This window comes from Macaca thibetana, chromosome 17 (genome assembly GCF_024542745.1).
Source record: "Macaca thibetana thibetana isolate TM-01 chromosome 17, ASM2454274v1, whole genome shotgun sequence".
In the NCBI taxonomy this organism is placed as follows: Eukaryota; Metazoa; Chordata; class Mammalia; order Primates; family Cercopithecidae; genus Macaca; species Macaca thibetana.
The window spans coordinates 10,773,813-11,927,245 of record NC_065594.1 but is presented as its reverse complement, the minus strand read 5'-3'; the positions used below and the strand labels follow the sequence as shown (position 1 = coordinate 11,927,245).

Below are 1,153,433 nucleotides of genomic sequence, written 5' to 3'. Positions count from 1 at the left end.
AAAATGGCCGTGGGGGGGACACGCTTGACTTTGACCCCTGACGGTCAGCACGGCATCCTCACAGGCAAGGTACGGGAGGAGAATGATGCCTCGGCAGAAGGAGCCCGACCCAAGGGCACAAAAATGAAAGAGAATCTCATTTGGAATTACCAAGGTCACCGACATCAACAAATAACTCCCAGCTGCCTCCCACTCTTTTCAAAATCTCATCTAGTTTTTCTTAAGCTTTGATGAAAAAGTTGTCTCCCTAGCAGCTCTGCATGACTGATGGGCAAACCTCATCCTTTATACCTGCAGCGGAATAAAATTGGCTCTCCTCGACAAAAGACAGCCTGGGGTGTGGGCAGACCCTTGTCTTGCCACCCCTCCCCGTGTTCTGGAGGGGCACACAGGCTGGCACAGAGTCTGATGTGAAAAATTGCTCAAAGTAATTGCTGAATTGAATTTGAATAAGTTCCACCGTTTTCTTCTAAAGTCACCAAAGATGGTCCAATTCAAAGACAAACCTCGAGACTCCAGGACTCCTAAGCTAGTGCTCCCAAACACTGCTGCTCAAATTGTGGCCCACAGACCTGATGCTTCCCCTGGGACTTCATTAGACATCCAACAGCTCAGGTACCATCCCAGACCTTGAAAACCAGAAATCCCACTTCTAACAAGAGCCCCAGGTGGTCTGCAGCCATTCAAAGTGCAAGAAGAAGTACTTTAGGAAGGCTGCCCTCGACCTCCGGGGCACAGGTCCACAGCCTCAGCATTGGGTCACTTCCTTGGTGTCTACACGGCACTGCCTTCCTCAGCTCAGGCTGCCGTGAGCAAATACCACAGACTGGGCGGCTTCAACAATAGGAATGTATTTTCTGATGGCTCTGGAGGCTGGAAGTCCAAGAGCAAGCTGCAGCAGGATTGCTTTCTTCTGAGACTCCGCCCCTTAGCTTGTGGCGGCCTCCTCTGGCTACCATTCACCTGGGCTTTCCTCTGGGCATGCACCTATGGTGTCTCTGTGTGTCCAAATCTCTTCATCAGGAAACCAGTCAGACTGGATCAAGGACCCCACTAAGAGCCTCATTTTAACTTCATCACCTCTTTAAGGCCCTATCTCCAAATACAGTTACATTCTGAGGTACTGAGGGTTGAGGCTTCCATATGTGAATTTAGGGGGAGACATGCCCATAACAAGCATTTACCACACCAGATACTGTGCTAGACCTGAGGTTACAACCATGACAGAGACAAATGTGGGCCCTGCCCTCATGTGGCCTGTAACTCCTCACTGGCCATGACTGCTCCTCGTCTTGGCTGCCCTGACCATGGCGTCCAACTGGCCTCTCACTCATTGTTATTTCCTGCAGGTCTGACGGGCCTGAGCGGTCTACACCAACCACTTCCCCAGCCCAGAGGAGAAACAGCTAGTCCCCTCACTCCTTGGCCAGGGAGAGTGTGTAAGCCTGTGTAGACATCACGCAAGAGGAAGATCTCCTCCCCTATGAACAATGGCTTTCCCAGCTTTCCAGCTTGGCCAATTCTGTCCTACAAAGCCAAGCGTAGACCAGGTTGAGTCTTGCTTATCATATCCACGTGCCCAGCACACACCTGGTGTTCACTTATTCATGCATCTCGCACTCCTGAGCACCAACTCTGGCCAGGCCCTGAGGGTGAGCAAAGCCAAGCCCCTGCCTCCTGAAGCTTACAGACTATTAGAGAGTCATTAATAAAAAACCCATGTGCTCTCACACATTTACCCAACAGATATTACCCAGAGTCTACCCTGTGCCGGGCATGATTCCAGTCACTGAAGACACAGTGGAGAAGAAAACCAAACCTCTGCCCTCAGAGCTTATGTTCTAGAAGGATGTAAATGTGCCTGCTGGTTCATAAAGGAAAAAGCCCAGTGCCACAAGAGCACCTAATGAGAATCTGACTCCCTCAGGAGTCAGGAAAGGCTTCCCTGGAGAAGTAAGCATCTTCCTATCTGCCCCCCGCCTGTTTTTTTTTTTTTTTTTTTTTTTTGACATTTTAAAATAACTTTTATTTTAGAATAGTTTTAGATTTATTTTAAAAGATACAAAGATCATAATAGAGGGTTCCCATACACCCCACACCCAGTATCTCTATTGCTACCATTAACTTATACATTTATTATAATCAATAAAACATATTGATACATCATTAACTAGCTAAAGTTCATGCTCTACTACATCATATTGAGGCCATGTAATGGCAACATGAGTCACGACTGTTGATGTTGACCTCATCAGCTGGTTGAGGTAGTGTCCATCAGCCTCCTTCACTGTAAAGTTACTCTTTCCCCACCTTTCCAAACTGTATTTTTTGGAAGGAGGTCACTCTGGGAATCCCACACTTAAAAACTTAAAGAGTGTGAGGAGTTATACTCCACCTTCTTGAGGGTGAAATAGCTACACAAATTACTTGGAAGTTGTCTGCACGGGAGATATATCTGTTCTCTCTCCTCAGCATTTAACTATATAAATATTTATTCACTATGGACTCATGGATATCTATTTTATGCTTTGGGTTATACATTGATTTTGTTGCTCAAGTTGTCCCAGCTTTGGTTATTGGGAACTCTTTCAGTCACCTCCTGTAGTACCTTGACACCTTCACCCACCCACCATTGGGAGATTCCTTTTTTTTTTCTTTACTTTCTACCCCAGTCACAGAATCAACTGTTTTTCCAAAGAACCCTGGTTCTTTTACTGGTGAATGCTAGTGGAAACCAAGACCTGGACTGCAGTCCTTCACTGCATCGTTCCTTCTGTTCATACTATGGATTCAGCTACACATACATTACTGTCCTTTAGCATAACTGCCTAATTGACTATGAAATTTATTTTACTTGTTTTTTTCCCTTGATGAGAAGAATAAACATCTTTTTGATAATTTTAGAAGCTACTTATTTAGTTGGAAAGAACAGTGAAACTATGAAAATGAACCTCCTATACTAGTCTGGAAGTTTCAGATCTTAATATAGTCAATTAAAATAGATGGTTTTGTACATAAAAGTATGCGTAGGTCACTTAGAAAGATATGAAAATGAATAATAACTTCAAACTCCATGAAAGATTTTATAACCAAAAGAGGAAAAATGTTGAAGTTGTTTTAGATTTCAATTAAATGATGACATTTGGAAAAGGGGGAAGAAAAAGAAAGAAAGAAGGAAGGGAGGGAGGGAAGGAGGGAAGGAGGGAAGGGAGGAAGGGAGGAAGGGAGGAAGGGAAGAAGGGAGGGAGGGAGGGAGGGAGGGAGGAAGGAAGGAAGGAAGGAAGGAAGGAAGGAAGGAAGGAAGGAAGGAAGGAAGGAAGGAAGGAAGGAAGGAAGGAACGAACCAAGACCGGAGGCTAGCTATGCTCATTGCTACTGGGGTGTCATTGTTTCTAGGTCTTCCCAGATGACACAGCAAGCGGGGGATGCGTGTGTTCATAATAACCCTTGCTTATACACACAACTATAACTATTTCTATATGTATCCATTTGTACCTATATTAAGCTAAACATGAGTTTATAATTGTGTCTCTAACTCTAATCCTACACCACAAAAATCCTTCTAGCCGTCCCTATGTTTCCCTAACTTTTTATTTTAAAAATTACAAGCCTACAGAGAAGTCGCAAAAATAGTACAATGAACAGGAAGAATATAGGATATACTATTCACCTAGATTCATCAACTATTTTCCTATGTTTGGTTTGCTAAAAGAGAGAATTTTTTTTCTTTTGGCTGAAATATTTAAAAATAAGTTGTAGATCCCATGACGGTTTACCCTTAACACTTCAGCATGTATTTAATAAGAACAAACGCACTCTCCTACATAACCTCTATTCCACTAACATCCCTGAGAAAATCAGCAATCATTCTATAATATCATCTACTATAAAGTTCATATTCAAATCTCCCCAATTTTCCTAAATATTTTTATTTGTTATACTCATATCTGAGATACTCATATACTTATATGAGGATATAGAGTTCATGTTCAAATTTCCGATTGTCCTAAATATTTTGTATCTCCTTGGATTTTGTTTGTTTGTTTTATAATCCAATGCGAGTGCACATTTGCATTGGGTTAAATCATTTTAATCTCTTTTAATCACTTGAGTCTTTAGTCTCCCGTCTTTTTTGTTGTTGTTACTTTATTTTTCATAACATTGACTCTTTTGAAGAGTTCAGCCAGTTATCTTGTAAAAAAATCTCATATCCTAGATTTACCTAATATTTCATTATTATTCAATTCAGGTTAAACATTTTTGGCAAGAGGACTTCATTGGTGAAGTTATGTCCTTCTTATTCATCTCAATGGGAGGCACACCATATCAGGCTGTCTCTATTAGGAAGGCTAAATGAAATCACTTGGTTAAGTTGGTGTCTACCAAGCCTCTCCATGTAGCAACATATCTTTCTCTGGTAATATGAGATGGTCTGTGGGGAGATACCTGCAGACAATGTATAGTGTTGTATATATGTGTGTGTGTATATATATGAATTCATAATTATGACTCCAACTATAATCCTATACCACAGAAACCCTTCTTGCCTTCCCTATTTTTCCGTAATTTTTTATTTTGAAAACTTACAAACAGGGATATATATATATATTTTTTTCTCAGTAACCTTTCCCCATATATATATATGTTATATATGTTTATATATATATATATGTTTCCCCCAATATATATATATGTTTCTCAATAACCTTTCCCCCGCAATGGTTTCAGCATCCATTGAGGATCCATGGGTTGAATCAATGACTACTATATCAGCAGTTGCAGAATGGTCTTTGACTAATTCTATCATTCCTTAGAATTAATTCAATTATTCATATATCATTAGCTGGTCCTCTTCTAGGAAGTAAACTCTGAGGTAAAAGCTAAAAGATCAGTAGGTGACATGTGCCTGCAGTCCCAGCTACTCAGGAGGCTGGGAAGAGAGTATTATGTAAGCCCAGGAGTTTGAAAACAGCCTGGGCGACATAGCAAGACTCCATCTCTTTAAAAAAAAAAAAAAAAAAATTAAAGATGGGTAGGCCTTGACCAAGTAGATGGTCAAGAAGTGATGCATATGCAAATGCTAATGCACTTGCAAGAGAAAAATGGTGAATTTGAAAGACTGGGGAAAAAGACCAGTGTGCTGCCATGCAAGAAGCAAAGAGTGGTATGTAAAAATGAGGCTGGAGTCCTAGGCAACAGAGCTTGTGGGGTCTCCTAAGCCATTTTAGGACATTTGATCATTATATTAAGAGCAATCGTGAACCATTACATACTTTTGAGCACTAGCGTAACCTGATCACATTTGAATTTTTTTAATATTATTCTGTCTGGAGGGTGGAGAACTAATTTGAGTGAATGAGGAAAGAGGAGAAATCAATTAGGAAGCCACTGTAGTAATCCATGCAAGAGGTAAGGTAGCTTGAAGTGTAGTAAAAGAATTAAGAGACAACCAAGAAAGCAAGTTAACAGGCTGGATAATGAATTACATATGAGAGGAGAGAGAATGATTTCATGGAAGCCCAGGGAAGAGGTTGTTGAAGAAGTGGGGGTGTCAACTGGGTTGAACGCTATTGAAAGCCAGTAAGATGAAAATAAAGACGTTCTGTTGGATTTAATGATGCGGTGATCTTAATGAGAGCTGTTCAGGTTGATTAAAGAGGACTGGCTCATGAATAAGAGGTAAGAAAATGGAGATTTCAGTGTAAGTCTTTCTTTGAAAAAGTTTGGCTTTTAAGAAACTTTCAAGTTTCTCTGTAAAGAAAGAGAAGCAGTTGGAATGAATGTGGAATCAAGGCACTGATGGGAAAGTGTTTAGTAAATATTTGTGCAATTCCAGAAATAAATATGTAAAAAGAGAGAACCTGAGTAATAGCACTTTGTGTAACTATAAAACAACAAATATAAATGCACTGGTTTGCTCTTAACGTTGGGAAGACAATGCAGAACAATCTGTTACTGAAGTGGAGAAACAGAGTCCTACTGTTTGCTGGTGAATCACACACAGAGTCAAGAAAGCATTCTGAGCAATAGAGTAACCTGGTCATGTTTGAATTTTTAAAATGTTATTAATTAATTAATTTAATATTTAAAATATTTAGATAATATTTAAAATTATACACAGCAGCTCTTTCCTGCATGCACAAGTTCCCTCCAGGACATTTTTGCATTCATTCCTGCAGAGTCCTAGCTATATCTCCAATCTAGGACCAGATTTTATGGAAAAAAAAAATTGGTTTGGCTGCTGGGTAGTGGTAGTTTGGTTTGGACTACATGGGTAGTGTCAATTCACTACCCAAAACTTGGATGAAACGTGGTCTTGTGGTTATGGATGTGGGGGAAGCAGGGTCTCTTTTTCTCTACTCAAAGACAAACTAGCTTCCTTTATCTTTCTGTGCCAGTGCACAGATTTTCCTACTCAAACCTTTTGCTGAGGGTATAGCCATTTAAGCATCTGGATTAAAGGAAGGGTTTGGCTCATTTGAAGCTCTTTTTCATCAGCTCATGGCCTCAAGTCCTGTCGCCAAATGGACATTAAAATCCAAGTTCCTGGACTACAGAGACTGACGGCCTTCTTTGCCCTCTGCTTTCCTAACCCAGGTAATAAACAAGAGCTTACCATTCTGGTTTTCAGTCTTCTCTGTTTCTAAAACCAAGAGATTTCTTCTCTTTCACAAAAAGCTAGCTAGTCATTCAAAAAACAAGGATTATTTGCTATATTTTTTCCAGAATTTCTGGGTATTTGCAGAAGGATTTGAGATTTTCTAGCTCTACGTAGTTGTAGAACCAGCATGTTTATTGAAACAGGCCTGTTCACTCCCTGCCTCCACTTCTTCCCGTTCCTTTCAGTTCCCAAGTGTGACAATCTGTCTTTGGCTTTGCTCTCTCTGAAGCACTCCGTTCTAATAACACCAAACCATACACACCAAACTGATCTCCCGGTCTGAAAAGCACTTGCACCCCTCTTGACTTGTTTACTGAATTCTTAGCTATCCTTTAACCCACAGGGCCTATTTCATCTTCTCTAAGAAGCCTTTCCTTTGAACCTCTATCATCCCACAAATCCTGGTGGTTTTCCTATCTCACTTACTATATTATAATATAATGATCTCTTAGTGGTTCTCTCCTCACTGTTAGGTACTTGAGGTCTGGGACCATAATTTACTTGTCGTATCCCTGAAGCTAACATAGTATCTGACCCACAGCAGGTGTTTCATACATTAGTTAACCAAATAAATACAAATCAGTTCCATAATGATTGCCTTTAAAAAGTTTAACAATACCCCCAGACACAGGAAAACTCCCGTTCCCTGGAAAACGTTTATGCCAAACCATCATATGGGGGAAAAGAAGGTAGTATTCAGAGCTCAGAACACTACACCCCCGGGGTAGATGATACATTGTGCTCCCTCTCCCTCACAGTGGACAGCCTGAGATAAGAAAGACATGAAATCCGACTCAACCGAGTGTTCAAAGCCCTGCGATGAATTACCATAAGAATGACTACAAAGCCTCAGCCTGTCATTCAAGGTCATCCAAGATCTAACAGCTAGTCTATCTTTCCAGTACTGTCTTCTGCTATACAGACCCTTAGTCACTTCCCCGTAATTATTATGCATCTCCTATCATCCTACACCACCCCGGACCCTACCTCCCTAGTCACGTTATGTAAAAGAGCTCAAAAAGACGTGATATCGTTGCAAGCATACTGTTTATTCATTTTACTACTTTCTTACTTTATGAATTTTAGGTACATATCAAAGGAAATAGAATGTATTTAATTTTGTTACTCTTGGCTGTAATAAAATCTCTTGCTCCTTTTGCCTACGCGACCATAAACTTTATATTAGAGTTGGCTCTCCGTCTGAGTCACCTCCCACACCCCACTCCCACGGCTCAGCTCTAAAGGAGAGAAGAGTGGGGAGGAAAAGGAGGCTGATTTTCAGGTCTAGCATGGCTCAAATGGCAGGGTCATCTCCGCCTTTCCTCCACACCCCCACCAAAGTCAAGGACACTCACTGGTAAGCTCCCTGATTTATGGTACCCCAGAGTAACTCTGTTCCTGAGATGTCACCTTTCCCAGGGAAATTTGCTATCCTGTTGAAAAGGTTTGGGATGAACTGATTACTTCAGAATAAGTATGTAATCATTTCTGTGGTCGACTGAGACAACTTCGCATGGGAAATAAAAGCAGATGTTACCCCAAAAAAGAACTCAGTTTGGCAGATGCGGAAGTATGGCGGGGAGAGAACATACCCTGCCTGGCTAAGTAATTGCAAACAGCTGCTGGGTTGCATAGAGCTCAGACTGAGAAAATGTCACCGCAGAAAGGAATATCTGTGCCTCATTGGTCCCACCTCCTCTTGGTACAGATGAGGAAACTGAGGCCAGAGAGGAAGTAGGCTCAGAACCGTCATCTGCTTCTTTCATTCCAGGATTGCTTTTTCTGAAAAATGCCGAAAGCACTTACAGCCCAAAGAATTGTTTTCTTTGGATTTCCCTACAAGAAGAGTGGAAGTTATAATTGTCATACATACTTAAAGCTATTGAGAAGCCTATGAATTCCATTAAACCATTAATGTCCCAGAGTGTCTTCTGTCCTCCATATGACTATGGAGTGCTGAACACTGAGCCCCGAGCACTGAATACTCAGCATCAAGCACTGAGTACTGAGCACCATATCAGACTCCCAGGCTCCGCAGCTTATCAGCCTCCCTGTGGAAGGAAAGCGATCGGTCAATGGATCCTGCCAAGTGCTCCAGCTTGAGTGGAACATGCCTCGATGCTGCCAAAGATTATAGATTTCCTCTACATTCTGAATACATTTTCTGGTCTCTATTTATAGTTGGTGACAGTCTCCATATGCCAATAGTATCCTGAGTTTATTTCAAGTCCCTGTAGTATTCCAAAAAGAATTCTGTTCCTCCCGGTCTCCCCCGGCTTTTCATCCGAGAGGAGAACCCAGGCTTAGGTAACAGTCTCCTGCAAGAACTCAGCTTCCTTCTCCTCCACGAAGGCTTTCCCTCTGGCCCGAGATACAATGACTGTCTCCTTCCTGCGGGTTCCCAGAGTGCTTATGAAACCTCTATCATAATACAGTGTTCCATGCACTCAAAGAGTTGCAGTCCTCACTCCACTCCTCCACTAGACTCTGAGAAGCAGGTGGGAGGGGCTGAGTCACGGCATCGTTGGACCCCACGGAACCAGCACATCGCCCAGAACATTCAAGGTGCTCAGTAGCAAAAGGTCTGGAGACAACAGTGGAGGTGACCCCATGAGTCACTGCGTCTCCTCTCCCCACTCTTCTCCTGGTCCAGCTTTCCACACTGTTCCCTGGGTCCCAGGCTTCTTCCACCTCTGCACATCTTCCTCCCAAGACTCTGAATCAAGGGTTTGATGAGCATGTGCTCCTATGGGATCGTCTAAGCCTGTGTTTTGGGCAGCCATTGCTTTTCCCACGTTGGCCATGACCCTGACCCACCAGAGATATTTCAGAAATTGTTTTCACAGATGAGACAAATCATCTTCATATTCCATCCTGTTTTAAATATTTCTAGGCTCACTGATAGACTTCTAGGCCCTTGAGAAAGCTCTTTGAAATTCAAATCTAGGGGATCTGGAAGGTTCCTAGAAAGCAAACTCTGGGGTGAGCAGGGTCTCACAGCTGAGTAGAGCAAGAGTTTTGTGTAAGGACCAATTTAGGGCTGAACATCTTAGACGTATCTGCTTTTTTTTTTTAGACGGAATCTCACTCTGTTGCCCAGGCTGTAGTGCAGTGGTACGATCTCAGCTCACTGCAACCTCCACCTCCTGGGTTCAAGCAATTCTCCTGCCTCAACCTCCCGAGTAGCTGGGATTACAGGCATCCACCACCACACCCAGGTAATTTTTTATATTTTTGGTAGAGACGGGCTTTCACCACATTGGCCAGGCTGGTCTGAAACTCCTGATCTCAAGTGATCCACCCGCCTCAGCCTCCCTAAGTGCTGGAATTACAGGCTTGAACCACTGCGCCCAGCCTGTATCTGCTTTATTAATTAGAGGAATGCCCAGGAAGAAATCGTCATCATTTTTCTGCCACACGTACCTACACACAAAGTGCATATCTGGGCCAGTTTGAGGAATGACACCACAGACTTGGCTTTCTCACTTTCCTGTCATTTCTCCCCAGACTGCGGAGTAAGCTGTGTGCAGCCGGCCTATAGGCCACTCAGCCCTGCTGTAACAGAGTTTCTAACCCCAGCCAGACTCACTCGCATCTGAAAACTGGTCTTCCCTGTGCTTTGTGTTCCAGCTGCTGTTTTTTCTTTACTTACTGGTAGTTGGGACTCTAGAATTCTGCTAAAAGCAGAATCCTGCAGTCTTTTTGGTAGGTTTTAGAGAATACAGTGAATTAAAAACAGGTTGTTAGGAAAAATGGTCAAAGATGGGAACAGAAACTGGAACACCCATTTCCCTTGATGTGCTAACCCTTTATCACCAAGTTATCTCAGAGTTAGAGGCTCCGCGGCTCAAATGGTGCCCAGAGTGCCCACGTTTTATAAATAGCCTCTGCTACTGTTGGCACTGCAAAGGGACAGAGACTGCTCCTGTCTGGTTTGGAAAAGAATTAGGGGCCAGACGTGGTGGCTCACGCCTGTAATCCCAGCATTTTGGGAGGCCAAGGCAGGTGGATCAGCTGAGGTCAGGAGTTTAAAACCAGCCTGGCCAACATGGTGAAACCCTGTCTCTACTAAAAACATAAAAAAAGTTAGCCGACTTGGTGCTGGGTGCCTGTAATCCCAGCTACTCAGGTGGCTGAGGCACGAGAATCGTTTGAACCCGTGAGGCAGAGGTTGCAGTGAGCCAAGATCGCGTCATTGCACTCCAGCCTGGGTGACAGAGAGACTCCATCTCAAATAAATAAATAAATAAATAAATAAATAAAATAAATAAAGAATTAGGCTCCTTTTGAAGAGTAGGCTGTTAGTTCTGGTGATAGTCAAGTCCAAAACGTTCTAAACAAATGGACTCAACGTTAATCTCTCCCGCTCCCTCCTTTGCACGTGCATGCGCACACACACATCCCATCACAGACAAGACTATAGTCTTTTAACTGGAAGAGCTACCAGAAGTTTTTTTTAAAAAAAGCAGGCATAAGCAGGTGCTGGAGAGGATGTGGAGAAATAGGAAGACTTTTACACTGTTGGTGGGACTGTAAACTAGTTCAACCATTGTGAAAGACAGTGTGGTGATTCCTCAAGGATCTAGAACTAGAAATACCATTTGACTCAGTGATCCTATTACTGGGTATATACCCAAAGGATTATAAATCACGCTGCTATAAAGACACATGCACACGTATGTTTATTGGGGCACTATTCACAATAGCAAATACTTGAAACCAACCCAAATGTCCATCAGTGATAGATTGGATTAAGGAAATGTGGCACATATACACCATGGAATACTATGCAGCCATAAAAAAGGATGAGTTCATGTCTTTTGTAGGGACATGCATGAAGTTGGAAACCATCATTCTGAGCAAACTATCGCAAGGACAGAAAACCAAATACCGCATGTTCTCACTCATAGGTGGGAATTGAACAATGTGGACACTTGGACACAGGAAGGGGAACAGCACACACTGGGGCCTGTCGTGGGGTAGGGGGAGGGGGGAGGGATACATTAGGAGAAATACCTAATGTAAATGATGAGTTAATGGGTGCAGCACACCAACATGGCACATGTATACACAGGTAACAAACTTGCACGTTGTGCACATGTACCCTAGAACTTAAAGTAAAATAAAAATAAATAAATAGAAAATAAAAATAAATAAAAATCAGGCGAAAGAGGCACTATGGAGAGCAAATCATTTGTCAAAGTAAACCCTGCAAGTTAAGCAATGATTACATTATGCGCACATTACACAAGGACACTTGCCTGGCAAACTCCGTCCTGGTGTCCAAGCACTGAGCAGCACCAGAATTAAGAATAACAGTGGCCAGGCCCAGTGACTCACACCTGTAATCCCAGCATTTTGGGAGGCCAAGGCAGGCAGATCACAAGGTCAAGAGATAGAGAGCATCTGACCAACATGGTGAAACCCCATCTGTACTAAAAATACAAAAATTAGCTGGACGTGGTGGCACGTGCCTGTAGTCCCAGCTGCGCTCGGGAGGCTGAGGCAGGAGAATTGCTTGAATCCAGAAGGCGGAGGTTTCAGTGAGCCGCGATCGCTCCACTGCACTCCAGCCTGGCAACAGAGCGAGACTCCATCTCAAAAAATAAATAAATAAAAACTCGGTGAAGTGAAGAGGCAGAAGAAGATGAAGGAAGATTGTACTTATTCCAGGAGTACAGTCCTTAATCAAAGCCTGATCTGCCTATGGAGCTGGAGTTATGAAGCCCTGAGTACCTGTTTCTTCTTAGTGTCCTGGTGTTCCTCTCTCCAAACACTACTGACAACATGAATGTGGTCTTATCCTTCCCTATTGCCCTCACCTAATTGTCACACTCTTATTTGCATGGTGAAATATGCACAGAATACAATGCTATAAAATGTTATTCTCCTGCTTTCTCCTGGTCTCCAATATGCTAGGCTCTTCTAGAAGGCTTCTGCTTCTGCTCCTGCCTCATGGTCTCCCCGTAGGGCACCCCACTGAGCTCTAGTTTGCCTGTGAAAAGCCAGAAGCATGGAATACAGCAGAGCTGAGGTCACTCTTGCCGTGGATCAGAAGGTAACATGTGTCTCTTGTTCCCCGGAGACCTGCCTGTCCATACCTGGGAAGTTAAGTTTAATGACAAAAGAATCACCCCTGCCCACTTTCCCCTTCATTTTTAAATCTCAGCCCTCCCAGATGTGTGTCTATGGTAAGTGCTCCACAGATATTTCTGGCTCAGGCTGCTAACAAATTCTTGAAAGAGGAAATAAATCAGGTCGTTCCTACAGCGCTGCTTGGTTCGCTGCAAATATGACTAATTAGTTCATGAGTCAGGCAGAGCCAAAGGTGAGAGCACCTTGAATTTGGATCTGAAATGTTTGCACAAACAGGAGGAGGTGGACATTTTCTGCCCACTCTGATGCCACAGCACATTTCCCCCTGAGCCGTGAGCCTCCTGTCATTGAATCAATGTCACAGACGATTTAAGTCACACTCAGCAAAAGGCTGCAAGGAAACTGTGAATCAACAGTTCGGCGATGGAATTACAAAAAGAGTCAGATTGTCAGCAAGGTCATATCTGCTTGATACACACTGTTCCGTGAGTGGGAACAAGCCTGCTGCACAGGAGGGCCTCACAGAATCACGTGGGCCAAAACTGAAGGTTCCCCACCTGCACCCCAGTGGGGTAGCTCACTCGTGAAGGTAGAAATGCTCTGTTCTGTGTATTTGGACGTCCGCCTGCAGCTGGCTGGCGCCCACACGCAGTGGCTCTTCAACCCCATCACCGAATTAAGACCCACACTGGGAGCTCCAGGGGACATGCACCATTGGGCCTCAGGCCAAGCAGCTGATGCCTTTTTATTTTAATCCACTCTGTCCTTCTCATTGTGCTTCAGGGCCCTAAAGAAAAAATAATGATGAGATATGGTTGCAGCTTCCAGTTTAATTGGGAAGACAAGGCTAATCCATGAAATGTCAGAGAGAGAAAGACATGAGGCTAATTGCTAAGTGTTGCCGCACAGAGTTGATTGTTTGTGGGGAATCAGAGGAGATGGAGAGAAGTGAGAGACTCACTCACTTATGCTTCAGAGTCTTCGCATGTGCTGTTCCCTTTGCCTGGCATGCTTTTCCCATCTCTTCATCTAGTTAACTCTTATCCTCCTCAGGGGTTGCTTTCACTGCCTGCTTCCTCAAGGTGCCTTTTCTGATCTTCTATTGAGTCTTTTCCCCCAGAGACTTTGACACAGTTTGCAGTGTTGATTTGCTTTGTGTATTTGCTACTTTCTCTCTCTTCCTGCTGGACTGGGATACATCCGTTTTGCTCATCACTGAATTTCAGACCCTCAGCACAGAGCCTGCACACAGCAGGTGCTCCAGTGAGCTCTGCCACTGAGCACAGGTGATGGAGCTTGAGCTGGGCTTCCAAGAAAGTATAGGATTTGTATCCCCTCAGGTGAGATTTCAACATGAACAAACATCTATTTTTTTTATTTTTAAAGATAGGGTCTCACTCTATCATCCAGGCTGGATTGCAGTGGCAAAATCATAGCTCACTGCAGCCTTGAACTTCTGAGTTCAAGCAATTTTCCTGCCTCAGTCTCTTTAGTATCTGGGACTACAGGTGCCCACCACCACACCTGGCTTTTTTTATTTTTAAATTTTTTTGCAGAGATGAGGTCTTGCTATGTTTCCCAGGTTGGTCTCAAACTCCTGGCCTCAAGCAATCCTATTGCCACAGCCTCTCAAAATGCTGACGACAGGCATGAGCGACCACACCCAGGTGAGCAGAGACCTAAATGTCGGCATCAATGAGGCACATGTGTGAGTGGTGAGGAGAGCACCCTACAGGGTAGAAGAGGCAGTGGGGGAAGGTGGGACTGTGAAAGGGGGTGGATCTCGAAGTGTGGTCTCCAGACCAGCAGCACTGGCATGCCTACGAAGCTTGTTAAAAAGGCAGACTTTCAGGCCCCATCCCAGACCTGTGGAATCAGATCCTGTGTTGAAATAAGACCCACCCCACCAAGTGATTTATACACACCCTAAGGTGCTCTCATTTATTTGTAGGAATAAATGAATTTATCCCAAGGAAGTAATCAGATGCATGCACACCTTGCAGGTACCCATGGGCTGAATGCATCATTGCTTAAAAAGACAAAAACTTTGGCCAAGCCTGATGGCTCATGCCTATAATCCCAGCATTTAAGGAGACCAAGGTGGTGGATCAGTTGAGGCTGGGAGTTCAAGACCAGGCTGGCCAACATGGAGAAATGCCATCTCTACTAAAAATATAAAAATTAACCAGGCATTATAGAACACACTTGTAGTCTCAGCTACTCAGGAGGCCAAGGCAGGAGAATGGCTTGAACCCAGGAGGTAGAGGTTGCAGTGAGCCAAGATGGCACCACTGTACCCTAGCCTGGGGAACAGGGTGAGACTCCGTCTCAAAACAAAAAAAGGCAAACACTGGAAACAAACCAAATGTATTGAAGCAATATTTATTTGAGGGCCTTTTATGTGACACTGAGAAAATAAGAGCTACAAAACAGAGAAAGTCTTAAAAAATGGTTCACTTTGGGGAGATGGAAAATTGCACAGCCATTTTTTTAAATACCTCTTTAAATAAAGAAACCAAAACCTACTCTTAGAGCCCTATTTCCTGCCTTCCAGGTTGGCTCAATTATTGTGACTGTCTCTAGGCAAACAGTTCGTGCAGTCTGCTAGGCTAGGGACATTTCCCTTTGCTAAATAAACAAGCAAATGCAGACAGGGCTCAGCTGCTGTAGCACACTGGAATTGCATGTGAAATGAATTAAGATCCATTTCCAGGGCTGTGCTATCTGAACATAACTGCTGGCTTTCACCCCACCCCCACTTTTCCCATCCCCCAATAGTCCACTCAATCTCAGGGGCACGTGACCCTCTGGTTCTGACTTCCGAGGTGCTCAGTGGATTTGCACATCATTGTATCCGTTATTTTTCCTAAAAGGAAGACAGCTTAGATAAACACCTTCCTTTAAGTCAAATGTAAGTTTATTCAACTATAGCCACAAGAAGGATAGTAAACTCTGGAGAGGAACCTTCTGGAGAACACAGCAATATTATCTTGCTGGCCCGGGGATGGGTTTACAACTGCTCTCATTGGTTGTCATACATCATCGCTTCACTGAGTGTTGTCTAAGCAAAGCAAAGTCACTCAAGCAATATTTCTTATAATCAAGGCAAGTGGTCAGTGGCTGCCTTAAAAAAAAAAAAAAAAAGCCTGGAAATAGAGTCCCCAGCCGGAACAAAGATCCTCCTCTGCGTCCTCAAAGCCCAGCTGGATTGGACCCTGCAGGGCTCTCACCTCTCTGCCCAGGAAAACGTGGCTGCTGCACGTCTCAGCCCAGCTGCATTTGATCTTGTGGATTTCACGTCTAATCCCGGCCTTGATTACTCTGGCTTGTTTGGCCTGCTCTAGCACACCTAGTCTCTCTATTCTCTCTTGATTCTCTCCCATCCTTATTCATCCCTCAGTCATTGATTGATTAATTCAAAAGCCAAGCCCCCTGCTGTGCTGGATGTCAGATGTTTTAGATGTGCTCAAATGAAGGCCCTTTTCTTTTCCAGAGTTCACTTCCCATGTTGGCAGACAGTAACAGGAACAAATCAGGCTGCCTAGGTGTTCACAATGTCACCAATACTGGGAAGTTACATTTTGTAATATTTTAATAAAAACAGCCTTTCTGAGCTCAACACCCTCCCATCGCCTACTCATCTTTGGTTCTTAGTTTCTGCACCTTCCAAATTCCCTCCTCCATAGCTCACCTGGCCTTGTCACTTTTACAAACCGCTCTGGCCTGCATCCTGGATCTCACTCTAGAAACCACTCTGCTGGGGTCATTCCAGCAGAGCACCCAGCTTCCCCTCTCTCCCTGGCAGAGAAACCTGATTCTCTCCGACTTTGTCATGAAAAGTTCTTTCCCTGCCCACGTACCTCTCCAGATCTTGCCTTATAAATGAGAAGGCTCACTGGGTTAACTGCTAACCAAGAGCCATCTAGTAGAAGACTCCAGGTGTTGGCAGTGCAAATTACAGTCTTTTAATGGGATCAGATTCTCAGGCCCCTCCCTCTCTTAATAGCACCTCTGAGCAGAAAGATGCAGTTGAGATTTATCTCATTTATGCTTTGACTCATGACACACATGTGCATGCACACTCACACATCTTCATACACTCATTTACACATGCACTTACATACACAGATACATAAACACCTACATACATACACACTCACACTCATACACACACACGCACTCATGCATATGAAGATCTTCTAGAGGGAGGAAGCAAATTGTGTTAGGTTTCTAGTCTTTCCCTTCCTGCTATAGACAATTGCAATGCAAATATGACAAATGATACAGTCAGAAGCAGATTTATCCTGAAGATAATGAAGCTTAAGCATCTGGGCTCTTTACTTGCACTAGACTGGTTCCTGGGGTGGTCTATGTGGGGAGTGGAAGTCAGGTTGCAAACAGGAGGCATTTCTGAAAATGTCCCTAAAAATATCTCTAAAGAATGAGACCTGGATATCTAAAACTCCAGTAGTTTGTTGTGATTTCTTTTCTTATGCTAGATAAACATTTGCATTCCTAGCTGCTATGTGTGAATGTCTGTACCCCAGTCCTCCACACGTCACATTCATATGGTGAAATCTAATCCCCAAAGTAATGGTACTTGGAGATGGGGACTTTGGGAGGTGGTTAGATCATGAAGGCTGAGCCCTCACAAATAGGATTATTACCCTTATAAAAGAGACCCCAGAGAGCTCTCTTGTCCCTTCCACCTGTGGGGACACGGTGAAGAGACAGCCATTTATGAACCAGGAAGCAGACCCCCAACACCAGACACCAAAGCTGCCAGCACCTCCATCTCGGACTCCCCAGCCTCCAGAACTATGAGAGATAATTTTTTTGTTTGTTTGTTTATAAGCCGCACAGTTTGTGGTCATTTGTTATAGCAGCCCAAACAAAGAATCTAGTCAATTTTCAGCTGGGCGCTGAAGCTCAGGCCTGTAATCCCAGCACTTTGGGAGGCCGAGGCGGGTGGATCACTTGAGGTCAGGAGTTTGAGACCAGCACGGCCAACATAGTGACACCCCATCTCAACTAAAAATACAAAAATTAGCCAGGTGTGGTGTCACGTGCCTGTAGTCCCAGCTACTCAGGAGGCTGAGGCAGGAGGATTGCTTGAACCCGGGAGGCGGAGGTTGCAGAGAGCTGAGATTACACTACTGCACTCCAGCCTGGGACAGAGTGAGAATCCATCTCAAAAAAAAAAAAAAAAGAATCTAGCCAGTTTTCTATTTGTGATTTTATATTTTTGCTTAAAGAGGCCCCCCAAATTATATTTGTTCAGCTGCTACAAAATCTGAACTTGTTCCTTTTTGCATTAAAACAGGAATTCTCAGTCTTGCCACTGTTGACATTTGGAGTTGGATAATTCTTTGCTGCGGGGGCTGCCCTATGCATTGTAGGATGTTTAGTAGCATCATTGGCCTCTACCCACTAAATGCCAGTAGTACTTTCCCCTACCCCTTGCCAGTTGTGACAACCAAAATCTTCAGACATTGCCAAATGTCCCCAGTTGAGAGCCACTGTAGTAAAAGTTCACACAAATGGCTGTAAAAGCAGAGGAAGAGATCAAGATGGAGAGGTGAGTATGAAAGGAGGGACAGGAGCTTCACGGAGATGTTGTGAAGAACACAGTGAGCACTGGGTCTAGGGAAGACAAGGAAGAAAAGCAATAAAGGAATATGTGTAGATATGTAGTCTGGGATGGATGGGGGAATCCCATGGCATAAATTTTAAAATTAGGAAAGGTAATGAATTTGGTTTGACATTTTGTGTTAGGTACCCTATGGGGAGGGATATGTAGGAGGAGCTATATAGTAAGTTGATGGATATGGGGATCAAAAGAGAAATAAAGACTGAAGATTAATACACAAATTTGGTCCTTGTCAACTACGTGGAAATTGAAGCCATGAGAAAACAAATTTTTGCTCAAAGGCAGTGAAGAAAGTCAAAGACTAAATCCTAGAGAACATGAACTCTGGGTGGGCAGAGGAGAATCAACCAGTGAAAGATACTAAAAAAAAAAAAAGTGGACAGATTTGGGCTGAAAGCAAGTGACCCGAGGCAGTAATTCAAATCTGCAAGAAAATAACAAAGAGCAACAGTGAAGATAATTATGCCATTATAAAAGACAGTTTAACAATTTTTTTCTCCTTTCTTCTCTTCACTGATTTTAAAAGCAATTGTATAAAATAATATGTATATAATATACAAAGGACCTTCAGAAAGTTTATGGAAAAATGTAATTAAAAGATAAAAATGAAAAGTATAAACTTTACCTTTCAACATATGCTCCATCGAGCTCAAGATACCTTTGTAAGTGATGACACAAATCATTTAGTCCAATCCTAAAGAACTGTAGTCCCTGGTTAGTTAAACATGTCCCCACTTAGGAGCCACTTTTTTACACTATAGCTGAAGAAAAATAGTTGCCCTTTAAAGATTTTTTTAAGATTAGGAAACAAAAAGAAATCAGAAGAAGCCAAATCAGAACTGTAAGGTGGAGCTGCCTTATGACTTCCCATCAAAACTCTCTCCCCAGACTGCCCTTGTGTTATGAGAGGAATGAACAAAAGCATTCATAGTAGTTGAGCAGGACTCTGGTGAAGCTTTCTGGGCACTTTTCTGCTAAAACTTTGGCTAGCTTTCTCAAACCATTCTCACAACAAGCAGGTGTTATTGTTCTTTAGCCCTTCAGAAAGTCAACAAGCAAAATATCTTGAGCATTTCAAAAAACTGTTGCCATGACCTTTGCTCTTGATTGGTCTGCTTTTACTTTAACTAGGTCACTTCCAACTCTTGGTAGCCATTGCTTTGATTGTGCTTTGTCTTCAGGATAGTACTGGCAAAGCCATGTTCCATCTCCTATTACAATTCTTCAAAGAAATGCTTCAGGATCTTGATACCTCTTGCTTAAAATTTCCATCGAAAGCTCTGTTGTCTGCAGCTGATGTGGGCACAACAGTTTTGGCACCCACCAATGGGAAACTTTGCTCAACATCAATTCTTCAGAATTGTGTAAGCTGAACCAATTGAGAGGTCTGTGGCGTTGGCATTATTTGTAGTATTATTGTTAGTTCTCTTCAATTGGTACATTAATCAGGACACCAAAAATTGATGTGGATAGTCTGCACCATGGTCTCCATCTTCAACATCAACTCAAACTACATACTATTCAGACATTAATAAAACATTAGTACAAGTTTATTTTGCTACAAAAAAGGTTTGAAATCTATACAGTTTTTCATAATATTCATTTTCCATGAACTTTGTGAAGACTCCTCATATTATTGAACCCATAACATACAGAAATGTGATATCTACATTAAATCTCCATAATGTAATGTATTTCTGTGTAACATATTTGTCAAAGATAGAAAAAAGGAGGTGGGTGGAAGCAAAGCTGTATAAAAATGATTACAAATGACAAAGTTTTTATAGCAATGTATTGTTGGGTTTCTAACATGAATAAATGTAACATGTATAATAATAGTACCACAAAAGAAGGGGAAGAGAATAAATCTATACAGAAGTAATGCTTCTATATCTCACTAGAATCGGCTAGTGTAAATCAGAAGTTGATTCTGATAAACCAAGGTGAATATGGTAAGTGTTAGAGATACCACTGTAAAGAAATTTTTTAAACATAGTGAAAACATAATTAAAGAAACTTAAATATATCACTGGACAATATTTAAATAATGCAAAAGAAAGCAGTAAAGAAGGAACTGAAGAACAAAAGACATGAGACACATAGAAAAAAAGTACAATGGCAGATGTGAATCCAACTAGAAACATTAAATGTGAATGAATTAAACAATATAATCAAAAGGCAGAGATTGTCAGATTGGATTTTTAAAAATCCTACTATGTGTTAGCTACGTACCTGAGACATATTTTAGATTAAAATATACAAATAGGTTGAAAGTAAAAAGATGGAAAACGATATATCATATAAACAGAAACCACAAGAAAACTAGAATGACTATGCCAATATCAGACAAAACAGACATGAATATTTTATAACGATAAAAAGTTTCATCCATCAGGTAGATATAACAATTATAAATACATACGTACCTAATATCACAGCACCAAAATATATGAAGCAAAAACTGTCAGAAATCAAAGAAAAAATAGACAATTCAACAATAATAGTGGGAGTGTTCAACACCTCGTTTTCAATAGATAGTGTTATATCTATTTCCTAGATATAACAACTAGGAAACAAATGAGAAAAGAGATAGAAATTTGGACAACACTATAAATCAGTTAGGTCCAACAGACATCTATAGAATCCTATACCCAAAAACAATGGAATATACATTGTTCACACGGAACATTCTCCTGTATACACCATATACTAGACCATGAATCAAATCTTAATACATTTAAATGAATAAAAATAATATAAGGTATATTATCTGACCATGATTCAATGAAATTAGAAATCAGTAACAGAAAGAAATTCAGGAAATTCAGAAATATGTAGAAATAATATAATACACTTCTCAATTAAAAAAGGATCAAATAAGAAATCAAAACAAATTAGAAAATATTTTGAGCTAAATGAAAATGAAGACACAACATACCAAAACTCATGGGATGGAGTGAAGGCAGTGATTTGAGGAAATTTTTAACTCTAAATGCCTATATTAAGAAAGAAAAAGAATCTAAAATCAATAACCTAACCTAAACCTCTATCTAAAGACACAGAAAAAGAAGCGAAATAAACCAAAATCAAGCAAAAGTAAGGACATAATAAAGATGAGAGCAGAAATTAATGAAAGAAAATAACAGAAAAATAAGACAAAATTAATGAAACCAAAACCTGGTTCTTCAAAAACATCAAATAAATTGATAAACCTTTAGCTATATTGATCAAGAAAAAAAGAGACAGAAGACTCCATTTACTAGAATCAGAAATAAAAGAGGGGACATTTTTCTTACATTCTTTCTTACATTATTTTCTTACATTTTCTTACATTATTTCTGTAAGACTAGCAGTCTTACAGAAATAAAAAGGATTATAAAGGAATACTACAAATAATTGTATGCCAATAAATTGGATAACTTAGATGATAAAATGGACAAATTCCTAGAAAGACACAAACTACTATAATTGACTTGAAAAGAAATACAAAATCTGAATAGATCTATAAGAAGTGAATAGATTAAATTAGTAATCAATAAACTATACACAAAGAAAAAAAGCTCAAACTTGGATGGCCTCACCACTGAAATTATACCAAACATTTGAAGAATTCAAACCAATTCTTAACAAACTCTTAAAAAACAGAGCAGAGTGCAGTGGCTCACGCCTATAATCCCAGCACTTTGAGAGGCTAAGGCAGGTGGATCACTTGAGGTCAGGAGTGTGAGACCAGCCTGGCCAACATGGCTAAACCCCGTCTCTACTAAAAAATACAAAAATTAGCCGAGCGTGGTGGTGCACACCTGTAGTCTCAGCTGCTCAGGAGGCTGTGGAGGGAGGATCGCTTGAACCCGGGAGATGGAGGTTGCAGTGAACCGAGATTGAGCCACTGCACTCCAGCCTGGGCAATAGAGTAAGATTCCATCTCAAAAAAAAAAAAAAAAAAACATAGAAGATGAGGGAATACTTCCCAACTCACTTATGAGGCCAGTATTACCCTGTAACTTACTTATGAGGCCTATCATCAAAACCTATGTGCTATGTTAAAATCAAAAAAGTTTCCCCTAAAAGATATCGTTAAGAGATGAAAATGCAAACCACAGAGTGGGAGAAGTTCCTTGAAATATGAATATCCAGTCAAGGACTTGTGTCCAGCATACACAAAGAATTCCTATAAACTGTTTTTTAAAAGACAGTCAATTAACAGAAATAAACCTGAGCAAAAGATTTGAACAGGTACTTCACAAAAGTAGATTTCCTAATTATGGCCTACAAACATATGAAAAGGTGCTTAACTTCATGAGTTATCAGGGAAATGCAAATTCAGATCACAATGCGATACTACTACATATACATCAAAATGGCTAAAACGATACGAATTATTCCAAGTGGTGACAAGAATATGGAGCAACGGGAACTTTTATTTAATGTTTATGGGAGTGAACTGATACAAGCGCTATGGAAATATTTGGCAATATTTACTAAGTTGAACACATATATGGCCCACCAACCAGCAATTCCACTTCTAGGTTTATTGTACTTGACAGAAACACACATATATATATATTGACCAAAAGACACATAGATGAATGCTCCTAGCAGCTGTGTTTGTAATAGCCCAAAATTGGAAACAACCCTAATGGATAGACAAATAAACTGCGGAATGTTCATACAATAGAAAATAGCAACAAGAATGAAGAGTTATAACCCACAACATGAAAGAATCTCACAACCATAACACTGAATGAATGAAACCAAATATAAAAGAGTACATACTGTATGATTCCACTTACATAAAGTTCAGACTCAGTCTATTTTTCTAGAAATCAGGTAGTGGCTCTCCGTGGGGAGGGGAGGGTGACTGAGACAGGCCACTAGGGTGGGAGCAGTGGTGAAATTCAATTTCTCACTGAGTACTGATTACACAAGTATAACAGAGACACAAGTGCTGTGTCTATGCATTGAGGATTTTGTATGTTTCTGTGTTGGTTATGCTTCAGTAAAATGCTTTACTTTTCAAAGTCCCATATGCTAAAAAAAAGAATAAAAAACCCAAATGCAAAATTTAAAATGAAACGACATAAAATCCAGGTCCAGAAGTGGCCCCTAACCCTTGCACCCTCTGGCCTGGCTCTCTGACCTTCACGGCCGGCAGAGCCCCCCTTGCTCCCTAAGCTTGGCGACACTGCCTCCTCATTGTTCCTCAGACACAACAGACAGGTTCCCACCTCAGGGCCTCTGCCCTCACTTAGGGGCTTCCTCCCCCAGGTAACCCACACTCACTCACTGATGTGTTCAAAATTGTACCCAAATGCCGCCTCTTCAGAAGTCTTTTGGGCCACCCTGCTTCCTGTGACGTATCACTACCTGCTATGAGACTGATTCCTGCCCCTGCTATACTAAAACAACATTGTAGGCGGGAACATTTTCTATTTTATTCCCTGTGGTGTCACCAGTGCCTAGAACAGGGATTTGTTGAATAAAGAAATGAATGAAACTCACAGTGAACCATGGTTTCTTATTCATTATTGCACTCCCCCCGCCCCACCCCGTGACTACCCATAACAGATGCTCAATATGTTTAATTGCTTTGGAGCTGAATTAAGAAAATTGCATTGCCAATAAACCGTTCCGTGGGGAGACCACAAGGCCTTCTGTGGACAGTATATGCTTGTTACCATTGCCATGCAGTGCTCTGAAAAACAAGGCAAAGCTCTTAAAATGTGCGGTTAGACTGTGTATCCCCTTCTCACTTAAAAGACACAAAGCCAGCCCTAAGAAGACAGATCAATGCAATGATTCAATATTGCTATCACCTAAGGGAGTAAGAAAACAACCCTTTTGTTTGGTTGCGAGTTTCCTGCAGGGAAGAATCTTGAGTGATGGGGGAGTGAGAACACACTGGAATACTTATTTGCCGGATGACATCGGCTGCCTCACCGCCCGTGCAATATTAACTCTCGGTGTCTCCAGGAGAAATGACAGAAAGTCCATTTCTCACCACAGCGCTTAGTGACTCACCCAGCTTTCTTTATGTGCTGCATCACAGGTATAAATAAGACTTGTGGAAAGAGGGCTGATGAAGGTGCGTGCAAGGCGTGTGCTGCAAAGGCCACCTTATTAGCGCGTTCAGACCCAGCAGAGGCTGACAGTGGCTGATTCACTGCATGTCCTCCAAGGGAGGTGCTGGAGATGGAACTCAGCTTCTCAGGGACCTGCAGGTCACCCGGCAAGCACAGCCCTTGCCCAGAGGAAAATAGGAGCAGGCCTGGCCCCTGACTCTTCCTCCAGGACAGCTTTGGGCTCATGGGGAAGGAGCCTCCTCCCCAGCCACCCTTTCCCTACACCAGTGATGCAGAGAGCTCCTCACCCCTGCTGTTCTAAAACCTACTCTGTGGAAACTGAAACTCATTCACACTGAGGCGGACACGCTGATAACAACTTAAAGAAGTTTTTCATCTAAGGCTGAGACTGTAAACCAAAAGTAAAATTCTAAGGGGCCCAGTTAGCTGAATGGACCTCTCTTCCTGGCCAAGGGCATTCCAGAGTTAACCTGAAAATCTAGCTCAGGCCATGATGAAAGAGGGGGGTGGACATGCCTCATTAGATACCCCCCAGCGTTAACATCAACACAGACCTTAGGTCTGATGGGAAACATTTATGATCTAGTTTCTCTAGAGCCTGCGACCTAGAGGCTTCATCTGCATGATAAAACCTTGGTCTCCACAACCCCTTGCCATAACCCAGACATTCCTTTCTACTGATAATAACTCTTCCCTGCCAACCTCGAGTTGTCCCACACTTCCAGATCGGATCGAACCAATGTACATCTTACACGTATTGACTGATGTCTCATGTCTCCCTAAAATGTATAAAAGCAAAGCTGTACCCCGACCACCAAGGGTACATGTTGTCAGGACCTCCTGAGGATAAACTTTCTAAATTGATTGAGACCTGACTCAGATATTTTGGGGTTCACAAGACAGTACAGATTTCCTTGGGGAGCCTAACTGAACTCCTCATTTAGTCTCTTAAAATCATGTCTCTATCTTATTTATCTACTTTTACTGTGTTCCCATCCTTCGGTTCATTCAGACTCAACATTTGACACTTTTAACCTAGGGCATGTCAAAAGCTTTACTCATTTTTACATACAGTATGGAAAGCCCAGTGCCAGCTATGCATTCCGCACAAACACGTGCGTTCCTTCTCTCTCTGACACACAGTCAAAGCGCTAACTGTGGGCTGACTGGGTGTGGAGGACCTTGCTGCCATGCTCATCTTCCCGTGGCCATGACAGGGAAAAATACAGTCACCACCCAACTGGTGTCACTCTCAGCCACCTCCCTCACTTCAAAACCTTCCATGGCTTCTCAGAGCTAAGGAGAATTGAACCCAAACATTCATCCTGGCATTTAAGGCAAATCCCCCAGAATATGGGCTAGTTCCCTAGCCCCATCAATGCCAAAAATGAAAGGCTTAGAACTGGAGAAGGAAGAACAAAAAATTCAGATTAAAACCATTTTTTGTTTTGTTTTGTTTTAGACAGAGTTTCACTCTTGTCACCCAGGCTGGAGTGCAATGGCGTGATCTTGGCAACCACAACCTCCACCTCCCGGGTTCAAGTGATTGAACTTGAACTCCCCAGTAGCTGGGATTACAGGTGCCTGCCACCACACCCGGCTAATTTTTGTATTTTTAGTAGAGAAGGGGTTTTACTACGTTGACCAGGCTGGTCTCAAACTCCTGACCTCAGGTGATCTGCCCATCTCAGCCTCCCAAAGTGCTGGGATTAGAGCCATGAGTCACTGCGCCTGGCCTAAAATCTTTTAATTTCTGTACTTCCCCTGAAATTTTTTAACTTGAAAAAATATATCTGGAATTTTTAGAAAAATTAATAAGATATTTAGGGTAAAATATTCTGAATTACTTATATTTTCATATCTTCCAATTGAGCCTTAAATGGAAAGATTCACATTAAAATAACAATAGAGTAAGAGGCAACTTTTGAAGGAGGTTTATAGCATTGGCTGTGGCGATGGTTTCACAGATATATGGTGTACTGCCTTTGCAAAAATTGTAACTGAGGAAATTATGACAGTGAAAGAGATCAGACCTAACGGACTCCATCTTGCTTCTAACCTTTAAGCTGTCCTTGTTCATTCCCGGGCATAGACTGAACTAACTTTGGGAAGAAATTCAGTTCATGGTTTGACTCTGAAACAAAATTGATAATAACCCTTTCCCAAAAAGGCTCCCTTCTTGCCTGGGGACCAGTCTGCATTTGCAGAGGAGACAAACAGTGTTGTTTACTGTTCGCACTCAAGCACACACACACACATAGAGAGACAGAGAGACTGAGAGAGAGAGAGAGAGAGAGAGAGAGAAATACCAGAAACTTGTCCGGTAAGAAATTCTTACCCTTTTTGCTGGCATACTAGGTTTCCAGGTTCCCTTTCTCTGCAGCTTCCAGAAGAACGAAGCGGCTTTTGATGACCCAGCTCCCTGTGCCATGGCTGTGGGGGTCAAGCCACTTTACAAAAGAAAATCACCCTTTTCTGTTTTACAGAACCACAGGCAAGAGATTCTTATTTTTGCAAGATGCTGCCCAGCAGGTTGCATGGGGAACGGAATTAACATTTTTCATCCCAGCCGAGGCAAAATACAAGTCAACCAGACAGTCGTCACCTGGTTCAGCACCCAATATCGACCTGGCAAGGCTCAAACCTTCTCCTGTTGGTCCCCGTTGTCTTTAATCCACTCACAGGGGGGAGAGAGAACCTCCCATAGGCACAATGGAAGAGCAGTCACCCTGAGTTAGGCCTGCCGGGCGTTCGTTCGTCAGCAATTCCTTCAAGGTTCCCCTCCGCACATACGCGCACGCACGCGCACGCACGTACACGCACGCGCACGCACACACACAAGTAAAAGGAACAGAAGGCCTTCAAGACACAGATTCCAGCCCCAGTTTCAAACCAAGAGGGTTCCTCCAAACAAGTCCCCTATTCTCCATCCAATTAGACACCTGTAACAGGGCTACAGCTATGGACATCTGTAATGGGACTACGAATAGACACCTCATGATGGGACTGCAGACAGACACCCCAAGAGGCTACCAAGAGAAAACAGCACCTCCAGAGAGGCCAACATCGGGAGAAGAAAGGGGCTGTGGACAGCACCTACAATACTCACCAAATCAGACACCCCACCATGGGGCCACAGACAGACACACCCTGCAATGGGGCTACAGACAGACACCCCACCATGGGGCTACAGACAAACACCCTGCAATGGGGCTACAGACAGACACACCTGTGATAGGGCTACAGACAGACACACCCTGTGATAGGGCTACAGACAGACACCCTGCAATGGGGCTACAGACAGACACCTGCAATGGGGCTACAGACAGACACCCTGCAAATGGAGCTACAGACAGACACACCCTGCAATGGGGCTACAGACAGACACCCCACCATGGGGCTACAGACAGACACCTGCAATGGAGCTACAGACAGACACCCTGCAATGGGGCTACAGACACCCCACCATGGGGCTACAGACAGACACCTGCAATGGGGCTACAGACAGACACCCTGCAATGGGGCTACAGACAGACACCCTGCAATGGAGCTACAGACAGACACCCTGCAATGGGGCTACAGACAGACACCTGCAATGGAGCTACAGACAGACACCCTGCAATGGGGCTACAGACAGACACCTGCAATGGAGCTACAGACAGACACCCTGCAATGGGGCTACAGACAGACACCTGCAATGGAGCTACAGACAGACACCCTGCAATGGGGCTACAGACAGACACCCTGCAATGGGGCTACAGACAGACACCCTGCAATGGGGCTACAGACAGACACACCCTGTGATAGGGCTACAGTTATGGGATGTTTCCCCAGGACTATTTCTCCATTGCAATTAAATCCATATACATTGGGTCGGCAGTGCGCCATGGGTAGAGATGGTAATAGAGTCAGCCCCCAGTCCAAGAGAACTAGGCAGCCACTTGGGCTGGCCTCTGGATCTATTGCCAGAGGGGGGCTACCAAACCATGGTCAGGTAACCACAAGGGCAATCCCAGGAAAGCCCCCAAATGTGTAACCACCCAATGGGTTCACCTTGCCCGCTGCCTAGACAGAGCTAATTTATCAAGACAGGGGAATTTCAATGAAGAAATAGTAATTCACACAGAGCCGGCTGTGTGGGAGACCAGAGTTTTATTATTACTCAACTCAGTCTCCCTGAGCATTTGGGGAGGGACCAGAGTTTTTCTTTTTTGTTTTTTGTTTTCTTGAGACAAAGTCTCCCTCTGTCACCCAGGCTGCAGGGCAGTGGCTCAATCACAGCTCACTGCAACCTCCACCTCCCAGGTTCAAGCAAGTCTTGTGTCTCAGCCCCCTGAGTAGCTGAGACTACAGGCATGCACCACCACACTTGGCTAACTTTTGTGTTTTTAGCAGAGATGGGGTTTCGTCATATTGGCCAGGCTGGTCTTGAACTCCTGACCTCAAATGATCCACCCACTTCGGCCTCCCAAAGTGCTGAGATTACAGGCATGAGCCACCAGGCCTCGTGTAGGGTTTTAAAAAATAATTTGGCGGGGAGGGGTCGAAGTGAGGTTTTCTTGCTGTCTTCTGTTCCTGAGTGGGGTCGCAGAACTGGTTGAGCCAAATTACCGGTCTTGATGGTGTCAGCTAATCCATCCAGTGCAGGGGCTGCAAAATATCTCAAGCATTGCTCTTAGGTTTAACAGTAATGATGTTATCCCCAGGAGCAAGTTGGGGATGTTCAGACTCTTGGAACCAGAGGCTGCATGACTCCTAAACTGTAATTTCTAATCTTGTAGCTGATTTGTTAGTCCTGCAAAGGCAAACTGGTCCCCAGGCCGGAAAGAGGTCTTTTCAAGAAAAGGCGATTATCCAGGCGTGGTGGCTCACGCCTGTAATCCCAGCACTTTGAGAGGCCAAGGTGGGCAGATCACAAGGTCAGGAAATCGAGGCCACGGTGAAACCCCGTTTCTACTAAAAAGACAAAAAAAAAAAAAATTAGCCTGGCCAGGTGGCCAGAGCCTATAGTCCCAGCTACTTGTGAGGCTGAGCCAGGAGAATGGTGTGAACCTGGGAGGCGGAGCTTGCAGTGAGCCGAGATCACACCACTGCACTCCAGCCTGGGGGACAGAGCAAGACTGTGCCTCAAAAAAAAAAGGGGGGGTATTATCCATTTTGTTTCAGAACAAAAGCAGTTAAGGAATCCATAAACTGAACTCCTTCCCAAAGTCAATTCAGCCTATGCCCAGCAATGAACAAGGACAGCTTAAAGGTTAGAACAACACGGAGTCAGTTAGGTCTGATCTCTTTCACTGTCATAATTTCCTTAGTTATAATTTTTGCAAAGGCAGTTTCAGTCGTCCCTCAATATCTGAGGGGGGATTGGTTCCAAGACCCCCAGAGATACCAAAACCTGTAGATGCTCAAGTCCCTGATATAAAATGATATAGTATTTGCATATAACCTAAGCACATCCTCCTATACTCTTTAAATCATCTCTAGATTACTTATAATACCAAATGCTATGTAGTTACTATACAGCATTGTTTTTATTTGTATTATTTGTATATTTTTTTCCAAATATTTTTGATTCGAGTTAGTTAAATCCCCAGATGCAGAAACCGTAGATCTGGAAGGCTGATGGTACTCATCTCCAAACTCATCCAATTGTATACATTAAGTATGTACAGGTTTTTATATCTCAATCATACCTCAAAAAGTGTTTTAAAAAAATAGAAAGGTTTTGCATAAAATTGACTGCAGATATTTCATCTGAATTGGAGTTGAGTTTTGCCCAACATTCCTTACCACATTGCCCACGAAAAATCAACTGTTTGAGAATAAAAATGTATCTTTGCTTCCAAATACCAAGAAAGATAAGAATAAGAATTTATTAAGAAAGAGAAATAATTTGATTATTAGTTTTTAAAAGGCCTCTAAATGCCACGAGGAAGCACGAGCAAATCCCTGTAAGATTTGAGGGCAGGAAGGGATGATTTCCGGATGGGATCACCGGGGGAGGCTCCAGGTGGTGATAAGCCTTTGAGCTGGCCCTGAAGAAGACGGATTTCCATAGGCAGAGACGAAGCTATAATAGAAAGCGTCAGAGGCAGAGAAAAACTAGAGCAAAGATCGCCCGGGAAGAAAGTGCGTTCCAGGGACATAAGTCAGCACAAAACATCCTTCGGGACAGGGTTTGTGTGAAGCAGTAGCATATGACAAGGCTGGAAAGGGAGGCAGTTTTGCAAAGCCCATAGAGATGCTGTCATAGTTCATCAGACCTAGGGCACCGCAGATTATAAAGCATACCATTATGTTATTTCCCACGCTACCAATTAAACTATGACCAGCATTGACTGTAAGAGGCATCCCCATGTCAAAGATGCTCAAATGTACCCAAAACGTGTCTTAGAATTGACAAAATTCAGGAAGTGAAGAGACTGGAGCACTGCAGTGGGGACAAGAAGGCATGAAGGATATTTTCATAAGGCAAGCTTGGTTGGCTTAGGATAAGGAGAACGTGGTCTGATATCACAGGCATGGGCGAGGCAAACGTCTGTGGGAAATGCGACCCAAACATTTCAGCATCCCACTCACAGTCTGTTGGCGCCACGGAGAATGGCGCCGCTGCCCTGGGGCTGTGCAGCTTGACCCTGCCTTCTCCCCCCTGCCCCAGCTGTAGCAAACGTTTCACAAGCGCTCTGCCGAGGAGGGAGAGGGCGAACGCTCCGAAGCACAGTCTGCTGCTTCCCCCGGAGCCGACAGCCCAGGCCGCCGGAGCGCGCCGGCTCCCAGGCCTCTGCGCCCTTGTCTCGCTGTGCACGGCTTACGAAAACTGACGAGGACAACGGGCCGTTCCTCAATCATGCATTTCCTAAGAGAACCAAAGGGGCTTTCTTCTATTTTCGTTCTTATAATTTAAAAAAGGACCTTAGAGTTCCAGCTTTGTAGCCCAGAGAAACGTATAGATTAAATCATCAAGAATTATCAGTAGACAGAAAGGGGGAGCTGTGGACCTTAAGGTTTAACCAGAAAAAACCCTGTCTGAGCCCCCACTGCCCCACTCACCTCCCCCCAACACACACATATACATACACGTAACATACACACATACAAGCTCACCCACCCACTCCCATACACACAGACACATACACAGACACATACACACACACATACACACACCCACACACCCACATACACACCCGAAACACACACACATACACATACAGACTCACCCCCACACACACATACGCACACACACACACTCACATACAAACTCACATACGCACATACACATACATACACATACACATTCACCCACCCACACATACACATACATATACATACATGTACGCAATACATGTCACATGCAAATACACATGTAAACATATACATATCGCATATACACACAAACACATACTTGCACACACACATGTAAACATACATATTACATACACATACACACACATACACACAGTGAGACACTTGCAGGTGAAAAACAGGTATTCTTTTTGATTCTGAGTTGTTAGGTGTCATGAGATTTTTAGTCATAATCTAGAAATGGGTGATTTTCAATTTACTTTATGTGAATTTTCTCCTGGCTACACATTTGTCTACAGTGACATTAGAAGCAGCAAAGCAAGGACTTACATGCATATTTCATTAGTAGATAATTACATTCCTTATAATTGGTTTCTAAATCAGACCATTTCACACAATTATGGTGTTTCCTTTGCCTATTCAGTCAATCGAAAAGATAGTAAGAAAGTTCTTTGTTATCAAAATGGCATACTCTTAACCTCGATTATGGAGTGCAGGAGATAAACAAAAATAAAAAGACAACAGTTTTGCATACATAGAATACTCCTTGTTAAAATGCATCCTAGATACAAAAGAAAGAAGGAGAACACTACAAAGATGCTTCTAAATATATCCAGAGTAACAAAATGCCAAGAGGGGAATTTGATAGTAGGGACAGATTTTTTTTTTTTAAATCAATAATGAAGTCATGCTGTTTAAATGCCAAAATCATTTTTCACCCAAATGAAAAAAGAAAATTGGGCCATAATGACAGCCACAAAATAACTCCTAACAAAGGAGCTACAGGAGCCTGTACTTAGAAAAATCTAAGTGTATTTATTCCTGCATCGATTCCACAAACATTTCCTGAGCACTGTGCTAGGTGCTGAGGACAAAGCAGTGAGCAAAACAGTCTCAGCACCACCGGCACTTAGAGCTCACCCCTGGCTCACACACTCATATGCACACACACACTCATACCCTCACGCACACAAACACACGACTTAATGAACCAGCATACTGGTGGTATGTGGAGAAGTTCTCAGCAAGATGGTGTAAGGCAGCAGTGAAAAAGCATAATTTGTGTAAATCCCACCTTTACTAGGTAACCTTGGGCAACTAACTCTTTGTGCCTCAGTTTTCCTGTCTGTAAAATGGAGATAATTCAAATACACCTACTGGCACGGTGTTGCAAGGATTCCACAAATTAATATATGTAAGCACCTAAAACAGTGCTTGGTGTAACAGAAGCAGTATTATAAGTGTTAGCTCTTACAATATTTTCCAGCTTCTTCTCAGCTCTCCTCTAGAGCATAAAAATGGAGGTTCCTATTAGTTAGAAATGGAGGTTCCATTTCTGACTCTCTGCAGTCCTCTGGGCCCACCTGCAATGACTCCTGGGTGAAAACTGTAAGGCCCCAGCCTTGGCCAATAGCAGGTGCTCAATCCATGTTATTCTCACCCTCTTTCTACTTCTTCCTTAAGATATTGCCTCCTCCCAACAGCAGCCCGAGGAGCTCCATTGTCAGGATTTCATCATTCCTCCATCTCCATTTGGGGAGGGGGGACTACGTTCATTGATAGAATTTTCTTAATTTAAAATTGCCCCCACTCACGCCTGTAATCCCAGCACTTTGGTATTATATAAATGATTTATAAATTATATAGTTCAGATGTCATCGTTTTCCAGACAGGTTTGAGGGCCACTGTTGAAAGGGTGGTGACGGATGTCAGGGGTGTGATTCCCATGGGCATTTTGTGCTGCAAAAGAAAGAAGGAGAGGGAGAGTTAGGAAAAATCCCCGATTACGAAAAGCAGCAACATTTGGGGGTTGTTTGAAGAAGTGAGGAAAATTTTAGGGCTCAAAATTTTAGGGACAGGTGAAGCTGGTGGGTGTAATATGGACTTCCAAAAACGCCTTTACCAGCCACAGCAGCGGCCAGTGCTCGGAACAGGCAACCAACAGGGAGCAAGGTTGCTGCCGAGCCCCCAGGGACGAACCGCTGGCGAAGGTGAAATGGCCTCGAACAGCCAGGGGAACTTGTCTATGTTCCAAGCTCCCTCAAGGGCTCCAGGGAGACTCCTTGGCCGGTCCTCATCCCCGTGCCTCCACCACCCAGAGAGGACACACAGACACAGCGAGAGCGCCCTGCCCGAAGGATGAAGGAAGAAAAGAATGAAGTTGCAACTTCACGGCATTTTGCTCTCAGGATCCAGTGTAGACAATAGTCCAGCTTGTTCAAAGACAAAGCTTGAGGTACAGAGAGAGTAAAAGAGCCCATAGGAAACACATACAGCCATGCTTTGAGGGCTCCCTGCAGAGGCTTCCCGAGATCAGGACACTGCTGTGGATATGGAGAATGTCCGGTATTGGCACACCGGCTCCCAGTGCCTGCCTTGGGGCATTCACTTTATCCTTCACCTTGGCACAAGGCACTCTGGCCACTTTCCTGCCACCAAAGTTTCATTGTCCCTTTAAGTAGCACCCAGCTTTCTCTAGTCCTCAAGGTTGCTGGCTTCATTTAGCCCACCATGCCCCACTCTTGCCACTCTTTTCCCTACACTACCCCCAATCCTGACCCATGCTTCATTTGTTTCTCAGCTCCTGTTTTAGTCAAGGAATGAAATTGAGATTCTTTTTTTTTTTTTTGAGACGGAGTTTTGCTCTTGTTGCCCAGGCTGGGGTGCAGTGGCACAATCTCAGCTCACTGCAACCTACACCTCCTGGGTTCAAGCAATTCTCCTGCCTCAGCCTCCTGAGTAGCTGGGATTAAAGGCATTCGCCACCACGCCTGGCTAATTTTTGTGTTTTTAGTAGAGACGAGGTTTCACCATGTTAGCCAGGCTGGTCTTGAACTCCTGACCTCATGATCCGCCCACCTCAGCCTCCCAAAGTGTTGGGATTACAGGCGTGAGTCACCGCGCCTGGCTGAGAATCTTGATTCAAAACAAATGAGCCAAAAATCCCATGTCTTTGTACACCTAAGTGGGTCTTCCCCCCAGCCCTTTTGCAGTGACGCTGTTATTCCAGTGATGCTGCACTTGCCTAAAGCAATGTCAGCTGTCCTCTGTGGATTCGCCTTCAAATGTGCATCAGCCACAAAAAAAACATGCATCTCTGCCGGGCGCAGTGGCTCACACCCTCAATCCCAGCACTCTGGGAGGCCAAGGTGAGTTGATCACCTGAGGTCAGGAGTTCGAGACCAGCCTGGCCAACGTGGCAAAACCCCGTCTCTACTAAAAATACAAAAATTAGCCAGTGTGGTGGCAGGTGCCTGTAATCCCAGCTACTTGGGAGGCTGAGGCAGGAGAATCTCTTAAACCTGGGAGGCGGAGGTTGCAGTGAGCCGAGACCACGCCATTGTACTCCAGCCTGGGCAACAAGAGTGAAACTCTGTCTCAAAAAAAAAAAAAAAAAAAAGAGAACATCCATCTCATTGCGTTGTATCAGAAACACACACACCGTAGATGGATGCAAAAGGCACTGCCCTTGGAATCCAATAACCTGGCTTTTGTCTTAGATTCACTACCTGCTAACTTTGTCAGTCCAGACTCAAACTCACGAGGCCTCTGGCCCTTCATTTCTGGAGGGAAATAGTATTATCTGCTCCCATTTGTGGGATTTTGTGAGGATCAAATCAGTAATTATATAAGGAAGCACATGTAATGCCACAGAGCATCATATTAGATTTTTTAAATATTTTAAAAATATTTTTCTCTCCTCCCAATTCACTTGCCAACTCTCTGCTCACTTCTGCTCTCTGGAGAAAACATACATTCATTCATTCATTCATTCATTCATTCAAGAAAGATGTATTACATCCCCACTATGTGCTTGGAACACAAAGATAAAGCGCATTCACTCTGTCCTCAAGGAGCCCATAGAAGAAAGAAGTAGGCAGATAGGTTTGTGAATGGATGAATGAATAACGTAGTAAATCAATGAGTGAGGATTGAATGAGAGTCTTAAGAAACGTATCTACATGTGCTAGGAAGTGTCTAGTTGTACAAATGTGTGTACGAGGGCAGGAGAGTCAGTGAAAATTTTAAAAAGAAGAGAGATGATAGAATTGAATTTATTCTTTTTTGCCAGCTTTATTGAGGTATGATTGAGAAACACTGTGTGTATTTACGGCGTACAATGTGATGTTCTGATATATGTATACATGGTAAGATGATGGCCACAGTCCAATCCATCATTTCTGGCTGAGTGTGGTGGCTCACACCTGTAATCCCAGCACTTTGGGAGCAGAGGCAGGTGGATCACTTGAGGTCGGGAGTTCAAGACCAGCCTGACCAACATTGTGAAACCCTGTCTCTACTAAAAACGCAAAAATTAGCCGGGCGTGGTGGCGGGCGCCTGTCATCTCAGCTACTCAGAAGACTGAGGCAGCAGAATCGCTTGAACCTGGGAGGCGGAAGTTGCAGTGAGCCGAGATCATGCCATCGTTGCACTCTAGCCTGGGTAACATGAGCAAAACTCTGTCTCAGAAAAAAAATAAAAAATAAATAAACTAAAATAAAATAAATCCATCACTTCACATAGTGTCCTTTTTGTGTGTGCCTGGTAACACAAGGTTACTCCCTGAGAGAATTTCAAGTGTACAATACACTGTTGTTAGCTACAGTCATTGTGCTGTGGTTCAGGTATCCAGAGCTGATTCCTCTTAGGACACAAAGTTTGTACCCTTTATCCCTACCCTACCTGGTAACCACCCAGCCCCGGTAACCACCATTCTAGTCTCTGTTACCATGAGTTCAATTTTTTTTTTTTCTAAATTTCACATGTAAGTGAAATCCTGCAATATTTGTCTTCTGGGTCTGACTTATTTCACTTAACATAACATCCTCATGTTGTCACAAATGTCAGGGTAGCTTTTTGTTGGCTGAATAATATTTCATTTTATATACAATGTATGTGTATATATAAAATGAAATATATATATATATACACACATACACACACACATACTACATTTTCTTTATCCATTCATCCACTAATATTTATGTTGTTTCCAAATCTTGGCCTCTGTGAATAATGCTGAGATGAACACGAGGGTGCAGATATTTCTTCAAGGTAGTAATTTCATTTCCTTTGGATATATACTCAGACTTGAGATTGTTGGATCACAGAGTAGTTCTTTTTTTTTTTTTTTTTTTTTTTTTTTTTTTTAATGGAGTCTTGCTCTTGTTGCCCAGGCTGGTGTGCAGTGGCATGATCTCAGCTCACTGCAACCTCCGCCTCCCGGGTTCAAGCGATTCTCCTGCCTCAGCCTCCCGAGTAGCTGGGATTACAGGCACCCACTACCACACCCAGCTAATTTTTGTATTTTCAGTAGAGACGAGGTTTCACCATGTTGGCCAGGCTGGCCTCGACCTCGTGACCTTTTGATCCACCTGCCCTGGCCTCCCAAAGTGCTGGGATTACAGGCGTGAGCCACAGCGCCTGGCCAGGGTAGTTCTATTTTTAAGTTTCTGCAATATCTCCATGCTGTTTTTCATAATGGCTGCACCAATTTACGTTCCCACCAACAGTGTATAAGTGATCGTTTTCTTCCACGTCCTCACCAACACTTAACTTTTAACGTTTTTGTAATAGCCACCCTACAGGTATGAAGTGACATGTCGTTGTGGTTTTGATTTCTATTTCCCTGATGATTAATGACATCTTTACATATACCTCTTTGCTATTTATATGTCTTCTTTGGAAAAATGTCTACTCGGGTCCTTTGCACATTTTTTTATTGGGTGATCTGGCTTTTGTTACTGCTGAGTTGTATGAGTCTTCATGGATCTTAAGATATTAATTCCTTATTGGAAACATGGTTTGCAAATATTTTTCCCATTCTATAGGCTGCTTTTCATTTTGTTGATTGCTTCCTTTGCTGTGCTTTATATGCCCTTTGTGACTTCGTAGTTTAATGTAGTTCTCTCTGTTTAGTTTAATGTAGTTCTATCTGTTTAGTTTAATGTAGTTCTATCTGTTTAGTTTTGCTTTTGTTGCCTGTGCTTTTGGTGTCAAATCAAAAAAATTCATTACTGAGACTATTGTCAAGGAACTGTTCCCATATGTTTTCTTCCCGGAGTTTTACAGTTTCAGTTCTTACCTTCAAATCCTTATTCCATTTTGAGTTGATTTTTGGGTGTGGTATAAGATAAGGGCTTGCCTGGGCTCAGCGGCTCACACCTGTAATCCCAGCACTTTGGGAGGCCGAGGCAGGCGGATCACAAGGTCACGAGATCAAGACCATCCTGGCCAACATGGTGAAACCCCATTTCTACTAAAAATACAAAAATTAGCTGGGCGTGGTGGTACATGCCTGTAGCTCCAGCAACTCGAGAGGCTGAGGCAGGAGAAACGCTTGAACCCACCAGGCAGAGGTGCCACTGCACTCTAGCCTGGCGACAGAGAGAGACTGTCTCCAAAAAAAAAAAAAAAAAAAAAAAAAGGTTTGATTTCATTCTTTTTGAATGTGGATATTCCATTTTCCCAGCACCAAAATTTATGGAAGAGATTATCCTCTCTCATTGTGTATTCTTTGTGCCTTTATTGATAATTACTTTACTGCATATTTATGGGTTTGTTTCTGGGTTCTCTGTTCTACTGGTCTATATGTCTGAGGTTTTTTGGGGGGTGTAGCAGTAGCATATTGTCTTGATTACTATAGCTTCATAATATAATTTAAAATCTAGCTTTGTTCTTTTTGTCAAATTTGTTTTGGTTATTTGGGATCTTTTGTGGTTCTGTATCAATTTAAGAATTTTTTTTCTATTCCTATGAAAAATGTCATTGGAATTTTGATGGAAATTGCATTGAATCTGTAGATAGCTTTCAGTAGTATGGCCATTTTAACAATATTAATTATTTCAATCCATGAACATGATATCTTTCCATTTATTTGTATCTTCTTCAATTTCCTTCATCAATGTTTTATAGGTCTCAGTGTACAGATCTTTTGCCTCTTTCATTAAATTTACTCCTAATTATTTTACTCGTTTTAATGTTATCATGAATGGGATTGTTTTCTTAATTTCCTTGTTGGATACTTTCTTGTTAGTGTACAGAAACACCACTGATTTTTATATGTTGATTTTTGTATCCTGCAACTTTACTGAATTTGTTTACTAGTTTAACAGTTTTTTGATGGAGTCTTTTTATTACTGTCTATTACTAGTTGATCTCATCACTTGTTATTGGTCTGTTCAGATTTTTTATTTCTTCAGATTGCTGTATGTTATATGTACCTATGTGGGTACATATAGAAATATACCTGAAGAAATCTATCCATTTCTTCTAGGTTATCAAATTTGTTGGCATATAATTGCTCAGAGTAGTCTCTTATAATCTTCTGTATTTCTGTGGTGCCAGTTGTAATGTCGCCTTTTCCATTTCTGATTTTATTTATTTGAGTCTTCTCTTTCTTTCTTAGTCTAGCTAAAGTTTTGTCAATTTCATCTTTTCAAAAGCCCCACCCTTGGTTTCCTTGATCTTTTTTATTGTTTTTCTAGCCTCTATTTCATGTATTTGTATTCAGGTCTTTATTATTTCCTTCCTTCTGCTGACTTCGGGCTTCTTTTTCTCTTCTATTTCTAGTTTCTTGAAATGTAAAGTTAAATTGTTTGAGGTTTTTCTTTTTTTGTAACGTAGGCATTTGTCACTATAAACTTCCTTTGTAGAACTGTTTTGCTGTATTTCATATGTTTTGGTGTGTTGTATTTTCATTTTTATTTATTTCAAAAATTTTTTTTAATTTCCCTTTTGATTTCTTCTTTGACCCATTGGTTATTCAGAAGTGTTTTTACTTTCCATGTATTTGTGAATTTTCAAATTTTCTTCCTGTTGTTGATTTTTAGTTTTATAGCATTGTGGTCAGAAAAGATATTTGATAAAACATATGATCTATACTAGGAAAATTCCATGCGAGCTTGAGAAGAATGGGTATTCTGCTGTTTTTGAATGGCATGTTCTGCATGTATCTGTTAAGTACATTTGTTCTAAAGCAAGCTTGTCCAACCCACAGCCTGCAGGCCACATGTAGCCCAGGACGGCTCTGAATGTGGCCCAACAGAAATTCACAAACTTTCTTAAAACATTATGAGATTTTTTTGTGTGATTTTTTTTTTTAACTCATCAGTTATCATTAGTGTTAGTGTATTTTATGTGTGGCCCAACACAATTCTTCTTTTTCCAATGTGGCCCAGGAAAGCCAAAAGATTGGACACCCCTGGTCTAAAGCGTAGTTCAAGTCCAATGTGTCCTTATTAGTATTCTGCCTAGATGATCTATCCACTGTTGAAAGTGGTGTATTAAAGTCATCTACCATTATTTCATTGCTCTCCATTTCTCCCTGCAGATCTCTTAATATTCACTTTATATATTTAGGTGCTCCAGTGTTGGGTGTATATATGTTTATAATTATTATGTCTTCTTTATAAATTGACCTTTTGTCATTACATATTGACATTTTTGTCTCCTCTTACAGTTATTGACTAAAAGTCTGTTTTGTCTGATATAACTACCTCTTCCCTCTCTTGCTTTCCAGTTGCAGAGAAGATCTTTTTCAGCCTATTTCTATCCTTAAAGCTAAGATGAAACTCTTGTAGACAGCATATTGTTGGATCCTATTTTTTAAATCCTATGTCTACTGATTAGAGAATTTAATCCATTCACATTTAAAGTAATTATTGATAGGCAAGAACTAACTATTGCCTTTTATTGTGCCAGGAGATCCCTTTGGCCAGGACCTTCCCTATAATCTTCACTAATGTTCACCTCAGCTGACAGAACTGCACAGAGGCAGGGGTCCTCAGTGGCCAAGGCTGCAAGGGTCTACAAAGACAGCAAGGGCTTATGGGGTGGTGAAGGATGCTGGAGTCTTCCTGATCTCTTCTTCTCCCACAGGTGAAGTTGTAACAGATCCCTCTTGAAGCCAGATCCAGCTCTCAGGCGTGTTCATGGTGGCAGTGGCACTACTGTCTGGTGTGCAGCAACCGCGAGGTAGCCACAGAGCCAGCGTTGGGAATTCAGGTACTTGTGGAAGACCCATGACCCCTGGGTTTGAGACAGCAGCAGCCCTGGTGCCTGGGATGCAGGCACCGCCCTCCCTCTCCACTGCAGTGCTGGCGATGGTGTGCCAGGAGTGGGTGTTAGTACAGCAGCTGGGGAGCCAGGGTCCGGGGCATGGGCTACAGGAGCTCCAGGGTCTGGAATGCAGTCTATAGCCCACTATGACAGCAGTTCTGTTGTCTGAAGCACAGGAACACATAAAGCGCCCAAAACTCTGGGTGGGACCCAGGGCATGCATGGGGTTTGGTGGGGGAGCAGCCCCAGTTCAGGAGGGTGCAACACCAGTTTCTTTGGGGGGATGGTCCAACACCAGTTTCTTTTCCTCTTTTGGAGTAGGGGGTGGTCCACTGTACCAACGGCTGTTGGGCTACTTCAGTGGCAAAAGCTGTCGGTGTCCTCTTCAAAGCAGGCTGCTGGGGTCTATGCAACAAGCACTTTCCCTCTGCTGGGAAAACTTTAGGGTATTCACAGCTGCTGCAGGGGCTGTTGAGGTTCGCAGTGGCGAAAGCTGTCAGTGTCCTCCACAGAGCACAAAGCATGAGACCACAGTGGCACCCACGGGGGAGCTGATACCCATAGCCCCTGCCCTTCTTCTTTGTCCCTCGTAATCTCCAGCTGTCTCCAGCGTATTGATCTCCCCAGCAATCTTTTCTGTGTGGTTATTCTCCATTTTTTGCTCCACTATGTTGCTGCAGGTTTTTAATTGGACTCTTGAGCCCTGCTGGTGCTATTTTTGTTCAAGGATAGCTCTCTAATTCTTGTTGGAGGACAAAGGCTAGTATTGCCTACTCCACCATCTTCCTGATATCACCTCCTATTTAATTTTTCAACTAATATTTGTTGAACACTGACCACATGTCAAGACTTCCCAAGGCACTGAAGACATGAAAGCAAGACAGGCAAGATGCCTGGCCTCATTGAGTTTACTTCTTGGGGAGGGAAACAGAAAACAAATATGTAAACAAATAGCTCAGAGAACTTCTGATTGTGACAAGAGATAAGATGTAAATAAAAGGAAAATATGGTAGAGAGTGACTGCAACTGGGGGTGTGGGCCCACAGTAAATAGGGTGGTCAACAATGACTTCTGAGAAATGCAAATCAAAACCACAAAGAGACACCATCTCATACCAGTCAGAATGGCTATTACTAAAAAGTCAAAAAACAACAGCTGCTGGTAAGGCTGTGGAGAAAAGAGAATGCTAATACACTGTTGCTGGGAACATGAATTACTTCAGCCAATGTGTAAAGCAGTGTAGAGATTTCTCAAGGAACTTAGACCAAGCCCATGACTGGGTATATATCCAAAAATAAATAAATTGTTCTACCAAAAAGACACATGCGCTTGTTATGTTCATTGCTGCACTATTCACAATAGCGAAGACACGGAATCAACCTGGGTGCCCATCAGCGGTGGACTGGATGACGAAAATGAAGTACATATACACCAGGGAATACTATGCAGCCATCAAAAGAATGAATTCATGTCCTTTGCAGCAACATGGATGCAGCTGGAGGCCATTATCAATGCAGGAGCAAAAAAACAAATACCACATATTCTCACTTATGAGTAGGAGCTAAGTATTGGGTACTCACAGACAGAAAGATGGCAACAATTGACACTGGGGACTAATACAGGGGGAGGGAGAAGAAGGACAGTGGTTGTAAAACTAATTATTGGGGACTATGCTCACTACTTGGTGGATAGAGTCAATTATGAACCCCAAACATCAGCATCATGCAATATACACAGGTAACAAACCTGCACATGTATGCCCTGAACCTAAAATAAAAGTTGACTTAAAAAAAAAAAAAGTATCACCTCTGAAAAGGTGCTACTTTCATGTGAGCTAGATATTTGAATTTTGGTGAGGGAATGGGATTGGTTTTTTTGGTTTGTTTGTTTGTTTTTCTGAGAGTCTTGCTCTGTCACCCTGGCTGGTGTGCAGTGGCTCACTGCTGCCTCGACCTCCCAGGCTCAAGTGATCCTCCTATCTCAGCCTCCCAAGAAGCTAGGACCACAGGTGCACGCCACCATACCCAGATAATTTTGTAGTGAGGGGGGTGCTCCTTATGTTGTCCAGGCTGGTCTCAAACTCCTGGTCTCAAGCAATCCTCTTGCCTTGGCCTCCCAAAACACAGGGACACTGGGATTCCAGTGTGAGCCACTGCACCCAGCTGAGCTGATATCTGAAGGGTGAGAGGCAGGCAAATGAAGAGCTGAAGCTCTAGGGAAAGAGAGTTCCGAGCAAAGGGAATCACAAGTGCAATGGCCCCGAGGCAGAGCAAGCCTGGGGTGTTCTAGGAAAGAGAGAGACTATAACTGGAGCTGGGGGCCAGGGAAAGGAGGTATCAAGTGAGGTCTGAGAGTAGAAAGTGCCAGGTTGCGCAGGGCCGTTAGGCCATGGCAAAGAGTGTGAATTTATTCCAAGTGCAGTGGGACGCCACTGAGGAAATCAGGGTGGGGGTGACAGTGACAGAATCAGATCTGCGTTTTAAAAATATTAAATCTTTTCAATCTTCCCCATTTCTGTGGATTTATTAGTAAAGCCAGGAAACACATTAAAAGGCTATGGCTGTGCTTGCCTTGGCAGTACACGAACTAAAACTGGAACAGTACGGAGATTAGTATGGCCACCTGTGTTAAGAGCCTGCAGCTAAACCTGTTTTTTCTGATTCCAGAGCCAATGCCCTTTCCACCTGTTCTGGAAGATGGAGCTCCTTGCAGGTCATTCCAAAGTAAAAATATTACCGCCCATTTATAAGTATGCCAGAGAACCATTCTTCAGAGAGGGCCATTTTCAAAGTGTTGGCCAAAAAATGTGACTCTTATTCAAAATCAAAAGAATAAAAACTGCTACACCGGCAGGAACAGGTTCTTTTTGCCTCTACCTTTCAACATGATCAATGCAATATGCTCAAAAGTCCGCAAGTCTCGCAGGTACTTTCTGGTGAGTTCGAAGACGGTTGACTGTGCTGCACAGAGCGATGTTGCTTGGCGTTTACAGTGCTGGCTCCTCTATGCAAACAAATCGACACTGCAGTTGAGTTGAAGTGTCCGTGACATGGTTGTCTGCATGGTGTTGGGCTGTCTAGGCTGACTCTGATCCTCTGGGTGTAAGCACACGAGTTGTACATGGGACCAGAAGATCAAGATAGGTAAGTCCTGCCAACTCACGAGAGGCCATCAGTCCACAAGAAAGGGCAGAGGGCAGGGTAGGAGTTCAGGAGAAAGGCGATCTTTAAAGTGTCCTTCGTTCCTGGACCAGCCCAAACTATTTTGGGTATTTCTTTTTCTTTTCTTTTCTTTTTTTTTTTTTCAGTAGATGGTACAGCTTTGCAATGCAATCTTCGCTGCTACAAAAGCATACTTGTGTGTTGTTGAGCCTGAGTGATGTACTATATGGAAAAACCACCAGTACAAAGAGGGTGTTAATTCATGTACACCCTATGAAGCAATTTCCTGCTTTTATAAGTTTAATGTTCTTACAACTGGGTCCAGCTTTTGCTGTAATTCCTTTCTCAGAAGGGGAATTATAATGTGCTGTCTAGCAGCCTATTTTCTCCCGTAGCCGTTATAAGCTGACTTAACTACATTATGATCCTGTTAAGAATGTATCTAGTAACATAAAAGAAAATCAAAACCAATAGCAGAAAATGTCTGCTCTGGATACTGAAAGTTACCATTAAATACATTGCCACCTCCTTCAGCAAACATAGACACACACACACACACACGCACACATACACACACACGCGCGCACACATACACACACACACACGTGCACACACACACGCTGCAGGGGACTGTTGCTTCCATTTCTTCAGTAAACTGAATAATAAATTTAGTATTTCCAATCAATTGCAAAGTGAATTGTAATGAAACTGGCTATCTGTTCCCCCAAAGGTTGATGAGTACTCACTTAGAAAAGGCCACTTAGTTCGTCCTCTGCCACTAGAGAGAGTTACTCCATTTCTAAGGATCTCAGTTTCCATCATGAACCTGTACTCATTCAGTCAGCCTTTGCTGAAGACCTACTACGTGACTCTCAGGCCCTGTGGGGTCCTCGTCCCACCTGTGCACAGTAGACATACCACAATGAGTGAGCACCGCGAGGTACAGGAGCTGCAGAGATGCCCACTGGGGTGCCCCCAGGAATGACAGACATTGCGTTTCCCTACAAGAGAAGATCCAATTTGGAAGTTTTTGTTTTTGTTGAATTAAAGAAAAAAGATGCTGAATAGAAAGCACCCTTCCTGTGGCTAAAGCAGGGATGCAATGGAGAGGCAGCTGAATGCAGGTCAGAGACTAGAAAGGAACCACGGGTCCCAGGAACGGGTGTTGTTTTGTTTGTAAAGCCATTCCCAGGTTATGTGACACTAGCAACAGCCCTGGGCAGTTGATTCAGTGAACACAGATTGAGAGTAAGTGGAGGCCAAGACTTTAATACACATGACAACAAAGGCTCAAAAGGAGGAAGCAACTTGCTGGGTGAGATCAGTACAGAACAGGACTGCTCCCAAGTCAGGGAGCTCGCAGAGGAGCAGGCTGAACAGGATCCAACCAGAAACCATGCCCAGCCACACTGACGAAGGCGCCCTCCAGCTCCCTCATGAGAGAGACGGAAGGTGACATGCGAGCCCCGCTGTGTCTTATTTATGGTTTGCTGTGTCTAATTATGGTTGAGAGAGTACCTGTGTGTGTGTAACATAAACTGCAAAGAGATCTTATTTCCTAGTTTGGGTTCTGTCATATTGAAGTAATTTTTCTGTGATTTTATAGAGTTCTGAGGTTAAAAGCCATCCAAGTACTGCAATAAAGAACTGCCTGACCTGGGGGACCTGCAGGGGACCCTGGTGATGGCCAGCCATGTTTTTGTTTGTTTGTTTGTTTGTTTTTTTGAGACAGAGTCTCGCTCTGTCTCCAGGTTGGAGTGCAGTGGCACGATCTTGGCTCACTGCAACCTCCACCTTCCAGGTTCAAGCAATCATCCTGCCTCAGCCTCCTGAGAAGCTGGGACTACAGGTGCACGCCACCACACCCAGCTAAGTTTTTGTATTTTTAGTAGAGATGGGGTTTTACCATGTTGGCCAGGATGGTCTTGATCTCTCGACCTCATGATCTGATGGCCCTAGCCTCCCAAAGTGCTGGGATTACAGGCGTAACCCACCACGCCTGTTCTAGCCCTGCTTTTCTAAGATAACCCACACAGCTATATGTGTCAAAAGGGGTGGTTCCCATTGGTCTGAACCATAGTAGGTCACCATGGTACTAGATAGGATGCCAAAAGCACAAATGATAGGTAAATTTCATTAAAACTAACAACTTTTGTGCTTCAAAGGACAACATGAAGAAATTGAAAACACAATGTACAAAACAGTAGAAAATATCTGAAGATGCTATATCTAATAAGGGACTTCTAACTAGAATATAAAAAGAACTGTTACAACTCAACAAAATAACCTAATTTTAGAATAGGCAGAGGACCTGAATAGATATTTCTTGAAAGACAGATAAATAAGCCAATGAAAAGATGCTCAACATCGTTAGTCATCAGGGAAATGCAAATCAAAGCCACACCGAGACATCACTTCATGTCCACTGAAATAGCTATAATCAAAAAGACAGACAATAACAAATGTTGGTAAGGATGTGGAAAAATTGAAACCCTCTTACATTGATAGTGGAAATCGAAAATGGTGCAGCCAGCATTTTGGGAGGCCGAGGTGGGTGGATCACGAGGTCAAGAGACCGAGACTATCCTGGCCAACATGGTGAAACCCTGTCTCTACTAAAAAATACAAAAAATTAGCCGGGCGTGGTGGCGGGTGCCTGTAGTCCCAGCTACTCGGGAGGCTGAGGCAGGAGAATGGCGTGAACCCGGAGCCGGAGGTTGCAGTAAGCCGAGATTGCGCCAGTGCACTCCAGCCTGGGCAACAGAGCTAGACTCTGTCTAAATAGATAAATAAATAAATAGTTTGGCAATTCCTCAAAAAGTTAAACATAAAGTTTCCATGTGACACAACATTTCTACTCTTAGGTATACACCCAAGATAACTGAAGACACTTGTCCACACAAAGCTTGTAAATGAATGTTTAGAGCAGCCTTATTCATAACAGCAACAATGTAGACAAACCACATGCTTGTTAATTGATGATGGATAAACAAACCGTGGTTCTGATAGACTGAATAGTGGCCTCCAGTGGCCCTAATCCCTGTGGTTCTTATCTTATATGGCAAAAGCACTCTGCAAATGTGATCACGTTAAGAATTTTTTTTCAGGCAAGGTCTTATTCTGCCACCCAAGGCTGGAGTGTAGTGGCACCATCTTGGCTCACTGCAGCCTCAACCTCTTGGGCTCAAGCAATCCTTCCACCTTGGCCTCCCAAGTTGCTGGGACTACAGTTGCATGCCACCACACCTGGCTTTTTTTTTTTTTTTTTCCCTTGTAGAGATGTTTCCCAGTCTGGTCTTGAATTCCTGGGCTCAAGCGACCCCCCTGCCACAGCCTCCCAAAGTTCTGGGATTACAGGCATGAGCCACCATGCCTGGCTACCTTAAGGACCTTAAAATAGGGAGCAGATTCTGAATTATCCAGGTGGACCCAATGTAATCCAAAGGGTCCCCATATGAGGGAGGTAGAGGAGGATTTGACTACAGAACAGAAGGCAATGTGACAACTGAAGCAAAATGCTACATGCTGGCTTGGAGGACAGAGGAAGGAGCCGTAAGCCAAGGAATGCCAGCAGTCACCAGGAGCTGAAAAAGGTGAAGAAATGGACTCTCCCCGAGTCTGTAGATGAAGTATGGCCGTACTGACCCTTGATCTCAGCCAAGAGAAATTGATTTCAGACTTCTACCTCCAGAACTGTAAAACAATAAATGTGTGTTGTTTTAAGCAACCGATTTTGTGGTAATTTGTCATAGCAGCCATGGGAAACTAATTCAGTGGCACATCCATACAATGGAAGTATTGATAAAGGCTATACAATACAGATGAATCTTAAAAGTATTGTGCTAAGTGAGAGAAGACAGGCACAAAAAGACATGAATTTTATGATTCTGTTTATGTGCTATATTCGGAATAGGCAAATACATAGAGACAGAAAGTAAATTAGTACTTGCCACGGGCTGAGGGAAGGGAAAAGTGAGTAGAGGTTTCTTCTAGAGGTGATAAAAATGTTTTGAAATAAAACTGTGGTGATTAATGCAGCATTTTGTGAATATACTAAAATCCACTGAACTGTACATTTTTAAAAAGCTGAACTTCATGGTATTAAACTGCTATTAAAAAATCAAAAGCTCAAGCTCAGCATAACAAAAATTACCTAGGACTTATTGGACTAAATGAACTGTTTGCATTATGATTAATATTTTATTTGAATCTACATTAGAAAAAGTTATTTTTAATCTATCCTTCACCCTTAGTTTAACAGATTATACCTACTCACACACTAGAATAAAGCAGTCTTTACCTGGTATTTTGTCCCAAAGGAACTGTCAAAATTCAAAAGAAAAAAATCCCATGAGCGATCTTCTCCCATGAGATATAAATTATAAGCTAATATGTCATCAAGACAATTTTAAAATAACAATTTTGTAGAGTAGGACATGCAAATTGGCCTCGTCAACAAAACAATAACAAAGATTAAATAATGTGGATAGTGGACTTTATAATTTCTTTATTTTTCACAATGAAATTTTCTATTTCCTAAATTTTTAAAAATAACTAAAGAAATTGATATAGCTTATTCACCACTGGAGGGAATTAATACTTATGATCATTTCCCTTTCTTACCAGAATATAATTGGGTATTGCCTATGCCAACAGTTCCTTTTAATTAGATATGATAAGCTCACTATTAAAGAACAAAGACTATATTTTACATGTGGGAATGACATCTACAAAGTCTTCCTAGGAAACTCATCTACTAGATGACTTGTGACATTAGGCCTCACAGACAGTAAATTCACTTCCTAGCAGGCCAGAAATATTAACAAATATGAGTATCTCAGAGAAAATAGTGCTAATAACAATGATAAAAATTCTTCTCACACATATAAGAAATTTACCCCTCTAGGGACTGTGCGAAGCCTCCAGAAAAAAAGTTCATTCTAAAGCTTCAATATCATATGGCTCTAGCTTTGTTAGCCATACCCCAAAAAAAGGTATTGATGTGTTAGTTAACACCTCTTATTATGCCTATATGAATAAACTTGTGAAATAAAACAAGACAGCAATTAAATAGGAGCCACGATAAAAAAAAATTAAAAAATAAAAAATAAATAGGAGTCACGATAGTTTTATTCCTCTTACCAGTAACTGGTGAGGGCATGGGCATACAACTCTGGCCATTGAAATACTAATAAAAATCTGGTGGTTGGGGAGGGCAATACAAAAAGGGTATTTTTTTTTAACAGCAAGAAACACACACACACACAGGAAAATCCCCTTCCTTCTGCTGACATGATCACAATGACATGTGATGACTGAGCTGCTGCAGCCATTTTGCAACGATGAGGACAAGCGAGGATGCTGAGAGGTTTGAACTTGGATTATTACTTTACCTACCCCAGGTTCTCAATGATGTGTTTAGCTCATGAGTCAGTCAACACTGGAGTCAGACTTCTTGTTACATGTGGTACATCTTCTTTTTGTTTAAGCCGATTGAGTTGGGAGTTTTCTTTTTCTTGCAACCAAACCAGACTTTCTATTAAAGACCCCAGTAACTATTCTATTACCCTCAAGATTCTGGTGCTCAGAGCATGCAAACCAGGTAAACAGTACCAATAATATAAAGTGTCCTGGACATTTATACATGCTCTTGGAGATTTTACAAAAGATAGATATGGATATAGATATAGACTTAAAAGGAGAGCATGCTTCAGGGTACATATATGGTGTTACAATACTGTGGCCCAAAAGACAGCCCCTGGATCCAGGTAGAAAAGATTCCCAGCATCTCCAGGGAACAGGGAAGAGGAAAGGTGAACTAACAAATGATCCCAAGGGTCATGGTTAGAGGAAAAGTTCTGATGAGAGAAGTCATGCTCTGGAGAGGCATGTTCAGAAACATATAGCACTTCAACCTTTGCCGGGGTCATGGGTGACATGAAGCTGCACTTCTGTAATGCATGACAGCATTTGGTACAGCCCAAAGCCTGAGGTTCCTACATAGTATAACTATTGCACTCCTCAAAATAGTTGACTGCATGCTGAGTGCCCAATGAATGGTAAGACGGTGAAATGCAGACGTGCTCAGCAGCAGTTGGAGACATTGACCTATGTCATTTTTCATCCACAGGGTTGAAGAGCAGAGAGTGATTCAGAGGGACACAAGTGAGCGTCTAATGAAGAGAGATGCTGTAGGGCTGCCTCTCAGCACAAGAACAATCTTCTTTTATATGACATGGTCATCTCATCTACCACTAGGAACCCTAGCAATTCTTCTGTATTTGTATGTAATGAATCCCTTCTCAGTTTTGTTTCAGGGAAATATATTTTTTCTTGCTGGGAAGATACATTACAGACTACCAGGTCTCAGCCATTTCACACATAAGGAAACTGAGGCCAAGAAAGGTTTAGTGAATTTTTCAGGATCTCAAGCCAGTGCTAGAACCTACATCTTTTCACTCTTTGTTGTTGTTGTTGTTGTTGTTGTTGTTGTTGAGACGGAGTCTCGCTCTGTTGCCCAGGCTGGAGTGCAGTGGTGCGATCTCAGCTCACTGCAAGCTCCACCTCCCGGGTTCACGCCATTCTCTTGCCTCAGCCTCCCGAGTAGCTGGGACCACAGGCACCCGCCACCACGCCCGGCTAGTTTTTTGTATTTTTAGTCGAGACGGGGTTTCACGGTGTTAGCCAGGATGGCATCTTTTCGCTCTTAATCCATGGCTCTTTTCACTCCCTTAGGCTTGCCACTGAAATATAATCTTGTTCCCAATAAACATACTTTTACTTGTTTTGCCAACAATTCATCTTCTTGATATTTTGAATTTGAATTCTAATTTTATATTCAAATATGCTAACAAGTCTACTTCTAAGCCACTGGGAATTGGTTTGGTTCCAGATCTTCTTTCTTTTTTCTTTCTCCTTCCTTCCTTCCTTCCTTTTCTTCTTTTTCTTTCTTTCTTCTTTCTTTCTTTCTTTTTTTTTTGTTCAGCAATAGAGCAAAGAATAAAAACCTGATAAGTAAACACAAGGCAGCTAAACCTAACAAAAGCTCTAACTAGAAAGAAATGTGTATTCTCTTTGCTATCCTTTCATGTTGAGGTCTTTAAAACTGATCTTGAAGGTTCAAAACCAGTTTTACCATCAAAAATATTCACAGCAATTATTCCTATTAACAGCAGGGTTGTTCTTACCACACATGTACTATTTGTAATCAGAACATTAATTCTCCAGATCCACAGAGATTAGATAGCAATCAATGTTTATATCATGTTGACACAAACCTAATAGGATTCTAATAAGTAGCCCAACAGAGTTCATGTAATTAACCAAGCTGTTGCTTTCTGCTAAAATCTAAGGATGTCTCCAGACTTCCCGTGGTAAAAAGTTTACCTTACAAAATGCAAGTTTTAAACAGCCAGCTATAATCGTTTGAATGGTGAGATTACCATTTCAGAGTTTCAATGTATTGATCTGACAATCTCATTTCAAACTGATCTAAGAAAACTGAACTCTGAAAGGCCATGTTGCCTGTTGAAGAACAGTAGTACATCCTTACATTATAGGACAACTGATTGCAATGATCTCTAAGAAGTGCTTCAAAACTTTCATATTTAGATTATTGTCTGACCTAAGTGACTATTGTTAAGGCTTGTCAACCATTAGCTGTGTAGAGATTTGCATTATTGAATTAAATTGGATCTGCCTAGTTTGAATGAAATGATACACTTAAGCTCTTGCCATCAGCATCAATTAATATGTGCTCAGTCTCTCTTGGGGTCTGGCATCACATTTTGTTCTCTTTATGTGTAAATATATTTAGGAGCAAATAAAATACCACTTTCAATTTTCAAATAAGCTTACTCAGTTTATGATTAAATTTCTCAGAGCAGTTTGTTAACCTTGGCATTTACACATAAAACACTAACAATTGTGTAGAAATTCTTAAGAGATTTGTTTAGAATATATTGAGTTCAGAAGCACAATACCAGAGAAAGGGCAAAATTAAAACACTAAAGCAGTCACATTCACATCACAGCTCTGAGAACAAAAGCAGTTCAGCACACCCCAGCAGAAGTGATTCACGCTCGCTCAGGCCAAGGCAGAGTGAGGGAGCCATAGGGGAGAGAGAGAGCGTGGAAACCAAGACCAGCACAACATTCCTACTTAAAGGATAGAGGGAGATGGGAAGAGAGGGAAGCAGAGCTAGACACAGAGAGAGAGAGAGAGAGAGAGAGAAAGTTATGACCAATGCTGACACTGTATAATCCAGTAAACAAAAATACAACCTCATTCTTTTAAACAGAAATGTAACCTGGGTTGTGGATACAGACGAGGTCAGAAGATTGACCGTCACCAAGTACCTCAAGGCATTTCCAAGGGTCTTTCTCTTTTTTATTATTTTTTTCTCCAGCTTTATTGAGGTATACTTGACAAATAAAAATGTATACATTTGAAGTGTACAATGTGATATTTTGATATATGTATATATTGTGAAATGGTTGCCACCAACATATCCACACCTCACCTTGTTACTCGTGTGTGTGTGGTGACAGTTCATCTCTGCTCTCTTAGCAAATTTCAGTATATATAATAACACAGTATTATTAACTGTAGTCACCATGCTGTACAATAGCTCTTTAGAAGGTATCCATCCCACATAACTGAAACTGTACCCTTTGACCAGCGTCTCCCTACTCCCCTCTCACCCATCCCCCGGCAACCATCATTCTACTCTCTGCTTCTCTCAGTTTGACCTCCTAGATTCCACATATAAGTGAGATCATACAGTATTTTTTTTCTGGGTCTGGCTTATTTCATTTAACATGATGTCCTCCAGCTTCATCCATGTTGTTGCAAATGGCAGGATTTCTTTCTCTTTTGTGGCTGATGTGTATATATGCACATATATATTAGGAATAATATATACATATATACACACACAATAGAGTATTAATTGCATATATATATGTGTGTGTGTGTATATATCTCACATTTTCTTTATCCATTCATCCATCAACAGACACTTGGGTTGTTTCCATATCTTGGTGGTTGTGAATAGTGCTGCAATGGGAGTACAGATATCACTTTGAGAAATCACACTGATTTCATCTCCTTTGAATATATGCCCAGAAGTGGAATTGCTGGATTATATGCTGGGTCTGTTTTTAATTTTTTGAGAAACCTTTATACTGTTTTCCACAGTGGCTGTGCTAATTTACATTCCGACCAACAGTGTATATTCCCTTTGCTACACATCCTCACCAACACCTGTTATTGTTTGTCCTTTTGATAACAGGCATTCTAACAGGTGGAAGGTGCTGGCTCATTGTGGTTTTGATTTGCATTCCCTGATGAATAGTGATGTTGAGAACCTTTTAATACACCTGTTGGCTATTTGTATGTCTTCTTCAGATAAATGTCTAATCAGGTCTTTACCCATTTTTTTAGTTGGGTTATTTGGTTTGTTCGTTTTGTTTGTTTGTTTTTGCTACTGAGTAGTTTTAAGTTTCTTATATATTTTGAATATTGACCCCTTATCAGCTCTATGGTTTACAAATATTTTCTCCCATTACCTAGGTTGCCTTTTTGTTTTGTTGGTTATTCTCTTTCCTGTGCAGAAGCTTTTTAGTTTGATGTTGTCCCACTTGCTTATTTTTGCCTGTGTTGCCCATGCTTTTGGTGTCACATCCAAAAAATCACTGCCCAGGTCAATATCAAGAATGTTTATTCGTATGTTTTCTTCTAGTAGTTTAGTTTCAGGTCTTATGTTTACATCTTTAATCCATTTGAATTGATACTTTTATGTGCTGCAAGATAAGGACCCAATTTCATTCTTCTGCATGTGAATATATGGTTTTCCTAGCACCATTTATTGAAGAGACTGTCCTTTCTCCATCGTGTGTTCTTGGCACCCTTGTCAAAGATCAGTTGGGCATATATAAGTGAGTTTATTTCAGGGCTCTCTACTCTGTTCCAATGGTCTACATGTCTGTTTTTTATGCCAGTATCACACTGTTTTGATTAGTGTAGCTTTAAAATCAGAAAGTGATGCTGCTAGTTTTGTTTTTCTTGCTCCAGACTGCTTTGGCTAACATTCTCTTACTTGCTCTTGTGGATACACAGGATCTGGTCTCACTTGACACTCCCTGGGCATTGAGCCTCTACCCAGCAGAGTCCTGTTGGCACCTAAAGTGTCCTAGGGGCACTGTCACATGAAAGAGGCATGAGGGCCACTTCCCCAGACCTGCACTCTCCTGAGAAGGCATCCTGGGCCATCACTTTCACCTCGGACACCTCACAGTGCACCTGGAGCTCTGCAAAGAGGGAGAAATGGCTGCCTTTCCTTTTTACATGCTATTCAGTTACAGGTGTTCCAAATCAGGGCAGATTTTACCCCAGAGACTTGTGAGGTTTTTGATAACGGACCTTTTTCTGTTTACTTACAGGCCTCTCTCTCTTTAGGACACAGACATGGCCTAAGAGCAGATCAAGTGAGAGAAAAACTACAAGCCTTACTGAAAATGCCTCTTTGCTTTAGGAATCCTAGACCCTGATGTGGGGGTGGAGGAGCTGGCTCCTTCTTTGGGTGGAGGGGCCTCAGGCCCTCATGTACTGATGAGCTCTTGTAGGCTGCCCTCCCCGTTCTACCCACCAAAGCCACCTGATGTGCACAGTAATATCTGAGTCCAGAATTAAAGCAAGCATTTGTCATCTGTATCTTATCTAATGCATTTAATATATAAAGAAGAATATATGTAATGTGTCACACAGCATAATAATAAATGAAGTGTCCATTATTAAGCCATGAAATTTAAGCAGCAGAACAGAAACACTACCGTTGCTTCTATCTATGTACTCCTTTTATATCCCAACCTTGTGATCTCACCAGATATAACCTCTTTCTTGAATGTTAGGTTTTATCATTTCCTTACCTTTTTATATATACAGATACAGAGTCATATACATATACACTTGTATATATAGTTTCATAACATATGTATCACTAAACAACATAGGGTTTCATTTTGCTTGTTGAACTTCATAAAAATGTCTCATTAGGTATGTAGTCTTCTGAGATTAGCTTTTCTCACTCAACATTCTGGTACTAAGACTCATCCATGCTCACTCATTTTCACTATTTCATCAACAGGGTTGTACTAAACATTCTTTTACGTTTCATGACGCTCATGTACAAGAGCTTCTCTAGAGAATATACTAGGAGTCGAACTGTTCTGTCATAGGATATACAAACGTACAGCTTTACAAAATGATGTCAAGTTGTTTTCCAATGTACCAATTTATATTCTTACTGGTCGTGCGAGTTTCTTTCATTTACATCATTTCCGAAACTCAGATTGGCAAACTTCTTAATTTTTCCAATCTGCTGGGTATAAAATGATTTCTAGTTGAGAGCTAGATTTCCCTGATTAGTGATGAGGTTGAGCGTGATTATTTACCATCTGTGTTTCCTCTTTGTGAAAAGTCTGCGCAAGTGTTTTGCCTGTTCTTATACCGGCTTGTCTTGTCTTTGCTGTACAGAAGTTCTTGCTAACTCTGGATGTTAATATTTTGTCAGTTATATGTGTTGCAGTTGTATCCCAGATTGGGGCTTGATTCTTCCCTTTCTTTATGATGTCCTTTAATAAACAGAAAATTTTCAACATTAATGTAGTCAAATTTAATATTTTCCTTTATGTCTTAGTTAAGAAATCCTTGTCTATGCCAAGGTAATAAAGATATTGCCCTCCATTTTCTTCTAAAAATTTTTTCTTTTCTTTTTTGAGACAGGATCTTGCTCTGTCACCCAGGCTGGAGTGCAGTGACACAATCACAGCTCACTGCAGCCCTGACCTCCTGGGCTCAAGCAACCCTCCCACCCCAGCCTCCCATGTAGCTGTGACTACAGGCGCACACCAGCTGGCTAATTGTTTAATTTTTTTTTTTGTGGAGAGACACGCTCTCACAGTGTTTGCCCAGGCTGAAAGTTTTAAAATATTTATTTTCACACTTAAACCCTTAATCCATTGGGTATCTATATTGATATATAGTGTGAAACAGAGATACAATTTCATATTTTTCTAAGTGGATAGACAATTGCCCCAGCACCACTTACTGAACAGTTCCTTCTCCACCACTGATCTGCATTGTCCTCTCCACCATAAATCAAATTTCCGAAGATTGACAGGTCCATTTCTAGGCTCATTAATCTGTTCCATTAGTCAACTTTCTATCCCTGCACTACAACATATTGTCTTAATTAGCAAAGTTTCATCCTAAGTCTTGATAGGGGAATCATTCCCATCTTTTTCTTCTTCTAGATTGTCTTGGTTATTTCTATTTTTTCTACCTAAATCTTAGAATTGTCAAGTTTCCTGAAAATACAAATGAGATTTGTATTCAAATTGTTTTGAATTTGAGGACAACTGACATTTTTTGTTACATGATTCTTCCTATCTATTAATATGGCATATTTCTAGCTTACCTTTTAAGTGTTTTTAAATGAACCATATTATTTTCTCCATTATTTGGCAATTTTTCTTGGATTGATTGCTTGGTTCCTTAGAATTTCTGTTGTGTGTATATATAAACACACACACACACAGAGTATATATACAGCTTTGTTGATGTATAATTCCTATACCATACAATTCACCCATTTAGTGTGCAATTCAATGGCATTTAGTGTATTCACTAGTTAATCGCCTTAACTAGAAACTAGATGTCCTTTTGGGAGCCTTCTTTGGTGGTGACCAGAAATGACAGGACAGGATGATGAGCTACTCCTGGACAAGAACGCTGATGGATGCGTTCGTCCTCCCACTGCACAGCTATTTCTCCTAGGCCTGGGTAGAGCAGGCATTCGTCTTGGTGGAGTTCTTCCTGGAGATTTCTGCCTTCTAGATAGGATCTTGATTGGGATCTCTGGCGCCATCTAAGTTGAAGATGAGAAAGCGAGCGAGATGTGTGAGGGATCTTGATTTGGAATATGACTGAGATCTTGGTGGGGTATTTTCCTTTTTCTTTTCTTTTTTGAGAATTTTTTTCATTTAATCATCTCCTAGCTGTGGCTCCATGTTCTTGAGCTCAAAACAGCTCTACTACTCATTGACTGATCTTTAAACACATACATACATCTATGAAGGAAGTTCCCTATTTGAAACCCTTCTGCCAAGTACAAACCATTTCTTTCTTTTTTTTTTTTTTTTTTTTTTGAGACAGAGTCTCACTCTGTTACCCAGGCTGGAGTGTAGTGGCACAATCTCGGCTCACCACAATCTCTGCCTCCTGGGTTCAAGCAATTCTCCTGCCTCAGCCTCCCGAGTAGCTGAGATTACAGGCATGCGCCACCACACCCAGCTAATTTTTGTATTTTTAATAGAGATGGGGTTTCACCATGTTGGCCAGGCTGGTCTCAAACTCCTGACCTCAGGTGATCCGCCCACCTTGGCCTCCCAAAGTGCTGGGATTACAGGCGTGAGTCACCCTGCCTGGCCTCAAACCATTTCCCTTTTAATTAATCTGTCATATGAATAAACTCCGATTTACTCAGTTCTATTCTCTGTTCTATACATTTAGGTTGTTCTAAATTTTTATGGTTTTCTACAGGTTTCTAACTAGAACATATGTCATTTAATGAGATCTAAAATAATGTGCTGTGTAGTGTATTCATCATAGAACTTTCCGGAAGTGCTAATGAATATTTTCTTTCTAACCCACATGGCCCCTATCAGTCTGCCCTCTCCCCTGTTGGCCCCGGCCCACCACCGCGCAGAGCACTGGACTGCCCTTCCCTCTGCTTCTCTCCAGCTTCATTGAGTCTTTCCTGAGAACTATGGGAAGTGGGGCTGGAGGAGCCCAAGGCTTTGGGTGTAGCCATAAAAGAATCTTGCCAAAGCTCTTGTTACAAGTACATTGATGTGGCATAATCACTGAGGTGCACTCAAACTCCATGTTTCTTCTTCTTCTGTTTTCCACTCTGCCTTATAACCTAGACAGTGGCGGGGCGGGGGGAGTTATTCATAACCTCAGAATGAGAGCAAGCCCACGCCCTTTCTCACCACTACTAAATATACAAAACTCTATGGTTACTTGAAACCATTCATCTTCAGTTCAAACTTGAAATGTTTGGTCCAATATATTAATGAATTCTTCACTCACCTCCCTTCCCTCTGCCCTCCTCTATCAAGCTAAGGCTGGCAGGTGGGTGGCCTGCTTTGTGGGGAAGATGTGCTGTTTTTCTCCCTTCCTGCCCACGTCCACAATGGCTGAAAGCCATTTCTGAAGGCTACATGGCAAATCCAGAGGGTGCGACAAGGAAGGAATAGAGATCAGGGAAAGCAAGCTCCTACTTGTGTCTTGGTGGTGGGCAAGCTCTCTGGGCTGGGCAGATGCTTCTGGCAGATTCTTTCCCTCTTACGCTTTTTTTTCTTCCTGCTGAGCCACCTACCCCCCACGGCCCTTCAGGGTGGCTCTCCTTCAGTCACCCACTCTAGAATTCCCTCTTAATTTTGGAATCCCCCACAATTCTGAGCAGTCCTCATCTTAGGCCACCCTCTTGGACAAAATCTCTTTTCAGTGACCCCAGGCCTTCCGCTTACCCAGATTCTACATCCACTGCCCAGGATCCTGGACTGTAGAGCAGCCAGGCCAGCAGAGGGGAGGGGAGTGCTTCCCAGGCACTGCCCAGACCGGCTGCTCTCCCTCCACCTTCACGCCCACCCCACCCCCTCCCCCCCCCGCCGCTCCTCTCCCCCGACCCCTCAGATCTTGCTAGGTAGGCCGGCAGCAGGACGCTCAGCACATTACGCAGGGGCAGTGGGGAGCTCACAGCGCAGCATTTTTCCAATATATCCTCTCTCCCTCCATACAGTCAGCTACTTTACATCTTCCCTTATATGGAAGATCCCTCATATCTTCTCTAACCAGTTCTCAAACCCATTCACACTTTCCCATGCACAATCATACCATGTTTGGGTGATCTGCCTTTCATTTCGTCTTCTGCTGGCTGTGGCTCCACCTCCTTGAGCTCTGAACAGCTCTGCCACTCACTCACGCACTCACCTCTAAACACATAAATCTATGGAGGAAGCCCCTTATTTGAAATAATCCTTCTGCCAACTAAATAAATCTCTTCAAACGCAAACCATTTCCACTTAAGTTCATTGCGCTTTGTATTAGAATTCTCCAGCTTTAAATTTTTTTTTTGAGCAGTAGCAGGGGAAAGTTGTCTGCCTGTAGACAACTTTACAGGCAGAGGGATTGATTACTTCTGTTGTACTTTCCTTTTTATTAAATTGTAATTGCAGCAACACTTTTCCTTCCTAAGATCTTTGAGTGTATTAAAGTGTCCGTGACGCATGAACTGAACTGAGGGTAGCAGTGAAGTTCAAGAAAGAAAGCCACAGGGAAGACAGCTGCCACTGGGATGGGACAGAAGCCAAGAGTCAGGGGTCAGAAAGGCTGTCATTTCCAGGCCGGGCGCAGTGGCTCACGCCTGTAATCCTAGCACTTTGGGAGGCCAAGGTGGGCAGATCATGAGGTCAGGAGATGGAGACCATCTTGGCTAACACGGTGAAACCCCATCTCCACTAAAAATACAAAAAATCAGCCGGGCGTGGTGGCGGGCGCCTGTAGTCCCAGTTACTTGGGAAGCTGAGGCAGGAGAATGGCGTGAACCCGGGAGGCAGAGCTTGCAGTGAGCCGAGATCGTGCCACTGCACTACAGCCTGGGTGACAGAGCAAGACTCCATCTTAAAAAAAAGAAAGAAAGAAAGAAAGAAAGGCCAACATTTCCAAAGGCTACGGAGAGCACACAGGACAGAGGGAGTGAGGAATCAGAGGTCAGGCAGGGAAGGAGGGACATGCAGCTGAAGGAGGCAAGCCCATCTATTTCCAGTCACTCACCTGTGGCCAACTGAGTCCTCCAGGGAGCCACACCACTGCCACTGGCACTTCTTAGAGAGGTGGGGTCTGTGCTCCCAGGCAAATGACAATCAAGCATCAATGTAGAATAAATTTATTTTCAAACATTCAAGTACTCACAAAATTTACTTCCCATAACCCTTTCTCAAGAACTTACTTGAGGATGAGCTCCAGCAAAATAAGGAAATAATCTAAGAGGAAGATGTGAGATCTAGGAAACAAACAGTAGAATCTACCCAAAAGAAGGAAGGTCACAGAATGAGAGCTGTGCATCGGTCCTGGAACAGAAAGACAGAAAGCTCCAGAGAGCCAGGTTCAGGGAAAAGCATGGGCGGGGTTGGGGTGGGGGTAAGGATTCAAGAATATACTATCCTTGAGAGTTTGGGACATTTCATTACAGGACTTTCCATGTTTTATTTTTTCAATCATGTTTATGTATTACTTTATATAAATTATAATTATCTTAATAAAAGAACACTATTGGTGTCACTTAACAGTCCAGATGCAGCCACTGAGTCAACAGAGAAAGGCTTTGTATTTGGGAGCCTTGTTAACGATACTTGCAATGCGGGTTAGGGTTAGACTAATTAGAGTGACGATGCAATGATCTAAATTGGCTATTAAGATAGAAACAGGCCAGGCGCGTGGCTCATACCTGTAATCCCAGCACTTTAGGAGGCCGAGGCAGGCGGATCACCTGAGGTCGGGAGTTCGAGACCAGCCTGACCAACATGGAGAAACCCCATTTCTATTTTAAAAACACAAAAAATTAGCCTGGCGTGGTGGCACGTGCCTAATCCCAGCTACTCGGGAGGCTGAGGCAGGAGAATCACTTGAACTCGGGAGGCAGAGGTTGTGGTGAGCCGAGATCATGCCACTGCACTCCAGGCAGGGTAACAAGAGCGACACACCGTTTCAAAGAATAAAACAGCTTGCAAGCAGGAGACAGACTTTAAAATAAAAATTAAAACCTGTATTTTAAGCTTTAATTAGCATATATATTGATGTCATTATAGCAAAGAAAATATTTATGGTCTGGTTATGACACAAAGAGCTTTGAACCAAGAGGCCTCCAAGGTTCTACTCCAAGCTCTGTCACTAACTTATTGTGTAACCTGGAAAAATGCCTAACTTCTCTGTCCTCCAGTTCCAACATTTCTAAAACAGGATTCTTTTATTTAGCCCATGTATTGACTGTCTGCTAGTTGACAGTGTGCTGGACCCTGGGATTGCAACAGAGAGCAAACCCCGCTGAGCCATATTCTAACGGAAGGGGCAGACAATAAGCAAAATGTGAGCGTCTATTACAATACACCAGAAGGGGGTGAGTGCCATGCAGAAAAGTAAAGCATAAGAGAGTAGTAAGGAGGGTTGGGGCAGGGGATGACATTTTAAATTAGGAAGTCAGGAAGGCTGTGTTGAGTCAGAAACATCTGAGTAGATTTGATGGAGATGAGAACAAGACTCACCTATACCTGGATGACGAATATTCCAGGAAGAGGAAATACAACATACAAGTGCTATGACATGGAAGGAAACTTGCCTGGTACATTAGAGGGGCAGCAAGAAAGCCTGGGGGCTGAAGCACAGCCTGTGAGGGGAGAGCAGGAGGTGATAAAGTCAGATGTGTGATAGGGACGAGGTCATAGGGCCTGTGAGGCCATTGTAAGGACCTTGGCTTTCACTCCAATGTTGATGCATTGGGGAATTTTAAGCAAAAGAGACATATGACCTGAATTCCATTTTAAAAGGGTAACTCTGGCTGCTGTGTGGAGAATGGGCTCTGGGAGACAAGAGAAGCAGCAGAGAAACCAGGTAAGAAGCTTCCGCAACAGTCCTGATGTTATGGGTTGAATGTGCCCCTACCCACTCAAATTGATATATTGAAGTTTTAACCCCCACTACCTCAGAATGTGACTTTTTTGGACTTATTTAGTCTTTACAGAGGTTTTAAGACGAGGTCATTAGGGTGGGCCTAATCCAATATGACTGATGTCCTTATAAAATGGGGAAATTTAAACAACAGATACATACATAAGATGATATAAGCAGACACATGGAGGAAACAGCCATCTACAAGCCAGAGAAAAACCTGGAATAAACCCTCAGAAGGAACCAACCCTACCAACACCTTAATTTTGGTCTCCAGAATTTCTGGCTTCCAGAATTGTGAGATAATAAATTTCTGTTAAGATACCCAGTTTGTAGTAGTTTTAATGGCAGCCCTAGCAAACTGATAAACCAGGTAAGATATAATAGTGGCTTGGATGGAAGTAGCAGTGGAAGTGATTAGATCCTGGATATATTTTGCAAGAAGAGTCAATGGGATTTCCTGACAGACTAGAAAGGATGTGTGAGGGAAACGGAGTCGACTTCAGGGTTTGGGCATGAATAACTAAAAGAATGAAATTGCTACAGACAGAGCTGGGGAAAGCTGAGGCTGGACTGGGTTTAGAGGTAGGCATGGGTGGAAAGCCCAGGAATTCAGTTTTGGATGTGTTATTAGAGATTGAATCAGGGATGATTATGAGACAATTAATTGTGAGAATCAAATGAATTCAGTACATATTTGTTACATGTTTATTATGTGCAACGCACTGTGGCAGTTTTATGTAGTATTTTTTAAACGTTTAAAAGTCTCTGTTTTATAGAAGCACAGACGACAAATTGTACGATGTTCCACCTCAAAATGGTGAAAACACTAAAATTAAGAAGTGGCAGAAGCTATGCATGGGTTGGCCATAAAGTAATCAGTTTCTTTAATGGATTGTTAATTTCCTCTACAGATAATTTCACAGCTGTAAGTTAGCAAGATGATAATGACAAGTCATTACAGTTAATACTCTGAGGTATTCATTCAGAGTCATATGCTCTAGTATGACTGGTTTTCTCAGTCTTGATACTATAAAGATATGTATGCTTTGTGGGCTCAAGAATCAGAAAGATCTAAATCCAAATTCTGGCTCTGACCCGAGCTGTTTGAACATGGCAAGTTACTCTCCAAGTCTTGGTTCCTTTATCCATAAAATGGTGATAAACATACCTCACAGGATTGTTGTGAGGAGTAATTGACACATACAAAGAGCTTACTCTAGTGATCAGTTCACAGCAAGTACTCAAACTATTACTATTCGTTTCTCGTGCTATAGGAATTCAGGTTGAGGCGAACCACTATCACTATACAGTCAGAAAAAAAATATAATGGGACAAACAACCCCTAGGCTAGGACTTAAAGCAGAAGAGATATTTGCACCGGCAGCAGAGACCAATTCTTCTCAAGTTTTAAGGTGAATTTCAATTATCCAGGGATCTTATTGAAAAGCAGATTCTCAGGAGGTCTGGGGTGGGCCCTGAGATTCTGCATTCTTAACAAGCTCCCAGGTGATGTCTGTGCTGCTGCTTGACCCACACTTTGAATACAAAAGGCCTAGATCACTGGCAAGTAGAATGATGTAAGCCAGGCCTAAGGGTGTAGATATACAGTATGTTGAATGCCAGGGACAGACAGTCTGGCAGAAGTAAAGTTAACAGAAAATATGATGAAAAAGTTTAGAAAGTAGGATGAAGCAGGATGTGAAAGGCTTGTTGATTTTACACTTCACTGTGTAGTAGACAGCTGTGAGCGGGAGAACAATAGCTTGATGGAGGTCAGGCAGGGTGGCTCACACCTGTAATCCCAACAACTTGGGAAGCTGAGGCAGGAGGATTGCTTGACTCTGGGAGTTCGAGAACAGCCTGAGCAACATAGTGAGACGCAGTCTCTACAAAATATACTGAAAAATTAGCCAGGTATGGTGGCACACACCTGTAGTCCCAGCTACTTGGGAGACGGAGGTGGGAGGACTGCTCAAGCCCAGGAGTACAAGGCTGCAGTGAGCTGTGATCGTGCCTCTGCACTCCAGCCTGGGCAACAGAGCAAGAACGTGTCTCTAAAAAGAGAAAAGAATAACGTGGTGAAGACAGCACCTTCACACACTCTGGTATTTATCTGTACAACACATCTGAGCAAAAAGGGGCTGAAGATGAAGAGGTCCAAGAAGACTGCTCCAGTCAGGGTCCTTTCATCTGCAGAAAGTGAAATCCCTTCAAACCAGTTTGAACAACAGGAAGTGGGGAGGTGGTTACTGCAAGGCCACAGGGCTCAGAAGGTGCAGGGGTGGATTCAGATCGAGGCCACCTCTCTCTCACGGAATCTCTAGGGACTTCTCTTCTTCTTTCCACACATCTGCTCGCCCACCTTTGTCCTGCAGCAGGCTTTCCCTCAACTTCCTCTCCATATGGCCCAGAGTAGCCCATGGATTTTTTATTTACTGTCCATGACTCACTGAAAACTGTGTCTGTGTCTTCTAATTCATACAGAAAATCCAAACAAGTCAAACAGTGCATAGATAGGCCATTGTGGACAGCCAACTCTTCCCTGTGAGGTAGCATCAGATGGAGGACAAGATCATCCAACTCAGTAGAAGCAATGTGCCAGGGCGGACTAAAAAGGCTGTGGGCAGGTACCCCAATATATGTATGTTTAATGGGAAAAAATGTTCTGGTTTATCCTTAAAAAAAAAAAAAAAGGGCATCTCCTTGTTCCTCCTCATCCAGACTTCTCCAAATCAGCCTCCACTATCTCCACTTCCTGAACTCACATTTGCTCACCCCTGCAGTCTGGCTTCTGTCTTCTTTTCCCCCACTCCAATAGTGCCCCAAGTCTGCTCTATCAAAAGTCACCTGTGATTTCGCAACTCACTAAATACCAAAAACAGTAATGCCAGTGTCTCTGTGGCTCCAATTCTGCCTTGTGTCAATTTGTACAGGGAATCTAGTTTCTCCACCAATATGCCCAAACAAATCCAATCACATCAAATATATCATTGTTTGAATGAGGTAGTAAAAAGGTGAGATTACACAATGAACATAATTTCATTTGACAAATTCCTTCCTCCGACATTTGCCTTTACTCAGTTTGCTCCTCTCCATATTCACCAAGGACAGCTCCTAGCCCCTCTTTGAAAGCTGGAAGCCAGCTGATCCCCAGAAGCAAGGCTCAGTATTCCCCAACTTGAATGGTGATCTCACAAGAGAGAGTTCTCATCCCATACTCCTATCAGTGGAGAAAGCGTCACTTCGCAGTTTCTTCCTGCACCATCTGCCAGATGTGCATGACTGTCCACTGTCCAATCATCCGAAGGTTCCCACAGGCTGGGGGCTATCGTCCCATGAACAAAGTGAACAGAAGTCCCCAGGAGTCAGCTTAGGCTCCAATCCCACTCAGATCTGGGTGCAGGCTGACTCCCACAGAGGTCAGCTATGAGTTAAGTACAGCTCATAACTCCTTGGAGAATTCAGAGCCCAACCATATTTTGGGAAGACTATTTATTCTCTTCTTATGGTTTAGCCTTGTTTTTTGGTAATAACAAGTATTCCTCAGTTAATGGTAACTCCTCTCTCCAGTGCTTGGGCCAGGTACTTTCTCTCACAGTTCATACCCAATATATCAGCAAATTCTGTTCGCTCTACCTTCAGTATATATCCAGAACCCAAGCACTTTTCACTGCATCCATTACTACCATCTCATCCATCAAGGCCGTTCCAGTCACAGACAACCCAGATTAGCACAACCGCTTCCTTAACTAGTCTTTCTGCCTCAGCTCTCCCCTCTCACACTAGCCAGAGGATCGTTTTAAAATGGAAGTCAGAGTATATGACTCCTCTCTTCAAAACCTCGGGTGGCTTCCCATCTCACTCAAAAGCCCTATGGCTTTTGCTTATAGTCCTTCTAATAGTCCACAAGGTCCTATATCTGTGCTTCCATGCCCCTGACTTCATATAAAACTCCCATCTTTACTCCATTTAGCCACACTCGCCATCTTGGAAAATACTAGCAATGGCTAATATTTTTTGATCACTTACTATGTGCCATGTACTTCTTTACATTTATTAAATCCATCAGAACTGAGACTCTGAGAGGTTATACAACTTGCTCAAGGTTACACAACTGGTAAGCAGCAAAACTGAGGATGAAACCGAGTATGGCTGCAAAGCCAGTCTCAGCTATATATATAGTATAGCAATATTCTGCCTTTAGTACATATTTTTATTAGAGCCACCTTATAAATATTTGTCATTTTTTTCCTTGACCTGAGAATATATTTTTTTTTTTTTTTTTTTTTTTTTTTGAGACGGAGTCTCGCTCTGTCACCCAGGCTGGAGTGCAGTGGCCGGATCTCAGCTCACTGCAAGCTCCGCCTCCCAGGTTCACGCCATTCTCCTGCCTCAGCCTCCCAAGTAGCTGGGACTACAGGCGCCCGCCACCTCGCCCGGCTAATTTTTTGTATTTTTTAGTAAAGACGGGGTTTCACCGTGTTAGCCAGGATGGTCTCGATCTCCTGACCTCGTGATCCGCCCGTCTCGGCCTCCCAAAGTGCTGGGATTACAGGCTTGAGCCACTGCGACGAGCCTGACCTGAGAATATTTTTTAAAAATTCCAGGTAATTAGATATTTCATTTTAATTCATTTTTAATTTTGTAATTTGAGATTCTTTTGGCTTGATAGCCAATTTCCATACATGACTCAGAGTTTCTTGAAAAGGTGTATTGTTTCAAAATTACCATATGTAACATCTCTATTAGATCTACCTTATTTTGACCCCTTATACACTTTGATATGTAACTTTTTGCACAGTTTTCATTTTTATCTCATCATGAGTTATTTGAGCTCTTTTTCAGAATTCAAGTTCTCTAATTTATTTGCTTGTATGGAGAATGTCTGAAGTCTTTCCTGGGATATCCTTTTGATAGCTATTGTTTTTTTCTTTTGTAGGGGGACAGAGGTGAGTAGGAAGGCAGAGATGTTGGATTGTGGTAACTATTCATAGTTCTCCTGCTGGGTCCTTTTTGCCATTAGTCACTTTCTGAGAAGGGCAGGTACTATCCAGGCCCTCTGTTTACAAAATCCATAGCATTGTAAGAGATTGGCCACCTGAAACAGTTGGTAGCTTCAACTTGAGTTTCATGATAGCACCTCTCTGAGTAGGGGGCAGATCCCATCCTTAGTTTTTGCCTTGCCTCGTAGAGCATGAGGTAGGCATGGCTGACAGTGAAGCCTGTCATGTGTTCTCTAGAGACCCATCTGTTGTTTCTCTCAGCTGAATTCAGTCTCCACCTGCAAGTGGGTTGTGCAGCTGTATTTTCCTTGGTGATTTCTCACTTCAAGATATATTCGAAGGCTAGAATGCAGAAAGTGCAGTGTTTCAATGAGATTTATCAATTCCACACCCCTTGTCACTTAGGATAAATGAACTGAGTTACTGCAGGGGTGTCCAAAATGTGTCCTGGGCCCAGTGGAAGCCCTTTAATCATCTTTGTCACACCTACCAGCGAATCTTCGAGTGGGTTTTTCAGAGTGGTGACGCTTTCAGAGAATTCATTCTCGAGCTTGAAAAGTCTACCCCAATTGATTTTGGTTTTAGTCCAAAAATATCTGGTGGATATTCTTCCTACTTCGTGGTATAAACTTAGGCTTTCCCCCAACTTTCCCTTAACTGAAGTTTCCTAGTTATTTAAATCCTCCTGTTTTCAACAGTTGCAACAGCATGGAAAGTAAAATGTCTTCTGTTTAAAAAGTGAAAAACTCAGGACTCCTTGACACTCTATATCCCAGGTAATTGAAAAAATAAGATATCACAATGACGATGGTGGGCAGAAGGGCTGTGGTGGGAAGAGAAAAAGGAAGATGAAGTCACAGGAAATCCAAATCATCAGTAATTAGTCCAGGCACAGTGGCTCATGTCTGTAATCCCCGCATTTTGGGAGGCCGAGGCAGGAGGATGGCTCAAAGCCAGGAGTTTGAGACCTGCCTGGGAAACACAGGGAGACCCTGTCTCTATGAAAAATATTTTAAAAAATTAGTTGGGCATGGTGGTATGCGCCTGCAGTTCTAGTTACTCGGGAGGGTGAGGCAGGAAGATCGCTTGAACCTAGGCATTCGACATCGCAGTGAGGTATGATCACTTACCACTGTACTCAAGCCTTGGTGACAGAGCAAGACTCTGTCTCTAAAAAATAAAAATAAGTAAAACAAATAACCAGTCATTAGAGATCATAAAGTCCAGAAGTCAGCAAGGGACAAAGACTGAGAATTACTCATCAGAGCTGAAGCTGCCAATAATTTGTAGCACAAATAAAGTTTACTTTTTCTCAGAGTCACAGTATTTAGTTTTATCTACAGTGTAATCAAGTTGGGCCATTTAAAATAAGCTCTAGTTTAAGAGGTCAAAAGCAAAGGGTAAGGCAAGAAGACACAGAACTTGGTCTCAGAATCAGGTTTGGATGAGATTACAGCCTGAGACATAATAATAGGAATCAAAACAAAACCAGTTGGCAAGATGAACTGCAGGCAATGGGCAACTGTCCGGTATTTGAGAGCCCATGAGAAGTGGATACTGGAAGACAGTAACATGGCTTGGATATTCTCCAGCTCTGACTCATATAAATCTCAGTGAGATATCTATAGCTACATATCTGTATCATATCTCTGCAGTTGTTTTCTTTAAATACCAACTCTTACCCTCTTATTCACAAGTGAGCAAGGATCCCCGTGAACTGAATTCATGACATATGCTTTGATAACTAAAGGCTAACAATTTTAACTATTATTTGTAGTGTCCTTTATCCTTTACAAAGATTTTTCACACACACCATATTTGATTGATGACACTTTAGTTTTTAAGAGCTATTTTTTGCCTATTTGACAGATGAGGAAACCGTAGTGGAGACAGATAAAAATGACTTGCCTGTGATCACACATCTATTACGTTTGCAGAGCCAGTAGAATGAAGGCTCCATTGGCTATTGACCCTTTCCTTTACACCTGGAGTTAACACAAGTAATAAACACATCTACACCAATATGAAGTGTCAAATATTTTCCCCATAAATGTAGTATCATTCAAATGTACGTGGAGAGAAGTAAAAACTTACAGAGCATGGCAAATCTAAAGTTACTGCCTAAGTTTAGGTATAGTCAAAAGTACCCTTGAGGCCGGGCACAGGGGCTCAAACCTGTAATCCCCGCACTTTGGGGGGCCGAGGTGTGCAGATCACTTGAGGTCAGGAGTTCGAGACCAGCTGGCCAAAATGGTGAAACCCCATCTCTACTAAATATACAAAAATTAGCTGGGCATGGTGGTGCACGCCTGTAGTCCCAGCTATTCCGGAGGCTGAGGCACGAGAATCGCTTGAATGCAAAAGGTGGAAGCTGCAGTGAGCAGAGATCACGCCACAGCACTCCAGCAGTGATAGAGCAAGAGTCCATTTCAAAAAAAAAAAAAAAAGTACCCTTGAGAATAGGTAAATTTATGAAATGTTATTGCTTCCTTGCAAGATTTACTTCATTTATCTGCCTTATACTTATCCAAGCATATATATGTTGTTGTGATGATTAAAGAAGGTAGTAGAGTGAGATCTTTCAAAGCAAGTGCTTTTAAAATCAGTGTATATTAATGATATGGCTCTACCAAAGTAGTATGTCTGTTATCTATATACATATATATTTTCTCAAGGGATAATAGAAGTACAACTACTATTGTATAAAAGTCAGTACAAGTATTTTTTATCTTTAAAAACAAGACAAAAAGCTGATGACTCTTACATTAAGTTGCAATGCCAATTAAGTAATAAGTGAAGAAAAACCACCAGTGAAAATAAGGGGGATAGAGAAAGGCAGGAAGAAAACCCTGTTAGAATAGTGTCACAGGGGCCAGTAAAAAGGAAGGGATATACAGAAGTCATGAACAGGACCTAAAAAAAGGACGGGTTATAGTCACTGATATGCTCCAATAATAGCTCCAAAAAAATGAGCCGCTCTCCAACTGGGGTGGCTAGCAGAAGCCCTGAGGAACTGAAGTGACTCCAACTTATGAGATGAACAGTAGTAGCATAATGACACGCTATAAGATAACAGCCTTTTAAGAAGCAGCTGAGGAAGACTCAAAGATGATGGATTGAATACAGGTTTATGAAACTCTTGTGCCCCCCAAAAAACAGGTAAGAATAAAACCTAAGTGCTGGAATCAGGGAGGGACACCATAGGATCAAGACAGAACAATGATTACTGGCAACTACCCTCCCTCATAAAACGATGGGAGATAATATAAAAACACAGACATATACTAGATAAATCTGCAATGATGAGAAAAAGAAATGTAGAAATCTTGACAAATTCTGGGGAAAAAAGTATATCCTGAGAAAGAACTATAGCCTGAAGCACATGCTGGAAAAAAATGTTGCCAGGGTAAAGCTGAGATGTGGAAGACAGCCGGCTCTAAAATGTCAAAAACTCTAAGACCTCCAGAAGAAGAACAGAGAAAATGGAGGAAAAAAATAAATAATAAAAATAGCTAAATGCTGTTTTTTAATCAGATGGAACACAAAATGACACAGGGAAGTTGATAAAAAGGAGAATCAAATACTAATAAAAAGCACAGCAAGATTAAGACCATACAATTCAATCAAAAAGCATTAAAGAGAAGAAAACAGGTATTTAATACTGCTGACATGATACAATGCATCAAGAATAAAGTATCAGTCACAGGACTCCTCACATCAAAACTTTGAAATATATAAAGTAAAAACTGATACAAATACAAGGAGAAATATTCATAATCTTTGTGGGAGACATTAACAAAACCATCTCCCCTAAACCAGAAAGTTTGACAGACAATAAAAACAAGATATAAAAATTTAAGTAACCTAAATAAACAAGCTCAATCTAAAATACAGATACACACAAACTGATACAAGGCACTGTGAATAAGCCTTCTTTTTGGCATACATAAAACCACAGAAAAATCTCTCAGTAATACAGACAACAAAATTATACAAGTGACATTCTTGGCCCATAAATTTAGCTATATCGGAATAACAAAAGGATAATAAAATAAAAAATACGCCCCTCCCTTCAAGCCTTTCCCCAAATTTTTTTCCTCCTTCGAGAGGAAAAAACAAAAACAAAAACAAATAAAAAAACAAAAAACACTAGGCTTAATAATCAAAACTAAAATGGCAAATTATTTAGTAATGAGCAAAAGGGGGAACACCACCAAACAAGACCTATGTGATATAATCAAGAAATACTTAGAAGAGGAATGCATATATTAGAAAACAAGAAAGACCAAGATGTAAGTGAACTAAGCATTCAACCCAAGAGACTAAAAGAACTACTAAGTGCAAGTGAAGTTGAAAAAAGAAACCAAGATCACTGCAAAAATTATAGAAATAAATGCTCAAACAATAAAACTAAAAGCTGCTTCTTGGAAGTTTTTAATGATTCCAATGACAAAGGAAAAAATGTTGACAAAAAACTTAGACTCAAGAAAACAAAATATAGAGAGATGCTGCAGAGGTTGACAAAACAAAACAGCCTGTGTTAAAACTTTTCCTAACAAATTTTCAAACCTAGAAATGCATGATTTCCAAGGAAAAGATGATTACCAAAATTGAGCCAGGTAGAAGGAACAATCTGGCTTAACCAACCATAAAAGCAGCTAAAAGGCAATAAAAGTTTCAGCTCCTAAAAAAATCTACTAAGCACCAAAGGAGTCACACAGTTTTTAGTAAGATGATATGGAGACTAAACTAGTGTTCTTATCCACCACCAACAATTAGAAAGCCACTTTTAAAGAAAGTTACAATGTGCAAGACTGTTATGAAGAAAATTGTAAAACTTTATTGATAGAAAAAAAAGCAAGATCGATACAAAGAGACTGACCAACTAACCAGCCATATTCATAAATGGGAAGATTCAATATCATAAAGATGGCCATTTTCTCCAAATATGTATTTTTAAAGTAGTTCTAATAAAAATCCTAAAGATTTTTTCCCCAGAATCTGGCAACATGATCTAAAGATTCTTGTAGAGGCATAAAAATACAATAGCCAGGACAATTTTGAAGAGTATTAATAAAGAAATGCCTTACTATGAAACTACAGTAAATATACTACATACATAAGCTAATGCAATAGAAAAGGAAGCCTAGAAACAGATCTCAACCTCTAACTGCCTGCATTTAGTATACGGCAGACAGAGCATTGTAAGTCAAGTAGAAAGAATAAACTATTCAATAACTAATGGTACTGAGGCAAACAGCTATCCATTTGAAAAAGAGAAAGTAAGATCCTTAGCTCACAACACAAATACAGTTTCAAACTGATACCAAACTAAAAATGAAAAGCAAACAGAAGCTCTTATACATTGTTGGCGGAAGCATAAAGTAATATAACTACTTAGGAATGCGATTTGACAATACCTAGAAAGCAGAATGCCCGTATTTACTAAATTCAACATTTCCATTCAGAATAATTGTTTATGAGACAGGAAGATGTTTACTTTCGAACTGCTTATAAAAGTGAAAGTGCAAACCACCTGATTATCTACCAATAAGAAAAAGGATTAACTGTGATAGAAAAATGGATTAACTGTCGTATATTCCAACAACAGAATGCTTTACAGTAATTATGAGGAATTAACTACTGGATGTAATCAAATCCAAGATAACATCAATTATAAGGTACAGCATTATTCCGTCATTAAGCAAATGCTGCCAATTTTAAGACACCACTGATTTAGGAAGCATCCCATTTTAAAAGATGTTATACTGTGAAGAAATGGAGACCAACGAATGTCAACATGGCTATATTTCAAAGACACGGTGTTGGGTGAAAAACAGGTTTCAAAATGATAACTATGATGTCTTTTTTCCAAAAAAATCTAAAAAGACTAAATAGTCCTAGCTATTTTAAATGCACATAAGTAAAATGAAGATGAACACATGCATGAAAATGATACACATTATTAGGATAAAACAAAAAAGGGACTGCAGCTTGTGCACAGCTTTTTTATATGTTATAAGTGAGCTTATCTTCTCCACCAAGGGGACAGAGACAAATCAATCACTCCACAGCGTCTGTGACACACACAATTATAGAATATCCTTCAAACCCAAGAAACACAGCTTGCTAAACGTTTCTGAGATCTTATTCCTCACTCACAGGAAGTGGGTAGGGTGTGCATCTGTGTGCGCCTGTGTGTGTGTGTTGAGGGGGAGAAGTTAATGCAAACTGAAACACAGCATCGTTAGCATCTTTTAAACTTGGGAAATTAGATCATGAATATCTATTAATGAGATAATCAATGTCTGCTGTATTATTTCCTGCATGTCTGAAACACTTTTTTACTTAAAATTTTAGAAAGCACCAAATAAAACTTTTTAAAATTCTATGAAAATTTCAGGAAGCAAATAACTCCTACACTACATAAACGTTTATGGAAAAACACAAACAACTTTCCAACTCATTCTAGAAGGCTAACAAAAACTCCTCACATCAATACTGGAATAATGCTAGTATGACAAATTATAAAGCAATCTCAGACGGACATGAGAATACTAAGTAAAATGTTAGCAAACTGAATCTAGTAGCATGACCAAGCTGAGTTAGTCCTACCAAAGTGAGGATTATTCTATATATGATGTATATTAATATAATTCATTAAATTATATTTTTAAAAACATAAACTTCCATACAAACATGGAATTAAACATATATTCCAGATTTTATTTTTTAATAACCTGATTAGAAATAGAAACTGTCTTAAATTAGAAAAGGCAGAATGCTTTCTATTTAACAATGCTCTGGAGGAACCAACCAATGCTAATTAGACCAGAAAGACATTTTGTATACATATCAGAACAACATGAAACAATACTGACAAAACCATTTGCAGACTGTATTATCTATCTAAGAAATCTAAGATAATTAACTGAAAAGCTGTTAGAATTAGAGTTCAACAAAGCAGCTAAAAACAAAATAGCAGCTGGGTTCAGTGGCTCACATCTGTAATCCCAGCACTTTGGGAGGCCAAGGTGGGTGGATCGGCTTGAGGCCACAAGTTCAAGACCAGCCTGGCTAATATGGTGAAAGCCCATCTCTGCTAAAAGTACAAAACATTGGCTGGGTGTGGTGGCACACGCCTGTAGTCCCAGCTACTCGGGAGGCTGACACACAAGAATTGCTTGAGCCTGGGAGGCAGAGGTTGCAGTGAGCTGAGATTGCTCTATTGCACAAAGCAAGACTGTCTCAAAAGAAGAAAAAAAAAAAAAAAGCATAGCAGTTATACCAATTAGAAAATAATGGAAATAGCAAGTAATAATAATACAACCCATAAAACATTTTAAAAGGTGCAAAGCCTATTCCTAAGAAGAAAATAAAAACTGTATTGAAAGGAGGGCCTTAAAAAAATCTATCTCAGTGGGAAGACTCAATACTGAATAAGCAAAAATAACAAGAATAGCCAAGGAATGACCAAGACGTTTTTAAAATTAAGACTTGGAGAATTTTTGGACCAAATATAAAAACTTATCGGTATAGTGAATTAGATATTGGTACAGGCAAAAGATAAAAATTAGAAAAAGAAATCAATGAAATAAAACACAAAATATGATGGAAGAATTAGCTAAATAGGAGTGACCCATGATGTAGAGCTTTGTAGGGCACATTATCCTAAAAGCGATTTATATTAAAAGTATATAAATTTAGGCACATTATCCTAAAATCAGTGGTGTCTTAAAATTTTATCCCATTGAAAGGATAAAAGGTTTATATTATTTGCTACTGTGCTGCTGCTGCTGCTGCTGGAGGGTAGATGAAATCATGGTACTTCACAATCTGGCTACATTATGAAAATGAATTTGAGGCGGGGCAAGAGTAAATGTGAGACCAACAAAGAGGCAAAGAAATGATGAGAACTTAAAGGAGATTGGTGGAAAAAAGTAGAAAAACTCAAGGAATAATCAGGAGGTAAACTCAACAGGACTTGATGACAGTCTGTATACAGGTGTAAGGGACAGGAATTAAAGCAAATTTATAGATTTGCATTACTAGTTAGACACTAATTCCATTTTCAGACATACAAAGATGATCAGATTTGTGAAGGAAAGGTTATTCATTTAGTTTCAGAAATGCTGAATTGGAGGTATTATAATAAATTCTTAATAGTTACATGCTTTCAGATTTTAGAAATGCCAGATGATGTAAAATGCCTACATTTTTTTTTTTAGAAGCTGTTTCCACCTTCAAACAGAAATTCACATAAAGGACTGGAATCCAAATATCCAAAGCACCCAAAGACTATGTAAATACTAATAAATCACATGCTGAAACTGATGAACCCTGACACCAAATATTTTATCCAGAAGAATATGTCCCACCCAGCTTCCCTCATATCAGTAAATGACACCACTCACTCAGTTTCTCTAGCTCAAAGCTTAGGAGTCATCTTTGATTCATCTCCCTCACACTTCCATATCCGTCAGCAAGGGCTACTAACTGTAACTTCAAAATACCTCACGAATCCAAGTACTTCTCACAATTTCTATCACTCTCATTGTGAAATGAATGAACAAATTGTCTAGACTACTAATATAACTTAATAAAACTGGGGGGCTTCTAATCTTACACTCTATTAGCCATTCTCAACAATAGCCAGAGTAGCATTTTTAAAAATTAAAACAAAGAAATCCTGCCACTCTCCTACTGAAAGCCTACAATGGATTCTCATCAACCTTTGAACAAAATTGCCAAGAGACATCACAGGTCTACCCCTTCATCTTTTGTTCAATTCAACTCCAGAAACATCAGCCTTCTTGAAATCCTTGATGCACAAAGTTCATCCTTGACTAAGGACTTTTGTACTTACTCTTCCCTATGCCTGGAATACTCTTCTTTCAGATATTCATAAGGCTTGCTGCCTCACTTAATTGAAATCCATGCTCAGATGTCACCTTCTCAAAGAAGCCGCCTTTGACTACCCTGTGTCAAATAGCATTCCTGCTGAGAAGCTGGGCGGAATAGCTTGAACGAAATCTCCTGCAGGTTTGCTGTGCTAGTCTGTCACATAATGCACATCTTACCATTAAGACATTTGAAACAACCAGATTGAATCTAACTAAAGTTGCAACCCAGGCTCAACTCTTGAGGTGATCAATCTCTATAATGCCTAAAAGAAAAAAGGGAAAATCTCTTGGGAGAAAAATCACATCAACTTCAATCCTTTAGTACTTTTAATTCAATGTCCTCAAATAAGAAAAAAGTTACAAGATCCATAAGAGGAAGGAAAAAATGTGACCAGGAAAATTTTTATTGATGTTCAATAGAAAAAACAGTTAAAAGAACGAGATCCACAAAGGACTGAGATGTTGTAGTTAATTCGCACAGATTTGGACTATAAAATTAAGAGAAAAGAGGAAAAGATGAGTAAAAAGAGACTTTCAACAGAGAACTGAAATCTATAAAATATTATTAACTGGACATTCTAGAACTGAAAAATACTTTTTTTTTTTTTAAAGACAGAGTCTCACTCTGTCCCCCAGGCTGGAGTGCAGTGCACTGTGTGATGATCTCAGCTCATTGCAACCTCTGGCTCCCAGGTTCAAGCAATTCTTCCGCCTCAGCCTCCTGAGTATCTAGGATTATAGGCACCCACCACCACACCTGGCTAATTTTTTATTTTTAGTAGAGACAGGGTTTCACCACATTGGCCAGGCTTGTCTTGAACTCCTGACCTCAAGTGGTCCACCCACCTTAGCCTCCCAAAGTGCTGGGATGACAGGTGCGAGCCACCACACTGGCCTAAAAAATACAATATTTGAAATTAATAACTAATTGAAAAGCTAACAGGAAGAACAGACATAGCAAAAGAAATCTGAAGATGGATCAACAGAAATATACAAAATGAAGCACAGAGAGAAAAAGAGAGTGGAAAGAACAGAAAACACACTTAAAGGCAGATGGGATACAAGCAGTCTAACACATTTATAACTGGAATGTCAGAAAGAGAAAATAGTGTAGAATATGTGAAGAGGTAACAGCCAAAAATGTTTCAAAACTGATGAAAGACATCAACCTGCAGATACAACTGGTCAGTAAACCCCAAGCAAATTAAATAAAATGAAAAGCATACCTAGGCATACCATAGTCAAACTGCTGAAAACAAGAAATTAAAAAAAAAAAAAAAAGAAAGAAAAATGAACTAACATGATAGCACAAAACGATTCTTAAAAAAAGAACAGAGCGAAAACAGAAAATCTATGAGTAAATATGAGAACATGGACTATTCAACAAAGATATTGTGGCATTTTTATACTGAAAATAGACAACTTTAGCACAAAGAAGCGAGAGGCAGATACAGCTGAATTGTTTTAAACTTTTTGCATTGTTCTGATGGTAGCAAAAGCATTAATCACAGACTATAATAAGTCAAACATAAAAACTGTAATTCTAAAATAACACAATCAGGTTTAACTAAAAAGCTAATGGAAGAGATGGAATAATAAAAAGCACTTAACTGAGCCAGAAAAAGGCAGGAAAGGAGAAAATAAAGGAGAGACTGGCATAAAAGAAAATAAATAGCAAAATGGTAGATTTAAAATCAACTATATAAGTAACTACACTAGAGCTTAAACACTATTAAAGAACAAAGACTCTCAGATGAAAGAACAAAATCCAAGTATGTTTACATGATACACATTTTAACCATGAGAACATAAATATGTTGAAAATAAAAGGAAAAATTTTATCATGCAAACAATAGCTAAAACAAAACTGATATGGCTACATTCATATCAAGCAAAGTAGATTAAAAATATTCATAAAGATACCAAGTGACATTTTAAATTACAAACCATATCACTTCATCATAAACATATAACAATCCTAAACTGTATGTTTCAAAGTATATAAAATAACTTCTCCATCTATCATTAGTACTTTCTATCCTGCTTTTCCTTTTTTTCACTGCATTGTTCACAATCTGACATTATATATTAATTTTTTTTCTTTTTTTTTGCTTATTCACCCACCTCTAATATAATGAAAGTACCACAAAAGCAAGGACTTATTCTATCTTGATCACACCTTATCCTCCGCAAAACTGAGTAAAATTTTTGAGTGCCTGGCACATAGTAGGCACTTAATAAATGTTTGCCAAATGAATAAAACTGCGACTGGCAACTTATTTATTTAGTGCTTATTTTTAAAGTTTATATTATACATTTATTTGGTTCAGTTACGCAATTATTTAACTTAATACTTAAAAAACCTCTGTCCGCCAACATTTTGCATGAGAAGTTTAAACAAAAGGTTTGGAAAAAGTTACTGAGACGTGTTTCCACTTCATGAAACAAAGGCTCCAAAATTAAAAATCATCAAATGTGCCTTTCTCCATTTAGTATTTAAATATATATGTTGATTTACATAAACAAAATAATACACTCATATTAACTTTCATGTTTATTCAACTTCACAGAAATCTAAAAATGTGTCTGAAAATTGGTTATCTATTTAAATATCAATTGTTCATTATAGTGACATAATACTATGTGGTGGCAGAGATATGCCTAATTTAAACAAATTCTTAAATTCCTGACATTCTTACAAGTGGACAAAATGAAATCTTAAAAATCAAACTTACAAGTTATAAGAAGATACAGAAAGTAATTTAACCTTTAATACCTGGAATAAGTTTTACAGCCACATATGTAATTTACATATACAGTGGAGATCACTGAAAAAGCTTCCTGTTGCACTGCAGCAAGACATTTTATTATAATGTGGATTAAACAAATTTGCTACAGAGTGCAGCAAGATAACCTCACTGAGGAATAAGATTTTCATAATGGAGCTTGTTACAGGGAGTTAAATATTTTCTTAATGTTATACAGTACATATTTTCAAAACGAACATTATCACTGAATAGTCTGCTAACAATTGTTAGCAATTAATGTTTTATACACAATTTTATTGTAAAGTATGTGGCTTCTATAAATGTTAGTACATGAAATGTTAATACATGAAATGTTAAGTTTAAACGTAAGATAATCCCCTAAGATGGAGACTCGAGACATCAAAACTGTGATTATTGCACCTATTTCTCTACCAAAAAAAAGAAAAAGAAAAATTTACATCGTAATCCACCCAAAAAAGAACAGACAGGTTGTAAAATTACAGACTCATTGGCATTGAACATAACAAAATCTACAATGAACATTTTTTTGTGAACTGCTGTACAGCATTACAAAAATGTGCAACGAAATTTGGTTAACTATGATCATGCAAATAAAAATCCTTCACAATCATTTTTTCGTATGTTTTATAAAATGTTCTTAATGATATATTTCCATAAACATTTCCGGTGCAATTTAATCAATGACAAAAATACAAAGCTATTCCTTATTCTTTATGTTATAGATTTTAAAACATGCCTTTGTACTGCTGAAACAGAAATTATGTGTTTGGGAAAACCGAGCTAAGGAACCATTTCAAAACCAATGTATCTTGATCCAACCTGAGCTGCTTTTGATATATGACAGCCTCTCATAATTACTGGTGTCAGTATTGTTGTAAATGAAGAATAGTTAAATATGGAGAGATTAAGACACAATTCAAAACACTTTTTAAAAAATAAATGGCTGTTTCATAAACACGAACAAATCTTTAAAAGAAAAATAATCATATCAACTGCAGTATACATTGGCAAATAGTAAAATGTCATTTTCCAAAATAGTAGCTTCTTTATTATATGCCCCATCTATTATAACCAATCTTGGAAATATACCTTAAACATAATGGTGTATCATATGAAAATGTTCCACTATTCAATGTGATAAATTTAATAAGTTAGAATATGATTTTTATTTTCCTCTGGTGTTAACCATGAAAAAACATAACAGCACCTAAAATACTAAAATGAATTTAGGTAAGCATTAAGTAGTAACCTACATGTTTTGGTTCAAAATACAGTTTATACAACTGTACAAAGGATACCGCCTTAAGTAATTTATTTCTGTATTTTGCAGATTACAATGAAGGAAAAAAAAGACCTGCTCTAAATCCAAATAAATTTCCACTTCTCCCAATCTGGACAAAGTGGAATTTCATTCAAAGTTCACAAGACTGTGACAACTACAGTAGCTGATATAGTTGGATATACCACTTCTACCCTGCCCCACCCCCCAGAATCAATTTTTTGGCTCCAAAATAAAGTACAATAATAAACTCTTGATGAAAAACTATGTTATGGGGCAATCTATCATAGACTATGGCTAAATATGAATTTACAGAAAAGAGCACATCCCATTTTCAGCACTTTTTTTCATAAACATGCAACTCACTATAAAATACAAAACACTTGGCTTTCAAGAACAGCTTTATAAAGACACACTGCATCAATAAAATTTTTTCTTTCTGATTAACTTTACACTGTTATGGAGAACTGGAATTTTTCTAATGTGTATATATCAGGTTTTATATTATAGTGTAATTTGCATTTTTTGAACATAATGTTCAAGAGGAAATATCTATACACAATAACATTCTAGACTATTAAAAACTCATTCAAATTACAGAATTTTATTGATACAGTAGATTAATAAAAACTGAAAGGATGATAAAATGGGATAAAGAATTCAGTACATTATTTTATAACACACTCTTTAAAATTAAAATACTTTAAATCTTTCTTCTTAAAATTTTCATTGCCATGAAAGGCCAGAAAATTCTGGGACCAATCAATACTGAGGTGTACAGTAATCCAAGAACTTCAGGACTATTTCACAATTTGCATGGTTGTCCTCCTATCAGAGGCATCGTTCCGGTGTAATGGCAAACAATTAGCACCTCTGAAGATTAAGGGTGCCCAGGAGTAAACACTAGGTAAGATACACAAGGGGAAGAGACCATTTAACTCTCCAACAAATAGTGACATCAAGAAAATGACACCAATTGTTGAAAAAAAATTTTTTCACAGTAAAATTGCAGAGAATACAAATACAAACACTGACAGATTACTGCTTAAGATCTATCCTAACAAATTCTTTTCAAATCAATAGATCCAATAAACAGTTGGGTACTGTCAGTTTAAAGCCGCAGATAAAAGCTATACAAGCACTTCAGAAGTCAGAAACATTAAAAAAAGAAAAAAGATATTTACAAGTTTCTTCTTTATGTCTACACAGCCATCGCACATTACACTTTCACAAGACTCCATAGTCAAGGTTATCATGCGTATGGCTAAAGCATGTGACCACAAATTGTATGGGGTCACCAAAGTAAGGTCCAACTGTCCACTCTTCAGCAGTCCCATTTTGTGCATCAAAGGCTTTATTCAGCCTCAAGTTTGACCAAAAAAAAAAAAAAAAAAAAAAAAAAAAAAAAAAAAAAAGATTTTTCCAAAGCTTTCACAGAGAAAGTTATTAATTACATTTGTTCATCGTCGTTCCCTTTTAGCACTTCGCCGCCGTACCTTAAAAGGAAAGTCACCAGATGCTTAATTAAAATGGGTATATGTGCATAAGATATGCAGTAATCATTTTTAACCAATCTTTATTCTCGTTTGTTCCTGATTTTCTTTGCTTTCCTTTCCCTGAAACTTTTTTATCCTTACTTTCTGCTCTGGCATCACATATTCAGAGGGTTCTATAATATTTGAACCCTTACGTGCTCACAGACTTTCCCAGAACAGTAGAAGAAAAAAACTATTTTACTTTTCTATCACAGAAGTCAATGTCTACAGAAAGAAAAATAACTCAAACAGATTAATCATCTTTCTACTTATGTTTCCTGTGGTAAATGAAAACATTTCACATTTATGAACTTACATTATCTTTCTGGGAAAGTAGTTACTGAGTTTGAATCTTAACAATTATCAATACAGTAAAATAACCTAAAATTCAAACATATTATCATTTACTGGCAGGCACTAATGAAAGCATAAAACTTTAGTTCAAAAAATGTCAATATTAACAATAGGAATATAAAACAGGGTTTTAATTTACTATGTAGTTTTCTCTGGTGAAGACATCAATCGTTACTGACTCTTCAGCCTTCCTTACTTTGATGTCCCCCCAAAACCCTTTAAGAAACAAGCCAAATTAATTTGAGACCACAATTAAGCATATTTTCCTGTGTACTTAACTCACTTATTCACAAACATGAATCCTGGTACAGATAGGAGTTCTGATTCCATTAAATACGACAGAACAGTAGAGACCAATTCTGAGACTTGATTACAGAACTTGGGTTTCTCAAACAAAGATGGGAGAAGAGCTTCTACTTAAATGTATTATATTTTTTCATAAAAGAAATATCTGAGTTGTATTAACTGGTAAAGTTATTTATTTATTACTTTGAAAGTCAAGAAGTGCTGGGTGCAGCAGCTCATGCCTGTAATCCCAGCACTTTGGAGGCCGAGGCAGGAAGATCACTTGAGGTCAGGAGTTCGAGACCAGTCTGACCAACATGGTAAAATTCTGTCTCTACTAAAAATACAAAAACTAGTCAGGCATGGTAGCACTGGCCTGTAATCTCAACTACTTTGGAGGCTGAGGCAGGAGAATTGCTTGAATCTGGGAGGCGGAGGTTGCAGTGAGCCCAAATCGTGTGCCACTGTACTCCAGCCTGGGCCACAGAGTGAGACTCTGTCTCAAAAACAAAAACAAAAAAGTCAGGAAGTAACACATCCCTACTTTGCAAAATAAGTATGTATTACCAATTTTATGAATTCTCATTCAGCTCAAACTTCAATTTCAAAGGCTGATTTTATTCTGTGTAACTAACTTCTAATTTCTATTATGAAACCCAAATAGAAATACCAAACAGAGAGTTGTAAAATATAAACAGTAGTATACTTAATGTGTATCAGTGCCCTAAAATCAAGGTACAACTTAAACGCTTAAAGTGTCAATATCAGAATGCTATACATTCAGTTCAGACTTGACATTTACATTCTCACTAAGCTACACCTATTTGCTTAGTTTCGGGTTTCCATAAGAGATGTTCTCCATTATCCAACCTGGTAGATGAAACGATGCTATAAACTAATGAAGAAAAATATATAAATACTTAGAATTAGACAAGTACTAAATGATCTAACCAAACATTTACTGTTTTTATATACCACACCACTCAAAGAAACTTTGAACACATACATTTACTGTAGAAACTTCCTCCTCCTCTGTTTCTTCCTGTGGAATATCATCATTGACAGGAGAGCTACCCTGAAACACATCTACTTCTTCACTTGAATCATTTTCCTTAGTAGCTGCTTGTTTGGAGCGTCCTACACGGCTAGAGTAAAACACATGTAAAATACAATGAACGTTCCAATCTTTCAGTAGATTACCTCGTTAGAAGAAATGCTTCAAGTATTTCATCAATTGTCATATCATGTTTACCCTCAATTACTTTATGAGACAAGAACATTTCTTTAATATTCTGAATCCTACACTAGCATTTAATCACAGAATCTTACAAATTATCTACCAAGTAACAACAAAAAAAGTGACTGAAAACATACGATAAAGGAATTCAAAACATAACTCAAAGTCTTTTCCTTTCATCTTTCCTAATGCAGTAAAAGGCATCTATGTCTACTGAGCTGCTCAAAGCAGAAAGGGATTTTGCTTTGAATATAGTGTACCGGTCTTTGGCCTTACAGATTCTTACAGAGATCTCAAATTCATTCACTTCTCTCCACATCTCCATTGCTACCACCTAACTCAAACCATTCCCATCTCTTATCTCTTTACAAAGTTATCTTTTAAAAGTACAAGACAGATGATGTCACTGCCACTACAGAGCTCCCCACTGAGCTGAGAATAATTTGTAAACCTCCTTAACACAGTATACAAGGAACAGTAGATGGTCCATGCCTACCTGTTCGTTCTCATCTCTTTCTGCTCCCCAACTCCCCACAACTACAATTCAGCAAACCCTTGCCTTCCTTTAGCTTTCTGATTTTGCCAAGATTTTTCTCACTTCAGAAACTTCAAATACAGTGTTCTTGCCACCTGTTCTCTGCCTGTCTAGCCCCTACTATTCTCAAGATATCAACTCATTGTTACTTTTAAAGAAAAAGCTTTATCACTCCATTAGATGGTAGAAGACAAGAACCACGAACCCATGAAAACAAGAACCATGTCCGTTTTGTGTCCCTAGCACCTAGTACTCTCTGAAACACAGGAGGCATCAAAAAATATGTAATAGAACCATCTAATCAAATGGATCCGTCTTGATAAATATTTACTTTTTAAAATTAGTAACATAACTTATCACTTCTATAAGCAATCCAAAATGTGCATTTTTTAACTCATGCTCAAACCAAACAATTTTTCTACTTGGTTTGGTTTTTCGGGATTAATGAAACTATAGAAATTACATGAAACATAATGACAATCTTTTTCAATTTCATTGATGTCAGAACAAGAAAAAGAAACAAATCCTGACATACGTTATTATGTTATATCTAGCTCTAGAAAGAGCTTCCCAGTGAAAGGAAGATAGGCTTCCAAGACAGACTACAGAATCTTTTTCTGTATCAATTTTTTTTTTTAAAGAAATACTTATTTGGTTTAGAATATTCACAGGACTTGTGTAATTTTAGGAGAGCACAATAATCATTTAAACCCTGAATTTCATGATGTCCAAATATAAACAAACTAAAATTATGAGGTTTGTTATTTCCTTGTTATATCATTCATGTGAATTTTATTAAATAAAGGATTCCTTAAGAATCCTTTGTTTAGAAATACTGATTTCCTTTGGTTGAATCCAAACACATTTATAAAGCTGCCACAAAAAATGTACTTACCTTTACTTTTAACCTGATAGAAAAATTACATGGAAGATGGCATGAAGTACTGGCTAGACACCCAGGCAACTTTTCCTCTTCCTGTGGAATACACAGGAATAGGAAAATCTCTAAGATAATTGAGTATTTAACGACAGTATGTTGGCAACTCTGAAAAGTCAAGCCACTGATGTAATTATGTATGGGTAGGATTGCTCTCAGAAAAAGTGTGCTAAATTTCCGACTAATAGAAGACATGCTACTTTATTTCCACTCACATAACTGAGGAGAAAAAATACTGTCAAATCTACAAATTATAGCACTGATATTCTTATGACACTAAAATTTGGGGTACACATTGTTACTATACCTCTCTTATAAATGTGTTTGTGTGAACATCTAAAACTATATACATGTTGATGTAGATACACGAACTGGATTAGAAAACAAACAAAACCAAGATATCAAACACTTGAGACCAACATGTGATAATTTGTATGGATATAATTTTTAAAAAACAGTACCTGTTACTTTCCTACTACAAGTTCAAAGAATAAAAACAGAAGCATAGACCTGTTTTCTTTCATTTAAAAGAAAAGGTGCTAATGAGAAACATTAAAAAAAATGGTTTTGTGGAATGACGAGGCAACCTGGTCAATGTGTGGTGATTATTTAAAAATATCTTATCATTTCCTTAGATATCATAAAGTCTGTATAGGAAATAATATGCTATTTGGTATCCACTTATAAAGATTTGCCTACACCTGTAAAAATGTACAAGATAGTTTATTGAGATATCAGTCACTCAGGTAAGTTTATAAAAATTTTATCTTACCTAGTGTAATGGGGCTAAATATATGGAATTTAAATATAGCAATATGTATGTTTACAAATTTAGGAACTTTTGAAATTGGTTTGAAATTTAATATTCACAACTTACACATTTTTTTTTGGTTGTGATGGTGATGGCGTTTTTGATGGTCTTCCTCGTCCTTTCTGTGGTGTGGATTGTGTGGATTCAATTGCACTAGATTCAGGAGATTCTGCTCTGCTTTGGGAAGACCCAAATGTGGATAGCATCAAATTATGATTTATAATATAGTAACGAAATAGATGCAGTTTAGAGTTACACATGCTTACCTCTGCTGTGCTCTCCTTGACACTCGGTGCTGTTTGCTTTTGGACTTCTGTTCTGTATTTCCACTTTGTCTTTCTTCTTCTTCCTCCTCCTCTGGTGCTGGAAGTCCAGATTTTTTTTTGCTTCCTTTTTTAGAAGTTTTCAATGTTGGCTCTTCTTTTGGTGTACTTCCACCAAGAGGTTTTGGTGGTCGGCCTCTCTTACCCTTTTTTGGTGGACTATTCTGTTCATCTTCATTTTCTAATATATCTTCTTTGAGCCTCTTTTCCTCAGGCCACTGCTGTTCATCAGATTCTGAAGCCGTATGGCCTCTTTTCCGACCTCGCTGACTGCCTTTAGGTTTCTGTTCCTGTACCAACTTAGTCAAGTCATCCATACCTAATTTCTCCTCCTGTTCTGTGACGGGTGTTTTTTTCCTGCCTCTAGGCTTCTCCAATTCAGACTAGAGGAAAAAAAAAAATTCACAATTTATGGTTATGAAATTGTGAGTATATATATTTTGAGGAAACAAAAAAATGTTATCTACTGTTGTCCCAAACATGTACCTAAAATATACAGCTCTTAAATACACCAGAACTGTATTTATTTGCTTTTATTAGTTTTTAATTTGAAAAACTTACCTGAGGTAAAAGGGTACATTTTCACTCTTACTTTTAAGTTGGAGTGTCTTCAAAGGAAACCTCTCAAGATCAGTATCTTATTATATTATAAATTTTAGTGAAGAGCTATCTCATTAAAAAGAGCATTATAAATTCAGTGCTTGGTCCTAAATGACAACTATACTAAAGTATCTGTTTTGATAGTCAATTTAAGTAATTCTAATTTTACCACACAGTGCATAAGACATAAAATATTAACTATATGACATGCTTACAACATCATAAAAGAAGTATTATTTTACAAATGGAGGTTGCAAGATATAAAAGGTAAACATATTCATCATTTATTATAAATTTTGGAAACACTTCTGAATTACAGATACTGCTTCTTTCTAGGTTTAACTAACAACAGAAACAACAAAAAACCAATGGCTTTCACATTTAAAATAAAATCCTAGTCTATATTCAGAGAATCTATATGTGAACCAGCGTGAAGGCTGAAGAAATTCTCCGAAGACCCAACAATAATTTGTATGTATGAACACTTACAATACAAAGTTGATTTCCAAAAATCTGCAGCAATTTATATTTTCAAACATCACTGAAAAGAAAACAACAAAAACTATCAAATTATCTGTAACTTTTTCTAACTTTAAATTGAGTTTCCTGTGTGTGAACTGCATAATTACATCCTTGGTATTGTGTCCTTTGCCAACTTTGATTACTGGGGTGTTAGTGGGTTTTCTCTATATTCTTCTGTGCTTTTGTGTATGCCTCTATGCTTACTTTTAAGTGTTATTTCTTTATTATTATTATTATTTTATTTTTGAGACGAAGTCTCGCTCTGTTGCCCAGGTTGGAGTGCGATGGCGTGATCTTTGCTCACTGCAAGCTCCACCTTCCAGGTTCACGCCATTCTCCTGTCTCAGCCTCCTCCCAAGTAGCTGGGACTACAGGTATCCGCCTCCATGCCTGGCTTTTCTTTTTTCTTTTTTTTTTTTTTTTTGAGACGGAGACTCGCTCTGTCACCCAGGCTGGAGTGCAGTGGGGCAATTTCGGCTCACTGCAACCTCTGCCTCCCAGGATCAAGCGATTCTCCTGCCTCAGCCTCCTGAGTAGCTGGGACTAGAGGGCATGTGCCACCATCCGCAGCTAATTTTTGTATTTTTAGCAGAGATGGCGTTTCGCTGTGCTGGCCAGGCTGGTCTCAAACTCTTAACCCGAAGTGATCCACCTGCCTCAGCCTCCCAAAGTTTGCTGGCATTACAGGCGTCACTGCACCTGGCCTTTAAGTGTTATTTCTTATTTGCTTTGGACTGAATTGTGACCCCCATAACAACAACAAAAAAAAGTATGTTGAAGCTCTAATCCCAATGTGACCCTATTTGGAGACAAGGCCTTTGGGAGTATTTGGTTGAGATGAGGTCATGAGGTGGGACCCGCAGGATGAGATTAGTGTCCTTAGAAGAAAAAATACCAGTGAGTGAGCTTGGGTGCCTTTCTTCTTCCCCCCGCCCCACACCTCTCATGTGAGGACACAGGAGAAGGTGGCATCTGTGACCCAGGAAGACAGCCCTCATCAGGAACCAAATCTGTTGGCACCTTGATCTTGTACTTCCAGCCTCCAGAACTGTAAGAAAATACATTTCTGTTGTTTAAGCTACCCAGTCTGTGGTATTTTATAATGGCAGCTTGAGCTGACTAAGACACTATTGTATATTGTTTTAGAATAGAATGTGAGGTGGGATTCTAAACTGGATTCTCCACTCCCAAAGACACATTCAACCATTTCAGAATCAATGATTTGTAGTGCTTCCTTTATTTTGTATGTTTTGAACAAGAAGAATATTTACGGGCTATCATAACAGAAGCACAGTATTTTACTAAGTATAATTATGTGTCTGGTAGGGCTGAACCTACCTATATTTCTCCTCCTTTTATATCTATTTATTCCTCCACATAGACTTGAAACAAAATCAAGCTGGAATTTTACAATTATATATTCACTTGGAAAAAACTGTCATCCTTTTTTACTCCTATTTCCTAAACAGGAACATGGCCTATCTTCTCTCTCTTCAAGTCTTCCAGTTTTGAGATTTTCTACATATAGGTCCTCCCTATCTCAGTTTTGAGATTTTCTACATGTAGGTACCCCCTATTTCTTTTTAAGGTTATATTTAAATCTATGAATCTGTCAATCAATCAATCAATCAAAGTTTGTTGTTGCAGTGGTTCTTGTGATAAAGAAAATAATCCCTTTTCCCCTAAATGTACATCTGATACAAAGCAAAATTATCAGAGTAATGTTAGTTACAAACAAAAATATATACACAGGTAAGGATAGATTTTCAATTGCTTGTTTTATTTTTCTAAGATTACAAAACTAACAATTCGTCAAACATTCTAGAGCAATTCTAAAAAACAGTGGTGACAGCAGGTTGTTTTGTTTCTGATTTTTAAAAAGAATGCTTCAAGTATTTTGCCTTTAGGAAGAACGGCATTGACTACTGATTTAAAATAGACAAAACTTTTAGTACATTAAAGATGTATCCTTCTGGTACTAGTTTACTAAAAGTTCGTATTTGTCAAGAACGGATTTTAAGTTTTATTTATGTCCTCTAGGCATGATCTGAAATTATTTGTTTTTGGTTTTCCCTTTGGTTTATTTAATATATTATTATATTAAAAGATTTGGTAACATTAAGCTATCCTCATATTCTAAGGAGACGGGAAGATCTATACATGACTGGATTTAGTTTGTTTTTTTTATTTAGAGTTTTGTGCACAAATTAAAAATTAACTGTTACTCAAAGATGAGAAGGTAAAAGAAATGTTAAATCAGAACTAAATTTAAAATGTTACTTCTTGTTTTAATTGCTACAATTCTTTTTGATGTCCAAAGATGTAAAAAGGAAGATGATTTCCTTTATGCTTTGGAAAAGGTTGGTGGTAAAAAGAAAACCCAATGTCTACTTTCTTGAGAATACTAATCTAGTTTCCTAAAGCACCACTACTTCTCATTTCTTTTTCATTTTGCATTGCACTGTTTTAAGAACAGAGGGAGTACAAAATTGAGGTTAGAAGCAAAAGATAGGGAAAATATGTTATTTATAAAGCTAAATATTTAAATACAAACGTATATGGAAAATAATTCCTTTGCCATAAAATTTCAATGTGAAGCTGGTAACAAGCAAATGAGACCATGCTCTTTGATTATAATCCACTGGTCTTTAAATTCAATTTGTGTCTCATAATGCTCATCTGAGGGCACTTCAGTCAAAACTAGCTTATTAATAAGATTCTCCTAGCACCTCTAAAACTGGACCTAACGTTACACATTATCCATGCCACAACAAATAGCAAAAGGCCTCCACTGCAATCATACTAATAGATCTCAAGAGCTCAAAAATTCAAAACTGTTCTATGAAAAATAGAGTAGACTTTGCTCTGTACTATCCCAAAAGGTAAAAGTATACGTAAAATTTATAGGGTAACAGAATATTAAGAATTAATAAAAACCATGTTTCCCAACTTTTAGGGGATGGGAACACTAAGGGTATAAGTGTAGTACACTATAGGTGTGGGTATGAGTGGCCTAGATGACTTTTCCAACAAATGAAATACATCATGAGCTCTCTGCTTAAAGCATTCTCAACATGGTGACCAGCTCTCATCACTAATAAAGGAATTTCTGCACTAAGTGAGAACTAAGAAGACATAATACCTTGTCCAATTCAAGGATTTTCTTCTGTAAATCCAGATAACAAGACTCTTTTCAAACTAAATGATCAATTCTTAATTTTGCTCATGTGAAATTTTTAAAGCACCAATAAACATCATAACTTACAGTAAATATAGTGAGAATTCAGTAAAATTTTAGATAATTCTTTCTCGGCCGGGTGGTGTGGCTCAAGCCTGTAATCCCAGCACTTTGGGAGGCCAAGGCGGGTGGATCACCTGACGTCAGGTGTTTGCGACCAGCCTGGCCAACATGGTGAAAGCCCGCCTTTAAAAATACAAAAATTGGCCATGCATGCTGGCACACAACTGTGGTCCCAGTTACCCAGGAGGCCGAGGAAAGAGAATAACCTGAACCCGGGAGGCGGAGGTTGCAGTGAGCCCAGATCGCGCCACTTCACTCCAGCCTGGGCGACAAAGTGAGACTGCATCTCAAAAAAAAAAAAAAAAAAAAAAAAAAAGAATAATTCTTTCCAAATAGAAAAACACTCTGCCAAAATAAGTTACTGGAGAAACATGAAAATAGACTTCTTGGCATGTGTAATGTTGGACCAGTAGAAGACAAGATGGACAGTAATATTTTAGAGAAAGCAAAAGTAATTATTTTTCGGATAACCTCTCACCTCTATTAATCAAGTAGATTCAAACATTTTAACTTTTATTATTATGATAACCATAATCAAAAGTCGTAACAATGAAACAGCAGCAACAATTCATTTGGGCTAAGTCACTTACTCTGATAAAGTTTACCAGCTAAGTATCCATAATTTACATACAGATAAGAAAATTGATTCTTATAGCCTAATCAGTTATTAAGAAAATGATCTGAAGCTGAACTGTAAAGTCAAAACATACCCAGTTAAGTCCAGAGTTGTGTTAGAAGACATAACTGTATTTTGTGTCTATACTAAAAATTCAGCAAATTTGTCTTAAAATAACACAACTATCATACAAGTTATCATTTTATTATTTCTATTAAGATTTAAAAACTGAACAAGAACTTGAGAACTATAGCATTTTCTACCTTTAATAGCAGCTCAATTAGTAAAAGGCTCAAGAAATAAATTAAACGAAAGAACCTTTAAGGATCCTCATTCCATTCCCTTTCTCTAAGGCTAAGTCTAAATATCCTATGTTAACACCACCACCACCACCAACAAAACCCCAAGCAAATGAGGAAAACAAAACAATACAAAAACCAAACAGTTGAGTATGCAACTGGCAAGTCTAATACCAAAAACCTGAACAATTGAGATTACTCATCACATTCATAAGGAGCACAGATTCTATATACTTAAATTACATAGAGGATAATTATAAACTCAGGTTTGTGATTAAAGCCACTAAAATAAAATGAAAATATAAATTTGATAGTCATGTTAACTGGTTTCAGTGTAAACATTACTATTTACTAAGTAAAATTATTATTAATATTATTATAAAATCAATGCAAATATCTCACCCTTACAAGATCAGAGTCGTCTCGTTTGTCACTTTTTTTCCCCGGCAAAGGTGAAGACATTGTGTAATCTTCATTTTCACTGTGATCCATTTCAGAACTATCAAGCCTTTTAATACAGATATTTGTAATTGTTATTACAATCAAATAACCTTAAAAGCTTTTTCTGTTCCTAGTATAGCTTTACAGATTCATGGGAAAAAATTTCATTCTTTTCAAAAATGAACCAGTTTTATTCTACCATATTTGATACTAACTCAACAAGCAATGAAGCTCATTTAATTCAATATAGTGAAGAAATTTAAAAAATCAAAAATTTAAATCTAGTTTTTTCTTTTTAAAACCTAAATTCTATTTTGGGGTCAGATCATAGAACCAATTAAAACTTTTCTTGTTGGCAGGTTAGCTTGGTCTACACACTGCAACCTGCCCCAGTTCCTTACCCTATTCTATTTTTTCTTCTCTCTGTAGCATTTAACACCCTCTAACACACCATAATTATTACATCTATTACTTACTGACTACCTTCCTCTGCTAGAATATAAGCATGAATCTTTTGTCAATCAATTTTACTTACCAATGTATGCCAAGCACTTAAATCAGCGCCAAGCATAGAGTAGGCATTCATATAAAGGTCCAGGCTTCTGTCCTGGGTGGTCTCATCTTTATCTAGTTTTTAAAACTATTTATACGTTGTTGAACCCTAAATCTCAATCTCTGATCCAGCTGCACTGAGTTCTAAACTCACATATCCAATTGTCTACTCAACACTTCACTTGAAACTCTAATAGGCACCTGATCTTTAATGTAACCTAAACAGTCATTTGAACACTCTTCTTATTCCCACTTCCCCAAAACACACACATACAAACAGAGCCTGTTCTTCCTCAAGGCTTCTGTATCTCAGTAAATGGTACCACCATCTTTCCAGTTATTCAGGTAAAAAGCCCAGGATACACCCTTAAATCCTCCCTTTCCCTAGCTGTTCACATCCAATCCATCAGAAAGAGCATCTGCATCTAACATCTAAATAAATCTTAGAGTGGTCTAAAGGTAGTGAGTTATTCTCAACTGATTGTTCATAGTTAATTACACATCAAACTCCTTGTTTTAACTCACTCCTCCCTTCTCACTACTGCACTTGACTACTCTTTAAAAAAACAAAAAAATCTGAAATTTGACTATTTACCATCTTCTTCCCTCTTCATCCCTGCCATAGATTATGATTCGCTGACTCCTGACTGGTTTTTCTACCTCAATTCTAGCTCCTCTATAGTACATCCTGCACAAATCATCAAGGCAATTTAAAAAAAAAACACACACACACACAAAAATTAGATTGCTAGACTCCCTGGCCACCCTTTCAGTTGCACTTAAAATCAAATCCAGATTCCTTACCGTGGTTCACAAAGTCCAAACATAATCAGGCTACCTCTTAACTTCCTCTCATAATTTTTCCCTCATTCCTACTCTCCAACCAAACAGGTTTCTCAAATATACCTACTCCATTCCCCTGGAAACAGTCCCACTAAACAGATGGAATTTGGAAGAAAAAAAATAACAAAACAGATTGGTCACAAGTTGAAAGAAAGTTTAAAGAAAACTATATTGAAAAAATATAAATTACGACACTTTTGTGTTGAGTAACAAATGGATGATAAGGAGAGGGTGAAATTATACTTATCTTGAAAGTAAACAAGGGAAGTCAATTAAGATCTCTGAGCAATGAAATAACATCACAACAGCAGTATTTTTAAAGGATTATCTAGCAGTGATACAACATACACAGTTGAGAGGAATAAGGAAGTAAACTAGTCAAATACAACAATAATTAAAGAAAGAAAATGAACTAAATGATGACAGTAAAAAGAGAAGTACAAAACATTGCTTAGAAAAAAGTTAGTAAAACTTAGCAACTGAACAAATATAGAGGTGGGAAGAGTCAAACACAATTTTGAGGCTTTTTGCCTAGATGACTAAGTGAATTAGATCATCTTTGATTATAACGAGGAATTCAAGGAGAAAAACCAGTAATTTAGAAAATGAGTTGATGGAAATGTTTCTGGTCATGTTAAATATGAGGCCACTTGGTAGAAAATGTCCAACTGATATAACTAAACGGTCACTTAGGTATCAGCCACTAACATGCATTAATACAGGAATCTAGAACAAACAAAAGCTATAAATGCAATTTCTTTCATTTCTATCATACTACATATCATTCAAAAATTTATTCACTGTAAGAAATGTGGTGGTAAGATTTTTAGAATGTCATCTACCTTCTTTACTGATTGGTTATCAACAATGAAAAATACAGTATAGTCTTTTAATAATAACTTGGCAAAAATCAATAAATAGTGGCAGGTTAGCCCTATACAATGCTCTGTGCTAACAAATGGTGCCCTAAGCACTTATGCTAAAACTAGTGAAAGGATGAATTAATTTTCCTTTTATTTTTCTCAAAACAAGAATCATTTTTAAAACATTTTTTAATGAGCAAAGGACATGAACAGACACTTCTCAAAAGAAGACAAATGGCCAACCATAAAAAAATGCTCATCATCACTAATCATCAGAGAAATGCAAATCAAAACTACAATGAGATACCATCTCACATCAGTCAGAATGGCTATTACTAAAAAGTTAAAAAACAACAGATGCTGGTGAGGCAGAAGAGAAAATAGAACACTTATAGGTTGTTGGTGGGAATGTGAATTAGTTCAGCCACTATGGAAAACAGTTTGGAGCTTTCTCAAAGAACCTAAAACAGAACTACCATTTGATCTAGCAATCCTATTACTGGTTGTATATCCAAATGCAAATAGATCATTATAACAGAAAGGAACATGCACTCATTTGTTTAATGCAGCACTATTCACAATATCAAAGATATGGAATCAACCTAGATGCCCATCAATAATGAACTGGATAAAGAAAATGAAGTTCATATATACCATGGAATACTACACAGCCGTAAAAAAGGATGAAATCATGTACTTCACAGCAAGGAGGCCATAGTCCTGAGCAAATTAACACAGGAACAGCAAATCAAATACTACATGTTCTCGCTTATAAATAGGAGGGAACATCGAGCACACATGGGCATACACATGGAACAACAGACGATGCAGACTACTGGGGGAGCTGGAGAAAGGAGGATATGGGCTGAAAAACTACCTATTGGGTACTCTACTCACTACCTGGATGCAATATACCCATGTAACAAACCTGCACATGTACCCAACGTATCTAAAAGTTGAATTTTAAAAACCCAAAAAGCAAAAACACACTTTTAAAACAAACAAAAAAGTTTATACATGTACATGGTACTAAACAAAGATATTCAAATGATACCAAAAAGTATAAAATAGCCTCCCTTCTATACTAACATAAACACTGTTAAGATTTTGTATATTCTTCAAAAAAATTTCTATGCATATAAAAACAAATGTGAACATAAATCTGCTTTCAATACTTAAAGATTCCATAATGCTGTTTTATATACTTGGCCTTTTTCACTCAATAATGTATTGTGGAAACTCTTCCATACTAACTCAGACCTCATCATGTTTAATGACTATGTATCCCATTGTATGATACACCATAATGTAACAGTTTTAGAATTGCTACACACTGAGGTTGGAAACTAGTTTATGTGTACTAACACAGATTACCCCCAACAAACTAAACAATGAAAGCCTAAGATGGAGCACCCATCCAAAATGAGAAAGCAAGTAAGTATGAACTTGTGACTACCAATGTTAAATGGAAAAAGTAAGTAATACATTACTTTCCATTTACTGACATGAAACATTTTGGATTATATTATTTCAGATCTCATAGCCTTGCTGGAATCCTTAAATGTAAATTGTGGCATTTCTTCTGCACTTACCTCCCCTTTATTCTTCCAGGAGAGCTTGGATTTGAGCTGCTGCTTGCATTGCTTACAGTTTCCATTCGTGATGATTTGGTCTGAGATTGTTTGCCTGCTGATGAAAGCGGCTTGTTAACAGCTCCTAGAACATTGGTTGTTTTAGGCTGAAATGAGAAATGCACATCTTTTTATTTGATTAAAGCCAAAAGAAAGTTACATGTAAAGAACCATAAATAACATCTCTGTCAAGGTATTTACTTACAAATCATGAAAAATGTGTCTATCCTTAAGCAAAATAAGTATAAACTAAATATTACTTGAACAAATTAAAAACTATACAGACAGCATAACAGTTGAATTTCTTAGTTATTTGGAGAAAATGGCTTACATAAAAAGTGAGAACAAATGAAATGAATAATCAACAATGAAAATAGATAATTAGACCCTTGCCATGGAAAGACATAAGAATATGTTTTTTTGAAGATTTTTTATCTTGATATTAATCTAAGAAGTCTAAGAATCAGGTCTCCTGGGACTTAATTACAAGCTAAAAAGTAAGTCTGTGTATTTCAGCTTGCATATATTTAGTAAATATAATTATTTCTTACTAGTAAATGGAAGACAGTTAATACTTATATTTTTCTAGCTTGAAAATACAAATTTTTGAAGCAATACAATATAACACAATTTTGCCAATAATCACACTAAAATAAGCTGCCACATAAAAATTAAAATGATTCTCAAAACATACTTTTCCAGGAGTGAAAAATGATTTCATTTCAGGAGGCAGATAATTTTTGGTGTTACTGAAATTCTACAACCAAGAGAAAAAGAAGTTGTCAGTGAATATTAAAACACTATCTACGAGGTGGTTCAAAAGCCAACAAAGCAAACAGCAGTTTTTTTATTTAAACTAAATTATCATATGAAACACAAAATTTCAGTCACTGATTTTAACTACTGTCATAAGCTTAAACCAACCTCATGCCAACTCTAATATTAACAAAACATATTTGAGCTCTAACATGTTAGAGCTCTCAGAGTGCATCAGAAAACACATGCTTCTTTAATAACACCCTTCAGGAGAAAGATCACATATACATCTATTACTCTGCTCACCTCAACGTGACAGCCCTTTTAGCTACTAAGCACTCCTATAGGGCTGTTCCAAATCTCTATACCCTGGTAAGGTCTTAACTGGCACTTTGCTTTAAAAGCAAAAGGAGGATAGTGGTCATTTCCATACTCTGTTACTCAATATGTTCAGCTAAATTATGAGGAATTAAATAAATTATGAGGGAGTAAGAGGGATTGTGGGAAATACTTTTTACATCTCATATCACACTCAAGTTTTTTGGAGAGTGGTTTGGTAACACTCTTGTAGTATTCCCAGGGTCTTAGGCATGTTCCAGTGTCCGTTCTCTGTTTGTTTCCTCATACCAATTACAAATCCCAATAAAGGGCTTTAACTTCAGACTGTATCTCTATCAGCACTCTCCTTCCCATTTTGAACAATGGCCATTAATTCACAAATTCACATGCTTTGATCACATTTCTGCCTGTGCTCTAAGACTGTCTTAAAACTGAACATAAACACCAGATCGTCCTAATATCTGAACCTTACGTGTGTCCTCCAGTTTGACTCATATTCTGGTTCTGATCTTAAATCACATTCTTAAGACTCATAGCAATCTTTCCATGATGATTCCTATCTTCCTACAACCCAGTGCTCAGAATACATTTTATTTCAACTTACACAAATTGTAAAGCAACTACCTTGTCAGGTTGAGTGAAGAAACGAGCTGGTAGTACTGGGTCTTTAGGAGATTCCAAACTGTATGTAGTACTCTTTGACATGATGATATTCATGGCAACATCACACACGGTATACAGTTTCTGCAATAGTATATTTTTAAAAAACAGATACTTAAGCTGGCAATCTAGACTCTGTAAACTAGCAATAATATCAGAACATGAATCCAGTCTGAACAGTAAACTAATGAAAGCAATAGTCTGTGTAAGCATTTTAGTTTACACTACTGGTTTTGCTCATTTACTTGTAATAAAATTACTGCTAATTGCATGTCAGTAATTCTAATTACTAATAGAAAAAATTATTTGATGCTGTCTATAAATACTACAAAAGTTTCATACCTTACACCTAAATTTTTAAATCAATATGGAACCATAATTATTTACAAAGAATTACATACTTCATTCATTTTTGCATCATCTGGTCCTTGGGCATCTTTTGTTTGTTTAATATTTTCTACCATCTTTCTGATAAATGCATGACTGTTATTTTCATTTTTAGCCATTAATATTTCCAGAACAAACCAAAGACATCTAAAAAAAAAAAAAAAAAGGAAAAAAGAAATACAGAAGAAAATAATCCTTTGTTAAATATAGATACAATAATTCTAAATATAAATATAACAAACCTAGATTATGTAACTCCAGGAAGAAAAAAGAAAGAAACAGTTACAAATCAGCAAGAAAAAAGAATATGTCACACAAACATATAAACAGGTCAACAATGCAGACATAAGCTTATAAGATCCCTTCTTAAAATCTCACTAGATTTCCAAGGAGGCAGGTTAAAGAGGAAACATAAATGGCAGAAAGGATGAAGTCATCTTAACCCTCAGCTATGGCAGGGAGTTAAAGACTGTCAAAGGAATAGTGGGGCCATGGATCAAGTGAGGCCTCAGATACTCAAGACTGACTACAGTCCTGATGGGAACTCTTCAAGAGAATATAACTGCCTTATTAAATATAAAAACAGTTAAGAATACTCATTAATAGAGAGAACAAGTCACAATAGACAACTATAAGCATTGTCTTTACTTAAAAAGGGAAAAATTAAAAGAAAGCTTCAGTAGCTCAGTTTTAAAGTTAATTACATAAAACTCCATTCAATAAAAAATGAAAGTGTTTTGCCTATGTATTATACAGAGAGAAAGGAACAAAGTTATAGTTGATACATAGAGGAGAAAAGTAATGGGAAAAGGAAGAGAGAAATGTGAAGCAAGGTATTATACTAGAACAGAAAAAAATAACCTTTAGGAACTTAGGTATAGGATAAGTTCTTCTGAAGTGGCTCCCTGATAGAACGGAGATCACACATGGCTACACTGAGGCAACTTAGAAATACAACCGTTAAGTGTCTAGTAAATTCCAAAGGATGTTTTATTTATTTTTAAAAACCCAGTGTTCTCAGAAAGAGGTGGCTAGATGTTTTCAACAGTTTTAATCACTCTAACATAGAACTAATTTTGATAGAACTAATTTTTTTTTTTTTTTAAATAGAGACGGAGTCTCACTGTGTTGCCCAGGCTGGAGTGCAGTGGCACGATCTTGGCTCACTGCCAACCTCCACTGCCCAGGTTCAAGTAGTTCTCCTGCCTCAGCCTCCCAAGTAGCTGGGACTACAGGCATGCACCACCACATCTGGCTAATTTTGTTGTATTTTTAGTAGAGATGGGGTTTTGCCATGTTGCCCAGGCTGTTCTGGAACTCCTGACCTCAGCTGATCCACCCACCTCAGCCTCCCAAAGTGCTGAGACCTGTTTACACGCATGAGCCACCATGACCAGCCAACCTAATTTCTTATTTTTTAAAAAAGAAAACTGCAGTGGGAAAAAAGGGCATTTTTTCCTTTGCCATGAGAATGTATCAGTAATTTGATTTTATTCTCCTGAAGCTTCTCAAATTATTTAACTATGAAATATTTCCATACATTAAGACATTAAGAATTATTTTAACATAACAGGAAACTAAAGGCATCATAAATTAGTTGATTAAAAATCCCAATGGTAATCTTTTATTGTAACTGAAAGAGGACTAGGGTCTCGAGCTTATTTAAAGAATTATGCTGGTCTTAAAAAGACTTCTCTAAATATCATTATATTCCTATTCCCCATCTAGGCACGTACAGTGTTTTCAGTCTTCAAGCAATAATCTTTGAAAGAATTACAAATATTTTAAACTCTAGTTAGAGAATTACCAATTAAGTAATAACTGGAAGTAGTTCCCCAGTTATGAATCTGGCCCATTGTTAAATCAGACCATTCTCTTTCTACAGAGGAAGATAGTTATTGCACAGAAAAATGTGCTTACTACATGAATAAAAGAGAGATTATTAACTGACCTCACATGAAAATCTACACAGTTTCAGAAAGAAGGAAAAGAAAAGAAATGGAATGGAAATTTTAATGAATTACTTCAATAGAAAAGGAACACCAGACTGGTAAAGAAACATAACTATAATAATTATGATTAAGTTTTGGGAAACTACATTAAAAATGTAATATAAAGAGATGGTATGAAAAAAGAAAGACAAGAGAGCAAATAAAGAACCTTAAACGCCTAATAAATGAAATACATCAATAAACTAATTACAATTGAGATCCAATTATCAGCATTAAGGAGAAAAAAATAACTTTCAGAAAATATGAAAATGGGATGGAAAAAGTCTTACTCTTTAACATCTTTAAGTTGTTCAATATCCTGTACTTTGACATAATCTGGGTCATGTGCCAAAAGGTGAATTGTATATGGAACAACATATTCTGGTAGAAGAGACAATAATTTTTCTGAAAAAGAAAAAAAAAAAGAAAAGAAAAGAAAAAAGAAAAAGAAAAAGAAACAAACAAACAAACAAAAAAATATCCAGGTTAGAAAACCAAATCTTACACACTCTTTCTTTCGTACTACATTTTCTGCATCCCAACAGTTTACCACAATGACTTGAAGAAAAATATATTGAAATACCCTGTGTTGAGGTACACGATAAACAGTCTATTCATTCACCTACCATGTTCAATACTGAAACGGCCTACTAAATAAATCGTGGGCTGAGGCTACAGAAACAAATATTTCAATTTTAAAATACGTAAGGAAAAAGTGACCCAAACAAACTATATTCAAGAGTGAGAGACAAAACATCTATTTTTCCTATTAGAAGTGCCCCTATGTTTAACACTCTCTTTAAGCTGCTGAGCAAAATGAGTAACATCTAGTATTTTTCAGAGTCAGTATGGAACAACAAGAGGCTGACACTACTTGTAACAGAAGAACAGAATGAAGGAACAGACTTAAGAGTTTCAACAGCTATTTAGTTTAAATTCAATTATTTTTGTATGTTGGCTGAGATAAGCACATTCTGTTAGAGAGGTCAGAATGGTAAACCTAATTGTTGTTTAACAAAGGGTACGCACAGACTGGGACTCATATTCTGGACAATTTCCATTTATTTATATTTCCTATTTTCCAAATAAAAATATAAATTAGATGTTTTAACCTCGTGTATATGTGTCAATAAAGCATCAAATTTCCTTTATTTCTATTGCTAAATCTACAGAGAATAGTTTGTATGTAACATCATTCATTTCAAGGCCAATGTGGAAAGAAAAAAGTAACACAGTTTAAAATCTGGTGAAATTAAAATTAAATTCTATCAAATATTTATTCAGTGTTTACTATGTTCCAGGCCTATATTAGAATCTAAAAATATAAAGATGAGTAAGACTAGGTAAAGAGCTCACACTAAAGCATAATCAGAGACGGAAGCTACACTTCAATGTGAAAGGTGCACCAAAAGAAGAATGGCTAACATACTGAGCACTTCTTTGGGCCATATATTATGCCAGGCACTGCATGTAATTTTTTAATTCTCATAACAACCATAAGCAATCAGTATAATTATATCAATTTTGCAAATAAGGAAACTAGGGCACGAATGATTAAGCAATCTGCCAAAATACGACCAGTAAATGGCAGAGGTGGGCTGTGATTGCAGAACCCTCACATTTTCCAACGTAAGGAACGAAGAAAAAGAAAGAGGGTCACAGTGATGTGGTAGCCACAAAACTCTATTTTGAAGCATTCAAAAGGTGTCAACCATGTTCCTTGGTTTTGTTCACTGTTTGTCTGGAAATGGGAGGCAATTTCCAGATAGAGTTAACAAGAGAGAAAAAAGACTGTTACACAAATTTCAAGTAATCGAAAGTAAATGAAACAGAGAGTTCATAATAGGGAGCAGAAAGAAAGCTTGAAACTCAGGCTGAGAGCAAACTATAAAGGGCTATGATAAGGTGTTTCAACTTTATCCCACGAGCAACAGAGAATCAACAGAAATTTCAAGTAAGGGACTGATGTGATCTAATCTGTTTTAGAAGGATAATTTTGATAACAATGTGATACAGCAGGCAGTGGGTCAGAGGCACAGGAACAATTACTACAGGGAGGCAATGTATACAACAATCCAAGTGAAAATATAGCAAGGTAGGAGAGTAGAAGATAAATGTTCAAGACATTTGGAGAAAGAATTAACAGAACTTGCTCACGGATGAGAGGAGGGAAAAACGGTATGAATAATGCCTCTCATTTCTAACTGAGATAACGGGATGGATTTTAATGCTGATTGTTAAACAAATCATAGAAGTCAAGAGGCACACCAACTAACCTCAATGGGGTAAAGTGAGCAGATGAAAAGTAGGCACGCAAACACCTGATATTAATGTCAGCTACAGGTGAGAACAAACAACAAAGATCAAAGACTTGTACTTTTTTTCAACTAAAATAAGATAATGTTTAGACAATCTATATAAATGTACAAATTTTACTATTCTGTTAAAAGTACCTCTAATGTCATTGTTTATTTTCCTTGGCCATTTAGTCCTTCACATAAAGAGATAAAGGTTGATATTTAAGTACCATGCATTTATATTTTTTAAATGACCTTTATATTAAATGAAAAGCAGTTATCGAAAAATGGTAATATCTTAATGAGTGTCAATTACAAATAATAAATAACAGTAATATCATGTTGTATTCTATAAAACTGAAACTAGTAGGCTGAAAAAGTATCCTTTTCATTTTCTTATATGCTTACCACTAACAGCTGCATGCTGCTTCAAATACTCCCGCCTTACATTTATATTTTTCACCAAACATTGCCTAGCATGAGCTCTTCTCTCCTTTACAGGATCTTTTGCACAAAGGGCACAGATTGCCATATACTCAAGTGGAAGCCGTAAACGGGAAAGGCCTTTGTGAAGTTTCTGGGCAAACACTTGTCTTACTTGATAGCATTCATCCTGTAAAGACACAATTATTCCAGATATTATTCAAATGGCAGCAAAGAGTAACGACTTCAGATATAAAATTTGCTATTTTAAGTAAAGAGTAAATAGTAGCAAGTTTATCTACGATAATTGCTTCACTGCTCACAAGAGTGAGATGTTGTGACTAAAGTTCATTTCAAAGCTGCACTATTCATCTGGACCTTAATAAGTACCAGTTAGATGTGTTAGAAAAAAAACATACCTTTAAAACAGAAAAAAACTAGTAAATATAAATCTGCCCTAACTTAAGTAAGATACAAAAATTAAGGTTTAAACACAATCTCATATGTCTCTCTTTCATTTACTGGGCAAGATAAAACTGTCCAATTTATACATTTTAGTTCTATCACTGAAAAAAACTATTCATATTAAAATGCACAACTCTAGCTGGGCACGGTGGTAGACACCTGTAGTCCCAACTACTCAGGAGGCTAAGACAGACATAGCAAGATCTTGTCTTTTAATAAAGAATTAAAAAGCACAACTCTGAAGGTAAGAATTACTAATCCATTTCAGAAACACCAAATTACTTTGACTTCTATACTTAAACCAGGCTGATTATTACCCATGTGCCTGCTTAACTCATACTACTCCCCTCTCCTAAACTACCCACCCCTAATCTCCTAGCTAACTCCTACTTACCCTTAAAGACAGCTTATACATCAGACAGAAAGCAGTGTGTAATCTGTATCCAGCACCCACCTCTGTGCTCTTAGCATTCTGTACTTATCTCCAGCACAGCATTTAGTATAAAGTATTAAAATGACTGGTTTAAATGTTTGTCTTACCCATCGGTACTTGTTCCTTGCAGAAAAGAATTACCTTTACCTCTCTAAGCCTAACACAAACCCTGGCACACAGATGACCAGAAGTTTTTCTGAAAGACAGGAGTTTCCCCTTATCAGTGAAGGATACATTCCAAGACCCACAGTGGATGCCTGAAACTGAGGATAGCACCAAATCCTATATATGTGTTTTTCTATACATATATACCTATGATAAAGTTTAATTTATAAATTAGGCACAGCAATAAATTAACAATAACTAATAATAAGATAGAACAAGTATAACAATATACTATAATAAATGTTATGTGAATGTGGTCTCCCTTGTTCTTAAAATATCTTATTCTGGAAAAGCTAAACCACAGATAGGAGAGACTACTGCATAGGGAAAAGTTCAAACTTTTCTATATGACCTACAAAGACCTTCATGATTACACCTTATGCTCCACCAGTTAAATACAGTATGGTGTGTTTCTTACTGTTGTTAACAATTTCTTCATCTAGAATGATCATTTACTTTGTTTATCTTCCCCAAAAATCTTGGTCATAACGTCTTGCTCTTATCTTTAAATCCTTATTTTATATATCTTCTTTCATTTCATTTAAATTTCAGTTTATCAAAATACCAAACATCTACTTTTAGAGAAGTAGTCTAAACTAAAGAGCTTCTGTACAGCAAAAGAAACAAACGATCAACAGAATAAACAGACAAACAACAGAATGGGAGAAAATTTTTGCAAACTATGCATCCAACAAAAGTCTAATATCCAGAATCTATAAGAAACTTAAATAAATTAACAAACAAAAACCAAACAACTCCATTAAAAAGTGGGCAAAGGACATAAACAGACAGTTTTCAAAAGAAGATATACACACAGCCAAAAAGCATATGAAAAAATGTTCAACATCATTAATCATTAGGGAAATGCAAATCAAAACCATGAGATACCATCTCATATCAGTCAGAATGGCTATTAATAGAAAGCCAAAAAATAACAGATGCTGGTGAGACTGTGGAGAAAGGGTAACACTAATACACTGTTGGTGGGAACGTAAATTAGTTTAGCCATTGTGGAAAGCAGTTTGGTGATTTCTCAAAAAACTGAAAACAGGACTACCATTTGACATAGCAATCCTGTTACTGGGTATATACCCAAAGGACTATAAATCATTTCTACCATGAAGGTACATGTATGTATGTATATGTTCACTGCAGCCCTATTCACAACAGCAAAGACACAGAATCAATATAAACGTCCATCAACCATAGACTGGATAAAGAAACTGTGATACGGATACACCATGGAATACTACATGTGCTTTTTGCAGCAACATGGATGGAGCTGGAGGCCATTATCTTTAGCGAATAAAGGAACAGAAAACCAACTACTGCTGTTCTCACTTGTAAGTGGGAGCTAAACATTGAGTACACATGAACACAAAGAAAAGAACAACAGACACCAAAGCCTTCTTGAGGGTGGAGGGTAGGAGGAGGGTGAAGATGGAAAAACTACCTTTTGGGTACTACGCTTATTACCTGGATGATGAAATAATCTGTACACCAAACCCCTGTGACTCAACAATTTACCTATATAACAAACCTGTACATATACCCCTGAACCTAAAGTTTAAAACACACACAGACACACACACACACACACACACACACACAGAGGCCGGGCGCAGTGGCTCACGCCTCAGCCATTTTGGGAGGCCAAGGCAAGTGGATCACCTGAGGTCAGGAGTTTGAGACCAGCCTGGCCAACATGGTGAAGCCCTGTCTCTACTGAAAATACAAAAATTAGCCAGGTGTGGTGGCGGTTGCCTGTAATACCAGCTACTTGGGAGGCTGAAGCAGGAGAAATGCTTGAACCCGGGAGGCGGAGGTTACACTGAGCTGACATTGCGCCACTGTACTCCAGCCTGGGCGACAGAGCAAGACTCCATCTTGGGGCGGGGGGTAAAAACTAGCTGTGGGGAGGGAAGGGGAAAAAGCAGTCTAGTTTTCACAGAAACAATTATCTACCCTCGTATTCAACAAAACAAAGTTAATGTTAACTCACCCTGCCCTCAGTCCCACAGAGAAGAGTCTCTGTTATAGAATTATTTATTATGAAAATACCCAATTACAAACTGGGTAAGTAAAAATCCACATATCACAAGCGTATTCACAAATGAGCAGGTCATTCATTAAAATCCCAATCAAGTACAGGTTTTTGTCCCTCTCTGACTAATCATTCAGGATGCAACAATACAAGTTAACTGCAGTGTCAACCCTTGAATCATCACACAAGTAGCAGGTTTTCAAAAAGTCATCAAAGTGATGTTAGATAACTGGGAAATCATAGGCAACTCCACTAACACAAATAATAACTGAAGAAGAGAAAACTGGCAGGAATGATGACACACACACACGAACTTCAAGAGAATCATGTGAATAATTAAGTATAAAAAGCGCTACTGGGAACTGAGGAAGTCTTCAAATGTTTTTCTGCAAAGATGATTATCCTTTTGACCGGTATTACAAAAGTGAAATGGGAAATAAAGAATAGGGTAATACAATTTTATCTGAAAAAAATGTACCCCCAAAAAAGCAAATACTGTATATAATTGGTTAAACATAGGAAAAAAACAGATGGTGTCTAATACTACAAAGTTCCCCCCCAAGATAAAGTTCCAATCAAAGCTTTTATTCACTACTGACTATGAAATTAACTTTAGTCTGCAGCTTAAGTAAATTCACTTTTAGTAGCTTTTTTTTAGTACAAAGTATCCTCAAAACTACCATTAATTCCATGTAAATCGTTCAATTACTTTGTGTATCTCATTGTATTATTGATACAACTCTATTCTCTGTTCTCCTAAGAGATTGTTAGCTTCTTTGGGCTACAACCATGACTTACTCATCTTTGTATTTCCAGAACTTAGAACAATATACAACACACAGAAGTACAGAGTAAATTTTTCGTGAACTGAATTCCAAGTTCTAAAATATCTAAGCAATTATTGTTAAAATTCATAGTTTTATTAAATTTTTGCAAATGTACTTTCTGTTCAAGTACATAACAGCCGCCTCCCAGATACAATAGTGCATTTAAAGAGCCTCAACTCAAGAAATAAAGTACATGTAGCAAAGCACAAAGCATAGTCTTGTATGTATCAGAGGACTGCAGAAAAAATCCATAGGAAATCAAAGACTTCTTCCAGCTAAAAGAATCAGAGCGAGTTTTGTAAAGAAGGTTGTGTCTGAGCGCTGACTTGAAGGAAGGGTTAGGTTGGATGTGTGGAAATGGGAGTAAGGAGAAAATTAAAGGAAGCAAAGTACAAGGCACATAAAAGAAAAAAAGCTGTTCAGCTACATGAAATGAGGTTAAGTAAAGGAGAGTGTGCTCAACAAGATTTTTAAGTGTATATTCGGGTTAAAATATTAGAGGGACTCAAACACCAGGCTGTAAAATATGTGCAGTTATTTTTACAAGTATAAACCTCCTAAATATTTTTTGAACAGAGGAATGACATGATCATACCTGTAATTACGGAAATTTACCAACAATAAAAAAGATTCACAACAGTCTTGGTGAGAGCTAATGATGATTGCAGCAATAAGAATGGTCAAGAAAGTATGAATAAAAATTATATAATGGATATCAAAGGACAGAATTATCTGTACTTTGCAACAAGGTGTAAGGACAAGACAACAGTCAAATATAAACCATGCTTTTAGGTATAAGAAATGTCATTCAGATTTATTTAACACTTATATAGGCTCTACATGTCAAGAAAGACTAGATCTGGGAAATATTACAAATTTATCTCAAGATTATATTCACAGAACATAAAAGTATAAAACTTCTGTTTAGCATTTGAAGTAGGACCCGAGTCTTGAAAAAAACTCAGGTTGCTGATTTAAGAGTCACTTACACAGATGATGAGACGGCCAAAGAAGATTGAGTAAGTAAAGAAGTTGATCCTAGATAGATCCTCATAAAACACATACATTTAAAAAAAAAAAAAAAAAAAGAGGACGAGCCAGAAAATGTAATCAGATAAGTAAAGCAATAATCAAGAGACAGAAACCAAATAAGACAGTTTTAAGAATAAAGGAGTAATGAGTTGTGTCAAATAATATAAATAGGATAATGAAGCCCAGTATCATTGGACTTGAGGACTTCAACAGGACATTTTTGGAAAACAATGAAGGCAAATGACAAAATATGAGTAGAGAAGACAGGATAAGAGAGTAAGAGAGACAAAGAGAGATTATTCTTTCTTGAGGTTTGGAGGTTTAAAAAGAGGAGATGGGCAAGTGATGTAAAGGAAGAACATAATTAGAGAAAAGTTTTGTTTAAAATAGGGTAATTTGATATGTTTCTAAGTTGTGAGAAGATGCTAGTAACTCATTTTTAACCACTGACACATGTTCCATAGTCAAGAGAATTCCAAAACAATCTTAAAGTTTAGGCCATTTGAACTTTCACCTTGGGAATTTGGTGCTTGAGGTGGCAATATATAACAAATATTGTGCTGGAAAGGAAGTCCTTAGAAGTCAGTAACTGTGGATGCTTTTTACTCATAGTGGACATTTACCTAATGGCTGGCACATACTTCTTAAATACTGTAAGTTTCCAATAAAGTCCATTTCTTGTATTTCTATACTTTGTGTTTTTTAAATATTTCCACTTCAATAATGATAGCAGCAAATGCTCTAAGAAATATCATACCAAGAACCTGATAGACTGTAAGTCTTACCAATTTAACAAAATAATTACACATGTTGCTTTCTTCTAAGAAATGTAATAGATACTTTTTAAACAATTTTCAGGTTCTTATAAGATTATCTCCAACAATTAAGCAGGGAAACTAAACCAAGGAAGTTATGGGCTCCCCAAAATTCTTTTTTTTTTTTTTTTGAGATGGAGTCTCACTCTGTCGCCCAGGCTGGAGTGCAATGGCACGACCTCGACTCACTGCAACCTCTGCCTCCCCAGTTCAAGCGATTCTCCCGCCTCAGCCTCCTGAGTAGCTGGGATTACAGGTGCGTGCCACCATGCCCGGCTAATTTTTTGTATTATTAGTAGAGATGGGGTTTCACCATGTTGGTCAGGCTGGTCTCGAACCCCTGACCTCATGATCCACATGCCGCAGCCTCCCAAAGTGCTGGGATTACAGGTGTGAGCCACCGCACCCAGCCCCCAAATATTATTTCTTAAATGGTTTTGTCTGAACAATAAAACGAAAATCATTAACAGAATTTGAAATAGCTGCCTTTTTTTTTTTTTTTTTTTTTTTTTTTCCGAGACGGAGTCTCGCTCTGTCGCCCAGGCTGGAGTGCAGTGGCCGGATCTCAGCTCACTGCAAGCTCCGCCTCCCAGGTTTACGACATTCTCCTGCCTCAGTCTCCTGAGTAGCTGGGACTACAGGCGCCATCCACCTCGCCCGGCTAGTTTTTTGTATTTTTTAGTAGAGACAGGGTTTCACCGGGTTAGCCAGGATGGTCTCGATCTCTTGACCTCGTGATCCACCCGTCTCGGCCTCCCAAAGTGCTGGGATTACAGGCTTGAGCCACCGCGCCCGGCTGAAATAGCTGTTTTTAAAAGACTGAAGTACCAGTCTTGACAAATCATTTGACAAAAATGATTACAGTTTAAAAATAGATGATTGTTTGCATCTAGAGAGTTATACATAAGTGGCAATTTAAAAATATGTACTAGAATAAAGGGTGGGAATGAAGAATTACAATGATGACTGAAGTAAATTATTAAGACTGCTTGGAAAAGAACAGAAAAACTTAAGTGTAAAATAACCAAATTATTAATGAAAAACTCGTACTGAAATTATTTTATTTACTAATGTGAAAGCCCTTTTTACTTTTCTCAATGATGCTAAAGACTTCTAAAGTTGTACAGTCCAAATATAAAGTTACTCTAACAAGAAATCCATAAAACTGGAATAGGAATCTGAAAATTTTACTGCTCATAATCTGAAAACTTAACTCACCGAGTAATAAGGAATGCTTCTAACCTGAAATTAGTTCTATGTCATATAAACTATAAACTTCTATACTGTTGTTTCCTTTCAGGAACTGAATACATACAGTCAGTCTTCACTATTTGTGGATTCTATCTTTAGAAATTTGCATACTCATTAAAATTTATTTGTAACACCAAAATTAATACTTGAAGCAATTTTTTGGTCATTTGCAAAGTAAATACACAAAGCAGCAAAAAATGTAAGTAGCCAGATGTGTACATTCCCAGCTAATGTCAAAGAAGGCAACACCGTGCCTTCGTTTCAGCTTTCATATGTAAACTGTCCTTTTTGAGGTCACAGTTTTGTGGTTGATGTTTTTGTTAGTTCATGATGAAGTACTGTCTGGTGTTTCAAAGCACAAGCATAGTGATGAACTGCTGTCTGGCGTTCCAAAGCACAAGAAGGTTCTGATATTCCTTACAGAGAAAATGTGTGTACTAGATAAGCTTTGTTCAGGTATGAGTTACAGTGTTGTTGGCTATGAGTTCAGTGTTAATGAGACGACTATATATAATAAATAGTCTTTAAACAGAAACATACATAAAACAAGGTTGTACATTAACTGGATGATGAAAATGTTGTGGCCAGGGGCTTGAAGGAATCTATTCTGTGACTTCTCCTAAGAGCAATTGTTCAGTATCTGCTAACTGAATGCCTGTGATAACATTATAGAAAACTATTACAAATAAGAAGACCAACTGTACTATGTTAGCGACCCAAAACTCAAATGACAGTTTCAGAACTCTGAGATGTTTCTCATGCATAAATTTTTCAAAAACAAACCAACCATAAACATTCAAGATTTTAATCTATGTATGACAGTGGATTTTTTTCCTTCCTAAAAGTCAAAGACCTTCTAACGTAGTTGTACATAGCCATTTCCTTACATTGATAGCTAATGCGCATAGCTGATATTGTTCTAATGTGATGATTTCATGGTAACAGGGTTCTTGTGCCAGCTTCACAATAGCACTCCCAGCAGCAAGTCTCAGACGTGACATATCTGGTTTACTGAAAAATGAGTAGAATGAAAATAGATTAGAATTTAAAATGTTTGTACAAAATGTTCTGTACATCTAATTTTATTAAAAATTCTGGCCAAAAAAAAGTTTAAAAAAAATGCTGTGATCTGAATGTTTGCGTCCCCCAAAATTCCTATGTTGAAATGCAAGGACCTAGGAGATAGTATTAGGAGGTGGGGCCTTTGTGAAGGTGATTAGGTCATTGTGGGAAACCCTCATGAATGCGATTAGTGCCTTTAAAAAGTGGCCTGAGAGGGCTTGTTTACCACTTCTGCCATTTGAGGACACAGCAAGAAGTCAGCAGTCTGCAACCCTGGAGAGGGCCCTTACCAGAACCCAACCATGCTGGCACCCTGATCTTGGATTTCCCAGCCTCCAGAACTGTGAGATATAAATTTCTGTTGTTTATAAGCATGGTATTTTATTACAGTAGTCTGAGCAGACTAAGACAGAAAATAATTTAGTGATACTGAACACCATATTATGCTCATTTAACTTTGGAAGATGTTTTCTAATACTACAAAATTCTTCTTTTAAACATAAGTCAATGCTAGCGTCACTCAAGTCATTTAATTCCCTCATTCTAAATAAAACAGGTCTTAGTCAAGCACAGAAGAAATCTGTCTGTATGTTTAGTTGTTAGGTTTTATGTATTCTTCTATGGATTTTGTTGGAGATACATTTATGTATAGATGAGGCACCAAATATGTTCTAGCTTGCTAATAAATCAACCACAACTACTGTGCTAAGCACGAAAGAAGAAGAATGAAAGCAGGTGTGGTGAGGAAACATTACTATTCTTAGCTAGAATTCAACTTCTCAAATATTACCATGAGGCTCTTTTTAAGTTCAAGGAGAGAAAACTGCTAAAATGAAGCACAATTCATAGAATTCCAGACTAGTAAATACGTCTAAACAATCCTTCCTAATATAGTGATATATTAGCTGAAATAAAGGGGATCTTGAACAAATATAAGGAGGGAGAAGTTGTAACTCCTTAAATAGAATCCCCTTTGTAGCTCTATAGTAAAAGACTGTTATTCAACATCCATGCAACAAATCTATGTCTATTGTGTACATACAGCACTGCGGGGTATTTAAAATAAAAGACACAGTCTTAGTTTTCCAAGACTTAATAATCTAGTTGGCCATGTAAAAATATTGACTGGATGCTAGCCAACATTAGTAAGGTTCTAAAGTTGTAAGACTTTGTCTCAAACGTGTGTCTCATCTCATCAACAACAATATTCCAAGTAGCTAATAATCAGTAAATCATAGTTCTTAGTGCAGAGAGTATAAACCACCTGTTGGATGTTTTCCTCACAGATGTGGGTAACAGATGCTTCCTGTGTATCCATCCTTAAAATTTCCCATCTAGACCAGGGGTTTCTATTTAACCTAGTAAACTTTTTTTGTTTTGTTGTTTTCAGCTTTATTAAGCAGAGGAAACTTTTCTTCAAATCAAATCTTACATAAAAGTTTAAGGTGTAAACACAAAAAATCACTGTTGCTTAAACAGGAATGCAAGCTTCCTACTTAAGGAAAGGACAGAGACCCCCACCTACCAACTCCCAAGACTCCATCTGTTACGTCTCTACCAGAAATAATTCTTATTCCAACTCTATGCTGCCCCTAAATACTTCTGAATGTCATATGGGTTCCATAAAAACCAGCTTAAGTGACATTATATACTGGGTATTATTCCAATTACATTACATATTTTAATACATATACATGAACTCTATAAGGAGATACTATTGCTATCCTCATTTTACAGATGAAGAATCTAAGACACGTAGAAGTTAAATAACTTGCTGATAAATAAAAGCAGCTGATAAATGGTGGAACCTCAATTTGAACCTGTGTAGTGTGTCTTCAATCTGCCTGAATGTTGTAAATCACCAAAGTATTTTGCCTCTCTGATAAAAGTTTATATAGCTGAATATAATTGGCCAAATAAGAAGTATAAAATAATATAACTAATAAATTGATTTATAAGGCAAAATGTATTAACACTGAGAAAAATTTCTACCAGGCTGAGCTGATCAATACAAAATTATTTCAAATTCAGCAAAAATTTTAAATGAAAACATACTTATTTGTAACTCCTAAACATTGGCGTATATAAATTATGGGAATAGAGAAATGAAAACAGAATAGATTAATTAGAATAAAAGAAAGTAAACAGATCAATTGTATATGCAGAATGAATAGTTTACCAAGTTTTTTTATATGTTTTGTTTGAGAAGGACGTGCTTCTCTTAACATTCTATGCAAAGAATACAGTATAAGCAAAACATACAAAGATGGAAAGGCAGAAGGCAGCTGGCAGTCATCTTTCTATGTTTTCTTATTAAAGCATTTAGATATACCAAGGAGCACAGAGCTATTCTCCTATTTCGTATTACCAAGGAGGGGCACTAAATGGCATTTGATTTACACAGAGGATAAACCTGTAAATTTCAACTAACACTGACATAATAACTACTACTATCATCAATGCTTCTAATTATTATGTGCTAAGTAGTGTTTTAAATGCCTTAGGTATACTAACTTATTTAGTTATATCATAACAGCTAGATGAACCAGGTACACATAATTATTACCTCTACTTTATGGATAAGGAAACTGAGGGACCAAGAAGTTAAAGCAACTTACTGAAGTTCACCTGACTAGTAAGTGGTGGAGCCAGAATTTGAATCCAGGCTCCAGAGTCCAGCAGTTTTCAATCACTACTCTATACTACATCTTTCAAAGAAAATGAAACAAAATAAAATAACAAAAAAAAAAAGTGTTCATTTTCAATAATTTACTTCAAGTACATTTTTAAAGTATGCATTTACTTACACTTCTGGAAATAGATTCAGTAAGTTGCCTTCCACTCAGTCTGTTGTTTCCCCTTATATGTTTAACAAGAATGTAAAACACCAGTTATTGACTGGTACACACACACTTTCATATGAGATATTCTAAAATGTAAGAATCTATTGTTTAAAATATATACAACGTATAATAGAACCCTGCACCAGACATGTGACAGCCACTGTAAAATAACCACTATACAAAAGCACATTCCAGTAAAAATATGTGAACATGTACAAAGCAATTCTAATTATTTTTTTTAAAAAAGCAAACAGCACCATTCAACAGTTACACCAAGAGTTGAAATACTGTGCAATCCAAAGAACTGTGAAATAGTAAATGCATACCTAATTTTCCCCTGTTCTGTCAAGTCTCCATCACTATGCAATATTGTTGTCAGTAATCTTAAGGTAGAAGTTCCTGATTTACTGTGATTATTTTTCATTCCAAGTAGCCATCGAACCATCATTTTAATAGCCTGAATCTATTTAAGAGACAAGTCAACAAATAAAACATTGGTACATTTTGAAAGAATTTCTGTATCAACTTTTTAAAAAAATAAAATGTATTTAGTGGATGCTTCTTAAGAAAAGAAAAAAATTCTTTTCTGTATATATGAAGATAATCTTAAATGTTTTAAATTAAAGATGTTTCAGACCTCCAAGAAAATGGCAAAAGAATGATTTGACTAAAGACTAGTTCGTTATTTGCTGTTTTAAAATGTTTTCCCAACATGCATTTGATCCTTTGGAAAATACAGTAAAATCATGCTTAACCTCTCTAATCAGAAAAGTTAAGTTCCCAACTACTAATTACATTTAATCTCTTCTGTCTAAAAAATGATACCACTCATATTTGTTCTACATTTTATAATTATGAAGTACTTAAAGTATTTTTACACCATTACTTCCTTTAATGTTTCCAAGAATTCTTTTGAACAAGTACATCTCTTTTTAAAATGATGTACAAATTATCTTTCACATATTATCTCAGCTTTTTACAGAGCTAAGGCTCAGACGCTAAGAGGGTCTTCAATAGTGTCTGGCTCACGGCAAACACTGAAGATCTCTTTCCTGGCCAGTTGGTAAGTATGCCTACCAACCGGTAAGTTGGTAAGTGGCCTACTTTCTAGTCCAGTGTTGCTTTCAAGTATACAAAAACTGCAGCTTGAGACCAATGCCGAGAAAAACAGGTTTATACTGAGGCTCAAAGTATCAAGCATCATTCATTGATGTAAAGGTGGGGCTACTGTACGAGTCTGCAAAACTAGCATCATAACCTCAAGCCAGAACAATGTGAAAAGGTAGTTCGTAATACAAACTATAAATACACACACACACACACACACACACACACATACACGTGCGTGCGCGAAGGGTTTATAAGAAATTACAGCTAGAAAATAACAATATTTAATATATTTATTCTTGGCCTTCACATCTTGGTAGTGGATTGAGATGAGGTCTACATTACAGGCCATAGATGGTTTTAATAAATCAAGTCTATACCAATGATGAGCAATCTTATAAAACTCCTAATTCAATAAATTATAGGCTGAATTTTTTAGAAATAAAAAGTTTTATTAAATCCCATGGAAAAGATGAACAGGTTTAAAATCTGAATTATCATCTTTACAGAATGGAGGAAAGTCCACAAAAACTAGCACTGCCTTTTGCCATCAGGGAAGCAGCTTTCAAATCTTTTTTTCCCCTCAAATTAGATTATGTGCAGCTGTCCACAAAATCCCAGCTTTCTCATTATTACCCTATAGTCTCACAGCACATGAGATGTCATACAGTAAACATAAATACTTGAGTGATTTTAATATCTCTGCAATAGAAATTTTAATATCTCAAATATTACAATATGGTAACTATATTCAAATCAATAGATCTATGCATATTACTCACTTTGACCATTGTCTCAGGAGATACTTCTTCATCTGGAACCCAAAGTTTAGTTGTCTTTTTCCCTGGAAGCTTAAAAAAAAAAAAAGGACTTTAAAACATAAATATGAATCCTCCTTTTCAATTAGCACTTAGAAAATGAATGAAATCTGTACCTTCTGCAGTGACATTTGTTATATATGACTAAAGTACCTCATCTAACCCTATTTACTTTAAAAAAAAAAAAAAAGGTTGAAAGGCATACCTTCACCAGCACCGATGTACAGCACTTACAGATCCATCACGATTGGTTCTTTCTAGGTGTGTGGTGGGACTAACTCTAACTTCTTACACATCACTCCCTTATTTAGCCCCTTTTGAGATTCAATTATTTAATGCAGGTGGCAAAAACTAGGACTTAAAAGGAAAAAAAAAAAAAAAAGGAGCCAAAAGGTGTACCTCTTAAACAAGAGGAAAGGTATTTAAAAAAAAAAAAAAATCTTGAGCTGGAGGGGTTTGTTTTTGCTTTCAGCACAACCCCAAACTAATCCTGAGGTGATCATGTGTAAGTACTAGTAAATAGGTGTTTACAGTAGTAACCAGGAAATTAAAATCAGATGGCAAAAGAGCTGAACCAATCTTGGAACACTTGAGATCCCATTTTTACCCTCATGTCAAGGTACAGTAATTGAATATCACCTCAGGTAACCCTCTGGCAACAAAACAGGTAGCCCTAACATATAAAAGGCAAACTCCCTCAAACACAAAGAGCTACAGATTCACATACAGTTTAGGACTCATTTCTTCCGTTGAGAAGTGCCTTCAAAGTATGAAGTAAAAATAATGAAAAAGGAATCATATTAGGTACACTGTGACGAAATTTCTAACTAAGGATGTCAAGATCCCAAAAGTTTCCATAGAGAAACTACCAAAAGGAATAAAAAATAAACTTCAGATTTCTCAGCTGCAAGACCAGATGCCAAAAAAACGATGCTCTGATTTTTCAAGTGACTTGAAACACAGAATTCTAATATCCAAGAAACAGTACTGAAGAATGAACACTAGAATTCAAGACAGAAAGTTTCCAAATTATAATCCATGTTGAAAGAATTACTCAAAGATAACACTAAAATATTTAATTCACAAGAAAAAACTAAATTAATATAAACTACTACAAATACAAAGAAAAATGAAAACAAAAACCTTACATAAATAAGAAACTATCAGATACTACCAGAAACAACAGAGACTATCAGGTAGATTTATAAATAATAAAGCCACAAAATATACAACAAAAACAAATGACATATGAAATCTGAAAATTATGGGATGGAAAAATATACCAGTCAAGATGAAAAGCACTGAAGAGGATATGGACTTAAATGGGATACTGATATATTTTATCTTACAACACCAAATAAAATATAAAATTCATGAACGTTTATACAACTAGCAGAATAACAAAATAAACCAGAACAAACATGATTAAAAGCAGAAGATTGAAAACTTCATCACAGCAGAAGATGTGAATACACCTCTTTCAAAAACTGATAAGTTAGGATGAAAAAGGATAAATACCTAAAATGTAAGTAAATGTACAGAAATAAAATATGCAAGGATTAGAAAATAAAGCTGGCGCCGGGCGCGGTGGCTCAAGCCTGTAATCCCAGCACTTTGGGAGGCCGAGACGGGCGGATCACGAGGTCAGGAGATCGAGACCATCCTGGCTAACACGGTGAAACCCCGTCTCTACTAAAAATACAAGAAAATTAGCCGGGCGAGGTGGCGGGCGCCTGTAGTCCCAGCTACTTGGGAGGCTGAGGCAGGAGAATGGTGTGAAACCGGCGGGGCGGAGCTTGCAGTGAGCCGAGATCGCGCCACTGCACTCCAGCCTGGGGCACAGAGCAAGACTCCGTCTCAAAAAAAAAAAAAAAAAAAAAAGAAAATAAAGCTGGCATTCTTTATAATTGACATAATTAAAATAGAATTTAGCAAGAAAGATGGATATAAAATCAGAACTACCAAATAATTCACCTCATCAATCATAAACATAAAACATAATCCTAAAAACTTTATTTAGCGCCGAACGAAAGTTGTATGAGAGAAATTTAAAAAATTTTTTTTTAGAGAAAACTATAAGACTTTAAGGAAAGACATCTCGTGGAAGGGCAAACAAATCAATGGAAAAGAACAGAGGCACTATAGGAGACATGAGTGGTAGCACTGCAGATTACTAGGAGATGGTAAGATATTTAAAAAACAGTGCTGGGAAATTTGGTAACCCTAAGATGCAGCAAAAATGAAATCCTTATATCATAGCATACAAAAAACAAGTAAATCAATTCCAGACGGATTGATTTTTGTGTGTGTAAAAAAAGAAAACCTTCGAACTTTTAAAAGAACATATGGGAGGCTATTTTCATGACGTTAAAGTAGGAAAAGATTACTTAAACAAGATGTAAAAAGTATTAACTACAAAAGAATAATGATAAATACAGCTACATTAAAAGTAGTAACTTTTGTTCAGGCCGGGCACGGTGGCTCACGCCTATAATCCCAGCACTTTGGGAGGCTGAACTGGCTGGATCACGTGAGTTCAGGAGTTCGAGACCAGTCTGGCCAACATGGTGAAACCCCGTCTCTACTAAAAATACAAAAACTAGGCGGGCATGTTGGTGGGCGCCTGTAGTCCCAGCTACTCGGGAGGCTGAGGCAGGAGAATGGATTGAATATGGGAAGTGGAGGTTGCAGTGAGCCGAGATAGTATCACTGCACTCTAGCGTGGGTGAGTGAGACTCCATCTCAAAAAGAAAAAAAAAGCAATAACTTTTGTTCAAAGGATCAAAGGACACAATAAAGGAGTGAAAAGACACACATAAATGAGGTTTTACACATTTCATGATGATATTATAACGTGCACCAGATAGAAGATTAATGTAGGTAAAGATTACCTATGGGAAAAAAGCACCAAGGGGAATAAAAGGTAAAATACATCAAAAGGGAATTTCAGAAAGTAGGCAACATGAAGGGTGACTAGACATATAAACTTAATTAGTAACCACAGAAATGCATATTGGGACTATAATGAGCTATATTAGATTAGATACTGTATCTATTATTTTCTACCAACAGAGTATAACATTATTGCCAGATTTCTTAATAGAAAAATAAGTCTTAACAAATATTATAGAAAATGATTTGGAAAAAAGTGAAAAGTTCAATATGTCTATATACTATGATTCATCAACTTCACTCATAGGAATAAAACCTAGAGAAATTCTTGCTCATATGTAGCAGGGGGCTTCAACAGAAACATTCACAGCAGCACTGTCCAAGAGTAAAGAAATGGAAGTATTCCGCAATCTACCAGAAGAATAAATAAATAGTATTTTCCACAGTGAAATTATAGAGTAACAAATGAATGAACCACAGTTAGATATAGTAACAAAGATTATTCCTAAAAACAAATGTGGAGTGATAAAGGCAAATCCTCCAAGACTATATAGGGTGTGATATAATTCTTAGAAACCTCAAGAACAAGCAAAACTAAACAAGTATGTGGAAAATGTTGTTGTTGTCAGAGAATAACCCAAGATTCAAGAGAGTAGATACTAGGAACAGGGAGGAAACAGAAAGGATTGAAGAGTAATAAAACTCTAAGAACTCTAAGGAACTAAGAGTTCATAGGTGTTCACTGTATTACGAAACATGTTATACAAATGTTATATATATTCCTTTGTACATATCAAATATACAATAAAACAAGACAAATTAATGGATTAAAAATGGTGAGCAGTTCTGTTTCTGACAAGATGTGACTAGGTTGCTCTGAACCAATTTTCATACTAAAACAAATGGAAAGGCTAGACAAAATATTTTTTAAAAATCAGTTTGAAGGGAATAGACAACTACCAAAGCAGTGAGAATTTGCAGGGCAAAGTTTCAAATGAGGAGGGAAAGCAAAAGATTTGAGTCTGGCATGAGATTAGTTTTTTCACATAGACGATTAATGATTCTGAAAGTGAAAGAAAGGGGGATGAGAAGTTGAGCAAAGCTTTTCTGTCACAGAGCTGGAAGAACAAGATTAAGAATCCTGAGCCCATTAAAAAGTAAAGTCCTTGTTAAACAACCGGGACTTCTGGGTGGATCCCAGACAAATATACTCTAGACATAAGGTGACCAGAAAAAAAAAACAAGCTTGTGAAAAACTGAAGCCAAACTTTCATTTTCATTGGATGGAAGTGATGTTGACAATGGCTTAACTGCCTGATAGAAACAAAAGTAAAATTCTGGAAGAATATAAACTCATCTGAAGCCTCACATTATCTCAACAACTTTTCATACAAAAAGTCTATCAATCAAAAGCAATATATGTACAAGATAAAATTTGACCAGAAATTTACAGAAAAAAGTAGACAAAAGTTGTAAGAGATCAAGATGATAAGCCTAACAGATATAATCTTAACATAATTAAGATTTTTCAAGGATTTAATGACAAGCAAATTCTGCAGCAAAACAAAGAGCTATGTTTAAAAACTATAGAATTACAGAATTGAAGTATATGTGTACATATGTGAAATTAAGAATTCAATGCATAAGCTTTACATACGATTAGACAAAATTGAAGAGAGTGAACTCAAAGACAGGTCAGAAAAAAACAAAAACTGAAGCATGAGGAGGCTGGTAGAAAAGTACAGAAAAAGTGTGTCAGACAGCTAGACCACAGCAAAAAAAAAAAATGTACGTTTAAAGTGTGTTAACAGAACTGCAGTAAGAAAGAGAATATGAAACAGAAATCATATATGTAAAGATAATGCCTGAAAATTATTTAAAATTTGTAAAACACTTTAAGCTATACATACAAGAAGAGCTATAAGCCCCAAGTACAATAACCATAAAGGAAAGTATACCCAGACACATCATAGTAAAACTGGAAACCAATGGAAAATAGAAAAGACACATTCATTCTCAGCAAAAAGACAGAAGACCTTCAGAGGAACAAGACTGTCAATAAACCTCAAGAAAAAAGAAAATGGAAAATAGAATAATATATTCAAATCATTGATGGGGGAAAATATGCCAGTCTAGAATTCTTAACCCAAAGAAAGCATCCTTTAAAAAATTAAGGTAAAATAACGATTTTTCCAGACAAACAAAAACTGACAAAATTCATTAATGAAAATCCAAACTAAAAAAAAAGTACTAAAGTCGTTCTTTAGATAGAAAGAAAATCATTACATAGAAAGGAATGAAAAACAAAGGGAGAAAATATGTTAGCAAATCTAAATAAATATTAACTGCATAAAATAACAGCTGTAATACAACTGTGTGAACAAGAGCACAAAAAAGCACCAAGGAATAAAGGGGATTAAAGTATTTTGAGGTTCCTTGTGCTATACTGAAAGTTCAAAGCAGACCAGTTGACATTGGCCTTTAATAAGTCAAAAGTCCATGTTGTAATTTTTAGGAAAACTACTAAAATAATAGTAAAGTGCAAAACAGACTGGTAAAATGAAATAAAAATATTTAATCAAAAATAAGAAAAGAGAAAAATGAACACAACTGACAGGACAAACTGAAAATAAAAAATCAGGTGGCAGATTAACCCAAATATCACTACTTACATTATGTTTACTTTTGGGAGTAGAAACTTTATCTCATGTTTCTTTTAATTCTCCAGAGAACCTAGTACAGTGCTGTCACAGCAGATACAAAATAACTGAAGACTAACAAAACCATTATTTCCTCTCCCAATGTTTTTTCATTCTCTCCCAATGTAGGGAAAAGAACTTAATATAGAAAAAGGAACAACTATAATCATGACAACCATACTATGAGCTGGTTTACCAATCTGCATATTTTTAAAAATAGATGTCCTGTCAAAAATTAAACCCTTGAAATAGATAGCATCAGGCTATATTTTGTATTTATCAAGGAATGTATTTGAGGTCATAAACCTATTCTCAACTAAAAAGCTGTTTCAATGTGGTTTCACTTATAATGGAGACAAGGCTTATTTTTGTTAAATAGGAAAACCTAAAATCAAGGCAGTTAAATGGAAGTATTATTGATATCATTTCACTTCTTTCCTTGTTGAATAAAATTCCAAAAGTTAACATTACAAAGAACATGAATCTAAAAAATATAAATTACCCGATCATTCATGAGAAGATCCTTCACAATGAAAGTAGCTACCAAAGATTTCAAAGGAGCAGCAAATTGATCAGGTGCAAGGAGAGCAATATGACCAATAGTAACCAATGGTGTTATGAGATGTTCCAGGTTGCTTGGATCTAGGCTCTTATGCAGAGGCTGAAAATGAGGAGAGGAAAATATATTTCAACTCTACACATATGCAAATAAACTGTTTACATATTTCATTTTCAAATTACAAAACTGTAAATTACAAATTTTGTAATTTATTTTGTAATTCAAATTACAAAAATTTATTTTGTAATTCAAATTACAAAAATTTATTTTGTAATTCAAATTATAAAAATTATAAAAACTACAAAAATTTCAATAAATATACACAGTATAAGTATTAACTCAAGATTACATTTAGACTTCTATAGGTTATCTATGTCCAGAAGGCATCAGGTTCAAACATTTTCAGTTTTGCCCAATTCAGTTTAGAGGTAGGGTAAAGAAACATTTCAACATGGACTTCATAGCATATAGTTTATGACCATATACATGAAACTGTTAGAGACTGCTAGGGTTCACCAATATCCACTTCAATTTCCTGGGCATAGGGATGACTCCACTAGTAGCTTCCTGTGCAGTTGGTAAGGATATATGAATGAGTTCTGGTCAAGGGAGTGGGAGTAAAATGAAGTATGCCACATATGCACTGAGGTAGGTATGAGTAGTGTGTCTTCACAGGCTGTACTCACTGGCTGGCTTGATGCCAAGGATCCAGTGGGATTTAAAGAGAAGTCACTAATCAGAATGAGTCTGTGTCCCTAAGCCACTGATTAGTGAGGGTCATTCATACAACCACTGGGCTTTTCAGAAGCAAGAAATAAGCTTTTACTACATCTAGTCACTTGAATTTGGGGGTCTTCATTATAGCATCAAATATTAAATACCGTAACAAATAAAATGATTTTTGCTTTTCTGATAGGAAACCCAACCATTAATATGCATTTTACCATGACAAAAGAATGAAGAAGCTCTTCAAATACTCATATAAAATGATACCAGAAATAAACTATTGTTAAGGCTGGGCGCAGTGACTCACACCTGTAATCCCAGCACTTTGGGGGGCCAAGGCAGGTGGATCACCTGAGGTCAGATGTTCCACAGGAGTTCCAACATGGTGGAACCCCGTCTCCACTAAAAATACAAAAATTAGCCAGGCTTGGGGCATATGCCTGTAGTCCCAGCTACTCAGGAGGCTGAGGCAGGAAAATCGCTTGAACAAGAAAGGTGGAGGTTAAAGTGAGCAGAGATCACGCCACTGTACTCCAGCCTGGATGACAGAGCAAAACGCTACCTCAGGGAAAAAAAAAAAAAAGAAAGAAAACAAAACAAACAACGTGTGTGTGTGTGTGTGTGTTCTAGTTTTTGAAATCAGAAGGGTGACTAAAATATGCCATTGGCATAAAGAGAGAAAGGGGAAACAAAATATGTGTGTGCATGTGCATATTTATATGCCCTTACTTGTATATGAGTAAAATATATCTGGAAAAGTACATTTAGAAACTAGTAACAATGGCTCTGCCTCTGGGAAAGGAAACTAAGCGGCTGGGGATACATGGGTGGGGGAACTTTTCACTGTATATTCTTTTTTACATTCTTCTGATTTTGAAGCAGGTGAATATATTTTCTATTAGACATTTTAATGCCACATTTTAATGAAAAACTGGTGCTCTATTCTCCCACACAGAACACTAAGAATTGTAGGCTTGAAAGGCAATACAAAACTGTTCTTTCCCAACAACTTAGGGCAATATGAGGCTTCATTTAGTCAAAAAATACATTTAAAGGAGTCTACTTCTTGCTATTCAAGACTTCCCTCGGTACTTCCATTGCACATCTTGCAAGCCTATTGTCCATATTATAAACAAAAATATCACAGTATAGTTTTTTCAATTAGCTTACTATAAGTTTGATAATTTTCCATAACAAAACCATTTCTAAAAAGCAAAATTAATGGCCAGGCCCTAGATTAGTGGAACCTCAAAAATGCCAGATATTTCTCTCAAACCTTTTTTCAGGAAGCCAGCCAACCACGTTACATAGTAATAGGACTATAGAGGTTCTTGTAAAGATAAAACAGCAGATACAATATCAAAATGAAAACAAAACTACTCTGAAATTCAGCTTCTATCAGTGTTTCTCTCATCACCATTGAAAGGAAAAGGAGAGCAACCAACGACAACAAAAAAAAAAAAACTTTCCTATAAATTAACATCAATTTATTGAAGCCATTCTCATATACAAACACAGACTACAGAAAATATCTCCATCCCCAAATACACAAAAACTAAACTTTCTGCTATCTAAAGGAAAGATGGTGTTTGGAAGATAAACTACTTTTCTTTCTCCTTCAGGTCTTTAACATAATACATGAAAATATGACAAAAGTACCACAAGAGTTTCTAAAACAAAGATATTAAGTCGAAGTACTTATGGTAAGGAGCGTCAGAATAATTTCTAAATTGTTTTGACTTTACTCCAGGCTCTTGAACTAAAATTACAAAGTAGGATTTTATGAATTTTCTGCTTAGCTTTTATTTGCAATAGTAATGTTAGCATTAGGTCCTAATTACAATAGGCAGCAATAAAATTGCAATGCCTGGGTAAAGTAATGTGGTAAAATGTGGGTAAAATAATATAAAATATATATTGAAAAGACACTTTATATCTGACAAAATTAGGTCAGTTATAAAAGTATAAACTTACTTTACATTAACAATTAGTACTGATTTACTAGTTTCTCAAACAATTCAAATTTTTTGATCCTATAAATTGAGAGAATAATCCCCTGTTACCTACTATCTGTAACTATGATTTTATATGTAATTACCTGTTAACAAAAAAGTCTCCAAATACAAACATATAAACCAATGTACAAAAATATACAATGCTTGATTTCTGAATCTGAGTTTGAATACTGAGATATTTTCATATTTTAACACTTATCAATGTTGATTTTACTGATTCAAACTCTGAAAATATATTACAAAATGATGCATCACCAAATGGGAACATTCCATTAAATCATCAATATTTGTTTTGTAACTATGACATATGAAACAAACAAGAAAATTTTTTTCTCATTACCTCAAATATCTGTGCAAACTGGGTCTCTTTACTAGAAAATATCGCATGGATACAATGAATGGCATATTTGGCTTGACGGGGGGGTCCTTTTTTAGATTTGTGATGTAGAACAGGAAGCAAGGCTCTATAAAAAAAAAAAAATCAAAGAAAAACAATAAACCAGAAAAATCAACAAGACTTCTGCTAGATACTTTAATATTTGTATTTTTAAGTAATGATTTACAAGGACAGAAAAAGTCACCAAGATTTACTCAAACTCACTTTCAAAAGCCTATGATTTTGCTTTATAAATATTTATATTAAAAACATAATCCAAATACAAATGTGGTGTTTTTTACTTTTTATTTACCAATAGCAAACACTAACAAGGCTGGTGACCCACACTCTCCTGTTAATGTCGCTTCCAAAGGGCCTTTCTCTTTTTATTCTTACTGCTATCATTCCAACTAAGTTTCTGCCACCTTACACATGTACAAAACTGACAGTCTCTTCTTTCTCAAGTCTCTGCCTCTTCCAATTCACCTTTCATTTTGTGCCAGGGCAAGCCACAAAAAGGAAAATCTGATTACACAATGCTTATTAAGCAATATTACATGACAGGGACTAGTAAAAGGCTCCAATATTTAACCTAATGCTACTAGCATTTTAGGGATAAGATAAATTAACAAAATATATATTATATTAAACTGTGAGAACTGCTACAGAGAAAACTTTTTTTAAAGATGGAGGATAGAAATAGGAAACAGGGAGGGAGGTATAAGAGAATTACAATTTTAAACAGAAGATCTCCCTGATAAAGAAACATGTGAGCAGAGTTCTGAGGGAGGTACTGAATAAGTCATGCAGCCACCTGGAAGAACATTCATGCATCGTATTATTTTATAACTCAAACATTTAAAATGAAAAATGAATAAAGGAACTCTTAAACTATTAGACAAACATCTCAAGGCAAAAGAAACTTCCATATCTTCCTCATTGCCTAATACCAACCCAGTGCTTATCACACTAAGAGTAGAGTCTCACAAAAGATACTAAAGGTGAAGTATAATTAAAAGAAATACATTCCTAACATGTAAAGGCCTAAAAATGGAGAATGAAAAGACCAACAAAAACACAGAAAAACACGCTAGATAGAAAAAGGTAAAACGTTCTTTTTTTTTTTAATTTATTTATTATTATTATACTTTAAGTTGTAGGGTACATGTGCATAACGTGCAGGTTTGTTACATATGTATACTTGTGCCATGTTGGTGTGCTGCACCCATCAACTCGTCATTTACATCAGGTATAACTCCCAATGCAATCCCTCCCCCCTCCCCCTCCTCATGATAGGCCCCGGTGTGTGATGTTCCCCTTCCTGAGTCCAAGTGATCTCATTGTTCAGTTCCCACCTATGAGTGAGAACATGCGGTGTTTGGTTTTCTGTTCTTGTGATAGTTTGCTAAGAATGATGGTTTCCAGCTGCATCCATGTCCCTACAAAGGACACAAACTCATCCTTTTTGATGGCTGCACAGTATTCCATGGTGTATATGTGCCACATTTTCTTAATCCAATCTGTCACTGATGGACATTTGGGTTGATTCCAAGTCTTTGCTATTGTGAATAGTGCTGCAATAAACATACGTGTGCATGTGTCTTTATAGCAGCATAATTTATAATCCTTTGGGTATATACCCAGTAATGGGATGGCTGGGTCATATGGTACATCTAGTTCTAGATCCTTGAGGAATCGCCATACTGTTTTCCATAATGGTTGAACTAGTTTACAATCCCACCAACAGTGTAAAAGTGTTCCTATTTCTCCACATCCTCTCCAGCATCTGTTGTTTCCTGACTTTTTAATGATCGCCATTCTAACTGGTGTGAGATGGTATCTCATTGTGGTTTTGATTTGCATTTCTCTGATGGCCAGTGATAATGAGCATTTTTTCATGTGTCTGTTGGCTGTATGAATGTCTTCTTTTGAGAAATGTCTGTTCATATCCTTTGCCCACTTTTTGATGGGGTGGTTTTTTTCTTGTAAATTTGTTTGAGTTCCTTGTAGGTTCTGGATATTAGCCCTTTGTCAGATGAGTAGATTGCAAAAATTTTCTCCCATTCTGTAGGTTGCCTGTTCACTCTGATGGTAGTTCCTTTTGCTGTGCAGAAGATCTTTAGTTTAATAAGATCCCATTTGTCAATTTTGGCTTTTGCTGCCGTTGCTTTTGGTGTTTTGTCTTTGCCCATGCCTATGTCCTGAATGGTACTACCTAGGTTTTCCTCTAGGATTTTTATGGTATTAGGTCTAACATTTAAGTCTCTAATCCATCTTGAATTAATTTTCGTATAAGGAGTAAGGAAAGGATCCAGTTTCAGCTTTCTACTTATGGCTAGCCAATTTTCCCAGCACCATTTATTAAATAGGGAATCCTTTCCCCATTTCTTGTTTCTCTCAGGTTTGTCAAAGATCAGATGGCTGTAGATGTGTGGTATTATTTCTGAGGACTCTGTTCTGTTCCATTGGTCTATATCTCTTGTTTGGTACCAGTACCATGCTGTTTTGGTTACTGTAGCCTTGTAGTATAGTTTGAAGTCAGGTAGCGTGATGCCTCCAGCTTTGTTCTTTTGACTTAGGATTGTCTTGGAGATGCGGGCTCTTTTTTGGTTCCATATGAACTTTAAAGCAGTTTTTTCCAATTCTGTGAAGAAACTCATTGGTAGCTTGATGGGGATGGCATTGAATCTATAAATTACCTTGGGCAGTATGGCCATTTTCACGATATTGATTCTTCCTATCCATGAGCATGGAATGTTCTTCCATTTGTTTGTGTCCTCTTTGATTTCACTGAGCAGTGGTTTGTAGTTCTCCTTGAAGAGGTCCTTTACATCCCTTGTAAGTTGGATTCCTAGGTATTTTATTCTCTTTGAAGCAATAGTGAATGGAAGTTCATTCCTGATTTGGCTGTTTGTCTGTTACTGGTGTATAAGAATGCTTGTGATTTTTGCACATTAATTTTGTATCCTGAGACTTTGCTGAAGTTGCTTATCAGCTTAAGGAGATTTTGGGCTGAGACAATGGGGTTTTCTAAATATACAATCATGTCATCTGCAAACAGGGACAATTTGACTTCTTCTTTTCCTAACTGAATACCCTTGGTTTCTTTCTCTTGCCTAATTGCCCTAGCCAGAACTTCCAACACTATGTTGAATAGGAGTGGTGAGAGAGGGCATCCCTGTCTTGTGCCAGTTTTCAAAGGGAATTTTTCCAGTTTTTGCCCATTCAGTATGATATTGGCTGTGGGTTTGTCATAAATAGCTCTTATTATTTTGAGGTACGTTCCATCAATACCGAATTTATTGAGCGTTTTTAGCATGAAGGGCTGTTGAATTTTGTCAAAAGCTTTTTCTGCATCAATTGAGATAATCATGTGGTTCTTGTCTTTGGTTCTGTTTATATGCTGGATTATGTTTATTGATTTGCGAATGTTGAACCAGCCTTGCATCCCAGGGATGAAGCCCACTTGATCATGGTGGATAAGCTTTTTTTGATGTGTTGCTGAATCCGGTTTGCCAGTATTTTATTGAGGATTTTTGCATCGATGTTCATCAGGGATATTGGTCTAAAATTCTCTTTTTTTGTTGTGTCTCTGCCAGGCTTTGGTATCAGGATGATGTTGGCCTCATAAAATGAGTTAGGGAGGATTCCCTCTTTTTCTATTGATTGGAATAGTTTCAGAAGGAATGGTACCAACTCCTCCTTGTACCTCTGGTAGAATTCAGCTGTGAATCCATCTGGTCCTGTACTTTTTTTGGTTGGTAGGCTATTAATTATTGCCTCAATTTCAGAGCCTGCTATTGGTCTATTCAGGGATTCAACTTCTTCCTGGTTTAGTCTTGGAAGAGTGTAAGTATCCAGGAAATTATCCATTTCCTCTAGATTTTCCAGTTTATTTGCGTAGAGGTGTTTATAGTATTCTCTGATGGTAGTTTGTATTTCTGTGGGGTCGGTGGTGATATCCCCTTTATCATTTTTAATTGCGTCGATTTGATTCTTCTCTCTTTTCTTCTTTATTAGTCTTGCTAGTGGTCTGTCAATTTTGTTGATCTTTTCAAAAAACCAACTCCTGGATTCATTGATTTTTTGGAGGGTTTTTTGTGTCTCTATCTCCTTCAGTTCTGCTCTGATCTTAGTTATTTCTTGCCTTCTGCTAGCTTTCGAATGTGTTTGCTCTTGCTTCTCTAGTTCTTTTAATTGCGATGTTAGAGTGTCAATTTTAGATCTTTCCTGCTTTCTCTTGTGGGCATTTAGTGCTATAAATTTCCCTCTACACACTGCTTTAAATGTGTCCCAGAGATTCTGGTATGTTGTATCTTCGTTCTCATTGGTTTCAAAGAACATCTTTATTTCTGCCTTCATTTCGTTATGTACCCAGTAGTCATTCAGGAGCAGGTTGTTCAGTTTCCATGTAGTTGAGCGGTTTTGATTGAGTTTCTTAGTCCTGAGTTCTAGTTTGATTGCACTGTGGTCTGAGAGACAGTTTGTTATAATTTCTGTTCTTGTACATTTGCTGAGGAGTGATTTACTTCCAATTACGTGGTCAATTTTGGAGTAAGTACGATGTGGTGCTGAGAAGAATGTATATTCTGTTGATTTGGGGTGGAGAGTTCTATAGATGTCTATTAGGTCTGCTTGCTGCAGAGATGAGTTCAATTCCTGGATATCCTTGTTAACTTTCTGTCTCGTTGATCTGTCTAATGTTGACAGTGGAGTGTTGAAGTCTCCCATTATTATTGTATGGGAGTCTAAGTCTCTTTGGAAGTCTCTAAGGACTTGCTTGATGAATCTGGGTGCTCCTGTATTGGGTGCATATATATTTAGGATAGTTAGCTCTTCCTGTTGAATTGATCCCTTTACCATTATGTAATGGCCTTCTTTGTCTCTTTTGATCTTTGATGGTTTAAAGTCTGTTTTATCAGAGACTAGTATTGCAACCCCCGCTTTTTTTTGTTCTCCATTTGCTTGGTAAATCTTCCTCCATCCCTTTATTTTGAGCCTATGTATGTCTCTGCGTGTGAGATGGGTCTCCTGAATACAGCAGACTGATGGGTCTTGACTCTTGATCCAGTTTGCCAGTCTGTGTCTTTTAATTGGAGCATTTAGTCCATTTACATTTAAGGTTAAGATTGTTATGTGTGAACTTGATCCTGCCATTATGATATTAACTGGTTATTTTGCTCGTTAGTTGATGCAGTTTCTTCCTAGCCTCGATGGTCTTTACATTTTTGGCATGCTTTTGCAATGGCTGGTACCGGTTGTTCCTTTCCATGTTTAGTGCTTCCTTCAGGGTCTCTTGTAAGGCAGGCCTAGTGGTGACAAAATCTCTAAGCATTTGCTTATCTGTAAAGGATTTTATTTCTCCTTCACTTATGAAACTTAGTTTGGCTGGATATGAAATTCTGGGTTGAAAATTCTTTTCTTTAAGAATGTTGAATATTGGCCCCCACTCTCTTCTGGCTTGGAGAGTTTCTGCCGAGAGATCTGCTGTTAGTCTGATGGGCTTCCCTTTGTGGGTAACCCGACCTTTCTCTCTGGCTGCCCTTAAGATTTTTTCCTTCATTTCAACTTTGGTGAATCTGGCAATTATGTGTCTTGGAGTTGCTCTTCTCGAGGAGTATCTTTGTGGCGTTCTCTGTATTTCCTGGATTTGAATGTTGGCCTGCCCTACTAGGTTGGGGAAGTTCTCCTGGATGATATCCTGAAGAGTGTTTTCCAACTTGGTTCCATTCTCCCCCTCACTTTCAGGCACCCCAATCAGATGTAGATTTGGTCTTTTTACATAATCCCACACTTCTTGCAGGCTTTGTTCATTTCTTTTTCTTCTTTTTTCTTTTGGTTTCTCTTCTCGCTTCATTTCATTCATTTGATCCTCAATCGCAGATACTCTTTCTTCCAGTTGATCGAGTCGGTTACTGAAGCTTGTGCATTTGTCACGTATTTCTCGTGTCATGGTTTTCATCTCTTTCATTTCGTTTATGACCTTCTCTGCATTAATTACTCTAGCCATCAATTCTTCCACTTTTTTTTCAAGATTTTTAGTTTCTTTGCGCTGGGTACGTAATTCCTCCTTTAGCTCTGAGAAATTTGATGGACTGAAGCCTTCTTCTCTCATCTCGTCAAAGTCATTCTCCGTCCAGCTTTGATCCGTTGCTGGCGATGGAGCTGCGCTCCTTTGCCGGGGGAGATGCGCTCTTATTTTTTGAATTTCCAGCTTTTCTGCCCTGCTTTTTCCCCATCTTTGTGGTTTTATCTGCCTCTGGTCTTTGATGATGGTGATGTACTGACGGGGTTTTGGTGTAGGTGTCCTTCCTGTTTGATAGTTTTCCTTCTAACAGTCAGGACCCTCAGCTGTAGGTCTGTTGGAGATTGCTTGAGGTCCACTCCAGACCCTGTTTGCCTGGGTATCAGCAGCAGAGGCTGCAGAAGATAGAATATTTCTGAACAGCGAGTGTACCTGTCTGATTCTTGCTTTGGAAGCTTCCTCTCAGGGGTGTACTCCACCCTGTGAGGTGTGGGGTGTCAGACTGCCCCTAGTGGGGGATGTCTCCCAGTTAGGCTACTCAGGGGTCAGGGACCCACTTGAGCAGGGAGTCTGTCCCTTCTCAGATCTCAACCTCCGTGTTGGGAGATCCACTGCTCTCTTCAAAGCTGTCAGACAGAGTCGTTTGCCTCTGCAGAGGTTTCGGCTGCGTTTGTTATTGCTCTGTCCCCAGAGGTGGAGTCTACAGAGACAGGCAGGTTTCCTTGAGCTGCTGTGAGCTCCACCCAGTTCGAGCTTCCCAGAAGCTTTGTTTACATACTTAAGCCTCAGCAATGGCGGGCGCCCTTCCCCCAGCCTCGCTGCTGCCTTGCCGGTAGATCACAGACTGCTGTGCTAGCAATGAGGGAGGCTCCGTGGGTGTGGGACCCTCCTGGCCAGGTGTGGGATATGATCTCCTGGTGTGCCTGTTGGCTTAAAGCGCAGTATTGGGGTGGGGGTTACCCGATTTTCCAGGTGTTGTGTGTCTCAGGTCCCCTGGCTAGGAAAAGGGATTCCCTTCCCCCTTGCACTTCCCAGGTGAGGCAATGCCTCGCCCTGCTTCAGCTCTCGCTGGTCGGGCTGCAGCAGCTGACCAGCACCGATCGTCCGGCACTCCCCAGTGAGATGAACCCAGTACCTCAGTTGAAAATGCAGAAATCACCAGTCTTCTGTGTCGCTCGCGCTGGGAGTTGGAGACTGGAGCTGTTGCTATTGGGCCATCTTAAAACGTTCTTTAATATTATACTGAGTGGGCAAAAGTTGGAAGCGTTCCCTTTGCAAACCAGCACAAGACAAAGATGCCCTCTCTCACTACTCCTATTCAACACGGTATTGGAAGTTCTGGCCAGGGCAGTCAGGCAAGAGAAAGAAATAAAGGGTATTCAAGTAGGAAAACAGGAAGTCAAATAGTCACTCTTTGCAGATGACATGATTGTATATTTAGAAAACCCCATCGTCTCAGCCAAAAGACTCCTTAAGCTGAGAAACAACTTCAACAAAGTCTCAGGATACAAAATCAATGTGCAAAAATCACAAGCATTCCTATACACCAATAAAAGACAGAGAGCCAAATCATGAGTGACCTCCCATTCACAATTGCTACAAAGAGAATAAAATACCTAGGAATACAACTCACAAGGGACGTGAAGGACCTCTTCAAGGAGAACAACAAATCAGTGCTCAAGGAAATAAAAGATGACACAAACAAATGGAAGAACATTCCATGCTCATGAACAGGAAGAACCAGTATCATGAAAATGGCCATAATGCCCAAAATAATTTATAGATTCAATGCTATTCCCATCAAGCCACCATTGACTTTCTTCACAAAACTAGAAAAAACTACTTTAAATTTCATATGGAACCAAAAAAGAGCCCAGATAGCCAAGACAATCCTAAACCAAAAGAACAAAGCTGGAGGCATCACGCTACCTGACTTCAGACTATACTACAAGGCTACAGTAACCAAAAAAGCATGGTACTGGCACCAAAACAGATATACAGACCAATAGAACAGCACAGAGGCCTCAGAAATAACACCACACATCTACAACCATATGATCTTTGACAAACCTGACAAAAACAAGCAATGGGGAAAGGACTCCCTATTTAATAAAGGTTGCTGGGAAAACAGGCTAGCCGTATGAAGAAAACTGAACCTTGACTCGTTCCTTATACCTTACACAAAAATTAACTCAAGATGGATTAAAGACTTAAATGGAAAACCTAAAACCATAAAAACCCTAGAAGAAAACCTAGGTAAAACCATTCAGGTCACAGGCATGGGCAAAGACTTCATGACTAAAACACCAAAAGCAATGGCAACAAAAGCCAAAATTGACATATGGGATCTAATCAAACTAAAGAGCTTCTGCACAGCAAAAGAAACTTATCATCAGAGTGAACAGCAACCTACAGAATGGGAGAAAGTTTTTGCACTCTATCCATCTGACAAAGGGCTAATATCCAGAATCTACAAGGAATTAAACAAATTTACAAAGAAAAAAACAAACAACTCCATCAAAAAGTGGGTGAAGGATATGAATAGACACTTCTCAAAAGAAGATATTTATGTGGCCAACAAACACGAAAAAAAGCCCACCATCACTGGTCATTAGAGAAATGCACATCAAAACCACAATGAGATACCATTTCACATCAGTTAGAATTGCGATCATTAAAAAGTCAAGAAACAACAGATGCTGTTGGAGAGGATGTGGAGAAATAGGAACGCTTTTACACTGTTGGTGGGAGCATAAATTAATTCAACCATTGTGGAAGACAGTGTGGTGATTCCTCAAGGATCTGGAACTAGAAATACCAATTTGACCCAGCAATCCCATTACTGTGTATATACCCAAAGGATTATAAATCATTCTACTATAAAGACATATGCAGACATATGTTTACTGCAGCACTATTCACAATAGCAAAGACTTGGAATCAACCCAAATGCCCATCATTGAAAGACTGGATAAAGAAAATGTGGCACATATATACCATGGAATACTATGCAACCACAAAAAAGAATGAGTTCATGTCCTTTGCAGGGACATGGATGAAGCTGGAAACCATCATTCTCAGCAAACTAACACAGGAACAGAAAACCAAACAACACATGTTCTCACTCATAAGTGGGAGTTGAACAATGAGAACACATGGACATAGGGAAGGGAACATCACACACTGGGGCCTGCCATGGGGTCGGGGGCAAGAGGAGGGAGAGCATTAGGACAAATATCTAATGCATGTGGGGCTTAAAACCTAGATGACACGTTGATGGGTGCAGCAAACCATCATGGCACATGTATACCTATGTTACAAACCTCCACATGTATCTCCGAGTTCTGCACATGTATCTCAGAACTTAAAGCTTAACTGTTTTTTTTTTTTTTTTTTTTTTTTTTTTTTTTTGAGACAGAGTCTCGCTCTGCCGCCCAGGCTGGAGTGCAGTGGCCAGATCTCAGCTCACTGCAAGCTCCGCCTCCCGGGTTCACGCCATTCTCCTGCCTCAGCCTCCCGAGTAGTTGGGACTACAGGCGCCTGCCACCGCGCCCGGCTAGTTTTTTGTATTTTTTAGTAGAGACGGGGTTTCACCGTATTAGCCAGGATGGTCTCGATCTCCTGACCTCGTGATCCGCCCGTCTCGGCCTCCCAAAGTGCTGGGATTACAGGCTTGAGCCACCGCGCCCGGCGCTTAACTGTTTTTAAAAAGACATACAAATTACCCTAAAATGTATGAAAAACTGTTTACCGTCACACATTTTTTAAAAAATTGTAACAAGAGGACTTCCGCTTCAGATTACAATGGTGTAACTAAGACTATTTACTCTCCTGCCTTAAACGCCCAGAAGAGATAAATATGCCAAAGGTTTCAGACACTAGGGAACAGGCAGCAGAGAAATGTGATCCCTGATAAATGAGAAACAAACCAGAAGAGTTTTACACCTGCCCAGCTTATTGCATGGAAGTATTAAGTAGTTTCCAGGCTGTAGTACAAGTGACCCAAATAGAGCCTGGGTTGAGGGAGATAAAGATGAGAGTTCAGGGAAGCCAAGGAAGCTCTGATTTCTAGAGCACAATACCAGAAAGGAAGGAGTTACAAAGGGAAAGGCAGCATGAGCTCTGCTAATCTGCAGAGGCTATCCCTGAGTCTTTGGTTAGATAATGATCCTCACTCATGTTAGGAGGAAAAACTACCTGAGACCAGAAAAAGGACCATGGAAAACAGTAGAACAAAAAATTCCCTCAACACAAACAGGGCGGGTAATTACTCATTCCCACCAGTCATACTAGAAAGCCCTTATAATATACAAACAGGAGAAAAAGTACTCAATAGAAATAGACCCAGAAACGACCATAAGTGATGGAATTAGGGTAGACATTGAAACAGCTGTTACAAAAAAACACTATGCTACACAGACTCAAGAAGGTAGAGTAAACCAGGAACGCAGCGCTAGAAATGAAAAATAAAAAATATAAATATATATAAAAATATTTAAAAAGAACACAAATAGAATTACTAAATACAAGAAATACAATAGAAATGGAAAATAAACTGATGGAATTAAAAGCAGATTACACACTGCAAAAGAAAAGTATCTGTGAACTTGAAGACATAGCAATAGAAACTATCAAAATAAAATGAGAGAGAAAAAAGGGCAAGAAAAAAATAGTAACACAGCAGCTGTGATCTATAAGACAGTATCAAGCAGTCAAAAATACTTGTAACTGGAGTCCCAGAAAACAAGAAGGCAGATGGAGAGAATAGGAAAAAAAAAAAGTATTCAAAGTAATAATGGCCAATTTTTTTCCCAATCTGATTAAAATAAACTTAGAGATCCAAGAATCTCAATAAACCTAAAGCAGAAAAAAGATAAACCATTTCAAGGTACGTTATTATTCATGTGGTTAAAAATTAGTGAAAAATAGGAAAATCTTAAAAGCAGTGCAAAAAACAGAGAAACAAGGAGTGATATAACACTTTTCATCAGAATCTTCATTCCAGAAGATAATGGAGTGGCATCTTTTAAATACTAAATGAAAATAACTGTCAACCTAAAATTCTATTCCAAGTAAAATTATCTTTTAAAAACGAGGGAAAAATAAAGACTTTTTCAGACCAAAAAAATTCACTACAAGCAGAATTCACTACAAAATTCACTATGAAAAGAACTATACAACAAGAAATTAAAGAGTTCTTACAGAAGAAAAATGATACCAGATGAAAATATGAATAGACATCCAACAAATGAAAAGTGACAGAAATGGTTATTATGTGTGTAAAAGAAATTTGTCATTATTAATCTAAGATATACTAGAGTAAAAATATCAAAAACATTTTATGGGATTTATAACATATATAAAAACAAAACATAAGACAACAAAACTTAAAAGACTGGAGGAAATGGGCATGGAAGTATAGTGCTATAAAGTTTTTACACATTAGTATAATTCTATTGGATGTAGATAAACCAATAGTAAAGATAAAATCATAATACTTGATTAATCTCAAGAAAAGCAGACATAAAGAACACAGAAAAGAGGAAAACTATCAAGATGGTAGATTTAAACCCCACCATATCAATAATTACAGTAAGTGTAAATGCTCTAAGCACTCCCATTGAAACAGTTTGTCAAATTGGATTCAAAACAACCATAATAAAAGCAAACAAGGAAACAAAAAACAATAGAAAGACAACTAGGACATTTATTTAAAAATAAATAAATAAATAAACTTTTTTTTTAAAAGGGTCTTGCTCTATTGCCCAGGCTGGAATGCAGTGGTACAATCATAGCTCACTGCAGCCTGAAACTCCCGGGCTCAAGTGATCCTCCCATCTCAGATTCTCAAAGCACTGAGATTTACAAGCGTGAGCCACCACGGCCGGCCAAGAAACTCACTTTAAATATTAAGTCCCAGGAAGACTAAAAATGGAAAGAAAAAAAAAAAAAGGGAAAACATATGCCTTACAAACACTGGGACCAAAGAAAAGTACAAATGGCTACACTATTCTCAGACACAAAAGCCTGCAGAACAAGGAAGATAACCAGAGTTAGGAAGAGACGTATTTCATAACAACATTGTTTATTGGCAAGGCTGTAGGGAAGCAGACACTCTTATATACTGCTAGTGAGAATGCAAAGTGGTGTAACCATTATGGATAGGAACACAGGAACAGCTAGCAAAATTGTACATGCATTTACTCTTCTATTTCTAAGAATTGCTCCCAAAGACAACTGTCAAAAAACACAAAAGGCGCAAATACAAAGCTACTCACTGCAAGACTGTAATAACGAAAACAACCCAATGTCCATAAATTATGAACTGGTTAAATAAATTATGATACAGCCACATAATAAACGAGGACCTCTCTATATTTAAATGGGATAACTGCCAGTCCATGCCATTAAAGAGAAAAAAGGTGAAGAAAAGTGTATATAGTTTATCTTACTCATTTATCAAATGTGCGTACATATACATATGCAGACAGATATGTGCATGGAAGGGGGCTTTTTTTTTTTTTTAAATCTATGGGCAAGAAAGGCAATAGGTTAGAGGTTTGACGAACAGATGCTAGACTTCTGAAATTTACCTTGCTTCCTTTAGATATTTTTAAAGCCATTTAACATTTCATATAATTAAAAAATACATTAAATTTTAAAAGAGCAACCTTTCAAAAAGAATGAAACAAATGAACAAGGGTATGTATCCATGTGATAGCATAACCACCCAAAGAATAATTATTCCAAATAGCTTTAAAACAGGAATTTGACTGCAGATCTCTAATATGATACACACCAAATAAAAAAGAGAACTAGCTAAAAAAGTAAACGACTACTTTTAGGAATCATATTGGTGGTGCTACTGCTACTATGAGACTGCTATGGACATATTATGGGATAAAGCAATTGAGTTATTATGTAATATTACAGGGTTATTATCCTGTGCTATGAGGGGAAAAAAGAGATACAAATGTAAAATTGAAGTTCAGTAAAAACCATGTAATCCTAAATTTGAACTGGAAGAATCGGTATAAACAAACATGAATTTCATCTTTCAAAAAAGCCATGTCTACTGAATTATCATAGAGTCATGATTTATACATTAGCAATTAGTACCCACAGGACTTGTGTTGTGATTTCTTAATACCATTCCCATTAAAGGGAACCAGAGCCCCTCGGAGAATTGGCCAATTCCAGGTCTGGGGCAGAACAAGTACAAGATGGTCCTAGAATATCTTGTTATACAAGATAGCAAAGAAATTACAGAGATTATTGGGATTGTTCCAAAGGACTCATGGACTAACCTGAAGAGGCTTCCAAGATTTTACACAGGATAATCTGGGCATCAAAGCATGCGATCACTATAACTGACTGAAACACAAATACGTGTAAACTCATTATGATTTTTTTAAAAACAACACTCAACTGGTCACCTCTGGAGTACACTAGTCCTCTTTATTTTGAATATTACTAAATTACATTCAAAAAATCAAGCATTTATCCTGCCTTTCCTAAACAAATACAATACTGGGAAACCAAAGAATCGATAAGAATTTCCTTTTTACAAAAGCATTCAGCTAGGAAGTGAAGAAGAATGACAATAAGAATATCAAGACTGATTACTAATATCAACAGCTGCAAACATCATAGAGAGATGGCCAGCTATTATGAGCCTCCTGACAGGAAAGCATATCAATCTTATAAAATAGTCCTGTAAAAATAGAAAAGTTGAACCAGAATCCAATCAGGTCTCTGGATTCAATCACCATTTTAGAAAAAATAAAGAAATATGGCCAGGCACAGTGGCTCACATCTGTAATCCCAGAACTGTGGAAGGCTGAGGTGGACAGATTGCTGGAGCCCAAGAGTTTGAGACCAGACTGGGCAACAAGGTGAAACTCTGTCTCTACAAACCAACATAAAAATAAGGCAGGCATGGTAACATGTGCCTGTAGTCCCAGCTACTCATGAGGCTGGGTGGGAGGACTGCTTGAACCAGGAGGTCGAGGCTGCAGTGAGCTGTGATCGCACCACCGCACTCTAGCCTGGGCAACAGAGCAAGACCCTGTCGCAAAAAATCAAAACAAACAACAAAGAACAACCTATCAAATTATGTCTAAGGGATACAATTAGCAAAAATCAGTCTATGGATAACCCTTCAAGAGAAACAACCTGATTCCTACTGCAAGCAGAGTGAGAGCTGGAGAGAAAGCCCACAAGAAACAAGATACTTAAAAGACACAGCAACCAATCACAATGTATAAATCTTACTTGCATCCTGAATCAAACAAACCATTTTTGAGGAGGAAGGATGGCTTGAGCCCAGGAATTTGAGACCAGTCTGGGCAACATAATGAGAGACTCTATCTCTACAAAAAGTTAAAAAAAAAAAAAAAAAAAAAAAAAAGTAGCCGGGTGTGGTGTCTGTGGTTCCAACTACTAAGAGGCTGAGGTGGGAGGGTCACATGAGCCCAGTCACTTCAAGGCCACAGTGAGCTACAATCTCACTACTGCACTCCAGCCTAGGCAACAGCGCGAGACCCTGACACAAACAACAACAACAACAACAGAAACACATTTTTTGAGAAAACCAACTGGATATTAAGTTATTAGTGTTAACTGTGTTTGGGATAAAGATATTTAGATGAAATAACAATATCTGGGATTTGCCTTCAAATATAAGAGGAACAAGGGAGTGTGTGGAGGCACAGAAAAAATAAAGCTGGCTGTAAGTTTATTCATTGTTAAGGCTGGTTGGTGAATACATGGGGATTTGTGTTCTCTATTTCTGTGTATGCTTGAAATTTTCAATAATAAAACGTGGAGAAAAAAATAGTGTAACTAAAACACTAGTCTTTTAGTCTATGTTTTGTGGTTTCTTTGTGAAATAAAAGATTATTATTCTGTGGTTACTTCAGTAACTAAACTTCACAGACAAGATCTATCTTCTCACTTGATAATGCAAACACCTATAATCTTTCCCCAATAATCAAGAGAAAAATTATTGTTCACACTAGCAGCAACTTTAGCTGAGACTGTTAAAGATAGTTATGTGAAATTTTAGCTCATCCAATGTTTTACATACTCAGTTATTTTAACAGAAAACAAACTGAAACAATGAACACACACAAAAAAAAAATCTTAAGAATTCTGCAGTACTAAGTCAATGAAAATAAATAACCACCCATGCTGACTGCTTTTGCTATTAAAATGAATTTCTTATTCCCTCATTAAATTGACTTTCTTCCTTCAAGTTTTTTCCTTGATAACAATCATACCAACATAGAAAATGAAAAATACATTCAAACTGAAAAATACATGAAAACCCTGAAGAAAAAACTCAGCATTTCACTACCCTGAAACAATACTGTCAACATTTTGATGAACACTCCTAAAATTTCTCTAGACATATTATTATACAGACATTAATAAGTGAGGATATAAAATACACAGTACTTCGAAACACTGTTTTTTAAACCAACAATGTGTGTAGAACCTCATTTGTCAAATATTGCTAAGCACTATTCTTTTTAACAGTCACATAGCTCTTAGTGCATGTATAGTATATGGCTATACCAAAACTAATCTCATACTGATAAGCATTTTAGATTTAAAAGTTTTTATAAACACCTTAACCACCATACCATGAATATCCCTGTGCTGGCTGTTTACATACTGTCTCTGAGCTTTAAACCTACCCTTTCATAATCTGCTCAGAGATCCTGAAGCTGTAAATCTGCAAAGAGCTGGTTTCCTATTAATTTCTTCCACTACAAGGCACTAGAGCTTCTTAAGGCATTCTGAGCAGTAGTTTCACTGCTCCCCAGCAATAGCCAGGCCACACTATACTTTGGCAGTGTGTTGGGTGAAACTGGCAGGGTTCCTCCACCTCTTAACACTACTTCTTCCCAATTATCCCACCAGCTCTAGAGCTACTAGCTGCTTCCAGCAATTTGTATCTCTGGATTACCAATGCAACTTTTTTCTCTTTTGTCCTTTAAACATCTGTATTAATTTGTTTAAAATACAGTCATGCCTCACTTAACAATAGGGATACATTCTGAGAAACGCATCACTGGATGATTTCATTGTTGTGAGAACATCAATAGAGTATACTTACTAGATGGTATAGCCTACTACACACCTAGTCTATATGGTATGACCTATTGCTCCTAGACTACAAACTTGTACAACATGCTACTGTACTGAATACTATATGCAATTATAACACAGTGGTAAATATTTGTATATCTAAACATAGAAAAGGTACTGAAAAAATATGGTATCAAAGATAAAAGTTGTACCGCTGTATAGTGCAGTTCCATTATAATCTTACAAGACCACCATATGTATCTGGTCTATCATTAACCAACATACCATTACGCAGTACGTGACTTTATACCTAGTATAGTTTGTTTCTCTGACTGAACCCTGAACTATATGATAGATTATGTGCACATCTTTTCTAATTATCTCTGGGATAAGTTCCTGAAAGTGCAGAGTCAAAAACTATACACATTTTAAGTTTGCATATATTACCACATTACAAACCTAGAAGCATAGCATCATTTTATACTCCCAAGAGAGCATTGTTGGAATGCTAACACTGGTTGCATCACACAATTGCTTTTATTTGTATTTCCTTGATTACATAAGCATCTTTTCATGATTTCGAAGGCTGACAGGACTTCCTGCTTATAAACTTCCTGTTCATTCTCTTTGCTAGTATTCTATGAGGCTTATATTTGTTATTCCTTCATTAAGAATCTTTATATAATACATTGCAGCTGGGCACGGTGGCTCATGCCTGTAATCCCAACACTTTGGGAGGCCAACGCGGTCAGATCACTTAAGGCCAGGAGATCGAAACCAGCCCGGCCCACATGGCAAAATCTGGTCTCTACTAAAAATACAAACAAAAAAATTGCCAGGGATGGTGGCACATGCCTGTAATCCCAGCTATTCAGGTGGCTGAGGCACAAAAATTGCTTGAACCTGGGAGGCAGAGGTGCAGTGAGCCAAGAGATCATGCCACTACACTCCAGCCTGGGAGACAGAGTAAAACCCTGTCTCAAAAAAAAAAAAAAAAAAAAAAAGAGTCTTTATACATTTATACATTACAGGTATTAACCTTTTCTAATTAACATTTACTGAAAATAGTCCTCCAGTATATAATTTGTGTTTCCAACTTATTTCATGATTTTGGCTTTTATCTAAATAGTGGTTCCTCACCTCCACTAAAATATAAAGCAGAGACTTAGCCTGTCCTCTTTATTACAATATCCTCAACACCTAGAACAGTACCGTACACCTAGAACCATACCATACATGGTGGGGCAGGGGCTGGGGGTGGGGGGTAACCCATAGATATCTTTTGCAACAAATGAATTTTAACAAAATAATACAATCCAGGCCAGGCACGGTGGCTCATGCCTGTAATCCCAACACTTTGGGAGGCCAAGCTAGACAGATCACCTGAGCCCAGGAGATCAAGACCAGCGTGGGCAACATGGCAAAACCCTGTCTCAACGAAAAATACAAAATTTAGACATGCATGGTGGCATGTGTCTGTAGACACAAGTACTTGGGAGGCTGAGGTCGGGGGACTGATTGAGCCCCGGAAGCTGAGGCTGCAGTGAGCCATGATTGAGCCACTGCACTCCAGTCTGGGTGACAGAGCAAGACCCTTTCTCAACAAAACAATAATAGTAATAATAATGATAATCCAATCCCTCAGTATTTCATTCACGACTTTGGTATTAGTGTCCCTTCCTCTACAAACAAGGAAGTTATAAAAATATACCAGTTACCTAGTAATTTGATTAATCCATGTTATATACTTAAAGCAAATCCATGCTATATACTTAAAATAATGCAAGAATTTGTCTTTGATTCTTCTGGAATATATGTAAAATCAAAGTAAACAGTCTATTTTCCTTTCAAAACTGCTTGTTAATTATTTACTAGGTAACCTAACTTTTCCTGGCCAATTTATTTGCTAAACATTATATCCCCCCCCCATCCACCATTATTACAGCATTGCAAATTTCTTGTATACTTTACTTCTAGGTCTTCTGATGTTTACTCCCATAATAATGTAAATGACTGTTGGTTATATAAGAAAAATTTTGGATTTTTACATACTTATTTTGGCTACTCCATTTTGAGTAGTTTTTCGGTTGATTCTCCTGGATTTTCCAAGAAAAATGAAAGCCTCTTCCTTTCCCACACTTGTATTTCTTATTTTATATTCTTACATAATTACACCAGTTAATGCTTCCAAAACAATGTTAAACAATAGCAGAGACAGTGTGGTTTCTCATCTTGTTCCTGCTTTTACTGGGAATGCTACTGGTGTTTTACATGATGCTGCCTATTGGTTTGAGAGAGATTAATTATGTTATGAAGGTACTGATTCCTATCTTATTAGATTTAATTAGAAACAGACTGATTTTTTTGGCCAGGTGCAGTGGCTCATGCCTGTAATCCCAGTACTTTGAGAGGCCAAGGCAGGTGGATCACAAGATCAGATCGGGACCATCCTGGCTAACACAGTGAAACCGTATCTCTACTAAAAATACAAAAAATTAGCCGGGCATGGTGGTGAGCACCTGTAGTCACAGCTATTCAGGAGGCTGAGGCAGGAGAATGGCCTGAACCCAGGAGGCAGAGCTTGGAGTAAACCGAGATCGCGCCACTCCACTCCAGCCTGGGCAACAGAGCGAGACTCCGTCTCAAAAAAAAAAAAAAAAAAAAAAAAAAAAAAAAAGCCCTTTCAGCATCTATAAAAAATGATCTATTGTGTACCCTTTTCCCTACTTATATAATAAATTGTAAACATAAACAGTAGGCTTATTAATATTATACCAACCCTCTCTGTACACTCCTAAAATTAACCATGTCTGGCCACAATATATTCTCATTTTATTATTTAAATTATCTTTTTACTAATATCTTACTTATACAAAAATCACATATTAGTAAGATTTGTGTTAGGGTTTTCTTAGGGGGTGGGGGGATATCTTTTACTAGGTTTTAGTATTCATGTTAGTTATCCTGGCTGTAAAGAAAATAAGTGCTTTCTTTTCTATACTCTGAACAATTAAAAGAATTAGAATTCCTGGTTTCTTATACATTTGAAATATCTCCCTCAAGACACAACTTACACTGGTGCTTTTATTAGAGAATAACGTTTCAATTTCTTTTATACCTATAGTCTGTTTGGTTTTTGTCTTTTCTCGTCTTGAACTTACTTACATCATTCTTAAAAATCCAGGTTTTCAAATATATTTACATAGCCATATCCAAAAGTTAAATAATTAGAGTAAAATGATAGGCAAAGACAAATCAGAGATACACAAACAAAAAGGAAACAAAATCCAGATTTAGAGGGCATAAACAAAACTGAATTCCAGAGGGAAAAGCATACAACTATGTAGACAGGGTAACCACATGATTAAAAAAAGGGTGGTACGTTTACTGAGTCCTGTACACTTAAGAATATCCTTCATCTGCCCCTACTTAAAATTAACTAGGACTACCTAGGAAATTCTTTAGTTATACTGTTTCTTCCATCAGAGCTCTCCAGCTGTTGAATCATTAACTTCAGAAATTGTATGTGGTTTGCCGGGCGCGGTAGCTCAAGCCTGTAATCCCGGCACTTCGGGAGGCCGAGATAGGCGGATCACGAGGTCACGATATCGAGACCATCCTGGCTAACACTGTGAAACCCCATCTCTACTAAAAATACAAAAAAAAACTAGCCGGGCGAGGTGGCAGGCGCCTGTAGTCCCAGCTACACGGGAGGCTGAGGCAGGAGAATGGCGTGAACCCAGGAAACGGAGCTTGCAGTGAGTGGAGATCGCGCCACTGCACTCCAGCCTGGGCGACAGAGCAAGACTCCATCTCAAAAAAAAAAAGAAATTGTATGTGGTTTGAAAAGAAGTCAGCCAGCTTCATTATTTTCCACTGCACTGACCTAACTAGTTTTTCTTGATATTTGCAAGATCACCTTTGCAATCCCTGATAATTTAGCAAACTGCACCAGTATATTTTCCAAAAATGAGTCTTCATCTCCAGATTCATATTTTCAATCATTCAAAACAAATTTATTATTATTCTCTTTAATATTTTCCATTTCCCATTATTCTACTATCTTCTCCATAGACGTCAATTACGGTTTTTCACTATCTGCAATTCATTCTCTTTAACTCCATTTTTTCTGTCCAATTTCTCCATATTCTATGCAGATTTCCTCAAGCCAAATCTCTAGCTCACTGATTCCATCTTCCATATTGTTTATTCTGCTCCTTGCTACTTATATTAAATTATATTCTATAATCAATATCCTTAGCCCTTTTTCATGTATTATCTCATTTTTGTTATCTTTTTTCTCCTCATGTAATTTGCTGTTTACCTTCCTTGGCAGCTTAAATGACTAAGACTTTCTTTTGATACTAGAAAAATTCGATTCTAAATATTGCTTATCAGTTACTTTGGGATGCTAAGATCATTACATAGGTTTTGTGTTTGTTAACTTGCTTATCTGTATTCTGTTAATTCATCTTCAAGTAAGAAAAATTCTCTGGCTTTGCTATTTAAACAAACGTATAGTTAGCATCTCCCGGATGACTGAACACTTCTCTTAAAAAATTAACGTAAAAGCTCCCAACTCAGGCTACAGTTGCTTCATCACCTGGCTAACTAGCATAGGAATTAAAGTTAGGACTAAAGGTAGTAAGTCCTTTTTCTCTGTGTAATTTATCTCCAAATTTGTTAAAACTGTTACAAGGATAAGAACCAGTCACTGGAGCTATGGGTACATCACATGCTGTGATAGGATCCTCAGTTTTGGCACATCTAAATACTTTTAGGAAAGTCAGACTCCTGAGAGACAAGCTGAGTCACAATGGAACTCATATAACTCATCGTTATGGAACCCCATAACTCATCATCATTTTTCATTTAATGGGTCAAGCGTATAACTGTTTTCTGCTCCCGTAAAGTCGGTCAAAAGATATTTCCTTCATGATTTTCCTTAGTCTTACCTCATCACTAAACTTTGCTCTTCCTGGTAAACAGGTTGACCTAAAGAAAAATACTATGACCACAAAGCCTCTCCTTTAGTCCTAGTACAGCTAAAATCAGGTTCTCTTTCTTTCTCTTAAAGTGTGTCCATACAACAATATCCTCCCTCTAAATTAGCAAATAATAGGACACTTACAGTACACTGCCAATACATATCCCTTGTCAGTGTTCTCACATTCAGTACAGTCTTAATGGCACATCTGGTGCCAATTCTGTCCAGTTTGTGGTAGCTTTATTAGATACATTTTTCTTTAGGTTCTTTTTAATTATTTTGATGAATTCAAGGGAAGACAGTTTAATCAACAGTCTCTTAACTGTATTATTTTTCCTCAAAATCAACTCACCCAATTTAATAAAACATTAAATCTACATATATAGTTTATCTCCTGGAAGAAATTATTATGAGTTATTTCATCAAGAACAGTGTGTGCACACTGTAGGAATTCAGTATCAGCTGAGTTAATTCTCCTCATGAGAAGTATCTGAAATATATTCAGTATATAAATCAAATAATTTTAAATACTTCAGTTCCACAGTAAAGCAATACATTTTAAAATGTCCCATGTACATTTCAAAATGTCCACCTTTTGACCCTGTTCTTGTGGTTCTACAAATATATCAAACCATGTTTCTTTAAAATATAAAAGTTACTAGGAAAAACAATCTAGAATGAAAATAATAAAACCTCCAGGGAATAAGCCAAACTTGAACTCTGTCAATGCTCTAATTAGAAAAGAAACTGCGGTAATGGGTATCACACCATAGGCACTGGAGCCAAACAGGCCTAAATTCAAATCCTGGCTCTGTCACTTGCTAGCTATATGACCTGGGTCCATTTACCTCTGAACATTAGATTCCTAATTTGGAAAACCAGGATAATAACTGCACTTCTGGCCGGGCGCGGTGGCTCAAGCCTGTAATCCCAGCACTTTGGGAGGCCGAGACGGGCGGATCACGAGGTCAGGAGATCGAGACCATCCTGGCTAACCCGGTGAAACCCCGTCTCTAGTAAAAAATACAAAAAAATAGCCGGGCGAGGTGGCAGGTGCCTGTAGTCCCAGCTACTCGGGAGGCTGAGGCAGGAGAATGGCGTAAACCCGGGAGGCGGAGCTTGCAGTGAGCCGAGATCCGGCCACTGCACTCCAGTCTCGGCGACAGAGCAAGACTCCGTCTCAAAAAAAAAAAAAAAAAAAATAACTGCACTTCACTGAATTGTCACAATGTTTAAATGAGACAGTATAATAGGTGGACATTCAGCAAATGGTATACAGCTGTGTATAGTTTATACATAATGTGTATGTATAGGTATTACATATGTCTGTGCGAGAAATACACATACATAAAACCAAACTCATCTCTGATCCGACTAAGAGAGCCACAGCAGCATCCAAAGGGAAGCTTATGTTCTGGGATTACTTAAAAATTAGAAGTCAGGGCCGGGCGCGGAAGCTGATGCCTGTAATCCCAGCACTTTGGGAGGCCAAAGCAGACAGATCACTTGAGGCCAGGAGTTGGAGACCAGCCTGGCCAACATGGTGAAGCCCTGTCTCTATTAAAAATACAAAAATTAGCCAGGTGTGGTGGCGCATGCCTGTAATTCCAGCTACTCAGGAGGCTGAGGCAGGAGAATCACCTGAACCTGGGAGGTAGAAGCTGCAGTGAGCCAAGATTGCGCCACAGCACTCTAACCTAGGTAACAGAGTAAGATTCCGTCTCAAAAAACCAAACAAAAAAAAAATTAAGAAGTCAGTTCCAAACAATAAGGTTTCTTACTCTTGCCAGAGAGACTACTGTTATAAAATTTTAATATGTTTCTATTACCATTTAAATAATTGCCGGCCAGGCACAGTGGCTCACACCTGTAATCCCAGCACTTTGGGAGGCTGAGGCAGGCAGATCACCTGAGGTCAGGAGTTCAAGACCAACCTGGCCAAAATGGCAAAACCCCATCTCTACTTTACAAAAAATTAGCCGGGCGTTGTGGCGGGTGCCTGTAATCCCAGCTACTCAGGAGGCTGAGGCAGGAGAATCGCTTGAACCCAGGAGGCGAAGGTTGCAGTGAGCTGAGATCACACCACACTACACTCCCAGCGTGGGCAACAGAGTGAGGCTCCATGTCAAAAAAAAAGAAAATAATAATAATGCCTTTGTTCTATTTATCAGCAGTTTCTAGAATTAAGTACACATGAACAGAAAGGAATAACAAAAATTATACCTGAAACTCTTAATTGCAAGCTAGCTTTACTCCCAGTCTCTTTCTAAGGAAAAGACCCAGGGGCAATTCTTCTCCACAAAAACCATGGTACCCCAATCACAACTAACCGACTCACGGGTAAGCCAGAAGTGATGAGGTAGAGGTGAAAGCAACCACCTATGACTACGCCAGTATCAGAACCACCTATTCCATATTCTCTCCAAGAACTAGAAGAGATACACATAGAGAAGCAGTGACATGTAAGAAATGAAGATTTATTCTTCTGATTATAAAATCTTGAACTATGATTATCCCAGGATAACAGCTCAATTTGCAATTATGAGAAATACTGGAACACAGAAAAAATTGCGCTGCTGTTAAATATTCCATGCTTCTCTACTTCCTTGTGTCAATTAAAGCACTGCTTCTGAAATTTGTTTGTTTGTTTCAGTACCCTAAATCACAGAGGAAACTGAAGAATATTATAGACAGTCCTGATGAAATTCCTTTGAAATTTCCCATCATACCTTAAATTCATATGAATTGTTTATTCTATGCCATAATATACCAGGGATTATCAAACTGATATATCAGAAAGATATGCCATGTTTATCCCCCAAGTTCACGCATCTTCTAAAATACCAATCAATGCTTACTCCCATGAAAGGAGAATCTAAACTGAACATTACAGACTTAATATAACCTAGACAGTTTTTCCTCAAAACTTGAAAGATTCCAATTATTACATAAATCAAGAAATAATTACGTTTCTGATGTCCAGAATATTTATCAAAATAAACTCAACTCACGATCTGATGTGTGGAAAATCCTCTTCAATTCTGCTTCCTGTGTTTTTGAAAATTTGTAATGCAGCTTCTGCTACTTTTTCATCATCCATTTTCAGACAAGCCAGTAATGATTCAAATGTTTCAGCAGAATGAAATGAGATGGGATGTGTAAATGAAAGTACCTATAAAATGAATCATAAAAATGATTTGTAAAATTTTTTCTTTGTAATACAAATCCAAAATATTACATATTAGAAATACTATAAATCAAAGTCAATAAAAAAAAATTATGTTAACCAAAATCTGAGAGCACTATAAACAAAATTTAAAACATACTCAACTATGTAATGGAAATGTTCCTCTGTAGGAAGATTGTATGATATAATGAAGTAATTTCTTCCAAAATTAAATTACATATTAATATAATTTTAGTCAAAATAATTTGGATTTTGATTATTGTTCAGGTTTTTTGGTGGAGAATGAGAGGAGAAAAGGGGACATGAAGAGAGAATTTAACAAAACATCTCTCATCTTCCCAATAAACATCATTAGCAGAGACTGAGTAAGAAGAGAATAAACTAGGGAAAGGGGTAAAACACTGACAAGATAGTAAAGAAGTCTATAAAGTTCCAATAACCAAATCACAATGGTACGAACATTAGAATAATCATGAAACAAAAAATATAAGGCAGTAAGTAGACTCTAGAATATATAAAAAAAATAGATTACATAAATTGTAAGAGATTACAAAGAGGTCAACAGAAAATAAATAGTCCTGAGAAAACTGAATAGCTACTGGGAGAAAATCAAATTAGGCCCCCCGCCCCCACAACACACTTTCAAAATAAATTTCAGATGGGTTGTGTTTAAGATTTAAAAAAACAAAAACAACAAAAACCCTCTGGACAAGACAGGGTTTTTTTAAGCATAAAATAAACAAAAGGAATCAAATGTGGAATGTAAAAAAAAACAGCATGCAGCAGAAAAATATACTAAGTATAATGCCACATTTATGTTTCTAAAATAATCAAAATAAGCAACATGTTATTTAGAGATACATACATAGATGATAAAACCATAAAGAATATTGAAAGAATAATAAATCCAAAATTCAGGACAATGATACCTGGTGAGGGGACGTGAGTAGGCAAGAAAAAAGACTACTCAGGGAACTTGAACAATATTTTTAATATTCAATTTAATGTGACACTCTATCTACTTTTCACTTGTATTCACTTGGTTACTACATATTGACTTTTCACCTGTATTCACTTGGTTACTATATTTTACAATTTACATATAAGAGAATATATGTTTATACATATATCAAATATGTACCAAGAAAAAGCAAAGGAAATACAAAGCTCATTTAAATCAGCTAAAAAAAAAACACAAAAGACAGAGATGTCAGTAGATGTATGAACAAAGGATAAAAATGGTGAATTTACCATAGGGAAAACACAAATGATTAACATGTGGATAGTGGACCTCACTAGTATTAAATATGCAAATTAAAACATTATTTTTGCTTATCAGATTTGCAAATCTTTTAAAAATGTATTATATTCCATTTTGTGAAGGTTAAAAAGATGGGCACCTTCACATACTACTGATGGAATTATATATGGGTAAAATTTCCCTGTACAACAATTTAAATATACATTGCTCCAAGAATTTTGAAAGTGGTCACTCTCTTTAACTCAATAATGCTCTCCTAATTTTCTAAAAAATATGACATTACCAAGAGATCTTACATAGAAACACTCAGCTTAGTACTGTTTGTAAGAATGGAAGTAGAAAAATGAAAATATTCAACAATAGGAAAATACTAGTGATACAGAGAAAGGAGAGTCCCAAAGTGAGGCTTAGCCCGCAAGGGTTTTTGGCTTTGCCAAGGAAAGAATTCAGTGACATGGTAAAAGAAAACAGCTTTATTGAAGTAGTAGTGTTACAGTTCCAGAGGTGTTACATATACCTCTATGGCTGCTTCTGCAGAGCAGCACTACCCCACAGGTAGGGTGCAGAGAGCTGCAACTCAGGGCAGTTTCACAGTAATATTTATACCTACTTTTAATTATATACAGACTAAGGGGCAGTTTATGCAGAAATTCCTAGGGAAGAGGGAGTAGCTTTTGGGTCATGGTCATTGTCAAGGAAAGGGACTACTGTCTATATTTACTGTCTATATATACTGTCTATATTTCTAATATAGTATTTCTATATTACTATTATAGTATTTCTATATACGGGTATTGCCACAGCAATGGTAAACTAACAAGGCACATTGGTGGGCGTGTCTTGTGGAAAGCTGATTCTGTCTTGCCCTTGTTTTAGCTAGTCCTCAATTTGGTCCTGTGTCTGAGCCCCACCTCCGGAGTCCAGTCCTGCCTCCTACCTCAGTAGGATAGTATGATACCCCAAATAATGGACAAATCACCATTTCAAAAATGTTTATTATTATTTTTACCACAAGCTAGGAATGGTGCTAAGAAATTCACGTACATGATTTAATGTCCTTTGCGAGACAAGCACTTAATCATTATCTTTTTTTTTGAGATGGAGTCTCGCTCTGTCGCCCAGGCTGGAGTGCAGTGGCGCCATCTCGGCTCACTGCAAGCTCTGCCTCCCGGGTTCACGCCATTCTCCTGCCTTAGCCTCCCACGTAGCTGGGACTACAGGCGCCCGCCACCACGCCCAGCTAATTTTTTGTAATTTTTAGTAAAGACGGGTTTTCACCGTGTTAGCCAGGATGGTCTCGATCTCCTGACCTCGTGATCTGCCCATCTCGGCCTCCCAAAGTGCTGGGATTACAGGTGTCAGCCACCGCGCCCGGCCTTAATTATTATCTTGATTTCATATGAGGAAGTGAAGCAAGTAATGTGGTCAAAGGCAGACCTAAATGACAGCTACTAAATGACAGCCAAAAATCAGATCTGCTTTAGACACTCTTAAAAAAAAAAAACTCTTGAAAAACACCAAGAAAAATGCTTATTTTTAATAAGGGAAAATAGTTAAGGATACAAAATTGTATATTCAGCTTGATCTCAATGATCCCAACTATGCATTTGTTGAAGATTAAAAGGAAACAAAAGAAACTAATGTTTATGTATGATGAACCTATGTTTTTTATAATTTTATATATTCTAAGTTGTCAATAATGAACTAATATTTTTACAATCAGTAAAAGACAGAATATTTAATGAAACAAAAAAAAGTTTTACAAGAATTTGGCTCATTGTGCAGCAGAGCTGTACCTTCTTTGCTCACTAATGACACCTTGAATTATATTCCACTATTTTAATGTAATTAGTACTAGGCTAGATTATAGCATTTAAACCCCAAAATAATCAGATCACATGTAAGAATAAAAATACAATTTCTAAATCATCTAAAACAACTGAGAAAATTTTACTTTAGATTATATAAACTTAAGAAGAAAACATCAAGAACAAATAATATAAACTGTACATGTTAAACAGATATCTAATTAGGCACTTAATTTTAAATAGATACCTTAAGCAGTTCAAGACCAGCTCTGATGGCTTGATCAGTTGGAACACCCTCATCTTCATCATCTGCTGTTCCATCTATTGATTTGTTCACTTGCTTAATAAGAGCACTAAAATACGACCAAAAAAAGTCATTTTTTCAAATGTTCCTAGCAATGTCTAAGAAAAAAAATCCTGTGTTACATATATGTGCATATACATATATACATATCTGAACCGAATACAAATTTGATATAACTGGTTTTTAACACTACTGCAAAACAACTATAATAAAATATTTTCAGATGCTTCTTTTCAAAAACAGTTCTTTTTTTTTTTTTTTTTTTTTTTTTTTTTGAGACGGAGTCTTGCTCTGTCACCCAGGCTGGAATGCAGTGGCCGGATCTCAGCTCACTGCAAGCTCCTCCTCTCGGGTTCACGCCATTCTCCTGCCTCAGCCTCCCGAGTAGCTGGGACTACAGGCGCCCGCCACTTCGCCCGGCTAGTTTTTTGTATTTTTTAGTAGAGACGGGGTTTCACCGTATTAGCCAGGATGGTCTCGATCTCCTGACCTCATGATCCGCCCATTTCGGCCTCCCAAAGTGCTGGGATTACAGGCTTGAGCCACCGCGCCCGGCCTCAAAAACAGTTCTTTTCCCTTGCCCATTCAAATGAGGTCAAAATGTTATTCAATTTGTTCTTTATTAATGCTATCAATATCTTTATTATTATATTTTTCATGGCAGGTCTGAGCTCAAACACATAAATGACAATTATTTTTAATTATCTAAAACTGATTATTAGTCCAGCAAGTAGAACAATATACACAGAAATAAAAAAGGATAAAGGAAACATTAAGCCCTTCTAAACCATTTACCAAATATTACTGTGTGTCAGGCACAGCTGTCAGAGTCAGAAATATATCTAGGCCTCCTCCTAAAAGGTGAGGAATATCTAAGTAACAGACATACAATAAAACCTCATTAGAACATCAGAAAAGGAACAATAGATCAAAAGGAAACATTATGTTTTCAAACTTTCTTCTAATAAAAACAAGCTTATGTTATTTTATTTTATTTATTTTTGAGACAAAGTTTCACTTATTTATTTATTTATGAGACGAAGTTTCACTTTGTCACCCAGGCTGGAGTGCAGTGGCGTGATCTCGGCTCACTGCAACCTCCGCCTCTCGGGTTCAAACAATTCTCCTGCCTCAGCCTCCCAAGTAGCTGGGAATACAGAGGTGCACCAACAAACCTAGCTAATTTTTGTATTTATAGTAGAGACAGGGTTTCACCATGTTGGTCAGGCTAGTCTCAAACTCCTGACCTGAAGTGATCTGCCCGCCTTGGCCTCCCAAAGTGCTGAGATTACAGATGTGAGCCACCACGCCCAAATTTACTTAATAAATTTGTCTGATTCAGAGTCTTCCTCTTAAAAATACAGAGTCTTCTACTTCTTGTCTTGCTTTTTAAACCTCAGAACTACCTCTTCAAATGAAAACTGATATAAGAGGAGTCCAAAGTGACTGACAAGTAACCAAAATAGGGTTTCTCCATTTGTAAGGGGTCAATGACCATAAGCTATGCCCAATGCCCTCCTCAACAAAACATCCCCAAAAGGGTTTGAGTACAAGATGAAAAAATCATTAGTATTATTTATTTTAGATTATAACATATACCTCTCAAAGAACACTATTGATGACTAGTAAATCAGTATGCCCTATATATATTGTATAAGTACTTTATTTTTTCAACTGTGGAAAACATTTTAGGGAAAGTTTAAAAATAAAAAAACATCTCTTCCCACATTTCACAAAACGGAATGCAGAGAGAAAAAGAAATAAGTTTCCAACTTGTCACAGGTAGTATCAAAAGCTGAAACTTTAAATGAGGGCTGTTTTAAAAAGCAACATTTTCAGTTCTCAAATTATCTGTGAAAATGCATCACTTGTTCCTTTGCAACAGATTCACCTAGTTTCCCAAGGGTATAAATAAAATTTATTTATATTACCTAAACTATGCAAGTTAACAAAAAAGAAGAGTGTCTGGTATACTGTTAACAGATAAAATTAGGCTTAGATTGACAATTTCTCATACAATTTGAACCAATCCTTAAAATTAAGATAAATAACAAGAAAAACAACAAATATACAGGTACAGATGAGTGTATATATGTGTGTGTGTGTGTGTGTGTGTGCATATACAAATACAGATATATACAGAGGAGTACACAATACACACAGATGTGTAGCTAGTTTGGTGCCTTGTATATAGCAGGCACTCAACAATGACCGATTCCTGAATGCATGAATGAATGAACAGCAATGAGAATGTAGTATTTTATATACAAATACCTGATAGATTCGGTATCTATGTGCACAGGTGCTATCCTCTCCAAGAGAAACTTGATCATTTCCAGGAAAGGATTTGTAGGCTGTTTGGGGTTGCCCAACTTCTTAGTTATTTCACGCTGTAATACAGATTTTTTCAGTATTACAAAAGTACATTTAAACAAATCATTATATTATAATATTAAGAACCAACAATAATTAAAACCATGTAACACTGACGCTGGAATAAACAAATCAATAAGAACTGAACAAGTCCAGAAAAAAAGACTGAATTGAGGATTTAGCATATGAAAAAGGTAATATTTCAAGTAATCAGGGAAAGGTAGACTAGTCAATACACCGTATTGAAATAATTGGATAGACATTTGGAATAAAAACAAAGTAAGGCCCCTGTCTCATATATTACATCAAAAATATTCCAAAAGGATAAAAATACAAATGAATAAAACCAAGAGTCACTGGATGAACAAACTTGAGGAAGTAAAATTATCAGAAGAGCTTGTTAAAACTACAGATTCCTGAATTTAACTCTGAAGATTCTCATTTAGTTGATCTGGGGTGAAGTCAAGAATCATCTTTCTCTAAAAAGCATTTCAGAAGGTACATAGGTAACAGATTAAGAATCACTGACAAGAATAAATATTTTCATTCACTTAGAATAGGATTTCATAAGCAAGATAGCAAAGTCAAACACCATGAGGTAAATACTGACTTACTTAAAGATAGAAACTATGGTATGCAAAGAACATAATAAACAAAAAGGGTAAACTAAAACTGACAGAAAATAATCTGCAACTTAACAAATGCCATTATGACAAACTCACAAATCAATAAGATAAAGACAAATACCATTCTATAAAAATAGCAAATATTATAAACACAACCTACAAAATAAATATGAATGGCCAATAATCCCAAGGAGAAAAAACAGTCAGATGAATAGCGACTAACAAATATAAATACTATCAAAATAATTGTGTTTTTGTTTTCACTTGGGTTTTGTTTCCAGCAATGACACTGACCAATATTGTTATGTGTGAGAAAACGGTCACTGTCATTACTGGTGATTAGCATAAAATTAATTCAGTTCTGGAGAACAATTTGCCAAAGCATATTAAAGGCTTTAAAAATGAGCTGTCAACCTATGCAATTGTACTTCTTAGAATTTATCCTAAAGAAAGAATCAAGACTGTGTAAAAATATTAATTATATTCTTCTTCATAGTAACCAAAAAGTAGGAAAAAATGTGAATGTGTAACATAGTGGACTACTCAATAAATTATAGTACATGTATTCAATGGAGCTATTAAATACTAGAAAAGACTAATTAATGAAAAAGTAAAATGTACAAAACTGTATGTATAATATAATCTCACTTTATAGAAGGACATACACCACAATATTAACAGCAATTGTCTCTATAGAGAAATTACAGTTTATCTGCATTGTTATTTATGTGACATTTTTCAAATTATATGATGAATATACATTACTTTTATAAAAGAGAGACAATAAAGAAGATTTGGGGGCTTTTTCAAACATTAGCTCTTTACTGTCCTTACCACACAACCTTCAGCCTGCTTGCAGGAGCATGTTGGACTAACAAGTACTTCTAACTGCTTTCTTATTTTCTCATCATCTTCTAACACCTGTGTGAATTTCTTCATGAAATCCTGAGCCTTACCAGGATCAGGTAAATTTCCTTAAAATAAATTAAAGTTCAATTAAAATCAATTTTTTTAATTCTTAAAATAATAATAGGTCAATGTTTTCATTTCTTTTATTGCTTTAAAATCCTTACCTACAAATTCAGATTAGTTTAAGAAATTAAATTGTGAAACACCTTCAATAGTCAATTTTCACAAATAAAGATATATTTTCTAGAAATATAAAACAGGATCATTGTGAAGGGACATATACGCAAGGAAAGACTAAAATGGCTACTTCCAAGTAATCCCTTGTAATATTTAAAGGCATCAAATGTCAACCTGAATAATGCCAATTTTATTAATGTCCCCTTGAGCTTGCTGCACACACTGCTCTCTTATAATTTAAGAGATTAATCACTAAGTTTTACCTTTAAGAACTATTTTCCTGTATTTCCCTGTTTATTGTTAAACCAACCCAGAGAGTTTACATATACATTCTTGCTATCTAGCAGTGACATATACTGAGCAAACTATTCCAGGTGTTACTGCTGGGTAAGTCATTACTGCATGGGAAAGAATGAATCTTTGTAAAATCAAAAATGATTTTTATACTATTCTGCTAATGTGTCTATGTATCAAAATACTTATGAAAGCTAGTAAAATGTTGACTGTGGTATCTTTTTTTCCTGGCTTCTTAACTGTTATAGAGAGCCAGACTAGAATATGGCATCTCCAACAACAGAAATTGTAAAACAGAACTTCGGCACTTTGTGAGGCCGAGGCAGGTGGATCACAAGGTCAGGAGTTCAAGACCAGCCTGGCCAAGATGGTGAAACCCCGTCTCTACTAAAAGAATACAAAAATTAGCCCAGCGTGGTGGCAGGCGACTGTAATCCCAGCTACTTGGGAGGCTGAGGCAGAGAACTGCTTGAACCTGGGAGGTGGGGGTTGCAGTGAGCTGAGATATCGCCACTGCACTCCAGCCTAGGTGACAGAGCAAGACTCCGCCCCAAAAACAAAACAAAACAAAACAAAAACAAAAACAAAAACCCAACAACAGAACTTTGGACTATCAAAATAGTAGTAGAAATTCGAAGGAATCCCAAAATATGAATATAGTAAACATAGTCTTCAAGTTCACATACAATTCTGAAATCCCATTTTATGTCTTGGTGAGATATTTAAATGACTTAATGTAGTTAAGAATCTATTAATATATTAATCCTAAATACTTCTGTATGACCTTTTCATGTTTCTATAATAGAAAAAAGTCTGCAAAGAAAGAGAACCACATTATAGTACAACAGATAAACATGACCACTTATAGAAGATAAATGGAATGTTTTTATAAGTTTACATAATAAGCACCTGAGGGCAAGCTGGAAAACTGCTAGTTCAGCACTTCGCAATCTGTGTTCCAAAGATCACTAGTAGTTCAATGGAGTTTAACAGTGTTCAGGAAAAGGTATTTTTTCAAATAATTTTGGAAAGTGTTATTTTACAGCCCCTTCATAATGGATGGGCATCATAATAAAGGCTACAATAAGGCCTATTATTTCAGGAAAAAAAGGGGGGGAGGGAAAAGAAGGGAGAAAGAAAACTCCTTTAATTTAGCATTCTATAAACACATACGACAATGAAATCCCTTTTTCTCACAATACTAAGTTAACACCTGCAGGATACTAGCATTCCTTGAAACAGAATCTGGGAAATACTGAACTCACTGGAAGAAAACTGACAGGAAAAAAAAAAAAAGAACTTAGGGAATGACCTCTTTTAGGAGACAGAATCCATAGCCAAACTATAAAGAGGTGATAGGCCAGGCACCGTGGCTCACACCTGTAATCCCAGCACTTCAGGCCAGCAGTTCAGCACAAGCCTGGGCAACATAGGAAGACCTAGTGTCTAAAAATATGTATTTTTTAAATTAGCCGGGTGTGGTAATACATGCACGGGGTCCCAACTACTCAGGAGGCTGAGGCAGGAGGATGGCTTGAGCCTAGAAGGTCAAGATAGCTTTGAGTTATGATTGTGCCACTGCACTTCATCCCTGGGGAAAAGAGCAAGATCTCTTCTTTAAACATCAAATTTTTTTTTTTTAAGGAACAGCACAAAACAACTTGCTTTAGCAAGTTATCCGGGTGACTGGAAAGTAGTTTTCCCAGGACAGAAAGAGATTTTGGTCTTAAAGTTCTACTCATTCTAATACTCCCATTACTTAATCCAAAACCCAGTGAGTTAGGTTTACTATTATCTTCAGTGTCTTAACTTTACTTTCATACACATCTTGGAATATTTGGCGTCTCAGATTCATCTTAAGATATCTTTGGCCGGGCGCGGTGGCTCAAGCCTGTAATCCCAGCACTTTGGGAGGCCGAGACGGGCGGATCACGAGGTCAGAAGATCGAGACCATCCTGGCTAATACGGTGAAACCCCGTCTCTACTAAAAAATACAAAAAACTAGCCGGGCGAGGTGGAGGGCGCCTGTAGTCCCAGCTACTCGGGAGGCTGAGGCAGGAGAATGGTGTGAACCCGGGAGGCGGAGCTTGCAGTGAGCTGAGATCCAGCCACTGCACTCCAGCCTGGGCGACAGAGCAAGACTCCGTCTCAAAAAAAAAAAAAGATATCTTCATTATCACCAAGTGGAAGCTCAGTAGAAGCATTCCTCCAGGTGTTTCTGATTATCCCTCTGTCCATCTGCTATGCACAGTGACCTCTGAGGTGGGAGGAAAAGCAAATGACCCACAAAAACAGTGACTTTTCCCTACTTTTACACTGAACAAAGGAGATGTTCCACATAATCCTTTTGTATTTACTGTTAAATGAAATATCATTTTACTTAACATCACCTAAAGCAAAAAAGCAAATTAATATTTTTTCAAATAAGCTGTTATGTATGTAGTTATTAGGTATATCCTTTATATTTAGGCTTGGAGTGAATTAGCTTCAGTTAGTCACATTAGAACAAGCAATACCAAACAGATTCAGTTTTTATAAGTTTTTACATGATGATTTAAATAAACTCTTAAAAATAAATTTATGTACTAAATTCTCCAGCTCTAGCTCACATAAGAAACTAAAGAAAATTTAAAATTCCTATATTATCATAGCCTAGAACAAAACTGCATGAAACACTTTAAATTATAAAAATATTTCAATTAAAATTACATTTTATACAGATTTTAAAATAACTTACTTGTAATAACCATCACTTTCGAAAATATGGCCTTGACACTGGCATCTGTCTGTAAATCACACAAAAAAATGCAAAATTAAAATTCCCTGACAAAAAACTTCATCACACTCTGCAAAAAATTAGACAAGCATAACCCACTAAATGCTGCAGACCCGTGCTCTTACCACTACTGTTACCTTCTTTATCATTTTTATTAAACTCTAGATAAACTGGACAGGAGGTAAAAGTAAACTCTTTCTCCACTTTCATTACGTCTTATCTCACCCTGTTGTGTTAGCCTCCAAAGAGAAATCAGACAGCTGCACTACATGTTGGAACAGGTAGGGATTTTGGGAGTTTTTGTTGTTGCTGCTGTTGTTTTTAGAGCTGAAAGAACAGGGAAAACTCCTACAATGTTTAGACCTGAGAGCTGTAAGGCATAGTCATGAAGCTTATGGGGAAGACACTAAAGACAATTAAGATGTGACTGACATGTCAAAAAGTTGTTTCTAAGAGTGTTAGTTATGGGTTGCATCAGGGAAGTGTTATTTCAGTGAATTAATTCACTACATCATACTGTATGTAATACATTCATGTACTACGGCATGTAAAGTCACATGTATAAAAGACATCTCTTAGAGTGCTAATTATTCACTGCATCAGAATAGTGTTATTTTAAAAAACAGAAACAAAAAGTCATTGAGCAAGTTTATTTAAAGTACTGAGCTAAATAAACACTGAACTGAAAGCAATAAAATCAAATATATATACAAACAGACCATACCTATTGAGAATGAGCTTGCTAAGAGCAACTGAGCGTTAAAGCATAATAAAGTTCAAGAAATAATTCCCAAATATTTGGAATTTAAAGCATCAAACAGCTGTCTAGAAACATGTAAGATTTCTGTTGCCACTGTTTTATTTGGGGGGAATGAAGCGGTGGTGGGCTATCCTCCTCCATTCTGTTACTTTTTCAAACCCACCACACATGAATGAGAACTCCATCTTTAATGTGGATAACTGGATAATTATTTTAAAACAAGCAAAAAGAAAATTCCACACTGTAGAAGAGAACTAAACATTCCAGTTGAATTGAGACTGTATTTAGTGATTTCATGTATGACTCAGCAGGAAAGTCTAAGACCCTCCCAATTTTTAACAACAGGCAAAATGAAGACGCTCCATCTAAATACATAAATTTTAGAGGAACAGTGATAATCAAAAACAAAGTTGTATTTGATTACAATCTCACACATCATGCTGTTCAACATATGATTTATACACCTAATATACTACCTGGATGCTACTACGATTTCAATAATACCCAAACACAAATAATTTTTTATACATGTAAGTAAGAACACCTTATATTTTTAATTAACACTCTTACATCTTTGGCCATAAAGAGGTAAATACACAGAGCTCCAAGTAGCAGAGAGAGGCACTTTATCCAGAGATTATTAACGAAAACATACTAACTTACCCCATTATGACACTAACTGAAACATGCTTATTGGCTAAAACATACTAATTTAACAGGGTTTAAGAGAAAGGAAACAGCAAAATCACTAAATTAGTTTTAAGTCATTTATTTTAAGGGAAAACATATTTTAACAGGTTCAATATACTCAATAATCACAGAAAAAAGGTTATGTTCAATAAAACACAAAGAGATCACTGTTTGTCTATAACAAAAATATTACTCAAATGTAAGCTTCAATTAGGCAAAAAAGTGGTACAAAATGTCTTATTACTAGTGATCTGAAGGTTTAAAAAAATAGTGAGAGGGTCACTATAAACCACTCAAACAAATGGTGTGAGTTTTTTTTATTTGTAGAGCAACTGGTGAACTTATGCCTAGGGAAAAGGTGAAAATTTTCACCCCTTAGATGAAAACAACACTGCTCCACTGACCTCTATCCTGTGAAGTGTATGTGTGGAAGAGAGACTGAGAAAGAGCACTCTAAACTGAAAAAGAAAAAAAGAATATTCTTGCTTTCTCTGAAGGCAATTTAAAATGACCAGGCACACTGCTTTTTAGATGAATTATGCCTTTTACATGTCTATATACAGCATTTCAATTAAAAAAAAAAAAACCCTAGAATCATTCTAAATGATTGATAAAAGATAAAATATGATACACCCAATGGATGAATACGACCATTAAATTATAAATACTAGGTAGTACCATTAAAATCTCCATAAATATTAAGTAAAAATATCAAGATACCTAACTATAATTACATAATTATTGAAACTTTCTAAAACCACAAGCGTATACAAAAAAGTAGGGAACATCTTACAGTGGCAACACAAAGTGTAATTTCCTTCTATTTTCTATGCTTTCAATAATGCTGAGTTATTGTTTACATCTTTATTTTAAAGCTACCAAAAAACTTTAATTTTGAGTACAGAGACCCACACTCTGTTTTATGTTGGGTATTACCTTTTGCATGTAAACACTTACCACTTTCTATCTAATAAGTTTCTTAAAAATTAAGAGTTTTCTAAGCAAGGAATCCTAACTTCTACAGTCAGAACTTGTGCAAACAGAATTGTAGCAGCAATGGTAAATAGTAATTAAAATACATGTGTTTTAAAAAACACTGAAGAAAAAATTCTTACTTTGGGTTGCTTAATCAAGTCAAGCAAATCCTTTACTTGATGTCGGAGCAGATTTTGACATTTCCACATTTCATTCAATGCTCTGAAAAACACAAACATACACATTTAAATAACAAAACAGAATAAAAATCTTTCTAGAATATTACAACTATATAATTTAAGGTTCAAATTATAAAAGGAGATGACAGAGATGAGATGAAATTCACAGGACTAAGCAACTGATAATGTGTAGAGGGAAATAATGGAATCAAATATAACACAGCAGGATCAAAAGAAATAATCAGTGGTCGAATTAGGGTAGGAATTAAGCAGATAAATTACAAACTTGAGAAATAAAGGAATAACTGACATCATAAGGTGTTGTAGCAGGCAGGATGAAATGGAATCAAAGACATAAAAAGAAGAATTAGTTATAAGAGAATGGGGATACTTTTTCTTAAGACAAATCTTAATTAAATTTTAAACAGTCTGGAATTATTTATAAGTGAATATTCTTTTTATATGTCAAAAACTCTGATGTTCTCTTAATAGTTGTATTGTTCTCAGGCAGAAATTTAAATCTAAAAAAAAATTATACAGGTACAAAAGAAAATATATAAACAACAATATTGTATTAATATAGAGAGAATAATGTTAATGAAATACTTGATTACAGATTAGAAGCACAGAATTAAAAATTTTTAAGGAAATCTCCCAAAACAAGGAATACTTTTCATCAGTTTGTTTTCAATTATTCTACACTTCTATTAACCTCTATTACCATACATATGAAACACTGCCAAAAAGCAGTAACACAGATGCATATAAAAAAACTCTTTTTCTTGTAATAGACAAAGAACACTGTTTCATATTTTAATTCTCCCCTTTAACAATATGTTTGAAAAATGCCTTTTGATTTTTTAAAGGTGATAAACCAGTTCAAATTTGGGACACTTGAATTCCTTTATAGTAGTCACATCAACATGGTACTGGCAAAGCAACATGAGGACATTTTCATCTTAGAAGTTATATTTTAAATAGCTATACTTTACTAATTTCAAGTTACTAAGTTCTATAAATTTTCATAAGCACAGTTTAAGAATATAAACATTGAAAGCAAAATGTTCATACTCCAGAGGACTAAAAATCTAACAAGAGTTATATGATTAAAATAATTTTCAAAGAAATGTAGTAGTCATTTGTAAAATTACTTCTGAACTCCAAAGTCAATGTATTCTCTCTTTCCTATACACTTAATCATTCTAACTTCTGAAAGGCCTAGATTTTGAAGCTTGCTTTCACTTAAAATAAAAGGGAAATTACCTGTTATAGTTACTCATTAAAGATAAAATGTCAAGCTATTTTAAAGCCCATTATAAACTATTATGGTTATAGCTTAAAACAGAAAGTGACCATCTCTAAGAACTTGTATTGTAACATGTTTATAGGAACTGTCATTTCAAGTATTTTAATAAAATTGTATTAATTAGCAAGGCAATCTGTGCCTATTTATTGCCTTTCTAAATAATTGTCTAAAAAAGGGAAAAAAGTTATACTAGGAGAAGCAATATTACAACAGGAAGAAAAATCTCTATTTAATAATAGTCTGAATTGCAGTTCTGTTGCTAAGTAAATGTAAAAACTCCAGTTACAGCCTGGATATTCTTATATTTGTTACCTGACATTTTAAATATACAATTAGTTCCCACAGTTCTCCTTGTTACCAAACCACAAGTTTGCAGCAACTCAAAGAAAAAGACAGCTACCATCAGGCTTCAGTCAGTGGCCTGTCCAAATGTTGAAGAGGACCTGTCCTCCAACCTTTACCTCCCAACTGACAAATCACCCATGGAACTTAGAAGTACAAAACTATCTAGACGCAAACTTGTTTAATAAAAGAGAAGATCACAACGAAGACCCCGATACCATCTTCTACTACTGTCGCTAACAGGAGTGCTGGGGAACTTGTGAGAGGTGGAAGTACACACTGTTCTCTTTTTCAATAATCAAGATATTTCATTTACTTAGGAGCTTATTCAAAAACTGATTCACATAAAAAGTCTGAAATCTAAGAAATACTTTGTCTTCCCCAAAGAAAAGTAGTCAGAGAATAAAATATACGGCTCTTTCAACAAATAAGAGGAATCCTAACCAAACAAGTTCTCACTAGGAACATGCCCGACAAGCAGCTATTTTTAAGTCCCTTTCAAACTAAGTTGAAGTCATATATTCAAATGACTTCAGGGCTAGAATGTAATTTAAATGAATAAAGAGGAACAGGTGTTGTAATACAGAGTAGTGAGGTGTGTGGTGAAATCAGAACATTAATGGACCATAAAACTATAAAAGATCAGTATTATCTGTATTCAGGAAAATTAAAGATAAGAAAATTTGATACTCAAAAGATTAGGAAAAATGTAAATGTCTGATAATATACAGGAGGATGCAGAAATCCATAAACCACTGATAGGAGTATAAACTAGTATAATCATGTAGGAAAACAATTTGATACTAGTTTACAATGATGAAAAGGCACATAGTCAGAAACTCCACTCCCAGCTATATACTAGCGATTATGAACCTTGGTGGCCCATTAAAATCTCCTGAAAGGCTTTTCTAAAAATCAAAATGCTCAGATTACACTCCAGACAAATTAAGTAACTATTTCTGAAGGAGGGACTTAGTTTTCAATTGTTTAAACCTCCCAGGGTGATTTGAATAAGTAGCTAAATTTGAGAATAACTCATATTCATACCTTACAGAAACTCTTGCATGTGTATATCAAATTGAAAAGTATTTACAGTGGCACTATTTGAAATAGTAAAAATAAATAAATAAATAAAAATGGAATACAGACATCCATTTTCTGCAATGACTCAAATTTCTGATATCAAAATAATGGAATAAAATTATGGATTAATGACAGTGCAATTTTATAGCACAGTGAAATGAATGAGATACAGCTATGTATAATATTATGAATGAATCTTGGAAATAGAATAGAAAAAAGACACAAAACACTATATACACAGTTGTTTCACTTTCATAAAGTTCAAAAACAAGCAAAAATATATTACTGAGCGATACACATATATACACACACATATACATACATGTTAAAAATTTTTTTTAAAGGCAACAAGGGTAGAGGTTACCTCTGGGAGGAAGATGAATGGGAGAAAAGTTTACAAGTTGAGTAATAGATTCATAGGTATTTTTATTTTATTACTATGCTTCATAACATATATATGTGATTTATTATTATTACATAATAAAAAAGGTAATGGATTTTGGAGAAAACAACCACAGATAAAGTACTAAAATACTGGTAAGTATAACAGTTGGTCAACTAATCACAAAAAGTTGGTTAAAGTGAAAATCATCTAAAAAATGATATATATGTACCGTAAATGTTTTATCTTAAAACAGATAAATACCCATTCATTCACCAACCATTTTTGCAGAATCAAAGACTTTCCTTTTGAGTACTGGTCCAGATTGGAACTTACTTTCAACTTTTCAATGGCATTATTTTTCAAAGTATCGCTTGTGAATAGCACTGTTTCACTTTTGAATTCAATCAAATATACTTATTTAAGTGACGAGTGATATGTGACATGCTTAGTTTTATAACAACTATTTATACTTTGTATATTTACTGTTATTTTTCTTGTTTTCTATCTTGTTTCTGGTATTAAAGTTTTCATTAATTATTTTTTGTTCCTCTGTGCTTGGAAGCTATACATTTTAACTGCTTTCAGAGACAAATGTTAAATGCCCACTTATGACATACTTAGTCAACATGTCTGCCCTCACTAATATGATAAAAGAACCTTGGAACACCTTCATACTCATTACTTACCTATCACCTTACATGCTGTTATCTGACAGGACCCACCTGCAGTCAAAATTTTTCACAAAGGCATCAGGCATCAACCAGTCAGAACCATGGGCAGTGGAAGAAGGTCCTGGAGACATTCCAGCCTTGCCCAGGCATGGTAGGGCCATAGGACGGAGGATTGCAGGGACACTCAGGAAATCTCACATAGTACTGCAGTGGTGTATGGTACAGGCTAAATACTGGCCTACATGCTACCTACTTTTTAATCCACACTCCCACCCCTTGCAAATAAAACTGTATTATTACTGTTTTTACAGTCCTTTATTATTTATACTTATAGAAATGTTTCAAATTCTTGAATCTTATAACTTTATAGATTTAATTTCCTTTCTTACCAAAACAAGGCTATTCTTTAATAATTTTTTTCAAGTAGGACTGGCAAATTCTTCATTTTTGCTTAAAAGTGACATTTCATTTTTAGTCTTGAATGGTAGTTGGGGATTGAGTAGAGAAGTCTATATTTAGTATGATTTCCAATAGGTTGTTTTGAATATGATATAAATACCATATTTCATCCAATTTAAGAGGCCATCAATTGATTTTGCCATGAGAAAAAGAGCCACCAATTAGGCTATGACAAACCAACAATTTTAGGATATATTCCAATTCCACAGAAAAGTTTACAAGAAATAAAATTAAATATGAGAGTAATGTATCTTACTATGTGTAGTGGAAAAATAAGCTTTGGAACTAAGTAGGATTGAGTGCAAATTCTGACTCCCTCTTACTCTTTGTGTGATTGTGTGGAATGCAACATCTGTGTGATTCATTTCATCATATGTAAAACAGGAAAAATATCACTTAAGCCAGGGTTGCCAAGCTTTTTCTGTAAAAGGCTGGACAGTAAATATTTTAAGCTTTGTGGGCAATCAGATCTCTTTGCAACCTACTTTTCCACAGTAGCACAAAAGCAGTAATACATAATACAAATTCCAGTGCCTGAAATACAGCAGGTAGGGGGGAAAAAAAGGTGTATTTCTCCCCTCTACAACTTTTTCCTCAATATTTCTGTATAAAACATAAACAGAAAATAAAATTATTTCCATGGAAAAAAATGAAGTCAAAGTCTCATTAAACAGTGGTATAAATGAAAATTACATACAGTCCCTTAGATCTCTCCAATTTCTCAACATTTAATCCCCAATACTTGTAAACCACATTTGCTGGAATACTAAGGATCTACATTTCCTAAAACCTGAAGCAAATCTCTAAGACCTCAATTTCCTAACCCTTAGTATGATTCGATTAGACTAACAATGCCTTTTCCATGTCTAACATCCCAATGCCATCCTACCTAAACACCCAAAAGTATTTTCTTAACTACAAAAAATATATATATTTGTGCTTACTCTTATGTCAAACTATAACATGGTGCTGCTCAGGCTATGCAGCACAAAATTTGCAGCCTACTGCTCTACACCGTAACGCAAATCAGTACACCAAGTGAGAATAAAAAGGTAGTATCTTCATAACATGAATGTTTCTTAATGTCTTAAGGAAAACAAACAAAAAAGAATAGGTACATCAACATTTCTTGAGACACCAACAATATGAATAGAAAACTCATCCTAAAAGATTTCATGTCAATCAGCTTTATCTTTCAATTGCTTATGGCTTAATCTCATGTTTAAAGTGGTACTTTCTGAAAAAATAGCGAAGTATTATATTATGACATAACCCTTTAAATAATGTTTACACTACATAGATTACAATTTAAAATACAGGTGTTTGTAGTTTCTTTTTGATAAAATCCAATATATTGCAAAAGATGAAAAGAACAGAGTTTGATATATGAAACATACTTCACAGCATTTAAATCCAGTGTGGCATACAAGTAATATAAGCATTTCATCCGTTCTGTAGTTTCTAAATTGTGAGGAACCATGTATTGAGCAAAGATCCGTTCAACAAGTAACCTACAAAAAAGCAGAGAAGGCATTGCAATGATTTTTTTGTAATGTTCTAAAGTTATATATAAAATTCCAAAACTATGTAAAGAACATATATTAAAGAAGTTCCTGCTGCTCTGAGTGGAAATGAGATTTCCAAATCAAAACCTTCTAACTGTAGACAGAAGGGGACCAAAACAGGATTTAGCTGTATGTGCTGAAAACAGCCCTACACCCAGCTAAGACAACTACCAGCTCCAGGATGTTGGGCACATTATATATCAGGGATTTTTTCTTTATCTGTATAATGCAGAGTTTTAAAATATGACAGGTCCTTTCAAATTTCCAAGTTCTAAATTTCTAAGTCAAAACTAAAGAAACTCTTAAGATTCTTTTGCATTTTCATAGGCATCATCATGAAAACAGACCTGGCTAAAAGTACTAAAAAAACAGTCCTACAAAATCATAATGTAATTCTTTGTGCACTGATGCCATACCCTCAAAAAGTACAAAAACTTCAATTTTATAAAAACAACTATAAAGTTTCATAGATAATCCAGTTTTTAGTATCTACGCCTCTTAAAATTTTACTATGACCTGCTTCTTAATTTTCTCATTCTGATCTGCTACAGGCAAAATCATTTGGTTTCCACTAATCTATCAAATCATTTCAGACTATAAGTAGGATTTAGAGCTCTATTAACTAATAAATGACTGCAGTCCATACAAGATCTAATCTGAGCCTGGAATGGAAAAAATATTAAGATTATATTCAGATAACATGTTTTTTATATAAATTTATAAACTATTTTTTAGTCTTCAGTAGAAATTGTTTTTAAATGTGCAAAATCCAACAGGTTTTTAAAGTTTTATTTGAAAAAAATTAATGAAGATCCTTGTAACACAATTACCTATGAACTAAAATTATAACTATACACAAACCTATTTTTAGATATTCCTGTTCAAATATAGTAATATCTGTATTTGAATATGGTATTCAAATATGATATGTATTTGTATCAGAATATGGAACATAAAACCTGTACCCATCCCTAAAGTTATATGTACATTACTGCTTCATTTATGGCTTGGGTGGGAATGAGCCCAGTCACTCACTACCATTACCTTATACTAAAAACTGAGGGAAAAGTGTAAGGTCATAAAGAAAATACTTTGCATAAACCAATAAATCAAGTTATATAACATTCAAAGTCACCAAATATTTATAGTGTCCTTAACTTACCGATCATCAATACTATTTTGATAATATATATGTAGCAATTTGTCTTTGATCCATGCTATCTGTTTTGCGGCATCTTTTCCAGCTGCTGATTGTAAAGCATATTTCTTATAAATCTGGGCAAGTCCCATCATGGCTTCTTTGCGTACTCTCCACTTAAAAACAGAAAGTTTTATTTATAATGTAAAAAGTCTTCCATTATATAAACTAAGGAAAGTCTAGTTTCCTAGTTTTGTGTTTTCCTTCCCTTTACAGATTTTTTTCAAGTCTCAGATACTAAATATCAATTTATAATTACTATATTTATAAAAAAAAAGCACACAACTATCACATAAATATTTCTACTATGTAAAGTATGGGAGAAAAATCAACATGTGTAAAGAACTTTAACGCTTTAATGTCTTAAACCTATCATCTATGCCTCAAAACAAAAGCTAATCACACTCTATATATTGTGACTTAAAATTGGTGAGGAAAAACAAGCTACCAAAATTTTTGTTCATGCATTTTTAGAGACAGGGTCTCTGTTGCCCAGGTTGGAGAGAAGTGGTGCAATCACAGCTCACCAAAGCCTCGAACAACTGGGCTCAAGCAATCTTCCCACCTAAGCCTCCCAAGTAGCTGGGACTACAGGCATACAATGCCGCACCTAGCTAATTTTTTATTTTTGTTTTTTGTAGAAACAGGGTCTCGCTATGTTGCCCAGGCTAGTCTCGAAATCCTGGCCTCAAGCAAACTTCCCACCTCAGCTTCCTAAAATGCTGGGATTACAGGAATGAGCCACTGCAGCCAGCTCAAGAAAGTAAACATTAAAACACAAAGACAGAATTAAATAGATAAACTGTGACCCATCCCTCACAATTTTTTTCTTAATTAGGGTCTATATTGAGCATACTTACACTATTACAAATAATAGTAATTAAGATGTATTAAAGGCATATGATATTGGCTTTATCAAATGCTGAATGTAAAAATACTTATCAGTAGTCCATTCTGTACATCTGGGACTGAGCTGAAGTATAAGGGAAATGTATTCAACTTTTTCTTAAACAAGTGTATATTTGTTACAGTGCATCTGACATTCATTATCTTAGAATAAGTTCATTCTTTAATTTTACATAAACACAGCACTGTAATCAAAAGGAAGCTGGTAATGTTGAAAACATCATGAATCTGCAGAGATTATTAATTTTTTCCTTTATGGTCCTTTTTCCTTCACTATAGTCTGTCGTTCATAGCAACAAATTATTCCCTTGGTTTTTCTTTCACTTAATTACAGTATATTAAGAATATTTATTGTCTCATTCATCCACCAACTACATACTGAAATAAAAAACTTCTACAAATCTTAAAAAGATTTCAGGCCAGTCATGGTGGCTCATGCCTGTAATCCTAACACTTTGGGAGGCCAAGGTGGGAGGATGGCCTGAGACCAGGAATTCGAGACCAGCCTAGGCAACATAATGAGACCCTGTCTTTAAGTCAAAAAAAAAAAAAAAAAAAATTGGCCAGGCATTGTGGCACACGCCTGTAGTCCCACCTACTCAGGAGGCTGAGGTGGGAGGACTGTTGGAGCCCAGATCAAGGCTACAATGAGCTGTGATGGTACCACTGCACTCCAGCCTGGGTGACAAAAGGAGACTCTGTCTCAAAAAAATAAATACGATTTCAATTTGTTTATAAAAACTTTGTATCTCTAACTCCCTATGTTATCTCTAACTCTTAATTCCCTCTTCTTCGAAGAGAATTTAAAGATACATCATATTCTAATATTACCAAGAACATATATATAGTCAATTATTTTTCAGTGCTCAATTTTTATATGAATGAATCAAGCAACCATACAATGAACATAACATGATGATCAAAAATATACATTATGATTCCAACAATACACAAAAACAGCTCAAATTCTAAGTCTAGCTGAAAAAAAAGTCATTTAGAAGGCTATGAACAACGCAAATATCCTTTCCCTCCATGTCTTTTGGCCCTTTTCACTAATTAATACCACAATGAAATATTCAATAAAGTCTAAATTTATCAGTTAAAATAAATTGTTCTGGATACCTATAGATTTGAAAGGAAAACCATGTGCTTCTTGCCCATTTATCCTCCACGCACAACCAGCATTATCAAGGACAGTATTAAACAAGGGAGATGGCACAATCAACCTGTTACAATTTTTTTTTTTTTTTTTGAGAAAGAGTCTCGTTTTGCTGTCGCCCAGACTGGAGTGACACAATCTCAGCTCACTGGAAGCTCCGCCTCCCAGATTCATGCCATTCTGCCTCAGCCTCCCAAGTAGCTGGGACTACAGGCGCCCGCCACCACACCCGGCAAATTTTTTGTATTTTTAGTAGAGACGGGATTTCACCTAGTTAGCCAGGATGGTCTCAATCTCCTGACCTCATGATCCGCCCGCCTCAGCCTCCCAAAGTGCTAGGGTTACAGACGTGAGCCACCGCGCCCGGCCTACAATGTTTTAAAGAATTTACCTAGTCAAAGCTATTCCAACAACCAATAGGCAGGCCTCCCACTTTGTCTGCTAATTAGTACTTAAGTCAAAAAGTCTCATCCTTCACCAAAATTACTCTTATGCCTAAATGAGGCTTAGATACTATTATGGCCAATCAGGAGGGAACGAACATCCATTAAAGTATTTCCTGAGTGCCTAATATATTCCATGCAATATGAAACACAAACATAACAAGATACAGTCCTCTCAAGTTCACTGATTAATGAGTGGAGCTAGTGGGTACTCATTCAAAAAAGTTGGCTTGAGGTCACAGAAAATAGGCTAGAAGCATGGCACTCTATCGGGTTTAGCTTTTGTAAGTTGAAAACATCTTTCATTCTCTATTCCATGTTAATTATAATGCAACCAGCTAGACAACTACCAATTCATACCCATATAACAACAATAGCCCTGAAAGAAGAAAGAAAAAGAAGAGTCAACAACATAAGAGAAGTTGTATCTCAGGCCTTTACAAAAGTCCCTTATCATTAACACTGGTATACAGGCTAAACATCTGACTACCATTAAGAGCTGTCTTATTTTTAGGATTAGAATAAATATCTTTGATGAAGAAAAACTGATACATTTTAATATAACAAAAAGTAAAACTACATTCAGATAATTTTAAATATTAAAATGCCTCCACTCCCTAAAAAAGGCTAATTATATTGAAATATATATTTAAATATATTTTCAAATACTGTTAAACTTCAAGTATTAAAAATGAAAACTTAGTAATTATTTATTTGTACTTACTCGTTTGTCTAATGTTCTCTCTCTCACAAAATTAAGTAAGTGATCATTGACCAGAAGAATATCCTTTTTAGCAGCTGTAACTATTGACACAATAACATCATGTCTAATGGCTTCCTCAGGGTCATGTGACCTCACTTTAAGATACTCTGAAAGATAACATTTTATTACAATGGAAACTTTAATAACTAAAATGTTTTTAAAACACTGCATGATACCCTTGAAAATAAGCCTTAGCAAAACAATACCTAAGTAGAAGTTTCAAGAAAATTAAGAGCCCAGAAAGGAAGGGAAGGAATAAAGAAGGAAAATTAGTTCTTCAGTCAAAAAACAGTAGTGACATCCAATTGAGTAGTAAGAGCCTCCTCTCCATTTGGTAGATTGGGTACTTAAGAATTCACTAACCTGACTGGGCGCAGTGGCTCACGCCTGTAATCCCAGCACTTTGGGAGGCTGAGGCAGGCAGATCACTTGAGGTCAGGAGTTCGAGACCAGCCTGACCAACATGGAGAAACCCCATCTCTACTAAAAATACAAAATTATCTGGGCATGGTGGCGTATGCCTGTGATCCCAGCTACTTGGGAGGGTGAGGCAGGAGAATCACTTGAACCTGGAAGGGAGAGGCTGCGGTGAGTTGAGATCGTACCATTGCACGCCAGCCTGGGCAACAAGAGCGAAGCTCTGTCTCAAAAAAAAACAAACCAAAAAAAAAAAAAAAAATTAAAAGGTAGGGCGTGGTAGCTCACGCCTGTAATCCCAGCACTTTGGGAGGATGAGGTGGGTGGATCACCTGACACCAGGAGACCAGTCTGGTCAACATGGTGAAACACCATCTCTACTAAAAATACAAAAAAATTAGCCAGGCGTGGTGGCACACAGCTGTAGTCCCAGCTACTCGGGAGGCTGAGGCAGGAGAATCACCTGAATCCAGGAGATGGAGGTTGCTGTGAGCTGAGATTGTGCCACTGTACTCCAGGCCTGGGTGACAGGGCGAGACTCTGTCTCAAAAAACAAAAAAACAAAAAAAACAAAAGTTTTTTAAAGGGGACAAATAACAAGAGAAGAGATCACAACAAGAGATCACAGCAAGAGATGTGTCAACAAAATTTTGGCAGATGGACAACAAGTAAATGTCACAGGACAAAGGAAAAGGACGAAACCCAAACGGGAAAGAAAACAATAAATAAGCTTATTTCCAGAAAGAACACTGAAAACATTTAAAATAGTTTAAGAACCTATAAGAATGGCTAAAAACAAAAAGACTGAAAACGTAAAATGTTGTCAAGGATGCTAAATGACTGGAACTCTCATTCATTGCTGGGACAAATGTAAAACAGCATAACTAATACGGAGAACTGTTTTCACTATCTCTTATAAAGTTAAACATGTATCTACACTATGACCAGCAATTTCATTACTGTTTGCAAAAAGAAATAAAAACATAAGCCCACAGAAATCCTTGTATAAGGCTATTCACAGTAATCACTATTAACAGCCCCAAATCAGAAACAACCCAGATAACCATCAAAAGAAGGAGGAAACAAATTATGGTGTATTCATACAACAGAATAATAACAATAAGGAATAAACGATACAGGATAAATTTCAAAAACATGTTATATGAAAGCAGACAGATCTCTCTCTCCATTCCCCACCCTCAAAAAGAATAGTACACACTGTATGATTCAACATATATGAAACTCAAAAACAGGCAAAACTAACCTACAGAAATAGAAATCAGAAAATGATGACAGAACTAACCGGAAGGGGATATAGGGGGACTTTTTGGCATCATGGAAATTCACTGTCTCTTCAAACATCAAACTGAACACTTAGGATCTGTACATTTTAAGTTAATTACACTTCTTTTTTAAGTTAAAAAAAAAAAGAAACTGTAGAACAGACTCTGATATTTTCTCTAAAATACAGATAAATGTGAGTTAGGTGTTCAGGTAGTCATCCAAATACTTTACCAATTAGAATTCACAGAGCTTTCCATATCCCCCTGTGGCAGAGAATAATTGAGAAACTTGTGGAGGCATCTGTTATCTCTATGTCATATCCAAACATTTAAATATTAAAATATATACTACTTTATTATAAACTACTTCCCTTTGGTTTCTCCTGTATATTACAAATAGGGCAATTAATTTTTTAACTTTTTTAAGTGGATTGTTTTATCTATTCATTTTATTTAAGGGAGAATTACAAATTATTTGCTTAAAAAGGGAGGACTGGGTCTGCTGAGGTTGAGAAGCACTATAGTATAAGGTTCACATGTAGAAAGTGAAATGATCCTGCTAGTCAGGAATGAAGCTGGAGAAATTTAAAATGAAACAGGGTATATGGGGTTTAAAAGAAAATAACTGAAGATGTGACTGAAACTAACAAAAAAAAAAAAATCAAAACCTCACTTTTTTTTTTTTTTGAGACTGAGACTTGCTCTGTCGCCCAGGCTGGAGTGCAATGGCATCATCTCTCAGCTCACTGCAACCTCTGCCTCCCAGGTTCAAGCAATTCTCCTGCCTCAGCCTCCCGAGTAGCTGGGATTACAGGTGTGCACCACCACACCCGGCTAATTTTTGTATTTTTTAGTAGAAACGGGGTTTCACCATGTTGGCTGGGCTGGTCTCAAACTCCTGACCTCAAGTGATCCACCTGCCTTGGCCTCCCAAAGTGCTGGGATTACAGGCTTGAGCCTCCGCGCCCAGTCTCAAGCCTCACTCTTTCAAACAAAAGCAAGGATTGCTTTACTACTCTTACACTTTTATCACTTTCTCTAGCAGTAAAAACCTCTGAAACCTGCCATCATATTTCAGGTAGGGGAGAAAGAAAGAATCTTCTACAGAATGAGTTAAGAGAAGGATAAAGCAAGCCCTCATCTGTAGCAACAGCGAGTAGAAGTTAAAAAGCAAGAAACGACTGACTCTCTAAGGCTACTGGGAAAGAGGAGATGGGAAGCCAATATGAGCCTAAGAAGGAAAGGCATACATTGGCAGGATATTTCCAGCACTGCCTCTCTCCTGCTCAGTCAGTATAAATCCTCTGTGACCTATGTAACCTAACATGACAGCAAGTTCAATGAAAGAAAAATTCTATCTAGCCATGTACAAATCAATGGTGCACACTGTTACACGTTATCAATGGCAAAAAAGCAGGGGTCTGGTTTTAATAACTGAAAAACATGATTCAAATATTTCAATTAAAAAAATTCAAAATCAGCCTGGGCAACAGAGTAAGACCCTGTCTCTTAAAAAACAATTTAAAAATCACAACTAAGCAATAAAACTTACTTTTTAAAAATTCAAAATCTAAAATGAAGGCATGAAAATAATAATGTAGTATAAATAAGTATTAAAATTATCATTTTGATTATATATCACTAAAATTTTCGAGAAAAAAGATAAATTTTAAGAGAAATGTGAACAATTATTGCATACTGAATTATTTAAAATTATTTAAGCTCCTTAAAGATGAGTGATACAATTAAAAATATTTTGGAGATACAACACACCTAAATACTTCGGAGAACAAACCCAATGGAATGGCACGAACAAGTAAGAGACAACGGGAAAAAAAAAATAGGCTCTGAAAAACCAGATGAACAAATATAACCAACCTTGGATTCCCAAGAAAACAAAATCCTAAGCCACTAGAAGAAAAACATGTCAACCAACTCAATATATACTACACTCTTCAAAAGGCATAGGAACTAGCAACAAGTACTTCCGTATCTTAAAACAAGGAAGAGAAGGAAGGACTGGGTGAAGGCTGTTTGAGAAATCCATTTAGGATACTGACCCTATTCCACAACAAAAGAAGTCTGGAGATAAATTCTATAATAAAAATATAAAACAGTAGCGCTAAACTGGGGGACACCAAACAGTTGAGGGCATGGATACTATACCCCAAAAGAGGATTATGTGACAACTAATCTGAAATGTGAATGCAGAAACCCATCATTCTTTTCCCAAACACATTAGTAACTCACCTTTAACTTCTAGATAAGATACTCTTCTATTGGAAATTTGACAGGATGAAGAGGAAGTATCTAAACTAAGGGCTCCCCAGCAACTTACTCTGATCACTCAAAAGTGAAGTTCAGAGTTGACATGTACTCAGAGTGTTCCAAATATTACAGCTTTTTATTCAGCCCCCAACTCTCACTCATGAGCAGATATCCACAGATTGCCAATCATTTGAGGAAAGCATATACTCAGGGCTTTCCAAACAGCTTTTGATTTAGCGCCCCCACTCTTAATCATGAGCAGATGGCCTTGGATTGCCAATCATTTGAGCAAAGCCTTTAACATGGAAAACAAAGACAAAAGCAAATATAAGGTGAAAAAAACAAATTAGCAGAAACAGACATTTTGGAAGAAAAAGATAAATTCCTCAAAAAACTACTATTGACACTCTCAGTGAAAATACTGTATTAGCAACACAAGAAAAGGATGCTTAAAAAAAAGGAACATCCAGAGAAAAAGGGAAGGAGAAAGGGGAGGTGGAGAAACAGACACACACACAAACGAAGAGGAAAGGAGGGGAAAAAGAAGGGAGGAGGATGGAAGGGGAGAGCAAAGATAGGAGGAAGAATGGATGACACTAAAGTCAATGCTATATAGCAGAAGCTCAGAGCAAGCAGTCTAAGGAGTACAGATGTGAGTAGGAAACCAGAAAGCTCCAAGTGGTATGTCTCCCAAAAAGGATGAAACTGGTAAAATATCTGCTTTTTTAAAATTATTATTATTATTATTATTTTGAGACAGAGATTCGCACTTGTTGCCCATGGCACAATCTTGGCTCACTGCAACCTCTGCCTCCCAGGTTCAAGCGATTCTCCCGCCTCAGCCTCCTGAATAGCTGGAATTATAGGTGCACGCCACCACGCCCAGCTAATTTTTGTATTTTTAGTAGAGACAGGGTTTCATCATATTGGTGGGGCTGGTCTCGAACTCCTGACCTCAGGTGATCCACCCGCCTTGGCCTGTGCTCAGCCTGAAGCTAGAATTTCTACTGCATAGTTCTCACGTAGGCTGGAAGCATCTACGAAAATGTCTATCTCCAGGAACAATTATTAGTTTCTTAGTTTAAAGACAATTCTAAACTTATTTTAGACATTTGGATTTAAACAGGTCTTGACTTTGACTAGATTGTAAGACTAATGTTCTTTAATATTTTAAGAACTTAGGTGAGTCATGGTAAAGTAATTTAACCAAGGCAGAAGGAAAGCTTGAGTTCAGGAGTTCTAGGCAAGCTTGGTCAACATAGCAAGACCTTGTCTCTATTTAAAAAAAAAAAAAAAAAAAAAAAATCTAGCTTCAGAGAACAACTTCCATGACCTTAAACTAAAACAAAACTTTACCTACTGCCCCCCAAAAAAGGGATTTTTTTTCCCCTATGAAACTTTTTTCCACTGAAGAGCATGTAAGAATATTTGCTGTTACATATATATAGTACCTGTTAAGTCCTTTGCTAAATCAGGATGGTTCATGAGACAATGGCTGGCAAATTTCACACATTCCAGGCGGATCGGTACGTGGATATCATTAAACCTGATAAAATATAAAGGCACAGAGTGATCTTTAAAATAAGAGAAACAGACATGCATTAAATCTGTACCCAATTTATATTTTTCTAATGAAAGAAAAAAAAAGTTTATGAAGGAAAATGCAAAGTAGAACCAAACCATTTTACAAAGTTTCTGATATAAGATGTATGTCTGAATGCTCTGGAACCTCTATATAAACTAGGGCAATCTCCTGTGAGAGCTGTGTGATTTTAAAGAACCTGATTAAACCATATACATTAGGCTCAAATATAAGAATGACAAAAAATTTCCTATAAACATTATACTTTCAAATACATCTATTTATGCAAGTGTGCATATACAGTTCATAGAAATATCATAAATCCCAAACTACGTTTGAAAGAAAACTTTCCCTAAAGTATTCCTTTTAAAATATGGGGCATTCACTAATGTATGGCAGATCTCATACTAAACCCTATAGTATATTACATGACTCTAAAAGTGTACCCAAATTACTACTATCCAATTACTCATCACAATTATTACATTGCCACTAATGGCAAAACCACTTTTTACATTACATCTGTAAATATGTATGTATCCCTAAAAAGTTAAAATTCTTTGGTTGATATGTCACTTAAGCCTCTTTTAATCTTTTGTTTTCCCTCCAACTCTTTTTTTCCCCTGTAATTTGCTAGAGCAACTGCTGTGTGTGTGTATGGTTTTATTCCATAATTTAGATTTTGCTAATTGTATCATTCTGATATGAATTAACAGGCTCCTCTCTCTTCTAAATCCTGTAAACTGGTAGTTAGAGCTAAAGACTTGATCATATTCTGGTCAATTTATTTTTGTCAGACTACCAAAACACCATAGAAGGTATTGTGTTCCTCCATTAGGAAGCACATGATGTTGAGCTGTCTCTCAACCACTGATGTTCAGTCTGTATACGTTACTTTATCACAGAATGTAAAATAGTAATTAAGAAAAAAATTAAGTATCAAGAACATTAAAGTGAAGCCAAGATTTTTCCATTCGATATTTTCATATGTCTTAATTCTATGAAATCAAAAGGCTCCCAAATCTTACATCATTCAACACCTAAGAAACAAAATTTAGCATTATAAAGGAGAGGGAAAAAGTCTTCAAAATCAGCACCAAATTACTCATAAAAATTAGAAAAAAGCATATGTTCCATGAAGTATACCTCCCCTCCCAAAAGTTATAAAATCTAGCCTCTGGTCCCATACAGCTTCCTGAGTGTTTTGAATTCAGGTACTCAATCCTATATACTTTACCATTTCTCAGGTAAACATGCACCTTACAACAATTAAAAATAAATATACTAAGATGTCTTTTAAAAGACTAACTCCTTAAAGTTGGTGTTATTTAATACTGTGTAAGTTTCATGTCATTAATATTAAAAGGAAAAATTACAATAGGATAGAAAGGTGACATACACATTTACATTAGGATTTCTCCAGTTAAAAACCAAAAAAATACATCCCGGCTAATCCAAGTCTTAATTTAAAGATATAATAAATAACTATATAGTAAAAGTATTTTTGTTTTAAAATATTAAATAAAATAAACTTTAAATTGAGTTGCATAATTTAAACTGATATTCTTCCTTACTGTCTAAAAACTTTCCATTGTATTTAAAAGAAAAAAGTTGGCTTAATTTGACTCACTGAATATAATTATTGAGCTAAATTAGAATCAAGAAATCAGACTGGAGATTTGAAGCTTAACAAACACTTATCAAACATCTTATATCCTCATTTAACAAATCAGACAAATGAGACCAAAATATGAAATTTACTGTAATCACTGACAGTTTTTATTAAAATGAAAAGAAAGTGGTGATACCATTGCAAATATTTCAACACAAAGAAAATAAAATCAGAGTCTTTAAATCTTACTTTTTTTTTTTTTTTTTTTTTTGAGACAGTCTCGCTGTCGCCCAGGCTAGAGTGCAGTGGCAAGATCTTGGCTCACTGCAAGCTCCACCTCCCGCGTTCACGCCATCCTCCTGCCTCAGCCTCCCGAGTAGCTGGGACTACAGGCGCCGCCACCACGTTTGGCTAATTTTTTTCTATTTTTAGTAGAGACGGGGTTCACCCATGTTAGCCAGGATGGTCTCGATCTCCTGACCTCGTGATCCGCCAGCCTTGGCCTCCCAAAGTGCTAGGATTACAGGTGTGAGTCGCTGCGCCCAGCCAGATTGTACTTGTTTGTTTATAATTTAACTGCATTATTTGTTATGAGAATAATTTGAGGGGAAAAATTCTCTTTTTTTCTGAGTCAAAGCAGGTTTCAGCCAAGGCATTTGTCGGGCTTTTAATATTTCAAGGTCAGGGATCTCTTTAGAAAAGGTAATGAAATGAATACCTCTCACAGAACAGTGACATACACAAACATATGCAAAATTTTGCAACCATTTCAGGGATTTTGTGCATCATTCAAACCATGCAAGGAATCCAGGCCATCATTTCCTTTAACTGAGAAATACAGAAAGGAAGTTAGGAAGAGAAATACAAATAGTCATTTCTTTATTCACTCTGTGAATATTCTTATCCTGTCAATATCTCCAAACAATCTAATTAATTTTAATTAATTTGTGGAGGGGCTCTATCTCCCAAAGAGGTATTTTCAGTTGGAATTAATCACTGCCTTAAAGTAATAATATTAACTTCATGGTCATAATACCCTAAGAGATAGCTTTAAAATGTATTATCTTTTAAAAATTACTGAGGATAAAGACTAAAAGAGTAATTATAAATATAGCCAGTCATTAACAACTTTCAAAACTTCCAGAGAACACAGTTTAAACGTGGATAATGTTTTTTTAAAAAAACGGTCAGTAGAATCATGTATTACTTTTAAATGGGAAACCAAAATCATATACCTGCCCAAGTAGCACTGCCAAAGTGGCTTGTTTTGAGAAGCCAATTCCGAATCCTTTGCCCCAAACATTTTTGCCAGTAGTTTAACAACTTGTAGGCGCTCCTCATTATCATTGCTCTAAAATAAAACACAATCACAGCTTTAAAACCATGCAGTAGATATTCAGAATAAGGCTGCCCATTCTTTGCCACGATTTCCCTGATGCTCCAATTCCACAGAAAATCTTTCATGAACTCTAAATGAAAAATTACATAAAAATGCTCACTTTACTTCTCACAAAATTAAATGTCATCATAAATGCTCTAATTATCTCAAATTCCATTAAAGAAGTACCCTTTCATGAAAATACATCTTTAAAGTTTGTTCCAATGTTAGAAGCCCCTCCTACAATTAAGGTTTATTTCTATTCAGAGTCAAAATAAACTCTTATAAAACCTACCCAGGACCCTTGAAAAACTATGTGTGGTTTTTCAGAACAGACACTGACAGAGGCCAGGCCTACAGAAAATAGAAAACTCTGTGTGAATATACTTTTTAGCTCTATTAGTATGTGCTAAAGTCTCCCAGTAAGACACTTCATCTACATAGACCAGATTTCTAAAAGGAGCTCAACAGTAAAAAGAAGAGGACTTAAACCTGTGAAAACTCAAATCTGTTTTATATACTACACTGGGGGCACCCTAGGGACGTGAACTCAATTTTACTACTGATTTTGGCACTGCCAACAAATGACTCAATGGATAAGTGAATGAGCCAGTCACAATACTAGACTTGAACATAAAGTGTGGGAATCGGGTATATCAAAAGGCATTGATATTCAAGGTGCTATGGAAATGTCACTACACAAATTGTTTTTAAATTTTCAACCAATGCCACAACCTGCCATGCCAAGAGCCCCCACAATATGACCTAACTCATCTCTATTATTTCTCTCTTTATTCCTCTAAGTAATTATATCTCAAGCCTGGCTGTACATTAGAATCATCTCAAAACTTTAAAAAAAAAAAATTAAAACAAGAACAACAACAACAACAACAACAACAAAAAGCCTCAATTCCCCAAAACTCTGAATCAGCTAGTCTGGTTTAGTGCCTGGACAGCTATTTCTTTAAGTCTTAACAAGCAAAGATTCTAATATGCAGCCAGGAGTGATTTAAACTTACTTTATGCTATCTTCCAATTATAATTCTTTGTGTTCCACAAATTTACCCGGAACCTTCCTACCTCTATATGCTTCTGCATGCTGTTTCCTTTGCTTCAATTGTACGCTGTTTGTATCTCTTATGACACTTATAATATCTGGCCTCATATTAGATCTGGATTTTTTTCCTCTTCCTCTCATACTAGATGTTAAGTTTGCTGAAAGCAGGGATGATAATTTCCTTATTTTTGTATTTCTCATAGTGTGTAGGAACATGCATAGCATTTACTCAATATCTTTACTAGAGAAAATCATATAAACCAACAAATAATTAGAGGTGTGACTACCTGCTGCCTCACCCAAATCACTAACCACATTAAAAAGGGGACAGGAAGGCCAGTTAATTGAATGACTCATTTGAGAAACATACCGAAAACATACTCCAGAATATAAGAAGAATACTTATGTACTGGCTACTTGGGGTGTTCACATTACCAATGTGGACTGTTTTGTTTTTGAAAGAAAATCAAAATTTTTAGACGCAAAACTCATTTAAGAACTTTTCTGGGTCCACAAGGATAAATAATTATAACTAGCTTTACTTAATCTTACTGTAATGATTTGAAAAAGAAAAGTATATTCTCCAATTCTGCAAATAAAGCTCAATTTTACAGCATAATTTAATGTCAAAGCAGTTAGGAACATGCTACCAAAAAATTTCACTGGGTCGGGGGTGGTGGTTTCTGCCTGTAATGCCAACACTTCGGGAGGTCAAGGCAGGTGGATTACTTGAGGTCAGGAGTTTGAGACCAGCCTGGCCAACGTGGGGAAACCCTGACTCTACCCAAAAAATACAAAAATTAGCAGAGGTGGTGGCGCATGCCTGTAGTCCCAGCTACTTGGGAGGCTGAGGTGGAAGAATCGCTTGATCCTGACAGGCACAGGTTGCCGTGAGCAAAGATCACACCACTGCACTCCAGCCTGGGCAACAAAACAAAAAAAATCCTCTCAAAAAAGTAAAAAATTCACAGAACTATATAAAAAGCAAACAAACTTGCAACATAAGCAACATGAGATAATATGCATAAAGGGAAAGCATTTCACACTATGTGGATAACAAACTCTAAACTATTTTTATGGCCTAAGTGGTCAAGGGAACTACTATAAACTGCGCCTTGAAAACATAAGCATGATGTATAGCTAAGACTTCAAAAGTCAGTCAAATCCTAGAATTTATCTGGAAAATATCTGGAGGAAAATACCATCTTGCTAACCTTACTAATCATTTATTAAGCAGTTACTATTTGCTAGGCACCTGCCAGGCACTGAAGATTCACAGACAGACAAGGCACAAATATGTGAGGATATAATAGTAATACTCCCCCTTCATCTCTTACATTCAGTTAAAACTATTGTAAAAATTAAAAAGCTATAAATAATGCTCTTTGCTAATAACTTGGTTGGCAGAATCATATTATTTTTACAAGTTACCTTTAATTTAAATTCAAGCTGGGGTAAAACAGAGAGCAGCAAATGACTATCAATATTGTAGAGCTCCAAAATTAAGTCAAAGACATGCTCTGACAAATCGCTGATAGATGTTTTCCCAAGCATCAGAACCTGATTAAAAAACTTTTGAGAAAGAAAGCCTATCATTAGTAGAAAAACCAGAGACAAGATGAATGTTTTCAAAATCGTAATTATTTGACCAAATTCATCATTATTTTATACAAAATCAAATTAGGCATATCAAAATATTTTCTAACATTACATGGGAAACCAGTACAGGCTACAGGAAAAGATAAAACATGGAATCCATCTTGTATACAATAAAACAGACCGAAACATTTCAATAAACATTCTACTTTTCAAATATACTCTGCTCCCCATTATAATATTGACTATATTCTATCCTATATTATTATTTGTGTATATTTCTGGATGGTTAATTTTATGTGTCAACTTGACTGTATTAAGGAATACCTAGAGAGCTGGTAAAGCATTGTTTCTGGGTGTGTCTGCAATGATGTGTTTGCAGAGGAGATTGGCTTGTAGACTTAGTGGGAAAGATCTGCCCTCAGTATGGGCAGGCATCATCCAAATAGGCTTGAAGGCCCAATAAAGCAAAAGGAAGTGAATTCACTGTCTTCTGGATTGGGACATTCATCTCCTATCCTTGGACAGCAGCACTCCAGGTTTTCCTGCCTTCAGACTCCAGACACTGCACCAGCGGCCCAGTCCCCTGCTAGGTTCTCAGGCCTTGCCTTCTGCCTCTGAGAGTAACACCACTGGCTTCCCTGGTTCTCCAGCTTGCAGACAGCCTACTCTTGGACTTCTCAGACTCTGTAATCTCATAAGTTAATTCCCCTAATAAATTCCCTCTCATACATATACATGTGTCTCTCAGTGTGTGTATTTATACACTATGTGTGAATATACACACACATATATGTGTATGTGTGTCTGTATATACATACACTCACTCACTATTGGCTATTTCTCTAGAAAACCCTGACTAAAACAATGTCTTAATCTCCCCAAGGGTGAGGGAAAATAGCTTGTTCACCTTAGTACATACAGAAGAAAACACCATCCCATAGATACAGCCTTCTTACATTTTCATAGAAGGCAATTCTATGTTTGAAATATGTAATTTTTTACTTCTGATGAAAAACTACCTCTTTCTAATCCTTTGTCTTCTTTTACGTTCTGATGTGTACATATCCACAGGGTTTACAACACTAATTAAAATCCAATTAAAAGCACACACAAACACAACGAAAATCCAAATTTAAACAATTTTTCCCTACCATATAGCTCGCTCTAACTAGTTTCCACACTCAGATCATTTATCATATTACTACTGAAATTGGTAAAGACGCATGGCATAACTGTCAAGTTCCTTTCTATTTAAAACTTTCCAAAAACATAAAAAATTAACCAAAAGCATACCCCGCCATATCTCGTTCATGGTTTCCTGAGTCTCACGGGAGAAGGAGTCAAGGATTCTTTATACCATGCAAGCTGCCCTAATCTCTTCTGTGACAGTTAACACACAACTGGCTTAATTACACTTTAATTTTCTATACTGAGAGTACAAAGTGGAGGATTCCATATTTCTATGTCTTTTCTGCTTACTTTTACTTCTTGCGTTGTTTTTATGTGACTTTTGAAGAAAGAAGAACAAATTCTATTTTGCTATTCTTTATTAGTTTTAAAACGAACTTGTTTGTCCTTCCTATTTATCAATTTTACAGGAAGAGAATTTCATGACATCAAAGGTTAAATTCTTACTCAGGCTGAAAATAAAGTGGCTTTTTTGCTTCCATTCACAAATTTTCTCCTGCTTAACACACAGTAAAATAAATACTACCTATTTAATAAATAGTATTTTCCTTAATAAAGAACAAAAACCCTTCCCAATCTCACCACCAAAGTGGTCGAACCATCATCATCTTCTAACAGTCTGGGAAAAACTTATTTGAAAAATTAAGAAAAAAAAATCATTCCCTGGTTTAATTTCTCACAAATTCCATTAAAAAACATGTGTTGAACACTTTTATAATCTCCAAAAAGACAATGACCAAGCTGGTCTTCTCCAGTGTGTAAAAGCCTACCTAGCACAGTGCCTGATACAGAGGAGGCACAGAATATATGTTTGGTAAATGAATAAAAAATATGCAAAAGACAGTATGATACAAATATGGGTAAAACAATCCGAGCCCTTCCTAAGGGCTGAAAATTTAGTGGAGGCAGATTTAAAGTTGATTAAAATATTTCCTTCCTAAAATTCTTTCATTTACAAATGGGTAATTATATACTACAAATTAATTTTTTTGTACTGCAAATGCCTCCTAATGAAAGATGTCACCAGTCAGTAATAAATTCTACCTTAATTATAAATAAATTATAAAAAATTATTAATAAATTCTACCTTAAATATACATGGCTAATTTTAATTACAAAGTGCTTTCACATTAAATAACACATTCTCTACCACCACCCAAGCATTACAGGTGCAAAAACAGAGGCTCAGTGGAATTAAGCAATTTAACCAAATTTTACCTATTCCAACAAGGATTGGATGTACTTTTTTCAGTCCAACAAAATAATTTTTTGCCATATCCTAAAATTTGTGATAGAAAAAAGAACTGGTGAAAAATAATATCATTAAGAAGTGATGCATGTAGGAAATTTTTAGAATTATCACCATGTACTTTTTGTTCTTGATATTCCATTTTACCTTTTAAACAAATATATATGTGCTGCTCAGCTTCCTAGGTTGTTGTGTTACAACAAATTCTATTTTAAAAAAAATAACCTAGGCTGGGCATGGTGGCTCACGCCTATAATCCTAACACTTTGAGAGGCTGAGGCAGGAGGATTGCCTGAGCATAGCAATTCAAGAACAGCATGGGCAACATGGTGAATGAAACTCTGTCTCTACAAAAAATTTTTTAAAAAAGGAAAAATTTGCCAGACATGGTGGTTCATTCCTGTAGTCCCGGTTACTCAGGGGGCTGAAGTGGGAGGATCACTTGAGCTTCAGAAGCAGAGGTTGCAGTGTGCCAAGATCACACCACTGAACTCCAGCCAGGGTGCCAGAGCAAGACTCTGTCTCAAACAACAATAACAAAAAAATTTAATAAATAAATAACCTATACTACCACAGTGATTTCTTAAGTCTTGATATGTAAGAAACACTATCTATTAAAAAAAAAAAAAAGAAAAAAAAGAATGTGTCTGTATGTGTGAATGAAAACCAGAAAAGAGAGAGAAGTGGGGTTATTATCTCAGTATCTTACTCCTATTTTTACTTGCTAATTCTCTACTAGGAAGATCAGTAAATAATGGCTTTTTCAACTGTAAGTCCAAAAGGGCTAAGAATGATTTCTAACACTGAACTAATTTTACCCTACTACAAGACAATTAAGTTCACTAGAAAGTGATTTTATATGTAATTATAAAGGTTTGAAATGGAAACCTAAGCAGACATAAAGGAACTAAAGGGAGGGAAAAAGCAATTCTTATTTCTTAGCTAACCTTCAAATAAGGCAAAGAATAAGAAAACAGGGAGAAATAAGAAAATAGTGGACAAGGTACTGGAAGAAAGTATATATAATTCAATGTGTGCTCAGAACACTCTGCTTGGCCCCTGCTCCCCAGCTTTTGATATAGACAATATGAAAGTTTGGGGAGTTCACGGGGGAAGGATTCTATTTCTGCACGCAAGAATAACAGGAAATTAACACAAGGTATAAGTGATAAAGAAATGTTTTTACCTTGATGTATTCTGGGATTGTTAAAAATATTTCCTCAGCCTTTTTTTCTTTAACTTCTATTATAAATATTTTCAAACATACAAAATTTGAGAAAACCATATAACGAACCTAATCACCTAACTCTAATAAGTTTCATCATTTATTGTGGATTTGTTCTTTTAATTGCCCAATCAAATATTGATTTTCCCCAATCAGAGTAGAGATATCAATACGGTACAGTGATCTTTTCTTATTTTAATGCCAGAAAAAGAAACCAAAATAAGATGTGTTCCCCCCCAATTCGCCCAGAAAAAAAAGAAGAGGAAAAAAAGAAACGGGCTTGGCAATATGAGTTTAAATAAATGGCCACCAGGAGGAGCTCACCTAGTGTGCTCTAATGGCCCATGCAAATAGTCATTTAGAAGTACTTGAAGCAAGGGAAAAGGATAATTACAGAATGTTTAAGTCTAGGTCTACACACTTCAAGTGCCACTAAGCCAATGATGAAAAAACTCAATCCAACCAATTTATCTCAGCCAATACCCATAGCTTAAAAACTGCAGAAACCAATATTTGAAGTTCCCTGACAATCTTGGAGCAATTAAGATAGGTTACAGAATTTGATTCCACAGCTTCTGAAAGTTTACCCTTCAAAACAATTTCCTTACAAATTAAATTAACTTTTCCAAATCATCGTATGTTTAGGATTCTCTAAGGCTATAAGCCAGAAACAAAAGCTAGAATTTATTAAGTTACTGTTTTATGAAGTATGTTAGTTTTCAAAGTACATCTTTTCATGATATATTTCATACACTGACTTTAAATTTGTGTATACTACAAGAAAAACTCTCCCTCAATAAATTTTAGGAGAATGCATAAGTAATTACTAAAGGCTTTCTTTCTTACTTTACTCAGGAATGCAAATTTATATCCTTTACTTGTCTGGAGGTGAGTGAAACTGAAAAGCAGGTGGAAGGACTGTACTGTTACACAATTCCAAGCGGCACCATTAACACTGTACTCTACATTTGTATTCTAGGAGGCACCATTCACATAGAATATAATATGAATACTGCCACCTAAATCTGTACAACTCAAAAGAACTGTGGAGAGAAAATAAAACTTACCATAAACTTCTGTCAGTGAACCTAGCAGCTAAAAAATATTTCTTCTAAAAATAAATACAAGATAGTCAATCATAAGTAAGTAGATTTGGGGTGATGCTGAAAGGGCTCATTTTATTACAATTGTTCCTTTTTTTCAGAAAAGATAGATTTATATGGAATCTACCCCAGGAATAGCAATAGATAAGCAACTTTTACTAAATCACTACTGCCATTCATACTTGCCTTCAATTTCTAGGTCTTAATATTAGTTCATATCTTCTTCTTGTACAAATCAATTTAAGCTCCAAAAACCTGTAAGCAATGTCTCTGAATAATGAAAAGTTCCACATGTTTTATCTAATTACATTTAACTCTATTTCTATCAGTAGAAACAAACAGAATATCTTGCTAACCAAAATAAAACTGTTTAAGTTCTCAGGCAATTTGAAAGAAAATAAAGAACAAATAGGATGAAAGCAAGCCTTCCAAAAAATATTAAGCAAGAATAATTTTAAGAAGGAGAAAGAAAATATATTACTTAAGGGTTAAAACAACACAAATTTGTTGTTTTTAAAACTATATACTATCTGACGAAATTTTGCTTCTAGCAAGTCTTTAAATTTTCGGTTTAATCCTTCTGACAACCAATTATAAGTAAGACTTACATTGGTAATATATGGCTCAATAGCTTGAGCTGTCCTCTTCAGTAAAGCCTTTGCCAAATCATATGCTTGCTTGTTTAAATTCTGAAAAATATAAACAGTATCTATATTATATATCTCTAACATGAAAAGCAAAATATTACCTGTATTCAAAATGCTACTCTTGAGTAAATGAATGAAAAAACTAAGACTCAATTGGAATAAAAGAGAGAAGGCAAAACCACTTCTCTTTTTAAGGACTAACTGGCCTACTGGATCTAAGATTCCATCCATGTAAGGATAATTATATTCTCTTCCTATTTTGTTCATAACATAATGTAAACCACATAGAAATGGTCAATAAACGCTTATTAGATAGAGTCATTCTAGATCTAGTCCCAAAATCAAATCAGTTAATTACAAACACAGGTTGTTCCACTCCAGGTCCAAAAAAACCCAAAACATCCTGAGAGAATGAACGAACTATGTTCTAGTGTGGGCAGCGGTGGGGAACCATAGGCAGGGAAGGACAAAGGAGTGTTCAGCAGCTGTGGGAAAGCAGATTACTCAAACACATTTCAGAGCACAAGTAAGTAGAAGGATACAACAGAAAATACAACAAATAGTAAAGTATGGAGGGAAGACAACAAGAAAAAACATCATAAGAAGATATGTTTCTCAGAGACTTTAATAATGATACAAGGAAGTAAAGATAAAAAATGGAGTCACTACTCCAGTTTAAACATATTCCAGAGAACAGGAACACTGTATATATCCTTAAACTCACACTCTTTACTCAGCATATTTTTAGATTTACCTACCTTAATGCTTGTATTTTATTATTTCATTCATACTAACTGCTGTTTAGATATGATATACTACAGATTCTTTACTGATTCTCCTATTCACTGACATTATATGTCTTGTACAAGTCTCCTTATGTAAATGAGAAGTAATTTTCTGTAAATTCTATCTTGGCCAGTTTTCAATTAGGCTGTTTAGTCTTGCTCTTATTTATTTTTAGATTTTCTCCATAGACTCTACGGACTAAACTTTCGTCAATTACAGATGTTCCTCTACTTATGGTGAAGTCACATCTCAATAAACCCATAGTAAGTCAAAATGCATTCAATAACCCAATAAACCCATCATAAAGTAAGTCAAACCATTAAGTCAGGAACTGTCTGTACATGTATAACATACCTTGGTCTATATTTGTCTTTTCACAGTATTTATGGTGTCTTAAAGTATGGAGACATTTTTCTTTTTTTTTTAATTGATATGTATGTAACAACTGTGCTTATTCTGGGGGTACATGTGCTGTTTTGATACATGTATATACACTGAGTAATAATCAAATCAAGGTACCTGATATATCCATCACCTCAAATATTTATGTTTTCTTTGTCCTGGGAACATTAAAATCTTCTCTTTTAGCTATTTTGAAATGTAAATTATTGTTAACTATAATTTCCCTACCGTACTATCAAATACTAGAAAGAGGCCAGGCACCGTGGCTCACACCTGTAATCCCAGCACTTTGAGAGGCAGAGGCAGGTGGATCACCTGAGGTCAGGAGTTCGAGACCAAGGCTAACCAACATGGCGAAACCCTGTCTCCAATAAAAATAAAATGAGCCGGGCGTGGTGGCGGATGCCTATAATCCCAGCTACTTGGGAGGCTGAGGCAGAAGAATTGCTTGAACCCAGGAGGCAGAGGTTGCAGTGAGCCAAGATCGTGCCACTGCACTCCAGCCTGGGCAACATAGTGAGACTCCACCTCAAAAAAATAAATAAAATAAAATAAAATAAAAAACTAGAAAGAACTATGCCTTCTAAGTGTATTTTTGTACTCCTTAACTTCTCTTCATTCCTCCCCTCCCCAGTTCCTTTCCCAACCTCTGATAACCACCATTCTATTCTCTACTTCCATGAGACCTTTTTTTAGCCCCCACATGAGTGAAAACGTACTTGTCTTCCTGTTCTCATTTTATATCACTTTACAAAATAACCTCCAGTTCCATCCATGTTGCTGCAAATGACATAATTTCATTTTTTTATGGCTGGAATAATATTCCATTGTATACATATACCACATTTTCTTTATACACTCATCCATTGATAGACACAGGTCAATTCCACATATTGGGTACCACAAATAGCTTTTATTTTTAATGTAATCAAATATATCAATGCTGTTCTCATACGGAGTTGCTCTCTGTATCTTTAAGAAATTCATTCCTATCTTGAGGTTAAGATGTTTATTTTCAAACAAAATTTTTAAAATTATACTTTTCAGATTTAGACCTTTATTCCACCTGTAATTTATTCTTATGTATGGTCTGAAGTAAGTATCTAATTTTTATTGTTTTCCATATAAGTGCTAAACTGTCCTAAAACCATTCATTAAATAATTTCTTATTCCCTCTTTGATAACGTAATACCCACTCTCTCAGCTTCTATGTAAGGATGCTTCTATTAAGAAATTCTCCATTATTTCCATATGTCCCTTTGTCTATCACTGACTGATTATGGCCAAAGGGGCACATGAAAATAATGTCAAGATTAGGTCCCTGTTTTCTTATTCTTCTTTAAAACTGTTTGGCTATTATTGGTTATCTGCTCTTTCATGTCAATGTTAGATTCATCTTGTCAAATTACACACAAGTGCACATGTTATCAGTTTCTTTCTTTTTTTTTTTTTTTTGAGACAGAGTCTCACTTGGTTGCCCAGGCTGGAATGCAGTGGTGTGAACATGGCTCACTGCAGCCTTGACCTCCCTGCAAGCGATCCTCCCACTTCAGCCTCCCAAGTAGCTGGGACTACAGGCATGCGTCACTTCCCCAGCTAATTTTCATAGAGACAGGGTTTTGCCATGTTGTTCAGGCTGGTCTCAAACTCCTGAGCTCAAAGTGATTCCCCCGCCTTGGCTTCCCAAAGTGCTGGGATAACGAGAGAGAGCCACTGAGCCTGGCCTTGGTTTCTATTTTTGATTGAATTATTGATCAGTATGCAGAAGACTGACATCATTATGATACTGAGTCTCCCCTTCCATAAACAGTAAATCTCTCAACATATGTAGGTTTTCTATTACGCTTTTCAGTCAATTATAACAATTTTCAACATAAAGGTGATACCCATTACGGTTAAATTTCTAAGTACCTTACATCTTTGTTAAAGTTACAAATGAAAAATGTTTGAAATTATGTTTTTGTATCTTCTTATGTCTCACAACCTTCTAGAATGTTCTTATATTTTCTATAAATTTGTCTGTACACCATTTTGTGTTTTCTGCACAATCACATTTCGGTTTAGTTTCTTCTTTCTAATCCTTGTATACTGTATTTGTCTTGTCTTATTCCACTAATGTAATACACCTACTATAATGCGGATTAAAAATAGCATGCTTAAGATATGGAACCAATCTAACTGTCCACTGATGAGTGGATAAAGAAAATGTGGTATATATACACCATGAAACACTACTCAGCGATAAAAAGAATGAAATAATGTCTTTTGCAGCAACTTGGATGGAGCTGGAGGCCATTATTCCAAGCGAGGCAACTCAGGAATGGGAAACCAAATACTGTATGTTCTCACTTATAAGTGGGAGCTAAGCTATAGGTACACAAAGGCACACAGAGTGATATAATGGACTACAGGGAATCAGAAGGCGGAGAAGGGACAAGAGATAAACACTTTGTGTACACACTGGGTACAATGTACACTTCTCAGGTGACGGGCACTAAAAGCTCAGATTTCACCACTATACAATTCATCCATGTAACCAAAACTCACCTGTACCCCAAAAGCTACTGGTATTTCAAAATATATAAATATAAATAATACCAAATTTTTTTAAAGCATGTTTGCCTTTTTGCCTGAGTAGAGGCAATATTTTTACAATGTTCCTCACGTCAAAGAGAATGCTTCAACATTTCACCATTAAATACTGTAACATACATTATCTCCTTATCAGTTTAAGTTCTATTTCAAAGTTGCTAAGTTATAAATTATAATGAATTGTATCCATCTTTTTCTGTATCTATTAAAATTTGTCTTTCTCTTTGATCTATTAAACAAATATCTTAGTCTATCACTAACATTTTTAATGTCACTCCATCCTTGTATTCCTAAAATAAAGCCAATTTGGTGATTATCAATAGTATTTTAAATCATTCTGGAAATTACTATTTTATATTGGAAATCAATTAGCCTATTTTTTTTTTTCTTGCTTGGTTTGCACCTGGTTTCCCTAGGAAGATTATTCTCTGCTCATAAAATGAGTTATGGAGTAGTCCTTTCTTTCTATAATTTGGAAGTGTGCTGAAGGTTAGGAATATTTGCCACTTAAATGATCAATAGAAAAATCCTGGTAATGGGTTTACAGATCCTTTTGTTGTTGGTTTGAGTTCTGCTGCTGTTATTATTTTTGCTGCTGCTATCGTTGCTATTGTTGTTTGAAAAAAAGAGCTTTGTTTTATAGGCAGAGTTTTTAAAACCAACTAAAAGTATTGGTTGTAGGCTATTTGTCTTGATTTTCTCTCAAGACAAATTTCCCAGGTTATATTTTCTAGGAATTTATTCTAATTTCAAATATGTTAGCATAAAATATTCCTCATGGAATTGTCTTTTGATCTTTTTCATGTTCACTGTTTCTCATTTCATTCTAAAACTATACAGATACCATTTCCTTTTTTGTGATCGAGATTTCCAAGCATTTGCTTATTTAATACATTTTTCAAATTACTAACTTTGGGTTTTGAGGGAATGTCACTGTGTTTTCTATTTCACTAATTTCATTTCTTCACTATTTTCTTCCTTGTATAATTTATTATCATAACGTTTTTATTACTCCTTGAAATGGACATTTAGCCATGAGGTTACACTTAAAGTGTATCCTGCAAGTTTTAATATGTATCACTTATCCTTTCTAAATATTTTAACTGCCATTATGACAATGTTTTGTCAGATTATATATTTGCTATTAAATTACTGGTTTTGTGTTTCAAATCCTATTTTTATAAACTCAGTTTACCTGATTTATAATCACTAAAATACATGTTAAAATGGAACACAAATAGTGAATTTTCTTCTTGTTAATTATGCTTGTCATTAAATTAGCAGTTTTGTGTTTGAAATCCTCAATCTTTTTATAAACTCAGTTTACCTGATTTATAATCACTAAAACACATGTTAAAACGGAACACAGGTAGTGAATTTGCTTCTTTCTGTCCATAATTCTTTCACTTTGTGTTTTATATATTTTGAGCCTGTGTGCATAGAAGTTTAGAAATCTTCCTGAGTACTGAATCTTTTCTTATTATATAAAGCTCTTCTTTATCCATTAAAGACTACTAGGTCTAATATAAGCTATCTTGGTTTTCTTTTGGTTTACACTTGCCTGGCAAGTACTTTTTCCATCCTTTTATATTCGACCTTTTGTGAACGTATTTTGGTTTTATTTCTTAGTAAAAATAACCACCCAGATTATGTTCAATCTAGTCTGAGAACCTGTCTTACATGGTAAATATAGGCCACTTACATTTACTGTAACTCTTCCTTTTATTATAATCCTTAAAATTTTAACATAAATGGTTCATTTAAAGTTCAAATTTAATAGCTCCAAATGCTCCTGATTATCCCAGGATCATATCACTTATTAATTCCATTAAACCACTGTATTTTCCATAAGATTACATTTATTCTCTAACACTGCAAGTGAGAAGTCAGCAATCAGTTTAGCCTTCATTCCTTGGTAAGGGCCATGCCTTTACCTTCTGGGTGCTTTATACATGATTTCTCTTTCAGTATTCCATAATTTCAGGATGGGCCTGGACAGGGATTTCCTCTATTTTTTTTTTTTTTCACTCTAGTCATGGTACTTTTTCTCACTATTCCATAAATTAATGGCTTTAACCAATTCTGGAATATTTTAAGCTAACTTCTACTCGAATATCATCTCTTCTCAATTCTCTATTTGTTATTCTGAAATCACTATTAAATATGTCAGACCTTATCTTTCGTGTTTCATCTCACTGTGCCTGTATAATTTCCTCACATCTATCCCAGTTCTCTAAATATCTTTTACATACAATTCAATCAAGGTTTCTATTTCGGTGGTCATTTTTCCTTTTCTTTTTCTTTCTTTTTTTTTTTTTTGAGACGGAGTCTCACTGTGTCACCCAGGCTTGAGTGTGCAGTGGCACAATCTCGGTTCACTCTAACCTCCGCCTCTCAGGTTCAAGCAATTCTCCTGCCTCAGCCTCCTGAGTAGCTGGGATTATAGGCGCACACTGCCACGCCTGGCTAATTTTTGTAATTTCAGAAGAGACAGGGTTTCACCATGTTGGTTAGGCTGGTCTTGAACTCCTGGCCTCAGGTGATCCACTTGCCTTGGTCTCCCAAAGTGCTGGGATTACAGGTGTGAGCTACTGCACCCAGCCATTTTTCATTCCTAATGAGTTTTTCTACTAATTTTCTCCTTTAATATGTCTAGTTCTTTACCTCTTAAACATTTTATCATTAATCCTTTCAAGAGTATTTATAATTTTTTTAAAAATTTTGTCAGAATGTTTTATTCAGTGTCATTCACTAAATTGCAAGGAGCTATGCAAGTTATGCAAAGGGCTGCAAAATAGTAATTGCCTTGAGAAATTTCCACCCTAAGCTAAATGGACTAAGCAAAGATTGAATCCGTAAGTACTTGGTTTACTAGATCCTACGATTCTAGTTTCTGGAAGTACCTACAGGTCCTCTCCCCACAACAAGGCCAAAGAGAAAATGTGTAATCAGGAAGGGTGGGTTTATTTTCCCCAACAGTCTTCTCCATGACAATGGATGGATGGAGACCTCAGATGCCTCTGGTAGTCAGCTGCTCAGTGCAGAAAGCCAAGCTAGATACTGGATTTGTGTCTAGGAGGGTTTGTCTTGGCACAGTTGACAAGTGGATGAGGGTTCCAGAGAGCTAGGCTGAGAGTCCAGTCAGGCACAGCCCATTTGAAAGGCTCAGCAGGTCTCCCCCTGGGAATTCAGCCTTCCTCCCTAGGGCATTCTGTGGCTAGATTCATAACCTCTGTCTTCTCACCTGAGCACACAGGCAGTAGAGTTTGTGGCATCAGGACAGGTGTTCGTTTGTCCAGGGGAAGTCACTAGCTGGGCCCCAGGCTGATTTTTAAAAATGGATTAACAGGGATTATAACTAGATGTGGGCACCAAGGTGAAGGAGACAATGGGACAAGCCTCTGCAGATCTGCTTGCCAGCTTCCCCCTTCCTTCTTGTGGTCACCAGAGGCAGAAGTGAGGCTGGTCTGGGTAGAGTCAGCACATGGTGTGCTCCATTCAGAAGGTGCAACAGGAAGGAGTGAGGGGTGGGAAAAGGAGCAAGATGGCAGCTGACTAGGAACCCACAGCACACCAGGACCTGTGAATTTTATTTAATAAATATATTATCTGAATTTCTGAGCTCTAATCTTGCTATTAGTAGTGTCTGCTAAGTTTCAGGATTCAGACACTGTTTTCTTTAAGAGTTTGATTTTTGAATTATGAAATCATTTTCACTCAAGCATTATTTGTGTCAATCCTGCATAGCTCTACACTGAGACTATATCTTGCCAGAGAGGTCTTATATTTGCACAGATAATTACACTGGTGATTCCTGTCCTCCTCTCCTTAACCCACAGCCTTCTAAATTACAGAACCGTATTTCTAACTGGAGATTCAGTCATTTTCTAAAATCAAAACACAAACACACACACACAAACACAGAAACATAACATCTTAACATCACACAGGCAAAAAACACTGTCACCAACATATTACTCCTCTCCCATTTAGTAGAGACTTCCCTTTAAATTTCACCAGTCCTCTCTATCTACATTATCACCATCTTTTAGTTATGGCCCTACTCGGTTCCATCTTCTGACAAGTAAGTTATGTAACAGCATCTAAGTAGCTACTAACTCACTCCCTGAAATACACTCTATACACAACTGAATCAAAACAAATATGTTATTACATGAAATCTACAATTTCTTACTAGTGACTAAGTGTATCTTTTTATTACACATTAAACACAATAAATATGTATTAATATAACTAAACCAATAGATTCTCTAAAAGGGTAAAGCAGGATAAACCATATTTAGAACCTAAGCACAAATTTTAAGCCTTACTATTAACAGGCATTAGACACATTACAGTATATATTGTTACTCACCTTATGAGCAGGTACCAGATTTACTAAAACTGTATCCAAAAGCTCCTGAGACACTGTATCACCTTCACAAATAATAGAGCTCATAAGGTCTACCATGTGCATATGGACTTTCTGATTGTGGCCATTGCTGAAATTCAAAACAGATTTTGTTTCAATTACAACTGAGATATACAGGATTTACTCTCAAGATGATACTGACAAGCATTATGCTTCACAAAAATAATACTAAAATATTAAATAAAATTCTATGTATATTCATTTAAAGCTTCCCTCTCTCCCACATCATACAATAGTATACAAATTATATTTTTAAGCTACATTTCTTAAATTATTTTTCCCTAATTTTAACCAGTCTCACAATCAAAAGTAATTACATCAAAAGTAACTTCAGTTCTGCCTTAAATTCAGAAAATTGAATTGCTTTGAAGTTAATTCTAGTAAATAATTTTAAAGAATACACAAAAAGCTCAAATAGCCACATGCATTAAGAAGTCAGTATGTATTTTTTATAGACAAATAATGCAATCCAAAAAGTTTTACATTGGCCTTATGCCATTCCTCTAACCAATAATTACATATAAATACAAAATCAAGCTCTATTCATTTTTGAAACATGTATAAAAATAAATTTAAGTTGTGTTAAAAGTTACATCTCTTAGCCTTCTAATATTAATTATAACAGTTTATGCAGATTCACCTACATGTTCAAAATTTGTTATCTTTTTTTAATGTTACATACTTAATAAAATAAACTTACTTTATAACTGAAAATAAGGTTCTGTATAGCTGGGTGAAAATTTCATTGCTATCTTCTAACTCAAAGCATATGTTATATGACTTGACCCAAGCAATGTTCTAAAAATAAGAGGTAAAAAAGTGAAAGTCAAACATTTTGATTAGTAAAAATATATAAACAAAAAAATCAGTTTAAAATGTCATCTCGAGATACAAAATATTGCTTACCTCAAGTAAATAAAAATACCTATTGAATTGTGGGCTCTTTGTATCCTCTAGCCCCTTCAACTGTCTTGTTATAAACATAAATATATCCTTAAATAAAAAAAAGACAAAGTGCCATTCAGATTATGAACACTAAATGAAAATATCCATGAAATCCCTAGAGTTTATTCAGCACTCATGTGTACATATCATAATAAAGAGCCAGAAAAAATTTTTATTTGGCTAAAATTTTTTTAAAGTACATCTCTGTATGAACAACATTAAATATCTTACATTAAATATCTTACTATCCTTCATAGGAAAACAGTAAATCATTTACCATAATCTTAAAGTCAAAAAACTTCATCTTACAACAAAAGATAAACAAATAGACCTGAAAACTGAGACAGCTAAAATTTATGCTATTTTTAGAATAAAAAGTGTTGCAATGACTGAGAGCTGATCAGGTTTCCTGGAACAGCAAAATATATGGTAATTAAATAGCAAAAGCAGTTTAGGAAACAATTTTTGTAATTGCCAAATGACAATACAATAGATACCACAGAGAAGCTCAGACTCTTAGAAGTCAATTTGTCAAGCTTCCTACTAATCATTGTAATTACTTGCTTTTCCCTATCTTTCTAAATCTATTCCCATCTCATATTTTTGACTAATTTACTATATCTGCATTTGTATCTACATTTGTATACAGCAACCACACAATCAAGTCTGCATAATAACCAGCTAACAACACGATGACAAGACCAAATGAGCACATACCAATATTAACCTTGAATGTAAACACACTAAATGCCTCAATTAAAAGATGCACTGTGGTCAGTTGGTTAAAGAAGCAAGGCCCAACTGTATGCTGTCTACAAGAGACTCATTTCATATACAACAACACTGATAGGGTCAAAATAAAGCGATGGAGAAAAATCTAACAAGCAAACAGAAAACAGAAAAAAGCAGGGGTTGCTATTCTAATTTCAGACAAAACAGGCTTTAAACCAATAATGATAAAGAAGAGCATTACATATTGATAAAGGGTTCAATTAAACAAGAAAACCTAACTATCCTAAAAATATATGCATCCAACAAAGGAACACACAGATTCATAAAGCAAGTTCTTAGAGACTTAGGAAGAGACATAGATAATGACACAATAATAGTGGGAGGCTTTAATACTACACTGACGGAATTACATTATTGGGACAGACATCTAACAAAGATACTCAGGACCTAAACTCAGCATTTGACCAAACGGGCGTAACAGACATCCACAGAACTCTCCATTCAAAACAACAGAATATACATTCTTCTCATCTGCACATGGCACATACTCTAAAATTGACCACATAATAAGCCATAACAATCTTCGCAAACTTTTAAGATGTGATTCACCACATAATGATGACCACATATGTTGAAGTTGACAGCCAAATCAAGAACACAATACCAGCTGGGCACGGTGGCTCAGCCTATAATCCCAGCACTTTGGAAGGCCAAGGCGGGTGGATGGCTTGAGCCCAGGAGTTCAAGACCAGCCTGGCCAACAAGGTAAAACCCCATCTCTACTAAAAATACAAAAAATTAGCCAGGCATGGTGGCATGTGCTTGTAGTCCCAGTTACTCAGGAGGCTGAGACAAGAGAATTGCTTGTACCCAGGAGGCAAAGATTGCAGTGAGCCGAGATTGTGCTACTGCACTCCAGCCCGGGTGACACAGCCAGACTCTGTCTTAAAAAAAAAAAAAAAAAATACACACACACACACACACACACACACACACAAAACACAATTCCATTCACAATAGCCACAAAAAGAATACCTAGGAATACAGCAACCCAGGGTGCTGAAAGATCTCCACAAAAAGAATTACAAAACACTGCTCAAAGAAACCACAGATGACACAAACAAATGGAAAATAATTCCATGTTCATGGATAGGAAGAATCAATATTACTAAAAAGGCCAGGCTGTCCAAAGAGCAATTTACTAAATGAAAAGCTATTCCTATCAAACTACCAAGGACATTCTTCACAAAATTAGAAAAAAAACATTTTAAAATGTCTGTGGAACCAAAAAGGACCCCAAACAGCCAAGGCAATCCTAAGCAAAAAAAAAAAAAAAGGAAAAAAAAAGAAAGAAAAAAAAAACAAAGCTGGAGACATCACATTACCCAACTTTAAAGTATACTACAAGGCTATACTAACCAAAACAGCATGGTACTGGTACAAAAACAGACACACAGAACAATGGAACATAATAGAAAGTCCAGAAATAATGCTGCACACCTACAACCATCTGATCTTCAACAAAACCACAAAAACAAGCAATGAGGAAAGGACTCCCTATTCAATAAATGGTGCTGGGATAACTAGCTAGTCATATGCAGAAGACTGAAACTGGACCCTTTCCTCAAACCATATACAAAAATGAACTCATGATGGATTAAAGACTTAAATGTAAAACCTTAAACTATAAAAACCCTGGAAGATAACCTAGGAAACACCATTCTGGACATAAGACCTGGCAAAGATTCCATGATGAAGATGCCAAAATCAACTGCAACAAAAACAAAAATTGACAAATGAGACCTAATTAAACTAAAAAGCTTCTGTACAGCAAAACAGTTAAGAGACAACCTACAGAGTGGGAGAAAATATTTGCAAACCATACATCAAACAAAGGTCTAATATTAAGAATGTATAAAGAACTTAAACATTTAACAAGCAAAAAACAACCCCATTAAAAAGAAGGCAGGCCGGACGTGGTGGCTCACGCCCGTAATCCCAGTACTTTGGGAGGCCGAGGTGGGCAGATCACAAGGTCAGGAGTTTGAGACCAGCCCAGTCAACGTGGTAAAACCACTCTACTAATACAAAAATTAGCCGGGCGTGGTGATGGGCGCCTGTGATAAAAATTACTGGGGAGGCTGAGGTAGCAGAATCACTTGAACCTGAGAGACAGAGGTTGCAGTGAGCCAAGATTGCACCACTGCACTCCAGCCTGAGCAGCAGTGCAAAACTCCGTCAAAAAAAAAAAAAGAGGGAAAAGAACATGAAGAGACATTTTTCAAAAGAAGATATACGTATGGCCAACGTGCATATGAAAAACTGCTCAACATCACTGATTAGAGAAATGCAAATCAAAACCACAATGAGATATCATCTCACACCAGTCAGAATGACTATAGATAAAAAGTAAAAAAAAAAAAAAAAAACAGATGCTAACAAGGTTGCAGAGAAAAGGGAATGCTGATACATTACTGGTGGGAATATAAATTAGTTCAGCCATTGTGGAAAACAGTTTGGCAATTTCTCAAAGAACTGAAAACAGAACTACCATTTGACCCAGCAACCCCATTATTGGGTATATACCCAAAGGAATATAAATCATTCTACCATAAAGACACATGTATGCGTATGTTCATAGCAGCAGTATTCACAATAGTAAAGACATGGAATCAACCTAAATGCCAATCAACAGTAGAATAGATAAAGAAAATATTCCATATACACCATGGAATATTATACAGCCATAAAAAAGAATGAGATCATGTCCTGTGCAGCAACATGGATGCCACTGGAAGCCATTATCCTAAGCAAACAAACACAGGAAGAGAAAACCAAATAGCGCATGTTCTCATTTATCATTGGGAACTAAACATTGAGTACATATGAACACAAAGAAGAGAATAGACACCAGCATCTTCTTGAGGGTGGAGGGTGGGAGGAGGGTGAGGATCGGAAAACTACCTATGGGGAACCATACTTATACCTGGGTGACAAAATAATCTGTACACCAAACCCTCATGACATGCAATTTACCTACATAACAAACCTGCAAATGTACCCTTGAACCTAAAATAAAATTAAAAAAAAAAAAAAAAGATTACTTAAAACAAGTTACTTTAATAGCAATACTGTGGAAAATATGTTCTCTATGAATGAACCCTTGCTGGATTGCTGAAAGAGTATACATGCCATATGGACTCTATGTGGCGACGGAAAGACAACAGTCACTTATAACCTCACCAATTACTGCCTAAACATGAAGCCAACTGTATAAAAGGGGTTTGCTGATGACAACAACAAACTGAAAGTGGAAAAGTAAGGCTCAAATATCACAATTTTCTAACATGCATACAACACTACTATAGACAAAATACATACACATATATATGAACCTGACGCTGATCAAAACGAAGTGAAATCTCCTAAATATTTAGAAAGCACCCTCAAAGTCAATAATTTTTAAGTACTGTCCTCCAAAAAGAAAAAAGAAGCATTTAGAATAAGACTCAAAAATTCATAAGAAAAACCAAATACTTACAATTTTTCAGCTAGGGAATAATGCAAAAAGACCCTAATTTCAGCTCTTTTACAGTCTTTTCATAAATTGTCCCGTTACAAACAGAACAGATATGTAGCTATTCTTTAGGGAGAACTTTTCGTTACCCCCAAAGCCCTGAAATAGGTCCTTGATTATGCAAACTGAAAGATCCCCAAGAGAGGCAAGTTAGACTTCCTCCTCATGAGAATGCCAACAAGACATCTAGTACGGGAAAGCCACAGCCACCATCAAACAAATGGAATCATTCCTTAAACCAATTAAGCATCTCCATATGAGAAATTCACATTTAGAAATCAAGCTAGTACCTGGGTATACAATTACATGGACCAGCCAATCTTACAATTCAATTCCACCTTTAAATGACAAATATTGCCCTCTACCTCCCTCATCCTAAGATTCTTTTACCAATCAAAATTTAAAACAAGCATGCCCAAAACAGGTTGCACATTCTCTACCTGAATTTTGGTAGACTTGATCAAATAAGCACATTCCTCACTTCAATTATCAAGAACTCCATGAGTCTAAGAACCATGCCTGGGTTTTTTCACCACTGTAAATCCAGCTCCTGACACATAAGTAACAGCAAGACTTATTAAGTGAAATAAACATAAATTGTCTGCCATTTTTTCACACTGTGGATTAATAATCTTTCTATGGACTCATTTTCTAATCCATAGTTTCCACAATTTTTTTTTTTCTTTCTGAGAGTCTCGCTGTGTCGGCCAGACTGGAGTGCAGTGGCACAATCACTGCATCCTCCACCTCCCGGGTTCAAGTGATTCTCCTGTCTCAGCCTCCACAGCAGCTGGGGTTACACGCATGTGCCACCACACCTGGCTAATCTTTGTATTGTGAGTAGAGACGAGGTTTCACCATGTTGGTCAGGCTGGTTTCCAACTCCTGACCTCAGGTGATCCGCCTACTTCAGCTTCCCAAAGTACTGGGATTACAGGTGTGAGCCACCACACCCGGCCTCCACAATTATCTTTTATTGTTGCTGTTTTTAATTCCTACCTGACCTGACTTATAAACTTTCAGTATCTTTTGCACGATTCCAATTACTTCATGTTTTCTACCAGCATTTTCCTAAAAAGATTACTCGTGCTATTCCCCTTCTCATCTTTTAAAGATTTGCACTTACATAGTTTTACTTACAACTACTGTAACCAAGAAATACATGCCTTTTGTATCTTTCCATTAAAACTTTGTTCACTGATTTTTTTTTTTTTTTTTTAAATAGAGACAGGGTCTCACTCAGCTCAGACTGGAATGCAGTGGTGCTGTTTAGGCTCACTGCAATCTCCGCCCCCTGGGGGCTCAAGCACTCCTCCCACCTCAGCCTCCCAGGTAGTTAGGGGATTACAAGTGTACAGCACCACACAAGGCTTTTTGTTTGTTTGTTTTTTAAGTAGAGGCAAGGCCTTGCTATGTTGCCCAAGCTGGTCTCAAACCCATGAACTCAAGTATCTTCCCGCCTCAGCCTCCCAAAGTACTGGGATTACAGGCCTGAGTCACTGCGCCTGGCCTGCATTTTCTTCATAACAATTTATATCACACCTTCCATTAAATAAATTAGGATTATATATTACAAACTCATGTTTATACTAGGTATTGTCTTTTAAATAATGGCCATGGTCTTCAATATGGATTTTCGAAAGTAAAAAGGAATTGCCTCCAAAATTATAATGAAAGAAACAGAGCTAATGATAACATAATATAAAAAAAGTATACACTGTTTTAATCTACTTCTTAACCTCAAGACCAGAGAGTTTTTCAAAAATATGTTCTAAAAAAACCCATAAGTTTAGCAAAAGATTACTGTAGCTAATGTCAAAGTGTCCAAGGAAATCATCTAAATACCTTAACTCCTATTTTAGCTAGAAAGATAAATAAAAGTATCAGTCAATCTTGGAGTTATTTAAATCAGTACTTGCCTTTAGTTTATCAGGGGATGTGTAAGGAGCTTCAGGAGCATAAATCCTGAAAATATCAGCAAGGCAGCAGGCCACCAGTAAGCGAACATCTTTATCAGGATGCTTGAGAAAAAAATCTGAAGCAAGATGTAAAGCTAGGTTTAAATAAAGCTCCTTTTCTTCTTCAGAGTCCTGGTCCATATCCATAAAAGTTTTCACAACCATCTATACAAAAATAAAAAAATCAAATAATGAAATGTTCCATGTAAAACTACAGCCATGTGAAATAAAGGTCATATTAATTGCTAAGGTTAACTTCAAATGAATATACTTTCATTTTTCTGCAGAAAGTCTCTACTTGAGAGAACACAATCCTCCTAAAACTACAAAGTAAACTTTAAAATATTTACTAAAATATTTTTTCATTTACCCAAAATATCTGCTAACCAGATTTTTAAAGTTTAAATTGCCCTTATGTAGTAGTCATCATTGGAAGAATTCCAACAGAATATTTGTGGAAACTTCTGGTCTCACTTGTACAACTGGACTAAAAGGATAAGTCCTTAAGAATACCATCTTTTTTAAAAATAATATTTCTAATCCTTTCATGAGAAGAAAAAGTATATGCCTAAAGAAAACCCTAAGATGACAATTTAATTTTCCATTTAAGCCATTAAACCACTCCAGTCACATGGTTTTAAGAAAGGATGTCAAAGATGCATCCCTAAACACTGAAAAGTTACTATGAAGTATCTACCATAGCATCCAACAAAATATTTCTTGTGCAGCAGTAAAAGAGAATATGATATGGATAATTCATTAATTCAGTGGCACATGTGAGTTAAGCCAAAGGAAGCTAAAAGAAATGGTTCTTTTTTCAAAAAGACTTCTATAAAAGGTGAATAGAAAATAGAATGGTACACCATGAATTCTGAGAAGAGCTTTCTCTGATTTCAAAATTAGTAATTACAATGATGATCTCAGTCTGCACTATTCCTACTTCAGATGAAACAAAATTGCCTAACTTGATAGGAACTGACATTTAAATACAACTCCAACGGAAAGGTAAGCATCCAGCATCCACTAGGTGGTGCTGCAAATACTAGGCAACAAGTGTGGCTGGCCACAAGGTATCAATGCTAAATGTCTTGGTCCTTTATGCAGCAAGGATTTCCACTTGCCATCCAGCTAGACTTCTGAATAATAAATGGCTCAATTTCTACTGAATTCTCAGAGAAGCTGTGGAAAACACTGTTCCTCACAGAGCAAACTCTCAGTTCTATTATGCCAGATACCAGAACCAACCCCATCTCTACAAAAACCAACAGTAGACTAACGCTTCCAACCTTGTACTACATTTAGATTAAGGGTATGATGTCCAAGTCTTTTAACTTTTTTATTTTATCACTTTTAAGATTTATGCTTTGATTACCTATGTGTTTAGGAAAAACCACAAAGGGTAAAAAAGAACTGTGTGCATGGAACTGTTTATTTCTGTAGATCTCTTAACAAAAGATAAGAGATTAAACATATTTTGAATAAAATGTTACAGGAAAAAAATAAATTTTATAAACAGTGTCACCTTACATGTTAACAAATTGTTATATGTATAAAACTTACTTGGCTATTTGTATATATCATCCCACATAATTTTTTTATATTTTTCTAAGAAGGAGGACGCTAAAAATAGGAAGTATAAATTACGAAAATAAATGAGAAAAGTGGATTGCTGCCAGACATAAATGTCTACAAAATAATGAAAGCCTATTACAAACACTAAATATGAGTACTCAGGCAATCATTCCAACAACAATAACCACAAAGTTTTGTTCAAGGTTCAGAAAATGGGAATTCCTCTCTACTGTCTACAACTCAAATACTGTTATATAACTCATTAATAACTCATGAGTCCTCCAAATTAGAAAAGAAATCTGAGAAAATAACATCTCTAAAAGACACTAATGCTAATCAGTTTAAGTGCAGGCTCTGAGTTCAAGATTAGTTTTTCAACAAACAACAGGAATGCTCATTTATTCTTAGTATAAACAAATACAAGGTAATAAATGTATTAGTTTCTCAAAAAATGCAACAGGTCAAGAGAAGGTAAATATATAGAAAATAAAGCATGTCATATATAGAAGGGATTTATAGCTTGACTATTCTTAATAAAATATACACCGGTTCCCAACTAGATAAAATATCCACCTATTAGTAAATTTAATCTGCTCAAAGATGATTTTCCTTTGAATAAACATCTGATGTCTGACAATCTAATACTTTAGGTATAAATATATATGCACAATATTAAGACTTTATGTGAAATTTATGACAGCATTAGCATCTTTTTCTCCTTATAAAAATTGCTATACACCATGTAGCAATAAAGAAGAGTATTTGTTTTTAAGGCCCTGGATCTTCAATGATTAATTTAGGAACATTTTTCAGCCCTGACATCCAGGTAAATAACAATATATCAAGGAATATAAATATCTAGGTAGACACAACCTCGATCAGAAATGCTCAAAAATAAAAACCATCTAACTGATAGACCAACTTAACATTCTCCCTGGACACTATGCTCCTTTATCCATTTTAACAATTACAGAGATTACCGCCACCCTAAAGGAAAAGGTGAAAATATTATTCAAATACATATGAAGAGGCCCTAGCCTCATCCACAGAAGTTCACCAACAATCTTGATTCATTACTATATGTCAGAAGCAAAGGAAGAAGCTAAAAGTGAAGCCCTTTGACCTACTTTGAAAATAACTTATAAGTAGTACACAGCCTAATTACTCAGTATAAAGATTTAAAACTCCGTTAAAGTGGTTGTCTTTAGAAACCATATAGGAGAAAGGAGACAACTTTGTATAGACAATAAGGAATATGAGTATTGTAGACTTGTTCTTTATACCCAAATATAGAAGATCCTAGAAAATCTAAGCTTCACCTTTCTAACTGCTGTCCCATTAATCACAGCCAAATCCCCACTGTTCCTTATATACTCTATTCCCTTAGATCTTTTCTACGCCATTTGCTGCTTTGCTTTGCTTTTTCAAGTTACCCTAACAAGATCTATTATAGCCCCATGTGATTTCCACAAGGGACCTCTGCCCTACACAGATGTCCAAAAGAACATAATTTTACTTACCTTTAATCGTCTCACCATCTCCTCTTTAGATATTTTATCTGAGATTTCCTTGACCCCAGGCGGGTATGTAATTTTTCCATCATTGGTCCTAGTCTTTGAATGAGCCATGACAGAAATATTTCTACCCCTAAAACAAGAAAACTATTAGATGCAAACCAAAAAATAGATACAAACATTCTTAACAAACATAAATGGTAACCTTCCCCACCAACCAAAATTTATTGAACATTTCCCAAAATTATTTTTAGAAAACAAAACTTATTTTTACTTTCATTTCCTCAGTGGCAAGCTTTGTTATTTGCCCTAACCCTCCAACTAAAAATAATAATAGTAAGCTAGAGAAAAAGAATAAAAAATAAATACTTTTTAAAAGCACCACAAAGTACTCAAACTAAAACCTAAGAGAAAACAGGAATCCAGGGAAGTAAGTGGGAACAACTGGGACATTATAGCTACTTACACTCTGAAAGCATCTGTCAATTCTGACAAATGTGGGATTCAGTTTTGATGGTCTTATAGGGCCAGGGGAACAGAAGAGTATCTGCACCTATCAAGGCAGACAGTCAAAGAGGAAACTCTCCTGACATTAATGTAGGCCACCACCCTACCCAAAGAAGATATACCTGCAAAGGAGAAGGTAAACTAGAAATGAACACCTCCTTCCCCAGCCCCACCTGCCTAGAGGGAACCGCTGAGAAGGCTGCTTTGGTGCCAAACAGAGAAGGGCAACACGAATACAGGGAAGGAATAGGTAATTAGTTTTGGCCATGTGCCTGCACACTTGTTGGGGCTGACATGACCTAAGTGGCCCAGAGAATCTCAAAACATGCACCCAAGAGACTCCCGGTTAATACAGTCGCAAGCACCTAACATAAGTAAATCCAAGTCCTGCCTAGAGAAGGGTGCCTTCATCCTAAATATCAAAGAATCCCCACTATGATGTTTCTAGAACAATGAGCAGTATCAAGTCAAAAATAACCAAGCAACTATGAGGGAGAACCAGCAGAAATACCAGATAACAGAAACAGACTCACAATTTTTGATAGTATAACTATCAAAGATTGTAGAACTATTATAATCTTAAAGAAATAAAAGACAATTCCAAAAATATCTACAGGAAACAAAAAAAATTATAAAGACTAAACTAGAAGATTTTTTTAAAATAGAACTTCTAAAAATGAAAAAATACAATTACTGAAATTGAAAACTCAACAGGTCAATGTATTCGCAGATATGAAAAACCATTAACGGCCAGGTGGGACTGCTCACGCCTGTAATCCCAGCACTTTTGGAAGCTGAGGCAGGCAGATCACTTGAGCTCCAAAGTTTAAGACCAGCCTGGGCAACATGGCAAAACTCTATCTCTACAAAAAATACAAAAATCAGCCAGGCGTGGTGGCACACCCCTGTAGTCCCAGCTACTCAGGAGGCTGCAGTAGAACTGCTTGAACTCAGGAGGTGGTGGCTGCAGTGAGCTGAGATTGCGCCACTGCATTCCACCTGCATCAAAAAAAAAAAAAAAAAAAAAAAAAAAATGAAGTGAAAGAAAGGTCAGAAGAAATTATCCGGAGTGCAACACAGTGAAACATACAACGGAAATACCTAAGGATAGAAAGGCCTAAATGTAGCCTACAATTCATGGAAGTTATAGAGGGAGAAGAATGAGAGATTCATTCATGGGATTCATGAGAGTACCAGAAGGACTAGATTGAAGCAGAGGTCAAATACCTACAGAGAATATCATAAAATACCAACCTACAACATCACACACCGGGACCTATCATGGGGGGGGGGAGGGATTGCATTGGGAGTTATACCTGATGTAAATGACGGGTTGACGGGTGCTGACGAGTTGATGGCTGCAGCACACCAACATGGCACAAGTATACATATCTAACAAACCTGCACGTTATGCACATGTACCCTAGAACTTAAAGTATAATAATAATAAAAAAAAAAAGAAAAAAAGAAAAAAAATACCAACCTACAAATTCAATAAGCCCAACAGGATTAAATTTAAAATAATCATAACTCCAGAAAACAAATAAAATTTAGAGCACACACAGTACCTTGAAAGGAATAGCATATAAACTAACAGGTGACTTCTCAACATCAACAACATATGCCAGAAGACAGCAAAATGTTATCTTCAAAGCGGAGAAAGAATATAATTGCAAATCTAAAGTTTACAACCAAGGAGTATAATTTTTAAGTACAGAGTAAAACAAGGACAAATTAGCCAAATGAAAACTAAGAGGTGTATTTATATATAAAGTACCTACAACATTGTTTAGCACACACTAAGTACTATATGTGTATGTAATATACACAATCAGGTTAAAAGAAAAAGATTTTAAATTTCAATATAAACACCTTAAAAGACAATGAAAAATGTGGATACATGTTGAAAGTAAAAGGATGGAAAAATATGTCATGCAAACACTAAAACCAGTTAAGCTAAACATCAAGTTAAAAAAAAAAAAAAAAAGATAAATAGGCCCCAGATTCACTCTGTGGTATTTACTCAATAGAAACGTATAGTTTGTCCACCATAAGACATATAAAAAAATGTTCACAGCAATACCATTCAGTTGCCAAAACAGAAAACACAATGACCATCAACACTAGAATTAATAGCAACTTGTAGTATAGTCACACAATGGGAGCAAAAAAAAAAAAAAAAAAAAAACCAGCCATGAGAGTGAATAAACCATTGCCTCACACAATAATACGGATTAACATTACAAACATCTGGATGGGCATGATGGTTCACACCTGTAATCCCAGCATTTGGGAAGGCTAAGGCAGGTGGATCACTCGAGCCCAGGAGTTCAAGAACAGCCTGGGCAATACAGTGAGACCTCAACTTTACAAAAAATAAAGATAAATTAGCCAAGCCTGGTGGTGTGCACCTGTGGTCCCAGCTACCCGGGAAGCTGAGGTGAAAATCCTGCTTAAGCCCAGGAAGTCAAAGCCACAGTAAGCCAAGATCACACCACTGCACTCAAGCTTGAGTGACAGAGCAGACGCCGTCTCAACACACACCACACACCCACACACGCACCCACACACACACACACCAAAGTGAAAGAAGCCAGACAAAAAACACTACATAAGAGTATGATTACATTTTTATAAGCTCAAAAACAGAGAAACCTAATCTATGATGGTAAAAGTCAGGACAGTGATGTTTTGGGGGACAAACGTTAATGGAAGGAAGGGTGAAAAGACACTTCGGAGATGCCAGTTACACAAGTATTTTCACTTTGTGTAAAGTCATAGAGCTAAAGACATAGTTTTGCACTTTTCTGAATGTATGTTACACTTCAACAAAAAGTTTAACAAAACAGATAACAAGAAAAGCTCCAGACATTTAAATTTTTTAAAGCACTTCTTAATAATCAATGAATCAAAAGAAAACAAGCGTAGGATCAACAAAGTCAAAAAAATCACAGGCCAATCTTATAAATTTGATAATATAACATTTGAAAATGTAGATAAAACTGAGAAACTACACCTTATTACCAAAACTAACTCAAGAAAGAAAAAAAGAAGAAAGAAAAAAACAAAAAAGAAAAAAAGATTAAGAAAAAAAAATCAATCAACAGATCCTTCCACAAGGAAAAATATCCAAGTCTAGATGGCTTTACTAGTGAGTCCTGCCAAATAAAGGAAGAAATATTTCCCATGTCATACAAATAGTTCCAAGAAATGAAAAACAAGGGAATCCTTCCCAACTAATTTTAAGCAACTAATTAGCATAACTCTGACAACAAAACCCAACAAGAACAATCACAGGCCAGGCACAATGGCTCCTGTCTGTGATCCCATCACTTTGGGAGGCTGAGGCAGGAAGACTGCTTAAAGCCAGGAGTTCAATACCAGTCAGGGCAACAAAGCGAGACCTTGCCTCTACAAAAAAATTAAAATGAATAAAAAATTAGCCAAGCTGAGGTGACAGGATCACTCGAGCCCAGGAGTTCAAGGATGCAGTGAGCTATGAGTGTGCCACTGAACTCCAGCCTAGGCAACAGAGTGAGAGTCCATATCTGAAACAAGGAAAACAGAAAAGAACAATCACAGAAAATAAATCACAGACAAATCTTAATCATAAATGCAAAACTCCTAAACAAAACATTAGGAAACCAAATGCAGCAATATATTCTTAAGTGTTTATCCTGGGAAGGCAAGGTTAAATTCATCACAGCAACAGGCTTAAAAAGAAAATCACATTTAAATTATACACTAAACTGATTTTTTTCAAATCTCAATAAATTAAGAAAAATTTGGTAAAATTCAACAACTCATGACTGTAAAACAAAAACGAAACAAGAAACAAGTTTAGTAAACTAAGAACTGGGTGAAAGTTTCCTTTATCTGAGAAGAGTAGGGTGCTATAAACACCCTACAGCATAAATAATGTTTATTGACAATCCACTGAAAGCTTTGTGTTCAGGAACTACAGGAACATACCTACTATCGTCACTTTTTTAAAAATTTGACACTGCAATAAAGATGCTAATCAACAAAGAAGGTGAAGAAAAAGAAATAAAGAGTATAAGGATTTAAAATGAACCAGTCATTATTCACAGATGATATGTTTATGTACATAAAAACTTCAAAAGGATTTACAGATAAAACATGTGAATTATTAAGACTGAGTTTAGCAAGGATGAAAAGTAAAAACATCAATATATAGATGTTCCTCAACTTACAATAAGGTTAGGTCCCAATAAACCCACTGTAAATTTAAAATATCATTAAGCCAAAAGTGCATTTCTATCATATGTCAAGAAGCATACCAAATGTGTACTGCTTTCACACCATCATAAAGTCAAAAAATTGTAAGCCAAACCATCATAAGTCAGGGACATCCAGAACAAGCATAAGTCACCAACAGGTAACAACAGGTAACACAAATACTTAATGGTAAAAGACTAAATGCTTCCCCTTTAAGATCAGAAACAAAGAAAGGATGTCTACTCCCAGCACTTTTATTCAACATAATGCTAGAAGCCCTAGGCAGCACACAAAGAAACAGAAAATAAAAAGCATACATATTGGAAAAGAAACTGCCCCTACATCCAGACAACATGATTGTCTACACAGAAGATGCCAAAGGAATCTACAAAAAATAAACTACTAGTTAGTTCATCAAGGTTGCAGGATACAAGATTAACATCCAAAAATCTGTGTTCCTCCCGTACACAGTCATACATCACTTAATGATGGGGTACATTCTGATAAGTATGTTATTGGGAAATTTTATTGTTGTGCAAACATCATACAGTGTACTTACACAAACCTAAATGGAACAGACTACTACATACCTAGGCTATATGGTATGGCCTATTGCTCCAAGGCTACAAACCTGTACAGCATGTTACTGTACTGAACACTGTAAGCAACCATAACACAATGGTAAGTATTTGTGTATCTAAATATATCTAAACATAGAAAAGGTACAGTACAAATACAGTATTGTAAGTTTATGGAACCACCATTATATGCAGTCCGTCACTGACAGAAAAGTTGTGTGGTACGCAACTATACATGAAAAAAAGTGGTAGGGATGATGGTTAGGAAAGAACAGAGAGAATACAATAAAAAGTTCAGAAGACACTTCCATATCTATGTCTTTTAAAAAGGACACTGTGCCTATATTTCACACCATACGCAAAATGAATTCCAGGTACAGTAACAACCTAAATATAGAGGCAAAGTGTTAAAAGCTTTTAGAATATGATACAAGAGAATAGCTGCATGACTTCAGGTTAGGAAAAACACTATCTAGCAAGAACCAAGTTCATAGTTACATTCCTTCAACCAAAGAAGATACTCAGCAAATGCCTAGGACAAAGCACTCCAGGGAAAGATAGATAAATTTGATAGGCTTCTCTTCCACTGAGTCTGGAGTGGAAGAAAGTCTCTCTGCCTTATCTCAGAGACAAAAGCTGTTCATCATTCATAAAAACAAATACATGAATATGGCCACAGACCACAGAGTGACCCTGTAAAATATACTCATCCATGTAGTCAAAAATTCATCAAGCACCTCATATGCAGAACACAACAGCAGAAACTACAGAGCAAAACGAGTAAAATGGGTCTCAAAATCCATGAAGAGAAACAGACATTCCCCTAAATAAGTGAATCACAGTTGATTCTGAAATTATCCTAACAGAAATAAACAACAAGCTTGGGAAAAATAAGACTGAAAGAAACACCACTTCTGTTAAGTGGACAGGGGTAAAGTTGTAATAATATAGAGAATAAAAAGACAGAAAAAACATTCTGAATAAATCTCAGAGAGCAAATTTCAGTTACTGTCCCAGAAGTGTGACTGAAGGAGAAGGTGGAAGGAAGTAAAAGGAGCTAAGACGGAAAAAATAAGAGATAATAAAGAGGGAGGTTATTCAATTTGCACTTCAGTCTTATAAACAGCATTGTAAGGAAAGGTTTGAAACACCTCTGTGAATATACACAGGTTGTTTTTCCTCCAAGTAAAACATACTGGCCCTTGTCTACTAAGCAAACTCTATAGACCTTAAAGTCTCATTTTAACTTTTCCTGACCTCAATCAGGCAGGGCTAGGCTCCTCCCCTACAGCTAGTCACACTTTGAATCTACTACAATTAGCACTGATCACATTGTATCTATTGTACTTATTTCTGTCTTTGTCTCTCCCACTAGACTGTAAGCTCCTTAAGAAAAGTAGAGTATAACATTTAGGCTAGCATCTATCACATATAATAGCTACTATTAGTAGTAGGCACTCAGGAAATACTGAATGAATGACCAGAACTATTCAAAGAAATTACGGTTACAACAAAAAGTAGAGCTAGACATAGGAGAAATTAAAATTAGTTAGAAAACTACTGCAAAATTCCAAGAAAGAAGTAACGAGGAACTGACTGTAGGCAATGACTACAAAACAAGAAAATGATTCAAAGACTTATGAATGATTATACCAGAGAAGCAGAAGATGATTATAAGATTCAAAACCTTTGTTCCTAGAAAGCCATTTATTTAAATATTTATTGAGAATTTACTTGGTGCGATATACTAAGTACTAAGGACGCAATGATGAGCAAATGTACAAGAAAGAGCTCTGCCCTCATTGTAATGGAGATGGGGGAAACCCCAGAGAGAGATTGTCTTGAGAGAAATAAACTTTGCTCTAGAAGGCAACTGTAGATTATACATCTAAAGTTCCAGAAAAAAGGTCTAAAATGAGAAAATATTTTAGAACCATTTATTATTCATGCTTTATGGGTTTACAAGAGGAGTAAAGAAAATGGGTAGGGTGAGCTGAGATACCAACACTAAACCTTAATGAAATACCTATAGTGATTGGGGTGGTGGGAGCCCACAGGGGAGATAAAGAAGGAAAACAAAAGAAAGTCAAGAAAACGACTTTAGAAAAATTAGAGTAAATGTTACAAAAATCTAGGGAAAAAATGTTTGAAAATGAAGGGGTGATATATAGTGATACTACAAAAACCTAGGCAAAAAAAGTTTGAAGATGGAGGGGTGATATATAGTGATGATTACCCTTGGTGAAAACATACAAAATGACCTCAGCAAATACTCTCTTGAACTTGACAGGATGACCTTTGAGAAAAAAGTGTCCAGAAAATGATGGGAATGAATACCAAATTACGAGATAAGAAAAAGGTGAAAAGAAAAAAGAGGAAGCAGAAAAGGAGCAATGCAGAAGAAGAGGGTATCATTAAGTCAATGAAAAACAGGTATTGATACAGAGTTGCTCCTTAAACAGAAAGTCAAATAAATGATCTGACATATAATAGTTCCCTTCATCTTTGGGGAATCTCAACTATTCACCATTAAGGTAGAGTAAACAAAAAATGAAAAATAACTGCACTTCGAAAATAGTTATATAAAACTGACCTGTATCAGACTCCATTTTATAAACTATGGTACATTACAGAACAATGTGCTGATTTATCAATTTCTCCATTTAAAAAATACAAACTTTAAATTTACCACCATTTTACAGTAAAACTATAACCTAGAATTTCCCTTCTTTCAAAGGGTTATTTGAAACAAGCATTTTCAGAATACAGTTCAGTTCAAAAATTATATGTATATTATTATATTTACATTTTTATGTTCAGTATGAACAGTAAGCATAAGAAAATATTCTAATACTAGGCCACGCACAGTGGCTCACACCTGTAATCTCAGCACTTTGGGAGGCCAAAGTGGGCAGATCACCTGAGGTCAGGAGTTCGAGACCAGCCAGGACAACATGGCGAAACCCCGTCTCTACTAAATATACAAATATTAGCTGGGCATGGTGGCGCATGCCTGTAGTCCCAGAGATACTCAGGAGGCTGAGGCCGGAGACTCAATTGAACCCGGGAGGTGGAGGTTGCAGTGAGCTGAGATCATGCCATTGCACTCCAGCATGGGTGACAGAGCAAGATTCCATCTCAAAAAAAAAAAAGGCCGGGCGCGGTGGCTCAAGCCTGTAATCCCAGCACTTTGGGAGGCCGAGACGGGCGGATCACGAGGTCAGGAGATCGAGACCATCCTGGCTAATATGGTGAAACCCCGTCTCTACTAAAAATACAAAAAACTAGCCGGGCGAGGTGGTGGGCGCCTGTAGTCCCAGCTACTCGGGAGGCTGAGGCAGGAGAATGGCGTAAAACCCGGGAGGCGGAGCTTGCAGTGAGCTGAGATCCGGCCACTGCACTCCAGCCTGGGCGACAAAGCGAGACTCCGTCTCAAAAAAAAAAAAAAAAAAAAAAAAAAAAAGAAAAGAAAATATTCTAATACTAAAGATTTTTTTTAAAGTTCAAATAAAATGATCATTAAAGGAAATATATGAGAATCTTTTAATCACACTGAGTACCAGGAAGAAAAATCAATGAAATATTCATTCTTTAATATTATCAGACGTAAATCAATATTCATAAATGTAACGAAACAAGAGACTGTAGTAAAAAACATGTAAGATATTTTCACTGAATGGAAAAGGAAAACAAAGTACTGACTAAAGAGCAAGAGCAGCCATAAAAATAAGCAATCCTATTTTTTAGTTGATTTAGGCATCCAAATCAACAAATAAAGACCAGCATCTGCCAGTTTCATGTTGATTTTTCTTAAAAATTCAGTGTGACATTAAATTCACAGCCACAGAAATCAAATCAAATCACTACTAGAATCCGTACTTGGCCGTGTTAATTAAAAGCTGTTTTTCCTTCTGGGATTTTACTCCAGGTTTGAGGTGGAATTCAAAGGAAAACATAAGATTTTGTGAAGAGTCTGATATAACTGCAGAAGGCAGTCTTCTCCACAACTGCTACCTCTTACAACCAGCAGATGGTGCCCTCCATAAAGACAACTCTTTAGTACACAATAATTAAACAGTCTAAAAAGTTAGGCTTATTCTTGTTGAGGGACAACGAAAAATCTAAAGGGAGTTTTTCCTAAGAGACAAGAGACTAAGTAAATTATGCTATTCTCCCCTAAGCATATAACTTGAAGGCCATATTTACATATTTTCCAATTGTTTAAACAAAAAGCTGCTTTTTTCAACATACAATTTTTTGACTAATCTACCATGCAGCTTGAATTAATCTTTATTAATTCAAAATCAGTGTATTTATGTTATTCCTTATTTGTTCTGATAAAACAGAGTAACGGTGAATACTTTAGGAAGTTCTTTTAGAAACTGGACCCTTTCTCTGAATACATATTTTTCCTAATGTTTATTTGTAAAGGGCAAACATGGTCACTTGCCTATATCATTTTTTAAGAACCATCAATGTTATGGACAGTAAAGTTTAACTGGCTCAAACAGAAAAGGAGCCCCAGGCCCTGGAATATCTCAACCTGCATCAGTTTCTAACAGCACAGAAAGTGTTCTGTTAAATCTCTTTCAAGTAATTATTGTATATTAATAGTGATAATATCTCTCATTTATTGAATGATTAGTATTTCTCTGGTCAGTAGTCAACTCAATATCCCATTGTGGGGGGTGGGGGAACAGATAAAATTACAAATTTTTCTATTCACGTCAAATCTCCAAAACACATTCTTGCACAACGACCCCCCCCCCCGCCCCCACTTAGACTGCTGCTTCTTCATTGAGAAAACAGAAGTGCCATGAAACAGAAACTTCCTCAGCCTCTTATCACCCAATTTACATGCCTATGTACATTTGCACCCATTCCCTCCCTTCTCTCCTTCCCCCTTCCTTCCTTCCCTCCCTCTTTCCTAATACCAGAAAGGAAATAGCCCTCCTCACATCACAACACTAGCCCCTTCATAAGCACACACAATCCCATCCTCTACTGAGAGACTTTTATTTGATTAGTTATCTCCTTTTCCCCCTGTACCAGCATCCTCTATGTCTACTAGATACTTTCTCTCAGCATTCAACTATATTCTGTTATTGGATGGATGGAAGGCATTCAGGCAGAAAGGGAAAGAAAATACAACATACCTGCTTAGACTACAAATACCTCCCCGGCCTCAGCTATTGTCCTCTATCCCAAATTACCTTCACAGACAAGCTTCTCAAAGAGTAATCTATACTATCTACTTTCAATTCCCATTCACTATCCATACTAATCTAGTCTAGCTTCCAAACAGTTCCCCACCCCCACACTCCGCCCCATCAGCAAAATCCTTTTGCTGCAGTCACTGTAGCAGATTGCAAAAAATGACAACAAATTTTTCCATTCCTTGTATCTACATCCTTACAATCTGACTTTGTTGCTCCTCCCATCAAGAAATAAAAGTGTTTTTTCAGACCTAGAATCTGAGATGGTGTTATGACTCTTTGGGCAACGGGACATTGAGAAGTTTAGTGTTTGTGCTCTGGGTTAGCTTACCTACTGCTCTTGGAATTCTGCTATGGAGATGTCAGCAAGTCCAAGCTACCCCAATAGAATATTAGAACCTATATGCACAGAGGCACACTGTCCCAGCCGTGGTCATCATGAACAAGCCAGCCCTAGTCAAATCACCAGGTGACCAGAGGCACATCTGTAGATGCATAAGCAACCCCAGCTAAAATCAGCTAAGCCTCGCCCAGATCAGTAGAACCACCCAGATAAGCCAAACCCAAATTGCCAATATACACAATTGGGAACAGTTTTTTTCAGTAATTAAGTCTTTGGGTGATTTGTTATGCAGTAAAAGCTAACTAAAAGTCATCAGTTGACCTCTAGGTTGCCAATCAAGTGAACACTTTTCTAACCCTTATTTTATTCATCTCGGCAGTATGATATACAGTTGACCACAGCCTCCTCCTTGAAACATTACTTTCCTTTTGTTTCTACTAGTAACACTTTGCCTTTTCCTGATTTTTTTCCTACCTTACTGGTTATTCCTGTCTCCTTTGTAGACTTCTCTTCTACTCAACCTCCAAATATCAGTAACTTATCAGAGCCCAACTCTCTTTTTACTGTTTATGTTTTTCTCCCAAGGCTATTGCCCTAAGCTTTCTTTTAATACCTACCCCATAAAGACCTCTCTTTTCAACTCTAGTCCGCATATACAACTGTCTACTTAACATTTCCACTTGGGTATTCTCAAAGATACTGTGAACTCAAGATACTCTAAACAAAATGTCTCCCAATTTTTTTCTCCCTCCAAAAAAAATCCTCATTCTTCATTCCTCTCCCTCTCCAGTGTGTGTTGCCTTCATGTACCCATTTCTTCCTCACAGTTTTCTGGGAATGAAGCTTGGCAATTCCCTTTCAACATTTACAATCAACAATCAAGTCCTATAAATGCTACCTTGCAAAATGTAAATGAAATCAACCCTTATTTAGCCATTACTTCACCACAACATAAATCTATGCCACATCCAATTCATTCTTCAGAGAGCAACCAGAATGATCCTAAGAAACTAATCTCTTCATATCACTGCCTTACTTAGAATTCTTAAATAGGTTCCCACTGCCCTTCGAATAAGTTCCAAATATACTAATCTGACCATTTGCTCATTACACTCCAGTCACATCTCTATTCCTTGAAGACACTAACCAAGATCCTTCTGTCTCAGGGTGTGCTATTCCTTCTGCTTCAGGAAACTTTTTCTCCTCTCTAGCCCTCATGCCTGGCTAACACTACTCTTTCAAGTCTCACCTGTCAATCAGGGAAGCTGTCCCAAATCTACTTAGTCTAAATAAAATCCCTACTACATGCTGTCACACCACCCCTACACTTTTCCTTCAAAGAATTTATCATAAATGTAAATATAAATTCTCTAATGTGTTTCCCCTTCTGAACTGCACACTATATGAGAAAAGTTTAAGGATCCTAATTTGTTCATTGCTACACACCTAATGCATAACACAATGCTGGTTAAAAAGCAAAAGCTGAATAAATGTTCTTACTAAGATGAACTACATAATTGTGCCCATTTATAAATGAGAAAATTGAGGTTCAAAGAGGTTAAATAACTATGCTAAAGTTATCAACAACTAAACTTAAATTGAGCCACATCTGATTCCCAAAGCCTATGCCCTTAACCTAATGGTTTTCCATCTCTGGCACACTGTTGAATCCTCTAATAATCAGACCCAAACACTTCCATATGAAAAAAGCTCCATGAGGAAATTTACATACCAAGTTTAGTAACAAATGCCTTACCATTACAATATAGTGCCAATTCTGCCTACTATCCCTGTACACATTTCTGATACTTTATATACGTAAGCATGGCAGCTTTAATTTTTGAAAGACAGATCATGGTTTTCAAAGCTCTTTCATGCACACATTTTCCTTCAAAATTCTATGAAAGTGGGAATTATCCCTATTTTACAGAAATGAAGTTCAGAAAGCTGACGAACTTGCATACAGTCACCCTGTAGTAAGTGGCAGAGCAATGACAAGAGGTCAAGTTTTCTCGTTTTACTTCAGGCTCTTAAGGAACGCTGAATTGGAAATTAAGAGTCAGAATACTAGGCCAGGCGCCGTGGCTCACGCCTGTAATCCCAGCACTTTGGGAGGCCAAGGCAGGTGGATCACAAGGTCAGGAGATCTAAGACTATCCTAGCTAACACGGTGAAACCCTATCTCTACTAAAAATACAAAAAATTAGCCAGGCATGGTGGTGGGCGCCTGTAGCTACCTCCAGCTACTCTGGAGGCTGAGGCAGGAGAATGGCGTGAACCCAGGAGGCGGAGCTTTCAGTGAGCAGATATCACGCCACTGCACTCCAGCCTGGGCAACAGAGCGAGACTGTCTCCAAAAAAAAAAAAAAAAAAAAAAAAAAGAATCTGAATACTAGAAAATCTGAGCAAACTGAACAGAAACAAAAATGTTAGCCCATCCAGAAACTCAAGGGACAAAGATATTTTATAGCTGAGACGAGTACAATGGCACTAATTAATAAGACAGGCCAGGCAGGGCACAGTGGCTCACGCCTGTAATTCCAGCACTTTGGGAGGCCGAGGCAGGTGGGTCACGAGGTCAAGAAATCAAGACCATCCTGGCCAACATGGTGAAACCCCGTCTCTACTAAAAATACAAAAACTAGCTGGTGTGGTGGTGCATGCCTGTAATTCCAGCTACTTGGGAGGCTGAGGCAGGAGAATCACTTGAACCCGGAGGCAGAGGTTGCAGTGAGCCGAGATTGCACCACTGCACTCCAGCCTGGCACCAGAGCAAGACTCCGTCTTAAAAAAAAAAAAAAAAAAAGCCAGGCATAGTGGCTCACACCTGTAATCCCAGCACTTTGGGAGGCCAAGGCAGAAGGGTCACTTGAGGGCAGGATTTCTAGACCAGCCTGGGCAATACAGTGAGACCTCCCCGATCTCTACCAAAAAAAAAAAAAAATGTAATTGGCTGGACATGGTGGTGCGTGCCTGTAGTCCTAGCTTCTCAGGAGACTGAGGCAGGAGGATGGCTTGAGCCCAGGAGTTCAAAGCTACAGTGAGCTATGATCGAGTTACTGCACTCCAGCCTAGGTGACAGAGTAAGGCCTTGCCTCTTTTAAATAAATTTAAAAAAAAAAAAGGCAGTAAGAAGAATTGCTGAAGCTGTGAAGAAACTGGAACCCTCATATTTTGTGGGAATGTAAAATGCTGGAGCCATTTTTGGAAAACGTTTCACAGTATCTTAAAAGGTTAAATGTTGGCTGGGCGCGGTGGCTCACACCTGTAATCCCAACACTTTGGGAGGCTGAGGCGGGTGGATCACGAGTTGAGGAGTTAGAGACCAGCCTGGCCAAGATGGTGAAATCCCATCTCTACTAGAAATACAAAAATTAGCCAGGTGTGGTGGCCGGCGCCTGTAATCCCAGCTACTCAGGAGGCTGAGGCAAGACAATCCCTTGAACTCTGAAGGTGGAGGCTGTGGTAAGCCGAGATCGCATCACTACACTCTAGCCTGGGTGACAGAGTAAGACCCTGTTCTCAAAAAAAAAATAAAAAAATAAAAAAGTAAATGTAAATTTACCATATGACCCAGCAATTCCCCCTTCTAGGTGTCCATCCAAGAGAAAACCTATATCCACACAAAGACTTTTACCAGAATATTTATAGCAGTATTCATAATGCCCAAAAAGTATAAACAATCCAAATATCTATTAACTGGTGAATGGATAAACAAAATGATACTAATTGAAATAGAAAGGAAAAAAGTACTGAAACAAAAGTGAATCAACCAGATTCTGTGCATGTACATATACATGTGCACATATTGCTGAAGGTGTTATAAAAGAAATTGGGACCAGTTAATCTAAGGCTTTAAGTCTCTGATAAGGAGTTTGGTCATTATCATATAAGGCAGTTGTAATTTATTTTTCTTTCTTTTCTAAGAAATTTACAAAGAAATGAGATTTATATTTTAGAAAGAGAACTTCCAAAGACAAAGACATACCAGCAAGAACACAGGAAGACTGCGGGAATCTATGAGGGACTGAAAGAGGCTTGAAGCAGTAACAGGAAGCTCTGAACAACTGGAAGATAACACAAAAGTATTTGAAGAGAGGATATAGTAGAAAACAGGAGAGAAGTATATAGTTTAGTAGGAGAATGAGGTTGAGACAGAAATCCATGAGGCACTGCATAACACTACATTGTATCTTTTTAAGATGAAAATAAAATGGGCATAAAAGTATTGATACCTAAGGACCCAATGTACCATACTGTATACAGGGCAAATGAGAGTACAATTGTTAATTCTACCTAATTAAAGTAACATAGTATCCATAATGATAAATATTTAATAAATCTGCTTACAAAGTTATGTACCTTGTAGATAAAATAATAATGAGTAAACTGGGGGAGGGGTTATAAGAAAAATTAGGATGTCAAGTCGACCAAAAAGTTTAATTTGGTAAGTTTCTCAATAAATTTCCCTATAATGGGAAAAGCTTAACAAAATCATTATAGTACATAAACACTTGATATATTCCTCAAAGACATTAGTTTTGAGGGAATGCATATGGATTAATATTACTAAATCTAATCTAAATCTAGTCTCACTGATTACATCCACCTTATATGCTTCCTGGCTAAAATCAACAACTTTGTTTTGTGACACTGTTGTTCAAACACGGATAGCTGGTTGTGTTTTTGTTTCCTTAAATAGTTTTATTAAGATATAATTCACATATCAAATAATTCATCTTTTAGAGTGTACGATTCAATAGTTTTAGATCTAATACATTTATTTTTTGTGTAAAAATATATGTAACATAAAATCTACCATTTTTAAGTGTACAATTGAGTGACATTACTTATATTTACAATATTGTGCAACCACTACCATTTCCAAAACGTTTTCATCAACCAAAACAGAAAGAAACTTGTAACCATTAAGCAATAACATCCCATGCCCTCTTTTCCCCAGCCCCTAGTAATTCTAATATACTATCTGTCTCTATGAATTTGCCTATCCCTAAGTGCCTCATGTAGGTAGAATCACAGTATTTGTCCTTTTCCGTCAAATTTCACTGAGTATATTTTAAGGTTTATCCCTGTTACAGCACATGTCAGAGCTTAAATTCTTTTGAGTAGCTGGGACTACAGGCGTGCGCCAGCACGCCTGGCTAGTTTTTTGTATTTTAGTAGAGACGGGGTTTCACCATGCTGGGCAGGATGGTCTTTATCTCCGGAACTCAAGATCCGCCCGCCTCAGCCTCCCAAAGTGCTGGGATTGCAGGTATGAGCCACCACACCCGGCCCAAAGCTTCAATTATTTTTATGACTGAATATTATATGTATATACCACATTTTGTTTATCCACTCTTCTGCTGGTAGACACTTGGTTTCCATTCTTGGCTACTATGAACAATGCTGCAATAAACACGGCTGTACAAATACCCATTTAAGTCCCTGTTCAATTCTTTACAGTATACAGCTAGCAGTGGAATTGCTAAGTTTATGGTAACTTTATGTTTAGCTTTTTGAAGAACCACCAAACTTTTTCTCACAGCAGCAGTGAGCTACACCAGCAAATGAGGGCTCCAATTTTTCCACATCCTCTCCAACAGTTATTTATGGTTTTGTTTTGTTTCTTTATAGCCATCCTAGTAGGTGTGCAGTATAACCTCATTATGGTTTTGATTTTTATTTTCCTAATGATTAATGATGTTGAGTATCTTATGTGCTTACAGGTCATTTGTGTATCTTTGGAAAAATGTCTATTCAAGATCATTGCTCACTTTTAAATTAGGTTGTCTTTTTGTCATTGACTTGTAGGAGCTCTTTATATATTCTGGACATTAAATCCTTATTAGAGATATGACTTGCAAAAATTTTCTTCTGTAGGTTTTGTTTTCATTTTCTTGATAATGTCCTTTGATGCAGAAAAGTTTTTAATTTTTATAAAGTCCAATATATATTTTTTATTGTTTGTGCTAATAAATTCAAGGTCATAAAATTCTACTCCCATATTTTCTTCTAAAAGTATATACGCCTAAATCTTATATTTACATCATTGATCATTTTGAGCTCATTTTTATCCGCTGTGTGAAGGAGAGGTCCAACTTAATTCTTTTGCATGTGGAAATCCAGTTGTCCCAGTGTCATCTATTGAAGATTATTCTTTCCCTCTTTGTTTTTAATAAGGATATTCTGGTTCCTCCTCTAGAAATTTTGATTCAGCGGGTGGGGGGAGAAGTTTCAGAATCTGCCATTTTTAAGGAATGTCTCAGACAATTCCTATGGTCAGACAAGTTTAGAAAACAGTTTAGAATACAACTTCAGGTGCTCAATTCGTATTGCAAAGAAGCCAAATAACTTTTTTTTTTTTCTTAAATCCTGGCTTTGCCTTTAGATGCATATTCCTAGCCTATACTATATCCAACTGACAACTTAGGTAAGAACTCCTAATTTTCACAAAAAATTGTCAACTTTACTGCACCTTTGATCTCTAAAACATTGGGCTCTGCCAAAACAATACAATCAGACTTGCCACAATACAGACAGATCATTCATTCTTTCAACAACAAATATTTATTGAGCACCTATTATATCCCAGGTACTGCTGACTGGGGAATATAACAGTAGGAGAAAGCCAAAGATTATTGTTCTCATGGCATAGCTTATATTAAAGTTGAAGGAAAACAACAAATGTCAAGTGTGTGTTAGATAACGTAAAATGTTAAGAAAAATAGGGGCCAAGTGCCATGGCTCATGCCTGTAATCCTAACACTTTGGCAGGTCAAGGCGGGTGGACTGCTTGAGCCCAGGAGTTTGAGACCAGCCTGGGCAATACAATGAAATCCTACCACTACAAAAAATACGAAAAAAAATTAGTCCCAGATAATCGGGAGGCTGAGGTGAGAGGATCACCTGAGTCTAGGGATGTTGAGGTTACAGTGAGCCACGATCCCAACACTGCACCCCAGCCTGAGCAACAGAGTGAGACCCCATCTCAAAAAAACAAAAAAAGAGTCAATAGGGGTGGCCAGGTGTGGTGGCTCATGCCTGTAATCCCAACACTTTGGGAGGCCGAGGCAGCTGGATCACTTGAGACAGGAGTTCGAGACCAGCCTGGCCAACATGGTGAAACCATGTCTCCATAAAAACACTACAAAAATTAGCCGGCCATGGTGGCGCATGCCTGTAATCTCAGCTACTCGGGAGGCTGAGGCAGGAGAATGGCTTGAATCCAGGAGGCAGAGGTTACAGTGAGCCGAAATCGCACCACTGCACTCCAGCCTGGACAACAGAGTGAGACTCCGTCTGAGGAAAAAAACAAAAAAAAGACTAAGTAGGGGAGGGAGCTGTTTTACCTTGCAAAGACTGGAAAGGACTCTATGACCAGGTGACATTTGAGCGGAAACCTGAAAAAGAATGATGATAAACCATGCAAATACCTGAGGGAAGAATATTCAACACAGAGTGAGGCCCAGAGATTTTAACCCTGCACTATCTACTACCCAACTACTATCAAAGAAGGCCAGAGAACAATTACATTTCTGAAGGATTTTTTAAAGAAATCCCATTAATCACTTCCTCTAGATCAGGGCTTCTCAACTTCAGCACTCTCAGGTTTTTTGCCAAAAAGTATTTATTGCAGGTAGAGGTCAGGACGCACCTGTAGATTGTAGAATGTTCAGCAGCATCCCTGGGCTCTGCCACTAGACATGAGTAGCGCACACACACCATCACCATCCCCAGCTGTGACAACCAAAAATGTCTCCAGACATTGCCAAGTGTCCCCTGCAGGGCAAAATCACCCCACACTGAGAACTACTGCTCTAGGTCTGTTCTTACACTCAGGTTCTACATAGGAAACCCATAAATGGTCTTCAGGAGGTCTATGAACCATCTATAGTCATTTAAAAGTATACAGAGTTTGCATGCAAGTGATAATGTACATTTTTCTGGGAAGAAGGATCAGGGCTTGTGATGTATTCTCTAACGTCTACAGTCAAAAAAGAAAGTTAAGGAACACTGCTTCTAACATCTCAAGGACGTTAAGGAACACCACCTGGAAACTCCAGATCTGAGCTGTTTGTCTTGGCCCATACATTCACTTTCTGTTAGTTGAATGCAATTGGGTATCTTCTTTCTTTTCTTTTTGGCTTTCATTAAGTAACCCATTAAAAGCCTATAAACTAGTCACTGAATTTGCTGAAAGATGTTTTTGGAAAATCATCAACTCTGATTTTATTATCATCCATATTTAACAAATGAAGAAAACTGGGACAAGAGAAATTCACTGATTTTGCCCAAGATCAGAAAGTTCCCAAATGGCAGAATTAGAACTACATCATACCTGCTTACATGGTTATATGGCTGGAAATGGCCAGAGAGGCACACTTAACTTCTTGGTTTATTTCAAAAATAAACTATAAAAGCACTGTAAGTAAGGTACAAAACCAATAAATCAAAGGGCATAAGATGAATAAGAAATATCAACCATAAGTTTAACATTGTCTAAGAGCTACTGAGGAGAAGTGAAGCTGTATGTGACATCTACATCCTCGCTGAAACCTAATGGGTCAGTGGGTAATGTAATGGATAACTCTATCAAGAATAAGCACAGAAGTGAGTTTTAGTCACTCCTTTTTATTCTTCAATGCAAGCCAAAGTACAATTCAAAGTACTTAAAGTATGATTCAGTAGAAAAAATTCTACAAGAATTGTAGCCAACACAAGGTATCCAAAAAGCCAGTGATCTCAATGTCTGGTTTGACCTAGAAAAAAAGGAAAAGGTTAAAAAAAAAAAAAAATGAACAACTCAGAGCAATGATTCTTCAAACTTATTTTAATCATGAAACACACTCTTCTAACCAAAACATTATAACAATGTGCAATATATCAAATAGGTTAAAAAAGAGCTGCTCTGGCTGAACTAAGTGATGGATATTCCAATATCCCCAACTTCTCTTGTCAAGAAGTTTCACAGAGAAAAATCTGAAAACCAGTGTTCTGTTAGACGTTATTGGAAATGTGAATTATTACAGCCTTTTTGAAAAAAATTGTGTTAATATCTATTAAATTTTAATGATACATTCCCTTCAACCTAGCAATACTTCTCTTCCAATTCTCACAGGAATAAAAATGTCAATATAAATGTACTAGAATATGTATCTTAGCACTGTTTACAACAAGCAGAAAAAAATATCTGACATCGACAAGGGAACAGCTACATGAAGTGTGGTAAATCTTTACTGTGGAATATTATGCAGTCATTACAAAGAAAAAAAGTAACAGCATTAGCCAATAATACTAATGTACTAACGAGTGGGAAAAGCTCAAGTGTGTAGTATGTGCACACGTGTGGGTTTAATAGTATTTTTTGTAAAATAAACACTACTGTAACATACACCAAAACAGTACCTATTGGGCAATAAAAAACACCCCCAAAAATGTAGATAATTAAATTAATGGGAAGTATAGAGCATAATTTTTTCTTTTTTTTCTGAGACAGAGTCTCGCTGTGTCACCCAGGCTGGAGTGCAGTGGCACAATCTCAGCTCATGCCAACCTCCACCTCCCAGGTTCAAGCAATTCTCCTTCCTCAGCCTCCCAAGTAGCTGGGATTACAGGCACCTGCCACCACATCCAGAGCTTGTATTTTTTGTAGAGAAAGAGTTTCACCTTAGCCAGGCTGGTCTCGAACTCCTGACCTCAAGTGATCCACCTGCCTCAGCCTCCCAAAGTGCTAGGATTACAGGCCTGAGCCACCACACCAAGCTCAAAATTACTTGTATTATTACTGCAAATATGTAAAAATAGAACATAGAAATGATTTGAGCTTGGGATGGAAGAAAGGATACATCTCTTGTAGATACGTTATTTCAAAGTATTTGTAATAAAGTATTTTCTGAAAGCAATCCTAAAAGAAAGAAAACTAATAATCTATAGGTATTATGGATTGCCTATCCTTCAAAGCTGTTCTCTATTAACCTTTTTTTCCCTTAAAACTGAACTTTAAATGAAGTTTGGGCAACAGATCTATCTATTCTAGATTATATACTCTGGCAGGAGCCAAGAGAGTAAATATTCTGAAATGTCAAAAGTGCTTCTGCCTTTAACAAGAACACAATCATACAGTATCACCCTCTTTCCTCCTCCTCCTCCTCCCCACTAACCTCTCTCTCTCTCCCTTTTTACTTTCTCCTCCACCTCCCACTGTAACATCTTAAACGGTACGGAAGAATTCAATTAGATGACCCAACCCTCATCTCCATCCTCATCCCACCTTCCAGATCTAAAACTCTACAATTCTTTTATCTTACTGTATCATGTACTTGCAGTTTTTGGCAATCTTTAATACTTATCACTCCAACAATATTAAATATAATCTGTTCTTTACAGATTAATTAATGCAATTACTGCAACTGCTAATTTGCAAATTAATTTTTCTATTTTTTCCTTCATTTTCCCAGGAAAACAAACTCACAATGCAAAGAACTGCAATACAGAAAATGGTTCTGCTAGAAAAAAGATACTTCTTTTCAACCCCCTTGCAAACATAAAAAAAATTTAAAAACTTTCTTCCTCAAAAAGAGTAAAAAACAACCCAGGAAATGAACTACATATTTTTAAAGTACCAATCAGAAATAAACTATAAAGTATATACTGTCTTGTGAGAAGCAAATAACACAACAGAGCAGCTTTGCACAAATATCTATAACTAATTCTACAAAGTTGACTCCATTTTCTCTTCCATAAAATGTAGATAGCATCCATCTGCTTAATTACTGCACAGATTGTAAAGCACTGCACCTGCAGTTACCAAACTGTAAAACAAGACATCTCAGAGACCCCTAGATACCACAGCAAATTCACAGGCATTGGGGGATATTTTAAGTTCTCAAGGAAAATACAGCTATTCTCAAGATCTGTCAGACACCAGGTAAGCTTACCAGCTCAAGGTAGTTCCATTTGAACATGAGATCATTGTTCTACCTTCTTTTTGAAGGTAATATATCTTTGAGAAGCTAGGTTTTGGGGCAGCTGATGTGATAAAAAGTACTAGATAGAAATCAATGGAAAACAGGAAACAAAGGTGGCAGTATTCAGTCTGATTCCAAGACTTAAGAACTTTGCATATGCCCAACAGGCACACACATCAGATCAGTAAGCATATGTCATTATTTAAGGATAAAAAGGGAATGTTTTTATTTGATTGAACATATAATTCTTAAACCATAAATACTTATTAGGCTACTTGTATCTAACTAAAACAGAACTGTTACATATTCTATTTTGGCTCCATGAAAAAATGAGACGCTAAGGACACCATGAACAGAACATTTAGGAATGCCTCACTGTACATTTATAAGGGATTCTCATAGATGTCTGTAAGTTGCACAATTGTACAACACCTTTACTCTTTCTTCACTGCAGACAAGGCAAAGAAAATAAAAAAACCATCGAGACTGAAAACATGCCAAAAATGAGTAGGATGGTGACAGGAGGCTCCTCATTACATTTGTTCTAGAAAAGCAGGAGGCAAAACCAAAGACTGACTACAATAATTAAAGAAGAAAAAAATCCCAAATGTTGCCTATTTAATGGCTTATCTAAAGACAAGGTCGAATTCAGCCTTAAAGCCTTGATTATCTAACAATGGTTTTCCAATACACTTTAGCAAATGAGCCCTCTTTTCAAGCCAATCTCCCCTAAATTCTAAGTTACAAAACACAGAAAAAGCAAAGTTCTGTTTGTAGTTGAGGAAGAACATAGGACCACAGTCTGGCTTATCTCCCTCCACACCTGTAACTGCATTCACAGGGTCCTCTAGCCCTTCAACAATTCAGTAGGAAAGGGATTATGGGTGCCACAGACCTTCAAAGCAGCTCAGCTTTACAAAACATCTCACTTGAATACTGGTCTGGAGCTGGATGCAGTGGATCATGCCTGTAATCCCAGCACCTTGGGAGGCCCAGGCAGACAGATCACTTGGGGTCAGGAGCTCAAGACCAGACTGGCCAACATGGCAAAACCCCATCTCTACTAAAAATACAAAAATTAGCCAGGCGTTGGTGGTGCATGCCTGTGATCCCAGCTACTCTGGAGGCTGAAGCACAAGAATCACTTGAATCCAGGAAGCGGAGCCTGCGGTTGAGCCAAGATCTTCCCCACTGCACTCCAGCCTGGGCATCAGAGCAAGACCCTGTCTCATTTTAAAAAAAAAAAAAAAAAAAAGAATACTGGTCTGGGCTACAATTCACAGACTAAAAGCTAGGACAATGCATTTCAAACTTTTTTTTTTTTTTTTTTTTTTTTTTTTTTTTAACTGCAGCACAACACAGTACATAAACACACTGGGGAAAAAAATGTCTCATTAAGTAACATCCTTCTTGTGTATATTTCATTCTGAGGTTTTCTACTTTAATTAAAACCTGATTTACAAACTCTAGCCTAAGAAATTATCTCAATAACTTCTCAAAATACCTGAAACTAATTAAAATAAAATGAAATTCCACTTATACATAAAACCCCATCAGGATAAATCAACAAGTACATCAGGAGACTCAAATAGTTCAAAAGAGGGACACAAACTGAGAATCACAACAGGTACATAAAATTAAACATTAATACAGAAAAACACAAAAGAATTTTTTTAATTTTTAGTGCTGTCACAATGAAATGTGCAGAGATTTGTATACGTAAAACTAAAATAGGTTAGCCAGGCATGGTGGTGCACACCTGTAGTCCCAACTACTTGGGAGGCTGAGATGGGAGGATCAGGAGTTCAAGGCTGCAGACAGTTATGATCTCGTCACCTCACACCCTGTAGTCCCAAATACTCAGAAGGCTCAGGTGGGAGGATCGCTTGAGCCCAGGAGGTCAAGGCTGTGAGCTGCGAACACGCCACTGCACTCTAGCCTGGGCTACACAGTGAGATCTTGTCTCAAAATGAATGAATAAATGAATGAGCGAATGAATAAAAAGATACAGCTTAAAAATTGAACGTCCATTTCCAGTAACATATATATTAATACTATATATCCTGAAACGCCCAATAAATCCAGCAGAAAGCTGTTATTACATTGCTGAGCTCAAAGAAGTAAGGAAAATCTACAAGAACCTACCCACACCCAACCTTCATTTCCACACTCACCATCTGTCTCTCATCTGCACACATAAAAAAAGGGTAAACTGAAACCCAAACAGTAAGTAGTATGCACTTGGAGATGCAAAAGGGCAAATGTGCATATCAGCATTTGCCCTTTTGCCAATTAAGCTTGGACTGTAGAAAGTTCTCAGGTAGATGACAAATCCTATTTCTCAGTAGAAGCAAACACAAATCTTCTGTGGAGTTAAAAAATTCTCAATTTAGGCACCAAAATTTTCCACCTATCAAGCTCAACAAAACATGAGTCCTTTCCCAAGGACTAACAAACACATAAGAAAACTAAACACCAAGAGTGATTCATGCCCCCAATGAATTCAGATGTTGAGATTTCATTGTCAAAATATAAAATATGAATGTTTAAAGAAACTTTTAAAACTGAAATCACAAAATCAGCAAGCAACAAGAGGCTGCTGAAAATAACAAGAGAATGAACAGTAACAAATACTTTAATGAAAAGTAATTGTTGATTTCAAAACCTCAATGGACAGGTTAAGCAGATTAAACATGCCTAGAGTTTCATAAAAATTAGTAACTGAAGAAACTACCCAAAATGCAGGGCCAAGAGACAAACAGATGAAAAATTTTTAATGAAATTAGGAGATGCTGGAGGACAGAAAGACAACTTTGAAATCTTAGTAAGAGAAAATAAAGAAAAAGAAACTCTAAACATGAAAGCGAAATATAAACACATAATATCATGTATAACTTGGGGGATAAAAAGGAGAATAAAATGCTAGGCAACATCAACATGGAAGTTGGAAGGGGAGTACTGACCAGATTGGTAAAAGGGCCTTTGTGTCAATTTTGCAAAGAACTAAGGGAATTAAGCACACAAGGCAAAATTTCAAGTGTAACAATTTTTTTATAAAAATAAAAAATAAAGGAATAGCCTGGCCAACATGGTGAAACCCCATCTCTACTAAAAATACAAAAATTAGCTGGGCGTGGTGGCACACGTCTGTATTTCCAGCTACTTGGGAGGCTGAGGCAGGAGAATCACTTGAACCCGGGAGATGGAGGTCACAGTAAGCCAAGATCATGCCACTGCACTCCAGCCTGGAGAGAGAGCCAGACTCTGTCTCAACAACAACAACAAAAAAAGAAAAAAGGAAGAAATAGATTATAAACTGTAATTTCCCTAACAGAAAGAAAAAAGAAATGGATCGTGGAAGAATGAAAGTAACTAAACTTTTTTTAAAAATAAAAAATAAAAATAAAAATAAATGCAAGCAAAGAAAAGGGAAAAATAAGGCAAAAAGAAAATGAAATTTATAACAACAAGAAAGGTGGGTATAAGACCTCCCTTGCAAAATTATAACAGTGAGAGAATCTAACATAACTGACTCCATCTTGCTTCTAACCTCACAAGCTAATTGCCTTTGCTTATTCCTATACATAGGTCAGGCTAACAACGTTACTATGTTTATAGTTTATATATAGTTAAAGCAAGGAGGGTAATAGTCCCTTCCCAAGACTAATCCACCCCTCCCTGTTGAGGGACCAAAACCAACTTTGTATAACAAACACAAGGCCACAAGCTTAGAATTATGGTAGGGGCCTCAATTCTACTAAGATATAAGCATAAATAGTAACCAGTCATTGTTCCCTAACCCTCTTTTTTATAATTACTTGCTGATCAGGAATCATGTAGCCAGTGGTCCAAGATGTGTAACTTCTCCAATTGTTCTTTCATCACTACTATGAAACCTAAACCTAGTGTTTGAGATCTTTTTCAAACTTTGCATTCTGTTCTACCAACTGATGCCATGCAGACCAGCGACCCATACTAAGAAAATGACTCAACTGGTCCTGTCACCCTCACCAAGGAACTGATTCAGCACACGAAAACAGTTGACATCCCTGTGATTTCATTTCCAACTCAACCAGTCAGCAGACTCATTCCCAAGACCCCTGCCTGCCTGCCAGCCAAACCCCTAGTCTCCAAATTCTTGGCAAGGCAGATTTAAGAACTATCTCCCATTCTCCTCACTCAGCTGCCTTGCAACTAAATTCTTTCTCTGCTGCAATACCTGTTGGCTCAGTGTACTGGCTTTTTCTGTGCAGCAGGCAAGAACCTGAATGGGCTGTAACAGGCACCTACATTCTTATCACACCGAACAAATTTTTAAAAACAAAGAATTGTAACACACACAGAAGCCATCACAAAATGATTAAAAGATTCAAATTATCAGAAAAAAATTAATTTATATTAACTATTAAACAATATGAAAATAATAAAAACTGATAGATCTGGAGGGACAAACCAACAGGTCCACCGGCACAGTACAAGAGTTTTAACACACTTTTCCACTACTCATAGATTATATACTACAAAAACTAGTAAAGACATAGAAGACCTAAACAAGGTAATGAACAAGTAAGTTTTGTTGGTCATTTATAGAACTTTGTACCCTTACACAGTCTTTTCAAGCACATATATAACATCTACAAAAACTAATGACTATCTGGTACATAACGCATGTCTCAACAAATTCAAACTAATCCAAATCTCACCCACCACATATTCCTTACTAAAATGTAATTGTCAGTTTAAAAAAAAAAAAAAGTCATTTCCATGTGTTAGGAAATGTAAAAATATGCAAATAATTATAATTGAGTAGTAAAGAAAATAATACATACAAAACTTATAGGAATTAGGAAATGTGGTATAGTGAGGGAAATATATAGCCTTAAATGTTTATACTGAAAAGAAGAAAGTTTAATACAAATAAGCTAAGCACTAAACTTAAGCCAGGAAAAGAAATTAAGAATAAAATGAGACTGAATTCAAAGAACAGAGAAAGAAGATTTAAAAAGAGCAGAAATTAGTTAATTAAATAAGAGAATGCATCTAAATAGCCCAAAATTAGCAAGTCTCTAGTGAGGCTAATCAAGAATAGAAAAAAAAAAAAAAAAAAAAAAGATTAACATCAGGGGAAAAAAATGAGATGTTAAATACAGAGATTAAAAGAAATATTGAAAGAATGATAAAGTGTAGTTCAAACCAGAGATTGGCAAACTTTCTCTTAAAAGACCAGACAGTAAATGTTTTTGGCTTGGGGCTCATACCTTCTGTCATAACTAGTCATCTCTGCATTTATAACACTAAAGCAACCAGACAATATGATTAGGTGTGGCTATATTCCAGTAAGATTTTATTTAGAAAAAGAGGCAGGCAGCCTGTGACAGGCCATAGTTTACTGAGTCCTGCTTTATGCCAATAAATTTGCTATTTTAGATGATATTTCCTAGAAAAAATATAATTAACAAAAAATTATTCAAGAAGAAATTTGAAACCTGAATAGAGCAGTAATCATTAAAGAAACTAAGTTAAAATCTTCCCAAAAAGAAACATCAGGCTTGATGAGCTGTTTCAAATTTTGGAAGAACAGAACTGTCTCCATCTTATACAAATGATTCCAGAACACAGAAACAAAGAGAATACTTTCCACCTTCTCTTTTTTTTGAGACAAGGTTGCCCAGGCTGGAGCGCAGCAGCACAATATTGGCTCACTGCAACCTCCGCCTCCCAGGCTCAAGCAATCGTCCCACCTCAGCCTCCAGGGTAGCTGGGATTGCTACAGGAACACACCACCAGGCCCAGCTAATTTTTTTATGTTTTGTAGGGACGAAATTTTGCCATATTGCCCAGGCTGCTCTTGAACTCCTGAGCTCAAGTGATCTGCCTGCCTTGGCCTCCCAGAGTGCTGGGATTACAGGCGAGAGCCACCGCACCCAGCCATTCCATCTCTTGAAACAAGTATAAGTTTGACACGAAAACAGATAAACATACGTAATTAGCCAGATAACTTCAGCAATGTCTTTAAAAAGACAACTGTACCACAGCACTAACAGAATTTTCCACAATAATGGAAATGTTCTGTAATTTCTGTTTTTCCAGTATTACAGACATAACCACAATTAGCACTTGAAATGTGGCTAGTGGTTACTATGTTGGCCAGTGTAGCTATATCACAACCAAGCTTGGTTTATTCTAATAATGCAAGGTTGGTTTATCATCAGAAAAATTTATTATCATTCACCACACCACCAGAAAGAAGAAAACTATGTCAACAAATGTAGAAAACAGTACCCATTTGTTAAAAACAACAATAAAATAAAATGTTTACCTGACAAAGGTTATCTACCCAAAACTAACATCAAACATCATTCCTAATGTTGAAACACATCAAGTACTTCCTCTAAAGCCAGAAACAATCAGAATCCCGTCATCACTACCACTTTTTAGAAGTTACCAAAGGACAATGGTCAGCACACTAAGAAAAGAAAAAGAAATCAACGACATAAGGATTGGAAAGAAACTACAGTCTCATTACTTGCAGGAGATAGTACTTCTACACAAAAACTCAAAAAATTAGTATTGTGAAAATTAAAACTTAGCAAGGTGGACAAAAAAATCTGTTTCAGGCCGGGCGTAGTGGCTCAAGCCTGTAATCCCAGCACTTTGGGAGGCCGAGACGGGCAGATCACGAGGTCAGGAGATCGAGACCATCCTGGCTAACACAGTGAAATCCCGTCTCTATTAAAAAAATACAAAAAACTAGCCCGGCATGGTGGTGGGCGCCTGTAGTCCCAGCTACTTGGGAGGCTGAGGCAGAAGAATGGCGTAAACCTGGGAGGCGGAGCTTGCAGTGAGCTGGGATCCGGCCACTGCACTCCAGCCTGGGCGACAGAGCCAGACTCCGTCTCAAAAAAAAAAAAAAATTCTGTTTCATTTCCATACGTCAGCCAAAGTAGCTGAAAATGTAATTTTAAACCAAAAAGTTTATTATAAGATACATTTTAAAAATCTAACCAGGGTCAGGCACATTGGCTCATGACTGTAATCCCAGCACTTTGGGAGGCCAAGGCGGGTGGATCACCTGAGGTCAGAAGTTTAAAACCAGCCTTGCCAACATGATGAAACACTGTCTCTACTAAAAATACAAAAATTGGCTGGGTGTGGTTGCGGGCCCCTGTAATCCCAGCTACTAGGGAGGCTGAGGCAGGAGAATCACTTGAACTCAGGAGGCAGAGGTTGCAGTGAGCCAAGACCGCACCACTGCACTCCAGCCTAGACAACAAGAGCAAAACTCCATCTCAAAAAAAAAAAAAAAAAAAATTTAACCAAAGATGTCTCAGACCCATGTGGAGAAAATTATTATATTCTGGGGGCCACGTGATGATTTCAGTCAACAACAAACCATATATAATGGTGGTCTCATAAGATTATAATAGAGCTGGAAAATTCCTATCATCTTGTGACATCATAAATCATCATGATATCATACTTTTTTTGAAATAAATTTAACATAGCCTAATTGTACAGTGTTTATGAAATCTACAGTAGTGTACAGTAATGTCCTAGGCCTTCATATTCGCTCACCACTCACTCACTGACTCACCCAGAGAAATTTCTAGTCCTGCAAGTTCCATTCATAGTAAGTACTCTACATTTATCTTTTATATCATATTTTTACTGTACCTTTTGTATGTTTAGATATGCAAATACCACTGTGTTACAATTAATTGCCTATGGTATTCAGAACAGTAACATGCTGTACAGATTTGTGGCTTAGGTGCAACAGGCTACACCATATAGCCTATGTACACTCTACCATGTTCACATAGTGAATAAACTGCCTAACGAAGCATTTCTCAGAATGTACCCCTGTTGTTAAGTGACATGTAACTCTACTATGTTTATATCATAAAGATGCTCAATATCATAAAGATGTCAACTCTCCCCCAACAGGGTACCTCAAAGACCTTAGCACCAAATTTTTAAATCACTTGGACATGCGAAGAGCCAAACAACTTCTGAAATACAGGGTAGGGGGATTTGCCCTGCTAGACAGTGAGATTTGTATAAAGCTATAATAATTAAGGAAGTGTGGTATGACAGTGAAGACAATTAGGCTGCAAAACAGAATTGAGCCCAGAAACAGACTCACACGTATATGGAAGCTTGATTATGAGAGTTCATTCTGCACATCACTGCAGAAAAGATGGACTCTAAAGAATGAGGTTGTGAAAACTATCCATACGGCAAAAAATAAGTGTCAATCCCTGTTCCACTACTGGTGGGGAAAAAAGAAAAAAAACAACCCCAGTGGACTGAAACGAAAGACAAAGCTTTAAAACAGGAGACTATTTTAATTACCCAAGTCTGAAGAGATGACTTCTTAAACAAAAGTAAATATAAATAAATACATGAATGCTCATATAAACCAAAAAAGACCTCACTACATTAAGACTGTTTTTCACAAGACATCAAAAAAAGTAAAATTATTAACTTCAACAAGGGAGAAGGTACATGAGGGATGTGTTCCAAGACCACCAGTGGATGCCCGAAACATATAGTACTGAACCCTATATACGCAGTTGGTTTTTTATATATATACAGTAATGGGCCAGTAGTATTACACTGGACGGGTAACTGGACAAAGGAATAATTCACACCCTGGACAAGATGGAGCAGAATGGCATGTGATTTCATCATACCACTCAGAACAGTGGGCACCTTAAAACAAGAATTGTTTAATTGGCCGGGCGCGGTGGCTCACGCCTGTAATCCCAGCACTTTGGGAGGCCGAGAAGGGCGGATCACGAGGTCAGGAGATCGAGACCATCCTGGCTAACACAGTGAAATCCCGTCTCTACTAAAAAACACAAAAAACTAGCCGGGCGAGGTGGCGGGCGCCTGTAGTCCCAGCTACTCGGGAGGCTGAGACAGGAGAATGGCGTGAACCTGGGAGGCGGAGCTTGCAGTGAGCGGAGATCAGGCCACTGCACTCCAGCCTGGGTGACAGAGCAAGACTCTGTCTCAAAAAAAAAAAAAAAAAAAAAAAATTGTTTAATTATAACAATTTTCCACTAAGTATTTTCAGACCATGGTTGACCACGGGTAACTGAAATCACTGAAAACAAAATCTCAGGTAGGACTACTGTATCTGCAACTCACAAAACTGATTTTTTTTTAAAGTTAGTGAATTCAAGTTAGTAGAATATATCCCCTCCAAAATTCTGGTGTTGAAACTTAACAACCAATGTTGTAGTAGTATTGAGAGGCTGGGGCCTGAGTGCTTAGGCCACAAGGTCTCCTCCCTTACGAATGGGATCAGGTCCTTAAAAAAGCGGCTCCTGGCAGCCAGCGTTTGGCTATCTGGCCCTTCCACCTTCCTTCCACCATATGAGAACACAGAATTATTCACCTCTGAAGGATGCAGCCCTTTACCAGACTACACAATCTGCTGGTGCCTTCATCTTGGACTTCCCAGCCTCCAAACCTGTGAGAAATACATTTCTGCTCTTCATAAAAATTTTAACAAAATACCTAGCCTTAGGTATTTTGTTAAAGCAGCACCATGGGACTAAGTTAGTAACCAGAATATATAAAGAACATACATAACGATGAAAAACACAACCCAACAGTAAGAATGGCACACTGCAAAAGAAGAAATATCCAATAAACACTTGACATGTTTTACCCCTCTCATTTGTAATGAAAGGAATACAAATTAGGACCACAATGAGGATTTCACACCCACTGAATTAGCAAAAACTGAAACAGGTAATGCCATTATTAAGCCAGATACCAGCAAGGGAAGCAGAAAAGCCACAGCTGGTTTAAACTACTCTTATTTAACCCCAGCCTCCTCTGAAGCAAACTAGCCCTGAATACCTGTAAAAAATCTGAGTTATATTTGCAAGAAACAAGTGGGAGAAGAGCTATTAAAAAAAAAAAAAAAAAAAAAAAACAGGATTTGCCACAGTGGTCTCTTCCTTTCCAATATTTACATATCTTATTTATGTCATACTTTTCTATTCCCAAGATATCCAAAACAGTATGTCTGTGTTGTAGATACGTATGTGGCTACCGCTCCCACAACCATTACACCTCTCTCTGATAATGTAACTACAATAAATTTAGGGAAGTACTAACAAGCAACTCTGTAAGTAGGTGCTAACCAGTAGCCAAGACAGGATAATTTCATTGCCCTAAATTATATTAAATAAATGGCTTAGGATAAAACAGATTTAAGCTGATTGGGATAAGGCAATTCTTCTAGCCAGAGGTTATTTATTCAGAGGTGGTCTGACCGTAGCTCAGAAATTTGTTGTGGATGAGACACGTAATATGGACACAATTTCACTGTCTCACTACTGGGAGAGCTGTCTTTTGCACATGAGTTCACTACACAAAGACTGCCAACGTCAGAGAAACTATTAATAGATGAATTACAATAATAGGTAAAAGAAGAAAATGCACAGGATCATCTAAACTGTTTATTATTCCTGACTTTAATCCCTTAGAGAAAATCAGGAAAAGAAGGAAAATTCTTTATTATGATAAATAGTACTTTTCAGAAATAAAGAGTAAACTTACAAACACTATGGCATTTCCACTAGGACAACTGAAAAATGAGAGTGCTCGCAATGTTAGAATTCTTGAATTGTTAAGGAACAAAATTCTGCAGTTCAACTACCTTAAACAAAAATTTAAAAAAAAAAAAAAAAAAAAAAAGGCTATATTGTCTCCGGTAAATAAATAATCTCAAGGTAGAGAAGGCTTCAGCATGGTTCCAACAATGTTCCTGGCCCCATTTCTGTACAGTTCCCTTGGATCAGATTATCAGGCAATGGCAACTTGGCTACATTTTCTTGTATTTATATGCAGAGGTAGGCAAAACAGCAAAATACTGAAAATACCCACATGCCCTTCAATAGAAAAGTTACATATTTCTTGGTAACATCATAAAATGATGAAGCATTTTATGTGCTGGTTCAAAGTCCAAACTGCATCACTAAATTGAAAAGGCAAAATAGTATCCATAGTATGATCCCATTTTTGTTTTTAAAGTATAAAAAAATTTTAAAGAGAAGGGAGGGGCCAGGCACAGTGGCTCACGCCTGTAATCCCAGCACTTTGGGAGGTCAAGGCGGGTGGACTGCCTGAGGTCAGAAGTTCAAGACCAGCCTGGCCAACATAGTGAAACCCCACCTCTACTAAAAATACAAACAATTAGCTGGGTGTGGTGGTGGGCACCTGTAATCCCAGCTACTAGGGAGGCTGAGGCAGGAGAATCACTTGAACCCAGGAGGCAGAGTTGCCAGTGAGCCGAGATCACGTCATTGCACTCCAGCCTGGGCAACAAGAGAGAAACTCCATCTCAAAAAAAAAAAAAAGAGAGAGAGAGAGGAGGAAAAATATCACTTTTAGTTTAGCATCTTGATGTATTTCCAGAACCCAACATATATTTCATAGTATCAAAGAAGTCTCTGACTTTAGGCAAGAATTTGGACACTATAAAAAATACTTCAGTATTCTGAAAACAAAAGTCTACTCTGGATTGATGAATTATTGCACTAATCACATAATAAAGAATAAAACTAAAATTCACAGAGCACCTATTGCCAGGGATTATATAAGTTACTTTTATGTACTTTCTATGATTTATTATTTCCAGCAACCATGAAATATTTGATATGCATACTTACTAAGAGAAGCAACACGTCCAGAGCTCACATGGTCAAAACACTTGCATTTGATATAGCTGGAATTTAATTCCAGATATAATTCCAAAATTCACACCCTCTTCATTACACCATGATGACTAGAAGTTCAGTGAGTCTCTTCAAAGGGTACAGACCTTCTCATCACACTAATTATAAAAACATCACAACTAAAAATTACAGAAAAAGCAAAATGTAATAAAGTCCAATCAATCCCCATAGGAGCCATCTATTCTTGATGATTCAATACACACGCTTTATATAATAAATTATGATACCCCATTTCACTTTTGTATGCCAGGAATCTTCCTAATCACTCTTATCAAAATTCTGATTCCCACAAATCTCAATTCAGCTTTGGATAATATAATTTTGCAATTAATGAGACTATCTGATGAATAACTGAAAATAATGTATAGGAATTTAATGACAAAAGTACCAGGAATATCCCTGCTTATTCTACTACACACAAGATAGACAAACCTCATAAACATGACGTTGAACAAAATAAGTCAGATACAACAAACTATGTATAGATATGAGTCAATTTATATCAAGTTATAAAACAGACAAAACATGTTATCACAAAATCATGATAGTGGCTACCCTTGGGGTAATAATTGAAAGAGGACACAACGGAGGTGGTTCTGTGGTGTTGGTGATATTCTGTCTCTTGATCTGAATGCTGGTTACATAAGCATGTAAAAATTCACAAACCTGTCCACTTATAAACTTGTGTTTACTTTGTACACACATCAAGAAAAAGTTACAAAAGGGACAAACTCAACTAAGCTCAATCTCTATTGAAGAACTTTAAATAACAGTCTCAGAGAAACATTCACAAGACTTCCAACAGGATTAAGACGAAGATACAAGAAAATGAGTCATGTGAGTAGGTATAGTGGAAAGAACCTGACATTTGGAGTCAACAGCCAAAACGTTTTGACTTGAGCCACTGTCAACTTAGACAGCTCACTCAACCATTTTCAATGTTTTTATGTTTGTAAAATAAACCTGGCAATAAGTAATACCTACTTTTTATACTTTGAGTATAAAAAATTATTAGACAAATATTTGAGACAGATGAGTAAACTATTAAAAATCCAACGTGGACCGGGCCCAGTGGCTCACGCCTGTAATCCCAGCACTTTGGGAGGCCAAGGCGGGCAGATCACTTGAGGTCAGGAGTTCAAGGCCAGCCTGGTCAACATGGTGAAACTCCTTCTCTACTAAAAATACAAAAATTAGCCAGGCGTGGTTGCAGGTGCCTGTAATCCCAGCTACTCTAGAGGCTGAGGCATGAGAATTGCCTGAACCCGGGAGGCGGAGGTTGCAGTGAGCCGACATCACATCACTGCACTCCAGCCTGGGTGACAGAGTGAGACTCCGCCTCAAAAAAAAAAAAACTCCAATGTGAATCCCAGCTGATTTTCTTGCCGAAACGGACAAGCTCATCCTAAAATTCACATGGAAATTCAAGGAACCCAAAATAGCCAAATGAAACTTGAGAAAAAAATCAAAAGTTGGAGGGTTCACACTTCCGAATTTCATAACATACCCCAAAGCTACATTAACTAAGACAGTACAGTACTGGCACAATGAGATACACACCAACGGAACAAAACAGCCTAGAAATAAACTCTCATATTTACAATCAATTGATTTTCCAAGGATGCCAAGCCAATTTAATGGGAAAAGAACAGTCTTTTCAACAAATGGTGACAGAACAGGTTATCAACCTGCAAAAGAATGAATGAATGTGCACGCCTACTTCATACTATACACAAAAATTAACTCAAAACAGACCAAAGATCTAAATATAAGAGCTAAAACTATAAAATTCTTAGAGGAAAAAACAGACATTTAAATCCTTACAACCCTGGATTAGACAGTACTTCCTTAGATATGACACCAAAAGCATAAATAATAACAGCAAAAATAGGTTAAATAGACATGATTAAAACTTACAACTTTTGTGCTTCAGAAGCTACCATCAACAAAGTAAAAAGACAATTCACAGAATGAGAGAACATTCATACACGTCATATATACAAAGCACTTGTATCTAGAATATATAAAGCATTATTACAACTGAATAGTAAAAAGATTACCCAATTTAAAAATGGGCAAAGGATCTAAATAGTTTTCCAAAGCAGATATACAAATAGCCAATACACAAATAAAAAGATGCTCAGCATCGTTAATCATCAGGAAATGCAAATCAAAACCACAATGAGATACCAGTTTACACCCACCGCAATGGCAATGGCTATAATCAAACTGACAGATAAGAAGTATGGGCAAAAACATGGAAAAACTGAAACACTCATACATTGCTGGAGGTAATGTAAGATGATACAGCAGCTCTGGAAAATACTCTGGCTTTTCCTCAAACGGTTAAACGTGGAACTACCAAAGTGATCCAGCAATTCTACTCCTACATTTGTACCCAAGAGAAAGAACATATGTCCACACATAAACTTGTACACAAATGTTCATAACAGCATTATTTATAATAGCTGAAAAATGGAAATAACCCAAATGCCCATCAAACTGATTAATAGACAAGCAAAATGTAATATAGCCATAAAATGAAATACTTGGTAATAAGAAAAAATGAAGTACCAATGCATGCTGAAACATCGATGAACTTCAGAAAACTGTGCTAAATGAAAGCCACTAGTTACAAAACACCACGATTTCATTAAGAAACAATGGCCGGAATAGGCAAAACTATAAACAAAAAGTCAGTCAGTGGATGCCTAAGGTTGAGGGGTGTTTTAGTCGATTTTGTCCCGTTGTAACAGAATATCACAGTCTGGGTAATTTACACTGAATGGAAATTTATTTGCCTAACAATTATGGAGGCTGGAAAGTTCAAGATTGAGGGGCCAGCGTCTAATGAGGGCCTTCTTACTGCAACATAATACGGTGGAAGGCATCACATGGGCAAAAGAAAGAGAAAACGGGATTCCCTTTTATAATGAATCTACTCCTGTGATAACTAACCCATTTCCACAATAGCAGCATTAATCCATTCACTCAACCCTCATGATCTAATCATCTCAAATTAGGCCCCACCTCCCAACACTGCTGAATGAGGATCAAGTTCCCAACACGTGAACTTTGGCGAACTATTCAAACCATAGCAGAGGGCATTGCCTAAGAGGTGCATGGTTTCTTTTGAGGGTAATGAAAACATTCTAAAATTGATTGTGGTGATAAATGTACAAGTCTGTCAATATACTAAACCACTGAGCTGTATAGCTTTTAAATTAGCTAATTGTATGGTATGTAAATTATATCTAAATAAAATTGTTCTTAAAAAAACAATGTGGGCCGGGCACGGTGGCTCATGTCTACAATCCCAGCATTTTGGGAGGCTGAGGCAAGTGGATCACCTGAGGTCAGGAGTTCGAGACCAGCCTGACCAACATGGTGAAATCTCGTCTCTACTAAAAATACAAAAAAAAATTAGCTGGGCTTGGTGGCGGGCGCCTGTAATCCCAGCTACTAGGGAGGCTGAGGCAGGAGAATCGCTTGAACCCAGGAGTCAGAGGTTGCAGTGAGCCAAGATCACGCCATTGCACTACAGCTTAAGCGACAGAGTAAGACTGTCTCAAAAAAAAAAAAAAAGTGATAAATGCTATAAAGGCATGTACCAATACAGGTAAAGATTCCAGGTGTCTGAATACATGTGCACTGAAGTAAGGAAAACTCCCTGAGAAATCACGCCAGTTAAATCTTTAAAAAGATGCACAGTCTCCTAAAGGATAGCCTAGGTGAAGGAAAAAAAAAAAAAAAAAAAAAAGATGAACAGTCTGAAAGTCTGCCAATAGAACAAACCCAGGCAGATTTCATATGAAATTAAAAGTACTGAATATGAGAGTATTCAATAGTTTCATAAAGCCAGAACTCAGAAATTCTGTTAAAAAGTAAAGATTCTGCTGGAGAGGGAAGCAGAGACAGATCACAGACGTATCAGGAACCTTGAATGATCAAATTTATTTTTTCCTGCAAACAATGGGAAGTTAACAAAAATGCAGGTGGGGGCAGTGGGAGCCAGGCACAGTGGCTCAGGCTTGTAATACCAGCAGTTTGGGAGGCCGAGATGGAAGGATCGCTTGAGCCCAGGAGTTCAAGACCAGCCTGGGCAAGAAGGCAAAACCCCGTATCTACAAAAAATTAGCAGAGAGTGGTGGCACGCACCTGTAGTCCCAGCTACTCAGGAGGCTGAGGCAGGAAGATCACTAGAGCCCAGGAGGCAAAGGCTGCAGTGAGCCAAGATCATGCCACTGGACTCCAGCCTGGGTAACAGAACAAGATCCTGCCTCAAAAAAAAAAAAAAAAAAGTTTTAACCAAAGGAATAAAATAATCAAATGTCTTTCACAGAAACTGTTTTAACAATTACTGAAGGACGGAGTAGAAAAAGACAAGACTGAAATTGGGAGACCAGTTAGGAGGCTACTACACTAATGAATGAAAAAATAATAATAAGGACCTCAACTAAACCGAAAGCAACAGGCACGAGAAGAGAAGAGTTTGGGATAATATAAGAAATAAATTTAGTGACTAATTGAAGAAAGAAGAAAAGAAATCAGTGCACGAAAATGAGAAATGAGGTAAAATGTCAGATGCTGATTTGGAAGTAACATATAACGGAAGCCATGGAAATGAATGACTATGCAGAAAAGGCTTAGAAAGGAGGTGGAAAAACAAAAAAGACAAAATCCTGTGGGATAGTTTTTCTCCAAACTGAAATGCCCCTATTTGTAATCAATTCACATATGTAAAATCCATAATTATCATATTAGGGAATTTAAACCATAAATATTAATACTACTTCATGAAAAAAAAAGAGATGGCTCTAAAAAGGAAACAGTGATAATTCAGCCTCACTTAAACTTTTCAATAAGAAAGGTTTTAAAAGGTTTGAACTAAAGGCAGCATGATACAATACTAAGAAGAGACGAACAACACTGAGGACCTACCCTGTGCTCAAAATTCTAAGCACTTAATACGTATTAATTCATTTCATCTTCACCAACAACTCTGAGGTAAGCAATCTCTTTCCTAGCAAGTGAGGCACAAAGAGGTTAAATCATCCGCTTAAGGATGAACAACTAGTAAGGGGAGAGCCAGGACTCAAACACAGTGACCTTCCAGAATCCACATTTTTAACCACTATATATCTCTCAAAGGAAAAAATTAGATTTTTAAAGCAAAAAAAAAAAAAAATTTGGTTCAAATGTTGGATCTACTACCAACATTAGCACATTGGTAACTTTTAAGCAACTCTATCCATCTCCTCAAGTTTAAGAAGGAAAAGATCACATTATTACAGGATTATGATGAACATTTGGTTAGGAATGCAAAACACCAGAGTAACTGTTAGTGTTACTAATAATCATACTTAACATTTATTGAGTACTTCTTGGAATACATCAAGACATTACACCTTAAGCACCCTACGTAGGGTAAGTATTTTATCTAATCCTCAAAATTGTCTTTCAGAGAATATCATCAGAATTAGAATTAGAACTCAATCGCTAACAGCAACCTGTCCCTTAACTTATTATGCACTTTCTTGATGTATTTATACTTAACATTTTTGTATTGGGCTCCCTTAACTTCCCAAGTATTACCTATATGTACCTATATTGATTTGTATTAACTCACTGTCACTCTCAACTGATGATCTAATCCACTGATACATAAGACACACCACATTATCTACCAGCCTATATGCATCTATGCCCATATACTCTACCATCTCTTCATGTTACAAGAAATTCTCAGTGCTCCTAAATAAGCCAACTCTTACACTAGTCAATCTTTTCCTACTGTAGGACATTGCTCCAGCAATTCTATCATCTCTCTCCTGCCTCCATCAATTTTTTTCCTCTACTAAATTTTATTGCTATTAGCATAGAAAGGTGTTCTCATTTCTTTTGTGTGTGTGTTTTTTCTTTTTTTCTTCCCATCCCCACAATTTTAGCCTCTCCTAGAGATCTCAGTTCCCAAGGAAGGAATGTTTCCGCCAAGGGATGCAGCAATGGTTCCATTACTGTAAGCTGAAACTGCCACCCAGCCACTTTCGGCTCTTCATGACTATTAACCAACAAAAGATGAAGATTACAGAACTGACTAGAGTGACTGGTCTCACTATCAAGGGGAAACCGGGTTGCTGCTGCACAAGGGGGCTAAGAAAAAGTATGTCTGGAATGTAGGAGTTCCTCTGGGACACCACTTACTATTTCCATGGACTATAGTTAAAGTTAGTGGAAACAATCCAGGCAGGACTGCTAATGGTCCAGAATTATAGAATGAATGAATGAGAAAGCAAGCAAGCAAGCCTGGTTCACCCCACCAGGCAAGAAACCACAATTGAGTTGCTAGCCAGAGACAGAGGGAACATGGAATGGCAGTGGAAGAAAGTAATTACAGATAACAACTACAAGCACATAACTTGATGCAGAAGTAAGAACTCTAGTAAGTATTTTCCTCTTATTTTAATGTAAAAAAAAAAAAATCTGTGTATATAATTAACCAATTTATTATTTTCTTGCCTTTTCTACAACCATCTAATAGTAGTTAACCTCATATCTCAGCATTTAAATTAAATATAAAATGTGACTTAGATAAAAGAAAAATTAATCCAACAATGGATAACAGGACTTGGAGCCTCTCTTAAGGAGAGGATTTATGTGTTGTCTGAAACTAAGGATAGTTGCATTATGCACAGCAAAAGTATAATTTTCCAGCCGTCTTTATTTGCAAACTAAATATGATTAAAAGAGGTGTGCATAGGTTGACAAGGGCGTGAACTGAGATGGCTTTGTATTGTATCAACTTAGCTAGGTTGCAACTACCCTTCTCTAAATTCTGTTCCACGAATGGGTGTGAGTTAGGGTTCACCTCAAAAGAAATTTCCATGAAATTTAGAAGACAAAAGTGAAGCAGTAGCCATGTTTGTGTTCAGTAGGTCAACATAAGATAAGCACTGCCACTTTCTCACATGTTGTGATCTTTTGGCTCACTTTCAGTGGCATGGGGTAGCAACTGGGCTCACAGCTCCTCCAGTGCCTATCAAATTTCATTCTCCAACTTCTCCAAATAATCCTGGGATCAGTTTGCGTGCAGTTCCATGGTAAAGTATGCCATATCTACTGCCCACATCATCAAAGTTGCAGGTTTAGAAGCAGGGAGACAGCAATGCAGGTTCAAGTTTGAGCTTATGGGTCAACTTGAGCTTATTTCCATGACTTCCAAATCTCTGTAGGTTCCAGTTTAACCATGATCTCCCCCACTTCATGTCTATCATCCCTTCCCAACTGCCAGCCCTACCAGCTTCAAGTCTAGCACCAGACTCAGGAGCATACAAACAGTTCCTAGAATTGGTTAAATATATATTTATATATATACAATCACTATAATAAATTTCTTAAACACACAATAATTTTGCTTCTTTAATCAAACCCTAGCTGATAGAGATGGAAATGTAATTTAGGGTTAGACTACTGTAGAAAGGAGTGAATATGTCCACCTGTCTCCTCTCTACTTCATATAACCCCAACTAAATTTTTGCAACGTTTTTGTTTTTTTTTTGAAACGGAGTCTCGCTCTGTCACCCAAGCTGAAGTGTAGCGGCGCAATCTCGGCTCACTGCAAGCTCCACCTCCCAGGTTCACGCCATTCTCCTGCTTCAGCCTCCCGAGTAGCTGGGACTACAAGTGCCCACCACCAGCTAATTTCTTTTTGTATTTTTAGTAGAGATGGAGTTTCACCATGTTAGCCAGGGTAGTCTTGATTGGCTGACCTCATAATCCGACCACCTCGGCCTCCCAAAGTGCTGGGATTACAGGCTTGAGCCACCACACCCAGCCAATTTTTTGCAACTTTTAAAAGTCAGTTGGGGTTATATGAGGTAGAGAAGAGGCAGGTGAACATATTTAACCCTTTTGTGGTAATCATGCACCTGGATTTCCTTCCATCAGCAAAAATACTTAAGAATTTAACTGGAAGATCCCTCTCCAAGATGGCCAAATAGGAACAGCTCCAGTCTACAGTTTCCGACATGAGCGATGCAGAAGATGGGTGATTTCCGCATTTCCAACTGAGGTACCGGGTTCATCTCACTGGGGCTTGTCGGACAGTGGGTGCAGCCCACAGAGCAGGGTGCGGCATCACCTCACTTGGGAAGCGCAAGGGGTCAGGGAATTCCCTTTCCTAGCCAAGGGAAGCCATGACAGACAGTACCTGGAAAATCAGGACACTCCTACCCTAATACTGCACTTTTCCAACAGTCTTAGCAAATGGCACACCAGGAGATTATATCCCACGCCTGGCTCGGAGGGTCCCACGCCCACAGAGCCTCACTCCCTGCTAGCACAGCAGTCTGAGATCAAACTGCACAGTGGCAGCAAGGCTGGGGAAGGAGCTTCCGCCATTGCTGAGGCTTGAGTAGGTAAACAAAGCTGCCCGGAAGTTTGAACTGGGTGGAGCCCACTGCAGCTCAAGGAGGCCTTCCTGCCTGTGTAGACTCCACCTCTGGGGGCAGGGCATAGCTGAACAAAAGGCAGCAGAAACTTCGGCAGACTTAAACGTCCCTGTCTGACAGCTTCGAAGAGAGTAGTGGTTCTCCCAGCATGGAGTTTGAGTTCTGAGAATAGACAGACTGCCTCCTCAAGTGGGTCCCTGACCCCCAAGTAGCCTAACTAGGAGATACCTCCCAGTAGGGGCCAACTGACACCTCATACAGCTGGGTGCCCCTCCGAGACAAAGCTTCCAGAGGAAGGATCAGGCAGCAACATTTGCCTTTCTGCAATATTTGCTGTTCTGCAGGCTCCGCTGGTGATACCCAGGCAAACAGGGTCTGGTGTAGACCTCCACCAAACTCCAACAGACCTGCAGCTGAGGGTCCTGACTGTTAGAAGGAAAACTAACAAACAGAAAGGACATCTACACCAAAACCCCATCTGTACGTCACCATCATCAAAGACCAAAGGTAGATAAAACCACAAAGATGGGAAGAAACCAGAGCGGAAAAGCTAAAAATTCTAAAAATCATAGCACCTCTTCTCCTCCAAAGGAACACAGTGCCTCGCCAGCAACAGAACAAGCTGGATGGAGAATGACTTTGACGAGTTGAGAGAAGAAGGCTTCAGACAATCGGTAATATCAAACTTCTGTGAGTTAAAGGAGGATGTTCAAACCCATCACAAAGAAGCTAAAAACCTTGAAAAAACATTAGACAAATGGCTAACTAAACAGTGTAGAGAAGACCTTAAATGACCTGATGGAGCTGAAAACCATGGCACGAGAAATACGTAACACATGCACAAGCTTCAGTAGCCGATCTGATCAAGTGGAAGAAAGGGTATCAGCAATTGAAGATCAAATGAATGAAATGAAGCAATAAGAGAAGTTTAGAGAAAAAAGAGTAAAAAGAAACAAACCAACTTGGAAAACACTCTTCCGGATATTATCCAGGAGAACTTCCCCAACCTAGCAAGGCAGACCAACATTCAAATTCAGGAAATACAGAGAATGCCACAAAGATATTCCTCAAGAAGAGCAACTCCAAGACACATAATTGCCAGATTCACCAAAGTTGAAACGAAGGAAAAAATGTTAAGAGGAGCCAGAGACAAAGGTCGGGTTACCCACAAAGGGAAGCCCATAAGACTTAACAGCGGATCTCTCGGCAGAAATTCTACAAGCCAGAAGAGAGTAAGGGCCAATATTGAACATTCTTAAAGAAAAGAATTTTAAACCCAGAATTTCATATCCAGCCAAACTAAGCTTCATAAGTGAAGGAGAAATAAAATCCTTAACAAACAAACAAATGCTGAGAGATTCTGTCACCACTAGGCCTGCCCTACAAGAGCTCCTGAAGGAAGCAATAAACATGGAAAGGAACAACCAGTACCAGTCACTGCAAAAACATGCCAAATTGTAAAAACCATCAATGCTAGGAAGAAACTGCATTAACTCACAAGCAAAATAACCAGCTAACATCGTAATGACAGGATCAAATTCACACATAACCATATTAACCTTAAATGTAAATGGGCTAAATGAGCCAATTAAGACACAGATTGAACAATTGGATAAAGAGTCAAGACCCATCAGTGTGCTGTATTCAGGAGACCCATCTCATGTGCAGAGACACACATAGGGTAAAAATAAAGGGATGGAGGAAGATCTACCAAGCAAATGGAAAACAAAAAAAGGCAGGGGTTGCAATCCTAGTCTCTGATAAAACAGACTTTAAGCCAACAAGGATCAAAAGAGACAAAAAAGGCCATTACATAATGGTAAAGATTTCAATTCAACAAGAAGAGCTAACTATCCTAAATATATATGCACCCAATACAGGAGCGCCCAGATTCATAAAGCAAGTCCTTAGAGATCTACAAAGAGACTTAGACTCCCACACAATAATAATGGGAGACTTTAACACCTGACTGTCAACATTAGACAGATCAACGAGACAGAAAGTTAACAAGGATATCTAAGACTTGAACTCAGCTCTGCATCAAGCAGACCTAATAGACATCTACAGAACTCTCCACCCCAAATCAACAGAATATACATTCTCCTCAGCACCACATCACACTTATTCCAAAACTGACCACGTAGTTGGAAGTAAAGCACCCCTCAGCAAATGTAAAAGAACAGATACTATAACAAACTGTCTCTCAGACCACAGTGCAATCAAACTAGAACTCAGGATTAAGAAATTCACTCAGAACCACTCAACTACATGGAAACTGAACAACCTGCTCCTGAATGACTACTGGGTACATAACGAAATGAAGGCAGAAATAAAGATATTCTTTGAAACCAATGAGAACAAAGACACAACATACCAGAATCTCTGGGACACATTTAAAGCAGTGTGTAAAGGGAAATTTATAGCACTAAATACCCACAACAGAAAGCAGGAAAGATCTAAAATTGACACCCTAACATCACAATTAAAAGAACTAGAGAAGCATGAGCAAACACATTCAAAAGCCAGCAGAAAGCAAGAAATAACTAAGATCAGAGCAGAACTGAAGGAGATAGAGACATCAAAAAAACCCTTCAAAAAAAATCAATGAATCCAGGAGCTGGCTTTTTGAAAAGATTAACAAAATTCATAGACCACTAGCAAGACTAATGAAGAAGAAAAGAGAGAAGAATCAAATACGTACAAAAAAAAATGATAAAGGGGATATCACCACTGATCCCACAGAAATACAAACTACCATCAGAGGATACTATAAACACCTCCACACAAATAAACTAGAAAATCTAGAAGAAATGGATAAATTCCTGGACACATACACCCTCCCAAGACTAAACCAGGAAGAAGTTGAATCCCTGAATAGACCAATAACAGGCTCTGAAATTGAGGCAATAATTAATAGCCTATCAACCAAAAAATGTCCAGGACCAGATGGATTCACAGCCGAATTCTACCAGAGGTACAAAGAGAAGCTGATACCATTCCTTCTGAAACTATTCCAATCAATAGAAAAAGAGGACATCATCCCTAACTCATTTTATGAGGCCAGCATCATCCTGATACCAAAGCCTGGCAGAGACACACACAAAAAAAAGAGAATTTTAGATCAATATCCCTGATGAACATCGATGCAAAAATCCTCTATAAAATACTGGCCAAGTGAAAACTGCAGCACATCAAAAAGCTTGCCCACCACGATCAAGTTGGTTTCATCCCTGGGATGCAAGGCTGGTTCAACATACGCAAATCAATAAACGTAATCCATCATATAAACAGAACCAAAGACAAAAACCACATGATTATCTCAATAGATGCAGAAAAGGCCTTTGACAAAATTCAACAGCACTTCAAGCTAAAAACTCTCCATAAACTAGGTATCGATGGGACATATCTCAAAATAATAAGAGCGATTCAGGACAAACCCACAGCCAGTATCATACTGAATGGGCAAAAACTGGAAGCATTCCCTTTGAAAACTGGCACAAGACAGGGATGCCCTCTCTCACCACTCCTATTCAACAGTGTTGAAAGTTCTGGCCAGGGCAATCAGGCAGGAGAAAGAAATAAAGGGTATACAATTAGGAAAAGAGGAAGTCAAATTGTCCCTGTTTGTAGATGACATGATTGGATATTTAGAAAACCCCATCTCAGCCCAAAATCTCCTTAAGCTGATAAGCAACTTCAGCAGTTTCAGGATACAAAATCAATGTGCAAAAATCACAAGCATTCCTATACACCAATAACAGACAAACAGAGAGTCAAACCATGAGTGAACTCCCATTCAGAATTGCTTCAAAGAGAATAAAATACCTAGGAATCCAACTTACAAGGGATGCGAAGGACCTCTTCAAGGAGAACTACAAACCACTGCTCAACAAAATAAAAGAGGACACAAACAAATGGAAGAACATTCCATGCTCATGGATAGGAAGAATCAGTATCGTGAAAATGGACATAGTGCCCAAGGTAATTTATAGTTTCAATGCCATCCCCATCAAGCTACCAATGACTTTCTTCACAGAATTGGAAAAAACTAAAGTTCATGTGGAACCAAAAAAAGAGCCCGCATTGCCAAGACAATCCTAAGCCAAAAGAACAAAGCTGGAGGCATCGCGATACCTGACTTCAAACTATACTACAAGGCTACGGTAACCAAAACAGCATGGTACTGGTAACAAAACAGAGATATAGACCAATGGAAGAGAACAGAGCCCTCAGAAATAATAGCACACATCTACAACCATCTGATCTTTGACAAACCTGACAAAAACAAGAAATGGGGAAAGGATTCCCTATTTAATAAATGGTGCTGGGGAAACTGGCTAGCCATATGTAGAAAGCTGAAACTGGATCCCTTCCTTACACCTTATACAAAAATTAATTCAAGATGGATTAAAGACTTAAATGTTAGACCTACAACCATAAAAACCCTAGAAGAAAACCTAGGCAATACCATTTGGACTAGATTGAGTTGGTTATAGAGATGGCACATACATCTTTTAATAAGTTGGTTCTTTTGTATTGCCAGCACAAGTGTAAGGGTAACAGTGTAGTTTAAATGCATTTATTAAAATGTGTTGATTTTTCTTTTGAATTTGGACATTGCCCATTTTGTTTTAATGTAAATGCAACTGTAAGAAGTTAGGTTTTTAATATTTGATCTTCCTCCTTTAGGAAATGAATGCATTCAAAACAATGTTTTTCAGTTAAATTCTTTTTTTTATCCTTGTATTTATTTATTTTTTTTTAATTTTACTTTAAGTTCTAGGGTACATGTGCAGGTTTCTTACATATGTATACATGTGTCATGTTGGTGTGCTGCACCTGTTAACTCGTCATTTACATTAGGTATGTCTCCTAATGCTATCCCTCCCCCCTCCCCCCACCTCACTTCATGTCCACTGCAGAGGAGACATGAGCTTGAAGTATGGACAAGTGAGAAGGGCCTGGTGAACAACTCAAACTTTTTGTTTTGTTTTGAAGACCAGGTCTCACTCTGTTGCCCAGGCTGCAGTGCAGTGGCAAGATCTCGGCTCACTGCAACCTCTGCCTCCCGGGTTCAAGCGATTGTCCTGCCTCAGCCACCCAAGTAACTGGGATTACAGGTGCCTGCCATCACACCCAGATAATCTTTGTATTTTTGTAGAGACAGGGTTTTGCCATGTTGGCCAGGATGGTCTCAAACTCTTGACACCTCAAGTGATACACCCACTTCAGCCTCCCAGAAGTGCTGGGATTACAAGCACGAGCCACCGTGCCTGGCCAACACCTAAGACTTTCCTATAGACCCATCTTAAAACAGAAGATCAAGGTTCCACAAATTCAATATAATCAGCCACTAATTTTAACATTCATCAAGGGAAGCATAAAAAGAGTTTAGAGATATGATGTATCATATCCACTCTATAACAAAAATTTTCTATTCATGAAATGAAGCAGGAAAATGTGACCTACTATCAAGGGGGAAAAAAGAGTCAAAAGTCCATTAATACAGATAAAGGAATAAACAAGGACTTCGAAACAGCTATTATGAATACATTCAAAGACTTAAAGAAAAATACTGTTACAATGGAGAATCTCGGCAGATAAATGGAATTTTTTAAACAAAATACTGTAATTGAAGGGTGCATTCATTGAAAACAGGCTTCCCTACACATTAAACACAACATTTAAAAGAGTCTGAAAAACAGAGAAAGATTGAAAAAAATTAATACATATTCATGGACCAATTTTAAAGAAAATAACATGTAAGCAGAATCTCAGAAGGTAAAACAGAGGAATGGGGCAGAAAAGGCATTAAGTGAGGTCTGAAATGTACCAAATTCTGTGAAAAACATCAACTTACAAATCAAACAGGCCAGGTGCAGTGGCTCACGCCTGTAATCCCAGCACTTTGGGAGGCCAAGGTGGGCGAATCACGAGGTCAGGAGTTCAAGACCAGCCTGGTCAACCCAGTGAAACCCCATCTCTACTAAAAATACGAAAAATTAGCTGGGTATGGTGGCTTGCACCTGTAATCCCAGCTTACTCGGGAGGCTGAGGCAGAAGAATTGCTTGAATCCAGGAGGCGGAGGTTGCAGTGAGCCGAGATCACGGCACTGCACTCCAGCCTGGGCAACAGAGCAAGACTCAGTCTCGCAAAAAAAAAAAAAAATTAAATAAATGAAAAATAAGCTCACCAAAGTCCAAACAGAATACAAAAACAATTCATAAATACAATATAATTTTATCCTACTCAATATGTATGTTATATTTATATGACGATAACTTTCAACATCTTGAAAATTAAAGAAACGATGGAGACCAGAGAAGAATAAAATGACATCTTAAAAGTGATTAAAGAAAAAAAAATCAACTGAGAATTCTATATCCAGCAAAAATATCCTTGAAAAATGACAGTAAAATATAGATATATTTAAAGTAATGAAAACTGATGCTATTACTAGACCTGTACATTATGCAACATTAAAGGAAGTTCTTGGTGGCACATGCCTGTAGTCCTAGCTACTCAGGAGGCTAAAGCAGGAGGACTGCTTGAGCCCACGAATTTGAGGTTACAGTGAGCTATGAGTGCACCACTGCACTCCAGCCTGGGCAATACAGTGAGACCCTGTCTCTAAATAAGTTAATAAAATGGAATATTTAAAAACTACAATAATCTCAATAAATACCAAAAAGGGGAGAGGGCATCTGACAAAATTCAGCATCCATTCATAATTTAAAAATAAAAATCCTGGCCAGGCACGGTGGCTCACGCCTGTAATCTCAGCATTTTGGGAGGCCGAGGCAGATGGATCACAAAGTCAGGAGTTCGAGACCAGCCTGGCCAACATAGGGAAATCCCATCTCTACTAAAAATATAAAAAGACTTAGCTGGGTGTGATGGCAGGTGCCTGTAGTCCCAGCTACTTGGGAGGGGGAGTCAGGAGAACCGCTTGAACCCGGGAGGCGGCACTTGCAGTGAGCCGAGATTGCACCACTGCACTCCAGCCTGGGTGACAGGGTGAGACTCCATCTCAAAAAGTAAATTAATTAACTAAATTAAATTAAAATCCCAGTAAACTGGAAGGAAACATCTTGTCTGATTTTCTTTTCTTTAATCTACAAAATATCCACTGCTGACATACTACTTACTGGGGAAAGACTGAATGCCTTCCCCCTTAAGATCAGGAACAAGAGAAGGATGTTCACTCTCATTTAAAAAAAAAAAAAAGTCATTTTAAAACGTATTTTATGTTAACACAGAAATTAGTTTAATTTTCTTTCTTTGTTTTGAGATGGAGTCTCGCTCTGTCCCCAGACTGGAGTGCAGTGGCGCAATCTCCGCTCACTGCAACCTGCGCCTCCCAGGTTCAAGCGATTCTCCTGCCTCAGCCTCCTGAGTAGCTGGGAATACAGATGTGCGCCACCATGCCCAGATAATTTTTGTATTTTTTTAGTAGAGACGGGGTTTCACCACATTGGCCAGGATGGTCTCTATCTCTTGACCTCGCAACCTACCTCCCACCCCGCCGCCTCGGCCTCCCGAAGTGCTGGTATTACAGGCATGGGCCACCATGCCCAGCCGCTTTCATTTTTTAAAGAGACAGGGTCTCTCTACATTGCCCAGGCTGGACTTGAACTCCTGGGCTCAAGCAATCCTCTTGCCTCCCAAGTAGTTGGGACTACAGGACCATACCACTGCACCCAGCCATTCTCACCATTTATTTTCAATGTTGTATTGAAGATCCTAGATGCTGCAATAATATGTGAAAAAGAAATTAAAGGGCCAGGCATGCTGGCTCATGCCTGTAATCCCAGCACTTTGGGCGGCTGAGGTGGGAGGATCACTTGAGCCCAGGAGTTCAAGACCAGCCCAGGCAACATGATGAACTCCATCTCTACAAAAAATAAAAAAAAAAAAAAAAAAAAGAGCTGGCCATGGTGGCACGCATCTGTAGACCCAGCTACTCAGGAGGCTGAGGCAGGAGGGTGGCTTGAGCCCAGAAGTTCCAGGCTGCAGTGAGCTATGATGGAGCCACTGAACTCTAGCCTGGGAGCATGAGATGCTGTCTCAAAAAAATAAAAAATAAAAACTCAAAGCACAATCCCTAAAACAAAAAGTTGACTAGTCAGACTAGACTTCATCAAAATTTAAAACTTCCACTCATCGAAATACACTGTTAAAGAAAAGATAAGGCAAGTTACAAAACAGGAGAAAGTACTCTCAATACTCTGATCTGACAGAGTTTGTACTGTGAGTACATTAAGAATTCCTGCATATCAATAGGAAAAAGATAATTCATTTTTTAATGGGCAGAAAGCTTGAACAGGCATCCTACAAAAGAAAATACACTGTCAAAAACCATGCAAAAAGGTGCTCAACATCACTAGATATTAAGGAAATCCAAAATAAAACCACAATGAGATACCATTCCACACCCACTAGAATAGCTAAAATTAAAAAGGTTGACTACCCAAGTGTTGGTGAGGATGTAAAACAACTAGAACATTCATATATTCAGGTGGGAATATAAACAGGAAAACCACTTTGAAAAACTAGTTTCCTGTAAAGTTAAATACACATATGCCTATAAACCAGCAATTCCATTCCTAGGTATTTACTCAAGAGAAATGAAAACACATGCTTGCAAAAAGACCTTATAGGCCTTATTCGTAATAGTCAAAAACTGGATTCTACCCAAATGTCCATCAACAGAAGATAAACTGTGAAATATTCACCCAATGAAATATTACTCAGCAATAAAAACTACTGATATATCCAACCCCATGGATGAATCTCAAAATATGTTAAGCAAAAGAAGCCAGATACACAAGAGCACGCACTGTATGAAGACAGAACAAAACTAATCTACATTTAGAAATCAGTGTTTGGAGGCAAGAGAAAATGAATGGAGAGAGCAACAAGGGAACGTTGTGAGGTAATAAAAATGCTCTACATCTTCTTGTAGTTACTGGTTACATGTGTATAATCGCCACACCTCATCCAAGTGAACAGCTAACATCTGCACATTTTACTGTATTTTAATTACACCTCAATAAAAATAAAATTTTAAATTTCTAAATAAATCTGTGGGCTTAATATTGTATTAATTTTCCTTTTCTTGGGTTGTCACATGTATGTTTAGTGTGTGTATATATATATTCTTACATATATTCAATAAATATTCATCATCTACAATGTGCTGAAATCTTCACTAGATCCCAAAGTAACTGCAAGTCTATGCCCTCAGGAAGTCCACCTCAGCCTCCTAAAGTGTTGGAATTACAGACGTAAGCCACTGTGTGTGGCTGCCAGCATTTTCTTTTATTTCCAGACAGGTCCTCTGAACCCCCCAAACAATGAAATGTTCTAGCATCCTATTGTTAGACCCTTTGTCTCTGTGTCTAATTGATATTTCTCTGCTTATTAACAGTTCAGTTCGGCTTATTTATGTGTCCAAAGTTCTGCTTTTCATCTTCTATTCAGGACCTAATAGGAAGGTTTTTCCAATACCTAACTCTTCTTTTAGGGGATGCATGGTGGTTCTTTCTCCTTCTCACAGACCCTGTGTATACCTTTATTGTGGACATTCCATACTGTGTGTTATTATTTGTTTAAGCATGTGGTTCCTTCTATATGGTGGTTTTTAAATCCCCAGAAGGGTATAAGATAACACTAACATACATAAACATTTGAGACAGATGGGGAAGGAATGAGTTTTTTTATTGTATATCTTTTTTCTTTTCGCCCTCTTACTTTCAGAGTATATATGTGTGTATAATTTAAAATAATAATAACCTTTAAAAATACTATATCAGAATCAACAGGATTTGGTAACTTATTTAATGTGAAAGGTAGCGGAGATGGAGAAGTCGAGATGACTCCCAGGTTTCTGACATGATAAACCCAGTCATCCCCTACAACTTTAAAAAAAAAAAAAAAGAAAGAAAGAAATCTGTTATTAATCAAAGTACAAGTTGGAAAGATGTTAAAGAGTAAGAGAAGGTAGCTCAGTTTGAGACATGTTGTACTGGAGGTGCTGGGTCCAACAGTGCACTAGAAAAACAAGATGGGAAATTCAAGAGAATGGTCAGGGGACATAGTTGTTACCAGAAGCCTTGGAGAAGAAAACATGTATACAAGGCTAATTTTCTAGGAATTACTTATTCTATAAGGCCAATTAACAGGGATGAAACCAACACCCACAGAATAAACTAAAAAAGCAACTATATCAAAATGACAGTAAGACCATATATTGTTATCCTTTCCATACAGACATCAGGCTCTCAATAAAAGATTATTTAGTAATTTAGTCCCTCAGGTTCACAACAGATTAGAAACATCAAAAAAAAAAAAAAAAGGTGTAGGAATAGCTTCCAGAGGCAATCATCCGGCGGTGGCAGCAGCAGGAGGGTACAAAAACAAAAACAATTTAAGACTTCAAAAAGCATAGCATTCTTTACTCTTCATTAAAGCCAGAAATCCCATCTTTCCATCATCTAAGACTTGGTCAAAATGGTCACTCCTTCAAGAAGTTCTTCATAGTTCCTACACTCTCAGAGTAACATGATTAATCTCCATTTGTCAAGTTTCCAATTCCAAATATTGTATTGACACCTTCCTGAAGGCACTAACTATACTCTGGCTTATTTTATAATTATTTTTATACCAGCCTCTTTCCTCCCACTTGAATATACATCTCTTGATTGAATATCTTTCATCTTTATATCTCTATCCAGCACTGTGCACCACATCCTTGCACAGTATGCAAGTATGCAAACATCCATTCAGTAATTATCCCATTTTCGCATTCTCTAAAACTATGTAAATGGACTTTGCCACATATGGTCTCCCTGCAAAAAGTTAACTGCTTTTTTTACTGTGTACTTACATTTTGGCACCAACCTAACATTTGACCTGGCTTATCCCAAACACTAATGAAATAAGGAGTGATGGGAAGTGACAGCTAGTAAGTTTGGGGTTTTTTTTTTTATTTTTATGATTTTTAACCAGCATATAATTGTACATGTTTGTGGGTTACGTGGTGATACTTCAATACATACAATGCGTAATGATCAAATCCGGGTAATTAATATATCCATCACTTCAAACATTTATCATTTATTTGTGTTGGGACATTCAAAAGCCTATCTTCCAGCTAGCTGAAAATATGTAACAACAGCACAGGTCTGAACTGTGCAGTTTCACTTATACATGGATTTTGTTCAGTAAAAGTTACAGTGTGCCTGCCTCTCCTTCCTCCTCTTCCACCTCCTCCACCTCTTCCACCTTGTCACCCTTGAGACAACAAGACTAATCCTTCCTTTTCCTCCTCCTCCTCAACCTACTCAACAGGAAGACAAAAAGGCTAAAGACCTTTATGATGATCCACTTCCACTTAATGAATAGCAAATATATTTTCCTTCCTTATAATTTTCTTAATAACATTGCCTTCTCTCTAGCTTGCTTTAAGAATACAGTATGGAGGCCAGGCATGGTGGCTCACACCTGTAGTCCCAGCACTTTGGGAGGCCAAGGTAGGCGGATCACCTGAGGTCAGGAGTTCAAGACCAGGCTGGCCAACATGGCAAAACCCCATCTCCACTAAAAATACAAAAATTAGCTGGACGTGGTGGCGGGTGCCTGTATTTCCAGCTACTCTGGAGGCTGAGGCATGAGAGTCGCTTGAACCCAGGAGGCGGAGGTTGCAGTGAGCCAAGATCGCGCCACTGCACTCCATGTGTTAACTGACAGCTTGTGTTATCAGTAAGGCTTCCAATCAACAGTAGGCTATTACTAGCTAAGTTTGGAGAAATAAAAGTTATATGTGGAGTTTCAACTGCACAGGGGTTGGTGCCCCTAACCCCTTCGCTGTTCAAGGGTCAGCTATAGTTACCTGGTACAACACTAGAACTTATTCCTCCTATCTAGCTAAATTTTGTAGACTTTAGCCAACCTCTCTCTATCCCTTCTCACCTCTTGAGGAACCCCCATAATATTCTCCGTAATGGCTGTACTAATTTACATTTGGCTTGGCGTTTTTCACAGGAGACAAAAATGTTCCAAACTCAGACTGTGATGATGGTTGCACAAACCTATGAGTATCCTAGAAAACAATGAATTGTATATTTTCAATGGATTTTGGTATGTGAGTTATATCTCAATAAAGCTGTTTTTTAAAATGAGGTTTCTGCTATCAATCCCACTGTTCAGACTAAGAAGTTGAGATTTAGTAAGATTAGGTAATTGCTTGTTTAGCTAGAGCAGATAAAAACCCACGCTGTCTTGACTCTTAAGTCTATATGCTTAAATTAACCACCACGCTCTTCTGCATTCCTTAGAAAGGGACCTCACTTATCAAGCATCACATCATGATATATGCTCCTCGGGATGTTCAAGTCTTAAATGCCAGTGACCTTCCAAATTCCAACTACAGTTATAAAGACTTGACCTATTTATGCTACCCCAGAAGGCTAGGGAGAGTCGAAAGCTGAAAGGAATGGTACCAAAGAGACAGAGGGGGAAAAAGAGCGCAAGAGCTTCTACTTAGGCCAGGCGCAGTGGCTCATGCCTGTAATTCCAGCACTTTGAGAGGCCAAGGCGGGCAGATCACCTGAGGCCAGGAGTTCGTCGAGACCAGCCTGGCCAACATGGTGAAATCCTGTCTCTACTAAAAATACAAAAAATTAGCTGGATGTGGTGGCGTGCACCTGTCGTCCCAGCTACTCAGGAGGCTGAGGCAGGAGAATCGCTTGAACCCGCGAGGCGGAGGCTGCAGTGAGCCGAGATAGCACCACTGCCCTCTAGCCTGGGCAACAAGTGCGAAACTCCGTCTCAAAAAAAAAGAAAACCAAAAACTAAGCACCCCTCATCTCTGGGGCAACTGAAATACCCAGGTCCAGGCTGCCATGCCTGACAAGAAAGGAGAAGAAAACCAAATGACAATATGAATAAAAATGAAATGATAGTTGAAGGTGGTAGGGAGGAATGATGAGACAGGATAAGCAGATGGTACAAGGTGGGGCTGACTCTATGCAAAATTTATTTGCTCTGACTCTCAAATCTCCCTTCCTGTCTGTCGCTTCAGTTTCTCTTCTACCTTATGTTAACACCAAGTCAAGGGCTTTCAATACTCTCATACTGACCCAAAATTGTTCAAAGCTGGGTGCTGTAGCCTCTCCATTCCAAGCACTGCTCCCTGTCAAGGTGCCACGAGCCCCAAAATATTTTTCCTCTTCTGAAAGTCCCACCTCTCTCAGACCATCTTAGCTCTTAGGTAAGGGTGAAGGTAGGTGGTGGGGGCAGCAAATAAATTAAACTAGCATTAAACCACTTGATTAAAGAATATGTTGCAAATGACTTCCCCCTAATAAGCATATAAACAAATGGTTACCTTCACTCACAAAGAAGTAAAACCTAAAACAAGAGAAATTTCATATATCAAATTGGCAATATAGTTTTTAAAGTCCAATGTTGGTAAATACATGTCAAAGGTATTCTCACACAGTGCTGGTTAACGTAAACTATTACAACATAGTACTTACTCAACAGGAGTCAGAAAAAATAATTTATGTTATAAAATATTCTAATCATTTCATGATTATGTTGCTCTGTATGTGCCAGTATGAAAAGAGCTTGTGACTTAACCAGGAAAAAAGTAAATTACAGTTAAAAAATAAAATATTAGGCTGGGCGTGATGGCTAATGCCTGTAATCCCAGCACTTCAGGAGGCTGAGGCGGGCGGATCACGAGGTCAGGAGTTTGAGACTAGCCTGGCCAACATAGTCTCTACTAAAAATACAAAAATTATCCGGGCATGGTGGCACATGCCTGTAGTCCCAGCTACTCGGGAGGCTGAGGCAGGAGAATCGCTTGAACCCAGGAGATGGAGGTTGTGGTGAGCCGAGATCGCCCCACTGCACTCCAGCCTGGGCAATAGAGCGAGACTCCATCTCAAAAATAATAATAATAATAATAAAATAAATAAAATAGTAAATTTTATTAGTAAATTTTAATAAACAGTAAATTTTAATAGTACAGCAGTTTAACAATACTCTTTGTATAATTTTTTTTTTTAAGTAAACTTTTGAGAAACTGTTAACAGTGGGTTGCCTGTGGGGGGAGGAGAAAAGTAACATTTTTTACTTAAAATACACAATTCATTAAGTACTCTATTCCCCTAATAGAGTACTTAAGGCCTGCAACTCTCACCCCCGCAACTCTCACCCCTGTACCCAATCCAAGCCATCCCATATCTGAAAGCTACCTGGTAAAATTTCAGCTACTAAGGGACATATTTTGGAGATACAGAGCTTTCCTTTAAAATCTCCTAATTACTTCCCTAAAATCACCTCTGGGGAGAAAGAATCCTATCCTACCTAAGGAAACACAAACTCTCATTTCTTTCCAGGTCCCTAACCATTCTCTTCTAGAGAAAGACAACGGTCTTGGTTATAACAGCCCCTCCTTCTCCTTATGGGATCTAATCTTGGCTAATTTCACTCTCCCACATAAAAAGAGCAACCTCAACTCTTCACTGAAAAGGAAGGAGGGCCTGATCCTCTGGAACTAAGTAACAGCAGAGTTCCTACTCTCTGGTCTGTCTCAGTTCTCATCACCTTGCTGTGGATGGCCAACCACTACTCTACACTTCTATAGGACAGGGTGTCTTCTTCAGTCCTGTTTATTACACCATCCTTGGTACTGTATGTATACAGAAGTTTAGTGCCTGTTCATTTTAACTGAATCAGGTCATGATCTGTCAAAAGAGAGAGTGGCAGGCCTCAAAATAGTTTCTTGCTTTAATCAGTCTTTCCCCCACGCCTGTTAGCCTTCAAGTTTTACACAGCTAAACCAAGTATTTCTAATTACTACTTATTATTAATGTCTAATTATTAGAACACAATGATTATGGATACTTTTTAAATCTCAAATTAAAGGCTTTAAGATTTGAACAACCAAATTTTATTCACCTAAGATTTATTGTCATGATTTTCTCACTGTACATGATCACTCATGCCAGCTAAAACAATTACAGTCTCAACACAGCAGACTTATTCTTAACTCTGAACTAACCGATGAGAAAGGATTCTAAAACCTTTTTCAACTAATGGGGGGAAATGGTTAGAATCAGGTGGCTTATAACAGAACAGTGTGAGAAAAGGGCTCAACTGTACTCTCCAAGGAGTCAGAACTGCAAACCATTTGGCAGCTTCTTAACTAAGCTTAAAAAGTAAATACATTCTCAGAGAAATTACTGGGCTTATTTTTAAACTAAGTATTTTTGGAATCTTTAACATTCCCGAACAGAAATACGAAAATCAAATAAAATGCATATTGTAACTGGAAGTGACAGATGACTTGTGTGGCAAACTAAGTTTAAAAATTAAAAAAAACACACACTCATGTATGCACTGTATCTTGTAACAAAACAAAGGTCATACTAACTTTCCCAAATTACTCTTAGAAGTTTCACAAACAATAAATAAATGCCATGTCAAGTAATATTACATAATGAAAGAGCAGGCAGCTCCCGGAGACAGAGACCTACAAGAGGTTATCTTCTGAGACAACCTAAATGGACTGAATCCTAAACAGAAATTATTAAAAACCAGACGCTGAAACAGATGGCTAACCACAAAACTTTATTCTTGGTTAAATGAATAAAAAGGTGAGAAGGGGATGGAAGATAATGTGCTACCCTGAATTTTTATTAATAAATATTGCTAAATCCTGAATAGAACAAAAAAAAGACAATGGGGAAACTTCTCAGCTTCCAGGATATCTAAGAGCTGCCCCAATTCCACCACATGAATACGACTGTGACCTCAGATAAATCAATGAAATTAAAATCTGAACCGAATTTCTCATGTATAAGCGAGTTGGAGATCATCCTTAAGTTTTCTTGTTGCTCTCTAACACTAACGGAGGAAACATAAATAACTTTTCCAATATAAGTTATATACAGTCCATGTCATTCAAGAGTCCATAAGCCAAATCTTACTGAGCGCACTCCTGTTAGTTCTAAGGCAGTCTCTAAATTTCCCAAGAGGAATAAGCAGAAAGAATACAACTTCCCGAAATATTCCTTTCTCACAAAGTTTTGGGTATTTTCTACCATTGCATTCTTCTCCAGGGCAAGCCCTAACACAAAGTATTACTTTATCTTAGGCCTAAAAAATTATTGATAAAGCCTACTCCTCAAAATGTTACTTTGTTAAACAAAGCTGCAGAACAATTTAAACAACTTTCATCAAACAGCCAACTCGGTAGAATCTTACTACAAATAAGCTTAATACAAACATCTCACGACAAGAATCACTATCATCAGTACATGTGTCTCTAATACGGGGGTAAAAATGAGAGGGGAGAGACATAACACGAGAGAATAAAGGCGACAAGAGTAACAAAAGCTGCTGTAAAAGTTAATATAGGGAAAATCAGCCTTAACCAAAACAAGGAGAAAAGAAAAAAAGAAAAAGGGTGAACACAAACACTACCTTCCCATTTAAAATACACCTTTAAGTAAACGCCAGCTGAGAAGAGGACAATTTTTTAAACCATCAGAAAAAGGAGGAAAAAGTCACTATTTGGATAATTTTTATAAAGTCTAAAGTGTATCTTTTTACATATACTTGTAAACGTATATTAAGCACAAATCTTATTTCTAAGGAATAACGTTCTTAAAATGTTTTTAGTTTCTGACAATCAATCGATCTTAACATAAAAGGTCCCATGTAACTTTCACCTATTCACCACTACAAATTTTAATTCGGTTTTCTGCTATCACCATGAGATACAAGATTAACTGTTCCACGAACTGACCCACATACACCATTGAATACTCATTTCATTGTCCCTAAAGATGCGAACATCTCAGACATGTGTACTGCATAACGAGCTGTCTTTCAAGTCCATATTTGTGGCTTTTAACTAGTTTACCTGACCACTACATGAGTTAATATAAAAAACGTTCTGTCTGGGAACTCTGGATGGGTTAACTGAGAACAATGACTATATTGCCGTTCAAGTATTGGGTAATGACGATTTATTTACAGCTCGCCTCCTGCATGTAAACACAACGTGAGTTTTTGAAGTTTATTAGGAAGATGGTATAGGATTACCCAACTCTCTCCACACCGCAGCCCAACCCTCTAAATTAAAGCTATATCCAAAGTTTCCGAAACTATTTCATCGACAGGGTAGGATCAGTCGGGGCACCACTGCCCATCCATCACCTCTTATTAAAAGTACAAGAAGCACTTTCTTCGACATAAAAAAGGGTTAACCCTTGCTGGGGTAGAGAGGCTGTTGAAGACGCGCGCGGAATGGGTGGGTAGCTGCTCTTTCAACCCTTCCCGGAGCTCGCCCCGTCCGCGGCAAGGAACGCAGCAGCCTGCAGTTCCGAAGGCGAGGGGCGGCGTTTCTGGTTTCAGTCATTCCTCCAAAATAACTGTCGAGCTACTTCAGAGTTAGCTTTCACGTCTCTACCAAAAACCAACAGCAGTACCAGCAACAACAACAAACAAGGTTTTTCTCCGGACCGAAAACTTTTAAAGTAGCATTAAAATAACAGTGCAAAAACATTAACGAGTCACAATTGCACACCATTTTCCCCGCCGTTCCTTCCGAAAGGAAAGCTAGAACCCAGTTGTCGCCTGGGAGGAGTCCCTCCACGCCAGCGCTGGGCTCTTGCTCAACGGGGTCCTCAGGTTCCCCGAGCACCCACTCCGGGCGGCGCGGTGAGCGCGATTTCCCTCCGGCAAGCAGCGAGGAACAGCGCAAAAATGTCATGCTCAGCCCGTCCCCTGGCCCGAAGCGCAGGCCAGGCGGCGCGCGGGGACCCGGCGGCGAGGGCGAGGGCGAGGGCGCCCGCGGCCCCGACCCGCGGTCCCCGCCCGCCCCTCGCCCGGAAGGGGGAGAAGCCCGCCCGCGGGAGGATTCAACAGGAGCACCGCGCCGCCCGCCTGCCGCCCGGGAAACAGCCGCCGGCCGGCCGGGGCGCGGGGGGAGGGGCGCGGCGGCGGCGGTGGCGGCGGGAGGGCGCGGGCGGCCGGGCGGCCCCGGGACCCCAGCCCGCGCGCAAGGTCACCGCCCGCCGCCGCCGCCGCCCGGGCCGGGATCAGAGCGGCAAGTTTAATTTCCAGAGGCTGCGGCAGAGCCCGCGGCGTGGAGGCGCGCGTCGGCCGCGGGGCCCTCCCCACCCCCACCGCGCAGCCGGCCCGCGCCCCGCGACCCCCGCCCCGGGCCGCCGCCAGGCAGCCGCCCGCTGCAGCCCCCGATGCCGGGAGGCGAGTCGCGCCTGGCACCCGGGCGGGCGGCGCTTCAGCCCTGCCACACACACACACACACACACACACACACACACACACAGCGGCAGTGGCGGCCACCGAAAAATGGAGCGCCGCGGCCAGAGAAGAGAGACATTTTCTTTCCGTTAACTGAATTGTTTCCTACCTCCGGGTTTCCGACTCGCTACTCCTCTCACTCCGCGGCTCTCCGGGATCCGCCGCCGCCGCCGCATCCAATCGCCTTCTCTCCCCCCTCCCCTTCCGCAGCCAGCCCGGCCGTTCCTCCTCCTCTCCGCTTCAAAATGGCGCCAAGCGCTCTTCGGCGGCTGCTCCAATCGAACCGCCGCGGACAGCACCCGGGGGCAGGCAGAGCGCGGCATGGGTGCGCAGCGCCCCCTGCCGACCAGACGGCCCCGCGCGCGCCCGCCCTCCGAGCTCCGCCCCGCCCCGTCCGCGCGCGCGCACTCCCCTCCTCAGCCCCGCCCCGTCCGCGCGCACGCAGCCACACGGGCACGCCGCCGCGGAGGCCGCGAGACTGGCAGCTGTCAAGGCGTCCACTACCCTTGCAGCTTCCTAGACCTCCACCGACAAAAATCATTCCGATTGTTACGTAGCCCTATCTTTTTAGATAAAGATTGGGAGATTTTTTTAAACACTGACATTCAGCACAGGTGTTGTGCTAGGTTAACATAATTGGTATTATTAACTACTTTGCTCCTTGTTAATTCTGACGTAGTCGTCTCGGAATGCCATACAAATAGTTTTCCTACACTTTATGTGTTGTGTCTTTATTAAATCTCCCCGCTTTCCTAATTTGATGAATTGTTCATAGGTGGTAAGCTGGCGGAGACACAGAGTAATTGAGCCTGTGACGAAGCATTCTATTCCTTTGGCAGAATTGTCCTTATTAGAGGAAGACATCATCTGGAGACCACAGGGACACATTCCAGGAGGTGGGTCTCCTCCCCTCTTCACCTTTAGGGGATGCCAGTCCCTCAAGTGGGTTTAGCCTGGTCACAACAGATCACCTACCTTTGGGGAAGCTTTTCCTCCCCTGCCAGAACTGAAGAAGGGACTTCCTCCTCTTTTTACTTTAATATCATCCCTTCTGTAAGGAAGTTTCCCCCGATATGATGTATTTGGTTGCTAGAATTTTGTTCCAGGGAGAATTTGTTTCAACAATGAACAAGCAAAGGGTGAATGAATGGATTACAATAGGATACTTATCAACTGAAAGAAAAGATAGGTAATGCTGATCTGTAAACTAATGTTACTGTGCACCTAGAGATACTAGGTGCATTTTCCTCTGTCTGTCCTAATGGTAATTGCCTCATTCACCCTTACCATGTAGCTGTTTTGAAGGCTATCTCCTTTCTGCACCTAGAGATACTGAGACCTCTTCATTTCCATTTTTTGTGGGATTTCCTGGACAATTCCGCTTCAGTCTCCTACAGTGCTTGCTAGACCAATATGTTGTGTTACTGTATTCCTATGTCCAAGATTTTGCCGCTGAATACTCCAGGTTCTACCCATTTTACACATTCCTTGATGAAGTCCACTATGAGTTTTTTCTGCTCTCTTTTTAAAATTATCTCAGGAATTTTCTTATTTTACATTGTTGTTCCATCAGCATAAATCTTGTATGGAAGAAGAGAGTAGGATGTCTAGATCTAGAAAAACCTTTCCTCTTTGGTTGTTTTTATCTTTTTTACTTTATTTTCTTCAATTCCCAAACCTCCAAAGCCAGGAAGCAAGAAAGTTTCAGAAGAACGGCAGGATGAGAGCAAGAATTTTTTTTTTTCTTTTTTTTTTTTTTTTTTTTTTTTTTGAGACGGAGTCTCGATCTGTCGCCAAGCTGGAGTGCAGTGGCGCGATCTCAGCTCACTGCAACTTCCCCCTCCCGGGTTCCAGCGATTCCCCTGCCTCAGCCTCCCAAGTAGCTGGGACTACAGGCACGCGCCACCACTCCCAGCTAATTTTTTGTAATTTTTAGTAGAGACGGGATTTCACCATGTTGGCCAGGATGGTCTCGATCTCCTGCCCTCGTGATCAACCCGCCTCAGCCTCCCAAAGTGCTGGGATTACAGGCGTAAGCCACTGCGCCAAGCCAGGAATTTTTGTATAAATTATTCAGTGCTCTTATCCCCATCATTTGACACCTAGAAGCCTCAGTAAATATTTTGTTGAATGTATGAATTCTTTAAGAATGTCACTCTACATCTTGTATATGGCAGTGAGTCCTGAAAGGGATGAAGGTGTCATATCAGCTTTGTGAGCTGTTTTGCCAGTTTCACCATTAACCCGCTCTCTTATGAAACGATGCCTTGAGTTTCAATAATGAGGCCCAGAATACATATCGCCCACATTAGGCTGCTAACACCACAGGATTAAGCCCAAGAAAGAGAGGGCAGAAAGGAGATAGCCTTCAAAACAGCTACATGGTAAGGGTGAATGGGGCAATTACCATTAGGACAGACAGAGGAAAAACTCTAAAGCTTTAATGAAGCATAATTTCTAATGAAAGGGCATACTTTTATATGACTACAAGTGGCTTTACGGAAATCAGTAATATAAACCTTCATTTAAAACAATACTGTTTGGGAAAACTAAAATCTAAAATTGATATTTGAACAAAAATAATCTTCTGTGTTTGGGATTTTTAAAAATAGCCAAGTTGCAATTCATTAGCATCAACATAATTGGATGTGACATTATTTAAGACAGTTAAGAGTGTGAACCATTCAAAACTCAGTTGTGAATGCTTTCTACTCCAAGAAAGAGAAATTATGTGGGAATTATGTCCAAATGCTGGTTTTATACAGAAATGGTTAGGAGAATTGTCTTTGATTATGAATAACCACAAATGTAGTTCCCACTTCTACTAATTTTACATTGCCACTATAACAAATCATCACAAAGTTGGTGGCTTAAAAGAGCACAAACTTACTGTCTTACTGGAGTGCAGAAGTTTGACAGGTATCTCGCTGGGCTAAAATCAAGGTGTTGTCAGGGCTGTGTGCCTTTCTGGAGGCTCCAAAGGAGAATCCATTTTCTTACTATTTCCTTCTAGGGGCTGCCCAGATCCCTTGGCTCATGTCCTCCTTCCTCCATCCGCAAAGCGAGCTCCGTGGCGTCTCTCTGACCTGCTTTTGTCACCGCAGCTCTTCCTCTGACTCCCTTATCTACTTTTAATACCCTTGTGATTATATTGGGCCCACTTGGATAATCTGTAATTTAAGGTCCATTGGTTAGTGACCTTTATTCCCCTTTGCCATATAACATAACATATTCAAAGGTTTAGGGATTAGGACATGGATTTGTAGGGGGACCATTATTCAGCCTGCCACATCACTCATATTTGGGTTACCTGGGCTTTTTTAAATAGAGTCTAAAGTTGAGGTTCAAGAGGTCAGGAAGTTGGAAGACATCAGGAATGCACACAATTAACCTGGACAGTCCTAAATATACCCCCATGGCCCCTACTGCATTTTGAGTACAACCTTGCTGCACTACAGCATGGTTTCCAAAATGTGGTGAAATGTTTACCATATTATGCATAGTAGAGCACACTGGGCAGCTAGTTAGTAAATGATGAGACTGGGCCCTACCTAGACAAACATTACCTGTTCAGTGTAATTCAAGGTATGTCCCAAAGGCTAGTCAAGACAAAAATATGATCCCTGTTAGCCTGCAACTGTGCTGAAATTCCCACTCGACTAATTTATTGGGTTAAGGCATTGGATTCTCAGAAAACATCTTGGAATGTGGTTGTGTCACTTGAAAAAGTTAGGCCGGGCTTGGTGGCTCATGCCTGTAATCCAGCACTTTGGGAGGCCAAGGCGGATGGATCACAAGGTCAGGAGTTCAAGACCAGCCTGGCCAACATGGTGAAACCCCATCTCTACTAAAAATACAAAAATTAGCCAGGTGTGGTGGTGGGCACCTGTAATCCCAGCTACTCAGGAGGCTGAGGCAGAGAATTGCTTGAACCCAGGAAGGGGAGGTTGCAGTGAACGGAGATCACATCACTGCACTCCAGCCTGGGCAACAGAGCGAGACTCCACCTAAAAAATAAAAATAAAAATAAAAATAACACACTAACCCATTCATATCCATTTGGAGAGACTAAGCCCAACAGAAATTAGCTTTGTGATATTTTAGGCATTAGGCAAACAGGTGAGGCATTGTGATAAACTCCAAGCCCCTGAAGTTGATCCTTCAGGGATCATAATATCACTGCTGCTGAAAGATAGCGTACGGGCTCTTTTCCTTCACCCTCAGCCAAGACTCAGCCCCTGGTGCCTCAAATTTCTCCCTCCACAGTTAATCCCCTGCATGAGGCACTGTGCCCATCTTGTGATCCTCTTTACAATGCAAATATTCCTGAAAGGATGCCACATTCGTCTACGGTCCCAGGGCAGTGGTTCTTAACTGGAGTGGAGTGGAAGAATACCAAAATCATCTGGGAAACTTCTGTAAACTAGATCTTCAGAAACTATACTGGAATATGTTTGATACATCTAACTTTTTAAAAGAGTTTGAAAGATAGATGACAGAAATATTTACACAAAATATGGTAGCTTGCATTATCGTCCAAAGAGAGATTTGGGTTTAACAAAGCATTTATCATCAGTTCAACTTCTGGAAATAATAAAGAGATATGGAACCGAGAGCAATTTCACTTGATAAGTAATGAGAATGACAAAGGAGAATTTAGACTGCTGGTTTGAATATTTGTGCAAAGACATATAAATTCCTTCAATATAATACGTTTCACATATATTCATATATTCACATGCAATCAGTAATCAATGTTATTTAGTTTTGCACTGTTTGAAAAATCTACAGGCCAGGCACGGTGACTCATTCCTATAATCCCAGCACTTTAGGAGGCTGAGGTGGACAGACAGCTTGAGCCCAGGAATTTGAGACCAGCCTGGGCAACATAGCAAGACCCTGCCTCTATAAAAAGTAAACAGTTAGCTGGGCATGGTGGCACGCACCTGTAGTCCCAGTTACTCGGGAGGCTGAGGAGAGAGGATCACTTGAGCCCATGAGGGAGAGGTTCCAGTGAGCAGTGATTGCACCACGACACTCCAGCCTGGGCAACAGAACAAGATTCTGTCTCAAAGAAAAAAGAATTTTTTAATTTAAAAATCAGCATTCCAGTGCAAGATGGCCAAAAACTCCAAAACAATTTTTCAGTTTCACATTTCTGTTCTAGGCAACAGCCTGTTTTTGAGCATAGGGTAGTAGCTCACTCTATATGGAACCAAGTTTGTATCACTTATTATTCCAAGTAAATTAACTTGACTCCTAATACTTACTCTTCATGGATATGTAGGAAGCATCCTTTGTTCTAACACAGGAATTCTATTTCTTCTCCTGGCTGTCTCATTTAGTTAAAACGTGGTATTTAAAATTAGCTTTATTCAGTGGCCAGCAGATGGAGCTATTGAAAAATGTTGACATCTCCATTCTTTTTTATGAAATAAAACCAGTTTAGAGATACACTTTAATTTTTTGCTGTATAAATAATCTGCCCATTATAGAGAAATCTGGAACTGCAGTTAAGATTTAAAAGAATAAAATATCACTCATAATTATGCCACCAGAAAAAATTACTTTTAATGCTTTGGTATATATCAGTCCAGAATATATTATATTCACATATTTAGATTTAGATTGTTTTACAAAACATAATGTTTTATAATATAAAATTTGCTCCTAGAGGCATAGAAATCTCCAAGGATAATATTAAAATATTTGCAACTGTACAGGACAGGCAAGGACCAATGAGAACAGATACTGGCTGTAGCTTGAATAGGACCCCATATGCTTCCTGCTGTGTGAAGCATTAACTCTTCAATTGATGGATGATGGGCAAGGTCTTGGGGGCAGCAGGGAAGGGTTTCGGTGCCCAAGGAGGAAGGGGTGGGTTCAGAGAACCGACCGTATAACAACCTTATAGAAGTGTTTCATTATTTTTAACAACTAATACAGCCACAATAATAAATACCAGGTGAACTATCAGCTCTAGAAATCTCTGGAAGAATATACAAGGTTACACAAAAGTAGAGGACTCCTAGATGGGAATCTAGGTGACTTGGGAACAAAGGTGAGAGAAATCTGTCACTGTAATACCTTTGGTACTATGAGCATGCATTTAATATTTTAAAAATAAGTTTTAAATAAAATATCATAAATAACTTTCTGGTGAATAAATACACATTGATGTTATTATTTTAGTGGCTATGTAATACTATTTTATTGTGTAGTTATGCTATGATTTATTTAATGAACCCCTATTGTTAAGTAGTTTGATAATGAATTGTAACACAAAAAATATATTTAAATCCATGACTCATAATATATCTTAAAAATAAAAACAATCGGCCAGGCACAGTGGCTCATGCCTATAATCCCAGCACTTTGGAAGACCAAGGTGGGCAGATCACAAGGTCAGGAGACCCAGACCATCCTGGTCAACATGGTGAAACCCCATCTCTACTAAAAAAATACAACAATTAGCTGGGCGTGGTGGCACATGCCTGAAGTCCCAGCTACTCAGGAAGCTGAGGTAGGAGAATTGCTTGAACCTGGGAGGTGGAGGATGCAGTGAGCCAAGATCGCGCCACTGCACTCCAGCCTGGAGACAGAGCAAGACCTCGTCTCAATAAATAAATAAATAAATAAATAAATAAATAAATAAAAAGAAAGAAAAGAAAAAAAACCATCACTGTTGGAGGTTGCTAATGAATTATTTTTAAAACTGACAAATAAAGGAAAGAATCAATCATTTATCCTGCTTGCTCTATATAAACTGTACCAGTGGAAAATTAAATAGTAATCTGTAATCTGTGAACAGAAGTAGTCCAGCTAACAAAGGAAGAAGGAATGTAAAAAGTAGAATATTGTTATTTTAAAAACCCTAATGAAAATAACTGATCCAGACATTGAACATAAGTACCTGCTGGCATCACCAAGAGAGAGAATAAAGCATTAGATATTCACTGACAGAGGAATACACCAGCACCTATGTAATCATCGTGCCATACAAATCTAACCTGAATGTGAAAGAGCCTCTAGATACAAGTATCAATTTACAAGAAATATATAGGAACATGTTCTGGTCTTTCACCCAAATAAATTCCAAGGAAGAAATAAATGAGGGATTGGAGGAGAAACATGTTAAAAGAGTTCAACCAATCAGTCAGTTGCAATGTGTGTACCTATTTGGACCCTGATTCAAAAAAATAAACTGTAAAAAATAAATTGTGATTGGCCGGGCACGGTGGCTCACGCCTGTAATCCCAACACTTTGGGAGGCCAAGGCGGGCAGATCACAAGGTCAGGAGATCGAGACCATCCTGGCTAACATGGTGAAACCCCATCTCTACTAAAAAAAAAAACACAAAAAATTAGCCGGGCATGGTGGCGGGCGCCTGTAGTCCCAGCTACTTGGGAGGCTGAGGCAGGAGAATGGCGTGAACCCAGGAGGCAGAGCTTGCAGTGAGCCAAGATCAAACCTTGCACTTCAGCCTGGGCAACAGAGCAAAACTCTGTCTCAAAATAAAACTAAAAATAAAAATATAAAATAAATAAATAAATTGTGACATATATAAGACATTTGGAAATTTGAACACTGGATATTTAACGATATTAAAGAATTATTGTTAATTTGTTTTTTGCAATAGTAGTACAATAGCTATGCTGAAAAATTTACTGAATACAAAATCTTCTGTTTCTTGATCTAGCTATTACTTACCTAGTATGTTCAATCTGTGAAAGTTTAGAGAGCACCACATTTTTTGTATGCACATTATAGTTCAATATAAATTTGAAAATATAAATGCAAATGATAAACATGGCTTTTTTTTTTTTTAGAAAAAAGGAACGATATGATATAGTATCTAGGATTTACTTCAACGTAATATAGAAAGGGAAAAAAAAGCAGACAGAGTACATATGGAACAAGATTTACCATGAGTTGATAATTGTTGAAGCTGGGTGATTGTAGTAGTTCATTCTCATGCTACTAATAAAGAGACACCTGAGACTGGTTAGCTTATAAAGGAAAGAGTTTTAACTGACTAACAGCTCAGTATGGCTGGGGAGGCCTCAGGAAACTTACAATCATTATGGAAGGGGAAATAAACACATCCTTCTTCACATGGTAGCAGTAAGGAGAAGTGCCAAACAAAAGGGGGAAAACCCCTTATAAAACCATCAAATCTCATGAGAACTCACTTACTTTCAAGAGAATAGCAGCAAGGGGGTAACTGCCCCCATGATTGAATTATCACTCACCAGGTCCCTCCCACAACACATGGGGATTATGGGAACTACAATTCAAGATGAGATTTGGGTGGGGACACAGCCAAACCATATCATTCCATCCCTGGCCCCTGCTAAATCTCATGTCCTCACATTTCGAAACACAATCATGCCTTCCCAACAGTCCACCAAAGTCTTAACTCATTCTGGCATTAACCCAAAAGTCCAAGTCCAAAGACTCATCTGAGACATGGGAAGTCCCTTCTGCCTATAAGCCTGTAAAATCAAAAGCAAATTAGTTACTTTCCAGATACAACAGGGGTACAGACATTGGGTAAAATATGCCTGCTCCAAATTGAAGAAATTGGCCAAAACAAAGGGGCTACAGGCCCCATGCAAGTCCAAAATTCAAGAGGGAAGTCATTAAATTTTAAAGTTTTAAAATGATCTCCTTTGACTCCATGTCTCACATCCAGGTCATTCTGATGCAAGAAGTGGACTCCCATGGCCTTGGGCAGCTCTGCTCCTGTGGATTTTCAGGGTACAGCCCCCCTCCAGGCTGCTTTCACAGGCTGATATTGAGTGTCTGTGGCTTTTCCAAGCACAAGGTGCAAGCTGTCAGTGGATCTACCATTCTGGGGTCTGGAGGATAGTAGCCCTCTTCTCACAGCTCCACTAGGCAGTTCCCCAGTGGAGACTCTGTGTGGGGGCTCTGACCTCACATTTCCCTTCCACACTGCCCTAGCAGAGGTTCTCCTTGAGGGCCCCACCCCTGCAACAGACTTCTGCCTGGACATCCAGGTGCTTCCATACATCCTTTGTAATCTAGGCAGAGGTTCCCAAACCTCAATTCTGGTCTTCTGCATACCTGCAGGCCCAACACCATGTGGAAGCTGACAAGGCTTAGGGCTTGCACCCCCTGAAGCAATGGCCTGAGCTGTGTCTGGGCCCCTTTTAGCCATGGCTTGAGCTGGAGCAACTGGGACACAGGCTGCACAGAGCAGTGGGGCCCTGGACCCAGCCCAGGAAACTATTTTTCCCTCCTTGGCCTCCAGGCCTGTGATGGGAGGGGCTGCTTTGAAGTTCTCTGACATGCCCTGGAGACATTTTCCCCAATATCTTGGTGATTAACATTTGACTCCTTATTATTTATGCAAATTTCTACAACAGACTTGAATTTCTCCCCAGAAAATGGGTTTTTCTTTTCTATTGCATTGTCAGGCTGCAAATTTTCCAAACTTTTATGCTCTGCTTCCTTTTGAATGCTTTACCACTTAGAAATTCCTTCCACCAGATACCCTAAATCATCTCTCTCAAGTTCAAAGTTCCACGGTTCTCTAGGGCAGGGGCAAAATGCCAACAGTCTCTTTGCTAAAGCATAACAAGAGTCACCTTTGTTCCAGGTCCCAACAAATTCCTCATCTCCATCTGAGACCACCCCAACCTGGACTTTATTCTCTATGTCACTATCAGCATTTTGATCAAAGCCCTTTAACAAGTCTCTAGGAAGTTCCAAAGTTTCCCACATCTTCCCTGTCTTCCGAGCCCTCCAAATCTCTAGGAAGTTCCATACTTTCCCACATTTTCCTGGCTTCTCCTGAGCCCTCTAAACTGTTCCAACCTCTGCCTGTTACCACATTTTTGGGTACCTTTACAAAAGTCGCTTCCACATTTTTGGGTACCTTTACAGCAGCACCCCACTCCCAGTACAAATTTACTATATTAGTCCATTCTCACACTGCTAATAAAGACATACCTGAGACTGGGTAATTTATAAAGGAAAGAGGTTTAATTGACTCACTGGTCACCATAGCTGTGGCAGTCTCAGGAAACTTACAGTCATGGTAGAAAGAGAAGCAAACACGTCTTTCTTCACATGGCAGCAGCAGGGAGAAGTGCCAAGCAAAAGTGGGGAAAGCCCCTTATAAAACCATCAGATCTCATGAGAACTCACTCACTAGCATGAGAACAGCAACACAGGGGTAACTACCCCCATGATTCAATGACCTCCCACCAGGTCCCTCCCATGACATGTGGGAATTATGAGAGCTACAATTCAAGATGAGATTTGGGTGGGGACACAGCCAAACCATATCAGTGATAGGCACAAGAGGGTTTATTATAGTATTCTGTCTACTTTTGTATATGTTTGAAATAGTCTAAAGTAACTAGTTTTTTTTGTTGTTGTTGTTGTTTTTAAGTATATAGATTTTAAAGTTTTGGCACATCTTCCCAAACTGTTCTCTAGAAAATTTATCCCAAGTTTTACCATACGGACAGTGTAAATCAACAATCATACACAACCAGTATTAATGCAATTTTATGGAACCATAATTTGAGATAATGCCATCCCCAAGAATCTTAATTTGAAAACCAATTAGTTTGAGCTTTTGCATAGTACAATATTATAAAGTAAAATGTAAAGATTAAAAATTATCATATGATTATTTCATTAAAGAATATTGAGTGAGGCTGGGCACAGTAGCACACGCCTGTAATCCCAGCACTTTGGGAGGTTGAGGCAGGCAGATCACAAGGTCAAGAGATCGAGACCATCCTGGCCAACATGGTGAAACCCCGTCTCTACTAAAAATACAAAAATTAGTTGGGAGTGGTGATGCACACCTGTAATCCCAGCTACTTGGGAGGCTGAGGCAGGAGGATTGCTTGAACCTGGGTGGCGGAGGTTGTGGTGAGCTGAAATCTCACTACTGCACTCCAGCCTGGTGACAGGGCAAAACTCCATCTCAAAAAAAAAAAAAGGCAAAAAAAGCATGCTTAGTGAAATAAATCTAACATTTAGGGACAACCAGAAATAAATTAGAAAGAAGTATAATTACAATTATGAGTCAGCACCTCAAAGTGAGTAGACCTACCTAACATATGAGAACACAAACAGCACATCTACACACAAAGACATTGTAGGGTTGTGTAAAGAGAGTGGATTTTGACATAATATGAACTTACTGCAAATGCTACACTATGAAACCTTCAATTACTCAGTTTAATCATCTGTAAAATCTAAATGATAATATTAACCACTTTTCAAAGATGTTGTGATAATTGATATATTATATGTAAAGTTCCACGTACAATTCTTGATACATTATAGTCACTTAATAAATGGAAATTTATATTAAGTTTTATGAGTGAGTAATTTTGTCTTCTATAAGAAACCTCTTGAAAATAAATCCAGGGCCAGACACAGTGGCTCATGCCTGTAATCTCAGCACTTTGGGAGGCTGAGGCAGGAGGATCTCTTAAGGTCAGGAGTTCAGAACCAGTCTGGGTATTATAGCAAGACCCTGTCTCTACGAAAACTTTTTTTAATTAGTCAGACATGGTGGCATGCACCTGTAGTCTCAGCTACTCAGGAGGCAGAGGCAGGAGGATCCCTTGAGCCCAGGAGTTTCAGGCTGCAATGAATTATGATTGCAAGACTCTGTCTCTAAGGAAAATAAAAATAACAATAAACTAAGACTGGCCAGGTGTGGTGGCTCATGCCTGTACTCGCAGCACTTTGGGAGGCCAAGGTGGAAACATCATTTGAGTTCAGGAGTTCAAGACCAGCCTGGGAAACATAGTGAGACCCCATCTCATTAAAAATAAATAAATAAATAAACAAATAAGATTGGCATATCCTTATTATGTGCCTATTTTATGAACATGGTAAAAAAACAGAAGTTAGTAATCTTTCAAAGATGGTGTGGCAAATCCTCTTTCATTCAGGGAAGTTGCAGTTTTTTTTTATGACATGGGAGTAGCACCTCTTATCATACATCAAGGCTGCTGAAGGCATAGCTAGCATTTCCAAGGCATTCCCTTTGAAAATGCAAAGCTTGCAGTAGAGAGACTACTGGGGATGAGGAGACTATGTTTAAGTCAGCAAACAGGTTAAATTAGCTGCTGGGAAAAAAAGAAGGATGAATTGACTTCCAGTAGGAAGGAGGCAAGAGTGAGGCTGGGTACCGGCGGGGGACCCAAATGCCCAACCGACTTTACCCAACATAACCACCCATTTCCAAGGCTTTATCTCATAATGTCATCAATGCAATAGCCTCCTCTTTCCAGCCCCATACCCTTTCTAACCATACCCTCACAAGGGTCTAAAGAGCAATTCTAATCTTAACGTTTCCCTGCTTCCCTTCCTTTCAGGTCAAAGCCCAAAGTCCACTACATTTTGTAGAGTTCTTTATGACCCTCACCCCGTTTATCTTCCTAGTACAATATGCAGCCTATGCTCTGTCCTTATAGAATCATATGCAAGTTTCTCTCTCTTGCCTCCTTGACTTTGAATGTTTTGTGCCTTTCTTCTCCAGAAAAACTTCTAAATATCCTTCGAGACATAACTCAATTGTTTCCATCTCTGAGAAGCTCCTCATAATGCCCAGGCAGAGTTAGGCAGTCCTTTGACCATGCCCTCCCCAGTCACTGCTCAGCACAACTTTACTCTCACACTAATTACACTGTATTTCTATTATTTGTTAATTATTGGTTTAAATGTCTATATTCCCTACTGGCCCATAGCCTCCTTGAAAATAACCGTAATTTATTTATGTTTATATTCCCAACTGTTAGCCCAAGGAGGACTGCACAAATATTGCAGGAATGAATGAACATGAATGACTGTGGCATGTTAAGGATAACTGTGATGGCATTTGTATACTAGAAGATGATAGGAAGAACAACCATAGGCTGGACAGAGCTGGGTTAGAAATAGGACTCCAGACTTAGTAAGGATATAATCTTAGGAGATTTACTTAACCCTTTTAACCTCACATTCCTCATTTATAAAATATTGTTAACATTCTGCTACAGAACTCTCTCATTTCTCTACATCGAGTAAATTCCTAAATGAAAACCTGACCAAGTGATTTCCTGGCTTTAATGACATCCAACTGCCCTGGGGATAAAGTAGTCTCACTTAGAAACATTACAAGACCTGCTAACCATCAGGTCCTTGCTAACCAGCACAGCCTCAAATTTAATTTTCCTTCTTTTCACATGACATTCTTTCCCCCAATCCCTAATGTGGCTTCAAGTCCTTTCAAAGACCAGAGCACTAGACAGCCACTACCAAGTAATTCCAGTGGTATGTGAGATGAAATCTACTCGTGAACATGGTTTGAGGTATTGCCTTCTCTGACCCCACAAGTCTGGGTTAGGTGTCATTGGTACATACTCTGATGACACCCTATACTTCCTCCATCATAGGGAATTTGTATTAGTCAGGTTTTTCTAGAGAGACAGAATCAATAGGATGTATATACAGTCACCCTTCCACCAACTGCGTATCAAAAATATATGGAAAAAGAAAAAATACAATAACAATAATAGCAATGTTTAAAAATACAGTAGAACTATTTATACAACACTTACATTGTATTAGGTATTATAAGTTATCTAGATATGATTTAAAGTATATTATGTGGGTAGGTTATATGCAAATACCATATGATTTTATATAAGTGACAGAGCATCCTTGGATTTTGATATCTGCAGGAATCCTGAAACCAATTCCCCATGGACATCAAGCGATGAAAGAAATTTATTTTAAGGAATTGGCTTACCTAATAATAAAGGAGGGCAAGTCCCAAATCTGCAGGGTAGGTGAACAGGAGGGACATCCAGGGAAGGGCTTGTGTTGTTGCAGCCCTTTGGAGGCCGCCCACTGGCCGAAGTTTTCTTGCTGGGAGTGAGAGGTGGGATTTGGGGGTGGTCCATCTTTTGTTCTATTCAGGTCTTGATTTCATGAGGCTCACTTACATTATGTAGGGCAATCTGCTTTACTCAAAATCCACAGATTTGAAAGTTAATCTCATCCAAAAACGCTCTCATAGAAACATCCAGAATAATGTTTGACCAAATATCTGGGTACTGTGGTACATTTATAGTCAGATTTTAAGAAAATAACTTAAGTCACCTTGTGGAGAATGGGCTACAAAATAAAAGAATGGCAGCAGATCATCGATTTAGGAAGCTGTTCTAATAATCCAGCACAGAAATGATGAGGGCCTGTGTCCATGTTTCATCCTGGCTGAACACATAGCCAGAGTCACCCCAAAAACCACAGCAGGGCAGTACCCATAGGTGAGCACCCAAAACCATCCTGAGATGGGTCTGGTTGGAATTCTAAAGCAAGAAGCAGCTGGGCACAGTGGCTTACGCCTGTAATCCCAACACTTTGGGAGGCCAAGACGGGTGAATCACGTGAAGTCAGGAGTTCGAGACCAGCCTGACCAACATGGATAAACCCCCATCTCTACTAAAATTACAAAATTAGCCAGGTATGGTGGGGCATGCCTGTAATCCCAGCTACTCGGGAGGCTGAGGCAGGAGAATCTCTTGAACCCGGGAGGTGGAGTTTGCAGTGAGCCGAGATCACGCCATTGCACTCCAGCCTGGGCAACAAGAGCGAAACTCCATCTCAAACAAAAAAGTAAGAAGCACTAGATGCCAAGGTGATCGGTCCAAATAATTTATTAGGGGAACTTAGAAACAGAAGGGGTTGCAAGCTGTCCTCACCGGGACAGGGAGATAAGCGATGTTCTCCCGAGATATGTTTGCAACTAGGGCGTTGGGCTATGGAGTTTATGTGAGAGTTTAAGGAATGTGGCTCAGGGCTAGAGCTAGTTTTTTTCAGTGTTTTGGGCAAGAACTTAGATACCTTTCTCAGTGCCTGCAAATGTTCAAGGCCCCAGCTTGGGTTCAAGCCTACAGGGGAAAACATGCAGCTGTCCAGGTCACTTTGTGTTTCTCAGTCAGGACAGAAAAAGAAGTGAGGGAAACTGGGGGACTGTGCACCGTAATAGCAGAGAAGAAACAACAGAATTAGAAAGTGACAGATGAGATGTAAGGAGTAAGCAAAAGTCTAGATGTTAAGTTTGGGGGTTGGGGAATTAGATAGATGGTGATTGCTATGGTTTGGATATGGTTTGTTTTTCCCCCACCAAATCTCGTGTTGAAATTTGATTCCCAGCGTGACAGAGACAGGCGATGAGGCCTAGTGGGAGGTATTTGGATTATGGAGTGGATCCTTTATGAATTGCTTGGTGCCATTCTAGTGGTAGTGAGTGAGTTCTAGCTCTCACAAGACTAGATTGGTTCTCTGGGGAATGGATTAGTTCCCAGAAAGCAGGTTATTATAAAGCCAAGATGGGCTGGGCATGGTATTTCATGTCTATAATCCCAACATGTTGGAAGGCCGAAGCAGGAGAATCTCTTGAACCTGGGAGGCGGAGGTTGCAGTGAGCCGAGATCACACTATTACACTCTAGCCTGAGCAACAAGAGTGAAACTCTGTCTCAAAAAAAAAAAAAAAAAAAAAAAAAAAAAAAAGGTTAGCACCATGCCTCTGGTAGAGCCTGCAGAACCATGAGCCAAAATAAACATATTTTCTTTATAAATTACCCAGTCTCAGGTATTTCTTTATAACAACACAAGAACGGGCTAACACAAAATTGGTCTGTGCAATTATTTTCTTGGAAATGACTCCAAAACATAGACAACAAAAGCAAAAATAGACAAATGAGATTACATCAAACTAAAAAGCTTTTGCACATAAATGGAAATAAGTGGGTGAAGAAACAGCCTACAGAATGAGAGAAAATATTTGCAAACCATATATCTGATAAGGGGTTTTTTCTGAAATATGTAAAGAATTCAAACAACACCATTGTAAGAAAACAATCCAACTGAAAAATGGGCAAAGCTGTTTCATATAAATAGACTTTCTTAGAAGATGACATACAAATGGCCAACAGGTATAGGAAACAATGCTCAACATCACTAATGATCAGGAAAATGCAAATCAAAACAGCAATGAGATATCACCTAACACTTGTTGTAATGGCTGTCATCAAAAGATAAAAGATACAAGTGGCAAGGATGTGGAGAAAACAAAACCCTTGTATGCTGTTGGTAGGAATATAAATTAGTACAGCCATTATGGAAAACAGTACGGAGTTTTCTCAAAAAGGTAAAAATAAAGCTACCATATAATCCAGCAATTCCACTTCTGAGTATACACCCGAAGGATGTGAAATCAGTATGTCAAATTCTGAGTATACACCCGAAGGATGTGAAATCAGTATGTCAAATTCTGAGCACACACCCGAAGGATGTGAAATCAGTATGTCAAATTCTGAGCACACACCCGAAGGATGTGAAATCAGTATGTCAAAGAGATATCTGCACTCTCGTGTTCATTGCAGCATCATTCACAATAGCCCAGGCATGAAGCCAACTTAAGTGTCCATCAGCAGATGAATGACTAAAGAAAATATGGTATAGGTACACAGTGTAATAGTATTCAGCCTTTCCAAAGAAGGAAATCCAGGCTGGGCACGGTGGCTTACGCCTGTAATCCCAGAACTTTGGGAGGCTGAGGCAGGTGGATCACCTGAGGTCAAGAGTTTGAGAGCAGCCTGACCAACATGGTGAAACCCCATCTCTAATAACAATACAAAAATTAGCCTATAGGCCGGGCACGGTGGCTCAAGCCTGTAATCCCAGCACTTTGGGAGGCCGAGACGGGGGGATCACAGGTCAGGAGATCGAGACCATCCTGGCGAACACTGTGAAACCCCGTCTCTACTAAAAAATACAAAAAACTAGCCGGGCGAGGTGCTGGGCGCCTGTAGTCCCAGCTACTCGGGAGGCTGAGGCAGGAGAATGGTGTAAACCTGGGAGGCGGAGCTTGCAGTGAGCTGAGATCCGGCCACTGCTCTCCAGCCCGGGCTACAGAGTGAGACTCCGTCTCAAAAAAAAAAAAAAAAAAAAAAAAAAATTAGCCTATAGAAAATGATCCTATCAATTTTGAGTGTGTAACCACTAGGGATAAAATGGCTAAAGATAAGAACTGTATACATGATATAAAGTAAAGATGGCTTCAAAGTACTGGTAAACTTTAAAAAGTAATTTTAATTTGGCAAACATGAATCATTCCAAGGAAGGAAGAAAGCAGGAGGTCCCTAAAGAAACCGTATGTAGGCCAGGCACAATGGCTTATGCCTGTGATCCCAGCACTTTTGGAGGCCGAGGCGAACGGATCACAAGGTCAAGAGATCAAGACTATCCTGGCCAACATAGTGAAACCCTGTCTCTAATAAAAATAAAAAAATTAGCTGGGAGTGGTAGCAAGCCCCTGTAATCCCAGCTACTTGGGAGACTGAGGCAGGAGAATTGCTTGAACCCAGGAGGTGAAGGTTGCAGTGAGCCAAGATCACACCGTCGCACTCCAGCTCTGGGTGACAGAGCAAGACTCTGTCTTAGGGGAAAAAAAAAAAAAAGACGAGGTCTTGCTCCATCACCCATGCTAGAGTATAGCAGTGGAATCATGGCTCACTACAGTCTCTACCCGCCGGGCTCAAGCTATACTCTTGCCTCAGCCTCCTAAGTAGCTGGGTCTACAGGTGCACACCACCATGCTTGGCTAAGTTTTGTAAATTTTTTTAGAGGTGGGGTTTCACCACGTTGCACAGGCTGGTCTTAAACTCCTGGGCCCAAGCGATTCTCTCACTTGGCTTCCCAAAGTGCTGGGATTACAGGCGTGAACCACCGTGCCTGGCCCACATAGTTTCTTTTAAAAAAACATACATTTGGTCTCTAAAAAAAATAACATATGGTTTCTTTTTTTCTTTTTTTTTTTTTTAAATGGAGTCTCACTCTGTCAACAGGTTGGAGCACAGTGGCACAATCCTGGCTCACTGCAACCTCCACCTCCCGGTTTCAAGCGATTCTCCTGCCTCAGCCTCCCAAGTAGCTGGGATTACGGCACATGCCACCACACCCAGCTAATTTTTGTAGTTTTAGTAGAGACTGGGTTTCATCATGTTGGCCAGGATGTTCTCGATCTCTTGACCTTTGTGATCCACCCACCTCGGTCTCCCAAAGTGCTGGGATTATAGGTGTGAGCCACTGCACCTGACCTACATATGGCTTCTTTAGGGACCTCCTGCTTTCTTCCTCCTTGGAATGATTCATGTTTGCAAAATTGAAATTACACTTTTTAAAGTTTACCAATACTGGGCTAGGCACAGTGGCTCACTTCTGTAATCCCAGCACTTCGGGAGGCCGAGACAGATGGATCAACTGAGGTCGGGAGTTCGAGACCAGCTAGACCAAAATGGAGAAATCCCATCTCTACTAAACATACGAAGTTAGCCAGGTGTGGTGGCACATGCCTGTAATGCCAGCTACACAGGAGGTGGAGGCAAGGGAATCGCTTGAACATGAGAGGTGGAGGTTGCAGTGAGCTGAGATCGAGCCATTGCACTCCACCCTGGTCAACAAGAGAGAAACTCCATCTCAAAATAAACAAATAAATAAAAGTTTACCAATACTTTGAAACCATCTTTTCTTTATATCATATATGTAGTTCTTATCTTTAGCCATTCTACCCCTGGTGGTTACACACTCAAAATTGATAAGATCATTTTCTCCTGGGTTGTCATCACTTTCTGGTAATCATTTCCTCTTACTGATGACTTGGTTGTACCTTTGAAGCAAGGCCCGTGGTTAAAGTTCATGTCGTTTCTTCTAGCCCCGTTCCATTTTGATAGATAGGTATTAAGAATGGACCCAAGCAAGGCCGGGTGTGGTGGCTCACGCCTGTAATCCCAGCACTTTCAGAGGCCGAGACAGGCGGATCACAAGGTCAGGAGTTCAAGACCAGCCTGACCAACATGGTGAAACCCCATCTCTACTAGCATTTGGGTGAAACCTCAAATGCTAATTACAAAACTCTCATGTTGATCAGAGCTAAAGTGGGTGTTGTAGTCACCTTTGGAATGTGGCCTTTTTTTTTTTTTTTTTTTCCTGAGACAGGAATGTGGCCTTTCATTGAATGTTAGCTAACAATTGCTGAAACACATATTCCTAATTAGGGCACAAACCAGTCTTAGGGTGTAGATTTAAACAAACATACACACTGATATCACATTGCTTATGCTAGAAACTATTTGGAGAAAACAAAAAACTACAGTCAACTTAGAACGGGTCACAAGCAAAGCCCCAGTTCATGTGTCGGCCTGCATGACTTGCATTGCGCTGTTGCCAAGATGACACCAGGAGGCATTTTGTAAATAATGAAATGATACTTTTATATCCTTATTGTGCTTAGTGTATTTGTTTCTGAAAGTGACACTGTGAGAAAATCCTAAGCAGAGAAGTAAGAGAGAAGTGGGGTGGAATCCTAACCAGTGGTGACAGCAAAAAGTGATAATATCAGAGATGGATTGGGGCCCCCAAGGCAGAAGTCAGTTTCTCAACTTGGTCCAGGCGTTGGTCAGTCCAGGATTAGATGTCTTCAGAAGTATCCTTTCTGGTAATTGGCATCATTTCCCCCACTCATCTTTCAGTCCCTCTTCACAGGAAAATCAAGACTTCACAATGGACACGGAGTACCATAGTTCACACAAATAAACCTATGCTAAAAATATATGGAAGAAGACGGCTGGGCACAGTGGCTCATGCCTGTAATCCTAGCACTTTCGGAGGTCAAGGTGGGGAGATCACCTGAGGTCAGGAGTTTGAGACTAGCCTGGCCAAACCCCATCTCTACTAAAAATACAAAAATTAGCTGGGTGGGGTGGTGAGTGCCTGTCATCCCAGCTACACGGGAGGCTGAGGCAAGAGAATCGCTTGAACCCAGGAGACAGAGGTCACAGTGAGCCAAGATCATGCCACTGCACTCCAGCCTGGACAACAGAGTGAGACTTTATCTCAAAAAAAAAAAAAAAAAAAAAAAATATATATATATATATACACACACACACACACACACATATGCAATTATTTTCAGTGAAACCTAAGGGAGCTCTTTTTAAAACAAAACTGTCTTGATAACAAAGCCACACAAATTTTTATCTTATTAATAAAGCAAGTCTGCTTCTGGTAACTTCTGTACCTTGAACTTTCAGGTGGGGGGGGTTAGAAAATTAACTTATGCCATAAAACACTTTATAATTTTATTTCTTGGAATGGAATTAACTCCCACAAATTTTTATTGATTCTATGCATGAAACCGTTTATACTTCTAATTAGAAATTGGAGAAATAGCATATTTTTTGGCTGTTTAGTGTCAAGGTCATTCGAAATTACGTTTTGCAAGCAATTTTTCAGAAGAACTAGTCAACACATTTGCTTTGAAAATATATGTGTATTGGCCGGGCGCGGTGGCTCAAGCCTGTAATCCCAGCACTTTGGGAGGCTGAGGCGGGTGGATCACGAGGTCAGGAGATCGAGACTATCCTGGCTAACATGGTGAAACCCCGTCTCTACTAAAAATACAAAAAACTAGCCGGGCGTGGTGGCGGGCGCCTGTAGTATCAGCTACTTGGGAGGCTGAGGCGGGAGAATGGCGTGAACCCGGGAGGCGGAGCTTGCAATGAGCCGAGATCACACCACTGCACTCCAGCCTGGGAGACACAGCGAGACTCCGTCTCAAAAAAAAAAAAGAAAAAAAAAAAAAAGAAAATATATGTGTATGGCTTTAATAAAAACTCGTGTGACTTTAATGGTTTTATTAATTTTCCATCAGTGATGTGATCTATTGATTTTTCCATTATAAATATTTGTGCTTACCATGCTCTAAAATGTATTTTTAAAAATAATGTTTCATTACATAAAGATGACATTTATTTTTTACAGCCTAGAAATGCGAAGCTGATTTTATTTTTTTAACTAAATCGCTATCTAAAACAGCTGAGCAAAAAGTGATTTGGGGATGGTTTAGCAGTGTTTTTCCTGTTTAAAAACTTCCATTTGGCCGAGCACGGCGGCTCATGCCTGTAATCCCAACACTTTGGGAGGCCAAGGCGGGTGAATCACTTGAGGTCAGGAGTTCGAGACTAGCCTGGCCATCATGGTGAAACCCCATCTCCACTAAAAATATAAAAATTAGCTGGCGTGGTGGCAGGCACCTGTAATCCCAGCTACCTGGGAGACTGAGGCAGGAGAATCGCCTGAACCTGGGAGGTGGAGGTTGCATTGAGCCGAGATGGTGCCACTGCACTCCAGCCTGGGCAACAGAGTGAAACTCCGTCTCAAAAAACAAAACAAAACAAAACAAAAGTATATTTCATCAAAGTGACATGCTTTTATCAGAGAAAATGTGGAAATACAGAGAGAATCACTAAGTTATACTACTTGGAGTTAGCAATGAACACCAAATCTGAGTAGATTAAGCAGAAGGGAGCTTACGGGAAGGATATTAGAGGACATAGAACCCAGGATCTGCTGAGGACCCAAGGTGAGAGGGAACCGATGCCAGTGTTGTGCGGGAATGGCTGGCTACAAGAACCACAGCAACAGAAACTACATAATCAGAAAAACCCATTAGCAGTGCAATGAAGATTGCGTGCAGTAAATATCTTTGACCATACTCATAGCCTTGGGACGTTAGATCAAGATGCAAAATACTAGGAAAATACTTAATTATCCAAATCATGGGTCATGTGCTCATACACTGGCTGTACCAGAGAGAGGAAATGGTGGATCTGGCCCCTTCAGCTTTTGTTGTGGCACTGTTCCCACCAAGACTACCTACAACGGGTATTCTCCACCAGGAAGATGGGTATACTGACAAGAAATCTGGCATTGAATTGGATACTAGAAATTATCCAATTCCCACCCAAAAAAGACGAAATCCCCTAGAGAGATGTTAGAAAGTGTCATACCTAAGCTTACTACTCAAAGAAAACTTAATATTTTGGTATCTTTCCTTTTAAGACTTTTCTATGAATTTTTCTTCTATGTACATAGCTTAGATCATGGAATCCAAAAACAATTTTTAAAAATCCTACTTCCTTCAAACACCAATGTAGCATAAGCATTTATTTTTCATGGCATTAAAATCTCGATAGTCATTGCTAATGGTCAAATAATTATCCGTAACACATGTAATAGTGAACTTAAAGCATTTACCTACTGTTGGAAATTTAGATTGTTTCTTTTTTTCTTTTTTTTTTGTTTGTTGAGACAGAGTCTCATTCTGCCACCTAGGCTAGTGTGCAGTGGCGTGATCTTGGCTCACTGAAATCTCTGCCTCCCAGGTTCAAGCAATTCTTCTGCCTCTGCCTCCTGAGTAGCTGAGATTACAGGCACCTGCCACCATGCCCTGCTGATTTTTGTGTTTTTAGTAGAGACAGGGCTTCACCGTATTGGCCAGGCTGGTCTTGAACCCCTAACCTCAAGTGATTTGCCCACCTTGGCCTCCCAAAGTGCTGGGATAACAGGCATGAGACACTGAGCCCAGCTGGGAATTTAGATTGTTTCTAAGGAAAAATACCTCTGTAATTATTGGTACAGGAGTTGCAGATCAATTTTTTCAATTGACTATTCATTGTCTAGTGAATCAGATTCAGGTTGTATATCTCAGTTCGGGCTGCCATGACAAACATACCATAGACTTGCTGGGCTAAACAGCAAACATTTCTCACAGTGCTGCAAGCTGGAAGTCCAAGATCAGGGTGCCTGCAGACCTTCGTCTGGTGAGGACCCACTTCCTGGTTGGCAGATGGTGGTCTTCTCACTGTGTCCTCACAGGGTGGAGACAGAAATCACCTCTCTCATGTTTCTTCTTATAAGGGCACTAATTCCATTCATGAGGGCTCCACCCTCAAGACCTAATTACCTCCCAAAGGCCCCACCTCTTAATACCATCACCTCGAGGATTAGGATTTCAACATATTAATTTGGGGGGAACAAAAACATTCTGCTCATAACAGCATGCAACCAAAGCGCTTGCACAGGGCCTTGGATCAGTTAAATTGGGGCTTGTTAAATTAAATTTAGCCTAAAGCTGCCTCTTTACATATTTGAAAGGTTTCTCCCTACATAGCAGACTGTAACCTAACTGAATGTATAAACAGACTGTAACATATTCTTCTTCCAACTACTGAGTTTTGGCCAATCGAAGGTGGCCAACTGTTCAAACTGGGTTCACATAAGGCAAATGCCAAGCTGTAACCAGTCTGGCTATTTCTGTACCTCTCTTCCATTATCTGTGTATCACTTCTTTTTCTGTCCACAAGTTTTCTTTGACTATGAGGGAGCACTGGAGTCTCTTTAAATCTGCTGTGATTCTGGAGGCTGCCTGATTAATGAATCAATCTTTGCTCAATTAAACTTTGATAAATTAAATTTGCCTAAGGTTTTTCTTTTAACAGTTGGTGTCAGAAGTGGGATTCAAAGTAGGGCTTCTGTCAACCCCCAGGAGCACTGAGTGACCAAACAAGGTACCTGCTAGACTCATTTTGTCCTTCCTCTGGAAACACCTGGGTAAGTTCTCAGATTCTGAAGCTCCTTGGATTTGTGTTTTGAGCTATCTAAGTTTGAGCACAATTTTTTTTTTAATCTGAACTGGGTTCAGACGTCACAACAAAAATTGGGCCACGTCCAGGTGTTACCAGAAAGGGGTCCTCATCCAGACCCCAAGAGAGGGTTCTTGGATCTCACACAAGAAATAATTCGGGGTGAGTCTATAGAGTAAAGTGAAAGCAAGTTTATTAGGAAAGTAAAGGAATAAAGAACAGCTACTCCATAGACAGAGCAGTGGCATGGGCTGCTTGACTGAGGATACTTATAGTTATTTCTTGACTATATGCTAAACAAGGGGTGGATTATTCATGAGTTTTCTAGGAAAGAGGTAGGCAATCCCAGGAACTGAGGGTTCCTCCCCTTTTAGACCATATAGGGTAACTTCCAGACGTTGCCATGGCATTTGTAAACTGTCATGGTGCTGGTGGGAGTGTCTTTTAGCAAGCTAATGTATGATAATTAGCATATAATGAGCAGTGAGGATGACCAGAAGTCACTTTCATCATCATCTTGATTTTGCTGGGTTTTGGCCAGCTTCTTTACCACAATGTGTTTTATCAGCAATACGTTTTGCACCTGGGACAGTATGTACAAAGGCCGCAGAGCGACAGAAGTGAGGCCAATTCCATTAAATGAAGAAAGGTGAGTGTGAAGTTGAAGCACCAGGGTGGGAAGAGAGGCAGGAATTGAGCATGGAGAGGTTATACTATGTAAACAATTTTTTTTAGGATTTGGCAGTGCATCTTTTAAGCATTACATCTGTGAACATGTTTCCTGGAAAAGAAAAGAAAAGAAGAGAAAAGAAAAGAATAGAAAAGAAACAAAGTCTCGAATCAATGACCTCAGCCAGCCTCCACCTCACAAAAACTAGAAAAAAAGAGGGCAAATAAAACTTATACAGAAGAATGGAAATAATAAAGATCAGAGTGAATATTAATGAAAACAAAACAGAAGAAAATTAAAAATCAACGTAATAATAGCTAGTTCAGTAAAAAGAGTTCAATGCAATTGATAAAACTCTAGCAAGAGGTCCATTAGAGGTTCTGGTTAGTGCAATAAAGCAAGAGAAAGAAATTAAAAGGTCTCTAGCTGTAAAGAAAAAATCAAGACTATCTTTACTCACAGAGAACATGATTATCTATATGCAAAATCCTATGGAATCTACAAAAAGGAGCTACTAGCACTAATAAGTAAGCTTAGCAGAGTTGCAAGATAAAATAGAAATATAGAAAAACGCTGTGTGGCCCAGGCTGGAGTGCAGTGGTACGCTCTCAGCTCACTGCAACCTCCATTTCCTGAGTTCAAGCAATTCTCCTGCCTCAGCCTCCCGAATAGCTGTGACTACAGGTGCATACCACCATGCTGAGCTAATTTTTTTGTATTTTTAGTAGAGACAAAGTTTCACAATGTGGGCCAGGCTGGTCTTGAACTCCTGACCTCAAATGATCCTACCACCTCAGCCTCCCAAAGGGCTGGGATTACAGGGGTGAGCCACTGTGCCCAACCTCAAGTGTATTTCTTTATAGTAGCAACATTCAATTAGAAATTGAAATTTACGCCAGGTGCAGTGGCTCACACCTGGCCAGTACTTTGGGAGGCCGAGGTGGGCGGATCACAAGGTCAGGAGATTAAGACCATCTTGGCCAATATGGTGAAACCCTGTCCCTACTAAAATACAAAAAATTAGCCGGGTGTGGTGGTGCATGCTTGTAATCCCAGCTACTTGGGAGGCTAAGGCAGAGGAATTGCTTGAACCCGGGAGGTGGAAGTTGCAGTGAGCTGAGATCACGCCACTGTACTCCAGCCTGGCGACAGAGCAAGATTCCATCTCAAAAAATAAAAAAAAAGAATTGAAATTTAAAAACCAAACCATTTAAAATTACATGAAAATATAAAATAATTAGGAATAAATTGGACAAACAATATGTAAACTCTGAGTGCCTGAAGACTATAGAACATTCTTAAGAGAGATTTAAAAGGCCTTAGAACTCAAAGATATATACCATGTTAATAGATGAAAAGACTTGATATTTTTAAGATGTTACTTCTCCCCAAATTGATTTATAGATTTAATGCAGTCTGAACCCAAATCCCAGTGGATCTTTTTATAGAAATTGACAAACCGATTTTAAAATTCATATGGAAATGCAAAGGACTTAGAATAGCCTAAATGACGTGGAAAAGAATGATATAAAAGGATTCATATTACTTGACTTCCAGAGTTTATTATAAAGCTACAGTAGTCAAGAAAATGAGAAATTGTATATGATGGATAAATCAATAAAACAGATAGAGATTCCATAAAAAGGCCCATGCATATATGGTCAATTGGTTTTGGTGGTTTCAAGGGCAATTTAATGGAAAATAATCTTTTCAACAAGTGGTACTGAAACAGTTGGATATCCATATGCAAAAAAAGTAAAATCCATAATTTGCAACATATATCAAAAAAGCTCAAAATAGATTACAGACAAAATATAAGCCCTCCAAATACAAAACTTCTGAAAGAAAATATAGGAGAAAATTTTATTTTATTTTGGTATAGGCAAAACTTTTATAGATTCAACAGCAAAAGCATGATTCTAAAAGAAAACAATTGATAAATTAGATTTAACAAAAATTAAGAAATTAGTTTTTAGGCCGGGCACAGTGGCTCTCGCCTGCAATCCCAGCACTTTGGGAGGCCAAGGCAGGTGGATCACGAGGTCAGGAGATCTAGACCATCCTGGCTAACATGGTGAAATCCCGTCTCTACCAGAAATACAAAAAAATTAGCCAGGTGTGGTAGCAGGCGCCTGTAGTCCCAGCTACTAGGGAGGCTGAGGCAGGAGAATGGCGTGAACCCGGGAGGCGGACCTTGCAGTGACGGAGATCGCGCCACCGCACTCCAGCCTGGGCGACAGAGCAAAACTCCGTCTCAAAAAAAAAAAAAAAAAATTTGGTTTTTAAAAAATGGATACATAATAGATGTGCACACTTGCAGGGTACATATGATAATGTAATACATCCACATAACATGTAAAGATCAAATCAGGATATTTGGGACATCTATCACTTTAAATATTTGTAATGTATTTATTGGAGGCAGGGTCTCACTATGCCGCCCAGGCTGGACTCAAACCCTTGGGCTCAAATGATCCTCCCACTTTAGCTTTCCAAGTAGCTGGGGACTACAGGTGTGCACTCTGTGCCCAGCTCTGTCTTTTCTTTGTGTTAGAAATGTTTGAGTTATTTCTTCTTTTCTTAGTCTATGCTGGAGGAAATTTTTGACTTATTTGTTTTTAGATATTTTGAAATGTACAATAGATTATTGTAAACTATAGTCACTCTACTGATCTATTGAACACTAGGTCTTATTTTTTCTAACTGTGTATTTGTACCCATTAATCAACCTCTCTTCATCTGCCCTTTCCCCCTACAAGAAATTCTATTCTTTGAATTTCTTGACACTGTTAACAGAATGAAAAGGCAAGCTAAAGCCTGGCATAAAATATTTGCAAATCACATATTTGATCTAGAATGTGTATCCAGAATATATAAAGAACTCTCTGAACCCAATAATAAGAGAATAACCAATGTTTTTCTAATGGGCAAAAATTTCAAGGGACACTTCACCAAAGAAGTTATATGAATGGCAAATAAACACATGAAAAGATGCTTCACATCATTGGTTATGAGAAAAGTGAAATTTAAAGTCAACAAGTGCTGACGAGGATGTGGAGCCACTGGAATTCTCATATATTGCTGGTAGAAAGGTATATAATAAAATGGTAACAGTTTGATAGTTTCTGAATATTTTAAATATACACCACCTATGACCCAGCCATTTCACTCTTAGGTGTATGCCAAGAATAAATGAAAACTTATTAATATATACAAACAAATATTTATATACAAATAAAAAATGATTATAATGACTTTTTTTGTAATAGCCTCAACTTATAAACAACCAAAGTATCTATCAATAGATGGATGTATAAGTAAATTGGCATAGCCATACAATGGAAGACTATTCACCAATAAAAAGGACTACTGATGCGTACAAAACATAGATGAATCTCAAAATAATACTTATTTTAAAAATTTTCTTTCTTCCCCTTTTCAAAGGCATTGACAAAATAATATTGCGGAATGAAAGTCTGCACTCTAGCCTGGGCGACGAAGCAAGACTCCATCTCAAACTGCACCCCACCAAAACCAATAATAATAATAATAACCAGGCGTGGTGGTGTGCACCTGTAGTTTCAGCTACTCAGGAATCTGAGGTGGGAAGATCACTTGAGCCCAGGAATTTAAGGCTTCAATGAGCTATTATTGCACCACTGCACTCCAGCCTGGGTGACAGAGTGAGACCCTGTCTCTAAAATAAATAAAATAAAATAAATTGTGGACTTTAAAATACAGGCAGTTTATTGTACAGTTTTATTAGCTCTATGAAGTAAAGTTTGGTCCATCTTATCAGCTTCATACCTTCCAAAAAATTCCTCAAAGTGTCTGGTCCATTCATGGCACCTGATATGGTTAGGCTTTGTGTCCTGTGCTATTCTCCTGACAGTGAGTGAGTTCTCGCAAGAGCTGATGATTTTATACACGGCTCTTCCCCCTTTGCTGGGCACTTTTCCTTCCTGCCACCTTGTGAAGAAGGTGCCTTGCTTCCCCTTCACCTTCCACCATGATTTTAAGTTTCCTGAGGCCTCCCCAGACATACTGAACTGTGAGTCAATTTAACCTCTTTCCTTTCTAAATTACCCAGTCTCGGGCAGTTCTTTATAGCAGTGTGAGAATGGTTTAATACAGCATCATTCCTGTTTTCCATTTCAAACTGAAAGCCAGATGCTAGATTTTACATTCACCTGAGCTGTAGATATCCCTGTACAGGATTCTCCAGAAACTAAATTCTTCATGTAATATGTTTATATTCAGTTGTATATATGTAAAGTTAGATAACCATATGTGTGTGTGTATAAAATATATTTATTTATTTATTTTAACTTTAAGTTCAGGGGTATAGGTACAGATTTGTTATATAGGTAAACTTGTGTTGTGTGGGTTTGTTGCACAGATTATTTCATCACCCAGGTATTAAGCCTAGTACCCATTAGTTATTTTTCCTGATACTCTCTTTCTTCCTACCCTCTACCCTCCGATAGGCCCCAGTGTGTGTTGTTCCCCTCTATGTATCCATGTGTTCTCATTAGTTAGCTCCCACTTATAAGGGAGAACATGCTTATTTGGTTTTCTGTTCCTGCAATAGTTTGCTAAGGATAATGGCTCCAGCTTCATCATGGTCCCTGCAAAGAACATGATCTCATTCTTTTTTATGGCTGCATTAGTATTCCATGGTGTATATGTACCACATTTTCTTTATCATTGATGGGCATTTTGGTTGATTCCATATCTTTGCTATTGCAAATAGTGCTGCAATGAACATATGCATGCATGTGTCTTTATAATAAGACAATTTGTATTCCTTCAGGTATATACCCAGTAGTAGAATTGCTGGGTCAGACGATATTTCCGTTTTTAGGCCTTTGAGGAATCGACACATTGTTTTCCACAATGACAACCATATTTAAGATATATAAGCTCTAGAGCTTAAAAACCTAGAGCTAAGGTTTCTAGCTCTAGGCATCCAGCACTGGGTCTTTCTGCTTTCATGTGTGTTTTACGAAAAGGCTGTATAGGCAAAGAGACCCCCAAACATAGAAGGAGCTAGGAAAATTAAGAAGGAGGCAGACAAATCTCACTTTGTTATAAGGTGATTTTATTTGGGAACTTAGGGACAGAAGCTTGGTCTTAGGAAGCTGTGAAACAGATAGATCTCCACACCATTATCCCCCAGACTCAGGGATTATACACCATGAAGAAAGGCAGATGTATAATTTGATCAAAATGCAGGATTTATGGTAGGCATATGTTCTTACACAAAGAACAATAGATAAAATGGAAACCTTAGAGGCATTCCAGGGACCAGTGTTAATCAGAAGTCAACATTGTGGATGAGCTTCCAAGATGGAGTCACTTTAGCCTCCACACTATGTCTCCTCCATCTATATTTCCCTCCCTGTTTATTTTGGGAAATGTGTCTCTGCTGACTTAATGTGTCCCCTCAGGAGTATGCTGCAGATGCTTGAGCAGTGAGCAGTAGCCTCCCTGCCTTAGGGTTGTTGTTCTCATTTACTTTGTTATAACATTCTACTGTGGTGAACACTTCGTCTCTTAAACAAACTTTCTATTTCATGGGACTATAAGGAAGAGAAAAATCCTGCATCACTACATGCCACAGGTGTTAGGCCTTATACCTAAAGATTCATGGCCTTATACCTGAAGACTGCCTATGGAGGTGGTCTTATGCCACATTAACAGGATGTTTCAGTTTGAGAAACCTCACCCTTGTTATCAGTTGATTTTGATTTATTCCCTTAGCTTGGCTAGGTCTCTAAAACTGAAGGAAATGAAAGATGAGTGAATCTGTATGAAACATGCAAGAATATTTTTTGAAGGTTCTCAGTGATGTGATGGGTGTGAGGTGCTCAAATGGCATTTCAAGATGGGTGCTCATGCATGCAATCTGATGAGCTCTTAGTTATCTTCATCCATAACTATACAACTCTAGTTTTTTGTTTCTGGGATGGTAGGTGGTTATGGACTGTATATGGGGACATTGAAAACATGGCAACAGCAGCAGCATGAGTGAGTGTGAATAAGTGAGGGGAATTGTGCATAAGTGCTATGCACCTCAGATAAAATTAGCACAAGCAGGACAGAGTAGGAGGGGAGGATTGTTTTTTACTTTGGATATGCTTAGTCTAACGGAGTAGATTCTTCTATAGGCAGTTGAGAATGTGAGACTTGAGCTTACAAAAGAGAACAGAGCAGGAGATAAATTGGTTGTCAGTTGTCTAGTGCCTGGTGATCAGTAAAGCCATAATAGAATGAGTTGTTTGGTCAGTGGGGAGAGCGGGCAGGGAGATACGGAATGAGAAAAACAGGAATCTCAGAACTATATTTTGACGTATTTGTAAAAACAAAAGATTAGAAACAATTTAAATGATCATCGATAGAAGACTTACTAAACAATTATGATACATTCACACAATGGAATACTGTGCAGTGGAAAAGAAGAATGAGGAAGTTCTTTCTGCATGTATATAGGATTATCTTTGAGTGACATTGTGATTTAAGAAAAGTAAGATCCTTAACAGGATGTGCTGATGCTACTATGTGAAAAAAAGGGGAAAATAGCACATGCGTATTATACACATGAATGTGTATATATACAGACATACAATATGTAGGCATATACGTATATGTATATAAAATGTCTCTGGAAGGAGCACATAAGACATAACAGTTGCTTTCAGGAGAGACTGGGGTAAAAAGTGACTTATCACAGAATACCCTTTTGTACCTTTGAGTTTTAAATGACATGAATGTGTGTATGTATATTTAAATATTAAATAAATAAAACATTTTTAAAAGATTAAACTTGTGTGTGCCTCTTGTCTGTTTGGGCTACTATAACAAAACACTTTACACTGGGTAGTTTATAAATAATAGAAATTTACTTCCCATGGTTCCAGAGGCTGGGAAGTTCAAGATCAAGGTACCAGCAGATTTAGTGTCTAGCAAGAGCCTGTTTCCTCATTCATGTATGGTGCCATTTAGCTGTGTCCTCACATGGTAGAAGAGGTAAACAGCTCCCTTGCACGTGTTTTATAAGGGGACTAATACCATTCATGAGGGCTCTGCCCTCGGCTTAATCACTCCCTAAATGACCCACCTCTTGATATGATCACATTGATGATTAAGTTCCAACTTATAAGTTTGGGAGGGGACATATTCAGTCCATAGCACGTCTGTTCAAAGATGAGGGGCTCTAGAGATCCACTGCATGGAGTGAGAAATAGGAAGATAAGTTCAGGCAAGTGCCTTAGAAGGGAGCATCAGGGGCCAGGCGTGGTGGCTCATGCCTGTAATTCCAGCATTTTGGGAGGCCAAGGTGGGTGGATCATGAGATCAGGAGATCAAGACCATCCTGGCTAACATGGCGAAACCCCGCCTCTACTAAAAATACAAAGAATTAGCCAGGCGCGGTGGTGGGCGCCTGTAGTCCCAGCTACTTGGGAGGCTGAGGCAGGAGAATGGTGTGAACCTGGGAGGCGGAGCTTGCAGTGAGCTGAGATTGTGCCACTGCACTCCAGCCTGGGTGACATAGCAAGACTCTGTCTCAAAAAAAAAAAAAAAAGAAGAAGAAGAAGAGAGCATCAGGGAGGGGGGGCAGTGGCGGTTGACCCTGTTGTTTGGAGTGATAAATGTTGTAGAAAGATCAAGCATGGGGATGATGAAGGAAAGGTCATGGTGAAGAGGTGAGGGTGAAGAAGAGAAAAGTGGCTGGGCACAGTGGCTCACACCTGTAATCCCAGCACTTTGGGAGGCAGAGGTGGGTGGATCACTTGAGGTCAGGAGGTCGAGACCAGCCTGTTCAACATGGTGAAACCCCATCTCTACTAAAAAAAAAAAAAATTAGCCAGACATGGTGGCGGGCACCTGTAGTCCCAGCTACTCAGGAGACTGAGACAGGAGAATCACATAAACCAAGGAGCTGCAGGTTTCTGTGAGCCAAGATTGTGCCACTGCATTCCAGCCTGAGCAACAGAGCAAGATTCTGTCTCAAAAAAGAACAGAGAGAGACAGAGAAAAGCCATGTTCCTAAGGACATGATCTAAAAGGGAAAGAATAACCAACAAAAAATAATAATAAATAATTAATTAAAAATTTTAAAAATTAAAACAAAAAACACACAAAAATTGGGAACAAAGTTTAGGGGGGAAAGACCTGTTTACTTCACGCAGGAAAGAAAAGTCTATGAGCAATGTCTTTTGCCTGGTTGTGTTAAAAGCCTGTTTCCACCCTTATAGTTGTGGAGAAGAATGTGGTGAAGTGTTCTAGAAGGTAGCATCAAACCTACCCACTATTGCCTCCTCAGCACATCCACATCTCTGTACCCACCAGGATCCCCTACGGCTCATCCCATAGTAGCCAGAAAAGTGCTGGACACATTTATAATCCTTAAGCACCCATTGGTGTTTTCTTGTGACACAGTTTTGTTTTGTTTAATTTTTTTTTTTTTGAGATGGAGTCTCACTGCAATGCCCAGGCTGGAGTGGAGCACAATGGTGTGACCTCGGCTCACTGCAACCTTCACCTCCCAGGTTCAAGAGATTCTCCTGCCTCAGCCTCCTGAGTAGCTGGGATTATGAGCGCCTGCCCCCAAACCTGGCTAATTTTTTTGTATTTTTAGTAGAGACGGGGTTTCATCATATTGGCCAGGCTGGTCTTGAACTCCTGACCTCAAGTGATCTGCCCACTTCAGTGTCCCAAAGTGCTGGGATTACAGGTGTGAGCCACCGTGCCTGGCCTGTTTTATTTTTGAAGTAGGGTCTTGCTCTGTTGCCCAGGCTAGAGTGCACTGGTGCAATCACAGCTCACTGCAGTCCCTCCTGGGCTCAAGTGATCTCCCAACAAGCTTCTCAAGTAGCTGAGACTACAGGTGCATGCCACTGTGCCTCACGAGTTTTTAAATTTTTTGTAGAGACAGGGTCTCACTCTATTGCCCAGTCTGGTCTTGAACTCCTGGGCTCAAAGGATCCCCCCACTTTGACCTCCTAAAGTATTGGGATGACAGACATGAGCCATCTCATCCAGCCCTTGTGACAGCTTTGATTTTAATGTAAAGGTGTACTTGCTGTCTTCCTTTCTCCATATTTATTATACATGTACTATAATCTGAAAATCTTCTTTCATTATAATTTAAACATCCTAGTAAATATTCAAGCTTTTAGTATAATTGTTACTTAAAATTCATAGTACATAGCAGTTTTATGTGCATTTTGCACAAGTATATTACTACAGAGATTTTTAGCACCATGGCAATAACAAATATTGCAAAAGCCTCAGCTTCTATAATCTAGATTCATAAATGATAGGTTCTCCACACAGAAAACTTAAAAATAACTGACATACAGTTTGCCAGACACTATTCTAAATGCACTACATATCTGATTCATTAAATCTCCTGAGCAGTCCTGTGAAGTAGAACTATTATCATTTCCATTATACAAGCTAAAAAATCAAGGCTCACAAGGGTTTTGTACTTTGCTCAAGGTCATATAGCCAGTAGGAGGGAGGGCCCGAATTTGCAACCAGGAAATCTGCCTTTGGAATCCACACTGTTAGCCATAAATGATACTGATTCTAAGCTTAAAGTAGAAGTATGTCTTGCAGAGAATAAGTGAATAAATTTAACTTTAGGAGGATTTGCATGTGTTCATGTCAAAAATAGTTAAATAATTTTCATCCGATCACTATAAAACAATGCTACAGAATGGAATTGAACTTGTAAAAATGCATTTAATATATTCTTGTAACAAGTCAAAAATACAGAGATACATAAAGAAAAAGTTAATCACCTCCCTGCCAGTCCTCGTTGCACCAAACTCCTCTCAAGGCAAGCACTGTCTGCATCATAGATTGTCGACTTCTACATCACTTTTCAAGTTTCTACAAATATATACACACATATATGATGTTTCTTCTTTGCTTCTTCGTTTCCTTTTCCTCCTTCCTTTCACAAAACGAGATTACACCATACGTTTGCCCTTCCAGTCTTTTGGTGCTGGGAAGTACATTTCACCATGATTTGATGACCAACTTCTTTGTGGAAATTCCCTCTTCTGATACCTGTGTTGGGCAGAAGTCAAGGACAAATGAGGCCTGCCCACCTGACAACCTGGGCCTTCCAGGGAAAACTGACAGGGCTGAGATGATCCTGTGGCCATTGCTGTGGGGGCATTGTAACTGCACAGGAGAAGGAACATTGCTGTGACACTGTGGAAATGTGAAACCTCTGGAATTGTCCTCTTGGTACATTTTGTTTCCCTTATAATTGTTAACAGGAAAATCCATAAAGCAAAGACATTGTGTATTTACCCTTTGGAGCACGGGTCTCTGAGTTGAAAATCAGGTGCACGTTCAGGCAGCCAGCCCAACCTGTGGTGTCCAAGAGTGGGCTGGAAGAAAACCATCATTAGCTTGCCTTTTGATCAAATGAAAATAATTCTCATGTTTACTGATGATTGATAATTTTTCCGGGTTTTAAGATTCTCATTCTTATGACATGGAAGGAAAAGGGTGAAATTCGATTCTTAAGAGTAATTTATAACACATGCCTCAAGGCAAAGCCTCCTTGAACAGCATGTATCTTCTTTACTGCTAGGGCTTGGAGGCGGCTGGACTCTGAACCATCCTGCGAAGTAAAATATCAGAAGAGACACCAATATCACTGCCTTAAAGACAGTGGAACCCCAAGATTTCCTAGACTGGGCAGCCTCCTTATCCCCTTATCCAGGAAAGTTAACAGAAGAGACACATTAGGAGCAGAAAATGTTCTCTAATAATCTCTGCAGCAATTTTTCCCCAATGTTTTCAGTTAAAAAATTGTTAAGTGTAATCCTATTTTTTTTCATTTAGTTTCCTTCAAAGAATTTTCTTTTTATTCAAGTACTTGAAAATATCTATTTTTCTATTACTGGATCTCCCTGTCACTATGACTTTGCAAAAAAAAAAATTGGGTAAAATACACATAAAAATGTTAACACCTTGACCATTTTTAAGTATACAGTTCAGTAGTGTTAAATACATTTCACATTGCTGTGCAAAACAAATCTCCAGAATTTTTATCTTGCAAAGTTGAAACTCTGTGCGTATTAGATAACAACTTCCCACTTCCTCCTTCCCTCAGCCCCTGGCAACCACCATTCTACTTTCTGTTTCTGTAAGTTTGGCTATTTTAGGCAGCGTTTGCCTTTTTGTGACTGGCTTATTTTACTACAATGCCTTCAAGGTTCATCCATATTGTGGCATGTGACAAGATTTCCTTCCTTTTAATTTAATTTTTGATATAAGGTCTTGCTCCATTCCCCAGCCTAGTCTCCAACTCCTGGGCTCAAGTGATCCTTCAGCCACAGCCTCCCAAAGTGCTAAGATTCCAGCATGAGCCATAGCATCTGGCCTCCTTCCTTTTTAAGGCTGGGTAATATTCCATTGCATGTTAATAGCATGTTAGGTTTACACATTCATCTGTCAATGCGTCCTGGGGTTATTTCTATCTTTTGTCTATTGAGAACAATACTGCTATAAACATGGGTGTTCAGATATCTCTGTGAGACCCTGCTTTCTATTATTTTGGGTATATACCCAGAAGCGGAATTGGATCACATAGTAACTCTGTGTTTCATTTTTTTGACAATGCACCATGCTGTTTCCCACAGTAACTGCACCATTTCACATTCCCACCAATAATACACAAGGATTCCAATTTCTCTGCATCCTCACCAACACTTGTTATTTTCTGGGTTTTTTTTTTTTAATTTTATTTTGATAGCAGCCATCCTAATGGGTGTGAGGTGATATATCATTATAGTTGTGATGTCTGCTGAGCATCTTTTCATGTTCTTATTGGCCATTTGTATACCTTCTTTGGAGAAATGTCTACTCAAGACCTTGCCCATATAAAGACATATAAAGACCATGGGCAAGTATGAAGACATATTCAAGACCTTGCCCATTTGGAGACATTTCTCCAAAGAAGCTATAAAAATTCTATATATATAGTTTTTCTTTTTTTTTCCTGTCACCCAGGCTGGAATCCAGTGGCATGATCTCAGCTCACTGCAGCCTCCACAACCCAGGCTCAAGCAAATACTCCCACCTCCCACCTCAGCCTCCCAAGTTGCTGGGACTACAGACATGCACTACCACACCTGGCTAATTTTATTTTATTTATTTGTAGAGACAAAGTGTCTAAGTTTCACTATGTTGCCCAGGCTGATCTCAAACTCCTGGGCTCAAGAGATCCTCCTGCCTTCCCTCTGCAAGTGCTGGGATTACAAGTGTGAACCACCACGCCCAGCATTGTCCATGTCTTAATCAAATTGTTTGTGTTGTTGTTTTGTTGCTATTGTTAAGTTGTAGCAGTTCTTTATACATTCTAAATATTAACCCTTTATCAGATACATGATTTGCAAATATTTCTTCCCAAATTTCCATAGGTTGCCATTTCACTCTGTTGATTGTACTTCAATACACAGAAGTTTTAAATTTTGATGTAGTCTAATTTACCTATTTTTTCTTTTTCTTTTTGAGACGGGTTTCACTCTGTCACCCAATCAGGAGTGCAAAACAGGGTCTCATTCTGTCGCCCAGGCAGGAGTGCAGTGGCACGATCTCAGCTCACTGCAACCTCTGCCTTCAAGCGATTCTCATGTGTCAGTCTCTTCAGTAGCTGGGACTATAGGCGCCCGCCACCATGCCTGGCTAATTTTTGTATTTTTAGTAGGGACGGGGTTTCACCATGTTACCCAGACTGGTCTCGAGCTCCTGAACTCAGGTGATCCACCTGCCTCAACCTCCGAAAGTGCTGGGATTATAGGCGTGAGCCACCATGACCAGCCCGTTTTTTTTCTTTCGTTGACTGTGCTTTTAGTGTCTTATCTATGAAATCATTGGCAAAACCAACATCATGAAGCTTTTCACCCATATTTTCTAAGATTTTTGTAATTTTAGGTCTGATACTTAGGTCTTTGGTCCATCACTTTTTTATTGTAGTGAAATAAACATAACATCGTATTTATCGTTTCAACCAGCTGCGAAAGTGTAATTCAGCTGTTGCTATCACTTTTTAACTCCTGGGATCTCATCCTTGGGGGAATAAATTATAAAGTTTTGTTGTCTGTCATCTAAGCAATGATAAAATCAATCTTCTATCAAATGTGAACAGGGTATGCCTTTTAGGATGGTAAGGCCATGACACCTCAGATGAAGCAAAGCAGCCAATAGCACCGACAGATAGCCCTAAAATCTTCTGCCAAAGCCCCATCTCTCTTCGTTATTTTTATTGTGAGCTGACCTTGCAAATTTATTAACCCAACTTTTACGATTATTTTTTGATAGACAACAGTTGCCTTCAGTTGTTAGAATGAAGTAAAAAAACCTTCTCCTGCCAACCTTGAGAACAAGTTTCTGTCTCACAGATGCATTAAACATTTTTGTTTAGCAAGCAGGCACAGAGTAGCTTATAGAGCCTACGTAGTAAGCCTCATGACCGTTCTTTGTCCTTTTAGTGCTCTGACTACTACGCTGCATGAAAGGCTCTTTTCAGGCAGATGCTATAGTTTTCACAGTTGATATCAGACAACCAGAATTCCTACTGACTTATGGTTGAATGTCATCTCAACAGGTGTGGGCTACAGTCTTCATTCTCTTCTTATCATTTGTTCAGTAAAGGTAGGGAGTGTCTCCAAAATATTTTAACTTGAATACTTTTAATTTCGCCACTGAGAATCCATTTCTTATATCTTTCATGATATTTACAAGCCATTAGTTTTGAAAAGTCATTTATGACATTAACGAGCAAAGTAGTGTTGATGGAGGTATAAATAGCTAAAGGGGTGGTTGTACTCCCTCTGGAACACAGTCTTTTTGATATGAGGCTAGCTGACTCTCTCCCGCTCCCCATATAAACAACTGATTAGAATGCTAGCTGCACCTACCATGTGGCTTTAACACACATTTACATATGATATTGTCTATATAAAAAATTATGTATCTGTTATATTACAGACATCATAACAATCTCATAACCATGCTCTAAAAAAAACCACTTCTTATTCACAGTTAAACCTTTCTTTAATGAGGCTTCCAACTCCCACCATGCCATGGAAACTGCTTCACTAGTGCCTCCTGTGAGCTCCTCGCCTCCAGTTCCTTGGATTCCTAGTTGTCCCCCTCTCCCTGGGGCATTTAACGCTCTTGGTCATCACCTTCTTTTTGATACTTTCACCTCCCACCTCTCTGTTCTTTTTTGTAGCCTCCTCTTCTTGCCTGCTTGTTCAATATTGGTGATCTTGAGAATTTTTATCTCAGCCTTCTAGTTTTCTTACGTAATCTTCGTAGTCTCCTTGAATCAGTCTGGCTAAGCCCAAGGCTTCAACTAGTTCTTCCACGCTAAAAACTCCCAATACCTTCATCTCCAACTCCTCTCTTGAATCCAGACAAATCCCCAACACTACCATCTGGTGATCTTCCAGGCAAATAAAATGTACCATGGGCAAAACTGAATTCATCAATACTTATCCCCCTTTACTCACTACATGGCCCATTTCTCTTGCTAGCTTTTCTTTTCCTACTTAATGACACTATGGACTTAGTCCATTTTGTGTTGCTATCAGGGAATATCTGAGGCTGAGGCTGGGTAATTTATAGAGAAAGGAAGTTAATTTAGCTCACATTTCTGCAGTCTGTACAAGAAGCGTTGCACCAGCATCTGCACAACTTCTGGTGAGAGCTTTTGTACTGCATCAAAATACGGCAGGGAAGGTCAAAGGAGGAAGTGGGCGCATGCAAAGATAGACCAAACCTGAGGGGCGTCCTGGCTTTATTTTATTTAATTTATTTATTTCTTAGATGCAGGGTCGCTTTGTTGCCCTGGCTGGAGTACCATGGCTCAATCTGGGCTCACTGCAGCCTCTACCTCCCAGGTTCAAGTGATTATCCTGCCTTCGCCTCCTGAGTAGCTGGGATTACAGGCGCTTGCCATCATGCCTGGCTAATTTTTGTATTCTTAGTAGAGATGGGGTTTCACCATGTTGGCCAGGCTGGTCCTGAACTCCTGACCTCAGGTGATCCACCCACCTTAGCCTCCCAAGGTGCTGGGATTACAGGCATAAACCACGGTGCCTGGCGCCACCTCAGCCTCTTAAAGTGCTGGGATTACAGATACGAGCCATCACATCGGGCCTCCCAACAGCATTTATTGAAGAGACTGTCTTTTTCCCTATTAAGCATTGACTATTTGCACGTCTTCTTTTTTTTTTTTTTTTTTTTTTTTGAGACGGAGTCTCGCTCTGTAGCCCAGGCTGGAGTGCAGTGGCCGGATCTCAGCTCACTGCAAGCTCCGCCTCCCAGGTTCACGCCATTCTCCGGCCTCAGCCTCCCGAGTAGCTGGGACTACAGGCGCCTGCCACCTCGCCCGGCTAGTTTTTTGTATTTCTTAGTAGAGACGGGGTTTCACTTGTGCTAGCCAGGATGGTCTCGATCTCCTGACCTCGTGATCCGCCCGTCTCGGCCTCCCAAAGTGCTGGGATTACAGGCTTGAGCCACCGCGCCCGGCCTGCACGTCTTCTTTTAAGAAATGTCTGGGCGGGGCGCGGTGGCTCACGCCTGTAATCCCAGCACTTTGAGAAGCCAAAGCAGGAACATTACTTGAGGCCAGGAATTCAAGACCAGCCTGGGCAACAGAGTGAGACCCTGTCTTTACGAAAAGGACAAAAATTGTCTGGGCATGGTGGTACACACCCATAGTCCCAGCTACTCCTTGGGAGGCTGAGTGAGGAAAGGTCATTTGAGCCCGTGAGGTTGAGACTGCAGTGAGCTCTGATGGCACCACTGCACTCCAGGCTGGGTGACAAGAGTGAGATCCTGCCTCAAAACAAACACCCTAGTAGAAGTGGCAAAAAAGAAAAAAAAAAAAAGACAAAATAAAAGAAAAAGCAGAGACTGGGTAATTTAGAAGGAAGAAAAATTTAGCCTGCACAACATGATGAAAACCCATCCCTACAAAAAATGCAAAGATGAGCAGGGCATGGTGATGTATGCCTATGGTCCTAGCTACTCAAGAGACTGAGGTGGGAAAATTACCTGAGCCCAGGAGGCCAAGGCTGCAGTGAGCTGTGATTGTGCCACTACATTACAGCCTGGGTGACACAGTAAGACCTTGTCTTAATAAATAAATAAAAATAGTAACAAATAACAAACTTATTTCTCACAGTTCTGGAGGCTGCGAAAAACATCAGACAAATCCCAACATAAGAATATGCTACAAGATATCTGATCAGTTTTCAAAATTGTCAAGGACTGCCAGGCACTGTGGCTCACACCTGTAATCCCAGCACTTTGGGAGGTAGAGGTGGGTGGATCGCTTGAGTTCGGGAGTTTAAGACCAGCCTGATCAATATGGTGAAACCCCATCTCTAATAAAATACAAATATTAGCGAGGCTTGTTGGTGGGTACCTGTAGTCCCAGCTGCTCAGGAGGCTAAGGCAGGAGAATCTCTTGAATCTGGGAAGCAGAGGTTGCAGTCAGCCGAGATGGTGCCACTGCACTCTAGCCTGGGCGACAGAGCAAGATTCTGTCAAAAACAAAACAAAACAAAAAGCAAGGTCACCAAAAATAAGCTTAAGATACTAAAAAAATAAATTTAAGAAATTGTCGCAGCCAACTCCTTGCACTCTCCCCTCCGGTCTTCTTTCCGCCACCTTTCCGCGCCGCCGCAATGGTGCACATGAATGTCCTGGCTGATGCTCTCAAGAGCATCAACAATGCTGAAAAGAACAGGCAAATGCCAGGTGCTTATTAGGCCTTGCTCCAAAGTCATCGTCCGGTTTCTCACTGTGATGATGAAGCATGGTTACACTGGTGAATTTGAAATCATTGATGATCACAGAGCTGGGAAAATTGTTGTGAACCTCACAGGCAGGCTAAACAAGTGTGGAATGATCAGCCCCAGATTTGATGTGCAATTCAAAGATCTGGAAAAATGGCAGAATAATCTGCTTCCATCCCACCAGTTTGGTTTCATTGTACTGACAACCTCAGCTGGCATCATAGACCATGAAGAAACAAGATGAAAACACACCGGAGGGAAAATCCTGGGATTCTTTTTCTAGGGATGTAATACATATATTTACAAATAAAATGCCTCATGGACAAGAAATTGTCACAGCCAAAAGGAGCCTAAGGAAACATGATAACTAAATGTAAGGTGGTATCCTGGATGGAATCCTGGAACAGAGAGGGCATTTAGGTAAAAATGAAGGAAATTTGAATAATGAATAAGTTATATAACTAATATATAACTGATACATAATAATGTTACATATAATATGTTATAACTAATAAGTTATAACAAGTTAATGTTAATGTATCAATGTTAGGTCATTAGTTGTAACAATGTAAGAGGTTAGTAATAAGGGAAACTGTGTGTGTGTGTATGTGGTACATGGGAACTCTACCATTTGCTCAATTTTTATGTGCATTTAAAACCATCCTAAAAATAGTCTATTAATAGTAAACAAGTAAGGACAGCAATGGAGTATAACCGCCTGAACAAAAGAAATCCAAAAATTCATACTGATAGTGAATAAATAAACAAGTAGGGTTCTGCTCTATAGCAGCATCTGGATTGACAAATGTGGAAGACTTGAAGAAGGCGGGGAAAAAAAAATCCCAACATTTATGGAATCTGAATCATAAGGTAAAGTTTGATTAGGAGCAGGATATTTGCTTGGTCTCAAAGTATAACCTCACAGATTGATTGCTTATTAGTTTTTTTTTTTTTTTTTTTTTGAGATGGAGTCTCGCTCTTGTTCGCTCTTGTCACCCAGGCTGGAGCACAATGGCATGATCTCGGCTCACTGCAACCTCCACCTTCAAGTGATTCTCTTGCCTCAGCCTCCCAAGTAGCTGGGATTATAGGTGCCCGCCACCATGCTCGGTTAATTTTTGTATTTTTAGTACAGATGGGGTTTCACCATGTTGGCCAGGCTAGTCTCGAACTCCTGACCTCAGGTGATCCGCCCACCTCAGCCTCCCAAAGTGCTGAGATCACAGTCGTGAGCCACCGTGCCCGGCTGCTTATTAGTTTTAAGGGGGAAAATATGCCATGGAGAAACAGGGCAATACCTTGATGGGGTGACAAAGATTAATATTATTTTATAATGAGCATAGTGTGCCTGCGGATGTAACACACTGAGAACGCCACAACCTCATGTAAATGTGGCTGTTTCAAAGGAGGATGCATGACTTTAATTATGAGAAGACAAAGGTCATAGTACAAATCTGTATTTGAGATAGATTTCTTTCTAAGATGGGTTGCTTTGGTGAACTCCCTTGATCACAAGGCTGTTAAATAATCAAATGTAGATATTCCAGACTGTAATTTTAACAACAAATGAAATTGTTAACACGTTGGAGATGGAAAAAGGTACATATCCATAGAAATAATTACTTAAAGATGAAGAGATGATCAGTTTTCCTTGCAAGGACCTGAAATTATGGGGGATGGGGAACCAGTGGAGGAAGGACGGGTTGGAGAGGTGGTGGGAAGAGAAAAGAAGCCCTCAGTTGAGGACTGCCCGTTGTTTGATTTGTATTTATTTTTAATGTAACAAACACTTACATAACGCTTATTCTTACCAGGAGCTCGCTGTCCTACGTGCTTTGCATATACTGACTCTTAATGGGAAAGCTCAGTGATCGGTCTGTATTTCCTAAAACAAAACAGCGACATGACACTAAGCGATTTTGCTCATAAGTATTTTTATCTGTTATTGGGGACCTGCGCCGCAGTAATTCTTTCCTTCCACAGAAAAGCATGAACCTAAAATTACGTCAGGTGGTCTTTCGTAGAAACGGCCAGAATCCAAATTTGTGATACCACCTGTGGAGTTCCGTTGGAAAAGTCAGCTGGCTCTTTGTATTCTAGAAAGCCCTAAGAAGCATGCACTGAGAGCCGGTTACACATCTATTTCGGGCGCCAGGTTCTCATATTCCCTTTTCCTTCGGGGGCGAACGCCAGAGGAGGTCGCTGCTTTCTTTTAACTAAAGTTGGTGTTTTTCGATAACTTCCCTTCTCCAGGTCTAGGAACTAATTCCGGTCTCCTTTAGTTGCCAAATTAGTGCGTTTATCACGCCATGGATTCTGGGAGACCTAGTCTCCGCGCCGTGAGGTTTACGGAGCCGGTGTGAACGTCAGACTTCAATTCCCACAATGCCTGACGAAAAAGCCTAGTTTTGGCCTGGGTAACCGAGAGGTGGTCGCCATCTTGCGTACGGAGGTGCCGTTTGTTTCCGCGATTCTGAGAGCTGGGGTTTTAGTTCTTCCAGACCTCGGCTTTAGGGCTGTGTCTCCGCTTTTCTTTCACCTTCACAGAGGTTCGTGGCTTCACAAGAAGAAGGTTTTATTGGGAGGTAAAGGTCAATGCGTAGGGGTAGAGTAAGGTGAGTAGACACCCCGTTTTAGAAGTGAGGGTGGGGTGGTGGTGGCGTTTTTCGCTTTCACTTCTTGACCCTTTAGGTTAGCTGTAAACGTAGAAGCAAGCTCAGTGTGAACTTTTGCGCCTCAGAGACTTCCAGAATTCCTGGACAGGACCTGAGCATGTCTCCATTGGGACAAAAAACCTGGGTGACGCACTTCTGCCTGGGCCGCTCACTGGAAGTCTGGAGTCGTGGAGCTCGGATAGTGTATAGGCCACGCTCCGTGAACGCAACCCGGTTGCTCTTCTTCGGGACTTTTCCGACACATTTCGAATGGGGAAATGAGAAACCGAGAGGAGGCCTGTTGGCGTTCTCCGCAGTTGTCCTCCTCCAGCTCTGTGGCCTACTTCCATCATTCTCTAGTTCGCCTTTTTGTCCATTTCTTTTTCTCTCGTGTTAGGAACATCAGAGAGTGGCACAATGAAGAATTGGGTGGAATAGGCCTCTGGGCTGTACTTTGAGGTCCCTAAGGTGTTTCAATTTTTTTCTTTTCCCCCGAGAAGGGGTCTCGCTCTGTCGCCAGGCCGGAGTGCAGTGGAGCCATCTCGGCTCACCACGACCTCCCCCCCGCCGCCGCCCCTCCCCCTCGCCGCCGCCCCGGGCTCCAGCGGTCCTCCCACCGCAGCCTCCCGAGTAGGTGGGACCACAGGTGCGCGCCCCAATGCCCGGCTAATTTATTGTATTTTTGTTAAGAGACGGAGTTAGGCCGTGTTGCCAGACTGGTCTCGACCTCCTAAGCAGCAATCCGCCCGCCTCAGCCTCCCAAGTGCTGGCATTACAGGCTTGAGCCACTCTGCCAGGTCTAAAGGGAAGCAAATTTTGTCTTCATGATAGACTATTCGGAAAAGATGAACGCTTTGAACTTTGGGAGTTGCCAGATTTCTTTATTAAACGAATTTCCGTTATCGTCATTGCAACTTATCTCTTCCTTCCTTTTAAATTAACGCACTACACCTATTTGGGAACCTCTTTTACACTAACTACTCACAGTAAAGGGCCTCCAAAGACTGGCATTTCAGTTAATCTAACATTTGGATGCTAAGGAGATTGGTTGTCTGAGGTTTGGGAGGGAATTGGAGCTATTTACTCCCCAAAACACAGTGATTTTAAGTAAGGAAATGCTTAGGATGCAGTGTGTCAGCCAATTTGAGTATGTGTTAATTTGGTGTTGGCAGTTTCACTCTCCTTTTAAATACACAATTGTGTATCTGTATCATAAAAGTATATATTACTGACTCAACTTTTCAGACATATTTAAATCTTTTAGGTCCTCCAAATTCAGAAATGGATCGTTTGAAGTTGAGATCTGTCTATCTGTATATATTTTTTAAAGGATATTCAATGAGATCCCTCCCATAAACCACCCTGTTATGACTGTACTTAAATAATAAGTGGTTATAAAATTGACTCTGGTATTTTGGGAAATTGTTACCATTAAATATATCACAAATTTAAATGTCTAATTTCTTGTTTTTGAAGAAATTTTTATTTAGGTTTTTAATATATTAGCTAGTAATTGTATGATTTATTTATTTCTCAGATGTCTTATGGTGAAATTGAAGGTAAATTCTTGGGACCTAGAGAAGAAGTAACGAGTGAACCACGCTGTAAAAAATTGAAGTCAACTACAGAGGCATATGTTTTTCACAATCATAGTAATGCCGATTTTCACAGAATCCAAGAGAAAACTGGAAATGATTGGGTCCCTGTGACCGTCATTGATGTCAGAGGACAAAGTTATTTGCAGGAGAACAAAACTGAAACTACAGATTTACATAGACCTTTACATGATGAGATGCCTGGTAATCGACCAGATGTTATTGAATCCATTGATTCACAGGTTTTACAGGAAGTACGTCCTCCATTAGTATCCACAGACGATGAGATATATAGCACAAGTAAAGCATTTATAGGACCCATTTACAAACCCCCTGAGAAAAAGAAACGTAATGAAGGGAGGAATGAGGCAGACGCTCTAAATGGTATAAATGGCAGAGGAGGACAAAAAGAGAAACAGAAATTTAACTCTGAAAAATCAGAGATAGACAATGAATTATTCCAGTTTTACAAAGAAATTGAAGAGCTTGAAAAGGAAAAAGATGATTTTGAGAACAATTGTAAAGAATCTGAACCTTCTCAGGAACAGTTGATTCCATTTTATCAAGGCCATAATAATGGTCTCTTAAAACCTGACGAAGAAAAGAAAGATCTTAGTAATAATGTTTTTCCATCACATTGTGATTATCAACAGAATTTGGGGAATGAGACAGGCAAATATCCCTGTAATGGACAAATAATACCTACATTTTGTGACACTTCATTTACTTCTTTCAGGCCTGAATGGCAGGCAGTGCATCCTTTTATAGTGCCCCATGGTCCCCCTCTTCCCAGTTTGAACTATCATTTAAATATTCAAAGATTCAGTGCTCCACGAAATCTACCATCAAATATTTTCCAAGCGCAAGATGACTCTCAGATACAAAATGGATATTATGTAAATAATTGTCATGTTAACTGGAATTGTATGACTTTTGATCAGAGCAATGAATATACTGACTGTAGTGAGAATAGGAGTAGTGTTCATCCCTCTGGAAATGGCTGCAGTATGCAAGATGAGTATGTGAGTAATGGTTTCTGTGAAGTCAGAGAAAGATACTGGAAAGATCCTGGCATGGACAAGCATAATGGAACAGACAGGTTTGTGAACCAGCAGTTTCAAGAGGAAAAGTTAAATAAATTACAGAAGTTACTTATTCTTTTAAGAGGTCTGCCTGGTTCTGGGAAAACAACATTGTCTCGGTGAGTAGAGGATACCAACTGAATACTTGGTAATTCATTATTTAAAAATTATAAATGATACTTGTCACCGGCTGCAGTGACTCATGCATGTAATCCCAACACTTGTGAGGCCAAGGTGGGCTGGTCACTTGAGCTCAGAAGTTTGAGACCAGCCTGGGCAACATAGTGAGAGCCTGTCTCTAAAAAATAAAATAAAAATGTTAAAACTATAAATGATATTTGTAATCAGTGACAAATGCTTTCATGTTTCTAGTAGAAGAAAATCTTTAATTTGCTATATTTGAGAATAGCATCTGACAGTGTAACTATTTAAAAATCTTTTCTGATAGAAGAAAGGAGAATTGGCATATATGTTTATATTTAGATTCTGCTACGGGCTTTAAAAATAGATAACACTTTGTATAATTATGACAGTGATGAAAGCCAATGCTACTTGAGGACTGTCCTGGCCTGCCCTTTTGAGTCAGCTATTCAAGAAAAGTTGGACTCAGTGTTAGAAAATTTGGGTTTTTCAAGTTCAGCTGGAGGTGAGAAAAGAAAGAGAAAATTTGGGTATTGACTCAGTTATTTCACTTTTTCACCTTGGGCAAGTTTTGCTCTGTTAATGGAATAAATGATACTTAATTTTTCTGAAATTATTTTGGGAATCAAATGAGACAACCCAAGGAAAGGAATTTTGAATGTGTTGAGCACTGTGCCATGTTCATACCACTGATTGGCGGAAGGAACTCTTTTTTGATTTCTTAAAATTCAGGAGTTTGAAGTGAGCAGTATCTGAATTGGCATTAGAACTGGTGATGGTTTATTGTATTACAAGATATTTCAAATTCCTTTTTTTTGTTTACATTTTAAAACTATTGACGCACTTGAATATATTTATGCAATTGTGAAAAAATCGTGTAAAGTAAGCAGTACAAATTTTCTGCAGTTTATATAAGATGATTCAAGATTTGTGCCAGACAAGGGGAAAAAGAAAATTTTCTGGTATCTTTGGGTGAGGATGGAGAAGTCCAAGAAACCATTTTGCAAATGTTTTATATTTACTAACAAGACAATCTAAACAACCTAACTAAACTTTTTTTTTCAGAGAAAAGACTAAAGATTTAATTTGTGATATTTCAAGCTAGATTATAAACGGTGATCTTTGTGAATGAATTAGTTCATTCCAAAGTTAAATTTTGGTCTTTGTATTTTGATTCCTTTTATGTTAGTGAGGATTTTGTAGAGAAGATAAAATTTCACCTCTATAATAATAGAAGTTAGGAGTGAGGTCTCACAAACATGGGCAGTCTTCTAGATTTAGGATATACTATCAGAGAAAATAAATAATTGAAATTTGGAAATTGGATAAAAGAGTCTGCTAGTTGGGACCACTTGACTAAGAGGAGGTATAGAAGAAACCTAAGGAAGAAAAGTTAGACTTGAGACAACATATTGGAATATGTTGAAACTAAAGGTGAATAAAGTAGTGGAAATTCAATAGAATTTTTTTTTTTTTTTTGAGACGGAGTCTTGCTCTGTCGCCCAGGCTGGAGTGCAGTGGCCGGATCTCAGCTCACTGCAAGCTCCGCCTCCCGGGTTCACGCCTTTCTCCTGCCTCAGCCTCCCAAGTAGCTGGGACTACAGGCGCCCGCCACCACGCCTGGCTAGTTTTTTGTATTTTTTAGTAGAGACGGGGTTTCACCGTGTTAGCCAGGATGGTCTCAATCTCCTGACCTCGTGATCCACCCGTCTCGGCCTCCCAAAGTGCTGGGATTACAGGCTTGAGCCACCGCGCCCGGCCTAGAAATTCAATAGAATTTAAAGGAGACATTGTAGTGGGAGATGATAGAGTTGATTAGATATAATATGTATACTTATTTGAAGAATAGACATATAAGAATGGAAGTTATATGTAGCACCAACAAGTACTATTTGTATTGTAATTCACAATTTACAGTGTTTCCATACATAAAAATCTTGTGAGATGGGTTGTTTTTTCATTTTATAGAAGGAGCAGAGGCTAAAAGAAGTTGAGGTTAAGTGATTTAGAAGTTACAAAAGCTAGCAAGAGATCAAACTAGGAATAAAATGATAGTATGTTTTTTCCCTTGCCTTCACTTTAATGCTTAATGGATATGTCGTCTTATACATGACTCCTGACTTCAAGGAGCCTGGTCTGTAACTCTTTAGGTCAGCACTTTTTGAGTGAAGTGGTTTTGGTTATTTGGAATTAGATGTAAAGTCACATACTCTTTGGTGAGGAATGGCTTCATGTAGGAGTTCACATTCAAAACAAGCTTTGACAAAATAATAGAGTGAAAATTGATAGATCAGAATTGAGCTGATTTGGAGGACCAAATTAAAAGACCGGCTGGGCGCGATGGCTCACACCTGAAATCCCAGCACTTTGGGAGGCCAAGGCAGGCAGATTGCTTGAGCCCAGGAATTCAAGACCAGCCTGGATAACCTGGGTATCCCAGCTACTTGGAAGGCTGAGCCCCAGAGGCTACAGTGAGCCATGATCGCGCCATTGCAATCTAGCCTGGGTGACAGATTGAGACCCTGTCTCAAAAACAAGAAAAAAAAATTAGTAATGTTTACATTTGGTATGTGGTAATGAGTGTAGGCTGTTGGATAAAATTCAGATTATTTGGAGGTAATGTTCAAGTCCTCTTCTTATTTAATTTAGTCCTTGCCCACATCTCAATCAGCATGTCTCTAACATGGTAAGTATTCAAGATGTCTGATGATGATTCTGAGAGAGACAGTAGGCCATAATAGCCTTGGCCATAGCCTTGGCCCATAGGGTGTTTATGGGTAGGATAGCCCAATAAAGATGTCACTTTTCTCCCTAATTGATTTATAAATTCAGTGAAACTTTAACCAAAATCCCAAAGGAGTTTTTGTATGAATTTGAGAAGCCAATAAAGTTTGTTTGGTATGTAACTATAACAAGGACAGTTTGAAAAAAAATGAGACTTATCCCACCAGCTATCAAAATATACTTAGAAACTACTATAATCAAAACTTTGCAATAATTAGCAAAATAACAAGTAGATAAAATTAGAGAACCCAGAAACAGATTAGGTGTGGTGGCTTACACCTGTAATCCCAACACTTTGGGAGGCTGAGGTGGGGAGGCTGCCTCACTTGAGGCAGAAGTTTGAGATCAGTTTGAGCAACATAGACCCTGTCTCTATTTAAAAAAAAAAAAAAAAGGAAAAGAGAATCCAGAAACATACCTACATATAAGAGAATTTGATATTTGATGAAATGACATTTTATATTAGTAGGGCGAAATATTCAGTAAATGGTAATAGGATATTTGATTGTCAGTCTGGAAAAATATTTAAAGCCCCTGTCTTAAATCATTCACAAAAATAACTTCTAGATGGATAAAGGACTAAGAGGAAAAACAAAACAATAAGGAAACTGGAAGAATATAGAGAATGGGTAAACGCTGGGATCTTTCTTACCCCCTGAGAAATAAAAAGTGAGGGAATTTAAGAAATTAGTTTTTTGTTGTCATCTGTTTTACAGATTATTGTGGATATTTGCAATGGGAGGGTGAATAATGTCCCCCTCCGAAGATATCCATGCTTTAATTCCCTAAAAGCTGTGCATACGTTGCCTTACATGGTAAATTGGATTTTGCAAATTTGATTAAGTTAAGGATCTTGCAACGGGGAGGCTGTCCTGGATTATCTGGATTGGCCCAATGTAATAACAAAGGTTCTTAATAAGAGGGAGGCAGGAGTAATTAGTCAGAGAAAGGGTAAAACCAAAGCAAAGGTCAAGAGAGAAGATGCTACACTGCTGGCTTTGAAGATGGTGGAACATCCCATAAGCCCAGGTGTGCAGCTAACCTTTAGAAGCTGGAAAAGGCAAGGAAACAAATTCCGTAGAGCCTCCAGAAGGAACACAGGTCTGCACACACTTTGTTTTTAGCTCAGTGAAACTGATTTTGGACTACCAACCTTCAGAAATGTAAGATAAATTCCTGTTTTTAAGTTTGTGGTGTTATAGAAGTTACAGAAACTAATATATTTACCATAGTTTAGGGAGAGATGGGAAAAGCCTTTTTTTCCTCCTTTTGGAGGAAGCAAGTCTCCTTAATTCCAGAGAAAAGACTTACCTTTCTTAGTGTAGGTCCCTTTATTCTTAATTCAGGGAGTGTTTAGAGTACCCCAGTAAAGTTGTCTCAGGAAGTGTATAAAGGCACTCAGTAAATAAGGGGAAAAGTGTTCATGATGTGTCAGTTTTACTCAGATTTTGTATTTTTTTTTTTTTGAAAATCACTTGTAAATGCACTGAAAGTATTAAAATAATACGCAGATCTTAGAAATTTAAAAAACAAACCATGAAAATGGACTCTCTTTTAGGCCTTGTTTTGGGAACAGGTTCTCTTGGTTCACTTGTTTCTTAAATGAGAAATTGTAAGTATAGAGTACATTAGTTATTCAAGGCTGTATAACAGATTACCCTAAAACTTAGTTGTTTAAAACAACAAACATACTGCCTCATAGTTTCTGTAGGTTTGGACTCTGGCTATAGTTACCTGGGTGCCTTTGGTTCAGTGTCTCTAAGAATGCTGTGACCAAGATGTTAGCTAGGACTGTGTTCTGGTCTGAAGGCTTGATTTGGGAAGGATCTGGTTCTAAGAGCTCTCTCAAGATTGTTGACAGAACTGAGTTCCTTGTGAGCTATGTTGGATTGAAGACTTCAGTTCCTTGCTGGCTGGAGACTGGAGGCTTCTCTCATTTCTTTGCTGCTTGGCCTCTCTCCATTCACAAGACAGCTGATTTATTTCAGAGAGAGAGAAAGCATACAAGCTCAAGTCTTAAGACAGAAGCTACTTTTTTTTTTTTTTTTAAGTAATCTCCAAAGTGACATCCCATCACCTGTATCATATTCTATTCCTTAGAAGCTGGGGACTAAATCTAAGCCTACTGCAGGATAAGAGGATACAAGGTTGTGAGCACCAGGAGGCAGGGATCGTTGGAGGCCATTGGTTTTGGGGTCAAGGAGATGCCTTATCTTAGCTCTCCCAGTACCATCTAACTTGCCAAAATTATTTCTTCTCCTGAATTGGTTTATTATCAAATTGGCAGGCTTTTATGAGTTGGCAGGCTTTTATGAGGATTAAATGAGGTCATAGATTTATGTAAAGTGTTTGACATATAATAGATTCTCAAAAAGATAGCTATTGTTTTGAAAAAAAAAAAAAAAAATAGAAATCAAGTGGCCACTGAGCCCAGATTTGATTTTTTAAAATTAGATATTTGACTTACTCAAATCTCTAAATTTTGATATTCTATAAATCCATTTTAGTACCTGACTTGAGAGTTCTGACAGAGTCTAAGAATTTTGAAAATATGAATGTTCTTAAATAATTTATTTTTGCTTTAGAGGTTTGGTATGACATTGAGATATTCCTAGATTCATATGGGTGTGTTTTTAAGTCCATAAAATAAAGCTTCATGGTTTGAAGTAATTCAGGGAATTTGAAAAAGATGCATGAACAGTCTATGCTGCCTGGGAGGAAAAGTATTTTCAAGCTAAACTTATTTACTGTAGTTACGATTTATATATTTAAGAAAATGTTCTTCATTGAGATTTGTTCATGTGTAATGTTTACTTGTTTTAATGATATAAATTGGTTTATTACTCCTCCACCTTTTATTTTGAGAAATAATTTAAACCAGTTCTTAGATACAAAAACTATGATTGTCATGTAGAATGATATTATTAACATCTTAAAAATCACCCGTGCCAGGCACGGTGGCTCACGCCTATAACCCCAACACTTTGGGAGGCTGAGGTGGGAGGATCACCTGAGGTCAGGAGTTCAAGACCAGCCTGGCCAACATGGCAAAACCCCGTCTCTACTAAAAAGACAAAAATTAGCCAGGCGTGGTGGCATGCACCTGTGGTCCTGGCTACTCGGGAGGCTGAGGCAGGAGAAATGCTTGAACTTTGGAGGTGGAGGTGGAGGTTGCAGTGAGCCAAGATCATGCCACCACACTCCACCCTGGGCAATAGAGCGGGACTCTGTCTCCAAAAAAAAAAAAAAAAAAAAAAAAAAAAAAAAAAATCACCTGCTAATAAAGTAGTAGAATGGGGAAAAAAAAAAAGGAAGCATAGAGTATCTACAAAAGGTGTTATCTAGATTTCTGGTACTGTTGAACATAATTAGATATTATGTGATTACAACCAAAATCTCTTTTTGGGTGATTGAGTTTTGCTTTAGAATGCTAATATCATGGCATTTTCGTATTCTGGGTTATCTGTATAAGCAGTAAAATGCCAAATGTGTCATATAGACATGTTTTGGAAAAATCATGGCTGCCTGAAAAAGAAATCTAACTCCAGTCCCCCAAGGAAGCAGACACACAACCCAAACCATTAACTTTCATTTGGTTTGTCTGAAGTGATTTGAACTGTAATTCTGTAAGTGGGAATAGAGTTTTGTGCAAAAGTAATCGCAGTTTTTAATTGGCGTTTTAATTGCAAAAACTGCGATTACTTTCGCACCAACCTTTACACACTTAAGTTGCTTTATTTTGATATGAGTGATTTTATTTTTATAAAATATACCACTGGCCCTCCATTTTTGTTGATTCCACATCAGTGAATTCAACGAACCTTGGACTGAAAGTATTTGAGAAAAAATATTGTGTCTGAATTGAAATGTACAGACTTATTTCCTTGTCGTTATTCCTTCAACAATACAGTGTAAAAACTATTTACATAGTATTCACATTGTATTAGGTATTATAAGTAATACAGAGATGAGTTAAAGTGTATGGAAGGATGTGCATAGTTTATATGCAAATAGCTATTTCTATATCAAGGTCTTGAGCAGCAATTGTGGTCTTGGAACCAATCTCCCATGGATATTGAGGGAGAATTGTATATGATACCATTATAAGCTGAGGGATGGAGAGATGACACTTGTCATCTTAACAGTTGAAACCCTCCCTACTACTTTTTTAGTAGGAAATAAGTCAGTTTGAATCATTCCAGGCCAATATTCTTTTACTCTCAATTCCTTCCACCTTCCATCCCACCAATCCCCGCAGAAGTATACAGTGGTGTCCAATTGCCTAAAGGTTGAAGGAGAGGAGAGAAACAACAGAATACTTTCGTTGTTGCTCTCACCAAATCATTATCTTGCTGCATTTTCCCTATCACAGCACACTCCCAATTTCTTTCCTGAGTCATTGGTAATGTGAGTTCTCTCTGAGTACTTCTTAATCTTGCTGTGCTTGTCAATTTAAGGCAGTATCATTTTCAAAGCAAAGCTTGATTATCATTGACTTGAACTGAGAGTTTTTCATTTAGTGTTTAATAATTAATTTGATTTAGTGACGTAATTTCTTGAAAATTTAAAGTTTGATTATACTTTGGAGGATCACAGATTGTTCCATAACCTTAAGCCTCCAACTATTTCTTAGTAATAGGAGGATCATATATGTTTCATGGAAATGAGTTTATTAAAGCTGTCTAGAGTCACATATGGTTTTTTCCAAATGAATTGCTTGCTTAGGCTTACTTGCTTTTTGGGTTACCTGTTGCACTAGATTGAGGCAATTTTAGACAACAAATACAAAATTTACTGAAGTGAAAACATGGATAATAGTTGATATAATTTTGAGATTGGGTAAAGAACGTTTTAAAAAGTTACAATACAAATGCTGCTTTAAGAAGTTTTTGTTACGGCCAGGCACGGTGGCTCATGCCTATAATCCCAGTACTTTGGGAGGCCGAGGCATGTGGATCATGAGGTCAGGAGTTCAAGACCAGCCTGACCGACATAGTGAAACCCCGTCTCTACTAAAAATACACAAAATAGCCGGGCATAGTGGCGCATGCCTGTAATCCCGCTACTCAGTAGACTGAGGCAGGAGAATCACTTGAACCCAGGAAGTGGAGGTTGCAGTGAGCCAAAATTGTGCCACTGCGCTCCAGCCTGGGCAACAGAATGAGACTCCATCTTGGAAAAAAAAAAGTTTTGTTAGTGTCTGTAATTGTGTAGATTTAAGTGTGAAATGATTTGAAATCTGAAATCTTTGTAAGATTAGTCAGCTCTTAGGCTATTAAGTTCGTAATATACTTTCAGGTAAGTATCAGAAATTCATTTAATAACCTCTCCTGTGTGATTTATTTCAGTTATATTTATTTCTGATGGTTATAGATTTTGTAAATGGCACCTTTATGATTTCTTTCGTTAACAGAATTCTGCTTGGTCAGAATCGGGATGGCATTGTGTTCAGCACTGATGACTATTTTCACCATCAAGATGGGTACAGGTATAATGTTAATCAACTTGGTGATGCCCATGACTGGAACCAGAACAGAGGTTTGTTTGGGGCCAAATCTCCCGGGGTAGAATGTTTGGCTCAGAGTCAAAAGACCTAGATTTTATTCTCAACTTCGGTTTTTACCAGTTGAATGACTTTAGGCAAGCCGTTTCAATAGCTTTGAGACCTAATTTCTTCATCTGTTAGAGGTGGTAATTATACTTGCGCTACGTGATCAGGGTTTTTGTGGAAAGCAGAGAATTTAGATAAAATGCCTTATAAACTGTAAATAGTGTATCAGTATAAGCTGGTAAAATGATAGCAGTGTGGGATATTTTAAGAGGCTTTATTTTGTACTTGATGAGTAAATTCAGAGAACTGTGAATCTGTACCATTGTTATGTGGTCCCATAGTTATTTCCCTGAGAATAATGCTAATGTTTTCCAAGGCTTAATATACTGGTTGTGAATATTAAAAGTTTTTCTCAATATTGCTCTACAAGAAACCTACTTAAGGCTGGGCGCGGTGGCTCACGCCCGTAATCCCAGCACTTTGGGAGGCCAAGGTGAGCAGATCACCTGAGGTCAGGAGTTCAACACCAGCCTGACCAACAGGGTGAAACCTCTACTAAATATAAAAAAAATTAGCCGGGCGTGGTAGCACATGCCTGTAATCCCAGCTACTTGGGAGGCTGAGGCAGGAGAATCACGTGAACCCAGGAGGTAAAGGTTGCAGTGAGCCAAGATTGTGCCATTGCACTCTAGCCTGGGGGGCAACAAGAGCGAAACTCCATCTCAAAAAAAAAAAAAGAAAAGAAATCTACTTAATACATTTTTTTAGTGGACATGGGTCAGTTTCTGTTTATCATTAATAGGGATTCTTAACCTGGGCTACACTTTTGAATTTCTTGGGGACTTTAAAAAAAAGCAAAAAAAAAAAAAAAAAATAGACAAAAGTGTGCCTGACCTCAGCCCTAGATATTTTGGTTTAATTGATCTGGGGTGGGGCCTAAACATTGATATTTTTTGTTTTGAAAGTTCTCCAGATGATTCTGATATATAGTAAGAATTGAAAACTTCATCTGAACTATAAGTAAATATATATACAATGTTATTTTAAAAGAAGTGTAGATTGATGATTAAACAGATAGCTTTTATTATGAAAAATTTTAAAGAGATTAAAGAGACTGTAATGAACCTCATAGACCCATCACCCAGAATTATCGGTTACTAAGATTTTGGTATATGGGCTTTTATCTTTTTGTTTTTACCCCTTCCTCTGTTTAAAGCAAATTCTAGATATCATACTTTATACATTTCGAATTAACTTTTTTACTTAATCACATCTTTCACTTCATTGCCGTTATCACACATATTAAAAAATGCCAGTTCCTTCAGGTCACGTAACCTAGTGTGTAATTGAATTTCCTCTGTTGTCCTAAAAATCTCTTCAAAGTTATTTTGTTTGAATTGGGATCCAAACAAAGTCCTCAAAATGCATTTTGTTTTATTTTATTAAGTTAAACCATAACATTTTCCCTCTTTTAACCCTTATACTATCGTTACAGAAACTAGGTTGCTTATGCTGTAGTTGTCTATTTGCTTCTTGGTGTTAACCATTGATTGAACTTGCTCCTCTTCTTTGTTTTATGTGAATGGAAATTAGCTCTAGAATAGAGGCTTGATTAGGTTCAACCTTTTTTTTTTTTTTTTGGCAAGCAGATATTTGGTTGTCCTATTCTTAGTAATAGTGAGCTTAATCAGTAGCTTCACAGGGACAACCTTTTCCCTCTGTCTGTTATCAAGTTCCCTATTAACCTTATATATGATGGTTTTATCCAACAATAAATTGTTTCCTGAGTCAGTTATTTCATTCAGAATTGCAAAATGGTGATTTTTAGGTTAGTTATTCCTTCTATGTTTAATAGAATTATTCTGTAATGAAGAACTTATCTCAAAGCTACCAACTAGGGTTGCCCTAAAGTCTAATATATACAAGAAAAATAGTAATGCTTTTCTTTTTGTTTGTCAAATACAGTAAGGAATTTCAGTGAGGATGTTTGTGTGTGTGTTTTAGAGATGGGGTCTTGCTTTGTTGCCCAGGCTAGAGTGTAGTGACACAATCATAACTCAGTGTGGCCTTGAACTCCTGGGCTCAAGAGATCCTCTTGCCTCAGCCTCCTGAGTAACTAGGACTACAGGCAAGTAGCTGGGACTACATACACGTACCAGCACACCCAGCTATTTTTTAAAAAAACTTTGTAGAATTTTGAATGAGCCACAGTGCCTGGCTGAGGGTGTTTTCGAGTAAAAAGTTTTCACTCTGTTACAATTTATAGTTTCACAAGGATAAATTTGATCGTAAGACTGTTTCCTAGTATTGATTTTATAACTCTCTAGAATTTCTCCAATATATTGGAGAGTGGCATAGCAATCTCAAAACAACACTAATTTTTTAATTTTTTTAATGCCATAGAACATTGTTGCTCAAATCAAATAATGATGGGATTGCAATTCTGAAAATGTTTGGGGTTACTGGCCTAAAGTTAAGGGGAACAAGATTAGTTGATAAGTTGAATGAATAGACAGGGCAGAGCCAGTATACCTTTGGTGAACTAGTAAGTTTATTTGTGTGGGACTTTTTTTTCTCATTACAATACTAGCATAGCTGGGTGTGGTGGCTCATGCCTATAATCCCAGCACTTTGGGAGGCCGAGGCGGGCGGATCACTTGAGCCCAGGAGTTAGAGACCAGCCTGGGCGACATGATGAAACCCCATCTCTACAAAAAGTATAAAAATTAGCCAGGCGTGGTGGTGCACACCTGTAGTCCCAGCTACTTGGGAGGCTGAGATAGGAAGATGACTTGAGCCAGGGAGGTCAAGGCTGCAGTGAGCTGAGATTGTGCTACTGCACTCCACCCTGGGTGACAGGGCAAGATTCTGTCTCAAAAAACACAAACAAACTAGTACAGAATATTTCATTAAAATGTTTATGTCATTTGTATTATGTTAATTATATGTGTTAAATGGAGTAGTGGTTATCTTATTAAACTGGGACAATAAATATGGACTTGAATATCTTTAAATGCTAGGCACCATTCTATGAAAATCTGTCTGCTTCATATTTATTATTAAAATAATCTAAATTAATTTTAGAACACCTAAAAATGGAAAACATCTCCAAAGTGTAATTCTTCTCTTTCTTACAGTGTGATAGTTCATTTGTTTAAGAAAACTATTCCCATTATTTGGGTACTCAGACATGTTTTTACTTAGGAGCTCTTTTCTCGCGAAATGTACTAGACTATGGTATTGGATGATAATGGAAAGAAGATAATCTCCCCATTCCTACAAATCAGAAATTTATTTGGTCAATAAAAACTTACTTTCTAGAACACAACTCCTTGGATGTGTGAGCGTATCAGACATTAGGAGAATAATTTTAATAAGGTTTTGAATGGAAGATTTGATCATTATGATTAGAGACGGAGCAGTGGGAGATGGTAGTGTCTTGGTGCTAGCACCAAGCTAGCACTAATAGATGATGGCACCTATTTATGACCCAAATTCTAAATTTCTTTTGGTGTTTAGAGACATCTCCCAAATATGTATTTCCCCATAGTGATTATTCTAACTGACCTTTAGCATTCTGTCTGTCCTAGACATCTGTATAAATGTTTTCATTCTGTTGAACTTAGTGGTTTGAATTCTAACTCCTGAGAAAACTTCCATATCTTTGCATTTTGCTTCAGCCTTTTTTTCCCCATAGTGTATTGGGGAACAGGAGGTGTTTGGTTACATGAGTAGGTTCTTTAGTGGTGATTTGTGAGATTTTGGTGCACTCATCACCCAAGCAGTATACACTGCACCCTCTTTGTAGTCTTTTATCCCTCACCTCCTTCCCACCCTTTCCCCCTGAGTTTCCAGAGTTGCGTCATTCTTATGCCTGGGGATCCTCATAGCTTAGCTCCTGCTTGTGAGTGAGAACATATGATGTTTGGTTTTGCTTCAGCCTTTTTTTTTTTTTTTTTTTTTTTTTTTTTTTTTTTGAGGCAGAGTCTTGCTCTGTCACCCAGGCTGTAGTGCAGTGGTGTGATCTTGGCTCACTGCAACCTCTGCCTCCCGGGTTTAAGCAGTTCTCTTCCTCAGCCTACTGAGTAGCTGGGATTATTACAGGCGCCTGCCACCACACTCCACTAATTTTTGTATTTTGAGTAGAGATGGGGTTTCACCATCTTGGCCAGGCTGGTCTTGAACTCCTGACCTTGTGATCCACCCAGCTTGGCCTCCCAAAGTGCTAGGATTATAGGTGTGAGCCACCATGCCTGGCCTTTTTCTTTTCTTTCTTTTTTTTTTTTTCTTGAGACATAGTCTTACTCTCTTGCCCAAGCTGGAGTGCTGTGGCGCGATCTTGGCTCATGGCAACCTCCACTTCACAAGGTTCAAGCAATTCTTGTGACTCAGCCTCCCGAGTAGCTGGGACTACACGCGCACACCACCAAGTCTGGCTGATTTTTGTATTTTTAGTAGAGACGGGGTTTTACCATTTTGGCCAGGGTGGTCTTGAACTCCTGACCTCAGGTGATCCACCCCCCCCTTGGCCTTTCAAAGTGCTGGGATTGCAGACCTGAGCCACTGCACCTGGCCTTAGTTTTTTAAATTTATCAAGGGTTCTTAATTATTTTTCTTCTCTCGTATATCTCAGAGATATACATACTCCTGTCATTAACAGTGGCTTCTTGTGACAGTGATTCTTTTTTTTTTTTTTTGAGATGGAATCTTGCTCTGTCGCCCAGGTTGGAATGCAGTGGTACGATTTCGGCTCACTGCACCCTCTGCCTCCAGGGTTCAAGCGATTCTTCTGCCTCAGCCTCCTGAGTAGCTGGGACTACAGGCGCACACTACCACGCCCAGCTAATTTTTGTATTTTTAGTAGAGATGGGGTTTCACCATATTGGCCAGGTTGGTCTCGAACTCCTGACCTTGTGATCCTCCCGCCTTGGCCTCCCAAAGTGCTGGCATTACAGGTGTGAGCCACTGCGCCCAGCCTTGTGACAGTGATTCTTATCTCTTGGTAGAAAAGATGGCATTTGGATGGGAGATAATAGTTTAGAAAAGTTCCATTCTACCGCAACTCCCAATTTGAAGCCGTATTCTAAGAAATATCCACAAAGTCAGTTGAACTATGATTTTTAGCTACTTGGTATATAAAGTTTTGCTGGTAAGTAATGACTTAAATCTATAACTTTTCAAAAACATGAGCCTTATTTCAAAAGCATTATTTGTACATTGTAGAAAATTAGAAAATACAGATAATCATCTGCAGTAACTTTCTCAAAAAAGAGAATATACAGACAAAATATTAAATGAAAATATTCTTACCACCTACAGGTGACCACTTTTAATATCTCCATAACTCTTCCCCAATTCTTTTGACCTAAATAGGATTATATTTAACTATTGTCTTGTTACTTGCCATTTTCATTTAATAATCTCCATCCTTCCGTGTCAAAATAATTTTTCACCTCTTCTCTTAGTCTATATTCAGATGTAAATTGTTCCCATCTCTTATATTTCCCGTAAGTGAAAGTTAGTTCTAGACTTGAAAGCTTTATTAGCTGTAAGTTCAGCAAAATGCCCTTCAGAGCCAGTTTGTCAAAGCTAGCATCCAGTCTGGAGAATACACCTGGCGTATGGTTATGTCCTTTAATTCCCTTTCAATCTAGTGGAGTTCTTTTTTCATGACACTGACTGAAGAGATTGCATAGTTTCGGTTTTAAGTAAAGAGATGTAGTACATTTCTTAACAATAAATGTTTAACTTTTATTTTGTGTATTTTAACCTAATCTGTTTTTTTTATTTTTAAATTTATATTTTATTTCAGCAAAACAAGCTATCGATCAGGGAAGATCTCCAGTTATAATAGATAACACTAATATACAAGCTTGGGAAATGAAGCCATATGTGGAAGTGGTAAATATGAAATATGAGAAAGTTTTTATTTTTTATTGTCAATTTTTTCACATTCTAAAATTTGGGCTGGTTTGATCTTGATTATTAAAACATTTGTCCTTTGTTTTCTAAAAAGGTTTATTGGTTTGCTTAGTTTTTTAAAAAATTGTAAATGATGTTTTTTTAAGGAACATGTTCATCTTGTTAATTTTTTTTGTTTGTTTTTTTGAGATGGAGTCTTGCTCTGTCGCCCAGGCTGGAGTGCAGTGGCACCATCTTGACTCACTGCAACCTCCGCCTCCCCAGTTCAAGTGATTCTCCTGCCTCAGCCTCCTGAGTAGCTGGGATTACAGGCGCCTGCCCCTATGCCCAGCTAATTTTTATAGTTTTAGTAGAGAGAGGGTTTCACCATATTGGCCAGGCTGGTCTCGAACTCCTGAGCTCAGGCAATCTGCCGTCCTTGGCCTCCCAAAGTGCTGGGATTACAGGCGTGAGCCACCATGCCCAGCCTCATCTTGTTAGTTTTGAGTTTCCTTGAGAATAGTAATCAAAATTTATCCAGTTAAGTAGTCTTAACTTTTATAAACCGTATTATTTTATAAAGCATCATTTTTCTTGGTCGAGCAAGTTCATAGTATTGTTGAAATGAAATTTATCCATCTGCCTTCTTTTTACTTTAAGAAGTACTTCTCTGGGTTTTTTTCCTTTCCTTTGTGTAGGCCATAGGAAAAGGATACAGAGTAGAGTTTCATGAACCTGAAACTTGGTGGAAATTTGATCCTGAAGAATTAGAAAAGTAAGACACTCGAATTTTTATTGAATCCTTAACTTTTCTTCTTTCTTTTGTGATTTCCAACATCATTTCACAGTTTATTGAATACAAGTGTAGGTTCAGGAAACTGACGGTAAAATGTGAGGATCTTTTTTTCTCTGGTTTTTGGCTAGGCCACTTCTCTGCATTGTCCTTCCACCTTCATCTCCTACCCATTTTAGGTCCCATCAGCTTTTTACTTTGTGCTTTCATGTTGCTCCCACTTTTCTGTCTTTTCAACTGCGGGACCATAATGCTATACCAAGATCCTTGGAAACAATGTGTTTTGGAATTTAGGTTTTAGCGATTTTAGAAAGGTAGTGTAGTACATAGATACCTAATCTTAACTCCCTTTTCAGAGTTTGAGGGAGCATGTTATAATCAAACATCTTAATATTTCTGCAGCAAATCATGACTAGTCAATTCAAGTAAATGACAAAGAATCAGCATAATGTAAAGTCAGTTCTCATTAAGTTGTGCTGCCAAATGTGTATGATCTGGTTAGAGTTTGCTGCCAAATGAGTCAGTGGAGAACTGAGTTTTCACAGCTTACCAGATTTCAGTATTTGTGGTGAGAGATTGTGGACTTCTATTATTTTCAGTCCTACTCTTCCATTTGTACCTACGTTTACCTTTTCCCTTCATATCACAGCGTTTCCTGACTGTTATTCCTTTTTTTTTTTGAGATGGAATCTCGCTCTGTTGCCCAGGCTGGAGTGCAGTGGCGTGATCTTGGCTCACTGCAAGCGCCACCTCCTGGGTTCACGCCATTCTCCTGCCTCAGCCTCCCGAGTAGCTGGGACTACGGGCACCCGCTACCACGCCCAGCTAATTTTTTGTATTTTTAGTAGAGACGGAGTTTGACTGTGTTAGCCAGGATGGTCTAGATCTCCTGACCTCGTGAGCCACCATGCCTGGCCTTTTTTTTTTTTTTTTTTTTACTTCTAGTCTCTTCCTTGTCCCCACCTCCTGACATCTATTTTTAGGTAACAACTTTATTGTGATATAATTCACATACCCTTACAATTCACCTGTTTAATTGCATACAATTCAGTGTTTTTCTGTATATTCACAGAGATGTGCAGCCTTCACCCATCTTTTTTTTAAACCAGTTTTTCCCCACCTACCTCAGTTTGCTTCAAGCTGTTACTCTGTGTATGGGGTCAAACTAATTTATTTCCCTCTTGCCTTTCATTCCTTTGGCTACTTTCTCTTTCTCATTTGTATGCTGTGTGTTCGTGTATAGATAGATGAACAGATTTATTAGTGTTAATATCTGGTGTTTTTTGCCTGCCTAGGTGTGTGTGTATCACACCTGAAGTGAAAGAGACAGAAGCTTAAAAATTAAAAGTATTTGAGTAATGCTGAATAAATGAATGATAAAATGCTATGCAGTTATGGCTTCATTACATTTTTGAGGAATTGTTAAAATTTATTATTTTCTTATTATAAATTCACCTTTATATAACAAAGCCATGTTAGCTGATATCTGGTGTAGTTTAATTTTTTAGAAGAATTGATTGAATCATAAGTCTTCACATCTTACGGATTTAATCTTTTTTTTTTTTTTTTAAATATTTTTTGAGACAAGGTCCACTACTGTCACCCAGGCTGGAGTGCAGTAGTGATCTGTTTTTATTTTTTTCAGACAGAGTCTCATTTTGTTGCCCAGGCTGGAGTGCAGTGGGGCAATCTCAGCTTACTTCTGCCTCCCAGGTTCAAGCGATTCTCCTGCCTCAACCTCCCGAGTAGCTGGGCATACAGGCGCCTGCCACCATGCCTGGCTGTTTTTTGTATTTTTAGTAAAGATGGGGTTTCACCATGTTGGTTAGGCTGGTCTCGAACTCCTGACCTCAAGCAGTCCACCCGCCCTGGCCTCCCAAAAGTGCTGGGATTACGGGTGTGAGCCACTGCACCCGGCTTATAGTGATGATCTTGGCTCACTACAACCTCTGCCTCCTGGGCTCAAGCAATCTACCCACCTTGGGAGTAACTGGGACTACAAGTGTACACCACCATGCCCAGCTAATTTTTGTATTTATATGTATTTTTTTGTTAGAGAGAGGATTTCACCATATTGCCCATACTGGGCTCTTGAACTCCTGGGCTCAAGCGATCGGCCGGCCTCAGCCTCCCAAAGTGCTGGGATTACAGGTGTGAGTCCCTGCACCCAGCCAGATTTAGTCACATCTTGCCAATTTTCAACTTCATCTCATTTTTTTTCCTACCTTTTTTGCTTTTTCTTCTTATCTTGAATGTAGACATCAGCTTTGAAAAGTAAACATTTCTGGCCTTTTTTCGAGATAAGTAAATTGGCATTTGTACATATAGAATGATAAATGTAAAATATGTTTTCTGTATGTTTTGTCATGTCCAGGTCAAGTTACAGGAAACTATGAGGGTAAAATAAGTTGTCAGAAGTTCTTTGAGGGTCCAGAATAAATTTTAAACCACTTTTTAGTGTTATATAACCTCACATACAGAAAAATACATAAATATAAATATATAATTTAACAAAGTTCTTACAAGATCAACACACGTTTAGCTATCATTTACGTCATGGGAGCATTACCAGCACCTCAGAAGCTCTTTGCATTCCTCTTCCCAGTCACAGTTACCTTTTATTCTCTAAAGGTAACCATTGTTTTGCCTGGGTAATTGTAATCTTTCTTTTCTTTAAAGTTTTGCCATAATATCTTTGACCTTAATATCATAGTTTAGGGGGCAGGGGCAAGGTTAAAAAAAATACCATACCTTAGTTTTGCCTTTTATCAAACCTTTATATTACTTATGTATAAGACATATATATATATATATATATGGAATCATATAGTTTATATTCATTGTGTCTAATTTATTTCACTCAACATTATGTTTGTAAGAGATGTTCAAATTGTGTCTCTGATATTAATTTGGTGTTGATAATAAATTTTAAAAATGTGGTACGAACTGTCATTAATAAGTTCTTTTTTTTTTTTTTTTTTTTTTTTTTTTGAGACGGAGTCTCGCTCTGTCACCCAGGCTGGAGTGCAGTGGCGCAATCTCGGCTCACTGCAAGCTCCGCCTCCCGGGTTCACGCCATTCTCCGGCCTCAGCCTCCCGAGTAGCTGGGACTACAGGCGCCCGCCACTGCGCCCGGCTAATTTTTTTTCTATTTTTAGTAGAGACGGGGTTTCACCATGGTCTCGATCTCCTGACCTTGTGATCCGCCCGCCTCGGCCTTCCAAAGTGCTGGGATTACAGGCGTGAGCCACCGCGCCCGGCCAATAAGTTCTAAAAAGTGATGTTTTACTTCTACTTTCGTAAGTCCTAGAAGTCCACTCAATCTTTCTGTAATTCTTAAAACAGTATCTCATAATCTTTAATTTTGTTACTAACAAGGGGATATAGTCAGCAGGCTTAGTGCATAAATAGGTAGTTCTATGTGAAGAGGATGTAATTAATATTTTTCTGTGATATATGGAATCCTTTTACCTTTTTAAAGTATTGATAAAAGCATTGAGTTTTTAATCTTTTTACGTAAAATGTGGACAGATGAAACATATATTCTGTTTATTTGCAAAATATTGTTTAGAATTTGTATACTTTTTTTCTAAAACAGTTAATCTCTAAGCCTGTACATTCTGCAACAAAGATTTATAATCCTTTTCTTTTTTGTTAGGAGGAATAAACATGGTGTGTCTCGAAAGAAGATTGCTCAGATGTTGGATCGTTATGAATATCAAATGTCCATTTCTATTGTAATGAATTCAGTGGAACCATCACACAAAAGCACACAAAGACCTCCTCCTCCACAGGGGAGACAGAGGTGGGGAGGCTCTCTTGACTCACATAATCATGTCTGTGTCACAAATAATAATTAAATTAGCTATTTTCAGCTAACACATTTGTTGTTGCACTTGAAAGAGTTAGTGAGCCTGTCTTGGAGTTTAAATAGTTTCAAATAAAAAAAGGCTACATTGCCTCACAAAGGATTTTCCCAGCAAGTTGTTTAATTTCCCAGCAAATTGTTAAAGTGTAAATAAAAATTAAATGAAATTGTATTTTAAATGTTTTTATATTCTCTTGTTGTAATGCTTTTGACTGTTTTGAAAACCCCTGAGTAGTAGAATGGTGGGTAGGAGCTAGGATGTTTTTCTACAATCGAATTTTAAACTAACTTTATCTATTTTATAGATACTATTGAACAGTTTTTTAATAGTTCGTACCTAACTCTAACTTTTCATAAAACTTTAATGTTTTTCCTTCACTACCTTAAATATGCAAGAAATACTAACTTGTTATAGGGCATCTTAACTGTTTTCTCTATCATTAGGTAAAATTATATTTCAACTGATTGATCTGTGTGACAAAATTATTTCTTAGCTATAATCAGCACATCACTTACTTCAAACAAAATTCCCCAGCAATAGTAGTAGGTATATCAATCACCTGGGGAGTTTTCTTCATAATATACATATTCATCTTGTAACGCATACATAGTCATCATCCTCCTTCTCAACCCATCTTCCTAACCCCACATGCTTGCCAGTTCTTGAAGGGATAAAGTGATTCTAATAATGTTTCACTTCTCTCTGTTGAATTTAATGTGATATAATTCTAGTATAAAAATATTTTGGACAGTTGTTTAACATTGGTCCTAAGTGGATTTGTACTGTCGAATATCTTCTAGTGCTGATTTTTCTGTAGAGCAAACCATATTTCTTTCACTGGATAGCTTTCTTTATTAGATGTGTTTCTTCACTTAAGATTAAAAACTGAGATGGAATTCATTTCAGAGGTCTTGTCATTCATCCCCTGCCTTCAAACCAAGCTTTACCTCGACTAACCTAGATAATTAAGCATTTCTCTTTGCAACATGAGGGAAAAAACACTACTACCTCTCTTAATACCATTGTTCCCAATGTCTTATGAAAAATATTTCTTCAATAGTTTTGATTTACAAAACCGCCAGCTAATTAGAATGCTGTTTAAAAAAATTAAGCATTATAATTCTTTATATGTTTTACATAATATTTTGTGGCCTTTAAGCTTTCTCCTAAACCATCGCATCTTGAATCCCATAGTATTTCTTTGTTTTAAAACCTTTTACTATTCCTTTCAACTTTAAATATTCTCTCCATGTTTATATTACTTTTTAAGTTGTGAGGCCAAAAACTAGATTCAGTGCTATCAACAAGGTCTTTGTTAAATTGCCTTTAGTGAAATAAGAATATGGTTTTTATTTGTACTATTCAGTGCTGTTAATTGAATGAATATTACTTTTATCTTGTTTAATACGTGTTTGTATGTATTTGTTCATCTTAACTAAATACGATGTAAGAATATGCTAATTCATGTTTTGTGTGTAAATGTATATTATATACATATACACATCTTCATCTATGTTTTCATACTTTTATTTCAGAGTAATACTTGTTAGTATTTGCACTTGTGTTTCTAAGTATTTTATTCTATAGATTAGCGCAGTTTGAAAATTGTACAAAAGGATTTCATTTTGGGACAGGTGAAACAACTCTTAGGTAGACTATGTATCCCTTTCCCTCTGTCTTCATAAACTTAAGAGTAATAGTACTATAAATTTAGTTTTTTGGCCTGGCGCAGTGGCTAATGCCTGTAATCCAGCACTTTGGGAGGCCAAGGTGGGTAGATCATCTGAGGTTAGGAGTTTGAGACCAGCCTGTCCAACACAGTGAAACCCCGTCTCTACTAAAAATACAAAAAATAGCTGGGTGTGGTGGTGTGTGCCTGTAATCCCAGCTACTTGGGAGGCTGAGCGGAGAATCACTTGAACCTGGGAGGCAAAGTTTGTAGTGAGCTGAGATTGCGCCACTTGCCCTCTAGCCTGTGAGACAGAGTGAGACTCCATCTCAAAAACAAAAAAACAAATTAGTTTTTTAAAATAACTTTTAATCAAATTTATTTTCAGAAAGTAGAGGATTGCCTTTGGGAGAAACATTATGAGGAAATATGTTCATATTAAGTTTATTTATTTTAATAAATTTCCAGATTTTATTTTAGACTTCATCTTCTAGTTCCAACTACTAAATAATAATCATTTAGAGATCATATGTCATTACCAATTAATTTTTTTACACTATAATGTTAGTGAGACGGCTACTGTTGCATTACGAGGTCCAAATAAATAAATAAATCTTACTGAGGCAGGAAAACTAACATTCTTACTCAGAATTAAACAAACAAGGTCTTGTCCTGCTACATGTGCTGGATGCAGTGTGGTGGCATGACCATAGCTCGCTGTAACCTTGAACTCCTAGGCTCAAGGGGTCCTCCTTTCTCAGCATCCCAAGTAGCTGGGACTTCAAGCATGCACCGCCACACCTGGCTTGTTTTGCATTAAAAAAAAATTTTTTTTTTATGGAGATGGGGTCTTGCCATGTTGCCCAAACTGGTTTTGTACTCCTGGCCTCAAGTGATGCTCACAAAGTGCTGAGTTTACGGCGTGAGCTACTGCACTAGCTTTAGTGGGGGTTTTTTTTGTTTTTTTGTTTTTTTTTTTTGAGGCAGATTCTTGCTCTGTCTCCCAGACTGGAGTACAGTGGCACGATCTTGGCTCACTGCAACCTCCGCTTCCTGGGTTCAAGCGATTCTCCTGCCTCAGCCTCCCCAGTAGCTGGGATTACAGGCGCGTGCCACCATACCCAGATAATTTTTGTATTTTTAGTAGAGACGGTGTTTCACCATGTTGGCCAGGCTGGTCTGGAACTCCTGACCCCAAGTGGTCTGCCTGCCCCCCAAAGCAGTGGGTGGGATTACAGGCGTGAACCGCCACACCTGGCCTAGTTGGTTTTTTTAAGGTGAAAAAATAGTTGTTTTCCTAAACATTGTGGCTGATTTTAATTTAAAACAGAATGGAGGAATGAATATGTAGTGGAAATACTAAAATCACTATTTAAAGTCATTGCTTGGTATTTAAAAATCTATAAAAATGTGAAATTTACAATTTTTCATCAAAATTCTATTCAGCCAGTCTTTTTTGGGGGGCGGGGTTAAGAGAGGAGGTCTCTTTCTATTGTATAGACTGGACTTGAACTGGTCTCAAGTAATCCTCCTGCCTCAGCTTACCTAGTAGCTGGGATTACAGGCACCAGCCAGATACAGTGTTAGTGGAATAGACCCCTTCTGCTATACCCCATTCTAACCATCTCCATCACAAAGAATTAAAGTAGACATTAATCATATTTAACTTAGTTAAGTAGAATACAACTTCTAGTTTGGTTCAATAAGATTAAATTATATTTAGTTGTTCTTTCGTTCCATGGGTAGTGTAAAAGTTACTTTTTTGTGGTAAATGAATATATAGTTTTTTATGTTTCATAATTTTAGTAAAAATTCTTGTGTGGTATTTAAGTTGAACTTTTGGTACTGCTTTTTAACCAGGTAATCTTTATTTTCAGTATTTATCTTTGTAAAAGATAATGTTAGCTTTTTCGTATTTTTGTTTTAAAAGTACGATTATTTACAAAAGATTGAACTTTTTTAATTGTTGTAGTGAGTGATTTAAGTATTTGAACTTTGCTTATCTCTTGTCTAATTAATATAGATTCTGGAATTTTCCAGTTTTACATATAGATAAGTTTTGAAAGTTTATGATTTAAGAGGATATGAAATGTTTGTATTGGCTATACTTGAATATTTTTATTGCAAAAATGTCTGATTTTTGTGAGACTGGTTTTCTAATTATTTATAAAGAAAATTGCTGGTGGTCTCTTTGGAAAATGTAGAGGAAATGTAGTTGTGTGTTTTAGTGCCTTGACCAGATAGACTTGCCAGTCTTTATTGAAGTTTAATGTATTCTGATATGAATACAATAACTAATAAGGGCTAAAGTTGTATTTTTTTTTCTTAAGATTTGCAATCCACGTTGAACAGTGTCTTAGTCTATAATCATAACCAAGTCTTAGCTTATGATTCAGAATAAATAATTCAGAACATTCAGAATGAATAATTTGGTGGCAGCAGCAGGAGTAAGTTAAGTTGGTGATTTTTAGAGTTAAGTTTTAGGAGCTACAATTTTTATAAATTAAAATTTTTCCTATTAAAGTTGTCAGCTCTATCTTTGTAAATTTTCTGAGGAGAGATTGTATTAAGGGATTAATGGATGTTTGGTGATAAGATTGGCATGCAAATCTTTATTTTTAAAGTTAAGGTATCATTAAAACAGTTGGCTTCCCTGTATGTATACTGTATTTTCTTCTTACACTATCCTTAGGATGGTAAGAAGTAGTATTAAATTTCTTGAAATAGATCCTAAAAATATAGGGATTAGTGATTGTCTTATGTGTCGTTTTGATTCCTTTTTTACTTTGCAAAGCAGTATTTAGATTGATTCAATTTAGTTGATTCAAATTGCCAAATATGTTAAGCGTAAGTTTTCACTTTTGCATGGTTTGTAAGTTTCAGAGCAAACCTTGAAAAGCTAATAATTATGATTGTCTGCAACTAAGTTCAGAAAACATTGTAAAAGAATGGTTAAAATTTACTCTCAATAATTTAGACTACGTTGAGTGGTGTAATTTTTGTAATAGAATATACATGTGTGTAAGCAGTAATTTGGAATATCTCCTACAGAAATTCTTAATATATTATCACTCTTTATGCACAAGAACAAGAAGAAGGAGTAGCACAAATAACTGAAAAGAGAGTCTCAAGAGTAAATAGTTACTAATTCCAGTAGCTAAGCTGTGTGTGTTGAAAAGTTTTGACTTTTTATACATCCAATAGAAATTCATTTAATCATTCATAATCTTTTTCTTCCTTCTCCTTCTGACAAATTTTTGCTCTGTGAAAAATAACCCTGTCACATTCCAGTTGTGATAATTGTAATAATTACACATTATAATTCACTTCCTAAAATGGAATATGTTAACTTTAATAAGTTCTCTTAAATTTCAGTGTGAAAAAAAATAGATTATTTTTCTGTAGCACGGACACAGGCGTAGTCTGATTCCTAATCTCAAAACTAGACACAATTGCATTAGCAATTGGTGAGTAACTGAAGACTTCACATGGAAGTGTTGGTTTGGTTTTTAATATTTCCATTTCCTTTTTTTTTTTTTGTAATTGAACTACTTTTTGTAAATCAATGGGAAGATTGAAATATTTTGAGAGGAGCTGTTGGGTTTGCCTCTAAGTTTTGCTAGTAACTAAGGGAAAAAGAATAATGTGGTTATTTGTGGTTGAAATTGTGTTTTAGTAGAGTCCATTAAAATATACTTTATTATTTGGATGATTTTCTTATTTTTCAGTTGTAACTGTTTTCAGATGATACATGTAAAATTAAAGTTTTATTCTTGGTGTTAATTTACAATTTGTAATTATAATTATACAGCTTTCAGAATGTCTCTTCATTTTTTTTTTTTCGGTTTTTCTTAATCTTAAAAATCGTATTTCTTTTTCTTTCATAGTCTTGTATACATGTTTTCTTTCATTCTCTTCGTTTTTTGCTCAGCTATCCTCCTGTAACCTCATAATATTTTTATGAAGATGATGGGATGGTAAGTGACTGGCAAAGCTGGAGATAATATAATATCTTTTTCCCTCCTGTATTCTACTGAACTTGTTGTTCCTTCTGAGCCTTACTTAACCAAGTTAAACTTACAGACCACCAGCTCTGCATTTAGTTTCCTGACCCTGTGGGTTAGGTAGAATTTAGATACGAAAATGGCTGGAAAGATTTATAAAAATCTATTGTGTTAATCATTGGTGGGGAATCCATAACATGGCATGGAACTTGAATGTACAGATTTGAGGAAAAATATTTACATTAACTTAATTATATGATGATGGATGTTAATTGATAAGCACTAGGTTGAAATTCACTGTTACAGAATTCACTATTATGTCATGATTGCTGGTTGCCCTTAACTGAATGATTTTGAAGGAAAGCTGATAACTATTTTGCGTTAAATTTTTACAAGTGGTTCCTTATATGATGCAGTGCTGCTGCAACAAACAGTAGGAATTTTGTAGCAAAAAGTCTTAATATCCATTTAAAATAACTGCTGTTTATTTAATGCCCATCAGTGCTAGGGCCCCATCTAAATGTGATTGTTACAGTCTCTAAATTTTCACAATTCTACAATGGTTTTAGAAAGAGAAAACAAAAATTTAGGTTAAACAACTTATCCAAAATGATTTCTCTAGAAAGAGATAAAACTGTGATTCAAATCTATGTTAGACATTTATCTACTGTAATCCTGTATTATTTTTAAACCACATAGTTATCCCTTTTTTTGTTTTTTTTTTTTGATTTAGTGTTTTTCCAAGATTAAAAAGAAATTCCAGTGAAGAGTTGATTCCATCTTTATGGTATCTTTATTTTATAAGGTTATAAGGTATGTTGATTTATCACGGAAGTTGAATGAATAAATCTTTAAGTGGCCATTTAGAATTCTGTTTTTAAAAGTCAAAATTGAAAAGAGTTGGGCTGGGCACAATGGCTTACACCTGTAATTCCAGCACTTTGGGAGGCCAGGGCAGGTGAATCACCTGAGGTGAGGAGTTCGAGACCAGCCTGGCCAACATGGTGAAACCCTGTCTCTACTGGAAATAGAAAAATTAGCCGGGTGTGGTGGCATGTGCCTGTAATCCCAGCTACTTGGGAGGCTGAGGTAGGAGAATCGCTTGAACCTGGGTGGCGGAGGTTGCAGTGAGCTGAGATTGTGCCATGCACTCCAGCCTAAGTGGACAGAGTGAGACTCCTTCTCAAAAAAAAAAAAAAAAAAAAAAGGAAAGAGTTTATACTATTTGATGTTTAAATGTTTTCTTTAAATTAAACATCCATACACTTAATCATATTTCAGGAACTTTTTTTTCCATTGAATTATTTACATATACTGTTGTGCTTTAAGGTTTTAAATTAATTTTAATATTTGATTATTGTAATTAGCATTTGAAATGTATAGTGTTCAATAAATGGATTGTTACATTATGTAAGTTGGGTTTTTTTTACCCTAATTAATTTTCAGGTAGTATTTCCTAAAATAAGTCAATACTACTTGTAAGTGGTTTTACTTATTTTTCTTTTATGTCCACTTACTGCTTAAGTATGTTAGTAGTAGATATCTTGGAAGTTACATAAATTTTCTGAATATTTGAAGAATTAAAGGAGCTTTTTCTCTATAGGAACTTTTTTATTCTTTTATGATATTTTAAATTAATTTTCTAAAAACACTAAAAGAAACAATTACTTAAGTTTCCTTTGTAAATAATTTAAATTTTCCAAGGGAAATCTTGAAGTATAGAATTCTTACTGTTGTGTATTTGCTTTATTTTGTTTTAGTCAACTTAAAAAAATGGAAGAACTGGGTCTTGTTTGGTTTCTCTTAATTCCTTAAGAGTAGTTTGTGTTTTTTCTTCATTGTTCTAAATGTTAAACTAGAATTGGAGTTTTTGTTTAGAATAGAAAAGACTTCATGAAAGAAGAAATGTGCTTGGTTTTATGAATAGATTAACATAGTTTTCAGTTCAGGAAACTGGTAAGCAGTACTTAAGGGTATTGAGATTTTTGGTATATAGTTCAGTGTAACCCTTGGCAGAGATACAGTTAAGACATTTATCTAGAATATTAGTAAATTGAAGTGTTTATAGGAAATGTGATAGGAGATATGGGCTAGACATTTTGAAAATTAAAACCAGGGATCTTGTTATCTTGGGATCACTACTGTGTCCTAGGAGCTTTATCCTTTACTAAGAATCAGTAACTGTTTATTGGATATTAGGCACAGTCTTCTCCCGGAAACAGTCAACAAACTTTTGATTCAAAGGAAGCAGTAATCAAAGAAGAGCAACATTACAGGGCAGTTTGTAATAAAAGTTGAATATCCCTATCTGAAATGCTTGAGACCAGAAGTGTTTTGGAGTTCAGATTTTCTTTTGGATTTTGGAATATTTGCAGAATACATACTGATTGAGCATATCTAACCTGAAAATCTAACGTGCTCCAGTGAACATTTTCTTTGAGCATCATGTCAGTGCTCAAAAAGTTCAGGATTTTGGAGCTTCTTGGATTATGAGTGCTCAGCCTGTATAGGAAATGTGGACATGGAGCATGAGTTAGTTATATTTGATACTTGCTGAGGAAAGGATGTCCAGACCACCAAAGAAGAAGGATCACCCATTTAACTTGGTGTATCCAATGCCATATCAGAGCCTTTTCTTCCATTTTAACCTCACCAGTAGTCTTTATTTAGATTTGTGGTTTATGATCAATAAATTAAATCCTAGAATACAGATTAGTAGAGCAGAATTGAGCCTTTTCATTATTTCTTTTAAGGTTCTTTTCAGATTGTGTTCTAGTTTTTTGCTTTAACAGTTTACAGAAGAATTTCTAGACTATCTGAGAAGAATACTCCAGGTATTTGTCCCAGTCTTAAAGTGATTCAACAAAAAGTTCATAATCACTTTTTAGAACCCTTTTTCCAAAGAACTGTAATCCTATGTGTAACTTAAAAAAAGAAAACATACAAATGCTTGCATCTTTTTTCACATATTTATCTGTATTCAGCAATCAAGAATAGCTGGTACTAATGCATATCTTCACATGATTTTTCATTATTTATCTGAAAATAATATATATTGGGTTATTATTTGGCTTTTCAACCTCAGTAACTCAGTAACTTTCTTTTGGTTATTTTGTTGACCTGTTTTGGACGCTTTTCAAAATATTCATAGCATGATTTTAGTGGGAAGAACACATTATTATGAGAGTTAGGCAGTCTGAGTTCCACCTCCATTTGTGTCCATCCTCTCTTCCGTTTGTTTATTGAATGCCTTCACCTGTACTCTGAATTGCATCTCTTTCCTTCTCAGGAAATTTTATGCATTGTCAGTTATTCCTTCTCTCTGTAACTTCAACCTCGCCTTCTTTCCTGAGTCTGACCCATCAACAGTTAAACATGATCAAATCTTCCAATCTGACAGAGCTCATTTATAGCCAAACTTCTTTCTAAAGAGCAGTCTACATTCATTGTCTTTTTCTCCCTCACCTCTGATAATATTGAACCCACTCCATTTTAGGTTCTGTCCCTATCATTCCTCTAAATCGATTTTTAAGGTCTCTAGAATATTCCTCTGTATTCATGGGCATTATTCACTACTCATCTTATTTGACTACTCAGCAAACATGTAATTTTTGATCAGTTTTTCCTTAAAATACTTTACTTGACTTCCTTGACATATGATTTTTGTTCAGATCTCTGTGGCTATTTCTGTCTCCTTTGCTGCCTTCTTCTCCTCTTGGTTCTTGAATTTTAGAATTCTTCAAATTTCAGTTCTAGACAATGTTCTATTCTTACTCATAGCTTTCCCTGTGTGGTCTCATCGTTTCTCATGTGGACATAGTAGTCTCCCCACTTTTTTTTGCCACCCTACAATTTTATCCACAGAGCAGCTAGAGTAGTCTATAAGTTCTTTTTAAAATACATAAATAATATCATTCACTGCTTAAACGCAACATAATCTAGTCCTTGGCGGCTTCTCTGACCCTCTTATACCAGTCTTCATTTACTACAGTCCATCTATATCGGCTTCTTTGAACGGTTCTTCAGACATGATAAGCTTGTCCTTGCTAAAAGCTCTAGCTGTTATTTCTCCTTGGAATGCTATTCTTGTCTACTCTTCCTATGCCTAGCATTTTCTTAATGTTCAGGTCTCACCTGAGATGTCACTTTCACCGTAGTACTTGTAGTTGACGTTGCTACTGATCTGTTGACAGTATTCCTGAAATAGAATATAGAATCAATGTGGACATGTTTATTTTGTTCACAGCTGTGTCCACAAAATCTAAACCAGTGCCTATAGTACTGTAGGAGTTCATTAAATAGTTGGCTGATTGATTTTTGTACCTACTGGTTCTGTTAACAATCTTAACTCCCAAATGTATTTTCTTCTTAACCTTCTCCTCTGAACTCCAGTCTGTATATTTAACTGTCTATCTGACATTTCCACTTTTAAGCTTAAAAAGCCTGCTCCAGTTGAACCTGTGATCTCTAAATCTGGGACTCCAGGATTTCCTGCCCACGGTGAATGGATTTACGTTCATCTATTTCTGTAAGCTAGACAGTTGAGAGTCTTCTTCAATGCCTTCTTTCCCCCTCATGTTCAATCCATCAAATAGATTCTATGGACTTTGCCACCTGAATATCTCTTGGATCTCTTCCTACATTTTTAACTACCATCATTCAATGGATTTGCACACAGTGAGTGTATCTAGATAATTAATACCCAGGTCAGGAAATATTACTAGCACCTTAGAAGCTCCTTGTCGCCTCTCTCTGTCAGAGTGATCTTTTCGAGGGAAAATGTGATCATGTTTAACGCCTTTCAGTTGCTTCCCATTGCTCTTAGAATAAAGACCAGAAATCATAATGTGATGTTTAAGATCCTGGATTATGTGACTGTTTTTCCTATCCAACTTCATGTTTTTTTTTTTTTTTTTTTTTTTTTTTTGAGACGGAGTCTCGCTCTGTCGCCGGGGCTGGAGCGCAGTGGCCGGATCTCAGCTCACTGCAAGCTCCGCCTCCCGGGTTTACGCCATTCTCCTGCCTCAGCCTCCTGTGTAGCTGGGACTACAGGCGCCCGCCACCTCGCCCGGCTAGTTTTTTGTATTTTTTTAGTAGAGACGGGGTTTCACCGTGTTCGCCAGGATGGTCTCGATCTCCTGACCTCGTGATCCGCCCGTCTTGGCTTCCCAAAGTGCTGGGATTACAGGCTTGAGCCACCGCGCCCGGCCAACTTCATGTTTTTTTAGCTACTCTTCTCACTTTCTGTATTCCAGCCCTGATGGCCACCTCTCAATTCCTTGAATGTGCTATGCTGTTCCCTCTTGCTAAAAAGTATGTGCACATACTCCTCCCATTCTTGTCCTTCAGATTTGAGTTTTCTTGGACATAGCAAGCTTGATGAGGTCTCAAATGTTCTCATGTACTTTATTCATTTGTATATGATTATTTCCCTTCATTATTTTTAAGCTACATGAGTCAGGTATTATACCTGTTTTGCTCACTGTTGCATGGTCATCAGTTAGCATGGTGGCTGGAAAAGATTGGTATTCAGTATTCATACAATAAGTGAATATGAGTAGTTTCGGTTTGTTATGGGATGAATTATCCACCCCCACCCCCCACTACCACACACAGACACCCAGCTCATATATTGAAGATTAAAATTCTAACTGTAGAACCTAGAATGTAACTATATTTGGAGATAGGGCCTTTAAAAAGGTAATGAAGATAAAATGAAGTCATATGAGTGGACTTCAATCCCATATGAGTGGTTTCCATTAAGAAGAGGTGATTAGGAAGCAGACACACAGTAAGGTAAGACCATGTGAAGACACTGGAGGAAGATGGCCATCTACAAGCCAAAGAGATCTACAGGCTTTAGAAGAAACCAACACTGCTGACACCTTGATCTTGGACTTCTAGAAGTGTGAGAAAATAAATTTCTGTTCTTTAAACTGCCCAATCTGTGATACTTTGCTATGGAAGCCCTAGTAACTAATATGGATTTTGGTATTGGAAAGTGGGGTGCTGGTGTAATTAATACCTAAAAATGTGGAAGAGGCTTTAGAACTAGATAATGGGTAGAGGCCAGAAGTATTTGTTAGAAAAAGCATAGACTGCCTTGAGGAGATTGTTGGTAGAAATATGGATGTTGAAGGTGATTCTAGTGAAGCTTAGAAAAGAGAGCTGTAGAGAAAGCTTCTGTCATCTTAGAGGTACACATATGTCACCTTGAATAAATATTAGTAGAAATATGAATGTTAAAGGTGTTTCTGGTAGGATCTCAAACAAATGAGGAATATATTGTTGGAAACTGAGGGAAGGACAATGCTTATTGTAATGTGGCAAATAACCTAGCCAAATTGTGTTTTGTGGAAAGTGGATGAACTCATAAGTGATGACTTGAATGTTTAGCTGAGATTTCTAAGCAATGCATTAAAGATGTGGCGTGGTTTCTCCTTGCTGCTTAAAGTAAAATGCAAGAGGAGAGAGAGAAATTTAAGAAGGAATTATTAAGCCAAAATGAACCAGAACCTGAAGATTTGGAAAATTCTCAGTCTATCCATATTAAAAAATTTAGCATGTTCTGGAGATAACATCAAAGTTGTTGCAAGACAACCATTTCCTAAAGCAGTTAGGGGTGTGTGACTTGTGGATCCAATCAGCCATCTTGGCAGCAACTAACTAGCAGAAACCAGGATAGAGATGGGTTATACCATTGGAAATGCTGCTGACTGGTAGTGAAGGGAACAGAGGGATAAAAATGAAGGAAGTCTGTTGGATTTCTGGGATTCCATAAAATGGGTCAGTAGAGCTATCTAGCTGTGAACGTGTGTTCTCCTTCAAGAAAAGGGAAGAATGACCCTGAAGATGATTGAGAAGTCAAAGAGGCTACTGTTGCTACCACAAGACCAGAGGGCTCAGGCCTGAGGAGTCAAGGTGGGCTACTTAGGGCTGAGGGAGGTGGGCTACCACACTGGTGGGCTCAGAAAACAGGGCTGCCACCCCTGTCAGCTGGGAAGATGGAGAATGAAGCTGAAGAAGATTATTCTTGACCCTTAAAATCTAATGGGATTTGCCTTGATACGTTTCAGACCTGCTTGGGACCCATCACCCCTTCTTTCTGATTTATTTGGAATAGGAATGTTTATTGTATGCCTATCCCACCAGTGGTGTATTTTGGAAGCAAATAACTTGTCTAGTTTCACAGGTTCATGCTGGAGAAGAATTTTGCGTCAGGATGAAACCTTGAGTACGCCTGTACCTGATCTAAATGAGATTTAGATGAGATTTGGGCTTAGAGTTGATACTGAAATGTACCCAAAAAGTCAAGACTTTTGGGACTGATGGGACTGATGAGAAGGACATGAATTTTGAAGGGCCAGATGGCAGAATGTTAGGGGTTGAATTGTATGCTCTCCAAATTTATAAGTTAAAGTCATAACTCCTAGTACCTAGAATGCGAGCATATTTGGAGATGGAGCCTTTAAAAAGGTAATTAAGATAAAATGACGTTATACATATGGGCCCTAATCCAATATGCATAGTCTCTTTATAAGAAGAGGTTAGGACACGAACACAAAGGGAAGATCATGTGAAGACATTGGAGAAGGCCATCTACAAACTGAGGAGGGAGGTCTGAGAAGAGACAAACCCTGTGGACTTCTTAATCTTGGACATCTAGCCTTCAGAAGTGTGGGAAAATAAATTTCTATTGTTTAAGCCACTTAGTCTTTGGTACTTTGTCATGGGAACCCTAGCAAATAAATAATGTAGCTCTTAACACTGGTTAGTTGAGAGGCACTTAGGAGACATTTCCTTCTTTTCTGCAGTTCCTTTGTGTGTAAAGTTAGGGCATTTGCCTTAATCAGTGGTTCTTTTAAATTTCAGGTCCTAATTCATCTGCTGTATGTTCTTTCCAAAAATTTTTGGAGTTTTACATATCCCTGGAAGTCCATCAGAGGACCCCAGGTTCAGAATTCTTAGACAAGACTCTTTCTTACATATTTTTTAAGAGAGTCTTTCTTTCACCCAGGCTGCCAGGCTAGAGTGCAGTGGTGCAATCATAGTACACTGTAACCTTGAGCTCCTGGGCTCAAGCAGTCCTCCCAGCTAATTTTTAAATTTTTTTAGAGATAGGATCTTACTGTGTTTCCCAGGCTGGTCTCAAACTCCTGGGCTCAGGTGATCCTCCTGCCTTGGTCTCCCAAAGTGCTGGGATTACAGGTATGAGCCACTGTAGGTGGCCATGATTGCGTTCTAAGGAAGTTTTACCTTGGTTTTGTAGCTTATGATCTATTAATATAATTTGACTATTTGAAGTGAAAAAGTTGATTGTGTGAATTAATGATGGAAATAACTTGTTTGTCGTTTATACTGCTTAAAAATTTAGCTTTTTAAATTTTAAGGAATTGTTATCTAGACTTGCATTGAACATTTATTGCACCACTTTTACATGCTAGTGATGGAAATATAAAAGTAAATAAGGTAAGCCTTCTACTCTTGAATATATAGCTTGATGAAGCGAATAGATAGCTTGATGAAGATGGTGGGAACCCGATGGCTCTTACATAGAATATGGATTAGTACTAGTCTTGCTTTGTGGGATTAACAATTTTGAATGCAGGGACTGTGTTTTTATGTCCTTAGGGTCTGGCTCAGTATTAAGCACCTAAAAAAAAGCTTGATTTGTGTTTGAATACTCCCAGAAATTATTTCTGCTGGCACCTTTAAGAAGCAACACTGAGATGTTATAGTATTATACTTTAATTAAATCGTACTGTGTTCCATAGCTGTTTTGAGGCACTAATTAGTGCAATATAAATGCCTTTTTTTTTTTTTTTTTTGAGACAGAGTCTCTCTCTGTCACCTAGGCTAGACTGCAATGGCACGATCTCAGCTCACTGCAACCTCCACCTCCTGGGTTCAAGCGATTCTCCTGCCTCAGCCTCCGAAGTAGCTGGGATTACAGGCGCGTGCCACCATACCCGGCTAATATTTGTATTTTTAGTAGAGACGGGGTTTAGTAGAGCCAGGCTGGTATTGAACTTACGACCTCAGGTGATCTGCCTACCTCAGCCTCCCAAAGTGCTTGGATTACAGGTGTGAGAGACCATGCCTGTCCAAATATAAATGCTTTTAATGACTTCCAGTATTCAAAGCTTTCTGAAAATGGAATGTGTTTCATCAAGAAGTATATAGTAAGTTGCTTGACAGTGGTGTTCACGGAACAATGGAGTTCTGTAGTTTCAGACTGCTCCTTAGAAGTATCTCAGGGATTGTTGTAAAGGGCAGAGGGAGACAGAAACCACTAATTTAGTACAACACAGAGTTTGAAATTGCAGAATTCAAAGTTGCAGTTTTGACTGCAGCTTGATCAACTCATGTAATTTTCTGAAACTTTTCCTCATAATTAAATGATTAAGTCTTTTTAATCTACAGTGTAGGGTTATTGGATGGATTAAGCAACATGAATATTTTAGAGTTTCTGCTGAAATAGTTCTTATTTTAGTCTTGGAATTCTGTGATTTTTGTTTGCCTTTTGATGATTTTACCTCTTTTGATAATACACTGAAGATGAGCAGAGAAGGAAACAACCCATTTTTATAGTAGTTAGAAATGCTGTAATAGGCTGGACTCAGACTGTAATCCCAGCACTTTGGGAAGTTGAGGAGGGCGGATCACTTGAGGCCGGGTGTTCGAGACCAGCCTGGCCAACATGATGAAACCCCGTCTCTACCAAAAATGCAAATAAAAAATAAAAAGTTACCCTGCTGTGGTGGTGCATGCCTGTAATCCCAGCTACTTGGAAGGCTGAGGTAGGAGAATTCCTTGATCCAGGAGGGCAGAGGTTGCAGTGAGCTGAGATTGAGCCACTGTACTCCAACCTGGGAGACAGGGCAAGACTCTGTTTCAAAAAACAAACAAAAATGCTGTAGTAGGTCTAGAAGGATAGAGTTTGATTTTTTTCATTATCTAATTTATCAAAGATATATTCCTTATTAGCATTGATGGATTAGTCTGGAATTGCTCAAAACAATTTATGATGATGCAAATGCCTTTTTATCGTGAGTAATGGCAAAGTTTTCTCACCTATATTGCAAAGTCTGTTGGTATGATCTAATTACATTGATATTTCCTTTTGTTTTTGAGATGGAGTCTCGCTCTGTCACCCAGGCTGGAGTGCAGTAGAGCGATCTTGACTCACTGCAAGCTCCGCCTCCCGGGTTCATGCCATTCTCCTGCCTCAGCCTCCCGAGTAGTCCGGCTAATTTTTTGCATTTTTAGTAGAGACGGGGTTTCACTGTGTTAACCCGGATGGTCTCGAGCTCCTGACCTTGTGATCCACCTGCCTTGGCCTTCCAAAGTACTGGGATTAGAGGCATGAGCCACCACGCCCAGCCGATATTTTCATTTTTTTACTGGCAAATTTGGTATGATTAATTTCACACAGCAGTGTATTGGGCAGCCCACACAAACCCATTTCTTTAAAAGAAAAAAAAAGGTTTTCATTTTGTTTTAATGTCAAGTTAATGTGGCAAGTCTTTTTCTCCTATCTCTTCGTTTTCGTGGAGACATTTTCCCCCTTGTTTCTCATAAGTAACATTATGTGTAATGTTCATGTGACGGTGTGATATCAGCCTACCTGTAGTTACGTGAAACCGTTACTTGATTGCATCCTGGGCTCCTGTGAAATGACTCATTCAGAATGGGAGCATCATTTTGAGAGGATATCAGTTTTCTATTTTTACAATAGTTAGAAAAGTGGGCCAGGTGCAGTGGCTCACACCTGTAAGCCCAGCACTTTAGGAGACCGAGGTCAGCAGATCACTTGAGGTCAGGAGTTCAAGACCAGCCTGGGCAAAATGCTGAAACCTCATCTCTATTAAAAATAGAAAATTAGCTGGGTGTGGTGATGCATGCCTGTAATCCCAGCTACTGGGAGGCTGAGGCAGAAGAACTGCTAGAACCCAGGAGTTGGAGGTTGCAGTGAGCCGAGATCATGCTGCTTAACTCTAGCCTGGGCAACAGAGTGAGACTCCATCTCAAAAAAAATAGAAAAAAAAAAGTGATAGAGTTTTCCTAAGACTCAGTAGACAGAGAGGAAGAGGGCACAGTTTGGAAGGCACAAGAGGCAGTTTATAATATTTTAAGATACTGTTACCACATTTTTTATTTTTAAGAATAATAGTTTTTTTTTTTTTTTTTTTTGAGATGGAGTCTCGCTCTGTCACCCAGGCTGGAGTGCAGTGGCGTGATCTTGGCTCACGGCAACCTCCACCTCCCAGGTCCAAGCAATTATCCTGCCTCAGCCTCCCAAGTAGCTGGGATTACAGGTGCCTACGACCACACCCAGCTAATTTTGTGTATTTTTAGTAGAGACAGGGTTTCACCATGTTGGTCAGGCTGGTCTCGAACTTCTGACCTCAGATGATCCACCCGCCTCGGCCTCCCAAAGTGCTGGGATTACAGGCGTGAGCCACTGCGCCCGGCCTTTTTTGTTGTTGTTGTTGTGATACACAGTCTCTGTCACCCAGGCTAGAGTTCAGTGGTGTGATCACAGCTCACTGCAGCCTTGAACTCCTGGGTTCAAGCAGTCCTCCTATTTTGAGTGGCTAGGACTACAGGCACGTGCCACCCTGCCTGGTTTTTTTTTGTTTGTTTTTTAATTTTTTGTGGAGACAGGATCTCTACAGGCTAGTCTTGAACTCCTGCCCTCAAGTGATCCTCCCTAAGTGCTGGGATTATGGGTGTGAGCCACTGCACCTGGTGACGTATTCTGAATGTTTAATTGTATTGTTCTTTCTGACTTTTTATTTTCTACTTTTAAACTGAAGTAGAAGTTATTTAGAAACAATTTACTTATAGAGAAAGAATTTTATTTGTAGACAGGATAGATAGCATTCAGTAGAGAAAGGAAATGAGAAGCAGCCCGTCAGTAGTTAAATAATTGTTCAAGCAAGACGTGGATAAATTGCTATGGTATGACATTGATGTGGAATTTCTAAGAAATGTGTTTGGTCACGTGAATTGTTTTGGGACCTAGGTAGACCTGCTAAAGGCACAGAGCGCATAGTAGATCTCCAGGGCTGAAGCTCAGGTGGGCATCATACCCAAGGCAGCAAGCAGTGAAAAGAGCCACAGTAGAACCCGACTAAAAGTCTCAGAAAACACCAAAGGTTATGCTTGGGAAAAAAGTTCAGTCAGCAAATACTAGACAAGGGCATGGTAAACTGGTAGACAGAGTCAGGAGCCAAGAACTAAAATGGAACTGAGTAAGGTTAAGTGTAGAAGAATGATTCTAGAGCATTGCCATGAATGGTGTTGGGATGTTTGAGGCTTGTTTAGTGGCTGTTTGCTGTATGGTTTCTTGGTGAGAGATGGACTGATTTAAAGGTACAGAATTGGACTATAAGCTTCCTGCCTGCCTTCCCAGCCCTGAACAAGGGCTTTATCTGGATTGTCCTTGGTCATGATAGGGAGTGGGACAGGAAGAAGTAAGCTTGGGTAAATTTCTATAGTTTACTCTGACTCTTTATGCCCAGGTTGTCTGTGCTTAGCCAAGGTACAGAGCAGAGATTGGAGTCCGTGCAGGTCAAGAACAGTGTGAAGAACATGATAGATGTAAGTTGGAAATGAGAGTTCATGAGATTGACTTTGAATAGACCCAGAAGATGACTTCCAGCATTTGGCAGTCATGAGAACATTGTATAGAAAAAAAATGAGGCTTCCTCGTTGCACTGACTTTCCTGGTGTATATAGGAATGCTTTATTTTTTTTCCCTTAAGTTTTTAAGGTGTATCTTGAGCCTTGGGACAACGTACGCAGTTAATGTAAAGAAGTACTTAGTGTAGTAGGGAAGTAACAAGTGGAATCCGTAGTTACCAGGGATGGAATGGTGTTTTCTGGTTTCAGAAATATGAACCAGTAGTGAGGAGAAGAAGAAGTAAAATTCTGTTGTCTGCGTGAATGTGTAGCTGTGTAGTTACTTTTCACTGTTCAGTTTATGGATTGGTAGTCAGTGAGTGAAAAGTAGAGGGCCAGGTTCAAGGAAGGCTTCCTATAGGAGTTGGTGCCTAAGCCTAGTTTAAATCAGACTTAGCAAGAAGGAGAGAATATGAGAAAAGGGCCTGTAGTCAGTGGCAGCTGAATAATCAAAGGTTTAGAAGCAAGAAACAGTAATGTATTTATTCATACAACAATATTTCCTTTTTAATTTTAATTTTAATTTTTTTTTTTTTTTTTTTTTTTGAGGCAGAGTCTCTCTCTGTCACCCAGTCTGGAGTGCAATGGCACAATCTCTGCTCAGTGCAACCTCCACCTCCTGGGTTCAAACAATTCTTGTGCCTCAGCCTCCTGAGTAGCTGGGACTATAGGTGTGCGCCCCCCCGCTCAGCTAAATTTTTTGTAGAATTGGGGTTTCACCATGTTGCCCAGGCTGCCTCGAACTCCTGGGCTCAAGCGATCCACCTGCCTCAGCCTCCAAAAGTGCTGAGATTACAGGGGTGAGCCACCATGCCCAGCCAAAAGATAAATTTTTTTAAAATTCCAGTCCATCACAGTCTGATACTTTGGTAATGTGTAATAAAGAAATGATTACTAGGTCCGGGTGTGGTGGCTCACACCTGTAACCCCAGCACTTTGGGAGGCCGAGGTGGGTGGATCACTTGAGGTTAGGAGTTTAAGACCAGTCTGGCCAACATGGCAAAATGCCATCTCTACTAAAAATGCAAAAATTAGCTAGGCATGGTGGTTCACACCTGTAATCCCCCCTACTCAGCTGAGGCATGAGAATCGCTTGAACCCAGGAGGCGGAGATTGCAGTGAGCCAAGATCACACCACTGCACTCCAGCCTAGGCAATAGAATGAGATTCTGTCTTGAATGAATGAATGAATGAAGTGAATTACAAAAAATTTTAAAATACAAACCAAATATTTTGTTAAATTCAACAGACCATAATTACTGTGTCAGCTACATACAGTCGCTCACGCCTGTAATCCCAACACTTTGGTAGGAATTACAGGGACTGGGAGTTTGAGACCAGCTTGGCCAACATAATGAAACCCCATCTCTACCAAAAAATATAAAAATTAGCTAAGTATGGTGGCTCATGCCTATATCCTAGCTACTCAGGAGGCTGAGATGGGAGAGTCACTTAAACCCAGGAGGTGGAGGTTAAAATGAGCTGAGATCACGCCACTGCTCTGCAGCCTGGGTGACAGAGAGAGACTCTCTCAAAGAAAAAAAAAATTACTGTGTCAAATTTCTATACCCTTTTTTTTTTTTTTTTTTTTTTTTTTTGGTTATTCTCAATTTCTGTACTTGTGGATCAGTAGCAAACTTCATGGACTGGCATCAGTATAGATGACACTTGAATAGCACTGTTTGGTGTGGAGCATACTACAGTAGTGAGAGGAAACATCTGTGAACATTGTATCAGTTGGGAGGCCATGGAACATTTTGTCATGTTTGTTGAATAACTTGTGCAGCCTGAGGCAGCCTGTCAGGGCAGTGGTGTGGCAAAGCCATAATATTTGTGTGGGGCTCATTCTACTGAGGCACATCTGCCCATCTGATAGTGTAGTCTCCTCCATTTCTCCTCCAGCACTCTGCTCTTTGGAAGGCACTGCAGGGTGGCCATGACTTTGGTCAGGTGTAGCTTATGTTTGGCCATCTCTTGGTTGATCCAGTTTATTTGTCTTAGTTTCAGTGATGGCCAGAGGGTTTGGAGTGGAGCATCTCTCAGGGTGATGTGACCTCTGTTGTTGCCTGGATTTCCAGATCATGTGACAGAGAATCAGCTGGATCATTTCAGCTGTCCAGGTTATCGGTTAGAAGAAACTGAAAACTTGGGAGCAAGGAGACCTCTCTGATGTAAAGAAAGACGAGTAGACTGGTTTATCCCGTCTGTACAGTTAGTACATGAGACTACCCTGGTCCTTTTAGAGCCAGAGTTCTTTGGGGTTTTTGTTTGTTTTCCCCCATTAAAAAGCACTAGCATTTATTAGGGAAAGATGGGGTTCTCCTCAACTCGTGTTTTCCCTCTCTCTATTGTGGAAACTGAATCTCACTCTGAAAGTGAATACATCCATTTGAGAGGGATGGCAGGTTACCAAGAGTGTCATTTAGTGAAACCCCTCTTTTTCTTGACCAAAAGAGACTTGTTTTCTTTGAGAAGCAGGAGTTCACTTTAATTTGTATGAACACCTCACATCACTCCCATATAAGCCTACCTACCCTAATATGAGCTGGACTGTCAAGTCTTGGGCAAGAATGGTGACAAGGTGCTATCAGGTCAGAACCCATATTAGAGTAGCTGAAAGATTCAGGAGTTCTTACTTTGAACTTTTGCGTGTAGAATCATTACAAGATGTCTAGAGTGAGAGGAAAGCTGGAGCTGTGGGTGGGGAACATGTCAGAGGTGGAGCTGAGCAGGAAGTGGGACCAGTGCCTGCTGGATGTGGTAGATAGGTACTGGTTTTGGATTAGGGATTGTTTTCTCACCTTCTTTAAAAGAAGAATGTGGCCTTTGGTTCTGGCATGGGATTAGGAATGGTTTATTCCAACTGTCAGCGTGATTTCCAGGTTCCATATATTCTGCATGGAAAACATGTCAAAGGACAGGAGCAGTGACCACCTGACAACATCCCAGTGGGAGGAAAAGAGAAATCATGTTTATTCCTCAGGAATACTGAAGTACCCTGGAGTAAGCTGTCATTCTTCTGTAACAATGTTATTAGTAATGCTTTAAACTCCAGCACACTCTATGTATTTGAAACCAAGTCTGTTTCTTGTTTCGTATTTTCTCTCTGGAAATTGTAAGGAGGTGGTCTTAAATACATTAAGCAAAAATAGGGGAAAAAAATGCAGTTAAAATTTGATGGCCTATCAGCTAGCTGACCCAATTCTTGGCAATCAACAAGTGTCTTTGATTGTTTTTTCACCAGAGCTAAGTCATCAGATATGTCAGAAGGGGTAAAAAAACATAGGTAGCTTGGTTGCATATGCCTTTTTTTCAGAAGTAATATTTAAATTATGTAATAGTTGGTGTGGTGGCCCAGTCCGCCAGCTAGCACATTGCCCTTCCTGGCTGCCTCATTCAAAATTTTGGGCAGGCTGCAGTTCCCACAGGTAACCAGCCACATGAAGGCAACTGTGGGGAATCAGTGGTGAGTAGTCACAGCCTCGGAATCAAAAGGCACCGGCAGGGCAGGGTGGCTCATGCCTGTAATCCCAGCATTTTGGGAGGCTGAGGCAGGCGGATCATTTGAAGTCAGGAGTTAAGACCAGCCTGACCAACATGAAGAAACCCCATCTCTACTGAAAATACAAAAATTACCCGGGCATGGTAGCAGACACCCAGTAGCAGTAATCCCAGCTACTCAGGAGACTGAGGCAGGAGAATCGCTTGAACCCAGGAGGTGGAGGTTGCAATGAGCTGGGATCATGCCACTGCACTCCAGCCTGGGCAACAGAGCGAGACTCCATCTAAAAAAAAAAACAAGGCACCGGGCATTTGCCTGATGAGGTGCCAGTGCCACTGCCACTGGTATCATATCTCCTGCCAGGTACCAGGCCAGCTCTGGCAGAGGAGACATCAAAGAACTGGATTCAGTAATCTGGACTGGCTAGTGCTATATCTGTTACTTTGCAGACCCATTTGAGTTGCCCCGCATCTGGGTGGCAAAAGTAAGAAATGCACAGCCTAGTCCTTGGGAGTATCTAGAAGAATCCAAAGGCATTGTCCAGAAGGTACAACTTTGGGGGCCGGGAGTAGGGGTTGACTGCATGGCTACTAACCAGTCAAAATAGAGGCTGGTTACTATGCTAGAGAAGGGACCTATGGGCCCTTTAGGGTTCCCGTCCTTAGCCTGTTGATGGGTTAGTAAGGATCCTAGAGAGTATGCTGGGCTACAGGATTAGGCAGTGGCTCAGGACACTATTTGCCAAATGGTAAGAATTTCAGTATTTTAACAAACTTTGAGGCCGTAAGAGTATACTGGCTGAATGTTAGCCCTTTGAAGTCTGAGACTCATGGATTCTTGACTATCCATGGCAGCTTGTGCATAAGAAAGCTGTGCAGTTTATTCAGTTTTTTTCTGGGATAGGTAGAGTCCCAGAGAGACTATGAGACAAGAATGCCTAATGTGAGGTGCAATTCGCTGGAACTAGTTGGAAGCTAGAATTTACACCCTCCACCTTTCCTGGATACAGGGAATAGAGTGTGACCTCTCACTTGTACATGTCTGCCAGTTTTAGGGAGAAGTCTACAAACTTGTGCGGGGGAGGTGGGAGCAAAGGGACTTTGTTGAGGTTTTGGCCAGCCAGATTATTGATAGAACATACGTCTTGGAGAATACAGCTAGGGCAGGATATTCTGCTTGGGAAAGTTATGGAAAAATGCAGAAGAAATGTTCAAGCCAATGTCTTTAGAGAACCTGGGAAACCAATTTCATTCGTTGATATCAAGGACTAGGAGCCTGGGAGTCCTGAAAGAGCATAAGAGAACAATCACAGAGGAAGGAAGGTCCAAAACCATTGTAGCAAATAGTACAAAGAACCTCTGGTGTCTTTTTCAGCCACTTGATGCTTAGGTGTATTGGATCTGTTTAAAGGTACCGGCCTCGAGCAGATACTGATTAATATAGAGATAGTAGTGACAGAGTCTTTATGTGGTTAAAATTTATGTAGAAAGTTAATAATATAGAAAATGAGACAAATACTGTACCTGGAACTCTAATTTGTATCCTTAGGAAACGAGAAGGTATCATTGGTAATTATTCTAATGCTAGAACTGAAGGGGAAGGAGAATGTTTTGGATACCAAGCAGTAAAAAATTGAGCAGGGTAAGTTTGAGTCCATTAGAGAGCAAATCGGCTAATTGGGAGTGGGAGAGGTTACACACATTGCTAAGTATTGCCAAACAGCAACAAAGATAGTATAGTGAATAGAAAACTGCAATCGCAACCAAGATACTAGGATCAGCCTGGTGCCGTGGCTCACACCTACAATCCCAGTACTTTGGGAGGCTGAGGCATAAAGATCACTTGAGCCCAGGAGTTTGAGACCAGCCTGAGCAACATAGTGAGACCTCATCTCTACTAAAAAATTAGCTGGGCATGGTAGCATATGCCTTTAGTGCCAGCTACTTGGGAGGCTGAGGAGGGAGGATCCCTTGAGCCTTGTAGGTCGAGGCTGCATTGAGCTGTGATCATGCCTGGGCGACAGAGCAAGACCCTGCCTCTAAAAAAGGAAAAAAAAAGTAAAAAATTAGTGTAACTGTTCTCGGGATGCTACAGTTTTGTGACCTTTTACAAGTTGCTGTCCCAGTCCATGACTCATACTGCATACAAAGATAGTACTTTTTTTGCTTTCTCCTGTGAATACTGTGAATGAGGTGCTATTTATGGATATTCTAGATTCTGTCAAAAATAGTAAACATCTGATTGGTTTCTATTTGATGGTATTTAACATGCTAAAAAAAATGAGTGTTGGGGCTAAAAGGGATTTACAAGATATCTCCTTCAAATCTCACATTTTATTTTTTATTTTTTATTTTTCGAGACTGAGTCTCGCTCTGTTGCCCAGGTTGGAGTGGAGTAACACGATCTCGGCTCACTGCAACCTCCGCCTCCCAAGTTCAAGAGATTCTCATGCCTCATCTACCTGAGTAGCTGGGATTACAGGCATACACCACCCAGATAATTTTTTTTTGGTATTTTTAGTAGACAAGGTGTTTCACCATGTTAGCAGGCTGTTCTCAAAACTCCTGGCCTCAAGTGATCCGCCAACCTCAGCCTCCCAAAGTGCTGGGATTAAAGGTGTGAGCCACCACTCCTGGCCAAATCTCGTATTTTATAGATGAGGAAAGCAAAATCCAAAGAGAGAAAATAACTTACCACTTACAGTCAGTAGAAGGACTAGCATCCAGGACACCTGCCTTTTAGTCATTTCTTTGCTCTACCAGAAATCTAAGTAGTATAGTGAGTAACATTCGCTTGCGGTATTTAATAGTTCATCAATAAGTCTGAATCCTTGTCAGTTGCCACTCTGGCTACCCAGAAAATTTCAGGCAGTTATATGCCTAAGGCAGTTACATGAAGGTTGATTTCCTTCTTATACACTAAAAATAGTGTGAAACATGATTGAAAATACACTGTTTTAGTCTCTTGATTTTGTATCCACTTTCAACATTTTAATATGAAACCTTGACAGAGACTTTGCTGTAATTTTGGTCTTGAGAGGCAGGGGGACTTATCCAACTCACAGTACCCAGCAGTCTGAGTTCTTCAGATAGGCATAAAGAAATAAGAAGTTATATAATTTTTGTTGAATGAGTATGGTGATGTTGGCTAATGATAAAAGCCTAAGAAAAACTGTGTACCAATTTAAACCATGAATGTACTGTAAATAGGAATTTTTGTTGTTTGTTTTTTTTTTTTGCTTTTACACCACTGAAAGTCAACACTTAATTCTTGGACATGTGCAACATAATGATGCACAAATAGATAAAGGCATGAGAACTGAATCAAAGAACTCAAGCCTGAAGGACAGCCAGAAAATGGGTGTGAGCTATCTCTTAAAAAAAAAAAGAAAGAAAGAAAAAAGAAACAGGCCAGGTGCGGTGGCTTAAACCTGTAATCCCAGCACTTTGGGAGGCTGAGGCGGGTGGATCACCTGAGGTCAGGAGTTCGAGAGCAGCCTGGCCAACATGGTGAAACCCCATCTCTACTAAAAATACAAAAAATTAGCCGGGCGTGGTGGCGGTCACCTGTAATCCCAGCTACTCAGGTGGGTGAGGAGGATAATTGCTTGAACCTGGGAGGCGGAGGCTACGGTGAGCTGAGTTCATACCACAGCACTCCAGCCTGGGCGACAGAGTGAGTGAGACTCTGTCTAAAATTTAAAAAAAAAAAAAAAAGCTACAAAACGTTCACACATTTTGTTGTTTTCTATGTCCCTGTATAAATGATTAGCTCAAAAGTTAATCTGCCATTTTAAATATACAAAATTTTAAATGTGTACTTTTGAGACCATGTAGTTTTGGAAACTTTTTGAGAGCATGATACTTATTTCTTACTCTCATGTTTGAAAAGGTTTAGAAATGTGGTTGCAAAATTTGTTTTAAAACAACTGTGACTGTTTTACATGTGTCCAGCATGTTGAGAACTCAAAAAGTAGTAAATCGGGCTATCTTAATAGTGCGCCTGTTACTAATGGAATTTACTAAAAAGTAAGTTTGCCATATGAAAGGGTATTAATATCCTTTTCAAGCATAACATACAAATGAATTTTCATCTTAAATATATTAACTTCTGATAAAACAGATGCTAGGCCTAAAGATATTTGCTACATAGGAAAAATGATTTTTTAAAAACTTGTCTTGGGCGCCTGTAGTCCCAGCTGCTCGGGAGGCTGAGGCAGTGGAATGGCGTGAACTCGGGAGGCAGAGCTTGCAGTGAACCGAGATTGCACCACTGCACTCCAGCCTGGGCGACAAAGCGAGACTCTGTCTCAAAAAAAAAAAAAAAAAAAAAAAAAAAAAACTTGGTGTTTTGAGATGTGTAAAAAATAATGTATTTTAAAAGTCCTAAATCCTAAGTTTGTAAGAGTGATGCACATGTGAAATTATGCACAGATGTCATCTATCTCATTTCAGGCTTAGGACAAGAAGCAAAATTAAACAAGTTAACGTAATAAAACATTTTTCTTTTCCGATAGTTTTCAGAAAGTCATTTGTTGCTTTTCAAGTTGTCAGAGTTAGACCTTTGTGGGGAGTATATGAAAAGACTTTTCTTACAAAGTAAATCTTTTTTCTATGTATGCAGATTCCATAAGAACTCGCCAGTGCAATTAGGAAGAGCTTCTGGTGAATAAATATACTTTTTTCGGCCAGGTGCGGTGGCTCACGCCTGTAATCCCAGCACTTTGGGACACCGAGGCGGGTGGACCACGAAGTTAGGAGATTGAGACCATCCTGGCCAACATGGTGAAATCCTGTCCCTACTAAAATACAAAAAATTACCCAGGCGTGGTGGCATGTGCCTGTAGTCCCAGCTACTTGGGAGGCTGAGGCAGGGGAATTGCTTGAACCTGGGAGGCGGAGGTTGCAGTGAGCTGAGATCGCCCCACTGCACTCCAGCTTGGTGACAGAGAAAGACTCTGTCTCAAAACAAAACAAAACAAAACAAAACGTACATATATATATAGTTTTTCAGTTTTTCTTATTATAAAAACTGTTGATTATTGGCATAACTATTTTGTAGCCTAGAGTTCTTTTGGTGTGGCCAGCCCATCAAAAGGCATTATTTGTAATTTAAAATTACTAGAATTTATTCTACATCCACAGAAATTATTTTCCCTTTTTGTGTTTCATTTACTTAGTATAACAGGAGCATGATGAGTCAAAGTAATAATGGTAATGCTGGAATCTGTGAACCTTTGTAATTTATCATGAGCATGTAATATAGTTTTATAATGTATATAAAATATGTATGGTAAGTGTGATGAAAAACATTGCAATAACCATGCAAGAAGAGTCTTTTGAGACCTCCTCCCAGATAGCAAAAAATTACCACCCTGCCCCTTTTCTCTTCAGAATCTCAGAACTATGAATTTTCTTTGGGTTCTGTTTTGTTTTTTTCTTTTCAGGTTCAGAGCCACTGTATAAGTCTGTCTTAAACCTTGGAGGCATTAGTAGGTCTCAAGGCTCCTGAAAAAAGGTTTTTTTTGCTTTAATCTGGGTGAAAAATGAGGATTTACTCTAATTACAAAACTAACCATTACATTTCCACCCATTTGTATAAGTCAGGGATCCCTAACCCCTGGAACTTCGACCTGACCTGTTGGGAACTGGGCTGCACAGCAGGAGGTGAGCGGTGGGCAAGTGAGCATTACTGCCTGAGCTCAGCCTCCTCTCAGATCAGCAGTGGCGTTAGATTCTTATAGGAGCACGAACTCTATTGTGAACTGTGGATGTGAGGGATCTAGGTTGCTGCACTCCTTATGAGAATCTAACTAATGCCTGATCATCTGAGGTGGAACAGTTTCATCCCCGAAACCACCCCAAAAAATGTTGGGGACTGCTTGTGTAAGTCATCAAATACTCAGATAAAAACAATAGCTTCGGCCAGGCGCAGTGGCTCATGCCTGTAATCCTAGTGCTTTGGGAGGCTGGGGCGGGTGGATCACCTAAGGTCAGGAGTTCAAGACGAGCCTGGTCAACATGGTGAAACCCCATCTCTACTTACCGTACAAAAATTAGCCGGGCATGGTGACGGGTACCTGTAATCCCAGATACTTGGGAGGCGGAGGCAGAAGAATCGCTTGAACCCGGGAGATGGAGGTTGCAGTGAGCCAAGATTGCACCACTGTACTCCAGCCTAGGTGATGAGAGTGAAACTCCATCTCAAAAAGTAAGTAAATAAATACATAAAAAACAATAGCTTCCCCTGCCCACCTAGTGGGTAAAATTATTCATTCAACAGCACCTGCTATGTCACAGGCGCTGTCCTATGTACTAGTAGGCAGACAACTTCACAAGTGGAAGAAGAAAAGTAAATCATATGGATGTTAGAAGGTGATAAGGAGAAAAAGCAGGAGAAGGAGGAGAAAAGAGTGTTTTGCCCAGGGTAAGATTATGTGTGTAGGGGAGGGGGATGGAGGGGAACTGGTTGCAGTGTTAAACAAGGTAGGGGTCAATATGGGCTTTACCTGGGAAGGTGACATTTGAGCACCTTAGTTGTCCTAATTTTGGTTTAAACAATTATTAAGAGAATTATTGCACAGCATAAAATGTAAGCCTGATTTTTTTAGTGTTTATTATATGATAACATAAAATTATATTTAGCTGTACATTTTTCTTAGCAGTAGGTATTTGTGAAGCAATGTTGTCAATGTATTGTGTTATTTCTTAGCATTGGAAATGAACTGCAAGTTTTTTTTTTTTTTTTAATCAGGAGGGGAATTGACCAAATCTTGGTGATTAAACTAGATTTGTAATATCAGAGGATGAACATTTTGATAGAATTGGAGTTAATGTTAGAATATTGAACCAATTTACCTTGTTAATCATAGTTTATTTGCACACAGCAGTGTGATCTTGTCAAGGGGAAATAAAAAGTTTTTTTCTATATTTGAAGCACTCACATTGAAGTAATGAGAAGGTGTTAGAAGATTTGGAAATTAGTTCCTTTGAGGAATTTAACTTTCAGGGAAATTATGTTTTTATAATCTATATTCTTAAAATATATGCCGCTCGATCTCCATACATTTTTTTTTTAATTTGGCTAAGAATAAATATAATGAGGTCAGTTTATTTAAGGTTAAGGTAGATGTTAACTTGGAGGACTTAGCAGTTGCTATTGTTATTACTGGCAATAATAAACTTTAAAGCACTATTATCTTAAAGTAAAAACAGCGTACATGACAGAAACAGAAAAATTCAACACATCACACTATAGTTCAAATTGGAATTATTCCAATTCATAGCTGATGAGAATGTAATGAAGTCATCAAATAAAAAACTCACCAAATAAACTTTTTTAGAATCTGAGAGTTAACAATTACTGTTAAGCCTTATTAGCTAAGACTGAATTTGCACACAGGGTGTTTCTGTTACAGAGTAAGTTTTGTTTGTTTGTTTGTTTGTTTGTTTTGAGACAGAGTCTTGCTCTGTCACCCAGGCTGGAGTGCAGTGGCGCAATCTCAGCTCACTGCAACCTCCCAGGTTCAAGAGATTCTCCTGCCTCAGCCTCCTGAGTAGCTGAGATTGTAGGTGTGCACCACCACGAGTTTATGTTTGTTAATCAAAGTTTATACTCAATATATAAGTGGATTTATTATTCTAAAGTGGAGCTTAAATATTGAGAAAACTGTAAACACATTGATTTGTATATTTTCTTTTTTTGCCTAATTTCTTTATTGAAGAAAATATTTGGAGTGCATTTATTTATTTTTTCTATTACAAAAGTAGCTTATTTACCACACATAATCACAAAGAAACCAACCCCTAAAATTTACCACTATTAACATTTTGCATATTCCTGTCTTTCTAAAACATGTATATGCATATATGTTTAAATATATAAACAAACACATATACACACCTTTATTAAAATTGTGGGATGATAATTTACAATTTAAATATATAATTTTATTTTTATTTCAACTTATAGTTTAGTTACAGGGAGTACATGTGCAGATAGAGTACATGGGAATATTGTGTGATGCTGAGGTTAGGAGTATGGATTCCATCACCCAGGTAGTGAGCATTGTACTCACTACCCATCCTCATCCCTCCACTCTCTAGTAGTCCGCAGTATCTCTTGTTTCCATATTTATATCTATGTGTGCCCAATGTTTAGCTCCCATTTGTAAGTGAGAACATGCAGTATTTGGTTTTCTCTTCCTGCACTAATTTGTTTAGGATTATGGCCTCCAGCTCCATCCATGTTGCTGCAAAGGACATAATCTCATTCTTTTTATGGCTGCCTAGTATTCCATGTTGTATATATACCACATTTTCTGAATCCAACCTAACGTAGCTGTATAGTATAATGGTACAGAACATAACATTTGCAATCAGAGAAATTTGGGTTTAAGCCTTTGGTTCAATATATTTATTAATTATGCAAGCTAGGCAAGTTTGTCAGCCTTTATTTCTTTATTAAATGGGGATGATGATAGTACACCTCTTATTAGTCGGGCGTGGTGGCACACACCTGTAATCCTAGCTACTTGGGAGGCTGAGGCAGGAGAACCACTTGAACCTGGAAGGTGGAGGTTTCAATGAGCCAAGATTGCACTATTGTACTCTAGCCTGGGCAACAGGAGCGAAACTCTGTCAAAAAAAAAAAAATTTAGTTAATATAGTAAACATAATTATTCAGAAAAATAAAGAGCTTGTAAAAATGTTCACAACATAGTGAAATAAAAATAACAAATGATTCATATTTCCTGTATGCCTGTGATGGGAAAGATATTTGTTATATATAAAATCTCACCTAATCCTATGATAACCTCTTTCTTTTTTTCTTTCTTTTTCTTTTTTTTTTATTTTTGAGACAGAGTCTCACTCTGTTGCCCAGGCTGGAGTGCAGTGGCGCGATCTTGGCTCACTGCAACCTTTGCCTCCCGGGTTCAGGTGATTCTCCTGTCTCAGCCTCCCAAGTAGCTGGGATTACAGGCGCATGCCACCACACCTGGCCTGAATATTTTCTCTTTTACTTTTTTTTAATTTTATTTTTCCTTTAAAAAAAAAAAAAAAAAAAAAAAGACAGGGTCTCACTCTGGCTGGAGTGCAGTGGTGTGATCACGGCTCATTGCAGCCTCAACCTCCCCGGGCTCAGGTGATCCTTCTACCTCTGCCTCCCGAATAGCTGAGACCACAGGCACATGCCACCGTGCCCAGATAATTTTTATATTTTTTTGGTAGAGATGGGATTTCACTATGTTGCCCAGGCTGGTTTCAAACTTCTGGGCTCAAGCAATCCTCTTGCCTCAGCATCCTGAGTAACTGGGACAACAGGCATGTATCACCACACTGGCTGTAGTCTCTGGCTGATTTTTAAAATTGTTTTAGTGATGGGATCCCACCATGTTACCTAGGCTGGTCTAGAAATCCTGGCCTCGTGTGATCCTTCTTCCTCAGCCTACTGAGTAGCTGGGATTATGAGTGTGGGCCTCTGGAGGTGCCTGGCTTCTTTAATTTCTTGCTTTATTTATTTATTTATTTTTTTAGACAGAGTATCACTATGTCGCCCAGGCTGGAGTGTAGTGGTGCAATCTAGGCTCACTGCAACCTCCACCTCCTGGGTTCAAGTGATTCTCCCGCCTCAGCTTCTTGAGTAGCTGGGAGTACAGGGGTGTGCCACCATGCCTGGCTAATATTTAGTAGAGACGGGGTTTCACCATTTTGGCCACGCTGGTCTCAAACTCCTGACCTCAAATAATCTGTCCACCTTGGCCTCCCAGAGTGTGGGGATAACAGGTGTGAGCCACCACACATGGCCTTTTCAACATAGTTTGTAGTCTTTAGAGTAGTCTTTTTTTTGAGATGGTCTTGCTCTGTCATCCAGGCTGGAGTGCAGTGGTGCAATCTTGGTTCACTGCAACCACTGCCTTCCAGGCTCAAGTGATCCTCCCACTTCAGCCTCCTGAGTAGCTGGGACTATAGGTGTGCATCATGATGCCTGGGTGGTTTTTTGTAGAGACAGGGTTTTGCCATGTTGCCCAGGCTGGTCTCCAACTCCTGTACTCAAATCGATCCACCCACCCCGGCCTCCCAAAATGTCAGCATTATAGGCGTGAGCCACTGTGCCCAGCCCAGACTTTAATTCTTGTACTACTTTTTTTTTTTTTTTTTGAGATGGAGTGTCAGTCTGTCACCAGGCTGGAGTGATCTTGGCTCACTGCAACCTCCGCCTGCCAGGTTTGAGAGATTGTCTTGCCTCAGCCTCCCAAGTAGCTAGGACTACAGGCACGTGCCACCACACCCAGCTACATTTTTGTATTTTTAGTAGAGATGGGGTTTCACCATGTTGGCCAGGATGGTCTGGATCTCTTGACCTCAGGTGATCCGCCCACCTCGGCCTCCCACAGTGCTGGGATTACAGGCGTGAGCCACCATGCCTGGCCAAGTCTTGTACTTCTTTTATTAAATTTGTTCCTAAGAATTTTATTCTTTTTGATGATATTGTAAGTAGAATGTTCTTAATTTTTAGACTGTTAATTGCTAATGTATAGCAATACAATTGATTTTTATATGTTGATCTCATATCTTGAGATTTACTAGATTTTTTTATTTATTTACTTATTTTATTTATGTATTTTTTTGAGATGGAATCTTGCTTTGTCGCCCAGGCTGGAGTGCAGTGGCACAATCTCAGCTCACTGCAACCTCTGTCTTCCGAGTTCAAACAATTCTCCTGCCTCAGCCTCCTAAGCATCTGGAATTACAGGTGCAAGCTACCACGCCCAGCTAATTTTTGTATTTTTAGTAGAGATGGGATTTCACCATATTGGCCAGGCTGGTCTCAAACTCCTGACCTCAGGTGACCCACCTGCCTCGGCCTCCCAAAGTGCTGGGATTACAGGCGTGAGCCACCACACCTGGCCCAGTTTATTATTTTTAATAGTTTTTAATTACATTCCTATGAATTTTCTATGTATTAAGATCCTGTTATCTGCAAATAGGCATGTTTTACTTCTTTCTTTCCAATTTGTATTTTAGAATTTTTTTTCTTGCCTAATCGCCCCTGGTGTAATGTTGAATAGAAATGGTGAGAGTGTATATTCTTGTCTTTTTTCTGATCTTCAGGGTGAAATATTTAGCCTTTCACTGTTAAGTATGATGAATGTGGGGTTTCTGTACATGTTTTATATCAGATTGAGGAGGTTTGTTTCTGTTCCTAGTTTATTTTAGTTTTGGTTTTTTTTTTTTTTGAGATGACATCTCTGTTACCCAGGCTGGAGTGCAGTGGCATAATCTCGGTTTACCGCAACCTCTGCCTCCCAGGCTCAAGCAACACTTCCACTTTAGCCTCCTGAGTGGCTCGGAGTACAGGCCCACACCACCATACTCAGCTAACTTTTTAATATTTTTGTAGAGGCAAGGTCTCACTATATTGCCCAGACTGGTCTTGAACTCTTAGGCTCAATGGATCCTCCTACCTTGGCCTCCCAAAGTGCTGGGATTACAGGTGTGAGCCACCACGCCCAGCTCTTAGTTTTCTTCCTGTTTCTAGTTTGCTAAGGGTTTCTGTCATGACAGAATGTTAGATTTTGCCCATGTTTTTTCCTGCATCTTTTGAGATGATGATTGATGATGTGGTTTTTATCCTTTGTTCTACAGATATGGTTTATTACATTAATTGAATTTTGGATGTTAAACTAACCTTGCTTTCCCGAGATAACATAACATTTGGTCATGGAGTGTAATCATTTTTTTATGTAGCTAGATTTAGTCTGCTATTTTTTGAGGTTTTTGCATTCATATTCATAGGAAATATTGGTTTGTATTTTTCTGTTTTTGTGTGATGTTTTTGGTTTTGATATCAAAGTGATACTGGCCTCAGGCTAAATTGGGAAGTAATCCTTCCTCTTCTATTTTTAGAAGAGTTTCTTAAGAATTCATATTCTTCTTTAAATGTTTGATAGCATTCACCAACGAAGCCATCTGGGCCTGGGCTTTTTTGTGTGTGTGAAGTTCTGAACATCTTTTAAAATATAGTTTACCTTCTTTTCCAGCTGTTCTTCATTTACTTCAGGAACTCTTCTGATTTTGTGTGGGTAAAAATAAATGACTTTAATCTTATTTGACAAGAATAATAATCATGTTATACCATTTTCAATAACAAAGTAACAAGGAAGGTGAGAATAAAGGAAGGAAAGAAAACAACATATTTCTAGTGAAATTTTTTGAGGTTAGCCTGTGACTATAATAAAATTTTTTTGTAGCAGCATACCAATATGTCAGTTTGCACAACTCTGTAGAAAACAACTATTTTGTAAGCTGAAAATTTTCTGCTTTCTAAGTATTCTTTATAAATGTCGTGTTCTTATGCTTTTAATTTTATGGCTAAAGGCTATTCATATTGTGGCAATAATTTAGTTATGAGGTTATCTAAGTAGAAATAATTCAACATATTCTAACAGTATTTCATATACTTAAGATGAAGGCAAAATTGTATCTTCTAGCTGTTTTTTAAAAAGAATTACAGCCGGGCATGGTGGCTCACGCCTGTTTTCCCAGCACTTTGGGAGGCTGAGGCTGGTGGATCACTTGAGGTCAGGAGTTTGAGACCAGCCTGGCCAACATGGTGAAACCCCATCTCTACCAAAAATACAAAAATTAGCTGAGCATGGTGGCGCTGTTCCAGTAACCCCAGCTACTCAGGAAGCTGAGGCAGGAGGATCCTTTGAACCCCGGAGGTGGAGGTTGCAGTGGGCCGAGATCGCATCATTGCACTCCGGTCTGGGCAACAAGAGTGGAACTCTGCCTCAAAAAAAACAAAAACAAAAACAACAACAACAACAAAAACCTACCCTAGATCCATTTTTAAGAAGAAAATGACTTTATTAAAGATGAAAAACCTTTAGCTATGTTTTTTCAAGTTATATGTTTGCAGTTAAATGCAACTTATAGCACGTCAGACTGTTTTTTCTTATTCTTTTTAATTTATTTTTTATGTATTTATTTTTTGAGACAGAGTCTTGCTCTGTGGCCCAGCCTGCAGTGCAGTGGCACGATCTCAGCTCACTGCAGCCTTGACCTCCTAGGCTCAAGCAATCCTCCCATCTCAGTTCACCCCTCAGGAACTAGGACTACAGACGTGTGCCACCACACCTAGCTAATACTTGTATTTTTTGGAGAGCTGGGGTTTTGCCATAATGCCCAGTCTGGTCTCAAACTCTTGGACTCAAGTGCTCCTTCTGCCTTGGCCTCCCAAAGTGCTGGAATTACGTAAGTTGTGAACCACTGGGCCTGGCCCCGACTGGTTTTTCTTTTCTTTTCTTTTCTTTTCTTTTTTTTTCTTTTTGAGACAGAGTTTCATGAAACTCTTGTTGCCCAGGCTGGAGTGCAATGGCGTGATCTCGGCTCACTGCAACCTCCGCCTCCCAGATTCAAGCGATTCTCCTGCCTTAGCCTCCCCAGTAGCTGGAATTACAGGTGCGCCCCACCACACCTGGCTAATTTTGTATTGGTTTTCTTAGACTAAGACATACACAACTCCTGAAAGAGCCTGGTAGTATCATTCCCAGCTTGTAAATGTATTCCGTAATGGTGAGGGGTGTTAGCAAACAAAACAAAACAAAACAAAAAACTGTAGCATAAAATTACTAAATGGTTATTATTTTAGAAATTAATTTTTTAAAAGTAATCATGCAGTGCTGTTATCCATTCCTGCTCTACCCGCATACAGTAAGTATAAATAAAGATCATCTGCCATGTTCCTATCTTTCACTGTGTGCTAGTCTGGAGGCCAAGATGTACTGAAATTTAGTGATGTACAACCTACAAAAATTAATTGTATTTTTATATACTAACTTAGTCTTACTAAGTAGTTATAGCAGGAAATACTCTGAAGCTTACCTTAATAGCTTTAATGAGGAAATTTTAAATAAGAATATAGAGGTTAAAATAGGTTGAAGAAAAATATTTTGTTCATCAAAGGCCACCTGCATTTTTTATTTCTTTTTTGAAAATGAGATGACACTTCTCTGCCCTTATCTGTAGCATATGAACTTGACTTAGTTTTCCAGTTGCCCTGATAGATTTGCTTTGCCCATCTACATTTTCCCACAGTACTTGTCTTCAGTTGAACCCATTTGTGAAAATACTAGTGGTGAATTATAGCCTCTGGCTAAGTGTGAGAATAGGGTTTCCCAAGTTAAGATTTCATTTGACTAATAAACATTAGTGCTGGGCTGTAAGTAAACTAATGGACCAAATATAATGGCTACTGCTTCAGATATCAATGTTTAAGTTTACCACATAGTGAAATAATTGGATGAAAATTCATAGACATTGAAAAGTAATTGAATTTAGAGCACACTAGAGTTTAAAAAGTCTGAATAAGTATGTCTTAGTTTGAAATACAAACAAACTAGTAGTAGATGGAACCAAATACCAACCCAAAAGGTAATATTGTCATATGAAATTAGCGTAAGAGAAATTTAAATTTTGTAGCCAAAATAAAATATCTAAACGTTCTTAACAGATGAAATAACATGAAAACCTTTACAAAATGATGTCTTAGTTTTATAATCTTTCCTTTTATTCTCTGGGATTCAGAGTAGAAGCAGTCTTTTTCTCTTTCACCTACTGATGGGAAAACCGTATGAAATATGACTGTAAAGAGTCTAAGGCCAGGCACAGTGACTCACGCCTGTAATCCCAGCACTTGGGAGGCTGAGGTAGGAGGATCACTTGAGGTTAGGAGTTTGAAACCAGCCTGGCCAACATGGTGAAACTCTATCTGTACCAAAAATACACACACACACACACACACACACACAAAATTAGCTGGGCGTGTAGTCCCAGCTCCTTAGGAGGCTGAAGTAGGAGGATCACTGACTAGAACCCAGGAGGCAAAGATTGCAGTGAGCCAATATGGCACTACTGCACTCCAGCCTGGGTGACAAAGTGAGACTCTGTCTTAAACAAACAAGTCTAATTACAAGTAATCAATTTAATTATAATCACACTAGGTATGTAAACCCCACTATAACAACTCATTGTATATAGTCAGCTAAAATAAATATATTGTGTCATCTTAAGTATAATGATAACCTGATAAAACAACTAAACCTAGTATGAATAAAAATTTATTTAACAGATAACTATTGATCACCCATTATGAATCAGGCATTGGCTAGGATCCTGAAGGGTATTGCTTAAGTTTTGTATGTCTTTTATTGACATTTTACATGCAACATTTAAGACATACAAAAAAGATAAGCATAAGCCAATGGTGTTCATTTATTCGTAGGCCAGCTACAAATATAGTTGAAAGCCCCCATGTACCATATACCCTGGAAGATACAGGCAACAGAGCTCTGAAGGTTTAAAGTATAGGTTTAAATTAAAGGTTGAAATTATTTACAAGAGTATATACTTAAATTTTGAACTGTAGAATACTGTAAAATTCATTACACAAAACAAAGACAGTATAGGCAATATTTGCGTCTAGTTCCCAAGGCTAGAATATGACAGGGTCGCCATCTGCACTCAGATATAAAGTTCCAGAAACTGGACTAGACTGAGTCAAGTATTTACAGAATAAGAGTTTGAATAACAGTCAAGAAGCAAAGCTAAACAAAAACCAGGAAAACTGGCCCTGAATGTAAAATTTGAGGTGTGAATTAAAGCCATGATCTTATAAGCCACAACCAGAGGCTTACCCCTTTTTTGGATCATGGACTACTTTCAGAACCCAGTGAAACAGTTCCTCTGCCTATAAACAGTCCTTGTAATAGTCCCTCTTCCATTAAAATTACATACATGTACGTACATATACTATTCAATTTGGGGGAGTTCAAAGATCCTCTGAAGTCTTGAATATCTGTAAGTGAATACTGGTAGTCAGCTTGGGGTGGAGAGAAAGTGATTTGAGTTAGGAGACTAAGTAATGTGAATGAGTCTGAGACTATAAGGTGAAAGTAGGATGATAGTGTCAATCAGTGGACTTCAAACTAGTCCACAGAAGAGTTCAGGCAGATAGTGGGAGGCTGTATAAGTGGAGCTTTGAGCATGCTGTGTCTTCAACCAGAACACTTCCCTTCACTTTCACTTGTTTGTATGTGTGGCTTTCATTTAAAATTTTGATTAATAGATGTATTTTAATCCTAAAGATATTTAGGGGACTTTTAAAGGCAGAACACAATCTAAAAAGTGCAATCTTTTTTTTTTTTTTTTTTTTTTGAGATAGAGTCTTACTCTGTTGCTGAGGCTGGAGTGCAGTGATCTCAGCTCACTGCAACCTTTGCCTCCTGGGTTCAAGCGATTCTCCTGCCTTAGCCTCCCGAGTAGCTGGGGTTAAAGGTGTGCACCACCATTCCTGGCTAATGTTTGTATTTTTAGTAGAGAAGGAGTTTCACCATATTGGCCAGGCTGGTCTTGAACTCCTGACCTCAAGTGATCTGCCCTCCTCGGCCTCCCAAAGTGCTGGGATTACAGGCGTGAGTCACTGTGCCCGACCTAAAAAGTCCAATCTTTAGGTACAAAAAACCTTTTTGAGTTATATTAACTATACAATCTCGGAGAAATCATACTCTATGAGTTCTTCAGTCTATAAAATGAAAATAATAGTACCACAGTTGTGAATTTGAACAAGATGATGTTTATGAAAGCACCTTAAAAGTTGTGAAGCACCATCTAAATGTTATTTCCATTTTCAGGTGTGACTGAAGAAATATCAAATGTTTCCTAGTAAGACAGCAACTCAGGTGAGATGGAAACTCTAAGTAATGATATAATGGATCTAGCGTCTGACTTTCAAAGATTAAAACTTTGTCTAAAAAAGTCTCTTTATTGTTGAAGAGACGTTAAATATGATGCCATCCAACTAACTAGTAAGTGATTGAATTCTCACTAAAATTCCCTGTCAAGTGGACTTTTAATCTGGACTCTATCTGATACTACTTTCCTTCTGCCTGAATTTCACTCTTTACAATTGCTTTAAATAAGGTTCTCCAGGTCAAATCTCTGTTTTTGTTTCTTTGAAAATATATTTATTTTGCTCCCCTCCATGAACAATATTGTCAATAGATATAGAATAGTAGGTTGACAGTTCTTTTCTCTCATGACACTGAAATTATCATTTCACTGTCTTCTTCCTCAGTTGTTACTGATAAGAAGTCAGCTAGAAGTCTAATCGTTGTTCCTGTGAAGATAGCCTGTCATTTTCGGGCTGATTTTAAGGCCTTCCCTTTGACTTTAAATGTTTTGAAGCTTCATTATAATGTGTTTAAGTGAGGATTTTTTGTGTCTTTATCTTATTTCGGATTTGCTACTTTTTTTTTTTTAATCTGGGATGGTGTATTTCATCAGTTTTGGAAACTTACCAGTGATAAATCTCTTGAAACATTCACTCTGTCTTATTTTCTTCTCTCTCTCTGTCTCAGTCTGAGTCTCTGTCTCTCTCCGTGTCTCCCTGCACTCCCCTTTTCCTGAGACTCCAGTTGTATGTTGATCTTCTCATTCTCCCTTCTGTCTCTTAATCTTCATATTTTTTATCATTTTATTTCTTATTGCTGCTTTCTGGATATTTTCTGCAGATGTCTTTTTCCATTTACTAATTCTTCCATTAGCTGTCCTTAACTCATGACCTTGTTTGTTGACAAGGTTTTTTTCAGTAATTAATATTTTTTCATATTTATACATTTTGGGGATACTTTTACTTTTTCTTTTTTTTTTTTTTTACTTCTGAAGAAAAAACAAAATTTCATTGTTTTAATAATTACTGGCGGGGCGTGGTGGCTCACGCCTATAATCCTTAGCACTTTGGGAGGTCAAGGTGGGCGGATCATGAGGTCAGGAGATCGAGACCATCCTGGCTAACACAATGAAACCCCATCTCTACTAAAAATACAAAAAAAACCCAAAAAACAAAATTAGCCAGGTGTGGTGGCAGGTGCCTGTAGTCCCAGCTACTTGGGAGGCTGAGGTGGGAAAATGGCATGGACCTGGGAGGTGGAGCTTGCAGTGAGCCCAGATCATGCCACTGCACTCCAGCCTGGGCAACAGAGTCAGATTCCGTCTCAAAAAATAAATAAAAAATAAAAAATAAAAATTACTTCAAGATATGAAAACACTGATAACTAGATTTCCTTTACATATTTATCTTGGCATGTAGAGTAAATATGGCCTGTGTTACGTTTTCAATAATACAATGTTTTTTGTTTTTTGAGATAAAGTTTTGCTCTTGTTGCCCAGGCTGAAGTGCAGTGGCATGATCTTGGCTCACTGAAACCTCTGCCTCCTGAGTGTAAGTGATTCTGCTGCCTCAGCCTCCCGAGTAGCTGAGATTATAGGCGCCCGCCACCACACCCAACTAATTTCTCTTTTGTATTTTAGTAGAGGTGGGTTTCACCATGTTGGCCAGGCTGGTCTCAAACTCCTGACCTCAGGTGATCCACCCACCTCAGCCTCCCAAAGTGCTGAGATTACAGGTATGAACCACCGTGCCTGGCCAATAATATCGTAACACTTTTCCTACTCTTTGAATTCTGTCTTGTACAGTTGTACTTGCTTTTTTGTACTTCCGAAATCACCAATTATATTCTTTCTCAGTTAAATCTCTATACACAACAGACAGAATTCTCAGACCTTCTATGGCAAAATATTCCAGATGGGTTAATGTCTCCTGAACAAATAGAGAATCTTCTGAAAGTCTCTCATAAATCACTGTATCAGCCCCTTTGCAGTAGAGCCAGACCAGAGCCATCCCATAGGGGTCCAGACAATTATAGACATCCTTTTTCTATTACTAGAAAACTCCAGGACATTAAGAATTTCAAAAGTATTTTTCTCCCGTAGCTTCTATGGTGACAGTATGGTGTTCTTATACAAAGAACAAGCCATGTTCTTTTGCTCCTTTCACTAAAGCTGCTTTGGCTGGGGAGGAAGCCTGGTAGATTATATTATTTCCATCTGTCTTTGGAATAACAGTGTGGTACACAGATACAGTCTTTTGTGGGATGACCATTCTCAAAGTTCTCCAATAATTTGGAGTCATAAAATTCACAGGACTCTGGGATGGAAGATGTCTGACCATAAATTGCACCTGCAATGGTACACTTCTTAAATGTCCTAATATTCCTGTTTTATTAGGAAATGGATGTTTTACCTGCCCAAGTTCTTCATTGAGATTGAATGTTCTGGCCATGGTGTAGACATTATTTACTTTATAATGCATATCTTCATCCCAGTGTATAAACTGGGCCTGAATATATTTCACAATTTTCCCACAGCGACCAGCAGACTAATGGGGATGAGGTTCTGGTACAAGATGATGAACACCAGTATGTCAAACAATGACTTGGGAGCTGGAATCAAGGACATGACCAAGAGCAGCAGGGCAAAAGGGAGACTGGCACATTGGTCACTTTCTCAACCTTTGATCTCTTAAGAGGTGATTTGACAGAATTCTGCATGAATTTTGTCTCAAATCCAGCATAAACAACTATGCCAATAATCCACTGAGTATTTCTCAGCTGTGTACCTCTTAACAAGACCTGGTCAGGCCCAATTGGAACAGAGCTTTTATCACTTAGGCTCAAGGTTCCAGCAAAGCTATTGAAATGACGATTAGGTCTATTTTTCCAGATAGGCTGAACAATCGGTTTTCCGATTGCATTCAGCCTGTTTCTGGCAAAGCCTGCTCTAGCTTGAGATCTGTCTCTCCATCCAGATTAGGTGTTGCTATATAACAGTCGGCTGAGGTTCACTGGAAGACATCAGCAGTATGTCCGTAGGAAGGAACTCCCAGTTCTTTGTAATAACTGTTTTGTGTGCCGTATGTCATTTACAGTCTTCTGTAACCTCTTTGATCCCTGAAATCAGAGGCAAGAGAGTTGTATATTTTCCTGTTGGAGACACATCTGGAATTTGCTGCAATACATTAATGAACAAGAAAGCATTGGCAGCTTTGGTAAATTGCAGATACAGAAACTCAGGGAGAAATGACCACATGCTGTACTTGGCTGTGCTGATGTAGTTTTTGCAGAAAATAGTTCTTAAGGGGGTCATTGATGTAAATGGTGCAGTCTTTTGGCCCTTCTAAGCCTTGCATAGTTCATAGCCAGGGCATCCTCTCCTCCACTTTCTGACTGCCCAAGGAGAAATAAGTAGATCTCAGACTGCTCAGCTGGTGTATGATAGTGGCAAGAGTACTATTGGTTACACTTTTAAGTTCACTGGTAATCCCCTAAGGCAGAGCTCCCTAGCACAAGTGCTGGGGCTCAGTGTTCCTCTTCACTAAAGGCATGGCTCACAATCATATAATCGTTGACTGCGGGTTGCAGAAATTTCCCTCAAGTAGCATCACTACTTTGGCTCAGTTATCAGTAGTGGTAACAGCAATCAAAACTAAAATGGTCTGTGTTCCCGCTGGGGCTGCACTCGAGCTGCATGGTCCTGCCGCACCCACCTTGCACCACATTGCCGGGGGTACTTTTTCAACTTTATTTAGTTATTATTTAGAGTTTCTTATTCCCTACAGTCAGTTTAGATGTATCTTTATAAATAGTGAATGTAGTTATTGTACATGCTGTATATCCACAGTACCTCAGGTCTGTTTTTGCTGTTCCTTGTTCATGGTTATATGTTTCCAATGTATTCAGTTATTTTTTGCTTTGAGCTACTCATTTTTCTTGGAATTTTATTTGTATCAGTATTTTTGAGCCCTTGGATAAAAATAGATTTCTCCAGCAAGGATTATGTTTACTTCTCCCAGGTGCCGGGCAGCAGTACCAGCTGAGATCGTTCTAAATTACTGGTCTGCAGTTTTCTAGACTATACAGAGAGCAGCTTGTGAGGGATGGGTTGTGGTTCCAGATCCTTAGATGTGATGTTCCCTACCCTAATCCACTCAGCATCAGAATTCCACATAATTTATTTTTCCTTGCAGTTTTGTTTGGAGGCTAGAGATAAGTTTCTGTTCACTTTTAGACAAAAGCAAAGAAGCCCTTTGAGGTCTCAGCTTTATTAGAGAGGGAATTGTTATTGGCCTGCTCCCTTACCCTGTTACTTGTGCCCACAAAAAGCCCTAAGTCTGCAAAAACCCTGAAGATCCAGTTCATCTGGTTTATCAAATGTTTTCAAAGGCAGCTGAGGTCAGCTGACCCTTCTGGTTTCCTGCCTTCAGGAATCCTGGGAATTCTGTAATTTTTCAGAAGCTCATCAGTGCATTTAGAAAATATTTTGAAAAAATGCTTAATCCAGGATTTAGTTGTTTGATCCTGTTACCTACTTACTATATTCCTGGAATTCTCCTCAATACAATTTTAATGTATCCAGATAGACAGAATTGAACGAAATATTTCACCTCTAACAAGATATATCACGCCTTTTGTGTGAGAGATTCTTGTTCTATCTTTCCTGCCCTTCTCCCTTTGCCGTATTTTTCTTATCTGTCTTCAACTTATTTTCGTTGTAGTATATGTGACTTCATAATGATATAGGAGTTAAGAAATTACTTAGGCAGATAGTAGGGGTATGGGAGTCCTCAGTAAGGCTTTTCTTTTTAATGAAAAGCAGCCCCTAATTATTTTCCTTTCTAAGGAAGAGCTGCAGACATAGACACTGGCAGTTGTGCCAATCATGTTCAAGATGGAGGCTCCATCTTCCCTTCTCTTTGTCAGCCAGGTGTACAGAAAGAAGCAGACAAGGTGGCACCGATCAGCTGGAATGTCCATTTGCACAATAAGATAGTGTGGGGTAACCAGCCTTCCCTGGGCACTATGTGGATGTCATACCTGATTAAACCAATCTATGAGCCCTATGTGAATCATACACCACCTCCTCAAACTGGACTATAAAGCTTGGAATATATGTGCTAGCCAATCCTTTTTCTGTTTGGAGACCCTCTCTTGGATGACCTGCTTTCTCATTATGAGGAAGCTTTTTCTCTCTCTCCCTTTTTTTTTTTTTTTTTTTTTTTTTGGGACGGAGTCTTGCTATGTCGCCCAGGCTGGAGTGCAGTGGCGCGATCTCGGCTCACTGCAAGCTCCACCTCCCGGGTTCACGCTATTCTCCTGCCTCAGCCTCCCGAGTAGCTGGGACTACAGGTGCCCACCACCACGTCCGGCTAATTTTTTGTATTTTTAGTACAGACAGGGTTTCACTGTGTTAGCCAGGATGGTCTGAATCTCCTGACCTCATGATCCAACCGCCTCGGCCTCCCAAAGTGCTGGGATTATAGGCGTGAGCCACCGCGCCGGGCCTCTCTCGCTTTTCTTTTTCTGTTTAACTTTGTGCTCCTAAATCCGTTCCTCGTGTGTGCCCATGTCCTGAATTCTTTCTTGACCTTGACCAAAAATCAGGGTATATACCCCAGACAACGGAGCTGTTTCAGTAAGCCACTATAAATCATTTCTTGATTGAGTGTGCAGATAAATAATTTCTTTTTAATCTACATTTGCTCTGACCTGGGCAAGAACAGACTGAGGGAATTTATCTGTAGTGCTGATTCTCGGCACTTTTGAATATGAGAATGCTTTGTAATGACAAATTTTAACAGTTTCTGCATGGTGACAGTATAATTTTAGTGTCCAGTGATGAAAAATACATAACAGAATGCTAAGTGACACTTTTTAATTAATCATAACCTCATCTATATAGTTATGTATAATATTAACACAGGTATATGTGACAGGTATTAGACATTTTTGATGCACATATGGATGCATAGATAACGTACAGTACTCCATAGTCAGGGGCTCACAGGAAGAAGATACTCTTTCCCATAATCCTTTAAATGCTACTTAAGATTGTATTAACTTTTTGTTAGCCATGTGACTTTTTAAAGTCAAAGTAAATGTAACACCCCGAGCTCTTTTATCACATGGTCTATGGCTAAATCACATTTTTATTTTAGTGTGGGGGCTGGGTGGAGTCTCACTGTATCCCCCAGGCTGGAATGCAGTGGCATGATCTCAGTTCACTGCAACCTCTGCCCTCCCAGACTCAAGCAATTCTCCTGCCTCAGCCTCCCGAGTACCTGAGATTACAAGCACATGCCACCATGCCCAGCTAATTTTTTTGAGTTTTTTTTTGGTTTGTTTTTTCAGTAGAGATGGGGTTTCACCATGTCAGCCAGATTGATCTCAAACTCCTGACCTCAGGTGATCCACCCACCTCGGCCTCCCAAAGTGCTGGGATTACAGGCGTGAGCCACTGTGATAGGCTGCTAAGTACATTTCTATCATATATATTTGTATAATTGACCGTGATATTTTGTGGATTTGTTTGAATTTTTCCAACTTTTTATTAAGGAAAATTTGATATGTAAGGAAAAGTTAACATATATAATATAATAGTAATAAACTGTATATACCTTCTATCCACATTCAAAATCATTAATATTTTGCCATTTTTGCTTTATAGATATATGTATATATGAATATGTATGTAAGTTTACACATTTATTTACTTGCAGAACTATTTGAAAATAAGTTGCAGATTTGACCTTTCACTCCTAAGTGAAGGCATTCCTAAGAATAAAGGAATTTTCTTTCATAACCATGATACCCTTATTATACACAAGTAAATTAACAAAAATTCTATAATAATTCAAATTTCTGCCATTGTCACAAAACTATTTGTAGTAAGCAGAAAAATGCTTCCCCTGTACCCAAAGGTATCCATGTCCTAATCCTCTGAACCTCTGACTATGTTACCTTACATGGCAACTGGGGAATTAAGGTTGCTCATCAATTGAACTTAAAATAGTGAGATTATACTGGATTATTTGGTGGGCCCTTAATCCACTTCTAAGAGTCCTTAAAAGTGGATGATAGAGGCAGAAAAACAGAGTCAGAGGGAAATGTGACTATGGGAGAAAGGCACAGAGAGAGACAGTGTTGCTGGATTTGAAAATGGAAGAATACAAGCCAAGGAACGTCAGTGACCTCTGGAAAAGAGACTGGAAAGGACAAGGAAACGGACTCTCCCATACACCTTTCAGAAAGCAACCCATCCCTGCTGAAACCTCGATTTTAATCCAGTAAGACCTGTTTTGGACTTCTGACCTATAGAATTATAAGATAATAAGCGCGTATGATTTTAAGCCACCAAATTTGTGGTGACTTGTTACAGCAGCAATAGAAAATGAATACACTGTTTTTTGTAGCTTTATTTTTTTTCTCCCCAAACTAGGATCCAGTCAATGTTCACACCTTGTGTTTAGTTGCTCCTTATCTTTGGTTGTTTCTAAAAATAAATTTGATAATATATTTGATTTAACCTATCAAAATATTATTTCAACATATAATAAATAATTTTTTTTTTTTTTTTTTTTTTGAGATAGAGTCTCCTTCCATTGCCCAGGCTGGAGTGCAGTGGCGCAATCTTGGCTCACTGCAAGCTCCGCCCTCTGGGTTCAAGCGATTCTCCTGCCTCAGCCTTCTGAGTAGCTGGGATTACAGGTGCCCACTACCTTGCCCAGCTAATTTTTTGTATTTTTAGTAGAGATGGGGTTTCACCATGTTGTCCAGGCTGGTCTCGAACTCCTGACCTCAGGTGATCTGCCCACCTTGACCTCCAAAAGTGCTGGGATTACAGGCGTGAGCCACCACGCCTGACCAGTCTTTTAAAAATTGTTAATAAGTTGTTTTACTTTTTAAAAATCATACTCTTTGAAATCCAGTTTAGACTTACAACACATCCCAATTCAGACTAGCCACATTTCAAGTGCTTAGTAGCTACATATTAATTAATGACTATTGTATTTGTCGTGCTCTACATATTTGGAAATTGCTTTACTCTCTAAAAGGCAGTTCTAGCAGAGAGGGATGTCTTCCAGGCTGTTTTCACTTTCACTGAAAGTGCTGGGTAAGAGTGGCAGACCAGGAGTCAGGAGATGGATTCCTCGCTTAAGCTCAGCTAGCTTCATCTCACAGGTGTGACCTTTCTGGACCTTGATTTCTTCATCTTCAGAGTAAAAAACTTTGGAATAGGCCATATTTGAGGCAGAGCTCTAGGCCAGGTGGCATATCTGTTACTCTAGGGAGGAGCTTTTCAGGTGTTGTGGGTACCTTTGCTTTGATCAGTGCCAGCAGGTGATGAACGTGCCTTCATTGGTCAGCTCTTTAGACTTCCCTTGAGTGTGAGGGGAAAAAGAAGAAACTGTTCTTCGTCCTTACCAGTGGCATTATATATGAAGAAAAATCACCAGCACAGCAAAAAGGAAGTGTTGCACTTTCAGCCACTGATTCTGCAGCACCAAATGAGTAAGAACCAGAAAGTGGAATCTTCTTGGTATTGACGTTTCTTTCTCTGAGTGACTGACTCAGCATTTCTCTGTATTTTTTTAGATTATATTTTTAGGACAGTTTCAGGTTTATAAAAAACTTGAGCAGAGTACAGAGAGTTCCCATATGACCTCCTCTTGGTCACTTGTGATGTGAACAGTCCTCCACCTTTTCTTATTAATCCACTCATTGCGATGTTGTCTTTAAGAGTTAAGGCCAGTTGTCTTATAGACCATCCTATTTTCTGGATTTATCTGATTGTTTTCCCTACGGTGTCATTTAACATCTTCTGGCCTTTGCATTTCTTGTAAAGTGGAAGTTAGGCCTAGAGAGAGGCTTCATTAAATTCAGGTTAAATATTTTGGGCAAGAATTATTCATAGGTGATGTATTTTTATTCTTCTTAGATATCCTTTTGCGAGGGTGTGCTGTCACACCCAGTGTCAGGTTCTGGCCCATGCCGAGGTCCCAAGGGAGTGGGTGGATGGGCAACAAATAGCTGAAAGAACACTCAAGGGGCTGTAGGCAGGTGAATATGGTTTTATTCAGCACCTCTTTCATCAGCAGCTCACTTGCACTAGCTCCCTCATCAGCAACTCTCCTGCAGCAGCTGTCTGACACTGCTTTTATCTTGGCTGTCGGCTCCAGCTCTGCCTCTCCTGCCGCTCCCACACACAGCTGCATTCCCTGGCCTACAAGGCAGGCTCTCCCTTACAGGGTTAGCAGCTTAACTCTTTCTCTGGGTACAAGACGAGCTGGGCCCTGGCTCCCCCTTGTCTGCCTACAAGACGGACAACTCTGGCTCGCTCTCTCTCTTTCTCTGGGTGCGCCTGCACAAGCCCTGTGCACGGCGTCAGCAGGGCAGTTATACCTTTCTCAAACAATAGTGGCTCCGAGCCCAGTATGAGCTTACACAAACAGGTTATATAACAAGTGGAGTATGAGCCTGCGCCCTTAAAATCACTGAGTCATTCTGGCCCAGATGTCCATCTTGGCCTATTCGTTGACCAAAGCACATCCATATACCTTAAATTTCACCCTCTAGGCCAAGAGAGATAGGTTTTGGGCACAGAGGCCCAATAAACACACATAGGCTTCATACATAAGCCTGACACATAAGCTTTGGGCATGCAGGCCTGATATACACTTTTGGTACATAGGCCCCGACACAGGTCCAACACATACATAAGTTTCTGGACACATAGGCCCTTACATACATAAGCTTTGATAAACTGCCTAGCTATTAGTGCATTTACCATAGGTGTCACCTCCTTGGTCATCATCGTTCACATTGCTCTGAGTTCAGCCCATTGGCTACTTTGCCTGCACCTGTTTTCAAACCATATGGTGTCAGTACGAGGCTAGACTGTGAGAGCAATCCAGGCAGCAGTAGCACCCAAGCTAGACCTATCTGTGTACCCTGCCCTATTAAGAATGGGGGGATGTTCTTCCTAACGGTGAAGGCTCAGGGTCTAGGGGTGCTTCGGGCCCCATGGCTTTATCTTGCATTAGGATGCCAGGTCCCAAGACCTCTTGTAACACTGAGGCTAAGGGACTTGTACCCAGCATACTCCGCTGTTCTAAATAGGTGCTGCACTTTGCTAAAGTGGATATCTGCGCCATTCCAGTCTGGGGGCTTGTTACCTATGAATGCACCCATCCTGCTATTGGGAAAGTTGTCTGTCCTGCCACACTCTCGTTAGCCTGAAGGGAAGCCTATATAGCTGCTAACTGCTTCCCTATCAATGAGTATCGGAGCTCAGCTCCCTTCCATCGTTGGGACTAAAAGACTCCTGTCACTCCCAAGTGCCTCATGCATTGCTGTAGGCCCTAGCCAAAACTATCTGTGGTCACATCCACATCCAGCTTAAATGAGCACCCCTGGTCAACTTCCCATAGGGCTTGTGTCTACTGAATAGCCTGCTTGGCTATTGGAAAAGGCTGCCTCAGTTTCATTATCCCAATCCCAGGCAAAAAGGGCATTGCCACTTTTAAACGTGTAAAAGAATCAGAGGTTAGCATAACATCATTAATAAGACTGTAACACCACTGCACACTGTGAAAGTCCATTGTCGCCCTGCCGTGAAGACACACTGTTCCTGGCTGTCTGAAAAAGAAGTCCCAGTTTCATTGTCAAGTGGTCCATCAAGTCTGTGACAGACAGCACAGCTGCCAAGCTGTGCAAAACATCCACCCCCAGAATGCATTCAGGCATGGGAGAGACATACACAATGCATAAGCGGAGAGCCAGGCAGCTGATGCCAAGGTGCAAAGATACAGGTCTCACTTTCACTGACTGGCTTTCATAGCCATTAATTGATGTAGCCCTACCCAGAAACTTATCTGTGTTCAGGGACCAGGGGATTGCCAAGCCCACATGTGACTCTGGTGGTCCAGTGTCCCTCCAAGCCAGGCATCTCAGCCAGTTCCCTCATCAAACAGAAAAGGCTTTATACTTCCACCTGACTGCAGCAGGTACTCGCCGAACTGGAACACTTAGGCAGGACCGGGCTGCACAGTAACGTCCTTCTCCCAAATGACTTGTACCAACTCTGTACATGACTTCCATCGTCTGACAGTCTCTGGCATTTCTCTGGACCAGCCTCAGTTCACACGTTAAAGAAGCCAGCCTCTCCATCTTGGAGGCAGAGCAGGAAATGTGTCAGCTCCTTCATCCGAGACAGAACCTTCAGGCAGGGCGGGGATCCCCCAGACGCTGCCGATGTTACTTGCATAACTCCCACAACTCAGTGGGGGTGGGGGTCCCTAGGCCCACCTTTGGGATGCAACAGCTGCTTATGCCGTATTTTCTGGTGGACCACTGGGTGAGCCTGCAACCGAGGTTCTTCCCCCTGCACTGCATCCCACAGGGACTGGGTATGCACGTCCCGCAGCACAGTCATAAACACCCATCTGACTCTGCTGACAAAGTCATGTACCTTCTCGGTGCTGTGCACTACCAGATGCTTCGGTGCCACAATGGGTGTGTTGGCAGGTGCCTGTCGTCCCAGCTACTCGGGAGGCCGAGGCAGGAGAATGACATAAACCTGGGAGGCAGAGCTGACAGTGAGCCGAGATCATGCCACTGCACTCCAGCCTGGGCGACAGAGCAAAGACTCCATCTCAAAAGAAAAAAAAAAAAAATCAATTCAGCCAGTCTGTATCTTTTAAGTGGAAACTTTAATCCATTTACATTTGAGGTCATTATTGATATGTAAGGACTTATTCCTGTCATTTTGTTAGTTGTTTTCTGGTTGCTTTGTATATGCTTTGTTCTTTTGTTTCTCTTTTATTGTTTATATTTATGGTTTGGTGGTTTTCAATAGTAGTAACATTTGAATCCCTTCTCTTTTTCATTTTTGTGTTTGCTCTACCAGTGAGTTTTATACTTTCATGTGTTTTCATGATGGTAGATAATGTCCTTTCACTTCCATGTATAGGACTTATTTTAACGTTTCTTGTAGGGCCAGTCTAGTGGTGATAAATTGCTTCAGTTTTTGCTTTTCTGAGAAAGACTTTATTTATCCTTAATTTTTGAAGGATAACTTTGCTGGGTATAGTATTCTTGGTTGATAATTTTGTTTTTCTTTCAGCACTTTGAGTATATCATCCATTTTCTCCTGACCTGTAAGGTTTCTGCTGATAAATCCACTGTTAGTCTGATAGGAGTTCCCTTATATGTGACTAGATGCTTTCTTCTTGTCATTTTCAGAATTCTCTGACTTTTGACAGTTTGCCTATAGTATGCCATGGAGAGCTTTTTGAGTTACATCTATTTGGGTTTCCCTGAGCTTCCTATATCTAGATGTCTAATCTCTTGCTAGACTTGAGAAATTTTCAGGTACTATTTCATTAAGTATGTTTTCTGTTCCTTTACTCTTCTCTTTACCTTCTAGAACTCTCCAAATTTGTGTATTTAGTAATATCATGATGTCCTGTATGCCAAGTAGGTTTCATTCATTCTTTTTATGTATGTATTTATGTATTTATTTATTTAGTTGTTGGTTTGATTTGTTGTTGTTGCTGTTGCTGTTGTTTCTGAGATGGAATCTCGCTCTGTTCCCCAGGCTGGAGTGCAGTGGCATGATCTCAGCTCACTGCAACCTCCACCTCCCAGGCTCAAGCAATTCCCGTGCCTCAGCCTCCCAAGTAGCTGGGACTACAGGCACAAGCCACCATGCTGGGCTAAGTTTTTGTATTTTTAGTAGAGATATGATTTCACCATGCTTTGGCCAGGCTGGTCTTGAACTCCTGAGCTCAAGTGATCCACTCACCTTAGCCTCCCAAGGTGCTGGGATTGTGGGCATGAGCCCTCACACTCAGCCTATATATTTATTTTTTTATCTTTGTCTGACTGGGTTATTTAAAAAGACTTGTCTTTAAGTTCTGAGATTCTTTCTTCTGATAGCTCTAGTTTATTGTGGAAGTTCTCAAATGAATTTTTTGTTTCAGTCATTGAATTCTTCAGTTCCAGGATTTTTGTTTGGTTCTTTTTTATGATATCTATCTCTGGTGAATTTCTCATTCATATCTTGAATTGTGTTTCTGATTTCTTTGTATTATTTATCTATATTCTCTTGTATCTCACTGAGCTACTTTGATTATTATTATTTTGAGTTCTTTTTCTGGAATTCCATAAAATTATTTTCCACTGGAATCTATTGCTGAAGAATTATTATGTTCCTTTCGAGTTGTCATATTTCCTTGTGTTTTCATGTTTATTTTTTCCTTATGTTGATATCTGCATATCTGGTATAACAGTCACATCCAACTTTTTTTGGATAGGCTTTTATAGGGGAAGACTTCTTCCTAAGGATGTATCTATGGTGTTGGTTGGGTAGGACACTTTAGCTGTCATTCTGGGTGCATGGAGTCATGCAGTTTCCATATGATTTCTTCAACTGTAAACAGCATCTGTGGTGTTTGTGGTTTTCTCAGTGGCTTAGGCTGAGTTTGTTAGTGGAAATTGTGATGAGGTTTACTGTGGAAGGGGTTGCCAGTCCTCAGTCCTCAAGCTCAACTGGTGGCACTGGCAGGTTGAGTATGCCTTTCCTTGGGCCTCTGGGTGGCACAGATGAGCACCAGTGTTAGTGGGTCCCAATATGCTGATTCTTCAGCCTCTAGGCACTTGCTCAGGTACCAGGAGTAGCAGCAGTGAACCAGGTAGGGGGGTAGGTTCTCGGTCTCCTGGGCAGTGTGCTTGTTTGGGTGATGGCAGTTATGGTGATGGGACCACCATCAGGCTCTGAAGTAGCATATGTTTGTGTTAGCATTGGCTGTGACAAGCTGGGTGGGCCAGTCCCCAGACGTCCAGATGGCACATTTGAGTGGATGCTGCCTGTGCTGGTAGTGGCAGACAGGGTAAGCCTGTCCTCGGGTTCTGAAGAGGAGTGCAGAGATCCCACCAGTGGTGGATAGGGTGGGGCAATCCTCAGGCTTCAGGGTAGTGGGCTTGGGCACTGAGTGGGAGGCAGTGTTAGGCTGAGCAGGCCTGTCTTCAGTAGTTTCAGTAGTATGCTGAGGCACCACCTGTAGTGGGCAGGGCAGGGTGAGCCCCAGGCCGGGGTGGAGTGCTTAGGTGGTTGCAAAGTGTTGAGAGTGCAGGGGTTTGGGACAGCTGAGGGACCTGTCCTCAAGGCATGTGCAAGTGTGCTTTGACCTTGCTGCTGAAGAGGGTGTGGTTACTGCCTGAAGTGCGTGCTTCAGCCCCTGCAGCAGCAGTGGCAGCTGCAATGGGCAGCGGCAGAGTCTGTTCTCAGGGATTGTGCACATCAGCCCTGCTGCTGGGAGAATGGGGTCACTGTCTGTGGTGGCTGCCCCAGGTAGGCAGTCTCAGGTTCTAGAAAGCACACAGTTTAGTTCCCTTTGTCCTGGGGGCAGCCTCCCCAGTGTGGTACACTGCACATTCCCCAAGGTGCAGCACACTGTATGTGCTAGAGTGCTGAGTTCCCTGCTACTCCCCTGGGTTTAACCAGCATTGTACTGCTACAGCCCTCTGGATGGATGTGGGAGGATATCTCTAGTGATGTGAGCAGCATGCAGTCTGGCATGGACTAGGCTCTCAAAATAGTGCCGTGCTGCTGCTGCTTAGGAGTTGTAGGGCAGTGGGACCTGGTGTGAGCTTCCTTTCTGGAGCGATGCTATCATGTCATCTCTGGGCAGCTCCCTCCAGTAGTCTCAGGGCTTACAAGGGTCAAGGGGTTTTCTCCTGGCCCAGGTTACAAGAGTCTGTGGTCATTGACCTTTTCTCTGTACTGGGAAGCTTCTCTGGGCTCCCAGCTGATCCCAACTAAGCTGGTAGCCTTGCCTTCTGATCCCTCTGTGTCTTAGGTGTATTCCACTGTTCTCTCTTAAATGCTCTATTCAGAGTATGATTATCTACTTGTTATTTTGAGTCTTCTTTATGGAGGAGGTGAGTGCTGGATGCCTCTAGCCAGCTATCTCGAAGCCCCTCCTTCTAACTTCCATCTATTTATTGATATTAATTATTTGGTGAGTCATTGTTCTTATTTGTTTTTAGTTCTTTATCCATTGTTTCTTTTAGCATATTTAAAATAGTTAACATAAAGTCTTTGCCTGATAAGTCCAATGTCTAGGCTTTGTCAATGATTGTTCCTATTAATTTCTTTTTTTCCTGTGTATAGGCCACAGTTACTTCTTTGTATATCTCATAGGTTTTGTGAAAATTAGACATTTTAAATAATATAATGTGGGAAATCTGTAATCATATTTCACCCCTCCTGAAGGTTTGTTTCTGCTCCTTGTTGTAACTGTTGTTTTGTGACTTTTCTGTACTAATTTTGTAAAATCTATATTCTACTGAAGTCTTTGTTCCATTAGTTTAGTAGTCAGCCAGTGATTCAACATATGTTTCCTTAAACATCTGGAACAACAACATCATCATCATCAACAAAAATATTCCATCTTTGTGTATGTGTTGGGACACCTTCTACACTAAGGCTGTTTATAATTCTGCCCTTGTCTTTTCCTGCTTGTATAGAATCTGGGTGTCAGCCAGAAGCGACAGTTTTTTAGGTCTTTTCTGAGCATACAGCCTGACTTGGGTAAGTGCATGGCCTTCTAGATTCCCAGGAATATGTGGGAGCTTTTCAAAGCCCTTATTCCCTAAAATGCTTCACTTCTCATCTTTTCTTCTCAAGCTTTTTGGATTATCTGTTGTTTACCCCGAGTGGCAGTTATGCCTTACCCCAACTGACAGTGGCTAATTCATTTGCCTTTAAATGTATTCAATAAATGCCCCCTACACTGGGTGGTTGTGTTTGTCCTAGGAAAGTTTTGAGTTAGTTAAAATAGGCGCAAGCACTTTGAGCTCGGAGTCACCAGCAAGGTCAAAACAACAACAATTCTCTGAGAAGAAGGTCCTTTCTGCCACCCTTGGTAATAAACACCGGTGCTGGGAAAGTAGGTTGTTGTCTTCAGAGCCAGTATTAATCTGCAGAGCAGTAGATGGGGCCAGAGTAAGTTAAAACCACTAGAAAGAGCGGGGCACAGTGGCGTATGCCTATAGTCCCAGCCGCTTCGGAGGCTGAGGCGGGAGGATAACTTGAGGCCAGGAGTTTGAGACCGTAGTGTGCTGTGCTCAGTTCTGTGAATAGCCACTGCACTCCAGCCTAGGAAACAGCCATACCCTGCTTCATAAAAACTTTAAAAACTAACAAATATTTCCTACTGAGACTCAGCTTTCTTTTTTTTTCTCTTTATTAAACATTTTGCCCAGTTGCTGTAAACCCTTGATCTGTTTTCACAGTTCTGATAAAGTTGATTCTGACAGTTCTTTCCTGTTTAGTCACTTCCGTTGTGAAGGGATGAGCTTTTGGAGTTTGTTACTCCACCATTTTTGCTGACATCACTCATTAGTTGACTTTGTTTTTTTTTTTTTTTTTTTTAAGACAGAGTCTCCCTCTGTCACCCAGGCTGGAGTGCAGTGGCCAGATCTGGGCTTACTGCAACCTCTGCCTCCTCAGCTTAAGCAATTCTGCCTCAGCCTCCCAAGTAGCTGGGACTACAGGCGCCCGCCACCATGCTCGGCTAATTTTTTGTATTTTAGTAGCAGGGTTTCTCCATGTTGGTCAGGCTGGTCTCGAACTCCCAACCTCAGGTGATCCACCTGCCTCGGCTTCCCACAGTGCTGGGATTACAGATGTGAGCCATTGTGCCCTGCCAAGAATAATAATTTTTTTCTTCCTTTACAGTCCTTGTATCTCTTCGTTATTTTCCTTTTCTATTTTGTCTGATATATCTTTCATGAATACAGAGGGCCTATACAATGTTGAATGGAACTGGTGATAATAGGCTTTCTTGTCTTGTTTCTGATTTAAAGAAATGTTTTTAATATTTCTCATATTAGAAATTGTTTGTGATAGGATCATAGTACTCACTGTTAATTAAGGAAGTTCTCATCTATTCCTGGTTTACTAAGAGTTATGTGTGTTATTTTTAAATAGTAATGGATTTTGAGTGTTTTAAGTACACAGATAGAAAATAAATAAAACAATTTCTACCACTATTAAAAAGCTTTTAGATGTGTTTTCTCCTTTAACCTGCTGATGTGGTTAATTATATTAATGGATAGTCTAGTATAAATGAGTCTTGCAATCTTGAGATAAACCAGTTAAATCATAATGTATTATCTGTTTTACACATTACTGGAGGTAGTTTGGTGATATTTTATTTAGGGTTTTTGTATTTAACTGAGACTAGTCTGAAAGTTCTCATTTTTGTGTAACTTCCTGGCTCTATCAATCTATGTTAGCATTTTGAAACAAAAGCTGGAGGTATTCTTTCTTTTTCTTTTCTCTGGAAAATTGTGCATCTAATTGCAATGAACAATTCCTTGAATATTTGGTAGAACTTTTCTGAAAAGTCACCTGAACTTGGAATTCCCTTGCTGGGGGGAAAAACTTAACCTTTATTGTTTTACCATTCTAGGACTACCCAGGCTTTCTGTTTCTTTTTAGTCAATTTTAATAACTTGTGTTTTTGGCTGTGTGTGCTGGGCCTGTAATCCCAGCACTTTGGGAGGCCAAGGCAAGAGGATTGCTTGAGCCTAGGAGTTCAGGACCAGCCTGGGGAACATAGTGAGACCCTGTCTCTTAAAAAAAAAAAATAGCTGGGCAGCTGGGCATGGTGGCACATACCTGTGGTCCCAGCTACATGGGAAGCTGAGGTGAGGGGGATTGCTTGAGCTTGGGAGCTCAAGGTTGCAGTGAGCCATGATCACACCACTGCACTCCAGCCTGGGCAACAGAGTGAGACCCTGTCTCAAAAATAAATTAATTAAATAACTTGTATTTTCTAGCTAAATATATAAATAAATGCATAAATTACATTTCACTTAAATTTTCAAATTTGTTGTTATAAAGTTATTCATATAATTCATCTTTTATCTTTTAAAATTTCTCTGGATCTGTAATTGTGCCTTCTTTTCTATTTCTAATGCTCATTTCCTTTTTTTCTTCCTTAATCTCACCAGGAGGTTGTGTTTTTTATTATTCCCTTTCTTCTACTTCAAAGAATATGTGTGTGTAGATATATTGTTTTCTTTTTTTAAAATATGGACAGAATCTTGCTATGTTGCCCAGGCTGGTCTTAAAACTCCTGACCTCAAGCAATCCTCCCACCTCAGGTTTCCAAATTGCTAGGATTACAGGCGTGCACCACCATGGTTAGCCTCTTCTACTTTTTTGAAGTTTATTTTGCTCTTCTTTTCTGTAACTTCTTCAGTTGTGTGGTTGACTCATTAATTTTGTGTCTTTCCTTTTTAATGTGAATGTTCATGCACATATCCCTTTAAGTATCACTTTTTAGGCCAGGTGCAGTGGCTCACACCTGTATTCCCAGCACTTTGGGAGGCTGAGGCAGGCAGATCGTTTGAGTCCAGGAGTTTGAGACCAGCCTAGACAACATGGAGAACACGTCAGAAAGAAAGAGAGAGCAAGAGAGAGAGAAGCAGGGTTGGGTGGGAGGGAGGGAAGGAAGGAAAAGAAGGGAAAAAAGGGAAGGAAAGGAAGGAAAGAAAAAGAGCCAGGCATGGTGGCGCTCCTGTAGTCCCAGCTACTCTGGAGTCTGAGACAGGAGAATCACTTGAACCCTGGAGGTAGAGGCTACAGTGAGCTGTGATCATATCACTACACTCCAGCCTGGGTAACAGAGCAAGATTCTGTCTTAAAAAACAAACAAACAAAAATCACTTTTTATATATATATATTTTACTGTTATTCAGTTCTAAGTATTTCCATTATAATTTTTCTACCTATAAATTTTTCCATGTTTATAATTTTTTCCAAAAAAATTACTGTTACTAATTTCAAGGTTAACTATATTATGGTCCATACATTAGTAATTCTTTGAAATCTGTGGGGGTCTAGCTTTATGGCCTAGTTAATTTCTATAGATATTATATGTGAGTGTGAAAAGAATGTGTTTTCACCAATTGTTGGATGTGGTGTTCCATGTTAGTGTGCTCAATCATTATTATGCTAGTTAAACTTCTGTGTCTTTCTTTTGTCTCATTGTTCTATCAATTACTGAGAAAGGTGTTTTAATCTCTGAGAAAGATGGTGGATTTATCAGTTTGTCTATATATGCCACTTAGTTTAAAAAAGTTTTTTCCACTTCCAATCATTTGCAATTACATTAAGTAAATTACATTTTTGGAGAATTTTCCAGTTCTCCTAACTCAACTGTTTGTTTTAAGTAAAGCATAAGTATCACATTGCCACATTCTGCTCTTGAATTGCACCATAGGAGTCTCAGTGAAATTTATAAGATTGCTTTTGTTGTTGTTAATACATAATAAAAATAAGAGCTGCCATTTATGAAGTACCCACTATGTGTCAAGCATTGTAATAGGTGCTTTATTTATAATTAAAGCCCTCTTCTCTCACATGATTGGGACAGATAGCTGGTTAGTTCATTGAAAAAATTGTTTAAAGAATTATTATGAAATGATACATGCTTTAAACATTTTATTTGAACTTAAAATAAATGTTTTAAGTGTATTTATTCAGCAATTTTTATGTATAATTTTGTTCAGTGCAGTTTAACTTTTTTCATGCATAAACCACATCTGTAGTGTGTAGTCAGGAATTTCTAGTTTCTGTTGATATAAATTGGAAGTAGAACCCAAAGAAATATTCAAAGCAATATGAGTGCATAATCATAGGTCTTTATTGTTTTTAACCAAATTTCATAGTTATCCTGCCTATTTAACAGTTGTTTAACACTTCATGTTTAGTGAGACAAACTATATAATTATAGTAAAAATTATTATTGGCATAAACAGACTTGGGAATAAACCCATCTGACTTTTTATACATATACAGTTCTAAACAGTGACAGCAAAAGCATTCAGTTACACTGGAGAGCAGCCATCTAGCTGGGAGCATTTAGTGTGAGTCATTAATATCTGTCCTTATTGTACAGAGGCAATGGAGACAATCAATTGATCTGCTCTATCAGTTGAGTAGAGGTTATTTAAGAGTATCTATATTAGTAGTCCTTACAACAGCTTTGCAAGGAGGGGTATTTTCCTCATTTTAGAAAGACATGATTTGCCCAAGATCCCACTGCTAGCTGAGGGATCCCACTGCTAGCTAAGGCCTGGACTTGGCTATTACTGAAACAGGACCAGGACCTGGCCTCAGTTATTTCAACTGGTCATTCCACAAAGCCATGAGACCTTTTATAATCTGCATGTGATTTAATCTCAGATTTACTTCATTTATTGCCCATTATCATAAATTAGTATCTAGGATTCTGCATTGGGAAATGTTTTCTTCTGGCGCCCTTAATTATTTTTTTTTCCATGAAGGTTATTACTCACCATGCTTTCCAACCTCCCTTCCTGCTTTCTTCAGCTTTATCTGGATGCTCTCTCACCTTTGTCATCCGGTCACAGTTCACTTGGTTAGGTTAGCTTGTATCTGAACAAACACTTTCTAATTCTTGAGAGGTACACTCCATCGCTACCTAGCAGCTTGGATTCTAAGCTATCATCTAGAAAGCAAAATCTTACTCATCATAGATATGTTACCATTTGTTCATTTCTTAATTTCTTCGTTCTTTTCAAAGCTACATCCTGTGCCTCTAACTCTTTTGATTTCCTCTCCATGACTAACTTTTATTTAGTGATTTTTTTTCTTCTAATGGTGCCATTCATTCCTAAATGAATCAGCACCAGTGAGATCACATTTAATGATCCTTGACACAGCTTTGATGAGATTCTCACACTTTCTAGATAGATGTTTCTAAAGAAAATGCATCTACTGATTAGCCACATTCAAGCAGAAGTTATCACCACCACCATCACTACCAAGGCTCTTATTTCCCAGGGGATTCACAAGTCACTGTTATTGGTTTATGTTTCCTTTCCAGAAAGCCATGTCCACTGTTTCTGAAATAAGGACGGTAGCTATATAGAGCTCCAGTGGTGCAGAACTGGTATATGTCTCTGGCACTTCACTGTAGAGTCAGTCTGAGGATTTTCACACCTCTTGGCATTCTGTTGTATTTTCAGTTGGAATTCTAATCCTTAGAGATTTCTTTGATTAACTCTTAGCAAACTGCCTTAATAAACTGCCTGATCTACCAGACTCCAATAGTTTACTTTTTAAACCACCTTATTCTTTCATGGTCCAGTGTTTACTTCTCTGGGTTGTTAGCATTAGCAACCATAGTGGGTTGTTAGCATTAGCAGGTCCTTCCCTAGAAAGCAGACTCAGGAGGAAAAAACAACAAAAAAAGACATTAGCAGGGTCCCTAGTATCCTGTTCCTAACCAGCTGATTGTAATCTGCTTAGAAAGCAAAGGAACTCGGGGAGTATTAGAGAAGCCCTCTTCTTTTTCACTTTCTGACCTCTTTTTTAAGGACAGATTAGCCTACTCTGAGCTGGACTTTGAGGGAACTGATTTACCAACCCTCTCTCCAAACCCATATCTCGCAGACTTTTATGTTGCAGTAAGTAACCACTTCATCCCTCTAATTAGGCCAATCTCCTGGTACTCATACTTGATTCTTATCTTTTTCCTCATACCCTATATCTGATTTGTTTTCAAATCTTGCTTATTTTTCCTTCAAAACAGTATCCAGAATGTGATCCCTTCTCACTGCCTCCACCCCATGAGTGAATTAGCTCCAGGAGGAGGCACGTGTGCCCATCTGTTGATCTCAGTTATGGGCCATCTAGCCTGGCTTTTCCATTGCTCATATGGAGCCTTGACCTGAGGGCAGATTAGGGAGAGAGGCTCCTTCATGGTTAGTTCTACCTGATTCCAGTGAAAGTCCTAGTTGCAGTCCAAGGTACAATGTCAGTTATGAAATTCATCCTGCAGACTAGTATGTCATTCTGAAGACAAACTCCCCTGTCTTTACTCAAATGTGAACCATTCTGTTTCAGGGCAAGGAGAAAAGAAAACAAATAGAGTTTGTTGTTGCATTATTCATTTGATTACATGGTAATATGCTAAGGATGTAAGAGACTCACTGCAGCACTGGTGATTCTATGGAGCTTAATGCACTTAATGTGTGGTCACTGTCTCTCAGAACAGCTCTCTAGTGTACAAAGAAAGAGAGCCCTAATATAGGGAAATGCAGTTACTGAAATATGGCTCATCACCAAAATGTCTATAGTTCCGTATACCATCAGAAAGACTAAGGTCTACAACTGTACTTGGAAAACTGGCTTTAAAAAAAAGATGTTACCTTTATGTATTGGGACTGTTTAATTGCTTTACATGTACCAACTCACCTAATCTTCAAAACTATATCAAGTAAGGGCAAAGGCTAGACTTAACCCCATTTTACAAAGACAACTGATATACAGAGAAGCTGAAGAATGTGCTCAGGGTCACGTGGCTAGTGGCAGGTTCAGACCTAGTTTGATTCGCTCTAAAGTCCACGCTCTTTAACCATTATGCAACACTGCCTCTTGATTTAAAAAGAATATTGTACAAAACATTTCCTTCTCTCTTTTCTTCCTCCTCTCATCTTCAAACGCTCACATGTGCATAAACAGAAGATACTCAGCTGGCAAGGGTTGAGTCCTTTTCATGACAGCAGTTCTTGGGCCTTGACTCCTATTATCACTAACTTGTATCTTGAGACATTTCTCCTGTTGCATCTCCTTTCTCTGGATCAAATCAAACAAGAAACAACAGGAAGTGAGAGGAGATACTGGAGGCTGGTCTCGAACTCCTGACCTCAGGTGATCACCCACCTCAGCTTCCCAAAGTCCTGGATTACAGGCGTGAGCCACCGTGCCTGGCCTCTAGATATGTTGAGATACACAAATACTTACTAACGTTTTATGATTGCCTATAGTATGCAGTGTAGTAACAGGCTGTAGTTTTTCAGCCTAGGAGCAATAGGCTATATAATATAGCCTGGGTGTGGTGTAGACTACATCACGTAGATTTGTATAAGTACACTGTGATGTTCACACAGTGATAAAATTGCCTAACGATGCATTTCTCAGAAAATATCCCTGTTAATACATGCTTATATATGAACTATTTCCTTTAAGGAAAATATTAGGTTTTTTAAAAGTTATTTCTGAAATGATTGTATGCATATTTGCTTTAACTTTCTCAAAGTGTACCCATTTTTAATGTATAGGATTAAAGTATCTCTTTTTAAAAGTGATTTTAAATATAATATAAAGTATGGCCAGCGTGGTAGCACTTGCCTGTAATCCCAGCACTTTGGGAGGCTGAGGCGGGCGGATCACCTGAGGTCAGGAGCCTGGCCAACATGGTGAAACCCCGTCTCTACTAAAAAATTAACCGAGCGTGTTGGTGAGCACCTGTAATGCCAGCTACTTGCGAGGATGAGGCAGGAGAATCACCTGAACCCGGGAGGCGGAGGTTGCAGTTAGCCAAGATCGCACCACTGCACTCCAGCCTGGGCGATGAAACGAGACTCCGTCTCAAAAAACAAACAAACAAAAAAGTACATGCACACTTGAGATTCTCTTGTACTAAAGGTTTTTAAATCTGCACATGAAGAGTATGATGTTATAGTTTGCTTATGTTATACATGTAATTAAGTCATATATTTTCTTAATTCTTTGATATTTCAGAGGAAGAGTTTTGAAGAAAACTGGGCATAGGCTCAGCAAAACCAAACAGAAGAGGAACAGAAAAAGAAACAAAAAGCAGAACAGTCAGAATAAAATCATGGAGGAAAACTCATTAGAATTCTTAAGTGATCTTACACCAGGAGATCAGGACCCATCTCAGAGTGAAGAGGAAGACATTGCAAAGACCAGAAGAGAATCAGAATATCCTTTCATTGGTGGTGTACAAAATGAAGTCAGAGATTTTGTGACTGGGTATAAAGAAAAAAGATGGAAAAATAAAGATCCTAAACACAGTTTCCAAAATGTTATGTCTATAGTTGAATTGGACAGTACACCAAAGAATTACCTCTCTAAGGAAGGTGATAACTTGTTTGTAAGTTTGTCACTGATGCCAGATGAAACCTCTGTTACTAGTCCAATAGTGACTCAAAACCTTTCCTGTGTAACAACTGAAGACTGCTCTGGCATGAAGGTAGAAAAGCATATTAGAGATAGGCATACCATAGCGTTAGACACCCAGAACCTTGCTGGGGAAACTTCATGCTCATTTATGAAGAAGAGAGAAATAGTAGATAAAAGTCTCCCACGTGAACCCGTTCTGTGCCATCAACGTGGAATCAGAGTGTCAGATAAAGTTTTAAGAGAGGAACAAGTGTATGCAATTGAAATCAGTCACTGGGTTTTTTTCACAACCAGTTTATCTGATGAAGATTTACAGCTGGGCTCTGACAGACAGCCCTATTTTGGTAGCTGGCCTGCAGGACCTCATAAGTTTATATGTGAACAGAGACCAAAGAAAGATAGAGCACGTAAGTTGACTGGTCCTGACAGCAGGGGGCAATGGATTCAATTGATCTTCACTTCGGTGGCAGCATCCGGACCAGGAAGCAGTCCAGAAATATTGACAGATAAACTACTGATAGGAAATGAAGATTTTTCACCTCCACCTGAAACTATAGATTCATTCATAGAAACAAACCTCTTCAGAAGCTGCTTACCTGAACTGGATATACCAAAGAACGCTTTACAATCAACAAAAAATAAGAAAAGGATTTTCAATTTGGTACCAAATTTTAACTTATTAGGACAGAGTCATATCAGTGTAAAAGACAGGGAGAAATGTGACCTGTTAACAAAAAAACATGGACTAAAAATTACTTTGGGAGAAGAAAAAGATAGAATTTCAGAAAGGAACAGTGAAGAGGAGAATAAGCAAAAACTTATGACCTTTGATCATCATCCATTGTGGTTTTACCTTGATATTATCAAAGCTCCCCCTTTAAATATTGGTGGACAGCATTATTCTCATTGCCTGTCATTTAACAGACTAAGGTGCTCTGCATCTTTATACAAAAATTATATTCCTTCTTTTGTGCTGCATAATATGTCTAGTATTTGGAAGGCATCTTTTACAAACAAGAAACTGTTTTTGACTTTCGAATCTCAGACAAGAGTAGGTAATAAACTAAATGATGCAGGGTTTATTTCCCCAGAAATTTTACACAGTCATCCTGACACTTCGTGCTCTTTGGGAATCAGTTCTGATTTTCACTTTTTAAATGAAAGATTTGATGGAAAGCTGAAAAGATGGGAAGAACCTAAGCAATTACCAGCTGAGGACAACCAAGACTTAACAAGCACTCACTGTAGTTCCCTTGGGCTACCATTATCACAAGGGTTTGCCTTGCAACTAGTAAAGCTTTTTGGATCTCCAGGCGTTCCAATGGGTAAGTTGTTTTCTTTTGCTAAAAGTAAAAGATCCAGTTTAACATATGTAAGCAATTTTAGAGGTGTTTCTACCTGGGGGTTAGTGATCTCATGCAGCTTATTAATCTCGTGGTGCTTTTCAGCAGAGTGAGGACCCGTAGCAAACGGTGCTTGATCTTCAAAGTCCCCACATTTTGCTGTCGGTAGTCTTCATGTCTCCTTCAATGTCTTTGAGAACGTAGAATACTTGGGCTCTCAATTTCAATAGATACTGGGAAGAATGGAGGATGAAGCAGGCAAAAAGGGATTATGTAATCCAGTAGAGATAGGCTGCTTTATTAATTTATTTATGAGATGGAGTGTCACTCTGTCACCCAAGCTGGAATGCGGTGGCGCAATCTCGGCTCACTGCAAGCTCTGCCTCCCGGGTTCACGCCATTCTCCTGGCTTAGCCTCCCAAGTAGCTGGGACTACAGGGGCTGGCCACCATGCCCGGCTAATTTTTTTATATTTATAGTAGAGATGGTGTTTCACCGTGTTAGCCAGGATGGTCTCGATCTCCTGACCCCGTGATTCGCCCGCCTCGGCCTCCCAAAGTGCTAGGATTACAGGCATGAGCCACTGCGCCCAGCCAGAGATAGGCTGCTTAAAAAAAAAAAAAAAAGAAAGAAAGAAAACCTTTCTACTTTCTTTCTTTCTGTTTTTGAGGCGGAGTTTCGCTCTTGTTGCCTAAGCTGGAGTGCGGTGGTGCAATCTCGGCTCACTGCAACCTCCACCTCCCAGGTTCAAGCAATTCTCCTGCCTCAGCCTCCTGAGTAGCTGGGATTACAGGCGCCCGCCACCACGCCCGGCTAATTTTTGTGTTTTTAGTAGAGACGGGGTTTTACAATGTTGGCCAGGCTGGTCTGCAACTCCTGACCTCAGGTGATCCACCCACCTCAGCCTCCCAAAGTGCTGGGATTACAGGCCTGAACCACTGCTCCTGGCCGTAAAGAAACTTTCTACTTTCTGCGTTTATTTTGTTTAACACATGGCTCTTTCCTTTCTCATTCACAATTATGGCTCCCAAATACAACATTAGTAAATGGGAGATTGCAAAGATTACATGAAGGAAAGATATCTGAAATAGCTGAATTTACTTTTTAAAGGCAGTCTGTAAAGGATGCTGAAGGGATGAGGTGGAAGTCTGACTAGTTGACTTAAAAGGTTCCTTCAGGCTCTTAAGGTTGTTATTTTGGGGCTGGGTGTGGCGGCTCATACCTGTAATCCTAGCATTTTTGGAGGCCGAGGCGGGATGATCACTTGAGGTCAGGAGTTTGAGACCAGTCTGGCTAACATGGTAAAAACATGCTCTACTAAAAATACAAAAACTAGCTGGGCATGCTGGCATGTGCCTGTAATCCTAGCTACTTAGGAGGCTGAGGCAGGAGAACCACTTGAACCTGGGAGGCAGAGGTCACAATGAGCAGAGATCACACCACTGCAATCCAGCCTGGGCGACAGAGTGAGACTCCATGTCAAAAAAAAAAAAAATTGTTATTTTTGGAAATGAAAAAAATCTACATGTGAATAAAACAAGCAAAAATATGATTTTTTAATATTCCACCTAAATTTCTTTTTGGGCCAGCCACAGTGGCTCATGCCTGTAATCCCAGAACTTTGGGAAGCTGAGACGGGTGGATCACCTAAGGTCAGGAGTTCGAGACCAGCCTGGCCAACATGGTGAAACCCCATCTCTACTAAAAATACAAAAATTAGCCAGGAATTGTGGCATGTGCCTATAAACCTAGTTAGGAGGCTGAGGCAGGATAATTGCTTGAATCTGGGAGACGAGGTTACAGTGAGCTGAGATCGCACCACTGCACTCCAGCCTGGGCAATAGAGTAAGACTGTTTCAAAAAAAAAAAAATTTTGTCTTCAATCATGAGCATATTTAAGATAATGTCTTTATGATATTTATCCCAACTTTTCCTTATCTGTAACTCAATAGCTGATACTTTCTAGTGCTCTTCCTTGGGGACAGAAGCTGTAAGAGTCAAGAGGCCAAAGCTCCGATTTTTGTAGTTCTCCTGTATCTTCTATTGTTCTATACTTCTCAGGATTCCTTGGGGACCTGTTCCATCTCAAAGCTTGTCACCCTGAGTTTTTTTACTTGGCTCCTAAGCTTCTGATGCTCCAGATAAATTTGGTCCCGCAGCTGAGACCAAAGATTGACTAAGTCCTAGGGCCAAGGAGTCATAATTATCAACCTGCTCTTGGGGCTCTGGCATCATATTTATCATATTTGTAAATTTTGTGAATAATTACATCTTGACTATTTGCTGTAATTTTTCTTTTTTCTCTTTTTTCTTTTTTTTTTGAGACGGACGCTCTGCTGCCCAGGCTAGAGTGCAGTGGTGAGATCTTGGCTCAGTGCAACCTCTGCCTCCCAGGTTCAAGCGATTCTCCTGCCTCAGCCTTCCAACTAAGTGGGAGTACAGGCGCCTGCCACCACACCCAGCTAATTTTGTTTTTTCTTTTTGTATTCTTAATAGAGATGGGGTTTCACCATCTTGGCCAGGCTGGTCTCCAACGCCTGACCTTGTGATCCACCCACCTTGGCCTCCCAAAGTGCTGGGATTACAGGCATGAGCCACCTCACCCAGCCTATGTGCTGTAATTTTTCTACCCACCTACATACACCAAAGAAACATACCAATTTTTTCAAAGTAAATGCATTTGCTTTGGGGAGCTCTAAGTGATAACTGAAGATGTTTTAGATCTGGGATCTTAGTCAAGGTCCATATTCTGAAATTGTATGTAAAATTTTGGGGGTTATTTTGTGCCATTTTTTGGGGGGAGGTCCGTAGATTTTATCAGCTCCTCAGAGGGGTCTATTGATGCAAAAAGATTAACAATCACTGCTTTAGAGAGGCACCAGAATGCATGAAGACACTATTGTGAAAAGATTCTATGCCTCCTCTTACCTTGAATGCACGATATCATCATAATCAACAATGATCAAGCATCCGCTAATTAAACTTCCGAAAGCTTTTTAAAGGAAATAGACCTCATTCATCAAATAGCTTACCTTCTAAATGGGGAGACAAGACTAACATAAAACAAAATTACTGCACATAGAAAATATAAATGATAAGCTTATGAATATTTTATGAGTGACATTAGTAGTGCTAAAAGGATTGTAGAAGAGAATTTGAGGTTATAGTTTTGTCTGGAATGCCTTCCATGTGGAAGTGCATTATAAGTACTGTTTATACAAGGGAGAAAGAATGTATCTCAAAAGAAAAGCAGAGGGAAAGAATTTCATATTTGGAAATGGTATGTGCTTGAAAGGGATAAAGAGGAAACCATAAATAGAGGCTATGAAGCAATTTGTTTGGCTAGATTGGACGGGCCAAGCTCATGGTCAGTGGCCTTGTAAATAAGGCAAGAATGCAAATATATCCTAGTATTAGAGTCTGGTTAGTGTTTACTAATTGAGATCTGAGACAAACTCCAGCTTTAGACTTCACCGAAATATCTTTAAAACTAGACTTTTAACGGTATGGTGGTTAGATATCAGGTTTGCATGTCTTCACAGTTAGGGTAAAAATCTGTGTGACATTAGAGATGAGATTAGTTCTTTCTTTTTTTCACAGAATCCTTGTTGCCTGATGACTATGTGGTTCCTCTTGACTGGAAGACACTAAAGATGATCTATTTGCAATGGAAGATGTCAGTGGAGGTATATACGTATGCGTGTGTGTGTGTGTATATATATATATATATATATATATTTTTTTTTTTTTTTTTTTTTTTTTTTTTTTTTTTGAGACGGAGTCTTGCTCTATGCCCCAGGCTGGAGTGCAGTGGCGCGATCTCGGCTCACTGCAAGCTCCGCCCCCCCGGGTTCACGCCATTCTCCTGCCTCAGCCTCCCGAGTAGCTGGGACTACAGGTGCCCACCACCTCGCCCGGCTAATTTTCTTGTATTTTTAGTAGAGACGGGGTTTCACCGTGTTAGCCAGGATGGTCTCGATCTCCTGACCTCGTGATCCGCCCGTCTCGGCCTCCCAAAGTGCTGGGATTACAGGCTTGAGCCACCGCGCCCGGCCTTTTTTTTTTTTTTTTGAGATGGAGTTTCACTCGTTGCCCAGGCTGTAGTGCAATGGCGCGATCTGTGCTCACCACAACCTCTGCCTCCTGGATTCAAGTGATTCTCCTGCCTCAGCCTCTCTAGTAGCTGGGATTACAGGTATGTGCCACCATACCCAGCTAAGTTTTTGTATTTTTAGTAGACACGGGGTTTCTCCATGTTGGTCAGGCTGGTCTCAAACTCCTGACCTCAGGTGATTCTCTTGGCTTGGCCTCCCAAAGTACTGGCATTACAGGCATGAACCACCACACCTGGCCAGTGGAGGTATATTTTTATGGCTTTCAAATAGAAACTGCTATTCTATTCTCTACTTCTATGAGATTAACTTTTTAGATTTCACATGAGTGAAATCATGCAGTGTATATTTTTCTGTGTCTGGCTTATTTCAATTAACATAACTTCTTCCAGGTTCATCCATGTTGTTGCAAATGACAGAATTTCCTTCTTTTTTATGGCTGAATATTATTCCATTGTACAAGCTATGGTGTTCATTGCACAGCAGGGAGGGTGACTATAGTTAACTATAGTTAACAATAATGCATTCTATATTTCAAAATAACTAGAGGAGAGGATTTTGAATGTTCTGACTACAAAGAAATAATAAATATTTGAAGTCATATATATGCTGATTACCATGATTTGATCATTATACAATGTGCACATGTATCAAAACACATTGTGCTCATAAATATGTACAATTATTTTGTGTCAATAAAATTTTTAAAATTATGGAATAAAAAATAAAATTTATGAAACTTGAGAGAAGTGCTAGTTACCTTAAATTAGAAAAAGAATATATATGGATGGGGATGAGTGGATAATATAGGCATGTTTCCTTTCAATTAGTCCCAAAGAGAAAGTTGCATGTAATTCCCTAACTTTGTGGAAGAATATACAGGTATAAGGACTCACTGGGGATGACTAAGGCACCCACTGTAGGAGAGTCCTGTATTCTTCATTGCGTCTTTTCTCCTGTCCAGCCCTCAGTCTTATCCATTATGATAGAGTAACAGCTACCAATTAGATTTGTAGTTACTTGACTTGGAAGCACCTTCCTATTGTGATCTGTGGTCCACAGTGGCAGACATGACTATTCTGAGGGCTGTTCATTTTCCAGGTAGCTAGAGGAGGACTGGCTTGGAGGGTTAGAAGGATGATAGAGAAACTGGAAAAGCCAGTATTTCACCTAACCTAGTGGGGGTGCCTGGGGTTCTGTTCACATTAGTTGGTTATTATTTAAATGTGTCCAGAGGCAATGCTAATGGGTGCATTTTGAAATGAATAGTAAAATCAAAATTTAGTGAATCATTACAGAATAGTTCAGGACAGTAGGTATTTTTTAACTGTTCTCATAAACACTGTTATGGGAAAAGTAGACTCATTTTGTCTGTCCATTTAGTAAAACCAAATACATTTTTTCTCAACTTCTTGTTTCTCCTTTTTCCCCATGGAGACTTTATTGCTACTTAAAACACACATACACACACACACAGAACAATATTTTAAATGTTTAAATTGACATTTGTGGCCAGGCGTGGTGGCGCATGCCGATAATCCCAGCATTTTGGGAGGCCAAATTGGGTGGATCGCTTGAGGTCAGGAGTTCGAGACCAGCCTGGCCAGCATAGTGAAATCCTGTCTCTACTAAAAACAAAAATATTAGCTGTGTGTGATGGCACTTGTCTGTAATCACAGCTACTTGGGAGGCTGAGGCAGGAGAATCACTTGAACCCAGGAGGCGAAGGTTGCAGTGAGCCAACATTGTGCCACTGCACTCCATCCTGAGCGACAGAGCAAAACTCTGTCTCAAAATAAATAAGTAAATAAATAGATATTTATGGTTATTATATTTCTTTCTTTTTTTTTTTTTTGAGACAGTCTCACTCTCTCACCCAGGCTGGAGTGCAGTGGCATGATGTCAGCCGAATACAACCTCTGACTCCCAGGTTCAGGAGATTCTCCTGCCTCAGCCTCCCAAGAAGCTGGGACTACAGGCATGCGCCACCACACCCACCTAATTTTTGTATTTTTAGTAGAGATGGGGTTTTGCTCTGTTGGCCAGGCTGTTCTCAAACTCCTGACCTCAGGTGATCCACCCACCTCGGCCTCCAAAGTGCTGAGACTGAGCCACTGTTATATTTCTTCTGTCATTTTAGGAGTGTCCCTACATGAGTAAAATGACAGTGTAAACTTAACTCCAATGCCAAATATTAATATTTTATGTATTTTACTAATATGTTATGTATTTTAATTATAATTTCTAGAAAAGACAGAAGAAGATGGTTGAAAAATGAAAATTCCTTGAACCGTAAGTATGACCTATTCTAGAGACCTCTGTTTGATCATAGAATAGTTAATGTTGACGTTATTTGGTTGTAATAGCTCATATGTATTATAGCATGACTGGAGAGTAAAATATAAAAAATGAAGTTTGTTACCATAGCAACCTTGTGTGCTTATTGTACATGTGATGTTTTTGTTTCCTTTAAGTGTAGATCTTTTCTGAAATACAACAAAGCTTAGATTGTTGCTCCCAAATTTATTTTCCCACTTTACTGGTTAGAACATATTTTACAGCATTCTATCAATGCACAGTTTATGAGACATTTCCCCCCTTGGGTTGATACGTGACGAGGGCTGGGAATTAGGGGTGTAGGTTCTATTTAAATATTAGGTTATCTAGGAAAAGAGGTAAAACATATAGACAAGCTCATGTTATATTTTAAACTTGTCATCAAGCTGACATTAAAATAAACACATAGCCATTTTTTTCAAATGCCTAAATTATGAAATAAACACAGCTGCTACGATTTCAGTGCATATATGTCTGCATCTGATAAGAATTGAATGCACTATGCACTTACTATATGGTTTTTTCATTTTAACTTATTTCTAAGAGTATCCTACTTTCCATTTCTCAACTAGAAATACATGTATACCCTGTAAAAATGTTTTTTGTTTGTTTTAACCCTGCTTCCCCTGAAAGAAGAGGAAGAAGAACTGAAGATTTGGGAGAGGAGTTTAGAAATTTGCAGGGGTCACTAGAAAAATGTGGGATAAATATGGTACAGGAGGAGATAAGAGCCTATGAGGAATTCCAGAGCAAGGAAGTGAAGACCTTCATTCAATTATTCAGCAAATGTGGCTTGGTGTGGTGGCTCACACCTATAATCCCAGCACTTTGGGAGGCTGAGGCAGGCAGATCACCTGAAGTCAGGTGTTTGAGACCAGCCTAGCCAACATGGCAAAACCCCATTTCTACTAAAAATACAAAAATTAGCTGGGTGTGGTGGCAGGTGCTTGTAATCCTAGCTACTTGGGAGGCTGAGGTAAGAGAAATGCTTGAACCGGGGAGGCAGAGATTGTGGTGAGCTGAGATCGCCCCACTGCACTCCAGCCTAGGCGACAGAGCGAGACTCTGCCTCAAAAAAAAAAAAATTGTTTAGCAAATGTTTATGGAGCTGCCTCATGTCAGACACTGAAGATATAGCAGTAAAAACACCCTGCCCTCATGGAGTTTGTGTTGTAGGGATTAGAGTTGACGCCATAGCATGTTGGGCAAGGACTTGGCTGAGTGAGCCTCTAGCCTACCTCTGACCGAAGTTAGATTAGAGTGAGTGAAGTTCCCCTAGATGGCCCCAACATGAAGAGACACCAGTACAAGCAGCATGCAACAAGCGTGGATATATTTTGCTGTGGCCAATTTCAGGAGTCTTTTCCATCTGCTAAAATTGGTAGCTTTGTGTCAGGGACACTTTTGCGACCATAAGTTTGATTTTCATGTTGATCTCGCACATGTATTCTAAACCGTCACGACTTCTCACAGAGCATTCTGCCCTTAATTATTATTTTTTTTCTTTTTAGGGAATTTTATGAGTGCTGTAGCTATGTGCAGATTTTTTTACAATCTTATTGAGAAAGGGCATTCTGTTTTGTGTTTGGCATTAAGTACTGACTGACCAGTCTGTCTCAAGGGGTAAACAGAAATTTAGAACGAGGGAAATAGCAGGAGAATCTGGTTGGCTCTGGGAGCCACAAGTCAGTGCCCATTTACAAATATTCTCTCTGCTGGTTGCCACGGTGTTTAATGTCATGGTACTCCTTTATGGCAGTGGGGCAGGGTGCTAGGAAGAGGATGGGTCCCCATCTTAAGGCTCCTCCTAACTGTGTGTGACCCTAAGCAGAGGACCCTTCTCAGAGTCTCAGTTTCTTCATTTGTAAAATATTTATCTTTTAAATGAGGATTAAATGAAATAACTTTGCAAAGTTATTAAATGAAAAAACTGGCCAGGTGTGGTGGCTCACGCCTGTAATCCTAGCACTTTGGGAGGCCGAGGTGGGTGGATTGCCTGAGCTCAGGAGTTAGAGACCAGCCCAGGCAACACAGTGAAACCCTGTCTCTACTAAAATACAAAAAAAAAAAAAAAAAAAAAAAAAAAAAAGAAATTAGCTGGGCATGGTGGCATGACCTGTAATCCCAGCTACTCGGGAGGCTGAGGCAGGAGAATTGCTTGAACCCAGGAGGCGGAGGTTGCAGAGAGCCGAGATCGCACCACTGCATTCCAGCCTGGGTGACAGAGCAAGACTCCATCTCTACAAAAAAACAACAAAAAACAAAAAACTGTGCAAAGTATGGGGCCTAATGACGGAAAAATATTAGACTCTTAATAAGAGTTAATTTCCTTCCCCTAAATACTGCCTTGGATTAAAGCATTGCCTTTCTTTTTCCCTCCCTCCCTCCCTTCCTCCCTCCCTCCCTTCCTTCCTTCCTTTTTTGAGATGGGGTCTCACTCTTGTTGCCCAGGCTGGAGTGCAGTGGTGCAATCTCGGCTCACTGCAACCTCTGCCTTCCTGGGTTCAAGCGATTCTCCACCTCGGCCTCCCGAGTTGCTGGGATTTCAGGCGCCTGCCACCATGCCCAGCTAATTTTTTTTGTATTTTTAGTAGAGACGGGGTTTCATCATGTTGGTTAGGCTGGTCTCAAACTCTTGACCTCGTGATTTTCCTGCCTTGGCCTCCTAAAGTGCTGGGATTACAGGCATGAGCTACCATGCCCAGCCTTTATTATTATTATTATTGTTGTTGTTGTTGTTTTTGAGATGGAGTCTTGCTCTGTAGCCCAGGCTGGAGTACAGTGGCTCACTGCAACCTCCACCTCCCAGGTTCAAGCGATTTTCCTATCTCAGCCTCCTGAGCAGCTGGGATTATGGCCCGCCACCATACCCAGCTAATTTTTGTATTTTTATTATTTTAGAGACAGGGTTTTGCCATGTTGGCCAGGCTGGTCTTGAACTCCTGACCTCAAGTGATCTGCCCACCTCGGCCTCCCAAAATGCTGGGATTACAGGCATGAGCCACCATGCCCGGCCAAAACATTGCCTTTGAAATGCTCTCTGGCAAAATAGAAATTGTGTTCTTTAGGAGAGGAACATATTGGCCCAGTAAACATGTTAACACATTTGCATGAATTAGTGCATTTGTTTTTAATTTTTTGTAATGTACATAGCTGGATCCTCAGGGAATGGGATCTAGAACAAGTTTCAGCTGAAGGACAGGGAGTTGGGAAATATCAGGGAACAGGATCTTGAATGAGGCAGGACTAAGCAGTGTGGACTATGGGGAGAGTTGTGAAGTCCTGGATGCCAGGGGAGTGGCATAGCTCAGGAAGTAAAGACTGGGAACCTGAAAACAAACTCTGTTCATGTCACATGTTTTCTGGTCTTGTCTGGGCTTGTGTTTGCTTGTAGTTGACTTCTGCTGTCTTCATGGTACTGCTGAAGATCGTGATCATGGAGAAAAGTCAGAGTGCCCAGTGCCAACCCAAGGGATTCTTTCCAGAGACATACCCGTTGGATACCAAAATTAGTTTGGATAATCTGTCCAACCGTTCTCGATAAGTTATCTGAATAATAAAAAAAACTCAACAGAGGAGGTAACAATTTAAACATTTTATTGTCTAATTTGTAAATGTTTACCATACTTTATAATTTGATAGAAGAAAATAAGGCACAGAAAACTTGAGTACCTTATTTTAAAAACTGCATTAGGATTAAAAGGTTAGCCCCTATATCAAAGTATTGGTCTAGAAATGATCCCATTTCTAGAATTCTGAAATCTAAAAAGCTCTGAAAATTGAAAGTTATTTTTCCAAATGTATTCATTGTGGTAAAATACACAAATATAAAATTTACCATCTTAACTGCTTTTAAGTGTGTTATAAATACATTCGTGCTACCATCACTAGCATCCATCTCCAGAACTCTTTTCACTTTGCAAAACTGCAATTCTATATCCATTAAAAAATGACCCATTCCCGGCCGGGCGCGGTGGCTCAAGCCTGTAATCCCAGCACTTTGGGAGGCCGAGACGGGTGGATCACGAGGTCAGGAGATCGAGACCATCCTGGCTAACACGGTGAAACCCCGTCTCTACTAAAAAATACAAAAAACTAGCCAGGCGAGGTGGCGGGCGCCTGTAGTCCCAGCTACTCGGGAGGTTGAGGCAGGAGAATGGCGTGAACCCGGGAGGCGGAGCTTGCAGTGAGCTGAGATCCGGCCACTGCACTCCAGCCTGGGCGACAGAGTGAGACTCCGTCTCAAAAAAAAAAAAAAAAAAAAAAAAAGGCCCATTCCCTCAGCCCCTGGCAACCACTGTTTCTGTTTTTTAAATAAGTTTGACATTAAAACTAAGTTTACAGCCAAACCTGACCCAAATACGAGCTGGGCACAGTGGCTCATGCCTGTAATCCCAGCACTTTGGGAGGCTGAGGCAGGAGGATCACTTGAGCCCAGGAGTTTGAGACCAGCCTGGGCAACATGGTGAAACCCAATCTTTACAAAAAATACAAAAATTAGCCAGGTGTGGTGGCACAGCCTGTAGCCCCACCTACTCAGGAGGCTGAGGCAGGGATGATTGCTTGAGCACGAGAGGCAGAGATTGTAGTGAGCCAAGAGAAAAAAAAAACCTGACCCAAAAATGTAGGCAATTAATTTTACTCCTTATTTATCCCACTTGGAATGTATAAAGTATATTCATATATTTCATTGTAGACATATTAATGTGTTTAACTACCGAGGTCTGCACCACACCCCACTGGGAATATAGGATAATATACAGTACTATTACCTTTAAACAACAAACACTTTCTGAATTCTGAAGTGTATCTGACCTCTAGAATTTTGGTTAGGGATTGTGGGACTTGTACTATACTACAAGTTATTAATATTCTTTTTTATTCTGTTTTAGTTTAGTTGTACTTAATAAACTTAAAATATGAAAATTCATATTTACAAAATATAAATTAAGGAGTGACTACTCACTATTCAACATGTAGACATCAACTTAATCTCCATTTGCAGAAAGGGAGCCCGGGGTCTTATCTTACCCTACTTCTCCCAGATGTCTATCTAATCTTCTCAGAGGAGCAAACCTCTAGGCCTGGGGAGGGGCAGGCAACTGCTTAGGGTGTGGACATTTGTTTGTTAAACAGACTTTACACTGCCCTTCTGGTTTACAGCCCCGCCTCCAAACTTTCCAGTTTTGGAGATTTAGGGTTTATGCTGGGTAATTTGTGTTGTTTCTTGGCTGTCTATAAATCAGAGGATTTTTTTTTTTTTTTGGCCAAATCAATTAACACCTGGCCTTTTGCTCTCCAGTTTCCAAAATTTTGTTGCTGTGATCTCTCTCTCTTCTTTATGCTTAAAAGAAAAATAGTAACAAAACAACCACTCCACTAAAAAAATAAAATAAGCCAAACTAACCCCCTTTACATTCTAGCAGGGTTTCGAAGAAGAAGGAGAAATTGAATACTTGTGTTTAATCCGTCATCTTTATTGGGAATTTAGTGCTGCACTTAAGATATCTCAGTGTTTTCCTTATGTTCATTTTGTAGTTTTCTGTTTATGTTTCTTCACTAAACTTGCTCTGTTGCCTAGGCTGGAGTGCAGTGGTGCAATCATAGCTCACTACACCTGCTCAAGTGATCCTCCCATCTCAGCCTCCCCAGTCTGGGATCATAAATGTGTGCCACAATGCCTAATTTTTAACTTTTTAAAATAGAGATGGGGTTGTGATGGTTAATACGGAGTGTCAACTCGATTGGATTGAAGGATACAAAGAATTGATCCTGGGTGTATCTGTGAGAGTGATACCAAAGGAGATTAATGTTTGAGTCAGTGGGCTGGGAAAGGCAGACCCATCTTTAATCTGAGTGGGCACAATCTAATCAGCTACCAGTGTGGCCAGAATATAAAACAGGCAGAAAAATGTGTAAAAGCTAGACTAGCTTAGCCTCCCAGCCTACATCTTTCTCCCACACTGGATGCTTCCCGCCCTTGAACATTGGACCCAAGTTCTTCAGTTTTGGGACTCAGACTGGCTTCCTTGCTCCTCAGCTTGCAGATGGCCTGTTGTGGGACCTTGTGATCGTTTGAGTTAAATACTATCTAATAAACTCCCTATCTATCTATCATCTATGTATCTATCTATCTATGTATCTATCTATGTATCTATCTATCTATCTTTCTATCCATCTATCTATCTATCCATCCATCCATCCATCCATCCATCCATCCATCCATCCATCCATCCATCCTATCAGTTCTGTCTCTCTAGAGAACCCTGACTAATACAGTAATCTTGCTGTGTTGCCCTGGCAGGTCTCAAACTCCTGGCCTCAAGTGATCCTCCTGCCACAGCCTTCCAAGGTTCTGGGATTACAGACCTGAGGCACCATGCCCGGCCACTGATTGATTGCTAAGCATTCCAAGTCCAGGGTTATTTGGAGCTCTAGGTTTGAGGGTTATATTCCTGGTTTCCACTAGCTCTTCCTTCATACCTTCTTACTTTTCCACATCTTGTTAAACAGTGATAGTTAGAGAAAAATTTCAATGTTTCTTCATTGCCAAAAACGGTGTTTATGGCCGGGCGCGGTGGCTCACGACTGTAATCCCAGGACTTTGGGAGGCCGAGGCGGGCAGATCACAAGGTCAGGAGATTGAGACCATCCTTGCTAACACGGTGAAACTTTGTCTCTACTAAAAATACAAAAAAATTAGCTGGGTGTGGTAGCTGGCGCCTGTAGTCCTAGCTACTCAGGAGGCTAAGGCAGGAGAATGGCGTGAACCCAGGAGGTGGAGCTTGCAGTGAGCTGAGGTCGCACCACTGCACTCCACCCTGGGTGACAGAGCGAGACTCCATCTCAAAAAAACAAAAATAGTGTTTATAAGATTATTTTCTTTATGTCCATGATAGTATTGGTTTCTAGTGTAGCAAAGTGAGATCGTGCTGGCTCTGTTTATGTTACTCCTTTACATTATCACTATCTTGTTCAGCCATTTATTTTATTTAGAGGTGGAGTTTCACTCTTGTCCAGGCTGGAGGGCAATGGCATGATCTCGGCTCACCGCAACCTCTGCCTCCCGAGTTCAAGCAATTCTCCTGCCTCAGCCTCCTGAGTAGCTGGGATTACCGGCATGTGCCACCATGCCTGACTAATTTTGTATTTTTAGTAGAGACGGGGTTTCTCCATGTTGGTCAGGCTGGTCTGGAACTCCCGACCTCAGGTGATCAGCCTGCCTTGGCCTCCCAAAGTGCTGGGATTACAGGCACGAGCCACTGCACTCAGCCTGTTCAGCTTTAATTTTTAGTAAATCCCAAACTCAGGATTAGCTTTTAAGAAAATAGTTGAGGTTCATATACAATTATCAAGCACCTTCTGAATGTCAGGCCGATATTGTGGTACAGCCTGGGCTGACAAGGATAAATAAGACACTCTCCTTGCCCTCTCACTGCCTCTAGTGAGAGGAAACAGATACCCAAACAGTTTACTTTAAGCTGTGGTTTTGAGGAATACATTGGGGAAAATAAGAGTTTGTTGACTAGTTAAATGTCAACTAAAGAAAAGTGAAAGGAAAGTGTGTAGGATTGTCTCCAGGTACTGCTGACTCCCTCCCTGGGCTTCCCTGCATCTTTCAGTGTTCTGTTTACTTGCTGGTCATTCAATCATCCTCTCCTTTGCTAGATCCACTTGAGGGCACAGTCCTTAAATGCTGGTGTCCTCAGGACACTTTCCTCAGCTGTCTGCTCTCTTCTCTATCTCCTTCTCATAGGAGCAAGGATTTCCAAAGCTCTGAGCTCAGCCCCTCTCCTAAGGAGCACACTCATGTTTCCGGGCATGTTAGATAGCTCCATTTGCCACCAGCCCTGGGCTGAAACCCCTGCCCACAAAGCTGCGTGTCTTCCTGCGGCCGCTGCCTGGGACCTCTTAACAAAGAGGGAAACGGAAGTGGATGGACACTTACACAGCCCTGTCCAGTAGGAATACAATGCCAGCCACGCATGTAACTTAAACTTTCTAGTAGCCACAATAGAAGATAAAAATAAATGAAACTAATTCTCATAATCTATTAACCCAATATACCCAGCATACCATTTCAACATATAACCAATATAAAAAATTTTTAGTATTTCTGTTTTCATACTGAATCTTCAAAATTCAGTGTGTATTTTTAAAATTTTACTTTATGTTTTTTAGGAGACAGGGTCTTGCTCTGTTGCCCAGGCTCAAGTACAGTGGTACCATCATAGCTCACTGCAGTCTCAAACTCCCTGGCTCAACTGATGCTCCCACTTCAGCCCCCTGAGGAGGTAGGACTACAGGCACACACCACCATACCTGGCTAATTTTTGAATTTTTGGTAGAGACAGGGTCTCACTATATTGCCCAGGCTGGTCTCAAACTCCTGGTGATCCTCCTGCCTTGGCCTCCCAAAGTGCTGGGATTACGAGTGTGAGCCACTGCATCGGGCCCGGGCACAGCGTGTTTGCAGTAGCCACATTCCAAGTGCTCACTAGCCACATGTGACCAGTGGCCCCCATATTAGCCAGTGCAGGTTAAAATGAAAAAGGTAGCATGCCAGGCTGGGCAAAACATTCCTGTAAGAAGTATGATAGGATACAGAGATTGTGTCACTATTTTTGTGATTCATGTATATTTTCTGTTCCTTATGGGTTCCCTCCTAATATTTAGAGGTCTCTGAAATTCCATTGTTTCTTAGCAGTGCTGAGAAGAATGAAGAAAGTCTTCTTCTTCCGTGCTGGGAATGGATTTTCAAGGGAGAGCAGCTCATCTCCCACTCCACCCTACCCCACCCCTAGAAATCCCAAGGGGAAAGGGAAATGCTCAGCACAGAGCCCCTCCCCACTTGGACAGTCCCTTCCTAAAAGCTAACTGTGAAATCTCTGGATTTTGTTTTAGAAGGAAATCACACTTTTTTCATACTTTCTTTTCACAATTTTAGTATCTCAGCTGCCAGAAATAGAATTTATTACTTTACAATAATTATTATAGCCAAAGCCACCATATATTCTGGATTTGCCAGGATGGTGTCAATTTTGAATGTTGTTTCTTTCAGGCAGGCATGGTGAATTTTGGTTCAGAAAACAGGATCACTCTATCACGCTCTTGAGGGTGAACTATTGGAGAGTCACAGTGGTGATCAACCAATGGGTGCTCCCTAGTTCCTGGAACTGAGAACTTAAGTCTGGATACTTCTATAAATGGTTTTGGTAGACTCTGCCACTTTCCCCTGGGATCTGAAAGAGTTCTCCAAGAAGCCCCCCACTTCTCAGGTGGCAACAGGGCAGGTACCTGGGCGGTAGCCCTTATGCTACTGTTCATAAATCAATCTGAGTTTTATGGCTGCTTTTTCTGAGGAAGAAGAGATTCAAAGTTACGTAGAGGCAACAAAGCTTTCTAATAATATTTTTGGCAGGCTGCTAAAGATGAAACAAGAAAAGATACAGGCCCTGGGAGAGTGGTAGTAGCCCTTGGGACGCCAGCCAGATGTTGGTGCCCACAAATCGGGGAAGACAATGGCCTTTACTGTTGCCATTTACAATGCCGGGCAGCTCATTAATCATCAACTAAAATGATTTCACTTTCAGGGTTTAGGCAGGTCAGGGCTGGGGTTGGGGAGGGCTGTGGCAGGAGGCCTGGCTTCCAGGCCGGGAAAGTGTCCCAGAGACCCACTAGACGGGGCCCCTCCCCTCCCCTCCCCTCCCTCAGGGTGAAGGGCACCAGGAGTCGGAGCGGGGGTCGAGGTGGGGGTGGGTGCGTCACCCTTGTTTTCCGGGCTGTCAGTCTCCCAGCGTCCCCAGCTTTCCAGGTAGGGACGCCCCCTCCCACGCAGCGCGGTTCCGGCGGGTGGAAAGGAGGGGCTGGGCTCCCAGCGCCCGCCCCTCTATCCATCACATGGCCGGAGAGTCACAAAAACAACAGCTTTGGCCAAGACCGTGACTTCAGGAAAGGGAACCCGGGGCTCTCGCAGCCAGCCCTCCTGCTCATGGAGGACAGTTTCCTTCAATCTTTTGGGAGGCTGAGCCTCCAGCAGCAGCAACAGCAGCAGCAGCAGCAGCGGCAGCGGCCGCCCCGGCCGCCCCCGCGGGGGACACCTCCGCGCCGCCACAGCTTTAGGAAACACCTCTACCTCCTGCGAGGCCTCCCGGGCTCCGGGAAAACTACACTGGCCAGGTAATGACAGCGGTCTGGGCGCCAGTGCGCGGGCCCGGGGCCACCAAGCGCCCCGGCCGAGCGCGCCCCTGCCCCAAGCCGCTCCCGGGCGCCGCTTGCGCCCCCGCCGCGGGCGCCTGCCCCGGCCCCGGCCCCGGCCCCAGCCCCAGTCCGTGCCTGAGTCTCGCAGCGCGGGGAGCCCAAGCCGCCTCCTTCGACCCCTGAGGCCGCTGCCACCCCTGGCGCCTGGGGGCGCGGGCACGGAGAAGAGGGCGCTCGTCCTGTTTCCCGCCGCGCTGTCCCGGGGGGACGGATTCCCGGTACTGCGCCTCGCGCAAGCCCCGGCGGCCCCTTGCGCCCCGGCGGCCCCGGCCCCTTCCCCGCCGCCGTGCCCCGCCTGGGGCCAGCCGGGCCGAGGCAGCCTTCGCCGCCCCCAGCCCCGGGTCGGGAGGGACTCTTCTTCGGGAAAACCTGGTGACGACTGCAGAGAAAAACCACCGGGCCCCGCTGGCGCGCAGGCGGCTGCCACAGTGCGTCAACAGGCGCTGTAACCCGAGCGGATAAACGAGGGGTCCGGGGGCGGGGGCCCGGGGCGGCCGTGGCCGTGGCCCGGGGCTGGCGGCCCGCTTTGAAAATCTGGCGAAGTCGGGCAGCCTGCGTTTGCTTTGGCAGCTGCGAAGGCGCACAGGTGCACGGGGGATGGGGGGCTGGCGGCGCCACCACCGACCGTCATTGACAGAGCCTCGCCATGGGCACCCAAATTCGTTCACTTGCGAATTGCGTAAGCGGCCCTCCCTGTACCTAGCTGCTGGGAATTACGCGGGCTCGTGCCTGCGGCCACCTTGCTAGGCCCCACCGCTCCAGCCTGAACTCCCACCGCTCCCTGCCTTGCGCTTGATGTTCCAGCAACTTCGAACTGTTTTTTATCTCCTGTAAACAAAGCCGCTGCTCTCCTTGACGCTGGCCTTCCTGCCTGGCTTGCCCTCCCGCCTTCTTTTGGCTTTTAAGACCGGGCATCTACCCCACCCCTCCAGTAGATGCCCCCCTTCTGGGCTCCTTGGCTTCCTGTTTACATCTACGTGACTGCACTTACTTTTTTGCACATGGTTTTGCTTATCCTTCTGTAAGTTTCTTGAAGGTAGGAGCCATGTCTTACCCTGCCAAGCACATTGTCTGGCACGTAGTTGTTCAATAGAGGAAGTGGTCCCTTTCCCTCAAAGGGCTTCCCGTCTCACTGGAGAGACAAGGCTAGCCATGGGACCAAGGAACTGCCGAAGAATCAAGGTGATGGACAGTCACGTGCGGATTTCGATGGTGCCGAGATAGTGACCTTAGGAGGAGGGACAGCCTGGGGAGGTGCTCCTGGTTGCCTTGCGGAGTAGAAGCCTTTGGCCAGAGTATTGCTACATTTTCACAAACTGTAGGGCCACGTGACTTGTGGAGGACCATGGGCACCCTTTCCTACACCAGAGACACATTTCAATAGACCCCCTCTGGCTCACTGGGGAGGGGAGGTGGAGGACAGAGGCAGAATCGGGGAGCCTCCTTGGAACCCAGCAGAGGTTGGTTATTTTGTGATACAGTCATGGTGGGTAAATCCGTTACCAGCCAAATATCTTCTGAATGTCAAATCCTGTTTAATTTCACTTTCGCTTTGCTGATCTGTAGCCTGTCTCATACTGAGTGTCAAAGAGACACTGAGTGTCAAAGAAGGAAGTAAACATCTTTGGCCAGATTTAATTTCTGACTGTGTTGGGAAGGGAAGTAACATGATGGGTGCAAGATACACAGAATGGAACATCGGGGCTTGGACTCACGTTCCTCATCTGTGAAGCCAGGGCATTGCCTGAGTGGTCCGTAGGGTCCTTTCTGGCTCTAACATTCTACACTTTTAGGATTTTAATTCCTGATTGACATTTGGCTAAGCAGAAGACACCCGATTAGAGACCACCTATTACCATCTCTCTCTCTCTAGGGACGACCGGAGTGAGCACTGGCCTGGGAGTCTGAAGACTGTGCCTTCAGACCTACTTCGTCACTTACTAGCTGGCGACTTTGGTCAATCATCTAGTTTTTCCGGGCCTTATGTTCCTTATATGTGACTACTAAGAGGCTACTAGATTAGAGGATTACAGATCCTTCTGACTCTTAATTTCCAGTGGTCAGATTAAAAATTAGTTTGCTAATAATGGCTATGTTAAAGAGCTCTGACCTTGGAGTCAGTTTATGGCTCCACATCCAAGCTCAGCCACTCACTAGTTTTGCTTTTCACCCAACCCCTCTATGCCTTGGTTTCCTTTTCTGTTAAATGGGGATATCTGTTCTGTTTACCTCAGAGGGTTCTGTGAAGATTAAATGTGTGTGGGAGGACTTTTTAAACTTTAAAGTGCTATATACATTTTAAGAGGTATTACTTACTGCTTCCGTTGTTGGTCAGCTGAGATAAATCTTCGGTTTTTCCTGGAGCCTGGCTCTGGAGTGAAGAAGGTAGCTTGGCAGTTGACTTTGAGTCCTCCCGTTTTGCTGGGCATTGGCAGTTCGGGGGGCAGAGCAGCCTTGGCATGCCGTGGGGTGGATTGTGTGTTTATAGAAAAGTCTGGGACGTAAGCGAGGAAACGGGCCACAGCTCAGCAGAAGGGAGGCCGGTGGCGAGGATGGAATGGTGGAGAGGCAGGCTCAGGTGTGGCCTGCCAGGAGCTGCCTTCCCCACTTTTTTGGGGGGTAGCGTGGGGAAGAAGAAAAGAGCAAATTGTTTAAAAATACACGTGTATAGAAAATAGTAAAACTGTAAGGTTATCTGTGTATTGTTGGATTCTGAGAAATTCATGTTTTCTCTATTCTCTGTATTTTCCAAATTTTCTATAATGAATATGTATTTCTTAGAATAAAATTTTTTTCTTTAAAATTTGGAGGAAATCGCTTTCTACAAATGTGGGTTCATCTTTTTCTGCTTAACCTTTTTTTCTCATTTGATTAAAGAACTAATAAAAAATTGTTTGAAATTAGGATATGTCTTGTCTCCCAAATCAATGTTAGATTTCTGTGCTTTTTACATGCTTTCATAGTTTGAAGTAGATGGAATGTGGAAAAACATCTATTTAAATTCTTTGAATTTATTTTTTAAAAGTTGGAGTTTTAACTGGTTAAAATTTTTTTGAGCACATCAAAGTACTAAAAAATTAGCATGTACCCTAAATCTGTTTTATCACCCGTATTTCATTTAAAAAGCATCTTAAAAATAGGTTCTTACCATTGACCTGTAAGCTCCACTTCTAGGAATCCTAAGAAATAATTGGAGGGTGGAGTGGTGGCTCATGGCTGTAATCTCAGCACTTTGGGAGGCCGAGGTGGGTATCCACTGAGTACTTATAAGACCTTTAGCACTTGTTTAGGGAAGCTCCGTATGAGAAGGCGCCTGCCCAGGATTAACCAATGGAAAGCCGTAATCGGCCCACTGCTGTGGGTAAGGGCCAGTGGGGAGTGGCATCTCAAATGCCATTGGTGGTCAAGGCTGAGGAGGATGAAGGCTAATTAGGGAGAAAGGATCTTCTCCACATGGAGACGGTTCTTGAGCTGGCCTTGAAGATGGGGAGGAGGCGGCTGAACCAAGGAAAAGGAACAACAGCCCGACTAAGGAGATGGAGGTGGCAGAGAGCTGGGTGTGCTCCCGAGCTTGATTGAAGTGAAGGCTTCATCGTAGTGAGTGCGTTGGTGAAGTAAGCCCAGGACCAGATCATGGAGAACATTAAAGGCTGAACAAAGGAGTAGAGAGCTGTTGTCAGAAGAAATAAGATCTAATGCCAAGACCCTTTCATTCTCAGCAGATGAGCCAGAACTCTCTCTTTCACAGCTCAGCTGACAAACTCACCTGGAACTGCACCTGTCCTTTCTGCTACCTCAATGAAAGCATCCATGGGTGAACCTCTGTGCTTTCCACTGTGTGTATGAAAATGCCTTCCAGTTTTGACCATTTTAAACCATTTTTAGTATACAATCCACTGGCATTGTATTATGTGGAACTTCACTCACAATGTTATACAACCATCACCACTATCTATTTCAAAAATTTCTTACCACTCCAAACACACTCTGTGCCCATTAAGCAGTAACTTCCTATTCCCCACTCCCCCGACCCTGGGTAACCTCTCAGCTACTTCCTGTCTCTATGCATTTGCCTCCTTTACATGTGTCATGTAAGTGGATCATATGGTATTTGTCCTTTTGTGTCTGGCTAATTTCATGTAGCTTAATGTTCTCAAGGTTCATCCATGTTGTAGGATGTGTTAGAACTTTACTATTTTTATATCTCAATAAAATATTACATTGTATGGGCATACCACTAAAACATCCTTTTTAAATGAAATGGCCATAATAGAGGGTAGCCTTTCTTTGTTTTTTAATGATCTCATTTGAAAACTTAAAAGTTGTCAATCTTATTTCAGTGTTCCAGAATTTTTCTGAGTCTTTACATTTCAATCAAAGCAAAGTCAGGGGACCCACATTGTAGTGCATGTTGCATCCTTTGCAATGTTCTGGTTCCTTCTGGCACCATCACAAATGGTTTGTAACATGGATTCAGTTAGGCTCAAAGGATGCTCGCTGACAGCTGTCTTTTCTCCTTATTCATATCTCTGGATAACATGGAATTTTCCATCATGAGAAGTACCTTTCCATTATTTCTTTTAATTGTAGAGCCTTGCACAGAAGTGAAAGGATGCTTTTCTAATGTGATGCAATGGCAAGGCAGAGATGGGGAGAAAAGTACTTTACAACCAAATAAGCAGTGGAATGTGAGAAACAGTGAGAACAGGGGCCAGTTAGATTCGCTAAGTAGTGAACAGTTGGTCCCCAAAGAATACTCTGCTCCACAGTGCTCCTAGCCAGCAGGCCTGGACTCTGGTGTGTTTCTTTATGAGGCCAGGGCTCTCATTAATAAAAGCAAGATCAAAATAGAAAGTTGGCAGTATTCCAACTCTGTGAATATAAAAATGGAGGGTCAGACAGGTGATAAATCTTTAGTCATCTAGGTCTACTTGGAAAATGACTACTAGCTTTTTGTATTTTTCACAATTTTCCTAAGGCGGGTCCTAAATCTCCTCTCCTCACTACCAGGAGTCCTTGTCCTTACCCTCTCTCTGGAGGCTGGGATGAATGAGGACTTAAAAGCTGTATCTATTTAACAGAGTGCAAATATGCAGTGTGGTATGTGCTTGTCCTCACTCACTGGAGAGGCTGTATGAGGAAAGACTGCCCAGCTATACAGGAGATTCACCACAACCACATTCCTGGAGCTGTCGGAACAATGGAAGAAGACCCTGCTGAAATGGGCAATCCGATATTGCAGGTGTGGATTATGACCCGAGAGGAAGTAGAAATAGATGAAGGAAGGAAGAATAGGGGAAGAATACTTTCATAGGAAAAGTTCAGGAGATGTACAGGAACTCCCTTGGAGTTCATCTGGTCTGAGCCCAAGACACTGAGAAGCTGAACATCTTGATCAGGGTCAAAGGGATGTGTTCTCCTATTTCTAACAGAGAGCTTTTTTGTGTACACCAAAAGAAGAGGCCGCAGTGGGGGTGATCTGGTGAAAGCGTAATGAGTTTGGTTTTGACTTGTCTTATAATGAAAAAACAATTAAGAGCCTTATAAGGGGGCTAAGTTAACCTAGATTTCAACTGTCAGGGTAAGGAAGCTCTTGTCAATATTAATGTTTCTCATAATATAAAAAATATTACCAGGGAATTCATTTTCGTTATTAATATGGTAACATTGAGGGCAATGGGAGGAAATGAGATTTAGATTTTTTAATAAGTTTCCATATTTATCCTGGTTATGATGTGTTGGAGAGAGATGTGGTAGTCAACTTCCAACTCCCAAACATGTCTCATGTCTCTTTCTCATGTGCTCACATGTTAGGATATCTATAAGTCAATGCCTTAGTTCCTTCATGGCATTTTCATGAACCTTCCTCTACATAATAGCACCTGCCTAAGGCCATTCAGACTCTAGATGAACCCAAGAAGAAATTATTTTCTAGTCATGCCAAGTTATCTGAAGATATTGAGGCTCTATGGCATTAAGGAAATTTTATAATAAAGAAAAATGAGTCTGCCTTCTAATTGTTCCTTCATAAGGCTCTCTGTCAGATCATGTGTATGGCTTGGGGAGAAGGCTGTTTTTATCAAGGTAAGAGTCCGGGAAAGGGGAAGGGAGAAATGGGGAAAGAAAAGCCAGCACATGGTTACTGCTGACTGTCTGCCTGGCCATTTTTAGACACTGGCTTATTGAATCTTCACCATAGCCTTGGGATGTAGTCATTTTTATTTTATAGATGAGGGTTTTAGGATCTTAAAGTCACACATTTGAGAGACCCAGGGGATTTCATAATACACAGAGTGGTCTTATATTACTAGGGAAGTTCATGGACAAACATACCTACATCCCTTTCACAACTATTGGGGAGTCCTGCTGAAGTATGATTGTATAGCCAGGATTGTCCAGCACTCTTTCCCCATGTTTTAAGGATATGCTGAAGAAGAGGGCCTGAAAGGGGCTTTCTTGCCACCATTTGTTGCCTTGTACCTTGGCTTTCTTTTCTTCCTGGCATTGGTACCACCTGACGTATATTTATTTATTATCTATTTCTTTTACTAGAACATAAGCTTCATGAGATATGATGTAGGTTCCATGAGATCAGGAACTTTATTCTGTCCAGCTCCTAAAAGGCCAGGCACATCACAGGCCTTTACTTAACATTTGATGAATGGATTTGTTAATGAAACGCAATGTGAGATGCTTGCTAAGATATGGAAGCTTGGATGTCAGCATGGCTCTTGAGTAAAGAACGAAACCAAAGAGCAGATTATTCACATAAAGAGAAATGTAAAAGAATGAGGCTAGGCACAGGGGCTCATGCCTGTAATCCCAGCACTTTGGGAGGCTGAGGCAGGTGGAATCACCTGAGGTCAGGAGTTTGAGACCAGCATGGCCAACATGGTGAAACCCTATCTCTACTAAAAACACAAAAAATTAGCTTGGCATGGTGGCAGGTGCCTGTAATCCCAGCTACTTGGGAGGCTGAGGCAGGAGAATCACTTGAACCTGGGAGGCGGAGGTTGCAGTAAGCCCAGGCTGTGACATTGCACTCCAGTCTGGGCAACAAGAGCAAAACTCCATCTCAACAAAATAAAATAAATAGAATGAATGGGATGTGGAGAACAGACGAGGGGGGAAAAAAAAGAAAGAATAGAGCCACTCATTCCAAAGTTCTCAATTTGGTGCATAAGAAAATGATTCCTGGCCGGGCGTGGTGGCTCACGCCTGTAATCCCAGCACTTTGGGAGGCCGAGGCGGGCGGATCACAAGGTCAGGAGATTGAGACCATCCTGGCGAACACGGTGAAACCCTGTCTCTACTTAAAATACAAAAAAAATTAGCCAGGCTAGGTGGCGGGTGCCTGTAGTCCTAGCTACTTGGGAGGCTGAGGCAGGAGAATGGCGTGACCCCAGGAGGCGGAGCTTGCAGTCAGCTGAGATCCGGCCACTGCACTCCAGACTGGGCGACAGAGCGAGACTCCCCGCCTCAAAAAAAAAAAAAAAAAAAAAAAAAGATTCCTATTTGTTGCAGGTGAAAATGTTTGATGTGCCGGCTCCTTTACCTCATAGTTACAGTAAGAAGAAATTTAAAAATTGGGATCAAAGATTCAGCTGTCTTCCCATTTAAGCAGCACAGACAGCCCAAAGTGACAGTTTTCCTGTACAGTTACTCTTCTGTTATCTGTAACTGATCTATGACATTTTGGGAAAAGACAGCCAAAAAAAATTAGTACTGAGGTAGGTGTGCCTGATTCCTTCCCCAATTCTGCTTGTGACTGAACCAACAGAACACAAACATAGGTGAAACCTGCACAGCTGTAAGAGTCTACAAAAGGGGCTGTTCACATGCAAGATACTGAAAGGAATTTCTGCTCAGTAGAGTTTGTGAGACCACACTGACAAATGAGAATGAGGGCTCCTTGGGAATCTGGCTTTGGATCTCACGAACATGGTCTACTTTGGATGTATGAGGGGTAAAGGTAAGAGAAGTAGGGCAGACTGGGAACTGTTCCCTGAGTCCCCCTAGCCATGAAGTCCTCTGTCTCCATCACTGTGGCTTGGGGACACTTGAGGCTAGCAGTGATTGAGGCCCGACTCTCCAAGGACAGGACCTGGCCCTGGTGGAGTGGGTGGCAGCACTGCCCAGGTCCGGCCACACCTGGCCTCAGGGGAGACTGCCCATGTCATCTATAGCTTGGCTCCTGCCCTGCTCTCAGGCTGCTGAGCCATGCAATCTGTTTTCTATGTCCCAGTTTAAAGTCTTCAAGGAGAATGTCAGTAGCATTCAGAGGTGCTGGGATCCAAGAAGAATCCTCTCCGTCAGTCTCCTTTAAGGGCTGTATTAGTCTGTTCTCATTCTACTAATAAAGACATACCCAAAACTGAGTAATTTATAAAGGAAACAGGTTGAATTGACTCACAGTTCAGCATGGCTGGGGAGGCCTCAGGAAACTTACAATCGTGGTGGAAGGGGAAGCAAACATGTCCTTCTTCACATGGCGGCAGGAAGGAGAAGTGCTGAGCAAAGCCTCTTATAAAACCATCAGATCAGCCAGGTGCAGTGGCTCATGCCTATAATCCCAGCACTTTCGGAGGCCGAGGCGGGCAGATCACCTGAGGTCAGGAGTTCAAGACCAGCCTAGCCAACATGGTGAAACCCCATCTGTAAAAAAAAAAAAAAAAAAAAAAAAAAAAAAAAAAAAAAAAAAAAAAATTAGCCAAGCGTGGTGGCGAGCACCTGTAATTCCAGCTACTCAAGAGGCCGAGGCAGGAGAATCATGTGAACCCGGGAGATGGAGATTGCAGTGACCTGAGATTGTGCCACTGCACTCCAGCCTGGGCAATAGAGCAAGACTTCATCTAAAAAAAAAAAAAAAAAAATCAGATCTTGTGAGAACTCACTATCATGAGAACAGCATGAGGGTAACTGCTCCCATAATTCAATTATCTCCCATTGGGTCCTTCCCATGACACATGGGGATTATGGGTACTATAATTCAAGATGAGATTTGGGTGGGGACTGCCCCTGGCTCCTCCAAAATCTCATGTCCTCACATTTCAAAACACAATCATGTCTTCCTAACAGTCCCCCAAAGTCTTAATTCATTCCAGCATTAACTCAAAAGTCCAAATCCAAAGTCTCATCTGAGACAAGGCAAGTCCCTTCTGCTTATGAACCTGTAAAGTTAAAAGCAAGTTGGTTACTTCCTAGATACAATGGGGGTACAGGCATTGGGTGAATACACCTATTCCAAATGGAAGAAATTGGCCAAAACAAAGAGGCTATAGGCCCCATGCAAACCCAAAATCCAGCAGGGTAGCCAAATCTTAAAGCTCCAAAATGATCTCCTTTGATTCCATGTCTCATATCCAGGTCATGCTGATGCAAGAGGTGGGTTCCCATGGCCTTGGGCAGCTCCACCCCTGTGGCTTTGCAAGGTACAGCTCCACTCCTGGCTGCTTTCACAAGCTGGCGTTGAGTGTCTGTGACTTTTCCAGGCACAAGGTGCAAGCTGTCAGTGGATCTACCATTCTGGGGTCTGGTGGGCAGTGGCCCTCTTCTCACAGCTCCACTCGGCAGTGCCCCAGTGGGGACTCTGTGTGGGGGCTTTAGACTCCACATTTCCCTTCTGCACTGCACTAGCAGAGATTCCCCATGAGGGCTTCACCCCTGCAGTACACCTCTGCCTGGAAATCCAGGCATTTCCATTCATCTTCTGAAATCTAGGTGGAGATTCCCAAACTTCAGTTACTGACTTCTGTGCACCTGCAGGCCCAACACCATGTAGCAGCTGCCAAGGCCTGGGGCTTGCACCCCCTGAAGCAATGGTCTGAGCTGTACATTGACTGCTTTTAGCCATGGCCAGCCAGAGCTGCTGGGAAGCAGGGCACAAAGTTCCAAGGCTGCACACAGCTAGGGGGCCCAGGACCCATCCCATGAAACCATTTTTCCCTCTTGGGTCTCCAGGCCTGTGATGGGAGAGGTTGCCATGAAGTCCTCTGCCATGCCCTGGAGACATTTTCTCCATTGTCTTGGTGATTAACATTTGGCTTCTCGTTACTTATGCAAATTTCTGCAGCTGGCTTGAATTTCTCACCTGAAAAGGGGCTTTCTTTTCTATCACATCATCAGGCTGCAAATTTTCCAAACTTTTATGCTCTGCTTCCTCTTGAATGCTTTGCTGCTTAGAAATTTCTTCAACCAGATACCCTAAATTGTCAACCAGATACCCTAAATTGTCTCTCTCAAGTTCAAAGTTCCACAGATCTCTAGGGCAGAGGCAAAATGCCACCAGTCTCTTTGCATAGCAAGAGTGACCTTTACTCTAGTTCCCAATAAGTTCCTCATCTCCGAGACCACGTCAGCCTGGACTTCATTGTCCATAGCACTATCAGCATTTTGGTCAAAGCCATTCAACAAGTCTCTAGGAAGTTCCAAACTTAGCCACGTTTTCCTGTCTTCTGAGCCCTTCTATTAGTTCCAGTCTCTGCCTGTTACCCAGTTCCGAAGTTGCTTTCACATTTTCGGGTATCTTCACAGCAGCGCCCCACTCTCTGTGGTACCAGTTTGCTGTTCTCACACTGCTAATAAAGACATACCCGAAACTAGGTAATTTATAAAGGAGAGAGGTTTAATTAACTCACAGTTCAGCATGGCTGGGGAGGCCTCAGGAAACTTACAGTCATAGTGGAAGGGGAAGCAAACATGTCCTCACACGGTGGAAGCAGGAGAAGTGCTGAGCAAAAGGGGAAAAAGCCCCTTATAAAACCATCAGATCTTGTGAGAACTCACTATCACGAGAACAGCATGAGGGTAACCGCCTCCATGACTCAATTCCCTCCCACCAGGTCCCTCCCATGACACATGGGGATTATGGGAACTACAATTAAAGATGTGATTTGAGTGGGGACACAGCCAAAGCATATCAGGGGTGAACTGAATCTAAGGTTTGGATAAAATTCTCATTGTACAAAAATGAGTAAATAGAAATTCTCACACAGCTTGGGGCCTTACAAAAAAGTTTGCCAGCTGGGCGTGGTGGCTCACGCCTGTAATCCCAGCACTTTGGGAGGCCGAGATGGGTGGATCATGAGGTCAGGAGTATGAGACCAGCCTGGCCAAGATGGCGAAACCTCATCTCTACTAAAAATACAAAAATTAGCCAGGCGTGGTGGCGCATGCCTGTAATCCCAGCTACTAGGGGGCTGAGTCAGGAGAATTGCTTGAACCCAGTAGACAGAGTTGCAGTGAGCTGAGATCACACCATTGCACTTCAGCTGTGGGCGACAGAGCAAGACTCCGTCTTGGTGGGGGTGGGGGTGAATAAAAAGAGTTTGCATAATTAGGCCAAAAGAGCATTGTAGCCAAGAGCCATTAATATACTCACAGATATTTATTGAGCACCTCCCATGTGCCTGGCATTCTTCTAGATGGTCAGAATGGAGCAGTAGACAAAGGAGACAAAAATTCCTGTCTTCATGGAACATGTATTCTATCAGAGAGAAAAAAATTCTCAAGGAAAAAAGGCAATTTTAGCATCTGCTCTGCTCTGTTCTCTCAAAAAATAAGCAAAGGATTTCATAGGTATGCCACTGGAGCTATATATCCCCAATAAACGTCCATATACGCACAACAGGTAGGCATAAGGAAGTTCACTGAAATTGGAAAATTGCAAAAAAGTATCACTAGAGAAAATACATAAATAAATGTGGTTATTTTATAGCGCTCAAGCACAGCAGTTTAGTGTGCACCTCTGGGGCCAGACTCCTAGGTTTTAATCCAGCTGTACCACTCGTTGGCCTTAATTTCTTTGTCTGTAACACGGGGGTTGGGGATTAATAACAGTACTTATATCCCAGGTCTATTTGAGCATTACGTAAAAAATGTAAAGCCTCTAGAATAGTGGTTAGCACACAATAAGCACTTAATAAACACTGGCTATATTTATTATTTTGCTGATAATGGAGTACTATGTAGCAGTTAAAGAAAATGGACTAAGTCTATATATCAACATGAATAGATCTAAAAAATGTAATGCTCCTTCATTTTTTAATTCACCAAATATTTATTGAGTGTTTATATGTTCCACACAGTGTTCTAGGTACTTGGGAATCATCAGTGAACAAAACAAAGATCCTGCCCTTGTGGACCTTATGTGCCAGAGGTAGGGAAATGGATGTTAACCTCTAAGGAAACCGTATGTTAATGTAGGTAGTGATAAGTGCTGTTGAAAAAGGGAGAGAGAAGCGTGGTAAAGGTGTCTGGGAGTGCCAGAGTTAAGGTGGGGTGAATTTTAAGCCAACAAAACAAGTATGAGAAAATGTTCATGATTATGAGCTCTAGGTGGTAGGTATGCAGGTGTTTTATTATTTCTTTTGTCTTTCTCTATATTTACATTTTTTCTAAAAAATTCCTCTCTATGATATAAAAGATTAAAGAAAAACTCCTGATTAGGAGTCTGAAATATGAAGGAAGTTGATTAAGAAGCAGAAAATTAAAAAGGAGTTAAATGATATATAAAAGAATCTAAAGTAACTGTTGGAAGTTTGAAGTATATTAGAGATAAGCAGAGTCACAATGCAGAAAATCAAACAATGTAGAAGACAAATGTGAAAATAAATATGGCCAAAAATCACCAGAGTAAATACAACCAAAGCAACAAATAAAGATATCATAGAACATATTTGACTTGAAGACTCAGAAGTGATTAAAAAACAATTCAATATCTAGATATATCCTGGAAAGACTGTTGCAAAAGCTGTTAGTTAACTTCCCTTTCTTCTTTAGCAAGCACACTTTGTTGGGTGTGGCAGTGTGCCCAACTCTAAAACTAGTTTTCAAGGCCCCCTTGCCTCTTCGGCTGTGTGGAACATGGAGGTGCAGCCTGGCCCTGCTGTGGCCACTAGGAGGCCCTCTGAAGAATGGAAGCCTCATGCTAAAAAAAAATGCTAGACTCCTGGGTCCATGTTGATCATGGATTTGTGATACCAGCTCTGGATTCTACCTCTGGATTTTTACATGCAAGATATAGACATTTTAATTTTATTGAAGCCACCACTGTTAGAAATCCATTAACTGGGGTTTCTGTTCAATGCATGTGAACCCACGTTGAACTGGAACCTACATTTAAAATATTAATGCCTGTGGGAAAAAGATTGTAGTTCAGTAATTCTCATCTAGTCTGTTGTCTTTCATACAAAGACTTTCTCAGATCCCCAAGAGCTCACAAAGTCTGTAACACCCATGTGCCCTGACTGAGTAGACCTGAGGTCAGGTTCTGGTAGCCCCACATGCAAATGGTAGAAACCCAAGCCAGTTTTTAAGCTCTTGAAGCCCTGGTTTCTTTATTTGTAAACCAAGTAAAAGTAAAATGATTTACTTCATAAAATTAGATTATAAAGGTTAAAGAGAGAATATATGCGAAGCTCTTTGTTCACTGCTTAGTACTCTTTTAAAAAAAATAATAGAATTTATTGGAACAACCAATCTTAGCCAATCATGAGAGGAATCAAAGACAAGAAGAAAAGAAAGCCACTGAACCCAACTAAAATTTAGACTTTTAGAGATTATTATAAACAAAATTAAAAAGCAATTGCTGTACATAATAAAAAATTGATATTCAATAAGAAAGATGAACCTCCTAATAAGGAGGCTTTATTTACCAAAGGATGTGACAGTGCAGTTCACAAAAGAATATCTCTAAATGATCAATACACACACAAGCTAATCTTGCTGATAATTAAAGAAGTAGGGACAAACTAAATAAGTAACCACAGACCACTGGTTAAGCATTAAGTTACTGGTTAGGCATTACATTATGGCACATCTGTAGGAATAAGTATGCCGTATCATTAAAAATCATGTCATAGAAGAATATTTTATAAGGTGGGAAATAATTTGCTATGGAAAAAAGCTTGGTTAGCCCAGGCACAGTGGTTCACGCCTGTAATCCCAACACTTTGGGAGGCCTAGGAGGGTGGATCACCCGAGGTCAGGAGTTCGAGACCAGCCTGGCCAACATGGTGAAACCTCATCACTACTAAAAATACAAAAATTAGCTGGGCATGGTGGCACATGCCTGTAATCCCAACTACTCAGGAGGCTGAGGCAGGAGAATCGCTTGAACCCGGGAGGCGGAGGCTGCAGTGAGCTGAGATCGTACCACTGCACTCCAGCCTGGGTGACAGAGCAAGACTCTGTCTTCAAAAAAAAAAAAAAAAAAAAAAAAAAAAAAAGAAAGAGCTTGGTGAAACTTGGTCTACTCTACATGATGTTCCTCTGTTCCTCTTCATGTAACAAGGGATAAAATAAAAAAAGAAATTTTATATATATATTTCCAGTCCTGGAAAGAAGACAAAAATGTTAATAATTATTTGTAGATAGGAGAATAGAGGAACCTCCCTCCTTTTTTGCACTTTTTTTTGTTTTATGATCAGAGAAATAGATGTAAGGATTCCTGAGGGAAACAGAGAATTGGATCGGTACATGGGCTCACAGTTTTGTCCCAAAAAAATACAGAGTTTTGTATTAGTTAATATTACAAAGGAAGCGAGGTACCTTTCCAGTGAAGAGGTCTGGCTAACACCACCCTTTAGCCAAATGATGGAACTTAGCATTGAACTTAGCCTGGAGGGACAGACTGTCATTTTGTGCAATCAGAAGTACACAAACATCACCTTTGTACTTTGCTTCTAAAAAACATTTAATCTGGGTTTAATCACTACGAAACAACCACACAAACCCAGAATGCAGAACATTCTCATGCCAACTAGAGAAACGAAAAGAGCATGAGGACAGTTCTAGATTCAAAGATATTAACTGGACATAATAACCAAATGCAGTACTTGAAACTTATGAAAAATATTCTTTAGACCATTGGGGAAATTTTAAAAATTTAAATTTAAAAACCTTACATTAGGCCAGGAGCGTGGCTCACGCCTGTAATCCCAGCACTTGGGGAGGCCAAGGCAGGTGGATCACCTGAGGTCAGGAGTTGGAGACCAGCCTGACCAATATGGCAAAACCCCGTCTCTACTAAAAATACAAAAAAATTAGCCGGGCATGGTGGTGTGTGCCTATAATTCCACCTTCTTGGGAGGCTGAGGCAAGAGAATTGCTTGAACCCAGGAGGTGGAGGTTGCAGTAAGCTGAGATCTTGCCACTGCACTCCAGCCTGGGCAACAGAGTGGGACTCCATCTCTAAATAAATACATAAATACATAAAAATAAAATAAAATAAACACCTAACATTAGCTCTTATGAATTAATCACTCTTTCAGGCTCTTTCAGGATGACAGGCCCTGCGGAGTGAGAACCTGCACCACCAGACGTGTGAAGGACCCTGCTTAGGGCACTCTGCCTTAATTTGTTAGATGCAATAATGGTATTGTGGTTATGCAAGGAATTGTTCTTATTCTTAAGAGATACTTGACAAAGAATTTAGGAATAAAGTATCACGATGTATGGAGTTTACCTTCTTTTTTTTTTTGAGACAGTTGAGACAGAGTTTTGCTCTGTCACCCAGGCTGGAGCTGGAATGTAGTGGCACGGTCTTGGCTCACTGCAATTTCTGCCTCCCAGATTCAAGTGATTCTCATGCCTCAGCCTCCCGAGTAGCTGGAATTAAAGGTGTGCGCCACCAGCCTGGCTAATGTTTGTATTTTTAGTAGGGACGGGATTTTGCCATGTTGGCCAGGCTGGTCTCAAACTCCTGACCTTAAGTGATCGGTCCGCCTTGGCCTCCCAAAGTGCTGGGATTACAAGTGTGAGCCACCGCGCCCGGCCTGCAATTTACTTTCATATGGTTCTCCAAAAATATATATAGGAGAGACAAAAAATAAGGCAAAATGTGAACATCTGGTGACCATAGATGAAGGGTACGCAGTGTTCAGTATACTGTTTTTCAACTCATTTCCATAGATTTTTATATTTTCTAATTAAAAGGTTGTGGTGGGAGAAATTCAGGTGGAAATCAAGAGGAGAGGGTAAACTATAGGATAAATGAGACTTAAGGGACATGGCAACCAAATACAATGTGTGGATCTTGTTTGGTCCCTGATGCACACAAACCAACTGGAGGAAAACATTGATGGGACAAGCAGGGAGACTGAACACTGATGGAGTGACTGATGGAATGAAATAGGAAAGACATGAGAGAAGACTGGCCATATGATGCTAACTGGTCATGTGTATATGAGGATTGAGTATATTATGCCATCTAACTTTTGCAAGCTTGAAAATTTCCCTAGTAAAAAGCTGGGCATCAAGTTAAAATTACATGCAATGTCTGACTTTCTCAGTGAGTGACTGACTGGCTGAAGAGATATCTAAATATAGCTCTATGATTCTCCATTATTTAAATAAAGAATTACACAAAAGAATAAGTTGTGAAATCAAGATTAGTCCCTGAGTTTCTCTCATAATAGTGATTTTAAATGAATTTCAGGGGAGTTTGTAGCAGGTGGAGGTTATATGGAATTAATTGCCTTTCTATTTTTTCCCTTTTATTTTCATTCTCTCAATTTTCCTAACGCATGAGGCTCCTGACCACCATAAAGATAGAACTGGGGCTTAACCCTCATCACTTCTGAAGCTGATGGAATGGTATTTATTGCTTCCACTTAAGTTTCAGAATCTCAAGATTGTCTATTTAATCAGTTCTTTATTTAGCTAGTAGAGTTTTTATTGTCCTGCCTATTCAACATACTACTATGGCTGCTAGTGCTAATTTAACATTTAGGTGAAGATAAAACGAGTTTTGAAGTCATTCAGGAAGATCATACAGGCCAAAAAAAAAAAAAAAAAAAAAAAAATCCATGAGCGCCTTAAAGGTGGAAAAACACCCTTATTTTTGTCTGCCTGTTTGTTAGGAAGAGTATGGAGGCCACTGTCAGATATGTCTCAGGAAATGATGACATGGTGTTCTTGCCCCATAGTGATCCTGAACCATTTAGCTTTTACTCTAAGGTAAAATTTTGTAATTAAAAGGGCAGTAGTGTTATGTGCTGTTTTTGTTTTCTAGAAGGAAATAGGATTCAAATAAAACAAACATGAAACAGTGAATTGGATACTCATGCCTTAAAGTCTTTTTAAAGGAAATATTATAAAGTATTAACTTCCAATCAATAATACAAACCACAAAGAGGAAAACAAGAGCAGATAAGGGTATGTATATGAAAAGAAAAATTCAAATCTGAAAATGTTCAAACAACAAAACAAAACTGGTAAGTAGCAGACTTAATAGGAGAACAAATGAAACCAGGTGTAGAAGGGATATCAAATCTGGGACCAGAAAGAGAAAAAAATCTTGGATTCAGTTACCGTGGCTGCTTAACTGAGTATACAGAGGATAAAGGAAACACATTATACGCTATTACTTAATCTCTGAACACAACTTTCATTATTTAAATAATAATGATGAAAATCATTTTAAAACTGTACAGTGTTCACAAATATAAAATATACATACCTGAAAATACATCAGTGCTACCCTTAGGTGTTTTTCCTGTCTATAATTGTTTGCATCGGAGGTTAAGGTTTGGACTTCTCGATTTGCCTATCTTTAAAGTGGAATAACAGACATTCATATGGAAACTATGAGCATGGGTTCCTCAAGTCTTTATACTTACCCCTCCCTTTGTGTCACTGGCTTTATCTGTACTAGATTTAAAGTGGCCACGTTTTCTTTGCTCTTCCTTCCATCAAGAAGTCTGCTTTCCTCGCCCTGCAATGTGGGCCAGCAAAGTGACTCGCTTTGACCAACACAAGGTGCGGGAGCACTGGCAAGCAGCTTCTTGTCGTGCTCTCTTGAAATACCGCGGTCTGTGAAGAGGCCTGGGTGCGGCTCTTTCAGGATGACAGGCCCTGCGGAGTGACAGCCAGCACCACCACACGTGTGAAGGACCCTGTTTAGGGCACTCTGCCCAGCCCCACGTTGTCAGGTGACGCAGCTGCCGCAGGGACCCCAGGCAAGGCCTGCAGATCGGCCCACCTGAGCCCAGCCCAAACTGCCAACACAGAAGAAGTTCATTCCCGCATCCACACAACAGGCTTCCCAGCGTCTGAGAACTATCACCTTATCCCTTTTATTATCTGTTCTGCCTGAAACACTCCGCCTGTCTTCGATGATCTCTGCTCCTCCGACATGGTTTCTGGACCTTGTATGTACCTGGTCACTCTTCTCTGGACACCTTCAAGGTGGCCAAATTTCTCTTTAAATTGTGTGGCAGTCGGAATTGAAAACAGTGTTTCAAAGATGATTTGCTTCTTCTAACCCTTAGAGTCTTTCTGCTTTTCCCTACAGCCTCTTCTCCCCTAACAAGCCCTAGGGCACTCGCTTCCTCCTCTCTTTCCTGCCCGTGTCTCAGCCCCTCCCCCAAGAGGCAACAGTTTTCTCATCCCTCAGGGACTAAGTCAAACTTGCATCACTCCTTTGCATCCCTTTCCCCGGCTCCGGACCCTTTCTCTCAGCGCTTTGCTGGGCCAGCTTTTTCCTTTGTGCGCTGCGCTGGCTGACTCCTTTGGCTGGGCCATGAATTCCTTGAAAGCAGCTACTTTCTGTACCTTAACGCTTCACCTGGCACTTGGCACATGTCAGGTGCTCAATAAATGTTTAATGAGTTGGATAATTAACTAATATTCTTTTGGTATTAAAGTATATTATCTACTGGCCGCATTTCCCCCACAAGGCTATCAAGGGAGACTGTCAGATTCCTGTTTAAACAGAGATAGTATGTCCACTGAATTTCCTTGTTTGCCACTGTTTAGTTCATTAAAAAAGAAAATGCATTTGGTTTGGAATTACTTTTTCAGCGATCTGCGCTGCCTTCTTTTTAAATGCTATCAAGCTTCTGAAGAATTTTGACAGCTATTTAGTTACCATTTCTGGAATGTATATTCACTCATTTTTGAAAATGGAAGCATTTTACTTCTGTCTTTCATCTCTCTCTTAATTCACCGCAGTACCTCAAGGGCTACTTGACACGCGCTCTCTGATGTGTTTATTACCGTGGCAGATAAACAGTCTGGGTTGGTCAATGTGGCCTCATGGTTATTATAACACCACTTTACTTCTGTAAAGTGCCTTACTGGGTACAAAATGTTTTCTCATACCGGCCTCATTTCAGCCTGATTAGAAGCTCTGTTTAATAGGTAGGGATAATTATCTGTGTTTTACAGTTGAGAAAGAAGCTCCCAAGCCTGTCAGGGCACCTGAAGTGCTTACTCATCTGTGGCTCCAAGGCCTCATGTTTGTTCCATTCTTCCTGGATTAAAGATCATTCTGCTCCATGGAGAAGACCAACAACAAAAAAGACATTGAATAGCTTTGCTTTCTCTTTGCATTTCCTGCCCTTGTCATTCTCCAACGTTTTTTCCTCCGATTTTTAAAAATCTTCTTATTCTGAGCATGGCCACGTGACCATATTTTCTGTTTGTTGGCTGGGTTTGTTTGTCCTCAGTTTTTACAGATGAGGAAATGAAGCTCAGAGACGTCTCCAGTTCCTCCAGAGCATGACATCCACCTTCTGCCAAAAGATAGTACGAGCAAGGATTTCAAGTGGAAACATCTTCTCTTTGAAGTTCTTTTGTGCAGCACTGAATAAGCATCTTCATTTTGTTTTGGTTTTGCTTTAAAGGGGAGCTCCATGGTGGTGTTTCTTTTTGCTGTGCTATTTCCTACTTACGCTCAGAGTGGTGGAGGGTAGGAAGGTAGGGGACAGTGGCTCTGTCGCTTTCCTTCTCCCGTTTTGCTTTTCTCCCATTTAGTAGAGCACATGCATCACTTACCCACGTTTCATACTAGAACTAGCTTCTCAGATGGGTCCTTACAGAGAACAGAGCTCCAAGGAAATGGGCCAGCTCAGAGTTTAGGGGGCCGAGGGAAGGGCTGCAACATGGGGGTCTGGCATCCATGGGCAGGTCTTGGGCAGGGGCACTGGTGCCTCGGAGAGAAATGGGCACTGGGATTGGTGCTCAGGAGGAAAGACAGTCACCAGGCCCCCAGCTTAGCTTCAGTTTCTTCTTGAGTCAGTCCTTGCTGCTGCAGAAGGCAGCGGCAGTGACTGTACCTCTTAGTTTCAAGGACCAGCAGCACACACTGCCGCCTCTCAGCCCTCTCCCACCTCCTGCTAAGGAGTAATGCCTTCTAGACATCATAAACATCTCTCTTTTAAAGCTGCATTTTAACAACTCCAAACCTGGTGGTCTCAATATTACAACCGCTAAATGTTAGAGATGGAAGGAAATTATTTCTACTGAGACTATACATAATATTGAAAACATCTCTCTAATTTCTCCACTTTCCAGACAATTGCAGCATGACTTTCCCAGGGCCCTGATTTTCAGCACGGATGATTTTTTCTTCAGGGAAGATGGTGCCTATGAGTTCAATCCTGACTTCCTGGAGGAAGCTCATGAATGGAACCAAAAAAGAGGTGACAAATTCCTTTCCAAACTCCTAGGAAACCCTGATGTGCACATAGATTGTAGCTGCTGCAGAATGAATAAATTTAATGGAAGGAGTTTAACCGAAAGTTCTGCCGTTTTCTTCCCCAAAACAGAACACCAGAGCGTAACCTCCTTAGATTCCAGAGAAAGAAAATTATTGATAGTGGGCTCTGAAATAGGTGGCACTGAAGTTGTGTGATGAGGAGATGAGGGCATCCTGTAATAAAAATGACCAATAGAGATTACGCTCACCCTTCCCTCTGATTGTTGCATGTTGTTCACTGTTATGTAACATTGTGTTGCAGCAAGAAAAGCAATGAGGAATGGCATATCCCCCATTATTATTGATAATACCAACCTCCACGCCTGGGAAATGAAGCCCTATGCAGTCATGGTAGGAAGAAGTATCATTCTGAATTTTCAGTTATGGACATTTTGGGTGAAAGTTGAAGCATCTGTTCTTTCCTCTTTTTCTGATGTTCCATGATTTCATATTTGCTAACAGTAGTTCTCTCAGGGAGCAGGTAACGAGGTTTTATGTCAGTGTTTCTCTGCTGTTCAATGGCTGAAGTTTGCTGAGATGCTAATCTCACTTCAGGATACAATTTAAAAATAGTCCTTGGCAAATGGTCCTTGGTGTGAATTCTTGATAACTTTTCTGTCTTAATTACTTTCCTAAGGCGAGGCATACAGAGGAGCACCCACTGAAATGTGCAGAGCAATACTCAACTAGATGACGCTCCTAGTGGAGTTACAGGTCACAACAGGACCATTCTGCCTCTGGTGAGCCGGGGATTTCCACACCGTGTACTGTTGCTGCCTGGGAGTTCCAGGGCAACAGAATATTTTAGTTTAAAAACAGATTAGGGCCGGGCGTGGTGGCTCACGCCTGTAATCCCAGCACTCTGGGGGGCCGAGACAGGCGGATCACTTGAGTCCAGGAGTTCAAGACCAGCCTGGCCAACAAGGTGAAACCCCATCTCTACTAAAAATCAAAAAAAATAGCCGGGCGTGGTGACGGGCGCCTGTAATCCCAGTTACTTGGGAGGCTGAGGCAGGAGAATCGCTTGAACCTTGTAGGCAGAGGTTGCAGTGACCTGAGATCGCGCCACTGCACTCCAGCCTGGGCAACAAGAGTGAAACTCCATCTCAAAAAAAAAAAATTAAAAATTAAAAAATAAAAACAGAATTAGGATTAACACTGTAATCTTATTGAGATGACAGAATGCAAATATAAATATAAAACTCAGCTCTCCATTGTCAGAATAGCAAAGAACAGCATGATGCCTGTAACAGTGTGCACATTATCCTTTAATTGTGAAGTCTATTTGGTCTTTTTTCATACATATTCCATCTCTTGTGATAATGTTTTCATTCCCTATTGGGTCTAGAAAGGAGGAAGGATCCAGAACCATACAAATGGGGCAGGAAGCACAGTGGAGTATCCTCCTTGCATCACGCAGAATCCCTACCTGGTTAATTGTGAAGTGAATAGGTCCAGACTGGGGCTCACGATGTTAGGCTTCTTTTTACATTTGGGGCTAACTGGCATACCTACAGGTGTGCTTTTCTCTAACGATCATCATCAGTTCCACTTATGCCCAGATTGTGGGGCTTCGGTGAATGTAAAGAAGAATGAGCCGCACACTTGTGGTTACTTCAGTTCATGTCGAGTCTACCTGGGCGAGAAATGAACAGGCACGTGAAGAGTCAATTGAATGAAGGCCATCACTTAAAACCAAGACTTAAGGACTAACTGACCAGTAGCCTAAGGGAAGTCATTTTACTTTTTTGTTTTGTTTTGAGACAGAGTCTCACTCTGTCTCCCATGCTGGAGTGCAGTGGCATGATCTCAGCTCACTGAAGCCTCTGCCTCCCAGATTTAAGCAATTCTCATGTGTCAGCCACCCCAGCAGCTGGGATTACAGGCGCGTGCCACCACGCCCGGCTAGTATTTGTATTTTTAGTAGATACGGGGATTTGCCATGGTGGCCAGGCTGGTCTCGAACTCCTGAGCTAAAGTGATTCACCCGCCTCGGCCTCCCAAAGTGCTGGGGTTACAGGTGTGAGCCACCGTGCCCGGCCTCAGTTTACTTTTTATCTTCTGGATATGTATACTCTTTTTCAGGCATCCTCAGCTATTCATTAGACTTAAAAATGAGAGGTTTCCGGTTGTGTTATTTAAAAACTTCCCAACTGAGAAGTGCCCATGTAAAGAGTGAAAAGGAAACCTTTTTGCTTAGCTCTTTCCACTCTATGTTTTATAAACACAATAAATTATAGTGATAATAGAAAATTCAGTTTGAGATAAGGTAGTAGTCAATTTATGAATGCAAACAATATCTGGATGTTTATAAGGAAATTATAATAGTTCTCTGAACTCAAGGAAACGGGGCCCGGTGCATTGACCCAAATCGTATTGCATAATGGGGAGAGCTACTTTTGGAGGGAAGTTGATACAAAGTAAGTGACTATCACTTTTATTTCACCAGTTATGTTCCTATGGTACTCCCACTTTCTAAAGGAAGGCATGACGGATAGGACAAGGCATCTGACAAGTAAATCTACAAAAATCCTGTAAGTGACTTTGAGAAGTCACTGAGTTCACTGCTCATACCGGTGTTCAGGATGTTTTAAACTAGCTCAGTCATCTATTTTTAAAGATATCCAAAACAAAGAACCTTTACAAATTTCCTACATACTAGATAAAATTGAGCAAAATTTATCATGGAGAATTATGAGAGTGGCTAAGTATGGGAATGAAACAACTGCATTTATTATGATAAATTAAGGCATTGGATTACTGGTAAAACAAAAGGAATTCTAGAAAAGATCTGTAGTAAATGTTAAATGGCAGCATAAACATTCCCAAACATACATACTATGTCTTCAATGTTTTATGTACTTTTGAAAAATCAGGCACTTGAAAATAACTATGAAGTTATATTCCGAGAACCTGACACTCGCTGGAAATTCAACGTTCAAGAGTTAGCAAGGTACTTCTTTGTTTTTCTAGTTTCTCATTATGTATCCTGCTATTTTCAGGTATTTCAGACCGAACAAAAGAATCTTTTCAGGCTGGAAATGGACATGGTAGTTTTCAGGCCAGAAATGGTAAATCTTGGAAATTGATAACTTTGGAATTATTAATGTGAAGACTTTAGTTTTGGGTCAGTTTTCTAATATAATGCTAAATGCTAAATCTTGGCTTGGACTTGGTCCTTTAAAAGGATGCATTTAACATTCTGCTAAAATGCTTCTTCATCAAGGAACATTGAAAAGCACTTTCTCTGCATGGGACTGCACATGTCAGTGGTGTTTTTGCATTTAGGCTAAATAAAGATCTTCAGATGTTGAGCAGTCTGCGATTCATTTATGATCTAGATGCTGCTTCTAATTTATACAGCAATAAATGTTCAAATAATACTAACTTGTTGATTGAGTGCATGGGTTCGGATATTCTCTATCTATATTGTTTGATAATGTCATTGACTTACAATAGCCAGTGAGATAAGAATTTACTTCTTAGGAGTAAGGCTGGTTCCTCTTATGGTAATAGGCAGATAGTGTCTTCAAAGTGGATCTGTGGACTACTCCATCAGAATTGCCTCAGGTGGCTATTAAAATCCGAGTTCATGGACCCCATTCAGTAGTTGGAATCTCTGGTAATTATATTTCTAACTATATCCCCAGTTGATACTTCTGCCCACTAGAATTTAAGATTGTTTTAATAAGCATCTCCTAGTAGTATAAATCAGGGACTGATTAGCATAAATAGATGATAGATATATGTATGACATTAACAGGCAAATGTATGATTTTAAAAAAATCTCATGGTGTTCTTTTATGTCTTGAAGCACGTAATTGAGAGGACCAGAAACAAAGCATTTCTGAAGCTTTAGCTCCTTGCTAGCCTCAGGGTGGTTTGGGGTATGCAGGGCAGCATGAAAAACCTGAATGGAGGCTGAAAGAGAACTGCTGAACAAGATATTATGCTTTTGCCACAGCTAAGTCCTGAGAACAGGGACTGCAATATCTGCAATCCTAGAGGACTTGTGATATATAAGTAACTCATTGTGATATCCTGCCTTAACTAAATGCATTTCTTTTTTCCACGTAGAAGAAACATTCATGGTGTCTCAAGAGAAAAAATCCACCGAATGAAAGAACGGTATGAACACGATGTTACCTTTCACAGTGTGCTTCATGCAGAAAAACCAAGCAGAATGAACAGAAGCCAGGACAGGAATAATGCACTGCCTTCCAACAATGCCAGATACTGGAATTCCTACACAGAGTTTCCAAACCGGAGGGCCCACGGCGGATTTACAAATGAGAGCTCCTATAACAGAAGGGGCGGTTGTCACCATGGATATTAGAGGCCTATCTTACAGCCATGCAGAATTTTCCGAAGTCAGTTTCTACTTCAATTTTTGTTATTCTTTGTTGCATTTTAGTCAGAGCTCCAATTCCAGTGTTAAATAGCTGAACTCAAACGTTTCTGAGCAAAGTCATTATATTCATTATCTTCACCAAAATTTGTTAAAGTGCTTCTATATGCATGGTCTGATGCTGGGAATTCTGCAGATTTGAGTCAACAGGCTCTTTCTCTAGGGTAAGAATTTGAAACCAAAACTTGAGAACACACCCAAGAACATAATTATTTACATAGGTTCATAGATGAAATAAAGCGTTTATATTATATATAAGCTTCAGTACCATTTTCTCTGAAGTGATCTATTTATTTTTTCAGGAAATTCATCTCCATCAGGAAAGTTGGGAAGGTGGAGAAAAGTGGTGGGGGGGCAGGAAAAGTTTTAGCACCATTGCTATTTTGATAATCTATGTATCTAAAAATGTGAGATGTGCGACTCTATGATACTGATTTTCCTTTAATGTTAATATGCCAGAAAGTATACATCTGGGAACAACGTCCTTCAAAGTAGACACTTTGGGAAGTTATTCCTTTATTTTAATGATGTATCATTGTTAAAAATACTGTCAAATCCGTAATAGCTATAGGAGCTACTGAGGGAAATCAGTATCATTATTTAAAGTCACACCTTGTGTTTTTACTACTTTATTCAGCAGGATTAAACCTGAATAACTTTTGGCTGTTGTGCTAATAGTGTAAATAAAATAAGCCTGCCTTCATAAAACACTAACTTTTAAAAGGAATAGCTAAATGACTTCTAAAATTATGCCTATTAACATGTGTAATTAGTTGGCAGCTCAAATGTTTGGGAGTGCAAGAAATTAGGCACCCCAGGATATAGGTCATACAGGGATATATAAAAGCCATGCTCATTACAAAATGAGCAGTTGATGTTTTATGTGGCATTAAGACAATCAAGTCCTCATAACTCTGGAATGTCTTCTTATACTGATGCTGAATTTATGAATCCAAATCAATTTCCGACAGGTTGGAATCAGATTTAGCGTGAGATCACGATAGACAAGACCACAGAGGACGTATGCTCTACTTCTTGTTGGCCAACAGCTTCTTTCTAATGTTCTGTGAAAAATTATTTTAAGTGTCCTATATAATGGTGCTTTTTATGGTTATTAAAAATTGTAAATGGTATCACATTTATATGGATTTGTCATTGGATCTTTTTTTGATTCAACAATAAAAAAATTTAATTACCTAAATGCCAAGAAACTCAACAATATGCCAGTTTTTCTGTATCACAGGCTTATTTACCGGTCTTTTTTTTAATAAATAGGGATCATAAAGGTAATGACAAAAGCAACCTTATAATTTAGTTGCCTATATATTTGATCTGTGTACATGAGACTGTTTTAACATTATCTGACACTACTGAAACCTGCTCAACATCTCCCTGACTACCAGCAACACGTATGTAATGTTTTCTTCATTAACATTTTAAAAACTGGTATCTCCTTTAAGTTTGGCTGACAATAGTAAATAACAATGAATCTAAGGTGTTATCAGTTTTGCTAAATTCTGTATCTCCAAGCATAACATACAATAATCTCCTAATGATCCACTTAACAATGCTCCCATCTTCCAGGCCCAGGTGGTCCTGGGTATCTTGGTTGATAGGGTGGTGGCACAACCAGCTCAATATGGATGGCTTGACTCATCTGGGCTAGTAGAGGGGAGAAATGTCAGAGAGCCCAAAGTGGAAATTACCCTCCTTTGATTTCACAGGAGCGGTTCAAAGGACCAGATTCAAGCCCTCCTGACTTGGCTGGCTCCCTGCTTCAGGGTTTTGGGCTCACCTGGGCTAAGTGAGTGACCACTAGGGTTATATAACTTTTATAGAGCTCTAAAGAATAGTTTCCTGGCCTATTTAATGTCTCTTCTTCCCCTAGCTGACCCCTGAAATAGTTGGTCTGTAAACCATAAAAATTGATCAGTGCCATCAACGTTATCCCCTATAGAAGTGATCTGTTTTTCCTTTCAACTCCCATGGCTCCTGATTTGTATAACTCTTTGAACACCCAGTATTGACTTGTATTGTGTTCACTGTCTGCATCATTCATAAAGCTGGCAAATGCTCTTTATGTGCAATAGGATCTCATTAAATGATTGCTGAATAAATAACACAAATTTTTACCATTATCCCTGATAATGCAGTATGTTGACTCTGTAATCATTAAATTGTCACTTTTGAGGGGATAATATACACATATACTCAAGCTTCATATTTTGTTCATGTAATTTAGATTTTATAATTTATAAAAAAGTGTGCATTAAATATCTATCAATATAATGGGTGTTCTACATGAGAACAGACAATAGCAGTTTTACCAAGGATTCAAAAAAGAAAAGGTGAAATTCTTATAATTTTTTTCTGTTCTCCTGAAACCCAAGTTTTATTCCTTGTTCTAGAGTAGATCACTGCAAAATTAGGATGTGAAAACCAAACTGTTTTAGAAATAAAACTTAAGTCACATTAATAAGACTTGCAGAATACTTAAGTTACAAGGAGTAGCAAAACAGACACTTTTGTTAATGCTTTTTACAGAAGAGAAAAATCATGGATCACAGTTATGGAAGGAAACAAGTTAATTTTTTAAAAGATTTATTCTTGGCTTTAAACATATTTATAATTAGATTTGAAAACATGATATTATATATAAATTGAAGGCATTAAAACATCTGATTTAAGAACTTCTTCATGCTATTAACTCCTAGTTAGAACTGCTTTATCCCTTTTCTCTATTAAACATAAGAAAGTAACAAGTAAGGCTGCGCGCGGTGGCTCATGCCTATAATCCCAGCACTTTGGGAGGCTGAGGCGGGTGGATCACCTGAGGTCAGGAGTTTGAGACCAGCCTGGCGAACATGGTAAAATGCAATCTCTACTAAAAATGCAAAAATTAGCTGGGCATGGTGGTGTGTCCCTGTAATCCCAGCTACTCGGGAGGCTTGAGGTGGGAGAATTACTTGAACCCGGGAGGTGGAGGCTGCAGTGAGCCAAGATCATGCCACTGCACTCCAACACGGGCGACAAAGTGAGACTCCATCTCCAAAAAAAAAAAAAGAAATAACAAATGAGAATATCATCTTAAATTGAACTAATCTGCTTTTGTGGTAAGTTTAAAAGGGCATAGGCTCTGGGTCCTGTGATAGTGCTAAAAATAAAGCAGGCAGAATCAGTGCCAATTTGAAAGCAAGATATTTTCTCAGGTTTGAGTTTGGATGACCATTTTGTTGGGGGGAAAAAAAAACTATGAAATCTTCTGATTTAAAGTATTTGAATTTTTACTTTTAATTTCAGAGATCACACTGGAATAGTAAAAAGGAATTAGAGTTACATCGAAGGTTCTATTTTTCTTATAATCATGCTGACTTAGGGATGAGGAATTGCTCAAAAGGAAACACCACTCTATCACATTCATCCTGCCTTTTGAACAGGATGGAACTACAGCAGAACCAACACGTGCATTAAGGAAAACTATTTCATAGTGAGTTACCTTTATTTGCATAAAAATAACTGTACTAAGAGACCTCATTTCATTTAATGACAGAATCTAAAAGAAAATGGTGTTTATTTCACTTGTAAAATAATACTTGTAGTGATCAAATCCAAAGATTTAAAGATTTTTTTTCCCCACTCTTTTTTTTCTTTGTAAAGATGGGGGGTCTCCCTATGTTGCCCAAGCTGGTCTTGAACTCCTAGCCTCAAGCACTCCTCCCACCTCAGCTTCTCAAAGTGTTGGGATTACAGACATGAGCCACTGAGCTCGGCCAAAGATGGTTTTCTTGATTAGTTAATAAATTACATTTAGTTTGAAGATATGCAACTGAAGCAAAAGTATACCAATACAGAGTTGGGCCAAGAACATCTGATATACAAATGCTTAGGTAAATTTGAAACTAATTTCTTTTCTCATTGTGCAACGTACATACTAACGTGTGGTTTGAAATTATATCCAGTTTTACAAACTGGAAAGGTTAAGCGTCAATAATTTATTGTCACCTTTGCAAATGCTCATATTTTTTAGTTGTAATTGTGTCCTGCTTATTATTCTCACATTCTTCTTTACCGGAGTGGGAACTCTCCTGTTCTTTGATCAGAGATGTAGTACAACGTCTTTTCAGTCTGAGATAATCTTTTGAACTGGTGGGAGTAGTCCTAGTGGATTCACTGACAGATATAAATTGTTTTTCTCCTGTTGAACCAGACAAAAGAGCTTGGGTATTTATCAATGCAAGTTCTTCATCAGCTATTGAATTACTTTCCAAAAGAGAAATTTCATTGAATTTTTTAAATGGAGTCATCTGAGGAGAATTCAGTTCTTTTTTCTTTATGGGTGTTTCGTTTTTGGTGCCACAACTCCTTGGTGGCTGAAATGCCTTCTGTGCAGCTGGAGAAACAAATGTACAAATGGGACTAACAGGTGGAGGTAAAGGCAGTCTACTCAAGAAATCCAAGGCTCTTCTCCTTTTGCAGTTTTTTTGGTCATCAATCTCTTTCTCCCCTTTACAAGACTTTGAAGTTATCTGGGCTGATACAGGTGTGGAAACAGACTTCCTTTTGGCCATACAAAGTGATAAAGGACTTTGATAATATAGCTCACAATTAGGAGAAGATATCTGATAAAAAAATTAAAACGTAGCCTATCATAATTACGTACTAACATAAAAAACTAAATCGAAGTAACTTTTTCCATTGAAAATATTTAAGCACGCAAATATTACACACAATCTCCCTCCCCTAATTGCTAATAGGTTAGGTGATTTCAATTCACATTATTCCTATTCTAGATGGAAGTAATTTTGCATAAGAGCATATAAAATGACATTAAAAGAAAGGAAGAAGAGGAATAATCACAGTAAAAGATTAAAAGGAGGTAGGGGACACCACTTACGCTTCAATCTTTTCTTTTTTATTATTAACAGATTAAACAAACATAAACATTTTAAAGCCATCTTAAGAACACACACTACCTGGGTTCTAATATCTACTTTTCTAGCTTTATGACTTTATTAGGCAATTGCTTAACCTCTCTCTATGCTCTCTATAGATGAGTCTCCTCATCTATAAAATGAGGATAATACAGTAAAGTCCTCACTTAACATCATTGACAGGTTCTTGGAAACTGTGACTTTGAGTCAAACAATATATAGCAGGTCTTTGGGCAATGTCATTTCCTTCAACATCATTTTGTTAGAACACTGATGAGAAAAATAAATGGTTTTGTTATACATCACTTCCCTTAAAATCAGTTTCCAAAAACCTATTGACAATGTTAAGTGAGGATGTAGGTTATATCTCATGGGGTTGTTATGAGGATTAAATGAGTTAATATAGATACCCTTAGCAAGTATTAGCTATTTAAGAATCAGCCATTAGCCAATATTAAAGACTTTAGCTTGATTTGCATCTACTGTGATTTAACCACTTAAACAGCTTAGAAACAGCTTACAAACAGCTTAGAAACAACCCTAATTGTATGGAACAGTGAAATAAATAGGCAAAAACACTTCAATCACATGTATATGAAAGCACCTGGCCGGGTGCGGTGGCTCAAGCCTGTAATCCCAGCACTTTGGGAGGCCGAGACGGGCGGATCACGAGGTCAGGAGATCGAGACCATCCTGGCTAATACGGTGAAACCCCGTCTCTACTAAAAATACAAAAAACTAGCCGGGCGAGGTGGCGGGCGCCTGTGGTCCCAGCTACTCGGGAGGCTGAGGCAGGAGAATGGCGGGAACCCAGGAGGCGGAGCTTGCAGTGAGCTGAGATCCGGCCACTGCACTCCAGCCCGGGCGACAGAGCCAGACTCCGTCTCAAAAAAAAAAAAAAAAAAAAAAAAAAAAAAAAAAAGCAAGCACCTGTTTGGAAAGTTTGCACCCAAAGTTTCATATCTTGCTTCAATAAATAAAATTTCTAAATAACCTATATTTATAGGAACCACATAACACTTTCTAATTAAGTTTAATTACATTTTACCATGTTTACTAGGTATACAACAGAATATATGATGGCCTCCATATATAATACTTATAATATTCCTTGAGTTTACATTAACTTACCAGAAGCTTATTTCCTGTACTAGGAATGATTTGAGCAGTGTACGACTCTGAAGTCCAGTCTTTAATTGGGGTGGACCACTTGGGATCATTTGCATGCAGTATATGCATAAGCTTGTTTTCTGCTTCATTGCAAAGTATATCAATATTCTAAGAAAATAAGCGGAAAAGTTGCTTTATAAATTGCAAACCCACATGTTTGTTTCCGAAAGTATTTCCTTTAAAAGCAGAAATGAAAAGTTCAGACCAAAAAAGAATGAAAAACCAAAAAAATGTGATACCAATTGTCAAACATGCCAATGCAAAATTACAAAACCAGTATCAGTGATTTAGGGGAATCTAGCTGATAGGGAGAGGGGAAGAGAGAAAAAGTATGTGTGTCTGAAGGAAAGAGATCTCCTTAGTCATCTAGTTTAATCAGCAAGCTGTCATATGATCTGAATTGAAGCTAGAAGATTGGGGCTCAAGTCCCAGCTCTATTTACTACTTAATAGCTGGGAATCATCTCACATCTATAAAGGTACTTCGTAGGTTAGTAAAAAGAGAGAATTGCCTCACCTACCTCACGTCTGTTCCAAGAATTAATTGAAATAATGTATAGGTTAAACTACATGAAACTGTTGTTTGAAAAGTCACAGCTGGTCAAATATCAGCAATTTCATATGGTTTAACCTAATTCATGACAGTATTTTGTAAAACTTTAAAATGCTATGTAAATGACAGTTGTCTCTTCAGCAGGACTAGTAAACTGCCTTTGAAGATGGCTCAGAGAAAATGTGGGGTGTAGGCCGGGCTCAGTGGCTCATGCCTGTAATCCCAGCACTTTGGGAAGCCAAGGTGGGCAGATCACTTGAGGCCAGGAGTTCGAGACCAGACTGCCCAACATGGTGAAACCCTGTCTCTACTAAAAATACAAAAATTAGCTGGGCGTGGTGACACGCATTTGTAGTCCCAACTACTTGGGAGGGTGAGGCAAGAGAATCGCTTGAACCCAGGAGGTGCAGACTGCAGTGAGCTGAGATTGTGCTACTGCACTCCAGCCTGGGGATGACAAAGCAAGACTGTCTCCAAAAAAAAAAAAAAGAAAGAAAATCTGGGGTGTAAGTAGTAGATACACTGTATAGGAACTAAATAATGAATACAACTCAACATAGCTTTCTTTATACAGCTATTCTAATGCTTTAAAAAAAAATTTTTATATAAATTCTGAATAACACACATTTCAAATATTAAACTATAGAATTAGGAGGCTTATTTTTTGTGTATTCTTCACTAGTCACCAATTCATGAAATCTCAAATTTTACTGGGAAGCAGCATTGCATAGCAGTTCCTAGTTTGGGTTCTGCATTTGGTGGCCTAAGTATGAATCCTAGTTTTACTAACTTGGCATTTGACCTAAGGCAAGCCATTTACCCTGTTTCTCACTGATAAAATAGAAAAACAGTTCCCTACCTCATAGGGTTGTGGGAGAATGAAATGAGAAGGTTAGAACAAGGTCTGACACATAGTAAACACTCAATACACCAGCTAATATTATATAATGTATATACAGATTTAAGCAGAAAATGGATACATGATCTAGGGAAAATAATTTCAGTGTCTCTTATCTGGGATTAATTCAAATCAAAGAGATATAATCTGTATAAAACACTAGATATGGAGTTTAAATGTAAACCTGTAGTCTCCATATTATTAACTAACCACAATGCCAACTGCTGCAAACCACAGATAACTCATATTATTCTTGTAACCAATTTCCAGTTTTCTTACATAGTCTGCATTTCTGAACATCCTTCTCACAAATTCTCCTAACTCATTTCCCTTCAAGTCATTCTTCTCTTTCTAGTTGCTGTCATTTCCCCATTCCCCCATCTCCTGAGGTTCATGGGCAATAAATATATAATTAAACTTTACCTCACATACTACCTCAACTATCCAATTTGTGTAAAAGCTATTTCCTTGATACTTGACTGTCAAAATAGAAAAATACCAAAATGTGTGGTAATGCTGAAAAGTAAACTTACCTCAACAATATTTTTCATTTTGTTGAATGTCTCTTGAAAGTGGCCCTCTTTCGGACTAGCAGAAAACACAGAAAAATCTCCAGCAAATAAAGTAGGAAGACCTGATTTGGATTCTGGTCGCCACTGGAGGTTGCTTGCAGCAATTAACATATGAGGCTTAATAATGTCTTCATTAAGATCTATCCAAAACTTTATTGCCAGTAAATTATAACATTCGTCTGACAAATAGATGAAAGGAGCAAGTCCTAGAATGGAGAAAAAAAAATGTTATTATAGATGTGTTAGATGAATTTTAAGATGCAAGGAAGGAACCTCTAATATGCCTATTTATTTTGGTATATGCTAATAGTAAAAGCAAATCAAAATAACTGAATATGGTGAAAGCTCAGGTTTTCCAAAATGACCTGTTACTTACAGTGCTAAAATTTCAATACCAATATGACAACACATTCTTTTACTGAGGTCATGTGGAAGTAGGTATACACACACATTGCTGACAGGAGTGCGGATCTGTGCAAGCTTTCTGGAGATAAATTTGGCAACACCTAGCAAAGTCACATATGCATTTACCTTTCCATCCTGTAATCCCATTTCTTGTACTCCACTCTGAAGATAGACCTCTAATAACAGTAAAATACACATGAACATAAGATTCATGAAAACACCTGTGAACGAGGTTACTCACTGAAACACTATAATGATAAAATATTGGAAGCAGCTTTTATACATATACAGGATAGAGTTGGATAAACTATGGTACATCCAAACAATGGTGTACCACGTAGCTGTAAAAGGGTGAGGACGATTTCTATGAACTGATTTCCAGGATACAGTGTTGAGTTAAAAAAGAAAAGCACAAAAGAAAGGCTAGAGTATGTTCCCCTTCTTATAAGGAAGAAGGGATATAAGAAAATATACATGTATCTGTTCAGTTGAGCAAAAGAAATCAGGAAGGATAAACCAGAAACTAAAGGAACAGGGTGTGAGTGGGGGAAAAAGGAGGATTAGGATTGGGACTGCAGGGATGAGGAGGAAGTGACATTAAGTATATCTTTTTGTACAGGTCTGACTCCAAGAACCACAGTGATATTTCACATGCCCAACAAACCAATCAACAAACAAATCCAACTAGATAACGAGGGAATCCAAAATGGAAGACAAACATTTCCCACCTCTGTCTGCTGAGAGGGCCTGGCAGTACTGATGCCTACACAGTAAAGTAATGAGCATATCTAGCAACCAGATCTTGGATCTAAACACCATTTTCTACTAAAAAAAGGAGCCAAGAGAAATGGCTGATTCCAAGACTAGGGCAGGGAACATACAAGATGAACTTGGAACATCTTATGATGTCAAAAAATAGGGAAGTGTTCAAAAAGTGAAGAAAGCTTGTTGAAAAAACACAGGAGTCCATATGAAAAAGCTCCTAATGGTCAAAACTAAAAAAAAAGTTAAACAATAAAATAATGAAGGCATGAAATTTTAACCTGCAGAATAAAATAAATGTTCTTAAGTCCACACTGATATAAATAACCAAATAAGTACACTGGAGGAAAGCGCACAGCTTTTTCTTATAGAATTCCAATGAATTCCAATTAATGTAGAAGGAAAGAAAGGGGGAAAAATCATAATTAGGCAAATACCACAGTAACAATTGTTGCAAACAAAATCAACTGATGAATGCTAAAGTTTGATGTGAAATAGGATTCAGTCTCAAAGAATCTCCCCCAAGATATTTATTAACCACAAAGAAAAAGGAAGTTATTTTACAGAAGAGAAACCCAGCAGATACCACCTTAACCAAGTGATTAAGATCAACATCATTAACCCCTTGATATGATGCACTGAGAAAGACACATCATCACTTCAGTGGTAGTCTTGCCAGAAATGCATAACTTCATCCTAGTCATGAGAAAACATCAGACGAACTCAAATTGAGGGGAATGCTACAAAATAACTGATCAGTCCATTGAAAAGCATAATGATCATGAAAAAAAAGACAGGAAGTGTTAAAGATTGGTAGAAAATACAGGGGAAAAAAATGACTAAATGCAACGTGGGATCCTAGAACAAAAAAGGGGAAACAGGGTAAAATACTTTAAACTCAAATAATTTTTCAAATACATCTACACTATGGGTAATAATTATACCACTATTAACTTTCTGATTCTAACTGTACTACAGTTATGCAAGATGTTAACAGGGGAAGCTAGGTGAGGAATATTTGAAAATTCCATTATTTCTGCAACTTTTTTAAAGGTCTGAAATTAGTTCAAAATAAAAAGAGTTATAAATTTTTTTATTTTTTTTTTTTGAGACGGAGTATCGCTCTGTGGCCCAGGCTGGGGTGCAGTGGTGCAATCTTGGGTCACTGCAGCCTCCGCCTCCCGGGTTCAAGCCATGTTGGCCAGGCTGGTCTTGAACTCCTGGCCTCAAGTGATCCGCCTGCCTTGGCCTCCCAAAGTGCTGGGATTACAGGTGTGAGCCACCGCGCCTGGCCAAGAGTTATAAAATTCTAAAGTGAAAGATGGGTAGGTGCCATCCATTATTCTATCCTGGGATAAACCAGGATAGAACTGAGGCTAGGAAAGCTAGAGTTGGAAGAGGCACTAAGCATTTAATTCTACTATTTATACTTTCTTGCTTTTGTTACTCTGAGAATTATGTACCCCTTATAAATAACAGGGAATGGAAATGTCATTCTCAGATAAGGACTTGTTTATCCTATTGCAAGTGTTGGTTCATCTTTTCTTTCTTTTCATTTTACAAGTAAATGTATTTAATGGATCTTAATTTTAAACACTGCTTTTAAAGAACTTATAAGTTTCTCAAGCATGTTCCATTTTCTAATTTTGGAATTTGCCTCTAATTATATTCAAAACTTGATGATAGTACTGTCCTTCTCCCAAATGTCCTTTTAAAATATATCTTGTTGGCCGGGTGCGGTGGCTCACGCCTGTAATCCCAGCACTTTGGGAGGCCGAGGCGGGCAGATCACGAGGTCAGGAGATTGAGACCATCCTGGCTAACACGGTGAAACCCTGTCTCTACTTTAAAATACAAAAAACTAGCCGGGCGAGGTGGCGGCGCCTGTAGTCCCAGCTGCTAGGGAGGCTGAGGCAGGAGAATGGCGTGAACCCGGGAGGCGGAGCTTGCAGTGAGCTGAGATCTGGCCACTGCACTCCAGCCTGGGCGACAGAGCGAGACTCCGTCTCAAAAAAAAAAAAAAAAAAAAAAAAAAAAAAATATATATATATATATATATATATATATCTTGTTTTCCCCAATTATAAAATACATGTTTATTGAAAAACATTTAACATACAGAAAAATAAAACCTAAACAGTGTAGTTTCCTCATTTCACTTTTTCATAAGTGGAGGTTTCATGTCTGGATCAAATTCCATCAAAAGAAATGGAAGCCTTACTTATTTCTTCAATTATCATGCATCTTGTACAACTGATAACAACTGGAAGAATTTTTAGTGTAACACTTTTAGAATCCTACACTAGGTAAATCTTCACAAGGTAAAAGGATAAGAAGAAACTTGCAGCTTTGTGGTCTGGCCTACTATGAACTTGCATAGAATTCTTCAAATCTTTTAAATTCCTTTCAGAAAATTTCATTGAAACAATAAAGGACTTAGCAATTTATAAAACCACTGTCAGATTCCACCTGGAGTGGATGCCATGGTGCGGGTGCAGATCCCCTTCCGGACCAAGGCACGTGATCCTCCAGCTTCTGGGGAGTGCTAGCTATTGACAATTTACTTCTGAGTTCCCTCTTGGACTTGCCCTCTGTTGAAAGGCATTGTCTTGCTTAAGGCTACGCCCCTCCCTGGAGGAGCCAGTATGCAATGGCTGGCTCTTGCCTCAGGCTAGCATGACTCCCAAGTCCCAGCTCCAGAAGTCCCTGTGGGATTGACTGAACCTTTCTTCTCCTTCTGCCCAATCCTGCTGCATTTGCTTCCTCACAGGTGCTGTTCCTAAGGGCATTTTCTAATCTCCTACATGAAATCTGTAAGTCTGTTTCCCAGGGAAACAGGCTTTCCCCAAAACAAATCTTTCCCAACCTAAGAAATGTTCTCATTTAATTAACTCATTATATATCAAAGTGTTTCTGTAATACAGTAACAAAGCATTAAAAATATAGATGTCCCTGCTTTAAGCCCAACTCTCAAATGCTCATGTTGCTTTTGTATAACTGATATATGTCAGTATGAAGTATAAGAAAGAATGTAAGAGCTTTAGGGCCTGAAAGTATGAGTTCAAATCAATTTATAGCATTGTGACCCTGAGCAGGCTACTTAACCTCTCTGAGCTCCAGTTTACCCATCTGTCAAGTGGAATGATAACAGCAAATGAACAGTGTGACTATGAGAACTGTATGAGATGCTGTATACCTGGAGTTTTCAACAACTGACCCCTGCTTCAACCCATGACGTCCGAAGTGGAAGTAGAGATCCAAACTGACTCCCTGTCCTTGAAGAGATCATTGTATTACTGGGGCTAGCAGGCGGCTTATTTAGAAATGTACAGGTAGGATCATGGACCATGTGACAAGTGCTGAAACAGCCAAACAAAATGCTTCAAAAGCTGGAGAAAGGAGGATCTAACCCAGACTGTAAGCATCTGACTAGGGAGGTAATATTTGAGCTAAATAATGAATAGGACGAATTCATCAAAAGGGGGAGAACGAAAGAGCATTCTAAGGAAAACAAAGAACATTTTTAAAGGTAGGAAGCATTAAATGTTATTGTGCATAAGGAATATGAAATTGTAGTTTGTTTTATTATGTTTTAAAGTAGTTCTTTTTTTTAAATTTAGTTTTTATTTTTGTAGAGACAGAATCTCACTATGTTGCCCAGGCTTGTCTCAAACCCTTAGCCTTGTGAGCCTCCCGCCTCAGCCTCCCAAAGTCCTGGGATTACAGGCATTAGCTACTGTGCCCAGCCTAAAATTAAAGAGTTTAGCTGACGTGTGTATGGTGGTGGTTTAAGGCAGGAAGTTGAATGGTTTTGGGGGTATATGAAAGAGTCTGGGTTTCATTTTCTAAGGGACAGGGGACCACTGAAGATTTTAAGCTGGGAGGCATCATGACTAGATCTGGGTGTTAAAGAATTCTGGTTTAAGGTGGCTCCTTGGAACTTTCTAATAGAACTTTAACAACAAATTAAATTTTAAAAAGGAAACATTCACCTAAAACCTACAAACATGGCATATAATGATATAAAATTTAAAATCTGGTGATTAAGAAACAGAATATTGCCCGGGTGCGGTGGCTCAAGCCTGTAATCCCAGCACTTTGGGAGGCCGAGACGGGCGGATCACGAGGTCAGGAGATCGAGACCATCCTGGCTAACACAGTGAAACCCCGTCTCTACTAAAAAATACAAAAAACTAGCCGGGCGAGGTGGCGGGCGCCTGTAGTCCCAGCTACTTGGGAGGCTGAGGCAGGAGAATGGCGTGAACCCGGGAGGCGGAGCTTGCAGTGAGCTGAGATCTGGCCACTGCACTCCAGCCTGGGCGACAGAGCGAGACTCCGTCTCCAAAAAAAAAAAAAAAAAAAAGAAACAGAATATTATGCATAGAGCTAAGCACAGGAAGGCTCAGAGTCTAATCTCCTTCCCCAACTAAACTGGTAAAATGACATTTTTGAGAATTCTATTATTCCTAAATCTGAAGGAAAGCAACAGAAGAAGTATCTTTACCTTTTTCTTCTTCTGAACAGAAATGAGAAAAAAATGCAGGGGAACAAACAGGTGACCAGGACCGACTGACATAAGGAAAGGTTCCAGGATGTTACAGGATGCCTTGTGACTAATTCCCAGTACCTGTGGATGTAGCCTTATCTGGAAACACAGTTGAGGACGACTTATGATGGGGTTATGTCACAATAAACCCGTTGTTAGTTGAAAATGCATTTAAATAGGGACACACCAATTTAAATGATGATAGATTTCTCATCTAAAACCAGAGGCCAGAAGGAAGTGGCACAATATTTTTCAAGTACTGAAAGAAAAAATTATCAACTACAAATTCTATATCCTGAAACAATTCTCAAGGAGTAAAGGAGAAAGAAAATATTCTGAGATGAGAGAAAACTAAAAGAATTTTCTCTAACTCAAAGATTGTCTAAAAGAAATTGTTCAGAAAGAAAAGGGAAGATTAAAGGAGGACTCTCAGAGCATCAGGACTGAGGACAATAGGATGGAGGAAGAAACAATGGAAAGAGTTTGACAAATGGGCATATATGATAAACTACTATTTCCTCATGCAGTTTATAAATTATGCTTGATGATTAAAATAAAAATTATAATACTATGATATCCAAGAAAGTAGTATTTAAAAGTAGGGAAGATAAAGGTCTGTATATGGTCACTATCCAATCCCTTTCCCTCCAAAATCAAAATGAAAGCAAAATTCTCACACTTCACTTAGAGTGACAGAATACTGATACCAGTAGACTGTTGTTAAGTCATACATGTATGTTGTAACACCTAGAGAAACAACTACAAAAATCATACAAAAATACCCGAAAACACTAAAAATAAATCAAGATGGAATCCTAAAATATATTTAAGTAACCTTTAGGAAGGCAAGAAAAGAGAAATGGAGGAATGAAAAGCAGGAGAAGCAAATAGAAAACAAATAATAAAATGACAGAGTTGAATGCTGGCATATCAATAATTACCTTCATTGTAGGTGATGTAAATATCCAGTCAATGGACAGAGGCTGAGAGAGTGGACAAAATTATAACCCGACAGTCTCCAACTCCCAGCGCGAGCGACACAGAAGACCGGTGATTTCTGCATTTTCAACTGAGGTACTGGGTTCATCTCACTGGGGAGTGCCGGACGATCGGTGCTGGTCAGCTGCTGCAGCCCGACCAGCGAGAGCTGAAGCAGGGTGAGGCATTGCCTCACCTGGGAAGCGCAAGGGGGAAGGGAATCCCTTTTCCTAGCCAGGGGAACTGAGACACACAACACCTGGAAAATCGGGTAACTCCCACCCCAATACTGCGCTTTAAGCAAACAGGCACACCAGGAGATCATATCCCACACCTGGCCGGGAGGGTCCCACACCCACGGAGCCTTCCTCATTGCTAGCACAGCAGTCTGCGATCTCGCGGCAAGGCAGCAGCGAGGCTGGGGGAGGGGCGCCCGCCATTGCTGAGGCTTAAGTATGTAAACAAAGCTGCTGGGAAGCTCGAACTGGGTGGAGCTCACAGCAGCTCAAGGAAACCTGCCTGTCTCTGTAGACTCCACCTCTGGGGACAGGGCAATAACAAACACAGCCGAAACCTATGCAGACGCAAAAGACTCTGTCTGACAGCTTTGAAGAGAGCAGTGGATCTCCCAACATGGAGGTTGAGATCTGAGAAGGGACAGACTCCCTGCTCAAGTGGGTCCCTGACCCCTGAGTAGCCTAACTGGGAGACATCCCCCACTAGGGGCAGTCTGATACCCCACACCTCACAGGGTGGAGTACACCCCTGAGAGGAAGCTTCCAAAGCAAGAATCAGACAGGTACACTCGCTGTTCAGAAATATTCTATCTTCTGCAGCCTCTGCTGTTGATACCCAGGCAAACAGGGTCTGGAGTGGACCTCAAGCAATCTCCAACAGACCTACAGCTGAGGGTCCTGACTGTTAGAAGGAAAACTATCAAACAGGAAGGACACCTACACCAAAACCCCATCAGTACATCACCATCATCAAAGACCAGAGGCAGATAAAACCACAAAGATGGGGAAAAAGCAGGGCAGAAAAGCTGGAAATTCAAAAAATAAGAGCGCATCTCCCCTGGCAAAGGAGCGCAGCTCATTGCCAGCAACGGATCAAAGCTGGACGGAGAATGACTTTGACGAGATGAGAGAAGAAGGCTTCAGTCCATCAAATTTCTCAGAGCTAAAGGAGGAATTACGTACCCAGCGCAAAGAAACTAAAAATCTTGAAAAAAAAGTGGAAGAATTGATGGCTAGAGTAATTAATGCAGAGAAGGTCATAAACGAAATGAAAGAGATGAAAACCATGACACGAGAAATACGTGACAAATGCACAAGCTTCAGTAACCGACTCGATCAACTGGAAGAAAGAGTATCTGCGATTGAGGATCAAATGAATGAAATGAAGCGAGAAGAGAAACCAAAAGAAAAAAGAAGAAAAAGAAATGAACAAAGCCTGCAAGAAGTATGGGATTATGTAAAAAGACCAAATCTACGTCTGATTGGGGTGCCTGAAAGTGAGGGGGAAAATGGAACCAAGTTGGAAAACACTCTTCAGGATATCATCCAGGAGAACTTCCCCAACCTAGTAGGGCAGGCCAACATTCAAATCCAGGAAATACAGAGAACGCCACAAAGATACTCCTCGAGAAGAGCAACTCCAAGACACATAATTGCCAGATTCACCAAAGTTGAAATGAAGGAAAAAATCTTAAGGGCAGCCAGAGAGAAAGGTCGGGTTACCCACAAAGGGAAGCCCATCAGACTAACAGCAGACCTCTCGGCAGAAACTCTCCAAGCCAGAAGAGAGTGGGGGCCAATATTCAACATTCTTAAAGAAAAGAATTTTAAACCCAGAATTTCATATCCAGCCAAACTAAATTTCATAAGTGAAGGAGAAATAAAATCCTTTACAGATAAGCAAATGCTTAGAGATTTTGTCACCACTAGGCCTGCCTTACAAGAGACCCTGAAGGAAGCACTAAACATGGAAAGGAACAACCGGTACCAGCCATTGCAAAAGCATGCCAAAATGTAAAGACCATCGAGGCTAGGAAGAAACTGCATCAACTAACGAGCAAAATAACCAGTTAATATCATAATGGCAGGATCAAGTTCACACATAACAATCTTAACCTTAAATGTAAATGGACTAAATGCTCCAATTAAAAGACACAGACTGGCAAACTGGATAAAGAGTCAAGACCCATCAGTCTGCTGTATTCAGCAGACCCATCTCACACGCAGAGACATACATAGGCTCAAAATAAAGGGATGGAAGAAGATTTACCAAGCAAATGGAGAACAAAAAAAAAGCGGGGGTTGCAATACTAGTCTCTGATAAAACAGACTTTAAACCATCAAAGATCAAAAGAGACAAAGAAGGCCATTACATAATGGTAAAGGGATCAATTCAACAGGAAGAGCTAACTATCCTAAATATATATGCACCCAATACAGGAGCACCCAGATTCATAAAGCAAGTCCTTAGAGACTTACAAAGAGACTTAGACTCCCATACAATAATAATGGGAGACTTCAACACTCCACTGTCAACATTAGACAGATCAACGAGACAGAAAGTTAACAAGGATATCCAGGAATTGAACTCATCTCTGCAGCAAGCAGACCTAATAGACATCTACAGAACTCTCCACCCCAAATCAACAGAATATACATTCTTCTCAGCACCACATCGTACTTACTCCAAAATTGACCACGTAATTGGAAGTAAAGCACTCCTCAGCAAATGTACAAGAACAGAAATTATAACAAACTGTCTCTCAGACCACAGTGCAATCAAACTAGAACTCAGGACTAAGAAACTCAATCAAAACCGCTCAACTACATGGAAACTGAACAACCTGCTCCTGAATGACTACTGGGTACATAACGAAATGAAGGCAGAAATAAAGATGTTCTTTGAAACCAATGAGAACAAAGATACAACATACCAGAATCTCTGGGACACATTTAAAGCAGTGTGTAGAGGGAAATTTATAGCACTAAATGCCCACAAGAGAAAGCAGGAAAGATCTAAAATTGACACTCTAACATCGCAATTAAAAGAACTAGAGAAGGAAGAGCAAACACATTCGAAAGCTAGCAGAAGGCAAGAAATAACTAAGATCAGAGCAGAACTGAAGGAGATAGAGACACAAAAAACTCTCCAAAAAAATCAATGAATCCAGGAGTTGGTTTTTTGAAAAGATCAACAAAATTGACAGACCACTAGCAAGACTAATAAAGAAGAAAAGAGAAGAATCAAATCGACGCAATTAAAAATGATAAAGGGGATATCACCACCGACCCCACAGAAATACAAACTACCATCAGAGAATACTATAAACACCTCTACGCAAATAAACTGGAAAATCTAGAAGAAATGGATAATTTCCTGGACACTTACACTCTTCTAAGACTAAATCAGGAAGAAGTTGAATCCCTGAATAGACCAATAGCAGGCTCTGAAATTGAGGCAATAATTAATAGCCTACCAACCAAAAAAAGTCCAGGACCAGATGGATTCACAGCTGAATTCTACCAGAGGTACAAGGAGGAGTTGGTACCATTCCTTCTGAAACTATTCCAATCAATAGAAAAAGAGGGAATCCTCCCTAACTCATTTTATGAGGCCAACATCATCCTGATACCAAAGCCTGGCAGAGACACAACAAAAAAAGAGAATTTTAGACCAATATCCCTGATGAACATCGATGCAAAAATCCTCAATAAAATACTGGCAAACCGGATTCAGCAACACATCAAAAAGCTTATCCACCATGATCAAGTGGGCTTCATCCCTGGGATGCAAGGCTGGTTCAACATTCGCAAATCAATAAACATAATCCAGCATATAAACAGAACCAAAGACAAAAACCACATGATTATCTCAATAGATGCAGAAAAGGCTTTTGACAAAATTCAACAGCCCTTCATGCTAAAAACGCTCAATAAATTCGGTATTGATGGAATGTACCTCAAAATAATAAGAGCTATTTATGACAAACCCACAGCCAATATCATACTGAATGGGCAAAAACTGGAAAAATTCCCTTTGAAAACTGGCACAAGACAGGGATGCCCTCTCTCACCACTCCTATTCAACATAGTGTTGGAAGTTCTGGCTAGGGCAATTAGGCAAGAGAAAGAAATCAAGGGTATTCAGTTAGGAAAAGAAGAAGTCAAATTGTCCCTGTTTGCAGATGACATGATTGTATATTTAGAAAACCCCATTGTCTCAGCCCAAAATCTCCTTAAGCTGATAAGCAACTTCAGCAAAGTCTCAGGATACAAAATTAATGTGCAAAAATCACAAGCATTCTTATACACCAGTAACAGACAAACAGAGAGCCAAATCAGGAATGAACTTCCATTCACAATTGCTTCAAAGAGAATAAAATACCTAGGAATCCAACTTACAAGGGATGTAAAGGACCTCTTTAACGAGAACTACAAACCACTGCTCAGTGAAATCAAAGAGGACACAAACAAATGGAAGAACATACCATGCTCATGGATAGGAAGAATCAGTATCGTGAAAATGGCCATACTGCCCAAGGTAATTTATAGATTCAATGCCATCCCCATCAAGCTACCAATGAGTTTCTTCACAGAATTGGAAAAAACTGCTTTAAAGTTCACATGGAACCAAAAAAGAGCCCGCATCTCCAAGACAATCCTAAGTTAAAAGAACAAAGCTGGAGGCATCACGCTACCTGACTTCAAACTATACTACAAGGCTACAGTAACCAAAACAGCATGGTACTGGTACCAAAACAGAGATATAGACCTATGGAACAGAACAGAGTCCTCAGAAATAATACCACACATCTACAGCCATCTGATCTTTGACAAACCTGAGAGAAACAAGAAATGGGGAAAGGATTCCCTATTTAATAAATGGTGCTGGGAAAATTGGCTAGCCGTAAGTAGAAAGCTGAAACTGGATCCTTTCCTTACTCCTTATACGAAAATTAATTCAAGATGGATTAGAGACTTAAATGTTAGACCTAATACCATAAAAATCCTAGAGGAAAACCTAGGTAGTACCATTCAGGACATAGGCATGGGCAAAGACTTCATGTCTAAAACACCAAAAGCAACGGCAGCAAAAGCCAAAATTGACAAATGGGATCTCATTAAACTAAAGAGCTTCTGCACAGCAAAAGAAACTACCATCAGAGTGAACAGGCAACCTACAGAATGGGAGAAAATTTTTGCAATCTACTCATCTGACAAAGGGCTAATATCCAGAACCTACAAAGAACTCAAACAAATTTACAAGAAAAAAACAAACAACCCCATCAAAAAGTGGGCAAAGGATATGAACAGACATTTCTCAAAAGAAGACATTCATACAGCCAACAGACACATGAAAAAATGCTCATCATCACTGGCCATCAGAGAAATGCAAATCAAAACCACAATGAGATACCCTCTCACACCAGTTAGAATGGCGATCATTAAAAAGTCAGGAAACAACAGGTGCTGGAGAGGATGTGGAGAAATAGGAACACTTTTACACTGTTGGTGGGATTGTAAACTAGTTCAACCATTATGGAAAACAGTATGGCGATTCCTCAAGGATCTAGAACTAGATGTACCATATGACCCAGCCATCCCATTACTGGGTATATACCCAAAGGATTATAAATTATGCTGCTATAAAGACACATGCACATGTATGTTTATTGCAGCACTATTCACAATAGCAAAGACTTGGAATCAACCCAAATGTCCATCAGTGACAGATTGGATTAAGAAAATGTGGCACATATACACCATGGAATACTATGCAGCCATCAAAAAGGATGAGTTTGTGTCCTTTGTAGGGACATGGATGCAGCTGGAAACCATCATTCTTAGCAAACTATCACAAGAACAGAAAACCAAACACTGCATGTTTCTCACTCATAGGTGGGAACTGAACAATGAGATCACTTGGACTCAGAAAGGGGAACATCACACACCGGGGCCTATCATGGGGAGGGGGGCGGGGGGAGGGATTGCATTGGGAGTTATACCTGATGTAAATGACGAGTTGATGGGTGCAGCACACCAACATGGCACAAGTATACATATGTAACAAACCTGCACGTTATGCACATGTACCCTACAACTTAAAGTATAATAATAATAAATAAATTAAAAAAAAAAAATTATAACCCGACTATTTCTTCCTTATAGGAAACTCACTTTAAATATGACAAGGTAGATTAAAAACAAAAGGATCGAAACAGATATACTCTGCAAACATTAATCAATTTGACTTAATTGGCTTTCCTTCACGTGGCAATAAATGTGACTTTCAATCTCAAAAAAAAAAAAAAAAAAAGAAAATGCATTTAATACATTTAACCTACTGAGCATAGAGCTTAGCCTAGCCTACCTTAAAGGTGTTCAGAACACTTATATTAGCCTACAGTTGAGCAAAATAATCTAACACAAGGCCTGTTTTATTAAAAAAAAAAAAAAAGTGTTGAGTATCTCATGTAATTTACTGCATACTATACTGAAAGTGAAAAAGAATGGTTGTAAGGTACTCATGTTTTGTTTTCAGACCATTATAAAGTCGAAAAATCCTAAGACAGGCTGGGCACAGTGGCTCAAGCCTTTAATCCCAGCACTTTGTGATGCTGAGGCAGGTGGATTGCCTGAGCTCAGGAATTCAAGACCACCCTGGGCAACGTGGTGAAACCCCATCTCTACTAAAATACAAAAAATTAGCCGGGTGTGGTGGCACGTGCCTGTCGTCCCAGCTACTCGGGAGGCTAAGGCATGAGAATTGCTTGAACTGGGGAGGAGGAGGTTGCAGTGAGCTGAGATCGCACCACTGCACTCCAGCCTGGGCAACAGGGTGAGACCCTACCTCAAAGAAAGAAAACAAGATGAGGTCATATGTGTAGGGTCCAGCCCAACAGGGATTAGCGGGTGTTCTCCCCATGTGCGGAGATAAGAGATTGTAATAAATAAAGACACAAGACAAAGAGATAAAGAGAAAACAGCTGGGCCCAGGGGAACACTACCATTAAGACACAGAGACCGGTAGTGGCCCCGAACGGCTGGGCTCGCTGATATTTATTGCATACAAAAAAAGGGGGTAGGGTAAGGAGAGTGAATCTTCTAAGTGACTGACAAGGTAAAGCAAGTCACATGATTACAGGACGGGGGGGGGGGGGGGGGCCTTCCCTTTTAGGTAGCCGAAACAGAGGAAAGGCAGCATATGTCAGCGTTTTCTTCTCTGCACTTACAAGATCAAAGACTTTAAGACTTTCACTATTTCTTCTACTGCTATCTACTACAAACTTCAAAGAGGAACCAGGAGTATGGGAGAAGCATGCAAGTGGACTAGGAGTGTGACCACTGAAGCACAGCACCACAGGGAGGGGTTTAGGCCTTTGGATGACTGCGGGCAGGTCTGGATAATATCCAGCCTTCCAAAAGAAGCTGGTGGAGCAGAATGTTCCCTGACTCCTCCAAGGAAAGGAGACTCCCTTTCGCGGTCTGCTAAGTAAGACGTGCCTTCCCAGACACTGGCCTTACCGCTTGACCAAGGAGCCCTCAAGCGGCCCTTATGTGGGCATGACGGAAGGCTCACCTCTTGCCTTCTAGGTCACTTCTCACAATGTCCCTTCAGCACCTGACCCTATACCCACCGGTTATTCCTAGGTTATATTAGTAATGCAACAAAGAGTAATATTAAAAGCTAATGATTAACGTTTATAATAATGATTGCTAATTGTCCATGATGATCTCTTTAATTTGTATTATGACTATTCTTACTCTATTTTCTTTATTATACTGAAACAGTTTGTACCTTCAGTCTCTTGCCTCAGCACCTGGGTAATCCTCCACCCATACATATGGGTAGGCTCTAATATAATGAGTGGAGTCCTAATATATGGGGAAATTTAGATACAGACATGTACATTGGGAGAACACCATCTTACAATGAAGGCAAAGGTGGAGGCAAGATATCTACAAGCCAAAGAATGCCAAAAAATGCCAGCAAATCACCAGAAGCAAAAGAGAGAGACACTGAACAGATTCTCACAGCCTCAGAAGGAATTAACCCTGCCAACACTTTGATCTTGGATTTCCAGCCTCCAGAACTGTGAGAGAACAAATTTCCGTTAAGTCCCCAGTCTATGGTTCTTTGTTATAGCAAGTAAATACACAGCATTACTCACTGAACTGAGAAAAACGATCTAGAACCACAGACATCTTCCAGGGATATATACTGTATCATGAATAGAAACTCAAATATCCAGCCCTCACACCGTAACTAAGAGAGGAGGAAAAAAATTAATCTTGGATAAGTAGAGAGTCATGAATTACACTGAGTCACGGCGCCGACCTTCTCACTTTTTTATTTTAGTGTAAGTCCACTGTTTTATTTCCTACAAATCTACCTAACTTTTTTTTCTATTTCATAGCACTCATACAAATGGTTTCTCTTACATGCGCACACACATTGATTCACTAATTGTTGAATGCAACTAATATTTTATCAAATTTGATACAAATTGTACAAATTGTAAGAATTACATCATTACAGTGAATTAACATAATATGTTTCTGAAAACAGCAAGCAGAAAAGATGATTATCACTTTTTCTTTATTCTGAGATGCAGTCTCGTTCTGTGGCCCAGGCTGGAGTGCAGTGCTGCGATCTCAGTTCACTGCAACCTCCGCTTCCCAGGTTCAAGCAATTCTCCTGCCTCAGCCTCCCGAGTAGCTGGGATTACAGGTGTGTGCCACCACACCTGGCTTATTTTTATATTTTTAGTAGAGAAGGGGTTTCGCCATGTTGGCCAGGCTGGTTTCAAACTCCTGACCTCAGGTGATCCACTCACCTCAGCCTCGATTAGTATATGTTAACAAAAAATCAAATGAAATATGAAAGTGGTCAATATTTGAGTGCCTAAGGACCTTGTCCCACAGAGTTCTAAAACTCAGCAGCCAGTCTCAGGGCCCACTCATAGTACTCTAGAGCTTCATTCATGTTTCCTTTCAATTTGTACAGAAACCTAAGGAGGCTTAAGCTTTCCAAGTCTAACACGTTTCTCTGAAGTTTCCTTAAAACCAATTTATCCAAAGAATTGACACTTTTATCCCTTGAAAATGATGCCTTTTCTATTTGTATTGCTTTTAAATAAGGGATAATTGCACTGACATCAGATTTCTTTTGAAATTCCTGAACTCTACCACAGTCCAAATATATGTCTTGCATTATTTCTTCTACACTGGTTTCATGCATAACACTTTTTGAAAAGTGTCTTCAGCTTTTCTGTGATTGCTTGCTTCTATCTACATTCCTGCCAGGTCTATATAGGCAACCTCAAATGTGGGCTTTTGTTCCACAGCGGACTGAAGATGAAATGCGGCTGATCTTATCATTTTGTCTACCTTTTCTCTGTTCTGCCGTCTAGGCTGCCTGTTGGTAGCTTCCTTCATTTGGATCTTTTGTGCCCTGTCACAAAGCCCTACATGGTGAGGCAGGAAGGCGGAAGTGGGAGTTGCCTGCAAGGAGGTTTTTAAGAGCTCAAGAGCTTCATCCACAAATCCTTCTCTTCAGTAAAAGTTGGCTGCATATCCAAAGACAAAGGTCTGCGTGGACATATTGGCCAGAGCTGCTTCAATGCACTTTTCTCCTTCAGCTTCCTGTCCTTCATCCCGAAGCTTCAGGGCAAGGAGAACCTTACTATATGCATCATCTACATTTAGTCTGACAGCCTGCCTTAGGGTAGGCAAAGAAAATGACTTGCGATCCCCTGTTGCTAATTTAAAGCCATCCAGGTCGTGATGGCATACCCAGAGTTGAGTTCATGGTTTTCAGCATCCACTGACAGATCCTTTACAAAGCAGGCCTTGGCCTGTTCATAATTCTTTCCTCTACATTTCAGCAAGGCCCGTTCTTCCTCACAGTCCATCTCTGGACATTCCATTCTGTAACAGAAAGGATTTGAAAACTTCTTGCAAATGTTCTCTAACTTGTCCAGGTAAGTCTGGGTTTCTGCCAGTATGCCCATGTGGTAATACACCCAGGCAAAGTTGCCCCAGGTTACCAGACTTCTCACATCTAACTGATTGGCACGTTCTTTCTGGATTAAGTCTTCAGCTTCTTTCAAGTTCTCCAGAACTTCCTCATTCTGGTCTTTCAGGTGTTTCACATAGGCTAGTAGGTTGTATTCCCACACTGAATTTAGTGTCTAGAAACCCAATCTGGTCCAAGACTGTTTTCCAAATCAGGCATTTCATCATCTTTAATTGATACTTCCCATGTAAAGTGACATCTTAACTGCTCCAGACTACCCTTGACCCGATGATCATCAGCATTTTTACTCATGGTTGCTGTGAACTAGGCAGCAGTTCTGTAGTGGTCTAGCCAGACTCCTCTGACATCTAGGCCTCCTCACTTTTTCTTCTCCCCCCACACCTTGCCTTGGGGCCAAGAGCTAATCTCGTGTTAGTCCCCATAACAAGCACAGGCTTCCCCATAAATATATACACCTGCTATATACACACAAAAATTAAAACATTTAAAAAAGGCAGCACAGGCTCTCGGTCATCCCAAATTCCCTGGATTCCGTTTCCAGGTTTTGGACGTGGCCTTTCTGGGCACCATCTCTCCTCCTACCTCTCCGTCTCCTGGAATCCTTTCACTGGGGCCTCTGGAACTCAGTAAGATCTCCACCACCCTCACCCTTTCCTGCAGGTGCTCTCACTGCCATCTTGTTGCAACAAACCTGGTTCTTGTCTGCCGGCACAGTTGCCCTTGCAGACCCTGTGCTACTGGAGGCCGAGATGAGGCAGATGTCTTCCTCATGCTTCACTGCTGCTCCTCCCACTCTAAAAACACTCAGTTTTGAATCTCATGTTATCAGACTCTGTCATTCATTACTGTTCCTTGCTACAGGCATCCATTGACCCCGGCTCACTCATTCCTTTTCATTTCTTAAAGATTTTAACTCATAACTCACTGTCATTCTGTCATCACGATGGTCTTGTTTCCTGGAAATTTCAGTAGCCTCACAGACAATCCTTCCAACACTCTGTTGCTCCTAAGTTCCTTGTTTTCTTCTTAAATGGTCATGTCCTCTATTTTCCATTGGTAACTCACTCCAGTGGACATACCTAAGACTTTTATTTCCAATAACTCCATTTCCCCCAGAATCTCAATTTAAAGTACCTCCTTCTTCAACCACCTACCTTTGATCTGCCCAGTTCACTCCCTCTAAAACCCTAACTCAAACCCACTGGGGCCTACAATCAACTTTTCTTATCTCCTGTTCATTGATCCAGATTCCTCTAATGTCTCTTCTTTGCTCTGCATTGTGTCCAAGGTCAATTATTTAGATCCTCCTTTTGCATATACCCCCAGATTCTTTGCCCTTCTTGCTTTGCATTACTTACCCAGCTAAACTACAGACCTGGTTAAATTCTCCTTTCCAACTACTTCATGCCCACACCATCAGAGCTGAACACGTCTGAAAAAATATCACACAACTACAATATATTCATGAACATTAAACCTCCAGTGGGCCCTGGCAGTCATGATGTACTTACTTAGTCCATTTACCCTACCACTTTCTTCTTTTTTTTTTTTTTTTTTTGAGACGGAGTCTCGCTCTGTTACCCAGGCTGGAGTGCAGTGGCGTGATCTTGGCTTACCGCAAGCTCCGCCTCCCGGGTTCACGCCATTCTCCTGCCTCAGCCTCCCAAGTAGCTGGGACTACAGGCACCCACCACCATGCCCGGCTAAATTTTTTTTGTATTTTTAGTAGAAACGGGGTTTCACCGTGTTAGCCAGGATGGTCTCGATCTCCTGACCTCGTGATCCGCCCGCCTCGGCCTCCCAAAGTGCTGGGATTACAGGCGTGAGCCACTGCACCTGGCTACTCTACGGCTTTCTTAGATAATTATTTCATGCCTTTCCTTTTCTCTCAAACCTTCAACACCCTTTTCTTCTTCTTCTTCTTCTTCTTTTTTTTTTTTTGAGAAGGAGCCTCGCTCTCTCTCCCACTCTGGAGTGCAGTGGCGCGATCTCAGCTCACTGCAAGCTCCGCTTCCCGGGTTCACGCCATTTTGCCTCAACCTCCCGAGTAGCTGGGACTATAGGTGCCCGCCACCATGCCCAGCTAATTTTTTGTATTTTTAGTAGAGAAGGGGTTTCACTGTGTTAGCCAGGATGGTCTCGATCTCCTGACCTCATGATCCACCCACCTCGGCCTCCCAAAGTGTGGGGATTACAGGCGTGAGCCACCACATCTGGCCCCCTTTTCTTCATTCCAACTCTCAGCTGATGATTTTGTGCCCTGTTTCAGCGAGGAAACAGAAGCAATCAAAAGAGGTCTGCCAGAAGCTTCCTCTTGTATATCAACTCTTCCACTGGTATCTGTACCTACGTACTTTACTCTTTTTTCCTGTGATTACAGATGAACAGTCTCTACTGCTAGCTAAGGCCAATCTGAACAGAGCCTCTAGAGACCATACCACACAGCATCTGAGAACAGTGCCCTACAGCTGTTCCTGCTTTCCTTCCATCTTGCATTTTACCCTCTTTATTGGATCTTTCTCATTAGCATAGAGTATCTCATCAGTATGCTATTAGCACTTTCATCTGAAAAAGCAAATGTTCTCTTGATCCCAATTCCCCTTCTGGCTACTGATTAATTTCTCTTCTCTTAAAGCAAAAATCCTCGAAATACCTATATTCACTATCATTCCTCCTTTCCCTCCATTTCCTTTGCCCCACTTCAGTCCACTGAAAGTGCTCCTCCACGGTATTAAAGCCAATGATCAATTCTTGGTCCTCACTTCATTATCAATTCTATGAAATAGCATTTGGCAGACTTAATCACTCTCACTACTCGACAATTTTTTTTTCTCTTGGCTTTCAGCATACCTCACTCTTTCCAGCATTCCTCCAACCTCTCTGGCCATTCCTCTATTTCTTTTACTGATTCCTATATCGACATTTATATTTATATTTCCCTGCTTCTAAGTATAAAAGGCTTCAATCAGGTCTTCGATCTCTTCCCTCTCTATCTACTCCCATGCCCACAGTGACTTCATCCAGTCTCCTGGCTTTAAATGTCCCCTGTATGGCCGGCCGGGCGCAGTGGCTCACGCCTGTAATCCCAGCACTTTGGGAGGTCGAGGCGGTGGATCACGAGGTCAGGAGATTGAGACCATCCTGGCTAACATGGTGAAACCCCATCTCTACTAAAACTACAAAAAAAATTAGCCAGGAGTGGTGGCGGGCGCCTGTAGTCCCAGCTACTCCGGAGGCTGAGGCAGAAGAATGGCGTGAACCCGGGAAGTGGAGCTTGCAGTGAGCCGAGATCGTGCCACTGCACTCCAGCCTGGCGACAGAGCAAGACCCCGTCTCAATGTCCCCTGTATGTTGATGACTCCCAAATTCATATCCAGCCATTCCTCTGAACAGACTCCTATGTAACCATCAAGTAGACATTTCTACTTAGATGCCTAATAAGCATCTAAAACTGAGCTCCTGAACTTCCCCAAATACTTGCTTTTCTTTCAGTCTTTCCTTCTAAGTGGCAGTTCCATTCTTCCCAATGCTCAGACCATCCTGCACTGTCCCCCTACCTTCAAAATACAACAAGAATCTGACTGCTTCTCACCACTTACATTGCTTTTGTTTGGTTCATCTTCATCTTTTGCCTAAGTGCTTGAAAGAGCCTCCAAATGGCTTGTTTGTATTCTTGCGCCCCCTACAGCCTATTCTCAACACAGCGGCCTGTGAAAACCTGTCAGACTGTGTCCCTCCACTTGGAATCTTCCTGTGACGTCCTGTCATCACAGGAAGTTACAGTTCACACAAGGACCCCCACACAACCTGGCTCTTCACTGCCTCTGTCCCTGGCTGTTACTTCTCACTCTCTGGTCTCTGCCAGTGCTCAATGGTACACTAGGCATGATCCTGCCGCACCACTACCTTTGAAATTGCCTGGAAAGCTCTTCCCCACATGGACACATGCCTCACCTCACTCACTCAATTCCTTCAAGTTTCACTCAAATGTCAACCTTCCAGGGAGGTCTCTCTCCTCACCTCTCAATCTAAAATTACAGCCCTCTCTCTTCCCTAACATTACCCTCCCACCCACTTAATCTTTTTTTTCTGAGCACTAAAAAAAACTATACACATGTATGTTACTTATTTCTTTGTTTGTACTCTCCCTCCCCCAACCTCATAATGTAAGCTCTATGAGGGTAGGGATTCTATCTGTTTTGTTAATTGCTCTGTACCCAGCACCTAAAACAGTGTCTGGTACATAACAGTCATTAAATATCGATTAATTAAATAAACAAAAGTTATCCACCTTCTATAATAACAATAAAATGTGTGAAAAGAGTCACCCAAATATGATCAAGATGAAATAAAATGGCATGGGAACAATGTGGCTTACTAATATAATATAGTCAAAGAAAACCCCACAAAGCACTAAAACATAACTAAGCAAACACAAACACATTTAAAAAACGAGAAAATTTTAAAAAGCAAAAGAGAAAGAACAAAACTAAGAAAACAAAACTCAACAAATAGAAGAAAACTCTTGAATTCTTCACAATAGGTTCATGCTGTTGAACTTAGTAAGACCATATATTCAATAAAATAAAAGCCTGACTCTGAGATAATAAACAGCCCTGTACAATGAAAAGTAGAGAGTGATGGCCAAAGCAATAAATTGAGGACATCAATATAACATCACAATGGGATAAACACATACATTAGAAATAGTAAGAAAACATAAATTGCAGAAAATAAAATTAAGGACAATTTCTATAAAATTAAGTAGCACAGACTGGGATGTAAACTGTTACCCCTGAAATAATATTGAATTGCTTTTCATTAAAAATCTGAGGTTCAAAGACGCTTACTTTCAGATCACTAGCTAGCAAATTTGCCAACTGGTAGCTCCAACTAATCATAAGAGATTTTAAAAGACAATGTTTTTCAAAAGAATAAACAAAAAAATTAAATACATTGTGCATTACCTGTTTTTTTCACAACAGAAACTACAAATCCTATTAGGTCCACCTCAGAACAAGAGGGCTGAAAGTCTGGATCTAAAAATTTGCTGAAGTGAAGGGGCTCCCGTGGCTGGTAAACCTGAAATAAAATTTCATCTGACACCTATAGAAAACAAAACAAAAATTCAATATATGGAGATTCCATAAACTAACAAGCACTTATCAAAACTGAAAAATCACACTGAAAGGTTTGTACCGGTAGTTGTTGATACTGAGTTTTTTTTGTCACTGCTAACTGTATGTTAGCTCTTTCAGATTTACTTTTAGATTTTGAAGTTGCAAGATGATAAATTCTATATCTCTTTCCTTCTGTTAACAGAGAATATAAATCTGATGATGGACGCCAAATACTCAATATAACTGTTCAGAGAAAGATGAGAAAGACACAATGGAAGAAGTGATTATCATTTAAATTTTTGTTTCAAAATAAATACAGATCATCTTTTTTATTATCTCTTTGTAGGCGTTGGTGGTTTTTGCTTCTCTGTTATAAACTAACTTTATACTTTATCTGGATTTATAATCATTTTGTTAGTAAGGCCATTTTTTAACTTAATAAAACTGATAAAAACAAAGCATTTACACACACACCTGAATCTTTTTCTTTTTTTGAATAGCTTACAATACGCAACTTCCACACAGTTGTGACATCTCTTGATAAACCTTGTTCCTTTTGTTCAGCAGATTCCATGGCTTTCCTGATTTCCAACTGGATCTGAGCTTGTTTCTTATCATTCAACATTTGCCTGTGATTATTCAAGGCTCTTAACTGCTCTTCACTGAAATAACCCTGTGACCATTTAAGATATTGGAATAAAAAGCAATTAAAACTAAAAAGTCCCATCATTGTAACCGGATCGCTTTAAACAGGACAAATACAACAAAATTAGAGCTCATCCTCAGGGTGTGGTTAACGTAATCTGTTTCTCACATAGTATTCTCAGGTGCCTCAAACTGTTAATAATTCTGTTTCCCTAAGGCAAAAATGATCCTCCAATTATAAATGTACTCTAATAATCATAATCATCACCATCTACATTACAGATGGCTAACATTTGAATGCTCATTATTTTGAGAAATAGATCTATGTGTAGTAAATGTATTAACTCATTTAATCTTCACAACAATCCATGAGGTAGGTAATATTCATAGTTTCCGTGTTGTAGGTAAAACTGAGGCACAAAGAGAACAACTAATTTGCACAAACCACATAGGTAGAGGTTGGCCCCAGAACCCTGATTCTTAGCCCTGGGAGTATAATTTCATTAACTGTTAAATAGTAGACACAATTTAAAACAGATATGTACTAAACATACTTTTATGTTTGCCTCTACACTTCTGTCCTACTCACTTTAGCAAATTTCTACCTGTACCTCTTGGGAATCTTACCCAGTGTAACAAAAATAAACAGATAAATCAATAAACAAATAAAATAGAAAATGGAATTTAGACATGTAACATACCAGACTGCTGCTACACGTTAGGATATTATACATCTTAATATCCTAATCTATACTGGGAAGGGAGACTATCCAATCTCTGTATCTTATGGAGGTATAGAGATTCTAAATATGCAGGCAGTGTTTAAACCATTTTGTTGTAAAACCTGATTTCAGAAGGCCAACATTCAACATTGTTACTGAAAACAAATTCTAAAAGGACTGTTTTAAAAATGGATGCCTATGTTCTCCTCAAAGAATTACAAAGATAACTTTAAAAAAGTAAAATCTCATAGACTCATAGGCACTTAGAACCCTAAAGATAACCTACTGTTAGGTTTTCCCTTGATAGAAGGTGGAAATGAGGTCCTAAGAAATACATTACTTGTCCAGTTACAGAGTGGCTGGGCAAGGCCCTACTCCAACTCTTATTCTGCTCCCTTATGTCCAGACAAAAAAAATTGTTAAATTCTGTGGATGAAATTAAAGCTGTCTTCATGATGATACATAGAATGCACAAGCTTTGACAAATAATATTATAAAAGATAGAGGCAAATAATTTTTCAAGAAATAATCATAAAGCCTTCATTTTCAGACCTGCAGCAAGTATACTCACAAGTTTTAAAACTGGACTCACTTCTCACAGGGAGAACCCAAATTGTAACATTTCAGAACAGGAGGGAATTTTACTCAGTACAACGCTGCTTACATTACTGATGAAATATTGTTTATTTTGTAGTCCCACTATTTAAGAAATTCAAGGCTATATTCACATGAAGTAAATGAAATTAATCAATTAACAACCAGCAGTTTTGGTAAAATATTTGCTCCTTCCTATCTAACAAACTAATCTTAGAATTTGAATTTTTTTAGGTATCTACCGTCTAAACATTTAGGAGGTAGCTTAATATATAAAATTATGTTCTAATAATAGTAACTAACATTTATATGGAACTTTTATATATATTATTTGATCCTAAAACAATATTTTATGCCCATTTAATAGCTTTTTTTTTGAGACGGAGTTTTGCTCTTGTTGCCCAGGCTGGAGTGCAATGGCATGACCTGGGTTCACTGCAACCTCTGCCTCTTGGATTCAAGCGATTCTCCTGTCTCAGCCTCCTGAGTAGCTGGGATCATAGGCATGCGCACCACACCTGGCTAATTTTGTATTTTTAGTAGAGATGGGGTTTCACCATGTTGGCCAGGCTGGTCACGAACTCCCGACCTCAGGTATTCTGCCCGCCTCGGCCTCCCAAAATGCTGGGATTATAGGCGTGAGCCACTGTGCCTGGCCAGCTATTTTATTCTCATTCACTTTGTTAATAAAATGAGAATGCCACGATTCTAAAGCCTATGCTAACTTCTAACAATTTAGAGCTTCTGAAACATTTCTACCGAATTACCCCTAGGGTAGAGGATTATCAAGAACACTCCAGATAGGACTTGAGAAACAGCTAAGAACATGGAAACTAAGCCATTACTTTGAAGATATTTGTTTTATCTTAAAAATAAAAAAGGTTTTTGCTTCAGAGTACAGGAGGGACAAAAATAAAACAAACAAGTTTTGCCTGTATTTTAAACCAAATTTATTTAATATATAAAATTCTAGAACCCTCCCCTCCTCTACTTGGTATAGAGTTGAAAACGTACCACCACACTGGTTTGGTACATCACTGAAAATCCCAGAAATGTACACATCCCTTCTGAGAAATGCAGCATTTCAACATATTCCTTCCCGTGATAGCCAGAGAGTCTAAAACAGCTTCCCACCTTGAATAATCATCAAGCCTCATTATATGTCCTCTTACTCTCTCACCTCAAGGTAAGCTGGGTCTGCTGCATTCTTCACTGCTTCGTAAAGCTCTGCACCATCTTGCAGAGCACGAACTTGCTGTCTTGTTAGTGCACGTGATGGTAAATATGGTTTTGTTGTGTTTTCTAAGAAAAAAAAAAGGATCATTAATTCACTAAACTGTAAATTTAAAGCAACTAAAACTAAAGAACCAAGCATAAAACACCCAAAGAAAGGAAATTTTAAAATAAGAAACTATGTATCTGCTAAAAGTTTTTTCTTTTTTTTTTGAGACAGGGTCTCAACTTGTCACCCAAGTTGGAGTGCAGTGGTGTGATCTCGGCTCATTGCAACCTCTGTCTCCCGGGTTCAAGTGATTCTCCTGTCTTAGCCTCCCGAGTAGCTGGGATTACAGGCACATGCCAACATGCCCGGATAATTTTTGCATTTTTGGTAGAGACAGAGTTTCACCATATTGGCCAGGCTGGTCTCAAACTCCTGACCTCAACTGATCCACCCACCTTGGACTCCCAAACTGTTGGGATTATAGATGTGATCCACGACACCCGGCCTGCTATAAGTTTTCTAGGAAATTTTGAAACTAGTGTACTCACGGTTAAAAAAAAAAAAAAAAAAAAAGTCATACAGAGTTTAATTACAGTAATATGTGAGTTAAGCACAAGTATATTTGTTTTAATGTATTGCACTTTATTGAGTTTCACAGATACTGCATTTCTTTTTAAACACAAATTGAAGGTTTGTGGAAACTATGTTGAGGAAGCCTACTGGTGCCATTTTTGCAACAGTATGTGCTCACTTCACGTTTCTGTCACATAGCTCTGACAGAGATGTATAGAGTGATTAATGTTATTTTCATGCCTCCTAACACAATATCCATTCTGTGGCCCATGGATCATGGAGTCATCTCAACTTTCAAGTCTTATTATTTAAGAAACATGTCTTATAAAGAATAGCTGCCATAGTGATTTCTCCGATAGATACGGGTAAAGTGAATTGAAACCTTTCAGAAAGGATTCGCCCTTCTAGATACCATTAAGAACATTAGTGTTTCATGGGAAGTCAAAATATCAACAATAACAAGTTTACCAGAAGTTGATTCCAAACCTCATGGATGACTTTGCGGGGGTTCAAGACTTCAATGGAGGAAGTAACTGCATATGTGGTGGAAATAGCAAGAGAACTAGAATTAGAAGTAAAGCCTGAAGATGTGACTGAATTACTGCAATGTCACATTAAAACTTAAATGATGAGGAGCTTCATAAATCTCATCTGGAACTGTAATCCTCACGTCGAGGGACGGACCTGGTGGGAGGTGACTGGATCACGAGGGCAGTTTCCCTCATGCTGTTCCGTGATAGTGAGGGAGCTCTCAAGAGATCTGATGGCTTAAAAGTGAGAGTTCCCCCGTCCTCTCTTTCCTGCCACCCTGTGAAGAAGGTACTTGCTTCTCCTTAATCTTCCACTACGACGTTAAGTTTCCTGAGGCCTCCCCAGCCATGTGGAACTGTGAATCAATTAAACCTTTTTCCTTTACAAATTACCCAGTCTCAGGTATTTTTATAGCAGTATGAGGATGAACTAATACAGAGAATTGGTACCAGGAGAGGGGTACTGCTATAACAATAACCTGAAAATGTGGAATTGACTTTGGAACTAGATAACAGGCAGAGACTGGAACAGTTTGGAGGGCTCGGAAGAAGACAGGAAGATGTGGGAAAGTCTGGAACTCCCTAGAGATTTGTTGAATGGTTTTGACCAAAATTCTGACAGTGATATGGACAATGAAGTCAGGCTGAAGTGGTCTCAGATGGAGATGAGGATTTTATTGGGAACTGAAGCAAAGGTCACTTTTGCTATGCTTTAGAGCAAAGAGACTAGTGGCATTTTGCTTCTTCACTAGAGATCCATGGAATGTAGAACTTGAGAGAGATGATTTAGGGTATCCTGTGGAAGAAATTTCTAAGCAGCAAAGTGCTCAAGGTGTGATGTGGCTTTTTCTAGAAACACAGTCATACGTGTTCACAAAGAGACGGTTTGAAATTGGAACTTATATTTAAAAGGGAAGCAGAGCATAAAAGTTTGGAAAACCTGCAGCCCGACCATGAAATAGAAAAGAAAAATCCATTTCCTGGGAAAGAATTCAAGCCATCTGCAGAAGTTTGCATAAGTAACAAGGAGACAAATCTTTTTTTTTTTTTTTTTTTTGAGACGGAGTCTGGCCCTGTCGCCCAGGCTGGAGTGCAGTGGCCGGATCTCAGCTCACTGCAAGCTCCGCCTCCCGGGTTTACGCCATTCTCCTGCCTCAGCCTCCTGAGTAGCTGGGACTACAGGCGCCCGCCACGTCGCCCGGCTAGTTTTTTGTATTTTTTTTAGTAGAGATGGGGTTTCACTGTGTTAGCCAGGATGGTCTCGATCTCCTGACCTCATGATCCGCCCATCTCGGCCTCCCAAAGTGCTGGGATTACAGGCTTGAGCCACTGCGCCCGGCCAAGGAGACCAATGTTAATAGCCAAGACAATGGAGACAGTGTCTCCAAGGCATGTCAGAGATCTTCACAGCAGGCCCTTCTATCACAGGCCTGGAGACCTTGGAGGGAAAAATGGTTTTGTGGGCTGGGCCCAAGGCCCCACTGCTCTGTGCAGCCATGGCACATGGCACCCTGCATCCCACTTGCTCTAGCTCCAGCCATTGATAAAAACGGCCAAGGTACAGATCAGGCCATTGCTTGAGACGGTGCAAGCCCCAAGCCTTGATGGCCTCCATGTGGTGTTGGGCCTGTGGGTGTGCAGAAGACAAGAGGTGAGCTGTGGGAGCCTCTGCCTAGATTTCAGAGGATGTATGGAAGTGCCAGGATGTCCACGCAGTAGTCTGCTGCGGGGGCAGAGACCTCATAGAGAACCTCTGTTAGCACAGTATGAGAGGGAAATTGGGAGGGAAATATGGGGTTGGAGCCACCCCCCAGAGTCCTCACTGGGGAACTGCCCAGTGGAGCTGTGAGAAGAGGGCCATCATCCTCCACTGACAGTCTGCACTGTGTGGCTGTCACTCAATGGCAGCCCATGAAAGCAGATGCAGGGGCTGTAGCCTGCAGAGCCAAAGGGGCAGAGCTGCCCAAGGCCGTGGGAGATCACCCCTTATTCGGCATGCCCTGGATGTAAGACATGGAGTCAAAGGAGATTTTAGAGCTTTAATGACTGGCCTGGGTGCGGTGGCTCACTTGAGGCTAGGAGTTTATTTTTTTATTTTATTATTTATTTATTTATTTATTTTTTGAGACAGAATCTTGCTTTGTTGCCCAGGCTGGAGTGCAGTGGTGCGATTTTGGCTCACTGCAACCTCCGCCTCCCAGGTTCAAGCGATTCTCCTGCCTCAGCCTCCCAAGTAGCTGGGATTACAGATGTGTGCCACCACGCCCAGCTAATTTTTGTATTTTTCGTAGAAACAGGGTTTCACCATGTTGGCCAGGCTGGTCTTGAACTCCTGACCTCATGATCTGCCCAACTCAGCCTCCCAAAGTGGTGGGATTACAGGCGTGTGACACCACACCCAGCGAGGCTAGGAGTTTATGACCAGCCTGGCCAACATGGCGAAACCCCATCTCTACTAAAAATACAAAAATTAGCTGGGCATGATGGTGTACACCTGTAATCCCAGCTACTTGGGAGGCTGAGGCATGAGAATTGCTTGAAACAGGAGGCAGAGGCTGCAGTGAGCCAATATCTCTCCACTGCACTCTAGCCTGAACAACAGAGCAAGACCCCATCTCAAAAAGAAAAAAAAAAAGATTCAATGATTTCCTGGCTAGATTTCAGACTTGCATGGGGACTGCAGTCCCTCTGTTTTGGCCAATTTCTCCCACTTGAGATGGGAGCATTTACCCAATACCTGTACCCCCATTGTATCTTGGAAGTAATGAATTTGCTTTTGATTTTACAGGCTCATAGATGGAAGAGATTTGTCTTGTCTCAGATGAAGACTTTGGACTTGAATTTTTGAGTTAATGCTGGAATTAGTTAAGAATTTCGGGGACTGTTGGGAAGGCATGATTGGTTTTGAAATGTGGAAAGGACATGAGATTTGGGAGAGTCTGGGGCAGAATGATATAGTTTGGCTCTGTGTCCCTACCCAAATCTCATCTCAAATTGTAATCCCCATGTGTTGAGGGAGAGATCTGGTGGTAGGTGACTGGATCATGGGGGTGGTTCTCCCATGCTATTCTTGTGCTAGTGAGGGAGTTCTCACGAGATCTCATGGCTTAAAAGTGGCAGTTGACCCTGCATTCTCTCCTGCCACCTTATGAAAAATGTATTTGTTTCTCCTTTGTCTTCTGCCATGATTGTAAGTTTCCTGAGGCCTCCTCAGCCAAGTGGAACTGTGAGTCAATTAAGCTTCTTTCCTTTAGAAATTACCCAGTCTCAGGTATTTTGTATAGCAGTGTGAGAACAGATTAATACAGAGCTGCTTCTTATGGATGAGCAAATAAAGTAGTTTCTTGAGAAGGAATCTACTCCTGGTGAAGGTGCTGTGAATATTGTTGAAATGACAACAAAGGATTTAGAATATTACATAATACTCTGATAAAGCAGAGTTTGACAGAATTGACTCCAATTATGAAAGCAGTTCTACCGTGGATAAAATGCTATCAAACAGCATTGCATGCTACAGAGAAATCTTTCATGAAAGGAAAAGTCAATCAGTGTTGCAAATGCTCTTGTCTTATTTTAAGAAATTGCCACAACCGCCCCAACCTTCAGCAACTACCACTCTGATCATTCAGCAGGCATCAACATCAAGGAAAGATCCTCCACCAGCAAAAATATTACAACTCACTGAAAGCTCAGATGATCATTAGCATTTCTTAGCAATAAAGTATATTAAGGTATGTGCATTGTTTTTTTAAGACACAATGCTACTACCACACATTTAAGAGATTACGCTATAGTGTAAACATTACTTTTGTATGCTCTGGGAAGTCAAAATATTCATGTGATGTGCTCTACTGTAATAGTTGCTTTATTGCGGTATCCACAGTATCTCTGAGGTATGCCTGTAAATGATTTCATAATCACTTATTTATGAAAATAGTTGATAATTTTAAGCAAATAAAATATAAGAAGCAATATTTCTGCAGATAACTATGGAACTATAGGTTCTATAGAACATGTTATATCTTCTATATAAATCATGAAGAAATGAAGAAAAACATAAAATCTTCAGCAACAACAAAAGGGAGATATAAAAAAATAAAATTTATGTCATATAAACATAAAAACACCACGATTTTTAACATTAAAATTGACACCACAATAGGCCCTAGTTCCAGGCATCATAACACATGAAAACTAATAACTACAATGACAAAAATGCAAAAGTCACATAATATAGGTAAGAACTCAGGAAAAATATTACAAATGGCTTAGGGAAAAATAATCTGATATTTCTGTCCCTTGTTGCTATGCTTTCTCTAATACCAAAAAAGAATACTCCAGATACTAAAAAATAAAGTCAATTTATTATTCAAAATAAAAACTATTTACTCATTAAAAATGTTAAATTGAAAGTCTCTAAAACTTTGTTCTTATATTAGAAATAAAAATGTGTACCATATAACCCATTTTACCTTCATGTTCTTCAAATTCCTCTTGAATTTTAGTGAATAAGGCTTCTAGTCTCTTTTGTTGGGCCTCCACATATTTTGCTGCTTCCTTTTCTTCCTCTCTTTCATTGCGAAATATGTATAATCCAGATGATGTCTTCTCCATCCACTGTAATAATATGTTACACACACCAAAAAAGTCATATATATAACTTTCAAATTAATTGTATCAGGTCAGGCACGGTGGCTCACGCCTGTAATCCCAGAATTTTGGGAGACTGAGGTGAGTGGATCACCTGAGGTCAGGAGTTTGAGATCAGCCTGACCAACATGGTGAAACTCCGTCTCTACCAAAAGTACAAAATTATCCGGGTAGGGTGGCGCATGCCTGTAATCTCAGCTACTTGAGAGGCTGAGGGAGGAGAATCACTTGAACCCGGGAGGTGGAGGTTGCAGTGAGCCAAGATCACGCCATTGCACTCCAGCCTGGGCAAGAGACCAAAACTCTGTCACAAACAAACAAACAAAAAAATAAAGCTTATCAAAAGAAAGAAATATATGATAAGTTTCAAGAATATATCATACCTGTATAGGGTATGCTCTTTGAATAATTACATCAACACAACCAACATTTCCTCCATCACTGAAAAGTGATGATAAGGGCAGGGGAAAAGGTCTAGGGTCAGGAAAGAATCCAAGTTTGGTATACCAGCGAGCAGGCCGAGTACTGTTAGCAGAAATCTGGACAAATTAATAAATAGATGGATTTAGGAGTTAAATATGTATTCAATTCTATTACAGTTATCATAAGAGTTTTCATTCTTTTAGAACTGCCTTAAAAATATTCACTTTAAAAAGTCTTAGGAAGATTAGTAAGACAGTAAGTAAAAAATGTATCAAAGTGAAAATATTTTCAAAATAGAGTACTTCTCAAACATATTGTTTATACTGCTACAAGTTTTTAATGCTATTTAAATGTTTCTATTAGAAAACAGATAAAAGGAACTTCAATTTAAACATAATAGTTTAAAATACACTTATTCAATCAAGCTTCCTCAAAAAACCTACATGGACAAAGGCAACCAGAGAGAATAGGAAGTGAGGCATCACCAAAATTTTGGAAGCTAAGAATTTGTGGAACGAGTAAATGACAAAGCAGCCTGAGAATGATTATGGTTAACACAAAGAGCAAATATTCATCGAACACTTACTGAGGTAACTGGCATAGTGTTAAGCACTTTACGTATATTAACAATTAATCTTTGGCCAGGCAAGGTGGCTCACGCCTGTAATCCCAACACTTTGGGAGGCCGAGGCAGGCGCATCACCTGACGTCAGGAGTTTGAGATCAGCCTGGCCAACATGGTGAAACCCCATCGCTACTAAAGAAAAAAAAAAAAGTAGCCAGGTGAGGTGATGGGCGCCTGTAATCCCGGCTACTTGGGAGGCTGAGGCAGGAGAACTGCTTGAACCTGGAGGCAGAGGGTACGGTGAGCTGAGATTGTGCCACTGCACTCCAGCCTGGGTGACAGAGCGCGCCTCCGTCTCCAAATAAAAAAGAAAAGAAAAGAAAAAGAAAAAAACAAATTTTCTTCACAATAATCCTAAGACTCATCTCCATTTTACAGATGACGATAAAACTAAAATATGTGAAAAACTACACAACTTGCCCAAGGTTATTCAGCCACCAAACTTGTTGTAAGGAGTTAATATGAAACAAAATAATTAAAGGAACAAAATAATTAAATAACAAAATAATTAAAGGAAAACACGCAGAAACTGGAGGCAACAGGCACCTGTGAAGGCTGGAGCATATGGTGGGGCTGAAAATAGGAAAAAATGGTTGACATTTTGTACAAAAGTAGTTGAAACACCAGATTTTCTTTCCTATCCCAAGTAGCCAGGTGGCTGTCCCTCCCTCATACTAAAAAAGAACCCAGGACCCTATTCTTGCTGCAGCATTTAAAAGAAAAAAAAAAATGCAGGAGACTTTACTTTCTGGAGGGCTGAACCATACATATCGTGGACTCTCTGGAACACTGAGCAGACGCAGCCAGGGTGGGGGTGAGATGCTATTATTGAAAACAAAACTGAAATAAAATTTTTATGCTGAAAATGACTCTCCCCATTAATTTCCTTACTCTGCTCAACTCTCGGAACAGTCACTGATATTTGAGGGTCTCCTAGTTAAATTATCACATTACTACCCTATGAGCTGACAAGCCTCACCACACATACAACTTGTGGATCAGTCAATGATCACCATTGAGGAAAGTCTCTAACCTGAGAGATTCAAACAGAGAAAGGTTTTCATTTAAAAAAAAAAATGCAGGAAGCAGAAAAAATGAAAATGAAAACAAAACATTAATCATTAGCTTTAGAAAGATAAGAAGATACTGGCCGGGCGCGGTGGCTCAAGCCTGTAATCCCAGCACTTTGGGAGGCCGAGACGGGCGGATCACGACGTCAGGAGTTCGAGACCATCCTGGCTAACACGGTGAAACCCCGTCTCTACTAAAAAATACAAAAAACTAGCCGGGCGAGGTGGTGGGCGCCTGTAGTCCCGGCTACTCGGGAGGCTGAGGCAGGAGAATGGCGTAAAAACCCGGGAGGCGGAGCTTGCAGTGAGCTGAGATCCGGCCACTGTACTCCAGCCTGGGCGACACAGCAAGACTCCGTCTCAAAAAAAAAAAAAAAAAAAAAAAAAAGAAGATACTGTATCTATGAAACAAGAACTGAATGTCACAAAGAGAAAACATTTAGGGAATAATAAAGGTCTCTTGAAAATTATGTTGGTGGACACAAATTCACTTTAAGAATTAGAAGAAAAGGGCTGGGCACAGTAGCTCAAGCCTGTAATCCCAGCACTTTGGGAGGCCAAGGCAGGCGGATCACGAGGTCAGGAGTTCGACACCAGCTTAGTCAACATAGTGAAGCCCTATCTCTACTAAAAATACAAAAAAATTAGCCAGGTGTGGTGGTGGATGCCTGTAATCCCAGCTACTCAGGAGGCTGAGGCTGAGGCAGGAGAATTGCTTGAATCTGGGAGGAGGTGGTTGCAGTGAGCCAAGATCACGCCACAGCACTCCAGCCTGGGCAACAGTGCAAGACCCCATCTCAAAAAACAAAGAATTAGAAGAAAAGACAACCCTAATTTGAGGGTTGCGAAATGGTTATATTTTAATTCTATTATTCCTTATTTGTTGAAACATTTTTATAAACAGAAACTTCCCCTGATCTACTTGAGGGTCCCAATATATAGATCACATAAGAGAAGAAAAATAAATGCTTGATTTTTTTCTCCTTTTACTTAGTCTTTGTTGTTTTTTTGAGGCTGAGTCTGGCCCTGTCACCCAGGCTGAAGTGCAGTAGCACGATCTCAACTCACTGCAACCTCTGCCTCCTGGGCTCAGGTCATCCTCCCACCTGACGGCTTCTCAAGTAGCTGGGACTACAGGCGCATGCATACCATGACACCTGGTTAATTTTTGTATTTTTTGTAGAGATGTGGTTTTGTCATGTTGACCAGGCTGGTCTCACACTCCTGAATGCAAGCAATCTGCCCACCTTAGTCTCCCAAAGTACTGTGATTACACGCGTGAGCCACTGTGCCTGGGCTTTAGTTTTTAAAACAATGAGAGTAGAGGTATCATTTGTTATGAATTTCAATTTTTTGCTATTATCCTTTTTTCTTTTTTTTCTTTGCAATGGAGTCTCGCTCTGTCACCCAGGCTGGAGTGCGGCGGCAAGATCTTGGCTCACTGCAACCTCCGCTTCCTGGGTTGAAGCAATTCTCCTTGCCTCAGACTCCCAAGTAGCTGGGATTACAGACACCTGCCCCCAGGCCTAATTTTTGTATTTTTTAGTAGAGATGGGGTTTCACCATGTTGGCCAGACTGGTCTCGAACTCCTGACCCCAAGTGATCTGCCCACCTTGGCCTCCCAAAATCTTGGGATTACAAGTGTGGGCCACTGTGCCCAGCCTGTTATTATCCTTTCTGATGCTCAAATTATTTGATCTCTGATCAGTAAGAATCTATTCTAGTACACTCCTGAGTCCTTTTGACATGACACTAGTAGTGTTTGATGCTTAGTTTTTTTCTGGTATGTCAAGACTTTCCAGATTCATATATATCCTCCCCTGAATCTGGACTCAGACATTTCTTCAAGACACCTTGCATCTTTTTAAGAGAAAATGGTACTTAGAAAACATTCTGAGAACTAGGGATACTCAGTACTGCTGGATTGTTCATTTTTTTGTTGTTGTTGTTTTTGATAGACGAAACTAGTAAGCATGTTTTTTTTGTTTGTTTGTTTTTTCTTTGACACAGGGTCTCACTTTGTCGCCCAGGCTGGAGTGCAATGGTGTGATCTTGGCTCACTGCAACCTCTGCATCCTAGGTTCAAGTGATTCTCCCACCTCAGCCTCCCCAGTAGCTGGGACTACAGGAGCATGCCATCATGCCTGGCTAAGTTTTATATTTTTAGTAGAGACGGGGTTTCACCATGTTGGCCAGGCTGGTCTTGAACTCCTGACCTCAAGTGATCCACTCACCTTGGCCTCTCAAAGTCCTGGGATTATAGGCGTGAGTCACCGTGCCCAGCCAGCATGTATTTTTTAAAGATAATATAGATCTCAAGTTCATAATGATATTTCCAATACAAATGCAGAACTGCAAGTTTTCCTTTACTTCAATCTCACATCTGTACCTTTCTCTGATAAAAAGATCCCTGTTCTCTATAATCATATAATTACTCACATACAACAAACATACATAAAAGAGTGTAAAAGGATATTTCAACATACTTCATATCCACTATAACTTCAGAATAGGAATACCAACACTACCACCAACAACATGATGACTAAGAATAGTTTAAGATTTTGTTTCATTTTATAGTTATTGTTGCTGTTGTTGTTCTTGGGGAATATACCACTAGGGACATAAAACATTTTTTAGGTTACTTGAAATAGTTTCTTGGTATGATTATGCTCTAATTGAAAATACACTTAAGTTCTTTGCTTTCATTTGACTTTCTAAATTTTTAGGAATTGCTTTTTTTTGTATTTTGTCATAAAATTATGTAAAAATATTTAAAGACAAATCTATAAAACATGACATATTAATAAAAAGAATTAGAACAAAAAATTAAAAACCATACCAGAAGTGAGAATAAAAAAAGGTAACGAAATAGAAAGTAGGAGAAAAGACAAGAAAATTAGAGGAACAATGTAGGAGGCCTAATGTCCAAACATCAGGAGTTCCAGAAAAAAGTAGAGAAAAAAATGGAGGGAAATTATAAAAGAACCACTTAAAGAAAATTTTCCAGAACTCAACGAAGGATGATGTGTTTCTAGAGTAAGTGCCAGTAAGCATCTGGGCCAAGAATTAAAGGAAAAAAAAAAAAGTAAAAAAAAAAAAAAAAAGACATCAAAGTACATTACTGTGAAATTTAAGGACAAAACAGGCCAGGTGCGGTGGCTCATGCCTGTAATCCCAGCACTTTGGGAGGCTGAGGCAGGTGGATCGCCTAAGGTCAGGAGTTTGAGACCAGCCTGGCCAATATGGTGAAACCCCGTCTCTACTAAAAATACAAAATTTGCTGGGTGTGGTGGCAGGCACCTGTAATCCCAGCTACTCGGGAGGCGGAGGCAGGAGAATCACTTGAACCCGAGAGGCAGAGGTTGCAGTGAGCCGAGATCACGCCATTGCACTCCAGCCTGGGTGACAAGAGCGAGACTTTGTCTCAAAAATAAATCCAGAGTACATAATGAATGACTGAAGATAAAAATAGCACCATGGGTCAGGTGCAGTGGTTCATGCCTATAATCCCAGCACTCTGGGAGGCTGAAGTATGAGGACCATTTGAGCCTAGAAGTTCAAGACCAGCCTAGGCAACATAGGGAGACCTCATCTGTACAAAATAAAACACTCCAGCCTAGGTGACAGAGTGAGAAGACATTGTCTCAAAAAAAAAAAAAAAAAAAAAAAAAAAGAATGCACTGAAATTAGCAGGAGCTATACTAAAGAAGATAAAAGAAATGTCTTAAAAATTCTGAAGAAATAATTTCAACCTAGAATTCTATATCCAGCCAACCTTACCCTAAGATATCAAAAAGCTGCATGCTCCTTTCCACAAGAAGCCTCTGAGAGTTGTGGGCCCTTACAACTAGGGGAAATATTCTAGAAAGATGATATGGAAACCAGGAAATGGGGTTTCTAACACAGAAAAGAGGTAAGAATAATTTATAGAATGAAAGCTGTATGGCACACATAGAAAATGAGCACTTCGGGAAGGGCACGGTGGCTCATGCCTGTAATCCCAGCACTTTGGGAGGCTGAAGCGGGCAGATCACGAGGTCAGAAGATAGAGACCACCCTGGCTAACATGGTGAAACCCCATCTTTACTAAAAAATACAAAGAAAAAAATTAGCCAGGCGTGGTGGCAGGCGCCTGTAGTCCCAGCTACTTGGGAGGCTGAGGCAGGAGAATGGCATGAACCCAGGAGGCGGAGCTTGCAGTGAGCCGAGATCATGCCACTGCACTCCAGCCTGGGTGACAGAGTGAGACTCTGTCTCAGGGAAAAAAAAAAAGAAAATGAGCACTAAGAAAATAAAAAGGTCCAGGGGTTCTCCAAGAAAGAGAAATGGAACCAACAGAGAAATTTTAACATATTGGGCAGGATTTTTATAGCTCCTGTGTAAGGACACAGAAAATTAAGAGAAATGAAAAGGACAGTTAATAACTCCATGGAAAACAGTAAGCTGTAAAGAAAGGAAATGTGATCATAGTATATTAGGTATTAAATTGCAAAAAATATTTTTTAGTCATTGTAATGTAAACACTGAATACAGATTTCACTAAAAATCATGCTGTATTAGTAGAGGGAAGATGGGGAAGAAGGTAGAGAAGTATGTAGCAGTGTTGGAGTAAGAGACTGAAATCCTCATTTTCCATAGCAGGAAGTTAACAGTTGCTCTGTAAACTAAAGAGAGAAAGAAGACAGCAGAACAAGCTAAAAAATAGTCAAAGGGACTGGAAATGATTGCCTCTGGGGACCATGAATGAGGGTGGGGAGGGTTGTGCTAGCAACTGCTTTTTTTGGTCATATGTCTTATATTAAAGTTGAGTTTCCAAATTATGCACATGCATTGATTTGATGAAAAACAAAACAAAACAAACAAAAAGCAAGAAAATGAAAGCCACTGCAAGCTTGATATTCTAAGCAACATAAAACAAAAGACTGTTTCAGCTTAATGGAATGCTTTCAGTAAAAAGCAATCAATCCAACATGGAACTAATGCCAAACAAAATACATCTTTACCTTAAAAATGTTTAATTTATAAAATGTTCTCTTTAGAGTGATCCAGAATACCAGAGAAGTAAATTCTCTGCAAGGTTACCTCTTAAGTGAATCTGAATGTACAATATTATCAGTAATTTCAGATAGCAATACTGCAGACCATTCAATATGACAAAGTCCTGTTATGTAGTTTAAAATCTACAGAGATGAAAAGTGTATTTATTACATATTTGAGAAGTACTAAAATATAATTCTCTAATCCAGAGTGGAATAGGGATCTGATCAAAGCAAAGCTATGAGAACAAGAGGGCAGCAAGTTACAGATACCAAAATCAAATGGTGCAAATTTACTTTTGCTTTTTAATTGGAAATGTATTATTTCTCAAGAAAGATCTCTGGCCCTCCCAAAAACTGCACAAAAACTTTAACTGTCTGAAGAATATGCTTTTTATACTAAAATGATCAGTATATTTAAGAAATTGAGCATCCTTAATAAGTATTTAAAATTTGAATGTAAAACCTCTAGAATTTAACTGAATCAGTGACTGATTTTTACCAAGAATGCAAATTAATTTACCTTTAACATAAGAGATTCTGGGGCTTCAAGAGGTGTACAGGCATCAGGAGAGCCCACCAGTTCTGCTCCATGAAGAATAATCTTCTGACCAACTGTCAGTCTGCCATTCTTTAAGATAGCTAAGAGGGGAGGATCTAACTGGGCTTTAACAGCATACCATCCATCTGTAAGTTCAATAATGGCTACTTTTTGGGTATCTGCACTACTAGTTTTATTGCTAGAAGTTTCAGATATATTTGCGCTCAATGAAATTATGTCAGAAACACAGAGAACAAGTGTTTTTGCAGCTGTGTCATCCCTTTCCATTATCTTTTTTATAGCCGATCTTCTGCTTCTATCAATTTCCATATCATATCTAAAAGTAAACACAAAAATGCATATTTTAGGAAGTGTGACTCTAGAATGCCATTGTTTAAACAAGTCACTGAATAATTGAGAATAAAAACTGAATTTATCTAAGAAATACTGAGAATTTAAAATTTTGTAACTAGCCATATATTGTTTCATATTGTTAAAATACGAACTCTTTTTAAAAAGCAAAAAATAAAATGCAAAAATGCTTTATTAGCAATCCCCAAATAGTGGATCAAATTAATAACTCATAGTCTTCTCATACATCAAGAGGATAAGGAGCAGGTGGGGAAAGAGGGAAGCAAGCAATGCATGAATGTGTGATCTCTCTTAAATGGGGGCTAGGGATGACAAGAGAACAGCAGTGTGGGATGGCAACTGTCACTGACAACTGGCTTGTGCAACATTTTGACATGGAAGTCACAGATTACACAGAAACCTTACCATACTGCAGTACATGATTACATAAGGCCATGCTTTAAACTTGCCTGTATTTTAGTTGAAGAAGCACCCTTTCTGGGCTTAGGCATCTATTAGCAAATTCCTTAGGAAAGGCACATTCCATAGCTGCCAGTTTCCATATGATCCATCTATAGTGATTATAAACCCAAATTCTAGAAATAAGTTTTGGATCCACACCTGGAGTGTCACACAGAGCCCTGAACAAATAAAGGTAGAATATTATCATAAAAACCACATAGGATGATACTGAATTCAACAACTACGACTATTCTCTGTACAAAAACTACATTGTTCAAGATCATTCAGTAAGTTTTTATGAGTTCATATGATCTACAAGTAATATAATTTCAGAAAATTATTTGACATGTATCAAAATATCATACCGATAAAAACTTCACTTGCTGAGTATGGTGGCTCATACCTATACTCCCAGCATTTTGGGAGGCTGAGGCAGGAAGATTGCTTGAGGCCAGGAGTTTGAGACCAGCCTAGGCAACACAGTGAGACCCCCACATCTCTACAAAAAATAAAAAAAGTTAGCCAAGTGTGGGAGCTCACATTTGTGGTCCCAGCTACTTGGGAGGCCGTGGTGGGAGGATTGCTTGAGCCCAGGAGATTGAGGCTGCAGTGAGCCATGATAGTGCCACTGCACTCTAGCCTGGACAACAGAGTGAGACTCTATCTCAAAATATTAAAACAAAATAAAAAATTCCACTTAAGAGTCAACAGAACGATTTCAACTCATATTTGTTTCTGAAAAATGAGATCCTTGATTTTAAGTAATTACATTTTACATTATTTTTCTTATGAAAGAGATTGTTTTTAGAAATCACACCTGAGAACTGCCTTTCTTAGTTTTGGTGCTCTCCTTGATCCTGTCCCCTCTGTTCTCAAATCTCTAACTCCTCCTTTCTCATTCATACTCTTAGCACTAGGACAACAGAAGTAATCAAAAGAGAACTTTCATAAGCTCCCACCCTCATATCTATCCACTCACAGCATCTGTATCCCTATACTTTGCCCTCTTCCAAGCATCTGCATCCTTACACTTTGCCCTCTTCTACCATTTGTACACTAGCTCCTATACCCCCTGCTGCCTACAAGGCCAACGATCAGGAAATGCCTCCTCTCTCTCCTGCATCATCAATTTTTTCCTTCTCTACTGAACGATGTGAATCAGCATAAGATACGGTTTTTTTCTACCTTGAAACAAGCCAAAACCAAGACTCTTTGATCCTACTTCCTCTCCAAGCAATGTCCCTCTCTCTGCTTCTTTCTGGCAACTCCCAAAAGAACTGACTCTATTCTGTGTCTCCAACTCCTGCTCTTCAACTGCTCTTTAACTGCATTCTAATCAGGATATCACTCCACCAACCTATTGAGCTATTTTTATTAATGTTAGTAATGTCTTCTGCAGTGCTAAATCCAGTGGCCAATCTCAGTCCTCATCTTACTTTACCTATTAGAAGCAGCTTCCACAGCTGGTCATTTTCTATTCCCTGAAATTCCATCTTCACTTGGCATGCAACACCCCATTCTGCATTTATTCCTAACTTTCTGGTTGCTCTTTCTCAGTCTCCTTTCCATGGCCTTCAAGTCATCTATATGCCGATGACTTGTGAACTGATTTCTTTGGCCTATACTTTACCTGTGTATAGACTTGCATATCCAACTGCCTACCTAACACCTCTACTTGGCTGTCTACCATTACATTTCAAGCTTCAAACGTCCAAAACCAAACTCTCCATTTCCCTCCATCTTTGGTCTTCTCAATTCTGGTAGTTACACAGTAACTCTATCCATCCAGTTGCTAAGGCCAAAATCTTTACAGCCATTTTTATTCTCCTCCTCTTTCACATTTTATATCTAATCCTTGAGAAACTCCTAATGGTGCCACTTTCAAAACACCCCAGAGTCCAACTGCTTTCCACCAATTCCACTGCCACTTCCCTGGTCCAAGCAACCACCTCTCACATGTATTTCTGCAATAGCTTAAGTGGTCTCTCTGCGTCCATCCTTGCTCCTCTCCTCAACAAATAGCTAGAATTATTTTTTCAAAAATAAGTTAGATCAGGGTGGGCATGGTGGCTCACACCTATAATTCCAGCACTTTAGGAGGCCAAGGAGGGTGGATCCTGAGGTCAGGAGTTTGAGACCAACTTGGTGAAACCCCGTCTCTACTAAAAATATAAAAATCAGCTGGGCATGGTGGTGCACACCTGTAGTCCCAGTGACTCGGGAGGCTGAGGCAGGAGAATCGCTTGAACCAGGGAGGTGGAGGCTGCAGTGAGCTGAGATTGCGCCACTGCACTCCAGCCTGAGCAACGGAGTGAGACTGTCTCAAAAAAAAAAAAAAAAAAAAAAAGTCAGATCATGTCACCCTTTGCTTTAAGCCTTCCAGTAGTTTATTCAGTAAAAATCATGCAGAGTAAAAGGTAAGGTTCTTATAAAGGTCTATGAGGTCCTCCCTTTGTATCTCATCTACGACTACTCTTCTCCTATCCACTCTACTCCAGCTGCACTAACTTCCTGTTCCTCAAATACTTCAAGCACGCTCCCCTTTTAGAGACTAGGGGTCTTTCGCTAGGATAGTCCTATGCTCCCTCCTTTTACTTTAGGTCATTTATCAAATGTAGCTGACTCAGTGAAGCCTTCCTAATTACTTATTAGACTAAACATCGCATCTCCTTGCCCAACTTTCTCTGACACCTTTCCAGCTTTATCTATCTTTATAGTATGTATCTTCTTCTAACATACTGTACAATTCACTTACTTTTCAACATTTTCTATGCCTTCCACGCCCACTAGAATGTATGACTCATCAGGACAGGGACTTTTTTGTTTTGCTTTATTATCCCTAGTACCCAGAATAGTACCTGACACATAGCAGGCGTTCAGTAGAGATTTGCTGAATTATCAGAAAAAACTAACGAGAGCTTCCACATTCCCACTTGACTACAGGGCAATCATTAACTTTTACCTTATGCAGTCTATTTAGTATGAGAAAATAATGCAACTGTTTAACCTACTTTTCTTACTGGAATCTATAAGCAGATGTTTGTTATATAAGATACGCAAGACGTAAACAATATTTGTTTTTGAAAGTTAAAACAAAATTCAGGAAAAAAAGTTTTACCACTTTTCCAAAACTATAAATTTTGGAAAAATGTACAGAAATTTAAAAATAAGGATGCTGAGGAAATAAATCCCATCTTTTGCCACTGGCATAATGTAATATATCTCTGATAACAAAAAGCTTTAAATTATGTTTCTGTAAAAATTACAATAAAAAGAGGTTATGCAGTTTCTAAATTGTTGCTGTTTTAGGGCTCTGAGATTTTCTAGTTATTTAGAATTATTGATATTCAAGTATTTGTTTAACTTTTAGTGTTTATTTATATTTTGTATCTACTAAAATACACAATGAAAGAAAACATGAAGTAAGTGGGTGTCGGGGGAGGAATCTATCATAAGGCCATTTTGAATTTAACTTCCTTTATTTTTATTTTTTTCTTGAGACAGAGTCTTACTCTGTCACCCAGGCTGCAGTGCAGTGGTGCGATTTCAGCTCACTGCAACCTCTGCCTCCTGGGTTCAAACGATTCTCCTGCCTCAGCCTCCCGAGTAGGTGGGATTACAGGCACATGCCACCACGCCCAGCTAATTTTTGTATTTTTAGTAGAGACAGGGTTTTGCCATGTTGGCCAGGCTGGTTTCAAACACCTGACCTCAGGTGATCTGCCCATCTCAATCTCCCAAAGTGGGATTATAGGTGTGAGTCACCACACCTGGCCTTTTTTGGAACAGGGTCTTGCTTTGTCACCCAGGCTGGAGTGCAATGGCCCAACTTCAGCTCGCCACAACCTCTGCCTCCCAGGCTCAAGCCATCCACCTCAGTCAGCCTTCCAAGTAGCTGGCACTACAAGTACATGTGGGGCAATTTTTTTTTTTTTTTTGTCTGAGACAGAGTCTTGCTCTGTTGCCCAGGCTGGAGTACAGTGGAGTGGTCTTGGCTCACTGCAACCTCCACCTACTGGGCTCAAATGATTCTCCTGCCTCAGCCTCCCAAGTAGCTGGGATTACGGGCGTGCCTCACCACACCCGGCTAATTTTTGTATTTTTAGTAGAGCTGGGGTTTCACCATGTTGGCCAGGCTGGTCTCAAACTCCTGACCCTCAGGTAATCAGCCCATCTTGGCCTCCCGAAGTGTTGGGACTATAGGCGTGAGCCAGCATGCCTGGGTAGGCAAATTTTTTAATTTGGTTGTAGAGGTGGGTTTTCACCATGTTGCCCAGGCTGGTCTCAAACTCCTGTGCTCAAGAGATCTGCCCACCTCAGTCTCCCAAAGTGCGGAGATTACAGGCATGAGCCACCATGCCTGGCCCTCAAATTTAACTTTTTTTTTTTTTTTTTTTTTGAGATGGAGTCTCACTCTTATCACCCAGGCTGGAGTGTGGTGGCATGATCTTGGGTCACTGCAACCTCTGCCTCCCGGGTTCAAGTGATTCTCCTGCCTCAGCCTCCTGAGTAGCCGGGATTACAGGTGCCTGCCACCATGCCCAGATAATTTTTGTACTTTTAGTAGACATGGGATTTCGCCATGTTGGCCAGGCTGGTCTCAAACTGCTGACCTCAGGTGATCCACCTGCCTCGGCCTCCCAAAGTGCTGGGATTACAGGCGTAAGCCACTGCACCCGGCCAAATTTAACTTTATAAATTGGCCTTTATTTATAAATGCATAAGAAAAATGTCCCAAATCAAGCCAATCCAGTTCATTAAACCCCAGGACAAACGGCACTTTTCAAAAGACTTCAACAGAATGCTTAACCGTAATGCACTTAAAATGATTAAATGCATAAAAATTCGATTTCTAGCCAACTTTTTAGTTCGATAGACAGTTAAGAGAAGCAAGAGGGATGAGGGAATACATAAAAGTTAACACACAATCTTTTTGCATAGAGTACCTATAAAATTCTTCTTTTCCAGCCTTTCCATCATTGGAGGGTATGAGCCATCCACCATCAGCCAACTGTATTCCTTTTCCAGCCCATAAACTTTCCTTACCAAAATAATCTTGAGTGTAAAACTGAAAAGACTCTGCATTTTTGCTGTTAATTTTTATGCAATGTTTAGAAACGCCATACATATACAGCTACACAAACACACACACAAAATGAAAAATAATTTAAAATAAACATGTATCAAGCAATAAAAACAATTATAACAAACCAAAACTGAATTTACCAAAAATTTTCATTAACTACTAGAATATTCACTACGAAAACATTTTACTTACTAGAAACTAAAAATTTTAACGTAATATAAATGATCCATACATTCCACAGTCTGCTGTACCTTTTCCACCCCCTGTGTTTACACCTCCTGTTAAATCTGCCATAGGAAGGTACTGTGAGGATAAAAAAACGTAATGTTTTACAAAATCTCTTAAGTTCAAAAACTTAGATGGGAAACAAAAGGGAAAAGTGTAAGTATTTTAGGGAATGTGACCTCAGGTGATCAGATTTGTACACAGGCAAGGCTTACTTTCAAACTGCTTCCTTTCACCCCAGGATATCTAAACCAAAGTGTCTTTTTGTTTGTTCAGAGTTTGACTCTGGAGTCAGACTCTTTGCTTTGGAATCATAGCTCTTCCCCTTACTAGTTAAGTGACTCTGGGGCAGTTATTTAACCCTCTCTATGCTTCAGTTCTCTTATTTGCAAAATGGAAACAAAATAACAGTGTCTTTCTTTCAAGGTGACTATAAGGATTAAGCAAGATATACTTAATGCGTGTGAAGTGCTTAGAAGAGCACCTCACACCTAGAAAATGCTCAAAGTTAGCCATTAATGTCATCAATATTATTTTCACCTCTCCACTGCCTAAAATTCTACTAGATAGTACTGGCTTAAGGAGAATCCTCTTTTGAAAATATAAATAGCTCATAGAAGGTTCAGGGCTATCAGTTATTCATATTTGAATATCACTAAAACTACTTTTCTCTAACACCTAGCTGAAAGCATTTACAATGATAAAGTAAGATTTGAAGGGGGAAAAGAAATAGTAATTTGGAAGCACAGATCACTTTAGTAGGATGAGGAAGGCCTAGCAAGGGGCCAGAGGCTGCCACTGTAGGCTAATTAGGAAATATGATGATTTCATTCATCCATTCCTGCACTAATGTGTTCATTCTTTAAACAAAGCCATTTGTAGATACTAGTTAATGAAACAAAATTACACTCTGTCATAAAAGCCATCAGTATTGTAGACAAACACATACCTGTTTATGAGAACAGGCAGAGGGAACTTGGCCTCCTACTGCTGCTTTCAGAGAGATTCGAGGCAGAGTGGATGTTTTTGCAAGATACAGACTGCCTGGTTGTGGAAAGATGCATTGCCTTTGTTTCTTCTTAATTCGCATATCCTGTATATCTCTGGCATTCTGAAGACTTGTAATTAAATCTATTAAAGAATACATACTTAGCAAAAATAAAATTGAAACTTAAAAAGCATAACCCCTGGCAGGGCACAGTGGCTCAGGCCTGTAATTCCAGCACTTTGGGAGGCTGAGGCGGGCAGATCACCTGAAGTCGGGAGGTCAAGACCAGCCTGACCAAAATGGAGAAATCCCGTCCCTACTTAAAAAAAAAAAAAAATACACAAGTTGCCGGGTGTGGCGGCACATGCCTGTAATCCCAGCTACTCGGGAGGCTGAGGCAGGAGAATCACTTGAATCCGGGAGGTGGAGGTTGCAGTGAGCTGAGGTCGACCACTGCACTCCAGCCTGGGCAACAAGAGCAAAAAGCTGAGATCCGGCCACAGCACTCCAGCCTGGGTGACAGAGCGAGACTCCGTCTCAAAAAAAAAAAAAAAAAAAAAAAAAAAAAGAAAAAAAAAGCACAACTCCTAGCTTTATAAAATTATACATATCAATTTCCTTGAAGTTTACATGCTCTCCTTTTCTCTAAAAAGGGTAACCCTTTTAATTCTTCATAAATGAAAGGATGTTTCAACTTGTAAAGCTGTATAAACATAAATATCTTTACTATTTTTATCTCTTTTTGAGACGGAGTTTTTCACTTGTTGCCTAGTCTGGAGTACAATGCCACGATCTCGGCACACTGCAACCTCTGCCTCCCGAGTTCAAGGGATTCTCCTGTGTCACCCTCCCAAGTAGCTGGGATTACAGGTGCCCGCCACCATGCCAGCTGATTTTTTTTTTTTTGTATTTTTAGTAGAGACGGGGTTTCACCATGTTGGCCAGGCTGGCCTTGAACTCCTGACCTCAGGTGATCCACCTGCCTTGGTCTCCCAAAATGCTGGGATTATAGGCATCCTGGCCCTATTTTTATCTCATTTTTAAAAGAAAATTAGTAGTATGATAGAAAATATATTCCAGTAACAGCAGTCCTAGATTGTATGTCTAATTTTTTTTAACAAGTCCACAAGTAGTTATCTTTGAGAGAAACATTAGAATAATTTAAACCTAATCTTTGGATTTAGAAAATCTAAAGCATTAAAAAGAGTTTTAAAATTATCACCACCAAAGATGGAAAACCATCAGGACATTATTTAATAAGGGAAATATCTAACTGAAAGGCAAAAATTCATCACACAAATTGTCATACAATACCTAAAGGTTCTTCTTCACACTTTGTGAAAATTACAGTTGCTGCTTGATTGGAGTTGTTTTTGTTAAACTGATGAATCTCATTGTCATTAATCTTATTTTTACTATCACCAGAGCCATGTCCATCAATGTTTTGTTTTTGTTTGTTTTCCTCCAAGTTAATATTCCTAACACACTGTTCATCTCTGTGAAAATGTGATTTAGTTTTAAAAGGTGGAATAAAGACTTTGGTTGGTTTGCCTGTAGTAATCAAGTGTCTCATTTTTTCATTTCTTGTAGCAGAAACTTGATAAAATGGATGTCCTGAAACTGCTAAATTGCTTGAAGATTTTTCCAAAGTCAGATGTTCATACAAATGAGATTTAGACAGAAATTCTTGACCAGGTCCAGTAAAATTTGGATTCTGTATCTCTTGACGTTCCTTAGTTGTGCTTCAATGGGGAGAAAATATTTAAGTTTATTGACTAGTACACATACAAATATTTAGGAATATGCCTTTTCTGCGGACCCTCATTTGCTACATGGTGATCCTATTCTGGTAACTGTTTTGCATTCATCATGGTTGCCATTCCAAAACAATACCACTTTTCAAGGCTATAACCGTTTCTCACACACTCATTCCTAGCCTTTGACTTTACAATCTACCTCACATAACACATAATAGAAGAGAGTCTGTGAACTGTGGACCCTCTCAGTGTGTCCCCTCCAATTCCATCATAGTACTGCTTACCTCCTTCACCAGGGAAATGTCTACCCATCCTCTTCTCTCACCTTCACATCTTCACCTGAACTCTCTACCCCGCCTAATACCTCAGTCTCCACAGGAGACCCCCTCTTTCAATTATCCTGCCTCACTCTCTTTTCTCTCTTCTACCTATGTATACCTTTTTAAAAGTGTCCTTTTCATTTAGCCCAAAAGTCTTGCCTACCTTTAAAACTCTTATTTTCTCACTCGCCTTTATCTCTGCCTCAAGCTAATACTCACTGTTACCTATACTCCACAGTCAACCTTCTTCAATAGGTAATGTAGCTATTTTCACTTCCTCAATTTCTACTCAATAAACTCTCATTTCTCCCACTACTCTACAGAAACTGTTCTCAATAAAGTTGTTAATGACCTCCCAGATGCACATGAGATACATACAAACTCACTCTACTCAACTTTCCTGACAGCTATAACGGTTTACATTTTCCTTCTTTTAAATTTCTCACCATCACTGTACCTCTTTCATCTTTTACTGGTCTTACCTCTTCCTGATTCCTAAAAAAAGTCTCCAAAGTTGGATGTCTTCCTTAGACACTTTCCCTCACTAATGTGAGTCATTTCCATTGCTTAAATTATCACCTAACAATGAAAATATCCTTTATCCTCATGCTCGACTTTCCCCTAGGGTTGTTCCTACATTTTACACTACGTATAGCATCAGACATCTGTACCTTGATGTTTCATACTCATTTCAAACTCAATATGTCCAAAAGTAATCACCTTTCTCAGCATACATGCTCTTCTTAATACTTGACATCTTGCTGAAAACCCCAGATTTCCTTTTACCAAACCCTGAACACCTGGAACTTGAAGTTATTCCTTTAGTTATCCATTCATCTATCCATCAACTATTTAATGAATTCCTACCAGGTGCCAGACATTGTTTTGCTGAGGAACACAGTTAACAAAATTTTGTTTTTGCATGTACATTTCAATGGAAGAAAACAGACAAATATGTCAATTGGCCTAGACATAAGTGTTCCTGGAGCAAGGAAAACAAGGGGAACATTAGAAGGTGATACTGGAAAAATAGCAAAGCAGCCAGATCATCAAGAATCTGCACACCATGACAAGGGCTTTTAGTCTCTACTCTGAGATGGCACACCATGGAATAGTTCTGAGTAAAGAAATGACATAGGCCGGGCGCGGTGGCTCAAGCCTGTAATCCCAGCACTTTGGGAGGCCGAGACAGTCGGATCACGAGGTCAGGAGATCGAGACCATCCTGGCGAACACGGTGAAACCCCGTCTCTGCTAAAAAATACAAAAAAACTAGCGGGGCGAGGTGGCGGGCGCCTGTAGTCCCAGCTACTCGGGAGGCTGAGGCGGGAGAATGGCGTAAACCCGGGAGGCGGAGCTTGCAGTAAGCTGAGATCCGGCCACTACACTCCAGCCTGGGCGACAGAGCCAGACTCCATCTCAAAAAAAAAAAAAAAAAAAAAAAAAAAAAAAAAGAAATGACATAATCTGTCTTATGTTTAAAAGGATCCCCTGGCTTCTTTGATGAGAATCCATTGTATATTGAGGAGTAGGGAGGTAAGCAGGGGGACCAGTTCCACTGAAAGGACTGACTGGAGTGGGTTCAGGAGAGTACTCAAAGAGAAGAAGTGAAAAGAGTAGGGTCAATTCTAATGAGTTGGGCTTTAAGAGAAGCAAGAAAATGGACTGGTGAGATTAGTTTAGCAAGGCTCTTCTTTTTAAGAGGTGAGATGTACAACAACTGCTTAGGGTGATGAGAACAATCTATTAGGAAAAAATCAATGATGCAGGAGAGAGAGAAGACAATTGGACTGATTTCTTCAAACAGGTGATCTAGGTGAGATCTAATGCACAAGAGTGAATAAACCTTCTATCCCCAAACTTGTACTGATTGTTCTCTTTTAATCCTTTCTTTTTAAATATTCAGAATATTTTTAGTATAAGGAGTTTGCCTTGTAGGTTATGCTCAAGATGTCTATTTAAATGTAATTGGAAATAATTTGCCAGTCTCAACTTATCACTATCTGGCCAAATCTACTGAATTTATCTCTTAATCATTCTCTACCCTCTACTCTACCTCCTTTGCTAGGTTAAGACCTGTACTTCCTTACTAATCTCCTTGCAACAGTTTTGCTTTGGTCTACTTCTAAAACACCAATCTTATTTTGTTCCTCTTGTCAGAAACTTCCAAAGACAGCCTATCACCTATCTAGGTTTCAACTTATCAGAAATGACATACAGGAAGCTTCCTACTTGGTCCTAACCTCCCCATTTCTTTTTGTTTCCCTCTGTCCCCCAACCAAATTCCAAGATTTGGAATGCCCTCTTTAACCAAGCATTCTTTACATTCTGTCTGAAGTACTTTTCCCATTGAGCTTTCTGTCATGTAATTAGCTGACAATTTTTCTATGTTCTTACATCACTTTTTTACATCTATTTTAGAATTTATATTACATTATAATTCTTGCTTTCATGTCTGGTTCCCAGGCTAGCAATCTGAGTTAGACTTATTTATCTTTATATCCATCACTATAGTATATACTAGGTAGTTTGAGCAGGTACTTTAACAAATGTTTGCTAAATACATCAAACTATTCTCCCATTTTACACATAAATTAGGCTAATATACAGGTAAATAACTAGGTATTTCCTTTCTTATTTAATACAACTGTTTGATAAAAAAGAAATGAAAAAAAAAATCACCTGGCTTTCTACATATGTATGTGCAGCCTGCTAAAAAACACATTCCAGAAATACAACTCAGTGACTTCAACAACTCCACAAGCAGGTGTTTTTGAAAAGGTAACATTAGGCCTGGTGCAGTGGCTCATGTCTGTAATCCCAGCACCTTGGGAGGCCAAGGTGGGCGGATCATGAGGTCAGGAGATTGAGACCAGGAGATTGAGACCATCCTGGATAACACGGTGAAACCCCGTCTCTACTAAAAATACAAAAAATTAGCCAGGCGTGGTGGCACGCGCATGTAATCCCAGCTACTTGGGAGGCTGAGGCAGGAGAGTCGCCATGAACCTGGGAGGCGGTGGCTGCAGTGAGCCAAGATCATGCCACTGCACTCCAGCCTGGGCAAGAGAGTGAGACTCCGTATCAAAAAAATAAAATAAATAAAATAAAATAAACGGTAACATTAAAATAATTTCAATATTTTTAGGCTTAAAAATTATCAGCTAGAAAAAATTTTGCAACTACTTTAAACAATTTTAGATGATTTTATATTTACATGTCTGATGTTTCTTCTTGACTTTTTCCCTTGAAGTACCCCTATAGAAAATGAAGATTTAGCTCTGTCAACACAACTTCTACTTTACTCCACACACGCACTCTTGCCTTTCATCTTCCTAAATTACGTATTTGATTCTATTGTGTCTGGAATTGGCTCCTTCCGGTGGGTTCTTGTGAAAGGAGCTGGGCACATTCCTCAGCCCCGGGCTCAAAACTCCCTGAGCCTAGCACAAACACATCCCATCCTCCCATCCCACCACCATATATCTCTCAAACTCCCTGAGCTCAGTACAAACACCACCTGGAAAGTCTCCGATAAGGAGACAGCCGTTCAAGGTTACTGAAAGCGCAGGAGCCAAAAGAATTTCTTTGTTCCCCTACAACTTTCGGGCTATAAAAAGCAAACGCTCGCATTGTTCGGGGCCCTCTTGTATACTGTGTAAAGGAGGGACCAAGTTCGAACTTGTAGTAAAGATCCTTGCCGCTTGGCTTTGACTCTGGACTCTGGTGGTCTTCTTTGGGGAACAAACAGTCTGGGCATAACATCTGGGGGCCCGTCCGGGATTCCCCAAGCCCACCAGACCCCTGGTCAACGGATCTGCTAGGATCGATCTACTGATAGGTGAGCTGGCTCGTCTCCGTTTGTCTGTCTGTGTCTGTGTGTCTGTTCTGAATCTGAATCTCTGACTCGCGAGGTCTGAAACTGAGGCTGGCACAGTCCTGGCGGACGCGCTATAGGACAGCCAGTGGAGACCGGTGGGAGACGTCCCCTGGCTCTCTTCTGATTTAAATTGCGATCTGAGTTGCCGGAGCAGGTTCGCGATCCGGGCAACAGTCTGAATCTGACCCCGGTCCCCGGGTGCGCGCCTGCTGTCTGAATCTGACCCCGGTCCCCGGGTGCGCGCCCGCTGTCTGAATTGCCCCGGTCCCCGGGTGCGCGCCCGCTGTCTGAATTGCCCCGGTCCCCGGGTGCGCGCCCGCTGTCTGAATTGCCCCGGTCCCCGGGTGCGCGCCCGCTGTCTGAATTGCCCCGGTCCCCGGGTGCGCGCCCGCTGTCTGAATTGCCCCGGTCCCCGGGTGCGCGCCCGCTGTCTGAATTGCCCCGGTCCCCGGGTGCGCGCTCGCTGTCTGAATTGCCCCGGTCCCCGGGCTCCCGGCTTCCGGCGCGCGCTCGCGGCCCCGGTCCCCGGGCTCCCGGCTTCCGGCGCGCGCTCGCGGCCCCGGTCCCCGGGCTCCCGGCTTCCGGCGCGCGCTCGCGGCCCCGGTCCCCGGGCTCCCGGCTTCCGGCGCGCGCTCGCGGCCCCGGTCCCCGGGCTCCCGGCTTCCAGCGCGGATTTCCTTTACAGGGATTCCAACCCACAACCTAATTCTAACCCACATTCCTTTACAAAAAGAGACATAGAAAGTGAGACTGGGGAGAAGAGAAAATAAGTGAGAGAGAGACCATAGAGATGGGAAAGGGAGAAAGTGAGAAGGGAAATCGGAAAGAGAAAGGGGAGAAAACGGCAGACGTGGAGAGTCAGAGAAAAAGACTGAGTATAAAGGAGAAAGGACACGGGATGACAGAGAGACAGAGAGAAAGCGCGCGCGAATGAGATAGAAACTTAAAGAAAAGACCCTGTAATATGTCAATCAAAGATTTAGACAGAAACGAAAAGATTAGAGAGAGAGATAGAGGGAGGGAGCAGGCGGAGGGGAGGCGGGCTCGCTGAAAGGGAAAGTAACTTTAAAAGGCTGGGGGGGGCGGACGCGAGGGCGCACTTCACGGACTAGGCCCCCCCCCCAGCCACCTGACTCCACGGTGGCTTTACCCCTTCGGGAAATAAAACCCCCAGATGACACAGGAATCCCCAAGCTCCAGTACTGGCCATTCTCCACCAGTGATCTGTATAACTAAAAGGCTCAAAGTGCTCGGTTTTCAGACAACCCCAAAGATTTACTGGCTTTACTGGATAGTGTCATGTTCACCCACCAGCCCATTTGAGATGATTGTCAGCAGCTCCTCCGAATCTTGTTTACCACGGAGGAGCGAGAGGGAATACAGGCCGGCGTAGGACTACAGCACGGCAGAAGGTAGGGGACGGCTACACCTTTATCGCCAGACTCTAATGGCAGGTCTCCGGGCAGCTGCTTGCAAGCCCACTAATTTGGCTAAAATATATTCTATTCGGCAAGAAAAGACAGAGAGCCCAGCCACCTACTTAAAAAATTAATAGAAACTTTTAGACAGTACACCCCCATAGATCCAGAGGCTCCAGAAAGTCAGACAGCTGTTGTAATGTCTTTCATAAATCAGGCAGCCCCAGATATTAAAAAAAACTCCAAAAACCAAAAGACTTGGAAGAAAAGCGGATTCAAAACCTCCTTCAGATAGCCCAGCAGGTTTATAATAACAGAGATACTCCAGAAAAAAGACAATTTAAGGCCACTAAAAAAATGACCAAGGTCCTGGCAGCAGTAGTACAGAAAGAACATCTACAGCCAGAGTACACCCAACCTAGGCGGCCCCCCCCAGGCATGATAATCTGAAAAAAGACCAATGTGCCTACTGCAAGGAGGCTGGCCACTGGGTAAGAGACTGCCTCGCTACTGCCCAACCCGGACCTGGACGCCCCACTCCATGACTGCACCGAGATACTAGCTCAGGTGCACGGAGTTCGAGAAGACCTGCAGGATCGCCCACTTCCTGACGCCGACCTCATCTGGTTCACTGATGGGAGCAGCTTCATGCATCAGGGCCAGAGGTACGCTGGAGCGGCAGTGACTTCAGAGACTAAGGTAATCTGGGCGGAACCCCTGCCCCCGGGGACATCGGCCCAGAAGGCCGAATTAATAGCGCTCACCCAAGCTCTTACCTTAGGGGCAGGGAAAAAGCTGACGGTATATACAGACAGCCGATATGCTTTTGCAACAGCACATATACATGGGGCCATTTACAGGGAGCGGGGGTTACTGACGGCTGAAGGAAAAGAAATAAAAAACAAGCAAGAAATCCTAGCCCTGCTAACAGCCCTATGGAGGCCAGAAAAGTTAGCCATTGTGCATTGCCCAGGGCATCAGAAACTAACTACTCCAACTGCTCAAGGCAACTTTCTGGCAGACCAAACTGCAAGAAAGGTGGCAAAGGCTCCCAGCCAACTCCTTGCACTCCAGCTCCCTGACCCGGGCCCCCGGGACTTGCCATATTTCCCTGATTATTCAGAACAAGATCTCCAGTGGATTGACAAGCTTCCCCTGAAACAGATCCAGAATGGGTGGTGGACTGATACTAATGACCAAACCATCCTACCAGAAAAATTAGGACAACAAATGTTAGAACACATCCACCGAACCACCCACCTGGGTGCTCGGCGGATGATAGACCTGATCAGACGCTCTAAGCTCAAATTCAGACATACAGCCGAGATGGCCAGCAACATCGTGACAAGTTGCAAAGTCTGCCAGCTTAACAACGCCTACCCCCAATCCCAGGCTGCAACGGGAACAAGGCTCAGGGGAACCAGGCCCGGTATCTACTGGGAAGTAGATTTTACTGAGATAAAGCCAGGAAAATACGGGTATCGGTACTTACTTGTCTTTGTAGATACTTTTTCAGGGTGGACTGAAGCATTCCCCACCAAGAAAGAGACTGCTCAGGTTTAGCAAAGAAAATCCTGGAAGATATCCTCCCCAGGTATGGCTTCCCCGTCCAGATAGGGTCAGATAATGGGCCGGCCTTCGTCGCTAAGGTAAGTCAGGATTTGGCTTCCATCCTTGGGGCAAATTGGAAACTACATTGCGCTTACAGGCCCCAGAGTTCAGGACAGGTAGAGAGAATGAATCGGACCTTAAAAGAGACCTTAACTAAATTGACTATGGAGACTGGCGCTAATTGGGTGGTCCTTCTCCCCTACGCTCTGTTCCGGGCCCGTAACACCCCTTACAGACTAGGCCTTACTCCTTATGAAATTATGTATGGCAGACCCCCACCCTTAGTTCCCGGCCTAAAAGATGATCTGCTCAAGTCCGAAACAGAAAATGTCTCTGAACTCTTGTTTTCCCTACAAGCCTTGCAGAAAATTCATCAAGAAATCTGGCCCAAGCTGAAGGAACTATATGAGACCGGTCCCCCGCCGACACCCCATCCGTACCAGCCGGGAGACTGGGTCCTGGTCAAGCGACACCGACAAGAGACCCTAGAACCCAGGTGGAAAGGACCACTCCAGGTACTCCTAACCACACCCACCGCCCTGAAGGTAGAAGGCATCGCATCGTGGATCCACTACACCCACGTCAAGCCAGTGGACCCAACCTCTGATCTTCTGGGACCAATCACGGCGGCGGCTGAAGCATCGGACACGTAGACTGTAGACAGAGCTAGGAACAACCCCTTAAAACTCACCCTGCGCCGGCAGCATAGCTCACTGCAAACATGCAGTTAGGTAGTCTAACCCTAACGTTAGTCGCCCTAGTGGCCGCTGGAGAAATCACAAAACCAGCTCATAATCCCTTTGTCTGGAGATTCTGGCTTTATGAAAACCGAACCCACCCTGGGCAACCTCATAAGCCCGGAAAATTATTGGCCAGTGCTGATTGCCCTTCCTCAGGGTGCAACAGCCCAATTCTACTAAATTTTACTGGTTTTCAAATAGCCAAACCTATGACACCAATAATATGCTTTGAGTTTGATCAGACTAAATACAATTGTAAACACTATTGGTGGCACCAAAATGCTGGCTGTCCTTATAACTATTGTAACATCCACAGACCCCGTTATTGGGGAGAGAGAAAACAGTTAGACCCTAAATGGCCCTTCTATCGTAGACGGGATAGAGACTTTCCATATACATGGATAGTTAGAGACCCCTGGAACTCCCGCTGGACCACACCTCAACATGGGGCTGTATACTACTCCCCCTCCTCCACATGGCCTAGCAGTCACCTCTATCTGTAGCGAGGCCTAGTGCAAGTACTGCCCCTGGTCCACGGGAATATCCAACGACAGGAAAACAGACTAACACAAGACTTACGTCCTTTCTCCTGGTTAAAGTTATTACAAGAAGGACTAGAACTTGCTAACCTTACAGGACTTCATAGCCTGTCTGGCTGCTTCCTGTGGGCCACTCTAGGGCGTCCACCGCTAACAGCTGTCCCTCTGCCATGGGGATCCTCTACCTTTGCCCAAGCTAACAACCTCCGAAACCTCTCGTATGCTCCTATCCTGAACGTGCCCCTATACCTAAACCCCAGTCAGGAGAAGTTTCCCTACTGTTTCTCAGGAACCAATTCCAGCCTCTGCAGCATCACTGCAACGCCCCCTAATATCACCTTAAGGGCTCCATCAGGCATATTCTTCTGGTGTAATGGAACCTTATCTAAGAACCTACCTAGTCCTTCTGTTAATAACCTACTATGTCTCCCTGTCACATTAGTTCCCCGGTTGACTCTACTAACTGCTGGCGAGTTCCTAGGGTATACCGGTAACTGGACTAGTGCTGTTATTCACCCAGACCCTAGACCAAGACCTGCACGAGCCATATTTCTCCCCCTCATTGCAGGAATCTCCCTCACCGCATCCTTCATTGCGGCCGGACTGGCGGGGGGAGCCCTAGGTCACACCCTCATAGAAAGTAACAAGTTATACCAACAATTTGCCGTTGCTATGGAGGAGTCGGCTGAGTCCCTTGCCTCCCTTCAGCGGCAGCTTACGTCCCTAGCTCAGGTAACCTTGCAAAACCGGAGGGCCCTAGACCTACTCACTGCAGAAAAAGGTGGTACATGTATATTTCTAAAAGAAGACTGTTGTTTCTACATAAATGAATCAGGACTTGTAGAGGACCGGGTCCAACAGTTACGCAAGTTAAGCACTGAAGTAAAAACACGGCAGTTTGCTTCAGCTGCAGACCAATGGTGGAATTCCTCTATGTTTTCTCTGTTAGCCCCCTTCCTTGGACCCCTGCTAAGTCTACTATTTCTGCTTACCGTAGGACCTTGTGCTGTTAACAGAATTTTACAATTTGTTAGGGAGAGATTTAACACCGTACAACTCATGGTCCTCAGAGCCCAATACCAACCTGTAAACGCTGAAACAGAATCAGACTTATAAGACCCAAGATTGGCTCTAAAGATACCTGAAAAGAAGGGGGGAATGAAAGGAGCTGGGCACATTCCTCAGCCCCAGGCTCAAAACTCCCTGAGCCTAGCACAAACACATCCCATCCTCCCATCCCACCACCATATATCTCTCAAACTCCCTGAGCTCAGTACAAACACCACCTGGAAAGTCTCCGATAAGGAGACAGCCGTTCAAGGTTACTGAAAGCGCAGGAGCCAAAAGAATTTCTTTGTTCCCCTACAACTTTCGGGCTATAAAAAGCAAACGCTCGCATTGTTCGGGGCCCTCTTGTATACTGTGTAAAGGAGGGACCAAGTTCGAACTTGTAGTAAAGATCCTTGCCGCTTGGCTTTGACTCTGGACTCTGGTGGTCTTCTTTGGGGAACAAACAGTCTGGGCATAACACTTGGTCTCACTAACTTCAAGAATGAAGCCACAGACCCTCACGATGGGTGTTACAGTTCTTAAAGATGGTGTGTCCGGAGTTTGTTCCTTCTGATGTTCAGATGTGTCCGGAGTTTCTTCTTTCTGGTGGGTTCGTGGTCTTGCTTGACTTCAGGAATGAAGCCACAGACCTACACAGTGAGTGCTACAGCTCATAAAGGTAGTGCGGACCTAAAGAGTGAGCAGCAGCAAGATTTATTGCCAAGAGAAAGAACAAAGCTTCCACAGCGTGAAAGGGGACCCGAGAGGGTTGCTGGGGCTGGCTTGGGTGGCCAGCTTTTATTCCCTTATTTGGCCCTGCCCACGTCCTGCTGATTGGTCCATTCTACAGAGTGCTGATTGGTCTGTTTTACACAGTGCTGACTGGTGCATTTACAAACCTTTAGCTAGACACAGAGGGCTGACTGGTGTGGTTTTTTACAGAGTGCTGTTTGGCGCATTTACAAACCTTTAGCTAGACACAGCGCTGATTGGTGTATTCACAATCCTTTAGCTAGACAGAAAAGTTCTCCAAGTCCTCACCTGACCCAGAAGCCAGCCAGCTTCCCCTCTCACTATCAATGTTCAACATTTACATTATGGCTAAGTCAGTATAAAGTATGTGTAGTATTAATGTGTAGTATATAAATAGTATATATCCTTTACAACTTTTGCTTTCTCAAGGTAATTTTTAAAATCTGCTTATTTTCTATGTACCTATTGTTTATTCACATCTAAACTCTTAGCTATATATATAAACCTCTTTTTATTCTGTTCACAAATTAAAGTTTTTAAAAAACCTTTTCTTCTCCTTGAATAATGTTTCTTCTAAGTTATTTTCATTAATTTGTTTTTGGGTATTTTATTTTTGCTTTTTCTGATGTCTCATAATCTTTGGATGTCTGTTTATACTTAAAAGTGAGGGACCAAAAGGCTGTTTGGAAGCACTTGGTACAAAGATGAACTTGACCGCAAGCTACACAGTAGCCTGATTAAATAGAAACTTCCAATAGTGAAAACTTAGCTATCTATATTCTGGAAGTTGGCCGGGCGCGGTGGCTCAAGCCTGTAATCCCAGCACTTTGGGAGGCCGAGACGGGTGGATCACGAGGTCAGGAGATCGAGACCATCCTGGCTAACACGGTGAAACCCCGTCTCTACTAAAAAAAAAAAAAAAAAAAAAAAATTTCTTTTTAAAATTTCTCTTCTACGCCTTCCTTCTCAAACTCTGTATTTTCAGATGATAGACCCACAGGATTAACTTTTCATACCTTTTTTCATTTTATTCTATATTCTGGGAACTTTCATGATTCTTATCTTCCATTATTTCTACTAATTAATTTGTGCTATCATATTTTTAATTTCTAAGAGCTTTTTATAGCAACTTGTTATTATTTTATGGCTGTTTTTTCTTTTCTTACCTGAGAATATTAGTAGGTTTTTATGAAGTTTTCAGAGTCTATTTCCTCTAGGTTCCTTTCTGTTATGGATTTTGTACTTTGGTGACTATGTTTCATAGTAGCTTTCTTCCAATGACTAGTTATCTTTGACTATCTTTTCTTATTTAAATGTGAAGCACTTAATAGCTTCCTGGAAGCTCTATGCATGTCAACAGTTAGCTTCATGGTCTGATGACTGGCTATACTATTTCATCTGAGTATCCTCAACTATCAGTATTTTTTGGTCTTTTCTATTGGGTCAGGCATATTCCCCAGAAAAAAAAAATTTTCCATTCTCATGCCTAAAGGGCCTGCCTGCCAGCATTTGGGAACCAAGTGTGGGAAGGAGCTAGGTCTCACTGCTTGACATACAGATTTGTATCTGATGTTTCATTTTAGTATCTTTCCCTCAATTGTGCCTTGTGTCTCCTCCCTCCAGCCCACCTTCAGTTCAGAATCCTCTCAATTCATCTTTTTGAAAAAACAAATGTCTGATTTCCTGGAGGAAGAAAGATAACCGCCTATTTGCAGTGGGGGAGGAAATACAGTCATTTCTTAAAAAGAATTTCAACTAATCTTCCTATTCTACTTCACCTTCAGAAGTACATGTTGCTGCCAATTTGAATCTTTCTCAGGTTTTTAGGGGAAAGCATCTCTGTTTGCTCTAGGGTCAGGTTTTAGCTTTCCCATGCTTACTAAATCCTTCATGTTTTTGGTTTCCAAACTTTTGTTGTTGTTTCTTCTGGTCATTGTCCTTGGGAATTACACATTAAAAAAATTATCTTAGTACTTTTCGAAAGGTTTAGAGAGGAGAGGTAAAAGAATATTTTTAATATTTGCAATCTTTTTGTTAATTGACTTCGAGCAATTTCCTTAATTCCTTCCAACCTTAGTAATTCATCAATAAAATTAGAATAAAATCTGTCTACTTTTTACAAAAGCTGCCATAAAATTAAAAAATAAAATAATGATATGAACAGCACTATAAAATACTACCAAAGTACAGAATTATTTCATCCTGATGCAGGTTTTCAAAAAGGGAAATGTTAACTTCTTAATATTAGTGTCATTATTTTTAGAAATGTTCATTTATAAAAATGAGACTTTTCTCATACTATATTAGGATTTAGAAAAATTTAAACATGCCTTACCAAAAGGGTACACAGGTAATCGGCTCTAAAGAAACGTGATGCATAAACAATCTTCGATCTTTTATTGTGCCTAGGAAACAATTATTTTATATTACATATTAGTTAAAATCTAAGAGAATATCCATGTTACTGTACTTACACAAAAAATTTGAGACAATTACAGACTTCCAAATTTTCAGTGAATGGATGTTCAATAAATGATAACTATGAAAATAAATTGCTGATTCACAAATTGATAGTGACTATGCACCAAATAACTCACAGTACAAGCATACAACAGAAATCAGTATACATTTAGTCAGCTGATGTTAACCATAATAACTCAAAGGTGTTAGCTAATTTCTGATGCAAATGCAAAATTTAAAATTTACTCTTTGAAGGTTTAAAAGCTAAGCTTTAGATATTGTTCATTCTCAGTGTGTAACTTGTACCTAATTAAATCTTCAATAAGTCCACTAGTTGGAAATTGGTTGAATAAACTAGGATACACTGATACAGCCAGATGATCAACTACTATGTAACCATAAAAAAGAATGAGGAAGATCTCTATATACTCATTAAGGAGTTATCTCCAAATAATTCTTAAGTAAACAACAACCAATAAACAAAGTGGAAAATGGTGTATATACTGTACCTTTTGAGTAAGAAAGGGTAATGAGAATATATATGTATATATTTGCTTATTTTTATTAAAAAGAATCTTGGAAAAAAAACACTAAAAAAGATTACGTACAGAAAGCAAGAGGTGGGTGAATAAAAACTCTAAGTATACCTTTTTGTAGTTCTGATGAATGAACTATGTCATGTTTTATTTATTCAAATGTAAAATTAAATAAAAAAAGACAAATCCTAAAATTGAAAACAAATGGAAAAAAAGGAATCTGACCTAACTATCAAATTGGTAACCACATCCAGAAGAATTATTTTGAGTGACATTTGAACACGGTATTTTGACTACACATCCTTAATAATATATGGGTTGAGTATCCCTAACCTGAAAATCCAAAATGCTCCCAAATCTGAAACTTTTTGAATGCCAACATGAGGCCAGTAGAAAATTCCACATCTGACCTCATGTGACAGGTCACAGTTTAAACTGTCTCATGCAAAAATTACTTAAAATATTGTATAAAATTACATTTAAGTTATATGTAAAAGGTTTATGAAACTTAAATAAATTTCATGTTTAGACTTGAGTCCTATCCCCAGATATCTCATTATGTATTGTATATGTAAGCATTTTAAAATCTGAAAAAATCTGAAATCTGAAATAGTCCTGGTCCCAAGCATTTCAGATAGGGATACTCAACCTATATACTCTAAGGACAAAAATTGCAAAGAATTCTTACATTTTCCTAGTAGTTTTATTGTCAGTAGTTAATACTGACATTGTAAATTCAGATTATTATGTATATACTATAGGACAATGATTCTCAAGAAATAATCGGTGGAATCCTGTGAGGTACCTACAACCATTTTAGGGAATCCAAGCTGTCAAAACTGTCTTATTGGTAAGATGTTATGTATGTCCTTTTCACTGTTGATATTTGTACTGTTGGTGTATTATGATTGCATACTTCAGTGCGTTTCTCAAGAAAATACACTTAAATGATTGAGTTGTGAGCTGTACTAGCTTTTTTTTCATGAAATACCTTTTACTTGAAAGAATAACCAACAAACTATATAGTTTGTCAGACTTGGGTATTCGGTAGACGTCTTTTCAAAAATGAACGAAAATAAGCTTGTCAACTACAAGAAAAATAAGTGACAATACTTATTGCCAGGGGAAAAATTCAAGCGTTTAGATGAAAATTAGAATTTTTGGGAAGCTTGTATCCAGCTTTGTAAGCTTGACAGGTTTCTACTACTTAAACTTTTCTGATCAGTAATGGCATCAATGAAAGTGATTGTTTAATACTGCATAATAAAACTGTCAACTTTCGGAAGATCCACATAACTCAGTGAACTCATATCTTCCAAATGACCAATGCATAATATTACAAATTTTAACATTAATCAATTTACATTTCTAACATGGTAAATATCAATAGATATATTCCACATAAATGCGCTTTTGGGTCCTCAGTAATAAGAGTATAAAGATGTCCTCGATTGGGCACAGTGGCTCACTTCTGTAATCCCAGCACTTTGGGAGGCCAAGGCAGGTGGATCACCTGAGGTCAGGAGTTCAAGACTAGCCTAGCCAACATGGCGAAACCCCTTCTCTACTGACAATATAAAAATTAGCCAGGTGTGGTGGCACACACCTGTAATCCCAGCTACTCGGGAGGCTGAGGCAGGAGAATCTCTTGAACCCAGGAGGTGGAAGTAGAGGTCAGCTGAGATCGTGTCACTGCACTCCAGCCTGGGCAACAAGAGCAAAACTCCATCTCAAAAAAATAAAAATAAAAAATATGAGGATCAAATAAAGAGTGAATATCTACTGGCTCAAAATAATTCCACAAGCAAGTTATATTTCATGCAACAGTAGCACTGTTAGAATACATCTTCCATTTACTTCTTTGTAGGACTATGTCAAAACCAATTCCTTCAGAAACACACAATTTGTCTATGTGCTTTATACTACCTAATGCCATTCTTTCAATACCTTGAGAGGAGTTATATCTTATACAGCCTCTAAAGACAGCTTATCAAGTAATAATACAGTAAAAATTACCCTACCAATTACTTATACATCTCAAAAAAAAAAAAAAAAAAAAAAAAAAAACAAACCAGTAAACATTGTTTTAATTTTCAACTCTCTTCAGAATTCTTGTGCACACTAAAGGTTGGAGAACAAGTTGGATGAAAAACAAAAACAAAAAAACAGAAATAAACAGTTTTCTGGACATTCAAACCATCCTGTTTGTAACTTTCAAATTTCTATCACTAATGGGAGATGAGTTAGAAAATTCCAGATGTTCCTACTTCTTGTGGGATTTACCCTATGTGTTTCAGAACTAAGCGTCTTTAATATAATTATCCTTCACTATATGAACTCTTCCTATCCAAACTTAGAAACCAAATATATATAATTAACAATAGTTACACATGTCATATTTTCAAGCATTCCATGGTAAGAACTTTGGATTTCAGCCTAAATGAGACAGGTGCCAGAGAGTTTTAAGCAGCCAACTAACATGATCTGACCATTGTGTCAGGATGACTCTGGTTGAGGATGACTCTGGTTGCAGTGTTGAGAACAGCCTGAAGAAAAGGGGCAAAAGCAGGGAGATCAACTAGAAGCTATGATAGTGGCTTAATGACAGTGGTGGGGGTACAGGCGGAAAGAAATGATCAAATTCTTGTTACATTTTTGATGGCAGAACCTATAGAACTTGTTGATGGGTTGGTATAAAGTATGAGGAAACAAAAGACTGAAACATTAAGAGTGGTACTGCCCCTTGTTGAGAAACGAAAGACAACTTAAAAAGTAGGTTTGCAGCAGGGATGGAGTCAGGAGTTCAGCACTGGTTACATGTTAACTTTGAGATGCATATTAGCAATGCAAGTCAAGATGTATTAAGCAGGCAAATGAATGAGTCTGGAGTTCAGGGACAGGTTAACGCTGCAGTTACAACTGGCAGACAATGAAATTTAGATGGAGAAGAGATGTAAGGACTGAGCCGTGGGGCACTCCTGCCTAGAATAAGGAAGAACAGGCAAAGAAGACAGAGAAAGAGTGGCAATGTAGGAGGAGAACCAAGAGAATGTGGTGGTCTGGAGAAGACTGATAACTATGTCAAATGCAGCTGAAAGATAGTCAAATGAGGACTGAGAAATGTCCACTGGATTTGGTACCATAGAAATCATTGTGTTATTTAGGAAAGATGGATTTTGCTGTAATGCTGGAGGCCAAAAGTCTGACTGGACTCCAAAACCTAAGCTTTAAATATTACACTACCTTTTTACTAAATTCTTATAGCTTTTTAAAAATAAAAAAGTCATTATTTTATCATCATTTCATGCTTCCCAATTACTTCAGCATCATACTAGATATTATAAAGGAAAAGTCCACTTAATAATAAGATACAAATTTAACAATTAAACCACACTGTAAAATATTTTCCAATATACACATCCAAAAGAACTGAGAAAAATAACTAAGAATATTATATACCATACCTATAGAAGGAGAAAAGATATAAATAAAAAGCAAATTTTACCATCTGGAGTGCTTTTTGAAGGCTTTAGGGATTTTTCTTGATTTTCTATTATCCTGTCAAATTCATTTAACAAGTTTCTTTTGATTGGGGGTTCTCCTAAAAAGAAATATTTCATGTATGTTTTTAAAGCAAATAATACCAGTTTTATTTCTCAAAAGACTATAGTCCATTTTTTTTAAAGCTAAAGTATTGACTCTTTAAACAAAAATACATACAACAAATAGTGACCTAATCTTTGAAAGAGAAAAGTCAGTTTTCAATGTCAATTACATTTTTGTTCTGTTTTGACCACTTTAAAACACCACTATTGAATAGGGTCTAGGGATAAACAGATGCTACCAGATACCACAGATAAGCTACTTTTGAAAAACTGACACTGAATATAACTCTAGGTTTACTGGCAATAAGGTCTAACAAAATTTCTTCAAATAAACTTTTTTTCTTTTTTTTGGTTTTTGTTTTTTTTTTTTTTGCGGCAGGCGGGGAGTGGGGGCAGCCATTAAACTGAAGGAGGAATTTATTATGTAGATCCTTGAATTAGAGTTAAGAGGCTTTTTAAAATTACCAAATTACATTAAAGTACTAGTAATAGAAACAATTCTTATTTAAAAGTTCTACAGAGGCTAAGAGGGTAAGATTAAACCATAATTCAAGGTAGGCATTTCCATGTCATGCTGAGATAACATATGATAACAGGTACTTTGCTTCTTGATGCTTTATTACAGGGAATAAATTTGTATAATTTAATAAGTAAAAATGTCCATGCAAGGCGTTAGGTGTTAGATTATTATAAAAGTGGTTTAATTGTTTAACAGTGACCTGTACTGTTCCAGTAACCAGAAGCTGGCTAAGCTATATACTTATATGAAACAGAAACACCATTGAAAGCATTTACAAGTCTGAGTTATTGTATTTTTTCCCCTAGGTAGAAGGTCAATACACTTCAGTATAAACAAGAACAGAATGGGTTGCTATAAATAAAGCCATTATTTTCCACAAAAGAATTACAAACATCTTTAAGCATGTACACTTCAGGATTTCACACTAAAGGACAGCAAACAGTTTAAGTATTATAAACTTACTACTTTGTCCATAAAGTAAACCCTATATTGAATGTGACCTGGATAACACTTGATTAAGTAAATCTGTATCCACCAGAATGACTTAGGGGCAAAAGACACTTTTTGAATGAGGAGACTGACTTCAGTGTCTCTCTGTAATATGTGAGGTCTAGACAGGAAGAATTCTAATAACTAAAATATTTTTATGAGTTATAGGTTTTTTAAAAAGCAAACAGTTATTTAAGATTATCCACTGTAATGTTGGAGTTTTGGCGTTTGCTTTAATTGTAACTAACCAACAGATTCAATTATTTAAGGTTATTACCAGATACACTAACAGAAAAAAATACACAAAAAAACAAAACCAAATACATATCTAATATAGGTATGTATTAGGTTAACCTAATATAGTCATTTGCCACATAATGACATTTTGGTCAACAACAGACCACATATGCAATGGTCATCCTGTAAGACTTTAATAGTGGTCCCATAAATTTTTTTTTTTTTTTGAGATGGAGTCTTGCTCTGTCGCCCAGCTCTGCCTCCAGGGTTCAAGTGATTCTCCTGCCTCAACTTCCCTAGTAGCTGGGATTACAGGTGTGTGCCACCACGCCCAGCTAATTTTTATATTTTTAGTAGAGATGAGGTTTCACCATGTTGGCCAGGCTGGTCTTAAACTCCTGACCTCAGGTGATCCGCCTGCCTCGGCCTCCCAAAGTGCTGGGATTACAGGCATAAGCCACTGCGCCCAGCCCCATAAGATTTTAATACTGTATTTTTACTGTACCTTTTCTATGTTCACATACACAAATGCTTACCATTGTGTTACAATTGCCTACAGCATTCAGGACAGTAACACGCTGTACAGGTTTGCAGCCCAGGAGCAATAAGCTATACCATATAGCCTAGGTGTATAGTAGGCTATACCACCTAGGTTTGTGTAAATATACTCTATGATGTTCCCACAATGATGAAATCTAACAACGTATTTCTCAGAACATATATCCCTGTCAAATGACACATGACTGTAGTTGAACTAAGTTGTTAGATATATATACATTTAAAAGGGAAGTTAGAGTAGTCCACATAACATTAAGATCAAGATACTATTTATTAACAATACTGTTTTTAGCTCACTTTCTAAATGAAAAAAAGAGAGCAAGCCAACCCTTACTTACTAAATACTCTCTGCATACTATCTGCCAAGTTCATTAAGTACTTTAAATACACTTTTTTTTTTTTTTTTTTTTTTGAGACAGTGTCGCTCTGTTGCCCAGGCTGGAGAGCAGTGGTGTGATCTCGGCTCACTGCAACCTCCGCCTCCCAGGTTCCAGTGATTCTCTTGCCTCAGCTTCTGGAGTAGTTGAGATTATAGGTGTGCGCCACCACACCTGGCTAATTTTTTGTAAAGACAGGGTTTCACCATGTTGGTCAGGCTGGTCTCAAACTCCTGACCTCAGGTGATCCACCCACCTGGGCTTCCCAAAGTGCTGGGATTACAAGGTGTGAGCGACCACACCCAGCCCTCATGGAAGGTGTTATTTGCATTTTATAGATAAGGAAACGGAAGCTATGTAACTAGTATAACTAAGTAGTATATATTACCCAGTACACGGTATAACCAGAAAGCAACTTTTAAAGTTCATATAAGTCAGAATCTGAACTTGCTATGTATATGAAAACAGTTAAGTTAGTATTATGCAGGTTTTGTTAAAAGAGTTTCAAATTTTCTAGAGAAACTCAAACTTTTTACCAGTAATTTCTCAATTATTATACTAATAATCTTTTGAAAATACATTAAGAGACCCTTAAAACATGATTTCTTGGCATACAGATTCAGAGATATCGAATCTGTATACCAAGAGTTAGAATCTGTACACAGATAATCTGTGTATCTGTATATCAAGCCATACTCCCCCAAACTAACTACGCAAAAATGGCTGAAAATACATACTTACTTTATAACATTCTTGTTAGCATACCAAGTCTACTGAATAAACACTTTAAAAATAGTGATTGGCAACATGAAAAGTAAAAACGAACACTTACCCGCTGAGATAAGGGCCTCTCCTCTTCTTTTTCCAATTCTTGAATTTGACAAAACCATTTCCTCATTTTGAGGACATGTAAAAAGAGAGTGTGTGGCATGACTTGGCAGTTCAGAATCTGTCAGTTCACCATCTTCCATAAAAGCTTTAGCAATTTCTACTGCTTCTGTTTCAAAGTAGTTTTCTGAATCTTTGGAGTAAGTAGAACAAACTTCTATATTTGTTTTCACAGGAACATCAGAAAAAGCTTCAGTTTTACCAATTTCCATTTTTACATTTTCAGGTGAAGCCTGTTCTTTTCCCAAAACGTGAATGTTCTCAACAAGTGAGACTTTGGTTCCTAATACCAACTGTTGTTTGTCTTGTTTAAATTGAGAGAGAGATGGAGAAACTTTAATATTGTTTTCTGAAGAACCACCTTCAACATTAAAGTTATTTGATAAATTAAATTCTTTACTGCAGGCTTTTTCCATTTCTGAGTTTACACAGTGCTCTGGGGTTCTCTTATCAACACAAGGAAGTATTTTTGATACATTTTGTCTAGATGTAGGTGAATAGTGAAGACTATGCTCAGTTCTGATTATATCAAATTCCTCTAACATTCCCTTAACTTTGTGTAAGGAACTTTCTGAAATGGAAACTTGCTTTCCACTTGCTGTACTAAATCCAGAGAAAGCAGATGAATTTACCACATTATGTGAAAAGTCTTTTTGGGATGATATTAAATGTTTTGGAGTATGTATAGTAGTATTTTCTTCTCTTGTGAGCTGGTCTGAATGTTCATTACTTTTAAACAATACTTTGGAAAAGACTTGCTTGGTACTATCTTCTATTTCAGAAAACACTTGTCTTGCCTTTTGTAATGAAGCATCTGATACCTGGACAGATTTTCCACTTGCTGTGCTAAAAATCCCACAAGTATTTGTAGATGGGACTGACTTAGGAAGCTTCCCTATACTACATTTACATATATCTGAAGTTTCCAAACTAACATCAAAAGGTGACATTTTAGAAACTTGCTCCAATCCAGACATATTTTGGTTATGTTGTAAAATTTCTTCACTTTGAATGTCAGCAAAAACCTTATGTGAATGCATGCTACACTCATCACTATCTAGAGAGTTATGAAAAATATCCTCTGAATCATCCAATGCCTCGTAACAACCTGCCACAATTTTTGTTTGGCAAATATTTGATTTATTCTCATTGTTTTCCTTAATTACTTTACCGAAACTGTCTGTAAATATCTCTTTCACTTTTTTAATTGTTTCATGTGAAACACAAATGATTTTACCACTGGCTGTACTAAATGCAGGTGGCCCTACCTCAAAATTATTACAATTAGATATGGACAATTTAATGGCTGCATTTTTATTTTTGCAGGGTGAAGAGCTAGTCACAAGTTCCTCAACACAAATACCTTCATTTACAGTTTGAGGGTATGTATTTGCATCTTTTACACTGGATATTACTTTGGAAAAACTAGTGTTTTTTTGGTCTTCAACTTTCTTCAATACTGGCTCAATACCAGAATCAAGTTTATTTTTTGAGAGATATCCCGAATCACTATATACTTCATCAGAAAGGTAGGAATAGCTGTTAGACATGCTACTGTTATTTAAAGTAGTATCTTGTTTTTCGGAGGGATGATTTTTGTCACTTTCAGCTATAGTATTCTTTGAATTATTTTCATACAAAGAATTTCCTACATAATCTGCAGTATTTATTCTTTCTGGTTGATCATCAAATATTCCTTCTCTAAGCCATTGTTTTGCTTCAAGTAATGAAGTTTGACTCACAGAACGTTTTCTACTACAACTTGTGTAAAAAGCCAAGGCTGAATTTTCAATGACTGAATAAGGGGACTGATTTGTGTGACAAGTTGCAGGACTTTTTGCTGTTTCTTTTTCTACATTTTCATGTACTTTAACTTTCAAAAAGATACTTTTTGACGTTTTGAGATTTTCAGTTTGTCTACACAAATGATCACTTAACAGCTTAGGTGGCACCACAGTCTCAATAGAAACAAGGTTTTTATCATTATTGAGAGAATTCTGCATTTCTTTACACTTTGGGGCAGTTGTGATCTCAACTGTTTCACACGCTAATTCAAGGTCTTTACAAGCCTCTCTGTACTTTAGGGTCTTTGCCCATTGATGGCTAAAACTGGTGATTTCACTAGTACCTTGCTCTTTTTCATCAAAAAGATTTTTCACTTTGTCCAAAGATTCCTTTGTAATTTTAACTTTTTTCCCACTAGCTGTATGAAAACCCAACAGAGTAGGTTCTTTGATCTTTTCATCACCTTGGGGTCGTTCCTGGAAGGTCACTAGTTGATTTCCAGTACCAACTGGGACACTTTCTTTCAGTATTTTGTTTTTAACTGTGTCTGTTTCCTCATGACTTAGAATGTCCATTTTGTTCTTTCTTATGTCAGAATGTAATTTAGAATTTAAGGAAAAGTTATGCAATTCTTCTGGTTTCGGATCAAAGAAATTTACAATTTTATTAAATGACTCTTTGGTGACACTAATATTTTTCCCACTTGCAGTCTGAAAAGATATATCAAAAGTCTCAAAATCTTTTATATTTTGCTCTGTTTTAGTAGCAGTTAACTGTTCTTTATTTGAAGTATTACCATGACATGTTTCTTGAGCTTTCACGACTTCCAAAAAAGTTAAATCTGACAAACCTTCTTTAATCTGAGTGTTTCCCTCCTTCATAAACTGGCCAGATAATTTAAGACATATGTTGTGCTGATCAGTAAATGGCAAGTCCTTTTCATCTTTATGAATACAAACAGTATCATTTTTACTTGAATCACTGCCAACAAATTCTAAGTTAAGAGAATTTCTACTGGCAGCAGTATATTTGTTATCTTCATTTTCAGTATTTATCTTGTAATTTTCAGTAATTTCTTCAACAAAAGTCCCAGTAGTCATTTCAATATTATTTTGTAATATCAGTTGGCATTTATTTTTTCCACTTACAGTTTTATCATTATGATTTTCTATCTTAAACATTGAAACAACAGAATCATGAAATTTACTTGAAGATAAACTTATTGGATCTACTTCTGCAGAAGTTTCCTCACTAATATTCTCAATATCACTGAACAGTTTCACAGCTTTTTGCAGAGCTTCAGTAGAAACATTCAGTTTTACGCCATGAGCAGAATAAAAGCCCCTAAACTCCACTTCATTTTCATCTGTTAAATAACCAGAAGCACTTTTGTTACAGTCATTTTTCAACAAGCCAGCAAACTTTTGTTTAATTCCTACTGTACCTTCAAATTGCTTGCTGCTGTCTACCTGACCAATCGATGGGGCATTCATTATGACAAGACCAGCCTCTATGTTTTCCTCAGAAGTAGTATTTAAGATAGTCACCTGGTTTTCAGGTACTTCAAATGTATTCTTCTGCAATATGTAGCTTGGTTTTCTAAACTGAGTAAATTCAAACTGACTTCCTGATTCTTCTAATATAGTAGAAAGTTCTGTAATTTCTGCCTTTTGGCTAGGTGTTAAGTTATGGTTTGAATTAAAATCCTGCTTTGAAAATGACATCTGAGGGGTTATATGACTATTTTTACAATCAGAAACAACTACACTACTCTGTAAATGTGCAGATACAGTATTAATTGACTGAGGCTTGCTCAGTTTCTTTTGATTATCTAACGCCAAGGTATTTACAATTTCAACACAAGCTAAACTAGTAGGATACTGTTCTTCAATATCTTTGAAGAACATTTTGCTCTTCTTAATGTTATGTTCAGAGACCTTGATTTCCTTATTTGAAGCTGTTCTGAAAGAACCTCCAAAACTGTGATTTGAAATTGGATCTAAGGGTCCTGCCCATTTGTCCATGCAATCATTATTTTTGTCTGGAATTTTACCTATATTCAAGATGTCCGGTTGTAAATCTTGACCTAGAGTCATTTTTAGATGCTGCTTTACACTATTTTTGTTCTCCTCTGCAAGATCATAAACTATATTTGATGAGTCCAAATCTTTTTTAATCGACACTTGGGTTGCTTGTTTATCACCTATGTCTGCATATAAAACCATGGTAGAGTTCTTGAAAATGGGTTCATTTACACAAGTCAAGTCTGTTTCATGAAGTTCCTTAGTATTTCCTAAAGCAAAATTATTCCTTTCATTAGCTACTTGGAAGACAAAATTATTCTCATTGTCTGAGAAAAGTTCTTCAGAGTCTGGATTGACAGTTATTTTTGGAATTAAAGTAGTCTCTTCTTGATCTTTTTGGATTACTCTTAGATTTGTGTTTTGGTTGAATTGTACCTTTCTTGAAGGTGATGCTACTCTTATGTATTTTTCAGGTGGCAACAGCTCAACATGTTTAGAATTTTCACTTAAAGCACATACATCTTGATTCTTTTCCATGGGAATATTTTTGGTTAGTTCAAAATCAGACTCATAATTGTTACCTTTGAGCTCGTCTGACATTTTGTATGACTCTTTGCCTCTAGAAATCATGACTAGGTTTGACAGAACATCCTTGGAAGTAGGAGTTAAAATAAGAGTGCTGGCATTTTCATGGTCATATAAAGGACTTTTCTGGGATTGAAAGTCAGTATCACTATATTCTGCTTTTGAATGTTGTACTGGGTGATGTGCTGCAGCCAAGACCTCTTCTTTTATATCTGAAACTTTTCTGCTTTTTGGATCATTTTCATACTGCCCTTCCTGCAGAAACGACAGAGAATCAGCCTCTGGGGTAATAAATAACTGTAGTTTTTCCTTATTACATTTTGCTTCTTTATAATCAAGATCCTGAGAGATTATTGTATTATTAGAAGAACATGTTTCATTTCTAGAACATTTCCTCAGAATTGTCCCAAAAGAGCTGGTTAAGGACAAAGTTGGTTCTTCAGAATAATTCTGTGAACAGCTTCTTTTGACAGAAGAATGAAATAAACCTAAACATAAAAACACAAAGTGACAAAATTAAAGTACCATCAATCACATTCACTAAATATTTTTCACTAAGTTAAAAAGGTAGTGTTTGGGCACGGTGGCTCATGCCTGTAATCTCAGCACTTTTGGGAGGCTGAGGCAGGAAGACTGCTTGAGCCCAGGAGTTCGAGACTAGCCTGCAACATAGAGAGACCATGACTCTAAGAAAAATAAAAATTAGCTGGGTGTGGTGGTGTATGCATGTGGTACCAGCTACTCGGGAGGGTGAGGTGCAAGGACTGCTTGAGCCCAGGAGGTTGAGGCTACGGTGAGCTGAGATCACACCAGTGCACTCCAGACTAGGTAAAAGAATGAGACAGTCTCTAAAAAATAAAAATAAATAAAAAGGGTAGTGTTCAAAACACAAATTACATGAGAATAAGTGAATGTCAAATTTAAAGCAGAAAGAATCCTAAATATGCTCTATGTTTTAGTTATTACATTTTTTAGCTAAAGATAAATTAGAACTAAGTTTTTTTTTTAATAACAGGTACCAACTCAATCAAAATTAGCATCGAGGTCAAGGAAGTAGCTAGCTACCATAAACAAAACTCAAAGTAATTTTTATTGGAAAATAAAATTGAAAAAATTTCATTGCTATTAATACAGGTGTGAACAGAAAAGCAAGGCATAGAAAAGGAATTAGAAAAGTAACAATTTTCTTAATTTTTTCACATTGAAAAAAACAAAACCACAATTTTTAAAAACAGGGTCCATATACTAAAAGCCTGAAAGATGACCTAATCTCAATGATAAAGGCAATTGAGTTCAACTGCTCTGTTAAATTTCTTGACCCTCTGAATTTTCTACTCACCAGTTCTTAATTGCATTTTATTTCATCAGTGATCACATTTATTTCATCAGTGATCACATGTATTAGCTCTTTTTTTTTTTGAGATGGAGTCTCGCTCTGTCACCTAGGCTGGAGTGCAGTGGTGTGATCTCAGCTCATTGCAACCTCCATCTCCCAGGTTCAAGTGATTCTCCTGCCTTAGCCTCCAGAGTAGCAGGGATTACAGGCACATGCCACCACATCTGGATAGTTTTTGTTTTTTTAATAGAGATGGGGTTTTACCATGTTGACCAGGCTGGTCTCGAACTCTTGACCTTAAGTGATCTGCCTGCCTTGGCCTCCCAAAGTGCTGGGATTATAGGCATGAGCCACCGCGTCTGGCCTATATTAACTTTTTCATTGGCTTTAACTATGATATGCATAGTATCAAACATTTTCCTCTAAAAATTTAACCCAAACTTCAAACAGTTCTGTACTCTGGTCTCACCAACTCTACTATTCACTGAGCTATTCATTAAAATCTTCTCATAGGTAGATAAAATCACTTTGTAAACATACAGTTTAGTTGCTAAGTGAACAGTTGTAACAACAAAGAGGACAGAGTTACACCGTAGAGATGCCGAAATAGAGCAATAACAGTACGCAATCTTCAAAATATTTAAGAAAATTATGTAACAACAACAGCAACAAATCATTATTTTAGAACCGGCCTACATTAAATTTAGCTAGTACTACCTTTTTTTTTTTTTTGGGGGGACAAGGTCTCATTTTGTAGCCCAGGCTGGAGTGCACTGGTACAATTTTGGTTCACTGCAGCCTCAGTCACTTGGGCTCAAGTGATGCTCCCATCTGAGCATCTTGGGTAGCTACAACATCAGAAGCATGCCACCATGCCTGGGTATTTTAAATATTTTGTAGAGATGGGGTCTTGCTAAGTTGCCCAGGGTGTTCTTAAACTCCTGACCACAAGTGATCCTCCTGCCTTAGCCTCCCAAAGTGCTAAGATTACAGGCATTAGCCACTATATCTAGCCTAATTTTTTTAACATGCTTTAGAGAAAAATACATAGTAAATACCAACACTTATTTATAGAGTTGTCCAATTTGTGTATAATAAACACTTTTTAAATTAAAGCAGGAATTAGCTAGCCAAGCTCTGAATGTTTATGAATCAAAAACTGTCTCAAGTTGTTGGCTGGAATGTAAATTAGTTCAACCATTGTGGAAGACAGTGTGGCAATTCCTCAAAGACTTAGAACCAGAAATACCATCTAACTCAGCAATCTCATTACTGGGTATATACCAAAGGAATAAAAATCATTCTATTATAAAGATACATTCACATGTATGTTCGCCGCAGCACTATTCACAATAGCACAGACATGGAATCAACCCAAATGCCCATCAGTGACAGACTAGATAAAGAAAATGTGAAACTATACACCATGGAATACCATGCAGCCATAAAAGGAACAAGATCATGTCCTTTGCAGGGACATGGATGGAGCTGGAAGCCATTATCCTAAGCAAACTAATGCAGGAACAGAAAACCAAACATCACATGTTCTCACTCATAAGTGGGAGCTGAACAATGAGAACACACGGACACAGGGAGGGGAACAACACACACTACGGTCTGTCTGGAGGTGGGGTGTGCTGGGGGAGGGAGAGCATCAGGAAAAATAGTTAATACATGTTGGGCTTAATACTTAGGTGAAGGGTTGACAGGTGCAGCAAACCAACATGGCACACATTTACCTATGTAACAAACCTGCACGTCCTGCACATGTACCCTAGAACTTAAAATAAAGCTGTCTCAAGAGTGACGGATATATACATACTATGCAAACTTATCTACCATGTTTGAGTGACCTGATTCTAAACACTGGTAATTAAAGACCTAAACAATAATGCATACAGACAATGCCTAAGATTAAATATAAGATACGAAGATTTTAAAAAGCACAAAAAAACACATAAGGAATCATCATCTATAAAACTGTATGTATTATTTACTCAAAAAAAAAAAAAGAGAAAGGTACCTGAATCAGCATTTGCAAATGTAAGTGGTGCTTCAAACGCATTTGCTTCAAATTGGGCTGAACAGTTCATTAGTTCTGATTTTTGGTCTTTCGGTATTTTTTTTCCTTGATAAGATGTTTCATCACGTATAGCATAAATAAACTTATTTGTTTTCTTTTTCAAAGTAGATATTAAACCTGCATTCTTCGAAGCTACAGAAGTCTGTGTGGTGGCAGCTGGCCAGCTTCCATTATCAATTGAATTTGGACATAAGGAGTCATCCTTGCGTGAGCAAACAGTATGTATTTCCAGTCCACTTTCAGAGGCTTCAGTTTCTTTTTTAAAGTTTGGATCAGTCATATGACCTGAAAAACTTGCATTGAAAGTCTCTTTAGGTGATTCTCTTATTCTGAATATAGACTTTTTGATACCCTGAAATGAAGAAGCCATTGGAGAAGTTTCAGATACTGCCTGCTTTACTGCAAGAATGTAGTCTCTGTGAGATTCAAGATGCTGCTCTTCATCTCTCTTATTTACCACTGTTTCCTCATTTAATGGCTTCTCTGATTTTGGTAGGCTAGAAATATGTGGCAAAGAATTCTCTGAAGTAAGAAAATCTTTCTTTCTTTCATTCTCTGTGTTTAATAGGTCTTTTTCTGAATTATTTTGGTCACAGGAAGAAATATGCAATAGGGGTATTTTCTCCATCGGGGTTCCATTTAGACCTGAAAGGGTTAGTTGAGACCATTCGCAGGCCAAAGATGGTACAACTTCCTTGGAGATTTTGTCACTTCCACTCTCAAAGGGCTTCTGATTTGCTACATTTGAATATAATGGATCAGTATCACTTGATTCCATTTCAGATACAAATGAGTCTTTTTCTTTCACTTGGTTTTTAGATTTTTCACATTCATCAGCGTTTGCTTCATGGAAAATTTTTTTCCTAGTCTTGCTAGTTCTTACTTTTTGTAGATTTCCTGTTCTACATTTAGAAAAACATAATGAAAAACTATCTTCTTCAGAGGTATCTACAACTGTTTCATATACTTCATCTTCTAGGACATTTGGCATTGACTTTCCAATGTGGTCTTTGCAGCTATTTACTTTAAATGAATTCCCTAATGTTCTTCCAAATCCTGTTAAAGTATAAAACAGAAGCACATTAATGACATTTTATAAGCCATATAATTTACATTATTCTCATAACCTTTCTCATAGAAAAAGTATATGTAGAATATACTTAATATTACATGTCAGTATTTAAAGGGTTATTGTGAGTACTTGGCATTTTATTTTTTGGCTAGTCACCCCTTCTCCTGTTCTCCTAGTAAAGCCTGATTCCCCTGATTCCAATGAACCTAAAGCCTTTTATTCATACAACAATCCCTAAAAATCTTTCTTTAGCAGTTCTACACAATTAAAACTCACCTAATCTTACCATATATACAATTAAATATTCTAAGACCTATCAAAACAGATGTTCCAAATCAATTTTGTGGCCGTATAAGGGTAAATCTGACATTACATATGCATATACATACATACATGATACCACAAGCAAAAACAGATATCAAATCCTACAGTTATACAAACATACACACATACTAAGAAAAGTGCAATAATCCATGACCTGATTAGGTAAACTATGGTATATCTAAACCACATTTACTTTCTAATTAGAAAAAAAAGCTCAGATTTTGTTAATTATATATCTTACTGTCTCTGAAAATTTTCAATAGGCTTTGTTTTTGCGTCACCACCACATATTGAACAGTACTATCTTATACGGTATTTAAATACCGTCATGGAAATCAAATTAGTTTCTCTTTTTTTCCATTGAGACAGGGTCTCACTCTGTCGCCCAGGTGGGAGTGCAGTGGCACAAACACAGCTCACTGCAACCTTGACCCCCTGGGCTTAAGCGATCCTCCCACCTCAGCCTCCTGAGTAGCTGGGATCACAGGCACATCAAGTTAGTTTCTACTCTCAATACTTTAAGATAAAACACTACTTCAGTAGTCAAGAAAGGAAAAGTAATGTATTTTCTCTTTAAGAAAAGAGGAGCAATCCTTCAATGGTGCCAATTAAAAACAGTAGTTCAAGCTGGGCATGGTGGCTTATGCCCATTTGAGACCAGCTTGGCCAACATGGTGAAATGTCATCTCTACTAAAAATACAAAAAGTAGTCGGGCGTGGTAGTGCATGCTTGTAATCCCAGCTACTTGGGAAGCTGAGGCAGGAGAATCGCCTAAGCACGGGAGGCAGAGGTTGCAGTAAACTGAGATTATGGGTGACAGCGCAAGGCTCCATCTCAAAAAAAAAAAACCCAAAACAATAACAAAAAACTGTAGTTCAACTAAACAGAGGACTTACTATGACTTGTAGCTTCTCTTTGATTTGTGTTTTCACTGTCTGTCACAGAAGGGATACATCTATCATTTTTCTTCAGACTTTTATCATGGTTAGAAAAATAGCTTTTCACATTCTGCAAAAAGTATAGTTTAAAAATCACTAGTATAAATACTCTCAATGCAAATATAGTAGTAGTCCCCCCTTATCCATGGTTTCACTTTTGGTGATTTCAGTTACCTGCAATCAAACTAGGTCCAAAAATTTTTAATGGAAAATTCCAGAAGTAAGCAATTAATAAGTTTTAAATTGTGTGCCATCCTGAGTAGTGTGATGAAATCTTGCACCGTTACGATGTGGAAATCTTAGGAAAGGAAAACGGAAATGGAGAAAAAAAACTTGCACCATCTTGCTCCATCCCACTTGGGACATGAATCATCCCTTTGTCCAGCGATAGTATCCAGGCTGTATATGGGACTCACCTGTTACTCACTTAGTAGTCTTGGTTATCAGATCGGCTATTGTGGTACCACAGTGCTTGTGTTCAAGTCACCCTTATTTTACTTAACAATGGCCCCAAAGCACAAGTGTAATGATGCTGGCAATTCAAATATGCCAGAAAGAAGCCATAAACTGCCTCCTTTAATTGAAACAGTGAAAGTTCTCGACTTAAGGAAAAAAAAAATGTACTGCAAAATCTATGGTAAGAACAAATCTATCTGTGAGATTGTGAAGGAGGAAGACATATGAGCTGGTTTTCCTGTCACAGCTCAAACTGCAAAAGTTATGGCCACACAGTGCACCATAGAAATAAAAAAGGTATTACATTTGTGGGTAGAAAACATGAACAGATTGTTTTGATTGACAGCTACACATTATGCCAGAAAGCATAGAGCCTATACGAAAACTTTGGCAAGGGATCTCCTGAAACAAATGATACCAAGCCATTTACTGCAAGTAAGGGAATGTTACACAGATTCAAGAATAGGTTTGGACTGAAAAATATAAAAATTTTTATTTTTATATTCATCTGCTGCCACACGAGTACAGAACAATAAGGTATTTTGAGACAGAGAGACAAAACATTCACATAACTTTTATTACGGTATTTTGTTATAATTGTTCTATTTTATTATTAGTTCTTGTTAATCTCTTACTGTGCCTAATTTATGAATTAAACTTTATCACAGGGTACGTGCTTATAGAAAAAAAGATTATAGGTATATATACATAAATACTACACATATTTTTTTAATATACATATAGGGTTTGGTACTATCTAAGGTTTCAGGCATTCACTGGGGATATTGGAATGTATACCCCATGAATAAGATGGGACTACTGTATATATTGTATATATGCAACTTAAACAGAGACAGCAGAGTTTCACAGAAAGGTAAAATCACATATAGCATCAGGTTTAGAGACTTTTTCGAAGGCTTAGATAAATTACAGATTAGGAAATTAAAAATGTTAAGATAAATAATTTAACAAGGCATTCCAAAATTGTTAGCAGTTTCAACAGTCTAATCAATTTGTCATATTTACTTACAGCAGTAGTATCATGAGGAAATAGAGTTTCAGATGCTTCCTCATTTCTGACTGCAAGACAAAAATTTATGTGTATTGTATATTATCACTAGAATGCAAAAACTCATTTTTTGTCAGACATCAAAAAGCACATCTACTATTTGATTACGTGACACATTTGAAACAAAATGAATTGATTCAAGTACTCAAGTATAGTAACTAGAAAGGTCAGTCAACACAGTGAATAAACTATACTTCCTTCCTTCGTACTACTCACAAGGTGGTAAGATATGGCTTAGTGATCATTACTTTATGGTAATACTGCCCACAATGAATTGGAAAATCAGATGATGTTGTGAGGTTATGACTTAAAAGCTAAAGCTTGGAGACTTCAGCATTCATTTAGATAATATTAAAGCCTAAAGGCATACTGTATGTTAAACACGTCTTTTCAAAATGATTTTATCCATATTATTTCATCTAAGCAACAGAATAGGGTTTACTCCCGGCTAAAGATGAATCAAAATAGAATGTTATTTTGCTAGAATAAACAAAATATAATACTGGTTTGGGAATAAATTAAGCTCGGGCTTTGAGTACAACCTAGTTATACATATACACACACACACACTTTATGACTGCACACATACATGGGCACACAACGGTCAAGTAAAAACGTTTTACAAAACAAACTTTACTGTGTGTAGGACTTCTGGATAAAATACAAGACACCTCATTAAATTTGAATTTCAGATAAACAACGAATAATTTTTTAGTGTTAAGTATGTCTCAAAATTATTCGCTGTTAATCTGAAGTCTAAATTTAACTAGGTATACTGTATTTTTTATTTTCTAAACCCTAACTACGTGATGTACTCAGAATTTTCATTACATTTAAAAAGAGCAGATATGACTCACAAAATAAGTTTCACAACTATTAATAGGTCATAATCTGCAAATTGAGAAACAATGATCTGGCCCAGTATCTTCTTAGAAAAAAAAATGTGGCTGAGACGGGCAGATCACTTGAGGTCAGGAGTTCGAGACCACACTGGCCAACCCGGTGAAACTCCCTCTCCACTAAAAATACAAAAATTAGTTGGGTGTGGTGGTGGGTGCCTGTAATCCCAGTTACTCAGGAGTCTGAGGCAGGAAAATTGCTTGAACCCGGAAGGCAGAGGTTGCAGTGAGCCGAGATGGCACCACTGAACTCCAGCTTGAGCAACAGAGCGAGACTCTGCCTCAAAACAAAAAAAGAAAAAGAATGTTAATGAATACTTACTTTTTTTCCCATTATTATTCAATCTTTCATCCTTTGCCTATAAACTGTGATGCGTTTGTTTAGATGAACTTCCAAATACTTGTTTGTACTATAATCATATTTATTTACAGATATTTATTTAAACTTATATGTTTATTATCTCATAAAAATAAAAAAGAATGGTCACAGGTGGGTGTGGTGGCTGCTTGAGCTCAGGAATTTGAGACAAGTGTGGGCAACATGGCAGGGCCCACCTTTACAAAAAATACAAAAAAAATTAGCCAGGACTGGTAGTACACTGGTGGCATGGTACCTGTAGTCCCAGATACTTGGAAGGCTAAGAGGCAGAAAGATTAATTGAGCCTGGGAGGTTGAGGCTGCAGTGAACTGCGACTATGCCACTGCACTCCAGCCTGGGCAACAGAGAAGAACCTTGTCTCAATTAAAAAAAAAAAAAGTCACAACTTTTCAAATACTAAGTCATGATTAGCCAAATCTCAGCTACTCCGAGATCTTTAAGTAGTTTTATAACAGGAAGTATTTTTTTTTTTTGAGACGGAGTCTCGCTCTGTCGCACAATAAGTAGTTTTATAACAGAAAGTTTTTTTGGTTTTTTTTTTTTGAGATGGAGTCTTGCACTGTCGCACAGGCTGGAGTGCAATGGCGTGATCTCAGATCACTACAAGATTCGCCTCCCAGGTTCACACCATCCTCCTGCCTCAGCCTCCTGGGTAGCTGGGACTACAGGTGTCTGCCACCACGCCCAGCTAATTTTTTCTATTTTTAGTAGAGATGGGGTTTCACCATGTTAGCCAGGATGGTCTCGATCTCCTGACCTCGTGATCCTCCTGTCTCAGCCTCCCTGTCACCCAGGCTGGAGTGCAGTGGCACAATCTCAGCTCACCGCAACCTCTGCCTCCCGGGTTCAAGCAATTCTCTTGCCTCAGCCCCCAAGTAGCTGGGATTACGGGTGTGTTCTACCACACCTGGCTAATTTTTGTATTTTTAATAGAGACAGGGTTTCACCACGTTGTACAGGCTGGTCTCAAACTCCTGGCCTCATGTGATCTGCCCTTCTCAGCCTCCCAAAGTGTTGGTATCACAGGCGTGAGCCACTGCAACCAGCCTACAATTGGAAATATTTCTAGATCCTAGTAACAGAAACTATGGTGAGACTGCAAATAGTTTACAGTTTAATGAATGGATAAATTAAATATTGCAGTTTATCACATAGTTGTGTAATTTACACTTGTGGAATTTAAGACCTCAACTCAGTACTACTGGCAATACAGACCTTAGAACACATTTAAGTAGAGAAAACAAAAGCTTATTTAATGCTGCTTTAATGCCCTAATTACCACAATCATCTGTAAAAAAAAAAAAAAACAGTCACACCAAATACTGCCTCTTAAATGCTTGTATGGGCCAGTAAAGGAATATTTGTAAGCTATTCTACATTAATCACATCATACTAAAACATAATGCTTGACCCTGGTGGACAGACTACCACTTAATGTATTTGTATTTATCCCAATCTACACTTAATAGAATAAAATTATTGTCAACTACTAACACAATTATCAAAGACATTATCTAATATTTTCTTTTCATATTTTCTTTTTAACAGAAGTATTAGAGATGACAATTATCAACCTCCTCTGCTCTTTCTTGTAAATATACATTTGCTATTATTACCTATGAGCACAGTAGAACTAAGGGTGGGTGGTGTAGCTAAAGAACTTGACCAAGACATATCAGGATCCACCTCAGCTCCCAGACTTTCAGAAATATGTTTTGGAGTCTGACGACCCTGGGAGGAAATAAAAGAGTTTATTTTTTTACAGAAATGCCCTGATCATTAAGGATATTATTTTTTCATTCACTTTTTATTTCACTTATCGTTTACTGAATGCCTATATGAGGAAGAATGCTAGGTACAGATTTGTAAATCTCAGGGGAAAGGTATAACGCTATTGTCAAATTCTCAATTACTAAGTCATAAAAATAAACCAGGTAGAATATTTACCTTCACAAACTTTGGTGTATGAAACAAACTCCCACATACCACTGAGGGTAAAAAAGGGGAAAATTGTTAAGTTTTAATTTTATTAACATTTCTTAGTATTCTAAGAATAAAAAGCATTGTTTTTAATCATACCTGACTTATCTCTTTGTGGTGTTACATGCGTACACTGTAGAACAACAGGACTAAAATAAAACAAAGCAAATTCCTTAGGTTATTTTTAAAAAACTGGCAAAAACTAGTTTATCTTATTTTTAAAAGAAGATTCTCATTCATATAAATTGTTGGAATAGTACTTTTAGATATTTTATATTACTTTTTAAAAAGTAAATCTCTCATGAAGCATTAAGTAATCATCAAGTGATGTTTAAAATGCCAACGTATATATACTCATCACAAATTTCAGCTGCTGGAAACTGTATATTTTAAACTCAAAACTTTGGTAAAGTAGGCCGGGCACAGTGGCTCACGCCTGTAATCCCAGCACTTTCAGAGGCCAAGGTGGGTGGATCACGAGGTCAGGAGATCGAGACCATCCTGGCTAACATGGTGAAACCCCATCTCTACTAAAAACACAAAAAATTAGCCAGGTGTGGTGGCAGGCGCCTGTGGTCCCAGCTACTTGGGAGGCTGAGGCAGGAGAATGACGTGAACTCGGGAGGCAGAGCTTGCAGTGAGCAGAGATTGCACCACTGTACTCCAGCCTGGGTGACAGAGACAGACTCTGTCTCAAAAAAAAAAAAATTGTAAAGTAAATCATATTCTCTCCAAAGATGAAAAGTACACAATTTTATTTATTTATTTATTTATTTATTTATTTATTTTTTTTTTTTTTTGAGACGCCCAGGCTGGAGTGCAGTGGCCGGATCTCGCCCACCACAATTTATTTTAAATTGATAATTCAAGGACGGACTTACTGCTTTTCACAACTGTTATGTTACTTAAAAAAATCACAGAATATACAGAAAACCAGCCAACTCAACATCACAAGAACAACAACTTGCATGTTTCTAACGTAAAAATTATTCTATTAAAAGACTCAACCTAAAAGATTATTTTAAAATATAATATCTTCCACCAGGCTCTTAGCCAAAATATTAGCATAAAAATCAGATTCATCTTCATAAAACAAATATATTTAGGGAAATGTTACATTTAAATATTATAATATAATCACTTCATCATACCTTTCACTAAGACAGGAATTTAGAAGTGGACAGGTCACATCATCTGCTTGATGCATTTCAGCTTTCACTGTGCGAAGACTTTTATGTCTACTACTGGGAACATTCCTTCCTGAAACAGTACAATAATTCAGTGAGAATGTATATACTCTGGATTATAAATTTTCATTCTTTGGAAGTGTTTAAAAACAAAAAGTCTTATCTATACTGGGAAGAAGAATGTATAGGGAGTTGTCAGAAGAGGTTTTTCCGTTTGCTGATTAACCCCCAAAAAGAATGTCCCAAGCACAGTGGTTTATAATCCCAGGGCTGGCCGGGCGCAGTGGCTCACGCCTGTAATCCCAGCACTTTGGGAGGCTGAGACAGGTGGATAGGAGATCGAGACCATCTGGGCTAACACGGTGAAACCCCGTCTCCACTAAAAATACAAAAAAATTAGCCAGGTGTGGTGGTGGGCACCTGTAGTCCCAGCTACTTGGGAGGCTGAGGCAGGAGAATGGCATGAACCCGGGAGGTGGAGCTTGCAGTGAGCTGAGATAGCGCCACTGCACTCCAGCCTGGATGACAGAGGAAGACTCTGTCTCAAAATAATAATAATAATAATCATCATCATCATCATCATCATCATCTTCCCAGGGCTTTCAGAGACTGAGGTGGGAGGATTGCTTGAGGCAGGAGTTCAACACTGAACCCAGGAGCTTGAGCTATGGTTCATGCCACTGTACTCCAGCCTGGGAAAAAAGCAACATCTCATCTCTTTAAACAAAAAAAGAAAGAAAGAGAAAAAAGGAATAAGGGAAAAGACATTTACTGAAAGCCTACCAATGTACCAGATCTGACCATATCATTTCTGCTAAAAATCTTTCAAGATCTTACTTTTCAAGATCAAGTTAAACTCCATAGTATCAAGGCCTTTCACAATTTACTTATTTTCTTCATTTTTAGTTTTTGTAGGTACATAAGAAATACATATATTTATATGACAATTTACTTCTTAATTTTTATGATGCCATTCTTTTACGGTCTTTTTATCCATACCCAACCATGTGCATATCCTGAAAGAATGCTTTCTTTAATCTCTAGGACTTTGTACAAGCTGTTTCCCCTTCTTCGTTTCTCTTCACCTGGAACAACTCTTTCAGGCTTCCATTTAGAAACTACCTCCTCCAGAAAGCTTTAGTGATCCCTAAGGTAAGATTAAGTGTTTGCCCCTCCTACGTGTTCCCTGAAGAGTTTATCATACACTGTTCTTTTCCCCCCATTAGGCTGTGAGCAATCTGAGGCAGAGATTTTGTCATTTATCACTGTATCCCTAGCAACTAAAAAATGTCTGATATGTTAGTTACTCCTGAAATATTGACTGGAAGAATAAATTGGATATAATTAGACAAAGTGAGTTGCAGACAGTAATAATTTCTATTCTTATTGAACACATCTATTTTCTAAGAAAATAATGTTCAGAGTTTCTAAAGCTATAGGTGAAATCCAATTTACAGTTTTTCAATATTTCTATTTTCTGTATTAAAGTACATTATATTTGACTCTCCAGGGCATTAAGTACTCATACGCTTCCAATAGTTGAAGGTAACTGCAAATTTGGCACCTGAGGCACTTATTATTACTCTTAGAAAATAGTTGCTTTGGTTGGTCCTATAATCTCTAACTTAGCTTTTGAGAAAAATAAGCTCTATCAATGTTACTAAAATAACGCGAAGACCAAATATAAAACTATTTGTAGCAGCATAAATGTCTCATTATATTCTCATTTTTCAAGTTAACATGGACTAGACATAATCATTAATAAAGCAAATGTATGTGTAATTTAAAAACCCCACTTCAACAAAATATCCCACGTCATTCTCTAATGAGATTTTTAATTAAAGATACTAAAAAGTAGCTAATTCTTGAAAGGAAATTGACTTTAAAAAATAAAACAAACAATGAGATACCACTACACACTTATTAGAATGGCTAGAATTCAAAACACGGACACACCAAATGCTGGTGAGGATGTGAGCAACAAGAACTCTCATTCACTGCTGGTGGGAATACAAAATGGAACAGCTACTTTGGAAGACAGCTTGTAGTTTCTCATAAAACTAAACATACTCTTACTATATTATCCCACAATCGTGCTCTTTGGTGTGAACCAAAATGAGGTGAAAATATGTTCACACAAAAACCTGTTTGTGAATGTTTATACCAGCATTATTCATAATTGCCAAAATTTGGAAGCAGCCAAGATGTCCTTCAATAGATGAATGGATAAACAAGCTGTGGTACATCAATACGATGGAGTATTATTCAGCATGAAATCATTAAAAGACATGGAAGAACTTAAACACATATTGCTGTTGGGAACAGGCCCCCAAATCTGGCCATAAACTGGCCCCAAAACTGGCCATAAACAAAATCTCTGCAGCACTGTGACATGTTCCTGATGGCCATGACACCTACGCTGGAAGGTTGTGGATTTACTGGAATGAGGGCAAGGAACACCTGGCCCACCCAGGGCGGAAAACCGCTAAAGGCATTCTTAAACCACAAACAATAGCATGAAAGATCTGTGCCTTAAGGACATGCTCCTGCTGCAGATAACTAGCCAAACCCATCCCTTTACTTCAGCCCATCCCTTTATTTCCCCCAAGGAATACTTTTAGTTAATGTATAATCTATAGAAACAATGCTTATCACTAGCTTGCTGTCAATAAATGTGTAGGTAAAACTGTGTTCAGGCTCTCAGCTCTGAAGGCTGCTGAGACCCCTGATTTCCCACTCCACACTGCTCTATTTCTGTGTGTGTGTCTTTAATTCCTCTAGCACTGCTGAGTTAGGGTCTCTACAATGGAGCCGGTCTCAGCATATTCCTAAGTGAAAGAAGCCAGTCTGAAAATGCTATATTCTGTATGATTGCAACTACATGACATTCTGGAAAAGGCAAAACTACACAAACAATAAAAAGATCAGTGGCTGCCAGGGGCTCAGGAGGAAGGATGGGTGAGCAAGTGGAACTCAAGAGATTTTTAGGGCAGCAAAACTATTCGGTATAATGCCATAATGGTAGATATATGACATTATACGTTTGTCAAAATCCGTAGAACCATACAAAGGGTGAACTCTAATGTAAACTAAGGAGTTCAGTTAATAATAACACATCCATTTTAGTTCAACAATGAAAAGAAACCTTGCTATTAAAAAAAAAAAAGTTAAAAAAATGAACTAGGTGAAAAAAAGTTAATTACCAAATAAACATTTCACAAATAACCTGAAGATCTCATTAATAAGGTGAAGAATGGTAAGAGAAATGCGTATGATTTAATGCAAAACGAAGGACTGCTGAGAGGCAGAAACAGCACAATTCCTCATAGAACTTCAGGAATAATTTTTAAAAAAATAATATATTACATGTCAGAACTGAACAAAGCCGGTTGAAAAGCACAGTTTAAGTCTATTACTCTTACTTTTCAATACTGAATCTCAAGTAAATTTAAAAGCAAAAGGTCTCAAGAGACTAGTCAGCAGATTTATGTATTATAGACTTCAAAAAGTTAACTCCTTTGCAGGGAGTTGAGAGTGGCCTTATTAATTCCTTACTATCCTTCCTTGGTTATAGATCAATTCTAGCAGGTTATAATTAAAAACTTAGCCATTTGACCTTAGGTATATCTTTCAAGATTCAGCAAAAACTGCTTCATGGAGCTTTTTCTGACCAACTAGAGAGACGGCTGTTCACTTTTCATGCACTTAGTACATGCTCTTATATCACACTAGTATATTTATTTTTATAGAGGCAACCAAGATGTGCTCACAAGACTGAGTACTTAGATGTGTTTACAAGACATGCTTACAAGACTGAGTACTTAGAGGTCAAAGGACATCTTATTCACATTTGTATCCTTAATGCCGAGCAGGTTGCCAGGCACAAGTAAGCAGTAAGTATTTGCTGAATGGATGACTCCCTTATCCATTTCTATGACTGTTACTACTGTGTTCTAACTATGCTTTGCCCTGTCATTTGTTCCTTTTTTTGAATCCTCCATATCTAGACTACTGTAGAGTCCCATAGTTTTTTTTTTTTTTGAGACGGAGTCTTGCTCTGTCGCCCAGGCTGGAGTGCAGTGGCGTGATCTCGGCTCACTGCAAGCTCCGCCTCCTGGGTTCACGTCATTCTCCTGCCTCAGCCTCCCGAGTAGCTGGGACTACAGGCGCCCACCACCACACCTGGCTAATTTTTTGTATTTTTAGTAGAGACAGGGTTTCATCCTGTTAGCCAGGATGGTCTTGATCTCCTGACCTCGTGATCCGCCCGCCTCGGCCTCCCAAAGTGCTGGGATTACAGGCGTGAGCCACCGCGCCCGGCCGAGTTCTATAGTTTTATCTTCCACATCTACGTTCACTGTTATTACTGTAATTCAGACACTTGTCTCTATCACCTAGACCATTACACATCCCCTAACTGATCTACCTACCTCCAGCCTTTCTTTTCTATAGGGATCATTCAGGTAGTTTAAAATGTAGACTCATAGGCATCATTTCCAGAAATCATAAATCAAGAGATTCAGAGTGGGGCCTGGAATCTGCCCTTTCAACGAGCACTCTAGAAGATTCTAATGGCACAGGCATGACATTTTGAAAAATGTTATCTCCAAAGACTGCTGTTTGATCATTAGGCTTTCTAAAGCAAATAAATACTAATACTCTGCAAATGTTTACTGAATCCTATGTATACTTGGTATCCAATAACATACATGAAAATATTTGCCCATTACCTATATTCTCTTTGTATATGCACTCCCTATTGCCATGAATTTCTTTCAAAGCATTGCTTATGTATGTCTCCTTCACTAGAAGCTCAATGAGAGCAGACAGGAAGTATTTCTCAGAAGCAGAAATAAGCCAAAATCGGAAAGATGAGCATGCAAATTAGCTAGACAAAAAAATAGGGAAGAAGGTAAGTTGTGGGTAGAGGTAACAATATGTATAAAGAGCCAGAGAGCATGGTGGTTTTGAAAATGAAAAGAAATTCAGTAGGAATGAATGGTAAATGAAGATAGGCGAGGGGATGAATATGGCAAGCTGAGCCAAGAGTGTAAATCAGGGGCCTGATCACAAAGGAACTTGAAAGTCATATCAAGTTTAGATTTTGCTATAAGGACAAAGGGAGATGATCAAAGGTTTGACACAATAAGTAGCATGATCAAATTTGCATGTGATTTCTCTGCTCAACAACCAACCAAATAAATTCAATTTCTTTAGCTTGGCATTCAATGCCTGTCTTTAGTCTGCCTTTTTGCCTTGTCTATTGGTCCCTTTCAGACACAAAACCATCAAAGTCAACCTGAATTACTTGCTATTTCCTGAACAAACTACATATTCTTCCTCATGTTGTTCCCTCTGCCTAGAACATTATCACTCTACTACATCTTCAAATTTCTTAATCTCACCTATCCTTCAAGGTTCAGCTCAAAGGAATAATTGCCTAACTCTGCCCAATACTATTTGCTTTTTCTTCTCAACTATCATTATATTTTTTTATATTTTTCTCTTGGCACATACTACATTCAACCTTACACTATACTTTATCTGCGTACTCTTTGTTCCCCTTCCTACAGATTAATACTCTGAAGAAAAGGGAAAGTTCATTACTTATGTCAAGTAGGTAATAATTATTTGAATGACTGAATGTATAATCTTATCACATAATTGCTTAGAAACATGCAGCACCTACGCCAGGGAAACTCCTCCCAAATCGTGATACTTACAGTATATTGGTAAAATAATCTCTGTCCTCTCCGATAGCCTGAAGAAATATAGTTTAATTAACAGCAAAACAAGTCCTAGGTGTTTTTCACATAAGAAAGACATAATTCAGCAAATCTCAGTTGGCAAACTTATCAAAGGAGGGATGAGAAAGAACTTTTACTATGTACCTACATTACTTAATTTAATCCAAAGCTATGAGACATTATTGTCATCGTCTCCATTTTTCGAGTGAGGAAAGTGAGGCCAGAGAGATTGATTTGCCCAGCATGATACAATTAATCAATGAGCTACGATTTTAACACAGGTTTGCCTGAATTCCTATAGTTCTCCCCAGTCTACCATATCGCATTACTTACCTAAGTCTAATCTGAATGTATCTAATTCTTTTACAGGAGATTGGTACAGTGGCAGAGTCAGCCCTTGATCTTTGAATATTATTGGAGTTGAAGCCAGCTGATTATAAGAGGGTTTCCTTTGTGGAGTTTTAAATAGGTTTGGTTCATAATTGTTGTTTTTATGTTCAGAGTCTTCTGCAGGTTCAGAATTATAGGGTGCAGCTTCTGAAGAAAGTTCTTCAAACCAATTAAGACTTATTGGTCCTAAATCTATTAAAAAAAAAAAAAATCCCACCTTAGTTTTAACCAGTGACAGACAAATTTATGACCCAGAACAGTTAAAGATCGTAATAAGGAAAAAAATGCTTAAGATCTTGACTATGGATTACTTTCGTTAAGGCATATTAATTAAACAAGATCATTAATCCATTCTCTCGTGAATCTATAGAAAGGTGTAACAAGAGTTCACAAAAGTGACAAGATGGCATTTAACTATATTATTAAAAGCTGTATATATTAGTTTTTATTTTCATTTAATTAAATTTTATTTATTTTCTTATTATTCACGGTTCGGAATAAAAAACTATTCACATTAAGAATACACGCCACAGATAAAATTCAGCCAGGTGCGGTGGCTCACACCTGTAATTCCAACACTTTGGGAGGCCAAGGTGGGCGGATCACAAGGTCAGAAGATCGAGACCAACCTTGCTAACACATTGAAACTCCGTCTTTACTAAAAATACAAAAAATTAGCCGAGCGTGGTGGCAGGCGCCTGTAGTCCCAGCCACTAAGGAGGCTGAGGCAGGAGAATGGCGTGAACCCCGGAGGCGGAGCTTGCAGTGAGCCGAGATCACGTCACTGCACTCCAGCCTGGGCAACAGAGCAACACTCCGTCTCAAAAAAAAAAAAAAAAAAAGAATACATTCCACAGATAAAATTCAAATAATTCTGAAGAGTATACAAGATGTGGCAAATCTACGGGTATGAGGCACATGTGGACTCTCACATAACATGGGAATTCTCTCTTAAAGGGAAATGACAAATTTGTATTATGAGCTATCCACCCTCTACCATTACAGTTCCAAACTACTTTCATAATAACACTATGGAATCATTTCCCCTTTTCATGATGTTGACATTTGTATCAACAGTGCAAAGATGATGCTGGATAAAACTGCTGGCATATTTGCATGAGTTACGGCAGTGGCACCAAACTAACACTAGTAGTCATTATATTCCTTACCACTGTGTGTCCTTATTAAAAAAAAAATAATGATGCCAGTTTAACATAAGAATGTCCCAATGAAGCAGTAAAAATTAATTTTAAAGCTCAATGCTTTAGCACTTCTTTTAATAATTTGACAAAATAGGAAGCATACATAAAGCATTTCTGCATGTTAAAGTACAATAGCGTCTAGAAAAGCACTCATGTATTGAGCTGTGATCTGAACAAGCAATTTTTTCAATGAAAAGTCATTTTTACTTGAAAGAACGGCTGACAAAGTAAGTTATTTCAACTTAAATAATTTGGTAGACATTTTCTCACAAATCAATGAAGTGAGCTTGTTGCTGCAAGGAAATCAGAGTTTCAAATGAAAATTAGAATTTCCAGTGGCTCATTTCTACCCAATCTTAAAAGACTGTTCTGAGATCCATGGTGATGTTAATGAATGCCATTTTTAAAATACTGTTTAATGCAATGTATTAATATTTAGAAACTTTGTATAATTCAGAATGCCACTATCTTCCAAATAATCACTGCACGATGTTGCACCATGGAAAGACCTATGGTATATCTATTAGATCTTTGAAAAATCTATGCAAAGTACAAGGAAAAATACCAAGTAACTGAAGACTATTAAAATATTCCTTTTTTCAACTATCTAGCTGTGTGAGGTTAATTTTTTTCATATACTTCTACCAAAATAACAGATTTGACTCAGATAAGTGAATCCAGCTATCTCTATTTAGCCAGACATTAAAGAGAACTGCAAAAACGTAAAAATTATTCCACTCAACTTGTTTTCAAAAAGTTATTTTTCCTAAGAATATTGTGATAATATGCAATGGGTTAGCTTTCATTATTTTCAAGTAAATTAATAACTTTCAGTTCTTAGTTTTTTTTTTTTTTTTTTTTTTTTAAACAGAGTCACGCTATGTGGCCAGGCTGGAGTGCAGTGGCCAGATCTTGGCTCACTGCAACCTCCGCCTCTGGGGTTCAAGCGGTTCTCCTGCCTCTGCCTCTGCCTCCTGAGTAGCTGGGATTACAGGCACGGGCCACCACGCCCAGCAAATTTTTTGTATTTTTAGTAGAGACAGGATTTCACCATGTTGGCCAGGCTGGTCTTGAACTCCTGGCCTCAAGTGATCCGCCCACCTCGGCCTCCCAAAGTGCTGGGATTACAGGCGTGAGCCACCGTGCCCGGCCCTAAATTCTTAGTTTTAAATTTCTAATATGGTAAGCTACATAAACAAAAGGACTCCGGGGGTCCTAGATCATTTTTAAGAGTATAAGGAGTACTGAAACCAAAAACTTAGACAACTTCTGCCATAAAGTAACATTAATGCTTCTGATTTATTAGTAATTCTTCCTACTGCTAGTCAAGGGGCCAGTTTCCTCTTTATCCACTAGAGGCTCTATATTTATCATCTGGTTGACCTGCAAACGATGATTATGTTGTTAACTGGATTTATGCATACATAAGGAACAGTTTATGGTTCTAAGCAAAACTGTGACGTATTGGGTTTTTAGCAAGCATTTTTTAGAAAACAATTTCTCGGCGTAATTTATAAAGTTATATAAAAATTTTCAATACCTGCTTTGTTGCAGCGTGTCTTAAAAATTTCAAAAAATGTTGGCCTCTCTTTGGATCCAATAGACATTTTTACCTACAATATTCCTCCAACGCCTGGTAAGTAAGTCTGCAAAACAGAAGACCAAAATGCACTTACACAGGGATGCATTCCTTAATATGTGACCGAGGTAAAAATCAGAAGCGCTGGAAAATTTATCTGAAATTCAGTCCCAGCTCCTGGAACGATAACAGCTTACTGTGAGGTTGGGAACATTTTACAGTCGTGCTGTCCAAACAGGTGCCACTAGCCACATGAAGCACTCGAAATGTGGCTAGTGCGACTAGAGAAGAGGATTTTCATACGATTTAGTTTCAATCACGCTAAGCAGTGACGCGTAGCTAGTGGGGACAGAGGGCTCCTGTTAGAGAACAACGCCGCCTGATAATTCCCGTCAGCCTGTCTTCGGAATACAGCGACTACCGGGGGCTTGAGTAAGGCGGATGCAGGGTGCCCAGCCGCTGTAAAACACTTCCCTCAAACAGCAATATTCCGTTAAAGTGATCGTGTTTCCAATTAAAGAAATTTCAGATGGCGATATCTGGGACAGCTGGGAGGGAGGTAAGCCTTTGAGTGCAAGGCGGAGCCCAAAGGCCGGGCTGGAGGCGGGAAACGGAGACCCAGGGAAGCGACGGGGCTCGAATTTGGCGAAAACTTGCCTTCGGGACAAGGACCTTTCCCTCAGGCATGAGTGGGGGTTGGCAGAGACAAAAGGACAAGAGGCCGCGGCTGCGACCCGGGGCGTGAGGCGCTCCCCCACCACGCTGGACTGGGACTGAGGAAGACGCGCCCGTCTCCACCCCCCCTCCCCCACCACTAACCCGCTCCAGAGGTGCAGCTCTTTTTTGGCGGGAGTAGACTGACAAAAACCGCGCCGGTCACAAATCTGTCCGCTCAGGCTTCTCGCGGCGGCGACCCACCGCCGCAAAAGAGACCCGAGGCGCAGCACAGCCACAGCAGTTCCACCTCTGCCGCCTGATTTCAGAAGCTCGCGCCACAAGCCCGCGCTGGCCACGTGACGCCGTGACGCGGCACGCAGCACACGCACCACCCGGAAGTCAGGTCTGGCTGGGCCGCGCGGGTGTTTCTCAGTGTGGCGAAAGTTAATTCCTTGTCAGGCATCACAGCCGTCAGTATCGGACCGATCAAAGCGGGAGCTGGAGTGTGTGTTCTCTTCTCGCTGACCCTTAATAGTCCCAGACCACCCTGCTTGGAGGGGCCGCCCCTATGCCTACTCCAAGTCCCCCATCCTTTTCTTTTTGCTCTAGGTCATGTTTGGGTGGGCGCCTTCGGCACACGACCTGGGACCTTTGAAAGACCTTTGTTCTGACCTTAAAAGAGATGTTCTCTCAAGACCTGTTCCCTAAAGCGAGCTAGTCTTACAAAAGCTTACAGTGGTCGGTGTGTGGTTGCGGATGACTTCACTTCGTGGTAGTGGGCGGGGCTGTTATTTGAAATCAGATTTTAGTTCCTGTAGCTGTGCTGCTATTGGGTAGCAGGTGTTCAAGACTTCCAAGCTTGAAAAATTGTGAAACCCATCTTAACTCGCTCATGAAGTGTTAGGTACCTCGCTCCGCAGGCCTTGGTAGTATCTTTTGCATTCTTTTTTTTTTTTTTTTTTTTTTTTTTGAGACCGAGTTTCGCTCTTGCTGCCCAGGCAGGAGTGCAGAGGCGCGATCTCGGCTCACCGCAACTTCCGCCTGTCGGGATCAAGCGATTCTCCTGCCTCAGCCTCCCGAGCAGCTGGGACTACAGGCATGCGCCACCACGCCCGGCTAATTTTGTATTTTTAGTAGAGACTGGGTTTCTCCATGTTGGTCAGGCTGGTCTCGAACTCCCGACCTCAGGTGATCCGCCTGCCTCGGCCTCCCAAACCGCTGGGATTACAGGCGTGAGCTACTGCGCCCGGCCCATCTTTTGGATTCTTAGGATTCGGATCACCTGTCTTCCTCGCAGGCTGAACTGGAAGACCTGACTTGATCTCTGAATTCGTTGGTTCTGTAACATGCCTAATACAAGGCTGAATAGGGTTTGTTGTAAGACCTACAAAGCCTTCAAATAGATTCAGTAAGTGAGAGTTGCTCCTATGGGGGCTTTGCTGCTTCCAGAAGGTGCTTGAGCAGTAAACAGAAGCAACCTTGGATTAGAAAAAGGATGGGCTCCACTTGGTTCCTTAAGGACCATGTTAGTTTGATAATCAGTAATCCTTAGCTGTAGCAGGAGGCCTTACTAATGCAGATAGATTCTAAAGCTTTTGCTCTAATTCGCAAAGAAATACGTCTGTGATCCTTACTAATAACAGCTACCACTTACCGAACATTTTATGAGTTAGGCATTCTGCTTTGGGTTTTCAAGCAATACCGTGTTTAATCTTACAATAATCCTATAAATCGGTCAGTATTGTCAGATGAGGATGCTGAATCAAGTAGTTAAGTAATGTGCCTGGTAGTAAGGCCCAGGTTTGAATTCTAGTCTGACTTCATACACTTAACTAACCTGTGATTTATTCACCCTATAAATCAGAACAATTTGCTTTGTCCCCTTTTTTGGGGGGAAGGGTGTCTCACTAGGAGTGGGCTAGTGAGAACCCGTGGCGTTTCACACAAGTCTCAGAAATACATTTTCTCTCATTATGTACACCCCCCTATACCTTTATGTTTCTTGTTCTCTTTGTACCGGGGACTTGCCACTCATTAGCTCTACCATAATAGACTTTCTTACTTATTATCTTCTAGTGCAGCTGCTCAATGTACTATTTGTATTCAATTTACAATATGCTTTAATTTTTATTAAAAACATTATTTCCGGCTGGGCATGGTGGCTCGCGCCTGTAATTACAGCACTTTGGGAGGCTGAGGTGGACAGATCACCTGAGGTCAGGAGTTCAAGACCAACCTGGCCAACATGATGAAACCCCATCTCTACTAAAAATACAAAAAATTCACTGGGTGTGGTGGCATGTGCCTGTAATCCCAGCTGCTCGGGAGGCTGAGATGGGAGAATCGCTTGAACCCAGGAGGTGGAGATTGCAGTGAGCCGAGATCATGTCACTGCACTCCCGCCTGGGAGACAGAGCGAGGAGACTCCATTTCAAACAAGCAAACAAACAACAACCCCAAAAACCATTATTTCCTAAAAGTTGTATATATTTAATGTGCATGACATATTTTGATATATGTTCATAGTGAGATGATTACTACAGTCAAGCAATTAACATATCCATCTCTTCACATAATTTCCTTTCTTTTGTGTGCGGTGAGAGGACCTGAAATCTCTCTTTGAAAATTTCCAGTATAAAATACAGTACCATAGTCATTATGCTGTAAATTAGATCTCTAGACTCGTTCATTCTACCTAACTGTAACATTTTAGGCTCTGATCAGTCTCTCTCCATCCCTCCCAACTTCCTGTCCCTGGTAACCACCCTTCTACTTTCTGCTTCTATGTATTTGACTTTTTCAGCTTCCACATATCAGTGAGTTTATGCAGTAGTTTTCTATCTGGCTTATTTCACTTAGCATAATGTCCCCCAGTTTCACCCATGTTGTTGCAAATGGCAGGATCTCCTGTTTTTGTTTGTTTGTTTGTTTTTTGAGATGGAGTCTTGCTCTCTCTGTTGCCCAGACTGGAGTGCAGTGGCGTGATCTCAGCTCACTGCAACCTTCGCCTACCGGGTTCAGGCAATTCTTCAGCCTCAACCTCCCGAGTAGCTGGGCCTACAGGAGCATGCCACCACACCCGGCTGAGTTTTGTATTTTTATTAGAGGCAGGGTTTCACCATGTTGGCCAGGTTAGTCTCGAACTCCTGACCTCAGGTGAATCCACCTGCCTTGGCCTCCTAAGCTGCTGGGATTACAGGGGAGAGCCACTGCGCCCAGCCAGGATCTCCTGTTTTAAGGCTGAATAATATTCCATTGTATAAATATGTGCCACAATTTCTCTATCCATTCATCTGCTAACAGACACTTAGGTTGTTTCCATAACGTGGCTAATGTGCGTAATGCTACAACGAACAAGGAAGTGAAGATCTCTCTTCAGGGTATTGATTTCATTTCCTTTGGGTAAATACCCAGTGGTGGGATTGCGGGATTATCTGGTACTTCTATTTACTTTTTTAAAGGAACCTCATACTGTTGTCCATAATGGCTGTACCTTAAAATATTACCTAACATTACCACATTACCTTACAAAGGATCTTTAGAATGGTCACTACAGGAATATATGAATTAATCATTAATTAAAGCAAATGTGTGAATAAGCTGGAAATGAAAAACAGCTTTGAAAAAAAGATTCCCTGAGCAGTGAATTGAAGAGGTAGGGAAAAGCAATTAGGTAGGAATCAGGTGGCAATTAGACATCTGTAGATAGAGCTTCTCTCCCTCAATCAGGGTAATAGGCGGCAGCTCCCATTAGAATCTGAAATAAATGGAAAAGCCAGGAATGAATCTGAACGAACCTGATCAGGAGAAAGAAGGGGCGGATGAAGGAGGAAGGCAAAATAAGGACACAAACAAACTGGCTAGGATATTAGGCTGCGCCTTAGCACCTGCTGAGCGGATGGAGCGCTTTGTCCGTGTTCCCTATGGCTTGTACCAGGGTTATGGAAACACAGTGCCTTTGGGCCAGCCTGGACTCTCAGGGCACAAACAGCCCGACTGGAGGCAAAATATGGGTCCCCCCACTTTTCTGGCCAGGCCAGGGCTGCTGGTGCCCGCGAACGCCCCTGACTACTGCATGGACCCTTACAAGAGGGCGCAGCTTAAGGCCATCCTCTCCCAGATGAACCCCAGCCTGAGCCCGCGGCTGTGCAAGCCCAACACCAAGGAGGTGGGCGTGCAGGTGAGCCCGCGGGTGGACAAGGCTGTGCAGTGCTCGCTGGGGCCTCGCACCCTCAGCAGCTGCTCCCCCTGGGACGGCAGAGACCCCCGGGAGGCCCTGCCAGCTTGCGGGGTCACTTCGCCCGGCACCGGCCGCAGGTGCTTGATCCGCCTGCGGAGAGATGGGGACCACGCGGAGAGCAAGGCGCTCCCAGGCCCTGAGGAGGCCAGCCAGCCGCAGCCATCACCACCGAGGTCAGAAGCTGACAGGCCGGAGAAACCTGGGCAGCCGGAGGAATCGGGGGAGAAAGACGCCCTGTGCCCTCAGGAAACGAAGAGCAAGCAGGTGCCGGGAGACGCCGCCACGGAGCCTCTCCGGAGGCCCAACTTCCAGGTGGATCCTCTGTTCCCTCTTCTTAGTCCTCGACCTGCCCCATCCTCTCCCTCCTTTTCCATCTATGGGGGCAATAAGAGCAAAATCTTCTCTCTGTTCTTCCACGTACTTGGTGAAGGAGAGGGAGCTCTGAAAATATGCATTTCACGTGGCCTGTATGTTTGGTAAGTTTTGGGTAAAATAGGTGCCAACCCAACTAAGCCTGTGAAAACCAACAGTCTGGCAACTAATGCTACTGGGGGGTTTGGAGACGAAGAAGGGCTTCGAGTCTGTGATATATGAAATCAGACTTTCGTTTTGGGAAGATTGTGCCGGTAGCATTGTGGAAAATGGATTGGAAAAGTACCAAAGACGGCAGCAAAAAGAATCCCAGAGTAATCTTTATGAGAGATGAGAAACTGAATGAATGCAGTAGTCTTGAGAATAGATACAAGTGAGGTTAAAGAAGTCATTTTTTTTCCTTATACAAAGTCATAATGAAGGATCTGGCTTTTTCCCCCTTGCATGACGGTAAAGTACTTTTCTTCTTTCTTTTCAGTTTTTGGAACCCAAATATGGCTATTTTCACTGTAAAGATTGTAAGACCAGGTGGGAGAGTGCTTACGTGTGGTGTATTTCCGGAACGAACAAGGTAAGTAAAATGAGTAGGAGGTGAGAGGAGGATGGGGTGGGCACAGACGTTAAGCGAGGAAGAATCTGATTCCTGAGGGAGCATGACTGTCACAGTCTTGTCTTGATCTTGGTGGCATCACCAGTGCCAAGTGTACCGGAAGTGCTCAGTGAACGAATGGAACTGAATCGGATCTGAGTTTCCGAACCATACTCTGGCGTTATAGTTGACAAAATGTCAGGTTACTTAGATGAGCTTTTGTCCTTGTGTACACTGGAAGTTTTTGTAACCGTTTTTTAGTTGGTGTGCTTGGAATAGGTCTGGGCCTTAGCGCTAGGAAATGTCCACTGTTTGTCCACAAGGTGGAGCAATAAGTGAAAAAACTTACTGGAAAGATTTGCCTGTAAGAGACTTAGGCTACGCCTAGGGTTTCCTTTGCCCCCTTCCTAATTTAATTGCCAACATATTAGGATTGGAAAAGACTTCACATTAAATTCTGCATTTCTTTATCTTCATGAATCCCGTAGGCTCTGGTCATTAGAGACCCTTGTTTGAGACTGAGAACAGCAGGCTGCCCCTGAGGCTTCCTCTTCTTTTCCTCGCCCTGTGCACCTCGTTTTGCAACAGTCTACATGGCCCGATGTTATTGCATTTGAGTGCGAACGCCCTGTGCTATCGCCTGTTTAGAAATTGCCTTACTGGCCAAAGGACTGTGGAGAGAGAGGGCAAAGAGGCATTGAGTTCCGGATGAAAACCTGACTTCTCACACGAGCTATTTACTAGAGACCTAGAGAGGGAATAGATTTTTAAAGTTGAAGTTGAATTTACTTCCTTCTCTTGCCAGAAGAAAAACGAGTTTAATTCAAACATTCCAAGGCACTAGGATACAAAGAACAAAACATAGAACTCGTTCTCAAGGAATTTATTTTGATAGGAGTGATGGAAACAAATGTAATTTGGCAATACATGCAGTAGCATCCTTCATATGGAAGCAGTACAGAGATAGCACAGGAAGGAGGGGATTAGCCCTGTCTCAGGGAAGACAGCCTGATGTCCAAGCAGGATTTTACAGAATAAATAGGAGGAAGAGTTCACCAAGCAAGGCAGGGGGAAAATGTGCACAGGAAATTGCACAAAACCTTGAAAGCAGGTGGTATTGATAGGTAACCACAAGTAATTTAAAGTTTAAGCCGGGAAATACTGAAAAATGAAACATGTAAGAGCTAAAAGACAAGGACAAAAAGTATGACGGCCACTTCCCATTGAGTATCTACTGTGGTACTTGGTGTACATTATTGGGGAGTTTTCAGAACTATGGAAAAAGTAAGTATTAATAATGGTATTCCAGCTGGGTGCAGTGGCTCAGGCTTGTAATTCCAGCACTTTGGGAGGCCGAAGCGGGTGGATCATTTAAGGTCAGGAGTTCGAGACCAGCTTGGCCAACATGGCAAAACCCAGTCTCTACTAAAAAGACAATAAATTAGCCAGGTGTGGTGGCAGGCACCTGTAATCCCAGCTACTCGGGAGGGTGAGGCAGGAGAATCGCTTGAACCCAGGAGGCGGAGGTTATTATTCCAATTTTACGGGTAAGGAAAATTAGATTCAAAGAAAAAGTGATTAGTAAGAACTAGTATACCTTGAAACCTCAAGGGTAGAGGTTGGTAAAAGCAAGATACAAGGCAAGGGAATGGATTACTGAAATTAAGAACTGGGAGCCTCTGCAGGGTGTGGGTATGTATAAAAGCTTGTATTTTGAAAAAAACATATTTCTCTTTAGGTTTATTTCAAACAACTCTGTTGTAAATGCCAAAAGAGTTTTAACCCTTATCGAGTAGAAGCAATCCAATGTCAGGTGAGCATATGAAACACTTCCATTGTGTCTACAATGTTTCATTCCTAAAATGAAGCCTCTGTGACAAAATGTTAGGATTTGATATAGCTGGATATTGGTATAGGAGTGTTCTGTATGTTTGAAATGTTATATTTTAGAAAAATGGAAGCATAAATTCTAGTTTGCATCTTTTTGGAAGGGAAAGAGGGGAAGATTCACTATTTCAAGTTGCCTTATGGGGTGTGTGTGTGTTTGTCCTCTGACACCCTCGGCATAGTTAGAATGTAGTAATGTAAAAGGTAACTGCTATTAATTGTTTACTACATGCCACATTTTGAGATAGTGCTTTACATGCATTACCTCCTGTCATCTAATCTTTGTGGGAGATGTTATTTCCATTTTATTAGATCTGAACGCTAAGTTCAAAAATAACTTTCCCAAGTTTAGGTGGATAGTATCAGAGCTCTGACTGGATTCTATGGTGTCTCCAATGTTTAGAAATTCACAGAATTGGGTGAGATCCTTAACTTGCTTTTTTTTTTTTTTTTTTGAGACGGAGTCTCGCTGTGTCGCCCAGGCTGGAGTGCAGTGGCCGGATCTCAGCTCACTGCAAGCTCTGCCTCCCGGGTTTTTATGCCATTCTCCTGCCTCAGCCTCCCGAGTAGCCGGGACTACAGGCGCCCGCCACCTCGCCCGGCTAGTTTTTTGTATTTTTTAGTAGAGACGGGGTTTCACCGTGTTAGCCAGGATGGTCTCGAACTCCTGACCTCGTGATCCGCCCGTCTCGGCCTCCCAAAGTGCTGGGATTACAGGCTTGAGCCACCGCGCCCGGCCCTTAACTTGCTTTTTGTAATCAATATGTTTTTAAATCTAAGTCCTTAGTTAACAATATTTCTTCTTTTTCTATAATTAGTAGAAATAAATGGGCCGGGCGTGGTGGCTCATGCCTGTAATCCCAGCACTTTGGGAGGCCGAGGTGGGCGGATCATGAGGTCAGGAGTTTGAGAACAGCCTGGCCAATATGGTGAAACCCCATCTCTACTAAAAATACAAAAATTAGCCGGGCGTGGTGGCGGGCACCTGTAGTCCCAGCTACTCAGGAAGCTGAGGCAGAAAAATTGCTTGAACATGGGAGGTGGAGGTTGCAGTGAGCTGAGATGGTGCCACTACACTCCAGCCTGGGTGACGGAGCAAGACTCCATCTCAAAAATAAATAAATAAATAAATAAAATATATGATATTTTGAAAACTAGCTTATAAGTGATTCATCCTCTGATTTTCTAGTCTGACATTCTCAGTCTGATATTCGATATAACTACTTATTAAACTGGGTTTAAATGTATTTTCTTTTTACTCCACCCCTTTTTCTTTTCTCTTGTGTTCACTTGAATTTTTTTAATATTTCATTTTCCTTTCTATCATTTTTTAATGTCCTTTTGATGGTTACCATAGAAAAAACATGACTGTCTGACTTGTCAAAGTCTAAATTGTTAATCTTGCTTTTTTTTTTTTTTTTTTTTGAGAGACAGCCTTGCTGTGTCGCCCAGGCTGGAGTGCAGTGGTGCAGGTGCAATCTTGGTTCACTACAAGCTCCGCCTCCCGGGTTCAAGTGATTCTCCTCCCTCAGCCTCCCAAGTAGCTGGGACTATAGGCGCCCACCACCACCACGCCTGGCTAATTTTTGTATTTTTAGTAGAGACAGGGTTTCACTATGTTGGCCAGGCTGGTCTCAAACTCCTGACCTCATGATCCACGCGCCTCAGCCTCCCAAAGTGTTGGGATTACAGGCGTGAGCCACTGCGCTTGGCCTAATCTTGCCTTTCACAGACAATGCAATGACTCCAGAACACTCTAACTACATCCTAACTTATATGCTATTATTGTATACTTATTTTACTTATATTTAAAATTTTATAAGATTGTTGTGTATACTCAGTATTCATTTAGTTTTAGCTACACATTATTTCTGTTATTCTTTGTATCTTCTTGTTTCTAGGGCCACTTTCCTTTGACTTGAAATTTAATGTTTTCCATAGTATTGGTCTGGAGGTGACAAATTCTATTTTGTCCGGATATATATATATATATATATTTTTTTTTTTTTTTTTTTGAGATAGAGTCTTGCTCCATCACCCAGGCTGGAGTGGCATGATCTCAGCTCACTGCAACCTCTGGAGTGGCATGATCTCGTCTCACAGTGGCATGATCTCGGCTCACTGCAACCTCTGCCTCCTGAGTTCAAGTGATTCTCCTGCCTCAGCCTTCCCAGTAGCTGGGACTACAGGCGCATGCCACCACGCCCGGCTAATTTTTGTATTTTTAGTATAGACGGGGTTTCTCTGTGTTGGCCAGGCTTGTCTCGAACTCCTGACCTCAGGTTATCCACCTGCCTCGGCCTCCCAAAGTACTGGGATTATAGGCATGAACCATCATGCCCAGCCTTGGATACCTTTTTAAGAGATATTTTCACTGGGCATAGAATTTCTAGGTTGGAAATAGTTCTTTCTGCCCTTTAAGGATCTGAATTTCATTGTTTCTATGAAACAACGTAGCTCTTACTGCATCTCTTTTGAAGTAATCTTCTCTTCTCTTTCCCCTTCTTAAATTTGCTTACTTCTCTTTGCCTTGGTTTTTCAGCAGTTTTACAATGATATGCCTAGTTGTAGTTTCTTTGTAATTGTCCTGCTTGAGTTTCACAGTGTTTCTTGAAACTGCAGCTTAAAGATTTTAAGTCCTTTTGAGAAATTATCAACTGTTATCTTTTCAAATGTTACTTCTGCTCCTATTCCTTCTTTCTTCCAATTACTCATACTAGACCTTTGCACCATATTTCTTTCTGTCTCTTATGTGCTTATCTATATTTTCTATGCTTTTAGCTCTTCTTGCTTTAGGCTGAATATTATCTACTAAACCATCTTCCATTTCTCATCGCAGCTCTTTTTAATCTGTGATTAAAACATTCATTGAACTATTGATTTTATTTGTTGTATTTTTCTGTTCCAGAATTTTTATTTCTTTAGAAGAAAATTTCAATTTTTCTGCTGGAAATATTAGTTTTATTTCCTTGAACATATTAGCACTTAGTGATTTTAAAATCTGTGTCAGAGAACTCCATTAACTCAATACCCTGTGAGTCTATTGCTGTCCTCTTGGCTTTCAAGTATGTTGTTCTGTCTCCTCATATACAGTACCTAGTTATTGTTGATTGAGTGCTAGCTATTACATGTGAAAAATCTATAGTGAGAGTAAACAGTCCCAGATATCAAGCACTCACCTATTTCTGAGTTTTCATCTCTAATGCTCTGATAATTTCTCAGTGATCCAAATAGTTATTTTTAGCTCAGCTTTTGTAGTCATCCAGGAGACTTAGTTAGAATTACCTAATCCACCATTTCCAGAAGCAGAAATCTACCTTTAGGGTAAATCCTTATTTTATTGAGCCTTTCTTTGTAAGGATGTTGTGAGAATTAAATGAATTCATATATATAAAGTGCTTAAGAGAGTGCTAGGCACATAGTAAACACCATGTGAGTTTTACTTGTTAGAATTTTCTTATAAGGAGGCATATTCTTCAACAGAACAGTTTGATTAAATCATGTTTAAGACTGCAATTAGAATAATAAAAATGTCTATTTTCACAATACAAAAAGGTACATCTTGCTAGGCGTGGTGGCTCACGCCTGTATTCCCAGCACTTTGGGAGGCCAAGGTGGACAGATCACCTCAGGTCAGGCATTCAAGACCAGCGTTGCCAACATGGTGAAACCCCATCTCTACTAAAAAATACAAAAATTAGCTGGGCCTAGTGGTGAGTGCCTGTAATTCCAGCTACTCACGAAGCTGAGGCAGGGACAATTGCTTGAACCCAGGAGATGGAGGTTGCAGTGAGCCAAGATCTCACCACTGCACTCCATCCAGACTGGGAGACAGAGTGAGACTCCGTCTCCAAAAAAAAAAAGTACATCTTGACTTATTCCGTGCGGCTATGGGACATGTAGAAAATAGAACAGTGATTATCAATGTCAAAGATTGGCAGGGTTGGGGGGATGGAACCAGGGTAATGTACCAGTTTCCATAGGATATTAGTTTTAATTATTGGAAGACAGAAATGAGATAATGGTCGAAAGGCACTGTTTTATATCCTAGTAAAGATTAGGCACGACTGGAAATAAACATTAGTTTCCTCCAGAATACCCCTCTCTCCCAGTTTTAACAACCCAAAATATATTCAGACATTGCCAAATATCCACTGGGGTTGGAGATGGAGTAAAATCACCCCTGGTTGAGAACATCCGCTCTAGTCTTTTTTAAATGTTCACTTAATTCCTACCCACTGCCACTCACCCTGACCTGCCTACAAATCTAAAAATCTGCATAGTGAAGAAACTCTATAAAACTCTTGATTAATTTTTTTCTCTTACACTATGTTGCCTTGACTGGTTCAGCTACAAATATAAAAATCTACAGAGTGAAGAAATTCTACAAAACTCTTAAGTTCTTCTTTTACATTATGTTGTCTTGATTGGCTCCACAGTATTCTCTTGAATATCTTCTGTGATCATCTTGAAAATATATTTGACATTTAATATGATACAAGTAATTTTGTACAACTTGGTCTTGGCCTTCGTGTAGGACTCAGAGGATGAAGATTTCAGGGACAGGGTAATAGGGAGCAGTACTGTGATTTGAGGATTACATTTGAAACACTAAACTGATCATTTAGTGTCCAAACTCTTCCTTGTTTCCTAAAGACCTGCTCAAAGTCTCATTGTTCCTGTCCTCAAAAGAAAAGACACATCGATCTAAGGAGGCCTCATCGACAAGAACTGTGTGGTCGCTGCAAAGACAAGAGATTCTCCTGTGGCAATATTTACAGCTTTAAACATGTGATGTAACTTGTACAGTGTGACTTGTATAGGACCTCTGAGCTCTTCTTGTAACTGACTGTGCTGTATTCCTTTTTTGCAGCTTGGCTCTGACCTGGCATTGGAAAACGGCTAGGCTTTTGTACTTTTTGTAGGTTGTGTAACAATTGTACAATGTGAATAGAATAAAATAAATGCATGTGCACTAGACCATGAAGCCACATTAATTGGTGATCCTAGTGTGAAAACATCAATATATGGCATTGGGAAATGGTAGATACTGTCACTTATATGAAGGGGAACTAATGAAGAAAAATAGCCATTCTTTTGACAAATTTGTGTAAGTCGGATGTTCTAAGCACTGGTTCTAAGTGTTATATATAGAGATGATGAAGGGGCAAGGTCCTTCCTTCAAGTATGCACAACTATAGCAAATGCTGAGGCAGCCTTTAGCATGTGCTGTGCATTGCTGTAACTCCCCACAGCAGCCATATGAAGCAGGAGCTATTGTAGCTTTTCATAGCTGAGGAGATGGAGGCACACAGAGGCCAGAGCAGAGTGCCAGGATTTAAACCAGGTAGAGTAGGACTTGCTTCATGCTTTCACACTTACATTTATACTTCTCAAGTTCAGAATGTGATAAATGCCATGAAGGAAACAGGGTGCTATGAGAGTAATCTTTTAGACAAGGTGGCTGGGAAGAGGTGACATGAGATTGACACCTGCAGGATGAAGGGAGCTGGGAGAAGATGGTTTTGATCTAAGGGAACAGCAGGAGCAAAGGCCTTGAGGGGCTGAGGAATAGGATCCCCCTGGCGCTGACGTGGGGGATGAGGCTGCAGAAGACGGGGCTCTGATCACAAAGGGTTCTCAAGGCCATGTTTAAGCAAATGACAGCCCATGAGGGGCTTTCAACAGTGCAGACACATTCTCAGTTCAAAAAGCTCACTTTAGAGGGAGACCGGTTGGGAGGTTAATGAACACATGAGCAAACTGATGGCTTGGACAAGGGTGGTGGCCAGGGAGAGGAAGAGAAATGCATGGGTTTAATGTTTGAAAATGTGCAGGGCTGGCAGTGGAAGATGGAGGAAATAAACAATGACTCTTAATATTGTGCTTTGAGCTGTAGGGTGAATGGAATTGAGAGCTATTCCAGGTAGGAGGCATGTTCTGGGGTCAGGTTACCTACCTGCAAATCCTGGTTGCCGTACTTAAGAGATAATTTTGGGCAAGTCACTCTCTACCCCTCGGTTTACCTATCTGTAAAATGGAGATGATGATAGTCCTCACACCACCAAGAGATAGGAACTAAAGGAGTTGAGGCATGTTCATCACTTAGAATAATTAGTGCCTGTCACTTTGAGGGCTCGATACATTTACCTCTTATTTTAGTGGATCTATTTAGTAATGTGGGGAAGGGCTTCTGTTTTCAACATAAGTCTGAAGTGCTGGAGACATCCAAATGGAGATGTCATGTAGCCTACTGGGTATATGTATCTGGAATTTAGGAGGTAAGTCAGAGTTAGGGATAGATTTGGAGATAAATAGTTTTTAAAACCATGGGCCTGGATGGAATCACCTGCACCAAAATCTCACAAATCACCACTAATTAACTGACTAATGTAACCAAACACCACCTGTTCCCCAACAACCTATGGAAATAAAAAAATTTAAAAATACAGTTTCACAGAAGCGGGAAAGAAGGGAGTACAACACAGGGCTCTGGGGGCATACCAACACTTAGAGCAATGATTCTAAAACCTTAACATCCCAGGAGTCACTGAGTGAGCTTGTTAAATGAAGATTCTGATTCAGTAGGTCTGGGGTCTGAGACTGCAAATCTAGGAAGCTCCCAGATGCCATCAATGCTGCTGGTGCCCCAGACTATACTTGGAGTAGCAGGAACTTAGAGGTTAGATGAAAGGTGAGCTCAAGAGGGATAGGAAGAGGATGAGGAGATGAAAATGAAGAAGAAACAGTATTTCCAGAAGGAAGGAAAGTCAACTGAGTCAAATCCTGCTGGGAGTTCGAGAAAGGTGACGACAGGTCCATTGGATTTGGCAGCATGGAGGTGACGGGTGAGGTTGAAGAGAGAAGTTTCCATGGAATGGTGTGGATGGAAGCAGTGTTAAGTCCAAATAGTGAAGAGAAGTAGTACTTCCTAGATGTTTTGCTGTAAGAAAGCAGAGAAACTGGTGATAGGTAGAACGGCATTTGGGGAAAGGGGAGGCACTGAGTATGTTGGCGTATTAAAGGGAATCATTTAGAGAAGCTGATGGCAGCGCAGAGAGGGGAATGCCTGCAGGAGCAAAGCCCTTGAACAGGCAGCAGAGATGGGGTCCAGAGCGCCAGTGGAGCAATTGGCCCTTGAGGGGAGCAGTGATATTCCTTTGATTAGAAAAGGATGAAGCACCTAGAATATAGGGCTAAAGATAAGTATATTTTTGGTGGGGAAGGTGAGACTCATTTGTTTACTCAATGAATTATGAAGCAAAGCCATCAGCTGAGACAGGATGCTGAGGAGAGAGGAAAATACGAGAAATAACTGTCTCAGGCATTAGGAAATTGAAATGATCAGGAAGGGCATAAGTGTATTACAAGATTGTCCGATAGTGTTGAGATTTGAGACTTTCCTGGTTGCAGTCGCATACTAGCGTCACACTTCTAGTAATGAGGACACTTCTAGTAGTGAAGATATTACTAGAAATGTAACATTACCAGTGTCATTGTTTGTGTGACACTACATGTGTGACTTGCATTCTAGTAATATCTTCATCTTCGTAATGTCACACTTCTGGTGCAGCTGTGGGAAGAGTCAGTTTTAGGTTCAACCAGACTTGGGGTTGAACCAGCTGAGTAAGACAGGGGTAGGGCATCCCTTGTGAATGTCAGCAAGGGAGGGATTATAATGACCCATGGAATTTAAACATGCCCCAAAGGGGAGTAAAGACATGTGAGGGCCACAGACTGATATTCATGACAGGAGAATTGTTAGAGGGGTGGGGGCTGGAGTAAAGGGGAACTGGGAAAATTCCTGAGTAGGGGGCCTGAAGGTGGGATCTGGACCTGGTTCACTTACTGCTGTGGATCAGGTTTTGGTATAGCCAGGAAATTGGATGGCATTTCACCTGGTCATTGACTTCCTTGCTGTCCCTTCGACAAAGTGAACCTGCTCCTCCTTCAGGGTGTCTGCGTGTGTTTTTCCCTTTGCTGGAATGCTCTTCTCCCTGGATATCCATTGTATCCCCCACTTCATTCAGATCTCTCCTCAGATATCACTGGGTAGAACAGAGTGAAAATGCCTGGAGGTAAGAATGTTAACAGGATGAGAGAAAAAAGATTTCGTACAGGTTATACACAAGACTCCTGAAGTCCTGGAAATGACATCGGAAGCTGGGGTGAGCAAGAAGCTGTAGTCTCTCCAATGAATAAGGGGCAGGAAGCAGGAGGGCTTGGCTTTAGGTCAGCAGTTCCCAAGCCCGGCTGCAATTCAAAATCATCAGAGGAGCATTACAAAGGATTTAAGGGATCCGCAGGGAGGCCTAAGCCTCAGGATTTTAAAAAAGGTTCCCCAGTGCTTCTAATGCAGCTGAGAGTCACAGCCACTGCTGTGGATGACAGTGATGGGGTTGGGGAAGGAGGTGGCTAGTACAGCCAGATGGCAAGAATTTCGAAGCCTCTGGGCTTTTTGAAATAGAGATGAGGAGAGAAGGGTTGGACATAGTAAAGGGGACCAGGAGGAATCTCTTCATTCTCCTGGCCAAGGAGCGCCTGGAAGTTCACACCAGGTGGCCCAAGTTCTTGGAATCTGAAATTCGAATACAATATTCATGCAAGTTTGCTGTTAAAAGAGGGATCTGGATTACAGAAGATGGTGACAGACAAGCAGGCATCTGCCAGGAAACTGATCTGTAAGTGGATGCAGTAAATTCTAGCCACTCACTCACTGTGACCTCGAGTAGGAAGCAAAGTTACAAAAAGATCGATGGCAGATTTGGGTAGAATCACTACACCAGCAGCCTACGTGGAAAATCAATTGGGGGTATGCTTTAGAAGAAAGAGCACTTTGCTATGTAGGAAGTTTTTCCCAGTTCAGTGTCTTTCAGAGTGGAGTGTGGCTGTTGCAATGCTGATTTGAGGGATCCTGCGCTGGATTTACCAAATTGGTCTCTAGAGGGGTCAACCTGAGGGATTCTGCATTTTTGACAAATACCCTGGGGTGATTCTTAGGTCTGAGACGGAGAAAGCAATGTTGCAATCTTGGCAGTGGATTAGAATCATCTGGGGAATCTTAAACAGCGCTGGAGTTTGAGCACAGCTTCAGACCAATTAAATCAATGAAGAGGAAGTCTGGGTGTTGGGGTTTTAAGTCCTCGACATGATTTTATGTGCATCTGAGATTTTGAGCCCATTACCTGCACTCTAATTTTTATGAGCAATCCCAGTCCCGGCCATATGTATGTCTTTAGCCCAGACTTTGCTCCTCAACAACAGACTCACAAATCCACCTGTTTACTCACCATCTTGTCTTGGATATCAGACATCTCAAAGTTAACATGTCTGAAGAATAATCTTGATTTCTACCTCCCAAACATGCATTCCCTCATCTCAGTTAGTGGCAACTCCATTCCTCCAGTGGTTTGGGCCAAACTCTCTCCCATTCCATGTGTCATTGGTAAGCCCTGTCAGCTTTAGCTCTGAACTATTTCCAAAACATGCCCACAACTAATCACTTCCGTTGCTAGTACCCTAGCCCAAGCCAGCATCGCCTGGTGACTACACTATTGCCACAGCCGTCTCTCTAGTCTTCCTGCTTCTACCTCTGCCCGTCTGCAGTCTATTCTGCACATAGCAGCCACCGTGATCCTTTAAAAAAATTATTTTTATCGTGGCAAAACATATATAACAAAAAATTTGCCATTTTAAAGTACACAATTCATTGGCATTGAGTACACTCACAATGCTGTATAACCACCACAACAGAACTTTTGCTATAGAGCTTCTCTTCATCATCCCAAATGGAGTAATCCTTTTAAACATAAGTCACAGCATGTCACTACCCTGCCCGCAAACATTCACTGGCTTCCCATCTTGCTCAGCAAGGGACAAAGTCCTGCTGTGGCCCACAGAGCTTTTGGCTGTCCTCTCTGAACGCCCTCTTCACTCATTTCACCCGGTCATTGGCTTCCTTGCTGTCCCTTCGACAAAGTGATCCTGCTCCTCCTTCAGGGTCTCTGCGTGTGTTTTTCCCTTTGCTGGAATGCTCTTTTCCCTGGATATCCATTGTATCCCCCACTTCATTCAGATCTCTCCTCAGACATCACCCTATTAGAGTGATAGCTAAGATAGCCCCGTCCGCATTACTCACTGTATCCCTGTTTTGTTCTTCATGGAACTAATCATTACCCAACATAGACAAGCACATCTTCCTCCACTCAAATGTAGGAGCCTCATGGGAACACGGACCACATCTGTTTTGATAGCTGCAGTATCCTCTAAAACAGTGCCTAGCCCAGAGTGGGTACGCAATAAATATCTACTGAACAAAGAAATATCCGGGGTCATGATAGGTATTCAAATATTAATTGATCTAAAACAAATGTACTGAAAACTTTAAAAAATAGTTTCATTGAGATACAATGAACACACCCTAATACTCACCCGTGGACACTAATTTTCTTGTTGTTAAGGCAGGCATCGGGAAGCACGTGTAAGTTATTGATGTAAGCAGCCCGGAGGCACCCTTATTCTTTCCAGAATTCTACAGCTCACTGAAAAGATCATTGTTTCTTAGGACTTGGAACCAGAAGAGCCTTGAGACCTCCCTGTGGATGTTCATGCATGTGTGTGATGCCTACAATTACAGGCATCTTGATTTCACAGCAACGCCAGCACATTTTCTTAACATCTCACCAATGTTAGATGGGTTAGAGGTGGGAATGACATTCACGTGCCTCTAAAAATGTGCAGTGCCTTTTCTAAAACACTATATTTGGAGACTATAATTTTAATCAAGTGATGTCTAAGTTACAGAGCACCTGTCTAGATTGCTTTATTCTGCAGGTGGATACAAAGTGTATCATGTTTCAGTGCTAGAAAACAGTGAGACACAAGGAGGCATCTTTCTTACCACTGAGGCATCTGTTAAATATCTACCCTTTCCTTTGGTACCTCTACTTCTTTGTATCCCTGGGGAAGGCAATTAACATTAATGCTTCAGTAACAGGCACAGAGCAATAGCCAACAAGATTTGACTGGTAGATCTTAAGTTATTGCTGGGCTCTGCTGGAGTGGGGCTGCATCCTACACAATTTTTCCCATCTCCACTTAAAGTAGAGGAGGTGAAGAGATAGAGGAAAAGCAGAAGAAATCTTTCACATTAATACATCTCCTTTTAAAAATAAAATTGAGAAAAACACAAACCACTGCTTCCTATGTTAATATCTTAGATTGCAATGAACTGTTGAAATCTTTTTTTTCTTTCTTTCTTAAGAGTAAAACATTGTAGTGGTTCTCTGCTGGGTAAGAAGGCATGGTAGAAAATTCCATTCACGATGAATCTGTTCTTTCTACTGTGGCTCCCAACAAAACTCTCTGAAAGTTGTGTACTGTAGTTACCCACAGAAACCTTTATGTTATGAGGTATTTTTCAGAGAGATCGTGATTCAGTTGTTTTCTACAAATCATAGCAAATCATCTTTCAGGCAAGTTGAAAAAATAAATCATCAGAAAAATATGTTGTCAGCAGTCCAGAACATTATTAAAATCTAGTAGTTGTATCTGTGGTAACATTAAAAAAATCCTAGGTTAGGCTCTCTTCTGCAGGATACTCCTAGAATATTACTGCCAATGATTCAGTAGCCATATGCTAGTAAAGCAAGTTATATTTGTTGGTCCATGTGAAATATGAGTAGGAAGACAGCAAAATTGAGATTGTTACATATTTCTCCCTGTGTTCCTGTTTTCTTAGTGGGGTAGGTAGCGGATAGGTGTTGGTAACAGAATTAAAACTCTACTACTTTCTCCTGCTCACTATAGAATCAATTTCCAAATTTGAAGGATGACAATCTAATTATAGGTTACAGAGAATTAGAGCTCTCACTTTTTTCTGATTTTTCTCTTTGGTTGATTACACAGAATTGGTTGAAGCTCACAGTTTTGACGCCAACTTCCAAAGAGATTATACTTACCTCCAGCTTCACAGGGCCATGCATGGCATGACCCCCATGGGTGCCATTCAGAGCATACACGTGAGGGGTGCCCCTTGGGGTTATTACTTTGGCAATCCACATGCAGAACTTCATGTGTGCCCAGGACAAACATTTTCATTAACCAGAAATAAAGTCCATGGTCAACATGTATTTTGCTCTTCTTTTTTTTTTTTTTTTTTTAGTCTAAAGAAAGTTCTGAACAGAATATCAATTAAGCTTACATCACAAAAACTTTAAATGTATTTACAGAGTGAATAAGTTACATAGATAAACTCTGAATATGTTTCTGCTGTGCAACAAGTTCACATGCACACATCTAACACTTGACAGCATTAAGTTTAAGGAGAGAACTTAAGAATGGCCCTTTACATATATATTACACATAATATATGACATTTAAGAAACAAAGAAACAACTCATATTTTACCTTTATGATTCTACTTCTGGCTATCCAAACAGATATTAAAATATGCATGCCTGACAGGTGAGAAGACGTGGAATTTATATTGTGAATAGTTTTCTCTACAAAATGGCAAAGTTAATTAAAATTAACACTCATCCTTCAGCAGTATAAATATGCTCATAAAAGCAACCTTCTAGTAAAAAGCAGCCAAGATCCTTAAAAAGAGTCTATCTGGACCATTTTTGGTGCAAAGAGATCCAGGGCTTTCAGAAACAGTAGCCTAACAACATAAGAAAGGTAGTTCATAGCAGCTCCTTTTAGATACAGTAATTGTATTCAAATTACAGTGTACATTATATTGCAGTCCGTTTACAATTCCCTTTTCACATACACAGGCTGTCAGCGTTTGACCGTCTTACAGTTTTCAGTGGCCAGCTTCATGTTGCCTGCCCCTTTCTCAGCCCACCAAAGAAAGGAAAAAGAAAAAAGAAAAGAAAACGGAACAAGAAAGGGAAAGAATGTACATGTTTGAGAATATAAAATTTTGTGAGTGAAGAAAACATTGCACTTTTGCCAATCTAAAATCGTTTCTAGAAAGGAAGGTACTGTTCAGTGTAGTCGGCTTTGGTATGCAACGGAAGTCACCTCTTCAGTAGTGAGTTGCATATGCTCGGTCAAACGTAACACATTTGTGCCACACAGCGTGACGGGTGGAGTCTGTCCAGGACGTTCTAAGCTACCTTGGTTCTTATAGTATTGCTACACATTGGAAGTTCTGTCATCCTCTTTAGAAAAAGCCCTACAGGTAACAAGAGGGAGAACAGTCTGTCCAAGCCTTTTGAAGGCCGAGAAGACACCGAATGACGTCGCCCCAGCATGGCAGCACTGCCAGTTTGGAACCCAGCGGGGACAGGAGGCTCCTGTCAGAGACTAGTGCCAGAAACACTGGAGTCTGGAAGAAAAGTAGTGAGGACTCGGTAACTCTGGGCCCTGCGGATCATGTCCCGGATCTCCATGTTCAGCTCCATCAGCTTGGTGCAGATCTCGGTCAGGCTCTGGTTAGACCCCACCAGGGCATAAGTACCCGTCTGTCCCAGAGTTTGGTGACGGAAATAAATATTCAGTAGTGTCTGGACCTCATCATCAGAACTGCTTCCAAAGATGTCATTGGGCCACAGACTTCTGCAGTCAAAAATAATAGCACAGATTAGAGGCACTATAAAAAGTTGGGAGCTTATGAGTCTTCATTAATATAAGAATATTACTTTTTGAAAAGGCTTCATTGAGATGGAATTCTCCTATTAGGTAATTCACTCATCTAAGGTACACAATTCAGTGGGTTTTAGTATACTCAGAGTTGTACAAACATCACCATAATCAATTTTAGATTATTATTTTGATAAAATATCAAAAGTATAAAAATATCAGAAAGGAATCTAATACTCCTAAAACATTTACCTTATTTGCTATAGCCTTCCGGTTTCAATGAATGTGAATACAATATCAGGATGTAGGGGCAAAACCAAAAAGGATATGTTCAAATGTTAGTTAAAAATTATACGAAGGTATATTTTGAAGTGCTTCAGCATGTTGTCATTTTAGGGATGACAAATGGCCAGAACCAACACCCACACTTTCAACATGTAGTGTTCTGAAAGCTGAGTGTTTCCGGTTTGGCATTGGTAATATCTGAGAAGAGACCTATAAAATATCTAGCTGTCCGTAGTGGGCTAGATCCAACCATGACAGAGTAACAACCAGGTGCGCATTTCCTGCAACCACCTCTACAAGAAATAGCAGAGTCACCTGCACTCCCTGATCTGCCGCAAAGCTTTGCCGAGTTCGTTGTTCTTCAGGCACTCCAGCATGGACTGGATGGCTGCTTCAGTGGACGTGAAGGTCGGCTCGGACCACGCACCCTCTGAATAGAGAGGGTCAGCTGCAATGACTGCACTGGCTTCCTTCAGGTGTTTCTTTAGGTCACTCAGTTCCCTGGACATATTCAGCAGCTGTTTCCAAAAAACAAAAGGTTTTTAAAACTATATTTAGGTGCTGGGGGAATTTTATATCCCAAAAGAAAAAAAAAAAGAAAAAAAGGATCTTATGGGTGTGGTTAAGCATAAGCTTAATACCTTGGTAAATTCAAATAGGATAGATGACATTGTACTCCACTGTATGTGTAGGGGATTGTGGAGTTGGATGCATTGGATACGTGTCAACCGCTGAGATGCTCTCCTTATAGAAAAGATTAAGACTTCATTTAAAATGGTTTCTACTTAAGTTCTACTTAAATAGGGAATACATACAGAAGGAAAGAATACAAGAGATTAGGCTCAAGAGTGAGTAAGATCTGGGTTCAAATGCCAGCTCTGCAGTGTACTGTAGGAACATGGACAAGTTAATTGACTTTTATGTGCCTCAGTTTTCTCATCTGTGAGACTGAAGATAATAGCCATCCTAAAGGTTTATTTTAAAGATTAAGTGGCAATAATGTATACAAAATGCTTAGTACAGTCCAGCACCTAAGTGCTCAATAAACGTAATCGTGACCAAGGACTCTGTCCTAATAATAAGTTTTTCTCACTCTTGGTTCCATGCCATGGGAAAGTGCTGCAGACACAATTTTGAGGAGGAGGAATAATCTTAAACTAATGTTTGCATTAATGCTATAGCAGTAAAAGATATTTTCCCTCGAAGGTATTGGAACCAAAGGATCCAGAGTGTTAAAAAGTAAAGCATAAGAAAACCTGTGTTACTTCTAAGTGTCTCAAAATATACTACGGAAGATGGTAGTTTTGCAATTTGATCTCAAGAACATTAAAAAATTGGCATAAAATTAAAGGTTTTTTTTCTCTTTGTAATGCAAGTTGATGATGCCTGTTTACTTTGGAAAGTTATTTATTCAACATCTTTGCTTTTCCTCTTCATTCCCAACTCACTCATGGTACAAACTATAAAAAACTGAAGCTTTGAAGGATTAGTTTTTCTTCGCACACATGCCTGTTAAATACAACTACCTACTATAGAAGTAGGTTTAAAATTTACTGAAATAATATTTTAAAACAAGATATTAGAATATCTTAATTTTGTATGTAGTTTTAAATTTGAAAGCACATTTCTTCTTATTTTAAACCTAGATAAGTTTTAAACATTGTGTGTGTACATATACAGTATTTAAAACTTATATAGTATTTAAACACTGTGTGTGCATGTACCCATATAAATAAACACACCGGGTATACCTTGGAAATATTCAGTTCCAGACATCTGCAATAAAGTGAGTCATGTCAATTGTTTGATTTCTCCATGCCTATAAAAATTATGTTTACACAATATTGTAGTCTAAGTACACTAAGTCTAAAAATGTACATACCTTAATTAAAAAACACTTTAGTGCTAAAAAAGGCTAACAATCCTCTGTGCCTTCAGTGAGTAATTATGTTTTTGCTGGTAGAGGATCTTGCCTTAATGTTAATGGCTGCTGATTGATCAGGGTGGTGGTGGCTGAAGGTTGGGGTGATTGGGGCAATTTCTTAAAATAAGACAATAAAGAAGTTTGCTTTATTTATTTATTTATTTATTTATTGAGACGGAGTCTTGCTCTGTCAGCAGGCTGGAGTGCAGTGACGCGATCTCAGCTCACTGCAACCTCCGCCTCCCAGGTTCAGGTGATTCCCTTACCCTAGCCTCTCAAGTAACTGGGATTACAGGCATGGGCCACCATGCCCGGCTAATTTTTTGTATTTTAGTAGAGGCAGGGTTTCACTATGTTGGCCAAGATGGTCTCGATCTCCTGACCTCGTGATCTGCCCGCCTTGGCCTCCCAAAGTGCTGGGATTACAGGCGTGAGCCACCACACCCGGCCAAAGTTTGCTTTATTGATTGACTCTTCCTCTCATGAAATATTTCTCTGTAGCATGTGACAGCATTTTATACACCTTGGAACTTCTTTCAAAACTACAGTCAATCACCTTAAACTCTGCCACTGCTCTATAAACTAAGTTTGTGTAATATTGTAAATCTTTTATTGTCATTTTGACAATGTTCTCAGCATCTTCACCAGGAGTAAATTTCACCTAAAGAAACTTTGTTTGGGCCGGGTGTGGTGGTTCATGCCTGTAATCCCAGCACTTTGGGAGGCCAACGGGGGTGGATCACTTGAGGTCAGGAGTTTGAGACTAGCCTGACTAACATGGTGAAACCCCGTCTCCACTAAAAATACAAAAATTAGCCGGGCGTGGTGGCGCAGGCATGTAATCCCAGCTATTCGGGAGGCTGAGGCAGGAGAATCGCTTGAACGTAGGAGGTGGAGGTTGCAGCGAGCCGAGATCATGCCATTGCACTCCAGCCTGGGCGACAGAGTGAGACTCCATCTCAAAAACAAACAACAAAAAAAACTTTACTTGTTCATTCATAAGAAGCAACTCCTCATCCATTCAGGTTTTATCATAAGACTACAGCAATTCAGTCACACCTTCAGGTTCTACTTCTAATTCTAGTTCTTTTGCTATTTTTACCACATCTGCAGTTACTTCCCCTACAGAAGTCTTGAGCCTCTCAAAGTCGTCCATTGGAATCACCTTCTTCCAAACTCCTGTTAATGTTGATATTTTGACTTCCTTTCATGAATCATGAATGTTCTTAATGGCATCAAGAATGGTGAATCCTGGCCGGGCGTGGTGGCTCACAGCTCACTTCGCGGGGGCCAAGGCAGGTGGATCACCTGAGCTCAGGAGTTCAAGACCAGCCTGACCAACATGGTGAAACCCCATCTCTACTAAAAATACAAAATTAGCCAGGTGTGGTGGTACATGCCTGTAATCTCAGCTACTCGGGAGACTGAGGCAGGAGAATAGCTTGAACGTGGGAGGAGGAGGTTGTGGTAAGCTGAGATTGTGCCATTGCACTCCAGCCTGGGCAACAAAAGCGAAGCTTGGTCTCAAAAAAAACCAAAAAAGTATATCTTGACCATGTGGCAAATAAAAAAGAAGAGTTGATTCCCATTATCTGACAACTTGTAACTGAATAGAGGAAAACCGGTTATGAAGGCCTACTCTCTTGAAATAAGCATTTGAAAGTTGTATAGTTTTTTCCTTTTTTCAAACTGAGTAATAAAAAAATGGTAAAATGGTTGTAGTTTGTCTCTTGTGGCTCTTCCTCCTCTGCTCTCAGATGGTGAGGTTTTCCAGGCTTCATCCTCACTTCTCTGCTGTCATTGGCATGGTTTAATTGACTTCTGCTTGTTCACAATCACATCTGTGCCTTTTGTCCAGATCTCTCCCCTGACCTCACATCTAACCACCTGCAAGATGTCAGTCACCGTTTAAGCCAGGTCTTGTCCAGTATGCAGCAACTGACTAGCCGGGAGAAGGCTTGACTGTCTGGACACGGCATTGCCTCAGTCCTTCTTTCTATATCCCTGTCTCAGCTTTGGTGCCACTGGTCACCTGGTTTATATAAGATGGAACCTGAGTGTCATCCTCTCCTCAACTCTTCTTTCTCCTTCATCCCCCCATCAGTTTCATTGATCTTTTGTCCTGTGTCTCACACTTCCTTCCTCCTCTCCATACCTAGGACTTCTGTCCCAGTTCAAACTCTCTCCTTCTGTTTGAACTATTTCAGCAGCCTCATCACTGGTCTCCATGTCTCTGGTCTAGCTGTCATCAGATCCACCCTCCACATAGCTGCCACAGAGATCTACCTGAAATACTCCTAGGCGCAGCATGTCTTATGATCTCGCCTTTACCCCTCTCTCTTCTGCCTTATCTCATAGCTCCTTTTTGGTGCACCTTCTATTGTAGCAATACTAAGTAGCTTGTAGTTCCTTTCTCTTTCTTCCCATCGGGCTTATGGCCATGCTGTTTGTTCTACTGGAATGCTCCTCCCTCACTCCAACTCACCCTCTGAGAGTCCACTCAGGTGTGGTTTCCTCCAGCAAGCTCTTCAGTTTCAACCTTTCTTACCTCTAGGCAAATGAGGTGTTAGTCCTCTGTGCTTCTATAGTATCCAGTACACACAACCATTATTCCACTGACTACATTGCAGTAGTATTTCTTCATTTGTAGAAAAATTTTGGCTCACTCAGCAGTAAAAATTATTTCATTTTAAATATTTTAAAATATTAAAACATCCTGGTGCTAAGTAGGGCAGGGAAACTGAAGAGAACCAAACACATCATACAGACATTTCCTTCTTACCTCAAGGTAAGGGCAAATATGAAAAACTAACGTAAAGAAGAAAACCCACACCCATGGAAACTTCAAATAAGGATGCCCAGCCCCAGGGCCAGGATCAGGGAGATGCAAGCAAGGCACCTAGCGCATAACCCACAGGAAGGTTCTCTCCTACACGCGTTCTTCAACTGTAAGGCACTTCACTTTCCATACCTACTCCTGACTTTGCTTTTAAAAATGAGAATAGAAATACATACAGGACATGTTTATTTCAGACTTGTGCTTGAGCAAAATAACGATGCGGGAATAAAATCACTTGGGCAGTTATAAATGGGGTGGAGTGGGGAAGAACAAAAGAAATGATTTTCGTGGTGGGACGTGGGGTTGGAAAGCACGTAGACTCACCTCTGGCATGGAGCTAACTTCGTGCACCTGGCCGATGAGCTTACAGTAGGACTGAAAAAGCAATAGCAGCTGGAAGTGTAGCTTATACAATCTCTGACACAGTTCCAATTGCTAAAGAGAGAAATTGCACGGGAAGAAATAGTTATTATTAAGGATCATTCCCATATAACTAGTGAAATCTCAATGGAGACAAACTTTTTTTTTTTTTAATTAAGAAAACATAACCAGCTGTTATTCCAAATAAAACAGAAAAACAAAATACAGTCATTAAATATCAGTGAGAAATCCACGGTATAATTTCGATTATAGTCTGTGTAATGGATGACTAATTAGAGAGTAGCACCTATAAAGGGACTGAGTAGACAGCCAAATTTCCATTATATTTGCCAATTAAACACCTACCAATTATAGCTGAGTGGTTGTCTTCATTTTTATAAGCTATAAATTATTTTTAAACAGAAAAATTTCCTTTCATTAAAAGTATATTTGAAAGGCAAAACATTAAGCAGTTTTAGGTGTTAAACTTATAAATTCAGTAGACGCCTGGGCCCCTGTAAACATAACAATCACGTGGTCCTCCAGAGTCCTGTATCAGGCTTACTGATGATACGTCTACTCTGTGCTCAGTAAGTACTTGTTGAATTAAAGAGAGATAAAAAGGGACCAAAAAATGCTTTAAAAAAAGAAATTACGAACACATTTGAAAATTTCTGTGGAAAGGACATCAAAAAGTAATCATACACAATGGCCCTTGAGCCACATAGATACCTCTGGAATTTAAAATGTTTCAGGGATGCATTTGTGCCTCTGTACCCTATAGTGTGGTCTTTACACAGCTTATGTATACTATGAGGGAAAAATAATAATTCCAATGCCAGTGATCGACTAAACTTGGAGCTGTAACCTCTACACTTTGCCTATTTTATTCCAAGAATGAGTTTGCTCCCAGGTAGTGAGTGGATGGGATTCTGTGAAAGGAAAGGAACAGCCTTCGCTCAACAGAATTTCATGGCCAGCAGTCACCAGTGAAAGTGAGTTAAATATGTGGTTTAAACTAAATGCTTCACTGTTCAGTTTTCAAATGGGGTAGGATAAATAGGGCCTTTCTTTTACCAAGGACTACAAAGAAGGCAGCTCAGAATTGAGAGCTTCTAAGGTGACTTAAAACTGTTTCCCCCAATCAGTTTAAGGAGAGAAATCACAAGAATTTAGGTTTTAGGAAGAATGTTCTATTGATATTATTAACAGACTTTTGATCCTAAATCTTAAAAGTTACTAAAATTCATGCTAAGACTATGCTGAATGGTTTCCTTTCTCTTTCTAGCCCTTCCCTGCTCTTTAGGGGAGAACCAATTCTGCCTAGATTATTTGATCTCTCAATACTGGTACCCAGCCTAAGATTAAAGAAGCAGCTACACTGACTAATTAACTCGAACTGGATATTTGGTTGTTTTAGTAAAATATTGTATTTTGTGGTCTTTAAACTTCTCTTTAGGGGAACCTTTAAAAATCTGGTATAAAAGATAACTGCCAGAGACTTGCAAATAAATAAAAAAATATTGTTTAAAAACAATATTACCTTCACAATTTAGGGTGAAACCTAGCTATGAAAAGTCTGACTTTCCTGTGCCAAATCATGGTAGTTATTACACAAAATATTCCACTGACAGTATGAGAATTCATAGCAATATAGGTTTCTACTTTGGGGCAAAAGCAGCCCAGAATGCTACTAATAAACTGCCATGTCTTAATCTACCAAATAAAATAAATTAAAATGAGAAAGGGAAAACATGCTAAGAGATATAACAGTAACAGTAAAAAATAAGGGTTGTTATGGGTCCATGCCTAAATGGACAAAGAGTATGAAAGAAAGTTAACTTACTGCAAGAGATTCCATTTGCTACACAGCAAGCATGGCACAGGAAACAAAGGAAAGGAAAGAAAGTACAGGGTCAGTGTCTGCATGCAACAGAAAGCACGGCCCTTTTCCAAGAGCAGAACCGTCAGCAGTATTAGCATTGCTCACCCAAACTTGATAAATCTTGCAAATGTTGTACCCATTCAACATGCATAGCGTTCTAGTTAAAAACAAGCTCTAATGGGAAACATATCACTGAAAAAACATAATGTTTTTTAGGTTCTTTGATTAATCAGTTTAGATTTTGTCAGTCAGTTTTAGAGACCAAAAATCAAAACTTGTATTGCTTGAAGATTTTAGTGTATAAGTGTGCATAATATGTGAACACAGTAAAACTGAGAGGAAGCCAGCTTAGTTATCTGAAGAATTATAGCCCCAAACAAATTAGACTATTGCTTTGTATTAAGGCAGAGTCTTTATTATGTTCAGTTTCATATCTATTAAACTATGACCTTCCAATTAACATTGAATATAGTGAACAATCTACATGGTATTTTCTTTAGTTGGATTGCCTTGCACATTGAGAATATTTTATAGGACTACTATAATTTTTAATTCCAAAGGACTAAACATTGTATACCCTCAAACAAGTGTGAAATATGACAGGTAATTTTCTTGCATTTTACTTTTTATAACAATTTTTTCTCCCATAGACAATTTCTTTTTTCTTTTTGTTTTGAGATAGAGTCTCACTCTGTCGCCCAGGCTGGAGTGCAGTGGCACCATCTTGGCTCACTGCAACCTCCGCTCCCAGGTTCAAGCGATTCTCCTGCCTCAGCCTTCTGAGTAGTTGGGATTACAGGTGCATGCCACCACACCTGGCTAATTTTTGATTTTTTTTTTTTTTTTTAGTAGAGATGGGGTTTCACCATGTTGGTCAGGCTGGTCTCGAACTCCTGACCCAGTGATCTGCCCGCCTTGGCCTCCCAAAGTTCTGGGATTACAAGTGTGAGCCACCATGCCTGGACTCAATAGACAATTTCTATAAGTAATCTACAACCAATAGTTAGTGTAAAATAATGTAAAATTGTAACTGGGCCATGTTCAACACCAGCTACAATTTTTTTTTTTTTTTTGGATGAAGTCTTGCTCTGCTGCCCCAGGCTGGAGTGCAGTGGCACAATCTTGGCTCACTGCAAGCTTCACCTCCTGGATTCACACCATTCTCTTGCCTCAGCCTCCCAATGTAGCTGGGACTACAGGTGCCCGCCACCACACCCAGCTAATTTTTTTGTATTTTTAGTAGAGATGGGGTTTCACCTTGTTAGCCAGTATAGTCTTGATCTCCTGACTTCGTAATCCGGCTGCCTTGGCCTCCCAAAGTGCTGGGATTACAGGCGTGACCCACTGCGCCCGGCCAGCAACTACCATTTTTTGATGTCGCTATATCATAGAATTGGTTCATGGAAAGTTTGGGTATGTGGAAAGAGATAAGTAAAACTTGACAGAATGTATTTTTTTTAAATTAATGACCATTCCTAATTATGCATCAACATATCTGGTTCTGAATTTTCAAAACATTTAAGGACCTAAGAGTTTCTAATCCAATAAAACCCCCTTATTTTAAAGCTCTTTAAAAAGTCTCTGGGTTATCATCGTTTTAATGTATTGTACTTGAAAATAAGGTACAGTAAATAAGAACAAATGAAACTATCAACTTATTATTTATTAGTATCTACAAATGTAATTAAAGGACTGCTGCCAACAAACCCTACTCTATCCTCCAAGGGTCTGTTCTTCCCTTACTTATCACTTGCTTGTCATGTGGGGCTGGCACACTGATGCATATTATGTTTACTAAGTAGTGTTTTGGACCCTGGCCATAAATTTCTTTCAAAGTTTGGAAGACAAACACCTGTAAGCCTCTGATGTGGAGACTACACAGCTTCAGGTATTTACTATTCTCAAGAAAACTTTACATCTAGAAGTTTCTAAAATCAAACTTTCTGTTCTGAAATACAATGTCATATAAGATCGTCACACAGGGAGAGTCTTGTCTATACAGACGCAGAATTTCCAGCGCGAAGACTTTTTGGACAACATCAAATATGACTGAAATGTTTAGTATGCAGTTTAGGAAGTAAACATTTGCTACCACGGGATTTACCTTTCAGAAGTGTGAAATGAAGCAAGTGCTGAGTAAATTACAAGGCCTTGTGTGAAGAAAACGGCTTTTTATTGCTTTCCAAAACAAGGTTATAACCCAAAGAGGTCATCAAATCAGTTCAAGTAAAATCTTTTCTGTTCAATAAAGGCAGAGGAAACTTTCGACTCCAGCTTGGTGCTAAGGAATTTCATTGTCAATGAATTCCTCCCACTCAGCTCTCAGGGCACAAAATAGTGTTTTTCTTGGGAGATGGCCAACTGTGATGAATGCCAGTCCTCAGGATTCTTCCTAAGCATTCCTTTTTAGGTAGGCTAGTTCAGGCTTCCTTGATATTTATTATCTCAGAATCTTTCTGTAGGCCACAGGATGGGACCTAGTTCGCATTTAGAGTTCCAAAAAGATAGTGGAAAAAGCCTTTCTGGGGGGCCATTTTATGGAAAGTATTAACACTCCCCTTGTCCCACCATTCCGTGCTAATGTATCCACATTCTAAAAATAATCCCTTGAGAAGTCTTTATAAACTTATCTGTGTTTTGGTGACTTGAGGTTCTTTTGAACACGTTGTGGGAATGTCCTTGCTTTATTTAGTCACAAGGATTTTCTTCAAGGCCCCTTCCTGCTCTCCTGGTATGGCTTGATTTATAAAATTGGATTTAGAGGTATGTTTTCTCAAAACGAGGAAAAAAAGATCATGGAGCCAAGATATTAAGAATTTATCATAAACAATCGAGGAATGCAGAGCTTTTAAAAGCCCAGAATAATTGAACTCCTGCTGATCGACGGTAGCATAGCCGTATCTGGGTTCTGTCTTCTGTTCTCAGCTGGATTCTATGCTTATGACATAACCAGTCAGTAAAAATCTAAGACATTTTTGATATGCTAGAAGATGAACCACAGTGTACTAGAATAGCTATTATTTTCATCTCATTTAATCTCTGAAAGTCCTGCGTTTAAATTAATGAGATAAAATTTAAATAACCTAGCCTAATGATGAAATCCCCTAAAAGGTGGGAATAGTATGTACTCACTTGTTGCTAATAATGCTCGGGCCTGGCACATTGATGGCTACTGCATTAACTTTGTTAAGTAGTTTTTTGGACCTTGGTCATAAATATCCCTCAAAGCTTTGGAAGATAAATACAGCTATGATACAGATTACACATCCTGAGGTATTTACTTTTTTCAAGAAATCTGTAAGCTGTCTTCAGCAGACATTTCTTTAGCCAATATGAGAAGGAATATGGCTTATAGAGGAAAGACTGACTATATCTGAAGGATGATGTTTAACAGATGATAACTTAACTGGAGAAAAGTCTTGTCTTGTTCAACACTTAACTTGTTCCATTTGTATAAGAACAGAGGTCGTAGGCTTCTCATTCATAGATTACGTAGATAGAAAATACATAACCGAGAAGATAAGTGTCCAAAAAGACCCTCACAGAATGATGATTTGAATATAAGAAGATGAAACGTAGTAGGGCTAAATGTGAATTATTGTCCTTGAGTTCAGAGAGTCAAATGTTCAAGTAGTGCTCAGAAATACCTGTTGAATTATGAATGCATTAACTAAAATCGACAATACATGATGTCGAAACATCTCCAGCTTTTCTGGGCCACCTCTGCAGAACTGGATGATGAACTGTGTTAATTAACTATAAGGAGACTAAAGCCACTGCCTGCAGAACCCAGAGCCGAGAGGTCTGCAGACTTTGTTCCCTGACCTGCATTTATGTTCACTTAAACCATCGACTAGTGGCCACTCCAGAATGAATTTTGCAAGAGATGGAGAGGTCAATGGAAACCAAAATCCTTAGTTGGAAATGCTGATTTTAAGTCATGAAGAGATTTATTTCTCCTTTTGATATGTGCAGGCTGAGAAAACACTACTAAAGCAGTGTCCGCAAATGAAAGTGATCTCATGACACAAGCAAATCACATCATGCCTTGATTTATGTCCTATTTAGTGTATGTTGCACCTTATTCTAGGAGAACTGATATTACTATCACCAAGAAGCCCAAATCATTGACTAATAATGCTGTCTTTAAAAAAGAGCCTTCCCCGAAATATACTTCCCAAATATTGGAAATAATTTTCTTAGAAACATGGTTTGTTTTGTTGTTTTGAACACGCGCTGAGAATGTTCCTCCAATATATCCCTCAGAAAGTCAGTTCAGCAGACAGGTGCTTGTATATGCAGAGCTGCTTCTCGCATATGCAAAGAATAATACTCTTTCCTGTTTTATTTTTGGAAACTCAAGCCCTTTCTATCTAGCTTTATTCTTCACTTTGGAGACTTAGGTACAGAGAAATATTTTTCTGTTATAAGAAAAGCAACAGGCCAAGCATCATGATGACTGGTGCCTGGCTCCTGCCTTGAGCATTAGGAACTCACTGGGCAGGAGGGATGGTGGAGAGTCCATATGGGTCTATACTTAGTGCTGGCTCCTCGTTGCCACTGAGGAAGGCAGGCCCAGTGTTGTTAGATCTTCTTATTTAGAGACACTAGGAATTCTGTTTTGAGTGTGTGTGTATGTGTGAAAGTTTGTTTTGTTTTTTTTGTTTTTTTTTGAGATGGAGTCTTGCTCTGTCACCCAGGTTGGAGTGCAGTGGCGCAATCTCGGCTCCCTGCAACCTCCGCCTCTCAGGTTCAAGTGATTCTCCTGCCTCAGCCTCCCAAGTAGCTGGGATTACAGGCGCCCACCACTGCACCTGGCTCATTTTTGTATTTTCAGTAGAGATCATATTTCACCACGTTGGCCAGGAAGATCTCGAACTCATGACCTCGTGAACCAACCGCCTCATGCTCCCAAAGTGCTGGGATTACAGGTGTGAGCCACCGTGCCTGGCCGTATGTGTGGAAGTTTAAAATTTTTAAATGCAAGGTCAGTTAATAGTGTGCAAACTTAACACGTCTGTGAATTGGTTATAGTTCACAAGCCACCAGTGCATACGCTTTCTTCATTATTTTTATGTCTGCAACTTTATGTTAAGAATAGAAGAAAAATTGGAAAAATAAATATTCAGCACCCAACAAAGAGATATATTGTCTTCCACAAACAATTCTACAGCAATCCTCACTTAAATCACCTGTTAAGAATGACTAGGAATTTTCTACTGGCAAAGACCGGACCAGACTAGGTAGGGCTTGGGGGTTGAGAAGCTTTCATATGCATGTCTGTACACTGTCACCATCTCTGACAGACTGATATCTTTATTCAAGAATTTACTTTGCTAGGTTTAGTCGGGTAAGCACTAATCCTTTCATGAAGTGCACACTTCTCTGAAATAGAACAGATATGAGTAATAATTATCGGTATATACACATTGCTATTTATATCCAGACACAGATTCTGCAAGTTATAAGTTCACTTATCCACATTCTACATGTCCTCAGGCAAGGGTGTGCTCAGAGTAACTGGCAACATCAAATCATTCCAGAAGACAGAGAACCTGATTACACAGGAGTGTTGGAGAGAATGACTTAGAGGTAAGTTAAGCAGTGCTCTGAGGCTAGACATTGGTTGGGTTTTGTTTTGGGTTGGAAGCCAAATGGTAGCTCTAGTCAGCAAAATTATATCTCCACATCTCTAGATATAAGATCTTGATATTTAAGTGGAAAGACACAATCATTTCTCCTCAAGGCCCACCTTTCGTGTGTAAGGACTTTTTTCCCTCAGTTTTCTCTCACAGCCCATTTCCGGCCTTGTTGAGTGTTACCTATGATGGGAGCCGAGGCTGCCTGATTTGTGTACTCTGCGTGGTGCCTAGCCATGCCTCAAGGCTGGTGGAATTAGAAAGTGTGAGGTTTGAGCTGCATGCCCAGTGGCCAGACTACTTCCAGGGTCTACTAACGAATTAAAACAGAGACTGTAACCAAGTATCCAGATGACTTAAACAAATCTCCCTGCCTTGCCTGACTTGCTAGGATTGCTAACCTCTTTTGTTAGGTGGCATATACTTTGCCTTCCAGATCAACCACAGACTCCAAAATTGTCACACATGTAGGCCTGGAAGCATCTTCCTTAGGACATCCGGTCACTGCTTGAGTTCTCTGGTCACCAGTGTGTCCAGGAGCCATTTGGAAATATTCTGAAACACTGAGCTAATACCGACAATGGGGCCAAAGCTTGGTTGGTTTTTGCAAAAACGTTGGAAGCACCAGACTCAGAATTTGCCCTTCCATTATTGCTTTCCTAGTAAATCCCACTCTCATTCCTCTTGGGTGTTTTATGCATCTTCCCTCCTTATTCATGCAGATTCCTAAAGCCATATTAGACACTTAGACATATGCTGGAAATTATTCTTGAGTGTTTTCCCATGTGTATGTTTTGCCTCCAAAATTAAGCTAGAGAAAGTGTGGACAAATGGAAAGAATATGGCCTTTAGACTTTGCCTGTCAGCTTCAGTTTTCTTAGCTGCAAAATGGAAAAACCCTGATTTCAAAGGATTGTTGTAAAGGATCCAATGAGATTACATGTGTACAGTACTCAAAAACATTAGTTTCTTCTTTCTACTTTTGTATTCTCAAGCCTTTATAGTAATGCTAACAGAGTTGTCACATCTAAACAAATGAATAAATAGATGAAGTCTATTTTTTGAGTCCTTGGGTTTAGTAAAAACACAACAAAAGAGAGGGAGAGGAAAAAGTACTACAAAATAGAAGCAATGAAAGAGGTGCATGAATAGGAAATGGGTAAAAAACAATAAGCAAAAATAAGATAGAGATATTTGTTTGAAGAAGGTGAAGAAGAACCAGGTAAAAAGGAGGGAGCAACTAAAACTCAGTAAAACAACTTAATAGAAATAAATCACAAGCACAACAGAAATACATATTTTAAAGTTGGAATGTTTGGGAAACAGGATAGGTTAACTGGAATTTCTGGTTATCCTTTAGGGTTAACCAGGAAGCTATAAACAAACAAACAAATACACAATAGATTTGGTTTCAACCCTTGTTCATAGAAATCTGCAAAGTATCAATGCACTTTCCTGTCTGAGGTTCTGTTATAGAGAATATAATAGAATCTGATGATTGAGGCCAAGTTTTCAGAAAACAAATTGTGTTTTACATACTACTATACAAACTAGACTATAAGCCAGATTAGATTTATGCTCAAAGTAAATCCTAACCTGGTAACTGTTCTCTGGCCTGAATTTGTCTTAACAGCAGATTATAGTGAAGGGAGGGCTGGGCTGGAATGACAAGCCATGAGTACTACTGGGTGGCCATAAAATCTGAAACCTAGATAATACTTTATTTTTTAAAATGTATTACTTCTGGGATATGCTAATGGCACAGGTTATTCAGTGAAAATCTAAGTCACAAATCATCTGAGACATGACGTCACAGATGCATATATAGGGATTGAGGGAAATGCCGGAGTTTATTGTGATTTTTGAACAGCATATTTCAATTCTGCTTTGCTTATGGGAGACATTATATAAGTCATTAAACACTTATTTTAAAAATGTATGCAAACTAGTTATTATTTGCCTATGTTGACAGACTTTATGTCTAAGCTACATTTCTGCCTGTCACTTCTCAGCCATGGAGCCTTGGATAAGTCAAGCTGTGGTGTCTTCAGCTATAGAATGGGCAAATGCTACCGCCCTGCTTCCCATCCAGAGAGATCAACTGACTTAAGGGGTGTGAAAGTGCTCTGTAAACCATAAAGTGAGATATAAATGTGCATCTTCAAGAAGGGCAGCAATGTGGAAATGCAACCTCTACTTCAATGCCCTCTTTAGATATTTTCCTTTTCAATCTCTGATCTCTTTATAGTTTTATAGTTTGCTTTTCAATCTCTGATCTCTTCACTAAAACTTATCAAGGGGCTTGCCTAGGGACTCAATCAATGCTGGCATGGACAGTGTTACTCTCAGGGCTGCAAACTTGCTCAATAACAAACACCAAATTGAAATGGAACCACTGGTGTTTGGTTGAAAATGTTCACTCCAAACCTCTGATCAGAAACCAGACTTTACTGGATTCTTTTTACGTAATGAAGTACTGTTTCTAACACAGGAAGATGTTTTCAGATCATCCAGAGGGTGTGCCACGTAAAACACTCTTCCAGTAGTAATGACATAATTCCGAGGTAACACCTTCTCTCCCTAGATGGGGCAGCAGCCTCCTAAGTTCCCTTAACCGCTCTTGCCACTTTGAGCTATTTCCATAGTAGACAGAGTGGGAGAGCCTTGATCTAATCATCCCCACTGTTAACCCTTTTCAGTTGCTTATTATTGCTGTTAAACACCAAAGCCCTGCATGGGCTGGCTTCTGCCAAGTTCTCCAGACTCTTCTCAGCCGTTTCTCCACGGGGCTTTCGGTGCTGTCAGTCACATGGGCTCTCCTTGGTTCTTGGAAAGGCCTGGTTTCCCTGCCTCCGGGCCTTTACACAGACTACAGGCCCACTTCTCTCCATCTCATATTTTAGATCTCTGCCAAGATGTTACTTTCATGGAGAACCCTTCCCAGAACTGCCCTCCCCATCGGATCAGGCAGCCTTGCTCTGTGATCTCTCAGCTTCGTCTTCTTTCCTGTCCTTGATGGTCCTTGTTGCAGTTAATAGCTGTATGACTGTTTCACTGATGTCTGTCTCGCTGACAAGATCAGAAGCTCCACAAGGGCAGAGGCCTTGTCAGTTGCTCATGATTGCCATACAGGAGGCACTCAATACGTGACTGCAGAAAGAATGATTTTCATCCATTCCTACTCTGTCCTTTCATTTCCTTTATAGTATGGCACACTGGTCTGAGGTGTGTAGCAATTCTAAACGAGAAAATCTGTTTTACAGTGACTGCTGAAAGGTCTAGAGAAACTTCCTTCATTAAAGAAACTAAGTGGTTCAGTGAAGAATTAATGAAATTTGGCTTTATAATCTGAATTAAGAATAAATTTATTAGGAAATTATTAGTATAGTTAGACAGTATCCAGCAAAAAAAGGTTATTTTATACCTCTACTTTTCCAAAACAAAGAAAACGCCCCAAAATCCCATCAACACACAGTCATGCTGGAATGTCATTCTGTCTTACTCTGTCGGTTTCATGTAAATGTTTGGGGTGATTCATTCTGCCTCTTCTTTTCTCAAGTTCCAGGCTTCTTGGGTAGACCAAAACTAACACACAATGTCAGAGCACACAAGAGACCCATTCTAACAGGCTTTTATTACCTTTTCTTCGGAGTCCCCTGGCTGACAGGTAATTACTCCATCTCTTGATCCTCCTGCAAATGTTGCCTTGCAATTTGCAAGCCACTGTTATCAGAAAGAGAGGGGCAGACATAGGTGAATTCAGCAACGTTCTGAGAACATTTTTAGTATCAATTCTGTTAGGAAAAATTCATTAAAGTTCTAATGACAGTAAAATGAAATTGTGCTGTAATGACTTTTTGAAAAGGGTCGTATTTGGGGGTTAAAGACGAACTGTTGGAAATTAAAAGTATCTGTTTATATGGGTTCAGTGATGGTCATCTAAAAATACAATTTCAATATTATACTGTGTTGCTCTAGGGAATGGTTTCACCACACTGTTCCTAATTTATGTATAAATGAATATATTATGGCTAGAAATCTTCCATATGATTGGGGTTAGAAGACAGGACCAATACTTCCTCACAGGCTGGGTGATTCTGGTCAACATGACCTGACTTGGACACATCTACTTCTGTTATGCTGCGGTGGCTGCATGTGCTATGGGGCAGATCTCCTTCACTATAAGGAAGGCTATTATGGTAATAGCTCAGCTACTGAGAGATCCTGCCAGTCTTAAGCATCTGGGATAGTAACTAACACAGGTGTGAAAGGGAACCTTTGAGCAGAAAACAATGAGCATTGAGGAACTGAAGTTCACACTTGACATTAAAGGCTAGATTAGTTCACCAACCAGAATAAAAAGATTACTTTTACCGGGTGATGACTGAGAACCTGAAAACAGTGGCAGGTAAAAGGCCACAGAAATAGAAGACAAAGATAATTGTTACGGTGGAAAGTTAGAACTCTTGCCCTTGGGCAGGTCAAGATAACATCAATAACAGCAATAGCAATAAACTCCAAACCAGTAACTTTACAATGAACATCTTCTTTCTATGTGGCATTGTGCTGGTCAGTTTACAGATATTATTTCTATTTTCAAGGCAGTATCATCATGTGGTTAAGAGCACAGGCCTTTGAATCCCACAGCTCTGGGTTTCAATCCCACCCAGTTCCTAGCTAGCTAACGAGGGTAACAATAGCAACTCTCAGGGTAGTTGTGAGCATTAAACCATATAATTTAAGAGATTTAACTCTTAGCAGGTTGTTGGACACATAGAAAGGACTCAGGAAATGATAGCTGCCATGACTGTTATAATTGTTTTATCTTTACAACAATCCTGCAAATTAGTTATTATTACCAAGGGCTTACAGATTATGCATCTGAGATGAGAGATGGCAAGTCACTTATCCAAGGTGACTAACCCTTAAATAACTGAGCTGTGATTTAGACTCAAGTCAATCTGACTTCAAAACCCATGCTTTTTCTATAGTGCCTGGCATATTATAGGAAGTGCTCAATACACACTGCATACAGTTATTATTGAACCACTGAGTTTTCTGGGCCTCCAACTGTGCATCTCTCAGAAAACAGGTGGCCGGCATGGATGGTTTCTAGATCACTTCTGTCTCTAACATTTTACAATCTAGATCTATGAAGAAAGAAAAAAGTAAAGAGCAAGAGCTGAGGCCAAGAGAAACCCTGGGGACTGGCTCTAAGAGTGGCTACGAGAACAGACAGGAGATCCACCACAGCTAGTTTTGGGTAAGGCTAACACTGGAAGGAAGTAATCACCAATTTCAAATCTCTGGGATAAGTTATAACATTGGTAAGTAACATATCAAGCAGATACCCATTTTTTTCCCCCCAATTTCTTGGTAGGGCTAAAAGTGAATGCTGAAAAATTTCTCTTTTGTAGATACCATTTTTAATACAATTAATATTGTACACAGTCCTACCACCATTAAATTGGAATTGTAATCCTTAACAAGGGAAAAGATGAAGTCTGCCTTCTACTCCCTAAAGAGCATGTCTTAGGTTAATCACAACACCTCCCAATAACTCAGAGTGGTTGGGTTCATTTGGTTTTAACTGACTGCACATGCATAGAAACAAACGCTTACTGAGAGTGTGGCCTCTTTCCTGTTGTTGTAGGTATCCAAATATTCTTGCAGTTCTAACACACTGAACTTGAGCTTGTCCAGAAGTCCACATGAAAGGAGCTAAAGACAGGAAAATAACTGGTATTAAAACAACTAGAGAGGTATCAACACAAAGGCACAGCTACACAGAAAACAGAAGTATATTTAGAAGTGATGTAAAAGGGCTACAAGTGCCATCCATTTTAATAAGCTGTGAAATTTGGAATTTTGCTCATCTATCAGCTGCAATTGCAATTGAATCCCAGCTTGATAATACACGTCTCCTAAGAAAATAGCCACTCTTTCCCATATTAGCATAGGCAGGTAAGACATACCAAGTATTCCATAGAGGCCCACACTAAGATATGGTTTCCATTTTATACATGACTTCTACTGTCATCACCCAATAATACTCCAAGCAGTGTGAAGACAAACCTCCAAAAAGACTTTCAAACTGATTTTGTATTTAATCTATACCTTAAGTCTTTTATGACAGAATGACTTTTCATATTGTATTCTTTGCTACAAGACAGCTACTGATCAAACAGGTTCTTGGAAGGACTTGATTCTTAAGAGACTTTTAAAATCTAAGCACATCCTCACTGGTTCTAAACCTCAGTAATTACTGAGCATGTGATGATTCTGTCATATCATGGGGGATAGAAAAAAAAGGTATCACACAACTCCCACCCACCAGGAGCTCGTCAGTCTCGCATGGTTAGAGTTCCATGCATAAAGCCATGATTTGCCATCAGCCAGAGACTGTTTTGATTATCCTTTAAACTCATCATTCGCAGTTTGAGCTGGGCAAATCTAGAGGGCAATAACTCTCTGTTAGAGACTTGGGGGTGGGGAAACTGATTGACATGTTGCCTCTGAAGACCCATCTGACTAGGCAACCTGGCATCATGGGCACTGCCTAGGTCAGCTCCAGGAGGTTATCTGACCATATCTGCACAGCTGTCAAAGTCAGAGTCATCAGAGAGCGGTTGCCAAGGATGCAGAGGGAGCAGAGGTGGAGTTTTCTCCTTATTCTGTGAAATCGCTCTGCGTTGGCCTGGACTGGCCATGTGCAGTAATTATACTGCAGACCTTTGGGAGTCATATCACAATACAGCGCTGCTCACAACACTGAAGGTGTCTTTAAAACAAACCACAGCACAAACATGCTACCCTGAAGTTCTGCACAGTAGGTTGCATAGGCCCTCCCCTGTCAGAGCAGGACTGGGATACTCACAGTCTCAGCATCCACAAAAAGTGTAGGGCACTCAGAGCAGGAGGTGAGCATCTGGGAAGAGCTGACAAATTTGGATCCGATTCCCCGGAGGTTATCTCCAAGGTAACTGGCTGCATCACAGGTTAGGAAGCAGAACCTTTTCTGAATATTCTGCAAGGCAAAATAGTGACCATTTGTAAAGGTCAAGTTCAACTTATATATGATAAAAAACATTTGGGGGGGCAGCTTCTGTTTTTATATTTCAGTTACATTAACTGATTTTTTTTTGAGATGGAGTCTTGCTCTGTCACCCAGGCTGGAGTGCAGTGGCACAATCTCGGCTTACTGCAAGCTCTGTCTCCTGGGTTCATGCCATTCTTCTGCCTCACCCTCCTGACCAGCTGGTACTACAGGCGCCCGCTACCACGCCTGGCTAATTTTTTGTATTTTTAGTAGAGACGGGGTTTCATCGTGTTAGCCAGGATGGTCTCAATCTCCTGACCTCGTGATCGGCCTGCCTCGGCCTCCCAAAGTACTGGGATTACAGGCGTGAGCCACTGTGCCCGGCCCTGATTTTTTTACTTGACATAAAAATTGTATATGTTTACTGTGTACAACATGTTTTAAAATATGTACATGCTGTGAAATGGCTAAATTGGGCTAATTAACATGCACTGCCTGACTTTTTTTTGGTGGTGAGAATACTTAAAATCGACTCTCAGCAATTTTCAAGAATATAATGCATAATTATTAATGGGAAAAATCCCTATTTTTATTTATTATTTTTTATTTTTATTATTATTTTTTAATTTATTTTTTATTACACTTTAAGCTTTAATAATGTGCACAATGTGTAGGTTTGTTACATATGTATACATGTGCCATGTTGGTGTGCTACACCCATTAACTCATCATTTACACTAGGTATATCTCCTAATGCTATCCCTCCCCCTCCCCCAACCCCACAACAGGCCCCAGTGTGTGATGTTCCCCTTCGTGTCCAAGTGTTCTCATTGTTCAATTCCCACCTATGAGTGAGAACATGCGGTGTTTGAAAACCCCTACTTTGAAATCTTTATAAACATATTACACGAGAATGGGTCCGTAGGGTAATGGGGGAGGGGAGCAGAATGAATGTTTACGTTAAATCAACTAAGTAATCATTCAGTGTGAACGTTTCTTCCTGAAACGTCATTTCCCAATGCGTGGATGCTTGTGCAGGTTGAGTATCCCTTATCTGAAATGCTTGGGACCAGAAGGGTTTCGGGTTTTGGACTTTTTCAGACATGAAATATTTGCAGATACATAACCACTTGAGTTGTTCCAATGAGCATTTCCTTCGAGTGTCACATTGGCACTCAAAAAGTTTCAGATTTTAGAGCATTTTGGATTTTTGGATTTGGGATGCTCAGCCTGTATCATCTTTTTGATCAAAACTGCTTTTCTTTTTGCTTGTGGTTAGTGCCAATCAGAGTCTGAGTCTTCCTTGCGTGTTTGTCAGACTGGTGAAAGGAGATTACTTCAGTGTGGACAAGATGAAAAGGGTCAAGAGGAGTAACTCTTTTCTGCTTCCCGAGATCAGAGCTCCTTGAGACAGAGCATGGAAACTGTGCATTTGAGCCTCTGAAGAGTAAAGTAGTAAATGCTGAATGGGACCTCTCTTCCTCTGTGGGCACGTCTGGTCAGGTGTCTCAACTGAGCCTACTTCTGTCCTAGAGCTTAATATACATCACTCATTAATCCTTATCGCCGGATGAACAAACTGAGGTTAAGAGTGGTTAAGTGACTCGCTTAAGGTCATGCAACTAGTAAGTGAATGAGTAAGGATGGGTCTGACTCCAAAGCTGACAATCCTTCCATAATCTAGATTGCTTCCTAAGGTTACTGCTCCTCCTACACTACCTGAGGGGAAAAACAAAAAACATAATTAAGAAGAATCTGATTCACTGTGCCTGTGTCAGTGTCAAAATAAGAACACTTTTTTGGGAAGCTGAGGCAGGAGGATCACAAGGTCAAGAGTTCAAAACCTGCCTGGCCAACACAGTGAAACCCCGTCCCTACTAAAAAAAAAATACAAAAAAATTAGCTGGGCATGGTGGTGTGCGCCTGTAATCCCAGCTACTTGGTAAGCTGAGGCAGAAGAATTGCTTGAACCCGGGGGGTGGAGGTTGCAGTGAGCCAAGATCGCACCACTGCACTCCAGGCTGAGCAACAGAGAAAGACTCCATCTCAAAAAAAAAAAAAAAAAAAAAAAAAAAAAAAAAAAAAAACCAACAAAAGCAAACAAACAAAAAACACTTTTACCCCCCTGAACTTCTAGCAAACAGTGTTTTTTGTTTGGTTTTTGAGACAGGGTCTTGCTCTGTCACTCAGGCTGGAGCACAGTGGCACAAACATGGCTCACTGCAGCCTTAAACTCCTGGGCTCAAGCAATCAGCTCACCTCAGCCTCTCAGGTAGCTGGCACCATAGGTGTGTGCTACCATACCCAGCTAACTTTTAAAACTTTTTTTTTGTAGAGATGGGGTCTTGCTATGTTGCCCAGGCTGGTCTCCAACTCCTGGGGTCAAGCAATCCTCCTGCCTCAGCCTCTCAAAGTGCTAGGATTACAGGCAGGAGCCGCCGCACCCAGCCTATACAATGTCGTTAACAAAAGAACAAACTATTCAACAACAGCAAAAAAAGAATTCCAGTCCTTACGCATTGGCTTTCCCCAATGATATCACTACTTTTTGGCTTGTCAAACCTAATCCATGAAAACCACTATCTATCCTGTTAAGGAGAAATTAGCATGTCCCCTAAACAATAGCAGGCTTTTGGTTCTTTATAAGTTATATTAGAAAAATGCCAACCATATTGCATATTATTTATTTTTTAATTTATTTGATATATCTGAGAATCTTGGTAGAATGTATCACATACTCCTATCTCTGTGGTAAGTTGGTTTTATGTCAATTAAATAAAAGACCCAAAACTAACAATGTTAGAGCTGAACGAAACCGAAATTCCATGTCTACCATTGCATAGCTGGTTGAGTGGCAGAGCTGGGATTAGGATTCAGGTCCCCAAGTAGTGTGGAGTTCTTTCCTTGTTACCTAAGGATAAGGTAAGATCCTGGCTTATTTTTTCTTATACAGCGAAGACTAGATCTGTCAGGGAACTTCAGAGCCACATATAAAGTCAGTGATATTTAGGGGATATAAATTCAGTTTTGTTTTCTTGTGAATTCCATCACACATTATATAATTTGGTGACATTATGTGACACATGATGATGATATTCTCACGAGCAACAAGAAGAAAATATGATGACTGAGACACTTGGAAAAATGTCCACACTGGACCGACAGGAACCACTTCCTTGTTTTTAAAACCAAATTATTTTCACAATTACCTCCTCCCTACCTCTTCCAAAATCCAACTAAACACGGAAACATTGTATTCACATTTACAGGGAAATGTTGGGAAACAGTAAACAGACATTGTAAGGAAATGACAAATGATTCATAACAGGCAGAAAGCAGGTCTAATGTATTTCATTTCCAGCATATTTTAGTAATGCCTATTTTGCTTCAAGTATTACTTTCATATAGCATCTGATCAGGGTTGAGAAAGTTCTTAAGTATAAATGTAATATTAAAAAGCAAAACAGGAGGTATGCATTTTAAAAAATTATTATATTATTATTACTGCAGATAAGCTCCATAGGGTGATTGATTCAATACACTGATGAAAAAGAAATTCAAATCCAAATGAGTCCCCCCAGGGCCCATGCCTGTCCCCACCTTCCAGCTCATTTGCATTTTAATTTTTAGTACTTTCTTCTCCCTCTCTCCACAACTACATTGCTCTCTGGACAGTGGATGCTGTGAAACCTGAACCCACTGCCTTGCTGCTGGAGTGGCCAAAGATCCTAGAGAGTTAACCGTTACCAGACAACAAATGGCACATCAGCCCCTCTCAGGGGAAGGGGTCATCTTCTGCGACGACACTGGATGGGACATCTGAGGCCTTTCAGTCCTATAGCCAGTTTGATCACTTGGGAGTTAGCTTTGTTCTCTTTAGTCTCTCTCCTGCAATCTGAGTATTCTCTCAGAAGTGGCTGGAGAGTCCCCAGTGGAGGTGGCTCACGGCGTGCCAGGGCTGCGGAACTCTCTGTAGGGGGCAGTCAGTCACCTCTGGGCTCTCACCAGAAGATCCAGACTCTGTGGTGGGGCCAGGGCCACAAAGGACATGCCAATGACCATGAGGAAGAGCAGCCAAATGGGAGCAGCCAGGCTGTGCTGACGGCCTGCTAGATGCACGGCTTGAGCTGTTTCTCCATGTGAGCTGTCAGAAGTAGTCTTTGAAAGATAAAACTCATAGACACTGTTTTCACTTCCATTGTACTATGGTGGACACTGAGGCTTGGAGAACGTAAGGACTGTCTGCAGGCCTAGAAGGCTAGTAAGTGGCCAGAACTGGAATTTGAACCTAGGTAGGTTTAACTTCAAAGGCTAGTCTGACTTCACTGTACTCTTTTTCCACCAAGAAATCACCATCCCATACAACTCTTTTCTCTTTATGCCTCACCAGCATCTCAACTGGTGGGCTGCCAGGTGCCAGGCAGGTAGAGGGTGTAGACAGGGCCTCCCTTCTGCCTTCCTTATGCTACCTGCATACTTGGGTAGGTGGGAGAGGAAGTCAGGCTGAATGGTGGCTGCAGCTGTGGGCCATGGCTGACCTGTCAGTCTTGGTAATGAACCTGCTGGTCTACTGACATGAAGTTAGAAGCTGTGTGTTGAAGGTTTCCATTTATTCTTCCTACATTTACTGAGCACCTAGTGTATGTTAGAAACTGTCAGAAATCAAGGTGAGCAAGGCACTGTTTACCTGCCCTCTTCATGGCAGACAGACACCTAAACAAGTTATTACCATATAGAGTCACAAGTGTAACGGATGCAAGCACAAAATCCCGAGATGCCAGGGGCAGGGAGAAAGAAGTAAGGGAAGGCTTTACTCACTGAAGTGACACCCAATCAGGGCTTTGAATGTAACTGGGAGTGCAGCCCAGGGACAAGGGAAGATGACCGTTCTAGGCAGAGAGAAAGTATTGTGCAGGACTGTCAAATTAAGCATGAATAATCTAATAACTCCAATAAAAATGACCCATAACAGCCAAACTTAAATATATATTATTAATCATTCTTTAAAAACAGCTTTTAGAGGCTGGGCATGGTGGCTCACGCCTGTAATCCCAGAACTTTGGGAAGCCAAGGCAGGTGGATCACCTGAAGTCAGGAGTTCAAGACCAGCCTGACCAACATGGTGAAACCTCGTCTTTACTAAAAATACAAAATTAGCCGGGCGTGGTGATGCATGCCTATAATTCCAGCTACTCAGGAGGCTGAGGCAGGAGAATCGCTTGAACCTGGGAGGTGGAGGTTGCAGTGAGCTGAGATCGTGCCATTGCACTCCAGCCTGGGCAACAAGAGTGAAACTCCATCTCAAAAAAAAAAAAAAAAAAAAAAAAGGCTTTTAGAAAAATATAATAAGTTGCTTTGCCTCTCAATCCTTAACATTAAATTCACCTCAAATAGTAGCTTTCTGGTAGTTTGCTTTAAATTTTCAATCTGGCTTAATGTTCAAAGTATTTCTAGAATTCTTATCTTTTAGCAGCCACTTGTTTTCTGTCTTAAATCTAACATCTCCTCCAGCCCCAGGTTAATCTCAGACATGACATTAATGTGCCCATTCAAGTTTCTACTAGGTTTTCACTTAGAGTAAATTGAAGAAGTTGAAAGAGCACTATAAGTAAGACTCCAAGTTAACTAGTCCAAGTAGCTATCTGCACTACTGGTATATAATTCTCCAAAAATGGATTATAAGAAGGGCCTCCAGGCTCAAAAACAGAGTTCGCTTTTATGTTAGCTAAAAATATGTCATCCTGAATTTGAAATTATTCAAAATAGATTATTTCAGTTTTGCCTAACCTTCTGCTCACTAGAATAACAGATTAATAAGTAATCTTTTTTTTTTTTTTTTTTTTTTTTTAATGGAGACAGAGTCTCACTTTGTTGCCCAGGCTGGAATGCAGTGGTGTGATCTCGGCTCACTGCAACCTCTGCCTCCCAGGTTCAAGTGATTCTCCTGCTTCAGCCTCCCGAGTAGCTGGGATTATAGGCATATGCCACCATGCCTGGCTAATTTTGTATTTTTAGTTGAGACAGGGTTTCACCATGTTGGCCAGGCTGGTCTCGAATTCCTGACCTCAGGTGGTCCTCCCACCTCGGCCTCCCAAGTGTTGGAATTATAGGCGTGAGCCACTGTGCCTGGCTGATTGGCCTGATTCTTAAGGGTTGCTAAGTAGGAGGCACCTTTCCATACCACAAAAAGAAATTACAATGTACAGCAACCTGCTGCAATGCCATTGACCTCAGAGCAGAACTGAGGTCAAGGGACACTGGCTACTGAAATGCTGAAATGATATTTTAAGGCAGATTTACCTATGGGGTCTCCTACTCCCCAAGACGTCTTAACAACCCATTTCAGAGGGACATAATTTCAGTTTTGCACTTTTGATACATCATTCCTTATTTTCCTGCCTTTCCCTTCGGCCATGGCTCTTCCTGAAGGTGATTTGAGGGCCCCTTCTCTCAGTCCAACTAAATTATTGTCCCTCTCCCATGATATACTCATGATATACAGAACTCAACAGTTACACAAGTTTAACTAGATTCTAATTGTTCTGTCTGGTCATTCATCCGAAATTCAAGTCTATTCAAAGTTGGAACTAGATAGTTCCTTTCCATTTTTTCCCCTTGTATTATCCATGGGAGTTCTGTCTAATGAGTTATGAAAGAATATGCTTAAGAAAATGCTGAAAGAAAAGCATTTTTTATTATAGAAAACAGGAAATTGGTCAGGCACGGTGGCTCATGCCTGTAATCCCAGCTACTCGGGAGGCTGAGGCAGGAGAATTCCTTGAACCTGGGAGGCAGAGTGAGCTGAGATCATGTTACTGCACTCCAGCACGGGTGACAGAACAAGACTCTGTCTCCCCACCCCCCAAAAAATAAAAAAAAATAAGGAAATAAAAAACACCCCAAATTTCATTATCCTGAGAAGACACAATGATATTCTGGTGTATAATTTTCATTATTTTCTAGGCATTTAAAAAAAAGGAATACTAATCTAGATACACACACACACACACACACATATATATGTTTAAACTAGCTTTATCTTTAACTATAATATTGGTAACCATGTTTCTACACCAACAAATCTTCCCCTACAACCTCATCTTCGTAGCTTCCAGGCCTCATTATTCCCAGCACTGCCATTTTTACAGTCAGTATCTGCTTCAAGCTCAGACATAATTCTAGTTAACTGCAATGGCCTTCAAAGAGCTCTGGTGTTTCTTCACAGCAAGGCATGTTTCTTTTGCCGCCTCCTGCTCCTGCCAATTATTTGATGAAATTTGGAGGATAAAAGTTTACAGAAAGATGCCTAGAGGAGTTAATGGGAAGCAGTCATTGTAATTATGTTATGAGGTAACAAGCGAGATTTAAGGTGTCCACACATGAGACTGCCACAGAGAGCTGTGTGTGCAAGATGCTAGGGTGTCTGGCTGAGGGATTGGAAGTCGGGTTGAAATCCCACCTGCACTCTGCTGGCCAAGTGTGGTACTGCACCCCTCTGGAGGCAGGGACATTCATTACCGTTTGCACAAAGACACTATGGACAGTGGGGCTGTGGTTCATGCGGGAGAGGCAGTTGTTAGACTGGCCTGATTCTTAAGGGCTACCAAGTAGGGGGCATTTTCCCATTTCATAAAACGAAATCTGCAGTGCACAGCAACCTGCTACAACAGCAAGAATGACTTTTCATCTGTTCAAAAGCAACTCCAGGGAGTAAGCAAGTGTTCACAACTATGGCTGGCATGCTAAGGAATTCATAGAGTGGGAAAATGAGAAAAGGAAAGGAACGATAAAAATAATAAAAATGAAAGAGAGGTAAAGGGGGGTGGGATGGAGGATAGGCCTGGCAGAAGATTCTTTTAATGGTTCCAATGTTATGGCTGCTGAAGACTGGTGATGTCAGTAACACCAAGAAAGGCAGGAATGAAAGGTACTTCATGGCAGCCTAAATCACCAATACCATGTTGAGAAGGATGATGAGAGTAAGGGTAAATAGAAGAAATTTTAAAGTCAGAGGAAATTTAGAGGTGTCTGGAAGAGAAAATACAGTAGTATAACCCCAGAACAAAAGAACAACCTCTCCTTAAATTTGAAGCTACCTGGCTCCCCTTAGAGACTAAGTCCTCTGCACTTTCAGTGAGCACACATACCTTAAACAAGGAGGAGAACACATGAAATGTATACACAGCACAGGAGCCGTCTGAGTCGCACATAAGCTGGTTGATGTGGCTGCGCCAGGCCTCCTCGGCATCGTCGCAGGCTGCGGGCTGAAAGGCGGCAAGGATGGCTGAGAAGAAGGGCGAGGGAGGGGGAGAGACTCCCCTGTCACCTTCTCCAAAGCTGGAAAAAATGAAAACGACTATGTCAAGAAGTGATATCCTTCTCATCCTATACCGGGTTTTATAAATTCTCACCCTGAGAGTCAGCAAAATGAGGTAGCTATTCTACCCCCTCTTCCTTTTGAAGTTGCTTTGGGGTCTTGGCTTTCACTCAGCAGTCACTGCGATTCTTTTTGGTGTGTTTGTTTGTTTTGAGTCTCGCTCTGTCACCCAGGCTGGAGTGCAGTCGCGTGATCTCGGCTCACTGCAACTTCTGCCTCGCGGGTTCGAGCAATTCTCGTGCCCCAGTCACCAGAGTAGCTGGGACTACAGGCGTGTGCTACCATGACCAGCTAATTTTTGTATTTTTAGTAGAGACAGTGTTTCACCATATTGGCCAGCTGGTCTTGAACTCCTGGCCTCAAGTGATCCACCCAGCTCGGCCTCCCAAAGTGGTAGGATTACAGGTGTGAGCCACCGCGCCTGGCAAGAGATCACTGAGATTCTTTCATGATTCAAGGAAATAGAATTTGCACCTCTAGAATTTCTGTGATTCCTCCATTTCTGATTCCCTTTCTCTAGACTTGGTACCTCTTTTAGCCTTCAGCAATGCCTCTCACTTTCACAGAGGCCATGCCCCAAAGTAAACCACAGTCCTATGCTTTGGCAGTTTCATTCTTCATTTTTCATTATGAAAAATTATATAAATTTTGAATCTTCTAATTTTTCCTTTCTGGAGGGAGAGTATTAATAAATGCATATGCACAAATGCCTGGAAGACAAAGGTGGAGGGAGACAAGGAAACCAGAGATACGTGGGGAAAGAGAGACAGAGAGGCAGGAAGAAAGAAGAGATAATGAATTAAAAATGAAAGGTCAAATTCTTCTCTAGGTATTACCTTAACCTTTTCCTTTGATGGACAGACATTGCTTACTGTAACAGAAGGCCTTTGTCTAGCATATCAGAAGCTTTTACTTAGTTCTTATTTTCAACTTTCAGAAGAGTAATTTTAGGATCTCAACTTTCTTCTCCTGAAGTAGATCTGTAGCATTACTATTTGTGATTTATTCTAGATGCTGGATTAGTCTAACCTCTGATGTTTTTATCTATTTCTCTTCACATTTTTTTTTCTGTTTCTATATCTCACTAGTCTCAGAAATATCAGCCACCAGGCCAAAAGACACCCACTTAAAGAGTAGGTATTTACTGTATAAAGAGCCTCTTGTTCCAGTGTTTTAACTCCACATGGAAAGAGCTTATTTCCAAGGCTTGCCAAGTCTTGCTTATCTTCAAAGCTTCCAAGGTCTGGACCATGTTCCCAGGCTCTTCCTCTGTTTTTTATGTTGCTTTCTGGCCTTATGAATTCATATGTAAGTGTCCCTTCTTCATTCCACATGAGGCCCTATAATGGGACTGGATGACTCTAACTCAGCTGAGAGCCCGTCATGATACATGTCACTTTGAACTCCTTCATTAGGATGTCCCAGCAGTGCAAGGGTGACATTTAACTTGAGTGTGAATGCCACACAATGTACCATGCACATTCACACCACTCACATCAGCCAAGGGCTCCATTACCTCGCCAGGGTAAACTGGTCCAGGGCCCGATTGCCTTTTTCTTCCCCCTCAGTCATGTCCAGGCTAAAGCTGTCACTGCATTCAAAAGCTGCTGGAAGTTCATTGATAGAACTAGAAAGATCATCCTCATGCACAGTGGTGTCCTCCTCCTCACGAACAGCTTCACCCTGGAAGAATAAAAAGACAAAAAATCCCCCAATGTGTAAGAATACATACAGGACAACCTGTTCAACTAAGGAACAAATAAGAGAGACCGAAATGCTGATGGTGATAGAAATGGGGACATTTGTTTTCTAGCTACAGTATAGTCTGTTTCTAGGCTGGACTCAGGAATTCTCTGAAGTACTGTTCATTCTTTATCTTCTTTTCAATCTCTTTCATAACAGTCCCCAAAGGGGCTCCCAGTAGATTTTCATACTTGGCCCATGCTTACAGGGTATGAACGCTCAACTTGGAAAAGACCATCAAGACCTCCAGTCCAACCTCCACATTTTGCAGATGAGGAAACAATGCTCCATGTGGGAAAGGGACTTGTCTAATATCAGGTCCATAATCAGAGTTGGAGCTGGGACAAGAAACACTGCGTTAGGATTCAGAACTCCTTTCATTGTCCAAACCCAGCCTTCTAAAGCAAGCCTATCCAGAGTTAATTCTCTAATATAGAACCCCTTTACCAATGGAATGTAGAATCATCAGGGCCTGGCACAGTAGATGCCCAGGATACCTGTGGTGTACACAAGTGATCCAGAGTCCTTCCCTAAGCCTGCTGGGTTGCTCGGTCTTTCCATATAGGGGATGCTCTAAGATCCATTTGCATGTATGCTTTACCCTTGAGAATACCCCCTAAAGATAACAGATATGAGTATCTGCTCTTACCTGACTACAAAATGTGGAATGAACAGTACAATGAAAGGGCTCTAGGGCGGGCAGAACCAGGATCAGTGAGAGGCAGGAAAGAGACATAGCAAGTAAAATGGAAAAAGAGGTTGGGTTTGGGCCTGGGCCAGGGGAAAAAGGAGGACTGATTGTTCTTTAGGAGAGGAAGGAAGGCAACTGGATTACAGATCAGAAGGGGGAGGAAGAAAGATGTACATGTTACAGTGAGTCATTTTCTTAAAACAAAACAAAAGCAAGGCAAAATAGAAGTGTATATGAATTAGAGCTTTATCTCGAGTTAACATCTGTTCACTTGTTCAGTGTGTAAATACATATATAAAAAATATATATTATACTTCGACTCTAGAATTAATAGGGAAAATTACCAGGAATGGTAAAAATATATTAGGGAAATAAGATATCTCATGTCTTTGGAGGAATTGCTGGTAAATACTGAGTTTGAGATGTTGATCCATATCTGCTTTTTAAAACTACAGTGCTGCCAACGAGGCTGGCCACTGGTTCCTGGTCTAGGTTATTAGTGTACATACATTTAATCCATTAGAGAACGGATGAATTCTTATTAAAATACCTTTTATTTTCTCTAATATCATAGATATATCAAACATTGCAGAAATGCAACTTATGTGAAAAACAGGGATAGCTCTTCAGAAATGGGACTTGACTTTTCCTTGATAGGATGAGATCTATTACTTAGGTATTACTTTTATTTTTTTCTTTTTTTTGAGACCGAGTCTCGCTCTGTTGCCCAGGCTGGAGTGCAGTGGTGTGATCTCAGCCACCTGCAACCTCCACCTCCTGGGTTCAAGCAATTCTCTGCCTCAACCTCCTGAGTAGCTGGGATTATAGGCACCCGCCACCAAGCCCAGTTAATTTTTTTGTATTTTTAGTAGAGACAGGGTTTTACCATCTTAGCCAGGCTGGTCTTGAACTCCTGACCTCGTGATCCACCCACCTCGGCCTCCCAAAGTGCTGAGATTACAGGTGTGAGCCAAAGCGCCTGGCCTTAAGTAGTACTTTCTATGAGAAATCTATATGTTTTTAGCATTCAAAATAGAAAAGTGGAGAAAATGACCATATTGACATTGACAAATATCAAATGCTAATAACTTCACATATACTTTGTTATGTTTTTTCTACGAAATTTAATTTCATAATCTTAGAATTTTAACTTAGACAACTTTTCTTTCTGGGCTTTTTTTTTTCTTTCGGCTAAAAAAGAACTCTGCTAATTCCAAGAATCCTGATTGTAGTACCTTTGCAACGAAGCAATTTTAGAAATAATTACTATTTAAGCTTCAATATTTTTAGGTAATTATAATTTGGTGATTGCCCTTGGTTTAAAGCACATAGATTTTCCTAGATTTCTGATCTATTTTTACTATACTATCAGAGAATATAGAATAGCCAATATTATATTTTTCCATTAGAAGTGTCGGAAGGAATATACTTTTATAAATTTTTTTTCAATTTTATTTTTTCTTTTGAACTTGCACAACTGTAACCAAACTCATGATAGAGAGTGCTTGACTCTATCTTAACAGCAATTGATTATTTTGGTATTTCTACTAAAAGGAAACACAGTTCTATACTGATGGGCATAGATGTGGGCAAAGCATGCAAGTGGATGGTTTTCAGGACATTTTAATAAAATAAACTTTAAATGAAATATACACTGTTAGATTTTTTTAAATTAAGAAAATTACATCTATTAGTTACTTTTCTCCTCACAGACTCTGGAGAGAAGAGTTTTGTGCGAATCTGGCATAAGACTGTGATCGACATTAAAAATTCTGATAGTATGCCAAAAGGCAAGCACTGAATCAATGTACAAATTGTATAATTGTTTCCTACATAGGAAAAAATTTCCCCAAATACGTGCATACACCCACACCTCACTTAGTATATTGTTTTATAAAATTCATGACAACGACCAGCAGTTTCCCAGTCACAGCGATCTCAGACATACACCACTGGTTTTGCCATCCACCAGCAGTGTTCATGCAAAATGTCTCATTTTAGAAAGACCTCAAATCAAGTCTTTCAGCCAAGAAGAAGATGGCTGCTCAAGTTTGTGGGGGTAAAACAACTTCAAAACATAGGCTCAGGTGTACAAACTTCTATTATTTTAAAAAAGAGAGAAAGAGAAAGATAAAGATAGTCTTTCTACTTGAGACCCCTTAAGAATTCTCAGAAAATTTGAAGTGTTTTTTTTTTTATAAAGTGTTTTAAGGGAAGTATAAATCATCATTGTTAAAATCTCTTCACCTTTGAACCCTCAGAAATCTGCAGATTATTCATATCAGGCAAGGAAGCATCAAAGCTGGACATTCTGGTGTTAAAGGAATGAGGGTCTGCAGGGGTCGAGTCACAGGCTGTGGTGAGCAGCTCCATGGGATTTGTCTCTTCAGAGGGGGAGAGAGTCATGATCTGTTTAAAATACAAAGGAAATTAAACATAGTGTGAAGTTCTCTTTCTTTAAAAGCTCCAATTCTCTAGTTGTTGGTTAATATGTCTTAATTTTTAAACTTCCACATTTCACCATTTTTGGACCTTAAACATAGCAGTTAGTAATCTAGGCATTTTCAGATACTCACATCAAAACGTCTGTCATATCTCCACACTTTAGAGATCTGGGGAATTTTTAACAAGATTCCAGAATCATAAAAGTATTTGTGAAAAATCTAGGCCTTAACAGATCTGGTGGCTTTCAGGGTGAATCACATGGACCCCAGTCTTGGTTTCCATCTGCAACCTACAGAGAAGACTTTGCCAGTTAGAACCCATTAGACACCACCTGACAGTTCCGATTTTAGTTCAGCAGCTGTGGAAAGTTTCCTTGGCTGCAACTGGAAACTAGACTCCTGCATTAGTTACAAAAAATAAGCCTCCCAATTCCTAGAGTGGGAGAGCTGCTACTTACTAGGTCTGAGTGCTCCAGGATCTGGCTGGCTGTGAGGTCCTCCTCCTCAGATGACTCATCGGAGTCCTCATGGTTCATTTTATTCAGGCTGGGAGTGCTTCCTGACAGTTGGCGCTCCTCCAGAATCTGCATATCACACTTGTCCAGGCTGTCCAGAGAACGTCTGCGCACTCCCCAGTTGAAATTGTCCATACTCTCACCCTGAAATCACACCATCAGCCAGTTTTTTTTTATGCCAAAATCCTCTTGCACTCACATGTTCACACATTCAATTAGTCACAGCTTAGGAACAAATATGGTCATTATTAACTCTCAGGCCCTCATCTACTTTGGTATCAAAACTCTTGTTTACCCGATGTGAAAAGGAGTAAAAGCACACTATTTTCATGTAAACTCATGTGAAGTCATAGGTAGAAGTGATGACATACTTTTCTTTGGCGTGGTGGGTAATAATTACATTTTTTTAAAAGTTGATTTTGGTAAACACTACCAATGATCTGTTTTCAAAAATCTGTAGGAAAGAGACTATTAGTATGAAAACTTCAAAAGAGGTGTCACCCACTCCCACCACCCTGAGGTCAGCCCCTGTTTAGTACTGTTTTCAGAAGGAGAAAAATGTAGGAGCTATGCTTGTAGCACATTCCAGAATCCTTTGGGTATTTAGTGGAAGAGCATTAGGTAAACATTCCAGCCTATTTCTGCCACAGCGGTTTTCACAGACACAATGCAGAGTTAAAGACTATCAGAGCAGCTGGGCAAAGTCTGATGGATCATGCACTATGCAGAGGCCAGAGCGGCAATACCTTAACTTTTGCTTTAGGTTATTCTTTAAATAATTGTCGCAGTGTAGAAAATTGTTAATTTCCTGGACTCAGTACCAATTATTATTATTATTATTATTATTATTATTATTACTTGAGATGGAGTCTCGCACTGTCGCCTGGGCTGGAGAGCAACAGCACCATCTCGGCTCACTGTAACCTCCACCTCCCAGGTTCACACCATTCTCCTGCCTCAGCCTCCTGAGTAGCTGGGATTACAGGCACGTGCCACCACACCCGGATAATTTTCTGTATTTTTAGTAGAGACAGTTTCACTGTGTTGGCCAAACTGGTCTTGATTACCCGACCTCGTGATCCACTCACCCTGGCCTCCCAAAGTGCTGGGATTACAGGCGTGAGCCACCGCACCCGGCCTATTACTGTTTTTTTTTTCTTCTTTTGAGACAGTCTTGCTGTCGCCCAGGCTGGAGTGGTGCAGTGGCGTAATCTCAGCTCGCTGCAACCTCCACCTTCCAGGTTCCACGCGAGGCTAATTTTTTGTATTTTTAGTAGAGACTGGGTTTTTGCCATGTTGCCAGGCTGGTCTCGAACTCCTGACCTTAAGCGATCCACCGGCCTTGGCCTCCCAATGTGCTGAGATTACAGGCGTGAGCCACTGCACCTGGCCTCGAATAATAATGTTGATTTGTATATTTTGAATTACTGAGAACTAGCTTAAGTGGCCATGTAAGTGTTAAAGAAAGCTTTTAGTTGCATTCAGACTTTCTCTACAAACCATCAGTTATTAAACAAGTGTATTTGATAACATAACTTTTCTTTTTTCTAGAAATGGATTTGGGTTTTATTTTTCTCTCTGTTAAGACAGAAATAAAGGAAGAAAAATATTACTCAGCTGACTGAGCAAATTTTAACCTAAACAAATGATCTGGCAAAATCTAGCACAGAACCTTTTCATTTACTGGTAATTTGAAACACTGCCGAATAGTTCATTGAAATAAAATAAAACAACTTTTTCTGATGAGAGCTCAGTGAACAACATACTATGAGAGATGTGAGTTCCTGTTAAACTTATGAGCATTATCATTTATTGATTTCCCTCTGTTTTAAGGGTCGTGTCTGTCTCCTAGTGAAACAAGCTTGCCATTCTCACAGATTTGTCATATAACAGAGGTGTAGCTTTTCCAAAGTCTGCTTGGGCTATTCATGGTAGAAGGCAAGAGGTACAAATCCTAAGCACAATCTGGATAAGATATAGAAATTATCATTATTCATCCTCACATATGATATTTATGATTGCTCTTAGGGCTGTTTGATTATAAAAGAGAATGCAGACTCAGAATATTGTTTCTAACATCCAGTATCTGCTGTGCTAAATTACCACCACATAATTTTTCCTTTTTTTCTGATGGAAAATGGCTAACTGTTATACTGGGATTTTAAAAATAGCCATTGCAGTGAGAAAATAAAAAAAATATATATGAAAGAGGCAAAAGTTCTGGGAAGAAAAAGGAAAACCCAATGTGTAAAGAGAGGAAAAAAATACAGAAAAATCAGAATACTAACTATACGGAGTAAAAAGAGAAGAATGTGAAAATTATAGGGAAAAATATACAAACACAAATTCACAAAACTGACTCTCTTGTGCCAAATGACTGGAAGGGTTGGATGAACTATCTTAGGCTGCGATTCTGGAGGTCTCCCACACTGCACCTGAGACAGAACCACGAGCTTGTAGAGGAATACAGGCATCCAGGTGGGAGAACACTACACCAGGCACAGGTCACTGCTAGTGCTGGTTTGGTGGCAGCTCTGGTGAAGACCTGAACCAATCAGGTGTGAAAATAGGAAGGCAGGGAAAGCTGTTCTTGCAGGAATAAGGTTTGGCTGTCTTGCTGGAGGATGTAGCATCTCCATTAGAGGTAAGGGTGTTGAAATGGTTCCCCTGGTGGTGGCTGAGAGGTTGAGATGGAACAGTGTTGCAGTCTGGCCCTGGTTAAAGTCCATGGTGATTAAAACTCAACCAGGCTTTCTCAGCATGGCCCTAGTTGGGAGACCCACCCTCCAACCCTCCTCTCCCTCAAACGTCAGATTTGTATTTTATGTTACATACAAAGTGAAAAGTCAAAACAGTTTCCTACGTGTGAGAAAATGCAGAGGATGGCTAGTCCAGATGAACGCTCTGTATATGTCAGTTATCAAACTTAAAAACCACTCAGAATTTATACTGAGATGGGAAAGTATTAATGATTAAACATTCTAGAAATGTTAGAAGTACTATTTTTTGACACATATTTTTTCATATTGGAACTCTGTCAAACAAGAATTATTGTTGAAGAAATTTGGGTACACTGTGGTCAAAATATACTCTCCCAAATGTTCTACTTAGAGTAAGTCTGATATACCTAGATAGAGACTGATCATAGGCCACTTTGTCCAGGATGATCCCAGTTTTAATGCCTACTGTTTGGGCATAAATATTATTAGTACCCCCTTTTACTCTCAAAAGGGCCCTGGTTCAGATGAAAAGTTATCTAGTCATTACATACAGATAGAGATAGCCTTTAATTCCTGGGGGGAAAAAGATTCAATTGAAAGTATATATGGTATATGGTTAGATGCAAATTGTTAATTTCACTTTTTTTTTCTGAGACAGAGTCTTGCTCTGTTGCCCAGGCTGGAATGCAGTGGTGTAATCTTGGCTCACTACAACCTCTGCCTCTTGGGTTCAAGGGATTCTCCTGCCTCAGCCTCCTGAGTAGCTGGGATTATAGGTGTGCACCTCCAGGCGTGGCTAAATTTTGTATTTTTAGTAGAGACAGGGTTTTGCCATGTTGGCTAGGCTGGTCTTGAACTCCTGACCTCAAGTGATCTGGCACCTCGGCCTCCCAAAATGCCGGGATTACAGGTGGGAGCCTTCACACCCGCCGATTTCAGTTTTAATACAAGAATTTAACAATAAAACCCATCCAGTTGTGCAATCACTTAATGAGAAATAATAGGATTGCCATAGATCAGATTTGAAAACTCTACTTCTCTGAGTTATAATCATGCAACTTTCAGAACTAGGCATATAAAAGTTTTAAAAATGTATTTACATTTTAGAAAACATTTCCATACTAGAGCAGCCAAGAAAAATACCTCTTATATCACACACCTAAATGGAAATATGCACGCAAATAAGCATATATATTCTGGAAGGGAGGAAAAAAGCAATTATGTTGTTATAAATCTGCAAAGATGCAAAACATCTACTAGCATAATTGAATTAAAAACAGCATCATCTTACCTGAAGTTCCTGGGTAGCAGATTTAATGAACAGAAAAACAAACAAAAGGTCTATTTACAATGATTATATTAAAGATACTCAAGAACATTTCTCTTAGTGTTAACACAACATTAACTAACAGTGCTAACAATATACACTTCAGTAGGTGCACCTTAAAAAAAAAGGTAAATATACACTAACTGCGAAGAGAAAAATCAACATGAAACATCAGAAATTCCAAATCCCTTAGCTGTGGATGACAGAGCTGGGACAACAAATCATCACTACAATTTCTGAAATAACTTTCTACCTCTGTGACAATTTTGGTCTCCTCAACACTTTTTTTTTTGAATACCTAAATATGTATTTGTGAAAAAACTGTTAAATGTTATGGGAACACGAATGAGAGTCATCAACTGGAAATAAAGGTGGCATCACCTGAGCCTTTTCACAAAGCTAAAAGTGTTTGTGATCATGATGCTTACTGCTGATGTGCAATTAATGGCAAAGACACAACACCTTTTAAAGATTTTAAGAAGTTCAAGGGCAAACTCTTGTAGATATCACTTAGTAAATTCTGAGACCAATGAAAAGGAACAGATATGACAAAATGACTTGTCTTTCTTTTTTTTGACAACCGTGTTTTGATCTAAAAGCCAAGTACGCCTAATTTTATCAGATGAGGATATACTAAAATTATTCACCAATGACAATACAAGGAGACTAACATTTGCAATGCCAACTATATGCCTGACACTTTGCTAGACATTATACATAGGTTATTTTATTTAATCCTCATGTCAGCTCTAGAGGCAGGTAGAGGTTGAGTATGCCTTATTCAAAATGCTTGGGACCAGAGTTATTTTGGATTTCAGATTTTTAAAAAATTCTGAAATATTTGCACGTACATAATGAGATATCTTGGGGATGGGACCTAAGTCTAAACATGAAATTTGTTTATGTTTCACATACATCTTAAATACATAGCCTGAAGATAATTTTATACAATTTTAAAATAATTTTGTTCATGAAACAAAGTTTTGACTGCATTTTGACTATGACCTGTAATGTAAGGTCAGTTGTAGAATCTTTCACTTGTGATGTTGTGTTAGCGTTCAAAAAGTTTAGAATTTTGGAGGATTTCAGATTTTGAATTTTCAGATGAGGATTGCTCAACTTGTATTCTTATACCCACATAATAGACAAAGAAGTGGAAGCAAGAGGAATTGCATCCATGCTTAAGTCATACAGCTAAGGTCAGTGGCAGAGGTGAAATTCAAACCTGGAGCTGTTGGACTCTGAAGTCCAGGCATCTTCACTCTTCTACTCCAAGAATGCTAGAATCCCTTACTGTGATTTTATTGGGAAGTAACAAAACATTCTCAAATGCCTTATTTTATTTGGATAAAATGTACACTCTCAGCCCCATGAATTTATTCTTCTAATTATTATTATTATTATTATTTTTGGACATGGGGTCTGACTCAGTCACCCAGTATGAGTGCAGTGGTGCAATCATGGCTTACTGCAGCCTGACCTCCTGGGCTCAAGCCATCCTCCCACCTCAGCCTCCTGAGTAGCTGGGACCACATGCATGTGCTATCACACCCGGCTAATTTTTCATTTTTTGTAGAGACAGGGTCTTGCTATGTTGCCCAGGCTGGTCTTAAACCCCTGGACACAAGTGATCCTCTAGCCTCAGCCTCCAAGAGTGCTGGGATTACAGGTGTCAGCCACTGTGCCTGGCCAGTTTCTTATAAAATCTTAACAATGAAAGGTAAAATAATCACTGTGATTTTTTAGTTATTGCAGTCTAGGACAATAAAGAGAAGACTAGAAAAAAGGTGTAGTATTCCTTACTTCTTGTCCCTGAAAAACATTAGTATAATATTTATTTTTAAGTAATAGGCATCTCATATTTTTCCTTCCTTTATTTTGATAGAAACTAAATTGATGAGCTGTTCTGAAATTGTGTCGGATGCCTTCGCTTTACATCATTCCTGCTAGGTCGTTTCACATAACATTTTTCTGTGGCTGAGACAGGAAATGATCCCTCTCTTGCTTCATCTGTTTTTTCCCTCCCTTGTGTAACTTCCAGAGGGAAACAGGTGTCCAAGCTTGAATTTTAACCGAAGAGCAAACATTAGGTCAGCTGTCAGATCAGGGAGCTGATCTTCTGACACTAGCTGAACTCTGAGCTCTGGCTCAGAGACATTTTTGAAAGTATTCAAAACAGTTGTATTTTGCTTTAGACTTTTAAAACAACCCTCACTGCATTCAGCGAATGCTTTCTCTATCATTTATTATGGATCATAAAAACCTGCAATACTTTTTATTGGTTCTTAAGCAATTCAAGGTGAAAATTAAGCTGGCAGTTATTTTAAGGATGCATTATAGCAGTGCCTTTATGCTGCTTAAGGACTGGGTCTGCTAAACTTGTTCTCCAGGGAAAGAATTGGTGAACACCTTCTTTATTCTGAGGACACAGTTCTCTCCTGCTGGGACAGACATCCAGGGTTATCAGTGGACCAGGAAGGACAAAAGCAAAGGGCTCTTTGGCTTCAATTAGACATAAGCGGGTTGGTCAGTAATAAAATCCTTTAGGGAAGGTAAGAAGCTACTTGAAGCATTTTTTCCCACAAATCTGTAGTTAAGTAAGGAGGTGCCTACCTAATGCAGGAAATCCTAAACTTGGGATCTGGGCCTGTCTTCTCAGTTGTAAGACTAGCAGACAGCTGTTTGGGAAATCTGGTGCAGTTAAACATGAGCTGACAACACCATGAGCCAGGTTCCGAACCAGGCACCTTTACGTCATCCAATCTCACTTAAGTGAACTGAGTTTTGATCCCAAGAGGCAAAAGACTGCCTCTCAGGTGAAACATGCCTCTAAGTTACTGAAATGAAGGTGACCGAGAGGTGATGCTCCTCCTCTCCATACCTGTTTTCAAAAACATGATTCATAGCTGAAAGTATCTTATGATCATGATTATCATCCAAAATAAACGAATCTGCATTTGCCCACTGAGACTTGAATTCGGCTATTCCAGTGTCTAGAACACCAGCCACCGACCTAAGCAGAGCGAAGAGCTCTCTCCTGTGCGTTGTATTTTGTTTCCAGTTCTAATGATTTCATCAAGCACAAAAATGTGGGATCCCTCAGGCTCTGGTCTCCTGCTGGAGCAGGCAAGCTTTGAAGGAATGGAATTAGAGAAACTTCACATTAGAAATGACTAAATGCTTAGTATATTTTACTCAGGTACCAGTGAATAGGCTCAGAACTGAAATGCTTTTTGTGATTTTTTTTTTTAAAGTCCAGCTTGGGACTACACACACACATACAGGCTTTGTGTGGTCATTAAAACTCAGGTCTTTGCCACTTAGAAATAACTTGGCAGCATTTGCCGTGGGCTCAGACAGGAAGGGTGTGGTAACTTTTGCCAAAGTTTAGCTGCTGTACTTTGAATACGTTGATTCAAAATAAAGTTTACAACTTTCCAATTAAAGATCTTGGTACAGAATCTCATTATTTAGCAGGTAAAAAGAACAGTTTCATTAGTCAAGGAAAAGGGTGCGGGGATTATTTGTACAGAGGATACACCGTACCTCTCCATCCTCCAGCTCCACATCTAGGAAGTCGAAGTCTCTGAAGACTCTGAACTGCTGCTCGCTGTTTGTGTCATCCATGTTCTCTTGCTCCCGGGCGCCGTCCTCAGAAGACACCAAGCTTGTCTGGTGCTCAAGCAGATCCAGATCTCCACACGATGAAAAAATCACCTGCGAATCAAGAGTTCTCTCCTGAGAAACGTTCTCCCTTTGGTGGTTTGTGCTACGAAAAATTGTAATTGGCTCTTCATAGCACTGTATTTCCAGTACACACCTAATTCCTTCAGTGGGTATTTTTAGAATGTTCTTTTATTATTTATGTTGGACAGGTGCCTTCAGATTAAACTCGTGGCAAAGACGCAAGTTCATGCACCAGGAAAATGTTCAAGAATCACATCGTTGCTTCTTAATGGATGAAGACTGTATACTACCTGTGTGTGTGTGTGTGTGTGTGTGTGTGTGTAAACTGGAGCAGCCAGGAAAAAATTCCACTGTTTCTAAACTGATTAGGGTTAGAAATTATACACATTTACACACATATATCAAATACATATAAATAATATTTTAAGGACTGATACTAAGATACGTTATTGTAGAATGGACTGTGAGAACAAAGGATTTAACCCTTTTAGAGATAAACCAGCAATTGATTAGAAATAAAAAACAGAAGCCAAAAATTACAATACTTGTCCACAGAAGAGTAGGCGAGTAACCAAGCCCATAACTTATACTTAAATTCCTCTCCTGTACATTTAAACAAAATAAAACATTTTTTACTACTAAAATCTTTAGTATGTTAATGTTTTAAAATTAACTTCTATGTTTAGGTTCTTTTCCCTGAGCCATTTTTGTAGAGCTTGGTATATAATAAACTGTAAATGAGAGTAAATGTTTTGCTATCCAGCCTCTACTGAACATAGATTGATATTAAAGAAAACTAATAGTATTCTTTGTATAACCATTATCATGTCTTAGTTGTCCTTGAAAAGTAGGCAAAATCATTTATAAGAATTTAAATACAATACACATCTCTCAAAAGTAAAAAGAGTGAATGGATTTCAAGTGTACTTTCTTCCTCTAGTGTTTAAGAATAGTATATAATGCAAATGATATCCTCTCATAATAGCACCTGACACAGAGTTTTACACAGGGATTGCAAATGGGTATGTGAGATAAAGAGCCCTGAGGACTAGTCAACTAGTCAGTGAGAGACGAGACATGAGATTTCTGATTTCCTCAGCTGAAGGCTGTTTTTCCTAGTTAGTGCTGCTTCTCTTATTTGTAATGTACTCCAGGTAAATATTTCTAGCTGAAAAGGTCTTAGCACAGGGCAGACAGTATGAGTCTGAAAGAGAAAGTGCCAACCACAATGGCAATTACAAGTAGGCCTTATTGGCAGTGCTGCATTGCAGAGGCAAAACATACTTGTGTCTCTTCCCTGTGGGCTAGGAGGCTCTATCTGCCTCTGCTACTGTCCCCTCTGTCCTAAATACTGTCACAGGAGCAGCAGAAAAACCACTGATCAACACCACCAAAAAAGTGACTAAAATGGAGGCCCAGCTTAGCTGATGGCTGGCTGGCGTGCTTTCCCAGACGATAAGAAATATCACTTTGTACTTTAGCAAGTATTTATGAGCCTCTAATATTTCACCTGCTCATGAACTATGTGAGTGGATCCATTTTGAAATTTAAAAATAGCTCCACCAAGAAATGTGTTTACTAATTCTTTAGTTGAGAAATTATTCAGTTTGCTATGTCTTTTTCATAAATATAAATATTCTGTGATACAGGTGAAACAAAAATACCTGGTGAAACCAGCACATCTATTGTTTTTGTTATACTCCCATACACAATTCAAATTTTTCTAAATTTTATAAAAGCTTCCAAAGTTTACTTATAATACTTCAATCGTCCATTCATTCAAAAGCTTGATGGCATGATTTTTATTTTTAGTTTTTTTATTGTAACATCAGTGGAAGTTTATATGCAAAGAAACATATTATTTTCATCTTTATTGTATGTGGGTAAGATAAGGACATCAGAGTAAGAAGTGTGTGTACAGAGAGTAAAATTATATCCAAGAGGTATGAGCATATATGCCATACATGGTCATCAGTAGAGATTATCATTTATGTTCTAAGAAAGTTTGGGCATATTTATTAAAAAATCCAAGAAATTAAAAAAATGAAAAGCAACAGTATTCACAGACAAACGAGTGAACAGCCAATAAGATCTTTCATTGTTTCTGAACTTAGTGTGATTAAAAATCATGGTGTGGGGAGAAATAGTCCAGGGGTTTGCTCAAGACAGTGGCTATCATACTTGTCATTCACAGTTGAATCCTCTAAATTATATGACCAAAGGCAAAAACAGACCAATGAAAAAGGAGACATGACACGAAAATAACTATGATACATGACAGAACTTACTGATGGATTTTTGCTCAATCCTACTTCTTGGCCACACAGAGAAAGGACATGCACCAACTTCTCTTTTGTTCTCTTCTGGAAAAGAAACACAAGCAGGTTTCATTATGGGGTCCTGTGAGCAAATCTGCTCTAATTTTCTAGCCACTAGCCATACAGGGCAATAGCACTTGACATATAGACAGAACTGAGATGTCAAACACACAAAGGTATGAAACAAGAACATAAATAGCAATTAAAACGTGTAAAATATTGAAACCATGTGGAAATAATATTTCAAATATAGTAGGTTAGGTAACATTTATTACTAAAATTAATTTGGCCTGTTTTTCCTTTTTTTTTTTTAAAGGTAACTGTTAGACAATGTAAAATGAAGCTCACATTATGTTTCTGCTGGACAGTGGTGATCTAAATTATCCCAAGGGGTGTATATGTGTGTGTATGTGAAAATCAATCCCTAGGTTCCTCAAGGAGATCTATCACTTCCTTTGATCATCTTTTCTTATGATGTTAAACTTTCAGTACTAGCAAGGCTTTCCTTACACTTTATTAAGTTACAGCATAAGTCTCTTTTTTCCAAATAGAAGAATACTTTCTGTAGAAAGAAAAAATTCATTCGTTTTAAGCTATATCAAATCTTTCTTAGTTTCTTCTTCCTAAAGTTAAACAGATTCAGTTCCTTTCCTTCATAAACCTATTTTCCAGCCCCTTAACCATAGGGATTCTTCTATAAACCATCACATTTTTCCAGTGACAGAAAACCCAGGTCTCAGAATGATTGGTGAGTTGAGAATTTTTAAAGCAATCTTCCTAATCTCTTTAAAATGATTCTCCCCCCTTTAATCTGATTTACAGTTTGTTATGTGGAAACTGCTAGGAGGCCAATGCCACTCTTAGATTTTTCTTCTTACCGGAACTCAATTCACTGCATCCTTCTTTCCAAATTATAGAGGGGACAGACACTCAATATGGTATCTGCTCAAGGTCAGAGACAGGAGGACTTTGAGGCTGAGGGATGGCAGAAGACTCGCTAAACGATTTTCCTAAGTCTTAGTGGTCATTTTACAATTCTGGGAAGGAATCAATGTAGAGGGACACATTGGGCTGTATATTTTTCTTCTCTCTTCCAGTGAAGTTTTCAGCTGAACACTCACGGAGAAACTGCTCTGTTGCAGCCAGCACTATGCTACATGTTCCATTCCCCAACCTTCAAGAGAGAAGGTGAGTCCTCCCGGGCACCCACGTTGTCCCTCCCAGCACCCACTTCACCTTTTTCTGGTAACACTGTCTCTCTTTTTATCTCGGAAAGGCTCCATTCCCACTAAGTGAGGCAATGCCTCCCGCAGATGCCCTGCAAGACTCTTTCTAGAATTGCTATGGATGTCAAAAGAGGAAAGGCCTCTATCGCTCTGAAGTCATCAGAGCCAAAGATCATGTAAACCTGGAGCTGCCAGAGGTCATCTGGGCCTCCCATAGAAAAGTCCTGCCCGAGAATGAAGTCAATGGAGGGGAAAACAAGGGCCAAGATGTTGGGAAGGGAAGGTGGGGACAGTGAGAAGGAGAGAGTCTAAGAATCCAGTTTCTGACATTTGTGTACTAGGAGCCAACTGTGCTGGAGGCCAAGATGAGTAAGTTAGTAAGTTCCTTTAACACATAAGGTAATTTTTCAGTGGGTTTCTGTAACAAGTCAACAGAAGACCCCTGAATAATGCAGAAGTTTTACTTGACAGGAAGCCCAAGGGCATCTCCGCTATGCTGTGATGACAGAACTACAGAGAATCTGGCAGCAGTACCCCTGCCCCTCTGCCATCTGGATGGCTCAGACTGTGCACAGACACTATGGTTGAGGTGCCTGTTCTGTGGACAGCAGACAGGGTGGTCTTTGGGTGTGCAGCCCTATCAGCCCTTTGGGAGTCCAAGTGCTCTAGAACTGGTTGGGAGAACTAAGGATGTGTTGTTTGGACTCATTTAGGAGAGTGGCAGAATTTCTTTAAATGTCTGAAGGGCTGCCATGTCAAAGAGACCAGATTTTATTTTCTAAGTCTTGAGAGAACTAGAACCAATGGATAGAAGCAACAAAGAGTCAGACTTCAGCTCAAGGTAATGAACTGTTCAAACAGAAAACGGGTTCCTTGGAATGCCACAAGACCCCATCCCTGGAAGTGCTGAGACCTATATGGGCAAGCTTGCGATGGTGAAAGGGGGAATCCCTTATGACACAGCCATATGGACTCAACAGGTCCCTAAAGTCCCTCCCAGGGCTGTGGGTCTAGGATTGCATACCTGAGAATACTGGGGCCTTTTCCAGCTCACAGGAACAAGGACGTTGGAGTTGGAGCCTGAGGAAGTGGAAGATGTGCTCCGGGTGACGGCCATGGCCCTGGGCTTCCCATCACGCCCAGAAGAATTCTGGAGCTCATCATACCGCCTCCCGATGATTGGAGTCTTGAAAAGAAGACAAAAGCACATTCTTCTGTCTCAATAGTTTTGTGATATATGAAACCCTTCTCCCCAGAAGCAACCAAGAGCTGCTTATTTGATTAAAAAGAAGATTAGAGAAGTTCAGTGTTACAAGTGGGCTCATTTTCTCAACATTCAAGCATACATTATGAATCAGTTTGCATCTTCAACATTTTCTCCCCTCTTTAGCGGCAGAAAAATGCAACTGCTTGTTCTTTAATATGCTTTAGAAGCCACTGATAAAGAGAAGCAAAATATGCAGGAAACCAAATAGTCAGTTTTCGATTGTTTAAACTTGAAAAAAATTCTTACAGTTAGAACAAGAGACCAAAATTCCTTTCCCTCTCCCAACTTTTAGTCATTAGTCTTTATATACTCTCAATTATTTAAAAATGTATTTAACTTATTTATTTCTTTTCAGTTATTCAAATGACTGAGGTCTGGGCCAGGTACTTGGGCAGCACTTGGGAAATTTCACTTCCCGAGAGCTCCAGAGTGTGGTGGCTGCATAGGCAGCAATTCACAAACTTGAGCTCTGAGCAGGTCTCCTCCGCAGACACCAGCTGATGGGTGTGACCTTGGCAGCGGCAGAAACTGTCAATTTTACACCCGGCTCCTGAGACCCATCATTCTGGAGCAGTTCTGGGTCTCTGGGGCATGCTGCTAACTGGCTGCATGTTTTTTTGTACCTCTTTGGAACACAACAAACTCAATTCGCAGAGTAAAAATAGCTTTCCCCCAAGGCAGGTTAAAAAAAATGTGAAAATGGACCAAGATTAAATTGAAACTTTAATATTTACATATTAAGCATAGATGCAGGTGTCACAATGGCAGCAAATAGTATCTCATCCTGAATACTGAAATGATGAAAGGTCAGTGAGGACCACTGCATAAAAAACCCAACTTGGATATGACCTATATAATAGTGCAAGTAAGTTCCATATAAGCACACCAGGTTTCTTTCTCTGTCTCTTTTTTTAAAATATACTCTAAGTTCTAGGATACACGTGCAGAACGTGCAGGTTTGTTACATAGGTATACATGTGCCATGGTGGTTTGCTGCACCCATCAACCCATCATCTACATTAGGTATTTCTCCTAATGCTATCCCTCCCCTTGTTCCCCATCCCCCTGATAGGCTTTGGTGTGCGATGCTCCCCTCCCTGTGTCCATGTGTTCTCATTGTTCAACTCCTACTTATGAGTGAGAACATGCAGCGTTTGACACCAGGTTTATTTCTTAGTGAACTTATTCATTCAGCAGAGTTTGGAAATATTTACTAGTGATCTCCTATGCACCAGATGTTGTACCGGGCCCTAGTTATAAACAGGAACAGAGTACTGTTTCTGCTTTGGGGGTTCATGAGTCATGGGGTAAGAGATGTGAAAGCAAAGTTATTTTATACCTTAGACTTCAATATAAGCCTCCCAAATGTCTGTTCATGGACTACCAGGTAAACATGACCACTTCCTGTCCTTTCTTTTCTTCCTGACTCCTTAGCTTGGGTCCCTAGTCTCTTGCTCCTCCCTCTCCCTCCCCTGCCCCCTTGAAGGCAAGAATTTAGTTTTACTTGTTTAAAAGATAGTGTGGACTGGGGAAGCAACTATAAAAGTGGAGTCCGTATTCCTGTAAACTTCGGTCATCTGCTGAACTGGCTGTCGTTCAGGGAGAAACATTGTGAATATAAAGACATGACCATTGTCAGATAAAGAATGAGTGAAGGTCATGGTTTAAAATGCTTATGATCGTTCCATTTTTAAATGCCTCTTTTTAAAATCATTTTTTACATAACTGAGGCTAGTTTCTATTTTTAAAAGCTGCCAACTGAGAGTCCCAGTGAATATGACACTCAATGGGTTCTTAAAAAAGCAAAACCTAATTTACTCCTTAGAAATCTTCATTTGAAATAACTGTCAAATACATCTTCTTTTTTCCAGGCAACTACTTTTGACCTTTGCTACTACAAATTCATGCTAAAGTTCACAGAAACAGTTAACATAGCTAAGTACCTCCGAAATATCGAAGTGGAAGTCCAGGGTTTTCCCAGGTAATTCCTTGGAAGCACTAGTCCACACTCGATGTATTTCTATTTTTGAGAGGTCACTGTGCTGGTATGAAGGTAAAACAAGGCTGGCTGACCGAGAAACTACGAGCTTCAAGATATTCAGAGCTTCTCTCCAGTGAACACTCTGCAGGAAATAAAACATTCAAGGGTTAAAAATAATTTCATGTTTTTAAAGCTAATGTATGTCAGAATGACCAGTGAGAAGCCAGTGACCAGTCAGAATTCACTGACTTACAACAGTGCAGGAGGTTCCATGATAAGTAAAAGGCAAATGACATAAAAAGACAATGTATATATAAAAGGAGCTACGTTTAGGAGACAAGCAAATAAAAAAAGACCAATTTCATCCATTTCAGCTAAATTAAATTCTTATTAATGAGGTACCATTATTGGTAATGAGGCACCTCCTTAATTTGAGAAAAAAAAAAAAAGCTCCCAATGCATTTTATGCCATTGACTGTTCAATTCACTCTTTCTGAAAGTTCTCCCCACCTCCAGTTTCCAGTCTTCTTGGTCCTCCTCCTAGTTCTCTGGCTCCTCCTGCTCCATTTGCTTCCTGGGTACCTTGATCTCTGTCTTCAGCCCTCTTTTCTTCTCACTTGTTGTCTTCCTCATTACTTAACGCAGGAATCTGGAAGCCCTTCTTAACCCTCCCTCCTGGTAATCTGTTCCCTCCACTGCATTCCTGCTGGCACTGGCTCAGTGGCACCCTCTTGGGCCTTGCCTGGACTATCTCAATGGCCCCTTACTGGTGTCCTGGCTTGCAGCCCTCAAGTTCATCAGATCCAGCTAGAGTGAACGTCCTAGAACTCTTCAGACCAAGCCACTTCCTTGACTAAACTCCTTCACAGGCTCCCTCTGGTGGACAGGGTGGAATCCACACTCTTTGAGCACGGCCTGCAGGCGTCATCTCCCCCAGGCTGCTGGGTTCCCCAAACTCCGCAAGCCCTCTCAGCCTCTGTGCCTTTACTCATGGTATTCCCTCATCCTTGAATACCTTTCCCCTCCTTATTGGCATGTCAAATACCTACTCTTCATTTAAGACTAAGTTGTACCATCTTTGTTTATCTGACAACCTCCAGACTATGTGCTGCTTTCATAAAAATATTAGAAACATAGATAAATGAACTTGATAAAAGTTGTTATTACTTTTTTTGGCCTGGACTTTGCAGTCAGAGAACATGAAATAAAACATCTATTAAATTCTGCACAAGGGAAGCCATGGTTTAAATGTGAAATAAGCTACTATTTGAGGTAAGATACAAAGTATCAGAGGTGGCTCCCAGGCTTAAGATGAAATGGACAGCCTCATTAAACAACAAAATGGGGCACGCATTCGTAGAAAGGTGTGAACTGACCACCTGTCTCCTGTGAGGGAAGTGAGAAACTGTTAACTGACTGCCTGCCCTATGTGGTGTAAGTATTATGGAGCAATGCCACTTGAAAAATGATGCTTGGATGTCACTTTCAGCATTAAATAATTTCTGTAACTAATTTGGTGAAGTAAAGATGGAAAGGAATGTCTAAAATCTATACTGTATATCTTCGTCAATGAGTTTCCAGAGAGGAACTAGCATTTGCCCTTGAATCCTACAAGTTACCAAGTACATTCCAGAGAAGAAATAGAGGGACAAATACAATGTAGAGAAAAATATGCCTTTGCTCTGGAGCTAGGCGCTCTCCACTGAACCCCACGGTGGCCCTGCACTACTCCCATGGCCTGGAGCCTCCCTGCTTTAGTGTGTGGTCATGTGTTTCAGATGAACTTCCAGGCTTTAGAAACTTGTCCTGGGGTGTTTGATCTATCTTCCCATCTATCTGTATTCCTATCTTCCTACCTATCATGCTGTTGGCCAGGCTGGAGTGCAGTGGTGCGATCACAGTCCAGTGTAACCTCGACCTCCTGGGCTCAAGGGAAGCTCTCTCCCCAGCATCCTAAGTAGCTGGGACTATAGGTGTCCACCACACCTTGCTTATTTGTTTTGATTTTTTATTTTTGTAGAGTTGGGGTGTCACTTTTGTTGCTCAGGCTGGTCTTGAACTCCTGGCCTCAAGTGATCCTCTTGCCTCAGCCTCCCAAAGTGCTGGGATTACAGGTTGAGCCACTGCGCCTGGCCTTTATATTTATTTTTATTTTCATTAAAATAAATTGTGTTTCTGGTCTTCTCAAGAGTACGGCTTTAAAGAATCGATCTGGGCTGGACGTGGTGGCTCATGCCTGTAATTCCAGCACTTTGGGAGACTGAGGTGGTGGATCACGAGGTCAGGAGTTCGAGACCAGCCTGGCCAATATGGTGAAACCCCGTCTCCACTAAAAATACAAAAATTAGCCAGGCGTGGTGGCACACGCCTGTAGTCCCAGCTACTTGGGAGGTTGAGGCAGAAGGATTGCTTGAACCCGGGAGGCAGAGGTTGCAGTGAGCCGAGATTGTGCCACTGCACTCCAGCCTGGACAGAGTGAGACTCGGTTTCCAAAAAAAAAAAAAAGGAATCAATCTGTAGGTGTTTGGAGATGTCCAAGTATCCTGCCAGGAAGGCTGCCTGGTACAATAAAATGAAGACACTGGCTTTGGATCCAAATACCAGCTCCAGCCTTTACTAACTGAAATCTTGGGGGCCAGTCTCTTGGTTTTAAAAATATACATAAAGACTGTTTATTATGGAAATATTAAAATATACACAGAAACAGAGAGACTAGTCTAATGAACTCCTTTGTACTCTTCATCAATTATTCACATTTTGTCATCTTGTTTTATTTATCCCCTCAAACAAACGTTTTTTGTTTGTTTGTCGAAGTATTTTCAAGTACATTTATGCAAGTTTCTTAACCACCCTTCAACTCTAAAGTGACAGTTTTAGCCTCTGAATAACCCTTCACATGTTGAGACACCGGGCCTAGAACCTGGCACATGTGAAAGTTCCTACAGTTCCTTGTCCCCTCTCCTTCTCTGAAACGGGATGTAAAAACCAAGATTCTGCCGCTCCCCTCCAAGTCGGGCGTGTGCTTTCAGTACTCAGCCTCTGGCCCCAAGAGGTGGAAATGTGCCTTTTGAAGGCACCGGCATGTGCGGGGGTCTTGTGCTCTCATTCTCTTCAGAATACTACTCAGGGTGTGGCCAGCTCCCACTCTTAACTGCCCTGGCTGCGTCATGGATGTCAAGGAATGAATGAGTGGCCTGGTACCTGGACGGTTTTGCAGCCAAGCTACGGGAAAAGCCTCCGTCTTTTTGGAATGACTGGTTGCTTAGTGAAGTTATCCAAGTACTCACTTGCACATATTTTTCAATTGTCTTTAGAACTTCCACGTTGAACTGTTTGACAGGAACAACAGAAAGGTCCATGTAGCTGAGCAGACTGTAGATCACCTGGAGCAGGGGCTGCTGCACGCTAGGGAGGCCCTTCTCCAGCAGCTGTGGGGGCAAAGTGCAGTTGGAGTCAGTCACACACCAGATCTCTGTATGGAAGGACCCGTGTTTTCCAACGTATTTAGGATTGCACCTTTCCTTTTTTATTTTTATTTTTTTAGGAGACAGGGTCTTGCTATGTTGCCCAGGCTAGTCTCAAACTCCTGGCCTCAAGAGATCCTCTTGCCTCAGCTCCCAAGTATCTGGGATTATAGGCAAGAGCCACCATGCCTGGCTTGATTGCATGTTTCCTTAGGAGAGGAAATAAAATCCTAACTATGAAGAACTGAAGATATTATCAAAATAGACTATATCATGTGTGGAGGTGTGAATACGTAAGTATAAAATTCATGTGATGAAATATTAAAAAACACCTCAAAAGGAAAGCATCAGACACCAATGATCAAAAATTACAAATTCAAACAAAAGATGAAATCTGTCAGTTATCAAACTGGCAAAGATTAGAAATTGATAACACTCAGTATTGATGGGGAGATAAACAAATGGGTATTCTTACGTATCAGTGGCAATGTGAATTGGATAGATTGGCAAATGAGATCAAGAGCAATGAAGAGGTCCACAATCTTTTGACACAGTAATTATACTTTTAGGAATGTTTCTCAAACCAGAGATAGATGTTAAGATTTATGTATAAGATTTTACCACAGCATTATTTATAATGGCAAAAAACATACACAAAACAAGAAAGCTTTGTAAGCAATTCAAGTACTGAACACTAGGGAAATGGATCTATAAGTTAACAGCAAACTGTATAATGAAACATCATGCAGTTAACAGAATGACATTTTTAAAGACAGTGGAGGATATCAGATAATATTAAGTGGGAAATGAAGGATACACGGTTGTTTTTTTAATAGATGATGCCAATATTGACATGAATGTGTGTGTTATATACAAATAACATTGGAAAGAAATTTAAAAATGTTAGTATTGTTTCTCTATAATTTTGAGTAATTTTTCTTTTCTTTTTAAAAACTTCCCTGCATCTTCCAAATTTTCTGTTATGAACATATACTGCTTTTATAATCATAAAAAATCAATTATATTGTCCAAAAGGAAAGCAAAATAAGGAAAAAAATATATGTGACAGACATCATGATAAAAGTTTACACATAAAAAGTTGATAGAGATGATCCAACTAAATGTTGAAATTCCACAATATTTACGGAGTGGTTAAAACATGAGGAAAGAGCTGGGCATGGTGGCTCACGCCTGTAATCCCAGCACTTTGGGAGGCTGGGGTGGGTGGATCACCTGAGGTGAGGAGTTCAAGACCAGCCTGACCAACATGGTGAAACCCAGTCTCTACTAAAAATACAAAAATTAGCTGAGTGTAGTGGTGGGTGCCTGTAATCCCAGCTACTTGGGAGGGTGAGGCAGGAGAATTGCGTGAACCCAGGAAGCGGAAGTTGCGGTGAGCCAATGTTACACCGCTGCACTCCAGCCTCGGTGACAAGAGCAAGACTCTGTCTCAAAACAAGACAAAACAAAACAAAAAACATGAGGAAATAATTATGTAAATCTGTAATGTGGAAAAATGAATATCTTTACTAGAAAGAAAATACATAAAATAATTCAAAATTATTAATAAAAAGTATTAAATTAAAAAACGAAGACATGGAATGACAAAATTTAGTGGGGATACAGGAAAACAAGAATATTTATATATTGTTTATAGTATTACAAATGGGGGGGATCTTTATGAAGACCAACTTCTTGAATACGTTGAAGAACTAAATAACATACCCACAATCCATGCCACAGAACTGAATAATTCGACTTCAGGAAATGTAGAGTCATTTGATATTATGTGATAAAACGATTTTGATAAAATCTATTACTATTTGATCAAATTTCAAATATCATTTGATAAAAGTCTACATAACAGGACCGTTTGTAATGGAAAAAATTATGAACATTAGCAACAAAAGGGAGATGGTTACACAAACTGTGTTACCTTAACCTGATAGACTTCCAGAGTTATTCAAAGCAGCACTCTGTGAGCTACCCCAACACATAGAAATATACACGCAAAGTTAATAACAAGTGAGCAGAGCAGGTTCCAGGGAATACCACAGTGACACAAAATTATATGTATGTGCATGGCCAAGATCTGAAAGAATGTGTAATTGAAACAGAAGTTAATATATATTATATACAGTGGGACCTTGGTGAAGTTCATAATACATTTTTTGGTGATAATTTTGTGATAAGGGCTGAATAGAACAAATTAGATAACCCATTTTTTTATGGGTAGTAAAATACACATAACATACAATTAACCTTTTCCATTTTTTAGAAAGTGTATCAATCTACTTTCCAGACTGCCAGAGTACACTGATACACTTTTTGGTTGTTACAGAAGTACTTAGCTTGGCTAATATAATTTTCACAAATTCTTTCCATCTGTTTTCTCAAGTACATTCACATTATTATGCAACCATCACCACTGTCTACCTCCAGAACTTGTTCATCATCCCAAACTGAAATTCTGTACCCACAAAACAATAATTCTCCATTACTAACTGCCCCCAGTTCCTGGTAACCACTATTCTACAATTTCTTTATAAACGTGCTTAATGTCTGTACCTCATATAAGCAGAATCATGTCATATTTGTCCTTTTGTCCTCTGGCCTTTTTCACTTAGCATACTGTCTTCAAGATTCACCCACGTGGAAGCACGCATCAGAATTTCTTCCCGAATGATATTCCCTTGTATGTACATGCTACATACAATTTGCATTTATGAAACTTCTTATGGTTAGTGAGCCAAACAAACATTACCTCCTTGCTGTATACACTTCACCTTCTTTTAAAGGAGGCAAGGTCTGCCTTTGTAAGCAGAATAAATCAGTTCTCTCAGTACTACTTCTGTGCTAAGCTGTGTGTGCGCTTGCTTAGTTAACTCTTGCAGGGACAGGTATGACCAGGTGACTATTAAAACCAGCAGGGTGGTACTTATGAGAGGTTCCTTAAAATGTCAGAGATGTGGATGTGGAAAGAGCAAGTGAATCCTGGGCCGCTGACAGTCTGAACACAGTTCACACATCGCTGATCTGTATTGCAAGTCAAAATCCTGCAGGATCAACTATAAATGTTGATGGATGGCACATCTCTCCTCTGCTAGGTAGATGCTTTCAGGCTTGTGGAGCCTTTGAGAAAATGGCTGACTTTTAACCTATCTGGCATCTGGATTGATGATAAAAATAAAAGAAAAACTAGGGTAGATTGTCCTTCTGAAAGGTGCTAGTGATAGCTATGAATGCATATCACTGAAGAAAAAGCAACACTGAAAATGCTAAAACAAGGTAGCTATTACCAGCCATTTGCCTTATAGATTTCATGACCTGGTGTGATAAACTTCTTGGGGACTGAAGATGCTAAATGGAATACATTTCATCTCTTGCCCACCAATATTCTATGCATTTCTAGCACCAACGTACACAGAAGTCAGTGTAGGGTTTGTAATGAATATTCTAGAAACACACTGGTATGATGACAAAGCACTATTCCAGTTTTAAAAACAAACATAAAAGGTGAGAATAAAGTTTATTTCAGAATGTATGCTTTGATAATTACATCAAACAACCATTAAACGTATCAGGCCACAAGGTAACTCCTTAAATAAGATTTAAACATCCAGAGTAATTAGGATAAAATTTTCTGATCTCTGCCATCTACTGACAGTATTACCATAATAAACAGAAGGAGTTTAAGCTTTGGAGGCAGCTATATCTAGGTTTAAAGGCTGACTCTGCTGCTTTAAACTGTGAAAAATTATTTAACCTGGCTGAGTCTCAGATCTGTATGATAGTATCTAATCATCACTGTGCCGTTGTGAGAGTTTAAAATGATTCCATTAGCATGTATTATAATATTTAATACGCACATGCTCTATGGAAGTTAAGAGTATACTGAGTGTATTATGAATTCTATGCAAATAATTTACCCATGGAAGCTATAATAGATTTTATCTTTTATTTCAAAGCTTACCTCTGGCAGGGAATGGTGGCTCACGCCTGTAATCCTAGCACTCTGGGAGACGAAGGCAGGAGGACTGCTTGAGCCCAAGAGTTGAGATCAGCCTGGGCAACATAATGAGACCCTGTCTCAAAAAAAAAAAAAAAAAAAAAAAAGCTTACCTCTGCCAGGTAGGTAACCATATTCAAGGTAATGTCAGCATATGCTTCATGAAGGTATCGACAGACCACATTGACCCACGTGGCGCAGTCCCTTGTGTAGCTGTGCGTTTTATAAAGAGTCATGACATGTGCAAGATTTGAAAGTTTGGGGTTCTTCTCTTCTAAACAAACCTTTTAAAATAAGAAAATCAATTAAGAATAAAACAGCCCAATGAATAGGAAGAAATGTTAGCCATTTTACTATAATCTCTGGCAGTCTGGAAAGTAGATTGATGCACTTTTTTGGTAATTACAGGAAGTACTTAGCTTGGCTAATATAATTTTCACAAATTCTTTTCACCTGCTTTCTCAAGAATGAAAGCAAGCAAGATAATTTGCATCAGTCACCCCTATATGTCCATTACTGTGATATTAGTTATTATTTCCAGTTTTTGAAAAAACCACTGCCTTCTCTGGGCCTTGTAATTTGTCTGACATTGGGGCTTCCTGAAGGGCTCTATGGACCTGCCTGAGTATGGAACTGTAACTCGTACCTGAGCAATCCTTTCGGCTACATCCTTACAGAACTGATTGGGATTTTCAAAATGCTGAATCAGCTGGGGCAGGAGACACAAGACATTCAGTGGAAACCCTGGATTGGAGAAGATACAATGGAGATAGTTGAATATGGTATATTTTAGCTGTTAACAGTGGGAAGGCATGTTATAGACTTTTATACGGAGATGATGCAAAAGCAGTTTTTGAATCAGCTTAAACATGATCTAACACAAAATCTATGAAAAATGCACAACCACAATGGCACCAGTTACAAAGATGACACTGAAGTAGATCTGCGGTTTTAAGATGCAGTGATTATCCTGCACTGGAGTTTTGTGAATAAGGATGGCTGGCCCAGATTTTTTTGGCACAGATTGAACTGAGCTGAAGTACTCGTTTGAAATTTTTATCAAAAAACATATTTTAAGAAAAACTGGTATGAGAGGACATAGGCCAACCAATTTAAGTCTTAGTCATATAATTGAAAAGACTCTTTAAAATAAGGAATGACTTAGTTCCTCTGTGTTAAGTTCTAGCTTCATGAAATGAATTCTGGGTCACATGCCATGGCATTAAAAATCTGGTTTGTTGGCCAGGTATGGTGGCTCACGCCCGTAATCCAAGGACTTTGGGAGGCTGAGGCGGGCAGCTCACAAGGTCAAGATATCAAGACCATCCTGGCTGACATTGGTGAAACCCTGTCTCTACTAAAAAAACAAAAATTAGCTGGGCGTGGTGGTGTACACCTGTAATCCCAGCTACTCGGGAGGCTGAGGCAGGAGAATTGCTTGAACCTGGGAGACAGAGGTTGCAGTGAGCCAAGATTGCGTCACTGAACTCCAGCCCGGCGATAGAGCGAGACTCCATCTCAAAGTAAATAAATAAATACATACATACATAAATAAATAATCAATCTGGTTTGTTGATTTGGGTTAATTCAAAACAAGAGGAAACCAAGAGAATTTCCAAGAAGAGCAGAAAAGCAAAGAAAAAATAAAAGATTTAGGAGTTAAGAAAAAAATTTTTTTTTCCTGTACAAGAGCAATGGAATAAACTAACAGCACCTGCAGTTTGATCTGGAAAGCATAAAGGAACTGCTAATATCTTATAAATAATTTTGGCCCCTTTTATGCTATTGCCTTAAAAATATTTTCTATAATACAGATCATTGAGATTTACATTATATAGAATTTTAAAAGAAAAAATAAACTACTCTCAAGGAACCATTTTGTAGCAGAATTGTTAAAAGCAGTAAGTTCATATTATCTTATTGTACCAAATGACGAACACAACCACCATCAGAATTGAGTGAGACAGGGTGAACGAGGCTGGCTTTACCAATAGCATGGGATGCATCCACCATGGATATTTTGGACACTGGTGTCAGCAGACTGAAGAGCTGCAGGGTCAGGTCTGTGGTAGTGAGGGATGTGAATCCTTTCAGCAGCAGCTGCTGCAGCCCGGAGAAGTCGGCCCACTTGAGCTGGGCCTGGAGTTTCTCAAGCTTTTCTCGGTTCTCAGCCTTATCGAGTGGCATATGTGCCAGTAGTCTGCTCAACAGCCTTAAGGCCATTAAGTATTCAAACTCAAAATCAGACTCCATCAAGGCCACTGTGACCCAGAAGATGGTGGCCAGCAGGTTGGTGGGATGGTTTATGTGGGATGGGTCCGTGAGACTGTCCTTCAAGGAGGATGAGCTTCTGGTTTTTGAGGAGAGGCCTTGTTGGGTACAAGCCTGAATTCTGTCCAGTGTGGCACTTCGAGGTGGGTCAGAGGATCGGTCAATGACACCAAACTTTTTGGGCACAGAGAAGCTTCGTTGATGCCGGCTCCGTTCTGCAGTCGCAGTGTTGCCGCTGGTGGTTCCAGGGTTCACATTTAGTTGTCCTGTGCTCTTTCTGCTTGCTGTTAGTTTACTGCTGGAGCTTAAATCTGGTGAGGAAGAACTGGGTATAAAAATAAATAAGTTTAATAGGATGCCAACACGTATCATGAAAAGCCAGTTGTTTCAAGTCCACTGAGAAACACTGCAGGAGGGAAATAATTATTTAGAAATGCCACTTTCTATTCATTTATTTTTCCTTATCCTTAAACCTTTAAAAAACAAAACAAGGGAACCCTCATCAACAAAACAAAAAGCCCAATACTGACTGCTACTTATTGAAAAATGTAAAGAAATCAGTAATTGGCCTTAAAGTTTACTGATATTTCATTTATTTTTTGTTCGAATTTGGGTAGGAGTAATTATAAAATGTACCTGATAGGTATAAGCTTCAATATTCTGTTAACTAACTGATAAGGAGAACAGAAATGGAAATTATGCTATCCAGAAAGAAGCTGGTAAATGTTCATGTCAAAGGAAATTTTTTGGTACTTACCAAAATTTATGAAAAATGATTTCTTAGTCTATGCTGAAAAGGTAAAACTCTTTGTCAACATTCTTACTACATTTTTACTGATTTAGATAAATCTTTATGTTCATATAGATAAATATGTGTGATGTTTGTAACCATACCAAAATTATCCATAAAAAATGCTCAACTTAAAAATGAAACAAGGCCCAATGGGATACAAGATAACATTACCGACTCAATTTCAAGCAAGATGAGCTCAATTACACAAACAGAATATAGAGTCGTAAATAATTTGAAATGAGTTATTAAACATTGGCAGGAGCACAAAAAAAGATATTAAGGTAGGAATTTCTTTGAGTGAAGTCAACATTTATTCCAACTGTTTTCATGGAAACTGTTCACAAGCTTTATATATATTTACTTAAAAATAATGTTTAGCTTTTGCTTTTCTTTACCAATGTAATAAATAGGATAATTATTACATAAATTTGGAAAAATACTCAGACAAAAAATACATGGAAAATTATTAATATTTTATCATGTAGAGATAACACTTGGTATCTATCTTCCTGATGTTTAAAAATACTTATATAATGCATGTGTGTATGTATGTGTGTGTGTGTGTGTGTGTGTGTATTATGACTTCTTTTTTAACTTAAGAAAGTATTACACATACTTTTTCAGGTCATAAATATACTTCAAAAACTAAATTTTTTTCTTTGCACTTTGGCTAAAGTCCAGCATCTCCCAAATACTCCAGTACAGTATACTTGATGTTAAAATATCATTAAGCTGATCCTCACCGGGACAATACAGTTAGGAGGTCACTGTTCTTCAAGCAGTCAGACAAGTTATCCACGGCCGCCTCCAAGGTAAGGAGCGCTTCCATTACATAACCCTGCCAAACATGCAAAGATAGCATTTTGTATTGCTTGTAACCATTGTTAACTTCCTGAAGAGAAATTTAATTAATGTATACTTTATTCCAATAATGTTATTGCTGCTTTAATTTATGAAGTCTAAAATGAGCTTTAAGGGCCACTTAGGAAATTCAGATGGCTTAGGAGTTAGCAGATAATCATAAAAATTTATTTCCCTATGTCTAAGAGCCTCAACAGATCACTTTCATTGGAAATCCGGCACCGAGGGGGGCAAGCGTGACCCTCTGCTGAGGGGAGGGTGGCATCTGAAATGCAGTGTGGCAATGTTTGAAAGCCACAGATCAAGACGAGAGGTACAGGAAGAGCTGCCTCCGTGGTGTTTTAAATAGCATCTCTAATGGCCGAAAGAAGGAAGCAGGTAGTGTCTGTAGGTGTGCAGGCTTCCTAAGATGCAGGAACATTTCTTTTTTTCCTTCTTTTTTTTTTGACATGGAGTCTCACTTCCATTGCCCAGGCTAGAGTGCCATGGTACCATTTGGCTCACTGCAACCCCTGCCTCCTGGGTTCAAGTGATTCTCCTGCCTCAGCCTCCTGAGTAGCTCGGATTATAGGTGTGTGCCCCCACGCCGAGCTAATTTTTGTGTTTTTAGTGGAGATGGGGTTTCACCGTGTTGGCCAGCCTGACCTTGAACTCCTGGCCTCAAGGGATCTGCTCGCCTTGGCCTCCCAAAGTGCTGGGATTATAGGCATGAGCCACCGCCCAGCCAGGAATATTTCTGAAGGGAAAGAAGGACTTGGCCAGAGCCACAGAGCTTGTAACGCCAGCGGCTCTCAACCTGTTCAGCGCTGCCCAATCTCTGGGCTCTACCTCGAGGGCCTCCTTGTGGCAGTCACCCTCCATTCCTTCTTCAGCTCTTCTCAGTCTACTGGAGACTAACCATACAGAGAGAGGTAGTGCTTTGCACAGATACGGTGGAGGTCCCTGCTCTGGGCAGGGACACTGTATAACTGCATCTTAGGTTGGCAGCCAGAAACCCCAAACTATACAAAATAATCTCCTGGCCGCCTGCCAAATAAAACCAACCACAAAAACAAGGAAGAAGCCACCAGAGGATTTCCAGTTGTTCGCATATATAAAAGAGATAATATTCACTGAATTTCTAGAACAAGGCTCCTTGGAATAATTCTTGTAAATATAAAAGTCCACCTCTAAAATACATTGTACATGTCCAGATGGCTGGAATAATTGTTGAGAGAAGAAAGGCTCAAAAAAAGTTTACACCTCCTCGAGACAAGAGAGCTCATCCTTCATGAGCTCAGTGGTCTTTCCTTCCATACCTGAATCTCATCTCCATGTTCTCCGATCACCTCCACCAATCTTGAGAGAAGGTCAGATAAGGCATGTGCTGATAGAGGTTGCTTGAGGGCCCGGAATATCTGGAAGGACCGACCAGCATAGTGCCTTGAAGAGCTTGCGAGGGCTGTCTGCAATGCAACTTCACTCAACTGGTGCTCCAGATGGAAGCCTAGGGCAACAAGAGTCACAGAATGGGTTGGTCTCTACTTCACATGCTCTGAGGCATCAAAGTTACCTGTAAGTTTAAAACAGGCTAACAGCACAGGGCTACCTTGTAGTGGTACTTATTTACAAGTCAACCATTTTTTTTTCTTTTTTTGAGACAGGGTCTCACTCTGTTGCCCAGGCTGGAGCGCAGTGGCATGATCACAGCTCAATGCAGCCTCTACCTCCTGGGCTCAAGTGATCCTCCCACCCCAGCCTCCCAAGTAGCTGGGACTATAGGCATGTGCCACCATGCCTGGATAGTTTTCTGTATTTTTTATAGTGATGGGGTCTCACTACGTTGCCAAGGCTGGTCTTGAACTCCTGGGCTCAAGTGATCCGCCTGCTTTGCCTTCCTAAAGTGCTCGGATTATAGGCATGAGCCATCACGTCAAGCTTTTTTTTTTTTTTTTTTTTTTTTTTTTTTTAAAAACAGGGTCTTTCTTTGTTGCCCAGGCTGGTCTTGAACTCCTGGGCTCAAGGAATCCTCCTGCCTCAGCCTACTGAGTTGCTGGGATTACGGGTGTGTGCCACTGCACCCACCTCATTTTAAAATAGAAACAAATTCTGAATAAATCTTAGGGAGGTATAGTGTAGTAGAAAAAGGCTTTGGAACAAGATGGTCCTGGTATTGAATTAGGGGCTTTCTAACTCTGGGAAAGGAATTTGTTCTCCATGAACTTGTTTCCTTATCTTTAACTTGTCTCATACAGTTGTTGTGAAAATTAAACAACTTACAAAGTGTCTAGTACAATGTCTGAAACATAACATAGGTTCACAAATGTATTATTATTTATTACTCTGCTATTTTCATATATTATTCTTCCGTACTACTTTTTTGCAAAGAATACTCGTTTTTTGTAAGTTTGTTAGAGTAGAGGAAATTTCAGAATACAGGAAAGCTGTTAGTGGATCTATTCAACTCAAAACACAACTAAGGTCTGTGCCAAAGTCTTTGCTTTATTGATAAGCAGATATTGAAGTGCAGATACTGTGAAGAAGGCAGCCATAATTGAAACTTTCACCTGAATATTTGTTTTTCCAATTGTACAAAGGTAATCTCAGTAGTCAGAAAATCATTTGATCAGATGGGAATGAAAATGTAAGATAAAGCTCATGACTGAATTCCAGGTCATTAAATTCTATACTTGCCGTGCCTCTCTGCAGGGAGAAAAGCAGACTACAAGGGTAGAAGGACTGAAAGAAAACAGAGGCCATGGCTGTCTCTATGACACAGAGGTTCTGCAGCACATTTGGCTGCTACATGAAAGTGGGCCAGAAGGGATAATTCAATGTCATTGTTCTTAGCTGCAGCTTGGCTACTTGACCCTAGGGACAAATAGATTATACAAGAAAACGTACCTGCAGAGAAAACAGAGGGCCCTGGAAAATTGACTTCGGACACATTCAGGGTAGTAAACATAGGATTAAACCCATGCAGGCAGTTCGTATCTTATGAATGATGCTTCAAAAAAGCTTTTTATGTCTTTATTTGTTTATCAAAGTAAAGGTTTGTTTACTTAGCCTATTTTACGTGTGGAGGTTAGGTACCCTGGCAAATGATTTTGTGATTTTATGTGTGGAGATTAGGTACCCTGGCAAATGACAAATGTGATTCAAATGGGCAAATGCTTGTTTAAATCACAACGAACCTGACAGCTAGAACTGTACTAGTAGGACTTCAGACTCCACCTTCACCACAACAGTGTCCTTTGAGAAAAGGAAAAGGTTTCTTTTTCTTTCCAGCCACACAGTGAATCTACACTTCCCAGTCTTCCTTGCAGTTAGGTGTGCCCAGGTGCCTGAGTTCCGGCCCTTGGAATGTGGAAAAAAACTCACTGGATACCCCATTTAAGACTGGGGCATCAACTCATCCTGAGGAATCCTCTTCTCACTCTTTCTTCTTCCACCTGCTGGCCGGATGCAGAGGGCCCAGCAGAAGCCTCAGCCTAGAGGGTGGAAGAGCCTCAGGCTGGAGGGTCCCTGAAGCACCTAGTGGAAGGCCACCTGCCAAACATCTGCACTGAACTTTTACAGGACCCAGGAATAACCTTCTGTTGTGTTAAGCCTCTGAGCCCTAGGGGCTGTTTGTTACAGCAGCTATGCTGCCCTGACTAACACAAGTGTTTCCAGGAACACATTGTGCATGTATAGAGAAAACAGGCCAAAAGCGGGGATGTACAAGGAAATCAGAATCAGTAAAAATTGATCGAGATGCAAAAAGACCTAGACTTTATGCAGCCTGAAGTACCCTCTAAGAATTCAGTATAAGGCATTTATATATTTTCTCATTTTCATTATTTTCATTCAATCAAAGATTTTAGATTAATTAATGGTTTACATACAAATAGTAAAATTCTTCCTTTGGGCTGTGTTCAATGATTAATTGGCTTTTGAGGTCTTAATATTTTAAACAAATTCCAAAGGGGAAACTGAAAACTAGAAATGGAAGTCTATTCCTGGAATGACTCTCCCATTTCAGTCTGTCAGTATCTTTTGTTTTTTAGTAAGTGTCCTCTGATAATGAAAAGATATGTGGCTGATCCAAAATGTTTCAAGCTGGGAAATGTGCTAATTATCAGAGCAGCTGGGAAAGCCAGGGAGCTGGATTTAATATCTCCAGTCTGGTGTGAGGGAAAAAAGGTAGAGATGGTTTTACAACATGTTGAGGAACCAGATTTAAGTTTCACACACAAATCAGCCCAGGCCAACTTGGATCTGAAGGAATTCAGCAGAAGGAAAACACTTAAGTATCATGATGCTACGACAATTTAAATAGGATTTACACTGTATTTAGAATATTGAATAGTCATTTGCACAGGAATTGTTAGCAAACACTTTTAAAGCCAAAAACATTTGATCACAATTTTTCTTTTAAAAAACAGTTTGACCCTTCAAGCAGCCATTTAACCAGACTATATTTTTCATCATTGAGACTGATGAGAGTCAATTAATGAGATTTATTCCTCATAGCCTACTTTAAAGAAAATGTTACAGACACAGTTTAATTCTAGTAAGGTAAATAAAAGAAGTAGAACAAGTATGTTCGAAAAATTAGTTGATACGGCACAATGCAAATATACATGGCATTAAACACCATGCAGTTAGGAAGCATCCGAACAAGCTTCAGAACTCCCCTGTGAATATGCTCATGCTATGGATGTGGAGTGCAGGACCGTTGTAAGGTGCTGTAATCATCATATAGAGACAGAGTCCATTACAGAACAACGCTGAAAGAGGAATCTGTGCAAAGAAGATGAAGTACCTGATTTGGAATCTTTAAACACAGATACAACGTGACGTAGAAAATTAGTGAGCTGTTCGGCGCTCTTTGAATTTTGATTTTTAGGTGTGATGTCTTCGTGGCACCAAAGTGGACCAAATGCCCTTAAACAAAACACACAAAACGTCAAAAATATAACTTTCATTTTGCATTTGTAAAACTATACATACAGTCCTGGCTCCAAGAGTATAACATATTTCAATTTTTTGCAATCTATGCGTCGGACAAAGGTCTAATCCCAGCATCTGTAAGGAACTTAAACAAATTTACAAGAAAAAAACAAAAAACCCTGTTAAAAAGTGGGCAAAGGACATGAACAGCTACTTCTCAAAAGAAGACATACATGCAGCCAACAATCATATAAAAAAAGCTCAACATCACTGATCATTAAAGAAATGCAAATCAAAACCACAGTGAGATACCATTTCACACCAGTCAGAATGGCGATTATTAAAAAGTCAAAAAATAATAGATGTTGGCAAGGTTGTGGAGAAAAAGGAAGGCTTTTACACTGTTGGTGTGAGTATAAACTAGTTCAACCACTGTGGAAGACACTGTGGCGATTCCTCAAAGACCCAGAGACAGAAATACCATTTGACCCAGCAATTCCATTACTGGGTATATACCCAAAGGAATATACATTGTTCTATTATAAAGACACATGCATGCATATGTTCATGGTAGCACTCTTCCCAATAGCAAAGACATGGAATCAACCCAAGTGCCCATCAATGATAGATTGGATAAAAAAAAAGTGGTACATATACACCATGGAATACTGTGCCACCATAAAAAGGTATAAGATTGTATCCTTTGCAGGGTCATGGATGGAGCTGGAGGCTATCATCCTTAGCAAACTAATGCAGGAACAGAAAACCAAATACCACAAGATCTCACTTGTAAGTGGGAGCTGAATGATGAGAACACACGGACACACTGGGGGGAGTAATACACACTGGGGCCTACCGGAGGGCGGAGGGTAGGAGAGAGAGGACTGGGAAAAACAACTAATGGATACTGGGCTTAATACCTGGCTGATGAAATAGCCTGTACAACAAACCCCCTTGACACACGTTTACCTATGTAGCAAACCTACACACCCTGCACATGCACCCTTGAACTTAAAATATAAGTTAAAAAAGATTTTAAACAATTTTATGAATTATTTTGGAAGTACATTTCAGTATTGAAATCCTTATCAGCATACTCAAAGCACATCTAATGTATGGAGTCATTTTGAAATGTTTTAAATTAAATTCATTTGCAAAATTCAAACCTCCCAATTCACCAGAACAGTGCTTGGCATATCATAAGTGCTACATGTTTGTTTAAGTAAAGTGATACCAAATGTTAAGTGAAATAAAGATTTAGACATGGACTTAATTTTCACGTTTTAGCATTTGCATAGGTAAGGCTTTTATCAGGATCACATCAAGTTGCAAATACCATACAATCAAACTGAAGACATGGCCTCTGTCGTCTACTTGGTTTTCAACAGTAAGAATGGAATGGAGCCAGGTAGGAGAATTTCAGAGAAGAGTTACTCCAAACACTGGTACTGACAGTTGGTGAGTCACAAATCATTCGGGTCTCTGCAGTACCCTGCATGTTCAGGCATACTGTCATGTAGGCACCATCAGCTCCTGTCCTAAGCCTCCTGCACATCAAATCCCACATTAAGTTGAGAGTTGCACAAAACAACCTGAATCATGAATTGTGGAAAGAAAATACTCTTTTTTATTGTTTGCATTAATTGATGCATTAGTTGAAGAAAGCAAGATCACATGAGATATTAGATAACATATACATAGACTAGATTTCCAGGACTTAACTCGCTGAGAAAGGGGAGCACGCCACCCAGTCACAGGTAAGCATGCTTTACACAACTACCAGACCGTAGGGTGTTAGGAATCCTGGAGCCTTACGAGCTAAATGGTTAATGAGAAGAACCAGAAGACCTGACCAGGACCGCTTGCAGTTTTTCTTGGTTTTGATTTATTAGTTTGACTCGTTTCCTATTATGCTTCCTATTGTTTCTGGTTTCTGACTGCCTTTTACAAATGACTCTTGGGACCAGATGAATAGATAATGGTCCCCTTGGCAGCTGCTTCTGGGTTGACCACAGCTAATATCCTTGGTTTCCAGAGTGATGTTCTTTGCCAAGTCTCAGAACTACTAACCCCTGGCAGCTCTGATAGATGACTAAAGGCATGCTCACTATGGGGCACGACCATCTCCCGCCTCCATCTGCTGCATCACCATTATCCACAAAATCCCCTTGCCCATCAACTGTCACATCAGTGGGATCCTAGAAACTTCTACCAACGTCTGCCTTTCACAAATTGTATTCTTTGTACTCAGTGTCTGTTCACACAGACTCCAGCAGTTGCAATTGAGAAGAGAAACAGGACTTTGTTAGAACCCCAGGATCACTTTTCCATCTGTGTGGTTTAAAGCATTGGCAATTTTCCAAAAGACCAACCTGCAAACAGCCGCGGACTCCTAACCCCTTATTACCTGGTCGTCAGAAACTCAATGAGCTTGTTTGCCTTCTCATCTGTTTCAGCAGCTGTGTCCACGTCTTCTACCTCCTGGGTCATCTGTGGGAGGTTTCCACTGCTGCCTCCCAGACTGATGCTGGAGGAGGTGGAGCTGGAGCTGAGCCCTGAGTCGGGCACTGGGGATGACTGGTCCTCTCTCAGGAAGTCAAAGCCACCTGGTGGGAGAAGAAGGTCAAGGAGGGATGTATTAGGCAGTGTGCCTGTCAGCATGCTTAATGAGTTCCACAGAGGAGGGCAGAGAAGTGTGGAGTTATTTAAATTCTGGGGAGAAAATGGTTGCTTTTGGCTGTGGCTATAATTAAATGAGACTGACAGTTTTTCTTTGTTTAGGGAATCAGTTGCACTGCTGTGTAAATGAGTGTGTCTTTGGGACTAGGACTTGATCTGCTGCTTTCTACTCTGCTGTTTTGGTTGATACTTTCTACAAAAGAAAGGTTATGTGTGTGTGTTTGTATGCATGTATGGACCAGGCAAATGACCAGTTCAACTATAACAGATCATCTACTGACTGCTCTTAATAAATTATTCCTGGGTATTAGTCTACTTAAACATGTGAAATGGGCTGGGCACGGTTGCTCACGCCTGTAATCCCAGCACTGTGCGAGGCCGAGGCGGGTGGATCACGAGGTCAGGAGATCGAGACGATCCTGGCTAACCTGGTGAAACCCTGTCTCTACTAAAAATACAAAAATTAGCCTGGTGTGGTGGCAGGCGCCTGTGGTCCCAGCTGCTTGGGAGGCTGAGGCAGGAGAATGGCATGAACCCGGTGGGGTGGAGCTTGCAGTGAGCCGGGATCATGCCACTGCACTCCAGCCTGGGCGACAGAGCAAAGACTCCATATTGGGGGGAAAAAAAATGTGAAATGGTACCCTGTTTGAGGATACCAGTCACTTAATGGCTGGTTACTTATACATAATGTTTTTGAGTAAATGTGCCCAGAAGCTTTAGTATTGTGTATATAATGATGTATTTTAATAGAATATGTATTATGGTATTCAAAGAAATATGGCATAAGCAAATACTGTTTCTTCGCTACATACTTGGTTGACATTCTACACCTCTGGATAGGCTGTAGGTTTGAAAATGTATATATGCAACTATCCCTTTTCCCCTATTTAATAATCATAAAAAGTATGTAGTGCTGGTGTGTGTCTGGTAGATATACTGAATTAGAGATGAGGAGTCCTGGGTTTGAATAACATTTCTGTCACTTACAGCGTAGCCTCAGGGAATTTCTGTAATTCTCTGTAGCTCGGTGTCCTATTATAATAAAGTCAAGACAATAATTTCTGTCACACACATTTTTAGTGTGTATTTGAAAGCAACTACAGTTGAAACTAGGTGCTTAATAAATGTTTATTAAAAAAAGAACATTTCCCATATTCTTTGTACACCTATTCCCTATGTCCTGTAGAACCAGTCACTTTAGCTATCTACTGTTTGTCTTGTCTATGAATATTGTATGCGTTTTTGGTAAATCTTCAATTGAAATCATTTTATACCACATTGATGGTATAATAAATGCAAAACTGATGCACACAGAGATACACAACTTACCAGATACCACAATTTTCTCTGCCTAACATTCGAAAAAATTATATTCTTATCCTCAGGACTTAGAGCAGCTAGAACTCTTCATTTTAATTAAACATCTACAGCAAAGGGAGTTTTGTGTTTCTAAGAGGCTATTGATAGGTTATTTTCAATTAAGTATAGATAATGATGATTTCATGTTTGTTTTCCAAAGAACTATGTTAACGTCTATTAGAAGCCAGTACAGTGGTGGGCATAAGTGATAAATAAAAGGTACACCCTTTTCACAGTAATGTAGAAAGCACACAGTGACATGTGAAATGTCGCACTGTAGCTAGTGCCAATGCAATGTGTAAAATAAATAGGTTAAAAAAAAATTAGCCAGGCGTGGTGGCTCATGCCTGTAATCCCAGCACTTTGGGAGGCCGAGGCGGGCGGATCACGAGGTCAGGAGATGGAGATCATCCTGGCTAACACGGTGAAACCCCGTCTCTACTAAAAATAGAAAAAATTAGCTGGGTGTGGTGGCGGGTGCCTGTAATCCCAGCTACCGAGGAGGCTGAGGCAGGAGAATGGCGGGAACCCGGGAGGCGGAGCTTGCAGTGAGCTGAGATCGCGCCACCACACTCCAGCCTGGGGACAGAGTGAAGACTCCGTCTCAAAAAAAAAAAAAAAAAAAAAAAAAAAATTAGTCCCTGAACTCTGTTAGTTGGTAATCTTCATCATCATTTTAAGATATTTTAAATGTTCTGGTTCTAAATGAAAACCAGTATTACCTGTTGGGATAAAGTTTTCATAAATGGCTTGACATGGCAGAGTCATTTCTTTGACTCAGCTAATGCTATCTGTTCCTGTTTCTAAGGATAATTTTTTTTGGTTTCAAAACAGCAATGGTTTTTAACAGGCTCCCACTAATGGGGTCTTCAAGGAAAAGGTTAGTCATTCAATAAAGTGAAAATTCCTTTATGGGCACTAGAAGACACACAAGTGATATATCCGGCACCCTGGCTGTGACCTGCTCTCAGGCAGCAGCAATGGTCACTGTTTTGTGCGTTCTCACCCTGCGGTGTTCTATACTGCTGCTCCTGGCCAATGGGCACGTACACTTCCAATGCGTCAGGAGGAACATATTCAATGGGGGCAGCAATCATAGATATAACCAGGAAAAATATATTTTAAATATTCAATAATAAAGCTTTTGAGAGGCAAGTTCACATCGAGTGAAATGGTGTGTATTTACTATACTGTTGATTTACCACGTGGAAAGTTGGAGGTCATAGCATGAGAGAAGTTAACTTGGGCTCTACTGGCACCTGCAGTTAGTTATCTCTGCATTTGTAACTGTCCTAGGCTCTCTACCAGTCGTTCTCTGTTACCTGTATAGAGATATTCAGGTTGGTAAGCTGGCTGCACAGTTAGAGTCTTAGCTTCACCCATCTCTCGGGTCTGCAGGAGCACAGAAGCAATGGAATGGAAATTGCTATTGCAAGAGAGGGCAATCAAGAGGTGAAGAAGCAGTTTTTTGCTGTGTTCAAAGACTTCAGGCCGGTAGTGGTCTAAACCTGGAACAAAACAGTAGAATCTCAGTATAAACAAACGTTAAGCTCGTTTAGATTCCAGGGATAGTAAAGATTCCAGGATACTCAGGAGGAACATGTTAAAAGAATGTTTAGTTTTCTTTGTTATTGTTTGTGTTACCAACATACAGAAGTTGGGCTTAGGAAAAATAAAATGCTTTATTTCTTAAGTAAAATGTTCTCATAAAATGCTGATAGATGAACTTCTCTTGACCTCTCTGTAGCATTTGATGTGGTTAGCATTCCTTCTTCTTGAGATGTTCTCTTCCTTGGATATCCCTGTTACTGAAAGATTCCAATTTTATTAGTCTCTTTCTAACTGAATTTCTGAGTTTCCCTGGCTGGTTCCTCTTCCCATTTTTGCTCTACAAAGCTCAGGGCTTGGCCCACTCTGTCCTATATCCTTTCTTTTTATACTCTGACTATGCCTCATAGCTTAAAATTTACCACTTCAGCCAAAGACTCTCAAAAAGGCCCAACTTATTTTGGATATCTTTGTAGATGTGGCACTAGTGAGATACCACTATATTTACACGGTAGAAATAGAGCAATTTCAAACAGTGACCAAGTAGCTGACATTTCAGAGCAGATGTCACAAAAGGGCAATGAACAGTGGTGGAGATCAAATATTCCCAAAATGAGTCAAACAGGAAGGATGTCAATGTGAAAGGAAATCTCTATGGATTACTTCTGCATATTTTTAACCCGATTGGCTAGAATGCCTTTTAGATGCAGTCTTACCTAAGAAGACAGCATGAAGTAGTAATGGTAGATGAAGCGCCCAATCTTCTCGTACACTGTGATCTACCACCATCTCAGTCATAAAAATTACAGCAATATTGCACCTAATCAATGAAATAATGAAATTAATGCAACTTCTGAAGGGGATGGAAATACTAGTAGATCATTAAGTTACAGTTCAATATAACTCTTAAGTGTTTTTAAAACATTATATAAGGCTCTTATTCCAGGGAAATAGAGTTTAACTTGTAACACAGCATAGAGCTCCACAACAAGAAGAAACATTGGTTGAGCTAATCACACTAGTCACTAGGTAATAAGAGCTAAGAGATGAAGAGAAATCAAAGACAAGGTCCCTCTCATCAAGTTGCTTACAGTCTAAAAAGCATCACAGAATGCATGCCCATATCCAGATTATATCAAGGAGAAATTCAAAGGTCAGAGGCAGCTTTGAATATTGATTAATATTTGACCACACTCTGCTAATATGCTGGAAGCTGGCAGTCAAATCAGGCAGGATCCCACTGATTGATAAGATCGTTTAATGTGGTGGGACCTGGACTAGGTTTTTCTCTTGTCATAGGTAGAAAAGTCCAGTCAAAGCTAAGGTTTCCTTCTCCCCACACATGCTGCTCACCTATGGAGTGGCCCCCGGGGAGTGATGGTCTCCGGGAGATAGTCAACCAGGGGGGCCCAGCATCCTCCTGTACAAGGCATCGGTAAGGGCTGTGGCTGCTTGGTCTCTGTAATAGTCAGCAACCAGCCCGTGTAGGGAGAAATTGGATCATCTGCAGGGTGAGAAAGACAACTGTGCTTTATTTTCAGGGAGAGGAGACTTGTTTTCTCTACTTGATGTTTTCAGAATAAATTTTATAAATGTATGCTTGTACAAATAACTTTATTTTTCATTTTTAAATTTTTTTTAGGGACAGGGTCTCACTGGAACCTAGGCTGGAGTGCATTGGATCAATCAAAACTCACTGCAGGGCTGGTTACAGTGGCTCACGCCTGTAATCCCAGCACATTGGGAGGCTGAGGTGGGTGGATCACCTGAGGTCTGGAGTTTGAAACCAGCCTGGCCAACATGGCAAAAACCCATCTCTACTAAAAATACACACACACACACACACACACACACACACAAAATAGCCTGGCATGATGGCACGTGCCTGTAAGCCCAGCTACTTGGGAGGATGAGGCAGAAGAATCGCTTGAACCTGGGAGGTGGAGGCTGCAGTGAGCCGAGATCGCGCCACTGCACTCCAGTCTAGGCGACAGAGTGAGATTCTGTTTGAAAAACAAACAAAAACAAAAAAAAACCTCACTGAAGTTTCAAATTCTGGGGCTCAAGAGATCCTCCTGTCTTAGCCTTCCAAGTAGCTAGGACTACAGGCATGTGCCACCACACCCGGCTAATTAAAAATTTATTATTTTTTTAAATAGATGGGGTCTCAACATGTTGCTCATGCTGGTCTCAAACTCCTGGACTCAAGTGATCTTCCCACCTTGGCCTCCCAAAGTTTTGGGATTACAGGTGTGAGTGCCTGGCCAGAAATAACTTTCTAATGATTTCATTTGGTGAGTATGAATTACATGATCAAATGGGTTAGAATTACTTGTTTGGGTAACTACTTGAATAGTTACTACTTGGTAACTAATTTATAGTTATTCATTATAAAGCAAAGCAGAATACAGATATACAAAAAGAAAAACATTAAATCATGTTGAATTCCCATCTCTATGAAAACTTACTCTTCCTCCGGTCTTCCTCATCTCAATAAAGCACAATTTTGGCTGGTCGCGGTAGCTCACCCCTGTAATCCCAGCACTTTGGGAGGCCGAGGTGGGTAGATGACTTGAGGTCTATGTTCCACAGAGCAGACAGACCAATTCTTTTAAAACAAGTTCAGTAGTGTCTCTTTCTCTGCTCAACACCCTCCAGTGGCTCCCCACAAATCCATATCCATGGCCTTTAAGGCCTTACCAGGTCTTCCCCCTCCATGTTCCTCTCCTGGCTTATCTCCTACCAGCGCACCCTTGCTCACCCTACTCCACTCATCCTAGCTTCCTTGCTGTTCTGTGATCAGGCTGGGCCCCATACAGCCTCAGGGCCCTTATGTCTGCTGCTTCCTATGGATGGGATGCTCATCTGCAGACAGTTGCATGGTTCATTTCTTTGCTTCATTCATGTCTCTGCCCCAATATCACCTTACTACAGCAGCTTTCCTTGACCACTCTATTTAAATTGACCCCCAACCCCAATCAGTTTCTACCCTGCTTGCCCTGCTTTAGTCCCTCCCCCGCCACCCATGGATCACCAATTCACCAGCACCACCTCCCTCCCCAACTCTAATGTAAGCTCCAGGAGAGTGGGAACTTCTTCTGTTCTGTTCATTGCTTTTTCTCTACTACCTACAATGGTGCCTGGCACATGGAAAGGATCAATAAATATTTGTTGAATGAATGAACTTCACAGTATTATCTATAAAGTAAGTACAGGCCAGGTGCAGTGGCTCATGCCTGTAATCCCAGCATTTTGGAAGGCCCCGGCAGGTGGATCACTTGAGGTCAGGAGTTCAAGACCAGCGTGGCCAACATGGTGAAACCCCCTCTCTACTAAAAATATAAAAATTAGCCGGGTGTGGTGGCGCACACCTGTAGTCCCAGCTACTCAGGTGGCTGACACAGCAGAATCACTTGCACCCCAGAGGCAGAGGCTGCAGTGAGCCAAGATCGTGACATCACACTATAACCTGGGCTATGGGTGAGACCCCGTCTCAAAAACAATAATAAAAATAAAATAAGTATAGCAACATGTTTCGCGTTGATTTCTTATGCTCCCAAAGCAGGCCAGCAGCATTTAAGATGAGCAATACAGGTGGGCACAGGATTTAACCCAGGTATTTGGCTGCAGAGAAGCTGGTTTATTCTTGGGATCAGTTTATGTATTAAGAGGAAGAATATACTACATAGTCTTTATGCAATTTTATAACAATATAATTTTTTTTTTTTTTTTTGAGACGGAGTCTGGCTCTGTCGCCTGGGCTGGAGTGCAGTGGCCGGATCTCAGCTCACTGCAAGCTCCGCCTCCTGGGTTTACGCCATTCTCCTGCCTCAGCCTCCCGAGTAGCTGGGACGACAGGCGCCTGCCACCTCGCCCAGCTAGTTTTTTGTATTTTTTAGTAGAGACGGGGTTTCGCCGTGTTAGCCAGGATGGTCTCGATCTCCTGACCTCGTGATCCGCCCGTCTCGGCCTCCTAAAGTGCCGGGATTACAGGCTTGAGCCACCGCGCCCGGCCCAACAATATAATTTTTCTTTGCTTCACTTCTGCAAGGTAGTGCGTAGTCATTGATTTGATGCTGCTGGCCCAGTGTAGAATGCTGGCCTTAACACTGACAGAGCTGGTGGAGGCGTGTCTTCCTGTTGTGACAACTGAGGCTCTGAATGAGGACAGGTACCAGAAAACCAGAACCAAGAACACCCCACTTCTCATGGGATGTGGCTAAGAGGGTTTCAGTGGAAAAGGTCAGGACTTCCCTCAGGAAGAGTGACTACTGGCTTTTTCTAATACACTGACAAGTGAGCAACCAGAACCCTGTCATTCTATGCCATGAAGCTTGGCCACAACAATTTTAGCCTGGAAAAAATTTAAAGCAGGTGCACTAGTAACGCATCTCGGTTCTAACTCTCAGTAAATTACCTACAAGTAACTTACTTGCAGCAAATTTAACTTCTCAGATAATCATCCAGGATAAGTCAGTTGCCAAATGCACTGCTAGGTAACTAGCTACTCTTCAATAAAACTTGAAAGGGAAACAAAAAGGGAGAATATTGAAGAATTAAAAAGTAAATGGTGAGATTTCTGTTAGGAAAGGATATGTTATTCTTTGTTTCAGTGATGTTTTCAGATATATATCCAATCAGCCAAAATGTGCTGAGAGGAATTAAGGTGGCCTAAACTTAAATTTTTCTGTCCTCAAACTTTGGGTTACCAGATATTGCCACAGTAACCAGACTTTTCTTGAACCAACTCTCCATTTCTCAAGTACTACTTTCCTCATCTCTAAAATCTGGTGCCTTCTACAAGTAATGGTCTACGGTCCTGAGATTTGACTATTCAGTGTTTGGATGGTACAATCCCCTGAGGGGACACACAAAGGAAAGAAAACACAAACAGCTTTATTTTACTTCCTATTGACAGCTCTAGAGAAAGTTTTATAGCTAAAACTTAACCTAGAGCATGATAATTACATATGGATTATAGACACGCCTTCCATTAGTATTTTAATGGTGGAGAACTGCCTGTCTGTGCATTCACAAGTAGAACAAGGGTAGCTGAAACGTGGCCTCATTGGAACCACCTAGCTCTTACCTGACATCACACATTTCCATAAAAACAAAACAATTCAAAACAACAACTCAAAGCACCAACTTACGAAATGAACTTAACTCATGAAAGATGAGTATATTTACAATTTCTGACAAAATAGAATAAATCCTACAAGATACTTTACTGATTTCCTTAGCAAATCTAAAATGTCACTGGGAGCGTTCTTCGGTTTCAGAATTTCTGTAACTTGTGACCAACTAATACTCTGTATCTGCTCAATATCTACAGAAGCTGTCCAGAGCTCAAACAAAATCAGTAAATGCACTGACCTTTTTGGTTTCCCCAACTACCGGAAGAAATTCCTGTCACAAAGCTAACTCCCGGGTTAGCAAGCTTTTCATTAGGCTATGGAGACTATGCCGTTGATAAATTCCACATGAGAACAGATCCTATCCTGAGTGAGCAGACTTTCAAAGCTTCAAGGTTAAACCCACTCGCAAGATAGGTGGAAAAACTGAACCACAACATTTGTTTTCTAATGGGACTATGACTTAGTGTATTTTCCCCAGATGCATCACCAAGAAAAAAATGTCAAGAATATAAAAACATAGGAGTGGGATGGTAGTTTGAATTTTTATAATTTTGATTTGTCCGTGGTTTGGCTTTTTTTTTTTTTTTTTAAACTTTTGAGGATGCTGATGCTCATCTGCGTAGGTGGATTAAATGGTTACTTAATATTTATGGGCCCTTTTAGTAATCAGATCAAGAATAATCAGAACCCTCATTTTCTATCCTCTGACCACTTGCGTTCCGTCTGAAAGCCCACAGCCTGTTGGTACTTACTTTTATCCTCATCATAGGATCCTCCAGAGCTATTGCTGTATCTTGACTCGAGGCGAGTGTGGGCTCTGATGACATTACTAAACCTTCAAATACAAGCACAACCGGAATGAAATATTAACATGTGTGCGTATATGCTCTTTTTTTTTTTTAGATGGAGTCTCACTCTATAGCCAGGCTGGAGTGCAGTGGTGCGATCTTGGCTCACTGCAATCTCCACCTCCCAGGTTCAAGCGATTCTCCTGCCTCAGCCTCCTGAGTAGCTGGGACTACAGATGCCCGCCACGTTTTTGTATTTTTTTTTTTTTGTAATGCCCAGCTAAGTTTTGTATTTTTAGTAGAGACAGGGTTTCACCATGTTGGCCAGGATGGTCTCGATCTCCTGACCTCATGGTCCACCTGCCTCAGCCTCCCAAAGTGCTGGGATTACAGGCGTGAGCCACCGCGCCTGGCCTATGCTCTTACTTATAAACTATGATTTAGCAGTTGTTTTTTCAGTTGCTAGTTCCAATGGTGCTTTTCTTAAAGGAATGCTGTAAAAAATTGTACCCCAAACATTTCTTGTTTTCTTGAGAGGGTCAGTGGTCACTTTTGCTCATAAGCAAAGTCCAAACCTTGAAAAGATAAACATTTTAAGCCTAATATTTCAGTTGAACTAGAAAATGGTAACATTTGCTATGGAAAGAAAATGGGCATGACGCTGAATAACATGATTCCCTTATTTACATAGCCTGACACACAGTAGGTGGTCAATAAATATTTCCTGAATGATTAAACTGAAAGTACATAGAATGGGAAATACGCAAACATAGTTATAACAAATCTTGGACTTTACCCAGCATTGAAGTTTCTCTTAAAATAGTTTGAGACTGTTCAGGGTGTTGGGAGCAAGTCCCCCAAAATCTGGCCATAAACTGGACCCAAAACTGGCCATAAAATCTCTGCAGCACTGTAACATGTTCATAATGGCCCTAATGCCCAAGCTGGAAGGTTGTGGGTTTATGGGAATGAGGGCAAGGAACACCTGGCTCAAAACCGCTTAAAGGCATTCTTAAGCCACAGACAATTAGCATGAGCGAACTATGTTTTAAGGGCATGTTCCTGCTGCAGTTAATTCGGCCCACCCCTTCGTTTCCCATAAGGGATACTTTTAGTTAATTTAATATCTGTAGAAACAATGCTAATGACTGGTTTGCTGTTAATAAATATGTGGGTAAATCTCTGTTCAGGGCTCTCAGCTCTGAAGGCTGTGAGACCCCTGATTTCCCACTTCACACCTCTATATTTCTGTGTGTGTGTCTTTAATTCCTCTAGAGCTGCTGGGTTAGGGTCTCCCCGACCCAGCTGGTCTCGGCACAGGGAAAGGTCCTAGTTGGAGAGTAACTTAACCAGAGGGACTCTTTGGTCTGGTCTCTCTTGTGGCTTGTTAAGAAGTAATCCCCACCCAAAACAAACAAACAAAAAACAGAAACAAAAACAAAACAACAAAGAAAATAAAAACGGTGAAGTATAGTAATTCATAGACATCATCTTATTTAATCTTGCTCATTCATCTTTGAGATAAGCATTATTTATTCTACAATGAGGAAACTGAGGACAAGTGAAGTTATACACCTTGTTTAGTGTTGACCACAGGGAGGTGGCGGTGCAGGAGGCCTTCAGTGCCATGCCAACTCCCCGTGTAGAACACGAAGCTTTAAGGCTGAGCTCTCTCTCACTAGCTCTGTAACTATGGCCAAGGCCTCTACCTCCTTGGGGAACTTGTTTCCACAATTGCAAGAAGGGCATCATAATAATACTCTGTCTTTTATTTAATTGGGGTTGTTTGAGGGATCAAAAGAAAGGACGTGAGAGTGTTTCCAAAACTGCAAGACACTGTCTGACTATAAGGTATTAGTTATTATGCTTCTACCTAGAATTTCTGGAAAGAAATCAATAGCGTATTTCTCAAACAAAGGTCTACAACGTAGGGCAAGGGTGTAGTTCAGGGGCAGTGTGGGCAAAATGGTATGTCTATATTTATTTTATATAAAATGACACACAGCAGGTTTTATCAACTTAATATATATGTAGCCAAAGCAAAGAACTAAGGCAATCTAGAAATACCTGGAAAACTCAAGCCAAAATAGGTGTGTCCCTCTACATTACTGACCGGGTATTCTGACTTAACTCATAACAGATCAATACTCTATTTCTTTTAGGGACACTGGAAGGTGCAGGGCTACTGCTGTCCTCACTAATGTGTGGAGAAAGAATGTTTCAGCAAAAAGTCCTGGATGTGCCGTTAAGCCGCCCATCTTGTCCCAGGTGTATAACCTTAGAGCACTGCATCAGTGATTCGGATTTGCTGAATTACAGAAATGTACTGTAATGAGCTTGGTTTTATTCACTTCTTAGATATTTGCACCAGCATTTCCCCGCTCCTGACAGCTATCTTTTCCCCAGTAACTTCATACCTCAAACATTCTTCACTGTTAAAGATTCCAGGCATTTGTGAATCTATAAGAACAGAATAACTAAGACATCGATCAGTTTAGCTTCATACAAATCGGCCAACTAACTCAGACTGTAAGTATTTATGAAAATAAACTGGAAAAGGACAAACTTATTACCTTCTGAAGTTCTTTAATCATATTTATGCTGATAAATGCAACGTGATAAACGGCATCTGCTAAGCCCAGACATCATTCAGAAAGGAACAAAAGCATGGTGGTGAAAGAATGGCACATCTGCAGGTTTCCGTTGGATGGAGACTGCCACGGCACTTCCAGCTACCATGAACTGTGCTCTATGTCGGGGTTTAAATTGTGCCTGGAGGGCCCGGACAGGGAAGAATTACAGGATGGATGGCAACTGTCTCTTTTCCCTTTTGAGTTGGATTTAAAGGGGTGTTGGGTGGAGTTTATTTATGAGGCTGGAATAAAGGGGAGGAGAAGTCCCTTCCAGACTGTTCTCCTTGTTCTGGAGAAGACTAAAACCACAGTGTAGCAAAGTGTATGTCTGGCAAGGAAAAAGTAAAAACTGACTCCCAAGCGTAAAATCTGTTATTTTCCTTTGCTTTTCTGGGTTGATGAGGCTTATTTTGGGTCTGGTCCCTGGAAGAATTTCAAGGATTAAGTAGAATCTTTGATGCCTTTTAACATCAAAGGTATATACCTTAAGAAATACATCATGAAAAGAGCTCTGGTAAGAGAAAAATTAGAAGGATGAAATGTTCCCCTCAGTTTTACCTTGTTGATTTAGCTCAAATTAATAATACTTAGATAACTGAACTAATAGTTAATATATATTAATGTATATCAACACTATCAATTTAGATAGAAATTATTTCTGTTTCAACACAGATCGTTCAAAATTTACACAGACGAGGTTAACTGCTTTAGCTGCCTATGAAAAATCCGTTCGTAGGCATATAAATTTATAAAAATATTTTATTAAGATTGATGTATTGAAAATACTTATGGCTGGATGCAGTCACTCACACCCATAATCCCAGCCTTTAGGAGGCTGAGGTGGGAGGATCAGTTGAGTCCAGGAGTTGGAGACCAGCCTGGGCAACATAGTGAAACCCCGTCTCTATAAGAAATAAAAAAATGAGCAAGGTGTGGTGGCACATGTCTGTACTCCCAGCTACCCAGGAGGCTGAAGCAGGAGGACTGCTTGAGCCTGGGATGTTGAGCCTGCAGTGAGCTGTGATTTCGTACATTTCAGCCTAGGTGACAGAACGAGACCCTGTCTCAAAAACAAAAACTTATGAAGATTGTTTCTGCATACTTTAAAAATTGCTATAAACTACTCTTTTAATATGTTCATTTTGATGCCTAGTAAAATAAACTACATAAAAAAATCTTAGAGTGTAGGTGTACTTTGTTACAATTTCTGACAGTTTTTAAAAAGTTTTATTAATACACAATAGATGTGCCTTTTTCAGGGTAGATGTGAACATTTGATACATGCATTCAATGTGTAAATATCAAATCAGGGAAATTGGGATATCCGTCATCTTAAATATTTATTTTTTCTTTATGCTAGGAACTTACGAATTATTCTCTTCTAGTTATTTTGATACATTAATACATTACTGTTAACATTACTGTTAACTTGAATAGCTTTTTTTTAAAAAATTGAATGTTATAAAACTTGCTTTTCCTTTTCTTACTTTGGCTACTGGGGCCTTAAAATTAGGTTAAGCTGTAGCTTTCCTTAGTTAGGACTTAAGACATCAACTATCTTACTTGGCACATATTCTTTTACTCTGGTTTTAACGTTCTTTCACTTAAGCTATACGGTTTGTTTGTGCTTTTGTCAGTAGGAACGGTATTATTAAATATTACTGAGTCACATCAAAGAAACATTAATCTAGTTGTAAAGAACATGGAGCCAAGGCGGCCATTTTGTCCAACTCCATGGTGCTTCCCTCAGCCCAGCAATGGAAATGGTGGAAGAGATGCCCCACTCCTGAGGTGTGTTAACACAGCAGCCTGGGGCGGTGTTTCTGAACAACACTGTCTCTGTAGGCTCTTTGCCTATAAGGACTGTAAAGAAAGGAGTAAATCGCTTTCCTCCGAGAAGGGTTACTGAAAGGGTAAGAGAAAGGGGACTGGTGGTGGTTGGACAGCTTACCCACCTCTGGGGCTGTGACGTTTCTCCTATTTTCATTCACTTACCAAATGAACACTTTAAAATGCCTACTATGGACAGCACAGTAGACTAATCACTGAGCATGGAAAAATGTGTAAGACAGGGGTGTCCAATCTTTTGGCTTCCCTTGACCACACTGGAAGAACTGTCCACACTAACACAATAGCTGATGAGCTAAAAAAAAATAAATAAATAAAATCACACACACTCAAAATCTCATAATCTTTTAAGAAAGTTTATGAATTTGTGTTGGGCCATATTCAAAGCTGTCCTGGGCCGCATGTGGCCTGTGGGCCGCAGGTTGGACAAGCTTGGTGTAAGAGATACGCAGTCTCTCTGTGTTCTCTAGGAATTAAAATCTGGTGGTTCAGATAAGTGTGTCTGTAAGTACCTATACATCAACATGACAGAGATTACAAGGAGGGAAGGGTGATAAGTAGATTGAAGAGAAAAAAGGATTTTAGGCTGAGGGCACAGCCTACTTTCATAGAAAAAAAAGAATACAGTAGAGAAATAGTGTAGGTGCTGTATGGGATCAATGGAATAGTGGTGTCTGTTGGGAGAGAATATTCATAGACATGTTTGCATATATATGTGAATATGATCAATCAATATGTTATAGGTAGACAATCAATATAAAATAATCTGACGAGTATGAATATGTGTGATATATATGGGTAGATAATTGCATCCGGTTTTCCAATGACCAGCAGAGATATGGTGACAGAGCAGGAGTAACAGCAAACAAGAAAATCTCTCTTGAAGATGTTCTATGATCTTGATATTAGAGAGATTACTGGCTTCTTAAGTTCAAAGGCACTACTAAAAACCAGGCAGGGCCAGGTGTGGTGGCTCACGCCTGTAATCCCAGCACTCTGAGAGGCCGAGGCGGGCGGATCACAAGGTCAGGAGATTGAGACCATCCTGGCTAACATGGTGAAACCCTGTCTCTACTAAAAATAGAAAAATTAGCTGGGCGTGGTGGGGGGCACCTGTAGTCCCAGCTCCTCAGGAGGCTGAGGCAGGAGAATGGTGTGAACCCAGGAGGCGGAGCTTGCAGTGAGCCGAGATAGAGATCGCACCACTGCACTCCAGCCCAGGTGACAGACCCAGACTCCGTCTCAAAAAAACAAAAAACAAAAAACAAAAAACTCTAGGCAGGACACTCAGAACTCTGGCCCTAAACAGGCCTTTGTAATGAGATGTTAATACATGGAGATCTATCACCTTTCTACCTCAAATAAAATTCAGAGGGGAAACGCAGACAAAACAATAAATTATCAAGAATGTTATACTCTAGTGAGAAAGTAAAAATACCTTTAGAGAAATACTGTGATTTTTATCATGAGGTAGTTTTCCAAAGAAGGTAATATTAATAGCAAATACAGATTTTAAAAAATAACATGCTAATTAGTAATCTTGTACCTTCACTAATATGGGGAGTATAAAAACCTTCATTCATTCCTGAGAAAGAAATAAAAGCCTTTATTAGAGAACTACAAAGGACAAGGTCTATAATTCATGATCTGCTGGGTTTGGGCTTTTAGTCTGAAGGGAAGCCCGTATGGATGAACATCTGCCTAAAGGTAACACAGCTGCCCAGCGATGCAGTGAGGAATCTGGCAGGCGCCTGAATTAGGGAAGGAGCCTTCAGAGCCCCAGGGGCAGGCAGCCCTGTGTCGGGTCATCTCCACGTCAGCCCCTGCTGTGCCCCAGTGCACATGATGAAATCCTCAGGATGCTCAGGAAGCACCGTGGGCTTGCTGGGGCATTTTGGGCTAAGTGACTTATTTTCATTACTTGATCCCCTAAATTGTCTTTAATATGAATTTGTGAGCATCTCATCCTTAAAAGGGCTCCCTCATTACCTTTCACTATAAAATGCTCAGCTGAAGGCATTTTCAACACTGTGAGGATCATCCTAATTTTCCTTTTTTAAAAATTTGAGTTTTGTTTTTCTCTCCTGGTTTCTCTCCCTGCTCTTCACAGTCAACTGCAGGAAAGAGTGACTCTGATTTGACTACTGATGAGTAGTTCATAGGCAAGGCAATAAGGAGGATGAGATATGGGGGAAATATTATTATTAAAGAGCTAATGTGGAGGGAATGGAGACTTTGTTTAGCAGGAAGAGATAGTGTTTTGGTTAACCAAGACAGGACAAAGCAAAAATAAAATAAGAATAATGATGTTTCATAGAACTCACCTCAGGATGACTACTTTATCCCTAAGAAATTATTCAGCAATCAGATTTGAAAATTTCACATGGCATTTCTAATTCCAGATGGTCTGTGCCCATTAACAGAACAACTCATGGTTTTTACTAAGCCCTGGGATAAGTGGAATTCCACCACCAGAACAACACCCTTCTTAATCTTTCTCTTCTCTGACTTTGCACAGAAATAACTGTTATCTTTAGGGATATACAGACTAGAGGTGGAAAGTCAGTCTCAGTTTCTAAAAACAAAGAAGGATTTTTATGTATGTGCAAAATTTATGAAACTCCACAAACCTGTATTGATGTCTTTGTATAGATTATTGCAGAACATTACACTGGATATTAAGTCAAATTTCTGCACCAACCTTTCATCAGATTCTTTCAATATCTTGTTCTCCTCAGCATCTGGGAAATTGTCCTGGCCAGCAACCACTGTGTTGCTGCTAGAAGTGGTTCCTGTAGATGGGATTGGAAGAAAAACACTTAGAAAAAGATGCAAGCGGGGGGGTCAAGCTCAAGTCTCAAGTAATTCCAGGGAAAGATTTCCTGTAAAATCTTATGTTTGGAAGATTTTTTACATCTTCTGCACAATCTCAGACATTCTAAACAATCTTCCAAGCCCACACCACTGAAATGAGAGAATTGTAGACATCTGTTATGGTCAAACCAAATTCCTTAACTCTTGTAAAGCAAGGCTACATTCTTGAAACCTCTTCTTCCTGGCCACTTAGGTAATGAGCTTATTTATGGTGGCTGGCCCTGCTGTTGGCTGCTTTAGTATTTCTGGGTCCAGGAGTTAATAAACCAATGCTAGCGAAGTAAGGCCAAGTACCTAGCACTTCTGATTGCTGTGCTACTGCTTCCCTGTAAGAACACTGCTCTGGTGGCAGGGTGTAGGGTGAACAGAGGGCACAGGAGACTCAGGGAGGAGAGGAATTGGAAGGCAGTTACTGCATGAGGTCAGCAGAAGGGAGGCAGGCTTCAAGAGATTTGAGGAGGATGGTATATATTTCATGAAAGGTTGCTGAGACACCAATTAACCAAAAGTGATAATAGTTTTCGGGGGTATTTTAATCAACGCTGAAGGAGTATTAGCCAAGGGAGGGTCCAGATACAAGAAGGAGGATCCAGAAATGAGATTACTAAGTGAATGCAGTGTCCTGGCTGGGACTGGCCTGAAATACAAAGTTCTGTGATGGAGGATGCTTGAGCCACAGATTCTCAGTCATCTTTACAAGATCATTTCATTAACCCTACAGTCCCTAAGAGACTCAGTTATTCTCTTTTTTTGAGACACAATCTTGCTCTGTCACCCAAGCTGGAGTGTAGTGGTACAATCTTGGCTCACTGCCACCTCCACCTCGTGGGTTCAAGCGATTCTCCTGCCACAGCCTCCTGAGGAGCTGGGAGTACTGGTGCGTGTCACCACGTCCAGCTAAGTTTTTGTATTTTTAGTAGAGATGGGGTTTCACCATGTTGGCCAGGCTGGTCTTGAACTCCTGACCTCAGCTTCGGCCTCCCAAAGTGCTGGGATTGCAGGCATGAGTCCCCACGCCCAGCCCATATCTCAGTTATTCTTAAGCCATCTCTTAATTGAATGCACACACAGGAATAAGAAAAAAGTAACAAACACATTCTCATATCCTTTCAGGAATCTACATGAAGGAAACCCCAGGGATCTGTGACCAGGTGTCTGCCCGGTGGCTCTTCTTACCTGAGGCTGCTGCGGAGGCCTTGCTGCTGGCCGTGAAGCGGTAGAAGGGCGGGTTGTCGCAGTGCTGGACGATGGGGTTCACGGGCTCTGTCTGCTGCAGCTCAAAGAGAAGCTCTTCCATGGTTTGAATGGTGTTGTTACGGCACAAGTATATTGCCACTTTTTTAATCTGAGAAGAGAAAAAGAAAACAAGGGATGTTTCACAGAGCCTAGTCCACAGGAACGCTAGGTCAGTAAACCTCTCATTTAGATAAGTGTGTCATCATGCAGGAGCTGTCACCGTGATATAGCTACTCTTTGTGCTATCCTAGGATGAACCAAGGGCTTGGATTAAAATTCACCTCTCTTCACCTGCATGTCTGACAGCAGTGTGTTCTTAAAGCCCTTACCTTTTCTAATGGCTAAGTTTTAAAAAGTTACTTTTGAGGCATGTGAATTCTATCTAAACTGAAAACTTGCCATCAAAGGTCTCATCTTCAGAAAGAATTTTATTTATACAAACCCTGGGAAAAAACTGTTAGCTATTTTTGTTTAAAAAGGAATCCAGTCCCCTGCTATTCTCTTCCCCCCAAGAAACAAATGAGTTTTAGCTGTTTTTATGGTTTTAAATTTTAAAAATAACTCTGGATTAAAGCTCCACATTACTGCAGGCCTCACAGTCCAACCTGAGCCCTGCAAGCTGCAGTGAGGCTTATGTGACTCAAAGCAGCAGGAAGGTACAAACCCGTCACAAAAACAACCAGCACAGAAATGCCAATGGAGTTTGGGTTTTCAAAATGCTGTCATTCTGTTGATCCTATCACTTTTAAATACCAACAGTAAATATCAGACATTGCAGAAGGATTTCTCTGTGCTTACTTCCCTCTTCTACCACTTGAATTTGAAGAGAAAAACCTGGATACTCTACTTTCTTATTCTGTTTCAAGCGCATCAAGATGTAAACATTCTTATTAGTAATAATGCAACACTTTACTTAGTGTCTCTTACATAGTAGGTCCAATGTTTATAGAAGGCAGCTTTCGGAAACTGCCAAAAAATACCCACCCCCTGTATCAATAGGTTTCTGTGTCCCAAGGCTCAGAGCAAGGAGATGACAGACGCATCACTAGCACACATAGCCAGTGTCTAGGGGGCAAGAAGGGAACTTTTATGTAATATCTGGATGAGCTCTCATGTGACTAACTGGACATTTCTATTTTAGCTGGAGCAAAGAGCACATTCTGACTTGCAAATTGCACACGGGAGTCCCTGCAGGAATAATCACTCTTGAAGGTCTGAGAAACACTTACATAGGGTAGGAGAACTGTGTCACTGCTGACCCCACAGAGGCTAATCAGGAACTGCAAGGTGATCCGCAGGTTGTTGCTCCATTTCTCATTGTTGGCTAAAGCGTTCCAAGCATTTTCCATTTCCGGCCCAGGAACTTCATCTCCATACTATATAACAAAGTAAAAACCAGCCCAAGAGATGTGTGAAAACTGTAAGGATGCAAAATGTTTGACGTAGTTTTGAGGGTCATGACCATCTCAAAATCATAAGGATTTTGATTTTGACATGACCATTTATCAGAGAGATGCCATCTTTCAGCAAATAGTAATTAATAACGCACAAATCAGTCATACACAATACCTATTCATGTGAGTTTTTAAAACATTAGGCTTATTTTTATTATTATACTTAAAATTGCTGTAAGATACACATAACATAAAGTTTACCATCACCACCATTTGTAAGTGTACAGCCTGTGGCATTAAGTCCATTCATATTGCTGTGCAACCATCACCACTATTTATCCCCATTCATGTGATTTTAAAGGAATTCCATTTTCCCTGGGGTTTGACTAACCCATGGTTTTTTTTTTTTTCTGATGATGGAGCCGTGCTATTTGAAGCACATTTCCTCTGAGTTTACCTTGGCCGTCATGTACATGAGGTTGTTCAGGACCAGTGACGTGGCTTCTGGAGAGCCCCAGCCATTTCCTCTCAGCCCGTGAGAAGCAGTGACATCGCCTTCCCGGTCCTTGACTTCGTCCTCTGGGCTGCTGGGGCTCGACCCTGGGAGGAGGAGCCTGCTGTCCACCAGCTCGATGTTGTGCAGCCAGGGCAGCAGGTAGGTGAGCATGATCTGGCGCCCGTTGGGGTGCGTTGTGGGGAATCGCTGGCTTACCTCTAAAGATAATTGCAGTGACGGAGAGTCATTCATACCTTATTCCATGAAAATAAATTAAAATTCAAATGCCGGGCCGGGCGCGGTGGCTCACGCCTGTAATCCCAGCACTCTGGGAGGCCGAGGTGGGCGGATCACAAGGTCAGGAGATGGAGACCATCCTGGCTAACACGGCGAAACCCTGTCTCTACTAAAAATCCAAAAAATTAGCCAGGCGTGGTGGCGGGCGCCTGTAGTCCCAGCTACTGGGGAAGCTGAGGCAGGAGAATGGCGTGAACCCGGGAGGCGGAGCTTGCAGTGAGCCGAGATCACGCCACTGCACTCCAGCCTGGGTGACACAGCAAGACTCCGTCTCAAAAAAAAAAAAAATAAAAAAATTCAAATGCCAACTTGCAGACTGAACAGTGTCCTACATTTACAAAACATTTTCATATACAGGAGCTCCTCAAGGCCACAGAATCATAAAACCAAGGCTTGTCTGCAAGCTTGTTGCTCCACATCTGGTGCCCTGTGTAGGAAAGTGTATAGCACTGTGGGGCAAGCACAGGCTTGGTAAAAGTGGAGTGAGTTCAAATCTACTGCTAGTGGAAGACGTACATCAGAGGGTGGACAAACTAAGGGACTCGGAGTCAGAAGGGCATGTGTTCAGATTCCACATCCACCACATACTAGCGGCATGTGACTCTGGGCTAGTTACTTAACCTCTCTGCTCCTCAGTTCCCTTGTCGGTAAAATGGAACTGATAGGGCCCCACATCAGGCTACTGTAACGACTAAAAGATATAATTATAATGAATGCAATGTGCTCAGCACAGTGCCTATCATCCAGCAGGCTCTTATAAATTGTGGTTAGGATCAGTCTAACATCAATGATTATCTTTCCACTGACCCAGTGTCTTACAAAGAGTCTTCCATGAAAAACTGGCTGTTAAAAAGTGACATGTGGATCTCTAGGAAGGATAAACCCAGTTTGCAGAGTCGTCTTGAAAACTGCTAAGCATGTGCAAGGTGCCTGCCAAGGGCTGCATGTCCCTTGTGAGACAAGTGAGTCCAAACAGTGAAGCCCTAGGTCTGGTCCAGCCATTTCACCATTACTTTCTCTCAGAGCATTTTGGCATTGTTTCACTGCTGGCAGCATTTAATTTTATAATCCAAACAAACTTTCTAAGATAGAGAAGCACAGCATTATGTATATGCAGTAGGCTCCGATGTAATCTCCTATTTCTCATATCTAGAGAAGAAGGTGTTTTATCCTCAGGGAAATTAGAAAGCTTGGTCTTATACAGGTGTGATGATCCAGTGTGGCAATGCAATCTCACTTAGAGGGCTCATGGCTGCTAAATAATAGAACAACACAGATGCCAGGAATTATACCAAGATAATCCACTGGATCTTCTGAAACAGCAGCTTTAATCGATTTGGCCCTTTTCCTAAAATTAAAATTATAATTTTTTACTTTGGAGACCATAATGTTATATCACAATACTCAGACAGTGCTAAGCTATTATGTTTTATATAGGTTAAAATTTCCAAATTTACTTGATTTCTACATTTACAGATATGTCTGATGTATGTGACTGTTATGTCACATACTCAAATCCTTATGAAATCAGAACATTCATTTGTCCCAGGGTACGGGGCATTTTCTAGGCGCAAGCCACTGTGCTAGACATGACAAAGACAGCAAAGACTGACGAATGATGCAGTTCCTGCCCCTAAGAAAGAGACTCAGGCAAATTATGTTGACAAATCACTCTGTGGCAAGGGAAACCGTGACAAATGAAATCAGAAAGGCACAGAGTGCTTTGGGGGTTCGGTGGTGGAAAATGACTTCTGGGTGCAAAGACTCAGAATTTAGTTTCATGGTGGGAAAACTATTTAAACTCCACTAAAAGGATCTGGACTTTGAAGAGGGGGAAAAAAAAATTCCCAGAAACGAATAAGAGACAGAGCAGTTACTCAAAAGACCTATCTTTTAACAATGGTATAAAAATCTATAGACTTTTTGGAGCCAAGACTTATGTATTACATAATTTGCTTGTTTATTATGTTAATTGCATTTTGTCTGACAGACATCAGCACCAAGAGGGTAGGGATGTCTGTCTGAGGTATCGCAAGCACCCAGGTAGCTCCTGGACAGTCAAGGGTGGTTCCCTTTTTAAAAGGGAACAAGAAAAGAAAAATGCCATAGACATGCAAACAGCCCTCTATTCACAGCCCCAGAAATACTTTAAATAAAATGTGAGACACCATCAGTGGGATGCTCTTGTTCAGTGGACCTGAACAATTTGGCCGCTTACAATAATTAGGTCATTTGAAATTACAGGCAATAAAAATTTCACCACAGGGTTTATATTAAAAACAAGTGTTTGGAATCTATTACAACCTCCTAATTTTTCTGTGCTATTTTTAAAAAGTAATTTCCCATAAGTCAAAACAACCAAAAGGTAATTCTTGAAGGAAATGTAGGTTGAACCTGCTTGCAACTCACAGGAGCCTCTGATCTGGGTAAAGTTGCTGGACTGTTTGTCTTCTCTCTCCTGAATCGTGAACCACTCCCACTTTAGTAGCATCTCCCTCTCAGCTAATACACATGCTCCAATATCGCTCATCCTTACAACTCCTCCTCTGACACTGCACCTCGCTGGAGGGCCAGCCTCTCTTTCTGCATTCTTTCCCAGCCAGGCCACTGCAATCTGGCTTCTGACACTACCTCCCTGCAGAAACCACTGACAGTTACCAATGAATCTTGAAACTCCGAGAGTCATTTTCAGGTCTTCTCTTCTGGGATCTCTCTTGCATCGGAGGCTGTGGACTGCTCACTCTCTCCTTCTAAAGCTCTTTTTCCTTTACGTTTCCATGAAACTCTTCTCCTGAGTGTTCTCCCTCCATTCCTTCTCACCCTTCCGTCTTCCTCAGACCAGTCTGCAAAAGTGGGGGTGTCCAGGCCCTTTCTTTCACTCTGTGCTCTCTCCATTCCTGATCTCATCTGTGCCCGTGGCTCTAATCCCTTCCATCCTGCTGTGATCTGCTACTGCTGACCTCCCCTCAGTCCAGGCTCATACATACAGGAGGAAGTCCAGCAGACACATACAGTCAACATTCTGGGCTGGCTCCCAATCTCTGCCTTGCCCCAAACCTTCTCCTCTCCCTGTATTGGGTTTCTAGGAGGGTTATCACCACTGACCTCCTTGGTATCACAGTAGGCATTCTCTTCTGTGCCTCTGCCTGGCAGCTTTTCACTCTGGTTTCTCCTCTCCAGTCTCATTGGGCTGTCTTTGTTCAGGCCCTTATCATTTATTATTTCCTCCTTGGACTATTGCCATTGTTTCTTAACTAGCCTCTTCTCTCCAGACTGGATGTTCACTAATCCACTCTCCATAATGCAACCAGGCTTTTACAAATGCAGTCTAATCTTGATACTCACTCTTCTTGTTTGCAACTCATCAGTGGCTTTGAAAACCCCAGCAGCTTGCTTGGATGCTCTCTCTGTTTACAGAGCTCTGAAGGGGGATTCAAAAAGCACATATGGAAGATTGCTGGCCTGCAAACCTCTTAGTGTACACAAGGCCTTCCAAGATACGATTTTGGCCTCTGCGTCGGTCCACTACCATCTCTAGCTTTTCCTGTTCCTGCACATTATGTTACCTAAGCTGACCTCTATATAATCCCCTAATTACATCATGCTAGTTTGTAACTCTAAGCCCATGCATATGCAATAGTCTCTTGGTCTGTAATGTCTGTCAGCTACTTGTCTGCTATGCAAATTTCTACTCCTTTCAAACTACAGCTGAGACAACTTCTCTGGGAAGTCTTCTGATATTCCTGGCCCAATAATTGATTACTCCCTCAGCTACTGTCTAATACACTGGGCATTTTTCTTTTTCAAAAAATTGCATTTGCTATACTGTATCAAAATCATTTGATTGCACATCTAATTTTTTTTTTTGAGACACAGTCTCGCTCTGTTCCCCAGGCTGGAGTGCAGTAGCACAATCTCGGCTCACTGCAACCTCCACCTCTTGGGTTCAAGCAGTTCTCGTGCCTCAGCCTCCTGAGTAGCTGGGACTATAGGCATGTGCCACCATGCCCAGCTAATTTTTATATTTTTAGTAGAGACAGGGTTTCGCCATGTTGGCCAGGCTGGTCTTGAACTCCTGGCCTCAAGTGGTCCACCTGCCTCAGCTTCCCAAGGTGCTGGGATTACAGACATGAGCCACTGTGTTTGGCTTGATTGCACATCTATCTTTACTGCTGGACTATGAAACTTTGATGGGAGATACTTTTATTTCCCTCTGTATTTCTGAAACCCAAGCACAGTGCCTAGCATGTAGGCAGCACTCAAAGCTTGGGTGAAGTGCATAAAAACAAATTTTAGTTTTGAAAGAAGAGAATTAATTTACTAAAAAGGCTTTCATTGGGTCTCTCCACTGTTTCTGGTATTACACACAGAAGTGACTAACTCTGCCTCAGGTAGATGGAGAGGTCTGCACAGTAGAGCTGGATGTTAAGTTAGAGCTTATGGAAAGCTGAAGTTAGGAAGAAAGGGTGAGGGCCATTCAACAGCATGTACAGAAGCAAAGATTTACAAGAGGACCTGGAATGTTGGTCAAAGATTCAGTAGGATTGGAGTAGAGGATTCTTGAATGAAAAGGTAGAAAGCAAGTTTAGAAAAAGAGTTTTTTTCCCCCACCCCTTGGCTGAGTTCTAATTTTAGAGCAATGGCTTTGGAGGAAGACAGATCTAGATTTAATTCTGGCTTGGTTGCTTCCTAGCTATATGGTCTTGAAGAAATTATTTAACATCTCTAAACCATAGTTTCTCATCTGTAAAACAGTGATGATGGTGTTGGTGGTCGTTGTGATAATTCCATGCCAGAACTGGGTCAGCTGCTTGGTTTTCATTCGATCATTTTAATCTTCACACATCCTATGGGGTAGTCATTACTATTACAGATAAGGAATGTAATTCAGAGGTTCTGTGACTTGCCCACAGTCAAACAACTAGTGAAAGGTTGCCTGACTTCAAAGCCTCTGTTCTAACCACTGTACTATACCAGGGGTTATAAATATTAAGTGATGAATGCAATGCACATAAAGTGCCTAGCACGGAGCCTGGTACCTACTATCCACTCACTAAATATAGGCTGTTATCAGCTATTTTTAGGACAATTGGGCAGAGAAGTTTGAGTTAAGAACTTCTGTACATATTTGGCTTTGCATAGTGGATGGATTGCCACATGGAGGATAAACTGTAGTTAGGTAACGCAGAGGCAGGGAAGGACTGAGGAGGATCTGGACAAAGAAGTGGTGAGGTGGTGATAGAGATGGAAAAAGAGGATGAATTCAAGAGACCAAAGTCTGTTTCTTGGCAAAGTGCTACATAAGCTTAGGCAGGAAGTTAGTTGATAAATACAATTCTTTTTTTTTTTTTTTTTGAGACAGTCTCACTCTGTTGCCTAGGCTGGAGCGGAGTGGCATGATCTTGGCTCACTGCAACCGCCACCTCCTGGGTTCAAGTGATTCTCCTACCTCAGCCTCCCAAGTAGCTGGGACTATAGGCGCGGGCCACGATGCCCGGCTAATTTCTGTATTTTTTGTAGAGACGGGGTTTCACCATGTTAGCCAGGCTGGTCTCCAACTCCTGACCTCAGGTGATTAGCCCTCCTCGGCCTCCCAAAATGTTGGGATTACAGGTGTGAGCAACCACGCCCGGCCTACCAAATGCAATTCTTTAGCAATTAATTTTCACAAAAACTATTAATGAAGATTGTAAAGAGTATGCAAAAATTCAAACTTTCAACAACTTATATATGTGGCAAAATACAAGCTACAAAACACCACCACTACCACAACCACCAAACAACTTACAGCAATTATATGTATTATAAATTGTACTGTTCATATTTAGCTTTTGTGGGAAATTAGTTTCTTTGGGAAATTTATATATATAATGTGTGCAGAAGTTAGTATTATTAATCTAAGCACCTTACATTTGTCATATGTATGTTTATGCCTACACTGCTTTAGATAAAGAACTTTTTTTCACTTAAAAATTATTACAGAATTTACTTTCACATGTAACTGGATGTAGCCCACAGTAATTCTGACCTACAAACTTAGCATCACTAATTATCACTCTAAGATTTTTTTTTTTTTTTTTTTTTTGAGACAGTCTCACTCTGTCGTCTAGGCTGGAGTGCAGTGACACAATCTTGGCTCACTGCAACCTCTGCCTCCTGGGTTCAAGTGATTCTCCTGCCTCAGCCTCCCAAGTAGCTGGGATTATAGGCACATGCCACCACACCTGGCTAATTTTTGTAGTTTTAGTAGCGACAGGATTTCACCATGTTGGCCAGGCTGGTCTCAAACTCCTGATTCAAATGATCTGCCTGCCTCGCCCTCCCAAAGTGCTGGGATTACAGGCATAAGCAGCATCGCTCCCAGTCATAACTCTAATATTAAACTAGAATTTAAAAAGAAAAATTACTTAGAGTAACGAAATGATCACATATGTCATTATCAGAAATGATCACATATGTTATTATTGACTATTGCCTGGTACCTGAGAAGAGGGGGAGTGTGAGCTCAGGGTACATCCTGGCCAGCTCACAGGACAAGAGGGTGAGCGACACGCTGTAGAGGGGGGGCAGCGGGCCATGTGTTCCATAGAGAATACTTCCCGGTCTTTGCTCAGCGACTTTCTTCGAGTATACGAAAAGCTTTGCTTCAAGGATCTATAAAGAGGTAGGAAAGTAAAAAGTAGTATGAAAAATATTAGCTGGATACTTCAGGAGCATTTGTATTTAACAAAGGTTAGAGGTAACAAAATTAATTAATGCCCATTTAAAAACAGTATTAAAGGTGAAACATCAGTTTAATTAGTATGTTTACAAGAGATTATATAATTGCTTTCTCACTCTTCATAGCCACAAATGATATGCAGAAATAAACAAAGGCCTATCAATAAACAGCAATTAGGTAATCAACTACCATTTCTATTTTCTGCACTCAAGGATGGATGTTTTCTACGCCAGTAAATGATACGTGCCTGCATGAGTTGCATGGAGATTTCATAAATCTCTCTGTTGGTGTCAGAGGCCTTGAATAGAACAAGGTTTAACAATGTCACTATGTCGAAGGGATAGTTCCTAAAAACACAACACAACAAAACAAAACAAAGCATGGTTTATAAGACAGCGTGGTTAGGTTGTTACCTCTTAAAATTCTAGCTGGCATGCTGACCTTAGTCACTTATTAATGACATTCCCACCCCCATTTGGCCATTTTTTGCTTCCTTCTTTTTCTATTTGTCGGTAGATCAAGGGAAATGACTTTATTTTGGTTTAAAATTAAATACTGGACACCAGGATAAAAGAACACAAAAGTCTTACCTGATGCAAATGTTCTTTAATGCAAACCGACAAGTGAAAAAGACAGAAAAGGATACGTGCACTAAATTTCTCAATAGCTCACCAAATTAATATTTTCATTTGATTCCTCTAAATTTATTAAGTACCAAACAACGATCAGGAACAACGTGCAAAGTACCAATGATACAAAGATAGCAAGGCTGGTCTCCATCCTTCAGGAGGGCTTACAGTGTAGTCATGGAGACAACCTGTACAGTCTAGTTCTGGTGAGTGTTATGGTGGGAACATCCACAGCATGCTACAAGAATCCTGATGAGGGACACCTACGTTAGATGGGGGGTAGGGAAGTCTTTTCTGAAGAGGAAACAAGTAAAATGGGTCTTGAAGCACCAGGTGATATTAGTCAGGGTCATGGAAGGGGTAGTACAGGAGTGTTCCAGATAGAGAGGACAGCATTTTGAAAGCTTACAAGAATGAAACAGCAAGATACCTATTGTAAAAGGGAAGAATCTTTGCGTAGTGGACTGAATAAAATAAGTAGAGGCCCAGAAAGAGGTGAGGCTAGGCCAGTAGGTGGGTTCAGAAGATGACGAGCCTATGGACTTCACCCTAAAGTTTCAGAGAAGCACTGCAGGATTTGCCACGGGGAGGGAGGCAATGGCATTCACTTTTTAAACAATCATTCTGGTTGCTGTGTGGAGAATGGATTGCATGGGGCCAAGAGCGGAACCTGTTACAAGAATCCAAATGGGAACTGATGAGGGCTTGAATTAGGGCAGAAACAGTAGAGACAGAAGGAAGGGAGAGATCTGAGGAACACTAAGGAGATAAAATCAGCAGGATTTGGTAATTGATAGCATGTGTGGGATGGGGGGGAGAGGAACACAGAAAATAGATTATGTGGCAATTGGCAGTATAACCATATAGAATAGAGAGATTAAATTCATTTTTTTCTTGCTATGTAATCCTATTTAAAGATGTTATCTTTTCACCATATGTATTTTCTTAGATTATAGTGGAAAAGAAGTCATAAATAGAAAACTCCTGGTGAGTTGAACTTTTTCTTTTCTTTTCTTATTTGAGACAAGGTCTCACTGTCACCCAGGCTGGAGTGCAGTGGCATGATCATGGCTCACTGCTGTCTTCACCTCCTGGGCTCTGGTGGATCCTCCTGACTTGGCCTCCCAAAGTGTTGGGATTACAGGTGTGAACCACTGCACCTGGCTGAGTTGAACTATTGAATGGTTTATATGTAGAAGGTGGGTGACTACTACTTATTTTCAAACAAACTTCAGGAAGAAAAAGACAGCTTGAAGGTGAAAAAACATGTTAGTTGTTTTTCCTTGGGATTCTTTTTTTGATTCCAAATAATTACGTCGTCTAAGAAGTTCTGTTTTAGAACAATCACTGCTTTGGTTTGAATGTTTGCCCCACCAAAACTCATGCTGAAATTTAATCCCCAATGTGGCAGTATTGAGAAGTGAGACCTTTAAGTGGTGACTGGGTCATGAGGCTGCCCTCATGAATGGGTTAATCTATTCATGGATTAATGGATTGACACATATCATGGGAGTGGGGCCAGCAGCTTTGTAAGAGGAGGAAGAGAAGCTAGCATGCTCAACTCTGCTGCCATGTGAGCCATCTCAGGACTCTGCAGAGAGTCCCCATCAGCAAGAAGGCCCTCATCAGATGAGGCCCCTTGACCGTGCACTTAGTCTCTATAACTGTAAGAAACAAATTGCTTTCTCTATAAATTATCTAGGTATTCTGTTATAGGCAACAGAAAACAGAATGAGACAATCACCCTTCCGGAAAGGCTGTCCTACTACGAATACATCCCATTCTACATTAAGTTCAGTGAGAAATTATAGTAAGAATTGGCTAAACACATGAAAAAGTTTTTCTACTTTTAACATTACTCGAATATTAATTTTTATGACATATTTTTCTTCTAAAAGATTCAAGTAACAAATAGGGCTAGAGGGTCCGCCCTGAAGATGGTTCACTTACAGGGCTACAAGTTGGTGTTGCTTGCAGGTAGGTGAATAGAATAAAACGTAGAAGTATCTCATGTCCTTTCATTCTCCCAATTGTTATTCTTTTTTTTTTTTTTTTTTGTGACAGAGTCTCACTCTGTCTCCCAGGCTAGAATGCAGTGGCGCGATCTTGGCTCACTGCAAGCTCTGCCTCCTGGGTTCAAGCAGTTCTCTGCCTCAGCCTCCCAAGTAGCTGGGACTACAGGCGCCCGCCACCACACCCAGCTAATTTTTTGTATTTTCAGTAGAGACGGGGTTTCACTGTGTTAGCCAGGATGGTCTCGATCTCCTGACCTCGTGATCCGTCCGCCTCAGCCTCCCAAAGTGCTGGGATTACAGGAGTGAACCACCTCGCCTGGCCCAATTGTTATTCTTATCCAAGAGGCAATTACTGTCAACATTTTGATATTTCAGCTGCCTTCCAAGTCTATATATGAACATTTGCATCAAAATACCTCTCTTTCAATGCACAGGGTTTTAAACATAAATGTGATTACACCACTTGTCTGTACTGTTTGATGATCTGCTTTTTCACTGAACTATAAGGCTCACTTCAGTCTTCCTAATAGCTGCCACATATTCCATTTTAGGAACATATGCTAAACAACTACTCTTGTAATGGGTACTGTGGTGTGCCACCTAGATCCTTCTTTCAGGATGGAGGCACTCAATCCTCCAGCTAAACTGATGGCAGCTGAATCCTCCATCTGAAGCCTTCTCTGGGAACTGCCTTCAGCCAGAGGTTTGCCTAGGTCAAGGTTATATCTGTTCCCCAGCAGCAGCCCCAGTGGGAATGACTGAGGTTTCTTTTTCTCTTCCAGTCCTAATTCCTTCATTTCCCCATAGATGTTGACCCCAAGGGCCCACCCTAATAAATGTCCCGCATTCAAATATCCATCTCAGTCTGTTTTCTGGGAGATCCAACTTTTGACTTGCATTGATAGACACTTAGACTGTTTTCACTTTTTCATTATAGTGCCACAAACACCAAATGTGCTGGCCTTTCTTTAGAAAAAATTCATAGAGAGGTCATGCACGGTCAAAGGGCACATTTAAAATTTTGGCAGATACTGATATATTGCCCTCCAAAATAGGTTTATTAATTTTTATTCCAAAATGATTACTTTTCTGTAACTTGTATTTTTAAATAAACACAGTCTGTTTGGTGGGTCTGATGAAAAATTGGGGAACTACCCCCAGATGATGGTGGTGATGATAATGAGTGTCAGAACGATGTTGAATGATGGGCGACATTGATGTTATCATGTGCTTACTTTGTGCCAGGTACTGTGCCAAGGCCTTTACTTAGATTTATTATTTAATCTTCACAACAAGCATGCAAGGCCTAGAGAAAAGTACTTGCTTCAGGTCGTGTGGAAGTGGTGGAGTCCAGACTCCTAAATAAGTCTGATTTCAAAGAATTCAAGCTCTTCTCCACAATGCTCACAGTCTCCTAGACAGTCCAAAATAGTGCATTTCACAGCCAGTGTAGTTTGGAATTGTTACAAACTGCTGTATCTCGGAACAGACCTTTCTGCCTATAAAAGTAGAAAGGAAACTCCCTTCTGAGCCTTATGGTAGCAGAGATGCTTTACCTATGTCTCTGTCTTCTGACACTGGAATTTAATACTAATACATTTATATATATACAAACATTTATATATATATGTATATATATATGAACCAAATATATTGCTGAATCGCTGGAGATTTAAAGGCAGGAAAAGGGCAGACAAAGCCTCCCTCTTACTAGGCAGGGTCATGCACTTGACCTTGTAATTAGAGAATTTATTTTGTTGTTGAAGAATGAGCTACGAGATTCATGAGCAACAACATTGAAAGGAATAACAGATCCAGAAAATGAAAGAAACCCAGAGGAGGAAACAATGAAGGAGATTTCAAATAAGCAAAAGAGTACAAAGAAAGTATCTGTACTTAGATGTTGAAAACAGGCTGAGAAATGGAATCTTATACCTTTCAGTATTTAATTATTCAGCATAGGCAGAGCAAGGGTAAAAAAGACAGCTGTGATCACACCAAATAAAAATCAAATGATAAAATAAATATGGGAGGTAGATATGACTCAAAAAGTAAACAAGAAATCAAACTATCTAGAAGAGAGGAGATACTGAAGAATTTGGGAAATGTCGGCTAGCTCTGGCTTACCTAGTACTACGTTACAAAGCTCAGGATGGCTCTGAGGTATTCTGAAGAGAAAGATTTTACTAGTTAATTGAGGTGATTACTTCACAGCTGTTCTCCAACAACTATTGAATAACAGCGTTTATGGCGTATTTACCATTTGTTAGGCCTTAGGCCAAGAGGTTGTTTTTGCTTAATCATTACTCGAACCCTGTCATCAACCGTATTTCACTAGCGGGTAGGCATCTGCAGTAATTTATTCAAGAACACACAGCTTGATTAGAGGTCGAGTGAGGATTTGAACCCAAGATAGCATGTTTCTGGAGCCCAGATTCCCAACTCTGCTCTCCCGAAATACTCCAGATGGCTGACACAACCAAATAAGGTTATTTATCATCAGTTAGGGAGTGTGATTGGGATTTATGAATCATAAGCTTTGCTTGTCTTCCTTGTTGATAGATGGATATTATTCCCTGAAGAAATGGGCATTTACTTCTAAGAATTCAAGTTTGCTAAGCCTGACTTAAATTAGGAAGATTTATAGAAAGTTAACTTAAAGAAAAACAAACATACAAACAATGCCAACACAAACCACCACCAAAAATAAATCCAACAAAATTATTTAAAAATCAACACTTTGTACTTTGTTCTTACAAACAATTCTAAAACATCTATTAAACAGGTTTTAAGAGTGTGTTGGAAGGTAAAAGTAAAAATAATGAAATTCTTCAGTATTTAATTAAAACGTAAAGAGAATTCTAGTGCGTTAAGCTAGTGATTGGAAATGGCCTATACTCTTAATACACAATTTACCTCGATTTATAACCTTGGAAAGTCATTTAGTTTCTTTCTCAATTTCCTTATCTATCTTATTCTAATCTCATTTGAAGTCAGGGAAAAATCAATACGGACACAAACAGAAGCCATATAGTTATTTGAAGTAAAGCTGGCTAACGAGTAAGCAATTTTTTGTACTAAACTTTTAGTAGTGAGTTGTATCTAATAGCTTTTAATCACATATGTTAACATATTTTATGAAAAATTTTGCAAAATTAATACTGCCAGTTCTACCATCACTTTCTTTTTCCTAATTTCCTTTGGTCCTATTCAAGTTGTTCTGACTTTCTATCTCCTAATATCACCAGAGTCATAGCATAGCATAGCTATAGAGTTTTGACTAGAGAACAGTAAGTTCACAGCACATGCACATACACACACATACACACACACACACTCACACACAGTCCATTACTGCTGGAAAAATAACCAAAAAGAAGGATGTAGAGAACCATTTTTCCCCATTGCCACAGCTAATGAACATTGACGTATTAATTACACAAAAATGGCAAATCCTCTTTTCTAAAGCTAAAACAGAAAATTTAAATCAACAAGAACATTTAAAAAATTTTAATCTTTCAGGTAATTTAAAGTCAATTATGAGTGGTTTCTTAATAAATAAATGTGCTTATAAACTGTCATAATTCTCTACAAATAAATCCCAGAGATGATAATTCCTATTTGAAAAGGAGGAGATCATTATTTATCTTACAAGAATTCTTTGCTTTAGAAAATGACTTGTAGGAGTTACAGTGTAGATAACTTGTTTGAGAAACTTAAAATAAAATTCAGTTTGCATATGACTTTTCAGAAACATATTTCATAAGGTCTTCAGTTGCTTTTTAGATGCAAACTTACAGAAGACGAATGAAGCAAGAGCTGAAAATACCACAATTGGTTTTGGAAAAAAGTACTGCAAACACAAGCACAATGACTGCTCAAGCCTCTCTGGAGGCCTGTCTAGACTACACAGGCTGAGAATTTATGTGGAAAGAGTAAATTTAGGCAACAGCTGAAATTTTAAATTCTGAACATGCCCTGTGTTGAGAAATGGCAGAAACACTGGTCACTATCTGGACAGTTGGGTTCAAGCCATTGTATTCTTCTGCCCTCTGCCCTTCCTTCAGAATAGATGAGTGTTGTGAATGCAAGTAGATATGCAGTATTTGTCTAAGAAACCAAGATAGTGTATAATGATACCTTAAAAAATACTTGGAACATAGATGACCTAATATTTTTGTGACTAGAGATATTATTGAAATTGAGACTATGTTGCTAAATTTATTAAGCATTTATTTGTGCTCCCTAAGGAAAAATACCTAGACTTACTCAGAGAAATTCAGTGTAATATTTTGTGAGATGGCCATGCAATGCAATAAATTTGATTAGGATAGTTCAAGCCAAGTTCACTGGGAAAAGGGCAGTGAAGAGGTGAAACTTATTTTTGTCAAAGAAAGAAGTCCAAGTCATAGATTCTAAATATATTGTTAAAAATCAATGGGTCATGTGAATGAAACTTTATTTTTAGAATGTTGAAATATCTGAAAATTAAAAAAAAGCACTCTGGAGAAAGAGATTTTTGTAACAATGTTCTTTTGGTAACGTCCTAAAGTATATTTTTTAGTAATGCTTATAACGGGAAATAAAACTTGATGGAAAATCAGGCAGTTTAGGTTATATTCATTTGCTCTAACTTTTATGGACATTAAAATCTATAATAAAAGCTCTACTACTGAAAGCTTTAGATATGAAATATTATCTACTATCTTTATAAAAGAAAGATAAAAATTTTAAGGAGAAACTTGTCTCCCTAAATAGCACGTTCATTTTAGGTTTATTGAAAGTAGACGTCTTCCAAAATACTGTTCTTATTAACTTAGACCTATAACCAATTGGAATTTAAAACTAATTCACTTTTATTCTCTTGATCTGGTAGCTCAAGATAGCTATTTAAAGTGCAACATTTAATTAAAAAGGAAAGTTGACAGTCTATATGAATATTTTCAAAAATAAACGAGTTGGTTTCTCTCAATTTTTCTGATACATAAGCTCTTTATTGGGAATAGCTTATGCAACTTGGAGAACCTTTATTAACCCTTTCATTGTAGCTATGAACTTATTTCAGCACATAACTTATGCTGAATGGCTACACTGAATAATTTATATAACAAAGGCAATGGTTTTAAAAGTGTAATCTATATAATCTTTGGTGCCACACTTTCTTTTCTTTTTTTCCTTTCTGAAGTTTTTGACAAAGTGAATTTAAAAATTTTAGGCCACTTCCTGGGTTTGGTTTTTTGTAAAGATGGCTGATGGGCTATAGTTCACCCTCGTTACAAACATTTCTAGACATTCCTTTAATTCCTATAATGTATCTTCTTTGTCATTTTCAAATCCTGCTGTAATACCTGACTGAACTTCCACGCAATTAGAAAGGTACTGTAACAACAAATCATTTCCTGATAAAATGAGAAAAACCAATGAAACTGCAACCTTACAGGGAGTAGTTTACCTGCTGGGGACATACAGAAAATTTTATATTCTCATATAATTTACTTTGCTCATAGAGTTGCAAAACAGTCAGCTCTCCATCATTCATATCACAAAAGGTAACCCTAAACATACTTGCCACTCATCACTGCTTATAAAAATTCATACCTGCTTCCACATACAGTTGCTATGGCTTTGAAGCAGCCAGATGCAAGTTGGTAGGAACCTGTGTAGCATCGGTCAATTGCCCAATTAAAAAGATTTATTTGGTCAGGATTAAGTTCCAGTAGCAAGACAACAACTTCGCAGCCAAGTTGATGAACCTGAATACATGGAGCAAATCAATATTATTTGTATTTGACGAAAGAATGTTCTAGAGAAAGACACAGATAAAGCTTAGTCAATATAAACTAGGTAAAATGAAAGGAAGACTGAGCTTTCATCTTGGTTAATTTATATGTCATATATTCTTCAAGAGAGTATAACGTCGCAACTGAAAACTGAAATGGATACATCAAATTTGATCATGTGAGTCTGTTACATAGTGTCCACCTATTCTCAATTTTTATCTCTGAAAAGGGGTAGCCGGGCGCAGTGGCTCATGCCCGTAATCCCAGCACTTTGGGAAGCCGAGGTGGGTAGATTACCGAGTTCGAGACCAGCCTGGCCAACATGGTGTAACCCCATCTCTACTAAAAATAGAAAAAATTTGCCGGGCGTGGTGGTATGTACCTGTAGTCCCAGCTACTGAGGAGGCTGAGGAAGAAGAATCACTTGAACCTGGGGGGCGGAGGTTGCAGTGAGCTGAGATCGTGTCATTGCACTCCAGCCTGGGTGACAGAGTGAGACTAGGTCTCCAAAAAAAAAAAAAAAAAAAAAAGGCAGGGGGTGGGGGGGGATGAAGACTTTATTGGCAATTTTTTTGTGCATTTAAAATATGTCTGAAAAATACATGTATTTGGTTTAAAAAATCCAATATACAAAAGGATATCCTCTATGTATTAGCTCAGAGTATTGTGGGGGGATCATTTGATCATTTGATGTTACCACTGTGCATGCAGGGTGGCCACTCACCTAAAGATTTTGATGCCGGTAGGAATAGTGATAATTATAGTGGCAGATGTGAAGTATGCTTGTGTATCAATGTCTATTCCTACTACAAAGTCTCTTAAGGAAAAAAATCAGAGGAAATATGACCATGAGGATTGGTTACTAAATATATTGTGTGAAGCTTAGCAGCCTATCTTTCAAAAAGAAATACAGTCTCAATAGACTCTTTTTAAAGTTTTTTTAATTAAAAAATCATACTAGATAGCATTAATAGGATGCTGAATCGATGATTCCTGAAGCTACTCTCAAATACTAGATGGTCAGTGAATATGCACATTTGTCCAGGAGAAGGCTGGTGCCTAGAGGCTACATGTTACTTTCTCCTCAGAAAGTAACATTCTGGCCAGGAGTGGTGGCTCATACCTGTAATTCCAGCACTTTGAGAGGCCAAGACAGGCGCATCACTTGAGGTCAGGAGTTTGAGACCAGCCTGGCCAATGTGGTGGAACCCTGTCTCTATTAAAAATACAAAATCAGCTGGACGTGGTGGTGTATGCCTGTAATTCCAGCTACTGGGGAGGCTGAGGCACAAGAATTGCTTGAACTTGGGAGGCGGAGGTTGCAGTGAGCTGAGATGGTGCCACTGCACTTCAGCCTGGGCAAAGGAGTGAGGTTCTGTCTCAAAAAAAAAAAAACCAAAAAAACCCAACTAATATTCTGGTGCCTCCTCCTAAAGTTGTTCACTCTTCTTGCCAGTTGGAACCAGGTTGAAAAGGCAAGATTCTGGCTTCTTCATTTTTTTTACTTACAGGGTTTGGGCCTAGGTGGGAGTGATATTCTAACTGGATGGTCAAACATCTTCCACCTAGCTCCCCCCAACTGGCTTTAAGTAATTCGCAGCAGATAAAAGCTGATGATATTATTGCAAATGACTTAAAATAACATTTCATTAAAAAGTTAGACTTGAGAGAAGAATCAAGCTTTTACTGTGCTTTAGAAAGTTATATTGAGGTATAAAATACACAGAAATCATATATAATTCCTATGTATATGATGAGTTATTTTAACACCCTCCTATGATCACCACCAGGTCAAAAACCAGAATATTACCAGCACCACTGAACCCTCCCCTGGGCACTCTCTTAAACACCAGCCTGTCTTTCCTCCCCAGGAGAAACCACTATCCTGACTTCTAGCACTACTGGTTAGTATGGGCAGTTTTTCAGGTCTATATAAATGGAATTATAGGTATATAATTTTGTCTCCTGTGGCTTTAATTTGCATTTCCCTCATGCTATAGACTGAATGTTTGTAACTTCCCAACCCTCAATTCACATTTAAATTTTAACCCCCAAGGTGGTGGTATTTGGAGGTGGGGCCTTTAGGATGTGATTAGGTCATGAGGTGGGGAGCCCCTGTGAATGAAATTAGTGCCCTTATAAAAAAGACCCCAGAGAGTTCCCTTGTCCCTTATGTTAAGTGAGGACACAGCAAAGAGACTGCTGCCTATGAACCAGGAAGGAGGCCCTCACCAGACATAAATTTGCCAGCACCTTAACCTTGGACCTCTTGGCCTCCAAAACTGTGAGAAATAAATTTCTGTTGTTGATAAGCCACTAGTCTATGATATTTTGTTATAGCTGCCTGAATGGACTAAGACACATGATTATTAATGAGTTTGAGAACCTTTTCTTATGTTCACTGGTCAGTTAAGTAACCTCTTCTGTGAACTGTTTAAGTTTCTTGCTCATTTTTCTATTGAGTCTGTATTTATCTTATTTATTTGTAGGAGTCCTTTATATATTCTAGATAAGAAGCCTCTGCTGATTGTGCATTACAGACATCTCTCACTTTATGGCTAGCCTGTTCATGCTCTTAATGGTGTCTTTTGGTGAATAAAAGTTATTAGTTCTTCCTTAGGGTTAGTAATTTTTGCATTCTGCTCAAGAAATCTTACTGTAACCCCAGGGATGAAGATATTCTGGATTATTTTCTAGAGACTATTATTTTAGCTGTTACATTTAGATATGCAATCCACCTGCAATGAACTTTTGTAAAGTGTGAGGAAAGGGTCAAATTTCTTTTTCTTTCTTTCATTTAGTAAGGCTATCCAACTGACCCCAAATTACTTATTGGAAAAAAACATTTTTCTCATTGCTCTGCAGTGCCATCTTTGAAATAAACCATGTGTGCATATACATAATACATCGTAATTTTCTGGCCTCCCTGTTCTACTCCATTGGTATATATATACTTATTCTTGGCCAATAGTTTGGTGTTTTAATGACGATACATTTATAATAAGTATTGATTTCTGCTAAAGTGAATCCTCTCACTTTGATTATATTGTTCAAAATTATCTTAGCTATTTCTGGTCCTTTGCATAGATAGATAGATAGATAGATAGATAGATAGATAGATAGATAGATTTTTTTTTTAAAGGAACTTCCAGTTGTCACAAATATCCTGCTCAGATTTTGACTAGAATTGCATTGTCTCCATATTGCATTGTCCTCCATTCTGGAGGAGAATGACTTCTTTACAATAGTGAATCTTCCAGTTCAATAGCATGGTATATTTTTCCATTTATTAGATGTTTAATTTTTCTCATTAATGCCTTACATATTTCTATGTATGAGGCTTTGCACATTTTTGTTAGGTTTATTCCTAAGTATTTAATGTTAATTCCTAATTTTAAAATGCCATTATAAGTGGCATAATTAAAATTTTATTTTTCCAGCTCCTTATTGTTGCTGTACGGAAATATAATTGATTTTTAATTTTGACCTTTCATATGGCAACCATGCTAAATTCACTGACTAATTCCAACACTTTGTCTAAAGACTTGTTGGAATTTCCTTCACACACAATTGTGTCACCTGTGAACAATGAGTTTTACTTATGTTTTATTATTCTTTATAATCTCTTCTTTCCTACTGCATTGGCTAGGATCTCCAGTATGATGTTGATAGAGGTGGTGACAGTAAGCTTCCTTGGCCATTTTAATCTCAGAGAGAATACTTTCAAATTAACTATTAAATATGATGTTTGCATATTTTATATTAAATATGGTGTTTATATGGTGTTTTGTTTCAAGGTGCCTTTTGTCAAACTAAGGATGTTCTTTTCTATTTGTAGTTTTGCCAGGAGTTTTTCTCTTGAATAAATGAAGAAGTTTATCAAATGCTTTTCTTGCATCTGAGATCATGTTTTTGAGATTCTGTGAATATAGTTAATATATGAATGAACTGACAGACATTTGAATATTAACCAACCTTACAGTGCTTGAATAAACCCAATTTGACCATGGTAAATCATTTTTTTCTGTATCACTAAATTCAATTTTCTAATATTTTATTTAAAGTTTTGTATCTATGTATTAGAGACAATCTCATGAATGAGACTGCCTTTTAATTTTCTTTCTTGCTACAACCTTTTCTTGTTTTATTATCAAGGTTATTCTGGTTTCACCAAATTTACTGGGACGTATTTCCTTTTCATCTGTTTTCTCTTTAAAAATTTGCATTGAATCCATGCAATTTGTTCTTTAAATGCTCAGTAGAATTCATTAGTAAAGCCATCTGGTTTTATAGTTTTCTTTTTTTTAACACTTTAAAGAAAGTGTCTTTCTTGATTGAACTTGCCATGGATTTGTGAATTTTTTTAGTATTGTAACAAATTCAACTTTTGGTTTAATGATCACTACCATTAATTTGTTTCTCTTTCATTAATTTCTACTCTTATTTCTATTATTTCCTTCATAGTACTGTTTTTGAGTTTGATATTCTATTCTTTTTCTAACTTCTTGTGATGGATGCTTAGGTCATGGATAATCAGCCTTTTCTCTCTTTAATATGAGGGTCTTCAAAAAGTTCATGGAAAACGTATATTATGAAAAAATTATGCATGGATTAAATTTTTTTTTTGCACCAAAATAAACTTGTGCTAACTTGTTATAACATGTCTGAACAGAATTTAGTTTGAGGCACTAAGAAGGAGAAGACATCAGTTTGAAAACAGCCCCTATCAGAGTAACATGAATTCTGCTGAAATTGAAGCAAGTACAAACATCAAATTTATAGTGAAGCTTGGGTGGAAGAATAGGGAAATCATTGCTGTTTTACAAAAAATGTATAGGGGCAATTCTCCCAAAGAAATTAGCAGTTTACAAATAGATAACCTGTTTTAAGATGGTGATGAAGATGAAGCCTCCAGTGGTAGACCATCCATACCAATTTGTGAGGAAAAAATTCATTTAGTTTGTGCCCTAATTAAAGAGGACTGATGATTAACAGCAGACACAATAACCAACACCACAGACATCTCAACTGGTCCATCTTATACAATCCTGACTGAAAAATTAAACTTTAGCAAATGTTCCATGTGATGGGCACTAAAACTCATCAGCAGTAGACAAGCAGAGCTTTCAATGACAATTTTCAACAAATGGGATTAAGATTCCATAGATCTTCAAAGAATTGTAACAGGAGATGGAACATGGCTTTACCAGTGCTATCCTAAAAACAGCGCAATAAAAACAACGGCTACCAAGAGATGGAAGTGGTCCAGTCAAAGCAAAAGTGGACTAGTCAAGAGCAAAAGTCATGGCAACAGATTTTTGGGGTGCTCAAGGAAAGTCACTTGTTGACTTTCCGGAAGGCTAAAGAACAATGACATCTGCTATTATAAAAGTGTTTTGAGAAAGTTAGCCAAAGCTTTAGCAGAAAAATATCTCGGAGAACTATACCAGAAAGTCCTTTTTCACCATAACAATGCTCCTGCTCATTCTTCTCATCAAATGAGGGCAATTTTGCAAGAGATTTGATGGGAAACCATTAGGCATCCATCTTACAGTCCTGACTTGGCTCCTTCTGACTTCTTTTGGTTTCCTAATCTTAAAAAAATCTTTAAAAGCCACCCAATTTTCTTCAGTTAATAATGTAGAGAAGGTGGCGCTGATGTGGTTAAGTTTCTAGGACTTAGTTCTGGGATGGATTCTTTAGGCATGGATTAAGCAAAGACTTCGAAAAATGTCTTGACCTTGATGGAGATAACGTTAATAAATAAAGTATATATTTTTAAAATTTTTATCTTTTAAATCTATTCTTCCACAAAACTTTTTGAAGTCCCCTTGTATATGCGTTTAAGGCCATGCATTTCATTCTAAGAAAGGCTTTACTTACAGCCCACAAGTTTAGTATATAGTACTTTCATTATTCTTCAGTTAAAAATATTTTCCAGTTTCCATAGTAATTTATTCTTCAACTCATTGGTTACCAGGAAGTATTTTTTAAAATTATCTTTTTGTTATCGAATTGAATACCAACTTAATGCTACTCTGATTAGAGAACATAGTCTATCATTTCACTAATGTGACCTTTGTTGAGATTTGCTTTATGACCCAGCTTATGGGCAATTTTGATAAATGTTACTGTCTTTTTTATCTTGATGTATCATAGTGTAAAGTGAACAACACATAAATCTATATTTGTATGGCTGATGTGTGAAGAGGCTGTATTGTGAACAATGCTTATACATCTCAGTAACTCAACTGAGGCGGAACACAGAAGACATTTAAAACCAATGTATTTTTGCCTATACTTACTCGTAAATCTTGACAAGCCAGAATGTTGTCAAGCCATTTATATAGGTAGCCATCCGGGGAAAGGCCCACATTGTCGAAGACAGGGCCACAGCACAGTACTGCTGACATTGCCTGGTGATAAAAACACAAGACATGGAAGTGAAACTTGGAATGATCTGATGGTATCCAACTGACTTTATAAAACATAACTGTCAGACTTACAAATGATAAGGACCCTCTAAAGACACTTATTTCCCCAAGATTTTTAAAGCATTCTTTAGTAGATTTACTAAAAAATACCGGATTCCAAATTTGGCTTTCATAAAAATTAAAAACCCATAAGTTTACCTTTGTGGGCTTTTAATTTTATCATTATAACAACTCTTTATGACCACAGTAAGTATTCAAAACCAAAAAACCATTTTGCAATATTTAAAATAAGCTTTCCTTCAATGTTTCAAGTGAATTCTGCTTATAAGATAAATATAGCTTTTCAAATTTTGCTTTTAGGACAAATATTGGACTAATGTATTGAACTGAGACAGTATAAAATATATGAAAAATATGAAAGTAAATAATCATAATCCTTAATCAAAGGTAAATAAAATGAAAAATATAAATTTAGTACCTCTAAAGGGGTGGGTGGAGGGATAAATCAAGGGAAAGTAGAAGAGGGTATCTTGAACAACTTTGTAATTGGCAGGTCCAACTGACTATCAGGGCCATAGTTTAAATTAGCTCCACTGAGGTGAAGGAAACCTGAGAGTCAGTAACTTATGTTCTGTATGACAGAGCTGATATACAGTTAGTTTTCTGAAGGAAATTGGACTGTAAAGGAGTCATGCTTCTGAAGGCTTTGAATAGTCCTAGTTGGGGGGAAATTTATTTCTGGCAGTCTTCTAGGACAAAAGGACATTAAAAAGGGAATGCTGCTCTGGGTAGATTTTGAACTTGGGGTGATGTCTATTTTTTTCTTTTTAGGTTGATAGTTAATTGACAAGGCAGCTATATAATGGGTAAATGAGCAAAAATATATGGTTCCCATACAGGAGAAATATGAGAAGAAAATGGGAGCTTAGAAAAGCTATGCATGTGTGTGTCCATGTGATTTTTTTGTACGTGCGCTTAGATTTTATTCTATTATATCGTATTATTTAAGTTTATTTTTAAGGCATGGTTATTAGTTTCATGGGAGAGACCATCCATCTGACAAAAGTCATTCGTGAGTACAATGTCACCTACTTTTAATGCACAATACTGGTATCTTGTAATCTGATGATTTCTGTCACTGTAACGATCCAGAGGAGTGAACATAATGCTGAAGGGTCCTGCCCACTGGCTGAATAAGATGAAAAGATGGTGCCTCAGGCTTTGCTGGGGGAAGAGAAATCTTCGGTGGTGAACTACGGAGAAAAACACACTCAGAGGTTACAAGACTGGAAATACTCTATATGGCCGTTATGTATATTTCTTACATTTTGAGGAAAGGAACCACTTGATTTTTTAACTACGATTTTCTTTAGGCAATGAAGCATGCACTTAAAAAGTCAAGCCATGTTTTCTTTTCGAAGTGTTCGCTCTTCCCGTCCTCACGCTGCAGTCAGCAGCACCTTGACTCAGAGTGGGAAAGAAAGATCAAAAATAGGACCTGCAGGGATTTTTTTCTAATCAATACCTGGGAAAACTGCAACACTTTCCACTCAGCTGCTGCTTACATATTAAATATTTTTTGACTGCTGCCCATCTTTAAGAGAACTCGGAAACAGCATAGACTGTCTATTTCAAACTCACATAGGCACTTCACTTTAACTGAAGAAGCAAACTCAAATCTTAATTTAGGGTCACTGAAGCTGAGAAGGATTGGTAAGGAGGCTACTAACATCAAAATGGTGAAAAGCAGAAACATTAGTTGACAAGGGACTTTTTGTAATAATACCAAAAACTTTTAATTATAATAATTTTTTATAGCAAACTAACCAGCTATTTTATTTTCTATGTTCTATTAGAATGAATATGTTTCATACCCATTTGCTCTGTGAAAGAAAATTTTCTCCATAATGTAATATTTAATCGAATGTAAAATATATTAAGCTTTATATACATTTAATGTGTTGGTAGGATAGAGTCAGAGAGAAGAAATATTGCTGAAATTACCTGTTCACAGATTAGTATAGAGACAATGTGAAAAAAAATGAAGCCTGTGTGAATGTTCCCTCTGAATTACTTCCTTCCTATGGAAATCACATCAGTTCATTTTCAGATGGAAACCAAAACAAAGAATAGAAATGACACACACAAAGCCAGATTTAATACTTATCATTCCCTTTCCAACTCTGTGCTGAGTAATGACAATCTGTTCTCATATATATGTCCTAGTATCTCAAAGTAAATAATCCCATCCCAGACCTGCATAAAGGCCAGTAGGGTTAAAGAGGAAAGCACGGTAATAAAGAACACAAATGAGCTTCCAAGCATGAATGGTAATTTCTTGTAATGGATCACTGTACCTGGAACACACTGAATCAAGTTGGCGACCATTGCACTAAAATGCGCCCGGATATCTTTAAGAATTTCAACTTCTTTGTCATTTTCAGCTTCTAGGAGCATGCGGGTCAAGTCCACGTATTCTAAGAACAAAGCTCCCAGGGCTAAAGTATCCCGCTCTAAGGCTCCATTTGTGCTGGAATAAAGGAAAATTAAATTTTTAGATGATCAGTCTTTATGTCAAACTAATACAGGCTTCATGAAAACTAAGATTCACTGTCACAACTCATACACTAAAGTTGTTCCTAACCTATATGCAGTGTAAAGAAAATATGAAAAAAGAAAAAGCGAGCTTTTTGGATTTTTCTAAGTTAAGGGTATTATATTTAAAAACAAAAGAAAAGAGAGAGACAGAAAGAAAGACAAAAAGATCAGTGTGGTGAGAAGAGAGCAACTCGGTAGAATTCTGACCCTACCTGTCACTTATTACACCAGCATCAGCCAGAAGTTCGAAAATTCGAAGTAGCTGTAGCCTTAACAAGTCTCGCCGTTCTCGGCGTTTCTTGTTCTGTGTAGAAAAAGGTAGTATCACTTACAGACGTGGGCAAAACAATATTAACTTTGCTTTAGAAAATGGTATTAAGAAGAGGCATAATCTAGTCATTTTCAATTTTCTAAGCATAACAGTCAGCATCTATTTTGCTTTCTTCCTAATCCTCAGAGGAAATGCTTGCTATCTACAGGCTGTAAGAGAAGCACATCATAAGTGGGTCAGTCAATGTTAGGTGGAAATGTTGAGAAACAACAAGGCCTCATTTCCCAGCTGCTCTCAGTGTCTGCTGAAAGGCAGAAGCATCTGAAACCAATGAAAGGGGCAGGGGACATGAAGTAATCCCAGTTCCGGTCATGGAAGTAACACTGTTCTTATTCACACTGCTGAATTTCCGTTATTTCTTCATTTTTACATTTTATTTATGTATTTATTTTTGAGATAGGATCTCACCGTGTCACCCAGGCTGGAGTGCAGTGGTGTGATCTTGGCTCACTGTAACCTTGAACTCCTGGGCTCAAGTGATCCTTCTGCCGCAGCCTCTTGAGTAGCTAGGACTATAGGCGTGCACCACCACACCCGGCTACTCGAGTAGCTGGGACTACAGACACGCATTACCACACTCGGCTAATTTTAAACATTTTTGTAGACCTAGGTCTTGCAGCCTGGTCTCAAACTCTTAACCTCAAGTCATCCTTCCACACTGGCCTCCCAAAGTGCTGGGATTACAGGCATGAGCTACTGCACCTGACCTAATTTCTGCTATTTCTTGTATCATTGCTACTATATGAGAAAGTTTCTTTTCTCTTTCTTTTTTTTGAGACAGAGTCTTGCTCTGTCACCCAGGCTGGAGTACAGTGGCGTGATCTCGGCTCACTGCAACCTCCACCTCCCAGGTTCAAGCGATTCTCCTGCCTCAGCCTCCTGAGTAGCTGGGACTACAGGTGCGCGCCACCAAGCCCAGCTAATTTTTGTATTTTTAGTTGAGATGGGGTTTCACCATGTTGGCCAGGATAGTCTCGATCTCTTGACCTGGTGATCCGCCCGCCTCGGCCTCCCAAAGTGCTGGGATTACAGGCGTGAGCCACCATGCCCGGCCCTTTTCTAGTCTTTTTATTATTTTTATCCGGGTACAAAAACTTTTCAGAATTCACTTCAGGGAAGGTGATGCTGGGGAAAATGCCTCATATGCCAGATGAGACAAATTACATTCTTGGCCATTCAACTACTTGTAAAAAAAACAAGCAAACACACAAAAACCCAAAATTCAATTTTAATTCAAATCTCCTGCAAAAGAATGTAATAGTTGACATACATGAGTATTTTAAGTTGTTTTGCATTTATATGTTTAGGACATAAAATCTATAGAACCATTTTATACTAATTACTTAACGAAAACTGAAAAATAATAAAAACAACAAAAGTTAAAATATCAAGAGTCATTGTTAACAGCTGTTAGGTGTTTGTATTCTTTAGAGGAAACCACTGGGTTTGATTTAAATTCAGATGATTGTCCAAAAAACCAAGCCTTAATTATTTAAATTCAAATTCTTACCTCTGGTCTTCTTTCCAGAGCTTCTTTCATTAATGGATGAAGTTCTTCTACCAGTTCTCTACGGACAAAAAAGGTCAATTTTGAAATTCACTGTTTTTGACACCAAACTTGTCACTAAATACTCTATATCCATTCGATCCCAAATCACTTGCTGTTTGCACTTTGCTTCTAACACTACAATCTCCCTGACCTCTCCATTTCCCAATCGTGTGCTAGGCTGGAAACAGGTATTGTCCATACTTTGTATTAGTCGTCTTAATTCCAGTGCTATGCATATAATTTTGGCTCAGTAACTATTTATTGACTTGATTTTGATTTAATGTTCCAGAGATCTCTATGGCAAAAACAAACAAACCCTATGTGAACAATTAAACAAACAATATTTTCCAAGTATTTTCTAAATTCAAGTACTTTACTACAAGCTATGGAGCTGAAGATAAATAAAATTGAGCCCCTGCACACAAGAAATTTTCAGTCTAATTAGTGGAAAAGAGATGGGTGTGATTACCCCAGCGCTGCATTTGGGATCTGTGCTCAGGAGACTGACCTCTAGTTGACTTTAAAACAGAGCCTTTTTTGGATTTCAGAGCTAAATTCCTTTATTTCCACTATATAATAAATAAAAAATTCTGTATGGCAAGTACTAAAATTGTGAGATTCTCATCAAAACCTTTTCTTTTATATAGTAAAAATATAAATCTTGATCACAATATATGTCTTTGTCCTGATTATCTCCAGTTCTCAACATTATACTTTCTAATCTAATTAGTTCTCTTCTTCAAGAAATAACTTCTGAATCGCTAGGTCAAAAAAACAGACAAAAAGATAAGATGTAGCTTGTTGTCAGACTAGTATGTAGGTATTTTGTCTACAGTATGCCCAGGTTTGAAAACCTTGTACTTTCTGGTAGGACATTTTGTTCTATTAAACATCACCAGCCAGGAAAATCCAAAGATGGGAGTAAACTCTATGCCATTCCATACTGAGAGACAGAAAGCCTGGGTTCGATTCCTGATTTCTCCAATGCAGACATTAGAATTTCTTCATCGAAGAAATGGGAATAACATCGATAGTCTCCTTCACTTTACAGTGGCCATTTAACAAATATTTACATTGTGAATATTTACATTTAATATGTCCTCTCAATAAATTTATGAGATGGATTCTATAATTATACTAACATTTAAAAAACTAGACAGATATACTTATTTATGTTTATTTACTATGCCAATTTTACAGTTGAGAAAACAGAAGCCCAGAGACATTAAGTTTTCTAGACTCACGAGGCTAGTTGGTTACATAATCTTACCTGTCTCTAGGAATATTTAGAGGTCCATATATGCAAAACAATCTTAGATTATTCGGGAAAGAATGTTGGGTAATTTCAGGGATTGTTATTGTTATCTCCTTGTATTTCTTTTCTTTTTTTTTTTTTTTTTTTTTTTTTTGGTGACAGAGTCTCACCTAGGCTGGAGTGCACTGCAACCTCTGCCTCCCAGGTTCAAGCTATTCTCCTGCCTCAGCCTCCTGAGTAGCTGGGACTACAGGCGCACACCACCATGCCTGGCTAATTTTTGTACTTTGAGTAGAGATGGGGTTTCACCATGTTGCCCAGGCTGATCTTGAACTCCTGACCTCAGGTGATCCACCTGCTTTACCCTCCCAAAGTGCTGGGATTACAGGCATGAGCCACTGCGCCCAGCCATCTCCTTGTATTTCTATATGATATTTTGTCTTAACTAATTAACCAATAACTAGTAAAACTCTGGTTAACTGGTACCTACACAGTCAGAACCCACAATTACTTCTTTTAAGAATGAAATCTGGGCTGGGCGCGGTGGCTCACGCCTGTAATCCCAGCACTTTGGAAGGCTGAGGTGGGCGGATCACAAGGTCAGGAGTTTGAGACCATCCTGGCCAATATAGTGAAACCCCATCTCTACTAAAAATACAAAATATTAGCTGGGATTGGTGGTGCGCACCTGTAATCCCAGCTACTCAGGAGGCTGAGGCAGGAGAATTGCTTGAACCTGGGAGGCAGAGGTTGCAGTGAGCCGAGATCACACCACTGCACTCTAGCTTGGGCAACAGAGTGAGACTCTGTTTCAAAAAAATAAAATAAAATAAAATAAAATCTGACTCTAACCATAAATAACTTAGATCTTTTTCAATAGCCTCTTACTAATCTTTATTTTTCAAGTAGGGTTTCTCACAAACGCTTGGAGGTTTCTCATTTCTATCTACATGGAAAATTTTGTTTGAGATTTTATTTGTCCATATAGGGTTTTGTTGCTTAGCTAAAGTCATCAGAGGCAACCCAAACTAACATTTCACAATGTCTCTTTCAAAGGCTTTGAGAGTGCTTCAGATGGAATGTTTATTTGATTGCAAATGTGAATAAATAAGGAATCCAGAAAGCAGGTATATGGTTATATTAAGGCAAAGAAAGTGCCCTACAGAAAGATCAACCAAGTTGGGCGTGGTGGCTTACACCTGTAATCCCAGCACTTTGGGAAGCTGAGGCGGGTAGATCACTTGAGGTCAGAAGTTTGAGAACAGCCTGACCAACATGGTGAAACCCCGTCTCTCCTATAAATACGAACATTAGCTGGACGTGGTGGTGCAGGTCTGTAGTCCCAGCTACTCAGAAGACTGAGGCAGGAGAATCGCTTGAATCTAGAAGGCAGAGGTTGCAGTGAGCTGAGATTGCGCCACTGCACTCCAGCCTGGCAACAGAGCGAGACTCTCTCAAACAAACAAACAAACAAACAAACAAAAAAAAAAAGAAAGAAAGAAAGAAAGAAAGAAAGAAAGAAAGATCAACCAAAGGAACTGAACACATTAGAAAGGGTTTTATCAATGATTAACCTTTGAGAGTCCGTTGGGTAAATGTCTGATGAGCAGACTGTTGTTATTTTGACGTGATAGCCTCTGAACAGTCTGGCTAACTGGGATTGATACTGAATTATCTTCATTTATAGTTGTCTAAAACAAAGCTTGCCAGTGAAATAAAATTTGAGAGGTAAAATCAAAGTTGCAATGACTAAAAGTGACAGGTGAGGCAGTTGCAAGGAATGCTTGTTACATGCACATCAACCAAGACGATGTAGTGGGAGTCACACAAAGCCTATAAACTCTCCAGGTACCCGCCAACACACAGACTTAAATTTGAGTTAATAAAGGAACGACAATAGCAGCAGCATGTATGAATTTAGAACAACTCATTAAGACTACTGTACCTGAAAACAAGGGAATTTGTTCTTCCAAATCCTAAAACTAAGGACTCTGTGATCTCAATGCTCTCTAGTCTCATCAAAGGCACCAACTGCTTTAACAGAACTCCCACCGATGGGGTGCCTATGGCCTGAAACAATTTGAATACAAGTGAAAAAGAGGTAACATGGTAATGGATGGTTCCTTTAATCAAAGGATGTTTCCATTGTAACAGTTTCAAAGTACTGAACCACATTCCAAGGCACTGCCATCATTTCAGGAAACACACACACACCTACACACACACACACACACACACAACCCCACAAATTTAATACAGCAAAATGAATGCAGGTCTCACCTGGAACACAAATTCTAAAAAAAATTTTTATAATGGTTTTCTTCTTTTTAAAACCATTTAAGTCTACAAAGCTATCTTTAACAAGATAATTTATTTAATCAAGGCATGATTTAAAGGTGAATATTTAGTGAGGAGGGACAGAAATGTAGTGTGGTGTTGCAGGACACAAACCAAACCTCAGGGCACGAATAAATACAAGTCACTCTATGGTCTTAAGCAAGTTTCTCAACTTTTCTTTATCTTTGGTTCCCCATTTGTCAGGGAGGAGTAATAAATTATTCATATAAACACTCAATGGAATTTAGAAATGTGTAGGATGAAAATCTGATCCCATAATACTCCAGATGGCAGGCACAGTGCAATGTGCACTGTGAACTCTAGACAAACAAGCTAAAAAAAAACCTTACAGAATAATTCTTCTGAAGCATGTCATGTCACCTTGTTATCGTAGCTCACTGTACCATCAGGTGTGGTCGCCATTATTTCTGGAGTGGAAGCTCTTAAGTGTCCCGGGCTCATAATACTGGGTTTTGCAACTCCAAAACAAAGAATTAGGTAGTTTCTCCACAAAGTGACATAGTTGTCTCCGCTGCCGGCAGTGCTGGTTTTCTTGGCATTAATTGGGCTACTAGAAATATGGAATCAAAAACAAGAATGAAACTAAGTTCTGGATTTTAAATATCACTTATTAAATAAAGATCATAGGAAGTACTCAAATAGAGTTGAACAACTGTCGATTGAGAGAAGAGTATCTGCATTGGATGAGAAGTCAAACAGAAGAACTTTCAAGTATCTTTTACCATTAAAAGTCTGAAATTATAGACTTAGACAATCATACTGATTATTGAGGAAAAAACCCACTAGCTTTAGACAAAAATTTTTTAATGTTTTTACTCAATGTTAAGAATTCTCTAGTAGGAAGTTCAGAAATTGGGATGATAACATCCCAATCTCTTGTACAAAATGAAAACTTAAGAGGGCAAATGGAAAAACAACAGGGCAGAGGAAAACACAAGGATGCCTTACTTTGGGTCCACCAGAGGCATCACCGACTGGAGTCGAGTGAAGGCATAAGGCCAGGCATAGCTGAGGGCTGTGGGGCAGTGCTTGGGTAAGTTCTCCTGCCGGAGGAAGCTGAAGAGGCAGAGGACCCATGGGTCTTTGACAGACTGTGCGAATATCCAGACATGGGAAGGGCTTTTCACATCATAATGGCTATTGACCAGGACTGCGTTCCATTCCACCAGCCACTGCAGATCCACATTGTGGGTGAGTGGTAACGTTGCCTGTAGGTATAAGAGGTAGGTTGTGAGTTAAACCCGAACTGAAGTTATCCCTCCTCCACAGGGCTCAGCCTGGATACTCATTCTTGCACAGTGCTTTTCCTGAGTGCACTGGACTGGCTTTGAATCTGAAATACCAATCCTGCACCTACCACATTTGACCTTGGTGTGTGGTCATCAGTCTTCCTATGCTAGATGATAAGCAGCTTAAGTGCAAAATTTAAGAACTTGGATCATATTTTGACAGGTTTATCGTCACAGAGCACTGTGTATCAGTACACAGAAGCTGTTCACTAATTATTTGTTGAATGAACATATGACAGTAAATTTAAACTGAACCATGGATTCACTATTTTAAAATTCTGAAAAGTTATTCATCTCTGAGATTCACAAATACGTTTTTATCATTGTAATTAATACATTCTTAAAGCTATGATCTTCTCTATCTTTCCTTACACTAAAATATCTTCCCTTTGATTTAGAGAGAGGGCTAAGCACAATCTCTTTTATGAAGGGCATTCTACTGACAGTTTTTGAGATAAGATACCTACATATTCTTATTTTATGTATGATGTATGTATGAAGACAGAGTCTTGCTCTGTCACACAGATTGGAGTGCAGTGGTGTGATCCTGGCTCACTGCCACTTCCGCCTCCCAGGTTCAAGTGATTCTTGTACCTCAGCCTCCCGAGTAGCTGGGATTACAGGCACACGCCACCATGCCTGGCTAATTTTTGTATTATTGTTTAGGAGACACAGGATTTCACCATGTTGGCCAGGCTGGTCTCGAATTCCTGACCTCAAGTGATCTGCCTGCTTTGGCCTACCAAAGTGCTGGCATTATAGGTGTGAACCACCACATCCGGCCAAGATACCTACATATTCTCGCCCTATGATAGCAAGTAAAAATAAAAATCCCTTGAAATCTCTTGAAAGGTAAATATCTATATTAATAAGTTCTTATATTCCATTTTGTTCTCTTTTAAGTCTAGATACCAAAGTTCAGGGGAAATCAATTTTCAAATAATCCAGCTATTGTGCCAAGAGAGGACACTGCCTTTATGTTTGTTAGGCATGTAAAATGATAAGTTTATCCATTGGGTTTATGAGTTCCCATGGGTAAGAGTGTTTTAATAGTGGCCTCAATGGTCAATAGGCTGTAAGGGGCAGAGATGGAGCTGCAGAGCCTGAGAGATGAGATGGCAACATAGGCTCTGCCCAAAGCCTGTGACCTGGGAAAATTACTGAACATCCTAGAATCTCTGTTTATTGAATGTATGACTTGGGAATTATAATGCTGATCTCACCAAATCTTTCAGTGAATTACATGAGATAACAGCTGTAAAAACACCTGGCACAAAGCAGGCATCGCTTCTCCCATTACTCTCTCCCCGTTTCTGTACATCTTCCTAAGTTCAGTATTGCTGAGCTAGTTACCCAGCTTAAGATTTTGATTTTGGTACACACAGAACAAAAGTACATGAACAAAATATAAAGCGCTATCTGTAGGCAAGTAGGATACGTACATTAAGCAAAGCTTAATATTCCGTTCCATGTCAAAACAATTTCAAATTCTAAAAGAGGGAGGACTATTTCACTATGACTGTTAAGGTCTGCAGTACCTGGCTTATAGTTTTAGTGTATTATTATTATGACCACAAGCAAGAACAGGGCTACTAAAAATAGGAATCTGTGTTCAATCAAGTCAGAAAAGGCCATGAAGAGCTCCGAAATGTCTTCAGGTTTTGTATACACTTATAATTATCTGACAAGTATCTGCACATCAGGCATCCGCAACATCAGTAACATGGATTCTGCAAGGAGTCTCAGCTCTGTCCTGCCTCCCTTCAGCTATTTAGCCCAAATTAATGCAGGTCCTGTTTTTACACTTTTATTTTTAAAGTCAGATAACTAAAATCAGTTTAAATTTCCCTTCTACACTTGTTCAGGAAATTGAAAGTTGCCAAAGGAAGAATGTATTTGTGTAGCAGATAAACCTTTCCTAGGTTCAGAGTCCAAACCTGGGAAGGAGAGTTCGAGAGACCAGACTTGACCCTGGGCTCTAAAACTCCCCTTTTGGGTGACTGTGGACTCATCCCTTAACATTTTTGAATTTCAGTAACTGTGAGAATCAAATCAAATAATAAATGTAAAAGCACTTTGTAAACTATAAAGTACCACATAAATAGAAGTTACATATTAAGTACAATATTAATTGCTAAGTCTAATATTAAGTGATAAGTACAATGAAAAAGGCAAAGTAATTTTCCCTAAGAATCCTGAGCAATTCTTCTTAAAATTGTAGTTTACAAATATTATCTATATTCCTAAGACCCAGATTTTGTGTAAAATTTATCTTAAACTAACATCTGAAAAACTAGTCTTATCTTCATAAGTACCTTTGGGTCAGTTTACTAATCTGACATAAACACCCAAATTATTCCACATAATTTTTCAGTGACTCTCTACTTTAGATAGGTCCAGAGCTTTTAAGAGCCATTAATTGGAATCAAATGTGTACTTACTGAATCCGAAACTGCTACATGAATAAAACTTTCTAGAATGGAAGAACTTAGCTGATCCATGACATCAATCATCGGCCTGTCGTCATCCTGTACAAAGGGGAGGCGATTACTCTCTATGGGAAAATGAATCCTCCCCACCCACCCCACCACCTTCGTCTGATACATGAAGCAGGACAGCTTGCGAGACAGCGATAAGGATTTTCTCACAGAAAAGTGAGTGCCTAGAGGGTGGAAGGCAGTGAGTAAAACTCCTGTGGTTCTGAGCTTCATCTTTCAAGTTTAATGGAAGATAATTAGAATTCCAATTTCACATTGTACTGAAAAGACATACACCTGAATTTCAGACTCATACATGTACATGAGAATCTACCAACACCATACGTTATTCACTATGGTGTTCATGTTATTAATTTTGAGAAGTAGAAATCCTGCAAGAACATGCTTTGTTAGACCACCAACTAAAATGCTACTTACTTTAAGTCACTGGTCTGTTAAAATAACTGATAAATTGTTTACTGTGACTGAATTTTAGTCCCAAAGAAACCAGACTGACAACACACTCTTTGTAGTATCTACATAGTATATAACGATTTGATATAAGATGCAAATTGGAAAGGGCACGAGAGAGTATCTAAGTGAAAATGCTACATGAATAATACATAAATGAATGGATTCATTCATTTATATATCATAAATAAATTCATCCATTCATTTATATATTATGAACATAATATATGTAATGAATATATAAATATTCATTTATATATTATATATTCATTCACCACCCTTTATTATGGAGAAATTTGAAAATATAAAATTATTTACTCAAAAGCCTTATAGAAAAGCCTTAGAATGTCTCTATTTGTGTGTGAATGACAATGATTTAAAAAACATTATGGCAGGTCAAAGAAAACAACATATGAGGAACATCCTTGATGCAGTCTACTGGATTAACACTTAAGAAGTGGGGCGTTAGAGCCATGTGTATATATCTGTTGTTGAATTTTGGCTCTGTTACATTCCAGCTGTTGATTTTGGGGAAGGCATTTAACCTCTCTAAGCCTCAGTCTCAGTATCTGTACAATGGGATAATAACCAAACCAATCCTTAGGTTATTATGAGGGTTAAATGAGATATTCTATATAAAGCACTTAGCAGAGTACCTGACACATACATGGTAATTATTATTATCATTAATTTCATAATTACAAACATGATGAAGGTTTGCTAAAATATAGCATGTCTTAGAGATTCATTTAAAAGATGCCAGAGATGTGGCCCTGAAATATATCAGAAAGCTATCTAAAGAAATGTGAACAGAAAAGATTGTGAAGTTGAAAATATTTTATAAAGACAGTGACTATGTCAAGTATTATAAAACCAAATTATTTTTAAAAGAAGAAAATAGAAAGTGATAATTTTCTAAAGAAGTATATGACATGAAAAGCTGGTCCTTCTTTCATCAAATTATGCACTTGGTTTGGCCACCCAAGCTACTTGCAAGAGAGCAAGAAGTGTTTTCTGTGAACAAGGTGTACAACATTTGGCCAAATGTGGGGTATTAGCAGGCATTGATCATGCTTAATAATTGGCTTCCTTCTTCCATTTCAAGAGGACATGTTTTTTGTGATGCCATTTTCTACCATCATCAAGATTAAACATCTTTCAGTTTGCCAAACTTGCACCTTGATCATTTCAAATGAGATATATTATTTTTTCAATTTTATTCTCTAACATAAAGTAATAGTATCTTCTTAATTAGATGTGTGTTGAACACTGTGGAGGAAATGATCCATAGCCTAAATTAATCTTAAAATTCTTTACTTCTTAGCAAAGTAATGTCCCTGGAGAACTGGGATCGGTCTTTTCTATTGCTTTTAGAAAACATGACTTACATCTAGTAGATCAAGAATGCTATTACAATCGTTTAAAACCTAACAATGAATGAAAAATGCGACACCACATGTAACATAAAAGTACATGAAATAGTAATGCATCATTTGTACTTTTTAATCTAAATTTCAGAACAGTTGAAAGTAAGAAATGGAAAAATTCAGAAGACAAATCCATACCTCAGGCTGTCCCAGGGCAACAAATAACGCTCGAATTTCCTTGAGTATTAAAACGGACAGTTTGCGTGTGGCCACCTGGAAACTGCAGAGTAAAACCAGAGCAAAACCTTCTACAGCGTGGAGTACACTGCAGTGGGGACCTCGTTCCGACTGAATTCTGTGACTGGAGCCATTTGCAATGAGCTGTTATGCAATAAGAACAACATTCTGTATTCAGCAAAATAACAATGGAAGAATAATAAACTCATGTTTTATATATCTTTTGCACATTTGACCTTGTAAATGTTAAAATAAATCACAATGGTTTAGAACCAGACATGTCTATGAATGTATTATTACTATTCATGAAATATCCTAGATCCCCTTTTGTCTTTCAGATCAATTGTTGCTGTGGAATATCATCAACCATCTGTTACTTCTGATGAAAAATAACTCTTCAAAGGCTATTAATGTTAATAAAAACACAACTCCTTTCATTTTTACCACTTGGTATTACACTGTATATACAATCAAAGTGGCCAAAGTTGTTATTTAAATTCTCCACAGACTTTTGGATACTATTAAATCGAATTTTCAAACATTTACTTTCTATTTCTTCTTGCCTACTTGTTTGTATGTCAGATTCTACTCTAGGTTTTGCACAGGTGTGTGATGGATTCTGAAAGTTCCCAATCCCCAACCAAGTGAATCTAAAGTAAAAGCAAGCCAGTCAACAGGGAAGTTTCCACCTTCATTTTTGTTTTCCCGTTACAAGCACATATAATCCTTGGTTTCCTACCTATCATGTGTTGGCATGTCTACAACACAGGGAAGGGAGAAGGAGCTGAATGTCATCTCTGGGGTTAGCCTCTCAGGAATCCCAGCTGTTCCCCAGATGCTACTATACTGCCGTGAGCCTCCACAGTCTTTAGACTCTCAGTTCCACTCTTCTCCAGCCAGACCCCTTTCTCCATCTGCTCATTGCCAATGCCAAGTTCCCACTGCCCTGGTTCTCCTCTGACAACACTCCTCCTCAATGCGCTCTGCAAAACGTTATCGCTACCTTAATCATTTAGGATTGAGACATGAAAGGATAAAGAAACCACAAGACTGCGCTGTCTTCTCCATGGATATTGAACAAAGCAACCCAGGTGTTGCTGGCTAAAAACAACTAGTGGACAGCTGACTTTTATATACCTGTATCCACAGCCATATTCATATCAATATGTATATCCATATGTACATCCACACCTACACCTACATCCACATCTACATCCACATCAATATCCACATCTATATCCACAACCCTATCCACATCCTTATCACATCCACATTTACATCCATATCCATATCTACATCCACACCCACACCCACATCTATATCCACAGCTACATCCACATCCACATTCCTATCCACATCCATATCACATCCATTTACATCCACATCCTATCTACATCCACACCCACACTCACACCCACATCCATGTCCACATCCCTATCCACATCCACATCCCTATCCCTATCCACATCCCTATCACATCCACATTTACATCCATATCCATATCTACATCCACACCCACACCTACATCCACATCCATGTCCACCCACATCAATATCCACATCCACATCTATATCCACAGCTACATCCACATCCACATCCCTATCCACATCCATATCACATCCATTTACATCCACATCCACATCCTATCTACATCCACATCCACACCCACATCCACACCCACACCCACATCCACATCCACATCCCTATCCACATCCATATCACATCCATTTACATCCACACCCACACCCACACCTACATCCACATCCACATCTACATCCGCATCTACATCCACACCCACACCCACATCCACACCTACATCCACATCCATGTCCACATCCACACCCACACCCACATCTACAACTACATCCACATCCATGTCCACATCCACATCCACGTCCACATCCACATCCACATGTACATCTACATCCACACCTACATCTACATCCACACCCACATCCACCTCCACACCTACATCCACATCCATGTCCACATCTACACCCACATCCACCTCCACATCCCTATCCACATCCATATCACATCCATTTACATCTACATCCACATCCTATCTACATCCACACCCACATCCACATCTACATCCACATCCAGGTCCACATCCACACCCACATCCACATCCACACCCACACCTACATCCACACCCACCTCCACATCCCTATCCACATCCATATCACATCCATATGTATATCCACATCCTGTCTACACCCACACACACACCCACATCCACATCTACATCTGCATTTACATCCACACCTACATCCACATCCATACCCACATCCACACCCACACCTACATTCACACCCACATCCACACCCACATCCACATCCCTATCCACATCCATATCACATCCATTTACATCCACATCCACACCTACACCCACACCCACATCCACATCTACATCTGCATCTACATCCACACCTATATCCACATCCACATCCACACCTACATCCACATCCATGTCCACATCCACACCCACACACACACCCACATCCACATCCCTATCCACATCCATATCACATCCATATGTATATCCACATCCACATCCTATCTACATCCACACCCACACCCACACCCACATCTACATCTGCATCTACATCCACACCCACATCCACACCTACATCCACACCCACATCCACATTCACATCCACATCCACATCCACATCCACATCCACATCCACATCCAGCTCTAAGTCTCTGGACTGTAGTCATTTGCTCTCACAAATATATTTGCACCATACTTCTCTGAAAAAAACAATTTCTATTCCCTAAATGACCTTGTGAACGTTAACAAGTCTAACCTGATGTGGAATATCATGCTCTGAGTTTCTTGGTCACAATTTATGCCAGTGGAAGAACTAAGGCCCACCACCAGAGAGGAAGTTCCTAGGTGGCTGGAAGTAAGAATTCTAAAGGTTCTAGACTGCCTCTCATTCACATATATAGTGCCTAAAAGAATATAAATTCAGCCGGGAATGGTGGCTCACACCTGTAATCCCACCACTCTGGGAGGCTGAGGCGGGAGGATCACTTGAGGTTGGGAGTTTGAGACCAGCCTGGCCAAGATGGCAAAACCCCAATCTCTGCTAAAAATACAAAAATTAGCTGGGTGTGATGGCATGCACCTGTAATCCCAGCTACTCGGGAGGCTGAGGCATGAGAATCACTTGAACCAGGAGGCAGACGTTGCAGTGAGCCGAGATCATGCTACTGTACTCCAGCCTGGGCAATAGAGTGAGACTGTCCCACCCCACAACACCAACAACAAAAAAGAATATAAATTCATGGGTAAGGTGTGAAAATCACCTCCGAATTTCTGATTTTGTTGGCTTGTTCATAGACTTTTCCTTGTGTCTGTATGACTAGTTTCCACTGGGTGAGCAGCTGCAGCAGCAACTTCAGGGACGAATCAAGGAGTGTGTGATGCATATCATTTACTTCCCGGAGCAGGAAGTTGGTAAAGCCAAATAGGACATCTTCTCTCCAATCTGAGAAGTCAACAAGTAAACCCTGAAGAGAATTTTGTGCAATATGTCGCAATTCATCATCCATATGAATAGAGAGCCTGTGAAATGAATAACAGACAATAAAATCATTTACTTTATTAACTGGTCTTCTAGAGCTAAGAAGGAACATCTATTAATATATATCTCTTCTACTTGAGTCTGAAAATGGGTCTCCCTTATTTTTTACTTAGTAAATGACTTACATAAATACTTTTTAAAAACTTCTAATTTGGCCAGGCACAGTGGCTCACACCTGTAATCCCAGCACTTTGGGAGGCTGAGGTGAGACGATTGCCTGAGTTCAGGAGTTCGAGGCCAGGTTGACTAACATGGTGAAACCCCGTCTCTACTAAAAATACAAAAATTAGCTGGGCGTGGTGGCACATGCCTGTAGTCCCCGGTACGTGGGAGGCTAGGCAGGAGAATCGCTTGAACCCGGGAGGCAGAGGTTGCAGTGAGCCAAGATCGTGCCACTGCACTCCAGCCTGGGCAACAGAGTGAAACTCCATCTCAAACAAAACAAAACAAAACAAAACAAAACAAACTTCTAATTTTAGAATTACTGAAGCGTTGCAAAGATAATACAGAGTTTTCTGATATAGTGTTCTTCCGGCCTCCCCTAATGTTAACATCTTATATAACCATGGTACATTTAGCAAAACTAAGAACTTAATATTGGGAAGAAGCTATTAACTTTACTCAGATTTCACCAGTTTTCCAATGATGTCCTTTTTCTGTTTCAGAACGCAATCCAAGACATCACACTGCATTTAGCTGTACTGTATATGAACACTTTTTAATGCATCACTGGCTACAGAATAAATTAGTATCGAATCCTATTTTTAAGGATGAGGAACCTGAGTACTGGAGAAGCTAAAGGACTCATCCAGAAGCTCAGTATAAATGAGCAATCAGAGTAAGGCCAGTGGTCCTAAATCGGTTTTGCTCCTTGGGAAATCTGGCAATGTCTGGAGACGTTTCTGGCTGCACACCTTGGGGTGTGGTAGAGGCATCTCTCCAGTGGGTAGAAGCTAGGGATGTTGCTAAACACCCTACAATGCACAGGACAGTTCCCTGTGACAAAGAATTTTCTGGCCCAAAATGTCGATAGTGCCAAGGTTGAGAAATTTTGAGTGAGTTAGCAGAATTCTAGTGTATCTGTGGTTTAATCTAGAACAACACAATAATATTAAATCTTGACATTGGTAGGATGGATTATCGCTAACCTATTGCTTTACATATTCATTCATTTATTTAATAAGCAAAGGCTTTTAAGAGACACCTTCGTAAGATTGAGTCATTATATGGCCTGTGTACAGCACTTAGGATATTGAGTTTGGTGTGGCTGTGTCTATTGGGTGAGGTGCCTGCAAGAGCAAGGTGTGAGACGGTGCTGGAGAGGAAGCAGATGCAGCTCACTGAAGGGTCTTTGGGCCACCCAGGGAGACAACACAGCAGGGAAGGGGTTCAGAGTGTGTACTCTGGAATCAGAATGCCTGGATCAGTGTCTTGCCTCTGTCACTTATTAGCTACGTGACTTCAGGCTATCACTTAATCTCTAAGCCTCAGATTGGTGAAATGGGGGTACTAACTGTAACTGCATTCCATAAACCTGTTGTGAGGGTCACTGAATTATCCATGTGCAATGTTTAGCACTGCACAGATCATAGAGCAGGCAGTCAGTAATGTTAGCTATTATTAGAAGAAAATGAATTGTATCCTGAAAGTTATAGGGAAATAAACATGATTAGATTCACTCTTGAGAAAAGAGAGTCACGCAGGAAAGGGAGAATGCCTTGGAGAAGAAACAAGGCACAGGTCACCTAAGAGGTCACTGCAGTGACTTAAGCAACAAGTGGTGAGGGCCTGACCAAAGCAGAGAAGTGTGGTAGGGTAAGGGCAGATGGAGGCCAAAGACACTGAAAAGATAGAGTTTCCAGGACTCAGTAGCCTGCAGGTGTTCAGTGTCAGAGAAGAACATGGCTGAGTCAATGGAGGCTCCATACCCAGGGCAAATAGAAGACAACGTTGCAGCCCAGAGTGGTTAATGAATCTGCTCAAAATTAACAAAGGGAAGAGCCAGGAATTCAATCTAGGATTTCTCATCTTTAATCCAAAATACTTCCCACAAAACAAGCCTGGCACAAGTCACCCTAGTTATCACTCTCAAATAGATAGCATTTCAAAAGCCTGATAAGATAAGCAGACTCTTGTCTTATTTTCTAAAGCTTAAAGTACACCAGTTGGTCCAGTCTGACAATATAAACTAGGTAAAAAGTTCTTTAGTTCACAGATTTACACTGAGTCAGGGAATATATTTTCTGTCTCAAAAGCATGCAAAGTTCTAAACAGACCCTGAGAAGGAAGAGCTAAGCTAATTTTTCAGGGACGTCTTATACAATTAAATCTACAGTTCTTAAGTAGTTGCTGAAAAAAGAATAAGAAGCCTTTAACCTGGGCTTCCAATCTAGAATTGTCTGAAACAGGAATTTTCAAACTTTCTTTATAGTGCATTCAGCAACAGATCTATTTTTTTTTCCAACAGAAGTTTATGTAGAGCTCTGTGGTGGTGAATTTTATGTGTCAACTTGGCTGGACCTCGGTGCCCAGATATTTGGCTGACATTATTCTGGATGTTTTTGGATGAGATTAACATTTGAATCAGTGGACTCTGAGGAAAGCAATTTCCCCACCTCATGTGGGTGGGCCTCATTTGACCAGCTGCAGGCCTGACTAGAACAAAAGACTGGACTCCCCTGAGCAAGAGAGAATTCTACCGCCTTTAGACTTCATCTGCAACATTGGTTCTTCCTGGTTCTACAGCAGACTGCGTTTGGATTCAAACTGGAAACTTGGCTCTTCTGAATCTCCAGCCTGCCGGCCTTCAGACGAGAATGGCAGCACTGGCTCTCCTGCATCTCCAGCTTGCTGGCCCCCCATGAAGATTTTGGACCTGCCAGTCTCCATAACTACATGAGCCAATTCCTTACAATAAATCTCTTTCTCTCTATATACGTCTTATTGTTTCTGTTTCTCTCTGGAGAATTCTAATACAAACTTCAATATATAGATACATAAAACCTGAGTCACTCTGGTTAAAGCTGGGGGTAAACGGCCGGAAGCCCACCCATTTGGGGAGAATACACTCCTTCACTGGCCAAGCAGCTGAGTCATCTCTGCAGTCCATGGTTTGAAAACACTAGTTTATGAAAAGCACTTGAAGTCATTTCCCCATCTTACGTTTATTATTCTAATTTACTATATTTAGACCTGTCTATGGTCCTGAAGGTCTTAGAAAATAAACTTCCACAGACAACAAGCCACCATTTTTAGGACAGGTAATAGTTTAGTAACCAGGAACTGCAGACACTACATAAATGTTAACTGATAGTAATGACAGTGGTCACAATTTTGTGTCTCCCACAAAATTCATATGTTGAAGTCCTAACTCCCAGTACCTTAGAATGTGACCTTATTTGGAAATGAGGTCATTGCAGATGTAACTAGCTAAGTTAAGAAGAGGTTGTGGGCCCCTAATCCAATATGACTGGTGTCCTTATAAGAAGCGCACTTTTGTAGACAGACAAACACATGTGGATAATGCCATATGAAGATAAAGGCAGACATCAGGGTGATGCTTCTACAAGCCAAGTGATGCCAAAGAGTGCCAGCAAACTACCAGAAGCCAGGTGACAGGCTTGGAGCAGATTCCCTCTCATAGTCTTGAGCAGGACACAACCCTGCTGACACCCTGATCTTGGACCTCTAGCCTCCAGAACTGTGAGAGAATAAATTTTTGGTGTTTAGGCCACTCATTTTTTGACACTTTGTTATGGCAGCCCTAGCAAACCAATATAATCATGAAACCAGGCAAGAACCAAGGACGAAAGCCATGTCACGGTCTATTTTCATGAAGCCTTTAAGTAAAGGCTTTTAAGTAAAGAAAAACTTTCAGCTTTCCAAATGAGATCGATTCTACTCTTCATCTAACTTTGCTCTCACGCACAATCTGCAATCTAGAATCTGTTTTAACTTCAAACACACAATGCAGGATCATTTTCAGGACTCTTGGAGCCCCAAGGCAGTGTAGTCCTTGCTATTCCTGGTGGTCATGTCTCTTAAAATGACAGTATTTACCTACTCTACCAGTGAAAGGCTTAAAAATATTCCTGGAGGATGAAGACCAGGGAGGGGAAAGGGCTTCTGGGATAGAAGGCTCAGCTGGTTATAAAAGTGGAATGTTTGTAGAAGAAAAAGGCCCAGACTGCCACAGAACTGAGACTGAGAGGAAATCACCTATCAAGACAAGTCTGTGGGTAGCAGGTGAGGAGTAACGGGAAGAAGCTGTGAAAACGACAAGGCTCCCTCCCTGTGTCCTGTCCCTTGAAGCGTATAAGCAGAGCGCTGCCTGTCAGATACAGGTGCCATCTCTTCCACTCAGTTCTTCCTCATTTTTACTTTTATTAGATTTTGACCAGATAATCAAGATCTTGTGAAACACATGGGATTTTACATTATAAAGCAGGAAAAAAACAAAAACAAATACAAAAACAGCTATCTAAAAGGGAAAAGAAGGCTTGGAGTTAAATAAGAAAGATGTCCAGACATTCTGACTACCCAGGAAAGCAGCGTGGAGCTGGCTTATGGATTTATAAATCCTATTAGATCTCCTTCTCTAGCAAGGATGAGTGTGAGAGACAGCAGTTCCCCCAACTGGGCCATCTTGATAGAGAAACTAGACCAGGAAAGAAAGAACAGGTCTCAACTGCAAACTAAACAGGTGCAGTTATAATTTTAAAAACTGTCCTTTGAGAAAGTTTGGTGGCAGCAATTAAGAGAGAACAGAGAGACTTTAAGAGAAAGCAACTTGTGAAGATATCTGGCTAGCTTGGGGAACTAAGGCTAAATTTCTGAGAAGGTGATTTGGTTCTCAGAAGCCTACAATAAAAGAAACCAGTGTTGCCAATAGCAATTGCAGCTGCCCCTCCCAGGCAGCTGGGATCAGGAGCACTAAGCAGGCCTGGTGTGATTCTCACTGCTCATGTCAGAAAGCGAATGCACAGCTGTATTCTGCACAGGCCACCTGTGCCACTGCCAGTGGTCCTGAGCCCTGTCTGCAGTGATGGAGAACAAGTGAGTGGTGTGATCACAAGGGCACGTGCTGCTCAGACAAGGGTGCTACTGAACAAGTCAGGACATGTCATAAAATGGGGAAAAAATAGAACAAAGCTGCCTTCTTGGTTGGTCACATCAGAAATATGACTTTTAACGGAAAACACTTGCATAAGCTGAGCTTCGGATTCTGATGGAATCACCTCAGTAGCTTTTAATAATGTTTTTTACAGAGATGCAAGAAAGAAAAGGGGTGATTTCAAATTCACAAACCATATCCAGAAGAAAAGACAAATTAGGAGAAACATCCTCCTTTGAACTAGGCAAGATAAGCAAAAGCTTATTAGGAAGAAGTGCCCCAGAATGTCACCAAGGGCAGTGGAGGAAGAAACACTGAAAGTGAAGCCCAGCAGACAAGGATTTCCAAAAGAAGGAGCTTGAGAGAGGTGGACTATTCACCACCAGGGCAGTTCACCAGAAGGGGTGGAAATTTCTTCTTTGAGGCTATTAAAGAATGAACTCCCATCTATTTACAGTGGTTTGAACTACACCTCAACTAAAATACAGAAATATGACTAAGGGAATTATTGAGGCAATATATACAATTGAGACGAGTTCTCTTTCAGCTACTCCAAACAACTAACCACTTTCCACAACACAGGCATATGTGGAAAAGGGAAAGCAGAATAAATGTTTAATAATTTTTAGATACCCCAGAAAACTGTGGAATCTGTGTATGCATTATCTCAGAAGTTTCTACAAATAATAAGGAAACACCACACAAAACGTGTTTATTATTTTGCATAAAACCAATGACATTTGGAAAATTCTATAAATTTGGGAAATAGATTTACCCTTCTGAAATTCAATGTCCTTATCTAAAAATAAGAATGAACATGTGCCCAGCTTATCTAACATAATGTATATGAAAGGCATTGTATAGCACGGTGTATGTTCTTTGAATGTGAAGATATCTGAAAATGATAAACTAACATTTGCTAAGAGCTTTGAAAGAGGAGGGTGAATACTGAACAGCAAGTCCTTGGTGCATGCAAGGTACTGCAGGAAGTGACAAGGACAGGAGCCTGTGGACTGCTAGCGAAAGCTCCCTCTTGTGGTCAAATGACACAGCAGGAAACATCTAGGAGAGGAGAGTGAGAGAAAAAGATGGCGGCTGCCAAGGTGAGACAGCTCCCCTTTCTGTCTGGAGAATCCTCAGGGATCCCGACAGCTGCGCAGGTCAGGCTCTGCAGAGGATGGGAAGGAAGCACCCCCATGGGTCTTACCACGATGTCAGGAGGGCCTGTGAAGCTTCCATGGAGCCACATGGAAAGGTTCTCACACTTGGCTATTATGAGCTGGCTGAGCAATACATGTAAAGTAAGAAATCTAGTAGCTTGAAGAAGGCAGTTTTCCAGCTTCGTTATATACACTGTTGTCATGTGCAACATACTAATGCATGTCTGAGGTGTAAGTGTCTGTGATATTCAGCCATTACTTAAAGGGCAGCAAGGGCCTGAGAGCAGTTGTGTGGGACATACAGTTGAAACTCCTTACAGGGAACTGAGCTGGGAGGGACGGACAACCTGCATGAACACTGCCCTTATTTTACCAATTATGAAAAAAATAAAACAAGTTTTTAAGTTAAAAAAAAGTACCACGGATGTGACTGTGAAGTGTCAGAAATAACAGGTCTTACCCCTCTCTGACTAGACCCTGTATTATCTCAGGTCAACTGAATCTGAAGGCAACTGGACTGTGAGGGTATAAAGTGACTGAAGACTTCTTGTGTGGCACTCGAAACCCACATTTATTGCTATTGAATTACTTCACTTTTGTCCTCTGACCCTCTCGAGGAGATCTGAAGAGGCTCATTTTCTCACAGGTTAATAGGACTCTATGTGCAGGTCGCTAACTCTAGTTATCCTTCCCCCCGAGGAGAACAGCCTCTGGCTTCTTTTGAAGCTTATTAAAAAGGTCCCTTCATGGATTTCGCATATAAACCAGGCATTTTCTTGATTTCTCCCTAAGACTTAAACTCTCAGGAATATTTATTTGTTCTGTTCCCTCAGGAAAAAAAAAAAGAAAAAGAAAAACAAAACAAAACAAAACAAAAAACAGCACCCATTGCTTTGGGCTTGGTAAGAATGTAACTAATAATAAACAGGACGCACCATAAATAGCACTAGCATTCCAACCACATCTGACAGAATTCCCTCCCAACACGCCTGGCACCATGGTCTGGGGGTTTGGGCTTCACTGGATTGGGCTGTCAATGTGATTCCAGAGGTAGGAGCCTCCCACTCAGACTTATGGCAAAATAGCATTAGAGACTTTACCAGAAAGAGAACACTTCATGCTGTTCAAAACACTTGGTACTTCAAAGGCCTCGGTGTATATAATCACCATAGACTTCTATTGAATAACGTGAACTTTCCTTCTACTTCAATTTAACTGAAAACTTTTTCCCTGCAGACACCTCCTCTCTCTAACCACACGTCTTGTCAGCTAGCCCTCTCAACAGTCCTAAGAGGTAGGCAGTCTCATTCCAATTTCACCAAAATTTTACCAAGGGAAAAGGACAGGCTTGAGGGTTAAATAATTTGTCCGGATCATGCAGGTAGTAAAATGGCAAAGGAATGTAGGGAAATGAAGTTCAGGTTTTTAGAGGATTGTTTTCTTCCGATTCTCTTGTCCTGCTTCCTCCATGTCTGTTGACGGTAGCCCCCTTTCTCCAGATGGTCATGCGGCCGTGGAGGGGGCCTTTTCGCTCAGCCACCTGTGCTCTGGGGAAATACACATCTCCTGATCATGCCGCCACCTCCAATGCTGTCCACAGCAAACGGACAGGTTCTCCTTTATGTTTTCGGTAGCTCTAGCCCTTGTCTCACAGCTTTTCTCTATTCTCAGTCTCTGCCCTCATCCCGGGTGACTCAGTATTAGCATGGATGATCCTTCCAGTCTTAGTCTCTCTTTCCCTCAGCTTCCCCCAGCCCCTAAATCATCCTGTTCATTATTCTTTGGAAACCCACTCTTTGTTCCTCCACAGGTCTTCCCCTTGCCCTGAAATGGAAAGCTCTTTTGGATCCAGGCTTACTTTTTCCTGTTTCCCTCTGCTTTCCTGCTTCCAGGGAATGTGCTCTTTGCTCATATTCTGGTTGCTAGGTCTCAAAAGGTACACCCTAAGTGTGGACTGGAAGGAAGAAGGATCCAGTGGGTGACATTGGCAGCGAGAGGGTGGAAGGCTGTGGTCAGAGAGCACCGGCTTGAAATCATGGTTTTGAAGGTAACAGACCTTCAGGGAGCCTTCACATCCAGCACTGTTCTTGTGCTAGTGGTGTCAGGAAGGAGGAAGGGAGTGGCTGTGTCCAAATGCAAATTAAAGACTAGGAAAGGGCAGTAGGTTCTAAAAGTTATTACTAGACAGCAAGAGGTAATCAACAGAGGGGCCAAGCTGGCTGCCCACGTAACAGAGGACTATGACCACAATAACCAGGAGATGTGGGGCTCCGTGGGGACACTCAGAGCCTCAGGAGGCCACCAGATTATGTGCAGCCAGGTGGGGTGGGAGCTTGGGTTATTTATTTGAATATTGATGGGAAAGGTGCTCTCAGAAGGTCAGAGAGTGTGAGTAAACTAGGCTATGTGTAATGCATCATTCATTCAGTCAGCATGAATATTTGTTATCCTTCTCCAGACTTTTCTTTTATTCTACCATAATCAGATTATAGAGCCTAAATTGACATTTTTTGTCATCTTGTTCCCCAGCTTAAAACTTCATCAGTCCAAATGCCTCAACAAGTACTTAAGATTAGCTGAAAATCTACCTCTTCAATCTTATTTCCGTTTCCTTTCATCATTGGGTTTGTAAACTATTTTCTCTTTTCTCCCCCCAAACCAATGATGACTTTTGTTCTTCCTCATTCCATGCATACCATGTGTCTAATAATTTTGCTTTCCAAATTGCACTTAGGTTATGTCACTTTTGATTTTTAAATTAAAGACATGCATAACTGTCAACTGGAGCTCCAGATCAATGTGAGATAACTAAGCTTACTAAACTATAATAAGATAATTTCACTCAAAGAAAATAAATTTTAGGTTCTCATTGGATTGTGCATTGGGAGGGTGATAAATATGATTTTGGGCAGTTTTCCGAAGCACTATACTGACACTAGTTTAGGATATTGACCACCTGCATTCTTGTCCCCCTGGGGGTCTGTGGGCCTCAGATTGGGTATCAGACTCCGAATGAACTCTTTTTTGGCCATACTCATTTCATTTCCTGGTTCTACCTCTGTGCCTTTGCTCATGTCTCTGCCTTTACCTTTTTGAACTCTACCTTCCCTTCAAGGGAAGTTCAAATTCCACCTTCTCTCAAGAGTTATTTGTTGCCTTCCCCAGTCCACAGTAATCTCTTACCCATGAATCATGTATCATACATTTTTTGTGCCATTAGTTTGCACAACACAGGTTAGGGTTGTTAACGACCTTACGTGCTTATGTATTTGCTTCTAAGTTGGATTTTAAACCCCTTGAACATGGGAAAAATAGTTTTTAAAAATGTGTTTTTTCCTGCCCATACACAGTACCTCATTTGGTAAATATTTGTCCATTGTAAACTACCATTCTATTTTTTTTTTCAGGAGTCATGACAAAGGATTGAAATTAATTTTGGTCAAACAATGTTCTCACCTACCTAGCCAGCAAGTCAATAAGTTCAAGTTTTGACATCCCATCAGGAAGCAGTCGAGGAATAGCAGCAACACAGGTCCTGAAAAGATCTATTTTGGGCTTTCTCTCACCCCTAGAATTAGAAGACAAAATTTTAAAATAGGTCAAAAAGCTGTGAAAATAAAAACAAAATGAATTAAGTACGTGAACAAAGACTAGAATCCATGCCTTCTGAGTCACAGCCTGGTGTTAGCTCCATGTTATTCTCAAATGTTTATGCCCTTTGTAGCCTGACCAGTTCTAACAAAACTTTAAGTAATTAAATGTAAGATAGAAGTATATGTCTGAAAAGAAAAACGCTGATATCAATAGTATTTTACCTTGAGTTTACCCTTTGGTTGGGTCTCGTCCAGTTGCATTTAAAACACCAGAATCACAGAAATGGCTAAGTACATCCACAGGAAGAAATGTATTTCATTCATTCCTACATTCAGCATTTAAAAATGGAATATATATGTGTGTGTGTGTGTGTGTGTGTGTGTGTATATATATGGAATGGTGCCTTTTGTAACTGTGATATCTAGCAGCTTCTCTCCCTGATGAGTTATGCTTCTCCCCTAGAGCCCTTTGTCCTGTTTTTAAAAAATTAAGTGCTTCCAAAATAAATCTTTCAAAATAAGTAAAACTCTGAAATGTATATAGTTGTGCACCCATTTCTGACTTTTAAAGTGATACTGATGGGCCTGACCTCTATGGAGATTTCCTTCTCTATTTTTAATTAATTTCTTGAGAATATGACTGTTTAATGATAATTAATGCCTTCTGTATTCTGTTGGAAAATGTGAAGGAGAAATATATATTTTGTGTTATTTCAATTTTTAGTTGTTTAAATAGGTAACTGTTTGATTTTTTTTTTTTTTTTTTTTTGAGACGGAGTCTTGCTCTGTCTCCCTAGTTGGAGTGCAGTGGCGCAATCTCGGCTCACTGTAACCTCCGCCTCCTGGGTTCACGCCATTCTCCTGCCTCAGCCTCCTGAGTAGCTGGGACTACAGGTGCCCGCCACCACGCCTGGCTAATTTTTTTTTTGTATTTTTAGTAGAGACGGGGTTTCACCGTGTTAGCCAGGATGGTCTCGATCTCCTGACCTCGTGATCCGCCCATCTCAGCCTCCCAAAGTACTGGGATTACAGGCGTGAGCCACCGCGCCCGGCTAACTGATTTTTAACCACTTATTTTATCAATAACCTTTACGGAATAATTCAACTACCCACCAAAATCTTTCAGAAGACCCAAGTGACAATATGTAATAGCATATCTAAAGTCTGATGACTTAGTCTTCTGAGCATAAATATAGAATCAGTACCAAATTAATGTGATCCCAGGACACAAGCACAATAATGAAAATGCAAAGTAGCATAAAAGTAATTCCTTTTTGGAACAGTAACTGTAGTCAGAATAGAAATGCAACTAGCAGAATCAATCCTCTCTGTAATCTAAAGATCATAATCACACAGCAATTTTGCTCTGTAACACTACCTTTTAATGTGCTTTTACAAGTTTGTTGAGTACAAAATTGTTTACATGAAAAATAAAACACGATATGTTGTCTTCCAAAATAATCTGCTTTTGTGGGCAGTCATAAGGTTATTTTCTTAATAACTGTATGACTTTTGTCATCCATAGAGCATTTGCATGAACTGTTGAGGACCCTGGAGAAGAGGAAGCAGTTGCACAGGGCTTTCCTATCAATCAAGGAAAGAAACGTTTTCAGATGATATTCTCAATAGCTGTACAGTGTTAGAGCCTAGAGATCTCTTCTAATTGTTCATTTGTAACACAGTGAGTAGTTTAAACAGTTCTACTAGTTTGCTCACCAGATGTCTTTAACAGCTGGGATTATTTTTATATCTGTCGGAAAATGGATGACCTTGCCTGGCCTGAAGTGTAAGGGCGAACTCTGCCAGACTTCCAAGATGATAAAACAAGCCTAGATTAGAAACTAATTGCTGCATGATCTCCTCTTACTACTGCAGTCTTTGCTGTCTGGCCTTTTATGGGAAGCTTATAAATCCCCAAAATAACATAATTAAGAAAATTTATTAACAGATATTAAAATTATTATTTCTTTACTTCTTATTTTCTTTCTTTCTTTTTTCATACTAGCATGAAGCACAAAAGGGATAAGAAATAAAGACTGAGCAACACAGAATGTTCAGTGTTCAAGTTCTTACCCTACGTAGGGCCTGGGAAAGTGGTGGACCAGCTTCAAATATCAACTCCAGCGACTGTTCCATTAGTGTTGTGTGGGCCTCCACCTTCTTCTCCTAAATGCTTATGTGATTCCCTAACATTTCTCTTCTTCCTTTTTTTTTTTTTTTTTGTTTAGAAATGAAGCAATGCGTTATTTTCCACTCAGGAATCTGCCTTGAATTCTAGCACGAAAAATATTTCTAGCCCTATCTGGGGGTCTTAAGATGTTTGAATAGGAAAAAGTAAAGAAAAATCTTAGAAAAAGTTTGAAACGGCCGGGCGCAGTGGCTCAAGCCTGTAATCCCAGCACTTTGGGAGGCCGAGACAGGCGGATCACGAGGTAAGGAGATCGAGACCATCCTGGCGAACACGGTGAAACCCCGTCTCTACTAAAAAAATACAAAAAAACTAGCCGGGAGAGGTGACGGGCACCTGTAGTCCCAGCTACTCGGGAGACTGAGGCAGCAGAATGGCGTGAACCCGGGAGGCGGAGCTTGCAGTGAGCTGAGATCCGGCCACTGCACTCCAGCCCGGGCGACAGAGCGAGACTCTGTCTCAAAAAAAAAAAAAAAAAAAAAAAAAAAGAAAAAGAAAAAGTTTGAAACATTGATTAAAACATAAATAAAATGTTTACATTTAAACATGTACCTTTTTATGATTTTGAATATATTGTTTTTGTCCTGAACCTATCTCATGATGCCTATTGATTATGGTTTTCCTTTAAAGCTCTTTTTTTTTTTTTTTGAGGAAACAACTCTATGCATTTCTTTTTGTTTGTTTGTTTTTGAAACAGTTTCATTGTCACCCAGGCTGGAATGCAGTGGCCCAATCTTGGCTCACTGCAATCTCCGCCTCCCGGGTTCAAGCAATTCTCCTGCCTCAGCCTCCTGAGTAGCTGGGATTACAGGTGTGCACCACTACACCTGGCTAATTTTTGTATTATTAGTAAAGATGGGGTTTCGCCATGTTGGCCAGGCTGGTCTTGAACTCTTGACCTCAAGTGGTCTGCCTGCCTTGGCCTCCCAAAGTGCTGGGATTACAGGTGTGAGCCACTGTGCCTGGCCTAGTGCATTTCTTCTATCTTCTACATTATAAATTGAAAATGGCTATAATATATGCAAGAAGTATGGAAAAATGAGGTAGAAAGTTTATAGATAATCTGGCAATTTGTGAGGTAAGAACTAGAACTGTGGATAATATTTTTAATGTTACTAATCTTGGTCAATATAAATTCCGCTATTATTTTGGTTGAAAAGTCTAAAGCAACATCATCTCATGCTATTTAAATCGAGTAACTGGCAAGCTGCAGGATAATATGCATTGTATAATCCCACTTCCATGGAAAAAAAGAGGTATGTATACACATACATTTATATTGACACAACGAAAGGAATGGAAGGAATCACACTGAGCCAAGAAATGGTGGCAGATTTCACGTGGGGCTCTAAGGAGGCTTTTATTTTAACTTTAGATTCTACTAAATACATATTTAAAATAATTCTGCATTTTTGCCTTTGCTTTAATCATGAGTACATGTTACTATCACAATAAAAATGCACACCACAATATGAACCTCTCTATATAGGTAACAATCTTCAGATTAGTTCTTATATTTGCAGTTGAATATGATGGATGACAGAATAAATTTACCTAATTATATTTTTGGAAATGATGCCACAGCTATCAAATGTAATTTAATTCATAGCCCAACAACAAAGTCCAAACTTTCTTAAAATATAGAATTATAACCTAATCCTAGTTCCTGCCATAGTTAAACAAAAACAGCAAATGCAAGTTCTAATTGTAAATCTAGATCTTCAGATTTTGGATAAGAATACTTGATTTGAATACATTCGAAGCTATGAATGCTTTCTTAAAATGCTTTCTGTGATGCAGTCTGTGATACAGTCGCACAGAAACTATGAAGTAGGAACTGTCATGAGATGTATATAGATGGAATGTCTGTAAATTTGGGATGTCACTATGTCACATGAGTTGTGATGGTGCCTGGGAACAAAATGCCATTTCTGAAAAACATGGACCAGTGAGTCATGGGCCTCATTTTCTAACTTACTGACCTAGCGATATTTGAGATATAAATAAAATAGATCAATCACAGATATGACCTTATTTTTATAGTTAATCAGATACTGTGAAAGTTTTTTTTAAACTATCTTTACTACTTTTTAGAACTCTAAGAAGATGAAAACAAAATACAGAATAAATGAGAATACTCTCGACTTGTGTCTTCTGATTAATCTTTCATTGATAACTTAGTCTTTACTGTACTCACGTGATCATGTCTTCTGGTTCTTTGTTTAACATCTGTACGTTAGTCAGCATCATACACCTTCCTACTTCTTTATCAAGGTGCCTTAAAATGTTGTCTACAGCTTTTCGTACTTGAGAGTAATATAAGGACATGCCTGAAAAACATGCATTATAGTTATACCTTCAACTGCATCTGTCAAAGGATATCCTGATTTATTCATCCTCTATAACATTTTTTACTGAAGACCTTAGGAGTCAATGACTTCCTTGAGCAAAAGGGCTGTCTGATTCAATCTCATCTGCACAGCTTTTAGCATAGTGCCTTGCACTTAGTAGGTGTTCACCAGATAATCATTTAAATTCAATTTATAGGAATTCTAATACTCAATTGGAAGTATTTTCCAGAAGAGTTAAAATAATAAGAAAATACAAAATTCAAATTAAAGCAATTTGAATATTAAAGTTTCTAGTTAGCATAAGAAAATTCACCATCATTAGTGATTATGTGAATAAAGAATAATTCTCATTTGGGGTTAAGACTTTAATAACTCCATATGACCCTCTGAAATATATATGTTAATTTTTTAGTAAAATAAAATAACTTCACATTATAAATTCAAAAATGAAGAAAAACATATTTTAGCTATATTATTTTTATTGTTCTTATTAACTACACTGTCCATGTCCCACACTGGAAGATGAATGTGTATACAAATTATACAAATGAGAAGTAAATACCTTTGTATTTGAAATTTGTACCTTAGTGAAATAATTATTCATGATTATTCTCATGCATTACATCTTTTTTTTTTTTTTTTTTTTTGAGATGGAGTTTCACTCTTGTTGTCCAGGCTGGAGCGGAATGGTGCGATCTTGGCTCATCGCAACCTCCGCCTCCCGGGTTCAAGCAATTCTCCTGCCTCAGCCTCCCAAGTTGCTGGGATTACAGGCATGCACCACCACATCCCGCTAATTTTGTATTTTTAGTAGAGACAGGGTTTCTCCATGTTGGTCAGGTTGGTCTCGAACTCCCAATCTCAGGTGGAGTTTCAGCCTCCCAAAGTGCTGGGATTACAGGCTTGAGCCACCGTGCCCAGCCTATTACATCTTTTAAAAGTCATTTAAACATTGCATAACTAAAGAGAAATATTTCAAAGCAAAAAGTTTCCTTGTGTTTCCCTCAGGTCTGTAGAATCCAGTAACTATCTTAATAAAGTTTGTAGTAGGTGTCTACATTTAGGTACTTGGTAACAAATGAACAAATGCAAAAAAATCACCTCTTTAGATAAGATAGTTAAATCAGAAAATCATCTCATGTAGTCTAAATCCACAATATAACTTGATGTGTGTTGTGAGATTTGTCATGTTTAAAATACATGTTAAACTAATTTAACTAAAGAAAAAAAGAAGGAGATGAATGAATGAATTGATAAACAGGATTATCTAGTAAAACACACCGATGTCTTGGAAGCTTACTGAAAAATGTATTAATCAATATTAGAGGCTTAAAAAGACCGTAGATAAAAGTCTAACATTTAAATGGCAAAATATTTACCAGGAAGTTCTGAAAAGTTTAAAGAGCAGTAAAACAAAACACAGCATGAATCAATCAAAACAATTAATGTTGGAATGTCTTATCACCTACTTCTATAAAGATTTTTCAAAAGTGCATCTCACTAAAGTTAAATATCTACTGGTCATTTTAAGGGCTTAATAAGGCTTAGTTCTAATGCACTCTGAAACTCACCTATCATTTTGGCTTCCTCTTCAGTTAGCGTTTTACTCAAATATGTTTTCTTTACTCTCAATGTGTTTCCTGAAGGAAGAACGGCTCCTGTAACTGGCATGGGAGGTTCCCCGTCTTTCTGCTGCAAGCTATCAGCTATGACCAAGAATGCCCGTAAACCAATGTTCATTCTCTGTAAGAGACATTAATTTCATGACAAAAGGAAAGGCCCAATTATTGTAGTGGAATACATCCATAAGTCTTTCAGAGAGTTAAGATTGAATTGCATGTAGATTAGTATAAGAAAATAATTTAAAAGGCACGAGAGTGTAGGGCAATCTTATGAAAATAAAATTAAGTTTCTGTCACTGTTTTTTGTTGCTGCATCATAAGAAAACAACACGGGGGATTTCACCAAATGTGGAGGGCATGTTTGAGATGGTCATGTACTATATTCAGTTGAAGGGAATGCTGGGTGTATCTCTAAAAGATATGCCTCATCCTCTGGAGCAGGTGTAACTAAGGAAAACTGAGGTAAATAAAGGCTTACATGTCTCCTGGAAGAAGGGAGGCACCACATGTGTTAGCCCACAAAGACTGAACGGAAACACCCACAGATCCAAATGGGAACCATAAAATGAACATTGCCTGCTCTCAACTGCAGGTCCTGACTTCTGATTTACAAAAGCCAGCAAGTTTGAGAATAAATTTTAAAAATTCAACGCCACAGAACCTGTTACTGATGAAAACACACGGGAGTGTAAGAAGAAATGTGATTGTGGGCCAGACAGATCTTCCTTAGGCACAACTGTGGACCTGAAAGACAGCTCAGTAAGACAGGTGCTCTCCCCTAGTGCTCATCTTCAAAGGTCAGAAGGTACCTAAACATCTGTACTCCATTAAACAGCCATGTGTGAAACCTTTACACCAATATTTTTAAACCTCATGAAGTAGTAAGTTCCCCAAGTATACTACTACCTACGGAAGAAAACAATGACAATTACTAAGACTGATGAAAAGAATTAGTTACAATTTATTGAGTTCCTAAAATATATCCAGAACTGCTCATTAACTTTCATCCTTAACACAGCCATATAAGGAAGGTATTCCTATTTCTCAGGGTAAGGTATTCTCATTTTTTCACGCGAGGAAACTAAAGTATAGTGGGAAGCTTTGCATCTAAATCTGGTTTGCCTGAATCACCTATTTAGTAGAACACGATTACATTTTATAACATAAAGTAACATAGACTTCTATTCATTTTAAAATAATTTATTCAAGCTTTAAGGAGCTGTCATAATTCAACCAGGACTTGGTAAACATTTCTCTGGCCCATTTATAAGCAATTCAATGTGTACTTTATGATTTTTTGGCCTTAAAATGATATGCTTTCTCCATTTTCTAGAATGAAAGAGTATTACTTTAAAAAATAATCTGTGTATCAAAGCCCATTAGTTCCCTCTTTTGACAGTTCTTTTATGAGATGTTTCTAGGCTTGTGTGTGTCTCTCAAGACACAGTAATGTTGTGGATAAGAAAATAAAATGGTCAATTCAGCAGATGCAGTACTAATATAATAACTGTGGGATGACACATGTGGTCAAGCCTCAATTATCTGCCAGTGGATTATCCAATTTAGCAATCATCCTTGTCAGTTCTCTAAGTTTTCCTTTTCCCTGGACAACACTAAGGGCAGAAATAAGATGGGATAGTTTGGGACACACATTTTGAAGTTAACTTCAAAAATAATTTCTTTTTTTAAAAATTTCATATAGTTCTGCATCACACCTCTCCCTTTTGTCTGGCCTTGGAAAATTACTTAACTTTTCCAAGTCCAGGTATCAGCTTCCTTTCTGTAAAATGAGGATAGTAATACCTATCAATCATATAGGGCTATTGTGAGAATTAAAGAAAAGGCGTGAAAAGCTGCCGATGGCAAATATCTATTGTAAGCCAGAATCCCCACTCTATTTTTTTTTAAATCAAGTTTATTGAGATATAAATTACATGTACTAAAAGTCGCTCCTTTTAGTTGTACAGTTCCTTGAGTTTAGAGAAACATACATAGTCAGGTAACCGCCAACAGAATCAAGATCCAAAATATTTCCACCATGCCCAGAAAGTCCCTTGTGCCTTTTTGCAGTTAGTCTTAGCTCCTAACCCAAGCACATGACAAACTTTGTCAAATTTCCACCGATAGTTTTACCTTTTTCATTTACCTTGATGTAAATGGAATCAAACAGTACATAGCCTTTACATCTTGCTTTTTTCACTGAGCACGGTGCTTTTGAGATGTTATTCCAAGTATCAGCAGTTTGTTCATTTTTATTGCTAAACAGTACCCACTGTATTGATGATTCACAATTTGTTCAGCCATTCACTGGAGTTTGCACATGAGTCACTTTTTTATTTTCAGTGGTTATGAATGAGGCTGCTATAAATATTTGCACAAACCTTTGTGAACATGTGTTTGGTTTTCTCTACGAAAAATACCTTGGGATGGAATTGCTGAGTCATATGGTTAAGTATACATTTAATCTTGAAAAGGCCGGGCGCGGTGGCTCAAGCCTGTAATCCCAGCACTTTGGGAGGCCCAGACGGGTGGATCACGAGGTCAGGAGATCGAGACCATCCTGGCGAACACCGTGAAACCCCGTCTCTACTAAAAAATACAAAAAACTAGCCGGGCGAGGTGGCAGGCGCCTGTACTCGGGAGGCTGAGGCAGGAGAATGGTGTAAACCTGGGAGGCGGAGCTTGCAGTGAGCTGAGATCCGGCCACTGCACTCCAGCCCGGGCTACAGAGCGAGACTCCGCCTCAAAAAAAAAAAAAAAAAGAGAAATTGTCATACTTTTCTAAAGTGGTTGTACCTTTTTGTAATCTCACTAGAATAGTATGAGGTTCTAGTTGCTCTTTTTCTTCCCCAGTACATCTCGTTTTGGTTTTAAATTGAATTTCCTTAATGACTAATGATGTTGAATGTCTTTTCATGAGATTATTAGCCATTTGTATCTCTTCTTTGGTGAAGATGCTGTTCCTTTTGCCCATTTAAAAAACTGAGTTATTTTCTTATTATTGAAATGTGGGAATTCTCTACATAATCAGACGGAAGTCATTTGTCAGATGAGTTTCGTAAATATTTTCTCACAGTCTGTGGCTCTCCACTTTGTTAACTGTTTTTTGAAGTACAGACATTTTTAATTTTGATGTTCAATTTATCAACTTTTTTCTTGTATAGTTTATGATTTTTATGTCCTAGAAATGTTTGCCCACCTGAAGGTCATGAAAATTTTCTTCTGGGAGATGTATAGTATCAGGTTTTACATTTAGGTTTATGATCCATTTTGAGTTAATTTTTGTTCACAGTGCAAATTATAGGCTGAGGTTCAATATTTTGCAGGTGGATATCCAATTGTTTACCATCATTTATTTGAAAGATTATCTTCTATCCACTGAATTAACTTAGAATCATTGTTGAAAATCAATTGACCCTATATGTGTTGGTCTATTTCTAGATTCTCTATTCTGTTCAACTGTTTTTTATATTCATCCTTCTGCCAATACTACACTGCCTTGATCACTATACAACTTTACAGTAAGTCCTGAAATCAGGCCATGCTAGTCTTCTAATTTTACTCTTCTTTTACTAAATGATGCTGGTTATTCTAGTTCCTTTGATTTTCCATATAAATTTTAGTATCAGCTTATTGATTTCTACAGAAAAGGTATAGAGATTTTAATTGGGTTTATTATTATTGAGATTTCAGTTTAATCTACATAGATCAATTTGGGGACAACTGACCTCTTGTTGTTAACACTGAGTAATTCAATCTACAGTTATTTCTCTTCATTGTTTGGGTCTTCTTTGATTTCTCTCAGTATTTTGTAATTTTCAGTATTAAAATATTGCACATATTTTGTCAGCTTTAGTGCTAAGTATTTTGTTTTTCATTGTTACTGTAAATTGTTCAATTTCTAATTCTTCACAACTAGAATATATTGATTTTATTTCTCTTGTATCCTACAAACTTCCTAAAATCATTTATTAGTCCTAGTAGGTTTTCCTTAGGTTTTTTGTACATAAATAATCATGTTCTCTGTGATAAAGACAATTTTATTTTTTCCTTTCCAATCTATATGCTTTTATTTCTTCTTCTTGCCGCTAGCGCTGCATAAGACCTCTGGCTTCACGCTATTGTAGGTCAAGGAAAAACACAGAAATTGATGACCAAGAAACTCTTCTCACAGACCAGCAAGTCTTCATGACGATGAGGATGGATAGAGAAGGTCATGTAAGTGTGCACCAAAACAAGGCAATTACCTAGAAATTACTGAAGAGCTGAGGGGTGGCACAGCATAAACTTTACAGTAAGATAATCCTTTAGATCTCCAGGCCTTGTTCCACAAGCTACTTCAAAAATATTATTTAAGACCCAATCTGAACTGGTTTCCTGAGAACCAATGCCCTACAGCGTGTTTCATTGAGTGTATGACATCTGCTTTGCAGACTATGCTGTCCTCCTGTCTGCTTTTGAGTAGGGTTATGGGTATGCCTTTGGGCTTATAATTACCAACTACTGATAAATGCATTATTTCATAAATCTATAAGATCATGAGAAATGGAAGAAGATAACCAAATATTTACTCCCATTGGTATTTTTTCTTAAATCACGGTTCCAACTGCTCTACCCAGAGAGGTTAACTAATTAAGCACTGACTGAATGAGGAGTTTGAGAAAAGAACCAAGAATACATTTTATAGACAGTGATAATGATGGTAGTAGCTTTTAACATGTCCTTTTTAGACAAGTAATCCAGTAATTCTGAGAACTGATTGTTAAAGACAGTAGAGCCATGACTGCTAAGAACTGAAGAATGTCTTGAGAACCTTCCCAGCAAGAGAAGGCTCTTCACTGTATAGCTCTGGGCCTCCTTCCAGCCAAAAGGCTCTGGTTTGGCACTGGCCCTACCCCCTCCCATTGGCCCAGAGACCCTGGCTGCAGTCATTCCAGAAGCCTGTGAGGTCACTGGACACCAGACAGAAACTCCCATTTTTGGACTTTTGTGCTGTTCCCAGATATGTGGCAACCTTAGTATCAAGAAGAGAATATGGGGTGTGGTGGGGAGCACGGGATGAACAGGGACCTGGGTCCCTTTGCTACCAACAAGCTGCCTGTCTCCAGCCTCTGGGCCCCCTTCCCCACTGACAGAATGAAGGAGGCAGATGATAATACAGAGATGATAGGAACTCTCTATGTATTTCATTTTTATGGTGTGCAGTCTCCTCTCTCCCTCTCTCCCTGTCTTCTTTCCCCCTTTTTTTTCTTAAGAGTTCGTAATGTACTCTTCCTAATATCACAATTCCTCTGCGAGTTGAAGTAGAAAAGCATTTTGTCATTTTTACTGGTGAAAAAGCTGGAGTTCATAGAGGTAAATGTCACACAGTTAGGAAAAGCAGCAGAGCCTGTGACAAGTGGCAAGTGGCAAATCTGGCTCTGCTGACTTCTGGTCCAGTGTTCTTTCTACCACCTCATAGAAAAGGAGGCAGTGTGCCAGGCCTACTTTTGTTGGCTGACAGTGTTTTTAAAAGTTTAAAATTATATGTGCTTTTCATGTGCACATCCTCCACTGCTCCACGATGTGTATGACACCCACTGTATACTCATCTCCACAATCTGCCTGCCCTGGAGTTGGGATGTGGTCACAGAAACAGATGTGCATACATTATTTATTTAATTTCGTTGTTTCACTGTTTTTATAATTACACATATTTGTTCTTCTCTGTTTCATCACTTCCCAATGCTAAATTTGTTAAACAGTTATAAGTAAAAGCACTGACTTTTCTCAAATAAAACAACCTGACTTTTAGTGATGAATTATCTTTTTGGGCAAGAATTACTCTGTTGTACAAGAACAGATTATGGTAGCACATCAACCTTTCATCTAACCATTTCATTCTAAATCTATTCATCCAAAATTTTACTTCTGAAATTCCACCATCGTCTGAATTTGGACATTGACAGGAACAAATAGAAGACTCTGTGAGAAGACGTCCCTCACCCCATTCTCCAAAGCCACAAAGCAAAGGTATGGCTCCGTGAAGATATGCTCTGTTAGAAGTACATAAAAGGACCATTCATACCTCTGGGTTGAGACTGAATGCTTTTGCTGGTTTTCCCACACAAAGAAAATCGAAAATGATTTCTTTCATTGCAAAATCTAAACGTTCCTATAGTAAAAACAAGAACACAAAATGAAAGTGTTAAAATATAAACTCAACATAAAATGGCTATTTTTATCAATAAGCACCAAGCAAACAGGTGGTGGCTAAAAGTGGGGGGGCACTGCTTGGTTTTGTGGCTTGCAAGGAACCTGGAGGAAGACCATGCCCATCTGACCCGAGGGTAGGGCTGCTTCTGTTTTGTGTGGTGTGCAAGGAGGCCTTCATTATACAAAATATGTAACTGGTCCCTAAACCACACTATGACTAATGACAAAAGACCCCCCCGACAAATCAAATAACCAAACGCTTGGGGTATCTGGGCTTATAAAGACTGTGAACTCTTCCTACTTGTACTGTACCTCTTTGAAAATGCATTTTTAAAGAGATCACTGCAAAATGATCATTTTCTTTTACTCTCTAACATTACAAATCCTTTGGCTCATATTATAACAAACAATTCTGCATGTGAGACATGTAATCAACACATAAGATATATTAAGGTTACTTAATATATTGGGGTATGTGTGTATATATATAGTATAACAGGTATAATATACTAGGTATACATATAATAGTTAATATGCATAATTAATACATTCAAAAACATATCAGGAATATATATATCAGGTATATATAATTAATATAGATATAATTTATATATTTAAAAATACATCAGGTATCTGTGTGTATATATATGTGTGTATATATACATATTTATTTATATATATATAAATAAAACAGGTTCATTTTATTCAACATTTTCCGGAATAAACAAAGCACATTCTCAGTCACGTGATAATCACGTGCAGAAAAATTACATTAATTCTTTCACCTGCAGAGCATGTAATGTCCTTTCCCTAAGTACAAATATTACAGAGCTACTTCACTGCACCAAACACAAAGAGAGACATTACTGTCAAATCATCTGTGAAGCAGGAATTGAATCTTACATTTTATGTCAATATCAATTGTACTTCAACAGTACTTTCATGCCTATTTTTCCTTTTAAGCACACGATATTCTGAGGCAAGCATTTTCATTCCCATTTTACAGATAAAGAAACAGAAAGAAGATGTTCTCTGACTTGTTTAAGCTTACAGAGCTGGCTCATGGCAGAGGCTGGACTGGAATAATAGTCTTTTCCTGTTCCTATGCACAAGGAGGTCAAAGTTGGGGTAAACCCATTTACTCACAAAGTGTTTTGAAAAGTAAAACTCCTGGGTTCAAATAGTAAATTACATATTAAAAACTATGTTTAATATTACTGAAACTGTTTTTAAGTCATTAATATACCTAGAGCACTTAGAACAGTTCTTGGCAAAAGAGTGCTTGATAAATGCTAATATTCCTATTAAAATCTTTTTCATAGGTTGAAATAACATTATTATTTATTCCTCACATTTTGCTAAATTGTTCTCTTTTGGTTTTCTCTGAACATCAGACCCTTTGCTTCCTCTTTACTTGCAGAATCCAGAGCAGAGAAGCAGGAAAAAAACAGAGGTGAAGAGTCAAGATAATCTTACTAATTCATAGACTTTGTGACTCAGATGAGCCACTTAAACTCTGTCTCTGTTTCTTCATTTATCAGATGCTGAAAACAATTGATGTACTCAACTCAAAACTTGTTTTGAAGCAAAAGAATAGGCTGTGTGTGAAAACACTTTAAACCTTTCTCAGAAGTCTAAACACGTAAGATATTAATTTAGACTTTCCATCTTTTAGTACTTCATAAGAAGGAGGCTGGCTGCTTAAAAACCATTAGAAGATTCCCACCACCAGAATCTTCTCCATTACCTGGGCAATGAACTGGATGATTTTCACAAAGATGTTCAGAGGCATGTCCCTTGGCACCACACCACGGGACCCTTTGGGGAAAAGTGTGGTGATGATGGTTATAAGTCGGCTGAAAGATAAGGGGGAAAAGAGAAAACAAGCAAGATTGGCTGAGCTCCAGTTCTGTAAGAGAAAATGGCAGATGTTTCATCTTATCTAAGTATCAGAGAGAATTCAGAAAAAGAAAACAAACCACCTCACCCCTTTCCATTAGCATAATTACTCTATGAAAAGTTTTTCTGGAAAACTAAGAGCAGATGGAAAATGATAGCCTTTTTTTTTTTTTTTTTTGTTAAAGTGGCAAATGCAACTCTGGAAGTGGAACCTGTTGATCCTGGTAGAGGCTGGAGCTTTTGTAATGGGTGTTGAGCCAATGACTATGGAAAGCCTGAAAATGTTCCTTAGGACGTAGATATTTTAGAAACTGTCAGCTTTGAATAGCTTCTAGTTGAGTTAGCACAGGTAGTAATAAAAGCACCCTCTGCAGTGGCTGAGTGATGTGGTTACCATTGACACAAGCCAAATCCTTACCTCTGAGTAGCTGTGTTGCTTTCACATTTAATTCGAATCATGTAAACCCAAAGTAATCGGTAGAGAGATTCCAGTGCAACTCGAGCCATCTTGGGGTCTTTGTTCTATAACAGAAACCAAGATGTAAGACTGCAGATGTAAATAGCGAGGTCTGAGGTTCCAGAGATGGCTCTTCTCTGAAGGCCTGGAAAAGGCAAGCTCCAGGTGGATGGCTGGGTACTCACAAGGCACACTGCATCATCTGGAACTTACAGGGTATTGGCCTCTCAAGGCTCATAGGATAAATCATCCATGAGGAGGCATATAAATGGTGGGACAGAGTAATTCTGGGGAAAGCCATGTCACTTTCTCATTTGCCAAGGTGAGTACTCAAGAGATTATCTTCTCCCTCCAGCCCTAGGGAACCCGAATTCTTTAGCACCAATAGGAGAATCAGTCTGTTCTTTTTATTGTTGATTATGTTCTTTTAAACCCTTATTGTTTTGATTCTCCAACGCCTCCGCCCCATCCCCATCCCATCTGATTACCCTCCAATATTTATTGAGACTAATGTGTACTAGGTACGATGCTAGAACCTGAGATGTAGAGACAAAAGATAATCCTTTCCCTTAAGATGTTCACAGTCTTTGGGGGATGGGAATCAACTCTACAACAGTATGAAAAACTGGTAGGGACAGAAGCTAGAGGATAGGAAGAAGGGCAACACATGGCAAACTCAAGGAATGGGGTCAGGAAAGGATTCCAGGAGCATATAAAAACTAAGATGACTCATGCCTGTAATCCCAGCACTTTGGGAGGCCGAGGCAGGTGGATCACGAGGTCAGGAGTTCGAGGCCAGCCTGGCCAAGATGGTGAAACCTGGTCTCTAATAAAAATATAAAAATTAGCTGGGCGTGGTGGCGGGTGCCTGTAATCCCAGCTACTTGGGAGGCTGAGGCAGAGCACTGCTTGAACCCAGGAAGTAGAGGTTGCAGTGAGCCGAGATCGCGCCACTGCACTCCAGCCTGGGCGACAGAGAGAGACTCTGTCTCAAAAAACAACAACAACAACAACAACAACAACAACAACAACAAACTCAGATGAACCTTAAATCCATTTTTGTTGTACTCATTCATAATGCACACACATTTGAGTTACTACGCTGAGCCTGCCATGGTTTGTGGCCCTAGATACTTGGAAAGGTGTAAAAAAAAAATGTTGGGAGGGGGAGGTATGTAGGCAGAGGCAAGAGCACATGGAACCTGAGAGAAATGGAGGAGCAACGGGCTCCTGTTTTGGAGCCTGGGAATCCTTTGTATGCTGGTGAAGGGCCACTGCAAGGCCAAGTGAAGGAGCAGTAGCTGGTGAGGCTTGAGAGGAAAGCAGGGGTCACGTGAGGCACCTTTCATGAGGAGAACAAGCTCATGATGGTGACAGGCAGCCAATGAGATCAGAGAGAGCACAGAGGAAGTCCAATGTCTGCAGCATGGGGAATGGAGCAGAGGCAGGGAGACCAGTTGTGGGCACCCAGGCATTAAAAAATCGGTCAGAGAGGAGAGTGTGGGTTTCATCATCTCGTGGACACTTCATTCCTCAATTCCTTCCTTCTGACTCTCACTCCATTCTTTCAAACAATTTTATAGATTTTATCCACACAATTTCTCTTGAATTGGACCTCTTATCCATTCTCACTTCCTTTGCTATAGCTCAGGCTCCCAGCACTGTCATCTGGACTGCTGCAGTACCCTCCTAACAGTCTCCCTAAGTCAATCCCTGCCCCACTGTCTATCTTATACCAATTATAATCCTTTCTATATAGAAATCACAGAATCAGTGGTTTCCCTGGCGCCTGTGGGATCAAGTTAACATTTGCTGGCCTGGCATACCAGACTAGTCAATAGCTGGCTCTAACCTATCTCTTCTGCCTCCCATCCTGTTACTCTCCCGCAAGCTATGTAAACCCTAGCTAGGCCATGTTCATTCTATTTCCATGATAGAAATGCCCTTCCACCCCCATTCCTGAATCTTTCTTTTCTCCCAAGTGAACCCTGTTCATTCTTTATAGTGGGCTTGGATGTCCTTTCCTTTGTGAAGCCTTCTCTGTTCCTCCCTGATGTCTTAAATCCCAGCCCATTAAAACTAATTATTTCCTCCTGAGTGTCCCCTGACTCTCATACATACCTCTAGCATAGCCCTTCAACTCCTTACCTATGGTGGGGGGGATCTTGTTTAAACATCAGCTCCCACATAAATGATAGATTCTCTGAAAAAAGGGGGCATTATTTACCCCTAAGATCTATTAAAATTTCTGCTTTTCTGCATGGGGTCAATGAATGTTTGCTAACCAGTCTTTCAGTATCTTAACTTTCTGATAGGTCTTTTGCCTTTATGTTACTTGTCTATCTCCATTTATTTAGTCATATGATTCTCTTTTCTTAGTGTAGATAATTTAGGTACTGATTTTTATAGAATTCATAATTGTTTAGAAATGATCTGGGATAAAGTTTATCTTTAAACTGTTACTGAATAAAGATGATCCACATAAATAAATTCTACAGGAAAGGCTATAGTGAGAAATTTTTAGATTTAGGAAAGATAGACTTCATAGTCTTTGTAGTCTAACAACTTTTTAGGGTGGTCATTATTCTAAAAGTCTAAATTTCCATATACATTTAGGTCTGTTCTACATTTCTTTTTGTTCTACTAGTCTTGTGTATTCAAGTATTAATACCACATCATTTTAATTATTCAGGTTTTATAATGTGTTAATATCTAGTATGGCCTACTTTATATAGTCCATTGCTTTTTTTTTTTAATTTTTAGCGGTTTCCAAGATTTTCTTGCATGTTTATTCTTCTAGATGAACTTTATAGCTATTTGTTTAGCTTGATGGAGGGAAAAAAAACCCTGGCTTTTTAGAAGCACACATTTATGTAGAAGGTTTTTTTTTTTGCCTGTTAAAATAACACGTAAAATTTGTCAAATGTTTTAGTTACTTAAAGGGGACTTGAAACTAGTAAAGTTGCATTTAAAATATTCGATCATTTAAAAATTTCAAAACTTCTGACTACTCGTCTTCCAATTGGTCCAAATCAGCAGATGCCTATGGTATACTTACATGGTGGTTAAAAGCAGACTCCACACACAGACTGCCTGGGTTTGAATCCATTCTTGCCTTATAATTTATTAGCTGTGTGACCTAGCGAAAGCATTTTAATCTCTCTGGGTCTGATTTTCCCTGTCTGTGAAATGCAGATGATAATCCTACCTCCATCACAGGAATGTATGAGAGTTAAATGAGTTAAAACACATAGGGTACTTAACGCTGTATCTGCCTGTAGTATTATTATGTAGAAGACACCTGCAATCCAGCAGCAAACAAGGGCAATGTAGCCCCTGCCTTTAGGGAGCTTCTCTTCTAGTAGAAACATCTTTTCCTTTGCAAATTTCCTTTTTTAAAATATATGTAACAGTTTACATTTGCATAGCGTATCATTTGAAATTCTTTCATATACATTATCTCTCATTGTAAATCACGATGAGGAAAGCACGTATCATCTCAATTTCACTGTAGACCATAACTGAAATCTCTAGTTTAACTGATTGACATTAGTGTCTTCTGTTTCAACTTCAACTTCTTTAAAATATTTGTCCTGTCCCTCCTGTCTACCATTTTTCTTGCATCTTATTGTGACCAATAGTCTTTCACTCTTAAGAACATTTTTGAGATTATTTTTCCTTCCACAGGCACTGAAAAGCAAAGTGGCAAACATAGGTTTTAGTCTGTCTGTGGATTATGTACTGCTAATTGGTTTTTAGCATTTCAAGATGATATTAGATCATTGCAACTGCCTCCTAAATGGATTTTCTGGCCTCTCTTCCATTCTTGCACAAATGATATTCTTAAAAATACAAGCATGTTTTTTTACTTTCCTGCATTTAAAGTCTTGCATTTAAAGACTTAAGTGGCTTCTAGTCACCTACTGGACAATGTCCAAATTTCATAATATGGCACATGAGGGGCCTTTTGTGACCTGGCTCCCTTGTACCACTTCCTGCCTCTGCCTTGTGGTAGGTGAACCTTGCACTGCAACATCCCTTTTGCAATTCCCTGCATGCCTGGAATGCCTTCCTACCCTTGTCTACTTGGAGAACTTAAATTCGATTAGGCGAAACCTCCTCTTATTATATTCCCCTGCCCCTCTACTCCTGTCCCAATCCTCTGGAGAGGCTACCAAGTGCCCCTGCTCTCTGTTTTCTAGGAAACAGACATCCTTTACTTGAATGTTTCTTACCAGTGAGCTCCAGGCATTCTGATTTGTTCATTTTTGTGTCCTCAGTGACTACCATACAGCAGGTTATATATTAAAAACAAAACCAGAAAGTATTCAAAAACAAAAACAATTTGAATAGTAGCTGAACAACTTGATGCATAAACTAGATTAATTTGTACAGGACCTACACGAAAGACAAACTTTGCCATGTAGGTGAAGCTAATTTTCATATTATAATGACAGTAATAAATACCTTGCACTTGTACGGAATTTTGGTATTTCAGATGTGCTTTCACGTAACAAGATATCAATTGAAGGATTTTATAAATGAGAGAAGGCCCAATAAATTGCTCAAAGTAAATGACAGTAAACCAGGTTAGTAAACCACAGCTGGGATAGGAATTGACTTATGCTCTAATAAGTACTGTTTTCTCAGAAATTGAAATGTATGTATTAAATGGTGCTTGCTATAGCAGGTATTTTATTTTATTTTATTTTATTTTATTTTTATTTATTTATTTATTTTTTTTTGAGACGGAGTCTCGCTCTGTCACCCAGGCTGGAGTGCAGTGGCCGGATCTCAGCTCACTGCAAGCTCCGCCTCCCGGGTTCCTGCCATTCTCCTGCCTCAGCCTCCCGAGTAGCTGGGACTACAGGCGCCCGCCACCACGCCCAGCTAATATTTTATATTTTTTAGTAGAGACGGGGTTTCACCGTGTTAGCCAGGATGGTCTTGATCTCCTGACCTCGTGATCCGCCCATCTCGGCCTCCCAAAGTGCTGGGATTACAGGCTTGAGCCACCGTGCCTGGCCGCAGGTATTTTATTTTAATCAATGCTGCACTTATATTAACTCATTTTAATTTTCACAACAATGTATGGTGTAGATTCTAGGCACAGAGAGGTCAAATAACTTACCCAAGGTCACACAGCTAATAAATGACAGTGCTAGAATCTGCACCTAGGCAATCTGGCCTCAGTGGCTTTAAAGCTTTAAATTTTCCACTTCAACTTAATATTATGTGGAGGCTGCACACATATGCTATTGATACCTACTCTACTTGAAGACAGCACTTCTTCTTCATCTGTCTTTGAATTTCCTTAGCAGCTAACAGAATAGGTGCTTGATGTGTATTTTCAGGATGCAGACATTTCAGCATATGTCTCAAACCACTGATTTCTGTGTCAAAGATACTTGCTTCAAGATCAAAAAACCGTTCTTCTCTTGGTATCTGCATCTCCCTTAATTAATTAACCAATAATTAATTAATGGTATGCATTTATTATGGCTCTGAGGTTCACTGATATAATTGTTTAAGAAACAAGAAACTAGCTTCAGAGTAGATCTTCCCTGGACCTGCTGTATCTCACCTCACTGCCAGTCACTGACTTCATGGGATGTGTCAGCCTATCTAATAACATGCCTACTTCCTTTAAATTTTGCTTTTAATTAGTTTAGTTAAAACAATTCAGAGTTAATGGTAACAAAAGAGGACAAGTGAATTCACTGATAACTTGGCTGGTGATGCAATCAGTGGTATAGACCAATGTTACTCAAGGTCCATCAGCTGATTGTTTGCACCAAGTCACCTGTGCTGCTTATAAATATGCAGATTCCTGGGCTACACCTTAGATATTTTGAACCAGAACCTTGGAAAGTGGGCTTCAAGAAAGTGCATTTATAACAGGCTTCTGTAGGGATTCTTATGTATGTTAAGGTAAAGACCTAGTGAGATAGATAATTTTAGTCATCTACTAATTTTGTTACACTTAAAATACCTTCTAGTTTTCTCTTCCATTTCAAAGAGAAAGCCATCTAAGTAAATCTATGTCTTTGTTATATTTCTTTGCATATCACAGCCAACACTTTCCATCTTTTTGACATTTCTGATACTTGAATCAATTTACTTTGATTATGATTCACCGGGTTTGATGACTGTATATTATCCAAATAACCTATTGCTACAGTTTAGGATAATCTCTAAAATTATCATAACAACATTTTTACGGCAGTTATTTTTCTATTGAATGGCTGGATAAATAAGGCATTCATGGAAAATAACGTGCTCGTCATCTTATTACTAATTTTTAAGGTCCAGTTTATGTGCATTATTGGAATCTTTGAAATGTGTCTCTATTTTGGTAGATCTGAAACAGATTTTCTCGAGATTATAGAAATGAGATTAACAGTAAAGCAGAATAACTATATCTTGAAAATTAATAATTAAAATAGCTAATACTACACCATTTAAATTTGGTATTTAAAAGAGAAAGTAGTCATTTTAAAATAAATGCCATATATTTTAATTAATTCAGGCAATGATTGTGGAATCTTTAATATATTACTCAATGTCTCCACTTACAAGATAACATTAATAACCTTACTATTATGTGAAAACTTGAAAAAAGCATTCAAACTTTATTGCAATTATTACATACACATATTGAAGTGCTATACACAAGCTTCATCAAATATATTTATGGCAACCACACTTGTTTTGAGATTTTTACTGGAAATCAAATACCCTGCTTGTACCTCCCTTGCCTGCCTTCCCTGAATGCATCATTCTCCATCATAATATCTATTAGGTTTATGATATCTACTAGGTTTATGCTCCTTTAAAGCATAATGTCTATTAGGTTTATAATATCTATTAGGTTTATGCTCCTTTAGAGCAGTTATCATTATCTGTTTTTTTTTTTCTCCTCATGTATTTATTTATTTGCTTGTTGGTCTGTCTCCTGCACTAAATTACAAGGTCTAAGAGACCAGGGAGTGCTACTGTCTTACTCATCACTTACTCCCAGTACCTAGAACTGTGCCTGGTCGACTACTTGTAAAGAATTGTTGGTAACTGACTGAATGGATTTAAGTCTTGGCATAAGTGCTCCCTGAGAAAAAAGGAGTATTCTTTCTCATTCTGTACTTTGGTTTCTCCAACTTTGACACTAAACTGAATCATGTCTAACCTCAGTATTGCTATCTGAGCAAAATATTTAGAAACACATAAACAACATTCATGAAAGCATAGGGAATATTCAGTGTAGCCTGTGGCGTTGCCATGATACCCACAACAATGTATATGAAGCCCCTGCCACTCGCCTGCTCATAATGTATCTCCAGTGAATGAGGGCTATTGTTATTATTATGGATCATATAATTAATGCACTTCTTAACCTCTGAGGTTTCTTTTCTGTCTTTTTTAAATTATAATTTGGGTCTCATTGGTATATTACATTCATTTTTATAAAATATAAGAAATTTTGAAATTCTCCCAATTCATTTTATTTTGAAGGATAAGAAACTAGCACATAGCTATTATGAACATGATAATTTCATTTTATTTAATTTTTAAATTTTTAATTTTTTTCTCATTTGTAAATGGTGACTCAACATTTTAAAAGTACTATTAAATCAATTTCACAAAGTATATTTCCTTTTGTCAGAATTAGGTGGTGTATGGTAGATGTGAAGGGAATGCATTTTTTTTGTAGCACAATATGTTCAGATTCTGACATAAAATACATGGAAGAAAAAAGTATTGGTCACCACGGACAAAGAGTTCCTGAAAGATGTGAATGTCTTAGTGAAAGGGTGCTATACGTTTCTCATCAGTTTATAATGGAATATTACTAATAGATGCTTAAGTTAATTAAGTGGAAATATTAAAGATTTCAAGTCTGTTCTCCCAAAGCAACCTGCTTCTGACCGACTAACGCTGGGAATAAACCAGGGCATTGACATTAAGTGAGTGTTGACCCTGAGAGCTTGTTTACAATGAAAGCGGGCAGGTTTTCATGCTCACGCACACTTCTGCTCTGCTCTGCCATGCTGCCCCTGATGGCTCATCTCTACAGAATACATCAAAGGTGACTACCAAGGTCAGCGTGTGGGATTAAGATGCGAGGTTCACTATCCTAAAGCATCTGTGGCTAGGGAGGGGTAAGGAAGGCAGGGAAGGGTGCGGGAAGGTGCGTGGGGGAAGGGTTGATTTGGTGGTCACTTAGGAAATGGCAGAATTGGTTCTAAATCCCATAAAATACTGTAGCAATTCAAGACGAAGAATATCTCTGAAGCTGTGTTAGTTTTTCTCAGGTATTTCTTCCTTACTAAGGACTTAAGAGGAGATTTGGAAGGTTTTCTGAATATTAATAACATTTTTTAAATGGTCCCATTCAAATCCCTACTAGGTTTAGTTCTAAATATATGCGATACAATTTTATTTCATTTTTATCTTACCAAGGATCTTTTTATATCTTTTAGCCTTGAGGTAGTGAATTCAAATAGATTATTACCCATAAAATATCACTGCCTTTCTGCCTTACTTTGCCTAATCACTTCTTTCGTGATTCGTGGGGTATATGACCTCCACAACTCTCACAGGTATCTCTCTACTCCTACCTTTTACATCCTTCACTGTCTGCATCACGCATTTTGAAACTTCATTACATATCCTCCAATGAAATTCTAAGCTTGTCAAGGACAGGGACTCTATTCTAATCTAGTTTTTACAGAATTGCTTTCCCCCTCTTTCCCACTTTCAGCACCTTCCCTAGCACCTCACACAGTGGACACTACATAAGTCCCTGCTGGACTGAATTCTGGAATGTGGTTCAGTCTCTACAGCATTCACTCTACATGCTCTTTCTGGCCTTACTGCCTCTTAGAAATCTGAGTGCTTGAAATGTTTGCACAGAGAAATACTGTCAGTGCCCAGGCCTGCTCCTCTCTGGGGCTGTATATAACCCTCGTATTAAATCTTTCTGGTGGGGTTTGACTATAGCTATAAGCAACATTCTAACTTTGAAGTAATTAAGTTCCAAAGTAAGTTCCAAACATGCTCTGCTATGTTTCAAAAACAAGTTCAGACAAAAAATTGGGGTCTCTGTGGCCACAGCAATAGATTGTCATGAAAAATATTATTGTAATTCCAAGCAAAAACCCAGACACATTAAACACAGAATATACAGAAAACTGCACTATAACACTCTCAATAATTCCCCTCTCTGTTTTCAATAAAGTGACCATTTCCCATCTGTGGAAAATGTAATAGAAAAAAATATTTAATGAACTAACAGCTGGATAACTTAAAAGTGGACCAATTAACAAATGACACGTTAAGAGTTATATGACAGATCCTCAAAACAAAAAACAAACAAAAGCAACAAACAACAACAACAACAAAACCTGAAAGTGGCCTTTATATAACACTTGATAACCCTGAAAAGCATTTCATTTTTTCAGAGTACTTAAAAGCTTAACTCGCTATCCACTGCTATTATATTTCACTGCCAATTTGAAGAAAATGAATGATTTTAATCTTGGATTTCACAATCAGCTTTCAGAGCCAGCTCATAGTTGGTGCTTAAAACAGCTCTAATGCAGATTATTGTGTAATTATGGTAAATGCCAAAATAATATAATTAATCTTAACTACTTCACCAAATTAAAGCATCATAGAAAAAAAAAGGCAATGTGTATAGGCACATACAAAATTTTATAACTAAGTATATTCTTAAAAATCAAAAGCAGCTAATATCAAACTGGTAAAAGAAATTTAATCACATCTTTGGACACGACCAAGGACAACTGTCAAAAATACATCCTATTTGCACTTATATTAGGGATAGTTTTCATTTCACTGTCTTTTATCAATAGGTTACTAAAACTTAAAGCATATTCGCCACTTTTAAGTTATAAAGTCCATTTTAAAGCTAATCATTACAGCTGTTTGAGCCACAGGCACCATGACTTGATTCCTCACGTCACCCAGCACCTGTGCTGCAGGTGTATTGCTGGAAACAGTGAATGCTTAGGACTGACTGCCATGTGGCTTGAACAGGATACCTTCAAGAATCACAAATGACAGTGACAAGGAAGAGGTACTCTCTGTGGCTAGGTCAGTCCTTCCACAGACTGGAGCTTCTGCCCCAGAGACATTCTCCTAGACTGAAGGGGATAGAGGAAGGATGGAAAAGGCATAAGTGAGCTTCTGAGATCAAGGCGCATGCTTCTATTAGCTGAATGTGGCCCTTATTCTATTTTTAAATCATTTAGATAAAATGTGACAATGGATGCATATAAAGGAACATTTAATTCTACTTTTAAAGTGATCCTTGCTAGAACAGATTTATTTTTCCCAAATCTGAAGTGATTTATCTTATTCCTAGTCACTTTCTAAAATTGACTGTATTTAATAAGAACTGTTATTAATATTTTTTTCATTATTCCACCAGTATAGGACAATTCCCCTGGCAAACATCAGGAGTCACTTCCAGAAGCACACCGACCAGCCTAAAAACTATGTAAATGTTTTAAAAAGATCGTTTTTGAGCTGACAAATACTAACTTTAAGGTTGGACAAGCAGTTGTTGAGGAAAATGTGCCACCTGTTCAGGAACAGCTGCTTCTGACTGACACAGAGCAAACAGGTCACCAGAGGGTACAAGGCCTGAGGAGAAAAGAGAGGAGGTCACAGGATAATTTATATTTCAACAAACCAGGTAACATACATTCTCTGTACCCACTACCTTGCCATCTCCCTCTGGGGCTCTGTGGGCAAGAAACAGGACGCTGCATAGCACAGCAGTGCCCAGTGGATGCAGGGCACTGGTGTGCATTTCACAGACACTTTCTGATAATGCTGGAGATGGAATAACCAAGAATTACGGATAGCATATAATAAAATGAAATAAGTTTCATATACAATAATGCAGAAATCTGATTCAATGATTTAGACTTTGCTTAAAACCTTTAAAAACAAACTTACCGTCTTAGATCACTCTCTTATCTCCAGAAAAAAAAGCAGGAAGGCACACACATTTTGAAAATGTTATTGGCTCTTTTTCTCATAGACATCTAATAGCTTGTCCCTATCTTAGAGGTAGTTGTCTATATTTTCTTTTGCGTGCAACCTTCTGGTAATTAAGGAAGATTCCTAAAAGAAATGTTATTGCACTGGTAAACTCTACCAAGACAAATTTAACCACAGGAGGAATTTGCTTATGACCGAATAAACAGAGGTGCTACTGTGCTTTTCCTGCCGAACTGGGCCAGCTTCCCACAGCAGCTGGAGAAGACAGCAAAGGTAATGAGCAGCTACCCAAAAAATCATACATGCAGAATCCATCACTATTTTGCTAAGCCAGATGTGATAGACCTTTATGATTCCCCCTAAATCAAGGATCGTGAAATAAAAATGTAACTGGCTCATCTGCTAACTTGAATTAACAAGAAACAACTGCCCACAATGCTTAACGGTTCATTAGTTTTTTTTTTTTTTTTTTTTTTTAATAACTTAGTTTTAAAGGGACTTGGAACTACTGCTACCACTGAGTGCAGCTCTAATGCTAGTCAGTAATCTAAAAAATACGCATGTGGTCACTTAGTCACAATGACCACAGAACATAGACAAATGAGCAAATTTGTCACCACTACCAGCAAAGCAACCCTAAGTGCCTGCTCAAATCATGGTAGGGATGTTCATCCTCTGGAGACGAGCATAAACCATGCCAGTAACCAGATCCCTAAGCAACTTGCTTTCTCCCAACTTTCACATTACAGCTTTTACACCACTTGCCAATTCATAAACCAAAGCTTTATTCACCACAGCGGGTAAAAGGTGGTGGTAACCTAAAAGACTTTTCTATACTGCTCTTCAGTACCAAAACCTTCCCAAGAATTATTTTCTCAGCCTTCAGAGAATCCTTTCTAGGGGCAACTGTATTTCCCAACTCCTTTTCCTGCCTGTTTCCATTTTGATCCTAGTATCCAGATAGGAATTAGCCAGGGCAGGTTCCTGGGGATTGAGAAAAAAACTGTTATTATAAACTTTAGCTTTCAGATTGAAAAAAGGTTCTCAGAAATTAAAATAAAAATCAAGTTAGGCCAAATCTTGAAAGTGAACAACAGACTCCTTAGGACCTGAGGGTCATCTGAGGTGAAACGGTCTAATCCGCCTACATGAATGTCAATCAATCATGGCCAATACAAAAAGCCAGCTTCAGTTTCAAATGCTGCCTCTTTTTGAGGGAGCTTCAGGTACTTTTCCCATCTATGGAGTCCTTATGATCCTCAAATAGATTCCTGACTAGGAATTTTAGTCTGTGCAGTTTTGTTTGTGTTTTCGATTTTCTCATCGTTACTAACCAAGGAATGCTTCTTTCGAGAAGAAAGTTCCAGCGTGGTGTCATACAGGCTTTCCACAAAATTTCTAAGGCAGGGGACATTTACTTCATTTTTAACAGCCTGAAATAGAGATGCATGTGAATATTATATTAATAAAATTGTTGATTTTGTGATACAATTTGAAGAGTTTTTAGAAATGAAAATGTAACTCACAGCAGCGACTGGAACAAGGATTTCAACAAAAAGCCCAGCCAAGGCATGCTTGATATCTTTGTCTTTAACCTCGAGGAAGTAATGTGCACATTCCTGGGAAGCAGAAAAAGGGTATAGGGAGGGAGAGTAGGTTGAAATGTGCACATAGAATGTATTTAAACAAGTTTCAGTAAGTAGCTCTTAATTCAAGCATGCATCAACAGAGCATATTCCATAGTCTATTAAAAATCACTGGATTCAAACATTTGTGTTGAAATTTATATGTCTGCAGTGGCCTCAGTGACATTCTGCAAGGCTGGTTTTTTCACTCTTCTATATCAAATCATTATTCTAAAAGGACAAAGCATCTCTAACCAGCAAGCACACATGTATCCACCGAGTCACTGGTTGATTCATTCATTCATTCACTTCCAATACATTTCTACTTATTACTTAGTGTGTGGGGGGCCTTGGGCTCCTGGTTAGCCCTCAAACACAGATCCCCAGGGAAGGTAAACATGAGAAGAGAGGCAGAAGACATCAAACTTATTTTAGGCCCTATGCCTGACAGCCTCAGACACAGAGCTGTTTACTTGTTCGCTCTGACATTTTAGGTGTGTTTATCATTCACGTAAGTTTCATAAGCAAGTCAAGAACGTTTCCCTTTCCCACCTTGACAAGGAAACCTTTAGAAGGGTTCCTTAAGAAAGGACACTACTGCCTGTGGACTATTGTCATAGCTAAGGGTGTTCTGGGTTGCTCAAGGACTCATTCTGTAGGAAAGTTGGCCTGTCAACATTTTTTTTTTTAATAAAATGTCAACTTTTTTTACAAGGAAAGTTGGCAGAATTCTACCCATCTCTCTCTCCTTCCTGGCCTTATTGGTAGTAACTTATTGTGGTCTATATCAGGTATTGTTTTCATTCAAGAGTCCAGACAGCCAGACACCACGGCTCATGCCTGTAATCTTGACACTTTGGGAGGCCAAGGCAGGCAGATTGCTTGGGCCCAGAATTCCAGACCAGCCTGGGTGACATGGCCAAACCCCGTCTCTACAGAAAAATACAAAAATTATCTGGGTGTGATGGCGGCACCTGTAGTCCCAGCTACTCGAAAGGCTGAGGTGGGAGGATCACTTGTGCCTGGGAGGCGGAGGTTGCAGTGAATCCAGATCATGCCACTGCACTCCAGCCTGGGTGACAGAGTGAGAGACCCTGTCTCAAATTAAAAAAAAAAAAAAGAAAGAAAAGAAAGAGTACAAGGCTACATGTAATAACATGTTAATATCGACACTGGCTATTTCCCTTTATTTTCTGTTGCCATTGGGAAGATTGCCAAAAACAATCCCCAAAGTCCTCATTCTATCAATATCATATTAAGACCTCAGCTCAGGAAAGGCAACACCAGTATGGGAAGTCACTGAAACAGCTTTCCTATACAGACGAGCTCTATAGTTTCCAGAATAGTCATCCTTTTGCTACATTATTTTGCATAAGTATGTAATACTTTCTCAAGTCTTAATTTGTGTATATAGATACAGGAATTATTCATATGAGAGTAGAATAAAAATAATAAAATATTTAACAGTTACTGAGTGTTTGTCATGTGCTAAGAATCCTCAGAACCACTCTCTAAGGTTAGTGTCATTATCATCACCTTGCAGATAAGGCAAGTGAGGATGGGAGGGGTTGAGTGTGACTTGTCAGGTCACAAAGCTGGTAAATGCTAGAGTTTGAATTCAAACCCAAGAAGTTTGATTCATAGCCCCCCCCACATATATAATAATTTTATTGTGACATAATTTATGTAGTATGCAATTCACCCATTTAACATATATAATTCATTGGCTTTTAGTATAATCACAGCTGTGCATCCATCACTACTGTCAAATTTAGAACCTTTTAATGACACCCAAAGGAAACTCTGTACCCCTCAGCAGCCATCTGCAACCTCCCTATCCACTCTCCATCCCCAGCCCTAGACAACTGTTAATCTACTTTCTGTCTCTACAGATTTGCCTACTCTGGACATTCCATATAAGCAGAATAATATAATACATGGCCTTTTGTGTCTGGTTTCATTCACTTAGCATAACATTTTCAAGGTTCAACCATGTTGTGGCATGTATCAGCTTCACTACTTTTTATGGTCAAATAATATTCCATTATAGGGATATACCACATTTTGTCTATCCATTCATCATTTTATAGACATTTGGGTTATTTCCACTTTTTGGCAACTATTAATAATGCTGCTATGAACATTTGTGTTCAAGTTTTCGTGTGGACAAATATTTTCATTTCTCTTGTGCATATACCTAGGAGTGGAACTGCTGGGTCATATGGTAATCGTAGGTTTTGCTATTTGAGGAACTGCCAGGGCCAGGCTGTTTTCCAAAGTGGCTGTACCATTTTGTACTCATACCAGCAGTGTGTGAGGTTCAAATTTTTCCACATCTTCACCGAGAATTGTTATATTTTTGATTATAGCCATCCTTGTGGGTGTAAAATGGTACAGCCTATATTCATAATCCATACATCTAAACCCTCTAGTAAGGTCATCGCCAAATTTAATTTACAGCAGCATTTTAAAAATTCCTTCAAATGCCAAAGTTTTGTAAACTCTAAGAGCTGAGTATTCTGTTAAATTCTCCTTAGCAGCAGTTCTTTTGTTATGTACCATGATGGGCACTGGGCAATAAATATCAAACCTGTATTGTTGAGTTTTTAAAAATTAAGATTCCTTTTTATAGTAAGAATAAAAGATTTCTTTATTATTTAAAGTCCTCATGCCTGTGAATGTCAATGCAGCCAACCCAATGCTATCAATTTTAAAAAGTGAAAAAAATCAGCTATATTTTATTCATAGAACAGTATGTACCAGTGGGTGAAAGAGAAAAAAAGTCAGTAAACGAGCAATCCCGCTGTATACTCTCCTCCAAAGAAGATACGAAAGTTGAGAAATGAAAGTCTGTGCCTGCAACTGTGCTATTTGGTTACAAAGGACTTCATGAATTATTTAGACAGTAGAATGTTTCTCCGTATTGACAAGTAATTGGGTTTTCATGTTCCAGGTTCATCATCTTGAGGAAGGGAAGTGCTCAGCTTAAGAGCCCCTTAGCTCTCCTGCCTAAGACATTACCTGCATAAACTGAAGAGAGGCCTCAAAATCCTCCACTGGATACATCTTAATTCGAAAGAATTTCATCCCCATTATTAAGCTGATAATGCTTTGAACCACATATGGGCTCTGCTCTTTGTGCCGTAATTCTTTTAGCTCCGCCATAAATTTCTTCTTTACAGCAGGGAATCTAAGAAGACAACATAAGCGGTTTATCAAATCATGGGTAGGAAAGTCCCTGTAATGGGGGCCTCCAGCATCTGGGAGTGATTGAGCAGAGCAACGGAATCCTTCAAATCAGTTGAAGTACAACAGCCATGATTTTGTGAGGATCTGATGTTTGGGATTTAGCAAAGGATCCATTTTTTCTTCTCCTTGATGCTCAACATCTCCATCAGGCGACGGGGCAGATCCCGGGTTATTTAGACCCTCTCAAAATGGTCTAGCTCTTGAATTGAGCATCACAAAGAGCCCCATTTCCTCAGGCTTGGCCATTTTCAACATAGTTGCAGACCCCAGAGCCTGAAGTATCAAATAGTAAGTCTATGAGCAATAACGTACTAGGTTAGTGATTTCTGACAGTGACAGCAAATGATTTAAGGATTTGTATTCCAAACAATGCCAAGTATTCCTGTATCTATTTCTAAAGTTTTCTGTTATTATTTCCTTTATAGTTTTAGGATAATGATTATCAAAAAATATATATTTAGGGTTAAAAAATCTAGTAATGGGAGGCTGGGTGCAGTGGCTCTCATCTGTATGTAATCCCATCAATTTGGGAGGCCGACACAGGTGGATCACCTGAGGTCAGGAGTTCGAGACCAGCCTGACCAATATGATGAAACCCCATCTCTACTAAAAATACAAAAATCAGCTGGGTGTGGTGGCACGTGCCTGTAATCCCAGTTACTTGGGAGGCTGAGACAGGAGAATCACTTGAACCCGGGAGGCAGAGGTTGCAATGAGCCCAGATTGCACTGTTGCACTCCAGCGTGGGCAACAAGAGTGAAACTATGTCTCAAAAAAAAAAAAAAAAAAAAAAAAATCTAGTAATGGGAAAATTTAAATTATATCTAAAAGGTAAAGATGAATGGGCTGTCTATTATATTCATGGAATTTTACAATTATATCTGGTAAATGCACAACAAACAAAAAGACACAGTCCAGTCCCTATCCTCAAAGTATTTGTATTCGAAAGTAAAATAATACTAATTATAATAACAATATTATCATCCAGGTTTGAAAAAAGAACAGATCTTAAAGCTAAGAGGAATCAGAGGCAGATCTTCAAAGGTACCTAAGAGTACAGAAATGTACACATAAAAATTGTCCAAACCACTAAGTCTGAGACAGCTGGTTTGGCTATTCACCAAACACACACACACACACACACGCGCACACACACACACACACAGTCTAAGATTTATTGTATTTTGTTTTCTGAGACTATTAGCCTGAGGTTCCATGAAAAATTAGAAGCAAGCCATGATTAAAAAGGGTAATTGTGGCTGGGCGCAGTGGCTCAAGCCTTTAATCCCAGCACCTTGGGAGGCCGAAGTGGGTGGATTACCTGAGGTCAGGAGTTTGAGACCAGCCTGACCAACATGGTGAAACCCTGTCTCTACCAAAAACACAAAAATTAGCTGGGCGTGGTGGTGTGCACGAGGCTGAGGCTGGAAAATCGCTTGAACCTGGGAGGCAGAGCTTGCAGTGAGCCAAGATTGCGCCACTGCACTCCAGCCTGGGTGACAGAGCAAGACTCTGTCTCAAACACACACACACACAAAAAGGTGGTCGGGGGGTGGTAATTGTGATTATAGAAATGAAAAGTGAACTAATAGAGTCCTGGAAGTTTGGAATAATTCTTGAGACCTTAAAGTAGAAATTTCAGGACAAACAAAGTAGGCAGTAAACACATAGACATTGTTTAACCAAAGGCAGTACAGAGGCTGGTGGTTGGCAAGGGGGGTGTGAGGGGATTCTCAAGTGCTGGCAGTTTTCTAGTTCTTGGCTTAGGTGGAGAGGTAACATGGTGTCCATTTTATAATAAATTTGTTTAACTGCCTTATGGATTTTCGCCTATGTTTGCTACATGTATTTCTTAATAAAAAAGATTTTTAAAAGGCAATAGAACAGAAAACATGAATAGCTTCAAGAAGATTTAGACAATTTATGAATGAGATATTCACTAATGGGTTGTTAGCATCGCTAAGAATATTTCAGGGTATATTCCTAATCTTCGGTGGCATTTTGTGGACTTCTACAAAATATCCAATTTCAAGACAGCATCCCAAACTGGCCCCTTCTGACATTTAAATAATACTATTAGAATATGGTAGAAAATATTAGTTATGTTTTCTCTATAAGTAAAATTTCATGGAGATTAACTGCAAAATGGTATATTAATTTTTCAGATTAGGAAATTAGCAAAAATTAAAATAGAAACTTTATTAAATTTACAAAAATCTATTTGGCATCAGCACGTTCTATGGTCCTACTGCAGACCTACTGTTAGGGCTGAATTGTGTGCCCCTCAAATTCATACGTTGAAGTCTGAACCTTCTGAGATTGGAATGTGACTGTATTTGGGCATAGGGCCTATAAAAAGGTATTTAACTTAAAACAAAGTTATTATCATAAAATGGACACCATGTAACCTCTCCAGCTAAGTTATTAAATTAAAATGAAGTTATATCTCTGTGTGTGTCTCTGTACTTGTCTCCCCTTCTTATAAGGACATCAACGTGACTAGGAGATGAGTATAGGGACACACACACAGAGAAGACCACACAGGGAGAAAATGGCCACATACAAGCCAAGGAGAGAGGTCTCAGAAGGAATCAACCCTGCTAACACCTTGAGCTTGGACTTCAACTCCAGAACTGTGGGAAATAAATTTCTGTTGTTTAAGCCAATTAGTCTGCAGTACTTTGTTATGGCAGCTTAAGCAGAATAACATACCTATTCAATCAGTAATTCTGGGGATGAAGTCCAATAATTTGTGTTTAATAAGCTTTACAGGTGTTTCTGATGTGAAAAAGTTTGAGAAACACTGGTATAGACTAAGAATAACAATAACAAGATATATCTGTAAGTGGTTTTACATTTTAAATGATTACACCATTTCACATTTTGATCCTTAACAATCCAGTGAATTAGGCAGTGAATGCATTTCCAATTAATAAATAAAGAAACAAATTGGAAGACCACAGTGGCAAAGAAGAGACTCAAACCCAGGGCTTCTGATACAAATTCCAGGAATTTCCATTAAACCGCAGCTGTCTTAGACAGTGGTAACTGTGACATGTAGTCTCTGCCCTCTCTAGAATAGTTTATAGTTTAGTTAGGAAGATAAAACAAGGTAGCACTGACCATGAGCCATGTGAATCGCATACCAGGGGCCTACTATGTGTTAGCACCTGCTGGACACTGTCCAGACCTTTCTGATCTGCAGGGAGGTCAGATGCACCAGGTTCCATCACTTTCTCATATTTCACACTGACTATTTGGTGAACAATACACTTAAAGAGGCTTCAGGGCATCAGAGAATGAAGGGGCTCTTCTCAGCTGCGTAATTAATTAGAGAGGATTTCAGAGGAGATTTGAGTTGGGGTAAAGGTGAGCAGAGGATATTTGGTAGAGATGGATAAAAGGTAGGAAGCAGAAATGACCATGGTCAAGCAATGGAAGTGATACTTTCAATCAAGATTATAAAAATGCAGTAACTCCAAACTGAATTTTAAAAAATTGTATTTCCGTTCAAATTATTTCCAGATACCAAAATAACTATGGTTTTTGTTTTGAAATGTATGAGTTTAGAGAGAAAAATATTAGAGTTATATAGTTTTAAAGATGACATGATACTAAGGAAAGTTTGTTTTCCAGTTTGAATCCATGACTAAAACAAGGAAAGATAGAAAAAGGCAAGTTATTTGCATAATTCACTATTTCAATATTCTCATGAGTTAGTGGCTGAAAGTTTATTTATTTATCATTTAAAAATAAATATGGCTATCTTCTACTTTTTTTTTTTTTTTGAGACAGAGTCTTGCTCTGTCGCCCAGGCTGGAGTGCAGTGGCACAATCTTGGCTCACTACAACCTCCGCCTCCTGGGTTCCAGTGATTCTCCTGTCTCAGCCTCCCGAGTAGCTGGGACTACAGGCGCGTGCCACCACTCCCAGCTAATATTTTTTGGATTTGTAGTAGAGGCGGGGTTTCACCGTGTTAGCCAGGATGGTCTCGATTTCCTCGTGATCTGCCCGCCTCGGCCTCCCAAAGTGCTGGAATAACAGGCGTGAGCCACCACGCCCAGCCTATCTTTTACTTTTAAAAGTCCCAAATGACATAAACATGTTATTTAGCACAAAAGTAATCCAAAAATCTCTTTGTATTTAAAATCTATTTTCTCTTAAAATGACTTTAAGAAAAAAATATTTCAATGATCTTTCCTTTAGTATTTCCTATTTAGTATTGTATTTAGTAAATACTGTAACTCAATGATTACTCAGTCTTTGGTATACCATAAAATTCACATAAATATAAAATTCTGCTTTAAAATGTATAGCACATATTACAAAAATGAGCAAATGAACATGTAAAGATAATATCACATAAAGAGAAAGCATTTAGTAACATCTATGATTCTTAGATGAAGTATTATTACTATTTAAATGAATCTACCAGATTTTGGTGAAAGTACTTAAATTTGTTTTAACTGACTTTGAAAAAGTCAATATTATGTGTGAATAACACTTATTATCAAAATTTTTTCCCTAAATGACAAGAACTAAACAGCATCATCACTAGTAAGACTAAAAATAGTGATTCTGCTAAAACTGAAATTCCAAAGTAAGTACTAATAGCTAAAGTCATAATCAGGAAAATATTTAATAAGCATTATCATTGGGAACAAGACATATAACCTAAAATTAGAATTATTACATTACTCAACTTTTTTTTTAAAGATAATCACACTGTACTAGATAAGCATACATTCTTTTTCCCACTCTGAGAATGAAGGAAACAGTACTTCTTCTAAGGTAACAATAAAGTAATGGTCCTGGTGTACTTATGAGAAAGAAGTAATGTCATAATTCGTGGTATGATACTAGTTTAAGTTTATACCATCTATCCATCAAGGTTAACTACATATTGACTAGTTGAGAACACATCAACGGCTATTTGAGTCTCTGTTTACTACAAGAGCAGACTGGTCAAACGTTTCCCTAGAGACTGGAAAGTACTGGAGCACTGTCCAAATGGAGGCATTTCTTACACCCTACTACCGCAGAATAGGGACAAATACTGACATCACGAAAATAAAAAAAGCCACCTTTAGCAAGCAAACACTGGCTTGGTGGACCATAAGTTTTACCTAAAAAGGAAATTCCTACAGGCTTAGAATATTGCTTAGTTATGACAATGTTTCTCAACTTATTCACAACCAACTCAGAATCACAGAGCTAAGGAAGGTCATTTGACAGTAACCAATATTATTGTTAGGCATAATTCACAAAAACTAAGGAAAACACAAAGTCATTTTTGGCATACTGAAGTTTCCAAATGACAGCTGAAAATTTATGTTGAGATTTTCAGGGTTTGACAAATCAGCAAATATACATGTTAATACCTCATTTTTCCCAATCTTTTCTAGAAATGAGGTAGATACACATAATTCGCCAGACAACTACAGCCTGTTCATTTAAAATGCTAATGCTTTCATTACTCAATTGCAATGGAAATATCTCCAAAATGCATTACACTTTTTTTTCTTAATGATTCATGAACCACAATTATTTTAATAGGCTATAAAACTACCATATAGCCTCATGCAAAGTGGCCCAGATAACTCTATTGTTTAATTCTTATGTATGCTTTGGCCAGTTTCTTTCCTTTCTGTTGCCACCAGCCGTTGAGCTTTATTTCTCAATGGCATCCGTGTAACATCCTCTGGAAGTTCCCTTTCCTCCTTCGAACACTGATGTGTTACATATTAAAAAAAAAATGTAGTCAGGATGAGTAGATAAACTGGATTAGATTAAATAAATTATGCCAAGAAGTTAAGAGGGTCTATTTCCTGAGTTCTTATCTATGTTTTGGCTAGGTAAGATTGCTAAGTGCTTTTTAAAATTTTAGTTTTTTTGATAAATTGTGTATTTCCATGCTACTACGTTACGAAATTCAATCCCTTGAAGATAAAAATCTCTTTCTGAGGAAGGATTGCATTTCACAAGGATTGGATCATCACTGTTGCTTCAAGCTGGCCTCCTGGCATGAATTCACATTATGTCTCTGGTTCATTTTGCCTAACTTAGGCATTCGGGATCTTGCCTGATTTGCCTCAGGGGTGGACAAAATGAAGAAGGGTAAGTAGGGTGTGACATCACTTTTGGAAGAGGTATATTGTTGCTAATAGTTTAACGCAATTTTGTTCTTGCCTGCTAAGTAGTGCTATGGGGCCAGATAAATTTAGCAATGAGAATTTCCCCTCTGACTTGTTTCCATGACAGAGTCTGGGACATTTTTAGCTCAGCTGAATTAAGTAAGGTCTATAGTAAAGGGGACATTCTAGAATGGAATTTTCCCACTGATAGATGATATATCATAACCACCCACTCATGGGCTAGAGAAAACAGAACTTTCAAAAGTGATCAACTTCCTTGGAATATTTAGGCAGAGATAAATGTAATCTGGTCAGCCCATTTCTTTGATGCAACAGTCTGAAACCCATGGACTCTGGGTAGGGCCTGACCCAAGTGCCAAGTAAAAAAGATAATTTGGTACCTGTCTTGGAAGAGCTTTCTAGTCAGTTTCAGAGATGGGGCACACATGTCAAAGAGCCCTACCTAGTTCCTCGTGAGCTCAACCCCAACTTCCCTAAATCAAGGCTGGGAGGACAGTGAAAGCACGCACGTTCTCATGGTAAAGGGTTCTGGCATTCACTTACTTGGCTTGTGCCAACACTCCAATGACTTCTGCATACAGGTCTGCCACAATATGCATATTGCCAGTGTTGGGACCAAGGTACCTAAGTAGGGTATAATTAGACAAGTTAGGGATCCCTGGTCATCTGAAAAAAGCAAACCACTGATTCAGTTTTAAATACCAACTTCAACATTCTAAGAAATCACCTTACCCTTCTTTGTATTTAAAGTGCTTGAAAGCCAAGTTAATAACATCATGTATTAAACTGTCTATTACAGGATGAAGTGGAATCTGAAAAAAAAAAGGTGGTTCTTAACTCAGAAGGGAATATTAAAGAACAAATCAATAACAGTACTTCCAATAACAATATATGACAATCAATAGCAATCAATAAACATAATTCACATAACTCAGTATTTGGAATTCATAATTTTAAAAACTTAGACTTTTACAACCTAAGCAGTTTTTAGATCAATAAATATTATCTAAAAGTAACAATAAATTAATCACCTACCTGTTTCAAAACTTCTATTAATACTAAAGAGAAAATAAAATCAATGGCGAGGTCCCGTCTTTCCATTAAATAATCTCGCTGTTGTTCATCACTGTAAAATTTAAAATATTTACATTAAAGCACACTGAAGGTATTCTCAGAGTAATATAATTCATCAAAAATCTAGGACTCCTCCCGAAAAGACTGCAAAACCCATTTTTTAAATTACGTAATTGTACTGGTAGATACATGCTAATGTTGGCCGGGTGGAGTGGCTCACGCCTGTAATCCCAGCACTTTGGGAGGCCGAGGTGGGCGGATCACCTGAAGTCAGGAGTTCGAGAACACCCTGGCCCACATGGTGAAACCCGGTCCCTACTAAAAATACAACAATTAGCCAAGCGTGGTGGCCCATGCCTGTAATCCCAGTTACTTGAGAGGGTGAAGCAGGAGAATTGCTTGAACCCGGGAGGCAGAGGTTGCAGTGAGCTAAGATCACGTCACTGCACTCCAGCCTAGGCGACAGAGTGAGACTCCATCTCAAACAACAACAACAACACGCTAATGCTCTTTCTATTTTCTGTGTGCTGCAGTGGACACACACTGAATGTGAAGTCGGAATATTTGAATTCAAATTTAAAATTGTCAGTGATGTTAACTTGAGTAGCTATTTGTGAGTCCATCACCTCACCTTGTGGTCTTTTCTAAGGTAGCATTCAACTCAGCAATTCTACCATCTGTAGAATGAGACAGGCTACCATACCAGAGGTGGACATTGAAAGATCTCATGAAAGGAGCTAAACAATGTAAGGAAACAAGAAGGAAATAATATGATCACCAATTTGAGCAGGACAGCAGGGGTGAAGAGGATCGGCTTTTTTTCTTTTCTTTCCCTGTCCCTTTTCTCTTACATCTTTGCCACCTGAGACTTAGTGAAAGGAGGAATGAAGAAGTGAAGGGGTGGTGAGAGAGAAGAGTAAAAGGCAGAAGGAAGAAGAGGTAGGAGGAGCAAAGCAGTCATTTGTGCTTATTTGAAAGTTAGAAGCACGGTGTTTTGGTGACTATGGCCTTATAGTATAACTTGAAATCAGGTAGTGTGATGCCTCCAGATTTGTTCTTTTTGCTTAGTCTTGCTTTGGCTATGCGGGCTCTTTTTTGGTTCCATATGAATTTTAGAATTGTTTTTTCTAGTTCTGTGAAGAATGATGGTGGTATTTTGATGGGGTTTGCACTGAATTTGTAGATTGCTTTTGGCAGTATGGTCATTTTCACAATATTGATTCTACCTATCCATGAGCATGGGATGTGTTTCCATTTGTTTGTGTCGTCTATGATTTATTTCAGCAGTGTTTTGCAGTTTTCCTTGTAGAGGTCTTTCGACTCCTTGGTTAGGTATATTCTTAAGTATTTTATTTTTATTTTTATTTTGCAGCTATTGTAAAAGGGGCTGGGTTCTTGATTTGATTCTCTGCTTAGTCCCTGTTAGTGTATAGAAGAGCTACTGATTTGTGTACATTAATCTTGTATCTGGAAACTTTGTTGAATTCTTTTATCAGTTCTAGGAGCTTTCTGGAGGAGTCCTTAGGGTTTTCAAGGGAAATGATCATATTGTTAGCAAACAGTGACAGTTTGACTTCCTCTTTACCTATATGGATGCCCTTTATTTTGCTCTGGCTAGGCCTTCTAGTACTATGTTAAAGAAGAGTGCTGAGAGTGGGTATCCTTGTCTTGCTCCAGTTCTCAGAGGGAATGCTCTCAACTTTTCCCCATTCAGTATTATGTTGGCTGTGGGTTTGTCATAGATGGCTTTTATTATATTAAGGTGTGTCCCTCGTATGCTGATTTTGCTGAGAGTTTTAATCATGCAGGGATGCTGGATTTTGTCTAATGCTTTTTCTGCATCTACTGAGATGATCATGTGATTTTTGTTTTTAATTCTGTTTATGTGGTGTTTACAGCTAACCAATCTTCAACAAAACAAACAAAAACATAAAGTAGGGAAAGGACACCCTTTTCAACAAATGGTGCTGGGATAATTGGCTAGCCACCTGTAGGAGAATGAAACTGGATCCTCATCTCTCACCTTATACAAAAATCAACTCAAAATGGATTATGGACTTAAACCTAAGACCTGAAACTACAAAAAATTCTAGAAGATAACATTGGAAAAACCCTTCTAGACATTGATTTAGGCAAGGATTTCATGACCCGAAACCCAACAGCAAATGCAATAAAAACAAAGATAAATAGCTGGGACCTAATTAAAGAGCTTTTGCATGGCAAAAGGAACAGTCAGCAGAGTAAACAGAGAACCCACAGAGTGGGAGAAAGTCTTCACGATCTATACATCTGACAAAGGACTAATATCTAGAATCTAAAATGAATGCCAACAAAATAGTAAGAAAAAAACAACACCACCAAAAAGTGGGCTAAGGACATGAATAGACAGTTCTCAGAAGAAGATATACAAATGGCCAACAAACATGAAAAAATGCTCAACATCACTAATGATCAGGGAAATGCAAATCAAAACCACAATGCCATACTACCTCACTCTTGCAAGAATGGCCATAATACAACAAAAATAAAAAAAACAGTAGATGTTGGCGTGGATGTAGTGAACAGGGAACACTTCTACAGTGCTGGTGGGAATGTAAACTAGTATAGCTGCTATGGAAAACAGTGGAGAGATTCCATAAAGAACTAAAAGTAGAACTACCAGTTGATCCAGCAGTTCCACTACAGGGTATCTACCCAGAGAAAAAGAAGTCATGATTCGAAAAAGATACTTGCACATGCATGTTTATAGTGGCACAAATCATGATAGCAAAATCGTAAACCAACCTAAATGCCCACTGATCAACAAGTGGATAAAGAAACTCTGGTGTATACACACACACACACACACACACACACACACACACACACACATATATATGACAAAATACTATGCAGCCATAAAAAGGAATGAATTAACAGCATTTGCAGTGACCTGGATGAGATTGGAGACTATTATTCTAAGTTAAGTAACTCAGGAATGGAAAACCAAACATCGTATGTTCCCACTGCTATGTGGGAGCTAAGTTATGAGTATGCAAAGGCATCAGAATGATACAGTGGGGGCCGGGCATGGTGGCTCATGCCTATAATCCCAGCACTTTTGGAGGCCAAGGTGGGTGGATCATGAGGTCTGGAATTCAAGACTAGCCTGGCCAACATAGTGAAACCCCGTCTCTACTAAAAATACAAAAATTAGCTGGGCACAGTGGCACGTGCCTGTAGTCCCAGCTACTCGGGAGGCTGAGGCAGGAGAATCGCTTGAACCTGGGAGGCGGAGGTTGCAGTGAGCTGAGATCATGCCATTGCACTCCAGCCTGGGTGACAGAGTGAGACTCCGTCTCAAACAAACAAACAAACAAACAAAAAAGAATGATACAATGGACTTTGGGGACTTGGGGGGAAGAGTGGGAGGGGAGCGAGGGATAAAAGACTACAAATATGGTGTAGTGTATACTGCTCAGGTGATGGGTGCACCAAAATCTCACAAATAACCACTAAAGAACTTACTCATGTAATCAAATACCACCTGTACCCCAATAACTTAGGGAAAAATAAGTAAATTTTTTAAAAAGTTAGAAGCAAAATCAGCACTGTCAGAAGAACAGCAAGGCAGCCCCTCTACCCCATTTTCTGCTTGACTAACACACTGATTGAGGGCTCATCTGGAATTGAACAAAGGCAGATGAAATTACTGCTGGGCTCCTTGGTACAAGAAGTGGCCCAGAGCACTGACTCTGGTGTGGAACAGTCTGGCATAAAATCATCCCTCTTCTATTTATCGACAGTTTCTCCATCCACAAAATGTGAGTAATAGTACTTACATAATCGTTTGAGAAGATAAAGCACGTAAAGTGTTTAGCATAATTTCCCAAACACATAAATGCTCAATAGTGTATATTAAATAAAACCAATGAGGACGGATGACAGGATTTAGACTTGCCAGGAGGATATTTTCAAAATAAATCAAGACAATTTAAATCTGGAATGTTTTTCTCCTTAGTCAAAAGGGAATAAGAAGAAAATAATGTGATATTTAAGACATAAAGAAGACCTTCTGGAGTGCTCTGTAACTTTGAGCAAGTCAAATTAAGGTTGGTGGATGATAGAACGGGTTAAGAAGGAACTCGCATGTTTATCTTTCAAGGGGTAAATGTATCAACAGAGTAGGAACTCATTCTTTCAGGATCATTTCTTAACAGCCCTGCCAGGAGGAAGAACCGTGAATAAAACCATCTATGCCAAGTCCTTGAAGACCCACTGGAACTAGAAAGTGGCACTGCCAGCTGGGGGAAAGGAAAACCTACGCAGCTGCATTAAAAAGGAGGGCACTCAGAAATCAGGCTTTATACCCATTATATTACAGAATAAGGAGACAGAAAGTTGGAAAGACCAAAAGGAAGGAGAACTCCCACAGATGGCCGCAGCAGTCGAGAGAGTATTTTTGTGCTGGATGATAAGGGTCTTCACAAGGGGCCAGAGGAACCTGAGAAAGTAGCAGTTCTTGGCAGAAAAAAAAAATTTAGACCTTCGATTCTATTTTATTTAATAAGCCAAATTATCTTTTCAAAGTAAGACATACACATTTCTAATAATGAATTCAACTTTATTGCTGGTTTGCAGTCTAACTGCCAGGAGCCAGAGGCATTTGACAAATTTACTTGGCAGTCCAAATGTTGATATTGTACTAATCTTAGAAATCACAACCCAATGTGCATCCCTGACATTTGACTATTTTCAGTAGTTTATGCTCCTCCTTTACGTCCTCCCAACCTTTTTTTCCTAGTAGCAGAAACTCACATTTAGCTACATCATACCCTAGAGAGCTTCATTCATTTGGCTGTATTCTAAGCATATTTTCTCTCTTATTTAAAAAATTCAAGTGTTAACTAAAATGTTACTAAGTCAAATTTTACTGTCCCGATTCTCTATCTGATCTCAGTAGTTACTCTGATCTCCTGAAAATAATCAGTAACACAATTTTAAAAGCTATCATTTTTAATCCATAAAGAAATCAATTCATGAAAAATCTAATTTCAGCAATTAAATTCTGACAAAACAGAGGAACAAAACTAAAACTCAATTCAACTCACTAAAATCTGTCCCACTCCCTAAACCTAGGAAGGTTTAATATCTGTTCATAAGTAAACATGTAATATGGAAAAAATAATAAAATGATCCATTTAATTTCTTTGTCACATGGTCTGAACCATTTTTCAGATAAAAAATTTAAATTCTATTTTTAAAACTTGACAAATTAAAAAAAATATTCATGAGGAGAGACTGCTAATGGGTACAGGATTTGGGGGTGATAAAATGTTCTGAAATTAGAATGGTAATGGTTGTACAACCCTGTAAATATACTAAAAACATTGAATTATATACTTTAAAAGGGTGAATTTTATGGCATCTGAGTTATGTCTAAAAATTCTAAAAATTTCCTTCTTCGCTAAAAAAAATTCAATATGAAAAAGTTATTAATCTCTCTCCCAAACAAAATTATATAATTAAATCTTGCATAAATTCAAGCACATTATAAAAGCAGATTACAAATTTGGTTGAAGTAAAACATGGTAATAATATAATTCTTCAATTTCAAAAGAAGTCTTTTGAAACAGTATTAGGACTTTCAAGAAAAATGAGAGAAATAAATCATTCACAAAACGTAGTTAATGTCTGATTTTCTGATTGACTAATTTCAGTTTACTGACTTTAAAAGTATTTTTTTAATCGGAATAATCTGTTCATGTGGAGAAATCTAACTACTTTTTAAAATAATCTTTTATTTTTTAAAAAAAGTAAATGTATTAATCTTTCTTATATTCACTGCCTTGCTATAGGTTCACTTCAAACATATGAAATTATATGTGCTTACCTAAAATGTGGGGGGGACACACATTAATGAGAATCTTAAGTTTTACAGATGCTGATGTGCTCCTGGAGCAGCAAGCTCCATTTCTCAAACCCACAAGAAGACGGGAACACAGAATAAATAAACAAAATACTCAGCTGGAAGGAGGAGTTGGAGATTGTGTCACCTAACTTCCTTGTTTTGCTCACAAGGAGGCTGAGGTACAGAGAGGCGGGGAGCTGTCCAAAGTCACATGGCTAAATAGTGGCAGCGCCAGGACTACCACTAGTGTCCAGTCCTGCGTCCTTCCCACTACAGTACACTGAGCACTCAAGGTTACTGGAACGAGGACTAAAATATCTTGGCATGTCACGCAGGGCCTGCAGTCAGCATTCTGCTTTGGGTGTAGACTCAGTGGGAGAGGGCAGAGGAAAGAAGCTGGCAAGAAAGTGACCTGCGGCCCTTCACACCTGTCTCCACCAAAGTTGAAATGAGGCTGTGTATGTATTTTCAACCTGTGACGGCTGGCAGTGACTCGGTGCTCCCAGTGGGTTACCTGCTATGGACACAGGTCCCCTGCAGCACCTGCTAGGCGTCCTTGTGAAGAGTCAGGAAGACCCAATTGCCTTGTAACTCTAATTTTGATTTATGTTTCTTGAAAATAAAACAAAATAAAACCATGATCCTTACACAAAGGAAATGTACCTTTTTGATTTATTGCTTGTTCTTGGTCTGTATTCATGCGATTCATCCTCAATGCCATTTTGCCTTTTATACCAGTCAAATAATGTACGTAGAATGGAAGGCAGGCAGTACTCAGAAAGCGAGCTCATTGAGTTGATGACCTACGGAGGAAAATGCAGGTGATTAGAACACTGGTAGCACCACTAATTACTAAGAAACTTTTTATTTCACAAGTAACCCCAAGCACTACTCACTAAAATATTTTCTTACATATCACAGTCCTTTCTTTCATAATCTTTATTAGTACATTCCCAAGAGCCTGTCTCTTAATGGAGACAGATGTTCCTCATATAAGAATAATTTTGTAATTCAAGAAAGTTAATTATTTTGACTCCCTTTCATTCTAGAAATCAGATGTTAATTGCATACAGGATATTCATGGAACCGCAAAGATATTATGTTCCCATGTTCGTCTACCTAAAGTAGATGAATGCTTCCTCTGTCCTAAAAATGTTTGTTGTATAAGTATATTAATACAATTACATTAATAATTTACATGAATTAAACAAATCTACCCCCATCGCCAAATAACCTAAGAGATAATAATAATGTATGGTTTTGGACAATAATTACTCATTCATTCATTTGAAGTATGCCCCAAATTAGACTCAAAATACAAATGGGCAGCAATAATGTGCCCCCTATTACATTAAAGGCAAACTTCTCCCTTTTTCTTTAAAGAACAAACATGCTCTTGGTAGAATTGTTATTCTAATTTCCTTATCTGGAGAGAGTCCTGATTTTTTAACTGATTACTATTTAAAAAAACCAAAAAACACTTCAATCTATATCTCATTATCCTGTGCAAAAGTTTCCACAAAATGCCTCATAAATTTAAGTATAAAACCCAAAAATATAAAACTCCAAGAAAACATAAGATAAAACTTTTGTGACTTTGGATTAGGCAAGGATTTCTTAGGTACGGCCCCATAAGCAAAGTCCACGATAAAATTTGATATAATGAAACTTGTCAAAATCAAAAGCTTCTGCTTTTAGAAGAATACAGTTAAGAACGTGGTAAGGGACAAGCCACAGAGCGGGAGAAAATATTTGCGAAACACACATCTGACTAAGGCCTTGTCTCCAGAATATGTAAAACTACAATGAAACAGGTTTTAACTACCTAATTAACAAACTGTATAAGCAAATTATAACACCCAGAGTTGAGTAGTGATAAAGTGGACGTGTTCATATACTGCTGATAGAAAAGAAAAAAAAAAAAAAACAGGCATAACATCTCTGGAAGGTAATTTGGAAATACATATCAAGAACCTAATAAAAATCATTCTCAAGGCCACTCTTAGAATTTATCTCAAGTCCATAATTAGAGATAAGCAAGAAGGTGCAGGACAGCATTACTTATTACAGCAAAAGGATGGAAACCACATAAATGTCCAGCTACATGTAAATGCTTAATAAGATGTGGAATTTGGTGCAGACCATTTACGAAACCATTAAAATCATATTTTTAATATAAATATAAAAATATGACATGAAAATGTTCATGATATGGTATGTGAAAAAAATGAAGAATCATTTAATTGATATAATTCCAATTTGGTAGAGACACTATGTAAGTACACATATGCAGAAAATAGGACCAGGAGGAAACATACTAACATGTAGAGTACATGTGAAAACCAGGGGTTCTTAGGCCAGATCCACAGAGGGAGAGGGAGGCTGGGAATTTAAGAGAAATGAAGATGAGTTTACCTGGGCTTATTTTAGAAAGGGTAGAAATTTGAGATGAGACTCAAGAAAAAAAATAAGCAAAGACTCAAGGTAGAAAAAGCCTTTAGTAATGAAGGTACAAAGTAACTGTTGATGATTATCATAATCGATGTGACGAAGGTTTTGAGTGAAACGAAAGAAGAAATATCTGACTGGTGTGAAGACTTTATTTTGCCAGAGTGAAGGAACAGAATGCTGAAAATTTTTCTTCTCTAGAAAATGGGAAGACTCTAAAGATTTTTGAACAGGGACAGAAGCCCATACAAATTGTGTATGGGGAGGTTAAATCCTCCAAACGGTGGGGTGAGGTGGAGGCGAATTCACACACATGCTTGAATTGCATGAGGTGACGGCAGTCATTGCAGGCATTCGGTGATCTCGGCCTGAAAGGCAGAGATGGCAGAAGAAATGGAAATCCTTAGTTAACTCACAGTATTTCTGCAGTTAAGCAGGCCAGGCTTCACTTCCTTTTATAAAGCAGGAAATGAGAGCAAAGGGAGTTAAAGTGCTTTGTGTCAATAGGATTTTCCACTGTCACCTTTAAAAGAAACCTTAAGATTGAACAAAATATTTATTGCTTTCTTCCTCACATTCTACCTCTTCATAGCCTACTTCATGCTCTCTCTCCTATAATGATGGTTATATGTACACATACAAAATTGTACATTATCTTTAGTTATGAGTTAATATAAGGTAAAAATAAATAGGCTATTGCGTTCAGCCTGCCCTGTAAACCTAGTCAGCATGAACTTTTTAAAACTGAAGAGCTATCTAATTATTTAAAGAGTCACTCTTACCCCAACTCTACACAGCCAAGACATATTTTTCCTGCTGCGGTCATGAATGCAACAGCAGTAACTTTTCAGAAGAAAGCTAATTATGATGTGGCAAGGTAGTAATTCACTAATTCTCTCTAAAGTTACCCCAACACGAGAAAGGATATTTACTTTCCTAAGTCACCATTATTTAAAATGTTTTGAATTGAGAAATGAAGGGCTTTCCTCCCATAGAAGAAAAAGTGATCAGAATTCAGTTTCTGATTATGGGATGACGATCTTAATTATTACATAGGTAATGAAATTTCAAAGCATTACAATTGTATTTCAATAATTTAAAAATACTTGCGTAAGTCTGGCGAATCTAAGGAGACATGATGACTAAACATTCATGTGGTATGCTAAATGGTATCTTGGAACAGAAAAAAGGTATCAGAGAAAAAGAAAGGAAACACAAATAAAGCACGGCACAGAGTTTAGTTAACAATAATGTGCACGGAAGCTCTGCATCCCTTCCCCAATAGCTTGCCCTACACGTCTCTTCATCTGTATCCTTTGCAATGTCCTTTATAGTAAACCACTAAAAAAGCCCAACACATAAAACAATAATGTACCTATACTGGTTTCTTAATTGTGACAAAAGTACCATGGCAATGTAAGATGTTAGCAGTAGGGGAAACTGGAAACTGCCTGAATTATCTTTGCAACTTTTCTGCAAATGCAAAACTATTTCAAAATAAAAAAGTTTATTCAAAAAACACGTGTGGGATATTTACAAGCTCTAATATTCACTATAGACCCATAAGAGAGACTGAAACTTACGTTTGACTCCTAAACATCTCTAGGCAATGCATACAATGTTCTGCTACTTCACTCATGTGGAACCCCCATTCTCCATAGAGAACTTCCATAGTGTTCATCAGACCTCATCTATAATAATTTCTTAAAATATATTTTTTTCTCCCCATTAAAAAGTCACCCTGAATCCATTCTTGGTATTAGATCTACTGGGCATACTTTCCATGGCAAAACACTGAGACCATCTCAGAAGGGATGAAAGGTCAGCATGGGGTGTATGTGTGTGTTTTTCCATCTTTCTGTTACTGCCCTTCTGAGCCCAGGCTTTCAGGAAGGAAGGGTGGAATCTGCAAAGACCTGGCCCTCAAAGCTCAGGAAGGGAGGAAGGTCTAGCTGGCTTCTTGGTTACTCAACTCCTTCATTTACGGGAAGCAGAGCCAATGGTAAGATGAATTCTAGCTCTGTGCTGCTGCTGAAAGAGGGCAGGCCCATTGACAAAGATGTTCTTGTTGCATTTAAATGATCATATTCTTCCACCATAGATGAGCTAGTGAGCTAGGTACTGGGCAGCATGAAGAGATGAAGTGCACAGAATCACAGAACTATTTCGTACTGGTGTTTTCTTTTTTGGGGGGAAAGAGAAGAAAACTAAAAGTACTTTGTAAATGTTTTAATGTTTACTTTGGCAGTTTATGTATAAATAGGCCAAAAGAGACTGTTATGCTGCAGCTAAGACATTGATTTTTCATAAGCATTTTATTATACTTGTTAAATGCAAAGAAGGAAACTTTACACATAAATATTTGAATAATTACTCAGTGGAATCATTCCATATTTTATAGTAATAAGACTGGCTTCTTGTAAATGGTACATTTAATGAATAATTTTAAAGCAACTGCACTGATGGTCTAATTCTCAAACAAATTCAAGTGGTCAAGCAACTATGGGGGGCCACGATACTCACTGTGTAATACCATAACATGCTGATATCTTTATTTCAAATGCAATTTATTTATACTTGATCACATATCATACTATTGCTAGATTATAGTATTTGATGAGTAATGACAAAGATTTAAGAATAGTTTCATAGAAAAACTTAATATCATAAAAATCTATACACCAAATGTATTTTTTTCGTTCAAGTTAGGAAAAGATCATTATTTGATTTTAACATCTTGGTTCATTTCATAGAACGCAGTGTACCACTAGAGAATAATTTAAGCAATGCTGACTAACACTAACTAACACTAATGTAAATCCAATGCCAGTTAAATTGCTTCATTCTTAATTGCTTACATTCTTTATTTATACATTTTAAATAGATTTTCATTAAATTGTAGCATTAGAGTCAATGTTGAAACACTAGAATTGCATCTGCTTCCTTTTCTGGAAAATTACTACTACCCAAGATGGTAAAAAGTGATTTTAGCTTGTTTATAGAGGTGTGAATATGTTTTACCATGTGTTTCCTGTTTACAGATAGTATTTAAACATATTAAGAAATAAAGTAAACAGTACATAAGTACACAAGTACACAAAAGTACATAAGACATAACATCTGGAAGAAAACTTTAACTGAAGTTACTTAGAATGTTTGGACAAATTATCTGCAATTCACAGAAACGACAGTAGTTAAGAATGTAAGTCACACTCAATTGCAAATAGTTACAACTTAACGTTCTCAGAACCCAACATGTGATGGCTGACCCCTCATGTGCCATGTTTTCATATTCTAGTGTATTGGACGATCAAATGATCTTGGGTTCAAGTTAGTACTCTGCTTCTTATAGCTACATGAGCTTGGCATGCTACCATTTCTCTGATACTTCATGTTCTCAGCTGTAAAATGGGACTAAATACTTACCTCACTGGGATTTTATGAGGACAAATGAGATGCTATAAAATGTGGGGCACATAATAAACCTTCCAAAATGTGTTTCCTTACTTCATTTCCAAATATAGAAACAGGAGCATTAAAAAAAGAAGACAAAAAATGACTGAGATGAGATCACAGGCTAAGTTAATAACAGAATAAGTAACAGAAGTTGTTGTCAGAATTTTATTCACCAGAAATGAAGAAATGTCACTTTCTAGGTATATTGTGGGAACCTGAAAAGCCCCACCTATCCCGTGTCCAAGCACAAACTCCCAGGGTCTTCACTAGAACACTTGCAACTTAATTTGTGTTCCCATTCTCTGACTCCAGCAGATGTAAATACAATGCCTGTTGCCTGGCGCCTTGCAAATGCTTACATTAGAGGTCACTGAGCAATGTTTGTTCTACATTAAACCCTTGAGAGAAAGGTAGCAAACATTTAGCTCCCTGAGTTTGCTGCAGGCAACAGCTCACTACAAAGCCAATGGGAAAGGACACCGAGGATAGTAACTCATGACTATTCTGGACACAGAATCAATCAACTGAATAAAACCAATTATTAACTCAGGATCCTCAACTGCTCTGAGAAAAGTGTTGAGTCCAAATATAAGTGGGTTGTGACGAATGGACACAACCCTCTGCAAGAAGGCACAGTGTGAAGCTCTTGTACCTCATTCGGTATAAGAGGGTTCTGTAAAACACACGTAGCCCTCATATGATCCTGCTCTCCCCTTTCTCATCTAAATCTCAATTATCTGTCTTTCTTCCTGACAGATTCTCAATCACCCATGCAATGCTGATGCTTCCTCTTCCTGCTTCACTGCCAACTCTCTTCTTCTCCCCCTCCTCCTCCCCCTCCCCCCCTCCCCCTCCCTCTCCTTCTCCTCCTTCTTCTTTTGAGATGGAGTCTCACTCTATTGCCCAGACTAGAGAGCAGTGGCACAATCTCGGCTCACTGCAACCTCTGCCTCCTGGGTTCAAGTGATTCTCCTGCCTCAGCCTCCTGAGTAGGGAGGACTACAGGCATGCACCACCACACCCAGCTAAATTTTTTTTTTTTTTTGTATTTTTAGTAGAGACGGGGTTTCACCATGTTGGTCAGGCTGTTCTCGAGCTTCTGACCTCAATAAGCCGCCTGCCTCAGCCTCCCAAAGTGCTGGGATTATAGCAGTGAGCCACTGCACCAGGCCCCAACTTTCTTCTTGATCCCTGAAACCCGATTTCTGTTCTTGCCACATTATTGGCACCTTTATTTGAAAAACCAGCAGGGACAATTCAAAGGCCAACCAATGTCCTTTTTTTGCAAAGATTTCCCTTGAAGTCTCCTGAGCAAATGACAGTATTTACCAGGTTCTCCTGGAAAGGATTTCCTCCCCAGAATCCTATGATGTTGCCCTGTCTTAATTAGCTTCCTGTACTTTCTCTTATCTTCTATGCTGTTCCTCATGAAATGCCAAGCATAGTAGGACAATTCATCTGTGACAATAAGGATCTGAATTCTGATTGCTCTGACACATGCTCCTTTGCAGAGTAATCAGACTTTATTATGCAAAGAGAAAATAACTTCCACTTACTGTATGAGACTGTTTTAAAAGCTGAAATAATACTTCAGACATAAAAACATTGTACAGCATACAATTTTTGGTATTATTTAACACATTGTATGTTTATATCATCATTAAATACTATAAAAGCAAAGGTCCAAAAGCCAAGGGCAGAGCAAATCAACAAGCAAGCATTTGCATGTAGCTGGAAGGTATGTGAAGGAATATTCGTTTACGACTTCGTTTATCAGTCAGAATTTTCATTTCTGCGAATAACTGTATCTAGTGGCTGTCATTCATACAATCTCCAACGGGCAAGGGTCACAAACTCCCTCAGGTGAGAGTTACTTTGGAGTGGTGTTTCTTCACTTTTAAAAATGGGCTCACATGATATTGGAGCTGCATTTGATCATCATCCACCCGGGTCCGCGTTCATCACAGCTGGATGAGAAGTTCTTTGTTGTTGGCTATTGTTTCTTTGGAGAATCTGAAATAACATGCTGTGGACTTTCATTTTAAAAAGATGTCTGTACAAAGAAAAAAATCACTTGAAGGTAAAATGGTGAGCTCACCATGCCTTTCATTCACAGACGCTCTCCACAGATGCCAGCTAAGGAATTCATCCCTGGTACCATGATTATGTTCTAGCACACTGCTTTGTCATTTAGGTACTGCCAATCATAATCAGCCACTATAACTTAGCTTGTGAAAGCAAGCTTCAAAGTATTTAACATTAGTCCATCGACTATGAAAATGCACACTCTACATGTCCATGAACAGCCACTGCAGCAAAAGCCTTCCTCGAAGCCACTTCCAGTGAGCTCCTAACTGCTAACCTCCAGTTCTTCCTGGTCTACATCTTCCGTGATGTCCCTGCATCAGCTGCTGTGATGGGCCATCCCTGCCCTAGAGAGCCCCATCTCCTAGGCTTCTCCCACTTTTCAAACTACCCTTTTTCTAGCCATTCTTTTGTAGATCCCACCTCCTGAAACTAAAATTGTTATGATATTCTTCACTCATGTAATCTGTCTGACAGTGTTTGTTGAGTGACCACATAACAAACTGAACCCCAGTTATTTTTCGAGATATTCTACCTTCCCCGAAAACTCAGTATGCATACTGTTTTGTAGCCTTCCCTTGTTTTCTGCCCCCAAGCATAGTTTCTTCTGCTTGAAGAGCTCATAGTCCATAGAAAATAATCTAGGCCCTTCAGCATGGCTTGTACGACCCACTGCAATGGGCTCAGTCCACCTTTCCACCTTCATCCCCAGAACTCAGTTCTTTTCACCTTCAACTTCTCCTTTGTCTGTGAGACCCCTGCTGCCTGGCATACCCTGGCCCAACTTGTTCATCTGGATAAAAGGTTTCTTTGAAATGTCACGGCTCCTTGGTTGCTTCTTGTAACACACACCTGTGTACCTTCCTAGCATCATTAACTGCTCCTTTATCTGAGTTCCTAGAGCACTTGGCACAACCTCTATTATAGCCTTTACATTGCCACATTATTTGTGTAGATAACGGTCTTCCTTCTGGGATTGAGAATTCCCGGAGGACAGGGCTCTGTCCTATTCATTTTCGTAACTTCAGTACCTCGTACAGATCCTAGTATGTGTTGGGCACTCATTGTTTGTTTAATTGAATGGAAATCGCTCCAAATCATATTTAAAACTACAGTTATCCTTTGTTTCTCCTTCTCTCAACCAATATTGATTCTTCTTATATCATTTTGCTTATAATTATCCTTTCTTATAAAAGTCTCACTCCCTTCATTTTAGTTTAGGCCCTTTTAGCTTCAAATCTTCATCAATGCCATGCTCCCCAAATGCCTTAGGCCTCTCCATTACTGCCTACATGACCACTCTCTCCTTAAAGCTAACATTAAGTTGCCACCTTGATACTGGTATGCATACAGCCGCATCTCACTGGCATTAAGATCTTCCTCAATCTGATCCTTTCCTACCTATGCTGCCTGATCTCTTTTTTAACTTCCCCCAGACTGTAGGAAATGTTTGTTCATAATGGAAAACTAGAGCATACCTCTCAAGGGGTTACCTGATTCTGAGTGTATGGGGGCTCTACACCTGTCAATGCCTTTGAGCTATTTTAAAATTGTATAAATGGTAGATACCTGATAGCAATGCAAAATAATTCTTGTCTATAGACATGAAAAACTGTCCAGTGAAGGTTCAATGGACTTCCCTCCCCCACATAAAAGAAGCAGTTTTGCCTCTGATTGTATTCATTTCAATGCTGATTTATAAATGTGTCTGTGTTTTGGAATGTCTTAACTGGTTGTAACATCCTTCACTAATAACAAGTTAAAAAATGTTTAACACAGGTTCATTTTAAATCTCTATGTGAGTCATATTTTTGCCTGTTTTTGAAGATTATCCTTTAACAATACATGCCTTCTGCATCAACTAAATTGATCCATTTCTAAGTTCCTCAAAGATAACTGATAGTGTCATTTTTCTGTTCAGGACCTTTGCATAAAATATTCCTTTCTTCTGAAATTTCCTATCTTCCTCACCATCAACACTCAGCAAATCCTACCGATTCTACTGTTTTAGGCACCTGATAAACCTTGTTCTCATCTGGACGGCATTTTCTAGCTAGGCACCTGGCCCCGAGGCCTGTGTCTTCTGTCCCTGAAGTCTCACCATGTTTACTGTCCACGCCATTCAGGCGGCACTTCTTATACATGCAGGCCTATGTCAAAGCTGGTTGTGCACTGCTTGATCCTCTTCTGGATCTGGAGCTCCTGGAATGTGAAACACCTTCCTGGGGACCACATTCTTACATCTCTTTGTCTCATATAAAACTTTCTGTGTATATACACACATATACACATGCACAGTGTTTGCTAAATTACTTTATTACCAGAACGATTTTTAGTTCATTTGACTCACTACGCCCTGACAAGTTACTATAGCAATTTAAAACAAATAGTGGTAGTATATATATCTTCAAATGCTGTTGGAAATCTCTTCTGCCTTTATTGATTCTTGTTACTGGTATGACTTTATCACTAGCATAGACCGGAGGTGATAGCCCATACTGCTCTGCACCTCTGCTGCCTGCTCCATGAAGGCCTCCCTGGCTCCTCAGGGTAGGGTGAAATTTGCTCTCCTGAGGCTCACACCAGCTTTAGCTTACTTACTAGCCTGGGGTTATCATTTATTTGATTGTAGCTTTATTTTTCTCTCCCACAAGACTCCCGTGGTGGGGCCTCTAGGGCAGGCACTATGCTTCCTTCCTGTTTGTTTCCGTGAGTTGGCATAACGCTTGGCACATGGTTGCCGGGAGGTAGGCGCTGTATAACAATGGAAAAAAAACCTCACATTCCTGAAATTTGTGAAAAGTGAAATTCTGGAAATGAGGGCACAAATTCCTAGTTCTCCAATGTGTAAAGCATTCACTAGTATATTTCTCCTACTAACACTGAGTTTTAAAAATCCTATTTAGACATCTTATCATTCACAATATCTTTTTTCCAGGTTTCTTCTTCTTCTTTTTTTTTTTTTTTTTCTGAGACAGAGTCCCACTCTGTCGCCCAGGCTGAAGTGCAGTGGCGTGATCTTGGCTCACTGCAACCTCCGCCTCCCAAGTTCAAGCGATTCTCCTGCCTCAGCCTCCCAAGTAGCTGGGATTACAGGCATGTGCCACCATACCTGGCTAATTTTTGTACTTTTAGTAGAGACGGGGTTTTGCCATGTTGGCCAGGCTGGTCTCCAACTCTTGAGCTCAGGTGATCCACCCACCTTGGCCTCCCAAAGTGCTGGGATTACAAGCGTGAACCATTATGCCAGGCGCTTCCAGGTTTATTCTCACAGAGTTGGAGTGTAATTCAGTTAAATTTAGAGATACTAAACCAATAAAATTATGAGTGTAAAAATGTAAAATATACAAGAAAACATGAAGTTTTAGCTTCTAAATATATACATATATTTAAGTTCAAACTGGAAAATTGGCAAATTTGAGGAGAAACCCACAGTGGGAAAGAAAGAGGTACAGAACTGTAAATAGTTCTACTTTGGGCATTTTGGCTAAATATCTAGTGGATAAATCTAGCTGTTACCCAATAAGAGCTTTTCTTCTTTTTCTTTTCTTCTTCCTTAGGTATAAAATACCCCATTTTTAGATGGACACAGTCGCCCAAAGTAAAATTTCTCCACCTTTCTTATAGCTAGATGTGGCCAAGTGATTGACATTTGGCTAATTGGATATAAGTAGATTTGGCACATGCTATGTTGGAAAGTTTTGCTTTTTGTTTTTCTATAATTCTTGTTCCATTTCTCATTCTGGCTGCCTGGAATATAGATGCAATGGCCAAGCTCTAGCAGCCATACTGGACCTTGAGAATGTAAGCCATACATAAGAAAGAAAAAATCATCTTGCTCAAGAAGATTTTACTTTATATGCCATTTGTAGCCAAAGCTAATCACAACTGATAAAATATTTTAGATCCTTTACCTGCTGAAAACTTCCCTCTCAACTCTCATCAACCTAGTTTTTAGAAACAAAGATTATGAAGTAAAAAGCACAGGCTGTACAGTCAGAAACAATAAATTACAGTTTTGGCTCCTTCAGGTTTGAGTCATATAATATTGGGAAACTTCTGAGACATCATTATTATTGTCTCTATATTAAATATAATATCATATTAAACATAATGTTATATATCCTATAGATATATTTAATATTAACATAATATATTAATATTAATGCAATCATATATTTAATGTTACTATAATTTAATATTATATTTAATATTAATAATTTACATTTAATATAGAGATAATAATGTCACCTTTTTGGAGTTGCTGGAGGGACTGAGTGATGTCAGGTGAGATAATATGAGAAGGGGCTGGGTAAACTATAAAGTATTACATGAATTTGTTTTGCTTCTATTTCTAGCAAGAAGAAAATGAATCATGGGCTGGTTAGGTAGAGGAGTGAACAGGGCCATTCAGGATTAGGCAGTGAAGCAGTAGATACCCAGCTCTATATACCCTGTGGTTCATGCCAGTGACATTTAGAAGAAAGAATTTGATACAAATATCTCTTAAACAGGAACCCACTGTATGTTGTTCAAAGGATGCACTTAGCATAGTACCTATCATACAAGTACTAAATAAATGCTATCTCTACCAGTACAACTACTCCTACAGTTACAGCAATGGAGTCTGAACCACTCGAGGTGGCATCTCCAGCATGTTCTTTTGCTATAGGCAGACCTCTGTGGGAACCCAGATTAAAATCCTGCTGTTTGGAATAAAACTGTATAATTTGAATGTTTAATGCCAAAGGACTAAGAGACCTTGCTGTATTCATGGCCTTACCAATGGAACTGAAATTCCTAGAGTTTGTTGGCTGCAACAGCAGATGAGCACTGTTTTAGTGCTGCTGAGATTGGTAATTGATAAAGAACAAAAATGTATTCAGCATAGTTCTGAAGGCTGGGAAGTCCAAGATCAAGTCACCAGCAGGTTCACTGTCTGGTGAAGGTTCAGTCTCTACTTCCAAGACGGCTCCTTGAACACTGTGTCCTCACATGGAGAAAGGACCAAAAGAGAGGGGCTCCCTGTGTCAAGACCTTTCATAAGAGCACCTAATCCCATTCATAAGGGAGGAGCCCTCATGGGAAAATTACCATTTAAAGGCCCCACCTCTTGATACTATCACATTAACAGCAGCTGAATTTTGGAGGGTACACGTTTGAACCACAGTAAGCACTTTCAAAAGCTATTATACTTTGCCAACCTTTTCCCCATTGAATCTACAGGTGGACCCACTTTAGTCAAGCTTCTCTATGGCCTTATATTAGTCTGTTCTCATGCTGCTAATAAAGACATACCAGAGACTGGGTAATTTATAAAGGAAAGAACTTTCATTGGCTCACAGTTCTGCATGGCTGGGAGGCCGCACAATCACGGCGGAGGGTGAATGAGGAGCAAAGTCACGTCTAACAATGGCAGCAGGCAAGAGACAGCAGGTGCATGGGAACTCTTCTTTATAAAACCAACAAATCTCATGAGATGTATCCACTGTCATGAGAATAGCATGGGGAAGACTGGCCCGCCATGATCTTATTACCTCTCACTGAGTCCCTCCCATGACACGTGGGAATTATGGGAGCTACGCTTCGAGGAGAGATTTCGGTGGGACACAGCCAAACCATATCAGGCCTGAAAGTCTTGCTATCACTTTAAAACAGGATTAGATTTTGTGGCTTGTCCTCTCTCACAGTTCATTTGTGAGTTTATGATGTAATGATCAGAGGACAATCCTATGTGTCCTATTTGAAAGTTCTTAGTGACCATCTTACTATTGGTTCACGCTTAAAGGGTCTTTAATACACAGAGATACGTTACAGGGCAGGGCTTCTCAAGCGTTAACGTGCATGTGAGTCACCTGGAAGTTTTGTTAGGTGGCGGATGCAGCAGTTCCGGGGTCAGGCTGACAGTCTGCATTTCTAACAAGCTCCCAGGTGATGCTGATGACACAGATGCATGGACAACACTTGGAGATGCAAAGTTAAAAGTTATACAGCTAATTAAGTGACAAAGGTGGGATTTAAACCCAGGTCTGTCTAATTCCAAAGGTCATGTCTTTTCCACAATACTGAGATTCAGAAATAGAAAGCTGAGTAATAAATGAGAAATTGTGTTTAAGCCCAGTTATTTCGGATTACTATTACCTGCAAAGTTAAAATTTAGGACCGTTTTCTCAGAGAATAAAGAGAGGTACATTAAGCTGGAGAAAAATGTTTTTGAAGAAAGGACAGTGATAATTTAATAGGATAAAGAGACAAAGAATATAAAATAGAGTGGAAAGATAATAGAAGACAGGTGATAAGTATTTACATTTTTTTTTTCGAGATGGGCTCTCACTGTTACCCAGGTTTGAGTGCAGTGGTGTGAACTTGGCTCAACTGCCACCTCCGCCTTCTCAAGTGATCCTCTCACCTCAGCATCCTGAGTAGCTGGGACCACAGGCATGTACCACTATGCCTGGCTAATTTTTTTGTATTTTTGATAGTGGCAAGGTTTCATCCTGTTTCCCAGTCTGGTCTCGAACTCTTGGGCTCAGGAGATCCACCTGCCTCGGCCTCCCAAAGTGCTGGAATTACAGGTGTGAGCCACTGTACCCTACACTATTTACATTCTTAAAAAGCTACAACTTGCCACATTTCCAAAATGGTAACCCCAAACATCATATACCATATTCACCAAGGGTCTCTGACCACCTCGGCACCTGCCAGGTGACAACAACAATGGACAATGTGACTAGAAAAGATAGCATCATGGCACAAAGAGATGAGGCCCATCTTCCATTTCACCAGCATTCTGGAAAACGGCCAGCTCGGCTAGCAACAGAGCAAGCCCAGAGCCACGCCACCCTTGCGGGGCTGGCTGTGAGCATAAACCTGTGAGGTCTCCTTCACAGAACAGCTCATAAAATAGAAAATGAAGGATTTTGTCGGTACAGTCATGATGTTTCTGGATCATACAAGGCTAAATTTGTACAGCCAGGGAGACTTCCTCTGGATTTCATATTAAAGGCAATTTCAAAGCCCTACAGAAAGTGTACACCCTGTGTGTTTTTCATTAGACCATAAAAACACCATGCTAGCTCAAGCCAGGGAATATCCAGCAGTATTTTGTATCTGACGTTGGCACCAACTGACATTTCTGAAGAACATAGTGCCTTTTTTGTCATTAACTGCAAAAGTTTAGGAAACTTCACAAACATACCTCCGGCCTCCTTGGATGTCCTGTTATCCATCATTTTTAAACGTGCCAAGGACCTTCCTGAAGTTACTGAACCAGAATCTATCAGATCCTGATATTGTACGTTTATTACCTACTGTTTAGAGTTGAATGTTCTTTTACTAGTCCTAACCTATTTTCAAAGGACTTACTTTGTATTTATTCTGTCTTAAATAATTTTGTTCATATATTATTTTCTCTATTAGAATCTTAAGATCCTATACTGTGTTATACTTATCTTTTAGGTAGTATCTTTCTCACAAGAGAGTGAATTCTTGAAGGCCTAAAACTTATCTTAGATTTTGTATCACTAGTACCTAGCACAGCGTTAAGCAAATAGTAGGCCTCCAAAAAAGTGTTGGATGAAAACAAGAATAAGCTCTAGTGTAGAGATCTGATCATCACATAGCATCATTTATTTAGAAGAATCTCAAGTTTTTAAAGGAATGGAATTTCCTTTAAACTCTTTTCTTGGTTTCTTTAATTCCAATATCTAAAGATATAGGAAATAATCAATTGAAGACCTACTCATATTATCCCAATACTTTCCAGTTCTTTTTGGTTCTAACCGATAGACATTTACTGAACAGCTATAAACCACAACCATGAAAACTGCAGGGTACAGTTCTTAAGATCACATACCCGTATCCTCTTTGAGGATGTTCCTCCATACAACAATAGTGAGCATGCAGGCCCTGCCTTGCGTGAATGCTGAACTAAAGGAAAACTAGCATATAACATATACATCACATACCTGATCAAACTGGGGGTCTTCTCCACGTTGCAGGGATTTTGTCAATGGCTTTTCCTACAAAGAAAAAGAATATATGCAAGAATAATTATTAGAGTCTCTTAAATAGTATAAAAGAAATGCCATTATTGTTCCATTTTTCCTCACTCATTTCTCTCCTTATAGAATGAGGAGGTGCCAATTTTTAAATGAGTGAGGAATTCTCCCTTAGGTATTGTAACCATAGTAGTTATGTTTGATCATTACTGCCATGGCTCTTGCTATTTATCTTAATATATATCTCTTAGACCAAAACATTAAGAATCTGATACTTAGGGAAACTCATATTAAAACTACAATGAGATATCACCTCATACCTGTCATAAGGACTTTTATCAAAAAGAAAAAAAGATAATAAATGTTGGTAAACATGTAGAGAAAAGAGAACTCTTGTATATTGTTAGTGGGAATGTAAATTAGTAGAGCCACTGTGGAAAAAAGTATGGAGGTTTTTCAAAAAATCAAAAATAGAACTACCATATGATCCCTCAATTCACCTTCTGGGTATGTATCCAAAGAAAATGAAATCAGTATCTTGAAAGATATCTGCATGCTCATGTTAACTGCAGCATTATTCACAATAGCCAAAATATAGAGTCAGTCTAAGTATCCATCAGTGGATGAATAGATAAAGAAAATGTGCTATATATACACAATGGAAGGCGATTTAGTCTTAAAAAAGAAGGAAATACTGTTATTTCTGACAACATGGACAAACCTGGAGGATTATTATGCTGCGTATATAAGCCAGGCACAGAAAGACAAATACTGTACAATCTCACATAAACCTGAAATTAAAAAAAGTCAAATTCACAGAAGCAGAGACTAGAATGGTAGTTACCAGGGGCTGGTGGGTGAGAGGAAATGGAAGATGTTGATCAAAGAGTACAGAGTTTCATTTAGATGGGAAGAATAAGTTCTGGAGAGCTACTGTAGAGCATGGTGACTGGTGACTGCAGTTAATAATGTATTGTGCTATGGCCTCAATGTATCCCCCCAAAATTCAGATGCTGATACCTTCAAAGTGATGGCGTTACGAGGTGGGGCCTTCGGGAGGAGATTAAATCGTGAGGGCAGAACCCTCCCGAGTGGGATCAGTAAGAGGCCCTAGGGAGCTTGTTCGCGCCTTCTGCCATGTGAAGATGCAGTGGGAAGGCACCATCTATAAAGGAAGGGGGCTCTCACCAGACACCAAATATCCCATGCTTTGATCTTGGACTTCTGGGTATCCAGAACTCTGAGCAATAAATGTCTATTGTTGATAAGCCACCTACTTTATGGTAATTTGTTATAGCATCCTGAATGGACTGAGACACATTGTATACTTGAAAACTGCTAAGAAAGTAGATTTTTAAATGATCTCACCACAAAAAAAAAAAATTCATGTAACGTAATAGAAATGTTAATTAGCTCGATTTCCTCATTATACATATATCAAAACATCATGTTGTAACACCATACATAAACTTTTTATTTGTCAATTAAAAAAAAAGAATCTGATGTTATAAGTGGTCCTATGTCTTCAATAGCAACAATATAATAAAAACCAAAAAATTTATTTGAAAAATTTAATATTTATCTTGGAACTTGACAGATAATAAAAAGTTGAGGCCAGGTGCATTGGCTCATGTCTGTAATCCCAGCACTTTGGGAGGCCGAGGCGGGCGGATCATGAGGTCAAGAGATGGAGACCATTCTGGCCAATACGGTGAAATCCTGTCTCTACTAAAAATACAAAAATTAGCTGGGTGTGGTGGCACGTGCCTGTAATCCCAGCTACTCGGGAGGCTGAGGCAGGAGAATTGCTTGAACCCAAGACTGCACCACTGCACTCCAGCCTGGTGACAGAGCAAGACTCCATCTCAAAAAATAAAAATAAATAAAATAAAAATAAAAGTTGAAAGCAATTCACTATTTCAAGTTCCTAGATTTAGAAGCAAAGTAAGGTTTATTTATTAGACTGGTACTGAGGGAGAACCTACCAATCATACATTTACCAGGTGTAACTGGTGAATTTGGGGCATGTGATTTGTCTTGCACCACATCTAGTTCTCTGCAAAAATAGTATCAGTAGTAACAAGAGTCTACTACAGAAACAATTCTCCCTAATTATTACATCTTTGTTTACATTAGGAAGCCTTAACTGATCTTCCAGCAGAGCATTTTTTTTCAATTCAAAGAGTTTAATTCAGACATTATTGACATTTTGAGAACTCCAGAAAATGTAACTCAAAGCAAGACCTCAGTTTTCCAGACCGAAATTTCTGAGGAAAATATTCATCATGAACAGTCTTCTGTTTTCAATCCATTTCAGAAAGAAATTTTTACATATCTGGTAGAAGGATTCAAAGTATCTCTTGTAAGTAAATTAATTACATGGTGAATGTTCATTCACACAAGGAAATAGAGGTTTTACGTTGACTGTATTACATGTTTTCAAAATCATATTTCTTTGTACTCTTTCAGAGAGCTTTTTAAAACTTGGACAACTTGAATTTTTAATTATTGAATAATATATATTGCTAATTCACCCTTTTCAAAATGACTCAACTCATGCAGCATTGCTTTTTAAGCCTCCAGCAGAGCATTTTGTTACTTATCCTTATTTGTGTGTGTGTGTGTGTATGTATGTGTGTGTGTACATCTATATACACACACATATATACACATATATACATATACACACACACACATATATAAACATATATATATATATCTTTGCTATGGACGTTCATTCTGATCCCAAATTTGATTTAGGATTAGAAACAATGCAAAAGTTATATATAAAAAAATACTAAGTTTTACTTTGGCCAGTGCAGGTTCCCTAGCAAGACTCCATTTACATTTACCTGCTCACCTAGACCCTCTCACTGTGGGTCTAATCATTTCTCCTCCACTCACAAAGACGATGTAACTTAAGGCATATACAAGCCCCACCCCTGCCCCATACTGTCCTTGTTCTTGAAGAAATGCACGTGGTGGTCTTATCCTGCAAGTCTGAGGTTTCACCAAGAGCCTTACAAATCAACTACTTTGTCTCCATCATAAAATACACAGGTTCAAAACGTGTATTCATGAAAAACACAGAGAATGCTGTGTTCTTATGGGTAACATTTTCTGTTCAAAGTATACTATCTAGATATAATGAATAGATACTATATGTTTATTCATCACTCAACAGTGACTGAGGGTTCACATGCGTCAAATGCTACATGCCAGGGTGGAATACTGAAGAACACATGATACCCGCTACTGGGGAGAAGAGTCGAATCTGAGAGGGGAAATGTGGTTAATTTCCTCTTCTGAGTGTTGTCGCTATTTGTTCATTATTCAAACCTCAGCTGAACTATCACTTCCTCAGGGAAGCCCTTCTCTGAGCCATCCCCCAACACCTGGCACATGCCTGCAAAGCCTCATGTATTTGTCCTTTCACTGACCTTACCATAGAGTAAAATCACATCACAGTCATCATCTTGTGCAATCACACACTCATGAGTGAGGCACCGAGCACCATCCCTGCTAGGTGGCAAGCCCCAAAAATGCAGAGACCTCTGTTTCTCTCAACACTTAGTCAAAGGACAGAGCATGGCTTGCCTGACGTGCAGCATTCCACCCGACAGGGAGCATGTGACATGCTGTGAACCTTCAGACACTGTTGAGTGATGAATACATATAGTATTTATTCATTATATCTAAATAGTATACGTTGAACAGAAAATGTTTGTTTACTCATAAGAACACAGTATTCTCTGTATTTTAGATGAAGACACATTTTGAACCTGTGTCTTTTGCCATGGAGACAGAGTAGTTGATGTGTAAGGCTCTTGATGAAACCTCAGACTGGTAGGGTGAGACCACCATGTGCATTTTTCGCTTGGTGCTGGCTACGCATTTGCCAAATTAATAAAAGTTCTAGGACAGTGGTATCCAGTTTCTTCAAATACGAAAATCCCTTTATTTTCTGTGTATATGTCTTGTTTTAAGTTTAAAAATTTTTTAAATACTTTTTATTGTGGTAAAATATACATAGCAGAAGATTTAACACTTTAAATTGTACAAATCAGTGGCATTAAGTACATTCAAATGTTGTTGACATCATCATTATCTATTTTATGAAGACCCCTTTTAGTTCCAGAAATGTTCAAAAAGTTCTCAACCAGAAAACACACACTCACACTCCAAACATACAAGATAGTAATTTTATTTTAGTATCTATAGTTTAAAACTATACAGAATGACAAACAGCTAATACTACAGCTCCAATGATACTTTTAAATGGTTCTAGGCTGGGCACGATGGCTCATGGCTTTAATCCCAGCACTTTGGGAGGCCGAGGTGGGCGTATCACCTGATGTTGGGAGTTCGAGACCAGCCTGGCCAACATGGTGAAACCCTGTCTCTACTAAAAACATAAAAATTAGCTGGGCATGGTGGCAGGCACCTGGAATCCCAACTACTTGGGAAGCTGAGGTGGGAAAATCACTTGAACCCGGGACGCGGAGGTTGCAGTGAGCCAAGATCATACCACTGCACTCCAGCCCGGGCAACAGAGGAAGACTTCAACTAAAAAAAAAAAAGTTCTGTACTAGAGTAGCAACAATACTTCTTTTATACATACTAGAAACATGAGAATACATCTACATGGGAGACCTTAAAAGCCAGACAAACGATAACTTGGCACACCTGTGGGTCTGTAGACCCTTACAACAACCCAGGAGTTCACACAGTGGGAGCACGGAAGGCAATCCTCTTTCACTACTACCTAAAAGAGGATCCTGCCACAGCGGGGAAAGAAAGGTGACTGTGTCCACCCACATCCCAAAGCTCCCCACAACTAGAAATTATTTTGTCCCACTACAAATTAGACGGGAAGCTGATAAACATGATATTTTACACTTACACATTTTTGCACACACATGAAGAAAACAACACGTTGTCAGGCTCACTTTCTCTAACAAGCGAAGTTGATATATATAAGTTGTTGCCATACATAAAAGTCAAGTCCATTAGCTAAGAACTTGGGGTCAATGCCTCAATAAAATAACATACTAAGTCTTCCTTAACTATTTTTACACAAATATACTTTTTTTTTTTTTTTTTTGAGACGGAGTCTTGCTCTGTCACCCAGGCTGGAGGCAGTGGCATGATCTTGGCTCACTGCAGCCTCTGCCTCCTGCATTCAGGAGATTCTCCTGCCTTAGCCTCAGCCTCCGGAGCAGCTGGGATCTCAGATGCGTGCCATCATGCCTGGCTAATTTTTGTATTTTTAGTAGAGATGGGGTTTTGTCATGTTGGCCTGGCTGGTCTTGAACCCCTGACCTCAGGTGATCCACCCCGCCCTCGGCCTCCCAAACTGCTAGGATTATAGGTGTCAGCCACTGGGCCTGGACACAAATATACTGTCTTAATCATATTCTTTGAAGACTCAGCTTAAATGTCACTTCCCAGATGAAGCCCCTCCCCAGTTTTCCCTGGCAGAGTCACCTGTTAGTTGTCACACAGTACTTTATTTGCACCTATTCTTGTCAGCATTCCCACCATGTTGTCACTTCTCTGTCTCCTACATAACCCTAGTACACAGCTGGAACTTATCAGGGTATGTTAAATGGCTGACTATATCTGTATGCATTTGGAAAGATAGCTTTGGGCACAGAGAATCAGGTTCACATTTTAACATTATCTAGATTATCTTTGCATCAACATAGATTTTATCAGTGAAATGAGGCTTAAGAGTACACCTAGGGGAGAGAGCACCATAGTGGATAAAAAATAAGGAGAACAAAAGATGAAAGGAAGAAAGGGAGAAAGGGAAAGAATATATGAAAGAGGGAGGAAAGAAAGGATGAGTGAACAAATGAAGACAGGAAGGAGGGAAGGGAGGAAAGAAGGAAGGAAGAAAGATGGAAGGAAGGAGGGAATAAAAGAAAGGGAAGAAAGGAAGGATGAAGGAAGAAAAAAAAGAGGGGAGGAAGCACAGAGTGATAAAAAGAGAGGAAAGGATAGAGGCACACTTACTCCAGCTCAGAAGAGAGCCATCTGAATACAAGGGAAAGATCAGTAGGTCTCAGGCCTGCTTCAGAAAAGAGACTTGGAAATCTAAGACCTCAAAATATGAAATGACTACAAGAAAACATTGGGGAAAATCTCCAGGATATTGGTCTGGGCAAATTTTCTTGAGCACAGGCAATCAAAGCAAAAATTAACAAATGGGATCACATCAAGTTAAAAAGCTTCCACACAGCGGCCGGGTGGGGTGACTCACGCCTGTAATCCCGGCACTTTGGGAGGCCGAGGTGGGCAGATTACGAGGTCAGGAGTTTGAGACCAGCCTGACTAACATGGTGAAATCCCGTCTCTACTAAAAATACAAACATTAGCTGGGTTGGGGGCCCACGCCTGTAATCCCAGCTACTTGGGAGGCTGAGGCAGAGAACTGCTTGAACCTGGGAGGTGGAGGTTGCAGTGAGCCAAGATTGCACCACTGCACTCCAGCCTGGACGATAGAGTGAGACTCTGTCTAAAAAAAAAAAAAAAAAAAAAAAAAGCTTCCACACAGCAAAGGAAACAATCAATAAAGTGCAGAGACAATCCACAGAACAGGAGAAAATATTTGCAAACTATGCATCTGAAATGGATTAAGAACGAAAATATATACAGAGTTCAAACAACTCTATGGGAAAAAAAAATCTAATAATCCAATCAAAAAATGGGCAAAAGACTTGATTAGACATTTCTTAAAAGAATACAAATGGCAAACATGAATATGAAAGGTGCTCAACATCACTGATCATCAGAGAAATGCAAGTCTAAACTACAGTGAGAAACCATCACACCCCAGTTAAAATGGCTTCTATCCAAAAGACAGGCAAAAACAAATGCTGGCAAGGATATGCAGAAAAGGGAACCTTCATACACTGGTTGGTGGGAATGTAAATTAGTACAACCACTATGGAGAACAGTTTGGAGGTTTCTCAAAAAACTAGAAATCAAGCTACCATATGATCCAGCAATCTTTTCCAAATACTGAAAGGAAATCAGTATTTGGAAGATCAGCTCCACATTTGCTGTAGCTCTGCACACAATAGTCAAGATTTAGAAGTAACCTAAGTGTCTATCAACAGACAAATGGATACAGAAAATGTGGCACATTTATGCGATGAAGTACTATTCAGCCATGAAAAAGGAATGAGATCCTGTCATTTGCAGCAACATGGATGGAACTGGAGGTCATTAAGTGAAGTAAGCCAAGCACGGGAAGACAAACATTGCATGTTCTCACTTATCTGTGGGATCTAAAGATTAAAACAATTGAACTCATAAATATAGAGTAGAAGGATATTTATTAGAGGCTGGGAAGGACAGTGAGGGGTTAGTGGGGAGGTGGGGATGGTTAATGGGTTAAAAAAAAAGAAAGACTGAATAAGACCTAGTATTTGATAACACAACAGGGTGATGATAGTCAATAACAATTTAATTGTGCACTTTAAAATAACTAAAAGAGCATAACTGAACTGTTTGTAACACAAAGGATAAATGCTTGAGGGGATGGACACCCATTCTCCATGATGTGATTATTATGCATTGCATGCCTGGATCAAAACATCTCATGTACCCCATAAATACATATACCTACTATACACCCAAAACCATAAAAAGAAAAAAGAGAAAAAAAGAAAAGAGAGCTGTAGAGGTATGCTCCTGCTTGCAGTTCTACTGCATGAAATCCAAGATCTACACGTTCAGATATCCTGGTTTTTAAAGAGCATTAAATAAGCAGTAAAGCAAGATTAGCACAGAATACACAATGGGTATTTAACCAACAAGTGGAAACAGATTATGGCAAAGGAAGCTCAAAATAATGATGCCATTCATCAGGTAAAAACAGTATACTTCAAGTAAGAATAGAAAGACTTCACATACTTTAAAAATTTGTCTTTGTTCTATATTTTGGTACAATTTTATTTATGTACTGAAGTTTCATGAATTGAATTGAATGTTTATCTTCACAAAATCATTCTGAAAAAGTCTAACTTTGGGGTGATGGGTCCCTGAAAGTTCTTAGCTGGCTAAAGCTGAAGACCTTAGGTCTGACCAGATGCCCCAGCTCACTGAGTGACAGTGAACAAACGAGGACCCGGGGACCTGGGAAAACCCAAAATACTGAGACTTCGCACTGAACACCAGTGGCTGCTCACAGCACAGAAAAAAGTGAAACCCAGACATGACGTCCCTTCTGATGGAAGAAAGCAGTATGAAATAGTCTTGACTAAACAAACAAACAAACAAGCTCAAACGTGAATCTAACCAAGGCTTTCGATCTAATTTCCAATTTGTAGGAAATACAGGAGTTAGAGGAATATATCACGTTACGCAAAAAAGATGTAGTCAGCCACATCCATACTGAAGGAAAGAGTGGGAGAGAAAGACGTTTTCTCAATAAATAAGTTTGGAGGGGGGAGAAAAAGAGAAATGGAGGGGAGTTTGTTGATTTCTTTAAAAGTCTACTGCAATGTGTGGAGCTTACTTGGATCCTGATTCAAATATTTTGTTAAAAGAAAATATGACATTCACGATACAATTGGCAATTTGAACACATGGGAGATCTGATGACGTTAAGGGATTGTTGTTAGTTTTTTAGATGTAGTAATAGTATTGCAGTTTTGTTTAGAGAAGAACTTTTTTAGAGATACATATGGAAATGCTTAGAGATGATTTTGTTTCTAGTATTCGCTTCAAGTAATATCAGGGGAAGGTTCAGGGAGTGTGTAACGAATTGGCTATGAGTTGATAATTGTTGAAGATGACCATTAGGTTCATTGTGCTACTCTGTTTGCATATGTTTATCTTTTAAATTCTTTGAAAAAAAAACAAACAAAAACTAAAACCAGGAGGTCGTGATGCATCACTTATCACTGTTAAAATCTTACAATGTCTTGTTTTTAAAGATGACACAAGATACTCTCAAAACTTATTCTAATAGCAATTCTCCAATTTTTTTTTTTTTTTTTATCTTTTCCTGGTGGAACTATAAAAAGGACCAGTCTCCATTTCTCCCCATTTGCAGACTGGATTTGGGTGGCCAAATCTCAGAGATACCTCACCTGCTGTGTGAGAAGTAAGATGCAGTCCTCAGTCTGCACTCTGGGCTTCTCTTTGAGTTTTCTCCCTCCGAATCAGAGATCACTGCTGTCCCAAACTATGCAAGGGGAATGTTCTCCTGTGCTGAAGAATTCTGCAGGAGTTTCAGTATTTCCATAGGAATACAGCTGTTTGTGCTTCTCACACCCTGAGGAGTTCCAATCTTCCCTACTCCCAGCTTAAAAAAATACAGACTTTAAACACTCCTTGTGTCCACATCTAAGAAGGGCAGAGGAAAGCCATCAATCTCTACCTTAATTTTTAAACAATTTCAGTGTACACTAATTACATTTTCACTTCACAATCTTTTCATATCATACATCTCTGTAATCTTTAGGAGGAAAGAAAGATGGCCAGACAGGACAGGCCACAGTCACTTAGAAGTCTAGAGGGAGTCTGACATACCAAGAGGTGCTTTATTTGAGGTATACAAGGGGCTCGTTTAATACAAGTAACTTTCTACTTCTAACTTTCCAAAATTTCAAGTGTGCTCCACACAGGTAAGATTTCACTAATCTAGAAAGATCCAAAGTATTACTGCCCTCAGAGATATTTCTTTTTTAAAAATGGGTATACATTTAAGTGCAGTTTTGTTACATGGATATACTGCGTTGTGGTGACATCTGGGCATTCAGAGAGATTTCAATGAATGTGTTTAATCCAGCAATGCTACTGGAGTTAATATGAGATTATTCAATTAGCTAAATATATCAATAACCTTGCTTAAGATGCTATTTTAAAGTCTTTTAATTATGACAACAGTGGATGTAGCAGTAAAGGGCGTGGGCTTTGAAATCTGAGAGACCTGATTTTGAATCCTAGGTCCTCACAACTTATGACCCTTTCTTAACTTCTCTAAGCTTCAGTTATCGTTTAGAAAAAATGAGGATACATATACTCAATTGAGGGTTTTGATATCATCAGCAGTGAAATTTTATAATATAAATGTCTGGTCTTAGTGGTTAATACAGAATTTCAGAATGGAACTACCACCATTGGGGTCTCTCTTCTTCACCAGAACATGGGAAGATGCCGAGTGGTGAGCCTCCTCACCCCATGTGGCGGCACCCTTCACAGTAAAGAGCTGTGACCCAACTGCGAAAAGGCACCAAAGCATTTTGTTCAGAACTATCTGCACCCAGCAGCAGGCACTCTACTTCAGTATGAACCAAAGAATAATGGGGTCCCAAATGTTTTCATGTCTGACATCTTTTTCTCATCAGATCTCATTTGTGCCAACTTTGACTCAAGTTTGGAAAAACACCTAAGGAGTGAGCCTGAGGACTCACAGTTCTGAATATTGACCATTACTCCCCAAATGACTTTCCCCATCATGAGGGGTAATCGGCACCCCAGTGGTGTGATTCATCTTGAAGATGTCCTCTGGTCATGTCACTGCCTGCATGGATCACTGGACTTCTGGTGGAAGACTTACCCCCTTGAAAACCTGCCTCGGTTTGTAAAAATGGACATCACCCTATGACATCCTGAGTAGGTTTCTAATAGCTAATGAGAAATAGTTAAAACCCTTGGAGATCTGTGGAAGAAGGGTACTTGTGGAAACTGACAAAACTTCTTCCTTTGTATTCCATTTAGTTATTAAAATGAATTTTCTTAAGCAAAATAATAAATGCTACCTGTCACCTAAAATATTGGGGGAAAAGAAACAAAAGAGAATGATACAGAAGATAGCGCAAATAAATCCAAGGTACTATCAGGTAAGATGTTGCCCAGTACCCCATGCCATGAAAAGTGAAGGTAGATATAAATCTGGAAGAATACGCTGGCACTTTTTTTTAAGCAAAATCTCTTGAGATAATCTGTCCTATTTGCAGTGGTTTTGTTCATTTCAGTGGAGCCTATTTCTCTGCCACATTTAACAGTCCTAAGTACAAATCCATTATTTGAACAGTGGAGGAGAAACTTCAATTAAATTCAGCTACAAAGTTAATCTTCATTTTAATTGAACAAAAGAGCAGCTCTCATAGGCATTCTTTAAAAAAGAAAAAAAAAAAAAAAAAACTACAGCAGCTACTAAGAAATGTAAGATACAACCTTCACTTGTTTGTTTCTGGGTAACTTTCTATTTTGTTGGTCTTTTCAATTTTATTTGTCCCAATATACCCCTCTAACTGTGCATGTTATGTTCACTCAGCAGACTTTCAGTGTCTAGTACAGTGTGTGTGGAAGGATTTTTTTCCTGTCTCCTTCAGGACATCGCTCCACCAGCCAGCTCCTCAGTGACCCCTTTCTTCAACCCTTCCCTTCTCTTCGGTCTTTCTCTCAGCTATGAACATGCTTAAACCTTTTCATCTTAGTGCCTTCCTTGGCCACACATCCACCTCTGGCTGTGGTTTCCTTTCTAACCCTCTTCTCATATTCAGTTCTCCAATGGGTTCTCCAATGGGTGGTCTATATTTCCTGTCTTTCTTTCCTCTCCTATTCAAAATGTCTTCAACTACTTGCAATCTGGGCTTTTCTTTCACCACTAAAATTAAGTCTCCCTAGGGACCCCAGTAATTTTCCAAATGGCAAATCTGGTGGCCATTTTTCATGCTGGATCTTTTAGCAGCAATGTTCACTCCCTTCTTTCCACTTGAATCACCCCCCACCTCCCATCTGTTCTTCTTCTACTTCTTAGACGTTCCTTTTCTTTTTTTGAAAATAAGGTCTCACTCTGTCACTTAGGCTGGAGTGGAGAGCAGTGGTGTTAACACGGCTCACGGCAGCCTCAATGAAATGATCCTCCCACCTCAGCCTCTGGGAGCACAGGCGTGTGCCACCATGCCTGGCTAATTTTTTTGTTTTTATTTTTTGTAGATAGAGATGGGGGGGTGGGTCTCACCATGTTGCACAGGCTGGTCTCAAACTCCTGGACTCAAACAATTTTCCCACCTCAGCCTCCCAAGGTGCGGGGATTACAGGTGTGACCCACTGTGCCCACCAGACATTCCTTCTCTGTGGTCTGCATAGTCTTTTTCCTTGAATGTTTGTATTCTTCATGGCTGAATCACCTTGGGAAAGCCTACAGGAACATTCCAACTCCCCTGCCTTCAACCTACATAATTACAACTTAGGAATTGAGTAGAAATTCCCAAAAGCATCAGGAAATATTATCAAATAGAATACTGTGTTTTAAGAAATTTTAAAAGTCAGAATATACTAGATATGTATGTAAGCAACAGTAAAAATACCTAATAAAACAAGTCTTATTGTTGGCATGACCTATAGAAATCAAAATCTGTGCTGGTTAAAATTGCTACAATGCTATAGTAAAGCTTGCTATTGCTGAAAATTGTACTGATGATTTTCAGGAATGTCAAAATGCAAAATGCTGTGTGGGAACACAGCAATATTACATCAGAGTGACCTTAAGGAATGAGCCATCGTTACTTGGTATTTTGCCATTATTATTGAATGTATTTTTATTGGTATTTTCTCTCACTCTAAAACATATACTTCCAGATGATCTTTTGTTTGTATTAAAAAGGATGTCTTTGTAAATAGTACAAAGAACATATCATCAGAAAAGCTAGACTGAAAATAATGAGGAATCTCCTTTGTCTGGTTTTGTATTCTCAAAAAAAGGAAACTTCGATAATCTCTTCAGAAAGTCACCAGAAATAAAAATAAAAATAAAAATTATGGCCTTATCCATGAATGAACTGAATTGGATACTATTAAATTGAAGTAAAAAGCCCTCTGATATTTTTTATTACCTCGTGATGCTTTTCACATCATTTATTTGCTATAAGGTTCAATCAAACTTTTACTATGGTGGTGTATTAAATTTCATTTCACAGCAGGAAAAGTTCCATTTAGGAGCGACAGAATAAATGTTTTTCATCTACATGCCTCCAAGCATACTCCTAATTAAGAAAACAAACTTATGAGATCATCTGAAAGATCACCTCATTCAGCAGTTAAATTAAATCTTTTTAGCCACTAACAATGCTATGTTTCTGGGTTAGGGTGAATTTTCAAGTTTTTGATGAATGTCTTTAAAGATTATTTAAGGGATGTTCCAGCCTAAGCTGTTTTGCTAAGAAACAGCTATTTTAAAAGTTATTTATTTATAATTTGAAAACTAGCCAGTATGTTGTCAAGTGTGATATAAATATTCCCTATCTGAAGAGCAATATTTTAGTCTCTTTTCAGGACAGCATTACTTTGATTCTATCACTACACTCAACAGGGAGTTAAATGAAATTACTTTTACTCTATGTTTCCCTTATTTGGTCTGTTGAAGCAACAGCAGCCTCTATTTAAAGAGGAGTTTGACCAACAAGCCTAGCTGATTGTCCTTCTGGGAAGCTGACTGGAATCCACAGTGCAGAAAGACATTAAGGCTCGCATTTCTGCTATTTGCACATCCTTAGTCAACAGACATGTAACCTTTGCTTAGTATAGGAAGATTGGCACGTAGAGCAGTGCAGAAAAACCACCAACTTGCAAACGGGCGTGATAAAATATTATGAAATATCATATGGCTGAGGTTAGTAAATGGTGATAAGCCTATGAACATGATTAATTACAATCAGTTGTAGGAAGATCTGTCATATAAAGATCCAAACTTTATTAGAGGCAGTCATTCTGTCCTTTAGCACAGCAGAATTTCCCAATTCACAAATTACTAAAATACTAAAAAAGGGTTCTGGATGAAAGGATCTGATATTTTCTGATATCTAGAAGTCTGCACACACATCAGTCACGTGAATGAGTGAAATACAAGACTATGGATGAAAGTTCAATCTCTAGATGGCCCAGAGGTGAAAAAACCTCTTTTACACCTAAAAACAGGGTGTATCCTAATTTCGGTCTCTTACTTCTCATCAGATATGGTCTACAATCACAAGAGGAAGCTCGGACGAGGGTGTATATCACTTGCCAAACTTACTTAGACCTACAGTCCCATTCATCAAAATGACTAGAACCACTCATCATACACCATCTGTTGGTGGCGGGCCACCAGTGTCCTTATTACAGCACAGCGTCCTGCTTAACTTTAGGGGTAACAGGAGAGTTGTCCTGACGCCAGCTTTGTAACATCAGCACACAGGAGGAGTTGGAAGCCTCCGACTCTGGGCCAAGGAACAAAGGTATGTCAACAACGTTACTGCCTGAACCTGGAACAACATTAGCATGTAGTAATGCTGTCATTAGCTAATTGCTTGGCCTTTCAGTGTTTGTGCCAGCTGGCCATGACTGATGTTCCTACAGGTTTGTTCTTAAGCATGACATATTTCATTACAGATTCATGATGTGTGATGCAATAGAGTTTGGCATCCTGGATTCTTCAGACTGTGTACCCCAAGAAAACAGTTTGTGTTACTTCGAGTTGACTTCTTTCATGTTAGCAAACCAGCTAGATCATGTTCTATTATTTTTAAGCCTCCATTCCAGCATGACACAGTTAGCACCTTTATGAATTATCACTCTGTTTGTCAGCCCACACCTGTGCTCCAAACTCAGCACAGGAGCAACGTCTAAAATATCCTGCCTGCATCTTGTCCATTAACCATTTTGTGAACAAGGCTACTAAGGCTCAAGCAATCCCAATGATAAAATTCCCCATTTTCACTCATCTTTCATCATAAAAAGTGTTTTTGAATTCCGGGATGTTGGACAAAGGTGGGCACAACTCTCTCACTCTCAGTCTCCACTGAAGGACAACATGAAAGTTAGATTTTTTTTTTAAGTCAAGTAGACTTAAAAAAAAACCCTTCTCTTTATTCCAGGTTTTGAAATCAAAACACAGTAAATTACTTTCTTTCTGAGTAACTCTTTGTCAGGCGAGTCAGAATTTCTTTTTCTTCTTCCCGTTGACATTTTATGCTGATAGACTAGATCCAGATGGAATTCCTGGACCAATCCCCAATTTAGCTTCCACTGCAGCTCCTGGAAGGGACAATGGAAGATTAAACCTGGGTAGACTCACTAATAAGTGAGTTTAAACCCAGGGATTAAACCCAAGGAATTTAAGAGTTTAAACCCGGGGGTTTGAGAGTGAATGCTGCTTTTATTTCATTTGTTTTATACACTAGAGTGAAAACGGCCTGGCTGCTATCCTTTCATAGATGAGAAAACAATGATAGATCACACATAAGTGACTTTGTCAGAAGCACAGGTTAGTGGCAGGGCTATAATAAAAAACCAATTTTCTTGTGTATTGGTCAAGTCATAGGGAGGGGCGTGGACAAAAGTCTAAGAAGTGTGATTGAAAATTCTTGAAATTTTCTAAACTTGGTTTACTTAGCTGAATAACCCAGCCTTTCACATTTTGGGCTGCCTGGCATTATGTGGTTCTTATTTTTTTCTGAGACCCCTCCTCTCAAGAACCAATGAAATTTCCTCTTTGAAAGACTTTGAAAACCCTCAGAGGTGGACATACTTCAAATCCCTGGTTTTATTGCCTAGGTCTTCACAATTCACACCTGGGTAGGCCTCAAGTGTTTTGCTGGAAATACAGTGAGATCGTGGGGGGTGTTGTCTTCTCTCAAGTACTTTGTTTGCCTCTGTCATCTCCCAAAGCATGAGCACCTGGAGGGCCAAGACCAAGTCTGCTAAAAGGAGCTGTGGTTGTGCTTCTGTCAACGCCATGGCAGAGCTCAGCAGAGCCACCTGACAGTATTGATAAATGGCAACAGCAGACAGTCAAGTCCCCTGCTCAAGCCTCCATTATGTTTGAGTGAACAGAAAGAGAGGATGCACCAGGCTGATTTCTGAGGAAATATACCAGAAACTCATCTCAGTCCTCCGACGAGGATAATGAGGGTGGTGATGAGGACAAACGAGCATCTCCTACATGCTCAGGAGTATATCAGGGGTTCCATGCACTCCGTCTAATCCTCTCAGCCACACTGTGAGCTGGGTACTGTCACTCCCATTTTGCAAATGAGAGAAAAAGGAGGTTGACTGGCTGGTTCAAGGTCACACAACACTAAAGAGGTGGAAGCAGGAGTCAAATCCAGATCAGTCAGAATGAAAAGCTGTTTTGTCTTTAACTTTATCTCTTTTGTCCATTTGAGCTACAAAGTCAAAATTGATAGCAGCACTTGAATTCTGAAACACTGGAGAGTCTTGTTTTTGGAAAGAGCTTACTGAGAAGGTAATTGCCTGTGACTACAGCGATAGATGCTATACAGACAGACTCATAGAGAATGAGAGCATATATTCTGAGACTGTGTCTGATCACTAAGAGTCACCTATTGCTGGAGTCGGGGTGAGGGGAAGGTGACCATATCAATGAATAAAGAGGTATCCTTAGATGCCTGAAAGCAGGAGGCTGAGAATCAATGCCTCTTGTACTCAGCACATTGTAGGGCATTCATCTGTCGAGTGCAAAGAACAGAACAAAAATCTATTATTATTAGTTTAGAGTTGGCAAGATGACTTTTGGAAACACACAGGATCCAATAAAGACATTCCTTTCAAGCTACTATATTAATGTTTCATTCATTCACTTATTCATTCATTTAAAAAAAATTTACTGTCTATGATATGCAAACACTGTCCTAAACATGGGGGCATGGGATATGTGTGTGTGTGTGTGTGTGTGTGTGTGTGTGTTTACATGTGTGTGTGTGTCAAGATGCATCCCACACAGATATTGCCTCCAAGGAACTTATAGGCTAATACATTGCTTCTTTAACTTAAGAGAAAATCTCTGCCCCTACCCCACCACCATAAAAAATACACTATGGTTTGGTATGCACATGCACAACTGAAAGTATCATAAAATGCTTACCCTTAAAACTCATCATATACTCTGGTATTTACTAGTTTAGCCTATACTAATTACTCTAATTCAGTGAGGACAGAATCGTTTGCATGACAGAATGATATGGTAGCTCAGATAAAGTAGAGATTTGCAGATATGTGTAAGTGTGTGTTAACATAAGCATGATTGTGTGGAGACATCAGGGAAGAAATCAAGCCAAGCTTTTCAGATGATGAGATTTTGGACTGGGCCTTAAAGGGCAGGCAGGATGAGGAGCTGAGCAGCATTCTAGTAAGAGAGGTCGGCATGCATACACGCGTGGTGGCAGACAAGAAACCTGGGTTCATAAAGGCATATGGTGGGAGTAAGATCAGTTTGGGCCAAATCAAGGAGTGAAAGAGAATGAAATGAAAGTTTTATGCAAGAAATGTAATGGACAGGATTGTGTTTAGAGAATATTCACAGATGAGATCAGAGGAGGAAAAATTGGTGACAGGCCCCTTATTCTTCTTTTTATCCACCTTGAGGACACCCCACCTCACCATGTGCTTCATGGAGCAAAGGCCAACCCTGGTTTTATCTGCATAGGAAGCAAACTGAGAATTCTGCAGAGGACATAGGCAGGACGATGGGCTCAGGTAACCCAAAAGCTCACATGGAGTAAGTGCTTGGAAATATTGAATGAAATATAACATTTTTTTTTTAAGTACAGAAATGAGTTCACAAGAAAGGCAAAAGGAAAGGAAAAACAGGAGGGAGTGAGGTAGCTTAGTGGCTGTCCGGGGAGAGGACTGTTTGTTTCATTATCCTAGAGGCTTTTGTTGTTGTCCACCGGGGGATAGGAAACACTGATATGGGCCCTGAGAGGTGGGACACAGAAAATAAGATGCCTTACATAAAGTCTGGTCCTAAACAATGGACTAGGGAAACATCTATGCACCGTTAAAAGAAGATGAAAAGATGTTCCCAGTGGTCTCTGCTTAAGTTCTATGTAAAATAACAAGAAAAAAAAATTCACATCCAAGAATTTAAAACCACAGGCCAAAGTCTTACAAGTTTGGGATATACATTTGTGTCACCTTCTAGGTGCAGAAAGTCACCGAATATTTGGCCCCGAACAGCAGTAACTCTGGGCAACAGAAGGGGCAAAAGCAAAACTGTGCTGGAGAAACACTCCCACAACCGTGGATGCAAGGAGAACTCACAGAAAAAGAGGCTCAGTGAAAGAATTCACAGTGAAAAATTTCAAAGTATGTAAAAAGCAATCCATCACGGGCAAGAATTAGCAGGCACAACAAACAGAAGAATTGGCAGACACAACAAGTACTGATATAACAGAACAATAATCTAAAGACACATTCAAGGTAATTGAAGACATAAAAGGAAAGTTGTAATCTTAAAAAAGAAACAAAATACAATGAAAATAAGAAGCCTAAGTAGACTTTCAAAGAGAACTAAATAGCACTTCCAGTAATAAAAAATGTAGTCATCAAAATTAAAATTCTCACTAGGTAGGTAAAACAGATTATATAGCCTAAGAGAACATTAATGAATTGGAAAATAGATCTGAAAAAATTACTCAGAATGCAGAAGAGACAAAGAGGTAGAATAATAAAAGATAGGTAAAAAGATATGCAATGTAGCATAAGAAAGTCCAATTTACATCTAATAGAAGTATCAGAAAAAGAGAAGGGGGAAGTGGAAAAATGATGACATTCATATAATTAATAGTTAAGAATTTTCCAGAATTGATGAAAAGATATAAATCCTTAATTTAAGAAGCACAAGAGTCTCAAACAAGAAAATAAAAATAAATGCACATCCAAACACAGTGTAGTGAAACTTCAGAGTACCAAAGACAAAGAAAAAAACTATAAAAGTAAACAGGGAAAAAACTAAAGAATCTACAAACAAATAACAAATTCACTACAGACTCTTCAACAGCAATAGTAAGGCAACACAGTGAAATAAAGATTCAAATGTCAGAGGGAGAATGAATGTCAACGTAGAATTCTATTCCCAGCTGAAGCATCACCAATAAATGAGGGAGAAATAAAGACATTCAGATGAACAAGACTGAGTAATTTACCACCCACTGATTCTTACTTAAAGAACTGAAAAAGATTCACTTTGGGAAGAAGAAAACTGAGTTCAGAGGGAAGGAGGAGGATGCAAGAAGGAACTGTATTCATTATTTATTTTCTGCAGTTTTTATGTTTTGAAATAAAAATATAAAAGAGACACAAATGACCCCATTAGCTTGTTTAGAACACTTTGCTTGGGAAAGGTGAAATAATGATAAGACTGGACAAGAACAAATGCTGTTAAATGTCCCCATGAAGCAATAAAAATAGAATAAAATTATTGACTTATCCATAAATATTCATGAATATGACCTGAGCATCTTTTGGGTACAAAGAGCCATTCTGCAGAACAAGTGAAAGATATTTACGAAGAAACAAATCTAAAATTTGTTTTTGTGGAACATTTTTATTTCCTTTTTTTTTTTAAGTTGGCTATCTGGATATTGCAAAGTCATAAATAAAACCTTATGATTTAATTTAAAGTTGTACATAATCTGCTCCACACAAGCTAATAGGTGTAAAATTCTGAGTTAGTCTTTTAACAATAAAACTGAAAAATATGGATTCCTGAGTAGTTCCCCAAATAGTAAGTCTATACTTCCAAGTTTTTGAAAATTACCTTTGCCATCCCCATACAAGTTGTATTTAGTTAAGAATAATAGAATACAGTTTTGTGATTTGATATGAACCTACATAAATTCAGGGTTGTAAAGCATTCAATGTCTTTGTAAGACAAGAGAAACAGTAGAGGACATTTAATGCAATTCACCTTAAAAGTACTCTACATACATCAAAAATAACACCTATTGTTGCAGCTACAGGACAAAATGCCAAATGCACATTCACACTTCTAGAATCAGGTGACAAGCCTCTGAATCCATTCACATTTACTGGCCTACAAGTAGGCAAAAATAAGGACAGAAAATTACTAAGCATTTTTCAGCAGACAAGAAAAGAATATGGAACAGAAGCTTACATTTCTGCCAAAAAATCAAAGGGGAATAAAAAGGCCAGAGTTGGGGGCTCATGCCTATAATCCCAGCATTTTGGGAGGCCAAGGTGGGTGGATCACCTGAGGTCAGGAGTTTGAGACCAGGCTGGCCAACATGGTGAAACTTCATCTCTACTGAAAACATAAAAATTAGCTGGGCGTGGTGGCGCACTCTTATAGTCCTAGCTACTAAGGAAGCTGAGGCACAAGAATTAATTGAACTCAGAAAGCCGAGGTTGTGGTGAGCCAAAATTGCGCCACTGCACTGTAGTCTGGGTGATAGAGCAAAAAAATCTCTTTTTATAAAAATCACTAATACTAAAAACTGATTAGATTAATCTCTTCAGCTAAAAGCATCAAGTGTGTCTTCTTGGCCATCAACACCCAGCAGAATCCTTCACTCGAAGCACATAAGGAAGATTTCCTTATGACAAGAACTTACACTTTAAAATTTTTTCTTGTTTGGGGACATTTTAGTTGTATCATAGAGTGGAACAAAAATGTCTACTTCTATTAAAAGAATGCTATGGCACATGTACATTTTTCAGACCTAATCCTTATTCCAAGAAGAAAAAACAAACTCCACGCAAACGAATTCCAACCTGAGTTGAGGGACAAAGTTAAATCCAAACTATTTTACTTCATAAACTCTTAAAAAAACAGTAAACTATTATTTTGGAAACACGGATGGTTCAAAAGGTGTCAGGACCTAGCTATGTAAGCATCTCTTTGAACTTTTGTACAACTTCACAGCTCCTCAGGAAAATTCATTAGGATACACAATTTCAAAGAGACTAGACCTGTCATTTTTGCACTTTTCTAGGGCTACAGGGTAAAATGAATCTTTATTGTGCCTCACCACTCTCTCTTTAAACTGACCCACATCCTCTGAAATGGAGGTAGCTTCCCTCCCTCCACCAGGAGGGGAGTCTGGGCTGCTTCAGGGGTTGGAGGCTCCAAGGGTCAGCCCTGTTCTGGGCATTGGGACTTTGGATACTTGAAGTGGCTGATTCAAGTTACAGGAGAGTCCTGTGTTGGTTTGTTTTAAGAAGTTAGCAACAGTATCTGCAACAGTGTCTTTACATGAAGACGACCAACGAAAGATTTACAATAAAGTACAGAGGGGTTCAGATGTGGGTTCTGAAGCCACCTAGTTTGAGTTTAAATCAACACTGTGTGACCTTGAGTATTTACTTAACCTTCTCTGTGCCAACTTTCCTCATCTGTAAGCAGGAAATAAGTGCTGTCTACCTAAGGTCACTGCGAAGATTAAACGAGGTAATAAGTTGTGCACAATGCCTAGCACATAGTAACCACACCACAGATATCAGCTATTAGTAGAAGTAAGAGGAGCAGAAACACAAAAACATGAGTGAATGGAAATAAAGGTCCTGTAGTCAGGATGAATTTAGATGATTTAAACTGTAAAAGCAAGAAACATTTCCCATAATTATGGAAATTCAATAAATGAAGAGAATTTTATGAACAGAATGGATAAATGTAACATCCACTGATCTAATAAAAATTTTATTGAGCAAAGTTTGTAACTTTCAGGTAAACACACTTAACAAACGTTTATGAATTCTGATTCCCAAACCCTATGTTGTAATTCTTGTAAAGGTCATTTTTAACAGATGATGGGCATCATCTGTTACATATTTTCAGAGACATGTATTGCAGGCTTAAGAATACTGTATTTAATTATTTTAAGTTATAATTCTGCAAAGCAAACCTCTGATTATCTTCTTATTACCCCAGTAACCTCATAGGAGGTACAAAGTCACACTTCCCAGAAACAGCTGCATCACTCTGAATTCTTTTCCTTTTATTTTATTGTGCGTGGCCCTGCCAAGGTTAGAAAACAGGTAATCTGAATCTACCAATTGCACTTCCTTCCTTTCTGACTGTCCTTTGGAGAGATTCAGCGCTCTTTAGAGCCCTGTTAGAGCAATTAACGTAAGGCGGACTCATGCCTGCCTTATTTGCTAGCAGAAGCATCTGCAACCAAAGACACTGACATCCAAGGGCATCATGTGTCTAACGAGGGAACTAAAGGTAAGTCAGTCAAGAATGTATTGTCGGCCGGGTGCGGTGGCTCAAGCCTGTAATCCCAGCACTTTGGGAGGCCGAGACGGGCGGATCACGAGGTCAGGAGATCGAGACCATCCTGGCTGACACGGTGAAACCCTGTCTCTACTAAAAAATACAAAAAACTAGCCGGGCGAGGTGGCGGGCGCCTGTAGTCCCAGCTACTTGGGAGGCTGAGGCAGGAGAATGGCGTGAACCCGGGAGGCGGAGCTTGCAGTGAGCTGAGATCCGGCCACTGCACTCCAGCCTGGGTGGCAGAGCGAGATTCCGTCTTAAAAAAAAAAAAAAAAAAAAAAAAAGAATGTATTGTCTTTCACGTTTTAGAAATGGAAATGGTGTTTCTGAACGACTCATCAAAACACTTCCTCTGACAGCCACTTGAACAAAATGATTTTTCTTGTCATCTACTTTAAAAACTGGACAAAAGATTTTGCCATATATATAAAATATGTGTATGATATATATATACACATATATATATCACAGAGACTCTGAACACAATTTTTCTATGATTGATACTTCTTTGATACTTCCTCTTGTTAAATTATGCTTATTAGTCCCAAATGCAGCAGTGAAGCATGCTACTGAATAGTATTTGCTGAAGATTGTTTTAAAATCCTTGACACTCAAAATTGTTTCTCTTAGATCAGGGAACCTAACTATTATCTTTAACACATTACCTATGATATTAAAGAACCTTTACAAACTAGAAGAAAAGCAATCCATCTTTTGTTAGAGTGTTTAAATCTAGTATAACAGCATACAGATGAATTTTCAAAGAGGAAGGTTCCACGGCATGTACTCACCAGGGGCTCTGCCATAATGATACGAATCTTGCGTTCGGCCTGAGTGGTGAAGTTGACAAATAAACTTTTGAGGACATATTCTCCTGGTTTGCTGTCTGGGTCCACATTGATGGGTAACATGGTTGGCGGCCCTTTCTCCCTGTGCGTGCCAGAAGCAGGTGGAACCGGAGGCTTGATGTAACCGTTACCAACGGGAGAAGCTGAAAAACAGAATGGGCATCCTTACTGGCTGAAAATAATGTCATAAATATTCAGATGGACTGTGTTAAACCATAAATATCAGGATATGAATCGTATCAAGAAAGTCACACTTAATATTATAACCTGGTCTTATTCTTTGGAAATGGTGTCAGAATTTTATTATTTTCATTATACTATGTTTGTGTTATACCATATTTGGTCATCTCAAAATTCTAGTCACTACATTGCTGTAGGTAAATTATATTGGAAGCTCGTACTATAGCTGACCAATCTTACAATACTTAAGATGTTTTTGGCTTATTTTTTGTTCTAGGGAAACAGCAGTCCCATTTAGAAAACGGGTAGAAAAACGTATATGGGAAAAAAAGTGATTTCTTGTCCAGGTTTTCCTCATGGTCAAGAGCTCTCTGTCTTCCATGCTTCGTTCTAATAATGGAAAAGACTCTGGGGTAATTCCTTCCAGAAATCTCCAAGAATCAATTTGCAGAAGCCAAGCTGGTTCTTGCTCTAGAAAGGGATGCACCTCTTGAAAGATACAAGGCTCAGGCAGTGCCCTGTTTGCCGTCCAAGGTGTGGGTTTAACTTTTCACTCTCACCATCCTTCGGCTCAAGTTGGGACACCTCTGTGCTTCCTTTATAAAATATGTAGGTTCCCCACGAGTACTGTATCTTCAACAGAGGCAGCTCTTAAAGCTCCTGATGAGTGGCCTCTGTTCAGAATGCAACAGAGTCAGACACTGTTTTAATGAGATAGTCTCTAATCTTTTTTTTTAATTCATAAATGCAGTTTCAAGTCTCTACTTTTTACAGTACTTTGATATGTTAAATTCTACCACCCCTCCCATACAAGCCCTTGTAAGATGGTCAGTTATTAATATCCAAAGAAAGAAACGTAAGAGCAAGAGGGCTTAGGATAGAGGCATTGGGAATGCTGAGAACAGGAAGTATACAGTTAAACATAAGTATTTAGTTCTGGGTAACTGGATATGGAGATTAAGGGAAAGAGTCAAGTAAAAAGTGAGTTTCCAGTTTGGACACTGGATTGGATATCAAGAGAATGGTGGTGTCATCAATATTAAAGGCAGAAGAAAGTTCTCCATGAAAGTTGGATACTCTTTTCATAACTACAAATAAATGTAAGGCTTCTCTTGCCTCCTTTCTGTGTCAAGCCAAATTCTGAGGAAGCAGTATAACGTTTTGTTTATTTTATTAAATTACGAACATGTCCCCAATGTTACATAGACGGCTCTCCCTCACCTTTCCTACCCTTCCTCTGTAATTCATTTAACCTGACATAATAGTTGAGGAGCCCCTTACATCTGAACGGTCTTTCCAGATCTCAGCTACCACTAAACTGTAAGAATACGGCCTCGCAAGTGACAAAAACATAATAAAATGTCTTGCATATTATCTCGTTTCCTCTCCATTCCCACTGGCCACATCCTATCCAGGCCCTTGGAGGCCTATGGCTAGATGATTTTAATAGCTTCTTTGTGGACATTATTTCATCTGTTTTCCATATCGAACTAATCTTTCTTTTGCATGGCTTTAATCATAACATGTCTCTGCTCAAAACTTTCAATAGCTCTCAATTACATCATCCAGCCTCAGCACCCTGGCCTGGTTTTGAGAGCCTTTAGTAGTTTGCCTCCACACCCTCACTCAAGTCCTGCTGATGCTCTTACTGGCCTGTGAGCACACTGGCCATTTATTCTTCCTTCTTTCTCTTCTGCAGCTCCTTTCTGTTCTTTTCTGCCCATCTCTTCCTCCTCTTCATTCAGAGCCACTTCTAGTCTCATCTCCATAACACCTACCTCCACTAGGCCAGTCCTCATTAGGCCAGTTTCCTTTACAAGAGTTGAACATTTAACCCAAACTGTTCGGTGTTTTGCTTTGTTGTGCATATCCTACATTACCTATGAAAGACTCAAAAGACTGCTGCCAAGTAAAGTAACTATTGATTGGAGACAAGGTTTTGTCTAGGGTCGGTCCTGTAATTAAACCATATACTCTTCTAGCAATATCCCCTAAAAGTTCCCTAATAAGACTGTAGACTTCCAGATGTCATCCAAAGTTCTTTGCACAGATAATACTCAATAAATCTCCTTAAATAACTAACTAAAAATGTCACCTGACTTTATTTCTGCAGGTCTGAAAGGGATTCCTGGGATAGGAACTACATGAGGAGATGCGATATGTCAGAGTCTTTTAAGAAAGGATGCAATAGTTGTGATAGATAGTAGTTTAATTTAATGACTTTAAATTAAATGGTAAGGCAAGCAGTGCACTAAAAGGCACTATTGATTCCAAAGGGGCATATTGAAAATCAAATGATGAAAATGAAGTCCTGGCCACTCCTCTGCTTCACCTCCTACTCCCCCAGCGCAGGCACCTTGTGGAAGTAGGACACCTCCCCAACACCAGCTTAGAGAAGGACATAATGTCTCAAGACATCTTCCTCAGGTATCAAAGGCATCGTGCCACAGAACCAGAGACTGGGATATAAACCTAAAATGTCTATTTGGAGTATGACTTTTTATTCTCTTTGGGTTTCCACAGGATTTGATCCATTTCCAGATGCAGCAATAATGGGGTTGATGTAATATATACAGTTATTGCAAGACAAGATCCTTAATTGCATGACTCTGGGGCCTGAAAGTCTTAACTAGAGTGCACACATTTTCATGAGAGTGAAATTTTCATGAGAGGACCTCTGACAGTCCTGCAAGGCTGCATTTTGAACTACAGAGCTGAAATGTAGACACCAGAAAACCTCTCAGACAAATCCTCCATTTAAACGGCTAAAGCGCCAATTCGCTGCTATCATAAAAAATATTATTCACCTGTACTTCAAAGCCAGACATCTTTGTGAATACAGAGGTGATATTCAAAAAGATAAAACTGTATGAACAGCCTTATTGAGCTGGAACTATCCCAGCCCAGCAGAGCTCTGTACCAGAGCAGAAAATGATTCAAAGCAGGGTGTCACTCATCAGTCTGAGTTTCAAACACAGAACAACCTAGGCAGCTGGAGATGCAGGAAAGATAATGGGGTAAGTGTACTTAAACTAGGTCCACTTCCAAGTTTCAGAAACCTCTCTTCATCCTACCCTAATTAATTCATGGTAAATCCTAGCCTCAGGATAATTTCAAAAGTAAACATTAGGACATGGCACCTTTCAATACCTGGGTTATTTGGTGACAGTATAGTACAGAACAGCAAATGCACGTTCCCTGGAAGTCAAACTTGAGTCACAAAGTCCACACTGGTGTAAATATTAGAGCATTATCATTAGAAAGAAAAGCATCAGGCCCTCTCACAGCACGTGCTTGCCCTTAATCTATACGTAAGTAAGATCAATTGTCTAGTTTCTAAATTCACAACAGTCTGGAAACAGAAAATTATAAGGGAGGGGATGTAATTTCTATGGGTAGAAATGTTAGTAGCAAAAGGAGAAACAAAATCGCATAATTTAGAAAGTCGCCAGAACTTAAAAATGCAGTTGGCTGAATATGACAGTCTCATCAGCTTGAGGGCTTCGATTGGTGTTACAGTTTATGTTCATTATGAGGACCATAGGTCTCACAGAAAGGTAGAAAAGGTGGGAAAAAGACTAATATCAATTTCCAAAGGTTTCCATTTCAAAAAGATAAAACTAAAAAACTTTTGGTGTATAAAAGGGAAAAATCTGCTGCCTCTAAGAATTGAGCTCTCAAGAATTAAATCTATTCCTTCATAGGTCTGATTTTTAATTGAAATTTATTTTTGATTGAAAAAAAAACAAAATAAAACATGGATTCGGTACTAGCCACACTGAGGTCCCATTTTCCAGGTTTGCAAATGCAGGCAGTGACTGAATCAACTCCTTTCTACCTAGGGTGCTTTCCTTGCTTTTTATCCAGTCCTGCAAGCAAATCCTCCTACCTTTCAGGGTCCAGGTCAGTATGGTTTCCTCCACCTGGCTTGGTCTGGCCCCTGCCAGCCAGTGCCATCCAGCTGCCCTGAGGCTCAGCCTTCTCTTCACGCCGGGTCTCTAGAAACAGGGATCTCTCCCAGTGAAAAGATCCTGACAGAATCTTTGTCACATCTTTCCCATCCAAATACTTGTTGAAGAAACAATTGTTCCTGTTGCTTAATTTGTTGTATTAAAAACCCCCACTAAAATTTCTTGCATATAATGAATTTTTAAAAATCTGTTTTTATTTATTTTTAATTGTGGTAAAGTAGACACTATTTACCATCTTAGTCTGTTTTAAGTGTACGGTTCAGTGGCATCCATGTGATGAATTTTTTAGGTCCAACTCTATCAGCCTTTATTCTCCTTTCCTTCATCCTATCTGTCTATCTTCATATAACAGCTCAATTTCTCTAAAAAGTCATTCACACCAGTGCTCCTGTGGTGGGGGCTGGTGTGGAGTGGAGAAGAAGAGCATCACTCTCACATATTAATTAGTTTTCTAATTATTGAATCCATTTGAAATTTGCCTTCTCTTTGTATTTTCTCATTTACATTTTAATCTTGGTTTTAACACGTTCTAATTTTTTTCTCCATTGCCTTCTTTTGTCTTAAATGGGTTTTGTTAATGTTCCTTTATTATTTTTATTCCAAATTCTGTTCCTAATTGGTTTTGTTGGATGGCTTCAGGAAGTGTTTTCTTGTGTTCACTGGGTCTCTATCTTTTATATTAAGCAGGGTCCGTTCCTTAAATTATGAGAAGTCTATTTTATAGTTGTGAGGCCCATTCGTTTTCCGTTTATTAAATCTGTTTCCGGCTGCATGTGATGATCTTTTGAACATGACTATTTTTCCCCCAATTTCACTGACTTACAGCTTAATTTTTAGGCTGGCTGCTCTTAGTCGGTTTACATCTTCACTACAATTTCCCTAAGTTACCAACATTTCCAGGGCAGACTACCCTCCTAACTGTAGCACCAATACAAACACCTCCACAGCTCATAGTTCAGCTACATTTTTATTATAACACTGAAAGGAAACGAGTGTCATGTAAGAGCCCCAGAGGCTAACTGGCATAGATGTTACAGGAAAGCAACTGGTTTTCTCAATCAGATTTTCAGAGAAGTAATACCATCTTTCATTAGAAACTGTTGTTCATTGACTCACTCATTCATCTCAACCAATACTTATTTAATGAGTGCCTAGGCTTCAGGCACTGTTCCAGGCACGGGAAGATATTGGTGAACAAAGCGATGGTTCCTGCCTTAATGGAGCTTATGTTGTACTGAGGAGGGGTAACATAATCAGCATTTCATGTGTATACACACACACAGGTACGCACATACACACAAATACCACACGGTCAGATTGCAATAAATTCTAAAAGAACAAGGAAAAATTAAACAGAGTAAGTGGCTAGAGGGACCTGCTCTTCTCTATCTACAGGCATTCAGGTGCTACAGTCTAGGGCTGCTGCAGGAAGGAACGAATGCTATGTGTATTCTTGGTGTCTAAGAAAATCCAGGCACACATGGCTTGGGCAGGATCTGCTTTCCTGATCCATGCATTTGACCTGCCCCATATCTGTGTGTCAGTTACCATGGAGATGAGACTTTTAACCAGCCTGTGAAGGGCATGAACGAAAATGCTCAATGAGCACACTGCTTCCCCATCTTCCTCCAAAAAGTACTCCACTCCTCAGGAAGCAGAGATGTTTGGCCTGCTTTTTCACCAGCTTGCAAAGACAGACAAGCACAGAGCTAATTTTTCAAAACACGCATTGCTTTTACTGATGCTCCCGTTACTGGAATTTTACCCAGAGTATTTGAAATAAAAAATGGCTTTCTTTTTCTTTTCATTGCTCCTGGGATTATATGTAGTAACCAAATATTCAAAGTAGTACTCTTCCTAGAAAGGTGATCTGATTAAACAACTTAACTTTATAGAGACTGATGTAACCTTATCTTTCAACAAAGGAGGAAATAATGAGATTTCTTTGTTCATAGTTGTACATAAATTATTCTTTCTGCCGGTTCTCAATACTTCATTCATTTCTCGGGTTCTGAAGGCAAACCCTGTTAGTAACCAAGAGCTGGGATCTTTCTTTAGGACCACACTTTCCCTCTCAAATGCCTTTTCTCCTAAGACTTAATTTGTTTACTGGCAGTACAGGAACATTTCATAAAACATAAACCAAGTATGACGCAGCTTCTTTGCGAACATGTCACAATGTGTATAGAGCAGTAACAAATTGTCCATTAAAGCAAGTATGAGGGAACTTAAGAAATGGCATGTAAAAAGGTACTGCAAATACTCAAATGGCCAGAAACCCCGAAAGTCACGTAAAGTAAATTAGGATAAAAAAAAAAAGAAAACAACCAAACATAACGGAAAGAATTATTTTCTTCTGAAGAATATTAAGAAATAGAAAATGTTGAGACAAGAAAAAACAATTAGTTTCAGCAACACACAAAGATTGCTTAACAAAGTGATCGATGATTCTTAAATAATTACTTATTTTAAAGTGGGCCAACAAAAGAATATCATGTAAAAAAAATACCGAAAAACAATTTTTGCCTTGGAAGAAAAGTATATCCAAAGGCAGGCAAAATTAATTTCTGTTTAACTTCCATAAAATTCTGATAACGTGAAATATACCTCCCATTTTTATGGATTGCATACATTGCTCCTTTTACATACACTTTAGTTCTCCTACAGTTCTCACGTTGTGTTCCTTCACGTTTCAGAATCTACATGATATCTCTAGATGAATTAGTATCTTTAATTCTTAAAATAATCCTAGAAGGCTAATCTCCCTTTTACAGGTAAGACCATGCAGGTTCAGAGAGGTTAAGTGACTTGTCTAAGGTTACGGAGTGGTCAACTCAGGACCTGACCCATGAATGTGATGACGTTATCTTGTGAGCTTCCCATATCGCCCTGTCTTTTATTTTTTAAATATATTTTTGTTTTTAAAAAATAATTTTTATTTTGTTTTGTTAACAGAAGATCTACTCTCTTACCACATTTTAAAGTGTATATTATTGTTAGGCTATGCGTACAATTGTATAGCAGATCATTAGAGCTTATACATTTTGCTTAACTAAAACTTTATAACCATCGATTAGCAACACCCAATTTTCCTGTCCCCCTGCCCCAGGCAACCACCATTCTATGTTTGGGTTCCATTAACCTACCCATTTTAGATACTGCATATACGTGGAATCACGCTCGTATATTTGGAAAATCCCATCATCTCAGCCCCAAATCTCCTTAAGCTGATAAGCAACTTCAGCAAAGTCTCAGGATACAAAATCAATGTGCAAAAATCACAAGCATTCCTATACACCAATAACAGACAGAGAGCCAAATCATGAGTGAAATCCCAGTCACAACTGCCACAAAGAGAATAAAATACCTAGGAATCCAACTTATAAGGGATGTGAAGGACCTCTTCAAGGAGAACTACAAACCACTGCTCAATGAAATAAAAGAGGACAGAAACAAATGGAAGAACATTCCATGCTCATGGATAGGAAGAATTATATCGTGAAAATGGCCGTACTGCCCAAGGTAATTCATAGATTCAATGCCATCCCCATCAAGCTACCAATGACTTTCTTCACAGAATTGGAAAAACTACTTTAAATTTCATATGGAACCAAAAAAGAGCCCGCATAGCCAAGATAATCCTAAGCAAAAAGAACAAAGCTGGAGGCATCATGTTATCTAACTTCAAACTCTACTACAAGGCTACAGTAACCAAAACAGCATGGTACTGGTACCAAAACAGATATATAGACCAATGGAACAGAACAGAGCCCTCAGAAATAACACCACGCATCTACAACCAACTGATCTTTGACAAACCTGACAAAAACAAGCAATGGGGAAAGGATTGCCTATTTAATAAGTGGTGCTGGGAAAACTGGCTAGCCATATGTAGAAAGCTGAAACTGGATCCCTTCCTTATGCCTTATACAAAAATTAATTCAAGATGGATTAAAGACTTAAATGTAAGACCTAACACCATAAAAACCCTAGATGAAAACCTAGGCAATACCGTTCAGGACATAGGCATGGGCAAAGATTTCATGACTAAAACACCAAAGCAATGGCAACAAAAGCCAAAATAGACAAATGACATCTAATTAAACTAAAGAGCTTCTCCACAGTAAAAGAAACTATCATCAGAGTGAACAGGCAAGCTCCAGAATGGGAGAAAATTTTTGCAATCTACCCATCTGACAAAGGGCTAATATCCAGAATCCACAGAGAACTTAAACAAATTTACAATAAAAAAAACCCCATCAAAAAGTGGGCAAAAGATAAGAACAGACACATCTCAAAAGAAGACATTTATGATGCCAACAGACATACCAAAAAATGCTCATCATCACTGGTCATCACAGAAATGCAAATCAAAACCACAATGAGATACCAGCTCACGCCTGTTAGAATAGCGATCATTCAAAAGTCAGGAAACAAGAGATGCTGGAGAGGATGTGGAGAAATAGGAATGCTTTTACACTGTTGGTGGGAGTGTAAATTAGTTCAACCATTGTGGAAGACAGTGTAGCGATTCCTCAAGGATCTAGAACTAGAAATACCATTTGACCCAGCAATCCCATGATTGTATATACCCAAAGGATTATAAATCATGCTACTATAAGGACACATGCAAACGTATGTTTATTGCGGCATTATTCACAATAGCAAAGACTTGGAACCAACCCAAATGTCATCAGTGATAGACTGGATTAAGAAAATGTAGCACATATACACCATGGAATACTATTCAGCCATAAAAAAGGATGAGTTCATGTCCTTTGCAGGGACATGATGAAGCTGGAAACTGTCATTCTAACCAAACTATCACAAGGACAGAAAACCAAACACTGCATGTTCTCACTCACAGGCGGGAGCTGAACAATGAGAACACATGGACACAGGGTGGGGAACATCACACACCGGGGCCTGTCAGGGTGGGGGGCTGGGGGAGGGATAGCATTAGGAGAAATACCTAATGTAAATGACGAGTTGATGGGTGCGGCAAACCACCATGGCACATTATACCTATGTAACAAACCTGCACGTTGTGCACATGTACCCTAGAACTTCAAGTATAATACACCGGGGCCTGTCGTGGGGTGGGGGGAGGGGGGAGGGATAGCATTAGGAGATATACCTAATGTAAATGACGAGTTAATGGGTGCAGCACACCAACAGGGCACATGGATACATATGTAACAAACCTGCAGGTTGTGCACATGTACCCTACAACTTAAAGTATAATAATAAAAAAAAGGAAAAAAAAGTATAATAAAAAAATAAGTGGAATCATGCAATATTTGTCCTTGTGTGACTGGTTTACTTCACTTAGCATAATGTCTTCAAAGTTCATCTGTATTGTTGCATGTGGCAGGATTTCCTTTCTTGTTAAGGCTGAATAATATCCCATTGTATGTATATACCACAGTTTCTGTATCCATTCCTCATTCGATGGTATAGTGGTATTACACCATTCCCAGACTGTCTTTTAAAACCAATCAGCTGCCTATGTTGAAGACTGTCCCCTTACCCATAGGCTTTGCTCTGGCGTAAGCTAGTTTTGGGACTTCAGGGGATGACAAAACACAACATAAACGTTGTAATTTGGAGAATGGGGTTTCCTATGGTTAGAATAGTTGCACACTTTCTGGAAAGACTAACATATCCTTAGGCCATGAAGGTCTCTTCCTCTGGGTTCTCTGCCCTCGTGAATGAAAATGCACTTTTTAGACATTAGAAGGACTTTGGGAAAGGCTAGGAGTACAAAAAAGAATTGAACATATGGACCAGGTGCGGTGGCTCACGCCTGTAATCCCAGCACTTTGGGAGGCTGAGACGGGCAAATCACGAGGTTAGCAGATCGAGACCATCCTGGCTAACACAGTGAAACTCCGTCTCTACTAAAAACACAAAAAAATTAGCCGGGCGTGGTGGCGGGCGCCTGTAGTACCAGCTACTCGGGAGGCTGAGGCAGGAGAATGGCGTGAACCTGGGAGGCGGAGCTTGCAGTGAGCCGAGATCGCGCCACTGCACTATAGCCTGGGCGACAGAGTGAGACATGGAGGACCCATAAAAATACATGAGATCTGATTAATGACACACATACCTTAGAAAGACCCAGAGACTATTCTTTCCTAGATACATTGATGACATAAATTTTAACTGCCTATTATTCTAACAAAGAGCAAATCTACTTGAAGGCACAGTTCTCTGCTTACTTCAATTTATGTTCTCTCAAAAAACCATTTTTGTCTCTGGTTTCCCCAGACTGAATACCTTGGAGAGAGTGAAGCAGTTCAACAAAGGAAAGTTAGCATCAAGTGTCTGCCCTGTTTTCTTTTCTCTCTTCCTCTGCCTTCCAGTATTTTATCTGAGAGAAATGACAGTAACATTTCAGTGATTTCCTTTATAAATGTCTGTCATCTGCTAAGATGAGATTACATGGACGTTCCCCTGATTTTCAAAGTAGGTACTGTCATCAGAGCCTGAAAGAATCTCTGCCAAGATCCGTGTACAAAGGAAGATGAGGTTACACTGACATTTCAAGGTCCTTTCTCACCAAAAGGAGATCGAATAACCTGCTAGAGGCAGGATAATCCTGAATTTCCACTTCCTTTTTCTCCCTAAGAGAAGTGACCAACTGCTCTCATTCACATGTCCTTTACTGGCTCTCCTTTTTTCATTTTCTTCTCTTTTCTAAGTTCTTCTTCTACTCGCGCAATTTATGCCACAAAATATCATTAATGTGAACTCCACAAATTCAAAATGTGTAGATTATTTGGACAAGACCTTGAGTTTTTAAATCTTAATTTCAAAAAAATATCTGCTGACTTACAATTTGAATTACTGGTGCTCAGTCTTTAGCACATCGCAGTCACCTGAAAGGCTGGACACCTCCTACCCCAATTCAGTGTCAGAGTCTGGGGTGAGACTGGCAAGTCTGCATTTCTAACCAGTCCCCAGGTGATAATGGTGCTGCTGCCCTGGGACCCACACACTGACACCACTGATGAAAATAAATAGGAAGGAAAAGGAGGGCAATTTAATCAGTTAATACAATTGTTTCTAATCTTATCTGCCTATAGAGAAACTGATATGCTTCATTAACTCCAACAAAGTTAACATTTTTGTAGGTAAAATATAGTGGAAAGAACACTGAGCTCAGAGTCAAAGGTCTAAGCTCGAATGTGGCTCTCAGTGACTTTAGGGAAGAAACTTGGACAACTGGGTTTCAGTGTCCTTAGCTGTTATTCTTAAAAAACCTAGGTGAGATTGTCCTTTCGACCTCTACTATTCTATGAAATATACAAGTATGCAGTGAAAATGTATGAAAACATCATTTGTTCAATATCTCCACAGTGTGAACACTTAATAATTAATATCTTGCCTTCCCTTAAATTAATATGAATTAGGGAGATTCTGTCATCTATCCTCTCTACAGAGTAAAGCTTTACCAATAATCCTGACCTTTCCAGTTGTATCTTCGCTTCTCTGGTTTCATTAAATTTTAAGCCTGGAAACTCCCTAAACTGCAGGCAGACAGTGGGGAAGCCGGTTTTTATTCCTACCTGTAAACTCATGACTTTTGTTTACATTTAAAAAAAAAGTGTACTGAAAGTCTGCCTTGTGTCTAAACTAACCCCATGTTAGGCCTAGTCTCTGTTCTGGGCCATGGAGTAGGTGGACACTGTGGAATAGGTGACATTTGACCCAGGTCTTAAAGGACAGGCAGGATTCTGATAGGTAGAGAAGAGAAAGGGGCAACTCAGGCAAATGGAACGGCATGGCAGGTACACAGAAGCGTCTGCCAAGTGTCCCTTCTCACCCCCTCCTCCTGTCACCCTCCTAGCACACATCCCTGGTCTTAGTATATCTGTTCAAATTTGTCTTCACCAAGGAACTATAGAGTCCTCAAAAACAATACTATCTCTTGTCTTTATCCCAAGCACTTACCACCGTGCATGGCACAATTAAGTAAATGACTGTGCTCACTTAATATCTGTGGACCTGAACCCAACCAATTCTAAAATACAGTATTTGCATAGATGAAGTAAAGAAGAGCGTATATGAAAAATTTAATAAACTCTTCAGTCCTATAAAAATGTAGTTTTTAAAATATTTATTAGTATTAGAACTAAGGTCTTAAATGGCAAACCAATGAATGTGAACTTTATTTGGAGGGTCATTGGGAGCCAGTGGGTTTCTGGAAAGAATGCTGATCTCATGTTACTGTGTAAACTGCGAGAAAAAGTGGCTTCTTGGGAGGACAACACAAACTAAAAGATGACTGCACCCACCATGAGAAGACTAATGAAGGTGGGAACCTATCTGGTGCCTGTTAAAACAGAAAAAAAGATCCCACATCTTACACAAACAGACCTGCGACTTGTTATGATGATTAAGGTGCTGAAGAAGTGGTTTTAGAACACTGACTCTAGAAGCTTTCTCAAAATCCCCAGCCTGTAGCAATTTATTGGTCAGAGTTCTTGTACCCACACACTAAAAGCTGTTAGGGATGTATACCTGGGAGTGACACAGTTCTACTCTATCATAGTAATAGAACAGAAATGACTTTGGAATATAACCTATGACCAGGGGGAACTGTACATTGTCCTGTGACCACATTCATCACGCTTTCAAAACATTAGAGCTAATGTGCATTCATAAGAGACAACGCAGATATAGGACAAGTTAATGTCACCACCATAAGGAAGCAAAATAGCTAATCCAGAAGTAGGTTCGTCCTGTAGGAAAACTGTACCAGTTTCTACAGGTCAAGGGAAGAGATAAAACAACCAAATGTAATATGTGGACCTTGTCTGAACCCTGATTTAAGCAAACTAATTGTTAAAAGACTTTTTAGGATTATAAAAAATTTGAGTACGGACTGGATATTAGGTGATAGCAAAGAATTATGGTCAATTTTGCTAGATGTGATAATAGTATTGAGGGTAGATGAGAAAATATCTCTATTTCCTAGAATGCATACTGATTATATGGGGTTCAATGAAATGATGTCTACATTTGATTCAAAATACTTTAACAAAGAGAAACAAGGGCTAGACATGGTATCTTATACCTCTAACCCCAGCACTTTGGGAGGCCGAGACAGGACGATCACTTGAGGCCAAGAGTTTGAGACCAGTCTGGGCAACACAGTGAGACCCCAACTCTACCAAAAAAAAATTTAAAGGTTAGCTGAGCATGGTAGCGGGCATCTGCAGTCTTAGGTATTGGGAGGCTGAGATGGGACGGCCGCTTGAGCCCAGGAATTCAAGGATGCATTGAGCTATGATTGCACCACTGCACTCCAGCCTGGGCAACAGAGTGAGACTCTCTCTAAAAAAATTTTTTTTGGCTGGGCACAGTGGCTCATTTTTGTAATCCAAACACTTTGAGAGGCAGAGACAGGAGGACTGCCTGAGCTCAGGAGTTCGAGACTAGCCTGGGGAACATGGTGAAACCCTATCTCTACTAAAATACAAAAAAAATCAGTCAGGCATGGTGGTGGGCACCTGTAATCCCAGCTACTCAGGAGGCTGAGGCATGAGAACTGCTTGAACCCAGGAGGCGGAGGTCGCAGTGAGCTGAGATTGTGCCACTGCACTCCAGCCTGGGCAATGAAGTAAAACTCTGTCTCAAAAAAAAAAAAAAAAAAAAAAAAAAAAAGCTTTTTTTTTTTTTTAATTAGAACGAAAGAGTAAAGGTACAAATAAACCAAACATGACTAAATCTTGATAACTGTAGAATCTGAGTGATGGCAATATGTTACATATTATCCTAATTTTTTTCTCCTTTTGGGTTTAACACTTCATAATAAATTTTTTTAAAAGATAAGACTCACTTATAAAAAGTTTCCTATATCTTACAATGGCAGTAATAAAGGAATGCCATCTTAGAACCTCAATTTGAAAAATAAATGACTATATTAAAAAATTGAACACCACTGCAATTCAGGTTCGATCACATAGGTTTGAGTAACTGAACTGTCTGCATAACTGAATGTTGGCCTGAGTATTTACATGCATAACACACAGCAAGGATGAGTGGAGGTGTCATTTACAGAGGCACTTTTCTCATCTGACCTGATTACAGTCCTTTCAGAACTATTTATGCTTCAAAAGACTATGAGTGTGATCAATTAATCAAATCATTAAATAAAGAATTTTCATCAAGACCTTCGTATAAGGCATTCTGCAAAGTTCTGTGGAGAATATGAAAATAGATTTAAAAAGACAGTTGGAAAGATTTTTGAAGTTTAATCTATTCAGTTACACTATACCACCAGGTTGAACAGCCAAAGGCTGAACAGCCAGGTCGAACAGTCAATGGATGAGCACAGGAATTTAGGAGAGTATTTATTCACTAATTTGTTCATTTATTCACATACTGACTATTTACTGAAGGCCCACTGTACTTGGGGTATTGGGCTATCTGCTGGGGGAACAAAATAGGCATGGCTCGTAGCCTCACACAGCTGACAGTGTGGAGGGAGAGAGGCATGATAGAATAAAAGCACACAGGACTATAACTGCAAAGTGAGAAGTGCTACAAAGGCTGCTGCAGGAGAGATGCAGGGGGGAACATATCTGTGATTGTGGGGGTTGGGGCAGGACTTTGGGATAGTGACACTCAAGCTGAGAACTAGAAATAACTGATGATAGAGACGGTCAGAGAAACCTTCAAAGTGGAAGAGAACTGGGGCACAGGGGTTGTAGGAATTTATGAATGGTCGGGGGAGTGTCATGACGGCTCACATGCTCACTTCCTTCTAGGTTTATGAGAGTCTGTTCTGGCCAGCCACTCCTCGGTACTCCCCTCTGCTAACAGTTTGTATCATCTTTACTGTCATCCAGAGTTCTGGCTGCCTCTTGACATATTATATATGCAAATCCTATCTGTCTTCCCCACTACCCTTAACTGCAACAAGGTCAAGGAATTTGCTTTATTCCTCCTGTAGCATCACCTTCTGGCACAGTGCTAGGCTTAATACCAAGTACTCAACAAATATTTACTGCTTTAAGGAGTAAGGAAGTGTTAAGATGTAAAAGGTCCAGCTTAGAAACCTTACAATCAACCTGCAACTCACATCAGAACTACCAGGAGAGCTCTTTCTGCAACCAAGCAATACTCTGACAAATAAAGCACCAATATGCTCAGGAGTAGAATATTATGTCAAGGATGACAGCATGTCATTTCTGCTGAGAACGTGACTAAGGGTATGTTGGGAATGCCTAGCTGTTGGAATCTTTAAAGCAGAGTTTGTTAAAATGCAGGTTCTGACCCATTACTGGATCATGAAACTAACTCGGTGGGTGCTGACCAGCCTGAATTTGATGAAACAGAGCAGAAAACAGGAGAAGAGAAAATAGCAGATTGGTGGCATCCTGCACAGTGAGGAGGGAAGCACTGTTTCACAAAGCTGTTTTTTTTAAGACTCTGTGTCTACAGATATGTATGTGTGTGAGTTCTGGGTCACAATGCAAAGTGTGTTTCTTACTGTGAGTCACAGTTAAAAGGCTCTGGAGGCTGAGGAGCTAGTAGTCATTCCCAGACTGTTATCTGGGCATTAGACCGAGCCCTGCCAGAAACGACAAACCAGCTTCTTGAGCTATTTTGTAGGAATCATATTTAAGTCAAACACCAAGGGCAAGAGAAGAGCACCATGGTGATGTTTTCTGCCGCTGAATTGGCAAGTGCATTACACAGGGACCCAACATGAAGGGACACTGAAGTCTATGCAGACTGGACATGGGTGGGGGGGGTCTGCCACAAGGACAGTGCCAGCAACTGCCATCTTTTGACAAATAAACGTTGCAAATTAAAGTTATAGCTGTTCCCCTCCAGGGTCCCCTTGCGGATGACATGATGCAGGGGTGACTTGAAGGACAGTCTAATCTTACAGGTGTCTTTGTTAATATAATATGCATTATACTATAAAATTATATATGTATACACAAGTACAATATACATTATAGTATTCATTCTATTATAAAGTATATACACATACGTCTGTATATACTAACATACATATGCATTATGAAATATATGTGATGATATATATTTCCATTATAAAATATATATGGTAACTATATACAGTTCCAAGATATATAGCAAGCAAAGGGCTTCCAGTACAGTGTTTACAACAGAAGCTCAATAAACATTTGTTCAATGAGTTAAGTGAATAAGTGAAATCTTTTTCAGTTTTGTTGGTGTTTGATTTGATCATGTAAATATTTATTGAATTCTTGGTTCATATGGGCTTATTCATTTAGATACCGGCTCATTTAAAAAAGTTTTAGGTTTTATTAAATTCTTAAATGGTTATGGAAATGTACAAAGAGGTAAAATTCACTTAATACATGCTCACCAGAAATTTATAATCTAAGATGGCGATAAATCTACCAATTCACAGAAGCAGATTCGTTGCTTCTGATGCCTTTATAGTAAAGTTTAATACCTAAAATTTTTACCAACTGTACTATAAAGTTAACTTTACTATAAACTTTATTATGAGCAAGAAAGGCAATGAGTGAAAAAGGAGTCGACATGTTCACGAGACTGTGGGAGTGCTCTGTTCAGCCAAAATACACTAATGGTCAGTAACATCTCCAAGGGATACCATATAATAGAAATATTAAGCATTTCATATGAGTCCTATAATGATGCAACCTTTTCCAAATACCTGGAACCATAAATTTTATCATTTATCTTGTATGCTTGTTATACACTAAAAAAAATTTCTTGGGAGGAAAAAAAAAGTTCTCTAATGCACACTCTACAAACCACAAAAGTAAGGGGTAAAAGAATGACTAACAGGAATTTTTTTCCTAGAAACAGAATGCTATCGTATGTAAACCTCTAGTAGTTTCATTAGAGATAGTGCAGTGGAATAATTAGCAAGTAACTCAATCTCCCAAGTCTTTAGTAAACAAAATCTTTCTGCTTGATTAGGGCAATATGTTATGCCTTTACCACTTACAAGTTAACTTCTCCTACCTTCACTAAATAAAGTTAAAGAGTGTATATCCAAAATGCAGGTAATTAACTCTGTGTCATGGATGTTTCCTCTCACGATTTTTTTGGAACTGCTGTACAATATTGCTTAAAATGTTATGTTAGAACTAATGTAACTGTGCTATTGTCTGATAAAGGAAGAGCAGTGGCATACAATTTAGACCCATTTAATGTTGGTTAACACATGGTGTCCTGTTTTTAAATTTATAAACAAAAAGGAAAAATATTTTATTTTTTACATGTCAAAGAAGGCTAAGCCAAAAATGAAGAAAAAACTGCTTTTAGGCCTATTGCAATGTTTAAAACAAGTAAGGGCATTAACATTACTATTTAGAAGAAATCAAGCATAAATCCTACTTCTACTATAATATTAAATATGATATGATTAATTATTTTCCAAAGATATACTAGCTGTTTTTACAGCCCAGCAATTTTACTTCAGTGTCATAACAAATCTTTTAGTGAAAGTTAAGTGCACAGAAAAATTCCATTGTATCATGGCTGCCTGTTCCACAGGCTTGTATACAAAAAGGACGTCTTGCCTCCAAAATATTACCAATCTCAAATGTAACACCTCAAGCATTACTCCTGTCTCTGAACAATGGCATTATAAGTAAATCCCTGCATGCAGATGCAACTGCTACCTCCACCCTTATCCACCAAAACCTTTAGGAGAATCCTCCCACACTCAGCATTTAACAACCAATTAGCCACTCCACACATATAACAGCCTTTCATACCTACCAAGTCCTTTTATGAAGCTGATCACACAGGATCGTCTCCAACAAGCAGTTGTAATCTCCATGAGCCTGAAAAGAAACCCAAACTGACAGTCTGGAACAGCTACACAGACTATGTTCCAAAGCCAAAACACATAATGATGGGCTCCATGGTCCTGTTGCTCACTGCCACCGTAAGTGTCTCAGCCACAATGCTTAGGGCCCTTATATTTTTGGCCCCAGGTGTATTTTTAGTCAGGTGCTAAAGACCTACAGTAGAAGACAAACTAAAACAGGCCTTCCGTCCAGGGCAGACTGTTCATACCAATGGGACAATTTTTAGCTGCACAGTAAGACAGTGACCTACAACTCGCAGAGTGCCCGTATGTCTATATTTATCCACAAGAACATACTATGCTGACAGATTAGTAAAGCTGCTCAAAGCACTCCAGGAACATGAGCCCGACCCACACAGTTTGCCATAAACAGTCCATGCATAGCAAATACACACGCTGCCCCCCAGATCTAACGGGCTGGGGTTGTGTTCCTGTGACTGAAGAAATGTAGGAGCAAAGATAACACAGGGTGAGCGATAAACTGTTGCTCTGGGAACTAGGGGCTCTTGGCCATGAATACAAACAGCTTTCAACAGCTTATATGCCTACAGACAAAACCAACAGCAGAGAATCTGTATTTGAAGCCAAGAGTCAGCGAGAAACCATACACCCTTAAGGAAAATGAAACACTGAACATCTGTTGACATAAGTTGCAAAGAAAAGTGATTGGATTCAAATCTATAGTTACATGATTTTAAAAGACACAGCCTAAACTGACTTGTTAAAAACTTAATTTATAAAACCAAGATGGAGCCAATATTGGAGAATGTTAAGTGTTCTGCCTTCAAAAGAAAACAGGTTTAGGCTAACGAGGAGATTGAGAAGGAAAATGCAAAGTTACTTAAAAACAAAAGTGTAACGAATTGATCTTTCTATGGGCATTATTTCTGAGAGAAGAATTCTATGAGGGTCAGTGAAAATTTATTTCAGCTGTGAAGAGACCGAAACCCAAGTAATTTTCTATTCTTGATTTACTCAGGGTAAATTGAAGGTTTTCTTTAGCAATATAGGTTGTAATTACAAAACAGCATGGAAGGAGAATTGACTGATGAACTGAAACATTTCACAGGAAGAAAGAAAATGTCCAATTTACCAAAATGAACACTTAAAGTGGTTCTGCTGAGCTAAAACACCAGCAAAGATGCCCCATGCTACTCCCGCATTTTACACATTCAGGATTTAGAATGCCTTTGTACAATTGACACAGGTGAATATGGGGCATTTGGTTTACATTTTACTAAAGGAAGTCAAAACCATTAAAAGACAGTAGTGTGCCTATGGAGGTATCTGTGTATAGACAGAAGAGAGTAAAGTCCTCCTCGTTCTATATATAACTAGGAATCCAATACAGAATGGAATAATAGACATGGGAGATTCCAAAAGGTGGGAGGGGGGGGTAAGGGATGAAATACCACCTATTGGGTACAAGGTACACTATTTGGGGGATGGGTACACTGGAAGCCCAGACCATTACTACACAGTATCACCATGTAACACAACTGCACCGGCACCCCTAAATCTGTAACAAAAAAAGATTAAAGAAAAAGAAAATGGAATTCTGCTTCACTATCTTGTTAGTGTTAATACTATATTCTCTCTATTTTTCTTATTTTTTGCTTCCTAAGTTTCTGAGACAGTAGTACACAAATCTGTGAATGTAATTGTAGAAGTCTACAATTTCCCCTTTTAATTCTGTCAAAAGTCGTCAGGTTCAAATAAATCCATGTTAATTATAAACAAATAAATAAATAAATTGGAGTCCAGACCGAATGAAAATTTGCACTTTGTCATCCTCAAGTCTCCAGTGCTATTATTAGACTAACCTCTCAAATGATGTGACTGTCATTCAACTAAAAGAACATTACTTAAAACAGCCTTGTAGGAATATGAAAAAAAAATCCTCTTCTTTCCTACTTTTTACAGATACTAAGGGAAGTGAAGAGAAAAAAAGGTAGAAAAGAGAGCTAACATTTGAGGGAAGGAGGACTGACCTTGATTCTGATCCTAAGTAAGGCACTTTCCATGTATTATTTCACTAAGTCCTCACAGTAACCTTATAAGGTAAGCATTACCGTCTACATTGCAGAGTCAATGAAAAAGAACAAAAATAAGCTTGCTCAGCATCATTCAAATACAGGTTTATCAGACTCCAGTGTCACTACATTTATTAATTTTTATTCTAGGGCTTTCCTTAATATGATTGGGACTTCTAAACAATGGCAACCTTAGAGTATTTGTCTTTGTATACATTTAAGAGATGCCTCAAATAATGTATACATATTTTTTTACCCAGATATTCTGCATATCCAAAACATAGCTGAATTCCAGAGTGCAGTCACCTTTGGTGCCCTCCACCTCACCTGACTATCCCCACTTAAAGCCCATGTTCTCCTACATTAGACATAATCTTGTCCCTCCATCGAATGTATGTTAAATCAAAAGGAAAAAATCAAGGACAGGTGAAGGATCCTAAGGTCAGGCATACTGACAGTGTAAGTGACAGCTGTCAGCTGATGGCAGATATTAATAAAAAAATCAGAAAACAAAAGCACAAAGCAGACATAAAACTGAGAAAAGAAAGCAGCCTACAGATATTTTAGTATAGAAAGATAATGCCCTTCACATTTCAAAAGCCCTGAACGTATCCATATATTATAAAATCTCAAATAATTAATACATTCACTGATGATCTGAGTTCATTTACATGCGGTTAAATTATGATAGCATTTTATGCCACAGATACAAACAGAGATAGTAAAATACTTTTTAGAAAAAAACTTTATTCAAAATTATTAAAATGATTTGTTATTTCCAGGGCTAACCTTCATGATTAGGATGAGTTTACTTATAGATTGTTGGTTTCCTGATGATTCTAAAAAAAAGTCATACATTTTAAACTATATTAATGTAATCTAAATTTAATAAATAAATTAAACTGGATTGTTGACTTAATTGATAGTTTTGTAACAACCCTCAAATATTAATTGAATGAATGACTTTAAAGTTGATGCTTCCTTTTTCTTTAACAATTAGTCTAATATTCATAAAAGTTTCCTTTCTGCTTCTCTATGTACTGATGGCATGACTGCAAATATTTTTAAGTGCAAACGAAAGTTGAACCCAATGCTTCTACCTTCACGGGCTTAGAATCTGCAAGGAAGTTCCTGAGTCTGTTTAGTTTACTTGTTGCTTCTGGGAGGACTGCTCTTAGGCTACCGGCCAACCAATAGCTACTTATTAGCATAAACATTAGATCATACAACTACTCTCTTTAATGTAGCCTACTAGGCCCGGCATGGTGGCTCACGCCTGTAATCCCAGCCCTTTGGGAGGCCGAGGTGGGTGGATCACCTGAGGTCAGGAGTTTGAGACCAGCCTGGCCAACATGGTGAAACCCTGTCTCTACTAAAAATACAAAAATTAGCTAGGCGTGCTGGCAGGTGCCTGTAATCCCAGCTACTGAGGAGGCCGAGGCAGGAGAATCACTTGAAACCAGGAGGTGGAAGGTTGCAGTGAGCTGAGATCCTGCCACTGCATTCCAGCCTGGGTGACAGAGTGAGAGTCTGTCTCAAAAAAAATAAAAAATAAAAAAAAGTAAAATAAATGTAGCCTACTGGACTCTATCCACCTACTTTACTGTATAGTCTCCTTACTCTATTTTATTATGGGAAGCAAGAAATAACCTTTGCACACCAACTCAAGAATTTTTTTCCAACTTAAAGGAAAAGTCACCATTTAAAATGATCATATTGTAACCCTACCTATTTCATTCAAAACTCTGAAGTGAGAGGATACATATGCTGATGATGATTCCTATTTTTTTCATCATTGTTCTTATAAACCCAACATTTCTCTAAACAGGTATTAGAACCAGTTTGTGATAATATTCAGTGAAATATTTCAGTAATAAAATGGTTACATTTTATTGTATGAGATACATACATGTTACTCTTCCTAGAAATTTAGTAAATACAAGAGTTAAAATATTAACAATAGATGCCAGTGCCAAAAGGATTATGTATTTTCACTATTTTTCAGTGATATAACATACTACAGAATATATTCATTCACTTGTATTAACAAAACTTTCAGAGACAAGGAGCCTTTGAGGCCGTGTTAAGGGAGGAACCAAATGGAGCACAACATAAGCAAACATCACCTGCAGCCTGGCCTCTTCCCTGTGGAAACCATAATAAGGGCAGGGAATCCATAAAAGATAATGTGTCATTGTGCTGGGAAGTACTGGCTATGAAATAGGCTTATAGTTGTAGGTAGCATTTGCCAGGCATGTCATTACCTAAAGACATATGCAGCAAACAAATGCAACCTGAAAATGTGTATTAGGAGGGCCACTAGGAAAATACTGGCTTGTTTTGGCACAGGGTACCTCTGACAGCAAGCTACTGGTGAAGCAGCATTCTACTAACCAGGTGTATGGTGCTTATTTGGCATAGACTGTGTGAACCTATACAGAGGCTCACTTTAAACCTCCAAAGGTTACCCATTCTCTGATAAATGACCGGGTATATTCCTTTTTTTTTTTTAGATGGAATCTCACTTTGTCGCCAGGCTGGAGTGCAGTGCTGCGACCTCAGCTCACTGCAACCTCCGCCTCCCGGGTTTAAGAGATTCTCCTGCCTCAGCTTCCCAAGTAGCTGGGACTACAGGCGTCCGCCACCACACCCAGCTAATTTTTGTATTTTTAGTAGAGACAGGGTTTCACCATATTGGCCAGGCTGGTCTCAATCTCCCGACCACGTGATCCGCCCGCCTTGGCCTCCCAAAGTGCTGGGATTACAGGCGTGAGCCACTGCGCCCAGCCTACCAGGTATATTCTTAAACTCAACCTTGGAAAGAAAAATCAGAAGGGATTCTATGTTAATGAGAAATATTCTGGAAGGCATACTAACTTAAATGTATTAGAAGTACACTAAATGTTCTTTTTCCAATAAGTTTTCCTGATTTCTATTACTCAGCTTATAGGTACCACCCAGTTCTATATGTGTAATTTCTCACTTGATCTTTCTGTTGTCCTCAGTCTTTTAATTACAGTGTTTTGGAGGATTATTGTACAGGTTCTGTTTCTTGAGTTGAACTCACTTATTTTTTGGAGAGGGGTCTGACAAAAGCCCAAAGTTTACCCAAAGATGGACAGAGCTTTATAAAATGTACAGACTCAATGGCCTCAGGAAGACCTGTAGAATTTGAACCCCTGGCAAGGCTAGAATTTGTCTTTTTAATGGTTCCATAAGTGATTCCAATGTGTACCCAGGTTTGGAAGCTACTTATAGCCCTTGGGAAGATTTAATAATAAATGAGAACAGAGTATTCAGTAAACCAATCCTCCCAGGCAGAGGAATGCACAGGAGGGTTTAAAATAGTTTCCATTTTAGGCCAGGCATGGTGGCTCATTCCTGTAATCCCACCACTTCGGGAGGTTGAGGTGGGAGACTCACTTGAGTCCAGGAGTTTGAGACCAGCCTGGGCAACATGGCAAAACCCTGTCTCTACAAAAACCACAAACATTAGCTGGGCATGGTGGTATGCACCTGTGGGCCCAACTACTCAGGATACTGAGGTGGGAGGATGGCTTAACCCCAGGAGGGAGGCTGCAGGGAGCTATGATCACACCACTGCACGCCAGCCTGGGCGACACAAGACCCTGTCTCTAAATAAAGAAGTAAATAATAAAATAAAGAAATAAATAATAAAACAGAACCATCTAGCTGGTTGGTAACCTTGTATCTATAACTCAAAACATAATGAAGAATCAGGAAGTTAACCAAAAGAACTTGGGGTGTGCTTTTGCTGTCCTTCATTTGTTTCTTACCGTTAAACAGCCTCTGGGGTTCCATTTCTCTGCCCCAAATAGGTGTCAGAAATCTATGTCCTTGATATACATAGACTAATGCAAGGTCTAACTTCAAGCCTAACTCTTACAACCCAAGCAAGGTTTATTTATTTATTTTTGGTCTAGTTTTTAAACTCCTAGCAAATTGAGTGCAGAAAATCAAAAGACAAGATGAAAAAAAAAATCACTTGATAAATGCATAAATTCTACAAAGCATTTATACAATTAACAACAACAAAGCAAGTGGTGCCATTTAGTTAGTATACCTCCCAGAATTCCTTCACAGTCCCTGTGAACACTTCCTGAATAGTTATACAGAACAAAAAAAGGGGGTGTGTTCAAGATGACATCCTGTTAACAGTAAAGGATAAACACTTCTGCAGGGTTTTCATAGTTTCATTCAAAACATCTAAAAACTTAAAAAAATTAACCTGACAATGAGAGTTCAGCTGAGTGACTTGCTCACTAGAGGCACGGTTAGAATGAAAGTAAACAACTATTTTCATTTAAGAAAGCATCTTTTATTATTTCATTTTTATTTTTTTGAGACAGTCTCACTCAGTTGCCCAGGCTGGAGTGCAGTGGTATGATCTTGGCTCATAGCAACCTCTGCTTCCCCTTCCCAGGTTCAAGCGATTTTCCTGCCTCAGCCTCCTGAGTAGCTGGGATTATAGGTGCGTGTCACCACGCCCAGCTAATTTTCCTTTATTTTTAGTAGAGGCGGAGTTTCCCCATGTTGGCCAGGCTGGTCTCAAACTCCTGACCTCAGGTGATCCACCCGCCTGGCTTCCCAAAGTGCTGGGATTACAGGTGTGAGCCACTGTGCCCGACCAGAAAGCATCTTTTAAACAAAGATTATGAGTTAGTTTATCTAATCTCATTACATCATGCCACATCATAGTGAATGAAGAGTCAAGAGAGGGTCAGTAATGGACTTTCAGCATTCTCTCATGAAAGTGGTTTGGCTGATTGTTGCTGGATGTTCTTTGTTCCTATATTTCTAAATGGCAACTGAGGATAGATTTCAAATGTTTCTGGAAAGGAGTGGCAGTTTTTGGGGGCATCTGAGTAGAGATGCTGTTTTTGACAGCAATTTAAGTGCCAAAATTTGCAAAGGCGTGTGGTCCAGAGTGGGGCTTATTAAATACAATGTATGGGAGGCCATAGGTTTTGAGATGCTACCCTAGGCCCAAGAGACCAGACCAAACCAGAATGGAAGTTCTGACTGGTCTTTAGAACATTAACCTTTCCCATGAAGTATGTTAATTCCAATGAAATAGTTAATGCCAGGAGTTCAGAGAATTGGCTCATATTTTTTTTTAAGAAGGCATACAGAATTCAACACTAAGAACTGAATATACTGAATCTTAGAAAACCATTCAGCTAAGTATCCCATAGTCATTAGCACCCAGTGCTTGTGAATCATCTTTACTGGTTTTATTTAGAAACAAATCCAAAGGAGAAATGTATACACAGAAATGTCTGTAGTAGGACCATCACTATTTTGGAGGTTATACAGTAATGGTGGTTTTTCTGTTAAGTTTTGCCTTTAAAAGTGCGGTGAAGGAGCACAGAGAAAGCATAGAGCCACACAACCTTTTACTACTAAGGTCTCTTTGGCTAATACCCTCATCCCCACAACCCTGTTCTACCCAAGAAGGATTCTTTGAGACAACCTAGTCTACCTCATGTGCTTTTCCAAATTTTACCATGTATTTTGAGTTGATGATATGTTTGAGAATTAAAAAATATAGCGCAAGAAAGGACCCTCCTTCAGGGAAGACTCTAAGTGTCCAAAGTACATCAGGGATGCACCTGCACTTAAATGAGGCCTAGTATGGACTCTGGCATTATGAACCTGTAAGCCCATGTTCACAGGCTGATGCTGCCATTAACAAGCCGTGGGACCTCAGAAAACTAACACAGTCTGAGACCCAGACAGTTCGTCTGCAAAGACGATGGAGTCAGGTGCATACATGAAGAAACAGCAATTGTCCTGCAGCATTTTAATAGTATCTATACGTTCTTTAGGCCAAGTAACCTAGAGAGCTTCATTCAAAGGGCATGTCAAAAATCTAGCTGACCTCGTGATCTGCCCGTCTCAGCCTCCAAAAGTGAAGGTCAGCAGATTGAGACCATCCTGGCTAACACGGTGAAACCCCGTCTCTACTAAAACTACAAAAAATTAGCCAGCCGTGGTGGCGGGTGCCTGTAGTCCCAGCTACTCGGGAGGCTGAGGCAGGAGAATGGCATGAACCTGGGAGGTGGAGCTTGCAGTGAGCCGAGATTGCACCACTGCACTCCAGCCTGGGCGACAGAGTGAGAGTCCGTCTCAAAAAAAAAAGAAGTCATTACTAAGCATAGTCGGTAAGAGACAACTCCCAAAATAAAATCCAGTCTTAGAATGTCATTATTTTATATTATAAAATAACTATTCTGTCTAAGTCTGGGACTTCCTGAGAAAACAATTTGAAATAGTTCTACTTTGTAGTCTAATACAGTAGCTATTAGCCACATATGGCTGCTTAGCCCTTGAAATGTGTTCAGTTTTACTAAGGAACTTAATTTTTTTTTTTTTTGAGATGGAGTCTCGCTTTGTTACCCAGGCTGGAGGCTGGAGTACAGTGGTGTGATCTCAGCTCATTGCAACCTCTGCCTCCCAGGTTCAAGCGATTTTTCAGCCTCAGCCTCCTGAGTAGCTGGGACTCCAGGCCCACACCACCACACCCGGCTAATTTTTTTACTTTTAGTAGAGACAGGGTTTCACCATGTTGGCCAGGCTGGTCTTGAACTCCTGACATTAGGTGATTGGCCTCTCTCAGCCTCCCAAAGTGCTGAGATTACAGGCACTAGCCACTGTGCCCAGTCAGAAACTTAATTTTTATTTTTATCGCAATTAATTTAAATTCAAACGTAAAAGCTGACACTTGGTTCAGTTATTGGAAATGTTTTAAGTATGTTTGGACAAATCTGCATATATGAAAGTACTTTTTCAACTGTAAATTTTATTAAATCCAAATATAGATCAAGTGTTTTGGATAAATTCGGTGTTCAAATTTAAATATGTTGATGGTGTAAAATACATTCTGAATTCCTCAAAAAAAGAAGGTAAAATATTTTATTAATAGTTATGCTGATTACATATTGAAATAACATTTTAGATATACTGAATTAGATAAAATAAATTATGAAAATTTCAATGCTTTTAAGCTTAATGTCGCTACTACAAAACTTAGAATTACATGCGTGCCTGGTATTGCACTGGGCACACTGCTTTAGACCAATTAATGCTTTTTATAAAACTTAGACACACAGGGAATAATTTTGCAGATACACATGGAAATCTATTCAGACAAAGTTACAGTGTTGTGTCTTTATGAATTAGTAAATGCATGTAGCCATATATATTCACAAATTAAGTTATTAGAAATACTGATTTATTGATTCAATAACATTTATTGATCACTTCAAAAAGTATCAGGCCAGGTGAGACTGGGAGGTGGTCACCTTTATGTCCACTCTATAGAAGAGAACACTAAGTAATTTGTCAAAGACAGCACACTCAATAAATGCCAGGAAAAAGGACTACAATATAGCTTTTCCACCTCTGGAGTTTGTACTCTTCCTGCTATACCAGACTGCCTCCTAGAAGTTGAGAAGCAAAAGATCATAAAAGAGATTTCTGATATTAAATACTTCTATATGGCGCCCAAATCTATTACAAAACCAAACATATAAAACTGACTAGGAAAAAAATTTTTAAAAATCTTAATCTTTCTCTAGTTCTAACCACATCACCCACATTATGATTGATCACACATTGTGTTGTGCTAGTTCCTCTACTGACATCTTCATTCTTTCTGAATATCACATGGATTTCTACCTTGCCTGCTTACCTCATACTTTGCAAATTACCATTGCTTCTGCTGTAGTGTTTTGTACACAGTGGGTCCTCAATGAATATTGGTTGATTTGTTGAAATCTTTTTTTTTAAAACCACATCCATGTGAGAAGAAAAGCTAGTAAAATTGAATTGAAAAATTGTGATTTCCTGATACAAATTTGCATTAGCAAAACCACTATTTTGACAGTACTACTACAGCAGAATCATTTACATATTGTAAATAGTGTATACTGGTCTCACAGAGTTAGCATCCATCTGAAAACTCAGGAGTAATTCGGGCAATGGGGAAAACAAGCTCAATATTTAAGCAGAAAGCTAAACTGGCAAATGTTTGTAGAGTTTTTTGTTGGGCTTCTTTTTCATTCCGGTAGGTAGTCCTTTAATTCCCTTCCATCTGCTCTTGCCAGCCATTTCACCACTCCCTTCCTCTGCTTCTTCCTCTCCCAACTACACACTTTTTGCTTGACATGTCTTTTCCCTCAATCCTGCCAACCCATCTTCTCCTTCAAAGACCTTGTAAAAATCCCACTTATACCACAAAACCTCCCTTAACCAAATAAAAGGGAAACGGTCATTTTCCTCACCCAACTACATCCTGGGATAAAATAATTTTGAGCTCCCGAATCAGAAGGAAATGGAAATAATGTAAGTATGGATTTACATGAATGGAGTTTTATGGCTGTATAACCTCTCAGATTAAGTTATTACCTCTGTTCTCAACTGTACTGGTACTGATTTGTTTCCTTGAACAATCCTCATTGTTGCTTTTCAGAGTCTGTTGACATGTTATGTTGTCAGGGTCTTCCTAAAATGCTGTATGTGGTGGATATAATTAAAACTTAATTATAGGTCTCTTTATTTTACAATATTCATTCAGAGAACTGAGAGTGCACAAGATAGTACAGGTGAAAGGTTTACAACCTGTTGTTTCATTATGAAGAGGTAGGTGCACCTCTGTCTAATTTTCATATGTGATGACTGATGTGATGTCATTACATAATAATTGTCACCGGAGTACTCTGTGGCATTCTGAAGTAGTCAGTGTCATGCCTTGTCAGCCCATAGTGTTAACATGACTGCTGAAACTTCCTCACATAAAGGTGGGGAGGAGGCATTGGGAGAATCTGATTTAACTAGCCTAACGGGATGGAGTTTGAAGTGACATAAGAACAGAGCAAAATATGCTTTCAAAAATGCCCCTAAGACTAGGAGACATTTTCTCCTAGAAGGGTTTATTATGCAACTATACATGGCCCAGGAAAGCACACTGCTCTCCCTGAAGGACAGAAAGGAAGGTGAAACAACTGCTAATGCCTGTGTGTCACTGCAGGACCAAGCTGTAGATAATTCTGAATATAATAAAAGCAGTTGACAGAGATGATCTTGAACTTGTTTCTTAGGAGGTGCTATCTTTGGGAGCTTTCATGATGCCTTTTTTTCTACGAAAATTACACGACATTTTTCTGAGATTGTCATAGGTAAAAAGTGGTTAGACAACTTGGATGAATTGATACTCTAAAACTATCCCGAAGTAATCCAACAGGCTATGCAGTATCCATTAGGTATTTGTTTGACATTTAAATGGTTTAAGGTCATGTGGCCATCTAAAATGTGTATTTCCTTGAAAAACAAAACCTAAGAAAATCTCTGCCAATCTATAACCTAGGAATAACTATAAAATGAATGTAACAGGGGCTTCACATAGCAGCTATACAACACCACTGTGTTAATTTGATGTATTAAATCAATTGAGCATTGTCAAGAGAGAACCTCACCATCAACTTTTACCCTCAACACAAATATTCTATTTCAACAGCATATTTTCTAGCCAAAGTATAATATTAAAACACTGTTCATCAAATAATTGCTTCTGCCTATTTTTTTTAAAGCAGCTTGCTTGAGCTACATAATTATGCGTGTTTCTATCATACATTAAAATGAAACACAGGCTGGACCCAGGGAAGATACCAAACTCTGACAATTCTACCCCAGACAATTGGCTTGAATCTGTTCCCTTCTATCCAACTCCTCTGCTACTACTTTATTTTGAGTCCTTGTTGTCTGTTTCCTGGGCCATCCTCGCAGTGATTGGCTCTACCTCCATTCTCAGTCCAGAGGCCCCGAATTTGCTGGGATGTGATCATGCTGTTCCCTGCTTAAAAACCTATGGGGTTGCCCAGTGCTTTCACAGTAAGCCCAGACCTTTCAGAAGATCCTTCCATGCTCCCTGTCATCTCACCCAACTTGCCTTTGTATCCACCATCTGTCACTCTTTCAGGGACCTTGGGATCCAGTTGTCATACCCTCAGTCACCTCCCCAACTCCCTGCAACTGCTCATGCTCTTCCCTCCGCCTTTCTCCCTCTTCTCTATAACATTCTTCATATTCAAATGTCACAGCCTCTGTGGAACTATCCCTCAGCTTCTTCCCTCCCTCTTAAAATGATGAATCACTTCCTTCTCTACATGATTATTTAGGTCAGTGTCCCTAGGTCCCAGTACAATGCCTGGCATGGCCAGAGCACCTATTTCTGTTCTCTTGCAACTTCCTTATACCTTCCCTTTCATCAGAGTAGGCTGTCTTTGATTGTGAAGCCCAGAGAAGGCAAGAGCTGGGCCTGCTGAATCACTGTGTACTCTACGTACCAGAGTACCCTACATATGTAAGCATTTAATAATTGACAAGAAGGGAAAGGGAGGACTATTGATTCACTCTCAGGTACTTCCTGAAGCTTATTCAGGCATGTCCAATTTGGGCAGCTATTTAAGTACATGCACCTTAATCATGAAGATAAAATCTTTATATTCAGATTTTTTTTTTTTTCTAGAAAGGCCATCAGTGTCTCCAAATAAATATAAAACAGCAGCATTCCCCACATGGAAAAAGACCTTGTGAGTAAATAATTAAATTAGCTCAGTAGACTTCATTGAGCATGGTTTCCTTCCAATTTGGCAAAAGTGGCTAGAAGGTTTAAAAGTAAGTCAAATCCTTGTAACATAAATGACATTTAGGTAAATGTAGGAAAAAGTTAGTATTTTTACAGAGAGCAATCCTTGACAGTGCTGAATGATTTAAAAATAAACACACAATTTCTCTCTGAAATGTTTCCTCAAGTTGGCTGATCATTATACAAATAAAACATTATTTCACTCTACACTTTTCATTTCATGGACATATCTGCCCAGAGTTCTGTGAACACAATGGTACAATTTAGCTTGTTGAACTCACTCAAAAAAAACAACAGGTGTGGGTTACAGAGGAAAGAGACTTTATAGCTAAGATTAGATGCTGAGTTCCTGCTTGGAATAAAAGATAGAAAGATCCCAAAAGACGAAACAGTGTTATTGCTTGCTGGGTGCTCATCCACTGATGGGAGACACGCTGGCAGTTTAGCCACAGACCTCCAACACCCACTCAAGTGATTTTATTCACTCAGTTAATATTTAACAGATTATTCACAAGAGCCAATGTGCCCTAAGATGTGCTGGAGAGTAGAAAAATGAAAAGACGGTTGATTCTCAGCCATGGAGGGACTGAGACAGGCAAAGTGGTTACACTATGCCACTGTTGCTACAATGGAAGTATGTCGAAAGGGTAGGGGAAAGGGAAGTGGAAGTGGGTCCGTCAGAGTGACATTGAAACTTATACACAGGAGAAGAGTTTGGTCCAGATCCAAAAATCTCACGCTTCAGGTTTAATTCATGTAAATGCTCACAGAAAATGCTGCAACTGGGCCGAGTGTGGTGGCTCACACCTGTAATCCCAGCACTTTGGGAGGCCGAAGCAGGCAGATCACCTGAGGTCAGGAGTTCGAGAACAGCCTGGTTAACATGGTGAAATCCTGTTTCTACTAAAAACACAAAAAACTAGCCAGGAGTGGTGGCGCGTGCTTGTAATCCCAGCTACTCGGGAGACAGAGGCAAGAGAATCGCTTGAACCCAGGAGGTGGAGATTGCAGTGAGCCGAGACCATGCCATTGCACTCCAGCCTGGGCAACAAGAGCGAAACTCTGTCTCAAAAAAAAAAAAAAAAAAAAAAAAAAAAAAAAAGAAAAGAAAAGAAAAAAAGAAAAAGGAACAAGAAAATGCTGCAACTGTAGCATACGCTAATGCCTTGTTATATTTTCAGCCACCATACATAGCTCTGAATTTAGAAGGAACACATTACATCTTAGACATCTTTAGATGGTTAATTTTCTGAAGTTCCAGAAATGTACTTTGCTACCAAAATGTCCTCTCTAGGGGGTGGTAAAGTTCAGATCCTCAAGTCAAGAAGATGTCACAAAAAAGCTCCAAGACTCTTTGGTTCCTGGTCATATTGTCTTGGCAATGAGCCAACATGACAAAACCATTAACTTACAGAGGGATTTAGACAAGCATTAATTAGGCAAATTACTAATAACAATGGCTACCATTTATTTGAGCAAGTACAATAGTGAATATGCTAAATACTTCATAAATGTCAACTCCTTTAATTGTTATGGCTCTATGAGTAGGTATACATAGATAAACATATTTATTTAAGGAAATATACATGATTATTAGCTATATATATACATATATATATACCCCCATATATATCTCATACATATCAGGCAGTCTCTTTTTTAGGAATCAGAGTTTAAGTAACTTGCTCAAGTTCACATAGCAAGTGTGTGGCTAAGGCAAAGCACATGATCGTAACAGTCCCAAACCACATAGAAAAAAACCCTTGTTTAGTCAAAAGTAAATCAAATAAGCCTATATAATTTCTTTCTATATTTTGTATTACATAAACATTAATGAATCTTGTGGTCAAAAAGGCAGAAAAATTTAAAAAGACAAAAACAACGTAAAACATCATGGCTGCTCCATGTAGAGAAAGATCCAAGATTAAGAACAACAATTTTGTGTTGCTTTGCAGTGTGGGTATTGAACCTTTCCTTACATGGAAACACAATGAAGAACTAGGTTTGCATAAAGGGCCTTTTATCTTTGTGTCATGTGACCAGTGTTGCATCATTTTCCTCTGCAGCAGGATTCAGTGAAGAGTGTAATTCACTTCTGTTTTCAGCAAGAAAAAATAAAAGCAAGTTAACACAAACGGGCTGATACTCCTGGCTGACTCTTCCGGACTGTGTTAACTTTCCACTTAAAGTAGAGGAGATGGAGGCTTGGTCTCAACTTCGGAGCTCACATAACTTTGCCAGCCCCAGCAGCATCAGGCTCGCGTAGATCTTTTGGCATTAACTTAGCACTGTCCACAAAGAACATAGATTCTAACCTTCTGTCTCTTGCGTGGGACAACAGCAAAAACTTCAGGAAAACACAGAGCTGAGTAAATCAGCTGAGTTGTCATCTTTCAGTATGAAACACAGGCCAGTCAGACATAGACTGAAATGGGGAGGGATGTCCCAGGAACAGTATCAACAATTTATCTCTATCCTTTTACCAGAGCCTGAAGAGCATTTTCATTCTCCTGGCCCAAGAAGTGACAGTCTCTTAGTCACTCCCTAAAACAAGGGCCTTGTCTGGCAGAACAATATGATATTTAATGAGCTCATTGGGCCAGTTTGATGGCTGTTGTTTTGTGTACGAGGGACACTTGAGAATTGTTGAGTGGGTCTTCCATCACTGGAGTGTGTACACTTCATGAGTAGTAGTATCCTCTGCCTAAGCTCACTTAATATATTAACCAGGGCATTATACTTAGCTTTCGGTCTTAACTTTCAGCAAGCCTTTCCTCAATTTCTACGTTATGCCTTGTCAAATCTAGCCTGTTTAAATCTCGCCAGCATAAAAATATAGAGTAGCAGATGTTATTCCTTTTAACTTAATTGTGTTTGTAGTACCACAGTAATACTCCTACCTCATCTCTGGCCAGTGACTGTGACTAATACTCCAAGGATATCATTGGTATTTAGATTACAGGCTACAGGTCAAAGATTCAGTCCATTTCTGCACCCCACAGAACTCTTGAACCTACCAAAACAAATGGTTTGGATATATATCGTCAATGAAATTAATTCAGATGGTGACTCTCAGTTCACGATGGTATTTTAATTATTCAGTGAGCTTGCAACCATTGACACCAAAAGCATTTGTCATGCAATCCCTGCCTATGGAAGCTGATGCACAATTACAAGAGTAAAAAGGTGAAGATCAATGCTCAAAGCTACGGGAAGGACTTCCAGGAAAGACTGTCCTGGAAAGGCAGTAGCAGCAGATAGCCAGTGAGAAGGAATTGTGAGTATTCCAGATGGGAGGTGATGCAGACCTGGAACCAGGCCTTGGCAGAGGTGATGGTGACGAAGGTCCAGATGTGGGAGATGTCATTCAAGGAGGAAAACAAGACAAGTTTTAGCAGCAATTTGGATGAACAACAATGAAGGGTTGAAAACAAGTCTAGTTTCTTGCCTAGGACTGACTAATAGCGAAATTCAGCATGACTGATGAGGAACTAAGCCCTATAAGGGTCCTGGAGGAGAGAGATGAAGTCACAGCTTCAGCAGGTTGATAAGAAAATATCCTATTTTGGAGATATATATCAGCAATATAGGGAAAAAATTAGTGAAAATTGGTCTTAGGGGTCAGCAGGTAAAAGAATGTACAAATAACAGTCACTCTTACATATACACAATTAACATTTCATGGGATTGCTTACTGGTCATATTTTACTGCAATTATTGATTTATATAGATCTTTTTCACTTGACACTCTTCTTTTAAGGGCAGGAACTTGGCTCAAGTTCAGCTTAAAATCACCTTAGATGATTATTCTAATTTTGTTTTGTTTTTCAGCCACCTGCACAAACTATGTTCAAAGGCTGGAAGCAGCAAGTATATCAGCGTGGCAAAAGATGCATTTCTCGTATTTCCAGGAAGAAAATCCTTTCCAGAAGTTCCCTCCAGCAACTGGGATAGCAGTCAGAAGCTTGCACTAAAGGCCAAGCAAGCAAGCATCTGGCTCTTTCAGATGCTTTGGTGGGAAATGAGCAGAGGAAAAGTGGGGCAGGAATGGCTCTAACTGGGCTGCCAACAAGAAGAGAGGCTCTAGAGACAGAAGCAGATTGGAATCTGGGCACCATCACCTACTGATTGTGAATGTCTCTTATTTCTTTATTAGCATTTGGTTTTTATTCTACAAAATGGTATTTGCCTCAATAGGATGTGAGGAAGTTTAAATGAGAGACTGCTTAGCACTGTGGCTGAAACATGGCAGTCCTTCATGAATGCTAGCTATTCTTATTTAACCATTGCGAGACCTAGCTTAGGGACGCTGTGTACAGGGGAAGTCAGTCAGTGATAAAGCCCTTTCAAATTAATAGCTAAATCTGAACAAGATGAAAATATAAACCTCACTGGAAAATACTGATATTTCCACATGAAATGGAAATATCTGAAAACAGAAAAACATTTTGTCCTTTTGGTATCTAAGGGAAATATTAAGGGCATTTCATCTACTATTGTTGGATAGCATTAAACAGATAAATATTGAACTTGTTAATTTTAACCTAACAGCATAATTCAATAGATCTACATATTCCTTTTTTTCCCTTCCATCTGAGAACTGGATATAATCATTTTTTTGTCCTATTTTAAAATTTAAATTTATTAAAAAACAAAAGAGATGGGGTTTCACTGTGTTGACCAGGCTGGTCTCAAACTCCTAGCCTCAAGCACTTCTCCCATTTCAGGCTCCTGAAGAGCTAGGATTACAGGTGTGAGCCACTATGCCTGGCCTGGGTACAATCTTAAGGGGCTCAAGTGACTGATCTAAAAAATATTCTTTCTTATAATTTGCTTTTTTCTTTTTTTTAAAGCAATAGAATGACTCAATTTCTTTTTGAGTTAGTATAATAAAGAAAACATTAGGAAAGGTTTCTTTTTTGAAACTGAAGGCAAAGAAATACAAAATTTTTTGGTGGCGGCTACTTTCAAGACTTTGCCACTGCTTTTTGACAAATATCACTGTGGTAACTTAGTAGGAAGTACACATCAATATAATTCTACTCCCACCAGAGGTTCCTCAATTTCACCTACTGTTAGCCAATATCTTTATCTTGCCAATGACGATGAGAGGCCACACAGTGTACTGTTTATCCTAGAGTCTAGGTTGGAACCCTAGCTCCATCACTTACAAATAGTTCCTTCATCTTTCCACATGTGTAAAACAGTGTCATGGTGAAGACCAGAGGAAATGATACATATACAGCACTTCACACGGCTCTTGATACTTTATAAGTGCTTATAAAGACCAGCTATTATTACTGCCCTTAATGCAATATTATACAACAACAGGTGTTGAGTTTCTAACAACAGTCATCTACTGTGATATGGTTTGGCTGTGTCCCCACCCAAATCTCATCTTGAATTATACTCCCATAATTCCCACACGCTGTGGGAGGGACCTGGTGAGAGATAACTGAAGCATGGGGACAGTTTCTCCCATATTGTTCTCGTGATAGTGAATACATCTCACAAGAGCCGATGGTTTGGTAACCCGTTTCACTTGGCTCTCATTCTCTCTCTTGCTGCTGCCATGTGAGACGTGCCTTTCACCTTCTGCCATAATTGTGAGGCTTCTCCAGTCACATGGAAATGTAAGTCCAATAAACCCTTTTTCTTTTGTAAATTGCCCTGTCTTGGGTTTGTCTTTATCAGCAGCATGAAAACGGACTAATACATACTGTTGTAGTTTTTACTTAATGGCACTATTAGTTGCCTATCATTCTTCCTTGGTACAAGAATCTCTGTTTTGTTCAGGTGGCAGGTAGAAGTCCCTTGTCTTACAAAAGGTGGACCCAGCCTAGTGCCAGGGCCTGAACCATGACTCATCTAAGTCAACCTGGCTATTCCATTCAACTTTGCCAGTGACTGGTCTAAGGGTAGGCATGTAACCCAGTTCCTATCAGAGAGAAGCAAGAGGAAGTTTGCTGGGACCTTTATCAAAATAATCTTCTTGTTACAAGAAAGCCCTAACCTGGGCCTCCTTCCTTCCTGACTCAAGTGAAGCAAAGATATTTGGAACTGAGGTGGCCATTCTGTGATCACGTAGTGTGACCAGTCCAAAGATTGGATGGTCTAGGTCTTTGAGCTTCTAAGCCCACCTGGAACCTCCCATCTCCAGGCTGTGGGTTGGGCAAGCTAATTAAAAGTCTTTATTCTTTCAGCCCTTATGAGGTTATTCTATCATTCCTAGCAAAAGTATACTAAAATGGCACCCATTTCAAATTACTAAATGGCAAAAATATGTTCTATGTTATAACCATAACACTAAACCTGTGAGTAGCATGTTACTGAATTCTGATTAGTAACAAGGGATTTAGAAATGAAAGTCACTGATTTCAAAATCCTACAGTAATTGTTTCCAATTTGTATTTTTTCTCTCTTCTCCCTCCGATTCTTTTCCTTTCTTCCCTCCTTCCCTCCCTTCCTCCCTTCTTCCTTTCTTCCTTCCTTCTTTTCATAAAGCAGTGGACTAATTGTAGACAATATAATTTAAATGTCCACTCCTCTTCCCCTCTAGAAAGTGGTACTAAGGATTGACATGGTTAACAAAACAGGTAACAAAATAAAGGAAAAGAAGCTAAGATAAAATGGATTTTTTAATATTTAAAATGTGCTAGAATCTTCATTCTCACTTACAATTCTGATCTTTCTTAAAGTTCAAGCATTTTAAATTGTTAGTTGAGAACAAAGTAGTTTACTCTGCCAGATGAAAAAATGGGCCAGGTTTTCAAACACCTTCAAAACTGATCTCTCAATTGGCATGAACTAGGATTAGCTTTCCTATAATGGTAAGCACTGGGGGTTTCTTATAAATGAAACATAAAATCAGCAGGCAAGACACAAAAACATCTCTGGTTTTCCTATTTTCTTGCAGGTGTATTCAATCAAGTAAAACAGAAGAGAGACAGCTTGTCTTGCACCCTCAACCTGGAAGAGAAGCAGACAACAGGCCTCAGGGCCACCACCAAATCATGAGGAAAGTGAAACAAAACCTCAGTGTGTGACCCTCAAAACTCCCTAAGGAAGCTGAATGTCTCATTAAGAAAGTAGAAGACTGGCCGGGCGCAGTGGCTCACTCCTGTAATCCCTTGAGGTCAGAAGTTTAAGACCAGCCTGGCCAACATGGTGAAATCCCGTCTCTACTAAAAATACAAAAATTAGCCGGGCGTGGTGGTGTGCACCTGTAATCCCAGCTACTTGGGAGGCTAAGGCAGGAGAATTGCTTGAACCCAGGATGCGGAGGTTGCTGTGAGCTGAGATTGCACCACTGCACTCCAGCCTGGGTAAGAGAGCGAGACTTCGTCTCAAATAGGTAAATAAATAAATAAAAATGTAGAAGTTTAATTTTATGGGTGTTAGAACAAGTGATACTATAGGTAAGTCCATGTCGTCATTCAATTGCAAGCCCTCATTTTTAGAGGAGATTTGTTAAACAGGTAGTGTTCATAAACTAAACGTTGAAAAGCAGACTTTTTTTAAAAAGAAAAACTTCAATTTGTCTTTTAATTGGTGCTCTTACTTGCAAACACTGAGTTGTAAACTCACTGGTTACAGTCTGCTACGTTCATAGGCAATCTGTTCACCTAGAGCAACTCTTTTGTTTTAAAATTCTTTAATGCTGTCACAGAGCTTTTTACCTAAGCTGTAGGCATTAAGTGAAGGTGAACCAAAGATGTTTCAGACAGATTTTCTAACAGCCTCTTGCATTTTTATGACCTTTCGTATTTCAACATGGGTTAACTGAAACATGATATCTACTGAAATGTAGGAGAGTATCCTTTAGCTGTATCATGATATATTTAAAAACCTTCAGAATGCCAGCAATTTCCATAAACACCATATCTCACTTTATAGAAAAAAAAAATGCCTGTCTCTAGACCAAGAATACTGGCACTTCATATTGGAGACAATCCTGTTCAGATTTACTGAGTTAGATATACAGTGACTTAACTGCAAAAAGTAACAACAGAAATAACCTGATAGGCTGTGTAGCGTGACAACTTTTTCCTATTCAGAACACTGAAAAGCAAGCTAGTCCAAGAAGCTCACCAACCTTAGAAAGTTAGGCTTGAGATCCAGCCTCTAGTTATCAGTCAAGTTCAATAATGTACAACTCAACCTCTTTCAGTCTGGCTTTAATGGTGCAGGAGAAATAACTGATGAATATCATGATGTTTACCGAAACCTCATTCTTCAGTGGAAGTATTCAAAACCCTTCACATTAATCAGTGACAGAAAAGTGTCAGGTTTGTTCCTTTCATATAAGAAAATGAGAGAATAAGAAAGCCAAGGTCACACACAGAAAAATAACAGAAAAACAGAGAAGAAAAACCCAATCTTGTATTTATACAGTTCAAACATTTTATTGATTTGACTTACAAAATAAACCATCTTATTGATTGGCCAAATCTCTCCTGCATAAACATAACATTCCAATGGAATTTTCCCAAAGTATTGCCCTAGTTAATCTAATACCCTATTCTTTTCATGGCTGCCAAAATACATATTTACCTATTTAAGGCTAAACTCAAAGAAGTTGGCCTGGTGTTTCTTAAGCATAGGAAAAATTTTTAATGTAAATTTAATTGTATATTTCCATAATGTTGTGCTTGTGGCATTAGCTGAGAAATCCTGGAATTTCAAAGCTGTCTTCCACTGCTAAACTACTTTGCACTTTGCAATTGATTAAGAACAGCAGAAGCAGTCAGAGTTGTATATCAAATTAGAGTTGATAAAAGCACTTAATGCAGATTTGAATGCCTTCTCAAAAAAGATTTCAACTCCCTTAAATTGACATGACAACAAATTCTTACAGCAGCATAAAAAGTATTAGCTGAAATGTTATGGCTTTGGCTTAAATTTCCATCTGCAGCTCATCAAATGACTAAACAGTAGAAAGGAATTAAACCAAATCAGACTCATTACAGAGTCTGATATGCTGGCAGAATATAAACTTTCACTGCTTAGCATCTGGAGTTTTGGGTGACTAACATTTAAATGCCTGTGCTTGTATATTCTGTGAAAAATAGAAAAGTGTAAGAATATAGGTGAGATATCTGATCATTAAATTTGACGTATGGAAATATATAATTCAGTTTTTCTCTCACATATACGGGGTGGGGAGAGAAAGACAGAGAGAGAAAGAGAGAGAGAGAGAGAAACATAGCTCTTCTGTTTAATCTCCCAAGTATTTTGAAGAGTGAGAGAACCACTCAGAATGATAGACCACTGGCTTTAAATTTGTCCCATGTGCAAAATTCTGATAAACATGGCAACTCCTCTTCACATTTTTCTAATATAAGGAATGCCTGTCTGAAACGCTTGCTGCCCCATATTCTGAAATCTGGTCAAGTGTTCCAGGGTAAATAGCTTACATTTCCTCTTCTCCTTCAGCCATCTGTTAGAAGAAATATTTGAAACTGTTCTTACAGACCATTGCCTGTACTTCTGATGGTTCTCTGATGTAGTGAAAGTACAAACCCATAAAGTTAAAGTCAACAGAATCTATCAAACACATTCTCCCACAATAAAATTTTCTAAGGCCTACTCTGTCTCTGAAACATCATTGGATACCTCTCCCTAGGATCCCTGAAGTCCTGGAAACTTCCGCATTAATGTACCTGAATTCTGAATCTAACAAGGAAGGAAGGCAAGCTCTGAGAGCCTGGATGAAGGATCCAGGTGGGATGCATTTATGAAGCTCCCAAAACAAAGTGTGTACTGTGGTCAGTTGATGCTCAGTAAACAGGTATTAAATAGTGCTTGCCTTGCTTCTCTGACACTGTTGCATGTTGGAGCAATAACTAAGAAAAATTAATGCTTAGGTAGTAAGATTTGCAGTATAATCCAGCACTGAAAGGTAAGTAAAGATGTTCTTATGGAAAAGCCCATTCCCATTGTTCCTCCAAGCCTAGAAGATACAACCTTTTCAGCTCAAAGAAAACAAAGGCATTCTCTTATTTACGTAGCTGGCAGTTCTGTGACAGAACAATGTTGAAAGGAATGTGATGAATGGCATATATCAAATGAAAGACATTAGTATGAAAAAAAATGAGGTTAAATTGTATATTATTTTGTTCCACAAATGCCATTCACGTTTCCAGGAAGTGGTTGCTTGCTAAATCTTCTGCACTGAGGTAGTGTGCAAATGGTGGATGGTTCCCAGAAGGCACCACATTAAGAAAAATTATAAATGTTTAAATGTTTTAAAAAGAGGACTAAGAGAAATTCTAGGGTACAAATAAATTTGGAAAATCACAATACATATGTTTTTGGACAGACTTACTTCTGTATTTTTTAAGTGATAAATACCAAGATATATTGCATTTTTTAAAAGTTCTATTTGAAGGTAAATACCATGGACGAAGATCATTATTTGTTCATTTAAATCTGATCTGAAACTTCTCAAAATATACCTACATGATGCCATGTGGGTATCTCATGCCACACAAACTAAACTTACGAAGAATTAAATCTTACTCTAAACCACAAGTATTTAAGAAGAAACTGGCTAATTAATAATCAGGGCATCTCACTCATCAAACGAGGAAATGTGTTTGAAGGTGCTGGGCAAACTACAAAGCACTAAATACATGTAAGGTTGAGTACCAGTAGCAGAACCTGCACAAAAAGCTTATATCTGTGTCTATCGGTCTACAGAACAGCCACGAACATAATAAAATGTCATTTCTCATTAGCCCAAACTCACATCTGACACCAGTTCACTGTTAATATCACATAAGACTCAGAAATACGGAAGTTACTAATAAGATGATTAGAACATATGTAACCTATTTGACTCCTCAAACTTTAACCAAAAGTAAACTACTGAGTCGTGGGTATTAAAATGTTTTGAAACAGCTGTCTGTTTAGGATAGGATAGGAGAATCTTTGCATGTTATATCAGTTGAAACCTCTAAATATTGGCAACTTGCTCAAATTTCTGAGCTGTTCTCAGATTGTAAAATTATCCAGGTCATCTCTTCTTGCCTGCTGTTTGCCTTTCTATTTCAATTCTTGTTGGCAACTTCATCAAGCAGCATGGGAGAGCAGGCAAAGAAGTAAAAATTCATCTTTGTGCTGCCAGTCCTGTACATGATTTTATGGTGGAGCAGGCCAGAGCTATCAAGTAAATGAGACACCTGAATTATAGATAGATTTCCATTATCCCTGGAAATATTCTCGCTGATCTCACTGCTAAAGACAATTAGTGAATTTGCTACTGTTTCCTAAACAGAAAAACAATACATCAGGGAAACCTCAACAAGGCAAGCAAACTACCATTCCAAAAGAAGTAAACATCACTCATGCTTTTTGATTTATTTTGAAACTAGGGAAAATATACCTCAAACTCTCCTAACAGAAGAAATGTGCCTTTTTACTATAATCCTATTTTGTGAATGTCTGTATACATTTAATCAAATGATCACAGTGTACACAACTGTCTATGTATTGCTTGCAATAATGATGGAAAAGACTTGTGAACACTTAAGGTCTTTCAAACAGGCCTATGTGAGGGGATGGTGCTCTCCAGCACGTGTGTGTGTGTGTGTGTGTGTGTGTGTGACACACAGAGAGAGAAACAGAGAGACAAAGAGCAGGGAGGGAACGAGAGAGGGTGAAGAAGGCTAAGACCTGGCAGAGACATCAGCCAACAAAAATAAAAATGGAAGTACCTATAAAGCACTAAGTTCCTCACAGTGTTCTTTATCCTTTGGTCCTTTGAGTGATTAAAACAAACAATGCAATTATCAGCTGGACTAGGGGAAGGGTTTATGGAGCTTACTACCATCCTGGCTTTGAGCAAATCCCTATCTCAAGTCCTGTTTGTTTCTTTTTTTGGGTTTTTTTTTTTTTTTTTTTTTTTTTTTTTTCATCGAAAATGTGCATGCTACTTAAACTCACAGGGTTATTGGAAAGAGTGAAGATAATAAACAGAGTGGTCATATGGCCTCCTTTGCTGAGGGCAGTCCCAGTTTGCGCCCAGTGTCTCCGCATAATTATTAACTTTCACTCTCAAAAGTGTCACAGTTTGGAAAAACAATTTTGTCATTGCCCTCTATATAAATCATGGAGCATAGTACTTGATACAGAGTGGCAGTTATTGTTATTCAAGAACTGTCCACACATTTGAATGGGGAAAAAAAAAACCCCTCTGATTTGTCTTAATCATAAGCCCAGGGATAGATCCTTTCTATTTAGAGAGCATGGATGTTGGTTTGGGGTTTTATTTCTCCTTAGAGCTGTAAACTGCTTTAGCAGAAGTGACCCCATGGCCTTAGAGAGGGTGTGGACGGGACACTGGAGTAAGTCTCCTTCTAATTGCCTGGAGCAGTGCTGGTACTTCCTCTATTTAAAGAACCCAATTAAATATGCCTGTACTTGATCTATACCCCTTTGCTGGATTTAGGCAACTCAGTTAACCTTCTTAGTTTTCCACTTCTTTCAACCAAGTCTATATAGAGGTTAAAACTAAAATTAATTTTGAGATTTTCTTAAGCCTTTCTCACAGTGTCCTTCAGGTACACTTGCGACATAAATGGGCATCAATACACCCTGCTCTGCAGAGAATCTGAGATGTTTTCCATCCTCACTTGCACATGACTTTTCTCTTTGGCCCCAGAGCTAACCCCATACTAACCAGCATTTCTGTGTTGAACAGATCCTGTCCTTACCACTACAACTTAACTCACTACAACATACCTGAAAAATGCTGAATCTGATGCTCCTAATTGATGCCAGACTTTTCTAGAGCAACATTAGACATTTCACAATGCACACCGACCCCTTCCTACTGCAGAGAGATTGTTCGGTTCCCCAGAGCAGTTCATTTGTCAACGAAATTCTAAACACGTGAAAGAGTTAAAGGGCATTCAAAAGTTTCCCTCAATGGTGTATAGCAAGATTTGCCATATGTTATAGGAAGGATTCACACTGCCCTGAAAAGAGCAAGGTGTTGAACAGATTCTGAATGTACCTTCATTCACTGGGCCCTGTGTGTTCATCAGGCATCCTGGGGTGGACAGAAACACAAGGAAGCCCTTTAGAGATTTCAGATTAGTGTGGGGGCTCACACACCAGCTCTATGAAGTGGTATACAGCAAGCCCTTCTTTCCTGGGAAATAGCTTGAACTATCCACTCTAAACTTGTTCTACAGCAAACCTAAGAGGCCAACATGAGTTTCTGCCACTAAGAAAATTCCCAGACCAACTCCCATGCTGCTAGAAAGGATGCGCTTAGGGTAAGTAGGGATATTCTAATAGTAAGTGAGGTGGAAAGTTAAAGTAGTTGAGGCGTAAAGTTAAAAAGTAAATCTGGGAGAAAAAAAAACCAGCCCAAAATAACCAACTAATTTTGACATTTATTCATGTAGTTCTCTTCTCTAGAGTGTAGCAAGTGTTGATTACTCATAAAATAACCCACTTTGGATGCCAAGGCTAAGGGAAGCCATGGTCTACGTCCGATTTGAAGTGGATTTAGAAGGGAGGAGAGCATTAGAATACATGAATATTATTTTAATGTTTATTGGGCATTTACAATGTGCTAGGTATTGTGCTAAGTGCTTTATATCTTAATACCTCATTTACTCCTATGAGGTACCCATTATTTTGGCCTACATTTTACAGATGAGGAAACTGAGAGGGTGATTACTTAACTGTCCGAAGCCATGCAAGTGCAGGAGCAAGAGATCTGAACCAAGCCCATTTGGCCTTGCCATTTTTACATTCTAGGTAAGTGTGGCCTTATTAGGAGACTGACGGGTGTACAGGCATCCAAGGGGATAGGAAAGCCTCAACATTCAGGTCTACATAGGACATGTTATTTCCAGACATCAAGGCCATTTTAATTCCCACCTCCATTCAAATGAAAGGGCAGCCTGACAGAGTACACGTGCCAATGAAGAGGAGACTACTAGAATGAACATCGAATGAAAGCTAGTACATCTCACTAGCCAGTGACTGATCTGTGTATTGGCTTGTGAATTCTTTGGAGGGGACTAATACATACATAATTACATTTTCCCCACAATGTGCCATTAAAAAAAATATGGAAACCTTTACCTGGAAACGCTTATGGAATTACCTTTCTTCTAACACCTTGCAAAACAGCCATCCATAGTTATAGAGTTTGTTTTATTGCTTTTTAATTGCTGCACTTTTGTAAATAAGCACCACCATATAATTAAGGGGCTGAGACTTCATTCAGGTATGTGGGCGGACATCCTCGCCTCTCAAACTTGTGAGGCCAGGCATGCGCATGCAGGTGCGTGCAGGTGCAATTAGCCGCTTGCCCCATGGTGCATCCTCTCAGCCAAGGTTACACTATGCTGAGCCTTAGGGCTTCTGTTTCTACTCTGTCTTCTACACAGACAAATTCCTTTCTCTCTTTGCTGCTCAAAATATGTAAAACTTAGCAAGGAGAACTATGCTAGGTTGTAAGCAGGTTAGTGTTGTAACAAGCTTAAAGAAGATAAACAAAGTATATTTCCTCTTCCTCTTTTAAGAAAGGACTGAAAAACATTCTCCCCCTCAAAAGAATGCTGCAAAGCCACCAACTTCACTACTCTGAAATAAAAAAATTAATACAGCGGGCAGGGACTGTGTCTTATTCACCTCATGTAGCCCCACAGCCTGGCACATAGTAGGTATTCCATAAATATTTGCTGAATGAATTGGAAGAATTCAAAATTGTATCACAGATATTCTCAAAGTAGAAATGAACAGTCATTTTGAATCATTTCCTGATGTATGTATGTGGGGACAGGAGTTTAGGAAGGGTGTAGAGAACATATACTTTATCTAGAGTGATTTGAAAATAGACAAGGGGAGAGAGATTTTTAAAAGAAATCCCATTGGCCTCAGTATTGTCACAACATAATTTTCTATTTAATGGGGCAATGACAAAAATGGATGGAAGAAAATAGTCTGGTCTTGGAATAATCAAATATGTTTAAAAACCACATACTGATGTCAAACTCAAAAGTGAGTTTTTTCAGATATTGGAAAACTGTTCCATGAAGAACACTGCATGTCAAATTCTTTTCATTAATCAAAGAGCAGCTAGACAAAGGAAGATTCATCCTTGAGTGTAAAGGATTATACAAATAATGAATCCAAGTTAAATGATTTATAGCTATGACAAATAAAGAATGGTGTTTAGGCAACAGTATTACTCCCAAATGGCTTCCCACTTGTAGAAAAACAGCTTCAGACAAGCCCCATAGTGTATACAGTGGTGCAAAATGACCTGGAAAAAATGGTTTCTATGGATATCATTTAGAGATGCACATCCCTGAATACCTTAAGGCTGAAGGTACTTTAAGCTCTCTTCCTCAAAGCAATTACAGCACCGGTTCTCCTGCCCAGGTTTTGTTTACATAAGAACAATCTTGGCCACCGGTCATTTGTGTAGGAGACAATTAATCACTAGCTCTTTGAGCACAGGTAGGTTAATCAGTATGCACATAACACAATATTAAAATTTTCATGGGAAAAATTTTTTATTTAAAACAATAAAGGATCAGTAATACCTGCTGGTCTTTTATCCAAAGCAACTACAAAGGCTGTTAGTGAAATAGAGAAGACTTTGTTTTTAAAATGTTCGGAAAATACAAGGCATCATTGATCACCTGAAGGCCTCATTTTAATTTGATTCCAGATCCACGACGGCTTAGAGGCTGTCTTTTTGAAACAGCGTATTGCTAAAATCCTTATGTAGGTCAGAAATGGAACTTCAGAAGCCATCATATTCTGCTATCCTAATAAATAATTAGGGTCAAAACCTCACTTGTTTATGTTTCAAAAAAGTACATTATTTGGACTACAGCAAACATTGGGATTTTAAAAAATTCGAATATTAAATGGCATTCAGAACATCATCCACATGGACGAGGGAGAGATCAAATAAATCTGCAGATGCCTCTATATACAAAAAGGATGTCTTAGGTTTTGGACTATTAAGTACTTTTCCTTCTTCAGACAATACCCTAAAAAAACAATTACAAAGTACTCTGAAACCCTGCCACACCCCTTTGATTAAATCACACTTCACAAAATATTTAGAGAAAGCATGAACAAATCAAATAAACATCAAGGCAGGAAATGCAGCCAGGAATGCCTGATCCTGAGCTTCCCCAGAGTCTGAAGGGCTGCCTCACTTGAAAATTTAATCAAACACAATCTACTGTAATTCCATTGCAGCCTTTGCACTTAAGGAAAGCTAGTTCAGTCTCTGACATTTTGATTTTCACAGCAGATGGAAGCAAAAAAAGAAAGAAAGAAAGAAAGAAAGAGAGAAAGAAAGAAAGAAAGAGAGAGAGAGAAAGAAAGAAAAGAAAAAAAGAAAAACTTCCGCGGCTCACAAACATATGTGTCCAGTTGAGATTTTCTTTCTCCAGCCTTATGCAACAACCAGCAAACAAACAAACAAAAAGGTTATTTTCTAGTACTCACTATTACTCCAGGATTTCAGTAAATATTTGATACTGATCTCAAAGAAGCCCGAATCCTGCTGGCTGGCCATGTCTGCGGCATACAAAGAGGCTGGGACGACGGGCAGCTGCGGGGAGCAGGTACCGGGCGTGATGCGCCTGTCACAGGTTGTGATGTCAGCGCGGGGTCAGGCGCCGAGAGGCAGCTCTGCGGATTCACCTCCGGCTCCGGCCGGGAGTCCTCATCTAAAGGACACCGCCGAGCAGAGAGAGAGATGCTCGGCCGCTCCTCCTCCTCCGGGTCCAGGACTTGCTTCTTATTTGCTGGGCGCTGATCTCCCTGCAGCCCTCGGAGGCGGCGGCCGCGCTGCTTTCATTTCGGGGCTGTCATCACCAGCAACGCCGGCTGCCGGCCGCCCACCAGCTCGGCTCCAGTCAGGTATGGAACCGAGGAAGACCCCACCTGAACTGGGATCGGCTTTCTCCTGGGAGGGAGGGTTTCTAGGCCGGCCTCCCTGACGCGATGCAGGCAGCCTCCGGCCCTCCCGGCCGCCGCGGGGCTGAGGGATGGGCCAGGAGCGCCGCCCCCTGCCCCTGCCCCCTGTCTCAACCTGAGTCTCGGCTCAGCCTCCGCCTAGGCTGCCGGAGGAATTTTCCCAGCTTCGGTGGATCCTCTCTCTTCAGCAAGGTTTCCCGTGAGCGGCCCGGGTGTGCTCTGGCTGCTGCTTCCCCTTGTGTCTGTCCCTGAAATAAACACAACTGCAGCACGCTGCGGTAAGCAAAGCTGCAGCCCTGCATCTGGTTGCAGCGACGGTTTGGAACACCCCATCCGTCAGCCTCCTTGCAGTAAAGAGGCTCAACGAGAGGACGCTTGTCTGGGCTTTTTCTTCCCTGCCTTCCACACGCACGGTGGAATCTGCATTTTGTACTTTTCCCTCCCAGAAATGCAGTGTTTTCAAGGGGCACCAGAGCCCGAATGTGTGCACTCTAAGGGAACAGTACCAACTGCTTAGTTGGCTTGATTTTGTAATGTCACACATTCCACAATGAATCTTATGCTCAAACCTCTCATTTCTAAGACTCACCAAGCCCAGTGAAGCTTATTTAATTTTATTTGTATGAAAAGGACAAGAAGCAAAGCATTGGATTCCTTCCTCTACCATGGCTTTTGATTTCACGAATTCTTGCTATCAGGTGTCCTGATATTGGTTAGCTTTGTTTCACATTATCATTTAGCTTGACCAGGGGATTAAATCAGAGTACTGTATTTTAATAAGGACAGGTTATGTTGGAGGAGGTGGGATTTGGCCAACTATCTCATAAACCACAGGATCCTTCCCAAGTCCCAGTACATTCATGATTAATGTTTTCTAAAAAACAACAAGAAAGTAATAAACCATGTTAATAAGTATTTAACACAGCAATGTTGGGCAAACTCCCCAAATCAACACACAAACAGGACTTCCTAGATTAACAGTTCATTTTAGAAATGGAAGGGAAAGACTGCAATGTACTTTTATTTTTGTCTTAAAAATATTTTAAAAATTCAACACTAAATAAAACTTTTAGAACTATGTCCTGAAAGGCCCTAAGATACTTTATTAATTTAATTAGTTTTTCAAACTCATTACACTCACCCAAATGGCAAGCACTCAATCACTCAGATTTCCAGCTCCACTTATACACTTTATTCTGATGAAATCTCTCATCAGATTGACTTCTTTTTAATTCATGTGCATACTCGAGTTGCTGAGCTGATTTTATCGCTTGTACTTTGAATGTATGGATTCTAGGTAAAATAGACCCAAAGGTTTTTACCTTGAAACAATTATTATATCTGAAAATAAATTTCATACCTACACCCATCTGATGTGGTGTTTCCTCAAGACTCAGATGGCAATGAATGAACAGGTAGGCTACGCAGTACCCTGAGATTAACGATGGCACGGGCTCTCAAGGCAGGGCCCCATGTTGGCTCCTGGCACCAGTGCTCACTAGCTTTGAGCCCCAAAGTAAGTTATTAACTTTGCTAAGCCTTCATTTCCTCATCTGTAAAATGGGGTTGTACTTTCTTCCTACAGTTGCTGGAAACAATAAATAGCACTATATATGAAACGGGCTCAGCATAGTATCTTGCCCATAGTTAACACTTCATTACATTTTAGCTACATTGTTTTTTTTTTTTTTTTTTTTTTTCTTTTTCTATGAGACAGTCTCACTCCGTCGCCCAGGCTGGAATGCAGTGGTGCAATCTCGGTTCACTGCAACCTCTGCCTCCCGGGTTCAAGCGATTCTCCTGCCTCAGCCTTCCAAGTAGCTGGGGTGACAAGCATGCACCACCATGCCTGGCTAATTTTTGTATTTTTAGTAGAGATGGGGTTTCACAGTGTTGGCCAGAGTGGTCTTGAACTCCTGACCTCAGGTGATCCGCCTGCCTTGGTCTCCCAATGTACAGACATGAGCCACTGCGCCCGGCCCATTCATTCTTACTATGAATCCTTGGTGACTCTAGAATAGAACTTTTTTTTTTTTAAAAAAGCTAAATACCTTATTTTCTTTACTCTTTATGCGGTTTAAAAGATATATTACTTTTGAACACCAGTGGTAACTATTTGGGGGGAGCAAGTTGGAGACATTTAAAATCAGTTGCAATAAGCAAACATGCTATCGTATATTGCTACTCAAATATATAGAGATTCTCTCTGTTGACTTTATTTTCTAAAAAATTTAACTGGCTTTTTAAAGTTTTCAATACTTAAATATATAAGTTTTCAGTATTAACTACTACAAACATACTAACTTGCTGAGAATGCCACTCATATATATTTCAAGGGAAACTATCATAAAAATGTAAATGCTACTTAGAAAATAATGTTTTCAATGGCATCTAGCTTTCACTGTGAAGAGTGAATCAGCAACCAAGAGCCCAGTTTCTGTCTCTTAGAACCTGAAATCTTGTCCAGTGTATGCTTTTTTTTCATTTGAGTACCTTTAAAGAGGGCATATACTGTAAAAGAACAGAAAAGGGCTTTTGTTTTGTTGAAAGGCCTGCAAATCAAATAGAATGACACCTGCTGCAAGCTGAGTTGAAACATTTATCCTTTTGTCTCCTCTCTCTCTGGGGGGCTTAAAAAAAGTAGTCAGAAGAGGCACCTGGACAGAGGTAATTTAAAATACAACAGTAAAATCTGAATGTGTCCCTGGCTTGCCAATGACTTCAGTTATGATTTAAGAGGACCTAAAGCTATCTCAGCTTTCACACCTGTAAAAAGAGGGATCCTTCCTTAAAAATTTTAGGAGAACATACAATGAATTGTCAAGCATGGAATAAGGCATAGATATTGGGGGCTGAGTGAAAGATAACAGTAATACAGGAAAAGTGGAAGGCCTCAGAAAATGGTATCAAAGAGTAGGAAAAAGGTCAGGCACGGTGGCTCATGCCTGTAATCCCAGCACTGTAGGAGGCCGAGGCGGGCGGATCATGAGGTCAGGAGATCAAAACCATTCTGGCTAACACAGTGAAACCCCGTCTCTACTAAAAATATGAAAAAACTAGCTGGGTGAGGTGGCGGGAGCCTGTAGTCCCAGCTACTCCGGAGGCTGAGGCAGGAGAATGGCGTGAACCCAGGAGTCAGAGCTTGCAGTGAGCTGAGATCGCGCCACTGCACTCCAGCTTGGGCAACAAAGCGATACTCCATCTCAAAAAAAAAAAAGAGTGGGAAAAAGTCAGAAAGTGGCCTGACACAAGTGATGACACTAAATGAATGACACCATCTACATCTGTTGAATATAAATAGTGTACTTAAAAATACATGTATTTTTATATTTAATCCTCACCTCAAACCTATGAAGTAAATACTGTTATTAGCCCCATTTTACAGATGAGAAAATTGAGGCTTAAGGAGGCATAAAATAAGGTCAAACTCATATGGTTGGTAAAATTTAGGTCTATTTTAGACCATGAGACATTTATCATAACTTTGTTATTTTTTTTTTAATCACAAGCAAGGTGAGAATCATGCTTACCAAGTTCTTCAGAGAAAGTTCAGGAAGAAGCTGGGCACAGTGGCTCATGCCTGTAATCCCAACACTTTGGAAGGTCAAGGCGGGTGGATCACTTGAGGTCAGGAGTTCAGGACCAGCCTGGCCAACATGGCGAAATGCCGTCTCTACTAAAAATACAAAAATTAGCTTGGCGTGGTGGCACCCGCCTGTAATCCCAGCTACCTGGGAGGCTGAGGCAGGAGAATCACTTGAACCTGGGAGGTGGAGGTTGCAGTGAGCCTAGATTGCGCCACTATACTCCAGCCTGGGCAACAGAGCAAGACTCCATCTCAAAAAAAAAAAAAAAAAGTTCAGGAAGAGATGCTAAGGTACTCCTTAACATAGCAGAGGTGCTTCAGGTCCCATTGACTCTCCCAGCCTAGTCACTGCCTTCCTGCCTGGCTTTAGCCTGGCTGATGCATTCCCTGGGGGCTGTAGCCGATTCCGAGAAACCAAGAGAAGAATGCCTTTATTTTTCACATTAATTTGATTCATTAGACAGGCTGTGATCTCTACAAGGATGCCTGACCTAGAGTGGAGGTGGGGTGATTGACGATGAAAATCTAGTCTGAACTCCACTCTCCAATTTGGCAGGCACAGAGGTGGCAATGGGCTGCTTCTACCCTGGCATGGGTCTGCATCATCCCAGGACTCAATCCAGGGAAAGGGTGCCTATTTTTTTCCATCAAGATACCACATGGGCTGGTGGTAGTTCTGGGTGGTCAGTGGGAAGGAGGTAGGTGGTCAGAAGAAAGAAGTGACCCATTGGTCACCTCTGTACCTATGTCCTAGCAAGCCGTGTGTAGCAGAGTGGGATGAGAGTGGTAAAGGATACAGGGATTATATCTCACAGTCTATAGCATTTACTCTCCTCCTGCCTTGATCCCGATTATAACCATCTGTCCTGTCTCTTCCTCCAGAAGACCTGTGTCTTACTCAGCTTTGTGTTCCCTACATTTCCATAGCACACAGTAAGTCCTCATGCAATAAACATATGTTGAGCGAATAAGTGAATGAGCGAGCTTGTCATGCCTGCCTGTTATCTGCTGCCTGTGGAAAAAAAAAAAAAATGTGTAAGAAATGCAATTTTTTTGTTTTAATTCATACTTAATTTACTTTTCTTAAAAGCATTTTGGACAATTTTTTGAGGCTAAGTTGTGTGGCATTCAAAAAAAATGTGAAAACAAAGCTTTGCAAACAGTCTGGATGCATGCCAACATCAAGAGCCATTACCTAATGATTTTAAACCATCTGATGGAGTTGATTGGGTTAGGATTGGAATCCACCCCCTTTCCTTGTAGACGGATGCACGTGGGTACACATGTGTAATTACTGTCACAGAGTGACATGTACATTCATGAACAGAATATGTTAGGCAGAAAAGAAATGTTTCACTAGCATCCTGAGGAAACAAAGGAAATCACTAAATGCAAGAAAATAATTGCTTTATCAATTTTTGATCAGCAGTCTCAACTTCCAAAAAAGCATGAACTACATTATATTCCCACTATTATACATTGTATCTTAAGAACAGTTCCAAATCAAATTAAGCATCCCCTGAGTTGAGATACAAAGACAACAGTTACAATCAATGGTGACAAGTATGGAAAAAGGGTTTTGTTTTTCTTTAAACAGTAGAATAAGAGGCCTTTTAGAGATAATCTAAAGGACAAAGTGTTGAGATAAATAACAAACTTCTCTTTTGACCTATTTTTGATGCACTATTTGGACAGATCTATCCTATCCTAAGAAATATTAGAGAAAAAATATGAAATGATGCCACACAATGTCCATGTGGTAAGCATCAAACACAATAATCATTCCCTTAAAAAAATCCAACCCACATATATAAATCTTCACAAAAATAGATGCAGCAAGTTTTGAAAAACATTTACTCCATGACTATCCACTGCAATTTTTTTCAATGAATTGAAATACATTTAAATGTTTTGAATGCAATAGAACTTCATTATAGCAAAGCTTGTTGTTGTCCAGATTCAAACATAAACAAGAAAAATCATGTCTTCCAAAATTGTTTTCATTGAAACATAGCAGCAGAACTCATTTTTTCTTCCCTACTCAGCTCCCCTGCGAAGGGGTTCTATAAGGAACCCAGAGCCAAGACAAAGCAATAGGAAGTCTAGCACAATGGGAAGCCCCTGAAGGGTTTAAGCAGAAGACAATAAAAGACCTTGAGAAGCGGCAGCAGGGAGTGGAGGAAAGAAAGCCTGGAATTTACCCTGCTTTCTGCTCTGCACATGGAAGGCCCCCTCCATACGTCCATTGTCACCCAAGGTGTTTTGATAGGTCTAGAGCGGGGTAAAAGAATGGTATTTATTGAGGCCTAATATTGGGGCCTGGGGCTGGGCTGTATATCAGAGGGCATGCACAGACAAAGCTGAACAAAGGGGCACACCGACTGGGCACCTGCTGGGCACTTCTCTAAAACTGGCGCTGAGACATCATTAGAATGAATTAGAACTAGGGCACCAGTTAACCCGGGCCTGCACACTAGTGAAAGGAAAACTGAGCCTCTCCGCTGACACTGCCTCGGACAACTGAATGGTGACTTCAAGAACAAATATTCCGGCCAGGTGCGGTGGCTCACAGCTGTAATTCCAGCACTTTCAGAGGCTGAGGTGGGCAGGAGTTCGAGACTAGCCTGGCCAACATAGTGAAACCCTGTCTCTACTAAAAATACAAAAATTAGCTGGGCATGGTGGCAGGCGCCCGTAATCCCAGCTACTCAGGAGGCCGAGGCAGGAGAATCGCTTGAACCCAGGAGGCAGAGGTTGCTGAGATCATGCCATTGCACTTCAGCCTGGACAACAAGAGTGTAACTCTGTCTCAACAACAACAACAACAGCAACAACAACAACAACAAAAAGTAATCAAAGGATATTAATTAGAAGGGAAGTGACATTGTAGACCAGACCATGCTCTATCATATAGAAGCTGTACTGCTGGCAAAGTTGTTGAGCATCTCATTTTCCTCGTCTGTAAACTAGTGCCTTGTCACACAAATCTGTTATGAGGATTACATGAGTGCCTAGGCAGATGATAACTGTCATGTAGCAAATCTGTAGCGAGAAATGAACCCAGAATATGCAGCGCAAAATTCCTCCTTAACTCCACAGTCAGGTTAGGAAAAGAGAACAAAAGGAAAGAGAAGAGAGAGAACCTGCCGATCAAAGAGAGACCCCCACCCCCATCCACCTCTGCTGGCTACAAAGGTAAGGCAGATCTGCCCACAAGGCTGGAAGTTTTGGAAAGGTGAAGAAAGTCTAAATACATGCACATACAAACACTATTACTTAACATTTTAGTGCTTCCAATGTTTGGTGCCCAGGGTAAACTTCCATTTGAGTAGAGGTTCCGGTTAGGCTAGTATCATCTCAAAATTTACCTAATTTAGTCTTCTCATCAACCTCTCAAAGTAGGGCCTGCATATTTGGACATTATTAACCTGTAGCCAAAACCAGGAAATGCTGTAGTTCATACATATTTTGTACACATGAAGATTCGACCTCAATTTCTGCAGAATAAGGTCATAAGCACACTTAGTATTTAATATATTTAAAGACATGTATGCAAAGAGAAAACATGGCAGCATTTCCCCCACTGCCCCTTAGCATGAAAGCATACAATATTAATGATAACTTTATTATCATATTTTTGAATACCACCAGCAACCTGAGAAATTATTTACATTCAGATACAAGCAGGTCGAATATAACTGGCCAAAATAGAAGCCAACTATTAATACATAATTATAAAATATTAAGTCCCTTCTGAAGAAGCAAAAAATGGCATTTGCGGCTGGGCACGGTGCCTCACGCCTGCAATCCCAGCACTTAGGGAGGCTGAGGCGGGTGGATCACTTGAGGTGAGGAGTTCAAGACCAGCCTGACCAACATGGTGAAACCCCATCTCTACTAAAAATACAAAAATCAGCTGGGTGTGGTGGCGGGTGCCTGTAATCCCAGCTACTTGGAAGGCTGAGGCAAGAGCACTGCTTGAACCCGGAGGGCGCAGGAGGTTGTGGTAGGCTGAGATAGAGCCGCTGCACTCCAGCCTGGGTGACAGGGCAAGACTCTGTCTCAAAATAAATAAATAAATAAAATGGCATTAGCTTTGCATATTATTATTTACCAAAAATGCAGACACATAATGCTTCACAGTATAAAAAACACTTATATTTATATCAGTCATCATCACCCTTTAGATTTGCCACCTACAGGGGAACTAAGAAAATGTTGGTTCTTCCCTGTATGAACGATAATCTAGCAAAACAAAAAAACAGAGCATTCTCATAGTTGTATGAAGTTATTGGGTGATGTTCCTATTATTTGGTGATAAAAATTAAATACCTTTTAGGGCTAGAGTGAATATTCCCACCAGTGTCCCCAATTTGACACACAAAAATAAATATCAGAGTTTAAGTTATAAGGGAAAGATCAACTTTTCCTCAAGATACCATTTACTGTACATAATAATTAAAACCTATAATTTTCAAATCAATGAAGTTGAGGAAAATTAGAAATTCTGGATAGTTTTTTTAGTGCATGCTACTTAAATTTTACATTTTTTTCCTTCTAGGTGCTAAAATGTTTTTTCTTTCTAGGTAGGACCATGTTTATAGTTACCTACTAGCAAAGGTTGAAGGGCTGGGAATTAGGAAACTCGTGATTCTGCTTTCTATTTTGACCCTGATCCTATGACCTTGGACGTGTTATTTATCTACTAAAAGAAGAACACTATTTCCCATCCCCAGACTGCCTCGTCTCTTAGGACAAGACAATCTTTGGTTTTCTATACCACTGGGAGGAACCACTGCATAGGAAAAGCAGAACACCGGGTAATAAATTATTCTGTATAACTCTTTGGCAAACATTATTTAATTTTTTGGCAATAGATTCACCTTCTTGGTTATGTTCTAATAAAGCTCATGTCAAGAGTATCCATGAAAACACACACTGGCTGACTAGCAGGAGAAGCTGACATAGGACCAAAAAATAATTGGGGATTAGAAAGCGATAAATCAATATAAAAACTATCAAGCTGTCTACTGTGAAGTTAATGAAGTAATTCAAAGTGCTTTGTTCAGCTTAGAGGAAAACCAATAGAAACTATATAACTAGACAATTCTTGTAGATCAGGAATAAACAACAGTCACACACCAGGTTATTATCACTGAGATTAAGGACAGTGGTCTAAGGAATTAAGGATATGTTACAGCATCACTTCCTTTGGAACTACCACTTTAAAAATAAGTGTATACCTCACTGAGCATCACAGATTTCACCTTCAAAGTTTTCAACATGACCATCTGTTCATGGAGCTGTCTGGTACAGACCCCGGGTTTCTGCCTTTTAGAAGACGGTGGTCTAAGCCTGACAACAGTGGGGCAGAAAAACCCATACATCACCTTCCCTCTCACAGACGACGTTTAACTGTACAGTAGTAGAAAATGTGACTGTGAAGGAGCAAGTATATTTTAGAGGACAGAGAAAGTCTTACAGGGCGTGTGTTTAGAAAGGGTGGGAAATCACCACCCTCCTTTGACCAGACAGGCAGGGCTTTGTGTAGGAGGGTGGGGCTGTCAGAAACTGTCTGAATGATGGAAGGCAGCAGCTTAGCAGGCTAGTGGGAAGAGCGACTCCAACTGCACGGCTCAGCTTAGGAGGCACAAGTGAGGTCAAGAGTAATGATCTTTGCAGACCGTCTGTAGGGGTGAGATCACTCTGAGAAGCCCAAGGAAACAGAAGTGGACAGTCATGGTTCTGACTCTCAGTGTTAGCTATGGAGAAACTCAAGCTCATGGTCAGATAAGCCCTGCTCCACCCAGTAATGGCTCCAGTGATCCACTTACGTGTTTGACCTATTTCTTTCTCATTTATAAGGTGCGCATGATACTGCTCTTTACATAAGGTTGTTTCATGATCTTAAAGGAGATTATGTAGATGAAAGGGCTTTGCATTCCCAGGGTGCTAATATTAGATTATCAGGGCTCCCATCAGTGTAAGATTCAGACAAATAAGAGGGTGAGTGGTCCCTGCTCAGCCCGTCGCCCTTAAAGAAACACACTGGCAACTTCCCTCCTTGTAATAGCCTGCTGGACTTTTAGTTTTGGGTTTAGGGACATGCCAGGGGTGTCCTGCTCTTTAAGTGGCCATTCATCAACTCCAGGAATGTGCTGGTGGTTTGCCTGAGTCTTATCCAAATGCCACTCTGGATTTTGGATAAATACAGGATGGGTGGCAACTGTGGTCAAATTACTACTCCACCCTACCACAAGCCTTATTTTCCACCTTCTTTGCTCCTCAAGGGAGTTTCCCCTTTTTCTTATCCTTTAAAATTATTTTTAAATATTTATTTGTCTATGAATTCTTATATCCTTACCTTGGTATATGATTTTCCCATATACAATTGAAATTTTGTGTTCATTACAAACAAGGGGTAGCAGAAGTGTAAGGGAAGGCACATGGACGTGGGCCTTCACCAGACTTCTGGATGAAAGATGAGATGACTAGACAATTCCAATAGTGAGAAATGTATTAGGAAAAAGGCTGAATACAGAAAAAGTACAGCAATATGCTCTCCTTTGGCTTTATATCTACTCTTCCAGAGGAGGAAACTGAAATTTATCAGGGTGGGTCCCACAGCAGAGTAATGATAGTAACAGTAACAGTGATTATTGCTGGTCATGTGATAAAACTGAGATTGGAACTCCGATCTGGTGCTAAGCCAGTGATATCCAACAGAAATGCAATGCGAACCACACATGCAATGTTAAATTTTTTAGTAGCTACATTAAAATAACCAACAAGAAGCTGGTGAAATTAATTTTAATAATCTATTTTGTTTAACCCAATATGCCAAAAATTATTTCAATAATTAATGAATATAAAAAAAATTAGTCAGACATTTAACATTTTTTTGTACCAAATAGTTGGAATCCAGTGGGTATTTTACAGCACATCTACATGTGGACTAGCCACTTCATCATTTTTTTTTTTTTTTTTTTTTTTTTTTTTTGAGACGGAGTCTTGCTCTGTCACCCAGGCTGGAGTGCAGTGGCCGGATCTCAGCTCACTGCAAGCTCCGCCTCCCGGGTTTACGCCATTCTCCTGCCTCAGCCTCCCGAGTAGCTGGGACTACAGGCGCCCGCCACCGCGCCCGGCTAGTTTTTTGTATTTTTAGTAGAGACGGGGTTTCACCGTGTTAGCCAGGATGGTCTCGATCTCCTGACCTCGTGATCCGCCCGCCTCGGCCTCCCAAAGTGCTGGGATTACAGGCTTGAGCCACCGCGCCCGGCCCAGCCACTTCCATCTTATGGCTAATGTGTACAATAGCTACAAGTGGCTAATGGCTCCCTTATTGGACAGCGTAGCTCTAGAAGATTCCTAAGTATTTTTGTGCCATGAGCCCTTTTAGCAGTCTGGTGAAGCCCATGAGTTCCTTCTCAGAATAATATGTTTACATAAATAAAATGTAGAAGATACAGGGTGACAAAGAAAGCAATTACTTTGAAACATAGTTATTCAACTATTTTAAAAAACACAAAATTGTGGTATTGTATATACCTGCTTCTTTAAATAGTGCTTTAAATAACATTATTCAGAGGCCTAATAATTATAAGAAATTTTAAACAAAATAATGATCATAAATAATATTTCAATATGCCTAAAGCAACTGTAATGATGATGAAAATATCTGTGACTTCAACCGGTAACAAATTAACTTTGAGTTTTGGAGTTAATTTAGTGGGTCAAACCAAGACACTTTTCTAATGACACAGAATAGGAGGGAATACATTAGAAGGCATCGTTCACAGTCAGGGTGAGTACTGTTTCATGAAACCTCTGTTCTATATGTATGTATACACACAGTTAAATACTGGGTTGCAGTGTAAAATGTACTTTATATTGTGAGTCATGGTTTTAAAAAGTTTGAAATCTTCATACTCTGCTAGTGAGAATGCAAAACGGGTTAACTACTATGGAAAGAATCTGATGGTTCCTCAAAGAGTTAAACATAGAATTACCATATGACCCTGTAATTTCACTCCTGTACACATGCCCGAAAGAAATGAAAACAAGTTATCAAACAAGTATATGTACATGCATGTTCATAGCAGCACTATGCATAATAGCCCAAAGTCTTCAATGTCCATCAATGGATCAATGAATAAACAAAAGGTGGCATATATATGTAATGCAATATTATTAATCTGTAAAAAGGAATGAAGTTTGGGAACATGCTACAACATGGACGAACCCCAAAAATGTTATGCTAATTGAAGAAGGCCGGACACAGAAAGGTTACGTATGATATGATTCTATTTATAAGACATGTCCAGAATAGGTAAATCCATAGAGACAGAACGCAGATCAGCTGTTGCCAGGGGCTATGGGGAGTGAAGAACTGGGAGAATCTGCTTAATGGTGAAGGGGTTTTTACTTTGGAGTGATGGAAATGTGTTGGAACTAGATAGAAGTGGTGGTTGTGTAACACCGCGAATGTACAAAATGTCACAGAAGGGTCACCTTAAAATGGTTAATTATATGTTGTTTCACTGCAATAAATTATTATTATTTTTTAAGTTTGTTCTAGAGGGTCTTTCCGTTTGTAGTGTACTCATTTGTGGTGCTGCTACATCCCCACCTAGTGGTAGAGGCACCTTCTGTCTGGACTCCAGGACTGAAGATGCCTGACTTGCTAGGAGACCACTTTCATATCACAGCGGGAGTTCAAGATCTGAGGTCATGCCTAGGCCCATGCCTAACTGGGATGACTATTTCGTGTCTAGACATTGACAGTGATAACTGTCAGTCACCTGAGCTTCAGGCAGGAAACAAGGACGGTGTCTGTCCTGGCCCTGATGTATTTCTCAAGTTATGGAATCTTTCTGGGATTTACTTATCTGTCTATAAAATCAAAACAATACTCCCTACCACAGGATTACAGTAAATGTTAATATAAGGTGGCATAAGAAATGCATCTAATACCAGTAGATGCTCATAAAATGTTAGTTCTGTTCCTCATCCTTCCTGATTTCTAAAGATACTTGGTATGAACTTATGAACCTCAAACAAGATGCATCCAAGAGGGCTCCTCCAACTTCTGACTGTCATTGGAAGAAAGAAAAAGACTCTGGGTATCCAGAAAAAAAGTGGCAGGGATCTGGAATGATTATGAAAAGGAGAAGACAGAGTACAAGCAGAGAACACAGGGCAGAAACTCAATATCATACAAAGTCAAGTGACAAAACAGCAGCAGGGACCTGGTGAGCACCAGGTGTACAGAGGGGAGGGAAGAGAGACGGAAAGGGTCCAGCAGACATTCTCGTTATTGCCATGAATGCTACCTAAAGGTGACAGAGACAGACAGACACACACACAGACACACAGACACACAGACACACACACACACACACAGAGAATACCAAGAAATACATAAGGCAAAAATATTTGGATATTTTTGTAAGTGAGCTTGCATGAAAGATTCCAACTCTATAACATGTTCTATAAAAATGAAATGGAAGGTTCTAAACTGTGAGATGTAGTTGCAAAAAACAACCAGAAAAGATGGACACCAAATCATGGGTTTTTCAAATGATAAGGCCAAAGGGAATAAGCAACTCAAAGGGTAAACATGGGAGGAAACAAATAATGAAATTAATTTGAAATCAAATAGCGTAAAATTACCAGAGCAGAAAGCACTTGCTCCCACATCAGAATATTCAGGATCTGTAGGAAATTTTATAACGTGGTGCAATTTGGCTTTGGAAAAACATGGGAACGAAATCAAAACACCATTCTTACACCCTTCTAAGAACACTGGCAGGGTCACTGGGGCAGGTGGTGAGCAGAAAACCCCACAGGCAGGTCAGAGAAGCAGGCCTCCCCAGCAGACCTTCCTGGGCCCAGCAAGCATCCCTCACCGCAACAGTCATTTCTGCCCCGTGCACTCCACAGCCTTCCTGCTTCCCTCCTCCCATCTCGTTCTCAGGGATGACGCTGCCTCCTACGTGGCACTGGATAGGAAGTCCCATTTTTCTGCCACCAAATCCACAAAGCCACCTTTGTCCCCCTCTCCTCACGCTGCTTCTGCCTCCGGTCCAAGATTCTCACTCCTATGGGTCTCTTGCATCTTAACCTTTCCCTTTCTATGAAATCTTTCTTGCCTTTATGAAAACATAGCCAATACCTCTTGTCTCACAAACAAACGGAAACAAAACAAAAAACCTTATCTTATCCCACATTTCCTTCCAATTCTGATATGATTTGGATTTGTGTCCCCATCAAATCTCATGTGGAATTGTAAACCCCAGTGTTGAAGGTGGAGCCTCGTGCGAGGTGATTGGATCATGGGGTAGATATCTCATGAATGGCTTACCATCATCCCTGTTGGTACTGTCCTCATGATGGTGGGTTCTCATGAGATCTGGCGGTTTAAAAGTGTGCAACACCTCCCCCCTCACTCTCTCTTGCTCCTGCCATGTGAAGACGTCTGCTCCCCTTTTCCTTCTGGCATGATTGGAAGCTTTCTGAGAGATCCCCAAAAGCAGAAGCCACTATGCTTCCTGTATAACCTGCAGAACCATGAGTCAAACTTCTTTTCTCTGTAAATTACCCAGTCTCAGATGTTTCTTTACAGCAATGAGAGAACAGACTAATACAAATTCCTAGCCTACCTTCCCGACTTCCCAATCATTGCTTAATGTCTCAACACAGCTGCCTTTATACGCAGCCTTCAGTTCCTCTGTCCATCCCCCTTCCCCCTTCAGCCCACTTCAGGCTGACTCCTTGGCCACACTTCCACTAAGGTGACCAACAGCTTCCACTTAGCCAGTGGGCACTTCTCAGCCCTTAACTGAAATTGCATCTCTGTAGCATTTGATGTAGCTCCACACCCTCCTTCTTGCAACTCTCTTTTTCTTGCTTCCATGACCTTACACTTTTCTGGTTTTCCAGGTGTGGCATGGTTGGTCTCTGCCTACCTCTTCAGTCTCACCTTGCACCTTCCCTGCCACCCAGCACTCCTGCACCTCAGGGCTCAGCATTGCTGTTCTACCTGCCTCCACCTGCTGTTCCACCTGCCTCTCTTCCCTTGGCTAAATTCTATTTGCCCTTCATCCATCTAAGTATTGCTTCCTCAGAGAAGCCTTCCCTTAACTCCCTGGTCTAAATCCAGAGCCACAGTTGACATTTCTTATTGACACAAATACTTTATCACACTGTATGCATTTATTGTGTAGCTAGTTTTCAATATGCTTTCTCCCTGTTTGGACTATCAATTTCACTAGGTATATTCTATGTTTATTTTGGTCACCATCTTACTCCTATGTTCTAGGACACAAGGGGGACACAATAAACATAGCACATGGTAGACACTTAGTAAGTAATTACTGAATGAACAGCCATGGTATTAAATGAATGAATGAACAGATCTTCTCACCAATGACAGGGAGTCAGAGCAGGTCGGTGACTTTACCCTGGCTGCTTCAGGTCTTTAGTCTTCTCCATGTAAAAGCTGTTCATATTTTTTTTAGGCCCTTGGGTATCTGTTTGAACAAAGTCCCATTTAGACTAAGAGAAGCATGATGGAGAATAAGCTGGCAGCAAAGGGTGGAGAAAAGCCAAGGAAAGTAAGCAGCTGGAGAAAAACAGTCTCAATTTTCTCAGTGTTTGAGTTCTGACTTCCGTGACACAACCTCTGACTGTGTCAGTCGTAGATGGGGCTCTTTCCCTAGCAGTGTAATGTAGACTTGGACGCTGCAGAAGCTGTATGTGTGGGAGGAAAGGAAATGCATGGGTGAAAGGGAAAACAAATAGAAGCTCTGAAGACAGGATTGAAATCCAACATATCTGGGAGAGGTGGATCTTATAAGTCATTGAATCAAATCTACTCACCATATAGATGACAACCTCAAGGCCAAGCTGTAAACAATGTATCCAAGGTCCTCACTGGTGGGAGAACTGGATTGACTAAAATCCACTGCCCTTTTGTGTACCCTCAAATGCCTGTTAAGGTAGAGAGCTGAGACATCGATTCTGTTACTTCTTGTGTGTTAAAGGAGAGGTTTCTCATTGGAGCTATTTCACATCCATGCTATTCAAAGCAAGGTTTTATGTCTACTAAAGACTGCTTACATCAAAGCTATAACATCTCTAGTAAATCTGAAACTCTTTTTCTGCTTCAGAATAACTGGAGGTACTACAAAGCCCCAGCACAGGTGTCTAACTAGGATTGGCCACCCTTATCCTTTAAAACACTGTTAGTAAGATCCTGTTGATTTGAATGTTGATGGGGGGCAGGGCATATTCCTTGCTGCTCTTGTTCACTCAGGTTGGGAGAAATCAGCTTGAGAGAGTCAGTGGCAATCAGCAGCAGACAGTTCTTTCCTCATGTTTAGTTACTTCACTTTCACTCCTCACAGCCAAGTTTCTTAGAAACTTCTCTGTCTCTCCTTCCTAATCCCCTTCCTTCCAACTTACTGCCATTCCAGCACATTGGGAATGAGTGTGTCATGACTACCAATGTCTAAGCCCTATGGAACTTTCCAGTCCTCACCCTACTTGGCCTCTTGACAGCATTTGGCAACACTGGTCGAGTCTTCTTTTTTGAGACGTTCACTTTACTTGGCTACTGTGACATTTGTCTCCTCTGAACTCCTACCTCTGTGACTATTCGGTCTCTTTGCATTAAGGGCTCCTTCTCTGTCCCTCCCTGCAATGGCAAGAATAACTCAGAACTCCATATTCAGCCCTTTTCCTTCTCATATATAAATATTGCCGAGGATGTTTCATCTGAATCCAAAGCTTCACTTATTGTCTGATGTTTCCCAAATTACTTTTACACCTCAGACCTCTCCATGGAAGTCCACGTCCATTTGTTACCTCTTTACATCTTATTGTCCACCTTAATCCGGATACTCCTCAGGTACCTGAAATTCAACATGACTACATCTGAGCTAACTACTTTCCTTCCCCGGTTCTTACTTTCTCCTTTATTGCCTGAATGACATCATCATTTTCTAAGTCACTCAAGTTAGAAATTCAAGATTTTTCTTCCTTCTTATCCTCCAGATTCAAAGACTCAGCAAGCCCTGTTGAATCTACCTCTTAAACATTTCTTGTATCTGTTTTCTCATTCTCATACCTACCATCATTCTGTTAATTAAGGTACTTGTAATTCTTCATCTGGATCAATGCAATAGACTTCTTATTGGCTCAGTCCTCATAACTGCTGCCTGATTGTTCAATGCTTCTCAATCCCTTTTGAGATAAAGCCCAACCCTTTGTTGCCATACAAGACCCCTTCCCACCTCTCTAACTTCATGCAACCCTGTGCTTCAGCTATAGGGAACTGTCTGCAAGTCTGCCAAAACACCAGGCTGTGAACTACTGTTAGGCCCTGCCCTATACATTCTGCTTTTCTTTCCTCTTAATTCCAGCTCTAACCCTTACCCATTCTGAGAAGCTCTGACTGACTTCCCCAGGTAAAGTGAAATGCCCTTGCTTTGGGCCCCAGTAGTACTTGTTACCTGATCTTGTGTTTGTAGTTTACTTCTCTATCTCCCCACTAAACTGTAAGCTCCTTGATGAAAGAGGAAGGCTGTGCCCCTCATTTCTGAATTACCAGCATCTAGCATAGTGCTTGGTACATAACAGATTCTAAAACATGCTAGCTGAATAAATAAATTTAAGTATAAACATGAGGTTTATTTTTGTGGATGAGTTCAGAAGCATTGGGTATGATAGCATCCCTTTCAATACAATAAATATATAAAATATAATATTCTTTTGCTATGTATCTGCCAAGTGATTCTTTGTAGAAATCTACAGAAAGAAACAATTGTTTCATACAAATCAAAGGCTAGCAATCACATGACAGTACCGAATATTGTGTTTTTATTAAAATATCCAAGCTAAGAGATATAAATTCTAGAGGTTTTGATATCTTCTGTTACTAACCACAAAATTTCCTTAAATGCCGTAGGTTCAACCCTTAGAAAACAACAAGGCAAATGCAGGATGTATCCATGAATCTTACAATGCTCTCCAAACACTTGTCAATGGCCAGGCTTAATTTTACTGGAACACGCTTACCTAGCTGATCATTCACGAAGGAGCAGCTCCAGCCAAGAAAGACCTCTATGTCTTACTCTGAGGTTTTCTTTTCCAAAAAGGAGCTAGCTAGCTAATTCATACACCTTCACATCATGCAAAGGTCCACAATGTCTTTGAATTTCCCACATGGAGAAACTGTGGCATTTAAATATGATGGTTATGGTCGAGGAATGAGTTCAGACATTGTTCTTGTTTTTGCAAACTTTCTTCTGAGGACCAACTGAGGTTATGTCAGAGGCATTTCTTCAGAGAGCCTAGCCATGAAGCAGTTACAGTCTTATTCATTTGCTCTGGGTGATTGTTCTTCTTGAACCCCGAGTCTACCATGTTATCTGCTGTGGTAACCAGCAGGTTGGTGGATAGGCACAGCCCTGCTGGGATACTGGAACCACAGACAGCACAGGCTGAGCCATGCCCACCCTGCACAGCATCACCTGCACACTCTGCTCCTGATAGGGCCACCACTTAGGGCCTGACACATGTAAACACTTGGAAGCACAAGAAATGTTTGCTTTGTAACAGAAAAAAATCCCAATATTTCTCAGGATGCATAATGCCCAGAAATAGGCCAAGAAGAGCTCAGGGCAAGCCAACTATGTCTAAAAACTGAACTGGCAAGTAAACTCACCCCAGGTTTTGCATATGAAATCATTCGCCACTAATGGACTAGCTCTTGCAGAAGTTAGATGTAGGTGTGAGGGAAGTCAGTAAAGAATTTGAGTTCTTATTCAAATTTCAAACTACTCTGACCCTTACCCAACTCCTGTGCTTTACTTGGAGGATGAAAATAATAGCACTTGTAGGACTGATTGCTAATAACAGGCTGCATAATAGATTACAAAAGGGTTTTGTATCTCAGGTAAACTACTAACTCTCACAGGCTCACATTGAAGCACAGAAAGGTATGGCTCAACTTCTCTCCCATTTCATTAAACAAATGTGTGTGTGTGTATAGGTGTGTATATATATCATTCACATTCACACACAAACACACACACACACAAACACACCCTGGGATTAACTCCTTAGCCAATTAAGAATGCAGCCTTAGCAGTATAAAAAATACTCTTTTCTCATGTAATTTTAGTTAACAACCAAAACAAAACAGGGCAAGTCTAGCAAAGATCAATCTGGTTCTTTGTTACACTTTCGGAAATGCAGCAGTGTAGAATAAGCACCGGCTCCACACCAGCCACAGTGGACTCCTTGTTTTTCCTTAAAAGACCGAGCCCAGGGCCTTTGCATCTGCTCTTCCTTCTGCCCAAACTTCCTCTCTCCAGGTATCCATGTGGTTTGCTCTTTCTCTTTCTTCAGGCTGTCCCTATCAACAAGATGTTGTTTCCTGACCATCCAATATAAGGTGAAATTTCCTTCCCCTGTCACTGCAACTTTCTTCCCTTGCTTTATTTTATTCAAAGCACATTTCACTCTCTGAATAATACATATTGACATGGTCTTAGTCTCTCACCCTCCCCCACCAGAATATAAGATCTGCGAGGGAAGGAGCTGCGTCTGTTTTATTCACTGTTATAATTTTAGCACCCAGAACAATGCCTAGCATGTGATAGGTGTTTAAGGAATATTCAATAAATAAATAAATAAATTCTGTTGCAATTTAACTTACTCTGTGTTATATAAAACTGTGTCAACTTAGCAAGTAAATTAATGTCAAATAATATCTACATTAGCAAGTGCTTACAACAGTACTGCTCTGCTGATGAACTTTGACAAGCTATGGGCCATGCTAAATTAAAGGTCAAGTTTGACTGTCTCCGAAAACATTTCATTTTCTCCACTGCTCTGGGTGGGTAACCTTGTGATGACCAAGGGTGATGTGCCTGCTGGACGATTTGTCCAATCCCTAGTTCTCTAAATTTGATTAAATTCTCCCTACTCCAACCAGAAAGAGAGTCAGCTCAGTGGACTGGCGGCTGAGAGATCTGGGGTGCCTCTTACCCAAACACTGCATTCGATGGCCAAGCACAAACATGGGAACTGTCTGTGTGGGAGACCAGGTAGAGCCAGGGCAGTAAGTACAGAATTAGCCATTAAAGCCAAGGATGCCCAAAGTAAGGAGAGACAGGGCATCACGGAAATGGCCTGGGTGGGTTCTGGTCTTGGACTCACACTTTCCAGGTGACTGGAGTGGGCCTACATGGGCAGGTTAGATCCATGTGAAAGGAGCTCATGAACATCACCTTGGCGCCTTGGTCCTGCAAACTGTAGGCATTCTGGTTTGTAAATGATGTTCTTTCTGGTTAGACTGAAAACAACTTCTATTTCCCCACATTATGAGTGAAATACTTCAAATGAATTTGACCTTTTAAAAATCATCAGGCAGACAACTTGAAAGGCCTTTTGTGATCAATGTGGTACAGCCAGAGGAACATTTAAGACTCAGCTGGTGAAACAGAAAACTTAGCAGTGGGCAGCATTAATCTTGTTAATATTTCTAGCTAATAAGAGTCTCACTTTATACATGCTAGCTAGACCTTTATCTATGTGTAGCTAAAGGATATCACTGTTAGCTCTAGGACAACAATGGTACTGTTCTGTCCCGTTAGATATTTTTATTAATGATTTGGATAAAGCCAGAGGTGTCATACTTATCACATTTAGGAATAAAGTGAAGGATGAGGGCACTAAATATAACAAATAACAGCCAGGATCTCTTCTATAAATGGTTGGGGTAGGGTGGAATAATAGGTCAGATATATTAAAAATAATGTTTTATTTCAGGGTAAATGCCAAAGTGCATACCCCACCAAAAAAATAACCTATCAAGATTAGGATGTATCCTCTATTATTTATCTGTTTATTCACTTTATAGTACATCTTACAATTTATAATTATATATTTCTTTGTTCACTTGTTCACTGACAGCCTTAATATATGTTAAGTTCCAAGAGACAGGGACAATTTCTACTTGGTTTCTGGCTGTGTCCCCAGTGTGACTAGCCAAAAGAATAAATTATGCAAAGGATAGGGGGACACAAGACTAAAAAAACAGGCTGTGTAAAGACTTGGGATTTCTCACAGACTGCAAGGTCAGTATCAGTCAACCATGCTGGGACTATCAAGCATAACCTAGATGTCTAGAACATGGGATGGGATCATCTTGCCTGGTTATGTCCATGGAATTATCCTCCCACTTCAGTGGGTTCCAACAGACAAGGGATACATGTTAGGGGCTGACTTGTGCCCCCCAAATCCATATGTTGAAGTCCTAACCCTCAGTCCTCAGAATGTGACTGTATCTGGAGACAGGGCTTTTAAAATAACAACTAAGATAAAACAAGGTCAGTAGGGTGGGCCCAATCCAATATGACTAGTGTCCTTTTAAGAAGATTAGCGGCCGGGCATTGTGGCTCACTCCTGTAAATCTCAGCACGTTGGGAGGCTGAGGCAGGCGGATGAACTGAGGTGAAGAGTATGAGACCAGTCTGGCCAACATAGTGAAACCCGTGGGCGCCTGTAATCCCAGCTATTCAGGAAGCTGAGGCACGAGAATGGTTTGAACCTAGGAGGAGGAGGAGGTTGTAGTGAGCCGAGATTGCACCACTCCACTCCAGTCTGGGTGACAGCGCAAGACTCGGTCTCAAAACACACACACACACACACACACACACACACACAGGGAAAAGAAGATTATCACACAGACACATACAAAGAGCATGGGAGGACACAGGGAGAAGACAGCAATCTATAAGGCAAGGAGAGAGGCCTCAGGCCTCAGAAAGAACCAACCCTGCCAGCACCTTGATCTGGGACTTCTAGCCTTCAGAAATGTGAGAAAACAAATGTGTGTTGTTGAAGCCAAACCACCTGTGGTACCTTGTTATGGCAGCCCTAGCAAACTGATACATAGGAACAACTGTTTCACCAACCAGTAGCGTACAGTTTCAAAACGAGGTGACTTGAGGGGGCAACAAATACTTTCTTCAAACACCTGAACAATCATTATGTGGAAGGAAATACAAGGAAAAGCTTTCTGACAAAATGACACATCTGAAAATGGAATGAACTTGATCTACAATTTACTTATTTATTGAATATATTGTTTACTGTCTGACTCTTCTGCCTAGCTGTAAGCTCTACCAGATCAGACACAGTAAACAGGTGCTCAGTAAATATGTGGAGTGGATCAATTTCCTCTGGAAGTAATGGTTTTTCTGTCATGGGAGGTATTGAAGCAGAAGCTGAACACGTCTGCCACGAGGATGTTATTGAGAAGCTTCATGCACAGGGCACATGGTTAGGTTGCTTCAAGGTCCTTTTTCAATGTTGAAATGTTCTTAACCTGGTTTTACTTCTACTAATGAATGAAACATAGGCATTCCTCAGAAAAGGTCTACATGTTCATAGAACATGTTCACAGATCTCAGAGAAAAGGTCTACATTTTTTCTCATCTAAAGATTCTATCGAAGTTATCAGGGCCATACACTTATATTTTGCCTTTTCCCAACCTTAATGTGTTATCCATCCACTGTACCTTCTAACACTTGAGAAAAAATAAATTTTAAGTAAAATTTACTATATATATTGTTTTCTTAAAGCCAACTCATTTCAGTTTATTTTTTTATAGGAGATAGATGTTTCTTCTGGTTCCATTTCTGTTTCTTAGGTCTGTTTAATTTACAGCATGAGCTCCAAGAGCTGAAGACTGTGGAGTCTTAATAAATGTCTAAGATGAATAATTAATAATGTTAAAAATTATCATCATCTTCCTATACTCCCAAGAGTAGTGGCAGATGGTGAATTCTGGCTGTGCCTAATTCTAGCTGTGCCTGTGGCTGCCCATATATCTTTCAATAAGCCAGCATTCAAAGAACAGAATGAAACTCACAGGAATCTCACGAATTCTACTGTTGTTATTCCAAAGGTTCTTTTGGCACAGACCCTGAGCCAGCAGATGAGCTGTATACTTTCTCACAGCAATTCAGTTAAAAAAAAAAAAATCACCAGACGACCTTACAGCAGTTTAAAAAAAAAAAAAAATAGGTCTGTCCTTGAATACAAAAGAGTAAGAAAGACAGGACACCCTCCAACTTCCACTCCAATGAAGAATGTGAGTTCCAATGTTAATGCTAAGATTTTAGGTTTTTCGCATAGCTCCGAAATACTGAGCATTATAATGTTCAGGTAATTAAAAAGCACAAACATTTCTGGTAAATACAATTTCTGTTTCATAAATCACTTTGGCAGATGTTTAATACTTGCCTGCTCCTGCAAACTTTATTTTCAACTTGCTAAAATTCTGCCATGTGCCAAGAGCAATACTACATATGGGTCTATTATGGCAACTTCTGCAACCCAACATATGTCTAGGTTTGCAGTACCTTTGTTCATATTAGTTGTGCCTCCAAAACATTTATTGTCACTCTAAATAGAACCAAAGAGACCATTAACATTGGTTGACAACTAGATTTGGAAACTTGGCTATGAAATAGATGGTAATAAATCAAACACGTTTACAATTCCGGGAAGCAGTGATCAATAGTAAAAGGCAAACTGTGTTGAATAAATCCTAATAGTCAAATTTCCCACCCAAGTTCCACAGCCTGCACTGTGAGCATGAAGGCATTGGGAAAAATTCATAGCAAACAAAGTGGAGTTGCTAGGAACAGGGTTATCTGTTCCATCTTTACCTTCATCATTGGGCAGGCAGCTCTAGGCAGGGCTGGTACTACACGAAATGTTACTTAAGGCTCTGGGTCTCAAGCAAGGTTCATTATTCTCTCCAGTGATTTCCAAATTGTTATATAAATCATTTATATTTATATTTATTTATTTATTTATTTTTGAGACAGGGTCTCGCTCTTTCACCCAGGCTGGAGTGCAGAAGCATGATCATAGCTCATTGCAGTCTCAACCTCCTGGGCTCAAGCAATCCTCACATCTCAGTCTCCCAAGGAGCTGGGACTACAGGCATGTGCCACCATGCCTGGTTAATTTTTTTTCAAAAATTTTTTATAGCAACCGGGTCTCACTATGCTGACCAGGCTGGTCTCAAACTTCTGGCCTTGAGTGATCGTCCCGCCTCAGCCTCCCGAAATGCTGGAATTACAGGCATGAGTCACTGCACCCAGTCATAAATCATTTTTAAAGGGGGATTTGAAGGAAGGGGTTATCCTGCACATTGCAAAGGATTGAAGCAGCACTAGCATGGTGAAACCACACCTGATTTGGATTCAGAGAATCTGTGGTCAAGTCCAATCTCACTAATGAACCAGTTGGAAACTCTGAGCTAGTCACTCAAGTTCCCTGTACATCAGTTCCTGCTCATATAAACATAAGAACATGAATAATACACACCACTGAAGACTGTAGTGAAGATAGAGACAGTATAAATGTGTAGCATCATGTAGGCATCATAATTATAACATCATTATACTAATGGTAGTGTTTAGTGCATGATTGCTAGGTATCAGCAGTCACTGTGCTGAGTACTTTTCATGCATTATCTCACTTCATCCTCATAACTCTACAAGTATTTTATCTCTGTTTTACAAATTAAGAAACTGAAGTTTGGAGAATCCAAGGTCACTCCTAATAAATACTTGCCTGATATGATGTAATTTTTATGAGCTTTAATGGTTCTATGACTCAACACAAATTGTACCTAATCTTAAAGGAGTTAAATATCTTATTTTAATCCAATAAGAGACCTAACATCCATCAAGTGCCTTCTTCGTGCCACACAACAGGCTGTTATGACAATCCACAGACCTGTAGTGTGTTTATGGATAAGGTATTGCCTCCACTTTAAAGATGGGAAAACTGAAGTTCATTGCAGTCAAGTTACTGCCCAAGATGTCACAGCAGTAAGTGACTCCTGATTCTAATTCAGGCTTAGCTCTCCAAATGGCCTTCCTTTACCTCCATATTCTCATCTATTCTAACTTGAGTTAACTGAATAAAGGCAATAAAAAAATCATAAAATAGAATAGTAAAATGATACAGTAAAAAAAAAAAAGATAACATTTTCTCTTATCTAAACCTTGCTTTTTGATACTTGCATGACTACTAAGCATTCAATCCAAAATCTGGCCGTGAACATTTTATTTTTACTGACACAAATAAGTAAAATAAAAAACAAGCCTCTGAAGAGAATTTTTTTTTAAAGGTATAACATAAGATTAACATCAGATCTTTTAAAGTTAATTTTGGCCAAAACAATCTTTGAGTTTGGCCCTCACTCTTCCGACCAACTTTCCTTATATTTTTCCCCAATAGTCATACTCTTCCTCCTCTAACCCACCATCATCCCTGGCCACTGCCCTGCTGCCTGCCTTCCACACCTATCATGTTAATTGCCACCTCTAAACCTTTATTACATTTTTCTCCCTTTGCTGAGGATGTGGTCCTCTTCACGCGTTCAAATTCCATCCATCACTTAAGATGAGTTCAAGTCCTATCATTCCATGAGCCTTCTGACTATCCTGATGAGTCATTATAATCCCTTCCTTGGACTCTTACTGTATCTGTCAACATCACTATTCCACCTGGCACTTAGTTATTAGCTTTAATGGTTCTAGATGTTAGTCCGTCACTCCAAATGGATGACAACACCCCAGGGGATGGAGACTGTCTTTATTGTTTTTCTCTGCCCTATTGTACCAAGAAGCTCTCAAGAGTTTTGTAACAACGGAAAAGAATAATTTTCTTTAAAGGAGAAAAAAACACAGAGTCTGTAAATGTTGCTAGCGTCTCTTTTCTTACATGTTATTTTTAAATGGTATTAATAAAAATTTCAACACACAAAGAAAGATAACCTGCTCCAACTAGGCATAGATCACTGGCTATTTTCTAGGTTTGTACAATCCAGCATTTAATAGCTTAACAGTAATATTTTAACAATGAAGTTTGATAACAGTGGTATGTATTACTAATTAAAATGATACCAGTTCCTTTGAAAATAGAGGAGATTGTTCATGAGTTTTTATTTGTTCAACAGACCAATCACCAATATATTGCCTCACACTGTGTTGGTCCCCTTGACACAGTAAGATACATCTTGGCCCTTGATAGGCTTATGATCTAGTAGCAAGACAAATGATGATCATTCAATATGAAGGTGGCTATAACATAGATTTCTACAATAATTATACTCCTTAATAAAGCAAAATCACATTCATTACAAAGCATCCTCAATGTTCTATAATAGTGTTTCTCACTGTGTAGGCTTTTTCAAAATTTGTGGGGTGGTTTTGTCATCCTAGTGATGGGGGAAGGTGCTACTGACATTCCATGAGCAGAAGGCAGAACCTGCTTGATGCCCTGCAAAGTGTGGCGCTCTCCTGCACAATGAAAAATTGTCCCACGTCTCACCTGACTTTCAAATGCTCCCCCTTGTCATCCTTGGAGATAAAAAACTTACAATGATCTAAGTCTGGAATCTATCTGTTTTACATATAAAGAAAATATTTTTGCCCAAGTTTAATATCTTTAATATTTTTGACGCATGCATTAGCATATAAGTTGAGGAAAAACTGTACTTGGTGTGTTCAAAGCTTTAACAGCAATTGACCATCAATTTGGGAAATTATAACACTGGGAAATTATATAGGGGAAATTATACTTTGGGAAATTATATAGGGCCTCACCTGGCCCACACCTGGCCCATACCTGTGACATTCTGCCTGGGGCTGGGGGGGTGGTGCATCCGTGGTGGCTGTGCGAGAGGTGCACACATCCTACTATTTCAGCATGCCTCCCATGTAATGGCGCCAGAGTACTGATGGGTTGAAATTCAGAGTAGTTTACCGTGGATTACTGTTCTTACCTTTCTCTTGTATCCTAAAGATAGGGATTTAAATATATATATATACACACATATACACATATATATATATTTTAAAAAGTTATATGTATAGGTGAGTTGTATTATCTTTGATTTTCACTTCAAGACAATAAATGAGGCATGACTAATTGTTACAAAAAAAGGAGCTAGGTCTAATAGGTTGAAAATATGTAGCTCTAGGTTCTTCAAAGAAATTTAAAGACAAAGTTCCTAAAGAAGCTATTACAGTCAGCTTGAGAGGGATGAAAAAATTCAATCAAGAGAGGAGTAAGGGAATAAGAAGATATGATAATTTATACTATTAAGACACATTTATTAAACAATAGAAACCCAAACAGGTTTAAAATATATCTTTGCCTTCAAGAGTTTGCAACACAACTCTTGAAGGCAAATATATAACCGAATATGCAAATACTATATGTAGTTTCTTGCAAATTAAAAGTAATCTGACACTAAAAACCTGAATTTAATAGAGAAGGTATTCCCATTTCATTTAATTCCCAGGAGACAACTCTGATGGGCCACCAGGCACATTGCAAGAAAGAAGCAATAACATTTAAGAAACAGATTAACCAAGGCAGAAAGGTGCTAAGGGGATAACTGAATTGATTCATCATATCAATATCAAAACTAAAATAATATTAATATATACTCAGTAAATATAATATAGATTCATTTTGGGTGCTTCCACAATTATATTTTTAAACAATTTTACGATAAGTATAAATAAAAATCCCAAGCATTTGAAAGGGAAACTGTTTGTTTTAAATAAAGGCTCTGCATATTTGTTGTTTTGAGGTACATCATCTTGGACTTCAGGATCAATATATGATGTTAGCATAGGGAAGTTTAAGCAAGAATTGAGTCACACTGAAACTCATGGCACTTTAATAAGACTCAATAACACACTGGCTAGGCTATAAAATCTGAACACAAAACACAGTCAAAAAATTATTTTATTGGGAAGGAAAACTCTAACCCACAAAAGTGGTTCTTTTGATGTATCACCAGCTAAAAGAGACTTTTGTTCACAAATATTATTTTGTACGCAATATTAACCCTATTTGTAGAATATAAGATGTCTCTATTTTGAGAGACTAATACAATTTTGATTCCTTCCTTGGGGAAAAAAGATGTGACTGAGTTAGAGAGGTGATCCATCCTAACTGGTCGTCATTTTTTATCTCTTTACTGCATAGGTTTGGGCTGCTTCAGGACTGGGAGCATCTCGGCCTGAAGTGACACTGGATTCTTCTTGTTGCTGCTGAGTGGAGCTACTCAGCAACCTCAATCTATGCAACTAGGCCACTCTGTCCTGGACCTGCCATGACACTCAGGGACTTTTAGGCAATGCGATTTGATTTACTATGTTCTTAAAGTGTTATTATAACTGAACCATGTAACCTACATTCTTGAACATTCTGGAAGAAAAACTGGCCTACAAGGGAGTGCTTATTATTATGCCCAGATAAGGTAATCATAAAAGCCAGGAAGGATGTTTCCTCCTGACTTCTGCTCTTAAAAGAATCTCTTCTACATGATCAAGAATTTATCTCAAAACGTTCTCATATACTAGGCTGAACAAGGATGTCAGCGCAGCCCTAGCAGTAGAGATTCCCAGCTAAATTCGATCTTCGTGCCAAGCAAGAAAGCTCTCTAGGATTGTTTTTAATGGTGTACTTCCCCGCTCCTCCACAGGAAACACAAAACTGGGAAAGTATCTGTCAGGAAACAAAATAGAATCTGGATATTTTTAAAAGAATCTAAAAGTAATTCTTTTTTTGAAAGCCCCAACCATGGCAAGGACATAAAAGTAATTATTTTTCAGAACAGGACAACGTAATTTTCAAGGAAAAATATAATTTAGGCCTCATTTTTTATTAAAGCAGAATTATAAGATATAATTACACTAACAATAACATCTGGTTTGAGGTAATGCATTATAGTTTAACAAGCACATGACTGTATATTATCTCATTTAAGATTCATAATATCCCATAGGAGTTTTCAGCAGCGAAAAAATCAGACCCATTCTACCAGTTAAGAAACTGAGGCTTTGAAAAACCAGTTCTGCCACCGAAATGGGCAGAAGGCAGACATCAAGGTGAAAGTTCATCTCATACAAGTGAAGGGCCAATGACCACCCTTTCAGAGTGCTAGCCTGTGACATGCTCCCATCATACTGTCAAAGGCACGTGGGGGCTCCAGGCACAGACTCAGGTGAGCACACGCTTCCTGAGAGGTACAGTGGTGAGTGGCACCAAAGTACAGGGCCCGGAGCCTGGACCCCAGGTGGGAATCCTGCTAGGCTACAGCCTCGCCATTTGACTGGGAAGGTTACTGTACCCTCTGAGCATCAACTTTGTTTCTTTTTCTTTTTGTTACTTTTGTTTTAGGTTCCAGGGTACACGTGGAGGTTTGTTATATAGGTAAATTCATGTCATGAGGGTTTGTTGTACAGATTATTTCATCACCCAGGAATTAAGCCCCGTATTCAGTAGTTATATTTTCTGCTCCTCTGCCTCCTCCTACCCTCTGCGGTCAAGTAGACCCCAGTGTCTGTAGTTTCCTTCTTTGTGTTCATAAGTTCTCATCGTTAGCTCCTGCGTGTAAGTAAGAAAATGCAGTATTTGGTTTTCTGTTCCTGTGTTAGTTTGCTGAGAATAAGAGCCTCCAGCTCCATCCATGTTCCCATGAAGGACATGATCTCGGTTTTTTTATGGCTGCAGAGTATTCCATGGTATATATGGAATACTATGCATTTTCTTTTATCTTTATCATTTTTTTCTTTCATTTTCTTGTCTTTTTATCTTTATCATTCTCTTTATCCCGTCTGTCACTGATGGACATTTAGTTGATTCCATGTCTTTGCTATTGTGAATAGTGCTGCAATGAACATATGCATACATGTGTCTTTATGGCGGAATGATTTATATTCCTCTGGGTATGTACCCAGTAATGGGATTGTTGGGTTGAATGGTGGTTCTGCTTTTAGCTCTTTGGGGATTGCCATACTGCTTTCCAGGGGCTCACCTTTCTATAAAGTGGGGTATAGCAATAATATCTATGTCAATGGGTCAATGTCAGGGTTATAAAACACACAGTAAAAACTCGAAAATGCCATAGATTATTGTTACACCTTTGCAAGTAGTAGAAAGCTTGCTCATTACCGAATTTATTTCTAATATAAAAAATAAACTGACTCAGGCCTGTCATGGCTGAGCAGAAACAAGGATTTCGGGGGAAATGGTCTGATTATAAATTAGATTAAGAAGGGACAGGTGCATGCACAGATGATGGGGTTTTATACTACTTTATGCATTTATGTTCTGGACACAGGCCGAGACTTACTGGCAAAGGGAAATCAGTGTTCGCTCAAAGAGCAGGTCTCCACCATAGAGCAAGCCAGCAGAGGGAAAGGCCTGGGCTCTGAGGGGTAGTCACAGATCCTGGCTTCCCTTGCATCACTGAGGCACGCCTGCGACAGGCTTCACATCTTCCTCAGCCCTTGACAAACTGATTTAGTGAGTGCATTAGATACTTGCGCAGATGTAAACAAAACAATGTTTCTGCTACTTCTTCATATTCTAATGCCCTTTTTGAGATCCCAGCTTCTGGGAATAACTCTCAAGACCAACTTTCTCATAAACCATGGTTAAAAAAAAAAATCATTTCACCTATAATTTACCTTTTGCATTTTTTGTGTTTTTAAAAAATCTGAAACATCCAATCTAATATTAAGTTGTTGAAATTTTGGTGATTTCTGCATAGAGATTATATGAATTAAAAAATAAACTTTTAAAGTTTAAAAAAGTTTAAATAAAAATAAACTTTTAAACTTGTGTAGTCTATATTTTCTTCAGTGGCATTGGTTATAAGGCTATAGGCAGTTACTTCTATGGAATTTAGGTAATTAGAGTCTAGTGCTAAAAAAGTACACATGTGGCCAGGCCCAGTGGCTCACGCCTGTAATCCCAGCACTCTGGGAGATTGAGGTGGGTGGATCACTTAAGGTCAGGAGTTCAAGACCAGCCTGACCAACATGGTAAAACCCTGTCTCTACTAAAAATTCAAAAATTAGCTGGGCGTGGTAGTATGCTCCTGTAATCCCAGCTACTTGGGAGGCTGAGGCATGAGAATCACTTGAACCTGGGAGGCGGAGGTTGCAGTGAGCTGAGACTGCACCATTGTACTCCAGCCTGGGTGGCAGAGTGAGACTCTGGACAAAGAAGAAAAAAAAAAAAAGCACACATGAACATACATTCCCTCACATCGGAGCTCACTTCACCACCACAGATAATAAGCATAAATTCAGAGTTGTCTCTTTTAAGTCTGTGTCCTACATCCTGCAGGAGAGCTCTCCATGGCGAGGGTTGTCTTTTGCAAGTCATTTATATTCTAATAGCACCAGCAGTAGTTCCGGACTCAAACCTCCTGCAGTGGCTCTGCCCCCTCATGCCAAGTTCCTGACTGTATCTAAAGTTCATGTATTTGCCCCAGCGAGGAACACTAGCCATGGTCCAGGTCCTGAGAGCCAAGCCTCACAGAATCCTTGGCAACAAAGACTTCCACCACTACCCCTTGGACCCTAAAAATGGCTGAGATGTCAGTGTCAGCATTTTGGTTTTTGCTTTGGCTCATGCCATCCACCCCAGTTCTCGAGGGCACCAAAACACACTGCTGAAGCTGGAAAGCAAGCACTTCACTTCCCAGACAGAACAAGTGGGCCACAGGGGGTGACAAAACCATCACAGGGCGTTGTCACCACCACCTGCCTGCACTGATGATAAACCCCTTCCAAAGCTAATCAGTTGCTCACTCTTTTGGAAGAGCTGAATTCCTCCAGATTGCTCCAGGCTTCCAAATCTCCCAGGGATTGTACGATGCACAGGTCTCAGTCCCAAGCAGCCCCCAGCCTCAGGGAGCTTTATCTTCTCTCCAGCTGGGTAGATGACACCTAGTGGTAGCAATTAATAAAATTCCCCAAAGGAGAAGGATGTTTCAGGTCACTGACCAGTGGTGGAGGTGAATTTCAAACTCCAGTTCAATGAATCTGTGCTCATTCCAACCCTTCACTCTGTCCATAAGAGATATGATCCCTAAAGGGCTTTATATTTGCAATGCAATTTTCTTATACATGATATTCTAGGCATCTAACAATAATCCTATGAGGTGACAGTTATTACACAGTAACATATTATGAAAAAATCTCCTTGATTCTTTCACTTTGTCTTTATAAGAAATGATGCAGTAGGCAGAAATTATAAAATTGCTCCCTGATTATGTCCTGCCCTAATCCCTGGAATATGATGAAATATCATCCCAGGATCATTTTAGACAGCAGAAATGATCTTGAAATAAGGAGAGTATCCAGGTGGATGTGATCTAATCACACAAGCCCTTAAAGGCAGAGAGCTTTCTCTGGTTGGTGGCAGAAGAAGGAAACAGAGAGACCTGAAGCATTAGGGTCACTGCCGGCTTAAAGGTAGAGGGGCCACATGGAAGAAAGGCAGGCAGCCCCAGGAGCTGTCCTATGACTGAGCGTTTGTGTCCCTCCTCTCCTAATTTATATGTTGAAACCCTAACCTCCAATGTGATGATATTGTCAGACAGAGCCTTTGAGGCAATTAGGGTAGGATGAGGTCATGAGGTTGGGATCCTGGTTTGGTGGGATTAGTTCCCTTAGAAGAGATATCAGATAGCTCTCTCGCTCCCCCAACCCCTCCAATGTGAGGACACAGTCAGAAGGTATCTACAAGCCAGGAGGAACATCCTCACCATAATGTGACCATGCAGGCACCTTGATCATAGACATCCAGTCTCCAGAACTGTGAAAAAATAAATGCCTGTTGTTTAAACCACCCAGCCTGTGGTATTCTGTTATCACTTGAGCACACTAAGACAAGCTGACAGCCAACGAAGAAAGAGGGACCTCGGTCCCACAACTGTAAGGGTATGGATTCCTCCAGCCCTGAAAGAGTCTGGAAATGGATTCTTCCCCGCAGCCTCCAGGTAAGGGCCCAGCTGGACCAAAGCCTTCATTTTGGCCTCGTGGGACCTTGAGCAGAGGATCAAATTTTAACCCATGCCTGGGTTCCTGACCCAAAGAAAACTGTGAGATAACAAGTGGATGTTGTTTTAAGTGGCTAAATTAGTGGTGATTTGTCACCAATAATAGAAAATGAAAGCCCTAGAATCAGGGCTCCATCCTTTCAGACACACATGTGTGCGTGCACACACATACACCCCATCTTATCCTGGTGCTAAAGAGCTACTCTGAGCTAGTTATCACATTTCCCTCCTTTCTGGTTATTCCAGTGGGCACTCACCTATTTCCTGCTCTCTCATTATCTTTATCTGCATTCTTATCTGGCTTCCCTCCTCCAGTCTCCCCACCCTTTTCTCTAATCCTAGCCAATGCTGCCAGATTCCATTTCTTAACATAGTTCCAAACACCATTCTCTGGAATAATGCTGCTAAGAATAAAAGTTTTCACCAGTCCAGGGTATTAAGAAAAATAAAATAAAATAAGGACAATGCTGTGGGTTTATATATATATATATATATAGCTAAATATTTTACATTTGAAGAACTTTTTTTCTAACTATCCATGGTAAGATGATCTTTTTCTATGAAATGATGATTATGGTTGTAGTAGGCTGCAGCACAAATGGTCACAAATTTGTTTCTGTTTTTGTGTCTCTTTGTAATGTGATTTAGTAGCTCCTTTTGTCAAGAAGAGGAATCTATTCATCTACCTCTTGAATCTAGGCTGCCTTTGTTACTTGCTTTGACCAATGCAACATTAGTAAAGGTGAGGTAAGGGCTTGAAAAGGGCTTGTGCCCTGAAATTTTCTCTCTTGCCGCTGGGAACCCTTGACCGTCATGTGAACAAGCGCTGGCTGGCCTCTTGAGATCAGAGACCATGTGAAGAGAGGCTCCAGCCAACCTGGCTGCCCAAACTGAGGGTCCAGATGTGTGAGTGAGAGCATCTGAACTGTCAGGCTCAGACAAGAAGGGCCGAGACAAGAAGGGCCCACAGGGTGTGGTGCTGCTTTAGGGGTGGTCCCTTACGTAGCAAACTGATACAACATTAGATGTTGATATGCAGCAAGGTTTTTTTGGTTTTTTTTTAATGTTCTTACTTAGAAAACTACAAAGTGAATAAATTCTTTGTCAGCCCTTATACTTTTCTAAATATTTAACTGGTCCAGGATTTTTTTCCTTTTTTTTTTTTTTTTGAGATGGAGTCTCGCTCTGTCACCCAGGCTGGAGTGCAGAGGCACAATCTCGGCTCACTGCAACCTCCAACTCCTGGGTTCAAGCAATTCTCCTGCCTCAGCCCCCTGAGTAGCTATGATTACAGGTATGCGCCACCACGCCAGCCTAATTTTTTTATTTTTAGTACAGATGGGGTTTCACCATGTTGGTCAGACTGGTCTCGAACTCCTGACCTCATGATCCACCTGCTTCGGCCTCCCAAAGTGCTGGGATTACAGGCGTGAGCCACCTCACCCAGCCTTTTTTTTTTTTTTTTTTTTTTTAAAGTCCTGGAACTATTGCCTTAACTATTGCCTCATGTCTGTCTCACTCCAAAGGCTCTGAAAACTGTTCCACAGAGGAAGATCTGCAGGCCTACTTATAGAGAGAGACTTTTCTGCTTGATAAATAGCTGACCAGGGAAGGAGAGCAGAGGAGGATCAGAGCGGATAAAGCTGAGTGTAGGTAGGGGGAAGTCATGGTTGGGGGCAGGAGGGTCCAGGTGAAAAGATCTGTCAAGAGCAGCCGGGAACGGTTGGGAAGATTAATTCAGCAAGATTTATCTGTCTTGCTGCTTTCTAGTGAGGACACCTGCTGGCCCTTTGCTTCTGAACTTTTCTGGGATAATGTTTCAGTTTGTCTCAAAGATTCTACTTACCGCCCCGCAATCACCAGGTCTCCCGTCCCTACCCACTTTCCATCTGCACTTCTAGGGAGAGCATCCCTCAATCCAATACTTAGCAGTTTTGGACCTTACCACGCCAGAGGTCCAGGGTCCTGAACACTTTATGGAGTGACAGTGGCTTGAACGGTGTGAATATGTATGAAATCAGCCTGAGGCTATCCCCTGAGCGAGGGCAGTGCGGTCACCCTGTTATTGCATAGCGATTATAGAGCTAGCTCAGGTGCACAGGAAGTATATGTTTTAAAAGGAATAACTTAGTTGTTTGCTTAACCATATTTTCCTGATTTTTATTGGATCAAATTTTTTCCCCTACTCATTGCCAATTCTACCAAACTTCACCAAATTGGAAACAAAAGATGGAACTGGTAAAAACATAGGGAGGGACTTTGCTTCTGGTAGTATGGAGAACAGGTATACAAACTGACCCTCCCACTGGAAACAACTGAGCATTCTGGATAAAATATTTAAAGTATCTTAAACTGACGAATTTTAAGAGAGGAAATAGTTCTTAGGCCTAATACCTGAAATAAAGAACTCAGAGATAAGTGGAGCACTGCAGCTGACTTTCTCTCTGGGGGCATTTGCTTAACTGCAGGAACTTTAGCTTTGATTGTCATGACCACACAGTGTGCAGGTAAAAAGCCTAGAGACTGCCTCCAGGTGGGAAGTCATCTAATAAGATTTCCTCTCTAGCATAAAGTTAAGACTGCAAAGGGCTACGCCCTCGGTGTAAGTAAACAGAAAATGACACCCACCCCCACCCTTACAGCAGATTAAAAAAAAAGAGTTTCAAATCCAGTTAACGAGCAGAGAGAGAATCATTGCTGAGAACTTGGACTCATAAGCCAGTCCTCATGTCAGTTTGGAGCTCAAATTCACGCTATTTAGGTAGTCCAAAGGATCTCAGGTCCCAGATTTGATTTTGAGTGATTCTTGACTGTTAGTGCCTTCAGGCAGTCCTGCTAGTACAAACAAATGCAAAATGATTCTGGAATAATACATCTTTGTCCTAGGCTTAAATAATTCACACGCATAAAGTCCCCCCCCCCCAAAAAAAAGATATATATATGTAGTTCACACTAAAAAACTAGTTACACACACGGAAAGAAGGCAACATAAGGAACAATTAGCAGAAAAAATAAACTGCAGAAATAGAACCCTCAAGGATTCTGGATAATGGAATTACTACGTACAGACTCTAAAATAACTATACTTACTATGTTTAAAGGAATTAAAAACGGCCAGGTGCGGTGGCTCACGCCTGTAATCCCAGCACTTTTGGGAGGCAGAGGCGGGCAGATCACCTGAGGTCAGGAGCTTGAGACCAGCCTGGTCAATATGGTGAAACCTGTCTCTACTAAAAATACAAAAATTAGTTGGGAGTGGTGGCGCATGCATGCCTGTAATCCCAGCTACTTAGAAGGTTGAGGCAGGAGAATTGCTTGAACCCAGGAGGTGGAGGTTGCAGTGAGCCAAGATCGCACCACTGCATTTCAGCCTGGGCGACAGAGCGAGACTCCATCTCAAAAAATAAAAAAAAGAAATTAAAAACAAGTTTGAAGATATGTTCAAGGAACCAGAAATGTTATCAAATATCCAAATATGTTAGGAAAGAAACAAACTTCTAGAAAGAAACAAAATTTAACAATTGAAACTAGAAATTAAGTGGACAAATTTAACAACAAATGCAATACAGCTGAAAGAATGAACTGGTGAACTGAAAGCCTATCCGAAGAAATTGTCCAAAATGCATCCAGAGAGAAGAAAAATATGAATGAGATTAACAGACGAGGAAGATAGGGTGAGAAACTCTAACATATGTAATTATAGTTCCGGAAAACTAAATTTGACATTTGACTTATTCAGAGGTGAAGACAGCTGGACTTCTGGGTTGGGTGGGGACTTGGAGAACTTTTCTGTCTTATAAGAGGATTGTAAAATGCGCCAATCAGCACTCTGTAGCTAGGGCTGTAAAACGCACCAATCAGCATTCTGTGACTAGCTAGAGGTTTGTAAAATGGACCAATCAGTGCTCTGTAAGATGGACCAATCAGTGCTCTGTAAAATGGACCAATCAGCACTCTGTAAAATGGACCAATCAGCAGGACATGGGCAGGGACAAATAAGGGAATAAAAGCTGGCCACCCCAGCCACCCACTCAGGTCCCCTTGGACGCTGTAGAATTTTTGTTCTTTCGCTCTTCACAATAAATCTTGCTGCTGCTCCCTCTTTGGGTCTGTACCACCTTTAAGAGCTGTCACACAGACTGCGAGGGTCCGCGGCTTCATTCTTGAAGTCAGTGAGACCAAGAACCCACTGGAAGGAACCCAACTCCAGACACATTATGACTTGAAAATTCCCCTAACTATGCCTGTCAATTAAATTGAATTATAAGCAGAAAATATTTATGCTGTGAAAGAAATGGAAAAAGAGAAAGATTGACTCTCAGTATGTAAATGGATACAAAATTTGCTACTAGGTGTTCTGAGAAGGACCAAATAGAAATACCATGCCTTGAAGGCTCACCATGCTTAGAAGATATTTTTTGCCAGAGTACTAGTGGTGAGAATAACAAGAAAAGTGGCCGGGCATGGTGGCTCACGCCTGAAATCCTAGCACTTTGGGAGGCTGAGGTGGGCAGATCACCTGAAGTCAGTCATTTGAGACCAGCCTGGCCAACATGGTAAAACCCCATCTCTACTAAAAATGCAAAAATTATCCAGACGTGATGGCACACCCCTGTAATCCCAGCTACTTGGGAGGCTGAGGTGGGAGAACTGCTTGAACCTGGGAGGTGGAGGCTGCAGTGAGCTGAGATGGCACCACTGTACTCCAGCCTGGGTGACAGAGTGAGGCTCTGTCTCAAAACAAGCAAACAAACAAAAATACACTCATAAGAAAAGAGGTTGAAAAATTAGGCCAGTCAGACCATCTTAGGCTTGAGGGTTAAAAGAGTAGAAATTACGCATGTCAATTCTTTATCTCCTTAATCACATCTGTTAGGATGGGTACATTAAAAAAACAAAGAAACAAACAAAAAAACACACAGAAAAAAACAGAAGAGGATGTAGAGAAATGTGGACTCTTATGCATTGTTGGTGGGAATGTAAAATGGTGCAGCCACTGTGGCAAACAACATGGCAGTAAATATTAAAAACAGAAAGACTTACATGATTCAGTAATTCCACTTCTGGGTATGTACCCCCAAATAATTAAGTCAGGTCTTGGAGAGATAATTTAGACACCCATGTTCATAGAAACATTATTCAAAATAGCCAATAGGTAGAAAAAACTCAAATGTTCATGAGTAAACAAGATGTGGTATTATCCTTAAAAGGGAAGGAAATTCTGACACATGCTACAACATGAATGAAGAATAAACCTTGAGGACATTATGCTAAATGAATGGGCCAGTCACAAAAAGACAAATCTTGTATGATTCCACTTATATGTGGTATCCAGAATAGGTAAATTTGTAGACACAGAAAGCAGAAACCATGGTTGCCATGGACTAGGACACAGGCGGCAATGGGGGGCTGAAATGGGTAAAAAGTTTCAGTTTTGCAAGATAAAGAGTTGTGAAGATTGTTTGCATAACAATGTGAATACACTTAACACTACTGAACTGTACACTTAAAAATGGTTGGCCTGGCGCAGTGGCTCACACCTGTAATCCTAGCACTTTGGGAGGCTGAGGTGGGAAGATCACCTGAGGTCAGGAGTTAGGGACCAGCCTGGCCAACACGGTGAAACCTTGTCTCTACTGAAAATACAAAAGTTAGCCGGGCATGGTGGTGCGCCTGTAATCCCAGCTACTCAGGGGCGCTGAGGTGGGAGGAGTGCTTGAACCTCGGAGGTGAAGGCTGCGGTGAGCCGAGATCACGCCACTGCACTAAAGCCTAGGCAACAGAGAGAGACCCCATCTCAAAAAAAAAAAAAAAAAAAAAAAAGTCAAGATGAGGCCGGGCATGGTGGCTCATGCCTGTAATCCCAGCACTTTAGGAGGCTGAAGCAGGCAGATCACTTGAGCCCAGGAGTTCCAGACCAACCTAAGTAATGTGGTGAAACCCCATCTTTAAAAAAATACAAAAAAAAAAATAGCTGGGCATGGTGGTGCATGTCTGTAGTCCCCACTATTTAGGAGGCTAAGGAGGGAGGATGGATTAAACCCAGGAGGTCGAGGTTACAGTGAGTTGAGATCATGCCACCAGACTCCAGCCTGGGTGAAAAATTATGTATATTTTACCACAATTAAAAAACATGTCTCCTTAAGAATTGTTCTGAGAATAGTAAGAAAAATAACTAGTATTTATTGAGTGGTAACTGCATGCTTGAATATAACCCAATTTGGACTTCACAACATCTTAAAAGGTAACGTTAAGTCCATCATCACGTGGACATTATGGCCTCAAACAGTGAGGCTTTGAGAGCTCAAACACCTTTTTCAAGTCATGTGTCTAGTAGTTGGAGGAACTAAGATTCAAATCCAGTTCTCTAGATTGCAACACTAGACTTCTTCAGAGAAATACAAAAAGTAATAATTTTTGAGGAAAAAAATATAATCAATGCTGGATTTGAAGTCAAAATATAGCATTGGTATGAACTCAACTCTGCCACTTATAAACATGTTTCATAGTAAATGACGTAACCTCTGAGAGTCTCAGTCTTTTTTATTTGCAGATTGGAAATAGTAGCACTATCTGACTCATATGCTTAGTTTGATCAGTAAGACAATGCATACGAATGTGTAGTGTGCCATACAAATAGAAAACGACATTCTTACAATTATCTTCTGTAACTCTCGCATGTTCCAGGATACTGGTAGACCTATTTATTGTAACCAATGATATTCCAAATATTCTAAAAATAATGGAGGAACTATAAGTACATAAAAGATAACCTAAATGCAGAAAACTCAAGGTAAAAACCTTTGGCCAACCAATACAGTAGGTGAAAAAATGTTTTTTTGTCCAAGCTAAGTCTGAGACTACAACATTCTTTCCCATTAACTCAAGGGTCTGGTAAAATCAGCATACATAAGCAACAGGTAAGCTGAAAACAGAATGCCATGGAGAAAGGGAAATTTACATTCCAGAATGTACTTTACTGTGTCAGGTAAGTTTCCACATCCTCTAATTACCATTGTCCGAAGTAGTGAACCTAAAAGAAAGTACCACCCTCTGGTGACAAGCCTATGAAACACCACTAAAGAAAAGAGCAAAACTGTGGGAAATGGATTGAAATTACATCACAGAAATCATAGAATTTAAATTAAGATATACCATTATGTTTCTATTTTTCAAAATAAATTATATGCTAATCCACTCTAGTCAACAGAATATTTATGTGCAACTAGAGATTAATTTGAGAAGTATTCAGCATTTCCTTAGGTGATGTCTTTGTCTGTTAGCAAACACAGTCACCTTTGCCCATTCAGGCTTTATCTCTTTAAGAAATGGAAGTTCTGGCCTTTGTTTTTCTCATATTGTTCTGAATCCAGTTCTATGTATTTTCTTCCCTTCTTTGGTACCTGTGTTGTAAGAGGACAAAATACGTTCCCATGCCTATATCTAAGCTTCCTGAAGATTTGACCCATAAGATGCTCGTGCTCCTATTTTGGCCGAACCCTCCATGACATTCTGTTTTGGGCATTGTACCCTTCATAGTTAGAGACGCAGTGAACTGGAAAAAGAATTTGAATGATCCTACTTCAGACTGTATAGTCTTTTAGCCACTGTGTCTGTGAAAAAGGCATATGACACCATAATGGCTGATTAGAAATTACTTTGAATTATTCAATAGTTTCAGCAAACAATATTGTATTGATGAGGTTTGAACAGGTCTTCAAAACATCCTGAAGTCACTTATATTCTTTTTTTTTTTTTTTTTTTGAGACAGAGTCTTGCACTGTTGCCCAGGCTGGAGTGCAGTGGCGTGCGATTTCAGCTCACTGCAAGCTCCTCCTCCTGGGTTTACACCATTTTCCTGCCTCAGTCTCCCAAGTAGCTGGGACTACAGGTGCCCGCCACCACGCCCAGCTAATTTTTTGTATTTTTAGTAGAGATGGGGTTTCACTATGTTAGCCAGGATGGTCTAGATCTCCTGACCTCGTGATCTGCCCACCTTGGCCTCCCAAAGTGCTGGGATTACAGGCGTGAGGTGCTGCACCCCGCCATCACTTATATTCTTACTTGTTTTGTTTTATTCCATTCAGGCTACTATAACAAAATACCACCTATCAGGTATCTTATAAGCAACATTAATTTATTTCTCCAGTTCTGGAGTCTGGGAAGTCTAGCACCACAGCAGTGGCAGATTCAGTGTCTGGTGAAGGCTACTGCCTGGTTCAGAGACAGCGATCTTTTTGCTGTATCCTCAAATGGCAGGATAAGTGAGGGATCTCTCTGGGGCCTCTTTTATAAGGGCACTAAATCCAATCACGAGGGCTTCACCCTCATGGCTTAATCACTTCCCAAAGGCCCTACCTCCTAATACCTTCACACTGAAGATTAAGTTTCAACTTATGAATTTTGGGGGGGACACAGTCAGTCAGTCTATAGCACCTTCCAAACAGATGTAAATAAGAAGCCATAATGTCGGCTAGGCATGATAGCTCACGCCTGTAATCCCAGCACTTTGGGAGGTCAAAGCAGGCAGCCACGAGGTCAGGAGTTTGAGACCAGCCTGGCCAACATAGTGAAACCCCGTCTCTACTAAAAATACAAAAAATTAGCTGGGCATGGTGGCAGGTGCCTGTAATCCCAGCTACTTGGGAGGCTGAGGCAGGAGAATCACTTGAACCTGGGAGGCGGAGGTTGCAGTGAGCCGAAATGGTGCCACTGCACTCCAGCCCAGGCAACAGTGCGAGACTCCATCTCAAACAACAAAAACAACCAACAAAAAGCCATAATGTCAAATATCTTCCACAACTGAAAGTAAGCGTTCCTTCTTGGGGAACTGGTTCTCCAAGAAACTGGTTTCTTTCAGAGCTGGAGAACTTTTTTGGGTCCACAACCTCATCTTTGTATTCCTAGAACTAAGCACAGTGCCTGATGTATTATTTGTTGAATATTTGTTGGGAAATGAATGAATATATCAGGCCAAGAAATGACAAAGTGATAACTGTTTGATAAAATCCAAAATAAGATTTTTCTCACTGAGATATAAAATATTTATGTGGTGCAGAAAGACATAATATCCCCTGGGTAGGGGAGAAATGAGAGGTTGAGAGAGTTATACAATAGGTCTGTTGTTCGAAAGCTCTTCTTCTCCACATAGGAGACCCATTAAAAATTGGAAAACAGTAGGGAGGCTCCTTAAAAAGCTAAAAAGCAGAACTGTCACATGATCCAGCAATCTCACTGCTGGATACACAAAAAGGAAATCAGTATACTGATATCTGTGTTCCCATGTTTACTGTTTCACTATTCACGAGGACTGAGATATGGAAGCAACAGATATCCATCAACAGATTAATGGATAAAGAAAATGTATATATACACAATGGAATATTATTCAACCACAAAAAGAATGAAATTCTGTTATCTGCAGCAACATGGATAAAACTGGAGGTCATTATGTTACGTGAAATAAATCAAGCACAGAAAGACAAATATCTCATGTTTTCACTTATATGTGGGAGCTAAAAAAGTGGATCTCATGGAGGTAGAGAGTAGAATAATGGTTACCAGAGGCTGAGATGGGATAGGGGAGGAAGAATTGACAAATTGGTTAAGGGGTATAAAAACACTGTTAGAGAGAAGGAATAACTTCTAGTATTTGATAGTACAGCAGGGAAATTATAGTTAACAATAATTTTATATTTCAAAATAGCTAGAAGAGATTTATAATGTTCCCAACACACAGAAAAATGTTTGAGGTGATGGGTAGCCCAAATACCCTAACCTGATCATTACACACTATATACATACATAAAAATATCACATGTACCCCCCAAATATGCACAACTATTACATATCAATAAAAAATTTTAGGCCCGGTACAGTGGTTCATGCCTGTAATTCCCGCACTTTGGGAGGCCAAGGTGGGCGGATCACCTGAGGTCAGGAGTTCGAGACAGGCCTGGCTAACATGGTGAAACCCCGCCTCTACTAAAAACACAAAAATTAGCTGGGCGGGGGTGGTGCGCACCTGTAGTCTCAGCTACTCAAGAGGCTGAGGCAGGGGAATTGCTTGAACCTGGGAGGTGGAGGTTGCAGTGAGCAAAGATCATGCCACTGCACTCCAGCCTGGGCCACAAGAGCAAGACTCTGTCTCAAAAAAAAAAAAAATTAAAAAATTCCAGACTAGCACCTTTCTACTGTTTCTAGGGAGCAGATAAGGAAACTGCAGTGACACCAGGTGGCTGGAAGATGGCAGGGAGCTTCAAGTAGAGGGGCTGGAATCCCACTGAAACTTTGTATTTCTGTAGGCTTTGTATTTGTGGGAAGCGCAGGGCTATCTGTGTTGTTTATGGGACTATGAATAGGCACTGGAACATCACTTGAGGGTCACTTTACTTTTTCCAATTAAACCTAAGTCAGAACTAGCTCTTGCTCCCACTGTTAGTTCTTGGTCTCTGGTGTTTCCCCCCTTTCCCTTGGGTAATTTGAGGACCCAGTGGCTTTCTTTGACAGTTGCAACCAGATGTTTGCCAAGCTTCTAGCTCCTGAACACAAATCTGAGCCCTCACCGCTAAGATTTTTGTTTTGTTTTATTTTTTTTCCTCCAGTGAGGAGAATTCACATACATAAAATTAACCATTTTCAATTAAACACTTCCCACTAAGCCCTCTGGCCCCATGGCTGCCCCACATTGCTGTTGTTAATCACTTTGCTGTCTGATATTGCTCCTCACTGTGAAAGTCAATCTTACCTGCTCCTCTTTCTGCCTAGAATGGTGGGACATTTTGGAGTGAAGTTCCTCACATTAATGCCACTCCTTTACCTGAAGCTGGCCTCAGATGTATTCCCTTTGCTCAACCTCCCAAGGTTGAAGCTGCAGTGCCTGCCCTTCAGAGAGCCTCAGCCCTGTTCCCCTTGAAGTCCTGCCTCAGAGCTGGATCCAACAACACTTGGAATCCACACCTTCCAGAACGTGCATCTCTGCTCCCTAAGCCCATGGGGATCAACAGAGTAAGGTTCACCACTTTCCATTTCTTTTCACCTCACCCTCTACCCAAATCATAACCTTCATTCTATTCCTTTTTGACAGCTCATCAGGAAGAATGCCAAACCTTTAGGACCCTCTTCCCCTCCAAAAAAGAAACCACTCTTTTTTGAGTGTTTGAACAGCCCATTGTCCTCATTAAGTCACAATGTTTCCTCCTGAGTTAATCCATCCTCCTCACCCCATGAAAAGGACAGACACGAAGACTTTTCATCATGTTAGAAACAAACACAGGCGCATACAGCACAGAAGTCTCAACTGTTAATTCACTAGCCGAGCCTTCAACGAGATAATTTGCTTTACTAGATTTATGTAAAGGTTTCAGGTCATTTCTTGAGAGCATTTTGATAGGGACAGCAAATTGAGAATACAGGTGTTAAAGTGGGATAATGGAAGCTTCATTAGGAGAAAGGGTACACAGTGGGTGACTTTGGCTTGCCAAGTAGTAGGTACTGAGTGAGTGCAGCTCCATGCACATGGAAAGCTGGCATTCTGTTAAATGCCTGAGGCAAAAAAAAATGCAGAATGCAGCACTCAGCATCTTATCTATGTTCCATAAACAAAAAAAGAATAAGATCACATGGAAAGGCAAAAGAAGCCACAGTATTATTCCAGAATTCTATGCCAAGCCTCTCTTTTACATTTCTGATTAGAAGGCTACAAGAAAACCAAGAATTTAAATAAAGTGTTCCATTTCTTATTTCACAGATGGCATCTCACATTACATCTTCTAATTCACCTTGAATTTGCATTCTCCCACAGGAACCATCAGCTTGAATCTAGAGACTGACACCAATTTTTCAGTTGTAGGTACACTGAAACGTCTGTGAAGTGTTTCCTCTACGCGGGACCATTTGGACAGTTTCAAGGAACCCTGGATTCATTCCACCATCAAAAATTACTTGTTTAATATAATTAGTCAAGCTTAGTACTGTGCCAATTAATCACGTAGAAAAAAAATAAGATTTGGAGCTTTCAAGAGGCACTTCATACAGCCATAAAGAAAATGTTCCCTTCGGAGAGGGGTAGATTAGCAGGTACCTGGCAGGGCAGGCAACTTCTGAGTCTGTCTTGGGAACGTAGCCCAGCACAGACTCGTAGGCATTCTCTAAATTCAATACTTGTTTGTTCAGGTGCCCTCTTTTACTGTGTGCATCCCACCTGGCCTTAATTATCTTTTCTAGTAGGTAAAAGAGCAACAAACCAGCCCTTTGTCTTCTCTCAGGAACCTCTGAATCTTATTCTTCCATGGTATTCTTGTATGTTTATCTTTGACAACGTTGTTTTCAGTGCTAGGACATTCTGAATGAGGTCGAAGGTGGAGAAAGAATCCACATGTTAAAGAATCTCTTGTGTAGCTGGACAAAAACCTAGAATATAATTCATGTACTCTAACACTTAATTTTTTAAGGATGTTTTTGTTCTTCATAACACAACATCTTTTATCTAAGCACTACACGATCAAGTGATACGGTCTCAGTTTCGTTTAAATCATTTGACCACCTTGAATAATGTACTTCTTTTGAACAGTTTCATTTATTATATGCTATATTATATATAACTGCATATATAGTTTTATATATATATATATATATACACACACACACACACTTAGTCCATTTGCACACTGCTGATAAAGACATACCTGAGACTAGGAAGAAAAAGAGGTTTAATTGGACTTACAGTTCCACATGGCTGGGGAGGTCTCAGAATCGTGACAGGAGGCAAAAGGCACTTCTTACATGGCAGCAGCAAGAGAAAATGAGGAAGATGCAAAAGTGGAAACCCCTGATAAAACCATCAGACCTCATGAGACTTATTTACTACCATGAGAACAGTATGGGAGAAACCGCCCCCATGATTCAATTATCTCCCACCAGGTCCTTCCCACAACACATGGGAATTATGGCAGTACAATTAAAGATGAGATTTGGGTGGGGACACAGAGTCAAACCATATCATTTTGTCCCTGGCCCCTCCAAATCTCATGTCCTCACATTTCAAAACCAATCATGCCTTCCCAACAGTCCCCCAAAGTCTTAACTCATTTCAGCATTAACCCAAAAGTCCACAGTCCAAAGTCTCATCTGAGATAAGGCAAGTCCCCTCCACCTATGAGCCTGTAAAATCAAAAGCGAGCTAGTTACTTTCTAGATATAATGAGGGTACAGGCATTTGGTAAATACAGCTGTTCCAAGTGGGAGAAATTGGCCAAAACAAAAGTGTTACAAGGCCCATGTGAGTCTGAAATCCAGTGGGGCAGTCGAAATCTAAAGCTCCAAAATGATCTCCTTTGACTCCATGTCTCACATCCAGGTCATGCTGATGCAAGAGGTAGGTTCTCATAGTCTTGGGCAGCTCTGCCCCTGTGGCTTTGTGGGGTATAGTCCCACTCTTGGCTGCTTTCACAGGCTGGCACTGAGTGTCTGTGGCTTTTCCAGGTGCACGGGGCAAGCTGCTGGTGGATCTACCATTCTGGGGTCTGGCCCTCTTCTCACAGCTCCACTAGGTGGTGCCACAATTGGGATTCTGTGTGGGGGCTCTGACCCCATATTTCCCTTCTGTACTGTCCTAGCACAGGTTCTCCAGGAGGGCCCCACTCCTGCAGCAAACTTTTCCTGGGCATCCAGATGTTTCCATACATCTTCTGAAATCTAAGTGGAGGTTCCTAAACCTCAATTCTTGACTTCTGTGCGCCCAGAGGTTTAATACCATATGGAAGCTGCCAAGGTTTGGGGCTCGCACCCTCTGAAACCATGGGCTGAGCTGTACCTTGGCACCTTTTAGCAATGGCGAGAGCTGCTGGGACACAAGGCACCAAGTCCCTAGGCTGCACACAGCATGGGGACTCTGGGCCCAGCCCATGAAACCATTTTTTCCTCCTAGGCCTCCAGGTCTGTGATTGGAGGGCTGCTGTGAAGACCCCCGGCATGCCCTGCAGACATTTTCCCAGTTGTCTTGGGGATTAACATGGCTCCTTGTTACTTATGCAAATTCCTACAGCCAGCTTGAATTTCTCCTCAAAAAATGGGTTTTTCTTTTCTTTTCTTTTCTTTTTTTGAGACAGAGTTTGGCTCTGTTGTCCAGGCTGGAGTGCAGTGGCGCAATCTGGGCTCTGCAACCAGCCTCCCGGGTTCAAGCGATTCTCCTGCCTCAGCCTCCCAAGTAGCTGGGACTATAGGCACCCGCCACCACACCAGGCTAATTTTTGTATTTTTCGTAGAGATGGGGTTTCACCATGTTGCCCAGGCTGTTCTCGAACTCCTGGCCTCAGGTGATCCACCCCCCTCGGCCTCCAAAAGTCTGAGGGATTACAGGCGTGGGCTACCACACCCAGCTGGTTTTTTCTTTTCTACTGCATTATCAGGCTGCAAATTTTCTGAATTTTTGTGCTCTGTTTCCTTTTTAAAATAGAATGCTTTTAACAGCACACAAGTCACCTCTTAAATGCTTCGCTGCTTAGAAATTTCTTCCACCAGACACCCTAAATCAACTCTCTCAAGTTCAAAGTTCCACAAATCTCTAGGGCAGGGGCAAAATGCCACTAGTCTTTTGGTTAAAACATAACAGGAGTCGCCTTTGCTCCAATTCCCAACAAATTCCTCATTTCCATCTGAGACCAACTCAGCCTGGACCTTATTGTTCGTATCATGATCAGCATTTTTGTCAAAGCCATTCAACAAGTTTTTAGGAGGTTGCAAACTTTCCCACATTTTCCTGCCTTCTTCTGAGCCCTCCAAACTGTTGCAACCTCTGCCTGACACCCAGTTCCAAAGTTGCTTGCACCTTTTTGGGTATCTTTTCAGCAACGCCCTACTTTATTGTTACCAATTTACTGTATTAGTCCGTTTTCATGCTGCTGATAAAGACATACCCGAGACTGGGAAGAAAAAGAGGTTTAATTGGACTTACATTTCCACATGGCTGGGGAGGCCTCAGAATCATGGTGGCAGTGAAAGGCATTTCCTACATGGTGGCAGCAAGAGAGAATGAGAAAGATGCAAACGCAGAAACCCCTGATAAAACCATCAGATCTCATGAGACTTATTCACTACCATGAGAACAGTATGGGGGAAACCGCCCCCATGATTCAAATCATCTCCTATTGGGTCCCTCCCACAACACGTGGGAATTATAGAAATATAATTAAAGATGAGATATGGGTGGGGACACAGAGCCAAACCATATCTATATCTATATATTATATGTAATAACTATATATTACACATATAGTTATGTATACTACCACAACATTTCTTTTTATTTTCACTGGGGACAGGTGAAAGGACTTTCTTATACATATTGAATAGTATGAATAAACGTTAGTATACCTGCTAATCTATAAGGTCTAAATTTTGATATATCTATGGGAGCTTTAAAAATCCAGAAAAAGCTCTTTTCTTTCTTAAAAACAAAGGCTAGCTTTGTATATCAGAAAACTAAATATGAATTCCTTTTTATACTTTGTATTTCTGTTGCAATAAACCTAACTGTCTAGAAACAAAAGTGCCCCTTGTAGAACAGGGAGAGATTGACCATAAGGAAATGCAAAAGAGAAAAGTACCTTAATAAAGACAGTTCTTACTTTTTATACAGGATGCAGATTGCTCCATTCTACCCTTCTACTTCCACATTAATGGAGTGTCTGCTAAATGCCAGGCACTGGGCTTTGTGCCAGGGACACAAGACGTGGTTTGTGTCCTCATTGAGTCATAGTCTAGACCTGTATGGCAGCCACTACGTCCCATGTGGTTATCGAGCATGTGAGACATACTGTGTAAAGCACACATCAGATTTCAAAGACTAAGTATAAACAAAGAATGCAAACCATCTCATTAATCATTTTTATATTGATAGCATGTTAAAATAATAGCATACTGGATATACTGGGTTAAATATGTTAAAATTAATATTTTCCTTTTTATTGTGGCTATTAGAAAATTTAAAATTATATGTGTGGTTCACATTATGTTCCTAATGGACAGTGCTAGTCTGAGGATGAAAGACACATAAATAATGTGGTAAGGACAATGATAGAGGTAGCCGTAGGATATCATGGGAGCAGGAAGGGATTCTCATCTCAAACTGTATAGGGCAGGGACGCGGGTGGGCGGTTGCTGGTATTAATTAACATTTCCTGGAGGGGTGACACATGAGCTTAGTCTGGAAGAATAACTAGGAGTTCGGTGAAGGGACTGGGAGATGGAAGGCATTGCAAATAGGGCAACGCGTGTTGTATCTATCACTCAGTACTTGGCATGTAACAAATGTACAATATATGGAAGCTTTTACAGACACTAAGAGGAGACACAGCATGGAGGATGAAGGGAACTTAAGCAGCTCTGGACCACCAGTGGGGGATTTGGGGTTTTATCCTGTAGGTGGTAGACAGATGAAAGTTTTAAGAAGGGGAGTAAGAGTTTCGTATCAGAGAACTCTGTCTGGCAAATGATGGATCAAGGGGGTCAAGGCTGGAGGCAGGTAGATGAGTTAAGTGGCTGTTGCAAAAGATGAGGTGAGAAATGATGAGCGCCTGAACCAGGTCAGTAGCAGTGGGGATCCAAGGAGGGCACAGCGAAGGAATATCAAGGTCTGTGCAAAACCCAGCATCTGGAACAAAGCTTGCACTTATAAATATCCACTGAATGGAGGAGGGAAGGATTCAGAACTGAGGTCGGAGTGCTAAATTCCTCACAATATTCTGTGTCTTTCTTCTCCATCAGTGAATCTTATTTTTAAATTACAACAAACATGAGTTAGAGGGGATAAAAGCCTAATATAAGTAAGAGACAGTAAAGGAATACCCTGGGACTCTGAGTTCAAGTCTCCATGCTCCCACAAAATCACAAATGAGCACCCTAAAAAAACTACAAATGTGATCACAAAAATGCTGCTATTAGTCTTGGAGGAATTATAACAAAGGGAAGAAGTGGTAAATTCCAAAGAAGGTAAAAAGCATATCTTACAAACTGCAACTATAACATGAATTTTATTCTTTGTTCACATTCCAGGGTAAATAAGTAGTTTTTAAGAACTTTGAAAGGAAATCAACAATCATTAGCAACTGATAATTATTTACTATATCAACCTCCTTTCAAATCCTGGTAGAATTACCAGATTAAAAGACAAAAAGAAAATGTAATCAGGAATTTTATTAAAATCTTTTATTAAACTCCCATAATCTAGAAAACTATAGACTTCTTACTTAGGGGGATTCATAATCACATAAATGAGTGTCTATTACGTTACCTTACACTAGACAGTTCTTGGCAAATACTTATTTATCAAATGAATGAGTGAATGATTAACCATTACCAGTTTCCCCAGGCAGTTTGCTCCACATCCTATGTTCTAATAGCACTAAAGTTTATATATATATATATATCACACATCATATTGTAATTATTTTTATGTGTCTGTCACTCCCACTAGAACATCATCAAATTCTCCTGCCAGAGTCTTATTCATCATTTGTCCCCAGGGCCCAGCATTGGGCCTAAAATAGCATGGTGCTCAATTAGCATTTGTGAATTAAATAGAAAGAAATAAACAGAACGGATATATTCAAAGATAAGAAAGGTTGAGAATAAAGTACTAAATTTACTCTCTTTATAAACATTAATACGGTAGAACTAACCCTCCAAAGGAAATATAACCTTGAGTTGGATGAACATAATAAAGAGTTCACCAGTCATTTTGACAGTGCTCAGACCACATGTGGAGTGGTCAGTGTCATATTTTAAGAGGGACCTTGAAAAACTGAGGCCCAAGATACTGAAAAGTATAAAAACAAGCTCCTAGAAAGAATGATTTTAAAACTGAGAAATATATCATCGAGAAATCTAGAAGAACCAATATGCAAAGGGCTGTTACCATGAAGAATACTCAACTTCATGTGCCTTCAGAGCAAATAACTTGGTAGATGGTACGGGTAGGTTAAATTGGTTGTGGTATGAGAAAAAAGTTCCAAAAATCACAGTTGCTCACTTATAGAATAAACTGTTTGCAAAAGAAGGGATCTCCTTGTCTTCAAAAATTTCTAGAAGAGGTCAAAGAAGCATTTAACAATTCACCAGAAGTATTGGGGCATCATAGCGGGCTTTCTTGGGATGGAAGAAAGAGCTGAGGCCACCACCCAGTTTCCTTCAAATGCATGGCTTCCATAGTATTATTCCTTCTAATGCATGATTCTGTTATTGCCTTCAGTTTATATACTTCAAATTTCCGTAACATTTCCATTACATGCACAGTGTTCTCTATCTTAAAATTCTTGCTCACTTTTACTTTGACTAAGCTGTTTGGATCTACTTCATTCTATGCAGTGTTTAACTATCAATAGGAAAGTTAGCTTTCAATTACTCCTTTCACCAGTAGATGTTGGTTTGTTCAAATTTCAGTGCTCCCCTAGTTTTACAGTTAAATTATTGGGATAAAAAAGTTGTCCTCTTTTCAGAAAAACATGGCATTTAATTGCCATCCTTCATCATACCTCCATCTAAATTTCTTTTTCTGCTTTTCCGCTTCATGTCTAGCTACACTCTGAACAAATGTCACATCTTCAGAATTATCTTCATCAATTAAGCATTTAAATGCCCTTAGTTTAGGCTATTAAGAACAGAAATATATATATGAGTAAACTAACTCGAAATATGATTGGCTAGATATTATATTTTTATCTGTAATTTTTGTTACAAAGTAACTACTAAGTACAATGTCTTAGCAATTTTTTATGTGGAATGATTTCCAAATATAGCTGACTTCCTCACATTTTCCTTATGATAACCGTTTGAGAAAAGAGAAATAAATATAAATACCATTTCTGAAGAAACTAGACAGAGAATAGAAAAGTAAGCAACAATATTGCAGTGACTAACTGGAATACAAGGCAGAATCCAATTCGATAATATAGAAATAAATAAAGAGTTATAATGGGCATGTGGTTTATTGGATAACAGTGGATTTAAAGGTCTGAAGGTTCGAGATCTTCTGTTTCAGAAACATAATAGAGCAAAGACCTGTCCCCTGTATAGTTCCATGACACCCTGCTCATCTCTACCAGAGCAGTGCTCAGACGTATATATTCCTAGGAACTGTGTTCTTGTCCACTTTGCAACCCCAAAGTGGACAAGAGCCCCGCCTCATGTAGGGCTTGGAACATTGGAGGTGCTTAACGTTTGTTGAATGAATATGTGAATAAATAAATGAACCTAGAAGCAGGTCAATGGTGTGGTGCATGGTGATAAGGTCGAAACATGAGCAATAGATGCCTTGTACGGTGATAAGGTCGAAACATGAGCAATAGATGCCTTGGTAGTTAAACTAGAACAGGGATGTTAAAAAGTTAATGCCAGCATTGAACTACTGCAAAGACCTCAAGAAAGGAATCTAGAGGAAATCAAATGGCTTCCAGGGAATAAGGAGCAGGTTACTCAATCCCTAGCCCACGTCCATGAGGTGACAGTAGTCTGTCTATAAAAAACAAGGAGGCGCCGGTATGTACCAGGCTTCCACAGCATTTGGACCAGTACTAAAGGAAACAAAATTGGCTGTATTTGGAGAGGAATCTGATGAGTACACGCTCTTTAGAGATGGACAAGGCCTTATGGTGTCATCTCATCTCACCTTCACAAACATCCAGATGAGGAAAACTGGACCACAGGGTCTGTGATTTGCCCTATGTCATAATGACATTTTGAGGCGGAACCATGATTAGAATCCAGATTTCCTGTTGCTTGGTTTGGATGCCCCTTCAATTCTTTACCCATCCTCCAAAAGAGAACCCCGATTACAACTCCTGCTTGATGAGGACCTTAGAGACTCACCTTTCCCAAGGATCTCAGGATACACTTATACATCAAGGTTTCCTTAAATTTTCCAGGATTACCTGCCAGAATTATCTCACCAAACAATCCTTTTAACAGACCCTTTGTTTTCCATCACACTCAATTTTCCTAAACTTATGTTTATCCCCAAAGCAATATAAAATGTATTTCAAAGTATTTTCTAATGGAGAAATAAAACTGTTCAGTACTATTTTTAGAATAAAATAGGTGTCTCAGTCATGGTTTGAATCTAAGTGCAAACCTCTGGGCTAGGAACCGGGAGCCAGCAGAGGCTCTGCTGGTGATTCTGGAGCTCTGTATGGGTAAATCCCACATAATGCAACTCCCAGGGGGAAGCTGCTAGGACAACCTTGTGACTGTGTGTCTGCGTGTGGCTACAGGAGATGGAGCTCAAGGAATGTGTTATCTCCCCAAATCTCGTAACAACACATTTAATCAGGAAGAATTTGAAATTACTCAATTTTATTCCTGATTTTGGCTAAAAGCCACGGAATACTTCAGTTTTACTGGCCTTAAAGCAAACATGTGGACTGCAGCAAAGCATGAGGGGCATTGGAAAACACAGGTGGAACTCGGCCCAGGGGATGGAGTTCCACCCCAGAGTTTCTACAGGACAAAATGACTCTGTGGGAATAGAATGTTTTGGGTGAAACTTAAGTGGGATTTCTAGTTTCACTCTTCCAGTCATCAGTCAGGATTCAACTACCTTAATCTACAAAGTAAATTATTTATAATTAAAAACTTAGAACTAATCTTGATTAAGGAGTGGATAAGGGCAAAAGAAGCATTGTCAAGAAAGAAACACAAAATGCCCACTACTAAGAAAAAAAATGCAAACTTTTGAGGTAATTTGCTAAAACTTGAATGTTTACTTATTAAGCAAATAGTTTTACTTCATGATCATACGGATCTTTTAAATAAAATATCTACCATCACTTTGGAGAACTATTTTTTTTTTTCAAAGAAAGAAATGAAAGGTTTTTTCATTGTTGTTTGCTTTTGTGTGTTTGTTTTTGAGACAGAGTCTTGCTCTGCCACCCAGGCTGGGGTGCAGTGGTATGATCTGGGCTCACTGCAACCTCTGCCTCCCAGGTTCAAGTGATTTTCCTGCCTCAGCCTGCCAAGTAGCTGGGCCTACAGGAGCATGCCACCACGCCTGGCTAATTTTTGTATTTTTAGTAGAGACGGAGTTTCGATATGTTGGCCAGGCTGGTCTCGAACTCCTTACCTCAGATGATCTGCCTGCCTCAGCCTCCCAAAGTGCTGAGATTACAGATGTGAGCCACTGTGCATGGCTGAAAGGTGTTTTTATAATAAAATCGCTATAAAATTTTGTGCAGTATTATGCTAACATTTAGTTAATGCTATTGTAAAAACTTCTGTCAAGTACTAAACACTTGTCTCATGTTACTATAGTTCATCACAATCACTGAATCTTACAATTAGAGGACAACTGAGGAAACTGAGGCCTGGGGGACTCATTATTCTAGATAGAGGTCCTAATGCACACTGACACAAGGCACAGTCTTACCAAAACATTAAAACCAGACTTTAAAATACATGAGGTAGTGGATATGTTAATTAGCTTGACTTAGTCATTTCACAATATGTGTGTGTGTGTGTGTGTGTGTGTGTGTGTATATATGTACTGTTATACTCCACAAACATATGAAAGACGTTTTATTTGTCAATCAAAAAGTTAATTGAAAAAACTCCAAAGTATAAAAGGATTATTATAGGAAAATGTTTGGTTTATGAAAATGAAGTTAGAACCTCTGGTTTCTGTAGTGTTGTGGAATATGTAACATGAAAATCTTCCTGTTAAAATCACCCAGATACGTGGGCTGCAATATGGGACACCATTTTTAACATGCATAGCTAAGTTTTTAGAAAAGGAGAAATTACAGGGTTCCAGAAATGCCCCAAGAATTGAATACCAGTGAGCATATGAGGTGACACTATGGTGGCCCTGGAAGGAGAGGCTGGCAACAGTGGCTAGTCTTGGGAACCTGGGAGCTTGAGTTCCAGGCCGACTGGAGACAGGAAATAAGGCCTTGGGCTCATGGCAAGATATATTTTTGTCAATAAATATGTATGTGGTGGCCGGGCGCGGTGGTTCACACCTGTAATCACAGCACTTTGGGAGGCCAAGGTGGGCAGATCACGAGTTCAGGAGATTGAGACCATCCTGGCTAACATGGTGGAAACCCGTCTCTACTAAAATACATACAAAAAATTAGCCGGGCTTGGTGGCAGGTGCCTGTAGTCCCAGCTACTCGGGAGGCTGAGGCAGGGGAATGGCGTGAACCCGGGAGGCGGAGCTTGCAGTGAGCAGAGATCACGCCACTGCACTCCAGCCTGAGCGACAGAGCGAGACTCAGTCTCAAAAAATAAAAATAAAAATAAAATTAAAATTAAAAAATAAATATGTGTGTGCTAAAAATATGAAGGGACATCCAAAAGTTCATGGAAAAAAATGGGATTAAAAGATAAACATTTTAAAAATGCAAACTTTATTTCTCAATATAAGCTCTCTCAAGGTCAAAATGCTCACAAGTGATGATTTCAGCCATTTAGTCACTCCCTACAGAACTGAGGGTCCTGGGAATCTGACCATGTGAATGCAGTCTTCTTTATATTACCAACTGAAGAAAAATGGGTGGTCTTTACAGATTTTTTTAAGATTAGGAAAGAAACAAACAAAAAAAATCAGAAGGAGCCCAATCTGGACTATAAGGTAAATGCCTAATGATTTACTATAAAAACTCCAAAAATTGCCCCTGTTTGATGAGAGGAACGAGCAGGCGCATTGTCATGGTAGGAAAGGGCTCTCTAGTGAAGCTTTCCCAGGCACTTTCCTGCTAAAGCTTCAGCTAATATTCTCAAAACACTTTCATAATTGACAGATGTTGTTGTTCTCTGGCCCTCCAGAAAGTCAACAAGCAAAGTGGCCTCAGCATTCCAAAAAACTGTTGCCGTGACCCCTGCTGTTGACTGGTCTGCTTTTGCTTTCACTGGACCACTTCTACCTCTTGGTAGCCATTGCTTTTTTTTTTTTTTTTTTGAGACAGAGTCTCACTCTGTTGGCCAAGCTGGAATGCAGTGGTGAGATCTCAGCTCACTGCAACCTCCGCCTCCCAAATTCAAGTGATTTTCATGCCTCAGTCTCCCAAGTAGCTTGGATTACTGGCATAAGCCAATACACCCAGCTAATTTTTGTATTTTTAGTAGAGACAGGGTTTCACCATGTTGGCTGACCTCAAATGATCAACCCGCCTCAGCCTCCCAAAGTTCTGAGATTACAGGCGTGAGCCACTGTGCCCGGCGGGTAGCCATTGCTTTGTGTTTTGTGTTTAGAGTCATACTGATAAAATTCATCTTCTTAAAATTATTTGAAGAAATGCTTGAATATCTTGATGCCACTTGTTTAAAATTTCCATTGAAAGCTCTACTCTCGTCTGCAGCAGATCTGGGTGCAATGGTTTTGGCACCATCAAGTGGAAAATCTGCTCAATTTTAATATTTCAGTCAGAATTCTGTAAGCTGTGTAAGAGGAATCAATTGAAATATCTATGGTGTTGGCTATTGTTTGTGCTGTTAATCATTGGTTCTATCCAATTAGGGCATAAATATGATTAATTGTTTTTCTTCACAAATTGATGTGGATGGTCTGCTGTTGTAGGCTTTATCTTTGACATTGTCTCGTCCCTTCTTAAAACAAATTACCCATTTGTAAACTGCTGATTTGTTTGGAGGCATTATCCCCATAAACTTTTCACAAAGCATCAATGATTTAACCTTTCTTCCACTGAAGCTTCAACATATATTTGATGTTCGTTCTTGCTTCAGTCTAGCAGAATTCATGTTGTTCTGATAGAGGCTCTTTTCAAACTGACGCCTTAGCCTTCTTAGTGTGTCAAAATCTGAAATTCATGCATTTTTTTTCATAATATGCATTTTCTATGTACTTTTTAAAGTCCTCTTGTATAAAAACACTTCATAGGAATAAAGTACATCAGTGTCAGGAGACAATGGTTATTTCTTGGGAGGAGTAATGGGGAAAGGATGGGGAAAGCAATTTAGCTGTATTAGCTAAATTTAAATATTAGCATTTTTCTTAAATATTAGCATTTTTCATTTTGAGTGTCGTTGTATAGCTATCTATTATAATATTTTTTAGTTTTGGAGTGCCTTTTAATTTTTTTTTTAATTTAAAGAAAAAAACTAAAGCTAGAAAAAAATCACAAATAAAATAAGAGAAATGTATCTTATACATTAAAGGGAAAGACATATCCATTCTTGGGAGAATCAAGAAGTTGGTACTCTGACCCAGTGATAAAATCTTGGTGGTCTATGAGGGAGTTGACAGTTTTTTTTATTTTTGAGATGAAGTCTCGCTCTGTCGCCAGGCTGGAGTGCGGTGGCACAATCCAGGCTCACTGCAACTTCCAACTCCCATGTTCAGGCGATTCCCCTGACTCAGTCTCCAGAGTAGCTGGGACTACAGGCACCCGCCACCACACCCAGCTAATTTTTTGTATTTTTGTAGAGATGGGGTTTCACCATGTTGGCCAGGATGGCCTCGATCTCCTGACCTCATGATCCACCCACCTCGGACTCCAAAAGTGCTGGGATTACAGGCATGAGCCATCACGCCCGGCCAACAGGTTTTTTTCTAATCAATATTCAGGCTTTTTAAAATCAAAGGTGCAGTTTAAACAATGGAAGAGTGGAAGATGCTCTACAGGAAGCTCAGCACTGAGGGAAATCCTTGAGTATGAAATGACAATAGAGTAAGGAGGTGTCTTGAGCAGATCAGCATAGGGTGAGTTGGGAATGTTGTTGTTATTGTTGTTTTTTAGTCTTAGCTTTTCAAGAGTTCTCACCCAGCATATGCAGTATGTAACAGCATTTTACTGAGTCACACACACGCATGTGCATGCACATGCACAGACACACACGTACACACAGAGCCTAATTGGAGTACACTAGCTATAAAACAAGGGAAAAATTAGGATTCTAGGATTCCTATCAAGCTGTAATTTCTACTTTATTCCAAGTTAGTTTTCTAAAAAGATTTCTAGGCAGTCCGTTAGAAGCCAAGTGAGAGTTTCAAAATAGATTTCACATGTTTTAAAAAATGGCAGGATCTACTAAAAGACAATACTTCAAAATCCCCATGTCATAAAATCTGTGTCTTATTTATGTGTTCTATAATGATAATCTACCTAGGGTTACAAAAGAAGCCAGTATGAAAAAAATGAGACTACCCGAAGAAGGAACTGAGGTGTCAACAAGTGGGAAATAACTCATCAGGTGTGTAAGGAATTCCAGAGAGCAATCAGAAATACTGGTTCTTTCCCTTTCTACTATATTTCTCACGAGTTCCTCCCACACCTTATTCCTATTTTTCCTGCTGTTCTTTTACTTTTGGGTAAGGTTATCCTTCCTGTGTACTTCTCTCCCATCTTCTTACCTATTTTATATCTCTTACTCAAGGCACTGTTTGGCCATAGGTGACCTCTGGATTTTCCCCCATGTGAGTATTTCTTACTGACCACCTCACACCTGAGCAATGTATAAAGCACCAGGCAAGGTAAATCACCCTGTCCTCATTTTACATGAGAAACTGAAGCTATGAGAGGTTAAGTCACTTGTCTAAGGCCAGACAGTATGCAAATGATAGATACAAGCCCAAATATTTCTGATTTTAAAGCATGTGCTCTCTACTATACTTATGCCTTCATTTAACAAATATTTAGTCAGCACCTACCATGAGCCAAGTACTGTGCTAAGTGCTTGACACACAGTGTTGAACATAAAAACAAAAATAGAAATGATCCCTACCCTCATCCAGGCAGCAGTCTCCTCTCTGAAATGTTTCAGAAAGCCTCAGTGTAAAATGGCTCTGGAGCTGCCTATGCCAGAAAGCAGACGTCAGTGACACTAGCTGATGTTTTAATTCCTGAGATTTCCAGCATAAAGTCCTCCAGAACCACCAAAACAATGTAAGCAAGGTTTTCATACTGGGGCTCCTCCCTCTCTTCCACACAAACCTTTCATGATATCGTGGTCCCTTTTTGATATCTGACTTTCATTTGTGACTGTGATGGACACTAGTTTTCTTCAGATTTTTTTCTGTATTATAATGTAGTATAGACTATGGGTTCTTCCTCTGACTGTACTCTGGGTTGTTGGATCTGGGGCATTTCTCCAAGGTAGATCACCCAGCTAATGAAGGTCAACTCAAGGACTCATCACAATTAGTTTTTATTTCTTCATACAGCGCCTCCAGAAATTACAGAAATAGTGCTGAATATCTGGGCTCTGGATTCTTTTACGGTTCAATAATTAGTGTGGCTTTCATTCTGAAATTCCCTTTATGAAAAGTGAAGGAAAAGTCATAAAAATTCCCTATAAACACAAATATTTTCATCATAACACTGTTAGAGAGAAACAAATGTTCAATAGCAGGTACTTGGCTACAGATATCAACTGACATGGAATATTATCACACTATTAACTATTATGATTATGAAGACAATGCAGTAACGCAAGTATGAATATAATATAGTGTTAATATAAAGATTATATATGCATATACAGGAAATAAGAATATATTTTGAATGTGAAAAAAAATTAAAGAAAATGAACCAAAATATTTACAGAGTTGTATTAGGAATTACGTGGTTTCTTTTCTCTACTAGCACAAAGAGTATAGCAAAAGACAGATTCGTAGCTATTCCTTCAGCCTTCACGATTTCAACACATTTTTATAATAAGCAGCCATATAACTTATAACTTCAAGTACAGCCTGACTGTAAAGGGCCCAACAAATCAAAGGTTGAATTCTGCCTGCATAGTGCTGTCTTGGTCATTTTAACTCTCTTTGCCTCCATTTTCTTATCCACAGAACAGAGAAAATAAAGATATCTATCTCATAGGTTTGTTTGAAGGATTAGATGAGTGAATATGACTAAGAAGCCAAGCACCACGCCTGGCACATGGAAAGAAGTTGGTGAGAGTTAGCTGTTACTCGTGTATACACGTGGCAGTATGCCATTTACAGATCAGGATGCAATCATTCATTCACCTGTCCATGTATTCATTTAACACAGGCTCACTGAGTCCTGCCTAGGTGCCAGGCAATATTCTAGGTGTTCTTAATAACAAGGAAAATTACATGGTATTTATCTTCAAGGAGCTCACAGTCTAATGAGGGACGCAGGCAAATGACTAGAACTAAGGTTAGAATGAACCTTAGATCCAAAGTTGGCAGAGGATGCTAGGGAGTAATTTGAAGGAGACTCAGCTCAGCTTGGATCCCAAGGCATCTTCCCAGAAGGGATCACACCTAATCCATGTTCAGAAAGAGTCTTGGAGTTAATTAGGACAAGCAAGGCATTGGTGGAACAGGGAAGGAGGAAGGACTGCATCGAGTGGGGAAAGGCACCGGAAGGTGGTGAAGCGCATGAGTCTGGGAAGTCAGCGATCACCTAGATGGCACCTGCGTCAATTACGTCAGGACTTCATGAGGAATCTTATCATCTGAGCCAGGCCTTTTATGAGATGATGATTTACAAGGCAAAATTATTATCTGTGTCTGTGCATGTCCATGTGTCATCTCTTAGAAATGCAGTCCTATGCTGTTCTCGAGTCAAATCTCTGAATAATACAATATCACATGTTAAAATAGATTGAGGCATCACCCAGTGAACAGCTGTGTCTTCTAGCTATCAGGACTTTGCCGAACAAAAATATCTCCATGTGAGTAAGAACGAATTATAATAAGAATTCCATTCGTATTTTGTCATTTTTATTGTACCAAAAAATATGTGTTTGTTACTTTCTCTATAGGAGGTGACATTTTGCTGACATATTTGGCTAGTTCACTAGATAAGAAATAAGATTCAGGAAATGTACCACAGCAAAAGGATGAGGAGAAAAAAACTAGATGATGCTACTTGAAATTTTTATAGCTTCTGTTCTTCTTGAAATTAATTCAAAACATATAACAAATCAAATACACCACTGTGGAAAATTCCATTTCTTGGTGGTGTGGGAGGGTGGGGTGCGACACAGAGGAAAGAGCCCAGGGTACACTTGTACTAACTGCTCACGTCACTCCCCAGCTGGAGGCCTCAACTATCCCAAATTCTGAGCTTTCACATTTTATAAGCCAATAGATTTTTCTCCTATCAGAATGGAATACCTGTATACACAATTACCATCTTTTAAAATTTGATGCATAGATCATAACTGTTGTATTATTTATTAAGAGTTAAATTATCCTGATTATTCTAAAAATAATGTTACAAGAATAGGTTTTAAAATTGCTCATTTTCATTCTTTAAAAGCTACTACATTATGATTTGTGAGGTTAGATATATAGTCCATATGAAACAGCAGTTGCACGAAAACTTACATTCCCTAGTATTGATAGCAATGTGAATCTTAGCCTATGCAAAGTATAATTTTATAAAACGGTCAGTGCCTTAATGGGGAAAAGGGGGCTATTTGAAATTCCTTTTTCAATTTTCCTTTCATAATCTCTACATATAACATTTAAACTGTCATCATGAATGCACATATATATTTACATGGCTGTAAATCTGTCAAATTAGAGCCATTTGGAGAAGATTCTCACAGAATTTTTAAAAGGTCTCAGAACTGATAACAAAACATTGGCTCGAGAACTAGCAGACTGAAATTATTTTTATCACTTTCCTCCAAATTTATTGAATAGCCTGGAGCCGACCAGTGTGCTAAAAGTGACCTTGCACACTGCCCAATTTTAGGGGAATGTTCTGGGAATCAGATAATAATTTTAAGATGCTTAGGACAGCTGGTTTGAGAGAGAGAAACAAAAATGCAAACAGTTCCTTATACAGAACCTGTCTAATGTATATTATTACTGAAGCACAATAGTTAAAAAAAAAACCCAAAGATTTAAAAGATTGTTTTGTGTTTTTTCTATTCTTCATTTCAGTGAGTAGCATGATCATCCAATAAACTGCATAATCTAGACACGCTGGTTAGAGGTAGATATATTTTAAAAAAAGAAATTAGCATTTATTAGTTACCTGCTATCTACTAGGCACTTAAATATGTTATCCTTTTAACCTTCACAACCATCCTATTTTATAGATGATAAAACTGAAGTTCACAAAGGCTAACTAACTTATCTAAAATCACAGAGTTAATGGAACCCGTTTGTCTATTTCTCTATTCCATATCTCTTCCATCTTCACATCCCTGGCCAATGCTTCCAATAGGCTATTGAATCTTTGAATTGCACCTGCTGAGTATTTCTTGAGTATGTACCTCTGTCTTACTTTAAGTCTTTACCATTTCTCGCCTAATCTAATACATGAGGAGTTTCTAATGGTTTCTTTGGTTCTGAAGTTTATTATTCTTTCTGTACAAGAGCATGTAGTCTTAAGAGTTATTTTATTCTAAATACAAAACTGTTTATGTCATTCTCATTATATATATTTCTTTATCCCTGGTTTATGAGTTACTTATAAGCAAAGGTAATATCAGCAAGATGGCAGACTAGAAGCTATAGGCCCTCATTTCCCTATAGAAACACTATATAAAGAAAAGCCCAGGGACCAACGTAGCCTTGTAGGAACTCGAGAAACCAGTTAAGAAGCTGCAGCAACCAAGTGAGTACCTAATTTAAAACAAAAAACAAAAAAAAAAACACCAAACTTTTGAGTCCCATTGTTTTGACAACAGGACGTTTTGTCACCTTACTCCCCAGCATAGCACGGTATACCACCCAGTCCCACTTCCTCTCTCAGGGGAGAAGAAAAAGAGTGGAACTCGCTTGCAGTCTTACGGCTTGTCTGGCAGCTGTCCAGGGGACTGGTTTCTGTTTGACCTGACTAGGAGCACTGAAGGAAATAGTAACATAACTTGAGTATCAGTTGAAGGCTGCTGAAAGTAGTGGTAGGAGCTGCAAGGAGATTGCACCTGTGGGCAAAATATTATGGGCAGAGGAATACAATATAACATCTAAGGCCCTGAGAAGAAGCAGAGTGAGACTCTTAGAGAAATTAAGACATTTAAAGCATCTATGTATAGAGGGAAACTGAGGCGGGGGGGGAAGCACACATGCTAGCCCTGGGAAGAGACATTTCCAGAAAAAATCTGAAAGGAGCTTGAGATATTATGAGAGGCTGATTATTGGAGGTGTTCCTTTGCATAGAGCCAGTCTGTAAAGACTGGGAGAGGAGGCTGTTCTTTCAAATGCCCAATTTTCAACAAAAGGTTACAAGGCATATAAAATAGAGGGAAATCTGGTCCACTCAAAGGAACAAACTAAATCTCAAGAAACTGACTCTAAAGGAAACACAGGCCTTGGATTTAACAAAAACTTTAAATCAACTGTCTTAAATATGCTCAATGAGCTAAAGAAGAACACAGACAAGCAACTAAATAAAATCAAGAAAATGATGCATGAACAAAATGAGACTGTCAACAAAGTTTTTAAAAGAACAAAACAAAAATTGTAGAGCTGAAAAACAATAACTGAGATGAAAAACTTGGTAGAGGCCGGGTACAGTGGCTCACACCTGTAATCCCAGCACTTTAGGAGGCTGAGGCGGGGGGATAACAAGGTCAGGAGTTCGAGACCAGCGTGGCCAACATGGTGAAACCCTGTCTCTACTAAAGATACAAAAAAAAAAAAAAAAAAAAACTTAGCCGGGCGTGGTGGCGCATTCCTGTAATCCTAGCTCCTTGGGAAGCTGAGGCAGGAGAATCACTTGAACCTGGGAGGCAGAGGTTGCAGTGAGCCAAGACCGTGCAATTGCACTCCAGCCTGGGTGACAGGGCAAGACGCTATCTCAAAAGAAAAGAAAAGAAAAGAAAAGAAAAAATTTGCTAGAGGGGTTCAACAGCAGGTTCGAACATGCAGAAGAATGAGCAAACCTGATGATAGGTTATTTGAAATTATTATCTGATTAAGAAAATAAAAAGGAGTGAAGAAAAATAAATAGAAACAAAGGAATTTATGGGACACCATCAAGTGGACTAATATAGGCATTATGAGAGTTCCAGAAGGAGAACAGATAGAGAAAAAGACAGAGAGCTTATTTGATGAAATAACAACTGTAATCTCCGTGGTGACCACTAGGAAAATAGAATATACAATAAGAAAATGAGGCCGGGCGCGGTGGCTCACGCCTGTAATCCCAGCACTTTGGGAGGCCGAGGCGGGTGGATCATGAGGTCAGGAGATCGAGACCATCCTGGCTAACACGGTGAAACCCCGTCTCTACTACAAAATACAAAACATTTGCCAGGCGCGGTGGCAGGCGCCTGTAGTCCCAGCTACTCGGGAGGCTGAGGCACGAGAATGGTGTGAACCCAGGAGGCGGAGCTTGCAGTGAGCCGAGATCGCGCCACTGCACTCCAGAATGGGCGACAGAGCCAGACTCCGTCTCAAAAAAAAAAAAAGAAAAAGAAAATGAGAAGGCAATCAAAACATGTCACTACAAAAAAATCAAGTAAACACAAAAGAAAAAAGCAAAAAGAAATAAGGGACAAATAGCTATAAGGCTTATGAAACACAAATAACAAAATGGCAATAGCAAGTCTTTATCAGCAATTGCTTTGATTTTAAATAAATTAAACTCCTAATTAAGAGACATAGATTAACATAATGGATTTATAAAAAACTGAATCCAACTATATGCTGAGACTCATCTTAGATCTAGGAGGGACACACAGGTTGAATGTGAAAGAATGAGAATAGCTACTCCATGCAAATAGCTGCAAAAAGAGAGCAGGGGTGGCTATATTAATACTAGATAAAAAAGACTTTAAATCAAAAAGTGTTATAAAAGACAAAAAGCACATCCCAAAATATAAAAGGATCCACCCCCCCCCAAAAAAAGTATAAACATATATGTACCAAACAACAGAGCTCCTAAAAATATGAAGCAAACACTGATGGAACTGAAGGAAAAAATAGATAGCTCTGTAACCGTAGTAGGAGACTTCAATATTTATGAGCCAGATCTAGACCAGTGCTTGGCAGGTAATAGGTACTCAAAAAGTGTTTTCAGAATGAATGAATGATTTATTGCATGATTCTATAAATTACAGTCATGAGGAGAAAAATGTGGAGCAAAGATCAGAACAATATAAATTACAGGTATTACTAATACAAAAATGAAGATTAGATATGGAAAGATGATCTTAGTCAATGATGGAAAGGTCAAAATTAGTATTCAGGGACTCCTTGGAAGAAGTATTCATTTTTAAAGATATTTAGAGAAATAAATAAAACATCACACTTAAAAATAGCATCCATGGGCTGGGCATAGTGGTTTATGCCTGTAATTCCAGCACTTTGTGGAGCCAAGGTGGGAGGATCATCTGAAGCCAGGAGTCAAGACCAGCCCAGGCAACATAGCAAGACCTCATCTCTACAAAAAAAAAAAAAAAAAAGTAAAAAATAAAAATAAAAATAGAGTCAGCGTGGTGGTGCACAGTTGTAGTCCCAGCTACTCAGGAGGCTGAGGTGGGTGGATCACTTGAGCCCAGGAGCTTGTAGCTGCAGTAAGCTACAATTGTGCCACTGTACCCTAGCCTAGGTGACAGAGCAAGACCCTGTCTCTAAAAAAAAGAAAAAGAAAAATTGTGCACATGGCTTATATGTTTCTGGGTATTAGAGCTATTGTATCTACACATTGATATATAATACTAATAATTTAAATGTGAAAGTAACAGAGGCATAAATAATTGTAATGAGAAGCACAGTAGTTGCTGTTAAGTGTTGAAGGCTACCTAACTCCAAAGATTTAGTGTAACCAGAGCATTCAGTGCTCCTGCAGAAAAATCTAACTGGGGTTCACTTCTTTGAAAGACTGTTTAACCTCATACAAGTGAAAGTGGCTTCAGATAGAAATTATCTTGATGTTGGCCTGGGTCAAAGGACTTTTCCAGTTCACTGTAGTCACCCTTGGAAACTGCAGCATGCATAAACAAAACTTTGGAGATTGGGAATTCCCCGATAAGAAAGGAAGTCAATGTCAGTAAAACTAAAAGGGTTTGTATAGCATTTCATGGGGCCTTTACTACTTCACTTTTGGCAGATACACCTGGGCATTTGGAAGAAGCTATTGATGGAAACAAATAACAGATTAAATCCTTCTGTGGGCTGATTAGTGTTGCTGTAACAACAACAAATATTGTTTTGCGTGAGCAAAAATGGCGTCTCCAAATGTGTCCAGACATAAGAAAATTGTGGCAAAAGTCTCAAGAGAGGTTAGGAGAGAAAGTGTGAGTGAATGAAGATGAAGGCACTCCCCTTGTCAGAAAAGTTCGGAAGCATCAGTCTGTTAGCAGTATCTTTACATGAAAATATCTAGTATTTGATAGCATGACAGTGTGACTAGTGACTACAGTCAATGGTAATTTAATTGCATGTTTAAAAATAACTAAAAGAGTATAACTGGATTGTTTATAACACAAAGAATAAATGTTTGAGGTGACAGATACCTCGTTTACCCTGATGTGATTATTACACATTGTATGCCCATATCAAAACATCTCGTATACCCCATAAATATATACATCTACTATGTACCCACAACAATTAAAAATTAACAAAAAGAAACTTTTCCCCTATCGTAGTGTCCACAATCACAATGCACCTTCATGTCTTTATCTCATTTCTTGTTCTCCGGTAAACAGAAAGATTCCTGTTTAACTGTTAAAGAACCCAAGGGACACGGTTCACACAATTAGTAGACTCTTGTTCTCCAGATTCAAGAGATTTTGTTCTTTTCTATCACTAAATTTTGTTTTTCTTTTAAAATTTACATAATTAAATAGCTAGGTTATTCTATATGTATGTGCTTTGGAGTTCCCATATGTTGCCATCACTCTCTTTTTCTATATAATGAATATTGGGTAAATTCCCCTTGAAGAAATAAATCACAAAAGAGATTAAACATTTAAGTAGGAGCACTTTTTTTTACATTACCCAGTAAAAATTAAAAGTAAACTAATTTATTTCTTCTAAGTAAATAAGCACAAATATTACAACTGGAAATAGGTAATAACACTAAAACTCTGGGAACCATTTGCAATTAGCCCAGGAGGATTTCTTTACAGATAACCAAACTGACCAGAGAGGTCAGGTCACGCCATTAGTTACAGAGCCTGGATGATGAAGCCCAGGTCCTAGTGTATCTCCAAAAACAGTCACTGCTTCACCTTTAGAAAACAATACAGCTCACTCTGCAAGCAATCTATCTCTAAAAAGGAACATATTTTTAAATAAGAAAAATAAAAAGTAATGTTTGATATTCATAGCTAATTATCTTTATTCTAGTCACCCAGAGCACACCCCAAGCCTTCAGAAGATGGCACCATCCCGCCTAGGATTAAAAGTGGCACCACACCCCAAATGATTAATGTAGAAATACATATTTGATTATGAACATGACAAGTCAGGAAGGCTGGACCAGCCAGGAATAGGTATGGGAGCAACTGTTATTAAATATTTAAACAGCACTGATATACAGTAAGTATAAGTACAATGTGCCAAACATGTAAAGTCCTTGCCCTAAGGAGTTTGCTGTCAGCTGTAAAGCTGGTTATTCCAGAGATATCTGTTATGTTGCTTCATTTGGTAAACAATCCATTCCATACATCAAAGAGTCATCGTTTCAATAAGCTTTCCTAGGGTTAAGAATTTACACCCAATTATTTAATGCAAAATTTGTATATACTTGTCACCATATTAATAATTTTAGGAAATTCACTTTTATTTTCTGACAAGTTTAAGATTACCTCTCCTTGTTGAGTCTCTTTTCATCCTCTGTATTTTATTCTTCTATATGGTTGCACAAAACACAATTCTGCAACTATGGCATACATAATGACACCAGCAAAACTGAAGAGAATTAGAAAGTTTTGATTTTGTAAATCTGTGTTAGACAAGAGAAACTGTCAAATAATCATAGCCAACCATATATGCAGAAGCAAGATAAACTGGTAAAGAATACTGACTCAGAAACATTATGCAACTTGATTGGCGCATGAAAAGCCTACATTATCTTTATCCAAAATATAGTAAGGAAAAGAGAAGTGAAAACAGTGATGCTGCCTTTGATGGAAAATGATTTTATTTAGCTCAGGGGATGTACAGAGGATATTGTATATTTCTCACTTACATAAATCTGTGTAGGACTTGAAGTAGTTAATAAGACAACAGGGATATCTTAAAGCAAAAGTAACATAGCAAGAATCCAAGTGATAAGGGCTTGGAGAGAAGAGACAAAAATAACATAAAATTAATACTAAGGAAGACTATTATTTCTTAGAAAATGATTTAGCTGTGAGCATGTTTCCAACGGCTAAGACGAGCAGGCAGTTCAGACAGATAGGCTAAATATTTACTCATTCATTCACTCCATTCATTCATTCATTCATTCATTCATTCATTCATTCATTCTTCATTTATGTGATATAGTTTTCTACCTTCAGAAGCCTTGGAACCTTGGTTGGGGATGGCAATACCAATACGTATGTACAGACTTAAACGCCATAATACCATGATGTGCAAAGACCTGTGGAACAAAAGGCAGAATACAACTAAACCATGTGGGGGTGTGAGTGTGAGGGACAGTTTGAGAGATATGATGACATTTGAGCTTAGCCTTGGAATAGAATATGACTCAGAGACAAGCAAGGTGGGCAAATGAGGAAGGCTGTGTGAGAACATATGCCATGGGAATGCCATCAGGGTCAGAGAGCAGTCCATGGTATGGTGGGACTGGAGTAGTGTGCAGAGAAGGATAAGGGCCAGGAAAGAAGGCCTTCCATCGTGCATGGGGCCAGACTGGGAGGGCTGCTGAGTCTTCAATGCCGTGCTGAAGAATGTGGGCTTGATTCCAAAAAAAAGCTTAAACATGAGAGAGACACTATTAAAAAAAAAAAAAAAAAAAAAGCAGATTGTTACAGACAATCTACCAGCAGATGAGAGAACTACTTCAGGAATGCAGTTCTAGACTCCAGGAGTCTTTAGGATGGTAGACATTCCTGGGATCAGCAATTATTTTTATTCCACTTTAGAAGGAAGAATCCAGGGCACACTAGGTGGGTAAATTATGGGCTAGATTCACACGCTATTAATGGAAGGAGGAGAATATAATGTAGTTATGGGGATGAAGGGATCGGCATTTCCTGAGCACCCACGGTGGGCAGAAATCACTGGATACACGTGTCAGGGAAAGGAAAAAAAAAATAGAAAACTTAGCTCTTCTATTCAAAGAGCAATGACAGATGCATGTCAAAAGACAGTAAACTTATTAGGAATAATATAGATATTTATTTATTCATACAAGAGTTGATATCTTCCTGAAAAGCATATATCCCATTTTTATAAAATGAATAATTTAAAATGCATTTATATAAGGAAATGTATCAATTCATACTATGGATAATTTATACACTTGATAATGACCCTCCAATCAGTTTCTGGTTTTTTGTAATTAAATTATTTTTCAGAAAGGACAAAGCTGTATTGTAAAATGAGTTGCAAAAAAAGCTACCCTCATTGAGTAATGCTGTTACTCAAATTAACATATGAACTTATCACAAACTATTGAGTAATAAAAATATAAAATAACGTGGAACTCTGCTAACAAGATAGTTCTACTCACTGATCCTTTAAGTTCCCTGGGTTGTCCCCAAACAAGCTTTATCTTCTATGTGCCTTGGCTAAACCAGTCACTGTGCCTGTTCAAGTGAATACAACTATTTTCATAGCAAGAGAAATCCTCTTAAGACCGGAGAAATATGTTTTATCCCTTCCTAATGAGTGTACCAAAGTTTTAATTGACAGAACTTCTAAAAAAGAGCATGGTCTTTGGTAAGTAAGAGAGTCTGAGCAACAGGATGATGGAGGGATGTTTAACTCCAATCACCATGCAGATTTTCCAGGGCTCTGTTTGGACTAAGGTTTACAGTATATGCAAAAGAGAAAAAAATGCTGTCTGGACTCCAACTGACTTCTGTAGAGGATGAGTCTTGTTAGACTACAGTTTCTCAAAGAAAAAGCTGAAGATCCCTCTAACAGAATCAAATCATGACTATTAAAAGTACATATTCCTCAGCCAACCCCAAATCTGAAAAACTAGCATCTGAAATTTTAACAAGATTTGCAGAAGGTTCTCATGGACCCTTATGACAACCATGGGCTGAAAGGGAGTAGTCTCAGGTGGTCCTTTGGTTTATGATGGGTACCTTGATTGGTTTCAGATGTGCAATGATAGGTCTGAAGAAGGGCTTGGGAGTAGGGCTGGAAAGAGCAGAACTGCTCTATATGATTGAGGAAGAAGAAAGTAAAATTCTGGGGACATTATGGTAGAAGGAAATTTGAAAGGAAAGATGGAAGAGAAGGAAAAAAGAGCCATCTTGATGACCAGAGGTTGAATACTGGTAGAACATGCTTTAAGAAATCTTGAAGGGGAGGGTGGCCGAGAGGGCTTTGCAAGAATAAGGCCCTCTGCTGTTAAATCAAAGTTGTTTGTGCTGAATGAATATCTACATTTTGTATTATTTTTGTCTCTCCAGATATCCAGTAGAATCCACTACACATACAGAGGCTTTTATGGTTGGGTTGAGTTTTTATTTGCAGAAGTCAAGGCAAGAAGGTGAACTTCATTTCTGAACCCACACACAATACAGAATAGAGACAATATGAGGGGAAAAAAATCATAAATGACCAACAAAGGAAAAACAAACAAACAAAACATTCACAGGAGCAGAAACTTAAGCACAAGGACCCATGTCCCTGAAAAGTTATAAACATCTTTGGATTGAGCCCGAGACTACCCACAGGTATGGAATGGAAGCTTGACCAATCTACTTAAATTTTAAGAGCAAAGTGCTCCCAGATGACATTTGGGTTATATGAAGTCATATGATCTTTTCCTTCTACTACTCAACAGAACAAATAAAAAACAAAACAAAATGACCTTCTACATATTCAAACTCTTGTGCTTATGAGAAATTGGGCTTTGTATTTGTTTTTAAAATTTGCTTTATTAGAATCTTTTTTCCAAGGCAATGATTATTTCTAACATCTCGCTTCGGAGGTGTAGTACTTACAGTTAGACACCTTTTTAAGCTGAGGACCACATAAAATAATAGGGTGACATCTTTTTCCGGGACTAAATTGAGCCCTGACAACCTATAAAAGGGGACCCACTTCCCACAAATGAGTATTTTACTCATGACAGATGCAGGCCCACAGCTGCTCCACCAGCATATTTAGGCCAAATCTACTGTTTCCATTCATTGCCCCTTTAATTAGAGGTTTCTTAACTGATTTTTAAATAGGAATTTGGTTATTATCTGTGTGGGAAAAATGATACACTTTTTTGTTCAACTACTAAGACACATAGCAGTAATGCTACTTTTGGTTACAATTTTTTTTTTTAACATGAGAATGGAACAAACTTCAGGGAATATTTGGTAAAGGAGAACTTAAAGGTAAGAAGTTGCAATTTTTCACCCAGTTTCAAACTGGTTCTCTTAACGTTTAACAGATTGTTTTCCATATGCCTCAGTTTCCTCACTGTGAAATGGGAGTGGTAACAAATCTCAGTCTGTGAGGATGGTGACCATTGAGTAGACCCTTACCTTTCAAAAGGAATATATCCTGAGACATATTCTTCAAAAAGGAATGTTTAGGACCCTGGTTTTCTCCTGGATCATATCTCTGAGGAGAATCACACTTCCTGTGTGTTTCCTTGAGCTAAAGCTATAACACCTTGAACTCAAATCTCCTCTTTTTCACTTAATGGCTATTTTCATCAAAGAAGGACTTTTTCTCTTTTAAGGACAGACTGCAAAATAAAACCAGTTGAGGTCTTGATGCTGTGCACTAGGCTAGGTTCACCTGTCAGTACGTGTCTCACCAAGTGTGACTGACATGTACTTTTTAATACTTCCAATCTCTACTTACACACCAGCCCTGCCCACCAGCATCTGGTGCACAGCAGAGGACATGTGGGTATTTAATAAACACAGGCTGATGCACGGATTGTTGGCCTCTGGGACCCACAGGAAGGTGTGCGTATCATTTTCCTCTCACTTTTCAGGCATATAAAAATGACCCAGAGGTTCTTAAGCTAGGTTTCTCTGATGATCTCATGAAGGATGATGCTATAGAACATTATGGGAATCAGAAGGCCCTCCATGTCAATTGTCTTTGTAGGTCTACAGTTTTTCATCTGTAACATGAGTGCACTGAACTTGATGTTCTCTATGATTTCTTTCAGATCCACAATTCACTGATTCTTTGATTCTCCACTGTGCTCACTGCCAAGTGAGTTATTCTCTTGTCTAAGTTCTTCAACAGCATAACCACCATGCACTTTTTGAAGCTTAATCTATAAACAAAAAATAGTAAATCCCCAAGAATCAAAGGCATATCTTATATGAGATTAATAATTAGGCGGGAAAATAAGAAGGAAACTTTTGAGGAAATGCCAAAGGTTTTCCAAGATGCCCTATCATTGATTAAAACAACAATGACAACAAACTGAAATAGCTCATTGATGTCCAGGCTTGGCAAGATCCAAGCTTGAAGAATCTATGTGGCTTTAAAAAAAAAAAAACATGTAATTCTATTTGTTTGATAATTAAAATATTTTAAAAGTGGAGTATACATCTCATTTAATCATATTCCTTAAAAGCTGACTAGGGAAATGTTGCCACTGGGATGAAATTCATGGCATTTCAAATTTTATAACTTTCATATAAAGTCCTAAACTATACCATAGTTCTATTAGGCAACATTTAAATAGATGTTATGTGCCACTCCATTCAGCAATGAGTAACATGCAGCAATGTGGCACACTGAGATTAGAATTGTAGAGTACAGGAGATTAGGGGTTCATAAACATTCTGGTTCGGGAATGGGGCAAAATTCTAGTCAGCTGGTTAATGTGCATTTTGTGTACAACTTTTATATATTGATCTATTTTATAGCATTTGTGAATTCCAAACTTCCACATTTAAAAGAAACAAAATCATAAATTGCTACTCTGCTATAGCTCCTGAAAGAATGCAGTGAATTTCTGAGCAAATTTTTATCTACTTCTCCACACCGTATTTTTACACATAATGAAAGTAACTCACAATGCTGGACTTCTGTCTGAACACCAAAATGGCATATATTGGCATAATGTCTACCTCTGCTGCCCAATTACAACAGAGCTAGATCCTATCTTAATTTTAGAGCAGTAAGAGGCAGACTGCCCTAGGGAGCCTTTCAAAGAGAAGTGCAACAGAAAGAGTAGCCAGAGACTCTTACAAGCCTCAATCTCTCTCTCTCTGTCTCACTCTCCTCTCCTACCCCAGCCAACATTCCTATAAAACCTCCAAAGGCAAGAGTTGGGTAGAGACACAGTTTGTTGTTGTTTTGGGGGGAGAATGAAACAGAAACCTTTGATTCTTACTATTTCATTTCATTTAATCTTCTGTTAACGCGCCATTATTTTCAATGTTTGGGAACTTTCAAAGAAACTTTTATTTGATTTTACTTTATTTATTTATTTATTTACTTTTTGAAATGAAGTCTTGCTCTGTCGCCCAGGCTGGAGTGCAGTGGCATAGTCTTGGCTCACGGCAACCTCCGCCTCCTGGGTTCAAGCGATTGTCCTGCCTCTGCCTCTCAAGTAGCTGGGATTACAGGTGCCTGCCTCCACGCCGAGCTAATTTTTGTATTTTTAGTAGAGATAAGGTTTTGCCACGTTTGCCAGGCTGATCTCGAACTCCTGACCTCAGGTGATCAGCCCACCTTGGCCTCCCAAAGTGCTGGGATTACATGCGTGAGCCACCGTGCCCATCCCAAAGAGCCTTTTAAAGAAGGAACCCTTACTCATCAAATCAGCAGTGACTCCACTCATGCTTCCCTTCCTTTTAACCATCTAGGTGACATTTAAGGAACATCGTCATTTCCCGTAGACAAGCATCAAACCCAGTTTCTTATCTGCAGTTTATCAGTTATCTAGCCCTGTGTATATCAATCAACTTTTCAAAATAAAAACCACCTCACACTTTCCCTGCCGGAAGACATGTCTGTGGATACAGATGCCACATTATTTTATTTCTGCTGTTTTTTTCTCCTCCTCCCTTCTTCTTTTCCTTCTTCCCCTTCTTCCTCCTCTTCCTCCTTCTTCCTTCTTCTTTTTTCTTCTTTTTCTTTCTCTTTCTCCTTCCTTCCCTTACCTTCTCTTTCCTTCCTTCCTTTTCTTTCCCTCCCTGCCTCCCTCCCTCCTTCCTTCCTTCCTTCACTTTCTCTCTCTCTCTCTCTTCTCCTCCCTCTCCCTCTCCTTCTTCTTCTTTTAAAGTTCTCTCTGCTCAGCATGTTAGCCAAATTTCTGGCAGGGAGTTTTCTTCCTCTCCTTCCACCACCCCTAGGGGTGCAGATTTTGAGTTTTCATTCTCAGTAGCCTCTTGAAGGAAATCATTCTTGCCCATTTCCCTTCCTCCCACACACCTATGTTTGTGCATGTGGGAATGCTTGGTGTGGAAATCAGGAAGTGATTTATTGCCAATAAAATGGCTTCTATCACTACTATAAATAATAACTTAAGCATAGTTAAGCATACAGTTTTCAGTCACCTACTTTTTGTTGAAGAACTGAACAGCTTGAGTATATTTGAAACAGCGAAGTTCTTTCTAATTTAGCAGAAAATAAGAAAAAATACAAGGCCATAACTTTGCAGTGTTTATAATTTTCCAAAACTGCCTTGCCTTTTATTTAAATAATTATGTAGTGATTCGTGGCATCCTTGTTACAAATAACCACATTTCCAGAATATCTCTTTTGCGAAGTTTCCAGATTGCTATTTGTTTCATATGGATGTGATTCAGTAACAAAAGAAAATATGTAGCTATAGTTTACCCTAATTCTGAGTAATGAAGTTTCTGTGCAGCACTCAGTATCACAGATGATATTAACTCTTTTTCATTAAACATTTCTATATTTTATAATATCACTTGTATTGTTGAGAGCTTTTATTTTTAAAAACCTTAAAATGTTTCTTATTCATCCAACTTACTCTAATCAGCTCCCTCTAACAGGCACTGTTACCATTTTAAAAAATTCATTGTAGCATGTTCTCACTTACATGTGGGAGCCCCCCAAAAATTTGAGCTAATGAAAGTAGAAAGTAGGATTGGGGGTATTAGAGGTTGGGAAGGGCAAGGGGGAGGGAAGGATGGGGACAGGTTGGTTAACAGATATAAAATTACAGCTAGATAGGAGAAATGAGTTCCGGTGTTCTATAGCACTGGAGGGTGAATGTGGTTAACTATAATTTATTGTATATTCTCATAAAGCCAAGGCTGGGTGCAGTGGCTCACGCTTGTAATCACAGCACTTTGGGAGGCTGAGGTGGGTGGATCACCTGAGGTCAGGAGTTCGAGATCAGCCTGACCAACACGGTGAAACCCCATCTCTACTAAAAATACAAAAATTACCTGGGCATGGTGACATGTGCCTGTAATCCCAGCTACTTGAGAGGCAGAGGCAGGAAAATGGCTTGAACCCGGGAGGCGGAGGTTGCAGTGAGCCGAGATCACACCATTGCATTCCAGTCTGAGCGACAAGAATGAAACTCCATTTCAAAAAAAAAAAAAAAAAAAGAGCTAGAAGAGAGAATTCTAAATGTTTGCAACACAGAGAAATGATAAATGTTTGAGGTGATGGATATGCTAATTACCCTGATTTGGTGAGTACTCATTGTATATATGTATAGAAATATTACTCTGTAACCCAAAAATATGTACAATTATTATATGTCAACTAAAAATAAAAAGAAAAAAAAAAGATGGTTGAGAGGCACAGAGCGAGTCCTAATGTTTTACCCTATGGTGTGAGCAGGATTTAGAACAAAGACCGTAAGATGGGTGTGTCTGGAACTCTGCACTGTGCAGTTCTGGGTTTTACAGTTATGAGTGGGGACACAGAGGCACTTTGCATATGATGAAACTCAAATTACAGGTTCCTCTTTTGCCACAGAATACACTAAGCTTTGAGGGTGGTAGTGGTTGGGTGGGTGCGTGGAAGTGGACTGGATTGCATGGGGCAGCAACAGAGGCCTGCCAGACATAGCTACCTCTTGCTTCTTACACGTGAAACTTAGAATAGTTTACGAATAAGTTTGATCTTTGAAGATCTTTTCCACTTTCTTTAAGTCAGTAGTTCTTGACCAGGGGATGGGACAAACATCAGATGAACCTGGGAAAATGTTCATACTGCAGTTAGATGCCTGGCCCAGTGCAGACCTGGTAAATCACATCTCTTGGCCAGTGCCTGTGGATTTTGGAAAATCTCCTCTAGAAATTCAGATTTGCACAATCATTTGAAAACAAAAGCCCTAAATTGGTAAGTTAATATTCCCTTTGTTATGCAGGGGCTCCAAGATACTCTTAACAAACCAGAAACTGTTCCTGAGTTGGGACTTGAGGATGGATATTTGACTTATGACTCTTTCTCACTTAGCTATTTTCTAGAGGGTGGAGAACAGACATAAATTACAAAAAGCATACAAACCCCCAACTAAGAAACCCTGATGTGGAGGACACCTAAGGCCCCTGGGACTTTCCTGTAGGAAAACACATTGTTGCCAGTTAGGGATTCTCTACCAGATGACGTAGTGTCAGTATTGCCATTAGCTGGTCCAACAGGGAAGCTTAAATACTGATGTCAATGAAGCAGGAAAACCCAAATTAAAGCATTCTGCTCTCCCAGTAAAAAAATTAGATAGGAAAGCAGATTACTGTGTATCAGTGTCTTAACAATTGTTGAGTCCTTGCACTGTGTTTTGCACCCAATATACATACAACAACATAGTTTAGATTTTTGTTGAATAGATGTAGTCTTTCTAAAGTATACCTTTCATTTACCCTTCAGCATCTATTTTGATACTTAAAATCTACAAAGAGTGTTTCTTGAAATGGTATCTTTCTTGCTTATAAAAATCAGTTACTCTAAAACTTTATTCAGTATTAATTATTCATTAAGATGACTTTAGTCTGTTTTAAGTGTCAAGGTGGGAGAGAAGTTATTTGATACCTGAGAGAACACCACCAATTAATCTAGTGACAAAAATACACATTTTCTTTGTTGTTCCTCCTTCTGTGTGCTTTGAACTCCCAGGATGTTCAAGGGTACACTGACAATCAGTTGTTTAACTCAAAAGGATTAACACCACTTAGGACGGAAATTCTAAACATTAAAATCATGACTGAAAAATACTCTGACCATCTTTTTTGTTTTTTGTTTTGTTTTTTTGAGATGGAGTCTTGCTCTATCACCCAGGCTGGAGTACAACGGGGCCATCTCAGTTCACTGAAACCTCTGTCTCCTGAGTTCAAGCGATTCTCCTCCCTCAGCCTCTCAAGTAGCTGGGATTACAGGTCTGCATCACCATGGCCAGCTTTTTTTGTTTGTTTTGTTTTGTTTTTTGAGACGGAGTTTCGCTCTTGTTGCCCAGGCTAGAGTGCAATGGCGTGATCTCAGCTCACTGCAACCTCCGCCTCCCGGATTCAAGGGATTCTCCTGCCTGTCTCCCGAGTAGCTGGGATTACAGGCATGTGCTACCATGCACCGCTAATTTTGTATTTTTAGTAGAGACGGGGTTTCTTCATGTTGGTCAGGCTGGTCTCAAACTCCCGATCTCAGGTGATCCGCCCTCCTTGGCCTCCCAAAGTGCTGAGATTACAGGCGTAAGCCACTGTGTCCAGCTCTGACCATCTTATAATGAGAGTTTTTACGTTCCTGTCACCAAAAACTATCCATTTCACCCCATTTTGTAAAGCTCTGTTCCCAAATCCGTACTATTCCAGATTATTAAAAAAGATGGACGTATAACAAATGCTGAAGCAAAGATTCTTTAGGTAGCTACTTTCCCCCAAATTATTTGAAACAAAGAATGTTGGGTCTGGCCATTTCTTTTGTAACTGAATAACTGGAGGGCCATTATCCTCCCAAACACTTTTTTAAAAGCATTACTTAGGCAGACAACTGCAAGTGCTTAAAAAGTATTACTGAAGTATATTGAGTAAATATTATATGGATATAAAAGTATTTTCATAGTCCAGATATGAATATATAATTAGAGCATTATTTAGGAATGTGAGAGAAAAGTATGTGGAAGCTCTCAAATCTGTAACTACACATTAACTATAGAGCAACAATTGAAAAGGAACTTTTAGGTTACAGCTCTTCAAGTCATTTCTTAATATACTTATAAGGCAAGTCTTGAATTCAGAACTCTGTTTTATTTTTTTTCATGACAGGGAGAAAAACCTAAAGTTGAGCTATAAATCTAACATCTTCTGCTCATACTGGGCTCACTATCAGTTCCTACATAAAGGTAAAAACAGTTTCCCTTGTTAATAAAGCATGCACATAAATAATATAGTATTAGCATTTTTGTTTTCCTTAAAAGTAAACAGGTTACCATTAATAGACTCATTAAGTTTGTTTCATCCCTTTTTTTTTTTTTTTTTTTTTTGCCCGTCTCAGTGTTTAACTGTGGCAGGGCCTCACGCACATGTGCATACACACATGCACTCAGGCTTCAGATCTTGTTGAAAGCTGCATGTCGACACTCTGCACACGCTCTTCAAACTTGGTGATCTCCTCCTCCCCCAAGTCTGTCTCCACCTTGTCCTCCACCACACACTGAATCTGCAGCTTCCAGATACCGTAGCCCACGGGCACCAGCTGGGAGGCCTCCCACACCAGCCCGTCCAGTTGGATGAAGCGCACACAGGCCTCCAGGTGGGCCATGGCCGTCTCACCGTCCCAAGGCTTGATGTCCAGCAGGATGGAGGACCTGGCCACCAGCGCGGGCTTCTTGACCTTCTTCTCTGCGTACTGCTGCAGCCGCTCCTCCCGCAGCTGTGCTGCCTCACTGTCACTGCCAAGCAGGTCAGTGTCATCGTCCTCGTCATCCTCTGCTGCTGTGGCTGGCTTCTTGGCCGGGGACTCCACTTGGCGCATGGGAGACACGTGCTGGGTCTGCGGGGCTGTGGCCTGGTGGCCGGGCAAGCTCTTCTCCAGCACGTTCAGCCGGGCCTCTCTGGTTCTCCACTTCCAGACTGGCGATCCGGAGGACGAGCTCACTGTGGTCTCCACTGGGGCTGCTAGACGCCCCAGGGCCTGAGCTTCCGGCCAGGGATTTCGGGATGTTCTCTCTGGCTCTGGCAGTATCAGGAGAATCACGCTGGCACCGTTCTCCTGGCGGGAAGCACCTGCCACAGGCCCGTTCATCTGTTCATAGAATCTCCTTTCTGCAACGCCATGTTTGAACTTATCGAACTAGATCTTCTCAGGTACTAGGAAGTTTGCAGCCATTTTTCTGACGCCAGCCAAGGACGCGGCAACCAGGGAGGAGGAATCGGGGGACACGGGACGCCTAAGGAAAGGGGGTGTTTTCGTCCATTTTTAGAAAACAAAGCAAAACAAAAACAAAAACTCCATCCTCATTAATAAACTTGTCCAATAAATAAATGTTACGTATTTATTGTAAATAAATTTTACATATTTATTGTAAGTAAATTTTATGTATTTATTGTAAATAAATTTTACGTATTTATTGTAAGTAAATTTTATGTATTTATTGTAAATAAATTTTACGTATTTATTGTAATAAAAAGTAAACAAGCTATCTCAGTTTTTGTTACATCAGCATTTTTAAACAGGAAAGGCCATATATATCAAATTTTAAATAAAAATGTGCTGATATTTAAAGGCTTTAAAATTAAATCTCATTATTTAAGTAAATTACTTTCAAGTGGTGAACTCATTTACAATATTACATATAAGCAGTTTTTTAAAAAAAAAATCAGAAGTTCATTCCAAGATTTTGTTAAAGAAAAGTTGAAGGGCTAAATTTCCAAAAGCAAAGTTTTAAACAAACAAAATTAGGTAGAGACATTCAACACAGTAAAGCTACCAGTAAGTTTATTAAACACAGACATTGATGTTTCTAATATTGTACAATTTTCAGAGGCCTCACATGACAAAACCCTTAAGTTTAATGATTCACTTTGAGGAAATACATCTATACTGACTACAAAGAAGGGTTTCTATGTCATCCTTTTTAATGAGAAAGTTAAAATGAATGGGTGTTTAGCAGTGTCTCATTATATAGAATTTACATTAGCAGAGGGTCTGATTAGCAACTTTAGATAACTTTCCAACCATGAAGAGTTGCAAAAGGGTTCCAATTGCATCTACCACCCACACATTCAAAGAAGAAGTACTAATTATGAAAAACAAAACCTTTAATGCCACCAAGGAATAAGAATAGTACAGTCAACCTCATCCGTATATCATTTTGTAGTTATGCATTATCTCATTTGGGTTTAAGACAGCTGGTGAAACTTGTGTTTGCACTCCCATTTCACAGATGATGAAACAGGTTCTGAGAGGGCCAGTGGCTTATCCCAGATTACACGTTTAGTAAGATGGGGGATCAGAACTTGAAACCAATTGTGAAGCAGATACTGACTCTGTGAAATCCCTGAGCTGAAGTCCTTTCATGAGAGGAAGTGTTCAAACTCTTGTCTCTGAGGCTCCCTTGACTTTGGCCCTGAGCAAGGCCTGCCTGAGAAGCAGTTATTTAAGGAAGTTGTGTGACCAGATGGGCAGGGGTGTGGCCAGTGGAGTGGCTGTGACATACTTCTTGCACGTCGTGTCTTCCACCTTGCCTGATGACTTCACCAGCTATTAAGCACCTAACCCTGTAGTAAGTGCTGTGGGGAATACCACCGTGTAGGAAAACATGGTTCCTGTCCTCACAAACTGTAACCACTGAGCCCACTCGCAACCTAAGGCCACTGAACACAATCTCAGGAGGCACTCTTTTCACAGCACATGTTTATGGATGCCCCGATCATAAGTTCTGCATGTCTCCTGAAGGCCCCACTGAAATGTCATCAAACGTACCTGTCTGCAGGCTTCCAGAATGATAGAATTCTTTTTTTTTTTTTAATTATACTTTAAGTTCTAGGGTACATGTGCACAATGTGCAGGTTACATATGTATACATGTGCCAGGTTGGTGTGCTGCACCCATTAACTCGTCATTTACATTAGGTGTATCTCCTAATGCTATCCCTCCCCTCTCCCCCCACCCTATGACAGGCCCCGATGTGTGGTGTTCCCTTTCCTGTGTCCAAGTGTTCTCATTGTTCGATTCCCAACTATGAGTGAGAACATGCGGTGTTTGGTTTTCTGTCCTTGCGATAGTTTGCTGAGAATGATGGTTTCCAGCTGCATCCATGTCCCTACAAAGGACATGAACTCATCTTTTTTATGGCTGCATAGTATTCCATGGTGTATATGTGCCATGTTTTCTTAATCCAATCTGTCATTGATGGACATTTGGGTTGGTTCCAAGTCTTTGCTATTGTGAATAGTGCCACAATAAACATATGTGCGCATGTGTCTTTATAGCAGCATGATTTATAATCCTTTGGGTATATATCCAGTAATGGGATGGCTGGGTCAAATGGTATTTCTAGTTCTAGATCCTTGAGAAATCGCCACACTGTCTAGAATGACAGAATTCTAACAAAGAACATAACACTTAAGGAGACATGCCAAATCACAGAGTGCCTTCACTGTGCCTGTGATGAGGAAGCTCTGAGGAGGGAACCCAGACCAGACCCCAATCTCTACAGCTCTTTGACAGAGTCTGTTCACCCGAAGGAAGGCCAGAAAGCATCTAGCCACCATTGTTCCTATGACTACCCTGTGTTTCCAATAAAAACCTACATGCAGGAAGAAAACAAAGACAGCAGTCTAACTTTAGAAATGCTCAAAATCCACTTAACTATAAAAATAAAATAATTTTAAGTAAAGTTTTTAGATTGTGGATTTTGAGAAAAAAACTTGTGTTTGGAATAGAATTTTGACTTAAAAACGAGAAGCAACGTTAGCCTACATGCTGGTGTTCCTGCCATGTGAGTCCTGGCTGGGGCCCTCTTCTCCTCTTGGCCACGAACAGTCCTCATCACACTTGTCCTCTGACTAAGCAACAAGGAAGTACCTGGAACCGCCTGTTTCCTCCAAGCAGATGGTTCCTTGCTTTTCACAACAGATGACTGTAAAATCAGTATGATATTATAAGAACTAGCTGATTAAACACCCCAACTTGTTGGCTTAAGAGTGCTGAATGAACAACCCATCACACCTGGTGCCTGAGTCCCCCTTTTTCCAGGTGCAGGGTGAGACGCTCATTTTAATCTGACGTGTCTGTGGGCATGGTGTGTGTCAGGACCACTTCTCTCTCTCTCTTTTGCTTCCTTAAACCAAGCCAGGCCCACTGCTGTGAACTCAGCTGCTGGAGTTCTTTCAGAAGGAGCGTGAGACCAGGCTGCCTGTTTCCTACAGAGGCCTAGACTCTTAAGGCCTGGTCTCTTAAGACCCAAGACCATAGAACCTCAGCCGAATAACACACACTAACATTCTATTGTTGAGGCTTTTTTAATGGAAGACAAAATGTTAGTTTTTGATGTTTTTATATAAATATGACTTAAAAATATATTGATTTCTTCTTTTGAGATTTGTTGTTGTGACCATGAGGGTCATTCATTCCTTTACTCTGGAAATATTTATTGAGGTGTGCAATATGCAAGGTACTCTGCTAGGAAAATTCTTTCCCATCAGCCTAAACCAGAAACTGTCTGGTTTTCTGCTCTCTTTCCAAGGCCTAGAACCGTTCCCAGCATATAGTAGAATCCTGACAATGAATGAATGACACACTAAGATAAGCCATACCTGCATTTTCCCCCCACTAGGAGTTCAGATTGTTATAAAAATCAGTATAAAGACCTTTCCCTTTGGCAATCTCTGTCTATCAACTAATTCTTTCTTGGAGCCAGAATCAGATAGGCTCCATGGAGTTGACATAGCTTTACAGCAAATCAGTTAATTAACCACTAGATGTTGATAGGACACCTACTTTGTGCAATTTCCCCCCTCCTAGACAAATGAGCCACGCAAGGAAGTAACCAAGATAGTCTCTGTTTTCAGAGAGTTTCCACACAAACATAAAGTTACTATAATGCAGCCCCGAGGCCAAGGAGGTGGCATCAAGGAGAACTAAAGGAGGTCAGAGGAAGAAGATGAAAGCCTAGGATTTGGCCTTTAACTAGGGGAAGAATGGAAGAAAAGGCCTAACAGAAATGCAGGGCGTGTGTGTGTAGTGTGCGTCTGTATGTTGGGAGGTGAGGGAGAATGCCATGGACAGAGTCCGGGAGAAGCCAGAGCACACAAGGTACACCAAGAGTTAACTCCATTCAGTGTGATTTGAGTCACCTGAATAAATATTTATTGAATGCACACTGTGTGCCTGGCATTGTGATAGGTAAACAATGGTTAACAAGACTGATACGGTTCCTGGGTCACTGGCAAGTGGGGAGATACAGAGAAGTAAACGGACAACGACAATATAGTGTGATAAGTGCTATGACAGGGAAAAGTACAGGTGTTAGAATGATGTAGAAAGGACCCAACCGAAACACTGGAGTCAAGAAAACCTCCTGGAAGAGGGGATCTCAAGCTGACCCCCAAAGCCAAGGTAGAAACTGGTTGGGTGAAACTGTTCAGGTAGAGTGTACAGTACTTACCCTAGAATTGCAAACGTGAAGGACCATGGGGATCTGAAAGTGGCTAAGTTTGTTGGAACACAAGCGGAAGGAGGGCTAGAAAAGAGGCTGGGGATGGAGCAGTGACCAGAATTTGTATATCTTGTACTTCAAATTAAAGAGTTTGGACTTCATCCTAAGGGCAGTGGTAACTTTGAGGAATTTTATGCAAGAGAATGAAACAAGTGGATTTGCATTTTAGGTAACTATCTGCAGTGTGAGATGGCCCTAAAGGAGCAATGGGTAAAAAGAACAAAAGGGTAATGTGCAGTTAGATCCTTGAAGTTTTATCCTTAACACAGTGTAAGAACCAAATGAATATTCTGTGAATGAAGTGATCAATGAATCAATCAGTAATTTGGTTCAGGATTGAAAATACAAGACTTCAGGCAGAGGATAAAGTTGTCTGTATGTATATAAGGGTCAGAATGAAAGCTGATTGGAACACTGACATGTCTTCAAGTCTTGAATCTCATCAGACAAATGATAACAGTTGACAATGGAGTAAAGTGGAACAGAGTAGAAACAGCTTCAGTGTTGGAGTCAAAAGACCAAGGTCTGAGTCTTGGTTTTGATGTGTGCCTTAATTTATCTGACCATTGGGTTCTACATCTATCATGCCTATTCTTTATGTCCCACTGCATAGCTAGAATGGGAATGGTTATCACAATCTGTGTGCATTTCTGTTTTCAGGTGGTACGTAGGCACTGTGGGAAAACTGATGGCCCAGGGGAGTTTCTAAATCATCCACTGTAAAAATCAGTCAGTGAGTGAAACCTGTCTGACTGATGGTGGAATCGTGGTTTAGGTAGCAGGGGATTTAGAAATCAAGTAGCCAGTAAGTATTGCACAAAATCTGGACAGGTGACTCTCTAACTTGTCCACTGGAGACCCTGGTGGAGAGGCTGGGAGAGGGGTAGGAAGGGCCCCTCTCCTGCTGCTGCCCCTAACGAGAGTACTGGGCACAGAAAGAGCAGAAACAGGTGGTATAGTTGAGGGTCACAGGGGTCAGTGAGGTAGCTTGGAGAACATACACAGGCAGTTAAGGACATAGTCTAGACTAGGACTCAGCTCCCTGAAGTTCAGTGCTCTTTTCACAACTCCACCTGGTCAAATTAATTATGTCAACTCAATATCTTAGAAAGGACAACTTATGTAAGATTCAAGCCAAGAGGCCTTCTCGTAAGTCTGTGGCGATAGCTACCAGCCAGGGCCAGATGACCTTATAGAACGAGAGGGCAAAGCAGGAATGCTGGCTGCAGGAGTGAGGCATTCCCCTGGATCCAGTTGTTTGGAAAGAAGAAGCCTTCATGAAGCATGGGGGTGGGGCTATATCCGCGGTGGCAGAGAAGTGCAGGATAAATTATAACGTACCTGAATCCAGAAATAATTTAAAAAGAATAAAATAAGTGAAGAAAAAGCAGAAGGTGAAGAACTGCCTTGCAAGGAGGTTCTGGAAGAAGGACTAGTGAACCAACTTGTCAGAAAGTACATCATACCACATAGTTTTAGGAAACACAGAAGGCCTGAGCTCCTTGGTACCCTCAGGAGATCCAAGTGAATAGGCAGAAAGTGACTGTGTTCTGTGAAATACTTCAGGCACCCAAATGCTCCTCTTTCCAGCACTTTTCATACCATCCCCCCTCCTTCCCCTTAACACACTTACAGGCTTACACCTTCTGGCCCACTCCAGGCTGAGTTTTGCTTCGTTTCTGCAGAAGAGTGTGACACTAGGGCAGTATTACTGAACTGAAGAAATGTATTAAAACAGCTTCTTTAAGAAACGTAATTTTTAGCTCACGGCCTTGAGTTCCATATCTCTAAATCATCTTCATCTTCTCGCTTTCCAGAAGCAGTATAAAGAGTCAGCTGTTCGGGTAGTCCATATAATTTGTATAAAGTAAAACTCAACTAAATTATTTTTTGGTTTCCTACATTCATAGAGTTAGCTCTCAAATGTTGGGTTAACTCTATGAATACAGAAAACCAAAAAATAATTTAGTCTCATCTGTCCCCCATAAAGAAGGCTCCAATAAATCAATCAGCCATAACAAAAAGACCACTTTCAGTTTTTCCTGGAAATTCCAAAGCAGATAGTATTAAAATCAAATTGGCTATATAATTCATACTCTCCAGTGATCACTTAGATAGCTCAATTAAGGTTCACAGTCACAGGTATCTCTGACAATCTACATATCTATAATATCCACACATAAACATCTGGGGCAGACATCAGAGTCCCTCTATCAAGACTGAAATCCATGTCTCCTGTGCTCTAATACATTTTACCATCCACACCGTTGAGTTGAGCTTTTTACTACAAATGGTTTTAGGCTCTGATACAAGACAGGAATTTGAAACATGCATTGGAGTATTTAATGGTGTTAATTTTTGGTGCACACAAACATCAACTTCACCCAACAATCCAGTAATATTGCAAAAAAAATATGCCAGAGAAAGAAATACAGCAATGGAATTCTTCAGGATTGCAAGCAAAGCAGTTCCACTTTCCTGCTGATACCAACAAGTAATAAAATAGCTGCCTATTTACAGGTCCTTAAATATGTTACAATCAATAAAGAAAATAAAAGGAAGAAGATAGGTTGCTTTCAGATCAAACAATTATTCTAACTTTTATATTCAAACATGTTTATTTACTTAAAGTCTTCGAATGTAACCCAAGTTAATTTTAAATGAACAACTGATTGTAACAAGGGAAATATAATCTGTGTGTGTGTCTGTGTGTTTGATTTTGTTTCAATTGGATGATATAAATGTAAACAATTCCTACCTGGAAATATGGATGGTCTCTTCTTCGGGTGCCTCAGGTGAATGGGATCCAAGTTCTTAATGTTTCTTTGAAGTCTTCCTCTAATGTCATTTCCTATGAGTAGTTCAGGTGGCAGGCTACTCCGTCTTGATGATTTATAATCATTTTGAGATGAATTTAGTTTGTTCTTCGGTCTGGAAAATAAATTGCTGTCATCAACCGCCATTGTCGGGGATACATTAGAGACTCTGAACAAAAATCCAAAAAGCCAAACCCAGTGGCAGCCACCGTCACAGCCACCGTTGCAGCTGCCACCGCCCCAGACTCTGATGTTCTCATGCTTTACCCTGCACTTGTTTGGGAAGCTTAACAAGTTGATAGGCGTGGACTTGAACAGGTGTAGAATTACTAAGTAGCCCCTCCTTTCTACAGTTAATAGCACAGGGGAAGAGAGATTCAAAAAAAAAAAGAAAAAAAAAACATTAGTTGCAGAAGACTGGGGAATTTGAACAGATGGGACTCAGAGTGGATGGTAACAAAAGTGGTGTAATGGTTGCTGCATGAAATTTCATCTTCATGGGTGCATAGAGCAAACACAGTTCACTATTAAAGAATAAATGCCTATGTAAATTCCAAGTCTAATTTGTTGTATCATTTCCCAAACTCTTACAGATTTTAAACAGTTTTGGGGAAGCATTTTTACATTCCCTCATGCCTTTAAGTTTCAAACTATACACATAACACAGAATGAACATCCTTCTTTATTCAATGTCTTATTTGGCTGGCCACCAACTGGAAGTTGGCTGGAAGAGGGAGATGAGAGATGACTGGTGATGACCAGGAAGGAACCGGTTGTGGGCGTGTGTCAGGCAGCAGTGCCGGGAACCCGCTGTTGCTTGCCACCCACCCCTTCCATCCTGTGCTCCAGCTGGCAGAGAGCTTCTCCAGAAGTTCCCACTGCCTGGCAGTGGAGTCAGAGGTCTAGAAAACAAGCCTTAGCCATAGAAGTAATGACAGGCCTCCACTCACAAATAAAAAGTCAATGTTATTATCCTTGCGTAGATTCTGCCTAGCTTTCAACTAAAATGGTCATTGGGTTTGGTGGTCTAAGAAAAACCAGCATTTCTTCACTCAAGATTCCTGCTTGTCCTGTCACCCAGTTTCTTTCTCTCTCTCTCTCGCTCTCTCTCTCTCTCTCCTGGATTTTGCATTTTTATGTCCTTTCCTGCCTTCCCTCTTGCTCTACGTATGTGGAAATGTTCTGCACTTTTTTCCTTAACTGACTGTGCAGAAATCATCACTCTATAATTCATCTTCCCCAGCCATGCCTCAGGGCTATGCCCATGTCCATCAGCAATCTCTCTCTGTCACATACACACAACACCCCTTTCGTGCTGTGTCTGGTTGCAATGTGAGAAGATGAGATTTGCCTTTTCTTTTCCCAGTGCCTGGAATCAACAGATATATAACATTATAAGGAATTTAGGGGTCATTTCGGAAATCATTGTTTATTTTGGTTTCCTAGATGCTAAATACGTTTTAATGTTTGTTGATATGTAGGAGCTGGTTCTTTTTATCAAATTGAGAATATACTTCCACACTAATACAGATTTTGTTCTCTTTATGCCCTTTCAGCAACAGATTTTCTGGAGAGAAAAGCATTTTTTTTTTTTACAAGTATTCCCAACTGAGAGTTGCCATTATAATCCAGCTATTATAATTATAATTATAATCCAGCAATCATATTTATCTATTAGATTATTAAGTTATTTCACCAATTCTGAGAATCATCTGCACTACTTCCCTCCCAGGACCTAGAATAATTTAGTCAAGTTGAAATGTACCATGAACTTCAAAACAATGAGTAACTTTTATGAAACCATTTCTAAAAGCCCATGAGACTGCCTGAATCTCCCTTACCCTAATAACAATACATTTTTTTCTAGCAAGGAAATATAAAGTAAAAGCATTTTTAAAAGTTTGAGATAATGATATAATAGGAGGAAAAAACATACATTCCTGCAACCCTAACTTCAAGAACAGTGTTTAATTTTCAAATATAAAGCAAGATAGAATCCTAGGGCACAAAGGATTGGGTGCTAACGGGGAGAAATTCGGCAATCAGGAAAGCAGAAGCTCAAGCTCTTCGGTGACTGTGTCTTTCTCCATCACACTGGTATCACGGGGCCAAATAAGAGCGTGTATGAGATGAAACAGAAGTCTTTAAGGAAAGGCATTATTATCACACAGAGTGTACACCAGGCATGTCTGCATAGTGTGCCTTTGTCTTTAAGAGTCCAGCTGAAAACACAGAACAAAGTACATATGCATCTAGAATGCATTACAATAATAGCCATCATTTACTGCATACTTAAAACTGGCCAGATTCTGCGTGAAGCCTTTGGCGTGGATTATCTCATTGATTCCTCCTAATCACCCTGTTTTATAGATGAAGATGCTGAGACACAGAGTCAAACACATAGGAATTAGAGGAGAGAAGATCTGAACACAGGTTTTATCTGACTCCAAAGTTCAAGTTCATGCCTTAAACTATACCACCATAACAATTGTTCAATGTGTATAATATCTAAAAGGAATTAAAAGTCTTTCTCTACTTTCCTAAAAACAATTATTGGTTTCAAGCAAATTCTCACTGCATCAACTGTGCGATTGAGGAGTGATCTGGCTCACTCAACTAGGTTTGCCCTGTGTAACAGTTGCCAGGAATTCTTTGAGGTTCACAGAATGAAAAAGAAAAAGCAAGAAAATTCAAAGTTTTTCCCAGAGTATATAAGAAAGTAACTGCATTACTAATAAAGTATCCATGTTGAGGCTTTTTCACACCAAAATGCATTTTAGATAAAAGCATTATGTATTCCTGACATTTAAATTACGATTAGGAAAAAAAATCCTCTACCCTACTTCAGAGGTACATCAAGTCCTCTAAACCTCTAAAAATTAAATGACCTAAGAGAGGCAAGAGAAGTTCCTGATGTGTCCAACTTCATCTCTCTCCTGCCCAACTCATTTTCCCCTCATAAAGTATAGAAACAGATGGAGATCTAGCTCATTTAACACACTTCTTTAATGGAGAAAAGTGAGAACAACTTGACTTTTCTATTGTTAAAATATTAGAGCAACGTAAACAAGGAAGAATTTTTATTTATTCAAAAGTAGTATTAAACCTGTGAACATGAAAAAGTAAATCATTCTTTCAAAAGAGTTAAACTGGCTGCCACATGAATGATAATCAACCACAGAACATTTAGCGTGGTTTGTCTACATGAGAATATTTATAGATTACAATGTTAGGTCCATCTCTCCTTCTGTATAGCAACAGTCAAAGTGGAATTTTTTTTTTCAAGTAGTCAGAAGAATGATGATACAGACTTTGGGCTAAGAGGAATTTCAAAACTTATAGTATAAATAAATAATTTTAAATACATAAATGGACATTTTCTGTTTTAATGACCATTATTATCATTATCATCATTATTTTTGAGACAGGGTCTCTATCTGTCACCCAGGCTGGAGTGCAGCGACAGCAATCATGGCTCACTGCAGCCTCCACCTCCCAGGCTCAAGCAAACCCCCCACCTCAGCCATCTGAGCAGCTGGGACTACAGGTGTGCACCACCATGCCCAGCTATTTTTTATATTTTTTGTAGAGATGGAGTTTCACCATGTTGCCCAGGCTGGCCTTGAACTGCTGGGCTCAAGTGATCCTCCTGCCTCGGCCTCTCAAAGTTCTGGGATTACAGGTACGAGCCACTATGCCTGGCTATTATGTTTTTAAAGGTCTCTATTCCCCTATAAATCCAATACATTAATCTCTTTTGAATTATTTTATTATCCTTCAAGAAGTTGTGTAATTTATATTAAACGATGTTACAGTATCATGGAAATTTTATTCTTCCTGGTAATAAGACTTTAATCTTCTTTCCCTCAGATTGTTCAAACAGTCTGTAGAAAGACATTTCCTCACTTTGTAGCCATGCTTTCCTTGTGGATTTTGGTAGCTTTTTTTCTGTAGAGATGGGGGTTGCCTAGGCTGGTCTTGAACTCCTGACCTCAAGTGATCTTCCTGCCTTGGCCTCCTAAAAGGCTGAGATTACAGGCATGAGCCACTGTGTCCAGCCCCATTGGCAGCTTTTAAATAGAACTGCTGAATTATTTTGCTTGTTGTGAGATAGCTGTAATTATATTGAGAACAACATAATTTTACAACTGTAACCATTTTTCTCATTGTCACCTCCATAGAAATGGTCCACCAAGAAGATTTCAGGCCTGTATGGATTTACCAAATTAATTCCCAAATCTCAAGCTGAACCAGCTATACTGCGTATCCTGCTAACATTTCTTATTTTTGAACTCTATTCAGTTTTCAACTGAGATGACCTACTAATCAGTGGGTTTGCCACTAGGAAAAAACAACAGTATAGAATATCGGAATGATGGATATCACCAAGTCAAACAGGTCAATTGATTTCTCCCTCCAAAAGGTCACCAGTCACCTCTTGTTGCCAACACATCTTCGCTCAATATGGGTAATGATGTTTGCAGTATTACCTGTGGTGTGATTATGGCTGAGGAAATCTTTTCTCAGATCCTAAAAATACAATGTGGACATTCGGTATCTCATTGGCTCTCAATAGCAATGAACACTAATGACCAGTCTTCCCCTGTTACAATTCTCTGCTCCCGTGGCTTCCACGACACTATTACTTCTCATTTGTCTTCCTATGTCTCAGGTCCCTTCTGCTCAGATTCTTCAGGGTCTCCTCAAAGACTCTATTCTCCTCCCTCCCTCTCTTTGGCAGGCCCCATTTACTGAATATCTATTATGCATTTGACACGATGCTATGTTCAAGATCTCTATTCTTCAGAATCTTTTCATCTAAAAAAGGAGCAGAACAACAATACACAAATTATTGAAATACAGAGTGACTGCTCTGTGCAGAGGTGACACAAAAAAAGTGCTTCCGTCTTCTCTTCCTGATGGAGAGAGTGGATGGGAAAGGGTTCTCAGACGAGAAGTAGTAAGTTCACAAGATAGATGAGTGGACCCTGGGCAAAGGCACTCAGGTGTGACATTAGCACCCAATGTCCGCAGAATGACAAATATAGCAATCCTGTGCCTAACACAGGACCTTACCTCATGCAGAAGTATGGACAGTGGAAAAACAAGATGGGACAATCTGAGAGGACCAAAGGAAAAACAATCAGTGGTGTTACAATATGTATTTTAACACCATCATATATCAGACGTCTTCCAGATAATAATACAGACTTTAAAAGAGTCTGCATTAAAAAAATTGGCTGTAACTTTTAAAACCAAGTTGGTAATTCCTAACAAAATGTAAGAAGACATTTAAAATTTTCTAACTCTAGTAAGTAACCCTTCTTCTAAACCATCTTTATTTATTCCAGAAACTGTGATACAGGGATTTGCTGAAGCGGACTCTTAACACCGTTTTTAATGTCATGCAGACTTTACTTTTTAAAAATGCTTCAGAACCAGTTTTTACTGGCTTGAAATCTAACTTCATTTACGCTTGCATTCTTCCTTGCTCAACTGTGCAAGTCCCAGCAAAATGCCAGTAAATGCCTGGCCTTTTCTCAAATTAAGGTAAGGCTTAAGGGCACATTTTTTTTTTTTCTAGGCTTGTGTGGCTCTCTGGTGAGAGGGTACAACATCAAGAAATCTCCCTCTCTACACTATCCCTGACACGCCCACATGGTCTATGAGAGGAAGTACTGTTAGTTTATGTCTTCTTCTTCTGTTTAAGGGATTTAACTACAATTGGCATTCATAAAAGAACTGAAAAATTTTGTTTTTTGTGTGTCCAACTACTAGGACAGTGTTTAACTTGAGAAATGTGGTTGCCAGAACCAGGCTGTCACGTGACCACTGTAACTGAGAGAGCTGCTGCATCAGTGGCTCCACCATCACTGGGCATTCTCACCTGTGGTTCAACTTGCCTCTGTGAGCTGAGGATGTCTAAGTGCAGGCTCCACCCCCTACTTCTCCACAGTGTCCTAGATATCTATATTTAATTGCATACTGACTATTTCCTGGTGCAAACTCAGCACGTATAAAACTGGTTCCTCCAAATGTGCAGCTCCTGAATGTCTGTGTTTTTTATTTTACGGAAATGGCACCACATTTACCCAGTGACCCAAGCCAGAAACCTTGGAATTATTCTGTCCAAATCGTGTCATTGTTACCGCTTAAACATCTTTTGATCTGTGTCTTCTTCCTCACCCCTGCTGACACTGATCAGTGGTAGTATTCATTATCTCATTCTTGAGTTACTGCTTCAGACTCCCAACAGGTCTGGCTACTTGGAGGCTTAGTTCCTTAAGCATTCTACCTTTGACAAGGCACTTGGCCCTTTGAGTCTTAACTAACTACCTCTGGTTAGCCCATTTCCCTCTTTAAAGACACTCAACAGAACAAGAACAAGGAAACTTCCTCAACCTAATAAAAGACATTTACAAAAAGCCTGCAGGTGATACAGTACTTGATGGAAGACTGAATGCTTGCTTTCCTTTTAACATCAGGAAGAAGGCAGGACATCTGCTCTTACTACTTCTATTAACATTGTACTGAAGGCTCTATATGGTGTTATCAGGCAAGAAAAAGAACAAAGAGCATCCAGTTGGATATAAAACTGTATTTGCAGATAAAATAATCATCTATGTAGAAAATCTGATGGAACCCATAAAAAAGTTACAAGAACTACTAAGTGAGCTCAGCAAGGCTGTAGGATATAAGATAAATGCACAAAAATCAATTGTGTTTCTACATTAGCAGTGAAAACCAAAATTAAAATGTTTTAATGTCATAGAAATATTAAATATTTAGGAAAAAATCTGACAAAAGATGTGATAGATATGTCTGTTGAAAACTAAAATAATATGACTAAAAGGAATTACAGAAAATTTAAATAAATGGAGAGATATATTATGTTCATTGGTCAGAAGACTCAGTATTGTTCAGCTATAACAAAACGGATCTGTGGATTCAATGTAATACCAGTCAAAATCTTAGCAAAAAAATTTTTTGGTAGAAAGTTACAAACTGATACAAAAATTCAAATGGAAATGCAAGGAATTAAGAATAGCCAAAATGACACTGAAAAAGAAAAACGTTGGAGAATTACTACTACCGATTTCTGTGGGCACAGTGGCTCACGACTGTGATCCCAGCACTTTGGGAGGCCAAGGCAGGCAGATCACCTGAGGTCAGGAGTTCAAGACCAGCCTGGCCAACATGGCGAAACCCTGTTTCTACTAAAAAATACAAAAATTAGCAGGGTGTAGTGGCGGGCACCTGTAATACTCGGGAGGCTGAGGAAGGGAGCATTGCTTGAACCCAGGAGGTGGAGGTTACAGTGACCCAAGATCACGCCACTGTACTCCTGCCTGGACAAAAGAAGGAGACTCCGTCTTAAAAAAACAAAAACAAAAACAAAAACAAAAAACCTTCTGATTTCAAGACTTGACATAAAGCTACACTAAAGACAGTGTGGTACTGGCATAAGGATAGGCAAAAAGGTCAGTGGGATAGAACAGTGAGTCCAGAAATGAATCCATAAGTAAATAGACAACTTGTTTTTGACAAAAGTGCAAAGGCAATTAAGTAGAGAAAAAATAGTCTTTTTGATAAGTTGCGAAAGAACACTTGGACATCCATATGCAAAAAAAAAAAAAAATGTTGATCTATACCTCATATCACATGCAAACACTAACTCCAGATGGACTGCAGGCCTAAATGCAAACTCTAAAACTATACATTTTCTAAAAGAAAATGTAAAAGAAAACCTCTGATCCATGGAAGGCAATTAATAAACTGGACTTTATCAAAATTAAAATCTTCTGCTTTTTGAAAGACATTGTGAAGAGAATGTAAAGATAAGACACAGACTGGGAGGAAATATTTGCAAGGCATTTATTTGATAAAGAGGTTATATCCAGAATATGTGAGGAAATCTCCAGACTCAATAATAAGAACAAACGATGCAATTAAAAGATGGGCAAAACACAGGAGCAGATACTTCATAAAAATGAAGAAGGCAAATAAGTACATGAAAATGTGTTTGGCATCATTACTCATTAAAGAAATGCAAATTAAAACCATGATGACATACTGCTACTGACCTATTAGGATGGCTACAATTAAAGGAGACTGACCAAACCAAATGTGGAGCAACTGGAATTCACATATGCAATGGTAAAACCATTTCAGAAAAAAGTTTAAAAAGTTCTGAAAAATCTAAACATACACCTACTATACAATCCATCCATTCTACTCTTAGTACCTACTCAAGAGAAATGAAGGCAAAGACGAGTATATTATGTTCATAACAGTTTTACTTATATAATAGCCAAATACTGGAAACAAAACGTCCACCAACAATTGAATGAATAAACTGGTGTATCTATACAATAGAATACCATTTAGCAATAAAAGGAAGGCTACAGCACGGGTGAGTCTCAAAATAATTAGGCTGAGTGAAAGAAAGCAGACCAAAAAGCTGCATACTGTATGATTCCACCAATATGAAATTCTAAAAAATGTAAGCTAATCTTTAGTGACAGAAAACAGATCAGTGGTTGCCTGGCGATAGTGGTGGAGGGATGGGATGGGGGGATTACCAAGACACTGGATGAAATGTTGAAGGGGTGGTGATGGATTCATAGGTATATACTTACGTCAAAACTTATTGGCTGGGCGTGGTGCCTCACGCCTGTAATTCCAGCACTTTGGGACCCCGAGGCGGGCGGATCACTTGAGGTCAGAAGTTCGAGACCAGTCTGGCCAACATAGTGAAACCTGTCTGTATTAAAAATACAAAAATGAGCTGCGTGTGGTGGGCACATGCCTGTAATCCCAGCTACTCAGGAGGCTGAGGCAGGAGAACCACCTGAACCCAGGAGATGAAAGTTGCAGTGAGCCGAGGTCACGCCGCTTCACTCCAGCCTGGGTGATAGAGCTGGTTTTGGTCTCAAAAACCAAAACCAAAAACAAAATAACTTATCAAAGTGTATAAATATGTGCAGGTTATTATATGTCAATTACATGTAAATAAAACTTTTTAAAAAGGCAATGCTACACCTTCTGTCAGTGCATTTGACCAAAGATTTGGAAATAGATTCCAGCTAATACAATTTTTCTTTTTTCTTTTTTTGAGACAAGGTCTCACTCTGTCACCCAACCTGGAGTGCAGTGGTGTGATCATGGCTCCCTGCAGCCTCGAACTCTAGGGCTCAAGCAATCCTCCTGTCTCAGCATCCTGAGTAGGTGGCACCATAGGTGTATGCCACCATGCCTGGCTAATTTATTTATTTATTTTTGTAGAGGTGGGGTGGCACTATGGTTGCCCAGGCTGGTCTTGAACTCCTGGCCTCAAGCCATCCTCCCACTTCGGCCTCCTAAAGTGCTGGAATTACAAGCATGAGCTGCTATGCCTGGCTCCAGCTAATAAAATTAATAAATAAAAGTGAAAATAATTCTTCTGATTCTATCACCTGCATCAACAGTGAGTGGAAAATACACATATGCCCAAGAGTTATGTGAGTCTTTCTCACTCTGACAAGGACTTTCTCACCCTGAATTATGTTTAAGTTTTAATTTATACACTGTAAGACTCCAAGAATGTCAGAAAGAATGTCTGCTTTGACATTTCTAGGTAACACATTCATTGTTACAGTGAGTTGCCTAGAGAAGGTGCTCAACAAACATTAGAGAAAGAAGGAAAGAGAAAATGAGTGAAGAGCCAAAATGGAGGCTGGGGGGGGCGGTAAGCATTTCTTGACAGAAAGAGTTTCCTCACAAGCTACCAACAAAAACTGTGAAATAGTTTAGCCCCAAGAACTTCAAGATCAGGATAAATATCGGTTATCTTAGTTGATTTAGGTGCTGGCTTACTACACACTGAAGGGCTGGACAAATTGAATAACCTGGAGATTCTTCCCACACTTTCTGATGCTGCTAATGTTCTTCAGGCTCTTCTATCTGAAGCCTCCAGAAGGAAGTGCAGCAAGAATACCTTCAGTAGCTTTGGAGTGGAATCTCATGCTGCACTGATTGTTGAGGTGATGCCACACATTTAATGAAAAATATTTAAAATGTCCTTGTCATCTCCTACATCAAGCTGGCTCTATTCTGTGCAATTTCAGGTTTAGTCAGAGGAAAAACATATAACTCATGGCCATTTAAATGCCAACTTGGTTTTGGGGTTGGCGTTTTTAATAACCTCAGGTACCTGAGAGTAAGAATAGTTTCTCAGAAACTGGTATTAAGCAAACAAAAAAATAGTAATCATACAGATTTAAATATCACAATTAAAAAGCTTGATGTAATGGGACAAAGAACACTACAACCAAAAATACTGTCTTTTCAAACTTATTTAGAACAACAACAAAAAAAGGGCTACGTACTAGGCCATGAAACAAATCTCAAAATACCAATTTGTTTTATGTTGTCATGCTATGTAAGGCATTCTTTTATTACTACTCAATAAAACTGAAAATCATTATTAAAAATAACAAAAAAATTATCTCTGAATCTGAATAAATTATTGTGCATTTCCTCTGGCCAGGTCCTATGCTAAGCATTTCTTACGCAGTATTTCATTCACCCTCGTGAGTGTGGTACTAACGTTATCTCCATTATACAGTGGAGGAAACACATTGAGAGGCCGAGAAGCTGCATCAGGTAAATAATTCCCACCATGTCTATTCTTCTATTGCCACCAATGTCTATAAAATATAAATTTCCCCGTTTACTCCTTGTTTCCCAACTAATTCCAGGCACTTCCTTTTGCTTCTGCCTTCCATTCCCCTGGTTCCTTATCCACAAAGCATCTCATGTGTCCCCATCCTGATTTCTAGGGATTTTCTATGATGCAGGGAAAACAACAAAATCAAATGAGGGATTTCAAAATCAAATGAGGGATTTCAAAATCAAATAAGGGATTTCAAAAGGTGTCCTTCCAAAAAAGCAGAATGTCTTTCTACCTTCGAGAGTGAAAAAGGAGTCACCATTTTCTTACCTCTGCCCAGAAACTAAATTCCAATTCAGGATTACAAATGTGCCTACGTAGCATACAAGATTTCAGAGTCTGGCCTGTTTGCTTGCTGGGGAGTACTAGCCAGCTGCAAAAACACGTGGTCAACGCTGGGAACTGCCTTCGACAGTAAGGTGGCCCTTGACATTCCACTTCAATTCTCCCAGGCTCTCCTATCATCTCAGATGAATCTACCCATCCGTCTATTTATTTTTTATCACTCTCTACATACAAATATTTTTATCTTATTTTACTTATTTTATATCATATTCTAGAAGCTAGCAAAGGCCCAAATATCAAAAACCAAACTTCACAGATGCCCAATCAACACTTTTCTACCCTCATAAAACTAAATATTTGTAGTATTAATTTATGATGAACAGCTGAAAAACAGGATCTTAAGAAAGCTTTTAAAGCAGATATGTTTTTTTGCCCAAATATATACTTATCTTGCTCATTGTATTAATGCTATTAGTAGTTTGGATTTAAAGGGAGGCAGACACTTTCATAGCAACCAAATCTTTAAAAAAAATCTATATTTCAGAAGCTTTTTAGCTGTTTTTTTTAAATTCTCTCTTTTAGTTACATAAGAAATACACGGTTGTTGCAGAATATTTGGAAAACACAGAGAAGTAAATGAAAGGAGTCAGAAAACATTTTATAACCTCACCAATCAAGACAACCACTGTCTATATTTTGTCATATTTGCTTCCAGACCATAGGCTTTGTCCTGCCATCACCAGCCACCCAGATTTAACCTCAGTGCCTGTTCTCAGCCAAAGGAATGAATTCATCCATGTGAATGGCATCAGGGGGATGGGAGGGGCCGCCCAAGTGAGATAAATGAGTGATGTTGCAGTGTAAGAACACAAACGATGGTAGACACTCTGAAAACTGGGGTGGACATCTCTCCCCTAAAGGGGCAGTGGCTTCCCAAGACCCAGGGGACGGTGGCTCTGGAGGACTGAAGGCCCCGATTTGTCTCAACCTCTAATTTTTAACCTAGATTTTTATGTTGAAATATCTTGATTTGTAAATGTTGGCTTTAGGTTTTCAAAAACACTATGTAGACCAAAGAAACCAAAATTACATACTAGTTGAAGCCTCTGACTTAACCCACTTCCTGGGGCCACATAGTCAGGCTTTCACAGAACTTCTGAAGTGCCTTAAACCGATTCCCCCCCACCCCACCATCCCCCCGAGATGGAGTCTCACTCTGTCATCCAGGCTGGAGTGCACTGGCATGATCTCAGCTCACTGCAACCTCCCTCCTGAGTTCAAGCGATTCTCCTGCCTCAGCCTCCTGAGTAGCTGGGATTACAGAAGCACACCATCACTTGGCTAATTTTGGTATTTTTAGTAAGATGGGGTTTCGCCACGTTGGCCAGGCTGGTCTGAACTCCTGGCCTCGGTTGATCCGCCCGCCTCGGCCGCCCAAAGTGCTGAGATTACAGGTGTGAGCCACCACTCTCAGTCAACCCATCATCTTCAAATAGCAGATTTGTGAACATCCAAGTCTCAGAGGTGTACCTAGGTGAGAAACATCTATAAAATTCTGCAAACAACTGTCCTGTCTTGGAGATAGACCATGCAAGGAAGCATGTCGAAGTCTCCTGAATTGTGCAGCAAAGAAGCGACCCTGTTTGCCTTTGTTTAACCATCATTTTCCAAACTTAGTTTGGATATAGAACTTTCTTTCCCCTTTTGTCTACATAATAACTATTGGTATTATTTAGCCCTAATGTTCTGAAGAACACACGTTGGGAAATTCTAATTTAACACAAAACTGTTTCCCTCATGGCCATGTAAGCCTTGTGGTAGGCCATGAGAGGAGAAACTAGAATAAGCTTTATGATGTACCTTAAATTCCTGCACATCACGCTCTGTGGGCGCCTTTCCCGGCACACAGAATAGGTCTTCGTGCTATGTAACCAACACATGTCGACCACTTTTGTATGCTACAGAAGGTGGGCTAATTTCAAATAACTTATATGAGACTCAGGAGTCTGATATAAGCTAAACGAATTGTCTTTATAATTGCAATTTATACAGGCAAATAAAGAAATAAATTTTCACTCTTCTGGCATATGCCAACTGTTGGAAGAGGGCAAATGAAGTCAAAATATAGTTTACATTTTTCTATAGGTTGTCCTCAAAGTGGACAGAAAACAACCAAAAGTCAACAATGTTCTCACTAAATCAGTAATTACTGTGTTCTACACAAACCTATATTTTTCTGGCTGTCGAACAAGTTTCTCCACAAAGGATCAGCTATCACACCACCTTGATGAAATGCTATCCTATTAGGGAGGTCAGTTTTTTCCATCTATGATTGCTTATGGTTTCACTTTTGTCTTTATGAAGATGAGCTTTGACTAGTAATTCGATAGAACTATTTTTGTGGCTTTCCATTTTCCACAATAATTTCTCTAAAATTCTCAAAAGAATACCTCAGCTTAAGCTTTCATGTCTTTGTTTTCGTTCGACCTTTGTTTTCTACCTAATAGTTATTGGAAAGGCCAGGAGTTTAACCGTGGTTTATCTAAATTACCTTTTCTAAATCAAGATATAGTTCCTAAGAAGTTTCTGGTAACAAGACACTTAAAAGTTCTGTTAAATTTAAGACCTTTGGAAAAACTAGCATGGAATTCTCCATGTAATTCATACCTGAAACAAAAATATAATATTTACCAACTGTGACAAATGTTTCTTCTTCTGCCATTCCAGGAGAGGAATCATAACTAAATTATTTAAATCACTTAATAAGGGAGTTCCATGTATTATTTGGAAGGTAACACACATACACGCATATACACACACACCACACTATACAGATATACATGTGAAGCTTCTTTTCTCTAGAAAATATCTACAATATGCTGGGAGTGGTGGCTCATGCCTGTAATCCCAACACTTTCGAAGGCCAAGATGGAAGAATAGAATAGCTTGAGTACAGTAGTTTGAGACCAGCCTGGACAACATGGTAAGACCCCATTTCTACAAATAACAAAAATCAGCTGGGCATGGTAGTGCGTGCCTGTGGTTCCAGCTACCCAGGAGGCTGAGGTAGGAGGATCCCTTGAGCCCCGGTGGTAGAGGCTGCAGTGAACTATGAACGTGACGCTGTACTCCAGCCTGGGCAACAGAGTGAGACCCTGTCTCAAAATAAATAAATAAATTGGATAAATCTCTACAATTTAACTTCTACTTTAAAATATCAAAAAGACTTTAGTGAATGCCCAGCTCTAAAAAGAAGTAATATACTGTAGAGTTTCCTACTTCCTAGGGGGAAGAAAACAGCTGGGCAAGCACACTAACAACACTGTCAGTGGAGCGGGCGTGTATTAAAGAGGCTTCATTAGATACCTGCAGGTGCAAGGGGCACTGACTTCTTGCGAACATTCTTTCTTTCCTCAGACCAAACAAGTCAGTCATTTGAATCTTTTTTTCATATCCTGTAGCTGTCAAACACTCTTCCTTGACATGAATCCGAAGCTGCAATTTTCTACATGAGCCACTCTTTTTTAGGAGGAGGTGTGTGATTTTTGGTTTCTATTTTGTCTACATTCCTTGCAAACGTCCCTTCTGATGCAATGTTTCACAAAATACTTATTATTACTGATCCCTAGTGGAGGACGGAACAGTGCATACACACACGTAAACACACATACACACGTGTGTGTATATATATCTATATCATCTATATCTACATCTAAGCAGCTTTGGATTTTTAAACAGGTATTGTTAATCTATGGATAAATTTAATCAACCTCTCGGTCTCCATTCACAAGTACTGGCTGTGAGTTCCTCAGATATATATAATTCTCCTATCTACTTTACTGTCTCAAATTTGCACTCCTATATCCAACTCCCCGACATTTCCATCTGGATACTCAGGATCATCCAAAACTCAACATGACCAGGGCTGAAATCATCATGATCTCTAAATTGCTCCCTGTCCTGAATTTTCTTGACCACCTAAGTTTCTAACTTGGGAAATCCTTCTATATTCCCCCCTCTCATCACCACTATATGCAATTACTGCTAACCAGGTGCTGCCAATTTTACCTCCTAGAACTCAGCACTTCCTCTATTCCTGCCACCCTTGTCCTAATGCAGGTCTCCATTAACCTGTGTCTTGATTCTGCAACAGCTTCCTCTCGGCCTCTAGTGCTCTGCCTCTCAAATATATCCTAAATTTGGTACCAAATGGTTCCATCTAAAAGGCAAGTGGTGAGTTCATGCTCCAGTTTAAATTGTTTCTAAGGCTCCCTATGGGCTACAGGTATAAATGCAATGTTAGCTCTATTTCCATACCTTGGTATGACAAAGCATTTCCTCTATGACTGCCAGCATACCTTTTTACAATCATCTCTTTTCAGCAACTCAATTGCATGCAGTTAATACCCCAAACACTGCCCACCCCCAGTTGTTTCTCAGTCTGTGCCTGAGTTCATGTTGCCACCTCCTCCTGGAATCCTTTGCTAGCACTCTGCTCACTCCTTAATTCCCTTCCCTCGCTTCCTGCACTGCACAATCCCGTCCCAATTCCTTGCTCCATTAAGAAACCATTTTGGCTCTCTGCAGCTGAGTCCGTGCTCCTACCTCACTCTGTACAACTATCTGCCACCATTTTATAATTATCTGCTTCCATATCAGTTTCCCTTGCTGGGATATAACTCATTTCTTCTTCATCTTTGTATGTGCAGTGCCCGGCATACAGTAAGTGCTCAGTAGATGTCTGTTAAGACTGTGGAACTGGAGCCACATCCTCCTGAGTTTCTGGGGCTGCCTATGCCTTGCCAGGTGCATGTGCATTCTTGCAGAAGGCACCCAGGGCTAAGAGTAAAGGTGGACACAAGGAGAATTGTGTCTTCTGACCCCTTGCAAGCTCTAAAAACAATCTGGGACTTTAGGAGTTATATTTTCATGCACTTAACCAAACACAAATACCTAACTAGTTGATATCAGCAGAAGAAAGGAAGTTAGAGAAAGAAAAGTAATAAGAGTTCAGGAACAACTGAAATATTCAGGTAAAAGGCTGATATGGAAAGATAAGGCTGGAATACTTGACCCTAACCTTGTGAGGCTGATTTTTATGATGCACAAATGGCTCAAATGTGACTCTCAACAACTGCTTTGGTTATCTTTCAAAATGAGAGAGTGAAAAAACAAAATAATGAAAAAGTAATTGTTCTTCTTGTTAGTTATACAAAAAAGGGGAAGAAAGGGAAGAAGATTCTAGTACCATTTCATTCAACTGACATTTCTAGAGTCTAGATGATAAAAATAGATTTGGACAATGACAACAGCCCCATTCCAAGGGAAAAGGCAGGACTGAGAAAGGGACAGGCTTTAATTACAGCAAGAGGAAGAGGGCAGGCAGGCAGGTGGAATTGTGGGAGCCAAGGCTCTACTGTGTGCCACAGCGAATTGTGCCTCCCTGTGAACCCATTGAACCCCATTTCCCTTCTATAAGTACTTCCCCTAACACACAACCAGGCCACATAGAAGTACACGCAGGACATCCACTAAGGCTGGGCAGTTGCTACGATTCCACTCCATTCAATGCAGCAAACATTTACTGGGCTCTTTCATGTATCAGAAATATAACTCCAAGGTTGGGAAGTGGGAATAAAAAAACTGGGCAGAGTTCCTGAGCTCTAGGAATTTATAATCAAACGAACAAAGGAGAATAATGCCATCTGGCCAGATAGAGAATACCTTGATTAAGAAATGTGTGGGGGATGGAAAGGAAGAGAGATGAAATTTCTATCATATGTATTTGATGAATAGTTTAAATAGAGAAATGAATATAAGTAAAAAATTAGTGAACATAATTTGTGCCAACAGGTGATTGTTTGTACTGAATTTCATAAATGCAGCTGACTGTACTGTCTGCTCTCAAGTTCAAAGGGTTATTTATGTGCCATTCTGCGGGCAGGATAAAATGTAATACTTTAGAAGCCAAAGTAAGAACATTTACTTAAGATTATGTACTACTTATGTAGCTTCTAAAAGGCTACAAAATTTAAGAGCTACAGAAAATTAAAATAAAGCTATAAAACGTACATCAGTTTTCAGGAGGAAGAGAGTAGAAATGAATACTCAGACTTTGTAAGATAAATTGCTGGGTGCAGATTTGTTTTAGCATCATTTTTGTCTAATTAGTAACAAATTAATTTATGGTAGGATTCGAAGGAAGAACTGAAAAAGCAGCTGCATTTTTACATGGGAGTCAGCCCTGTGAGGAAGAAACACTCCCAGGGAGTCCCTATTGCTGGAATCCCACAGTAGGTTGTCAGATGCCTCACAGTTGTTTTGAAGATTAAATAAGATATCCTGCAGAAGGTGCAGCTCAAATTGCCTGGGACTTAATACATGTTAAGTAAAAGCAATTCCTTGTTCCCTATCCTTTTACTTTCTAATAGCAAATTAAACTACACAGAATAGTCCTGGAACAAAAAATTCATTATGTATGATGAGTCAAGGAATGGCTACTTTTTAAAGGTCTTATAGTGTTGTTGTTTGACCTCTTGAAGAATGTCTATGTAATACTGTGATAAAAATGAAAATTAATAAAAGATAATAAGCTGCAAAGCATATTTTAATCTTCTGGGAAACTGCTGGCATCACACTGCATGAAAGTAAACAGGGCATTATCTTAAACCTTCAGACATTTACCATCTAGTATTAAATTGCTTTTGTCTGGCAGGCAGAGGAAAGAATATGTAACTTGAAATCAGAAGATCTGGGTTTGATTCCAGATTCTGACATTTATTAGCTGTGTAATCTAGGGTAAGTTACTTACCCTCTCTGAGTTTCTTTGTTTTCATCTTTAAAGTAAGAGTGATAATATCAACTATACAGGAAGTGGTTAGGGAGGAGTAAACAAAAGAATTCTTGTGAAAGTCGCTCAGTACAGGGCTTCACACAGAGCTGGCCCTTAATAATCATCGGTTCACGCTGAATTTTTGCGAGCTGCATGGAATTTCACTGGTAACTCCAGGTGTTAAGAGTAAACACTTATTTTCATGCAATGCATAAAAATAGAAGTAAAAACGTATCTTGAGCATTATTCTATACAAAATACAGATAGCCCAGACAAAACAGACACTTAAAAAAGGGGTAAAATTACTCCCATTATAAAACATTCCTCATTGTACAGAAAGATGTTTCACCACAAGGTTCTTTTGGGTTTCAGGCACTTCCACCGTGTGTCTATGTGTGCGTGTGCGCGTGCATGTATGCGTACATTAGTATGCACATGTGTATACACTCACATCCATCTTTTCATACCTTCATTATTTAGCAGATCACCAATAAATGGTGTTAAACTTTTTATTTAACCATCACAACCCTTAGTAAGTAAAAAGGAAGAAAAACTTCATTTTTGAATCCATGTCTACATTACTCCTTTGTTCGCTGCCCACCCACTTCACCTTTTCACTAATTCAAGCCAGGGCAAGAAACAAGAAACGCAGGACACACTCTCGCAGGCAGGCTGGGCTGCGCTCACTCCATTTATTCTTCTCCTCTCCCTGCTCCCACTGCTAAGCTTATGGGCCCTGCTCCAAGAACTCTAATTCAAGGAGGTGGCAGTCCTTCTCCTAAGTGGCTCTGGGGTGAAGATGCAATCAGGTCATGATGGAACAATGGCATGCGGGTTGGGGCAGCGTGGTTCTCACTGGAACCATGGGTGGGAAAAATGAGGTCTTCTCTCGGGAACTCTGACTCAGAGCTGGGCAGCTGAAGTAAGGTGCTGCCCCTTTAAGACAGGTGCCCTGAACCCTACCCGAATCAACAGAAGGCTTATTTATTCACCTTGTGTCAACACAAAGTAACCTCTGTTCTAGAGAAAGACAAAAAAATAATAATCTCCTCTAAAAGCACTTAGCTGGTTACTTTATGTCCAAGCCATTACAGGAGTTTCCCAGACTATAACAGCATTCCCACTAGAAATGGTCTCCTTTTACTTCATTCTTGTGTCTTTTTTGGTTAAGAAGCCAGTAGGAGTGGTGTAGTGAAAAAGGAGGGTCAGGAAAATTGTCTGGTCTTTACTTTGGTTCCACAACTAGTTAGCTGTGAAACAAGCCTTTTAACCTGTTTGTGTTTTGAATGTGGAAAACAAGAAGTTTGCATTATATGGTTTTGACAATTCCCTCCAGTCCCTAAACCTTTGTGATTCTATGGGACACGATGCAAAATTTTGAAACTAAGATTTCTGTTATTAAATGGGAACAAATCGAAATAAGAGAATTAAATATATGATTTAAGGTGACACAGAAATAACATAAATCCAAAGAAAATGGGGAAGAAACTATTTAAAAGAGGTATAAAACCAGAAATTGGTAAATTTAAAAACTATAGAACCGATGAATCTTAAGAATTGGAGCTTTAAAATAACAATAAAAGAGCGTGGGGGCTCTTGGCCGAGCGTGGGGGCTCTTGGCCGAGCGTGGGGGCTCATGCCTGTAACCCAGCACTTTGGGAGGCTGAGGCGGGCAGATCATTTGAGGTCAGGAGTTTGAGACTAGCCTGACCAACATGGCAAAACCCTGTCTCTACTAAAAATACAAAAAAACATTGGCTGGGCATGGTGGCACATGCCTGTAGTCCCACCTACTCAGGAGGCTTATGTAGGAGAATTGCTTGAACCCAGGAGGGAGAGGTTGCAGTGAGCCAAGATTGTGCCACTGCACTCCAGCCTGGGAGACAGAGCAGACTCCGTCTTAAAAAATAAAAAAAGTAAAGATTAAAACTTCTGCCAAAGGTAAAGATTAAACCTGAGAGAAAGTACAAATACACTACTTTGGGAATAAAACAGGAAATGTAACCATAGATGTAAATGAAGAACTATATATATACATATATATTCTATGTTAGCAAATTTGAAAAATTTTTAAGAATAGATAATCTTATAGAAAGCTATTACCAAATAACTAAAAAACTTTTTTGATGTCCCAATATACAAATAATTATGAACAAAATTGTATCAATGATTAAAAAATATAACACAATTTCCTCAAAGCCACTACTGCCAAATTATTTTATAAGCAATGTTAAGAAACAAGTACTTCTATATTACTCAAGTTATTTTGGAGGATAGAAAAAGATGGAAAAATTCCCAACTCACTTACTAAAATTCACATATCCTTGTACAAAAAGCAGAAGAACACAGTGCTAAAAACAAAGCATAAACCTATAGTCTGATACTACTTAGAAGCACAGATGCAGAAATCCTAAATAAAATATTAGTAAATCCAGTGTAAATAGAATTCAAACGCAGGGGACACACATTATTGTTTGTAGGTAATAAGATTATTTACCTAGAAAATATAAGAGAATCATAAAAACCTATAAAACCTAACAAAGACAGATAAGGTGGGTATACAAATAAAGATCAACTGCTCTCCTAACTAGCAGCAAAAAAAAAAAAGAAAGGAAAAAGAAATTCTGTTTCAACTAAACAAAAATGAGAAATATTAAACAACCTGACATAGAACAAGAAATCTGTGGAACCTATAAAAAGAAAAAATACTAAAAGATGTTGCTGAGAGACAGAAAAGCAGACTTTAAAAATAGAGAAAACATCTATTCTCTCCAAGTTAATATATAAATCAGGTGGATTGCCAATAAAAATTCCAATAGGATTTTTCTGGGAGCTTGACAAAATAATTCTAAAACAATTAGAGACATCTACATGGCATTAATCTAATCAAGGGATCAAAGTTAACATCACCAGCACTGGCACAAACCAACACTCTGTTTGATATGATCTAATAAGGACACAGCATCGTTATTATGATATTCCTGCCAAAAAGCCAAAGTTGAATTTAATCACAAGAAAACATCAGACAAACCCAAAATGAGGAACATTCTATAACTGGCCTGTACTCTTTCAAAATGCCAAGGTCAAGAAAGACAGATAATGAGGACCTCCTGTTCCATAATAAACGAAACTAATGAGACAACACGACTAAATGAAATGTGTGATCTTGGATTGGATCCTGGACTTGGGGGATTGAAAAGAATGTGGTGGTGGTATAAATACCTATACAGGACGTTACTGGGGCAATTGACACAATTTTGAATATGGACTGTGATCAGATGTTAAATTTTCTAAACGTTTTTCGAATTTGGAAAATGTGTTGCAGAAACAGAATATCCTTGACCTTACGAAATGCACATTGAAGTACTAATATTTAGAGCATCTGTACTGCAGCTGTATCTTCAACTGACTCAAATAGCTAAAAAAAAAAAAGTGTGGAGACTGTGTGTGAGCATGCATATGTCTGTGTGCAGACAGAGAAACAGAAAGGGAAGGAGGATGAGAAAGAGACAGCGTGAATGATAAAGCAACAGGGTAAAAGGTAAATAATTGGTGAATATGGGAAAAGGGTATAGGGAAGTTCCTTGTAACATTCTTGCAAGTTGTCTGTAAGTTTATAATTATATCAAACATCAAAGTTACAAAACTACACATATATGTAAAATATATACATACACACACATACATATTTATAAAATAACAGTGACTTACACTCCTAGGCATGAAAATATGTTTTAATAGCATAATAATTAAGACAATATGGCAACATAAATAATCAGAAAGGTTAATAGAATAGAAAGTGCAGAAACAGATATTACTAAGAATTCAGAATAGATAAAGCTAAAATCCCAAGTTCATAAGAAAAGTCCATTTTGGGGGTAGAGAAAGATTTTCAAAGTATGGCTATGAAGACAGGAACCATAAAGAAAAGGATTGGTAGATTTGACCATGTACATAAAAAAAAGTCTGACAATAAAAAACACCAACAATGTTAAAAGACAAACAACAAAATAAGAAACATATTCGCAACATATATGATGTATAGCAGGTTCATATTCTTAAATTATAAAGGCCAACAACATAGCTGCTAGTATTGTTCTGGAAAATTGTAGATGCTCAATACATAGAGATTTAATTAATAAATAAACGCCAACAGAAAAATAAGCTAAGGTCATGAACAAGTAATTTACCATCATTCAAGAGATGAATTAATAATAACCTGTAAACATACGAAAAATGTTCAGCCTTAATAATGATCAAAGGAATGCAAGTAAGAGATTTTTCACTGATTGAATTACTAAAGATATAGATTCATATTTATTGATATCTTAAGATGTTCACGGACTCCCTTCCCCTTTCTCTTGACCAACCCATAGTCATCTGTTAGGTCTTCTTTTCCAAAACCTTTGCCTGATGACATTCTCTCATAGTATCTCGTACTTACAGCTTTTCTCACTCATCACAACTTAAAATAGTTATGCCCTTAACTATTTGATGATGTCCCAGTTTGGGGTCTTCTGAAACAGGGCTTTAGAAGAACTTGGGTGCAGGTGGTTTATTTGGGAGGTGATCCAAAGATATGGGAGTGAGGGAGTAGGGATGAGACAGGGATAGGGGAAAAATCAATAAAAGATGACTGTGCAGTTTAGTCTGTGGGTGCTGGAGCTCACTCCTGCTGTGGTCCTCATGAGGAACTGTGTAAACAAGCCTGCAAACTGTCCTAATGCAGGATTGGGGGCTGGGACGTTCCATTTACCCACTTCATATTCCAGCTCCCATCTCCACTGGTTGGGAGTTGCTTCTGGGATGTGATTGTGTTTGAGCAAAATGAGCTTGTGAGGTATCAGGAAAAGTGAGGCAGAAACATGGAGATGTTCTTTGGTGTGCTTGAGACATGAAAGAGTAGCATTCACAGACTGACAGCAAAGATTATCCAAGGCGGGTGTGAGGCAGGGCAGACAGCAGTGGCTACTTAGATTTCTCAGGGATCCCAGCTCTAAGTAGGGGCTCAACAAATACCTTTTAAATGAAAAATAGTTTATAAAATATTATATTTTACATAATCCTGTTTTTTAGTAAAAAGAAGCAAATGTATGTGCACAGACATGCTATATGTATTAAGTGTATAAAACAAATGGTATTGGGGAATTTACGAAAATAGAATGAAATCATTATCACTATTTTAGAAAGATAATTTTAATAGAAACATGGGTAAATAAGTGGTAGCAGTCAGAGAAACTACTTATGGGTTAGGCTTTGTGCTACATATTGCATTCTTAAAACAATGCTGTTGCAAGCCTCTACTTCAGGCCTTCTCCATTCCATACCTGTGTTCTTCCATCACAGCACAGAGCAGCAGGGAGGCATTAGAGAGAGGCGGGACCCAAGGAGACCAGTTACAAGGCAATGTATAGTTTCGGATGACCTGAGATAGGGACAAGGACAATATAGATGTAGAGAACTAAACAGATTAAAAAAAAAAAAAAAAAAGAGGCTGAGGCAGGAGAATGGCGTGAACCCGGGAGGCGGAGCTTGCAGTGAGCCGAGATTGCGCCACTGCACTCCAGCCTGGGTGACAGAGCGAGACTCCGTCTCAAAAAAAAAAAAGAGAGACAGAGAGAGAGACTTTATAATCAGGATACAAAACTAAACGACAGGCCTGGGGGGTCCTTGGGGGAGAAGTCATGCTATGAGAATGGAAGAGGTCAAAGATGACCCCAGGATTTCTAGGATTTCTGGCTTGAGAGATGAATGATGCTACTAAGTCAGACAGGAGGAGGAAAAAGTTTGGAAAATACAGATGAGTTCAGTTTAAACTATGTTGACTTGGAGATGCCTGAGAGGTGGGATGTGGAAATATTCAGGAACCACTTAAGAGTTTGGAGTTCAGGAGAGAAAGCACTGGAGATTATGCAGGAATCATCAGCATATGGTATATAGATGATAGCTGAAAACAAATAAAATAGGATTGCCCCAAAACAGGGCATTTAGTATAGGAAACGAAGTGAGGGTAAACCCAGTAAACAGCAACATTTAAATTAAAAGGAGGCCAGGCATGGTGGTTCACGCCCGTAGCCCCAGCACTTTGGGAAGTCGAGGTGGGCGGATCACTTGAGGTCAGGAGTTCGAGACCATCCTGGCCAATATGGTGAAACCTTGTCTCTACTAAAAATACACAAATTCGCTGGGGGTAGTAGTGGGTACCTGTAATCCAAGCTATTTGGGAGGCTAAGGCAGGAGAATCACTTGAACCCAAAGCAGAGGTTGCAGTGAGCAGAGACCACACTACTGCACTCCAGCCTGGGCAACAGAGCAAGACTCTGTCTCAAAAATAAATAAATAAATAAACCATAAAAAAAAAAAAAAACAAACAAAAGGAAAGAGAAAGAGCAGCAAATAAATTAAGGGAAACTTAAAGGCAATGTTAGCATGGAATTCAAGAGAGATTTTTCATGGAAATGATTTTTAAAAACCCAAAAAAGGTCAGGCACGGTGGCTCACGCCTGTAATTCTGGCACTTTGGGAGGCTGAGGTGGGTGGATCACTGGAGCTCAGGAGTTCGAAACCAGCCTGGGCAACAAGGGGAGACACCCGTTTCTACAAAAAGTACAAAAAGATTAGCTGGGTGTGGTGATGTGCCTGTGGTCCCAGCTACTTGGGAGGCTGAGGTGGGAGGATCAGTTGACTCCTGGAAGTTGAGGCTGTAGTGACCGTGATCGTGCCACTGTACTCCAGCCTGGGCGATGGCAGTGAGACCCTGTCTCAAAAACAAACAAACAAAAAAGCATCTTAAAAAGTAAAATACTATGTAGACTCACTGGGCATTGGGGTACTGTCCTCTCTGAACTAGAGGGTATTCAAAAGAATATTCCACTGAACTGTAAGCTGCCTGAGGGTGGGAACTGTGCCTATCTTTGTCTACTGTGGGACAGCATAGTGCTCGGCCTAAAACGTACTCAGTTTACTGAATGAAGACATCAATGTGAGCTGGCTTGTAATAATGCCAGAGCCTAAACCAAAAACATATGTCAGCTGATTGAAATAAAATTCCCTTCTTTGGCTCCTACATTTAACAACGGTAGTGGAGAGAAACCTCCTCTTGCTGTTTCGTCTTTCTAATGATGTCTCCTAGTCTTATTTTCTTCATCCTGTTTTACTACCTTATGTATGTTCAGAGGAAAGATGTTCTTTTACTCAAATGGCTGCGACTCAGAGTACCCAGTTAGCATCAGCCCACATTGTTAAGAAAGTAAGACTGTTTGATTCTTTAAATTCCAAGGGGATGGGAGTACAATGAAAATATTAGTATTAAAAATAATTTAAAACAGAAAGAAATTAACCCTGAAAGTATTCTAAGTTCATTCTTCCTTCTTTCAATAAGTCTGCTGTCTCTTCTAAGCAGACTGTGGAACCTCTGTAGGTTTATTTTTTTAAAAAACCTTCTGTCATATCATAAGTGACTTAAATATCTTGTGGTTTCATGACAATCTTCCCTAAATTCAGTTCAGTTTTTGCAAAACTCCATCACATAATATGTAAGGCATGAATTTGATAGTTCGAAGACAGGTCATGCTGCCTAAGTGAAATACTCAGTAACTTATTTGGTTTACATAGATAAGGGTTTATGCTCACCATATTAAACCATCTTTAATATGGTCATTACCTTTCTACTCATGTGAAGTTCACAGTAAACAGCTCTCACAAAAGGTACCAAGAGTCATCTTTTTCACCGCTTGCCCGGTATTTATATGGCAGTAAATATAACTACAGTTTGAAGAACCTAATAGAGAAATGAAAGGAAGAACAAATTCATCCCAAGGAGGAAATGTATGACCACAAAGATTAGTTTGGGTGTGGCAGGATGCTTTTTGGACACTTGCCATTATTTTCCCCAAGTCTATTCTCTATCTTGTGATATGCCTGAATTTGGGAAGGAGAGGCAACCAGATTTCTGAAAATCTGAGTGTGGGTGCTTGCCTCCTACAATTCAAGTTCTTAAAAACACTAGTGGTTGTCTACTCTAGGTTAGATGTGCAGGAGATACATTTTTAGATTATGAAACTTTACAGTTAATGTGAAAACCCTAAAAAAGTCATGGAAGAGAAGGAGCTTGTATGTTTTCCAAAATAAGCTTTGAGTGTTTAGAATTGTTTTTTGTTTTTTCCATCTTCCAAAATTTCAATTCTGTAGACAACTGCAGCTCATCCTACTGAGAAGTTTGGCAGATCAGTGTGTAGCAATATTCCAGTTGGCCCAGTGTAGCACAGAATTATGTGTTAAGCTATTAAAAACACACTGAAGAATAAGATAGCTCATTTTTTCCTTCCATCAATATAAAGGGGAGGTATTTGGAAAGAGGAAAAAGAATACAGTAAGAATGTGCATCTTTTGGAGAAAAAAGAAAATGCATAAGGAATGTAACCTTTTATCTTAACTCCAGCTTCTCTCTCAGTTATTTCTTAGTACCTGCTAGTCTCTTCTTCTTGAGTAAAATGTATAGTTAGGCATAAACTGCTAAAACATTTTAGTGTACTGATCTGTACCACTTCTTTTGAAACTGTGTTATTTTCAGTATAGAACTGCTTTTCCACTATGGTATAGGAAAAAAAAATCTCTGTATACTTTTCACATTTTCTCTGCTTTTGCAACAACGTTGTTTAGACTTAGGTTACAGCCTTCTTTCAAATATTTGGTGCTGACATTATACAAGGGACATCCTACTAAAGATAAATGGCATTCACTTTAAAGTCTAAATTTCTTTTCTGCTTGTTTTCTAATGGTATAGACCACTTACCTTATTTTTCAAACTGTAATTCAGTTCCTATCATCTCACACACTAGGAACAAACCAACATATATTTGAAGACTTCTTTCTACTTAGCAACCTGAGAAATGTCATTCCAATCTTAATGTGATTCAACTCCAACCTTAAAATATTAAAGCTCTGCTCCAATAGCAAATGGAAATGCCTGTGTGATGTCAGCCCCATATTTTACAATTTACAGGCTAGATTCTTGACCTTTCAAAAGAAAAATGTTCACCCATAGAACAAACACACACTAAAATCAACAAGTATTTATCAAATGACTATTTTGTACAAGGTGATGTGTTGAGGAAAGTGCATGAAGCTACTAAGACATAGTTCCTGTCCTTAGGAATCTAAAGTCTATACTGGAAGATACAGTATAAGAGTATGAGAATATAAATAATGAACCAAGATTTCAGTGACACTTCACAAGATGTGAATGACAGTTCAAAGTGAGGAAGGGCTAGCATCAGTTTTAAGATGAATCAGAAACAGTAGGTGCTTTATGGGTTGCAAGTAAAAAATGATTACTTCATTTTGGGATGGGCAGGAAAATATTAATGGAAAAGACTAACTACGATCTGCATGTCAAAGAATGGATAGGATTTATATTGGCAGAGAAGCATGAACAGAGCGTTCTGGAAGTGGTAATGTTGGAAGCTAAAGTGTGGAGGTCAGAAAGGACTTTAGGCCATTCCAACTGCTCACCTTCTGTTCTCACTATCTGTCTACCTCTTTATGAATAGAATGTCTTTATTTAGCAGAGAATTCAATATTTTTTTGTATAACCAGATATACCAGAACTAAAATAAATTACTCCAAAATAGTAAGTTGTGTACGAAACCACTGGCTGCCATTAAAGTTGCCTTAATTATAGCTACTAGTTGCTCAGTATAAGAAATAGGCATATTTAGAGAAAGAAAGTAGTCCTAAATTCAGAATGACATGGTAAATGTTGCCTACAATATCTGCTTACCAGCACCCTTCCTACCACCACCTAAGAACAGGTTAGGCATTGATTTGGTAGAAAGCCAATGATTCCTACACTCATGGTGCTTCTCAAACTTTTATGTACATAAAAATCAGTAGAGGAACTTGTTAAAAATGCAAATTCTTTAAGTCTGGGGTGGGGCCTGGCATAAATAAATGTACTTATTTATTTTGATTATTTGTAATGTCCACCTTCCCACTAGAATGTAAGCTCCAGGAAGGCAGGGAACTTTGTCTATTTTGTTCACTGATGTATCCCAAGCACCTAGAACAGTGTCCGGTACACGCGAGGTGCTCAATCATTATGTGTTGAATAAGCGAATGGCGTTACCTGAAAATTCCCACACTAACTGGATAAGGACCTCAATTCCCACTTGGAGGAGTTAGTCTTGCTCAAGGGACACTGCTGAGTCTTTAGAACTGAGAAAGGTCTGCAGCAGGGATAGAGGTGTCCAGCTGTCCAGAGGTTTGTACCAAATCGTTTTAGAGTCACTGCCTTCCCCACGGGACGCAGCTCACCTTGGGCTCTAGCCTTCACTTGCCCAATACTAACAGACATTGGGATTGACATGGCATGGATTTCAGCCCACAACTCAGCTTCCTGTGACTCTTCCTGTCCACCAACTGTGATGCTCCTGGGTTGTTCATGCCTATAGCCTTGCACCCTGTCCCCATCTCACTAAGTCTTCATCTAAATTCTGCTTTCTTGAAAACCCTGTATGATTTGGCTTGAGACTTGAATTTCATTATTATTCTGATTGTTGGCCTTCTAAGCTTTGGCAAAGTTGAAATAATTAGGCACTGACTTGGCATCTAGCTCCAAATCACACTGTTACCCTGTGAACTCCTAAATATCATGAGTCTTGGACCTCCTACTAACGTCACAGAGTTTTTGCACAATCGCACAAGTATCTGTAAGGTCTACACCTTACATCTTTATACCTGAGGAGGCTATGCTTCTTTTCATACCCAATTACATTTTTTCCTGTGTATTTTACACTCATTTTCTTTGCCTAATTTTGTATTAGGCTGTTTCCATATCTTATTGATTTATGGTTTTAAAATATATTCTGGATCCTAATTCTTTATCAATTACACACAATGCAAATATCTTCTCCCATTATGCTGCTTAACTTTTCATTTTGAACAGACACTCTTAATTTTATGTAGTCAGACTTGTCAATTGTGATTGTGCTTTCTGTATCCTGATAAATCCTCCCATGAGATTTTGAAGATATTTTTCTTATGCTTTTGTTGTTCCCACTGTAAACCAAAAATAAAATCCAAAGCCCCCTGACTTAACAGACCCCCTCTGGGGCAAGAGAAACCTAAACAACTGAATTCCTAGCCCTGACGGGAAGGGGGCCGGGACATGCCTTCTTATACCCTCCTTCCTTTGGAGTTTAGACACAAATGACCAGCACTAACATTAAAATAGAGTTCATAAGACTGACAAAATAGACTCTTTGGCAATAAGACACCAAATTCCAACCTGACTTTAGTATAGCATCGCATGACAGATAGCAGACCCTCAAGGAAATAAAAATATTTTACCACAAAACCTATGCCTTTGCTATAATTTAAAATGGTCCTGCAAAGCCACCCTTTTTTGGGGAAATTTTGCATCTGTAGAGAATTTCCATTAATGTAGCTATGCCTTCCATGGATCTAGGAGAGATTAACCAAGAGTCTGACACCTGTTAAAGTCTGAAAAAAAGACATTTACCATCTATTCTCCCTGAAGCCTGCTACCTGGAGGCTTCATCTACACAGCAAGAACCCTGGCTTCCACAACCCCTCTTAATTCCAGCATTTCTTTCTACAGACTTTATGCCTTTACCTCAGCCCTTAACATTTTCAACCAATAGCCAATCAGAAAATCTTTGAATTCACCTGGGACCTGTACCCACCCCAACTTTCTGGGCCGAACCAACATATACCTTACATGTATTGATTTATGTCTTTGCCTGTAACTTCAGTTTCCCTAAAATGTATAAAACCAAACTAACCCGACCACTTCGGGCTCACTTTCTCAGGACCTCCTGAAACTGTTCCCTGGGCCATGGTCACTCATATTAGCTCAGAATAAACCTCTTTAAATATTTTACAGAGTTTCGCTTTTTTTTTATCAACATCATTTAGTTTTTTAAGCCAGGTGGAATGTATTTTTGTAGGTGGTATGAGGTTAAAAAATACACATACACACACATACATATTTTTTCATACAGAAAAACAAATATCCCAGTACCATTACTGATTATCAATCATTTCCCCTACTTGACCTGCAATGTCAGTATCAAGTACCATGTATCAGGTTTCTGTATATGCATGAATACATTCTGTGCTTTCTATTTTGTTTGGTCTACGTTTCTATCTCTGTACCAACACTACTCTGACTAAATTATTATGGCTTTAAAATATGTTTTGATATAGAGTAAGCTTCTCCAGACAGGTCTTCACACACGTTTTAGGGATTTCTTTTTGCTGCTTTCCATATGAATTTTAGGATCAGCTTGTAAAATTCCACACCCTCACACACTCACACAAAACCTACTTGGAGTTTGATTGGAATTTTATTGAGTTTTAAAATCAATTTGGTAAAAACTGACTTTGCTATTGAATTTTTCTAAGAGTGGTATATCTCTCTTTTTATTTGCATCTTAGTTTATGTTCTTCAGTACTATTTTATGCTTTTCCCCATAAGGACTTGAATATCCTTTAGATTTATTCCTAGATACCGTTTAGCTTTTGTTATTATTGAGAATGAGATCTCTATTTTCCCCCATTGCTTAACACTCTTTTTTGTTGTTGCCAGAAGGCTTCAGATGTTCGTGGTTGATTGTGTCTAGCAGTTTAGAGGCACAGCTTCCCTAGTGCTTAGCTGCAAGCAGCAAGTCAATACTTTCTTTTTCAGCTTCTTTACACAAGTGCATGCATCAGGGTGTCTTCAGAGATCTGCCTGACTGATCCTTCAGGCAAGATTTTGTATTGCTTGCTTTTGAGCTCATGGTTTTCCTCTGGTGAAGCTGGTAAGGGGGGCTCACAGGGGAAAAGGGCATCAATCATTTTTAGGGATCCCATTATACCCAGAGTTCATATTATTAGCCTCACTTCAGAGACTAGAAAATAAAAGAGATGAAATATCTTTTCCAAAGTTAGGAAGTGGTGCTCACTCAAACCCAGGCTTCTGACCTAGAGTCCAATGCTCTAACCTGTTACTACACATTTCCTTCCAAACACTGCTTTTCTCATAAGAAACTGAACCAGGCCTCAACAGTGTGATCACAGGATTCTACCAACGAGACCACCAGGGTGGCACCGGTGTTCATCCAGAAGCCCAGGCTAGACACAGGGGAATCATGTATTTTACTTTCAACAGTCAATCAACAGAGTCCTGCGGAATCTGCCCTCTAAGTAGCTCTTAAATGCCTTCTCTTTTCTGTATCTCCCCTTCATCTCTTACTCTGACAGCCTCCAAGGCCTCCCACCTCCACCTCCGCCTATTGCCTCCCAGCAGGGTCATCTTTTTGTTTAAAAACATCTGACCTTATCACTAGTATGCTTAAAAACTTCCAGTGCCTCCCACTGCAATGAGAACAAAACTCACCTGCTTTCTGTGACCTATTAGGTCTTTAGAACCTCTTTCCCACCTTATTCTCTCACTTCATTTCCTACCATTAGCTTCTTATTCACTACCCTTTAGCCCTTTTCTCTGCCAAACTCATCACAACCTTAGGGCCTGGGTCCCTGCTGTTCTCTTTGCCCAAAATATTCCTTTACCAGATCTGTGCATGCTGCCTTCCTTTCAGGTTTCAGCTTAAATGCCACTGTTTCAGAGAGGGCTTCTCTTACCACTCCACCTAAAGAAAGTGCCCAGCCCACACCTGCCCCTCCAAATTGCTCTCCACTGCATCCTCTGGTTTATTTATTCATATAAATTACCACAATCCATGTTAATTTTTTTCCTAGTGAAAAAAAAAATCTACCTGAAACATAGTTTGGGACAGCTCTTTCTGCATTTCATTGCCCCACAGCTTCACAGAATGTTTGGCTGTGGGGAAGGAGGACATTTTTTAAATTGTGGGAGAAGAAAGATAACATAAAATTTGCCATTTTAATCATTATTAAATGTACTATTCGGTGGCATTAAGTACATTCATATCGTGTAAACATCACCACCATCATGTCCTCAGGGTGCATCCATGTTGTAGCATATGCTGGAACTTCCTTCCTCTTAAGGCTGAATAATATTCCATTCTATTGTACGTATGCCACATTTTGTTTACCTCGTTATGGACATTTGCGTTGTTTCCACCTGTCGGCTATTGTGAAAAATGCTATTGTATTAATTTAAAAAATGTGTTTACTTTCTATCTCTCTTCACTCAAATGTAAGCTCCAAAAACATAGAGACTGCATAGAGAAGCGCTTGGCTTCCGGCAGAGATAGTATGAGCCACGTGCAATGTTATGAGCTGTGTAATATAATAAGCTAAATAGTTATACCTGATGATTGTAAAAAAATTAAGGAATCCTTTCTCTAATGGGTCAGTAGCATCTCTCAGCTGGATTATTGCAGGACAGTCCGTCTGATCTCCTTTCCTCTCCTCTTGCCACTTTTCAGCCCATTCCTCCTACTCTGACAAACGTGATCTTTTAAAAACATAAATATAACACTCTTCTCCTTAAAAAACTTTCAGTGGCACTGCTTTGTCCTTATAACAAACTCCTTGCCAGGGCTTCCAAGAACCTGGTATCCTGGCCTGGCATGCCCACCCAGCTTCAGTTCTGGGCCAGCTCCATGCTGAGTCTCAGCCGGCTTCTTACAGTACCTTGAATGTGGCATGGTGGTGGTTCGTGGACTTTCCTAGATGCTGTTCCTTTTGCCCTAGACATCTTCTGCCCTCTCTTGGCCTGTTTCTATTTGTCCTTTAGGTTTCTTTTTGGACATCACTCACAGGAGAAGCCTTTCCTAGCACTATGAGCCTGGGTATTTGCTTTTCCTATGTATTCTCTTACTGTACTTATGGGAACTGTCTGTTTTTTTTTTTTTTTTTGTCTTTGATCCCTTAGACTGTAAATTCCACGAAGTCAGGGACTATGTCTCTCTTATTCACCACGGAGTCTCTGGTGCCTAGCACAGTACCTGGCACTTACTAAGCAAGATCTCAACAGACAGAAACAAATGGATGTTTAAACACTATCTATTGTGTCCAAACAGAATCCAGTAATATTATGTCTTAAGTGGTGTCCAGGCATTCATATATAGCCTGTTGGACAAATGTGGCCCATCTGAGATCTTTGAAAACATTTTTTAACCTATTTACCTAAATACTTTAAATGACAGGCCAAATGGAGCTTCGCCATCTGTCCCTCATAGCACTGTGAAATTCACTGCCACCGGGTGTCACCCAGATAGGTAGGGAGCAATTTGTAACTATTATTGAAGCTTCATGTAATTAATTACTTAATTTTAGGCTGATCAAGTTTAATTCCACTAACATTACATCATGAAATTGGGGGAGCTACAAAATGTAATTGAAAGGAAAAAAATAGATATGAAACAATTATGGGCAGACTTTTTCCCCGAGGCAGTCCAGAACTTAAGAATTGTAGCAGCCATGCTAATACGTATTGAGATGAAATAACGTGGGCTGGGCAGGGTTGTTTCACATTATAACTAAATCAGCAATATTAAGAAAGAATCTGTCAGCAAAAGGATTCAGAAGCAAAACTAGTCACTGTGTCCACATAAACAGAGGAGGGAGCGCCAAATCTGGGGACCTGAGTCATCTGGCTACTCACACCTAGATTTATGTTCTCATGGCCCACAACCAAAATCAAGAAAAAAAAAAGAAAGGGAGGAGGGAAGGAGGGAAGGAAGAAAGACACACCCCTGCAGTTCTGTTCATTTTATGATTTTGCTTTGTGGTTTTGGGATAACCACCTTAAAACCAAAAAGCCCCATCTGTCAAGACTGGGCATAGATTTTTAACTTCCTATATTAACCCTAAATAAATCTGTGTTGACATTTATAGAGACTTAGCATGTCGATCATCTTAACTTACGATGCTCATCACTTAACGATCTTTATGACCTACCTCATGATAATGAAAAGACTGAACTGGAGGGATTGGTTAAATGCAATGTATCTGTCTAGACAGTGGAAATCTATTCTGGTTCCCTAAAATGACAGTGTAGATCAGTGACTGGAATATGAGCATTCAGATGCTTGTGAAAATATACATTCCAGAGCCATAACCCTGGAGATTCTGAACCTGCAGATCTAGGCTGGGCTCCAGGAATCTGCATTTTAGCAAGCATTCCCCAGGGGGATTTTTACACAGCAAGTTTGTTGATAGGAATAATCATTTCAGATCAATACTTACTAACATGGAAATGCGGAGATTATTAAATGATAAAACACTGTCTATAAAACAGTGTGTATAGTCTAATCTCAGTTAAAAAATACCTAGATAGGTAGACACATAGCAAAACAGATTATATATAGAGATGGACAGAAAGTGTTTGGAAGGATAGGCACTAAGGTAATACCAATAAACTGTTGTAGGATTACAATGTTTTTCAAAAATTATTTTTCTTATATGTGTTTTATAATTTTCTATATTACATTTACACTGATCTTAGACTAATAAATAGATAATTACATTAAAAAAAGAAATATTTACTGACTTTCTAATGTGCCTTAAGCATTAGGACTACAAAGTGGAATCGGGCCATGATTCTACCTTGAGAACCTCAGTCCCCAGAGGGAAACAGCCACTTACCCAGTGTACAGGGCACAGCATCGAAAGATCTGTGGCATCCACCTGGATGCAGCGCTGGGGAAAGGCTGAGGACTTGAACCCTTGCTCTCCCTGAGGCCGCCCAGCTACAGTGCTGGACACTACAGCAGCACTGTCATCTGGCTGGACCAGAGCTGGGAAAGGCTGGAAAACACACCGGTCATATCAGGGATGGGGAAGGATTTGCCCTCTGAAAGGCTGTTTTTGTTTTTGTTTTCTGGTAAAAGAACCCAAAGAAAACAACAGGAAAACCCAAACCAATACAAACCACAACATTAAAGACAAAGAAGTAACATAAAAACAATGACCTTTCTGATGCGAGATGGGGCCTCCCTGGGGAAAGATGAAGAGCGGACGCTTGCTATAATGCTGCATGTGCATTTGGTCGTCTCTCCCTTTCCGGCCATGGTTATTCTGCGATAATTTGTTTTCTGCAGAACTAGATCCTACCCCATCCTTCAAGCTCAACTAGTTCCTTCCATTCCGCAGTCTCCCCTAACCCTTCAGTCACGTAGCATCCCCATCCTTTAAGCACACAGTATTTTATCTGATACACACTTGCAAAATTGCGTGTTTGGTATGTGTGATTTATATCTCAGATTACATAAGTTGTCATGTGAAATTTTTTGTGGTTTGGGGGTTTGATTTTTTGTTGTGAGACAGGGTCTTGCTTTGTCACCCAGGCTGGAGTCTAGGGGCACAATCATTGCTCACGATAGCCTTGAACACATGAACTCAGGCAATCCTTCTGCCTTAGCCTCCCAAGTAGCTAGGACTACAGGCACACACCACCACACCTGGCTGCTTTTAAGATTTTTGTGGAGACAAGGTCCTGCTATGGTGCTTAGGCTGCTCTTGAATTCCTGGCCTCAAGGAACCCTCTTACCCCCTGAAGTGCTGGGATTACAGGTGTGATCACCACACCCAGCATGTGAATCTTTGGTTACTAAGAGCAATTTCAGGCACATACATATTAGGCATTCTATACACACTTTTCAGTAAATTATGTTGAACAAAAATACTTCTTTTAAGATAGCTTAACACTAGAAAATAAACCTTCTAGCTACACTAAAATGGTTGCTTATTATTAATAAATGCCAATGTATTAATAATAAAACACAAACTTTCTTTTTTTCAGCACTTCACTCTAATTTTTTCAGCACTGCCACTTTATCCTGATACATTCATAAGTTTTATTTTAAATTCAACAGTAGACAAATACTGATCAAACACCCAAATTCCGTGATTCTAAAATTAAGTTTAGAAATAATTCATTTCCTCCATTATCTAGCAGACTAGAACTACTAAACATTTTAACACACGTGACTGTCTCTTGGGAGAGGACAAAGTCACAATCTTGGAAGAATAATAATGTGTTTTCTTTAAAAAAAAAGTCTAAGAGGAGACTATTATTAGAATTTCTTTACTAAAATTCAGCATGGGAATAAAAGACCTGCATTTGAGAAGATGCTGACTGGAATGATAAATAATAATAAATGTTTGACTCAAATCATAAAGCTTCATCGTATAGCTTCAAATAAATGTCTTCAAGACAAGGTAGTGTATTATTTTAAAAGCTTTATTTAGTCTTAATAGCAAAGCTAAGAGAAAAGCAGAGGCACATTATAACGTTACTCTAGCGCCCTCTGGTGTCCCACTTGCAGCACACCTTTTTCAGTTCATTATTTGCTGTTTCTATAGCTATTTGCAAAGGAGCATTTTGGGAAACCACTAATGTGTCTGGGGAGGAATGCCTCATTAAAGAAAACCTAATGTGTGGATCATACAACATCTTACAACCAAATGATTTGCTAATTATGCCCATACATACTGTTTACCTCACTCTGGGGAGCTGGAGTTGGCATTACGCTTATTAAAGCCACGCAGGTAAGCGGAGTTAATTAAACATGAGGACTTGAAAAGGAAATCTCTGTAATACTAGCCAGTGTTTGCTTCACAGAAAATTTCCATGGGAAGCTACAGGTGACGTGATTAGAGCCAGATGTTTAGTGGATACCTGCCATTATTAAACCTGTTTTGGTTAAAAAAAAAAATTGCAAAATTCAGAGGAGTGAAAATTAATGATCACAAGTGATGTTGTTCTTTCTTTGTGGGTCAGAAATGCAAATATGCCCCTTTAAAACACACAAACTTACAACTCCCTCCATATTTAAAAGCCAGCTTAACCTGAAATATTAAAATAATAACTGCAACTTGTAAATATTATAAAACAAAGGATAAGAGCATGTAAATTATAAGTAGGCATAAAGGAAAAACAAAAACCCAAATAACTCCACTCTAATATAATGAGTACAAATCTCTGAAGGAAATATACCCAAATGTTAACAGAGTTTGTATTGAAGTAACAGAACTGTCTAACTTTTTACTTATGCTAATTTCACCTATTCCCTTTTGATGCTCTCTTCATCATCTAATCCTAAATCCCAAGTGCTAGAAGCAGCTGTCCTCATTTCTGGCTACTGTTGTCCTGTCTTTTTCATTGTCACAGCTGAAAAATTGACAATTTATGTAATTCAGTTCATCTGCTTAGCAACAGGAAGGGCGGGGCTCAAAACAGAGGGAAACTACCCGGTAGCATTTGCAATTGTGAAATGAGAAAGGAAGAATGGAGAACTGGCTAAAGGTCACGTAACTTATCTCTGAGGGGGCTGAAAAAAGAGATCAAACTATTTTCAATTCTAAATCTCAAAAGGATAAGTCAGAAGAAATGTTCTATATTCTTCTTAGACCTCTATAATTACAGTCTTAAGAGTGCCATGTGATTAAAATGCCATAAATAGTGCTTCATTGACAAACAAATAGAAAGTTCTTTGCTCCTGAATTTCTAAATGTGTCAATTTTGGGCTTGGCCTCCGAAATTGCCTTAGGGAAAGTGTATCTTAGTTGAGAGTCAGATAATCCCATGCAGATAGGAGTTCCAGCCAGGTGAGAACCCATAATACAGCTACTGTGAGCACGGATCACACTCGTTGTCCTGCTGTACTTCCCATTTCACCTTGCCATCAGTAAAAAGGAGGAAAGAATGGGAAAGAACTGGAGTATCACTGGAGCAGTTCTTAGTATTCCAAGCTTTCCATCTTTGTCAGAACCTACCTAGAGTTTGGGCTACAGTCTCATCGCATGAATGAGGACCCAGCAGTGGTAAGAGCATAAGGGTCATGTCACCAAGTTGCATTAAACCGCCATGTATCTCATCAGAAATTTATCAGATTTACGGTGCCATCATGTCTCTTCTTTATGGCAGGCTTGACTGCAGATTCAGAAAAAAAGGGTGTTTCACTGAAATGAATCAGCCAAATGATGTGTTTCAGTTTTATTTTCTCGGTTAGTCCTTAGAAATCTGGCTAAATCAGCCAAGACCACACCATGAAATAAAAGAGAAAATGCCACTTACTTCCCATTTAACAGATTTTCCTGCTGCTTAAATTGGTTTATTCATTTGTTCAAAATGTTTTTGAGCATCTACTGCGTGCACTGTTTCAAGCACTGCGGTTACTGCGGTGAGTAAGACTGCAAGACCCCCGCTCTCAGAAGCTGACAATCTGATTATGTATGAGCACGCATACACAGACTAAAAAGGAAAAATTAATAGATATCTAAGAAAATGTCGAATAGCACAACAAACACATCACAGAGAATTCAGGCATAGTAACATGAGAGTCACTGTTTCATTAGGCTGGTGCAAAAGTAATGGCAAACCCGCAATTACTTTTGCATCAACCTAATAGGCTGGGTGTCAGGGAGCCGTCTATGAGGAGAGAATGAGGCTAAGACATGAATGTTAAGAAGAATCCAGCCACGCACATATTAGGGTTAAGAGCATCCAGTCCAGAAACAGCACATGCAAAGGCTCTATGGTAGGAGCATGCTTGGTGTGTTACAAAAATAAAAAGTAAACCAGAGTTTGGCTGGGGTGTAAAAAGGGAAGAGCGATGCAAAATGATATTGGAGAGCTAGACAGGGCCCAGAACTAGACAGGGGCTTCGTAAACCAGGCAGGGTCTGGATTTCATTGCAAATGAGATAGGAGGTCATAGGGGTATTATAAATGGGGAGGAAAATGTGATACAATATTATTATTATTTTAAAAGATCATTTAAAAGATCACTGCTGTGTGAAGAAGTGACTGAGGGCAGACAAGAATAGGAGGAGGGAGACAAAACTGGGAGGCTCTTACAACAGGTGAGGGCAAGAGCAAACAGTGATTAGGACTGGAGTGTCGATAATGGAAATGGAAAGGATTATAGATTGGGATCTGTTTGGGAGGTAGGTTTCATAAGGATAGACTGAAAGCGGAGGGTGAAAGTAACAAAATATCAAGAATATGCCTTAGATTTTTTTTGTCTGGATGTTAGATGTTGGTGCTATCTACAGAAATGGGAAAACTAGGGGAGGAACAGATACATGATAGAGAACCAACTTTTATTTGGCCAGGTTAAACCTGCAATGTCTCCAAGATGTCCACACAGAGGTATTTAGGACTTGAGTTGAATATTTCGGGGAGAGGCCAGGGCCAGAGATTAGATTTGGGTATTACTAGCACATGGGATTGGAGAAGATGACCTCATACATAATGAAGAGGAGGGGTCTTGGGACCCAGTGTCTTGGGGCATTCAGCATTTAGTGGTTGGGCAAGGGAGGAGAAGCTATCAGAGAAGATAGGAAAGAAGCGGCCAGTGGAGTACGAAGAAATCAGGAGTGTGGTACCCAGAGAACTGGGGACGGTAGGGAGGTCAGTGGAGTTAGTTACTACCAGAGATGTCTTAGTAAGGTATGAAGAGAAGGGTGACCAGGGAGTTGGACAATATCACTAGATTAAAAGGAGGAGGGCGTCTGCGTAGAAGCCGGGCAACTGAAATTGAGTCCAACACCATGAATACCCACGGTACATACTTTACATATATAATCTCTCTTTCCTAAGTTCTAAAATACCTTTTCACTGTTTACAGCCCATGTCTTTTTTATTTCTATAACCAAACCACCTAAACATGCACTTAAATACTTCTAACTTTATGAGCACTTGTTGTGATACAGACATTCAAACCTGGCTTTATCAATAATATTGTTTGCCTTTTGCTTTCTTTCCTCCTTTTTCTCATGTTATTCGAAATCAAGGGCATTCAATGCACAAAAAAATAGGTAACATTCAAATCAATTAATTGTTACCCTTTGTAGAAAACACTTGCTCCTGATAAGAAGCATGAAACCATTGGCTGAAATAAAGTTCGGTGATTATCTCTGGGTTTCAATGATTTGAATGATAAATTACTCCCCTTTTGCTGCAGGAAAACAGGATTAACTCAGTGAAAATTTGCAATTGAAACTTAACGTTGGAAAAGGCACTGCTTCACCCCAAAATTCTTACTCTTTCTTTTATTTAGACAATTATCTTTAGATGTTGGACAATCTCCACTTTCAAAGCCAGGGAAATTTGCATTTTGTGTAGCCACTGAGTTGAGTAGCTGGTGGTAGCTCCCTTTCTGCCCCAGAACACAAGAAGACAGACAGGCAGGCTGCGTTGTTATTGTTATTGCGACCATTTAAATTTTCCCACGGCAGCCACATTCCCGAGTGCCTCATCTAGTGCTTTGCAAGCAGCAATAATACATCTATTCACCGTTTCCTGTGCTGAGGGAGGGGAGCAACATTCCCAACCGCTGTGACTGACAGTCATGCAGAGCTGCCAAATCTGAGCAGGAGAATAAAGAGAACATAATTTAGTTTTTGATGGAGAAATAAAAGTTAGTTAATAGAGCTCATCTCAGAGGAAATAATAAAAAACTTGACACCCGGCTAAGAAATGAATCAGAAGACTTTCCAATGTTTTTCTTTATTGCTCTGGATGAAAAGCCTTAAAAAACACACACACACACACACACACACACACACACACACACACTTCTTTTGAAAGCTTACTCTAAAAGCACCCTCTACTTTTATAGTATTTTAGAATCTCATTATTCAGTATAGAGTAAAATCAGGTGTATCCTGCATTTCCTCAACTGGCATTTTCTTTTCTTTTTTTTTCGTTTTTTTTTAGCTTGGCTGCCCATGCTAGAGGGCAGTGGTGCAATCATAGCTCACTGTAACCTTGAACTCCTGGGCTCAAGCAATCCTCTGGCCTCAGCCTCCCTAGTAGCTGGAACTACAGTCGTGAGCCACCATACCTGGCCCTCAACTGACATTTGTGTAATGCTACCAGAAACTCCATGTAAACGATGTTCTTAGGCCTTGGGGCAATTGAAGATTCCAACAAAAACAATAATGAAACCTCACATTTCCATGAAGCTTTACAATTTACAAAATATTTTCACACACAGGGTTTCACTGGACACTGAAATCCACTTTGGGAGGTAGACGTCACACTCATTCCACAGATGTGAACACTGAGGCTCAGGGAGGCTGGACAGTGTGCCTGAGGCCCATGATAATTAAGAGTGCTGGAATTCGAAGCCATACTCTCTGACTCTACTGTGTTTTAGCACCATGGCCTAGTGCTGTAGCATCAAGAAGATAAACTGCAAAATGTTTCATGCTCGGTTTACTGTATTTCATCCTAGTTGTTTGACAAGGTGGTGATGTGGGGTTTGAGGATCCACAGCTCTCTACTGGTTAAGTGTGTGATTGCGGGAGGTCATTTCCCCTTGTGCTTCAGTTTCCTCATCTGTAAAATGAAACACTTACACTAAAGACTCTTACAGGTCACGAAATTCCGAAATTGTATATGAACCAGATCACATTACTGCCCAGAATATTCTGTTTGTCTACAGTGCTCATACCGTACGTTCTATTTCTCTGTGTGTTTTGGGAGGCACAAAAATTTCAGTCACACTGAGTAATGCACTCTAGTTCAGCTTTAAAGTGAAAGCTTATTAAATTAATTTGTGTGTTCTTTGGGAAATTATAAAATAACTGAGTTTGCCCAATGTTTCCCATTAGACTAACAGATTCTGAAAGACATTAGTTTCCCTGTAATTCCCTATTCAGTTATCAAATATCAACTAAGTATTTAATGTACCTCTGGGGGCATAGAGGTAATTATAAAAACACAATTCAAATCTGGTTCATGAAGACTTTAGAAAGAATAAAATTATTCTTTTAATTTATTTATTATAAATAATAACAACCAACCAAGGTGAAATGACTAAAAATCAAGGAGAAGCTGAATTGGTATAAAAGGCTGTCAGGATCAAGTAGGCATTTAGTTAGGGTGCAAATTAATAAGCAACTGTTTGGCACCACAACGAGGAAAACAGACAAGAAAAAGGACTCTTAGGTGACTGCCTCCTTTTCAGTTTTCCTAATTACGAGAGTGTGAATTGATGATTTTTTCCAACTATTTCACCTGTGTGGATTTCTAAAATAATATAGGTAATTTCTCAAGGGCAAGGGTCATTTTTTTATAAGTAATAAACTGAAAACAGTGGATCTGATTTTTCTATCCAGATTATCAAAAAATCTCAGAATGAAAAGCAAGGCGAAGTGAAGCTTCTTAAGAGAGCTGAGAACAACATTTTTGAGTATAGGAAGGAAAGAGCGCTTAGACAGAAAAAAAACCTGAAGAGGTTACTGGTGAGGGAGAGACAATTGTTGGGGTGAGATTCAGGGGAAAGATGCATTAGTTTAATGTTTAACGTGCTGTTCTCTTGGTATTTGTGGTTCTGATCAATCAAACATTTCTGGAAGACCAGCCACGGCCAGACACTGGAGCAGGAGGGGTGTGGTGATGGGGATAAGACGCCATGGGCTGAGAGTGCCGTGCATTCTGCTTCCGGTTTCCAACAGGCTGATGCATTTGGCTGAGGCAATCCTGGGGACACAGGGACCCCCAGCACCAGCACATGCTGGGCACAGTTTGTCAGGTGGAGCAGAGCTTTCTTTGTGGAGAGCTAAGTTGCTTGAACAGTTTCTAAAATAATGACTGTGGCTCTGTTTTGTACTCCATGGTACAAAATTTTTCTAACAGACCACTCCATCATGCCTATTTTAAGAAATAAATTTTTATCTACTTAGGCCACTCCAAGCAATAAATCTTCCCAATATGTAATCATCAGTAAATATTTATAGCTCAGTTACTTAATATGACATGTTTATAAGAAAAGCTTTTGAAAACCACTTGGGGTTTTGAGGCTTCCTTGTACCAGGAAGACAGGAAAAATGTCAAGAGAGGAGCAATACAGTAATTAGGTGATAAATCTACAGAAATCAAACTTCTTAAAAAACAGACATAATAATAACTATATTAGTCAGAAGTGTTTTGAGTCTGGATCTCGTTTAAAGTTAAAGGCCATCAGAAATCTACAGCCGACAACGGGTATATGGGATGGGGGTGAGGGATGGTGCATTAATGAATAGAGGAAAAGACAACCAAACTCCCAGACCTTGGGAGGAAAGAGTCCAGGTCTCCAGTGGATCGTCACTGGAACTAGACTTTCAGATGTGGCATTCTGACTTTCTTCTTGACAATGTAGACAGGCCTTGCCACATGGAGGAGAACCCGTGGATCTGGGACCACATGCCAACAGGGAGAGAATGTCTCTCACTAGCCTCAGTTCAGAAATTCTCCAGGGAAGGCCTGGGTTTGGTCTGATGTGGGTCAGAAGCTCCGCTCTAAATCAATGGCTGTGGCTTGGAAGGAGTATATTGTGCTTGGCTTAGGCTAGAATATCCCTTCCTCCCTCTAGAGCCACATGACCTGAAGACTTCGTCTTGGAAGAAAGGTGAGGAACAGTGTGGGAAGATGAAATAGGAAATAACCACTACAACGATCATTTATGAAGGCTCTATGTGGGCCCACGTTCTTCTTTACATGTATAGTTCTGATTAATTGTTCCAACAACAATGTAACACCGGTTTTATTATACACATTTCATAAGTTGCAGAACAGTTAACTAACTTTCCCAGTGTCATATATAAAGGTGTGGTTGGAATTTGGATTCAGAGCTATCTGATTTGAGAGCCTAAATTCTTCCCTTCTACTAAGTCATGCTGCTTTTTTTTTTTTTTTTTTTAAAGGCCATTATGTTGACTTCACCTAGATTTAGCAAAGATAGAAAATATGTGGCATATATATTTCCACTCCCAAATTCCGCATCCATGCAGACATTACTAATTGATCACAGACCCAGAATTTTCAGCACAGTGCTCCAGTCACCAGAGACTGGCACATGAGTTAACCCCTGCATGTAACACACACAACTCAAACAGTCTATACTATGTTCCTGTGATTCTGAGCAGACTCACCTTCTTTAACTACTAACCAAAACCTAGTAATTGTCCAGCAATTTTTGAGCATGATACACTTGATAATTGAGGCAGAAACAAAGAAACTGTTAATGCCTTTTACCAGAATATGCAAAACTGCAGGCAATGGAGATACTTTATTTTGAAAAGCATATACCTACAGGCCTTTGGCACTGCTCAATGACATTTAGAATTTCACCAATGTGCCTGAATAAGAAACAGTTATGGAATTTTAAGAGTGACTTAATATATAAACTAGGCCAATAATTTACTTCAAAGGTGAAGTTTTGCTTGGTTTCTCATATCCATTGAGCCAAAGAGAGTTATTCAATAGAGAAAGTATAAGAATAACATATGGCTAAGGCAGAAAGGCAAGAGTGGAATTAAAAAAGAATAGCAAATGGATGAGAATGCTGTCCTGGAAGGAAAGGCACCCATTGAAGCGTCAATGGTATATAGGAAGTGAGAAAAGTGAAGAATTGGCAATTAGATTTGCGTGCAAAGTCTGAAAACAACAGCACTCTAAATTACTAAACCAATCCAGAATGTTAAGATTTTAAAATATCATTTGAACCAAGATTAGCATTATTTTCCCTAAATGGACTTGAGCCTAATGAATATATTTATTTAACCATAAATATAAATTCAGTGCCATGGGACTAGAACTTTCAAATAAATCAGGAAAAACTGAGGAAGTGGACAAAAATAAGTATAATAAAATCTCCTTACCTCTTCTTTTGGTCCAGTTTGCTCTATTTTTTAATGGAAAGCTATTTTGCTGCCAGAGTCATGTTTCTATTTGTTACAGATCAATTTTTATATTCTTCCAGAGTTGTAACGTGGAGTGTAATGCAGAGGTGGGAAGTATAAATATACTTAAAGAACGCATACATATAAATATACTTATAGAAAATATAATTTCCGGCCGGGCGCGGTGGCTCAAGCCTGTAATCCCAGCACTTTGGGAGGCCGAGACGGGCGGATCACGAAGTCAGGAGATCGAGACCATCCTGGCTAACACGGTGAAACCCCGTCTCTACTAAAAAATACAAAAAACTAGCCGGGCGAGATGGCGAGCGCCTGTAGTCCCAGCTACTCGGGAGGCTGAGGCAGGAGAATGGCGTAAACCCAGGAGGCGGAGCTTGCAGTGAGCTGAGATCCGGCCACTGCACTCCAGCCTGGGCGACAGAGCGAGACTCTGTCTCAAAAAAAAAAAAAAAAAAAAAAAAAAAAGAAAATATAATTTCTGTAAGTCAAACAGAATCCAGATTTTTCTAAAAAAATCTTTGCAATGCTAATGTATCAGCAATGCCTAGGTTAGTAAATATCTGTTCAGCTTGTTTACTCTTTGTATCATGAATTATTTTCTCTGAATAATAAAAATCACGTATTTATGTCTAGAAGCATTTAAACTTCATTTATTTGAAAAGCACACTTTTTACTAACGAAAAGTTCAGACTCATCAGGACATCCTTCTTGGTGCTGCATCCTCTTGGTGCCTTTCCTTTCTGAACTGCTCCCACCTGCCTGTGCTTCTGACTCCTGACCACATGTCTGCCCACTCTGCCTTGTCATCATTATCACTGCCTCCTCACTCCTAACTCCCTAGCTGAAACATACACAGCCTAGGGACACAGTTTTGGAAGAGAATGGCATCATCTAAAAGACTGGCAGAATCCAGATATCAAAAGATGTGACTATGAGGAAAGAACCAGAGAGATGACAGCAGAAGGACTTAGCCTGGCTTTGAAGGTGGATGAAGGGGCCAAAAGCCAAGGAAAGTGGGCAGCCCCTTGAAGTTGGAAGAGTCAAGAAAAAGGATTCTCCCCAAGAGTCTCCAGAAGGGAATGCGTCTTTGATCCCAGCTGAGTGAAATCTGTGTTAAACTTCCGATCTACAAAAGTGTAAGAAAATACATTTGTGTTCTTTTAAGCCACTAAGTTTGTGGTTCTTTGTTATAGCAGCAGTAGGGAAAGAATACATCTCCTGTCATGTATTTGTGTGGGAACTACCTTTCTCATGCACAAATCACATCTGGTCATCATAAATTAAAAATATAACCAAATCTCACCATAACTGTATTGACTAAAGAGTTAAGAATGATGCTTTTCTAAACAAAAACATAAACCCTGAAGACAGGGCTGTAGAGAATCTTTGGTATATTCATTTTTTCACCTCTGTCATTATTAATTTCTTACTCCCTTTGTTAAAGGCCTCTAAGGAACTTGCCGCTGTTGTCCATCACAGATTTATTTCACACCCTTCATATCACCGCCCCACTGTTCCATCCCCTCCAGTCAGCCTTGTCATAGTCCTGCCTGCCTCCCTGCATTGTCATTCATGGGTCACTGTGCCTGGGTCACTTCCCTCCTCAGTGCCAACTAACTTGCCCTATTCACAGTTTAAGCCTGCACCCACATCACGTTCTGCATTTCCTCAGACTTCTATTTGCTGCAGAGAGTGGTAGAAGAAGGCCGGGCCCAGTGGCTCACACCTGTAATCCCAGCACTTTGCGAGGCTGAAGTGGGCAGATCAGCTGAGGTCAGCAGTTCGAGACCAGCCTGGCCAACATAGTGAAACCCCGTCTCTACTAAAAATGCAAAAATTAGCTGGGCGTGGTGGCATATGGCTGTAATCCCAGCTACTCAGGAGGCTGAGGCAGGAGAATCGCTTGAACCTGGAAGGCGGAGACTGCAGTGAGCCAAGATCACGCCACTGCACTCCAGCCTGGACGACAGAGTGAGACTCCATCTCAAAAAAAAAAGGAAAAAAGGAAAAGAGAGTGGTAGAAGAAAGCATCCAAAGAGGAAGGTACCTATTGTATGCATAGGTAACCAATGAAATTTGAAGGGAAGAGGCTGCAATGTGGGTGACATCATCCTCCTTAGAAGGAAAGCTTCTAGGGCACCAGAACCCCCTTTCTCTCGTCCTGGTGTTTTCTGAGTTCCAGAATTCATTGAGTTTATAACTGGCTGCATGTATGCATCTACCTGGGGCTCCACAAACTGAGGAAATGAAACAGACTGTGTCTTTCTCAGATTCATGTCTGTAATGCATCAATTACAGTGCCTTCCACAATCTTAATAAATTCCATCATTTTAGCCTATAAGTTTGGTGTTATCGCTGTATCTCAAGGGCAACACATTTTCTAAGATCCTGCAAGCAGGCTGCCTGGCTTCCAATCACAGTTCTGGTACTTACTATCAATGTGAACTCTGGGCAAGTTACTTAAGCACTCCCATGCTTTAGTTCCTCTATTGATAATAAGCAAACCTTCCTCAGGGGTTTCCTTAGGATTAAGTGAATTATATGAAAAACCCACATGAGTGTTTGGACTATCATTATAATTTTCTTAAAGATCTATACTGAAGAGTCAGCATCTTTTCTTGGCAGGATGCAGGGCAGGCAAAGTGTAGGCTTCTGTCAGGTTGTCTGGGTTTAATGGCAACTATACCACTCACTAGCTGTGTGGCCTTGAGCAAGTTATTTCATCACCCTGGGCCCATTTTTTTATTATTATTATTAAAAAATAAAAAAACACTAGGAGCACTTAATGCATAGTTCTGAGAATTAAGTGGCATAACTCATGTAAAGAGCTAATAGTGTCTGGCATATTAGTAGATATTCAATAAATATTAATTTTAATTAGGCATCAACGAAAGCCCCTTATGCATTGGAGAGCACACAATTTGTGGGTGATTTTCTCACAGTCCACTGAGAGAGGAACATGGGCAGCTGGGCTCCCTCCACCATCCATGTGGCTGGCAGAAGTAGGATGGGATGGAGAGAGGTAGGTCTTAGGGTTCCTGCCCTGGCACAAGCACTTCCAGTGTGAGGAGAATGTGAGTCCCCAGCAGCATCAAGGAACTGTGGATGGGGTCTGTCTGAGCATAATGAAGCCACCCCCAACCTTCCGGCTTCCACATTTTGCAGGTGCCCCGACCGGTAAGCCCTTGGCTGCACACCCCAGCATGAACCTTCCACAGTGAGTTCTTCCATCTGCCTCAGCGCAGGGACTCTGCTTTGGATTCTGAATTTCAACCTCCTCTCCACAAGCAGCCCTTTCAGGCACTGTCAGGATGCATCAGTCACCCAGCAACCCCAGAACAGCCTTCTCACAGAAAGGGTGCCATCTGCTATCTCGGCCCCAACTCCAGGGCAGCTCTCTACCCTGGACATTCTTCCTGCTGGTCTCCACACCATCTTGTTATCAAGAGCCACAAGGGGAAGCCAGAAAAACGTTATCGTCCTTTAAAGGATGTGATGTGCTAAACCACAAGTTCATGTTACTGCTCTGCAATGGAGCTGACAGCCAGTTTATAAGCTAAATATAAGACAAAGACACCCTGTATACCCAGAGGAAATGAGCTGACCTGACTGTGGTTTGCCTGGGGTTCACGGAGCACCCAGTAGGTAGTGGGCCCTCAGTTACCTTGGGTAATGGATCAAACACTGCAGAGTGAGTAAGATGGACTGGACCACGTATTAAAACATTTATAGGGTGTTAAGGGAGACACTCTCTCCTTTTGATCATCATACTTGAAAACATTTTCATCTGTTACATATTAAATGGATTAGACTACAGAATTCTGTACAAGGACAAACTGACCATGCATAACCTTCCATCCACTTTCTCCGACGGAGAAAACACTTCCACCATTTTCTCCACCGTCCGATTTCCGTCTAGGTTGTTAGTCTCACATATTCCTCAATGTAGCAGGCTAAATAGTAGCCCCCTAAGAGGTCCAAATCCTAATCTCTGGAACCTGTGTCTATGTTACCTTAACAGCAAAAAGGACTTTGCAGATGATGTTAAGGACCTTGAGATGGGAAGTTTATTCTAGATTATCTATGTGGGCCCTAAATGCAAGCACAAGGGGCCTTGAAAGAGGGAGGCAGGAGGGTCAGAGTCAGAGGAGATGTGACCATGGAAACAGAGGACAGAGTATATGGGGCCAGGAGCCAAGCAATGCAGGTAGCCTCTAGGAGCTGGAAAAGGTAAGACAAGGACTCCCCTAGAGTTTAGAAGGAACACAGCCGTGCGGACCAAGTTTAGACTTCCAACCTCCAGAACTGTAATAGAAATTTACATTGCTTTAAGCAACTAAATTTGTGGTAATTTATTACACCTGCCATAAGGAATAAATATGCTCATGGTAGAAGTATGCGTGGCATTATGTACTGTCTGTTCAAAGCAAAATATAAAGTAATAATAGATGTCAAAGTTTAAACAGCTCCTAATCCATGTAGCATTACAAATAAAATAAAAGTAATGAGGCTGGGTGCAGTGGCTCACATCTGTAATCCCTGTACTTTGGAAGGCCAAGGCGGGCAGATCACTTGAGGCCAGGAGTTCAAGATCAGCCTGGCCATCATGGTGAAACCCCATTTCCATCTCTACTAGAAATACAAAAATTAGCCAGGCATGGTGGCACACACCTGTAATCCCAGCTACTTGGGAGGCTAAGGCATGAGAATTGCTTAAGCCCGGGAGGTGGAGGTTGCAGTGACCTGAGATCACGCCACTACACTCCAGCCAAAAAAAAGTAATAATAGCTAGAATAAGCTTTAAAGTCTCCAATAGTCAATATTAGTGTTTAGGGAACTTTTAGAAAACTATGTCTGAATGAGTACAAACATACGGTTAGATAGAAGAAATAACACCTACTGTTCAATAGCTCACTATAGGGTGACTATAGTTAACATTAATCTACTGTACATTTCAAAATAGCTAGTGGAAAACAATTCCAATGTCCCTGGTTATATTTAAGGTTAAATTATAAAAGATACCCCAATTACCCTTATCTTATCTTTATACATTATATGCTTATATCAAACTGTCACATGTACTCCCAAAATATGTACATCTATTATGTATCAATAAAAAAACTATCAATTTTTTTTAAAAACTATGATCTCAGGATCCAGTGGTTTATATCTTACCATCTTTCTGCTTGTTATGAGTTACTTCCACCTTATTTTTCTTTATTTACGTCATTCTTCTTTTATTCACAAGGTCAAAGTTTGTGGTCTAAAATTATCTCTTTTTCTTGTCTTAGAGCCATGCCCTGTGGGGAGAAAGCTCTGCTGTGGTTTTTAGCTCCCAGAAGTCCCATGGGGCTACTTAGTTAAGCAGCTGTGAAGGCTGCTTTCTTCTGAGGGTGGAGTCCCTGTTTTCATGGTGGGAAACAGCTCTTACTCCCAGGGCTATTCAGTGAGCCATCAGACAGTCTTGCTGTCTCCTCCGCCAGGGGCATTCTTTTCACCGGAACGGTCAGAGTCACAGAGTGGAGTCTCCTCAGCCCCTCCATGGGGACACAGACAAGGACTAGGGTTTATGGGCCTCACTTGGTGGACAGTGTCATTTCAGACGTGTGCCTGATGAATAGTGAGACTTTCAGAACTCAGGGTCATAGGGGCCGGGGATAGGGAAGAACCTTCCTAACAAGATTGTAATCCATTCTTAAAATGTAATTCTAAGAAGTTGGTTGCCTTCTGATTTTCTTCCAGTCAAAATTACACAAAGACACCTTTTCTTCAAGCTCAGCACTGAATTCCATTTAAACCTTGACTCGGGTAAGCACAACCTAAAATTTCCCCTAACTTGGATACCCTTTCTCCTGCACATTCTTCAAATATCAAATCTTTAAGGATGTTTCTCTGATTGATCCAGTTCAGAGAGATCTCTCCCACCCCTGCACATCTCTAATTTGTTTTCCCAAGTTTCTAATCATTTATAACTCCAACTTAAAGTCACAATCTAAAAGCCTTAGATAAACCAAGTGCTTGGATCTCAGATCACTTTTTCCCAAAGAAAAATGCAGTAGCTAATCCCCGCAGCCATAGTGAGCTATGCAGGCGGCACACTGCATCTCCAGGGGCTTGCTCTACTATCACTAACACTAAGCGTACAACGTGTGCAAGACACTGTACTATGAATATCATGAGGATCGATTAGTTCCTTTAGTCCCCACAAAAACCTTGTTATTTTCATTTTACAGGTAGGAATATTGGGGTTCCTTCTCAAAAGAGGTTAGGTAAACTGTGCAAAGTCACACAACTGGTACACATGCATCCAGTCTCAAACCCAGGCCTGTTTAAATTAATCATACAGGCCTGGGTTTGATTCATATAGGCATCTGAATCATATAGGCACCTGGAACCAAAGAACTTAACAGTAGGGAGCAATGCTGTGACAAATAAGGCACAAACAGTAAAACTTAAATATGCAATTACACCGGTCCTTTATGCTGGTCTGAAATATACAATTATACTGAATGTTATTAGAATTCAAGGTGAAACTGCTGTTATAGATGAGATGTTGCCCACAGAAGGATTTGTCTTCAAATACTGAAAGATCAATACTAGGTTTCTAATGTGTAGACCTGCTTCAAAACAATTCAAAATGAGACATAAAGCAAAGAATAAAATATATTCTATGTGAGTTCCTCAAAGAAGCCATCAAGGAACTCCAGCATTTACAAAAACTCCTTCAAAGATGCCTATCACAACTTAATCTCAATTCTACCACCCCATGAGTTATCCAACCTTTTGAGTACTTGCTGTAAAGTATAGCAAGGATGATAAAGGTGAGAACTGAGGGTAATACCACGCCACATTAAATGTAATTTGATACAGCAGGAAGCTTAATCTGCACAACAAACAGGTCTATAATTTATGGTGGCTAAATGGTTGATTTAACATGGTGCTTTTGTCCATTATTTGAAAAACTACTGGGAATTAAGACTTTGCATAGAAATGTAAATTCCTATTCTAGTGTTGTTTCTGAGAAAAAAATCATACTGAATATACCTCATTTTATTTTTTTTCCCTGCAAATACAATTTGCTATAACTTTGAGTACCCTTGAAGCAAACTTTTGTAAAGGTAAATGCCAATAAAATCTATCACTTGACTTTAATGTCTTTGGGAGGTATTTTCATTTGCTACTCTCTCTTACAGTACTTTTTGATATCTATTAGCCCTTACTTCCGCTGCGTTGTGATTTTTTTATTCAAATGTCTTTTTCTCTTATCTCCTGAGCCAGCTATTAGATTATGAGTTTGTCAAGTTCCTCAAGAATGTATTTTATCCATCTTTTATGCAATTATTCACTAAATATCAATAATCTTCTATGTAACAAGCACTTTTCTAGACACTGTGACCAGTATCCCCACCCCTAACACAGTGCTTAGCTTAAAAAGATGCTGAATAAAATTTACTGAACAAATTAATATTTCTTACCATGAAAATCTTCTTCAGAAGAAGTAAAAAGATTTGGACAAATATTGTCAAAAATAACATCCAGTTATTCATGAAAATTAGTAGAATGTTTCGGAATATTTTATTTAACACAACATAATCTCACCAAAGGCAGAGTGAAAACTGCTCAGTGATATCCTAACAAGAAACTGAAGACGCACCTTTAGAATATATTTGCCATTCTGAAGATGTCCAGAAGTGGGCAAAATGTTCCATGTTGCATGTTGTTCAAGCATGATACTGTTTATGATACTGCTGACTTCCTTCACTGGATCCTTTTTATTATTTTATTATTATTATTATTATTATTTTTTATGGAGTCTCATTCTATCGCCCAGGCTGGAGTGAAGTGGTACGATCTCAGCCAACTGCAACCTCTACCTCCTGGGCTCAAGCGATTCTCCTGCCTTAGCCTCCTGAGTAGCTGGGACTACAGGCATGCGCCACCATGCCCAGCTAATTTTTGAATTTTTAGTAGAGATGGGGTTTCACCATGTTGGCCAGGCTGGTCTCGAACTCCTGACCTCATGATCTGCCCACCTCAGCCTCCCAAAGTGCTGAGATTACAGGCGTGAGCCACCGTGCCTCGCCTCTTCATTGGATCCTTGATAAACCTTAGGCTTTTCAAATGTCACTAACTCTAACACCTGATTACACAGGCTATGAAAGCCCCTTACTATAGTTCACTTACTCTCTCCCCCACCTAGGCTAATCAGAAGCAGTATCACTGATGGGCAGCACTCATGAGCCCATCTTCAGACACACTGATAAACACAGAGCATGTCAAATGGCACTGTTCTGAGATCTTTGTAAGAATGTCATCTTTCTCATGAGAAATCATCCACTATCTAATTTTCAAGACTACAGAGTAGAAGTCATTCAGCAGATACTGAAGGCTGAGCATGAACCATGGGGCACCCAACCACCCCAAGGATAACACACACATGCTCATTAATATTGCTAATACCATAACTGCAGTCTCTGTTCTTTTTCTGAGCTATCTAGATTCTCTCTAGGAACCATCAAATCATTTATCTGAGCTGCTCCAAGGACAATTATCTATCCTGTCAGGAGGGCTCATTAATGACAGACATTAAGTGGTTCTTTTGCTTGCATCCATAATTTAAATTTTTTTTTAATTAAAAAAATATATAAATAGGATGAATTTCTTATGTTCATATTACATTTTCTCACAGGTACAGACTTAACATAATTAATTATGCTTTACATATGAAAACAACAGATATTGAGACTGTATATAATTTTCTCCTTATGCAATGAAAATAACTACAATATGTGTAATTTTGAATTACATGTATTTGAAAAGAACAGTGAACACATTTTATACTATTTTATTAAACACTACAAACAACATGGTGTTTAAAATAAATTTAAGCAGAAATTCTTGCTTCTATATTCTCTCTCAAAAGCTAAATGGCTGATATGTTAGATGTCTGATCTCATAATGATACTGAAAAGTAGAAAATAACAGCCAGCAGTTTGTTTCTTAACCTTCATATAGAGTTTCACATAAGTAAGGGAAAAAGAAAAAAATTATTTTCAGAATTGGCTGACATGCAGAATTATCTAAGGCCACTGAAACCTAGTATCAATGTATCAGTTTCAGATTAAGATTTAGAAACGTGGTGCAATATTGCCAATGAATTCTATAAGATAAAGTACAAGAGGAGCCTGGCTGGTGAATAATTGATATGTGCCTAAGATTAGCGAAGCTAATTTACAGGCTGTTCCTGTGCAGCAGGCACTATGAAGTCTCAAATGAGCAAGTGAGAGGCCTGACAGTACAACATGCAATTTTACAGTTTTCTGTGCTATTAATCATAGAGACCCATGTGATAGAGAGTGAAAGAGCAGGATGGCCTTCCATGTTAAATGATATGGGTTATATAACTTTGTTAACGAGACAATAGTAAGTCAGTGACGTGGTGCTCAGGGTCCAGAGCCTTTCCATGTGTGCATCTCACGGTATACTCAGAGCTGCTTTGTACGACACTTTATAGATGCAGAAATTGCGCCTCAGAGAGGCTAGTGGCCAGGCTAAGGTCACCTGGCTGATACACAGCACGGAACCCAAGCCTTCTGCCTCACCTTCCCCCTGAAAAATAAGCCCCCTTTCGTTAATTTGCTTTGGGCATGTTTTTGTATCAATCTTTACTTTCAGATAAACAACACTTTTGATGCATTAAAAACACAAAGCCTATACCTCCTTCAATTCCCAGCTAAATAGAGTTCTGTTCAATTCCATGAGCAAAGGTATGGAAGGTGTCTTAGAAATGTATTATCTTCCTTTTATATTTTACATAGATCAGAAGACTTAATAAGAAATACGGTTCGTAAGAGATTCATCTTCACCTGCTTCTGCCTGTTAGACTACACTCATTTGTCACAGTATTGTCTCAGGACATAGAAACATGCTGAGTAACCAAAGACAAGCCAATGGGGAATTAAGAATGCATATCCAACCCAAAGCCCTGCCACTATCCTGAGGGATTACAAAGCTACACAAGCTTTTAGGCCAAGTGTCTATTAATATTTAAGCACATAGAAAAGGGCTGGAAACCTGGCACTGCTGCATTCCTTTTCATTTGACCTCCTTTCAACTCTGAGTTCTGTCTTAAGGAAATGAATTACTGTATCTGATAGTAATGTTCTCCAAATGCGCTAGGCACCGATAGCAGGGTTGGCATCTAGGAGAAGGCCTCATAGCCTTTCATTTGTGCATGCCACCAGTGGCCAAAAGCGGAGTCACACTCTTGAGTGCCTGGTGCTTAACAGAAAATTTAACTGTCTCCTCATTTTACAAACATTTGATGGTTTATTCACTGGCACCTCCAAAAAAGGAGTTCAGTAGTAAAAAAAAAAAACAAAAAAAAAAACGGGGGGGGGCATTCTGCGACATTCCTAAGCATTTTTAGGCCTCTCCTGGTTGACCGGCCTCAAGGAATATGTAGCCAAACAACTATCTGCAAAACTCACTCAGGCAGGGCAATGTACCAAAGCACTAGCATGCATTATGCACTGCTACAGGCATGCATTTTGAACAGCAGAAATACCACTTTAAATTGAGCAACATCTTGAAATAGCAACAGGAATTATTTTTAATATGATATTCAAGTGGGAATGATAAAATGCCATTTATCTAGTGTCTGTGTATCGCTATTTCTGTTTTTCCCCTCAGTCATCTTGTAAGAATGAAAAAAACAAAGGGCTCAAAGATGGCACTACCAGTCTGGAATGCATGACTGGCTTCAAGGGAAGAAAGATGTATCTGGAAGTTAGAGAAAGGGAAGCAGAATATAAAGAGGCTGAAGGAAGTAGTGACAGAGATGGCGTAGCAGGGGCGTGAGGAGCCTCCTGAGGCTGCAGCTTTCAACCTTTGCTTGACTGTGGTCCACGAAGAGACCTGCTTTCTACACAGGGCCCCAGGACCTACAAGATACATGTAAATGAGTGACCTGTGTATGTGCACAGATGGATTTACATAAATACAGACTTATATAAACAGACAACTGAAAAGTTTCATGAAATAACACTTAGCCATACTAGGTGTAAAGAATTCATCTTTCTATTCTATTTTGTTCCACTACATTCTTTTTTTTTTTTTTTTTTTTTGAGACTGAGTCTCGCTCTATTACCCAGGCTGGAGTGCAGTGGCATGATCTCGGCTCACTGCAACCACTGCCTCCCAGGTTCAAGCGATTCTCGTGGCTCAGCCTCCCAATTAGCTGGGATTACAGGTGCCCACCACCATGCCCAGCTGATTTTTGTATTTTTAGTAGAGATGGGGTTTCACCATGTTGGCCAAGCTGGTCTCGAACTCCTGACTGACCTCAAGAGATCTGCCCTCCTCGGCCTCCCAAAGTGCTGGGATTACAGGTGTGAGCCACCATCCCCAGTCCTGTTCCACTACATTCTATTTCTATATCATTAAAAATTATGATTATGCCCCACCAGTGAGTCACAATCTACCATGTGGAAATCAGTGCTTGCAGCACTTTAAGTTTCTATTTATTATATTAACTATAGAGGCTAAGTGTTAGATTATGACATTGTTCATTCTTAGGAAAAAAAATTTTATACATCAAAAATCTTTTATATATAGTCATCCCTTGGGATTCAAAAGGAATTGGTTCCAGGACCCCTGCAGATACCAAAATCCACAGATGCTCCAGTCTCTGATATAAAATACTGCAGTATCTGCATATAACCTACACACAACTGAACACTTTAAATCATCTCTAGATTATGTATATTTAATACAATGTGAATGCTATGTAAATAGTTGTGATACTGTATTGTTTAGGGAATAATGACAAGAAAAAAAGTCTGTACATGTTTAGTACAAACACAACCATCCATTAAAAAAATAGATTTTCGGCTGGGCGCAGAGGCTCATGCCTGTAATCCCAGCACTTTGGGAGGCTGAGACGGGCAGATCACAAGGTCAGGAGATCGAGACCATCCTGGCTAACATGGTGAAACCCCGTCTCTACTAAAAAATACAAAAAATTAGCCAGGTGTGGTGGCAGGTGCCTATAGTCCCAGCTACTCAGGAGGCTGAGGCAGAAGAATGGTGTGAACCCGGGAGGCGGAGCTTGCATATATATACCTGTGTGTGTGTGTGTGAGTGTGTGTATATATATATATAAATTTTTTTCAATCCATGGTTGGTTGAATCCATGGATGAGGAACCCAAGGATATAGTCCAACTGTATGTGGAAATTTTAAAAATATTTTTCTGGCTGGGCATGGTGGCTCATGTCTGTAATCCAGGATTTGGGAGGCCAGGTGAGCAGATCACTCCAGGTCAGGAGTTCAAGACCAGCCTGGTCAACATGATGAAACCCTGTCTCTACCAAAAACACAAAAGTTAGCTGGGTGTGGTGGTGCATACCTGTGGTCCCAGCTACTCAGGAGGCTGAGGCAGGAGAATCACTGGAACCCGGGAGGCGGAGGTTGCAGTGGGCTGAGATCGCGCCACTGCTCTCCAGCCTGGGAGACAGAGCAAGACTGTCTCAAAATATATGTATATTTTTTCCTGCAAATATTTACTTATAAACAATTTATATCAAGAATAAATAATTTCCTAAAAGAGATGAATAGAAATAAAGTTAACATACTTGGAAGAAACTTGTGGAACTCAATGACTAGGATTTCGCCCTTCACTTACAGACAAACAGACGATGGCTTGCATGGCCGTGCATCCGGGTCGACCTACAATCTGAGCTCAGCCCTGTAGAACACTTGAGGGGCTGGACTCCCTCCCTTACATGTGCCAACATTTGGAGCTCCACAGGCCTAGGAGGAGCTGAGTGGAGTCTTTCTCCAGTCCCTCTAGTCGCACCCACTAGATTACTTGGAAGCAGAGAGATCTTTTTGAATTAAAGTGATCTGAATCCCCGTCCCTTCCCTCTCAAATTTATTAACATAACTTGATAGAGGCTAGATGGAAGAAAGGACAGAGGTGCCTGAAGGAAGAATCCCCCTGAAGGCAGGAGGAGATGGGACCAGGGGAACTGCCTCTATACCAAGGGCTAGACTTTCAAGGGTGTATTAGTCTAGGTCCACGGAGTGCTTTATTCTAGAATCTGTTCCAAGGCAGATGCCGGTGGGCAGCAGGATGATGCTCTCAGATAGTGTAGGTGAAATGAGATAGCCAGGCCACTGGTGCCCTTGTGACAGAACTCTTGCCCTTGAGGAACCACTGCAGCCTGGGGGAACCAGCAAGACCTGGTCTGGTGGTAGTGCCAGTGAAGTGGCATTGGCAGTTGGCAGTGGCCCTATTGTGCCAGTTCCCTGTAGTCTTGTTGAATTTCAACAAGTGGCAGGACTGGACCTCTGTCTTCAGCCATGGCAGTAATGGAACACCAGGACCAGCAGGGTTGAGGGGTTCTTCCAGAACCTCATCTCCATGGGACTGTCAGGGCATTCAATTCCCTTAGGACATGGTCACAGGAGCAAGAATGCTATCACTCAAGGGGCCCAGGCAGCCTGGCTTTGGGAACTTCTTTGTCTCCAGCCTTTTCCAGCAAATACAACACAGGAGGAACCATATCATTTTCCTTTCAGGGAGCAGTATGTGACTCTCTGCACCAAGGTGCATGGACAACATTACAGATTTGCTAGAATCGTTGCTATGCTGATGGAGGGAGGCAGGGCTGGTGTCAGCAACATCTGGGCCAGCTGCAGATTGTGCTCCATTAACAGCACAAACATCAAGACTGACTTCAAGACAAGCATGAGCACCTTTGTGATTTACTGAATTCATCAGGAATGGGGCCTAGTGGTGGTATTAGAACTGGATGGCCTGTTTAGGGTTGTACCTTGAAGAGTAGGGGTACACTGCTTGTCCCAGTGAACCTGGAGTCTCTAGTTTCTTTCCTTCCTGGTTTTCCCACTGATTCACTTATTAGCAAATATATATGGTTAAGTATGAACAAAATACATACAGCTTAGACTGAGTGATTATGAAATGATTAAGAGAAAAACAGAAAAACCTTGAGCAATACATCCAGAAAAATGTTTATGGGTGGAATGTGGGAGGAATGATAGAGTTGAGTTTATCCTCAAAACAGCTCTCTTCTGCCAAAAACTAGATCAGGATATGAACTTAAACCCTTTCTCATTTGTCACAGCCCAAGAAACAAGATTAGAGAGAAGCAGCCTTACAGAAAGAGAAGAGGGAGTCACAGACAGAATAGAGAGAGAGAGAGACAGAGAGAGAGAGAGAGAGAGATGGGGGTATTCTTGGTGTAGTAAACAGCTGCAGCAGTCATCTCACGGAACGTTTTAAAATCCATGTGGTGTATAAACTGATACAATACAAGAACTTCACAGCAAGCTAATGACGACTAGATTCTTTAAAGTCTGAATCTGAAGCAATGTGAGAGGGAAGCATCTCAGAAGCCTGCCATAAAGAATCCAAGGAAGCTTAAACTCGGCCACAAAACAAATGAGACCTGCAGAAAAGGATCAGCAAATCCGAACCATAAACAAGAATAGTTCTGAGCAGACTGCGACGCTAAAGAACACTAGGACAGTAAGGGATGGGGACACGAAGGAAGAGACAGTCGGTGTAAGGTGGACTATGGTAGGTGATTTACCTATTGTTAGGGGAAACATGATTCGGTCTTTCTCAGCTGGGTCTTTACTTTTCTTTAGGAAATCTGAGTTAAATTCTGCAGGTAGTTTTATACATTCCCAAATTCCTAGCAAGGTGCAGGTGCTCAGACAGGGCCGATCTGATCAGAAACATCTGCCCCATACCCAAATAGGAAAAGTGAACACTTTATATAAATGACAACAATAAGATGTTAAAATCAGTGAGCCCCATAAAAGAAAAAGCACTGTGAGAATTTGGAAGAAGGGCAAATGATTTCTGGCTGGAGGTGGAGGCAGGGAGAATTTTGAGGGCAGAGGTTTTGTAACCAAGAAAATGTAGCGCAAAAGCTAAAAGACTGGGCTTTGGAGCAAGAAGCTTGGACCTGAGTCTGGGCTCCTCCATCGATTGGCTCTGTGATCGCAGGCAATTCACTAAACTTCTCTGAACCTTAGTTTCTGCAATTGGTAAGTGCAGCCTGGAACAGTGAATCACTCAAGGGTTACAAGTGTCCACCTACTGAAAGGACACAGAGCCACGCACCTGATAGGCGTGCTCAATCAGCGTTAGCTGCAATTACTGTTACTACAGAGGAGGCATTTGTCCAGCCTAGCCCCAAAGGCCATGAATGACTTTGGTTTGTGAGATGAGGGCAGGGCTGTGACAGAGAAAGCTACGATAAAGCCATGGGATGAGAGGGTGTGTGATGTTGCTGTTCTCTCATCTGTCCCCTCCACCCTCTTGCCCTGTTAAAGCAAATGCAATGCTCTGGTTGGAATGATAAGTGCTGTGTGTCCTTATATGACCTCATGGCAGCTTGTTCCTCCCGCATGTGTGAGCATGTGTGAGCAAGGGAGAGGGGTGAGGGGTGAAGAGAAAAGGCTTAACATATTCCACTCTTTGTGCACACAGGCATGCAAGCCTTTAGTGAGATTCCTATTGTGGCTGTGCAGCTCCATCGACCGATTCCCGTAATGCAAAATTTAATATGCACTCTATGCTTCCCGTTTTATCTCTGGGCTCAAACAGGAAGCAAATGCTCATTTGCATAGCATCCCCTTTAAACCTACACACCGTGACCCTATTAGGTTGGAATCTCACCGCCAGGGCTCACTCTCTCTCCCGAACAAGTTACAGGCTTAGAACAAGTGAGTTTAAAAAGCTACAGTCCCTCACATTCCAGAATCATGTTCTGAGAGCCTTCCAGTCAAGTTACAGCTTCAAACAAGTGGGAGTTTCAACAAGGCGACTGCTATGATGGCTATCAACTTGGAGAGACTGTGATTCTGTGAGTTCGGAACTTACCTTGTGAGTTCAGTTAATATGGATATGTCATTTGTTTCTGAAGGACATGCAATGTCAAATTAAGGTGTCTCTTCATTTCTCTACCTTCCTCCTCCCCTCCCCAAAATACAGGTCTGGATAATAATCAAAGCAATTAAGAGTATTTCATGAAGACCATTCAATTCAATTCAATTCATATTTACTGGGTGTGCATTATGTATATTTAGGTCATGAATAGAGTCCTGCTAGGGATACAAAAGTGCCCATGACAGTCTCTAACCTTTCATGTTTTACAATCTATTTGCAGAGACAACACAATTAAACACATAAAATATTACTATGCGACAGTGTGCCAATCACTTAATCTTTCTGTGCCTCGGTTTCTTGATCTATGAAAAGATGAAGTTGTTTTACCTCATAAAGTCAGTGTGAGGATTAGCTGAGTCAGCATGTGCAAAGCCCTTAGCGCAGAGCATGGTGTGGAGTATTCATGAGTAATTATTGCTATCCTAGTTGTCAAGAGGATTCAGTTTTAACACCTCAGCATGGCACACACAACCATTCTGCAGAGTCATCTCCTACTGCTCCTCAACAGATACCCAGGGGCCAGCCATATCAGACCAGTGCAGTTGCTTTTCTTTCCTTACCTTGAAGCAACATGGTTTTAGAGGCTGACAGACTTGGGTTCAAATTACAGTTTCACCAGTGGATAACACATTAATAACATAACTCACACTCCTCACACAAAACGTTTATTTGTCTGTCTCCTCAAGCTGACTTTGAGCCTCTTGGAGGCAGAGGCTTGTGTTTAATTCATCTTTGTGCCCCAGAGTGCCTAGCACATGAAATTTGCTCAGTAAATGTCTGTTGAATGAATGAATGAAAAAAGGGCATTGCTAGTAGCAGGAACATCACAGGGAAGTGAAAGCATATGGGTGAGAGGGTCTGGCTGATGTGTGTAAGGGAGTCTGAGGACTAATGTGAAAAGTTAGGTGAGAAGCACGTTACTGAGAATAACGCGTGCCAGGCTGGGTTCAGGATTCAAAACTAGAGCAATGGAGTCAGAGGCTTCCAAACAGGCCAAGAGTAATGAGGAGCTAATCCAAACCACGGGCTGACTGTAGGAGGGGAAAGAAAGGGCCAGTTCTAGGATACACTGAAGAGAGAGACAGTAGAAGTTGGTAACTTGATAGATATGGAGGAAAAATGGAGTCATTAACTGTGAAGTGAATGACAGTGTCAAGAGAAAATGTATGGAGAAAGTTGAAGAGTATTCTTCATAATAAATCTGTTTTGTTAGCAACACAGTTCTTTAAAAACTTTCTTTCCATTTATAAAAATAACATACTTCTATTCTGGAAAATTTGGAACAGGCAGAAAAGTATAAAGAAAATTAAAATTACTTGTAATCTGGCCATTCTCTGTTAGAAACAGGGAAAACTGTTTCTACAAATTTATACAATGACACATTATACAAGGTGCCAAATTTACGTTGAACACATTTTAATAAATATTCCCATTTTAATATTCTTCAAACTCCTAATTTTTAATATCAGCAATAATGTCAGCATTGATGAACCATAATTTATATAAACTCCTTACAGTTGTTCATGTGGGTGATCTTCAACTTTTCACTACTACAAATAATTTTGCAGTGAACACTGTGGTATATAAATCTGTACTGGCAGTTCTAATTATTTTCTAAGGACAGGTTCCTATAAATGCAATTACTTATAGCTTTACACATTACTTTTACATATTTAAGGTTCTCAGCACCTGTTACTAAGTAACTTTCCAGAAAGGCTGCATCACCTTATACTCCTGTAATTTGGCCAGAATTGAGGGTTACCTTATAAAAAAACCAAAAAAGTTTAATAGTAGAAACTGTCTTGATCCTACTCATCTTATTTTAGTTTGCATTTCTTTAATTACTAAAAATAAGGACCTATTTCACATTCGTTAGCCACTTACATTTCTTCTTTGTGAAGAAAAATCATACCTCTAATCACATCTCTTGCCATTATTTGATAATAAGGTTTTTAAATTGATTTGAAAGATGTATTTATATATTGTATTAGCATGTTCTCACGCTACTAATAAAGACATAAAGACATACCCGAGACTGGGTAACTTATACAGGAAAGAGTTTTTTTTTTTTTTTTTTTTTTTGACAGAGTCTTGCCCTGTTGCCCAGGCTGGAGTGCAATGGTGCGATCTCGGCTCACTGCAACCTCAGCCTCCCGCGTTCAAGCGATTCTCCTGCTTCAGCCTCCCAAGTATCTGAGATTACAGGCTCCCACCACCATGCCCAGCTAATTTTTTGTATCATTTAGTAGAGATGGTGTTTCACCATGTGGGTCAGGCTGGTCTCGAACTCCTGACCTCGTGATCCGTCCGCCTCGGCCTCCCAAACTGTTGGGATTATAGGCATGAGCCACTGCGCCTGGCCAGGAAAGAGGTTTAATTGACTCACAGCTCCACGTGGTTGGGGAGGCCTCACAATCATTGTGGAAGGCGAATGAGGAGCAAAGTCTCGTCTTACATGGTGGCAGACGAGAGAATGAGAGCCGGGTGAAGGGGGAAATCCCTTATAAAAACATTAGATCTCACGGGAACTCACTCACTATCATGAGAACACTATGGGGCAAACCACTCCCATGATTCAATCATCTCCACTTGGTCCCACCCACGACATTATATATAATTCAAGATTATTATAATTCAAGATGAGATTGTGGGGGGGGACACAGCCAAGCCATATCATATATTAGCCCTTGTCTATCATATTTGTTGTGAATATTTGACTAATTTGTGTTTACATGTTATATTTTTAACATGTAGAAATTTTGTATACAATTTCATTTATCAATAGTTAAATGCATCTATTTTCCTTCTGCAATTTTTTTCATTGCTTTTATGCCTGGACAGCCTTTCCTCAAGCTAAGATTTGCTTCTCACCTATATTCTTTTTTATTTTTACGGTTTTCTCTTATGCATGTAACTCTTTTAATCTATCTTGAATTTATTTTAGTTCATAATGTGACATAAGGCTCTCAAACAATGGGAAGGAACTATCTGTAAGTAGCAACTTGCAAGCCATTGAGCTGTGTTCATTTTTATATGAGACTGGATAAACTGGGCCATCTACAATTTAGAATATAGAATCTTGTTTGCTTTCCTGGTCTCAAGATCATGTCCTCTTCAACAATAAGACTTAATACACCATGTGACAGAAACTGAGAGTCTTGCTTTCCTAACAAAGCAAATCTCTAGAGAATGGAAATAGGAAATGCTTGTGCCTTTTTCTCTGGTTGTTGAAATCTGGTAACTTTGAATAACATAGTTACTAAGCCAGGAAAGGTCACTGAAGATGCTGTGCTTCAAGGGGTGGTGCTGCCTCTTGAGACTAGATATGCTAAAGTTGCACTTGGGATTCTCTTCCCACCTCACTTTACCCTGAGAGGAAGACAAGAAGAATTGGACTTCTAGGGCATTTCAGCACACATGGAAGGCGATGAAATAAAATCATCATCATCATATAGATAACAGAAAAGTGAAACAAATTTGCTCGGTGGCTGAGGCAAACTTTTATATTCAGTTGATCATTTTAACTGAACTGGGGAATCATATTGCTGGGGCATCAGTTCGACAAGGCTCTTACACATTTCCTACATTACTGGAAAGTTTTTTTTTTTTTAATCTTAATAACACATTAATTCCCCAGCATATAATGAGTTTGGCCCAGATTAATCTAGGACATATATTTTTCTCATACATATTTCATTTTATCATGTTAACCTTACTGGTCAGTTGGTTCCAGAAGACAGGATTGGATGTGTAGGGGAACTGAGGGACTAAGATATCACGTGACTTGTCAAGAAGATATGGGTCTATGGGTTCCGAGCTCTAAGTCCTTCCTTTATTATTGTGCTACATCAAAACATACTATGCACAGCCTGGGATAGTTTCAAAAGCTCCAGACTACAATATTGTGACCTTGGATATATCATTTAACCTTTTTGGGTTTTTAAAAAAGCATCGTTTATTTTTAATTGTGGTAAAATATATGTAACATAAAATTACCATTTTAACGATTTTTAAGCATACAAGTCAGTGGCATTAAACACATTCACATTGTTGTGAAATCATCACCACTACTCATCCACAGAACTCTTTTCCTCTTGCAAAACTGAAACTCTGTACTCACTAAAAAATAATTCCCTATTCCTTCTCCTCCCAGCCCCTGATAACCATCATTCTACTTTCTGTCTTTATGAATTTGACTAGTGGAGGTATCTAATAAAAAAAAAGAATTATATAGCATTTGCCCTTTTGGCACTGGATTTTTTTTTTCACTTAGTATAATGTTTTTAAGATTCATCCACATTGTAGCATACGTCAGAATTTCCTTCCCTTAAGGCTAAATAATGTTCCATTTTATGTACAGTCCACCTTTGTTTATCCATTCATCTGTCAGTGGAGACTTGATTTGCTTCCACCTTTTGGTTACTGTGACTAAATGCTATTAACACGGGTGTACAACTATCTCTTCATGTCCTTGCTTTCACTTCTTTTGGGTACATACCCCGAGGTAGGACTGCTAGATCATATGGCAGTTCTAGCTTTAATTTTGTTTATTTGTTTAAGATGGAATCTTGCTCTGTCGCCCAGGCTGGAGTACAGTGGCGTGATCTCAGCTCACTGCAAGCTCTGCCAGCCAGTTTCATGCCATTCTTCTGCCTCAGCCTCCCGAGTAGCTGGGACTACAGGCGCCTGCCACCACGTCCAGTTTATTTTTTGTATTTTTTAGTAGAGACGGGGTCACTATGTTAGCCAGGATAGTCTCGATCTCCTGACCTCATGATCCACCCACCAAGGCCTCCCAAAGTACTGGGATTACAGGCGTCAGCCACTGCACCCAGCCTAGCTTTAATTTTTAAGGAACTGCCAACTGTATTTCCATAGTAGCTTGTACCATTTTACATTCCCAGCAGCAGTACACAAGGGTTCCAAATTCTCCATATCTTTGCCAAACTTCTTCTTTGAGTTTTATGTATCACCTACTCATCCATTCAAGTGCTGGAGATACAGTGTGGAATAGGACAGATTCTGCCTGCCTTCAAGAAGACTGCATCAGGGACTCTCAGCAATAGCTTTGGTGGGATGAACGTTAAAAAACGGGGAAGAGGTGAAGTGAGCTACAGCAATGAAGTACTTTATCCCAGAGCTTTCCAGCTCTAGGTTCTATGAGCACAGGAAAGTGGCAAGGGCAATCACTGAGTTGATTCTAATGTGGAACCCATTCCATAACTTTAAAAATACGTTCAAATACATTGTATTTGTGAAAAAGGGGATCCTTTATTATCCTTCACCAAACCAAATACAGCTTGTTAGATGAGTCAGAAATCCTTATATGGCTTAAAATTTGCTGGGAACAGAGGCCACAAACTGGTCACCCGAAGGCCAGCATGGTATCATGTTTACATTAGTTGCTAACATTTAAATATCAAGAAATTTACTATAGGACTCTGGATTTCTGGCTTCAGAAAATCTGGCAGCACTAGGGCTAAGGCAGGAGGAACTGGCTGGGCTGAGAGCAGCCCTGTGTATGTAGAAAGTGGCAGTTTGCTGCTGGTCCTAGGTGACCTGTTTCAGCTGTTTTCTCAGAGCTTTGAAGTCCAGCATGGTAATGACCAGCACGTGTGCTACTGAGCATATGAAACATGGCTGAATTGAAATGTGTTGAATTGAAATGTACTGTACATGTAAAATGCGCACTGGATTTCGAAGATTTAGAATTTTTTGTTTGTTTGTTTTGTTTTTGAGACAAGGTATCATTCTGTCACCCAGGCTGGAATGCAGTGGTGGGATTTTGGCTAACTGCAACCTTTGCCTCCTGGGTTCAGGTGATTATTGTGCCTCAGCCTCCCAAGTAGCTGGGATTACAGGTGTGCACCACCACGTCTGGCTAATTTTTGTATTATTATTATTTTTTTTTTTAGCAGAGATGGGGTTTCACCATGTTGGCCAGGTTGCTCTTGAACTCCTGCCTTGGCCTCTCAAAGTGCTAGGATTACAAGCGTAAGCCACTCTGCCTGGCCAAAAAAAAAAGGTTTTAATTCCATTAATAATTTGTTATATCAATTATAAATTAATATAATGTTTTACATATATTGCACTAAAGAAAATGTATTAAATAAATTTACCTGCTTCTTTTTACATTTTAATGTGTCTAGTGGAAAAATTAAAATTATATATATGGCTTACATTATAGTTTTATTAGGTAATGCCGCTTTAGGGCTTCTTCTAACATAGACTATCTAGAATTTTCTTCCCATAAGAAATTATCATTTGAATTATGTCTTATTAATTTCTTATAATACATAACCACATACATCATTTATTAAGCAAGAAAACAAGCTCCAGGGGGATACTGATCATTTAAATAAATTGCAGTTCACATGAAAACATCTGACATCATAGGCCTTATATTATCTTAAAACACATTTATTCCTCTCTGGTGGATATACTAATATAACATACCTGAAAACGCTGCTCTGAAACTTTACAACTCCAATATTTAACTCCTATTTTCATTTAATTAGTAATCTAAGGTACTTGTAAGTTACAGGTAAGTTTTTCCACATTTGTTTATGTCACTTAATGCACTTTAAAATGAAATCTAATCCATTCATATAAACACTCTTCACAATTCTTTTTGCTAAAGGCTTAAAGGCTGCTAGCATAATGAGCATTTCATAGTGGCCATTAGTCTATGATTTTATTGGATACATTACCTTTTAAAAGTCTTCTAACTTAATTAAATAAGTGACTGACTATTACAATTAATTTCCAGCAGGTATGAGACAAAGGACTCTAAGCCAAAAAAAACAAAGGAACCATTCTAATTGGTCTTTTGGAGTGTGTGACAAAGACAACCACCTAAATTACTATTATTTTCTTAGTAAATGAGATGCATTAAAATTAAATGAGATTTTAATTTTAGATGTATAGAAGTCATAGATGTGTAAGCTGAAACATATGCTTCCAGATGACATTCAGTCAACACATAAGGTTGAGGAAATTAGGTGTTCAATTTAGGTATGACTGAAAAGGAAAACACAACTCTGAAGCAAAACTGTGTTGAAACTGCACTTTCCAGTTTGCATATTTACTGACATAATCCATCTGGCAACGGTACGGACTTCTCACTCTTGTTTATCAATGTAACTATCTGAGAAATTCCTGGGTGACTTCTAACTTCACTGGGACATGACAGAAGTTTGTCTTTGTCTCCTTTTACTCTCACTCCTCTCTCTCTTATGGCCACCTGTTCTTTCTCTTATTCCATCCACCCCAACACCTCCAAGTTTCTTCCAATTTCACCTGTTTTTATAAAAAAAAAATTTTATTATGATTCAAATAGCCTGATGCCACAAGTTCTAGGGCCATACATTATTGCAAAGAAGGATCACTCTATGTAAGTCTGACTTTCAAGCAAGTAGATGTCAAAATAATAGATTTCCAGTGTGCATACCAAGGGCTCATTCCACTATCTGGGAAGCTGTCATTAGAGGTGTTTCCATATTGATCATGTGACACAAAAGGGCATCCTCTATGAAACGGGTAAGGGGACAGATGAAATGATGGCACAAGGTTAATGAGGCCTAGCTCTGTTAGCAGAAATTTCATGCAGTAGTGAAAGAGAAAAAAACAACCCATCAGCTTATTATAGGCCTGGGAAAGTCTTTGTTACTGTAAAACCCATGATTCTTCCAAGAGAAAACTGTATAATAAAAGTGATGTGGTAGGATATACATTGCTAACAAATCCCTAGACATCTTTTAAAGTGTTTCTACTCTTCCATCATTTGAGCTACCTTTAGAGCTACGTCTAAAATACATATGCTAAAGTCTAGTTATGCCAATATAGCTTCTTTCTTTCATTGCCTGCCTACTTCCATTCACTGACATTTCACAGGGGCACTTAGAACTCAGTGTATCTCATAGACTGAAGAAAGGCTTTAAAGAAATCACAACTGGCCAGTCACGGTGGCTCATGCCTGTAATCCCAGCACTTTGGGAGGCCGAGGCAGGTGGATCACTTGAGGTTAGGAGTTTGACACCAGCCTGACCAACATGGTGAAACGCTGTCTCTACTAAAAATACAAAATTAGCTGGGCGTGGTGGTGCACGCCTGTAATCGCAGCTACTTGGGAGGCTGAGGCAGAAGAATCACTTGAACACAGGGGGCGGAGGTTGCAGTGAGCTGAGATCATGCCATTGCACTCCAGCCTGGGCAACAAGAACAAAACTCCATCTCAAAAAAAAAAAAAAATAATAACATAATAGCAGTGATGAAATAGGCAAGATTGCCTTGCATATGGCAGGAACTATGCTGGGCTTTCCTGTGCATTTCAATAAAAACGTTTATGTCTCACTAAATACGAGAAAGAAATACTTTAGACACTTCTCAAAACCTAAAAGCCCATTAAATTCAGAGCTGAGAAGGAAGCATGGCATGCCTTTACGAACTTACACATCAGGAGAGTCAACTATTTTCTGAAACATAAAGCTGGCAACACGAACACAAGAAAACCTTTGCTCTTACTTTTAAAAATAATGCATATTCCCAGCTGCTTCCTCCCACCTGACACTCAGTAAAGATACTAAAAATTACTACCTAAAAGTATCTGATTTTCATTTGTGCCAGCACCAGCTCAATATCTGAGAGCATTTTCAGGATTTAGATTCAGAAGGAGCCTTTGCAGACAACATTATCAGGAAGTAGCTACTATTAAGTCTTGACTTTATTAATCCTTTTCTATAGTGAATACTGACTCTAAGATGTTCCATGAACACACAAAATTAAGTGCAGTAAAACAGCAATAATGAAACTAGTAAGAGATATGCATGAGTCGGAAAAAGTATACATTACTAGGATATGAATATTTCAAATGTACATACAGTCTCTGCCAGTCTAAGAAAGCCATAGCATCCTGAAGTTCTTGAGATGACTGCTCTATTGCCCAGATTAGAATGACTGGTAAATACAGTAGTAAGCATATTGCTTGCAAAAATAATGTTTACCATAGTGTCACTCAGGAAACGGGTTGAACAAAGGAATAAAAACGCCTAAGGAACTTAAGAGGGTTGGTACTCAAAAAAACACAGGACCCAAATTCACATCCTCAATCCACTTCCTTAGATACATGACCTTGATTAGTCCCTTAAACCATAAGCCTCAGATTTCTTATTGGTAAAATACAGATAATATCATCTACCCCAGAGGCAACTTATGAACATTAAGTTATATAACATACATCATGCCTAGCACTTACAGACACTCATTATGTTGCTCATGTAAGCAAATCTATCTTGTCCATGCTATTTATTTCTTCTTTTATTATAAACATAGAAATTAGAAATTATGCTGAGAGCTCACATAAATAATAATCAACTCCAAACTGTGCATGAATTAATGAGATTTCTGCATTGATAATAATTGCAACAACCCAAAGGCTAATTATACTTATCTCAATCACTTAATATTTTTTCTTCTAATATATTTGCAGTCATGTTTGAAGGCAATGTTTAGAAATAACCCACTGCATCTAGACTATGTATCTCCACTATCTTACCGCTATGTACTATATACCATATCTTTAATTTGGAAGCAAACCTAGACTTTTTTGGTGAGCAGGGGCAGATTTAGAAACAGCTATGATAATATAAAAGATAAACCCTGATGCACATGAATATTGACATCTCAAAGCTTATGTTTCCACACAGGCACAGGGTTTTTCCTCATCAAAATAATCTCACTTCCATGATCTGAAAATTCCAGATTTACTTCTGAACACCTCAAATTTGAACCACAGGCTCCAATGGAAATTACATCTCAAAGTCAGAAATGTTGGAAATGCTAATAAAGTTAGAAATGTTACCCTCAGGACAGCAGCTTGGTCCTGGGTTTCTATGATATCTACCCCCTCACACGGTCTAAGGCTAAAACTTAATTTCACGTGAAAAAAAAAAATCACTGGAAAAGCTTTCCATTGACTTTATTTTTTTAAGTAACTCTTTAAAAAGAAAAGCAAAAATGTATTTTAATAAATAAGCTCAGATACTATCTACCCAGAATTAGCTTTCATCTATATGCTAACATGAGCCTAGGGGCATTATTTACAACTTCACAATCATTTACAACTTCCATGTTGTACAGGAATGCACAGGAAAAGCAGGGAGACAATTTGAGAATTACTTCCAGACAACTGGGACATAGCTTTAAATGTAAGTGTACATACCTATATGTGTATACACCCATCCATTCATAGAACACACACACACACACACACACACACACACACACACACACACACCATGCTCTCTCTATATATGTATTTTTTGAATGGATTAATTTATCTAGCTATCAAACTACTTATCATCTATTCTCTGTGTGTGTGTGTATGTGTGTGTATTTGATCCTTTCAAAATACTGTACATATACATGATTAGGTCTCTTCATAAGCCAAGCATCGCATCGAGTTTCAGGGTTAGCTACTGCAACATCAGAATCCCAGATTCCTCTTCCACTCTGGTCCACACCCAAGGGTAATGCTAGTGCTCTTTATCTGACTTAGCTTCAAGTTTCCACTGTATCTCAATTCCATTTGTTATTCAATCTGCACTCAACTACATTTAAGCTAAAGTTATGAGTGTATTTGGAAATATGTTCAGCCATCAATCATGATACTTTGAAAACTGTATCTTAGCAATATCCATACTTTGTTTAGCATAAAGAGACCTCAATGCAAATTATCAAACTATGAATTTGGATGCCTTTATTATATCTTAAACAACTGTTAAAATGTGTTTAAGAAAACATTTACCAAAAAAGCTTACAATAATAAATGGCTAGTGTCATGCAAATTTATCTCTGATACTCTAGTATTAATTAGCCACACAACTTAACCTTTTCAATGTAGGGTATATGTGGCATTTGTTGACATTTCACTTGAAGCCCAGATTTTTGTTTAATCCTTCGAACAGCAGATCAAGAGCTATGCCTTTCATTAAGTAATGACTGAAAACTATTTAAAAATAGGGTTGATTCCTAAAATAGGATTTTTCCATTTGACTGGCAACAAAAGGTCCCTGCAGATTTGCCTATACTGGCAAGGAAAAAACGAGTCTATTTTGGAGTTAATATTTCAAATGGGCTTTCGTTCTGCCAACACTCTGAATTTTCAAGTATGGTACTAAAGTAGAAATGTTTAAAACTCATGCACCAATATATTTGTGGAGTAAGGATTAGAACTCCATAAATTGGTTACTATTTAATATATCTTAAATTCCATTAATTCTATTAATGAAAGGCAAACCAGGCTAGAGGTCTCAAAACTGAACTAGAACTTACAAGCTCACCTTCTTGCTCTATTAAGTAATACACACACACATATACACATATATTTATAATACTCAACTTGGGCAGATAACTAATGTTGCAAAATTGTTAATGCCCTGACATATGTCAGAGCATACTAATTAAACACGAAGACAAAAAAGTGCAAGAAATGTTTTAAACCTTTCATATCATCAGTTAAGAATGTCACTTTCTCAAACTAATTTTCATAAAAGCCTCTTTTGAACCAATGGCTCTTCCTGATAACACTAATTTCTTCTCCTCCCCTTTAAGAGAAACCTGTGATATATTCTGTGATAATCATCATTTTCTTCTCTGGTACTTTACTGAATTTTTAAATATTTTTTTAATTTAATTTACCTTTATGTTTCTTAATTAAAGTCAGAAGTTGGCTTCTTACGAACAATGCTAATTGCCTCTATTACACCTTTATCCTCATCAAACTATGGGTGGATTTTTTAGCTCAGACTTCCCTCATTATTGAGTCTCTCTCCTGGAATTTTCTCAATGGCTCTGCCTGTAGCAGGATTTCCCACTAATCTTTCCAAGTGCATGTTCAAGGCCGGCCATTGATAAACTTAAACTCACTAGGAGGCTCATATTTCAGATCCTCCAGGAACCCACTGGTCTAAAGATCAAACAGAGTTGCAGAATCCACTCTAGTAGATTATTCTGTAAAGGAATCAACACGCAAAGTAAACAGAACCCAACACAAAACATCCTACCTGGAATGCAGACGGAGCATCCGTTTCAAAAATTTCTTGGGGAACTCCAGGTTGTAGGATTGCAGGGAACACTAAAAGATGTTCTGGACCCTCTGACTTCCCCTGTGAGTTTAGTGTAGACATAGCCTTAAGGACTTTGCTTCCTCTTGCTTGAGTGAATTTCAAAAAGTAAAACAAATTCCACTGTTTGTCTAACTGCCAAACACTAATTGCCTTTTTTTATCGATTACCTGTACTCAAATTATATCATCCACCGTGCGTTCCTAGGTCCTCGATTCTACTGTCCAACCCAGATCTCTTCATCCTGTGGAATCTTGTCTCTCTACTATCTCTGCAGCATCTTCTCTGAGGCAGCTCATCAGCAATTCAAATGTAACTTGACCAAGATTGTTGTCTGCAATTTACCAGGACTTTTCCCCAGTCTGCTCAGTCTTGTCGTCTGACTCTTGCCTTTCTGATTCTTGTCTTCCTCTAACATCACTCTAATTGATTTGCCTCTCCGGCCACAGAGCCTCAATTCTGTTGAAGACACATTTCCATGCAAGGTTCTACAATATTCTTAAATAACTTCCCACTCTCCTGGAACCTATACAAAAGAGAGGGAAGCTGCTTTTCGGATACCTTAGGGTGGCATTAAATACCCTAGGGATGCAAAGTCAATGCAATTCTATGTGTAACTGGCAGGCTGAAATGTCTTTTCCGTCCTTGGGTGTATCATACAAGTCACTGCCTAATTACCTTGAACAGGAGAAAGAACACCTGGCCCTACAGTAGAAACAAGGCAATTTGTGTCTCATGTTTTACATTTGATGATTTATAAATACGACTGATGTTATCAAGTAATATTCTACCGCACAATGTTTAAATCCCCTGGCATGCGTATTCCAAAGAAATGACACTCACAGAGGAGAGTGAACAGAGGGTTCCAAAACCCAGAAAGTAGCTCCAGCAGGAGCAAAGCAGGCAGAATACGCACAAATATGGACAGTATGGCCTTTAATAATCCAAATGTGCCTATTCGCATTGAAATTTAAATTATAGATAATATGGCATTCCTGGAAGGTTTTGAGAAAGACATGAAACAGGTTTTTCTGTGAACTTAGATCAGGTGTGGGTTGGTAATCTAAAACCAGAAGAGAAATAAGTTCATGTCTAACTGATGGAAACTTGATTCTTACTTCCTGAGTGGTGAATTCACTTCGAACTTGTCATGAGAACTGGGTTCACTTCATATTCTTCTATTCTTTATATCGTTACGAAAATCTTTAAGTGTGGTAAGGATCTTCGAATTCATTTATTGCAACCCTCTTGTTTTACAAGCATGAAAACACAAAAACACATCAGGCAACTCCCTCATCAAGACCACAATGCTAGGCAGGAGCAGCAGCGAGCTTAGAATTCAGGGCTCCTGGGTGTCTGTCCAGCATTTCCTCTATCGCCAAGGCCTGTTTATGTTCTGGGAGCCACCCCATTTGTATCTCAGTTGTGACATTTCTGCCCTCTATTCCAGCTTTGAATCAACAAGGCCCTCTTCTTTGAATGTCTATATCTGTGTCTATCTATCTATCTATCTATCTATTATCTATCTATCTATCTGTCTGTCTGTCATCTTATTTTTAGATCTGGTACCTTTTCCAGACTTGTGAAAAAGGTGATTGGGCATATCCAGACACCTGGTATGGCTTGGACAGAGGCAATCGATTCCTTTATTGTTAAGTCTTGTATATGTGGAGGGCTCTAGAGGTTAGGATTTTGTTGTTGTTGTCCTCATTATCTATTTTTTGTTTCAGGCCACCTCCCTGAACTGTTTAAACCAGCCATTTTCTATAATCTGCATATATCCCTGCCACCCCATCTGGGGACTCCTACTTAGGATACAATTCGAGCAGATAATCTTCTTATCGCTTTGATCATATTTCACACAAAGTATTCTGGGTTGATTTAATCATCTTGGTTTCTTGATCCCAACCTGGAAATTTCTCTTCTGCATGGAGCTAACCCCCTTATTTTATTCACTCACTCCCCTTCCCCTTTGACAATATCATTACTGGGCTGAGGAGGGTCACTTAGAGCAGGTTAACTTCCTATTTTTTATTCCCAGATGGAACTGCTGAGCTTCCAGCTGTATCCCTACCATCTAATAAAAGTTTCCATTTCGTTCAGTCACTTGAATTTTTTACCATAATGCTTCCCTTTTTGCATTACACTATCTTTCTCATGTGCGTTAGTTTCAATGCTTTGCTTTTATTCCTCACTCATTAATCATCTCTCATTTGACTCAAAGCCATATTCCTTCCAAAAGCTTCTCTCCCTATTCCTTCCCATTGTTAACATTCTATGGTTATATTTGGATTAAGTTTCTGCTTTGCTGGTGACGTTGATCATTTCAGTACAAGTTTGCCTTTCACTTGCTTGCTTCAGCATCTCCTGCACATTTTAGATAAGATAAATGCACTCTCAATCTCAATAGTGAGGGAAATAACTTCTAAACCATCCCTACAAGAGTAGACATGATATGAATATAGGTGTGCTGATGGCTGGAGCATGACCTCAGCTCAGACGGGACCTTATGGTGCAGGACTGGGCTAGATGTGGTTATGTGAGCTTGCTGGTCTACCTTCTGCTGTCCCACGTTGGTGTGTAATACAGCCCTGGGTGCTATGTTCCACATGCAGTAGGTCCTTAGTTAATACATGCTGCTGCTTGTTGTGTCAATTATCTAGTAGGGGATCTCTAATAGTATCTCCCCAGCCCAAGCATAATTGACACTCCTTCCTTTAAGCCACCACTGAAATATGTTTATGATTCCATTACTGTGCTCCTAACATTTGCAACCATATACATTTCCCCTATCCAACTAAGAGATCCTTGAGTATCTGATTCATATTTGGATTCCCATAGTTGGGGCTTATCAATTGTTACAGTTTGGATATTTCACCTTCCAAGCTTCATGCTGAAATTTCAAATCCAGTGTTGGAGGTGGGGCCTAAAAGGAGGTTTTGGGGCATGGGGTGGATCCCTCATGAATGGCTTGGTGCCATCCTCGTGGTTATGAATTCTTGCTCTGGCAGTTCACACAAGAGCTGGTTGTTTAAAAGAGCCTGGCACCTCCCTCGCCCTCTTGTCTCCTCTCTCACCATGTGATCTCTACATGTTGGCTCCCCTTCCACCATGAGTGGAAGCAGCCTGAGCTCCTCCCCAGAAGCAGATGCTGGAGCCATGATTCTTGTACAGCCTGTGAAACTATAAGTCAAATAAACCTCTTTTCTTTATAAATTGCCCAGCCTCAGGTATTTCTTTACAACAGCACAAGCGGACTGAGACACCAACTGATGAACATTCGAATGAGACGTCTATTACTTTCCTGGAAAAGCTCCTTTACTCCTTACCCTGGGTCTCAATGCACAACTTACATTTGGTAATGTTAACTTTGTTTGTAAATACACAGTGTAAGAATTACTGGGAAATCAGAATGGTCCAGGGCTTACATTTTCATGAGTGAAATATACTTTAGAGGATTTGTGCCACATATCCAATACAACTAGAGAATATTTGGAGCACTGCTCCAATAAGTGTAGCAGTTGTCCTGGGAAGGGGTGGAAAGGAAGTTTGTAAACTAAAGCAGTAACTCCTCTTTCTATCTCCAATAAGTAGGCCAATCAATTGTAGGCATACAATTGGCATATGGATCAGTACTGAGAGACGCACATCTGTCAACTAGAGTTCTGTGTTATCAGCTACACCTCTATCGCGATCCAGCCCTTCAACGGCTCCATTAAGACTGGCCTCTTAAAGAAAAGTGAGACTAGGGAAAGGAAGGGAAGGGGCAGGAATTAGGCTGCTTGGCTGAGGAAAAAATCCAAAAGAAATGTCAACATCTGGACCTTATTTCCACTGATCAAATGGCATGTATTTAAGAAAAGCTAGTTTTCACCTCCACTGCCCATCTTGGCATACCTTCCTCCATATCACCAAATTGGCACTCAGCTTTTCCACATCACTGTCTTCTATTCATTTGTCTAGAAATCTGACTTGCCCACTGTACTTGTGAGATACTGGAGGTTGCCTTTTTATCCCTAGTCCAGTGTCTGATCTTGTGGGCTCTCAGGGAATGTTTGTTGAATGAATAAAGGCTGTGTAGGTGCCCTAATAATAGCAAACAGTTAACAGTACTTCCTGTGGGCCAGACTTCATAAATACTAACTCATTTAATTCTCATTAACACAGATACTGCTGGCCGGGTACGGTGGCTCACGCCTGTAATCCCAGCACTTTGGGAGGCCGAGGTGGGTGGATCACGAGGTCAGGAGTTTGAGACCAGCCTGACCAATATGGTGAAATCCCATCTACTAAAAATACAAAAATTAGCCGGGCGTGGTAGCGCGTGCCTGTAATCCCAGCTACTCGGGAGGCTGAGGCAGAATTGCTTGAACCTGGGAGGCGGAGGTTGCAGTGAGCCGAGATTGTGGCACTGCACTCCAGCCTGAGCAACAGAGCGAGACTATGTCTCAAAAAAAAAAAAAGATACTGCTCTGTCTCTCATTTTATGAATGAGGAAACTGAGGCACAGACAGGCTAAGTAACCAGCTCCAGCTCATATAACCTAAGCAGTCTGGCTCCAAAGTGTGTGTTCCTATGTTTCCTCTCTGTTTCAAATATTTTAAGCAAAATGTTCCCACCACCCCAAAAAAGGAAATAAATGTTCCACTATGGAAGGTAAAGAAAACTATACAAATACTAAAGGTAACAGGGCTTTTAGAATTTCTATGACAATCTACGGAAACAAATACTGTTGGCAGCCTTGAAACAGCCCAGGTGTTTCTCTACTGCTTGGAAGAACCTGTAGATTTATTTTGTTTCTGCCTTTTGATTAGATTTCATTTTTTCTTTTTAGTGTAAGGACTCTACATTTTGAAGTATGATTTTAAATGTTTACATATTTAAATTATTTGCATTCTCATCATGGATTTGTATATACTTTAACAGTGTCTGTGAAAACATAGTGATAAATATAGCTTTGAAATATTTCAGAATACTTGAACCTAGTGTGAAATTTCAGTTTATGCTTAATGTCATTTTTTTTGGAGGACTATATAAGCACATTCATTTTGTCTGATTACAGCAACTTTAAATCAATGCATTGTTCCCCTAGGGTCACTATTTCTCCTAAGCATAAAGAAATACACAATCTCTTGTATCACTATATCTAAAATGTATTTGGAAATATATTATCTTTACATATTTCAAAAAGAATATTCAATAAAGTAATGCTTTCAAACTTAAAAGTTTCAGAAGATTCATGGTAAGAAATATATATTATTATAATTCAGTATATATATTTATTTGTGCATATTTATTTTTTGCAAAATATTTAACCTCATAACACACAACGCACTTTAATATTTTTACTATATTCTATCTACTTTTTAAAAAAATAGTTGGGGGCTGGGCACGGTAGCTCATGTCTGTAATCCTAGCACTTTGGGAGGCCGAGGCTGAGGCTGAGATCATTTGAGATCAGGAATTTGAGACCAGCCTAGCCAAGATGGTGAAACCTCATCTCTACTAAAAATACAAAAATTAGCCAGGCATGGTGGCGGGTGCATGTAATCCCAGCTACTTGGGGGGCTGAGCCAGGAGAATCACGTGAACCCGAGACACAGAGGTTGCAGTGAGCCAAAATGGTGCCACTGCACTCCAGCCTAGGTAACAGAGTGAGACTGGGTCTCAAAAAACTAAAAAGCAAAGTTGGCCTTGACTCATTAAATTGATTTTCTGAACCACTGGTGAGTTATTAACGGTCACGATCTGTAGTTTCTCAAGACTGAAGAGGCAGACTCCACATTTTCCGTCTTTGATCCTGGAAATGCTGGGTTACTCTCTTACTAGTGGGTCACCACTGGTTATAAGGAAGATCAGCTGTGGCCTTAGTCAGCCAAAAGAGGTACCACATCAGTGTGGGATACACTGACTCCATTTTCTAGGGACAATGACCTCTTGATTAATTACTCTGCAAATTACTCATTAAAACTTGGCCTTGCAGAGTTAGTCCTTGGTCCAGTTATTGCTGCCAGATTTCCTGTTTACACTGAACTCAGTATGCTAGGGTATTGTCCCCGCTGAAAAGTACTTTGGACAAGGAAAAAAGGTGAAGCCAACCAAGAAACAGATTCCTAGCATCATTTCCTGGTGAGCTTCAGCAGAGAATTCATGAACAGCAGGTGAAGTCTGGAAGCCTGCTGCAAATGCTAAAGTGACCAGCATCATTTTATATTAAATGGTCCAGAAGGTTAACACAATGTGATTGGTCCACGCTGATTTCTCCTGGCAGGCTCTGACAGTGCAGCCCAATGGTCACTTGAGAGATCTCTCAGAGAGGTGTTAAGATGAACATTTTCTAGACTCCTAAACTAGGAGGCAGAGGTAAAGCACAGTTGAGCATGCACTGATGTGTATTTCCTCCTTGCATAATCATATCTTCCCCCTAAATCATATGGATATGGATGCCTGCTTCAATTAAATTAGCTACTACAGGTCCATTCATGTTCTTCATTTTAGAGTTAAGAAAAGCTGCAATCAGCAAGACATTTTTCTTGAAGGGGGAAGCATGACATGCAAATGAGTTAGTTTCTCTCGCTCTCTCTCTCTTTCTCTCTCTCTCTCTCTGTCTCTCTCTCTCCTACCTACACCACTCTCAGGAGGATTACAGACCAACCTTTTTCTCATATAGTTTTTTTGTAAAGAGGCCACCCATTTAGATACTGGCCACTCGGCTTCACCTAAGATGAAGTGCAGTTTCTCATCTGACGCCAAATAGCATTTTGCAAACCACCACAAGGTCCAGTACACAATTTAGGGTGGTTCGGGGATGTCTACCCTGGGGTCACACACTTCAGCCATTAAAACCATGAATCAATATTAAGAGGTACCAAACTCTGGTCTTGGAGTCTCATCAATATGTATGTAACCGACCAGGGAAATTCTATGCTACCCAAGAGAGCTGTAGAGCTTAATTTTCTTTATGTCTAACAAAATCAGCCCTGCTTGATTCCATTCCTAAGAACAAGAAAACAACTTTGAACCTTGTGCAATTGACTGCTTAATTTTATATAGCGTTCTTTGCTCATTGTTTTTTCCATGTTCACCCTCTGTCTTCAACAGCCTTGATCAAGGGCTGGTATTCTGTCTTGAATTTTTCTTGTGTCATTTCCTACTACCCTTTATTATGCCCCCCTTAGGCAAGAATATACACCTGACTCCTAGACCCTGACCAGCTGATTTCTGGGCCTACATAGTATATGCTAGTGGAGAAGTAAGTGGACTCTAGGATGGAAGCCTGTTCGAAGAGTAGGGCCTTGTGGTCTAAGGAAATTTACGCTCTTCTAGAATTACACATCAAACAACTAATAAAAGTTGTCTTTGATCCATTAGAAAGTCTTACAAAGCACTGTCTGCAATACTGTAATATCAAGTTCAAGAGAATATTAATAAAGATTATTTGTAAGAGACTATCAGGCTATGGGATTTTAAAAATATTTTTAGTAAAATATGTTTAGTAAACAGTATTTTTTGCAGCAGTTAATTTGTAAACACCTTAGGACACATGTTGGTCTAAGCATAAAACCTTTACTGCTTTACAGCACTATAAGGTTTTGTAATTCTCATTTTGAGACACATTTTCATGCACAGGAAATCACACTGAGTATCCTCCCTTCAGATATCTTCAGATAGTATCTTCAGATATCTTCCCTTCAGACAAGTAGAAGTATTTACTTATCATACTGGTAGAAAATATAACACATTTCTGTGGGCTAAAAAGTTACTACATAAGCACTACAGGAAAACCTTTCCTGTGTCTTATGTCCCAAAACACAATTAACTAGTACAAACGTAGAATATTCCCCAAATGAAAAAATTCTATGTATCATTTACTTTTCTGATACGCTTAAATACATTTTCTTCATTCAGCAAGAAAGAAGACAATAAGCCAAACAAATATAGTAAATATAGATGGAGAGAAAATAAGCCCCACGCTTTTTCTAGTACCTGGATTTGAATATTATATTTCTAATTATAGAATCATAGGCAGGGCTGTTTAGTCTGGAATGAAACCTTAGTGAGAAGAGATCATTTCCTGGGTAAAGTCGAGTCGATCATTTCTTAAAGTATCATTAATCTTTTTTTTTTTGTTTTTTTTTTTTCCTATCAAGACATAAAATGTGGATGCCTTTTAGTTTAATGATGCAAGTTTCCAGGTAATCAAATTAGAAATGCAGAAATACAATACATGACTCAGTGTTGATAAGCCAGCCACAGCCTACCTGATTGTAGCATCTTCCTTGTGTAATTTTCGGAATCGTTAGGATGCTACTTAAACATACATACACACACACACACACACACGCGCACACACACACACACACACAATCATTCTCTGCAGTTCAACTCCCCCTCGCTGCAGATCTCATTAAGACAGTATAATCTAAAGCCACACATGATGAAATTATCACACCCATCAGAAGAGCAGACAGAGTGGTGCTAACTGCTTTTCCCTGGCTAACAATAATGATGGCAGAGCATTCACGTCACTCTTGCTCTGGGTATAGTTCTTGCTGACCTATTGATTTTTCACTTCATCTGAATGGCTTATCTAAATTCCCCAGGTTCCACCTGGATCAGCTAAGTGGCACTCACTTTCAAACCCAGAGCCTCATGGTTTTCTACTCAGCCCCCAAAAAGAAGAGGAGGCCTGCCCTTCCAAAGGAAGCTGTGGCTTGGCAATGAGCCCACCAGGGAAGCTGGCTTCTCCAATGTGTTAGAGACATTTTCAATCAGACGTTTAAATGAATGTCTCTGCATATGGAGTGATATGTAGGAAGAGTTTTTACTCCAGAACAAACTGTGATGGATTGAACTGCTGTATCATTGGGATCTATGTTTTTGATTTCAACTTTTTCCGAATGACAATTGTTTTAAAACACTCAGACTCAAGGCACTTTAAAGCATTCATGAGAGTTCAGAGATAACTTAAAAATAAGAAAGTCTCACGCCTATAATCCCAGCACTTTGGGAGGCCGAGGTGGGCTGATCGTGAGGTCAGGAGTTTGAGACCAGCCTGGCCAATATGGTGAAACCCCATCTCTACTAAAAATACAAAAATTAGCAGGGCATGGTGGTGGGCACCTGTAATCCCAGCTACTCGGGAGGCTGAGGCAGAAGAATCGCTTGAACCGGGGAGGTGGAGGTTGCAGTGAGCCGAGATCATGCCACTGCACTCCAGCCTGGGCGACACAGCAAGACTCTAATTCAAACAAACAAACAAACAAAAAAAAATTATATATATATATATATATATATATATAAAAGCCAAGGCCTCCATTCTCCTTTTTCCATCACTATCCCAGGTTGAGTAACCAAACTACCTCAGATTAGAGATAACTAAATTAGTTATTTTTATAACAAGGGCCTACTATGTGTTAGGCACAGCTCTGGGCAGTTTACCTACTCTCTCATTTTCCCCTTCCAACAAACCTTGAAGTAGACATTATAATCTCCATTTTTCAGATGAGAAAACAAAGCACCTACTATGTGTCAGGTCCAGGTCAAGCGCCGGGGTTGAGATTAGTGATCAAGCATAGAAGCAAAGGCCTGGACTTGTCTGACCCCAGTTCTACTGCTCATCAGTGTGATTTCTTCCTTCTTCACTGCTGTACATCTGACCTCATCAATGCAGGGGCCACACACTCTAGAGAAGGATAAGCAATTAGAAACGAGCCTGGGTTTGTCTACAGCGCCACATCCATACTGCTCAACTGCCTTCCACGTCAGCCTCAAATCAAGTGCCCATGCTGGTGGCCACCATGTGGAGGGTCTGTCTATCCTCACCCACTCTTAAAGTCAGGTCTAATTGGACAGATACATATTTTTTTCATTTCTCCTAATGCTATCCCTCCCCCTCCCCCTCCCCCCACCTCACGACAGGCCCCGGTGTGTGATGTTCCCCATCCTGTGTCCAAGTGTTCTCATTGTTCGATTCCCACCTATGAGTGAGAACATGCGGTGTTTGGTTTTCTGTCCTTGCGATAGTTTGCTCAGAATGATGGTTTCCAGCTGCATCCATGTCCTACAAAGGACATGAACTCATCCTTTTTTGTGGCTGCACAGTATTCCATGGTGTAGATATGCCACATCATTTTCTTAATCTAGTCTATCATTGATGGACATTTGGGTTGGTTCCAAGTCTTTGCTATTGTGAATAGTGCCACAATAAACATACGTGTGCATGTGTCTTTATAGTAGCATGATTTATAATCCTTTGGGTATATACCCAGTAATGGGATTGCTGGGTCAAACGGTATTTCTAGTTCTAGATCCTTGAGGAATCGCCACACTGTCTTCCACAATGGTTGAACTAGTTTACACTCCCACCAACAATGTAAAAGCATCCTATTTCTCCACATCCTCTCCAGCACCTGTTGTTTCCTGACTTTTTAATGATCACCATTCTAACTGGTATGAGATCTGGTATCTCATTGTGGTTTTGATTTGCATTTCCCAGGCAGAGATTTTTACACAGCAATCCCCAGGGGTTCTCCCTCGTGAAGTGAAGGAGGTGTGTAGAAGTGTTATTTTGATAAACACCAGGGAAAATGAACTTATAAACTATTGGATAATATATAATCAAATGGAATGATAGTTAAATAGGAAAACAAAAATAATGTTCTATGAGCAAACCCAATAAGGAATGGGAGGATTTATAATTATCTTGTGCACTTGGTTAGCAGAGAAAAGCAAATAAAGATTTCTGTCTAGAATGGCTTGAGGACCTAAATCACCTGGTTTAAAAGTGCAGAAGAAGAGTTTTGTTGAACAACAGCCATAGCTCCAGATGACTGGCATTCATAGAGGAAAAAAAAATGCCAAAAGGCTACGAATAATTCTAGTCTGGCACTGAAAAAAGAAAAAAAAAATTAAATGCTGCTCTAGGACAAGAGAGGAAGCTGCTGTAGTAACCAGACTTTTCTACAAAACTGAAACGTGTTCACCTAATCAAATGGCTCCTAATTAACTATTTAGAGCCACTGCCACCACAGCTATATAGAAGTTTTGAACAAGAAAACTATAGATGTTTGTCAAAAGCAAAAATGGATCTGCTTGCAACACTCAAATAAATATTGTAAAAGATGGAATAAAATATGGAGATATTGTCTCCATTCCATGAAAAAATTTTTTTCAGATTGCTAAGCATGTACCAAGAAAGATTATTTCTGTGGACACACACACACACACACACACACACACACACACACACACACACACACCCCAAGTCTTTAAGTCTTTAGAACATGGCCAGGTCCTTGTATCTGGGAGACATATAACTCTAAATATACCTAAATCTCTCTCTAGTGACTGAAAAATTACATTTACGTTTGGAGTGATGTGAGCTCTTCAAAACTCCCATTTTATTTCCCTTTAGGCTCTTATTAATTGCATTATTTTGTCACTCATGTTATTTACAATATACATTATACATCAAGCTGAGATTTTTCACAAAGTACAATTAGTAGACTGACTTCAAGTAGAGTTGTATAATGGACTTTGCACATATAGTTGCTAAAGGGTTCAAAACTAAACATTGTAAGGTGTATTTCAGAAACTTATCAATTTCATTGTAATGGACTAAAGCTATTTTTTAACCTAAGCCCATTTTAAGAGGAATTAAAACCAGTAAGTGCCATTGCCCTAAATTAGAAGTCAATATTAACTCCTTTATTATTAATAAAAGTATGGCATTCTTAAAGTGCTCTTTATAGCATAAGAGAGGTATGGAGCCACCCAGGTAACTACAGGAAATAGCTGTATATTAAATGATATTGTGTCAGGTATGAAAAGTAACCGTGACAATTTGTGGAGTTAAAAGTTTCACAGAGATTGGAGAGAATAAGCAAGCAAGCACATACATCTGGGGTAACTGAGGTTAATGGACAAATGGTTCCACATACACAGGTTTACAGCCCTGGAGGGCACATCACCATGTTCACACAGATGGCCCAAACCATCCAGAAAAGAGAAAGTTCCAAGCAGCCCTCTCTGCTTCAGAAGACAGAGGAGTGTGTCTTCATTTTAGAAAGATTACCAACAAAGTGAGAGCTTAAACAATCTGAGAAACTAACCTATTGGGAACATATTCGTTCCCCTACAACAGAGGATAAATGAGGCTTTGTTGTACTTGTGAAGTGCTACATGGCAGACTAAAAAAGATGCGGTTATGTCTTTTTTGTTGTTGTTGTTAAGAAAAGGAAGCATAAACCCTACAAACAATACACTAAGCTATTGCTAATGCCAAAGAAAGCGCTCTATTTGTAAACAGAAGGATCTATTTGGTATTTAAGCAGTAATGGTTCAGGATCATTTGCAGGATAATTAAATTAACATCAGTCATTCATCACTTCCTTTGGCATTGGTGGTTAATCCTCAATGAAGACTTTCCTTTCAGTGAAGCATACCCGCTTATTTAACGTGTGTTCAAGTAAAATAGAGACCACCTTGCAAAGTTTTAAAAATAAGTAAATCCACCTACAAAAATTCAGAAACTTTACTCAAGTTCACAGATAAAACTCATGAGCAGAACTGACAGGTCCAAAGGTTGGCAGAAGGAAATTTAGCCAACAAAATAGATAGTGTAAAATAAACTCACTTAGACTCTCCCTTCCCAACTTAGGTTGAGCTTTCACTCTAATACTGTATTAAGACCAATATAAAACTTTCAAAAGTAAAAATTGTATACATTTCTTTTCCCCATATGTATATTGGGTCAATTCATCACAGACAGCATGTGATGCAATAAAGGACAGACCCTGAGCTCTCAAAACCTAACTGCATATGGAACAGGACTTATCACTTGATTTCCTTTTGATTTACATTATTTCAGAGCAGTCATTTTCACAAAGGAGATACTCTATGTCATTCAAGCATACATTCTTTCCACAGACCAGTATCAATGCTCTTGAGGAACTTATATTCTCAGTGAAAAACAAAATAAATGTAATCAATTCTCACTGCACTTACGATCTGAAAGAACATGTATTTTTTGAATGACTGTGTTTGTCAGGTGTATTTTAGAATTTCAGAATAAATAAGGTGTATTTGGACCTATGGCTGTTGAGAATTATAGCCAAAGTTGTTGGAATATTTGCCCACTGGAGACAAAATAATAAAGATCTGTTCACAAAAGTTACATGGCAGCCCAATTCAACCATTTGTTAGGCAATCTGGTGTCATCCAACAGCCTTCAGACCATGCTGGGAGTGGGCAGAATCACTGTCCATGCTGTTTGGCCTCACCATAGCAGCCTCTCTCTAATTTTATGGTTTCTAAGATTCACTTGGTTCTAAGGACATGAAAAAGTTTGGGTTTAAAATGTTTTCTCTCTCATGGTATCTAAACTTTGGAGCTGGGGACACTGCCTGAAATTTCCATCTTTCCAGGAGCAAACTGAATCACAGTCAGCAAAGAGGCGATTTCAAAGAGGAGAAAATCTAGAATCGCGGTTCTTAAACACTTTTTATTCATGGATTCCTTTGAGAATCTGATGAAAGATATAGACTGTCTTCAGAAGAAAGAAAAGAAGGATGGGAGGGAGGAAGGGAAAGCAGAGAAAAGAAAAGAAAAAAGCACACACTTTTTTGCCTATTTTTTACAAAGATTTCAAGGGAAAAATCACTGATGTCCTAAATCTAAACCAGACCCAGATAAAATCAATGGTACTGTGGCCATTTTCCCCAAGCTCTTATTGGCTTTGAATTGTGTTTCTTGTTTTCTAGTCCAGGGTCCAGCTGGCGTCGCTCCTTTGCTGGGTCAGTGGGCCCGGGACCCTTCACTGGGTGGAAGACAGAAGGAGGGCACAGATTCTGGGCTCCTGCTCTTTCTGCCTGCTAATCAACAGTCTTCAGCACTCAACCCTGGCTGAAAGCTCAGGAGGCTGTGCCAGCTTTGACTGTCTTCTACTAAATGAGGGTAATTCACATATAATTTCTTTTCAACACTTCCAGTGTTCCTTCCCAGTGCTAAGGACATAATCCAACAAGAAATCAAGTTTCACAGTTTTAGTTAAAAAAAAAAAAAAATACAATTAAAAGTGCATATTATAATGCATTTGTGTCCAACTGACATTTCTGACAAATACTTCAACTGTTTAACAAACACTGATGAGGAACTGAAAACACCAACAAGGCACTCATCCAATTTGCACTAGCCTGTAAGTGCTGGCAAGCATCAGTGTCTGCTAAGGCTTTTAATGTTATTGATAGCTTATTCAAATAGGCTGGAGCGGTCCCCCAGGGCCCGAATCACCACTACCTCTGAGGAATAAACCACTTATAAAGCAAAGACAGACAGAACATGGTCAGCAATGAGTGCTTTGCAATGCCTAAATCAAAATGGCCCTTCTATGATGTATCTATGATGTAACCAGAGGGCAGTAACCCTTTCTTATAGTTACAACCCAATTAGCTGCATGAGGGCCTTGAAAAGCACAGAATGACTTCCTTTAAGGAAAAACATAGTGCTATTTTAGGAAACTTGAACAGTGTGATGGCCACAGAAAATACCATGATTTTAAGGTTTGTTCTTTCAGATACATCCTACGGGCTCACTGAGAGGACAAAAATGTCAGGGAAATAAAAAAGTCACGGTAAAAAAGTAAAGAAAGGTGGAGAACAGAAATTGAAGCACTGAAAGAAGATTGGATCTGGCAACTGAGACTTTATGTTGGGGGAGGAAGAAACAGGTGGAGAGAGGTCTAAAGAGGTGATGTGGCAGCTCCTCGCTGGCCGGGGTGGAAAGGAGACTGGACTGCCACAGATATAGGTGAAAACTAATGGGTTCAAGGCTCCATGCTCCACAGTGGGGAAGGTAAGAGAATGAAAACATTTGAGGCTAGAGAATGATGACTTTGGTTTTTAAATGTGTATACATATATTATATACACATTGTAATATATAATTATATATAATACACACATTACACATATGTATATATCTTTTGCTTTTATTTTTTTGCTTTTTTTTTTTGCAGGAAGTTGGGGATAAGAGGGAAGCAGACTGAGGAAAGAACAGGTAAAGGTAGTATAAAAACAAAAAGAACATCAATTAGTTGGAACATGTTTGAAGAGCTTTGATCGGCTTTTGGAGAACCTCAGTAGCAAAATGCAAGATACGTGTTTTGGGTAAAATATGTGGATATAGAACCAAGAGGAATAGTGTCTGATTCCATTGGTATACAACACCTGCTTTATACTCATCACACACAGTTCAGTCATGGTGGTGGTTTCAGACTGACATACTCAAGACATGCTGGTCTGCCCGTTCCTCTGGTAACCAAATTTTGGCTACCTCATTGCTCATTAGGCTCTGAATCAGGGCCTGATCGGGGGAAATAAAAGAAGGAAAAAACTTGAACCAGTTCATTTGTGAGCAGCTCCAGTTAAAAGATTGATGGGGAGGAGATTGGAACTATCAGGAAGTTTGGTTATTATCTGTGAATTTCAATGACATTTGGCATCTTGGCTCCCAGGAGAAGTGATCATTGAGAGCCAGCTGTAGAAACGGCAATTATAGGATGAGGAGGGTATCAGCATTTTGAAGGGCAGTTTTTTATTGGCAGATAGGTTTGGTTTTAAGAAGCCAGTTGGCAGGGTTGTGTGTCTCCTGACATTCATCTATCAGAAGATGCAACGCAAAATAGGCCATTTGCGCTTCCACGTCAGAACCACCAGGATAACTCGGAGACCCCTTTCAGATGATGAAAACAGTGGGAAGCTCAAGATGAGAAGAGTACCGGGCAAATGTAAGAGTCCAGATAAGTCCCACTGGGCAGGGAGAACCAAGCTTCAGCAATTTGAAAACTCCATGAGGCAAGGAGTATGCCTTACGTAGAGATGGAAAAAGTCCTTATTCTAGGGACTGAGAAGGGGATTTTCCAGTGTCTCAAAACACAAGAACCAAGGTCTGATGCCTTCAATCTATGTAAAAATCTGTGTAATGATTTACTATTATGGAAAGATAGTTGGGATAAGTTGTTCTATGTGAAGAAAGCAGCTTATAAAACTGTATATTAAATAATTCGGCTTTTGTAAACAATATTATAGGTGAAAAAAGACACTTGGGAAGAAATAAAATACAAATAGTGATTATATTTAGGAAGTAGGATTGTGGATCATTTCCATTTTCTTCTATTTGCTTACCTAAATCTTTACATTTTTCTACATTGAACACATACTGCTTGAATAGTAAAAATATATTTTAAAAAAGTATTCATACTAAAAAATGCATTTAATATATTTTAAAATGTATGAATCAGGTGTCACACACCTGTCATGTTGGACCTCTGAGAATAAAAGAGCAATTTGATAATTTATTTCTAAAAGCTCCTAGTGGCTGCCCCAGGATCTCGTAAGGAAAGATCAGGAGGGTACAATGTAGGCTTCACTGCCTACAGTATATTTGCAAGAATGTTTAAGATCTGCTAACTACTTAAGATCCTATGGAGCCTGTAATTACATACAATTTATTTTGTCAGTGCCTGAAGAGTAAACTAGAGGTTGCCTGTGGTTTTCTTCTTATTTGATAAGATAATACCTCCAAGATTCAAAGGATAGCAAATAAAGATGATAGTTCCCCAATCTTGGCACCAGAGTGTTGAGTGGAAACTTTCCTCGTGTTCTACTTTTGGTGGATTTAATTCCGCTGTTCTGCTGAGTGGGTGCAACTTTCTGCAGAGAATAAGGCTGCTCTGTGCTCTGCCTCCTTCCTTTTGAAGTGTTTCCTTTTCCACTTCTGCTTCCCACTCATCTAGTCACTTCATGGAAGGAAGAAAACAAAGGTCCTGGTGGAGAAGACAGGGTTGTAGACTGGACTTATGACGGCCAGTAAGGAAGCTCCTGTGAATGTGTGATGTTGAGCAGCTAGTGTGGGGTTGGTACCATAACAATGGACATGGCTGGGCTAAATCTGAGAGATAAAAACGCCTGTGACTTTCACTAAACCGTTACATTAATTTCCCAAAGCAACGAAAGCAACAATAACAACTGTACCTTTAATGCACTAGATGCCTTATACAGATTATCTTGCAAACTCAGAACAAACCTGTCCAGTAGAAATAAACAGACCTATTTTACAGACAAGGAAGCAAAGGTGGAGGGATGTGAAGCACACGCCATGGGCATATAACGTATGCCTACATAAGCACACAGAAACATCCAGCTACGAAAACAACATAGAAGCCTGCTTTCATAACAGCTTATCATTAACTTCTCTTTCACTGAATGGAAGAGTTTAACTCAAAAATGGGTTTGTAAGCACATATCAAGTGCTTAAATACATAATTCTGAAGATACTCTGGGTTCTCCTAGTTTCTTCACTGGCTATTAGGGTGACTGTGGGAAAAATACCTCACCTCTCTGTTCTTCAGTTTGCTAATCTGTGAAATAAAGACAATAATGGGGTGTACCACATGGCGGGCTACTGTGGGCATTAAATGATATAAGGGGAGAAGGTAAACCCCCAGGGGTGATATCAACCATACAGGCTTTAACAGTCATTGATTCTCTCTTCATTCTGTGGATGAGGGAACGCAAGTCCAGATGAGTAGGAGCTGAAGATCTTTCCATTCTAAAATCATATCCAATATAATACAGCTCTGACTCCAGGGACTTCTTGGCCCCTATTTTGATACTTCCTTTTTTGAGACGGAGTCTTGCTCTGTCACCCAGGTTGGAGTGCAATGGCAAGATCTTGGCTCACTGCAACCTCTGCCTCCTGGGTGCAAGCAGTTCTCTTGCCTCAGCCTCCCATGTAGCTGGGACTACAGGCGCACGCCTCCATGCCTGGGTGGTTTTTGTACTTTTTTTTTTTAGCAGAGACGAGGTTTCACCATGTTGGCCAGGCTGGTCTCAAACTCCTGACCTCAGCTGATCCACCCACCTCAGCCTTCCAAAGTGCTAGGATTACAGGCGTGAGCCACCATGCCCAGCCCCTATTTTAATACTTTTGATGGACAGAAAAGTCATTCTTCATTTCCATGCCCTATTCATAGAGTTTTAACCTCCCGCTCTCACAGAAGAAAAACAATGCTGAAGTGAACATTTCTTGGGGATTGAGATCGAATTTCAAAACCTTAATACTGTTTTGGATAAATGTGTTTTCAAGAGATACAACTAAGGTAGAGACACTGTCTAATGTGCTACCAGTGTCTCTCAATGTCCGGACTAAAGACTTTTGTTGAATTTGTTTCTACTATCTGGAAAGGCATCAATGTAAAATAAGAAAATTCTGATATTTAATTCTCTCTCAGTGGGTTCTAAATAAAATCCCTACAATTTACCTTCTTTAGTGGTGGTTCAAGGATTGCTATTGTTTTTTTTTGTTTGTTTTACTAGTTCAACATATGGGGAAAAAAAAAGTCAGCGGACACAGAAGTTCAACTTTCCAAATCACATCTGATTTTTGTCAAAGCACAAGCTACATCTTAAAGAGGTGGCAATAAATGTGTATGTTTTGTGCTCTGGACCTTTCATTTGCATTTCCAGGTCCCAAATGTCTGCTCACCTCCCTCAACCACCATGAACCAGATTCTGAGAACTCATGCCATATATCCCATACTCATTTCAATTCCTTATGTATCTTCCATAGTTTTCATCAGCCATGTTTTTATCATTTTTGTCACTTTGCCTTTTAGAATTGTCTTATTATACTTCATTATTTACATGCTTTTCAGTTTTCTTCATTCCAATGCATCTGTCTTTTGTAAGATGTCATAAATATTCAGAAAAAAATATTAATTGCTTTCACATCAGGGATAAATACATTACTTTGTTTTCTTTCTTTCCCCACCTCCCCACCCCCTCACACCAACATTTAACACTAAGGCCTATCTGAAATTTATTAGACTATTTGGTTATGACAAAAAGTATATTATTCTTTCTCTCACTGTTTTTACTTCTTAGAACTGCTATTTTATTGGTCTTGCAAACTTCATTAAATAATTGATCCTTTCTTCAAAGGTCTATTGTTCATTTGTATGTTTTAAATTAAGTTCACTAAATAATCTAAATAATCAAAATATGGAACTTCTATTTATTTTTAATCTGTCTAGTTTTCAGTCCAATATCATAGAATTTTAGTAATAGTCATTTGTAATCGATATTTTAATTTGTTAAGGCCAGTTTAACTTCATGGCTTCTATTAATTATAAAAGCAGCTTTTATGTTCCTGATTCTTCCTTCTAGATCATTTAACTATCAGATTATAGAGTATTTTGTAAGGACTTTTATTCATAATTTATAGGAATCCTTAAGCCAAAGAAGGTTGGGAATTTCTGTGTCAACCAATCAACCAATGTTTTTAAATTCAAGCAATATGCATTAAGCTCCTACCACTTGCAGGCACAAGGCCAGGCTCTAGGGCTAAAAAGATAAGGAGGGTATGCCTCTTCCCACCCCATCCCCAAATGAGTGCAATTCCAATTCATGAAGGTTAAAGCTAAGACAGAGTGCACAAACTTAGAACAGCTCCAGGAAGGCTGTTCACCCGCCCCCTCCACCCACCACCCTCACCATTACTCGTTTTCACTTATAAGTATCAAAATAAATAAAAGGCTCCAGGAAAGCAAGGGCCTGAGAGTATTTCTGCATATTATCTTATTTGACTAAATAATCCACATGTATATGGGCCTTATTTGTGTATGGAATTAGAGGTTAAAAGACATGAAAGCCTGGATTGAAAAATGTGTCTTAAGAGACATGCTTCACTGGAATGGATAAAGCCAATGATTGTCCTGACCAACCTCAAATCCAGCTCAACACCATTAGCCAGGCAGAAATGTTTTGCCGTCCAGTTGAGGCTAACACTGCCACTTTAATTAAAGAGTTATGATGTCAGTTTGGAAACACAATGGGAGAGCAGCTGTGCTCCAGCAATACATTAATACAATTTCCATCAACGTGGATAAGCTCCTACACAATGCAAAGGAGATGTGTGCAAAGCTACAAGGTGAAAGCAGCTGTAAGCAGAGGGCAATCTCAGAGTTTCTACTGTGAAGGAATTACTCTTCTTAGATTATTAGATCTCTTGCTTATGTTTTCATTAATATTTCTTAACGTTCATGGTCAAGATTCTAAGTCACAGGACTTTAAAGGTGCTATAATCATTAACCACATAAAGAAAAGTCATGAGGCTGACCATAGCAATAGGTCATTCAATTTACTTAGCAGTGAGCCCTAACACTCCCACCTTCATGCACTCCTGCTATTCATCATGATAAGCAGTGCCTGAGTCTAAACCCATGTCTATCAGAGTTAATACACGTACATTTTAAACGTTCTGTGACTAAACTTGCCACTAATACATATTTTGTTAATTACCTTCATATAACTCTCCAGTATCATTACTTCATATGTGTGTATATATCATCAGATCATTTGATTAATACTGACATGTAGTCAAGAAGAAAAGTATGTTTCATGCTATTTTGAGTAACTTCCATTTAGAAGCCTACTCCTGAGCACAAAATTTGCAATACATAACTCACTTTGCAACTCCAATTTTACTCTGAGAAATACCCTTTTAAAAAGATGCATGCAGCCTTCATGTTTCCTTATTTTTGTTGGTATTCCAAATCCACAGTGGATAAGGAATTACCCTTGACATGTAATTATCTTGTAGATTTGAAGACCTTATAGCTAAAAATGTATTTGCTTAAGAGTTCACTAATACGTTTTTTTTTTGAGATGGAGTCTCGCTCTGTCTCTCAGGCTGGAATGCAGTGGCACAATCTCGGCTCACTGCAAGCTCCGCCTCCTGGGTTCATGCCATTCTCCTGCCTCAGCCTCTGGAGTAGCTGGGACTACAGGCACCTGCCACCAAGCCTGGCTAATTTTTTTGTATTTTTTGTAGAGATGGGGTTTCACCATGTTACTCAGGATGGTCTCCATCTCCTGATATAGTGATCCACCCACCTCAGCCTCCCAAAGTGCTGGGATTACAGGCATGAGCCACCGCGCCCGGCCAGAGTTCACTAATATTTTAAGAGTCAAGTGTTTTGCCTCTTTTTTGTCCCAAGTGGGGTTCATCCTTCATCTGGGGATCCTTTATGTAGCATAGGTTTCTCACTTTTTTCTTTCTCTCAAGATAAACACTGCACACCTGACTACAATATCTCAAGAACTGAGTGTTGGCATGGTTGGACCATCTGGCACCACAACTCAGATTTAATTAATGTTTACTGAATATCATGTGTCAGAGCCCGAAGCAGGCATTACTGCACATTTGGCTGAATACCCCCTGTGTACACAGGCTTAATTCATTAGCTGACAGTTTTCCAAAAATCCCCATACATCCACCATGAATTTTATTCTCAGTATTCTGATGTTTTGACCCCTTGGGGCCTTGCTGGTCTGGAGGGACTGCCCCTCCCAGGGTTAGCCAATGCCTGCACACAGTAAGGGACTCACCTGCAAGCACCTCTCCATATGCAAACCAACAAAATCAGAGCCCACACCCCACCAGCTCCATTATCAGACTCATACTCTGGAGCACTATTCTCCTTCCTTCATCACCCCAGGGCCACGTACCAGACAACTAGAGACAGCCCTGTACCTCAGAGCCTGCTAAAATGATGCAAACTAACCAATCCTGAACCTGCTTACCCTGCTTTGCTCATTCCTTCCCATGGAAACCACAGTAAGGCTCTAGCCCACATTTCTTCTTGTTCCCCCTGCCTCCTGCCTGAACCTGCTGCTTCCCTGTGTGCCCCCTGCGTGGCGTGCCATGCTGTACCTCTGGTTTCTAGGGGACTCTGAGTATAATAAAATTCCTTCATGACAGTCATTTCTGTGTCTGCACGCTTTACCATACCTGGTTAAAACAAATCCTGGGTACTATTAAAACACCCCACATAATGATAGAATTGGCAGCTAAGATTATTTGGGTTTTCTTTCATCCCACCCTCTATGCTCAGTAAACAAGTTTTAAGCATTTTGTTGTTTACATTACCTTGTCTGGTCCATGTTAACAATACTTAATAAAAGCAATTATATGTAAGTTCCTTTAGTGAATAACCAAAAAGATTCAATTAATCATTATTTTCTACTATATGAAAGGGCAAGCTCTGGCTATCTACCATGTCGCTTCACAGCACCCACCACCACGCCACATTGCTTCACCGTACTTGGGGACAGGCAATAAGGACACTCTGCCCACATTATCTTCCCCTGAGCTAGCAGGCTGGAACCCACTAGTGGCCTCACTATGTAAGATACATGTTCAAAGGTCCTACATTTCAGGGGACCGGAAGCTGGGTGTGTCTTTGCAAGTCTAGCTCCTACACTGAGTGAGGGGTTATCTGGGAGATACTGACTGGCTTTAGATCCTGGGACTGCTTCAGAGAGGGTGCTAAGCTAGTTTCTGTGCCATTCCTTCTGCTGGCATCTTCATCCAGCATCCTGTCCTTGGTCTAAATGTGCACTCTGCTTGAGCAGGCGGCAGCCGTGAGGAAGCAGAGGCACTGGCAGATGGAGATCTGTGTTGCCCAGCAAGGTTTCTTTCTCTTTTTCTTCGTAACATGTCAAAATGTAAAGATGGCCATTTTGGGGGTTAGAAAATGGACTCTAGGGCAAAGTACCTAGGTAGGTATATATATATATATTCTTGGGGATGTATTTCCAAGCAAGGTCACGAGTATTGAGTTTCTGCTTCAGAGAGGCCTACAGACATTTCCCCATTAATTCTGGTAGATGTTAAATGTACAATAGGACAAGTATGTAAAATTGGACTAAGTACAGAGTTCAAGAAATTAATGATTTTAGACCATACAACAGAACCAAGATGTAAGTTGTTATATAATCCTTCAATGATAAAGATGAATAAAAGATATAATGGAATTTCTTCTATCCTAAACTAGCTTTGTAATGGCATATTTGGTATAGGACCCTGCAAATGAAATCAAGGACTGCATGCTGGCCTGCTCCCCTTTTTCACGTTTGGCATTCCTGTCAGTGTCGTAATTTTAAGAATATGTATTCTAACCAACAGGAGGGTAGTGAGCTTCTCAATGTGTCTCCACGGCTCCCATGGAGGATATTTACTCACTTATTCTACTATCTATTTTATACTCACTCGTTCTACTATCTATTTTATTGAGCAGGTTTACTATGTATAACAGACTGTCCTAAGCAATTGGTATATAGTAGAGAACAAAAGACAGAAAAAGTCCTCGCCCTCCTGCAGTTTGAAGTCTAACACCATGAATAACTGTATGAATGAATGAATACATAAAAAATGTAATCAGGTTAGGGATCATGAAACTAAGTGAACACAGATTAGCATATTTCACTGATAAGATTACTTTCTCACATTTTAACATCCCTGAAATCAAGGTATGTCTTAACATTTATGGTATATTAAAATTACAACTTGGCAGTACTCACAGCACAACTGTCATGTCCCTGCACGTGCATAAACTTGGTCACAGCTATTCATTTTGTTTTCACTTCTACTGAGTTATGGGCATTGTTGGCACTGCACGTGTTCTATTTAATTGCCACTGAAACGGTTTTCAAAAAGATTACACTATCATTTGGCACTGCAAGGAGGCATTACTGTGTATGCATGAAGGCACCAAAACAGCAGTGTGACATAAACGTTCTATTACTAAAGGAAACATTTGTCTTTGTTTGGCATTTCCATATCATTTTACAAAGCAAGATCCAAATGCTTTACCAGACTGAATAAAGAAACACAAAAGTTAATGACGCTATGTTATAGTTTGTTACCGAGATTCACGCAAGTGACCCGTCACACCCCAAGCAATGCTACCAATGCCACTGGCAGGAAAATGTATCGAAACCCAAGGAAGAGATGAAGGAAACTTGAAAGCAATGAGAGACTAGTGTGACCTATTCATGCATTACTATGGAAGAATATCCTTAAAGTGGAATGTCATAATAAAATTGGCAATATTTTCTCTTTTGTGTATAGCAGAAAAATAACGCTATGTCTTACAACTGGTGGCATTTTTAATTTGATGAAATATAGAAATAAGATGGATTGCTAGTTAATAAGAAGTTTTAGAAAGAGAATAGCATACAGAGTGGAAGTTTGTCGATTCTGGACAGTTTTAAGTTAATAAGGTATTGCAAATGCACAATGTCAGAAAAACTACAATTTCAATAATTTGGTATAGTTTTGCAGATCACTGGTCACTTCAAAAGGTCTATTCACTCTTATTTCTAACAATGTTTTGGGCACACCTTCCATTCTGATGTAAGAGTGTGATAAGAAAGCCTCATGTTCTTCTTTCCCAACTTCAGTTGGTGCTGCTTTGATTTTTGGCAGTTTAGAGATATTAGAAGTGACGTGCTGGATCTGTATTCCAAACTCAAACCTTACTACTGCTACCAAGAATGGAGTGAAATACTTAGACAGGAGGGTCCATTTGAAATCTCAAAGCATGCATATGGGACTTTGAGATTCTTAGCATAAGAGTAACATGAGTAAAATGCCAACTATAAGGATACGTTTCCAGGCAGCATATGGTCACAGCTCAAAAACGAACTTGTTTTTAAAGCTTACTACTGCAAATTATTTTGGAACCAGAGACAGTTAAAAACCATACCAAGGAAGAGAACACACACACGTACACACACACACACACACACCTCTAGGGAAGATAAATTATAAAACAATGGATGTAGATTATAATAGAAATAATTTTTTAGGCACAGCTTCAAAACATACTGTCACAATTGTGACATCAGTTTTTGACACCATTCAGCCAAGCAACAACTACTTTAACGTAAAAGTGAGTATCAAATCAGGAATAGGCGTGTGGCTACATCCATCACCAAGACAACAGGCACAGTTTTATATGGTGAACACATATTTCAATAGTGTTGAAAATAGACTGCACCATATACGTGGTATTTCCCACTCTGCAGAAGGCCTGCTTTCTGTTTCTAGGGCCCTGCATGGAGAATTCAGGGATTCCCTGGAACTAATACCACTTTCCCCAGGGACTTTATTTCAGTCTTTCCTTTTAGGTAGCCTGGCCCAGGTCAGAAATTCTCTGACAGTTGGTACAAGAGAACGAGCGTGCCATTGTGAACGCTGCAGGGGATGTGTTGTTGCCAACCGATGGGGTGTACTTCCATATGCAGAGCTAAAATAGACTTGGATGATTGAGAGGGTAGAGACTGCTCCTTAAGTGCCAGTAAGGGAAACATTTGGTTACCTGTCTTCTGGGGACAACTTATCTGAAAGAATGAGGTGGGTTTACATGTTTGGATATTTCCTCTGATTTTTATGCTGGGGATGGGATAGGGAGAGTCTGGAGACTGCCAGTGTTATCCTTCAGTACATGTGCACACAGTGGGGGTTTCCAGAGGGAGAAAACACTCTGTAAAGGGTCTGATGCACCAGGCCAGTAGAGACAGCATATGTTGCCACTGCATTACAATAAGGGCAACTCTCAAGAAGAACTGGGAGACAGCATAGACCATGGGCAGGGAGCCAAACAGATCCAGGTTTAAATCCAGCCTCTGTCACTTACACGCCCAATAATCTTGGCAAAATTACCTTAACTCTTTAAATTCAAAAATAGGGAAACTAATAATAATACCTCCTTAGACTGATTGCGAGAATTAAAGTATTACTATATGTCCACACCTAGTAATGTGTCTGGTGAATAGAACGTGCTCAATGTATAGACACTACTGTGTCACCACTAGGGAAATTCCCTTAAATGTAAATGTTTTTACGGATATTTTTTTTAGCAAGGGGGTAAATTATACGGACCACAAAATGGCCTTGGCTAAGGTGTTTTGAGGGAATTATGAAGTTGTCTTATGGTAGGAATACGTCTTGATAAGAAAGCTAAAATGTAAATGTGAACAACCACGTGTGATCAGTGAGAATGATGCAGAATTTAACATGCATTTTTTGAGATTTGTTTAATGGCAAGACTATGCGATATCTACATGTCACTACCTCTACCCTGAGCCGCTTTATGACAGATATGTTCCTACAATCTTGTGTAAAATTCCATTTTAACTCTAAGTATCACTTCTCTACATTGGAGGAAGTTTTGTAAAGCAAATAACCCCCACTTAATCTATCTTGCTTTGAAGGCTGAAACTTTCTATCTTCGAGTGGACAGGCATGTGTTCTGTATTTTTTTTTGCACTGGGCTATCGCCCTGACAGGTGAGTCATAACTTCTGCCCACTTTGGTACGATCCACAGCACCCTTTCCAAAACTGCAAAAGCCGACTGAAAGCAAGGGCAGTAAGAAAATATTAAAGAATCGACAGAGTAATTATTAGCACCTTGGACACAATAGTGTTTGGGTATGTTTAATTAGACGGCAAGGTAGATTTAAATTTTTGAAGCTCTTTAGAGCACAGATCTTGGTCGAGTCCATTCTACCGGGAGATAACACGGGGCCATTGACTACCTGCTGCACTGTTTTCAAGCAAAACCCACACTGTGCGGGCTCTGGGTGCCATCTCCACAAAGCCCCCTACCCAAGGGGGATTCCCACAGAGGAATTTTCTCAAGGAAGGTCCCGTGTCAGGAATGCTGCTCGAGGCAGGGTGGGCTGCCTCTTTAAAGGCGCGGACCTCAGGGACCCCCGAGTCTGGCTCCTCAAGTCTGGGCATCAAACTTTCTCCTGGAATAAAACCTCTTTCAACCCACATGGAGGCAGGAGGAGGACGGAGCCCGGGGATGCCATCAGCTGCAGCCCGGAGACAGCGCTCCCACCCCCGCCCGCTTCCCTCGGTCCCCACCCTCTTCCTCCGAGTGAAGGCGGCCCTGACCGCACAGCCCCGCCCGGCCCCACCCACCCGCTCCCCAGCCCACCTCCCCGGCCGCGGAGCCCACAGCCTCACAAAGCTGCCTCCCGGGCGCTGCGGTTCCCCGGGGCGAGGGGCGAGCGGGGCTGGGTACCTGAAGAAGAGGCCAGGACACCGGCGCCCAACGAGACCCACAGCATCGCCCCGGCGCCGCCGCCGTAGTTGCCACCGCCGGAGGCTACTTCGCTGCGCCGAGCGGTGGAGCCCCGGTGACCTGGAGCCGCCGCCGCCTGCGCTCCCTGCGCTGCGCTCGCTGCGCCCGGGCTCTGGTGCCCGGCGACCGCCACGGTCAAGCGGAGCCCCGCCCCGTGCGCGCCCGGCGAGCCGCGGACCCCCAAGGACGCGCCGCCGCCCCGATTGGCTGCGGGAGTCGCTGGCCCCGCCCCTGCTCGCCGCGCTCCTCCCACGCCGGGGGCGCGCGCTGCTGGCGGCCCGGAGACTGGCGGCCTCTCCAGGGGCGCCGCGGGAGGGTGCGGTCCGCGCTGGGCGAGGCTTCCTGCGGGCACCGGCGCGCTCGGCCTCCGCTCCTGGGCGCTGCAGTTCTCCCTCTCCTTGCCAGCCCAGAGATAAATAGACGGCCAGAAAGAAAAGAAAAGGAGAAAACATCTCTAGAGCTCTGCGCGGGGAGGACAGTAGCCGCGGCAGCTGTGGTGTGAAATCTTGTTTGTATAAATTCGTTTCTCACAGAAGCCCAGGAAAGGTTGTCTGGGGTGGAGCACTGGAATTGTCACCAAGGCTTTTTTTTGTTTTTGCTTGTTTGTTTTTTAACCTGAAGGTGTCCTTACACACCTCTAGACTTATCTTATGAAGAAACTAAATCCAGTTAAACAACTTGTCCAAGGTCATAGAGCTGATTGCAGATTGATTCTGTATTTTGATGCTAAATCAAAGCTACCTCAGCATTTATTTGTTTTCTGTGCAGAGAAGAGTTGCATTCTCATATATAATGCTATGTATATTGTATAGCAAGAAATCAATTAGAAATATAGAGATAGAAAGTAGACTGGTGGTTGCTGGGGGTGGGGGGGCTGGGGAGTGATTGCTAATGGATAGGACTCTCTTAGGCTGATGAGAGTGTTCTGCAGTTTGATAGTGGGAATGGATGCACAACTTTGAATATTCTAAAAACCACTGAATTGTACATTTTAAAGGGCTAAACTTTATGGAATGTGAATAGTATCTCAATAATTCTGATATTTAAAAATGTATTGGCTGAGCACGATGGCTCACGCCTGTAATCCCAGCACTTTGGGAGGCAGAGGCAGGTGGATCACGAGGTCAGGAGTTTGAGACCAGCTTGGCCGACATGCTGAAACCCCATCTCTACTAAAAATACAAAAATGAGCCGGGCATGGTGGTGCATGCCTGTAATTCCAGCTAGTCGCGAGGCTGAGGCAGGAGAATTGCTTGAACCCAGGAAGTGATGGTTGCAGTGAGCCGACATTGTGCCACTGCACTCCAGCCTGGGTGACAGAGCAAGAATCCGTCGTGAAAATAAAGTAAAATAAACAAAACTGTATTAACACTTGAGCCCGGGTGGTTGAGGCTACAGTGAGCCATGATGGTGCCACTGCACTGTAGCCTGGGTGACAGAGTGAGACACTGTTTAAAAAAAAAAGTATCCAAGTGATAGTGCTGTGGGGAAATCCACATAAGCACATATTTGGAGTATGTTACAATTCTTGCTTTGTGGGCAGAAATTATGACTTATGTACTAGCATCCATCCATTCATTCAACAATCCACATCCATGTTTATCAAGTTACTCTGACATCGGTACAAAGATAAATAATGCATGATCTCTGTCATCAAGGAGTTCTCAGTCTGTTGAGGGAACAGTTTATAATATAATAAGGTGTCATTCTAGGGAGGTAAACAAAGTGCAGGTTTAGGGTGCTAAGACAGTCGTAAAGGAGCTGAAGGATGTGTAATGTTTCAGCAGTGGTCAGCGTGGCTGAGTGTCAGAGGTGTGACAGGAAGTGAAGCTGGACAGTTACAGGACAGAGTAGAACTGTAAACTAGAGCTCAGTTAAAGAGGCACAGGCTAATTAGGAAGTAAATTTTCTATTCCTTCTGGATCATTTCTATCCCTAGTGTAGTGTGTGATTTTGGTGAATGGTCTCAATCGTCATCATATAAGCAAACAATGGTAACACCAACTGACTTTTGTTTCCAACTTTATAGTATGTATAAACAGTTTTTGTGTATTGCCTCCTTTGAAGCTCAGAGAGGTGAAGGGGATGTGCTCAAGGCTGTATGTCTTCTAAGTGAGGGAGGTTGGATGAAACTCCATCTACTGACCTTGGATCCTATATTATCAATATTGTCAGCCTTTTGAGTTGTAAAGCTTCCTTACAAGTGCAAAGAACTCTTGAGCTACAAAAGCTCTCTCAGCAGTAGCAAGTGAAACCTGTTTTTTCACTTGGAGTTTTTCTGTGTTTTGATTGGGAGCTTGAAATATTACAAGCTCTAGGATAAAAAACTTAGCTACTAATCTTAGCTCTTCAATTGAGTTTGTTCAGCAAAGCCCTGGATTCCAGGTTTCATAAAAAGTGACTCTACAATTTAAAAACAGGAGGCTGCCTGTTTCTATTGTCAGTATACAAATGTCAGCATACTGAGGGTACCTTCCTTTACACTCCATTTATCCTTCCATCCCTTATGGGATTCTAAACACCTTTTGAATGCAGGTACAGGTTGAGCATTCCTAATCAAAAAATCCAAAATCAGAGATGCTCCAAAATCTGAATGTTTTTGAGCACTGACCTGATGGCACAAGTGGAAGATTCCATTCCTGACCTTATGTGATGGGTCACAGTCAAGACACAGGTATACAGCACACAGTTTACTTAGTGTCCCCAGGGGAGAGAAGACCCCCTGCAGCCCCCATCAGCTGTGATATTTTTTTTTTCATGCACACGCAGACTTCCCTGTGTGGGCACACCCACCTTGTATAATAAAATGGCACATGTGCAGGCTGGACTCTCCCATGGCAGGTTCCCCACGATGCCCCACATTGGGTCAAGTGCATTGCTCACTGTGTTTTTTGTTTGTTTGCTTATTTTCTGCTCCATGGTATAAAATATTATTTAAAATGTCAAAAGGGCCTGGAAATACCCCATGGGTAACAATGATAAGAAATACAGGAAGCATTTATGTTAATCTATAGCACAGAAATTTTAGTTGTTGGAGAATCTGGACAGGGTGTATGAAACATCTTACGGAAGAGAATGGGGTAGGAATGACCATCATATATGACCTGAAGAATCAGAAGGATACACTGTTGAAGTTCTATGCTGAAAGTGATGAAGTTAATGAAAAATGGGAAAACATTGCATAAAGCTAAAAATGCAGATTTTGATCATGTATTGAAAAAGTGGATCTGTCAGCTTTGCAGTGAACACATGCCACTTGATGGTATACTGGTCATGAAACAAGAAAACATCTATTCAAGATGAACTGAAAACTGAAGGAAACTGTGATATTCAACAGTCTGATTGAAGAAACGTAAGAAAAAACACAGCATTAAATTGTTAAAGATTTTAGTCGTAATAAAGCATCTGATCATGCGGCAGCAGATTTTTTTTTTTTTTTGAGACAGAGTCTAGCTCTTGTCACCCAGGCTGGAGTGCAGTGGTGAGATCTCAGCTCACTGAAACCTCTGCCTCCCAGATTCAAGCAATTCTCCCCAGTAGAGAAATTCATTGACGAGTTTGCCAAGGTGATGGCTGATTAAAATCTGACGTCAGAACAAGTCTATAATGCTGATGAAACATCACTGCTTTAGTATTATCGCCCCAGAAAGACACTGACTGCAGCTGATGAGACAGCCCCTGTGGGAGTTAAGGATGCCAAGGACAAAATAACTGTGCAGGGATGTGCTAATGCAGCCAGCACACATAAGGGTAAACTTGCTGTAATAGGCAAAAGCTTGCATCCCTGGCTGTTTTCAAGAAATGAATTTCTTACTAGTCCATTATTATGCTAACAAAAAGGCATGGATCAGCAGGGATGTCTTTCCTGACTAGTATCACAAACATTTTGTACCAGTGGTTGGCTAGTGCTCACTGCAGAAAAGCTGAACTGAATGACTATTGCAAGATATTGTTATTCCTTGACCACTGACTTGCTCATTCTCCTGCTGAAATTCTCATTAAAAAAAATCATTTATGCCATATACTTTCCCCAAAAATGTGACTTCATTAATTCAGCTATGTGACCAAATATCAAATGAAGAGTGATTATAAGAACACTTTCTTGAAAAGCATACTAGCAGCACTGAACAGAGGCGTGAGTGTAGAAGGTTTTTAAAAGGAGTTTGGCATGAAGGATGCTGTATGTGCTGTTTCCAAGGCTTGGAACACAGTGACTAAAGACATAGGACCGTGCACGGTGGCTCACGCCTCTAGATGACATGGTGAAAATGTGCGATGGGCTTATTTGTTGAAGGACTAGAGCAGGGTGCACTCATAACAAAGCAAGAAATCACGCCAGCTGTAAAATCAAAGAGACTTCTAGGACAAAAACTAAAGCTAATGAGGCAGATGACTCCGGAGGAAACATTTTAAAAAGCCACCCAGCAGAGGCCAGGCGTGGTGGCTCACGCCTGTAATCCCAGTACTTTGGGAGACCAAGACCGGTGAATCACAAGGTCAAGAGATCAACACCATCCTGGCCAACAAGGTGAAACCGCTTCTCTACTGAAAATACAAAAATTAGCCGGGCATGGTGGCACGCGCCTGTAATCCCAGCTACTCGGGAGGCTGAGGCAGGAGAATCGCTTGAACCCGGGAGGTGGAGGTTGCAGTGAGCCGAGATCACGCCACTGTACTCCAGCCTGGGCGACAGAGCAAGGCTCCGTCTCAAAAAATAAAAATAAATAAATAAAAAATCACCCAGCTGAATAACTCCTCATCCCTAGAAGACCCACTTCCTTGTCATTCAACTACTTCTGATGTTTCTTCTCATTAAAAAAGTAAAATATAATGTTTAGTAACCTTTAAATCAAAATACAGCATCATATGTGGAGATCGAAAGCCTACTGTTATCTGTTGTTGCTTTTTGTTCTGTTTTTTGTTTGTTTGAGACAGGGTCTTGCTCTGTCACCAGGCTGGAGTGCAGTGGCACAATCTTGGCTCACTGCAACCAACCTCTGCCTTCCAGGTTCAAGCTATTCTCCTGCCTCAGCCTTCTGAATAGCTGGAATTACAGGAGCATGCCACCATGCCCAGCTAACTTCTGTATTTTTAGTAGAGATGGGGTTTCACCATGTTGACCAGGCGAGTCTCAAACTCCTGATCTCAAGTGGTCCATCTGCCTCAGCCTCCCAAAGTGCTGGGATTACAGCCACAAGCCACCACACCAGGCCTGTTGCTGCTGGTTTAACAGCTGATACAGGTGTTCTGATGATGCTCCTGTGATGCTTAGTTACACCAAACACTCTTTTTAAACTGTAATAATGGTAAATCATTTTTTTCTGTTAAGTAGTTATGTGTGAATAAGTGTAAGAAAATGGTTGCTTATCAGTAGCATGTAAATTAAAAGTCAGGAGTAATGGTGATCCCAAACAACCACAGACTGTCCACAGTAGCTGAGATAGTGACAGCTTTACTTTCTGATGGTTCAGTGTACACAAACTTTGTTTTATGCACAAAATTCCTAAAAATATTATACAAAATTGGCCAGATGCAGTGGTTCACGCCTGTACTCCCAGCACTTCGGGAGGCTGAAGCAGGTGGATCACTTGAGGCCAGTTCAAGACCAGCCCAGCCAATATGGTGAAACCTCGTCTCTACTAAAAATACAAAAATTAGCCGGGTGTGGTGGCACGCACCTGTAGTCTCAGCTACTCAGGAGGCTGAGGCATGAGAGTCACTTGAACCCAGGAGGTGGAGATTGCACTGAGCCGAGACTATTCCATTGCACTCCAGCCTAGGCTACAGAGTGAGACTCAGTCTCAAATAAAAAAAAAAATTGTGCAAAATTACTTTCAGGCTATGTGTATAGGTCTAATATGAAATGTAAACAAATTTTGTGTTTATATTTGGGTCCCATCCCCAAGATATCTCATGTATATGCAAATATTCTGAAATCTGAAGAAATCCAAAATCCTAAACACATTTTGTCCCAAGCATTTCAGATAAGGGGTACTCAACCTGCACAGTGTTTTGGTCATTTCCTTGTTTCCCCTCCCCTTACTTTCATTCTCTTCTCTATTCTCACCCCCCTCCCCACTCTCTTTCCACTCTCAGTAGGCCCTCCATGAATGTTTGTTAAATGTCCAATGTCATTTTAGCATCGGAAAGGTAATCTTTTTTTTTTTAAATTCTAATTGCCTATGGTGCTGACATGCATTATGAAATTTGGATATTAATTGGCCCATATAGCATATGTGCTCTCGGGCTTTGGGACATAGTTATAAGAGCATTAGAGAATTACATTAACGCTTCCCACACTTTAATAAGCTGTGTATTGAATTCTAAATCTAAATGCCTGGAATTTAAAAGTCTCAGTCTAGGAAAACACAATATTGATATTTTAACAGTAAAGACACTAAATACTTGGGAGCAGAAGAAATTTAATATTCATTATAGAATTTTTAATCCCTGAGGAGGTAATTTATTATTGATTTTAAAGGTCTTTGAAATCTTTTGTAAATATTCCTTGTGTCTTTCTCTTTTTTAATATCTTCTCTTAGGCTCATTTCTTTTCTCTTTCACAGGTTTCTGATAGCTAATTAACACCTCAGCATTACAATTCTGCTTTCCATAAACTTCTGTGCAGAAATCTAGGGAATCCAAAAGAATTGGAGAGTGCTGAGCTCCCTGGAGTCTGAAGCCTGGAGAAACCATCCGGAAGGCTGTAGCTATTCATCTCGAAGGAGCAGATGTTGTCCCTCCCCAAGGAGTTATTATGAGTTGGAAGAAATGAGAAAATGAATATAAACAAGTTATTTTGTGAATGTTATCAAATACGATCAGCACCAACCAAACAGAGCTCTAAATGCGTAAGTATTCTTTACGGATAGAAGCAAAAGCAAATGAACATTATAGTTTTCTAACTACATTCAGAAGCAAATAATTTGAGCAAAAGCACAGACCTAATTGGGTCGTACATGATAGCATGTGGAAAACAGTCCTGGAGAAGCAGAAAGTGTGTTGCTGGGTCAGCTCAACTGGTTGTCGTCCGTCAACTCTACCCCCTAGCCATGGCTCTGCAGACTTCTCTAGAAGGCTTCCTTCTTTCCAACATGGCTGGGCAGAGTCACAGAGACAGTGATCTAATGTCCCTTAGGATGCTTATGGGACCTGTTTCTCTGGATGAAAAGCCAATCAAGGATAGGACTGGAGAGGAACCGAAATGCTTTCGTGCTGAGCTGTCTGCTAGACGCCGGTATTTTCAATCAGCTAGCCTGGGGTTTCTTGCTGTTGTAGGACAATCAGTTTACCTTATGCCTAAATTTCAAGAAAGGAACCATACCAGCAGATAGCGACCACAAAAGTGGTAGCCTGATGAAAAAGAATAATCTTGGGTGTAGTGTAAATGTAAAAACTATGAAGTTTTTTAAAAATAAAAAAAATTCACTTGCACACACTGTCTTTGAAAAGTTAGTGGGCAACTATTTACTAGCTGAAACAGAAACACTTGATTGTGTTGTGAATGCTTAGGGAAAATGTCATGATGGAGGTGGATTTGGAGCTGACAATAAAGGATGAATGAGAATCAATAGTCTGAGAATGAAAGGGGAAGACATTCCCTGTTGAATAAAGGACACCGGGAAAGTCACAGGGTGTAACAATGTATATGTGTTTCAGGAAAAAGCAAGTGGACTCAATGTGGATGAAGTGTGGAGGGGATTTTGAGACATGAAGCTTGAAATACAGTTGACCCTTGAACAAGGTGGGTTTGAACTGCAGGTGTCCACATATGCACAGATTTTTTTCAACCAAACATGTTGATAAATACAGAATTCATGGTAAACCCACATATACTGAGGGCTGACTTTCCCTATCTACCTTCCACAAAGTATGCACAAGTATATGTGGGAGTCCTGGAATCAATCCCCTGCATGTACTGAAGTATGACTGTGTATGTTTCTTTTAACCTAAACTTCCTATACTAACTCTGCCTTTGTGTATTTCCGCATTCCTCCTGCCCCAGAAAACTAGATAGGTATTTAAGAGGGAGAAAAAATAAGCTTGAAATATTTTAGCAGTTACCATAGAGAATAAGAAAAAAAATTCGCATTATATGCAAGGAAAGTCAAGCATGATATATAATTATTCAGAATCAACCACTAAAAAGGCTCTTCAGTAAAATAAAGAATAATTATCCCAAAGGAAGTGATTGTTTTGACACTTAATTGGGAGGACAGCCAAAAATTTAGACTAGGATTATAGCCCTTGCCTTGCTTTTGGAAGATTTCGTAGTGATTATTCAGAGAAGCTGATGTTCGCAATTCTAGTTAACTTGAGTTATGGTAAAATAAAATAAAACAAAACCCTATGGATGCATGTATATAAAGAAGATTGACATAAAATCATTATCCATTGTTTAATAAATGACTTGAAACCTTTTCCTGATGTAGCTAAACTTCTCTCAAAAATGAATTTTGGCTGGGCGAGGTAGCTCAAACCTGTAATCTCAGCACTTTGGGAGGCCCAAGTAGGCGGATCACTTGAGCTCAGGAGTTTGAGACCAGCCTGGCCAACGTGGTGAAACCCCGTCTCTACTAAAAATACAAAAATTAGCCGGGTGTGGTGACAGGTGCCTGTAATCCCAGCTACTTGGGAGGCTGAGGCAGAAGAATCATTTGAACCAGGGAGGTGGAGGTTGCAGTGAGCCCAGATCATGCCATTGCACTCCAGCTTGGGCAACAAGAGCAAAACTCCATCTCGAAAAAAACAAAAAAAGAATTTTAATTCCCCTTTTAAATTTCCAGACACTCTTTGTTTTTGCTTATTCACTAGACTAGTTGAAATAGTTTCATTTCTTTCCTTTACTTTTTTATTTTTCTGTCGCATGACCAGTAAGAGTGATATTCCATGGCATCAGGAGTGGTTGAGATGGAAATCACCAAGGGATTGATCTCTGAAGAATCCTGAGGAGTGAGTGTTCTAGGGAGATGGGAAAAAATAAAAGCAAACTCCAGTTTTCCAAAGTAAAAAGAGTTCATTTCTGCAAAGTAAGACTGATGAACCTGACAATGATTCTGAGTGAGAGTCTAGAATGGGTTATTCAAAGTCTGCTCCTAATAAAAAGTGAAGACCAAGAATTCAACAGAGGTTGTTGAAGAATATAGCATCAGATCGTCCGGAAACTGATTAGACTAGTGAATATGTAGCAGAGACGGCTAATTGTTCCCCAATAAACATTCTCCTCATCTTTTTATTAAAAGCACCCACCGAGTTTTAATTGGGAGCATGATGGCTTATATAGAGACTCCACTTTCTGCCCTCCACTGTGGCTGGGTGTGGCCACATGACTAGGTTCTGGCTAATGGGGTGTAAGAAGGAGCCATCAGTCTGGTCCCTGGATTGCTCCCCTCCACTTTCTCCTTCCTTGTTCTGCGGTCTGAAAGTGGTGAGGGAACGTCATCCAAATAGTCAGAACAATACCCAGGGGACTGTGGAGCAACAGCCCAGAGGGTCCCTGAGTCCCTGGATGGCCACATGAAGAAAAAACACCTATCTCCCCCCGCAGGCTGTATGTTAAAGAGAAATAGGCCTGCATTTTATCTGAGCCACCGCATTTTTAAGTCTCCATGTGATAGCAGCTTAGGTTATATCCTAATCAAGAAAACATGGACTGTAATAAGTCATTTGCTTAGGTCTCTTATGATGTACTTCTATACAAAGAGAAGAAATGTGTGCAAGACAACATGAATTTGTAGCTGGAAGAAGAATGTTACTCAAGTTGTCCTGATTAACCTAGGTTTGCAAACTATAGCCATCAGGTAGAATTTGACTCTGCATTTTGTTTTCAGTACAGAATGCTTTTAAAAATTACAATTTTTTTGAGTGTTTTTAGGACAGTATGTACTAACTCACCACAGTTCTCAGTGTCTTACTCCTGCCCCTTTGTTAGTTTGTTTATTTATTTATTTATTTTGAGACAAAGTCTCACTCTGTTGCCCAGGCTGGAGTGCAGTGGCATGATCTCGACTCACTGCAACCTCTGCCACCCAGGTTCAAGTGATTCTCCATAGAGACAGGGTTTCACCATGTTGGCCAGTCTGGTCTTGAACTCCTGACCTCAAGTGATCCACCTGGTTCGGCCTTCTGAAGTGCTGGGATTTGGGATTACAGGCGTGAGCCACCGCGCCTGGCCCTCTTTATATATATATTTCTTTCTTTCTTTCTTTTTCTTTCTTTTTTTGTTTTTTTGAGATAGTCTCGTTCTGTTGCCCAGGCTGGAGTGCGGTGGCATGATCTCAGCTCATTGCAACCTCCGCCTCCCGGGTTCAAGTGATTCTCCCACCTCAGCCTCCAAGTAGCTGAGATTATAGGCTAGTGCCACCACGCCCAGCTAATTTTGTATTAGTAGAGATGGGGGTTTCACTGCGTTGGCCAGGCTGGTCTTGAACTCCTGGCTTCAAGTGATCTGCCTGCCTCAGCCTCCTAAAGTGCTGGGATTACAGGCGTGAGCCACCACACCTGGCCTCTTTGTATATTTCTGTTCCTTGCTTGGCACCTGAAGGCATATGAGTTATTAGAGTAATAGACTGTGCTGCTGTTCCAAATACCCCTGACAATACTGTGGCTTAAAAATGAAAGAAGTTTGTTTCTCTCTCACCTAAAACCTGTAGGTAAACATTCCCAGGCAGTGAGTAGCTGTACCCCAAATGGTCATGAAGAGCCTTAGGTTCCTTCCAACAAGTTGTTCCCTCATCTTCAGCTGGTTGTTTGCATGATCATAGATGAGTCACAATGAATGACTCCTGCTGTCAGGAAAGGAAAGCAAATCAAACAAGCAAACATGAGGGAGGCATGGACCTATTTTAAGTGTAGAGTTTGGTGAGTTACAATGAATATATACACCTGTGCAAGCACCACCCAAATCAAGATCCAGAATTTAGGTTGTCAACCTCTTTTTTTAATTCGTTGTTTTGGTGAAGATACTTTGCCCCTGAATTTGTGGATAGCATTAAGCCAAGAAGAATAACAATCATGTTGAGTAGCATGAGAATCCAAAGGCATCTTAAGAATCCAGAGATATGAGATGAATATAATTTAGTGGGGGTAAGTGCAAGCCTTGCCCTTGAATTAAAAAATCAACCTCAGGCTGGGCAGTGGTGGCTCAGGCCTATAATTCTAGTGCTTCGAGATCAGGGTGAGAGCATCGCTTGAGGCCAGGAGTTCAAGATCATCAGCCTGGGCTACATAGTGATGCTACGTGTCCACAGATATTTTTTAAAATTAGGTGGGCATGGTGGTGTGTGCTTGTAGTCCCAGCTACTCAGGAGGCTGAGGTGGGAGGTTTGCTTGAACCCAGGAGTTTGAGGCTGCAATGAGCTATGATCGTGACCAGCCAATAACCAGAGTGAGACCCTGTCTCAAAAAACAGAAAAAGTAAAGAAACCAAAAGTCAAATTCACAAGGTAAAGAAAAACATACAAAACAAATGTGTAGCTTAATAAATCACATAAGAGAATTTTATTGTAGCTACCACTCAGCCAACTAATCAAGAAATGAAACTTTTCTAGCCCCCACTGTTGCAATCACAGCTCCCTCATATCTGCCTTAAGTAACCGCTAGCCTGACTTATAACAATTACTTCCTCACACTTATTTATAGTTCTATCACCTAAATAAATGTTCATCCTTAGATATTATCATTGAATCTTCCCCATTTTATAATTTGATACGTCTTTTTTAGTCTGCAGATTCCTTTTCTTTTTTCTTTTCTTTTCTTTTTGAGACAGAGTCTCGCTCTGTTGCCCAGGCTGGAGTGCAATGGCGCGATCTCGGCTCACTGAAACCTCTGCCTCCCAGGTTCAGGCGATTGTCCTGCCTCAGCCTCTCGAGTAGCTGGTATTACAGACACGTGCCACCACGCGCGGCTAATTTTTTCTATTTTTAGTAGAGACGGGGTTTCACCATGTTAGCCAGGATGGTCTCGATCTCCTGACCTCATGATCTTCCCACTTCAGCCTCCCAAAGTGCTGTGACTACAGGTGTGAGCCACCACACCAGCCTACAGATTCCTTTTCTATCCCTTTATTTTCTTTACAATTTTTCCATTGCAGAACTGGCACTTTTTGACCAATAGAGTTTCCTACAGTCTGGATTTTGTTGACTGCATAATACTTATTGCTCAGTTTAACAATTGTCTCTGTCCTCATTATTTCCTGCAAATTCATAACTGGATTCAGGTACTTGATCAGACTCAGGTTTGATTCCTTTGGCAAGGAGGTGGTAGTGTTCTTTCAGCAGGAAAAATATATTATCTGGTCGTTCCTCTTTTTGTGGTTTCCAGAGCTGCTGATATGTAGGGCCTAAATCTATTAATTTATTAAGGGTTTCAAAATAGTAATATTACATTTTGGTCATTGTTGCTTTATTGTTTTACTTGTATTACTTTTAAGAAGGTACACCTCCTCTAATCTATAATTTGATTATCGTAAGTGTACAGTTAATATAATTAAGGCAAATAAATGTGCAGTTAATGTAATTAAGGCAAAACAAATGCTTGCCTTTTTATTTATTTAGTCTTTTAAGAAAATTGTTTTCCTAATATCCTCCAAAGGTGACTAGTTTCTTTGATAGCATTATAAAGTCTTAAGTTTAAGCATGTTTAATAAGTGCAGAGTTAGGGAGTCTCTAAGACCACCTTCATTTCTGACACCAAACGCACTGTTCAGGGGTTTCCAAGACCACCCTCCTTGCTGATTTCAATTTCAAGTCTGGGGGTCCCCAAGGCAACCCCCGGGTTTGAGAAATTCCCTGGAAGGACTCACAGAACGCATTGAAGTCTGTTATACCCACAGTTATGGTGTATTATAGTATAATGATATTCTGGAAGAGGTCCAGATTAAAGTCAGTCAAAAAAGCAGCACATAAATCAGAGTCCAAGTAAGCGCCATGTGTAGATCTTACATTTGTCCTCTCCCAGTGAAGTGGTGGACAGTGCTACATGCTTCTAACAAGACTATCACTTTCTTCCTCTTCTTATAAGGCCACTAATTTCGTCATGAGGGGCCTACCCTCATGATCTGATCTAACCCAAATTGCCTCCCAAAAGCCTCATCTCCAAATACCATCGCACTGGGGATGAGATCTTCAACATATGAATTTTAGGGGGACATAAACATTCAGTTCATAACATGGGCTATATAGATGGGCCACAGGTGGTTATCAACTCCCTAAACATTTATATTCAAAGTTTTATACAGGTATGTTCATTTTCCTAGTAGGAGTTTTGGTTCTCATTGACATCCGAAAGAGATTACTAACCCACATTTTAAAAACCACTTTCATAAATTATGAAAAATTGCAAAAGGGAGCACATCTTTCTCCCCCTTTCAATATGAGGATAAATGAATGAATAAATGTTTCTCTTTTTTAGAAGATATAAAGTAAGAAGAATGATTTGAAAAGATATAAATTTTTCCTCCTTTTTCTATTACTGTTTTATATGATTTTCCTGGAAATTTGAGTTTTTGGAACAGCTGTGAGTTTATTTGCCATGAAAATACGGAACCAGCTGTAGAGACTATGAGAAGTGATAGGCGTGGGGGGTACTGAAAAGAATATATAGTATATATGTGGGCAAGTGGAAATCTTGTAGGCAAGTTAAGGACAAGAATTTCTGCTGTCTTTTCACCTTTAAGAAACTTCAATTGATTGTCTTGGTCCACTTAATCTGATAGCAACTTCTTTACTTCTTCCAAATGATGTCATTCTAATGATGGAATAAAACTAGAGGTGCTGCAACGTTAATGATTAGTTCAATAAATTGCAAAGTTGTCTCAGGACAGGCGTGGGGTCAGGATGAAGTGTTTCTGTCAGATTTGAATCATCTTAGCTAGCTTTGCAGATTCAGTTATTTCCAGCTAGCACCTTTCCGCTTTCGTTAGAATAAAAGACATGTGACTGCTGAAAGAACCATGTATATGGCTATATTCTAAAACGCAACTGCAGCATTTTCAGCTCTAGGTAGGTTCCTGAAGCTTTGTGTTCTGCACCCACAGCCCTCAATGTGATTCAGAGCTGGACTCATTGAATTTTCAGAGCTGTCAGAAATTAATCCTCAGAAACATTAAAAATAGGTAGACCAAACTCTGCAGCTCTGCTGAGAAAAATTACATGTATACTTGTTAGCTAGGCAGCCCAGAGGGCTCATAAGGGAATTGGCCAGCAGGGAAAGGCCTGTGGAGGTGAAAATCAGGGCAGCATTGTCCCTCTATGTGTGCACAGTGTAAAAACTTCTAACAGCATGTTTCTCTCTTAACAATTTATTGATCTGAAATCAGGTTAATTTAACTCAACAGCCTTTTATTTTTATTTTTATTTTTTTGAGATGGAGTCTTGCTCTGTCGCCCAGACTGGAGTGCAGTGGCACAATGTCGGTTAACTGCAAGCTCTGCCTCCTGGGTTCACACCATTCTCCTGCCTCAGCCTCCTGAGCAGCTGGGACTACAGGCGCCCGGCTAATTTTTTTGTATTTTTTTAGTAGAGACGTGGTTTCACCGTGTTAGCCAGGATGGTCTCCATCTCCTGACCTTGTGATCCGCCTGCCTCGGCCTCCCAAAGTGCTGGGATTACAGGCGTGAGCCACTGTGCCTGGCCTCAACAGCCATTTTGAAGGCAGATTGATAAAATGCAGCTTGAGGGTTATAGACAGCCAAGAAGAGGGAGCATTCCCATCTTGGTTGGGATTTAGTGGTTGAAAGTTTGTAGTTAAGTGTGTCCAAGTCTTCTTAGCATCATTGGGCTGAATTGTCCTTGGCTTCTGTCTTGCACACAGTCCCTCCTTTGTTACCCAGTGGGCCAACCGTGGTCTGGCAGTGGCTTTACGGTGCTTGGAAAGTTACTCTAAGGAGGTAGCTCCCTATGCTTCAGGTTTGCACAGTGATACGAGACCTTGTACATTCCTTGTGATATATTTATATATTTCATTACTTTTTTCCTGTGGACTATGTATTTCTAAATGATATGTTTCTGTAACTGCCTTTTCTAATCAACACCTACCAAGTTCTATAGTAAGAGGCTCTAAGTATTTTATAGTTAAAGCTTCTGATTTGAGATCATGAAAAAATGCCTACTAAAACCACAATAGGTCAGGCACAGTGGCTAGCACCTGTAATCCCAGAGACTTGGGCCAGGAATTTGGGACAAGCCTTGGCAACATAGTGAGATCCCATCTCTACCAAAAAAAAAAAAAAAAAAAAAAAAAATTAACCAGGCATGGTAGCACATGCCTGTAGGCCCAACTACTTGGGAAGTGCAGGAGTGAAGATTGCTTGAGCCCAGGTGTTTGAGGCTGCAGTGAACTATGATTGCACCACTACACTTCAACCTGAGCAACAAAGTGGAGCCTTGTTTCTAAAAACAAAACAGGCCAGACATGGTGGCTCACGCCTGTAATCCTAGCACTTTGTGAGGGCGAGGCATGCGTATCACTTGAGGTCAGGAGTTTGAAACCAGCCTGGCCAACATGGCAAAACCCTGTCTCTACTAGAAATACAAAAATCAGCTGGATGTGGTGGAGTGTGCCTGTAATCCCAGCTTCTCGGGAGGCTGAGACATGAGAATTGCTTGAACCCCAGCAGGTGGAGGTTGCAGTGAGTTGAGATGGAGCCTCTGTACTCCAGCCTGCACCACCTGGGTGATGGAGCAAGACTGCATCTCAAAAAATAAAAATAAAAATAAAATAAAATAAAACTAAACTAAAGCACAACAAATTATAAATAATTTTCAAGAATATGCCTAAAAATATTAAATTATAAGTTCTAAAGTGCCAGAGAATCAACAAAATGTATACTTTCAAAGAAATTTGGAAATGTTAAAACACTTAAGTATTATAAATAAATATAAATAAAATTCTCAATATTTCTTCCCTCAAAGGAAAGCTGGATTTAGATTTGACTATAGACTAAAGATGAAACTGTAATGAGTGGTGAATCAACTATAGCCTGATATGTCATGGACCAGATTAATGTGTCAGTTCATTTGATCATAATCTACTTATATATCAGAGCATGAATTTAAAATCTTAATGTATAATTTTAGAGTAAATTATTTTTTCAAAAAAGGAGTCTTAATTTTCCTAAAAATGAACATGGAAAACCTTATCTAAAGCAAAATATACTTATAGCTGTTCATTTAGGATGTATTCTAAAATTCCTAGGGACTTTAAAACAACAACAAAAAAATTTTTTTTTTTTTTTCCAAGACGGAGTCTTGCTGTCACCCAGGCTGGAGTGCAGTGGTGCAACCTTGGCTCACTGCAACCTCTGCCTCCCTGGTTCAAGCAATTCTCCTGCCTCAGCCGCCTGAGTAGCTGGGATTACAGGAGTGAGCCACTGCATCCAGCCAACAAAAAATTTTTATATTTATTTTTTGCTTTATTATTTAGCAATTGTTCTTCATAGATTTAATCTGTATGATACTAAGTCATCATTCTGTTTCTGCAAACACACCTTAGCAAAATGAGCTAAGTATTATATAATTAGGAAACAACAATATTGAATTCATTCATAATAGTTCTTTTTCCTGTATTGTTTCAGAAACATTAAGATAAAAGAAACTTATAGTTCATTTTTACTATAATAATTTTTTTGTTAGTCAATATTTCTGGTAGACTTATATTGATTGCTAAGACACCAAGTTCTAGCTATAGAAAATGAAGGCTAAACTACTCATGTTTAATATTCTTTCATCATATAGTTCTTCCTCTAAATTGGTTAAATCTAATTATTATTCCTATGCAATCAAATCATGCAGACAGAATTGAAAATATAATTTTGATTTTGAAAGAGTATACCTTTGATTTTTCTAGAAAATGAGATGTGCATATCTCTAGGATGAATAATTTCCAAGTATGCATTTAAAATTCTTTTAGATATTGATTTTTAAATCATGTTTCAGAAACCATTATAGTTATGCTTACAAACACAATAACAGCCATCTCTGTAGAATTCAGTAATAGCTGTTGGACCAGAGAAATAATGTACTTCATTTTAAAAACAATTTAACATCAGCTATATATGCGCTCATACATTTGGATTTTCAATGTTTGATTAATAGAAAAATACATAGAAATAGTCTTACGTGACATTCTAGGAAATTAAACTTTGCTGAGTCATTTATTAGAACAGAGAAACCAAATCATTAATCTGTTTTAACTTTATAGTAGTCATTAGGAGCTACTGACACAGTTGAATTTTCCTTGAAAATGTTTCTTAATTGAAAAAATACTCAGATGCTAAGTCTAAAAGATTATTAAAAACCATGCAATTTATTCTCTGCTTTGTAAAAATTGAGTCATTAGTCAAGACTTTTAAAAAACTTGAATTATTTCTTTCTTGTAGTTGATGGTTATTAATTTTGAGAAACCGATACTGAGCAAAAGTGAATAGCGTGCTGATCTTGCAAAAACTCAAGCTATTGTTTTTATTTTCCTAAGGCTTGCATTTTAATGTTGTTTTCTTTATACATTAATAACTCAATGAACAAGCCCTTTAGGAATGAAGTTTCATTGTAACTCATTTGACTGATTTCAGACATATACATGTACATTAATCACGTGAAGCAGAGCTCCGGGCTTGTGTTAATGGGAGATAAAAATTTCTCTTTCAGCCGTGTTCATGTATTACATCTACCTGAGGGGCAGGCATAAAGATCATTCTGGAATATGTGAAAATTGGTTAAATCTGTCTCCCTGATCCCCATCCTTTCATTTTCTTCTCTATTCATTTCACTGAATGAGTGAATGACTCTTTTAATCATTTTGGATAGTTAGGACTTTTGGGGAACATCAGAAGGATATGGGCCTTATATTTTCCAATTTATAAGAACAGAAAGAGAGGGAGGAAGAGGATTCTTGCCTATATTGATTTTTATGCTGCAGGTGCCCTGGGAGCTCTCAGTGTGCACATGCCAACACACCCAAGAAATGAGCTGGTTAGCCTGCGTTGTTTGTAGTAGTATTTGAACTTCTCAGTGGTGCTTTCCCACTTAACCTTTATAGCATCTCTGTATGTCCTGCCTCACTTCCTGGAGCCTTTCTCTGCCATTCTTCACTCTGTCTGAATGGGAGCTGTGCTTCTCACAGGAGACTGCTGCCTAATGTCACTGCCAGTCAGCTTCCAAACACCATAGGCAATGTCACTCTTTTCACACAGCTTCTACCTTGGAAAAAGCAGAACTGAGGAAGTTTGAAAGCTGCACAATTTTTTTTTTTCAATGTGAAAGTTTAGATACTGTAAGTGTCTTTGAGTACTTATACTTACTACTTATCTCTTGGGTGGTACTTAGCACTTTAATGCATTATTTTTCTCCCACATAGGGCACTTCTCTTTTAATTTTCTCATTTTGGCAAGTTCATCTTTCAGAACTGCTAGATCACAGGAGATCATCATTGACAGACACTGAAATCCTCTTTGTTCTAAAGCCAAGTATACGACTAGACCAATGAGAATTAAGGAGACCTGAAAGGCTTTTGGCAAGATAGCATCAACATTCCCAGAACTTGGCAGGAAGGAAACTAGGAGGTGAAGACATCCATTTAAATGATTAGGGTTGGCGGGGGGAACCTCCTCAGGGTAAAGGCGGCCTTTCTAGCCGTTATCTCTGCTCCCACAACCAGCTGGAGTCTAGGCCCCCTTAACTGTCAAGTCCAAAATCTCCACCATTACACTGATGGTAAAAATGGTTCCCACAGACCGTTTGCCTTCAGAAGGTTATTATTAACATGCACATGTCACATATTATCTGAAAGCAGCCTGTCTCCACCCAGCTTCTTTCTATAATATCATTTGGCCTGTGGATTAGCTAAATTAGCCTCTAAATACTGATGGCAGGAAAATCCGTCAACTATTGGGGTGTGGTACAGGTGGGAAAGAAGTATACACCTGGGTTCGGGGGGTGAAGGCAAAATAATGACATGGGATCAAGCAGGACCAAGGTAGAATTTCAACCATGATAGGTCCATTGCCTGATGTTCATGACAAGTCAGTACTCCAAGACACCAGGTTGCAGCAGAGAAAGAGGTTTAATCTTAGGGTCACCCAAAACCTCAAATACATATCTCCATGAGGAGTTTAGGGCAAGGGTTTTTAAGGGTTTTGGGGTAGGCTGAAATTTGGAGATCATTGATTCATTGAAGAGTGCAGGGTGACGTCGTGGGACAGGGAGATGAAGAAACTGCGTTATCATGCAGATTCATTTCCTATATGAAGGGTCACTGGAATTGGGGATTTGGAAAAAAACCTCTTAAGCAATTCCTAAATGAAAGCCTTATGATTCTAACGCCAGAGATCCTATCTATAAGAACAATGGGGATACAAATTAATTCTCAAGCAGATTCTAACGTCGGAAATCCTATCCATCAGGAAAATGGGAGTGCAAAAGGTCAGTATCTAGTGCTACCTGACTTTCAATTACAAGGAAGTGGGCCAAAGTGCAGCTTGATCCATGGTTAATTATATGTCTTTCCAGAATTTTTCTTAATCCTGTGAGGATGGCTTCAGGATAAGGAATTTTGGAGGCCAAGAACTTCAAGGGGAGAAAACCTTAAAAAAAACTGCAAGATCCTAAGGAGAAAAGAGAACAGAGATGAACAGAGAGGGAAAGAGAAGAGCTGCCTGTTTCTGAAACCAAAGAATTGTTGAAGGACAACTGGAATTTAGTTGTGATTTTTGATTAATAATGTATTTTTAAATTCTTTTTTTTTTTGCCCTCAGAAAATCAGGCAGAAAAGAATTTTTTTTTTTTTTTTTTTTTTTTTTGAGACCGAGTCTCGCTCTGTCGCCCAGGCTGGAGTGCAGTGGCGTGATCTCGGCTCACTGCAAGCTCCGCCTCCCGGGTTCATGCCATTCTCCTGCCTCAGCCTCCCGAGTGGCTGGGACTACAGGCGCCTGCCACCACACCCGGCTAATTTTTTGTATTTTTAGTGGAGACAGGTTTTCACTGTGTTAGCCAGGATGGTCTCAATCTCCTGACCTCGTGATCTGCCTGCCTCGGCCTCCCAAAGTGCTGGGATTACAAGCGTGAGCCACGGCGCCCGGCTAAGAATGTGTTTTTTTAAGTAAATTGAAATGAGGAGCTCAAAGGTCTCTGAAGGTTACTGAAGGTATAGAGGCTCTTATTATATCTCTTAATTTTTCTCTCATAGAAATTTACTCGTAAGTGAATTATTACACTAGTCTGAGACTATTTCTCTTCCAGAAAAAGAGAAAGACAAAGATAGATAGGTCTTTTTGATTTTTGACAACTCCTTATGAGCCTTTAGGACTCACATTCTCAGCCAAATATGAGACTAACCCAGAGAAGTATTGTGCTGGAGTGATCTGAATGGTTTAATGCTGAAAAGAATGGATTTAAGAAACAGGCAAAGAAAAAAAAATACAAAATACCAAACAAACTCTAGAATCTACTAATAATAAAATATCTAATGTCTTGCACTCTATAGAGTGCTTTCCGCAGACGCATATTATCTCATCTGAAGTCCTCATGACAACAGCTCTGTGAGATAGAAGGGGAGGAATTGTTCTTGTCTTACAGATATTTGAGGTTCAAAAACAATAAGATGCTTGTTCAAGACCACACTGCCTCTCTGTGGCTGATCTGAGACTTGAACTAGATCTTTCGACGCCCAGTGTGAGATTTATATTCCACTTCTGCCCAAAGCCGTGGCAAACTTACATTTTCTTTATGGTATGTCATACGTATCTTCAGAAACAGACTCAGAGACAGAATTTAGTGTTCAGGCAGTATTATGGAGCGCCCTTGGGATCAACACTGTGGAAGGGAGAGGGCAGGAGCTGATTAGGCGAGGGAGAAGTGAGCTGGAATGCAGGAGCAGCAGCCTAGGCCAATGCCATGGAGAGATGGGGAGTGGAGATGACCCATCAGAGCTGCCATGCACTGGACTGCACTGGGCCAAAATGGCTGGGCCCACTTCATCACTGAAAGCCAGCTGCCCTTAGGAAGGCAGCCGGGACTAGTACTTTATTGAAGGGCCATGCGGTGAGTGGCACATCTCTGTAGCCACCATGAAGAAGGAGGTGAGGTTGTGACTCATCTTGCTTAGCTTCCAAAAAAGAAAAGAAAAGAAAAGAAAAGAAAATCTGTAGTTATCTTAGTGTCGATTAGAAGCTTCTGAGAATGCTTGCTGATAATGGCCATGTAAAAACAGAAAACTCTAGTCTACCTTCTGCAGGTCTCACCATTGTAGTCTCAGCATTGCTTATCTACATTCCAAAAGAAAAGAGGCTAAGCCTCTTTCTTAACAGGTGCTAAAGAAGAGTCAGAATAGAAGGCATTATGCTCAACATAAGCATAAGGCATAGCAAGAGCATAAGGCCTGATTCCATCATCGGTGTCCCTAGAGCAGTACTTCTCAGTCCTAGTGGGCCTGTCCCTCAGTTGGGGATCTTGTGAAAATGCAGGCTCTGCTTTGATGGGTCTGGGGGTGGGGCCCAACATCCTGCATTTGTATCAAGTTGATGCTTTTGGTCCTCTGGCCACATTTTGAGTAGCAAGGCCGCTCAAACTCCTCATTCTAACTCGGTCTTCTTTGACCCAGTATCTTTATTTTGCCTCTACTCCACAAACCAGGGTGAGAAATTTATTCTCTCAAAGTTGTGGAGGCTAGAAATCTAAAATTATGTTGTCGGCAGAGCTATGCTCTTTCTGAAAGCCTTTAGGGGAGGATCCTTTTTTGTTTATTTCACTTTCGGGTAGTTCCAGGCATTTCCTAACTGTTGGCAGTATCACTCCAGTCTCTGCCTCCATCTTCCTAAACATTTTGGGAAGTGCTAATCAAGACTTCTAAAAACAGCCTATACCTTCTGACTCCTGACCCTTTTATTATGCTCTTTGCATTGTATTTTGCTCCCTTTAGTGAGCCTGTCTCCTTTACCCCAAACTTCTCCAGAGCAGGTGTTAAAGGAGTCCTGATCCAGACCTCAAGGGAACATTCTTGGATTTCCTGCAAGAAAAAATTCAGGGCGAGTCCATAGAGTAAAGTGAAAGCAAGTTTATTATTATTGTTATTATTATCTTTATATATATTATGTTATATTATTCATTTAAATAAAAGAATGGCTAGTCCATAGACAGAGCAGCCCCAAGGACTGCTGGTTGCCCATTTTTATGTTTATTTCTTGATGATATGCTAAACAACAGGTGGATTATTCATGCCTCTCCTTTTTAGACCATATAGGGGTAACTTCCTGACATTGGCATGGTATCCGTAAACTGTCATGGCGCTGGTGGGAGTGTAGCAGTGAGGACGACCAGAGGTCCCTCTCATCAACATCTTGGTTTTGGTGGGTTTTATCTGGCTTCTTTACTGCAACCTGTTTTAACAGCAAGATCTTTATGACCTGTATCTTGTGCTGACCTCCTATCTCATCCTGTGACTTAGAATGCCTTAACCGGCTATAGAGCCCTTACCAGGATTACTGTGGTTTGATGAAAATGCAGACCTCTCTCTTCTCCTGTGTGTTCTTTGCTGGTAACTTAATGACACGCTAGTATTTTTGCTAGATAGGGATTGCTGATATTTTGGTTAGTGTTATAAATTTCCGGTGTGCTACGTATGTTTATTGCGGCACTATTCACAATAGCAAAGACTTGGAACCAACCCAATTGTCCATCAATGATAGACTGGATTAAGAAAATGTGGCACATATACACCATGAAATACGATGCAGCCATAAAAAAGGATGAGTTCATGTCCTTTGTAGGAAACCATCATTCTCAGCAAACTGTCGCAAGGACAAAAACCAAACACCGCATGTTCTCACTCATAGGTGGGAATTGAGCAATGAGAACACTTGGACACAGGAAGGGGAACATCACACACCGGGGCCTGCTGTGGGGTGGGGGGATGGGGGAGGGGATAGCATTAGGAGATATACCTAATGGAAATGGTGAGTTAATGTGTGCAGCACACCAACATGGCACATGTATACATATGTAACAAACCTGCATGTTGTGCACATGTACCCTAGAACTTAAAGTATAATGATGAAGGGATGGCCTGCCCCTCCACACCTGTGGGTGTTCCTCCTTAGGTGGAACAAGAGACTTGAGAAAAGAAATGAGACACAGAGACAAAGTATAGAGAAAGAAAAAGTGGGCCCAGGGGACCGGCGCTCAGCTTACAGAGGACCCACGCCAGCACCGGTCTCTGAGTTCCCTTAGTATTTATTGATAATTATCTTTACCATCTTAAAGATAAGGGAGTGGCAGGACAATAGGATCATTGTAGGGAGGAAATCGGCAGTAAGACATATGAACAATAAACCTCTGTGACATGAATAAGTTTAAAGGAAAATGCTGTGCCTTGAGATGCATATGCAAACATCTCCATAAACCTTTTAGCAGCATTGTTTCAGCCTATCACATGGGGAGAAACCTTGGACAATACCTAGCTTTCCTAGGCAGAGGTCCCTGCGACCTTTGGCCGTTGGCCGTGTACGTGTCCCTGGGTAGTTGAAATTAAGAGAATGGTGATGACTTTTAACCAACAAGCTGCCTTCAGGCACTTGTTTAACAAAGGCACATCCTGCACAGCCCAAAATCCATTAAACCTTGAGTCAACGCAGCACATGTCTCTTGCAAGGACAGGGTTGGGGGTAGGGTCACAGATTAACAGCATCTCAAATACAGAACAAAATGGAGTCTCTTATGTCTACTTCTTTCTATATAGACACAGTAACAGGCTGATCTCTCTTTCTTTTCCCCACATAATAAAATAAAAATAAATAAATACATTTCCAATGTGGTTTAATTATAATATTTTTATCAGTGATTTAGAACATAATCTTCACTCTTTTTCTTCGAATCTCCTCTCTTCTCTTACTCCCTGAAGCAAATTCTGCCAAATAGAAGACTGCCGTTTGCTCAGCCACCTGGAAGTGCTTTCTGAGCCTAGACCAGAACTCTGCTCTCTGATGTGTCCCATTCTCGGAGCAGATTTTACTCCCTCATGTCAGTCACAGTCAAGGGTTTGACTTCACTTCCTATTAACCCTGTTTTTAGCACCAGGAAGAAGGATATCAGACATATTCTTTCTTTTATGAAAGTCTAGTTTCACTCCACATTACCCAAAAGTCCTCTATATGGTACATCTTAAATTTGTAAAACAATCTTATCTGAATCTCAGTGTCTTTCTCTAGGTACGGTTTTTATGTTGTTGGATATGTTTTATTAACTGTTTATAATTTACACTTTCTAATGTGGTTTTGTGTACAATTAGATGGCAAGAAAGAGACGATGGCTATGGGAAATGTATGGATACATCTATGCACATAAAGGCATCGTTCTGTATCCCATGTAGCACCATCACAGCCATTTAAAACGCTTGAATCATTCTGGGTAACTAGATTGTGATTTTAAACAGCTCAGAAGTGACATTTTATTTATTAATTCAACAAATAATTATTGAGTGTCTACTATGTGTTACGGACTGTCCTAGACACTCATCTACCAGCCTTAAACTTTTAAATGATCTATTTCTAACATCTTCTACATTTCCTTTTGCTTTATCCTTTCAATAGTACTCTGACATGAGTCTAACCTTTTCTTGGCATCATGGGGCTGGAGACAACACGGTGGGTTGAAAAGGCACTGTGTTGGAAGTCAAGAGAACTGGACTGTAGCTTCAGTTTTACTAAAAATGATTTGTGGGACCCTACATATTTCTTTTCAGGTTGTTTTATGTAAAAGTTCCTTGTAAACTGTAGAATGCCATAAACATTTAAAGCGCCATCATTATGGGCATTCATTTTAATACAGGTAATAATACACATATTTCTTCAGTAACAACTCAAATATATGGAATTGTTTGCCCTTTGCTAAATGGACCAAGATTTCAGAGCTTTTAACACGTGTATATATGTGTGTATGAAGCAAGGTTGGGTAAATTGTGGGTGAGGGGACTGGAAGAGACTCACCACTCTTGTAGATCTATTCTGGAGAGAGGTAGAGTGAATTTTCATACTGTTTTCCTTCTATTTTCAGAAAGACTTGTAGGGATAAGCTGTCGTTTAAAAAATGTGATCATGCTAAAGGAAAGCCTGTAATTTTAAAGCTTTTCCTTTTTTTTGTGCAGTTCAACAGTAATGACCTTGAATAGAAAGCCCTTTGTTTAGCAAGGAATTCATATTTTGGATGTGCAAAGGTAGACCTAAAACTTAGTTTGAGGCAAGGGTGAAGAACAAAACTATTCTGCAGAAGGACTAACAGAATTTGGAGGTAGGAGACTGGCAGTCAGAGCAGGTAGAATGTGTGTATGTTTGGTGGGGTGGGGGGGGTGCATCTGTGCCTCAGAGAAAAACCCAGGAAGATGGAAACAATGTAGGCCTAACATAGAGGTGGAAATGGCTGAATGAGCTTTTAGAATATTTTATTTAAATATTAAGCTGTAATCCTTCATTATCCTCAACTATCAGTACAAATCTACCATAAACAGGAGCTCCGTGTTCATAATGATAATGGGGTTTGAGGAGCAATGCACCCCTCCTCTAAGACTCCCTCTGCTATGCTGATGTGTTGGTGGAAGGAACATATTGAGGGAAGACTGAGACCTGTTGTCCGAGCAGTTGAGGCTGGCAGAAGCCCAGAGCCAGGGATCAGGGGACAAAGAAAGATGCTCACAGAACAGGAACTCATTTAGCCAAGTGTAAATCTCCTGAAATTCCAAAGAAATATTGGAAAGACTTCTGTACATTATATGCTATAAGTAAGGTGAGGGTTTGAGTCATTTACATTTTCATTTTAAAGGACAACATGATCACATAAAATATTATAAATTAGTATAATAGATAACAATGTATGTACTGACAAAATTAAACAGATAAATCATATTTACATATGTCCTATTTACACATGTCCTATTTACACAAGGTCTCTTTTTTAAAAAAAGGACATATTTACATCATGTCCTATTTACACAAGGTCTCTTTTTTAAAAGAACAGTTGTTAAAGACACAGATTTTAAAAATATTTTTTTCTCCTTTACCAGAGGTAAGTCCTTTCTTGAAATAGGAGTACAGTCATGCACCACATAACGAAGTTTTTTTTGTCAATGACAGGCCACATATTTGACAGTGGTTCCATAGGATTATAATGCAGTGTTTTAACCATATCTTTTCTATGTTTGGATATGTTTAGATACACAAATACTTACTATTGTATTACAATTGCCTACAATATGCAGTACAGAAATATTCTGTACAGGTTTGTAGCCTAGGAGCAATAGACTGTGCCATATATCCTAGGTATGTAGTTGGCTGTCCCATCGAAGTTTGTGGAAATAGACGCTGTGATATTTGCACACTGATGAAACTGCCTAACAACACATTTCTCTGAATATATTCCAGACTTTAAGTGATACATGACTGTATATCATTACCATGTATTCGATGTATACAGGATATATAATTTTGTATATTTTAAAGCTTTAAATAGATGATATATTGTATACAATCTTCTATAACTTTGTTTTTCATCAGTATTATGTCTTGACATGTATCTATTTTGATACATAAGATCATTTTAACTGTTCTATGATAATTGATTGAACAAACCATAGTTTTTTAATCCATATTCCTACTACAGGACAGTTACTTCCACTTTTTTTTGAGACGGAGTCTCGCTCTGTTGCCAGGCTGGAGTGCAGTGGCGTGATCTTGGCTTATTGCAACCTCTGCCTCCCCGTTCAAGCATTCTCCTGCCTCCGCCTCTGGAGTAGCTGGGACTACAGGCGTGCAGCACCTCACCACTTTTGTGCTACTACAGTGTGGCTATATATATATATTTTGAGACAGTCCTGCCCTGTCGCCCAGGCTGGAGTACAATTGCATGATCTCGGCTCACTGCAACCTACACCTCCTGGGTTCAAGTGATTCTCCTGCCTCAGCCTCCTCAGTAGCTGGGATTATAGGCACCTACCACCACGCCCGGCTAAGTTTTGTAGAGACTGGCTAATTTTTGTATTTTCACCATGTTGGCCAGACTGGTCTTGAACTCCTGACCTCAGGTGATCCCCTGCTTCAGCCTCCCAAAGTGCTGGGATTACAGGCATGAGCCACTGCACCCAGTCTGCATAGAAGGTCCTTAATGCCTAATGAAAATGATTTCCCCTTGATTTTTTTTTCACGATTGTATCTGCCATTCTTGACTTCTTGGTCTTCCATATAAGTGAGAGTCAGCTTTTGAAAATTCTATATAGTTTCCAGTTTGGATTTTGATTGGAATTACGTCTTTTATGATTTTCAACACATTTCCCTTTTTTTTTTTTTGGTAGATTTGGGGTCTCACTATTTTTCCCAGGCTGGTCTCAAATTCCTGAACTCAAGAAATACTCTCATCTCACCCTCCCAAAGTGTTGGGATTACAGGTATGAGCCACCACCCTTGGCTAAAGTTTCAGTTTCTATCATAAGGTCTTGAATACCATTGCAATTTGCAATTTAATACTGGATATCTTATAATTTGCTGCTATTACAAATAGTTCTTTTGTTAATCACATTTTCTAAAAGTTGATTTGATTTTACTTATTGATTTTATGCCTAGCAAATGTACTGAACTCTCTTTTTAATACTATTAGTTTATAGACTTTCTCAAATTTTTCTATTGAATCAATTGCATAGTCAATGAATACTGAGAGTCTTATTTCTTTCTTTTACTTATTTTTAAATCTTTATGTATTTTTTTCTCTTGCTTATTGTATGGCCTAAGACATCCAGCACAACTTTGAACAGCAGCCTTCTTGACTTATTCCTCACTTGTGAAGAAATGGTTGTAATACTTCCCATTAATTACAATGTCCTAAAAATGACCCTTTTATCATGTCGAGAAAGTTTGCTTTCTTTAGAAAGAAAGTTTGTTATTTTATCTTTCTGTCTCTGTTCTGTATGGTTTCTTCATGTCTAGTTTAATAATTTTCTCTTCAACTGAATATAATCTGCTTTGTAAAGTATCCATTGAGTCATTACTTTCAATAAATATGTTTTTTATTCAAGAAGTTCTTTTCCCCCCAGCTTTATTGAGCTATGACTGACAAATAAAACGGTAAGTATCTTTCAGGTTTATAACATAATGTTTTGTGCATATTTATTGTGAAATGATTACCACAGTCAAGCTAATTATCATATACATTACCTCACATAGTTTCCTTCAAGTCTGCTGTTTCTTTTTTATTTTCTGCCTGAACTATCCATCCTTGAAAATGAGGTATTGAAATCTCTACTAGTATTATATTACTGTTTGTTTTCCCCTCAGCTCTGTTAATATTTGCTTTGTATGTTTAGGTGCTCTGACTTTGGGTGCATATATATTTATAATTGTTATAGCTTCTTGATGAATTGACCTCTTTATTATTATATAATGTCCTCTTTATCTCTTGTGACAGTATTTGAGTTAAAATCTGTTGTGGCTGACATAAGTATAGCCACCCCTGCTCTCTGCTGTTTACCATTTGCATGGAATATACTTTTACATTCCTTCCCTTTCAGCCTATGTTTGTTCTTTAAAGATAAAATAGGTCTCTTGTAGGTAGCATATAGTTGGATTAAAAGAATCCATTCAGCTGTTCTGTGTCTTTTGATTGAAGAATTCAATCTATTTACATTTAAAGTAATTATTGATAGGTAAAGACTTTCTATTGACATTTTATTCATTGTTTTCTGATTGTTTTGTAGTTCCTTTCTTCCATTTTTGCTATCTACATTTGTGATATGATGATATTTTTGGAGGGTTATGCTTTGATTCTCTTTTCTTTATCTTTTGTATATCTACTATAGTTTTTGTTTGGTTTTGTTTGGTGTGGGATTACCATGGGTTTTCCATAAAACATTTTATAGTTATAGTAGTCTATTTTAAGCTAGGAACAACTTCATTTCAACCGCATACAAAAGCATTACACTTTCACTTCTCATCTCCTCACATGTTATTTTAATGATGTCATAATTTATATATTTTATACTGCATATATTCATTAATTTCATTATTGTAGCTATAGTTATTTTTAATACTTTCATCTTTTAATTCTTATACTGAGGTTGAAAGTCCTTTAAACACCACTACTACAATATTATTCTGAATTTGACTATATTCTTACCTTTACAGTGCATTTTATACTTTCATATGTTTTCATGTTTTAGTTAGTATTCTTTTGTTTCAACTAGAAAGACTCCTTTTAGCATTTATTGTAAGGCAGGTCTTGTGGTGATGAACTTCCTCAGCTTTTGTTTGTCTGGGAGTCTTTATCTCTCCTTTATTTCTGTGCAGCTTTGCTGGGTATAGTATTCTTGGTTAGCAGTTTCTGTCTTTCATTACTTTTATTATATCAACCCACCCTCTCCTGGTCTGCAAAGGTTTTGTGAGAAATCAACTGATAGTCTTATGGAAGTATGCATGTATGTGGTAAATAGCTTTTCTCTAGCTGCTTTCAAAGTTCTCGCTTTATTTTTCACTTTTGAGAATATGATTATAATATTATAATATGTTTTGGTGAAAATCTCTTTATGTTTAATTATTTGGGGTTCTTTGGGCTTCAAGGATCTGAATGTTCATTTACGTATCCAGGTTTGGAAAGTGTTCTGACATTATTTCTGTAAATATGCTGTTTATTTTACTTTCTCTGTTCTTTCTCAAACTCCTATAATGCATATATTGCTTCCGTTGATGCTGTCCCATAAGTCTCATAAGCTTTTTTCATTCTTTTTTTAAACATTTATTCCTCTAACTGAATAATTTCCCACAATCTGTTTTCGAACTCACTGACTCTTTCTTCTATTTGATCAAGTTCTGCCACTGAAGCTCTCTATGGAATTTTTTTAGTTCAGTCATTGTATTCTTCAGCCCCAGAATTTATGTTTGACTTTTTATGGCTTCTATCTCTTTGGTGAACTTCTCATTTTGTTCATATATTGTTTTCCTGATTTCATTTTGTTGTCTGTGTTCTAGTATCACTGACTGAACTTCTTTAAGATGATTGTTTTGAAATATTTGTCACATAGTTTCTAGGTCTCGAATTCTTTAGGGTCAGTAACTAGTGCTTTATTTTGTTCCTTTGTTGGTATCAAGTTCCCCTGATTGTTTGTGATCATTGTGGATTTACGTTGGTGTCTGTGCATTTGAGGAAGTAGGCATCTCTTGCAGTCTTTGCAACTGACTGCAGCATGGAAAACTGTTTACAAATCAGCCTGTCCAGGGATTCAGGCTGGAACAGCTGGTGAGGCCTATGAGCAGGTTTGCTGCTGAAGTCCTTGGGTAGACTGTCTTGGTGACTCATCTGTGGGTATTTGGGCCTGATACCTTGGTCCATAAGACATGGGCCTGGTTCTGGGGCAGTCCTGGAGCCTCCATTTGTGGAAGGTGTCCTGGAGCTGAGGTAGGCTTGTATGGAGTCTGGGTGCTTAGGGGCCGGCCTGGGGGCGTTGTGGGGCTGGCCTGTTGTTGGAGTGGGCTTGGAGCTATAGGGGCTGGCCTGGCTCTAAGGTTCACTGGGGCTGGTCTAGTCCTGTGGTCTGTGGCAAAGTTGGGTGATCAGTCTCCTTCCCCCACACAGATGGTCGCTCTCTGTGCATGCTGCACAGGCTTGGGTCGTGGGTGAATGATATGGGTAATATGAAACTGTCTTTCTTTCCCTCTTCAATGTGTTTTTTCTTATTTCTGTGTTCCACACAGGTGCCATAACCTTTCACCTGGGTTCCTTAGCTCTTGTGAAGGTATCTTCATGCATGGATGGTAGTTCAAATTGATGTTTCTTTGAAAGGTACGTGCTGAAAACTCCTATTCTGTGCTATCTTGTTAATGTCACTCCCAGATACTCGGGTTTTTAAGGCATTATTCACAGAGTTGTGTTCATTTTATGGTTTCAATTTCTTTTTTAATTCTTAAATATTCTTGAAGAATGTATTTTATAGATTTTAGCAGATATTTCTATTACCTGAAATTTTTTGTTTTGTTTTGATTTGGTTTTGGTTTTGATTCCCATCATAATTTTTATGTGTTTGTTGAATCTCACTTATGGTAGATTATTTCCTCAAGATTTACTAACTTGGGATTATGAATTCATCCTCTGTGAGACATTATCTGTGCAAGTCTATAAAGGCTAATATAAGGATATAACATTCTGGACTAATATAAGGATATAACATTCTGGGAGGACTAAGTTGGGGATATGTGTTTTAGAGAAGATTATGTTTGCTTCTTCCAATTACAACAGAGGTATCATATTCTAAGATAAATTTTTAGGTAAATTTCTTGGCTTGGGAGTTTATAGACCACAGAAAGTCTAAATTTGTGGTACAAATCCAAATGGATGTCACACACACATATACATATATACACACATACTCATATATATGCATACATACTTTCTTAAAATATCTGAGCTTAGAAATAAGAATATAGGCCAGGCACAGTGGCTCACGCCTATGGTCCCAGCACTTTGGGAGGCCGAGATGGGTGGATCTCTTGAGGTTAGGAGTTTGAGACAAGCCTGGCCAGTGTGGCAAAACGTCATCTCTACAGAAAATTCAAAAATTAGCTGGGCGTAGTGGCAGGAGCTGTAATCCCAGCTACTTAGGAGGCTAAGGCATGAGAATCACTTGAACCTGGGAGGTGGAGGCAGCCTGAGTGATGGTGAGTGTGACTCCATCTCAAAACAATGAAAAATAAATAAATAAAATAGGAAAATAATCTTGTTAAAATTACATGTGAATTATAGAAAAATGGGTTCTGAGTAGATAAGGATCTCTGCGATGACTGAAATTTATGAGATCAAGACGTATCTATCACTTGTTGAATAATTAATGAGTTTCAGGCTATGTGCTAGAGTATACTTGTTTACTTAAAACTTCCAGTAATTTTGTGAAGTGGTTATTATTTTTTATATTTTAAAGATGAATAAACTGAGAATAAATGGTAGCATCAGGCTATTTTACTCAAATGTCACCTCTTACTGAATACATTCATTGCTGTTTCTCTTCCTCTGACAATAATTCTCTTAACTTCCCTGATTTATTTTTTCCTTTAGAACTTCTCATCCTCTACTGTATTATAAATTTTCCTTTATTATTGTTTGTCCCACCTACTCCCCAAGAATGAAAGCTCCATTTAGACAGGTTTATGTTTTTACTGTTATTTTTTTATTACCTAGAATATTTCCTCACATAGTGAGTACTCAATAAATATTTGTGAATGAATGAATTATTCAAATGAGATGCTCTGTGCTTTTTTCTATACACATCTTACTTCTAAACTTTAATTTATGAATCTGCGACAACTGTTTGTCTTTAGTTCCTTAAAGGCCTTTAAAAATAGTGGGTTTTTTTTTTTCAAGTTAACTGTGTTCTGAGAAGGTGAGGTTGCCAAATAAATTAATTCCAATGTGTGAGGTGTTTCTGTGTATGTTTGTGTCTGTGAAAGTACGCACTTGTGAATAAATAATGCTCGACTTCCAGCAAATTAAATGCTATTTGAAAGCATATGGCAATATATAAAGTACTGTTCAGGTGGGATGTATTGATATTATTATTCTGTTGCTATATGAGGGTTGTCAGCAAGTTAGATCCATGTTACCACGTTAGGGCACTTTTAGCAAGCTGAAAGCATAAAAATGAATGTTATCAATCAGTTTGCTTTCTTATGTGCTCAATATAAGTGTCCATCTTACTTTTGGCCTCCATCCTGTCTTCACACTGCCTACACAGGGAAAGAGAGAGAACAATAGAAATATAGAGGTAGGACAGAGACCAGGAGGCGAGAAAGCAGACTTAGAGATAGATAAAGAGGTATGTATGTGTGTTTGTGTGTGTGTATAGTATGTGGTGACAGAGCAAAAGAAAAAGGGTCAGAAATGTCAGCAAAGTATTTGAAAGAGAGAGTAGGAAGAAGAGTAAAGATATTGCAATAAGAAAGAATGTGCTATGAATAAAATTGATAAGACTGGTAAACATGCAGGACTTAATATCTGAAGGCAAACCTACAGAAGTTCTACAGTTATCTTGCTATGGCTGTTGACTTAGTCTGTTTGTGTTGCTGTAAAGGAATACCTGATGCTGGGTAATGTGTAAAGAAAAGGGATTTATTTGGCTCACAGTTCTGCAGGCTGCACAAGAAGCATAGCACCAGCATCTGCTTCTGGTGAGGGCTTCAGGCTGTTTTCACTCCTAGTGGAAGGCAAAGGGGAGATGGTCTGTGCAGAAATCACATGGCAATAATGGAGGCAAGAAGGGGAGGGAGGTGCCAGACTCTTTTAACAAAAAGCCCCTGTGAGAACAAATACAGTGAGAACTCACTATCTCAAGAATGGCACTAAGCAATTCATGAGAAATCCACCCTCATTACTCAGACTCCTCCCTTCAGGCCCCACCTCCAACACTGAGGATCAAATTTTAATAGTAGACTTGACAGAGCCAAACAAAATGTATACAAACCATAACATTCCACCCTTTGCCCCCAAATCTCACATCTTTCTCATATTGCAAAATGCAGTCATCTCATCCTAATAATCCTGGAAAGTCTTAATTTATTTCAGCATCAACTCAGAAGTCCAAAGTCTCACCTGAGACTCAAGGCAAGTTCCTTTCAGCTGTGAGCCAGTAATATCTAAATAAGGGTTTTACTCCCAAGGTACAATGGTGATACAGGCAGGAAAACAATGGTAATACAGGAAAACAATCCTATTCCAAGAGGGAGAAAATGGCCAAAAGAAAAGGGTAACAGGCTCCCACACAAGTCTGAAACCCAGCAGGGCAGACATTAATCTCTAAGTCTCCAAAATCATATTCCTTGTCTTCATGTCCCACATCTTAGGCACAGTGGTGTGAGGGGTGGGTTCCCAAGGCCTTGGGCAGCCTAATCCCCAAGGCTTTGCTGGGCAGAGCCCATGTGGCTGCTCTCACGGGTTGGAGTTTAATGCTTGTTGCTTTTTTAGGCTGAGATTGCATCATGTTGGTGACTCCATAATTCTGGGGTCTGGAGTGCTGTGGCCCTGCTTTCATGGCTCCATTAGGCAGTGCCTTGGTAAAGTGCTCTCTGCAGGGCTCCAACTCCACATTTATGCTCTGCATTGCCTTGGTTGAGTCTCTCTGTGGGGGCCCCACACCTGCAGTAGGCTTCTGCCTGAGCATCCAGACTTTTAGATACATCCTCTGAAATCTAGGTGGAAACTGCCAAGCCTCCCCAACTCTTACATTCTGCACACCTTCAGACTTAACAGCACGTGGAAGATGCCAAGGCTTCTAGCTGGAGTGGCAGACCAAGTAGCATCTGGGGCCTTTTGAGCTGTGGCAGAGATTCAGGGAATATACTTCAGAGGTCAGCAGCACCTCAGGCCATTTCCCCAAAACCATTCTGTCCTAGGCCTCTGGAGCTGTGATGGGAGGGGCAGCCTCAAATATTTCTGAAATAATTTTCGGTCCTTTTTCCCATTGTCTTTACTATAAGCACCTGGCTCCATTTTATCCACACCGATTGCTCTAGCAAGTGGTTGCTCTGCAGCATCTTTGGATTCCTCATCTGAAAATATTCTTTCCTTTTTGAACATGCAGCCAGTCTGTGAACTTCCCAATTTTTATGCTCTGCTTTCTTTTTAATGATAAGTTTGACTTTAGTTCATTCCTTTACTCTTATGTCTGATTGTAAGCTGTTAAAAGCAGCCATGCCACCCCTTGAATGCTTTGCTGCTTAGAAAATTCTGCTGCCAGATACTCTAAGACATCACTCTTAAGTTTGACCTTCCACAAAACTCAAGGGGACAAACACCATGCAGCAAGTTCTTTGCTAGGTGTAACGAGGGTGACTTTTGCTCTAGAGCCCAATAAGTTTCTCATTTCCATCTGAGACTTCCTCAGTATAGCCTTTTCTGTCTATATTTCTATCAGCATTTTGGTCACTACCATTTAACCAGTGTCTAAGAAGTTCCAAACTTTCCCTTGTCTTTTTATCTGCTTCTAAGCTTTGTAAACTCTTCCAACCTCTGCTTATTACCTACTTCCAAAATGGCTTCCACATTTTCATGTATCTTTATAGCAACACTCCACTCTTCAGTACCAGTTTTCTGTTTTAGCCCACTTATGTTGCTAAAAGGAATACCTGAGGCTGGGTAATTTGTAAAGAAAAGCGGTTTATTTGGCTCACCATTCTGCAGGCTGTACAAGAAACATGGCAACAGCATCCGCTTATGGGGAGGAACTCAGCCTGCTTCCCGTCATTGTGGAACATGAAGGGGAGCCGACATATGCCAAAATCACATGGCAAGATTAAAGGCAAGTGGAGGTGCCAGACACTTTAAAAATAAGCAGCTCTTGTGGGAACTAATAGAGCAGGAACTTACCCACTTGAGAGAATGGCAATAAACCATGCATGAGGGATCTGCCCCCATAATCCAAAGACCTCCTGCCAGATCCCATCTTCAACATTAGGGATCACATATCAACGTGAGACTTGGTGGGGCCAAACAAACCATATTTAAACCATAGCAGTTGTTTTCTTGAGGTGTGACTTTACCTGCCCTTGGAGACGATCTTGTTGGATAGCGTGTCTGGCTCCAGGTGGCTTCACAAGGCTCATTTGTTGAATGAATAAAGGAATGAGTAGATGACAACAGAATTTTAGATGATTGCATTTTGGTGGGATTCACTTTATTAAAAATCTTGTTACTTTTGAGTTATGTATTCTGTCCAACCCTTTTCTTACTGACTTACAAAGAGAAGGGCTGGGTAGAAATAAGAAATTCAAAGGAAGTGAGGAACCAAGAATATGTAAGGGAGAGCATGAAATGCAGAAGATTGGATGATGACAACCAAAAGATTTTCTGTTTCAAAGCAATGAAATAATCCAGCACTCTAAGGTTATCGCCTGTGACATAAAAACAAGAAAGATGCATCAGTGAATACCACTGCCTAAAACAACCATTAAGTGAATTGAGGTTTTTACTCCACTACTCAGTGCTTCTTCAGTAGGGTCTGTGAAACTTTTCCTTAAGATCACCTTCTAGATTTCATGCTTTTAGCTGACATGTTTATGCCTTATGATTTGGTCCAAGAAAAAAATAAAGAAACAATGAGAAGTTTATGTAAGCTGAGGTCTTGGACTGAACATAACAGAATTGAGAGGAAATGTGTATATGGACCCACTAGGGTTCTCATCTCTGTTCTCCAGCCTGGACCACTTATTTATTTTAACCTTTTGGAATTTTCTGTCCTGTTTAATAAAAATCCCCCCTGCCAAATTTAGGTGGGTCTTGAACCCATTTGTTAAATATATAAAAATCTATCACTTTTAGATGCATTTGTGAGAATAGCCTATTCTCATCAGGGAGGATAGAAATTTCAACAACATTATTATATACGTATATATAATTTTTTTTTTTTTTTTTTTTGAGATAAAGTTTCACTCTTGTTGCCCAGGCTGGAGTGCAATGGCATGATCTCGGCTCACTACAACCTCTGCCTCCCAGGTTCAAGTGATTCTCTTGCCTCAGCCTCCTGAGTAGCTGGGATTACAGGCACTTGCCACCAGGCCTGGCTAATTTTTGTATTTTCAGTAGAGATGAGGTTTCACCATGTTGACCAGGCTGACCTCAAACTCCTGACCTCCGGTGATCCAACTGCCTTGGCCTCCCAAAGTGCTGGGATTGCAGATGTGAACCACCACGCCCAGCTGTAAATACTTTTGGACCAGGGTTTCACTTTGTCACTCAGGCTGGAGTACAGTGGTACCATCATGGCTCACTGCAGCCTCGACCGCCTGGGCTCAGGTGATCCTTCCACCTCAGCCTCCTGGGTGGCTGGGACTATGAGGGGTGAGCACCATACTGTCTAATTTTTTTTTTTTTTTGTATTTTTTTTTTTTGTAGAGATGGGGTTTCACCATGTTGCCTAGGGTGGTCTCGAACTCCTGGGCTCATGCGATCCATCCACCTTGGCCTTCCAAAGTGCTGGGATTACAGGCGCTAGCTACCGCGCGCCTGCCTCAGCAAAACTTACTGTGTAATTTGTGGATCAGATTAAAAAGTGAGTGTCAAGATTTAGTAAGAAAAGTCAAAATAAGCTCACTCTAGTTGTATTTGTGTTTTTAAAACAGAGTTTTTACAAATGAACTTATCTATGACAGCCTTAGACAGGTTGAAGTCAGGGAGATCTGTATGGAGGGCAAAGATCAGGGAGCCCAGAGTAAAACTCCAGAAATTTCTACATAAATTTAAGGGCCAAGAGGAGAAAGAGGGAAGTCCATAAAGATGTGAGAAGGAAGAGCCAGGGAAGTGGTTCAGAACAGAAATGAATGGTATCCTTCATTCCAAGAGAGGAGTTTAGAGATTGAGAAAAAGGACATCAAGCGACTGATTCTCCAGGGAGGTGAAGTAGCTGAAGAAAGGAAAATGCTCATTGGATTGTCGTCCTGGTGACCTTAAGGAGGACAACAGGCTCCCACACAAGTCTGAAACCCAGCAGGGCAGACATTAATCTTTAATGTGGTGTGGTGGTGTGGTGGTGTGGTGAGTGTGGAAGCCACATTCAGTTGGTTGAGAAGTCAAAGTGAGGTAAGATGTTGATGACAAAGAGCTTATCATTATTTCAAAATGTTTAGCTGTAAAGAGCATTTGAGAACAAGACAGAAGCTATAAGAGGGTGTCGGGTGGTAGGAATGTCTTTTTAGGTGTGAGATATTTGAGCATTGAGAGCTGAGGGGAAAGAGCGAGTAGGGAGGAAGAGAAGTTGATGATACACAGGAAAGAATGTGTTGCTGATGGTGCAAGACTTGAGGTAGGCATCAACCTTGGTTAAGAACCACATGTTCTATCCTGGTTCTATGGGGAAATTAAACAGTTATCTCTTTATCCTACAACACTTTTCCCAGGAATATACCCACTCATACATACTAGACATTCCTGTGCATTTACATCTGGTTTAGCGAATAATGTAGGCAGTAGTAGACCTACACTTATGTGAAGAGACCAGTCTGTGATCTGTGGTAAAACAATTGCATGTTAATCTTCCTGATCTCTGCATTCCTAAATTTTGCTAGCAATAGGTAACCTAATTTTTACATGGTACTTACTGTTGTTCTTTGGCAAACTGCCATGGTTTAGAAAAGCTTCGTTGTCTGAGGTTTGCTTCAGCTTTCTTTTCACAGCAGAATGGGGTCCTGTAAGCCTCCCCTCAAAGGACTGGATTTCTGAACATTGGTGCCCTTTGCATTGACTCTTCGTGAACAATGTATAATATCCCAGGGGAGTTGAGAATGGAATGATCTTTGCACTTGATGTAAATTTTTAGATGCTTACTACTTGGACCTTCAACATGTGGTTTTATCCACAAAACAGATTTTGAGAGACAGGGGACCAGACATCTGTTTATGTGATTTGATCTTAAGGAAACTCAATTATAGATAAGTGAAGAGACATAAAGATATTTGTCTGAGGTCATGTAAGCAGTTGATGGTTGAACTAAACCTACAGCTCCAGCCCCCTGACTTTTGACCTCTATTTCCTTGCCTTAAATGTGTGTTGCCTATAGCAGGAAAGGGTATGGTTTCCATTAAAAATCATTGCTAAATCAAACACCCCAGCATCATGAATTCAGAAATTTGTGAAACCGGTAAAAGCATTATTGATTCTCAGGTGGTCTAGAAGTAATTTCTTCTTATATTGAAGCCACTTGTGAGCTTATAACTCAAAATAGTTATGAGTGTGCGTAGAGCTTAGAGGTAAGAAATGTCACCATGGGCTTCAGACAGCAGAAGGTTCACATTTCTGGATGTGCAGTTTTGTAACTTGGCCTTGTTGTTCACAATTTCTTCGTTTGTAATTTATTTCTCCCATATGTGGGATGTGGGGAAATATCCTGAAGACAATTCTAATGAAATACATCGAGTAATAGGTTCTATTAGTTTATAGGGATTTAGGAAGTATTTCTCAAGGACTTTGAAGTCTCCTACTGAAAAGCCCTTTAGAAAGAGAATAGTCTAATTTCATTTCATTTTCCTGGCTCAAAAATGAAAATGATCATTACTAAATATGCATCTTACATCTTGCATAAACAGAATGTCAGAAAACTGACATATAAACAGGCAAATATATAAGCAGGTAAATATGGAGATCTTTGTAATGGCTCTCCCTTTCTTTATTCACCAGGGCAAGGGAATAAGGAAATACAAATTCTTATCTTTAATATTTTGTTTCTTGAGTGAAGTTGTCTAAGGCAACTTTGTATATGCCCATGTATGCTACATTGAAAACAGTGAAAAAGAAATGTGCCTTATATGTATTTCTGGTTAATTTTGGAAGATTTCTGTCAGCTCCCCTTGGGACGTTTATAAAATAATAGGTTAGATATGATTGGCGACACACTATGGTTTCTCCTTTCTATCACATGCACTCTTGGGAGCTCTGTATTGCTTACTAACTTGAGGATGGTAAAGTAAGTTTTTACCTTGGGTAAGATAAAGTCTTGAAAATGTAGCATGAGCAAATCTGTAGCAAATCACCAAATATGAACTCAATTTGGCACCAGGGTCATCCTTAAGAGATAAACCTTGGGGTGATGGACCTGCTTTTGTGGCTTCATGATGCAATGGAGACCTGCTGAATGGAGCTGCAGAGCTGGGGTGTAGGGTAGGGTTGGAGAAAGGTGATAGTGCTACCTGTACATAAAGCTCAAATAAATGTAATTTCTCCTAAAGCTTCTGACCATCGAGAGGCATTTCAGCAACTGCAATTGACATGAACTCTTTTGATAGAATAGTTTATGTCGATTGCAATTTCTGAAATAGCCTATTGAATGAAAAAAAAAAAGCTATGAAAGCTATGAACAAAAGCCTCTAGGATGAAACAAAGCTATGTAAACAATCTTACCGATGTCTAATACAAATAAAACACATACCCTTTTTCTGTACACTCGTCTGAAGCTACGTATTGACTTTTTAGGGTATTTTTTTCTTATCCTCTTCAAGACATCAGTCATATACAGATGCATAGTTAGGATGTGGAGCAGATGATTTGCCCACACTCTCTCCCACTCAGAGATGGCACCGTCTATGGCCTCTTAAATTCTGCAGTGACATTTAATTGATGTTTATATTGTCACGGAAAATGGTTCATGAACACAGATGATATTTTCATAACCACACAGAAATACCGTGTTTAGAAAGCAGGCTTGGCCTAGCACAAAAGTTCTCACTCAATCCAGATTAAAGACTATTATTTGCTAAAATAATACATATTTCTAATGCTTTTCTAGTTGTAGAGCAGTACAGACTAAGACTGTAAATCACCAAGCTATCAGATATGAAGTGCATGCTATTTGTTGGCATGTTGCTGACCTATGCAGAGCCTCCATTTTTCCATACAGCTGCCACCTTCCCCAAAGCATCTGGTCGTGTGCCTCGTCTCACGCCCACTCAGTGCACTACGGCAAAGTGTGGGCTCTTACAAACCATGGTTCCCAGAGACTTGGTTCATGGACCACGGATGATGCTTTTCAAGAACAGGAGACACATATTGGTGCTAAAATTACAATACTCTAGGCTCAGGGTCTACCCCTTATTTATGCTCCTGGTGTTAGAAAATGTATTAGGAAATAAATCGTAAGATGATCAAGGACTGGCAAAGACATTTAATAAAATGTCAGCAAGCCTGGAAAACAAGTGAGGACGCAATTCATCATACTGAGGAGACAAGATGGAGAAAACTTTAAAGCCATAAGGGAAAGGGCAGCATAGTCAATGAGTGGGAACATTATTTCTAGAATCCTAATGAAAATAGTTTATTATACATGAGAAATATCTTACTTGATCAAAATGAAGGAACTCAGGTTATGATTTTAGTCAATAGTAAGTAGGAACAAGTAAATTACCAGAATGGCTGGGACCCATGAACTCTGCATTTCTTTCTCTTCCGGATGCTACTGGATAAAGGGTGTCCATTTAATATGTAATAGGAGGTGTTGTGCTGGTCTTAGCTGCTTACATTTTATCTCATTAAAGGAACTCAGAATGAAGTGAACAGTGAAGAAATTAAGTAACTGCCTCATACTGTGGCAAAAGGGGAAGAGAAAGAAAAATGTAGGATATGTCTTGTGAACTGAAACACTGTGTTTCCTGGCTATATTCTTTATCAGGAGAAACATGCTTAACAGTCAATAAACCCCATCCATGGTCTTTGTTAAGTTTAAAATAATAGATGGACAAATGTAAAACGTAATTTTATTTACCCGATTCTCATTTTCACATATAATTTTTTTCAGTTTCGTTTTCAAAAAACAACCCCAAACTTAGTTGCTTTTTTGTTAAAAACAATGAGAACAAAACCAATATGAGTATGCAGACAGTCCCAAATAAAACCACAATTCTTGAATCCCCTTTAACACTTCTTATCTGCATATTTTATGAAAGCAGAACTTGCCAGCAATAGGGATACTGCTCTAAATAAATTATACTTTAAGAATATTAAAGTGTAGTTTTTGGCAGTGAAGGTGTCCAATTTTGCTTTGTGCCCTGGGCAACCTTAAGAAAAATGTCTTAAGAATTCATCTCTTCTGACATTAAATAAAATCCAAAAGGTGAATGTTATTAGGCTTCATCAGTGTGACTCTCTGGTCATAGATTAGACATGGTAACCTGATCTGAAGTTCTGTTTTCAAAGTGCCTACTCCACCGGCCTTCACAGAGGAGGACTTCGGGTAGATGAATGTTTTGGAAATCCTTTGCTGTCAATCCAGCAGGATGCTGACGGTTTTATTTGATATTGAAAAAGCAAGGAAACAGATGTTAGACTTCTGTTATTAAGGCCACGCTGGAATCAGATGTTGTGAGTGTTTCTATTTCATAGACAGTGCAACCTGATATGAAAGACCACACAGTGCCAACCTGTGGTCATTTGTTGGTGGGTTGTGATGGTTAGCTAGAGATCAGCGGCACCTCAACCCATTATATACAAATTCACATGTGCTTTTCAGGCATTTCGGGTGAGGAGAGGAACCTTTGGTGCTGTCCTCAGCACGATTGGTAGATAGTACAGCTGCCACTGGAATGCAGTGACAGGAGCCATTTTGCTGTGCTCTCTGTGCAGAAAGGCTTGCCGTTGGTAAAGATGAAAAGCATTGCAGATATCATCTTCCAAAAGCTGTCCCCTGTTTTAGGTAGTCCACTGAAAGTCCAGTGATCCAAAATGATTGCTAGGAAACTGGTTTCATTATACTGTCTCCAAGTGTTATTTTGTTCAAAACCCCAAGTTTCAGGGAAGAGGAGTCATCTATCCACACAATGGATGTAGATAAACTTTTTCTTTTAATTTTGAATATTGATTTCCTCCGATGTTTGTGCAGCAGCTGTTTCAACTTGTCCTTAAAAAAGCTGGTTGTGAGAGTATAGAGGATCGGATTCAAAGCACTGTTAACTGGAAGGAAAAAAATCACTATCCAGGAAGTCATTGTGTCTGGAAAAGGAAGCAAAGTGTGAAAAAAAAAGTTGAAGTTTTAAATAGACATAACATACAAATAACACTTTGCAGTCAATGCTATTTATGAGAGGGAGACATAGTACATTTTAAGTTTTCTCTCACCTGAAGGAAACTCTCTTTGTTGGAAGAGCACAGAAGCTATGAATTCAAGGTCTTAATGATTTAACTTTTCTGAGTTTCAGTAAATAATGTGAAGGTCATTGTGATATTAAGACGAAATATGTGAAAATATTTTGTAAACCATAAATTGCTGTATAGTGCATTTTTTTCCTATTTTATCACCTTCCTTTATAGGAAAATAAAAAAATAAAGAAATAATCTTTAGTCAATAGCGTGGGGTTCAGGAAACTTCTGGTCCAAGAGCCAGATCTGACCTTGGTCTTATCTCCATCCAGTTCTGAAAGCTTATTGCCCTGCCCTGGTGTTCTGGTTATCCTGTTATCCTATTAAAAGCTTTGAAGAGCGAAGTGGAATGCATCCCCTAAACTTGATGAAATTCTCTTGTGTGCAACCCTACAAATGCTAATAGAATATTCAGGGAAAGAGGTCACAAGAAGTTCTTTTTGAGGTGAAATTTGGAATGATAGTGTCCTTCCTGAGGGCATCATTTCATTTGCTTGGTTAGCATGAAATGCATCTTTCCCTTTACCCGTGGCCTAATCCTGTGGTCAGACACTTAACTAGGTGAGTGTGAGCGAATCACTTATGCTTCCTCAACTTCATCTGCTCTCTCTGTTAAAGGGGGCTGGTGATAACTTGCTCACTGAATCCAGCGGGCTGGGCCAGAGTCAGCTCTGCTGAGGTGCTTTTTTGGCACTAAGACTTGAGATCCTCAAACCTTACCACATAATGCTACTTCCTCTCACATCTTCACAATTTCAGGGAACTCCCCATTCAGGTGAAGAGTTGGCTGGTAAGACCATTGATGCTTTCTCTCATCATCCTTTGTCTGCTCTCTTCCTTCTCAATCCCATAATGTTTTTTTATCCTTCAGCCACTGTTATTTTGTTCTTCTCTTGACCCTGCCTTGTTTCTTGTATCTTTCTGTTCTTCCTGTCTATGTTTTCTTCCTTTTCCATTTCTTCTCTGACTGCTTATCTGACTTCCTTCTTCTTTTCCTTTGATCTCTTTCCTCTCCTTTTCTATATTTACCTTCCTCTCTTCCTATCCTATCTTCTCTTCCTTGTCCTTATTTTTTAACTGAAAGGAATATGAAAAAAAATTATGTTTTAGCCTGTCTTAAATTAAGTGAACTTTTATATTATTTGTCCCTAATCTAAAAAAATTAGACAATCTGAACAGTCAGTGATTGAAGAAAAACAAAATAAGCGGCCTTTTTCTGTTGTGCCCGCAACAGGAATTTTGATCATGAATCCCACCCCAACCTCGTAGAAAAACAATGCCTGATAACACCTGCTTTCACTTAGGTAAAGGCAAATAGGCCACGTGAGTTCTACTCTGAATGAGATCAGGCATGTTCAGGGCGGTATGGCCGTAGACTTAAGTTCCACTCTGAATGAGACTTCTTTTTGTTTTTGTTTTGTTTTGTTTTCTTTTCTTTTGTTTTTGAGATGGAGTCTCACTCTGTCACCCAGGCTGGAGTGCAGTGGTGTGATCTCGGCTCACTGCAAGCTCTGCCTCCCAGGTTCACACCATTCTCTTGTCTCAGCCTCCTGAGTAGCTGGGACTACAGACACCCACCACCATGCCCAGCTAATTTTTTTTGTATTTTTAGTAGAGACGGGATTTCATCATGTTAGCCAGGATGGTCTTCATCTCCTGACCTCATGATCCATGGCCTCCCAAAGTGCTGGGATGAGACTTCTCATAAGATTAGCAGCAGCTGAGTTCTGAGATAAGCTAACTCTGGCCTATCTTTTGGGTGACCCCAGGTACTGTCAGTGACATGCCATGACCAGTAAACGCCAGACTTCTTGGAGGGTGGGGACAGGCTTGGTGTAGGTCAGTGAAGGCAGCATTTCTTACAATACCATGGGAAGCTGGGCAAGCAAGAAGAAGCTTTGTCAACTGTGATCATGACATTTTTCCTGGTTCCACTGAGGTGTTCAAGACAAACCTCAGACTATTGAACTATACATGTAAAGAAAGACTGGTGTGTGGCTCAGTAATGTTTCCACAAGACAATGGGGGTATTTACTAAGCTTATCATGATCTGAGGTGTCATGGACTCACTGAGGATGATGAGCCCTGCTGCCATGTGAGGACACAGCAGAGCGGATGCCTCCTGTGAGGCAATGAGAGGGACTCAAGAGAAATCAAACCTGCCAACACTTTGATCTTGGACTTCCAGCCTCCAGAACTGGAAGTCCTTTGTTATAGCAGCCCTAGTGGCCTCATACAGAGAGAAAAAGCCTCAAAGAAGATTAAAACTAGCAGGAATTTGAGAGACCATCTAGAGATAGTCTCATTGAGGTGAGGTGAGATGGTCTCCTTGAGATCCCTCAACAGGTCATTGGCAGGGGCAGGAGAGGAACCCAGAACCTCTGCCTTGCTTGTTGCCGAGTCCTTCTTCCACCACACTGGGCTGCATCCCCCTACAAGCAGGAAAGCACGTCAAAATGTGTGGAGACAGGGTCAGTCATGGTGGCTCACGCTTGTAATCCCAGCACTTTGGGAGGCCAAGAGATGGGGCAGGTCACTTGGGGTCAGGAGTACAAGACCAGCCTGGCCAACATGATGAAACCCCATCTCTACCAAAAATACAAAAATTAACCTGGTGTGGTGGTGCACGTCTGTAATTCCAGCTACTAAGGAGGCTGAGGCAGGAGGATCACTTGAACCAGGGAGGCAGAGGTTGCAGTCAGTTGGGATCACACCACTGCACTCCAGCCTGGGCAACAGAGCGAGACTTCATTTTTTTTTTTTTTTAAGAAGGTGTGGAGACAGTAGTGGTGAGGGGGTGGTTGATGAGACTGATCCTCTCTATTCATCACTCTTGGACCAGCTCACCTTCTTTAGTTGACTAAGCATTTACTTGAAAACACTGTGAAAAACACTGTGGAAAATGCACAGAGGAATAAGACATGCATGCCTCTCCAAGCTTATCATCTAAAGAAAGCAACGGACACACTTGGAAGCAGTGTCGCTATGAGGCAGTTCACATGAGGCCAATAAGCAAGGTGTAAACAAACCATCCTGGATGTTTAAGCAACTGGGTTGCATGGAAGTGGGGTGAGGAGAGATAGAAAATGGCACCGTACCATAGAAGAGGGAGCATTTGGGTTGAGCCTTGGAGGATGGGAAGTGGTGTTTAGTAGGTTAGAATCTTAGAAGCTGAAAGTATAATCCAGGTTGGGAGAACAGCTTCAGGAAAGGCTGATGTCTTCTCAGAAAAGCACAGAAAACAAAGCCCACGGGGGTGTGCCCAAGATAGCCGAATAGGAACAGCTCCAGCCTCCAGCTCCCAGCATGAGCGACACAGAAGATGGGTGATTTCTGCATTTTCAACTCAGGTACCGGGTTCATCTCACTGGGGTGTGTCGGACAGTTGGCGCTGGTCCGCGGGTGCAGCCTGACCAGCAAGAGCTGAAGCAGGGCGAGGCATTGCCTCACCTGGGAAGCACAAGGGGGAAGGGAATTCCTTTTCCTAGCCAAAGGAAATTGAGACACACAACACCTGGAAAATTGGGTAACTCCACCCTAATACTGCACTTTACCAAGGGTCTTAGCAAACGGCACACCAGGAGATTATATCCTACACCTGGCCCAGAGGGTCCCACGCCCACGGAACCTCCCTCATTGCTAGCACAGCAGTCTGAGATCTAACTGCAAGGTGGCAGCGAGGCTAGGGGAGGGGCGTCTGCCATTGCTGAGGCTTAAGTAGGTAAATAAAACTGCCGGGAAGCTCGAATTGGGTGGAGCCCACCACAGCTCAAGGAGGCCAGCCTGCCTCTGTAGACTCCTCCTCTGGGGACAGGGCATAGCTATACAAAAAGCAGCAGAAACCTCAGCAGAGGTAAATTCCCCTGTCTGACAGCTTTGAAGAGAGCAGTGGATCTCCCAGCACGGAGGTTGAGATCTGAAAACGGACAGACTGCCTGCTCAAGTGGGTCCCTGACCCCTGAGTAGCCTAAATGGGAGACATCCCCCACTAGGTGCAGACAGACACCTCACACCTCACACGGTGGGGTACACCCCTGAGATGAAGCTTCCAGAGCAAGAATCAGACAGCAACACTCACTGTTCAGCAATATTCTATCTTCTGCAGCCTCTGCTGCTGATACCCAGGCAAACAGGGTCTGGAGTGGACCTCAGGCAAACTCCAACAGACCTACAGCTGAGGGTCCTGACTGTTAGAAGGAAAACTAACAAACAGAAAGGACACCCACACCAAAACCCCATCAGTACGTCACTATCATCAAAGACCAAAGGCAGATAAAACCACCAAGATGGGGAAAAAGCAGTGCAGAAAAGCTGGAAATTCAAAAAATCAGAGCACATCTCCCCCTCCAAAGGAACACAGCTCATCGCCAGCAACAGAACAAAGGTGGACAGAGAATGACTTTGACGAGTTGAGAGAAGAAGGCTTTGGTCAATCAAACTTCTCAGAGCTAAAGGAGGAACTATGTAACCAGCGCAAAGAAACTAAAAACCTTGAAAAAAGAATGGATGAATGGATAACTAGAACAATCAATGCAGAGAAGACCTTAAAAGAACTGATAGAGGTGAAAACCATAACACGAGAACTACGTGACAAATGCACAAGCTTCAATAACCGACTCGATCAACTAGAAGAAAGAGTATCAGCGATTGAAGATCAAATGAATGAAATGAAGCGAGAAGAGAAGTGTAGAGAAAAAAGAGTAAAAAGAAATGAACAAAGCCACCAAGAAATATGGGATTATGTAAAAAGACCAAATCTACATCTGATTGGTGTGCCTGAAAGTGACGGGGAAAATGGAACCAAGTTGGAAAACACTCTGCAGGATATCATCCAGGAGAACTTCCCCAACCTAGTAAGGCAGGCCAACATTCAAATTCAGGAAATACAGAGAATGCCACAAAGATACTCCTTGAGAAGAGCAACTCCAAGACACATAGTTGTCAGATTCACCAAAGTCGAAATGAAGGAAAAATGTTAAGAGCAGCCAGAGAGAAAGGTCAGGTTATTCACAAAGGGAAGCCCATCAGACTAACAGCAGATCTCTCGGCAGAAACTCTACAAGCCAGAAGAGAGTGGGGGCCAATATTCAACATTCTTAAAGAAAAGTATTTTCAACCCAGAATTTCATATCTAGCCAAACTAAGTTTCATAAGTGAAGGAGAAATAAAATCCTTTACAGACAAGCAAATGCTTAGAGATTTTGTCACCACCAGACCTGCCCTACAAGAGATCCTGAAGGAAGCACTAAACATGGAAAGGAACAACACGTACCAGTCATTGCAAAAACATGTCAAAATGTAAAGTCCATCGATGCTAGGAAGAAACTGCATTAACTAGTGAGCAAAATAACCAGCTAATATCATAATGACAGGATTAAGTTCACACATAACAATATTAACGTTAAATGTAAATGGACTAAATGGTCCAATTAAAAGACACAGACTGGCAAATTGGATAAAGAGTCAAGACCCATCAGTTTGCTGTGTTCAGGAGACCCATCTCACATGCAGAGACACACATAGGCTCAAAATAAAGGGATGGAGGAAGATTTACCAAGCAAATGGAGAACAAAAAAAAGCAGGGGTTGCAATCCTAGTTTCCGATAAAACAGACTTTAAACCATCCAAGATCAAAAGAGACAAAGAAGGCCATTACATAATGGTAAAGGGATCAATTCATCAGGAAGAGCTAACTATCCTAAATATATATGCACCCAATACAGGCGCACCCAGATTCATAAAGCAAGTCCTGAGAGACTTACAAAGAGACTTAGATTCCCATACAATAATAATGGGAGACTTTAACACCCCACTGTCAACATTAGACAGATCAACGAGACAGAAAATTAACAAGGATATCCAGGAATTGAACTCATCTCTGCACCAAGCGGACCTAATAGACATCTACAGAACTCTCCACCCCAAATCAACAGAATATATATTCTTCTCAGCACCACATTACACTTATTCCAAAATTGACCACATAGTTGGAAGTAAAGCACTCATCAGCAAACGTAAAAGAACAGAAATCTTAACAAACTGTCTCTCAGACGACAGTGCAATCAAGCTAGAACTCAGGACTAAGAAACTCAATCAAAACCGCTCAACTACATGGAAACTGAGCAACCTGCTACTGAATGACTACTGGGTACATAACGAAATGAAGGCAGAAATAAAGATGTTCTTTGAAACCAATGAGAACAAAGATACAACATACCAGAATCTCTGGGACACATTTAAAGCAATGTGTAGAGGGAAATTTATAGCACTAAATGCCCACAAGAGAAAGCAGGAAAGATCTAAAATTGATACCCTAACATCACAATGAAAAAGAACTAGAGAAGCAGGAGCAAACACATTCAAAAGCTAGCAGAAGGCAAGAAATAACTAACATCAGAGCAGAACTGAAGGAGATAGAGACACAAAAAAACCCTCCAAAAATCAATGAATCCAGGAGCTGATTTTTTGAAAAGATCAACATAATTGATAGACCGCTAGCAAGACTACTAAGGAAGAAAAGAGAGAAGAATCAAACAGACGCAATAAAAAATGATAAAGGGGATATCACCACCAACCCCACAGAAATACAAAGTACCATCAGAGAACACTATAAACACCTCCACGCAAATAAACTAGAAAACCTAGAAGAAATGGATAATTTCCTGGACACTTACATCTCCCAAGACTAAACCAGGAAGAAGTTGAATCCCTGAATAGACCAATAGCAGGCTCTGAAATTGAGGCAATAATTAATAGCCTACCAACCAAAAAAAGTCCAGGACCAGATGGATTCACAGCCGAATTCTACCAGAGGTACAAGGAGGAGTTGGTACCATTCCTTCTGAAACTATTCCAATCAATAGAAAAAGAGGGAATCCTCCCTAACTCATTTCACGAGGCCAACATCCTCCTGATACCAAAGCCTGACAGAGATACAACAAAAAAAGAGAATTTTAGACCAGTATCCCTGATAAACATCGATGCAAAAATCCTCAATAAAATACTGGCAAACTGAATCCAGCAGCACATCAGAAAGCTTATCCACCATGATCAAGTGGGCTTCATCCCTGGGATGCAAGGCTGGTTCAACATATGCAAATCAATAAACGTAATCCAGCATATAAATAGAACCAAAGACAAAAACCACATGATTATCTCAATAGATCCAGAAAAGGCCTTTGACAAAATTCAACAGCCCTTCATGCTAAAAACTCTCAATAAATTCGGTATTGATGGAACATATCTCAAAATAATAAGAGCTATCTATGACAAACCCACAGCCAATATCATACTGAATGGACAAAAACTGGAAAAATTCCCTTTGAAAACTGGCACAAGACAGGGATGCCCTCTCTCACCACTCCTATTCAACATAGTGTTGGAAGTTCTGGCTAGGGCCATCAGGCAAGAGAAAGAAATAAAGGGTATTCAGTTAGGAAAAGAAGAAGTCAAATTGTCCCTGTTTGCAGATAACATGATTGTATATTTAGAAAACCCCATCGTCTCAGCCCCAAATCTCCTTAAGTTGATAAGCAACTTCAGCAAAGTCTCAGAATACAAAATCAATGTGCAAAAATCACAAGCATTCTTATACACCAGTAACAGACAAACAGAGAGCCAAATCATGGATGAACTCCCATTCACAATTGCTTCGAAGAGAATAAAATACCTAGGAGTCCAACTTACAAGGGATGTAAAGGACCTCTTCAAGGAGAACTACAAACCACTGCTCAGTGAAATAAAAGAGGACACAAACAAATGGAAGAACATACTATGCTCATGGATAGGAAGAATCAACATTGTGAAAATGGCCATACTGCCCAAGGTAATTTATAGATTCAATGCCATCCCCATTAAGCTACCAATGACTTTCTTCACAGAATTGGAAAAAACTGCTTAAAGTTCATATGGAACCATAAAAGACCCCGCATTGCCAAGACAATCCTAAGCCAAAAGAACAAAGCTATACCACAAGGCTACAGTAACCAAAACAGCATGGTACTGGTACCAAAACAGAGATATAGACCAATGGAACAGAACAGAGTCCTCAGAAATAATACCACACATCTACAGCCATCTGATCTTTGACAAACCTGACAAAAACAAGAAATGGGGAAAGGATTCCCTATTTAATAAATGGTGCTGGGAAAATTGGCTAGCCATAAGTGGAAAGCTGAAACTGGATCCTTTCTTTACTCCTTATATGAAAATTAATTCAAGATGGATTAGAGACTTAAATGTTAGACCTAAAAGCATAAAAACCCTAGAAGAAAACCTAGGTAATACCATTCAGGACATAAGCATGGGCAAGGACTTCATGTCTAAAACACTAAAAGCAACAGCAACAAAAGCCAAAATTGACAAATGGGATCTAATTAAACTAAAGAGCTTCTGCACAGCGAAAGAAACTACCATTAGAGTGAACAGGCAACCTACAGAATGGGAGAAAATTTTTGCAATCTACTCATCTGACAAAGGGCTAATATCCAGAACCTATAAATAACTCAATCAAATTTACAAGAAATAAACAAACAACCCCATCAAAAAGTGGGCAAAGGATATGAACAGACACCTCTCAAAAGAAGACATTCATACAGCCAACAGACACATGAAAAAATGCTCATCATCACTCGCCATCAGAGAAATGCAAATCAAAACCACAATGAGATACCACCTCACACCAGTTAGAATGGCAATCATTAAAAAATCAGGAAACAACAGGTGCTGGAGAGGATGTGGAGAAATAGGAACACTTTTACACTGTTGGTGGGACTGTAAACTAGTTCAACCATTGTGGAAAACAGTGTGGTGATTCCTCAAGGATCTAGAACTAGAAATACCATTCAACCCAGCCATCCCATTACTGGGGATATACCCAAAGGATTATAAGTCATGCTGCTATAAAGACACATGCACACGTATGTTTATTGAGGTACTATTCACAATAGCAAAGACTTGGAATCAACCCAAATGTCCATCAGTGACAGACTGGATGAAGAAAATGTGGCACATATACACCATGGAACACTATGCAGCCATAAAAAAGGATGAGTTCATGTCCTTTGTAGGGACATGAATGCAGCTGGAAACCATCATTCTCAGCAAACTATCGCAAGAACAGAAAACCAAATACCGCATGTTCTCACTCATAGGTGGGAATTGAACAATGACATCACTTGGACAGAAGAAGGGGATCATCACACACCGGGTCCTATTGTTGGGGGGAGGGAGGGATAGCATTAGGACATATACCTAATGTAAATGACGAGTTAACGGGTGCAGCACACCAACATGGCCCATGTATACATATATAACAAACCTGCACATTGTGCACATGTACCCTAGAACTTAAAGTATAATTAAAAAAATAAATAAATAAAATAAGTGCTCAATAAAATGACATCATCATAATAAAAAAACAAAAACAAACAAACAAAAAAACAAAGCCCAGTCATTCCAGTGGGCCTGGATCACAGTGTATGAGGGTGGGGTGGGAGGTAAGAAGTATTATAATGCTCACCCCAGCACTTGGACTTTATTCTATGAGCAATGGAGACCAACAGACACTTTTGTCCTGCTGAATTTGAAAGGTTAGGGTGTAAAATTGAGATGTGCAGGTAGCAGTAATAGATTGGAGGCTGCTCATCAAGTGAACAACTGTTGACTATTATATTTAATTAACTCTGTTCTTCACATGCAACTGGCTGTCCCCACATGACCTCCCACAAAGCCCTCTTACGGCTTCTTGTCTCACCACCCAGCAAAGGTTTCCAAGTATTCAGCCCTGACCTGATCTCCTTCATAATTTTCACTTTCATATCCTACACGGCCTGAGGAACATCTGTGCCTTGTGGAGACAGAACTGATAGGTTAAGAGGATGTTGTGAATGTTGTGTGGTATTTTGCAGCAAAACATTTGACACAGCCTCACAACTGACTGCACAGGAGGGACATAGGTTGTTACAGCTGTTTATCATCTGTGCATTCATCACTCTTTCATAAGGGCTATCAAAATATCAGACATCCTGCTTGGCACTGAGGAGTCAAGATGTATAAGACACAATTACTGTCTTGGATCAACTCCCAAGTAGCTCTGCTATAGGCTGGAACAGTAGGTTGATGATGATTCCAAGGTACTTTACTGAGAGTTAGGTTAAAGCCCTGGATGGTGGTCCCTAAATAGCTGTGATCTCTAGATCCCAGAAGGGGATTCAGATGAAATTCTGCTAAGGAAAGGTGATTTTCTCTGGTTGAAGTAGGGGTGTGTTCAGGGAACTTGGTCTTTTGGAAGAGACTCTTTCAGGAAATATCTCATGCTCCACAGAGCCCAGCATGACATTTTATGGCTAGGACCATGGAATAGAATGGTGGTTCTAGCCAGATGTGTGTGCATCAGAATTACAGGGGAATTTTTACATAACATCCATCTATAGGTCTTAGCTTCTAGAGACAAAACAGTCCCAGGTGGAACCTGGGCATGTATATTTTTATTTTTTTATGCATACTCCTAGTGAAGAACCAATGTCTTGCTTGGGTGGAAGCAAGATATTCAGACTTATTTTCTCTGTAGCTCCTGCTTTTTATTATTCCTAGTTGAACTGCACCACTACTCAGTTTCTATTTTATAATACTGATTATAAAACATGGAGGGAAATAACTCTTTGTATTGAAATTAAAAGTTTTTATGGATAATTAACTATGTGTCCTAGACTCTGGGCTTGTCAAAAGAAGGACGTAAGAAGGCACTATGTATTATACTTGGGAATGATAGAAGAGACTGACCTGGTATTTCCACCCGGAAGAGGGAAAGGATTTTAATTACAAATACAGGAATCCAGCAGATGGCATCAGAGAACACTATGAAAAAGAAACGATTTGCAACAGCCACCTCTCTTCCAAAATGATTCCTTACTTCTGTGGTCTGCAAGGCGGTTTTTTGAATGGAACAGAACATAGTAATATAGGAAAACACAATGATGAGAAAAGCCAGCAAGTTCACACCTGTTGGGAAAAGCACACTTTTAACATCTCAGGCATAAAAGTCAACAGTAAAATTACTGTGGTACAGGTTGAGTATCCCTTATCAAAAATGTTTGAAAGCAGAAATGTTTTGGATTTTGGATTTTGGAATATTTGCACATTCATAATGATGTATCTTGGAAATGGTTCCCGAGTCTAAACACAAAATTTATTTATGTTTCATATACATCTTATATACATAGTCTGAAAGTAATTTTGTACAATATTTTAAATAATTTTGTGCATGAAACAAAGTTTGTATACTTTGAACCATCAGAAAGCAAAAGCTTCAGGTGTTGAATTTTTCCACTTGTGGCATCATGTTGACACTCAAAAAGTTCCATATTTTAGAGCATTTCAAAGTTTGGATTTTCAGTTACAAATGCTTAACCTGTACTTAGATGTTAAATACAGTGCCTCTTCCACAGGCCCTGCTGGGAAGCCTTCTTTTATATAAGCCCTGTGGTATTAGGTAAAACCCAGGTTCAAGGAAATAAAAACAAAGACATTGGGTTGGCCAGATGAAAAAGAGATTTCAAATACATAAACCCTTATGAGGAATTACAGACTTCTAAAATTCAGATCTAGGCGTATCATGAAGTAAACTCTAGCTCTCTTAAAGCATGAAGAGAAGCTATTTTTGTTTTTAGCTCTCTGCAAATTCAAACCTTAAGGGATTGATGTAATCTTACGCACGTCTCAAAAAATCAAAACAACCCCACTTTATTATCCTATAAACATGAATAATAAGAGAATAAAAATAATTTTTAAAAATGAATAAAATAACCTTGGAATTTATCATGAATATAATTGTCTGAGAAACATTATTCCTAATGTTTTTGGTCTTAAGAATAATACGTAGAACAAAAATGTATTTTTGTTTATTTTTCTTCATGTTTCTTACAGTAATTTAAACTACTGTGGTTCAGAAACTTTAGACTAATTTTATAATAAACAATAAGAAAAAAGTTTAAAATTCAGCTATGTGAATTACTCTTTTGAGCCCAAATGTATGCACAAGATTCCCACCCAACATCACTGTTCCCTTTCATTCTGACTTCTTAGTGACTCGGGTTTGCTTTATTCTTGCTGTCGCTGAAATCCTGAGTGATCATCTCATTTCTCACAGTGAACATAAGACTTGCATATATTTTCAAAGTTGTTAAAAAATATGAATCTGAACCTAGACTATATGTAAGATTGGTGAAGTCTAGAGTAAAAATACTTTAAATTCAAGGTGATCTGTTATTTTTATCCAAATCATTTCATATTCAATGAAATCGCAGTATAAAGCCATACGGTAAAATTTTATAAAACTGGTTTGTCTTAGTCCTCTTTTCAAAAAATTTTGTTAAGCGTAAAAAATAATCACTCTCTTAGAAGATGCTCCCCTGCCCTAAATTCTGATAGCAGACTTACAGAAAGGATCAAAACTGTATGTTCTAGGCTGGGCGTGGTGGCTCACACCTATAATCCCAGCACTTTGGGAAGCCAAGGTGGGCGGATTGCTTAAGGTCAGGAGTTTGAGACCAGCCTGGCCAACATGGTGAAACTTGGACTCCACTAAAAATACAAAAATTAGCTGGGCATAGTGGTGGGCACCTGTAATCCCAGCTACTTGGGAGTCTGAGGCGAGAGCATTGCTTGAACCCAGGAGACGGAGGTTGCAGTGAGCCGAGATGGCACCACTGCACTCCAGCCTGGGAGACAGGGTGAGAGTGTCTCAAAAAAAAAAAAAAGAGTGTATGCTCTGAATGCACGATAGTAATATAAGAAATATGTTAACAATAGGGGAAACCTGATGGGGCATATGTGGAAAATTGTACTATCCCTGCACCTTTCCTAAAATGAAAACTATTTTCAAATAAAAAATTAATTAAAAATTATATATTCTTATATTCTTCAAACAGAAAAAAAAAATTGTACTTTAGAGCTCTAGGACTCTTCCTCTCATATACAAATTGATGATGATGATTTTGTGTGTGTGTGTGTGTGTATGTGTGTGTGTGTTTGTGACTATCTCTTTATCTATCTGGAATATATCCCAGATACTTAACCCCTTTGGGCCGAGCTCCATGCCCGCATGGTATGCTCCACCAAAATGAGTTTCTTCAGCCCTTCATCTTACTCTGTTTCCTGGCTTTGGGCCTGGGAATCCACTATGTGTTCCTGGAACACAGACCCCACCTCACCCTCCTCTGCCTTCACTTGGCTAATGCCTCCTCCTCCTTTGGGCCTCAGTTTGAATTCATTTCTTTTGGGAAGCCTTCCCTGTTCCTCAGATCTGGGGCTCCTAGAACATTCTGTACTCTTCCGTCATGGCATTTATCAGCCTGTGTGTGATGTGAGAACGTGTTGACTTGTCTGCCTCCTCCTCTGTGGTCTGTAAGGCCTTTGAGGCTGGATCTGTTGTATCTCCAGTACCCAATATAGTATATAGTTCACAGCCTATAGTAAGTGCTGAATAAATGCCTGTTGAAACAATGCATGTCATGGTGTGTGTGCGTGTGTGTGTGTGTGTGTGTGGTGTGTTTCAGGGAGAGTCTCTATTAAGGGCACCTATGTTAGGAGTAATGAGGAAATGAATGATAAGGAAATACAAAGAACAGCCTATAATACTCTGGATCCTGGGAATGACATATCTATAACCAAATAACTACCAAATAGGGTAGTGTGTGATGGGTATTACTAAAATGGTGTAAACTAAATATTTTGTTTTTCAGAGGAGGAAGAGGAGTAGATGGAGAAGAACTGGGCATGATGGTTAGGGTCATGTCATGAGGAGTTCTAAGTGACTAATTTAAACTTGACCTTGATAGTACTAGGGAGTCATTGAAGGTCTCTGAGTGGAGGTGTACACAGTCCTTTTGCTAGAGAATATAACAATGGTAGTGAATAGATAAATGAGAGGAAGGGGAAGACCCCAGAGGTTACGAGACCAGTAAGGGCTAAGGTAATAATTCAGGGTTGAGGTAGTAAGGTGTCTAACTAAGGCAATAGCAGTGGGTAGAGACTGGAAGGAACAGCAGCAAAAGCAAATTTTGAAGAAAAAGAAAGGACAGGAGAGCTTGTTGGTTCCTTGGATGGGAAGAAAAGATTAGGAGAGTCAAAAGAAGATCACCCCAAAGAGAGGACATGGGAAAAGCCTTAATTTTAAGCAGGAGGGACACATATTAGAAAATAGAAAAATAGTGTTTTTAACTTTAAAGGGCTAAACTTGTCTTTCATTTATAAAGAACACAGGATCTTCTTTTCCAAATATTAGGAGGAACTGAGAGAACTGGAAAGAAAATAGCTTTATTAAGCATCCTTACATTGCTGACTCAAGAGCAGCATTTAACAAAGGCAATAAACCTTCCTGGTATTTCCATTCAGGTATCTCTTACTTGTTAGTTTCCTGAGTTTTATTATTATTATTATTTTTTTTTTTTTTGAGACGGAGTCTCGCTCTGTCACCCAGGCTGGAGTGCAGTGGCCGGATCTCAGCTCACTGCAAGCTCCGCCTCCCGGGTTCACGCCATTCTCCTGCCTCAGCCTCCCGAGTAGCTGGGACTACAGGCGCCTGCCACCTCGCCCGGCTAAGTTTTTGTATTTTTAGTAGAGACGGGGTTTCACTGTGTTAGCCAGGATGGTCTCGATCTCCTGACCTCGTGATCCGCCCGTCTCGGCCTCCCAAAGTGCTGGGATTACAGGCTTGAGCCACCTCGCCCGGCCAAGTTTTATTATTATTTATTTAACTCATAACTAGATTGTAAAAAAAGAGTTTAAATAACTTGGTAGGTTTATAGGACGAGGCACTAAACTGGAATTCCTCCAGCTTATAGTCATTTCATATAAACATGAAATCAGAGGATCTTATGGATAATAAAAAGATAATCCAGAGATCCTGGTAGTATGTCTTTATTTTCCACACTAAATATTGTCTAATAAAAAGTTTAATAAAAACGTCAATAAATGCAATAGTAAAAACTTTTTTTTAAAGAAGGACACAGTCTTGACTGTATTACCTCACTTTCTGAAACAAATCCATCTTTGCTGAAATTTAAAGTATTTCTAGCAAAATTATGTTTTTCCAGGAAATGAAAAAATATAATTTACCTAGAAAAATTCCAAGAGAATACCCTTTACTTCCAACATCTTCTGTTTGGTCATAATAAAGTGGGAAACATACTCCATTTTTCCCATAAAAGTTTCCAAAATACTCCTCATTCCAAAATGGAATTACAGCTATTAAAAATCCTGCCATCCAGATGCAAATGAGGATGACTGAGGTCTGCCGTTTTCCAGGCCGAATGTTATTGAAGGGGAAGACAATGACCAGGAACTTCTCCAAAGTCAAGTAGGTCAGTAGCAGGACAGAGACTTCGGTGGACAGCATGGCCAGGAACCCCATGAGGCGGCACTGCACACTCTCCATCCACAGCAAGGCATACTTCTGATACTGCCCTCGGTATTTTAGATCAAAAAAGCCAACAAAGAACAAGTAAACACCCATCAGGCAGTCAGCACCTGTGAAAGAATCGAAACAGTGTATGTCATCAGTTTCTAATGCCTCTGTTTTAGTTTTCTGATTAAGTCTATTTCCAGCATTTTAATTGTCTAATTAGATCTAGTTCCCTTCATCTGATATCAAATGAACTAATGTAAACATCTACCAGAGTACCAAGAAGCTAGTGTACTTAAAAATCTGTCATATTTCTAAAGTACTACACTATGTTTTTATTTTGTAGTTTAAAAAAATGGGAACAGGAGTTTTCTGGAAGGAGGAAGGACTAGTTGTTAAACAGTCAACGTATATTATCTTCATAGTTAATAAAGGGAATAATTTTCTGGGCTTAATGAGCATAGGTATCATTGTAATTGAAGTTGACCTTAGTTTTATCACCCACAAAACTTTATAATCTGTCACTTGACTCATTGGTTCCCTATTAGCGCATTCCCAAGACATATTCCTGAGAGCAGGCCACTGTAAGGTCGTGCAACCTAAAAAAAGCCACAAAGGGCCAGAACTTTTATATTTAGAAAAAAAATGTGCCCAGGATGTATAATTCACATTAAATGCCATTTGTTGAAAGCCAATAAATGTGTGTGTGCGTATATATATATATTATATACACGTCTAGCGCACAGCTCACAGAAGATACCCTAAATCTACCTATATTGGAAACATACTTACAACAAAGGATTTTGATGGACATAGCGTGAGTTGTATTTTCAGCTTTAATGAAAGATCTCATGCCAATGACAAAAAGATTTCCAAAGCAGGTAATGAAAGCTATAACCCAGACAAATATTCTGAGGATATTGTTAGCCAAGAGGTCCTCAAATGAAGAAATGCCGTCCGTCAAGGGCATACATATTCGGACATGGGGAGCATAGGAGCAGTATCGAAAGTTTTTGAAATAACTAAAGTCAAAGGGAAAAAAAGTGTCACTTTGCAGCAATGATACAGAAACTACAGTTGCAATCCTATCGGGGCTGCAACTCCATGCTAGGTATACAACTTCACTAGGTTTGTTTATTTTTGTTTAGTAGTGTTTATGTAATTAAAGAGTTCTTCATGAAATACGAGGCAGTATCCTTTTAAAGATGAGGAACCTAAAGGACATGGGAATTCAGTAACTTGGATGAGGAGAGTTCAGGAGGACATGAAAATTTGAAATCTCAGGGGCTCTGTGTTCCCTGGTCACATTGGTTTATTGATTATTCTGTAAGGTATTATGAAAAGTGGATTATCATTGTCAAAGTGATCTCCAGCAAACTTTCAGGGGCTTGGGCTTGGGATGGGAAAAGCCTGTTGTCACTCACCTAGAACATTTCTGTCTTGTCCTGAGTTTTAAACACCAAGGTCTACTCACTTTAACTAGCCCCCTCTTCCCTGACACTGGCAGGAAGGGAAGACCTCTGACACTAGGAAAATGCATTCTCACTGAATCTGGGAAGAGAAGCAGCTGCCTTAAACACAGATTTCTTACGAGGGTCTGGAAGGACTTAATTTCTATGGGAAAATAAGTTTGTTTGTGGTCAGTGGAGTTGGGATCTGGGCACAAGGCATCTGGAAGTGCTGGAATTGGTGAGGTCATTTGGCTGTCGCCGTCCCTCAAACCTGTGTGTTTAGAATTTTCTCTCATAAAACTTATTCTATTTTTATTTGTTTGCTCCTTCTTTCAGTTCACTTTTCTGCTCTTTACTGTCAGTCTAATTCATTTTTTTTGTCATTTCTCAATTCAGTTTCTAGACCAAGGCGGCCTAGCGTCAGACCGCTGGCTGCCTGCACCACCTCGCCTCTTACCCTGCAATGCTTACTCCACCCAGACACACACCCTCAGACAAGCCATGCTCATGCCGTACTCAGAGCTTTGCTTTTGCTTAAGCCCCTGCCTGGAAGATTCTTCCCCTGGATACTGCCAGGGCTGCTTTCTACCTCCGCTCAGGTCTGCTCAAAAGTCACCTCATTCCAACTTCCATCCACCCCACCTCAGTGGTAATCCTCAGTCCTCCTTCTATTCCTTACATTGCTTTATTTAAATTTGTAGCACTTATTGACTATTTACTCGCTTGCTCCTTTACTCTCTGGTTCCCAAAGCTAAATGGAAGCTCTCAGGCACAGACATCCTCTCTTTTGTTCATCATTGTGTCCCTGGTGTCTAAAGCAGTGCCTGGCACATGTGGGTACTCAACAAATACTTCTTGGATCAGCAAGTGGATGATGAATAATTTAGCACTAGGTGTGTCAGGAAGAGAAACAGGAGGCAATTCTTGCCTTCAAGTAGCTTACAATTCAGCTTCCTAATATCTGGCATCCAATTAAAGGAACCTGACCTATAACAAACTCTCTTTTCTTCTCCTTCCCTGGAGTTCCTGGCACACACTTGGCTTGACTTCTTGGTCCTTTTAGGATTCCATTATGTCTGCTATCTTCAGATAGGTTCAGGGCCACCTTGCGCTGTGACCACACTACTTGTTGCCAGGTGAAAGGGATGGGGGTGACGAGGTGGGGATGTTTCAATAAATAAAGGACAAGGAATATGAAAGCAAAGTAAGTAGGTTACTTAGTAGGGAAGTAACTTAGCTAATGTGTTTTCTCTTAATTGTTGAGCCCTTCTTGACCTTGGCCTGAGGTCTATATTTAACACAGCAGTTTCTCCATCAAGTTCTAAATAGGTTGCATTTCTCTATTCTAAGAAGACCTCATATTCTGCCTACAACAAGGAAATGATATCCTCATTAAATATTTATCTAATAGTGCCACAAAAGAAAAAGAACAAAACCATGTGGAAATGCATCAAACACTTGTCTTTTAGTAATCACACCTACTGCACAGACATAAACAAAATGTTCTCCCAAAAGAACACCTTCACAGCAACCATTTCATCCACTTGCTGCACCCAACTTGTAATCTTACATTGAATCCTCCCTATTTTTGTAGATAACAGTGGTTAATTTTTGAAATCATGAACACACAGATTACACAGTTGATAAAGAAATAATTATGAACACATATATTCACACAACTTACACAGTGCACTTTAGCCAAATATACTAAAGTGACTTATCAAAAACTACTATAAAGATTAATTACCTCCATTTTGTAGTGCACTTAGTAACAGTAACAACACCTGGAATTTATATAGCACCTTTCTTCCTAAGGGCTCAAATCTTAGAGCAGCCGACTGCTCATTCATGTGAGGTGAATTAATGTTTCCAGGTCGCCTGAGTACCATTTAGCCAGTGACTTCATCTTGTGTAATATGTGGCATTCTGGTACCCTGATCTCTTATTGGACCTCAATTGGATAAACAGCGTGTTTCCAGAGAGAAGGGTCATTCATGTCGGCACATCATAATATTGAACTCTATTTGAACAGGGACCAAAGGTGACAAAATTAAAAAGTTCTCAATAAAACGACTTTTGTTGCATAGAAACACATTGCAGTGATACATTAGACAGTTTACAGGAGATAATTTGAAACATTTTACCATGCTTCCTCCTCCATTTTTTATACATACATACATGTGAGAAAGATTCTTCATGGGTTGAAACATTCGTGTGTTTATATTTGGAATCTCTATCCTTTCCAGGTCTCTGGAAAATACACACAATAGGTTTAATGGTGTTGAGCTGAAACGCTTTAATAATCGCATTCTTCATCATATCCGAAAAATAATGCTTCAAGATCTTATGTTACCAAGGCAAATGAGGATGAAAGTTTTACAGTACACTGTCTTAGAAAATGGCTATTTCTATTTATGCCTCCTGTAGTTTGGTACTGATTGTGTCACTTCACATGCAGAATTATGTTCTTATACAACACATTCATTCATTTCTTTGATTTAAGGATGACAGTGGTGATTTGTGTGATTATGACGTTGGCTCTTTAGTTTGATTTTATTAATATAAGTAATGCCATAGGAATTAGAGGGTTTCATTCAGGAGATGATATTTCCAACCTGAGAGTGTCACTGAAGTGAGTTTTGTGAGAATCTGGATTTAAATATGATCATTTCTTCCTGGCCTATGTGTCTTAGGATGGAAAACCATGAAGATAGCAAGAGGAACTCCAATTCAGAAGTTTGCTAAGACACCAGTGGTATGTCTTAGAATTCCTTTAATTAAATTTAAGTTAAATTTAACTTAAATTTAATTAAATTCCTTTAAATCCTTCAGGCCCCATAAAATGTCCTCAAAGGGATCCAAGGATCACTTCTGTTCTCTTAGTTGACCTCAATGCTTGCTGCTACAAGTGTGGACACTTTGAAGATCTCTTTAGGGTGGTATGAATTAAGAGCTACCATGTTCTCAGGAAGCAGCTGGAGAGAGGACAATCTAAAAAGACAGAGGCCTTTTGCTTTTAATGTTTGTTTTAAAATATGTCTGATTCTCACTTGGTTTCTTTTTAACTAATCCGAATAAGGATTTCTCAACATGGTTCTGAGTTTTCCTTTGCCCAAGGAGTCCTTGCTTTTTGGAAGTCAGAAACGAAATCTGGGAGAGCTGTTATACGACTGAGTAATTGCATGGCCCCTCTAGCAGGAGACTCTAAGCCCTTTCTAAAGGTTTAATTTTCCTTCTTCTTCTTTTTTTTTTCCCCCTCTCTGGCTTTCTCCTTGACTTATACAGTTTTAGCTTTATGTGGATTCTGTGATTATTTGATTAATAACCTGTAACATCCTAAAGAGCAGAGGCCACTGTACCCCGAGTGCTAAGACAGTGCTTTTTGTAAGTCGATGGCTAAGACATGTTTGTGAAATAAATGGGTAAATGAATCTTAGGTAAAAAAAGAAAGAACGGGCAGGTGCGGTGGCTCACGCCTGTAATCCTAGCACTTTGGGAGGCCGAGGCAGGTGGATTGCCTGAGCTCAGGAGCTTGAGACTAGCCTGGGCAACACAATGAAACCCTGTCTCTACTAAAATACAAAAAAAAGTAGCCTGGCATGGCGGCGTTTGCCTGTAATCCCAGCTACTTGGGAGACTGAGGCAGGAGAATCGCTTGAACCTGGGAAGGGAAGGTCAAGCTTGCGCCATTGCACTCCTGCCTGACAGGGCAAGACTCTGTCTCAAAAAAAAAAAAAAAAAAAAAAAAAAAAAAGACCCTAAAGAAAAAAAGTAGAAATGAATAAAGAAACGAAGTAGAAATGAAGTTAAAAAGGTATGTAATAAATAGTTGCTACTTTGACTTTCAGGAAGGCATTATGTAGTGACTTGGTATTTTGGCTTTCAGAAATGCAGTATGTGGTAAGTAAAGGGAAGAATCATGCTGTCCACATCCTCAGGTCTGTCCTTATATTTTAAAAAATAAACATATATGTTTAATATTATGGCTTCTTAAGAATAGGGACCAGATCTTTTTCATCAGTGGATGCTCACTAATATCTGCTGAGAGAGAAACCTAAATCTTGCATTAATTTCAGATAGAAAACTAGCAAGAATAAAAGATGATATTAAGAATTGATCTTTGGACGTAAAGGAAGAAATACTTTTGGCTGCAGTCAGGCAATGTAGTCTGCTGTCTGTGTGAAAACAAACAACCTTTAGCCAGCAATTGCCATCCATTGGAAAGAAATCATGAAGTTCAAAGGAAAAGTGGCAGAGTTCTTGACACCATTGAAACTTAATATGGTAGAAATGTAGCTGGGCATGGTGGCTCAAGCCTGTAATCCCAGCACTTTGGGAGGCCGAGATGGGCAGATCATGAGGTCAGGAGATCGAGACCATCCTGGCTAACACGGTGAAACCCTGTCTCTACTAAAAAAATACAAAAAAACAACTAGTTGGGCATGGTGGCGGGCGCTTGTAGTCCCCGCTACTTGGGAGGCTGAGGCAGGAGAATGGTGTGAACCCGGGAGGCGGAGCTTGCAGTGAGCTGAGATCCGGCCACTGCACTCCAGCCTGGGCAACAGAGCAAGACTCTGTCTCAAAAAAAATAAATGAATAAAATAAAAAAGAAATGTAAAAATACTGTACATAATTTTCTGAATGTTCATATTTGTGGGATAGCTTTTTAAAAACTTATTTAAAAGTAAAACAATGCACTGTAGACTAATATCAAGTAGATTCTTGTAGGAAAGGGCAAAGGGGAAAAGCAGGCAAGTCTTACATAATCTGTTTTAACCAAACTCTTAGAAACAAAACTATTGCAAGTTTAATTCTTTGTGAAAACTGTAGAAAGAGATTTTGCCACATGAACCCAGTTTTCAAGAAGGACATTCTTGAAAACTTCCTCAAGTACAGAAATGGACTTCATACATGTTGAATGGTAAATAATGAGTCTTATTTGTCATTCAGTATGTACTTGATGGGATCAGTGACATTCACAATTGTCTGAAATGCATGCTCCTATGTGCAAAATGCCCATTTAAAAATAAATGTGTCTCTAAGTACATCCACTAAAATTATAATCAATATAATTGTAATATTTCACTTACAGAGACTGAAGTTGTTTAAGACTTTCAAACTGGTTCTTGTGAAGATACATAAGAGGATTGGATGACAGGTTCCTTTTTTTTTTTTACCATTAGATGAGAGAGGAAAAGAAGTTTGAAGGTATTATTATTTCGGAAGCTCAAAATGTTGCCCTTTAAACCTGATTATGATGATAAGTAGAACTTACAGTTTTTGTAGAAGCTTCAAGTCTTTAAAAAGGTGAGGTGATAGCTCCATTATCATATTGCCAGACAGATCCCTGTTGACGACAGTGAAAACCCAAAGCAATTACTTTGGAAGAAAATGACAGACTTATTACTCCTCACAATTATCGTCATCCCTTTTGATGTAACAGAAAATATGAATCCAATTTAACCAACCTGATAACTTGTTACACAACAGGGCCGTTATGAGTCAGCCAAATGGATACGGTTTCCAACACTTACAGACATGCAACATTTTGCTCATCCAGTTCCCATCTGGAATTTCCTTTTACCCTGTCTCCAACACATTCCCAGCCTGGCTTTCATATCTGCTTTGGTTAATTTCCCCTGCTCTAGGTATTCTTTGTACACTTCTACTCTTCATGCTTCTGTGATTGCTACTTGCTTCATATACATGGTCTCTTGTTTATCCAACTACGCTTTTCAAGGTCAAGTCTTGCATCTTTAATTTATTTTGCATTCCAACCAAGACAATATTGTCCACTCAGCATCTGCCCAGATAATCTAGAGTAAGTTCACACACTTTTAATATGTTCTTATACAGGACTATTTTTGCAGAAGAAATTGCGAGTTTAGAATTAAATATAATAGGATTGTCCAATCCAGACAGAATCCTAAGAAAGTGACTCTATAAAATGTGGAAAAGAGACCTGTTAAAATCAGAAGAAATGAATCTTTAAGAGTCCAGAGTATTTTTCTGAGCCAGAGAAGGTGTTAAAGATAAAACAGATATACAGTTGCCTAAGAGTCAAACAAAAATGATCTCTTTTGGTATTCTGGAACTGCTGATGTATATGTGGGAGTTACAAATAACTACGGCTTAGCTCTTTCTGTAAAGAAGCTTCCATTTAGAGTAGCAACTAGATAAAAACAAGGAAAGAATCAAACAGGTGCTGTTATAGAGGTGCAGAGAAAACATAGAGGAAAGAGTCATCGATCTTGGCCTGGGACATTAGGAAGTGTTTGAAGAAAGCTTGATGATTTTAGGTGGGGTAAAATAAGAACACCTTCTCAGGTGGGTGTAAAAAATGATCTGAAGCACAGATGCTTGGAATTCAGTGACACTTTCAGGAGTCAGGAAGTGATCCAACATGAGTAGAGGATGGAAGATGTAGGGAGAGGTAGAGGACGTCATGGAGAGTGCGTGGAGACAAGATGGGAAGGCCAGGCCGGGCGCGGTGGCTCAAGCCTGTAATCCCAGCACTTTGGGAGGCCGAGATGGGTGGATCACGAGGTCAGGAGATCAAGACCATCCTGGCTAACACGGTGAAACCCCGTCTCTACTAAAAAATACAAAAAACTAGCCGGGCGAGGTGGCAGGCGCCTGTAGTCCCAGCTACTCGGGAGGCTGAGGCAGGAGAATGGCGTGAACCCGGGAGGCGGAGCTTGCAGTGAGCTGAGATCCGGCCACTGCACTCCAGCCTGGGTGACAGAGCGAGACTCCGTCTCAAAAAAAAAAAAAAAAAAAAAAAAAAAAGATGGGAAGGCCATGCATGCACTTCAAGGCAGTAGTTTTCACAGTACAGTCCAAGCATCCAAGTCCCCAAGGATGCTTATGAAAAGAGCACATCGCCAGGGCCCACCCCAGAGCTATCACATCAGACTTTCTGGGAGGGAGCCGAGTAACAAGCCAACATCCCATGTGATTCTTCGGCACATTAATGTTTGAGAACTGTGTCAAGGACTTTGCTAAATGCCAGGCAACAAGGAGTGAGAACATTAACTAGGGCAATGGCATCATTTGCTCTGGGTTATGGAATGATTATTCTGTCAGAAGCATGAAGGACAGGCAACAAGGCCTGGGAGTTAGGGCAGGAAGACCAGGCAGGAACTTCTAGATGGACCAGATGAGAGCAAATGAGGGTTGAGGGGGACAGCGGCAGGGCTCAGGGTCTGGCTGAACACGTGTTAAGAGAAAGCTGGAGGGAAATGGAATGGTCTTCAAGCCTGGCTGCCAGGAAGGAGGCACTGAGATGGCAAGTTCAGGTGAAGAAGATGGCCATCGGGTTGGGGTCTCTTGTTTATTTTGTTTCAAACGGGTTGCTTTTGAGGTGCTGTCATGACACCAAAGTCTGAGGTCCTGCCAAGTGAGATGTCTCATCTGGTCTTCCAGATAAGAGGAGCACACCTAGATCACAGCCCAGAAGGGAGACCACAGGTGCGCCCAGGCCAGAGAGAGCCTGACAATAAAGCAATATGATGATGATCTCATACACCTAGAAAATGCCTTTCAAAGGGTTACCCAGAAAAATAAAGCACACTCTTTTGGAGGAAAGGACTTCAGGGACCTCAAGTACTTGTGCTTATTCCTCCCTTATGGGTTTGTTGTCATGAAGGCACAGTAAAATTATTTAACATTTGTAAACTCAAGACATATGAATGCCTTGTTCAAGTTAAGCCTACCAGCTTCTGAATTTCTTTTAGCTTTCTGAGGCTAAGTGAATTGCAATGGATCGCTATAGATCTTAATAGCAAGCTGGCATCTCTTAAGTGGGCTCTTATTTTTGCTGTGCCTCTGCCTATATGTAGGATGAGAAGAGGGTTAGAAAAAGTTTAAAAATATGGGCTCTGTACCACTGTTTCCTTAAGTTTATATATAAAATACCCGTCTGGGTCAGGCATGGTGGCTCATGCTTGTAATCCTAACAGTTTGGGAGGCCAAGGCAGGTGGATCACTTGAGGCTAGGAGTTCAAGACCAGCCTGGCCAACATGGTGAAACCCTGTCTTTACTAAAAATACAAAAATAAAAAATAACAAATTAGCCGGGCGTGGTGGCGGGTGCCTGGAATCTCAGCTACTCAGGAGGCTGAGGCAGGAGGATCACTTGAACCCACGAGGCAGAGGTTGCAGTGAATGGAGATCGCACTATTGCACTCCAGCCTAGGCGACAAGAGCAAAAAACTCCATCTCAAAACAAAACAAAACAAACAACAAACCCCTCTGTTTGTACTGGGTTATTCCTCCACCCCACCGTGCAACCCAAGTCCACAGTCACCCTCCACAGCCTGGGAAGGAATGCTCTGAGAGGAAGTCTTTTCCAGGTGAGATGCCTTTACGTTTTTGCCATAAAATGACCATACTTTCAGTTCTTTCAGTTCTAATGCAGTACCTTGCACATACCAGGCACTTCATAAATATGTGTGGATTTGATTTATGATTCTCATTAATTACATTGAGTTACCTTAATTATTCATGAGTTATTTTTAGATTACTGCTATTGAGTTATTTTCTCCAGTCCTTTCTGGATTTCAAAATAGTGTGTAAAGAATGGGGAAAGCTTAATTCAGAAACTAATTTCCATTTTAAGGCCTCAATCAGAAACATGAGTTTTCTGTCCTAATCACTGCTATGTGCATTGTAAGAGACTTAATTTTAACTTCCATTGATACACAATTATGTGGGGAGCAATGAGTTAATAGCAAGATAAATGATTTTAAAAGGCTTAGATCCATAAAACAAATATTTGAACAGAAAAAATTCACATGAGCTCTCTGAATATTTTTTCAGTGAGTCTAACCCTCATTCTCAACATTGGGATTTGCTTCACCTGCTATATAAGTCATAATTTCTCAAGGAGTAGTAAGCATCTTTGTTCCTTTGTTCAGTTATGACGAATTAATATTATTTCAGTTAGTCAGTTATTCATTATCAAACATTTATTGGGAATTAACTATACTCCAGCCAGTAGAAAGAAATGATCCCTATGTTTAAGAAGCCATGGAAAACTCATTTAGTCCCAAACACACATAAGTAAGAAATCACCCAAAGAAAAGTAGAGTAACTAGGGTAGGCTAAATCCGTATTAAGCCCACTGTCTGATTTGAATGTGCTTTGGACTTCAGGATAATGTTGGTTTTCTTAATTGATTTTTAATATCCAATAGTCTACAGGATTTTGATTGCTACTAGTGGCAAAGCAGTCTCACTAGTCATTTAAATTTATAATCTCGGAAGAAGCAATCATATTTTCCTAGTAGACGACGCTACTTACAGTTCTCCTAAATTTTTTAATGAAGAAAATGTCTTCTCTGGAACAAAACCAATTTGATTTCTAGGCAGAAACCTGTAAGACATGGCGAGAATCAGCATGTGGGTTTGCGTCTGCTGTAGTAATCAGTTCTCATTGGGAGAGGCCACTGATCCAGGCAGAATTGTATAAGCCTCCTTTGAAGTCTTCAAGGGAGGCGTCTTTTAGAGTGGAACCTAAAGCGGGACTTTCTCACCGTGGACATCCCCATGTTCTCTTCAGGAAGTGCTGTCACGAGCAATTTGAGGTCCTGAATGCGGTCTAGAAAGCTGCACTTTGTTTGGATCTAATTATTTTAGAAAATGTCTCTTTTAATTTTCCTTTTCCATTCTTTTTTCCAATCACCCATCCAATCAACAAACATTACTAAGTGCTTACTAAATGTGGAAAACTATCATTAAAACAAAACCAAAACACTCATGTTTCAAAGCTTTCCAGCACGAATGCACTGATTGACCAAACCATCTGCCTTCCTGCCCCATAAAAACAGAAACAGCGATCAGAATCATGAGGCTGAATCTTTGGCCAATCAGAATGCTTTTGATGTTTTTCCTTTTAGATGAAATTATGATTTTTTTTTCTTTAGGGAGAAAGACATCAAATGCTAAGGGTCATTGGCTAATCGTTGTACAGCTAACCACTTTCACATACATTATTTCCCTTCCTTGGTGACCACGGGGTTAGGAAACTGGAACTTTCAGGTCCCAGTTCAGCTGAGAAGGTGCACAGAAATAAGGAAGTCACATGATGTCCCTAAAGGGTGGGCACCTTAACTTGAGGCTCAGCCCCAACATCCAAATCAATAAATCGGTGTGTGCATTTTCTAGCACTGCAGTGTCAGACCAAGGCTGTAAACAAAATGCTACTTTAAAATTCTTTGTCAATGTTTTCTTTTTGACTTCCAAATATATAGGGTTTCCCCTCATTTAGTGAAGTCCATTGTATACTTACAGCACTGTGAGCGAATTGCACGACAGAAACGTAGAATTTGTGAGATACTTTATTCGATTGCCTTCCAAATCCCTGGAAGTCATGGAGGAAAGATAATTTTAATTTTTTTTTTTTGTACAAATCATTTGCTTAGAGATACTTTTTAAAGCAGTTCTCAAGTTTATTTTTACTTCATTCCAGTTGTTACTATGCTTTCCTCCTAATTATTGCAAGGTTAGTACTAATATTATAGTATTGCAAGGTTAGTACTAATATTGCAAGCATAACTAATATTATGCTTCTTTCTCCCTTCCAACTAATGTTAATAAAATTGAGGAAAGGGCAGCCTAACATTTAGTGGGTGTCTTTCTGTGCTGAACACTATGCTATTAATTATAATATTGCCCAACCCATCATAAACTACCATTGATTGGGCTTTTATGGTGCCAGGTGCTGTTCTACATGCATCACACAGCACTCCTGCCAAATTGCTGTTATTACCCCCCATTTAACATAAGAGAAATCTGAGGCTCTTGGTGATTTACTTTCCTTCTGACCACATAGCTAGTAAGTGGTAGAAATGACCCAGCCCAGATCTGTGAGAATCTGAAGCCTAGACACTTAACTACCGTGTGTGGCGTCATTGATCATTACATCCTCACATTCCCTCCAACATCGGGTAGACGTTTTTGTCTCTGTTTTGCTGAAGGAGAATCTCAGGCCAAAGTTATCCTGTACATACTGAACACCAGAGTCAGGATGCAAATCCTGATCTGTGTGATGCCAAAGTGCAGGCTCTTTCTGTGATTCCTCAAGGACGCTAATGCCAAGGGCAACACTGCTCAAAATGGCATGGACGCAGCCTCAGCGCTGCCTGGAACTTGCTAGAAATGCAGATTCTTGCCCTAGACCGACTGAATCAGAAACTCTAGCACTGAAGTCCAGCCGTCTGTGTCTCAGCATGTCCGCTCGTTGTTTACGATGCATGCTGACGTTTGACAAGCACTGCTGGGGAGATTTCATTCTGCCAGGTAATTCTGCAGGTCAGTGGCATCCCACATACTCGGACAGTGCCCTTCGCAACACTGTGATATTCCTGTTTCAAGCAATGCAGAGGACTAAGAAACAGCCCATTTTTCTGCCAAGTCTCCTGATTTCTCTTCATAGTCAGCTCCTTACAGTCTTCCCCAAATATGGCAATAGCTACTTTTCTGCTTCTGAACTTTTCTCATAGTCACACTAAAATCACCAATCCCTTTGTCATTTTAAGAAAATATCATTTTAAAACTATCTTGGAGATTTGTATAGGAACTTGAGATGTACATTTTTTCACACAATATACTGTGATTAAAAATAACAAACACCGTACTCTCCTAAAAATCCAAATATTGTGACATAGAATGGAAAAAATGTTTTTCATGATCTCAGAAGTAGGACACTTTGGGGTTGTGGGAGCAATTGTCCAACCTGATAGCAAGTAAGCAAAGAGGAAAACCCTCCCCAGAACGGGTTTTCTCCTGTCTGGCCTTTCTTCCTGTCTGGCCTCTCAGCTTCCTACCCTCTGTGTTGAAAGGCTATCAGTTGCAATCAGGCCGTCTTGCTACCTATGTGTTTTTATTGCGTGTCTATTTTTTCCCACGTGTTTGTGGGAGCCCATTGTGAAAATGAGTGTCTCAGGAACCCTGAGCTCTGAGGCTGGTTCCTCACCTGCTGCTGACTGATGTCCCTTTTGGGGAGGGAGAGCATGCTGAGCCCCTGATATTTGTCTGCTACCTTTACTCTTTCCTGTGTGTTTCCCATTGTGTATATGCACTTGTTTAGTTTCTAAGTATTTTCTTTTCACCTATTCTTATTCTCATGGTGTTCAGGTCATTATCTCCATTTTTAATAGTGGCACACTTATGTGAGACCTCTATTGTTTTAGAAGCCTTTTGACAGCATGTATTTAAATAAATACATAAAAATAAACATCAGAAAATAAACACAACAGTACCTAATAGTATTGTAACAAGAGATTTTGAAGTTAGTTCAGGTAGGATCAAAAGCTGAAGTACTAAAACTTTATCATCTTGTGGGTCTTGAGTTCCATGATTTGACTGAGAAGAGTTCCAGCAGTGGTACCATCAGCATTTTCACAGAACAGGAAAGCAATGGACATGACAATCCTGGTTGCTGCAGAAGACTGTGAAGGTGTATGTGGCAGGGAATGGTGGGTAATGGTGGTGAAGCTATGACGTAAATTAAATGAATGTTTTAAATGGGTATTGGTTAAAAGCTAATAAGGAGTAGAAATGGTTTGGTACATCCATTCTAACAAAGGCTTATTGAGCACCTATTATGTGCTTGTCATTGTCCTGATGCTGGGGTAGGAAATCACATGATAGGTTTCTGCCTTCCCAGAATTTATGGAACAGTACAGAAGACATAAGCACCGAGGCAGGTGGATCACCTGAGGTCAGGGCTTGAAGACCAGGCTGGCCAATATGGTGAAACCCCATCTCTACTAAAAACATAAAAATTAGCCAGGCCTTGTGGTACACGCCTGTAATCCCAGCTACTTGGGAGGCTGGGGCAGGAGAATCACTTGTTCCCAGGAGACAGAGCTTGCAGTGAGCTGAGATCGCACCACTGCACTCCAGCCTAGGTAACAGAGTGAGACTCCATCTCAAAAAAAAAAAAAAGACATAAACCCAATGACTATATGGTGATAGTACCCTGAGATAGGGATGAGGTGTAGAAAATGGTCTGTGTGGTGGAGTTTTGTACATGATGCAATGGGTGGGAGTACATAGGCGGCTGCTGAAACTGGTTTGTGTGTCAGGAATGGCTTCCTGGAGGTGATGTTTAAGTTGTCTTTTGAAGGAAATGTTTAAGTTATCCAAAAGAATAAGGGAGCAAGACTTTTTAAGTCCAAGGAACAATATGCTTAGGGAATTGACTGTAGGAGCAGTAGTTTGATACATGCATAGGAGGGTCAGGGACAGCATCTAGATGGGGTAAGGAATGGAAAATGAGGGTCTTGGATGCTCAAAGGGAAGGTCAAACTTTACCCTCACCCTTTGGGAACCCTCAAATAATTTTGAAACTGGGAAGGTAATATGATCAGATTTTGGTTTGGGAAAGAAATTATAGATGGACTTTCTAGGTAACCTTGAATTAACTTTATGGCTAGTTTCCTTAATCAGGGCAAATAACAAATTAATTCCTAAATAAATACTCACACCCAGTTGAGTTGAGGCATTTGGGCACACATCTGCTTGGGAAGAGCTTCTAAGTAGTTATTAACCATAGACCTTTACACAAAGAAAATATTAATTAGAAATAAAATGATATGACACTTTTAGGACAGTCTTTTTATTATTTTAAAATTTCAAAACTTGCATGCTAAAATTAATATGATAAAGAACATATATAGCTATTTCAAAATGGTCTTTAAAATATGTGTATGGCAAACATTAGGGAGCAGATGTTGTCAAAGAGACTATGAATGCATAAGTATGATACATATCCTAAGAACAGATGTTACACAGTTTAATTTTATGAGATGAAACAAAAGTATATATTGGGTAATAATTTTGAAGTTCATGGCAATTTTCCTTGTAAACTTCAGGTTGTAAACTTCAGGGCCATACATCCAAAGTTTCTTCTTAAGGGCATCATTAATCATTTATAATATTAAAGGGCCACATTGGAAACTGCATTAAATTGGAGAAGTGACAGTAGGGGGAATTTGGGGAAAGAAAACAACTCATGAGCATGTTAAGCTGCACGATTAATTTATGATATTGTGATTCCTTTTGACAAATGGAAAAATAATGATGTTATATGATCAGTTGTAAAGGAACATAATAATCCCTGCTGATAAATCATTCCAGTGTATTAATAAACAGTGAAAATATTATTGTGAGAACAGCTCTCTTGGTAGGACAAAGATTTTGAAAGTTTCAGTGAGTCTTGCTGGGCAAAGGCACATTTTCCTCCATTAAAAGCGGAGTTGGAAATGAACTCCTGGGAGATTCTAAGAAAATATAAAAGTAGTTAGGATATGAAAATTAATACTACCTTTGGTCAACCACTGCAAATAAAAACATGCCTTAGTACTAAAGGAAATTAAAGGGGATAGAAAAATCAACTAGTAGGCTTAAAATATTCATCATAGTCTGGTCAGCTCTTCCCTTTGAGCCATGGCTAGAAAGTGTTATATTAACAATAACTGTGGCTGGGAACACAGGAGAAGTTTTGACTAATAAAAATTTTTGTGGGCTTGATTTTGTTAAAAGTTCTTTTTGTAAGCTAGTGCTAGATGTCATTGCAATGTATCGATAGACATATTGAAAGGTTGATGAATACTTACAGGAAAAACAAGGAATTTAATCCCGTAAACAAGCGCTGTGAAATTCTGGTTATTGGATTGTCATCTAGAATTCTGATAAAATGTATCAAGAAACATTTCCAATATTAGAGACATTTGTGAAATAAAACCTGCCTCCCCTCAACACCTGGCTTACTCCTTTGTGTGCTTCCATACTTGGCTCACCTGTCCCTTCCCTCTGTGGTTGGAGCAACTCTTTCCTCCAAATTCCTACAGCTTCCATCCCACTCATCAAGTTGGATCCTGATTGTTTTGCTTTCTCCCTGCTGCCTCCACCTCCTGCTGGACTTAACGACCCAGGTTGTATCTGTCACCTCTGGGTACCTGGGTCTGGCACAAACTCTGTGTATTGAATGCATTTGGCCCCATAAATGCTCTAACCTACTGATTGAGCTGAAGGATGAACAAAAATATAATTTTTAGGAAATCACAGAGGGTTCTTTGGTCTCATGGTGTTAAACTGATGTATTAAATAAGGTGTGTATAAATCAATGGATGGATGTCATGCTATCCATAAGGAGCTTCCTGGGTGAAAGAGTGAAACTATTTGCATATTCAAACCACTGTTTTAAACTGTATTTTGTAGAAGAAATGAGAGTAAGGGGAAATAGGCCTCTATTCCTCTTGTTGCCTGTGAAGCCAGTTTGTGTTTCCTCTTACTTGCAGTGGCTGGTGAGGGCAGGATTGGGAGAAGGGAGACACATTAAGCACCTTATGCTATATGCCAGGAGCTTTGCCTGTGGAACTGTTATGTGATATAATTCTCACAACATCCCTCTTGAAAAGGAATTATAGTTTACAGATGAAAATAAAGAGGTCTAGGAAAATTAAGAAAGTTGCCTGGGCTGGGCACGGTGGTTCATGCCTATAATCTTAACACTGAGAGTATGAGGCAGGCAGATCGCTTGAGCTCAGGAGCTGGAGACCATCCTGGGCAACATGGTGAGACCCACCCCGTCTCCACTAAAAATGCAAAACATTAGCTGGGTATAGTGGCTCACACGTGGAGTTCCAACTACTCGGGAGGCTGAGGTGGGAGGATTGCTTGAGTCCTGGATATTGAGGCTGCAGTGAGTCAAGATTGTACCAGTGCACTCCAGCCTGCATGACAGAGTGACACCTTGTCTCAAAAAAAAAAAAAAAAAAAAAAAAGGAAAGAAGGAAGGAAGGAAAGAAGGAAGGCAGGCAAGCAAGCAAGCAAGAAAAGAAAGAAGAAAGAGGAAGGAAGGAAAGAAGGAAGGAAGGAAGGAAAGCCTGGAAGACTAAGCATGGGGCTAAGGGTGAGAAAGAAAGAGAGAGAGAAAGAGAAAAGAAAAGAAAAGAAAGAAAAGAAAAGACAAAAGAAAAGTTGCCTGGAAGACTAAGCATGGGACTAAGGGCAAGGCACACAGAAGGGCCTGGATGAAGCTGAGGCCCTGGCTTTTTCCACTAGACCAGGCCAACCTGCAGAAAATGGGCAAACAATACAGAAAGCCTTCTAACCGCCCCTTGTGTATTTTCCTGGTGAAAGCACAGACATCTGACGTGAGGTTTCTTGGAACGGAGCTGGTGGCTAAGTCTGAAAAGTGGTGAAATACCACAAGCTATCATGTTTTCAGACTTCTCTCTGAATGCTCTGGAAAGCAGAACAAGTTCTTAACTTGCTTATTTTCAGTACAGTGGTTGTCAGCAGAGGTCAATTTTTCCTCCCAAGGGACATTCAGCAATGTCTGGAAACATTTTTAGTTGTCACAACTCTTGGGAGAAGGGGTATACTACAGGCATCTAGTGGGTAGAGGCCACAGATGGTGCTTAGCATCCTAAAATGCACAGGACATGCTCTGACCTTCCACCCTACCCTTCCCCAAAACAAGCATTAAGTGAGCAAAAATGTCAGTAGTCCTGTGGTTGAGGATTCCTGCCCTTGGTGAGCACTGGATGGATGGATGGCTTAGCAAGCCTACTGCAGGGCTCAGAAGGCCTCCTAAAGAAGCTTGGCCGGCTTTCTTTTCACATAACCACTACTTGACATGACATTGAATTGCCTGGGTAAAGTTCTGCAGATTATATGACAATCAGAAAAGTAAGTATAAAAATAAGATATGTCAAACAGTGGAAACAATATGAGCACTGTTGTATATCATCAAGACTAGGATCCTTTATGGAGAAAGAAGAATTAGAGTACTTACAGCCAAGTTAGCTGATGTAAGTCTTTGAATATTCCAGGTCTGAGAGTTGTGATGCGGTTGTGGTTGAGATATCTACAAAGAGCATGGGTGAGTTAATTAGCCAAACTCAACACCCCATTTTAGTCACATATAATTAGAATAGGAGTCACTGATGATGATTATGAATATGGACATCTGTGTCTGAAAGCACTCGGCTGAATGAGCAGAGGGGGCAAATTCAAGGGGTATCCAGAAGGTACAGATAACCACAAGCCCAGTGTGTGCAACACCAGGGCCGGGGCAGATAAAGTGGTCCTAAAATATTTTGGGATATTACATCATGTTAGATTGTAAGGGTATAATAACTAAGTATGTGGGACAATTTTTGCTTTTGTCCTTTTTGGTGACATCCTTGGTAGACTAGCATTTTGAGAAAATACATAGCAAGTTATCAAGAGTTAGAAAAGAAATAAAATGTTAAAATATTGCGGAAGCGACCCAAGCTAGAGAAGACAAGCTTAAGGAGAACCTTTATGTGTCTTCTGGTAAAGGTAGGAATCTTTTAATAATTGTTTCAGTGTAGTAACTAATCTCAGTACTTTGTGATAACCTATTCCTCCCATTTCCCTACAATCAAGTTGAGGCTTGAAAAAGTACCGTTCTATCCTTTTAGTCTTTACTTAAAATTATACCTACAATATGAGAAAAAAGTTACTCACAATATTTGTAGATTATATAATCCAAAAAATGCTTTCCTGGATATGTGTCTAATGCAATTACGCTGAAGAAATCTGGTAGGAATAAGATAGGAGAGTCAGGTGATTATGGTTTATGGACTATATTAGGTTGTTGAACATGTTCTCCACTTTCTTTACCTGAAGACAACTATGAAATTGCCTTATAAAGTACAATGTCCTATTCTCATGTTGGGGAGATGTTGGCAGTGAGAAATGGCTATGAACTAGCCAATGCTTTTCTCATAGTACTCGTGCAATGAGATTGAGGCATTTCTGATTCATACCACTGAACTCCGGTGTGATGTGTCTGCGGAAGGATCTAGTCTTGTTTTGGCAAACTGGAACTACGGTGACCATCCTGTTCTGACGGGTAGGAGTTTCTGGCCTTGTGAGACTAGCCAGCCTCTGACTGCTGGACTTTCTTCCTCTTTGTGCACAGAGATGCACCTTTAACTCCCCATTTATCTTTATTCTATTCCCGTGAATAAAGGAGAGGGCAAGTTTTAATTCTTTTCTATTTCATGATGCAAAGTGAGAAGGACAAGGCAAGTTAGGTACTCAGAATATCAAAGGACATCAGTAGTTGAACCAGGGCAGGTATGCCAATTTCAAGTCACAGGATCAGGACTGACTTAACCTCTGAAGCAACTTAACAATACAGTATTGATTCCATAATTGCACTGTCAGGAGTATGTAAGTAAATAATTTCCATTTGCTGTCTTCATTGTACAATGGGAAGTTAGCTCTGAATTCCTATTCTCTGAAGGCTCTCAGGGTCAGGCAATACCTACACTAATAGTAACAAATTGTTACGTAGTCTTTTGAATGGCTTCCATTTCTCTTATTTTGGTTTGAATTGCTTCCTAAACTATTACATGATGCTGTTTCATTGCTATGATAGTCTACTGCAAAACTATTTGTAGATCACATGCTCATTTGACATCTGGCTATACTGTAAATTTTATTATACCATGATTATTTCCTAGCAGAGCTCCCAGCCTTTGCCTCTGAGTCACGATTGTGTTATAAGAGTGCCAGGATGGCTGGGCGCGGTGGCTCAAGCCTGTAATCCCAGCACTTTGGGAGGCCGAGACGGGCGGATCACGAGGTCAGGAGATCGAGACCATCCTGGTTAACATGGTGAAACCCCGTCTCTACTAAAAAATACAAAAAAACTAGCCGGGCATGGTGGCGGGCGCCTGTAGTCCCAGCTACTCGGGAGGCTGAGGCAGGAGAATGGCGTGAACCCGGGAGGTGGAGCTTGCAGTGAGCCGAGATGGTGCCACTGCACTATAGCCTGGGCCACAGAGCGAGACTCCGTCTCAAAAAAAAAAAAAGAAAAAAAAAAAAAAAGAGTGCCAGGATAGTGACTCTCTCAGACCTCAAGAGAGGCAGGTAAAGCCAAGATCGGAATGGTTACCAGAGGCCAGGAAGAAGGGAGATGAAGGGGCACAAATGAATATTTATTACCACTAAACTATACACTTAAAAATGGTAAAGATAGTAAATTATATATATTTAACTTCAATTTAAAAAAAGAAAATGAAAGTAAATAAAGGTTATTGGAAAGGAAAAAAAAAAAAAGCCAGGGCAGGCTTCCAGCTATCAGCAAACACTATCTTTCACCCCAAGTACTTTACAAACATTGTCATTTTCCCTATGTTCCTCCATGTGCAAAGGGTTGGCACTACAGAGCATTACATCTGTGGTAATATGCACAGCATCAATTTCAATCCTGCAAAGTAAACTTGAAACCCAGTGTGACCTTGTGCCATCTTAACCCCCATTCCCTGTACCATATCTGTGGGGAGATGCTTCACAGAGCAGCATACATTCTGCTTTTGGTTTAAGATTCTGCTATGAATAGGATGAACTCACACAGATCAATATCTGTTTTAGCATTTTCAGAGCCTTGAGACTGATGCAATGAAAGTTAATATGATGAATTATGTTACAGTAGCAAATGAAAATAGAAAAAGAACAAAATACTGTATTGTAGGTATATTGAAGTTTCTCTTAAATATACAATTCACTACTTAACTAATGCTATTCACATTTTATTCAGGATGATAAATTCAAAAATGGAATGTATGTTTTACCTACATGTTGTCACATCTTGAAGAGATGAGTGCAGTTGCAAATTGTGAATTTGACCTTATGCTTTTTTCTTATAAGTCAAGGGAAAGAAAGAGTAAAACCAATGATCCACAGAACTCATCTGATGTGTACAACCTATCTCCCTTCACTGACATCACTTAAAACTCAAACTCTTACATAATGAAGAGCTTCTCATCTTCTATTTAGTTGGCTGGCTGCCACCCCATAGAGAACTGTAGTCCCTCCCACATTCCATGTCTCAGACTTAGGCTGCTGAACTTGAACTCCATCCTCTAGTCTCTGCTGTCTTCTTTGCAGAATAGTAGCTTAAAGAATGTGAGGGGATATCTGGAAACATGACAACTTGGCAAGTGGTGCCCTCTTTTTATTCAGAGCTGAGATATGAGCCCATTTAATATACTTTACACTGAATGCCTTTTCTAAGAATAACTTACAGGTTCATGAATTCCTGCTGTTTTAGCTGTCAGGACTTTTCAAGCAGAAATGCCAGGAATTTATGTACCCAAAACTAAAGCAAATAAATGCTTTAATGACATGCATGTTTATAGGCTATTTTTGAATGTGCCATTTTGTATTCAAGAGCCAGGCAGACACCTTGAATTTCGTTTTGTTGCCAGTGATTGTATTTAACAAGAACCCAGATTAAGAAGGAATTCCTAATTTATAAAAGGTTTTTGTTACAATAAGGAGGAGAACTGCTGTTTGTTTCCATGGTAGCAGTGATAAAGTATTATAGTCAATCCCACAAATTGTATTTTATTTCTCTGAAAGGTCATTTGAAACTGCATCCACCCCCAATTTAGAAAGGCCTGACATTTTAAAAGATTATTAAAATGAATAAACTGATCAATAGTAAAAGCATTCAGATCAGTTAAGCAACACTTATTCATCTGGCAATTAAGATTTAATTTTGATTTAGGAATTTGTTTTTTTGTGTGTGTTTTTTTTTTTTTTTTTTGGATGCCTAAATGACCTCAACTCCGCTGTGAATATTCAGAGTATTCCAGACAGGAGACTGCCTTGACATTAAATTTGGGGATCTCGCAGGATAACAGTCCCCAACCTTTCTGGCACCAGGGACTGGTTTCGTAGAAGACAATTTTTCTTCTTCTTTTTATTTATTTATTTTATTTTTTTGCTTTTAAGACAGAATTATGCTCTGTCGCCCAGGCTGGAGCGCTGTGATGAGATCTCGGCTCACTGCAATCTGGACTTTTTGGGTTCAAGCAATTCTCCTGCCTCACCCTCTTAAGTAGCTGGGACTACAGACACACACCACCACGCCCGGCTAATGCTTTTGTTGTATTTTTAGTAGAGACGTTCACCATGTTGGCCAGGCTGGTCTCAAACTTCTGACCTCAACTGATCCACCTGCCTCGGCCTCCCAAAGTGCTGGGATTATAGGTATAAGCCACCGTGCCTGGCCAGTTTTTCTATGGATGGGGAGGGGGTATGGTTTCAGGATGATTCAAGTGCATTACATTTATCATTAGATTCTCTTAAAGAGTGTACAACCTAGATCCCTTGTATGTGCAGTTCACAATAGTGTTCACACTCCTGTGAGAATCTAATGCCACTGCTGATGTGACAGGAGGAGGCAGAGCTCAGCTTTGCTTGCTCGCCCGCCACTCACCTCCTGCTGTGCAGCCCAGTTCCTAACATGCCACAGACTGGTAGCCGTCCGTGATTCAGGGTCTGGGGATACCCCTGTCATAGGATATAATCTGTTAAATATGCAGATTAACTTTATTAGCTCAATACAGTCTAAAACACATATTTGTGCATGTCTGTTCTCTGCTGAAACAGAATAAAATTCAGATGTCTTAGCGGGCATACAATCATGATGATTCAGTGACCTCTCCGGCATATGCTCCATCATCTTCTGCGGGGATGCCTTTCCTTTAGGCAAACTGCCTGTTCACTCTCTTCTCAACATCCTTTGGACGTTTCTACTTATGTTTCTTTCTTTTCCCTGGTGAAGATGCTCCCCACCTTCTCTTTAGTTCTACATGTTAGTCCTACCCATCGTTCACTCAGCAAATACTCATTAATCCTTGTGGGTTTCTTACCAGGTATGCTACAACACAGGCCTCAGTAGACTAAGAGAGAACCAGGAGGGCCGTCCAGCCCGTGAGGAGCATATGGTGGTCAGAGAGTTATTCCTTCAAGAGGGAAAGTGAGGGCTTCATGAAAATAGAATTGTAGTTGACCCGAGTCATGTGCAAAACTCAAACAGTAGAGAATACTGTGGCAATAAAAATGTGTATCTAGTTTTATTGTAGAAGCAAGAAAGTCTTAAGGAAAGTCTGAGTTTGCCTCCTGGAACCTGTTTTATAATGTTATGAGATAATGTAAAAGGAACAACTGCTTATTTCTCAACTCCTACTTTGTTCCCGTCTTCTGGATCAAAGAAGATGGTCTCAGGATTGAAGAAATGGAAAGGCTATATGGCAGGCAGCTCAGTGAAAGCCCAAGATGGTAGAAGGTGTTAATCAAAATTAATTCAAGCCCTCTAGTTTGGAAATTTTCTCCTAGAAATTGAGAAATGCCAAAAAATGAGAATATCAAATTATGGTCAATTGCTGAGGAATCCAGAGAAAGGATGAGCAGCTGGAAAGTAAAAGATGGCAAATGTAGTCTTAAGTTCTCAAAAAGGTAAGAAGTTGGTTTCACAAGCTGTGGTTGGATGAGCTCAATGCTGGTCCTGGGAAGATCATAGAACAGGTGAATATGATGCTACTTTGTCTATGCCTCAAAGAGAAAGTGACCAGGACAGTTCACAAGAAACCACATGGTAGACCAACTTCATTTTCTTCTTTGAAAGACTGTGCAAAACTATGTGATAAACATTGTTACATGTCTGCTGGGCACTGATCAAGCAGTTTTATAATTTTTTATGGACAAAAGAAAGAATGATACATATTCTTATCTGAAGGATGGTGATGAAGGAATATAGAAAGACAGTTTGGTGCTGTTCTCTTCAATATTTTACTCCATGACCTGGGTGAACGTAGTTAATCTTATTTGCAGATGACATAATTATGAGAGGAGTAATGACTATGATGGAAAACACAAAAAGACCTTCACTCTCCGGTAAGAAAAGCTGACTCAAACAGGATGAAACTGACTAGGGATATATTTAAGCACCCACAACTACCTCTCAAATACTAAGTGCATGAGTACAGGATGTAGCACACACATCACTTAGCAGCAACACATGGGGCATGGGATTAGACATTATAGATCAGTAGGAGTTAAGAGTATCAAGAAATCATCAAAAGAGCAATATAATCATAGGGCATATAGAGTGCAGATGGAAAGGGATGCGAGTTCTCCCCCGTTTGCCTCGGTCATGTTACAGTGATAACAGTGTATTTATTCTAGATGTCACCCATCAAGACAAATGTAGGCAAACATATGCAGATTATTGTGACCAGAATGATGAAAAGATTTGAAACTATGTCCTTTGGGGAGGAATATAAAGAACTGAGGATACTTAGGGAAGAGGTTTGTGGTGTGGTGGAAGGTGATGACAGCTAGTCTTAAATATCTGTAGACGTATGTAGAAGACCGATTAGATGTGTTCTGAGCAGTCTCTTGGGGGTAAATTTAGGAATGATGGGGAGCTTTAGAGGCACCTTGAGCAGTGGTAATGTGGACAAAGTTATTAGTGAATTGTTTGAAATTCCATTTCCCCAGCACCTTCTAATCCTCTTTCTGGTTGATTTTTAGCCCTCACCACCACCTAACAAATTGTATATTTTAAACTTTGTTTATTGACTATCTTTCTTGATTGGAAATTAAGCTCCACAAGCTTAACTTCATCTGTGGCTTTTCATCGGTGTTGTTCATGCTGTATCCTTGGTGCCTAGCACCTTGTAGGTGTCAATAAATATTCATCACAGGAGTAAATGAATATGTGGATCTTGCTAGCTGCTGCTCTCCTTCTACCGGATACCAAGAGTTCTGACTGAGGCCCACCTGGTTTCCTCCTCCCCCTGACATCCTTTCCTGGGGATGGTTTGGTATTTGCCACATTTGTTATTTGGGTCATTGTATGAGGATTGGGAAGAAGAAGGTAAGAGTAGATGGACAGGAGGGACAAGAAGTAGGACTGCTGCTGGGGGTTATTTTTCTGGGAGTTTGGAAAAGAGCAGGAGGAGTTGAGGAATGTGGGTAAAGGGGATGGGGAGGAAAGGAGATTTAAGAAAGCATTGTTGAGCTTATGAGCTGCTCTAGGATATTTGAGTATAAAGAACTTGAGTTATTTTCAAATCAAAGTTTACTTACTGGGTGGTTTCATTGATAATAACACATTCTGAGCCTGGACTATGTGGGTGGGCTTCCAAAGGAGCATGGTCAGAAGGTTTGGGTTTGAGGCCAGTCTCTACTACTTGTCAGCTGACTGACTTTGGGCAAACAACCTCTCTTCCCAAGTGGCTTTCCTGATTCCTGAAACTGCTGTAACGATGTCTGCCCCACCTCACAGACTTTGGGGATGAAAATTCCAAATATTGGAATTCTTTGTAAACTTTAAAAAGTGGTAGATGACTGTAAGCAATTGTGTTTTATCCCCTGGGCTTTATCTTACATATAATAAACACTTGATGAATGTTTATTGATGAGAGTCTCATAACTTCTTTTCTATTAGTCTCTGGGAAAATTAATGCCTGCAAACGATCAAATAGCAGCTTGCATCGGGAGAAGCCCTGTCAGGTGATATTCAGGTTATGATGTGGTGCCTGTTTTCTCTGACAAAGCAGAATTAAACATTTACTTGGAGAAATTGCTAGCTAATCTTGGCAATAAAGTTTAATCTCTATCTTTTTTCACTTGGAAAATTATGGACCTGAATTATTAAATTGCTTCTATATTCTCTTCAGTGGGCTAGCAGGGACTGGGACCGCAGAGGGAGATACTGGCATAGAACACAGTTATAGGTTAATAGACCGAGGAAGGACATGGCCTGAGAAGTCTTAATTTTAACCCTCCTGCTTGAGCCTCTGGTGACCCCGCTCCCTCCCCAGAAGTCAGCGTGCCCAAAATTAGGGGGCAAAACATATACAAGGGAATTCTACATGGGGTGGGACAGTCTGTGCTGGTAGAAATTCAGTTGAATGCTAGAACAATTTCTTTCCCTCTTAAGGTTTCTTGTTATGGTAAAGTAAGCACTACTTTGGACATCAGAAGACATTGGCTGTAATTCTGGGTCTTCCACTTACTAGTTGTAGATCTTAGGTGAGTCATTTAACCATTGCAGACTTTAGTTACTTCGTGTATAATGAAAAGATTTAATTAGAAATTCTTAAAACTTCTATGACTCTAGAAAATAGAATTTCAATTGCTATGAAACAAGAATTCTGAAACAAAAAATCTCTTCCCTTCCTTTCTGCTAGTGCTATTTTTCCTCCCATATGTGTTATTCAGGCAGTGCAAAGACAATATTGATTCATCTAATGAACAGGTTGTGATTTTAGGGATTTATTGGAAGACTAGGAAGAGTGTGGTTAGAATTTCCTCTCTAGAGGAATCTGGACATGCAGAGTCAATGCATAGCTACTCTAGTGTGACAATGACATGACCACATACCCACATACTTTAGGATGAAGCAACAGGTCTGAGAGCAGCTGGGCTTTACAGAGGCCACAGTCAAACCCAGGTATGATTGAGTATTGATATTCACACAAGGTTCTACCTCGTGGACTTCCAGTAGCTACTTCTTTTCTTGTATGAGGAAATCTGTACCTAAATTCAGGAACACAAAATCCTTGATGGTATTTCAAACCAAATGTGTGTGCCCAGTATCAACAAAGATTCAGATAATTTTTATTCCTGGATTTTCACAAATTTCACATTTCTAGAAACTTTTCGCCTCTATGCTGGATACTGAAGGATAACACAATAAGATGATGGTACCGCCAAGGGGGCTTGCAGAGTGTACAGCATTCTCTTGCTAATTTTGTTATCTAGTCTAATGATCATCTCAGCAGGTGTAGCCCCTCCAGCGCCCCAGAGCGACTGGCCCAGAGGGATTGACAGACACCGATCCAACTTACAAATGACTGATACACGAACCTGAATATTCTTGATTTATAAATGTGAATAGAAAGCATCCCATCCCACTTACAGGAATGCTTTTATTCTCTATGCCATGCAGCTTTTCAAATACTTTAAAATGAAGACGTTGGGAAACTAAATTCATCATCCTAAGGTTGCTTGGTTAGTAGGGAATCAAAGCAAAGGAATTGTTTATGAAAATTGTGGTGCATCCTTCCCTCCAAGAGAGATCATCTCTAGGAATTATATTTCACAGTTCACGGTTTTCTTCCTTGGATGATTCTGGAAGCATATTGGCCCTTCTTTGTCACAGAATACCTTCTCTGCTGATCATGTCCTATTTATTGGCATTTTCTTTCCTCAGATATGTTAATATCACTGATTGCACAACTCCCATGTTTTCACTCCTAACACCCTGGGGGATGTCTGTACCCTATCATTATGTATTTGAAATGATCTGATTGTTCTTGTTTATGCTGTCACTCTTTTTTTCAAGTGAAAAAGTGCCTCTGAATGTGCAATGTCATTTTCCCAATATCTTGAGGAAAATAATAGAACTGTGTATTTTCCTACTGAGATGTTTTACCTCGACTCCAAGTTAATTCTCTGAAAAAGTTTAAATAAAATGGGTTCAGCTCCTTTAAATTATGAAATGGAAAGATAACATACTTTTAAATGTTTTATTTTCTAATCTTAATTACATTTAGAAACATAAATGTAATGATAAAAAGCTTGATATTTTATTTTATTTTTAGATCAAAAACATCTTATACAACCAAAAGGATTTTTTAAAAAATAAATATGCTATTAATGGCTACTTACATCTTTTTAAGTTTTGTGTATTTGATGAAAACTTTATCTGGAAGACTGTGGATTTTGTTTTTCTTAAGAGACCTAAAATAACATGTAAAGCAAACTTCATTATGGATTTTCATGACCAACCCAGCTCTTCCCTAGAAGCCACATGCTTGGGAAAAGAATATTTGATGATGTCCATTATACTAATCCATACTTGAACATGACAATAACTAAAAATTTTTTATGGGAGAATGAAAAGTTTATATAGCAAAATAAAGTGGTTTGTAAATATTTGACAAATGTATCTAGTTAGTATAGCAGACTGGAAAGTCCACGGTGATTTAACTTCTTTGTTTTTACTCTCTGGGTGCATTAACAAACCAAACCAAACCAAAAACCAACCAAAGATCCCAACCCACTCTTGCATGCCCAAATGATGACATGAATGCACATTCCTGAGGCTTTCAATAACTTTATGCAAAGTACAGAAAATTTTGCATGATATAACATATCTGCTAGCTTCATGGATGTTTTATATCTTTGCAGTCTTGGATAGATTACCAATGTTAAAAATGGCATAGAATAAGTAAGCGTGCTTCCTTTTTTAAAAACAAAAACATTTCAGCACAAGCACAATAGTAATCATACATAAATCAGAAAACAATTGAAAATAAGAACTCCAGGCCCACAGACATTTATGAGTTAACTGATCCAGGCTAATCTAACATACAGGGTGTAAATCATTTTTTCCCCCTGAATAGGAAGCATGGAGAATTATCTGATGACTGGTAGTTTTAAACAGAGTTTCTATTATTTTGCTAACACACACGCAACACTATTGGTTTTTTCCTTGGTTTTCATGTGACTATAGGGACAAATATCACCAATAATTAAGTTTTACTCACAGTAATGTCACATTGTTAGAAATCATCGGCACAGACTTTAAGTCACCATTTACACATTCCAATTCAGTTTCTTTGCAGTCACAGCATTGTGGATACTGTTTTAGAACTAATGGGACAAAAAGAGTAAGATTTCACTAGCAAACAAATACATTTCTTTAATTATGACTTTGCCTTTAATAACTGATACTGTTTTCTTTTCATTGAATGTATAAAATTTACATCTGTTAAATGAACTCATTCAGCCCCTAATAAAAGTAAATAAGAATTCTCTCCTACTCAAATGTAGACTAATGTGTTAATCTCAGTTCTAGCTTCTAGTAGTCATTTCAGAGACGTTTACCAAGTGATTAGAAAAAACGCACAAAATGTTAACTAGCATAACTCATCTAGTGAAGCAAGATTAAGTTCACTTCAATGAAAAACATTAGTATGATTAATTCTTAATGGATATGACTGAGTCAGTTCAGTTCATTTGAATACCATAAAATAGTTGCTCAATAAATGCTTTTTGTTTAAAATCAGATTCAATTTTTTTCTTCTTTCAAACTTCCCTAAGAACCATGAGAAGACTGAGATGCAGGTTCTACCATAACAACACTGGCACTTTACTAAAATCCATCCAGCCAGATATTCCTTCATTTTGGTTCTTTGTTTTTCATCACTATGAAGTTGAAAGTTGAAGGTAAAAGTTATAGAGAAGCTGCAAAGCTGAGATAACCAAAGATCTAGCTATCTGAAGCGTTCAGAAGAAAGGATTCAGGATGTACTCTGAAGGGACTTACATAGTTACTAAGATAATGGCATGTAAAGAAGTGAGAAATCTAAGGAGAAGCCAGGCCAAACTGGTCCATAGGACAATCACTCTGTGTGTGTGTGTGTGTGTGTGTGTGTGTGTGTGTGTGTGTGTGTGTGTGTGAGATAGAGAGAGAAGAGGGCAGAGGAGAGAGAGAGAGAGACTTTGAGAAAGAGAGTATTTTTGGAGTCTGATTTCTCCTCTGAGCCTATGAATATTTGTATGATAGAGCTAAGAATGTGAGAGTTATTTTTGAATTTATTTTGTTATTTCTTTTAATGTAATTATAAGTTCTTTTTAGTTGCCCTGCTTCTTTTAGATCACTCTTATCCAAATGTTATTTTAAAAATAAATTTTACTGAATTTTATTAGTAAAGCCAACAAACTTCTACTGAGTATATACTTAATGGAAAAGATGCTTTTAGTGTATAAATTTTTGAAAATATTTTATGTTGTCTATACATATATGTTAATTAGTTCAACTTCCTAAAGATAACTTTCATATGCTTATATCAATATTTATTGACATAACCACCATTGAAATAGTGCTTATATGATTAAATTGAAAATCTGTGATTGGAAACTTATTTACCAATAGAATAATTTCATAGGGTCAAGCTGGGTGTGTCGCCAAAACCAGAAATGTGAGCATTAACTGTTTACCCTCCATCACCTGCAAGCCAATCATGCCCCCAGGCTCTGTGGATTCTTTTTCTGAAACGCCTTTTGCATCTCTCTCTACCTCAGTCTTCTCAATGGCATTTCCTGGGGATTGGAATAAATATAATATCCAGTATCTCTTTTATCATCATTCTTTCTCCTCCATCTGAACATGATTGACATTTTGGATCAATCGTTCTTTGTCCTGGGAGGCTGTCCTTTGCACTGTGGGATACTCAGCAGTAGCCCTGGCCTCTACCCACTAGATGCCAGCAGCAACCCACCCTTCTCCATCAGGATGACCAAAAGTGTCTCCAGGCTGGGCATGGGTGGCTCACGCCTGTAATTCCAACACTTTGGGAGGCTGAGATGGGTGGATTGCTTGAGCCCAGCAGTTTGAGACCAACCTGGGCAACATGGCAAGACCCCATCTCTACAAAGAATATGAAAATTAGCCAGGCATGGTGGTGCATGTCTGTAGTCCCAGCTACTCAGGAAGCTGAGGTGGAAGGATCACTTGAGCCTGGGAGGTTCAAGGCTGCAGTGGGCTGTGATTGTATCACTGCACTCCATCCTGGGCAACAGAGTGAGACTCTGTCTCAAAAAAAAAAAAAAGTCTCTAGACACTGTCAGACGTTCTTTGCAGGCACTGTTGCCATGGCTGAGACTCACTACTCTAATTCATTCTCTGCAATTCTAATGAAATAATCTTCCTCACATACATTTCTGATCACGTGCTCTTCCTCCTCATTAAAAAATAAAATAAATATAAGACCAAACCAAACATTAGGCCCAAAACTATGATGATTGCCTGTTGTATACAGTAGTAACCTTGAAAATGGGATGTGGGCAAGACGACTCATTGTGGGTTAGGTAGAAAATAGTAGAGCTTTTGGTTGTATTTATTTTTAATCTTATCCTTTTTTAGTTTCTAATTTTCATACAGAATATTCTTGTGCATTATAAAGTATATAAGTGGTCATTATAAACTGGTATTATAAAGTACATAAAATACTGTTAGTGTAGTATTTGATATATATATGTTATATACATATATTTACATATACATACTAATGTATGTAATTGTACATTAATCTTCCTAATTATATATCTATGTCTCTACATATACACATCCCCCCGTAAAATTCTATCTACAGGATAGAGGCCACACTTCAATGTGTGCACCAAAACCTTTCATGGGCTGGCCCCAGCCTTCTAGGCTCAGCTCCTGCCCGTCCACCTCATGCACTCAGAATGGTTGTGAAAAGGCATCCTGCAGCCTGCTGCGCATCTTCCGACCCCAGTGTTTTGCTGATCTTGCTCCCCTGCTCGTCTTGTCACCTCGTAGCTTTCCTCCATCCAAGGACTTCAAAGTCCATCTCAAATGTTATCCTCTCTGGCAATCTTTCCCCACCCTCAGCACAGCCATCATTTCTTCCAATGGGCTTCCCCATTCCCTGGTGCAAACATTATTCCTCCCTTTTAGCAATAATATTATATCATCACTGCTTTTGTAAGGAACTGTCTTTCCTGCTACATGTGAGGTGTTTGTGGGTTAGAACTCCGTCTTAGTCATCGTTGTCCTCTCAGTGCCTAACATCTTTCTTGAAGAAAATAATGAAAAGGAATAAGAACTTTACTATGAGTCACAATTATTCAATACTTATATATTCTTGCAATCAGAGAGTACTGCATGAAAATAGCATAAACGGAGATGGTTGTTTTCTTTTTTCTATCTTTCCAATCCCACAGGCAGACAACAGACCTGTTAGCCAGTGAAATACATTGAACTAAAATGGAAATTGCAAAGGGAATTTGTCACATTACCCTCTATATAAATCTGTGCATCACAAATCATGTTTTTCACAAAGCTGATACTGTCTTTGAATCAAAACCACTTACAGCACTTCTGTGTTAAGGCCACGCTGTTAGCATTTCCATGGACTGTGCCAAATATGGTCGCCCATCCACTAGTGTCACCTGTGAAATGATGATTGAGATGTGTCACTTATTCTAGAAATTAAATACCGTCTTACAAAAGTTGAACAATTTGATAATGATTTTAAACTTAAATATGTTTAAGTATTAGAATGATTGATCTTTTAAATACATAGTAAGGGAGAAAAAGTCAGGCAAACATCTGCAAGGTGTCCCTTTTTTACATGAAAAATACACCAAATGTATGTGCCATTAAATTTGCAATGCAAGTATGTAATTATTTTACATAAATATAAATGTCTTGGAAAATATCAACTATTTCTAATACTGACATTTTCCACGTTTGACCTTAACTTTGAGAACCTCCGAAGAAAATATCTGAATGTTGTTTTGTCACGTGCATCCTGCTGTATATGTAGAAACATACTTGATAGATATATTATTGAGTTCTGATAACATTTATGTCATCCGACTTTTTTTAATAAAGCAAGGGCAAAGTTTCTTAAAGGCTTTTTTCTGGGTGCAGTGGTGCTCGTCTGTAACCTTAGCACTTTGGGAGGCTGAGATGGGAGGATCACTTGCATGTAGGAGTTCAAGACCAGCTTGGGAAACATAGGAAGACCCTCTCTTTACAAAAAATAAAAAATTAACTGGGCGTGGTGGTGCGCACCTGTAGTCCTAGCTACTTGGGAGACTGAGGTGGGAGGATAGCTTGATCCCAGGAGGTCACAGCTGCAGTGAGCAGTGATCACGGCACTGCACACCAGTCTGGGTGACAGAGGGAGACCCCGTCTCAAATAAATAAATAAATAATAAAGGTTTTTGAGTCCTGCTGAGAAAAATAACATTTCCTCGATTTGTCATATATTAATGTCAATTTGTCATATGTATGTATAATTTATTTGCCAAATTTTCCTCTTCTTTTTGATAAATCATATTTTTAAAAAAGGAGGCCTAATTGTGAAGTATTGTTATTTCAGTATATGCTATAAAATAATAAAATATGCATTATAATGTAAGATACTGAAGTTCACACAAATACCTAAGTAAATTAAAATAATTGCCCACAGTCTGCTTTGATCCTTGGAATCTTTATTTCTATTTCTTATTAATATTCTCAATAATTCTACTATGATGCTGCCTCCCTTGCTTTATTTAATTTGGGTTCAGAAATCCTCATGGGGTAAACATTCACGGCTTCTGGTTCCCATGCAGCAAAGAGGAAAGGATGAGAATTTGAGTAACTTGCCCATTGGCATCCAGAGAGTTGCCCCCAAAACTAAGCACTGACTGTGCACTCTACTGCTCTAAGCTCTGTGATAAGACTGAGGCCTCTTCTCAAGGAGTTCCTACCTAGGAAGATAAATGCAATGATAAGGGCTGGGCGCAGTGGCTCATGCCCATAATCCCAGCACTTTGGGAGGCTGAGGCAGGCAGATCACCTAAGGTCAGGAGTTCCAGACCAGCCTGGCCAACATGGTGAAACCCCGTCTCTATTAAAAATACAAAAAATTAGCTGGGCATGGTGGAGGGCGCCTGAAATCTCAGCTACTCAGGAGGCTGAGGCAGGAGAATCGCTTGAACCCAGGAGGCAGAGGTTGCAGTGAGCCAAGATCACGCCATTGTACTCCAGCCTGGGCAACAAGAGCAAGACTCCATCTCAAAAACAAACAAAGAAACAACATCAACAACAATGAAAAGATAAGGCATTCTACTTTGTGCAGCATACAGATACACCCAGGGTGCTGTGATAACACAGATAAATTGCGGCCATCCTAGAACGGTGATACAGCTTCAGGGAGGCCAGGGAAGCCCTCCTGGAGGAGGAGACACTTAAACCAGGCCCTGAAGAATAAGTAGAAGTGATCCACGGGAAGTGTGGGCAGAGGCTGTGTCCCTCAGAGGGAGGCATGCCTGAGTACCCAGGGGCAGGACAGAAGATTCTGGAGATGCATGCCATGGGCTTTGCTGCCCCACTTTGGTGGGTGGTTGGGCAGTGCTGAAGAGAGGTAGCTCTCTGTGGGAGAAAACACGCAGGATTTTTTCTGATTAACTAGACATATCAGCCTCTCTTGGCATCAGTCTCCTCCAGAGAAAAATATTTTTTTAGGTTTCAATAAACAGAGCTGAAATTGGCCTATAAGATGCTCTGTTATCTGGCCTCTGGTTACCCCTTCATTGCCTGTGTATACCCCTGTTCACTCTGCTTGAGTCATACACCATCAAACACATCATCCTGTTTCAGTCAGCCTTGGGCCTTTGCACCTGATGTTGCCTTTGCCTGGAATTCTGCCCCTCTAGAATATTTCATAGTTTCTTTCCTTCCTTCCTTCCTTCCTTCCTTCCTTCCTTCCTTCCTTCCTTCCTTCCTTCCTTCCTTCCTTCCTTCCTTCCTTCCTTCCTCCCTCCCTCCCTCCCTCCCTCCCTTCCTTCCTTCCTTATCCAAGCGTCATCATCTTATAAAGATTTTCTCCGGTTACGTCCTTGAAGTATCCCTCCCTCCAAGTTACTTTCTATTTCATTATCCTGTTTCATTGCCTTACTTATCACTCAGATTATTTAATTCCTTACATACAGGTTTATCATCATCTTAGTTCACATTATCCATGTGAACTCCACAAGGTCAAGACACTTGTCTCTCTTAATCTCACTGTGTCCCAGTAATTTGGAGAGCTCCTGGCACATAGTGGGCACTCAGTATAGGTCCATTCTATCAGTTAATTCTCTAGCTAGGCCCATTCACACTTTATGAATTTTTTTTTTTTTTTTTTTTGAGTTGCAGTTTTGCTCTCATTGCCCAGGATGGAGTGCAGTGGCGCGATCTTGGCTCACTGCAACCTTACCTCCTGGGATCAGGCAATTCTCCTGCCTCAGCCGCCTGAGTAGCTGGGATTACAGGCACCTGCCACCACGGCTAGCTAATTTTTTGTGTGTGTTTTCAGTAGAGACTGGTGTTTCACTATGTTGGCCAGGCTGATCTCGAACTCCTGACCTCAGGTGAGCCACCTGCCTCGGCATCCCAAAGTGCTGGGATTACAGGCATGAGCCACCGTGCCTGGCCACTTTATGAATATTCTTGGAGCTGAACCAAATTACCAGCCATAAGGAGGTAGTCATAGAAAGCCCCTTAAAGTTAAAATATGAGTATTGAAGTAGATTTTCAAATATAATTTTATTTTTATAAAATATAACATTTTATGATACTGTATTTCTGACTTAAGCAACCTCAACATACAAAAATTCAGGTCGTTAGCACAAATACATCGGGGAGTCATTATTTGTGTTTCCAAGGGAGTCCCTACAGAAAACCAAATCAGTTTTCCTAGTTTATCACAATCATTATCCAATGGACTCACAGTTTTGGGGTGTTCATAAAGTGAGGAACACAAGGGGAGCACTCACCACAGTTCTCTTCGTCTGCCCCGTTCCCACAGTCATCCTCGCCATCACAGTGGAAAGCTCGGGGCAAGCACTTGGTAAGATTCCCACAGGGAAAATATCCTTTTTGGCATGAAGGAGTGATCATGCTAGCTTGAGTCAGTGCGAAATCTACATGAAAGAGGGGCAAAAAAAAAAGTGTTACCATGGCCAAGCTCTCTCTGTGTTATCCCATTTAATTTTCACAAGAACTATATGAGTTGAGTTCATCTGGTGTTATTCTTAGTGCACAATTTCTTTGAATAATATTCTTAATGACAACTTTATTTTTTATTTTTAGACGGAGTCTCACTCTGTTGCCAGGCTGGAGTGCACGATCTCAGCTCACTGCAACCTCTGCCTCCCAAATTCAAGCAATTCTTCTGCCTCAGCCTCCTGAGTAGCTGGAATTACATATGTGCACCACCACGCCCGGCTAATTTTTGTATTTTTAGTAGAGACGGGGTTTCACCATGTTGGCCAGGCTGGTCTCAAACTCCTGACCAGCCCATCTTGGCCTCCCAAAGTGCTGAGATTACAGGTGTGAGCCACCTCGCCCGGCCAATGATAACATTTTAAACAGCCATAATCACACCGAATACCAGCTATATCAAGAACAGAATCAGGGTTCATTTTGAATTCACTTCCACAAGGTAATCATAAACAAAACCAGATGTATTGTCCTAGTTTTGTATGGAATCAAGGAGTCATCCACCCTTGAAAACAGAAAGGTAAAACCATGAGCTAATAGGGTCAAATGGGTAGATTTATTTACTTGTTAATCTTTTACAAGAAAGATTTGAGGTGACATGATAAAGATATACCTGCAAAAGGAGAGTTTAAGTGTGAGTTAGAGAGAAATCCAGAAACACATTAGAATGAGGGAAACTAGGATTGAACATTGAACACTCATCTATGGTGTCTACTGGGTCTACTGTTTGCCAGACACTTCACACAGTGGTTATCATTGTTAATCTTTCAGCCAGCCTATGGTATGGGCGATATTATCCTTCATGTTTTGGGATTAGGGAAGTTAAATATCTTGCGTGCAGTGGTTCATCTGGGAAGTGACACAGAGTGGCTTTGAATCGTCCCTCTGACTCCGTAGGCCCACCCTTAGCCATTGTACTAGGAGACTATCAATCGATTTAGGAATCTGCATTTCAAGGAGCATAAATCGGGACTAGTTAAAAACAATCTTCTGGTGCAGGGTACATAAGAGAAGACCAATGAGAGTTGAATAACTGCTGAGTTGAATAAGAAATTAAAGAAAGGAAATATAATTGACATTTACAAAAGTATTATATCTATGGATAGGATGACCAAAACAATTCTAGCAATTTAGATGTAAGAGATATTCTTTCAATTTTGAGAGAATACTTTTCAGAAAATAAAGAGACATGTTCGTAAGTTGGCTAATAAAATTACGGAAGTCATGTATTTTTATAAAAGGAGTTCTGTCCAGGTGCAGTAACTCACGCCTATAATCCCGGCACTTTGAGGCCGAGGTGGGGAAATCACTTGAGGCCAGCAGTTTGAGACCAGCCTGGCCAACATGGTGAAACCCCATCTCTACTGAAAATAAAAAAATTAGTCAGACATGGTGGCATATACTTACAGTCCTAGCTACTCAGGAGGTGGAGGCAGAAGAGTTGCTTGAACTTGGGGCACTGAGGTTACTGTGAGCCAAGATGGCACCACTGCACTCCAGCCTGGGCGACAGAGCTTGACTCAGTCTCAAAAAAAAAAAAATTGGAACTTCACAGAAATTGATTTAAGGAGAGTGTAGACACAAGAATGGCTATAGGTTGGCATGATTCATTGAAGGGAGCAAGGGATGTGGGCAAAGTGCTCCTAACCACGCCACTGAAGGCTGGCATCATGACCTGGGATTCCCTTGGGTTTGTGTGGGAGACGATATTTTTAACATAGCAGAAGGATAAGGAACAAACTTTAATAGGAACATCATCTACTTTGTGCTGGGCATTTCCTAGATACTTGATTTGATGTTAATGGCAACTGTGTACAGTTGGCATTAATATCCCCAAATAAAGATGAGGAAATGACTGAGAACATGAAGGCACGTCTACTTTGATTGCTGGGAAAAATGCCCTTGTGAGGCCTGAGCCCTCCAAGCAAATGCTGCCTTGTAGAGAGACGTGTTCCCCTGAGGCCCCTCAGGAGACTCTCCTAAAGGAGGTAGAACCTGCTGCTCTCATTAACAAAGATGTCATTTGTTAAAGGGCAGGAGTTGGAGTTTAGGCACTAAAGCTACGTCTGAATTACAAGTGCACATTAAGCTTTCAGTGATGTCATTAGGGAGGATGAGTATATCATTTCAGCTTGAGTCGTTTAGTCCTGATGACCATGGAGATCCAGCAAGCACAGAAAAGCAGAGCCTCGCCGGGCGCGGTGGCTCACGCCTGTAATCCCAGCACTTTGGGAGGCCGAGGCGGGCGGATCACAAGGTCAGGAGATCGAGACCACGGTGAAACCCCGTCTCTACTAAAAATACAAAAAATTAGCCGGGCGCGGTTGTGGGCGCCTGTAGTCCCAGCTACTCGGGAGGCTGAGGCAGGAGAATGGCGTGAACCCGGGAGGCGGAGCTTGCAGTGAGCCGAGATCGCGCCACTGCACTCCAGCCTGGGCGACAGAGCGAGACTCCGTCTCAAAAAAAAAAAAAAAAAAAAAAAAGAAAAGCAGAGCCTCTGGCCCTCTCTGGGGGCAGCCGGGTATGCTGGTGCACACTCTTGGAGGCTGGTGTGGCCACAACATCTGGGTCTTTTCTGACTGAGGAGGAAGACTCAGAGCGTGGCTTTTGGATGTTTTCCTGCTCGTTGGCGTTTTGTTCTTACAAAAGCAAAAATTATTGTCTCGCTATTGCTGCAGTAGTGGATGAAAGATTTACTCTCGGCAGCTAGGCATAAGACCAGTCAAATCTGTGACTATTTTAGGAAGACTTCTCCGCTCCTTGGCACTGGGGTTGGCTTGTTAAGCCTGTTCACGCAGGGAGAGGCATACTGAGTCATAGATTTTAAAATCCCTCAACTTCTTGCTTGTAAAGATTTCTGTAGGAGGCAGATTTATAAAAATGAGTAGTCCTCCTGTGTTTGGAACATGAATGAGAGAGAGAGTCAATATATCTACGTGTAGTGGCTTAGAAATTTTTTTAAGACAGTAATTTACAGTTAGAAATGTATTTTATATCACAGTCCAGCATACACGCAGCCATAACCACACTCCCAACACACACCTACACCCGCACACTCACTCTCACACCCACACACACTAGCACACACCCACGCACCCTCATCCCACAGCCACACCCACATCCACGTAATGAAAAAAATTTTCCTGAAATATCACTCTTTTAAAGTTATGTGGGATGAGCTTTGATCCTTGCTATTCTATCTTATTCAGTTGAGAAGGGATCACATGCCTCTCAGTTGATTTCATGATCCCCTAATGGGATGTGACCTACTATTTAAACACATTCGTTAGTGATAATGCACCTCAGAGACACTCAAACCTGGATTACAATTCTCTCTGCCACTCACTAGCCATGTGACCTTGAGCAGGCTACTTAACCTCTTTAAATCTTAGTTTCCTCACATTTAAAATAGAATTAATGAGAACATCTCCCTTGTGGGTGTGTTTCGGGGACAGACAAACTGATGCGTATGAAGTGGGGAGAGCGCCTGGCCCATAGTAACCCTGGGTTAATGTCGGCACACAGGCAATTTCCATATAAGGTAAGAAAACAGAATGTTAAGAAGGAAGCTCTATGTAAAATGGAAGCTTGCTGTGCCTCAGCATTTCAAGATTTTTTATGTGACTTCTCTGAAAGATAGTGACCAAAATAAAAGCTTCCCCTACTTCTTTATGTTATTCCATCTTAAAAGCCATATCACATGTATGATTTTTATTTTATTTCAAATCTCTTTTGAAAGCTGAAGGAGGACTGTAAATGATAAATAACCAAGGAAAATGTCCTTACAGCCTCCTAACAATATTTTCTTAATGTTTAGAAGAAGCGATTAAGCATTCAATTAAAGAGAATTTTGAAATAGAGAGGTGAGGCGATGTGAGTAGGATCCTTTGAAGGTGGCATGTGGTGTTTCCTTCCAGGATTTATTATAAAAATAGCTGTGAGTTGTGTTTTCTTGTTTTTTGTTTTTGTTTTGTTTTTTTTCTTCTTGAGATGAAGTCTTGCTCTGTCACCTGGCTGGAGTGCAGTGGCACGATCTCGGCTCACTGACACCTCCGCCTCCCGAGCTCAAGCAATTCTCCTGTCTCATCCTCCCCAGTAGCTGGGACTACAGACTCACACCACCACACCTGGCTAAGTTTTGTATTTTTGGTAGAGATGAAGTTTCACCATATTGGTCAGGCTGGTCTCGAACTCTTGACCTCAAATGATCCACCCGCTTTGGCCTCCCAAAGTGCTGGGATTGCAGGCATGAGCCACTGTGCCCGGCTGACTGTGAGTTCTTTGAGGGCTGGACCTAACTAAATGCCCATCTCACATATTCAGAAAGTCTAGGCGACAGGGGCAAACAAGCAATCAACTGTCACAAATAAAAGGCGTCAAGATGGTTTCCTTTTTCCTAGAAAAAAAATTGAGTTGCATCTAGCAAGTGTGGACAAAGAAGGGGAGGAAGAGACTGAACATGTATGAATAGAACCTGCCAACTGCATTTCTCGTAATTCCGTTTTCCACCCGAGTGGCATCTTCCTGAAGATATTTCAAAACACAAATGTTTTATATATAAGGAGAATAAATGAATACAATGTATTCCCCACCCTTTTCCCTCTGTGACCTATATCTCTATTGTCTAACTTAGTGTCTTACTTGGTGCTCAGTAATTTTTTAAATGAACATGTGAATTAATGAGCCATTTAGAAATTTAAAAAAAGGAATTGAAGGAAGAACCCTTTTCAAAATTTAAGCTTCCCAAGGCAGCAGATTTAGGCTGTTATTCTGATGAGAAAATATTGTTTAGTCTTTCATGCACTTCATTTATCATTCCGCTCTGTCATTATACAAATTAAATAATAATTAGAACCCCTGCTGTACTTGGTACATAGTGAAAAAAGCATCACTAGCTATCTGTAGAAAGTGTATTCTGTTGTCTGTTCTTCCTGCCATCTGTGGAAGTGGGAAGAGACAGCTTTTATTGAAGCCTGGGGATTATAAAAATGGAGGATGCCTGCATCACAGCAGTGCTGATGGCTTCTCCAGTGGTTTCCATGGGACCCCTGCCAAACACACAGCTGAGTGGAAGCTCAAACATATAAAAGAGAATTGCTCAGTAATCGTCCTTCTTCTGTCTTCTGGTCAATATTCTGGACGTGTCTGTGCCAATAGATTTTAAAATGACGTTCAGATGGCCTTTTAAAGCCAACTGGACTGCTGCCCAAGGCTATTTTTTGCTGCCCATCAACACTTCCCTTGGGTTATTGGGAAACAACAGGTGAGAATCATCTTTCAGGTCCTCAGTTTAAGAATTGATGGAGATATACAAGTCTCTTTTTGCTTTCTCTGTTTCTCTGCCAATGCTAGTCCTATATAAAGCTGAAGAAAGCCTGTATCCTCTCAGCCAGATGTTCTGGCTCTAACACCAGGGACGATGGCTCCAGGGGGATATAGGCCAAGGAGGAGCGCATCGCCAAGGTGGGGTGGTGTTTAACCCAAGTCAGACGACATGGTCACCAGGGATGGCAATGGTGCTGCAGGGGGGGCTATAGAAATTGCCAGAGAAGCCTGTGCCATCTGCTCCAGAGAGCCAACTAACTGCAGTACCAGAGGAAACATTCATTTAGCATCCAGAAAGTGTTAACTAAGTGCCTACTATGCATTGCGTTTTATTGTCCGTCAGCAAGGCAGACAGTGTCCATTGCTACTGGAACTCAGGGGCTGGGATCTCTGATGGGGGTGGCACCATCCTGGGCAGCTCCACTGAGAAGCCAAGGTGAAGCAGCTCCATCAGTTGAGTGCACCTGGCCGGAGCCCTCCCTACTTCTGTGAAGAGTGAATTTTACTAGAAGTCCACCTTTGTTGGGTAGATGATTTGTTGTTTGCTTGAAGAAAACGAGCAAAGGCTTTTACGTTAAGGTAGGTGAAGAGAAATTGGCCTCTTGGTGGTGGTAGTGGTGGTTGTTGTTATTTTCCAAACTTGGCGATCTTACCCTTTCATGCAGCTGTTTGGTACTCCCTGCCTGGATGGTGTTTCTTGGCCACATCAATTATTATATTCAGTATTTTGATCCAGTTTCACTCACATGTGTTTACCCCACCTCCTTTCCATTTCAGAGATTCCTGCCCTAACGGAATTTCTCCCAACCTTTATTTTCTGTCATGTTCTTCTGAGACAAAGCCACTACTTTATGCTGGCAAAAGTCCCTCAGGACCCTATTCACAGATTTTTTTCGGCGGTGGGGGGAGCAGAAAATATTGCCCCCTCCTTCTTCTGATGACTGCCTGATGTTAGAAAGACAGATTTGGGGAAATGATGCCTAACTTCGTGGAACAGAGTGTAGACTCAATACATTTTGATTTATATTGGAAAGAAGGATAATTTCAAACTGCCAACATCATCCTTACCAGGGATGGATGTCAGCCCCACATCCTGCTTGCCTGGATGCCTTTATGTGGGTCACAAACAGAAGTTGTGGCCGTTCGTGGGTTATAAGGGATTTAAGGGAAGAAGGAAGACTTCCCTTCCAAAAGTATTATTTCTGCTGACTGGTAAACTGCCAAACCTCCACCTTTAGAGACGCATTATTTTAGGTTAAAAATCTTATCTATTAGTATGTAAAGTTCATCTCCTTCTACATGAGTTGAGAGACTACCTTCTTCCTAAAGCTTGCCTGAGGCGAGTGAATGGAGAGAATGAGCAGTGTGGTGGGTGAAGGGGAGAAGACCATGGAAAGGGGGATTGTGAAGGAGACAGGCAAGGGGAAGCCCAATGGGAACTTGGTTTGGGAAATGTGGAGAGAAGGTGCTACCTTGGTCCCTTAATTCCTCTCTGATTCATTGACTGCTATGTTTCATGGAACTTTCACTGGCTGTTCTTCCTCTGAGTGGGAATTATCCCAGATTCTATTCACATCAACTTATGAATGTACCTGCATCCAAGGCTGCAGCATGTGTTTGGGCAGGACCCACCTCATGTAAGCGTGGGTACCATCCACCTAGACTGCTCGTGCTGAGTGTATGGAAACTGCACAGGACTAGACCAAGTCCCTGGATTATTCTTTTGTGATGCACAAAGAATGAAGGCCTCTTGTCCTTCCCATAGTAAAGCCTTCCATCTATGTTCTGTGCTCCACTCGACCTCACTTTCTCAGACTCTGCATTGTTTCCTTTCTTTCCTATATTTTATATATATATATATACACACACACATATACACACATATATATATACACATATATATATGTATTTTTTGAGATGGGTTTTCACACTTGTCACTCAGGCTGGAGTACAATGGCATGATCTTGGCTCTCTGAAACCTCCGCCTCCAGGTTTCTAGTGATTCTCCTGCCTCAGCCTCCCAAGTAGCTGGAATTACAGGCATGCACCGCCACACTCGGCTAATTTGTTTTGTATTTTTAGTAGAGACGGGATTTCACCATGTCAGTCAGGCTGGTCTTGAACTCTGACCTCAGGTGATCCACCCACCTCAGCCTCCCAAAGTGCTGGGATTATAGGCGTGAGCCACCCCACCCAGCTATTTTCAGTATGTTTGTCTCTCTATTGTACAGCTCCCATCTTCAAAACAAATAAACCAGTCAACCAACCCAAATCCTGTTATATCTGCCTGCCTATAAAACTGAGATATACTCTCCTCCCCTTCACAATTAAATTTCTCAGAAGAACCGTACAAGTAAGTCAATATCTCCACTTCCTTACCACACTTTCATTCTTAAATCCATAGCTTCCACCTTGACCTTGCTGCTCTGCTGACATTCTTCTCACCAGAATCACTGTCATCCTTTTTGACGCTAAATCCAATGGCTCTTTCATAGTCCTCATCTTGCTTGGTTTTCTGCATTTGACACATCCAACCTTGGTCCCCAGGTTAAAAGCTTTTTTTCCTCCATATTTTCTAAAAATTCCTTTTCTTCCTCTTTATCTCCTTAATTCATCAGCTCCGTTTTCTTTGTCAATATGCTGACATCTCTAACATGCGTTAGATCAGAAGTTTCTAGATTTTTGCATTTCTTAGACCAAATAAATTCAATTAAAGAATTTAGAGAAACCTGCCAAAAGTTACTGATGTTTTAGTTTGTCAAATAAGGATGATTTTAAAACTCCGAGTTACCATATATTTTAACATGGATTTATTAGAAAAGTAGTATTTTATTGTTAAAAATTAGAGAGAATGTATCTGGAGAAGAAAAGACAATCTTTTCAAAGGAATACATTTGGCTTTATGAAAAATGTATTCCTTTGAAAAGATTGTTTTTCATCTAATTCATGCTGATGAGACAGTGAAACTTTCATTCCTGACAGCAATAGTCAGGACCAGTGTTTGGAACCACGTGTGAGAAAACGGAATCTGGCAATGCAACCAGAATTCTTTAGGGAGGTTAGTCCTCTGTTCTGTAACTCACAAATATTTTCTTGCAGTTTGTCACTTGTTTTTAACTCTGTTTACGAGAGGTTCCAGAGATGGAACTGCCAGATCCTGACTTTAAAATAACTATGCAAACTAAAAATAGCAGGTAACTTACTTGATTTAATTAAGTGTTATCTATAAAATCCCACAGCATACAAGTGAGGTTTTGAAGGCTTTCCCTTTGAGATTGATGGTGTCCACTACTACTATATCTATTCATTGTTGTACTGGAGGGCTTAGCCAATGGAATTAAGTAAGGAAAGTAAATTAATGGCATACATATTGGAAGAGAAGACATAAAACTGTAATTATTCATAAATAATATAACTGTGAATATTAAAATAATAAATTTTTAGCATTGGTGAATTTTGCAAAGTTTCTATAAAATCAATTGTATTTTTATATTTCAGCAACTATTAGACAATGAAATGTTTTAAAAATCACACCTTTTACTATAGCATGAACAGTATCATGTATTTAGGCATAAATCTAACAAAAGTGGGCAAGACATTTATGTAAAGTATATACTATTAGTGAAAGACATTAAAAACCTAAATAAGTGGAAGGCAATATTTTCAAGATGTTCATTCTTTCCCCAAATCAGTCTATAGATTCAAAGAAATCTCAATAAAAATCCCAGGAGTATGTGTGTGGGAATGGGTAAGTTGATTCTCAAAGGCAAGTGGAAATGCAAAAGAACACGAAGAGCCAGGCTACCATCGAAGAAGGAGAACAAGGAGAGAGGACTCATTATCTGTATGGCAAGACATATTATAATGGTACAATAGTTCAGGCAGTGTGATGTTGGTGGAAACATTGAAAGACAGACCAATGGAACAGAATAGAAAGTTTGGAAAAAGACAGACACACATGTAAACGTTTGTACTACAGAGCAGTGGGGTGAGGTGATGCTCAATTCTAGATAGATAATAGGATGAAATATGAAAGGTGAAACAATACAGTTTCTAGGATAAATAAAAAATCTTTATGACTGTGAGGTAGATGTATTAAGGAAACTACAAAGAAGAAAAACCAAATAAAAGCACTAATCATAAAGGAAAAGATACTTAAATTAGACAATATACAAATTAGGAACGTCTTCTTATTTATTTTTTTGGAGATGGAGTCTTGTTCTGTCACCAGACTGGTGGAGTGCAGTGGCTCAATCTTGGCTCACTGCAACTGCTGCCTCCCGGGTTCAAGCGATTCTCCTGCCTTAGCCTCCCGAGTAGCTGGGACTATATAGGTGCACAACACCACGCCTGGCAATTTTTTTTTTTTTTTTAATAAAGATGGGGTTTCACCATGTTGCCCAGGATAGTCTCGATCTCCTGACCTCATGATCTGCCCGCCTCGGCCTCCCAAAGTGCTAGGATTACAGGCTTGAGCCACCATGCCTGGCCTGTCTTTTTAAAAAGGCATCGTTAAGAGAGTGCAAAGACAAGTTGCAGAGTAGAGGATACTTGCAAAGGGTCTGTAATCAGCAAACGTATAGATGTTCTACTAATCAATAAAGAAAAAAATGAATGGTAAATAGAAAAATGGGCAAGAGACTTGAATAGGTACTGAACAAAAGAGGATATCTGAATGACAAAAAACATCTGAAAAAGTATTAAATCTAATTCATAATCAGGGAAATGCAAATTAAAACCACAATAAAATATCACTAAGATTACTAGTATGGGTATAATTTAAAAATAAAAAACCCAATGATACACTATTTGGTGAGGATGTAAAATCATGCAAATTCTCATACACTGGTGGAGTGTTAATTGGAGCAGCTGCTTTGGAAAACAGTTTGTCAGTATCTACTAAGTTTGAAGTTGTGCAAACCCTACGAGTCAGTAGATTTACTTCTAGGTAAATGCCCATAGAAATTCATGCACATGTACATCAAGAGATTCTTACAAGAACATTCACAGCAGCATTATTCACAATAACCCCAAGCCAGAAACAATCCAAGTGTCTTTGAAAAATAAAATGGATAAACATTTCTGGAATGTTTCTCGATGACGTACTATATAGTCTTGAAGATGAGCAAACTACAACATCCAAAGTGATTTCAGATCAAGCAGGGCCAGTGGACAGTTCTCCTTCACTTTTTACAATTATCTTGTATTCAGTTAGGAAAACATTCTTTGCAGCCCTAACTTTTAAGATAATTAAGATACTAAGATTGTAGCATGTTCTATTCTCTGTATTTCCAGATACTAAGACTGTAGCATGTTCTGTTTTCCGTATTTCCTATTTCTTTGATAATCATCTCAGAAGTCATTTTTGCAAAAACTTTACTGAGACTTCAAAACCACTCCTCAGTACAAACTTTCCCTTTTTTCTACCCAAACCATCTTGCACATACCTCTATGTAGTATTTATAGCATGTCATTATTAGTATATTAAGCTGGTGCAAAACAAATTGCGGTTTTTGCCATTAAAAATAATGGAATTTATTAATTTTGATTCAATGGCTAGAGAAGTTTTCAGTTCTTAGTGTAAAGCAGATGCCTCAAAAATTGTTGTCTGAACTTAATTAACATTTTCAGGAATAGCAATGCTGTTTCTGTAAGTGAGCCACATAGACCTAAAGCTCCATATGTGGGAGTGGAGAGCACATCAGTGCTTCAGTGCTAATCCATGTCAGAAGCTTAGGCCAAACTTGGGCATACGTCTGCTGATGATGATGTCAATGTGGGTTGAGTGCATATGATAGAAGCTTTATGCTCATTTTCTTTTTTTCATTCATCTTACACCAATGGTTCAGTTTTTTAAGTGAAAAACTTGCTTGGCACCATCTTTTTTTTTTTTTTTTTTTTTTAAGCCATTTTCTAGGGAAGAGGAGCGGTGGCAAAGGGCCTCTCGTAGTTTTTTAGCTGGAGTCTATGTAGGCTGGAGTAAGGTGGCCCATATAATTTTGAGAATCGGGTCATAGCACAGGTAATTTTCTCATGCTTTATTCTTTTCAAAACTTACAATTCACAGGTAAAATGAACAAAAATAACAGCATGTACACAACCCTGTGCTTTTAGGGAGAGCAACTTATTTTTCCAAGTGGTTAATTTTAACTTTAGTTATTACAGTACGAGCGGCGTTTTAAAGTGGGAAACAGGAAACAGCCAAAAAGGAAATGGCTTCAAATAAGGGAAAAGAGTTTTCCCGTAACACTCAGTGTAGATTATTATCCTTTTCCTATGTATAAGAAAGTTTACATAAAGATATCATCTCACCCTCAGACTGAATGTTGAGGCTTTTAAGGGAATATTTTTACGGTGGCTCTTAAGGCAGAATGAAAGAGAATCAGTATCTTCTACATCTCTTATATAACATGGGTTTACATGAAAGGAAATTAGGAGTAGAAATATCTACAGCAATAGATACACTATTTTTTAGCCTATGGGGTTGAAACAGAATGTCCCAGGCAAGGTGTGAATAACAGAAAAAGAGAGAGAGAGAGGCACTGACCTGTCCGATGTCTACTGGCTGAGCTATAATCGAATAAAAAATTGGATAATGAAAGCCAGGTGACCAATAAGAAATAGAATCTGGCCCCAAACCAGAAGAGATTCTTCCTTAGCCATTTGTGTTATGAGTTTATTAATTTCTTTTAAAGGCAGGAGTGGTAATTAACATCAAGGCTGCTCTACAGGTAAACTAGCATATTAATTACAGTTTTTGAACTATACTAATTGTTAAGAAACTTTATATTGATAATTAAACAATGTAGATTCAGATATTCTCTTCCCAAATACTTAATTTGTCCTTATTGCCTCCAAATTTGAAACACCATTTCAAGTAGAATTAGTGCGTCAAACAATCCAGGTGAATCCAGTTATCCATCCTGGCACACACAATGAATATAACAAAAATAAGCACCTCAAAGAAAAAAAAGCCCATGTATATTTTGACCAGTTTTTCCAGGTGTATGGTCCATTGAACAGGTTTATCAGAATCACCTGGGCCGCTTCCTAAACATGCAGAGCCCATGACCCACCATAGAGCTATTGAATCCTCAGGGGCTGGAGTTGTGGAATCTGTGTCTCTGACATCATGACAAGTGGTTCTTGGAAACTCGATAATTATATAAGTATTGCGGATGAAGCGGAGAAGTTATTTGGTATGCCAAAGGCCAAACTTGAACAAGGCTATGACTTGAACATGGGTTTGCTGACCCCAAATCCAGCATCCTTGTTGCTCTGCTGCCTCCCGTCTCCTAATCTGTTAACGTTTGTGTAGCACTTTACTTCACGACTCCAGATCTCTGGTGTGTGTACGTTCACCCATGTCCTATCTTTGAAAATGCACAATCTGAAGGACAAAAGCTACCTTCTTTGCTGAACTTCTGGATCAATGTCGTCCATTGTGAGAAAACCCTGAATATGCTCTCACATCATACTCTTCCATAGACACAGAAAACACTGATACTATGCTTTTCCATGAACACATTTGGGTTATAGAAGAGAAAGCTCTTCATAGAACATGAATTCAGAAAAAGGCACTGTTGAGAGAGGACGTAAAGCCACTTGTTCTGCAGGGAGCTGGGACTGGAGAAACAATCAGAACTGGGTTCAATGCCAGTTTGAGAAAGGGGCTTAGTGCAGCCCAACTGGCAGAGGCTGGGATCTGCATGAAGTCAACCGCTGGGACTGAGCCCCTGACAATGCATGGGGTATGGAATAACTCTGACCACCAAAGACTATGATTTAAATAATGCTTGCTCATGGCCAGTAGGGGAAGCTGTGGTGATACCGCTGCAAATGGGCATGAGATTTGGAACTGGATCACCCACAGGCAAAATCTCTGAGATGCTAACATATATGACGGTTCAGATCTGAACACTCCCTGGGCTATGTGGAATTACTTTTGAGACTACTTTGAGGAGCTGCATGCAGGAGAAGCATTCTTCCAAATTTATGAAATGTTCAGGGCTCCACAAAAAGGGGGAATTCATACCTGGGAAAGAGATGATAGAACTTTTTTTTTTTTTTTTTAAGATGGAGCCTCACTCTGTCACCCAGGCTGGAGTGCAGTTGCACAATCTCGGCTCACCGCAACCTCCACCTCCTGGGTTCAAGCGATTCTTCTGCCTCAGCCTCCCAAGTAGCTGGGACTACAGGCACGCGCCACCATGTCCGGCTAATTTTTTGTATTTTTAGTAGAGACAAGGTTTCACCATGTTGGCCAGGCTTGTCTCAAACTTCCGACCTCAGGTGATCCGCCCACCTCAGCCTCCCAAAGTGCTGGTATTACAGACGTGAGTCACCGCGCCCAGCTGATAGAGCTTTAAAGACTAGTTTAAACTCTGCATGATTAAAATTCTCAAAGAACTAATGGAAGGAAGATATCATGAAATAAGAATGAAAGTTTATGAAACCCCAGACAGCTTTAAACATAATTGGAATGACCGGAATAAAAAATATAGTCACTGAAAAAAAAAATAACCTAGCGATTGAATAGAAAATAAACTGGAATCAGAGAAAAGGAGAATTAGTTAAAATTATCTTTCCTTCATCAGACACATTCTATTAACACTGAATTTCCTTGGGCAAATAAAATAGCCATTATACCACTCGAGAATAATATGGCACGGAACAGTTGGTGATCTGTAGAGGGGCATGGCTAATAGAGATCTGTACCACTATAGCAGAAACCCTTTGGAGAGATATGTTGCAGAATTTATCATATTTTTGTGATTTTAGAAAGTTAATGCATATGCTATGAACTATGTAACATTTCCTACTGGCTTGGGGCAAAGTTCCATAACCAAGCACATGAACATTTTTCTATAGCACAATGTATGAAATTTTACAATAAGTGCATAAAGAATCTAAATAGCTCCTGGCCAATTCTGACCAGATTTTGTAGGCAAAGGTGATCAACTCAGTTTTCTGAGCTTTCTGGATTTTAGAATTGTAGACAAATCATTGGACCTAGAAAAAGACAGCACACCAGTATTGAAGTAATACAGAGATACAATATTCATTTGGTGGTGTTTGGGCGTGTATTCTAGCAAGCAACAGACATGGTGACCACTGGTCAGGCCAGGAGACTGTGGGATAGAGACAAATAATAGAAAGAAGGCAAAGGCCAAAAGAGGGAGACAAAGAAGATCCAGGAAGCCCCTGGGGAGGGAGCTCGGCAAAGACAGGAGGTGATTAGAGAGAGGAATACTTGAGAAAGGGGGCAAATTGAGGGATAGAGGTATTCCAAGGTGGAAATGAAAAGCCAGAATTGACCAATTAGGATGGAGCAGGTGTGAGAGTTACCAAGAATGTGATGTAGCCAGTACAAAGGCAGAGCTGGGGGAGATAGGAACTCGGAGAGCAAGAGAGTTGAAGAGCAGACCCAAGGAGAGCAGAAGGGAGATTTCAGAGGTGAGGACACCAGGAAGATAGGGATGGGGGTAGAAGGGCGAGACATGAAAATGGAGGGAAGACAGGCCGGGAGAGCATCTGAGACAGATTCCTGCAAAGGCAGGGAGGAGGGGAGAATAAATAAAGGTGGGAAGGAGAGGAGAGAGGCTTGGACAGGGCCTGTGTCAGAACAATGGGAAGGGGGAGGATGGGAAAGGAGGGCTAGAACTTTATCAGTCACGCTGAACATATTGTAAAGGCTTTTTACTTTGTAATAAAGTTACATTTTCAATCGCAATTCTTTAAATTTTTTTTTTTTTAATTTCGAGACGGAGTCTTGCTCTGTTGCCCAGGCTGAAGTACAGTGGTGCGGTCTCAGCTCACTGCAACCTCTGCCTCTCAGGTTCAAGCACTCTTCCTGCCTCAGCCTCCCAAGTAGCTGGGACCACAGGTGTGCACCACCATGCCTGCCTAATTTTTGTATTTTTAATAGAGATGGGAGTTCACCATGTTTCCCAGGCTGGTCTCGAACTCCTGACCTCAATGATCTGCTTGCCTCCCAAAGTGCTAGGATTACAAGTGTGAGCCACCGCGCCTGGCCACAATCACAATTCTTTTTGCATCTTAAAACACTCAGAAGTCTGTTTATCACATGACTGTTGAATCAGCTGTTTTATTTTGGCTTCAGGGCACTTTTCTGATAGCAACATTGACCTTCATTGCAAACTTAATTTTTAAAAATACATACAAAACACCTGGAAGTACAGGTGAGTAAAGCATATGAGAAGCTTATTTTTTGTTTGTAGATAATTAGGCCTCTAATTCCACTACTACTTCACATGTGAAACAAGCACACTCATTTTACCCAAAGAATGTTGAGTTATATGTTGACCAAATAAGTAAACCAAGCCATTCTGGGCTCTTAAATAGATATGTACTCCTAAAAATTAGGTGCAGTTTTTGTTGCATAACTATTTATACAAAACCATTCTTTGTTAATTGAATTTTATTTGGGTTACTATATTCCGGAATTAAAATGTGCCATTTTTCTTTTTCTTTTTTTTTTTTTTTTTTTTTTGAGACGGAGTCTCGCTCTGTCGCCCAGGCTGGAGTGCTGTGGCCAATCTCAGCTCACTGCAAGCTCCGCCTCCTGGGTTCATGCCATTCTCCTGCCTCAGCTTCCTGAGTAGCTGGGACTACAGGCGCCCGCCACCTCGCCTGGCTGTTTTTTAGTAGAGATGGGGTTTCACCGTGTTAACCAGGATGGTCTCGATCTCCTGACCTCGTGATCCGCCCGTCTTGGCCTCCCAAAGTGCTGGGATTACAGGCTTGAGCCACTGTGCCTGGCCAGAAAATGTGCCATTTTTCAATATCAACCTATTAGAAAGCAGCATCCCAATTTTGCCTCTAAAATTCACATGGCAGGCAATTTTGTCACTTCCAGTGAGAGGCCTTAAAACTCTTTGATTGCATCTGGTCATATTTATTCACAGTAAGATGAGCACACAAGTAAGCATCTGTTGTGAGATGTATTTAGCTGGCATCTTCTGGGATAACACGTCTCTAAAGGTTTTAACTCCCATGTTCCCAATCTTTTTCCTTCTCCCTCACAGTGGACTTCATTCAGCCCGCAAGCAGGTCAGTCTTTGGGATGACTGGCCTGAAATATACTTGATTTTCACAACTGTCCACAGCATGAATATAAAGGTGTGAAATTAAAATTCAGATGGAAAACCTTTTCTCAAGTCAGAGTGGCCAAGTGAAACTGACATCCCTAAGAAAGGACCATGCCAGGCGTGCCTTGAGCTTGGCCACTAGGGGGCAGTCAAACACTGCTCCCCTCAAAATACTGTTCAGGCCCAATTTTGGATAACCTGTTTTGGAGGTTAAGCATATTATTTGAGTAAGTAGCAATTGGTAGTTACCAAGTAGCAGCCTCAATACTTCATGCTTTTAATTTCCTACATAAGCCCATGTTTTTGATTTGTAATATGGTTCCTAATTTGGCCATTAAGAAATGTTTTTTAAAAGTTTAAAGTTATTTTTAATAACTTTATTTTAGACAGGTTTACTCTTAGAGACAGATATTGTTTTTAGATCTGCCTGTGGCTTTGTAGTTCCCAGTTTAATTATGTTAATGCGAGATAGTTAGTAACAATTACTTGAATTTTATGGACATATTTCAACAGGTTGAAATTCCACAAAACATAATTGGTAGTTACCCAGTAGCAGCCTTAATACTTCATGCTTTTAATTTCCTACATAAGCCCATGTTTTTTATTTGTAATATGGTTCTTAATTTGTCCATTAAGAAATGTTTTTTAAAAAGTAGTTTGAAGCTGGTTAACAAAGATACACAGTGAATAAATTAATGATAAAATACATATAATAATAAGATACGTTATGCGTAGTTGTCTATTAGTGCCTGTAGCTTAAGGCAGTCAGTCACTCATTCCTTAGGCACTCCAGAGTGATGATGGTCAGAGGAGAGCAGATGATCACATCATTTCTAGTTTTCTGTTTTGTTTAGATCTGGTCTAAGAGTCTATCACAAATATTATTTACATTAAAAAGACAACCCTTACTTTTAGGCAATTCTAAATGAACTTTCTTTGGTTACTATGAAAAGCCTTACCATTTTAATTGTCCACAATTTTATTGTGAAAAAGAAAAAAGTTTTACTAATTATAGAGCAAGTCCTATTATTTGTATAAGTAGAAATAAAATGTCAAAGCATTGATTAATGTGTCTTGCTTTGAAAAGAAATCATTTTAAACATAAATGTTTAAATTAGTAGTCAACAGTAATACAAGATTCGAAAATAAAAATTCCCAGAGATTATAATTAATCAACAAATATTTGTGAGGTTGGTACTAGGAGTTTGAAATACGGCTTTTACTTAGAAATAAAATCAAACGACAATTATTAATTGAATTTTTGTTTTTAGTTGAAAGGGTGACTTTACATTATGGTAAATCACAAAATGTTATTTTAGTAGTAGATGTTTTTCATCTCATAAACGGTTTAAGCAAAATCAATTAAATGCATTATCATGTGTAAAAGCAAAAATATAGTAAAATTGGTTAAACTATGGTTACAGTCCTGTAAATTAAATATTTTTTTAAAGGGCACAGATGATCTCTATGACTTGTCTTAAATCCAAGAAACTACTTTGTAGCTATATATTCTTAAAATCGTATAAAATTGAATATTCAAATGTGGATAGAACATGAACTTCTGAAGTAGGACCTTAAATAGGACCTTAAATAAAGCAATAGACTGCTTGCTACAACTGTATTGCATGCCAGGTGAGTTCATATATTGTTTCTTCTTAGTTAATACTAAGTTTTTCATGTAAGAGATATTAAAATATAAAATAAAAGTCATGCTAGGTGTATGGAGATATGTATTTTAAATATTTGAAGTAAAGTTTTAGTATTCTTTTAAATTCAAAATAAAATTTAGATATTTTAAATCTTTTAAAAATCTTTTGTTTGTTAGAAATTTTAAAATAATTCCTCCTAAATGTTGCACTTTGTTTCAAGATTTAAAATATTCACTTGGAATTCACTTAATAAAACTGAATATTTAAAAAACCTAAAACGAATTTTTCAGAAAATAAAAACAATTTCAAATTTTAACCTTTATTCTCAGAGGTTTATCAAAATTCTTTAAGAAAAAATATGAATTAAAATATAAACATTTTTGAATAATAAACCTCAGCAAACCTTGGGTATGATTAATAGGTTGTTTATGAATGTATAGGCTGACAACGAATCTTTTTCTTTAAAAGCAAGTGAAGATTTAAGTTTTATTTTTTGGTGAGCTTTACAATGAAAATGGTGCTGACTTGAAAATTAAGAGTTTGACTGAAATAAAAATTTCCACAAATTAAAAGCAAAAGAAAATTATCTAAGTAAATGCACTTTTATAGACATTTAATAACTTTATTTTAGAGAGGTTTACTCTCAGAGACGGATACTGTTTTTTAGATCTGCCTGTGGCTTTGGAGTTCCCAGTTTAATTACATTAACGCAAGATAGTTACTAACAAGTACATGAATTTTATGGACATATTTCAACAGGTTGAAATTCCACAAAACACAATTTTAGTTTATTAATTTGTCATACTTTTTAAAACAAATGCCAAAAATATTTTCTGCGTTTTAATTGATATAGTCAACATTGTTTTTTGACGTACTTTATCTACAGCTTTAATAACATACAAAGGCATGCTTCCATGAAAAATTTGTTGCATCTAAAAATTACTAGGCTGTATGGGACTAAAAGCAATGAAAGGTAATGACAAATACAAGGCAAATTTGATGTCCTTTTTTTTTTTTAAACACCCTAACACATTTTTTACAATTGCCATAGAACTACATAGAAATGTATTCTTTGGGAATTGCACTCATTTAAAGCGAGAAAGTAGCAGCCTTACCTTTGACATTGATCAGAACGATGAAATGAAGTAGAAAGAACATTGTAATCAATCTGAGGCTGAAGAGATGTTTAAAAGCAGAAAAATAATCATAGGTTTACAGCAATTGAGTTATTAGACGTATCCTCCTCATACCTCAGCAGGAGTTCTGATGTAGTAACTTCAGTGCCTCCCATGTTCTGAGCATGCTCACAGCTAGAGCTTTACTGGCATGAAGGGAGACGGATTCTTGTCACTATGCAGGCTGTCTTTTTTGTTCTTTCTTTTTTGTTTCTTTTAGTTTAAATCTACACTTGTGTTCTTGATCACTAATTCATTATGGTGTGTAAAAGGAAGTATAATAGGACTTTGATATTATTCGATAAGAAACATTTTTTAATCACCTAAAAATTTTTTTCCTCCAAAGCATGTACAACAATTTGCTGTTATTTAAATCCAAACATATATCGAAGTTCTTAAATATGAAGGATATAGGCTTACACTGAATAGGCTATGAAACTCTTTACAATTATATTTTCATGCAATAAACAAATGTCAACAAGCTGCTTACTTACAGATACACAAAGAACACCCACTTCTATTCAAATGTACTTACATTTTTTCAAATGACGTATAACAAGATAATTTAAATATATGGTGTTGTGTTAAATAATTACTGTAAAACATTCATACAATATTTTCACTTCACATACTTCCCCCATAATCATATTCCTTTTTCTTGAAGTGAATAATTTTATTCTTCCTTCCAGCTCTGTATTGCACACCTATTAGAAAACACTAATAATTTAGTTCTTACATCCTGAAAGCAGCTTTCTCAACAGCATAGTTAGTACAAGTTAAAGTATAAAAAGGGACTTTTGGTTGTAGGATTCTGTTGATCCCAGTGTAATCATTAAGACTTCTCCAAAAAGATGTAGAATTTCCATGTCTGAGTTTATATTTTACTAACAGGGAAATATCTATCTAGAATACAGTTTGTAGTTCTGATTTGGAGAGAAGATTTTGTGACTGAACGATGCAGATTCTCTTATATATTGTTGTTAACTGTGTGCTAACAACACTGAAAAAACTATCTTGTGGTGACTATTGTCATCACAAATCATAAAATATGGGGTTTTCCTTGTTCTTTCTTTCATTGTAGCCTTTGAAAGAACAAGGATTCAAACAGAATTTACAATAAAAAATACTGTATTTATCACATAATGTATTTAGTTCTTTTCTCTTTTTAAGAAGTGAGTTAAATTCCCGAAGACACTTCCCAGATACATTTATATGTGGTCTCATCTGATCTTTCAAATCAAAAGAAAAAGCAACAGAGAGAATAAAGATGAAAAGAAATACTTCAAGATCTTTTCTTACATTTCAAGCATCTTTTTTTCCCTCACTAGCCTCGAGGCCTTTTTAGGTAAAAGTTACCTTATTTCACTTAAAGGAATGATTAGTTTTTCTCACGTTTTGTGTTTTGCTGTCGAGATGATGGATGCTAGTTTCTGGTACTGAAATTTTGAGCATGAGTTTTTAATAAATACCATGCAATTAAATACCATGAATTTGTCCATCATAAGTGTATTTGAAGTACAAATATATTTTCTATGAAAATGTAATTTTTGGAGAAATAAGAAATGTCAAGATGTCAAAGAAATTAGTTTAGATTTCTTCATGGTATTGTTATTCCTTTCTGTGAGGCTTTTCAATGTTAATCTTTGAAATATATTAACACAAACATTCAGGAATCAATAATTATAAATAATAGGAACATCTTTGGCTCACTGGTTTTTATAGGTAGAATATGCAAGCTTTGAAATACCATTTTATTTAGTATGTTTTAACTTTGACTTTTCTGGTGTGAATATACAGTCTTTTGTACTGAAACTGAAATGATTGACATTTACACAGGGATATAATATATGTGTTTAAATAAGAGTGAATGAATTTACTCTATTCTTAGAGCCACAGTTGGTAAGGAGGCTTCAGAGAGTGCTTCATGCAGAGCTGAGACGAAAGACTTGTGCAAACTGAATCCTCACTGGATAATTAACTTTGAATCTGCACAAGTGTGTTTTATTGATCCTTGCCTGAATCAGCTCATCCCTTCATCCCAGTCTCCTGTTGGTAGGACCCTTACTTTTAGCAATAATACTATAAAAGCTCATGTGAATATATTATTTACTGTATAAAACAATTCAATATAATTCTGGCTAATTCAAGGGCATTTATTTACTGAAAGCATTAATTACCTAGTTCTATGTGGTGGGGGGAGGGCGCAGACATTTTCTTAGCTTCTACTGTCATTTTTATATACATCTTGAAAACTATTGTTACATATAAAATTCTTAAATCAAGAGCATAATTTATTTAAAAATGGTCAGAAACCCTAATTTTAACACATTTTCATGATTGCGTGATTGTTTTTTATATAGGGCATAATTCATTATCTTTCCAAATTAATGTTTTCAATTAAGATATTTACTAAACACTTACTCTGCTTAGTGAGAGTATAGCCTTGTAAACATTTCTCACTTCTATAGCCTTTTCACTTTATATAGCCTCTTATTCACCAAACCTGATCCATTAGCAGTTAGTATCACTTTCTGTTTTGGGGGAAACCAGACATACTGATATTCAAAGAACAAATTATATGAATAGGTAAGATCTGTCCTCAAAAAGATAAATTATAGAATAATAAACATCCGAATCCCAAGCTCATGATAGCAGGCCAATAATGGCAATGTTCCCTTGAATAGCCTCCTTACCATAAATCAAGTTATAGTAAAATCTGAGTAATTCGGCCATACTAGCTAAGTATTTGTGATTATAACTATATATTAGCCTTTATATGTGAGATTATAGCATTGTCATTATTCAGTAAGATTTATTTGCACCTTGTGGGCACAGCAAACCTAGCAATCACCTAATCTCGTCAGCATAGTCAACATAGTGTGTCCATCAGTTGAGCAAACCAGTTCTGGCACAGGGTCCATTTTGATTAAGAAAATCTAAATTAAGGGTTTCTTTTTTTTTTCTTTTTTTAGACAGGGTCTTGTGCAGTGGTGTTATCATTGCTCACTGCAGCCTCAACCTCCCAGGCCCAAACAATCCTTCTACCTCAACCTCCTGAGTAGCTGAGATCACAGGTGTATGTGACAACATCCACTAATTTTTCGTATTCTTTTTTTGTAGACATGGGGTCTCCCTATGTTACCCAGTCTGGTCTTGAACTCCTGGGCTCAAGCAATCCTCCCACCTCAGCCTCCCAAAGTGTTGGGATTATAAGCATAAGCCACCATGCCTGGGCTTAAGTGTTCTGATTTTGATGTTCTAAGTTTAAAATAATTTAAGTCATGCTCCATTTGTCTGGGAATTTCAAGTCTTGGCAAGCTCAACTATTAGGAGCATAGCCACGAACCCAGAGTAAAAAATAACCCTGAGACATCCACTACTGGCAGTATGGTAGATTAGATACACTGAAAAGACTTCTTGCTTGAAAATGCTGTAATAGCTCCTGCATAAAACAATTTTGTTGCATTTCTGGAGTCTTCAGAATGAGGGGAATCGAGTCTAAAGGGAAAATACATGACAAAAATAAAAACCAAATGCCGAAATGGCAATGGAGCACAGTAAACAAATGTAAAAGGCAAGATTGGTTTGCAAAAAATGCAGATAGCAGCACTACAACTTTTAGGCCTTGAGTCAGTGGCCAAATCTGAGAGCTAAGCCAGAGCTTCCTCGAAGGATCAGGCTAAAGACTATGAAAGGCGGTGTCCTGTAGCACCATTGCAAAAGAAATGCAAGCTCCATAATAAAAATATCCTTAATTGAAACCCCTACATTTTATCCAGGTTAAAATCAACTAAATATGAGCTCATTATCAAAGATCAACCAGGGATATATGGGTAAAAGTTGACAGAAACAAAGCAATAAATTTAGAACCCCACGTACTTCAAATATTGAGATGATCAGTTATGGAATGTAAAATATTTAAAGACTGCAATTACAAGAATAAATAAGGAATAAGAAAGCATCAAAAAGCAACAAAGAGAATTTTCAGAAATGAAAAATATGTTCCTAAAATTTTAAAACTCAATGGATACGGTAAAGAGCTGTCAAGACATAGTTGATAAAATAAGTTGTAAATGGAAATAATGGAGTGAAGAAAGTTCCCAGAAGGCAGCATAGATAAACAGGGAATGGAAAAAAAAATGAAAGAAGAGACTAGGAGGAAAGCAGGAAAAATTTCAACACACAGCTAATTATAGTCCCCACAGGAGAAACTAGTGAGAATGAAGAGGAGATAATATCTGAGGAGATAATTATCGAGAATTTTCTAGAACTGATAAAATACAAGAATGTATAGATATAGCAAGGACAACTTCTGCTAGGCAGGACAAATAAAATGAATCTGTATTTACACATTCAGTTTTGAAATAGTATAATATAAAAGAAACCAGAAGGAAAAGACAGATCACCTACAAAGGGAAAATTAGAATGTTAGCAGACTTGTCAACAACAGCAACGGAAGCCAGAAGTGTAGTAATGCTCACAGTTCTGAGAAAAAATAACTGACAACTAAAGATTGTGTACCCCACAAAACGATCTTTTAACGGGAATGTAAAATAAAGTCATGCGCAAGATATATGAATACTAAGAAGTTAGGTAAGAACCAAAATGAAAAACGCAGACCAAAAGTTTGATAGCGTTTCAGGGAGGGGAACAATCTGAGTTGCGAAGGTCATTAGGTGAAACCTCAGCTCTGTCCCTCTTGATTGATGGATTGAGAGATTAAGAAATAGTGTCAACTATTCTCCCGGTGGTATCAAGGCACACACGCCAAAGTAAGTCTGAAGGGTAGAAGGAAGTAAAACAGCTTCTTGCTTCTGTGTGAAACTGAGAGCCTCCTCGGGTGCCTGTAATCCCAGCTACTGGGGAGGCTGAGGCAGGAGAATCACTTGAACCCGGGAGGCGGAGGTTGCAGTGACCCAAGATTGTGGGCTAGACCAAAAACTGGGTGGATACTCAAAATGCATATTAGAGATATTATGGTATATTCGATTATTGTTTCCAATTATTCCACTCCCCGTAATAAGAGTGTGTGCCCCCACATTTTGCCGTGTGTCTTGGCAGGGCCTCTCTGTAGTGTGTATTTCTCTGCTCCATTGACTTTTGCCTTGGCCATGAGACTTGTTTTCACCAACTGAATGTGACTCGATGTGACATATGCCACCTTCCAGCAGAGGCTTGTTTGTTTGTCTGTTTGTTTGTTTTTTTGAGAGGGAGTCTGGCGCTGTCGTCCAGGCTGGAGTGCAGTGGCGCCATCTCAGCTCACTGCGAGCTCCGCCTCCCGGGTTCACGCCTTTCTCCTGCCTCAGCCTCCCGAGGAGCTGGGACTACAGGCGCCCGTCACCACGTCCAGCTAATTTTTTTTTGTTTGTTGTTTGTTTGTTTGTTTTAGTAGAGATGGGGTTTCACCGTGCTAGTCAGGATGGTCTCAATCTCCTGACCTCGTGATCCACCCACCTCGGTCTCCCAAAGTGGTGGGATTACAGGCGTGAGCCCAGCAGAGGTTTTAAGTGTGCTTTTGTGGTATGGCATGGTCGTTTGTACTCTCCCATTCCTTAGCCAGAATGAGAGTCACATGGGCCATGCTTGAACCAGAGTTCAGCCAGGCCCAGAAGAGCCACACAACAGCCACAGACCCATAGACAAGACATACATGTTTATTGTGTAAGCCACTGGAGACTTTGACTTTATTGTTGCTGCTGTGTTTGCCACAATAAAACTTAACTCAAACAGACAGATAAATCTGGAAATCATCAGTGTAATCCTTAGTTTTACAAGACTAAATCTGATGTGATTGGCCTAGAGGCATGTGCTGTGTATATTGCATAAATGAATACACAAATTTAATTTTTCTTTGCAGAGCTTTTCTTATTTTGGAATGTGTTCCACATTATATACTATTCCCAATTTTCTTATAGTGAATTATTCAAAGATTACTTCCAGAGCCGGCATTCCTTTTATTATTCACAAAACAATTCCTGAACATTAAATTCTTTTGTCTTTCCGAAATTCTGTGTAATGTGACTGAACCTCAATATGCATTTAGTCAACAGGTGCTATTTTCTAAGGCATATGTATCATAATCTTGTAGTGCCTTCATTTGAAAACTTCAGGGAACATAAAATAAATTAGAACGTTATTGGGGGCTGTTTAAATTTCCAAGTCTGTGTATTAAGTTTACCCTGAATAAATGTATTTTTATTTACAGAGTGCCAACCATATATATTGCTGGGTAATGATCTTTGATTTAAAGTGAAAAGTCACAAATCATTTTTATCTAAATTCATTTCGAATTCATTATGCCAGCTCTATATTTGATAGGATTATAAAACACAGACCTGGCTGAGCCCACAGGGGCCCTCATCTGAGCTTAAAACCCACAACGACCATTCCTCTCTCTCCTCCTATCTCGCCTTTTGCGCGAGTGTGAACATTGATCTGTGCTCCGTTTCTCGATTACCTCATTTCCCTCATTCTGACAGCTGCCTGAAGTATGCAGAAAAGTTTTCATCCTGCTAACTCTTGGGAATTTTTTTTCAGATAAAAAGATTTTCTTTATTAATGACCCCAACTGTATTTCTTTAGATACAGGAGTTTTGAATCAAATACTTAGGAGAAAACAAGTTAAGATTGCAACTCTTTTTTTTTTTTTTTTGAGACAGAGTCTCGCTCTGTCGCCCAGGCTGGAGTGCAGTGGCACAATCTGGGCTCACTGCAAGCTCCGCCTCCCAGGTTCATGCCATTCTCCTGCCTCAGTCTCCCAAGTAGCTGGTACTACGGGTGCCTGCCACCACGCCCAGCTAAATTTTTTTGTATTTTTTTTTTAGTAGAGACGGGGTTTCACCGTGTTAGCCAGGATGGTCTCCATCTCGTGACCTCGTGATGGGCCCACTTCGGTCTCCTGAAGTGCTGGGATTACAGGTTTGAGCCACCACGCCTGGCCACCCTGCAACTCTTTACCAGCAATATATTGCAAAGTGAAACAGCTTAGAAAAGAGAGTGGAACAGAAGGAGAATGAGGGAGGGAAGATAAAGGAAAAGGAATTAAGTTGATCAAGTGGATTTTTTTTTTTTTTTTTTTTTTTTTAATTCTTGGGAGCTATGAAGTCCTTCTAGCACAGCTCTTTTCTGCAGATTATTTTTCAAACGTGTACAAAATGGAACCAAGACAGGGAATTCTTTAAGTATCTAAAGAGGTGCAACGTTAACAGCTACGATTACCAGTAGCACGTGTTTCAGCCTTCAGTTGCCAGCCACTTCCTCCTCCTTTCCCAAGATTTAGCAGGATAAAAACATCTTCCCCAGGATGCCCTAAACAGTTTATTTTAGATGAAAGAATTAATCAGCAAAAGCAAGGCCCCAACTATTCAATACACAGATTAATCTCTGAATATCCGAGTCAACACTGCTCCTCTTTGGGCAATCCTGGGACAGTCAGGATGCATATTTTTATTTCATTTATTGATGTGTTCGTTCATGAAATTTGGAGTTTACATTTAAGATGAAGTATGAGGGGGCGTGGCATATGTAGAAGGCTGGATGGAGTGAAGGAGGTTGTGGGAGGACATCGCATGCAAGTAGAAGAGGGGGAGCATGTGAAGTGGTTTTTAAGCCATGGGAAGAAATGTAGACTTCACGTGGTGGGAAAGGGAGAGTAGTTGCAAAGCTTGAATCAAGGAGGGGAGAAAAGGTTGGCATGCCCCATGGAGAGGGTGTGCTGGAGAGGACAGACCCTGAAGGCAGGAAGACCTGTAAGATATACTGCAGTCATGTAAGAAGGCACGAACCAACAGCATGGCAGGGGGATGAGGAGAGGAAACAGATGTGAGATGTATTTTGGAGGAAGAATTGATGGGATGATGAGCCATGGGAGGAAGCGGGAGAAAGAGAAGTCTTGGGTGATTCTCAGGTCTCTGGGTTGAGCCACTGAATAACAGACCTACGAAGGGGAGCATTTGGTCAGGATGAGGTTGAGTATTTCTGTGTGCTGAGCCTGAGAAACCTGAGGAACATCCAGACAGCAATGTCCAGCCAGCAGGTGGAAACAGACGTCAGAATGCAGGAAAGAGGTGCAGTCTGGGAAACAAGGAGTTTCACTTGCCAAAATATTTCCTTAAAATACTTTAAGACTAAAGGGATTGAAAAGCTAAAGGGAAATGCAATTAAATTTTTAAAACCACTCAGATGTTACATAATAGGAGATATTCATTAAAAGTCATTACAGTTCTAAGGCACTGAAGGTACTAGGGCCACATACAGTTAATATCAGATGACTATCTAATGAGCATTTGTTATGTGACTAGCATACACAGGCTTCAGTTGAGTAAACCCAAGGAAAAGAGGCGGAAAAGAAAAATCACCCCTCACAGCCAGCACTGTTATTTTTCCATTTGAGATTATTAACAACCAGTTACTTAGGAAGTCATACAATAATTGTATTCTGAAATTAGCTGGATCCTTCAATACAATACTATGGATTTCAAAATGGGTATTTAAGGCATACAGAGTTAACAAATGAACAGGGAAACTAACATTAAAACACTGAACTCTGAAAATGTTGAAATATATTCCTATATTTTCATGGGATATAGAGTAGCTTATTTCAATGAAATTGATGAGGTCAAATAACTGGACTTTTTCAAGCACACAGCCAGAGAAAGACTGAGATTCTCTATTAAATCACAAAGCCACCTCCAAGGCAGATGCATTGCTCTAAGGCTTTATGTTAGGAGTCCCCTGGGCTCTACCAAGGACCAAGGGATCTCAAAGGGATTCAGGAAGGCAGCTGAGATAGGGGCTGAGGTACTGGAGAGAGAAATGATTTCACTGGCTGGTGCCAACAGTGGCCTGAAGTTTTTCTATGTATATATACACATCACGGAGCACAGCTAGCTGTCTAGAATCTGAACTTCCTTCGCTTTCCATGGGCCTCCTGAGGCTGCAGATACTTCCTTCTATTCTTTTTTTTTTTTTTTTTTTTTTTTTTTTTTTTTGAGACGGAGTCTCGCTCTGCCACCCAGGCTGGAGTGCAGTGGCCAGATCTCAGCTCACTGCAAGCTCTGCCTGCCGGGTTTACGCCATTCTCCTGCCTCAGCCTCCCGAGTAGCTGGGACTACAGGTGCCTGCCACCTCGCCCAGCTAGCTTTTTGTATTTTTTAGTAGAGACGGGGTTTCACCGTGTTAGCCAGGATGGTCTCGATCTCCTTGTGATCTGCCCGTCTCGGCCTCCCAAAGTGCTGGGATTACAGGCTTGAGCCACCGCGCCTGGCCCTACTTCCTTCTATTTTGTACATCTCTGAGTATATCCATGATGTTCACTTAGCCATATTTAACATACATATTATTCATTATTACATTATAGATATAAAAGATATATGTCATCTAATATGATGTGACTTAGGAAGATTGGACTGGCAGGAGGACACGTCCTCACTGCTGTGTGCCTAACAACACAGTATATGAAAAGCGGATGTGCTGAGAGAAAGAACCTATGTAGTAGAGCAATCAGTGACAAACACTTATAAGGTGAACATGTACAATAGAGAACAGTTAAGAAAAATAAACTGAGGGCCGGGTGTGGTGGCTCACACCTTTAGTCCCAGCACTTTGGGAGGCTGAGGCCAGGAGTTCAAGGAACTCCTGGATTACTTGAGGCCAGGAGTTCAAGACCAGCCTGTACAAATGGTGAAACTCCAACTCTACCTAAAAAATACACATACACACACACACACATATTAGCTGGGCCTGGTGGCGCGCCTGTAATCCTAACTACTTGGGAGGCTGAGACACACGAATTGCTTGAACCTGTGAGGTGGAGGTTGCAGTGAGCCGAGATTGCGCCACTGCCCTCCAGCCTGGGCAACAGAGTGAGACCCTGTCTAAAAAAATAAATAAATAAAAATAAATTTTAAAAAGAAATATAAACTAAAACAATGCGAGGTTTCCAAATGTCATAGCCATACTTTGAAGAACATCATGGAAGTGGTCAGGGAATTCCAGAACTGTATCTATTATTTTCTTTTCTTCTTAGGGAAGATCAGAAAGTGAGAAGGCTTCTCTTCCAAGAGCATGATAATAATAGTTACAGTTTTTATTCACCTCACACCTGGCAGTGTTATTTTTCTATTTGACATGATTAACAACCAGTTACTTAGGAAGTCATACAACGTATCAACAACCGTATCCGGCAGGATCACATTCAGATATCATTAACAGAACAGCAGCCCGTGTAGCCGGGCACCGTGGCTCAAGCCTGTAATCCCAGCACTTTGGGAGGCTGAGACGGGCGGATCACAAGGTCAGGAGATCGAGACCATCCTGGCTAACACGGTGAAACCCCGTCTCTACTAAAAAATACAAAAAACTAGCCGGGCGAGGTGGCGGGCGCCTGTGGTCCCAGCTACTCCGGAGGCTGAGGCAGGAGAATGGCGTAAACCCGGGAGGCGGAGCTTGCAGTGAGCTGAGATCCGGCCACTGCACTCCAGCCTGGGCGACAGAGCCAGACTCAGTCTCAAAAAAAAAAAAAAAAAAAAAAGAACAGCAGCCCGTGGTTCAGTAATAAATACCAGTTTTTACAGGGGTGGTTTGGTTGCTGGCTTTTGAGGAGGGCCAAAGCTTACATCATCATTGGTTTCTGTGGCATATATGTGAGCTTGGTGCTTAAGAAATATTTATCAAGCAGTTTGGCTTTACTAAAGCAGAGTTCTTCTATCAGTTTCTTGTTTTTATGTTGTTCATTTTTACCTTAAGATATTTGCTGTTGAAGTGTTTCATAAACAAATCTCATGAGGTAAGTATATAAAGAACTGTTTGGAATTATAATTCTTATATAGTTGTTGTCAAGCTCAGTGATATATGAAGCCTTTAGTGGATATAGTGGATGCATATGGGAACTCTCCTGAAAAACTGAAACATTGTATGCAGTTCTGTGTTTCTTAGGAAACACAGATTTTTAATCTATAAGACTTTCCGAGGACAAATCCTGTGGTTGCTAGATGAGACTATGATTTGAACTGGGTCTTAGTAATAACTAGCTTTCTAGGAGAAGAGAATTTTAACTCATTCTTTTAGCACTCAATATAAACAAAATAAGCAAAATATGTGTTGTAGAATAATGAAAATATTTATTTAAACAAGTTATTGAAAATATTTATTTAAGGCCGGGCGCAGTGGCTTTGGGAGGCCGAGACGGGCGGATCACGAGGTCAGGAGATCGAGACCAGCCTGGCTAACACGGTGAAACCCCATCTCTACCAAAAAAATACAAAAAACTAGCCGAGTGAGGTGGCGGGCGCCTGTAGTCCCAGCTACTTGGGAGGCTGAGGCAGGAGAATGGCATAGACCCGGGAGGCAGAGTTTGCAGTGAGCTGAGATCCGGCCACTGCACTCCAGCCTGGGCGACAGAGCAAGACTCTGTCTCAAAAAAAAAAAAAAAAAAAAAGAAAATATTTATTTAAACAAGTTATTATAGCTTATATACAATAAAATCACTAATTTTATGTTTACACTTACACAAATTTAAGTTCCTACGTTTCAGTCCATAATAAATGTTGAGTTATTTTTTTGTTTATGGTATGTGAAAAGAGTCAAGGTTCAATGTCTTGCATATGGCTGTCCAATTGCTCCAGCAACAGCTGTTAAAAAGATTATCATTTCCCTATTGAATTACCCTGAAAACTCTGCTAAAAATTAATTGGCCATACATTTGTGGGTCTATTTCTGTTCTTTCTATTCTATTCTATTGAGTTACAGTCTATCCTTTTGCTAATACCACACTGTCTTAACTACTGTAGCATTGTAATAAGTCTTCAAAACACATTCGCAACTTTGTTCTTTTTCAAAGTTGTTTATGCTATTCTAGGCCCTTTGCATTTCCACAGGATGAGCTTGTGAATTTCTACATTTGCTGGTATTGTGATTGGAATTGTGTGGAATCTGGAAATAAATTTGAGGAGAATTTACTTCTTAATAATATAGGATCTTCTGATTCATAAACATGATATTAGTGGCTATTCATTTAGGTCCTCTTTAATTTCTTTCAGCCATGAAAGTTTCAGCCATGAAAGTAGTTTGCAGTGTATAAATCTTGCACATATTTGGTTAAAATCATCCTTCATTCTTTTAGATGTTATAGGAAATTATACTTTTTAAAATAAAATTTCATTTCAAAATCCCAAGACTTTGGGAGGCTGAGGCAGGAGGATGGCTAGGGGTTTGAGACCAGCCTGCGTGACACGGTGAGACCCTGTGTCTACAAAAAAAATTAGCCAGGTGCAGTGGTGCATGCCTGTAATCCTAGCTACTTGGGAGGCTGAGGTGGGAGGATCACTTGAGCGCAGGAGTTCGAGGCTGCAGTGAGCCATGTTCATGCCACTGCACTCCAGCCTCAGCAAGAGAGCAAGACTCTATCTTTTAAAAGTTCATTTGCAATTTTTTGTTTCTGGCAAGTATATAAAATACAATTGTTTTTGCATATTGACTTCATATACAGAAATCTTGCTAAACCTACTTGCTAATTCTGGTAGCTCTTTTGTAAACTACTTAGAATTTTCTTCATAGATTATCATGCCATCTGTCAATAAAGACAGTTACGCTGATTTCCCAATTTGTATGCCTTTTGTATGTTTTTTCCTGTGTTTTTTCACACGTTGGAACCTTCAGTAAAATGTTGAATAAAAGTGATGAGAGTGGACATCCTTGACTGTTCCTGATCTTAGGGGGAAGCATGCAGTCTTTTACCACTCAGTATAATGTAAATTTTTTTTCTAGATTCTCTTGATCAGATTGAGGAGGTTTTCTTCCATTCTTAGTTTCCTAAGAGTTTTGTGCTTTTGTTGTTTTTTTAAATCATGAATGGGTGTTGGATTTTGTCACATTGTTTTATACATCTGTTTAAATGATCTTATGCTTTGTTCTTAGCATCTAAAAGTTTTTCATAGACTATATCAGTCTTTCACCCAAGCCTGATAGTTGTTTTTGTTTTTGTTTTTTTAATATCACTGCTTTAAATGATATTTCCCTGTTTTCTTTCTTTATTTTCAATGAAAAGCCTTTGATTATTCTTATTTTTGATTTCTAGTTTGTAATATGGGTCTTTACCCACTTCTAGTTCTTTTTAAGATTTTTCTCTTCACAATTGGTTTTAAGTACTTTGATTATAATGTGTCCTTTATTGTTTTTAAAAAATGTTTCCTGTGCCTGGAGTTTGTTGAGCTTCTTAGATCTGTTGGTGTTCAGCTCTTACCACATTTATAAAATTACAGTAATTATTTCTTCAAATATATTGATTTAAGGAGTTGTAGCACTCTTATAGGTAGACAGGAAGAAAAAGTTAGAACAGCACTGTCAAAATTCCAAAGTTCAGAGGACATTTTGAAGGCTAGCTGAAAGGCTGGGCAACAGGTGCATTTTAGGATTATGGAGAAGGAATTGAATATATTAGATGGTGCATATCATGGAGAACTTTAATTTTTGGCATGAAGCCTTTGTTTGGATTTGACGCAACAAATGACAAGAAGCCATTTGTGGCCACCGAGTAAGAGAAGAATGGAGGCAACTGTTTTAGTAAGACTGATCAGGCAGTTTATGGGAAATGGAACAGAGAAAGAAGAGACTGGAGGATGAAATAGTAATTTGAAAAAAGGTAACATTAGATGTATATCTCACACAAAACACAAAAATAAACTCCCAATGGATTGGAGATCTAAAACTAAAAGGTGAAATCTTACAGTTGTACCTCAGTATCCACAGAGGACCAGCTCCAGCATCCCCCCTGTAGAAAACAAAATCCACAGATGTTCAAGTCCCTGACATAAAATGGCTTAGTGTTTGCATTTAACCTACGCACTTCCTCCTGCCTACAGTCAGGTGTCTCTTTTTGGTGGGGATACGTTCTGAGAAATGCGTTGTTCAGCAATTTCATCACTGCATGAACATCACAGAGTGTACTTACACCAACCTAGATGACAGAGCCTACTACACACCTACACACTTATATTCTATTGATTATAAGCAAATCACTGGTCCTACCCCCTACTCAAAGAAAGAGGGTTTCACAAGGGCATGAACATGAGGAAGTAGGGATACAGGTGCATGTTACAATAGGCAAGACTGTTGCCATCTTCTCAAGCAGGAGCTTGAAAATAAGTCAAGTCTGTTTCTAAATAAAGTAAGTGTGACATTTTTGCTGCCACATTAGTGTGACTGTTAACGTACACACACACACCACTGGTACTTTCTCTTGGGAACCTTTGCTGTTGCTGCTACCTCATTCCCCACTGAAATGCTGATTGATATCCTGGTCTTCTAGTCAAAGCTGTTGGGCCACAGTTTTACTTTTCTACCATGGCTCTACTAGAATGAGGAGTGACTGCTTAGTGGTTCTGAAGCAGAATTTAGATCTTCCTTTGCTAGGAGCAGGAAAGTTCCTTACTGCAGTGACAAGAGTGCAGTACTCTCAGACGTCTTCTCCTTCCTGGCCCTGTGTGCCTCCTTTTATTTCTTAAGCTAGGCCCTTTCTGCCTTCTCCCCTCATGTGACTGGCCCCTTGAATCAGTTAGATTTAGGTTCACCGGATGAGCCCCCAAATAGCAATGTAAAATAAAAATGCACCATTTTATTCATGTAAAAGAATTCAGGAAAGATGGGTATCCAGGGCTGACCTGGTAGCTCCACTATGTCAGCATAGCCCAGAGGAGAAAGAAAGGCAGAGTCTTTTATTGTAGGAAGCAATATGCCTAACTAAGAGGCAGGGCTGAGTGGCTACGAAGGAATGGGAGAAGAGACACTGCAGTGGTCCACTTGCCACCTGTGAAATGTCCTTCATAGCTTTCAGGCCTTGGGAAATGCTTTCTAGAATTTTGTTTGTTTTATTTGAGACTGAGTCTTGCTCTGTCGCCCAGGTTGGAATGCAGTTGTGCGGTCTTGGCTCACTGCAGCCTCCACCTCCTGGGTTTGAGCGATTCTCCTGCCTCAGCCTCCCTAGTAGCTGAGATTACAGGCACGTGTCACCGCACCTGGCTAATTTTTGTATTTTTAGTAGAGATGGGGTTTCACCATGTTGGCCAGGCTGGCTTCAAACTCCTGACCTCAAGTGATCTGCCCACCTCAGCCTCCTGAAGTGCTGGGATTACAGGCATAAGCCACCACATCTGGCCTCTAGGATTTTTTTAATATTATAATTTGTGTGTGTTTGTTTTACTATTATATTTATGCAAAGGCTGTATCTTCATCATTTCATCCTGAATTCTTTTTTTTTTTTAATTTATTTATTATTATTATACTTTAAGTTGTAGGGTACATGTGCATAACGTGCAGGTTTGTTACATATGTATACTTGTGCCATGTTGGTGTGCTGCACCCATCAACTCGTCATTTACATCAGGTATAACTCCCAATGCAATCCCTCCCCCCTCCCCCCTCTCCATGATAGGCCCCGGTGTGTGATGTTCCCCTTCCTGAGTCCAAGTGATCTCATTGTTCAGTTCCCACCTATAAGTGAGAACATGCGGTGTTTGGTTCTCTGTTCTTGTGATAGTTTGCTGAGAATGATGGTTTCCAGCTGCATCCATGTCCCTACAAAGGACACAAACTCATCCTTTTTGATGGCTGCATAGTATTCCATGGTGTATATGTGCCACATTTTCTTAATCCAATCTGTCACTGATGGACATTTGGGTTGATTCCAAGTCTTTGCTATTGTGAATAGTGCTGCAATAAACATACGTGTGCATGTGTCTTTATAGCAGCATAATTTATAATCCTTTGGGTATATACCCAGTAATGGGATGGCTGGGTCATATGGTACATCTAGTTCTAGATCCTTGAGGAATCGCCATACTGTTTTCCATAATGGTTGAACTAGTTTACAATCCCACCAACAGTATAAAGTGTTCCTATTTCTCCACATCCTCTCCAGCACCTGTTGTTTCCTGACTTTTTAATGATCGCCATTCTAACTGGTGTGAGATGGTATCTCATTGTGGTTTTGATTTGCATTTCTCTGATGGCCAGTGATGATGAGCATTTTTTCATGTGTCTGTTGGCTGTATGAATGTCTTCTTTTGAGAAATGTCTGTTCATATCCTTTGCCCACTTTTTGATGGGGTTGTTTGTTTTTTTCTTGTAAATTTGTTTGAGTTCTTTGTAGGTTTTGGATATTAGCCCTTTGTCAGATGAGTCAATTGCAAAAATTTTCTCCCATTCTGTAGGTTGCCTGTTCACTCTGATGGTAGTTTCTTTTGCTGTGCATTAGCTCTTTAGTTTCATTAGATCCCATTTGTCAATTTTGGCTTTTGCTGCTGTTGCTTTTGGTGTTTTAGACATGAAGTCTTTGCCCATGCCTATGTCCTGAATGGTACTACCTAGGTTTTCCTCTAGGATTTTTATGGTATTAGGTCTAACATGTAAGTCTCTAATCCATCTTGAATTAATTTTCGTATAAGGAGTAAGGAAAGGATCCAGTTTCAGCTTTCTACTTATGGCTAGCCAATTTTCCCAGCACCATTTATTAAATAGGGAATCCTTTCCCCATTTCTTGTTTCTCTCAGGTTTGTCAAAGATCAGATGGCTGTAGATGTGTGGTATTATTTCTGAGGACTCTGTTCTGTTCCATTGGTCTACATCTCTGTTTTGGTACCAGTACCATGCTGTTTTGGTTACTGTAGCCTTGTAGTATAGTTTGAAGTCAGGTAGCGTGATGCCTCCAGCTTTGTTCTTTTGACTTAGGATTGTCTTGGAGATGCGGGCTCTTTTTTGGTTCCATATGAACTTTAAAGCAGTTTTTTCCAATTCTGTGAAGAAACTCATTGGTAGCTTGATGGGGATGGCATTGAATCTATAAATTACCTTGGGCAGTATGGCCATTTTCACGATATTGATTCTTCCTATCCATGAGCATGGTATGTTCTTCCATTTGTTTGTGTCCTCTTTTATTTCACTGAGCAGTGGTTTGTAGTTCTCCTTGAAGAGGTCCTTTACATCCCTTGTAAGTTGGATTCCTAGGTATTTTATTCTCTTTGAAGCAATTCTGAATGGAAGTTCATTCCTGATTTGGCTCTCTGTTTGTCTGTTACTGGTGTATATGAATGCTTGTGATTTTTGCACATTAATTTTGTATCCTGAGACTTTGCTGAAGTTGCTTATCAGCTTAAAGAGATTTTGGGCTGAGACAATGGGGTTTTCTAAATATACAATCATGTCATCTGCAAACAGGGACAATTTGACTTCTTCTTTTCCTAACTGAATACCCTTGATTTCTTTCTCTTGCCTAATTGCCCTAGCCAGAACTTCCAACACTATGTTGAATAGGAGTGGTGAGAGAGGGCATCCCTGTCTTGTGCCAGTTTTCAAAGGGAATTTTTCCAGTTTTTGCCCATTCAGTATGATATTGGCTGTGGGTTTGTCATAAATAGCTCTTATTATTTTGAGGTACGTTTCATCAATACCGAATTTATTGAGAGTTTTTAGCATGAAGGGCTGTTGAATTTTGTCAAAAGCCTTTTCTGCATCTATTGAGATAATCATGTGGTTCTTGTCTTTGGTTCTGTTTATATGCTGGATTATGTTTATTGATTTGCGAATGTTGAACCAGCCTTGCATCCCAGGGATGAAGCCCACTTGATCATGGTGGATAAGCTTTTTGATGTGTTGCTGAATCCGGTTTGCCAGTATTTTATTGAGGATTTTTGCATTGATGTTCATCAGGGATATTGGTCTAAAATTCTCTTTTTTAGTTGTGTCTCTGCCAGGCTTTGGTATCAGGATGATGTTGGCCTCATAAAATGAGTTAGGGAGGATTCCCTCTTTGTCTATTGATTGGAATAGTTTCAGAAGGAATGGTACCAACTCCTCCTTGTACCTCTGGTAGAATTCAGCTGTGAATCCATCTGGTCCTGGACTTTTTTTGGTTGGTAGGCTATTAATTATTGCCTCAATTTCAGAGCCTGCTATTGGTCTATTCAGGGATTCAACTTCTTCCTGGTTTAGTCTTGGAAGAGTGTAAGTGTCCAGGAAATTATCCATTTCTTCTAGATTTTCCAGTTTATTTGCGTAGAGGTGTTTATAGTATTCTCTGATGGTAGTTTGTATTTCTGTGGGGTCAGTGGTGATATCCCCTTTATCATTTTTAATTGCGTCGATTTGATTCTTCTCTCTTTTCTTCTTTATTAGTCTTGCTAGTGGTCTGTCAATTTTGTTGATCTTTTCAAAAAACCAACTCCTGGATTCATTGATTTTTTGGAGGGTTGTGTTTCTATCTCCTTCAGTTCTGCTCTGATCTTAGTTATTTCTTGCCTTCTGCTAGCTTTCGAATGTGTTTGCTCTTGCTTCTCTAGTTCTTTTAATTGCGATGTTAGAATGTCAATTTTAGATCTTTCCTGCTTTCTCTTGTGGGCATTTAGTGCTATAAATTTCCCTCTACACACTGCTTTAAATGTGTCCCAGAGATTCTGGTATGTTGTACCTTTGTTCTCATTGGTTTCAAAGAACATCATTATTTCTGCCTTCATTTCGTTATGTACCCAGTAGTCATTCAGGAGCAGGTTGTTCAGTTTCCATGTAGTTGAGCGGTTTTGATTGAGTTTCTTAGTCCTGAGTTCTAATTTGATTGCACTGTGGTCTGAGAGACAGTTTGTTATAATTTCTGTTCTTGTACATTTGCTGAGGAGTGCTTTACTTCCAATTACGTGGTCAATTTTGGAGTAAGTACGATGTGGTGCTGAGAAGAATGTATATTCTGTTGATTTGGGGTGGAGAGTTCTATAGATGTCTATTAGGTCTGCTTGCTGCAGAGATGAGTTCAATTCTTGGATATCCTTGTTAACTTTCTGTCTCGTTGATCTGTCTAATGTTGACAGTGGAGTGTTGAAGTCTCCCATTATTATTGTATGGGAGTCTAAGTCTCTTTGTAAGTCTCTAAGGACTTGCTTGATGAATCTGGGTGCTCCTGTATTGGGTGCATATATATTTAGGATAGTTAGCTCTTCCTGTTGAATTGATCCCTTTACCATTATGTAATGGCCTTCTTTGTCTCTTTTGATCTTTGATGGTTTAAAGTCTGTTTTATCAGAGACTAGTATTGCAACCCCCGCTTTTTTTTTGTTCTCCATTTGCTTGGTAAATCTTCCTCCATCCCTTTATTTTGAGCCTATGTATGTCTCTGCGTGTGAGATGGGTCTCCTGAATACAGCAGACTGATGGGTCTTGACTCTTTATCCAGTTTGCCAGTCTGTGTCTTTTAATTGGAGCATTTAGTCCATTTACATTTAAGGTTAAGATTGTTATGTGTGAACTTGATCCTGCCATTATGATATTAACTGGTTATTTTGCTCGTTAGTTGATGCAGTTTCTTCCTAGCCTCGATGGTCTTTACATTTTGGCATGTTTTTGCAATGGCTGGTACCGGTTGTTCCTTTCCATGTTTAGTGCTTCCTTCAGGGTCTCTTGTAAGACAGGCCTAGTGGTGACAAAATCTCTAAGCATTTGCTTATCTGTAAAGGATTTTATTTCTCCTTCAGTTATGAAACTTAGTTTGACTGGATATGAAATTCTGGGTTTAAAATTCTTTTCTTTAAGAATGTTGAATATTGGCCCCCACTCTCTTCTGGCTTGTAGAGTTTCTGCCGAGAGATCTGCTGTTAGTCTGATGGGCTTCCCTTTGTGGGTAACCCGACCTTTCTCTCTGGCTGCCCTTAAGATTTTTTCCTTCATTTCAACTTTGGTGAATCTGGCAATTATGTGTCTTGGAGTTGCTCTTCTCGAGGAGTATCTTTGTGGCGTTCTCTGTATTTCCTGGATTTGAATGTTGGCCTGCCCTACTAGGTTGGGGAAGTTCTCCTGGATGATATCCTGAAGAGTGTTTTCCAACTTGGTTCCATTTTCCCCCTCACTTTCAGGCACCCCAATCAGACGTAGATTTGGTCTTTTTACATAATCCCATACTTCTTGCAGGCTTTGTTCATTTCTTTTTCTTCTTTTTTCTTTTGGTTTCTCTTCTCGCTTCATTTCATTTATTTGATCCTCAATCGCTGATACTCTTTCTTCCAGTTGATCGAGTCGGTTACTGAAGCTTGTGCATTTGTCACGTATTTCTCGTGTCATAGTTTTCATCTCTTTCATTTCATTTATGACCTTCTCTGCATTAATTACTCTAGCCATCAATTCTTCCACTTTTTTTTCAAGATTTTTAGTTTCTTTACACTGGGTACGTAATTCCTCCTTTAGCTCTGAGAAATTTGATGGACTGAAGCCTTCTTCTCTCATCTCGGCAAAGTCATTCTCCGTCCAGCTTTGATCCGTTGCTGGCGATGAGCTGCGCTCCTTTGCCGGGGGAGATGCACTCTTATTTTTTGAATTTCCAGCTTTTCTGCCCTTCTTTTTCCCCATCTTTGTGGTTTTATCTGCCTCTGGTCTTTGATGATGGTGATGTACTGATGGGGTTTTGGTGTAGGTGTCCTTCCTGTTTGATAGTTTTCCTTCTAACAGTCAGGACCCTCAGCTGTAGGTCTGTTGGAGATTGCTTGAGGTCCACTCCAGACCCTCTTTGCCTGGGTATCAGCAGCAGAGGCTGCAGAAGATAGAATATTTCTGAACAGCGAGTGTACCTGTCTGATTCTTGCTTTGGAAGCTTCCTCTCAGGGGTGTACTCCACCCTGTGAGGTGTGGGGTGTCAGACTGCCCCTAGTGGGGGATGTCTCCCAGTTAGGCTACTCAGGGGTCAGGGACCCACTTGAGCAGGGAGTCTGTCCCTTCTCAGATCTCAACCTCCGTGTTGGGAGATCCACTGCTCTCTTCAAAGCTGTCAGACAGAGTCGTTTGAGTCTGCAGAGGCTTCTGCTGTGTTTGTTATTGTTTACTGTGCCCTGTCCCCAGAGGTGGAGTCTACAGAGACAGGCAGGTTTCCTCGAGCTGATGTGAGCTCCACCCAGTTCGAGCTTCCCAGCAGCTTTGTTTACCTACTTAAGCCTCAGCAATGGCGGGCGCCCCTCCCCCAGCCTCACTGCTGCCTTGCCGGTAGATCACAGACTGCTGTGCTAGCAATGAGGGAGGCTCCGTGGGTGTGGGACCCTCCCGGCCAGGTGTGGGATATGATCTCCTGGTGTGCCTGTTTGCTTAAAGCGCAGTATTGGGGTGGGAGTTACCCGATTTTCCAGGTGTTGTGTGTCTCAGTTCCCCTGGCTAGGAAAAGGGATTCCCTTCCCCCTTGCGCTTCCCAGGTGAGGCAATGCCTCGCCCTGCTTCAGCTCTCGCTGGTCGGGCTGCAGCAGCTGACCAGCACCGATCGTCCGGCACTCCCCAGTGAGATGAACCCAGTACCTCAGTTGAAAATGCAGAAATCACCGGTCTTCTGTGTCGCTCGTGCTGGGAGTTGGAGACTGGAGCTGTTCCTATTCGGCCATCTTGCTCCGCCCCCCTCATCCTGAATTCTTAAGGCAGTCCTTGTCACATATAAATGTATAACATAAGGAATTACATGAACTGAACAACTGTTGCTTCTGCATTTGGTCTTTTGTAGTACTGGAAATTACAGTCCCTAAAGTTAGCAAGAAAGAGCGTTTCTTAGGAGGAAAGGGTTTGCCATGCCTGTGAAATGAGCTTGTTTCCTTCAGAAAGGGATTCTGTGGATCAAGGAGGCTGGCAGCCCACCCCGTGGCCTGTAGAGTCCCCATGACTGTGAAGGAGAGGGTACAGAGACATCTGAGATGGGCTGTGCCTTTCTAGTTCACCCTCACTCTTGTACCTGTGGGTCCTACTTGGACCCTGGAGAGTTGAAGTTCTTCCAATGGGTTGACCCATATTTCCAGCATCCACTGCTTTTGCAACTTTGTACCTTGTTCTTGATTCCCCGAGCCTTTTAAAGGGGGGTTTGTAGGAGGCAAAGCGGTCTCCGCCAGCTGTGCTCTGGTTTATGACTGAGCTCTTACATTATAGAATTTTAGTGGGAATTTCCTTGTCCAAAAATCTCGCCAAAACTCCACATTTTTTTAGAGTTTTTGTTTGTTTGTTTGTTTTTTAACTTTAAGTTCTGGGATACATGTGCAGAACATTCAGGTTTGTTACATAGGTATATATGTGCCATGGTGGTTTGCTGCATCTATCAACCCATCATCTAGGTTTTAAGCCCCTCATGCATTAGGTATTTATCCTAATGCTCTCCCTCCCCTTACCCCTCACCCGCCAACAGGCCCTGGTGTGTGATGTTCCACTCCCTGTGTCCAAGTGTTTTCACTGTTCAACTCCCACTTATGAGTGAGAACATGCAGTGTTTGGTTTTCTATCCCTGTGTTAGTTTGCTGAGAAAGATGGCTTCCAGTTTCATCAATGCCCCTGCAAAGGACATGAACTCATTCTTTTTTATGGCTGCATACTATTCGATGGTATATATGTGCCACATTTTCTTTATCCAGTCTCTCATTGATGGGCATTTGGGTTGGTTCCAAGTCTTTGCTATTGTAAATAGTGTTGCAATAAACATACATGTGCATGTGTCTTTATAATAGAATATTTATAATCCTTTGGGTATATACCCAGTAATGCGATGGCTGGGTCAAATGGTATTTCTAGTTCTAGTTCTAGATCCTTGAGGAATCGCCACACTGTCTTCCACAATGGTTGAACTAGTTTACGGTCCCACCAACAGTGTAAAAGTATTCCTATTTCTCCACATCCTCTCCAGCACCTGTTGTTTCCTGACTTTTGAATGATCGCCATTCTAACTGGTGCAAGTTGGTATCTCATTGTGTTTTTGAATTGCATTTCTCTAATTACCAGTGATGATGAGCTTTCTTTCATATGTTTGTAGGCTTCATAAATGTCTTCTTTTGAAAAGTGTCTGTTCATATCATTTGCCCACCTTTTGGTGAGGTTGCTTTCTTTCTAGTAAATTTGCAGAACTCCAAATTCTTAATGTATAACAGAATACTGAAATAGTTCCATTCCCAACCATAGTGTCTGTACAGTTTCTTTCCATTTAGTCTTACTTGCCCGTTGATTTTCATTATAAAGCCAAAATGCCTTTCTCTGAAAACAACTTGGGCATCAGACATTAGGAAAATCATATTTTATGATACAGTAAATCCTTCAAAATAGTTTATATAAGGAAATATTTTACAGTTCAATAAAATAATTTCACAAAATGCAAATAGAATTTAAGAAAATATGAAGAAATCTATACTAAATTTTATCTCACTTTAGCTTAAAAGTCTAAATGATACATAATGAGAAACTTACTGACCACAATTGCTAAATAAGAATATTACAGTTTTATAAAGCTCTTTTTCCAATATTCTAAAGCAGGATATATTTCATCCTTCTTTGCTTCGCCTTTTCTCAGACATAGTTCTGAAGCCACTGCTATCAGAAAACTGGAGGGGTCAGTAGGGAAGAAGGTAAGAAAACCGATCTGGTTTTGAAGCTGGAAACCATCATTCTGAGCAAACTATTGCAAGGACCGAAAACCAAACACTGCATGTTCTCACTCATAGGTGGGAATTGAACAAAGAGAACACTTGGACACGGGGTGGGGAACATCACACACTGGGGCCTGTCATGGGGTGGGGGTAGGGGGGAAAGATAGCATTAGGAGAAATACCTAATGTAAATGACGAGTTAATGAGTGCAGCACACCAACATGGCACATGTATACATATGTAGCAAACCTGCATGTTGTGCACATGTACCCCAGAACTTAAAGTATAGTAATAATAATAACTAATCTGTTTTTTAAGGAATTAAGAAAGAAAAACAGTGTCAACAATTCACAAAGTCCTGGTCATTGACTAAATCAGAAAACCTCGTTTGCTGAAATAAGAACTGACAGAAGCTGATACATCTTCAGAGTATGTCTTCAGCTAGCAATAGATTGAACTAGGTGTGCAATTTAAAAACTCTTTGTTCACTAATTTTAATAAATTGAGTCTTTCTGAAATTTATAACAGGCACCCATTTTATATTTCATCTGTAATTGAGCACTTTTCATTTAATGTATCTTTTAAGAATATAAAAAGGTTGGCATGCCATAAAAAAGGAGTCCCTGATTATACTCATTTTTTTCAGTACATGAAACTATGAACTCAGGACATGACCTGATACTGCAGAATATTTGTTGGACCAGCATCTTAGATTACTTTGGATTTGGCAAGCCTCCAGCTCATGGGCCAAATTTGGCCCTCAGCCCTGGTTCATCTGATTCTTGGCAGATATCCCGTTATGAGTGTGAGCCTGGCAAGAGCTTCTGCAGCCCCCAGTGTGATTTTATCACTGGGATGATTTCACCTCAGGAAAAGTCTGTGAAGATTTAATGATGTGCTGTAGAGAAGTGTGATTTGCAGATTTTAGCTCGATAAAATGTTGAGCGGAGGTGACTTCGTCTTCCAGGTGATAACACCTCACACACTTCAGCTTTAGTAAATAGCAGTGAACCCCAGATGCCCTCTCATTCAAAAACCACTAGGCTTCTCCCATTCTTTTGATTCCATCCTTCTTTCTCCTCTTTCTCCTTTTTAGCTCTGTGCTGGGCACACATGAAACCCTTAACGCGTATATGCTGATTGAGTGAACGGGGGATTTTTCCTTCATCCATTTTTCTCTTTTCCCTGCATGCTTCTCTTCACCTTCTGTTGCTTTTCTCTTTTTCGTTTTCTTTCTCTCTTGCTGTTTCCCTCATTGAAATGAACACAATATGGAACTCACATAGATTTAGATTCAAATAGATTTAGATTGATAAAATAATTAAAAACTATTTGTTTGAAGGAATCTTAGGAGTCACGTAGTTCATGAGTAAATTAATAAATATGTTTTGCAGTTCTCAGAAAGAAAAGCTGATTTTTCAACCTTGGTGGATTTCTCTCTTTAATATTACATGCCCCTTATATGATTCTAAGCATAATCATATAAATCGACAATAGATATGTTGTAACTAAAGTATACTTAATTATGATTAGAAAAAGTATGTTTTCTTAAAATATTCTTTCTCCAAGATGTCGTTACTGGAGGTCATATTCTAACTTGAGATGGTGTATTTTGCTACATAGGGGACTGGAATTCTGTTGGGATATCATTGCAAATTGGGTAACAGTGATGACTGGGTTGGGGGCTAAGATTGAGAATGGATGGGTCCCCAAAAATAAGTATTGATGAAGAGAAAGCAGTGTTAGGAAGATCTGGAGGGCCAGTTTTTGAGTTACCATATTCCTGTGTATGCAGCTCTCAAAGAAGTGAGCATGAAATAGTTAGACATCAAAATTTGAAAGCAAAACAACAGGTGCTTGGGTGGGTGAGGACTGTGTCAGAGTGCATGCCACTCAGAGAATCCATGACTTCCGATGGTCTGGGAAGAGCTTTGTAGCTTCTTTGAAGCTGCTTTCTTTCTGCAAGTTCCAGAGTAGCTGAAACAGTCCAGGATTCTACTTCCTCCCAGAGGAGCAATTGGTTATATGTACAGAAAAGATGTTTCTGAAGAACTTGGAGCCTGCTCTGGAAGAATATGCACTGGAGAACAAACACTGCAGGAGACTCTTCCATCTCAATATTCACATGGGTCTGTGCAAGACCAAATTTGAAATAGAGATTAACGAGAGCTAGAGAAATGCAGCAGATGAATAATGTAGGTATGCTTAAAATCGTACCACCAAGGTGTTACAGACATGGAAATGGAGACACAGCTATTCTAGCCCAGGTCAGGGCAGTAAGAAACCATGCTGTGAGAGCTGGTGAATAAAAGAAGAAAGGAATCTGAGTCAGAACAAGAGTGAGGGGTTTTCCTGAGCCAGTGCCTGAGTGGCCATTAGGGAGGATGTGTTAGTCTGTTTTTGTGTTGCTGTAAAGGAATCCCTGAGGCTGGGTCATTTATAAAGAAAAGGAGTTTAATTGGTTCATGGTTCTGCAGGCTGTACAGGAAGCATGGTGGCGGTGTCTGCTCCTGGCGAGGCCTCAGAAGCTTCCACTCATGGTGGAAGGTGAAGCGGGAGCAAGAGCATCATGCGGTTAAAGCGGGAGCAAGAGAAAAAGGGGGAAGTGTCAGGTGCTTTTAAACAACCAGCTCTTGTGTGAACTGCCAGAGAGAGAACTCACCCATTGCCATGGGGATGGCACCACGTCATTCATGGGGGATCCAACCCCATGACCCAAACACCTCCCGCCAGACCCCACCTCCAACACTGGGGATCACATTTTAACATGAGATTTGGAGGGGACTGACATCAAATTGTATCAGTGGATTTCTGGAAACATGGAAACATTTTCTATATTCCTTTATCCTCCTACCCTGCCTCTTCTTTCAGTTTCAGATCCCATGAGACAGGGGTAAAGAGACCTCTGAAAAGAAAGCTTTAGAGAGACCTCGACTGTTATTTTCAGTTAAGGGAGCATTTGTCCTAGGGCTATCTTTCCACAGCTAGAATTGGCCCATCAGTATTATGCTAAACAGAATGCACTTTTCTCTCTGTGTAAGTCTAACAATAACTTTTAAACCTTCATTTTTTTCCTCCCTATTTCTCTAGCCGTATTTCCTTTTTGTGTATATTTTCTATTCAGGTTATTTATCTATTTACCTACTAATGTCTTAATGTTTCTCTTATTGGTTATTGTTCTCTTTTTGTTTATTTAAAGATTCCTGAATTAAGAAAAAAAATCGTGATTAACAGATGTTCCCTCTGTTATAAGCATACGGTACTATTTCTTAGTTCCTGGAGAAAATTACTCTCTTCTAGAGAATCAATACATCCTCCAAAGATTATTACATATGTGACTTCAAGCTACAAAGCAGAAATTCAAATCTCACCATATGTATATGTCAGAAGAAATTTCCTATAATCGTGTTTATTTAACTCTGGTTTATCTTGGCAATCAATGTTCCATGTTTACTCATATAAGATACCATAAATAGTCAACATCTGAATTCTACCAGACAAAACAAAATGTTTGCTTTAAATATTAGACATGTATTTATTTATTTAATCTTGAATCTTACTCTGAATAATTTGAAAATCATCTAATTCTTGAAACTTATTCTACCAAACTCAAATCCTTAGCTGGGTCTTTGAGGAAGTTATTTTGTTATTATGTCTCAGATGAAAAGAGGTAGATTTTTAGAATTAGCAATTCAAGGTTGTGTCCTTTATGTTTTCTTTAAAAATATGAGCAGTCACATAACTAGTACAAAATAATAAGTATGCCCAGCCCTTCCATCATCATTTCTTTGGGCCTCCCCGATATGCATGCAATAGTGATTATTTGAGGAAAGGAATGTGATTGTTGAGTTTGGGTGTTAACCTCACTGGGTTAAGAGACACTTAGATATCTGGTAAAGCATTATTTATTTTTAATGCTTAGGTCAGCATTGAGTCCACCTGTCTTCTGCTGAAAGGGAAGTCCAAGTGGTTTGGGATTGGATTAGAATGATTAGGCTGTCCCAAGTGTGTCTGTGAGGGTGTGTCTGGAGGAGATAGAGTGTGAGTCGGTGGACTGGTCACTGTGGGTGGGCACCATCTATTCTGATAGAAACCTGATGGAATAAAAAGGTAGAGGAAGGGAAAATTCGTACCATCTCTCTTCTGGATATGGGATGCCTTTCTTCTCCTGCCCTTGATGTCAGAATTCCGGGTTCTCTGGCCTTTAGACTCTTCAGTGGCACCGAGGGCTCTCGGGCCTTCGACCTCAAACTGAGAATTACACCATAAACTTCCTAGGCTCTGAGGATTGGGTTGAGCCATACCATTGGCTTTCCTGGTTTTCTGGGTTGGAGACAGCTTACTGTGGGACTTCTCAGCCTCCATATTCAAATGGGCCAATTTTCCTGATAAATTCCCTTCCCTATATCTCTACTTATATCCAATTGCTTCTGTTTCTCTGGAAAACCCTGATTAAAACAGGTTTTGGTACTGAGAGTGGAATTCTAAAGGAACAGGATTTTTAGAATGAGTTTTCTTCATTGTTTTGGAATTGGTTCTGTAATCTGATTTGACTTAAAAATACTAAGACCTCTATTTCCAATAATAATACAGAGAGCCCTGGTAGTTCATGGCATAAATTGTTTATAGGGAGACCCAAAATGTCTGCATTAGATACTCCTAATTGACCACTTTT

At 39.4% G+C, this 1,153,433-nt stretch overlaps 8 protein-coding genes, 1 long non-coding RNA gene, 1 other non-coding gene and 2 pseudogenes across 24 annotated transcripts; 6 read left to right on the top strand and 6 right to left on the bottom strand.

Annotated features, from left to right (window-relative positions):
* Positions 1-80,365: 80,365 nt before the first annotated feature.
* PDS5B (PDS5 cohesin associated factor B) lies at positions 80,366-267,953 on the bottom strand. 5 transcript variants are annotated; one of them, XM_050766807.1, is made up of 35 exons: positions 267,788-267,953; positions 207,280-207,406; positions 204,149-204,352; positions 197,882-197,968; positions 197,676-197,773; positions 196,919-197,045; positions 188,725-188,805; positions 183,184-183,324; positions 180,553-180,668; positions 177,575-177,669; positions 172,117-172,262; positions 168,849-169,000; positions 167,519-167,632; positions 161,837-161,918; positions 159,233-159,281; positions 155,949-156,088; positions 154,390-154,505; positions 152,059-152,164; positions 148,567-148,727; positions 124,413-124,536; positions 121,275-121,433; positions 115,146-115,214; positions 113,583-113,719; positions 110,239-110,362; positions 102,305-102,509; positions 99,890-100,004; positions 97,623-97,755; positions 97,186-97,305; positions 96,161-96,223; positions 95,428-95,573; positions 91,539-91,644; positions 85,742-86,181; positions 85,542-85,652; positions 82,962-83,100; positions 80,366-81,277 (listed from the first exon to the last, which is right to left on the bottom strand). In XM_050766807.1, the coding sequence occupies exons 2-35, from the start codon at positions 207,385-207,387 to the stop codon at positions 81,242-81,244; spliced, it is 4,350 nt and encodes a 1,449-aa protein (XP_050622764.1). In that variant the 5' UTR covers positions 207,388-207,406; positions 267,788-267,953; the 3' UTR covers positions 80,366-81,241. The 5 variants fall into 5 exon arrangements, with proteins under 5 accessions (XP_050622764.1, XP_050622765.1, XP_050622766.1 ...); XM_050766808.1 differs by having other exon boundaries at positions 85,542-85,649; positions 267,788-267,937; XM_050766809.1 differs by having other exon boundaries at positions 91,545-91,644; positions 267,788-267,937.
* Positions 267,954-311,132: 43,179 nt separating this feature from the next.
* Positions 311,133-407,099, top strand: N4BP2L2 (NEDD4 binding protein 2 like 2). 6 transcript variants are annotated; one of them, XM_050766822.1, is made up of 10 exons: positions 311,133-311,272; positions 312,915-314,173; positions 322,393-322,517; positions 328,343-328,431; positions 329,130-329,206; positions 332,883-333,029; positions 395,323-397,049; positions 400,668-400,753; positions 403,428-403,471; positions 406,911-407,099. In XM_050766822.1, the coding sequence occupies exons 2-9, from the start codon at positions 312,915-312,917 to the stop codon at positions 403,455-403,457; spliced, it is 3,540 nt and encodes a 1,179-aa protein (XP_050622779.1). In that variant the 5' UTR covers positions 311,133-311,272; the 3' UTR covers positions 403,458-403,471; positions 406,911-407,099. The 6 variants fall into 6 exon arrangements, with proteins under 6 accessions (XP_050622779.1, XP_050622784.1, XP_050622782.1 ...); XM_050766824.1 differs by lacking the exon at positions 312,915-314,173 and having other exon boundaries at positions 311,135-311,272; XM_050766823.1 differs by lacking the exon at positions 312,915-314,173 and having other exon boundaries at positions 311,135-311,338.
* On the top strand, positions 350,354-354,606 carry LOC126940776 (MICOS complex subunit MIC10-like; annotated as a pseudogene). Its single transcript, XR_007720902.1, has one exon. The product of XR_007720902.1 is annotated as an MICOS complex subunit MIC10-like (transcript).
* A 4,517-nt stretch (positions 407,100-411,616) lies between the features above and the next one.
* Positions 411,617-439,953, top strand: N4BP2L1 (NEDD4 binding protein 2 like 1). Its single transcript, XM_050766963.1, is given in 8 exon segments — positions 411,617-413,695; positions 425,200-425,272; positions 425,274-425,405; positions 425,863-425,933; positions 434,075-434,202; positions 434,521-434,609; positions 437,135-437,211; positions 438,336-439,953. Coding segments are annotated over 8 exon segments (1,431 nt in total). The 5' UTR covers positions 411,617-413,093; the 3' UTR covers positions 438,595-439,953.
* LOC126940891 (small nucleolar RNA SNORA16B/SNORA16A family) lies at positions 421,361-421,487 on the top strand. Its single transcript, XR_007720964.1, has one exon. It is a non-coding gene; the product is annotated as a small nucleolar RNA SNORA16B/SNORA16A family (small nucleolar RNA).
* A 2,211-nt stretch (positions 439,954-442,164) lies between the features above and the next one.
* Positions 442,165-540,179, bottom strand: BRCA2 (BRCA2 DNA repair associated). Its single transcript, XM_050766802.1, has 27 exons — positions 539,997-540,179; positions 539,139-539,244; positions 536,340-536,588; positions 530,224-530,332; positions 529,172-529,221; positions 529,040-529,080; positions 528,709-528,823; positions 525,775-525,824; positions 524,247-524,358; positions 521,894-523,009; positions 514,085-519,022; positions 510,972-511,067; positions 506,806-506,875; positions 493,718-494,145; positions 492,365-492,546; positions 491,051-491,238; positions 486,113-486,283; positions 485,274-485,628; positions 477,976-478,131; positions 477,415-477,559; positions 471,798-471,919; positions 469,131-469,329; positions 468,736-468,899; positions 468,504-468,642; positions 446,751-446,995; positions 444,729-444,875; positions 442,165-443,285 (listed from the first exon to the last, which is right to left on the bottom strand). The coding sequence occupies exons 2-27, from the start codon at positions 539,203-539,205 to the stop codon at positions 442,665-442,667; spliced, it is 10,275 nt and encodes a 3,424-aa protein (XP_050622759.1). The 5' UTR covers positions 539,206-539,244; positions 539,997-540,179; the 3' UTR covers positions 442,165-442,664.
* LOC126940732 (interferon-induced protein with tetratricopeptide repeats 1-like) lies at positions 462,403-465,010 on the bottom strand (annotated as a pseudogene).
* Positions 540,180-543,683: 3,504 nt separating the features above from the next.
* On the top strand, positions 543,684-551,901 carry ZAR1L (zygote arrest 1 like). Of its 2 annotated transcripts, XM_050766906.1 has the most exons (4): positions 543,684-544,386; positions 544,925-545,017; positions 546,774-546,848; positions 551,579-551,901. In XM_050766906.1, the coding sequence occupies exons 1-4, from the start codon at positions 543,733-543,735 to the stop codon at positions 551,720-551,722; spliced, it is 966 nt and encodes a 321-aa protein (XP_050622863.1). In that variant the 5' UTR covers positions 543,684-543,732; the 3' UTR covers positions 551,723-551,901. The 2 variants fall into 2 exon arrangements, 1 of the variants encoding a protein (XP_050622863.1); XR_007720889.1 differs by lacking the exons at positions 543,684-544,386; positions 546,774-546,848; positions 551,579-551,901 and adding an exon at positions 544,679-544,819 and having other exon boundaries at positions 544,925-544,968.
* Positions 551,902-556,555: 4,654 nt separating this feature from the next.
* On the bottom strand, positions 556,556-829,221 carry FRY (FRY microtubule binding protein). Of its 3 annotated transcripts, none has more exons than XM_050766803.1 (62): positions 826,163-829,221; positions 778,907-779,106; positions 756,044-756,097; positions 740,751-740,890; positions 734,159-734,249; positions 733,856-733,935; positions 733,667-733,747; positions 726,741-726,909; positions 723,621-723,713; positions 723,429-723,527; positions 721,630-721,731; positions 711,028-711,131; positions 710,458-710,566; positions 708,583-708,669; positions 702,465-702,636; positions 700,740-700,872; positions 696,222-696,329; positions 686,211-686,469; positions 682,854-683,036; positions 680,782-680,868; positions 678,000-678,259; positions 677,412-677,601; positions 676,639-676,763; positions 673,400-673,457; positions 671,771-671,862; positions 671,318-671,490; positions 670,053-670,213; positions 668,832-668,942; positions 662,345-662,499; positions 654,350-654,449; positions 653,864-654,035; positions 647,046-647,302; positions 646,424-646,570; positions 645,135-645,303; positions 643,786-643,876; positions 636,568-636,650; positions 632,031-632,181; positions 631,394-631,497; positions 630,452-630,637; positions 627,499-627,697; positions 624,964-625,085; positions 621,476-621,663; positions 620,060-620,154; positions 618,241-618,848; positions 616,899-616,996; positions 616,366-616,536; positions 612,067-612,207; positions 608,742-608,921; positions 606,556-606,717; positions 604,276-604,350; positions 601,847-602,017; positions 594,197-594,397; positions 593,542-593,703; positions 590,377-590,543; positions 588,631-588,820; positions 580,322-580,471; positions 579,067-579,165; positions 577,084-577,167; positions 567,767-567,784; positions 565,885-565,995; positions 561,113-561,315; positions 556,556-560,488 (listed from the first exon to the last, which is right to left on the bottom strand). In XM_050766803.1, exons 1-62 carry the CDS (start codon positions 826,230-826,232, stop codon positions 560,230-560,232), a joined length of 9,060 nt encoding a protein of 3,019 aa, XP_050622760.1. In that variant the 5' UTR covers positions 826,233-829,221; the 3' UTR covers positions 556,556-560,229. The 3 variants fall into 3 exon arrangements, with proteins under 3 accessions (XP_050622760.1, XP_050622761.1, XP_050622762.1); XM_050766804.1 differs by lacking the exon at positions 826,163-829,221 and adding an exon at positions 796,876-798,368; XM_050766805.1 differs by lacking the exon at positions 567,767-567,784.
* Positions 829,222-902,313: 73,092 nt separating this feature from the next.
* On the bottom strand, positions 902,314-1,012,379 carry LOC126940753 (elongation factor 1-delta-like). Its single transcript, XM_050766924.1, has 3 exons — positions 1,012,144-1,012,379; positions 912,584-912,756; positions 902,314-905,553 (listed from the first exon to the last, which is right to left on the bottom strand). Exon 3 carries the CDS (start codon positions 905,406-905,408, stop codon positions 904,707-904,709), a length of 702 nt encoding a protein of 233 aa, XP_050622881.1. The 5' UTR covers positions 905,409-905,553; positions 912,584-912,756; positions 1,012,144-1,012,379; the 3' UTR covers positions 902,314-904,706.
* Positions 1,012,380-1,012,465: 86 nt separating this feature from the next.
* On the top strand, positions 1,012,466-1,040,817 carry LOC126940782 (uncharacterized). Of its 2 annotated transcripts, XR_007720912.1 has the most exons (5): positions 1,012,466-1,012,699; positions 1,018,770-1,019,054; positions 1,019,863-1,019,947; positions 1,039,531-1,039,623; positions 1,040,266-1,040,817. It is a non-coding gene; the product is annotated as an uncharacterized LOC126940782 (long non-coding RNA). The 2 variants fall into 2 exon arrangements; XR_007720911.1 differs by lacking the exon at positions 1,040,266-1,040,817 and having other exon boundaries at positions 1,039,531-1,039,741.
* Positions 1,040,818-1,053,875: 13,058 nt separating this feature from the next.
* Positions 1,053,876-1,153,123, bottom strand: RXFP2 (relaxin family peptide receptor 2). The gene is made up of 20 exons (XM_050766012.1): positions 1,152,892-1,153,123; positions 1,147,090-1,147,200; positions 1,125,297-1,125,380; positions 1,105,871-1,106,017; positions 1,102,433-1,102,510; positions 1,099,078-1,099,183; positions 1,098,197-1,098,268; positions 1,089,182-1,089,253; positions 1,088,484-1,088,555; positions 1,086,298-1,086,369; positions 1,085,165-1,085,236; positions 1,081,965-1,082,036; positions 1,080,978-1,081,049; positions 1,076,950-1,077,021; positions 1,076,765-1,076,836; positions 1,073,853-1,073,924; positions 1,071,016-1,071,245; positions 1,069,938-1,070,348; positions 1,065,603-1,065,821; positions 1,053,876-1,054,673 (listed from the first exon to the last, which is right to left on the bottom strand). The coding sequence occupies exons 1-20, from the start codon at positions 1,153,121-1,153,123 to the stop codon at positions 1,054,414-1,054,416; spliced, it is 2,598 nt and encodes an 865-aa protein (XP_050621969.1). The 3' UTR covers positions 1,053,876-1,054,413.
* Positions 1,153,124-1,153,433: the final 310 nt, after the last annotated feature.

Bases quoted from the DNA above. Each gene is read 5' to 3' on its own strand.
- PDS5B (XM_050766807.1), bottom strand. From the start codon at position 207,387: ATGGCTCATTCAAAGACTAGGACCAATGATGGAAAAATTACATACCCG. The intron at 183,325-188,724 runs GTAAGTCTTACT...CTTTCTCAAAAG, and splicing joins TTGAGCCATATATTACCAAT to TTTTTTAATCAGGTTCTGAT. The intron at 154,506-155,948 runs GTAAGGACAGTA...TCTGTATTACAG, and splicing joins AGCAGGCTGAAGGTTGTGTG to CGTGAAATAACTAAGAAGTT.
- N4BP2L2 (XM_050766822.1), top strand. From the start codon at position 312,915: ATGTCTTATGGTGAAATTGAAGGTAAATTCTTGGGACCTAGAGAAGAA. The intron at 322,518-328,342 runs GTTTGTTTGGGG...ATTTTATTTCAG, and splicing joins TGACTGGAACCAGAACAGAG to CAAAACAAGCTATCGATCAG. The intron at 329,207-332,882 runs GTAAGACACTCG...CTTTTTTGTTAG, and splicing joins GATCCTGAAGAATTAGAAAA to GAGGAATAAACATGGTGTGT.
- BRCA2 (XM_050766802.1), bottom strand. From the start codon at position 539,205: ATGTCTATTGGATCCAAAGAGAGGCCAACATTTTTTGAAATTTTTAAG. The intron at 523,010-524,246 runs GTAAGTCCTCTG...ATACTTTAACAG, and splicing joins AAGAGAAGCTACAAGTCATA to GATTTGGAAGAACATTAGGG. The intron at 511,068-514,084 runs GTAAGTGTTCGT...ATTTCTTTTTAG, and splicing joins AGAGGCCCTTATCTCAGCGG to GAGAACCCCCAATCAAAAGA.
- ZAR1L (XM_050766906.1), top strand. From the start codon at position 543,733: ATGGAGCGCTTTGTCCGTGTTCCCTATGGCTTGTACCAGGGTTATGGA. The intron at 544,387-544,924 runs GTGGATCCTCTG...CTTTCTTTTCAG, and splicing joins TCCGGAGGCCCAACTTCCAG to TTTTTGGAACCCAAATATGG. The intron at 545,018-546,773 runs GTAAGTAAAATG...ATTTCTCTTTAG, and splicing joins GTATTTCCGGAACGAACAAG to GTTTATTTCAAACAACTCTG.
- FRY (XM_050766803.1), bottom strand. From the start codon at position 826,232: ATGGCCAGCCAGCAGGATTCGGGCTTCTTTGAGATCAGTATCAAATAT. The intron at 686,470-696,221 runs GTAGGTGAGAAC...TTCATTTCACAG, and splicing joins CTTATTGACTTGCTGGCTAG to GCTCTCTATTCATATGGATG. The intron at 646,571-647,045 runs GTAAACTCAGAG...TTTGTTATATAG, and splicing joins TCATGTACATGACGGCCAAG to TATGGAGATGAAGTTCCTGG.
- LOC126940753 (XM_050766924.1), bottom strand. From the start codon at position 905,408: ATGAACGGGCCTGTGGCAGGTGCTTCCCGCCAGGAGAACGGTGCCAGC.
- RXFP2 (XM_050766012.1), bottom strand. From the start codon at position 1,153,123: ATGGAGGCTGAGAAGTCCCACAGTAAGCTGTCTCCAACCCAGAAAACC. The intron at 1,125,381-1,147,089 runs GTACAAGAGTGA...CCTATGATTATT, and splicing joins GGTCCAAGTAGGACCCACAG to TTTCTGCTTTTAAACATCTC. The intron at 1,081,050-1,081,964 runs GTAAGTATACAA...CATGTCTTACAG, and splicing joins TGCAATTCGCTCACAGTGCT to GTTTCTGCCTAGAAATCAAA.